The following is a 975,175-nucleotide window of genomic DNA, read 5'->3' as shown; positions in this document are numbered from 1 at the left end:
AGGTTTTGATTAAATATTTTGACATATTTAAACTGGAATATACATATGTTATTGTCACAGAAAACTTTTTTCAGCTGAAACAGGGACTACACAATGGACATATCAACACTCAAGGTTGTTGTAATTTCATTGTTACAGCATTACTGCAATGAAAAACATGCTTCCAGGTGGTTTCATTAGGTCTGATTGGTGTTATGTCCACTCTTGGTTCTTTGTGGAATAAGTTGTGAGCATCCATGACGGAAGAAAGGGACTGAAGTATCCAGCCTAGTTGTATATGTATGTATACTTTATATGGGTCTATGGCTTGTTCTTTTGCTTTCATCTGGTCAAACTAAGCAGCCACTATCAACTTTTTCCATCAATTTATTCAGTTGTTCCAGCATACATTATTCTTAAGTTGATCCTTGACTGACAAAGTGGCAGGCCATATCATGCCTAGAATCAGTGGTGCAGAAGTGTTATCCAGTTCAGCAGCATATGTATAAAAAAACACCCTGAAGGAATATGTCTATTCCAGTCTGCCTTTGGTTAATAGTTGTGTCAAAGTTTGCATGTTTTTTTTTATATAAGGGTGAGTGGGTGTGTGCTTTTTTGAATATTCTCTTTGGCACTAGGGTCCAGACATGAACACTCCCCTTGCAGGTCACAATTTGCTGGGAAAGGAGTTACCTAAAGAGAGAGAGAATGAGAGAGAAATAAATAATAATGTGAATTCTAACAATATAACATCAGAGGTGATGAATAGCAATCTTGTCTCCTGATATTACCATTTTAAACTAACTATGCAAAAAGGAAAGCTATGAAACTTAAGAACATTCAATGTCAAATATAATAAAGTCATTATTAGCTGGGCAGCATTTGTTCAAGTGCAGCATTTTCTAAGTGCATTTGATGACATTCTGGAGGTCTTTAGAGATATTTTGCATTCAATTGCTTGCACAGAGATCACAGCGTCTGTGATCAGTGCCTCATCGGAGCGATCAGATATCCCAGCAGGGTCTAGACAGTTGTTTCTTGAGATGCGTTTTATGGATGTACCAGTACATCTATAGGGGTCTGAAGGGGTTAAAGAACCAAGACAAGATGGAGAATTGGATGTAACAGTGCATTTAGGTACAAATTATTTTTCATATAAGGAAGTCAGTGATGGCCTGGACATATTGAAAGAGTTCTACTAAGGTAGCGGAACACTTTGTTAGTAAGAATAAAATAAAAAAGGAAACCACCGTGGTACAATACAGTTTTATTTATTTATTTAGGCCCCTGTCTGTCTTTACACACACATACACTGCCTTTACACACACACTGTTCTTACACATACACACATATACACATACACTGCCTTTACACAACTGCCCATACACACTGCCTTTACACACACCAGCCCACACACACATATACACGTACACTGCCCTTACACACACATATACACACACACTGTCCTTACACATACACACATGTACACATGCACTGCCCCTACACGACTGCCCCCACACACATATACACGTACACTGCCCTTACACACACATATACACATACACTGCACTTACACCCCTTTCTCCCAATCTCTTAGTTCTTACCTCTTTCTCTATCCTTCTTTCTTCATCCTCCATCCTGTGGTGGAAGGACGAGGTCTGTACCTGCTTGATATGTGTATCTACCAGTGTTCACCCAGTGCTCTACTGCTACTGCTGCTGTCTTATCACCTTCCTTACTCTGAGAGATCAATTCAGCAAAGTGGTCCAATTGTTAGAGAAACAACGCCGGATATTGATGCAGAGCGTGGGGGTACAACGTCATCCCAGCACTCAGTATAATTTGCTAGCGCATAGTGATTAGGGAGCAGTAAAGCAAGGTCTGAAGTGACAGACCTTGCGCTCCCTGATGTTGAGCCGACTAGAGGGAGATTGTGATCTCCCAACTAGTCCTGCAGGATGCAGCTGCTGATCCGGCAGCTGTGCACCCCCTCACAGCTGCGCTCGAGGCGAGTACTGCTCTCGCCTCACCCTTCCTCCGCCCCTGCAAAGTGGGACAGAGGTAGGGATAGTCTGGACAGAGTCCCAAAATCGGGACTGTTCTGCACAAATCTGGACAGTTGGGGGGCATGGGTCTAGGTCTAATGTGTCTCATCACCCTTTTAAGTGGTAACTGGGCAGTTTTATGTGGGGCATCACTAGTAAACATCAAAGATCCAGCACTTTTACCTAGCATGACTGCACATCATCTGGCAACACTAAGTACAGTTATTTTAAGCTCTAGTAGCACTTCAGTTGAATCTAAAACACTGACAGTGTGCAAAGGTTGTAAATGGACATCCTTGTCAGATGCCAACCCATGTACTTGCGACTCATCATCCAATATTAACACTCATTTTATAAAATACTATATAAAGTTGTACTCCACAACACCAGAGACACTAGTAGCGCAACAGCCTAAATAGGTATTCTTCTAATAGTAACAATGCACCAATAAACATATTAATATTAATCTACTATTAATGTTTTAGTACCATTGGGTGTTGTAATCACTATGTCACTGATGATGCCATTACTATGTCATTGATGATACCATTTGGGATGCCCTGACTGATGTCATTAGCAAAAGCTGTGGGGAGAGAATGTAATTTCAAAGGACTGTATCTTGCATTTCCTGTTTTTTTCATGTATGCAGGAAGTTAAGTTTGGCATTACAGAAAGTTTATTGCTGTTGAATTTTGGTTTTAATGCAGGTGCAAATCAAGTGGACTGGATACAGGAAAACCTTTAAAATCTCTATTTGACAATAACTTTAAACTTCATATAATAGTAATAGTAATAGTTATTCACCTGATGAAACATCATAGATGACTGCATGTGGTTATTTTTTATCTCTGAATAACATTTCTTAATGTATTCTTTTGTTTTTCTGGCCTTCTAATATCCAGTAAACTGGACGGCCATGTCTCTTGAAAGATGCACTTGTAGGTTCTTCCACTAGCTGGGATAGTTTCACCAATACTTACTCATTAACCCCTTAAAGACCAGACTGTTGTTTTTTGTGTGTTTAGCTGCAATGTTCTCATTTAGTGTACCCACACAAACTATATATTTTAGAAGGGCTTTCTTTAGATACCATTATTTAGAAAATATCATCTAATTCACTATTTTTTCACTATAAAATAAAAAATATGATGAAAAAAACAGACCCCTGCAATTTTTTGTTTTGTTGTATGTCTCAATATTGAGGCATTGCAACAACACCCTGTGAGAGAAGAAAGCAATCGTTGATCAGCCACATCATTGGACAACATGCATATATTAAATATGGCGCAGACTGCTTTAAAAGATGTAAGAGGGCAATCAATGAATGCCTCCTATGCTCAAATGTTGTTGCTGAAATGTCTTAGTATCGAAAAACCCACACCAGGACACACTGTGACCTCTCTGTTAAGCGGCCACAGCCGGAGATTTTTCCTCTTACAAGACGGCGATACCAACTTAAAAAGTTGGGTCGGTACAGTACTCTAAACTCCCCCTGCAGGTTGAAATTTATTCAACCATGCAAGTCAATATAAAAAAATAAAAATAGTCAAAATAAATAAAAATGTAGTGACATGTAATAAAATAATTATCCAGTAATATCACCATCAGAGGAATCATCCAGTTCAAATAAAATGTAAATATATATATATATATGTCATGGAAGCCTCCGTGCCATGGGCTCCTGGAGGGGACTGAGTGCCAGCCTCCTTCCTACAGACTATGGGCCCTGGTATGGAGTGCCACATTTCCCAAAGTACCAGAGACTCTAAAGACTGTGGAGCTCGGTCAGATTTGGGGTTCCTGCATTTTGGGAGGGGGTTTATGTGTGGTTCTTGCTCTCCCTGTTGTATTCCCAGTGTATCACATGCCCTTTTGCCTGACAAGGTCCTGGCCATAATCCTGGAACTATGTTGTCTGATGCTTGGGGTGGGCTGCTATGATCCTTTATTGTACTTTTGAGGACAATAGCCACACTGTGTAGCTAGGCCACAGTGCCAACGCAGCTCCGGTGCAGCGACGTCCCCCCTTCTATCTACAATGCTGGTTCTGTCTGGCGCTGAAGGGGTTAATTGTTGGTGTCCCGGCAGGAGGAAGCAACGTTTGGCGGGAGTACTCAAGCTGGGTACAGGTCGTTCCCGTCACAATATATATATATATCCTAAAATAAGCATATATTTACAAAACTCCTGGCACGGAAAGAGTTAAAATACTGGCATTTTGGCAGTGGCATATACCAAATCCATACCTGAATTGCAATCTACTTGAAAAGAAAAACAAAAAATACTGCCAAAAACTTTGGTGGTAAAATTAGTGCCTGGAAAGGGTTAAAATACCAGCATCCGAAATACTCTGGGGTGTTTAAGTTTCAAAAATATATGGTTTGATGGGGTAAATTGAACTGGCCGAGTTTAAAGATGTCAAAATTCCAATTTGAGAAACTGAATTGTTCATGTCCCAAATGTTGCCTTTTACCCCAAACAACCCAACAAACCTATGCATGGATGGTGTTGTGGACATGGATTGCGTCGTCCATTATTAGTGATTCACGTCACAGACGCAACATCTGTATCTCCCTTTGGATAAACCACTCCCCTAACTGTGGCATATATTACAATATCAATTAGTTCTATTGTTTATACTTCTATTGTTTTAGAAGTGCATTACCTCTACCACCAGGTAGCACTAGAGAGTGAGTGATGTGTACATCTATTGTTTATCTAAGACCATAGATAATGGCTACCTACATGAAAAGCCATGTGGGCTATACCAGGAACAATGGGAAATCAGGAACTCCAGGAAGACGGGGGAGGAGGAGAGGAGACTGGAAGGACAGGAAGGAAGCAGCATGGCAGAAGCTAAGGGAGCTGTGAAAGTTTGCCAGAGAAAAGTATGAAATAGAAAGCTGCTCTTCCATCTTGGGCTAGTTAAGTGCCAAGAAGCTAGGACTAGTTTAGTGCCTAGTATTGTAACTAAGAATTAGAAAACAACTACTGAAAGAATCCTTTAAAGTCTTCTATATGATCCTGATATCTAGAGCCATTTTGGAAACTGAACACCAAAGGAGTCATTTGATATGCTGATACTCTCTGAAGTTAAGTACATATGTTATTACAATGTTATTAGAATATAATTGTTGACTGTCTGTAACTTTGTTATGGTAACCTTTTTCGATATATTGTTTTCACCGCTAGAGGTATTAATAAAGTATATCATTATATATCATAACATCTGTTGGTATTCGTCTTTACATAATTTAACTGTATTCCTGAATCAAATTTATTGTTGTATTGTTAGATGTGTTTTGTCTAAATTGTGTATTTAAATATTATCATAATTTTGCATAAAACAGGCCACGACCACAACAGATGGTATCACTCAGTTTAAAAAAAATGGTTTTCAAATAGCAATATGCTACTTGTACTGTACTTATTGCACTATAAATTGCAGAAAAAGCAAACAACTATAAAAAAACATGATGACAAATATTAGAATCTAATTAGCAGGTTGTCACGAAAGCCTCCGTGACCTGGACGCTGTATTTCCCATTATAGACGGTGGACCCCTGGATTGCATTACATACTTCCAGCAGGCAACAGTGGACACTAATTGCAGTGCAACGTCTGGTTCCCTTGCTTGGATTTATGTTTAAGTCACCCTGTACCTGATTATGAGTACAGAGCTCTCAGTACAGATCCCAGTTTTCCCTTATGTCCTAACTGGCAGCACAAGAGGGGTATTACTGCCCCTGTGAACAATTAGGACAGGTGGAAAATTAATGATTGACACAATTAAATAAACAATTAACCCCCTTTCCCCCCCTATAAAGGGAACACCACCCCTAACCACAGTGTGCTTTTTTCTGTCCTTTGGACATATTGGGACAGGTGGTAGTCTCTGTTTGAGACCTTGTGTTAGCTTGCTAACCTTTATTTTATTTATTTTCTTTTAGGTGTTCTCCTGTTTGGATCTATACCTGACTGGTTTGGATGTCTCCTCCCAGCTGTTTATCTTCATGTCTGCTGTACTCGTTTGAGCTGCTGAGGGGGAGGAATCTATTTCTTTCCCTCAGCAGCAGTAGTATCCATTAGAGATTATGTTCTTACTTGGATTCCTGATTTCTTTTGTGGCGTCTGACGTCACTTCCGGGGGCGTGACTTCCCGTTTTGGTGCTCTGCCAGTGTATATTAACCTGTTAGTGTCCTTTAGGCTGTCTCTTGGTACAGCTATTAGTAGCCTTCCTAGAATCTGCTGTCTAGCTTTGGCTTTGTGTGTTATCCTTCCCTTGCATTTTCAATCTCAGGGTAGGTATAACTAATAAGATTTTTATCTTTAAATAAATCTCTTTATATTATTTTGGTCATCTCTTGCAGATGTCTTCCCGTACTCCAGAGGATCCTGCTCCTGAGGGGCGCACGTCCACTGCCAAGCGCAGGCATTTTACCTGCCGTGGGTGTGATACACCTTTAGAGGATGCTTACCCTTATAGTCGCTGCCCAAGTTGCAGAGATTCCCCTGAGGCAGAACCCAATATATGGGATATGATGATTTGGGTTAAAGATTTTGTTGTATCCTCTATCAAGAGATTTGAGGATACACTCCAGATAAAGAGACCTAGGGCCCAGTTCCCTGCAAGGGTGGTCCCTATGTCTGAAGACGCTTATCTCACTGTAGATGAGCTTGACTCTTCTTCTGAAGAAGAACCTGCTTCATCGTTCTGGTTTCCCATTGAGAAAACCCAACGGTTACTAAAGTCCATCCAATCGGGGGACCAGGATGTTGACTCTAAGGAAGCTCCAGAGACCACCTCTAGAGGGCCAAGGGCCTTCAAAGTGGATGAGTCTCTCATTAAGTTAATGGAGACTGAATGGAAACTCCCGGAAAAAGGTCCGGTTATCACCAAGCGGTTCAAATCTATGTTTCCGCTTAATGTAGACCAGCAGCGCCCTTGGGGTCCTCCCCCTAAAGTCGATATGGCCATCGCCAAGATGTCCAAGAGGACCGTGGTACCCGCGGATGATGGATCTTCTTTACAGGATCCTATGGATAGGCGCATAGAGTGTTCCTTGCGCCGCAATTATGCGGCTGCTTCTGCCTCTGCTACTGTGGCTATAGCCTCTACTGAGGTTACTAATTTTCTGCGCACCAGAATGTCTCAAATCCAGTCGGATATTGATGCAGGTGTTCCAAGAAACGATATCTTGAAGTAGTTCAAGACAGCTCAACTGCTGCGCCTCAACATCTGAAGCTAGCCTCCAAATCTATGGCGCTATCTGCTGCTGCAAGGAGACCCCTATGGTTAAAACCCTGGAAAGCGGACAACGCCTCCAAATTTTTGCTTTGTGGGTTGCCTTATGAACCTGGCAAGCTGTTTGGCAGTGAGCTGGACAAGATCATGAAGGGCCTTTCGGACAAGACAAGGCAAATCCCTCCCCCAGCAGGTTTCCAGAGGGAGGGGCAGACTGTCCAGAGGATCCAGGTCCCAGGGACCTTCTAGATCCCAATGGCATCTGGGGACTCAGCAGAGAGGAGCAGGTCGCTCCCGCGGGTCCTATGAGAAGAGAAAAGGACCTTTGACGCCGAGAGTCTGGTGCCAGAGAATCCGGAGGTAACCCCTCCTCCAGTACTAGACCCCCCGGTGGGAGGTCGTCTATCTTTTTTTCCATACCAGACCTCTGGGTGTTAGATGTAGTCCGATCAGGCTACAAAATAAATTTTGTTTCCCTACCTCCTCCAAATTTTGTTCTGACAAGGATTCTCTCGCGCGAGAGGCAAAGAGTCCTAGAGGAATCTATCTACGCCTATATACAGAAGAAGGCTTTGGAGGAAGTTCCTCCAGAAGAGCATGGATTCGGCATCACCTGTGATCTTGGGCACTACGAAGACTGGCGGATGATCTTAGATCTACGCTATTTGAACAAGTTCATAGCGAGAAAGAAATTCCGCATGGAGTCCATACGCTCTGTAATAAATATCTTACAGCCGGGAGACGTGATGGTCTCAATAGACTTGAAGGACGCTTACCTACATGTTCCTGTTTGCCAAGGCCACAGGAAATATCTGGGGGTGGCTGTATCCCTTTGTGGCGTAGTGAAACACCTTCAGTTTGCTGCCCTTCCCTTCGGAATCTCCTCTGCTCCGCATACCTTTACCAAGGTTGTTGTTGCCGTGGTAGCAATCTTGAGACTAGAAGGCCTAGAAATCGTCCCATATTTAGACGATTGGCTTCTAAAAGCCGCTTCTGCAGAAATTCTGCATTCTCATCTTCAGCAGGCTCTGGTTTTTCTCCACCAGTTAGGGTGGATAGTAAACTACCAAAAGTCCGAGTTGGTTCCATCCACTTCCAGGAAGTTTCTGGGGTTCATAATCGACTCGACACGGATGACTCTCTCTCTGTCTCTCGACAGACACAATCGAGTTGTCAGAGCCGCCAGTTCTCTAAGGACCCCTCAGTCGGTGTCCATCAGAACGCTTATGAAGATGTTAGGGCACATGTCAGCGACTGCGGATGCAGTTCCTTGGGCCCTTTGGCACCTACGCCCACTCCAATCAGAAGTTTTGGGCATTTGGAATCGCAACCCTCTAGGGTTGAACAAAATGTGCACCTTGTCTCCTCAAGTCCGTCGCTCCCTCAGTTGGTGGGAGCATCTGAAAGATGGGAGGTCCTTGATTCAGCCAGCCTGGATTCTGTTGACCACGGACGCATCCCTTCTAGGTTGGGGAGGGAGAGCCTTATGTCTTCGAACTTCAGAGAGCTCAGAGCAATCAGATTGGCGCTCCTTCATTTTGCTCCGCAAATCCGCGCCAAAGCGGTGAGAGTTCGGTCAGACAACATGACGGCGGTTTATTACATCAACAAACAGGGTGGCACAAGATCTCAACCTCTTCTCAAGGAAGTGGGAATGATCCTATCATGGGCAGAGCAGAACCTCTCCCACCTCTCTGCAGTCCACATTCGGGGACATTCTCTCAATGTGGTAGCGGACCGTCTGTGTCGGGGTCTCAGTGTTCCAGGCGAGTGGTCGCTAAACCAGGAAGTATATCATCAAGTTACTCTTCGGCGGGGAATGCCAGAAATCGACTTAATGGCTACGATGTTCAACGCCAAGGTGAAGATCTTCTGCTCCCTATACAGGGAGGACAATCCTTGGGCGATAGATGCTCTGTCCTTCCCTTGGAGGTTCAGGCTGGCTTACATCTTCCCTCCAATTTCCATGATACCAAGGGTATTGACCAGGACCAGACCTCGATTATTGCGATAATTCCATTCTGGCCAAAGAGGTCATGGTTCACCCAGCTCATGGGGATGAGTCAGGGTCTGTACTGGCAGCTTCCAATATCAGAGAACCCTGTGTTTCTGGGCACAGGGTCTCGCCTAGATCTGAGAATTCTCAATCTGACAGCCTGGAGATTGACAGCTCCCTATTGAAGGATAGTGGACTTTCTTCTGGGGTCGGCTTTTCTAGGAAAACCCCTGTCCCAAGAACCCCTTATCAGGAGGTTCCTTAAAGGAGCCGAAAGGTTAAAACCTAAGATCCTGAGACCAGTCCCTCAATGGGACCTTTCTGTCGTGCTCAGGGGGTTATGCTCTCCCCCCTTCGAGCCACTGGAAAGCGTGGACATGAAGTACCTTTCCTGGAAGACTGCCTTCCTAGTGGCGATCACCTCTGCCAAGAGAATTGGTGAGTTGCAAGCTCTGTGTGCCTTTGAGCCTTATTCCTGCCTGATAGGGTTCTCCTAAGGTTCCTGCCAGCTTTCTTACCGAAGGTTCCTTCGTTTCAGAACATTAATCAGGTCATTTCTCTACCTGTTTTTCACCCGGATCCTTCAACAGAAGAAGAATCTCTTCTACATACTCTTGACGTCTCTAGATGTCTGCAGATCTATCTACAAAGATCCGGTGTCTTCAGGAAAGATGACAATCTCTTTCTACAGTTTTTTGGCAGGAACAAAGGATCTAAAGCTTCTAAACCATCCCTGAGCAGGTGGATAAAGGAAGCCATCAGAGAATCCTTCTCAGCTCAAGGCTTGCCTCCTCCCGCCTTTGTCCACGCTCACTCCACCAGAGCGGTAGCTACCTCGGCTGCTGAGAGAGGCCTCATCCCTCTTCAACATATTTGTTCTAACTCCACTTTTATAAGCCATTATAGGCTAAATTTAAGACGTTCGGAAGACACTGCCTTTGGGCGGTCTGTTCTGAACGTCGTTCAGCCGGAAGACCCTCCCTCATAGGTAATCTTTTAGCTACTTCCCCTCTTGTGCTGCCAGTTAGGACGTAAGGGAATCGTTAATTTCTAACGATAATTTGTTTTCCCTTAGTCCTAACGGCAGCACTCTAATTTCCCTCCCTCTTATATTTTTTTATTCATTATTGTTATAGCACACTGTGGTTAGGGGGAGTTCCCTTTATAGGGGGGGTAAGGGGGTTGATTATTTATTTAATTGTGTAAATCATTAATTTTCCACCTGTCCTAATTGTTCACAGGGGCAGTAATACCCCTCTTGTGCTGCCGTTAGGACTAAGGGAAAACAAATTATCGTTAGAAATTAACGATTCTCCTTCCTCCTACCTGTCTGACCAATATTATTGCTACTGATGGCAGAATTGTGTAAGTTGGTGTGGTTTTCTGTTATAGCTAATTTGCATATGATCTGCATACATATTGCATTTTACATGTGGTGTGATGCATGCTGGTCATAACTCACAGCCACCTATTAAAAGGCTCTTGGAGGCTGGTGGTGAATGTTTCCTCAATAAAGTTAGTTCTTGTACCTCAATACGAGTCCTGCCTTATGGGGGGTAAGCCTCATTGCTGCCCTTGTCAGGGCGGTAAAGCACTGTATTGTTATGCTTCCATATACTACAGTGCCGCCGAGGTTCCCAAAGAGCTGTGTTTCCTGCTGTCTTCGACGCTAGTCCTGCCAGTCGAGGTACAGGTCATTGCCGTCACACAGGTTTTTTTCATTAGCTTTTTGTTGATTTTTACCATATTTTATATATATATATATATATATATATATATATATATATATAGTATCATATATTGTAAATTAGATGATATGATCAAAAAACAGTAGCTTAAGAAATCCCTTCTGTCCAAAAAAACTCTATATATAATGTGTGTGGGCACACTAAATGAGAGGGAAGACAAATACAGTTAAACATGAGCACCACAGAAATGTTAAAACATTATCATGAAGGCTTTGTCCCTTAAGGGATTAACTATGTTTTTCCTGCTTATTACATCATTGCTCATTAAGGGGTTAATATGCTTAGTTATCACTCCACCTTATTATTCTATTTAATAACTGTATAAATAAGTTGTGTGCCTGCCTGCTGTTTACTGTACATATACATTTACATGCACCATGACGCACAAAGCTGTGCATTAATTTACAAATATATACATTTACACACACACTGACCACCATAAATGCTGGGATATATATACACACATACCACACACATCCATAAATACATCTATTTTTCACACATATAGATGCCCCCCAATTGTCCAAATTTGTGCAGGAGAGTCATGATTTTGGGACTCTGTTTGTGTGCAGCTGCAAGGGGGCGCACAGCCGCCTGATCACCAGTTGCAGCCTGCAGGACTAGTTGGGAATCTCCCTCTAGTTGGCTCAACGTTAGAGAGCGCAAGGTCTGTCACTTCAGACCATGTTTTACTGCTTTACCCGACCGTGAGGATTTGATGTTGTAGCGCCATCCTTTGCATCAATAGCCAGAACGTAGTGATGAGAGAGCGGTAAAGCGAGGTCTGAAGTACCTCGCACTCCCACCACAGGATGGAGGATGGAGAAAGAGGTAAGAGATGGGGAGAAAGGGGTGTAAGGGCAGTATATGTGAATATGTGTGTGTAAGCTCAAGTGTATGGGCAGGTATGTGTGAGAGCAGTATAGGTAATTGTAAGCTGGTGTGTAACGGCAGTATATGTGTGTGTAAAGATAGGTGTGTGTAAGGGCAGTGTGTGTGTATATGTGTGTGCAAAGGCAGTGTATGTGTATATGTGCAAAGGCAGTGAATGTGTATATGTGTGTGTAAAGACAGGTGTGTGTAAGGGCAGTGTATGTGTGTGTGTAAAGGTAGACAGGGGCCTAAATAAATAAATAAAATGGCCGACTCTGCGGCCGTGCACTAAAGTGGCCCTATTTAATGCGTACAAAAAATCAACTTCTGCAGGGGCTCTGCTGCTTACTTGTGCGTTGCTCACACACACACTGTGCGAGCAACGTACCTTGTTCCACCCAAGACAAGTAGGAAAGCAGCGGAGTCACGTGACTTTGTTACTGCTTCCCCGGGCGGTACAACAAAAGTTGTCGTACAGAGTGTGAGCAAGGCAGAGGGAAGCAGCGGCCCCTGTGGAAGTTTGCGAGTGGCACCAAGTCTGAGGGTTGGGCAGATCCTGTGAATGCAATAAGGGTTCTAAGGGAGGGCATTAATTCACAAGGGGGTACTGGCTGGGGGCATCACTTAACTCAATACTAAAGGGGAGCTGGGTGGGGGGATAAATATACAATGTGGGGCTAGCTGGGAGCAATACACAAGGGTGTGGAGTGACCACATCCGCCATGTTTTCAAGGACACATATAACTTTTACATTCTGCTGACCAGCCCAGATAAAATACTGCCCTGCAGTATGTGGGATGTATAGACTCATGGAAGGAACGAACTAGTCGGATATACATCCCCCATACTGCAGGGCAGCATTTTATATATTCTGGCGGCATCAATACACAAAGGGGCAGCTGGGGCAATTACATAAATCAATGCCAAAGGGAGGGCCAGGTTGGGGGCATAAATTCACATAGTGCTGGTTGGGTGCGATATACAAGGGGGCAAAAACACAAAAGGGGGGGTCAACGACAAAGCTGTGTGGAAAATGATTTTTTTTATTGTTGCAGCATGTCCGGTGGGGGAGAGAGACTGTCCTGGTATGTGTGGGTGTCAGTGTGACAGAGCCTGTCCTGGTGTGTGTGTTTGGGTGTCAGTGTTGCAGAGCCTGTCCTGGTGTGTGTGAGTGTTGCAGAGCCTGTCCTGGTGTGTGTGTGTTTGTGTCGGTGCTGCAGAGCCTGTCTTGGTGTGTGTGTGTTTGTGTCGGTGTGGCAGAGCCTGTCCTGGTGTGTGTGGACAGAGCCTGTCCTAGTGTGTGTGTTTGGGTGTCAGTGTTGCAGAGCCTGTCCTGGTGTGTGTGTGTTTGTGTCAGTGTGGCAGAGCCTGTCCTGGTGTGTGTGGACAGAGCCTGTCCTAGTGTGTGTGTCGGTGTGGCAGAGCCTGTCCTGGTGTGTGTGGGTATCGGTGTGACAGAGCCTGTCCTGTTGTGTGTGTTTTTGGCCATCTGTTTCCTGGCACTTTATTTACTGTAGTAATACATTGAACTATTTCATTTTTACATATACAGAGATAAAACACCCTCCTGAATTTGTAGTGACTTCAAAGGACATAACTTTCTGGGCCCAGAAATAAGTGAGAGGAAAAGTAAAGGTTTTGTGTTATTTAGTCTATTTTATTCTGCGTATCTTATTCAAAAGGATTAGTGGCACTAAATTGTGGCTTCAGGCGTCCCGTGTATTATGACTTTTTTTAAGTGTACTGATGTACTCCAAATCCCATCACATTACATCATGTGTTAGAGAATCAGGAAAAGATGGACATGGATGGTGGGCCGATTCGGTGGTGCAATTGGCCACTTGACTAGACTTAGGTTTTTTTGGCCTTCTTTTGGATCAACTTTATAACTAGGTATGTGTGAAATGTTGAACTTGATGGACTGAAGTCTTTTTCCAACCTACTATACTATATAACTGTATGTGTGTAAAGGCAGTCTTGTGTAAGGACAGTGTATGTGTATGTGTGTTTATGGGCAGGTGTGTGTAAAGGCAGTGTGTAAGGGTCCTGGGAGGGAGGCTAACATTAGCCTTTTTTTAAATTAACACACCTCTGCTGCTGTGGACTACTTTTCCAATGATACTCAGCCAGCATTATGGGGGACACCTGGCTGGCTGACAATCATGGTTCACAGCTAGAATATGCAGCTTTACTGTTGACTGCACTTCCGATGATGCTCAGCCAGCATCATGGAAGCAGTATGTCTGGCTGAGCCTCATATGAACCATTTTGGTCACAGGGCCGACATTTCATGCAGTGAAGCAGCGCGCACAGTGGCAGAGCAGGGAGACAGAGGCCTCGCACTCCCACCGCAGGACTTCTACAAGGTGAACTTCAAAGGGGGAGAGGGTAGATAGGGAGGAGGGGGTAGATAGGGAGAAGTGAGAAGATAGGGAGAAGGGAGTGAGAAGGGGTAGATAGGGCAGAAGGGAGTGAGGAGGGATAGATAGGGCAGAAGGAAGTGAGAAGGGGTAGATAGGGCAGAAGAGAGTGAGGAGGGGGTAGATAGGGCAGAATGGAGTGAGGAGGGGTAGATAGGGCAGAATGGAGTGAGGAGGGGTAGATAGGGCAGAATGGAGTGAGGAGGGGTAGATAGGGCAGAAGGAAGTGAGAAGGGGTATATAGGGCAGAAGGGAGTGAGAAGGGGTAGATAGGACAGAAGGGAGTGAGAAGGGGTAGATAGGACAGAAGGGAGTGAGAAGGGGTAGATAGGGCAGAAGGGAGTGAGGAGTGAGTAGATAGGGTAGAAGGGCGTGATAAGGGATAGATAGGGCAGAAGGGAGTGAGAAGGGGTAGATAGGGCAGAAGGGAGTGAGAAGGGACAGATAGGGCAAGGGAGAGTGAGAATGGGTAGATAGTGAGAAGGGAGGGAGAGGGGGTAGATGGTGAGAAGGGAGGGAGAGGGGGTAGATGGTGAGAAGGGAGGGAGAGGGGGAAGGATAGTGAGAAAGGAGGGAGAGGGGGGTAGATAGTGAGACGGGAGGGAGGGGTGTAGATAGTGAGACGGGAGGGAGGGGGGGAGATAGTGAGACGGGAGGGAGAGGGGGGTAGATAGTGAGACGGGAGGGAGGGGGGGAGATAGTGAGACGGGAGGGAGAGGGGGGTAGATAGTGAGACGGGAGGGAGAGGGGGATAGATAGTGAGACGGGAGGGAGAGGGGGGGTAGATAGTGAGATGGGAGGGAGAGGGGGGGTAGATAGTGAGAAGGGTGGGAAATAAAGAGTCAGAATGAGAGAGAGAGAGAGAGAGAGAGAGAGAGAATGGATTAATGTGTGGATGTATTGTGTAAATGAGTGAGAGAATAAATGAATTAATGTGTGGATGAATTGTGAATGAGTGAGAGAAGTAATGAATTTGTGAGAATGCATTCATGAACATGTGTTATGGTCTAGCTACTTTTCTGCTGCATTGCTGGAGGCTAATACATCCTGGCTGGGTCGCCATGGCTACACTCCTGTCACTCCTGTGACTCAGCCCATTGTCCAGCCCACAGCCTTTTGGCTATTTAAGCAGCTAGACTTCACTTTCTCCTTGCCCTTGTGTTGTTTCCGGCTGCAAGTGCTATCTCTGTGTTCCTGAATTCCTGTGCATGACGTGGCTTTCTCTGACGTCCCTCCCGGCACCTGATTCCTGGCTTGATCCTGACTTCGCTGATCTCCGTATTCCTGACCCCGGCTTGTCTTTTGGTATATGCTCTTGGATCTCGATTTGGCTTTGTTCACTATTGTTATTACAATAAAGGTGATTGCATTTTACGTTTCGTGTCCGTCTGGTTCCTGGTCCCTAACAATATGTGTAAATAATTTGTGTGAAAGAATAAATGATTGTGTGAATGAAAGTGAATTATTGAGTGACTGTACGTTTTCAGCAACCATTCGGTGCCTCTCACTCTCCTCTGTGAGGCTTCTCCTTGTGGCAGAGGAGGGAGACAGAGGCCTCACGATCCCACCGCAAGACTTCTACAAGGTAATTGAACTTCAAAGGTGGGGAAAGGGTAGATAGGGCAGAAGGAAGTGAGAAGGGTAGATTGGGCAGAAGGGAGTGATAGGGCCTGCCTCCGTTTTGCCCGCCTCCTGGTGCCACCTCCTGGTTCATCTCCCATGCTTTGATTGACAACGCAAGTATCTGTAATTGGTATCGGTGAGTACTTGACAAAAAGTATCGGTACTTGTACTCGGACTCAAAAAAATGGTATCGGTGAATCTCTATTTATTTGATCTATACCTTCAGTGCTGAGTTTACATGTGATTTCCAGTTGATCTATACCTGCAATGCTATGTTTCCATACATTATTTATGTATACCTGCAAATACAGGGTTTTTATGTCTTATTCAGCTGCACAAGCTGTTTCCATGTGCTGTTTATTTGAGCTATGGTATGGTTTAGTGAATGAGGAGACAAAGGGACTGATTACGTGTTTTTTATATATGTAAAGAATGTACGTGTGGCGGTTTTATGCTTTCTTCTTTCTTCCTCTGAGTAAGACAGAGGGAGGATTTTAACAACTCAGTGTTCGCAGAACACTAAATTGTCATTTTTTTTTACACATGCCACACAGGGGGTTTGGCAGCAAGTACCTTAAAGCCACAGCTCCAAGAACCCTTTCCATGTGTTTCACAGGGTTCTCAGGTAACAGGTCGCCGTACAACACTGCTCCAGGAATCCCTACCACCTGGCCCACAGGAGCTTAGGCAGAAGATATCTTTACATTGCAGCTCCAAGAACCACTTCCACCTGTCAGGGGCCACTGGAACAACAGTGATTGGGCAGTTTGACAGCCATTTTTTTTCTTTCCTGGATAGCCTCACTCGTTAATCTTCCAGAAAAACTGTGTTGCCACCAATTGAGGCAAAACATCCTATAATTGGTTGGCTGTGTTGCGGATTACCTTGATTATAAGATAAGGAATTTTTTTCAGAGCAAATACATGCATATGTAGACATACATAACTTCTACAAGTTTTCAACTCTATACTCATATATATCACACTCCTGTCATGCCAAAATTATTACAACTGCAGCAAACTGTCTCTAGGAATGAAAGCTAAATTGATCAATCCAGAGCAACTATTTGTGTACAACAAAAATTGGTTAAGCGCTTGAGAACAGATCATACCATTTTGGTCTTAACAGTCGAAACACAGCAATCCCCTCCGTCATAATTGCAGAAAGCTCGGTTGTTCACACCATCACAATAATTGTCTCCAATGAATGGCTGTAAAAAAACAAAAAACAGACACACAAAAAAAATCAACAGCAACCTAAACAACTGGTGATGTGATACAATTCAGTATTTATTTTCCTATCCCAAGAAGAGGGGGGGCAGGGGTGAGACATACAGATTAGAGGATAGAACCATCCCTCAAAAAAACAGAAATCTTTACTGACCGTAAATTATCTTTTCCTTAATATAGTGGCAGTAACGTTTGGGTCTTGTTCTTTCTTAGGGACAAGAATCCTGTAAAGATAAAAATTATAACACCCCTCTTAAACCCTTCCTTCTTACCCAATAAATATGCCAAATCCCAACAGGAACTCAGTAAGTAACAAGAACACAGACACATGCTTCCAAAATAATGTAACGGTAGAAAAAAAGGGGGAATATGTACTGCCACTACATTAAGGAAAAATTTCTGTTTTTCCTTGCGTATAGTGGCAGTAACATTTGGGATGTATCGAGATCCCAACACGGGAGGGAAGAATCTAAGAGGCCACTGACCGGAGCACCTTTCGACTGAAATCTGCCACAGGGTAGGAGAAGATGTCTAGTTGGTAATGCTCGACAAAGGTATTAAAGGAGGACCAGGTTGCCACTTTACAGATCTCCTCTGCGGATGCCGATGCCTTCTCCGCCCAAGAAACTGACATAGCCCTATTGGAAAGGGCTATAACAGGAGATGACAGGACCTAGATATTGACTTTGTATGTCTGCCGGATATCGTCTGTGAGCCCCCTGTAAATGGTATTTTTTCAATGTTGCTCATTCTGAGGATCTTCTTTAGAAATTCACAAATAGGTGATATGATTTACAGAAGAGAGATGTACGGTCAAGATCTTCAGTGCCCGTCCGACATCCAACTTGCACCACAAAATCCATTCTGGAGAAGAAGGAGATTGAAAAAAGATGGAAGTATCAACGCTTGATTAATATTAGACTTAGAGATGACCTTAAGATTGAATGAAGGTTTGAAATATAAAACAACATTATCCCAATGGAAGATTGTGAATTCAGGTGATGAAGAAAGTGCTTGGATTTCTCCTACACTCCTTGCCACCAGAAACACTGTCTTAATGGATAATAACTTCAAGGAGACTTCTTCCAGAGGTTCAAACAATTTAGAACAAAGTGCTTGAAGCACTAAGGTTAGATACTACACTGTAAAATTAGATCTCCTCGGGGGTCGCCGAATAGTAGCAGCTTAAAAAAACCATCTGATCAGTAGATCAGAGGCCAAATCTGACAAAAGAAAGTGACCAAACGTGGATATCTGTCCTTTAAGGGTAGATACCTTCAGACCTAAAAGGAAACCCTCTTGTAAAACCCCTTTGTAAAAAAATAAGAATAGAATTGATGAAAGGTGGGAAAAAAATTCAAACTTTTGCTGTTGTACCATTGTCCACATGATGATCTGAATTTGGAAGCTCCCAAAATGTTAATGTCATCCGTCTGATTTCTGAAAACGAACTTCGTTTTAGCCAATAAGGGATAACGGCCAAGACTCTGTCTGCCGGAATTTTCTGCAGGACACGGGGTATCATTGCCACCAGAGGAAACACATAGGACATCCTAAAATTCCATGTTATGGAAAGACTGTCCATCACCTGAGGGTTGTCTAGTCTGTTCAGGGTGGCGAATACGGGGACCTTCCTGTTTGTTCTGGACGCCATCAGGTCTATATCCGGACTTATGCACTAGGATGGCAAAAACTCTCTTGTCGAGAGACCAGTTTGTCTGAGACCATTGAGATCTGATGACGTCCTCTGCAATACAATTGTCTTTTCCCCTGATATGAGTGGCAGCTAGATCATCCAGGTTCTGTTGAGCCCACCTCATAACCTCTGCAGAAAGAGACTGCAGTTTCTCTATCTGGGTGTCGCATTGTCTGTTTATGTAAGATACAGTGGTCATATTGTCAGATTGCACTGTTACTGCTTTTCCTCTCAACCAGGGTCCGAAGACCTTGAGGGCTAGCAATACCGCCTTCAGTTCTTGGTAATTCGATGATTAATCTAAATCTTCTGGTGACCAACTTCCTTGCTTGAATTGGTAACCTAAATTAGCTCCCCAGCCAATTCTGGATGCGTCCACCAGTTCACTTGGGATAAAACTTGATCTGAGAGCCTGAAGACTATATCTAGATCTTCCTCTATTCTGGACTATTTTGTTAAGATCTCCCATTGAAGAGGTCTTATGTAAGATGTAAGAACCCCCAGGATGCTCATAGCTTTTCTGAAGGAACAAGATAAGAAGGGAGTCGATATCTCCCTTCTTATCTTCCTGATCTTTAGCTTTGGGAGAATGAGACTGGAGTACACGACTAGTCCCAGAAACTGCAACTGTGTAGGTTAGTTTGGATTTCTTTTGATTTATGATCCAACCATGTTGCTCTAAAAAAACAATTGTTGTCCGAAGAGCCGAGCAAAGGTCTTGCGGAGAACCTGCTTTGAGGAGCCAATCGTCCAAGTTAGGGATGATAAAGAGACCCTTTTTCTTAAGATGCTGCCATTGGATTTAAGATCTTTGTAAAAAAACTCCATGGGGCTGATGACAGACCGAAAGGGGGAGCCTCTTGTTCCTTATTGAGCACCTGAGGAATTTTCTGGACTTTATGGCAATAGGAACATGTAGATAAGTGTCCTTTAAGTCCAGGGTCACCATACAATATCCTCACTGTAGTATTTGGATGACTGTGAGAATGGTTTCCATCCTGAAATGCTAGTATTTTATACAACTGTTCACATTCTTTAGGTCCAAAACCGGACGGAAGGAGCCATTTGGTTTTGCTGCTAAAAAAAATCTCGATTACCTTCCTTGAAATTGTTGACGTCTTGGGACGGTTTCTATAACTCCTTTTCACAAAAGAGACAGGCATAGTGAAAACAGGGCGGTGTTCTTTACTCATGAAGGATAGGAGGAAATCAGAAACTGTGGCATGGGGCTCCTGATCAACCTGATTGTGTATCCTTCTGCAATTATCCTCAGGATCCAACTGTTGTCTGTTCCCATGCTTGCCTGAACCACTGCAGCCTCCCTTCAACTCTGACAGAATTTTCTTGTTAACTGTTTTTTTGGCTGGTCATGGAACTTTCTGTCATGATATTGTTTCCGAAAATTCTGTGCCTTATATGATTGAAAAGGCCTGGTGTTTTTATATGGATATCGTTTGTTCTTCTAATGGAGCTCCAAGAGCTTCTGCCTTTCAAAGGGTAACTTGCATAATGAGGCTTTAGAAGCAGTGTCTGCTGTCCAAACACTTTGAGCTTTAGCTACCGAAACACTTGGCAGGGCCGTCTTGCACTGAAAAATAGGTAAAAAAAGGTAAAATAGGGAAACCTTTGGAATTCTTTCCAGGATCCTCATCCTACAGAAGTCTGGAGACCTCTTTAAAGAACTTGCAAGTTTTTTTGCGGAGGAAAGATAGTTTAATCTTCTGAATCTTCACTAGATGAACCTGAATTTGAAGATTTAGAGACCTCACCTGAGAAACAAGTCTGATACGCGTTTGTGTGATCCTGTACTCATACCCAAGGCTTTTTGCTTGAAACCAACCCCAAACGCACTGCATGTCTTTTTTGTTTTTCTTATGCCAATTGGTCCAGCGGAGCAGGAAATGCACAACTTCTTTTTGGAACCATCAGGCAGGGGAGTGGCGCAATCTGCACAAGAGACATGCTTGGACTTGAAAGCGGCTTTTTTAGGAGCAGGAGCTGGCAATTTTTCTTTATCAGATTTATCTGGAGAAACCGGACTAGACATCTGAAGACCAGCACCAAAAAAAATAAAAAAAAAATAACATATAAAACAGGACAGAGGAACCTTTAAGCTAAAGATAGATTTATCCTACCTAAAAATTCCTCAATCCGTGTGGGGGGTGCCAAGGATATCCAGTATTGACAAGTGCTCCTGCAAAAAGTTTAAATAGCCATTCAAAACTGGCGCCCTGTGAAATATCTGAGCCGAGCATGCTCTGCAGTGCAATGAGATCTTCAGTGAAATGCACCGTCTCCTGGGGTGTGTTCTACCGTTATGCGCATGATCATATCTGGGAACCACAAAAAGGATCTGCCACTCCGTAACCGCTACAGAGGTCAGTCTCACTCTGTTTGCCGCGCGGGGAGCAATCAGAGAAGGGATCCCAAGGCTACAACCCGTGTGCCCCACATGTCTGTCCCTGAAAGGGACAAGAAAGAACTGAGTTCCTGTTGGGATTTGGCATATTTATTGGGTAAGGAGGAGGATTCTTGTCCCTAAGAAAGAATAGTATTATTATAGCCTTGTAGTGTGAATAGTATATATAGTTTTGTATTGCACCAAACTGATCTTCATAGTATAATTAATGTGAATATATATTGGGCTCAAATTTTTAGGTCATTTGCCTGCCATACTATATTAAAAAATAGTTAATCACTCTAATATAAGTGTATTTAATACATTTACCTGAAAGATGCAATGTCAAACTAATTATATGCTATAGTAATATTATTAAATATACTATGCCAAATCATCTTAATTTCTTAGGTCTAAACTTTCTCTGTATAAATAACTACAGTTAATTTTGCACTGTTGTACATATTTTTGCATAACAGGAACATTCTAATACCCAAAAACATATTCCTGCCAAATGAAGGTTTCACTTTAAAAATATCTTTGCATGTCATAATATATATATACTTTTAGATCATTATTTCATGAATAACATGTTTTTAAGTTTTTTGTGTAATCTTTTTATTTTAGCTTTTTTTTTTTACTTTTCTTTTTTTCATGTAACATCTCCTGAGTAAAGTGATACATGCATAGGTTTGTCAGGTTGTTTGGGGCTAAAAGGCCATTTTGGGAGGTGTACATTATTCAGTTTGCTATCTTCTCCCATCAAACCATATATTTTTTGTAAACTGAGTATTTCAAATGGTGGGATTTTAACATTTCCATGCCAGGATTCTTGGGAAGATACAGCACAAATTTAGGAATTTTAAAGCGGCCAGCGGGGGTGGTATTACAGCTGCACAACAGCTGCTTTGAACTTCGCACCCGTGCGGCCGCTTTGAATGTTGTCTGCTGGCCCATGAAATTTCCTAGTGCGCCAGTCTGACCCTGCTCACGCGGGCCGCACCTCAAAGTACGTTGGGCGCCCCTGGACTAGTATATGTTTTCATCATCCAGTAAAAATTAATTTAGTTTCCAGCTCCCTCTGCACTTAGACTTAAAATATTCATAAAGGTGTATAACATACCACATGATCTAACCATGATCTTTATTGAGCCAATAAAGTTGGGTAATTTTATACTTTAACCCTTTGATGACAATTGACGCAGGGCATGTCATGCACAAACATCCAGTTAGTGACAACTGACGTTCCAGGAACGTCATGGCTTTAAACGGGTGAAGAAATCAAACTACGTTCACCAAGTGGTGTTGCTGTAATAGAAACATAAGTGATGGCAGATAAGAACCATTAGGCCCATCCAGTCTACCCAACCTCTGAGTACTTTCCATAGTACCTGCCCATATCCTATATCTAGCTTGGCCTTATGCCTATCCCATGGGTCCACTACCCTTTCCGTAAAGTAATATTTCCTGATGTTACCGTTAAACCTTTGCCCCTCTAGCTTATGACTATGCTCTCTTGTTGTGGTAGTACTTCTCCTTTTAAATAAACTCTCTTCCTTTATCTTGTTTATTCCCTTTAAGTATTTAAATGTTTCTATCATATCCCCCCTGTCACGTCTTTCTTCCAAGCTATATATGTTAAGATCCTTTAACCTGTCCTGGTAAGATTTATCCTGTAATCCATGAACCATTTTAGTAGCCCTTCTCTGAACTTTCTCCAACATATCTATATCCTTCTGGAGATACGTCCCCCAGTACTGTACACAATACTCCAAGTGAGGTCTCACCGGTGATCTGTACAATGGCCTGAGCACTTCTCTCTTTCTACTGCTAATACATCTCGTTATACAATCAAGAATTCTGCTAGTGTTACCTGCTGCTCTACTGCATTCTTTACCTACCTTTAAATCCTCAGAAATATTTACACCTAAATCCCTTTCCTCGCACGTTGAGATTAGGACAGTATCAAATATTCTATACTCTGCCCTTGGGTTTTTATGCCCTAGATGCATTACTTTGCATTTATCCACATGAAATGCCAGTTGCCACAGCTCCGACCATTTTTCCAGCTTACATAAATCATTTGCCATTTGGCTTCTCCCTCCAGGAACATCAACCCTGTTGCGAATTTTTGTGTTGTCAGCAAATAGACATACCTTTCCATCAAGACCATCTGCAATATAACTAATAAAAATATTAAAGAAAATTGGTCCAAGTACAGATCCCTGAGGAGTCCCACTGGTAACAAGACCTTGCTCTGAATATTCACCATTGACTAAAACCCTCTGTTTTCTGTCACTTAGCCACTCCCTAATCAATTCAACAACATTGGGATCTAACCTCAGAGATTGCAGTTTATTTGTAACTCTATATGGCACAATGTCAAAGGCCTTACCGAAATCCAGATACACAATGTCTACTGCACCACCTTGATCAATTACTTTAGTCACCCAATCAAAAAAATCAACAAGATTTGTTTGGGAAGATCTTCCTGAGGTAAACCCATGTGACTTCAGATGTTCAACAATCCTGTCCTTTAACATTGTTTCCATTAATTTCCCCACTACAGATGTAAGATTAACTGGCCTGTAGTTTCCCGACTCCTCTCTACTGTCTTTTTTGTGAATGGGCAAAACGGTTGCTAATTTCCAATTCCCTGGGATGACTCCCGTTACCAATGATTCATTAAATAAATCAGTTAACGGTTTTGCTAGTACACCACCAAGCTCTTTTAATAACTTGGGGTATATCTCATCAGGTCCCATGGACTTATTTGTCTTTACCTTAGACAACTGAAGTAGAACCTCCACCTCGATAAAACTCACATATTTCAAATGACTAATTTTCATTTGTAAAAACTGAACAGAAATATTCATCGAGGCATTCAGCAACATCTGGCCCCTCCCCGGAGTTTCAACATACACCCATTTTAAAAGAGTTTAGGAGGCAATCAACGATCACCTCCTTAACTTCAATGGTGTCGCTGAAATGCCTCAAAAGCAGTCACAGCCGCCACTTGCAAGATGGTGGCGCGTCCTTGAAAAAAAAAAGAAAGAAGTTGAAAAAGTTTCCACGAGGGCCTCTGGCTCCCCTTGCAGGTTGAATACATGTACTGCATTCAACCATGCAAGTCAATGGAGCCCAGCCTTCTAATCACAATGTGATTAGTAAAATAAATGTAAAGAAACATAATAGGAAAAACGTACAAGGTTACCCTGTCACCATCTTCTAGTAAAAAAAAGGGCAAAACAATATTGTGAGTTGGGATCATATAGCCCACAGTCTTAGGGTTTAAAATACCACACAAGGTTATCTTTTTTAGAAATTATAGTCTTTTTTATTAAAAGGTCTGGCAAAGAAATCATAAATCTAAAACAAACAAAAAGAAATCCGAGCACTAACTAACAGTTGTTAGACAGTTGTTATCGTTGGACAGCTTACCCGTTGCCAACAAAACATAAAGAAGCACAGACCTTTTTCCTTTGTAAGAATAGTACAGCAGACTCTTTTGGAGAGAAATGCAGTCTCACTCACTGCTTGTGTCTTTTTCACCTGAATACCTCACAGGGTAATTTTTGTAGCAGCCTCCTGCTGCTCATTGCCATACCTGGGATCTTCTGGGCTCCGGCTACCCAGAGCCTTCCCTTGCGACTGCCAGGACTGCACACTAACGTCAGGGGGCAGCCCTGTGATGTCGATAGGAGTTCTCCCTGACAGCAGTGGGAAACATCTCCATTTAAAGAGAAAATTGGAGGGGAGTGGGGTATGCATTGTACTGCAGTATTTTCCTGTCACAATATATATAAAAAACAATATTTTTATCTTAAAACAATTCTCGCATGGAAAGAGATTAAATACTGGCATGTTAAATGCCCATGGGGGGTCTACTTTATCAAAATATATGATTAGATGGGGTAAATTGAATTGGACGTGTTCAGCAATGTCCCAATTAACACAGGGGGATGGATGACCACATGTCAAATTTCCAAATTAAAAAATACGCATGTTCCAAATGTGGCATTTTACCTCCCAAACAAGCCAACAAACCCATATGGGGTATCACTGTACTCGGAAGATGTTGCACACCTCCCAACATTTCAAAATGTGAAAGAGGGACACTTTTTTTTTAATCGCTATTGCAGAACTCATCAATACATTTGCACTTTGCAATGCCACGCTTGCATTGTTACTTAAAACAAGCAACATTTTTGTCAGCACAGTCATGCATATTAAAAATAAAGAACACATTGAATTCCCATACCAGCCAGCTGAGCCTCACTGGAAGTGCAGTTAACAGTACTATGAATTACAATTCCCATGATGCTCAGCCAGCCAGGTGTCCACATGACTAGGCATCGTGAGAGTTCAAAATCTGAAGTGACAGACCTCGCACTCCCTAATGTTGAGCAGACTAGAGGGATATCGTGATCTCCCAACTAGTCCTACAGGCTGCAGCTGCTGATCGGGCGGCTGTGCGCCCCCCCCGCAGCTGCACCTGAGGGACAGCGACTCTCGCCTCACCCTACCTCTGCCCCTGCAAAGCGGGATAAAGTCGGGGGCATGGTGCTCTGTGACACTGACATAAACCAGGAGCTGTAAATTCATACCTAAAGTACAACGTGTGTGGGAAAAATACACACAAGAAATACTACTGCAAACTTTGACAAAAGCTGGTAGTAGAATTAGTGCTTGGAAAGAGTTAAAACACCAGCATTTGAAATACCCTGGGGTGTCTAGTTTTCAAAAATATATGGTTTTATTGGGCACAATGAATTGGCCAGGCTCAATCATGGGCAGTGGATCAACAAATGTCAAAGTTCAACATTGAAAAATGAGCATGCCCCAAATGTGGCCCTTTTGCTCCCAAACACCCAGGCAAACCCATGCATGGGTGGTATCACTGTACTCGGGAGATTTGCTGAACACATATTGGGATGTTGTGTGACAGTGACATATACCAGGACCTGTTAATTCATACCTGAATAAAATGTGTGTGAAAAAATGACTACCACAAAGTTTGACAAAGACTGGTGGTAGAATTAGTGCATGGAAAGAGTTAAAATACTAGCATTTGAAATACCCTGGGGCGTCTAGCAGATGGGGGAAGAATTACCAGATTTGGAAAAAATGGTTTAGAAATAGCAAAACGCTACTTGTATATGTTCCCAACACTGGACAAGTTGACTTAGTATCCAATTTGTAAACTAACAAATATGTAATATGCCCCATAACACGCAGAAAAAAGCTAAGAAACAGAAAAACATTGGATAGATCTAAACTCAGGACAAATAGTAGAATTTATTTACTATGTTTTTTATTAGCTTTTATAGATGAGTAAAAGATTTTTCAAGTAAAAGTCAGAAAAATACTTTTTTTATAGTAAATGATATGATAGAATCACAATAATGACATCTAAAGAAAGTCCTTCTTGTCCTGAAAAAACAATATATAAGTTGTGTGGGTTCAGAAAATGCGAAATAAGAAAATTACAGCTAAAAACGAGCACTGCAGAAATGTTAAAACAGCCATTGTCACGAAGGGTACAAAAAATAAAATCAGCCATTGTCACAAAGGGTACAAAAATAAAATCAGCCATTGTCACAAAGGGTACAAAAATAAAATCAGCCATTGTCACAAAGGGGTTAAAGTGTAAGCTATGTAATGGTCTATGCATGAGTACCAATTATGCACTGGCGAATAAAATGCACTGGCTATGCAAGACTACACTAAGCCGCTTTAGATAACAAATTGGATACTAAGTCAACTTGTCCAGTGTTGGGAACATAAATATTTACTATTGTATTTCATTCATGAGGCAAATCAGTATGATCGATTACATTTTGGACCAGTTACTTGTTTATGTATCAGTTTAATTTCCCCCATTTTTGTGCCTTTTTCATTGCCTGGGTATATTGTGTGGCATATATTTTTCCCTTGCCACCCCTGGCAGCCATTAAACTAGATAATCCCCCTCCCAGCTCAGGTAGGGAGAATGAGTTCCTGTTTTTTCAAATCCTTGGTTACAACTAAGTCTCCCCCATACATCCACCCTAGGAAGGTGGCAGGCACGTTTTAATGGTGGGTACAAATATGATGATTGTACATTCAGCTCCCAGAGGGATGACTGGATCTTCTTCCCACGCCATCTGTGGCGTGAAGAGAGGTGTTCAGAAGGCATCGCCGCAGAGCCCCTTCTTTCCACGTCTTGCTGGTAGCAGCAGTGGAATCAATATGGATTCTGCATCTGACGTCAGGCACATGCATAGCAGCAGTGGAATACGTAAGTGTTTTGGTGCCAGATTTAAAAAACAGGTAGCTGATTCAAGCACTTGTGTGTGTTTTATGCAGTTTTGCTTGGTGTTTGCAGCAATTTTAGTTCCAATACTGCCCTGTACCTTCAATATGTTAATGACTTGAGCAGCAAGTGTTTTAAAGGGAATATTGCTACCAGGGATGAGTGGGGTTTCCCCATTTATTAAATTATATTTAATGTTTCTTTAGCATGTCCATCGACCATAGGACCCCAGAAGGTCCAGCTGTTAGGTCCAACTGTTGGTAGTTGGGTGCAGTAGCCCTGCACTTGTCTGCATGTTTTTTATAGTGTTGCTGGGCTTGTAGTGGGTTGCGTTGGAGTTGTAGGAAGGATTGTGTGAGGTCTTGTATTCTTGTGGTGGCTTCGGGTACAAGTTTGGGTACGGGTGACTTGGGAAACGTGGTTGGATGGAAACCTGAATTAGCATAGAAGGGAGAGACATGCAGAGACCATTGTACCTGCTTTTTTTAGGTGACCTCCGCTGTGAGTAGCAGTTGGGCTCAGTCATCCTGTAGGTTACGAAGCAGCGTAGGTAATGTTTCACGAACAGTGCAGCAGTCTTGGTGGCTGAGGGTAGCCCTTTCAAAGGGATAAAGTGAGCCATCTTTGAGAATCTATCCACAACAACTAGAATTGTGGTAAGGCCTTGAGAAGGAGAAAGATCCACCATGAAATCCATCGTTATCTCCTCCCATGGACATGTGTGTACTGTCAGGGTTTGTAGGACTCCTGCAGGCTTTTGTCATGGCTCTTTGGTGGCAGTACAGATAGGACATGAGGAAATGTATGAGGCGATGTCTGCTCTCGTAGCTGGCCACCAGAAGGTCCTTTTGATCTGAAATGCCCTTTATTGAGAATGGTGGTCTTCTCCTCTTTGCTTGTGTCACGGAGCTGTATAGTCCGACCGACTACCTCCGCCGACTTGTGCTCCCTTAACCTGGGACAACACACTGCCGCTGGGGAGATGGTCCGGTTGCGCCTTCTCCCAGACCCTCACTCAGCCGCTGCGGAGTGCTGACGCCTGCAACCCCTCCCTGGTGTTCCAGCTGCTGCCGGGGTGATGGGCCAGCTGCCGCATTTCCCTGGATCCCAGTAACTGTTGCAGGTGCAGGGCAGAGGCCAGCTGCGCTCTGCTCTGCTGTCAGCGCTTCAGCTGGTGGTTGGGGTTCTGGGCCAACTTCCCAACATTCCAGGGACCCAGGTGTGGAGACTGCAGTCCTATACACTATCACAGTCTGTGGGGCAGCCTAATTGGACCTTACAAGGTTGCTGTGGTCTGGCTCAGGAAACAGCTTCAGGAGGCCAGCGGCACTCTGCCCCTATGGCAGCTCTTCTGCTGGGTGGGTGCTAGTGGAGACCGCAGTGCCATTTACTACACCCAGAAAACTTTCTTCCTTTCCCTGGGAAGTGAAGAAAACTGTAAGCCCTCCTGGACCAACATCCTCAGATGTAAAATCAATTAAATCCACAATCTCTGGATCCGGTTGTGGTGTAAAGTCACATAGCTCCGGTATCGGATCTGGGTTAGCTGCCCAGTATTCCTGTGACTCAGGGGTGGAGACCGCAGTCCCATCCACCCCGCCTGGGTCAAAATCCTCAGATGACCACAAAATTCATGGTCACTTGGGCATTCTGTTGAACACGGTCGAAGAGTTTTTTATATGCCTTCTCCAGTTCCCACTCCTGTGTAATTAAAAGGTCTAAATCTCCTTCCTCTCAGTCCTAGTACATCTGGGAGGTCCAACTCCCTGAAATCCCGGATGTCCTCAATCCGCCACTCCGCAGTACTGCCGAAGTCCGGATCTTCCTGAAGACTATCTCATAATAATCCTGGGCCACCGAAGTCATAGCCCTCTGGAGAACATTTTTTTGCAGTTCCCCAATATGCTTGCTCTGCATGCCAATGCAGAGCCAGATAGTGATTGTCCAGCTCTACCTCCTGTTGGACCAGTTTGTCCAATTCGGATACCCATTGTTCCTGGGGTTGCTGTCTCAAGAATGACATTCGTAGTTCCCGCTGGTCTCTAATCCTTTGTACGGATCTTTGAAGACACTGACCCCGGCGTATAACAGCCTTCTGGAGGGCCACCTGCCATAGTGACCCTCGAACCACTTGCCTCAGTTTTTGGTATTGTTCTGTAGGCAGAGCAGGGGAGTATGACCCGCAGTAGCCCCTGGAATTCTGATGTCACATCCATGTCTTTGTCAAGGGGACCGAAGTCTGCCGTCCTGTCGTTCAATCCCGGTAGAAAGGAAGTGTCTCTCAGACTAAGAAGCAATCCCGCCGCTTGCCACCAATGTCACGGAGCTGGATAGTCTGACCGATTACCTTCGCTGACTTGTGCTCCCTTTCCCCAGTTTCCCAGTCACTAGCCGAGACTCAGTGTAGGGTATAAACCAAAATGAAGACTGCTTTATTTTTCATTCACAGGGCTGGATATATACAGCAAAGCACACATTAACATAAAACATGATATTGGGATACAAACCACCCCCTTAATCTGCCTCCTAGAGACAATATGGTCAGTAAAGGGATTAACAATACAATGGGGTCCTCCACTATCTATTACTGGCCGAAACCAGTTCCAGGGATGGCCGGGGTACACGTCTGTAGTGGTGGAACTGAGGGGGGAAGGGGGGGGGAAACATGGTAGTGCACCATGGGTGGAGGGGTCTGATATTAAAGTGAAACAATGGCGGTCACTCCCTGCTTGCAGATCCTGGCTATCTGCCAGAGATAATCCCCTCAGCAAGTGATGGGATGATATACTGCTGGGGGTAGCCACAGAAGTCTTTACAAAGTCAGGGCCCTTAGTCAATAGGGAGGAGGCTGACAGTCAGGCCTCTCCAGGGCCCCCAGTGATGGAGGGTTCCGTCACAGCTTGGATCTGTGAGTTCGGCAAGGCGGGATAGGGCATTCTTCAAGGCAGGTCTGTAAGTGATGCGAAGGTCGAAGTGGCTGAAGAATAACGCCCAACGTGCTTGACGTGGCCATAGTTGTTTGCAGATCGTAGATACTCATGGTTGTGGTGATCCGTGTACACCAGAACAGGGTATTTGGCCCTTTCAAGTAGGTGTCTCAATTCTTCCAATGCCTGTTTTATGTCAAGGAGTTCACAATCCGGAACATTGTAGTGTATCACTGGGTGTACCTTCTGGTCATCTGAACGCTAGGGATAGAACAGCCCCAACAGCATTCTTGGATGCATCCACTTTCAATACGTAAGGTTTCTGTGAATCAGGGAACAGTAGTATGGGGCCACATTGGAGTATTTTTTTATGAATCTATGGTAAAAGTTTGCGAAACCCAAGAAATGTTGAATCTCCTTATTGGTAGTGGGACAAGGCCATTGGCAGTGGTTTGCCTGTCATCCTTTAGAAGGCCTTGTGGTGTTAGAGTAAATCCCAGAAATTTGACATTGTCCAATGTTTTTAAATGACTTTTTTAATGGAGCAAGATTGTTTACTAAAAGTAGTAACAAATGTGAGTCTGGGTTGTGTAACAGTCCTTTGAGAAGGACTTAAAAGAGATTCTCTTTCCGGGTCATTCATTAATAATAATTGTGATTTTACAACTTCCTCTGGATAACCTTGTTCATAAAATCTTTGTGACATCTCATGTAACTGATCATTGACCTGTGTTTCCTGAGAGACAATTCTCTTGACCCTAAGGAATTGAGTTTTTGGAAGTGATTTGAGTAAGGCAGGTGGATGAAACCTTGAATAGTGTAGTAAGGTGTTCCTAACATAAATTAGTCTCCAATTTTTGTAGATCATAATATCCAGGTATGTAATGGATGTAAAATCATAAGACATCGTAAACTTGATACTATCTGAACAAGTATTTAGAAACTCAAAGAACACATCCAGGGATTCCAATGTGCAGTTGGCAGGGAATCTTCTTGCAGCGGCAGCCTGGACTACCCCCTGACAGCAGAAGCCGGCATCGCCAGCTTTCTGCTGTCTGATCTGATGTAACAGCTTCCGGCATGAAAGCCGGAAAGCAGTTACATTTTAAACTGCCTGATCGCGCAATCGGGCATTCCCTTCCGGTTGTGTCACTGCTGTGTGCTCACGTCTGTGAGGACATGCATAAAGATCACAGTATAATCGGTGCAGGGGGATCGCGGGGAGGAGAGTGAGAAATGAAAGGTTATTCATTTAAAAAATAATAATAAAAAATAATTAAAATAATAATATAAATAATAGTAATACAAATAATAAAGTGAGCTAAGTGATGTCATTGTGACATCACTGGCATTAATAACATGTTCAAGAGGTCCCTAGGAGGACCTCTAACCATTTAAAAAAAAAATAAAAAAAAAAAAAAAAAATATATATATATATATATATATATACAAAAAAATAATATAAACAAATATATAAAAAAGATAATAATAAAAAAATTAAAAAACCTTACATCCCATTGCCCTAGCATAACATCTACCCAGTATAACCCTCCTGCCCCCATTCACAACCCCCAAACAATAAGCCATAAGCATAAAAATTCTACAAAAGATGTACACCTTATAGTATGTTCCCTGGTGCTGGGAAAGTATGGAAAATCTATATAAATTAGGTATTTCTGAAATCAGGACACCTGAACTGATAAACTTGGAGGGGATTTTCCATCACTTTACCTAATTTTGTGAGGATTCAGAGGGAACATTTTAAAAAAAATTGGGGTTTTTTTTCAAATTTTCTGTAGTTTTTACTAAATTTCTCATTCTAAATTTTCAGCTAATCATCCAACTATGGTATCAAAAGAAAGCTCTATCTCTCCTTGAAAAAAACAATATATAGTTTACATGGGTATACTATTCCCAGGAAAGGAGAATAATCGCCGAACCGACACAGCGCAAAAATGGCAAAATTGCTCCGGGACTTGAGGTACCAAAACCCCCTGGGATTGAAGGGGTTAACTTGAAAGAGACCTCATTGTGAGGTTGAAACGTTGTTCTTTGTCTCAATAAATCTGCCAGACGTTGGAACTCTTGAGTGCCTGGAGCCTTTATTTATCTATTGGATTTACTGGGGAACGGGCCCTTCCTGGCACAGTTAAGCACCTGGGTTCTCTTGGAGTGTGCAGATTCCTTGTTCTGGTTATTCATTAATCACTGCCAAATCTAGACCTAAAGACACCTCCCATGGCTGCTCTAGGAAGTCAAAGACATTATCGGTCCACGGAACTATAGCTAAGATTATAGAAGAGGAGTGAAAACATCCTGACAGATGGTTAATGCTTCTAGAGAGGCTACAATATAATTTCCCTGTAATGAGGTAGACATGGCCTCAGGCAGTAGCAAAGGCAACAAGACATACTGTCCTTCCGGTTGAGAATAGACCAAGAGTGTTTTACGTAAGGCAATTTCTGCAAGTTTTAAGTCTTGTATTACCTCATTGTCAGTTGCAAACTTTCCAAAGTCCTGGCTACAGCATCTGTAGAAGGATTTCAGCAGGGGTGCCTGACTTTACCAGGAATATTACAGCGATTACCTCTGCAGAGGATTTCTTATGAGATGAATCCACTGAGAATTTGAGGATGACTGCTATATCTCTTCCGCTCTGACTGTTCTGGCCCTTACAGCATTGAGGCTAGTCTGCGGATGGGGCTTCTAAGAATAAATTGTTCCATGCCTTTCATGGGCACAGAGCTTTTCGTGCCAGAATTGGAAGCTAGAACTGTGGTCCCAAACCTTTTTAGCACCAGGGACCGGTTTTGCGGAAGACAATTTTTCCATGGACCAGGGGCAGGGTGTTTTGGGTTTGATTCAAGTGCATTACATTTATTGTGCATTTTACTTCTATTATTATTAAATTTAAAATATAATGAAATATATTTGCAACTTCCCTGTTGTCTTTCCATCCATAAAAAGCACCTAAAATTGTGCCACTCTGCCCCCCAGATATGACACTCTGCTCCCCTGATATGCTTTATGCCTCCCCAGATATGCTTTATGCTCCCCTGATGACACTCTGCTCCCCTAGATATGCCACTCTGCACCCTGATATGCCACCCTGCCCTCCAGATATGCCACTCTGTCCCCCAGATATGGCACTTTGCCTTCATAGAATTCCCGGCGGAAGTGCAGGCAGCAGCGGCGTTGTCTGCATCGCACAGACGTCCACGGCTGCTGGAGAGGAGGGTCCCCTGCAGCGCTGCTGGCGATCTGGATCCTCACCCTGCTGTTTGCCGGGTAAATGAAAAAAAAAAAAAAAAGATAAACACCCGCCTGGAGCCCGGAACTGCTGGCCCAGTTGCTTATAAACCACGGACCGGTCCGCGGCCCGGTGGTTGGGGACCCCTGTACTAGAACGCACAACAGGAGGTATATATATATATATATATATATATATATATACACACACATATCTTTACCTAAAATACATTTTAAAAACTCCTTTCTTATCCCGAAAAATAGGATGACTACTGTTTTTTTTTGTTTGTTTTTTAAGTTTTATTAGGTAATTGCAATTGTTGGGGGCAGCCATACTAAATTGAAGGAAATTGCATAATGTTTGGTTTTTTTTGCAGTTGCTAGTTTTCTGGGAAAGACAATATATTCAATATATTGTGAAAACAACAAAAACACAATATTGCCACAAAAATGAGAAAGATTAATGATGAAATGGCTTCAAAATGTTGAATAGCCTGGGCTGTCTACTATTCCTAAACATATACTTTCACAGGTGGTCATTCAAACTAGGGTCTGCTAAGCTATATAAAAATTGGATCTGGGCCTAAAAAATCAATCCCTGAGAAATCACTGTGGATGTTGCTGAATACAAACTGATCTTTTTTTTTCCTGCAGTTGCACATATTCTGTACAATAAATTTAAAATCACACTGCAATGTATGGTTACCAAGACAAGAAGCAAGTTATAACAAACTTTGGATCTGTGTTTAAAAGGCTGTCTGAAAAGTGTCAAAATGATCCTAGCCAAATACCACTTGTCTATTTTAGTAACAAAGTTATATGGAATGGTTTTCTGTGACCACTATTGTAGTTAAAGTCACAACATGCCAAATTTGAAAAAACTGGAGTCATGTGCACTAGGTGTGCATTTGTACTTTATTTTCAACAACATTTGCCAATTTCATGAGTTCATACAAATCTCTGATAATGAGGAGGGTCCCCAAAGAAAAACAAAAAGGAATGGCAAAACATCTGGAATTTAGTTAGGATTTGTTTATTCGTTTGTCCTGTTTTGGTGCTATTACAACCTGTTTTGGTGCTCTTTCAGGAGGGAAAGTGAGAAGGCATCGTCTGTAGGCAGTTACATAATAAATAATTTATAGGTAGAAGAAGCTAACATTTGTATAGTATTTGTTAATGCTGCAGCCAGAATAAACAATGAAATAAAATGACAGCCAACATACCCTGGTCACAGCAACAAGAAAAAAACAAAGATCTGCAGGGAATAGAACTGGGAATGTCGTCAATAAACCGATCTTTGATCTTGATTTTTTGGAAACGAATGGACGCACGTATAGAATTATGTCAATGTATTTTGAATATGATTTTGCAAAATATTACATATGTATTATGTGGTGCTTGATGCCTTCAGAGTGATCACTGTAGAACACTTCGGTTCTGTTGCATTGTTACAAAATGTGTAGCATTAAATAATTAAAAAAAAAAAAAGATTTACAGCTTGTCTAAACACCTGGTAAATGTTATTTTTCTTGTTTAAAACAAAATTTTTTAATACAAAAAAGTATTATGCTTTCCTAATTTAGATTTTTATGGTGTTAAATTACTGAAATCAACTTCTGTATAGGCGCCAAATATTTTTGTGCTGCTTTTGACAGCTAAAAATGTTTTTTTATTCCTTCCAGATTTGCAGTACCACAAATTCATAATATTTTCCAAGAATAGCTGGCCTCTAAGCATTCCATTGCATTACGCTGCTCATAGCAGTCCTGTCCTGTTTAAACCTCTGTGCAGCTTCCTGTATGTAGTACAAAAATATTATGGGGCTCCTGAGGGGGCATTTTTTACCCTAAAGTTTTAACTATAAATAAGTTAATGCAATGTGTAATTTTTACCAATGTCCATAGTGTTCAGCAACCTAAACAGCTTTCATACAATTTTAATTGATTGGCTGAAAATTAGAAGTGAAATTAGTATTACGTACCTCACAACTTTTTATACAGTGAAGGGTTTCTGGCGGAGGATACCACTGGAGTCCAGCTGTGCAGACAATTTTCTACAAGGAGATAAGGCAAGAATGGAGAGAAAATAAAAATTGTGGCATTCGGTTGAGAGTTATTAAAATACTTAACAGCAGGGATAACGTCATACCCCTTAAGTTAGTCACTGATTTGGGGTGTCTGATTTGGAGGAAAAAATGCCATGTTTGAACTATGTATATTTGCCATTTGTAGGCATTATTAACTACACCAAAGGTAAGGAGGATGGTGCTGACCAGTCTATTACCAATTTGAAGCATTTAACCGAAAAGAAAAAAGGGTTTGGATGTCTATCAGTAAGTAGGGACTGGTGTATGCAACCAGTCACTTACTGTAATTCCTATAGTTGTTATGGTAACCATAGAAAAAACAAATATCCCAGCATGCTACCATGCAGGAATACATGCAGGTATAGAACATGCTGAAATGACACTACCTGTCAAATCTTCCACCCACCATGCACATACCTGGGAACTTCTGGGCTCCAGCTACCCCTTGCGGGACGCGGCCAGGGCTGCCCACTGAGGTCCTCCTGACATTGGGAGCGTTTCTGCTGAAATCATTTAACGGGAAAATGGGCGGGGAGTAGGGCGTGTCTTGAACCGGAGAAGCGATGCTTCACCCGACAATCTCCGGGCAAACCCGGAGAGTTCCCAGGTATGACCATGCGTTTTTAAAAAGACACACATACACACACCGTGTGTTCAGAATTGAGGAGGACGGGATCCCTGTAGGTGGCTATATCTAGTGGTCTGTAACAGACATGTGCATGGCAACCAAAATTGATTTACACAAGTTTTGTTCCTGGCATCACAGTTTGGCTAAAATTCAGACATTTATCATTTCAAAAAGGAATACAGTCTCTTTCTCTTTCTCTCTCCTATATACATACATTCCACAATATTCACTGTGACACTACACATGCTTCATAATACACCGTCAAACAACACTATATACCGTATTTGCCCAATTATAACACAACCCCCCAAAATTTTAATATCAATTTAGGAAAAAAGAAAAAGCCTGAATATAAGACTACCCTATAGGAAAAATGTTTTTATTAGTAAATATTAATTTTAAGGCAAGACAGGAGGCTTCCTATTTTGCATATCTTCCTTTACTCTCATCGACAGCAGCAAAGAACGAGTTAACATAACACTGGTAACCTGGTAAAACAAGGTATAGCAGCATATAAATGAGAGTAGGTGAGCTGCAAGTACTTATTAAAAAATGTGTTTAAAACACCCCAGTGATCAAATAATTGAAATATATACATATTTACATATATATATATATATATCTCCACGGTGGTTCTTCCAAGTAGATTAATGGAAACAAACATGGAAAACAAACAAAATGGTCCATACATAGCGCAACTTGTAGCCAAGTGATGTAGACAAAAAAATAAATTCTGAAGAGACTAATGTACTGAACAGTTACTAATACAAATTTAATAAATAATTAAAGAGCAATCAGAAATGGATACATAAGTCTCTTAGTTCTCCAGTTCTGTGGAGATTTTTTATTTCTAAGATGTCTGCCTTTATACCCCAGTCTGCCCAGACTCTCCCTCCTGCACCTGTGGCCCCGGCCACTATCCCTTTGGATTCTGACCCCGAGAAATCTGAGGAGGCAGGCCACTCTAAGCGCCCTTGGAAGGGTAATAGTGCCTCTGCTGGTAAAGGCAAGGCCCCAGCAAAGCACCCAAAAACCTCTGCCACCCTCCCCAGGATATGATGGTCCTTTTCTCCTACTGTCTATAGTGGATGAGTGGCAGGCGGACTCTGCGGATGAGTCAGAGGCTTCTGTTAACCTGGCATCGTCCAGGACCATGGACTCACGCTTCGTCCGTGAGTGTCTGGTGGATGAGCCCCACCATGCCGAACCCCATTACTCTATGGGAGCATCCATCACCCCCCATTTGGCTTCTACCTCAACGGACCTCCCGGTCCTTGACCCAACTGGCTCCTCTTTATTTGACCCCACCACGATGCGCCACCCCAGGGCCACTGAGTGGGCTCCACCAGAGAATATTGCACTATACTTACACAAGTGGCTGCACAGACCCTTTCCTAAGGAGGCACGCAACAAACTTCGGGCTGAGTATCCCCGCCCCCCACTCCAGGACAAGGTGGCTGTTACCCCGGAGTTCGACCCTAATTGGATCGCTCTCCTTTCTTTGAATAAGAGAGATCCTAGGAAGGGTCTGGAACAGGGTCTCAAGTCCGCTTAGGATAAGATCCTGGATTTAGTGGGGGCGGTCACTCAAATCCTCTCCCTGGCTGACGAGCGTCCCTGCAGGCCACTCCCTTAGATCCTAAATCCCTTGGATCCCTTATCCGGGAGTGGGCCTTGCGTGTGATCTGCCTAATAGGCACCGCCAATGTAGCTGCAGCCACGGAACGGCATAAGACGGCCCTCCTACGGATGGACCCCCGTCTGGCAGAGCGGAGTTCAATGGATCTCGTTGCGGCAGCTAACGGACTGCGCTTTGGGGATGCTTTTGGGAAGAAGCCTAATAAGCATGCGTCCCTGATGACCTCATTGGACAAGGAGAAGTTCTCCATGAGAAAGGTGTTCCAGACTGGCCCTCGTTTTTCCGGCGGGGCCGGGTCGCTAGCCGCTCATCCTATCAAGGCTCAAGGGCTTTCCAGCAGGCACAGCCAGCCTATCGCGGTTCCTTCCAGCACCGCTCTTTCATACCTAGAGGCGGAAGTAGAGGCAGAGGATCCACCATTTTCCCTAGGGGTCACTCTGGATTCGGTAAGTCCAGATGTTTCGTCTTTTTTCCCCTCCACAGGTTGCGTGCAGGATCTCGCATTTTTTCCACAACTGGGTTTGTATTACTTCAGACCCCTGGGTCCTCCAGACGGTGTGCGGGTATCGGATTGATTTCGTCTCCCCGTCACACCAGGTCCGGAAACGTTCCGGCGAGTTTTGCCTGGTCATCAACCTGCCGGCTCTGAACGCTTTTGTGGTTCATCGCCACTTCAAAATGGAGGGTATCCATTCTGCGGGACCTTATGTCGGAGGGAGATTGGTTCACCAGGTGGACCTCAAGGACGTTATCTTGAATTCCGCTGGGGCAGACAGATATGGTAATTCAAATCGCTCCCATTCGGTCTCAGTTCTGCCTCCTGGTGCTTCACGAAGCTCCTAAAGCCGGTGATGGCTTTCTTCTGATCTCGAGGTATCCGATGTATTGTTTATCTTGACGATATCCTTTTTTCCAGCTGTCGGGAAACCCTTAGGGGTCAGACGGATTTCATGGTTCAGACGCTTCATCAATTGGGTTTCGTTGTCAACACACTCAAATCTGAGCTAAACCCCAGCCAGTGCACCCTGTTGGGTTTTGAAATAGACTCCAGAGCAGCGATGGTGCCGCTTCCAAGGACAAAGATTGTTGCCATCCAGAAGGAGATCTGCGCCCTTCTCCCTCCGCTTACTCGCACATGTGGTGGTCTCCTTGCAACTTCCATTCAGGCGATCTTCCCGGGTCCTCTACACTACCGTGTACTTTCGTGCCTTAAGGCTCGACATCTACGCAGGTTGCCATTGTATGATCAGTCGGACCGCCTTACCCCAGAAGTAAGCTTGTAACGGGCGTGCAATCTTCGGTTCCCAACCAGATTTTGTCCTGGAGTCCGACGCCAGCATGCTGGGCTGGGGAGCACCTTCCCTTATGGAGGCGACCAGTAGACGTCAAAAGGGTGTTCCCTTCACATAAATTGCTTGGAACTGATTACAGGATCCTTCGCAATCAAGAGCCTGGCGAAGGACCGGTCCAATTGCTGTGTTCTCCTCCGGATGGACAAGGTCTCGCGGTGTGGTACATCAATCGCTTGGGGGCACCCGCTCTCAACGCCTCACAGAACTGACGAAGGACATTTTTCAAGTTGTCCATCATCTAAGTCAGATGCAGGAACCGCTAGTAATTCTGATGTCTCATTCTCTTCTTCCGGTTCCTTGATCCCCCTTTTTAACTTCCTAGCCTGTTCTCCCAATGGTTCTACATCATCCCTCATTCTCTCATCTTGTTGTCTTGGTTCCCTGTAGTCATTCACCCTTTCTTTCCTCCTCCAATTATCATTTTGCCTAGTGATGTTTCTCTGAGGATACTCCCATCTCTGATTTCTCCAGTTACCCTCTATCCCTCTTTTAGTGTCCCAGTTATTATTTTTCCAGTAGCAGTTGTACCTTTGTGGCTCATCCCATCTCTGTTTCCCCAAATTATTACCTATCTTTCTTTTGGTATTCAAATTATTACTCCCCAGTATCTAATGTCTTTCTCTGGCTCTTCCCATCTCAGATTTTTTAACTTATATTCCTTTTCATTTCTCCTCCAATTACCAGTCTCCCTGATTCTTCCATTATTATTACAGTTTCCAAATCTCTGGTTTCTCCAATTATTTCCTTCTTTCCTCCTCCAATTCTGACTAAATCTATGTCTGTTTCCCTGAAGCCGATTTCTCCAATTATTCTCCTTGCATGTCATATCTCCAGGTTCTCCTTGAAACCGTCTCACTGCTGAGACAACAAAAGCATGTTCAGTGTAAAGATGATCAATCCACCACTTGTCTGCCCTAGTTAGCAGCAGTTCTAGGTCTGCGGGCATTTGGTCAAACAGCCTCACCAACTCCTGACATTCCTGGGGTAGAACATCCAACACTCTGGATATATGTGCTGGTGAACCCAACACCATTGGCTGCTGTGGCTGGCGTAGTGTAGACCAGAATAATATTCGCTGAGCTACTTCTCTAGGACAATCTGTTTGTGTCATTGTAATGTTAGCCAATTCTTTCTCTATACTGAGTAAATATAATTGTTTTGCTGCAATTCTTCCTGCCTGTTTAGATACACTGCCATTAAATCCCAGTAAAATACTAGCTATGGGGCCCATAGCATACTCAAACAGCTCTGTCCATTCCCCTATTTTAAGGCCTCATTTTCTAGCTCTCTCAGCTCCCCTCTGAAATGTGTAAAATTGTTAAAATCATTGGTTGGCATGTTTCCCCACCATTTTTGCAAACTATCCTTCTCAGCCATAGACAAAACCTATTGAAATGTGTTGCACATTGAAATTTTCGGAGACAATTATTGGGGCTTGTGGTAGATTACATTTTGGGCTATTATGTAAATCTTCCCTTGGGTTTTCAGGTTTTATTTTATTTTTATACTCCATTACCATGTTCTGGAGTTCAGTGCTTTTAACCAAATATGTATCCCTCTGTTCCTCTATGTCTTTTAATTCCTTTTGTAAGTTATCCACGATAGTGGCGGTCTTTAAGGCAGCTAGCATAATGCAGTCCTTTTTATTTTGTGCTTCCTCCATTCTGACTGCTAATTCCATATTCTCTTTTTTTAATTTCTGTACCATGTCTGCCAAACCTCCAATTGTAGACAGTACTGATTGTGCTATTAAACCTTTTCTTTTCTTAGCAGTTAGCTTTAATAATGTTTGTTAAAACATCCATAAATCCTTCATATTTCCCACAGTTTGGATCAATTGGTTGTGGGAGCATGTATGGACCATTATGCTTCTGAATATAATTTCTAAAATAATTGTGAACTTCTACAGAAAAATACTCAGCACCATAAAAGAAAATGGTGAGAAAACCAAACAAAACACAATTCAAATAGAAGTCCAATAACTGCCAAACGGTTTTAATTCACCATGAGGCAAAGGGTTTTTGTATTCAACTAGGCCTCAGACATGCACCAGACCTACCCCACGATCAATGGCAAAGATATTAAAAACGGTGTATAGAGAAATAAATAATAAAAAAAATGAAATAAGACACCATTTGCAATAAAGATGTTGAAGATATCTCCACAGTGAGGGATACAGTCTTACTATCACCAGGCCTCATACACAAATCAGGCCAAGATTTCAAACAAACAAGACACCTTGAAACACCAAGATTATGCACAATATATATATATATATATATATATATATATATATATATATTCAACCAGTAATTCCACCCCTGTCTTGTGAAAATGCTGCACTGCAGTTGCGCTGTGCACTAAACATGCAATTTAGTCACTGGCCTCATAAATATCTGCTGTAGAAGTCTAATATTTGTGGTCGCCAAATGTGGTGTTAAAATATCTCACAAAGGTTTGTCTACTAACAGATACATAACAGAGACAAAAGCACAGTAACATACAATAAATGAGTGACAGCCCAACATACAATGCAACACTTTCCAAGACTAACCTGCAACCTAAAGGTCCAACATAACCCAGCACACCACCGATTACCCCAGCCATGCAGGATGGTGGGCAGAGAGAGACTGAACTAAGATTTTGCATTCAACAGGCATATTGAATCACTGTAGGTTTGCCCTCGTTAACATATCAAAAGACATGTGATACAACTGGCAAAAACATTGACAACAATACTTATGTCACCACATGTCCCAGATATGCCTTTTAACCCCCCTATATGCCATTCTGCCCCAGATATGCTTTTTAACCCCCTATTTGCCATTCTCCCCCAGATATGCCTTATACCCCCTTTATGCTACCCTGCCTTCCTGATATGCCGTTTAACCCCCTATTTGGCACTCTGCCTCCAGAAAACCATTAAACCCCCCATACCACTCTTAACCCTCCCCATGCCACTCAACCCCCCCTAACTTACCAGTGCATCCCTTTACTTGTTGTGACCCTTGCTTCAGACTCCCTGGTGTCTAGTGGGGCAGCCTGTCCGATGCAGACCTCCACTTCTGCTGGCCAGTACTTCCGCCGGGGCTTCTATGACTGAGCATCAGCATCACATGGCCTTCCGGTGCTCCACCATAGAAGCCCTGGTGGAAGAGCCAGCAGCAGCGGAGGTTGTCTGTGTGCATCCCGCAAGCGTTCACTGGCTGCGGGATGCGCACAGACAATCCCCGCTGCTGCGGGCACCTCTGCTGGGGCTTCTATGGTGGAGCACCAGAAAGTCATGCGATGCCAGTACTCCGTCATAGAAGCCCCAGAAGAAGTGCTGGCAGCAGCGGAAGTTGTCTGCGCACATCGCACAGACCTCCACCGGCTGCCAGAGAGGTCCCATGGTCCCCTGCAACGGTGCGGGGGATCTGGATCTTAGTCTTGTAGTCAGACCTTTATTTGAGGTCTGATTAGAAGACGACCTTAAATATAAGGCAAGGGATATTTTTCAGAGCATTTGCTCTGGAAAAAACCTTGTCTTATAATCGAGCAAAAACGGTACATGCATATTATACCACACAAAGCCACACTACCCTAAACACACGCAAACTACACAATGCAGTCACACTACCTAAACACAAGCATACTAAACAATATACAGTGACCTTACCTTATACACATGCTTACTGCCCTATACTAAGTCAAGCTACCATATACAGATGCATCTCAAACAATCTACAGTGATGCTACACAATACACAGTTGCTATACACATGCACTCTACACCATACAAAGTCACACTAACCTAAACAACACACAGCAGCACTCTTTATACACCCTATGCACATGTATTCCAAACAATTCAGTTATAATATGCTATACAATATACAGTTACATAGTCACATAATGCCACACACACGCATACTATACCATACATTAACATAGTAATCGAGGTTTAAAACAATACATCAAGTTCCACTTTGTTGTTGATTCAGAATATGGAAAAACACATTGAAGCAATTTCCAATCGTGCCTCAAAAAATTAGAAAAAATGCTTCTTGACTCCAAAATAGCAGTCTGTTTTCTCACTGAATAAATAAGCCATAACTAATCCTGCCCTTGTAACCAATCTTTATTGTTTTACTGTAAAACATTTTTTTTTACTGATTTAACTGAACATTTCTGTTTTCAAATTTCAATGGACTCCATTGGAAGTCACTGAACAGGTCATTACACAGCGGCTTATACTGTCTCTGTATGCATCTGCACTACCTTCATAACTAAGGTGTTCTAACTCCTCATATATTTTTAACCCATTGCAGGTTCCTTATAAGAAGAGGTGCTCAGACATTGCAAGTGGTCCTACCACTTGCGGAACCGTGGTTCCACCCTGTTTGCAAGGCTTCTGTATATATTATACCTGTTGTGGTGCTGTTTCCACTTACAGCCTCTAGTAGCCACTCGGTTTGGGAACTATGGCTACTAAGGAATTGTTTCATCTGGACCGTTTTCTGGTGCAGCTCTGCCCTTTAACGACAATTGATATGCCAGGTATTACACAGAAATGCATCCCCTTAAAAACAACTGATGTGCTTGCCACGTCATGGGGTTAAACGGGTTTAGAAAGCTATCAAAGATCGTTTTCTTATCTCAAACGGTGTTGCTATAATGCTTTAATAGCGAGGCATTCAGCAACACTGAAAACTGCATCGGGGGCCCTGTCTGATCGCTCCCCGGGTGCAAATTGCTTTAAAAGAGCTTAGTAGGTGATCATTAATAGTCTCTAGGCTCAAACTGTGTCTGAGTAATTACAACCTCCCAGCTTTTTACATTTGTGATCTTCCTCCTTAATACTAATATTTTATGTTTTGTTTTTTTTAGCAAATATCCACAATTAATGTAATGCACCTTTTTGCATCACTGCAAATTTCTACCCATTAGGCTTCAATATTATCACCAGTATCAGCATCAGTAGGCCTTAACTCAGGTCTAAGATAAAAACATACTCTTTTAGATTTACTCCATCCTTCCTAAAAAAAGTGTCTAACTACTAATTCAAATCTACTGTTCGGTCATGAGAATCATCTAAACACGCTTCTTAGAAACATAGAATGTGACAGCAGATAAAAATCAGCCCATACAACCTCTGAATACTTTCCTTAGTCCCTGGCCTTATCCTATATCTAGCTTAGCATTTTGCCTATTTCATGCTTGCTTAAATGTCTTCACTGTATTAACATCTACCACTTCTATGCATCCCCTACCCTTTCAGTAAAGTAATATTTCCTGATGTTATTTTTAAACCTTTGCCCCCTTGCTTAAGACTATGTCCACTTGCTATGGTAGCTTTTCTCCTTTTAATTGTTGACTCCCTTTAAGTTTTTAAATGTTTACTTCATGCCTTTCTTCCAGACTATATATGTTAATTATTCTATACTCTGCCCTTGGGTTTTTATGCCCTAGGTGCATTACTTTGCATTTGCCACAGCTCTCACCATTTTTCCAGTTTACCCAAATACGAGGAACATCAACTCTGTTGCAAATCTTTGTGTCGTCAGCAAAAAGACATACCTTACTATCAAGACCTTCTGCAATATCACTCATAAAAATATTAAAGAGAATGGGTACAAGTACAGATCCCTGAGCTACTCCACTGGTAACAAGACCTTGCTCTAAATATACACTCCATTGACTACAACCCTCTGTTGTCTGTCACACAGCTACTGACTAATCCATTCAGAGATTGCAGTTTATTGATAAGTCTTCTATTTGGGATTTACTGAAATTTAGATACATACTGCACCACCTTGATCAATTCCTTTAGTCGCCCAATCAAAAAAATAAATAAGATTAGTTTGGCATGATCTTCCAGAGGTAAACCCATGTTGTTTTTTATCTTGAAACCCATGTGACTTCAGATGTTTAACAATCCTATCCTTTAACATGGTTTCCATTAATTTCCCCATTATAGATGTAAGACTTACTGGTCTGTAGTTACCTGGCTCCTCCCTAATGCCTTTTTTGCTAATGGGCACAACATTTGTTAATTTCCAATCCCCTGGGACTACTCCGGTTAACAATGATTCAATTAATAAATCTGTTAACGGTTTTGCTAGTACACCACCAGGCTCTTTTAATCCCATCAGGCTCCTTTGACTTAGTTGTCTTTATCTTAGACAACTGAAGTAGAACCTCCAACTCGATAAACTCACGTGTATCAAATAACTTTTTTCCTAACTGAGGCCCCTTTCCTTCATTTTCATCTGTAAAAACAAAACAGAAATATTAATTGATGCAGTCAGTAAGACCTTTATCCTCTTCTACATACCTTCCTTCTTTTGTTTTACCACTCCTTGTTTTACTTTCCTTTTCTCTAAAAATGTGTTATCTCCTTTTTTACTGACTGGGCAATTCTCTCCTCAATGTGTGCTTTGGCAGTTCTTATAACTTGTTTTGCCTCTTTCTGCCTAATCTTATAAACATGGGCATAGGAACCGGGGGACCCATAATGAAAGATCACGCATCTCCCTAACCAGCCCCCCATGTGCCCCTCCCCAATCGAAAAGCTGGACGGCATCCAGGCGGAGGAGAGAGAGGGGAGCCAAGCGATTGCTCATGAAAGAGTTTTCAGCAACGGCTCGGCGCCCCTCTCCTCCTTGCCCCCACCCGCCTCAGCGCTGCCCTGACTGCAGGCCTCTGTCTCGGTGCAGGCGCTTCACGCTGAGCGCCGGAATATGATGTCATATCCCGGCACTCAACAGTGAAGCTCTGCACACCGCGACAGAGCAGCGAGGCAGGAGCCTCACACTCCCACTACAGGACTTCAGCAAGGTAAGTGAACTACAAAGGGGGGAAGGGGGTCGATAGTGAGCTTGGGTAGATAGTGAGAAGGGGGAGAGGGGATAGATAGGGAGAAAGGGGTGGCAGACAGTGAGAAGGGGGGGTATTAAGAATATTGAGATAAAGAGTGAGAATGAGAGAGAATGAATAAATTAATATGTGGATAAATTGCGTGAATGAGTAAGAGAATGAATGAATTAATGTGTGTGAATTGCTTAAATGATTGGTGAGAATGCATTAGTTGATATGTGTATCATGCATGTGATTTAAGGAAAGGCAAAGATGGCACAAGCAGGGTGTTTGAGCCTTGGGGATTGTAATAAATATATATGGGCATAGTGGCTATAAAGGTGTTGTGTGAGCAACAAAGAAGAGAGAGAACCAGAAAGAAAGAAGGAAGGATAACATCAAGGTGACAGGGACACCCCATCCTTACATGCACACATAGAGTCATTAGCATAGTATAGTTAGTCATAGAGCCTTGTATTTCAGACGCTTCTCTATATACTCATATATATGTATTTGTTATTTTAATAAACCCATTGTTTTAAGCCACTGGTGTAAGTGGAGTTTCATACGACGAGGAATCTGTAGTAGCTAAAGGAAAGCCAGACGGGTGAAGGTTATATATCCCGGGATTTAAAGGTGCTTTCTACAGGGATCAACATGGTACAAGCAGGGACAAAGATGGCAAAGGCTGGGCTGTTTGGCAACAAAGATGGCTCACACTGGGCTGTTTGGGGATAAAGATGGCTCACTCTGGACTGTAATCTGTTTGTGTAATCTGGGTGCTGGTCAAGTTATATAGTTATATAGTTATATAGGCTGAAAAAAAAGTTCAGCCTTTCCTATATCTGTTAATTTGTTGCTGTTGATCCAAAAGAAGGCAAAAAAAACCCCGGTTTCGCTCTTTCTAATTTTGCACTAACCAGGGAAAAAATTCCTTCTTGACCCCAAAATGGCAGTCAGATTTCTCCTTGGATCAATAAGCTGTTTCCCCATAATTACAGGTTATATCCCTGAATATTATGTTTTTCCAGGTATCCATCCAGTTGCAGTTTAAACGTCTGTACAGACTCCGATAAAACTACGCAGGCAGAGAATTCCACAGCCTTATTGTCCTTACTGTAAAAAACCCTTTCCTCTGCTTTAGTCTAAATCTCCTTTCTTCCAGTCTGAACGCATGACCACGTGTCCTATGCATAGTCCTGTTTATGAACAGATTTCCACACAATGGTTTGTATTGGCCCCCAATATATTTATATAATGCTATCATATCTCCTCTGAGGCGCCGTTTTTCTAAACTAAACAGATTTAAATTTGTTAACCTTTCTTCACTATAGTGCTCCATTCCTTTTATTAATTTTGTAGCCCGCCTCTGCACCCTTTCTAGTGCTATGATATCCTTCTTTAGAATAGGTGCCCAAAATTGCACAGCATATTCAAGGTGCGGCCTTACCATTGATTTATACAGAGGCAACATTATATCTTTATCCCGCGACTTGATGCCCCTTTTTATACATGACAATACCTTACTGGCCTTAGCAACCGCAGACTGACATTGCACATTGTTGCCTAGTTTGTTGTCTATAACAATTCCCAAATCCTTCTCATTTGTCGTTACCCCTAATTCACTACCGTTTAGGGTGTAGGTTGCTTGTGCATTCGCTACCCCGAAGTGCATAACTTTACATTTATCTACTTTGAATTACATCTGCCATTTGTGTGCCCAGTCCCCCAGTCTATCTAGATCCCTCTGCAGCACTGTAATATCCTGCTCGCCCTGTATAACTTTACCTAGTTTAGTGTCATCTGCAAACACAGAAACATGACTTTCAATGCCTATTGCCAGGTCATTTATAAATATGTTGAATAAAATTGGTCCCAGAACAGAACCCTGAGGGACACCACTTACCACTTTTGACCAGCTTGAAAATTTACCATTTATAACAACTCTCTGTTCTCTATCTCTAAGCCAATGTTCTACCCAAGAACAAGAATTTGCATCTAGACCAATTTCCTTCAGTTTGAATACTAACCTATTGTGTAGAACCGTGTCAAACGCCTTGGCAAAATCCAAGTAGATTACATCCACAAAGTTCTATGTGTGCAGTGTGGAAGCCAGGTCTGGCCTTTGGGGTGTATAACCTGTGATCTATGCCTATAATTTAGGGGGTTTTATCTATACCTTTAATGCTGAATTGACATGTAATTTCCAGTTGATTTATACCTGCAAAGCTAGGTGTGTGTTATTCTGTTGATCTATACCTATGCTATGCCAAGTTTCCATACATTATTTATGTATACCTGCAAATATAGTGTTTGTATTTCTTATTCAGTTGTTCTATACATGTAAGTGCTGTTTACATGTGTTGTTTATTTGATCTATACCTGAACTACAGAGAGGAAGGTAAAGAGAGGTGTGGCTTGGTGAACGAGGGGACAAAGGGACTCTGGGTATTATTATGGGGGAAAGGACCCCTCAAAGTCAGGGTCAGGAGGAGGGACGACTGCACTGACTCTCACAGTCAACCCCTAATCTGCAGTCAGTGTGGCAAATATTTTTTTTGGTGTGGGAGCGGAGGGAGTGATTGCATTCTGTGGAGGGGCCCCAGGGAAATGCTTGCCTAGGGTCCAATTTTTCAATATTTTTAAAAAAAAGATTAGCAGTTTTTTTCCCTATATTTAATCGATTAAATGTTCATTATTTTTACCAGTGATTTTAAATTATATATTATATTACTTGTTTGCAAAAAAAAGAGTTGGGGAGAAAGTGGGGTAGAGGATAGTGAGGATGGGGAGAAAGAAGGCAGTATCTGATGGAAAAAAATGCTATGCCCCCAGATTTTTAGGGGTTCTTACACCCATGCTTAGATCTATCTATCTTGCCCACTTTTGGTTTTTTGGATTTACTAAAGGCTAATTTGTTTTTTTTTACTATTCTGGCCACTTTTGCGGAGTACCACAGTGGTTTCTTTAGTTTTTGGTCTTACTGACCAACCTAATACAATTTTATGTTACCTTCAATAATTCAACTTTTAAATAATCCCATTTCTCCTGGACTTCATTTAAATGGCACCAGTCTAATAGTACAACCTTTACATATATTCTTATTTAGAAAAGTCAGCTTTTCTAAAATCTAAAACCTTTGTTTGTGTGTGGTGTGATTCAGTTGTATATTGAACCACACAAACTAATGATCACTATATCCCAAACTTTCACTTACAGTAATATCTTTTAACAAATCTCCATTTGTGAACACTAAATCTAATATGGCCTCCTTATGAGTTGGCTCCTGAACTACTTGTTTTAAAAGAATATCTGCACTATGGGCACAACCAGCTACTTTGGTTTTCCATTTCAAATCAGGAATATTAAAGTCACCCATGATTATAACTTCATTTTAGCTATTTCCTCAATTAGTAGATTATCTACCTCTTCTACTTGTCCGGGGGGTCTATAAATTACACCTACACAAGTTATTGTATGTTTACCAAACAGTAATGTAACCCAAACTGACTCTGTTCTCCTCGCCAACTTGTGTTAGGTTAGCTTTTATCTTTCACATATACGGCTACCCTTCCCCTTTCTGTCTTTTCTATATAAAGAGTACCCCGGTATTGCTATGTACCATTTTTCTCATTATACCATGTCTCAGTAATAGCTACTAAATCAACATTCTCAGTTGCCACTACTGTTACAAGTTCATGGATCTTATCTCCTAAACTGCAAGCATTTGTAGACATGACCTTTAGCTTGTCAATTAACACACATGCTGCAAGCACTCTCTGTCCTTGTTTCGGGGGGCAAAATATATGCTTCTCCCTATTATCTGTACAAACCAAGCCCCCAGATCCACCCACCTGGTTACAAACTTAGTATCCCCCCCCCATTTCCTAGTTCCTCCAACCATCTAGCCATTTTCTCCGCAAGCACATTAGACACTCTTGCATTCAGGTGAAATCCATCCTGACTATACCGATCATAGTCCAAAGCAAAATCAGCCAATTGCTCTAAAAACCCAAAGCCCTCCTTCTTAGACCAACACTTCAACCATGCATTTAGCTGCCTAATCTCCCATTGTCTTTCTATCTCTGAGAATACTACCTTGGAGGCCATTTTTTTTAATCTTACTCCCTAAATCCCATCTTCCTCTTACTATGTCATTGGTGCCGATGTGCACCATGAAAGCTGGATCCTCACCAGCCCCTCCCAATAATCTATCCACTGTCTGCAACATGTCAAACCCAGACACCCGGGAGACAGCAAACCATCTGATTGCTTCAATCAAAGCCATGGATTACCCTGTCTGTTCTCTTAATAATAGAATCCCCTACCAAAACCTGTACACTGGATGAGCTGCTTTACTGGCTGTTAGGAAGAACAGTTTTTTTACAGCAATCCCACATGTGAGTCTGCCTCCCCAACATGCTCACTTAAATGGGCATATCCCCCCCCTTCAACCATGTCTGTCACCCAGCTATGTAACTGGCTACCTTCAGACTGATTTCCTCCCTCATTGCTAGGATCCCTATCTAAACTCTGCTCAGTGAGCAAGAGACTCTTCTCAAGATTGTCAATATCCCTCACTGTTTCAATATGCCTCTTAAAAGCTCCAACCTGAGCTTCCAGAGAGAACAGTTGCTCACACTTGCCACAGCAATATGGACCCAGGAACTGCTGTTCCATAGCATGGTGTGCACTGAGTGAGATCTCCAATCTAGCTTAAACTTTATGGTTTCTCTTACAGCTGCTGTGGTGCATAAACTGACCACTTAAAGAAAGCAAGCCCTTACTATGAGCAAGCTCTGTGAGTGCAGCCGCTTACTTTATACAAAGCACACTAAAAATAGGGAAACCCCCCAAAAAACAGTTAACCAAAACATACAATGTCGTGTCATAAACCTTACAACCTTCTTATTGCAGGTTGATATACAAACCCTTATCAAAAAGGTCATATTGTTCTTAATTTGCCAGTAACTCTAGTTTACCTTTTTTTAACGAGCTTCTTGCATTTGCCAGCAGTTATGTAAGATTACCACCAGACTTTGTTTGCTTTATGTAAAGTAACTTTTAATTTGGTGATTTAGCCAATTTACTTATCTATGCCGATCCCACCATTCCCTTCACGACTTCTCAAATCCAAGCATTGCCATGTATCTACACTAGTTACGCTTTAATTTTGTTCACCCTCCTCCACATATCCAGTCCCCCCAACTGTCCCGATTTAGGCCAAACAGTCCCGATTTTGGGACTCTGTCCCGCTGTCCCTACCACTGTCCCGCTTTGCCGGCCCATGGGCGGGCCGGTGGAGCACAGAAGCTGCGCAATTTGATAAGCAGACGGCTTGTGTGTGCCGCTTCTGCTTTAGTGAGGCTCTTCACCCCGCCCCCTTCAAGATGGGGGCGACGCTGGAGTTGGCAGCTTACAGAGTCAATAGAGTTTCTCGTGGGGAAGTCAGTCCCGTGGAGGAGAGCACAGAGCAGGCGGGAAAGTCAGAAAAAGGTAATAGTTATGGTTCTAAACAAATAGGGGCTGGTTGGGGGCATGAGTACTCAAAGCAACGGGGGCAAGAATACACAATGAGGAGACGGCTGGGGCATTATTTAAATCAAGAAATACATACATACACAGTGGGGTAAGGCAAGGGATACAAGGTTGTGGGGCATTAATACACAAGGGGGGCTGGCTAGGGGCAACACACAAGGGGGGCTGGAAGGGGGCATGACATAATAGAGCCTCTCCTGGTGTGTGTTTGGGTGTCGGTGTGGCAGAGCCTGTCCTGGTGTGTGTGTTTGGTTTTGGTGTGACAGAGCCTGTCCTGGTGTGTATGTGTGGGTGTGGCAGACCCTGTCCTGATTTGTGTATTTGGGTGTCGGTGTGGCAGAGCCTGTGCTGGTGGGTGTGTGTGTTTGGGTTTTGGTGTGGCAAAGCCCATCCTGGTGTGTGTGTTTGGGTATCTGTTTTCGGGCACTTTACTTACTGTAGGAATAAATTGAACTATGCAATTTTTATTTATCCAGAGATAAAACTCCCTCCTGAATTTGTAGTCACTTCAGAGGACAAAACTTTAGAGGCCTAGAAATCAGTGAGAGCAAAAGTAAAGGTTTTCTGTTATTTACTCTATTCCAATCTGCATATTTTATTAAAAAGGATAAATGGCAGTAAATTGTCTTCAGGCTCTGATATAGATAATGCATGTTACTGTGTGATATTACCTGGCTAGGGCTCTGATATAGATAATGCATGTTACTGTGTGATATTACCTGGCTGGGGCTATAATACAGATAATGCATGTTACTGTGTGATATTACCTGGCTACGGCTCTGATATATGATAATGCATGTTACTGTGTGATATTACTTGGCTGGGGCTCTGATATATTTTGGATTTTGCCAAGGCGTTTGACACGGTTCCACACAATAGGTTAGTATTCAAACTGAAGGAAATTGGCCTAGATGCAAATTCTTGTTCTTGGGTAGAACATTGGCTTAGAGATAGAGTACAGAGAGTTGTTATAAATGGTAAATGTTCAAGATGGTCAGAAGTGGTAAGCGGTGTCCCTCAGGGTTCTGTTCTGGGACCAATTTTTTTTTAATTTTTTTTTTTACAAGTGATACACAATATAGTATCGCATACAGTGCAAACAATAATCCGAGTGACCAAAAATAAAGTTAGGCAGATGACAATCATGGAATCAACCATAAGGCGTAGAAAACAAAAACAAACATGTTACACACATGTACAAACCCGTCCGTCAATGAGATCAAAACCCTGGTATGGGGCGAGTACCTTTCAAGACCTGAAGGCAAAACCACCCAGTAGTATTAAATGTTTGAAATAACGACAGCCTGTTATCGCCATCTAGTGTCGCAATATACGGGGACCAACGATTAAACAAAAATTTAACTTTGCTCTCTTTATGAAGAACGGCTTCAAGCCAATCCATTTGAAACAAAAAGCGCCTGGGACCAATTTTATTCAACATATTTATAAATGACCTGGCAATAGGCATTGAAAGTTATGTTTCTGTGTTTGCAGATGACACTAAACTAGGTAAAGTTATACAGGGCGAGCAGGATATTACAGTGCTGCAGAGGGATCTAGATAGACTGGGGGAATGGGCACACAAATGGCAGATGAAATTCAATGTAGATAAATGTAAAGTTATGCACTTCGGGGTACGGAACGCACTAGCAACCTACACCCTAAACGGTAGTGAATTAGGGGTAACGACAAATGAGAAGGATTTGGGAATTGTTATAGACAACAAACTAGGCAACAATGTGCAATGTCAGTCTGCGGTTGCTAAGGCCAGTAAGGTATTGTCGTGTATAAAAAGGGGCATCAAGTCGCGGGATAAAAATATAATTTTGCCTCTGTATAAATCAATGGTAAGGCCGCACCTTGAATATGCTGTGCAATTTTGGGCACCTATTCTAAAGAAGGATATCATAGCAGTAGAAAGGGTGCAGAGGCGGGCTACAAAATTAATAAAAGGAATGGAGCACTATAGTTATGAAGAAAGGTTAACAAATTTAAATCTGTTTAGTTTAGAAAAACGGCGCCTCAGAGGAGATATGATAGCATTATATAAATATATTGGGGGCCAATACAAACCATTGTGTGGAAATCTGTTTATAAACAGGACTATGCATAAGACACATGGTCATGCGTTCAGACTTACTGTTTTTTACAGTAAGGACAATAAGGCTGTGGAATTCTCTGCCTGCAGAGGTAGATTTATCGGAGTCTGTACAGACGTTTAAACAGCAACTGGATGGATACTTGGAAAAACATAATATTCGGGGATATAATCTTTAATTATGGGGAAACAGCTTATTGATCCAAGGAGAAATCTGACTGCCATTTTGGGGTCAAGAAGGAATTTTTTTCCCTGCTTAGTGCAAAATTGGAAAGAGCCAAACTGGGTTTTTTTTGCCTTCTTTTGGATCAACAGCAACAAATTAACAGATATAGAAAAAGGCTGAACTTGATGGACGCATGTCTTTTTTCAGCCTATATAACTATGTAACTATGTAGCTAATATGATAATCCATGTTTCTGTGTGATATTACCTGGCTGGGGCTCTGACATAGAAAATGCATGTCACTGTGCAATATTACCTGGTTGGGGCTCTGATATAGATTATGCATGTTACTGTGTGATACTACCTGGCTGGGGCTTTGATATAGATTATGCATGTTACTCCGTGATATTACCTGGCTGGGGCTTTGATATAGATTATGCATGTTACTGTGTGATATTACCTGGCTGGGGCTCTGATATATGATAATGCATACTACTGTGTGATATTACCTGGCTAGGGCTCTGATATAGCTAATACATGTTACTGTGTGATATTACATGGCTGGGGCTCTGATATGTCATAATGCATGATGCTGAGAAATATTTCCAGCGTAAGTAGCATAGATTAGTACCAGTGTTAAGGCTGATCTGCCTTTGCTGTTGTATTAGATTAATTTAAATATATATATATATATATATATATATATATATATATATATATATATATATATATATAGTTTTAATAAATTGGTTTGATTGAATTCAATCTGTTGGTTATTTTTAATATGCATGATTGTGCTGACAAAAATGAAGCGTGTTTTATGTGGCGATGCGAGCGCGACATTGTAAAGTGCAATTGCTTATATTGGTTCTGCGAGAGCCTCTTTCACATTTTGAAATATTGGGAGGTATGCATATCTTGCAAAACCCTCTAACTATCTTCTCCCGAGTACAGCAACCCCATCATCGTTGAAGTGTTGCCCGGACTTTGCAGCTACACAGTGCTGTAGAGGGTGTAGCTGCAAAGTCTGCCCAGTTATCTATAAACCAAATGTATTCCTTCCTACACCACTTTCACAGCTATATATTAATCTTTCTAAGATCCTGTCATATTCAGGGATATGCAAAGAGATTTATAAATTCTTGATCCAGGCTTTATTCTGACCACCCAGGATTTTTCTTACTTTTGTGCAAAATTAGCATGTGCTTAAATTGTTGGGTTTTTTTTTAGTTTGTTTTATTTGTCTTGACCTGGATGAATACAATTACAGACTTCTTGAAAAGATGAAAGTTGATGGACTTAACCATTTGACTGTCAAAGGTCTGGCCATTTTTTCCCCCTGGGAGTCCATGAAATTTTCAACAATTTCTGCATTCTTACTTTAAATGAGGTTCTAGGGCGAATACCCATAGAATACTATTTTTTGGCAGAGGTGCAGCTTTTTGTTTGGTAGCTGACTTAAGGCAATTTCTGTAAGAAATAAAGCCTTAAGTACATACATTTTTTTAAAAACATGACATATTCTTGTTGTATTTTATCTTATGTATTTGAACATAAGATAAAATACAACAAGAATATGTCATGTTTTTTAAAAAATGTATGTACTTAAGGCTTTATTTCTTACAGAAATTGCCTTAAGTCAGCTACCAAACAAAAAGCTGCACCTCTGCCAAAAAATAGTATTCTATGGGTATTCGCCCTAGAACCTCATTTAAAGTAAGAATGCAGAAATTGTTGAAAATTTCATGGACTCCCAGGGGGGAAAAATGGCCAGACCTTTGACAGTCAAATGGTTAAGTCCATCAACTTTCATCTTTTCAAGAAGTCTTGAAAAAAAGTCTTGAAAAAAAAAAAATACAATATCCTTTGACTATAGTTTTATTGAATATGAGTAAATTAAGGGCTATTTTTGTAAATATATACTAACAATTGGTAATAACACAAAACTATCATTTATTTTTTTATCAAAAGGTACACATTATAAATTTAATGGTAAAAATTGTATAAAGTGTCAAAATAAATAAACAAAACTATATATATTTACTGAAAGCTCACATCTAGGGCAATAAAATAAGCACAAGCTTATCTTTTATTTAACCCTGTGAGTTACAAACAACTTTGAAATATGCATTTTTTAGCACATTTTATCTTTTGTTACGCAAAACATGCACAACAAACTGAGAGGCCATCTGGGAATACCAGTTGTTGTAGGCTAAACTTGGGCAGACTGGATGAGAAACTTCAAAAATGAATTTCTAACTTTGCTTAAGTTTGACCTTTTACTAATAGCACCCTATATCTTATGGAGGGTGCTGTGTTAAGCATAACTAATACAATCCTTAATCCTTAGTAGCTCCCCACATTTTTTTTTTCTCTTCCCTTGTTATTCTGCTTCTCTTTTTGGATGCACCTATATGTATGGGCCTTGAGATGGAATCAGGGCATATCTGGACCGAGGTCCCAATTAGATACGAATGTTGGGTTTATAAAAGAGGGTATACTTAAATTTGTAGTGCCAAACTTTATATGTATTAGAGTGAGAATGGGGTATGTTAAATTATTTAGTTGGATAAATGTTCATGGGAGACCAATTAGTTATGAGGTGGGACTGGAAGTACGATTCCCATGGGGAAAAGGAATTACTGATATCAATAAATGCTCAAGGCCTTAATACTCCCCATAAAAGAGGATACTTGTTTCAAACTGTGCGCCAACATCATATTGATCTAGCATTCGTACAAGAAACCCATTGGATCAAATCTGCAAAAGATCTTTGGAAGTTTTCTAAATATCCATTGGTATACCAGGCAAATCTGGAGGGGGTAAGGAAAAAAAGAGGAGTAGCTATTTTTGTGTCAGATTTGATAAAATTCGAATTAATTTTTGAGGAAAAGGACGCCAATGGTAGATTTCAAATAATTATATGCAAAATAAATGCATACACCATATATACACTGGTCAACATATACAGCCCATACAAACAACTGTTATCTAGAATAGAAGAGCTGTCTAAAGGTACACTAATTCTGGGCGGCAATTTTAACTGTGTGCTAGATGTTAAAATGGACAAAAGATTACCCACGGGTGTTAAGATAGACTCCCAGATAACAAAAGTGTCCTCTCTATTTCAAGATCTATTGCTAAAAAGCTCTATGTATTATACCTGGAGAGTTCAACATCCGAAAGAGCATGATTTTACTTTTTTTTCAAATCCCCACTCCTTGTACTCTAGAATCAATATGTTTATTACCCGGGCGCACTCTTTATCGAGATTTACCATCTCAAAGATTGGCTCAATATCATAGTGGGACCATGTGCCTATATTTTTAACTATTGATAATAATAGGGAATATAAAGCAAGAAATAAATGGCGTCTTAACGATATGCTTTTCTCACAAAATACATACAGATAAACTAGACAAACAGGCTAAAACTTTCTTTGAAATAAACGAGACGGAGGAGATTAAAGAATCAACAATTTGGAGAACTTTTAAATGTTATATTTGAGGACTGCTAATCAAACTGGGTTCATTTAAAAAAAAAAAAAAAGGGGAAAATTTAGCAGATCTATATATCCGATTAGCTCAAGAGGAGTCCATAAATAAACTAACTCCTAATTTTAACTCGACATATAAAATCAACGAGATTCAAAAGCTAATAATGCAGAGACTACAACAAAACACTAATAAAGCTATCATGGTATTAAAACAAAAGTGGTATAGCAACAACAATAGAATAGGCAAAATACTTTCAAACAAGCTTAAGTTTAAGAAAAAAACTGGAATTAAAAAAAATTATTCAAGGGAACAATATTTATCTATCCCCTAGACAAATAGGAAATGCATTTAAAGAATAGTATTCATCCCTTTATAATCTTAAACAGATTTGTAAATCTAAAGTAGCAATAGAAGATTTCCTCGCTAAATGTAAACTACCTGAAGTCTCGTCCCATAATCTCAATTTTTTTGAACTCCCCTATAACGTTGACAGAAATTCAATTAACGATAAAGAACATGCAAAACTGGAAAGCACCAGGCCCAGATGGCTTTTCGGTAGAGTTTTATAAATTATTTGAAATCATTATTTATCCAAAGCTCCTGAAGGATGAAGGATTTTTGATGAATTTACAACTAATAACATAATTCCGGCAGGATTTTTACAAGCGGATCTGATTCCAATCCCAAAGCCAGGCAAGGACCCAGCGACTCTGTCGAACTATCGCCCTGTATCGTTAATTAATTTAGATATTAAGATATATTCAAAGACCTTGGCGAATAGGTTAAAAATAATTATCCCCAAGCTCATAAATAAAAATCAAACGGGTTTTGTGAAGAACAGGAATATAGGGGACAACACTTGAAATTTAATTAACTTGATAGACATAATTGGTAAAGACCATGTGAAATCTGTTCTCTTAGCATTAGATGCAGAGAAAGCATGCGATAGAGCTGTACCTTTTTAGACTCAGTTATGGCAGCATTTGGCATAATTGGCCCATTCAAAAATAACACAATGGCTTTATACACACTCCCACAGGCCAGAGTGACTGGGGCAGGACTGGACTCAGACTGGTTTGAAATCAGAAACGGAACAAGATGCCCATTAGCTCCCCTCTTATATATTTTAACTATTGAATAAACAATATAGTTAAGAATAAACAATATTATCCTCCCATCTACTCCTCTTGAAGTTCTCCAATTAAATATACATAATATCAATTTAAAAAAATAGAAAGAGAACAACATTGTCAGGAACCACTTTTTCGCTGCCTGAACCATGGCTTTTTCATACCTGTGGCATTTAAATCTGCTACCACTAGTGGCCACCCTCTGCCCTCTGGAGCACTCAGAACTCTATTACTAGGATCAGGTGTGCCTTGTTACCAGGGTTGAGCCCTAGTCCATACATCCAGCTGGGCCTTGTTATCTGGATTATCCTGCCTTTATGAACCTGCCCTGCCCTTCAGTCAGGGCCTTTGTATTGAGGTCTATGGACCTTCCTGCTGTGGCTCTGCACCTGTACTGTTCCTGGTTCCCTGCTTTGTGTCCTGATCAAGTGGACTCCCTGCTTTGTGTCCTTCCAAGTGGACTCCCTGCTTTGTGTCCTTCCAAGTGGACTCCCTGCTTTGTGTCCTTCCAAGTGGACTCCCTGCTTTGTGTCCTTCCAAGTGGACTCCCTGCTTTGTGTCCTTCCAAGTGGGCTGTGTGCCTTTTGTACCCTTCCAAGCGGGCTGTGTGCCTTTTGTACCCTTCCAAGCGGGCTGTGTGCCTTTTGTACCCTTCCAAGCGGGCTGTGTGCCTTTTGTACCCTTCCAAGCGGGCTCTCTGTCTGTCGTGCCCTTCCAAGCGGGCTCTCTGTCTGTCGTGCCCTTCCAAGCGGGCTCTCTGTCTGTCGTGCCCTTCCAAGCGGGCTCTCTGTCTGTCGTGCCCTTCCAAGCGGGCTCCCTGCCAAAAGACTTATTACCTGTATTTTATTTTGCCATACGTCCGGTTACTTGCTTAGACTATATTACCCTTATTTGCTGGTCCTGTTATATACATGAAATACACTGCATTACCTGGATTTCTGTTTGTGGTGTCTTTGTTTGCATAATCATGCACCGTGGGTTACATACTGAACCCCAAGTATCCCCTGCGCATGGGCTCCTACCTGACCTGATCACCCGAGTCCTGACAAACATCAACAAAATCTCCCAGATAATATGAATGGATAGAGTCAGCTTGTTTTCGGATTTACAGGAACATTTTAATCTCCCCCAGGATGAATGGTTTAACTATAGCAGAATACAATTTTTTTTAGAAAAATCAATAGGATCTTGTAGGGATGTGGAAGAATTTTTATCCAAATACCATTCAAAGAGCTTAGTGTCTAGATGGTCTAAAGTTATATCTAGCCTTGAAGATTACGAAAAACCAAACGCCCTGATAAAACGGGAAAGTGATGTTGGGAAATCTTTCTCACTATAGGAGTGGGGAAGAGTTGGCACCGAACTCACATAAATCACACATAATTAATTTACAAGAAACTTTCTTTAAAGTAATCCATCGCTGGCACCTTGCCCCCTCCAGAATCTCAAAGTTTAACCGACATATGCCCAGATGTTGCTGGAGATGTGCTAAGGCAGAAGGTACTATGTACCACATCTGGTGGGAATGTTTATTTGGATTGCTGCAAATAAAAAATTCAATCTCACGAATCTATCAAAAAATCTTCCCACCAGATGTGGTACTGACACCCCAATCCTTCTTATTTCATTTGGATCTACCTTGATGTTCATGGGAAAAAAAATGTTTTCTAGTACATGTATTTATGGCTTCAAAATTAACCATTGCTAGACAATGGAAACCCCCAAGTAACATCAATTGGACAGATATTAAAATCCAAATTAACAATCAAAGAGATATGGAAGAAGGATTATATAGATTAAATAAAAAACATTTGGTCTCATGTTTTTTTGTTGTTGTTTTTTTTTATAACTGTACGAATGTGGTATAGAACTTGTTTGTCTTTTTTACTTGTATGTATGTTTTGGTTTTTTTGTATACATTTATATATTTGGGGGGGGATTTCATTATAAGCATTTACAAAGAAACTAAAATGATTTTTGAAAGATGCCTGTTTGAAAGATGATGTTAGCTAGGTGTATATTGTAAACACTAGACAGAGTCAGGAAATGGTAGGTGGAAATGCTAGGCCTTAAAAGACGTTACTGCATAATATGGTTGGTTGTTATACTATGCTAAAACAGCGAAAGCTAACCTTACGTTTATCTTCAAGGCAAACAGTTTGTATAACCTTCTGCTAAGTTAACATATACTCGACAAAGATCATGAGAGTTGTTGACAAATAATTATATATATATATATATATATATATGTAAGAAAAATAAGCATAAAATGCTGTTACATATCCACTTTTCTTAAGCTGACCTTGACTCTGACTGGGTTCATCCAATGCTGCAGAGATTTTTCTGTAGAGTTAAATGGTAGTACCACTGCCTCCATCTTGCTGTCCTCCATATTGTGATAGAGACACACTGGAGCACATTCAGTTCCTTTAACAAAGCAAACAGAATACAACTATTGTGAATATATATATATATCATTCAAAACATCTGCTGTAACTAGCATTCTTGTTTATAACATGTTTTGTATTGACGGCCTGTGCAGGAACTACCTCCCCAACCTTCTACTGTAAGCCTATGGACCAGTCTCAGTCATAGAACAGACACATAACAGTAGATCTCTTTATAGCTGTAGAGACCAAGCCATTCTGGACTTAATTAATCAAGTTTAGGTTACTGATTGTGTGTGTATAGCTGAACTTGAGGAAGGCATGTATAGGTGGGATAGGTCAGACTGCCACCTAATGGGTACAAGGCCTGTATGACCAGCCTCAGCAGGGAGTCCCTGGGTAGTATAGGGGAGCCCAGGAGAGGAAAGAGCAGGTAGCTGGGACTGAGAGCTTTTATTAATTCCACTACCTCTTGGGATCCCTCCTTTTTTTTTGATGTAGCACAAGCAGTTGGAGGCAGCAGGGTGCACTTGGCTACCAGATAACTTTGCAACGTTCTGGGGTCTGATGATCCTCCAGGTGGTCCCCTCCAGTATAAATCTCTATTCATCTTCAACCTAAGCCCAAGGGTACACATACCTTTGCCTCCCCAATAAGTTTGGCTCTGAACTATTTTAGGGAAACAACAGGCATCTGCTAGAGTTGCCCTGGACCCCAGGCCACTCATTAGGTCCTCTTTGTGTGGCTGTTCTAGCCCAGGAGTTTGTTTACTGCCCCTGTTGCTGCCCACCATCGGGATCTTTTTCTCCTAATTTTACAAGTGCCCTTAGTAGGGTCTTCTCTCCATTTAGTTTTGTCTTTGGGGGTTATAGTAGTGCTCCTCCATTTTCTGTCAGTGCAAGGCACCCTAACTTAACACGTTAGCCTGCTGTGCCATCCCAGTTGCTTGCTATAGCTGATCTCTTCCAAGTTCACAAAGCCCTGGGGAGACTTCTGCAGCCAGGACCAAACAGATCATTGCTTGCTTTACAACACAGCAATAAACAAGATGCCTCGGATTGAGGGTCTGTTGCTGCTTTCCCAGACTACCACAGTTGACGAAACCCTTATTTTAGCTCCTACAGATAATCCCACACCCAGGTTTACAGTAGAGGCGTTTCACAAGGTAGGGGTATACTGGGTGATGCAGCTGTCATCAAGTTTCAGGGAAGTTTTGAACTGGTTGGAGATGCGTTCAGGAGCAGGATCACAAGGTTCTACTCTTTTCCAGGTTTGAGCATTTCATGAGATATTCAAGTGATTTAAGCTGGCTGTTCCATAGTCCAAATTCTGGCAGCAGCCCCCAAAGCAGATACAGCCTCATGATCCAATGGCAGAATCACAGGAGGCAGCCTCCCCCTTAGTTGTACACAGTAAGCTTTAGGTGTGCTTTGAGGCCACACTGGGTACTCACCTCAAACAGGTTGGGTGGGGAGTGCATGGAGAGTTTTTCACTGCTGCCCCTTGAAAAATTTAATTTGGATATGGCAGCCAAATCTGTCAAATGTGAGTGGGCTACAGGTGTTTTCTTTTCTAGCTTTGATTCCATGGGGAGAAGAAGTATGGATATAATGTCCCTCTTTTTAGCTATATGGGCTCTAATTGTAAGGCTTATAAGGTTTCTGAAGGATGAGCCTGGCTGTGCTAGTAAATGCAGTTGGTATATAGGCCATCGGTACACAGAGATCACAATGATATTATAGCCTTGTGGAGGCAAATCATAGCACCCGGGCGCAGTCTCATTCAACTCTTTCAGTCAAGGGCCAATCAGGGTGTCCCACTCCAAGGTTTCTTGGTCTCATCATGAGACCTGGCTTTCAGTTCATTAAATGCTACTTCATATGGGGTAATGGCTGTTGTTTCAAGCAAAAATCTTCAAGTATCAAGGGAGCACATCCCCTATCAAAGTGCTTTAGGCCTAAGTGTTTGGGAAATCCCTGCTCTGGATGTTCCAAATAGGACAAACACGAATGGTTGTGGCTAAAACTATATAGAAATATGGATGTTATGTTGTTGTTGGAGATGGGCTTCACACAAGATTTTTTGTATTACTTTCCAGGCAATTCTAGTGTAGCACTTCCCCAAGAATTTTACTTTGGTGACAATGCTATCTGGGATGGTTACCAAGGATGTTTCTGTGGGATGAATGGCTAGTCCATTTTTATCCTGAAAGTTGGGAAATTTTGGTTAATCCACCACCTCTCATTCCTCAATGTGTCTCTCCACATCAATCCTAAACTTTTCAGGTTTAGATAACAATAATAAAATGTGATGCACAACTTGAAACTCCGTTAAATTGTAGTAGTGCAAAGAGTGCTCACAGAATCAGACTCCTCTGCTAATTTAACATAAGCAAAATACCAAAGATTTAGTTTTCTAAAACTCCTTCAACAAGGTTTAGAGATTAGGTGAATTTGAGATACCATTAGTATGCACACAGACTTCGAAATGATAGGCTTTCAGACCTTTCTGGGTTTGGTCAGTAAGGTTATAGGGCTAGAATTGCGATTGGCAAGATGAACTTAGCCTGTCACATTCTCCAAATGGGCCAAAAGTGTTTGGCGCTTGTCAAAGGATTTATCGGGTGTCACTTTGTACAGATACATAGGGAGCATAGAGCTGACATGCATTTGGATCATCCATTTGGAACTAGCAGTTTCAAACAATTTTTGATTTGTGGACTGATCACTTAGGTTTAGTGAGCTTTGGGGCTGTCTCTTGGGGAGCTGATATGCTGCAGAGCCGTCGGAATGACGTGATTCACGAAAAAGTATTTTCTTCAGCTCTTCCCTGTTATGGTGGTGGTTGCAATTTGAAGGAAACAGCTTGGTGGTGGTTCATATTCTGGAGCTGAAAAATAACATTGCTTACTCATTGCTGATTGTCCAGTCCACATATCCAGTAGTTGTGCCCTGTTGGGATTTTTTATGGAAAGTGGCACCCAAGAACCATACTGACCATGCTGCAGCAGTCAGTGGTTTCATCCATATGGATGCTTATGGTAGGACCAAGAAGGAATGGCTCTGTTACTAGGTTCTGGCACACAATCATACCTTCAAGCATTGCGGCAGCCCTGCTGTGGTACTAGGGCCAGCTCTTCGTTGATGGTGTCACCACCCCTGGGGTCATTATCCATATGAAAGTGGTGGTGGTTTTAGTAAAAATCGATGTATATCAATTTATGAGTGAACAAAACATGTGTTGTTCAAGAAATAAAATCATTTTTAAAGTAAGTCTCATTGCACAGGGGCCAATAAATCATGTTATATTTTTACACTATGTCCATTTTTCCTTTCCGTTTCTTTCCATCAGGTATATTATATACTCTAATCTCGATGCTTTCTTGACATAGAAAGCCAGTCTCTATGATTAATGGACAATATATGAAATGCTTCAGAATTTTAAGAGTGAATTTTTAGATTAGCTCTTATTTAAACAGCACCAACAATTTACTATATAGCCGAGTTAACCCTGTATATGCTAATAGGATAACACGAGATTCACATGTAAGAGTATTTATTAAAAGTTTTAGTATATTATATGGCATATATTATATGGCATACTGATGCCATTATCTCTCTGCTTAAGACCCTGTGGATTCTCCGGAAGTGTGGAGAAAAGTTTCTGAAGATTGATGCATTGATGTGCACTCACATTTTACTAAAATGTGAATGCACATCTTCAAAAAGAAACTACTACACAATATGCTTTAGACTTCTTGTTTTCTTTTTTTTTTTACAGAATTATTCTGAAATATCGGCAGTATGCCCAAGTAAATTCCCCTTGGGCTTTGTGTTACAGTATCTCACAAAAGTGAGTACACCCCTCACATTTTTGTAAATATTTTATTATATCTTTTCATGTCACAACGCTGAAGAAATGACACTCTGCTACAATGTGAAGTAGTGACTGTACAGCCTGTATAACAATGTAAATTTGGTTTTCTCATCAAAATAACTCAACAAGAGTGGTTCTCACAAGAAAGCATGTTCACTCAATAAATTTAATAGAGACTTATATTAAGACAATTTATAGATGGTACCTGGTTCCAACTAGACTCAATAAAATCAGTAGTACACATTCAAACAGATGTTGGCGTTGTCTCTCCCATATGGGCACATTTGCCCATATTTGGTGGGAGTGCCCGCAAATACTAAATTTAAGATATAACCTTTTGCAACTACTTGGCTCACTTCTCCACTTTCAGGACCAACTAGACCCACAGATGTTCCTTTTCCATTTGGGACTTGAGAAATATCATTTAAACCATAGAATTTTAATTATCCATGTACTTATGGCCGCAAAAATATGCATAGCTAGAAACTGGAGACAGGCAGGCCTATTTGACTGGGGATCAGTTATTAATCAAACTAATCATCAGTACTTAATGGAAAGAGGATACTATATTAAAATCAACAAGCTTTCTAAATTCGACAATATCTGGCTACCCTGGAAACACTTTCGAGACACTGATCCAGAGAATATTTGAAATTCCCTACCTGAGGTTTAATTTTTTACTTCCCTTCCTTTTTTTTTTCCTTTTTTTTTTTTCCCCTGGGCGGATGTTATACTATACTATACCATGATCTACTTTATGAGTAATAGCTAGCTCCTAGATGCTTCTCATTGTCTCCCATGTACGACTGCCTGTTGGATGAATGTTATGTGTGGTTTTGTGATTGGCAACTGGTTGCCACAATTACAGCTTATACTAGATAATATCCTGTAATTCATTCTCTGCTTTTTTTTTTTTTTTCTTATTCGGTTCGGGTAGCAGTCTACTGTCTTTTGTTTATAAAATTCTTAAATAATTATATATCGTACGGTAGAACGGAACATAATAATGAGTAATGAATGGATGCGTCGTTCGTTTTGAATAAGTGTTTAATTGCTTATAATTCCATTCAAGAATTTCTTTTCTTCCTTTCTTTGACATTGTAATACCCTACCGATGTATTCTAAATCTGAGAACATAAAGTACAAAATATTTAAATAAAATAAAAAAAAAATAAAAAAAAAAATAACAACACATTAATGTCTAAACCTTGGCAACAAAAGTGAGTACAGCCCTAAGTGGAAATGTCCAAATTGGGCCCAATTAGCCATTTCCCCTCCCCGGTGTCATGTGACTTGTTAGTGTTACAAGGTCTGAGGTGTGAATGGGGAGCAGGTGTGTTAAATTTGGTGTTATCGCTCTCACATTCTCTCATACTGGTCACTGGAAGTTCAACATGGCACCTCATGGCAAAGAACTCTCTGAGGATCTGAAAAAAGAATTGTTGCTCTACATAAAGATGGTCTAGGCTATAAGAAGTTTTCCAGGACCCTAAAACTGAGCTGCAGGACAGGTTCCACTCAGAACAGGCCCCGCCATGGTCGACCAAAGAAGTTGAGTGCACGTGCTCAGCGTCATATCAAGAGGTTGTCTTTGGGAAATAGACGTATGAATGCTGCCAGCATTGCTGCAGAGGTTGAAGGGGTGGGGGGTCAGCCTGTCAGTGCTCAGACCATACGACGCACACTGCATCAAATTGGTTTGCATGGCTGTCGTCCCAGAAGGAAGCCTCTTCTAAAGATGATGCACAAGAAAGCCCGCAAACAGTTTGCTGAAGACAAGCAGATTAAGGAAATGAATTACTGGAACCATGTCCTGTGGTCCAATTTGGTTCAGATGGTGTCAAGCGTGTGTCGCGGCAACCAGGCGAGGAGTACAAAGACAAGTGTGTCTTGCCTACAGTCAAGCATGGAGCGTCATGTTCTGGGCCTGCATGAGTTCTGCCGGCAGTGGGGAGCTACAGTTCATTGAAGGAACCATGAATGCCAACATGTACTGTGACATACTGAAGCAGAGCATGATCCCCTCCCTTCGAAGACTAGGCTGCAGGGCAGTATTCCAACATGTCCCCAAACATACCTCCAAGACGATTACTGCCTTGCTAAAGAAGCTTAGGGTGAAGGTGATAGACTGGCCAAGCATGTCTCCAGACCTAAACCCTGTTGAGCATCTGTGGGGCATCCTCAAACGGAAGGTGGGGGGAGTGCAACGTCTCTAACATCCACCAGCTCTGTGATGTCATCATGGAGGAGTGGAAGAGGACTCCAGTGGCAACCTGTGATGTTCTGGTGAACTCCATGCCCAAGAGGGCTAAGGCAGTGCTGGAAAATAATGGTGGCCACACAAAATATTGACAGTTTGGGCCCAATTTGGACATTTCGACTTTGTTGCCAAGGTTTAGACATTAATGGCTGTGTTGAGTTATTTTGATGGGAAAACCAAATTTACACTGTTTCAGTGTTCTCACAGGAAAAGATATAATAAAATATTTACAAAAATGTGAGGGGTTTACTCACTTTTGTGAGATACTGTATGTTTACAGTTATGTCATCATATTTTACAGACATCTTGGCCTTTTAACTCTACTTGTGCCCCCATCTGTTTGGTGTAAAAGAACAGTGCCGTCTCATGTTCTACTATTAGTGTGAGCATAAGGAAGTTGATAGGTGTAGAGTATGACTCCTGATGGCATAGCACAATGCGAATTGTAGTCCACAGTAGCTAGAGTACCATGAATTGGCCATACACATGGGAATAAATGAGGAGTACGGGATTAAATGAGGAGTATGTGCACTGGATGGCCAAATGGCGAGGCTTGCAGAGGGTACCATTAACTGGAAAACAAAGAGCTCTCCGGTGGAAAGTGTATTATGTAGTCTTTGTGGCAGCCTGTTTTTATTACAGTAATTACTGTGAAAAAATGCAGACCCAGGGAGAGCTTGTTACTGTAATAAAAGTTTGCACTGTATAAAGGGGCCCTCGTGATGTGGCAACTGCAGTTTACAAGTAGCAGGTTTCCACTGTTAATATCTGGGACTAATCAGTTTTTCGATAGATGACAAAACTTAGTTATTAGTGTTTCTACATTATCTTCAGAATAAAAAAAATGCCATGTCCTCAAAAGCCTTCAGAACATAGCTGAGAATGTATTATTTATAATAAAATTATATAAAATCGCTTTGCATAGACGCGTGTACTGTCGACCCACTGCTCAAAAAGTAAAATAACATGAATAATACAATTTGTGTAGTAGTATATAGCAATGGAAATAGAAAGTGCACACAAATCTACACAAACCATTTGCATTGGACAGTACCTATTCCATATTCGTCTGAACAGTAAAACTTTAAGGTGTCATTCACTGGGCGTGGAGGTGCACAGTGACCTTGCATGGTCTTGCAGAGATGGAAACTGCCACTCCAACTGCCATCTTTTCGGCAATGAATAATATTCTCCGAATTCTACAAAAGAAAAATAAATAAATAGATAAAACATGTCCTCTACTCAATGATACTATCCCAATTACAAGTTTCAAAATTTGTTTTAGTTTCTATAATATTTACCAACTAAATACACCATATAAATGATGTGGATGCCTTATTAACTTAAACAAATGCAATTATTAGATATCACGAATTTCTGTACTGTTTTATGTAATAGCATGGTGAAATACACTTTCATATCAATTCACGGTAATTAATATGCCATGTTCACACATTTTACTTTCTAACATTATAATGCATATATTGCTGATTATGGCAATTTGTTACTACAGTATGTTTAGAAGTATTTTTTTTCCTTTTGTCTAGGAAAAACAAAAAATACTAAACAGAATTATGAATAGGTAGTATGGTAGAAAGGTTGTAAAGATACAGAATATTACCTATTTACAGGGATAGACACAGACAAGGTTCATGACAGACATTTTGACATTTGCTGGACTTAGGGAAGGACACTAAAATTTAAAACTATACTAAATAGCCCCTGTTAACTTGATCATCCTCCTGTCGGGCTGCCGTCTCCAGAAGCGATGATGTGCATCTCACATGTGCGTGCTTGCCAACCGTACTGCTCTTAAAGGGCCCACATCCCAGTTTGGCTTGGAATTCCCAAGTGGCTTTTAGGACACTATTTAAGATTCTGACACCTTCAGTAAAGTGCTCAGTTGTCTCTGTCCTTGTTCCTAACTCGGAGTCCTGCACCACTTCCCAGCTCCTACTATCGATGCCTCTGGTATCCCTCCTGGTTGCTGTTACGGTTCTGACCTGGCTATGGATTCTTGACTTGCCATACAGTTCTGCTCAGAATGATCTGTGGCTTGTCCTCTAACTTTTCCCTACGCATTGTTGCTACCCAGACTGAAGATTAGTTGGTGACCTTCTTGATCACCTCTCTTCGATCAACCAACTCCGGTACCGCTCCAGCTTCAATCTGTCTTTCTCCAACTACTCAACAAGACTGGTTCCTGACCACAAGATCCGGGTAGGCTCACTAGCACCCCACCCCCCATCTTATCCAAAGTTAGCAGTAAAAAAAAATCTGTTTTTCAAACATACTTTGCAATTTTGCTCAGGATTTATTTCAAAGGATATAAGCAACTGCAGAAACAAACACCAATCTGTGTTCAGCAGCATTCCCGAGTAGGGGATAATGAGGTGGCCCTAGCACTTTTAGTGGCTGCCTAATAACATAAGTGCAGCTGACAACTAGATATGCTAAGGTCGTGCATATCCTGCCACACAAAATGGATGTGAAGGAGTTAACATTAGGAGATACACAGCACTTCTTACAAGCTGTATTACTGTAATCCTTTTGTGGCCAATGACATACCAGGATGTCCCTTTAGGACCAGTGACATACCTGGTACTTCATGTGTAGATCACAAAGGCTGATGCTGTGAGACAGAGACCCTTGAGCCTTTGATAACTCCTACACAAACGATTGCTGATTTACTCGTGATTGCCTCTTCAGTCCCTACATGAGGATCAGTCCTGACCTTCCCCTGCTACATGTCAACTTGGTGAGGCAATCATTCAGCATTTATCCCTTCAATGCTGTTATTGTGTTTATTGCGCAATCACAGTGGGTTAGGGATAACCCTTGTGTCTTTAGTCCCCACAAGCTGGGAACACCAGCATTGATAAGTGAGCTTTTAGGTTGACTGCTGTCAGTTGAGGCTCTGCTGCAGTTCCATCAAGAGTGGGTTGATGATTCCGTAACTCCTGACCAATAGGAGTGATCTGATCATTATGACACCCACTCGATGACCTCTCCCCTCTTATCAGAGACAGCTGTCAGAGGGCAAAGCAGATCTTTCATCCCAGGTAAAAAAAAAAAAAATTACATTCACTGGCCACTTTATTAGGTACATTTGTTCAATTGCTTCTTAACTAATCAGCCAATCACATGGCAGCAACTCAATGCATTTAGGCATGTAGATGTGGTCAAAACAACTTGCTGAAGTTCAAACCGAGCATCAGAAAGGGGATGAGAGTAACTTTAAATGTGGCATGGCTGTTGCCAGACGGGCTGGTCTGAGTATTTCAGAAACTGCTGATCTACTGGGATTTTCACACACACAACCATCTCTATGGTTTACAGAGAACGGTCCGAAAAAGAGAAAATATCCAGTGAGCGGTAGTTGTGTAGACAATAATGCCTTGTTGATGTCAGAGGTCAAAAGGGAATGGGCAGACTGGTTCGAGATGACAGAAAGGCAATAGTAACTAAAATAACCACTCGTTACAAACAAGGTATGTAGAATACTATCTCTGAATACACAACACGTCGAACCTTGAAGCAGATGGGCTACAGCAGGAGAAGACCACACCAGATGCCACTCCTCTCAGCTAAGAACAGGAGACTGAGGCTAAAATTCGCACAGGCTCCTCAAATTTGGACAATGGAAGACTGGAAGCAACATGAAAGCATTGATCCCTCCAGGCCAGTGAGTATATATATATATATATATATATATATATAATTATATTTATAAATTAATAGTTATTTATGACTAACTGATCACTTATCATTGACACTTTAGATGTCTGGTTCATTGGATTTGCTGCCAAAAGGATGAGGTGCACCTTCCTTATTCAACTGTAAAAGGAGTGACATCACTTTGCACTCTCATGATTTAAGGGTCTCTTGTGACTGTCTAACACTTGCATATCACACATTTGTATTATGTATGTGCTCAGGAGAGATTATTTTTTATGTTTTCTTTCTTGTTCCAGAATTAATCCCAAAACATGCCTGAGCAAAAAAAACTCAAACTCCTAAATTACCATTAGATTTGTGGTTGCAGTTGGACACCTAGGAAGGGTTATCTTTGAAATCTTGAAGGAGCATGCTTTTAGGTAAATATATGGGGTTAAATTAAAATATGGGACCTGTACAGTGCCTCAAGTGAGGCCCAGTAAGGTGATCTGTCAAAATTCCAAGTTTGAAAACTGAAACGCGCATGTTCCAGTTTTAACCCCACAATATCTGAAACACATGACATGCCCATATGGCATATTGCTGTACTCTGGTGGTGTTGCTGAATACAAATCAAGTTAGTGTGTTGGAAATACTATGAATCAACATGGAAGAGGATGTTTCTATATTGTCTCAACGCACTATGAAGAGGAAAATTCGAGTGGCCAAAAAATCTTCAGGGATCAGAGCTGGAGAATTTCAGAAGTCAGTTACATCTAAGAGTCAGAACATCTCCAAAACTACAATCCGACGTTACCTACATGGCCACAAGTTGTTTGGAAGAGTTTTTTTAAAAAAAGCCTCTACTCTCATAGAAAAACAAACTCAGCCGTCTTCAGTTTACCAGGCACCACCGGAACTTCAAACGGGATTGGGTTTGATGGTCAGATAAAACTAAAATGAGCTTTTCAGCAAATAACACCAGAGATGGATTTGCCCCACACAGAGACGTACCCATATGAAAAAGTACCTCATGTCCATGGTTAAATATGACGGTGGTTCTTTCATGTTATATGCCAGGGGACCTTTTGTTAGGATACATGGCATCATGGACTCAAATATCAACAGATAATACATGAAAACCTGACTGCCTCTGACAGAAAGCTTAAAATGGACAGAGGTTGGATGTTCCAGCAGGACAATGATCCAAAACATACATCAAAATCAACACAAAAATGGTTAACTGACTATAAAATCAAGGTCCTTCTATAGCCATCCCAGTCCCCTTACTTGAACCCCATAGAAAACCTGTGTAGTTAACTGAAGAAAAGAGCCTACCAGCCTCAGCCTCAACTTTCAAATTTTTAAGGATACAGAGAGATTCTGTATGGAGGAACAATATTCTCCAAACTCATCAGGCATTCTAGGAGATGACTTAAAGCTGTTATTCAGGCAAATTGAGGTAGCACAAAGTATTGGCTAAAAGAATGGCAATAATTGTGCCACACCCTTCACAACATGATAACGAACCCAAACACACCTCCAAGACGACCACTGCCTTGCTAAAGAAGCTGAGGGTAAAGGTGATGGACTGGCCAAGCATGTCTCCAGACCTAAACCCTATTAAGCATCTGTGGGGTATCCTCAAACGGAAGGTGGGGAGAGAAGGATCTCTAACATCCACCAGCTCCGTGATGTCGTCATGGAGGAGTGGAAGAGGACTCCAGTGGCAACCTGTGAAGCTCTGGTGAACTCCATGCCCAAGAGGGTTAAGGCAGTGCTGGAAAGTAATGGTGGCCACACAAAATATTGATACTTTGGGTCCAATTTGGACATTTCCACGTAGGAGTGTACTCACTTTTGTTGCCAAGGATTAGAGATAAATGGCGTGTGTGTTGAGTTATTTTGAGGGGACAGCAAATTTCCCTTATCATTTCCCGTCTTGACTACTGCAACACTCTTCTGGTTGGCACTCCACTGTCTCGACTCTCTCCTCTACAGTCTATCCTTAATGCGGCTGCTAGGCTCATCTTCCTTGCACGTCGCTCCTCTTCTGCTTCCCCCCTCTGTGAAACCCTCCACTGGCTCCCAATTACCTTTAGAATTAAATTTAAGATCCTGGTACTGACATATAAGGCCATCCATAATACTGCTCCTCCGTACATTTCTGACCTCATTAGCAAATACTCTCCTACTCGATCCCTACGTTCCTCCCATGGGCTAAGGCTCTCCTCCTCACTCATCACCTCTTCCTTTTCCCGTCTACAAGATTTCACTCGAGCTGCCCCATATCTCTGGAATCTACTCCCAAGGAGCCTTCAGCATTCTCCCTCCCTCCCAACATTCAAGAAACATCTAAAAACCCACTTCTTCAGAGAAGCGTACCATCTTAGCTGCTAGAACTTCCTTGTCATCGATACAACCACCACAATACCTCTCACCCTTTCTCTATGCCTTATGTTTGTCACCCCATTTCCCTCTAGATTGTAAGCTTGCGAGCAGGGCTCTCTCCACCAAATGTATCGGTTTGTCATAGTCTGTCAATTCTTGTCTTGTCATATCCCTTGAATTTATGTATTGTATTAAGCGCTGCGTAAACTGTTGGCGCTATATAAATAAAGGATAATAATAATAATAATAATAATAATAATAAAATGTACTGCTTTACATTATAGCAGAGTGTCATTTCTTCAGTGTTGTCACATGAAAAGATATAATAAAATATTTACAAAAATGTAAATACATGTGAAGGCTGATGTATATTAGCCTGTAGTTGTGGGAGGGGCTATGGTTATTTAACCAATGCCTCTCCCTTCCACAGCTACGTTACAGCTCCTAATGTTGGATGATGCTATACAGGAAGTGATGTCATGGAACTTCAGGAAGGAACATTGCGGTTTTCGGCTAGTATTGGCAGTGTGGCATGTCTGCGTTTCAGGAGCCAAACGACTCCTGCAAATCAGGTTTTTTCGGGGTTATTCGAGAGGGGGCACCCCCCTTCCGGTTATACTTATTTTCTCGTTGCTTGCTTGGTCGTTTATTAACTCATTTACGGGGTCTACGTGGGGTTTTTGTTGTTTACATACTGCTTTGTGTATGCAGGGCACTGCACAGGTGCTGTTAATCAATCCTAAACCTTCCCAAGCCTGTTTTCACTTTCTTCGTAATCTCTATATGTTTCTTTTACTAACTGTGCCTAATTACAACATCTGTGTTAAAGGTAGCAGTTCACTGGAGCTATGCTGGGTACTAGGGCTGCAACTAACGATTATTTTCATAATCGATTAGTTGGCCGATTATTTTGTCGATTAATCGGATAAAAAAAAAAATGTAAATTTTTCATTTATTTAAAATAATTTAATAAACAAATGATGTTAAATAAAAACAGCAGAATAAAAAAAAACTTTGATAAAATGCATTTCTTGTCTTTATTTCCCAACCAGCCCCCCCAATTGATGCACATTTGAGCCCAGGCTTGCCACGCTGCCTCCCAGACATGCCACGCTGCCTCCCACATATGCCACTCCACGCTGCCTCCCACATATGCCACTCCACGCTGCCTCCCATATATGCCACTCCACGCTGCCTCCCACATATACCACTCCACGCTGCCTCCCAGACATGCCACGCTGCCTCCCACATATGCCACCCCACGCTGCCTCCCACATATGCCACCCCACGCTGCCTCCCACACACGTCACTGTGCCTGATACGCCTTATACCCCCCTGATACACCACTCCGTCCTCCCCAGACATGCCACACTGCCCTCCCCACATATGCCTTATATACCGTATATGCCTTATACCCCCAGATATGTCACTCCATCCTCCCCAGATATGCCTTATACCCCCCAGATACCTCATAGTCCCCTCATAGAGTCACAGACCCGTTCACAGCACACAGACACCATACTTTTATAAATAAGTACTGGGTTAATCTTCACTGCCCCCAGGATTTAGATTCCCCTTAGTCTGCCCCCCTTTACCTCTAACTGCGCCTTAAGTTAACTTTATAAAATTAATCAAATTAACCCTCAGTCCTCATCATTGAATTAACCCTAAACACCCCATTAACCATAACTACCCCTAAATTAAATCTAAATACCCCATCAAAACAACTACCCTAAATTAACCCTAAAAACACCATTAACCACAACTGCCTCAAATTAACCCTAAACACCCCATTAACCATAACTGCCCCTAAATTAACCCTAAACACTCCATTAACCATAACTGCCCCTAAATTAACCCCCACCTCCCCTAACTTTCAGCAGCCCAAATATTAATTTTATACTTACAGTTAGATGAGTGTCACAGCCATGTGGTTCTGGCCTTCTGGGAGAAGGAAGGGGCGGGGCCAGTTGTCACAGTGATTACAGGGAGGGCCTGGTAAGTAGGAGCTGCTGCTGCGAGTCAGACTAAACGGATTATATAATGAGGGGTATTTTTCAGAGCGTTTGCTCTGAAAAAACCCTCATTTTATAATCCAATAAAAATCGATTCAACTAATCGATAATGAAATTCGTTGGCAACGATTTTCATTATCGATTATTATCGATTTTATCGATTAGTTGTTGCAGCCCTACTGGGTACTTTTCTTGATTCGGATTGTTTATATGTATGCATGCGTGGCCACACAGGTGCACTTCTCATACTCAAATGTTACTAAGCCTGTTTAACCCTTTTACTACTGATACCTGTTGATACCTCTAGTCTTGCACTACACATTACGCACGCTCTTTCTTTCATGCTTTTATGCTGTTCAGCTCATGTTACTATGTCTGCACTTTTATGGAGGTTCATTTCCTTATCCAAGCGTATTTACAGTCACTCGCTATATCGTTCTTGGAGTTACTCGTTGTATGCTACAGCTGGTCAATTACATTGGTTGTTGGAGTACTTTCAAATTATACTTAACTCATTAAAATTAATTCATGAGCACACCATTTGTGGATAACAATCAGCATACAAGCTACATTCACTAGTATACGCTGCTGGGAGACTGTTCCATGTATCAACTGGCCCTGCTTGAGGAATTTCTGTTGCTAGAGTCAGATAAGGGTTGCCAGTTAACCACTTTCTCCCCCCCCATTAACCCTTTGTTCACTATTAGTGCGTGTTATTTAGGCTGGTCACATGATTCGTGTGTGTATGTGTATGTATATATATATATATATATATATATATATATACACACAAATATAAAATTTGTTGCTTTGGTCGCCTCCAAAGCAGTTACAGACGGGGCAGCTACCTCATGTTGTTATTTCCTCTGTCACTGTTATTGCTAATTGAGGAACTGTATGTTGCCCTCGGCCACTTCTGCTGGCAGACTGCTCCACGTATCAACCGGTCCTCCTCAAATTTTCTTCACGTTACTCTACGCTATCCAGCTTGGCCATGGGATGAGTATATCTTGTATGTTCTTATGTATTCTCTGTGCTGGTTCTTGTATGTCCAGGTTACATTTGTTGTGTATTTCTGGTAGTAGGTGCTTGGCCCCCCGAACTCTCGCTGGCCCCTCGAACTCTCGCTGGCCCCCCGAACTCTCGCTGGCCCCCCTCTTTTATTCATTATTGGTGCTTGTTATTTAGGACAAGTGCCCAGGTCACGTGGTCTGTTTATGTATATTTGTCGCGTTTGGTCTTTCTGTTACATGTCTTCTTAACTAGTCGTCTAGTCCGGTATGGTTATTTCCTTTTGTTGCTATTTCAGATACTCATTGTTGGCCTCTACCGCTTCTGCTGGGAGGCGGTTCCACGTATCAACCGTCCCGCTCGGATTTTTTCTTCACGTTACTCTACACGATTACAGCTTGGCCTTGTGATAAGTCATGTAGGTTGTTTATGTTTTCGCTGTGCTGCGTGTTATTTAGGATAAGTGTCCAGGTCACGTGGTTTGTTGTGTTTGGTCTTCCAGTACTTTCTGCTATTGGTCTTCTCTACCTAGTCGCCGCTTAAGCAGTTCCCGAGCGAACTGCCACCTTAGGTTCTGCTATTTGCCTCTTGTTGCTAATTCAGGTATTCATGGTTGGCTTCTGCTGGGAGGCGGTTCCACGCATCAATCGTCCCAATCAAAAATGTTTCTTTACGGTTGCTCTACACGATTACAGCTTGGCCGTGTGATAAGTCGTGTAGGTTTTTTATGTTTTCACTGTGCTGTGTGTTACTTAGGATAAGTGTCCAGGTCACGTGATTATTGAGGTACTCTGTTTTATCTCACTGTCTGGTTTCCCATTCCTATAATTAGATTACCGGCAGGTAGGTTCCTGTCATTACAACCGGGCCCCTCTTCCAATAATTGGAAGAAACAGATGTTCCGTGGGGTTGCTAACCTTAGAGTGTCAGGTTTAGAGAGTCAGATAGGAGGCAATATTCTCTAGATCTCGTTACGTCCCCGCTTAGATAGACAGCCTCCTTGAACTAGGCAGTTGCCCCCCCCCCCGAGGCAATCTCCCCTCCTCGTTTGGAGGTTACGCCCCACGATCTAGTATTCATGTCTCACTGTTAGTTAATTAGGCCTCCCCTCTACGTTTTCATCCCGCTCCAGCGCGGAGCTCAGTTAGATATTCAGTTAGTTCAGATTTAGGTCCGGGGTATCTGTCCAGGTTCCGTTGCATAGACTTGCCATTCCTTTCCGATCAAGAAGAGAGGTCCTCCATTCCCTGTTCACACGCTCCTGGGTCAGACTTTGCCGCCTCACATTCCCACCGTGCTCAGTCTGCTGCTAAATCGACGGCTGTATTAACAAGGTGATACATTCCTTTCTCGGCCTCGGCCAGCATAGCGGAATTTTTCTACCTGTTTGCTAGTCCCCTGTCTCCTCCTCATAGATCCAGCCCGCCACAATCTAGTTTTGTGGACAGGGCGCAATGAGGGACATGCTCACCTCACTAGTTGGTGGCATCGGTCTCCTTAATTCACGAGAGATTAGCCAATTTTGGAAGCCCAGCTTGCACTGGCAGGGGCTGCCCCCTTCCTCTCCTGCAGGCCCTGGCAACACTGGTTGCCTCTTTAGTCTATTCATGCTACGTCATATTTGCACTGATGCCATTGGGCCCTACCAAAGTGGGGCATTATTTCTCAAGCAATGTCTATCTCCTATTAGTGTGGAATCCGGTTTTAAGAGAAGCTGCTGTTTTTCATCCCTCCCCGAAATTCCTGATTAGGGTTTAGCATGTGGTTCCTTTACAGGTATTATGGCTGTACCTCAAGAAGCTCCCTGCCCCTTATTCCCCATACGAGCTTCAGCATCGATTCCCTCATTCCGGCTGATGAGTTTTCCTTTAAATGCGCCTCTGTGGGTACAGTATTCAGGCCAGAGTCAATGGGGGGTGGGGGGGTGTTAAGCTCATGGTTGTCGCTCCATGTCCGTGAATCCGTTACATGTCTGCTTCTCAGGCTCCACGTCTGAGTCCGTTACATGTCTGCTTCTCACGCTCCGAGTCCGTTGCGTGTCTGCTTCTCCGCGTCCGTGAGTCCGTTGCGTGTCTGCTTCTCAGGCTCCGCGTCCGTGAGTCCGTTGCGTGTCTGCTTCTCCGCGTCCGTGAGTCCGTTGCGTGTCTGCTTCTCCGCGTCCGTGAGTCCGTTGCGTGTCTGCTTCTCCGCGTCCGTGAGTCCGTTGCGTGTCTGCTTCTCCGCGTCCGTGAGTCCGTTGCGTGTCTGCTTCTCCGCGTCCGTGAGTCCGTTGCGTGTCTGCTTCTCGGGCTCCGCGTCCGTGAGTCCATTGCGTGTCTGCTTCTCCGCGTCCGTGAGTCCGTTGCGTGTCTGCTTCTCGGGCTCCGCGTCCGTGAGTCCGTTGCGTGTCTGCTTCTCGGGCTCCGCGTCCGTGAGTCCGTTGCTTGTCTGCTTCTCGGGCTCCGCGTCCGTGAGTCCGTTGCGTGTCTGCTTCTCGGGCTCCGCGTCCGTGAGTCCGTTATGTCGTCTGCTTCTCAGGCTCTAGCTCCAGTGAGTGGGACGTTTAGAGAGAGGATTCAGTGTGAGCCTTCTGGTCTCGCTCAGTGACCACTCATATTCTTCACACATTGACGATTATACGCAAACTGTCCCTCAGAGCTGACAATCTGATCTTATCCGCTATTAGTTCACGGTGATCACAGTTAAGCCTTTTCATTTAGCGATGAAGCTCTTCCTAACAGAAGTCTAAGATCAAATATTGTAGTTCTAAAAGAATCTCTCTGATTTCTTCTCACCCTGATATAACGTATTAGAGGTCTGCAAGGTCAAGCCAGTGAAGTCCCCCAGTAATTTACCAATGGATGGCGAGTAAGAGCTTTGCTAATGTTAAATGGACATCCTGTTTAGTCCTGGTACATGTATAGTGCTTAAGCTTCCATGTAACTTTTCGGATGCAGGCAGCTTGGTGAGCTGGCTACTGTACTTAATTCAGCTTTGGTTCTTCAAATTTCCGACTTGTGTCACATTTCTGATCATTATGAGCTGTCACTCGGTCATACAAAACGAATCAATCCGGTCCTAGTACACGGTTTCTTCCTACCAATGCCCCCGGGTGCCCAGCTGCAGTCCTGGGATCCTTATTTTACTGGTACGGTAAGTCAGCCTTCGTTGGTTCATGTGACCGGGGGTACTAGCCGTTACGCTTTATTCTTCCTCATCTCTGAAGTCCTGGACTTGTGTCCTGTTGCTGATCATTTCGTTCTGTCCCTCGGTCATACGAAAAGGAATCAGTCCGGCCAGTCTTCTTTTGCCCTTCCCCAAGGAGCTGTTGTCGTCAATCATGTTTATCAGATATGTTAGGTTATTAAGTACCAGGATTGGCCTTAACCCACTCGCATATTCGGGGCAGCCTCGGGGGCGTCTAAGAATAAATTCCAGCCCAGGTGATTAAAAGCTAGGCAGATGGAACTCCTCGTGTTTCCTTCTTTATATCTCACAACCAATCTCGGGAATGCGTAATGCCTTCACGTCACTCGCTCTATAAGCTTGGTCATTCATATTGTCATGTTATGGTATGACTAACTTTGTGTCTTCTTCTTTTTGCCCTCTATAGGCCTACCTGGTACGTCTGTCATGGCACACCTCAGACCGAATGGACCCTCTCTGGGTCTTTGGTTCTCCGTTCCACTAATCCTATTTGTTTGCCCCTAACACAATGTATATTTAACATTTTTTGGGATGCACTTTTCTTATGTTTGCAATTGTTTGAAATCCATGAAAACTGAGTATTTTTGTGTATTTTTTCAATAAAAGGTTTAAACAATAAGGACACATTTTCACAGCCAATATCAGTGGAGGGCAGTGTTTGTTAGTGTGTGTTTAAGTATTTCACTGTGTGTCCTGGACATTTTTTGTTACACCACTGCATAGACTAAAAAGGCTTAGACCAACATCATACAAAAAATGAAAGGGTCATTTAAAAACAGATTGTCTGAAGAAAACACTAGTCAAGTTAATTACTTTTTTCTAATCTTTGCAATACTGAGCTATTTTTTATTAGCATACAGACTATATATGTCCTCTTCCACTCCTGATATTACATGTATTCGCTACCCTCTTAGTAAAGTACTGTATTTGCTATATTATAAGACAACCCTGATTATAAAACGACCCCCCAAAATCTGAATATTAACTTAGGAAAAAAAGAAAAAGCCTGAATATAAGACGACCCTAAAGGAAAAAAGTTTTACCAGTAAATGTTAATTCATGTAAACTTTTTTTAATAGGGAGGTATAAGGCATTCCAGGAGGCAGAGTGGCATTAAGGGAGTTAAAAGGCATTGTATAGAGCACTCTGCCTCCAGAAATGCCTTATATCCCTATATGCCACTCTGGCATTTAGGGGGTTAAAAGGCATATTATGGGGCAGAGTGGCATATAGGGAGGTATAAGGCATTTCAGGAGGCAGAGTGCTCTATTAAATGCCCCCTTAACGCCACTCTGCCTCCTGATCTATGACAGTCGGGGAAGGTATGCGCGACGGACGCAGACAACCCCCGCTGCTAGCCACACCTCCTTCCGGCTGCAGCGGATGGCGTAGACGTCAACCCGCTGCCCCGGCAATACAGTAGGAAGCACCGGTAAGTGTGTGGGGGGGTGTTAAATGGGGGGGGCAGGAGGATCCAGGTCCCCTGCAGCGGTGCGGGGGATCTGGATCTTAGTCTCATAATCAGACCTCTATTTGAGGTCTGATTAGAAGACGACCCCGATTAGAAGACGAGGGGTATTTTTCAGAGCATTTGCTCCGGAAAAAAACTTGTCTTATAATCGAGCAAATACGGTAATATTTACTTTTGGACCCTCTAATTTAAGACCATGTCTTCTTGTGGTAGTTTTTCTTCTTTTTAAATATTTGATTCTTTTAAATGTTTATTCCCTTTAAGTATTTAAATGTTTCTATCATATCCCCCTGTTATGTCTTTCTTCCAAGCTATACATGTTAAGATCCTTTAACCTTTCCTGGTTAAAGGATCATGCAATCCATGAATCATTTTAGTAGCCCTTCTCTGAACCCTCGCCAAAGTATCTATATCCTTCTGAGAGATACAATCTCTTTATAGAACACTCCAAGTAAAGTCTCACCAGTGCTCTGTACAGCAGCATGGGCATTTCCCTCTTTCAACTGCTTATACCTCTCCCTATACAATCAAGCATTCTGCTAGCACTTCCTGCTGCTCTATTACATTGTCTACCTACCTTTAAGTCCTCAGAAATAATTACCCCTAAATCCCTTTCCTCAGATGGAGGTTAGGACTATATCAAACATTTATGTACAAAATCACAGAAAACTGCACATATACACACACAGAAATTATAAGTCAGTTTATACATTGATTTTCACAATGATTATATTATGTATATTTGCATTTATTTCTTATTACCCACCAAATTACTTTACATGCAGGTTATTTTTTTCCTGACATACAGTGGCAGTACGAGTGGTAATGTCCTTTTCTTAGGGACAAGTAGAATCTAAAGAGACGAAACGGTTAAATTCCCCGGAGCCCCTCCTCCTTACCCATAAAACCAGAGCTGACCGTAGGAAAATCAGTGTTTTTCTTGTCCCTTTCAGGGACGGACAGTGGAATCTTCGGCCCAGACAGGGAGTCCGGCATGTCTGCTGATGGTGAGGCGCACGGGTTGCTGCCTGGGGGTTTGTTAAGCCTCCGATTGCTCCCCGGGTGGTGAGCAGAGAGAGGTCTTCCCTCCGTAATGGTTCGCGTTACGGAGGAGGTCTGTTGGTCTTCCTTTATGCCCAAGGAAGTGGGAGCATGCGCGGTTTGGTGGAACACACGCCCGGGTGTCATTGCGTTCCACCGAAGATCCGATCGCGCTACTGAGCATGCGCGATTCGGATCTTCTGGGGGGGGCGGCAATTTTAAAATTGCTTATAAAGCGCTTTGCCTGTCTGACTGCTGGAGCTTTCGTCAGTACAGTGCAGCCGTGTCACCAGCCCCCCCCCCCCCCCACGGTTCAGAGGAGGTTAGGGTAAGATATATATATATATATATATATATAAAATATATTATTTTTTTTTATCTTGGCTCTTTCTGTTCCTCTTCCCTCCAAAAAAAAAAAAAAAAAAAAAATTAAATTTTTTTTAATTTTTTGACACTTTTTTTCTGTTTTATCAGATGTCTAGTCCGGTGCCTACAGAGAATCCGGATAAGGATAAAAGACCTGTTCCAGCTCCCAAACAAGTCCACTTCTAAAGCCAAACATTTAACATGTTCTGAGTGTGCTACTCCACTTCCTGATGGTTGCAGGAAAAAAGTGTGTAACTCCTGCTCTGCAGAACAACTGGCTTCTGAGAAGCATAAAGACCTGCAACCTGCAAAATTTAGCCCAGACTTTTGAGGCTTTTCAGTTCTCAGCAGCCCAAACCCAGGAGAAAGTCAAGGTGGGCTCTACACAGAAGCGCAAGAGGTCCAGGTCTTTCTCTCAGTCGGACCTTTCCTCTGGTGAGATCTCCCATTCCTCAGTTTCATCATCAGGTGACAGTTCGGAGGACGAGATGGTCTTTCCTTCCCACGACCTCCGTAAGTTCACCAAGGAGGTGATGCGTCTGCTGCTGGAGGATGATGTGGGAAGAATCAAAGGTTTCCCTGTTTTGCCTAAAGTTAACGACCTTATTGCCAGGGAGTGGAAGCACCCGGGGAAACGTGCCTTCATTTCCAAGCAATTCAAACCGTTGTTCAGGCTGCAAGGGGAATATTTGCAAGTCGCCTAACTCTCCAAAAAGACTACTCTCCCTATTGGCGAGGTGTCCGGGCTAAAAGACCCTATACACAGAGACGTCGTGTAGGCGTATTTTTCAGGCTGCAGGTTCACAGTGCAAGGTTGCGGTATCCAGTGCAGCGGTGGCTAGGGCCCAGCACATGTGGATTCAGGCCTTGCAAGATTGTCTTGCTGATGATTCCGATTCGGAGATTGCGAGACTTTTAAAGAACTTGAAACTTTCTAACAGTTTTTTTGTGGATTCGGCTCATGAATCTTTGAAGCTCTCAGCTAAGAACATGGCGTTGTCATCTGTGTCACGCAGGGCCCTGTGGTTACGATCCTGATTCCGCTTCCAAAGCCGCGCTTTGTGACTTACCTTTGGAAAAGAATAAATTGTTTGGGGCTCCTTTGGAGGATCTGATCAAGCAGATTTCAGACCCTAAAAGAGCCTTGCCACAGGATAGAAGACCAAGGTGGAATCGTAGATATCTATATAGAAACCCGAGGCCTTTTCACCAATCCTCTAGATCTCAGAATTTTCGTGGCTCCTTTGGAGATAAGAAATTCCAAGACCGACCGAAAAAACAGGACAAGAGGAAATTCTGACAAAGTAGGAGGGCGCCTGCAGCACTTCAGACTCTCCTGGGAACAGAGCACGCAAAATCCGTGGATTCGACAGATTATTTCAGAGGGTTACAGGATAAAATTCATTCGTCCTCCGCTCCGCCGGTTCCTGATTTCATTTTATTCCTCGGTAACAAAGAATTTGGCACTTTATTCAGAAAGCATGACACTGTTGGAAAAGGGAGTTATAGAAAGGGTCCCTGTTCTCCAAAAATTCCAAGGAGTCTATTCCCGGTTATTTCTGGTTCCCAAGCCAGACGGTTCCCTTTGTCCGATTCTGGACCTAAAGAACGTCAACCGCTGTATCCCCTATCAGCGTTTTCGTATGGAAAGCATCACCATAAAGGAGATTTTATGGTCACCCTAGACCTAAAAGACGCATATCTTCATGTTCCTATAGCCGAGGCATCCAGGAAGTTTCTCAGATTTGCTCTGCGGATCAACCAGAGAGTGCATCGTTTTCAATTCAAGGCCCTTCCATTCGGTCTGTCATCAGCCCCAAGAGTTTTTACAAAGATTCTTTGTACTTTGACGGCTCACCTCAGGGAACAGAATATCTCCATCATCCCTTTTCTAGACGATTGGCTGATCATGGCGGGTTCCCGGGCAAAGTTGTTGTTAGACCTGAGTTTCTTGGAAAAACACGGCTGGTTGATAAACAAGAAAAAATCTTACGTTATTCCTGGGGTTTTTGGTGGACTCGATGTCCCTTTGCATTTATCTTCCGCAACCCAAGCTAATAAAGATGAAACAAGAGGTTGCTGCTCTTCAAAGGTGTCCAACTTGCTCTGTCAGAAAGGCGATGAGCGTCCTGGGTCTGCTCACGGCTTCCATCCCGGCGGTACCTTAGGCAAGGTCTCAGCTTCGTCCCTTACAGTGGCAGATTCTCTCAAACTGGTCCAAGCAAGAAGAGGACCTGGACACTTCCTTCCCAATCGCTGGGCAGGTCCTATCTCAACTAAATTGGTGGAAACAGTCGACCCATCTCTCCAGAGGTCTCTTTCCAACCCAGGAGTTGGATAGTCATTACCACGGATGCTTCTGGTCTGGGATGGGGAGCAAATTGGGCTCCTGTAGATGCTGTCCGCTCGTCAAATTACCGGGAGCTGAAGGCAGTTCTTCAGGCCCTCCTGGTCTTCCAGCCCTACATAGAGGGGCAGGCGGTAAAGATCCAATCGGACAACGCCGCGGCCGTCACCTGTGTCAACAAACAAGGTGGGACGCGGATACGGAGTCTTCAGATCCTTTGTGCGGTAATTATGGAGTGGTCCCAACATCATTTGGAAGATATTTCGGCTACTCATATCAGAGGCCGCTACAATCTAATCGCGGACGATCTAAGCAGGGCAAGGTGGTCTCGGACAGAATGGTCTTTGACCTCACGAACCTTCTGCACCTTGGTGACACGTTTCGGTCTCCCGGAAGTGGATTTGATGGCGACTCGACGAAACCGCAAGGTTCCGGTATTTGCGTCCCTCAACAGGTGGGACTCGCCTCATTTTCTGGACGGTCTTTCCATGGTGTGGAATTTCCGGTTGGCCTACATCTTCCCTCCGGTGGCTTTGATTCCTCGCGTCCTGCAGAAAATTCGCTACGACGAGGCCAGGGTCTTGGCCATTCTTCCTTACTGGCCCAACAGGAGTTGGTTTGTCCTCCTCAAACAATTGACCGTGAACTATTGGGAACTGCCGATTTCAGCTCAATTATTGGAGAACACCGATCTTCGCCCGGAACTCCTTCAAGTGTTCAGACTGACAGCCTGGCTGTTGCAAGGCTGATTTTGCATAACCAGGGTCTTGACAAGGATACCTCTGATTTTCTGTTAACATCAGTGAGAAGTTCGACGTCCAGAATTTGGTGTGGACCAAGTTCCTCCTGTGGTGCTCTGCCAGGAATCTTTCGATGTTTGTTTGTTTGGTTTTTTTCCTCCGTCCATCAACTCAATCATTAGGCGTTTCTTTAAAGCAGCCACTATCCGACGTCCTCCTCGGAGGTCTCATTTTCCATCATGAGATCTTACCATTGTGCTACAGGCTCTATGTTCAGCGCCCTTCAAACCTTTGGAAGATGTGTCCATGAAACTTCTCTCGCTAAAGACGGTTTTTCTGGTGGCTATTACCTCAGCCAGGAGAGTAGGAGAAATCCAAGCTCTGTCCTCCTCTCCGGATTTCACCGTTTTTCATAGTGATAAAGTTGTTCTACATGTCAAACACTCATTTCTTCCTCAGGTCATCTCCAAGTCGAGTGTCAATCAGCCCTTAGTTCTTCCATCCTTTTTTCCGTGTCCTTCCTCTCCAGAGGAATCTGCATGGCACACGTTAGACGTCAAAAGGGCTTTGGAGATTTATATTGCACGTACCTCCTCCATCCGTACTTCGGACGATCTGTTTGTAAATTTTTTCGGGTGTTCAGCCGGGAGAGCGGCTTCAAAATCTTCCATTTCCAGATGGCTTGTGGACGCCATCCGTATGGCCTACCAGTCCAATGACCTCACTCTGCAATGGCCCATCAGGGCCCATTCCACAAGGGCCATGGCAGCCTCCTGGGCAGAAAAGGCTGCAGCTTCACCTGAAGACATTTGTAAGGCTGCTACCTGGTCCTCGTTCTCCACCTTCATTCAACATTATCGGCTAGACGTCTTCTCCTCCTCTGCGGCGGATTTTGGGCGTAAGGTGCTCCAGGCGGTCGTCTCCTAATGTGCTTTTCCCTCCCAATTTCCTGGGATCTTGCTACATCCCACTCGTACTGCCCCTGTATGCCAGGAAAAACGGAAATTTTTACTTACCGTAAATTCTTTTTTCCTTAATACAGTGGCCGTACAGGTTTCCCTCCCCAGTTGTGGTGGAATAAATTTATTTTTTGGCAAGCATTTTCTGTGTGTGTCTTGTTACTTACTGATTTTCCTACGGTCGGCTCTGGTTTTATGGGTAAGGAGGAGGGGCTCCGGGGCATTTAACCATTTCGTCTCTTTAGATTCTACTTGTCCCTAAGAAAAGGACATTACCACTCGTACTGCCACTGTATTAAGGAAAAAGGAATTTACGGTAAGTAAAAATTTCCGTTTTTATGCTGAAGATAGTTCTTATTGGTTGTATGATGTTGCCATACTGCGGAATACATTTTGGGCTAATAAAATCCCTCCCTGATGGTATTGGATGATGGATAAGTATACGCCTGTATCTCTCAGCATTGAGCAGACCATATAGTCTGTTGCTTCACTGTTGCCTGCAAAAAACTCATTCTTGTACTGCCCTTCAGCCCTTTGGCGAACAAACTGCCTTCTGCTACATTGAAACATTAACCCCTTAATGACAATTGACAGTCCGAGCACGTCGTGCACTAACATCCAATTAGTGACAATTGACGTGCCAGGACCGTCATGGCTTTAAACAAGTGCAGAAAGCGATCTACATTCTCATTCTGCTCCCAAACAGTGTTGCTGTAATGCCTCGATGTTGCGGCATTCAGCAACACAAAGATCGGCATCCCCGGGGCGTCAACGTCTGCCATACAGTGTATCAATGATCACCTTCTAAACTTTAATGGTGTCGCTAAAATGGCTCGATAGCGAGGCATTCAGCAACACCGAACTCTCACCCCAGGTGTGGTGATTTTGCCACTACCAACATGGCGGCGTGTCATTTAAAAAAATAAAAGTTGAAATAGTTTCGATGAGGGTCTCTCCAGGAAACTCTAGTATGACTTGCAGGTTGAATACAGGTACTACATTCAACCATGCAAGTCGATGGAGCCCAGCTTTCTAATCACTATGTGATTAGTAAAATGAATGAAAATAAAAAAAAATAAAAAAATGGTAACATGTAAAAATAATTTTCCACTGATGTCACCATCAGGGGAACCTTACAAAAGGCCGCCAAAAAATAAAATATATATATAAAAAAATATTTTTATGAGCAAGTCCTAAAAAATAGCGCTAAAAATGCCCAAGGGGTGTCAACTTTTAAAAAAAAATGTATGATTTGATGGGGTAAACTGCATTGGCCGGGTTCATATGACCATATGTCTAATTTTCTATTTGAAAAAATGCACATGTCCCAAATGTGGCCTTTTAGCCCCCAAACAACCCGACAAACCCATGCATGTGGGGTATCACTGTACTCAGGTGAACACATATTGGGGTGTTGTGTGACAGTGGCATATACCAGGAGCTATAAATTTATACCTAAATTACAATGTGTGTGGGAAAAATACACACAAAAAATACTACTGCAAACTTTGACAAAGGCCGGTGGTAAAATGTGTGAATGCAAAGATTTAAAATACCAGCATTTGAAATACCCTGGGGTGTCTAGTTTTCAAATTGGTCGACTTCAAAGATGTACTAAATAGGACATGGGCAGTGGATCACCAAATAAAGTTCAACATTGAAACATGGGCATACCCAAATATGGCCCTTTTGCCCCCAAACAGCCAGGCAAACCCATGAATGGGGATATCATTGTACTCAGGGGATGTTGCTTAACACATATTGGAGTGTTCTGTGACAGTGGCATATACCAGGAGCTATAAATTCATACATGAAGTAAAATGGCAAAAAAATGACTACCACAAAGTTTGACAATGACTGGCGGTAGAACATTTGAAATACCCTGGGGTGTCTAGTCTTCAAAAATATATGGTTTGATGGGGTAAGTTGCATTGGACGGCTTCAAAGATACCCAAAATAGCACATGGGGGAAGAATTACCAGATTTGGAAAAAATGGTTTTGAAATAGCAAAAACTATTTGTAGAATCTATTTAGCAGGTTTTTTTCATTAGCTGTTATAGATAAGTAAAATATTTTTCAAGTAAAAGTCAGTCATTTTTTTTCTAAATTTTTCACCATATTTAATACTTTTGTAATGGAAAATGATATAATACAATCAAGACAATGGCATCTAACGAAAGCCCGTCTTGTCCTGAAAAAGACAATATATAACTTGTGTGGGTTTATTAAACGGGAAAGAAGAAAATACACATAAAAAAAAACACATTTTATTACTTTTATTTGAAAAATCTTTTACGCACCTAAAAAAGCAAGTAAAAAAACTAGCTAAATAGATTCTACTACTTGTCCTGACTTATAGAAATACCCAATGTTTTTATGTTTTTTTGCTGTTTTTTGTAAGTTATAGGGCAATAAGTACAAGCAGCGTTTTATGATTTCCAAACCTTTTTTAAAAAATCTGGTCAGTCTGCCTCCATCTCCTCTTTGGAACATCTTTGAAGCCGGTTAACTCAATTTAACCCATTCAAACCATATATTTTTAAAAACTAGACACCCCAGGGTATTTCAAATGCTGTTATTTTAACCCTTTCCATGCAACAGTTATACAACTACACTTTGTCAAACTTTGTAATAGTAATTTTTTTTATTTTTTTTTCACACAAATTGTACTTTAGTTATAGATATACAGGTTCTGGTATATGTCACTGTCAAACACCCCAATGTGTGTTCAGGAAACATCTCCTGAGTACAGCGATACCCCACATGCATGGGTTTGTCAGATTGTTTGGCTGGTAAAAGGCTACTTTTGGGGCATGCGTAATTCAGGTGGTCATTTGGTCATTCTGCCTCCATCTCCTCTTTGGAATATCTTTGAAGCCGGTTAACTCAATTTAACCCCGTCAAACCATATATTTTTGAAAACTAGACACCCCAGGGTATTCCAAATGCTGTTATTTTAACCCTTTCCATGCACCAATTTTACACCTACACTTTGTCAAACTTTGTAATAGTAATTTTTTTTATTTTTTTTTCACACAAATTGTACTTTAGTTATAGATATACAGGTTCTGGTATATGTCACTGTCAAACAACACCCCAATGTGTGTTCAGGAACACCTCCTGAGTGCAGTGATACCCGACATGCATGGGTTTGTTGTGTTGTTTGAGATTTAAAATACCACATTTGGGAAGTGAGCTTTTTTTCTCCATTTTGGTCAGTCTGTACCTATGCCCTATCTTTGAGCTCTGCCACTCCAATTTACCCCATCAGCCATTTTTTTTTTATTAGACACCCCTTGGGTATTTGAAGTGCTTTTATTTTAACTCTTTGTTGAGATTTTTGAGAAATTTTAGCACTTGCTCAAAATAATAAACTTTATTTTTTAATTTTATTTTTTTAATACTTTTTTTATATTTTTTTTACACATTTTGCTGGTACCGGATGGTTCATCTAGTGACATCACTGCATAATTATTTTTAAATGTTAGCACATTTTTATTTTTTTCCCATTTTTTTTTTTTTTTTTAATATTTTACTAATCACATTGTGATTAGAAAGCTGGGCTCCATTGACTTGCATGGTTGAGTGCAGTACCTGTATTCAACCTGCAAGTGGAGCCAGAGTTCTCTAGAGGGTCTGGAGACCATCTAGCGAACTCTTTCATCTTTATTGTTTTTTTTCCCGGGCTGCCGCCATCTTGCTGATGGCGAAGATCACCGGCAGCTGCGGCTGTGACCGCTCTCCAGAGCGGTCACAGCCCATCCAGAGGTAAGTGTTTGGTGTCGCTGGATGCCTCCTGATCGAGGCATTCCAGCGACACCATTTAAGTTTAAGAGGCGATCGCTGATCGCCTCCTAAACGCTTTCAAAACGGGCGTCCGCCGCCATACAATGTATGGCGGCTGTTGACGCCCCGGGGAGGGGCCAGACATGGCCCCCGATGCCGATCTCGGCCTTGCTGAATTCCTCGACATCGAGGCATTACAGTAACGCCGTTTAAGCGAAGAAAGTGATCGTTGATCACTTTCTAAGCTTATTTAATTTTTTGACGGTTCAGGACCGTCAAAGGTCATTAAGCGACCGTTTTTCCATGACGGTCCTGAACCGGCAAAGGTCGTTAAGGGGTTAAGGTGAAGTGATGGGTGGAACAATGGGTAGGACAGTGGGATTGACGTGGGGGCCCAGGCGTTAAGCCTCTATTGACCCTCAAAATGTCTGATGGCAGCCTAGATCCCAATACCTAACAGCAAAGCAGTCATATTCGTTAATATTCAGCTTAAAATAAGCTTAAAACCAGAAGCACATGTATAAAACTCAATAATACAATGCTCAAGGACTCTGAGGTTGTGAATTGTATACTGATGTCATCCATATACCCTAGAGCCTTTACCTTTTCTTAAAAGGGATAAAAGGAGTTCAACAGAGCAGACCAAAAGAAGCAGAGAGAACAATCTGTTTCAACACAGATTTAAGAAAAACTTTGAGGTAAAAAGCCAGTAATTAAAACTTTGCTAAAAGACAACTTAAATAAAAGATTCATATCCTGAACAAAATAAGTTGGGAATGTGATTTTTGTTAAAACCATATGAGATGCTCATGGGATGCATGACCAAAAGCTGTTTTAAAATCTGAAGATAAACTGGCCAATTTTTGTTTCTGATCTTTTTGATACCAAATCAAATCATAAATTACGTCATGGTGTTCACATATAGCATGATCTAGGACAAACAAATGATCTGATCTGGGTGAATGACTTTATCCATTACAGTTTCGGACAGTTAGCTAGAACTGTGGCCATAATTTTATAATCAACATTCAGCAGGGTGAGAGACTTTCAGTTCTCTTAGGCTAGGTTTCCACTTGGGTTTTTGTCCTGCATTTTTTTTCTTGATGAAAAACGCCAAGAAAACTACCACTGCATTCTCCTGCGTTTTGGTGTTTTTTCTGGAGTTTTTTTCTGGCGTTTTAGCCTTTCTGTGGAAATTGCTTTTTTGACCTTAGGCAGTTTTTCCAGCCTTTAGACGTTGGAATTTTCACCCAGCTAAAAGGGATTAGGATAAATGGCAAGTATCTGCCCCCTCCTGATGTCATTTCCTTGGTAGAGTTCTACTTAAACACGCCCCGGCGGACCCTTTTGTCTCTTTTCTGTGGTTTGTAAGGCATGCTTTATTCCGAATGTCTGCTCCTCTAGGAAGATTGGCCCCAAATGATGGTGCAAATTGTTTGCTGTTGCTTTTGGCACGCGGGATCCAGTTGGCTATGTTTGTTTGTAATGGCATGTTTGTTCCAAATGGTGTAAAATTCAATATGAACTTTGTTTTGTGTGAAACTGTTTGTTTCTAGCCTATTTCTCGTAGGACACACAGATACTGGGTCCATCCTCTGCATTGTAACTGTGGAAAAAAACGCCATAAAAAAGCCAAGGCAAAACCCACATGGCTTTTTCATGGCGTTTTTTCTCTCCCATAGACTTCTATTGGAGAAAAACGCCAAGATTTCCTTGCAAAAAACGCCAGAGTGTCAACTTGCTGCGATTTTGAAAAACTGCCACAGAGCCCAAAAAAGCAGAAAAACGCCAAAGAGTACTGAAAAAACGCCAAACAGAAAAACGCCAAGTGGATATGGCATTGTGCGATTTCCTATTGAAGAACAGCTAACATCTGGCCGCAGAGTGGCTGAATTGGCGTTTTTATGGGCGTTTTTAGCAAAAAAAAAACAAGTGGAAACCTAGCCATATACCCCTTCTTAATAAGTAACATAATTCCTCTTAAATAGGCAACAAAGAAAAAATCACAAGGTGATTGCACTTATCACACCTAATAAGTGTGAAAAAAGGGATTTTGATACCACCAATAGGTGTAGTATGGCGGTGTGTAGAGCCTCAAAGAGATGTATCTGGATTTCACATGAAAAACAAAAACAGTTTAATATGTAGCCACAAAATGTACAAAAATAAAGTTGGACTATTTGGTGGGACTTCCCCAAGTCCATATATATGCGCATGTATCAAGACTGGGATATTTTTCTCCTTCCTGAAGTTAACCCCACACAGTCGTAGAGAAAAATAGGAGTTTGGAGTTTAGAAAAGCATTTTTAATATAGCTTCTTCCAAGCTTAAATAATAAAGAATAATAATAAAAAAGACTACTCGTCAGGAATACGAGCGTACTTGGAGCAGTAAAAGCCCCTCCTTTCTCCTATAAACATCAGCACGTATGACGCGTCCTCCAAATACGCGTTTCACGTTCTGGCTTTATTCCAGATTGATAAAGCCAGAAAGTGAAACGCGTATTTGGAGGACTACCAGGACTTTTAAAGTACACACTATTTTATTCTTTGTATACTTTGTTGGGTTGATTTTAACATAAGTTTACAAAATAAATGTGATTTTACTGCATCCTGGGATTTCCAAACATTTGGTGCGCTACAGCTGCTACCTGCTTCAAAGAAGGGTCTGCCTACCCTATATTAGGCACAAGCCACAACACTCAGAGCCAGGTAATGTTATGGCTTCGAGTAAGGGAGGAAAAAACCACAGAAAGACGTTTAGGTGACATGCCACCTTAAAGGCACAGTCGTGTGATTTTCAGGAGCGTTTTTTTTAAAGGCTCCGTTTAAATTGCGAGTACGCACTGTGTAGGTTATATATATATATAATACTATCTATTTCTATATACAGACATACCGCACTATTTTTGTATTTCTGTTTTTTTACGTTATATGTTACCACCCAGCAACTACTTATAAAGGGTGAGTTTAAAAAAAAAAAAAAATTACTTTAGCGCACCCCCTTTTCTGGTGCGAAAGCGCCAGAATATATATGTTTGCACTTTGTCACTTTGTGGAATAGGGGGTCATTCCAAGCTGCTATCTTTTAAACCTTGCACTACCATGACTACATATGTTCTTCCACCCTTGTATGCAATGGTCTTGTAGTACGACCCACATATTGAAGGCCGCAGGGGCAGTTTAGAAAATATATAAAGTTTTTTGAGTGGCAAGTTAATCATTGTTTAATGTTATATTGTTTGGTTGTAAATAAAAGTAACTTATTAGTATTGTTCATACAATTATTTATTGTTCTACAACAGGGGCGTCCAACATGCGGCCCGCCTGAACTCGAGCTGCGTCCCGCGTGAGCTCTGCAGCCAGGGCAACCGGGATTGCAAGGGCCCTGCTGCTTACCTGTGGGAGGGTCTTTTGTATTGAACAGGGGAAGTGGAACCCAGCAGAGTCACGTGAATTTACGTCACATCACATGACTCTGCTCCATTCCTGCTTTCTCTGTGCAGTACAAGAGAAGTTGCTCGCACAGTATGCAAACAACGCAAAGGGAGGCCGCGGCCCCTGCGGAAGTCTGTGAGCAGAACCTAGAGAGCTGCAATGCAGGTAAGGGGGTGGGGGAGGGTGTATGAATGAGTATGCGTGATTGAGGGAATGAATCAGTGAATTAATGAGTATATGAATCGGTGTGTGTGATAGCATGGATGTGTAAGTGTGGGGGCATGATAGGGGTGTGATTGCTAACAGCATACTGAAAATAATATTCCCTCAGCCCCCGATACTGGCATTTAAGCTACCACCTACCGTATTTCCTCATGTATAAAAAAAATAAATGTCCATGTTTCAAATAAAATTGGGGTCTAAAAACTGGGTGCATCTAATACAGTTGTTGTAGATTGCAGTTACTACTTCCCAGTACCTCCCTGCAGTCACACTGACGAGTGGCCCTGCCCCTTTCCTTATAGTGTCCACACTGCTGAGCAACTCATCTAACAGTAAGTATAAAATTAATATTTGGGCTGGAGGTGGGGGTTAATTTAGGGGCAGTTATGGTTAACGGGGTGTTTAGGGTTAATTTAGGGGCAGTTATGGTTAATGGAGCGTTAAGGGTTAATTTAGGGGCAGTTTTGGTTAATGGGGTGTTTAGGGTTCATTTAGGGGAAGTTATGATTGATGGAGTCTTTACGGTTAATTTAGGGACAGTTATGATTAATGGGGTGTTTAGGGTTAATTTAGGGACAGTTATGGTTAATGGAGTCTTTAGGTTTAATTTAGGGGCAGTTAATGGATGGGAGTGATGAGGATTATGAATTTTATACATTTTTTTTCAAATTTCGGGCCCCAAAATCAAGGTGCGTTTTATACATGGGAAAATACGGTGAGTTGTTTTTTTTATCGCTTAAATGAATCCCTCTCTTAATCTGTGTATTTTTATAGATGTGTGACATTTATCAGGGAGACCGATCAATAATCAGTGACTTAAAATGTCACCGACAAGTGATCAGGTAATAATTATATATTTTTTTTATTAATAATTTTTATTTTTTCATAATTACCCTAGATGACCCCTCTCTCTTTGTTGGGCAGGGTCACCCAGGGGCTGCCATAATGATCAGATCACTCCTATTGGCCAGGAGTGATCTGATCATCATCAGCCTAGCCCAGCATTTGACCTGGAAGCACCCTGGACTTTCAATTTAGTGCTGTTATTTTTATTTATTTAAATTTTTTTAAAATTTAAAAAAACCCAAAACATTTTTAACTCTTTCAATGCTGATGCTCCATTGAAGCACAGCATTGACTGATATTTAGTCCCCACAACAGCAATCACAATCCTATCATGACCAGGTTCTAGCATGTACTGGTTGCCTGGGCATGAAAGCAGTGTGATTGCTGTTAGTAATCATATATATATACATTAATATTGTTATTAAATTTTTTGGGTGTGTTACTTACTTTCAATAAAAGTGTGGTCACACACCAAAATTGGAGGAAAAAAAATCTGTAACAATATTATATAACAGCAATCACAATCCTATCATGCCCAGGCAGCCAGTACATGCTAGAAGCTGAGCATAACAGAAGTGAGATTACAGCCTCCCTATGCCATGCTATACCCCCCCACACTTACACATCCATGCTATCACACACACTCATTCACAAACATTCATTCCCAAACATTAACTCATTCATATACTCATACTCATGTTCATGTAATATCTGGCATAGTATACCTTTTCTCTGTCACTTTACCTCCTCCTCTTCATTCTTCTTCTTGGCTCTTCTTCTTCTGTGTCCTTCTGGTGTAGTGACCGCAAAAGGCGGTGCTTCAGTGTTGTGAGCCAGGATATGACATCAAATCCCGACGCACAGCATCAGTGGCCGTGTGCATCGCACAGGAGCAGGATCGGAGGTCTGCGTTAACAGATGCTACTGTACGCTACCCATTTAGGTCTTTGCCCTTTTGCCTGTGTCTGGGTCGTCTCCTTGGTGCTGCACTGTGGATTCACCTTGCTGGAAAGGCTCTCTCTCTACAGTAGGTTACAGTTTGACAGGCCTACTTTAAATCCCGCCGACCTCAGTCGCATGACATCTCGACAGGAAAGACACAACCAGATTTTAGCTTCTCATGCCTCTCACCTTCTCTCTCTGGAACAGAAGATGGACACCATGTCAGATCTCTAATGGCTCCAGCTGCTCCGGTACCTTCTTCTGTTACCTCCACAGAAGTCTCTCTTGCTGCTAGTCCCTCTGCTAATCCTCCCAAAATGCCGATGCCAGATAAGAGCGGTAATCCAATGCAGAGGATTCCTTAATCAATGCCAGTTGCACTTTACGACTCAATCTCAAACCTTCTCACATGCCACTAAGGTTGCCTTTTTCATTAACTTTTTGAGGGGAGAAGCCTTGACATGGGCCTTTCCATTACTAAAACAGAACTCTGCTTTGCTGGACGATGCTGTCTCTTTTATTTCTGCCTTTCGTGCGTTTTTTGACACGCCAAGTCTGCATTTGTTTCCTCTCCTGTTTTGAAACGTCCGGATCCTACTAAACCATTTATCTTAGAGGTGGATGCATCCGGACTCGGGGTTGGGGCTCTACTCTCCCAGAAACAACCCTCTTCCAACAAGATTCACTCTTGCACCTATTTTTCCAAATGATTTACTCAAGCAGAACACAATTATGACAACAGAGAATTATCAGCCATTAAGATGGCCTTTGAGAAGTGACATCACCTCTTGGAGGGTTCTGAGATTCCTTTTATGGTCTATACCAGGGGTGTCCAAGTTTTTTCTGCAGTGGGCCACTTCATCAGAATTGTATAAGTGCGAGGGCCGCACTCATTTTTCACTGAGAGAAAATATGGCCTTTAATAAGATATGCACATTAAAATAAAGTAAATGACACAAAACCTTTACTTTTCCTCTCACTGATTTCTGGGCCTACAAATTCAGGATTCTGGAAAAGTAAAAATAAAATAGTTCTATTTATTTTAGGGATGCACTAAAATGAAAATTCTGGACCAAAAACGAAAATTCAGGGTTCACTTAGCCGAAACTGAAACTGACCCCCCCACACACTTTTAATAAAAGTAAGTTACACACTAAAATTGTACAAAAAGTGATATATTATGATTGTTAACAGCAATCTCAGGCATACCCAGATTCCAGCATGTACTAGTTGGCTGGACATTGTATTTTTTTGTCCAATTTTAGTGTGTAACCACACTTTTATTAAAAGTAACACACCACAATTGGACAAAAAAAATCAACAATATGACTTGGCATGATAGGAGTGTGATTGCTAACAGCAAAACACTCTTTTTATACCTAGGCAACCAGTGAATGCTGGAACCTAGGCATGATGGGACTGTGATTGCTGTTAGCAGATTGCTGTTAGCTGTTAGCAATCACACTCCTATCATCCCAAGTCAGCCAATAAATGCTGGTACAGGGTGGCTGTAAGTGCAGACCCCATACTGCTGGCAGCATCAATCCACAAGGGGGGCAGCTAGCCAGGTTTCAGCATATACTGGCTGACTTGGCATGATAGGAGTGTGATTGCTAACAGCAAACACACTCTTTTTATACCCAGGCAACCAGTAAATACTGGAACCTAGGCATGATGGGACTGTGATTTCTGTTAGCAGATTGCTGTTAGATGTTAGAAATCACACTCCTATCATCCCAAGTCAGCCAATACGTGCTGGTGCAGACCCCACACTGCTGGCAGCATCAATACACAAGGGGGCAGCTAGCCAGGTTTCAGCATATACTGGCTGACTTGGCATGATTGATTAACAGCAATCACAGTCCCATCATGCCTAGGTTCCAGCACTTACACATCCATGCTATCATCCATTCATTCATTCACAGATTCATTCCCTCAATCAGGCATACTCATTCAAACACACTCCCCCACCCCCTTTACCTGCTCTACAGCTCTCGATGCCGCTCACAGACTTCAGCAGGGGGCGCGGCCTCCCTCGTTCTCCCCACAGAGGAGGCAGGACTGGAGCAGAGAATAGACCCCCCCACAAGTAAGCAGCAGGGCTCTTGTGATCCTGGCAGCCGATCTCACGCGGGCCACACCTCAAGGTTTCGCGGGCCGCATTTGGCCCGCGGGCCGCATGTTGGACGCCCCTGGTCTATACTGATCATAAGAGCCTTATGTACCTGGAGATTGCTAAACGCCTCAATCCCAGACAAGCCAGGTGGGCATTATTCTTCATTTCATGGTTTTGGAAGATCCTTTGCACTCATCTTGGCATCACTATTCACCTTTCTTCTGCATATCATCTCCTATCCAACGGGCAAACAGAAAGGACCAATTAAGTTTTCAAACAATATCTTCGTTCCTACGTGTCAGAGGACCAATCCAATTGGGCTCAATCTGGCAGAGTTTTCCTATAATAACTCTTTTCATGAATCACTAAGGGACTCTACTTTCTTTACAGGTTTTAGTTTTAACCCTTCTATTTGGACTTCTGCGTTGATGCCATTTAACTTACCTGCAGCTGATAGGCTGGTACAATAAACCAGGTTTTGAGCTCTCGGCACGTGCCCTTGTGGAGAGGGATGGTGTCACCCACTTACCTGCCGGTGTTACAGACGTAGCAGCTCCTCTGAGACTCCACCGATGAAAGGCTCTGCTTCGTTCTGAGCCACTATCAAGATGATCCGGAAAACCAGCTGCGGACTGCGCATGCGCTAACCATAATTAAGAAAGCCAACCAGTACAACTTGCGGTAGGCTGCACATGCCGTGGATTAAACTGATATTACCTTATTTCTGCGTGCCCCAGTAATTACTGGGTTTTTGAACTCTGGGGATATTTAAAGACACTTTAGCCATCTTCCAGTTGCCTGTCAAAGAGTTTCTTTCTCTGTACTCTGGGCTCTGTTTCCTACTTGTTTTTTTGAAAATCTTTTTATTGAGTTTTCCCTGCCATCCCAGGTGACACTAAGGATAGACTCCTCCTCCGTACCTGATAGGGCAGGACTCAAAACTTTAAAAGGGCCCTCCCCTCCTACTAACACCAGTGTTTTTTTCCTGCCCTACCAGGTAGGGGACTCGTCTACCTTTTATTATTTTTCTAGGCTCTAGGTTGAGCCGTTTCCCCAGGCTAAGCCCCCATTCCTGGGGGATACCTTGCACCCGGTCGCGGCGGTGTTCGCAGCTGCGGTGGCGCCGTCGTCCCGGCGGTGATCGCGGCGGCACCGTCGTCCTGACGGTGATCGCGGGCACCGCGGCGCCGTCGTCCCGGCGGTGTTCGGCTGCACCGCCGCCGGCGTCCCAGCGGTGATCGTGGCCGCCGTCCTGGCGGTTAGCGCGGCAGCCCCACCGGCCGTGTTTACGGAGATGCTGGCGGGTTCCCAGCACCTCCTATAGCCGGGGACGCCTGCCGGTCTGGCTATTCAGCGTCCAGATGCCGCTGTTGCGGCTTACTGGCTTCGGCCAATATGGCGTCTGATGTCTTCCGGTTCGGGCTTCTGCACTTCTGGTTGTGCGTTCCAAGCCTCGTTTTGGTCAGAATTTAAAATTTTGGCGCCAAACTCTCTGCTGTTGCAGATTCCAGCCTAATTTCAGCTCCTTTTCACTGTATATATAGAAGGTAAGTGATTTGGATGCTGTGTGTGTTCCTGCTGTTTTCTTTTGGTCAGGTGCTGTTGCATCTTTCATCATGTCGGCCCCTGATAATTCTGAGCCGCCCTCTGTTGAGGACAAGCCTAAGAAAGCTGTTATGAAGTCTAAACATGCCCAATGCTCCAGGTGTCACAAGGCTTTGCAGGATTCTAGGAAGAAACTCTGCTCCGCTTGCCTGAGATCTGTAGAGGATTCTGAGCCGTCTGGGGGTAGGGAATTTTTGGTCTGGCTTAAAGAGGAGATGCAGTCTACCTTCTCTGCCTTCCGTCAGACGGTTCCTGTTCCTGTTCCTGCCTATCATCACCTTCCCGCGGTACAAGACCCTGCTCTCCTGGGGCGTCAGCCTTTGTTCTCAGACTCTGAGTTTGATTATCCTGAGGTAGAGGAAGGTTCCTCAGAGGAAGGAGAGATCCGGGAGGAAAGTTCTTTTTTGTTCCCGGTGGAGGAAATTGAGACTTTAATTAATGCTGTGAGGTCAGCTATGCATTTGGAGGAGGCCTCCACCCAGAAAAATGACTCTTTCTTTGGTGCCAGCTTCTCCAAGCAGTCTGCCTCGTTTCCTGTTCATCCTGCGCTTTCTGACATTATCAAGCAGGAATGGAACCACCCGGAAAGGAGGGTTAACCTGTCCAGACGGGTTAAACGCATGTTTCCCTTTGATGAGAACTTTGCTGATTTTTGTGCTACCCCGCTGGTGGATACTGCTGTTATGAAGGTTTCCAGGAAGACTACTCTGCCGCTTGAGGATGGCTCTCATTTTTCTGACCATATGGAAAAGAAAGCCGAAGCTGCAGTTAAGAAATCTTTCGAGGCTTCAGCTGCGACCTTTAAACCTGGAATTGCTTCTGTCTCAGTTTCCAGAGCTGTCAAGATTTGGCTCTCCCAGATCGAGGAGGATATTGCTGCCAAAACCTCCAGGGAGACTATCCTCAAGAATGTTGCTGCCGTGAGATTGGCCGTGGATTTTCTCTGTGATGCCTCAATTGAAAACATCAGAATGACGGCCAGAGCTTCGGCGCTTTCGGTGGCAGCTAGAAGAGCCTTGTGGCTTAAGGCCTGGGCGGCGGATAATGCCTCTAAGAACAAGCTTCTTAATATCCCTTTTAAGGGAAAGACTTTATTTGGGGAAGAGCTGGAGTCCCTTTTGGAGAAGACCACAGGGGACAAGCATTGGATGCCTCAACGAAAGCCTCCTTCGAAAAGACGGCAGTCCTTTCGGCCTTTTTTCCCGGGACAATCTAGAGGCCATAGTTCTAGATTCAACCCCTCGTCTAGAGAACAAAACTTTCGAGGCAGATTCCCTCGTGGAAGGGGGAGATTTGACAGGATCGCCTTCCCCAAAGCGTTTCAAGACCCCAAGAACGCTGCATGACGCCTCCTCCATTCCGGTGGGAGGAAGGCTCCGTTTTTTCACCGACAGTTGGTTCTCACTCACCCGAGACCCCTGGGTGAGAGCCATTGTATCGCACGGCTATCAACTTCAATTCCGGACCAGACCTTCAGACCGTTTTTTGATCTCCCACCTTCCTCCAGACCAGGCAAGGCGGTCGGTCCTGTTATCCACCATTCAGCAGTTGTCAGACCTCAGAGTCCTGGTTCCTGTCCCCTGGCCAGAATTGGGCCAAGGGGTTTATTCTCCGGTTTTTCTGGTCCCCGAGAGACCGGGTGGTCTTCGCTTAATCATAGACTTGCGAAGGTTCAGGATGGAAACCGTAAGATCCACCCTCGACACCTTATGCCCCAACGACTTCATGGCTTCATTAGACCTAAAGGATGCATATTTCCACGTTCCCATCCATCCGTCTCATCAACGTTTCCTGAGAGTGGCGATTCCTCGGGGTTCAACTGTTCAGCATTTCCAGTTTCAAGCCATTCCATTCGGATTGTCGGCAGCACCAAGAGTCTTCACAAAACTTTTGGCAGTCGTGGCGGCCCATCTCCGTGTCCAGGGAATCTCAGTCATTCCTTATCTGGACGATTGGCTTATCCATGCCCGGTCGGCGCAGATTCTTCGAGTTCATCTTTCCACGGTGGTCAACACATTACAAGATCTCGGCTGGATTCTGAACTGGGACAAATCCTGCACCGTTCCCTCTCAACATCTAGTGTTCCTGGGTCTTCGTCTGGATTCCTGCTCAGGGAAAGCTTTCCTTCCGACTGCCAGAATAGAGGGGATTCGATTCCTAGTACGCAGGATTCGCTCTGCGCACCGCAGCTCCTTACGGTTATGTATGTCCCTGCTGGGCAAGATGGTCTCCGCAAATTATGCAGTGCCCTGGCCCACATGAGAATACTTCAGGGATTTGTCCTCAACCATCTGGAAGACAACCCATTGGCTCTGGACAGGCGTGTCTGTCTTCCTCTGCAGGTCAGAGCTTCCCTCTCCTGGTGGCTCCAACAGAACGTCCTTGCCGCAGGGAAAAGATGGTCTCTTGTCTCCAAGGTACTTCTCACCACCGACGCCAGCGTCAAGGGATGGGGAGCTACGTATCAAGACCTGTTTGTGCAGGGTCTCTGGTCTCCAGCTACGAAACTTCTTCCCTCGAACTGTCTGGAGTTACTTGCAGTAGAAAAATCTCTGCATCACTGGGAGCATCTGTTCGCCGGCAAGGACATTTTGCTTCGTTCCGACAATCAAGCAGTGGTAGCCTATATCAACAGACAAGGGGGCACAAGAAGTCCTCGGCTTCTCCGTATATCACTCAGGATTTCCTTTTGGGCAGAGTCCCATCACATGACTCTGTCCGCCGTTCACCTCAGAGGAACGTTGAATTCTCAAGCAGATTTCCTGAGCAGAACTCCTGTGCTAAGCGGCGAGTGGGCTCTGCATCCGATAGCCTTTAATCTAATCGTCCAACGGTGGGGCTTGCCCGAGATCGACCTTATGGCATCCAGAGACAATGCTCAGATTCCGGTCTTCTTTTCCCTCAGGCCTCAGGATCATCCCTTGGCAATAGATGCCTTCTCACAGGAATGGAATTTCCGTCTCGCATACGTTTTCCCTCCGTTTGCCCTAATCTCCAGGGTCCTACAGAAGATCAAGAAGGACCACGCCTCCGTGATCCTGATAGCACCAGACTGGCCGAAGCGAGTCTGGTATTCCGACTTGATCGCTCTAGGTCTCTCTCCCCCTCTGAAGCTCCCAGCTTGGAAGGACCTTCTACATCAGGGTCCTGGAGATTGAACGCGGACTTCTGAGAGCTCAAGGTTTTTCTTGTCATGTGGCTGAGACTTTTCTGCAGAGTAGAAAGAAGGTTACCTCTCTGCGATACATTAAGATCTGGAAGAGATTTCACAGTTGGTGTTGTTCCAAGGGGATTTTGCCAACTTCCTATTCCTCTGCCTCTGTTCTGGATTTCCTCCAGGAAGGATTCGACTGTGGACTTCAGCCTTCTACGATCCGGGTGCAGATTTCTGCCATCAGTGCTCTCCTCGGGTTCGAGCTTATATCTTTGCCTGTGATCAGACGTTTTGCCAAGGCCATCGTCAGGATACGTCCTCGTTCGGTCACCAGGATGGTTCCGTGGGACCTGAATCTCGTCCTTCGAAGACTCACATTACCTCCTTTTGAGCCTCTTCAGTCGGTTTCTCTGTATCTATTATCACTGAAGACAACCTTCTTAGTAGCGATTACTTCCGCTCGTCGGATTTGTGAACTCTAGGCTTTGTCTATGAAGGAACCGTTTCTCCGTTTTTTCCCGGATAAGGTGGTTCTCTCTCTGCCGCCAGAATTCGCATCCAAGGTTCAGTCGGCTTTCCACAAGAACCAGGAGATCGTGTTGCCTACCTTTTTTTTCCTGCTCCTGGCTCGGCTGACGAAGAAGTTCTTCACACTCTGGATCTGAAGAGATGCCTCACCATCTATCTGGAACGGACTCTACCTCTGCGTAAGTCCTCTCGTTTATTCGTGGCCTCTTCAGGGCCCAACAGGGGCATCAGTATCTCCAAGTCTTCCATCGCTAAGTGGATTGTTGCAACCATCAACTTGGCATATTATGCAGCCGGCCAACCTGCTCCTGTGGGGATCCGTGCCCACTCTACTAGGGCAGTCTCCACTTCCTGGGCTGAAAGATGTTGTCTTTCGCCCGACCAGATCTGCAAGGCGGCTACTTGGCGGACTCTCCACGCTTTTGTGCAGCATTACCGTCTCGACCAGATGGCTCAGGAGGACTCTCTTTTCGGTCGGAAGGTCCTTGAGGCTGTTTTGTCTCCTTAGTTTGCCCACCCTTCTTCTTTGGTAAATCTATCCTTAGTGTCACCTGGGATGGCAGGGAAACAGGAAGTTCTACTTACCGAGAGCTTCTTTTCCCTGTCAATCCCTGGTGACACATTTTTGTTCCCTCCCTTCTTTTCAATAAATTTTGTTGCATCAGATTGCTTTGCCTGTGTGGTCTTTGGTATTCACTGGTGTTAGTAGGAGGGGAGGGCCCTTTTAAAGTTTTGAGTCCTGCCCTATCAGGTACGGAGGAGGAGTCTATCCTTAGTGTCACCAGGGATTGACAGGGAAAAGAAGCTCTCGGTAAGTAGAACTTCCTGTTTCCATGTTTCATTTACAACAAAAGCAACAAAAACGTGACCCCACAAGTACGTCCCTCAGAGAATTCCAAAGGACAACACTGCAACAAATCAGGCAGAGACCAGTAAATACAATGGGTGAAGTCACAAAAGTATCCCCCCCCTCCCACCCACCTGGTCAGCCCAGCAAGACAAATATCCGGAGTGAAAAACAACAAAGAAAACCCCTAACAGCAAACCGGCAAAGGTCAGGTATTACGAACAAGGAAGTGTCACAGAAAGTCGCTTTGATTTGGCGTTTAACAGAGTTCTCCAGAGCACTAATAAAACCATCTCATTTTTTGAAAAACCTATGGGTGTATCATTGCATCTAACCAATCCATTCTCAGCAGGTGGAAGAATTTATTATGAAATAAAGACAATGAAGGAGGTTCAGCATGTATCCACTGCTGCAAAATGGTTTTCCTGGCCACAACTGTACAAATCAAGGCCTTAGCACGCAGTCCTCGATCATCTAGATGGCCAAAAAGGGCAGCCTCCAGACTTATCTGGAAGTCCCGGATATTTAGGCTCACTAGGAAAGCTTGAACGCGTTTCCAAAACTCACGTATAGGTGGGCAAACCCAGAAGTTATGAAATAAGTCGGCGGCAATCATACCACATTTGGGGCACGAATCAGTGGAAGTAATGCAAAATCAAAAAAATGTAATCAAAAATTGTCTGTGAGGGGACAAGTAGGCTTGATGAACTATTTTCAGCTACATCTCTTAATATGAGCTAGCGGGGAGTACTTTACAAAGCAAAAGAGTACTGGCGATAAGGTCCTCACACTGCAGTGTAGGGAAATGCGTTAACCACGCAGTCACACCTCTGGGTGTGTAATTACGCGAAAACACTGCATCTAAAGTCTGGTAAACGAAACATGTGGACATGTGACCAGATGACAATAGTCGAAGCTGGCAGTCCAACTGATTATTCCAGTCCGCCTGAGCGAAAAAAGCAGTTTGAGATCTAGCAAAACTTTGCAATCGGAGATATGCAAACCATGAAATGTGTATACGGCGAAGTTGTTCCCTAGCAGACACCAAAGAGAAAAGTTTAGAGGTATGAAAATCGACAAAAGGAACCAGGTTATAGATACCCCTGTCTGCCCACCTTTTAAAGACACTAAGCGCAACACCCTCCTGAAAGGCAGGATTGTTACAAAGTGGTTGAAAAAAAGAAAATCTCCACTGCAAACCCATACAAATCCTAATTTCCACGCCCTTATAGTTGAAAAAAGGAGTGGGTTAGACCTGACCTGCGATGAGAGTTGAGTAAAAGGAGTGTGGAGAAGTGCCTGTAAAGCAACTTGGGGAGAGAGCTGTTGTTCGAGGTAGGTGTCAGCATACATGTCTGAGTGCGAAATCCAGTCCGCTGTATAACGATACAAAGCAGCTAGATTATAATCACGCACCCTGGGTAATCTCAGGCCCAAAATGTTTTTATTCTGTTGAAGAGTGAGTATAGACAGAAGGGGTCTTCTGTCCTTCCATATAAATTTCCTGAAAGCCCTTGTCAACGCGTGCTCATCACGTTTTTTGATAAACAATGGAAGTGACTGAATAAGATACAAAAGTTTAGGGAATTAAACCATCTTAATAAGAGCTACCCTACCCGGGAACGATAAAGGCAAATGCTGCCAACCATGTAGTTCACCAATGAGTTTAGCAAAAAGCAGGCTATAATTTAAGACGTAAAGGTCATCGGGATCTTTAGGGATCCTAACACCCAAATACGAAAGGGACCTCGGATCCCACTGTATACCTAGATCAGACATATGCGGTGGTCACCTATGTCCAGTGAGGCATAAAGCCCTTTATTTATGTTTATTTATACAGAACTCCGTGACCTGTCCGCACTCGTCCAGAAGGCCAAAGATGCGAGGAAGAGTGATTTGCGGATAGGTTACATATAAAAGGACATCATCCGCAAATGCATACTTTTAAGGAGCGGGAGCCTATCGGTATGCCCGGGAGATCACTAGAGTCAAGAAGCACCCGCAATAACGGGTCCAGCGCTAAGTTAAAAAGTAGCGGCGAAGGAGGGCAACCCTGTCTCACCCCGCGGTGCAGAGTAATTGGCGGAGAATCAAGCCCATTAGAGGAGACAACAGTGGTTGGAGCATTATAAAGCTGGCGAATCAAAGTCAGAAAAGTACGACCAAAATGCTTAAATTTAATGATCCTAAACAAATGCGCCCAAGACACCTGGTCAAAAGCTTTCTCCGCATCTAGGCTTAGTAGCGTATCAAAAGTATGGGATGGATGTGACCGAGCAGCCAAAGTTGCTGCAATTGCATACCTAATCCCCTTCACGGAATGCCGCCCTCGTAAGAATCCCAGTTGTTGGGTGCATAATATGTCAGGGAGTATGCATTGCAGACGCATAGCAAAATTTTTTTACAAAATCTTCGTCTTGATTTAATAAAGTTATGGGTCTATAGCAGGGGCATCCAACATGCGGCACCTCGAGGTGCGGCCCGCGTGAGATCGGCAGCCAGGATCATAAGAGCCCTGCTGCTTACTTGTGGGAGGGTCCATTCTCTGCTCCAGTCCTGCCTCCTCTGTGGGAAGAACGAGGGAGGCCGCGCCCCCTGCTGAAGTCTGTGAGCGGCATCGAGAGCTGTAGTGCAGGTAAGGGGGTGGGGTAGGTTGTGTGAATGAGTATGTCTGATTGAGGGAATGAATCTGTGATGAATGAATTTGTGTGTGTGATATCATGGATGTGTAAGTGCTGGAATCTAGGCATGATGGGACTGTGATTGCTGTTAGCAATCACACTCCTAGAATGCCAAGTCAGCCAGTACATGCTGAAACCTGGCTAGCTGCCCCCCTTGTGTATTGAGGCTGCCAGCAGTATGGGGTCTGCACTCACAGCCACCCTGTACCAGCATGTATTGGCTGACTTGGGATGATAGGAGTGTGATTGCTAACAGCTAACAGCAATCTGCTAACAGCAATCACAGTCTCATGCCTAGGTTCCAGCATTCACTGGTTGCCTGGGTATAAAAAGAGTGTGTTTGCTGTTAGCAATCACACTCCTATCATGCCAAGTCAAATTGTTGATTTTTTTTTGTCCAATTTTGGTGTGTTACTTTTAATAAAAGTGTGGTTACACACTAAAATTGGACAATTTTAGTGTCCAGCATGTGCCAACTAGTGCATGCTGGAATCTGGGTATGCCTGAGATTGCTGTTAACAATCATAATATATAATTTTTTTGTACAATTTTGGTGTGTAACTTACTTTTATTAAAAGTGTGTGGGGGGGTCAATTTCAGTTTCCGCTAAGTGAACCCTGAATTTTTGGGTTTTTTTCCAGAATTTTCATTTTAGTGCATCCCTAAAATAAATAGAACTATTTTATTTTTACTTATACAGAATCCTGCATTGGTAGGCCCAGAAATCCCAGAAATCAGTGAGAGAAAAGTAAAGGTTTTGTGTCATTTACTTTATTTTAATCTGCATATCTTATTAAAGGCCATATTTTCTCTCAGTGAAAAATGAATGCGGCCCTCGCACGTATACAATTCTGATGAAGTGGCCCACTGCAGAAAAAACTTGGACACCCCTGGTCTATAGGAATCTATTTGTGTCGGATCTTTATTCAGCTTGTTAATCAATATCGTTCTGGCACCTGTCAGCCCTTTAATGTCAGGACCATCTCTCAAAATGCTATTGTAGCGCAACGTGAGAGTGTCTGTGATTTGTGGTTGCAGGATTTTGTAAAATTCAGCTGAATAGCCATCAGGACCAGGAGCCATTTTATTATGTAAAGTAGATATAACTGATTTGACCTCAGACCTCGAGATATCAGCATCTAAGATATCACGTTGTGACTGACTCAATTTGGGGGGAGCCGCCTTCTGAAGTAACGCCAAACCAGACTCAAAATCATCAGGGGCAGCGGTGTAAAGTGTGGTAAAGTGACTCTGGAACGCCTGATTAATAAGCAGGGGCCATTTCAATGTGTGTAATATTATGTTTCGGTCTCCGTGGGTGTGCAATAGTCGCCAAGAGTTTGCTAGCTTTGTTACCCCATTTAAAAAACTTGGCCCGTGTGTATTCCAATTGGGAGTGAGCTTTGGCCTGTAAGAAAGTGTCGAGAAAGTGTCGAGGACCTGCTTGGTTTGTTTAGACGCTGGCGACGGGTCAGTCGTGTAATCTAAATATGCAGAACTGGTATCCGCACACGGTTTAAACCGCTCGTTCCAGTCCTTGGCACGTTTAGCAGTATAGGAAATGATGTGACCTCGAATAACCACTTTAGCCATTTCCCAAAACAATACAGGAGTATCAACATGTGTTATATTATCATCAACATAGTTACCCCAAGTTGCCTCCAAGAACGTGAAAATCTCCCCAAGTTGCCTCCTGAAAGTCATCGCTCATAAGGTGTTGAGGGTACCTCCAAGAACGGGTACGGAAACTCATAACTTACAAATCAAGGAGCAGAGTTACAGGCGCATGAGCCGAGATTATGATATCCTCAATGGAACTATGTTGAATTTGAGGAATAAGGGAGGGTGTAACTAATCCATCTATCCTGGATGAGGAACAGTGGGCCCTCGAGACGTGTGTAATCTCAGGTAGTAGGGTGAGCAGCCCTCCAGGGGTCTATAAGGTTCAATTTGTGCGTAAAAAGTTTGATACCTTCAGGGGTGTCCGTCCGAGCAGGCCGACTCGGTCCCAGTCTATCTAGGGTACCGTCTAACACCGCATTGAAATCCCCACCCATAAGAACATCAGCAGAAACAATATCAGTTAGCAGTTCAAACAATTTACCAAATAAATGGTCATTAGGAACATTAGGAGCATAGACATTAACCAAAAGAAGCCGTTTGTGGTCTATTGTGATATCTAACAATATACCGTATTTGCTCGATTATAAGACGACCCTGATTATAAGATGACCCCCCAAATCTGAATATTAATTTAGGAAAAAAAGAAAAAGCCTGAATATAAGACGACCAGTAAATGTTAATTCATGTAAACTATTTTTTTTAATAAAAGCTATGATTGAGAAAAATATTTTCCCCCCAGTTATGCACATCTGCCCCAGAAATGCCTTATACCCCCTATATGCCACTGTGCCCCATGATATGCCTTTTAACCCTATATGCCACTGTGCCCCATGATATGCCTTTTGACCCCCCTATGTGTCACTCTGCCTCCAGAAATGTCTTATACCCCTATATGCCACTCTGGCATTAAGGGGGTTAAAAGGCATATTATGAGGCAGAGTGGCATTAAGGGGGTTAAAAGGCATATTATGAGGCAGAGTGGCATTAAGGGGGTTAAAAGGCATTTCATAGAACACTCTGCCTCCAGAAATGCCTTACGCCCCCCATTTAACACTCCCTCCCCCTCCCTCCTCCAAACTTACCGGTGCTTCTGACTCCCCTGTCATGTAACCGGGGCAGCGTGTAGAGCTCTACGCGATTTGCGTAGACAACTTACGTTGAAGCCGGAAAGAGGTGTGGCTAGCAGCGGGGGTTGTCTGCGTCCATCACGCAGACCTTCCCCGGCTGTCAGACAGAATTCCCCGCACCGGTGCCGGTGGGAGACAGGAGGATCCAGGTCCCCTGCAGCTGCGGGGGATCTGGATCTTAGTCGTCTCATAGTCAGACCTATTTGAGGTCTGATTATAAGACAACCCCGATTATAAGAGCATTTGCTCTGAAAAAACCTTGTCTTATAATCGAGCAAATACGGTATATCTGCCCTCTGGATCCAAGACAGTAGAATGTTTAACGTAATTCAGGGATTTGTGTAAAAGAATAGCAACCCCTCTGGAGTTAGATTTATACGAGGCAGAGATACATTCCCCTATCCAAGTATCCCTAAGAGTAGATATGTCCGTATTTTTCCAGTGCGTTTCCTGTAAAAAGACAACTCGTGACTTAAGTCTCTTAAGATGACTAGCGACTAATTTACGCTTCACTGGAGTGTTGAGACCATTAACAATCCACGGGCAAAATTGTAAGGCACGAGGAAGTAGGACGGTGTTATGTCCTGTATCAGGGTTGCGCGGGACATCAGCCATCCCATAGAGCAAAAGGGTAGTAACCGAAAAAATGAAACAAGTATCGGGGGCCCCCCATGTCCCAGCACCTGGAGGGATACCCAACGGCAAGGATAAAGCGTAAGGGAAGTACTGAGATTAAGCGTGGACTGACCATCCCCCCAACAAAAACAAACAAAAGAAAAAAAAATAACAAAAACCATAAACCAAACAAATATAACCTTGAAACGTGTACGTCACCAGAGGAGACATTCGGTCACCAGACCCGCCCCCCGCCGAGGAAGAAAAAGAAAAACAGTAAACGCCAACCATCACCCTGTCATCCCCCCCACACCAAGTAAATAGCAGTGTGGACAATGCCATCAGACAAGCGCCCCCAAGCCCACAAACCAATGTTCATGAGTCACTAGGAATCCGGAGAGATTGAGTCAGAAAGTCTTTAGCATCCGCTGGCGTAGTAAAGACGTGGGTATGGCCATCATAGACAATACGCAGTTTCACAGGATATAACAGACTAAACTTCACTTTAGCCTCATAAAGTTGTCTACATAGGGGAGTAAACTCCCTACGCTTGGCCGCAACTTGTGCAGAGAAGTCTTGAAAGATGAGAATTTTGTGAGAGTCAAGCAGCAATTCAGGAAGTTTTCTGTATTCCGACAGAATGCTTTCTTTGTCAAGAAAATTCAAAAGACATATAATCACCGGCCGAGGTTTACCATGAGCTTCCTTCCTCTCCGAACCCATCCTGTGTGCTCTCTCAATTATCAGAGGTTTTTCCATGGAGTACGGGAGATTCAAAGAAGTCGTCAGCCAGTCCTGAAGAGTGCTGAGAAGTTGATGAGGTTTAATAGATTCTGGAATATTAATGAGACACCGGTTGTTCCTACGACTGTGATTTTCTAGATCCTCAATCCTGTCGAGCAGAATTTGAATGGTTAGAAAATTTTGCGTTGTAGTTTCCTGCATTTGGAGCAAGGCGTCATCGGTATCACTAATCCGTTGCTCCAGTGTAACAATTTTAGCTGAATTGGCTGAGATTTGGGCCAAAGTAGAGTCTATCTTGGAAGAGAGTTCCTGGTCCAGCAGAGGCCACAACGCCTTCGCCACCTCCGCAGCAGTTTCTGCCGCATCTCCGGGGGCGGAGGATGCTGGAGAGGATGGTGACTCCCCACGTGATGGCGAAGAAGGTGGAGACGCCTCAGGCGGGCTCTCCCTTGATTTTGATCTAGAACCATGAGAGTCCTTGGACAGTTTTTGAGTGGCCTTACCAGCGTTTTTCCTTTGAGGCATGGCAATAAATTTATCCATTCCGCAACAAAGACGTAATGCGAGACAACTTGTCTATTAGGGAGTGGAAGGAAATCAGGTAGTCTCAGCCTAACAAGACATGACGCTAAGAGCTTGATGAAAAGACAGGAGGAAGCCTGACGGCAAACCACGGAAGAAACAACCATGCTGGAGCAACTGGAAAAAACGTCCACCAGACTGTAGTAATCACTGATGAGCATATGGCAGATACTTCTAGCACACAAAAGTGTAGTAGATCAAATAGGCTGAAGGTAAAACTGTAAAGCGTCCACAAGATGGCAGTAGATGCTGGTGAGTATAAGGCAGACACAGCCAGTACACAAAATTGTATAAGAGCAGGTAAGCTGAGGACAAAACTGGAAAGCGTCCATAAGATGGCAGTGTCCTCTGGTGAGTATATGGCAGACTAAATAAAGCACTATCAAAAAAATAAATAAATACAATTTTAAAATAAAAGTTAAATAAAATAAAAAGAAATAACTTCAATAGTGACTGACAATAGCTGCCAAAAGCCGGCAGGACAGCAGAAGCTTCACCAGCCGTTGCAGTTCACAGAGCCTGCCACTCGCCCACACCGTCGGGAGCAAGGCAGGGAGCAGGAACAGCCCCCCCATCGAGCACTCCCCAGACCAGGTAGGCAGCCCTCCAGAACCACCGCACGGCCGTCCGCCACCCGGAGGAGGTTAGTGGGAGGTACGCAGAGGCAGTCGGGGACCTGCCGAGAACCACGCGGTGACGGCCGTAGTTTTCACTCCACACAGCGCAGGACCCCGGGGATCCTAGATGGGGGGGCCGCAAAAGATAGTGCCGCGACCCCCAGACTCTCCCGCACCGCCTCGATGGCCTCACCGAGGAGAGGCACCGAGCCCCGTTAGATGTCATCGCCGGTTGCGGGAGAGCCTCAATAGCAAGCGGCCATCTTGGTCGGGCCGCCCCCGGAAGTCTTCATACTTGTTTTGATTCAGTGCTTTGACCTCTGGCTTGTTCCTGATTATCCTGCCTGCTTCTGCCCTTGACCTTGTCTCGTCTCTGACTACGCTACCTATTTAGGTGTTTGTCCTGTTACTGTTGCCTGTGTCTCCTTGGTGCTGCACTGTGGATCCACCTTGCCAGTTCAGATCGCTTATTGGCTTTATTTTTGTTGAATAAATCATGACATGATGTAATATGTAATGTGTTCTTGTTCATCTGAGGTTGCATTTACCTAATTTCAGACCTGCAAAGAACAGATGATTGTTGTCCTGAAACCATAGAATTCAAAGAGGGTGCACATTCTTTTTCACACAAAGGATTCCATTTGCTCCTGGGGGCTTAAACAGCAGAAAAGCTTTTAATTGCATCATGCCATTTCATCATCTGATTCTAAAAACACCATAACCCTAGGGTTTCCTTTAAAATAGGAACGATCTATAACTTTTTCATTAAAAAGGTTTTGGTAAAAGTCATAGCAGAGGAATGCCCCTTTCATTTATAAAATCAGCTTTCTCTTTAGAGATGTGGGACCAGTTGGATATTCTACATTAGCTTTCATCGGAGCAATCATGAATGCAGAGTTATTTAGGACCATTGGATAGCGAATTTCCTCTAGAGCAGTAGGTTAGCATTTCGGACCTGGTGATGAAATCTCACTGCTAAGACTCTCCAGCTCTGTCTTCAGGACTGCTGTCAAGTCATTTCTCATGGCTGGTAGGAGGACCGACGTGGAGATTTAAAAACACATGAGAATCTGCAAGACCTACCGCTGGGGAAGGATCCATTGGACCCAAAACAGCTATTTTCTTCTTTCAATTAAGCTGGATTGCTGATCCCACTCTGCGACCAGCACAGCAGGAAATTCCAGCCCAGGATCGCTGAGGCCACCTGGGGCAGTGCTTATAAACATGAACCTGCTTGCCAAATTTATTAAGCACTTTGATTTTTCAAAGTTGGCAGTGAGGTGGCTCCCTTCTCCACAATTTTGACACAGGGGCCATTTTGTTTGTGTGTCCATAGCTTTCACACTTTCTGCAAGGGAATGGCATCCCTAGGTAGTAACAATATCCTCATAAATAAAGGCAGGCAGCAGCATTGCAGGAAATAAAAAAGGGTCCAAAAACATCACAGTCACATCAGTACTGATATTGAAAGTGACTATTTTCATTGTAGAAAGGCATAGTAACACAAGGGTGACATCAGAGACAGGGTACCAATGATACACACCTTACAAGGTTCAAGCTAGACAGAGCTCTTAATCAAAAGTTGTTAGGAGTACCTAAAATTAAATAAATAAAAAAATAAGGAATGGAAGGTAGATGGAAATACACAGATAAAAGCACTAATTACTATAATTACTTAATCACAGTGAATACAAAATACAAGAATCAGTCATATGGAACATGTATACAACAAACCATTTTTATTTACACCTTAATTGTGAATAAAAAGAGAAAAAGGAAGAGAAAAAAATGTAAATAAAACACTGAATCCTTTTGGAAATATATAGACATACAGAACACCCAACTTTTAGCATAAACTATGGCTCAGGTATGTGTGTGTGTGTGTGTGTAGATAGAGGTGCTTTTTGTCCCTAGTGTCACTTTTGGCAGAACGGCTGACAGGCTTACCTGTTTGAGCTGTGGTGTTTTCTGATGGACGTGGGCGATATCCTCGCTGCTCTAAGGGCTGGTGTGGACAAGGACGGTGACAGGGTGCTTCGTGAACAGTTCGCTCACCTTTTGCTCACCTTTTGCCCTGTGAGGCGTCTTGTCGGGGCGGGCTGCCATCTTCCCTGCCATCATCGTCAAGATGGTGGAGGCACGTGTCCTTGCGGATGTCTCGTGGGGCTTCTGGACGGCTTGCGAGACCTGCCGCGTCATCGACCCCGCGTGGGAGGAGGGGGACGTTGCGGACGTCGGCGATGATGTCGGCTGAGGTCCGGCAAGCGGCAGGAGGGGTGAGTAGGCCCGGCAGGGCGTCACGGAGGGAGTGGTTCCTCTGAGGACGATTTGGGGCCCCCTCAGCGGCCTGTAGTCCACTTACCTTCTGGGGGTTTTGGTACGGCACCTGGTGGTGGCTTCCCTGGGTTGGGGCCCTTGCCGGCGGTCCCTGGTCCTTCTTCCGGCCCAGGGCACTTCCTCTCACCCCTTTTTTCTGTGCAGGCTGGCGCAGATGGACTCAGCACGATCATCTGGGATGGTTCTTCAGGCTGCGGGTACAGCGCCGCAGGAGGTCTGCTGGGAGCTTGGTGGTGAGTTCTCTTCACAATCTTTGGGGTTATCAGGGTCCGTGATAGGGGATGATATGCAGAAGAAAGGTGAATAGTGATGCCAAGATAAGTGCAAAGGATCTTCTAAAACCATGAAATGAAGGTGAAGAATAATGCCCACCTGGCTTGTCTGGGGTTTGGGGCCGGATGGTGTCGCTCTGGATAGGCAGGAGAGGTCGGTGTAGCAGCCGTCCGTGAGTGGGTTAGGGTCGGCGGTTCCGGGTTCCCTCCCGTTTGGTTTGGTGGCAGTTCCGGATGCCTTGGTGGTGGCGGGCCCAGGGGGTGCGGTGGCGACAGGGGTGGTTGCCTCGCCGTCTGGCGAGGTTACCGCAGGGAGGAGACGGCGGTGGCTGACCCGGCGGCGGCTAATGTGGCCGATGGGGTGGCGTACATGTGTTGGCCAGGCCAGCTGGGCCTGCATTTAAAGCAGGAAACGAAAGGGATGATTTGGAAGGGAGAATTCCTTGAGATTTTCTCCCTTTTGCCACTGGAGGAGGCTCCTCCACAGGCAAAGGAAGGGGATAAGGAGAAATATAGGCACAGGCAGATTCCTAAGACCTTTGGTAATTGGACTTGCACCTTTTGATTCTGGCGTGTGTGAGAAGTGCCGGAATTTTTTGCTTATCAAGATCTCATTTGGAATGTTCGTCCAGTGTCTGGAGGCCCGTTTCTGGTGCACTAGGAGGGGTCTTTCTTTTCTCATTTTCAGTTTCTGGGTGTTTTTCGTAAGGCGTTGGTAGCATTGGGGATTCCTGCTGGGTCATTTGGGGGGCATTCCTTCTGGATTGGGGCGGCTACGGAGCCTACCCGAAGGGGGGGTTTGCCCGATTCTTTTGTGCGTCGTATTGGGCGTTGGCGTTCTGGGCATTTTCGGTCTTATGTTAGGTTGGATATGGTGGCTTAATGTGTTCTATTTTTTGCTGGTTCCTTTCTGCCCCAGGTGTGGCTCATCGGACACTCGTTCTGGGCCGGGAAGAGGGTGACGGTTCGTCTGAATGGGGAGTGGTTGGGGTTTTCTCCACTGGCTGCTGAGATGCGGTGGTTTGGGAGGTGTGGGATTCGGTAGGTGCATCTCCTCCCTGAGTTGGTGCAGCTGTCCCGTTTGTTGGGTTCACCGTCGGTCCTGGTGATTCACCTTGGGTGGGAATGATTTAGGGGTGGTTTCGGTCAGGTCCTTGGGGGATATGATATTTAGGGATTTGTCACGGATTTTAGTTCTATTCCCGGAGGTTTGGCTTGTTTGGTCTGAGGTGGTGGCTGGGAATTTCTGGCATCAAGCTAATAATCAGCGGGCGCTGGAATGGTCACGGGTTAAGTTAAACAGATGGGTGACTCGGTTTGTAGTGGGGGTTAAGGGGGTGTCGGTGCAGCATAGGGTGTTTGAAAAGGATGCTGCTAATCTGTTTTGGACTGATGGCGTTCATTTGAATGCAGTTGGTTTGGATCTTTTTTATTTGGCGCTGCAGGAGGCGATTAGTCAGGCCATGGCATTTGTTGGTGGGGGCCCCTAATGATTTAAGGGGTTAAACAGCGTGGCTTGTGGCGGGTAGTGTGTCCTTGCCGGTCTGGTTTTGGAAAGTTATGGAGCTCTGGATGCTGGTGAATGAAGGCTCAATCCTCCCCTGAACTGGTGTTTTATTGGACGTGCCCAAAAAGTTTATGGTCGGCTGGTGGTTAGCATTGGTTTTGGGACAGCGGAAGTTAGCTATCATGTTTGTTTTGTGGTTTGGATTGTACGGTGGTGAGCGGCCGGCAAGGACGGGGTTATTTTCAGTTACTGTGTTGGATATGTTTGAAGTATATTATGTTGTTGGTATGTATATTTGTATATTGGTATTTATTGTTATTTATACTTTTGTTGTTTGGTTGTTTATTGTGTGTTTATGTTAATTTATGCTTTATGTTTTAAGGCCAACACAGTTTTGTTTTTGATGTTTTGTTAATAAAGTGTGCTGTGGCCTGTTCTATCCAATTCAGTCTCTGGGTCATTATTTGGTGGGTCTAGGTGGTAGTTGGGTGTCAGAGCATGAGCTCTACATACATGAGCTGCAGCTGCAGGGGGTGTGTCCAATAATATTCTGTCTTATTTAGTATATTGGTCATGTTGTCTCCTCTTGATTTTTTCTTACATAATGCCCTGAAACATGAAGGCTTCTGTGTCATCTTTAGAACATTCCAGAAATCTGAGTGTCCTTATTCTTAATGTCCAGGCGATGTTCACGCATTCTAAATTTAAGCGTGCATGAAATCTGGCCCGTGTACTGAATGTGGCAAACTCTACATGCAACCAAATAAACATTATATGAATTACAGTTAATGTATTGTTTTATTTTGTAGTGTCTTCCAGTCACAGTTGAACAGAACCTGTCTGCTTTGTTAAGAAAATTGCAGCTTTTTCAAATTAAGGCATGCATTATTTGTTGCCTGCCTCTGCTGTCTAAAATAAAAATGTCACTTTTAGTATCCTTGCTGTGGGTCTTTGTGATGTTTTTGTACCCTTTTTTCTCCTGAAACGCTGGTGCCTGCATTTTTCTAAATGTTTCTTTCTTTAAGTAATATGGCTGAAACACAGATGGCTGACAGCTCCAAGAAAAGGGTAACCTCAACCAGTTACATCACCTAGCAATGTGTTAAGTGGTACTATTCAGCTGGCACAGAAGTGGTTATATATGTTTTAGGAACAAAATATAAGTGGAGACCATTCAGTCGAGGGTCACCTTTCTTCTCTTAAAGGTTGCTATAGATATTATGACACACACCAACGTTCTGTGTGTGTTCCTCTGATTTGGTCCTGCGTGATATAAATGCGGGCAGTGGCTGGATGTACATCGCCGTACACTGAGTTGTTATGCTCACCTAATCTGCTGCTGGACTGGTAGATGGGGTGAGTATGTGGAAATCAAGAGGCTAGGAAATACAATGCTCCAGCAAGGGAGGCTGGGAGCAACCCTGGGCAGGCCCTTCATTACCTGATGAGCCACAGGCATGTTAAGAGGCTGATACAACCTAGACAGGGACACGAAGGAGAATCCGAGCGACCACATAGTTTAGGATCACTCATTCAAGCCCTGTGATTCCTGACACAGGGTCACAACATGTCCCAAATCATAGAACAGATGAACCAAAAACTCATGTGTGATTTGTTGAGGATAACTGTACCCCTAAACATCAAAATAACCCCTCCCCCAAGTTATCAATTGCTTTGAACCCCCTTTGAAGATCTTAAAGACACTCCACTTGACAGTCAGGAGGTCCCACAAGAACGCAAAGTGGTTTCAGCTTTTTTGGAACTGAATCAGAAAGTCACACTTTATGTTTCTGGGTGTACAACTACCCTAGGATTCAAAATAACCTCCATAAAAAATAAATTCCCTCAAAGCATATTGCCGAGGATCTCAATACAGAAGTTTAAGTTTTTATTTTTCCCTTTCACATTTCTTGCACATATCTATATGAATGCTGCACACTGGATACTTTGTTATGCAGTTAAGTTTGATACAGATGTTTGGGCTCAGCAAAAGCTGCTGCTTTACAGACCAATGAAATAAGAACTCAGAACAGTGTGAAAGATGTCCTGCTCATTTTCTTTTTGTGATGACACTACTTTTTACTAGTAGAAATATAACCACATAACCTTTAACATTTTAGCAATTATTTTGTTTGTTTGTTTGCAATATGTATTTTAGGACACAATTTAAAACATACTAAAGCTGTAATTGACCTAAAATTATGATTGGATTGCTAAAATAATTATTGTAGCCTTAGCCAGACAGCATTATGATGAAAAAGCATAAGTATTTGACAGAGAAATCACAGAGAAAGACAGCTATACTATAATATGTACTAACAATTAAGCACTCACCGATTGGTTATTGCTCTCTTCACATATCATTTTACATACACTATTGTACTTGAACTCATTGGTGCACTGATAGAGCCCATGGAACTTGGGATGAGGGGGCTCACACATTATGGGAAGACATTCACCACGTTGCCAACTTCCATCCTCTGTGCACTGAATCTTGAAGGCTTTCCTTTCCAGAGGGGGGAAAAAAAAAAGTATGACTTTGAAGCAATTCTTTCCCTGAAATACATGTGCACCAAAGCTCTAGTAATGCAAAAATGTAAACATTCTTTCTGACATTTCTCTAATCTGTATTGTTTGGCTCTTACATGCTTTCCTGCTTCCAAGGACTACTAACGGTGTTGACTGCCGGACCCAGCGTTCAAAGCAAGAGGTCTTGAGGGGGGTGGTTGTGCCTAACAGATGCTATATGTGAGCTGAATCGTTACACTCCCACATTTCTAGAGTAAGCCTCAGTTGTTCGTTCATTTAACTGGAGATGTTTTAACTATACACGCTATGGTTTGTTTTTTTTGTATTTTTTCTCTGTATGGATACATTGCTGCCACTTGATGTAATCTGGGGCTGAGCCCTACTGTCTTTAGCTTGAGAAGCTACAAATCACTACAACAGGATTCTTATACATAGAGCCAATTAAACACCAGAGCGGTGTCTTGCTCTTGCAAACCACCTTTTGTGAAAACAATTGCTTTACCAAACAGAAAGCACTTTTGTGTGTAATTCTCTCTTTTGGGTACAAATACATATGATCTGCAAGCAAAAACACCATACACAATTTTTATAAGTATATTTTTGAACATAGTATATATTTTTATTACATATTTGTTTAAACCACAAATGTGTTTCTTTGTACTCCTTGTTCTTGTACGTTTAAATACGTACAGTGTCCAAGGAAGTCCCCTAAACAATAGTAGTAGTAGAATTTTGGAATTTTGTAGTCACCCATAGGCAGTCAGAGCTCAATTCAGCCTGAGATTGGAAAGCTCCAGAAAGTGTTATCCCCAAAAATCATATTTTGTTTTCAAAATATTTTTCGTTTTTTAAAAAACATAGAAGTAAATGGAATATGCGTAGAAAACAAGTTACAAGATAAACGGCTAGCCAAATAAGTTATACAATGAGTTATTAGATAAACAATGTTATGTGTACAGAATTTTGAAAGCAGTAAACACCCAATGCCAATATCATTACTAGATGAAATCAACTTAAAGTGTATTGAGAGGACTGTAGAACAATCATAGACATATACAAACAAGACATTGATGCTCCATGTAAATGACCCGTTATAAACCCGAGGACCCCAAGGTGACCTTGTTTCAAATTTTCTACGCTCATAGGGGTTAAAATCCAAGACAAAAATTACAAGGAAGAAGGGGAAAAAAATATAAATTTTCCTTTTTTTCTCTTCCCTTCCTTTTTTTCCCCTTCCTTTCCCTTTTTAAGGAACAGATCGTTCAAGATGATACTACCCTGCCCAAATTTTATCATAATGTTCTAATGTATTTTTGTAAAAATACTTCTCTGAGGAGGCCTGTGTTTTGATTTGGCTAGTAATTTCTTCCCAGGAGGGTATGTCATGCCTTTTCCAGTATCGAGCAATACATATTTTGCAGGCAAGTAATATGTTTACTAATAAGAAAGTTATATGTTTCATTTGAGGTAAGTCTATAAGGAACAAAAATATCTGCAAGCTAAGGTCAAATTTTATATTTGTAATCTGTGTAAAGTAGGGCTGAAACAACGAATCGATAAAATCGATAATAATTGATAACGGAAATCGTTGTCGACGATTTCCGTTATCGATTAATCGAGTGATCGATTCGTTGTTGGAGCACTCGGCTCCTTTTACTTACCTCCGCGAGCGTTCCCCGCTTCTGCTACACGCTCTGCAGTCTCCGCCTTCTTTTAGCTACGTGACGGATGTGACGCGCTTCAATCAAGAGTTCAAAAAAGTTTTAAACTTGAAGGTTGGAAGTGGAACGAGTCCGTAGCGGAGGTAAGTATTCTTTGTCTATGTGCGAATGTCTATGTGCGAATGTGTGGGTGCACGGCAGAGTGGAGGTGGGGGTCCACGGCAGAGTGGAGGTGGGGGTGGGGTTTCAGGGGATGCAGGGTGTGAGTGTGGGTGCAGGACAGAGTGGGGGTGGGGGGGCAGGCCAGGGTAGGAGACTGGGTGCAGGGCAGAGTGGGGGTGGGGATGCAGGGCAGGGTGTGAGTGTGGGTGCAGGGCTGGGTGGGGGGGCAGGGCAGGGCAGGAGACTGGGTGCAGGGCAGAGTGGGGGTGGGGGGGATACAGGGCAGGGTGTGAGTGTGGGTGCAGGGCTGGGTGCAGGGCAGAGTGTGGGGGCAGGGCAGAGTTGGAGACTGGGTGCTGGGGCACAGTGCAAAGTGCTGGGGCACAGTGCAAAGTGCCAGGGCTGGGTGCAAAGTGCTGGGTGCAAAGTGCCAGGGCTGGGAGCAAAGTGCTGGGTGCAAAGTGCCAGGGCTGGGTGCAGGGTGCTGGGTGCAAAGTGCTGGGTGCAAAGTGCTGGGTGCAAAGTGCTGGGTGCAGGGTGCAAAGTGCAGGGTGCAAAGTGCGTGGTTTAGGTATTAAAACTAGTTTGATAAATATTGTGTTTGGGTTCTCGTAACAAAATAAGAATGTTAATGTAAATTTTAAGTTGTTTTTTTAACATCCAGTTCATTAAATTTTAAATAAACGAAAAGTTTGCATATTGTTTTTTTTTTTATCCGATTAATCGATTAATCGAAAAAATAATCGGCCAACTAATCGATTATTAAAATAATCGTTAGTTGCAGCCCTAGTGTAAAGGTTGATCTCAGTTTTCTCTTCAGTTTGTTGAGAAGATGACACTCCCACCAAATGTGGGAATGTGTCCCTCTAGCTTCGATGCACTAGTTTATAATATTGTTAGTGCGGATTTAAACAGTAAACTGTTTTCCTGGTATGCCAACTTTGGGGAGGGGCCTCTATCTAGAGCTCTCTTTCCCATTTTTTAATAGCCTTTGATTTTTTGTGGGAGTGTGGAGCTTGCCAATAACTTTAGTACTTTCGAAACTATATTAGCTTGAGGAATTGCTGAAAAAAGCACATCCCATTTATCTTGTTTCCTTAATGGTTTTGACAAGAGGAAGGGTTTTATCCGTAAATAGGAAAATAGTTCCTTATAGGGTAAGTTGTCTCGCAATTAAATGTCTGCAAATGGAATGATTTGCTTTCGTTCTGTAAAATCTGCGAAAGTATTGATCCCGCTAGTTTTCCAATTGAGGATATTCAAATCTTGTAGATAAAAGGAGAGTATTTCAATTGGAGATAATTCAGATAGGAATGATGATAGACCCTGAGCTTTTCGAATTCTAAATGTTGATTTCAGTAGATCTTTCACTAGGGTGCTCGAGATCGCCAATTCCTTAATAACATCGTTGTTAAGCCAGTTTAATAAGAGTGGGTCTAGGCTATTACAGTTGATTTTCTCGGAATTAAACCAATCTAATTTATGTTTATTGTTTAAACCCCAAGCAAGTATGTGTGATAATTGGCAAGCATTGTATAATCTATAAAGATCTGCATAGCCTACTTCATCCTGGGAGATGCGCCTCCTCAAAGTTTTCTTAGGAATCCTAGGTTTTTTCCCAGCCCAAACAAATGCTAAAAATAGCATTTCAAAATGTTTTACCATATGTTTTGAAACTGGGAGAGGTATAGTCCTAAAGAGACATAAACTTTTGTGAATCATATAAGCTTTGAGGACATTAATACGTCCCAGCCAGGAGAGTATTAGCCTCACCTGATCTACCTGAGATAAAACCTGTCTGGTCTGGATGTATAAGATCCGCCCTTACGAAAAAATTACTGCAATTTTTCTAAAGAAAGGCTAGGTTTCCACTTGTTTTTTTTTTAGCTAAAAACGCCCATAAAAACGCCAATAGCGCCACCTGGCGTTTTTTTAGTGAAAAAACGCAGCAGCCAGATGTTAGCTGTTCTTCAATAGGAAATCGCAGAATGCCATATCCACTTGGCGTTTTTTTGTTTGGCGTTTTTTCAGTCCTCTTTGGCGTTTTTCTGCTTTTTTGGGCTCTGCGGCAGTTTTTCAAAATCGCAGCATGTTGACACTCTGGCGTTTTTTGCAAGGAAATCTTGGCGTTTTTCTCCAATAGAAGTCTATGGGAGAGAAAAAACACCATGAAAAAGCCATGTGGGTTTATTGCCTTGGAGTTTTTTATGGCGTTTTTTCCACAGTTACAATGCAGAGGATGGACCCAGTATCTGTGTGTCCTACGAGAAATAGGCTGGAAACAAACAGTTTCACACAAAACAAAGTTCATATTGAATTCTACACCATTTGGAACAAACATGCCATTACAAACAAACATACGCAACGCATCAACTGGATCCTGCGTGCCAAAAGCAACAGCAAACAATTTGCACCATCATTTGGGGCCAATCTTCCTAGAGGAGCAGACATTCGGAATAAAGCATGCCTTACAAACCACAGAAAAGTGACAAAAGGGTCCGCCGGGGCGTTTAAGTAGAACTCTACCAAGTAAATGACATCAGGGGGCAGATACTTGCAATTTATCCTAATCCCTTTTAGCTGGGTGAAACTTCTAACTTGTAAAGGCTGGAAAAACTGCCTAAGGTCAAAAAAAGCTAAAACGCCAGAAAAAACTCCAGAAAAAACGCCAAAACGCAGAAAAATGCAGTGGCAGTTTTCTTGGCGTTTTTCATCAAGAAAAAAAACGCAGGACAAAAACCCAAGTGGAAACCTAGCCTAATACTGCAGTTTTTTGGACATGAAAAAAACTGCAATACTGCACTTTTACTGCAGTATTACTGCATTTGTACTTCACTGTACTGCACTTTTACTGCAGTTATTTTTGTACGGAAGTACAAATGCAATAAAGCTGCAGTACATTGAAGTGGAACTGTAGGTTTGCAATATAAAAAAAAGTGCAGTAAATGTGCAGTAATACTGCAGTAAATGTGCAGTACTGCAGTTTTTTCATGTCCAAAAAACTGCAGTATTACTTCAGAAAAACTGCAGTAATTCGTAAGAGCGAGACAATCCCGTTGAGTCTTTGGGCCAATATCCTCTATCTTATTATGGGTGACCTTAACATTTCTTTAGATATATCTAACAACTCTGCTAGCTCCAAACTCCTCTCCCTGACATCCTCTTCTGGTCTTTCTCAAAGGACTAATTCCCCTACACACACTGAGGGACACTCACTTGATCTGGTTTTCTCCCGAACATGCTCCCTTTCAGATTTCTCCATCTTGCCCTTCCCTCTATCTGACCTTCTAACATTTTTTCCAGTGCTAACCCCTAGCAAAACAAACAAACACCTCATATTTGTAGGCCATTACCAGATAATATCATTACCCAATTGTCAGCCTCACTAGAACCTCTCTTATCTTCCATTTTATCCCTTTCCTGCCCAGACGCAGCAGCCTCTTTTTCTAACAATACACTAGCCTCATCTCCTGACAGCATAGCTCCAATTAGTAAATGTTACCCCCGACAATTGAAACGCCAACTGTGGCATACCAAAACCGCACGGCTGAATGCTACCTCAGAAAATTAAAATCCAGCGAAGACTTTACTCACTATAAATTCATGCTTCGCACCTACAACTCTGTCCTCTCTCTTGCCACACAGCTCTACTTCTCCACTCTCATAGGCTCCCTTTTTTCCTACCCGAGACGCTTTTTTTCTACCTTCAACTCCCATCTCTGTCCCTTCATATCCACACCACATACCTCTCTCACTGCCCAAGATCTTGCTACCCACTTAAAAGACAATACTGAGACTATTAGACAAGACCTCTCTCTTTACAACCCCCTCCTACACCACCCACCACCACTCTCTCCTCTCATCCCATACTAACTGCCTTTTCCCTACAACTGAAGAAGCATGCGCTAATCACACCCATTCTAAAAAGCCTTCCTCAGATCCCATCTGTCTGACTAATTACCACCATCTCTCTGCTTCCTTTTACCTCTAAGTTGCTTGAACGGATTGTGTACAATCGCCTTACTAACTTCCTCTCCTATAATTCCCTCCTTGACTACTGAAAACAGCTCTAAAAAAAAGTATCCAATGACTTTGGCTCTCTGCCAAAGCAAAAGGTCACTTCTCCATTGTAATACTATTGCATCTCTCTGCTGTCTTTTGATACTGTTGATCATCACCTTCTTCTTGATTCACTTGCTTCTACAGGCATTCGAGAGACAGCTCTCTCCTGGATCTCCTCATATCTGTCTAACCGTTCCTTCTCTGTCAGCTTCTCTGGCAAGACATCATCACCCCTTCCACTTTCGGTTGGCGTCCCCCAAGGTTCAGTCCTTGGCCCTCTGCTGTTCTCTCTTTATACTTCATCTCTTGGCAAACTAATCAGCTCATTTGGCCTCCAGTATCATCTATATGCAGATGATACCCAAATCTACCTGTGTTCTCCTGATCTCTCTCCATCCCTCATGTCCCGTATTACCAATTGCTTGTCTGCTATTTCTTCATGGATGTCACAATGCTACCTGAAACTTAATCTTTCTAAAACTAAACTTATTATCTTCCCTCCTTCCATCTCCACTCCACTACCTGAATTCTCTATCACCATTAAAAACACTACTATCTCTCCTACTAACCAGGCCTGATGCCTTGGGGGTCATCCTTGACTCTAACCTCTTCTTCATACTCCACATTCAGTCCCTCGCCAGATCTTGCCGCTTGCACCTAAAAAACATCTCTCGCATCCGCCCATTCCTCACCCAAGAATCCACAAAAACTCAGGTTCATTCACTTATCATTTCCCGTCTTGACTATTGCAACACTCTTCTGGTTGGCATTCCACTGTCTCGACTCTCTCCTCTGCTGCTAGGTTTATCTTCCTTGCACGCCGCTCCTCTTCTGCTTCCCCTCTCTGTGAAACCCTCCACTGGCTCCCTATTACCTTTAGAATTAAATTCAAAATCCTGGTACTAACATATAAGGCCCTCCATAACACTGCTCCTCCATACATTTTTGCCCTCATAACCAAATACTCTCCTACTCGAGTCTTACATTCTTCCCATGGGCTAAGGCTCTCCTCACTTATCACCTCTTCCTTTTCCCGTCTACAAGATTTCACTCGGGCTGCCCCATATCTCTGGAATTTACTTCCACCGAACCTTTAGCATTCACCCTCCCTCCCATTCAAGAAACATCTCAAAACTCACTTTTTCACAGAAGCATACCATCTTAGCTGCTAGAACTTCCTTGTCTTTCATACAACCACCATACTACCTCTCACCCTTTCTCTGCGCCTTATGTTTGTCAGTTGTCACCCCATTCCCTCAAAATTGTATCGGTTTATCTTATTCTGTCAATTCTCATCTTGTCATACCCCTTGAATATATGTATTGTATTAAGCGCTGCGTAAATTGTTGGGGCTGTATAAATAAAAGATAATAATAATGTTTTAGAAAACCTTGTAATATCTAGATTTATAAGTGAAATGGGCCTATAGTTAGTAACTAGAGAGGTCTGCTGGCAGCCGGTGGAGGTCTGTGCTTAAAAATCTAAAGGCTACGGTAAATTAATATTCAGTTAACCATCATTTACAATAATATTCACGGAATGAATACAGACAAAATAAGTCTAGACTCTCGATATCAAAATTGTTAACATCATCATTTATACCAAAAAAATCCACGAACACAAATATATAATTTATAAAGAGGAAAGAAAAAAAATTAAGGTAAATTAAAGGTATATAATTCGTATGCCACCCTTCAAATAAGCTTTTAAAAGTGTCAGTATCGCGTCTTGTATTAGTAATAACAAATTTAAAAGTAATAAAGTGATTTCAGAAAAAAATTGGTTGAAAAAAGATTTTTCATCTATAGTTATATTAAATAGCTTAAACGAGATAACAGCTGCAGTACAATAAAGTTTCGCCGACATTCATTTAGATGCAATAGTTTTCAGAAAATAAAGGCAGGTATTTTTATAGGAAATCCTCAAGAATATGGAATATTGTTATCTCTTAGGCATGCTGTAAGGTCTGCAAATTTCTTTCTGTTGTTGCCCATGAGATATCCAAGAAAGTTGTTAAGGATGCAATTTTTTTGTTCTTTTCCTGGTTTTTCCTTATTTCATTAAGAAATAAGTCTTTCATCTAGAAACTAGTAAAGCTTACTATAATATTTATTGGAATATTTTTTTGAGAGAGGTTAAACGGTTTACGTAGCCTGTGGACTGTGGACAGTTGGAAAGGGACCTGAGATTTTAGGGTCTATATAAACAGCCAGAGGTCTTTTATGTATTGTTCTAGATTTGTGATTTCATCAGGAACTCCTCTTATTCTCAGGTTCATTCTTCTAGATCTATCCTCAAGATCTGCTAGTTTGTGGTCCATCTTTATAATCTCAGTATTTAAGCTTTCTTTCTGAGATTTCAAATCTTTAGTTGTGGACTGTAATACAAGAATCTCCTGGGTACGAGAGGTCAAAGTTGACTTTAGGTTAGATATCTCTTCTTTATATTCTCTTAGGTTATTGTCAAGATCCAATTTAATTCTTAAATATTATGTTTCCAGTGCATTGGATAAATCATTTTGAGTTATGTATACTGGTTGGATGGGTTCCATCTTATCTAAATGACGTTCTGGTGAAAGTTTATCAGACAAGTCAGAGGTATTAAATTGGCTCAGATGGAAGTAAAAAGCACTATTTGGTTGAGATTTTTTGGATTTGTTAATATTTCTGGTTTTCTCCCTTTTGTCTACCTTATCTGATTTTGAACTGTATAGAAGTCTAATACAGATCTAGCACATGTCTGGCACAAGACTAGGCCCATGTAGCAGTAAGATTCAGTAATTTATAAATTATAGTGCTTTTCTCTTCATTTCATGTAGATTTTAGAATTCAAATTCGCAAATATGGTATGGTTAAAACAGGCTGATGAGGAGAATATTAACAGATATGAAAATGGTTTATGTGAAAAATTTTACTTATCTGAGTTGTTAAAGTAGTTTTGCTGGATCCTTTGTTAAATCTTTAGAACAGCTCCAATAATGGAAATCCATGAGTTATTCTTATTTTTCCGGAAACAATGAATTTCAGATGAAATGTAGCTCTGGGAGAAAAGCAAATAATCTTTAAATCTCCTGCCGTCTCATATAGCCCATATAGGTCCCTTGCTCCAGCGTTGCTGATCTGTGGTACATAGCCCAGAAAGAAACGCCAACATAGCCCCCCATAATGGCTGGTGGGCAGAATCAGTGTGGAAGGCGTTCCCCCAGGCTGTTACCACTGTGATCGCGTGGGTTCAAGACCAGGGATTAGAGCTGGGAGTCAACCCGAGGTGGTCGGGGAGAGGAGGACAAATGGTGGCCGTCCGAAGGAGGTACTAAGCCCCCACTATGCTTCAGCTCCGACAGAGCCATTGAACATCCAGCCTTAGACACACTATCATCAGTCCATCATATTTTCCAACATCAAGCCATCCTTGGCCCAGGTCCTTGTGCCCTCTAGCAGTTCCATCACCTACTACCACTATTTATGAAGGAAGACTATTCACTCACCACACTCAAAGTGGCCGCGGGGACTTGAATTTTGGTGCTAATTTCAAAACAAGTCCCCAAACCTTCTCCTATTTAAACCATCAGAAATCATTGAATCTTGCAGTCTTATTTTCGTGCCTACGTTACATACTCCTCAGTGCACATTCTAAATACTGTCTTCAGTGTTTGGCCCCGGCTTGTTACTCGTTGATCTGACTACTAGTACTCTGACCTTGGCTAGAATACAAGTTCGACCTTGATTCTGGTGCTCCTTGTGGTCCTGCCCGATCGTGGCATCTCCTACTTTGAAATACGTGACAGGATGAGAGAGCCATAATGAGACCACTATCGATGGAACAACAAGGGTCCTGCGAGGCTCGTTTTGACAAGATGGAGCATCAGCTGGATCAATTCGCTCAGGTTTTTTAGATCTTGTTGCAGCGTACTGACCCTTCTCAACATACGCCTCAACCTGTTGCAGCACCTGTGGTCCATGCCCCAGTACATCTACCCCACCTCCTCATTATGGTGGCGAACCTGCAGCATGATATGGTTTCCTGAACCAATGCAAGACACCTTTAGAACTAACATTTTGTTCCTCCAGCCACTTCTTCTGTCAATCTAAAAGAGCCTATGCAATTGGGAACAGGAAAGGAGCAGAAGGAGACAGGAGGGACTGTATATGTATTGTGGGCGGTTGGGAAATGCCCGCACCTAGGCTTGGGGGACCAGCTATGAGTGTGTTGGACTTTTTTCCTGACCTTCTTGTCACCCACATGACTTTTCCTGTCTGTCTACTCTGGTCTACAGAGTCTACCATTACTGAGGCTTTTTTGGACTCTAAAGCCGCTGGTAATTTTATTGACTCCGTTTTCTGAAACCAGCATAAGATATCTACTCTTCCCAGAGCAACTCCTGTGTCTGTAGAGGCCATTGACCGTAGACCTCTTCATCCTGCATCTCAGCTTGCGTTTTCGGCTGGACTAGTACATATGGAGCAGTTGCGATGTCTTCTCATTCGTTCTCATTCTATTTTGTTCATCCTGGGCTTTCCGTGGTTGAAGTCTTGAAACCCTACTGTAGAGTACAAGACAGATTATGACCTGGAAAATCCTTGCCTCCTTGGATACTACCAGTGGCCAGATTGTTCATTCTGGAGGCCAAGGCCATGGAGTCACACATTAAGGAGAATCTCAAATGAGGAGTCATTTGCCAATCTACACAACCTTCTCTTTGTTCAGAAAAAGGATGGAGAGTTGTGCCTCTGTATAGATTATAGGGGACTTAACAAGATCAATAGATATAACATGTATCCTATTCTACTAATTCCAAAACTTTTCAACAGACTATACAGGGCCACCGTTTAAGATGGATCTCAACCTTGTCAGGATTCGATCAGCACACAAACAAAAGACTGCTTTTAACACCTGTTCTGGACATAACACACACATCAGGAACTGACTTCACCGGGACTTGAACCATGAGTTCCATGTTGCTGACTTTCTTTCTTACCGGTACCCCAGCCTGTCTCACAGTTTAGTCTCTCAGTTCTGGTAACCATGAACCTACAAATCTTGTTATAATTGCCAACTCTCATCAGTTGTGTCTGACTCTCTGCCTATAAAAGCAGCTTCCTGTCACTATACCATTGCCAGAGTATTGTGGTTCCTGCCTTTATTATATCAAGCCTGCTACTGATCGCTACTGTTATCGATTCTGGACCATCTAACTACGCTTCTACATTCTATCCCAGCCTCTCAGCTCTGCTAAAGACCTGATTGCCTCTCAAAGCTCAGGGGCTCAACCAACTGGGCAACGAATGGTTACTTCTGGCAGAAGACCTTGCTGATCTGGCTTCTGGACTCCAAAACCTACATCAGTATCATTACAACATGGTTATGTTGTTTGACCTATGCAACGCCCCTGCGGTCTTCCAAGAATTCATCAATGACTGTCTCAAAGATTTCCTTCAGCAGTTTGTCGTGGTTTATCTGGACGACATCTTCATCTATTCGTCTGTTCTTTTGACTCACGGATAACATGTCTGTTGCATCCTAGCATGACTCCGACAACACAGACTATATGCTAAACTGGAGAAATGTGCTTTTGAGGTAAGGTGGCATTCTTAGGATATGTCACAACCCCGGAGGGCTTTGAAATGGATCTGTCCAAGGTACAAGCCATCATGCTTTTTTGGGATTCACTAATTACCACAGACGATTCATCCATGATTACTCCAAGATTGCCGCACCCCTGACACCCTTAACTAAGAAGGGTGCCAATACTCGGGAATGGTCATCAGATGCAGTTTCAGCCTTTTTGCGCCTCAAGAACAAGTGTATCACAACTCTAGTATTGAGACATTCTGATCAACAGTTACCCTTTGTCCTAGAATTTGACAGATCAGAGTCCGGGGATGGAGCAGTACTTTCCCAAACAGCCTTATACAGTGGTCCTTTGCATCCTTGTGGTCATTTTTTTAAATGATTCACCCCTGCAGAAAGAAATTACGATGTCAGTAAGAAGGAGCTACTTGCTGTCATACTTTCCCTGGTGGCATCTGCTGGAATGAGTCCAGTTTCCACCTTGATTCTGACTGACCACAAGAATCTCCAGTATATCTGGCTTGTCATATTACTATATGTGACCTCTGGTATCCTGACCCTGGCTTGTCATATTACTATCCGTGATCTCCAGTACCCTGACCCTGGCTGTGTTCAGCAGCTTCCCATTACACCTCCTGTCCTACACAAAGCGTCCTATTATCTGCCTCAAAGTCTCTCGGAGAGTGTTCTGTGTTATCATGCCAGTTCATTCCTGCAATCTGGGTTCCTCCTGGTATAAATATAAGACATCTTACTCCAACCTCTTCCTTCGGCCCCACGGGCTCACATACCTATGGACTTTACTGCTGATCTACCCAATTCGAAGGGTCATACATGGATATTTGTGGTGGTAGACCACTCTACAAAAAACTACCCAATGCTTCTGCATTAGCCGGTGTCTTCTTCCAAGAGGTCGTTCATTTACATGGCTTGCCCACCGAGATCATTTCTGACAGAGGAACACAAGTTATAGCATGATTCTGTTATTAAGAGAACAGACAGAGGTGCCTGGTGCCTGGGTTTGGCATGTTGCAGACAGAGTGGATAGCTTATTGGAAGGAGCTGGTAAGGATCCAGCTGTCTTGATGCACCCATCAAGACATCAGCACCCATGACATTGTAAGAGGAAGATGGAGAGTCCTAAAAGGTAACGGGAAAGTAAAACAAGGATTAGTTAGATTAAAAACAAAAGAAGGCAGGTATGTAGAAGAGGATAAAGGTCTATCCTCTTGCTGTTGTACAGAGCACTGGTGGTACCTCACTTGGAGTATTGTGTACAGTACTGGAGACCGTATCTCCAGAAGGATATAGATAGGGCTACTAAAATGGTTCATGGATTACAGGATAAAATTTACCAGGAAAGGTATCTTAACCTATATAGCCTGGAAGAAAGACGTGACAGGGGGGATATGAGAGAAACATTTAAATACTTAAAGGGAATCAACACGTGGAAGAGAGTTTATTTCAAAGGAGAAATACTACCACCACAAGAGGACATAGTCTTAAGCTAGAGGCAAAGGTTTAAAGGTAACATCAGGAAATATTACTTTAAGAAAGGGTAGTGGATGCATGGAATAGCCTTCCAGCAAAAGTGGTAGATGTGAAGACATTTAAGCAAGTATGGGATAGGCATAAAGCTAAGCTAGATATAGCATAAGGCCAGGTACTAAGGAAAGTATTCAGAGGTTGGGCAGACTGGATGGGCCGAATGTTTCTTATCTGCCATCACTTTCTATGTTTCTATGTAATTTCAGGTGTAAAATTAAAAAATGGACCTGCAATATAGTATTATCTGAGACAAGTGTCATGCACTACACCAGAAAGACAGCAGGAGATTAGACAGCGGGAGATTTTGCTTTGGGGTACGATCTGTATACTCGTGATGGATTACACCTGAATGCAAGAGGGTCAAATGTGTTTAGGAAGAGGATGGCTAGACAGTTGGAGTAGATTTTAAACTAGGAATGGGGGGGGTAAATACCAGGCTAGACAGTATAGAAAGGGAAAGTGCTTTAGTTAGTAGTCATGTGAGAGGATCTGTGGGCTTGGTTTGTACAGATAATACGAAGAAGCATATATTTTGCCCCCCAAAACAAGGTCAAAAAAGCGCTTGCAGCATATGTGTTAATTGACAAGCTAAAAGTCATGTCTACAAATGCTCGCAGTTTAGGGAATACGATCCATGAACTTGTGTCAGTAATGGCAACTTAGAAAAATGACTGGGATATAACAATACCGGGGTACTCTTTATATAGAAAAGACAGAAAGAGCAAGAAAAGGGGAGGGGTGGCCCTATAAGTGAAATATAACATAAAATCTAACCTAACACAAGTTGGTGAGGAGAACATACAGTCAGTTTGGGGTACATTACAATTTGGTAAAAGTACAGTAACTTGTAGGTGTGATTTATGGACCCCCTGGACAAGTAGAAGAGCTAGATAATCTACTAATTGAGGCCATAGCTAAAATGACAGTGAAGGGAAAAGTTATAATCATGGGTGACTTTGGTTTTCCAGTTCACATCAGGAATATTAAAGTAGCTGGCTGTGCCTGGAGTGCACATATTCTAAACTCCCTACTGGGAATATCTTTAAAACAAGTAGGTGAGGAGCCAACTTGTAAGGAGGCCACAAATGGAGCTTTGTTAATGGATATTTCTGTAGCTGAAAATCTGACCTCCACCAGACCTTAAGGTTTTTTCTGGAAACACATATACCAAGTGCTGAGATCTTTGAGCCTGGATCATAAGGCTCAATTAAATGTGTGTTACTCCAAGAGGGATATAACAGTGATACATCCTGAGTTTTACCAAAGTGTCTATACTATGTTGCTTTTTATTTTTTGTTGCATATGTATCTTTAGCGAGTGATCAATCTTGGCGATGTATATATCGTTTTATCTTAGAGATAAGCAAATTTGTTTTCGGGTACCCAAGATGGCTAGGAGACTTAATGTAACCGAACTAATGTGGTAGACTTTTAGAATTTTGGAGTCAATTTCAAAATAGGTACCAAAATCTTCCATTTCCTATTAACTATCAGAAATAATTGAACCTTGCCCTCTGATGGTCATGCCTATGTTACATTCTGATTACAGTCTTCAGTGTTTGACCCTGGCTAGCTTACTCGTTGACCCTGATTGCTAGTGCCCTGACCTTGGCTTGTCTTCAACCTTGAATCTAACTCTCCTTGTGGTCCTGCCTGATATCGGCACCTCCTAAAATACTGTGCGTCACAGAAACATACTTATTAATTAATAACAATCGTATACGACTATTAGTTCTACTTACTTTTTTGTCTTCTTGGATGGATCGGCAACATGATAACCTGGCTTGCATTTATATTTGCAATAAGACCCCACTTTATGGCCTCCTGATTGACAGCGTTTGGTCTGCAGGACGGCGTCAGGCAATGGAGGAGGAGTCAAACACATGAGCTCACAGAAGGCTTCAGGAAAAGACCACAGTCCATCTTCTAAACAGTTCAACATATTATTGGTTCCTAAAATACAAATGTGGAAAAGTACAGTGGCAAAAGTCCATTTTTAGATCAAAAGGAAACGTCTTCATCTTCATCACCTTTTTTTTTTTACTTTCTATTTCCTCTTTTTTTCTTGTTTGTCCCAATACAGAAAAGAGTTAATTAGCTCTGTTTATATAAACATATAAAGAAGCAGAATACTGTGACACATATATACCTAGGGATGTAGGCATAGTTTGAAAGCGCAGGATAGTTTTGCCGTATATAAATACTGTATACTTCCACAAATACCGACCAAACATCCTAAGCTCTGAGAAAAGAGGGAAATTCGGGGAGAAAAGAGGGTATGGCAAGGGGGCAGGCAGATGCCTCTAGACTGGTGAGATTTAAGAATTTTGGGCCACTACTCTCTAAATATGCTTAGGACAGGGCTGATCTGTATCAAATGTAGCTAAACATGTACCGAAAAAACAAAAAAAAAAAAAATTAGGTATTCTAAAAACTGCAGATTAGTAGGAATGAAACAATATACAAGTTTTTAATTAGGCATGTAAGTATATTACCGCAACATAGGGAAAAAAAAAAACCAAAAAAAAATCCTCAGTAGTTGTCACTGATGAGTTGCGTCCATATTGTTGTCCTGTGTCATGAATTTATTTTCAACTTTTAAATAGAATTCAGAAATAAAGGTGGTTTTACTACCACGGATGGTCCCTCTCATTTTCTCCATGGTATCTTATGGGGAAGGGCAATCAACTAGAAAGAAGCCTGCCTTGTTTTCTTAAATGGGGATCGTCACAACCAATATTTATTGTATGCGGCTGTCTGCTAAAGAGGAATACATGGGAGATACAGTGTCAATTTTCAATGTATCTTCTTAGGAACAGAATTAAAGCATGGTGTTCCCACATAAGCCATTTAAGGGATAAAGCTGGTAGCCTCACAAAAGCTCCTTGGATCCAACTGGATAAACAAGAGGCTAATTAACCAGAGTGACTAAAAAAATAACATTTATTGAAACAGTTTACATTAAAACTGTTCTTACATGGTTTGCATCTTAACAAAGTGCCCAAGCCTCCTAATTGTTGCAGTCAAGTAGTGCCACAAGCCAGCATGCTATATTATTGTTAGAACAGTAGCAGCCTTACCCGTGTGGAGAACTATTCCAGAGTATTGGTACATTTGACCATCACACCAACAGTGACTTATGACATTACATTCTAAATGCATATCATTAATATGTAGTTGGTTCCCCTTTGCAGCTATAACAGCTTCCACTCTTCTGGGATGCTCAAACAGAGCAGAGAGTGGGACAAATTCCCAAATGCTTAATGATAATCTTAAACAGACCACTCAGCTTTACATGCAAACCCTCTTGGAGGACGGAGGACACATAACACAGACATGCAATGTGCCATGACATCTTAGACACCTATCTACAGTAAAAGAATGCATATATACCTAGAGCACCCTATAAAAAGGTTCCACCCCAACTACCAAATAAGAACTGTGTACAGTGTTCCGAATGTACTTCTAGACTCTTTTACAGGCTACCCCAGATAACAAGGATTAGGGAATCCCCCTTTTTAGGAAAGCTAAAACAGCCAATTTAACAAATAAGCATTATTTCATACCTCAACAGAGGACGGGGTCAAAAGGACCATATGGTCTCTGTTCTCACGTAAGACCCCATGGCCAAATGTGGGAGAGGGAGGAGACCACTGACTGCAGTGTTGACTTATTTGTATAAAATTGACCTTAAAAATTATCCATTGGCATTCACAATAGCTTGCATGATAGTAATTTTAAAACCCAACAAGGATCCAGATAAAGACCATTCAGATTGCCCTATAGTGCTGCTAAATCAAGACGTTAAAATACTGCTCTTCCATATATTTCTGCCCTCATAAACAAATACTCTCCTACTTGATCCGTACCTTCTTCCTATGGGCTAAGGCTTTCCTCCTCACTTATCTTCCTCACCTCTTCCTTTTCCCATCTGCAAGATTTCACTAGGGCTGCCCCATATCTCTGGAATCTACTTCCACCAAAGTAGCATTCACCCTCCCTCCCAAGAAACATCTCAAAACCCACTTCTCCGGAAAAGCATACCATCTAAGCTGAACTTCCCTGTCACTGATGCAACCCTACACTACCTCTTAACCTTTCTCTGTGCCTTATGTTTGTCCTCACCCCATTCCCTCAAGATTGTAAGCTTGCGAGCAGTGCTCTCTTCACCTATTGTATCGGTTTATTTAGTCTGTCAATTCTCATCTTGTTATACCCCTTGTATTATATGTATTTTAGAATGGATTAGGCAGTGGCTGAGTGACAGACAATAGAGGGTTGTAGTCAATGTAGTATATTCGAAATATGATATTGTACTTGGACCTATTCTCTGTAATATTATTTTTATTGGTGATATTGTAGAAGGAGGAACTAATTATTTAACACTTCCTATTATACATATGTTTTTTACATATAACATTCAACAACACATACACAATAGTAAGTGATATACTACCTCTGAGCTGTGCAGGGGGTCGACACTGAAACGAGCACTGTTTTCCATAAGTGGTTCCTTTGGGGCAATAGAAAGATGCAGGGTAAATATGATTCTTATCAGGGAAGCCACAGTCCACAGGTTCACAGGTCACCTGCTTGTTCCACTTGCCATTTCTGCAAGTTATATTTATATGGGAATCAAACTGGAAAAGAAACCATGCCACGTCACCTAAGAAAACCAAATTCTTAAACATCCCTAACATGTTATGTAAACAGTCAGTTAAATTTGTAGAATATTTGGTATTGTGTATTGAAATACAGTATATGGACAAAAGTATTGGGACACCTGACCATTAAACCAACAGGGACGTTTATAACATCATATTCTTAATACATAGACATGAATATGTAGTTGGTCCTTTGCACAGCTTCCACAAGATTTTGGAGTGTTTCCGTGGGAATTTTTGCCCATTCATCCAGTAGAGCATTTGTGAAGTCAGACATTGATGTTGAATGAGAGGCAGTGGCGACTCTAGAAACAATATATAGGGGGGGGGCACACAAGATGCCACAGTCAAACTGGGGGGGCATTAATAATTTCCACCATTAAATCATTCCACTAAAAAAACATATATACCATATTGGCCCGAAGATAGGCCGCACTTTTTCCCCCCACTTTAAGTCTTTAAAGTGGGGGTGCGGCCTATATTCGGGGTCTAGCGCTCCGGGCAGGCAGCAGGGTTAGGATACTCTCTGATACGCTCAGACAGCCTCCCCTGCCAGCACTTCCCACAGAGGGAGTGCTGGCACGGGAGATTGTCTAAGCGCATTGCGCAGACGTTCACTGGCTGCAGCGATGCACGCGTAAACAACCTCCGCTGCCGGCACGTCTGCACGATGTGCTTTAACAATCTCCCTTGCCGGGAATTCCCACAAGGGGAGTCCCGACAAGGGAGATTGTTAAAGCACATCGCCGCAGCCGGTGAACGTCCGCACGATGCATTTTACCTCTGCCCCCAAGACTTACCAGAGCAGACTCCCGGGTGTCTTGCAGGGCCGGCGGGGGACATCTACGCAATACGTGTATACAACTTCCGGTGCCGGCACCGGGAGTTGTATACGCGTATTGCGTAGATGTCCCCCTCCGGCCCTGCAAGACACCCGGGAGTCTGCTCTGGTAAGTCGGGGGGGGGCAGAGTGGCAGCATATCTCGGGGGTGGGGGGTGTGGAAGTTGAAGAATTTTGCTGATTCTGGATGTCAGTACAATGATCTTTACCTCATTGCTTATTCTGCTGATAGCAGATAAGATAACACTACAATCACCTGTCTACCTCATTTCTTAGTTTACTTATGTCTTGTTTGTGTCTCGGAAGAATGTGTACATATGGTATGTTTTCGTATGTTTTCTTTGCTCTAAGTGCCTTGTTGCAAAAGAATCAGAATCCGCCACGACAAAGGACAAGTTGTCCCTTTCTTGACCTTCTGTAAGTAAAGATTTCACATGTCTGGGGTGGGGGGGTATTTTTTTTGACCTCTTTAAACCGTGTGTGTCAGCAAATCAAAGTAAATATACCAACAGATGGCTAGACAATATGCTAATAACTGTTTGCGCTTCTTTGCCTATATATTGTTAGAAAATTAAGGAGGGGTAGAGAAGTCTGCGAACTGGACTCTCCCCTGTGCGCACTTGAATAAAGAAGCTCTTGCTTACTCAACTCATTGAACTGGTGTCGTCAGATTTCTTGCCGACATTCACACTGGGACAGAGTGGCAGTATATCTATTACAAAACTTTTTCTTTAAAAAAGCACCAAACTTTTAGGGTGCGGCCTATATTCGGGTGCGGCCTATATCTGAGCCAATACAGTATATATATATATATATATATATATATATGTATTGCCAAAAGTAATGTGCTATGGAATGATACTTTTGTTATTCAACATGGGAAGCCTGAAGCCCCAATTTAGTAAACAACACAATACCTTAACTTTTGCACGAAATGATTTCAGGGCCTAACATTAGATCCTGCTGATACAAACCTGTATTTGCAGGTATACAATAATAATATATGAAACGTAGCATTGAAGGTATAGATCAAATAAATACATGGAAACAGCATTGCAGGTATTAATCAACTGAACAAGACATACAAACCCTGTACGTGCAGGTATACATAAATAATGTATGGAAACACAGCATAGCAGATATGGATCTACAGAATAACATAGAAGCACACACCATACTTTCCATACATTCAATCACAGAAGCACACACGATTCTTTCCCCTTACAATCCCAAAGAAATTATGGTAAAGGGAGAAAAAAAAAATCACTTTGCAAAAAAAAAATGCAAGGCGCTCCAGGGATGAGATGGTTACTCACGTACCACACAGGCTAAATGGCTGATTTTAATAATATTTGCAGTTCATCAGGATTTCAAAAATTGCCTCCCTCTACCGTTTGCTAAATTTAACCCCATGATCAAAGGGATCATGGGATTAAAAATTAGTATCGGCCATTTTTAAAAAGGGAATGTAGCTTTTTATAGCTATATGATCAATGTGGTAACATTGGCTACCACAGTGATCATTTAGCTAGAATACTAAAACTTTTTTTTTTTTTTTAAGTTAAACTACTTTATGTTTAAATAATTTAATTTGGGGGTCTCTAGGCAATTTTGATCTTTTTTCATCTATTTTTTTTACATTTTTATTTTTTAACTTAATATTTTTTATTCTTTTTTTTACATAATATAAGGTGATTACCTTTCCAACTGTATATGTTGGGGGTCTATAGCTGCTTAGATGCCTGAGATACAGGCATCTAAGCAGCATGCCCCCATACCTCTTTAACTGACAATTGTCAGTTGTTAATAAAGTTGCGCGGTGACGTCATCGCGTCATTGCGCGAGACGTCACCGGGTGGATCGGGTGGCCCCGGTGATGCCCTTCAGTTTGAGGGGCAGATCACCGGGGCAGATCAAGGTAGGGTAGTGCTAGCGACGGCATGGTGCCGTCATTAGCACCTGACTGGGACTGCTAGTGACGGCACCATGCCGTCGTTAGCAGTCAAGAGGTTAAAGTCCCATTCCGGGACTGTCCTGGGTGGTTTCAAATTCGGAAAAGGGCTTTCCCCAAACTGTTCCCCACAAAGTTGGCATTGTCCAAAATGTCTGGGTATGTCCCCTTCAGCATAGAAAGATCTTTAAGGACAATGCTCTATGTGTTTGGAATGCAATGTCATAAAAGTCCCTGTAATGGTCAGGTGTCCCAATAGGTGTCCATATAGTGTATGTCATCTACATAAAAATGACATCAGTGACACAACGATCAAATCCCAAATGACATCAACAGCACTGAAAGATGATGTTGAAAGTAAAATTGTGATATTTTTAATTAAGTAGTATTGAACTCCTTAAGGACCAACACTGTTGTTTTACATGTTTTTACACTTAAGGACCAAAGTATTTTAAGAAATGATGCTCTACCTTTGTTCAACTGTGATTTTGCGTACCCCACAAATTCTATGACTTGTGCATTCAGAAAACGAAGGCTAATCCTCAACAAAACTGCCAAAAGCAATGTGCAAATTTCCCGAAGTTTCAGTAGGATTCGTCCATTCATTGGACTGCTGCAATTACAAGCTATTTTGATGAGGTAAAGTGGGAAGGGACAGTGTAGGAGAGTAAATATCCATGCCCCCCAAGAGTCCCGATTTTGGGACTCTGTCCCGCTGTCCTGCCTGTCCCTACCTCTGTCCCACTTTGCCAGGGCTGTAGGAAGGGTGGGACGAGAGAGGCACTCGACTTGGGAGCAGCTGCGAGGGGGTGCACAGCCACCTGATCAGCAGTTGCAGCCTGCAGGACTGGTTGGGAAGATCACAATCCCCCCTCTAACCGGACCAACATTAGGGACCACAAAGTCTGTCACTTCAGACCTTGGCTCCCTAATCACTACACGCCGAGCGCTAGGATATGACGTGGTACCCGTACACTCTGCATCAAAAGTCGACACATAGTGATGAGGGAGCACCAAAGCAGAAGTCTGGAGTGACAGAGCTTGTGCTCCTACGACTGGATGGAGGATGGAAGATACAAGATGAGAAAGTTAAGACATTGTAAGAGGGTGTGAAGGCAGTGTATTTGTATATGTGTGTGTGTGTGTGTGTTTGTAAGCTTGTGAGTATGGGCAGTGTAGGTATGTGTATGTGTATATGTATGTTTATGAGCAGTCATGTGTCAGGGCAGTGTATGTGTGTTTATTGGCAGTTGTGTGTTAGGGCAGTGTATGCGTATATGTATATGTGTGTTTATGGGCAGATGTGTCTAAAGGCAGTGTGTAAGGGCAGGTGTATGTAAGGGCAGTGTAATGTGTATAGGCGTGTTAATGGGCAGGTGTGTGTAGGAGAAGTGTAGGTATTTGTAAGCTGGTGTGTGTATGTGCATATGCGTGTAAAGGCAAGGATGTGTAAGGGCAGTGTCAGGATCCATTCAGGCTGTGGAACTGCTTCTCTCTAGTGTCCCCCCGTCTCGCTAGAGTTCTTCCCGTCTCGCTAGAGTTCCCCCTTGGCTGTAATCCATTCCTGGATTTCCACATGCTCTGTTCTGTGCTTCTGATTCTTTGATTCCAGTTCTGCTCTTAGCTTCAGCTCCTGTTTCCTTTATAATGTGTGCCCCACCCATTTTTGTTATGTTTGTCTCAGTCAGCAGTCCAAAGGTATGTACTTCTTGGTTTTGTGTTTAGATTCAATGTTTAGTTTCAGTTTATTAGTAACTCATTAGGCAGGGTTTAGTGTTAGGACCCACCGAATACTTTTGAATACAAATGTTATCAAATAGTCCAAAGCTAGTTCCTGTATTCATGTTTGTCTATTTCTTTTGTACCTTTCCCCATCCATGAATCATCTGAAGATTTCGTTAGCTCTCTCCTCTCCCCATGTCCCAGTTAAGATATCCTATCCTTGCTTAAAGGAGAAGCGTCTGAGGATCTCGGCTCCTCACTCCATCCCTTGTGTTCCTTGTTCCCATTCCTTTGTTGTGTATAGAATTATGTTCTATTAGCGAAGAAGCCCAAGCAAGGGCCTCATCTCGGAGCAGGTTAGGAGTTCTTAGGAGGTTTTCCTCCCCGCTGTCTGTCAGTTTCAGAAATAAGAACTGCAGGAGCTGCCACCGAGGGTGCTGACAAGGGTGATGGACCCGGGGTGGTTAAAGATCTGAGTAACTCCATAATAGTGTCCATCATTTAGCGACTAAAGATGAGAAGCATGCAATGCCAGCACCTGATCTTGGTGGACTTGACGAGAGGAAAAACGTACCAAGTCTGTAGGGTCCATGGTGTGGCCTTTGATAATATGTCACGGCTAGAAGATCAGCAGTGCAGGACTTGGTATAAACCACCAGGTGAATATGAAAGGCAGGAACGCTGAGAGAATCTGGATCAGATAAACGTTCAGAAGACGTAGTCTTTACACGAAGCCGAGGTCAAGGATTAGCGAGGACAGGATAATCAAACAACAAGCTGAGTCAAATGCAGGAGACAGAAAGGCATGTCAAAACAAGCCAAGGTCAGAACCAAAGAATCAGTAGTTTATTATACATGCCCAGATGCACAAGGCACTATCACAGGCACTGATACAGCATAAGAACCATGTTTAAATAGTCCTTGCAATTGAATTTCTGCCCAAGATCGAAATGGAGGCTTGACGCATAGGTTAATGTCCCTTTAATAGGCTGTACGGATCCTGGAGAAAATGCGATTCCATAGAGCCGATATGGGACTTTATTGGTCACTCGTACGGACATTTAACTAATTGAACAGGGAGGGAGACCAGTGGCATCTGCAGGGTAAGTTGCAGCATTGGGGTTTTAAAAGTCTGTACGAGCGACTCTGTTGGTCTCACGGGTCTCCCTGTTCTATCAGTTAAATGTCCGTACGAACGACCAATAAGGGGCCCTTTAACCTACGGATTTCCGCTCCCGTTATCTAACGCAGCATCGAAGGGATTAACGGGAGCGGGAATCCATAGGTTCGCTGTCAGGGGTTACAACTTACAAAGGCCGTGCGAGTGAGCCTTTGTGAAAAGTGAATGGTAGTACTAACACCTAGCACCTAATACATTAATACATTTCTTCACAACCCAGATAATCAGCCTTCTTCCCACACCAGGATGTCCAGCTGGCATTTACAGTTCTGAGTCTCTGTGTGGGAAATGTGGTAAAACATAAAATAGGGAAAACCAGTAAAAAGTGGGTCCCTGTACCCACTTCCCCAAGAACATTTCTCCCCCTTTCCGAATGGGAAGAGACCCCAACGGGTAGACTCCATAGTCAGTCAGTTCACTTGGCCCATCAATGCCCTCCTGAAACTGATGCCCCAAACAATCGGCCCTTTCAAGGGGGCACCGCCTGACCTCTGCCTCTCCAGAAAAATACAACTGCCGCTGGAGAGAAGTGCCAGGGTTGAGGATCTGAGCCAGCCGCCCAGCATTTCTGGGGACTACAGGTGGCGACCACAGTCTCATCCAACAGTATGGGATACATGTCCCGCAGTGCAGGTAGAGAGGGGCTGTCCTGCCTCCCTCCAGTTGCCAATAATCCCCACAGGACAGAAGTGCAGACTGCCCCTTCTCCTTGGAGTCCACTCAGCCACTGGGGAGTGATGCCGCCTGCACCCTTTCCCTGGTGCTCTGGCTGCTGCTGGGGAGATGGACCGGCTTCAGCATCTCCCTGGTGAACACTCAGCCGCTGGGGAGTGATGCTGCCTGCACCCCCTCCCTGGTGCTCTGGCTGCCGCTGGGGAGATGGACCGGCTTCACCATCTCCCTGGAGAACACTCAGCCGCTGGGGGGTGATGCCACCTCCATTCCCGCCCTGGTGCTGACGCTGGGGAGTTGGGCCAGCAGCACCATCTCCAAGGACCTCACTCAGCAGCTGGGGAGTGATGCCGCCTGCATTCCCTCCCTGGTGTTCCGGCTGCCGCTGGGGAGATGGGCCGGCTGCACCATCTCCCTGGTGCACACTCATCTGCTGGGGAGTGATGCCACCTGCATCCCCTCCCTGGTGCTATTGCTGCCGCTAGGGTGATAGGCCGGCTGTCACATCACCCTGGATCTCTGCATCCTTGACAGGTGCTGGGCAGAGACTCCCGGTGCTCTGCCCTGTTGCCAGCGCTTCAGCTGGGGCTAAGGGATCTTCTGGCTCGGCCTGCTGCTGGGGAGGGAGGACTGCTTCCCCCACTCCTATCGGCCGCTGGGGAGGGAAGACAAGTTCCTCTGCTCCCGGAATAGTGAGCTGCCACTGGGGAGATGTGCCGGCTGCCGCATCTCCCTGGATCTCTGCAGCCTTGACAGGTGCTGGGCAGAGGCCTGCGGTGCGGTGCTCTGCCCTGTTGCCAGCGCTTCAGCTGGGGCTAAGGGATCTTCTGGCTCGGCCTGCTGCTGGGGAGGCAGAACTGTTTCCCCTGCTCCCATCTGCCGCTGGGGAGGGAGGACAAGTTCCTCTGCTCCCGGAATAGTAAGCTGCCGCTGGGGAGATGGACCGGCTGCCGCATCTCCCTGGATCCCTGTAGCCATTGCTGGTGCAGGGCAGAGGCCAGCGGCACTCTGTCCTGTTGCCAGCGCTTCATCTGGGACTATGGGATCCGCCGATTCCAGTGTCATGGAGAGGCCGCCTTCCAGCAGACAGAAGTAGTCTATCTCCAGGTACAATTCCCTGTAGACTAGCCCTTCTAAGTCAGCTGTCAGGGTGTGGCAGCATTCCCTCACGGTCTCCATACAGGTCCCAGAATCTATTGCTCTCTGAGCTACAAAAGGCTTCTTCTTCAAAAGCCTCCCAATGTAAGCCAGGCACGTCGAAGTCCCCACCTTCCGGAGAATAGTGACTTTCTGACCTTGACTCCCCAATACAAGGCTCGGTATAGGTCCCCGAGCTCGAGTTCGTTCGCCACCAACCACTTCAGTTCGGCTACTTCCTCCTCGGTGGGCTGCCATCTCATTGGGCCAAACCGCAGCTTAACCAGCTCCCCGAAGCGCTGTTCTGGGGTGGGCAGGTTCTTGCCTCGGCAGCTGTACCAGTTTTTTATGGCATCTTCCCACAGCTCTAGCCATTCCAGCCGTACTTCTTCTGGAATTTTGGCTCCTCGTATCGTCAGGGCGACCTCAACTCGCCTCTCAAAGTCCCATAACGGAGCTTCCCACTTATAGTCATCAGCTACCTGTATCGCATTCCTCTGTAGATCCGGGTCCCAGGTGAGTTGCCTGTCAATCTCTTTCACCGTCCACCAGACTGCTTCTTCAGATCTGGTGGCTCCGTAGATTGCCAACCTTCTCTGCAGTCTGTTGTAAAACCTCTTCTCTACCCGTTCCTGACACAGCTGTCGCTGATGTTGCATCTCCGCAGTCAGCAGGCCTGTTAGTCATGGTGGTGGTTTGGACATTCCGTTTTGAAGGAAGCATCCTACCGCTGCAACCAGTATGACGGGACTGACCCGTACCCCGACTGGCTTTGTATTTAGTTATTATATACACAGCAGTAGGGGTACACAAAAGACAGTGGATGACAGTACTAACACCTAACACATTAACACATTTATTCACAACCCACATCAGCCTTCTTCCTACACCAGGATGTCCAGATGGCATTTACAGTTCTGAGTCTCTGTGTGGGAAATGTTGTAAAACATAAAATAGGGAAAATCAGTAAAAAGTGGGTCCCTGTACCCACTTCCCCAAGAACAGAACCTCTTCTAATGTCATGGTCCATTGTCAGCAGGCAGGAGGTTAGCCATCAGTCCCCTCCAAAAGCCCCAGTGACGAAAGGTTCCGGCAAAGAGATTAAAAAGGTTTTAGATTTTAAAGGTAAACAAATGATTTTAAATGCCCGGGTAAAGCACTTGTAGGGAGGGGGAAGTGCTCTTGCTTCTTTTTTAAACAAATATCTCTAAAGAGAGATCTAATTTTAAAGATGGAAGGCCAGTCCTCTATTGTGGGCATTTAAAAAGTATCAATAGTAGCAATAGCAGGTTTCCTTCATGTATGACTGCTTAATTAATAAGCTTCAGAATCATTATGCTCAGACAGGGAACTAGTAACTACGGATGGGAAAGGTCTAACAAAGATATTAGAAAAGAGCCAGCAACCCTTACCCCAACCCACACACATAAATAATTAGGAGATAACAAAACATACAGTGTCTTATTAAATCATGTTGTCATTATTCACTTTCGCTCTATAAAGCAAAATTGCAACTAAGATTGTAAAAACAGTTAATTTACAAACCTGGGATTTCATAAGATCATCATCTCTATGTATTTGAAATATGTACCCTGTCTGGCAAGTCACCTTACACTGGGCCCCATCATAGTGCCCATTTGTGCAATTCATCTCAGCGTTTTCAATCTCCAGTTTCTGGCATTCAGCAGGGTTGCATGTATAATGGACACAGCTGTTAGGTAAAAAAATAATGAATTACTATATGTATTTCAATGAACACAATATGTTATTTACAAAAGGCAAATTATGTCTACAAACTTGTTTCTTAAAGCAACATTATATTAAATGGTAAGTAGCGTATTTGCTTGATTGTAAGAAGACCCCCCCCCTGAATTTGAATATTAATTTAGGAAAAAAGCCTGAATATGACTACCCTATAGAAAAAAGTTGTATTAATAAATATTAATTCACATGTAAACTATTTTTTCATATTTAATAAAAACTATGATTGAGAAAAATGATTTTTTTGTTTTTATTTCCTTTTATTTGTCTACCTTCCCCCAGTTATGCACATCAGCCCCCCAGATATGCCTTATATTCCTTTAACCCCCTATATGCCACTCTGTCTCCCTGATTTTCCTTTTAACCCCCTATATGCCACTCTGCCTCCAGAAAGCCCTTACACCCCCCTATATGCCACTCTTACCCTCCCCTGACTTACCAGTGCGTCTCTGTGCTTCAGATTCCTTGGTGAGTAGCGGTGGCAGCCGGTGAAGGTGGAAGTGCCAGGCAGCAGCAGAGGTTGTCTACACTCATCGCGTAGACATCCACCGGCTGCCCCCTCTAGACACCAGGGAGTCTGGAGCATGTGGGGCAAGTCTGGGGATGCATTGGTAAGTCTGGGGGGCAGAGTGGCATATCAGGGGGGGGTATAAGGTATTTCAGGGGGGGCAGGGTGACATATCCATAAGTAAGGTGCATTATGAATTCAATGGGGACCTTAAAATGGCTATTGGTTTTTCAAATTGCTGTTTGTATATTGCAATTAGTATATAGCATATATAGCTCTTTTCTTGAGACCTCTTGGTGAATAGATCACTAGAGAGCTGTTTATACTGACCTTGCATGTATTTGTACAATGTGATCAGATCGCCTCTTAGACGTCTCTTTTCAAGTGAAAGCAAGTTCCGTTTTTATAGTCTTTCTTCATAACTAAAATTCTCCATTTATTTAATTAACTTTGTAGCCCGCCTTTGCACTTTCTCCAGCTCTATAACACCCTTCCAAAATTGCACTGCATATTCAAGGTGAGGCCTCACCATTACTTTATAAAGAGGTAAAATTATACTTTCATCTCGTGATTTAATACTCCTCTTCTTGCATGCCAATACCTTACTGGCTTTTGCAACCACTGACTGGCACTGTACTTTGTCTATGGTCTACACATATACCTAAGTCCTTCTTATTTTCTACTATCCCCAATGCAATGTCCTTTAGAGTGTAAGTTGCATGCTTATTTTTGGTACCAAAGTGCATTACCTTACACTTATCTATATTGAATCTCATCTGCCACTTATTTGCCCAGTCCCCTAGTTTGTCCAAATCATTCTAAAGAAAAGCTACATCCAGGTCAGACTTTATAACCTTACCTAGTTTTGTGTCATCAGCAAACACAGACAAGTGACATCCAATATCTATCGCAAGATCATTAATAAATAAGTTAAAGGGAACTGGACCCAAGACAGAACCTTGAGGCACCCCACTTATCACAGTTGTGCAGCTGAGAATTCACCATTTCCAACAACTCTTTGCACCCTGTCACTAAGACAATTTCTAGTCACCAGAATGAGGAATCTGCACACACACCAAAGGAACTCAGGTGCTTAACTGTGCCAGGAAGGGCCAGCTCCCCAGTAGATCAAAATAAATAAAGGCTCCAGGCACTCACGGGTTCCAGCTCAGGCAGATTTATTAAAGGAATACAGCAACTGTCTTCCTTTAATAAATCTGCCTGAGCTGGAACCCTTGAGTGCCTGGAACCTTTATTTATTAAGACAATTTCTAATCCAAACACAAGCATTTTCTCCAAGACCGATTTGTTATTTGTTATACAATAACCGTTGGTGTGGAATCTAAATAGACAACATCTACAGCAACACCCTGATCTACACATTTACTCACAACATCATAGAACGCAATTAAATTGGTCTGACATGATCACAAAATTGTGCTGACTCCTACTGATGATATAATTGTTCACAATATATTCCTGTATGCCATCTCTTAATAAAATCTCAAACAATTTCTCCACCACAGATGTTAAGCTTACAGGTCTGTAGTTCCCAGGCTCAGATTTGGGAACCACATCTGCTTCACGCCAGTCCTTTGGTACAATTCCTGACTGGAAAGAATCTTTGAAAATCAAAAACAGTGGTCTGGCTATTTCTTACATAACTTCCTGTAGTATCCCATCTGGCCCTGGAGCTTTGTCCATATGCTGTCAAAAGCAGGACTAACTGCCAAGCAAAGTTAACGACAAATGACGTGCCTGGCATGTCATGGCATTAAACAAGCTTAAAAAGTGATCAAGATCACTTTCTTCGCTTAAACGGTGTTGCTGTAATGCCTCAATGTCGAGATCGACATCAGGGGACATGCCTGGCCCCTCCCCAGGGCGTCCTTTTTAAAAGAGTTCATTCAGCGAGGCATTCAGCGACACCAAAAACTCTGACTCCCCTTGCAGGTACTTCATTCAACTATGCAAGTCAGTGGAGCCCAGCTTTCTAATCACAATGTGATTAGTAAAATATTAATAAAATAATAAAAAAAATATGGAAAAAATAAAAATAGCTGGAAAAAAATGTGGTAACATTTGAAGATAATTATGCAGTCACCATCAGTGGAACCATCCAGTTCCAAAAAGTTCAAAATAATAAAATAAATAAAAAAAATAAACAAATAAAGTTTATCATTATGAGCAAGTGCTAAAATTATTTGCATTTCAAATACCCAAGGGGTGTCTACTTTAAAAAAAATAATTAAAGGTTTGATTGGGTAAATTGGAGTGGCCAGGTTGAAAGATAGGGTGTAGGCACAGACTGCCAAAAATGGAAAAAAGCAGGATTCCCGAAAGTGGCATTTTAGCCCCCAAACAAGCAGACAACTGTATAACTGTAGTCAAGAGATGTTGCTGGACACATATTGGGGTGTTGTTTGACAGTGACATATACCAGAAGCTGTAAATTCACACCTGAAGTACAATTTGTGTGAAAAAAAATACCACCACAAATATTGACAAAGGCTGGTGGTAAAATTAGTGCATGCAAAGGGTTAAAATATCGGCATTTAAAATACCCTGGGGTGTCTAGTTTTCAAAAACATATGGTTTGATGGGGGTAGATTGCATTGGCCGGCTTCAAAGATGTCCCAAATAGCAAATGGGGCGGAATAACCAGATTTGGACAAAAATGGTTTTGAAATAGCAAAAGGCTACTTGTATTTATTGCCCTATAACTTGCATAAAAAAAGCAAAAAAAAACCATAAAAACATTGGATATTTCTAATATTTACATAAAAGCCTGGAGAAGGGAAAATGTAAAGTACACAACAAACCAAATTGAAGCTGTCCCTTCCACTATAATTTAGAGGGTTGGCCCAGGCCTGCATACCAAAGTAACTGCTCTGAAAAGTGTTAGAGCCTCTCTTATCATGATTTATATGTAATTTTATTGTTTGCCGGTTTTTTTAAGGGTTAATATTTGAGGATTTAACCCCTTCAATCCCAGGGGTTTTTGGTACCTCAAAGCCCGGAGCAATTTTGCCATGTCAGTTCAGCGATTATTCTCTTTTCCTGTGAATAGTGTACCCATGTAAACTATATATTGTTTTTTCAAGGAGAGATAGAGCTTTCTTTTGATACCATAGTTGGATGATTAGCTGAAAATTTAGAATGAGAAATTTAGTAAAATCTAGCAAAAATTAGAAAAAAAACAAATTTTTTAAAAGAATTTCCCTCTGAATCCTCACAAAATTAGGTAAAGTGATGGAAAATCCCCTCCAAGTTTATCAATTCAGCTGTCCTAATTTCAGAAATACCTAATTTATATAGATTTTCCATACTTTCCCAGCACCAGGGAGCATACTATAAGGTATACATTTTTTTGTATCATTTTTATGCCTATGGCTTAACAGGTTTGGGAGTTGTGAACGGGGGCAGGAGGGTTATACTGGCTAGATGTTATGCTAGGGCAATGGGATGTAAGGTTTTTTAATTTTTTTTTATTATCTTTTTTATATATTTTTTGTAATTTTTTAAAAAAAAATTCACAATGACATCACAGCTCACATTATTATTTTTTTTTTATGATTTATATTATTTTAATGTTTTTTTTATTATTATTTTTTAAATGAGTAAACGTTTTTTTTTCCTGCTTTTCTGTTTCAGGATGGGAGGGGAAGTGAGAGACATGGTTGCACACTGTGATCTCCATGCAGGTCCTCACAGACGTGCATAGAGATCGCAGCGTCTGTGCCTCATCGGAGGACAAGATATCCCCTGCAGGGGATATCCTGTCCTCCGATGAACTTCAGCAGTGACGGGTTACGTCAGCAGTGACGTATCGGGAAGTTTGAAATGTAACAGCTTTCCGGCTTTCATGCCGGGACTGACCGGCTTCTGCTGTCAGTGGGGAGTCCAGGCTATCAAACGACAACCTGATCTCCCGTGCAGCGGCAGGGATGTGTCCCTGACGCTGCATGAAGGGCTGGACGTACCGGTACGTCCATAGTGGTTTTTTAATAGGTGTACGTCCATAGGGGGTTGAAGGGGTTAAAGGGGAAATATTTATAATATTTGTACCCTAACTAGATGTGCACTATGCATTTTTGGTTAAACTTCATACGCTGTGTGTGAGACAATTGTGGAGTTTGTGTCCTTTGATTAAAGCAGCACTTGCACTGTAAGTGGGTTTTATTTAGTTATCCTACACCACAAGTTGCGCTTATTAGTAGACTTGTGCATTCGTCTTCGGGCGAACACGAAAGCGAACACGAAGAGTGTGTTTTTGTGTTCGATCCGAAGACACGAGGAAGAGAAAACAGCAGCGGTAAAACGTAGACGAAGGCACACACGCGAAGATTCTTCGTGATCGTCTTCGTCTTCTACTAATCTCCCCGGTCCCTTCCCCATCTAGCCTACCTTATCTTCGCTGCATCGTGGGAGTTGACGGAAGCGGAAATCCGTAGGTTCGTCGTCAGGGGTTACAGGGCAGTGCGAGTGAGCCTATTGGTCGCCTACAGGAACTTTTAACCGTTGCAGCAGGGAGAGCAGTAGTCTCTCCCGGCCAAGTTACGGCACCAGGATTTTAAAAGTCATAATGCAGCAACTTGTCCGGCAGAGACCACTGGTCTCCCTGTTCTATCAGTTAAATGTCCGTACAAGCGACTTTATTGGTCGTTCGTACGGACATTTAACTGATAGAGCAGGGAGACCAGCGGTCTCTCCCGGTCAAGTTACGGTACCAGGAGTTTGTACAAGTCTGTACGAGCAACTCTATTGGTCGCCAGCAGGGGGCTCGTCTGCCATCAACCATTGGTTGATGGCAGACGAGCCCCCTGCTGGCAACCAATAGAGTTGCTCATACGGACATTTAAACTCCTGGCGCCAGAGCTGCTGCGGTACGCGTTAACCCCCGTATTAACCCCTTATAAAAAACGGAAAAAACTAAGAAAAAACAAACACGAAGAATGTCCATGAATATTCGCCCCCGAAGAGAAGACAGGAATGGGCGAATATTCGCGGAATACGAACATGTTTTTTTCACGAAGACGAGCACGAAGAGCCTCCTGGTGCCCAAGTCTACTTATTAGAAGACGTTTTTGTATATTCACGTAAATGTAACATTTGTATGGCTGCGTAGGTGGAGTGAACCCTGATGACACAGTTGTTGGTGGTTTAGCTGGGGATGCTGCAGAGGTGGCTGGCTGATGGTATAACTGAGGCTGTTGCAGAGGTGGCTGGTGGTGTAGCTGTGGCTGCAGCTGTGAGCATAGAAGTGGAAATACAAGGAATCAAAAGTGCCTATGGCCCACTGATATCAATGTCCCCCTGAGCGAAAGGGGAGGCTTAGTTCTAACCCGAAAGGCCTGGTGAGGTGAGGGACATTGTATATGAGCTGCAGCGTGGCTGGTCCAAAGCCAATAGCTGCACAACCACCACCAATGTCATTGCTGCATATGTGGTCCCCATTTGGCCATGGGATACAGGGTTTACTAGTGGGTGTAAGGGAGTTGTAGCTGCTAGGCATGTCCCATATGACCCGTCCACATGACAGTGGTGGAGGTGCCCACCATGTGGTGGCAGGTGGAGTTGGTGGCAATGCCCGCTTTCTAGTAGGTGGTGCAGGAAGTGCCCACTTTCTGGTAGTAGGAGGGGATGACTAGTGTCTGCTGGCAGGAGGTGCCACTCAGCAGGCATCTAGCTGTTCCTTTATCACTGGTGCCTTCCACTATGATGTGGCTGTATAGGAAAAACAGATGCATTAGAATTGAGCAATATCAACATATAATCAAGTTTGTATTTACAAACAGACCAAGCAGATGTATTCGTGTGTGTGGGTGCAGGATTCTAACAATCCTAACAGTACATGTTTGGATGGGAGCATGTTAGTTAGTTGTAGAGTAGTAGTAGTACAGGCCTCCTTTAGAGGTGATGTTACTTGTCTTGATAATCAGTTACACAGCATCAAGCAAAGGGGCTATGGGCATAGAAGAGCAATGTAACTATAAGGTTGTATTCACCAATTAATATTGAGTCCTTTCTTGCAAGCGTTGACTATGGTACAAAGGTGTTCAGAAAAACACTTACTCCCCACAAAATGTGGATGTATCTCCTGTGTCTGCTACCCCTGTGATGCACATTACTTCAGTAATATTGAAGGTGATGCTGCTTCTAGGTCATCCACCTATAGCCTTTATGCGTCTCTCCACTGCAGCTATGTTCTTGTTCTCCACACGTTTGCAGTCAGCCTACCTCTTATTGATGGCCTGCTGGATCTTTTATGCCGGCCTCTGGTCTGAAAGCTCTTGTCCCTGTCCTCTGGCGTCTCCCTTTTCCCATGCCTGTCTGCACAGGTATCCTTCTAATGTCTTCTGTGCTGCTCCTCTGTCTATACCTTCCTCAGTCCCTGACTGCATTCCTCTGCCTTCCATCTGCTTCCTCTCACCTTAACACGTCCAGTAATTTGCTCAGACTCTCAATGACTGTTAGGTACCAATCGCCATATCTGGGATCTTCTTAGCTCCGGCTGCTCGGAGCCTACCCTTGCATGATACGGCCAAGACTACCTACTGACTTTGGTGGGTGGTTGCGCTGACGTCGGTGGGGGATCGTGCTGATGTTTGATGTTTCACATCCTTCCTGTGTTCTAATAGCACATTGTGTTAGCTAATCCAAGTTTAAGTCTAATATGCTCATAGATCATTAGAAAACATTTCTGTAATTATATAAAGTTCCATTTTTTATTATTTAACACTTAGGCATTCAAAATACACTATCCCAAATTGGTTTTATATATTTGTTTCTGTAATTATGTTAGAATAGCTATACATTTCCTTGTTTTCATGAAAACAGGTAAGCGATCACAAATTTTTGAACAGTAGTATACTGTAAATATTTTTATGAGGATTTTACGTTGCAGCAGACGTCCTGTTCCTTGCTGCTTACAACCGACCTTATAAAGGCCCCAGTACTTAATTAGTGATTGCAGGCAAAGAGTACAGCCCTAAAAACACAGTTCAAAATACTGTCACATTCTTCCTCTTCCTCACCTATTTCTTGGTGTCTGCTGGGTCCTAAATACCTTCTATTGTGCCTTCGCCTTTATCACAATCTATCACTAACAATAATTACAACAATAATAATACTAATCATTATCTGGTGTCATGTCCGCAAAATTAGTGGTATAAAATGAGACTTTAGTTTTACAAGGGGCAGCACCCTTGTAAATAACTAAATCAAAGAGGGAGCTGTGGCTCCTTCATAGAAGGCAGACGCTTGAATCTTGAGCTGTCTGCACTCATGTTTGACTACCATGATGCTTCATGGGTCACAGTAAAAGGAAGGCTCTAGAGGCCGGGACTGCTAGAAAGCAGCACATACACCTACCACATAGTCAGGTAAACCCTGTTTCTATGCGCTTAAGGAAGGGACAGAAAAAGGAAAGAGTAGGGGTCAATTGTCATGGTAGGGTAGGAGATATTAGGAGGTGGCAGGAATGCCTTGTCAAAGAGCCGCTTTTTTAAAATTTCTACCTGAATGTGGGGTGGCCTTCTATTGTCCTGAAAGATGGAGGGTGTTTCACCTATGTATGGAAGGCGAACGGACTCATTGTTTTTCCTTGCAGTATGTCTTGAGCAGTTGAGCAGGAGTGGAGTTCTCTAGCCGAAGGGCATCTATCTCCTGTAAATATATAGCATCCACAGTACCACAGAGAGGAGCTTAAAAGTTGTTTGTTGCTTCACTGCTTGACAGTTTTGTTTCCTCAGTTCAATATATGTGCAATCAAATGTGTGTTTCCCAGAGATGATTCTGACTGCATACCCACGTATATGGTGTTGTTGTAGACTTGACGTGATACTAGTGATTACTGTTTTTAGATAATTTTTGTAGTTGTGTTGTGATTTCATAGTTGCCTTAATCTAAGGTTTTAGTGGAAACGAAAGGATACTGCTCCTTGGTTTTTGATCAGTTGAGATGTGGAGAGAGGAGACATAGAGGGTTACCTATGGCGAGCGGACTTCTGTTGCTTGTTCTGATGTCTTGCATGATGGGTGAGATTTTAGCACCATGAGTTCAGTTTTATCTGGGTTGTAGTAGGTTAGCTGTCACCCAGTCTTGAATGTTTTGAGGCATATGATGATGTTGGCATGCTTTCTGTGCTGTTATGATGCTCCAAAGTATACTTGTGTGCATACAGGTGGAAATGTATTCCGCTTCATCAGATGAGAGGTTTGAGGTAGATGTTAAACAGGATGGGTGATAGGGATCATCCTTGGGTGATTGAAGCTTCAAAACTGACAATGCTCACAGCCTGTTATGTGGTCAGGAAAGATAATAAGCAACTGATCAGTGAGCCCCAAAGTCCGGCCCCCTTCTTTAGGCTTGTGATTATCATTGTTTGTTTAGTCTAATGGTACAAATGTGGCAGATAAGTCTAGGGAAATCAAGGCTACATCCTTTTCATTGTCCATGAGATGTTCGATATCATCCTAGTTTCAGATCCTGATTAGAGCGTGTAATGGGTTCACCAAGAGAGCTGTATGAAGCAACCTTTAGTACTCTAGGTGCTTTTGCTGCTGGGTTGTGCCAACCTTTTCAATGACTTCAGTCAGAAATAGGATGTTGGTGATAGGTCCAAAGTTTGTAGGGACATCTGGGTTGATCTGAGCTTTCTTGAGTATAGGTTTGGTGGTGGCTTATTTAACTGATGGTGGAAGCACCCAGTGTTTTATTGATGCACTTACTATGGCATGGATTGTGGTAATTATTAGACTGAGGTGCCGGCCAACTCTTCGTGTTCGTCTTTGTGTGTGTGTGGGGGAATCTTTGTATTCTGCGAATATTTGCCTGTTCCTGTGTTCGGTTCGGGCGAATATTCGTATACATTCTTCGTGTTCGTTTTTTGCCATTTTTTGTAGAGGGGTTTAATATGGGGCTAACGCAGTACGGACTACGCAGCAGCTTTGGCGCCAAGATTTTAAATGTCCGTACGAGCAGATCTATTGGTCGCCTGCAGGGGCCTCCTCTGCCATCAACCAATGAAGCACCTGTACTTCATTGGTTGATGGCAGATGAGCCCCCTGATGGCGACCAATAGAGTCGTTCGCACGGCCCTTTAACCCCTCACGGCCAACCTACGGATTTTCGCTGCCGTTAACCCCGATGCTGCGTAGATAGGGTAGGCTAGATGGGGAAGGGACCAGGGAGATTAGTAGACAAAGACGAACACGAAGATTCTTCATGTTGTGTGTCTTCGTTTTGGTCTACATTTTGCCGCCGACATGTTCGTATGTTCGGTATTCGGGCTGAACAACGAAAACGCATCCTTCATGTTAGTTTTCGCATTCGCCCGAATATGAATGCACAAGTCTAGTAATTATTGCTGGAGCACAGAGTTTGAGGAGGCATGCTTGGTAAGGGTCTAATTTGCATGATGTTGACTTAGTCATAGCTATGATATTGAGTAGGTCATGGTACATGGCAAAATAGTATCTGTAATGCGGCTTGGAAACAGCATTTCTTTTCTCTTGTTTTTGGATAGTTAACATGGATGGATAATATTTTGCCTGTCGTGATCTAGTAGAGAAGAAACTGACTTGTCACTCCCCTTTTTTCATAAATTAACATTCTTCCTCAGCTCTTGTCAGGGTCCACTCTCTGCTCCCTGAACCATGGCTGAATCATACATCAAGCTAATACATCTGCTACCACTAGTGGCCACCCTCCTCCCTCTGGAGTGAGCTGAACCTGATTATCAGGTACAGCTGCGCCTCATGAACCGAGTGAACCCTGCCTTTATAAGACCTGCCCTGCCCATCAGTCAGGGCCTTGGCATTGAAGTTGTAGGACTGCCTTTGCTCTGAGCCGCTACCTGTACCCGTGCCTGTACCCGTGCCTGTACCCGTGCCTGTGCCTGAACCCGTGCCTGTGCCTGAACCCGTGCCTGTGCCTGAACCCGTGCCTGTGCCTGAACCCGTGCCTGTGCCTGAACCCGTGCCTGTGCCTGAACCCGTGCCTGTGCCTGAACCCGTGCCTGAGCCTGTTCCTGTTCCTGTACCCGTGCCTGAGCCGGTACTCGTGCATGATCCAGTACCCGAGCGTAAGTCCGTACCCGTGCATGAACCTGTACACGTGCCTGGCCCGGTAGTACTCCGTTCCCGTCCGCCCTGCCAGTGGGCCTCCGTTCCCGTCCGCCCTGCCAGTGGGCCTCCGTTCCCGTCCGCCCTGCCAGTGGGCCTCCGTTCCCGTCCGCCCTGCCAGTGGGCCTCCGTTCCCGTCCGCCCTGCCAGTGGGCCTCGCCTGTGCCTGAACCTGTACCTGGACCCGTACCTGAACCTGCCTGTGGGCTTACCTGCCAGTGGGCCCGCACCCGAGCCTGTACCTGTGCCTGAACCTGCCTGTGGGCTTACCTGCCAGTGGGCCCGCACCCGAGCCTGTACCTGTGCCTGAACCTGCCTGTGGGCTTACCTGCCAGTGGGCCCGCACCCGAGCCTGAACCTGCCTGTGGGCTTACCTGCCAGTGGGCCCGCACCCGAGCCTGTACCTGTGCCTGAACCTGCCTGTGGGCTTACCTGCCAGTGGGCCCGCACCCGAGCCTGTACCTGTGCCTGAACCTGCCTGTGGGCTTACCTGCCAGTGGGCCCGCACCCGAGCCTGTACCTGTGCCTGAACCTGCCTGTGGGCTTACCTGCCAGTGGGCCCGCACCCGAGCCTGTACCTGTGCCTGAACCTGCCTGTGGGCTTACCTGCCAGTGGGCCCGCACCCGAGCCTGTACCTGTGCCTGAACCTGCCTGTGGGCTTACCTGCCAGTGGGCCTGCACCCGAGCCTGTACCTGTGCCTGAACCTGCCTGTGGGCTTACCTGCCAGTGGGCCCGCACCCGAGCCTGTACTTGTGCCTGAACCTGCCTGTGGGCTTACCTGCCAGTGGGCCTGCACCCGAGCCTGCACCTGCACCCGAGCCTGCACCTGCACCTGCACCCAAGCCTGTACCTGCACCTGCACCTGAGCCTGTACCTGCCTCAGCTCCCGTCTCTCTGCCTCAGCTCCCGAGCCTGCACCTGCCTCAGCTCCCGTCTCTCTGCCTCAGCTCCCGAGCCTGTACCTGCCTCAGCTCCCGTCTCTCTGCCTCAGCTCCCGAGCCTGTACCTGCCTCAGCTCCTGTCTCTAGTCCTATCCAGTCCTGCTACTCTGTCTGTACCTATCTCAGTGTCACCATGCATAAAGGGGTACAGACAGAGTTCCCCGTATCCCCTGCACATGGACTCCTACCCGACCTGCTCGCCCTGGTCCTGACAGCTCTGCAGTGTCATCCCGCTCTAGTTCCACTCACTACACTACTAATGGTGGGTACCCCAGGGGAATGGTCTCTCTGTCCCTGTCACACAGTAATGTATGGCAGGGTTATTCTTACCCATTATGTTACTGGTACACAGAATCGTCTTCTCCTGCATGCATGCGGAACTTAGCAAAGATTTAAAGTGCAACAGCTTCCCTCTATTTGTAAAGGGGAACACATGCCCAGTTTTGCTGGGTTTGCACTTCCTTCACATTTTTCCTGTATATACCCTCACTATCCTTGTAGCCTTTGTCATTGCAAGAACTATCTTCAGAGCCGGCCTTAAGTGTTCTGGCGCCCTGTGTGGACTACTCCTCTGGCGCCCCCAGGTCACACACCCCTAAGGCTGGCCCTGACTATCTTTAGTCTCTGGTTGCTGTTGCTTGTTATTGCCTTGTCCTGCACTGGTTTTCAGTTTCTTTCCACTTCCTTGCCTGGACCACAACCTATAGTATCATGTTGTACTGTTGCCATTGGATCTTGAACTGTGTACTAGTAGCTGCTTGACCTTCATTACAGTTTTATCCCTGTGTACTGATGTCTCACATCCCGCTCTGGTATACCCATCCTCTTCTGAACTATGTTCCGCTGTTCATGTGCTGTCTTTTGTCCATCAGGTGATACCACTTCCAGATCCTTATCTTGACACCTATACCTGATGTGACATGCAGGAGGACTGCCTCTTCTGTGTCAGGTAAGTGGTTTATTTCTGATTTGGAAGAATGCACATTAGATTATTTTATAGTGGGATTGTTATGGACCCTAAATTGTCCCTTTAATTACTTCCTGACAACTTTAATATCCTCATCATACATCATGCCAAGCATGATAATTGATCTAACCACAATCTGCCATACACAATTTTCTGTCTAATTGCAGTCTCCATTTACTTTCATGCTCATTTACTCTAATTCACTGTAAGAAAAACTCACTGTACAGATTTGTTCCACAAACACTGCCCTGTGCAAACTAGCTGGACCTTTGCACACCACAATAACATCATTTATATAGCCAATCCACCACTTTTTGGGATGTCCATATATCTCACACCTTTATCACATTTCATACTCTGGAATAAAGGCTCCATATCACAAGTGCACAAGAAACACTGTTTGACACTCAATTGCATCTGCATTTTATCATTAAGCATACCATTCACTAATACAAAACCTTGATACATACACTTCTCGTACAGGCACGTCTTTTAGGTACTCTTATTTCAGAATTTTACATTTTGTAATCCATATTTAAGTGTGAAGTGTGTTTGGTCCTATTCATTACATATGTAGCACCTCTGTTATGAATTAACACAATTACTTACCCTTTCTTTGACTGGAAACAGATTCATACTCAAAACTCACAGACAAAACCTCATCTCATTACTCAAAAACTCATTAATCCTCAGAATTTCCCATTTTGCCCAAACTCTTCAAAACATTTTTCAGTTCTTCTTCTAGCTCATATCCTCCTCCAACTATTCTTTATCCCTATCTCAAACATCTTATCTATTGTATTTATTCATTTTTCTTTTTATTTCTTGTAATACCAACTCTTCACTGCATATTCAAGTTTCCCCCTTCCTGTTACACTTCCAAATTGTTTTCATTGAAAAAACTCTATCTATGTATTCCTCGTAAGATCTTTCTTAAGATCCTATTAACTCTTCCACAAAAAAAACAATCATCCTTCCCTTATCACCCATCTACTTTTTTACATTATCTTTCATTGCTTGTAGTTTACATCTAACCCCAAAACCTAATTATCTCAGGTAAAACAGTAATAATCAAATTCTTAAAAAAATATATTTCTCCATACCTTGCCAAAGGATTGCTAAAGAATATGCTAAACTGCTCCTTTACCCATTCCCACCACTATACATCATCACAAAAATAATATCAGAGGATCCCCTCTGACTACCTACTGAACTCAAAAATTGATCAAGGTCTTTGCCTTTTCAGCACATACCTAATTCTCAGCTCCCACATACCCTTCTTTTTAATTAAACTGATTGAAAAATAAATGCTTTTTTGACAAACTTTGAAACCAAAGCCAAGCTGCAGTTACTTTTAACAGAGCCTATTTCAAAAATATAAATTGATTATAAGATGTAGTTATTAAATGTATTCCCATTAATCATGTAAACAGGAAACAAGTCTGAAGCAAGTATATTCCTTTAAACTTCTGCTGTTCCCATTTCTGCATGGGATAAAAGAAGCATTCAAACATTTACTCTTGCTTGTAAACCTCTTTGAAAAACTACTGGTGCAAGGAAGTTTGGGGTTGCACAGAAACTCACCTTTGCTTATCTGCACTATAGATCTCTCCTCTTTGACAGCTGCCGATAGTTATAGGATCAAAATCATGGAAAGAGCGCAGAGCCACCCCAGAGATGGCCACCCAATGCGAAGTAAAGCTAATGAGAACTGCCCGGCTATAGTAAAATGGTTGACTGAGGTCATGCATCACAGAAATCACCAGAGGGTTGTTCCTGCAGCTAAGAATATGAACACCTGCCATGAAGACAAGGAAAATAGACATTATAAGCATATATAGCCATTTTACATGGCATTTCCATAAGCTGTCAATATTTACAAATTTATTTAAAGCACATCACTTCTGAAAAAAAAAAAAAATATATATATATATATATATATATATATATATATATATATATATATACACACACACTCACTCACTCACTGGCCACTTTATTAGATACACCTCTTCAATTGCTTGTGAACAAATAGCTAATCTGCCAAGCACATGGCAGCAACTCAATGCATTTAGGCATGTAGACGTAGTTAAGACAACTTGCTGTTTAAACTGAGAATCAAAATGGGGAAGAAAGGGGATTTAAGTGACTTTGAACTTGGCATGGTTGTTGGTGCCAGATGGGTTGGTCTGAGTATTTCAGAAACTGGTGATCTACTGGGATTTTCAAGCACAACCATCTCTAAAAATAATCCATGTGATTATATCCAGTGTATTTTATACAAAATATCCAGTAAGGGTCAGTTGTGTGAAAGAAAATGCCTTGTTGATGTCAGAGGTCAGGGGAGAATGGGCAGACTGGTTCAAGATGACAGATAGGCAACAGTAACTCAAATAACCACTAGTTACAACCAAGGTATGCAGAATACCATCCCGGCATGCACAACACGTAGAACCTTAAAGCAGATGGGCTACAGGAGTGGGTGCCACACTGGGTGCGTGTTAGCTAAGAACAGGAAACTGAGGCTACAATTCGCACAGGGTCACCAAAATTGGACAATGGAAGACTGGAAGAACGTTCCCTGGTCTGATGAGTCTCAATTCCAGATGCGATATTTAGATGGCAGGGTCATAATTTGGCATAAACAACATGAAAACATAGATCCACCCTGCCTTATATCAACAATTCAGGCCCCTTAGTACCAATTGAATGTTTCCAGCACCTTGTAGAAAGTATGCTATGAAGAATAAAGACAGTTCTAAAGGTAAAAGGGGGTCCAACTCAGTACTAGCAAGTTGTGCCTAATAAAGTGGCTAATGAGTGATTATATATATATATATATATATATATATATATATATATATATATATACACACACAGACTGTAATTGTATATTTTTTCTGCCATCTTGTTGAGCCATTAGCCTGAACATTTCTAGCACTACCATAACAAATGCAAAAGGTTGCAAAGGTCTTGATGACGACTGTGCATGTTCTGAATATTATGATTAAATATAGTAAAAGTAATTTGGGTCCTCAACCTGGAACCAGTGTTTCCCTACCACTATGGCATTCCAAGTTTTACTAGTGGCTGAAGAATAACCATGGATATAGAAATGCTGTACAATATTGTCAAGCATTTTGGAAATGCATATACCCAAGTCGTGCATTTGTTCTTTGACATCAATTAATTGCACAAAGATCGTCTCTGGCTTGTGGTCATTGTAATATGTCCCATCTGTCAAAAGGTAGATAATCACTGCAGTAGCAACAACAGGTTGGGCAAAGTAGGCCTGTTAAAAAAAAAACAGAAAGATTGCACATACATAATGCATCAATGTCTAAAAGCTTTTCTGGCTTTCATTAATTCACTGATTATTATTATTGTAGTAATTATTTTATTTATAGAGCATATGATATATTATATTCTGTGTTGTGCATTTTCAAATAAAATTGCCCACTAGAGGACAAGATCAATCATAGAAAGGACCTTTGACACCTAACAGTATCAGTTTCACATAGCAATTTGTTGGCAATTAGTCTGCTTGTAATTCTTAATAAAAGGCATCCATCTTGGAAAATTTCCCTGGGTAATTTCTCTTTGGAATTTGCTGCATCAACCTATTCCATTTGATATATATATAAAACTGTCCTTGGGTCTGTGTCCAAGTTACAGAGGGATCCAAACATAGTTTAAGTCTCAGCATTCGGGTGAATCAGTTTCCAGAAGTAGGATCATAGACAATATAGCATAATTTCCATAGAAAATGTACATTTATTGCATTAGCTACTGTCTGTAACCCAATAACTGTGTTAGTTCAGTAGTGTAAAACAAAAAAAAAAAGAAATTAATAACTGTTTCCCTTTCCCCCAAGTTGCAGCATACCTTAGGGTTTCACCTACTCCTGTTTATAGTGGTGCAGTTGCATTCTCATATGAGGCAGATAAATTATCAAATTAAACGGTTTACAAGAAGGATACAGAACTATTAAAGAGAAACGTCGCAGCGCGTTTACCATGTGAGGTACGTCATGATGAACGCGGAAGTAAACCTAGAAAAGGGTTTATAAATGAAGGATGGAGAAGGGACAAACGTCAAAACGTTTTATACCTTCTGAAGAAGCCATATGACTGGGGAAACGTGTTGAGGACATTATAGAACTTTTTTTTCGTTGTTTACATTCTTTACTTATTTTTTTTTTTGCATTTATTCATGTATTTTTTAATTTGATAATGTATCTGCCTGATATGGGAATGCAACTGTGCCACTATAAACAGTAATAGGTGGTTTTCCAACTTTTGGATTCTGGCATGTAGCACTTTGCTGAGAAGCACTTTAACCACTGCAGTACTCTATTGAAGCATCACTTCCAAGCACTTTATGAGAAGCACCATAGAAGGATCTCTGGATATATTTCGACCTTTAAACACCTTCTACTTCCTGCTGCGTTTTTTACAGATTTAATTCCATGTACAATATATAGCTGTAAGTGTTCTGAAATGTATTATTTTATTGCGGCTGTGAGGGTACTGTGTCCTGTTTTGGGGATTTTAGAGATTGCGAACGTAAGGATTTTAAATTTTGAGAAGCGCTTGATTTTCGCTTGTGAGTGCATACACAGATTTACATTCTACAATTACTATTACAATCTACACAATTGTGTTTTGTAAACCCTCCCCCATTGTGCAAGTGCCCCTTAGTGGATCTATATCGTGTTGGAAGGTCGGAGAGTGTCTTTTCTTGGGTTGCTGCCTACTGTTGGGAAGTACTTTTTAAATGTTGTTATCACTGGGTGATCACTTATGGTTATTTTTTATTATCTGCTGGATAAGGAAGAATCTAAAGTTCTAGAAGCTCCTCCTTCTGTTGAAACAGCTTTTTCTCATTTAGGAAAACACATTACTGTTCCTATTGAAGATTCCTCAGGTCTTAAAGACACCATCGATAGAAAAACAGATGACACTTTGATACATAGTTATCTGGCCTTAGGTGTTGCTTACAGCTTCTACGGTCTCAAAGGCACAGCATGTATAATCTTTACCTATTCCCAAGGACTAAAAATCTAAATTTTTACAGAATATTAAAATGGCCAGTGATTTTTTTTTTTGTGATGCATCCCTTGAGGCTACTCGCCTAGCTGCTAAATTGCTGGGTTTATCTACTGCCACTAGATGTGCCCTATGGTTAAAAGGGAATCCTTCAGAATGGAGTCCTTACGTCAGAGACCAAATAATTTTCATGGGGGCGCTGGAATCAACCCCTTCACGCCCGAATAAGTACCAGGTATGTCATGCCCAAGTGGGCTCATTGGTTCTGTGATGTACCTGGTACATCATGCAAAAAAAATGCCTCCACATCGCCACAGTCATGGTGATGGGGGGGGGGGGCACTGCTCTCTGCTCAGGTGTCATCTCCCCAGCAGCAGCCAGGGCACCAGGGAGGGGGTACAGGCAGCATCACTCCCCAGCGGCTGAGTGGACTCCAGGGAGAAGGGGCAGTCGGCACTTCTGTCCTATGGGGAGTATTGGCAACTGGAGAGAGGCAGGACAGCCCCTCTCTACCTGCACTGCGGGACATGTATCCCATACTGGTAGATGAGACTGTGGTCGCCACCTGTAGTCCCCAGAAATGCTGGGCAGCTGGCTCAGATCCTCAACCCTGAATCAAAAGGACCCCTTCCACCCTGTCGTCTCCCCAGTGGCTGAGAAGATTGCAGAGAGAAGGGGCAGTTGGCACTTCTCTCCAGCGGCAGTTGTATTTTTCTGGAGAGGCAGAGGTCAGGCGGGTGAGTACTGCTCTTGGAAGGGCAGATTGTTTGGGGCATCAGTTTTGGGAGGGCATTGATGGACCAAGTGAACTGATTGACTACGGCCATGACATTAGAAGGGGTTCTGTTCTTGGGGAAGTGGGTACAGGGACCCACTTTTTACTGATTTTCCCTATTATATGTTTTACCACATTTCCCACACAGAGACTCAGAACTGTAAATGCCAGCTGGACATCCTGGTGTAAGAAGAAGGCTGATTATCTGGGTTATGAAGAAATGTATTAATGTGTTAGGTGCTAGGTGTTAGTACTGCCATTCACTGTCTTTTGTGTACCCCCGACTGCTGTGTATATAATAACTAAATATACAGCCAGTAGCTGTTAATCCTGTTAGCCCCTGTTAGCTCTTTGTCCTAGCCATTGTTTATTTCAATTCAATTATATGTCTGTCATCATTCTATGTCTACCTCCCCAATTAATGTAATTATTTATGTCTCATGTAATTCTGTCCTTCCCCCAGATATTGTGTTGTAGGGTGTGATCTAATTACTTCCTTCCTGTCATGGTAATTAGATCCTGTGACATTTGTCTTGCCCCTTTCTTACTTGTATATATAGTTCTTGTGTTTGGTTCAAATAAACTAGTTCCTGTTTTACCTCAGTCCTGCATTGTTATTGAGGTAAGCCTCGGTGCTGCCCTTATCAGGGCGGTAGAGCGCTGTATTGCTATACTTCTGTATACTACAGTGCCACCGAGGTTCCTGAGAGGCTGTATTTCCTGCTATCGTCAGCAATATTTCAACCTGATGATCCAAGTCTTGTATGTCCGGTGACTATTGGCAGAAGGAAGAAAAGTCTGGCGGGGGTGCGGGTCGTTCCCGTCACAACAGGATATAGAGATATCTGGAGCTAAGAACAGAAAAGGCAGGGCAGAGCAGAGCTAGAGGAGTAGAAGCAGGTTGCAGAATGAGGAATATAGGTTACAGGGACAGGCTACACACAAATATAGGACTAGCCTAGGACTATATGATAACAAATGGAGATTTAATCTTTTTGGTCTTACAGAGTTCTCATTATAAGCGGTGCTGCAGGGGACTTGCTCTGGGGCTTCTATGACATAGTCTCATCATAGAAAACCCCAGCGGAAGTGCTGGCAGCAGTGGAGGTTGTCTGCGCTCATCGCACCAACGTTCACTGGCTGCAGGGGACCTGGATCCTCCTCTCTGGCAGCTGGTGAATGTCTGTGCGATGTGTAGCGCCGGCGTGACATGACCTTCCGGTGCTCAGTCATAGAAGCCACGGCGGAAGTCCCGGGCAGAAGCAGAGGTTGTCTGCTGCCACAAGTAGACACCAGGGAGTCTGGAGCATGACAAGTCTGGGGATGCATTGGTAAGTCTGGGGGGGGGGCAGAGTGGCATATAGGGGGTATAAGGCTTATCTAGAAGGCAGAGTGGCATATATGGCGTATAAGGCATATCTGGGGCAAAGTGGCAAGCCTGGCGGCAAATGTGCGGCAAATGATCCACCGGAAGTGCTACAGCTCTTTTCCTCAGCACCGTGGAAGACGGACTTCTCCACGCTTATCACGGAGCTCAAGCAGCTCAGAGAGCAGATTTGACCTCTCTGGAACAAAAGGTGCAGGCCCTGGAAGACTCAGCAGCTCAACAACACTAAATTCAACAGGTGAGTGACCGGCACGCACGTTATTCTGGGCCTGTATCGACCTCCCCGCTCCTCCCTCTGCGGTCAACGGAGGATTGCATCTACGCGGCGGATCCCTCTGCGCCATGATAACGCATGTACACCCGGTGCCCTGGCAACTCGCCGCACGGGAAATATTGAAGAGTGAGGTGTCATGAGTACAAGGTGGTCTTCTCCTGAACTGTTGGTCCCTATTTTTCACACTTCACTGTCCTGTTGCTTACTGGTAGTCACACACATACATTCAAAAAGGGGGCACGAGAAAAATAAAAGAAAGCACCTCTATCTACCTCGCTGTGCTCTTTCTTACAGAGCAGCACGTGGTGAGGTGTTTCTGGTTTCTGGTCTACACAACATCTGCGATTTGGGTGGATTGATTCGTTCTCACATACTGCTCCAGGACTTCGGCTACACATAGAAGTTTTTTTTTAAATATGTTTATCTGCACCCGTTTGCTCCCACCCACTGGGCTCAGCCTCGTGGTTCCGTTTCCCGTTACGGATATTTCTGCTTACTTCCCACTGTGGTGACATGTACCACTTCGGGCATTTGTTTAATGGTTGCTCCCATAATTTACATCCTTCGTTTTTCACCATTGCTGTCCCTTTTGATCCCATTGCCCCCCCTCACTTTTTTTCCCTCTCCTACTCCATCTCTGCTCTGTGGCTGCTCATGTCAACGATGACATCTGTTTACTAATATAATTGTGATTGCTTGCATATTCTATGACATCCGTTTATTGATATCGCTGTCTTGATAAAGACCTCATTGTGAGGTCGAAACCTTGTTGTTGTCTTCCTTTAATAAATCTGCCTGAGCTGGAACCCTTGAGTGCCTGGAGCCTTTATTTATTTTGATCTACTTGGGAGCTGGCCCTTCCTGGCACAGTTAAGCACCTGAGTTCCTTTGGTGTGTGTGCAGATTCCTCATTCTGGTGAATATGTATATTTTGCATAATGATGTGACCCTCACCCTTACCCCACTTTTTTTACGATAAACTGTTGTGAGCAGCAGCTCACTTTTGGTTCTCAGTGTCTTTGTCGTTTGTTTTATATTTTTCCTTAAAACAGCTCTACCCTCTTTGGTGTGGTAGGCACTTGTTACCTTGCCGGCGGATCCGCGGTGTCCTCGTGCGGGGGAACCGAGACGCAGCTCGCGCCAGCAGCTCCCGGCTCGTCCCGCTCGCGGGAAACGCGGCGAGGTCCGTCCTGCTGCGGGACGCGCGCCCCCGTGTGGATCGAGTGATCTAGACGGGACGCGCGCCGAGACGTCATGAGAGCCGTTCACGCATGAATATTCATTAGGGGAATTAAAGGGGCCTTTTATCTTTTTTCCTCCTCCCCCTTAATTAGGTGGGTAGGAGGATCTAGGGATGGAGGGATATTTAAACCCTCAGTTTAGAGCTATACCTTGCCTGTGATAGAGCCTTTATTGCCTACACTAGCGTTCCTGTATCTGATTTGACCTATTGTTGCCTGAACTCTGCTTGAACCTGACCACCCGTTGTTTGCCGCCTGCCTTTACCTGAACTCAGTTTGTACCTGACTATCCGTTGTTTGCTGCCTGCCCTGACCTCTGCTCGTGACCCCGACTATCCGTGTTTGCTGCCAGTCCTGATCTCTGCTCGTGACCCCGACTATCCGATTGTCTGCTTCTATACCATCTGTTGCTGCATTACTCGTCATCACCGCTTGGGGCGCCTTTCCTTGTACTGCAGCGAGGATCTACAGCCTGAACCACCGTTAGTGACAGCACTACCCCTACACGGTGATGCCCTTGTGTTGCTGAGCTCACAGCCCTCGTCGTGTCCTGCAAGGGGTTTTTTGGTGGCCTCAGCAGGGGTAGTTTGTGTTTTTCTTGGCCTATCGGCCTTTTCCCGCCCTCTCCCTTCTCCCTGCCCTTCCACATGCCTTTCTTCCCTTGTCACTGTTCCCCTTCTGTTGTTTGCCCTCCCCGACCTCTCCCCCCTTTTTTTGCCTCTTCAACCGTCTTCCTGTGGGGGCGGTTGGGACCTTTGAAGTGGGACCTGTGAGTCTGTTGCAGCGAGGTCCTGTAGAGGCTGAAACTAAACGGCGAGCGGGAGACCCAAAAGAAAGCTCAATGAGGAGCATGCATAAACCATGGAATATGTTCGTGCAACACCTAACTCGTAAGGTGGATTGTACTCTGGCTGTATGACACTATTTGTGTTTCGCTTCTTCTTTTTGTCTTAAGATATATTGCGTTGAGAAGTCATCTACATCCAGAACATATATACACGTTCTGTAAACTTGTCTTTATTGCCAATAGATTTATGCTGAGCGCACTTTTTTTGTACTATTTTATGTGATATTCACACTGTATGTGGAGGGGAAACCGCATGATTAAGGTGCTGCTGGCATAGAAGGGAGAGCCCAGGACCAGTCACTTTTTTTGTTGTTGTTTCTTCTGTGTGTGACACAAAATGTACTGATATTCATTCCACCACGTACTGACAGCGGCAAAAGCCTTGATTCCCCTGCGATGGGGCGACCACGCCTCACCCACTCTCAAAGACTGGGTCCTCCGGGTGGAGCAGACGCGGGTGTTGGAGGAAATGGCTCTGTTAGCGGTTGGGGCAGCCAATAAATACCGGGCTACATGGTTCCACTGGCTGGAGTTTGTCTCTGGGCCCCTCATTCGCCCTCTCCTTGAATAGGAGTCTCTGGTGGGTGATGGTGGGCTGCCTCTCTTGATACTCTCCTGTTCGCCGGGTTGCTGCCAGTGCTGGGCTCCTTTTCTCTTTCCCCTTTATCTCCTCTTTTTCTCTTCCTTTCTCTCTCTTTGTCGGTTATATTCTTTTGCCTTGATTTGTATATCTCCAATATTAGTCTTCGTTTTTTTTTTTTGGAGGGGGGTTGTTTTCTTTTTCTACTTTCCCTGCCTCGGCCTCTCTGACTACATGCAAACATTTAAAATCAATAAAGCCCTAAAGGGGCTATGATGACCTTTGTTATAGTTACATTTTTATTGGTGGACCAAATCAGGTTCCACCAAAAGAGATCACCTTATAAAAATGTTCCTTATTTATAAGAAAAGAGAGAATTTTACACTACAATTTACAGATATCTACAAAGGGGACTACCTCTCACTAGTGCACATGTGTCATCTCACATTACAAGGAACACATTTTTTAAATACTAATACAAGTATAAATAGTAAATATACCGTATTTGCTCGATTATAAGACGAGGTCTTATAATCGGGGTCGTCTTATAATCAGACCTCAACTAGGTCTGACTATGAGACTACTAAGATCCAGATCCCCCGCAGCTGCAGGGGACCTGGATCCTCCTGTCTCCCCCGCCCCACTTACCGGTACTTCTGAGTCCCCGGTGTGTAGCTGGGGCAGCGTCTAGGTGTCTACGTGATTCGCGTAGACAACTTCCGCTGCAGCAGGAAGGAGGTGTGGCTAGCAGCGGGGGTTGTCTGCGTCCATCGTGCAGACAACCCCCGCTGCTAGCCACGCCTCCTTCCGGCTGCAGCGTAAGTGCGTGGGATCTACACGCTGCCCCGGCTACATGACAGGGGACTCAGAAGCTCTGGTAAATTTGGGGGGGGCTGGGGAAGGGAGTGTTAAATGGGGGGCATAAGGCATTTATGGAGGCAGAGTGCTCTGTGAAATGCCTTTTAACCCCTTAATGCCACTCTGCCTCCAGAAATGCCTTTTTAACCCTCTATACGCCACTCTGCCTCCTGAATGCCTTAAACCTCCCTATATGCCACTCTTCCCCATAATATGCCTTTTAACCCCCTAAATGCCAAAGTGGCATATAGGGGTATAAGACATTTATGGAGGCACATAGGGGGTCAAAAGGCATATCATGGGGCACAGTGACATATAGGGTTAAAAGGCATATCATGGGGCACAGTGGCATTTAGAGGGTAAAAAAGGCATATCATGGGGCACAGTGGCATATAGGGGGTATAAGGCATTTCTGGGGCAGATGTGCATAACTGGGGGCAGGTTGGAAAATAGAAGGAAATAAACCAAAATATTTTTCTCAATCATAGCTTTTATTTAAAAAAAAATAGTTTAGATGAATTAACATTTACTGGTAAAACTTTTTTCCTATAGGGTCGTCTTATATTCAGGCTTTTTCTTTTTTTCCTAAATTAATATTCAGATTTGGGGGGTCGTCTTATAATCAGGGTCGTCTTATAATCGAGCGAATACAGTACTAAAATGAAAGCATATCCATTCAGAGAGATCCATCTCTTATGCATTAAATATATATTAATTTAACCCAAAAATTTATTTTGTTTTATGTTTATAGTATTTTGTCTATTATCACTAGTGCTCCTAATGATATTCAAGATGTTTCCGGTGCCTTGGTTGTTGGGGGGCCCCCGCAGTGACGGGTTTTGTGACCACCAGATTTTGGGGGTTCTCGAGTCCCTTTACAGCGACTCCACCCACAATCAGCAACCTATTATTCAAGCACCAGTTGAGTCTAATAAACACCAGGTGCAAGAATAAACCTAAATTCTATCCAGTAGATTTCAGATGCCCTGCCATTTAAACATTTCAGAATTACATTGAGAGAGACCGTGTTAAATTACAGGCAGACTTACAAAAGCAAAAATGTAATCTAACCACACAAGTATTTCAAGCTTTGATATCTTTAAAAAATATTAACATCAAAATGCATATAAGGGAATATTAGCCTTATGTTTGTATGCCTACGACTATTGGTCAATGCCAGATGAGCTCAGTGTTCGTTTTCATGTTCTCCCAAATACAAATGCACTAATCTACTTTTAATATATGTGTTTTGCACTAGACTGCATTCTTGACTTCTTATTACTGGGCCCTATTGCTGGGCTTGCCCGTAGGGCTCATTTAACAATCTCTCCAGTTGTCCTGGACCAAATGGCATAGCTAGTGAACTATCCTCTGCAGCTTATGAGTTTTTTTTGTTAAACTTCTGTTTATATGATTCTCCACATCTCCAGTTATTTGCTAGAATTGCCACTGTGGTTTTTGGTCTTTACTTTATATAGTATTTAGAAAACAAAAGTTCTATTGCATCTGGTAAAAAGGTTGAATTGCTTTTGAACACTTTCAAATTAGACAGTACCCAAACATCCAGAATATCACCTGCAACACAACATGGTTCACATTTCAAAAGTATTCCGTGGTTAATGTTGTTATTTTGGTATATCCTCACCAACAGATTACCTCTAGATCATCTTCTGAATATTTCCAGCTACACTTTATAAATTATGCACTTTGACAAACACTGCCTAGTGACCAAAAATGTTATCCCTAATGCATTGCATGAGCACGATAGGAGTTGTGAAGAGCTATTGAATGAATAGGGTGGAAGCTATTGAAAGTGATGTCAACCTTTGTATATCAACGTGAGAGTGTCAGTATTGTGAATCTGTATCAGTTTATTTGTACATAGTATATAGTAACAGGGCCGGCCTTAGGGGTGTGCGACCTGTGCGGCCGGGGTGCCTTCCGGGACTTAAATTAAAACACCATTTTTGGGTTTTTTTTTTTTTACTTTATTTAACAGCCTCCATGTTAAATAAAGTTTTTTTTTTAACTTTAACACGGAGGATGTTAAATAAAGTTAAAACAAAAAACTTTATTTAACATCCCCATGTTAAATAAAGTTTTTTTTTTACTTTATTTAACACAGAGGATGTTAAATAAAGTTAATTAAAAAAAAATGGTGTTTTAATTTAAGTCCCGGGCAGGGGCGCTGAGCGGTTGCTCGTGAAGTTTTCAGCAACCACTCCGCGCCCCCCACACTCTCCGTGACTCCGTCGCGGTGCCGGTGTTTCATGCCGAGCGGCGGAATATTCCGGCACTCAGCTGTGAAGCGCGCACTGCGGCAGAGCAGGAAGATGGACGCCTCCTGCTCCCACCGCAGGACTCAACAAGGTAAGTAAGGATAATGAGATATAGGGAGAGGGGGTAGATAGTGAGAAGGGGCGGGGGAAGTGAGAAGGGGCGGGGGTAGATAGTGATTAGGGGCAGAGGGGGGGGCAGTGAGAAGGGCAGAGGGGGGAGATTTTTTTCCTTTCTTTTTTTCGGGATGGGGGGGTGCCAGAGGAGTAGTCCGCACAGGGCGCCAGAACACTTAAGGCCGGCTCTGTATAGTAATACAGAGTGTAAATACAATAAAGTGTTTGGAAGCTGTAAAGGAATCACAAAAGAAACTTTAAAGGACAGAGGATTGCAAGAGGTGAACAGCAATGGTTAATGGTAGGAGATAAACAGGAAAGCTTAACAATGTCAGGGAAGGCTCTATGGAGGTACAAAGGAGACAAATATTTGTATGTAGTGGTATTGGATGTACATAATGGAAAATACTCAAAATTAAATAATAAACAAGTACCACTTACCCTTAACCAAAAGTTCATGACGTGGGAACTGACTGTACAGGGATACCAAGCATGCTGGGCTATTTGTTCACTGATCTCTATCACTTTTGTATGGCATACCTGTGAAATTTAGGAAAATGTCTTATAAATAGCCAAGTAATGTATACACATTTCAAATGCAAGATTTAAGAATCATAAAACAGTGTTTGAATATAGGTAGATGTATGGTACAAGTGAAGTTGCTTGCACAGAGTGTGAACAACGCAGAGGAAAGCAGTGCCTCTTGCGGAAGTCTGCAAACAGCACCGACAGATAAGCAGTGCAGGTAAGGGGTTGTGGGGAGGGTATAAGAACAGGTATGCAAGATTGAGGGAATGAATGAGTATCTGTGAACTAATGAGTATCAGTGGCGTTGGCAGTAGGGTCTAATATTTAAGGATGAAAAATTACTGCCAGTTCAGCAGCTATTTTGAAAGCGTATTTCAATCAAGCTCTTTACTTCAGAGATAAATACATATTATGTAGTTAAAAATGGATGTCTAAAGCATATGTGTGTGTGTGTATATATATATATATATATATATATATATATAGTGTATATGTAGCGTTTTATAATTGCCCCCCTACTTTGGTCCCTGTCCCCCTTAAATATGAAAGCTGGAATGAGTGAATGAGTATCTGTAAATGAGTATATGAATGAGTGAATGAATGTTTGTGAATGAGTAAATGTATGAATATGTGTGTGATGGCATGGATGTGTAAGTGGGGGGACATGGCACAGGGATGCTGTTGGAGGTTAGCATGCCACAGGCAGTCTGTTTGGGGGCAAAGATGGCAAGTCATGTGCTTGGTCAGGTCCTGTAGATATAATCTGGGTAACATAGTAACATAGTAACATAGTAACATAGTTCATAAGGTTGAAAAAAGACCAAAGTCCATCAAGTTCAACCTATATACATATTGTGTCCCTACTGTGTTGATCCAGAGGAAGGCAAAAAACCCTTATGAAGCAGATGCCAATTGCCCCATACAAGGGGGAAAATTCCTTCCCGACTCCAAATATAGCAATCAGAATAAATCCCTGGATCAACGTTCTGTCCCTCATATCCATAACTTGTAATATTATTGCTTTCAAGAAACACGTCCAGGCTCCTTTTGAACTCTTTTATTGAGTTTACCATTGCCACTTCCTCTGGCAGAGAGTTCCATAATCTCACTGCTCTTACCGTAAAGAACCCCCGTCTGTGCTGGTGTAGAAACCTTCTTTCCTCCAGCCGTAGAGGATGTCCCCTTGTTATAGATACAGTCCTGGGTATAAATAGGTCCTGGGAGTGATCTCTGTACTGCCCCCTTATATATTTATACATAGTTATTAAGTCCCCCCTAAGCCGTCTTTTTTCCAAACTAAATAACCCTAATTCTGATAATCTTTCTGGGTACTGTAGTCCTCCCATTCCCCTTATTACTCTGGTTGCCCGTCTTTGAACCCTCTCCAGCTCCACTATATCTTTCTTGTACACTGGTGCCCAGTACTGTACACAGTATTCCATGTGTGGTCTGACTAGTGACTTGTACAGTGGTAGAATTATTTCCTTGTCGTGGGCAGTGTTCCCTCTAAGCTGTGCGCTTGTGTGCGCGCACATAGCTTTTTAAGAGAGCGCACACGTCCAAAAAATTTTTTTTTACATTTTCTGCGCACGCCAACTAAGAAAAATTAGATGGAACATTGGTCGTGGGCATCTATGCCCCTTTTGATGCACCCCATGATTTTATTTGCCTTAGCAGCAGCTGCCTGACACTGGTCGCTACAGGTACATTTACTGTTAACTAAAACTCCTAAGTCCTTTTCCATGTCAGTCGTCCCCAGTGTTTTCCCATTTAATACATATTCCCTGCCTGGATTTTTCTTCCCCATATGCATAACCTTACATTTATCTGTATTGAACCTCATCTGCCACATCCCACCCCAAGCCTCCAACCTATGCAGATCCATTTGTAATCGTGCACTGTCCTCTATTGTGTTAACCACGTTACAGAGCTTAGTATCGTCTGCAAAGATTGATACTTTACTATACAATATATTAAAAAGAATAGGACCCAAAACTGACCCCTGTGGTACCCCACTAGCAACAGTCACCCACTCAGAGTATGTACCATTAATAACCACCCTCTGTTTCCTATCACTGAGCCAGTTACTTACCCACATACACATATTCTCCCCCAGCCCAAGCATTCTCATTTTATGTACCAGCCTTTTATGTGGCACCGTATCAAATGCTTTGGAAAAATCAAGATATACGACATCCAGCGATTCACCCCGATCCAGTCTTGAGCTCACCTCCTCATAAAAGCTGATCAGGTTAGTTTGACAGGACCGATCCCTTGTAAACCCATGCTGATATGGAGTCATACATTTATTTTCATTGAAAATAGCATCTCTTAGGAAACCCTCAAACAGTTTACACACAACAGAAGTTAAACTAACAGGCCTATAATTCCCCGGGTCACTTTTTGTCCCCTTTTTGAATATTGGCACAACATTTGCTATGCGCCAGTCCTGGGGAACAGACCCTGTCACTATAGAGTCCTTGAATATTAGAAATAGGGGTCTGTCTATTACATTTATTAACTCCCTTAGAACGCTGGGGTGAATGCCATCTGGACCTGGTGATTTGTCTATTTTGATTTTTTTTAGGCGGCACTGCACTTCTTCCTGGGTTAGACAGGCGACATGTACTGGGGCGTTTATCTCATCCTGCTGTATATTACCTGGCATTTCATTTTCCTCTGTGAATACAGCAGAGAAGAATATATTTAATAGATTAGCTTTTTCCTGATCCCCGTCTATAACTTCTCCCTCATTACTTTTTAAGGGGCCAACGCTTTCATTTTTAACCTTTTTACTATTTATATAGTTAAAGAACATTTTGGGGTTTGTTTTACTCTCTTTGGCAATGAGTCTTTCTGTCTCCACTTTTGCTGCTTTTATCTGATTTTTACATATTTTATTTTTTTCCCCGATAGCTTTTTAGTGCTTCCTCACTGCCTTCCTGTTTTAGTAGCTTAAATGCCTTTTTTTGCCATTTATTGCCCCCTTTACATTTTTATTTATCCACATTGGTTTTCTCTTGTTCCTGACTCTTTTATTCCCATACGGTATGTACCTTTCACAGTGAGAATTTAAGATATTCTTAAAAATCTCCCATTGAGTGTCTGTACTCTTGTTTTTGAAGACATTTTCCCAATTTACAGTGTTAAGGGCTTCTCTTAGTTGATCAAACTTTGCCTTCCTAAAGTTCATAGTTCTTGTGGCTCCTCTAAGAGTTCCCTTATTGAAGGACAAGTTATAATGTATTATATTGTGATCACTATTTCCTAGATGCCCCCTGACCTGCACATTAGTTACTCTGTTGGTTAATATTAAGTCCAGTAGGGCGCCCCCTCTGGTCGGGTCCTGTACCATTTGGGACAGATAATTATCCTTACGTATAGTCAGAAACCGGTTTCCTTTATGAGATTCGCAGGTCTCGGTTTCCCAGTTTATGTCGGGATAGTTAAAGTCCCCCATAATAACCACCTCATTGTGATTTGCTGCCTTGTTTATTTGCTTTAATAATTGATCTTCTGCTGCTTCCATTATATTTGGTGGCTTATAGCAAACCCCGATCAGTATTTTATTATTTTTCTTTCCATATATTTCTACCCATAATGACTCCACATTATCATTTCCCTCACATATATTATCCCGCAGTGTGGCCTTTAGGCTGGACTTTACATAAAGGCAAACTCCTCCCCCTTTTCGTTTTTTTCGATCCTTCCTGAATAGACTATAACCCTGTATGTTAACCGCCCAGTCATAGCTATCATCCAACCATGTCTCTGTTATACCCACTATGTCATAATTTTCTTCAGACATTATTAACTCCACTTTCGTCAGTTTTATTGGTCAGACTTCTGGCATTAGTAAGCATACAATTTAGAGGTGTATGGTTTTTTTTCCCTATGAAGCCTATCCCTATTGACTATTCTAACCCCTCCCTCCGCTCCACCCCCAGGTACATTTATAAGCCCCAGCTCTCTATCTACACTATCTTCCCCTTCTATATTGTAGTTTCCCTCCCCCCTTTCCCTAGTTTACACACTCCTCCACCCTTCTGGCCATCTTCTCCCCGAGCACAGCTGCACCCTCCCCATTGAGGTGCAGCCCATCCCTACCGTAGAGCCTGTATCCGACAGAGAAGTCGGCCCAGTTCTCCATGAACCCAAACCCCTCCTTCCTACAACAGCTTCTGAGCCACTTGTTTAGCTCCCTAATCTCCCGCTGCCTCTCTGGTGTGGCACGTGGTACAGGTAATATTTCAGAAAATACTACCTTGGAGGTCCTTGCCTTAAGCTGGGTGCCAGGGCTGACATGATACTAAAAAGGGGGGCAATGTGCATGGGTGTGGGGGCATTTACTCACAAGAGGGTGCTGGCTGGGGGCATCACATAAATCAATACTTAAGGGGGGCTGGGTGGTAGGACAAATATACAATGTGGGGCTAGCTGGGGGCAATACACAAGGGTGTGGGGACATTAGGGTGACCACATCGGCCATGTTTTCCAGGACACATATAACTTTTACATATTGCAGACCTGCCCAGAAAAAAATGCTGCCCTATGGGGATGTATAGACTCATGGAAGGGAACCAATTGGTCAGACATACACTCACTGGCCACTTTATTAGGTACACCTGTTCAATTCCTTGTTAACACAAATAGCTAATCAGCCAATCACATGGAAGCAACTCAATGCATTTAGGCATGTAGACGTGGTCAAGACAACGTGCTGAAGTTTAAACCAAGCATCAGAATTGGGAAGAAAGGGGAGTTAAGTGACTTTGAAAGTGGCATGGTGTCACGAACCGGGTAAGCAGGTCGGGTAGGATCCCAGTCGCAGGGGATACTTTGGGTTTTGTCTGTACCACACGATGCCTCATAGCTGAGGGAAGATACAGACAGGAACAAAGAAAGACACCACAGGCAGGATACTAGGATATAGGCTATATTAAGGAAGCTGGCAGGACAAGTAAGTACAGGTAATAAGTCTCTTTGGCAGGGAGCCCTCTGGCAGGGCGCATGGCAGGAAGCCCACTGGCAGGGCAGACGGCAGGAAGCCCACTGGCAGGGCAGACGGCAGGAACAATACAGGGTCAGGTACAGGGCTAGAGCAAAGCGGTCCTCACACGTTAATGCAAAGGCCCTGACTGAAAGGCAGGGCAGGTTTATAAAGGCAGGGTTAATCCAGGTAACAAGGCCCAGCTGCTTTCTGGGGCGGCCACTAGTGGTTGTAGGAAAACATGAGCGTGAATAATTAGTGCATAGTCCTGGTGTAAGGGTCCCATTCAGGCTGCGGAGCTGCTCATCTGTGGTTTCCTTGCCTTGCCTCAGGTTCCATGCTTTGCTGTAATCCATTCCTGGATTTCCATATGCTCCGTTCTGTGCTTCTGATTCCTTCATTCCAGTTCTGCTCTTTGCTTCAGCTCTGTTCCCTTTATAAGGTGTTCCCCAGAGTGAAGTATGCAGCCCATGCAGCTAGTCCACTGTGTTTCTGTTCAACAGCCCAGTAGTGGAGAGTACCTTCCCCTGGACCTGAAAGTCCGCTAGAGACAGCTTCCTCATTTCCATTCAGATTTGCTGACTTCTGTTTTGGAGGAGAGTTTGCAAGAAACGGCTTCCTCATTCCTGTCGTATATGCTGATTCCTGTTTTGGAGGAGGTTGGTCTGCTAAGCGGTAATGCTGGTTCCTGGGTTGACTTTTTTTTTTTTTTTTTTTCTTCAATTACATTCAGACTTTATTATTTATTGCGTGTTGAAATACTATTATTTTATTTTTTTTTTATCAATTCCGTTTATTGCAAAGAGAACCACAACGGTAAACGGTCACAAAATGAGTGAACATACGAGGAACACAGGTACAGACATACCCAGATATACAAAACATGATTTGAAACCACAGCAGAATGCCATAGGCAAATAGGCATGCAATACAAAGTACCCGTAACCTTAACGATAGAATGACACCAGGTAAGTAGCACAATATGCGGTTCAATTGAGAAAGCAAGAGCAGTGGATGCAAAGGCCTATGAGAATCGAGTAGGTACTGGCAATTTGCGAGCGCACACCGCCTCAGCGCGTAAAACCACAGAATGTGAGGCATTAATCAGAACAAACAAACGACAAAACGTGAGCGGCATCGACAATAATGACAAAAATGAAAGGAAAAAATCGAAAACAATAAGGGGTAAGTAATCAAAGGTGCGGGAGAGTGGGCATATGCAGAGTAGGGAGAGCAGAACACTCAGAGAGACGGCGGGGCATCCACACCCACTATGGCAGGGAACCTCGGAGACAGGAGGAAGGTCTTCCAATGAAACCAGCGCAGTTCATGCTTATGCGACAAGCCCTTAGAAGCCATAACCAGGGACTCCATCTGACAAAGAAAGTTAACCTTCTGCACCCACAGCCTAATCGGAGGTGTGGAATGTGATCTCCAGAGCTGAGGAATCAGGGCCCTGGCTGCGTTCAAAAAGTGTAGGGTCAAGGAACGCTTATAGCGACCAATCGGAATGGGAGGGGCCTGTAAGAGAACCAGCTGAGGCGTCAACTGGTAATCCGGGTCACAAACCTCTTTAATAATCGCAAACACCACAGACCAGAACGGGCGTACTCGGGGACAGTCCCACCAAATGTGAACATAGGAACCCGCAGACGACTCGCAGCGCCAGCACAACGCAGAAACCTGAGGTAAGAACTTATGGAGTTCCACAGGGACCCTATACCACCTGGTGAGTATCTTAAACGCCAGTTCTTGCGTCTTACTAGAAATGGACCCCTTGTGTGTAAGGTAAGCAATGTTGCCCCACTCCTGATCCGAAAACCGAAGCCCCAACTCGCCCTCCCAGAAGCTATAGTAATACGGTTTGGTCTTACAAGTGGTGTCCAGCAGGGCAGCATACAAAAGAGACAAAAGATGAGGGGTCTCCTTGCCAACATCACACAGAGATTCAAAGGTCGTGAGAGGACGCAGCACCCGGGGATCGCGGAGCAAGCCTGAAACAAAATGCCTAAGTTGGACATAAAAAAAATTAAAGTGCTTAGGAACAGGACGGAGTGTGCAAAGGTCAAGGAGCGGGCGCAAAGAGGAACCCGCGAGGACATGATGCAGCCGGAGTACAGACGACCCGGCAGGCAGCAATGCCCCCAGGTGTGCCAGAGACAAACCCGGGACAAAAGCCGGGTTATGCGAGACAGGCGTGAGGGGACCAGGATGAGTAAGGAGATGACCCCTGGATAGGACTCTCTTAAGAACCCTCAAGGTAGGTGAGACGGTAGGGTGACGTGGGATATGCAGGTGGCGAGATGGCTCAGGAACCCAAGGGACAACTGAGATATGTTGGGCAAAAATCGAATGCTCCATAACAACCCAGAGTTTAGGCGCAAAGATGGACCACTCTACAAGCCGCCGGAGATGGGAGGCCATCCAATAAAGCTCGATGTTAGGGAGCCCCACACCACCCGACAACTTCGGTCTAGTCAAATGAGAATAAGAGAGCCTAGGGGCCTTACCCCTCCAAACATAACCAGTAAAAAGCCTCTGGCAGGCCCTAAAGAACGACCTCGGCAAGAAAATGGGGAGGGACTGGATGGGATAGAGTAACCTAGGGAGGACATTCATTTTAAGGACCCCCATTCGACCAAACCAGGAGAGATGGGGGAACGACCATCTCCTCAGATCAAAATCAATGGAGCGGAGGAGTCTGATGAAATTAAGAGAGGCGAGGTCAGAAAGGTCAGGGGAAAAAAGAAGACCAAGATATTTAATATGATCGGAACGCCAATGAAAGGGGAAGGAAGCAGAACAGCGGACACGGAGTGATTCGTCCACATTAAGACCCAGGACGTCTGACTTTTGAAGGTTTATCTTATAATTAGAAAGGGTCTGGAATGCGCGCAATTCAGCAAGCAGGTGAGAAATGGACAGAAGTGGATCTTGTATGAAGCAGAGCACGTCATCTGCATAGGCCAGAACTTTATGATCAACGCCCCCTATCCGCAAGCCCAAGATATTGGGGTTAAGACGAATAGCAGTAAGCAACGGTTCCATGGACAAAATAAACAATAAAGGGGAGAGGGGGCATCCCTGACGGGTGCCATTCGACAGGGCGACCCGGCCCGAAAGGACACCATTCACTCTAACCTGGGCCGACGGATTGGTGTACAGGGACCCAACGAGGGACAAGTAAACGGGACCCAGACCCACCTTAGCCAGCACCGCAAATAGGAAGGGCCAGGCCACCCTGTCAAAGGCCTTTTCCGCGTCCATAGATAGCAAAACAGAGGGAGTTTTATGGTATTGAGAGTACGCCATGAGATTAAGTAGACGAATCGTATTATCCCGTGCCTCCCTGCCAGGAACAAAGCCCACCTGGTCAAGGTGGACAAGGGAGGGAATCAGAGGCTGGAGCCGGAGCGCAAGTATCTTGGCCAGCAGCTTCAGATCAGTATTTATGAGCGAAATTGGCCGATAGCTGCCACAACATTCATTATCCCTACCAGGCTTGGGGACCACAGTGATCACAGCAGTGTTGGAAGAAGGGTGTAAAGGGGATCCATCAGACAGAACCCCAAAGAGCTTCAACAAATGCGGGCCTAATACAGGGAAGAATGTGCGGTAATAGACCGGGGAGAAACCATCCGGCCCCGGGCATTTGCCCCGCGGCAGGAGCTTCAGGGCCTGATCCACCTCCTCCAAGGTAATAGGGGCGTCCAATGCCGCCCTATCGTCTCCGGAAATACGGAGCCTCTGATATTTGGATAAGTATGTATCTATGGCATCACGAACGGAGCTATCCGAAGAGGATGGCAGGTTATACAACTTTTGATAAAAGGATCGAAAACATTGAGCGATTCGCTCAGAATGGTAGTGGAGGGTCCCCTGCGCGTCACGGATTTTAGGTATATACGTGGCCGAGCGTTTATGTCGAAGAGCCCTGGCCAGGGACTTACCGGGCTTATCCCCTAGCTCAAAAAAGTGCTTCCTCAGAAGCAGGAAGTTACGCTTAACTTTATCATTTAAAAGGGTAGCCAGGTGGTCGCGAAGTGCCTGCAATTGGAGAAGGAGAGCATCATCCCCAGTGCGCTTATGGCGCAGCTCCAATTGGGCAATACGTTGGTTAAGACTTAAAATAGAAGCCAATTCCAACCTCTTGTACCGAGAACCCAATTTGATCAGGTGGCCCCGAATGACCGCTTTATGGGCCTCCCACACAGTAGGGAAGGGGGTGTCAGGGGAGATGTTTTCCTGAAAGTAGGCACGAAGATGACCGGACAGGTCCGCAACATCCTGAGGATGCCCCAGAAGATTGTCATTCAGGCGCCACGACCAAAGTCTCGTAGGCAGGCTGGGGAGGGAGAGGGAAAGACAGACAGGGGCATGATCACTTAAGGATTGGATACCAATGTCTGTCTTAAAAAGAAGGGACAGGTGATGGTGGGAAAGAAAAAACATATCAATTCTGGTGTAGCGTTTATGTAGAGCAGAAAAGTAAGTATAATCACGATCCCGGGGATGCTGCGCCCTCCACACGTCCACCAACTGGCCAAGGTGCAAATGCCTCTTAACCTTATTAATGCTAGAAAAGGAAATGTGAGAAGTCGAGGCAGAGCAATCCATGGCAGGATTTAGGACCATATAGAAGTCTCCCCCCAGGACGGTGAGGCCCTCCTGAAAGGAAGACAACTTAGTTAAAACTTGCACTATGAACGCAGCTTGATTCTGGTTTGGGGCATAGAGGTTAGCCAAGGTGACCTTTTGTTGACCAATAAAACATTTAATAAACAGACAGCGTCCCTCAGGGTCCCGCCATACCTCCAGCTCCTTAAAGGGAATGTCTTTGTGAATCAAGATAGCGACTCCTTTAGTTTTGGAGTCCGGACTACTGGCGAAGTAGACCGAGTGGAAATATCTATCAGACAACTTAAACTGTTTGGAGGCCAGAAAATGCGTTTCTTGAATGTAAGCAATCTTAGTTTTCAGGGAGCGTAAAACATATAACAATTTGGAACGCTGCTGCGGCTTATTGATCCCCCTAACATTGAGAGAAGTAAAACGGATCAACTCAGGAGACATGGAGAGAATGGCAGGGACCCCTCAGTAATGACGTCGACACCGCACAACAACAAAAAAAAAGTGAGGAGAAAACAGAAACAAAATAACAAATAACCAAACCAAGACGAAGCAATCGTCAAATGCAATCGCATTGAAGAATGAGCCAGTAGATCGAAAAGACGATCCAAAACCAGGACCACCAGGCAAGACGCCCGGGGACGGCAGGCTCCGGCAGGGCAGCAACGGCCAACAAACAAACCAAGAGTAATCATAATAAATAAAAAAAAAACAATACACATTCAGAGCAGATACCCTCATGAAAATATAATAGGAGGTTAGGAGAACCACCGACCAGGGGAACCGAGGGAAAAAAAAAAATTGTAGCGTAGTGTGGTGCGAGTAGAGTACTGCAACCGCCAGTAGGGGGCAGTACATGCGTGACGGAAGCTTGAGGGACCAGAAATATGGCCCAAGGGCACTAAAGTGTATAGGGAGACATAAGTACAACAGAACACAATCATGTAAACAAAGCAAGAGAAAGGAATAAAATAAAAAGGTAAACAAAACAAATACAAATCAAATAAATAAAAAGAAGAGGGCACCAATACAGGGAGGACAAAGACCTCCACGGCAACATGAGACGCAACCTACCCCCACAGGGGTGCAGTATCAAGAGCTAAACGGACGGAACGGGCGAAACGGATACGGGACGAGACGGAAAAGCAAAACGTCGGAATAAGGTAAGTCAATAGAAATAATAATAGAAAAACGAAGCGACGCGGAGATAGTCCAAGTCCCGGGAACACCGACAGCAACGAGGCAGAAAACCAACAGAGAGAACTGGAAGCTCCTCCAAAGGAACGATGAAGAAGAGGTCCTTCAAGCCGGTGACGGAGCCTTCTGATGGCGCTGACGCTTACGGCGCTGGGGGCCCGGAGTCCAGGCCCGGGCAGGATCCGACAAGCGCGGTGGTGCTGAAAAGCTGTACTCCCAACCCCACTGATAGGGAGTCGCCGAGCGACGGAGCAGGTCAGTAACCGGGCGTAAATGACGCCGAAACTGCAGCGTTTGCGGTGAGAGGTCAGGAAAGAGCAAGATTTTATGGCCTTCCCAGGAGATGGAATTCGTTGGCCGATAGCGTGCCAAGATGGATTCCTTGACAGGGAAGTCATGCAGTCGGCAAATGATGTCACGAGGCGGTTGTGTATCATCCGATCGCGGTCGAAGGGCCCTGTGAGCCCGGTCAAATTTGATATCAGCGTCCAACGGACGTTGCAGTAGGGTGTTAAAAATCTTACGCAGAGTGGGAATAATGTCAGGTAGCTCCACAGTCTCAGGGACACCCCGCACTCTCAAATTATTTCTGCGGCCTCTATTGTCTATGTCGTCGAGGCGTCGAGTAAGACCAACAATAGTACTCGCCTGATCCTGGAGCTGGGCAGATAGAAGATCAACAGTGGAGGAGATCTTGGTTGTGTCCGTTTCAAGCGTGGCCACCCGGTCGCCAATGTGCTTCACATCTGACCTGATCTCAGTGAGCACATCGTGAATACCACGTGTCGCACGGTCGACGACCTCCATAAGATCTGCTTTCGACGGCAGGTGTTTAAGAGCCTCTTGCCAAGGTGAGTCCAGAGGAGGGGTAGAACGGTCCCCGGGTGGAAGAGCCGGACCGATGTCCTCTGATACGCCACTCTGCGGGCTACCGGGAGCGGAGAGAGGCCTAGGGAACGAGTCCCGCGAGTCTTGGTCGACGGCCCCTTGAAAATAGGAGCGCACCGAGGTGAGTGGTTGCTTGTCCTTAGCCCCCTGCGACCTCGGCGTTGCCGCGGACCTGTTAGGCTTGCCCATCCTCAATTAAATGACCTGAACGGTGGGATTATAAAGTGAGGGTACACGGAGCTCACAACTCACGCGTCCATCTTGGAGCTCAGTTGGCCACGCCCCCCTGGGTTGACTTTTTCACAGTTCTGTAGTATTTGACTTCTGCAACCAACCCAGTGTGTTCCTGTCTGGATGTCTCATTGTGGCAGAGAGCACCTTTGCCTGGCTCTGAAAATCCGCTAGAGAAAGCTTCCTCATTCCTGTTCAGATATGCTGACTTCTGTTTCGGAGGAGAGTTTGCAAGAAACGGTTTCCTCATTCCTGTCAGATATGCTGATTCCTGCTTTGGAGGAGGTTGGTTTGCTAAGTGGAAGCACTGGTTGCCAAAGGACTCCTTCTGAAGAGATTCCAGTATCCTGGTTATTCTAGTTCCGGGGTTGACTTTTTCATTCAGTGCTCCAGTCGGAGAGTGGGCCTTCATTCTGTTGGTGTTTCTGTTCACGTCCTGAGGCCGCTCTTTGAGAAGGTGGCACTGTAAGAACCGCTCTAAGTCAGGTCCCATTCAGTCTGTGGAGCTGCTCATCTTTGGTTTCCTTGCCTTACCTCAGTTTCCATGCTTTGCTGTAATCCATTCCTGGATTTCCATATACTCTGTTCTGTGCTTCTGATTCCTTCATTCCAGTTCTACTCTTTGCTTCAGCTCTGTTCCCATTATAAGGTGTGCCCCACCCGTTAAGGTTTGTCTCAGTCTGCAGTCTACAGGTATGTCTCTCTGATATGTGTTTGGTTTGTTTAGTACCTCTGTAGGCAGGGTTTAGCGTTAGGACCCACCGAATATTGGAGTACTTTGGCGTAGTGGTGGGCTAAGCATACTATGGCCATATGATGTGACGGAATCTCCAATTATTGTCCTATCCTTGCTTTAAGGAGAAGCGTCCAAGGATTCCGGCTCCTCACTTCTTCCCCTGTGTTCCATGCCTTGTTCTCTGTCCTTTGTTGTGCCCTGTATCATGTATGTCTTGTCTTGCTCGGTCTTCCTGTCCCTTGCTTGCTCCTTCCCCCTTGCTTGCTCCTTCTCCCTTGCTTGCTATGTCTCTGCTATTACTCTGCTTAGCTTCCATTCTCCCAGCCTGCAGCGTCTTGCCCATTTCTATGTTCCATTATGTTTCATGCCTGCTCTGTTCTGGACTGCTGCTATGTAAGGGCCCTGGTTTGTGGCTGCACTATCCTAGGTGCCCAACCCCTGGGAGAGGTCAGTTACCCTGTACCAGGCCTTGGCCAACTCCGCTACTGCACTAATGTGTCCCTGGAGAACCCTGACACCTGGCAGGTGGTTGTTGCCATATGGTTGTTGGTGCCAGAAGAGCTGGTCTGAGTATTTCAGAAACTACTGATCTACTGGGATTTTCACGCACAACCATCTCTAGGGTTTACAGAGAATGGTCCGAAAAAGAGAAATTACACAGTGGGCAGCAGTTGTGTGGGTGAAAATGCCTTGTTGATGTCAGAGGAGAATGGGCAGACTGACTGAGATGACCAAACATGCACTAACATCGAGGCATTCAGCAACGCCACAATCGGCACTAGGGGGCATGTCTGGCCCCTTCCCGGGGCGTTAACATCCTCCATACATTGTATGGCGGCGGACGCCCGTTTTAAAAGCGTTTAGGAGGCGATCAAGTTGAAAAAGTTTGCTAGATGGTGTCCAGACCCTCTAGAGAACTCTGGCTCCACTTGCAGGTTGAGTACAGGTACTACATTCAACCATGCAAGTCAATGGAGCCCAGCTTTCTAATCACAGTGTGATTAGTAAAAATAAATGAAAAAATAAAATAAAAATAATAATAATTAGAAAAAAATAGTTAAAAAAACAGTAAAATGTAAAAATAATTTCCCACTTATGTCACTATCAGGGGAAGCTTCAAGTTGAAAAAAATGTAAAAAAAAATGTAAAAAGGCAAAAAAAAAAATTAAATATATATAAAAATATATTTTTGTGAGCAAGTCCTAAAATTAGCACATTAGCTTAAAACAATTCTCGCATGGAAAGAGTTAAAATACTGGCATATTAAATGCCCATAGGGTGTCTACTTTAAAAAAAAATATGATTTGATGGGGTAAATTGAATTGGCCGGGTTCAACAATATCCCAATTAACACGGGGGGAAGGCCACACATCTAATTTCCAATTAGAAAAATGCACAGGTCCCAAATGTGGCCTTTTAGTTCCCCCCAAAATGACAAATCCATGCATGTGAGATATCACTGTACTCAGGAGATGTTGCTGAACACATATTGGGGTGTCGTGTGACAGCGGCATATACCAGGAGCTGTAAATTCATACATAAGGTAGGTGTGTGGGGGAAAAATACACACAAAAAAATACTACTGCAAACTTTGAAAAAATGGTGGTAAAATGTGCGCATGCAAAGATTTAAAATAACAGCATTTAAAATACCCTGGGGTGTCTACTTTTCAAAATATATGAAATATTCACACTGAAATGGCCCGGCTCAAAGATGTACCAAATAAGGCATGGGCAGTGGATCCCCAAATGCCAAAGTTCAACATTGAAAAATGCGCATGCCCCAAATGTGGCCCTTTTGCCCCCAAACAGCCAGGCAAAATCATTCATGTGAGGTATCGCTGTACTCAGGAGATGTTGCTACACACATATTGGGGTGTTTTATGATAGTGACATATACCAGAACCTGTTAATTCATACCTGAAGTAAAATGTGTGTGAAAAAACAAATACAAAGTTTGACAAAGACTGGTGGTAGATATGGTGCATGGAAAGAGTTAAAATACTAGCATTTGAAATACCCTGGGGTGTCTACTTTTCAAAAATATATGATTTGATGGGGTAAATTGTATTGGCCGGCTTCAAAGATACCTGAAATGGCACGGGGGGGGGAAGAATTACCAGATTTGGAAAAAATGGCTTTGAAATAGCAAAACACTACCTGTACTTATTGCCCCATAACATGTAGAAAAAAGCAAAAAAACATAAAAACATTGGGTATTTCTAAACTCAGGACAAATAGTAGAATCTATTTAGCAGGTTTTTTCATTACCTTTTATAGATGAGTAAAAGATTTTTCAACTAAAAGTTTTTTTTCTAAATTTTTCACCATATTTTATACTCTTTTTAATAGTAAATAATATGATACAATCAAAACAATATCATCTAGAGAAAGCCCTTCTTGTCCTGAAAAAAACAATATATAACTTGTGTGGGTTCAGTAAACGGGATAGAAGAAAATTACAGCTAAACACGAGCAGCGCAGAAATGTTAAACGGCCATTGTCACGAAGGGTACAAAAAGTAAAATTAGCCTTTGTCATGAAGGGGTTAAGTAATGTGGTATTGATAGAATGATATATAAAAGTTGATAAAAAAACTGTTTGTTGACTTCTTTTTTCATTATTGCCAAATTAACACTGTATATAGAATAGCTAATGCAATTGTTAGTTTTATGAGCATAATTTAGTAAAACTGTGAGTGAGCCAATCAACAACTGGCAGTTTAGCATCACAGATAATGTGTACCACATGATGTGGGTTTAATATGTACATGTTGTTTATTTCTGTCTATTAACAAAGATTTATGTATTACTGTATTGGCTCGATTATAGGCCGCACCCGATTATAGGCCGCACCCTAAAAGTTAGGTGCTTTTTTAAAGAAAAAATTAGATTCTTAGAAAAAAAAACAACTTAGTGGAATAGCTATGCTGCCACTCTGCTCCCCCAGATATGCTGCCACTCTGCTCCCCCAGATATGCTACCACACTGCCCACCCCAGATATGCTGCCACTCTGCCCGAGATATGCTACCACTCTGCCCCACCGGGATATGCTGTCACTCTCTCCCGTCCCCCGAGATATGCTGCCACTCTGCCCCCCGAGATATGCTGCCACTCTGTTCCCCCCGATATGCTGCCACTCTGCCCTCCCCCGAAATATGCTGCCACTCTGCCCCCCCAAGATATGCTGCCACTCTGCCTCCTAGATATGCCCCAGACTTACCAATGCAGACTCCCGGGTGTCTAGCGGGGCCGGCGGGGGACATCTGCGCAATACGGCGTGGGAAGTCCCGGCAAGGTATATTGTTAAGGTATATTGTTAAAGCACATCGCGCAGACGTGACGGTGAACGTCTGTGCAATGTGCTTAGGTAATCTCCCATGCTGGCACTCCCCCTCGTGGAAAGTGCTGGCAGTGGAGGCTGTCTCAGTGTATCAGAGAGTAGGATGCAGGTACCCTGCAGCGCTGCGGGGGATCTGTATCCTAACCCTGCTGCCTGCACGCTCCCAGAACTGCATGTCCCGCGCTAAACCCTGAACTGCATTCCTGCGCTAAACCCCGATTATTGTCTGCACCCCTACTTTAAAGACTAAAAGTGTGGGGGGGGGGGTGCGGCCTATATTCAGGCAAATACGGTATTAACTGTAAAATGTAGGAATTAGGAGAAATGTCAGATATGCTTCAACATATGTGCAGACTTGCATGCATATTTTAATGGAACATTGAACATATGTTACACACCACATCCAGTGATTGACACTGGTGCACTCTCCTCTTCAGTTCACCTCATAGGTTTTCTATGGGGTTTAAGTCAGGGCACTGGGATGGCCGTAGTAGAACCTTGATTGAATTTGTGTGATTTTAATGTATGTTTTAGATGATTGTCCTGCTGGAACATCCAACCACGGCCCATTTTAAGTTTTCTGGCAAAGGCAGTCAAGTGTTCATGATGCCATTTATCCCAACAAAATATCCAGGTCCTCTGGCAGAATAAACATTAAAGAGCCACCACCATTTTTAACCGTGGGCATGAGATGCTTTTCATTATGACTAATTCTCTGTGCCAAACCCACCTCTGTTGTTTATTGCCAAAAAGCTGCATTTTGGTTTCATCTGGCCATAGAACCAGATCCCATTTGAAGTTCCAGTAGTGTCTGCCAAACTGAAGATGGTCGAGTTTGTTTATGGATGAGAGTAGAGACTTTTTCTTAAAATCCTTCCAAGCATCACTTGTAGTGATGTAGGTGCTAACGGATTGTAGTTTTGGAGAATTTCTGACCTTAAGACACTTCTGCAGTTCTCCGTGGAGATTTTTTTGGCACCTGAACAATTTCCTCTTCCAGGTTGATTTATAACATTTACAGTTAACTGGATCTTCTTAATTTTATGGCAAGACTGGAGGCTTCATATTTGCATTACTTCTTTACTACAAAACCTCCAGCAGCAAAGAAACAGGTGAGCACCCTACATACTAGTGTGCTACACATGTTCTGCTAGTTTTTTTGTATTAAAATTATTGTACTGTATTTGGTTTGTTTCTGTTCCTGTTTTATTGTTATTGTGACACACTGTCACCTTTCTTTGCTCTCTCTACCCCTGGGTTTCGACCCTTATTCCCTCTCTCCGCCATCTGTGTTTGTTCTGTTTTCTGGCTTTCGTTTTTTGTACTCTAGGGTCTTATCTTTCTTCCTGCGCGTCTGGTTTGACTGCGTGTTCCGTCTCGGCATGGCCTGTCCGTGACACGCAGCCTTTTCTTCCCACGACCCTCGGGTCTCGCGGGCAACTGTGTGTCGGCCGGACCTCGCGAGCTGTCTGCACGCCTTTACCCTCTCGGGAGCAGGGTTTTTCTCCGTTGTGCCGCATTTAACAGTGGAACAGTTTTCTGCACCCGCCCCCTCTCTCTTTTTTCACCTTCCCTTTTTGGCTTACAGGGTTCCCGTGTTTCGGCCCTCTGTGGCCGTTCTGTCTGGGACAAGGGTGGTTCCCTCTTTCTGTGTGCTGTGGCCGCTGCGTCATAAAGCCAGTGCCGTCTAGCGTGATTAATAAAGTTCACACAATAAAATAAATAAACCTGTTAAATAGTGAAAGCTGCTGGTGAAACACATATGTTAGCACTCAAGCACAAATTCACTGTTTCCCTTACGTTTATGGGCTGTTAACCCTTTGTGGTCTGCCTCTCTTTTACTGAGTGCTGTGGAATTTGTCAATGGCAGACATATATATAATAAAGGGAGCTGTTGCTCCACCTGAGTACAGTGCCTGGTCACTGTTTTCCCGTAGGGGTGAACCACCTAATAGTAAGGTCTGCATTCCTGGCCTTCTGAGTGACCCTCTTTGGCGCCAGCGGGTGACCCCCGCGTCTGTTTCCCTGAAATCAATGTATGTTCTATATGTTCTATATATGTGTTTTGCAGATCCACGTGATCATGTCAGCTTCTGAGCTACCAATGCCCGCTGCTCTCCAGGCATGCCTGAATGCCCTACCAAAATCTACAGATCATCTTCTCCTGTGGCCGGCCCTTCCCACGTTCGTGAGATGGTCATGGATTCCCAGCCTTCCAACTCTATGGGTAATGTGGGAATGGAGATCCTGGACGCTGCCAGTCTGCCTATGCTTGATCTGCACACCTTGCGACACCCAAAGTCTTCTGTATGGGCACCTTCATCCCACATTGCAGAGTTTCTCTATTTCTGGCTACGGTGCCCGCTGGAGAAGGAGTTCGACAGTTCTTTCGTCACCTTCATGATCAGGAAGGGGAAGGACCCATGCATGGGTCTTGAACAGGGTCTTCGCTCGGCACAAGGCAAGCTTCTGGATGTGACGGGTCCCTTGACTCAAGTCTTGTCCTTGGCTGACGAAGCTTTCTCTGATGGCTCCCAACTGGATCCTTTCTTGATCAAGGAATGGGCTCAGCGTGGAGTTTGTCTCCTGGGCAAGGCTAATGTGGCCATATCTGCCGAAAAGGAGGAAGTCAGCTTTGTTCAAGCTGGATAGCAAGTTGGCGGAGCTGGCGCCTAAGGAGTTTGGCCCCGAGGCCAAGGGTCTGCTGCTCGGGGACAAGTTCCTGAAGGAATTGAACCAGCACATAAATATATTCACATCTCTGAACAAGACTCAGACATTTCTACGCTGAGTGTTCCGTGGTGGAGATAATTTTTTGTCCAGGGCTGGTCGACAGAGGGGCCGTGTCACCAGCAGAGCTGTCTTCCGCAACAACAGGCCCAGGTTCATGTATGGGGCGGCGGCACATCGCTACCAGTACCGAAGTCCTGTCTTTAGAGGTTCATCCAGAGGTAGAGGACCATCATCCTCCTTCTTCACAGCCAGAAACACGTCAGGTAAGGACTTCTATTTCTCTTCCTCATATTCCTGTGGCGGGCAGACTTGTGCATTTCCTACACTGTTGGGAAAATCTAATTCAGGACCTGTGGGTTCTTCAATGTGTCATAGGGTTTCGGATAGATTTCCTTTCCCATCCTCATCAAGAGCATCCCCCTTCCCCTATTCGTATGTCACATGACGCCCAGGCATTAGTCGACATGGAGCTCTCTTCCCTTCGGGACAAGCGCGAGATCGAACGGGCTCCAGGGACACCGTTATTCGTCAGCAATATTTTCCTTGTCAAGAAGACAGGAGAGTTTCTTCCTGTGATCAATTTGCAAGTGCTGTAAGCCCATGTGGTTTACCAACACTTCAAGATGGAAGGGATCCATCTTCTGCGAGATCTGCTGAGAGAAGGGGACTGGTTTACTCGACTGGATCTGAAGGATGTGTACCTTACAATCCCGGTTCACACAGCGGATAGACTTTTCTTCAGTTCTGGTGGTAGGACGAACTATGGAAGTTCACCTGCCTCCCCTTTGGTCTCAGTTTGGCTCCTAAAACCAGTCATGGAGTGAGGGTGAGGTCCATTGTTTATTTGGACAACATTCTCCTGATGGCCCAGGATCGGGCTACCCTGCTCAAAGACACTCAGCTTACTGTCCATCTGTTCCAATCGCTGGGTTTTATTATCAACGACAAAAAGTCGGAGCTGTCTCCTACTCAGTCGGTCCAGTTCCTTGGCTTCCTCGTGGATTCGGTGGAGGCGGTTTTGAAACTGCCGACTGCAAAAGTCATCGCTATCAAGAGGAACATTCGTCGCCTTCTCCGGTCCACCTGCGTTTCTCTGAGAGACCTGGCACGCATGCTGGGCTTGCTTCCGGCATCCATTCAGGCTGTGTTTCCGGGTCCGCTTCACTAGCGCCTCAAGACGTCCTACCTGCAACGCTCAGAATCCTATGACCAACCCATTCAAATGACTGAAGAGGTGCGTGTGGAGCTGCGCTGCTGGCACCGTCACATGGAGGCCTGGAACGGCCGCATGATCTTCGGGCAAGTTCCGAATTACTGCCTGGAGTCAGACACCAGACGCCTTGGTTGGGGGGCAGTTTGCCGTGACTCCTGTTAGATCTCACTGCGGATCTGTATCAGTATTGTTTGGACAATCATCTCTCCATCATGGCGGAGTACATTCCAGGGAAGGAGAACCTGGTGGCGGACTGGTTTTCCAGGCATTCGAGGGACGCCAGCGATTGGCGTCTACTACTCGGGGTCCATTGACGTTGGATCTGTCCGCATCCTGGACAAACCGACAGACGCCGGATTTCTTCAGCAGGCTTCCGGATGCCCTGTCCCTGGCGGTGGGCGTGTTTCTCCAGGTGTGGCCTGCCTTGGGGGCATATGCCTTTCCACCTTTCTCAATGATCCTTCGGACTCTCCACCAAGTGAACAGGCAAAGGTTCACACTGTTGCTGATCGCTCCATACTGGAAGACACAGCCTTGGTTTCCTCTGTTGCTGGAACTGTCGTGCGACAATCCTCTGCTACTCCCTCCATTGCAGGACCTCCTTCTGGATCCGTTGGGCAATCTTCACCCGTTGGTCATCATCGATCAGTTGTCATTGGTGGCCTGGATGGTCTTGTGCCCAGGAATCCCAGAGGAGATCTCTAGCCTGTCAGCTGAGGCTAGAGATCTCCTCTGGGATTCCTGGGCACAAGACGATCCTATCTTCAGGCGTGGGGATCCCTGAATAGTTGGTGTGTGGAACAACAAGTGGATCCCTTTATGGCACATCTTTTCTCGCTGGGGAAGTCCTACCGTACCATTAACAGATTACAAAGTTTTGTCGTTGCATCAGCTTTCTGCAAAACTAGCTCTCCTTCTCTGTCTGGTTTCCTTCCGGAGAGTATTGGACATTAGGGCGTTCGATACGGACTCCTTCTCTTTTACCCCGGACGGAGTAACGGTTTCCGCCTCGTGTAGAACCAAATGTTTTTCTTCCACGGTGTCTTATCCCTATTTTCCTGACCGTCCCGGTCTGTGTGTGGCTCAGTGTGTTCGTGCTTATTTGTTAGCCACGGCATCTCTATGTCGTCAGGTTCTCTGTTGATTTCCTACGTTTCTCTTTTTAAACCGGTGTCGTCTCCTACAGTTGCTAGGTGGATTAAGTGGATTCTGCGTATGGCCAGGGTGGACGGCTTCTTTGGTGCATATTCTGTAAGGGGCGCAGCTGCTTCTGCTGCGTTCGATTTGGGAGGTTCCCTGTCAGATAGCCTTTCCGCAGCGGATTGGTCTAGGGAGTCTACCTTCTGTACCTTTTATTATCATACTCGCTTTTTATGAAGCCTCCTGTCTTGCCATAAAATTGGGGATTACTCTAGCCTTGGTGTAGAGCTAATCTAAATTTTATTAAAGACAGGAGGCTTTTTTTTTCTTGCTCTGTTGCTTCCCTCAGAGTTCTTATGTTATGTTTGAGTGTTATTTTTTACTGCTTTGGTCTGTTACGCTCACCTGAGATTTTACCTATGCGGTTTACTTTCACAATATTTTTGTCTTCCTTTACAGCTTGATTCCGCTGGGGACATTTTCCAGTTTTTTTTGAGGATCTGTGGTTTCTTTCCTGAGCTCCTTCATGGGGATGTTTTCTGGTGCTATCTGTTTCAGCACACCAAAGAAGAGGAGGTTGGAGGTTCCGAGGAGTTATTTATGGACTCTATTCTGTTCCTGATTGGTTGTTTTTTTGTTCTAATTAACCATTTCTTTGCTGCTGGAGGTTTTGTAAAGAAGTAATGCAAATATTCCCCTCCTGTCTTTAATAAAATTTAGATTAGCTCTACACCAAGGCAAGAGTAATCCCCAATTATTGCCCTGATGGTGGAAATGGGCATTTTCAATGTTTGTTGCTATTTTCTTATAGCCACTTTACATTTTGTGAAGCTTAGCAACCTTTTGCCACACACCACAGCTATATTCATCTGCATTACCTATTAGGGTAAGTAGCTAAAGGAATTAGGCCTATGCATTACCAAATATGTATACCGCTGTGAAACAGGAAGTCATGGTTGAACAATTTCCTGTTCCTAGTCACCCTGGTGTATTAAAAAACTTAAAATATAAATGGAAATATACTTCAAATATAGTTTTCTCATATGAATTCATAAGGGTGTCAATAATTGCATCACACATATATTTAACTTTTTTTTATATATATAAACTTGTGTTTGCAATTGTTTGATATCCATAAGAGCAGAGTAGTTTGTGTATTGTTTGAAGGAAAGATCAATGGGTAAAACAATAAACAGGGGGCCAATATGAGTGGAAGGCACCATATAATGTATCAACTAAAGTCTAAAACTAAATAAATAGAATATTTTAGATTATTAAAAACATATCAGGTCCCTGAAATCAAATAGATCCATTCATGGGTGCATAAAATATTTCCTACTTTTGGAATAATGCATTTGAATAAAAAATGAAACTTAGTACATTTGAATCCTAGATGTTCATTCAGAAACCAGGTTGGGCATATCAACAAGTTTTTCAGGTCTAGTCTAACTTGAACAGGAGCACTCGTGGAGGCAGGAGTACGGTGAGGCATGACCCTAAGGTAATGGTGTGGTTGCTCACACAGTGTGCAAGTAGCTATAAAGAAAGGTTCCAGGCAAAGTGGGAGGTATGACACAGTGAGTATGTTTTAGTGTGAATGTGTGTGCTCAGTGTTTGATCGTTGGGCATCTTATGTCATGTCTGAAAATGATCTTTTAGATTTGCTTGTTTTACACCAAAATACAGCTTAATCCAGTTTTACTTTAAGCTTCACCAGAATGGTGAAGAATTGACAGTGTGTGCATTAGTGAGTTAGTGTCTGAACTTTTGGGAAAAATTCTCTTGTTTATAAACCAAAGGGAGAATTATCCCTTGTAGAGGGTAGTAAGTCTCAAACCCCGACTCGCATGTGCATATGAATATATTGCTAGCCATCTTTTTTACTCTAAAAGATGTACTCCTTTTATTACACCTTCCTAATCTGTAGTATTGTAGTATGTAAATAAGTGCAAGACAAGGCAGGGACTTGTATAACTGCTCCAAGGCCCCAAAGCCCCTTCCAATTGTTACATGTTGCATACATGACTTTGTTACTTAAGAGCCGATCCTCCAGAAAGCCAGAGTGGTGGTTCATTTGAATATGAGGGCAGCAACATATCTTTCTTTCTCAATGTGACATTGGCCACAAGCCAAAATCACCAAGCCCTTCGTCAATTTATGCAAGTATTACACTCTACATCACCTATAGGGGGAGTTTTCTGTTGGCTCATTAAGAGGAAAAGGAGTTTCCAGAGCTTCACCAGTTAAGCCTCCAGATCTTCCAGCAGGTTTCTACCTTCATTATACCTGCAGGTGCTCCATATTTCAGACTGGGCACACCAGCCGCAGCGGTGCCAACATTCAGCTAAACATGGTCTGGAAGCTTAAACCCCACGCTCCAGCACAAGTACCTTTCCCGAACTGTTCCCGCAAAGTAGGAAGCATAGCATTGTCCAAAATGTCTTGTTATGCTGAAGGGGACATACAAAGACATTTTGGACAATCTTATGATTACCAAAAACGAACAAACTACCAATGATGGTAGAGGTACGTGCACTGTACATATATAAACACCAAAACCTATTGCAAGGAGAGCACGTAAGGAAAAAAGGTATATACAAAGTAAATCTTTATTAAACAATATGATTCAAATATATATAAAAAATATATATAACACAAAAACATCTCGGCACCAAGACACATATAGGAAGGTACATATAAACAGAGGCACAAGACCACAGGAACTAGGATGGAAATACATATGTATATGAAGGCACAAATAAGAAACACAAGGATGACCACAGCGATAAAGTGAAAAGGAACAAATGAAACAACATACAGCAATGGTACATCGGTGCTCAAAAGTTACTAACCAAACCTAGAAGAAAGGCTGAAAACAGCAAAAAGCCTGATAATGAATGGTGCCAAGTCCAAACGTACCAACCCCAACGTACGTTTCGCTACAATGAGCTTCATCATTTTATATGTATTTGAATCATATTGTTTAATAAAGATTTACTTTGTATATACCTTTTTTCCTTACGTGCTCTCCTTGCAATAGGTTTTGGTGTTTACAATCTTATGGGGATTTTTGTGGGAAGAGTTTGGGGAAAACCCAAGGTTTATTTTTCAACCTATTCATGTTGCATACCAATCTACCTGGATCAAGAAAGAAAACACAAAAAATCATCTACCACTTCTCCTGAGCACGTAGATACCATATATAAGCGGTGTATTAGTGTTACATGTCCAGTACTTGGACCCATAATAGTACGTAATAACATTTAGTCATGATGCAGAAGGTCTTGATGGAAAGGGATGTCTTTTTGCTGATGACACAAAGATTTGCAGCAGGGTTGATGTTCTTGGATATATAAGCCAAATGGCAAATGATTATGGAAAAATGGTCAGAGCTGTGGCAACAGGCATTTAATGTGGATAAATGATAAATAATGCAGAAGGATATATGTTGGAGAAAGTTCAGAGAAGGGCTACTAAAATGGTTCATGAATTACAGGATAAAACTTACCAGGAAATTTTAAATTATTTTACCACATATAGCTTTGAAGGAAGATGTGACGGGTGGGATATAATAGAAACATTTAAATATTTAAAGGGAGTCAACATGATAAAGGAAGAGAGTGTATCTAAAAGAAGAAATACTACCACAACAAGAGGTCATAGTTTTAAGCTAGAGGGGCAAAGGTTTAAAAGTAACACCAGGAAATATTACTTTACTGAAAGGGTAATGGATGCAGGAGTGGTAGATGTTAATACAGTGAAGGGGTTTAAGCAAGCATGGGATAGGCATAAGGCTAGATGGACTGAATGGTTCTTATCTGCTGTCACTTTCTATGTTTCTATTTCTATGAAATCATGTGTGTGCATGAATTAGCCCAGGCAAACAAAAAAAAAATGGCACCTCATAATTTTTTTTGTGGGGGGGGGCGACTACCTCTAAAAAATAAAATAACTGCTACAAACTATTTATTCTCTGGAAGCACATTGCCTGGGGATATCAAAGACATCCTACTTACCCCTCTAGGTGGCTCACCATAAACATAAATCTAATAGGAATATGACATTTTATTCTTTCCTTCTACCTTTTCACATTTTGCGAATATATATCAGGATCAGGGGCTTCACTAGAAACCACAGGGCCTTGGTACAAAAATTGCCCCGGGGACCCCCAACTTCACACCTTGTCTGTGGCATTTTTTGCCTCCCTACCAACATACACTCTGGTACACATATGTAAACACATTCATGCTCACACACACAATTACACATCCATGCTGACACACGCATAATTACACATTCATTATATATATATATATATATATATATATATATATATATATACAGTATCTCACAAAAGTGAGTAGACCCCTCACATTTTGTAAATATTTTATTATATCTTTTCATGTGACAACACTGAAGAAATGACACTTTGCTACAATGTAAATTAGTGAGTGTACAGCCTGTATAACAGTGTAAATTTGCTGTCCCTTCAAAATAACTCAACACACAGCCATTAATGTCTAAACCTTGGCAACAAAGGTGAGTACACCCCTAAGTGGAAATGTCCAAATTGGGCCCAATTAGCCATTTCCCCTCCCCAGTGTCATATGACTCATTAGTGTTACAAGGTCTCAGGTGTGAATGGAGAGCAGGTGTGTTAAATATGGTGTTTTTGCTCTATGAGGATCTGAAAAAAAGAATTGTTGCTCTACATAAAGATGGCTTGGGCTATAAGAAGATTGCCAAGACTGAAGCACAGTGGGTAAGACCATACAGCGGTTTCACAGGACAGGTTCCACTCTGAACAGGCTTTGCTATGGTCGACCAAAGAAGATGAGTGCACATGCTCAGCATCATATCCAGAGGCTGTCTTTGGGAAATAGATGTTTGAGTGCTGCCAGCATTGCTGCAGAGGTTGAAGGTGTGGCGGGTCAGTCTGTCAGTGCTCAGACCATACGCTGCACACTGCATGAAATTGGTCTGCATGGCTGTCGTCCCAGAAGGAAGCCACTTCTAAAGATGATACACAAGAAAGCCCACAAACAGTTTGCTGAAGACAAGCACACATGGATTACTGGAACCATGTCCTGTGGTCCGATGAGACCAAGATAAACTTTTTTGGTTCAGATGGTGTCAAGCATGTGTAGCGGCAACAAGGTGAGGAGTACAAAGACAAGTGTGTCTTGCCTACAGTCAAGCATGGTGGTGGGAGTGTCATGGTCTGGGCCTGCATGAGTGCTGCCGGCACTGGGGAGCTACAGTTTATTGAGGGAACCATGAATGCCAACATGTACTGTGACATACTGAAGCAGAGCATGATCCCTTCCCATGGAGACTGGGCCGCAGGGCAGTATTCCAACATGATAACGACCCCAAACACACCTCCAAGAAGACCACTGCCTTGCTAACGAAGCTGAGGGTACAGGTGATGGACTGGCCAAGCATGTCTCCAGACAATTCAAATCCAACTTGCAATCAGTTTAGGGATTATTTAGCGACTACGAGTTTGATGTTAGACAATACTGTTAAGGTGGATGGTGATAATGATAGATATGATTAAATGATAGCGTTAGGTTGAGTTGGCATATATTGTTAGTGATAGAGATGATGATAAGGTTAGGTCAGTGAGATCAAAAGAGTCACTAATCAGTAATCAGCAGCTTACTAAATTAAAGCATGGTACAAATAAAATTATTATTCTAAAATTAAAAAATAATTCTGTAATCATATCATTTGGAAGTGCCAAGTTTAGGCCAATGACGTTGATCAATCAGTGCCCTACCAAGTGTAACTTATTAATGCTGGTATTAATGCTCATTTCTTTTGATTCATAAACGCACAACATTGATTCACACGTTGTTTCCAAAAGCCTTTAGGGACTGAAGACAACCACCATCGAGTCAAAATAGATGCAGGAAACAGCTGACTCAAGTGAACTCTGCAAGATTGCTTCTTTCTTCTGTTGAATCATAAAGTTTATGGTCATCGTCCCTAATCTTAGTAATATACGAGGCCAGACGTTTTGTACGTAAGGCTCTCGCCAGTAACTTGCCTGGTTTATTACCGTACTCATAGAAGTGCTTCTAAGTCATAAGGTAAAATCCTGTGTTAGAATGTTAGTGTGGCCAAACGTGTCTTGAGTGTCGTTAGCTGAGCGAGAGTATCTTTTGAAAGTGATAGTTTATGTGAAGACTCAAGCCTGGCAATCTGTTGGGTAAGTTTCAGCTAAAGCAAACTTTTTTCAGACGGAACCAAGTTGAATAACGTGTCACCTGATGACTTATGCGCCTCCCATATCATAGGGATAGGCAAGGAAGTAGAGGGGTTATCTAAAAAATAATTTCATAAATGGGTAGACAGGTCTGCAACATATGTGGGATTTGATAGCAAATTCTCATTCAGCCTACTTGACTAAGTTTTAGAGGGATTATCAGACAACTGTAGGATTAAATGGACAGGAGCATGATCACCCCAAGAGGCCGTACCAATATCAGAATGAAGCAAGATGGTGGTCGGATATAAAAATCTTTTCTGGTGTGCTGAGAGAAGAAAGAGTAATCTTTACAATGAGGGTTCTGTACTCGCCAAACATCTATTAATTGGTTAAAGTGTAAGGCATGTTTAACTTTTTTTAATTTTTGAAAAGGGAATATTGGACCTGCCAGTGGAACAGTCAAGTTTTGGGTCGAAACCATATTAAAGTCTGCTCCGAGTACAACCATCCCCTCCTAAAAATCGGCCAATTCATGTAGAAGGGAGGTAAGAAACTGAATTTGATTACGGTTAGGAGCATAGATGTTAGCAAGGGTTGTGTTTGATCTCCTAGAAAACCCTTAATAAATAATGTCCTACCCTCTTTCCAGATAGGTGGGAATTGATCGATTTGTACAAGAGAACAGTTAGGCTAGGTTTCCACTTGGTTTTTTTATGCTAAAAACGCCCATAAAAACGCCAATAGCGCCACCTGGCTTTTTTTAGTGGAAAAACGCAGCAGCCAGATGTTAGCTGTTTTTCAATAGGAAATCGCAAAATGCCATTTCCACTTGGCGTTTTTTTGTTTGGCGTTTTTTCAGTCCTCTTTGGCGTTTTTCTGCTTTTTTGGGCTCTGTGGCAGTTTTTCAAAATCGCAGCATGTTGACACTCTGGCGTTTTTTGCAAGGAAATCTTGGCGTTTTTCTCCAATAGAAGTCTATGGGAGAGAAAAAACGCCATGAAAAAGCCATGTGGGTTTATTGCCTTGGCGTTTTTTATGGCGTTTTTTCCACAGTTACAATGCAGAGGATGGACCCAGTATCTGTGTGTCCTACGAGAAATAGGCTGGAAACAAACAGTTTCACACAAAACAAAGTTCATATTGAATTCTACACCATTTGGAACAAACATGACATTACAAACAAACATACGCGACGCATCAACTGGATCCTGAGTGCCAAAAGCAACAGCAAACAATTTGCACCATCATTTGGGGCCAATCTTCCTAGAGGAGCAGACATTCGGAATAAAGCATGCCTTACAAACCACAGAAAAGTGACAAAAGGGTCCGCCGGGGCGTTTAAGTAGAACTCTACCAAGTAAATGACATCAGGGGGCAGATACTTGCCATTTATCCTAATCCCTTTTAGCTGGGTGAAACTTCTAACTTGTAAAGGCTGGAAAAACTGCCTAAGGTCAAAAAAAGCAATTTCCACAGAAAGGCTAAAACGCCAGAAAAAACTCCAGAAAAAAACGCCAAAACGCAGAAAAATGCAGTGGCAGTTTTCTTGGCGTTTTTCATCAAGACAAAAAACGCAGGACAAAAACCCAAGTGGAAACCTAGCCTAACACCCTCAGTTCCTTAACCGGGAGAGCTAGAAGTCAAGGAGGTGGGGTAATATTTATTGGTAAGTTTCAGCTCCCTATTCAGTCTAAAATGGGTTTCTTGAATGTAAGCAATACGAGTTTTAAGAAACTTAAAGTTCAGTAAGTAGACAATGTCACGAACGCACCCTACTCCAAGTGTGCGCATGACTTGGTTCTGGTGGTAAAATGGTTAAAATCTGTCTGCCCTAGACCGGAAATAGTGATAAAAATAAAAATATCCACCCTTAATACCACCCACAATTAACTATAATGATATAACTAATATCATAACGCTGCCACCACCAAGGCAAGTTATAAATGGGGTGCCTTGGTCCCCCAAGCGAACCCACACAATATACTTTAACACAATAATTATGTGATTTCAAATTACCAATAAATTGGTCTAATCAGGTAACTGAGTCTTTACCAGACAAAGGCAGAACTTAATAAAGGAATATTTATTATGAACAAAAAATTGTCACAGTGCATACAAAAAAGATGATAAACAGATTTTTTACACCAGATAAAAATAAAAAGGAGAAATTACAGAAAACCTAATTACTCAATTGGATGGTAAAGTTTTTCTGTCCGTAGGACTTCGGCAAGGAAAGATGGCGACTTACTCAAAATTAGATCCTGGCCTCTAGTAAGCACACTGACCAATTTCCCATCAGTAAATGTATTCTTTTTTCATTTCATCTCGAGGTACCAAGCTCGCCCAGAGGTGGTATAAGCAGAGGGAAGGTGAACTTATAGAAACCATAAGTGACCTCCCCCTCGTGTGGTGTGGGTTATTATTTATGTATGTGTTGGATATGACCCTGGAAGAAATGTTTTTCCTGACTGCTAGTGTTCACTTAGCATATCAACAGGATTCACTATCTATGAGGGGATACAGGCATATGGTGGATTACTCAGCAAGTAGACATAGCGGCACCTCTTCTGTAACATTTCACACCTTGCAGAGGGCCCTGGTTGGAGTCCCAGCTTCAAAAGACAAATTCATGTTATAAGACCTTTTGGCACCACATGCCTATACAATTGAATTAACCCCTCTCATGCTGAAATTGGTCATACCATCTCTACCAGGTAGCAAGTCCATGTATGCATTACACAAGTTGGCGTCACAGACGAGACCTTTGCTCTGGCTCATTGAGCCCTCTCACGTTCAAGGAGGTGACTTTAATCTGGTCTGGTCACGTAGTAATAGCATGAGATTTTAAAAGATACAGTGCAACCATAGCATGGTACAACTGTTAAACAAAAATAAATGTATAAACTATGAAAATGGACTAAGACCAGTGAAGGAGGACTTTTACCTCGCAAATAACCATGACAAACCCATGCATGGGGGTTATCACTGTACTCGGGAGATGTTGCTGAACACATATTGGGGTGTTGTTTGACAGTTACATATACAACATATGTGTGTGACAAAAAAAAAATACAAATTTTGACTACAGCTGGTAGTAGAATTTTTGCCTGGAAAGAGTTGAAATACCAGTATTTGAAATACCCTGGGCTGTCTCATTTTCAAACATATAAGGTCTGACAGGGGTAAACTGACCAGCTGAAATTGACTAGCTTCAAATAGGATATGGGGATTGTCACATAGTATCAGACACCAGCAAGTGTCTGTTTTAGCAGGGTAGAAGGAGCCCAGAATGCAGGACTACTGGAGGTAACCAGAATAGTCCAGAGGACACAGTAGAAAACTCAGGTAGAGGCAGTACTCAAAATAGCATAAACAGGTAACAGGCCAGGGTCAGGTCCAGGCAGCAAAGTAGCGAAAACAGGTCACAGGCAAGGGTCAGGTCCAGGCGGCGAAGTAGCGTAAACAGGTCACAGGCAAGGGTCAGGTCCAGGCGGCAGGGTAGCATAAACAGGTCACAGGCAAGGGTCAGGTAACAGATCAAATCAGGAAACAAATAGGTGAAGGAGCACAGTACAGGAGACGCTGTGTAGGGCACAGAGCGTCTCAGAATATCTGAGCGCCGACATAAGGGAGCTTGAGGGTTTTATTGAGATCCCAGACGTGGCGTCTGACGTCACGCCTGGATCTCCGCCCTCGGTTCCGCCCCCAACCATCTCTCTCCTGTGAGACGGCACCAGGGGAAGCCTCTCTCCCCACTCCTCCCCCTGCATACTGTGAGCAGGAGGAGAGGAACTTAGGGCGGCGTGCTGGAGCGCCGCCCCCTCCGTGGGGACCAGAGCCGCGTCGCCGGCGTGTCCCCCAGCTCCCCGCGTGGACGCGGGGAGTGAAGAACAGATTGCCCGAGCCGGCGACAGGGACCGGGAGCCTGTCACGAGCAGACGCGGTCTGCCACGGGAGGTAAGTCCCGGACCTTGAATGGCACGTACCGTACGCCGGGCGGTACGTGCCTTACACATAGCTTTCAAGATCTAAAACATGGGTTTACCTCAGGAAGATCATGCCAAACTAATATTATTGATTTGTTTGATTGGGTGACTAAAGTAATTGATCAAGGTGGTGCAGTAGACATTGCATATCTGGATTTCAGTAAGGCTTTTGACACTGTCCCACACAGAAGACCTATCAATAAACTGCAATCTCTGAGTATAGATCCCAATATTGTTGAATGGATTAGGCAGCGGCAGAAAACAGAGGGTTGTAGTCAACAGAGTATATTCAGAGCAAGAGCTTGTTACCAGTGAGTTACCCCAGGGATCTATACTTGGACCCATTGTCTTTAATATTTTTATTAGCGATATTGCAGAAGGTCTTGATGGTAAGGTAAGGTCTTTTTGCTGACGACACAAAAATTTGCAACAAGGCTGATGTTCCTGAAAGTATAAGCCAGATGGCAAATGATTTAGGTAAACTGGAAAAATGGTCAGAGCTGTGGCAACTGGCATTTAATGTGGATAAATGAAAGGTAATGCACCTGGGGCATAAAAAACTCAAGGGCAGAGTATAGAATATTTGATACTATTCTAACCTCAACGTATGAGGAAAGGGAATTTTATCATATGACCCCCACATGTGGAGTAGCAGTCTCGAAAGGAGAGTGGAGAGTGGGTCGGAAACATATGATAAAGACCTTAAAGCAATTTTCTTGTACAATTGTGCAGGTCATAACTTTCCAGACATTTTTGTATATGGTAGCCCACTCCGAGGACTCCATGGCTTGACCCAGGTCCGCTTCCCACTTGCGTTCGTACACTGGTGAGGATCGGTATTTAAAGTTGAAACTGAAACAGTTCAGATGCAGGCATATGATGAAGAGCCTGAATTTGTTGTAGGGTAAATGGTTTGTTTCTGTGAATTAGATCCCCAATAGTTGTCAGCCGAAAGAACGAGTGCAATAACCTGGGGGGAAATTCAGATTCACTGGCCAGCACAAAGACAAAGAGGGCAGCCTTGCTGGATGCCACCAAGGATGGAAAAGGGCCTAGCACAGAAAATACCAACATCCACAATAGCTGTTGGATGTGTGTATAGTGCCTGAGTGCCAACCAAGAAGGGTCTCCATGCCCAAAGGCACACATGGTAAACCACAGATACCCGCAGGCCACTTGGTCGAAGTCCTTTTCAGAGTTTAGGGAGAGGAGCATCATGGGCATTTTGGACCTCTGAAACAAATGTACCAGGCCCAACGTGTGTTGAATATTGTCCATGGATTCCTTCCCATGTATAAACCTAACCTGGTCTGGGTGAATTAGAGTTGACATAAATTGATTCGATCAAGGCCAGGACCCTAGCAAATAGCTTTAGATCTATATTGATAAGAGAGATGGGTCTACAGCTTGTACAAAGGGAAGGGCCCCTGCCATCCTTGGGTATCATAACTATCATAGTTTTCTGAATATCCTGGGAAGGCGGAGCATCTCAGAGCATGTATAAATTGAACAACCCAGTAACATGTGGGAGAAGACACGTGACTTATAGTACTTATAGTGCTGTCTCAACCTCCTCCATGGTAATGGTTTAATTGAGAGTTGTTTGCGCAAATGAAAGGGTTGAAGGCTTACACGGTCCTGGTACACGGAGAAGGTGTAACAGTTCTTCTAAGCATTATACAAGTGGGCATAATATTCCGCAAACCTGGTAGAAATTGATTAGGAGTTGTGGGTCAAACAGCCTGACTTAGTCTTGATTGCCTGCATGGTGCGGGAAGTAATAAGATTCCTTAGCTTTCTTGCCATCATAACATCTGTCTTATTCTTAAGTGTATCTAAGTGGAATCCAAGGTTAGAAACAGATACAGTTGACCTTGAGTGGCCATCATCTTGAAGGATATTTCAATCTCCTTACTGCTTATGGGTGTCTTGTACCGAGTTAATGTATGTCATCAGATCTTTTATAGTTAGTAGTGTTTTCTTCCGCTTGTTAGAGGCAATTGCCAAAAAAGCCCACTGAGGATGGCTCAGGAGTCTAGGTTGTTTTAAAAGTAATCAATGATGGACTGGTTAATAGATGCTTTGACTTCTGGATCTAACAGCAGAGAGTCATTGAGATGCCAGAAGGGTTGGAGGTTAGGAGGCTGTAGTTCAGACAGCAAAAGTTCTGCGTGATCTGACCAGGATACCTCATGTAGTTTCCAGGATATTACTGTGAGAAGCATAGATTGATTGACTAAGAAATAGTTCAGTCTGGGACTGACTATTACAGTCTTGGCCTACTGAAAGACACCCGTGCAGTGAGAAGAATTTGAGCCAACTCATAGAAGAATTTGGAGTTTGATGGGCTTGGTGCATAGACATTTACTATGGTAATCGACTGGTCGTGGATCGGGTGATCCAGTCGACAATATCTGCCCTCGGAGTGAGATAGATTGATTTGTTGATTTAAGAAAGCTAAAGTGCAGGCGCTTTTGAATCAGTATTGAAACCCTGTTATGCTTGTCTGCTGCAGTGGAGTGAAAATGTATGGGAGTAAAAAACCTTTACGGGGATGCTGAGTTTGTGTTTCCTGGAGGAGAATGATATCGGCCTCTGTTCTGAGATAATGTCGGATTGCCAGCCTTCGTTTATGGGGTGAGAGAAGTCCATTCACTTTGTGTGACACCTCAATGGTGATGGGGTTGGGGAAGCGTAGTGTCAGAGGTGGGGGAAAAGCCATTGTCAGGTACCAGGAGCTAGAGGTGAGAACAGAGAGACCTAGCAGAAGCTAGTAAGAAAGAGAATAGACCAGTGACTAGTGGAAAAGACCACTAGAAAAGAAGTCAAATAGTACAAACACAATAGACCAAAATCTCAGAGAAATAACATTTTAACCAGCGGATAAAAAGGGGTGCCCTAGTCCTCCTGAATACCTCAGATTACATGATTGAATGCCACCGCCAATTAGAAGACACTCAGTACTATTATCAGTTGGAGGCATATAAAATCAAAAATAGATGTCTTTTTGGAAAAAAAAGTGACAAATTATGTTTTCATCTCACCACACCCCCTCCAATTATTCCCGAAAATTCACAAACTCAGATATCCACCACCTGGTGGCCTGTTCAAGTGCTAGAAAGGATCAGGAATTAAGAGAAAGACAAAAGATCCATTTCTCCATTAAGTCCCCCAAATAAACCACATTCTATATAAACACTGACATCTTTTATGCTTAGAACCCAAACTAAAAGGATATATTTCCAATATGGCCTATAAAAGATGACCTAACATTCGAAATAAGCTGGTTTGTAGTGATATAGACTCCGTTCAAAAGAAAAAAGGTAACAATTGGTAACTTTAAATGTAGACACTGTATCCAGTGTCAACATACTCGCAGTTTTAAATACATTAATCACCCTTATCATGGTAATACAATTTATATTAAACAGTACATCACATGTAATACAGATCACGTAGTATACATGTTTACATGTCCAAGATTTTACATAGGGTGCACTACTCAACCCCTTAAATATCGTATTAGTAATCAGCCATTCGTAACAGGTGACAAAGAAAAAGTCAATGCCATGGTGGTTCACTATGCAGAAGCCAGACACAGCTCCCCCTAGTTACCTTAAATTGGTAAGGATTTAGAAGCATTTCCCTTAAACAAAAGAGGAGGAGATAGAAGGGCATATTTGTTTGGATCCTAGAATTTAATGCCCTGCATCTGGCAGGACTTAATCGGGAATTAAATAGGGCACTGTTACTTTGAATATATTTTGAAAAAAAAGTTAAAAGAGGTTTCTAGTGTCCTTTATATATCCCTCACAAAAAGAAAGGTTGGAATGCAGCACTCAGCAGTAAAATGGTGCACGAGCCAGGGTACCACCAAGTCCCTCAATAAATCCAAAATAAAGAAGCAAAGGCTCAGCACTCAAATGATAAGGTGAGTTTATTTTACACAGGCCTGTGTGAAATAAACTCACCTTATCATTTGAGTGCTGAGCCTTTGCTTCTTTATTTTGGCTTTATATATCCCTGTCTTCTAGCTGGCTTATCCAAGATTCTAACGTAGCTATGTCTGCCGAGATAGCGGAGATTCCGACCTTGAGGTCTGATTGCAGCTTCTTTTTGATTGTGAGCATGCATGCCTTGAGGTCTGCAATGTGACTTTGTGTACTGGGGCCTGCATCTTCCACACTCCCAAGGCCCACATCAAGGTGTGTCTTTCTTCCTGAAAAAGTCAAGGACTTCGGCTGAGGTGACTGATTTACCGCATCTGATAAGAGCCCCCGAGTTTCAACGACAAACAGCTCTGAATGCTGTTGTTAACACTTACATTGCAGGGCTCACTCCATTTGCTGCCATCTTCTCCAAGAGCTAGACCATGCTACCATCCAGCTCAGTTTCAATGCTTATTTGGTGAGAATAAACATCAGTGGATATAACAAGTTTGCCCGGTTGGCAGATGAGGGGGATGTTAGTTCAGAGTTAGCAGTACTGCAGCAAGTCACTGCCTCTGACCACCAGAGGGGTGTCTGCTCCAGTAAGGAGGGAAGGAGGAGCGCAGGGCAGGCCAGACAGGTGCTGGTAGTGGGGGACTCAATTATTAGGGGGACAGACAGGGCGATCTGTCACAAAGACCGGGATCGCCGAACAGTGTGTTGTCTGCCTGGCGCTCGAGTTCGGCACATCGCGGATCGGGTTGACAGATTACTGGGAGGGGCTGGAGAAGACCCAGCAGTCATGGTGCACATTGGCACCAATGACAAAGTGAGAGGGAGGCGGAGTGTCGTTAAAAATGATTTCAGGGACTTAGGTAGCAAGCTTAAGGCAAGGACCTCCAAGGTAGTATTTTCTGAAATATTACCTGTACCACGTGCCACACCAGAGAGGCAGCGGGAGATTAGGGAGCTAAACAAGTGGCTCAGAAGCTGGTGTAGGAAGGAGGGGTTTGGGTTCATGGAGAACTGGGCCGACTTCTCTGTCGGATACAGGCTCTACGGTAGGGACGGGCTGCACCTCAATGGGGAGGGTGCAGCTGTGCTTGGGGAGAAGATGGTCAGAAGGGTGGAGGAGTGTTTAAACTAGGGAAAGGGGGGGAGGGAAACTACAATATAGAAGGGGAAGATAGTGTAGATAGAGAGCTGGGGCTTATAAATGTACCTGGGGGTGGAGCAGAGGGAGGGGTTAGAATAGTTAATAGGGATAGGCTTCATAGGGGAAAAAACCATACACCTCTAAATTGTATGCTTACTAATGCCAGAAGTCTGACCAATAAAACTGACGAACTGGAGTTAATAATGTCTGAAGAAAATTATGACATAGTGGGTATAACAGAGACATGGTTGGATGATAGCTATGACTGGGCGGTTAACATACAGGGGTATAGTCTATTCAGGAAGGATCGGAAAAAACGAAAAGGGGGAGGAGTTTGCCTTTATGTAAAGTCCAGCCTAAAGGCCACACTGCGGGAGAATATATGTGAGGGAAATGATAATGTGGAGTCATTATGGGTAGAAATATATGGAAAGAAAAATAATAAAATACTGATCGGGGTTTGCTATAAGCCACCAAATATAATGGAAGCAGCAGAAGATCAATTATTAAAGCAAATAAACAAGGCAGCTAATCACAATGAGGTGGTTATTATGGGGGACTTTAACTATCCCGACATAAACTGGGAAACCGAGACCTGTGAATCTCATAAAGGAAACCGGTTTCTGACTATAAGTAAGGATAATTATCTGTCCCAAATGGTACAGGACCCGACCAGAGGGGGCGCCCTACTGGACTTAATATTAACCAACAGACCTGACAGAGTAACTAATGTGCAGGTCAGGGGACATCTAGGAAATAGTGATCACAATATGATGCATTATAACTTGTCCTTCAATAAGGGAACTCTTAGAGGAGCCACAAGAACTATGCACTTTAGGAGGGCAAAGTTTGATCAACTAAGAGAAGCCCTTAACACTGTAAATTGGGAAAATGTCCTCAAAAACAAGAGTACAGACGCTCAATGGGAGATTTTTAAGAATATCTTAAATTCTCACTGTGAAAGGTACATACCGTATGGGAATAAAAGAGTCAGGAACAAGAGAAAACCAATGTGGATAAATAAAAATGTAAAGGGGGCAATAAATGGCAAAAAAAAGGCATTTAAGCTACTAAAACAGGAAGGCAGTGAGGAAGCACTAAAAAGCTATCGGGAAAAAAATAAAATATGTAAAAATCAGATAAAAGCAGCAAAATTGGAGACAGAAAGACTAATTGCCAAAGAGAGTAAAACAAACCCCAAAATGTTCTTTAGCTATATAAATAGTAAAAAGGTTAACAATGAAAGCGTTGGCCCCTTAAAAAGTAATGAGGGAGAAGTTATAGACGGGGATCAGGAAAAAGCTAATCTATTAAATATATTCTTCTCTGCTGTATTCACAGAGGAAAATGAAATGCCAGGTAATATACAGCAGGATGAGATAAATGCCCCAGTACATGTCGCCTGTCTAACCCAGGAAGAAGTGCAGTGCCGCCTAAAAAAAATCAAAATAGACAAATCACCAGGTCCAGATGGCATTCACCCCTGCGTTCTAAGGGAGTTAAGTAATGTAATAGACAGACCCCTATTTCTAATATTCAAGGACTCTATAGTGACAGGGTCTGTTCCCCAGGACTGGCGCATAGCAAATGTTGTGCCAATATTCAAAAAGGGGACAAAAAGTGACCCGGGGAATTATAGGCCTGTTAGTTTAACTTCTGTTGTGTGTAAACTGTTTGAGGGTTTCCTAAGAGATGCTATTTTGGAGTATCTCAATGAAAATAAGTGTATGACTCCATATCAGCATGGGTTTACAAGGGATCGGTCCTGTCAAACTAACCTGATCAGCTTTTATGAGGAGGTGAGCTCAAGACTGGATCGGGGTGAATCGCTGGATGTCGTATATCTTGATTTTTCCAAAGCATTTGATACGGTGCCACATAAAAGGCTCGTACATAAAATGAGAATGCTTGGGCTGGGGGAGAATGTGTGTATGTGGGTAAGTAACTGGCTCAGTGATAGGAAACAGAGGGTGGTTATTAATGGTACATACTCTGAGTGGGTGACTGTTGCTAGTGGGGTACCACAGGGGTCAGTTTTGGGTCCTATTCTTTTTAATATATTTATTAATGACCTTGTAGAGGGATTGCATAGTAAAGTATCAATCTTTGCAGACGATACTAAGCTCTGTAACGTGGTTAACACAATAGAGGACAGCGCACGATTACAAATGGATCTGCATAGGTTGGAGGCTTGGGCTGGGATGTGGCAGATGAGGTTCAACACAGATAAATGTAAGGTTATGCACATGGGGAAGAAAAATCCAGGCTGGGAATATGTATTAAATGGGAAAACACTGGGGACGACTGACATGGAAAAGGACTTAGGAGTTTTAGTTAACAGTAAATTTACCTGTAGCGACCAGTGTCAGGCAGCTGCTGCTAAGGCAAATAAAATCATGGGGTGCATCAAAAGGGGCATAGATGCCCACGACAAGGAAATAATTCTACCCCTGTACAAGTCACTAGTCAGACCACACATGGAATACTGTGTACAGTACTGGGCACCAGTGTACAAGAAAGATATAGTGGAGCTGGAGAGGGTTCAAAGACGGGCAACCAGAGTAATAAGGGGAATGGGAGGACTACAGTACCCAGAAAGATTATCAGAATTGGGGTTATTTAGTTTGGAAAAAAGACGGCTTAGGGGGGACTTAATAACTATGTCTAAATATATAAGGGGACAGTACAGAGATCACTCCCAGGACCTATTTATACCCAGGACTGTATCTATAACAAGGGGACATCCTCTACGGCTGGAGGAAAGAAGGTTTCTACACCAGCACAGACGGGGGTTCTTTACAGTAAGAGCGGTGAGATTATGGAACTCTCTGCCAGAGGAAGTGGTGATGGTAAACTCAATAAAAGAGTTCAAAAGGAGCCTGGACGTGTTTCTTGAAAGCAATAATATTACAAGTTATGGATATTAGATTAATAGGGACAGAACGTTGATCCAGGGATTTATTCTGATTGCCATATTTGGAGTCGGGAAGGAATTTTCCCCCTGGTATGGGGCAATTGGCATCTGCTTCATAAGGGTTTTTTGCCTTCCTCTGGATCAACACAGTAGGGACACAATATGTATATAGGTTGAACTTGATGGACTTTGGTCTTTTTTCAACCTTATGAACTATGTTACTATGTAACTTAGTAGAAACCAATTCTTTGCTCTTGCTTGAGTGCTTGCAACACACATGAACAGATTATCTCCAAATCAAAGCTCAACAACAAAACACAGAGAAAGCACTCCTCAGTCCACTAGCTCTCCTAGCTGGCATAGCAATGGCTTCTCTCAGCTTCATCAGGCTGATCCCCTTTTACACATTGCCTGATAATTCATCAACCACATGTGAGACCCAACTACAAGTTCTGGACTGGATTTAACAACAATTAGTGGAGCACTGGCCCACCCTGCTCTTCAGATACTCCACCCCAGCAACCCTTACCACGATTTGCAAATTGCCAGCAATATAATTTCCTTGCCATTACAGGTGGTACCAAGGAGAGATGTGAGAGGAGGACACCTCTCCTCCATTCCTAATCCCCAGTTTAGTTTCCTGCCTCACTCAGGAAGGAACTAAGGGACCCCCGAGGGATACTGTAAGAAGCCCCGTACACACCGCCACCCCGGCGGGTTAAGCGAGTGCTTACACGGCAGCCCTTTGACGGCGCTGTAAAGGGCCAATCCAGCGACCAAGCAGAAGGTTGGCAGACTGTTTCCTTTACCGTATCGCTTCCTCCCCTGCACCACCTAGGAGGGTTGGTCTGATGGAAGCGGACACAGCACAGAGGAGGCAGTAACGTCCTGAACTCTGGTATGGCGGTGGCGGTACGCGTCACTTCCGGTGTGTCACTGCTAATGTAGCGGGAATTCCTGTGGGCGCACTTCCACTTTCAGCCTAAACGCTGTAGACATTTAAGGACCAATGCTGGAGGTAAAGGTAAGATCTTACGTGAGCTGTGTACCGGGAAATAGCTGTGTCCTGTGGTGTTAAACCAAATATAAAAATATATCACAAAGGTTTGTCTACTTTAACAGATATTTAATAAGAGGCAAAAACACAGTAACCTACAATAGAGTGGCAAACAAACAATGCAACCCTTTCCAAGACTAACGTGCAACCAAAAGGCCCAACATAACCCAGCACTCCACAGCTTGCTCCATCCATGCAGGTTGGTGGGCAGAGAGAGACTAAACTAAGATTTTGCATTCAACAGGCATATTGAATTGCTTGTGAGATCACTGGAGGTGTGCCCTCGTTAACATATCAAAAGACATGTGATACAGGAATATTTCAACTGGCAAAAAAATATTGACAACAATAATATGTCACCACATGTCCCAACGAGATGACAGATAAAACTGATACGGCAGCTGACCCTTCTCCTCCAAGGACAGCCTTAAGAAAAAACAAACATAAAGCGTCTGCCTCATGCCATAAAACCCTGCACGATGCTTCTGCTACACTAAGTGGGTCCTGTACTAGAGCAAGCCACTGTACTAGATCTTCCACATCTGAGCTAACTGCCTGAAAAGGAAATTGCAGTCAACCTTTGATTATTTTAAATCAATGGCCAGCACCTATCAAGCCCAAGCACAGACTTTTGGACCACCCAGGCATGATCATTCCCTCATGGGGCAAATTCTAGAGGAAGAGGAGGAAGACTGAAATTCAGATCCAGAACCCTTTCTCCCTCAATCATCAGAGGAAGAAGGGGGGGGGGAATAAGCGAAGAAAATTACTTTTTTCAGTGGAAACAGGAAAACTCTGCAGGAGGACTAAGGTAGATCCATTTCAGGGCCATAGTAAAAAAACAGACCAGTGGAAACATCCGGACAGAAGCTTCTCCTCTTCAAATGGAATGAAGTGCTTGTTTCCGTTTGAATAAAAGAATTTCTGAACTATGTGACAGCCCCAGAGTGGATGCAGCAGTGGCTAAAGCCAGGGGAAAGACTGTTATTCCCCTGGAAGACACCTCGAGTTTCAGACCCCATGGATAAAAAGGCAGACTCTGCAGCTAAAAGGGCCTTCGAGGTTGCGGCGGCAAATTTCAGACCAGCCATTGCAATGGCAGCTACATCCAGACATGTCAAGATCTGGTTACAGCAGGCCATAGAAGACCTCCCCTCCATTCCAGGGGCAGTACTAAATGGGGATCACCTGAAATAGACGTGATGGTATCAAACACCAACAAGCAGGTCAAGAACTTCTCTCTCACCCATGGGGCATCCAAGAGGACTAGAGGCTTTGCCACAGGCATGGGATTACACGCTGATTTATGTATTTCCCCCTATTCCACTCCTTTCCAGGGTCCTAAAGAAGATGAGAAGGTTCTCACCGCTCCATACTGGCCAAACTGGTTCACAGATCTTCCTCCTCTTCAGGACTTGCTTATGCAAGGACCTGTCTGCCATCCAAACCCGGATTGTCTCAAATTTACGACATGGATTCTGAAAGGGAAATATTTAAGTATTAAGGCTTGTCCCTGGCAGTAATCCTAAACCCTTCTGTCGTATGCAAGGCTGCCACCTGGAAGAATTTCCACACCTTCACCAAGCATTACCGTCTCGACCTCATGGCTGCTGAAGATGCTAAGTTCGGGCCTCAGGGTCCTTCAACAAGCTGTTCTCCTATTCCTCTCTTGCTCATTCTCCTTGGTGCCACCTGGAATGGCAAGGAAATGTAGCATTCTTACCTGGGAATTCCTTTTCCTTGACCATTTCCAGGTGGAAGGTGCAACTTTTCTCCCCCCAAATACATTAATTTTGTTTGCATTTCTTCTGTGGATAAGGGGGAGGTTCGTTTTTTTTTTTATAGAGTCCCTGACATTCTTGAAGGTCGAAGACATCTCTCCTTGGTGCCACCTGGAAACAGACAAGGAACAGAAATTCCCAGGTAAGAAATTCTACATCTTTCCCTGGGACATTTTTTAATTGCCAAAAAGCAGGCTACTGTTGACCAAAGCAGGTCTAATATAACTTTCATAAATGACTGTGCCACATATTCTGTCACAGTATGCATTATTATTTTTTATATCTAGCCATAGCAAAGAGTTCAGTCTTGAGTGGCACAATATTGATTGTGCTAAAATGTATGATATAAATGTATGATATATGTGGAAGTTTGAGAACCAAGGCCCTCCTCATTTGTTTGGTCATTAAATTATGGCCATGGAAAGTCTAGGGCTTTTTTGTAGGATACAAAATTTGTTATACATTTTTGTAATATGTGTAATAGAGGTCTTGGGATCTCAGCCGAGATTGCTTGGAAAATGTATAAAAAGTTTGGTAGAACTGAAGTTTATGATTGATGCTATTCTCCCAAACCATGTGATATATAGTTTGGACCATGTCTGGAGATCCTGTTTAATCAATAGTTTGGTAAAGTTGAACTCGTGAATTTGGTTAGGATCACCGGGAATCTGTTTCCCTAAATATGTAAGAGATGTATTTCTCCAGTGATAAGATTTCCAAGGGGGTTGATATATAAAATATTAATTTTGTGGTATAATAAGTGGCCATATTGGAGAAGAAAGGTATGCTGATTAGGTAATGAGATTAATAGATTTGTTAGCGTGAGAACAATATCATCTGCAAATAATCCTAATTTGGGGGATATCTTGATACCTGGTATATTGTGGTTCTAATTTATTTGTTTTACCAGGGGCTTCAATACATATATAAGAAGGGATAGAGGGCAGCCTGTTTAGTAAGGAAGCCTGTCATAATTACCTTTGTGCTTCTGATTAAGTTCTGTTACTGCTATGACTGTGGCAATCCAAGTGCAAAAGACTCTGCTGCATGAAACTTCAATGAAGCTAATTTTTTTTTGTTTTGTTTGCACACTGCGGTAGAACAAGGTAGGTATTTTAAATTCATGAAGATAATATAAATAAGTAATTCCTAGTGTTATCACCAAGTCTATCTGCCAAGATCTTTGCATATATACCGTGGTAAAAAAAATGTACACACTATTGTTTATCGCACAAATGTATATAATATGCATTAGTAAAGCTGTCAGAACCTGGAGCTTTATTTGGTTTTGAATTTGTAATTGTTTTGTTGATCTCTTCGGTGTGAGATCTAATTGGGGAAGGTGCAAAGCAGATATGAAATTAGTAATAGCATTAAGAGAAGGTTGCCGGATAATCTTTTAAATATATATTTTTCATAACAACTCGCAAACTTATCTGTGATATCTTGCAAATGTATTAGTTTATTCCCATTAGGAATTTATATATAGGCATTTTTGTTATTCACATGTTCTCTTAATTGTTTGGTCAGCTTTGTGCCAGCTTCTTTTTCTTTGGGAATAGAATTTCAATTTCATTTTGCAGAGCATAAATTCTGTTTTCTGTAGTTGTATGCGTGCAATCTTAATTTATGATTCCATTGCTTGTAGTACCACCTTTAGCATCAATAAAGTAATAGTTTTGTGTATGACTTTATCAGTCTCTCACATCGTTGTAGAGTAATTTTGGCACACTCTTCACAATGTTGCTTCAGTTCAGCCATTCTGCTGTTTCTTGGGATCATTGTCCTGTTGCATGACTCAATTTTGGCCAAGCTTTAGCTGTTGGACAGATGGCCTCACATTTGAGTCTAGAATACTTTGGTATACAGAGGAGTTCATGGTCGACCCGATGACTGCCAGGTTCCCAGGCCCTGTGTTTGCAAAACAAGCCAAAAGCAAGCCCTCCACCATCGTGCTTGACAGTTGGTATGAGCTGTTTGTGCTGATATGCTGTATTTGGTTTTCGCCAAAGGTGGCTGTGATGGGACGTCCTGTACCCAGACTGGGTACTCCCGCCAAATGTTGCTTGCTCCTGCCAGGACACCAGTGATTAACTCCTTCAGCACCAGACAGAACCAGCATTGAAGAGCGAAGAGGAGACGCCGCTGCCCAGGAGCTGCGCTGGCATTGTGGCTAGCCGAAGCTTAGCTACACAGTGAGGTTATTGTCCTGAAAAGGACAATAAAGTACCGTAGCAGCCCACCCCAAGCATCAGACAGAACCAACGCCGAGGGGAAAACAATGACTATATTTGGAAACACACCAGTATTTAAACAGTACAAGGGGGTAATTTACATACAATAGCAAAAACCACACACAGTTCTCCATCAGGTCCTCCTTTGCACACAGCTCAGTGTTTGCACTCAGGCACATCAGCCCAGTAGGGGGCTGCTATTGTAGTATGTGGGGAGGACGGTAAACATGGGCAGTTCCCTGACTTCTGGCTGAAACCTGCTGGATTTCAGATCCAGGTGCACATACTGGCCATGGAGGTCTCTGTCCTGTAAGTCCTGACCCGATGGAGACTAACACCACACATAAACCCCCTCCCAAAATGCAGGCGCCCCAAATCTATTTCCAAGCTCCACAGTCTTTAGAGTCTCTTGTACTTTGTTAAACATGGCACTCCGTACCAGGGCCCATAGTATGTAGGAAGGAGCCTGGCACTCATGCCCCTCCAGGAACCCATAGCATGGAGGCTTCTGTGACAGTGGCGCTGTGCATTATAGATAAACATCTCTACTTTGGGCTTGTCTGTCCAAAGCATATTGTTCCAGAAGTCTTGGGGTCTGTTTAGATGCAACTTTTCAAATCTAAACCATGCTGCCATGTTCTTTTTAAGAAGCAACTCCTGGCAACCTTTCTAAACAAACCATACTTGTTCTGAATTTTCTAACTGTACTGTCTTGAATTTTAACATTTAATATGCTGAGGCCTGTAGAGTCTAAGATTAGGCTCCTGGGATAATTGGCAACTTTTGAATAATCTCACAGTAAAATGATGGACTTTAAATTGTTTGGACATGGCCTTATAACCCTTCTCAGATTGATGGGCAGCAACAATTGCTTTTCTAAGAGCATTGCTGATGTCTTCCCTCCTTGTCCTTGTCAGACCAGCAAACTGCTAAAATGTCAGCTTTTATTAGGCGGTGACACTTACTGATGATCCATTTATGAATGGCTTTTGGTTAGCAGCACCTGTCTGCTCTTAAGTCTGTTGGAAGCAGTAAGGGTGTACTTAGTTTTCCACACATGGCTTCTCCATTTTGGCTTTACTTTTGTTGAATAAATTATGACACAGTGTAATAAGTAATGGGCTTTTCATCTGCGGTTGTACTTACCTATTTTTTTTAGTCCTGCTAAGGAACAGATGATTGTTATAATGCTCTTATATGTAAAACCAAAGAGGGTGTACTTTATTCTTCACACAACTATATATTACCAGCAACAACAAAAGTAAAGCTAAAAAGGAAGAGGGGAAACTAATTAGGCTCCTGGGATAATTGGCAACTGTCTTGAATGTTTTCCACTTTTGAATAATCTCACAGTAAAATGATGGACTTTAAATTGTTTGGACATGGCCTTATAACCCTTCTCAGATTGATGGGCAGCAACAATTGCTTTTCTAAGAGCATTGCTGATGTCTTCCCTCCTTGTCCTTGTCAGACCAGCAAACTGCTAAAATGTCAGCTTTTATAGAGGCGGTGACACTTACTGATGATCCATTTATGAATGGCTTTTGATTAGCAGCACCTGTCTGCTCTTAAGTCTGTTGGAAGCAGTAAGGGTGTACTTAGTTTTCCACACATGGCTTCTCCATTTTGGCTTTACTTTTGTTGAATAAATTATGACACAGTGTAATAAGTAATGGGCTTTTCATCTGCGGTTGTACTTACCTATTTTTTTTAGTCCTGCTAAGGAACAGATGATTGTTATAATGCTCTTATATGTAAAACCAAAGAGGGTGTACTTTATTCTTCACACAACTATATATTACCAGCAACAACAAAAGTAAAGCTAAAAAGGAAGAGGGGAAACTAATACAGAGATTAAGATGCTGAAGTTGGCAAACATAACCAATTTACTTGCTATTAAAGTGAAAGACATATTTGAAGTGAAAGACATCTAGTGAGTCAGACTAGGAGATAGGTGAACCATTGTACGGTAGAGAGAGCACATTCAATTAACTCAATAAACATTGTTATTGTAAGATAAGAAATATTAGGAATCATATATGTTATATAAGGTCCGTGTGTTGAGGTTGCAGCACACCTTAAACTCATTTGTATAATCAAGCGCTTATATCACTCCTTTTTTGTTCTACATTATATGTTATAAACCTTAGTATCTTGGTTTAATTAATCTTGTCAATCATTTTGTTTCAGAACCTTGTCATTTTAGGTGTAACTGTCAATGGTTATGGAGCAAACTTGTAGTATAGTATAATATAGTAGGCTGAAAAAATACTTCAGTCCATCGAGTTCAGTCTTTCACACATACCATCTTCTAAAGTTGATCCAAAAGAAAGCAAAAAACCCTACTTGGGACAATTACCAATTTTGCCACAACAAGGGTAAAAATTATTTCTTGATTCCATAGCGGCAATCAGACTACTCCCTGGATCAACTTGCCAATAACACAATATGTTATGCTTAACATAAATACAACATCCTTTGGCAGATAATTCCATATTCTTCTTGTTCTTACTGTGAAGAACCCTTTCCTATGCTGATGCTGAAATCTCCTTTCCTCAAGTCTCAACTGGTGAACCTGTGTCTTTTGTAGAGACCTCTAAGTGAATAGATCACTAGAGAGCTGCTTATCGGTATATGTATTTACACAATTTACACGCTTATCGGTATATGTATTTACACAATGTGATCAGATCCCCTCTTAGACGTCTCTTTTCAAGTGAAAACAAGTCTTTCTTCATAAGTAAAGTTCTCCATTCCTCTAATTAACTTCTCTATAACATCCTTCTTAAAAACTGTTGCCCAGAATTGCACTGCATATTCAAGATGAGGCCTCACCATTGCTTTATAAAGAGGTAAAATGATATTTTCATCTCGTGATTTAAAACTCCTCTTTATGCATGCCAATACCTTACTGGCTTTTGCGAACACTGACTGGTCTACAAAGATGTTATCTATACTAACTTGTAATTGAACTCCGCTTTATTATAGTCCTAAAGACAGGACAAGATTGTAGTGAGTGCCTTTTCATCATGATCTCAGATATGAGCCTATCAAAGCTAGATTTAAAAAAAAAAAATCAGTAAATGTCTAGTTTTTCGTCATTTTGCATCAAAAATTTTTTTCCACATTGTTATTTCATTTATTAAACTTAGGAATTCTTATGATTAGTATATTTATCTATGCACAAAAACATACATACATTAATTTAATCACAAACAAGCAACTATTTACCGAGTGAGCAGGCAGGGGGAAAGAGTTAGGGCTTACAACTAGAGATCTGGCTATTTGTGCATTATTGATCTCTTTATAGATGACTTGCTATTTTTTTTGTATAAGACAAATTGGGTATTTGATGTACTTATTCCTTTCTCCATTTCTATCTGATGTTTGTTGTTTTTTAATTGCAGGCCACATAGGACAGATGCATGATTTCCAGTTTCTTGCAATTGAGATCTTCGCTGCGAGAAAGGTATGAACTATTAAAGAATATTCTTCTTTTTTATATCTGGACCAGTCTAGGAGAGTGAGGAGGGTAGCTTCTGGTGTTCAGATTATTGATATTTTAAATTGTCTGTCCAGCCAATCAAAGATAGTTTTCCATACTTTTTTTAGTTCTGCGCATCCCCACCATATGTGGAGATAGGTACCTTGGGACTTGTCACAACGCCAGCATATCGACAAGATGGCTGGATACATCTTGTGTAGTCTTGTTGAAACCAGGATTAAATTCTCTTTACAAGTCTTCAAAGCCCTTCACGGATTGCATGGTAACTAATTGTGCAATCGTATTGATACCTTTTTTTTCCCAGTTATTCAGATTTAGATATTGAATATTTCATTCCAGAGTATATTAGCAAAGAGTGGAATCTTGTTCTCCAAACCTATTTCTTTTTTTATCTTTTACCATGAATATATCAGATGGGATAGGATTTGGAGTTTCAGGGATTTATTGTCTTTAAGAGGTGCCGAAGACCATAATAAATGTTCCATAGAAATTAATCCAGTGTACTCCAGTTCTAGTCTGTAGATTTCTGTTGTTCTGATTTCTGGCCATATGGGCAATTATGCTTGCTTGGTATGTACTTCTTATATCTGGGAAATCTACCCCACCATTTTTAATTTTGCTTGATAATAATTCTTGGGCTATTCTTGTTTTTTTTCCCTGCCAGATAAAGCAGTCGAAACTATTTTGCACTAGTTTTAGCCAGGGATCTAAAATTGTCTGGGGAATCATTTGAAACAAATGCAGCCATCTGGGTTTGATGTATGCATTTATTATATTTATGCGTCCCCACCAAGAGAATTCTAAGTTTCTCCATTCTTTTAGTTTCTTGTTCGTTGTTTTGAGGAGGTCAAGGAAGTTTCCATAACATTCTTAACATTTTGTGTAATTTTGATTCCTAGATAACTAAAGCTTTTTGTTACCCATTTAAAACTGAAGGTCAAAGATATCTCTTGTATTGTTTCTTTAAATTTGTTCCTAAAATATGTGTTTTGTCAATGTTTATCTTGTAATTTGTCACCTCACTATAATCTATAAATTATTTCATAAGGAAGCGTAATGATCTCAGTGGATTTGTTACTGTAATTAAAATATCATCTGCGTAGAGACTAATTATTAAATCCAATTTTCCAACCTGTAATGTGGGGATTATTACGTATATTGTTTGCGAGGGGTTCTATCGATGTTATATATAAAAGAGGGGATAAAGGGCACCCCTGTCTGGTTCCGTTTTTTAGATGGAACCAGTCTGAACAGATGTTGGGAGCATTTGTCCTTGCAGTTGGGTTCTTAAAAAGGGCTATTATTGCTTGATGCATCCAGTCGCCAACACCCATTTGTTGTAGGGTATGGCTCATAAAATCCCAGCTGACCCTGTCAAACGCTTTCTCTGCATCTATTGACAGGGTCAGCAATGGGATCTCCATCCGTTCTGCAATATTTAAAATATGAATTATCCTGCGTGTGTTTATGTTAATCTATTAGGGATAAAGCCTTTTTGATCTTGATTAATGTTTCCAGGGTGGGCTTCAAACGTTCGGCTAATATGGCAATGAGTCAATTTTGATATCTGCATTGAGTAACGAGATGGGCCTATAATTTTCAATTTTTGTTGGATCTTTGCCTTGCTTTATTATAGGGAGAATGTTAGCCCTGATTTATTCCTCTGGGGCGGCTCCTTTTTCTGCAATATCATTATATGCAAGGTTTGAATGAGGTATTATAGATTCTGCAAAAATCTTATAGAAATAGTTGCTAAAGCCATCCGTTAAGTATTAGTTGAACTTCTGGATTTGTAATCTGTTTGTTTATCTTAGATCTTTTTTCTTGAGATAATTGGGGTATCTTAGTTCTTTTTAAGTAAGATATTAACTGTGCTTGTGTGCCTTGTGCCGGAAGATTATATACAGATTAATAATTTTTATTAAAAGCTTGCCCTATTTATCTCGGGTGTAATAAGGTCTTGCCCTTAATAGTTAGTTTACTGACACTATTATTCTGTTTTATTTTTTTAAGTTTGTTCGACATCATTTTTCAGCTCTATTTCCTTGATTATAATATTTTTGCTTTAATTTCTCCATATTTCTGGATATTTTGAGTCTTAAGAGTTTATTTATCCTCTTCCTGGAGGATAAGAAGGTCCGAGAATTTTTCATGCAAAGTGTTCCTTTTAACTTCGCGGGCTGTTTTATGAACTTGAATATAAAGATTTGATAAATGTTGTTCAGATTTTTTCTTTTTGTGACTTTCTATTTTTAGTAAGTGTCCTCTGCATACTGCTTTAAAAGCACACCAGTTATTTATTGGTGAGGTATCGATTGGATCGTTCTCCTCAAAAAACTGTTTTGTTATGCGCAGGAGCTCTTCTTTTATTGTTTTATCATAAAGTAGACAGTCTTTAATTTTCCGTGTGTTTCTAACGAAGAATTGATTTTTTGCTTTCAATTCGATTGTGACTATGCTATGATCCAACCAGATATTGTTTATAATTTCTATTTTTTTGGTTTGAAAAAGAGTCATCTGGTTACCCCATATCATATCAAACCTAGATAGCGACATATGTACCCTCGAGAGGTGAGTAAAATCTACATCTGAGGGATGGACTATCCGCCAGGTATCATATAATTCTGAATTATTTAGGGCTTTACCCAGCAGTTTAGCTTCCTTAATAATTTTAGCATTAATTTAATTTCTTTAACTACTTTTTTTTTATCTAATTCTGGATCTAGGATAGCGTTAAAATCACCAGTAATGATACGTTTTCCTACTTTAATTTGTTCCACTTGTTCCAGAATTTTATTCAATACCCGAGTTGGATGAATATTTGGTAGATATAGATTTACCAGGGTATAAATCTCGTTGCTTATTTTGCATATCAAAATTATAAATTGGCCCTGTGGATCTAGAAATTGAAAGATATTTTCAAATTGGATTCTCTTAGATAGAATTATTGCAACTCCCCTTTTTTAAAAAATTTTATCTGAAGCATGTATTATAATTGGAAATTTTATTCCTCCCCAGGTGATTTTATCTTTTGCTCTCCAGTGAGTTTCTTGAACTTATATCAATTTGATTTTTTAACATATGGTGGTATAATATAGATCTTTTTTGGTTCAAGTTGAGACCGTGCACATTAACCAATATCAATTTTTTCATTATTATATCGTAATTTGCCTCAACTTTCCTTTCCTCTGATCACAAGGTAGTTGCACCAAGAAAAAAAAGACATAACAGAAAAAAATGCATAAAAAGACTAACATATAACATGTAACTTACATTCCCATACAGGTTGTTCGTAACCATACGAACAGCCTTGGGTACACTTTTCTTGGTTGCCCTAGCAGCCTTTCGGCTGATGAATCCCATTCGTGTCTAAATCGATAGGCATGGGTCCTAGGCTAAATCTGAAGCCCAAAGTGGGGCTGAATGGAGTGAAACAGGGAGGAGAAAATGGAAAAAAGTAAATAGGTGGCTCCAGTGCTAAGTGTGAAAAAATAATTTAAATAAAAGAAATAATCTGTGTCTAAAATAAAAAGAAGGAGAAAACAGAAAGAAAGAAAAAAATAAATAAATAATCATTTTAAAAAAATTCGCGTGGACGTCAACCCGCTGCCCCGGTATACAGCGGGAAATTGGAAGCACCGGTAAGTGTGTGTGGGGTGGGGGGGTGTTAAATGGGGGGGGGCAGAAGGATCCAGGTCCCCTGCAGCGGTGCGGGGGATCTGGATCTTAGTCTCATAGTCAGACCTCTATTTAAGGTCTGATTATAAGATGACCCCGATTAGAAGACGAGGGGTATTTTTGCTCTGAAAAAAACCTCGTCTTATAATCGAGCAAATACGGTATTAGATTGGAGAAGTGTGCTGATGCCATTTTAACTTGCCCGTAGCACGTACAAGGGCATGCAATTGATGTCAAGTCTGCCTGAGTCTCTGTGTTTGAGACTGCCTGAGTCTCTGTGTGTGTGAGAGAGACTGCCTGAGTCTGTGTGTGTGTGTGTGTGTGACTGCCTGAGTCTGTGTGTGACTGCCTGAGTCTGTGTGTGACTGCTTGAGTCTGTGTGACTGCTTGAGTCTGTGTGTGTGAGACTGCCTGAGTCTCTGTGTGTGTGTGACTGCCTGAGTCTCTGTGTGTGCAAAAAACAAAGTGATGAAGGACAGTCTAAAAAAGGTATAAATGGAGAAAAGAACAGTGACCAATATACTTCCCTTCTTTCTTGTCACTGGTTCCGGATACCCAGCTGCAGCCCGTACACAACACTCTCCAAGTGTTTTTAACAGAACAAAGGACACTAGGGGGCGCTCGTGTATACCGGTTTAGAAAAATAGAAGAAAATAAAAACAGAAAAAAATAATTGCGTGATATTGTGTGCAATGGTGGCTCTATACGTCTAAAAAATGCACTCACACTTTGTATAAATTTTCAGGCGTCACAAAAACATCCGGTCCTTCAAGTACATATATGATGGAAATATGCAAGAAAACAGAAGACACGTGGAAACCGCAATGGTGTTATATCTAACAATAGTGTGACCCGCAAATATAGAGAGACACTTACACTTAAGTGTATAGAGCCACCATTGCACACAATATCACGCAATTATTTTTTTCTGTTTTTATTTTCTTCTATTTTTCTAAACCGGTATACACGAGCGCCCCCTAGTGTCCTTTGAGTCTCTGTGTGTGACTGCCTGCGTCTCTGTGTGTGTGTGACTGCCTGAGTCTCTGTATGTGACTGCCTGAGTCTCTGTGTGTATGTGACTTCCTGAGTCTCTGTGTGTGTGTGAGACTGCCTGAGTCTCGGTGTGTGTGTGTGAGACTGCCTGAGTCTCTGTGTGTGTGTGTGAGACTGCCTGAGTCTGTGTGTGTGTGTGTGTGAGACTGCCTGAGTCTCTGTGTGTGTGAGAGACTGCCTGAGTCTCTGTGTGTGTGTGACTGCCTGAGTCTGTGTGTGAGACTGCCTGAGTCTTGGTCTGTGTGTGTGAGACTGCCTGAGTATCTGTGTGTGTGTGAGACTACCTGAGTCTCTGTGTGTGTGTGAGACTGCCTGAGTCTGTGTGTGTGTGTGAGACTGCCTGAGTCTCTGTGTGTGTGTGAGACTACCTGAGTCTCTGTGTGTGTGAGACTGCCCGAGTCTCTGTGTGTGTGAGACTGCCCGAGTCTCTGTATGTGTGAGAGTGCCTGAGTCTCTGTGTGTGTGTGTGAGAGACTGCCTGAGTCTGTGTGTGTGTGTGTGTGTGACTGCCTGGGTCTCTGTGTGTGTGTGTGAGACTGCCTGAGTCTGTGTGTGTGTGTGTGTGAGACTGCCTGAGTCTCTGTGTGTGTGAGAGACTGCCTGAGTCTCTGTGTGTGTGTGACTGCCTGAGTCTGTGTGTGAGACTGCCTGAGTCTTGGTCTGTGTGTGTGAGACTGCCTGAGTATCTGTGTGTGTGTGAGACTACCTGAGTCTCTGTGTGTGTGTGAGACTGCCTGAGTCTGTGTGTGTGTGTGAGACTGCCTGAGTCTCTGTGTGTGTGTGAGACTACCTGAGTCTCTGTGTGTGTGAGACTGCCCGAGTCTCTGTGTGTGTGAGACTGCCCGAGTCTCTGTATGTGTGAGAGTGCCTGAGTCTCTGTGTGTGTGTGTGAGAGACTGCCTGAGTCTGTGTGTGTGTGTGTGTGTGACTGCCTGGGTCTCTGTTTGTGTGTGTGACTGCCTGGGTCTGTGTGTGTGTGACTGCCTGAGTCTGAGTGTGACTGCCTGAGTCTGTGTGTGACTGCTTGAGTCTGTGTGGCTGCTTGAGTCTGTGTGTGTGAGACTGCCTGAGTCTCTGTGTGTGTGTGTGACTGCCTGTGTCTCTGTGTGTGTGACTGTGACTGCCTGAGTCTCGGTGTGTGTGTGAGACTGCCTGAATAAAAAAGGAGAAGAAAGGAGAGAAGGGAAAAAAAGTTGTTTAGAAGGTGACTCCAGTGACTAAGTGTGATAGGGTCATTAATACAAATTTGGCTTGTGAACAAATAATAGCTATTTATAAAAGAGCTAATGGGATACTGAGTAGAGTGTAGTGTAAATGGGGGAAAATCTTAATATAGTGATAGTCTTGAAAGCTTTAAAACAAAAGAAGTGAGTCTCTCTGTGTGTGTGTGAGACTGCCTGAGTCTCTGTGTGTGTGTGTGAGACTGCCTGAGTCTGTGTATGTGTGAGACTGCCTGAGTCTGTGTGTGTCAGACTGCTTGAGTCTCTGTGTGTGTGTGAGACTGCCTGAGTCTCTGTGTGTGTGAGAGACTGCCTGAGTCTCTGTGTGTGTGTGAGACTGCCTGAGTCTCTGTGCGTGTGAGACTGCCTGAGTCTCTGTGTGTGTGAGACTGCCTGAGTCTCTGTATGTGTGAGAGTGCCTGAGTCTCTGTGTGTGTGTGAGAGTACCTGAGTCTCTCTGTGTGTGTGTGTGTGTGTGTGTGAGAGTGCCTGAGTCTCTGTGTGTGTGTGAGAGTACCTGAGTCTCTGTGTGTGTGTGTGTGAGAGTGCCTGAGTCTCTGTGTGTGTGTGAGACTACCTGAGTCTCTCTGTGTGTGTGTGTGAGTGAGACTGCCTGAGTCTCTCTGTGTGTGTGTGTGACTGCCTGAGTCTCTCTGTGTGTGAGAGACTGCCTGAGTCTCTGTGTGTGTGTGTGTGTGTGTGAGACAGCCTGAGTCTCTGTGTGTGTGTGAGACAGCCTGAGTCTCTGTGTGTGTGTGAGACTGCCTGAGTCTCTGCATGTGTGAGACTGTCTGGGTCTTTCTCTGCATGTGTGAGACTGCCTGGGTCTCTCTGTGTGTGTGAGACTGCCTGAGTCTCTCTCTGCATGTGTGAGACTGTCTGGGTCTCTCTCTGCATGAGACTGTCTGGGTCTCTCTCTGCGTGTGTGAGACTGTCTGGGTCTCTCTCTGCGTGTGTGAGACTACCTGAGTCTCTGTGTGTGTGTGAGACTGCCTGAGTCGTTGTATGTGTGAGACTGCCTGAGTCTGTGTGTGTGAGGCTGTCTGAGTCTCTGTGTGTGTGTGAGACTGCCTGAGTCTGTGTATGTGTGAGATTGCCTGAGTCTGTGTGTGTGAGGCTGTCTGAGTCTCTGTGTGTGTGAGAGACTGCCTGAGTCTGTGTGTGTGTGTGTGACTGCCTGAGTCTCTGTGTGTGTGACTGCCTGGGTCTCTGTTTGTGTGTGTGACTGCCTGGGTCTGTGTGTGTGTGTGTGACTGCCTGAGTCTGTGTGTGACTGCTTGAGTCTGTGTGTGACTGCTTGAGTCTGTGTGACTGCTTGAGTCTGTGTGTGTGAGACTGCCTGAGTCTCTGTGTGTGTGTGACTGCCTGAGTCTCTGTGTGTGTGTGACTGCCTGAGTCTCTGTGTGTGTGTGTGACTGCCTGAGTCTCTGTGTGTGACTGCCTGAGTCTCTGTATGTGACTGCCTGAGTCTCTGTGTGTATGTGACTGCCTGAGTCTCTGTGTGTGTGTGAGACTGCCTGAGTCTCGGGGTGTGTGTGTGAAACTGCATGAGTCTCTGTGTGTGTGTGTGAGACTGCCTGAGTCTCTGTGTGTGTGAGACTGCCTGAGTCTGTGTATGTGTGAGACTGGATGAGTCTGTGTGTGTGTCAGACTGCCTGAGTCTCTGTGTGTGTGTGAGACTGCCTGAGTCTCTGTGTGTGTGTGAGACTGCCTGAGTCTCTGTGTGTGTGTGAGACTGCCTGAGTCTCTGTGCGTGTGAGACTGCCTGAGTCTCTGTATGTGTGAGAGTGCCTGAGTCTCTGTGTGTGTGTGAGAGTACCTGAGTCTCTGTGTGTGTGTGAGAGTACCTGAGTCTCTGTGTGTGTGTGTGAGAGTGCCTGAGTCTCTGTGTGTGTGTGAGACTACCTGAGTCTCTGTGTGTGTGTGTGTGTGTGTGAGACTGCCTGAGTCTCTGTGTGTGTGTGTGTGTGTGACTGCCTGAGTCTCTCTGTGTGTGAGAGACTGCCTGAGTCTGTGTGTGTGTGTGTGTGAGACAGCCTGAGTCTCTGTGTGTGTGTGAGACAGCCTGAGTCTGTGTGTGTGTGTGAGACTGCCTGAGTCTCTGCATGTGTGAGACTGTCTGGGTCTTTCTCTGCATGTGTGAGACTGCCTGGGTCTCTCTCTGTGTGTGTGAGACTGTCTGAGTCTCTCTCTGCATGTGTGAGACTGTCTGGGTCTCTCTCTGCGTGAGACTGTCTGGGTCTCTCTCTGCGTGTGTGAGACTGTCTGGGTCTCTCTCTGCGTGTGTGAGACTGCCTGGGTATCTCTCTGCATGTGTGAGACTGCCTGGGTCTCTCTCTGAGTGTGTGAGACTGTCTGGGTCTCTCTCTGCGTGTGTGAGACTGCCTGGGTCTCTCTCTGCATGTGTGGGAGAGACTGCATGAGTCTGTATGTGTGTGTGGGAGAGACTGCCTGAGTCTGTGTGTGTGAGGTTTTTATTTTTTAGTAAGAAAGCTCGGAAGTGGTTACTAAAAAAATTGAATCCCACTACTGGTATGGACTAATGTGATGTTGAAAAGGCTAAGCAACAGACACAAAGGCATGGCATGAATGGCCATTAAGGGAGGCTTCCACATTAAGGGAGGCCACCATGCTATGGGCTATGCAGCTTCAGACACTGCCCACGATGTATCGTAGTGGAGGAGACTTTCCTACACCAGTTTTGACAGTCTCCTTTTACTCTGGAGAAAAAACTCAGGGAACAAGTTTTTCTCCTTTCATTCAGTTTTGTATGGACTCTTTTCAGGAACTCACACAGAAGGTGCCATAGAAGAAGCTTAGTGCCTGATGTTTTTTGCGTTAAGGACACTTTGTGGTTTCCCAGGAACTGCCTCATCCTGGAAAGGGAACAGTTCACTGTCTGAGACTATTGCAGGCTGATCCTTAGCTTGCTCAGAGACTACACCATCATTGACAGCCTCGGGAAGAAGAATCTCCAGTCCTCTTTCTCCTGATACCAAACAAGCCCCTTGACTTTTGCCATACCCCTTCCTCCCAACTCTCACCCATCCATTGTTATTCCTGCTGCAAAGCCCCTATTTCTGCTCCCCTGGAACTGTTTAATGTGTTTATTGTATGATGTGATTACTTTGTTTTTTATTCTGTTTCTCTGTATTTTGCATGTCCTTTGTTTTCAGGTGTGTTTTTTGACAGTATACAGAAGTTATTGCTGTATACTGTATTTGCTTGATTATAAGACAAGGTTTTTCCAGAGCAAATGCTCTGAAAAATACCCCTCGTCTTATAATTGGGGTTGTCTTATAATCAGACCTCAAATAGGTCTGAGTATGAGACTGAGATCCAGATCCCCCGCAGCGCCCAACTTACCGGTGCTTCTGAGTCCCCGGTATGTAGCTGGGGCAGCGTGTAGACGTATATGCATTTCGTCCGCTGCAGCTGGAAGGAAGTGCGGTTAGCAGCGGGGGTTGTCTGTGTCCATTACGCAGACCTTCCCCGGCTGTCAGAGCTCAGAGTTCCCCGCACTGGTGAGAGGAATTCTCTTTGACAGTCGGAGGGTGTATGCGCGATGGACCCAGACCACCCCCGCTGCTAAATGCACCTCCTTCCGGCTGAAGCGGAAGTTGTCTACGCGAATCGCGTAGACGTCTAACATAGTAACATAGTAACATAGTTCATAAGGTTGAAAAAAGACCAAAGTCCATCAAGTTCAACCTATATACATATTGTGTCCCTACTGTGTTGATCCAGAGGAAGGCAAAAAACCCTTATGAAGCAGATGCCAATTGCCCCATACCAGGGGGAAAATTCCTTCCCGACTCCAAATATGGCAATCAGAATAAATCCCTGGATCAACGTTCTGTCCCTATTAATCTAATATCCATAACTTGTAATATTATTGCTTTCAAGAAACACGTCCAGGCTCCTTTTGAACTCTTTTATTGAGTTTACCATTACCACTTCCTCTGGCAGAGAGTTCCATAATCTCACCGCTCTTACTGTAAAGAACCCCCGTCTGTGCTGGTGCAGAAACCTTCTTTCCTCCAGCCGTAGAGGATGTCCCCTTGTTATAGATACAGTCCTGGGTATAAATAGGTCCTGGGAGTGATCTCTGTACTGCCCCCTTATATATTTATACATAGTTATTAAGTCCCCCCTAAGCCGTCTTTTTTCCAAACTAAATAACCCCAATTCTGATAATCTTTCTGGGTACTGTAGTCCTCCCATTCCCCGTATTACTCTGGTTGCCCGTCTTTGAACCCTCTCTAGCTCCACTATATCTTTCTTGTACACTGGTGCCCAGTACTGTACACAGTATTCCATGTGTGGTCTGACTAGTGACTTGTACAGGGGTAGAATTATTTCCTTGTCGTGGGCATCTATGCCCCTTTTGATGCACCCCATGATTTTATTTGCCTTAGCAGCAGCTGCCTGACACTGGTCGCTACAGGTAAATTTACTGTTAACTAAAACTCCTAAGTCCTTTTCCATGTCAGCCGTCCCCAGTGTTTTCCCATTTAATACATATTCCCAGCCTGGATTTTTCTTCCCCATGTGCATAACCTTACATTTATCTGTGTTGAACCTCATCTGCCACATCCCAGCCCAAGCCTCCAACCTATGCAGATCCATTTGTAATCGTGCGCTGTCCTCTATTGTGTTAACCACGTTACAGAGCTTAGTATCGTCTGCAAAGATTGATACTTTACTATGCAATCCCTCTACAAGGTCATTAATAAATATATTAAAAAGAATAGGACTCAAAACTGACCCCTGTGGTACCCCACTAGCAACAGTCACCCACTCAGAGTATGTACCATTAATAACCACCCTCTGTTTCCTATCACTGAGCCAGGAAACTCCCTGCTGCCTGTACAACACACCGGGAGTCAGAAGCACCGGTAAGTTGGGGGGGGGTTAAATGGGGTGCATAAGGCATTTCTGTAGGCAGAGTGCTCTATGAAATGCCTTTTAACCCCTTAATGCCACTCTGCCTCCAGAAATGCCTTTTAACCCTCTATATGCCACTCTGCCCCATAATATGCCTCTTAACGCCCTAAATGCCAGAGTGGCATATAGGGACATTTCTGGAGGCAGAGTTGCACATAGGGGCCAAAAGGCATTTCATGGTGTACAGTGGCATATGGTGGGTTAAAAGGCATATCACAGGGCACAGTGGCATTTACAGGGTTAAAAGGCATATCATGGGACACAGTGGCATATAGGGGGGTATAAGGCATTTCTGGGGCAGAGTGGCAAGCCTGGGGGCAGATGTGCATAACTGGGAGGGGCAGGTTGGAAAATAAAAGGAAATCAAAAGAAAATATTTTTCTCAATCATAGCTTTTATTAAAAAAAAAAAAGTTTACATAGTTTACATGAATTAACATTTACTGGTAAACCTTTTTTATCTATAGGGTTGTCTTATATTCAGGATTTTTCTTTTTTTCCTAAATTAATATTCAGATTTGGGGCGGTCAACTTATTATCAAGCAAATACGATACTTGGTTAAGCTGATGATGTTTGTGTTTTGCTCTGCGCCACAGTTTATCTTGTACAGTTCTTGAATAACCTCAATTTGTTATTGGGAAGGTGACATCTGATCTCCAGTGGCCATGAAATGACTTTGTTAAGGCAGTGTCGGGATATCTAGACAGAAGTTTCAGTTCCTGCCTGAAGACTTGTCTGCAGACTTGCCTGCACTTTGAGGTCCATCAATCTGGTTGACCATCACTCCAATTTTGCAAGAGGACACTGAAGATCACAGTATAGGTCTGTCTGGTGGTCCTATTAGGCCATTCCAGTGTAAATGACCTTTTGGTTCTGAAGAAATTGTCAGGGTTTTTTAATTTCAAAATGAAATTCGGTACAATATTTTCTCTCTCTGGCAAATTCATAATACCCCGTGTTTATTTTTATTTATATCCACTGCTGTTATTTTCACAGAATATTAAAACATACCCTTAAGACCTATGTACGGTGATCGATACAGGCTTTTCTACTTTTGAGTTGTTGTATGGGAGACATCCTTTGGGATTACAGGATATAGCTAAAGAGACCTGGGAGCAGGAGAGTACTCCTCACTGGAGTGTGATTGAAAATTGAGCTGGACGAGTCCAGGTCATCATTTACCCTAGAAGACTGTGGTTACTAAATAGACCCTTGAAAAAAGTCTGACATCCAAAGAGTTTTGTCACAACATGCCTACTACCCTGTACACAGTCACCACTACCTTTATACACAAACATCTGGACATTTTTTATTCAGAAACTTAATTCAGAGCAATATTTTTTACTGGGAAGGTCCCTGCCCCTTCAGGACTAGCCTTTCACAACAGAAGCATATTTGGGGGTAGGAAGAGATCCAGACTTGATTTTGCATTGCAGAACCACCAGAAACAGCAGCACTATACCAATGGATAGACACATCCAGCTGCATGTGATGCGACTAAAATTCCTCCACAATTTGATTATTTTGATAAATTGCTTAAGGAAAAGCAGCATCAGAAGGATAAGGGACAGGAACTGGCAGACAGACACATCCAGCCATATGGTATGAGACTGAATTTCCATTAAAAATGTTTTTGGATAATACATTATGATGCTTAATCAATGCAGACAATAAATAGATAAACGCCTACAAAAAGGTAAGTGATTTGACAGTGCACCTCATGTGTGATGTGTTGAGATAAATTCATACGAAATCCAAATTAATAAAATCAATAACATCAATTCAGTATGAGGAAAGCATATTTTACGTGTTTTGCCACTAGGCTTAACCATAGTCTATAGCTAAGCCTAATGTCGAAATTCATGAGATGTGAGAATTGATTTTATTGTTTTTTTAATAACCACCTGACTTTATTGGATGTCCTGTGAATTTATCTTGACAAAGTACACAAGAACAAGGTGCACTAGCAAATCACTTGCCTTTTTTATATGCTAAAAATTGGACGGTGGGTGACGATGCATTCGGAAACTAATTGACATTGCTTTTACCATATATGTCAGCGGAGTACTCCAGGTGACTGATCCATTGGAATGCATACAGGCTATAAATAGATAAACAGGTTATCTGGTTCCTAATTATAGTTATAGACAAACGTGTTCCTAAAGGTAAATTAAAACCAGTTATCACCAGTAATGTTGCCACTAAATTAGCATGATCGATAGAACCATAGATGCAGAAAGAGATGATTTCCTCTCCAAAGGGAGAGGAAATCAAAGTACCTATCAGAGTTCCCATGTAAAAGCATCACAAAAGTGTGTCACATTATCTATGTGACACACTTATCTCCTAATATAGTTGAATCATTAACATGTATAAAATGATATACTCAGTTTTATTCTAAAGGTCCAGTTAGGCGCAGCATATAACAAGGTCAAGGATGAGCCGAGGTCAGGGTGCCAGAAATCAGGGAACAACTAAGAACAACCAGAGGTCAGGAATCCAGAGGTCAGAATAAACAAGGTCAAGCCAAGGTCAAACAGCTAATACAGGGGGTTATACTCTCTGCGGTGGCTTGAGCGGCTGCTGGCTAAGGAAGGTGGGTCTCGCTCTCCTCCATGGCGGCTGGAGAGGCTGCTGGCTAACAAAGGGGGTCTCCCTCAACTCCATGGAGGTTGCTGCCGATGCAGGTAGGTGACACAGGCACAGTTTTTTTAACAAAACTCAAATGAGGATGTTGTTCTTTATGACCAGGAAAATATAATCCTTTTAATGAGGCAACAACTGATTTTCATTGGCTGGCAATGGCCAAATTGGTAAGGATATCTTTTGAAAATAGTGCACTAAAGCCACTTCAGGCATCAATGAAAGCTGATGCCTGACTCAAGTAAGGAAGCAAATAAAAAAACATTGCCTAAATTGAACCTAGCAATCCCCTCTAGCTTTGATTTGCTGGCCACATTGCATTGAGGAGAAGGATGGTGGCTTAGGAAGCATGACTCCCAGGCTTGAGGGAGTCAGATTTCACTTTGTTAAAATATTTTTGTGTAGTGCAACATTATTTTATTGTTAAGCATCTCATGTGCTCTTCTGCATTCTGTTCTCATCTTGGATTTACCCAAGTCTCTTTCTCAATCATACATGTAGGTTAAGTATTGCCTTGTGGATTTTCTTTTATGCAGATACAGTATCTCACAAAGGTGAGTACACCCCTCACATTTTTGTAAATATTTTATTATATCTTTTCATGTGACAACACTAAAGAAACTCTGCTACAATGTAAAGTAGTGAGTGTACAGCAGGTATAACTCAACACATTAATTGTCTAAACCTTGGCAATAAAAGTGAGTACACCCCTAAGTGGAAATGTCCAATTTGGGCCCAATTAGCCATTTTCCCTGCCTGGTGTCATGTGACTCTTTAGTGTTAAAAGGTCTCAGATGGGAAAGGAGAGCAGATGTGTTAAATTTGGTGTTATCACTCTCACACTCTCTCATACTGGTCACTGGAAGTTCAACATGGCACCTCATGGTAAAGAACTCTCTGAGGATCTGAAAAAAAAAATTGTTCCTCTACATCAAGATGGCCTAGGTTATAATGGCCAAGACCCTGAAACTGAGCTGCAGCATGGTGGGCAAGACCATACAGTGGTTTCACAGGACAGGTTCCACTCAAAACAGACCTCACCATGGCCGACCAAAGAAGTTGAGTGCACATGCTCAGCGTCATATCCAGAGGTTGCCTTTGGGAAATAGATGTATGAGTGCTGGCAATATTGCTGAAGAGGTTGAAGGGGTGGGGGGTCAGCCTGTCAGTGCTCAGACCATAAGCCAGACACTGCATCAAATTGGTCTGCATGGCTGTCGTCACAGAAGAGGATGCACAAGAAAGCCTGCAAACAATTTGCTGAAGACAAGCAGACTAAGGACATGGATTACTGGAACCATGTCCTGTGGTCCAATGATACCAAGATAAACATGTTTAGTTCAGATGGTGTCAAGCATGTTGTCAGGATCCGCAAATCCGACCCAGATGAAGCTACTCACCCGAGTACCCGCTACCCGCGGGTACTGAATCCCACGATGCGTCTCCGGCTTCTTCCTCCTCTGCCAGCATGTCTGCCGCTAGGAGCACACGTTACCCGACCCTTGGCTACAAAACGGCATTTCCGATTTCCTGGTTTACTGACTCTGGCTTCTGATTTTGACTTCACTGCTCTCTGTTATCCTGACCTTGGCTACGTTCCTGACCACTGCTACTTCACTGCATCTTGTACTAGCTGCATTTAGCTAACAGACTCTCTCCTGGGGTTACTTCCCTGCATATCGGACACCACCATTCCAACCAGGTGTGGAGTACAAAGAGTGTCTTGTCTACAGTTAAACATGGTGGTGGGAGTGTCATGGTCTGGGCCTGCATGAGTGCTGTCGGCACTGGGGAGCTACTGTTCATTGAGGGAACCATGAATGCCAACATGCACTGTGACATACTGAAGCAGAGCATGATCCCCCTCCCTTTGAAGACTGGGTCGCAGGGCACTATTCCAACATGATAACGACCTCAAACACACCTCCAAGACGACCACTGCCTTGCTAAAGAAGCTGAGGGTAAAGGTGATAGAGTGGCCAAGCATGTCTGCAGACCTAAACCCTATTGAGCATCTGTGGGGCAGCTCCGTGATGTCGTCATGGAGGAGTGGAAGAGGACTCCAGTGGCAACATGTGAAGCATTTCCACTAAGGGGTGTACTCACTTTTGTTGCCAATGTTTAGATATTAATGGCTGTGTGTTGAGTTATTTTGAGGGGACAGCAAATACAGACTGTACACTCACTACTACACATTGTAGTAGAGTGTCATTTCCTCAGTGTTGTCTCATGAAAATATATAATACAATATTTACAAAAATGTGAGGGTTGTACTCACTTGTGAGATACTGTATATTTCTGATTGTTGATGTGAATCTGCATACATAAGACAAGATTAAGTTTTTTAATGCAGTCCTTTTCAGATATTTACACAATTACCTGTGTGGGATTCCTTTTTTCATTTGCAAATCTGAAAAGGGGCTAAGAATTCCTATGTCATAAAGTTGGCAAGCACACACAGACCACAGGGAATTATTAAATTTGGAATCGTCATCCCCAAAATGGAAATAGGAGTGGGATAGGGTTTTTTCTTGGTCTACTAAGGTTACAGATCCTCTGGAATGTTTGCACTAGGACATTTTCCATAGTATGGTTCAATGTTGGGAACTCCCAATATCTCTTTGTAGCAAAGGGTTGACAGACCTTCAACCTCGGTAAAAGCACAGAAAACCGACTGGGCTTATTTCATCTAAAGAGCTCATCTTTAACCCTATATATCATTTTTAAAAGCAGGGAAGGATTTCAGGCCAGCTTGATGTGAAAATATTGTAAAAAATATTTTCAACAATCAAACTGGCAATTAGACTTGTGCATTCGTCTTCGGGCGAACATGAAAACGAACACGAAGAGTGCGTTTTTGTGTTCGTTCCGAAGACATGCTGAAGAGAAGACAGCGGCAGTAAAACGTAGGCGAAGACGAAGACACACACCACGAAGATCTTAGTGATCGTTTTCGTCTTCGTCTACCACTCTCCCCGGTCCCTTCTCCTTCTAACTTACCTTGGCATTGCGGCAGTTCACGGAAGTGGAAATCCGCTGGTTCGCCGTCACGGGTTACAGGGCAGTGCGAATGAGCCTATTGGTTGCCTACAGGGACCTCCTCTGGAAGACCCTGCAGGTGACCAATAGGCTCACTCGCACGGCCTTTGTAACCCCTGACAGCGAACCTATGGATTTCCGCACCCGTTAACCCCTTCGATGCTGCGTTAGATAACGGGAGCGGAAATCCATAGGTTAAAGGGCCGTGCAAGCGACCAATAGGCTCACTCGCACGGCCCCTTATTGGTCATTCGTACGGACATTTAACTGATAGAACAGGGAGACCAGTGAGACCAACAGAGTCGCTCGTACAGACTTTTAAAACCCCAACGCTGCAACTTACCCGGCAGATCCTACTGGTCTCCCTGTTTTATCAGTTAAATGTCCGTACAAGCGACTTTATTGGTCGTTCGTACGGACATTTAACTGATAGAACAGGGAGATCAGTGGGATCTGCAGGACAAGTTACAGCACCAGGAGCCTAAAAGTCTGTACGAGCGACCAACAGAGTCGCTCGTACAGACTTTTAAAACCCTAATGCAGCAACTTACCCGGCAGATCCTACTGGTCTCCCTGTTCTATCAGTTAATAAATGATAGAACAGAGAGACCAATGGTATCTGCCGGACAAGTTACGGCACCAGGAGTTTAACAGTCTGTACGAGCGACCCTATTGGTCGCCTGCTGACGACCAATAGAGTTGCTCATACGGACATTTAAACTCCTGGCGCCAGAGCTGCTGCAGTACGCGTTAACCCCGTATTAACCCCTTGACCGGAAAAAAACGAAGAAAAACCGAACACGAAGAATGAAGATTTTTTTTTTCCCCGAAGACGAGCACGAAGACGAACACGAAGAGCCCCCTGGTGCCCAAGTCTACTGGCAATTTCTTTTAAAGTCATATTTTGTAGTAGGCTTAAGGCTGAGAACCAGGAATTTTCCAGCCTATTTTAAGAAAGCAACAGACACCCATAGGACTTTCTTTAGAGAAAGGCTACTCTCATAGGCTATTAAGCCATACCTATCATAGAGCTTTGTCATCTGAACGTCACTTATTATATATATATATATATATATATATATATATATATATATATATATATATATATATATATATATATATATATATAAAACACGTACAAAAAGTAAATTATGAGTTACAAAGCTACCTACCATACTGGCTGGAAATATTGTGATTATTGGCCAATTTTACTGTGGGTTCACTATTGAGAATTTATTACATTTTGTCGGGAGTTTCTTGTCCATAGTCATCATATTAGCTGCAAACATATGGCTGAAACCACCTAGAGGTACTTTTTCCATGTGGAAATAGAGTAATATCAACTGTCTAACTTGTGGAAGTCAAAAACTATTCTTAAGCCCGAAAAAAGTAAAATTAATGAAAATGACTACAAAGAGAGTCATTTTGATATACGCTCAATGGACACTTTATTAGGTACACCTGTTCAATTGCTTAACACAAATAGCTAATTACCCAATCACACTGCAGCAACTCAATGCATTTAGGCATGTAGATGTGGTGAAGACAACCTGATGAATTTCAAACTGAGCTTCAGAATGGGGAATAAAAGGGGATTTAAGTGACTTTGAACGTGGCATGGTTGTTGGTTCCAGACGGACTGGTCTGAGTATTTTAGAAACTGCTGATCTACTCGGATTTTCACACATTACTGTCTCCGGGGTTTAAAGAGAATGGTCTGAAAAATATCCAGTGAGGTGCAGTTGTGTGGATGAAAATGCCTTGTTGAGGTCAGAGGAGAATGGGCAGACTGGTTTGAAATGACAGAAAGGTAATAGTAATTCTCAAATAACCACTTGTTACAACCAAGAATACCATCTCTGAATGCACAACACATCGAACCTTGAAGCAGATGGGCTACAGCAGCAGAAGACCACACCGGGTGCCACTCCTGTCAGCTAAGAACAGGAAACTAAGGTTACAATTCGCACAGGCACACCAAAATTGGACAATGGAAGACAGAAAGAATGTTGCCTGGTCTAATGAGTCTCGATGGCAGGGTCAGAATTGTCGTAAACAACATGAATCCATCCTGCCTTGTATCAACGGTTCAGGCTGGTGGTGGTGGTGTAATGGTGTGGGGGACATTTTCTTGGCACACTTTGGGCCCCTTAGTACCAATTGAATACTGTTTAAACGCGACAGCCTGCCTGAGTATTTAATTGTAGTAGTTAATTGTACTCCAATGGCCTCCACAGTCACCAGATCTCAATCCAATAGAGCACCTCTGGGATGTGGGGGAACGGGAGATTTGCATCATGGATGTGCATCCAACAAATCTGCAGCAAGTGCCTGATGCCGTCATGTTCATATGGCCCAAAATCTCTTAGGAATGTTTCCAGCTTGTAGAAAGTATGCCACAAAGAATGAAGGCAGTTCTGAAAGCAAAAGGGAGTCCAACCTGGTTTACCTTATAAAGTGGCCAGTGCGTGTATATCAGGAAAGCATTTGTCATGGAAAAGCAGTCACTCAACAACCAATGACATGCCTGGCAATCATGGCGTTAAACAAGCTTACGGTGCTGCTGTAATGCCCCTCCCACACTATACAATGTATACAGTGTATGGCGGACGTTGACGTCCTTACGTCAACGTCCGTCATACACTGTATAGTGGTGGACCCCTGTTTTAAAAGAGTTTAGGAGCAGATCAACGATCGCTTTCTAAACTTCAATGGCGTCGCTGAAATGCCTCAATAGTGAGGCATTTAGCGTCATCGAACACCCACCCTAGGACACACTGCGACTTCCCCGGAGAGCGGTGACAAGAGAGAGTTTGCCTTTTCCAAGATGACAGCGTCCTTTAGAAAAAGAAACAAGTTTCCAAGAGGGTCTGGCTCCACTTGCAGGATTAATACAGGTACTGCATTCAACCATGCAAGTCAACGGAGCCCAGCTTTCTAATCATGTGATTAGTAAAATATTTTAAAAAATAGATATAGCTAAAAAAATATATATATATATAAAAATGTGGTGACATTTAAAAAATGTCACTGTCAGAGGAACCATCCAGTTGCAACAAAATGTAAAAAAGTACAAAAATATAAAAATTTATTTTTATGAGCAAGTACTAAAATTAGCGCTGTATTTTCCCAAAAATCCTGACATGAAAAGAGTTAAAATACAAGCATTTCAAATACCCAAGGGGTGTCTACTTTTTGAAAAAAATGAATGGTTTAATTGCACTGGTCTGGTTCAAAGATGTCCCAAATAGAGCATATGCACAGACTGACCAAAATGAAAAAAGTACACTTCCCAAATGTGGCCTTTTAGCGCTAAACAACCAGACAAGCCCATGTATGGGTGGTATCGTTGTACTTAAAAGATGTTGCTGAACACATATGGGGGTGTTGTTTGACATATACCTGGAGCTGTAAATTTGTACAATTTGTGTGATAAAAACACAAAATAAAATACCACCACAAATTTTGACAAAGGCTGGTGGTAAAATTAGTGCACCAGTTAAAATACCACCATTTGAAATACCTTACGTTGTCTAGTTTTCAAAAATATATGGTTTGATAAGGGAAAATTGCACTGGCCAGCTGCAAAGATGTCCCAAAAAGCATATGGTGCAGAATGACCAGATTTGGAAAAAATGGTACTTATTGCCCTATAACTTGCAAAAAAACTTAAAAACACTGGGTATTTCTAAAGTCAGGACAAATAGTAGAATCAGCTTATCAGGTTTTCTTTATTAGCTTTTGTAGATAAGTAAAATATTTTTCAAATAAAAGTGAGAAAAGGTACTTTTTAAAATTTTTCAGCATTTTATCTGTTTTATAGGAAATTACATGATATGATCAAAATGGTATCTGGAGAAAGCCCTGCTTGTCCTGAAAAAAACCCAATATATATATATATATATATATATATATATATATATATATATATATATATATATATATATATATATATATATATATATATTGTGTTGGTACATTAAATAAGAGAGGAGAAAATTACCGCTATACACAAGCACCACAAAAGTGTTAAAACAGCTTGGTCACAAAGTGTGCAAACAGCCTAGTCCTTAAGGGGTTAATTTTCACATTTAAACTTACATTCCTTTGCGTGGCAGAAACATAAAAATATCTCAGAACTTTGGTAATATAAATTTGAAATATTAAAAAGTAAACACGGCCAGCCAGCTCAGGGAGACGAGACGAGCCAAGTGTGAGCGGCAGTAAAAAAAACCAAAAAAAAAACTCTGGACTAAGTAAGGCTTCAGCTGTGTGATGTTCTAGATTTGTGGTGATGTGGAGGTGTTAAAAAGGGGAACTGTGAATATCTGTATATGTAAGTAAGTGTGTCTCTATGTGTAGGTGTAAATGGCGGTGTGCTAGTGTGTATCTTATTTTATAAGCCGTCGTTGCGGCTGTAAGACCGCCTCCACAGGCCGCTTTAACTTCATTAATCGGCTGGCAGAGGTGGTCTTACAGCCGCCTGTGTGGCAGAGCCTGTCCTGGTGTGTGTGTTTGGGGGTCGGTCCGGCAGAACCTGTCCTGGTGTGTGTGTTTGGGCGTCTGTGTGGCAGAGCCTGTCCTGGTGTGTGTATTTGGTTGTCTGTTTCCTGGCACTTTACTTACTGTAGGAATAAATTGAACTATGTAATTTTAATTTATCCAGAGATAAAACTCCCTCCTGAATTTGTAGTCACTTCAGAGGACAAAACTTTCTTGGCCCAGAAATCAGTGAACGGAAAAGTAAAGGTTTTGTGTTATTTACTCTGTTTCAATCTGCATATTTTGTTAAAAAGGATTAGTGGCACTAAATTGTGGCTTCAGGCATCCCATGTATGATGACTTTTTTAGTGTACTAAAAATCCCATCACATCAGATTCTATCCAATATTATCAGCCGAGTACTGATGTCATCTTTATCCGGTACACAATGATGCAGAGGAGTTAAGATTCTGTCTATTTTATTTATTTCCATTAAATGGCCACCAAAATCCTCAGCACCAGGCCCATGATGCTCTTAATCCGGCCCTGATCAACTCAGTGTGCGCCAGACAGTTTAAATCCAGTTTGTACCCACAGTCTGCCCCAGCCTTGTGCAGTTTTTTTTGGCTAAACTTGTTTTAAATAGTTTGTGGACTGACTTTGTTTTACTGTTTAAGTAACTTAGCATTGATAGGATGAAGTGGCCCACTGCAGAAAAAACTTGGACATCCCTGGTCTATTTTTATGGAAAAAATAACACATCATGTTAACAGAAGGCACACAACTAATCCTAGAATTTTTTTTATAAACAAATATTTCAATAAGCACATTACACATGTATATCTAATTACATTTTGTAAAACAAAAAGAACAATTTAAAACATAAAATTTATCATTTACTAAGAAAATTATTTGCTGTTCAAAGAGACAGTTAACACCTCCAGCTATAAAAATTAACCCATATACAATATATGGTTATCAATAATATGATAACCCACAAACACACACATTTCACTAATCTAAATCATTATTTTAAAAATACTCTGGACAGTTATATGCAGGTTAATACTTTGTGAGTCCCCACTAACATATGAGTTTTGCCCAAGCATTGATAATAAATACTATCATTACTACAATGAAATGTACAGTATTTACCTGTGTTGCAGCTGGTTGTCCAATCACAACCCAACTGGGACAATGTTGTTCACTATGATGTGAAACAGACACATTTGAAGCCCACTGATCAAAAAAACCTTTTGGAGTATATACTCCACAGTCTTTTATACTTGTCATCCTTTCAAACTCCTCACAGACCCCATCACCATCATGAAAATAGCACCTGCTTGGTTCACCTGTAATAACAAAAACAATTCAGAAACTAGCAGAGAACATTGTGGCATTAGCTAGTAATCAATTCTAGAACACATACACGTGAGTTTACCCATACAAACATACATATGTTTTGGTAAAATTGAGTTTTGCTAGGAAAATGTATATATACACATATACATATACACACCTATTAAAACAACAGAATGCTCCTCGAGCAGGGACCTACTGTTATCCGAATGATAATTAATGTGATCTTCAGAAGCTCATAAGTAGTTTCACAAATGTTTACCTGTCTTTCATACCCAAAAGCACAATAAATCTGACTGCCATCATTCACCAGGTACTCCATATGATATGTGAAAAGTATTTTTTTCAGCCAAGCCTGTATTGGAGGAGTGGACTGAGATCTCCAAAATTGTGGGATCACAGCCCTGACCGCATTAAGAAAATGTAGCGTAAGGGAACATTTATATATCCTTATAGGGATAGAAGAGACCTGCAATAGAACCAGTTGAGGTGTTAGCTGAAATTCAGGGTCGCACACTTCCCTAATCACTGCCAGAACCCTCGACCAGAAGGGGCGAACAAGGGAGCATTCCCACCAGATATGAATATACGGTCCAGTGTGTAAGTCACACCTCCAGCACAGTGAGGGAACTTGTGGCAGGAACCGGTGCAGGTCTGCTGGGATCCTATACCATCTGGTAAGTATCTTGAAGACCAATTGCTTTGTTTAACTGGAAATAGCCCCCCTATGCGTTAAGTAACAAATATGTCTCCATTCCAAATCCGAAAATTGAATGCCTAACTCACCCTCCCAAAAGTTAAAATAGTTATCTTTCAAATCCTAGAACGAGTACATGTGATGGAAAAACTCTCTTTCCAAAATTATTTAAAATTACCTCTTTACGACAAAATATGGGCCCCATGGCTTCAACACCGATCAGAGCCTTGTTGGCATCTTTTACACACGATACATATACCAGTGGGTTTGAGAGTCACGCCCATCCCTTGTTATTTTATTGTCTTTACATGCTGAGGACTACTGTGAATTTTTTTATTTTCTCTTCACTCGAGAAATTATTCTTTATACTCGCCAAACCCTCATATGAGACATTCGCTGGAGCCTTCCATTGGGACATTTCCTCTGTTACTTCATTCCTATGTTCTCTTTATGCGATGTACTAATATCTCAATGCATATGGATTCATACTTTTGTTTGTTCCTTTCATGACAATGTATATCTCTGCGTGAACCTCTTGTGTACTACACTTTCTATTTTCTGTGAAAATATGAAATGCAAACAAAATAAATAAAAATTTTAAAAAAAAATAGTATGGCTTGGTTGAATGTTCAGCTTCCAGAAGGGCGGCGTATAAAAGAGAAAGGAGATGAGGGGTTTTCATCTCAGTATCGCAGAGCTTCTCGAAAGGCATGTGAGAACACAGCACCCGGGTATCCAGTAGCAAGCCAGAGACAAAATCTTTTCATTTTAAGTAAAAGTAATATAGATGTTTTGGAATAGGATGGATCCTACAAATATCCTGGAGAGGTTTCAGGGTTGAGTTATGTAGAACATGATGTAATCTGAGTACAGGAAAGCCTGATGGGAATAAAGCACTCATCTGCACAACCTCACAACCTGGAGCAAAAGCAGGGTTTTGCGAAATGTAAGAAGTACCGTATTTGCTCGATTATAAGACGACCCCCCAAATCTGAATATTAATTTAGGAAAAAAAGAAAAAGCCTTAATATAAGACGACCCTATAGGAAAAAAGTTTTACCACTAAATGTTAATTCATGTAAACAATTTTTTTTAATAAAAGCTATGATTGAAAAAAATATTTTGGTTTTATTTCCTTCTATTTTCCAACCTGCCCCCCCAGTTATGCGAATCGCGTAGACATCAACACACTGCTCCGGCTGCACACCGGGGACTCAGAAGCACCGGTAAGTGGGGCGGGGGGGGAGATAGGAGGATCCAGGTCCCCTGCAGCTGCGGGGGATCTGGATCTTAGTGGTCTCATAGTCAGACCTATTTGAGCATTTTCTCTGAAAAAACCTCGTCTTATAATCGAGCAAATACGGTATATGTTCAATTTTAAAAAGTATATAATGAGTTAATAGCAATGCGTAGTGAAACTGCTTTAGTAAAAGAACAAAAGAGTTACCGGTTGCTTCCGTCAGAAATAGCACATGTTCATATAAAGATACATTTTCTTTTGGTTCAGTGTCCAGCATGTCAGCAAGGTTTTCCGTAAATACCGTATTTGCACGATTATAAGACAAGATTTATTTCAGAACATATGCTCTGAAAAATACCCCTTGTCTTATAATCGGGGTCGTCTTGTAATCAGACCTCTGCAGGGGACCTGGATCCTCCTGTCTTATCCCCCCATTTAATACCCCCCCAAAAAAATCTTACTGGTGCTTCCGACTCCCTGCTGTGTAGCGGGTAGACGTCTACGCAATTCCTTAGCAGCCGGGGTTGTCTGCGTGCATCGCGCAGACCTTTTATTTAAAAAAATAGTTTACATTAACATTTACTAGTAAAACTTTTTTCCTATAGGGTCGTCTTATATTCAGGCTTTTTCTTTTTTTTCCTAAATAAATATTCAGATTTTGGGAGGTCGTCTTATAATCGAGCAAATACGGTATATAGCTAGGTTTGTTTTGAAAGCAAAACTATATTTGGGTGTTTATACAAATAAGATACTTGGCAAGTTAGTAGTAATCAAGGACGGGTACATTTAAATCCGGTCGGGATAGGCTGTAAACTCCGGTGACTCTATCAAATGGGGTCTCAGAGGAGGGACTTTGCATTCGGGAATAGGGTTATAAAAACTCGCCTTAACTTGATTAAGGAAGAGTGTGCCTACTTTTATAATTTTTAGTATGGTCACCCGTTCTTGCAAGATCGTATAATAAATTCTACTATCACTTCATTTGCTTTGTCCGAATATTTTCTTATACAGTTCTACAGATAACAGAAATAGACACAAGAGGGTTAGGATGTAAAAAGAGAGCCCCCTTCCGCAAAACCCTCTTGAGAACCGTAATGTAGCAGCAATGGTTGGATGGTAAGGAACGAGAGGGATTCTCACCCATTCATCTACCCAAGGTATGATAGAAATATGGTGGCTAAAGAAAGAGTCCTCAACCTGTACCCACTGTTTTGAAGTAAATAATGACCACTCTATGATATGTCTAAGGTGTGAAGCCATCCAATAAAGTTCAATGCTAGGCAACCCCATACCCCCCCCTGTAACCACGGCCGCATTAAATGAGAATAGGAAAGTCTAGGGGTTCCCTAGACATTCCGTGACATTCTTTGAAAAAACCTTGGGCAGGAATATAGGAAGGGTCTGAATGGGGTACAGTAAACCAGGAAGGATATCCATTTTGAGGACACCCATTCTCCCGAACCAGGAGAGATGTGGGAATGACCATCTCCTCAGATCCCCCCCAATCGATTTTAGAAGCGGAAAGAAATTAAGATTGGCGAGGTCAGGTAAATTAGAGGAAATATAAAGGCCCAAGTATTTAAAACTATCCATTTAAAAGCAAATCATTTGCTAAGGTAATCCTGAAGTGAGACATCTATATTAAGCCCCAGTATCTCCAATTTTTGAAGCTTGATTTCATAATAGGAGACAGCTTTAAATTCTTTTAATTCTTTAAGTACTCGAGAGATAGATTCAACCGAATTCAAAAGGAAACACAACATGTCATCCGCATAAACTGAAACTTCATGTTGAGTATCAGCAATTTGTAATCCCGAAATAGAAGAATTTAAACGTATTGCGTTAAGTAGTGGTTCCATAGATAGAATAAACAGCAAAGGGGATAGGGGGCAGCCCTGCCTCGTATCATTAGACAGAGCGACGCGGCCCGACAAAATGCCATTAACCCTGACCTGGGCCGTGGGATTGAAATAAAGAGACTTAATTCAGAGCAAGTAAATTGGGACCAAGACCAACTCTATCCAACACCCTAAACAAGAAAGACCAGGCCACTCTGTCAAAGGCCTTTTCAGCATCCACAGAAACTAACAAAGCCGGGCACCCAGTGTGTAATACGCAATAAGATTTAAAAGTTTCATCGTATTATCCCTAGCCTCCCTGTCCGGTTCAAAATCCACCTGGTCAGGATGGATAAGGGAAGGAATCAATGGCTGAAGTCGTAATGCAAACATTTTTGCCAATATTTTTAAATCAGTGTTAATAAGGGAAATGGGCCGATAATTACCACAGTATTATTTGTCCCTGTCTGGTTTGGGAACTACAGTGATGACAGCTGTGTTGGAAGAAGGGTGGAGTGGTATTCCTGAAGAGAGCTCTTGAAAAAGTGTGAGCAATTGAGGGCCAAGAATAGGGGAAAAGTTTCCTATAATGCAATGGAGTGAGTCTGTCTTGACCCGGACATTTACCCTGGGGGAATGTCTTAAGAATGTGATCAAGTTCCTCTATAGTGATGGGAGCATCCAACACTGACTTATCGTCCTCCGAGAGTGTGACTTTTAAATACTTAGATAAATATGAATCGACTGAGTCCAAAAAGGAGTTATCTGAAAGGGAAGTAGAGGGCAAATTATACAAGTCTTCATAGAATGACTTAAAACATTCTGCAATTTTCTCAGAGTGATAATGTAAGTCCCCCCCCCCCCAGTGTCCCTGATTTTAGGTATATAAGTAACAGACCTTTTAGCTCTAAGGGCTCTGGCTAACAGTTTCCCGGGTTTGTCACTTAGCTCATAGACACGTTTCTTAGTTAACAGAAATTTTCTTTTAACCTTTTATTTAGAAGGGAGGCTAGGTGAGCTTGCAGTGCCTGTAATTGAAGCAAATGGTCAGAATCACCGGTGGATTTGTGTTGCATCTCCAAGTTTGCTATGCGCTGAGTGACCTCTAGGATGTTGGCCAAATCTAATCTTTTGATCTGGGAACCCAGCTTAATCAGATGACCTCTGATAACTGATTTATGGGCTTCCCATATAGTGGGAAAAGGAGTCTCTGGGGTTATATTCTCCTGAAAATAGTTGCACCGATAAGTCTGTGACATGCTGAGGGCAATCCAATAGATTTTCATTTAGCCTCCATGTTTTCTTGGGCAAACAAGGGAATTTCATATGAAGATGTACTTGGGCATGATTACTAAGAGTTTGGACTCCAATGTCCATTTTCATTAGAAGAGACAAGTGATGGTGGGAATGAAAAAACACATCTATTCTAGTATACCTATTGTGTCACGGCCCCTAGGGTGCTGCGCCCTCCACACATCTATCAACTGATTGAGGTGCAATTAATGTTTAACTTTATTGATATTAGAGTATGAGATATGACATGTTGTAGCTGAACAGTCCATTTTTGGATTAAGGACTATATTGAGGTTATATAGTTAATCCCCCTTGAAAAACAGCTAATTTAGCCAAAGTTTTTCTCAGGAACGTGACCTGAGTCTTATTGGGGGCATAAACATTTACCAAAGTGGTCTTCTGCTGACCGATGTAGCACTAGATAGAGACTTCTCCCCTCAGGGTCTCGCCAGACCTCTAGCTCTTGAAAGGGAATAACCTTGTGGATTAAAATAGCGACCCCTTTAGTTTTTGAAGTAGGAAAACTGGTATAGTAAACTGTATGGAAATATCTATCCGTCAATTTAAACTGTTTTGAGGCCATCTCCTGGATGAAAGCAATCTTGGTCTTCATAGAAGGTAAGACATATAACAATTTGGATCTTTGTTGGTGTTTGTTAAGGCCCCTGACGTCAAGAGAAGTTAATTTAAGTGGATCAGGCGTCATGGAGGAACACTGGTGGAGACCCATTAGGAGGAACAGCAACACCACTCGCCGGAAACGAAAGCAAATACCAATAACAAAACCAGTAACAAAGACGAAGTAATCGTCAAATGCCGAAGCATTAATAGGTGAGCCAATAGACTGAGACCATGTCCTCCAAACTAAGAACACTGGGGATGGCAGGCTCTGGTAGGGAAACATGAGCATTTCCTTCTTCTTTCTTTTCCATCCATCTCGAAAATAAATCACTGGCAAAGGGTCCAGAAGTAAAGAACTGCAGGCATAAACAGTGGGACATTATTACTCCTAGCATAGGAAAGTGTTCAGCACAGGTTGCAATATCCCAAGCACAAGAAATTACATTTTTAAATCCTTGAAGTATGTACATGTAACGTTGCACCCTTCGCTGGCTGGACTTGTTTAAACTTTGAGTTGCTCATTCCCATTTCCAACCTCTAGTGGCCGCCCTTGCCACTCAGAACCACTCAGACTCATTATCAGGTCCAGCTGCAGTGTATTACCTGATCAAGCCAGCCTATATAAACCTGCCCAGCCCTTCAGGCTGGGCCTTGACATTGACGTTTGAGGACTACCTGCTTTGGTTCCTGCTTTGGTTCCTGCTTTGGTTCCTGCTTTGGTTCCTGCTTTGGTTCCTGCTTTGGTTCCTGATCTGTTCCTGAGTTGCGGCCAGCTCCCCACTAAGTGGACTCCCAAGTCGGGTGCCCTGCAAGTGGACTTCCTGCCGTGTGCCCTGCAAGTGGGCTTCCTGCCGTGTGCCCTGCAAGTGGGCTTCCTGCCGCGTGTGCCCTGCAAGTGGGCTTCCTGCAACGTGTGCCCTGCAAGTGGGCTTCCTGCAGCGTGTGCCCTGCAAGTGGGCTTCCTGCAGCGTGTGCCCTGCAAGTGGGCTTCCTGCAGCGTGTGCCCTGCAAGTGGGCTTCCTGCCGCGTGTGCCCTGCAAGTGGGCTTCCTGCCGCGTGTGCCCTGCAAGTGGACTTCCTGCCGCGTGTGCCCTGCAAGTGGACTTCCTGCCGCGTGTGCCCTGCAAGTGGACTTCCTGCCGCGTGTGCCCTGCAAGTGGACTTCCTGCCGCGTGTGCCCTGCAAGTGGGCTTCCTGCCGTGTGTGCCCCAACCCGAGGGCTTCCTGCCGTGTGTGCCCCAACCCGAGGGCTTCCTGCCATGTGTGCCCCAACTAGAGGGCTTCCTGCCGTGTGTGCCCCAACTAGAGGGCTTCCTGCCGTGTGTGCCCCAACCAGAGGGCTTCCTGCCAAGTGACTTTCCTTGTATATATTGTTGTACCATCATCTACAATACAGCTCTTAGTCCTGATCTTCTGTCTTTGATTTATTTCCTGCGCCTGTCTGTACCAACCCCAAGCCATCATGCATCGTGGGGTACGGACAGAGCCCCTCGTATCCCCTGCACCTGGGCTCCTATCAGACCTGCTCCCCCGGTTCGTGACAGTACATCAGCAGAAATGGTACAACCTTAGTAAAGGCGCAAAAAAAAAGGCCTAGCCGACAGCGGGTGCATTCGTGTTGCGCAGGCGTTTCCATCACTGGAGTCCAGGCCAGCAGGTTCTACTAAACGTGGTGGTGGTGTATCTGTATTCCCAGTCATCCACCTGGATCTTAGGGAGGCCGAAGCGGTCCATAAACGCTTTTTCTAATTGAGACTGTACGGCCATCTTTCCTAACTATAAGGGCTAGCGGGAAACCCCGTTATAGGGCATAGGGCACTACGGTACTGCAGCATTAGTGGGATGATGTCAGGGAAGATCAAAATCTTGTGTCCCTCCCATGAGACCGAATTAGTTGGATGATATTGTGTCAAAATGGCTTCCTTAATGACAAAATCACGAGGTGGTTGCGTGATAAGGGATCGTGGTCTCGGGGCCCTGTGTGCACAATCAAACTTAATTTCAGTGTCCAAAGGACGCTGCAATAAACTGTTAAAAATGGTTTGTAGAGGAGGGATGATGTCGGGTAATTCTACTGTCTCTAGAACCCCCCTAAGATGCAGATTATTTCTATGGCCTCTGTTGTCAATGTCGTCCAGGCGTCGTGTAATAGAGGTGATAGTACTCGCCTGTTCCTGAAGTTGTGCTGAAAGAATGTCCACGGTTGTGGAGACTTTGCTGTTGTCGCATTCAAGCGCAGTTACACGGTCGCCAATGTGCTTCACATCAGACTTTATTTCTGTTAGGACTTCATGTATACCATGTGTTGCTCGGTCCATGATTGCCATGAGGTCTGATTTGGTAGGGAGAAGGTTGAATGCGTCTTGCCAGGAGGAGCCCGAAGGAGAAATGTGCTCACTATCCCTTTGCATTGCAGGGAGAACATCCTCAGAAGTCACACTTTGCGGGCTCTCCGGAGCTGAGAGAAGCCTAGGAAATGAATCCCGTGAATCCTGGACTGCTACCCTGTGAAACGAATCAAGGTAAGTGATTGTTTCTCTCTCGTTCCTTGGGTCTTTGGAGTGGCCGAAGCCTTGTTAGATTTACCCATTTTTGTGAAAAATGCCACGCTTGGTTAAGATGAAAGTTGAGGCTTAACAGATCTCAGAGCTCATGCGTCCATCTTGGTTCATAGTTGGCCACGCCCCCATCTGTCCAATTACCGTCCCATCTCTCTACTTCCTCTCACCTCTAAGCTTCTTGAAAGAATTGTTTATACACAATTAACTAAATTTCTTGATTCTAACTCCCTGCTTGACCCTCTTCAATCTGGTTTTCGCCCTCGACACTCTACTGAGACCGCCCTTACTAAAGTTACAAATTACCTACTTACTGCCAAATCCAATGGCCACTACTCCATACTAATCCTACTGGACCTTTCTGCTGCTTTTAACACTGTGGACCACCCTCTTCTCCTTCAAACTCTTCATGCTCCATGACATTGCTCTCTCCTGGTTCACTTCCTACCTCTCTGATCGTACCTTCAAAGTTTCTGTCTCCGGTAACACTTCCCCTCCCCCTCTCAGTGGGGGTACCCCAAGGCTCAGTTTTAGGACCCTTCTGTTCTCTCTCTACACTTCCTCACTTGGCAAACTAATCGCATCCTTTGGCTTTCAATACCGCCTGTATGCTGATGACACCCAGATCTATCTATCCTCTCCTGATATCTCTTCTTCTATCTTAGATCATGTAACTAACTGCCTCGCCTCCGTCTCTACCTGGATGTCTGAACTTCTCATCTTCCCTCCTTCCAATGCTAAAATTCTCTCATCAGTTTCCATCAATGTCAATGGTGCTATCATCTCCCCGTCTCCTCATGCCTGCTGTCTTGGTGTCACCCTTGACTCCGACCTTTTGTTCATGTTAAATACATTGCCCGCATCTGTCCCTTCCTAACACAGCATGCCACTAAGGCTCTCGTCCATGCCCTTGTTATCTCCCGCCTTGATTATTGTAACTCTGTCTTCGCTGATCTCCCTCTTAACTGTCTCACCTCTCTAAAATCCACCATGAATGCTGCTGCCAGACTTATCTTTCTCTCCCATTGCTTCACTAACACCTTTCCCCTCTTCAGTCTCTTCACTGGCTGCCTGTGCGCTTCAGGATTAATTTCAAAATCCTTACTCTTACTTTCAAAGCCCTTCACAGCAGTTCCCCTACCTACATCTCATCACTCATCTCTAAATACACGCCACATTGGTCTCTCCGCTTATTCAATGATCTCCTTCTATTCTCTCCTTTGATTTCTAGCTCTCATGCACGCGTACAAGATTTCTCAATGGCTGCCCCTATCCTCTGGAATGCTCTCCCCCGGCCTATGTTACATCCTACTTTTGTCCTGTCCACCCATTGTAAAATGCTACAGAATTTGATGGCGCTTTATAAAACAATAAATAATCATAATAATAAAAAGAGTGCCCCTAATCTCAGCTCGTTACCTGTATAAAACACACCTGGGAGCCAGACATCTTGCTGATTTATTGTGGATCAAATACTTATTTAATTGTGTAAAATGCAAATCAATGTATAACCTATTTGAATTGCATTATTCTGGATCTTTTTGTTGTTCTTCTGTCTCTCACTGTTAAAAAAAATCTACTATTAAAATTATAAACAGATCATGTCTTTGTCAGTGAGCAAACATAGAAAACCAGCAGGGGATCAAATAATTTCTTCCTTCACTGTATAAATACAACACCAGTTTTTTTATTTTGTTTATTTAGTTTTTGTGCTAAATCACAATATGGCAGAAGTCCCAGTGGTATATATCAAATGAGGAGTGGAAATACCTGGTCACTTAGTTTCCCCACAAGAGGACCACACCAGAGGATACTTCAGCAAAACAAAATGGAAAATAAAATTGAAGGAGTCCAGCTTATGACGAAGCAATAAGGTGCAAAATGTGAGACGCTATCACACTTGTTCCACTTTGTATGTGTCCTTCACTCTGTGTGGAGCCTTCATTTTGTGTTTGCCATTCTACAGAATCCCTTCATATGCATTTGCCCCTTTTCCCATCCCTAGATACCTGGCAATGCCAGCATCAAATGTATGATGATGCCTGAAGAAGATACATTGAATGCAATTTAATTAGCAAATAAATTAATAATAGTGTCAATTTTGTTTGATCAAGTTCTAAGCCTTGAAATTACAATGATTCAAGCTACAATGTAGACATAGTACTTGTTCGTTAACTTGCACAGTAATCAGTTCATCCATCATTAGGGGTACTACCACTAGTATCTGATCCTAGATGTATTTATAGCAATAGTTAAATTAAATATGTACAGTATCCTTGTTCTTACCCAGGCAGTGGAATGACATCTCTTGTCTGCAAAAGAGTGAGCATCCATCACCATTCATCTTGTTCTTGTCATCACATTCTTCCCCAAGCTCCCTAACAAGGAATATATGAGGACAGTTATGTAATTTGCAAATAGCAGCTGTAATCCTACCTTATCTCCACAATCTACTTTCTTACGTTATTCAAAAGACAACTATCTGTGGCACAGTAAGAAGAATACAATTCCATTTGACCTAAAAAAAAACATTACTTATAATTTTGGAAACATAGACGTGAGAGTGTCAAAGGATACGTTGGTTTAACACTTTTTTTTGGAGACTCAACAAAAACCCCAAAACATTACCTTCTGTGTACTTCTATGATATTTAATGAAAACAGCTACATTTTGACCAAACATAAGTACAACCTATGCTGCAAAGGTATTTGATCATTTCTGGCTCAACCCCTTAAGGACAGAGTTGTTTTTCTATTTTCTTGTACCCTTCGTGACAATGGCCTTAACACTTATGTAATGTTTATGTTTAGTTGAAATTTTCTTTCTCTCTCATTTAGTAAACTCACAAGTTATATATCGTTGTTTTGAGGGCAAGAAGGACTTGCTTTGGCTACCATTATTTTAATATCATATAATTTACTATGAAAAATATAAAATCTTGTGAAAAAAACACTATTCCTGACTTTTAATTGAAACATATTTTACTCGTCTACACAAGCTAATGAAAAAAATTGCTAAATAGATTATAAAACTTGTCCTGAGTTTTGAAATAAACAATGTTTTTATGTATGTTTTTGCAAGTTATAGGGCAATAAGTACAAGTAGCATATTGTTTTTCATAAATGTTTTTGGGTTTTTTTCCGAATCAGGTCATTCTGCCTCCATGAACTATTTGGGACATCTTTAAAGTGGTGAGTTAAATTTATACCCATCAAGCCATATGCTTGAAAACTAAACACCCCAGTGTATTTCAACTGTTATTAATTTAACTATTTCAATACACTAATTTTACTACAGCCTTTGTCAAAGATTGTGGTAGTCATTTTGTGTGTGTGTGCGTTTTTCTTTTCAATGAGTCTTTATCAGAGAAAAAGTTTTTTTCCTTTTTTTTCCCCCTATTGCCCACAAACAAACAGAGGCCAAAGTATACATCCAGTTGCATTCATAATGGGTCAAAAACAATTAAATGAAAATACATAAAAAATACATAAATATGTAATATATTGAAATTTTAATGTGAGACTTAATTTAACCCGCTAGACAGAATAAATAAATAAATTAATAAATAATGAAATAGGAAAAGAGTACAGTAGTGAATCGAAGATCGCTTTGACACTTAATGGTTGCTTAAGCATTCAATCCATTCTACGAGAAATGGGGCGTCTCTTCTAATACTAGTATTTAACCAGCTGAGACCTTTCTCCATTTGGCATTGATATAAAATCAGATTTTTCAGTTTCAGCCAATCGAAAGGAGAATTATTATTCCAGTTTAGGGCTACAACTAACTATTATTTTAATAATCGATTGGCCGATTATTTTTTCGATTAATGGGATAAAAAAATGCAATTTTTTTTAATTTCATCTCTTTATCGAAATGGCCTCTCTCTATTCACCTTCTTATTTTACTGACATAATAAAAGCTACAAGAACCCAAACACAGTGTTTATCAAACTAGGTTTTAATACAAAGTTATTAGTAAATATTAATTCATATGTTAACTATTTTTCATATTTAATATGAAATAATAATATTAAAAAAACCTTGTTTATATTTTCTTTTATTTACCAAACTGCCCCCAGTTATGCACATCTGACCCCCAGCTTGCCACTCTGCCCCCAGATATGCCTTATACCTCCTATATGCCAGAGATTCCACTGTGCCCCCTGATATGCCACTGTGCCCCCGATATGCCTTATACTCCTTATATGCCAGTAATATGCAACTGAGCCCCCTGATATACCTTTTACCCCCAGATATGTCTTATGCCCCCCTGATATGCCTAATATTGATATGCCTTATACCCCTTATATGCCACTGTGCCCCCTGATATGCCTTATAACTTCCAGTATGCCACTCGCCCCCATTTATGCCTTATACCTCCCTATATGCCACTGTGTACCCTGATATGCCACTCCACCCCCCATAAATGCCCTGCACCACCCTGAAATTCATTATACTCCCTGATTCACCACTCTGCCTCCCCCAGATATGCAACTCTGAAATTCATTATACCCCCATACACCACTCTAACTCCCCCTATATACCACTCTAACTCCCCCAGATATGCCATTCTGCCTCCCTGAAATTCATTATACCCCCATACACCACTCTGCCTCCTCCCCCCTCCCATACACCACTCTGCCTCCTCCCCCTCCCATATACCACTCTGCCTCCTCCCCCCTCCCATACACCACTCTGCCTCTCTCTCCCCCCTCCCATACACCACTCTGCCTCTCTCCCCCCCTCCCATACACCACTCTGCCTCTCTCCCTCCTCCCATACACCACTCTGCCTCCTCCCCCCTCCCATACACCACTCTGCCTCCTCCCCCCTCCCATACACCACTCTGGCTCCTCCCCCCTCTCATACACCACTTTGCCTCCTCCCCCCTCCCATACACCACTCTGCCTCCTGTCAGCAACGGAGGTTCACAAGACACCAGGGAGCCGGGTAGAGAGGCAGAGTGGTGTATGGGAGGGGGAGGAGCCAGAGTGGTGTATAAAAATGCTTCAAGAATTTTGCCCATATCATTATTTAAAATTTGTAACTCTTAGATACGTAAAAATATTTCCTTTATTAAGGCCAAATTCCTGAACTAAATTATGGTAAGTCTTTACAGTGTTATTATTTAACAAATTGTTTATACTTTGGATCCCTACTGTTTTCCAATTAGTCAGTTTTAATTCTGGGACATTAAACTCTATAACATCACATTTTATCGTATTATGTAATCCCAGATTCCTTCTAATTGATGACCATACTGACATAAGATTTGAAAGAATATAGCTATCCAGTATTTGTAATCCTCTGCACCTGAACAAATCCAAATAGATGATGCCAAATAACCCCCCCCCCCCGGATACTTTGTCTTTCAATCTCTTTTTTTAACACACATTGTACTTCAGGTTTCAATTTTTAGCTCCTGATATGTCCCACAGCAAAGCAACACACCAATATGTCAAACTTTGTGTTCAGCAAAATTTTCTGAGTACAGTGATTCACCCATGCATAGGTTTGTTGGGTTGTTTGGGGGCTAAATGGCCACATTTGGGACATGTACATTTTGACAGTTGGTCATCCTGTGCCCATGCCCTATTTGGTACATCTTTGAAGCCGGTCGATTCAATTTACCCCCATCAAATCATATATTTTTGAAAACCACACACTCCACGGTATTTCAAATACTGGTATATTAACACTTTCCATGCACTAATTCCACCAACAACCTTTGTGAAAATTTGTGGTAGCCTTTTTTGTGTGTGTTTTTAAACGCACATTGTATTTCAGGTGTGAATTTACAGCACCTGGCATATGCCACAGCCAAACACCCCAATATGTGTTCAGCAACATCTCCTTAGTACCACGATACCACCAATGCGTAGATTTGTTGGAGGCTAAAGGGTCACATTTTTTTGTGACATCTGGTTAGTTTGTCCCCATGCCCTATTTGAGACCTCTTCGAAACCGACCAATAGACTTTACCCTACTAAACCTTATATATTTAAATTTCAGATGCTAGCATTTTAACTTTTTCCATTTCAAGAGTTTTGGGAAGATACAGCACCAATTTTAGGACTTGCTCATAAAAATAATTTCATTTGTAGACATATTTTCTTATAACTGGATGACATAACTGGGATCTTTTTTTTACATTTATGAAATTTTTAACTATTTTTACATTTATATTTTTTTCATTTTATTTTACTGATCACATAGTGATTAGTGAGCTAGGCTCTATTGATTGGCAAGGCTGGCTGCAATACCTTTAGTCAGAGTTTAGAGTTCTCAAAAGGTTCTGGACCAACCTTCTGGGAACTCTTTATTGTATAGGCACTGCCATCTTCTTAGAGACAGCATGTATCTTTCTAGTGGCATATTGAAATTCTCCTAGGAGTGATAAAGTAGGGCCCCTGACTTTTTTGTGTGTTGCTGAATGCCACTATATCGAGCCACTTCAGCAACACTGGCTGAGCTTAGGAAGTCATTGCTGATTGCCTCCTAAGCACTTTGTTTTAGCCGCAGGATGCCTCCATATTTGAAGGGCATATAGTCTTTCAATAAAGTGCATACTATCACTCCCAAGCGTGATCTAACGGGGCCCCTACATTTTTTGGTGTTGCTAAATGCCTTAATGTCAAGGAATTGCACCAGCTGAGAAAAGAAAGACATAGCTGATATGCTTGTTTAACTCCATGAGGATATCAATTGACATTAAGGGGATGCATTTCTGTGACGCTCCTGGTATGTCAATTGTTGTCAAGGGCATAAGGTTTGGGGAAGAGGATACATTTTCCAGCATAAAAACAATATCCTCTATTCCCTCATATCTTTGCATAGTCATATGCAATGTACATTGGAATTTAAATAAAAGAAAACCTGTTAGCATGAGTAACCTGTTAGCATGAGCATTTGAATACAAAAAAATATGCTTGTTACCATAGCAAACAGACCTGGATTAGGTGATTAGAAGAGCCAACTGAGATGCGTATGACTTGAAGTAGAGTTATACAATTGGCCATTAAATCAGTCGGTTTTCATATTGGTGCAGAATGTGAGATGAAAAAATATTTTTATCGGGGTAAGTGAAAAATTATTGTTATTGTGTAAAATTGCACTCTGTATCATTACTTAACCCCTTCAGGACCGGGATTTTGATACTAACGTGTCGCTAAAGGACCGGAGCCGTTTTTGTGTTTTTGCCATGTCTTTCTTCAACTGTAATTTCTCTCTTATCAATTGGTGCACCCACACAAATCATATATTGTTTTTTTCAGCACAAGTAGGGCTTTCATTTGAAACCATAGTAAGCTGGGTATACATTGTTTTGTTTTAAAAAAAACTGGAAAAAGTGGGGAAAAATGAAAAAAAACGCATTTTTTTACAGTTTTGTATACATACAAATTGTACACACATTAAACCAATGGGAAAAAATTATCCCAAATATATTCATTAACGTGTCCTGATTTGGAAACCACCCAACATGGCCAGGATTTTTATCTATTTTGACCAGTATAGGGCAAATATTGCAAGGCATGCATCACGTTTTTGAAATGTAATTTTTTTCAAATTTGGCATGGTAGTCTAATAACTGCAATAGTTGTCACAGATACTGATCACCCCCCCCCAAAATTATATGTTTATGAACAGTAGATAAGTCAAGGTGTACAACTAGGGTCATTTTGACACTTTTCAAACAGGGATTTTATCGCCAATTGCTGCCAAATTTTTTTTTGCATATGTTGCAATGTTGCTTTAGATTTTATATTATATTTTGTATAGAATATGTGCAACTGCAGAACAAAACACCAAATTGTGTTCACCAACATCCCCCGGTTCCAACAAGGCCTCACATGCATGGTTCATGCATTTTTTGAGGAAGCTATGAGGGCAAAACTGGAACATGCGCATTTTCGTTTTCACATTTGGAATTTTCAGAAATTGGTTTCCTGGGCCCATATCCCATTTGGGACATTTTGGAAGCCCCCTGCTGTAAATTACCCCATAAAAGTATATATTTATGAACAGTAGACAAGTCAAGGTGTTCAACTAGGGTAGTTTTTACAGTTTTCAGCTAGCCTTTTCTTCACTGATGTCTGCCAAAGTTCACGGAAAATTTATTTTATTGCGTTTTTAACAAATACATTTCAATGTTAAAATTTATTTCTTGCACAGCATATGTGCAACAGTGGAAGAAAGCACCACATTTTGTTCACCAACACCCCCCGGTTCCAACAAGGCCTCACATGCATGGTTCATGTATTTTTTGAGGAAGCTATGAGGGCAAAACTGGAACATGTGCATTTACATTTTTTTAAATATTTTTTTTCATCAGATTACTTGTAAGTGACAGGTTTAGGCCGCTGACATCAATCAGGGAGACCGATCAATAATCAGCGACTTAAAATGTCACCGACAAGTGATCAGGTAATAATTATGATTTTTTCATTTTATTAATAATTTGTGTTTTTTCATAATTACCCTAGATGACCCCTCTCTCTTTGTAGAGCAGGGTCATCCGTGGGCTGCCATAATGATCCGATCACTCCTATTGGCCAGGGGCGATCTGATCAGCCCAGCATTTGACCTGGAAGCACCCTGGACTTTCAGGTCAGTGCTGTTATTTTTTTTTTAATTATTATTATTATTTTATTATTTTTTTTTAATATATTTATTTATTTATTTATTTTAATTATTATTATTCTTTTTTACATTATTTTTTTTAACTCTTTCAATGCTGATGCTCCATTGAAGCACAGCATTGATTGATATTTAGTCCCCACAAGCTTGTGGGGACTAATATTAACCCCTGCAATGCTGCGATGGGGGTCATACACAATCGCAGCATTGAAGGGGTTAATTGAGGAAGAGGGGGGTAGGGGTTAACTGAGGAAGGGTGGGGGTGGGGTCTGGTCTCCACACTCATGTGGAGACCAAAGAACCCTGTCTCCCTGTCCCTGAAGCTGCCTCTGGCAGCTGGGACACAATCTCCAATAGACTGGAGATTGTAGGGGAGGAGTCTCTCTGATCAGTCCTACAGGACTGATCAGAGGACTTCTGGGGGCTCGTTTTTGCTGTTGCTGGTCTGCCTGGGCTTCCAGGCAGACCACCAGCAGCAGAACCCCCTAAAAAACGGGAATTAACCCCTTCAATGCTGCGACCGCGGCATTGAAGGGGTTAACGCTGCACTGACGCTCTCATGGAGCGATCAGGCAGCAGGGGGGTGTTGGATCAGGTCCCCACACTTGTGTGGGGACCCATTCAATACCCCCCCCCTTCCCTGAAGCTGCCTGTGGCAGCTGAAACCGCGATTGCAGATTTTTCTGCAATCGCTGTTTCTGCCTACAAAATCACTCCGTGGGAGTGATCGTGGGCTTGGGGGCGGGCTTAGACAGGCTGTGCTGTCTGCCCAGGAGTCCTGGGCAGACAGCAGCAGCAGCGCCCCCACGATCACCGCGATTGTGGTGATGTGGGGGCGTTTTTTGGAGGAGACGTACCTGGTACGTCCCGGTCTACCGGTGACTGTTAACCAGGAAGTACCAGGTACGTCCCGGTACTGAAGGGGTTAAAGGAAGGCAAATTCAGAACTCTCTAACCAGGGGGCCAAACCTTGGAGTATAGGTTGGGTGTACGGGCCAAGCATTGAGACATTTTTTCTATAACCTTATGTCTTTCTAGAGAGGATCTGATTTCAAATAGGAGGAGTGGATCATGCACTTTCCATTTACAGACTAACACCAATTTAGTTACTAGAAAAGAAATGTATAACAAGCTTTCTTGTTGACTGCAGAAGGGGATCCGGAAACATGTGAAGAAGCGCAGCCTCTGGGAGCATCTCAAGATTGGTGTGAAGCACTGAGTTTAGAGTCCAGAGTAGTCGTATCACAGGACAAATCCACCAAACATGGAGCATCATTCCTTCCTGGCCACAACCGCTTCACCATTGACTTGATCAGCCTATGTACGAGTGACAATCTTTCTGGTTGTCAAGTACTATCAACTGTTTTTTTTGGATTTCTAATTGGTACTGGTGAGAGTGCAAACGTTGGCATATCTGCAGGAATTTATAAAAGTTGTGTCCGAGGTTGTAGGCCAAGGATAACTGTTCAAATGAGGATAACACCCCATCATGGAAGAGGTCTTCACTAACATGTTTTATGAAATTGGATCCTGGATGGCAGCCCACTGCCTGATGATAGCTCCAACACTCCGCTTCTGGTTATTCTCACCAGAATTTCTCATAGCTTTATCACCATTTGCTGCCTTGGTGTAACACTTGATTCTTATGCCCCTTCAACCCTCATACCCAGTTGGTCACCAAATCCTGCCACATTCACCTAAAAATTCAAATGTGTCCTTTTCTCACTCAAGAAAATACAAAATTACTAATTGTAATGCCAAGGCATGCGTTAGCCTTAAAAGGTTCAAAATATATATACCGTATTTGCTCGATTATAAGACGACCCCGATTATAAGACGACCCCTCAAATTTTGGATCTTATTGGGGAAAAAAAGAAAAGGCCTGAATATAAGACGACCCTAATGGGAAAAAAATCAAAACCACTGTTTTTGTGTTTTTTTCTTTTTTCTTTCTCACCTGTCAGTGGGAATAGCAGATCTATATGTCCCATCAACATGTCCCATCAACTTGTCCCATCAACATGTCCCATCAACATGTCCCATGCTCCTCAGTCACGCTTAAAGGGGTCTGGGAATCATGGGAAATGTAGTTCACTAGGTTGTGCCCCTAATTGAACCAGCTATGCAAATCATTCCTACCTGACAGTCTATGCTCCTCTTCACAAATTGTGAACAGGAGCACAGACTGTCAGGTAGGACTGATTTGCATAGAATCATAGGCACAAAACGTAAAAAACGAAGCTGGGTCAGGTGAGAACAGCGCGACCCACGTGACCCGCGCATCTGTTATGGTCACAGCTTCCGATTCGGCCGCATCGGAGGATGCTGAAGCCGCGGATTACGGAGGCGGCGGCTGCTGCCGCGGATTACGGAGGCGGAGGCGGCGGCTGCCGCGGATACGGAGTCGGCGGCTCCCGCGAATACAGAAACGGCGACGGCTGCCGCGAATACAGAAGCGGCGGCGGCTGCCGTGAATACAGAAGCGGCGGCGGCGGCGGCAGCTGCCGCGAATACAGAAGCGGCGGCGGTGGCTGCAGCTGATACGGCGGCGGCGGCTGCCGATGGAATTGTGAGGTATCGTGGGGGATGATCTGAGGCCTGATTACAAGACGACCTCGATTATAAGACGAGGTCGGTTTTTCAGAAGTTTTTTTCTGGAAAAAACCTCGTCTTATAATCGAGCAAATACGGTATATATATATATATATATATATATATATATATATATATATTGTGAGCTGGGATCATGTAACCACACAGTCTTGAAATACCACATAAGGCTGAATTCTTTTTAGAAATTGTAGTCCTTTTATTAAAAGGTATGTAAACAAACATAAATAGAACAAACAGGTCTGATTAAGTGGGCCATAAAAGGTCAGGGCAAACCAATGATTCTCCCAGGTAACACACAGGAAAAGGTGCACATATCATTGCCACATCAGTGTTGCAGGGTTTGTTAAGTATTAGACAGTACAGAAGCAGGCTCAAAGATTCTACAACCACAAAGCAACAGACTAATTTTTTTCACAAATAGCAAATTGTGTATTAAATGTTTTTGAGTACTACCATTGCAATCCACATTCATATATAACATTTAAATAATATTTTATTACTAAGTCAAGTAACTGACACAGTAACTGACCTAACATATATAGCATAAGACATCAAAATATTTACAAACACACCTCATGTCATAGCAACTGACAAACAGACTGTATGCCTAATCAATAAGGCAATAGCCCCTAAGTGTTTCACATTTGTACATGCTCGATAAACCAACGCCACACTGTTCCATCTACATCTCTTATTTACATAATGTAAATAATAAAGTACATAATGTACTTACCAGGTCTTATTTTCCAACTATAAGCACTTCTAAAGTAGTCACAGGCATTGAAACAACCCTGCAAAACAGAGGAGATGTGTGAGCCACACAATGGTGGCACCAGCCCAGCTGCATCCAAAAAAGGAGACCAGCAGGAACCCACTATTTGGCAATAGCCAAATATACAGGAGGTGGGGTGTTAAAACCTGAATGTTAGTGCATAGCAGAAGGCAACACTCAAGACTAGAGCTATAAAAACCATTCCTCAGTTCCTTGGGTCTACTTGGGTGCTCATATTAAGCAGGACACAGAAGTCTACAGTGATTGAGAATGTCATGACCAAATCAGTAGGTGAAAGGGTACAAAAACCAAAATGTTAATGCATATAAAGAGTTTATGTTTTCTAGCTTGCTTAAAGTATAGCATCTCACATTGTTATATAAGCAACTACTGTACATAATCAGAAATGTCCATAATCAAAACATATAAGGCATTTGACGGTGACAACCTGAATATTTAATTCCCTTTCAATTGTCCAGGGCCTCTTTAAAAATATTGGTCATGATAAGGATAACAAGTCTGATATAAAGGATTTGGTATTCTGACACACAAAGATCTGCAGACAAAATTGCTAAAGAAGATATAGAGGGAAAGTGCAAGAAAACACCAGGGCAAGCTATATTAATGGCAATGTACGCATCATATGTTAAAATGTCAGATGGAAAAGCAGTATGTTCATATGATAATACACAGAGTAATTCTTATGTTCCCAGTAAACATATTGATTCTACTCCAATTGCTTTATAGTGTTTGAAGGCAAAACAAGCATGCCTCAAGATCAAGAGATTCCTTTTCTTATACCCTAAAAAGGACAAGGACCAAACAGTTAGTGATGTCCGGATCATGAACGAATCGTTCATTTGATTCGGTTCTTTTTAGTGATCCGGATGAATCGGTTCACTAGACTGAACGATTCATTTGTAGCGGTTCAGTCTGTGAATCATGCAGCTGTAACCTGATCCTAGAGCTGTGAGTCATCTGCAGAGCACTCAGACACAGACTCTGGGGTCAGGTTACAGCTCATTAATTCACACAGGAACGATGACTCATAGAGTCAGAGAGTCGTTCAAAGAGTCGAATGATCCGAAGAGTCGAATGATCCGAAGAGTCGAATGATCCGAAGAGTCGAATGATTCGAATCTTACAGGGATCCGGATCTTACAAGGATCCGAATCTTACAGAGATTCGAATCATTCAGAGAATATTACTGATACCATACTTTTATAAATAAATACATTAATAATGTTCACACTGCCCCCAGGATTTAGATTCCCCTGACTTGGTCCCCCTTTACCTATAACTGCACCTACAGTTAACTTTATTAAATTAATTAAATTAACCCTCAGTCATCAGCATAAAATTAACCCTTATACCCCATCAACCATAACTGCCCCTGAAATTAACCGTAAAGATCCTATTAACCATAACGGCCCCTGAAATTAACCCTAAATACTCCATTAACCATAACTGCCCCTAAATTAATTGCATGTACTCCAGATAAATTACCTAATAAATTGGTATGGTTGATGGGGTCTTTAGTGTTAATTTAGGGGCAGTTATGCTTAATGGGGTGTTTAGGGTTAATTTGGGGGCAGTTATGCTTAATGGGGTGTTAAGGGTTAATTTTAGGGGCAGTCATGGTTGATGGGGTGTTTAGGGTTAATTTAATGGTGAGGGTTAATTTAATTAATTTAATAAAGTTAGCTTAAGGTGCAGTTGCAGGTAAAGGGGAATGTAAATCCTGGGGGCAGTGATTATTAATGTATTATTTATAACAGTATGGTGATATTCTCTGAATGATTAGAATGCCAATGTAGCTAAATGATCACTGTGGTAGCCAATGTTACCCCAGTGATCATATAGCTATGAAAAGTCACATTCCCTTTTCAAAAATGGCAGATACTAAATTTTAATTCCATGATCCCTTTGATCATGGGGTTAAATTTAGCCAATGGTAGAGGGAGGCAAATTTTGAAATCCGGATGAACTGTAAATGAACTGCAAATATTATTAAAATCAGCCATTTAGCCTGTGTGGTAGGTGAGTAACCATCTCATCCCTGGATCCCTCCTTGCATTTTTACTGCAAAACTTATTTTTTTGCTGTAAAAGTGATTTTCTTTCTCCCTTTTCTTTCTCCCTTTACCATAATTTCTTTGGGATTGTAAGGGGAAAGAATGGTGTGTGTTTCTGTGAGTGAATGTATGGAAAGTATGGTGTGTGCTTCTGCGAGTGAATGGAGATATGAAAGGCGTGTGAATGGTCAGTTATTAGGGTTGAAGCCTTGACGGGGCATTACTGCTCACATAGGAAGTTAAATTATGGCACAAAAAGTACACATTTGCAAGTGCGCAAGACACAAATGAACATGTCGCTATGGTTAGAAAAAACATTTTCTAGCCAAAGCAACATATTCCATCATTATTTGTGCACTCAACGTTTGTCCTAGAAATACATGTAGCCCCTCATTTGAAGCTCCAAGGGGAGTAGTTTCTTGAAATGTATACTTTATGTACCCTAATTTAACTTCCCAGATGTCTAGACCACTTTAACTTCAGATATGGCAGATTTGAAAATCTTGTTAAAAAATTGTCTTAAAACATTTAGGGATGATGCCTGCAATAGACAGCTGGGAAGTTAAATTATGGTACATAAAGTATACATTTGCAAAAACTACACCCCTTGGCACATCAAATGAGGGGCTGCATGTATTAGTAGCACAAAACTTGAGTGCGCAAGACATAAATGAACTTGTCGCTTTTAATTTTTGTGATATTCACTTATTTGTTGTGCACATCAGATTTGTAATACAAATACAAATAAGACCTCATTTGCTGCAGCTGGGGGTGTAGTTTCTAAAAATATATAGTTTTGTTGGCATATTTTAACATCCCAGGCAGCTAGAGCTGTTTAATTGACGGCAGCCATGCATTACATTTAAAGATGTCTTTTGTGATAGTCTAGTAAATTGAACTTTTAGCAATAAAATATTAGAAAAACACAGTCTACTGTTCTCAATTTCTGTTTATTTTAGACCGTTTACCTACTACAAATATTTAGCAACACAGGTTTTGATATTATAAAGTTTTATAAAATTACAAACTAGTTTTTATTGAGTCAGAGAAGGGGGAGACCCCTCGCCTCGGTACAGCAGCCTCAGCCGCTGCGAAGAAGAGGGAAACCCCCTGCTTCCACACAGCAGCCTCAGCCGCTTCGAAGAAGAGGTAGACCCCCTGCTTCCGCACAGCAGCCTCAGCGGAGAAGGGGGAGACCCCCCGCCTCAGCACAGCAGCCTCAGCCGCTGCGAAGAGGGAGACCTCCTCCGCAAAGCAGCCTCCACCGCTGCGAGGACAAGGAAGACCCCGCACCTCTACGCAGCAGCCTTAACTGCCGCTGACTTAAGACAGGTCCGGTTCCTCCATCCGTACGCGTTCTTCTTCACGCCACCTAGTGGCACCAGCAGAAACTTTTGCAGGGAGATTAATATCACGCCGATCACAAGATGGCCGCAGACTGGAAGTGACGTAACAGAATTTCGAAAATTGTCTTGAAACGCTGTTTTGGCGCCAAATCTCATTTTCTATTTAAAGGACTCAGAATCCTCCTATCATTGCCTTCTGATGGTCGTGACTATCCTGATTTCCTGGTGTTCTAATTCCGGCTTGCTCCACAACGTTCCTGATTTCTGGCTCCCTGACCTCGGCTTGTTCTACGATGTTCCTGACTCCCGGCATCCTGACCTCGGCTTGTTTACGACTATCCTGTTGTAAGGGCCCCGGGGTTCGGCACCTACCGGACGGCGGGGAATGCGCCTGAGTGACGTCACACTCGTAGGCGTGGCGTTCACTGGCGGGCAATTCAAAAACTGAGCACTGAGACTCATTCAGTGCTTAGTTATTGTGCTGTGCGGTCCCTGTGATTTTCTCTCCTTACGTCCTTGATTTAACCCTTTGTGTACCAGACCCGGCTTTGTATGAGATTGACCCTTCATGTACCAGACCCGGCTTGTATGAGATTGACCCTTCGTGTACCAGACCTGGCTTGTATGAGATTAACGCTTCGTGTACCAGACCTGGCTTGTTCGAGATTAACCCTTCGTGTACCAGACCCAGCTCCTGTTCTTCTGCCTGCTTCCTGCTTTCCGGTCTCCATCTGTATTTTGTTAAGGAACTCCTCTAGGGTTCCCTACATAATAACTGAGCCCTATGGAGTACGCAGGAGTAGCAGACACCATTTCTCAACAACTGGCCTCCATGAACTAGTCTCTCCAGGAAATACATTCTGATCATAATCAGTTGAGACAAGAAGTTCACCACCTGCAGATGCAGCATAATACTCCACCAGAGCCAGCACCGGTACCCCCGGCACCAGTCCTCAAGGGAGCTACTGCTCAGGAACCACAGGTCCCCTTACCAGAGAGATTTTCGGGGGACCGCAAGAAATATCGTACATTCATCACCTCGTGTCAGATCCTATTCAATCTCAAGCTTCGGACCTACTCCTCTGATTATATCAAGGTCCATACTGTCATCTCTCTTCTGTCTTAAGAACCGCAGTTGTGGGCTCACCATTTATTTCACAGTCAAAGCTCTCTTCTTGATTCCTGGTCATCTTTCCGTCAAGCTATGGACACTCTTTATGATGACCCGTACTGAGTCTCTTCTGCTACTGCCTCTCTACGTTCTATCAGACAAGGAAGAAGACCCGTAGAGGATTATATCGCAGAATTCCGGCGTATAGCTTTAGAAACCTCAGTGGAAACCCGCACTTCATGATCAATTCCTCTGGGGACTTTCTGATACCATTAAAGATGAGTTGGCACGTAAGTCTATTCCTCCTGTGCTTGAGGACTTCATCAAAATGGTTACGCAAATTGATCGCCGTTTTAGAGAACGACGCCAAGAAAGTCAAGCCTCTACTTCTTTCTGGACTCCTAGTCGTACCGTACCTGTGACCCCAACATCACTTCCACCGGAGGAACCTATGCAAATAGGCATCGTCAGAGGTCCTCTATCACCTTCAGAGAAGGAACGACGCAGAACCATGGGACTGTGTATGTATTGTGGCAGGTCAGGTCACCTGTTTAAAGACTGCCCATCCCATAACCACTTCCCCAAGGGTAAGAACTCTGCCGGTCACCTGTACAATTATACTGAAAAAGCTCCATGTTCTTCGTCTCAGTTGTCGCTTTCTGTGTCTCTAAAGTGGAATAAAGAATCTGTGTCCCTATCAGCTACGGTGGACTCTAGGGCCAGCGGCAACTTAATTGACACAGACCTGGTTCAGACACTCTCTATTCCCACTCGCCCCAAGAAACATCCTCTTTCCAACCAACTGGTGGACGGAAGTCCGCTCAAGACCGGGCCTATCATCACCGAAACCATTCCATTAAAAGTTAAGATTGGAACCAGCCACATTGAGAGTCTCCAATTCGACGTGGTTCCCTCACCAATTTCTTCTATCATCCTTGTCCTTCCCTGGCTAAGAACTCACATTGCATATAGACCTTCTTAAAGACTATCTCAGTATGTCTGACTCAAGACCTCACTTCGCCTCAGGAACTCCCTATATCCTACCAACAGTTTCAAGATGTTTTCGAAAAGAAGAGTGGGGATAAGTTACCCCCTCATCGTTCCTACGATTCTCCCATCGAACTTCTTCCTGGAGCTGCTATACCTTTCGGCAGGATTTATCCCCTATCGGAGCCCGAACTGGCTGTACTAAAAGATTATATTGATGAAAATCTTGTAAAGGGATTTATTCGACCATGTACGTCCCTGGCAGGGGCAGGAATATTTTTTGTCCATAAAAAAAGACGGAGGTCTTCAGCCCTGTATTGACTACCGGGAATTGAATAATATAACCGTAAAAAATCGGTACCCACTTCCGCTTATTTCAGAATTACTGGAACATGTACGGTCAACTACGGTCTTCACAAAGATAGACCTACATGGAGATTATAATTTGGTAAGAATGAGGAAGGGGGACGAATGGAAAACAGCGTTTAGATGCCGTTACGGACATTTTCAATATCGAGTGATGCCTTTCGGTCTCTCTAACGCCCCCGCTACACTTCAACACTTCATCAATGATGTTTTTCATGACATCCTAGACCGTTTCGTTATAGTATATCTTGACGACATATTGATATTTTTGCCGTTCCTGGATGCACGCCGTGACCACGTGTGTCAAGTTCTCAGCAATTCGCGTAGGCAACTTCTGCTGCAGCCGGAAGGAGGTGCAGTTAGCAGCGGGGGTTGTCTGCGTCCATTGCACAGACCTTTCCCGGCTGTCAGAGAGGAGAGTTCCCCGAACCGGTGCGGGGAATTCTCTCTGACACCCGGAAGGTGCATGTGCGATGGAGGCAGACAACCCCCGCTGCTAACCGCACCTCCTTCTGGCTGCAGCGGAAGTTGCCTACACGAGTTGCATAGACGTCTACCTGCTGCCCCAGCTACACACTAGGGACACAGAGTCAGAAGCACCAGTAAGTTTGGGGGGGGGTGTTGAGTGTTAAATTGGGGGGCATGAAGCATTTCTGTAGTCAGAGTGCTCTATTATATGCCTTTTAACCCCTTAATGCCACTCTGCCTCCAGAAATGCCTTTTAACCCTGTATACGCCACTCTGCCTCCTGAAATGCCTTATACCTCCCTATATGCCACTCTGCCCCATAATATGGAAATACTCTGGGGTGTCTAGGATAAATTTAATTGTCTAGTTTCAAAGATGTCCCTAATATGACATTGGTGCAGACTGACCAGGTGTCAAAATTTCCTGCCCTACAAAAAATGCACACCTCTCAAATGTGGCCCATCAAACAACTGTACAAACCTTTGCATGGGTGTTATCACTGTATTCAAGAGATGTTGCTGAACACATATTAGGGTGTTCTTTGGGAGTGGCATATAACAGGGACCTAAAGTACAATATGTGAGAAAAAAACACAGTTATACAAAGGCTGGTGGTAGAATTTGGTGCATGGAAACAGTTAAAATAATAGCATTCAAAATACCGTGGGGTGTCTAACTTGAAAAAAATGTATGATTTGATGGGGTAAATTTATTTAGCTGGTTTTAAAGATATAGCAAATAGGACAAAGATCCAGGATGGCCAGGTATCAAAATTCCAAATTGAAAAATGCGTACCTCCCAAATGTGGCCTTTTAGCCGGCAAACCACCCGACAAACCTATGCATGGGTGGTATAACTGCACTCAAGAGACTTGCTGAAAACATATTGGGGTTGTTTGGTAGTGTCATATACCAGTAGCTGTACATTCACACCTAAAGTACACTTACTACAACAAACTTTGACAACAATGATGGTAGAATTAGTTCTTGGAAAGAGTTACATTACTAGCATTTGAAATACTCTGGTATTTCAGAAATATACAGCTGGATGGGGTAATTTGAATTGACCTACTTCAAAGATGTCCCAAATAGGACATGGTCACAATATGGCCAGATTAAAAAAAGGTTTTGAAATAGCAATACACTACTTGTACTTATTGCTGTCTAACTTCTAAAAAAGCAAAAAAACATCATAAAAACTTTGGGTATTTTGGTGTGAATTATACATGTAAAACCAATGAAACCTTGTTCTTAAGAAAAACTATTTATAATTTTTGTGGGTACACTAAATGAGAGAGAAGAAAATTACAGCTAAACAGCAACACTGAAAAATGTTGAATTGTTGAGTTTACTTTTAAATCTACATTTAAAAGAATGAATTCTGCACTTCAATTTGATTAAAAAACCTTGTGAGCTGGGATTTTTTAACTTTATACTAAGAAGTGGGAATCCATCAGGTCCCAGAGACTTATAGGGTTTAAGAAATGTAATTACACCCCCACATCTCAGATTCTCTTTTAGGCTCACGTTATTTATCTTTCATGGGATAGAGAGGCCACATAAAAAATCTTGAATTGCTGCTTGCAATGGTTGGTGTGCAGACAGGCCAATTTGCACATTTATAGAGATGTTTGCCAACTAGGAGGGAGTCAGTTCTATTCCCCTTTTCATAATATGTTCAATTTGATGTTTATGCAATTCTGCAAACTGTGTGCACTTTTACTCTCTTCCAACCATTTGTAGATGGACTGCTGTGGTTTTTAATGCTAAGTACAAATAACTGGGACTCTAGCAGGAACATTTTTTCTTGCCTCAGTCTCTTAAACTGGGCAGTATGTTGGATATGTACACATCTGATAATTACTTTATGAGGCTGTCACACTGCCCCTAGGTCCATTGCCTGAGTTAGGTATGCTTTAACGTAGCTAGTAGTTAGGTTCAACTAATTCAAACGAATTCCAATTCCACATTTCCGGGCCCCTGCAGGAAAAAACATCTCTACTAGATATCACCACTGGTGAATGGTCGGACCAGGCAATCTGACCTCCAATATATTACATTTACTGAAAATTTCTGTTGTAATATAAAAATATATGCCATTATATAGTCACTCCTAGAGTAATTAACAAGAGAAAATACAATCTATTTCATTAGGATGTAGAGAGCAGCAAACATCATGTAACCCAAACTCTACATGCAAAGACCTAGCCAGATCATTTCCTGTTTAGTTCTTTAGTACCAAGGTTAAATTAAAATCTTAGAAAAGTACAAATAAACAAAGATTGGAATCCTAATAAAAGTATAAAACAACATTTAATAATAAAATCCCTGAAATAGTTAATTGAAACAATACTCATAATAATTAGATGCTGTCAGTGTTAAAAGGTATACTGGCAAGTATAAACAATGAATCATAACTAACTAGATGAAGGCTAAACCACCTGTAGCTAGTGACAATAAATCAAATATCAAAGAGATTGGGACTGCTACACTCTCTGTCCATAAATTAATCTGGTGGTAGCCCATTCAAGTTACAAAATTAATAAATAAACCACCAGTGATTCATAAAAAGTGGTGCTGCTATGCAGACCAACCCTCCCCGCCTGCTGCAGCTACACCACTTAGGACCACTTAAAACAGGACAGTCCCTCAAAACACTCACCCATATGCCCATCAATTTCGTCAAAGGCAAATGGCTAAGGCATTGCGAAAACCAACATCATATAGCTGGAGCATGTCCTCCTTTTGGTTTATACCCTGCAATTTCTGAAAGAATAATATCTGGTCTTTTGGCCTTCCTGCTTCCTCAAAGGCTAGTTGTCAATTGCTAGCAGGAGTTAAAATCCTTAACATTTAGTGGTTTAGTTTTCAAAGGCATGATAAGGCCCCTTGGAGTTGGCACGGTTTAACATACAGCACATGTATGAGCGTGGGTGAGTGCCGTCTGATTTGCTGTGCGCATGTTTGGAGGTGGGTCTCAGTCCTCCCCTAACTTCTGGTGTGTTGAGGTCAATGACCTTGGTCATGCCCAGTGAGTTTACGGTCGGCTGGTGGGTAGCACTGGTGTGTGGCAGTGTATGACGCTGTTGGTGTTATTGGATGAGGTATGAAGTGAGTACCTCTGGTGGTAACCAAAAGGTGGCCGGCAAGGATGGCTGTTTGGTTCTTGTACTCTGTTGGGCAAGGTATTTAAGTAATATAGCCAACCAGCGTGTTATTGGAGTAAGTAGGTTTGGTGGTTAGTGGGTATCAGGTATTTAGCACACATTCCCACAACCTTCACACAAGTAAATGGTCATGTAACTAACCAAGGACAAGCTGCTGTCTATTATTGGCAAGCACATCAATAAACTAAAGTACAGTATTGCTGCCCTAAAATTGTACACATTTACATTAGGTGTTTTTTTTCCCTTTTTCACATAACCATTCCCTTACACTAGCAGATTACATTTCTTGTATGATTGTTTTTTTTAAGAATAGTCTTGAATTAGTGACACTTCATAACACTTCAATTGGCCAAAAAATTGTTGTATACAGGGTAAGGTTAAAGGCATAGTTATAAATCACGACTTTACTAAGAGTTTTAATGTGATTTATGACCAGTTGATAAACTGTTACTCTGATTAAGAATTTTAAGGTGTATTATTTACACAATTTCTAAACTCACTTTCTGCTTTTTATGTGTGGGCTATTGTGAATGCTAAAGATTGTAGAACATTGTTTTACATTTATACTAATCCCACAGCGTAATCCAAGAGGGTGACAAGAGGGAACATTTTAAAGTATGGTGGAGTTTACAAAAAAATTATATATTGCCCTACTGCAGGCAAAAGCATATATAACATTTATAAAAGAAAACGACAAGCATACTCTCCTACTCACATGGGACACAACATTTGTATTATCAGACATATAGCATAAGCTTAATATATACAAATCTTCAAGTATTCTGACATGTGAGTCGTACGGTTGCAGAGCATACAATTGAAAGTATTTTTTAGCAACCACACACTATGTTATGCACTATACTATTATGTACAACATGAGGACAGTATAAAATGCTGTTGTCGTTATCATTATTATTAGTAGTAGTAGTAGCAGAAGTAGTAGTAGTAGTAGTAGTGGAGGTTTAACGGATAAATATAGTGAGGTAATACATAAAAATACCATATATAGGCTACATATAGAGACAAAAGATAGAATATATTACATTTAAGTTCTTAAGGAAAATGTTGGTTTTTTTACAGCAATAATGAAATCAGACTTAAAGAGGTAAAAATGGTTCATTACAGTAAGAACAAAAATTACAGACATTGCTATCAAATTAAAGAGCCTCATTTAAATATGGGCTTGATGACTTTTAGCAAAGAAGAATATACAGAGGCTGGTGTCTTTTTAATCCTAAATTACTTTGTGAAATGAAGGTCAAATAAATTTGAATTAAAAATGACTGTTAAGAGTGGTAGATAATAATTGTACATAGCCTTTTTATTCTATTTTTCTTAGCAACTAATCAAATTCTAACTGAACATTTTCAGAGTAGTGAGGAGGATACATCAATTAAGCTCTCACAAAATGATTTCAAATGTATTGTGTTACATTAAAGCTCAGGTAAGAAAGAGGGCAGAGAAATGGGTACAAAGGCACTTATTTTATATTTATAAAACAATGTATATCTATAACTGTATAGGCCTGGCAGATAAAAAGGCTTTGTCTTGTCTGTTAAAGCAATACATTTTACTCCTTCTTACTTTTGAATCCTTCCATCGCCACAGTAGCCACCACCATGAACATAGATCAGCTCTGGAGATGGTACGCTCTCTCCACTTCTGGACAGCGTCACCACCTGGTACTTGTATATACTGCCAGGTTTCACATTCCTGTAATACAAACCAACCCAAATCAACATGAACTACAATGTACAGCAGATAATTACAAGTTTTCATTTGATTGGATAAGTACATGTTCACTATCCCCTATAATCTTGTTGTAAAGTTGAAAATGTAAAGAAGCCAAGTACTAAATTCGCTAACCAGGGTTTTACTGCTATCACTATGATAGTCAACCAGCTGTTGTTCAACAGTGGTGCCTTCTCAACCTACCTACATGTAAGCTATCCATGTTCTAAAGCATCCATGTATCCTTTTTTTTGAAGGGGCAGTACTTGTTATTTATCTCTTTCCTTTTTTCCATCCGTGTCTGTCTTTTTTCATAAGCTCAGCAGTTTACGGAGTATGAGTTCCACAATGTTATATAGCCAGTGGCGGAACTACCGGGGTCGCAGGGGTCGCGACTGCGACCGGGCCCCGGCGGCAGGGGGGCCCAAGCCAAGGGGCCGGCCGAAATCTTTTTTATGTTTTTTTGTTTTTTTTAAATGCAGGGGCATCCAACATGCGGCCCGCGGGCCGCATTTGGCCCGCGGGCCGCATGTTGGACGCCCCTGCATTTAAAAAAAAAAAAAAAAAAAACATAAAAAAGATTTCGGGCGGCCCCTTGGCTTGGGCCCCCCTGTAGCCAGGGCAACCGATCTTACGCGAGCCGCACCTCAAGCCCTGCTACTTACTTGTGGGAGGGTCTTCTGGACTGCACAGAGGAAGCGGAGTTCACGTGACATCCTACTTCCTCTGTGCTTTAGCAGAGAAGGCAGAGGGAGGCCACGCCCCCTGCTGAAGTCTGTGAGCGGCATCGAGGAGCTGCAGTGCAGGTAAGGGGGTGGGGAGGGTGTTTGAATGAGTGTGTGTGATTGAGGTAATGAATCTGTGAATTAATGATTATATGAATAAATGAGTGTGTGTGTGTGTGTGTGATAGCATGGATGTGTAAGTGCTGGAACCTAGGCATGATGGGACTGTGATTGCTGTTAGCAATCACACTCCTATCATGCCAAGTCAGCCAGTACATGCTGAAACCTGGCCAGCTGCCCCCCTTGTGTAGTGATGCTGCCAGCAGTATGGGGTCTGCACTTACAGCCACCCTGTACCAGCGTGTATTGGCTGACTTGGCATGATAGGAGTGTGATTGCTAGCAGCAATCACAGTCCCATCATGCCTAGGTTCCAGCATTTACTGGATGGATGTGTAGGTGCTGGAACCTAGGCATGATGGGACTGTGACTACTGTTAGCAATCACACTCCTATCATGCCAAGTCAGCCAGTACATGCTGAAACCTAGCTAGCTGCCCCCCTTGTGTAGTGATGCTGCCAGCAGTATGGGGTCTGCACATCACTTACAGCCACCCTGTACCAGCATGTACTGGCTGACTTGGCATGATAGGAGTGTGATTGCTAACAGCAATCACAGCGACCACTGTCCCATCATGCCCAGGTACCAGCATTTACTGGTTTCCTGGGTATGATAGGAGTGTGATTGCTGTTAGCAATCACACTCCTATCATGCCACATCATATTGCTAATTTTGTCCAATTGTGTGTTACCTACTTTTATTAAACATGTGAGTTTTTATTATTATTTTTAAAGGTGGGGGTCATTTTCGGTTTTGGCTAAGTGAACCGTGAATGTTTTGGTCCAGAATTTTCATTTTAGTTCATCCCTAGAATAAATCTAGGGAATCCTGAATTTGTAGTCGCAAAACTTTCAAGGCCCAGAAATCAGTGAGAGGAAGAGTAAAGGTTTTGTGTTATTTACTTTATTTTAATCTGCATATTTTATTAAAGGCCATATTTTTTGTCACAGTGAAAAATTAGTGCGGCCCGCGCACGTATACAATTCTGATGAAGTGGCCCACTGCAGAAAAAACTTGGACACCCCTGGATTATGCCCTTTGTACATGCGCCCCTTTTTCTTTGATTTTTTTACAGATATGATTCAATATGTAAATTGAATTTGTTGAATTAGTTGAAAAAAAATTGTTGGGTGAAAATCATGGTTTTTTTGGGGGGGTGGGGGGGCGAGGGGGCCCTTAACAGATTCTCGCACCCGGGCCCTGAGGCGTCTAGTTACGCCCCTGTATATAGCCGTAAAAGTCTTTTGTATGGGACAGAGCAGTTTAAGCCATCAATAAAACAGGCCATGGGCTTTTATTTTACAAAGCTACAACTATAATCAATACAACCAATTTATAAATAATCATAGAAACATAGACATAAAAAGTGATGGCAGATAAGAATCATTCAGTCCATCTAGTCTGCCCAAACTCTGAATACTTTCCTAAGTCCCTGGCTTTATCTTATATCTAGCTTAGCCTATCCCATGCTTGCTGAAAACTCCTTAACTGTATTAAACGCTGCCACTTGTGCTGGAAGGCTATTCCACGCATTCACTACCCTCTCTGTAATGTAATATTTCCTAATATTACTTTCAAATCTTTGACCCTCTAGCTTAAGACGATGTCCTCTTTTTGTTGTAGTATTTCCACTTTTAAATAAACACTCATCTTTTATCATGTTGATTGCCTTTAAGTATATGAAGGTCAATCAAACCAAAACCCACTCCCCCTCTAGGACGAATTGTGATCACTCAGGAGAAAATAATGATGAAAAATAAAACTGTTAAAAAAAATTTTGGTAATATATATATATATATCCTTACAGAAATCCTTGCATGAAAAGTGTTAAAATACTAGCATTTGAAATACTCATGAGATGTCAAGTTTTCAAAATCTATGATGCAGTGGCGTCTCCAGCTTATCTCTTTGAAGTAAAGACCGTGATTGAAATGATTTCAAAATAACAGCTAAACTGGCAGTTATTTTTCATTCTTTAATATTAGCCCCTGCTCACAATATATATAAATATTAGACCCTGTTGCCGATATATAGAAATATTACACCCCGCTTCCGATATATATTAATATTAGACCCTGCTGCTAATATATGTTAATATTAGCTCCTGCTGCCAAAATATATTAGCCCCTGCTGCCGATATATATTAATATTAGCCCCTGCTGACGATATATATTAATATTAGACCCTGCTGCCGATATATATAGTATTAGTCCCTGCTTCCTATATATATATTAATATTAGCCCCTGCAGCCAATATATATTAATATTAGACGCTGCTGCCAATATATATAAATATTAAACACTGCTGTCAATATATAACTAAATATTAGACCCTGCTGCCAATATATAAATAAATATTAGCCCCTGCTGCCAAAACATATATAAATATTTGCCCCTGCTGCCAATATATATATAAACATTAGAACCTGCTGCAAATATATTTTATAGTGAAAAAATTGGACCCTACCCAAGCATTTCCTTGGGCCCCACTCAACGCATGCAATCACTCCCTCCTCTACCATACCAAAAAAAAAATATTTGCCACACTGACTGCAGATCAGAGGAAGACCGTGAGAGGCAGTCCGGCACCGTGATATTGAGAGGTCCTCTCCCCTGTAATCATCCCCAGAGTCCCTTTGTCCCCTCATTCACTAAACCATACCGCTCTTTTACTTACACCCTGTAGTTCAGGTATAGATCAAATAAACAACACATGGAAACAGAACATGCAACTGAATGAGATATTTGCAGGTATACATAAATAATGTATGTAGGGCTGCAACAACTAATCGATAAAATCGATAATAATCGATAATGAAATTCGTTGGCAACGAATTTCATTATCGATTAGTTGAATCGATTATTATCGATTATAAAATGAAGGTTTTTCAGAGCAAACGCTCTGAAAAATACCCCTCATTATATAAACCGTTTCAGTGACTCACAGCAGCAGCTCCTACTTACCAGCCCCTCCATGTAATCACTGTGACAACTGGCCCCGCCCCTTCCTTCTCCCAGAAGGCCAGAACCACATGGCTGTGACACTCATCTAACTGTAAGTATAAAATTTATATTTGGGCTGCTGAAAGTTAGGGGAGGTGGGGGTTAATTTAGGGGCAGTTATGGTTAATGGGGTGTTTAGGGTTAATTTAGGGGCAGTTATGGTTAATGGGGTGTTTAGGGGCAGCTATGGTTAATGGGGTGTTTAGGGTTAATTTAGGAGCAGCTGTGGTTAATGGGGTGTTTGGGGTTAATTTGAGGCAGTTGTGGTTAACTCAGTGTGACTCACAGGAGTTACTATTTCCCAGTACCTCCCTGTAGTCACACTGACGATTGGCCCCACCCCTTTCATTAGAGTCTATGAATCCTCCTGCCTGCCTACTCTGGTGATGTCACTGAAGGCAGAGAGTCATTCAGAGATTTGAATCTTTCAGAGATTTGAATCTTTCAGAGATTTGAATCTTTCAGAGATTCGAATCCTTCAGAGAATCTCACCGACACCATTCTTTTATAAATAAATATAGGATTAATCTTCACAGCCCCCAGGATTTAGATTCCCTTAGTTTGCCCACCTTTACCTCTAACTGCACCTTAAGTTAACTTTATTACATTAAATATTAACCCTCAGTCCTCAGCATTTAATTAACCCTAAAGACCCCCATAACCATAACTGCCCCTAAATTAACCCTAAACACCCCATTAACCATAACTGCTACTGAATTAAACCCAAAGACCACATCAACCATAACTTTCCCTAAATTAACCCTAAAAACCCCATTAACCATAACTGCCCCTAAATTAACACTTAAGACGGCATTAACGCTGCACTGGCGCTCTCATGGAGCGAACAGGCAGCTTCAGGCAAGTGTGGGGCCCTGACACAACATTCCCCTGCTCCATGAGAGTGTCAGTGCAGCATTAACCCCTTCCATTTTAGGGGTTAATACCTGTTTTGTACGGGCCTCTGCTGCTGTGGTCTGCCTGGAAAGCAGACCAGGCAGACCATCAACAGCAAAGACGAGCCGCCACAGTCTCCGGTAGACGGGAGATTGCAGGGATGAATCACTTTGATCACTCCTGTAGGAGTGATCAAAGAGATTCATCCCTGCAATCTCCCGTCTACCGGAGACTGTGTCCCAGTTGCCAGAGGCAGCTTCAGGGACAGGGAGAAAAGGTTCTTCGGTCTCCACATGAGTGTGGAGACCAGCCCCCCTCCCTTGCTCAATTAAACCCTTCAATGCCGTGATTGTGTATGACCCCATTGCAGCATTGCTGGGGTTGTTATTAGTCCCCACAAGCTTGTGGGGACTAAATATCAATCAATATTAAAAAAACAATAGGTAAAAGTGTACATGCGCTACAACACTCTGTGGTGCAACCCACCAAAAGTGAGTGGAGCGACAGAAGTAAATATAAACGTAACTCACCCTCACCCCAATGGGTTATGTAGAATAAATGACTTTAAAAAAATGACAAGAAAAAAAAATAATAATAATAGTGCACTCTGTATGATAAAATATAACGATTTTTTAAAAAAAATGTATAAAAAAACTTACATTCTGATGAGTCAGACAAAGACTGACTCAAATCATCAATACCGGGTGTGATTAGGGAACACACACCCAACTGTATTTGAATGGAGATATCTTTCCTAGAGCCTGTAACCTGGCTCCAAGGATAAAGAACACTGTACTAACTTAGGGAAGTCCTCCCCCTTTAAGGTGATGGACAGCAGAGTGGATCCAGGCGTTGATGATTTGAGTCAGTCTTTGTTTGACTCATCAGAATGTGAGTTTTTTTATACATTTTTAAAAAAAATCGCTATATTTTATCATAGAGAGTGCACTATTATTATTATTATTAGATCAGATCACTCCTGGCCAATAGGAGTGATCTGATCATTATGGCAGCCCCTGGATGACCCTGCCCTACAAAGAGAGAGGGGCCATATAGGGTAATTATGAAAAAAACACAAATTATTAATTAAAAAAGATACATAATTATTAACTGATCACTTGTCAGTGATATTTTAAGTCACTGATTATTGATCGGTCTCCCTGATCAATGTCAGCGGCCTAAACTTGTCACTTTTAAAAAGTAAAAAAATTGAAATGCGCATGTTCCAGTTTTGACTCCACAATGTCTGAGAAACATGACTTATCTTTACATGTGGGGTATCCCTGTACTCAGGGGGTGTTACTGAACACAAATCAAGACCTATTTTGTTTTTTCACACATCTACTCAGAAAAATAATCATGGTGAAACCGTAAAGTGGATGTCAATTTTTTTTTCTTTTTTTGTTAGACTAAATTTGGAAGGTGCTGGTGTGGAATCAGTTGCATAGGACAGGCCAATGCTCCCCTAACCAGATTCCCTGAGCCATCTAGTTTTAGGAAATATATAGTTTTAGGGGGTTAAAAGTAAATATGGGAAGTCTATGTGTCTCAGATCAGACCTGGACCCAACCAACTTGATCAGTCAAAATTCCGTGTTTGAAAACTGAAATGCGCATGTTCCAATTTTTAACCCGCAGTGCCAAAGAGACATGCCCTACCCATGTATATGGGGTATTCCTGTACTCGGGGGGGGGGGGGGGTGTTTCTAAATACAAATCACAAGTTGCTTCAGTCATTTTATATACCCAGGAAAAAATACTGTGTTTGGATAGAGTGGGTTTGTTAAAAATGAAAAAAATGAAATTTTACTGCAATGTTTAGGATAGACTGCACAAAAAAAGGTTAAATAAAAAGTGTTAAAATTTGGGAGTGCTATTTGTTAACTAAATTGGGTTTTTCTATAGTTTGAGCAGTTCAGGGGGTTACCGAAGCATCCTTATGTATTTTTAAAACCTTAAATAGAATTCGGCAGCGAATAAAGTTTGGGGGTCGTGGGGTGAACAGGTTTGGGGTTAACATGTTGCTCTAGGCCCTGCGGAGAGAGCAGCAAGTGAGCCTACTGGCTGGTTTTTGCCTTCAACCCTTTTCAGGTCCACGTTCCCCTTATTGCCACAGTGAGAGACTCTTGTGTTGTGTTAGCTTTGGGGCATCCATGACACCTGGGGTGTCTAGTTTTGAAAAATGTATGATTTGATGGGGTAAATAGAATTGGCCAGCTTCAAAGATGTCCCAAAGAGGACATGGGGCAGAATGACAAAATGTCAAAGTTCAAATTTGAAAAACGTAATTGTTAATGTCCCAAATGTGGCCTTTTAACCCCCAAAAATGATAAACCAATGCATGGGTAGCATCACTGTACTCAGTGTTCAAAATGTATGATGGGGTAAATCAAACTGACCTGGTTCAAAGATGTCCCTACATGTACATGGGTACAGAATGATCAGATATCAAAATTCCAAAAAATGAGCACCTCCTAAATATGACCCTTTAGCCTCAAAACAACCCAACACACCTATGCATGGGTGGTATCACTGTACTCAGGAGATGTTGCTGAATAAGTATTGGGTGTTTGGCTGTATCATGTACTAGGGGTTGTAAAATCATACCTGAACTGCAATGTATGCAGTTCCCCTTAACGTCACGGTGCTCAGGAGATGTTGCTGAACACATAGTGTGGGGTTGTTTGCCAGTGACACATACCAGGATCTGTAAATTCATACCTAAAGTACAATGTGTGGAATAAAATGCAAAAAAATCTATTTAGCAGGTTTTTCCATCATCTTTTTCTAGATAATTTTTTATATAGTAAGTTAGACGATATATCTCAAAATAATGGTATCTGTCCTTCTAGTCCTGGAAAAAACCCAATAATATATCATTTGTGTGGGTACACTAAATGAGAGAGAATAAAATGTACAGATAAACAAGAACACAGCAGAACTGTTAAGCTATTGTCACAAAGGGGTTAAATACCAGCTCCTTAATGTAAAAGGTACTTTTCTATTCGGTTTCTGACTTGAGATTGTAACCTACTGGTTTTGCTGTTTCCCCTGCTTCCCCTGAGTAGTGTTTCCTGTCAGTAGGATATCCTGCCAAGTGCCCTGTCCGTGGGCTATCCAGCCAAGCACCCTTTCCGTGGGCTATCCTGTCAGGTACCTTGTTCTATGGACAATCCAGCTTCAGCCATGTCAGTGAGCTTCCAATTTGTTCTGACCATGTGGATAAGTTGTAGCGCTGCCTTGGTGCTCAGCCTTTTCACAGTGCTTAGACAGAACTGTCTGTTCTAACCAGTCCTATCAATGCTTACCAGTCCTGTTGGTAACAGTCAGCCTTGCTTGTACAAAATAGCCCAGTCTGTACTAGTGATGGGAAGTTCGGATCATTAAAGTGAATCGGATCATTTCGATTCGTTCACTGAAATGATCCGATTCATGATCCGGATCTTCGGATCACTCAGTGTGTCTGCACGGAGTTACTGTTTTCCAGTAACTCCGTGCAGGCACACTAACGATTGGCCCCGCCCCTTTCATTATGAATCCTCCCCCCTGCCTCCAGTGATGTCAATGAAGGCAGAGAGTCGTTCAAAGATTCGGATCTTACAGGGATCCGAATCTTACAGTGATCCGGATCACTGTAAGATCCGGATCATTGTAAGATCCGGATCATTGTAAGATCCGGATCATTGTAAGATCCGGATCTTTGAACGACTCTCTGCCTTCATTGGCATTGTAATCATTCAGAGAATGTCACCATACTGTTATAAATAATACATTCATAATCACTGCCCCCAGGATTTACATTCCCCTTTACCTGCAACTGCACCTTAAGCTAACTTTATTAAATTAATTAAATTAACCCTCACCATTAAATTAACCCTAAACACCCCATCAACCATGACTGCCCTAAAATTAACCCTTAACACCCCATCAACCATGACTGCCCCTAAAATTAACCCTTAACACCCTATTAACCATAACTGCCCCCAAATTAACCCTAAACACCCCATTAAGCATAACTGCCCCTAAATTAACCCTAAACACCCCGTTAAGCATAACTGCCCCCAAATTAACACTAAAGACCCCATTAAGCATAACTGCCCCCAAATTAACCCTAAACACTCCATTAAGCATAACTGCCCCCAAATTAACCCTAAACACCTCATTAAGCATAAATGCCCCTAAATTAACACTAAAAACCCCATTAAGCATAACTGCCCCCAAATTAACCCTAAACACCTCATTAAGCATAACTGCCCCTAAATTAACACTAAAGACCCATTAAGCATAACTGCCCCCAAATTAACCCTAAACACCTCATTAAGCATAACTGCCCCTAAATTAACACTAAAGACCCCATTAAGCATAACTGCCCCTAAATTATCCTTAAACACCCCATTAAGCATAACTGCCCCTAAATTAACACTAAAGACCCCATTAAGCATAACTGCCCCTAAATTATCCTTAAACACCCCATTAAGCATAACTGCCCCCAAATTAACACTAAAGACCCCATCAACCATACCAATTTATTAGGTAATTTATCTGGAGTACATGCAATTAATTTAGGGGCAGTTATGGTTAATGGAGTATTTAGGGTTAATTTCAGGGGCCGTTGTGGTTAATGGGGTCTTTAGGGTTAATTTCAGGGGCCGTTATGGTTAATGGGATCTTTACGGTTAATTTCAGGGGCAGTTATGGTTGATGGGGTATAAGGGTTAATTTTATGCTGATGATTGAGGGTTAATTTAATTAATTTAATAAAGTTAACTGTAGGTGCAGTTATAGGTAAAGGGGGGCAAACTCAGGGGAATCTAAATCCTGGGGGCAGTGTGAACATTATTAATGTATTTATTTATAAAAGTATGGTATCAGTGATTTTCTCTGAATGATTCGAATCTCTGTAAGATTCGGATCCTTGTAAGATCCGGATCCCTGTAAGATTCGAATCATTCGACTCTTCGGTTCATTCGACTCTTCGGTTCATTCGACTCTTCGGTTCATTCGACTCTTCGGATCATTCGACTCTTCGGATCATTCGACTCTTTGAACGAATCTCTGACTCTATGAGTCATCGTTCCTGTGAGAATTAATGAGCTGTAACCTGACCCCAGAGTGCTCTGCAGATGACTCACAGCTCTAGGATCAGGTTACAGCTGCATGATGATTCACAGACTGAACCGCTACAAACGAATCGTTCAGTCTAGTGAACCGACTCATCCGGATCACTAAAAAGAACCGGATCAAATGAACGATTCGTTCATGATCCGGACATCACTAGTCTGTACCTACCATTAAAATTATAGATTGATCATGTCTTTGTCAGTGGGCAAATGTACAAAATCAGCAGGGGATCAATTTTTGTCCTTCACTGTTAGACGAGGCCATACATACAGTCAATAACATAAGTCTTCCCCTAATCTGCAGTCAGTGTGGAAAATATTTTTTTTTTGGTAATTGTCTTAACACAAAATTAACAATAACATGTATATATAAAAGACATAAAAGATATAAGAGGGCCCTGCACTTATAAGTTTTAATCAATTTTTTTCACATCCAATCCAAAATACTTCTTTGTATTCTATTTGTGTCTGTAAGGGTTTTTGGAAAATAATGCATTTTTTGTTTGGTCTGGATTTGGTTGATAAAATGACTGTTACGTTTACGGCACAAACATTTTATATACAGTTGCAACCTAGCACTATATATGCAAAGTATATATATAAGCTTTTTTTTGTCTCCAGCACAATACTGAAAGTCTGAAATCACTATCTTACATTTGTTTCCACTTAGAGCAAATACTCACAGGTCTGTATATCTTCTGTGAAGGCTTGATATCAGGGGAATATAATGATCTTCTACAGGTGGATCTCGAAGCACCTTGTATTGGATGGACTTGCACTCTACACACAATGGGTTGTTTGGCAATGATGCGACCATAGCTGCATCTATCTCCATCTGATTGTCCTTTGTATAGATCTGGATGGCAAACACCTCTTCCATGCCTATAACGCTGTCCAGCTTGATGGTCAATGGAACATCACAGAATATGTTCTGAGGTCCTAGGGAGAATTCTTTTCCGCTGACCATTAAAAGTTTGACGTCTACTACAGCTCCACTTGTGTCCCACTCTGTGTTCACATATGTCACCCAGATAGTGAGGGACTGTGGGATCACAGAGTATGTGAACTCAAGCTGCAAGTAACATCCATATGGTTCAGGACATGTAGGAGGCACAGTGTACTGATTTGCTCCTGAATTGGGACTCCAAGTGCGTACACTAGTTTCACATGGTTGTTCCACATCAGGATGACCTGAAAGTAACAAAAAAGAAATGCAGAGAACTGTATGACCTTATCATGTTACATAGTATCTAACCAAATGCAGTATCACAGGAAGAAGAAAAAAGTGACTTTAAACTCTAATAACTCTAATGCATATGATATCAGGGAGGCAGAATGCATAATCCCTGCAGAGTTGAACAATCTCCCCAATTGCTCACCCACTCGCACCACTTGTTGTGCAGGAGATGTGTTTGGCCAAACACATTTCTAAGCAATTCAGTATACTTACCACCTGTCAGCTCCAGTGCTAGTTCTGGCTAGCAGGGTAGATCTAAAAAGACCCTCCTGTATGCATGCGGGGAAAACACCCCCATTGAATTTAATGGAATACTTTCCTGACGCTGACTGGCCTCAGAGGAAGTAGGCTTCTTTCTAAGGTAAGACCTTGGTGAGGCTGCCTGGGACATTAAACTGTTTTAAGAAATATTTGTTTATTTGTCTTAACCATTTATTTACCTGATACAGCACCAACAGAATAGGTATGGCCATGGATGGTGCTATAATATAGCCAGATTATGCAACTGCTTAGGGTCGCTTTTTCGCTTTAAGGGGTCCATAAAGGATCAGTCAAATATCCCTGACACCCCCCTGTGAATAAGGATGTGTTTTAAAGTAATTGTGAGTACCATGATACACATTCTTTAAAATAAACAAAAAGGAAAAGAAAAAAGAACCACTTACGCAATAGGCTGCAGTAGATGTCCTCCTCTTCAGTGGTCTGATATTTGTTGCCACTTACTGGCTGCTTTCAACAGCCAATCACTTGCACTAAGGTGCTCAAAATGAGCTTTGGGGTTCTGATTGCTTGAGCTGACTAGCAGTAAGTATATCACGTGAATGGAGATGTGTTTGGCCGAACACAACTCATTCACTGAAAATATCTGGGGGGCAGTAGCTAATACATATGGGGGGATTCTGTAGATTACATAGTTCTATAATTGCAGAGCCTGGGGGAAAAGACTTAACCCTTTAATGTTCTTAGGATCTACTATAACATTTTGCAATAAGTGACCCAAATGACCATTATGACTTAATAGTACATCTTTTGTCGAATTGTATCTAATCATACTATGACTGTATTACCTGTCATTGGGCTAAATCAGTATTACTACATTACTTACATTATTACTTTACTTACATTATTATTACATTAAAACCACTAAGGCTCTTAGGGACATTGAAAGGACACCCGAACCCACCTATACACTACAAAATGCCTTTCCTCCTCTTTTATTATTAGTTTTTTTACTTTTTAAAGAATGCATATTAAAGTACTCATAACGTACTTTACCCTCTTAATTCCCCTATAGAGGTACATGTACATCCAATAAAAGGCAAGGCAAAATGCTCATTCTTCACAGCCTGCACTATCCCCTGTTAGACGAGGCCATACATACAGTCAATAACTCTCTTAGGGCTTTGTTTAAGAATATTTAATGCCCTATCCACATTAGCAGGGTATACTCGGCCCTAGGTCTGTTAATGCAGATCTCCGATCCTGCTCCCTTGCGATGCACGTTGCAACTAATGCTGTGCATGGGGATCTGATGTCATATCTCGGCGCACAACACTGAAGCTGTGCCCACCGCCTTTCGCGCTTACTGCACCCGAAGGACACAGAAGAGCCAAGAGGAAGAACGAAGAGGAGTAGGAAAAGTAGCTGTAGCGGGAAAAGTGACAGAGGAAAGTTAGGAAAACATTCAGTAATAGTGAGAGTGAATGTTTGTGAATGAGTGTATGTGATAGCATGGATGTGTAAGTGTGTGGGGGGATAGCATGGCATATGTGTGTGTTTGGGTGCCAGTGTGGCAGAGCCTGTCCTGGTGTGTGTGTTGGTGTCGGTGTGGCAGAGCCTTTCCTGGTGTGTATGTTTGGGGGTCAGAGTGGCAGAGCCTGTCCTGGTGTGTGTGTTTGGGGGTCAGTGTGCCAGAGCCTGTCCTGGTGTGTATTTGGTCATCTGTTTCCTGGTACTTTCTGTAGGAATAAATAGAACTATTTAATTATCAAGAGATAAAACACCCTCTTGAATTTGTAGTTATTTCAGAGGACAAAACTTTCTTGGCCCAGAAATCAGTGAGAGGAAAGTAAAGGTTTTGTGTTATTTATTCTGTTTCAATCTGCATATTTTGTTAAAAAGGATTAGTGGCACTAAATTGTGGCTTCAGGCATCCCGTGTATGATGACGTTTTTTAGTGTACTGATTATTGCCAGTCCCACCACATAAGATTCTATTGTATATTATCTGCAGAGCACTGATGTCATCTTTATCCAGTACACAAGAATACCGAGGAGTTAAGATTCTGTCTATTTTATTTATTTCCATAAAAAGGACACCAAAATCCTCAGCACCAGGCCCGTGATGCTCTTAATCCGGCCCTGCTTGGACACCCCTGGTATAAGGCATTTCTGGGGGGCAGAGTGGCATATAAGGTAGTATAAGGCATATCTGGGGGCAAATAAAAGGAAATAAAAACAAAAAATAAATTTTTCTCAATCATAGTTTTTATCAAATATGAAAAAAATAGTTTACATGTGAATTAATATTTTCTAGTAAAACTTTTTTTCCTATAGGGAAGTCTTATATTCAGGCTTTTTCTTTTTTTCTTAAATTAATATTAAAATTTTAGGGGGTTATTTTATAATCAGGGTCGTCTTATAATCGAGCAAATAAGGTACTTACTTTTAATTTAATATGTATGTAGCTGAGTAACCCCCATTGGAGTATATAGTGATAGGTGGTATGCTTTACAACCGTCAATGTGTGCCTCAGTATATAATGATAACAGTCATGCTGTACCGCCGTCAATGTTTGCCTCAGTATATAGGGATATATTATGATAGAAACTATGCAGTTTTAACCCCTTAATGACAATTGATGGTCTGAGCACCTCACCTGAAAACAAAGGGTTAACGACAATTGACGTGCCAGGACCATAATGACTTCAAACGGGTGCATGATTTCAAACGTCAAGGCATTCAGCAACACCACGATCGGCATCAGGTGCCGTGTCTGGACCCTCCCTGTGGCATCAACGTCCACCATACACTGTATGGCGGTGGACGACCGTTTTAACTTAACCCCTTAATGACAATTGCCGGTTCTAGCACGTCATGCACTAACATCCGGTTAGTGACAATTGACGTGCCAGGACTGTCATGACTTTAAACGTGTGCAGAAAGCGATCTACATTCGCTTTCTGCACCCAAACGGCATTCAGCAACGCCACGATCGGCACTAGCACATTGTATGGCAGCGGACGCCCATTTTAAAAGCGTTTAGGAGGCGATCAAGGATGGTTCAATGGTGTTGCTGGAATGCCTCGATCAGGAGGCATTCAGCAACACCAAATACTTACCCCAGGACGGGCTGTGACCACTCCCGAGAGCGGTCACAAACGCCACTGCGTGTGTGATCTTCGCCATCTGAAGATGGAGGCCGGCCTGTAAAAAAAAATAATAAAGATGAAAAAGTTCGCTAGAGGGTCTCCAGACCCTCTAGAGAACTCTGGCTCCCCAACTGAGGATCTCACCGAATATGAGATCCTGGGCAAGTACTGTGTGGCCTCCTCAGGCTTAGCCTCACCTACCAGTGGTCATGACCTCATCCCCCAACTGCCCAAGCCCTCGCTCAACCCGTCCGATGCACCTGACCAGCTTTTCGAGGTGACTGATGACTTTGGCACTTCGCTGTTTGATCCCAGAGCCCTGCGTCACCCCCGCTCATCAGAGTGGACACCTTCGGCCCATATTGCTGAATTTTTGAGATTTTGGCTTCGTGGTCCTCAACCTCAACCCACCATCCAGGATAAAGTTTTGAACACCCCTGAGTTCGATCAGACTTTTGTTACATTCTTCACCAAGAAAGGCAAGGACCATCGTAAAGGGATTGAACTGCAGTTGTGTTCGGACCAAGATAAACTCTTGGATGTTTCACGCCCCTTGACACAAGTTTTCCAGATGACGGTTGAAGCCATATCTAAAGGCTCCCCCTTGGATCCACATTTGGTCCGTGAGTGGACTCAGAGGGCTCTCTGTCTGTTGGGCAACGCCAATTGCGCAATCTCTACAGAGCGACGCAAGGCAGCTTTATTCAAACTGGATGCCAAGCTGGCAGAGCAAGCACCCAAGGAATTGGGCGCAGACGCCAAAGGTTTGCTTTTCGGCTAGAAGTTTATCAAGGATCTCAGCCAACACGTCAATGTGTTCACATCACTCACTAAGGCCCAGACCAACATGAGGCGGGTCTTCCGTACGGGGAACCGTTTATCCACCAGAGCTGGTCGGCAGAGGAGTTGTGCCGCCAGCAGATCAGCCTCATTTAGCGCTAGACCCCGATTTCCAGACGCCTCCACCAACTACCGGTCCCAGTTCCAGCTCCCGTTCCCTAGAGGTGGATCCAGAGGTAGAGGGTATTTGTCCGCCCGAGGAAGATCAGCCTCAAGTAAGGTTCTTTTCTATTCTCCCACATATCCCGATCATGGGTCGTCTCACCCATTTTTTCCGTGTCTGGTCGTTCCTTACGTCAGACCCCTGGGTACTACAAACTGTAGAGGGTTTCCGGCTGGAGTTTCTTTCCTCTCCTCGTCAACGCACTTCCCAGGTTAACTTGAGACGCCGCGACCCTAGTTCATTCCGAGCTCTCTTCTCTGCCATAAAAAGGGCGGAGTTCCCTCTTCGGTTTCTCAGCAAAATTTTCTTGGTGCGCAAGAAATCGTGGGCGTTCCATCCCGTCATCAACCTCTGGGCGCTCAATTGGTACATTGTGTACCGACATTTCAAGATGGAGGGTATCCATTTCCTCCTTCTTCAGGACTTGGGCTTCGTTATCAACGAGGTCAAGTCGATATTGGTCCCGACACAGACCATTCAATTCCTCAGTGGATTCAGTGGCATCGGTCCTCAGATTGCCTTGCGAGAAGGTTCTGGTAATAAAGAAGGAGATTCAACAGTTACTTCGTTGTGGTCTGGTCTCTCTCAGAAACCTTGCCAGGGTGATATGCCTTCTCTTTGCATCCATTCAGGCTATCTTCCCGGGCCCTCTCCACTACAGGACCCTCCAGCGTCTGAAGACGCGGCACCTCCGCAAGTCGGCCTCCTACGACTCAATGATTTCCTTGTCAGACGAGACTCGGTTAGAACTTCACAGGTGGTTGGTGAACATGGACGCGTGGAACAGCCGGGCCATTTTTGATGTCTCTTCGTTTTCGCCCGAGGGTCTCCGTTTTTCGTAGGAAAAAATCTAACTCGTGGCTGTTTCTTATCTTTATTTCCCCGATCAGTCACGTCTTTGTGTAGTTAGATGGGTTCAGCTCAATTTCGTTCACCTCCCTCCGGTCCACTTTTTATTTCTTACGTACGTCCTTTTCGGCCTGTCTCTGTTCCCACAATTTCCAGGTGGATTCGGTGGATCGTCTATTTGGCCAGCATTTAAGGATCTTTTGGGGCTCATTCTGTCCGGGGCGTAGCTGCTTCTGCAGCTTTCTTGGCGAGCTGTTACCTTTCGGATATTTTGTCGGCAGCAGATTGATCCTGGAAATCTATGTTTCGGACATTTAATTTTCGGCCTGCGGCTCGCGCTGCATTGGCTCTGATTGGGGGCCGTTAAAACTGCAAAGTACGAAGCCTCCTGTCTTGCCATAAAATTAGGGATTAATCTGGCCTTGGTGCAGTATTAATCTAAATTTTATTAATGACAGGAGGCGAGTATTTTCCCTCCCTTACCGCCTGGGAAAGGGCTGGGGGACTGGGATTGTTATATATTGTACTCATGTTTATGGTATCACATTCGGCTTATGATTTGCCTGGTACTGTCACGTTGTTTTGTCTTTTCAGGTCATCCTCTTGTTGTATAACATGCAGTTCCCTGGCACGGTATCCCTCGTGTTTCCTGTGTATCGGCTGAGGTTTCGTTTTTCCCAGTGCGACAAATTCGCAAAGAAAGAGGAGGAATTTCCAGATGTGAAGGCTCAGGACAAATAGTAGAATAGTAGAATATTTAGCAGGTTGTTTCATTAGCTTTTATAGATGAGTAAAAGATTTTTAAAAATGTTCACCATATTTTATACTTTTTTTATAGTGGATAATATGATACAATCAAAACAATGACATCTGTCCTGAAAAATACAATATATAACTTGTGTGGGTTCGGTAAATGGGAAAAAATAAAATTACAGCTAAACATGAGCAGCGCAGAAATGTTAAAACAGCCATTGTCACGAAGGGTACAAAAAGTAAAATCAGCCATTGTCACGAAAGGGTTAAAGTGTGTGTGTGTGGGGGCAGAGTGGTATATCTGGGGCAAAGTGGCATATCAGAGCCATATAGGAGGGTATAAGGCATTTCTGGGGGGCATAGTGGCATATAAGGCGGTATAAGGCATATCTGGGGGCAGATGTGCATAACTGGGGGACAGGTTGGCAAATAAAAGGAAATAAAAACAAAAAATTACTAGTTCACATGTGAATTAATATTTACTAGTAAAACTTTTTTTCCTATAGGGTAGTCTTATATTCAGGCTTTTTCTTTTATTCCTAAATTAATATTCACATTTTGGGGGGTCGTGTTATAATCAGGGTCATCTTATAGTCGATCAGATATGGTACTTACTTTTATTTTAATTTTTATGTAGCTGAGGGGCATGCAATTTTAAGGCAAGACAGGAGGATTCCTATTTTGCATATCTTCCTTTATTTTCACCAACAGCAGCAAAGAAAGTTAAAATAAAACTGGTAACAACCAATAAAAACAAGAACCACTGGTATATAAACCCTCAAACATCCCCCCCTCTTCCTCTTTCTTTGCTGCTCACCGTAGCTGTAGGTCAGATCATTTTTCTACGTTATTTACTCAGCTATATTGATATAATATAATTTTATTGCTCATTTTAACTTGTTGCAGTTCATTTTATCTCTGTCTGTGGGTTTAGTTCTTCCCGTTTCTGAGGCTTTTCGGCCCCTTTTTTCCTTCCCTGTGGCTCATTATCACCCCCTTATTTCCCTTCCCCTTGTCCTGCCTTTTTTCCCTGGGTCCTTGTGACCCTTTGACCTTTTTTTTGTTTTTTGTTCTTTCTCTCCACTTGCCTTGGGCTCCCGCCCCGCTCTTTCGGGACGCTTGCTGCTGTCTACGCCGCCAGGTAACTTTGTGTGGTTCCATATTGTTCCTTCTCCCTCTCCGGCAGCCATCTTGCTTGCAGGCGAACACTTGCGTTTCGGAGAGATTTCTCTTGGGAGATTTTGCCGCCATTTTTTTTTGTTTGTTTCTGGATCTTTACTATTTTGTTTATCCTATATAGACAACTTTTAGGATTTGTTTACAGGGTGATCCCCTGTCTTCTACTGAGGTGAGCCCTCTGTACTTGTTTTACCGAGGGTGAGACCTATTGGTTCTGGTGACTCCCAGGGTGAGCCCCTGTTATCTTAAGTTGCCTATTTCTTTGCCCTTTATCATGTCTCAGGACAGCATCCCCAACCAGAATGCCTTTATGGCATGGCTGGAGTGCAGATTTTTCAGACTGAGACTTCTATTTCCAAAATGACTGCTTCCATGCCTCAGTCAGCCCAGGCTCAGCCTCCGGCACCTGGGGAGCCAACCACCATTCTCTCAGACTCTGATTCTGAGAAGTCTGATGAAGAGGCCTCCAGTTCCAAATGCCACTGGAAGGGTAACAGTACTACTGCTGGTAAGGGCAAGGCTCCAGCCAAGCACCCTAAGACCTCTGCCACCTCCCTGCCCTCTGGGCGCTACCTGGTTGGTGATGAAGGCCATTCCAGCTCCCTCTATCCATAGTGGATGAATGGCAGGCGGACTCTTCTAATGAGTCAGAGGCGTCTATTAACCTGGCTTCGTCCAGGACTATGCACTCATGCTTTGTTTGTGAGTGTTTGGTGGATGAGCCCCACCATGCCTAGCCCCATTATTCTATGGGAGAGTCTGTCACCCCCCAATGCCAATGTAGCGATTGCTACTGAACGGCACAAGGATTTAGGCGCGGCTGCCAACAGTTTGCTTTTTGGAGACGCTTAACTGACACATCTCCCTGATGACCTCATGGAACAAGGCTAGGCTCTCCATGAGGAAGAAGTTCCAGACTGGCCCCCGTTTTCCCGGCAGGGCTGGACGACCCCGTGGCCGGGGTCGCCTGCCATTCTTCATACCAAGGCTCCAGGAGTTTCCAACAGGCTCAGCCATCCTATCGGGCTTTCCCAGGGAGCACTCTGGAATCGGTAAGTTCAGATGTATCCTGTCTCTCTTTCCCTCCACAGGTTGTGGGGCAGGATCTTGCATTTTTTCCACAACTGGGTGTGGATAGACTTCATTTCCCCACCTCATCAGGTATAGAGATCTCCTTCGTTGAACAGGTCATCTGCCGGTTGGTTTCTTCAGTTCCGCTGGGGCAGCAGATTTGGCAGTTCAAATCTCTGCCATTCGGCCTCAGTTCAGCCCCTTTGCTTCACAAAGCTCCTAAAGCCGGTGATGGCTTTCTTTTGATCTCGGGATATCAGGTGCATCATTTACCTCGACGATATTCTTCCCTTTTCCAGTTGTCGGGATACTCTTCGGTACTAGACGGACTTGTGGTTAAGACGCTCCACCAATTGGGTTTTGTCGTCAACGCGCTCAAGTCCGAGTTATCCCCAAGCAAGCAAATTATGTTCTTGGGTTTCAATATAGACTCAAGGGCGGCGATGCTGCGTCTTCCGAGGGCCAAGACTGTTTCATATGCTAGAATCCAACGCCAGCATACTGGGCTGGGGCGCAGCCTCCCTCGCAGAAGCAACCGGAGGTCTATGGTCACTGGAGGAAAGCTCCCTCCAGATAAATTGTCTACAGCGGATTGCAGGATAGTTTGCAATCAAGAATCCCATCACTCCCACGGGGCGATTCTGTAGGCTCAAAACGCATTTTTCAGCTGCCACAGGCAGCTTCAGGGAAGGGGGTTGTTTGTTGAGTGGGTCACCATACAAGTGTGGGGACCTATAATAATAGTGCAATATGTAAACACTGAAAAGAAATTTAATATGGTGTCTAATCCACTCACAAGCGGGCTGGATAAAACAGGCTCATCAAAGGATTCAGTAGAATGTTCTATTTAATAGCCTCTAAAATCTGTAAAAACAAGTGAACCGGAAATGGTGCAGTATCTTCCACAGGGATAGTCTAAAAAAGTCTGGATGCACTTACAGTTAGATGTGGGACAACTAAAATAGTAGTGTGCAAAAACGTATATAGATAGACTATCCTGGATCAGCAGGTGTTCCGGTGTAATCTCTCTTATCTTGTGTATCTCTCAACGCGTTTCTCCGATGGTTCGTCGGCTTCCTCAGGAGAAAATTCAAGAAAATAAGGAAAATTGCAAGTGTCATACCTACCCGGCCGGCTGGGGTCCCTCGGCGTCCTTCGCGCCCGTCCTCCTCGTGTGTTGCCGTGCGTGCGGCGCGCACACGAGGGGGCGTGTGTATCGGGCAGGCACGCCTTCCTGCCACTGTCAGTCCTGATCGGGCTGCCGCTACATGTCAGCGGCGATCGAAGAGACGATCCGCCGTTACACGCTCGCGGCGCCCGACCAGTACCTCTTCTGCCTGTGCGGTGCCGCCGCGTCGCTCGCGGCGGCAGCACAGGCAGAGAGGAGATTGTGGTTAGCCGCCGCGGACATGTCGGCGGCGATCGAGTGTTCGATCGCCGCTGCCTGTCCACGGTTGCTGTCTCTTCCTCCCCTGCCTGTGTGGCGCTTCCGCGTCATTCGCGGAGGTACCACAGGCAGTAGGGTTTGTTTTGGTTCGTTGTCATCGCGACGACGCTTCTCTTGCGCCGGTCGCGATGACGTCATCGTACCTGCTTTCCCGCCATTGGTCCTATTTAAACTTCCTGGTCCTGTGTTTCCTTGCCCGTTCAACGAGTCCAAATCATTGTTCTCGGGGTGTTTGTTTCGCTTGTGCCTTTTGATTGCTATTCTTGTGTACCAGACCTTGGCTATTGTTCCTTGACTACGATCCTGCGCTGCCCGTCCCGACCTTGGCTATTGGTCTTTGACTACGATCCTGCGCTGCCCGTCCCGACCTTGGCTATTGTTGTTTGACTTCGCTCCTGTGCTGCCTGCCTCGATCCCGGCTTGTTTAGTGGATTTGCTCGCCATTTCTGCATTGTGGGTCCATCACCTGCGGTGCCTGATTCCGTAACAGCAAGGACTTGCAATTCTCCTGAGGAAGCCGACGAACCATAATCATTTAAAACCTAACAGCGTTGACCTGAAAGTCCAGGGTGCTTCTAGGTCAAATGCTGTAAGTCTGGTAACTGCAGCAGTTAAAAAGTGGCCTGATGATGATCAGATCACTCTTGGCCAATAGGAGTGATATGATCATTATGGCAGCCCCTGGATGACCCTGCCCTAGAAAGAGAGAGGGGTTATCTAGGGTAATTCTGAAACCCCCACAAATTATTAATAAAAATACATAATTATTACTAGACTTGCGCATTCGTCTTCGGGCGAACATGAAAACGAGCACGAAGAGGCCGTTTTTTTGTTCGTTCCGAAGACACGCCGAAGAGAATACAGTGCCGGCAAAACGTAGGAGAAGACGAAGACTCACAACCACGAAGAATCGAAGATCGTCTTCGTTTTTGCCGCGCAGCCGCCAAAATTTCAAAAGGAGTGAGCTGATCCTCGTCTGTCCAATCAGCTCACTCTTGTGACATCATGCTAAGGGTCTCGTCCAATGCCTGTGCTGCTGTTTTTTGAATTCTGAAGGCGCCTTTATAAGACCAGAGCTTGCCTGAGAGATCCATTCATTTTTCGCTGTGACTGCTTTGGCAACACTGCTGTGCTGCATCCGAGCGTTACAGAGAGAGATTGTTCTGTTCTGTGTGAGACTGGTAAGCCTTAGCCTGCCATTTCTCTCAGTGTACTCTTCCTCACTTCAGTTAATAATTTGTTTATTTAATTTGTAGTGTATAGTGCTGTTGAGTTGACAGTGCACCCAGTGCCTCAGTGGCACTGGGGTGCCCTTGCCCTGGGCTGGCACTAGTGCCTACTGCCTGTCCTGCTTAAATAAATTAAATAATAGAATTTATAAATAATAATTTAATAGAATATATAATAATTTAATAGTACATTATAATATTAAATATATATATTTGTCAGTCATATATATATTATATACTATAGTATACTAGTGTAGAGTGTACTGTAGACATTCAAGACATCTACTAGTGTCTAATCTAAAATCAGTAATATTAATAATTGAATACATTATAAAATTATATATATATTTGTCAGTTATATATACTATAGTTAGTAATAGTATACTAGTGTCTACTAACATTCAAGACATCTATTAGTGTCTAATCTAAAATCATTAATTAATATCAATAATTCTATAATTCTTATCTTAATAGTTAATTAAATTAGCTATAAATAAAAGTAATAATGTTAATTAATTACTACTAGCGTATAGTTCAGCTAATCTTATTAGTACTGGTGCTGCAGCTCTATAGTTTGTGCTTTGTTTTAGCAACAGCAAGAGACCAAGTCAATTTTTCTTAATTAATAATCTTTCATCATTCAGTGCAGGCAGCATAGCTGGTGGCCGTGGAAAAACCCCAACAGCTGCTTCTTCTGAGCCAATAGCAGCAGCAGCAGCTAGTGCTGGCAGCCAGAGATCAAGGCAGGTTGGAGCACTGCATGTCCAGCCCACCCTGGAACAATTTGTGGCATTCCAATCCAAAAGGTCAATGCCCAAACAGCAGGCCAATAAAGTAACGCAACTGATTGGTCAGTTCATTGCTGTTGGAGGGGCATCCTTCTCTATGATCGAAGGGGAGCCTTTCAAACAATTGATGGCGGCTGTGAACAATATACAGTTCCGTTTCACTTTCAGCAGGAACATTGTCCCCTCATTGTATCGGTCCTGTGTTGCAGCAGTGAAAGAGGAGCTTTCCAAGGCTGCTGGTCAGTCATTTCACTACAGATTTGTGGAGTGCACCTAGCGGCCAGCATGCCTTTCTTTCTTTGACAGCACACTGGTGGCAGCCCGGTGTGTCTAAGGAAGCTGCTGCAGCAGGCTACCGATCTTTCCTTCTCCATGCAGAAGTGATGGATGAAAAGCACACTTCCCAAAATATTCTGCATGCAATGAGGAAAATGTTTAGCCTTTGGGTGGGAGCAGAGGCGGGCACCAATGTTGAAGTTGGTTTTGTGGTAACTGACGGAGGTGCCAATATGGTGAAAGCGCTGCGAGATGGTCATATTGTTGGTGTGCGCTGTGCAGCCCACATCATCCATCTTGTAGTGAAGGCAGCAATGTCAGAAGGAACTAATGTGGTAGCAGTAGTTCTGTCCCGCTGCAGAAAGATCGCTGGGCACTTTCACCATAGTGTTAAGGCTAGCCAACTTTTGAGGGAAGAGCAAGAGAGGTCAGGTCTTCCCGTACACTGCCTACGTCAGGATGTCAGTACACGGTGGAACTCCACGTTAGACATGCTGGAGAGGATTTTGGAGAAGCAGAGGGCAATCCATAATCTTGCCTCAGAGCACAATATTGGGATTACATCTCCATTTAATAGGGAGGATTGGACAGTGATCGCCCAGCTAGTGGCAGTCCTTAAACCATTCAGGGATGCCAAAGAAAATTTAAACTCAAACAGTGCCAGTCTGGCCCAGGTAATCCCAGTGTTCTCCCATCTAGGCAGCAAGATGGATGTGTTCCTTGAAAACCGTGAGGCTGTTCAAGGTGGCACTCTACATCCTGACGTAGCAGCCATAGTCAGGAAGCTGAAGGATCTGCTAAAAGTACACCTTGGCAAACGCATGGAAGAGAGTCCCGAAATGATGCTAGCGTGCCTTTGCGATCCAAGAATTAAGGGAAAGCTAGCTTTGAAATTTAATGTTCTCAGTAGCTACCGGGAGCAATTGGTCAACAAGGTGCGTGACTGGCAGCGTAAAATGGGAATGCTGTCCGAGGAGGGAGAGGTGCAGGAGGAGGAAGAGATGATGTAGTCTGCTACTCCTAGCAGCAGCTGCGTTTTGGGAAGTGGCACTTGGGAGTATAGTTGGACCATCTGACAGAGCTAGCAGCAGAAAGGAGAGTAGTGCTGCTGAAATGGTCAAACTTTACTTCTGTGAAGTTCCTTCTGCGCCTAATGTTGATCCTCTTAGCTACTGGGATGAAAAGAAGAGTGTGTGGCCTGCACTCTCATGGGTTGCGCAGCAGCTTCTATCATGTCCGCCAACCACTGTTCAAAGTGAGCGCGTGTTTTCTATGACTGGAAACATACTGAGTCCACAGCGCTCACGCATGGCACCTCATCTGACTTTCTTAAATTCAATCTGCCCAAGTTGGGTTACCCAGCTCTTAGCTTGGAAAGTTAATTTTTTTTCTCTCTAATGTTTAAGGTAGTTTCTCCCCCTCCCCCACACGTACCTTCACGGCCGCTGCTGCTGCTCCGATCTGTTGTTAACCCCGTATTAACCCCTGCTAGGCAACCGGAAGAGAAATGAAGATCAAACGAGCACGAAGAATGGCCACGAATATTCGCCCGAAGAGAAGACAGGAACGGGCGAATATTCGCAGAATACGAAGATTTTTTTTCACCCGAAGACGAGCACGAAGACGAACACGAAGAGCCCCCTGGTGCCCAAGTCTAATTATTACTTCATCACTTGTCAGTGACATTTTAAGCCACTGATTATTATCGGTCTCCCTCATCCATGTCAGTGGCCTAAACTTGTCACTTACAAGTGATCTGATAAAAAAAAAATATTTGAAAAAAGTTTAAAATTGAAATGCGCACGTTCCAGTTTTGGCTCCACGATATCTGAGACACATGACTTATCTATGCATGTGAGGTATCGCTGTACTCGGGGGGTGTTTCTAAATACAAATCACAAGTTGTTTAAATAATTCCATATACCCAGAGGAAAAAATACTGAAATACTGTGTTTGGGTAGAATGGGTTTGTTAAAAATTAAAAAATAAAATTACTGCAATGTTTAGGACAAAAAAATATATACTTTTGTTGAACAGTTTTTCTTTTTCTGGCCACTATTGGGGCACAACCCCCAGCATACCACATTTAAAAAAAAATTTGTTTAGAAACAGCAATGCGCATCATTCATATTTAAGTGCCAAAATAAATGAAAATATCAGGCATATGATGTGTTTCCAAAAACAGGACAAAAACCTAAATACACTTTTGGAGTGGTTTTCCATTTGCACTGGTTATATATAGTTTTTTTCCCCCTAATTTCCCCCACATTTTAAGATATTTGTCATACTTAATGATGGTTTATATATATAATTATTATTTCAAAAGAAAGCCCTAGTTGTGCTGAAAAAACAATTTATGATTTGTGTGGATGCACTAATTGAGAAGAGAGAATTTACAGTTGAAGAAAGACACAAAAAATGCTCTGGTCTTTTAGCGCAAACGTAGTAACAAAAACTGCTGCTAGTGAGAGTAAAGAAAGATATGCGAAATACTTGCCTCCTGTCTTTATTAAAATCTACAGTTATAGTGAAGGAAAAAATTATTTGATCCCCTGCTGGCTTTGTACGTTTGCCCACTGACAAAGACATGGTCAGTCTATAATTTTAATGGTAGGTTTATCTGAACAGTGAGAGACAGAATAACAACAAAAAAGTCCAGAATAATGCATTTCGAATAAGTTATAAATTGGTTTGCATTTTACAGTGAAAAAAGTATTTGATCATCTATCAACCAGCAAGATCTTAAAGGGGGTGCTCCTAATCTCAGCTTGTTACCTGTATAAAAGACACCTGTCCACAGAAGCAATCAATCAGATTCCAAACCCTCCATTATGTCCGAGACCAAAAAGCTGTCCAAGGATGTCAGACCTACACAAGGATGGAATGGGCTACAAGACCATCGCCAAGCAGCTTGGTGAGAAGGTGACAACAGTTGGTCCGATTATTCGCAAATGGAAGAAACACAAAATAATTGTCAATCTCCCTCGGTCTGGGGCTCCATGAACGGTGAGGAATCAGCCCACAACTACTTGGGAGGATCTTGTCAATGATCTCAAGACAGCTGGGGCCATAGTCACCAAGAAAACAAGTGGTAACACACTACGCTGTGAAGGACTGAAATCCTGCAGCGCCCGCAAGATCCCCCTGCTCAAGAAAGCAGATGTACAGGCCCGTCTAAAGTTTGCCAATGGACATCTGAATGATTCAGAGGAGAACTGGGTGAAAGTGTTGTGGTTAGGTGAGGCCAAAATCAAGCTATTTGGCATCAACTCGCCGTGTTTGGAGGATGAGGAATGCTGCCTATGACCCCAAGAACACCATCCCCACCGTCAAAAATGGAGGTGGAAACATTATGCTTTGGGGGAGTTTTTCTGCTAAGGGGACAGGACAACTTCAACGCATCAAAGGGACGATGGATGGGGCCAAGTACCATCAAATCTTGGGTGAGAACCTTCTTCCCTCAGCCAGGGCATAGAAAATGGGTCATGGATGGGTATTCTAGCATGATAATGACCCAAAACACACGGGCAAGGCAACAAAGGAGTGGCTCAAGAAAAGCACATTAAAGTCCTGGAGTGGCCTAGCCAGTCTCCAGACCTTAATCCCATAGAAAATCTATGGAGGGAGCTGAAGGTTCGAGATGCCAAACGTCAGTGTCACGACGGAGGTACTGGCTATGGATCCGCGCTGCAGAAAATGCGCCTCCTAGTGGAGATACGACGCTCAGCAACCAGCGCAACGGAGATGTGGGCCGAAAACCACTGATACAGCAAAGTAGAAGATTCAAGATAATTCAGGAATGAAAATAAAAAAATAATAATAATTTCCGAGGGTCAGGTAAAAGAGTTCGGGGTCACAAGCAAAGGTCAGGGCAGGCAGCAAACTACGTAGGTCAGGAACAAGCCGCTATCAATACCAAATAGATAAAGCAGGTCAAACGCTAGTGTAGGCAATAAGGCACTATCACAGGCAAAGGTGTAGTGTCAAATGAGGGTTTAAATATCCCTCCATGAAACTAGATCCTCCTACCCACCAAATTAGAGGGAGGAGAAAAAAAAAAAATGTCGCTTTAAGAAGCGACATGAATATTTCATGACGTTGAGACGTGCGCCCCATCAAGATCCCTTGAACTCTGCAAGGAAGCGTGTCTAGGAGGGGGATAGACCCGGCAGCGGCTCCTGTCAACAGAATGGCATCCCTGCTCGTGGAAGAGAAGACACCACAGAGTAAGTAACAGTGTGAGTTTGAATGTGACAAAGTGAAGTTTTTGGGATATATCTTATCGGCTGGACAGTTGGAGAAGGATCCAAACAAATTAGCTGCTATTAAAGACTGGGAGGAACCTTCTGACGTCAAGGGTGTACAACGATTCGTAGGATTCGCCGAAAGCCATCCAAGGGCCATCCTGGCGATCAGGAGCTGGTTTCTGCGGAAATCTTTTATGGAATGAACGAATCTTGGCAGGGGCATGAGCATCAGAAGAAGGAATCCAAGAACTCTCCTCAGGACAGTATCCCTTCCATCAAATAAAATATTGTAGTTGCCCCGTTTCTTTCTAGAATCTAAAATAGTCTGCACTTCATACTCTTCTTCATCTAGAATCATTACTGGCTCAGGAGCATGGACCGAGGAAGAGTATTGGTTAGTAATGACTGGTTTTAACAAAGAAATATGAAATGCGTTATTGATGCGCAAAGTTTTAGGCAGAACCAGAGGGTAGGTGACTTCGTTAATCCTTGTTTTAATTTTATATGGACCAATATATTTGGGCCCTAAAGTTCTGGCGGCTTGTTGAAGATGCAAATTTAGTGAAAAGCCACACTAAATCTGGGACAGAATGGCCCCGGGTCCACTATCCGATGCGTCCACCTCCAGAGTAAAGGGTGAATCTGGATTGGGTCGTTGTAACATAGGAGCCGTAGTAAAGGCCAACTTTCGTTTTTCAAAGGCTCCTTTAGCCCCCGGGGTCCAAGATTTTAGGTTGGCCCCTTTCCGAGTGAGAGCAATTATTGGAGCAATGATCTGAGAAAAGTTCCGGATGAAGCGACGGTAATAATTGGCGTATCCTACGAATCGTTCTACACCCATGGTGTCAGAAGGTTCCTCCCAGTCTTTAATAGCAGCTAATTTGTCTCGATCCATCTCCAACTGTCCAGCCGATAAGATACAACCCAAAAACTTCTCTTTGTCACATTCAAACTCACACTTTTCGGCCTTGGAAAATAGTTAGTGTTCTCTTAATCGTTGCAATACTTGGGTTAACATGTCGCCGATGCTCTGCCAGATTCTTAGAATAAATCAGAATATCATCGAGATACACCATAACATGGGATAGCAACATTTCATGATCTTTGTTAGATCAGGTTTTATCAACTGTTTTTTTCGTTAGATCTACTCTAAAATAGGCAATATTAACAATCTTTTTCAGGGGGGGCTAACCCGCAGCCAGCCCCCCCTCAACAAAAATTTCAACAAAATGTTACTGATTATGATAGCTCTGCGTTAGATCAGGTTTGATCAGACAAAATTTTTGTTAGATCTAGTCTAATTACTGAGATATTGCATATTTATGCTCAACTGAAATTTGGAAAAAAATTTATGGATTTTGGTAGATATTCGTTAGATCCGGTTAGATCAACAGTTTTTTCGTTAGATCTATCATGCAGGAGGCGGTATTCACAATCCTATTTTGTGTGCGGGGATGGGTATGCATACGAGTTGGCCCCCCCCTCAACTGAAATGTGGATTTTTTTTTTATGGATTTTGGTAGATATCCGTTAGATCCGGTTAGATCAACTGTTTTATTCGTTAGATCTATCATGCATAACCGAAGATCATGAGGTAAATCTCGGTAGGTGAGAGCTTCTTTTAAAGACTCATTCAGACCCCTAAGAAAGGCAGATTTCAAAGCGTTGATATTCCAGTGGGTTTCATATGCTAATGTGCGAAATTGTACGGCATACTGGGCCACAGTTCTTCCCTGTTGAATCTCATGCCTCCCGGGAACATCAAAAACAGCCCTGAATGATGCAATAAAGGTGTCTGCGTCGTCCAAAATGGGTGAGTTCTGTTCCAACAGAGGTGATGCCCATGTGAATGCTTCTCCTTTTAATACATTTATAATAAAAGTCACTCTGTTGTTGTGAGAAGCAAAGGTGTGAGGATGCGCGCGAAAATGTAGAGTGCACTGATTCAGGAAACCTCTACACTCTTCTGGGTCACCGGAATATTTATCAGGCAATGGCATTTCTGGTGCTTTAACCGGAGTACCTAATCCAGGAGCCGGAGGTAAGTAATCAGAGGATGCACCTTGTGAGACAGTGGGTGATAGATTTGTGGCCATCAATCTGAGCAGGTCTGCAACATCATCCAGTTTCTGTTCCAAAGATTGGAGCTGGGATGCATGAGCAGATAGGACTTGATCTTGTCTGTCTTGTCGGTTGGACATCCTTGCCAAGTCTGCGGGATCCATTTTTCTGGCCTTTGATAACTGTTATGACGGAGGTACTGGCTGTGGATCGGCGCTGCAGAAAAGGCGCCTTTTAGCGGAGATAGGACGCTCAGCAACCAGCGCAACAGAGATGTGGGCCGAAAACCACTGATACAGCAAAGTAGAAAGTTCAAGATAGTTCAGGAAATGAAAATAAAAAAATAATAATAATTTCCGGCAAAAGAGTAATCGGGGTCACAAGCAAAGGTCAGGGCAGGCAGCAAACTATGTAGGTCAGGAACAAGCCGGAATCAATACCAAATAGATAAATCGGGTAAAACGATAGTGTAGGCAATAAGGCACTATCACAGGCAACGGTGTAGTGCCAAATGAGGGTTTCAATATCCCTCCATGAAACTAGATCCTCCTACCCACCTAATTAGGAGGAGGAGAAAATAAGATAAATGTAGCTTTAAGAAGAGACATGAATATTCATAAGTTAGCCGCTCACGCCCGTCAGGATCCCTTGAACTCTGCGGGGACGCGCGTCTAGGAGGAGGATAGACCCGGCGGCGGCTCCTGTCAACTGAACGAGCAGGGAGCCGAACGCGCGGGCTGCGTGTCAGCATCCGTGCTCGTGGAAGAGAAGACACGACAGGGGAGGTAACAGTCAGCCTTGAAACTTTAATGACTTGGAGCAAAACCTGGTGGCCAACTACAACTGACCTCTGTGATTGCCAACAAGGGTTTTGCCACCAAGTTTATAACTTATTTGAAATGCGTTATTCTGGATTCTTTAGTTGTTATTCTGTCTCTCACTGTTCAAATAAACCTACCATTAAAATTATGTCAGTGGGCAAACATACAATATCAGCAGGGGGTCAAATACTTTTTTCCTTCACTGTAAATATCCCTCTTCTAAGTTTTATATCCCCTGTGGCTTTTTATACCTTGGCAATGACACTGCCAGAAGGGAATTCAAACAGGCATTAAAACAGTGCAGGTGAATTAACGCTTGATCCAAACATTGTTACACTTCTGTTCACAGCGGAGAGTCAAGTCTGTCTCTTATGTATCAGTGAAGATCACGAAACGCTGGACATACTATGACTTCCTAAGGGTCATGTTGATAAATTTTAAGACTTCCACCTCCCCCGCACTAATGTCCAATTGGGCATTCAGTGGGAGCTTTCCTCATGTCCCATTAAGCATAAAGACGACCCTGTATTTAGCTATACTAGAGTTCAGCGTATTAGATGAGCAAGCACCTTTGATACAGGGAAAACACCACCTGTATAAATATGGAAAATGCCCCATCCTGACAGATATAACTTTGTATGCTCATATATTATCTATTTAGGAAAGCTGACATTGCTCTGTTCTTGTGAAGATCAATGTGTATATTAATAGATGGGAAACTTTAGAATGCATGAATCTGTTATTTTATTCATGGCAGGACAACAAATCACAAGGAACAAGCTAATGGTCCAGACATGTTTCTCTGTTATGATGAAATTTCTGTTAAAGCACAACTAAATTCAGTGAGCTGGATCATTAACTGCATGATGCAAATAAAAACACTAAGTCTTGATATTTAGAGCAACCTATTTTTTACCTAGTTTCAAAAGTAACAATGAGGCATTAAAGTGCTGTTTCCACTTTCCCTTTCTTACCTTCAGCTTCCCTAGGGCTCCAGTGACCAGAAGGGTTGCATGGCACAGGTGAAGATGCGTTGGAAGCATACTGCACCAAAACACTTCTGTCTGTACATAGATGACAGGCCTTCCCCTCTTCTCTAAGAAAGCATGAAAACAAACAAGAATGCTTAATAAAGTATACATTTCTCCAAATGCATCACCTAAATCATATACCCTATCATATGTTTTAATTGTATCATAGGCATGTCAGTTGAGACACCTAAATTACTACAGCGTGTGAAACCTAAAAATGATAGGCTTAAATATGAAACAGTATTTAAACGTCTCTGTGTTTAATGTGATTATATACTAAACATGCATCCTCTATTCATTTTCATAATACAACATACTTTATAACAATGGACACTGGTGTATATAAAGTGGACAGGATGACAAAATAGGTTAAAAGAAAAGACGGGCAGTAGAGTTACTTACCGATGTACCTTGCAACAGTATACTTTTTTTTTAACTGGTTGTGCCTAGTTCCCCTTATATTTCTCACTCTGGCCTTTCCACTACAGAATTTGAGTTATTGGTGTAATTGGGGAAGGGATGGGATAGGGGCCAACCAAAGGTAAGGGTGTGATGGTGTGGAGGTGTGACGGTGTCATTGCATGGGCTCTTTTGATTTACAGAGCAGGTGAGGCATAATCTCTACATCTTGCACACGGAGTAGAAGAGATCAATCAGAAGGGAGCCAGGCACATATCTGGGTGACAGTTAGATGTGGTTGCAGTGGGGGAGGGAAGAGGGATACCAATCCAGAGTTTCTCCATCCCTACAAATTTGCCCATTTAAGTGAGCATGTTAGGGAAGAAAACTCAGATGGGTGGGATTTCTGGAAAAAGCTGTTCTCCCTAACAGCCGGGAAAGCAGCTCATTCAAAGTACAAGGGATGGAAGGGAAGCCCAGGCAGGGCAGGTTGTGGTGGTAGGGGATTCTATAATTAAGAGAACAGACAGGGTAATCTGTGGCTCTGATCGCAGCAAGCCATGCTGTCTCCTGAGCAGGGGCAACTGCCGCCCGCTGAAGTGGCTGATTTGGCCGTGCCAGGGCCATCTTTAATGCGGGGCAAAAGCCCGCAGCACCCGTGGTGCCACTGCAGACGATGCGGCTGCGAGTTTTAAAGCGGCTGTAAGACACTTTAAGCAGCCAGCGTGCCTGCACCATGCTGCTCAGTGCCTCAGTGAGGCTCTTCGTCCTGCCCCTTTGAAGACGCGACTTCCTGCTCAAGGGGGTGGGCTCACACGGAACAGTTCCTCGTGACAGGGTGAAGAACATGTTGGAGGAGAGTAGTCAGCAAAAAAGTAAGTATTACCAAAAAATAGTTGGGGTGATGGGTGTAAGGGGACCCGTATTCAAAGGGGGGCTGCCTTGGGACAACAATTAAATACAAAAATGGGTAGCTGAGGGGTATAAGTACACAACAGGGTGATTGGGGCATCAGATAAATCAATATACATGGGTACATTAACCAGTACCAAAGGGGGCATCAATACACAAGGCAGGGGGGCTGGCTGAGGATATCACATAAATCAATACACAAGGGTGTTGGTGCACAAATGCACATGGGGCAATACACAAGGGTGTGGGGGGAATACAATAAAACCAAAGGGGGGGCATCGATACACAAGGGGGAAACAAACCAGTGTGGAAAGCAATTTTTATGCTTTGTGTAGTACTGATGCAGGTGTCTGTGTGGCAGAGCCTGTCCTGGTGTATGTGTGTGTTTGGGTGTTGGAATGGCAGAGCCTGTCCTGGTGTGTATGTCTGGGTGTCGGTGTGGCAGAGCCTGTCCTGGCGCGTGTGTTTGGCTGTCGGTGTGGCAGAGCCTGTCCTGGTGTGTGTTTGGGTGTCGGTGTGGCAGAGCCTGTCCTAGTGTGTGTGTTTGGGTGTCAGTGTTGCAGAGCCAGTACTGGTGTGTGTGTCTGGGTGTCATGTGGCAGAGCCTTTCCTGGTGTGTGTTTGGTGTGTCAGTGTTGCAGAGCCTGTCCTGGTGTGTGGGTTTGGTGTGTCGGTGTGGCAGAGCGTGTACTGGTGTGTGTGTTTGGGTGTCGGTGTGGCATAGCCTGTCCTGGTGTGTGTGTTTGGGTGTCGGTGTTGCAGAGCCTGTCCTGGTGTGTGGGTTTGGTGTGTCGGTGTGGCAGAGCGTGTACTGGTGTGTGTGTTTGGGTGTTGGTGTGGCAGAGCCTTCATGGTGTGTGTTTGGGTGTCGGTGTGGCAGAGCCTGTCCTGGTGTGTGTGTTTGGGTGTCGGTGTGGCAGAGCCTTCCTGGTGTGTGTGTGTTTGGGTGTTGGTGTTGCTGTCGTGCTCTACCCAGGCTGCGGAGCCATCTGTTTCCTGGCACTCTAATTTCTGTAGGAATAAATTGAACAAATTCAAATTTTAGTTATCCAGAGATAAAACACCCTCCTGAATTTGTAGTCACTTCAGAGGACACAACTTGAAACGAGTGAGAGGAAAAGTAAAGGTATGGTGTTATTTACTCTGTTTAAATCTGCATATTTTATTAAAAAGGATTAGTGGCACTAAATTCTGGCTTCAGGCATCCCATGTATGATGACTTTTTTTTTTCACTTGAAAATGTTATTGAGATTTTCACAAGGTGATAGGAATGGTACAATATGCAGTATAGAAGTATACATAGTAGTCCCACAACAGGACTGACTATGGGTTATTGAACAATTCCCTGCATCTAGCAGGCTGCAAAGCACATATGTAAGAAAAATAGGAGAGATATAGGAGACAAAAAGAGATAAAGACAATAAAGGAAACAGCTAGTCCTCATCCATCGTTTTAACATACCAAGGGGTATGCTGATCACCTAAAATACAACCTGTTGGTGTGTGGCAGAATGTGTGATTATAATAGGCATCCCAATGTTCCCAGGTGGACTGGAAGAGATGTGTAGTGTTAGAAGCTGATTGAGCCATCTGTTCATTTATGCGGGCCGTGGTGAGTGAGTAAAAAACGTCTCGAATCGTAGGAGGGGGGCCTCTTTCGATTTGTGCGCAATACAGACTTTTGCCGCTATTAAAACATGTGCTAGGAGATTTCTATGTGAAGACCCCAGAGGCTGTGGGAACATATCTAACAGAGCTATTTCCACTCCTTCCCCCACTGGAATATAAAGCAGGCGACAAATGAGATGGAAAACAGCCACCCAAAATGGGCGGAGTACAGGGCAATGCCACCATGTATGTAACATTGTTCCAGTTTCCCCACATTGTCTCCAGCATAATGGAGAAGTGGAAGGAAACATTTTGGAAAGTTTAGAGGGTACATAGTACCAATGAAAAAGAACCTTACGGTTGGTCTCGAAATCCATGACAGCCTTTGATACAAGGCCGCAAGGGCGTGCTCCCAGACTTGAGAGCAGATAGCGGAGGAGAGCTGTGAAGTTCATAGGGATATCTGTCCCACATTGCCATAGAAACTGACTTATGGCCAACATATCTTTCAATGGAGGTCTGCAGGGCTAAGGGAGCCAGAGGAGGTCTTTCACCGCAAATGGAGCCGTCATTACTGATTCCTGATCCACCCAGGCTACCGATTATTTGTCAGAGAAAAGGAGAATTTGTTTGCGCAAGGGTTGCAGCTAAAAAGTAAGTTTTAATGGTGGGTACTCCCAAGCCACCTTGTAATTTGGAACGTTGTAAAATCTGAAGTGAAATTCGGGGATGCTTATGTAGCCAGATGAGCTTGAACGTTATGAAAAAATACTGCAGGCATGGGAATGGGAAGGGTGCAAAATAGATACAGCAACTTCAGAAGCAAATTCATTTTAAAAGAAACAATGCGGCCTATCCACAAAATCGCTAATTTCGACCATCTCTGTAGATCTTCACAAGTTCTATTCCAGAGAGGCAAATAATTTGTCCGAAAAAGAGAAGCAAGAGTTTTAGTGATGCGAACCCCCAAGTAAACAATGAAGTTGGAGCGAGTAGCAAAGTTCTTTGAAACATCACTTATCACTTGGTCCAGAAAGCCGATGTTTAGAGCTTGCGTTTTACTCCACTTGATTTTGTAATAAGATAGACAGCCAAAGACATCCAGGAGAGCATGTACATTTGGGAGAGTGATCACTGGTTCGGTAAGAGCCAGGGGGACATCGTCTGCGTAGAGACAGATTTTGGTTTCAACAGAGTGTACGATAAAACCGTTAGGGTCGCTTCTGATAGCGATCGCCAGGGGCTCCATTGCCGGGGCGAAGAGGAGCGGGGAAAGAGGCCATTCCTGCCTGGTCCCATTGTGGATATTGAAGTGTTGGGAGAGAAATCCAAAAGTATAAACTCGCACTAGGGTTATCATACAAGATGTTCACCGCCTCAATGAACTCCTCTGGTAAACCAAAGGTTCTGAGCGTCGACCGTAAATATCCCCAATGTATGCGATCAAACACTTTTTCAGAGTCTAGTGATAGAAAGATACAGGGCTTATTCAGTGTCTTAGCCATGTGAGTGATATTAATGAATCGCCTTGTGTTGTCAGAAGGTTGGCGTCCCAGAATACAACCCACCTGATCATTGTAAATCAAGGCAGGGAGCAACAAATTCAGGCGGTTTGCCAATAGCTTTGCATAGAGATTAATATCTGTGTTCAGTAAGGAGATGGGTCAATAGTTCGCACATTCCACAGGAGATTTCACAGGTTTGGGGATAGTGACCACATAAGCCTCAGACATTTCTTGGGGAAGAGTTGAGGTCTCCATAATACCAGAGAAAAGTCTGCAGAGGCAAGGAGGAAGGCTATCTTTGAAAGTATGGTAATAAAAATTAGAAAAGCCATCGGGGAGTTGGTGAAGTTCCGCCTTAATCTCCTGAAGTTGTTTATAAGTGTCAGTAGTCCAGGAGGCTTTATTTGAAAGTTCCAAAGAGATAAGACAGTTGGTTAAGTCGGTTATAGCACGCAATCTTTGTTTCGTTAGTCTAGAAGCAATTTTTATCAAATGTCCTCTGATGATTGCTTTATGTGCAAGCCAGAGAGTTGACGGTGAAATTTCTGGAGTGTCATTCTCTTGGAAGTAGTGTGTGAGTATCTCTGCTAGTTCCGTACAGATATCAGATCTTTGAAGTAGGCTGTCGTTAATTTGCCACCTAGCTGATGGGACCAATATCATTGTTAATGGAGATCTTCACCGGTGCATGGTCAGACGAGATGTGGCCTATCTCTGCCGCTTTCACCTCCTGCAATGTAAGTTTATCAACGAGAATCATATCAATTCTGGAATAACAGGAGTGGACCGTAGAGTAAAATGAGTAGTCTTTGTCCAGAGGATGTAAGATACGCCAAGTGTTGATGAAGCAAATGTTGGAACCCTTTCCCTTGACTTGTCACTGACTTCAAATACTTGGAGGATAATCGTGCTGAGGAATCCAGACTAGGTGTAGAGACAAGGTTGAAATCGCCCCCTACAATTACCCTATCACTCTTCACATTATATAGTTTAGTAAAAACTTGGTCCAAAAATATTAGTTGCCCTGAGTTCGGGGCATAAAGGTTTAAGCAAAGTGTGAGGTACACCATTAAAACAACCTTGTAAAATCACAAAACGGCCCTGAGGGTCACAGGTCTGGGACTGCAATTGAAAATGAACTTTGTTACTAATAAGTATGGCCACTGCCCGTGTCTTGCCGCATAGCCCGAGCATGAAATTCGAAGGGATATAATTTATATGCTAACAAGCGGTGGTTGGATTTAGATAAACGAGTTTCCTGGAGCATTACTATATCAGATTTCTGTGATTTGACTTCCTGAAATAACAAACAAAGTTTCTGTGGGGTATTTAAACCTCGCAGATTAAGGGATAAAACTGTGAGTGGCATCGTAGTAATGCACTAGTAGCGAGAACAGACAAGAGAAAAAGAAGAAAAAAAAAGAAAACAAAAAAAAGAAAAGGGGGGGTGGGGGGAAGAAACAAAGAAAGAAGCAGACAGTGTGAGTACATCAGACAATAAGTATACACTCTGTAATTGGAAAACCACATCTGATGAATGGTAGTAACACAGGGGGAAAAAAAACGAGAACAGAAATATTAAACAATTGCTTACACACTCGCATAATAATGTGTAAACATGGGTTATCGAGTCAAAACAAATGGTAAAATCAAACAATAAATGACCTGAATACCATAAAAAATTACATCACATCACCCCCCTGACCTTGAGAACACGGGGAGCTTAAACTGTCGGGACTTAGAGCATCGGAGGTTATAATAAAATACAATAAAGTGCCTAAGGGTAAGAGTGCGAGAAGGGAATGCGATCTAGAACCAGTGAGCGAAAAGGGGCACACAAACATTCATGTACATGTACAAGGTATACATTGGGAGAGGGAGAGAGAGAAAAAAAAAAAAAAAAACCCTCGACTTGTGTCATGTGCAACTCAATACAACAGCGAGCAAATATAAGTATTGTGTCAAATAACGATTATGTGCAGGAGGAGTGTGCCAGAGGCGTATCTACTGAAAATAGCGCCTATGGCATATATATATATAAATATTAGTCCCTGCTGCCGATAGCGGGTATAGATCAACACACAAACCCAGATCAATTAAAATTCACTTGTGATCTCAGCACTGAAGGTATATATCAAATAAACAGAATCAGACATACAAGTCCTGTATTTGCAGGTATACAATAAATATATGAAACGTAGCATCGCAGGTATAGATCAACTGAATAAGACATATTAACCCTGTATTTGCAGGTACACATAAATAATGTATGGAAACATAGCATAGCAGATATGGATCTACAGAATAACACAAAAACCCAGCTTTGCAGGTAAAGATCAATTGGAATTCACATGAAAACACGGCATTAAAGGTATATTTAAAACCCCCTAAATTACAGGCATAGATCACAGGTTGCACACCCCAAAGCCAGCCCTGGCGTCCACACTGCCCACATAGAACCTGGCCAGCACCCAGATTACACACATAAAATTTGCAATCTTTGTATATAGCCCAGCACAAGTCAACTTTGTCCCCAAACAGTCCGGCCAGTGCCATCTTTGTGCCATATACACCCTGCCTGTGCCATCTTGGTCCCCAAGGCTCAAACCTCCTGCTAGTGCCATCTTTGCCCTTCCACAATTATACATCTATGATACACAAACACTTTTACAGTCACTCACTAATTCACACTTTAATTCAGACAACTCATCCACACATTAACTCATGCTCTCCCTCATTCAGACAACTCATCCACACATTAACTTATGCTCTCCCTCATTCACTCAATGCATCCACACATTAACTCATGCTCTCCCTCATTCAGACAATTCATCCACACATTAACTCATGCTCTCCCTCATTCACTCAATGCATCAACACATTAACTCATGCTCTCCCTCAGACAATTCATCCACACATTAACTCATGCTCTCCCTCATTCAGACAATTCATCCACACATTAACTCATGCTCTCCCTCATTCACTCAATGCATCAACACATTAACTCATGCTCTCCCTCAGACAATTCATCCACACATTAACTCATGCTCTCCCTCATTCAGACAATACATTCACATATTAACTCATGCTCTCTCTCATTCACTCAATGCATCCACACATTAATGCACACTCTTTACTTATATCTACCCCCTCTCCCTCCCCTATCACTTTCTACCCCCATCTCCCTCCCTTATCACTTTCTACCCCCCCATCTCACTCCCTTATCACTTTCTACCCCCCCATCTCCCTCCCTTATCAATATGCCGGCATATTGCGGCGTTGCTGGCACCGGGACGGGGGTAGAGGGCTCGTGGAGGAGAATGAGGGGCGCCGAGCGCTTGCTAGGCGCCCCTCTCTCTCCTCTGCATAAAAAAAAAAAACGGCATTTAAAAGCCGCTCACCGGCGCCCCCCTTGAGATGGCGCCCATGGCACGTGCCATGGCTGCCATACCCTATATACGCCTCTGATAGAAGCACAGGGTGTGCAGCTGAAACAAGACCTGTGAAGTAGGACTAGTAACATCCATATAATAGAAACTAAAGCCTTGTGTGTACTTAACTTGTGTAAAGGATCTCTGAAAATGTAACACAAAAAAAATAAGTAAATAAGTAAAAATATGTTGAGATACATATAATGTTGCAAACAGAGTATTGGCGACAGGAATGTATCAGTTCCCTGATATAGGAATAGTGGCTGTGTCGCTGAAAAATAACTTATTATGAAGAGTTAGTAACAGCCATATAGTAGAAACCTAAAACTCAGTCTCACATAAATTCACTAGAGAACATCTGAAAACATGATATACCACTACTATAAACATATATGAAAGCATGGCGACATGTATGCATAAAAAAAAATCCTGACCTCTCACCCTCCACTATGACATGTCAAACGGCATTTCAACTTTTTAACCCTTCAACACCACTCTGATAGCGTAAACAAGAGAACTTAATAAAGAAAGGAAAAAATGAGAAACCAGATGTAGGTGAAACAGAGGTTCTCGGCATACGTGTCATACAGCCTCAAGGTGTTCATCACGCAGAACCGGAGAGAGGAAAACAAAACACAAGGTAGATCCGCACAAGTTAGGTAGAGCCAGGTAAGAGCTACGGGTGATTCTGAAGACTTCCCCTTCTCCTCCAATTGCATGCGGGAATAGTGTTGTCTCGTCAACTTCTGCCTACTGGGTCTCATCGACTCCTCTCCCAAGGTGGAATGAGGGGGAGAAGAACTAGGCTCCTGTCGATCTGCGACGTCGGTATCGTCTTCAACCAGATTCCATAATTGGAGAAGGTGTAGGCCCTCTGTGGGTACCCGAACAACATGAAGAGCACTGCTTTTGTTAATTAACAGCTTAGTCGGGAAGCCCCATCTGTACGGTATGTTTTAGCGGAGAGCCAGGGTGATCGGAGCAAATGAGCGATGCCTGGACAGGGTCTCCGAAGATAGGTCAGCAAACAGCTGTATATGGGTGTATGGTGCAAGAAATGGGACAAGTCGGCAAGCCTGCCTCAAAATAGCTTTCTTAGTGGAGTAGTAATGGAGTCGCGTCTGTTACACTTAAGGCACTCACTGCAGGAGTTATTCTGCCCAGAAAACAACTGTATAGAGAGGAGCCCAAACAGCGATAATCCAGGACTTAGAAGATTCCAACAGTGAAGACAGATAGAAGGTAGGCACCGAGTCAATAGATAGGTACAATGCAGACTGGATGAACACTAGCCAAGGAGGGGTTAAATCCAAAACAATGGTCTGGACAGCCGAGTAGGTAACGAAGCAGGTAATGAGAGAAGCCAGGTCGGTACACAGGAGCAGGTAGTCAGACAAGCCGGGTCGGTACACAGGTAACACAAGCAGAATTACAGAATTACAAGGCAAAGGAGTAGTCAGGCAGGCAAGGGTCAAATAAACAGGAATCAGCAGCAAACTCAGGAACGCAGGAAAAGACCACAACAGGGTGCCTGTGAGAAGCACTACCGGGGTTTTTAAATCTGGCGCCACTTGGTGGAGCAAGAATCCTATCTCCTAGAGGATTGTCCCGCTTTTATGTACTGTCTTTGATGCTCCAGGTCGTAAGGAGACCGCTGACTCCTCCTTGCTTGAACTCCAACAAGGCCATAAAACCTTGGTCCAATACACCGTGGAGTTTCGCACCCTACTCCATGAGACCAACTGGGAAGAAGGCGCCCTCAAGGCTGCCTACAGAAAAGGACTTAACGAAAAAATCAAAGACGCCCTCGTGTACTACGACACACCCGCAGATCTCGAGGAGTACATAGCACTCTGTCTCAGGGTGGACAAACGGATCCAGGAACGGATCACAGAACATAACAGAGGAAAGAGACCTGGGTCCTATACCCCGGGACTCACAAGTCCTTCTTCATGTTCTGCTCCGACCGCCTCCGCTTCAGAGGAGCCCATGGAAATAGGGACCGTCCGTAGACTCACAGAGGCCGAGAAAAGACACAGAAGAACTCATGGACTCTGTCTTTATTGTGGTCAAGCCGACCATCAGCTGCCTACCTGTCCTATCAGGCCGGTAAAAGAGAACGCTTAGGGCCCACAGGAGGAGGCTCCCTAAGCGCATGCCGTTTCCCTACTCCTCCCAAAACACGCATGACAGTACCCATAACACTCCGTTGGGAGAACCACTCCGTGGCCACTCGGGCCTTCCTTGATTCCGGAGCTGCTGGCGTTTTTATGGACCAGCAATGGCCACTGGCACATCATATACCACTCTGCTCCAAGGAGGCACCCTCTCTGGTGGCTTCTGTTGACGGCTCTCTTTTGGGAACAGGGTTCGTCACACAAGAAACAGACTCTCTGACCCTACTAGTAGGGGTAGCCCACCAGGAACAGCTCACGTTTGAATTGATCAAGTCACCTCATGCCTCTCTTATCCTGGGATATCCTTGGTTCCGTCGACACAACCCGATCATAGACTGGCAAAAAGGTGATATCATATCATGGAGTCACCATTGTCACGAGCACTGTATTTTACCCTGTCAACGTCTCAACCTCATCCTCGAGATCGCTCCCACTGACCCCAGGACTCTCGTGCCTAGACATTACTGGGATTATTTGGATGTGTTTTCCAAAAAAGACGCGGAGAAACTACCTCCGCATCGGGCCTACGATTGTGCCATCAACCTGTTACCGGGTTCCGATCCACCACAGGGCCGCACCTATCCGCTGTCCGAACCTGAGAACATGGCCTTGGAACAATACATCAAAGAAAGCCTGGAAAAAGGCTTTATTCATCCGTCTTCCTCCCCTGCTGGTGCCGGGTTTTTCTTCGTGGCCAAAAAAGAGGGCTCATTGCGGCCATGCATCGACTACAGGGGATTGAATCGCATCACAATAAAAAACCGCTACACGCTTCCCCTCATCACGGAGCTCTACGACCTCCTGAAAGGAGCTAAGGTTTTTACCAAGTTGGATCTCAGAGGTGCTTACAATTTGATCTGTATCGTCAAGTCAGGGGTTGAGTGGAAGACGGCGTTTAACACCAGATTCGGGCATTACGAGTACAACGTTATGCCCTTCGGGTTATGTAACGCCCCTGCAGTATTTCAGGCCTTCATCAATGACGTCTTCAGGGATATGCTCCTGTCCCACGTCATAGTGTACTTAGACGACATCCTCGTGTATTCTCCTACGCTTGAGTCTCATCGACACCATCTGAGGGCCGTTCTACAGAGACTACGAGAGAACGGTCTATACGCCAAGGCCGAGAAATGTGCCTTCGAAAAAACCAGTCTGCCTTTCCTTGGCTATATCGTCTCTTCCGACGGTCTCCATATGGATCCGGCTAAACTCGAGGCCATAACTGCATGGCCCCTCCCTCAAACGCTCAAAGCCATCCAACGGTTCCTTGGCTTTGCCAATTACTACCGGTGCTTCATCAGGAACTACTCCGCCATAGCGGCTCCCATTACCGCTATGACGAAGAAGGGGGTTGATCCTACCTTATGGACCCAAGAAGCCAGAAAAGCGTTCGATAACCTTAAACAAGCCTTCGTCTCGGCTCCCATTCTTCTACGCCCGGATCCAACAAAACAATACCTCCTGGAGGTCGATGCCTCTGAAACCGGTGCCAGGGCTGTATTGTCACAATGCAAGGAACAAACCACGAAATACCATCCCTTTGCCTTCTTTTCCAAGTGCTTTTCAGAACAGAACTATGACGTCGGTAATCGTGAGCTCCTGGCCATCAAAATGGCGTTCGAAGAATGCCGTCACCTACTGGAAGGCACTGAACAACCCGTGGTCGTTGTGACAGACCACAAAAACCTAGCTTACATCGAAGGTGCCAAACGGCTATGTCCACGTCAGGCGCCGTGGTCGCTCTTTTTTACCTGCTTCAACTATTACATCACCTACAGGCCAGGCACCAAGAACATCAAAGCGGACGCCCTATCCCGTCAACACGACCACCAACGAGATCAACGCTGCGACGAGCCCATCATACCCTCAACACGGCTCATCGCCAGCTTGTCTACCCACACGATGAGCAGAATCCGTATGTCTCAAAGATTCATTCCATCCAATGAACGTCCTCCTCCAGGCCGTCTCCATGTTCCTCCCAAGTATCGCACGGACGTCCTTTGTTGGGGTCACGATTCCCTTCTTGCTGGTCACTCTGGCTTTCGGAAGACGCTGTTCCTCATCCGTCGTTCCTTCTGGTGGCCGTCCTTGGCCAGAGATATCCAATCATACCTCGCTGCCTGTCACACATGTGCCCGTCAAAAGTCCTCTCGGAAACGTCCGCAAGGCCTCCTGCATCCTCTTCCCATTCCTACTGCTCCCTGGACACATGTGTCTCTGGACTTTGTCGTGGACCTACCTCGGTCGCAAGGGAACACCACCATCCTGGTGGTTGTTGACCGTTTCTCCAAGCAGGCTCACTTTATCGCCTTACCACGCCTACCCTCCTCTATACAGCTGGCTGACATCTTCCTTTAAAGACGTCGTCCACCATCACGGACTTCCTCTCCACATGGTGTCTGACCGAGGCACGCAGTTCATATCCCGCTATTGGAAACATTGGAAATTTGCCATAAACTCGGCATACAGCTCCACTTGTCATCTGCCTATCACCAACAGACCAATGGACAAACGGAAAGAACGAATCAAACCCTCAAGCAATACCTGAGGATGTACAGCAACGTACGTCAAAACAACTGGGCTTCTCTCCTCCGGCTCACTGAGATGACGTACAATGGGTCCTTGCACGAGTCCATCGGCTGTACCCCGTTCTTTGCTGCGCTGGGTTACCACCCGATAATCCTGCCTCCTCCGTCTCCTCGTTCCTTCTCTGCTGTGCCGGCAGTCGACAGTCGGGTGGCTGACATGCGGAAACATTGGAGTTCTCTTCGTGACGTCCTCTGCAGGGCCCAGCACCGCTGTAAGCGGTCTGCCGATGCTAAAAGATCATCTCCCCCGGATTACAAAGTGGGGGACAGAGTTTGGTTGTCGACTCGCAACATCCGATTGCGCCAATCGTCCAGGCCCTTGGGTCCCCGTTTCATAGGGCCTTTTCGCATCCGTAAACGTCTTAACGACGTGTCCGTGTCCCTTGACCTTCCGCCTACCATGCGGATTCCCCGGTCCTTTCACGTCTCCTTGCTCAAACCATGCGTATCCAACCGACATTCCGTTCCATTCCGGCCTCCCGCTCCGCTTGTCGTCCACGGCCATGACGAATATGTCGTCGATCGGATCCTCGATTCCCGTCGGGTTCGGAATGGACTTCAGTACCTTGTTGCCTGGAAGGGTTACGGTCCTGAGGAGAGGACGTGGGTGCCGGCTCGCTTTGTTCATGCTCCCCGTTGCGTCGCTCGGTTTCATGCGCTTTGTTCTCTTCATCCTGCTCCGTCGTTCTCGGTGCGCGCTCCTGGAGGGGGGGTACTGTCATGCGTTCTGCCGCGACTCAATCACTAACGAGGCCGGCGGTCCTGCCTTCTCGGGCACGCACGCCCGCCCACGCTGCGGGCGCGTTGCCGCGTCCTCCACGCGCACACGCCGGGAACACGGCGGAGATGCGCCATCTACTGGTGATACTAGCTGCAACGCATCTGATTACATTCAACGGGCGCAACGCACGCAACGGCGCGATCTATGATGTGAGTTCCTCTTTTCCTATTTAAACCCCATTTGTTTGCCATGTCTTAGCGTTATTTTGCTTTGGGTGTGTTATCTCGTTCTGCTTTCTGCCTTGTGTACCGACCTCTTGCCTGTTTATTTGACCACGTATCTTCTCTGCCTGCCTATGAACCCGGACCTGTTTACCATATTTGCACCTGATCTACCTGCCCTGACCTCGGATTGTTTTTGACCTTGCTGCCTGCTGTTGCCCTCGACCTCGGACTGTGTACTGGACTTTCTCTAGCTGTGCTTACCTGCATTGTTGGATCCACCTTGTATACCTTACCGTAACATCCTGCAACTCTTGATTTGCCCCGAACTGATCTTCCTTCTCTTGTTGGCGGTCCTCCATATCAGTAAATTTAGAGAGGAGTCTATCATATTTGTCTTCTAGCAGGTTGTGATGATCCACCAATTCATTAAAGGTTGTGTCACGATCCGTAAGTGAGCTGGTAAGCGAAAGGTTCCTAATAGCAAAAAACTCCAATTCACACAGGACAAAAATCCAGGCGAGGTACAATAGGGCACCAGCAGAGGCAGAGTCAAAAAACAAGCAAGGGGTCAAAGGCAGGCAGCAAATAGATAATGGTCGGTAAGCGAGAATAGGGTCTGGTACACAAAGGGTCAAAACACAGAGAACGCTTCAGTATAGGAATCCAACTTCAACTGATACTTCAGCAAAGGATACTGGGACTAAAGCGTCTAAATACGTTCAAATTTGGCGCCAAAATGACGTCAGTATTTGAAACGTGTTACTATGGCAACGGTGGAGCGTGTCCTACGTTTCACTTGATTCTGCCGGCAGCTAGAAAGAGACGCGTCTCCCTGGCAACGGAGCGAGCGCCCCCTCCCTCCTGTTAACCTCCGGCTGCAGCTGCGTGGGACTGCTTGCTGCTGAGTCAGTAAGCCGGGAAGGAGCAGAGACGTCAGCGTGGGAACGATGGCGGGGGTAAGTACTTGATTTATGACAGTACCCCCTCCCGAACGGTAACCTCCGGGAACCGATAGGACCAGGTTTAGAGGGGTAACTCCTGTGAAACCGACGAACCAAGACAGGTGAGTCTTATCCACTAAATAATACAAACGGCCTCCCCTAAGCCGGGAATCCAAAATGTCTTGAACGATATATTCAGGATAACCTTCAACAATGACAGGAGGAGGAGGTAAGGAAGACCGTGTGGCCAGTCTATTGGTAGTAACTGGTTTAAGCAGAGAGGTGTGGAAAACCGGATGGATTTTGACAGATGGCGGTAACGCAAGTCGATAAGTGACTGGGTTAATATGGTGAGTGATGGTATATGGACCAATAAATCGGGGTCCCAACTTTAAAGAGGGTATGGCTAGTTTCATATTTCGAGTAGACAACCATACTTTATCCCCGGGTTGATAGTCAGGGCCATTATGTCTATGTTTATCCGCTTGACCCTTATATCGTTGTTGAGCAATCGTCAGATTTTGTTTTGCCATACGTAATGCTTTATGTATTATTCGTAGTCTTTTCGCCGCTTCGGGCACCATTACTGGGGTTATGGATATAGGTAAGTCAGGAGGATGGTAACCGTATAGCAGAAAGAACGGGGTTTCTTGTGTTGATGAGTTCTTAATATTATTGTGTGCAAATTCTGCCATAGGTAGCAAAGAGGACCAGTCCGATTGGAGGTAAGATGTGAAACAACGAATATATTGTTCTAGACTTTGATTTATTCGCTCCGTCTGGCCATTAGTTTGAGGGTGATAACCAGAAGATAGGGCTGGTTCAATCTTCAACCCTTTACAAAATGACCTCCAGAATTTTGAAGTGAACTGAGAACCCCGGTCAGTCAGTATTTGAAGAGGAACTCCATGTAAGCGAACAATCTCTTTTATGAACATGTCAGCTGTCTCAGTTGCTGATGGGAGGTGTTTCAGTGGTATGAAATGCGCCATTTTGGTCAGTCTGTCTACAACAACCATGATGGTATTATATCCGTTAGATAAGGGTAATTCCACTATAAAGTCCATTGATACGGAGGACCATGGCGATTGGGGAGTGGGAATAATTTGTAACAATCCCGGAGGGCATTGGTGTGAGGTCTTGTTCCTTGCGCAAACTTGGCATGAGTTCACATAGTCTTTTGCATTCATTGCCATGTTAGGCCACCAGAAGCGACGGCGAAGCAAACTGAGCGTTCCTGAGATCCCTGGATGCCCTGCCAACGGAGCGTCATGGCAGATGCGGAGAGTGTCGGTCACAAAAGGTGGAGGTATTATCAATTTATTTTGATGATAAAAGAGTCCTCCTCTCCTCTGCAACGGCTGGACTGTAGGACGATGAACTCTGAATTTGAAGTAGTCCCTCAGGGAGCTAATCTTTCTTGGTGACCAAAAAATGTCTCGGGGGAATTATTGGTTGGGTGGTGTTGGGGTCATCCTGTTCATTGACATATTGGCGAGATAAAGCATCAGCCTTGCCATTTTTACTTCCTGGTCTGTAAGTTATGTGAAAATTAAATCTTGTAAAAAAAAGAGACCAGCGCGCCTGACGAGGTCGTAGTCTCTTGGCTCGTTGAAGATATTCCAGATTGCGGTGGTCGGTAAAGATAACAAACGGATGTCGAGACCCCTCGAGATGATGTCTCCATTCTTCTAGTGCACACTTTATTGATAGCAATTCACGATCGCCTATGTCATAATTCTTTTCAGCCGGTGAGAGTTTGCGAGAGAAAAATGCTATAGGGTGAAGTAGATTTTTAGGTCCTTGTCTTTGGGAAAGGATAGCCCCCACCGCTACTGTAGAGGTGTCTACCTCCAAAATGAAAGGCAGATCAGAATTATAAGTACGTGGTTTAACAGAAAAAATTAGTTCGCAATTAGTAATAAACGTACGGAAAGTCTTTCGGTCTCCGGAGAATTTGGTTGGTAAAGGAACTTGGGGTTCAAACGACGGTCCTGACTCTGGTGCTGCAACGGAGGGAGCAGGTGGTGGAGAAGGGTTAATAGGAGCAGCAACTTGGTTTTTTAGGTCAGCTACTTCATTATGAAGATTTCCATATTGAGCTTGCATGTCCATCATCATTTGGGCCAGCTTCTCCATCTTTTCGTTCATATCTGAAAGCGTGGCTTGGAGTCCTGCAGGAACCATAGTAATGGTGAGCTGGTAAGCGAAAGGTTCCTAATAGCAAAAAACTCCAATTCACACAGGACAAAAATCCAGGCGAGGTACAATAGGGCACCAGCGGAGGCAGAGTCGAAAAACAAGCAAGGGGTCAAAGGCAGGCAGCAAATAGATAATGGTCGGTAAGCGAGAATAGGGTCTGAAATCTCCAAATTGCAGTTGCATATGTTCTGTGTGCGCGCACATGGGCCAAATCTTGTTTTTAGGGCTGAAACAACTAATCGATAAAATCGTTGTCAACGATTTTCATTATCGATTAATCGAATCGATTTTTATCGATTACAAAAATTATAATCCGACCTCAAACAGAGATCGGATTATAACACTAGAATCCAGATCCCCCGCAACGCTGCAGGGGACCTGGATTCCCCTCACTGTCGGCCGGTCTCTCACTTCCGTCTCTCTCCCCCTCCCATATACCCCTCTGACTCCTCCCCCCTCCCATACATCACTCTGCCTCTCTACCCGGCTCCGCTACTGACTTCATAGAAGCCTCAGCGTAAGTGAAGGGCAGTAACAGAGGCTGTCTGTGCGCATCGTTTAGACCCCCACCGGCTGACAGAGGATCATCCTCTCTGTCAGCTGGTGGGGGTCTGCATCGCACAGACAGCCTCCGTTACTCACCTTCACTTACGCTGAGGCTTCTATGAAGCTGCAGTGAAAGTTCCTGTCAGTAACGGAGCCGGGTAGAGAGGCAGAGCGGTGTATGGGAGGGGGGAGGAGTCAGAGGGGTGTATGGGAGCCACCCTCCCATACACCACTCTGGCTCCTCCCCCTCCCATACGCTACTCTGCCTCTCTACCCGGCTCCCTGGTGTCTTGTGAACCTCCGTGGCTGACAGGAGGCAGAGTGGAGTATGGGAGGGGGGAGGAGGCAAAGTGATGTATGGGAGGGGGAGGAGCCAAAGTGATGTATGGGAGAGGGAGGAGCCAGAGTGGAGTATGGGAGGGGGCAAAGTGGTATATGGGAGGGGGAGGAGGCAAAGTGATGTATGGGAGGGGGAGGAGGCAGAGTGGAGTATGGGAGGGGGGAGGAGGCAGAGTGGAGTATGGGAGGGGGGAGGAGGCAGAGTGGAGTATGGGAGGGGGGAGGAGGCAGAGTGGAGTATGGGGGGGAGGAGCCAGAGTGTGTATGGGAGGGGGAGGAGCCAGAGTGGTGTATGGGAGGGGGAGGAGCCAGAGTGGTGTATGGGTGAGTTATAGTGGTGTATGGGGGGTATTATGAATTTCAGGGCATATTGGGGTATAAGGCATATCGATATTAGGCATATCAGGGGGGCATAAAACATATCTGGGGTAAAAGGTATATCAGGGGGCTCAGTGGCATATAGGGGGTATAAGGCATATCGATATTACTCATATCAGGGGGGCATAAAACATATCTAGGGGTAAAAGGTATATCAGGGGGCTCAGTTGCATATCAGGTATAAGGCATATATGGGGGCAGAGTGGCAAGCTGGGGGTCAGATGTGCATAACCGGGGGCAGTTTGGTAAATAAAAAAAATTTAAACAAGGCTTTTTTCTCATAGTTTTTATTAAATATTAAAAATAGTTAACATATGAATTAATATTTACTAATAACTTTGTATTAAAACCTAGTTTGAGAAACACTGTGTTTGGGTTCTTGTAGCTTTTATTATTATGTCAGTAAAATAAGAAGGTGAATAGAGAGAGGCCATTGCAATAAAGAGATGAAAGTGTAAATTGTACGTTTTTCATTACATTATTTTAAATTGGAAAAAAAAAAAAAATTTATCTGATTAATTGATAAATCGAAAAAATAATCGGCCAACTAATCGATTATTAAAATAATCGTTAGTTGCAGCCCTACTTGTTTTAAGTAAGTAATCATTCCTTTAATGGCGTTCGTCATGGAATTTTGCATAGTATCTAGCATACCCTTTAAAATTACCGGAGTCACCGGAGCTGTCAGTCTTCTTTGAATGTATAGAGGACATCTTCGTCCCTCCAGGAGTCCAAGAAAAGCAAGCGGGTGAGTATCAACTTGGTTAATCAACTCTTTAAGCCGCGTTAATGCTTGTGTGCTGGCAGAGCTAAACACTCGCGTCCATGCAGCTCTGACGCCAGGCCACGCCCCATGATGACTTTTTTTTTATGTACTGATGTACTCCGAATCCCATCACATTACATCAATATGCATTAGAAAATCAGTGAAAGATGGGCATGGATGGTGGGCTGATTTGGTGATTCACTTGACTAGACTTGCCCCCCAGGCCTTAAGCTGCCAGTCCTCCCCTGCAGACAGAGTGGATAGATTATTGAGAGGGGCTGGTGAGGATCGAGCTGTCTTGGTGCACATTGGTACCAATGACATAGTAAGTGGAAGATGGAGTGTCCTGAAAGGTAATTTTCGGGATTTAGGGAGTAAGATTAGAAAAACAACCTCCAAGGTGGTATTCTCAGAGATACCACCTGTGCCATGCGCTACACCAGAAAGGCAGCGGGAGATTACACAGCTAAATGCATGGCTGAAGTCTTGGTGTAAGAATGAGGGCTTTGGGTTTTTAGAGCACTGGGCTGATTTTGCTCTGAGGTGCGATCTCTATAGTCATGATGGATTGTACCTGAATGCAAGAGGGTCCAATGTGCTTGGGGAGAGAATGACTAGACGGTTGGAGGCGATTTTAAAATAGGAATGGGGGGGGGATAAAAACCGGGCTAGAGAGTATAGAAAGGGAAGGCGATTTAGTTAGTAACCAGGTGGGTGGATCTGGGGGCTTGGTCTGTACAGCTAATAGGGAAAAGCATATATTTTGCCCCCCCCCCCAAAAAAAAGGACAGAAAGCGACTGTAGCATTAGTGTTAAATGGTCATGTCTCCAAATGCTCACAGTTTAGGGAATAAGATCCATTAACTTGTAACAGTAGTGGCAAGAAGGGGGAGTGGTGGCCCTATATGTGAAAAATCTAACCTAACACAAGTTGGTGAGGAGAACATAGAGTCAGTTTGGGTTACACCACAATTTGGCAAAAGTAAAGCAACACGTGTAGGTATGATGTATAGACCCCCAGGGACAAGCAGAACTAGATAATCTACTAGTGGAGGAAATACCTAAAATGAAGCTATAGTGAAGGGGAAGTTTTACCCTTACAAAAAAATTACTGCAGTTTTTCTGAAGTAATACTGCAGTTTTTTGGACATGAAAAAACTGCAATACTGCACTTTTACTGCAGTATTACTGCACATTTACTGCATTTGTACTTCACTGTACTACAGTTTTAGTGTGCAGGGAGACAAGAACGTATTCTTGCCCGCAGTGAAACCATATGAGAGCAACCATAGGGAAAGCTGCAGGAGCGGTGAAAGGTAAGCGGGGGGGGGGGGGTGAGATATATGGACGTGTACTTTTGTGTGAGCATGAATGTGTACGTGTGTGTGTGTGTGAGCATGGATGTGTACTTGTATGTGTGAGTGTCAGGACTACCCACACAATGGCACTCACCACAGGAGTTATTATGCCCAATCCCCTCATACCAAGAGAGGGGCCCTTAGTAACAGAGAACCAGGTCTTAGAGGATACCAACAGCAAGGAGGCCAGGTGCGGGCAGGTAGATATAGGTACTGAGTAGATAAGGTGACGGAATCTCCAGACGAACCCCACAGGTAGAATGGAACCGAGGGTAGTTGTACAAGCCAGAAGGTCGAGACATGGAGCGGATAGTCAGACAAGCCAAACTGGTACACGGATCAGGTAGTCGTACAAGCCAGGGAGTCGAGACACGGAGCGGGTAGTCAGACAAGCCAAACTGGTACACGAATCACCGGGCAGAGGTACAGTATCAAAATCCAAAGAGTAGTCAGGCAGGCAAAGGGTCAATAATAATGAAGATCAGGAGCACAGCAACAAATGAAGTAAAGGACCACAACAGGGTGCAGGAGAAATGGATTTCCGGCTTTTTAAAGCCGGCGCCAATCAGAAACCCCGCCTCCAAGGTGACGTCACGACCGAGCCCTCAGCCGTCCATCACCACTCCGATACCAGCCACGCGGCATAGGCGCGCCCCCAGAGTTCCTGCAGTCGCCGCCAGAAGAGGAGGTAAGTATGTCGGCAGGGGAATCCCCAGACTCAACCCCTTGAGTCCCGTGCCGGCAGCAGATTCTTTGACTGCCGGCAACGGCTCTCCGGGAAGGGGTCTCGGGCTTCCGGCTACCGCGGACCGAGCGATCGGGAACCCGGCATCCGTGAGCGGTGATCCGCCCGCCGTTGCCGGAGTATCGGGCATCCGACATCTGCGAGTGGCAGTCCGCCCACCAGCGCCGGGAGCCGGATCCATGACACTGAGCATGGATGTGTACGTGTGTGAGAATGGATGTGTACTTGTGTGTTAGCATGCATGTGTACTTGTGTGTGTGTGTCAGCAGGGATGTGTAATTGTGTATGTGTGTGAGCGGGGATGTGTAATTGTGTATTTGTATAAGCAGGGATGTGTAATTGTGTATTTGTATGAGCAGGTATATTTAATTGTGTATCTGTATGAGCAGGGATGTGTAACTGTGCATGTGTTTGAGTTTCTACAGCAAAAAGAGCTAATGCATAATGCGTAGACCTACTCAACGAATTCCTTGTTAAATATCCACCTTGCATCTTGCAGAAAAAGCCACTGGAGCTGATTCTCCATAACGAGTTAAAATATTTTGTTGTAATACAAATCTTGTACAAGAAAACCCCTTTTGGATTGTTTAAATGTATATAAGATACCATTTTAAAAGTTTTATAGCATTGATAATAAGAACATCAATAAAATCGTTATAAGCTGCCATAGCCATGAACAAAAATCTAGGCTGGAAATAGGAGAGGTCAGTTTTTGCATTTCATTGTCATGCAACAAAATAAGTGTAATCTTCACCTGTCATAAAACTGTCCATCAATAGGTGGAAACCATTCCATGGTGACTGAAGTAAAAGTGTGTTTTACAACTTGAGGAGCAATGGCCACTGGCAAAGGTTTGGAAGTGACCTGCCAGCTCTGATACACAAGGTCCAGGTAGCAGTGCATTCTGGCAACTTGATTGAGTGTGAAGGAGGTTGTGCAGTCATCATCTAGAAGGAAGGAAATTATAAAATGGATGTATCATTATTATAATAAAGTGTACCATGTGCGCAAAATGTGAAACATTATACAGTTTCTGTAGCATTTTCCTAGCTAATGATATTTGTAGAAGTCCTCTTTGTCATTACTGTCATAAAGAAAGATAATGAAAACAAGTTAAAACGCACTGCACCATGAATATGTGGACTAGTCTTACAATTGTAAAGGCTACATCAAGGTTTGAAGCAATACATTCTAATCTAGTTATAATCTATTGGGGGCGTGGCTAACCACCAATATAGGCAGACATATGTGAGAGTGGCTCTACCGCCTTGGGTGTAATTTATTACTGGTTCATGCTTAACAAGAGCCTTATGATGGGGAAAAAAACCTTCTGAAACAGCCTCCAACACCCTTGACTGCACGCAGTGTCAAATCTAACGGCTTATGCTCGTTGAAGAACTTCTTTTTGTGGGCCTCTTCGACTGTGGCCAGCGAGGACATCATGGCCCTGACAGTGTACACGAGGGTCGAGAGTCTTGTAGGGAGAAGAGGCAGAAGATTGAAGGTACAAAAGATTTTGTTGTTCTCACAGAACAAATACAGTCTACAGTAAAAGATGAAATAACATAACTCAAGTCTGGCTTCGAACCAACAGGGGTAACGGATAAATACTCTTGAGGAAGACAAGTGAATCTCCACAAGGCACTGAAATGGATGGAAGATAAGGTAAATACCCAGCAGTGTGCACTGACGTACATCGCATACCTAGATAGTAAAGGGCAAAGGTGTCAGGGAGTCTGCCAGAGGGGGACCCACGGGAAGACCTAAAATCTAGATGTCTGCCATCTTCAACATACTTCTACAGACAGGACAGGAGATCGGACAGGAGATTGCTATCGATCGGGTGCACTGGGCTCTGAGGCCGAAAAGGTGCAGTGGGGTCATCTGCTGCCTATACTCATAGAAAAAAGGGGGTGATGAAGACCAGTGTGAAGTAAGGTATGTAGAGAGGAAACAATGGTCAATATACTTTCCTTTTAGTCACTTGACCGGATACCCAGCTGCAAACCGTACAAAACACTCTCCGGGTGTTTTCAATTAGAACAAAGATCACTAGGGGCGCTCGTGTATACCGGTTGAAAAAAATAAAAAATAAAACAGAAAAATAATTATGGTGTAGTATTATGCACAGATGATGGCACTATACGTCTATATAATGCACTCACAATGTGTACATGTATTCAGGCTTCATAGACATCAAATCCTCCGGGTGGGTATGTAGTAAACATATGTAAAGAAGCAGAAAACAGATAGGGACCCCAATGGTGTGGTGTCAAGCAGTTATTACAGCACGCAAATGTAGAAATACACTTACACTTTTTGAGAGGGTGTAATACCCATATACATCAAGTGTTTTTTTCCTCCAACAAATTGGATGTTTTCCAATGATCCGCTGGTGTAGAACTGCACCCAATAGCTGAATTAAGTTGAATCCATAATGTAGTGGGATAAAATATACTATTTATTTGAGGCTACAAGCCAAAATAAAAGCTTAATAACAATCATCCACCAAGGGATGTTTAAAAAGCAAATAAAAAGTCCATAAAAAGAGCTCTATAAGATCCTTAACGCGTTTCGCCAAGTGTGTTGTTCTTTTACTTACCTCGGAGTCCCGTGGTAGAACTGAAGGTCCCTGAACAGACGGGATGACGTCACCGGACGTATTGACGTTAGACGTCGGCAAGCGAAGATGGCGTCCCACACGATTTAAAAGGACCACACATCGGCTTTCAAGACACTCCTGATGAAGCCACACACTTGGCGAAACGCGTTGAGGATCTTATAGAGCTCTTTTTATGGACTTTTTATTTGCTTTTTAAACATCCCTTGGTGGATGATTGTTATTAAGCTTTTATTTTGGCTTGTAGCCTCAAATAAATAGTATATTTTATCCCACTACATTGTGGATTCAACTTAATTCAGCTATTGGGTGCAGTTCTACACCAGCGGATCATTGGAAAACATCCAGAGTTGTTGGAGGAGAAGCAGAGGAAGAAAACACTTGATGTATATGGGTATTACACCCTCTCAAAAAGTGTAAGTGTATTTCTACATTTGCGTGCTGTAATAACTGCTTGACACCACACCATTGGGGTCCCTATCTGTTTTCTGCTTCTTTACATATGTTTACTACATACCCACCCGGAGGATTTGATGTCTATGAAGCCTGAATACATGTACACATTGTGAGTGCATTATATAGACGTATAGTGCCATCATCTGTGCATAATACTACAGCATAATTGTTTTTCTGTTTTATTTTTTACTTTTTTCAACCGGTATACACGAGCGCCCCCTAGTGATCTTTGCTGCCTATACTCATACAGGCTTTTGGAAGATATCATGCATGCAGTGTGAGAGCAACCTGAATTTTATTTTCAAGATGGTAAGCTTACTCTACTGCCAGACATCTCCTGGTATAACTTACAGGCACGGAAGGCTCCACGACCTCTGACTGAACAGCTGCAGAAGGCTAACATTGGCTATTAGGGGACAATAGAAACCATTGTCTGGAAATCTATTCATAAACTGGACTATGCATAGGACGTGTGGTCACACATTTAGCCTGGAAGAAAGGAGATTTAGTCTAAGGCAAAGGAAAGGGTTTTTTAAATTCTCTGATTGCAGAATCTGTACAGATGTTCAAACAGCAACTGGATGAATACTTGCAAAAACATAATATTTAGGGATAAAATTAAAATTATGGGAAAATAGCTTCTTGATCCAAGGAGAGATCTGACTGCCATTCTGAGGTCAAGAAGGACTTTTTTCCCCAGTTTGTTCAAAAATTGGAAAAGCTACAAACTTTAATTTTCAGGTTTTGGATGGAGCGATTATTCTGTGTGAAATGATGCCCTACTGGGGTGCTATATTTGTCTTCCTCATGGTTTTTGATGGAGCTTCTATGTAGGTTCATTCTGAGGTGCAGCTGAAGTCCCGTTTTTCCAATGTAGCACCCTTTGTCACATGCGGAACATTGTATCATGTACACCACGTTTGCAGATATACATGAGTAAGAATCCTTAATGATGTATGTTTTGTTGTTGTGACTGGCTGTGCTACTGTCACATATATGTTGACAACGTTTGTTGCGTCGTACAGTGCAATTCTGTGCATGCTCCTGTTTTGGGGCCAGTTTGCTGCGCACTTATCTTTTTTCTCAGGTGATTGTTTAAATGCCAGTATCTGGGGCTGAGGGAATATTTTTTTTCAGTATGGGGTCCTCAGAGTACTGGCGGTAGGTTATTAACAATTTTGCGTACTTCCTCAAGAGTTGGGTTGAAGGTAACCACCAGAGGGATCCTGCTTGTGTTACCCTTCTTTGTACTCTAGAAGCCTTTCCCGTGGTGTTCTTAGAGCAGATTTAAATTTTTTAGACATTTTTGGCTGATGGCTTGGCTGTAGATGACACCTTGTTTTGGGTGATTGGGATAAAAGCTTGAATTGTGAAGGTAGCTGTACCTGTCTGTGGGTTTTCTGTACACAGAAGAGTGGCATGAGCCAGCAGGGACAGTTATGGCACAGTCCAGGAAGCTCACATTATGTTTTGAGAAATTCATTTTGAGTTTTATCGATGGGTGGAATGAATTGAAAGATTTGTGGAATTTTAAAAGGTTTTCTTCTCCTTCTGTCCATATTATGAAAATGTTGTCGATATAACGATGATATTTATGAGCTTGGCGATAGTTTCACTATCATATTTGTCCGTGGTACTGTGGTTGGAGAGGAATTTATTGCAGGCCTCAATACAATCTTTATGGGGGATGTTACCATATAAAGACTCCACATCCATGGTAGCAAGTATAGTATTAGCAGGTAGGTTAGTGACTTAGCTCAGTTTATTAAGAAAATCGATGGTGTCCTGTATAAAGCTCTCAGTGTTGATAACTAGGGGCTTAAGAATGTTTTCTATAAGGCCAGATATTGGTTCAGTAAGAGTTCCCATACCTGTAATAATGGGTCGTCCTGGGTTGCCTGGCTTGTGGATTATGTAAATTTGAAGGCCTCATAAAAAAAACACATGTCAAAGTCAGGTGTTTTCAGGTGATGACTGAATCATCTATTTTGTGATTTGCATTTTTGTGCCAATACCTCTTTGCTCAAGTACCAGCAACAAAAGAAACGTGAACATGTAGAGTTTTTTTTCTGTTTGATTAGCTTACACCTTTCGATTATGTTGCAAAAGTTGATTTATTGTTTATTGATACACAGTTTATATCACTTGATTCCCTTTTATATTATATTGCTTATAACTAAGTTGTATTGCTACTGTGGGGTTTCATTTATGCTATTAGCTACTGTCAGGGTCCACCCTGCCTGCCAGGATTATGCAATAATTATTTCTAAGCATGTCTACCTGCAGCCACTAGTGGCCACCCCTCCCTCTCTGGAGCACCCATATCCAATTACTTGGGACAGCTGAGCCTTGTTACCTGAGTTTAGCCCTGCCTTTATATACCTGCTCTGCCGTTCAGTCTAGGCCTTTGCATTTGGCTTGGGTCCCTGTTTAGTCAGCTTGTAGCGTCAGATCCCTTGTTTTGCGTTGTCGTGTGTTTGGGCCCTGATTGTGTTAAAACAGTCATTTAAGGCAGCAGGCTGCCTACCTTAAGCCTAAGCAATTTATTGCCTGCAACCATTAAGTTTGTGTCTCTTAAGGACAGGAGACTTTCGGGTGAATTCAATCACGATTGAAGTCCCTGAGAGAGAAAGAAGAGAAAGGAACAAAGTATGTTGTAGAGGAGGTGCTAATGAAAACATGTGGACTGGATCTTCAAAACATCTACTGCCTGCAAGACCAAGTTGGAGGTACATACATAGTAACATTACTGAACATCGGTGTGTGTCACAACATCTATAAGAATCTCAGAGAAAAGAAAGATGACCCTCGACTGGATGGACTCTGCTTTACATTGCTGTATGGCGGTGAGGAAATCCCTCTTACTGTTCATATGTACAACCCATATGTATCTGATGAAGTGGTCATATCCTGGTTATATCGATATTGTAACAAAGTATCTAACCCACACAAGGTATGGAATGAAATAGGCATTTGGAACGGTAAGAGGAGGTTCCTTGTGCAAATAAAAGAGCACAAGGAAGGGGTTGGTGGAATAGTGCATCCCCCCCCACCGACCCTAGGCCCCTATGCAGGAACTGTGACAAATGGGGCCACCTGACTGCTAGCTGTGATAACTCTAAGTCGTGCAACGGAGGTGGCAAGCAAGACCATGTATATAAGGACTGTCCCAGCAAGCCCAGGCGGTCCTGGGCAGATATGGCTGCTGGACAGCCTGGCAAACTAGATGCAGGTACAAGTAAGCCCTCTTCTACGGCTGACCTGAAGAAGTCTGTAATGGTGATGCCGCCACTGGAAGTCAGAGCAAGGAGACCTTCCGGAACATACGGAGCTGTTGCTGGGATGGGACTTTCTCTGTCTGATCCTTTCGTCATCATGGACTACAGCAGCGTATCAGAAATCTCGGGTGAGAGCGACATTGATAAAATACACTAATGCTCTCACTGGATCTCACTATTGCCTCATTTTAATGTGAGGAGTCTGAGGAGCTCTGTCAGAAGGGTTGCTTTGTTTGCATATTTACTGAATCTAAATCCTCTAGACTGTAAGCTCTTTTGAGCAGGGCCCTCCTCACCTGTTGTCTCTGTTAGTCAATTTGTAATGTAACATACTACTTGTTATGTCCTGTCTACCCATTGTACAGCGCTACGGAATTTGATGGCGCTATATAAAACAATAAATAATAATAATAAATGCGGACATAATTTTCTTACAGGAGTGTGCAATAGATCATGGACTGTTTTATGGACATTTAAAGAAGGACTGGACCGCGGGGCCCTCTTACTGGTCCGGTTCAAATGATAATAAAGCTGCTAATTTTAGAAATGGAAGGCCAGTCCTCCATTGCAGGCATTTTAAACGTGTCACAAGTTTTTTACCAAAACCTTTTTAATGAGAAAGTCATAGATCGTTCCTTTTTAACAGATACTCTGGGGGCCATAACTAATGTTTTTGAATCTGATGATCAAGAGGGTTTAAGCAGAAAGCTGACGTTAACTGACTTGCATGATGCAATGAAAAGCTTTTTTTGCTACTAAGTCCCCAGGAGCAGATGGAATCCCTATCAAATTTTATAGATGTTTTTGGGAACTTTTAAAGGATGATCTTTTTAATGCCAAGGAGTTACCCTCTTCCTGGAGAAGAGGCATCATTACTCTAATTTTTAAGAAGGGTGATCGATCAAAATTAGAGAACTGGAGGCCTATCCCCCCTAAAAATTTTAGCTAATGGAACAAAAGCTGTAATAGATAAGGTTATTCACCCATATCAGATCTGTGGTATCCGAGTATGTGCTATTTGGGAACACCTTACTGTAATACGTGATCTGATCTGGTATCAGACCGTAAACAAACTGGCCATTTTATCTCTTGATTTGAAAAAAAGCTTTTTATCGTGTATCACATTAATATCTCTTTATGGTTTTAAAGAAAATGGCATTCTCTGATGATTTTATTCAGCGTATTAATGTTTTATATAAGTTGTCTTTTAGTGAAATTTTGGCTTTTTAACTCAGTCTGTTAAATCTGGGGTGAAGCAGGTATGTCCGCTTTCACCCCTTTTTGTTTGTGCCGTTGAACCCCGTTTAGCCCTTCTATGAAAGGAAAAATTTATCCGGGGCGTCCCCATCCCGCGGGGACAGGGTTACAGGTGAAAGCTCTGGGCTACATGGGTGACGTTAGTGTATATTGCACAACCCCAGAGTCCTTGAAAAGCTATTAGAACGACTATTTTTCATGTGCCTCTGGTTTTAAGCTGAATTTTAACAAGTGTGACTGTTTTACTCTTGGTGCATGGGGTGACAGTCAGACACCTGCTGTCCAGACCCAAGGTGACAGTATTAAAATTCTGGTAGTGTTTTTTGATTATGCAAATAATGGCGAGAGATCATGTGATATTGTTTTAGAAAAAATGAAACTGCAAAATAGGATTATGGTAAAGCTGACATGGAAGGGAGAATTTTAATCAAGGTAATACTCTTACCAATAATGATGTATTTAGGATTGGTATTTCCCCCTTTTGACTTGTATGCAAAGAAACTTGTGTGTTTGTTTTATGTTTTTTTCTGGAACTCCAGAAGCGAGAAACTTAAGAGGGTGTGCAAACAAAACGTGAATGGTGGTAAGGGGATGACTGATGTGAAATGTATTTTATATATAACATTTTTTTTTATTTTTTTTTTTTACTATGTGTTAACTTTTAGAAAGAATGTACCTTTGCTTCTTTTTTATGCTGATCATATTTTTAGGAAATATAACTTTTACTCGCTGTCTATTAACTCTCCTGTGCTTTTAAATCTGTCAAAGCAGTATGTCTTTTTAGAAAAAAACAAAAACAATACAATTTTATCACCTCCAAGATTTTAGCCTGGATAATTTATCAAATCCAAAGTTGAATGCTGCTATATTATCAAAGGAACCAACTGATCAAGTGGCACAATACTCTCTCAGAGTCCAGAAGAGTTTGACAGAATGTGTGTCGCCACTTGCTTGCCAACTCTCAGAGATCTTGCATGGCAGGGTAGTGCACAGTGTTACCATTAAGTGCCCCAGAGATAAGTGTTGCATATATTTTGAACCTGTTTTATGCACAGGACATAACTGTCTTACATTTGACCAGTCGTGTGTTTTATGGATTATGATAAATTGTATAAAAGAAGCAATTTGGAAGAAGAGGAATATTTTATTGCTTAATAAAGAATATATAGACCCTTCCATCGGTCTTAAGATGGCTCTAAGTGGTATGTACACACACTTTTTAAAGGATTGTAAAGGCATGGGTTCAATGAACCCAAGGAGACTTTGGTGCCTTAATATGTGGAACATTTTACTTGCATGAATGTCCCAAAGACTGGCTTTTATGTATCTACTGTAATTTTATGGAAAATATGTTAATTAATGTTATCATTTTAAATGTTCCATTATATCCTTTTACATGTTTTAAAGTATTTATTTATTGTACTGTAGCATATGGCTAATAAAATTTGCAGCTAAAGATCTATGTTCCTGTGTATGACCTTGGCTACGCTCTCGATCCTGATTCGTGTGCCCTGCCCATGGGCTTCCTGCCTGTCCGGCAAGACTTTCTACTCCATGTATTACGATTAACTGAATCCTGTTTAAGCTTTACTCCATTGTATATACCAGTCCTGTTCCTGTTCATCAATAGTCTTTTTTTGTATTATCAGCCTGCTGTGAGACTTATCTCTTGTCTGTACTTACCTGTCTGTCGATATGCATCTCTGAGTACAAACAGAGCCTCAGATATCCCCTGCAATTTGGCTCTTACCCAACCTGCTAGCCCGGGTCTTGACAGCTAACTTTTCTGATATTAAAAGCTGTTATCTCTCCATATCCCCTATTTCTAGTACAGTTGGGATCAAAGTCTGGACTAGACCCCAGCACCCTCAAAATGGAGGATTGTCTAAAGTAGCAAAATTTTACAACTTGTGAGAAGTTTTGAGCTACAGCTACAAGCATACCTTTCTGTTAATTCTCATATGGCTTACATATGATATCTTTGCTTTCCGGCAGAGCCTTAGCCTGAGCATCTCCCCTTTTGGAACAAAGATATACACTGACATCACTGAGAATTTTAAAAGGGGTGACTTGGTTCTGGTGGTAAAAGGGTTAAAATTCACCCTAGACCGAAAATAGTGATAAAAATACAAATATCCACCCTTAATACCACCCGCTATTAACTATAATGATATAACAAATATCAAAATAACGCTGCCACCACCAAGACAATTTAGAAATAGGGTGCCTTGGTACCCCAAACGAATCAGACTAAAAAAAACCCACACAATATATTTTAACACAATAATTATGTGATTTCAAATTACCAATAAAGTGGTCTAATCAGACAAAGGCAGAACTTAATAAAGGAATATTTATTATGAACAAAAAAATCACAGTGCATACACAAAAAGATGATAAATAGATTATTTACACCAACAGATAAAAATAAAAAGGAGAAAGTTACAGAAAACCTAACTACTCACTGAATGGTCAAGTAACAGTTTTTCTGTCCGTAGGGCTCCGGCAAGGAAAGATAGCGACTTACTCAAAATTAGATCTTGGCCCCTAGTAAGCACAATGACCAATCTTTTCTCATTAACTTTATACTCTTTCCCAGTTCATCTCGAGTTTCCAATCCGGCCCATATCAGTCCAAATAACTTATTTTCATTTTATCATCCCTCCTGTGCTCGCCACAGTAATAATTCATGCGTTTATGAGTTTCTTGTAAATTGTGAAGTCCATAGATATGTCACACTTGCTACTTATGACTGAACATCATAGACTTCACAATTCCTTCCAAACCGTTTACGTTGCGCCGCCATGTTTGTACTCTTTTTGTAGAGTGCGCTTTCCCCGTTCGAGGTATGCACACAAGGAGGTATGATAATGAATATATGAGGTATTATTGATATGACCTGGATATGAAATGGTTTTCCTGACTGCTAGTGGTCACTTAGCATATCAAAGAATCCAGGGTCTATGAGGGGATACAGGCATATGGTGAAAGACTCAGCTAGCTGACTTAAAGGCAACGCCTCCCTGTGAAATTTCACACCTTGCAGAGGGCCTTGGTTGGAGTCCCAGCTTCAAAAGACCAATTTATCTTAAAAGACCTTTTGGCACCACATGCCTATACAACCGAATTAACCCCTCACATACTGAAATTGGCCGTGCCATCTCTACCAGGTAGCAAGTCCATGTATGCACTACACAAGTTGGTGTGACACCTTAGCCTGAGCATCTCCCCTTTTGGAACAAAGATATACACTGACATCACTGAGAATTTTAAAAGGGTATTTGATGCTCCTGGTAGGGCTTTCTCAGTAATATCAGCCAATTATGTGTCTCTGTCAAGTTGATCGAATTGAATTTCTTACCTTCGCAGCAGAATCTGGCAGACCAAAAGCTTGTTAAGCTAAGCATGGACTTTCTTCAAGTCAATAAGGATGAACTGACCTTCAGGGACCTTCCAGAGGATTTAGAAATCCTTAACCAATCTATACTTAACTCACAATCTTCATAGACGTGAAAACCTTGTATAGAAACAGGAAGAGACGGGAAGTCTACCCGTAGGTCCATGCCTTAGTTCTTTACTTCCAAAACCTCATGGCTTCCTCCTCTCCTTTGAGTCCCTCCATTGCTCCTGATGAACCTATGCAAGTGGATTATATGCACCTTTCTGATCAAGAAAAGCTTTGAGGCAGGATTAAGTCTATAATGTGGCAACAAAGGATTACTTGACCATGCATTCGCAAGTCAAAAAAATGAGAGCTAGCTGGACCTTGATGGCGCATACAACCTTATGAGAATAAGGAGATGAAAACAGGATGGGAGCTATGACTACCTTGTTACGCCTCTTAGGCCCAGCACTTTTCCAGCGGGAACGCCTCTTGACGGCAGGGGGGCTCCCACATAAAGGAAACCGGTTTCTGACTATAAGTAAGGATAATTATCTGTCCCAAATGGTACAGGACCCGACCAGAGGGGGCGCCCTACTGGACTTAATATTAACCAACAGACCTGACAGAGTAACTAATGTGCAGGTCAGGGGGCATCTAGGAAATAGTGATCACAATATGATACATTATAACTTGTCCTTCAATAAGGGAACTCTTAGAGGAGCCACAAGAACCATGAACTTTAGGAAGGCAAAGTTTGATCAACTAAGAGAAGCCCTTAACACTGTAAATTGGGAAAATGTCCTCAAAAACAAGAGTACAGACACTCAATGGGAGATTTTTAAGGATATCTTAAATTCTCACTGTGAAAGGTACATACCGTATGGGAATAAAAGAGTCAGGAACAAGAGAAAACCAATGTGGATAAATAAAAATGTAAAGGGGGTAATAAATGGCAAAGAAAAGGCATTTAAGCTACTAAAACAGGAAGGCAGTGAGGAAGCACTAAAAAGCTATCGGGAAAAAAATAAAATATGTAAAAATCAGATAAAAGCAGCAAAAGTGGAGACAGAAAGACTCATTGCCAAAGAGAGTAAGACAAACCCCAAAATGTTCTTTAACTATATAAATAGTAAAAAGGTTAAAAATGAAAGCGTTGGCCCCTTAAAAAGTAATGAGGGAGAAGTTATAAACGGGGATCAGGAAAAAGCTAATCTATTAAATATATTCTTCTCTGCTGTATTCACAGAGGAAAATGAAATGCCAGGTAATATACAGCAGGATGAGATAACTGCCCCAGTACATGTCGCCTGTCTAACCCAGGAAGAAGTGCAGTGCCGCCTAAAAAAAATCAAAATAGACAAATCACCAGGTCCAGATGGCATTCACCCCCGCGTTCTAAGGGAGTTAAGTAATGTAATAGACAGACCCCTATTTCTAATATTCAAGGACTCTATAGTGACAGGGTCTGTTCCCCAGGACTGGCGCATAGCAAATGTTGTGCCAATATTCTAAAAGGGGACAAAAAGTGACCCGGGGAATTATAGGCCTGTTAGTTTAACTTCTGTTGTGTGTAAACTGTTTGAGGGTTTCCTAAGAGATGCTATTTTGGAGTATCTCAATGAAAATAAGTGTATGACTCCATATCAGCATGGGTTTACAAGGGATCGGTCCTGTCAAACTAACCTGATCAGCTTTTATGAGGAGGTGAGCTCAAGACTGGATCGGGGTGAATCGCTGGATGTCGTATATCTTGATTTTTCCAAAGCATTTGATACGGTGCCACATAAAAGGCTGGTACATAAAATGAGAATGCTTGGGCTGGGGGAGAATGTGTGTATGTGGGTAAGTAACTGGCTCAGTGATAGGAAACAGAGGGTGGTTATTAATGGTACATACTCTGAGTGGGTTACTGTTGCTAGTGGGGTACCACAGGGGTCAGTTTTGGGTCCTATTCTTTTTAATATATTTATTAATGACCTTGTAGAGGGATTGTATAGTAAAGTATCAATCTTTGCAGACGATACTAAGCTCTGTAACGTGGTTAACACAATAGAGGACAGTGCACGATTACAAATGGATCTGCATAGGTTGGAGGCTTGGGCTGGGATGTGGCAGATGAGGTTCAACACAGATAAATGTAAGGTTATGCACATGGGGAAGAAAAATCCAGGCTGGGAATATGTATTAAATGGGAAAACACTGGGGACGACTGACATGGAAAAGGACTTAGGAGTTTTAGTTAACAGTAAATTTACCTGTAGCGACCAGTGTCAGGCAGCTGCTGCTAAGGCAAATAAAATCATGGGGTGCATCAAAAGGGGCATAGATGCCCACGACAAGGAAATAATTCTACCACTGTACAAGTCACTAGTCAGACCACACATGGAATACCGTGTACAGTACTGGGCACCAGTGTACAAGAAAGATATAGTGGAGCTGGAGAGGGTTCAAAGACGGGCAACCAGAGTAATAAGGGGAATGGGAGGACTACAGTACCCAGAAAGATTATCAGAATTAGGGTTATTTAGTTTGGAAAAAAGACGGCTTAGGGGGGATTTAATAACTATGTATAAATATATAAGGGGACAGTACAGAGATCACTCCCAGGACCTATTTATACCCAGGACTGTATCTATAACAAGGGGACATCCTCTAAGGTTGGAGGAAAGAAGGTTTCTACACCAGCACAGACGGGGGTTCTTTACAGTAAGAGCGGTGAGATTATGGAACTCTCTGCCAGAGGAAGTGGTTATTGTAAACTCAATAAAAGAGTTCAAAAGGAGCCTGGACGTGTTTCTTGAAAGCAATAATATTACAAGTTATGGATATTAGATTAATAGGGACAGAACGTTGATCCAGGGATTTATTCTGATTGCCATATTTGGAGTCGGGAAGGAATTTTCCCCCTGGTATGGGGCAATTGGCATCTGCTTCATAAGGGTTTTTTTGCCTTCCTCTGGATCAACACAGTAGGGACACAATATGTATATAGGTTGAACTTGATGGACTTTGGTCTTTTTTCAACCTTATGAACTATGTTACTATGTTACTATGTTACTAATGTCAGTGGACCTCCCACAGACAATACAGGACCATCCGCAGACGTTGGTGGGCAGTCCTGGCCGCATCCCGTAGCCGGAGCACGGGAGTTCCCAGGTATGAGTATCACATATGTGGAATCTTAGGATGTGGAGAGTGTGGGTAGGAAGAGGTTAACTGTCTTCTGCAATTTTGTGATAAGAGTCTGATGCACTGGGAGGTAGTATTGTTCTGTTGAGGAACATGATATATATGGTAGAGGGCATAGGTCAAATTACATAAACTGAATCAGCTGGTGAGAAACTGGACCATAAGTGTAAACTCGGGGTCAACTTCAGGGCACAGGATGTCTGCTTTAAATAACTGAAACCCCACCCATATCATACATATTAATGTTATGTAGGTTAGGCTTTTTCCTTTTATGGTAAACCCAGAGATATTGCAAGTGTGCCAGCCTTTAGTAGGAGTTTACTAATTTTCTTTTGTTATCAATGTATATATAGTGTGTGAAAATGTAAAGCTGTTAGATTTGCCTGCTTTTGTGCAGATCTCCCTGCAGCTGCTTGTATCCGGAATAAACTTTTATACATTCAAAGAAGTCTGGTGGTCAGCACAACGTTTGATTTCCACAACACATATTATTTTAATACCTAAATAACTAAACTCCTTTTTGAGCAATTAAATTAATATTTAGTATTACTGAAATAAGCCACTGTTTTATTAAAATTTAGTTTAGACTGGCAGGTCAGTTATGGTAATGAAAATATCTTCTGCATACAGTGATATTTTTAACTCATCATTTTTATAGTAGGAATTTATAGCTAATGGCTTTCAATACCTACTGTATGCCAATGACACCTAGATCTACCTATCCCATCCCAGTCTCTCTTCTCCTTTCCCAGATTGTGTAACTAACTGCCTTGCATCTGTCTCTTTCTGGATGTCTGCATGCTTCCTAAAACTCAATCTCTCTAAAGCCAAACTCCTCATATTCCTTCCCCCCCAATGCTAACATTCTTTCATCAGTTTCCCTTAATGTTAATTGTGCAATTATCTCCCTGTCCCCCACGCTCGCTGCCTTGGTGTCACTCTCGACTCTGACCACTCGTTTACCCCCACATTCAGTCTGTCTCAAAAATCTGCAGTCTCCATTTTAAAACCATTGCCCACATTTGTCCCTTCCTAACACAGGATACCACTAAAGTTCTTGTCCATGCCCTCAGTATCTACCGACCCTGCCTTACAATACACCATGAATGATGCCAGACTTATCTTCCTCTCCCAACGCCTTATTATTACACCTCCCCTCTGTCAGTCTCTTCACAGCTGGATATATATACAGATACATTATAGTTTGGTGCATTTCCTGCACGAAGAACATCAGAGACTACAAGTCAAGTAGTAAGGAGTTGTGGATCATGAAAGATGATTAACACACCGGCTGAGTGTGTGTGTGTGTAAGTGCAATCATTTTGTATTTACTCTATTTATGAAGATACCATCCCATTTTTGTTCCGTTCTGTGTTCTCTTTTTACTCAGGTCACTAATAATTGAGGTAAGCCTGAAAATCACAGAAATAAGTAACTATTGAGAAAAAACACATCACCATTGTGTTTATTACTGCACTATTATTTTGTTCTTTCTTTTTTCCTGTTTCTGTGTTTATTTTACATGAGCGCCCCTAGGTGCCATATTGTATATGACAGACATTGACGCCCCGGGGAGGGATCAAACAGGGTCCCTGTAACAGATTTGAGTGTTGCTGAATGCCTTGACACTGTTTGAGCAAAGAAAGCGACTCTTTAATGCCCTTGCATACCAGGCACATCACTGGTCATTAACTGACCGTTTTTACATGCCTGGCTCGTTGTTGGTTGTTAAGGGATTAAAGTCTTTTACAGGAGATGGTAGTGCCAGAGAGACCAAAGTCAGAAAACAAAGTTAAGTAGCAAACTCTGCAAGTTCTCATTGTGCGTTTGCAAACACTTTTTAAGTTGCAAGATGCTGCTGTAAGCAATATTGATGATTGCTTATTTAACCCCTTCGTGACAAAGGCTGATTTTACTTTTTGTACCCTTCATGACAATGGCCGTTTTAACATTTCTGCACTGCTCGTGTTTAGCTGTAATTTTCTTCTTTCCCGTTTACTGAACCCACACACATTAGATGTTTTTTTTCAGGACAAGAGGGGCTTTCTTAAGATGACATTGTTTTGATTGTATCATATTATTTACTATTTAAAAAAGTATAAAATATGGTGAAAACTTTTAGTTGAAAAATCTTTTACTCATCTATAAAAGGTAATGAAAAAACTTGCTAAATAGATTCTACTATTTGTCCTGAGTTTAGAAATACCCAATGTTTTTATGTTTTTTGCTTTTTTCTATACATTATGGGGCAATAAGTACAGGTAGCGTTTTGCTATTTCAAAGCCATTTTTTCCAAATCTGGTAATTCTTCCCCCCATGTGCCATTTCGGGTATCTTTGAAGCCGGCCAATGCAATTTACCCCATCAAGTCATATATTTTTGAAAACTAGACAGCCCAGGGTATTCCAAATGCTAGTATTTTAACCCTTTCCAAGCACTAATTCTACCATCAGCCTTTGTCAAACTTTATGGTAGTAATTTTTTTTGCATTTGTTTTTTCACACACATTTTACTTTAGGTGTGAATAAACAGGTTCTGGTATATGTCACTATCATAAAACACCCCAATATGTGTTTAGCAACATCTCCTGAGTACAGCGATACCTCACATGAATGATTTTGCCTGGCTGTTTTGGGGCAAAAGGGCCACATTTGGGGCATGCGCATTTTCAATGTTGAACTTTGGCATTTGGGGATCCACTGCCCATGCCCTATTTGGTACATCTTTGAGCCGGGCCATTTCAGTATGCCCAATAAAGCCATATATTTTTGAAAACTAGACACCCCAGGGTATTTCAAATGCTAGTATTTTAACTCTTTCTATGCACCATATCTACCACCAGTCTTTGTCAAACTTTGTGGTAGTCATTTTTTTTGCATTTGTTTTTTCACACACATTTTACTTCAGGTATGAATTAAAAGGTTCTCGTATATGTCACTATCACAAAACACCCCAATATGTGTTCAGCAACATCTCCCGAGTACAGCGATACCTCACATGAATGATTTTGCCTGGCTGTTTGGGGGCAAAAGGGCCACATTTGGGGCATGCGCATTTTTTCAACGTTGAACTTTGGCATTTGGGGATCCATTGCCCATGCCCTATTTGGTACATCTTTGAGCCAGGCCATTTCAGTGTGCCCAACAAAACCATATATTTTTGAAAACTAGACACCCCAGGGTATTTTAAATGCTGGTATATTAACTCTTTGCATGCACACATTTTACCACCAGAATTTTTTCAAAGTTTGCAGTAGTATTCTTTTGTGTGTATTTTTCCCCCACACACCTATGTTATGTATGAATTTACAGCTCCTGGTATATGCCGCTGTCACATGACACCCCAATATGTGTTCAGCAACATCTCCACAGTACAGTGATACCCCACATGCATGGGTTTGTCATTTTTTGGGGCAACTAAAAGGCCACATTTGGTACGTGTGCATTTTTCTAATTGGAAATTAGATGTGTGGCCATCCTTCCCCCCGTGTTAATTGGGACATTGTTGAATCCGGCCAATTCAATTTACTCCATCAAATCATAAATTTTTTAAAAGTAGACACCCCATGGGCATTTAATATGCCAGTATTTTAACTCTTTCCATGCGAGAATTGTTTTAAGCTAATGTGCTAATTTTAGGACTTGCTCACAAAAATATATTTTTTATATATATATTTTAATTTTTTTTTTGCCTTTTTTAAAACATTTTTAAAAATTTTTTTCAACTTGAAGGTTCCCTTGATAGTGACATCAGAGGGAAATTATTTTTACATTTTACTGTTTTTTTTACTATTTTTTTCTAATTATTAATTTTATTTTATTTTTTAATTTATTTTTACTAATCACACTGTGATTAGAAAGCTGGGCTCCATTGACTTGCATGGTTGAATGCAGTACCTGTATTCAACCTGCAAGTGGAGCCAGAGTTCTCTAGAGGGTCTGGAGACCTTCTAGCGAACTTTTGCATCTTTATTGTTTTTTTTCCCGGGCCGCCGCCATCTTGCGGATGGTGAAGACTGCGTGCAGCTGCGGCTGTGACCGCTCTCCGGAGCGGTCACAGTCCATCCTAGGGTAAGTGTTTGGTGTCGCTGGATGCCTGATCGAGGCATTCCAGCGACACCATTTAAGTTTGGGAGGTGACCGCCATTGTATGGCGGATGTTGACGCCCCTGGTGCCGATCGTGGCGTTGCTGAATGCCTCGAGGTCGAGGCATTACAGCAACTCCGTTTGGGTGAAAAAATCGATCACAGATCGATTTTTTTCACCTGTTTTAACAAATGACGGTCTCGGCACGTCATTTGTCGTTAACGACTTGTTTTTCCGTGACGTGCCCGGACCGGCAACTGTCATCAAGGGGTTAAAGAATGAGGTTGTTTTTAAGAAAATATCCAAAATGAAAGACCCCATTTTAGAAATGAAAGAACAATCCAACAATTTGTACATTATAGAAGTAATTTGACTTTTACCAAAACTTTCAAGAAAAAAGTTATAGATTCTTCCTTTTTAGAAGAAACCATGGGTACCATAATTGACGTTTTAAAATCAGATCATTACATGGGTATAAGCAAAAAGTTTTAACTGATTTATATGGTGTGTGACAGAAACCAGGGGATAATAATGGAAGGAGTGTATATATGTCCTTATATTTTGCAGGGGGGTTACCATCAGCAGTCTTTTACCAGCCCCAGGGAGATGTCTGGAATTATTGGATGTATGTTAATTGTGTAATTTTGAGTCCCTGGGTCCACTATGTAGCTTGATGAGTTAACCTCCGGCTGTAACCACTTCCTGGCGAGATGTATCAAGTCAAACATCTGTGACCGAGCGGCTTTTCCTGGGCTGTACATCCAGGCGTAAAATTTCTGTGAGCGGATAGAGCCTGTAACTCCCAAACGTGCCAGGATCTCCAATTTTAACTTGCTGTAGTCCCTTGCTTGGTCCGGTTCTATATCGTAGTATGCCTTTTGGGGTTCTCCACTTAGAAATGGAGCTATTAAGCTTGCCCATTCAGCCACAGGCCAGCCTTCTCTTTCAGCTGTTCGCTCAAATGCCAAAAGGTAGGCCTTAACATCATCTGTAGGCACCATCTTTTGCAGATAGTTACTTGGTAAACTGCGGTGTCCCTGGTAAGCCTCTCATTTGATGAGCTTCAGCCTGGGCTAATGCTGCTTGCCTGATTGAAGCCTCTGTGTTTTCTTTTTGGGCTAGCACCAATTGCTGTAGTGCAGTGATATTCTCCTGCTGTATGGTATTAGTCTCAGCTGCCCTTTTGTTAGTTTCTTGCTGCACTGGATAAGTGCTTTAATAACGTCCTCCATTTTCTTCAGTCTCTTTTGCACCTTACCGACTTGTTCGTGTGTTACTCGCATTCTCCACCATATGTGACACAATACCCCTTAACATGGTACTCTGTCCGGGAATCTTTACTCACACACAGGTTACAGAGACGGTGTCAGGACCCGGGCGAGCAGGTCGGGTAGGAGTCCATGTGCAGGGGATACGGGGGATTCTGTCTGTACCCCTTTATGCATGGTGACAGAGAGATAGGTACAGACAGAGTAGCAGAACTGGAAAGGCAGGGCGGACGGGAGCTGAGGCAGGGAGGACGGGAGCTGAGGCAGGGTGGACAGCAGGTACAGGCTCGGTTACAGGCACAGGCACAGGCTCGGGTGCAGGCACAGGCTCGGGTGCAGGCACAGGCTCGGGAGCAGGCACAGGCTCGGGTGCGGGCCCACTGGCAGGTTCAGGTACAGGTTCAGGCTCAGGTACAGGTTAGCCCACTGGCAGGGCGGACGGGAACGGAGGCCCACTGGCAGGGCGGACGGGAACGGAGGCCCACTGGCAGGGCGGACGGCAATGGAGTACTACCGGGCCAGGCACGTGTACAGGCTCATGCACGGGTACAGGCTTATGCACAGGTACTGGATCATGCATGAGTACCGGCTCAGGCACGGGAACGGGTACAGGCTCAGGCGGGAACGGGCTCGGGAACGGGCAGCGGCTCAGAGCAAAGCAGTCCTTCAACGTTAATGCCAAGGCCCTGACTGAAACGCAGGGCTTCACTCAGTTGATGAGGCGCAGCTGTACCTGATAATCAGGTTCAGATCACTCCAGAGGAAGGAGGGTGGCCGCTAGTGGTAGCAGATGTAGTAGCCTGAAGTATAATTCAGCCATGGTCCAGGCAGCAGAGAGTGGACCCTGACAGACGGCTCAGACATGAGGAGGGTTAAATAAAAGGCTGTGCCAGTTTTTATTCTTGACAACAGGCATAACAGAAAAAATAAACAAATCAAAACAAAATCCTTGCTCTTGAGAGCACTAACTAAACAAGGTTCTTCAACCTAGCTGCAGTTGGACGGCTTCTCTGTTACCAACAAAACAAAATAACAGAATATTCGTAATAATGGCAGCACTCAGTAGCTTAGCAGCTCCCTCTCTCCCTCTCCCAAATGATCTCTCCCTGCTCTCAGATCAGGAGGCTATTTAACTGCCTCTCCCATTAATTAGTGGAAACAGGTAAGTACTAGGAGAGTATCTGTGAATCTCCGGTCTGGATTCCCACCTGCTGTTCTTCGGCTGCTAACAAACTGTGGAGTGGAGCACTGGCCCGCCCTACTCTCAAAGTGCTCCACCCCAGGGACCCAAAATACACAATTAACATACATCCAATAATTCCAGACATCTCCCTGTGGCTTTTAAAAGACTACTAAAGGTAACCCCCTGCAAAATATAAGGGGATATATACACTCCTTCCATTATTATCCCCTGCTTTCTGTCACAGGTGCCATGTCCCCAGGGGCATATGGAACCCCTACTGATTTTTATAAATGCTTTTCTGAACTTTTAAAAGAGGATCTTTTCAATATTTTTATTTAAGTATTCAATACCCAAGAATTATGTTAATTTTTAAGATAAAAAAATATTTTAAGAACTGGAAGCCCGTTACTCTGCTGGGTGCTGATTACAAAATTATATACATAATATAATATAAGTTTTAGCTGTAATTGTAATAAATTGTAATAGGTAATTTGGCTAGATCAACTCTGTGGTGTCCCAGGATGTGCTACTTAGGAATACCTTAATGTAATTTGTTATTTGAATGTAACAGATGTGGTTTCAAAAAGACTGGCCATTTTATCTTTTAATTTTAACAAAAGCTCTTAACCATGTGTACTATAAATATCTTTTTTTATGGTTTTAAAAAATGGCATTCTCAGATGAGTTTCTTCAGCACATTAATATTTTAAACAGGTTGTCTTTTAGTGAAGTTTTAATCAAGGGGTGTATGTGATTCTGGTTTTAACAGTGACTGGAATGCCATTCAAATACCCATTGTCTACAAATCATTAAATTATGATTATAGCAATCCCCAAAATTGACAATGGAGGGGGAAAAAAATAATCATGGCAATATTTTTCATAGTTATGCTGTATTTAGGAATGGTAGTCCAACTCTCCCGCCACCTATATAGCAAAAAAGCTTTTGCAAGTTTGTCTTATGTATAGAAAGCTAATGGTGGTAAGGGAATATCTAATGTGAAGCAAATTCTTTATATTCGGTTATTTTACTATGTGTTCTATCATGTTTCTTTTTTCGTTATAAAATATAAATATTAACTTATATTTACTCTTAATTCTCCTGTGATTTTAACATCGCCAAAGCAGTATGTCATTAACAAGGCCGGCCTCAGGGGTGTGCGGCCGCACAGGGTGCCATGGCAGCAGGGGCGGCTGCCGGGGACTTAAATTAAAACTTTTTTTGTTTGTTTTTTAAAAAAAACTTTATTTAACATCCTCCATGTTAAATAAAGTTAAAAACAATCCAAAACAAAAACACGTTTTAATTTAAGTCCTGGGCAGGGGCACCAAGCGGTCGCTTGTGTTTTCAGCAACTGCTCGGCGCCCCTCACTCTCCGTGACTCTGTCGTGGTGCCGGCGTTTCATGCAGAGCGGGAAGACAGACGCCTCCCGCTCCCACCGCAGGACTCCGGCAACAAGGTAAGTAAGAATAATGAGAAGTAGGGAGGGGGGTAGATAGTGAGAAGGGGTAGTGCGAATGCCTAGAAGAATTTTTATGTGAATTCCAATTGGGTGGGTGTTATTCTGTTGATCTGTATCTGGTACGCTCTGTTTCCATATATTATTATTGTATACCTACAAATAGAGGGTTTGTATGTCTGATTCTGTTTATTTGATCTATACCTTCAACGCTGAGTTAACATGTGATTTTCAATTGATCTATACCTGCAAAGTTTGGTTTTTGTGTTGATTCTGTTGATCTATACCTGATACGCTATGTTTCCATACATCATTTATGCATAACTGCAAATATAGGGTTTGTATGTGATTTATACAAGCAAGTGCTGTTTATATGTGTTTGATCTATAATTCACAGGGAGGAAGGAAGGAGAGGTATGGCTTAGTGAATGAGGGACAAAGGGACTGGGAATGATTGCAGGGGAGAGGACCTCTCAAAGTCATGGTCAAGGTGAGAAGAACTACCCTTAATAAATAGGGACATTACACATTCGTATCATTCACCCCTCTGAAGAAGCCAAAGGGCGAAGCGCGTTAGGGAAACTGTTTTCTTGAAGACATCTATTTGATAATAACAAAAATAAGTTTTATTGTTTTTGACATCATATTTATTGCAAAAGAAATTGTAATTTTATAATGTGTTTGGCACTGAGACCTACTGTACCACTCACAGATTTAGCCTGGCAGTTAGAGCATGAAGAGATGTCGCTACCCCAGGCAGCAATCAGTTAATATGGTAACATTTAAAAACAATTATGCAGTGATGTCACATCCAGTTCCACAAAATGGAAAAAAACAAGTCCAAAAATAATAAAATAAATAAATTAATAGTTTATTATCATGAGCAAGTGCTAAATTTAGCACTGTATCTTCCCAAAAATCTTGACATGGAAAGAGTTAAAATAAAAGCATTTCAACTATCCAAGGGGTGTCTACTAAAAAAAAGAATTATTTGATGGGGTAAATTGGAGTGTCCTTGTTCAAACTACTGGCTGTGCGCACCGTGTGACTTTCTGTTTTTTAAAATTTTAAAAAATGTACCTTCAAGTGGCATCATCCGCCAGTACCTGTCTGTTTTTTAATTGCTATAATTTTGGTGCAATCCAGCCCAAGAGGCTGCATGTGTCTACCATCTGCCAGTGCCTGCCCAAGCCCCATTACCCTACTACTACTGCTGCTCCTCTTTCGCCGTCCTTATTCTGGAGGAACCTTTTTTTACATTTTTTGTAATATTTGGGAAATTCTGTCCTGCTCCAATGGGCTGTGTGCTTATCATCTGCCAGTGCCTGCTCAGGTCCAGTGCCCTACTTCTACTGCTGCTGCTCCTCTTTCACAGTCCTTACTCTGAGCAATCAATTTGTGTAATATTGGGAAAATTAATTCCTACTCTGAGGCTGCATGTGCCATCTGCCAGTGCCCTGCAGCTGTTGCTCCTCCTTTCTTACTATTGGGAAACAGTTCTTATTTTTTATAATATGGGGGGTCAGTCTTGTGGCTGGATGTGCCTGGCCTGGCCCTTATTTAGTCTGGTGGATCAATTATTGCTCTTGTGGGGGGATTCAGTCTTTGCTCTGCTCTCCCTCTGCAAATCATTTTCCTTCCTTTCTCTGAAGGATAAATATTTTTTTAATTTGGGAGTAATTCCATGTTCTGTGTGGCGGGGCTGAATATGTGCTAGGGTCAACCTACTCCCAGTGCCCTGCTACTATTGCTACTGCTGCCATATCAATTTCCCTACTCAATAAATCAATCAAAATTATGTTAAAATTGAGTGTGAAAGTATGGTGCTGGATGTGTGTACATATTGGTGCAGTGCTGCGGAAGCTGGTGGTAGTCCTGCTGTGCAAAACCGAGTGTGGAACTCTTCCTTAATATTGGCATTCTGCTGCTGTAGGTCAGGGTCCTCCTTCATTGGGAACGCCCCCCGAATGCCATTCCCGAATCAAAAGATGTCCCGAATTTCGGTAAATTTTTTGCCCCAAAACAAATGTAGGAAAAATGAAAAAAAAGTTAAGTCTAATATATATTACACACAGTGAAGGAAACAATTATTTGATTCCCCTTTGTATGTTTACCTGATGACAAAGACATAATCAGGCTATAATTTTATATACAGAAAAACAAAAAAATCAAAAATAATGCATACCATATGTAAAATTTATTTTTTCCTCCAAGAAATCATAATAAAATAATGCAAAAATATTTGAAGATGTCCCAGTTACCCAGGGGAAAATTTAGCCAGACCCAAATGGTTAAAGGAAAAATCTCCTGCACTAGGCTTTCCGGTATGGTTTCTGGGCTATATGGACACAACATTTCTAAAAATTAAATCAAGATAGTATTGTAAAAATGAGCATTGCATCCTAATACCGTATTGGCTCGAATATAGGCCGCACTTTTTTCCCCCACTTTAAGTCTTTAAAGTGGGGGTGCGGCCTATATTCGGGGTCTAGCGCCCGACGCCCGGGACATGCAGTCCCGGGCGCCGGGCAGGGTTAGGAAAAAGATCCCCCGCAGCGGTGCAGGGGACCTGCATCCTACTCCCCGATACGCTTAGACAGCCTCCACTGCCAGCACTTTCCACGGGGGGGTGCCGGCACGGGAGGTTGTCTAAGCGCATCGTGTGGATGGTCACCGGCTGCGGAGGTTGTTTACCCGCATCGCCGCAGCCGGTGACCGTCCGCACGATGCGTTTTACCTCTGCCCCAAGACTTACCAGAGGAGACTCCCGGGTGTCTTGCGGGGCCGGCGGGGGACATCTACGCAATCCGCGTATACAACTGCCGGTGCCGGCACATCAGCTGAGTGCCGGCACCGGAAGTTGTATACGCGTATTGCGTAGATGTCCCCCGCCGGCCCCGCAAGACACCCGGGAGTCTCCTCTGGTAAGTTGGGGGGGGCAGAGTGGCAGCATATCTTGAGGGGTGAGGAGGACAGTGGCAGCATATCTCGGGGGGGAGGACAGTGGCAGCATATCTCGGGGGGGGGAGACAGAGTGGCAGCATATCTCGGGGGGGAGACAGAGTGGCAGCATATCTCGGGGGGAGGACAGTGGCAGCATATCTCGGGGGGGAGGACAGTGGCAGCATATCTCGGGGGGGGTTGACAGAGTGGCAGCATGTTTTTTTGGTGCTTTTTTAAAGAAAAAAACGTTTTCTTTAAAAAAGCACCAAACTTTTAGGGTGCGGCCTATATACGGGGGCGGCCTATATCCGAGCCAATACGGTATTTGCCTTTTTAAAAATGAACTAGGAAATGTGAATTGCTGCCAGTATTCAAAATATTGCCATTTCTCTTATATCAGTGCCATACTAATTTATGTAGTGCATACATGAATTTGCAACTTGGTGAGATTATATGTCCAATTTCAGCATTAGAGGGGTTGATAGTATAGGAATGCAGTGCCAAAAGGTTTAACAACATTTAATTCTTCTTTGGAACCTGGGACTCTGACCAGTGCCCTCTACAAGGTGTCAAATCTTACAGATGAGTTAACTCTTGGTCACTTATAACATCAAAAGAATTGTTTCTATATCTATTAGAGGACACAGGCATATGGTACATTAGTCAGCCAGTTTACATCAAAGGAAGACTATTAGCAGCCATGAGACCACTTCTTCCAGGGCCATATTCAAAACATACTTTAATAATAACCTGCAGATTAATAATCCTACCGCCTTTTGTGCATGTTTACAACAAGGAAAGCACACCCTACGAAAAGAGTACAACTATGTGTAGGTCAACCTAAGCCGTTTGGAAGGTATTGTGACCTCTGTATTGAGTCAATGAGTAGAAAGTGTGACCAAAAAACTGGTTCTTTACCCGTCAAATTACGTTTTTTGTTAATATCTCATTTTTATTTTTTATGTGTTTGGTGTAAATGATCTGTGTATCATCGGTTTTCGTATGCACTTCCCTAGCCATATGAACCAGGGCAGACAGCGACCCACGAGAGGCTCCTACATAGGATCCAGAGTTTTCCAACCACCCATTCCTAGATTCACTTGATTATTTTTTCTGCAGAGGGGTCAATTATGGACTCCACGATGAAACCGAGACAGAGGACATTCCAGACCCACAGTCCTTTTCCATCCCCTTTTATGTCAAGCAAAGTGGGTGGCAGATTCGCCCATTTTTCCGATGCCTGGTGGTAAATATCTTATGATGATTAGATCCTGGACAGGGTCCAAAGGTATTCCATAGAATTTTATGCAGTTCCGTCTGATTGTCTGAGTTAACTTTTTCAAAGGCAATTGTCCTTCTAGTGAACCAAGAAGTGGACAATCTGACCCACGCAGGCCCCATTACTCAGGTCCCCATAAAAAACCACTGGTTTTGTCAGCAACCTAATCTGAAGAAAAAGACAGCTGTTTGAGACCTGTGATCAACCTCAATAATTTGCAATCTTTGTGGAACAAGAAATAGCAGTTCACCTGCCTCCTCTTCAGTCTGTCCTCAGCCCCTTGGTGCTTCACGAAGCTATTGAACTGGTGACATCTACCTGGATGACATCTTATTCATGGCTCAGGATGCTTCGACTGTCCACACTCACAGTGGACCTGGGATTCATGATAAAGTGGGAGAAATGCATACTCTTTACCTTACAAGAGATCGCATTCTTGGGTTTTTTGGTAAACTTCCACAAGGCCTCCCTCAGTTTACCAAGGAAAAAACTGAGGGTTATATGAAAATAGATACGCTCAGTTTCCATTCATTCTATCTCGATATCCGAGACAGGGCTCAAAAGTCTGGCAAAAGACAGCGTCAACTGTTGGATGGGGTCTTGCTAAAGACCTCTGGCATTTGTTTGGATAATGGAATCGCCATTATGGGACAGAGTGGCATATAGGGAGGTATAAGGCATTTTTTAGGAGGCAGAGTAGCATAAAGGGGGTGAAAAGGCATATCTGGAGGCAAAGTGGCATTAAGGGGATTAAAAGGCATATCATAGAGCACTCTGCCTACAGAAATTCCTTACCCCCCCATTTAACATGCCCCCCACAAACTTACCGCTGCTTCTGACTCTTCTGACTCCTTGGTGTGTAGTCGGAGCAGCGGTTAGATGCCTACATGCCTTCCGCTGCAGCCGGAAGGTGCCGTTAGCAGTGGGGGTTGTCCGCGTCCATCACGCATACACCCTCCGGCTGTCAGAGAATTCCCCGCAGCGGTGCGGGGAACTCTCCTCTCTGACAGCCTGGGAAGGTCTGCGCGATAGACGCACACAACCCTCGCTGCTAACGGCACCTCCTTCCGGCTGCAGGGGAAGTTGCCTACGCGAATCGCATGGACGTCTACCCGCTCCCCCGACTACACACCAGGGAGTCAGAAGCACCAGCAGCGGAGGTTACCAGACAGGAGGATCCGGGTCCCCTGCAGCTGTTTGAGGTCTGATTATAACACAACCCTGATTATAAGACGATAGGTATTTTTCAGAGCATTTGCTCTGAAAAAACCTTGTCTTATAATAGAGCAAATACAGTACTTATTTGTTTTTCCACATGGGATTTTTCAAGGTTACAGATCTGTCTGGAGTCAATGGGTTGATTGGTGCTTGTAACGGAATCCTGATCCCACTTCACCTTGTATAAAAGATCCTTAACTTCCTCATGGCTCAATTTTATCGGACCTTAAACTGCTATATCAACATCCTGAACTTCCCCTTAGACATTTATCAGCCAACCTCACTGTTGTTATGTTTTTATTGAAATTAAGAGAGTCTCTGATGTCAAAGCCTTGACCATCACTGGAAGATCTTAGTCCCCTGAAGGAGTGTGCATCACAACTGATACCAGGGAAGTCACTTATCCCTGCTTCCTTCTGAATCCCAAGTTGTGTGTGGTACATTGTCTTAAGAAGTATGACACACGTGGATGGCGGGGATGAGATCTAAAGATAATCTCCTATTATTTTCCCACCCTATGATTCCTAACTGGAATTCACCTTTGGCTCTGTGTGCAATTATGTTTTTCAGGTTATGGTTAGCTGAGAATTTCATGTCTGTCTTTCTCCTTCCAGACCAGGTGAGTGTGTTGGCTGATTTTTACGGCATTATTCACAAAGAAAGAGGGAGTGAAGAGGGGGGTTGCGTCTTCATTATGTTAGGTGTATGTTGATTGGTTAGCTGCACAAATGTTATTGTTCCCAAATTTTTTGTTAACACTTTGCTGCTGGAAGTGAAATAAAGAGAGAAATTCAATAAAATATTTGCCTACTGTCTTTTATAAAAATCACGACTTTTCCGTTACAAGCACACAAAAAAATCTCTGAATTTTGCATCCAAGCCAAGACTTAATAGTTTGCTTTTTTTTTTACCATGCTCATTTGCATAGTAATTTCTTAATTCCAAGATTTGATGATTTTCTGGATTAGCAGCAGGAACTGGATCGCATACTAATTTGTCAGCGATACTATCTTCTCAAAAATATCATCCCTCATAAACAAAATCATAAGAAAGAAAGTAAAGAAATATTTTCAGCAATGTCTAACTCATACTATGAACTGAAAATGTGTCACACTCTTGAGAACTTACTGCAAAATTATAGAACTGAATTCAATTGCCACTTTCAAGCAGCCAGCAAAATGTCATAGCACCTTCCTCTTTTTTCTTGCCAGGGTGCAGTCTCTGACCATGCACACTCTCCGTCCATCTTCTCCCTCCTACAACCCCCATCTGATCTAACCACTTCTCCACACAAAGTCACTCTCCCAGAAGACAAAGAGCTACCCTGGGGGGGTTTCCACACATAGACATGACACTGAAAATTGAGACAGGACTGTATACTAGGTAGTACTGCCAAGATAAACTCACCAGCTAAGATTTTCTCTAGCGGAAATTGCATCCCCCAGTGACCCCTAACAAATACTCACAGATGTTGACACAGAGAAGCTCAGGGAAACACTGGCCAGAAGAGCCTCTGCCACATGTTCAGGGAGAAATGTTCCCATCCATACAAGCCCTGCTCCAATCAGTTTCACTAAAATCTCAAATATCTACAGTAATCACTTACAAGCCCCATACAACGATATTGCTGGTGTACTTGTCATTGTTTTCAGTCAGTAAAGCTCTGGGAATCATTGGGTTGCCTCTGCAACTTCATCAGCAGGTGTCCTAGCACATCTAGTAACAGCTCATAACCATGAGCACCAAGACTAATATATATAGGTATTTTTGCTGCTTAATAGTGGTATTGATGATAATATACAAAATGTAACTTAGTTTTCAAAAGAAAATAAATCTTAAGGAACCCTGCCTACAAGCAATCATCATCAGCAGAGTTAGGCAAAAAATAAATCACCACAACCAAAAAATAGAGCAGAAAGAAGCACATTCTGCTCCTTGGAAATCTTTTGAGAAACATGTAGCTGCGTAAAATAAATAGAATGATTCATTCACAATGCAACAGAGTAAGCTGAACTCACATAAGACACAAGCATATGAGAGGGCAAAAGATAAGGTATTATCAACAGTCTCATATCTAAGCATTGCCAGCCAGCCAGAGTGCCACTGTACACCAAAGCCATCATAGTATATAAGTGAGAGAGTCTGACTCACATCTCCCAGTCCACAGTCCCAAGACTAGTCGCCTGCAGGTTTCTTTCCAGGTTGGCTGCCTATCATTTTATTTTCCATTCTGGATGAAGCTTTTTATGCTCTAAAAATGAAAAAAATATATTATTCTACTAGGTAGGTCTTGTTCAGTTATACAGTGCATTGTCTAGTAGTACTACTACTCTCCCTACTACTGGCACCACACACAAATAACAAAACATATACAAATGGGAAATGTTTAGTTACCCAGATAAGCATAAGACATATATTTGGCGTATATTTGAAAACATTTGAAGCAGGTGAAAAATAGACACACGTTTCAGGCCCATAGTTACAACATTATCTAGGAGACAGGACTTTTGATGTGACTATTATGTAGGGGCAGGGCTACATATAGGTACATACAGTAGAAAACAACTTGTATATTTCCAAAAATGTCAGTTGTTTGTAAGAGCATCCAACTTTTAAATTATTAAGATTTCTGGCATGTCATCACCTGAAACCCGTAAAAAAAGAGGGTTCACCTCCCACACTAGATCTTAATTACAAATGCTGTAAATACATAAAAAAGAAAATACATACAAAAAGAATTGGTATCTGCTCTCCTATAATCCTTACTGTAATGGGACAATGTATTGTTAACATGTGTTTATTTTGGTTATACCCCTGTTATTTTATTTTAACCGTTTTTGTTCAGCATATTGATATGACCCTCTTGAGGGTGTTTTGTGCAACCTTGTGTTACCTTAACCATGATTTTTCGTTCACCCACCCCGATTCAGCGACGTGGAATCGGTCGGCGCTTTATAGATAAATGTAATGTAATTATAGATTTTTTTCAAGGTATAGTCCAACATTTAGTACATATAAATAATGGCATTTTTTGTGGAAAAAACTTAATATTTTACTATAAAAATGGTCCCCAAACCAGTTTCGTTGACCAAAATACCACAAAATATATTAATGTAAGTCTTGAATTTGAAAAACTCAGCATGTATAGTTTTTTTTTAATGTTATTTGGAAGTTGCTGGGCAAAAATTGAACATGCCTGTTCCCTTTTCCAAACTTAAAAAAAAAAACCAGAAAATAAAAGGTTGAATGATAATACACTTTACAACAAAATTTAGATCAAAACAATATATATTTTCTTTACAAGTAAGGCCAGCCTTTTGATGGCCACAACTCCCATCACCCTTATCAGCCTAGCCGAGGGTTATGGGAGTTGTAATCCACAAAAGTGGGTGGACGAGAAAAGCAAAAGGCTGGCATCAGCCATGTTATTAAAACAAAAATATATGGGGGGGTGTAAATTTAATTGATTTTATTTGCCATAATATTTAATTCCTGTGCATGAAAGCAGGGATCAGACAGTTAAATAGATCTCCTGGCACACTTTTTCCCCTTATTTTATTTTTAACTTCTCTGAGGCTCCTGATCAGCAGCACTCACTTTACATGATTAAAGCTTCATGTACATTGAGAAGGTCATGCACCCATTCTAAAAGGAAGTTTTACGTGATCACCCAAGGCACTGGGAGAGTTGATGGCCGTTCTATTGTTTCTACTGGAACTGCAACCTGGACATGATGCCCTCAGAACAGAACATTGGGGTGTCCAGCCCACGAGGAAGATAGGAATGGGCATTAATAGGGCAGGTGGTAGCGGTCCTCATGCTGTTCAGGGATGTGACCATGAATTTAAGCCAGTGCATTTACACTTTGGACCAGGTCATGTCCCCACTTACCGACTCGATCCAGATAAAGCATAATAAGGTCATAAAAAGGTGACAGATTACACGTGGAGGTTGAAACTCTGTTCAGAAGGCTGATAGAGGTCACATGCAAGCCATCATGCCAGAGAGACGAGTTCTGTTTTTTTTTAAATATTGGGGAAAATGCCAATGTACCTAGTTCCAAACTGCTGCTGCGCCTCTGTCTCCTTCCTTGTCTGGGGGATCAGTTCTTTAAATTTTTCAAATATTGGGGAATTTAAGTCCAGCACCAAGTGTCTGTCTGCTGATGCCTGACCTGTGCCCTGCCTCAATTACTGATGTAGCTTAGTCTCCTCCCTTACACTGAGGGATATCTCTGAGGGAGATAGTGCTGCTGTTCCTGGAGGTGGTGGTCCTGCAATGTAATATTGAATTTGGATTTCTTTCTTAACTATCAAATGCTGCTGCTGCAAAGTCCAAAAGGTGGCAGGGACCTTACCCTTTCATAGTCTAAACCTGAACTTGGTAAACATGAAATTAAGTTTGTCCAAATGTATTTTGCCTGCCGTGCACAAGTCTAATATTAAAATAATGCACTTAAATGGACATTACAGCCATCATATGCAATTTAATGATACCTGAAAAGTCCCTTTGAATTTATTTGGTGTCCCGCTTGCCAATGCATGGGGGGTTCTGCGGAATCCCCCCATATGCATTTTCTCTTTTGCCTGCCCTCCAGTTATTTTCCATGCAGAAAATGTGCTCAGCTGAACCCATCTCTCTGCATGTGATATACTTATCGCCAGTCAGTTTCAGTACTGACTCAGCAATCTCTACTCTAGTGGTTTATTGAGATCCTTGTGATCCTTTTATTTCAACAGGAGTGCATACCTTGAAACATCCAATCAGTGGTTAACTGGTTATAGCAGTCAGACCATGAAGGAGGAGAGAATATGCAGCTCCTTCAGCAGGATCTGAATCTGCATGTAAGCAGTTATCAGATATTTTTTCACAAAATCTGGCAGAATTTAGCATTAAACATGTGGCTGTTCTATTTAACTCCCTTAGGGCAGAGCTGTTTTTTGTACCCTTTTTGTACCTTTCATGACAGTGGTTGTTTCAACATTTTTGCAGTGTTGTATTCTCTCATTCACTGTACCCACACACATTATGTACATTAAAATGACACAATGTTTTTATTTTAGTTTTTTCTTTCCTTTTTTTGCAAGTTATAGGGCAATAAGTACAAGTAGCATATTTGATATTTGAAAAACATTTTTTTTCAAACCCCATCATAATGCCTATTAGGGACATCTTTGCAGCTAGTCAGTTTATTTTAAATGCTAGTATTTTGTCTCTTTTTTTATGCACTAACTCTACTACCAGTCATTGTCAAGTTTGTGGTAGTATTTTTTTTCAAAAACACATTGTACTTTAGGTATGAGTTCACAGCTTCTGGTATATGTTGCTGACAAACACCCCAATATGTGTTCAGCAACATATCCAGAGTACAGTGATAACACCTATGCATAGGTTTGTTGAGTTGTTTTCTTTCATAAACATTGATACCCTATTTGCTCTATAAGACAAGGTTTTTTTTCAGAGAAAATAGTCTGAAAAATGCCTCTCATGTTATATTCAAGGTTGTCTTATAATCAAACCTCAAATAGAGGTCTGAATATAAGACTAAAATCCAGATCCCCCGCTCCCCTGCAGGGGACCTGGACCCTCCTCTCTGGCAGCCAGTGAACGTCTGCGCACAGACAACCTCCGCTTCTGCCTGGCACTTCCACTGGGGCTTCTATGCTTGAGCAAATGACCTTCCAGTGCTCAGTCATAGAAGTCCCGGCAGAAGCACAGGGTAGAGGCACAGGTTGTCTACACGCATCGTGCAGACGTCCACCGGCTGCCCCCACTAGACACCAGGGAGACCGAAGCACTGGGAGCAACTCTTGGGATGCACTGGCATTTCTGGGGGGCAGAGTGGCATATAGAGAGGAATAAGGCATATATTGGGGGGAGGGTGGCATATCCCAGAGGCAGAGTGGCATATAAGGAGGTATAAGGCATATCAGGGAGGCAGAGTGGTATAGGGCATATCCTCGGGGCAGATGTACATAACTATGGGCAGATGTGCAGAACTGGGGGTTATGTTTTTCTTAAATAGGAAAAAAATAGTTTACATGTGAATAAATATTTACTAGTAAAACTTTTTTTCTATAGGGTAGTCTTATATTAAAGCTCCCCCCCCCAAAATTAATAGGTGAAGCAATGAACCAAAATGTACAAAAAATTGTTAGAAATAGGAAATCTGATTCTTCTTTGGAAAGGCATGGAACATTCTTGGCTAGGGCGAATCAATATAGTACAGTCATACCGGATCCCAAAGATTCTTTATTCACAGTATCTCACAAAAGTGAGTACTCTCACATTTTTGTAAATATTTTATTATATGTTTTCATGTGACAACAGTGCAGAAATGACACTCTGCTACAAGTAGTGAGTGTACAGCCTGTATAACATTGTAAATTTGCTGTCCCCTCTAAATAACTCAACACACAGCCATTAATGTATAAACCTTGGCAACAAAAGTGAGCACACCCATAAGTGGAAAAAAAACCCCACCTTTTCTCACTTTTATTTTAAAAGTATTTTACTCATCCAAAAAAGCTCATGAAAAAAAATCATAAATACATTCTACTATTTGTCTTGAGATTATAAATACTGTTTTTATGGGGATTTTTTTGTGTGCTTTTTTCTGCAAGTTATTGAAAATCTGGTCATTCTGCCCCATGTGCTATTTCGGGTATATTTAAAGCCAGCCAATGCAATTTACCCCATTAAACCATATATTTTTGAAAACTAATTCTACTACCATCCTTTGTGGTAGTAATTTATTTATTTTTAAACATGACTAACATAAACATAAATACATATCATATACAAAAAATACTGTAATTAAATAACAAGGTTTAACCCCTTCAGGACGGGGATTTTGATACTAAGGTGTCGCTAAAGGACCGGAGCCGTTTTTGTGTTTTTGCCATGTCTTTCTTCAACTGTAATTTCTCTCTTATCAATTGGTGCACCCACACAAATCATATATTGTTTTTTTCAGCACAAGTAGGGCTTTCATTTGAAACCATAGTAAGCTGGGTAGTACATTGTTTTGTTTGAAAAAAACTGGAAAAAGTGGGGAAAAAATGAAAAAACGCATTTTTTTTACAGTTTTGTATACATACAAATTGTACACACATTAAACCAATGGGAAAAAATTATCCCAAATATATTCATTAACTTGTCCTGATTTGGAAACCACCCAACATGGCCAGGATTTTTATCTATTTTGACCAGTATAGGGCAAATATTGCAAGGCATGCATCACGTTTTTGAAATGTAATTTTTTTCAAATTTGGCATGGCAGTCTAATAACTGCAATAGTTGTCACAGATACTGATTACCCCCCCAAAATTATATGTTTATGAACAGTAGATAAGTCAAGGTGTACAACTAGGGTAATTTTGACACTTTTCAAACAGGGATTTTATCGCCAATTGCTGCCAAATTTTGAGGTATTTTTATGTTTTTTTGTTTTTTTTTGCATATGTTGCAATGTTGCTTTAGATTTTATATTATATTTTGTATAGAATATGTGCAACTGCAGAACAAAACACCAAATTGTGTTCACCAACACCCCCCGGTTCCAACAAGGCCTCACATGCATGGTTCATGCATTTTTTGAGGAAGCTATGAGGGCAAAACTGGAACATGCGCATTTTCTTTTTCACATTTGGAATTTTCAGAAATTGGTTTCCTGGGCCCATATCCCATTTGGGACATTTTGGAAGCCCCCTGCTGTAAATTACCCCATAAAAGTATATATTTATGAACAGTAGACAAGTCAAGGTGTTCAACTAGGGTAGTTTTGACAGTTTTCAGCTAGCCTTTTCTTCACTGATGTCTGCCAAAGTTCACGGAAAATTTATTTTATTGCGTTTTTAACAAATACATTTCAATGTTAAAATTTATTTCTTGCACAGCATATGTGCAACAGTGGAAGAAAGCACCACATTTTGTTCACCAACACCCCCCGGTTCCAACAAGGCCTCACATGCATGGTTCATGTATTTTTTGAGGAAGCTATGAGGGCAAAACTGGAACATGTGCATTTACATTTTTTTAAATATTTTTTTTCATCAGATTACTTGTAAGTGACAGGTTTAGGCCGCTGACATCAATCAGGGAGACCGATCAATAATCAGCGACTTAAAATGTCACCGACAAGTGATCAGGTAATAATTATGATTTTTTCATTTTATTAATAATTTGTGTTTTTTCATAATTACCCTAGATGACCCCTCTCTCTTTGTAGAGCAGGGTCATCCGTGGGCTGCCATAATGATCCGATCACTCCTATTGGCCATGGGCGATCTGATCAGCCCAGCATTTGACCTGGAAGCACCCTGGACTTTCAGGTCAGTGCTGTTATTTTTTTTATTATTATTATTATTATTTTATTAATTTTTTTTAAATTTTTTTTTTTTAATTATTATTATTATTTTTTACATTATTTTTTTTAACTCTTTCAATGCTGATGCTCCATTGAAGCACAGCATTGATTGATATTTAGTCCCCACAAGCTTGTGGGGACTAATATTAACCCCTGCAATGCTCCGATGGGGGTCATACACAATCGCAGCATTGAAGAGGTTAATTGAGGAAGAGGGGGGTAGGGGTTAACTGAGGAAGGGTGGGGGTGGGGGGGTCTGGTCTCCACACTCATGTGGAGACCAAAGAACCCTGTCTCCCTGTCCCTGAAGCTGCCTCTGGCAGCTGGGACACAATCTCCAATAGACTGGAGATTGTAGGGGAGGAGTCTCTCTGGGGGCTCGTTTTTGCTGTTGCTGGTCTGCCTGGGCTTCCAGGCAGACCACCAGCAGCAGAACCCCCTAAAAAACGGGAATTAACCCCTTCAATGCCGCGATCGCGGCATTGAAGGGGTTAACGCTGCACTGACGCTCTCATGGAGCGATCAGGCAGCAGGGGGGTGTTGGATCAGGTCCCCACACTTGTGTGGGGACCCATTCAATACCCCCCCTTCCCTGAAGCTGCCTGTGGCAGCTGAAACAGCGATTGCAGATTTTTCTGCAATCGCTGTTTCTGCCTACAAAATCAGTGGGCTTGGGGGCGGGCTTAGACAGGCTGTGCTGTCTGCCCAGGAGTCCTGGGCAGACAGCAGCAGCAGCGCCCCCACGATCACCGCGATTGTGGTGATGTGGGGGCGTTTTTTGGAGGAGACGTACCTGGTACGTCCCGGTCTACCGGTGACTGTTAACCAGGAAGTACCAGGTACGTCCCGGTACTGAAGGGGTTAAGGTAATCCTATTACAATCAATCACACAAAACAACACAAGTTACAAACATAACATTTTTGCAGCCGTTAATATATGAAGAGCTGAATAGTTTTGAATGGGGTTTTTATTTGTCCATGTGAGATGGAAGAGAAAACCCTTAGAGAATATTTAATACCAGTAATCTCTAGCATGTCTAATACTAAGACGACCATCTGCCAAAAGTTATCCAGTATTTTACAACTCCACTAAATATGAGCATAAGAGCCTTTCTCTATATTACATCTCCAGCATAGGTCGGAAACACTAGGAAACTTCTTTTTCAGTCTTACAGGTGCCAAATGCCATCTATTCATTATCTATCTATTTCTGCCATTTCAGAAGTGATTTTAATTTAATGTTCAAACTATTTTCTTCATCACATATCCCACTTGGTTATCCCAAATAACCAGGCAAGACTAGTCTTTAGGTACAACAAGAGGAGAACTGATTTATTTTAGACGCAGACGACTGGATATATCCAGCAAAACACACATTAACATAAAAAAATATTTTGGGATACAAACCGCCCCCTTAATCTGCACCCCAGAGACAACAGGGGCAGTAAAGGGATTAAAAATACAAAGGGACACAGACACCACTAAAATAAGGAATACACATTGTCTTGATTAGATTATCTCCCAGACCTTAGTGTGCTGTGTGTAAATGGTTAGAAAATAAAGCAATAATAAAATAAATTTTTATTAATAACACACAGAAGTGCTTCATGTGACTGGATAACATTAACTGAGGGGTAGTGTGACTCTAGGAACCGTCACAGTCCCAAAATGCAGGAACCCCAAATCTGTTTCCGAGCTCCACAGTCTTTAGAGCCTCTTATGAGTTGGATAATGTGGCACTCCTTACCAGGGCCCATAGTCTGTAGTAAAGAGGCTGGCACTCAGTCCCCTCCAGGAGCCCATGTGTCAGGGTCCGCAACTCCGGACCCGACAAAGACACTCACCCGAGTAGCCGATGCCCGCGGGTACTGAATCCCGCGATGCGTCTCCAGTTTCTTCCTCCTCTGCCAGCATGCCTGCCACTAGGCGCGCGCACGCGCGCCCTCAACAAACTTTATGCGTCCCCGAATGGAGACGCTGGGGCACGCGCACGGATGACGTCACTGTTGGGGGCGAGGCTTCCCCCAGGCGGTAAATTTAAAATCCAGCATAGCTCAGTGCTCAGTGATTGTTTTCCTATTGAGCTTCCTGTGCATTTATTAAATCTCCTAGTGCTATTTCGTGTACCGTACCTGGCTTTTCCTTGACTCTGCTGCCCTGCGTTACCCGACCCTTGGCTACTAAACGGCATGCTCTCTCTATTATCCTGACCTCGGCTACGTTCCTGACTACTGCTACTTCATTCCACCTTATACTAAGCTGCATTTAGCTGTCTGTCGCCTCCTGGGGTTACGTCCCTGCATATCGGACTCTACCGTTGTTCCTGCCTCACACCATGGCACGGAGGCTCCCGTGGCAACACTTTTTAACACTTTTATTAACCTCTTTTCCTAGTAGTAATTTCAACTTAGATTTATTTTCATTATGTAATATCTTCTCTGATTCTATAAAGTTCTTTACTCTCAGATAAATAACTCGGGGAAGGGTCTAAAAATATCATCTTTAGCCAACTGGTTATAATTCCTTAAACCTATATGAAACCATTTGCTTATGTCCAGATCCTTGATATTAATTTCAAAAAATTTTAAGGAAATGTTAGGAAGTATAAAACATAGATTCTTTGATTTTCTAAATGATCCCCCAAATTTTCCCAAATTAGTTAAAATGTAATTATTAAGAGTAATTATAGGTTGTAAATTGGAGCATAGTAAAAAAAAACACCCTCAAATCAGCAGCCTTTAATATAGCTGATTCAATTTTATACCATGTCTCATCTTGATCAGAATCTATGAACCATTTTGAAATATGTACAATCATCGTTGCCTCATGATATTTATTTATATTCGGAAAGGCCACCCCCCATGACTTATACTTTTCTTTAAAATCTTAACTGAGATTCTTGGGGTCTTACCTCCCCATATAAATCTTGTAAATGACTTTTGACTCTCCATTAGCCAACTCTTGGGGGAAAAAACTAGTCTAAACAAATAGGTCCATTTTGGGAGTACGTAGGATTTAACATTTGACCAAGAGTTCAAAAACTCTGTAGTATGGGCTAGGAGAGATTTTAAATTAATTTCTAATAATTTATCAGGTTTTGATGCTATTTTTATCCCCAGATACGTTAATTTGTTAGGCAACCACATGAATGTATATTTAGTCTTTAAGGCCTGTGTCAAAGGTCCAGGTGAATTGACCAGCATAGCATTAGTTTTAGAAACATTGAGTTTATAATTTGACACTCTTCCATATAGTTTAAGGTCTTTACATAAATGTTCTGTTGAGTCAGTTGGATCTAAGATAGTAATGACAATATCATCAACATAAAGCATTATTTTGCCTTCTTTTCCTTCATTCAAGCCGCCCTTAATTGATAAATTGTCTCTTATACTTTGAGCAAGGGATTCTAAAGAAAGTATATATAGGAGGGGGTAAGGGGCAGCCTTGTATGATACTGTTTCTAATCGGGAACCATTGAGAAGATATACCCTGTCCAACAATCCTGGCAGTGGGAGAAACATATAGGGCCATTATCCTATGTAGGATGCCTTCAGAAATTTCCAGTAGACCCTGTCAAATGCATTCTCAGCATCTAAAAACAGGGTCAACAATGGATACGCCTTTTCTTTATTAATGTCCTGTGTATGTATTAACCATCTAATGTTACTGCTAGGAGTTCTTCCTGCTACAAAACCCACCTGATCCTTATTAACTAAGGAAGGGATTATATTTTCAATCTGGCTGCTAGAAGGGCGGCATAGATTTTAGTATCAGAGTTAATCAAAGAAATCCATCTGGACCTGGAGCTACATTGTCAATTATTGATCTAACTTCCTCAATACTGAATGGCAAATTCAATTGATCTTAATGTTCCTTAGAAAGTTTAGGGAGCATACTTTTCTTTAGATAGTTTTGAATAGGGGTTTCTTCAGACTGATCTGGAATATTATATAGATCTTGGTACCATCTTCTAAATGCAGCTCCTATTTAATGTGGACTATAAAAAGATGTATCCTTTTCTATTATTTTGTAAATTCTATGAGAGGATACTTTTTTTTAGTTTTGCTGTAAGGAGTCAATCTGTCTTGAGGTTCTTATAGTACCATATCTGATTTAACTTCCTAAGATTTTCTTTATTTTAGCCATATGGTGGGCGTTAGATTTTTAACCCTACTTAATTTCTCTGTGGTTTCAATAAGTGGGATGTGTTTGTTTTCCCTTGATAGTCAGTTAAGCTCTATGTATAGTTCTGGAAGAGAAGAGAGAGATAGTTTTTTCTCCTTAGAACTCAACATTATTAAATGTCCCTGCATAACGCATTTAAAAGCGCATCATATTTTTATTAAAGACATTTCTGGGGTTACGTTCTCTTTCTCTGGGTTATCATTAGAACCGCGTTATGATCCGACCAAATTGTATCGCAAATAAATGTCTTAACTATTTCTTTAATAGTATATTGATCTCCTAAAAACATGTATAATCTTGAGTATGATAAATGTGCTTTCGAAAAATGTGTATAATCCCGATCCTCTGGGCTAAATGTTCTCCAAATATCATAGAGGACAAATTCCTTTAGTAATTGTTGACATTTCTTAGCTTGTTTTATTTGGTCAATAGGGCATTTAAGTCCTGTAGGAAGTTGTTTGTCAATGTTCGTGTCAACTACCATATTAAAATCTCCTGCTAGAATCACTTAGCTTTGTTTAATTTCTTCAATTTTATTTAGAAGCTTTTTTAAAAAGATAACTGGGGATCTATTAGGTGCATATATATTGACTATAGTGAATAATTTACCATTTAATCGGCATATTAATATAATGTATCTGGCTTCTAAATCTACCTCTTCATATATATTCTCATACTTTTCTGAAATGAAGATTGCCACTCCCCTTTTTTTGTTATTTACTAAGGAGGCATTGGCAGTTAGAGAATACCCTCTAATTTAAATTTTCTTAATATTTGGTTTTATCCAATGGGATTCTTGAATAAGTGCTACATCAATATGGTCTTTTGTAATGTTTTAGTTAATATCGCTCTTTTGTAGTTCGTATTTAACCCTTGGACATTCCCCCTAACATTCTCCCTAACATAATCAATAACAAACAAACCATAAATTGGACTACAAACAGCATAGAATATACAAGGGGAGAAGGACCCCTCCATCTCCTCTGTATTCGCACCTTCCCACTAAACATGGTGCGAAAGTATTGACTCAAAAAATCTGCAGTGAGTGTGTTTGAGCCCACCGGGTCTCTTAAAAAATACAAGAACTCTATATTAGCCCTTCGCCTGAGCTAGATCTATTTGAGTACCTTTATTTTCCATCTGGACCTGGAGCTACATTGTCAATTATTGATCTAACTTCCTCAATACTGAATGGCAAATTCAATTGATCTTAATGTTCCTTAGAAAGTTTAGGGAGCATACTTTTCTTTAGATAGTTTTGAATAGGGGTTTCTTCAGACTGATCTGGAATATTATATAGATCTTGGTACCATCTTCTAAATGCAGCTCCTATTTAATGTGGACTATAAAAAGATGTATCCTTTTCTATTATTTTGTAAATTCTATGAGAGGATACTTTTTTTTAGTTTTGCTGTAAGGAGTCAATCTGTCTTGAGGTTCTTATAGTACCATATCTGATTTAACTTCCTAAGATTTTCTTTATTTTAGCCATATGGTGGGCGTTAGATTTTTAACCCTACTTAATTTCTCTGTGGTTTCAATAAGTGGGATGTGTTTGTTTTCCCTTGATAGTCAGTTAAGCTCTATGTATAGTTCTGGAAGAGAAGAGAGAGATAGTTTTTTCTCCTTAGAACTCAACATTATTAAATGTCCCTGCATAACGCATTTAAAAGCGCATCATATTTTTATTAAAGACATTTCTGGGGTTACGTTCTCTTTCTCTGGGTTATCATTAGAACCGCGTTATGATCCGACCAAATTGTATCGCAAATAAATGTCTTAACTATTTCTTTAATAGTATATTGATCTCCTAAAAACATGTATAATCTTGAGTATGATAAATGTGCTTTCGAAAAATGTGTATAATCCCGATCCTCTGGGCTAAATGTTCTCCAAATATCATAGAGGACAAATTCCTTTAGTAATTGTTGACATTTCTTAGCTTGTTTTATTTGGTCAATAGGGCATTTAAGTCCTGTAGGAAGTTGTTTGTCAATGTTCGTGTCAACTACCATATTAAAATCTCCTGCTAGAATCACTTAGCTTTGTTTAATTTCTTCAATTTTATTTAGAAGCTTTTTTAAAAAGATAACTGGGGATCTATTAGGTGCATATATATTGACTATAGTGAATAATTTACCATTTAATCGGCATATTAATATAATGTATCTGGCTTCTAAATCTACCTCTTCATATATATTCTCATACTTTTCTGAAATGAAGATTGCCACTCCCCTTTTTTTGTTATTTACTAAGGAGGCATTGGCAGTTAGAGAATACCCTCTAATTTAAATTTTCTTAATATTTGGTTTTATCCAATGGGATTCTTGAATAAGTGCTACATCAATATGGTCTTTTGTAATGTTTTAGTTAATATCGCTCTTTTGTAGTTCGTATTTAACCCTTGGACATTCCCCCTAACATTCTCCCTAACATAATCAATAACAAACAAACCATAAATTGGACTACAAACAGCATAGAATATACAAGGGGAGAAGGACCCCTCCATCTCCTCTGTATTCGCACCTTCCCACTAAACATGGTGCGAAAGTATTGACTCAAAAAATCTGCAGTGAGTGTGTTTGAGCCCACCGGGTCTCTTAAAAAATACAAGAACTCTATATTAGCCCTTCGCCTGAGCTAGATCTATTTGAGTACCTTTATTTTGTCCACCTCCCGTCTGTTCCTCTAAAAATGTAGATATAGTCCCAAGGCATAGAAAATATCAATCAGAGTTAGTACACTGCTCAAAATAATAAAGGGAACACCTAAACAACACAATGTAACTCGAAGTCAATCACACTTATGTGAAATCACACTGTCCACTCAGGAAGCAACACTGATGGACAATCAATTTCACATGCTGTTGTGCAAATGGAACAGACAACAGGTGGAAATTATAGGCAATTAGCAAGACACCCCCAATAAAGGAGTGGTTCTGCAGGTGGTGACCACAGACCACTTCTCAGTTCCTATGCTTCCTGGCTGATGTTTTGGTCACTTTTGAATGCTGGCGGTGCTTTCACTCTAGTGGTAGCATGAGACGGAGTCTACAACCCACACAAGTGGCTCAGGTAGTGCAGCTCATCCAGGATGGCACATCAATGCGAGCTGTGTCAAGAAGGTTTGCTGTGTCTGTCAGCGTAGTGTCCAGAGCATGGAGGCACTACCAGGAGACAGGCCAGTACATCAGGAGACGTGGAGGAGGCCGTAGGAGGGCAACAACCCAGCAGCAGGACCGCTACCTCCGCCTTTGTGCAAGGAGGAGCAGGAGGAGCACTGCCAGAGCCCTGCAAAATGACCTCCAGCAGGCCACAAATGTGCATGTGTCCACGCAAACGGTCAGAAACAGACTCCATGAGGGTGGTATGAGGGCCCGACGTCCACAGGTGGGGGTTGTGCTTACAGCCCAACACCATGCAGGACGTTTGGCATTTGCCAGAGAACACCAGGATTGGCATATTTGCCACTGGCACCCTGTGCTCTTCACAGATGAAAGCAGGTTCACACTGAGCACATGTGACAGACGTGACAGAGTCTGGAGACGCCGTGGAGAACGTTCTGCTGCCTGCAACATCCTCCAGCATGACCGGTTTGACAGTGGGTCAGTAATGGTGTGGGGTGGCATTTCTTTGGGGGGCCGCACAGCCCTCCATGTGCTTGCCAGAGGTAGCCTGACTGCCATTAGGTACCGAGATGAGATCCTCAGACCCCTTGTGAGACCATATGCTGGTGCGGTTGGCCTTGGGTTCCTCCTAATGCAAGACAATGCTAGACGTCATGTGGCTGGAGTGTGTCAGCAGTTCCTGCAAGAGGAAGGCATTGATGCTATGGACTGGCCCGCCCGCTCCCCAGAACTGAATCTGACTGAGCACATCTGGGACATCATGTTTCGCTCCATCCACCAACGCCACGTTGCACCACAGACTGTCCAGGAGTTGGCGGATGCTTTAGTCCATGTCTGGGAGGACATCCCTCAGGAGACCATCCGCAACCTCATCAGAAGAATGCTCAGGCGTTGTTGGGAGGTCATACGGGCACGTGGAGGCGACACACAATACTGAGCCTCATCGTGACTTGTTTTAAGGACATTACATCAAAGTTGGATCAGCCTGTAGTGTGGTTTTCCATTTTGATTTTGAGTGTGACTCCATATCCAGACCTCCATGGGTTGATAAATTTGATTTCCATCGAGAATTTTTGTGTGATTTTGTTGTCAGCATATTAAACTATGTAAAGACGAAAGTATGTCATACGATTAGTTCATTCATTCAGATCTAGGATGTGTAATCTTAGTGTTCCCTTTATTATTTTGAGCAGTGTATATTAATCCTCATGTAATGTACCTACACATTTATATATAAAAAAAGGACCCAAAGTAATTATCCTTCAATCTATAGTGATGTAGTGCTATTTGAACTATATGCTAAAATTATTGAGTGTAAATATTTCCTTTTTTATGTAAAACTATTATATTACATGGAATAGGACTTTATTTCTTTCGCAGCCACCGCAAAGAAGGGGGAGACCCCCCGCTTCGGACCAGCAGCCGCAGCCACCGCGAAGAAGGGGGAGACCCCCCGCCTCTGCACAGCAGCAGCAGCCGCCGCGACGGCGAGGGAGACCGCCCTCCTCCACTCTGCGTTCCTGGCAGAAGCAGCCGGGAGACAGTTCCTGCTCCGGTGTCCGGACTCGCTCCTCTTCACGCCACCGGCAGGAACTACATCGGCTTATACTGGGAGATTACGCATTCGTCACACGCAAAATGGCTGCAGAGGAAGTGATGTAACGGCACTTTAAATATTTGGCGGGAAATCTCTAATTAGTGCCAAAACTCCTGTGCCTATTCAAGAGACTCTCAAACTTACAGCCATTGCCTGGTCGTGCCTATCTTGGTAGTGCCTTTCTCAGCACGCGTTCCAGTTGTTTTCCTGTTATTGACCTTGGCTTATCCCACACCGCTCTTGCTCTCCGGTATCCTGACCTCGGCTTATCCCACGACGCTCCCGCTCTCTGGTGTCCTGACCTCAGCTTATCCCACGAAGCTCCTGCTCTCCGGTATCCTGACCTCGGCTCTCTGGATCATCCCTTACCAGTCCTACCTGACTTCGGTGTCTCTTTCCTACGCTGTGTCGTGACAATAAGTGAACAAACGTGAGAAAAAATAATAAAGTGATTATCCTTAATACCACAATAATGTAGTACTATTAAGCTATATACTAAAATTTCTAAGTATGTGTATTCCATTTCATTTATATAAGAAGAATATGAGAATAGACCTTTATTTCTCTTTTTAAGTGTAGTAACGTAAATGCGTAAATTAACCCTTAAAAAAAAAGAAAATGAAAAAAAACCCAAATTAAATTGTTTGACATCAGAACATTATATGTTTTAACCCACAAAACAGCATTGGGATACATTGACTCTAATATGTCATTAGAAATTAGACCATGCAGGTTACATTAGTTTTTTCAGGCTTTCCAATTTCCGTTTAGCTTCCTCTGGTGTTTTACAGGACCATCTGGATCCATCTTTGTAGATAGTCAGGCTCACCGGGAAGCCCCAATTTCTACGGAATATTATGATCTTTAAGGTCCTTTGTAATTGTTGAAAATAGCTTCCACTTCTTGCGCGTAAAAACCGATAAGTCTGGAAAGATCAATTGCTTTTTAAATTTCTCTGTTCTTCGTTGATTCAGAAATGTAGCTTTAAGAACCATCTACCTATGCTTCAACATCTGGAATGTTACTAATACATCTCTCGGCTCAGAAGACGCTATCGTTTTTGGTTTAGGTAATCGATAAATTCTGTCAAAGATCTGATTTTGCTTTTCAAATTTCAAGTCCATACTTTTAAAGAACTCGGATAGATATTCTTCCAGATTTCCCTGCCCAATCTCTTCTGGAACATTCCTTATTCTAAGATTTTGCGGATTCATCAATCCTTGATGATGAATGTTTGCGCAGCAAACTGGCCCCAGAACAGGAGCATACACAGAATGGCACCGTACGATGTAACAAATCCCACTGCAAACTTTGCCAACATATATTTGTGATAGTAGCACAGCCAGTCACAACAACAAAACATTTATCATTAAGGATTCTTACTCATATACATCTGCAAACGTGGTGTACATGATACAATGTTCAGCATGTGACAAAGGGTGCTACATTGGAGAAACAGGGCTTAAGTCGCACCTTAGAATTAACACTACACAGAAGCTCCATCAAAAACCATGAGGAAGACAAATATTGCAGGACATCATTTCACACTCCAAGGGAATTTCAGAGACTCTCAGGAAAGAAAAACATTTGAGATGAAAATAACATATTGCAACACCATAAAAGAGGGACTTAATGTGAATTCTGGTTTCCTGACACACTTCCAGAACTTCATATGAACATTCATCTTAATGTCCAATGTGTGTCTAATTGCTATTATTGTCTCTGATGTGTTTATTGGTTTCCCTAGGTTTTTTTGTTCTGTTCTTTCGTTATCTCTCTACCTTTCTGCATTTTTACCTCCACACCTATTATTTATGACACCCCACTCAACCCCCACCCTACCCTTCTCTGATACCATCACTTGTTTTAAGTTGTAACTTCTATCATGTTGATCAGTATTGCTTCAGACCTGATGAAGGTAGGATAACTCTCGAAAGCTTGTCTTTTAAATATTATGTTAGTCCAATAAAAAAGGTTTCACCGCATACTCTGCAATACTGTTTTTTTTACATCATATACCCTGGTAGGTATACTGACATTATATATTGATAATCTGGATATTAGGCTCTGGAGATTACAGGGAATAATTACTATTTCTGATATTCTTTATAATAAGTTGGCACTTTTGAATCTATCCACTTCAAATATGACTTTTTACATATATATATATATATATATTTTTTTTTATTATTATTATTTATTTATTTTTTTATTATTTTTTTAATGCTGAATGCAGTCCCCTCTTGATGTATTTGTAGTTTCATACCCTAAAATAAAATAAATTTTTTAAATAGTAGATATAATATCTGTCAATAACTGAGAAAAAGCTTATTCAATTAAATTATGGGAGAAAGACAGTCAAATCTCATTCCCTATTAACTCTAGGAATGAAAGCATGGTTGAATGCAGTATCTGGAAAGACCCAGATTCATTTTTCTATTGTTGACGCCATCTTGTGAGTGGCGGCAATGTAATTTATATGATGGCGCTTGTGGTTGTTCTTCGGAGAAATCGCAAGACTATCGGGGTAGGGGGGTTGTGCTGCTACATGCCTCGATATCGAGGCATGTCAGCAACACAGTTTATGCTTAGGAAGCGATTCCGATCTCTTCCTAAGCTGTTTTACCCTGCTGCCGCCGCTTTCTTATATGATCGTTGCAGCAGCCTTTTTTCTTGTGGGGAGGGCTTTCCTCCCTAGATCCATGGTCAGCCTTACTTGTGAGGCTTCCATGGATGCTGCAAAGCAGCGCGGCGATGCAGCTGTTTAACAGCAGCCCGTACATGTACAGGCTTTGTTGTTATTACATTACACTGCAAGCCCGTACATTTTAAGTCTGCTGATCAGTAAAGTATAATTATCATCACAGTATGTAAGTATTTCTTACCATATGATCAACTGGAATACCTCTTATTATATACCATTTATATATTAACCTCCCCTATATGCCACTGTGCCCCATGATATGTATTTTAACCCCCTATATGCCAGAGTGGCATAAAGAGGTATAAGGCATTTCTGGAGGCAGAGTGGCACATAGGGGTTAAAAGGCATATCATGGGGCACAGTGGCATATAGAGGGTTAAAGGCATATCATGGGGCACAGTGGCATATAGGAGGCCTAAGGCATTTCTGGAGGCAGAGTGGCATATAGAAGGGTATAAGGCATATCAGGGAGGCAGAATGGACTATAGGGGGGTATAAGACATATCTGGGGGGCAGATGAGCATAACCGGGGGGCAGGTTGACAAATAAAAGGAAATAAAAACAAACAAAACATTTTCTCAATCGTAGCTAGTAAAACTTTTTTCCTAAAGGGTCGTCTTATATTCAGGCTTTTTCTTTTTTTTTTTCTAAATTAATATTCAGATTTTGGGGGGGTCGTCTTATAATCAGGGTCATCTTATAATCAAGCAAATACGGTATATATTGGCAGCAGGGTCTAATATTAATATATATTGGCAGCAGGGTCTAATATTTATATTATATTGGCACCAGGGTCTAATATTTCTATTCATATTGGCAGTAGGGGCTAATATTAATATATATATATATATATATATATATATATATATATATATATATATATATATATATTGACAACAGGGGCTAATATTAATATATATACATTGGCAGCAGGGGCTAATATTTATATATATTGGCTGCAGGGGCTAATATATATATATATATATATCGGCAACAGGGTATAATATTAATATATATCAGAAGCAGGGTCTAATATTTATATATATTGGCAGCAGGGTCTAATATTTATATATATCGGCAGTAGGGTCAAATATTAAAGAATGAAAAATAACTGCCAGTTCAGCTGTTATTTTTAAATCATATTCCAATCAAGCTCTTTACTTCAAAGAGATAAGTACATATTATGTAGTTAAAAATGCATGTCTAACGCATGTATATATATATATATATATATATATATATATATATATATATACACATACATACATACATACAGTGTATATGTAGAGTTTTATAATTGCCCCCCTACTCCCTGTCCCCCCATGTGCCCCCCTAACTATGAAAGATGGAGATGCCACTGACTACATGTTAACAAAGTACAATCCACAAATCATGCTCAGACAGGCAATACAATGTGCTTTAATACAATTAAATGCTACAACTAGTAATAAAGAGGAAGAGCCAGGCTGCATGTTTTTAAAGAATGTCCCAATTCAGAGAGGCATCTCCTTTAACCATTTAATGACAATACTGTTTCTTACTCGTAGTATATTGTGGGACAATGGCTCTTGAAAATACCCAATGTTTTTATGTTTTTTTTGCTTTTTTCTGCACGTTATGGCGCAATAAGTACCAGTAGCGTTTTGCTATTTCAAAACCATTTTTTCCCCAAAGCTGGTCATTCTGCCCCATGTGCTATTTCGGGTATCTTTGAAGCCGGCCAATTAAATTTACACCATATATTTTTTTTAAACTAGACACCCCAAGGTATTTCAAATGCTGGTATTTTAACAATTTCCATGCACTAGTTCTACCATCACCCTTTGTCAAACTTTATGGTAGTAAGAATTTTTTTTCCACACACGTTGTACTCCAGGTATAAATTTACCGGACCTGGTATATGTCACTGCCAAACAACACCCTAATGTGTTCAGTAACATCTCCTGAGCGCAATGATACCCAACATACATGGGTTTGTTAGGTTGTTCGGGGACTTTTTGAGAGGTGTGCATTTTTCAAATGGGGATTTTGACTTGTCAAAAAGTCTGCCCAGATATCCTATTTCTGGTGACTTTGAAGCCGGCCAATACAATTTACCACATCAAACCACATATTTTTGAAAACTAAAGTATTTAAAAATGCTGGTATTTTAACCCTTTCCATGCACTTATTTTACTACCAGCGTTTGTCAAACTTTATGGTAGTATTTTATTTTTTTTTCACACATAAATTTACCGCTCCTGGTATATGTCCGTGTCAAACAACACCCCAATATGTGTTCAATAACATCTCCTGAGTGCAGTGATACCCCACATGCATGGGTTTGTTTGGTTATTTGGGACGTAAAAGGCCACCTTTGTGAGGTGTGTATTTTTTGCCATTTAGACATCTAGTCCTACTGCCCCATGTCCCATATTTGGGACATCTTTGAAGCCAGCCAATTCAATTCACCCCATCAAATCATACATTTTTTTTTAAACTAGACACCCTATGGGCATTTATAATGCCAATATTTTAACTCTTTCCATGTGGGAATTTTTGTGAAGCTATAGCGTGAATTGTAGGACTTGTTCATAAAACAAATATTTTTGTTTATTTTTTTGGTGACAGTGGGGATTTTTTAAATGTTATCATATTTTTTTAGCTGGGCTCCATTGACCTTGCATGGTTGAATGCAGTACCTGCATTCAACCTGCAGGAGGAGCTTGAGAGTTCTCAAGAGGGTCTGGGACCCTCTGTGAACTCATTATTTTTTTCTATTGGTGACGCCATCTTGTGAATGGCGCAACGTCATTTGCATGACAAGGCTATCAGGGGAGGGGGGTTGTGTTGCTACATGCCTCGATATCGATTCCGATCGCTTCCTAAGCTGTTTTAGCCAGGCGCCATTTTTCTTGCGGGGAGGGCTTTCCTCCTTGTGAGGCTTCCGTGGATGCTGCAAAGCTGCCCATCACAGCGAAAACTCCGATGCAGCTATATAACAGCAGTCCGTACATGTACAGCCTTTGTCGTTAACACGTTGCACTGCAAGCCCGTACATGTACGGGCTTTGTTGTTAAGGGGTTAAGAGGCATTTGCTTTAAGAGTACTTCTCGGAAGCACTGGGCCCTAAGTTTAGTGGACGAGCGAACAAATGCTTGGCACCTGCCTTCCTTTCCATGGGAGGTAAATGCACAGTTTAGTAACAAAAGGTATTACTTAAAATACTCAAAAATAATACTTAAAGAATATGAGCATTACATAATACTATTATTTAAGTAACAATTATGTGACAAATACTGCATACACACTCACTAACCATATTCTAATTCTAATAATAAATTTTCAGTTAATTGTTGTAAAATTTACCAAACCTGAACTTACGTGGGACGTGGGAGTATGGGTGTAACAAGGGTCAAACGCCAACCAGACTTCCGGCGCGTTTGGTCACTTTCCCCGCAGGGCACCAAGCAACCACCACCAACCCCAACCAGTCACCCCAAGACTCCGAGTGTAAAACACACTGCCACCACCAAGAACTTTAAAACCGGGCGTCTTAGGTTACCCAAAAACAATCAGACTGCGATAACTACACAATCCCCAAACTGATATTTATATAGTTAACCGCTTAGTAACGTGACATATCTATATGTATACAAAAGGCTATCTCTAGGCTGAATTCGATTAGAGAACAAAGACAGAACTGATTAAAAATATTTAATCCGAGTATAAAATGGGTCACAGTGCTGTTATACAAAAATGCATATAAAAAGAGACATAGACTTAAATAGTACAAAACAGTGTAAAATAAAAGGGATAAAACAGAGTATCATACCATACTTCCTTGGAGCCTTGATGTTGTCTCTGTGATGGTAAAAACAGGCTCTCCCGCACTACCAATTGCCCACCTTTCTATCCCCCCCCCCCAAGACCACCCTTTTCCTGTTACCTTAGCAAGGGGATGGGAGTAGGGGGTTCAGAACTATGACCTTCTGAAGGCGGGGTATATCTGCTCAACTTTGGTCTGGGATCACAAAATATGTAATATGAAGCCGGCCGAGCTTGGCATAATTATGACACCAGGATCATCATAATTCTCTGGTCCTAGTGATCATTTTCATACCAAACTCCACACCTGTATCAGTTGGCACAAGGACACATTCACATAATACTTGTTATGGTCATGCCTGCATGGTGTGTTTGGTCTCCCTGAAACCAGCACATCATAGGCATAAGGATGCAATGTATGATAGGGCCCAAAAGTTATCTACCCATCATATTTTGGACATTATGCATTTAATAATTTTACCCTGTGTACCTTGATACCCTGTCTCCACACCCCAGGGGGATGTGGCCAGGATGTCTGCCCCCTACACTCTTCCACAGGAATCCCTTCCTGTCCAAGGTGACAATACCCAGCATGGGGTAATCAAGTTTTATTTTGGGTTCTGGCTCCAAAAGGAAAGGTGTGAACAAATGTTACTAGACTTAGCCTCAAATCCCTTAACCCATTCAGTGCCAAGCTCCAGTTACTCATGCCGTGGCATGACAATAACATCAATAGAATTTTAGACTATTTACCATACACACATACAGACACCGAGCAAAAAACTGTGTGTTCTGCATCAATAGCATTCACACACCCTATACATACAAAATACACTACATGGACAAAAGCATTGGGACAACTGACCATTACATCAACAGGGACTTTAATGACATTGCATTCTAAATACATAGACATTAACCCCTTCAATCCCAGGGGTTTTTGGTACCTCACATCCTGGAGCAATTTTGCCATTTTTCCACTGTTTTCTCACTCTCCTCCCTGCGATCCCCCTGCACTGATCACACTGTGATCTCTCTGCAAGTCCCCACAGACTTGCATAGAGATCACAGCATCTGTGCCTCATCGGAGGACAGGATATCCCCTGCAGGGGATATGCTGTCCTCCGATGAGCTTCCGGGTTACATCAGTAGTGATGCAACCCGGAAGGGAACGCCCAATCGTGTGATCGGCATTTAAAAATGTAAAAGCTGAGATCGGACAGATCGGCTTCTGCTGTCAGGGGAGAGTCCAGGCTGTCAAACGTCCATAGGAGATTCTTGGGAGACGTTTTTTGGACGTACCGGTACGTCCACAGGGGACTGAAGGGGTTAATATGTAGTTGGTTCCCCGTTTACCTGCTATAACAGCTTCCACTCTTCTGGGAAGGCTTTCCACAAGATTTTAGTGTTTTTGTGTGAATATTTGCCCATTCAGTAGAGCAAATGTGAGGTCAGGCACTGATGTTGGATTAGAAGGCCTGGCATGCAATCTCTGTTCCTGTTCCAGTTCATCCCAAAGGTGTTCAGTGGGGCTGCGGTCAGGGCTCTGTGCCGGCCAGTCAAGGTTTTCCACACCAAACGTATCTAACCATGTCCTTATGGACCTTGCTTTGTGCACTGAGGAACAGTCAAGCTGGACTAGAAAAGGGCCTTCCCCAAGCTGTTCACACATAGTTGGAAGCATAGCATTGTCCCAAATGATTGGAAGTAAAGAGTCCAGTTTGAACACTGAAAAACAGCCCCATACCATTATTCTGGTGCTCAGTCATAGAAGCCCTGGCGGAACTAACGGGCAGCAGAGGTTGTCTACACCAAGCGCGCAGACATCCACCAGCTGTCCCCACTAGACACCACGGAGCCTGAAGTATGGGGACAAGTCGGGGGAAGTATTGGTAAGTCGTGGGGGGGGCAGAGTGGCATATAGAGGGTTAAAAGGCATTACTCTAGGCAGAGTGGCATTGTGACAGAATGACCTGTCATACAGGGCCACAAGGTACTCAGAGATGGCTCCAGCCTGGCTGCCAAACAGGCAGGAACTCTATTGTGTAAACTACTCCCATAACAGGATTGCTGCCAGGGGGATATTCAGTAGCTAAAGGGGATTAAAGGTTGGGTTGTCTACATGTACCTTTTTATCAATGTTAATTTATGTTAATGAAGTTCTGTGGCTATATGAGTCTAGTTTTTACAACAATAACCTGTTCATTCCTGCTGTACTCAATTCAAGGTAGTTGTGTCTACTTATTGGGTACACATAGCAGGGTTCCAAGGTGTGCATGCTGGCTGGTGCTGGAAGTTATTCCGGGGACAACAGGAGGATACTGGGTGATCGCTGGGAGTTACTACAGCTCTCTTGGTGAACCCGTTACAGGCATATAGGGGTTAAAAGGAATTTCTGTAGGCAGAGTGGCATATAGGGGATTAAAAGACATTTCTGTAGGCAGAGTGGCATATAGGGGATTAAAAGGCAATTCCGTAGGCAGAGTGGCATATAGGGGTTAAAAGGTATTTTTGTAGGCAGAGTGGCATATAGGGGGTTAAAAGGCAATTCTGTAGGCAGAGTGGCATATAGGGGTTAAAGGCATATCAGGGAGGCATAGTGGCATATAGGGGTATAAGGCATATATGGGGGGCAGAGTGGCATATAGGGGGTATAAGGAATTTCTGGGGCAGAGTGACATATCAGGGCGGCAGAGTGGCATATAGGCAAGTAAAAGGTATATCTAGGGGGTAGAATGGCATTTATGGGTATATAAGACATATCTGGGGTAGAGGGGCAAGCCTGGGGGCAAATGTGCATGACTGGTAAAGCTTTTACCTATAGGGTAGTCTTACATTCAGGGTTTTCCCTTTTTTCCTAAATTAATATTACAGTTTTGGGGGATCGTCTTATAATCGAGCAAATACGGTATATTTGCAGGTATACATAATGTATGAAAACATATATAGATCAACAGAATAAAATACAAACCTAGCTTTGTAGGTACAGATCAATTGGAAATCACATGCAAACTCAGCATCAAAGGTATACATAAAACCCCCTAAATTACAGGCATAGATCACAGCTTGCACAATGCAGCCCTGGCATCCACATAGGCCACATAGAACCAGACCAGCACCCAGATTACACACGCCTGAGCAAACTTTGTCCCCAAACAGCCCAGCATGAGCCACAATTGCCCCCAAACAGCCCAGCATGAGCCACATTTGCCCCCAAGCAGCCCAGCGTGAGCCAAATTTGCCCCCAAACAGACCAGCGTGAGCCATCTTTGCCCCCAAATAGACCAGCATGAGCCATCTTTGCCCCCAAACAGACCAGCATGAGCCACCTTCATCCACAAACAGCCGCCCTGTGCCATCTTTATCCCATAAACACCCTGCCTGTCCCATCTTGGTCCCCAAGGTTTAAACACCCTTTTTATGCCATCTTTGCCTTTCCCCTAATCACTTATATATCTATGATACACACAAACACTTATACAGTCACTCACTCATTCACACAATCATTAATTCTCACACATCATTTACACATATCCATTGATGCATTTTCAAAAATCTTTCAAGGAATTCATTCACACATTAATTAATGTATTTTCTTATTCATATACAATGCATCCACACATTCATTCTCTCATTCTTTATTTCAATATTCTTACTAACCCCCTTTCTCACCATCGACCTCTCCCCCCATTTCTCTCTATCTTTCCCCTCACTTACACTGCTGAAGTCCTGCAGTGGGAGAGCGAGGCCTCTGCCATCCTCCTTCCTACAGACTATGGGCCCTGGCCTTGAAAGGGGTTCTGTTCTTGGGGAGGTGGGTACTGGGGAATCCATTAGGACTACTTCTTCCCCCTGATACAAGTGCCAAGTTTCCCCAAGTACCAGAGACTCTAGAGACTGTGGCGCTCAGAAACAGATTTGGGGCACTTGCATTTTGGGAGGGGGTTTATGTGTTTTACTCTCCATAGGGTCAGGACAGAGAACTCCATGGCCAGTATTTGCACCTGGATCTGATATCCAGCAGGTTTCAGCCAGAAGTCAGGGAAATGCCTGTGTTTACCACCCTCCCCACAGGCTACAATAGCGATCCCCTACTTGGCTGAGTGCAAATACTGATTCATGTTCAAAGGAGGACCTGATGGGGAACCGTGTGTGGTTTGCTATGTCTATTGTATGTAAATTACCCCCTTTTACTTCTTAAATACTTGTGTTTTCAAATAAACTGAGTTCTGCTTTCACCTCAACATGAGTGCTGTCTGATGCTTGGGGTGGGCTGCTATGACACTTTATTGTCCTTTTTAGGATAATAGTCAATGTGTAGCTAGGCTTCGGCTAGCCACAGTGCCAGCGAAGCTCCGGTGCAGCTGTATCCCCCTTCTCTCTACAACGCTGGTTCTTTCTGGCGCTGAAGGGGTTAATTGCTGGTGTTCCAGCAGGAGGAACCAACGTTTGGTGGGAGTAGCCAGGGCCTCCCATCACACTGTCTCACTGCTCTGCCGTGCTGTGCACTGCTGAACACCAGGGTATGATGTCATAATCTGGCGCTCATCATGAAATGCCGTTACCGGGGCCTAGATAGATTCCTCACACTCCCACCGCCGCTGTCAGAGCGGCACCGAGGCAGGTGGTGGCAGGAAGCAGAGGAAACCGAGCGGTTGCTGAAAACTGCTCGGTGCCACTGTCTCTCCTCTGCTCCCTGCCGCCTGAGTGCCGTCCACCCTGTGCACCAGCCTCAGCACGGCCCTGACCTTGGTGACTGCAACCCTTTGCTTTCTGCAAGGGAATGAAAAGCAGCCCTGGAAACATTTGGAGACCAGCCCCATATATTGTATCTCGTGGTCGAGCTCTTATACCCACACGCAGCCCTTATACATACCCAAGTCACACTATTTGCCATACAAATAACTATAAAACATTCTTTTTATCACATTATTTGTATTAAAATGCCAGAAAGCAAGCGTGTTAAAAGGCCCTAATAAATGAAATACATTAGACATAATGGAAAATACAAACCTAGCTTTGTAGGTATAGATCAATTGGAAATCACATGTAAACTCAGCATCAAAGGTATACATAAAAACCCCCTAAATTACAGGCATAGATCACAGCTTGCACAATGCAGCCCTGGGGTCCACATAGGCCACATAGAACCTGACCAGCACCCAGATTACACACGCCTGAGCAAACTTTGTCCCCAAACAGCCCAGCATGAGCCACAATTGCCCCCAAACAGCCCAGCATGAGCCATCTTTGCTCCCAAATAGACCAGCATGAGCCATCTTTGCCCCAAACAGACCAGCATGAGCCACCTTCATCCACAAACAGCCGCCCTGTGCCATCTTTATCCCATAAACACCCTGCCTGTCCCATCTTGGTCCCCAAGGTTTAAACACCCTTTTTATGCCATCTTTGCCTTTCCCCTAATCACTTATATATCTATGATACACACAAACACTTATACAGTCACTCACTCATTCACACAATCATTAATTCTCTCATTAATTCACATACATCATTTACACATATCCATTGATGCATTTTCAAAAATCTTTCAAGCAATTCATCCACACATTATGTTTATGTTTATGTAAAAGGTCCTCTCTTAAGGGGGAAGGACTGTGAAACCAACAGGAATAATGAAATCAGTTCTTACAACAAAATTGGGTTTCACACTGATGATCCCAACCACCATTCAAGTTTCTGCGATTAATCCTTTGTGATAAAATATGCAGATTAAAGTAACAGTAAATAACACAAACACATACCATGAAAGGCTCTGCCACACCGACACCAAAACACACACACCAGGACAGGCTCTGCCACACCGACACCCAAAAACACACACACCAGGACAGGCTCTACCACACCGACACCAAAACACACACATACCAGGACAAGCTCTGCCACACCGACACCCAAAAACACACACACCAGGACAGGCTCTGCCACACAGACACCCAAATGCACACCAGGACAGGCTCTGTCACACAGACACCGAAATGCATACCAGGAAAAGCTCTATCACACTGACACCCAGACACACACCAGGACAGGCTCTGCCCCACTGAAGCATAAAAAATGTATTTTCTACACTGCTTTGTCATTAACTCCCCATATTGTATTTTTGTCCCCTTATGTATTGGTGCCCCAGCCAGGTCCTCCTTTAGTATTTAGTATTTAGTATTCCCCCCACAACACAACCTTGTATATTGCCCCCTTTGTGCATCTATTCCCCCACACAGTGGCGTCTCCAGGTTTCATATTTAGGGGGGGCACATGGGGGGCCAGGGACCAAAGTAGGGGGGCCAATTATAAAACGGTACATATACACTATATATATATATATATATATATATACACACACGTTAGACGTGCATTTTTAACTACATAATATGCACTTATCTCTTTGAAGTAAAGACTGTGATTAAAATATGATTTCAAAATAACAGCTAAAGTGACAGTTATTTTTCATTCTTTAATATTAGCCCCTGCTGACAATATATATAAATATTAGACCCTGCTGCAGATATATAGAAATATTACACCCTGCTTCCGATATATATTAATATTAACCCCTGCTGCGGATATATATTAATATTAGCCCCTGCTGCGGATACATACTTATATTATACCCTGCTGCCGATATACATAGAAATTATACCCTGCTGCCAACATATATTAATATTAGCCCCTACTGCCGATATATAGTATTAGTCCCTGCAGCCAATATATATAAATATTAGCCCCTGCAGCCAATATTTATTGATAATAGGCCCTGCAGCCAATATATATTAATATTAGCCCCTGCTGCCGATATATATAAACATTAGTCCCAGCTTCCGATATATATTAATATTAGCCCCTGCAGCCAATATATATTAATATTAGACCCTGCTGCCAATATATTTGCCACACTGACTGCAGATCAGGGGAAGACAGTGAGAGTCAGTGCAGTGTTCCCTCCTTCTGACTGCACCGTGACATTGAGAGGTCCTCATCCCCAGAGTCCCTTTGTCCCCTCATTCACTAAACCATAGCGCTCTTTTACTTACACCCTGTAGTTCAGGTATAGATCAAATAAACAACACATGGAAACAGCACATGCAACTGAATGAGATTAAAAAAAAACTTGTATTTGCAGGTATACATAAATAATGTATGGAAACATAGCATTGCAGGTATAAACCAACAGAACACACAAACCCAGCATTGCAGGTATAGATCAACTGGAAATCACATGTACACTCAGCACTGAAGGTTTAGATCAAATAATCAACACATGGAAACAGCACTCCAGGTATTGATCAACTGAATAAGACATGCAAATCCTATATTTGCAGGTAAACATTAATAATGTATGGAAATATAGCCGATACAGATGAACAGAATGACACAAAACCCAGCTTTGCAGATATAAATCAATTGGAAATTACATATAAACTCTGCATTAAAGGTATACATAAAACCCCCTAAATTACAGGCATAGATCACTGGTCACACACCCCAAAGCCAACCCTGGTGTCCACACTGCCCACATAGAACCTGACCAGCACCCAAATTACACATTATGTCAACTTTGTCCCCAAACAGCAGAACGTACGCCGTTTTTGTCACATAAAGACCTCTCCCTCCCAATCTATCCTATCTACCCCCTCTCCCTCCCAATCTATCCTATCTACCCCCTCTCCCTCCCTATCTACCACATCTGCCTCTCTATCTACCACATCTGCCTCCCAATCTATCCTATGTACCCCCTCTCCCTCCCAATCTATCCTATGTACCCCCCTCTCCCTCCCAATCTATCCTATGTACCCCCCTCTCCCTCCCAATCTATCCTATCTACCCCCTCTCCCTCCCAATCAATCCTAACTATCCCCTCTCCCTCCCAATGTATCCCATCTACCCCCTCTCCCTCCCAATCTATCCCATCTACCCCCCTCTCCCTCCCAATCTATCCCATCTACCCCCCTCTCCCTCCCAATCTATCCCATCTACCCCCCTCTCCCTCCCAATCTATCCTTATCTACACCTTCTCACTTCCTATCTACCTCTTCTGACTCTCTAACCCCCTCCTAACTTTCTAACCCCCCCCTTTGAAGTTCACTTACCTTGGGCTTGTCCAGCGGTGAGATCGCGAGGTCTCTTTATCCCTGGTTCTGCTGGCTTCACTGCTGGGCGCCGGATATGACGACATATACCGGCGCTCGGCTTGAAATGCCGGCACTGCGAACCAGGAAGAGGCCTCGCGGTCGCGGAGAAGAGTGAGAGGCGCCGAACGGTTGCTGAGAACTTATTCCTCAGCAACCGCTCGGCGCCTCTCACTCTCTCCTCCGGGTCTATTAAAAAAAAAAAAAAAGACGGAGTTTCAATTGGGGGGGCACACCGGGGGGCACAGCATGATGTAGGGGGGGCCATGGCCCCCTCTGGCCCCCCCCTGCCGACGCCACTGCCCCCACACTCCTGTGTATTGCCCTCCAGCATTGATTTATATGAGGCCCCAACTAACCCCCTACCTTGTGTATTGGTGCCTCCACCATTTTTGTATTGGTTAACGTGATGCCCAAGCACACTCTTGTCAATTGTTGATGCCCCTACTGCCATGTGTATTAACCCCACCACACCTCCCTGTTTATATTGATTTTGTGATACCACAACCCAGCCACCGCCCCCTTTGGTATTATTTCATTTTTAATGATGTCCCGAGGCAATCCTCCCTTGAATATGGGTCTGCTTTTCTTTAACCCCCTATTTTTTGGTAATACATTTTTGTGTTTTTTTTTTTTCCTGCACTCCTCCGACGTCACAATCCTCTCCCTGTCACAAGGAACTCTTGACAGCCGCTGAGCGGATGCGAGCGCGATTGAAAGCAGCCGTCGTGCTTTATACATCTGTGGCAATGGACAGAAATGCCTGGCTTCAATAAATATGAGGTGTACCCCAATACTTGTCCATATAGTGTATAATGCATTACACATACAATGTTCTAGCGCAACTATTACACTACATATTGTACAGTTTTGTGTAATATAACCTACATACTAAACTCCTGATATGGGCTTTACATTTAACTTTAACTGCTATTAGCTACTACTTTTTCCCACAATTCTATGCAAATATTTAAAATGTACAATAGAAAAGGACCATTTTCTCTGATTTGCAACTTTCATTCTACTTTTTAGATGTCAAAAAGGAGGATAGCTGTGTCTGAGTATATATATATATATATATATATATATATATATATATATATATATATACACACACATTATTAAACAGTCATCTACAAACACCAGACACAAGGGATTCTGGGAAGGGTTTTCCATCACCTTTACCCGCCATAATGGTATATTATATACATATATATATATACATACATACACAGTATCCTGCAGACAGAACAACCCATACAAAGGCTGTTGTTAGCTAGCCATTATTTAGACACCGTATTGGTAATGGCATAGTTTTTGGTCAGTAAACTGTTTAAAATATCTGTGATGGTGGACATTATAACAAATGTATTAAAAACTGTCCTTTCAGGAGCCAAAGTTATCACCAGACACAAGGATTCATCTCAGCCTAGGAGATAAAATAAAAAGCCGTATCAGGTCTTACCACTATCATTTTCAACAACAAGGTATCTTATTATTTAATTTATATATCTTTATTAAATGAACTAATTCTCTACATTTCTTTACACATTGGCCACTTTATTCCGGAATCCATATACTTAAAATAGGGTGGGATGGGTTAGGGGAAAAGATGAGTGAGCATTGTAGTTAGGTCAGACACATGGTACATAATGTGTGTCTGTAATCCGTTTTCATAGTTCCTTTCAAATGTTTGTTTCAGAATAAACCGATTCCGATTTTTGCCTGCACTTCTTCCCTTGTTTCTAGTCTAGCCTCAACCTCTGATGTTAACAATAAAACTGCCTACAACTCTACATCTAATAAAATTGGGAGAGGTTTTTGCCAAGGTTTATATACCCTTGTTCTTGTAAAGCAACAACAGGAGTAATTTATATGTTTATCAATTTCTAACTGTAATATTTGCAGTGCACCCATTTTGTGAATTACATTTTTTCCAGTCATCAGATTCATATATTCTGTGAAGCCAACTCTGAGCTTCTTGGTTAATATAATTAATGCTTGAGTAGTTAGTGGCTACTAAATCTATAATGAGACATGCTGCAGATCATATTGTTTTACTAGGGAGTATGGATATAAGTGTAATTTGAATATTACTAGTTACTTTAAATATTCTTTTTCTGCAGCACTTGTAGTCAAGTTCCAGAAGCTTTCTATGTCAGTAGTATGTTGTAGCACTCTCTATTCTAAGCATAAAACGGTTAAAAGATGGAAGTTGGGACTTCAGGTGAATTCAATTAACCTGTACTGCAATGTTTAACCCCTTCAGTCCCCTATGGATGTACCGATACATCCAAAAAGCGCATGCCAGGAATCCCCTATGGAGGTACCGGTACGTCCTGCCCTTCTTGCAGCGGCAGGGACACATCTCTGCCACTGCATGGGAGATCAGCCTGGACTCCCCCCTGACAGGAAAAGCCAGCATCACCGGCTTTCTGCTGCCCGATTTGATGTAGAAAGTGAAGAATGTGAAACCAAGTGTCAAAAAAGTGAGAATAAAGAGAGAAAAAGAATTACTTTCCTTTCTTGAGATCGGGTTTATAGCTGCAGCCCTATGAACACTCTCCACGGAATGTTGAAAAAGGGAATACAAATTTGACTTCTGTCTAGGGGCGCTTAAAAACACACGATCGCGAATAGCTCGTACACAAATGTGAAAAAAGAAAAGAAAAAATAGTGTGATACAGTAAACAAATTGAAACTCTGGCACAAAGCTTCAATAAATGCACTCACAATGTGGATGGATCTTAAGCGCATATATCAAACCACTCCTAGGTATATGTGTTGATTCCTTGGCTCCACGTGTATGGAAGACAAGAAATATCTGATAGGGTAATACCTTTACAATCAGTATGTGTGCTATAAGGTAATGCACTCACATTTAGTTGAAAGATATCAATCTCGTCTGGTTTGTTGTCCTGGATCGGGGCCAATCCCTTGATGAAGTTCCTGAGGTGGCTTTGCTGGATTCCACAAGAAAGTTTCTTCAATGTTCCAGTGTGAATGTTGGTAAAGTGCAAGTGCTTATGTGGATGGTATGATAAATAGTGTATGTTTAATGATTCATGAACTGGTAATATGTGCCATAAGTAGATCAAAAAATACCAGATAAGTAGATAAATGAATCAATGATTTAATCTGGGACTTAGCCCTTACCAAACACTAGTCGGCAACTACACCATATAGGTGTTTGCAAAGTTGTCCGAACGCAATAAAAAGTAATTAAACAGTATTAAAAAATATGTAAGTAGAATAAAATGAATAAAAAGACGAATAAAGTCCAAAGTAAACAGTCCTCAACGCGTTTCGCCGATCAAAGGCTTCCTCAGGAGGTATGGTCATGACCAAGTGGTGTTCGTTCTTTTATGTTCCCCCGGATGCGTCATCCGCATTTCTTTCGTTCCGTCTGCTTGTGTATCTGCTCCCGTCACGTCATCGCGTCTTCATTCTGCGGCATACGTGCGTGCGGTGTATCTCGTTTCCATGTTATCTCTCGTGCTTCGTTCCTTTCAACCCGTATAATATATCGGATGTGTGGATTCTCTTTTATCTACGTGAGATGAGGGATCACGTATCCCGGGAACAGAATAAAGGTTAAATACATCAACATTGCGGCGTTTGTTTTATTTGGGTCTCGGGGGGACGGTTTGCAAGGGGATTATTTTATGTGTGAGTTAATATATGCTGGTTAAAATGGTATAGACATGTATGTATGAAAAAATCATAGTATGTGGGTTTATGGATTTGGGAAAAGGTTCTGGGGGGACACATGTATATCAACTACTCTTAAGAGGATAAAGTAAACAAGTGAAGTTGTCAGTGTGGGAATATGGTTCCACTTGAGGTGTCTATGTGTATATAAAAAAGGGGTACAGACGGGAACACATAAAAAAGAAGAAGAATCAATGAAAAATAAAAAATATATATAATCCAGTATATAGATCATTAAGGTGCATATATGAATAAAATCGACCAATAGGGTGCATATATGTTTTTTTGGGTGGATCCTCCGTGTCTACACCGTGAAGGAGGTAGGTGTTATCATATGGCACCATTAAAGAGGTAAGTTAGTTTTTTATATTTTATTCCTTTTTTGTTTTTTATCTTGTGAAAGGTAGGTAAGATCATTTTATATAAATTATCTTTGTTATAATTTTGTAAAAAGTAAGTGAGATCCAAAAAAATGGATATTACTACAGGAAAGACAGAATGTCTATTTCTAGGTTTAGGCCACCTTTTTTATAGGTCTTTAATTTGAAAATCCATTCGGTTTCTCTTTTGGATAGATGTTCTATATTGTTGCCCCCTCTCCAGTTGGGGGGCACCCAATCTATACCTATAATTCTTAGTGTCTCTAAAGAGAACCGTGGACAAGAGTTACAATGTTTAGGTATACTATGTTTGATGTTTTTGTTCCTAATATTCCCTATATGTTCCAAGATACGTTCCTTCAGCGGTCGGATGGTTCTTCCAACGTATTGTAGCCCACAGGGGCATTCTAAAAGGTATACAACATTTTTGGAATTACAGTTAATGAAATGTTTGATATTATATGTACTGCCTGTGTTGTTGCCTATGAAGCTGTCGGTGAAGCGGAGGTGAATTTCAGATTGTAATCATTATTGTTGACATACTGTACAAATGCGTTGAGTCCATCCATTGTCCCTCTCCATATGATAAGGACATTGTCTATGTATCTTTTCCATAGCACCAGGTTTGCACCGTCAGGGTTGTTATTCCAGATGGCATCCCTTTCCCACTCAGCTACGAATAGGTTGGCGTAGCTAGGTGCAAACCTGGTGCCCATGGCCGTTCCGCACATTTGAAGATAAAACTCATTTTCGAACCAAAAATTCACCTCCAACATACAAAAAACACATATAGAATTTCTAGATGTGGAACTATTTACTGAGAATAACATCATTTGTTCCAGAAATTACACAAAACCTACAGATAAAAACGGATACATAGAATATACAAGTTGCCACCATCCGATGTGGCTCAACAATATTCCTAAGGGACAATTAATGAGAGTAAAATGCAATTGTTCAAAGCAGGAAGATTTCAACCTTAAAGCTGAAGAGATAACACAGAAGTTTCGGGAAAAAAACTATCCCTCCGAGAGGTTACAAAACAGCCTTCGGCAGGTACAACAGATAGACAGAAACCAGCTGTTAGAGGGAAAGAAACAAGATACAATTGAAAAGGACAAGAAAGATTTTAGTTTTTCTTTCTTCACAAAATACAACTCACAAGCACACAAGATAAAAAGAATAATGGGAAGCCATTGGCACATACTGAAAAATGATTGTGTCCTAGGAAAGATACTTCCAGATAAACCCCAGATTATTTACAAAAGAGCGGACACTCTGAAAACCATGTTAGCCCCGAGCGTACTTCCTAAGAGTACCAAACCAAAAAATATTGGTAACTTTTTGAGTACAAAACCTAAAGGTTTTTTATATGCGGTCATTGTAAAATGTGTACACATTTACCCAAAAAGACCGACAGCTTCATAGGCAACAACACAGGCAGTACATATAATATCAAACATTTCATTAACTGTAATTCCAAAAATGTTGTATACCTTTTAGAATGCCCCTGTGGGCTGCAATACGTTGGAAGAACCATCCGACCGCTGAAGGAACGTATCTTGGAACATATAGGGAATATTAGGAACAAAAACATCAAACATAGTGTACCTAAACATTGTAACTCTTGTCCATGGTTCTCTTTAGAGACACTAAGAATTATAGGTATAGATTGGGTGCCCCCCAACTGGAGAGGGGGCAACAATATAGAACATCTATCCAAAAGAGAAACCGAATGGATTTTCAAATTAAAGACCTATAAAAAAGGTGGCCTAAACCTAGAAATAGACATTCTGTCTTTCCTGTAGTAATATCAATTTTTTTGGATCTCACTTACTTTTTACAAAATTATAACAAAGATAATTTATATAAAATGATCTTACCTACCTTTCACAAGATAAAAAACAAAAAAGGAATAAAATATAAAAAACTAACTTACCTCTTTAATGGTGCCATATGATAACACCTACCTCCTTCACGGTGTAGACACGGAGGATCCACCCAAAAAAACATATATGCACCCTATTGGTCGATTTTATTCATATATGCACCTTAATGATCTATATACTGGATTATATATATTTTTTATTTTTCATTGATTCTTCTTCTTTTTTATGTGTTCCCGTCTGTACCCCTTTTTTATATACACATAGACACCTCAAGTGGAACCATATTCCCACACTGACAACTTCACTTGTTTACTTTATCCTCTTAAGAGTAGTTGATATACATGTGTCCCTCCAGAACCTTTTCCCAAATCCATAAACCCACATACTATTATTTTTTCATACATACATGTCTATACCATTTTAACCAGCATATATTAACTCACACATAAAATAATCCCCTTGCAAACCGTCCCCCCGAGACCCAAATAAAACAAACGCCGCAATGTTGATGTATTTAACCTTTATTCTGTTCCCGGGATACGTGATCCCTCATCTCACGTAGATAAAAGAGAATCCACACACCCGATATATTATACGGGTTGAAAGGAACGAAGCACGAGAGATAACATGGAAACGAGATACACCGCACGCACGTACGCCGCAGAATGAAGACGCGATGACGTGACGGGAGCAGATACACAAGCAGACGGAACGAAAGAAATGCGGATGACGCATCCGGGGGAACATAAAAGAAAGAACACCACTTGGTCACGACCATACCTCCTGAGGAAGCCTTTACATAGTAACATAGTAACATAGTTCATAAGGTTGAAAAAAGACCAAAGTCCATCAAGTTCAACCTATATACATATTGTGTCCCTACTGTGTTGATCCAGAGGAAGGCAAAAAACCCTTATGAAGCAGATGCCAATTGCCCCATACCAGGGGGAAAATTCCTTCCCGACTCCAAATATGGCAATCAGAATAAATCCCTGGATCAACGTTCTGTCCCTATTAATCTAATATCGATAACTTGTAATATTATTGCTTTCAAGAAACACGTCCAGGCGCCTTTTGAACTCTTTTATTGAGTTTACCATCACCACTTCCTCTGGCAGAGAGTTCCATAATCTCACCGCTCTTACTGTAAAGAACCCCCGTCTGTGCTGGTGTAGAAACCTTCTTTCCTCCAGCCGTAGAGGATGTCCCCTTGTTATAGATACAGTCCTGGGTATAAATAGGTCCTGGGAGTGATCTCTGTACTGTCCCCTTATATATTTATACATAGTTATTAAGTCCCCCCTAAGCCGTCTTTTTTCCAAACTAAATAACCCCAATTCTGATAATCTTTCTGGGTACTGTAGTCCTCCCATTCCCCTTATTACTCTGGTTGCCCGTCTTTGAACCCTCTCCAGCTCCACTATATCTTTCTTGTACACTGGTGCCCAGTACTGTACACAGTATTCCATGTGTGGTCTGACTAGTGACTTGTACAGGGGTAGAATTATTTCCTTGTCGTGGGCATCTATGCCCCTTTTGATGCACCCCATGATTTTATTTGCCTTAGCAGCAGCTGCCTGACACTGGTCGCTACAGGTAAATTTACTGTTAACTAAAACTCCTAAGTCCTTTTCCATGTCAGTCGTCCCCAGTGTTTTCCCATTTAATACATATTCCCAGCCTGGATTTTTCTTCCCCATGTGCATAACCTTACATTTATCTGTGTTGAACCTCATCTGCCACATCCCAGCCCAAGCCTCCAACCTATGCAGATCCATTTGTAATCGTGCGCTGTCCTCTATTGTGTTAACCACGTTACAGAGCTTAGTATCGTCTGCAAAGATTGATACTTTACTATACAATCCCTCTACAAGGTCATTAATAAATATATTAAAAAGAATAGGACCCAAAACTGACCCCTGTGGTACCCCACTAGCAACAGTCACCCACTCAGAGTATGTACCATTAATAACCACCCTCTGTTTCCTATCACTGAGCCAGTTACTTACCCACATACACACATTCTCCCCCAGCCCAAGCATTCTCATTTTATGTACGAGCCTTTTATGTGGCACCGTATCAAATGCTTTGGAAAAATCAAGATATACGACATCCAGCGATTCACCCCGATCCAGTCTTGAGCTCACCTCCTCATAAAAGCTGATCAGGTTAGTTTGACAGGACCGATCCCTTGTAAACCCATGCTGATATGGAGTCATACACTTATTTTCATTGAGATACTCCAAAATAGCATCTCTTAGGAAACCCTCAAACAGTTTACACACAACAGAAGTTAAACTAACAGGCCTATAATTCCCCGGGTCACTTTTTGTCCCCTTTTTGAATATATTTTTGATCGGCGAAACGCATTGAGGACTGTTTACTTTGGACTTTATTCGTCTTTTTATTCATTTTATTCTACTTACATATTTTTTAATACTGTTTAATTACTTTTTATTGCGTTCGGACAACTTTGCAAACACCTATATGGTGTAGTTGCCGACTAGTGTTTGGTAAGGGCTAAGTCCCAGATTAAATCATTGATTCATTTATCTACTTATCTGGTATTTTTTGATCTACTTATGGCACATATTACCAGTTCATGAATCATTAAACATACACTATTTATCATACCAACCACATAAGCACTTGCACTTTACCAACATTCACACTGGAACATTGAAGAAACTTTCTTGTGGAATCCAGCAAAGCCACCTCAGGAACTTCATCAAGGGATTGGCCCCGATCCAGGACAACAAACCAGACGAGATTGATATCTTTCAACTAAATGTGAGTGCATTACCTTATAGCACACATACTGATTGTAAAGGTATTACCCTATCAGATATTTCTTGTCTTCCATACAGGTGGAGCCAAGGAACCAACACATATACCTAGGAGTGGTTTGATATATGCGCTTAAGATCCATCCACATTGTGAGTGCATTTATTGAAGCTTTGTGCCAGAGTTTCAATTTGTTTACTGTATCACACTATTTTTTCTTTTCTTTTTTCACATTTGTGTACGAGCTATTCGCGATCGTGTGTTTTTAAGTGCCCCTAGACAGAAGTCAAATTTGTATTCCCTTTTTCAACATTCCGTGGAGAGTGTTCATAGGGCTGCAGCTATAAACCCGATCTCAAGAAAGGAAAGTAATTCTTTTTCTCTCTTTATTCTCACTTTTTTGACACTTGGTTTCACATTCTTCACTTTCTACATCAAATCGGGCAGCAGAAAGCCGGTGATGCTGGCTTTTCCTATCAGGGGGGAGTCCAGGCTGATCTCCCATGCAGTGGCAGAGATGTGTCCCTGCCGCTGCAAGAAGGGCAGGACGTACCGGTACGTCCATAGGGGATTCCTGGCATGCGCTTTTTGGATGTATCGGTACATCCATAGGGGACTGAAGGGGTTAAACATTGCAGTACAGGTTAATTGAACTCACCTGAAGTCCCAACTTTCATCTTTTAACCGTTTTATGCTTAGAATAGAGAGTGCTACAACATACTACTGACATAGAAAGCTTCTGTAACTTGACCACAAGTGTTGCAGAAAAAGAATATTTAAAGTAACTAGTAATATTCAAATGACACTTTTTTCTTTTTTCACATTTGTGTACGAGCTATTCGCGATCGTGTGTTTTTAAGCGCCCCTAGACAGAAGCCCGATTTGATGTAACAGCTTCCGGCACGAAAGCCGCAAAACTGTTACATTTTTAAATGCCGATCGTGCATTCCCTTCCGGGTTGCGTCACTGCTGACGTCACCCGGAAGGTCATCCGATGAGGCACAGACACTGTGATCTCTATGCAAGTCTGTGGGGACTTGCATACAGATCACAGTGTGATCGGTGCAGGGGGATCTCAGGGAGGAGAGTGAGAAACCATGTTTCTCACCCTCCTCCCATGCTGAAAAAGGAAACGGAGGAAAAAAGGTTAGTGTTTTTTTTTGTTTTTTTTTAATCACTAAAATAAAATACTACAATAAATAATTTAAAAAAAACAATGTCATTGTGACATCACTGGCATTAATAACATGTTCAAGAGGTCCCTAAGAGGACCTCTAACCATTTAAAAAATATATATATATATACATATACACACACACACAAAATACAAAAAATAAAATATAAAAATGAAAAAATATATAAAAAAGATAAATAATAATAAAAGACAAAAAAAAAGGCTTAAATCCCATTGACCTAACGCAACATCTACCCCCTCCTGCCCCTGTTCACAACCCCCAAACCTGTTAAGCCATAAGCATAAAAAATCTACAAATAATGTACACCTTATAGTATGTTCCCTATAAGTGCTGGGAAAGTATGGAAAATCTATATAAAATTAGGTATTTCTGAAATCAGGACACCTGAATTGATAAGCTTGGATAAGCACGCGGGGCGCAAATGAGCGGCATGCGGGGCTGCTGACTGCTCATCCTGAAATGGGAAGCCGAGGTAAGAATCTCTATGGCTTTCAGCCGCAGAACCTCCAACATCGCATAGATTGCAAACACGACCCGGAGTTCCGCCTATCAGCCTGCAGGTCTGCTCTCACCTCGGCTCCCAAGTGCTCCTGCTCAAGCCCTCTCACTCCGCCACCCGCATCTAGGGCCAGACTGGCCCACCGGGAAATTTCCCAGTGGGCCGGTCGGTCTGTGGGCCGGGCAGCCGGCAGACCAACATTGGAAACAGCTGCGAGGGGGATTGAAATAGGCCATGGTGTGGATGCCGGGCCGCCTCCTCCGGCGCCTTTATGCCACTCTGTGTCACGAACCGAGGACACAGGTAGATAAGGAGCCCAGGTGCAGGGGATACGAGGGGCTCTGTCTGTACCCCACGATGCATGATGGCTTGGGGTTGGTACAGACAGGCGCAGGAAATAACTCAAAGACTTGGGATGCGGATTAAGAGTTGTATTGCATATGATGGTACAATATATATACACAAAGAAAGTCACTTGGCAGGAAGCCCTCTGGTTGGGGCACACACGGCAGGAAGCCCTCGGGTTGGGGCACACACGGCAGGAAGCCCTCTTGCAGGGCACACACACGACAGGAAGCCCTCTCGTTGGGGCACACACACGACAGGAAGCCCTCTCGTTGGGGCACACACACACGACAGGAAGCCCTCTCGTTGGGGCACACACACGACAGGAAGCCCTCTCGTTGGGGCACACACACGACAGGAAGCCCTCTCGTTGGGGCACACACACGACAGGAAGCCCTCTCGTTGGGGCACACACACGACAGGAAGCCCTCTCTCGTTGGGGCACACACACAACAGGAAGCCCTCTCGTTGGGGCACACACACACGACAGGAAGCCCTCTTGCAGGGCACACGACTAGAAGCCCACTTGCAAGGCACACGGCAGGTTGCCCACTTGCAGGGTACTCAGTTTGGGAGTCCACTTAGTGGGGCGCTGGCCGCAACTCAGGAATACGGCAGGTTGCCCACTTGCAGGGCACACGGCAGGTTGCCCACTTGCAGGGTACTCGGCTTGGGAGTCCACTTAGTGGGGCGCTGGCCGCAACTCAGGAACATGGCAGGAGACAAAGCAGGAACCAAAGCAGGAACCAAAGCAGGAACCAAAGCAGGAACCAAAGCAGGAACCAAACAGGTAGTCCTCAAACGTCAATGTCAAGGCCCAGACTGCAGGGCTGGGCAGGTTTATAAAGGTTGTCTTGATCATGAAATCAACTGCAGCTGGACCTGATAACCAGTCTGAGTGGTTCTGAGTGGCAAGGGCGGCCACTAGTGGCTGAAAACGTAAAATGAGTAGCACAAAGTTTAACGTAGTCCATACAGCGAAGGGTGAACGTTACATACCCCCACCGCAAGGAGCAGCCTCCGGATGCTCACAGACCCTATATATCCCGACACACCTTCATTTAGGGGTAAATTGTTTAAATACACTTACCACAAATAACAAGAAATTGCTTCTTTGATAAAAAAAATGGAGGGTTTAATACTGTGCAGGGCTACATTGGGGATGAAAAGTATGATAACAAGGATGCAGTTAAGATGTAACTAAAATCTAACAAAGTATAGTAGGAGACACACAATTCTTATAGGAATAATTGGCACTGCATGTTTACAAGGATACATTTCAAAAGACTTGCGATATCAAAGACAATACACAATTTACAAACGGACACTACTGATTTCACTACAGATACTGTCACAACAATATACTATTAACAAACAAATGGCAAATTATTTAAGTAAATTAGTTGAATGTACAAGAATCAACCAGCTGCAGTTCAATGTTGATAAATGTAAAGTAATGCACTTGGGACTTCATGACTCCGATAAAATGTAACAACTTAATGAAAATTGATTCTAGCATAAGATTACCTTTTATGGATACAAGTGATAAACTCCATGGTCCAACCATTTGCAGGAAGGTTACATCAAGGATAATAAAACAAGTTATATTTTCTTCATTATGTATTCAAGTTATGTTTTCTTTATTATGTATTTCATTATTAAAAATAATACAGTGATTCAAAAAAACTTTTTTCTTACACAACTAATACAGCATCAGGATATCTGATTACATCTCTTTTAAATGCTTGTTAAAAAAGGACAAAATATATTAAATATGAACCTTATGAATAACACACTACATGCTATGTTTTATTCATAATCATGATCTGGTTTCCGCCCACAGCACTCAACTGCAACTGATCTCACCAAGGTCACAAACGACCTTCTATCTGCTAGAAACAATGGCCACTACTCTATCCTAGTCTTACTTGACCTCTTTGCTGCATTCCACATAGTCGACCACCCCCTTTTCCTCAGTTCTCTTGGTCTCTGTGATACTGCTCTCTCCTGGAGTAACTCGTATCTTTCCAATAGATCCTTCTCTGTGTCTTTTGCTATTGACTCCTCCTCTTCAATGCCTCTGTCTGTTAGAGTACCTCAGGGTTCTGTCCTGGGTCCTCTACTATTCTCCATCTATACTTCCTCACTTGGAAAACTTAGACAGCTTTGACTTCAAATACCACCTCAATGCAGACGACACACAAATCTATCTCTCCCACAATCTCTCTGCATCTGTCCTCAGATCAGCAGCTGCCTATCTGGCATCTCTTTCTGGATGGCCTCTCACCACCTCAAGATAAATATGTCTAAGACTGAGCTCCTTCTAATCCCTCCCTCTAACTCTATTCACCTCTCTGACCTTTCTATAACTGTCCCTCCTTCACCACAAGTCCGCTGCTTCGGAGTGACCCTAGACTCAAACCTATCTTTTACAAACATTTACAAAATTCCGCCAAACAACTAATCCACTCCCTTATTATCTCCCGTCTAGACTACTGCAACAACCTCCTTACCGGCCTCCTACTTACCGCAGTCCTAACTGCCTTTTTCTCACCCCTTATCCACCTAGATTGTAAGTTCCTGCAGAAACAGGGCCCTTCATTCCTCTTGTATCTGTATGTCAATTGCTGCATTGTACTTGTCGTTATTTGTAACATTTTCTAACTTGTACAGCGCTGCGGAATCTGACGGCGCTTTATAAATAAAGTATAATAATAATACTCATAGTCACAGCATGCCCCCAAATCACATTGGTTTCAAGCCAAGCCAACTCTGCATTCTTGAATTTAAAAAAATTATGTTTTTAACCAAGTAATTGAATGGAGCCAACCGAGCAAGTTGAACAGGATTCTGTCTTGTATTCTGAGTCTGAATCGGAATCAGATGCCACAAAATACCCATAAGCAAACTCATCTGCACTGAATTTTCTATCAGCCATTTTCATTAAAAAATCCAATCAAGAACCAATAACCATTAACCAGCTACCTCAACAAATCAGCTAATTTGAAAAAAATAACAAAATAACTAGTAAGAAACTAGTTAAACCAAACAGCAAAGTAAAACAATTCAAAACCTACTAGAAAGCAAATGACTAATACACAATAGTGTTTATATGTAGTGGTTAGGCAAGGGGTTAAAGTGTTTGCAGTAATAGTGTTAGATACATTTAGATATAGTGTTAAATTGTTAGACATAAAGATCAGATTGGGTGACTGGCTATTGATTGACACTGGCCAGTGGTTAGTGACCTAAAGATTCATTCGCTCTGTGATCAGATAGCAACATATTACTTGGACTTTTACGAGGCACTGTATAGTTTACACGCGCAGAAGGGATTGCCACAACCGCAAACCGAAGCTCCCCAGAAATCAATGGGAAATCCTTCTTAAACCACCTTCGACAGAAGAAATGGAGAAGACTATTGCCGGTCTCAAATCTCACAAAGCCCTGGGTCCAGACGGCCTGTCCAAAGTATACTACCAGAAATTCAAACACATACTTGCCCCTTGGCTCAGTGAGCTTTTCTCTGGTTTCATGGACGCGGGACCCCTACCTCAAGAAATGTCCGAGGCCTATGTGGTCACTATTCCCAAACCTGGGAAATCCCCTACTGAATGTGCAAATTACAGGCCCATCTCCTTGCTGAACACGGACACAAAATTATACTCAAAATTACCTGAATGCACTACCCCCAGCTCCAATTCGAAACGACCACGTTGGCTTCATTCTAGGGCAGCAACCATCTGACAATACGAGAAGAATTATCAACATTACCTCTCTTCCTCGGAGGATGAACTCGCCCTGTCTCCTTCTATCTTTGGACGCTGAAAAGGCGTTTGATCGCTTACATTGGGGCTACCTGTTATTGGTACTGGGTGCTTTTGGATTGCCGAAGGCGGTCAATATTCTATATCATCGCCCCAGGGCAAGAGCCTACACTTCGGGATTCCTCTCCAAGCCATTCAACATTCATAACGGAACCAGACAGGGATGTCCGCTTTCCCCTCTCCTTTTTGCCCCGGCTATGGAAGCGCTAGCAATTGCTAGGATATGAATCCGATGAATCGAAATTGTGTTTATACGCAGATGACCTCCTTTTAACCCTCATGGAACCATTGACTACACTACTAAATTTATCTCGTCTCTTGGAGGCATTTGGGTGTCTATCCTATTACAAGGTCTAAACTATTACAAGGTCTAAATCTCAAGCCCTCAGCATTGGTTATCGGGAGTATATGATCGAGGATTTATCTCAGTCCTTTGATTATTCTGGGAGATCCGATTACATTGTCTACTCCGAATCACCAAATTCCCTTCTACCCTGTTCCGCGTCAATTTCCTACCTCTATGGAATAAGATCAGCAACAACTTTAATAGATGGTTGAAACTGGAAATTTCGTGGTTGGGTCGTATAGTCTCCTTTAAAATGAACTCACTTCCGAAGTTACTGTACCTTTTCCGCACTATCCCAATCACATTACCTACAGCTTTTCTTTGTCGTATGCAAGCGCGGCTGTCCAAGTTTATCTGGCTCAACAAACGCCCAGACTCCAGCTCAGGGTTGTGCAATGCTCTAAGCTGTTGGGAGGTCTAGGAGTTCCTGACATCAAGACGTATTATCTAGCCGCCAACCTTGCACAGTCTATTCTTCTTTTTTCAGACCGCAACCAGGTAGCAAGGGTTGATCGGGAATCTCTCTATGCTTCTCTGTTTTTGTTACGTGACGTCCTTTGGCTCCCTAAGGAACACAGACCCCCATTGCCGGATATCTTGGATACAACACTGCTGTCTATGCGCGTATGGGATAAATATTGTTCTATGCTAAGATGTCCTTCTAGGCTTCACAGCTCGGCTCCCCTATCGGCTTTGAAACCCCTTCTGCCACATGTTTCTTTGGAGGACTGGATTCACAGGGGTGTTGCCTCCATCTCCCACCTTTTCTCTCATGGTCGGATGCAGACTTTCCAATCGTTACAAACTCTCTACCCACGACAAGATTTTTTAAAATATCTGCAACTCCGCAACGCTCTCCTCACACATTTGAGTCACTCTGCGCCTTTGCCTCTCCCGCCTCTCCTGCCTCACCAATTCTTAAGCTTTGCCGGAGGGCGTCAAATGTCCCGAAAGCTATCTCCTTTTGTTATGCGGCTCTGCTGGGTCATGTGTCTGAGGACAAACTCCTGTATATGCTACAATGGGAGAAAGAGCTTGGTCGCACATATGGTGTCAGAATCTGGTACAATGCTCTTGCGAGCTTCCAGGGGGTGTCCCGGAATGCCACTCATTTTGAAACCAACCACAAGGTTCTTTTTCGCTGGTACTATGTACCTGCTATGCTTGCTAAAATGTATCCCTTCACATCGCCGCTTTGTTGGAGACAGTGTGGCGCGGTGGGTACTATGTTGTATGTGTGGTGGGCATGCCCAGCGCTTCAGTCGTTTTGGAAGCAAATCTTTCATCTCATTACTCACCTGCTACATATTCCAGTGGTTGAGGAGGACTTGCTGGATATGTTCCCGCACTCACTGGAAACACCACATAGGAAGCTTTTAGCACATGTTCTGATTGCAGCAAAGGTCTGCATTGCCCAAAAATGGGAAAATACCTCTCCCCCCACGATCCGGGAGGTTTTGTACATCTCTTCCACTCTATTGGGATGATTACTATACTCACACGTTCTCCCCTGTGTCTAGTGGTTGTATCTTGGGGAACATGCGCACTCCTTGGTATATGAAAGCAGTTAGTGAGAATCGATGGATATGTTCCTGCATAACCCCTCCCCCCCCCTCCTTTTTTTCCCCTTCTGTTTTTCCCTTGGATTGTTTGAATTATTACTTTGTCAGCTTACTTACGCAGATGAATTTTGAAAATTTTAAATGAGATTTCTCTGGCGGACAAATAGTTTCTTTCCTATGTATGTCAATCCAACTCTGCCTGTATTCTGCGCGTTTTGGTTACAATGTACCGTGGACTATTGTGTATCTACCATTTCGTATTGTGATATTTCTCTAACCGATGTAAATCTCAATAAAAATTCTATGTTCCAAAAATATAATAGGGTGACCACATTTTATTTCTGCTATTCAGGGACACACTATGAAGCGGGTCAGATTACACACATAGGCGTATATTTATATATATCACATACACACAGTCACATATACTATTATATATAAATTTTACAGCAAGACAGGAGGCTTCGTATTTTGCATTACTTCCTTTACTGAATAACCTCCAGCAGCAAAACAGTTAATGATAAAAGAACAATAACCAATAAGAACAGAGCCCAAAAACCCTGTAAATGATACAAAGTCCGGTCACTCCTCCTATTTCTTTGCTGCTTAGCCTCCAGGTGAGAACCTTCCATTTTATTTGCCTTTATTAATACTAGGCCTATTTATTATACTAGGCCTATTACTTATATTCCTATCTGGTATATTGTTATTTGGCTATTGGGATTTATTGCCATTTTGTGGTAGCTTGCATTTTGTCTATTTGTATTTCTTTGGTTTCTCAGTTGTATTCTTAATTTTTCTACTTTGTCCTACCTTTATTATTTTTCTTATTATTATGATTTTTATTGTTTAGTCTCCATTGGTGTTTTTCCTCCTTGTTTGCTTTCCCACCTGCGTGTCTACGTCGTTATCTTCACGACTGTCACGTGGGCCTGCGCCTCGCGGTCGTGCCGCGGCTTCTTTGCCGCGTGACACGACTTCGCGGGCTTCCATCCGCGCGGCTGTGTCGTCCCGCAATGGTTTTTTCTCTTTGTTGGCTGAGCTTTCCGGCCGCGTGGTCCCTGGTTGGCGGGATCACTCAACCTGTCCTTCGCCGCGGTCTCGGATTGTAGGCTTTCTGTCTGCAATCTGGCCGGGGTACTGTAGTTAACTTTTCCCGGCTGGGTTTCCCAGCCGTGTGGTCTCTAGTATCTGAGACCGCGCAGCGGGTTCGTCCAGCCTTCCTGGTCGACGCTGGCTCGGATTGTGAACTACTAGTTCGCAATCCGGCCGTTATTTATATATTTTTTCCCATTTTGTTTTCCATAGCACAGTGGTACTGTGCAGGTATTTTAGGTATAGGACCCTGAGTTCAATTCCCGGCTACTCCATTTATTTTATTTTCAGTTTATAAAAAATTGTACTTTTACCTACAACCTGCTTATATTGTTAAGCCTGCCTGCATCTTACATTTATATTGTTGCCTGACTGTTGGGGTGAACCCCCTCCTTTTACGCTGGCTAGGGTGAACCCCTTTGCTATTTGCTGCCTTCTGGCTCTCAGGTTATTTGGGTCTTGGACCCACCATTTACTACAGGGTCACGTACCCTTTTATTTACCAGCGTGTACCCCTATGCTGTCTGGTGGGGGTGACCCCCCCCTTTCCCGCCTCTGTGCTACCGCTATATTTATGTATTGCTATTAGGAGCTGCTACCCCAATATACAAGCGGTTTATCCTTGCCTCTCTCTTACTATTTCCCTTTTATGTGTTTCAGATAACACATTGGGCATTATGGCGGATGATTCGGAGACACCCATCCCCGCAGCTTTTCAGGCATGGCTTCGTGCTGCATTAGCGGCCTCTCTGCCCGCTGCTCTGGCTGAAGCTCAACAATCCCGCCCGGGCCAGGCAATCATTCCGGCTGAGGCCGAGGAATCTGACAATGGGGTTTCCATCTCCCCCACCGACCGGGATACATCCCGCAAACGTAGTTGGGCGGCTGCCCCATCCCTCTCGGACAAGGGCAAGGCTCCTCTGAAGCAATCCAGGCCTGTCACAGATCCCGGGTCACTATCAGCCGACCTAGAGGCAGAATACGAAATCTCAGATGAGTATCAGGCGGGCTCCTCTGGTCACGGCTCTCCTTCCTGTTTGGCTCCCGTTTTGCCACCCGACGACCCCAAACCCTCCTGTTCCAAGCAGGATCAACCTTTTGAGGTCACCGATCAGATGGGCATCCCACTTTTTGACCCCAGGGCAATACGTCATCCACGCTCCACCGAATGGACCCCATCGGATCACATTGCGGAGTTTATCAAGTTTTGGATCCGCAGACCCCTGGATAAAGAGGTTCGCCAGCGGCTCCGGTCAGAATTCCCCAGGCCAACCGTTCCCGCCAAGGTCACCAATACACCTGAGTTTGACCAATCATTTGTTACGTTCCTCACACGGAATGGCAAGGACCCCAGGAAGGGGATTGAGCTTGGTCTGCGTTCCACTCAAGACAAGCTCTTGGATGTCACGGGTCCTCTTACTCACATCTTTCAGATGGCGGACGAGGCCTTTCTCGATGGATCTCCATTGGATCCTCATTTGGTCCGCGAATGGACCCAGAGAGCCCTATGCCTTCTGGGAAATGCTAATTGTGCCCTGTCAGCCGAGCGCCGTAAAGCGGCTCTCTTCAAGCTCGATGCCAAGTTAGTGGAGTTGGCTCCCAAGGAGCTTGGTCCTGAAGCGAACGGGTTGCTTTTTGGAGAAAAGTTCCTCAAGGATCTCACGCGTCACGTTACAGTCTTCACCTCCTTGGAGAAGGCGCAGACATCTTTGAAGAATTTATTCTGATCCGGCGACCGTTTTTCCGCCAGGGCTGGCCGGCAGAGGGGTCGTGCCGCCAGCAGATCAGCCACCTTCGGCTTAAGACCTCGATACCAGGACTCGTCCAACACCTTCCAGTCCCGTTTCCGCACACCATTCCAGCGTGGAGCCTACCGTGGTAGAGGATCTTCGTCCTTCAGGGAGAAGACTGCGTCAGGTAAAAATCTCTCCTGTTTATCCTTCTCTACCTATTGCGGGCAGACTCGCCCATTTTTTCCATGCTTGGTCGGCCCTTTCCTCGGACCCCTGGGTTCTTCAGACGGTCCTAGGGTTTCGTCTGGAGTTCCTTTCGCCCCCGGTCCAGGCGTCTCCTCTTTGCCCCCCTCGATTTGCGCGCGCGGCGGCCGCTCTCGTCCATTCAGAACTCTGCTCGCTTCGGGACAAAGGGGCTATAGAACGGGCGTCAGGTTCCCCTCGTTTCTTAAGCAACATCTTCCTAGTGCGCAAGAAGTCGGGAGACTTTCGCCCCGTCATAAATCTGCGGGCCCTCAATCCATTCATAGTTTACCGTCATTTCAAGATGGAGGGCATACATCTCCTCCGCGACCTCTTACGTACCAACGATTGGTGTACGAGGCTCGACTTAAAGGACGCCTACCTTACCGTTCCCATGCACCCGGACGACAGGGGTTTTCTGCAGTTCCATTGGCGAAACCGCCTTTGGCAGTTCACTTGTCTCCCTTTCGGCCTCAGCTCGGCTCCCTGGTGCTTCACGAAGCTACTAAAGCCGGTTATGGAGTTTCTTCGTACGAGGGGCATCCGCGCCATTATTTATCTAGACGACATCCTCCTTATGGCGGGCGACGTGGAGACCCTCCTTCGCGACACCGCGACCACGGTCCGTCTCCTTCAGGATCTAGGGTTCGTTATCAATGTGGAGAAGTCATCTCTCTCCCCCACTCAGACTGTCCAAATTCTAGGGTTCACAGTGGATTCCGTGGCAGCGGTACTCAGATTACCGGCCGCAAAGGTCCAATCTATAAAAAAGGAGATCCGTCGCCTGCTCAGTCGTCGCTGCGTTTCCCTTCAGAACCTCGCAAGGGTTATTGGCCTTCTGTCCTCATCTATCCAGGCTATCTTCCCGGGCCCTCTCCACTATCGTGCCCTTCAGCGCTTAAAGACTTTCCATCTTTGCGCGTCGGGTTCTTACGATCACCTTATCACTCTTTCCGACAAAGCTTGTCTGGAACTCCGCTGGTGGCTGGGGCACATGGAAGCTTGGAACGGTCGTGCCATTTTCGGCTCGGTTCCGGACTTCGTTCTGGACTCCGACGCCAGTCTGTTGGGCTGGGGAGCGGCTTGTGGCTCGGTGGCCACAGGAGGTCCGTGGACCGCGGAGGAGCGCGGCCTTCACATCAATTGTCTCGAGCTGATAGCCGGCTCCTTCGCGGTTCGCAGTTTTACCAAGAACCTTACGCACTGCTCCCTGGTTCTGCGCATGGACAACGTGTCCGCGGTGAGGTACATCAATCGTCTGGGGGGCACTCGCTCGCGACTTCTGACCGAGCTGACCAAGGATCTCTATCAATATTGTCTAGACAATCATCTGTCAATTCGGACGGAGTATCTACCCGGGACAGACAATTTGGTAGCGGACTGGTTCTCGCGCCATTGGAGGGATGCCAGCGACTGCGGACGCGTTCCTTCAGTCGTTCTGTTGACCCCCCTCTGGAGAACTCAACCTTGGTTCACGTTGCTCCTGGAGCTGTCTTGTGCGGATCCCCTTCTTCCATCGTTGGGGGACCTCTTGCTGGACCCAGACGGGTATCCACACCCTCTGGTCCTGCAGGACCGCCTGTCCCTGGCGGCCTGGACAGTTTCCGGGGATCCTGGGACATGTCAGGTTTATCGGCAACGGCTCGAGATCTACTCTGGGGATCCTGGGCTCCTGGCACCAGGAAATCCTACCTCCAGGCTTGGAAGGTCTGGAGTCGTTGGACCTATATTGTATTTGAATAAATGCAAATGAGCACACTGCCACATATGGCTAATATATGTTCGGACAGAATGCTGCCCTCTGTTGGTTTTACATTAAGTAGCATTGTTCCATATGCTTGAAATCCAGTTATTTATTTTGCTACTTAATGTAAAACCAACAGAGGGCAGCATTCTGTCCGAACACATATGGCTAATATATGTTCGGACAGAATGCTGCCCTCTGTTGGTTTTACATTAAGTAGCATTGTTCCATATGCTTGAAAGAAATCCAAAGTTATTATGCAACTTAATGTAAAACCAACAGAGGGCAGCATTCTGTCCGAACATATATTAGCCATATGTGGCAGTGTGCTCATTTGCATTTATTCAAATAAAATACATTCCCATGATCCTTTCGTCTAACAGTTTAATACAAAAAAACCCCAAAATAAATAGAAAAAAAGAGTTTGCAAGTTCGACAGAATTAATGTCCGCGAGTGCGGACATTTAACTCTTGCAGCGGGGAGACCAGCGGATCATGGGGATATATTTTATTTAAATAATTAATAGATGAAAAAGAACACACTGCCACATATGGCTAATATATCTTCGGACAGAATGCTGCCCTCTGTTGGTTTTACATTGAGTAGCATAATAACTTTGGATTTCAAGCATATGCTACTTAATGTGAAACCAACAGAGGGCAGCATTGTGTCCGAAGTTATAGTAAGTTATTTATGCTAAGTTAAATGTCCGTACCGGCGACTTTGTTGGTCGCTGGCACTGACATTTAACTGACACAGCGGGGAGACCACTGGTGTCCCTGCTGTGTCAGTTAAATGTCCGTACCAGCGACTTTGTCGGTCGCTGGCACGGACTTTTAACTGTTGCAGCAGGGTTTTTTCTGCCTAGCAACTAGTGGTAAGGGGCCGTGCGAGTGAGCCTATTGGTCGCCTGCACAGCCCTTTACCCTACGGATTTCTGCTCCCGTTATCCAACGCAGCATCGCAGGGGTTAACGGGAGCGGAATTCAGGAGTTAAAAAGGCCGTGCGAGTGAGCCCTATTGGTCACTCACACTGCCCTGTAACCCCTGACGACGAACCTGCGGATTTCCACTTCAGTCAACTCCCGCGATGCTGTGAAGATAAGGTAAGTTAGATGGGGAAGGGACCGGGGAGAATAGTAGACGAAGGCGAAGATTCTTCGTGTGTGAGTCTTCGTCTTCGCCTACGTTTTACCGGCACTGTCTTCTCTTCTTCATGTCTTCGGAACGAACACGAAAACGCACTTTTCTTGTTCGTTTTCATGTTCGCCCGAAGACGAATGCACAAGTCTAGTTCTTTTATCATTAACTGTTTTGCTGGTGGAGGTTATTCAGTACAGGAAGTAATGCAAAATACTCGCCTCCTGTCTTTAATAAAATTCAGATTAATTCTGCACCAAGGCTAGATTAATCTCCAATTATTAGGAAGCCTTGGAAACCATGTTGATCGCAAGGGTTATTGGCCTTCTGTCCTCATCTATCCAGGCTATCTTCCCGGGCCCTCTCCACTATCGTGCCCTTCAGCGCTTAAAGACTTTCCATCTTTGCGCGTCGGGTTCTTACGATCACCTTATCACTCTTTCCGACAAAGCTTGTCTGGAACTCCGCTGGTGGCTGGGGCACATGGAAGCTTGGAACGGTCGTGCCATTTTCGGCTCAGTTCCGGACTTCGTTCTGGACTCCGACGCCAGTCTGTTGGGCTGGGGAGCGGCTTGTGGCTCGGTGGCCACAGGAGGTCCGTGGACCGCGGAGGAGCGCGGCCTTCACATCAATTGTCTCGAGCTGATAGCCGGCTCCTTCGCGGTTTGCAGTTTTACCAAGAACCTTACGCACTGCTCCCTGGTTCTGCGCATGGACAACGTGTCCGCGGTGAGGTACATCAATCGTCTGGGGGGCACTCGCTCGCGACTTCTGACCGAGCTGACCAAGGATCTCTATCAATATTGTCTAGACAATCATCTGTCAATTCGGACGGAGTATCTACCCGGGACAGACAATTTGGTAGCGGACTGGTTCTCGCGCCATTGGAGGGATGCCAGCGACTGCGGACGCGTTCCTTCAGTCGTTCTGTTGACCCCCCTCTGGAGAACTCAACCTTGGTTCACGTTGCTCCTGGAGCTGTCTTGTGCGGATCCCCTTCTTCCATCGTTGGGGGACCTCTTGCTGGACCCAGACGGGTATCCACACCCTCTGGTCCTGCAGGACCGCCTGTCCCTGGTGGCCTGGACAGTTTCCGGGGATCCTGGGACATGTCAGGTTTATCGGCAACGGCTCGAGATCTACTCTGGGGATCCTGGGCTCCTGGCACCAGGAAATCCTACCTCCAGGCTTGGAAGGTCTGGAGTCGTTGGTGTCTGGAACAGCGTTGTGATCCCTTTACGGCCCCTGTAACGATTGTCATCAATTTTCTTGCTCATCTTTTTTCCCAGGGGAAATCACACAGGACCATCAACCTGTTTCGGTCGGCCATTTCTGCTGCGCATGTTCCCGTGGCGGGCCTTGGGGTCGGTAAAGACCCCGCGGTCTGTCGGCTCCTGCGCGGCATTCGGTCTTCCAGACCCCCTTTGCCTCGCTATGCTTCTTTTTGGGACGTTTCCAAGGTCCTTGAGTTCCTGGAGCTTTGGCCAGACAACGACCGGTTGTCCCTACATCAATTGTCTGCCAAACTTGCCTTGCTTCTTTGTCTGGTGTCCTTCCGTCGTGTTTCAGATGTTCTGGCCTTTGATGTTTCTTCTTTTTCCCCTACGGGGGTTTCCGTTCGCTTTTCACACCGGACTAAATGTCAGTCGTCCTCGGTTTCTTATCCTTATTTCCCAGACAGGCCTCGGTTGTGTGTGGCGCGTTGTGTTTTAGCTTACATTCACGCGACTAAACCTTTTCGTTCCTCTGGTTCAGGTCCTCTGTTCATCTCTTATGTTCGACCTTTTCGTCCGGTTTCAAGTCCCACCTTAGCCAGGTGGGTTCGCTGGATCCTTCAGTTGGCTGATGTTCCGGACTCTTTCGGGCTCACTCGGATAGGGGTGCAGCTGCCTCGGCGGCTTTCGCTGCGGGCAGTTCCATGGCCGACATCACGTGGATCCTGTTCGTTCAGTTTTCTGCTGGGATATTGCTGTTTTTTCCTGGTTTTTCCTGTTCGGCTTATCCTGGCAAAAGAAAGAGGAGGAGTGACCGGACTTTGTATCATTTATAGGGTCTTTGGGCTCTGTTCTTATTGGTTATTGTTCTTTTTAGACTTGGGCACCAGGGGGCTCTTCGTCTTCGTGCTCGTCTTCGTCAAAAAAAAATTCTTCGTATTCCGCGAATATTCGCCCGTTTCTGTCTTCTCTTCGGGAGAATATTCGTTTTTTCTTCTGGTTAAGGGGTTAATACGGGGTTAACGCGTACCGCAGCAGCTCTGGCGCCAGTAGTTTAAATGTGCGTATCAGCAACTCTATTGGTCGCCAGCAGGGGGCCTCCTGCTGGTGACCAATGAGCTCACAACCATATATATAGCTAATATATTCTCGGGCAGAATATTATGCTACTCAGTGTAAAACCAACAGAGGGCAGCATGCTGTCCGAAGATATATTAGCCATATGTGGAACTGTGTTCATTTTCATTTATTAATTATTTAAATAAAATATAGTCCCATGATCCGCTGGTCTCCCCACTGCAACAGTTAAATGTCCACACTCGCAGACATTAATTCTGTCGAACTTGCAAACTCTTTTTTTCTATTTATTTTGGGGGGTTTTTTGTATTAAACCATTACACGAAAGAATCATGGGAATATATTGTATTTGAATAAATGCAAATGAGCACACTGCCACATATGGCTAATATATGTTCGGACAGAATGCTGCCCTCTGTTGGTTTTACATTAAGTAGCATTGTTCCATATGCTTGAAATCCAGTTATTTATTTTGCTACTTAATGTAAAACCAACAGAGGGCAGCATTCTGTCCGAACACATATGGCTAATATATGTTCGGACAGAATGCTGCCCTCTGTTGGTTTTACATTAAGTAGCATTGTTCCATATGCTTGAAAGAAATCCAAAGTTATTATGCAACTTAATGTAAAACCAACAGAGGGCAGCATTCTGTCCGAACATATATTAGCCATATGTGGCAGTGTGCTCATTTGCATTTATTCAAATAAAATACATTCCCATGATCCTTTCGTCTAACAGTTTAATACAAAAAAACCCCAAAATAAATAGAAAAAAAGAGTTTGCAAGTTCGACAGAATTAATGTCCGCGAGTGCGGACAGTTAACTCTTGCAGCGGGGAGACCAGCGGATCATGGGGATATATTTTATTTAAATAATTAATAGATGAAAAAGAACACACTGCCACATATGGCTAATATATCTTCGGACAGAATGCTGCCCTCTGTTGGTTTTACATTGAGTAGCATAATAACTTTGGATTTCAAGCATATGCTACTTAATGTGAAACCAACAGAGGGCAGCATTGTGTCCGAAGTTATAGTAAGTTATTTATGCTAAGTTAAATGTCCGTACCGGCGACTTTGTTGGTCGCTGGCACTGACATTTAACTGACACAGCGGGGAGACCACTGGTGTCCCTGCTGTGTCAGTTAAATGTCCGTACCAGCGACTTTGTCGGTCGCTGGCACGGACTTTTAACTGTTGCAGCAGGGTTTTTTCTGCCTAGCAACTAGTGGTAAGGGGCCGTGCGAGTGAGCCTATTGGTCGCCTGCACAGCCCTTTACCCTACGGATTTCTGCTCCCGTTATCCAACGCAGCATCGCAGGGGTTAACGGGAGCGGAATTCAGGAGTTTAAAAGGCCGTGCGAGTGAGCCCTATTGGTCACTCACACTGCCCTGTAACCCCTGACGACGAACCTGCGGATTTCCACTTCAGTCAACTCCCGCGATGCTGTGAAGATAAGGTAAGTTAGATGGGGAAGGGACCGGGGAGAATAGTAGACGAAGGCGAAGATTCTTCGTGTGTGAGTCTTCGTCTTCGCCTACGTTTTACCGGCACTGTCTTCTCTTCTTCATGTCTTCGGAACGAACACGAAAACGCACTCTTCGTGTTAGTTTTCATGTTCGCCCGAAGACAAATGCACAAGTCTAGTTCTTTTATCATTAACTGTTTTGCTGCTGGAGGTTATTCAGTAAAGGAAGTAATGCAAAATACTCGCCTCCTGTCTTTAATAAAATTCAGATTAATTCTGCACCAAGGCTAGATTAATCTCCAATTATTAGGAAGCCTTGGAAACCATGTTGATTTCAGATGTCATAATAAACATACAATTATTACAGACTTGAGTAGATTCAGAGTGTTGACCCCTCTATTACCAGACTTGAGCAGATTCAGAGAATCAAACACAGTGACAAACAGTCAAACACAGGCACATACACACAGTCAAACACACATACCTGGTGCTGCAGCTTACACTGAGCTTGATGTGAAGGAGGGACTCTCAGGAAAGGCTTACAAACTCTCAGGCAATTACGAGAATTGAGAAGTCTCTCCTGATTGGCTGAGACCTCACTCACTCAGACTTCCCATTCCGGAACAATGCATTGAGGCTGCCTGGGACCCAGGAGTTAAAGTCCTATTGCGGGTCACCCTATCGTATAACTGTAGGAAAAAAGCTGCCCTGCGGAGCAAGGGAAGGTGTTCCCTGCATGCAGGGCAGCATTTCAGGCAGAATAACGCTACTCTATGATGTACATACAGTGCAGCATTACCACAGTCTTGAAGGGCTGCAAAAAGGCAACCATTTTGTATTTTATTAAAGGGTGGTAGACAGTCTTCCATCTTAAGTGGTAAAGAAACATATGACCCATCTAGTCTTCCCAACCTCAGAAAGGCTAATACAGTGTGGGAATGTAAACATGCATGGGCTAGGCATAGCGCTATCTTGAATCTTAAGACAAGACCAAGGACTAGTTATGGTCTTTGTTTTTACATGGGGGGAAAATTAGTAGGTGGGATTAATGGTTCCTATCTGTCATTGAATTTTATTTTTCATTTCTGGATATCCCAAAGTCAGCACAGGTATCTTAAAAAAAAACGACTTGTTTTTAGGCAAGGATACACAGACGTGAGGTATGTAGACCACCTCCTACCTCATCTCGGGGACCCGACCGACGGTCTCTCCGCGGCACGGCCGCACTGCCACGAGGCAGGCCGCATCCCCAACTGTGCGCTGAGCTCGCGCCGTATCTCCCACACGTGAGCATGCCTCGGATGAGGAGGGGGCGTGGCTTTGCCTCCGTGAGTGTGGCAGCCAGGAGGGGAAACGCTAGGGGGAGGGGAGTCTTCTGAGGTGTACATGGGGAGGAGACCCCAGTATAGGGGGAGGGGTTCCTAAATACCTACCACTATAAAAACCCTCTAGACCTGTGTACCTGTGTGTTACCTGCTCTTACTACCTGAAGTCTACCTGTATTTTGACCCTTGCTCCGTGATCCTGATTGTTTGCCGCATACCTCGACCCTTGAATTGTGACCCCCATACTGATTGTTTGCCGCCTGCCTTGACCTTTGGATTGTGACCCCGATACCGTTTGCTTGCCGCCTGCCTCAAGACCCTTGGATTTGTGTTTGTTCCTGCTCCACATCCCGGCCTGACAACAGAGTTCCTATCCTGTCCTGATTTCAAATGCCCAAACAGAAACACTTTTGTTTTAGGAGGTATGATTGGGGAATGTGGCTTTACCAAAGTGCTCTATTTTTTCTTATTTTTTTTTATGGACAGTCCACCCAACTCAGCATGCCAGTGATAGGCAATCTATAAGAGGTATATTATACCGATATGTGGATAATTCAAGATTTATAGCAGTGTTGTTATCTATGTGTTGCTTTAGTGTATATCCAGCGAGAAAAAATATTTTGGTCTATGCATTTCTTGAACAAACCGTTACTGTACACACATAGAACTTGATACAGATGCAAACTGATAAATCAAGAATTTCAAATGACGGCATATGCAATACATTTTAATTAAAAAGATTAAAAAAATAGAAAACATTTGCTAAGCATTTTTTATTAAATACATGCTTAGATTTTAATAATAGAAAACATTTCTTAATTACAGCTTCAGGGGAAAGCAGAACATTGATGAAGTTATAAAGGGTCTCACTTACCTGCATAGCTCATATAGTTATTAAAGGGTGTATTAATAAATCTTTGGAAACCACATGTGTCATTTCCAGGACCAGGATCTCCACATGTCTTGTGTTTGGGTGCTGGGTTTGTATCTTGACAGAGATCACCAGTCTCAAAAGAAGGCTCTGTCTCCATGCAGGGGTCACTGCAGGACTGGATTTCTGATATGCCACGGAAGACATGGTACAGCCCCAAGCTATGACCAATCTCATGGATCACTGTATGTGTGTGCCCAGGGATGCCATAAAATGATGGATTCATAACAATACCACCTGCAAGATAAAAATCAACACACCCAATACATTATGAGGGGGAAAAGTACTTATAGAGTTATATGGATATTCAAATTTTAACATGCCAGAAAAGGAATCCTCCTGTTCTGACATCTTAAAGGTGGGAAAAATAGAGACAAAGGAAATACAGAGCACACAAATTGAGGTAGTGGTACAAGAATCAGAAACGAATTATACAACATGAGTAATGCAGAGAAGTAAGATTGTGAAATGTATGAAATGGAGGCAGGATTAGGTAATATGGAAAGAAGATGGACTAGTGTAACGGTAATAGGATTTGATTTGAAAAGAATAGAGCCAACATGGAAAATGGGAGATGGCATGGATGGATAAATAGATAAATGAGGGTTAGTCCTCTGTTTTTCACATGCAAATGTTAAAACTAAATTAACAAAAACAATACTACTTCATTTTATATATAACTTAAATATACATAACGTGAAAAAATGAGCAACGTGTACATATTTTAATGGTATCATGCAACAGTTTGCAATATGCAATTGAGACATTTCTTAGTAAGAAAATACACAACATGGAAAAGACAGATAAGATTTAATTGTAATTGTCACATAATTGCTAACTTTTTTCCATAAGATGAATTACTTGTCATATAGTTATTGGCCAAAAGTGGTAATAAAAGTCATGCTTGTGCATGTATTCTAAAATGCATTCTAATTGTAAATTCAAGATGGCATCTGAAGGCCAATTTCTGGGGTCAGAACCTTTATTGATTAGTGCTGTGATGGGAGCAATGATTTGTGAAAAGTTCCTGTCGTTGCTGGCAAAACCGACATATCTTTGAATTCCTTTAAGGTCAGAAGGAAGAGGCAATTGCAGCAAGTTTATTGGGACCCATTTCAAGATATAATGTAAAAGAGAGTTTACACTCAAACTTGCATTTCTCGGCCTTTGTAAAAATGGTTGGTTTTTCTGAGGCGCTGAAATACGGATCTCATATTAGCGTGATGATCAGAGTCTTAAAATCGATCAGAATGTCATCAAGATAAACAATGACAAAATGTCTCTGAATATTTTTGATTACAAAGTTCTGAAAGACAGCAGGAGCATTGAATACTCCAAAGATTAGGTAATATGGAAAGAAGATAGACTAGTTTAACGGTAATAGGTTTTGATGTGAAAAAAACTGTTAGAACTAACATTAGAGCAAAAGGTTGGAGACGGCATGGATGAACAGATAGATGAGGGTAAATTCTCTGTGTTTTTCACATGCAAAAATTAGTAGCATGTACACATTCTAATGGTACACTGTAACAGTTTTCAGTTTGCAATTGTTTTCTCATAGGCGTTGCAATACGGATCTCACATGAGCAAGTTGATCTATCAGAGTCTTAGAATCAATCAGAAGATCATATAAAGATTAACCTGATAACAACATGTCTCTGAATATGTCATTTACCAAGTTCTGAAAGACAGCAGGAGCGTTGCATTATACCAACATTACGTAATATGGAAAGAAGATGGACTAGTGTAATGGTAATAGGTACACTTAGAGCTAACATGGAAAGTGGGAGATGGCGTGGATGGATAGATAGCTGAGGTAGCTGTTTAACAAGCAAATGTTAAAAATAAATTTACAAAAATAATAGGTTTACGTCCTTTTATATATAAAGATACTCTTGGCAGCCATGCTAAGTGTTAAAAACTGCTTTCCACTTTTCACAAATCGGGATTAAATTATAGGCCCTGCATAGACCCAATTTGTTGAAGACTATAGCTTCTTTTAAGTGGTCCCATAATTCAGATAATTGGGAGAGGATATTTATTCTTGATAGTGATTAATTAAGCCTCTGTAATCAATGTGAGGAGGGAACCCTCCTGTCACGGTCAGGACTACTTGCCAAGCCATGACTGTGTGGAGGGCATGGGCATAAAGGGGTTAATAGCACCAGGCCTCTGGATTTACTAACGTCACCCCTTAACAAGGCAGGTAGTCTGCCACCACTCACGGTTTTGATACCTGATTCGTGAGAAATCCGAATTAGGACATTTATCTATCTATCTATCTATCTATCTATCTATCTATCTATATATATATATATATATATATATATATATATATATATATATATATATATAAATATATCAACCCACCCCGGGCAAACAACATACCGTATTTGCTCGATTATAAGACGAGGTTTTTTCAGAGCAAATGCTCTGAAAAATACCCCTCGTCTTATAATCGGGGTCGTCTTATAATCAGACCTCAAATAGGCCCCACTTACCGGTACTTCTGAGTCCCCGGTGTGGAGCTGGGGCAGCGTGTAGATGTCTACCCGATTCGTGTAGACAACTTCCGCTGCAGCAGGAAGGAGGCGCGGCTAGCAGCGGGGGTTGTCTGCGTCCATCGCGCAGACCTTCCCCGGCTGTCAGAGATCACAGTTCCCTGCACCGGTGCGGCACCGATCTCTGACAGTCGGGGAAGGTCTGCGCGATGGACGCAGACAATCCCCGCTGCTAGCCACGCCTCCTTCCGGCTGCAGCGTAAGCGCGTGGGATCTACACACTGCCCCGGCTACATGACAGGGAAGTCAGAAGCACCGGTAAGTTTGGGGGGGGGGGGGCGGGGAATGTTAAATGGGGGGCATAAGGCATTTCTGGAGGCAGAGTGCTCTGTGAAATGCCTTTTAACCCCCTTAATGCCACTCTGCCTCCAGAAATGCCTTTTTAACCCTCTATACGCCACTCTGCCTCCTGAATGCCTTAAACCTCCCTATATGCCACTCTTCCCCATAATATGCCTTGTAACCCTCTAAATGCCAGAGTGGCATATAGGGGGTCAAAAGGCATATCATGGGGCACAGTGGCATATAGGGGGTATAAGGCATTTCTGGGGCAGATGTGCATAACTGGGGGGCAGGTTGGAAAATAGAAGGAAATAAAACCAAAATATTTTTCTCAATCATAGCCTTTTTTAAAAAATAAAAAAAATAGTTTAGATGAATTAACATTTACTGGTAAAACTTTTTTCCTATAGGGTCGTCTTATATTCAGGCTTTTTCTTTTTTTCCTAAATTAATATTCAGATTTGGGGGGTCATCTTATAATCAGGGTCGTCTAATAATCGAGCAAATACGGTGTATGTATATATATATATATATATATATATATATATATATATATATATATATATATATATATATATATATATATATATATATATATATATATATATATATATATATATACCCTGTAGAACTTAATAACAATATGGTAACATGTTTTATATCTCTGGAATCTGCTCCCAAGGAACCTTCAGAATTCACCCTCCCTCCCGACATTCAAGAAACATCTAAAAACCCACTTCTTCAGAGAAGCATACCATCTTAGCTGCTAGAACATCCTTGTCATTGATACCCCCACAATACCTCTCACCCTTTCTCTATGCCTTATGTTTATCACCCCATTTTCCCTCTAGATTGTAAGCTTGCGAGCAGGGCTCTCTCCACCAAATGTATCGGTTTGTCTTAGTCTGTCAATTCTTGTCTTGTCATATCCCTTGAATTTATGTATTGTATTAAGCGCTGCGTAAGCTGTTGGCGCTATATAAATAAAAGATAATAATAATAATAATAATGTTATCCTACCTTAGGTTTTGTGGATATCAATACTAGAGCCCAAAGACAGACTTGGATTATTAATATTTTAATATAACAAAAAGACAAAGATTACACAGTGCCACTATTACAAAAAACAAGATATACAAAAGAAAAATAAAGCAGGCAAACAGTTCTTAAAAACAATGAGACTAAAACACAGGACCCTCACTCACAAGTTTCAATAAGTAGGCCTGTGGGAACTCCTTAAGTCCAGATGATTTCTTATGATGTTGTTCTGATCAGAGTATATCATGGAGTTCTGCTTTGAGGTGGCTGCATTGTCCCCTAAATCAGGCTCGTTTGCAAGAGAACGCCCCTCTGACCACATGGCCAATTATATGACACCTTCCCCAACAATTGGTTCCCATCTTTGATCTGCCAATAAGTTGTGGTGGGGTAAAGGTGATGGAAAACCCCTCCACTTAAGATAGGAATAGAATTCCTATAACCAGGGCCGGCCCAAGACATAATGCCACCTGGGGCGAAGTTTAAAATGCCACCCCCCCTGCCAACGCCAGGGTTCATTATCTACCCTTCCTCTCTACTATTATCTACACTACCTCTGCCTCCCTCCCTATTATCTACCCTATCCCCTCCCCCCTTTGTACTTACCTTTCAGCAGTCCTGCGGCGAGTCTCCCTGCTCTGCCACGGTGCGTGCTGCTTTACTGCTGAGCGCCGGAAATGACATCATATTCCTGCGCTCAGCATTACAAGCCGGCACCAAGACCGAGCAAGAGGGCTCGCAGAGGAGAGAGAGGGGCGCCGAGCGGGTACTGACAACTTGGTAAGCGAAAACCACTCGGCCCCTCTCTCTTCTCTGCTTTTAAAAAAAAAAGCACTTGGGGCGACAAAGTGCCGCCTCTTCAAAAGTGCCGTCTGGGGCAATTGCCCCACTCTGCTCCATGGTAGGGCAGGCCCTGCCTATAACTAAGGATCCTTATCAGTTAGGTCATGAATCACCACAGGGGTCCTTTGGGAAGATGACACCTCTTGCCAGCACAGATACAGAGGGCATGCACAAAGAAACACATTTAAATCAACATCCGATTAACTCATTGAATGCTTAAACAAAGAAACTAACCACCTCTGCTGGGTGATCCTTCCATGCATCCACTATATTCCATGAGTCAATCATGACACCTCCTTCTTTACAAAGAAAAACCCAGCACCAGCAGGAGACAAAGAGGACCAGATGAATCCCTTTGGAAGACATTTGTCGATATATTGGATTAATGTTTGATTATCTGGTTCAAGTAGAGGGTATGTTCATCAAAAAGGAGGGGAGGTACCTGGTATAGTGATATTTGCATATTAAAGGACTGTGTTGCTTTAATAGGCAGGGGATTCCCTGAGTAGGAGGGGTTTATGGAGCACATGTTGATGTTAGTTGAGCAAGGACTCTACAAGTTACTGATTAAAGAAAAGCTGTTCATCTGAAGTGAGTGTCAGCATTAATTATTGTGCAAGAACCACAGAAAACACAACACCTGGTATTATAATAGTTCAATAGCGCAGTCATATGGCTGATTAGGAGGCAGGATCTCTGCTTTTTGCTTAAAAAATAAATCTTAAAAAGTCTGTATATTAAGAAGGAACAAGTAACTGAGGATTTTCGAGAATAGAATTGGAAGATCTAAAGTTCTGGTGACATGAGCCGTGGCAAATAGGACTCCAGGCAGTAATCTGTCCCTCTTTCAGTGGCGACTCTAGAAACAATATATAGGGGGGGCACACAAGATACCACAGTCAAACTGGGGGGGCATTAATAATTTCCAAAAGTAATGTGCTATGGAATTATACTTTTGTTATTGGGCTAAAATAATACTTGATCATTCAACATGGGAAGCCTGAAGCTACAATTGAGTGCGACTAATCCTTGAAATAAATATTAGAACACAATAAATAACTTTTCCACTAAATGATTTCAGGGCCTTGTAACGTTTTGTCCCCTGAAGTCACTACAACTTCAGGAGGGCATTTTATCTCTGGATAAATATAAATTAAATTATTCCTACTGTAAGTTAAGTGCCAGGAAACAGATGACCAAACACACACACCAACACAGGCTCTGTCACACCGACACCCAGACACACACACCAGGACAGGCTCTGCCACACTGACAACCAAACACACACTCCAGGACAGGCTCTGACACACTGACACCCAAACACACACACCAGGACAGGCTCTGCCACACTGACAACTGAACACACACACCAGGACAGGCTCTGTCACACAGACACACACACACACCAGGACAGGCTCTGTCACACCGACACCCAGACAAACACACCAGGACAGGCTCTGCCACACTGACAACTGAATACACACACCAGGACAGGCTCTGTCACACGACACCCAGACACACACACCAGGACAGGCTCTGTGACACAGACACACACACCTGGACAGGCTCTGCCACACCGACAACCAAACACACACACACACACCAGGACAGGCTCTGCCACACAGACATACACAACAGGACAGGCTCTGTCACACCGACACCCAGACACACACACCAGGACAGGCTCTGCCACACTGACAACTGAACACACACACCAGGACAGGCTCTGTCACACCGACACCCAGACACACACCAGGACAGGCTCTGTGACACAGACACACACACCTGGACAGGCTCTGCCACACCGACAACCAAACACACACACACACACCAGGACAGGCTCTGCCACACAGACATACACAACAGGACAGGCTCTGTCACACCGACACCCAGACACACACACCAGGACAGGCTCTGCCACACTGACAACTGAACACACACACCAGGACAGGCTCTGTCACACCAACACCCAGACACACACCAGGACAAGCTCTGTCACACCGACACCCAGACACACACACCAGGACAGGCTCTGTCACACCGACACCCAGACACACACACCAGGACAGGCTCTGTTACACCGACACCCAGACACACACACCAGGACAGGCTCTGCCACACCAACAACCAAACACACACACACACCAGGACAGGCTCTGCCACACAGACACCTACACACATCAGGACAGGCTCTGCCACACCCACATCCAAACACACACACACCAGGACAGGCTCTGACACACTGACAACCGAACACACACACCAGGACAGGCTCTGCCACACCAACACCCAAACACACACCAGGACAGGCTCTGCCACACGAACACCTATATACACACACCGAGGACAGGCTCTGCTACACTGATAACCAAAAACACACAAACAGCAGGACACAATCTACGTCACAGACGTCTACATCAGGATGGATTTTTCACACTGCATTGTCGTTTATACCCCCCTTAGTGTTTTTGCCCCTTGTGTATTGATGCCCCTGCTGCCCATATATATTAACATTAGCCCCAGTTGCCGATAGCAGGTATAGATCAACACATTAACACACAAACCAAGCTTTGCATGTATAGATCAACTGAAATTCACTTGTGATCTCAAATAAACAGAATCAGACATACAAATCCTGTATTTGCAGGTATACAATAGTATATGAAACGTAGCATTGCAGGTATAGATCAAATAAATACATGGAAACAGCATTGCAGGTATTAATCAACTGAATAAGACATATTAACCCTGTATTTGCAGGTATACATAAATAATGTATGGAAACATAGCATAGCAGATATGGATCTACAGAATAACACACAACCCCAGCTTTGCAGGTATAGATCAATTGGAATTCACAAAAAAACACATAATTAAAAGGTATATTTAAAACCCCCTAAATTACACGCATAGATCACAGGTTGCATACCCCAAAGCCAGCCCTGGCGTCCACACTGCAATCACACTCCTATCATACCCAGGCAACCAGTAAATGCTGGTACCTAGTCATGATGGGACTGTGCTTGCTGTTAGCAATCACACTCCTATCATGCCAAGTCAGCCAGTATATGCTGGTACAGGGTGGCTGTAAGTGATGTGCAGACACCATACTGCTGGCAGCATCAATACACAAGGGGGACAGCTAGCTAGGTTTCTGTACTGGCTGACTTGGCATGATAGGAGTGTGATTGCTAACAGCAATCACAGTCCCATCATGCCTAGGTTCCAGCATTTACTGGTCGGATGTGTAAGTGCTGGAACCTAGGCATGACGGGACTTTGATTGCTGTTAGCAATCACACTCCTATCATGCCAAGTCAGCCAGTACATGCTCGAGGTGCGGCCCGCGTAAGATCGGTTGCACTGGCTGGCGATCTTACGCAGGCCGCACCTCGAGGTCTCATGTTGGACGCCCCTGCCTTATTACTTTCTACCCCCTCTCCCTCCCTTATCACTTTCTAACCCCCTCTCCCTCCCTTATCACTTTCTAACCCCTCTCCCTACTCACTATCTACCCTCCCCCTTTGTAGTTCGCTCACCTTTAGGTCCAGCGACGGGAGCACGAGGCTTCTGTCTTCGTTCTCTGCTGCGGTGGCCGCTGCTTCACTGCTGAGCGCCGAAATATGACGTCATATTTCGGCGCTCAGGATGAAATGCCGGCACCGCGACGGAGGTAAAGGCCTCGTGGAGGAGAATGGGGGGCGCTGAGCGGTTGCTAGGCGCCCCTCTCTCTCCTCCGCATAAAAAAAAAAAAAAAGACGGGATTTAAAGTCGCATTGCGACTTTTTTCCGAATTCGGCAGGGGGGCAACAGGGGGGGCAAGGATTAACCTAGGGGGAGCAATTGCCCCCCCTTGCCCCCCTGTAGCGACGCCACTGCCCTCTTTCCAACTGATATGGGGGTTATGTAGACATAACCAAGGAAGCCCCAATGTCAGAGGACTAATATTAAATCTTATGAAGAACTCCTTCAACCAGTTGAAGCAGAATGGTTGAATGGGAGACAACTCCAGGAACCCAGAGGAGATCCATCCAGAGCAGAGATAGTAACCGTACCAGTGCACGGTATCAATGGAATGCCCATACTTAGCCCAGGTTAAATCAATAAAATGTCCTGCTGCTCCAGTCAATGAAAGCTTGTGTGGCAACTTGGTATCCTATCCACTAAAGGGTAGCTGGAACAAGAAATCTTTCATGAATAGGACGTGAAATGGAATATATGTGCAGTGTACCCTTGCCAGATTCCACTAAGCTTAGGCATTTCCCTGTTCCTGAGGGCATTTGACCCTTTCCATGGCAGTATTTTTGGAAAGATACGGTTCCAATTTGGTCACATCACTGGGGTCTATTTTTAATTTTTATTCATTTTTTAACGTATTTGAAAATTGTTGATTTTGTTTACATCTTCTTTTACTGATCACATAGTGATTACTAAGCTGGGCTCCTTTGACCTCTATGGTTGGCTGCAGTACCTTCTCAGAGTTCTCAGGAGAGACTGGAAACTCTCTAATGGAACTCTCACTCTGTACTGGGTACTGCCATCTTGTGAGAGGCAGCATGCCTCTTACTATGGTTTTTTGTGTTGCTGAATGGCTCAATATCAGGATTGTGACCATGCATCCCATATTTTATCAAATAGCTTGATTTTGTCAGAGATCAGGGTTGTTAAGTATTCCATGTCCTTGATATATTTGATCCCGCCTAGTATTTGCTATGTGTTTCAGGGAAGGCCCGTGCCAAAGTTTGCTAAGCATCATTTTGTGGAGGAGCACAGGCCAAATACGAGCCTGCATGAGATTTTGCAAGGCGGCTTCTTCGGAATTGCATATTGAGAAAGGCCATCCACAGGTTCAGAGGAAACTGAATCCCCAGGGCCCCATATATCAGACCAATGTGTGGAATGTGTCTATACTGAACCCGTTGTTGCCAATCCGCCAGTGGATCACACAGGGCCCTACATTTGTGTTTGGTGTTGCTAAATGCCTCAATGTCAAGGCATTGCAGTAACACCAGCTGAGCGAAGAAAGTAGCCACTGTTTTCTAAGCTTACTTAAACCCCCAGACATGCCAGGCATGTCAATTTCACCAACTGCCGTGACATCCCTGGCACATCAGATGTTGTCAGTTGCTCCCAGGACAAGCAGATGCCTTAAATATTCCTGAGCCAAATGTGGCATTACTCTCAATGACCTGGGTGTTTAGTCTGGGGAGTTTTTCCAGAGCCTGGATTAGCTGGGTCTGGCAAGAATGGATAGTTAGTGGATGCTTTGGCTGGTCCGCTTGGGCCAGCAATGTATAGCCAGAGAGGGCCCTAATTAGGCTTTATTTTTATGATTTTCATTAATGCAAAACTATAAATAAAAACACAGGGCTTGCTGCAAAATCTGTGTCCCTGGGTCTTATTGCCCTACAGCACCGTGTGTAAGATCCCAAATGTAACATTTATGACCCTCAGCTTAAAGGGTTTTGTCCCATTTACTAAAGAGTTGGACTCTCTTGCATTACTATATACAAGTAGATTACACACTGCCATATTGTCCTTCTGTTATGTTCTTTAACAAACACACTGTATAGATTTCAGATTATGTATTTATGTATCTGACAAATATAGGTGCAACTGTCTTGATACTAATACAGAAGAACATACCAAGATGAGTTAGAACCATCTTGTCCCATGGCCAAGTTGCCACTCCAGCCAGTTCTTCTTCAGATGAATTTGCAAAAAATATGTTGAGCTGTGTTGATCCAGTCAAATTTAGACGGTTCTTCATTTCATTCACATCCAAGTAAGCCCTGTAGAAAATAATAAATGTTACTAGAGGGCATTATGCAAACATGAAATGCTCTAGACAAGGTAAGGCTGTAGACAAGACTGTTTGGACATTCTTGTGTTGTTACCTGTGTTGCTGTTTAGCTGTCATTTTCTTCTCTCATTTAGTGCACCCACACGTATTATATATTGGGTTTTCTTCAGGAAGAACAGGGCTTTCTTTAGATAATATTACTTTTATCATAACATCTAATTTACTATTAAAAAATTAGTTTACATGTGAATATTTACTAATAAAACTTTTTTCCTATAGGGTAGTCTTATATTCAGGCTTTTTCTTTTTTTTCTAAATATTCAAATTTTGGGGGGTTGTCTTATAACAGAGCAAATATGGTATGTTTGAAAACTAGACACCCCAGGGTAATTCAAATGCTAGTGTTTTAACTCTTTCCATGCACCAAGTCTACCACTAGCCTTTGTCAAACTTTATGGTAGTAAATGTCTTTTTTTCACACACATTTTACTTCAGGTATGAATTTACCACTTCTGGTATACGCCACTGTCAAACAAGACCCCAATACAGTGATACCACCCATGCATAGGCTTGTTGGGTTGAGTGCAGGGTAATAGGCCTCATTTGGAAGGTGTGCATTTTTCAAATTGGAATTTTGAGATGTTGGAAACTCTGCCCCCATATCCTATTTGGGACATCTTTGAAGCCAGCCAATTCAATTTACCACTTAAAATCATATATTTTTGAAAAGTATACACCCCTGGACATTTCAAATGCTGGTATTTTTTATTTTTTTTCATTTATCATTCTTTATTAAATTTTTATAAAAAGATCAAAAAACAAATAGACTTACAATAGACGTACAATCTCACAATCATAAATTACAGATATGCATTGAAAATGCACATACACATTTATACAAGAATATTTAATGTATTCTGTTTATACTCATAACATAATATATTACAAAATAATAATTTTAAATATTCATACACCCAGTGTTTCCTTGGGGAGGGATCATGAAATGATGGGGCCAAAATAGGTCTAGTACATAGGCCACCGGAGCAGTGCTGCGGGTAGGTCAATACACATGAAATTTTTAATCAGTTATCTGGGACCATTTCTGCCAAATACAGTCATACTTCCCTCTTGAGTTAGATTCCTTAAGAAAAAAATATTTTTCTACATTGCTTTGTAAATTTATTTGCAGTTTAATCTCTTGCCAACTTGGTATATCCTGATTTCTCCGATATCTAGCAAGGCAGATTTTAAAGGCCAATAATATATTAATCCACAGAATCTGGTCATTCCCGTTAATGTCGGGAAGATCTATATGAAACAAAAACATTTGAGGGGAAAGCTCCAAGTGAGATCCAAACAGCTTCAGATAAAGGTCAGATATTTTTGTCTTAAGCTGAGTTAGCCTTTGACATTCCCACCATATATGTTTATGGGAGCCTATTTAACACATATCTCCGTTAATTGGTTGAAATTTAACTGTACGTGTAGGAACCATATAACATCTGTATATAAGTTTGAAAAAAAGTTCTTGAAGGTTTATACAGTGGGTTGCTTTTTTTAGTAAACTGCCATGTTTTATACCACGACTGTAAGGAGATAATAATCCCCAATTCCTTCTCCCACTGTTTATGTGCCTTAGACTTATTAAAGGTCTTATTGTCTTTAAAGAATTTCAGAATTTTAGATAGTATTCTACTAGAGGTACAAGAGGTAATGAATCTCAACCATGGACTATATTCAGGTGGTGGGTTTAATGTTAAGAAATATTTAAGTCTGATATATTTAAAGATCTCACTTGGAGATAATGCATATCTATCAGTCAGGGAGGGGAAAGAAGCAATTTGCCCTTCTATATAGAGGTCGCCTATCTTCTTTATTCCTAACATTTTCCAATTGTCCAATAAGAGATCGGGTATAAAAAAAATGAAAGAACCTCTAGGGGACAGTTTTTTGTAAATAAAGTCCCTTTTTCGAATTTTTTTTACATTTTATAGAAGGTAGACAAAATATCAGTAATTATTAAGATAGGAAAGTTTTTCTTCTTGAATTGGGATTGAGGTAGCCAAAACAGTAGAAAAGGGTCAAGATTTTTAGAGTTGTATTTCTCTATATTGTACCAGCCCAGGGTATTTTTCTCTTTTGTAAGACCCCAGGCCATCATGAATACCCAAACACACACACACACACCAGGACAGGCTCTGTTACACCGACACCCAAACACACACACACCAGAACAGGTTCTGTCACACTGATACCCAAACACACACCAGGACAGGCTCTGCCACACTGATACCCACACAGACCAGGGCAGGCTCTGCCACACTAACACCCAAACACACACCAGGACAGGCTCTGCCACACCGACACCCACACACACACACCAGGACCAGCTCTGCCACACTGATACCCCAACACACACACCAGGACAGGCTCTGCCACACTAACATCCAAACACACACACACCTGGACAGGCTCTGCCACACTAACATCCAAACACACACACACCTGGACAGGCTCTGCCACACTAACACCCAAACACACACACACACACACACACACCAGGACAGGCTCTGCCACATTGATACCCAAACACACTGTCACTGTCACACCACAGGCAGAATATTTTATAATAAACTGTATTGAAGAAGTTGGCAGGAACAATAAGTACAGGTGGTAAGTCGTTTGGCAGGACACCCACTGCTGGGGCAAACGGCAGGAAGCCCACTAGCGGGGCAGATGGCAGAAAGAATACAGGGTCAGGTACAGGGCCAGAGCAAAGTGGTCGAAACACATTAATGCAAATGCCCTGACTGAAGGCAGGTTGATATAGGCAGGGTAATTCAGGTAATCAGGCTCAGCTGTCCCAAGCAATCAATAACGGGTGCTCCAGAGAGGGAAGAGTGGCCACTAGTGTGTGCAGACACACATGACAGCAAATAGATATTGCATGGTCCGTGCTAGTAGGGTGGAATCCTGACAGGGTGTCAGCCTGGACTCCCCCCTATCAGCAGAAGCCAGCATCACTGACTTTCTGCTTCCAGATCTGCTGTAACAACTGCCGGCGTGAGCACCGTCACCCATCATACCTAATGTAAAAACTCTACGGCTTTGTAAAGAATAATGTACACCTTATAGTATGTTCCCTATATTTCTCTATAAAACCCCATTCTGTGTGTTCTTCTGTGGCCTCCATAGCTTTTCTTACTGGGTGTACCTTACATGATATCCTTAGAGCTGCAGACTGGTCTTCTGAATCAACATTCTGCATCACTTAACTTATAATTATTTTACTATAGCTTAAAACTTACATAATATGAGCCTCCTGTCTGCAATAAATTTCAAAGATTTTGCTAACGTAGTGACATAAAGTCATGATTTTATTAAAGACAGGAGGCAAATATTATCCTACACTGGTTACTGATTTACTAACCCTCCCATATTTTTATTTTCTCATTTTGTCTTCATATTAGGTTAATACTCGTAATTACAGTTTCTGGATGCTCCAATCTACATCTTCCAAGTTTCGTCATCTGAGCGTGATGCGTTTTTTTCTTCATGGATGCAAAGAAAGGAAGTTTTTCTGTCAGAGAATGTATTTCTAAGTATTGTTGTTTACTGATTGGTCGATGGATTTCTTCAGTAAACAAAGCAAAAAACAGATTAACTTTAATTCCTGCATGAAAGTTTTAATAAAATTTGACTTTACGTCATTTCATTAGCCAAGTCTTCAAACTGTTATGTTATGCACTACTTAGTATATCCTGTTTACTCATTGTTCAGTGCTGCAGAACACAATGGCACTATATTTAATAATAAATCATGATAGAAAACTTACTGTCTACAAGCATAAAATAACCTGAATCTCCAAATGTTCCTTGTCAAAATAATATTTTGTTGTTATAGTACCTTGTACATTAACCCCTTCAGTCCCCTATGGACGTACTGGTACATCCATAAATGCATCTCAAGAAACCCTTATGGGTGTCCTGACCTGGGCTTCCCTCTGTCAGCAGAAGCCAGCATGGTCAATCTATATCTGAACGCAGACACTGTGATCTCTATGCAAGTGTATGGAGAGTTGAATGGAGATCACAGTGTGATCAGTGCAAGGGATCGCAGGAGAGTGAGAAACCATATATGTTTGAAAACTAGACACCCCAAGGTATTTCAATTGCTGATATTTTAACTCTTTCCATGCACTAATTTTACCACCAGCCTTTGACAAAATCTGTGTGTTTTTTTTCCCAAACACATTGTACTTCTGGTACGAATTTACAGCTCCTGTCAAACAGCACCCCAATATGTGCCTCACAACTCATGAGTACTTTTATTTCTGCCCTATGAAGTGGATAAGGTTACACACAGGCATATATTATTAGTGTGTATATACATATATCCACAAAAAATAGGTGCACTTGCAGGACTTCAAGTACAAAAATTGAAGCCAGCTTTTCTAAAATCCAAAACTTTTGTTTTTGTGTGGTGTGACCCAGTCACTGTTCATATATTAAACCACCGACTGATGATCACTAGATCCCAAACTTTCACCTACAGAAATATTCGTTAACAAATCTCCATTTGTGAAAACAATATGGCCTCCTTACGAATTGGCTCCTTAACTACTTGTTTTAAAGATAATCCCAGTAGGGAGTTCAGAATATCTACTTTGGTTTTCCAGTTCACATCAGGGAGATTAAAGTTACCCATGATTATAACATCCCCCTTCACTGTCATTTTAGCTATTTCCTCCACTATCTAGTTCTTCTACTTGTCCTGGGGGTCTATAAATCACACCTACACGAGTTACTTTACTTTTGCCAAATTGTACTGTAACCCAAACCAGCTCTATGTTCTCCTCACCAACTTTTATGTTATTTTTCACATGTAGGGCCTTTCTTGCCCTTTCCGTCTTTTCTATATAAAGAGTACCCCGGTATTGATATGTCCAAGTCATTTTTCTCATTATACCATGTATCAGTAACAGCCACTATATTAACATTCTCAGTTGCCACTACTGTTACAAATTCATGGATTTTATTCTCTAAACTACAAGCATTTGTAGCCATGACCTTTAGCTTGTAATTTAACACTAAAGCTGCAATCACTTTCTGTTTTGGGGTAAAATATATGCTTTTCCCTGTTATCTGTATTGACCAAGCCCCCAGATCCACCCACCTGGTGGTTTCTAAATCTCCTTCCCTTTGTATACGGTCTAGCCCGGTATTTCCCTCTCCCACTCCACTCTGTCTGCAACATGCCGAACCCGGGAGACAGCAAACCATTCGGTTGCTGCGATCAGAGCTACAGATTTCTGTTTTCCTATTAATAAAATCCCCTACCACCACAACCTGCCTGGGCTTCCCTTCCTTCCGGATCCCCTGAACACTGGATGAGCTGCTCTCCCGGCTGTTAGGGAGAACAGCTTTTTCTGGAAAGCCCACCTCTGAGTCTGCCTCCCCAACATGCTCACTTAAATGGGCAAATTTGTTGGGATGGAGAAACTCTGAGCTGGCTTCCCTCTTCCCTCCCCCACTGCAACCACATCTGTCACCCAGCTAGAGCAAGAGACTCCTCTCAAAAATGGCAAAATTGCTCTGGGACGACCTCCCCCGGGTTAGCCCCCCCATATTAAGAATTTTTACAAAAGATCATTGCGTTTGTTAGATCTTTGTTAGATCAGGTTTGATCAACTGTTTTTTTCGTTAGATCTACTGTAAAATAGGCAATATTAACAATCTTTTTCAGGGGGAGCTAACCCGTAGCTAGCCCCCCCTCAACAAAAATTTCAAACAAAATCTTACTGATTATGATAGCTCTGCGTTAGATCAGGTTAGATCAGACAAAATTTTTGTTAGATCTAGTCTAATTTATTAGATATTGCATATTTAATGAGGGGGGCTGGCCCCCCCTCAACTGAAACTTGGAAAAAAAATTATGGATTTTGGTAGATATTCGTTAGATCCGGTTAGATCAACTGTTTTTTTCGTTAGATCTACCAAGCAGGAGGCGGTATTCACAATCCTATTTTGTGTGCGGGGGATGGGTACACATAGGGTCTGGCCCCCCCTCAACTGAAATTTGGATTTTTTTTTTATGGATTTTGGTAGATATTCGTTAGATCCGGTTAGATCAACTGTTTTTTTCGTTAGATCTATCACGCAGGAGGCGGTATTCCCAATCCTATTTTGTGTTCGGGGGAAGGGTATACATATGGGCTGGCCCCCCCTCAACTGAAATTTAGATTTTTTTTTATGGATTTTGGTAGATATTCGTTAGATCCGGTTAGATCAACTGTTTTTTTCGTTAGATCTACCACGCAGGAGGCGGTATTCACAATCCTATTTTGTGTTCTGGGGATGGGTATACATACGGGATGGCCCCCCTCAAGTGAAATCTGGATTTTTTTAAATGGATTTTGGTAGATATTCGTTAGATCCGGTTAGATCAACAGTTTTTTTCATTAGATCTACCACGCAGGAGGCGGTATTCACAATCCTATTTTATGTGTAGGGGATGGGTATACATACGGGCTGGCCCCCCCCTCAACTGAAATTTGGATTTTTTTTTAATGGATTTTGGTAGATATTCGTTAGATCCGGTTAGATCAACTGTTTTTTTCATTAGATCTACCACGCAGGAGGCGGTATTCACAATCCTATTTTGTGTGCGGGGGATGGGTATACACACGGGCTGGCCCCCCCTCAACTGAAATTTGGAATTTTTTTTATAGATTTTGGTAGATATTCGTTAGATCCGGTTAGATCAACTGTTTTTTTCGTTAGATCTATCACGCAGGAGGCAGTATTCCCAATCCTATTTTGTGTTCGGGGGATGGGTATACATATGGGCTGGCCCCCCCTCAACTGAAATTTTGATTTTTTTTTTTTATGGATTTTGGTAGATATTCGTTAGATCCGGTTTGATCAACTGTTTTTTTCGTTAGATCTACCACGCAGGAGGCGGTATTCCCAATCCTATTTTGTGTTCGGGGGATGGGTATACATACGGGATGGCCCCCCCTCAACTGAAATTTGGATTTTTTTTAATGGATTTTGGTAGATATTCGTTAGATCCGGTTAGATCAACTGTTTTTTTCGTTAGATCTACCACGCAGGAGGCGGTATTCCCAATCCTATTTTGTGTTCGGGGGATGGGTATACATACGGGCTGGCCCCCCCTCAACGGAAATTTGAATTTTTTTTTATGGATTTTGGTAGATATTCGTTAGATCCGGTTAGATCAACTGTTTTTTTGGTTAGATCTACCACGCAGGAGGCGGTATTCACAATCCTATTTTATGTGCGGGGGATGGGTATACATACGGGCTGGCCCCCCCCTCAAGTGAAATCTGGATTTTTTTTTTATGGATTTTGGTAGATATTCATTAGATCCGGTTAGATCAACAGTTTTTTTCGTTAGATCTACCACGCAGGAGGCGGTATTCACAATCCTATTTTATGTGTAGGGGATGGGTATACATACGGGCTGGCCCCTCCTCAACTGAAATTTGGATTTTTTTTTATGGATTTTGGTAGATATTCGTTAGATCCGGTTAGATCAACTGTTTTTTTCGTTAGATCTACCACGCAGGAGGCGGTATTCATAATCCTATTTTATGTGCGGGGGATGGGTATACATACGGGCTGGCCCCCCCTCAACTGAAATTTAGGAAAAAAAATATGGATTTTGGTAGATATTCGTTAGATCCAGTTAGATCATCTTTTTTTTCCCCGTTAGATCTATCACCCAGGAGGCGGTATTCACAATCCTGTTTTGTGTGCGGGGTATGGGTATACATACGGGCTGGCCCCCCCTCAGCTGAAATTTTAATATTTTTTTATGGATTTTGGTAAATATTCGTTAGATCCGGTTAGATCAACTGTTTTTTCGTTAGATCTATCACGCAGGAGGCGGTATTCACAATCCTATTTTGTGTGCGGGGGATGGGTATACATACGGGCTGGCCCCCCCTCAACTGAAATTTGTATTTTTTTTTTATGGAGTTTGGTAGATTTTCGTTAGATCCGGTAAAATCAAGCAGCTCAGTATACCGGCTCTATAATTCTTCCGTTTTTTTTCTTATCCGTTCCTGGTTATCCTAAAACCTTCGTTCCCGTACTTACCTACTAACGTGAGTGTCTGGGTACGTAGGAGTGTGTTAGGAGCCACACATGTCCCAGGGTGCCTATGTCTGCGGCTCAACCATAGGGATAAAGGCAGATTGGGTGAAAACTTCTTGATTCACTCTGCTCATACTTCAGTGCTCTGCCTGTTCTGCATCTTGGACCATTTGGAACGTGACAGGACCTGAATCCAATCCAGACAAATCAGTGTATATTGTGTTGACCCTTAGGTCAACATGTGTTGTCCTGTTGTCCAGGACTCAGTTATGTATCTATATCTAGAAAGAACACAACGTTCAAAGCCATTGTCATTACTTTAGTGTTGTTGCCGGATCCTAAATGAGGTCCTTGACTTTTTCAATAAAAATGCATGTACACACCTAAACAAAAAGGAGCAGTTTTTTTTTTTAAACAGTTTAATTAGTATAATAAAACTAAATATTAAAGTTATTTGCATGGTCTAAAACACAACTGAGTAAATACTGTAGAAAAAAAATGTGCAGTGCTTTTACAGCAATGTCTAAAAATGGAAACATGAAACATCTTGAACATGCATAATAAATGCCCATAGTGTACAAATCATATCTAATTTGGAAAATCAGAAAAACATTGTTTTGGTGTATGTAAACCAACATGTAGCTCAATTAAGAGGTGTGGGACACATTTACATCCCATTGTAGCATGTTGATTGCATTTATATGAAAATGATCTATGAATGACCTTAGATTAACATTATAAAGAGTGTTTAAAACTATGTCTTACATAATTTGTTACATCTGTTATGTTAAAGGAAAAAGCTACACTTTAACATATACAACTACCTCTGAAAGTCCACATACTTTGTTTGGGTCAACAGTTTTTACAGTGCGCACCATATCATCGTATACCTCCCAAAAATTGTCTTTTCTTCTACAACATGAAATGTAATGGCCTCCTTGAACATGCATTATAACTGCCCCTAGTGTGTAAACCATGCCTGATATGGTCACCTCGTTAGGAAATTCAGAGAGCCATTGCTTTGTTGTTGGTGAACCAACACGTGGCTCGATTATGAGATGTGGTCCAGGTTTACAGATCATTGTAGTACGTTGGTTGCAATTGGGTGAACATGGTCTGTTAACGACCTTAGAGGAACTTTGCAAAGCACGCTCAAAACCATGTCTTAAATCATTTGTGTTGATCGGCCAAAAGATATTGCATTTTTCTTGGTTATTTTTACATGCTGCATTTTGACATGTAAATGTTTCAGTTGCACTGGGAATGTTTTTTAAAAACATTTGAATTGTATTGCCAATGTAATCTTCTGCATTCAAGCTAATAATTCCACCAGGAAGTGTGAGGCTGGGGTAAACTTCCAGTAACAACTGTGCTCTCTTTTTGTACATGTTTTGATTTGAACCAAATTCAACAAAGTACTTAACAACATCAAGAAATGGGTTTTCCATTTCATTATTTATGAAGTTTCTGTATAATTCATAATCAACATACATGGTGGACACACTATGTAGCAGAGAATCAAATGGGCAAGTATTATTGACCTTATATATGTTATTATTTATTTTGATTGTATTCAAGATACTTCCATTCTGCAGGACACCTAAAGGTTTTCGTATGGAAGGGTCATCAATTATTTGGCAGATATTTGGATATGGTGTTAAACAGGTCTGTCTTTTCTTGATGGGCTTGTTCAATGAGGTAAGGAATTCCTTGGACTTTAATGATTGCAGATTGACTTCATTTTGTGCTTCAGAATTATGCTTAATTTTAAACTGGGGTTTGGGTTTACCCCGCCAACATTCTTCTTGCCTAAGCTCCAGCACATTCTCTTCCATGTGCTTAGGTTCTGAAACACTCTTTTGTTTAAGAGGCAGTAGAGTGTCCGTCAGTTTCTCTATGTGTTCACTAACCTCTTCTTCTTCAAAAGTTTTTCCTTCTGGAACATGAACAGCAGCTGCCATTTTCGAACTTCCACAAAGCGCTATTAAATGACATGCAACAAATTTATCAACTCGCATTGGTGTTTTATTGTGCTGAAGAATGGAGTTCTTCAGAAGGCCAAAATCTCCCTCAACTAATGCAGAAGAGGCTGTTTTATTTGGTGACTGAAAAACAGGTTGCATTACAGATGTCCAAATGGGAAAATATTTCAAAAGATGGACTAGTTTCTGAGACAAGTTTGGACAGAAGTAAGGGTTAGGTTGGTCCCCCTGTTCTAGACTTAGTTTTACGGCTTCCTGAACGATGTCGTTTAACCAACCAGACAGTGGCTCGGAATAGTTGTTTTCTTGATCATCACTGAGTATTTCAAGGTCATTAGAATTATCCATGTATTCGTCAATATTTTCAAAATTCCCAGTCTCGATGCAATGACAAAGGTATAGCTTTGATGTTTCATATTTTGACGTTTCAGGGCCACAGACTTTACCTGTTGTCTCACATACAGATAAGATAAAGGTACTGAGAACTAGGTGTTTTAGAGTGTCAAACAATTCACACTTGACCATGAGTCCAACACAGCGTATATAGAACTTCCCAACAAGTTTTGCTTTTTTTGGATAGCACTTCCACCGACATACTGTTTTAATCAGATGTGCAACATCTACTCTTACATAGTATTTGGGTTTTTCATTTTTTCTCCCAAGTAGGATTAACATGCAGGTCTTCAGGTAGGTGTTAAGGCTGCAGTCATTCAGGGCTCGTGATATTGCACCAAGTAATGCATAAGAAAAGTCACAGACACATTCCTTAGGCAATTTCTGTACATCTTTTATCCATTTTTCCATCCAAAAAGTTATATTTGGAGTATCTTGAGTTTCACTCAACATTTGAGACACACTGATTTGTGTATGCTCAAAGTTGAAAAGTTGATCACAATCTCATATAAAAAATATGAGCAGACAATTTATTTTCTCGTTTAAGTTTTAATACCAAACTCCCTGTGGCATCTACTTGAATTTTGGAGAAGGAATGCTTTGAACAATACTTTTTAGAAATATATATTTGTTCCTTTGACCAGTAATGACATCTTGACAAATTCGTAATGATGGTATGTTGGGTGGCTCCTTTTCTCCAAATGAAATTTCAGAATCAAGTTTTTCTCGTCTCCAATTGGAGGGTAAAGTTTTTAACATTTCTTCTCCAAGTTTCCTTCTCTTATCACCTCTCAACTGCTTTTTTTTGGAATGTGGTATTGGTCTTGTGTCAGGGGCTCGAATATGAAAAATTAAAGGGTTCCCAAGATCAGGTTCATGTTCTGCGGAAATATGCACTACTGCTTTGCACTCCGTGCAATGCCCATTAGCAGTTATGAATTTCCTTGTTTTGTCTTCACCTACACGAACTTTGTTCCTCTTAAAGGAGAATGTACATGGGATTCCATGCTGTTTATAAAGCACATCTGTGATTGTAGCAATCCATGTGTTTTTTTAAGCACCCTGCGCCTCTTCTTGCAATTACCCTCATTATAAATCACTGTTTGTGGCTCAATTTCTAAATATTGTTCATAAGGTATTGACATATACCATAGAAGCAGGGGCGTAACTAGACGCCTCAGGGCCCGGGTGCGAGAATCTGTTAAGGGCCCCCCCACCCGGGCCCCCCCACCCCCTCACCCCCCCAAAAAAAACATGATTTTTACCCAACAATTTTTTTTCAACTAATTCAACAAATTCAATTTACATATTGAATCATATCTGTAAAAAAAATCAAAGAAAAAGGGGCGCATGTACAAAGGGCATAATCCAGGGGTGTCCAAGTTTTTTCTGCAGTGGGCCACTTCATCAGAATTGTATACGTGCGAGGGCCGCACTAATTTTTCACTGTGACAAAAAATATGGCCTTTAATAAAATATGCAGATTAAAATAAAGTAAATAACACAAAACCTTTACTCTTCCTCTCACTGATTTCTGGGCCTTGAAAGTTTTGCGACTACAAATTCAGGATTCCCTAGATTTATTCTAGGGATGAACTAAAATGAAAATTCTGGACCAAAACATTCAGGGTTCACTTAGCCAAAACCGAAAATGACCCCCACCTTTAAAAATAATAATAAAAACTCACATGTTTAATAAAAGTAGGTAACACACAATTGGACAAAATTAGCAATATGACTTGGCATGATAGGAGTGTGATTGCTAACAGCAATCACACTCCTATCATACCCAGGCAACCAGTAAATGCTGGTACCTAGGCATGATGGGACTGTGCTCGCTGTTAGCAATCACACTCCTATCATGCCAAGTCAGCCAGTACATGCTGGTACAGGGTGGCTGTAAGTAATGTGCAGACCCCATACTGCTGGCAGCATCACTACACAAGGGGGGCAGCTAGCTAGGTTTCAGCATGTACTGGCTGACTTGGCATGATAGGAGTGTGATTGCTAACAGTAGTCACAGTCCCATAATGCCTAGGTTCCAGCACTTACACATCCATCCAGTAAATGCTGGAACCTAGGCATGATGGGACTGTGATTGCTGTTAGCAATCACACTCCTATCATGCCAAGTCAGCCAATACACGCTGGTACAGGGTGGCTGTAAGTGATGTGCAGACCCCATACTGCTGGCAGCATCAATACACAAGGGGGCAGCTAGCCAGGTTTCAGCATGTACTGGCTGACTTGGCATGATAGGAGTGTGATTGCTAACAGCAATCACAGTCCCATCATGCCTAGGTTCCAGCACTTACACATCCATCCAGTAAATGCTGGAACCTAGGCATTATGGGACTGTGATTGCTGTTAGCAATCACACTCCTATCATGCCAAGTCAGCCAGTACATGCTGGTACAGGGTGGCTGTAAGTGCAGACCCCATACTGCTGGCAGCATCACTACACAAGGGGGGCAGCTGGCCAGGTTTCAGCATGTACTGGCTGACTTGGCATGATAGGAGTGTGATTGCTAACAGCAATCACAGTCCCATCATGCCTAGGTTCCAGCACTTACACATCCATGCTATCACACACACACACACACACACACACACACTCATTTATTCATATAATCATTAATTCACAGATTCATTCCCTCAATCACACACACTCATTCAAACACCCTCCCCACCCCCTTACCTGCACTGCAGCTCCTCGATGCCGCTCACAGACTTCAGCAGGGGGTGCGGCCTCCCTCTGCCTTCTCTGCTAAAGCACAGAGGAAGTAGGATGTCACGTGAACTCTGCTTCCTCTGTGCTGTCCAGAAGACACTCCCACAAGTAAGTAGCAGGGCTTGAGGTGCGGCTCGTGTAAGATCGGTTGCCCTGGCTGCCGATCTTACGCGGGCCGCACCTCGAGGTCTCGCGGGCCGCATTTGGCCCGCGGGCCGCATGTTGGACGCCCCTGCGCTTATTTAAAAAAAACGTAAAAAAGATTTCGGGCGGCCCCTTGGCTTGGGCCCCCCTGCCGCCCGGGCCCGGTCGCAGTCGCGACCCCTGCGACCCCGGTAGTTCCGCCACTGCATAGAAGCGTTGGTTCATTTCCTTGCATGTGCACAAAGTCACCCTCTGAGGAGTCTTCATCAGTTGTGCTTGTGTCAGACCACACCTCTTGCATAATTTCTGTAGCATTTGATTGAGGCAAGAAGCTGCTAAATTCCTCGCGCAAGAACGTCAGCAAACCATACCTGTTTTGAAATATGTAATCGTGAATCTGTTTTGGTTTAAATATACACTGGGACATACCCACAGAAGTATATTTCTGGAAGGAGGAATGCAAATACACTTCTCTCCAAATAGGATCAGAGGCTGACTTTAACTCTCCATTATCATTGAAAATGCCTGGATAAGATTTCAAGGATTCTTTTAATATGTTATTATCAATGGCTGGTTTTCGGGGCATCTAAAATCAGAATATGAAAATATTTTAATGGATAAGCTAGTGTTTTTTTTCCAGTTACTAATATAAAGATATTGTTAAGTATACTTTCAAGTAACAACGCAGTACATAAAATTCAGTAAAAAAAATTTGTGTTAATTACTGTATTTGCCAGAATATAGGCCGCACTTTTTCCCCCCACTTTAAGTTTTTAAAGTGGGAGTGCAGCCTATATTCGGGGTTTAGCACAGGAATGCGCAATTCGTATCGCTCGACGCCCGGTACATCCCAGCAGCAGGGTTAGCATACAGATCCCCCGCAGCGCTGCAGGGGACCTGCATCCTACTCTCTGATACGCTGAGACAGCCTCCCCTGCCAGCACTTCCCACCGGGAGAGTGCCGGCACGGGAGATTGTCTAAGCGCATCACGCAGACGTTCACCGGCTGCGGTGATGCGCGCATAACAACCTCCGCTGCCGGCACGTCTGCTATATGTGCTTTAACAATATCCCTATAAGGGAGATTGTTAAAGCACATCGTGCAGATGTGTCGGCAGCGGAGGTTGTTAACGCGCACATCGCCGCAGCCGGTGAACGTCTGTGTGATGTACTTTAACAATCTTCCTTGCCGGCACTTCCTACGGCGGAAGTGCCGGCACCGGAAGTTGTCTACATGTATCGCTCAGATGTCCCCCGCCGGCCCCACTAGACACCAGGAAGTCTGCATTGTTAAGTTTAGGGGGGGCATATCTAGGGAGCAGAGTGGCAGCATATCTGGGGGGGGGCAGAGTGACATATCTGGGGGCAAAGGGGCATATCTATAAGTAAGGTGCATTAAAACGGCTATTGGTTTTCTGTTTGTATGTAACATATGTTGACTAACTGCATAATAGATACCAAAAATGTTAAAATACAGTGTGTTACTTAGAATACTGTTTTACTAATGTGGAAAAAAGCACCTAATGTAAAAAAGCACCTAACTTACTAAGCGAGGGGGTTAGTAAGATACTTTATTTGTAGTTGTTCATTAAAGCATTTGCAAGCTTTAAAACACAACTTATTTTTCTACCAACAGTTATCCTTTAACTTGTGCGTTCTATCATTGTTGCATACCATGTTTTATTAAACTTGTTGAGTGTCAAAGGCTTTGCAACACATTGGACACACAGCTGGCACTCAAAAGATTACTATACCACGTCTGAATAAATGAGCTGCCATATGATAATTTATTCACAAGAAATAAAAAAAATAAGGCCTACTAAAAGTAAACTTGAAAGTATTAGGGCTGTTTTTCAAATTTTTAAACACACTTTACTGTTTTGCACTTGAGAAAATAAGTCTCACTTTATGAACACAATATACAGTGCACATATTTTGATATTGTCATACATACATTATGCACACATTAATAAGCATATCCACACTCAAATATACATACACAAATACACACATGGAAATTATACACTGAAAGTAGTATATATATATATATATATATACATATATATATATATATATATATCCCATATACGGTAAACCAATACCCACCTTAGCATTTAGTTAGTGGTCACACAGGATGTGTTTCTTTAACAACTGTTATGACTGGAGGGAAATTATTATCCAATCAAAGAAGATGTCATACACAGCATTATTCAAATGTCACTAATATCTTCAGGCTGGACATATGCTGACCTCAGCCAGGTTAGCCCACCAATATTAAAGCAACTGTATCACCTAAACATTGCTTATACTGTGAAGGCAGAGAATAAAACAATATTCAAAGTTATCTATACATTGTGTTAGGCAAACTGCAAGAAAAAAATTAGGAGAAAAATGTGTTTTAAATGTGTCTGTGGAGTCTGTTGTTTATGACATCACCTCATACCTCCCAACATCTTGGCAAATTGGGACGCTGGCGCGCATGTGCCGTGCTGCCATCACTCTTCCTAAACTGTGAAGATCAGAGTGTCAGCATTACCGCGCATGCGCGGTAGTGCTGTCACTGAAGCTGGCAGTGTTACTGCGCATGCGTACAATGCTGAGCATGTCCAGTAGTCGTTTTCTGGTGACCCAGGCACCAGAGAACACGATCAGGACTCTGAATCCCAAATTCCATGGAACAGAGGTAGAGCTCAGCGGGACAGAGCCTCCAAATTGGGACTGTACTGCACAAATCGAGACAGTTGAGAGGTATGCACCTGTGGCTTGATGTGTAAATAAACAGGCATGGATATGTAAAATCAAAAGAAGATTGTGAATAGATAGATCTAATGAAAAAAAACTGTTGATCTAACCGGATCTAACGAATATCTACCAAAATCCATTAAAAAAAATCAAAATTTCAGTTGAAGGGGGGCCAGCCCGTATGTATACCCATCCCCCGAACACAAAATAGGATTGTGAATACCGCCTCCTGGGTGATAGATCTAACAAAAAAAACTGTTGATCTAACAGGATCCAACGAATATCTACCAAAATCCATAAAAAAAAATCCAAATTTCAGTTGAGGGGGGGGCCAGCCCGTATGTATACCCATCCCCCAAACACAAAATAGGATTGGGAATACCGCCTCCTGCATGGTAGATCTAGCGAAAAAAACAGTTGATCTAACCGGATCTAACGAATATCTACCAAAATCCATTAAAAAAAATCCAAATTTCAGTTCAGGGGGGGCCAGCCCATATGTATACCCATCCCCTACACATAAAATAGGATTGTGAATACCGCCTCCTGCGTGGTAGATCTAACGAAAAAAAACTGTTGATCTAACCGGATCTAACGAATATCTACCAAAATCCATAAAAAAAAATTCCAGATTTCACTTGAGGGGGGGCCAGCCCGTATGTATACCCATCCCCCGCACATAAAATAGGATTGTGAATACCGCCTCCTGGGTGATAGATCTAACGAAAAAAACTGTTGATCTAACCGGATCTAACGAATATCTACCAAAATCCATTAAAAAAACCCAAATTTCAGTTGAGGGGGGGCCAGCCCGTATGTATACCCATCCCCCGCACACAAAATAGGATTGTGAATACCGCCTCCTGCGTGATAGATCTAACGAAAAAAACTGTTGATCTAACCGGATCTAACGAATATCTACCAAAATCCATAAAAAAAATCCATGTTTCAGTTGAGGGGGGCCAGCCCGTATGTATACCCATCCCCCGAACACAAAATAGGATTGGGAATACCGCCTCCTGCGTGGTAGATCTAATGAAAAAAACTGTTGATCTAACCAGATCTAACGAATATCTACCAAAATCAATAAAAAAAACAAAAACTTCAGTTGAGGGGGGGCCAGCCCGTATGTATACCCATCCCCCGAACACAAAATAGGATTGGGAATACCGCCTCCTGCGTGATAGATCTAACGAAAAAAACAGTTGATCTAACCGGATCTAACGAATATCTACCAAAATCCATAAAAAAAATAATCCAAATTTCAGTTGAGGGGGGGCCAGCCCGTGTGTATACTCATCCCCCGCACACAAAATAGGATTGTGAATACCGCCTCCTGCGTGGTAGATCTAACGAAAAAAACAGTTGATCTAACCGGATCTAACGAATATCTACCAAAATCCATTAAAAAAAATCCAAATTTCAGTTGAGGGGGGGCCAGCCCCCCTCATTAAATATGCAATATCTCAATAATTAGACTAGATCTAACAAAAATGTTGTCTGATCAAACCTGATCTAACGCAGAGCTATCATAATCAGTAAGATTTTGTTGAAATTTTTGTTGGGGGTGGCTGGCTACGATTTGGGGGTAAATTTGGTATAACATGCCTTTTTAAGGGGTGAAATCCAGAGGCCTGGTGCTATTAACCCTTTCATGCCCATGCCCTTCACACAGTCGCGGCTTGGCAAGCAGTCCTGACCGTGACACCTGGGGTATCTAGTTTTCAAAAATATATGGTTTAATTGGGCACATTGAATTGGCCAGGTTCAAATATGTACTAATAGGGCATGGGCAGTGAATTTTTTAAAAGTTCAGCATTTAAAAATGTGCATGCCCCAAACACCCAGGAAAACGCATACATGGGTGGTATCACTGTACTCAGGAGGTGTTCCTACTCACATATCGGGATGTTGTGTGACAGTTACATATACCTGGACCTGTTAATTCATACCTGAAAAAAATGTGTGCGGAAAAAAATGCAAAAAAATGACTACCACAAAGTTTGAAAAAGACTGGTGGTAGAATTAGTTCTTCAAAAATATATTAGTGATGTCCAGTTAATGAACCAATCATTCTTTTGAACTGATTCTTTTCAATATACTGGCTGAATCAGTTCAGTAGACTGAACGACTCATTGGTAACAGTTCAGTTTGTAAATCATTCTAGGGATGCACCGAAATGAAAATTCTGGACCAAAACCGAAACTGAAATTGGCCGAAACCGAAAATGATATATATATACCATATTGGCTCGATTATAGGCCGCACCCGATTATAGGCCGCACCCTAAAAGTTAGGTGCTTTTTTAAAGAAAAATTTATATTTTTAGAAAAAATACACATTACTGGATTAGTAAAACAATGTTCTACCAAACATACTGTATTTTAACATTTTTGGTATCTATTATGCAGTTAGCCAACATATATTACATACAAACAGAAAACCAATAGCCATTTTAATGCACCTTACGTATAGATATGCCCCTCTGCCCCCAGATATGCTGCCACTCTGACTGCCCCACAGATATGCTGCCACCCTGACTGCCCCCCAGATACGCTGCCACCCTAACTGCTCCCCCAGATACGCTGCCACTCTGCCCCCCCCCCAAACTTAGCAATGCAGACTCCTGGGGTCTAGCGGGGCCAGCGGTGGACGTCTGCGTGATTCGCTTTGACAACTTCCAGTGCCGACAAGAGAGGTTGTTTAATCGCATCACGAAGACAACCTCCCCTGCCAGCACTTCCCACTGCGGAAGTGCTGGAACCGGACGTTGTATCGCACAGATGTCAGGCGTCCACCTGCTGCAGGAGAGTAGGATCTAGTTCCCCTGCAGCACCCCCACTGTCAGGATCCACCCTGCTAGTGATGTCCGGATCATGAACGAATCGTTCATTTGATCCGGTTCTTTTTAGTGATCCGGATGAGTCGGTTCACTAGACTGAACGATTCGTTTGTAGCGGTTCAGTCTGTGAATCATGAAGCTGTAACCTGATCCTAGAGCTGTGAGTCATCTGCAGAGCACTCTGGGGTCAGGTTACAGCTCATTAATTCTCACAGGAACGATGACTCATAGAGTCAGAGAGTCGTTCAAAGAGTCGAATGATCCTAAGAGTCGAATGATCCGAAGAGTCGAATGATCCGAAGAGTCGAATGAACCGAAGAGTCGAATGATCCGAATCTTACAGGGATCCGGATCTTACAAGGATCCGAATCTTACAGAGATTCGAATCATTCAGAGAATATCACTGATACCATACTTTTATAAATAAATACATTAATAATGTCCACACTGCCCCCAGGATTTAGATTCCCCTGAGTTTGCCCCCCTTTACCTAGAACTGCACCTATAGTTAACTTTATTAAATTAATTAAATTAACCCTCAGTCATCAGCATAAAATTAACCCTTATACCCCATCAACCATAACTGCCCCTGAAATTAACCGTAAAGATCCCATTAACCATAACGGCCCCTGAAATTAACCCTAAAGACCCCATTAACCATAACGGCCCCTGAAATTAACCCTAAATACTCCATTAACCATAACTGCCCCTAAATTAATTGCATGTACTCCAGATAAATTACCTAATAAATTGGTATGGTTGATGGGGTCTTTAGTGTTAATTTGGGGGCAGTTATGCTTAATGGGGTGTTTAGGGATAATTTAAGGGGCAGTTATGCTTAATGGGGTGTTTAGTGTTAATTTAGGGGCAGTCATGCTTAATGAGGTGTTTAGGGTTAATTTGGGGGCAGTTATGCTTAATGGGTCTTTAGTGTTAATTTAGGGGCAGTTATGCTTAATGAGGTGTTTAGGGTTAATTTGGGGGTAGTTATGCTTAATGGGGTCTTTAGTGTTAATTTAGGGGCAGTTATGCTTAATGAGGTGTTTAGGGTTAATTTGGGGGCAGTTATGCTTAATGGGGTCTTTAGTGTTAATTTAGGGGCATTTATGCTTAATGAGGTGTTTAGGGTTAATTTGGGGGCAGTTATGCTTAATGGGGTGTTTAGGGTTAATTTAGGGGCAGTTATGCTTAATGGGGTGTTTAGGGTTAATTTGGGGGCAGTTATGGTTAATGGGGTGTTAAGGGTTAATTTTAGGGGCAGTCATGGTTGATGGGGTGTTAAGGGTTAATTTTAGGGCAGTCATGATCCGGATCACTGTAAGATTCGGATCCCTGTAAGATCCGAATCTTTGAACGACTCTCTGCCTTCATTGACATCACTGGAGGCAGGGGGGAGGATTCATAATGAAAGGGGCAGGGCCAATCGTTAGTGTGCCTGCACGGAGTTACTGGAAAACAGTAACTCCTCTGAGTCACACTGAGTGATCCGAAGATTCGGATCATGAATCGGATCATTTCAGTGAACGAATCGAAATGATCCGATTCACTTTAATGATCCGAACTTCCCATCACTACACCCTGCCTGCCAGGACTATGCACTAATTTTTCACTACTTATTGATGCTCATATTGTTTTACAACCACTAGTGGTCGCCTCTCTCTCTCTCTCTGGAGCACCCAGACCTCGTTATTGCAAGCAGCTGGGCCTTGTTTCCTGGATTACCCTGCCTTTATGAACCTGCCCTGCCTTTGTATTGAAGTCTGTGGACCATTCTGCTGTGGCTTTGTACCTGTGCCGTTCCTGTCTACCTGCTTTTGTGTCCTTATCAAGTGGGCTCCCTGCCTTTCGCGCCCTTCCAAGTGGGCTCCCTGCCTTTTTGGGCTCTTCCAAGTGGGCTCCCTGCCTTTCGGCTCTTCCAAGCAGGCTCCCTGCCTTTTGAGCCCTTCCAAGTGGGCTCCCTGCCTTTCATGCCCTTCCAAGTGGGCTCCCTGCCAAAAAACTTTTTACCGGTATTTATTTATCCTGCCATACGTCCGGTTTCTTGCTTACAGACTGTATAACCCTTATTTGCTTGTCCTGTCATATACATACAATACATCACATTACCTAGATTTCTGCTTATGGTGTCTTTTTTTGTATATCATGCATCGTGGGTTACAGACCGAACACCAAGTATCCCCTGCACATGGGCTCCTACCCGACCTGATTACCTGAGTCCTGACACCCACTCTAAAGACTTAAAGTGTGTGTGGGGGGGGGTGCGGCCTATATTCGGGCAAATACAGTATATATCTTATTTTTTTGGGTCCAATATTTGGTCCACACTTTTACTAAAAGTAACACACCAAAATTGGACAAAAAATTTTAATAATATTAATATATATATATATATATATATATGATTAACAGCAATCACACGCCTATCATGCCCAGGCATGCTCATATTCAAGCATGTACTGGCTGACTTAGCATGATAGGAGTGTGATTGCTGTTAATCATATATATATATATATTAATATTGTTATTGATTTTTTTCTGTCCAATTTTGGTGTGTTACTTACTTTTAATAAAAGTGTGGTTAACACACCAAAATTGGACCAAAAAAATCATATATATACCCTATTTGCCCGAATATAGGCCGCACTTCCCCACACACTTTAAGTCTTTAGACATTCATTTACTCATTCGTATACTTAATCATTCCCTTAATCATGCATACCTGCTCATAACCCTCCCCACCCCCTAACCTGAACTGCAGATCTCTCACTCACAGACTACTGCAGGGGCTGGCTGTACAAGCAACTTCTCTTGTCCCGCCCCCAGGGGAAGAAGGAAGGGAGCAGAGTCATGTGACATGCATTCACATGACTCTGCTGAGTTCCTGTTTTTCCTGTCCAGTACAAGAGATGCTGCTCGCATAGTGTGTGTGCGAGAAACGCACAGGTAAGCAGCCTGGCCCCTGAGGACGATTATTTCTGGCTGTTTTTTTTGGTTCGGCATTTTGCCGATAATGACCTTTTCAGCAGATATATTTCGGCCACCGATATATCGGTGCATCCCTATCATTAACTACACTGGTAGTATCATCCTAGAGTAAGTCATCTGCACAGTACACAGACTCAGAGATCAGGTTACAGCTCATCAGTTCACTGATTCAGACTACAGAGCATATTCAAGTCATCAGTATACAGTACACTGACAATTATACTTTTATAACTAAATACAAGATTAATCTTCACTGCCCCCAGGATTTAGATTCCCTTTAGTTTGCACCCTTTTACCTTATGAAGTTAATTAACTCCTCGGTCCTTGCACCTAAATTAACCCCCTAACTCTGCACCCTAACTTTCAGCACCCCAAATATTAATCTTATACTTACTATGAGTTTAGTTGCAGAGCAGTGTGGACACATATTACATTACTGTAGAATACATTGGTGTGTAATACAAATAAACAAATAATTAGACTTGTGCATTCGTCTTCGGGCGAACATGGAAACGAACACGAAGAGTGCGTTTTCGTGTTCGTTCTGAAGACACGCCGAAGAGAAGACAGGGGCGGTAAAACGTCGGCGAAGACGAAGACACACACCACGAAGATCTTCGTGATTGTCTTCGTCTTCGTCTACCATTCGCCCCCCCTCTTCTAACTTACCTTGTCTTCGCGGCAGTTCCTGGAAGTGGAAATCCGCAGGTTCGCCGTCACGGGTTACAGGGCAGTGCGAATGAGCTTATTGGTCGCCTACAGGGACCTCCTCTGGCATCAACCAATTGGTTGATGCCAGAGGAAGACCCTGCAGGTGACCAGTAGGCTCACTCGCACGGTCTTTGTAACCCCTGACAGCGAACCTATGGATTTCCGCTCCCGTTAACCCCTTAACTGGAATACGAAGTTTTTTTTTTTGCCGAAGACGAGCACGAAGACGAACACGAAGAGCCCCCTGGTGCCCAAGTCTACAAATAATCCTGATTAGGCAGGTAGGAGGATTCATAGACTATAAGTGAAAGTTGGGAAGCAGTTACTGCTGTGAGTCACATTGAGTGAATCGATGAAACGGTCCATTTCAATGATTCACTCAAAATGAACAGGCATTAACAACTTCCCATTACTAAAATATAAGGTTTGATGGGGTAAATTGCATTGGCCGGCTTCAAAGATACCCGAAAAAGTAAAAGTCAGAGTCCTTTTTCACCATATTTTATACTTTTTTTAATAGTAAATTATATGATACAATCAAAATAATGACATCTAAAGAAAGCCCTTGTCCTGAAAACACAAGCACAGTAGCCATTGTCACGAAGGGTACAAAAATAAAATCAGCCATTGTCACGAAGGGGTTAATTTATGCATCTTTCCAAACAAAAACATATACCATAGGCCTATTATGGCTTTGTATGTATAGGCAGTAGCGTACCTAGCGGGGGGCGGGGGGGGGGGCGGTCCGCACCAGGTGCCGCTCATCAGGGGGGTGCCAATTTGCCGGCACCCGGCACCCCTCCAGAGACGGACAGTAATGTCCGCCGCTGGAGGAGCAGGCTCACAAGGGAGCGGTATCGGATCTTCCTTGAACCCGGCTTAAAATCACTCAAGGGAGCCGGAGGTCTTTAACCGCTCCCTTGCGATCCGCGCGGCAACAGCTGCTGTGCGCCGGGGTTTGTTGTCAGATCCCGGCGCACAACACTGAAGCCGCGCCCACCACTGTCCGTGCCCTCTGAACTGGAAGAAGACAGAAGAACTGAAGAAGAGGAGCGAAGAGGAGGAAAAGGAGCTGTAAGGAGAAAAGAGGAAAGGTAGGAAATCATAGAGTGAGAGTGGATTGGTATATGTGTGGATTGGTATATATGTGTGGATTGGTATATATGTGTGGATTGGTATATATGTGTGGATTGGTGTATGTGTGGATTGGTGTGCGTGTGGATTGGTATGCGTGTGGATTGGTATGCGTGTGGATTGGTATGCGTGTGGATTGGTGTATGTGTGGATTAGTGTATGTGTGGATTGGTAAGTGTGTGAGAGTGATGGGTGTTATGCTGTACCATTTCCAATGAATTTTTTATAATTATGCTCTAAAGTACATCATAACTCCCATCACTCTATACTGTTCCATACAGTGGCAGAGCTGGGAGACAGAGGCCTTGCAGCCCCACAGCAGGACTCCTGAAAGGTAAGTGAACTTCAAAGAGGGAGAGGGTAGATAGTTAGAAGGGGGTAGATAGGGAGAAGGGGGTGAGACGGGGGATAGGGGGTAGATAGGGAGAAGGGAGTGAGAAGGGGTAGATAGGACAGAAGGGAGTGAGAAGGGGTAGATAGGGCAATCATACTCCTATCATGCCAAGTCTGCGAGTATATCCTGGAATCTGGGTATGCCTGGGCATGATAGGAATGTGATTGCTGTTAACAATCATATATATATATATATATATATGTTAATATTGTTATTTAATTGTTTTGTCCTATTTTGGTGTGTTACTAACTTTAAATAAAATATTTTTTTTTATGGTGTGGGGGGGGTCATATTCGGTTTCGGCCAGGTAAGTGCTGCATTTTCGGTTTCAGTCCAGAATTCGTTTCGGTGCATCCCTACTACTAATGAAGTGGCAGGCCTACATCACATCAATGTTTGGCTTAGTATATAGTGATAGGAGTTATGCTGCACTATTGTCAATGTCTGGCTCAATGTATAGTGATAGGAATTACGCTGTACCACCGACAATGTGTACCTCAGTATATAGTGATAGGTGTTATGCTGTACCACCGTCAATGTCTGCCTCAGTATATAGTGATAGGTGTTATGCTGTACCACCGTCAATGTCTGCGCCGGTATATAACAGTAGAAGCTATGCAGTTTTAAAGTGTATGTGGGGGGGGTGCCACATACAGGATCCGCCCCAGGTGCCAAATTCTCTAGGTACGCCCCTGTGTATAGGTAGTGACAGACTCAAAATAGCGGGTGCCAAAATAGTCTCCAAGCAGACATGTTATGCTCTGTCCTAATAGTATTTCACCACAACTGTGTTCATGTACAACATACATACACACATGATATTTTAAAAACATATACTTGTATTATGGCTAAATGATATTCCAGGTTGTGTAAACCTGATGTAACAGAAAGCGTTAATTTTTTACCATGTTGACCTTTTTAATATTTTTACAGTTGCTACCGGGAGATATGTGATTTTCTTGTTTTAATAAACATCGTGTGTCGCTGAGAAGTCAGTAGTCAAACATCAAGCACACTAGCTAGTAGCTGCAGACCAAGGAACTTACACAGTATCCAACATCATACAGAAGGGTCTCATATTGGCTGTCTGTGAGCACACTGATTAAATAAACTCTTGCCAACTAAAAGACATGTAAATAGGAGGCCCCCTGTAACAGGAGACAGTGAAGGTAACACTTACAACAGAGTGCAGTGTGAGGACATTTCCACTTAACTCTGATATTCCAGAAAAACAAAAAGCTGAAATGTCAAACCCATAAAAACAAGGGCATAATTCATGAAGTCTTAACATTGTAAAAGAAAAAAAACAGGCATCCATTGCTTGCACCATATATGAATTGTAGAAAAACTTAATAAAGATAAAATACTTGACAATTTCTCTAGCTTTATGTCATTAATGACACCTTGTCATCACTGCTAGGACTAGTCTACACAACACAAGAAAATAATGCTATTTCTAATTCTGTTTAGGATTTTCTCTGTCTTTGGTTCTCTATACAATACATAAGTCTTAATAATATTTTTCTATTAGAAAAAAGGAAGCATAAATATGACTATTGCTTTTTAATTCTGGGTAATGCCAGGTAGAACTTGAATTTGAAAGATGCTCATTTATGGGTTTTTTCAGTAGTTAAATAAGTGGGAAAGAAATACTGGTGCTGACCTTAACCATGTTGGACTACTTTTATGATAAACATGGTTTACACATAACCATACCTGGGAACTCTCCAGGTTTGAACTGGAGAACTCAGGAAGAAGCACCAGTTTTCCGGGTTAACACCGGAATCCTCCAGGTATGGGAGTCACCCGAATCCTCCAGGTATGGGAGTCAACAGGAACTGCCCACTGACGTCAATGGGCAGTCCCGGCTGGGTCCTGCAAGGGTAGGCTCCAGGAACCAAATAAGGCATGAAATGTCAGCATGACAAGGTCTGTCTCATTACACCTAATAATACTAATAATAATGATATAACAGCAAAAAAAATAGATACTATTGGTCACTGATGTATATGCTATTATTAGTGAGGGATATGTTTTCAAAAATAAACCTCTGACCACAGGATTCCATAAACCAATAATGTAAGGGGAAACTAATTAATAGCAATGTTGAAAACGAACATTTACCTATTAAATTACTCTTCTTTGATGGGTGACATATCTGTCAGAACTGATTTTGTAAAACTTCAGGCAACAGAATATTCATTAGGTGATATGCGGTGCTATAATTGAAATGACAAATGTTTTCAACGAAAAACGGAAATGCTCCTACCTGTGAGGAGACTCCGGATCAAAGCATGTCTTTGTGACATCTGTGATATTTGGGTTACAGCAGTCACCACCATCGTAATGGAATGTTTCACTATTGCTATCCATATCGCACACACCATTTTGCTTCTTCTTTGACAGCCCACTAGCACTGGGACGGCGGCAGTCACCACCGTCATACCCAGTGAGAACATGATTACACTCTGGGTCACACTTTACATCACCAATCTTGCTAATATCACAATTTGTAAGGATAAGGCGATTACGAAGGAAAGAATCATTCCTTTCAAGCACATGTAAATCCCATGTGATGTTGTATCGGCTAAATGCCTCATTTAGTTTTTGATGTTGGAGCTCAATCTGATCTTTTGTTACTGTTGGGTTCTCATGGTTGTCATCGTATACATTGATCACTCTATATTGTACAACTCTCGGTTGGCGAAATCTTCCAAGTTTGTTATAACTAGTGATCACATCCAAATTGTCACAAAGAGTTTCCCCACATGGGGGTGGCTCTAACATTGTATCCAGCAGCAAACCATGTTGATATATATATATATTTTCTGTATGAGGAAATTTTCCATCTTTTATGGGAGACCAATTGTATTTCACATTTTCAAAGCTATCCTGAAGAACAAGTTGAGGTAGAAAGGTGCTCTGTCCATGTGGTTCTTGGTCCATATCACTCATTATTTCTTCCTGTGTTCGTACTGTTTTCCAGAGGCTTAACTGTTCCAGGTAGCCCCTGAAATTATGATTCAAAGCATTACCCCCAATCATAAGAACTTTACATTTTTGTGTCAGAGGGCTGAAGATAGGGCCAACTTGCTCACCACTTATAGCTACTTGAGCCCCATTAACATAAAATTTGATCATATGACCATTATATGTGACAGCAAGATGTACCCATACATTAGGGAGGTAGTTGTGATGAGCAGTGATGGTAGTAACTTTTCTTGCACGATCGGTCTTCAAAGAGAAGAAATAACGTGGATCTCTTGTACTCTGCTCACTCAATGCCTCTATTCCAAGAACCCATCCACGGTCGTGAGAGGTGTAGGAACATTTGTCATAAAGTCCTAAGTGCCACCAAAGAAAAGAGGTATAAATAAAAATGTCACATTATATAACATCAATGCATATTCAGTCCAGACTATATGTAAACAAAAAATAAGAAAAGTGAACTTAAACTTTAGCATAGTATTATTACAATACAAAACGTTATGTAATTCCATTATTTTTGAAATTATTAATTTAAAATATTTACTTCTATTTTCAAAATGACATCCTATTTCATTAGGAAACACTAGTTGCACACAGTTTTGCTTAGCCTTTTCCCACTCTAAAATCTGCAGTTCTTGTAACATTAAAAAGTTTAATATCCCTGCCACCATATATATATATATATATATACCGTATTGGCTCGCATATAGGCCGCACCCGAATATAGGCCGCGCCCTAAAAGTAAGGTGCTTTTTTAAATAAAAAAGTTTCTGCCCCCCCCCGAGATATGCTGCCACTCTGTCCCCAAGATGTCCCCCCAACCAGACTTACCGGTGCAGACTCAACAGGGTCTTACGGGGTCTTGCGGGGCCAGCGGGGGACATCTACGCATAACACGTATTCAACTTCCGGTGCCGGCACTTCCGCCGTGGGAAGTACCGCCAAGGAAGATTGTTCGCGCAGACGTTCACCGACAGCAGCGATGCGAGCATAAACAACCTCCGCTACTGGCACGTCAGCAAGATGTGCTTTAAAATCTCCCTTGCCAGGACTCCCCCGTGGGAATTCCCGGCAAGGGAGATTGTTAAAGCACATCGAGTAGACGTGCCGGCAGCGGAGGTCGTTCACGCTCATCGCCGCTGCCGGTGAACGTCTGCGCGATGCGCTTAGACAATCTACCGTGCTGGTACTCCCCCAGTGGGAAGTGCTGGCAGGGGAGGCTGTCTGAGCGTATCCAAGAGTAGGATACAGGTCCCCTGCACCGCTGCGGGGGATCTGTATCCTAACCCAGCTGCCTGCCCGGCGCCCGGGACTGCATGTTCCGGGCGTCGGGTGCTAGACCCCGAATATAGGCCGGAAAAAGTGCGGCCTATATTCGGGCCAATACGGTATATATATATATCACTTTCCTGAGGCAGAAGCTGCAGCTCCCCTAATCTCAACGGGAATGATTTCAGGGCATGTGCATTGGGCTCTGAATAGACCCCCATCCAGAGTGTTCACCAACTGTGACGTAACCAGAGTTGCAGTCTCCTGGGGCAGAAAAAAAATGTAACCCTCCATGTAACCCTTCCCCGCCGTGACAAATATCAAGTGTTTACATTTTGCTAAGATGCACTGTTTGATTGTGAGCACAACCCCTTATGAAACAGTTAATGTAACATAGCTGTTCTGATATATATCGTATTTTCGATTATAAGACGACCCTGATTATTAGACGACCCCCCCCAAAATCTGAATAATTATTTAGGAAAAAAAGAAAAAGCCTGAATGTAAGACGACCCAATAGGAAAAAAGTTTTACTAGTAAATGTTAATTAATGCAAACTATTTTTTTAATAAAAGCTATGATTAAGAAAAATTTCCCTTTATTTTCCAACATGCCCCCCAGTTATGCACATCTGGCCCCAGGCTTGCCACTCCTATATGGCACTGTGGCCCATGATACGCCTTTTAACCCTCTTAATGCCACTGTGCCCCATGATATTCAGGTCCCCTACAGAGCTGCGGGGGATCTGGATCTTAGTCTCATAGTCAGACCTCTATTTGAGGTCTGATTATAAGATGACCCCGATTATAAGATGAGGAGTATTTTTCAGAGCATTTGCTCTGAAAAAACCTTGTCTTATAATCGAGCAAATACGGTATGTCTGTTTTTCTCTACCTAAAGCTAAGTAACAAAAAAAAAGTGATTAGCGTTAGCTGACTGAAAGGAATGAGAATCTTTAGGCAAATGAGTAAAGGAAATTAAGTAGAGAAAAGAAAAATGGTGCAAGTGCAAACAAGTACAATAATATATAAATGGAAACAATGGTAAGAATAATGTCTTATATTCGAGGTCGTCTTATAATTAGACCTCAAATAGAGGTCTGACTACAAAACTAAGATCCAGATCCCTCTGTGTGATGAGGAACGTTTGCAGGATGCGCACAGACAACCACCACTGCTGCTGGCACTTCCGCTGGGGCTTGTATGACAAAGCAACGGCGTGACATGACCTTCCGGTGCTCAATCATAGAAGCACAGCGGAAGTAACGGCCAGCAGCAGCGGAGGTTGTCTGCGCGCATTGCTGCTCCCACTAGACACCAGGGAATTTGAAGCACGGTGGACAAGTCTAGGGATGCACAAGTCGGTGGGGGGGGGTTAAGAGTGGCATATGGGGGTATAATGGATTTCTGGAGGCAGAGTGGCAAAATAGGGGGTTAAAACGCATGTCAGGGAGGTAATGGCATATAGGGGTGTATAAGGCATATCTGGGGGGGCAGAGTGACAAATAGAGGGTTAAAAGGCATATCTGGGAGGCAGAGTGGCATATAGGGTGTATAAGGCATATCAAAGAGGCATAGTGGCATATAGGGGAGTATAAGGCACTTTTGGGGGCAGAGTGGCTTACAGAGGTATATAAGGCATATCTGGGGGATAGAGTGACAAATAAGGGGTTAAAAGGCATATCTGGGAGGCAGAGTGGCATATTGGGGGGTATAAGGCATAGCTGGGGCAGATGTGCATTACTGGGGGCACGTTGGCAAATAAAGTGAAATATAAAACAAAAAAATTATTTTTTCTCAATCATAGTTTTTATTAAATATGAAAAAAATATGATCCCCATTCACTAAACCACACATCCCTTTTCCTTCCTCCCTGTAGTTCAGGTATAGATCAAATAAAAAAACACATGTAAACAGCACTTGCATGTGTAGATCAACTGAACAAGACATACAAACCCTATATTTGCAGGTATATATAATGGATGGAAACATAGCATAGCAGGTATAGATCAACAGCATATCACACAAACCCAACTTTGCATGTATAGATCAATTGAAAATAGCATGTGAAGGTATAGATCTAATAAACAGAATCAAAGATCCAAATCCTATATGTCCAGGTATACAATAACAATGTATTGAAACATAGCATAGCAGATATAGATCAACAGAATAACACACAAACCAAGCTTTACAGGTACAGATCATTGGAAATCACAGGCATAGATCACAGGTTGCACACCCCAAATGCCAGCCCTGGCATCCACATTGCCCACATAGAACCTGACCAGCACCAAAATTACACACACAGGACTTGCCCAGAACAGCCCAGCCTGAGCAAACTTTGTCCACAAACAGACCACCATGAGCAATCTTAGCCCCCAAACAGCCCAGCATAAGACATCTTTGTACCCAAACAGCCCGCTCTGAGCCATCTTTGTCCCATAAACACCCTGCCTGCGCCATCTTGGTCCCTAAGGCTTAAACATCCTGCTTGTGCCATCTTTGCATTTCCCCAAATCACTGATACATCTATAATACACACAAACACCTATACAGTCATTCACGCTTTCATTCACACAACCATTAATTCATTCTCCCACTCATTCACACAATTAATTCACACATTACTGCATTCATTCTCTCACTCATTCACACAGTTCATCCACACATTAATTCATTTTCCCACTCATCCACACAATAATTAATTATCCCATTGATCCACACAAATCCTTTACATATATTCATTATGCATTATATTCAATGCATTTTCAAAAATCATTCAAGTAATTCATCCACATATCTATTCATTCTCTTTCATTCACACAATTCATCCATACATTAATTATTCATTATCTTACTCATTATCATGTTTTATTTCAATATACTTACAAACCCCCTCTCACTAGCTACCTCTCCCCCTTTCTCACTATCTTTCCCATCTCCCCCTTTCTCACTATCTTTCCCCTCTCTCACTATCTACCCCTTCTCACAATTTTTCACTTACCCTGCTGACGTCATGTGGCGCCCCTCTCTCTCTCCTCTGCTCCCTGCTGCCTATTCCATGCGCCCCTTTGCTTTCTGCACCGGGACAGCCTCACCATTCGCCCCCTATAGATACGCCACTGTTCACCAAGCCAGAGCTGAAGCTGACTGGTGGTAAGTATATCATGTGGAAGGAGATGTGTTCAGCCAAACATATCTCCTGCACAGAAAATACCCAGGAGAAGGGGCAAATGCATAAGGGGAAATTCTGCAGGATCCTCCTATACATTTGCAAGTGGAACAACATGGAAATGTGAAGGGAAATTAAATCCTCTAGACTGTAAGCTCATTTTAGTAGGGCCCTCCTCACCTGGTGTCTCTGTTAGTCAATTTGTTATGTTACATACTAGCGCTAGGGAATTTGATGGCGCTATATAAAACAATAAATCATAATAATAAAGTGCATTTGATGGCAGGAGTGTCCCTTTAAAATCATTTAAGCACTGCCTATGTGAACTACTAAATAATTAACCAACAAGTTGGTATTACCATGGGACTGGGATAATGAAATACTATGGACAGTTGGTGGCAGTGTTCTAAACAGTAAACACATTTTCAAACACTTCACAGAATGCAGGTTTTTTTTTTACGTTAGTCATAATACTAATACTAATAATATTTCAATGAATTCATGCTTGTAGTACTACAGTACATTCTGTTTGTATGAAAGTGCAGATGGTTTCCCCTTGCAACCATAGGACAATGCGCTGATGTGGGAGATACTATGTAAAAACATATTTACACACCACCCATATAAAATATCGTGCTCACATAGCAAACCACGATTTAGCAGAAAGATCTAGCATATTTCTTTCATTTTGCTACAACTGCTGATAGAGGTATTTTTACGCAACACTTACCAGTTAATTTTCTGGTCAGCAGGCATAACACAAAAGACAAATTATCCTTACACTTTTATGATATATATATATAAATAAATAGACATTCTATCATTGAAATGTAAAATAAATGATGATGTCTTACAACTTAATATATACTAGAACTAATTTGATGTTAATGAAAATACAATTTATTTTAAAAAAAAAAGCAGAAAACGAGGTTGAGTGATTGCTGTAATGTATTTGGGAATTGAGCTCAGACAGCACTAAAATTATCTGATGGTCCCGCATGCAGCTTCCCTTTGTGAGGCATCTCACGTTTTTTTACCCTTCAGACATGTTTTACTGTTCTCCATCATGTAGCCCTAATGGTGCCTGCACTATTCTAGGCAAGCAAGAAATGTTTTTGTAAATGTCTCAGGAAGTGCATTAAATAATTGCAAACGGTTTAATCACCATGGACATAGTTCAAGTTATAGAAGCCTAATACTTAGGTTATAAAAAAAGACACAGGTCCATGAAGCTCAGTCCCACTTTAGGGATATAAAGTGTAATGATTTGGTGAGGTAGGACCCCGGATGGCGGAGTGAGCCAGGCCAAACAGGAACCAGAAAGTCAGAAAACCAACCTGGTCAGACAGGTAATCAGGATTAGCCGAGTCAGAATCCAGAGACGAGGTCAACAAGCCGAATCAATACCAGACGAGCCGAATCAGAGAGACAGGAACGAGGTCAACAATCAAATGCACAAGCAAGTAGCAAAATACACCAACCAAGGGTGACCAGAAGAGGAAGGCTAGGTTTAAATAGAGAGAGGAGGAGGCGTGTCCTGCATGAAGAGGTCACCCGAGGTTATAAGAGCACGTTTTTTGACCACACGGTGGTGCTGTGGTACCTGTTTGCTGAAGTACCACCGCTACCTGGTCGTGACGCCGACCAGGTAGCGGTGGTACTTGCTGCCCGGGAAGCCGCTGAGGAGGAAGCGTCGCGGAAGCAGCCATGGAGCGGGACCGGAGAGGGAGGTAAGTCCTTACAGTACCCCCCCTCGAGAACTGCCCGAAGGGCGACCAGGACCCCAGGACGTGGACTTCAGAGACGGGCACCCAGGTTCTTTCCTCCGGTCTGTACCCATTCCAGTGTACAAGATATTGGAGAGTACCCCTGAAGAAGCGAGAATCCATGATGGAACGGATCTCATAATCGTCCATGGAGGTGACCAAAACAGGACCAGGACTGGCCAGCATCCGTGAAAAAGGTTAAATACCACCGGCTTCAGGAGGGAAACGTGAAACGTACGAGGAATACAGAGGTTGTGTGGCAAGTCCAGTTCATAGGTAACAGGGTTCATACACCGGCGGACGGAATAAGGCACAATAAAGTGAGGAGCCAGTTTCATGGATGGAGTACGTAGGCGTATATGTCGGGTTGATAGCCAGGCTTTGTCCCTGGGCATGTAAGTGGGGGCTGGTAACTGTCTACGATCATAGTACTTCTTTTGATCCTGAGAGGCAGCAATGGACGCACCACGGACAGAGGACCACACTGAAGATAGCCGCTTAAGATGGTCATCCAACGCAGAAACTCTCAAATCAGGGGTTCCCGCAGGAAGAACAGCCGGGTGGTAAAAAGGTGTATGCTGGGTAGAGCTCTATACTGCATTGTTTAGGGCAAACTCCGCAAGTGGAAGAAGGTCCGCCCAGTCATTCTGGTTGTCTTTAATGAAAGCCCGCAAATACCACTCAAGTCGTTGGTTGGATCATTCAGCCGCTCCATTGGTTTGGGGGTGATAAGCGGTGGAAAAGGAAAGGGTGATACCCACAGCTTTGCAGAAGGCTCTCCATAATCGGGAAACAAATTGGACTCCACGATAGGAAACAATCACCTGGGGAAGGCTATGGAGTCGTACAACTTCTCTGACGAAGATGACTGCAAGCTCCTTAGCTGTTGGTAATTTGACCAGAGGCACGAAATGAACCATCCTGGAGAACTGGTCAACAACAGTAAGTATAGTGGTGTAGCAATGAGAGAGGTAGCTCCACTATGAAGTCCATGGCAATGTGGGTCCAGGGACGACTGGGTACTGGAAGGGGCAAGAGCAGACTGGAAGGGGGGGTCATGGGGGTCTTGGTCATAGCACGGCAAGATTTAAGGAAGTCTGCAACGTATGCAGGAGGGCCACCAAAAACATTGGCCTAGAGACTGACAGGTGCGCCGGAGACCAAGGTGGCCCGCAAAGTTTGCGGTATGGTGCAACTGGAGTATCTTCTCACGGTATACAGGGGGCACGAACAACTTGACAGAAGGGGTCTGGGCTGGAGCAGAGGGTTGACTGGCTTGAATACGTTGCAGAAGGGGAGAGGAAATTGCAAGAGTGACAGCAGAGATGATACGGTTAGTAGGTATGGTGGTTTCCGGGTCAGGTTTCTCCTCTGAGGCTGTACAGAGCATACGTGATAAAGCGACGGCTTTCTCTATAAGAAAAGGGACCATTGTGCTTGTCGGGGTGTTGGTCGCTTGGCATCGGCAATATACTGGAGGTTCTTGTGATACGTGAGGATGGTAACAGGAATACAGGAGCCCTCCAGAAGGTGACGTCACTCAGAAAGGGCGGGAATGACTGCCAGTAGTTCACGATTGCTTATGTCATAGTTCCTCTCCGCAGGAGAAAATCGTTTAGAGAAGAAGCCACAGGGGTGTAGAGGCCCTTCGTACGTTTTGCGTTGGGACAACACTGCTCCGGCCCCAATTTCCGAAGCATCTACTTCGACTAAGGGTTGAGATACATCAGGATGTACGAGGATCGGAGCGGACACAAACAGGGTTATGGCCAGTTATGGCAGTCAAAGGAAAAGTCCTGGATGAATCAGAGATAATAATTGGCAAAGCCGAGAAATCTCTGGAGGGCTTTAAGTCCCTGTGGTTGAGGCCATTGCAGAATGGACTGGAGCTTGTCAGGATCCATCTCGAACCCTGTACCACTAATGACGTAGCCTAGGAAGGATACACAGTTGACTTCAAATTCACATTTCTCTAGTTTTGCGTACAACCGGTTTTCACGAAGACGTGTCAGGACCTTCTTTACGTGTGTTTGATGTGAAAGCATATCAGGCGAATGGATTAGAATGTCATCAAGGTAGATGACAACGAATTGGTACAGATAATCCCGAAAACAGTCATTTACAAAGTCCTGAAAAACAGCTGGGGCATTACAGAGCCCGAATGGATTTACCGTAGATCTAATTTCTTGAAAACCTTCGAGCCGGTTCGATAGTCAATGCACGGACGTAGATCTCCATCCTTCTTGGAAACAAAGAAAAATCCTGCGCCGGCGGGAGACGTGGAGTGGCGGATAAAGCCTTTTAGGAGATTTTTACGGACATAGGTCTCCATTGCTTCGGTTTCAGCCTGGGATAACAGATACTCCCTACCCCGTGGGGGTATAGTACCAGGAAGCAGGTCGATAGGTCAATCGTAAGGACGGTGTTGAGGCAAGGAGTCAGCCTCCTTTTTGTCAAACACATCAGCAAAGGTCTGATATTGTGGAGGTAGGATGGTGGTATGTAAGGAGGCAACCTTCAATACACAGGGTTGAGGTAAAACGCAAGTGGAACACTGCCAGGAGTTGATCTCACGGGTGGACCAATTGATGTCTGGGTTGTGTAGCTGCATCCAAGGGTAGCCCAACACCATGGGAGCAGCCGGAGAAGAAATTACATGTAGAACCACAGTCCCTTTATGGAGAACCCCTATTTGGAGACGAAGCGGTGTAGTGTCATGGGTCACCACTGCAGGTAGGAGAGGCCGTCCATCGATTGCCTCCACAAAAACTGGAGAGGCTTTCTCCTGCAAGGGAATGTTGTGGAGCCTGCAGAAGTCGCAGTCTATAAATTTCTGGCGGCTCCAGAGTCAATAAATAATAAGATGGTTCTCTCCTGGACTGTGAGGGCAGCAGGCACAAACATACGTGACGCCCGGTCATGGGGAAAAACAGCAGGAATGCCTAGAGGAGACTCCCCAATCCTCCTTAGGCCCTGTAGTTTCCTGTCTTCACAGGGCAGGAGCACACGTAAGGTCCTGGCGGTGCTGGTGGGATAGCTGAAGAGCCAATTTGCATGGGCTCTTCAGCGGGAGGAGAGGCAGGTTCAGAAGGTGCTAGTCGAGGAGCAACATGTACTGGGGGCCTCTTTTGTCGATCTGGCTGCACCTGCCGTTCCCGGAGGCGCAGATCAATGCGGCCTATGTAGGCAATGAGCTCTTCTAGATCCATGGGCAGGTCCCGGGCAGCCACCTCATCTTTCAGGCGGTCAGATAGGCCATTAGTGAAGGCGGAAACCAAGGCATCATTGTTCCAGGCCACTTCTGCACTTCAATGGCATAGTCAGATAGGCTGTATGGCCACGACCCAGCCTGTCAGACACTTGACGGAAAGTGGTTAAAAAGTCATTATAATTGTTGACCACTGGAGAATTTTGTTCCCAAAGAGGAGTTGCCCAGGCCAGAGCCCTGTCAGTGAGTAGGAAGATGACATATCCCACCCGGGCTCTGTCAGATGGGAACAAGTGGGTAGACATCTTGAAGTGAATGGAGCACTGGTTTAGAAATCCACGACAGGCGGCTGGATCACCTCCATATCTGGGAGGAGGAGGCAAACGGAGGGTATGAAGACCTGGGTCAGTCGGCGGTGGAACAGCAGCAGGCGTGGCCACAGTCGCGGGAAGAGCACCACGTGATGGATCAGTCCTTGCCAGGAGCGTTTGCAAGGCCTGACCTAGAGACGAGGTCAACAAGCCGAATCAATAACAGACGAGCAGGAATCAGGAGCCGAATCAAGAGAGACAGGAACAAGGTCAACAAGCCAAGTCAAAATGAATAACCTTTTGATCTTTGTGACATTGGCTGTTTTTCTCTGCAGTGTTTGTGTTTAGCTGTAATTTTCATATTTCTCATTTAGTGTACCCAAACAAATTATTTATTGTGTTTTTCTTCAGGAAAAGAAGGGCTTTCCAGATACCATTATTTTGATCGTATCTAATGTACTATAAAAAAATATAAATATGGTGAAAGTTGAAAACACTTTTCTGTTGAAAACTTGAAAAATGATTTACTTGAAAATGAGTTACTTAATCTACAAAAGCTAATAAAAAAACCTGCTTGAAAGATATTTGTCCTGAGTTTAAAAAATACTTAATTTGCAAGTTAGAGGGCTATAAATACAAACAGCGTATTGTTATTTCATTTCATTTTTTGTTTTCCAATCTGAAACCTGCACCCCTGAAAATCTTTGAAGCCAACCAACTCAACAAAAATATATTTTTTAAAACTAAACATCCCAGGGCATTTTAAATGGTGGCATTTTAATAGTTTCCAGGCAATAATTATGCCACTAGCCATTATTAATGTTTGTTATAGTAAAATGTTTGTATTTCTTTTTTCAAATACTTCAGGTATGAATTTACAGCTCCTGGTACACGTCACAACACTCCACTATATGTTCAGCAACATCTCCTGAGTACAGGGATGCCACCCATGCATAGGTTTGTTGGTTTGTTTGGGGGTAAGAGGCCACGTTTGGGAGGTGCGCATTTTTCAATTTCGAATTCTCAAACTATAAAATATCACCATTTACCAAACACGCTGATTCACATTATTAACACCCAAAAAAAGTGGAAAGATCAAGACATTCCCACAAATTAAGACCGAACTTAATCACCCAGATAGAGAACTATTTACGTACATAAAAATGAGAGATTATGCATTATGCATTATATAACAGACTAGATAAAATAATGGTCTGTACGGAAAAAAACACATATAGAGAATTCTGCCAGTTAAAAAAAAAGTGAAAGAAAGAAGAGACTTCCCTGCCAGAATCCAACGGTGTAAAGAAATAAGCAAAACAATTACAATGGAGGACTGGATCTGTTCAATAAATAGGCTAAAGAGATATAACAAAATCAAATAATTAACAATAAGTGTAAAGTGCAATTTATAACACACCTCGTGAAAAAAACACTTTAAATTATCACTAAAATAATACAAATAACAATAAACATAAAGGTGTAAGCGCACATGCCCCAATACACAACCTTAGAGTAAATCTGTATATATACTTGCATAAAATGTGGTTTAGACCTCTCCTTTAGCCTTGGAAATTGAGACACAGAGAGATCATAGTGTAACCCATAAATGCAGTAATGATTGTAATGGGGTATAGAATAGACTCACATGAGATAGAGCCGTGAACAGGCTCTATATAAACAGCTCTGGGTGCCCACTTGAAAAAGACAAAGTCGAAACGCGTTGTGTTTTTAAATATACTTTTTATATTTGGGGAAATATAGGTTTTTATACCTACTTTTGCTTTTTTTATCGATTATTTTATCGATTATAAAAAAGAGTTTTTTTCAGAGCAAATGCTCTGAAAAACTCCTCTCCTTATATAATCAGACCTCAAACAGAGATTGGATTATAACACTATATAACCGCAATGCTGCAGGGGACCTGGATTTCCCTCACTGTCGGCCGTACTCTCACTTCCGTCTCTCTCCCCCCTCCCATACACCCCTCTGACTCCTCCCCCCTCCCATACACTGCTCTGCCTCTCTCCCGACTCCCTGGTATTTTGTGAACCTCCGTTGCTGACAGGCACTTACACTGCAGCTTCATAGAAGCCTCAGCGTAAGTGAAGGTGAGTAACGGAGGCTGTCTGTGCGCATCGCGCAGACCCCCACTGGCTGACAGAGAATCGAGGTCTCCTTCAGAGGATCATCCTCTCTGTCAACTGGTGGGGGTCTGCATCGTACAGACAGCCTCCGTTACTGCCCTTCAGCAACGGAGGTTCACAAAACACCAGGGAGTCGGGAGAGAGGCAGAGTGGTGTATGGGAGGGGGAGGAGTCAGAGGTGTATGGGAGCCACCCTCCAATACACGACTCTGGCTCCTCCCCCTCCCATACGCCACTCTGCCTTTCTACCCGGCTCCCTGGTGTCTTGTGAACCTCCGTTGCTGACAGGAGGCAGAGTGGTGTATGGGAGGGGGAGGAGGCAAAGTGGTGTATGGGAGAGGGGAGGAGGCAAAGTGGTGCATGGGAGGGGGAAGGAGGCAAAGTGGTGTATGGGAGGGGGGAGGAGGCAAAGTGGTGTATGGGAGGGGGAGGAGCCAGAGTGGTGTATGGGAGGGGGGAGGAGGCAAAGTGGTGTATGGGAGGGGGGAGGAGGCAGAGTGGTGTATGGGTGAGTTATAGTGGTGTATAGGGGGTATAATGAATTTCAGGGTAGCAGAGTGGTGTATGGGGGTGTAATGAATTTCAGGGAGGCAGAATGGCATATCTGGGGGAGTTAGAGTGGTGTATAGGGAGAGGTAGAGTGGTGTATGGGGGTATAATGAATTTCAGAGTGGCATATCTGGTGAATCAGAGTGGTGAATCAGGGAGTATAATGAATTTCAGGGTGGTGCAGGGCATTTATGGGGGGCGGAGTGGCATATCAGGGTGCACAGTGGCATATAGGGAGGTATAAGCCATAAATGGGGGCGAGTGACTGTTACAGGGTCACCGTACCCAAGGCTGGGTCCCCTTGTTTGAGGGCTGAGGAATCACCAGTCAGTCCCTCATACGGATAGCACTCAGCTATCCACGGCTCATCCAGACCACCATTCGTAGTAAACCAAGAAGAACTCTCTTTATTACAAACACACAGAATTTATATACAATCTCAATGCAATGTGTACCGAACCCAACCCCCAATCCCATCAGCCACATCCCATCACAAATCCCATCAGTATACAGGGGATGTATCAGGTGAGGGGATTACAGAATACAATGGGTTCCCCCACCTGTGCTATCCCCCCTGTAGTGCGGGTGCCGTCTGGGCAGACAGGGCTGTGTTGGCTGATTAAGAGCCCCAGCCAGATTACAGGATTGTTCCTTTGAAGGCTGGAGCTGCAGCCACATTCAGTCTCTGGGCCGAATACACAATAAAACGTCTTATAAAATATTACCGGGTCACGGTATACGGAACTGGACACAAAAGTGCTCCATGACCCGGCTAAACTTCATATGACACATGAGCCAGCTAGCCTGGCCCTGTCACAGTGACATATTGGAAATTATAAGGCATATAGGGGTATAAGGCATATCGATATTAGGGGGGCATAAGACATATCTGGGGGTAAAAGGTATATCAGGGGGCTCAATTGCATATCACTGGCATATAAGGAGTATAAGGCATATCGGGGGCACAGTGGCATATCAGGACGCACAGTGAAATCTTTGGCATATAGGAGGTATAAGGCATATATGGGGGCAGAGTGGCAAGCTGGGGGTCAGATGTGCATAACCGGGGGCAGTTTGGTAAATAAAAGAAAATATAAACAATGCTTTTTTCTCATAGTTTTTATTAAATATGAAAAATAGTTAACATATGAATTATTATTTACTAATTACTTTGTATTAAAACCTAGTTTGAGAAACACTGTGTTTGGGTTCTTGTAGCTTTTATTATGTCAGTAAAATAAGAAGGTGAATAGAGAGAGAGAGGCCATTACAATAAAGAGATGAAAGTGTAAATTGTACGTTTTTTATTACATTATTTTAAATTTAAAAAAATTGCATTTTTTTAATCCGATTAATCGAAAAAATAATCGGCCAACTAATCGATTATTAAAATAATCGTTAGTTGCAGCCCTACATTACTGCATTTATGGGTTACACTATGATCTCTCTGTGTCTCAACTTACAGGGCTAAAAGAGAGGTCTAAACCACATTTTATGCAAGTATATATACAGATTTACTCTAAGGTTGTGTATTGGGGCATGTGCCCTTACACCTTTATGTTTATTGTTATTAGGCTAAAGAGATATGTCTATTGTCAGAACATCTGAGAAACTTTTTATAGATTATTATTGGGAAAGAGATAGGAGATAATATACATATTTGGAAAAATATTATTGACAAGAAATATTGGATAACAGGCAGTAGAATCAAAGATTCTACTCCATATGAATTGGCCAGAAATGAATAAGGAACAAATAGTCCATATTTTACTGAGCACTATCTTGTCTATAGCTAGGGACTGGAATTCAAGAGAAATAATATCATGGGAGAAGACCAAAAATCAGTTAACATATCAATTAAAAATGGAGATAAGAAGAATCAAAGAGCTAGGATTTAGATACCAGGATGCAATCGACTTGGGTAAATGGGTAAGAAAATTGAAAAAAGCTCTCCCCCTTCTTCCGTATACCCTGTGTAGGACAATGCAATGCAAAAAGTAAAATGAAATATAAGTAAAAGTATGTAAGTGTAATATAAAGAAAGAGATCGTATGATAAGCCACACAATACGTGAGCCAATTCGGCATCTATCCTTCGGTCTTCAAACAATTTAAACATTCAAACGTTAGAGCCAGTCTTCCTCTTTTTTTTTCTTTCCTTTTTCTTTCTGTATATGTGTATGGAAATTGACTTATTCAAGATACCGTATGTTTGATAAGTATTTATGAAATGTTGTACTTTCCTAATAAAAAAATATATATATATATATCACCATTCATTAAGAGTCATTGTGATACCTTCTTGGATGCTTTTTGTGTTCCACTCATTTTATGATGGGGTTGGGCCAAGTTTCCAGATACCAACATTTATGGCAAGATGCCTTGTTAACCCGTACTATGCCCTCAATATTTTGCATGACAAATGCCCATAAATGACCTATATCTTCTTTTGTATATATATTTATTAAATCGCAAACTAATCCTGTCAACTGCATCATTTTGTTATTGTTATATATTGTGCCAACTATGACTGTTTATTTTAAAAGGTATACTAGTTGAATATATGAACAATAAAATGCACAGACAATTATAACACAGTGATATACTTTACTTTAACATCTAAATGTTAAAGTAATATAGCTAAGATAAATACCAAGACATACGTTTAATTATGTTAGACATAAAAGCTACTCACAACCCTTGCAAACATACAATTGCCAGAAATACACATTCTGTCCCCTGGAAGCTCCAGATAATACCATTTATGGCAGGATCTGTTATAAAAAAAAAAGTAAATATTTTTCTGATATTCATGCAACATGTCCTTTTAAGCCTTAAAATATAGTTATTTTGTATGGTAATGAGACTGCAGGCTCATATGGCATCAATCTACGTTTTATATGAAAAAATATACAAAAACAACCTGCACAACCTTAAAAAGCATAAACATTCAGATTTCTGGGTTGCACAAGTTACAGGTAAATAAGTTTTCAACACAATGTTAATTTTGTAAAGCATAATGGACTTCCAACCCCTTGTGCTCCAATGGACTCAATAACATTTATTTTGCCTCAGGCGAGTGTTGTCAAGACTATAAAGGAAAGAGTAGAAGAGTATAAAGTATCTTACAATAACCATACTGATATATTGACAGAGATTACGCAGGGAATCGTACCCGACTCCACATCCCTTCATTTTCCTCTATAGACCCAAGCGCCCAGTAATTTTTCCATAGTCATATTATGTTCTGTAAGGTTTAGTATTTCTTGGGTAGATTTTAGTATTGAAGTCTTCCACTTATGGGCTAATAAAGATTTGCACCCCACTAGAATGGGGATGTTTTAAGGGAGGATATGTAAACCAATTCTGAGACCTTAGGTAAGGATAGTTTAGTTTTTCTTTCTAAAATATGCAGCCAAAACTCAAATAGTTCAAGACATTCTCACCAGATATGTATCATTGATATGACTTGATTGACTTTCTGTTATCATAGATCAGGGCGTCCAACATGCGGCACCGCGGGCCAAATGCGGCACCCTGACCTCGAGGTGTGGCCCGTGGGAGATCTGCAGCCAGGGCAACCAGAAGCGCAAGGGCCCTGCTGCTTACCTGTGGGGGGTCTTTTGTACTGAACAGACGAAGCAGAAACCAGCAGAGTCACGTGAATTTACGTCACATCACATGACATCACAAGAGAAGTTGCTCGCACCGAATGCGAACAACGCAGAGGGAGGCCGCAGCCCCTGCAGAAGTCTGTGAGCGGCACTGGTGAGGTGTGGGGGTGGGGAGGATATATGAATGAGTATGCGTGATTGAGGGAATTAATCTGTGAATGAATGAGTATATGAATTGGTGTGTGTGATAGCATGGATACGTAAGTGGGGGGGCATGGCACAGGGTGGCTGTAAGTGATGTGGAGACCCCATACTGCTGGCAGCTAGCCAGGTTTCAGCATGTACTGGCTGACTTGGCATGATAGGAGTGTGATTGCTAACAGCAATCACAGTCTTATCATGCCCAGGTTCCAGCATGTTAGCAATCACACTCTTATCATGCCCAAGCAACCAGTACATGCTGGAACCTGTGTATGCCTGTGCGTGATAGTGTGAGAGTGTGATTGCTGTTAACAATCACATACATATATATATATAATATTGTTATAGATTTTTTTGTCCAATTTTGGTGTGTTAACCACACCAAAACTGGACAGAAAAATACAATAGCAATATTAATTTATATATAATCGTTAACAGCAATCACACTCCTATCATGCCCATGGTTGCCTACCAGTACATGCTGGAATCTGGGAATGCCTGAGATTGCTGTTAACAATTTTTTTATATATATATATATATATATATATATACACATTGTTATTTAATTTTTTTGTACAGTGTTTGTTTTATTTTTAAAGGTGTGTGTGGGGGGTCATTTTCGGTTTCGGCTAAGTGAACCCTGAATTTTCAGTTTTGGTCCAGAATTTTCATTTTGGTGCATCACTAGACTAAATAGAACTATTTAATTTTTACTTATCCAGAATCCTGAATTTGTGGTCACTTCAGAGGACAAAACTTTCTAGGCCCAGAAATCAGTGAGAGGAAAAGGCCATATTTTCTCACAGTGAAAAATGAGTCATAGAAGCCCTGGCAGAATTGCCCGCAGCAGCGGAAGTTGTTTATGCGCATCGCACAGATGTTCACCGGCTACCAGAGAGGAGGATCCAGGTCCCCTCCAGGGGGATTTGGATCTTAGTCTTGTAGTCAGACCTCTCTATCTGACTACAGGAGTATTTTTCAGAACATTTGCTCTTTAAAAAGCCTTGTCTTATAATCGAGCAAATACGGTAGTAGGGTGTTGTTTGACAGGGACATATACCAGGAGCTGAAAATTCATACTTGAAGTACATTCTTTGTCAAAAAAAACATTCATTAACATTTGTTCACACCTTTCCCTGTGGAGCCAAAGACCAATATAAATCTTGATTAAACATGCTGAGTTTCATGATTAACTCATATGATTTAGTGGATGCATGGAAGGGTAATCCAGCAGAGGTGGTTTGTTTCTTTGTGTAAGCATTGAATGGGTTAATCTGATGTTGATTTAAATCAGTTTCTTGTGCATGCCCAAATACCTGCATGCCCAAGGGGTGCACTAAATTAGTTAGTGTTGAATAAAGTCATAGCAAAAGCACAAAAACTGCTCTGGTCCTTTATTGCAAACATGGTTAAAAAAATGATTAAAAAAACCCGGTCCTGAAGGGGTTAAAAGGGAATTATTAGACGCAGTAGCGTACCTAGCGGGGGGCGGGGGGCGGTCCGCACCGGGTGCCGCTCATCAGGGGGGTGCCAACTTGCCGGCACCCCTCCAGAGACGGACAGTAATGTCCGCCGCTGCAGGAGCAGGCTCGCAAGGGAGCTGTATCGGAGGTCTTTAACCCCTTCGCGACCTTTGCCGGTTCAGGACCGTCATGACAGGAAGGTCACTAAATGACCTTTGACGGTCCTGAACCGTCAAAAAATTAAATAAGCTTAGAAAGTGATCAACGATCACTTTCTTCGCTTAAACGGCGTTACTGTAATGCCTCGATGTCGAGGCATTCAGTAACACCGAGATCGGCATCGGGGGCCATGTCTGGCCCCCCCGTTTTAAAAGCGTTTAAATGGTGTCGCTGGAATGCCTCGATCAGGAGGCATCCAGCGACACCAAACACTTACCTTTGGATGGGCTGTGACCGCTCCGGAGAGTGGTCACAGCCGCAGCTGCCGGTGATCTTCGCCATCAACAAGATGGCGGCGGCCCGGGAAAAAAAATAATAAAGAAGAAAGAGTTCGCTAGACGGTCTCCTGACCCTCTAGAGAACTCTGGCTCCACTTGCAGGTTGAATACAGGTACTGCATTCAACCAAGCAAGTCAATGGAACCCAGCTTTCTAATCACTGTGATTAGTAAAATATTCAAAAAAAAAAAAAAAATGGAAAAAAATAAAAAAAAATGTGCTAACATTTAAAAATAATTATGCAGTGATGTCACTTGATGAACCATCCAGTACCAGCAAAATGTGTAAAAAAAATATAAGTATTAAAAAAATAAAATAAAATAAAAAAATAAAGTTTATTATTTTGAGCAAGTGCTAAAATTTCTCAAAAATTTCAACAAAGAGTTAAAATAAAAGCACTTCAAATACCCAAGGGGTGTCTAATATATAAAAAAAATGGCTGATGGGGTAAATTGGAGTGGCCGAGCTCAAAGATAGGGCATAGGTACAGACTGAACAAAATGGAGAAAAAAAGCGCACTTCCCAAATGTGGCATTTTAAATCTCAAACAACCCGACAAACCCATGCATGTCGGGTATCACTGCACTCAGGAGATGTTCCTGAACACACATTGGGGGGTTGTTTGACAGTGACATATACCAAAACCTGTATATCTATAACTAAAGTACAATTTGTGTGAAAAAAAAAATAAAAAAAATTACTATTACAAAGTTTGACAAAGTGTAGTTCTATAATTGGTGCATGGAAAGGGTTAAAATAACAGCATTTGGAATACCCTGGGGTGTCTATTTTTCAAAAATATATGGTTTGACAGGGTTAAATTGAGTTAACCGGCTTCAAAGATGTTCCAAAGAGGAGATGGAGGCAGACTGACCAGATTTGTTAAAAAAGATTTGGAAATCATAAAACGCTGCTTGTACTTATTGCCCTATAACTTACAAAAAACAGCAAAAAAACATAAAAACATTGGGTATTTCTAAACTCAGGACAAGTAGTAGAATCTATTTAGCTAGTTTTTTTACTTGCTTTTTTAGGTGAGTAAAAGATTTTTCAAATAAAAGTCATAAAATGTTTTTCAAAATAATGGTATCTGAAGAAAGCTCATCTTGTCCTGAAAAAAACAATATATAACTTATGTGGGTACACTAAATGGGTGATGAGAAAATTACAGCTGAACACAAGCACCACAAAAGTGTCAAAACAGCCTCGGTCCCACAGGGTACAAAACGAAAAATGAGCCCGGTCCTTAAGGGGTTAAAGGTTCCCTTACCGGCTTAAAATTACTCAAGGGAGTCTGTTAAAGACCTCCGATACCGCTCCCTTGCGATCCGCGCGGCAACAGCTGCTGTGCGCCGGGGTTTGTTGTCAGATCCCGGCGCACAACACTGAAGCCGCGCCCACCGCTGTCCGTGCCCTCTGAACCCGGAAGAAGATAGAAGAAGCGGAGCGAAGAGGAAGAAAAGTAGCTGACTGCTGTAAGAAGAAAAGAGGAAAGGTAGGAAATCATTCAGTGAGAGTGACAGTGAGAGTGGATTGGTATGTGTGGATTGGTAAATGTGGATTGGTATGTGTGGAATGTGTGGATTGGTATGTGTGGATTGGTAAATGTGGATTGGTAAGTGTGGATTGGTATGTGTGGATTGGTATGTGTGGATCCACAGATTCCACACATACCAATCCAGATTTACCAATCCAGATTCCACATTTACCAATCCACACATACCAATCCACACATACTACACATACCAATCCAGATTTACCAATCCACAGATTCCACACATACCAATCCACATTTACCAATCCACACTTACCACACATACCAATCCACATTTACCAATCCACACATTCCACACATACCAATCCACACTTACCAATCCACACATACCAATCCACACTTACAAATCCACAGATTCCACACATACCAATCCACACATACCAATCCACAGATTATCTGTGGATTGGTATGTGTGGATTGGTAAATGCGGATTGGTATGTGTGGAATCTGTGGATTGGTAAATCTGGATTGGTATGTGTGGAATCTGAGGATTGGTATGTGTGGATTGGTATGTGTGGATTGGTAAATGTGGATTGGTAAATGTGTGAGAGTGATGGGTGTTATGCTGTACCATTTCCAATGTCTTTTTCATTCTATAATTATGCTCTAAAGTACATCATAACTCCCATCACTCTATACTGTTCCATACAGTGGCAGAGCTGGGAGACAGAGGCCTTGCACCCCCACCACAGGACTCCTGAAAGGTAAGTGAACTTCAAAGGGGGAAAAGGGTAGATAGTTAGGAGGGGGTAGATAATTAGGAGGGAGTGAGACGGGGGGATAGGGGGTAGATAGGGAGAAGGGAGTGAGAAGGGGTAGATAGAGAGAAAGGAGGGTAGCAAGAATATTGAAATAAAGAGTCAGAATGAGAGAGAAAATGAATGGATTAATGTGTGGATGAATTGTGTGAATGAGTGAGAGAATTAATGAATTTGTGAGAATGCATCAATGAATATGTGTAAATAATTTGTGTGAAAGAATAAATGATTGTGTGAATTAGTGAGTGACTGTAAAAGTGTTTGTTTTAATCATAGGTGTATAGTTGATTTGTGAAAAAGGCAAAGATGGTATAAGCAGGGTGTTTATGGGACAAAAATGGCACAGGCAGGGTGTTTATGGGACAAAAATGGCACAGGTAGCGTGTTTATGGGACAAAGATGGCGTACACTCGGCTGTTTGGGAACAATGCTGACTCATGCTGGGCTGTTTGGGGGCAAAGATGGCACGTCCTATGTGTGTGTGTGTAATTTGGGTGCTGGTCAGGTTCTACGTGGGCAATGTGGATGCCCGCTTTGGGGTGTGCAATCTGTGATATATGCCTGTAATTTAGGGGGTTTTATCTATACATTTTATTGCTGAGTTTTTATGTGATTTCTAGTTGATCTATACCTGCAATGCTGTTTCCGTACATTATTATTGTATATCTGCAAATACGGGATTTGTATGTCTGATTCTATGCCTCCAGTGCTGAGTTCACATGTGAACAATAATAATAACGATATTAATATATATATATATGATTGCTAACAACAGTCACACTCCTATCATGCCCAGGCAACCAGTACATGCTAGAACAGAGTATGCATGGGCATGATAGCTATTAACAATTATATATATATAAATATATTATATATATATATTGCTATTTTATTTTTTTGTCCAATTTTGATGTGTTACTTACTTTTAATAAAAGTGTGAGATTTTTTTTATGGGGTGGGGGGTCTTTTTTGGTTTTGGCCAAGTAAATGCAGAATTTTTGGTTTCGGTCCAGAATTTTCATTTTGGTGCATCCCTACTAAGCCAGACGCTGAAGTGGTAGGCCTATATCACATCAATGTTTGGCTTAGTATATAGTGATATGGGTTATGCTGCACTATTGTCAATGTCTGGCTCAGTGTATAGTGATAGGGATTACGCTGTACCACTGTCAATGTCTGCCTCAGTATATAGTGATAGGTGATATGCTGTACCACTGTCATTGTCTGCCTCAGTATATAGTGATAGGTGTTATGCTCTACCCTGTGAATGTCTGCCTCAGTATATAGTAATAGGTGTAATGCTGTACCCATCAATGTCTGCCTCAGTATATAGTGATAGATGTTATGCTGTACCACCTTCAATGTCTGTGCCAGTATATAACGATAGCAGCTATGGAGTTTTAAAGTGTGTGGGGGGGGGGGGATTCCACATACAGGATCTGCCCCAGGTGCCAAATACTCTAGGTACGCCCCTGATTAGACGACATAGTGTTTAGAGGAGCACCAAAAATAAAGGACAAATTGGTGAAAAGTTATTTTAAAGAGAAAAAAACAACCAATTAATCAGGATAATTTCCTAACTAGCACAATTTTGCCATTTTTTGCGTTATATCGGTTCAGCGATTATTTGTGGCATATCTGGGAGGCAGTGTGGCATATGTGGGAGGCATTGTGGCAAGCCTGGGCTCAAATGTGCATAACTGGGGGGCAGGTTGGGAAATAAAAACAAGAACTGCATTTTTAGCAAAGATTTTTTATTCTGCCTTTTGTTTTTAACATCCTGTTTGTTTATTAAATAATTTTAAATAAATCAAAAATGTACATTTATTTTTTTATCCGATTAAAGGAAAAAATAATCGGCCAAGTTATCGATTATGAAAATAATCGTTAGCTGCAGCCCTAGACTATTGGCACCAGCAGTGCGAGGTTTACACGGTCTTTGTACCAATCAGAACGAACTGGCTGCTATATCAACCAGTAGGCGGTAAGATAAAAAAAGAGCTACTTTGGATACTATATATGATGGGTGTAACTGCTTACAGATTTTCGCCTATATACATGGCATGCCCCTTCAGCATATCAAGACATTGTAGATGATGGTATGCTTCGAACTTTGCTGGAACAGTTTGGGGAAAGCCGTTTTCTATCACAGCATGACTGTGCCCCAGTGCACAAAGCAAGGTCCATAAAGACATGTTGGATGAGTTTGTTGTGGAAGAACTTGACTGCCCTGCACAGAGCCCTGACCTCAGCTCCATCGCACACCTTTGAGATTAACTGGAATGGAGATTGTGAGCTAGGCCTTCTCGTCCAACATCAATGCTTGACCTCACAAATGCTCCACTAGATGAATGGGCAAAAAATCCCACAGATACACACAAAATCTTTTGGAAAGCCTTCCCACAAGAGAGAAAGCTATTATTGCTGAAGGGGGGGGGTCAACTACATATTAATGTCTATGTAATTAGAATGCAATGTCATAAAAATCCCTGTTGGTGTAATGGTCAGGTGTCCCAATCTGTTTGTCTATATCAGGGGTGTCCAAGTTTTTTCTGCAGTGGGCCACTTCATCAGAATTGTATACGTGCAAGGGCCGCTTTCATTTTTCACTGTGAGAAAATATAGCCTTTAATAAAATATGCAGATTAAAATAAAGTAAACAACACAAAACCTGGTTGGCTGGGCATGATAGGAGTGTTATTGCTGTCAACAATCATATAGAAATTAATGGTTATTGTATTTTTTTGTCCAATCTTTAGTGCGTTAACCACACTTTTGTTAAAAGTAACACGACAATTGGACAAAAAAAATCAACAATATGACTTGGCATGATAGGAGTGTGATTGCTAACAGCAAACACACTCTTTTTATACCAGGCGACCAGTAAATGCTGGAACCTAGGCATGATGGGACTGTGACTGCTGTTAGCAGATTGCTGTTAGCTGTTAGCAATCACACTCCTATCATCCCAAATCAGCCAGTACATGGTGGCTGTAAGTGCAGACCCCATACTGCTGGCAGCATCAATATACAAGGGGGGCAGCTAGCCAGGTTTCAGCATGTACTGTCTGACCTGGCATGATAGGAGTGTGATTGCTAACAGCAAACACACTCTTTTTATACCCAGGCAACCAGTAAATGCTGGAACCTAGGCATGATGGGACTGTGACTGCTGTTAGCAGATTCCTGTTAGCTGTTAGCAATCACACTCCTATCATCCCAAGTCAGCCAGTACATGCTGGTACAGGGTGGCTGTAAGTGATGTGCAGACCCCATACTGCTGGCAGCATCAATACACAAGGGGGCAGCTAGCCAGGTTTCAGAATGTACTAGCTGAATTGGCATGATAGGAGTGTGATTGCTAACAGCAATCACAGTCCCATCATGCCTACATTCCAGCACTTACACATCCATGCTATCACACACACAAATTCATTCATTCACAGATTCATTCCCTCAATCAGCCATACTCATTCAAACACCCACCCCCACCCCCTTACCTGCACTACAGGTCTCGATGCCGCTCACAGACTTCAGCAGGGGGCGTGGCCTCCCGCTTCCTCTGTGCAGGACAATAAGACCTCCCACAAGTAAGCAGCAGCAGGGCTCTTGTGATCCTGGCTGCCGATCTCACGCGGGCCGCATGTTGGACGCCCCTGGTCTATATAGTGTATGTGATTATGATAAAATGTTCAAGGTATGTGTCAGGCTCGTCATATCTCAACCCTTACTGGATGTTGGAGTCCAGAGGGCGGGAGTATAAGAACACGCAGTGATAGAAACACACTTCACAAATGAGACAAAAGCTGAATGTTTGAATATATGTATATTAACCCCTTAATGACAAAGCCCATACATGTACGGGCTCAAAATGCATTGTTTTCAATGGGTTTAGGGACCGCCCATTGTCCTTAAGGGGTTAAACAAAGCAGATACATCTCACATCTATAAGTAGCAGGCACGTCAAGTATACAGACTGCTGGGGAGTATGAAGTTAGAATAGTCCAGGTAACAATCCAAAAGGGTAGCAAACAAAAGGGTAAATCCAGTAAGTAGTGCATGTCAAAAAGGCAACATGCAGACAAAATAGTAAATCCAAGAGTCGGGCATGAAATATAGCATCAGACAAAGTAACATAATGAACTCACACCTGCGTTAATGAGAGGCAGGGATAGACAGACAGGCAGTCTGTTGATGAGGTCTGTTGTGTTAATAACATAGGCTTCAGGTGAGGGAAGCAGGGTTTAGTCATACCAATTAACCAAACAGCAAGCTATGGGGAAGAGTTTAACTCCAGGCAGACCTCTTAAAGACCTCTCATTATTTTGACTGCATCATATATTTTATAGTAAATTATAAAAACTTGAAAAATCTTCTATTCATCTATAAAAGCTAATGAAAAAACTGCCAAATAGATTCTACTGTTTGTCCTGAGTTTACCCAATGTTTATTGTTGTTTTTTTTATAGTTATAGGACAATAATCACAAGCAGCATTTTGCTATTTCAAAACCATTTTTCCTCCATGTGCTATTTGGGACTTCTTTGAAGCTGACCAATAAAATTTACCTCATCAAACCATATATTTGTGAAAACTAGACACCCCAGGGTATTTCAAACTCTAGTATTTTAACTCTTTCAATGCACTAATTCTGCCACCAATCTTTGTCAAACTTTGTGGTAGTCATTCGTTTTTTTCACATACATTTTATGTCAGGTATGAATTAAAGGCACCTGGTATATGCCACTGCCAAACACCCCAATATATTACATAGTTACATATTTACATAGGCTGAAAAAAGACATGCGTCCATCAAGTTCAGCCTTTCCTATATCTGTTAATTTGTTGCTGTTGATTCAAAAGAAGGCAAAAAAAATCCAATTTGGCTCTTTCCCATTTTGCACTAACCAGGGGAAAATTTTTCTCACGCATATTGTAATTCAGGTATGAATTTACTGCTGCTGGTATATGTCACTGTCAAACAACACTCTGATATGTGTTCAACTCTTGAGTACAGTAATACCCCCATGCATGGGTTTGTTGGGATATTTAGGAGGTAACAGGCCATCTTTGAGAGGGATTTTTGTTTGGTCAAGCTATTAGTTTGCTTCACATGCAGGGGGCGGTGGTTTTCATTTGGTGGAGCTAATTGTTTGCTTCACGTGTGTGGGGGGTATTTTTTGATATCCTCATTCACTTGCTTCTAGTGCTAGGTGGCAGGAGAGGTTCGTTTGCTTTGAACTGCTCACTAACTTGTTTTATGGGTTGGGGAGGGAAAAGGGGGGATGGGCAGTTTCTCTCTATCTACTGATAGTTTAACCCTTTTAGCTCCTGCTTGATTCTATATTTGTTCACAGCCTTATCTACAAACCTTAATCTGCTCCTACACTCAGCATTGGTTCTTCCTTTGGCCCCTTTCCTACCTACCTAAGAGGGCATTTTCAGGGTCCAGGCATCCATTTAGACCCACTGGGCATTTCACACGTTTTACCCCTACCACAAATGTAAAGGCTGTTTACAGGCTGCATTTGTAGAAGGGGTTTTAGGATTTATTTATACCCCACTTCAGCATCCTCTCCTTCTGGGCGTTATGTTTGTATTCCTCCTATCCGCACCCACCCTCTGTGCTCCCTTCGGTTTTTAGAGTTTATTCTTTTACAATTTGTTGGAACTAGAATGTTTCCCTGATAGCTTGAGAAAGACCTGTGTGTCGAAACGTTGCCTATGTGAAATAAACTCACCTTACTGAGCCTCTGCTTCTTTATTTTGGACCAGAGGAGGGTTGACATGAAGATACATAAGGCTTCCTAAAACATGCAATTTACAACCCACCTTCTTCATTTTGTCTTAATGACATTACTCGTATTTTCGTGAATATCTGGACACTAAATACGATGGGTGTAACTGCTTGCAAAGTAGCAATTCTCATTACTCATAGCAGGAACACATCTTGCTGAGCATTATGAATGTGTATTCATATAAACACTAAACCTTCTAACAATACATAGATGCATTCTTCATTTTAGATATTATGTTGTTGTCCCCTGGATAACCCACCCAGGGCAGATGTCCCACTGCATTTTATAACATCTGAAGTTCAACTCTTATCTGCTCATTGAATTTATGGCCCAGGCCTTTGGTAGAGACTGCTGATCAAAGAATATCCTGTATGCCCATGGATCAAATACTACACATTATATAAACACTAAACTTAAGTATTTGCTTTCCGGAGGCCTGGACATACCAACTCATGCCTTTGGCATGACATATATCATCTTTGATTGGTATCAGAAATATGATTAGGTTTTCATAGTAGACACATGATATGAAAATGTTTTGTGTGCTGGAGTGTGCCCTCCAGATTGATAGGAAACATAGCAGGAGGGGGTTGAATGGGGCCTGAGAAATAAGCATCACCTTTCTTACAGGTAGATAGGGTGTGTTTGGTACCTATACATTTGTAATGACATAGGGGACCACAATCAGGGTAACGTAGCAACAACATATGCCATTTTCAAACATCAGGCATGAGTTTGCTGTAGTAAGCGGTTGTAAAATGTCATTCAGCATGCAGCAAGGCTCAAACGAGAATACAAAAACTGATTAGAGACATACGTTTAAACAATGCAAAATATAGAATAAAATAAAGTATCTAAATACAATACTGCCTGAGGTTAGGGTGATAAAAACCAGTTTACTTGAACTATATAAATATAAAAGAAACTGAAACCAAAACTCCAAAAGTAACACCACCATGCTGGCAAATTAATAGGCTACTTAATGTCAGATGGTACATGTGTAAAAAATGTGAGAAAAATTGCAGATAAACTTAAAAAATACCGTATTTGCTCGATTATAAGACGACCCCCAAAATCTGAATATTAATTTATGAAAAAAAGAAAAAGCCTGAATATAAGATTAAAGGAAAAAAGTTTTAACTTTTTTTTTTTTAATAAAAGCTATGATTGAGAAAAATATTTTGTTTTTATTTCCTTTTTTTTCAACCTGGCCCCCCAGTTATGCACATCTGCCCCCTGGCTTGCCACTCTGTCCCAGAAATGCTTTATACCCCCTATATGCCACTGTGGCCCATGATATGCCTTTTAACCCTCTAAATGCCACTGTGCCCCATGATATGCCTTTTGACCCCCAAGTGCCACTCTGCCTCCAGAATTGCCTTATACCCCTATATGCCACTCTGGCATTCAGCGGCTGTCAGAAGGAAGGCACACCTCCTCCCGGCTGCAGCGGAAGTTGTCTACACGAATCGCGTAGAGCTCTACACGCTGCCCGGACTACGCACCGGGGACTCAGAAACTCCGGTAAGTTTGGAGGAGGGAGGGGGAGGGAGTGTTAAATGGGGGGTATAAGGCATTTCAGGAGGCAGAGTGGGGTATAGAGTGTTAAAAGGCATTTCTGGAGGCAGAGTGGCATTAAGGGGGTTAAAAGGCATTTCACAGAGCACTCTGCCTCCAGAAATGCCTTATGCCCCCCATTTAACACTCCCTCCCCCTCCCTCCTCCAAACTTACCGGAGTTTCTGAGTCCCCGGTGCGTAGTCCGGGCAGCGTGTAGAGCTCTACGTGATTCGTGTAGACAACTTCCGCTGCAGCCGGGAGGAGGTGTGCCTTCCTTCTGACAGCCGGGGAAGGTCTGCGCGATGGACACAGACAACCCCCGCTTCTAGCCGCACCTCCTCCCGGCTGCAGCGGAAGTTGTGTCAGAAGTACCGGTAAGTGGGGAGGGGGGGAGACAGGAGGATCCAGGTCCCCTGCATCGCTGGGATCTGGATCTTAATCTCATAGTCAGACCTAGTTGAGTTCTGATTATAAGACGACCCCGATTATAAGACGAGGGTAGTCTTATATTCAGGCATTTTCTTTTTTTTCTTTATCTTTAAAATATAGCTTTTATTATTATGTCATCGCAACATAAGAAGGCGATTAAAGAAATCCCATTGTGATAGAGCTAAAAGTGTTGTGTGCACAAAGTACAATAACATATGTTAATGTAAATTTTATGGGTTTTTTTATTCTGTTGTGTGTTTTTAACACGTAGTTTGTTCATTAAATTATTTTAAATAAACAAAAAATGTGCATGTTGTTTTTTATCCGAATAATCTATTATTCGAAAAAATAATAGGCCAACTCATTATGAAAATAATCGTTAGATGAACCCCTACTAAAAACGTCCTCTTCATTCAAATAGCTTCTTGCTTGAGGAATAGGGAACAACTAACTCAGTTTTGTAGCAACTTTAAATTAAAAATTTCCTTGTATGGTGTATTTAAGTGTTTCCTTAATAAATAGGAAATTAGCAGATGTGAATGGCATCTCAGTTCTGGTGATGAGTGGTCAAAAGGTGTGTTACATACTATTAATATTTACCTCATCTCCCTCCCAAATGTAATGCAGATGTGTTATCTTATCACAAGTAAATACAAATAAATCTCAAACCATAGGAACAGACATAGAAAAACAGCGCCGCTGTATCCTCATACTGTGTGAAGGACACCTACGGCACTGCACACCATGCCCCCCTTCCAGTCCAACACCCCCGTCACAGTTGGGGGCGGGATCTGCATCCTGGTTTCCTCACCTGTTTAAACGTAATACCAGATTAAGGAGTTTTGGGCCCAGGAAAGACCCCTTCTCTGGATTTCCTGCTTTTAGCAAAGTAATTTTTCCCTTCTTTTCTTCTGTCCTATTCTCTCCCACATATTTGGCAATTATTTTTCCCTATGTCATTTTTTGTACCTCACTTGATGACATCTTTCAATGTTCTATTCTTTTTTAAATTTATCATGTTTGCTTACCTTTTGCATTTTTCTAACTTAAATTCTGCTTCCCCATATACGTATACACACATGCACGCACACAGCAATCAGCTGTAACATTAGGTCCCCCTTTTGCCACCAAAACATCCCTGACCCCTCGAGGCATGGACTCCAACAGTCCTCTGGAGGTGTTCTTTGGTATCTAGCACCAATATCTTAGCAGCAGAGCCTTTAAGTCCTGTAAATTGCGAAGTGGGGCCTCCATGGATGTATCCTGGTGCCATGTGTTATCCAGGTACATGAACCTGGCCATCAACGTGATGTAAACAGACCAGGCCAACTTCTTCCATGGTTCTGTGGTCCAGTTCTTATGTTTATGTGCTCCATTCTAGGTGCTTTCAGCAGTGGACACGGGTCAGCATGGGCACCCTGATTGGTCTGAGGCAGAGGACTGCATCAGGATTGGGGTCCTGAGGGTCCCATAAAAAAACTTGCCGGTGTGGGCAGAATTCCATGTGCTGTGGGCAGGAGCGGGCAGTCACGCAATATACCTGCGGGTCCCGTTAATCCCGCTCACTCCAGCAAGGCTGCCTTCACATTAGATTTCAGAGCAAGGCTGCCCCTGGCTAAGTCCACCTCTGTGTTATGTGTGGCCCAGGATAGCACCTGTGGATGAACCCACGATGTAGAGATGGTAGCGGACTCACAAGGTAGCAGGTGCAGGTAAGACAGTTCAATGCAAACAAAACAGTTCAGGGCCAGAGGCAGGAAATTGTAGTCAGGATAAGCCGTGATCAAAGTTAAAATAACAATAGCCAAAGATCGGTACACAGAGGTCAAGAATAAAGTAACGTCAATACACAGGAACCCAGAGCACAAAGGCAACATGACTCTTTCAACGGGCAACAAGTAATGAAAAAGGCAAACGACCAATGAGGGCACTATGACATCATTGCGACCAGTGTCAGCGTGTACTACACTCCGAAGGCGTGCCCTGCGCACGTCATAACGGGGAGGAGACACCACGCGAGCCCCACCCACCAGCGGCAGACCGGCCTGGGACCGCGGCGGACAAGGTAGGTGTAAAACATTTAATGTGAAGGAAGCCTTGTGGATTACCGGGGGCAATTGCCTCCCAGGCCGCCCTAAATCTAAACAAAACAGCCGTGCGGATGCACACTACAGTAGCCGATGCGACCACATGACCTCCAGGACCGTCTTTAATGCGGGGCAAAAGCCTGCAGCAACCGTGATCGGAGGGGTCACAACCCCCGCAATCACTTCCTGCTGCTTACCCTTGCTTACATTGTGTGCTGCGAGCAACGTCTCTTGTTACGCCCTGGGAAGCAGGAACCCACCAGAGACACATGAATTTACGTCACGTCACATGACCCAGCTCCACTCCTGCTTCCCCTGGGCGGGACAAGAAAAATTGTTGGCATAGAGTGCAAGCAGCGCAGAGGGAAGCATCGGCCCCCGCGGAAGTCTGCGAGTGGCACCGAAAGATCTGCAGTTCAGGTAACAGGGTGGGGGAGGGTGTATGAATGAGTATCTGTGAATGAATATCTGTGAATGAGAATGTTTTTGCGGGAGAGGGCGGGATAGGACAAATATGTTGCGGGAGCGGGCGGAACACACAGATTGTGGGAGCGGGCCGTAATGGACAGAAATTCAGATGGCGCGGGATTAAGAAAACAGTCCCACACAGGGCTCTAGTCTGAGGCTACGGAGCCCCATACGATGTTGTGTGTTCTGCCACCTTTCTATCAGAATCAGTATTAACTTTTTCAGCAATTTGAGCTACAGTAGCTTGCCTGTTGGATTTGACCACAGGGGCCAGCCTTTTCCCTCACGTGCATTAATGAGCCTTGGCCGCCCATGACCCTGTCGCCGATTTACGATTTTCCTTCCTTAGACCACTTTGGATCACATTCCTGGCATTGAAATTCATGTCAAGTGGTTGTAAAAAGTAAATAGAAAATGGATTAATGGTAAATTTAGAAAAATACACTGAATTCACAGTGAGCATGGAGTCCTCATCTGGACTCCCTTAAAACTTAGATTCCCAACGTGAAATATAAATACACAAGGTGAGATTGGTTCAATCACGAACAGGCTGCTCACTAGAGAGATGCCAGCCGCACCTCGATGACAAGATCCAGGAGAGGCCATTTTTCCTATGATTAATTTTACTTTAGACATCACCATTTCCTGTGGAAAAGGTAACAAATGTTTTTTTTTTATTATTTTTTTTGATAATTTTTTTTTTTTAATGCTTTCAATGCTGATGTTCCATTGGAGCACAGCATTGACTGATATTTAGTCCCCACAAGCTTGTGTGGACAAATGTTAACCCTTGCAATGCCACAAATGTGTCATACACAATTCTGGAATTGAAGGGGTTAACGCTGCACTGTCGCTCTCATGGAGCGATCAGGCAGCAGGGGGTGTTGGGGCTGGTCTCCACACTCATGTGGAGACCAAAGAACCCTCTCCCCCTGTCCCTGAAGTTGTCTCTGGCAGCTGGGACGCAATTGCTGGTCTATAGACCAGCCATTGCAGGGGGGAGTCTCTGATGACTGCTGTATGCTTCCATGCCTACAGGAGTCATCAAAGGGCTTGTGGGGGCTCGTTTTTCCTGAAGCTACCTGTGGCAGCTGAAAACGCGATTGCAGGTTTTCCCGCAATCGCGGTTTCAGCCTACAGAATCACTCCGTGGGAGTGATCACAGGCTCGGGGGCAGACAGCAGCAGCACTGCCCCCACGATCACAAGCTGACAAACACCTAGGCGCCAGGGCAAAATTCTGAGTCACCATGGCGACCTGGCGCCTGGGATTTGTCGAGCCCTGATCTATTATACATGTATACGCACACTATGAACACTAGCATACATACTGCTGGTGGAGCTGTCAAACCCCGTTCTGTGGATCCGTTGTCTTTTGGATCAAAATGACTTTGTCTTAGAATGTCATTGTGTGCCTAAAAACTAGGTTTTAGTTTTGAACAAAAATAAGCCAGTTTGTGAAAATGAACATCTTGTATATGCCTGGCAATCAATAATTATAGAAATAATTTGTCATTGGTGTCAGCTTCAAAGGTCTTGTGAACCTATTCAGGAATCCTTTTACCAAAGTATTGGCATATCTGCCCATAAGTAATTTGTACCAACTCATAAAACAGCTGGGTGGAAATGATTCACCATTATGAAATGTCATGGTACAATAACCCAACATTATGATACCAACAAAAGATTGTATAGATTAAAAATACTGCATGCTACAAATATAGGCTGTGATGATTTGAATGTAAATATTCTGTATATGAACTGTGTTAATACCAGGAGTCAGGAGAAGGTGAAGTAATTTGATACCGAAAAGAGTATTTGAGGTCAACCCTTAGCCACAGAGCTCAGAAAGCAGGCATGCTTTTCCCTTCCCAGCTTGAATTGTATCAAAGAAGAAAAATGCTCTCTCGAGCACATATTCTGGTAGAATCTATAAGGAAAGCTTTTATCTGTGAGGTTGAAAGTAATGTGTTCAGACACATTGGGGCTGTTCTGGTCTCTGTGTGGCAAAGGACATGTCAGGGAAAAGATTTCACAAGATTTTTCTTTCTGCCCTTTAATGTGTGGAGAGTATTCACAGTTTAGAGATTTTAAAGTTACATTCCATACATCATATACTCATTAATGTATTTGATAGTTGCATGACTCCTTTTGCAAATGCATATTGTCTGTGCAGGAGATTTAAGTAGTAGGTCAGGTGGCAGTCTCTGTGCACAGACAGGTGCTTGTTCAGGAAAGGACAAAAGCTTGTTCAGAGCCTTGCACCCAGGTCACCTAAAGCCTAAGGTCTGGACTGTGACAGAAAGGCCAGTACCCCGTGTCATGATTGACTCATGGAATATAGTGGATGCATGGAAGGGTAACCCAGCAGAGGTGGTTAGTTTCTTTGTTTAAGCATTCAATGAGTTAATCTGAGGTTGATTTAAATGGGTTTCTTTGTGCATGCCTTCTGTATCTGTTCTGGCTAGAGGTGTCATCTTCCCAGGACCCCTGTGATGATTCATGGCCTAACAGACAAGGATCCTTAGTTATAGGAATTCCATTCCTATCTTAAGTGGAGGGGTTTACATTACCTTTACCCCACCATAACTTATTGGCAGATCAAAGATGGTAACCAACTCTTGGAAAAAGTGTCATATAGTTGGCCATGTGGTCAGAGGGGCGTTTTCTTGCAAAAGAGTCTGATTTAGGGGCAATGCATCCACCTCAAAGCAGAACTCCACTATAACATCATAAGAAACCATCTGGACTTAAGGAGTTCCCACAGGCCTACTTATTGGAGAAACTCGTGAGTGAGGGTCCTGTGTTTAAGTCCCATTGTTTAACCCCTTCAATCCTAGGGGTTTTTGGTACCTCAAAGCTCGGAGCAATTTTGCCATTTTGCGCTATGTTGGTTCAGCGATTATTCTCTTTTCCTGTGAATAGTGTACCTATGTAAACTATATATTGTTTTTTCAAGGAGAGATACAGCTTTATTTTGATACCATAGTTGGATGATTAGCTGAAAATTTAGAATGAGAAATTTAGTAAAAACTAACGAAAACTAGAAAAAAAAGCTAATATTTTTTTAATTTTTCCTCTGAATCCTCACAAAATTAGGTAAAGTGATGGAAAATCCTCTCCAAGTTTATCAATTCGGGTGTCCTGATTTCAGAAATACCTAATTTATATAGATTTTCAATACTTTCCCAGTACCAGGGAGCATACTATAAGGTGTACATTTTTTGTATAATTTTTATGCCTATGGCTTAACAGGTTTGGGGGTTGTGAACGGGGGCAGGAGGGTTGTACTGGCTAGATGTTATGCTAGTGCAATGGGATGTAAGGTTTTTAAAAAAAAATTTCTTTTTTATATATATTTTTATTTTATTTTTTATTTTTATATTTTTTTTTTACACAAAAAGGGTTAGAGGTCCTGTTAAGGACCTCCTGAACATGCCAGTGATGTCACAATGACATGACAGCTCACATTATTATTATTATTTTTTATTTATATTATTATTTTAATTACCGTATTTGCTCGATTATAAGACGACCCCCCCAAAATCAAAATATTAATTTAGGAAAAAAAAAAACAAAAAGCCTGAATATAAGACGACCCTATAGGAAAAAAGTTTTACCAGTAAATATTAATTCATGTAAACTAATTTTCATATTTAATAAAAGCTATGATATATATTTTTTTTATTTCCTTTTATTTGCCTCTGCCATCCCTCTGCCATCACAGCTATCCCAGTACCTCTGCTCTGCTACTTCTGTCCCCCACATATTCCTCCCTATTCCTATCACTCGCAACCACCAAACTTAACCAACATGGTCAACCTAACCAATTTTATTCCCATCATCTCCAACCATAAACTCCCTCCAGTCCTTAACTGTTTCCTAACAAAGGCTCTCCTCCTCACTTATCACCTCTTCCTTTTCCCGTCTACAAGATTTCACTCAAGCTGCCCCATATCTCTGGAATCTACTTCTACTGAACTTTCAGCTTTCACCCTCCCTCCCAACAGTCAACAAAAATCCCAAAACCCACTTCTTCAGAGAAGCATTCCACCTTAGCTGCTAAAACTTCCTTGTCATTGAGACAACCACCACACTACCTCTCACCCTTTCTCTGTGCCTTATACCCCCACACTACCTCTCACCCGTCACTGATAACCCCGCACTACCTCTCACCCTTTCTCTGTGCCTTATACCCCCCACACTACCTCGCACCCGTCACTGATACCCCCCGCACTACCTCTCACCCTTTCTCTGTGCCTTATGTTTGTCACCCATTTCCCTCTAGATTGTAAGCTTGCGAGCAGGGCTCTCTCCACCTAATGTATCGGTTTGTCTTAGTCTGTCAATTCTCGTCTTGTCATATCCCTTGAACTTATGTATTGTATTAAGCGCTGCGTAAATTGTTGGCGCTATATAAATAAAAGATAATAATAATAATAATAATTTGCCAACCTTCCCCCCCCAGTTATGCACATCTATTGCCACTCTGCCCCCAGAAATGCCTTATACCCCCCTATTTGCCACTCTGCCCCATGATATGCCTTTTAACCCCCTATATGCCCCTCTGCCCCATGATATGCCTCATACCCCTATATGCCACTCCGGGGTTAAAATGCATTTCTGGAGGTATATATATATATATATATATATATATATATAACTGCTAACAGCAATGACACTCCTATCAACTCAAGGCAGCCAGTACATGCTGGAACCTGGGGATGATAGTAGTGGGATTACAGCCTCCCTATGCCATGCTACCACCACCACCACCCCCCTTACACATCCATGCTATCATACACACACTCATTCACAAACATTTAAATACTCATTCATTCCATTAATCACACATACTTCACACATTAATCACAAAAACCCTCCCCCACCCCCTTACCTGAACTGCAGATCTCCCACTCGCAGACTTCTGCAGAGGCCGGCTGTGCGAGCAACTTCTCTGGCCCCGCCCCCAGAGGAAGGAGGGGGGAGGTAGAGTTATGTGAGGACGCGCTGCTAGCTTCCTGTTCTCCTGCTGCTAATAGCTGAGACACTGCTCGCGACCAAAGCCCGGTAAGCAGCCTGGCCCCAGCAGAATGAGGTCTGATTAGAAGACGACCCCGATTATAAGACGAGGGGTATTTTTCAGAGCATTTGCTCTGGAAAAAAACCTTGTTTTATAATCGAGCAAATACGGTATTTTTTTATTATTATTTTTTAAATGACTAACCGTTTTTTTTCAGCTTTTCTGTTTCAGGACGGGTGGGGGGGTGAGAGACATGGTGCGATCCCCCTGCACCGATCACACTGTGATCTCTATGCAGGTCCTCACAGAAGTGCATAGAGAACACAGCGTCTGTGCCTCATTGGAGGACAGGATATCTCCGATTAACTTCCGGGTTACGTCAGCAGACTACCTGGGGGGAATACAGGCATGATTTGGGGGTTAATTTGGTGTAACGTATGCCTTCTTAAGGGGTGAAGTTAGTAAATCCAGAGGTCTGGTGCGATTAACCCCTTCATGCCCACGCCCTCCACACAGTTACGGCTTGGCAAGTAGTCCTGACCATGACACCCCAACTCTCGCCAAGCTGAGTTTCCTTCTGCCAGGACACCAGCGGTTAACCCCTTCAGAGCTAGACAGAACCCGCGTTGTAGAGAGTAGGGGGATGTCGCGGCACTGGAGCTGCATTCACGCTATGGCTAGCCGTAGCTTAGCGTATTCAGTGCATGTACTGTCCTGAAAAGGACCGTGAGCAACCAATGTTGAAGTGAAAACAAGACTGATTGTTTTATTGAAAGCACACCAGTATTTAACCCATTTGTAACCAAGTCTGTTTTAACACTTTTGCGGTGCTTGTGTTTAGCTGTAATTTTCTCCTCACCCATAGTTATATTTTTTTTTTTCAAAAGGGCTTTCTTCTGATACCATTTTTTTGATCCTATCATCTAATTTCCTATAAAAAATATATGATGAAAAATCCCACTTTTTCTCACTTTTATTTGAAAAGTATTTTACTCATCCAAAAAAGCTAATGAAAATAAACCTGCTAAATAGATTCTACTATTTGTCCTGAATTTAGAAATATCCAATTTTTTTTGTTTTTTTCTGCAAGTTATTGGGCAATAAGTACAGGTATATAGTCATTCTGCCCCATGTGCTATTTCGGGTATCTTTAAAGCTGGCCAATGCAATTTACCCCATCAAACCATATATTTTTGAAAACTAGACAACCCAAGGTATTTCAAATGCTGGTATTTTAACCCTTTCCATGCACTAATTTTACCACCAGCCTTTGTCAAATCTGGGGTAGTCATTTTTTTATCACACATATTGTATGAATTTTCAGCTCCTGGTATATGTCACTGTCCAACAACACCCCGATATGTGTTCAGCAACATCTTTTGATTACAGTGATACCACCCATGCATGGTTTTGTCTGTTTTTTGGGGGGCTAAAAGGCCACATTTGGGAAGAGCGCTTTTTAAAATTTTGGTCAGCCTGTGCCTATCTTTGAACCCGGCCACACCAATTTACCCCATCAAACCATTAATTTTTTTAAAGTAGACACCCCTTGAGTTTTTAAAATGCTTTTATTTTAATTCTTTCCATGTCAGGATTTTTGGGAAGATACAGCACTAATTTCAGCACTTTCTTATAATATTAAACTTTATTTTATTTGTTTACATTTTGATGGAACTGGGTGGTTCCCCTGATGGTGACATCACTGCATAATCATTTTTAAATGTCACATTTTTAATTATTTTGTTCAGCTATTTTTATTTTTTATTTTTTTCATATTTTACTAATTACATTGTGATTAGAAAGCTGGGCTCCATTGACTTGCATGTTTGAATGTAGTACCTGTATTCAACCTCCAAGGGGAGACAGAGTTCTCAAGAGTGTCTGGATAGACCCTCTTGGAAACTTTGACAATTTGGACGCCCAGCCATTTTGCTAGTGGCAAAATCTCTCACGGGCATCCGCCACCATACAGTGATTGGCCAGACATGGACCCTGATGCCGATCTTGGTGTTGCTGCATACGTCAACATCGAGGCATTACAGCAACACCGTAGATCAACATAGATCACTTTCTAATCTTGTTTAATTCTAATTTATGTGATGTTCCTGGCCCGTCATAAGTCGTTAAGGGGTTAAACAGTACATGGGGGTATTTAACATACAAGTCACAGCAAATCACACATAGTTCTCCATCAGCCCTGTCACCGTCAGGACTATTTGCCAAGCCATGACGTTGTGGAGGATAACTTCACCCTTTACACAGAAAAAAAGGTTGGAATACAGCACTCAGTAGTGAAATGGTGCACAAGCCAGGGTACCACCAAGTCCTTCAATAAATCCAAAATAAAGAAGCAGAGGCTCAGCACTCAAATGATAAGGTGAGTTTATTTCACGCCTTGACAAGGCATAAGTTATACCAAATTAACCCTCAAATCCTGTCTATATCCCCCAGGTAGTCTGCCACCACTCACGATTTTGATACTGGATCTGTGAGACATCCGAATTAAAATATCCATCTCTATATATGGTATTTGCTCGATTATAAGTAAAAGCCTGAATATAAGAGTACCCTATAGTTTTATTAGTAAATATTAATTCAAATGTAAACAATTTTTTCATAATCAATAAAAACTATGATGGAGAAAAATTAATTTTTGTTTTTACTTCCTTTTATTTGCCAACCTGCCCCCAGTTATGCACATCTACCCCCCAGCTTGCTACTCTGCCGCTCAGATATGCGTATACCCCCCCATATGCCACTCTGCCCCCTCTGATATGCCTTATACTCCGTATATGTCACTCTGCCCCCCACAGATATGCTTTATACCCCCTATATGCCACTCTGCCTCCCAGACATGCCACTCTGCCCCCTGATATGCCTTATACCCCCCTATATGCCACTCTGCCCCCAGATATGCCATATTCCCCTGTATTTCCAAATCTGCCCCCTGATATGCCTTATACTCCCCCTATACACCCCCCCCCGATTTACCGATGCATCCCCCGTGCTCCAAACTAGAGCCCTGCGCAGGACTGGTTTTTTTAATCCCACTCCCCCTGAATTTCTGACCATTACCGCCCGCTCCCCCTGAATTTCTGACCATTACCGCCCGCTCCCGCAACGTGTGTGTTTCACTCACGCCCACTCCTGCAACATATGTGTCCAATTCCGCCCGCTCCCGCAACATATCAGTTATGCCATGAATCACCACAAGCCCTGGCATTGTAGCCTGAATCTGATTTAAATCAACATCAGATTAACCAATTGAATGCTAACAGAAAGAAACTAACCACCTCTGCTGGATTACCCTTCCATGCATCCGTTATATCCTATGAGTTAATCATGACAAGGCCCTCCTTTGCACACGGCTCATTATTTGCACTCAGCCCAGTTGGGGTTGGTATTGTAGTCTGTGGAGGAGATAGTAAACATGGGAGGTTCCCTGACTTGTGGCTGAATATCAGGCTGGATAACAGATCTTGGTGCAAATAATGGCCATGGGGGTCTCTGTCCTGTAAATCCTCTACCGACGGAGAGTAAAACACTACACATAAGCCCCCTCCCAAAATACAGGTGCCCGAAATCTGTGTCTGAGCTCCACAATCTTTAGAGTCTCTCGTAATTGGGCAAATATGGCACTCTGTACCCACCTCCCCCAAACCCCTTCCAAGGATAGGGCCCACAGTCAAAGGAGGAGGCTGGGCCCCAAGCTCCTCGGGGAGCCCAGGGTAGGGAGGATTCCGTGACATAGACCTTATCAAGAAAATTGAAGGGTTCTAAACAAGCACATGTACCTGCACAGAGACTTCCACCTAACCTGATACCAGCAGAACTTGGATTTACAAAAACCTGAGTATACATCTGCACCTCTGTTTTTATTGTTGTGACAGGATTACTTTCTCTCAGTCAGACCTCAAAGGGCTCATCTTGGCTCCAATAAGGAGAGAACATTCAGCATAAATACATCTTCTGTCATTGTATATTTCAACAGGTCAATTCCATAGGAACCTGAAGCACAAAGGAAGCTCTTAGCTCTGAAACAGATGAATATTTTAACAAGACACCAAACTCCAGCATGGAAAGCATCAAATTATCAAAATTAGGTGAATACTGTCCCTAATTATTGAGTTTAGGTGGTTCAGCCACACCCATTGCTAACAGTGTATCATATCAGATAGATAAGCATGCAATATCCACAGACAAACATAGGCAGTTGGATGGGTCATACTGAAGAGCTTAATGACTTATACATGGCAAGTCTGTTCTTTTCTGCCCCATCCACTGTTTTTGTGTGAAGGGAAGCATCTGGGTCACAAATTGACAACAGTCACAAAGTAGCAGACTATGGTGCATAAGAATTGCCTGTCCTCTGTAGCATTCCAAACTTCATCTAAAAGTAACATTAGCACAAGCACTGTGCATTTGGGGGTTCATGAAATGGATTTCCATGGTCGGGCAAGCTGCACAATGCCGAATGTAATGACTGGTGAGGTAGGACCCCGGAGGGCGGAGAGTGCCAGGACAGCCAGGAACCGAGAAGCCACCTAGAGAATTAGCCGGGTCAAATCAGGAAAGCAAAACAAGCCGAATCAGAATCCAGAAGCGAAGTCAACTAGCCGACTCAATGCCAGGAGCCAGGACCAGGACCAGGACCAGGAGCCAAATCAGCAGAACAGGAGCAAGGTCACACACTAGCAGATACACCAACCAAGGGTAACCCAGAAGTGCAAGTCCCAGGCTTAAATAGGGAGAGATGAAACGTTTCCTGAGGGTAGAGGTCACCCGAGGTTACAACAGCGAGTTCCTTACTGGAAGGCGCATATCAGGTTTCGACCACACAGTGGCACTGTGGTAGTGATTCATGATTTTGATACCAGATTCGTGAGAAATCCGAATTAGAACATATATATATATATATTAGGGCTGCAACAACTAATCGATAAAATCGATAATAATCGATAATGAAATTCGTTGCCGACGAATTTCATTATCGATTAGTTGAATCGATTATTATCGATTATAAAATGAGGGTTTTTTCAGAGCAAACGCTCTGAAAAATACCCCTCATTATATAATCCGTTTAGTCTGACTCACAGCAGCAGCTCCTACTTACCAGCCCCTCCCTGTAATCACTGTGACAACTTGCCCCGCCCCCTTCCTTCTCCCAGAAGGCCAGAACCACATGGCTGTGACACTCATCTAACTGTAAGTATAAAATTAATATTTGGGCTGCTGAAAGTTAGGGTAAGTGGGAGTTAATTTAGGGGCAGTTATGGTTAATGGGGTGTTTAGGGTTAATTTAGGGGAAGTTATGGTTAATGGGGTGTTTAGGGGCAGCTATGGTTAATGGGGTGTTTAGGGTTAATTTAGGAGCAGCTGTGGTTAATGGGGTGTTTGGGGTTAATTTGAGGCAGTTGTGGTTAATGGTATGTTTAAGGTTAATTTAGGGGCTGTTGTGGTTGACAGGGTCTTTAGGGTTAATTTAGGGGATGCTGTGGTTAATGGGGTGTTTAGGGTTAATTTAGGGGCAGTTATGGTTAATGGGGTGTTTAGGGTTAATTTAGGGGCAGTTATGGTTAATGGGGTGTTTAGGGTTAATTTAGGGTAGTTGTTTTGATGGGGTATTTAGAGTTAATTTAGGGGTAGTTATGGTTAATGGGGTGTTTAGGGTTAATTTAATGATGAGGACTGAGGGTTAATTTGATTAATTTAATAAAGTTAACTTAAGGTGCAGTTAGAGATAAAGGGGGGCCAAACTAAGGGGAATCTAAATCCTGGGGCAGTGAAGATTAACCCAGTACTTATTTAAAAAAGTATGATGTCAGTGTGATGTGAACGGGTCTGTGACTCTATGAGGGCACCATGAGATATCTGGGGGGTATAAGGCATATCAGGGGAGGACGGAGAGACATATCTGGGGGTATAAGGCATATACGGTATATAAGGCATATGTGGGGAGGGCAGTGTGGCATGTCTGGGGAGGACGGAGTGGTGTATCAGGGTGTATAAGGCATATCTGGGGCCACAGTGGCATATCTGGGGGTAGACTGGAGTGGCATATGTGGGGAGGGCAGCGTGGCATGTCTGGGAGGTAGTGTGGCATGTCTGGGGAGGATGGAGTGGTGTATCAGGGGGTATAAGGCGTATCAGGCACAGTGGCATATGTGGGGGTGGAGTGGCATATGTGGGAGGCAGCGTGCAGTGGCATATGTGGGATGCAGCGTGGAATGGCATATGTGGGAGGCAGTGTGGAGTGGCATATGTGGGAGGCAGCGTGGAATGGTATATGTGGGAGGCAGCGTGGAATGGTATATGTGGGAGGCAGCGTAGCATATGTGGGAGGCAGAGTGGAGTGGTATATGTGGGAGGCAGCGTGGAGTGGCACATGTGGGAGGCAGCATGGCATATGTGGGAGGCAGCATGGCATATGTGGGAGGCAGCGTGGAGTGGCATATGTGGGAGGCAGCGTGGCGTGGCATATGTGGGAGGCAGCGTGAAGTGGTATATGTGGGAGGCAGCGTGGAGTGGTATATGTGGGGGGCAGCGTGGAGTGGAATATGTGGGAGGCAGCGTGGAGTGGCATATGTGGGAGGCAGCGTGGAGTGGCATATGTGGGAGGCAGCGTGGCGTGGCATATGTGGGAGGCAGCGTGGCAAGCCTGGGCTCAAACGTGCATAAATTGGGGGGGGCTGGTTGGGAAATAAAGACAAGAAATGTATTTTATCAAAGTTTTTTTTTATTCTGATGTTTGTATTTAACAATTTGTTTATTAAATTATTTTAAATAAATGAAAAATTTACATTCATTTTTTTATCCGATTAATCGATTAATCGAAAAAATAATCGGCCAACTAATCGATTATGAAAATAATCGTTAGTTGCAGCCCTAATATATATATATATATATATATATATATATATATATATATATATATATCAACCCACCCCGGGCAACCAACACTGCTCAAAATAATAAAGGGAACACTAAGATTACACATCCTAGATCTGAATGAATGAACTAATCGTATGACATACTTTCGTCTTTACATAGTTTAATGTGCTGACAACAAAATCACACAAAAATTCTCGATGGAAATCAAATTTATCAACCCATGGAGGTCTGGATATGGAGTCACACTCAAAATCAAAATGGAAAACCACACTACAGGCTGATCCAACTTTGATGTAATGTCCTTAAAACAAGTCACAATGAGGCTCAGTATTGTGTGTCGCCTCCACGTGCCCGTATGACCTCCCAACAACACCTGAGCATTCTCCTGATGAGGTTGCGGATGGTCTCCTGAGGGATGTCCTCCCAGACCTGGACTAAAGCATCCGCCAACTCCTGGACAGTCTGTGGTGCAACGTGGCGTTGGTGGATGGAGCGAAACATGATGTCCCAGATGTGCTCAATCGGATTCAGTTCTGGGGAGCGGGCAGGCGAGTCCATAGCATCAATGCCTTCCTCTTGCAAGAACTGCTGACACACTCCAGCCACATGAGGTCTAGCATTGTCTTGCATTAGGAGGAACCCAAGGCCAACCGCACCAGCATATGGTCTCACAAGGGGTCTGAGGATCTCATCTCGGTACCTAATGGCAGTCAGGCTACCTCTGGCAAGCACATGGAGGGCTGTGCGGCCCCCCAAAGAAATGCCACCCCACACCATTACTGACCCACTGTCAAACCGGTCATGCTGGAGGATGCTGCAGGCAGCAGAACGTTCTCCACGGCGTCTCCAGACTCTGTCACATGTGCTCAGTGTGAACCTGCTTTCATCTGTGAAGAGCACAGGGCGCCAGTGGCGAATATGCCAATCCTGGTGTTCTCTGGCAAATGCCAAACGTCCTGCACGGTGTTGGGCTGTAAGCACAACCCCTACCTGTGAACGTCGGGCCCTCATACCACCCTCATGGAGTCGGTTTCTGACCGTTTGCGTGGACACATGCACATTTGTGGCCTGCTGGAGGTCATTTTGCAGGGCTCTGGCAGTGCTCCTCCTTGCACAAAGGCGGAGGTAGCAGTCCTGCTGCTGGATTGTTGCCCTCCTACGACCTCCTCCACGTCTCCTGATGTACTGGCCTGTCTCCAGGTAGTGCCTCCATGCTCTGGACACTACGCTGACAGACACAGCAAACCTTCTTGACACAGCTCGCATTGATGTGCCATCCTGGATGAGCTGCACTACCTGAGCCACTTGTGTGGGTTGTAGACTCCGTCTCATGCTACCACTAGAGTGAAAGCACCGCCAGCATTCAAAAGTGACCAAAACATCAGCCAGGAAGCATAGGAACTGAGAAGTGGTCTGTGGTCACCACCTGCAGAACCACTCCTTTATTGGGGGTGTCTTGCTAATTGCCTATAATTTCCACCTGTTGTCTGTTCCATTTGCACAACAGCATGTGAAATTGATTGTCCATCAGTGTTGCTTCCTGAGTGGACAGTGTGATTTCACATAAGTGTGATTGACTTCGAGTTACATTGTGTTGTTTAGGTGTTACCTTTATTATTTTGAGCAGTGTATATATATCCTATAGAACTTAACAATATGGTAACGTGTTATCCTCTCTTAGGGTTTGTGGATATCAATACTAGAGCCCAAAGACAGACTTAGATTTTGAATATTTTAAAAACAAAAAGACAAATATTACACAGAGCCACAATTACAAAAAACAAGACATACAAAAGAAAAATAAAACAGCAAACAGTTCTTAAAAACAAAGGGACTTAAACACAGGACCCTCACTCACGAGTTTCTCCAATAAGTAGGCCTGTGGGAACTCCTTAAGTCCAGACCGTTTCTTATGATGTTGTTTCGATCAGAGTATATCATGGAGTTCTGCCTCGCAGTGGTGCTTGTGAACGCTCTCTGGGATGAGTTTTCGGTGTCGCTGAATGCCTTGCAATATAAAAAAACAACCCATACTTTTCTGGATCCCTCGAGTCTCAATAGGGATTATGAATTGCCAAATATCGAGGCATTCAGCAACAATGAAAACAGGAAGCACTGTGATTGCTCGGGAGAGTGACCAAAAGCACTATAGAGAGAGATGTTGCCTCTCGTATACAAAAAATAGTGGACCCTCTTGGGCTGCCTCTGTTTTTGGGCTCTAGTATTGATATCCACAAACCCTAGGAGAGGATAACACGTTGCCAAATTGCTATTTCCCACTTTCCAAAGGATATATATATATATATATATATATATATATATTGTTTGCCCAGGATGAGTGGTGGCTGACTACCTGGGGGGAGGATACAGACAGGATTTGGGGGTTAATTTTGTATAACTTATCCCTTGTAAAGGGGGTGAAGTTAGTAAATCCAAAGGCCTGGTGCCCACACACACACCCACACCCTCCACACCGTCATGGCTTGGCAAGTAGTCCTGACCTTGACACCCATTTTCAAAAATGTATGGATTGATGGGGTGAATTGAATTGGCCAGGTTCAAAGATGTCCCAAACAGCACATGGGGGCAGAAGGAACAGATGTCAAAAAAGAAAAAACAATGCCCTCCCAAATGTGGCCTTTTAGCCCCCTAACAATCCGATAATTGAATGCATGGGTGGTATCACTGTACTCAGGAGATGTTGCTGAACACATAATTGGATGTTTGGTAGTGGCATTTACCAGAGAAGAAAAATCACACACCCTAGGGTTTTTCAAATGCTGATATTTTAACACTTTCCAAGCTACTTCCAGGAATTGTGACAAAGGCTGGTAGTAGTTTGGAAAATGTTAAAATATCAGCAATTGAAATACCTAGGGTGTCTAGTTTTCAAAAATATATGGTTTGCCAGGGTAAATCAAAATGGCCAGGTTCAAAGATGTCCCAAATAGGACATGGCGGCAGGATTACAAGGTGTTACGTACCTGCATTCATGGTGCTCCTCTTCCCCCTCCTCCTCTCAGCCGCCGCTACAGCAACCACCGCAAAGAGGGAGACCTTTCTCCATCTCACAACAAATATTTTGTACATGTGTCAAATATTCTTTAAATAAAATAAGAAAAGGTGTTTTTTTCAATTTTTTTCACCATATTTTATTATTTTTATAGTAAATAAAAGCTCTGAAAAGGCTTTGTTAAAACTGTTTAAAAAAAGGATTTGTGTGTGTTGCAAAATAAAGCTCACAATCATTGTACACATTAAAACTAGTTGTATGTACTTTTTCTGACTTTTACTTGAAAAATCTTTTATTCATCTTCCAAAGCTAATGAAAAACACCTGCTTAATAGATTCTACTAGTTGTCCTGTGTTTAGAAATACCCAATGATTTTATGTTTTTTTCGCATGCTATAGGGCAATAATTACAAGTAGCATATTGCTGTTTGAAAAGCTTTTTTTTCTCAAAAATGGCCTTTCTACCCCCATGTCCTATTTAGGACATCTTTGAAGCCAGTCAGTTCAATTTACCCCACCAAACCATAAATGCTCAAAAACACACCAGGGTGTTTCAAATGCTAGTATTTTAACTCATTCCAAACACTAATTTTACCACCAGCCTTTTGTCAATCTTTGTGGTGGTAAAAGTTTTAAAATAGCACCATTTGAAACACCCTAGGGTGTCTAGTTTTCAACAACATATAGTTTGATGGGGATAAATTGTATTTGCCAGCTTAAAAAATGTACATAAGCACATGTTAACCAGATGTCAAAATTCCTCATAAAAAAAACCATTTTCACACACACTTCACCTCAGGTTAAATTTACAGCACTTGGTATATGTCACTGTCAAACAACACCTCTAAATGTGTTCAGCAACATCTCCTGAGTAAAGTGATACCCCCATGCATGGGTTTGCCAGGCTATTTGGGAGCTAAAAGGCCACCTTTGCAATGTGCATTATTTGGAATTTGGACATCTAGTCGGTCTGTGCCCATGTCTTATTTCTGGGATATCTTTGAACCCAGCCAATTCAATTTATCCCATCAAATCATACATTTTTTTTAAACTAGACATCCCATGGGCATTAACCATGCTAGTATTTTTCCATGCAATAATTTTTGTGAATATATGGCGCAAATTTTATGACTTGCTCATAAAAGAACAAAAAAAAAAAATATGGTGACATCAGTGGGGAATTATTTTTACATTTCACCAATTCATGTTTTTTTACTTTTTTTTTTTTCTCATTTTTTAAATTATTTTATTAATCACATTGTGATTAGTAAGCTGTGCTTCGTTGACTTGCATTGTTGAATACAGTACCTGTATTCAACCTGCAGGGGGAGCCCAGTGTTCTCAGGAAGGTCTGTAGAGACCCTCTTGGAAACATTTTCATTTTTTTAAAGGATACCTCCTTCTTTGCCTCGCCTTCCTATTTTGCAGTTTTAACGCCGAAGACAATGGGCGAAAATAGATGGTACGAGGTGGAAGCGTGCAACTAATTTGCCGCTCGCAAAATATCACCCAGGGCAACTCCAGCCGCCAAGGCCCCGGAGGCTGTGGCACCTCTAACTGAATGAGCCCCAAAAGAGCCCACCAAGGAAAGAAGCCAATGGCTCCAGCTGGCTAACGTAGGAACAGAAACCTTCCGAAAAGGCTTGACATACAAGATCAAAAGTTGGCCTACCCACCTCCAGAATCAGAAAGGGACGTATTCCTCCTATGGACACGGAAAAGAATCCCCTCCTAGGAAAAAGATAGCATGAGCATCGAAAGCCCTCACATCAGAGACTCGATACGAATCAATAAAAGGCATAACAGGAGTGAAAGTTTAGTCGACAGCTGTTTAAAGACGCACACTTGTCGTCTGGCCAAGCCTGGAAGTCCAGAACCACTGCGACATCCCACAAGGAAACATAGCAAGCAGCCGGAGGATGAGACAGGCAGACGCCCTTCAACAACCGACAAAGCAAGGGAGCTCTCTCCGCGCAACCTTAATGGCCAAAGAGATCGCCCAAGAAAAACGTTAATGGTTCGATACGACATACCCTTTCTAAAAAGATTGGCTATAAAAAAACTGAGAATGAGTGCTGCAGGGGCCGAATGGGGATCCACTTGTTCTCCCACACACCAAGAAGACCAGCGTCTCCAAGCTGACTGGTAAGACTTCCTGGTGCCCGGAGCCCAAGCCACCATTGGCGATCGACCCACCAATATGCGGGGATGAGCCTGCCAGTCTGGGTCCGCAAGGATAGGCAGAAAAGAAGGAAAGGCCTGGGGATCCTGGATCAACATCTCAAACAGCGCCAGGAACCATGGCTGTGCGTGCCACAGCGAAGTTACTAGAACCAGGGACCCTCCAGCTTGCCAAAGGTAGTGAATTACCCTTGGCTGTCTGTGAAGCCTCCAGTCACTTACCTCCCTCCAGTGCCTTGAAAACCGGTCCGCCATGAGGTTCTCCACCCCTGGGAGATATTCCACCTGCAGGGTGATGTTGCGATCCAGACAGAACTTGAAAAATGTCTTTCATCAGTTCTGTGAGGCGTTGAGAGCGGGTCCCCCCCCAAGCGATTGATGTACCGCACCACAAGACCTTGTCCATCCGTAAAACACAGCAACCGGTCCTTCGCCAGGCTCTTGATTGCGAAGGATCCTGCAATCAGTTCCAGGCAATTTATGTGAAGGTGTGAGGATTAGGGATGAGAAACCCAGTATGCAGGAATATACAGCCCAATGGAGGCCAAACAGGGACAGATGCACCACGTGCAGCGTGGTCCAGAAACGTCCAGAGTCAGGGTAATCAAAACACAGTCCAGTAAACAAAGCCAAGGGTCAGGGTAGGAGAGGTCAGCAAAATCCGTAATAACAATAGCCGGGGTCAGGATAATAGAAGTCAGAAAGGTCCAAAGGGAATCCGAGGTCAGCAACAAGATCAATCAGGAAACAGAAAAATGCAGAGGGAAGCTCAATAAGGCACAATATCTGAGCACTGAGTAATACTCAGTGCTGGTTTATAAAGCCGCCAGTAGATGTCGCCCTGCCTCCGTGTACAGCGTCATCAGAGCGCGTTCCCCGCCATTCCAGGACTGGAAGGGATAAGCTGAGGTGGGGGCGCACGTGCGCCTAGAACAAACTGCAGATGGTGCCGGAGAGGAAGCAGGAGCAGCAGGAGCGGTATTCATGTGAGTAGCTTCTACGGGGTCTTAGCTGTGGACCCTAACAGAAGGGAACGCCCTTCTGACGTCTACCGGTCGCCTCCATGAGGGAAGCTGCTCCCCAGCCCAGCATGCTGGCGTCGGACTCTAGGACAAAATCTGGTTGGGAACCGAAGATTGCACGCCCGTTCCAAGCTTACGTCTGGGGTAAGGCAGACCGGCTGATCATATGATGACAACCTGTGTAGATGTCGAGCCTTAAGGCAGTGAAGTACACGGTAGTGTAGAGGATCCGGGAAGATCGCCTGAACGGAAGACGCGAGGAGACCACCACACGCGCGAGTAAGCAGGAGTCCTTCTGGATGGCAACAATCTTTGTCCTTGGAAGCTGCAACATCGCCGCCCTTGAGTCTATTTTGAAACCCAACAGGATGCACTGGCTGGGGTTTAGCTCAGATTTGAGTGGGTGACAACGAACACAATTGATGAAGCGTCTGAACCATGAAATCCGTCTGACCCCGAAGGGTTTTCTGACAGCTGGAAAAAAAGAAGGATATCGTCGAGATAAACAATACATTGGATACCTCGAGATCAGAAGAAAGCCATCACCAGCTTTAGGAGCTTCGTGAAGCACCAGGAGGCAGAACTGAGACCGAATGGGAGCGATTTGAATTGCCATACTTGTCTGCCCCAGAGGAATTGAAGAAAACGTCCTTGAGGTCCACCTGGTGAACCAATCTCCCTCCGACATAAGGTCCCGCAGAAGATGGATACCTTCCATTTTGAAGTGGTGAAGAACTACAAAAGCAGGTTGATGACCAGGCAAAACTCACCGGAACATTTCCGGACCTGGTGTGGCAGGGAGACGAAATTGATCCTATACCCGCGCACTGTCTGGAGGACCCAGGGGTCTGAAGTAATCCAAACCCAGTTGTGGAAAAAATGCGACATCCTGCCTGCAACCTGTGGAGGGGAAGAAAGACAAGAAACATCTGGACTTAGCGAATCCAGAGCAACCCCTGGGGGAAAATGGTGGAACCTCTGCCTCTACTTCCTCCTTTAGGTATGAAAGGGCGGTGCTGAAAGGAACTGCGATAGGCCGGCTGTGCCTGCCGGAAAGCTCTTGAGCCTTGATAGGATGAGCGGCTAGTCTGAAACACCTTTCTCATGGAGAACTTCGCCTTGTCCCATGAGGTCATCAGGGACACATGCCTGTTAGGCTTCTTCACAAAAGCATCCCTAAACAGCAGCCCGTTAGGTGCCGCAACGAGATCCATTGAACCCAGCTATGCCAGAAGGGGGTCCATCCGTAGGAGGGCCGTCTTATGCCATTCCGTGGCCACAGCTACATTGGCAGTTCCTATTAGGCAGATCACACGAAAGGCCCACTCCCGGATAAGGGATCCAAGGGATATAGGATCCAAGGGAGTGGCCTGCAGGAATGCTCGGTCAGCCAGGGAGATGATTTGAGTGACCGGCCCCACTAAATCCAGGATCTTATCCTGAGCGGACCCGAGACTCCGGGGTAAAAGCCACCTTGTCTGGGAGCGAGGGGACGGGCGCACTCAGCCCGAAGGTTGTTGCGCTCCTCCTTAGGAAAGGGTCTGCGCAGCCACTCGTGTAAGTATAGTGCAATATTCTCTGGTGGAGTCCACCCCTGAGGTGGTGCATCGTGGTGGGGTCAAACAAAGAGGAGCCAGTTGGGTCAAGGACCAGGAGGTCCGTCGAGGTAGAAGCCGAATGGGGGGTGATGGATGCTCCCACAGAGTAATAGGGTTCGGCATGGTTTTTGAGTGCTTTGCTGCGGCCTTGCCTTTACCAGCAGAGACACTATTACCACTTAGAGCGGCCTGCCTCCTCAGATTTCTTGGGGTCAGAATCCAAAGGGATAGTGGCTGGGGCCACAGGGGCAGGAGGGAGAGTCTGGGCAGACTGGGATATAGAGCCAGACATCTTAGAAATAAAAATCTCCACAGAACTGGAGAACTTAGACTCCAGCCATGCCATAAAGGCATTATGGTTGGGAGTATTGTCCTGAGACATAGTACACAAAAGGAGGCTGGGGAAATATATATAATAAGGGCTCACCCTAAAAGGACACCCCAAAAACACACAGGGGCTCACCCTGGATATAGGCATCCATTATTACTGATAAAATGCAATGCATGCTGGCCCATGACAGTATATAAATAAGCTGCTCTGAAACAGCAGATGTTTTTCAATACGCAGGGCTCACCTCCCAATAGACAGACAACCTGGGCACAGGGAATATAGAGTGCTCACCTCAATCAAGACAGGATTAAACATGTAACACGCAATTCTCAGTGTATACATTGCAGTATGTAAAAACTAATGAAATATAGAAACCAAGATAGCCGCCGGAGAAAGAGCACATGCAGCAGAGGTAAAAGAGCTGCCACTCTCAGAAACAGCGAATGTTTTTCAACACAGAGGGCTCACCTCCAAATAGACAAACACCCTGGGCACAGGGAATATAGAGAGCTCACCCAATCAAGACAGGATTAAACCTGTAACACACAATTCACAGTGTATAAATTGCAGTATGTCAAAAACTGACCAAATATAGAACCAAGATGGCAGCCGGAGAAAGAGAGCACAGGCGGCAGAGGTAAAAGAACTACCACACTCAGAAAAGTGGAAAACAGAAAAGACACTGTGAGGAATGGGCCAAGGGCCCTACACCAAAGACATACAAAGGGCAAAGACCCCTACACCAAAGACATACAAAGAATTATAAATGAATATAAAAATAACTATAAATAAAATATAAAGAAATAAAGCACCAAAATATGTATAATAAGCAAATCTATATAAATATATGTGTGTATACATATATCTATATACACACACACACACACATATACATATATATATATATAAACAAATACCAAGCAAAAAGAATCATAAACTAATCTAACCTGCAGCTACAGTGAGCAGCAAAGAAAGAGGAAGATTAGGGATGTCTTAGGGTTTATATGCTGCTATACCTTGTTTTTTTATTGGTTGTTACCAGTGTTATGTTAACTCTTTCTTTGCTGCTGTTGCCAGGTGAGAGTAAAGAAAGATATGCAAAATAGGAAGCCTCCTGTCTTGCCTTAAAATTGCCTCTGTCCTTAAGGGGCTAAACTTTGAAAGTACAGATTATAATCAGAATACAATACAATTGTTAATTGATTCATTACTTTTCATGTTCTGATAACAAAATGTATAGCACTATGGAATTTGATGACACTATATAAGTCATTAATAGTGTCACCAGTAACACCAGTATTTGGGTAGTTCTAACATAGTTAAAGTCCAAGATTATTAAAAGCTGCCCATAATAGACAACCTTTATTTTTATTAGTAATTTGACTTTATTAGACTCACCAGTATGTTATTTATAAATATCAATTGTCTTGCTTTATTTATTAAAAATTCATCATACATTGACATGATGTCAAAAATTAACAATCTAGAAATTATTAAATCATGACATCCTAAATAAAGAAAAATGAGTGTATATAAAACAGGGGATCATTTTAGTTCAGCTTCTGACACCTTCATTACCACCCACTTGCAGGGCATCCCTATGCCTTTGATTTTATCATAACAATCATATTAAGAGACAGCAGAGATACTTTTATTTGAAGCCTTAGTGCAAGATTGTCTTTTGGTCACACTGCCTGGAGTTAATTTCCATTAGTGCAGCATTGTCCTGTTATGACCTGTGCCTAACACTGTAATTGTGCTCAATTAAGTCCCTAATGTTCATCTTCTAGGGATGTAAAACCCCTTCTTTGCCGCCTTGCCCAAAACGCAAATAGGAAGGCCAGATCTTCTTGTCCCTACCCTTTGAAGAAGGGAAAGTCTAACATATACAAGGGGAGATGGCAGCCAAAAGGCCAGCTCGCCTCCCCTACCAAATAGCTGACTCTTCTGGGCCTAGGCTCCACTGCTGCATTTACAGTACCTTTCTGCAAGCACTCATACAGTAAGAATAAACATATTAAGTCCAAACAGTAAAAAAAACCTCATTGGCACTTGGGCAAACATGGGATTCACGATGGTGAAGGAAATATTAAGAACTGTCATTTTAACCCCCACTGATGGTAAACTACAAGGTAATTTACACCTTGCCAAATGAGTTAAACCTATCACAAGGTCAAAATACTCCAGTCTAATATGCCACACAAGGGCTACCGTAATTATAACACAATAAAAAAGTCACATTGCAATTATATCTGTTTTTCCATAGGTAATAATTCATTTGCATTCTTACATCATTTGTATCTAAACTATGTATAAAAAAGGATTATTGCTACCGAGGCTTTGTCTGGTGCCTACAGTATTGGGTTCAACATCCATGACATATACTATTGTTTGTTGCTCTCAGAGGAAGGTACGGAATTCCAAAACCATATGTATGACAGCCAAGAGAGAGAGAGAGAAGGGAATTCCTCACCCACGCCATTCACCTCTCCCTAGACTCTACTGCCTCCTTCAAAAGTACTACCATTCACTCTGTTTACACTCTCCCTTTCGCTGCGTGTGCCTTGTGTACGCACAAGGGGAGAGGCAACATGACTTAACTCTTACACCGTTCAATGCTTTTCAGGGCCGTGCCCTGCTATTACTCTCAAAGTATGTTCAAATAATCGGCCATGGATGGGATCACCATAATGCAATACTGTAAATCAACTTGTAACAAAGGAAGAGCAACATGAATCGGAATACGTTCATTACGGGCAAGGTTTTACAACAAATCTCAGAATTTATTGCCAAGCAAACGCGGCTAGAGATAAAATAAGTTGGAATGCGGACGATCTCACAATTTAATGCCATTTTCTGATCACGTGTATAACGATTTTGTTCCCTTCTGCACAAATGACGTCTGCATGTTTATATTGTAAATAAATGAACAGTCTCATTCTGTACGGTACGCTCATTTTTTTCCTCTCATACGCGGTACTGCAGCACCAAGTATTCAGTGGGATTGTTTATCTCTCTTTATTTAACAACCTAACACATCTTCTTCTTTCATCAACTTGTTGGGTTGGAAACTATACAGAAAACCATCATACTACCAAGAGCGTTCAGGGCAATGCCAGCACAACATAAAAAACAACACTATGACGCAGGTGCTATGAGCCAACCTACAGCTAAAATCCTCTATTCGCAAAGTTTAAATTTAATGGAAATACAGGTCCTTCTTTGTATATACCTGCAGACCCTAAAGGCAGCCAATGAAAACAATCTTAGCTGTGGACAACAATAAATAAATGTCACCTTGGGATAATATAAAGGAAGAAGACTGAAAAAAGTCGGCATTCCTGACATCTTCTTCATTACCCCAAAAGTTTTCTTTTAAGTTTATAGTAATAGAAACTCTCTATCGTGCTTGTAAGCATATACGCATTACTGTAACTGATTTCTTAGAACTCAGTACACAAAATGAGTTAGAACACCGAATTTTACCATCCATCTATAAGTGTATCTGGAAATGGAGGGTTGGTGGCGTCTTTACGAAGACACTCAAGCATTATCTACCTAACTTCATAATAATAATAATAATTTTATAATATAAAGGAAGAAGACCCACTGAAAAAAGTCATTCCTGACATTCTCCTTCATTACTCCAATAGTTTTCTTTTAAGTTTATAGTAATAGAAAATCTCTACCGTGCTTGTAAGCGCATATGTATTCCTGTAACTGATTTCTAACCCAGTACACAAAATGACAAACACAATTTTATGATGTTCGTGTAACACCGAATTTTACCATCCATCTATAAGTAAGTCTGGAAATAGAGGGTTGGTGGCGGCTTTACGAAGACACTCAAGCATTATCTACCTAACTTCATGTATGATTCTGTTAGAGAGAAATGCATCATACATGTACCAAATATCCGCAAACTGAAAGGTTTAATGATTTATTTGCAACATAAGAATGAAAAGAATAATAACAAACAGTACCTACCTGCTATAACTGCTGGAGACCACTGCCCTCCCTCGGCTCTCAGCCAAACCTGTAGGGTGAACATATCCCTTGGCAACTCGATACCCGCCTTGAGGCGCAGCTGGTCTCCATTCCCTGTGAAATACAGCGCCGTGCCGGAGGCCAGAGAACCAACACCTTCATTTGCGTCCCTTTGCTTTCTTCTCTTGTGTACCCTCAGGTGTTCTAAGCTACCGAGAGATTGCCTACCCCGTGTAAGGCTTGTAGCGCAGGAGCCCCCTGTAACAGTACGAGGGTTGTGTGGATTTCGCACGTTCCTCCGAGCCCGATGTGAGTGCTCGTCCACTCCACACTGAGAGGCACTTGCCAAGGCTGTATAGAAGAGCCCAAAAGGCAACAACAAACTCCACAGAAGCATCTCCAACAGTCCCCCTCCCTGTTCACAAATATACCCCGTGTTCACAACTATACTCTCCCGATCAGCCAGGTTTGTGCTCTCTCCTCCTGGACAGTTAACTTTTTACTCCCTGAAATGTTAAAATTACAAGCGACGTATCCCTCGTGCTCTTCTGATCACTTCTCAGTACAGCGATCTCCTCAGTCTCCTTCTATTTCCTTCCATTAAGAAAGTGTTCAGGGATAATACGTAAAAAACAAGACATTTTACGTTTAATGTTCACTCTTCTCCATAAAAGATGCTCTAGTCAAATGTATTTTTTCTTTAAAACAGAAGCCTTAAGCTGAAACTCTCTTCTATCCCCCTCCGCTTTCCTCCCTTACAAAATGAAAGAAAAGCCCCCTCCGAGGATGAGTAAACAAGAATATGCTAATCTACTCAAGAGTGCTCCACCTTCCCATTCCTCACAGAATGATTCCTATTAAACTGCAAGAACCATGCCTGATCGATCAAGACCTCCTTACAGACTGACGACTGTTGGATTTTTTATATATTTCTCTGATATTTCCAGATACAATATGCATGGAAGTAACAGCTATACAGGCATTTATCCATATTTTGTTGCTGCCTTCCCACTTTCTATGCTCATCCTCGTGCACAACATACATTTCTAGTTCTGCTTTACCCCCTTCTGGCTAAAAGGAAACGCAACTGCACCTCTGAACGTTCTGTAGAAAAATCTCAGTCCTTCTCTCTCAGATTCCATAAGAGTCTTGAAACTTGATTCTCTCTCTGCCTTTTTTTGCAAATAACATTCTTTCCCTAGTTTTATCCTTCCTCCCCCTACTTATTATTTTCTTTAAAGTTCTGCAAATCCCCCCCTTCAGCCTCCCCCTCCTTTCTCAGTTTAGTTTGTGAGCAGCTAATCCAGAGGTTGCATCAAAAGGTCCTCTTCGTGTTATAGGAAGAAGAGTAACAGATTCAATAGGAATTCCAAATTGTTGCAGGTTGTAGGAAATCAAAGCGGGTTTTTTGGTTTATGGTTTAATTCATGGTGTGTAAATCTAAAAAACATCAATATTAAAAATCGTTCCAGAAAAATCAGAATAAAATGAATCAGGAAATATGAGGCAAGGAAAAGACAATTTGAGTGGAGTTTGCTTTCCGTTTAACAGCTATCCTTCTCTATACTGGGACTTTTTCCAGCTTCCTGCATTTTCTAATGCTGCTTCACTCCTAAAATGATCTCGGCAGCACCCCCAAACGGATGTAAGCAGTATTTGATATTTTGTGTATTCCCACGGCAGCCACTTTGCCATGAGCTCATCAACTAAAAGCATCTATAGACGTCAGCTGAATCTTTATTCCAATTGATCCCAACATGACTGTGCACTAAAATACCAATACCGTGGTAATTTACAATTTCCCGGAAGGGATATATAACCCTGCAAGTTTATAGAATACAGTATAACATTTCAAAAAGGTAATGTTTGTATATATTGATGTAACAATTAGGGTATCGTAGCATAGGACACTAACTACACCATAAACTCTTCTAAATTATTTTGAAATGTTTTTGCAGTCACAAGGACTTTGCAGTGGCTCTCCAAGTATTGAAAACACATTTTTAATACTTGTCTCAATAAGATTCCGTGACCAGATGGTCCAGTGATGCTTATGTAAAATGTAAATTGCAGTGTTGCATAAAAATATATGCCCCACAGCACCATGCATTCTTTATAAACTCCACCACGGTTCAAGGAGCCCTCTGGTCACCTTATCATAAATACACTTACTTGCCAGGGTTGTAAGAATATCCTTAGTTGTATCATATATATATAACAATTTAAGCATCCATAAAATAGAACAATATAGGGAGTCTGTGTAGAACAAATTATATTTGCAGATTCTAAGATTGTATATATTAACAATAAATAGTTAAATAAAGCTTTAATAACCTAAATCTGCAACTAGAAATGTTATACACAGGCACCCTAGACTATTTCCCTTTTATAGATGGTCAAATTGTTTATTACGTTAACACACATTTGTATACTATTGTCTACTATGATATTACAAATTGTGCTCCCTCCTTATTTATTTGTAGGCGTTTTGGTTTAATAACCAACAAAAAGCCCCAGACTGTTATATTTTGTAACATGGGAAATATATATGCTATATTTGTAGTTAACCATTTGAAGAAAAAATAACTTTCATTAATAATGACCACACTAAAGTATAAAAAAACGATACAATGAATCATAAAACATGATGATGATATATTTGATAATTAAAATATTCTCAAGGTATAATAAATCAAGAGCAAAGAAAAGGTCTGAAATCGCTAGTCTAATGGCAACATACTGAGGGGTTCTGGTTTCTAAGGTAATAACATTATAAGACCTACATCACGTACAACATCATCCATAAATAAGTATCGCTGTACAAAATTAAAGAAGAACAAGCGGTGGCTATCGGCAAGGAATCCATGATAACTTCAGCAACATACAACAGCAGGTTGTCACCCTATGTTTCACATTCAAGATTGGAAATAAGTCCTTCTAATAAACAAGTAGGGGAAACAAGAATTATGAAACTCGCACGTGCCAACTCACGCTTCCCCGATGTAGTAACCGGCTTTGTCATGGACAGAACAATTCAATTGCCTCAGGAAGTTAATAAAGAAAAGTCTAACCTACTAGATGATGTATTGAACATCAACTGGCTATAACAGGGGCGTCCAACGTGTGGCCGGCTGTGCCTGCTGGAAAGCCCTTGAGCCTTGATAGGATGAGTGATTAGCGACCCGGCCCCGCCGGAAAAATGAGGGCCACTCTGGAACACCTTTCTCAAGGAGAACTTCACCTTGTCCCATGAGGTCATCAGGGACAAATTCCTGTTAGGCTTCTTCACAAAAGCATCCCCAAACAGCAGCCCGTTAGGTGCCGCAACGAGATCCATTGAACGCAGCTCTGCCAGACAGGGGTCCATCCGTAGGAGGGCCGTCTTTTGCCATTCCGTGGCCACAGCTACATTGGCGGTGCCTATTAGGCAGATCACACGAAAGGCCCACACCCGGATAAGGGATCCAAGGGAGTGGCCAGCAGAAATGCTCGGTCAGCCAGGGAGAGGATTTGAGTGACTGGCCCCACTAAATCCAGGATCTTATCCTGAGCAGACTTGAGACCCTGTTCCAGATCCTTCCTAGGGCCTCTCTTATTCAAAGAAAGTAGAGCAACCACATTAGGGTCAAACTCCGGGGTAAAAGCCACCTTGTCTGGGAGTGAGGGGGCGGGGGCACTCAGCCCGAAGGTTGTTGCGCGCCTCCTTAGAAAAGGGTCTGCGCAGCCACTCGTGTAAGTATAGTGCAACATTCTCTGGTGGAGCCCACTCAGTGGCCCTGAGGTGGCGCATCATGGTGGGGTCCAATAAAGAGGAGCCAGTTGGGACAAGGGCCGGGAAGTCTGTTGAGGTAGAAGCCGAATGGGGAGTGATGGATGCTCCCAAAAAGTAATGGGGTTCGGCATGGTGGGGCTCATCCACCAGACACTCACGGCCAAAGCGTGAGTCCATGGTCCTGGACGAAGCCAGGTTAACAGAAGCCTCTGACTCATCCGCAGAGTCTGCCTGCCACTCATCCACTATAGACAGTGGGAGTTGAAAAGGACCCTCATATCCAGAGGGCAGGGAGGTGGCAGAGGTTTTTGGGTGCTTTGCTGGGGCCTTTCCTTTACCAGCAGAGACACTATTACCGCTTAGAGTGGCCTGCCTCCTCAGATTTCTTGGGGTCAGAATCCAAAGGGATAATGGCTGGGGCCACAGAGGCAGGAGGGAGAGTCTGGGGTATAGAGCCAGACATCTTAGAAATAAAAATCTCCACAGAACTGGAGAACTTAGACTCCAGCCACGCCATAAAGGTATTGTCCTGAGACATAGTACACAAAAGGAGGCTGGGAAAATATATATAATAAGGGCTCACCCTAATAGACACCCCAAAAACACACGGGGGCTCACCCTGGATATAGGCATCCATTATTACTGATGAAGGATGCAATGCATGCTGGCCCATTACAGTACATAAATAAGCTGCTCTAAAACAGCGGATGTTTTTCAATACGGAGGGCTCAACTCCCAATAGACAGAAAACCTGGGCACAGGGAATACAGAGGGCTCACCTCAATCAAGACAGGATTAAACTTGTAACACACAGTTCTCAGTGTATACATTTCAGTATGTAAGAACTAATGAAATACAGAAACCAAGATAGCCGCTGGAGAAAGGGCACATGCGGCAGAGGTAAAAGAGCTGCCACTCTCAGAAACAGCGAATGTTTTTCAACACAGAGGGCTCACCTCCAAATAGACAAACACCCTGGGCACAGGGAATATATTGGGCTCACCCCAATCAAGACAGGATTAAACCTGTAACACACAATTCACAGTGTATAAATTGCAGTATGTCAAAAACTGACCAAATATAGAACCAAGATGGCAGCCGGAGAAAGAGAGCATAGGCGGCAGAGGTAAAAGAACTACCAGACTCAGAAAAGTGGAAAACAGAAAAGACACTGTGAGGAATGGGCCAAGGGCCCTACACCAAAGACATACAAAGGGCAAAGACCCCTACACCAAAGACAAAACAAAGAATTATAAATGAATATAAATATAACTATAAAAATAACTATAAATAAAATATAAAGAAATTAAGCACCAAAATATGTGTAATAAGCAAATCCATATAAATATATGTGTGTGTATACATATATCTATATCTATATATATATATATATATATATATATATACATATACACATACATATACATATATATATGTATATAAATAGCCAAATACCAAGCTGAAAGAATCATAAACTAATGATCTGACCTGCAGCAAAGAAAGAGGAAGATTAGGGATGTCTTAGGGCAGGGGTGTCCAAGTTTTTTCTGCAGTGGGCCACTTCATCAGAATTGTATATGTGCGAGGGCCGCTTTCATTTTTCACTGTGAGAAAATATAGCCTTTAATAAAATATGCAGATTAAAATAAAGTAAACGACACAAAACCTGGTTGGCTGGGCATGATAGGAGTGTGATTGCTGTCAACAATCATATAGAAATTAATGGTTATTGTATTTTTTTGTCCAATTTTAGTGCGTTAACCACACTTTTGTTAAAACACACTCTTTTTATACCAGGCGACCAGTAAATGCTGGAACCTAGGCATGATGGGACTGTGACTGCTGTTAGCAGATTGCTGTTAGCTGTTAGCAATCACACTCCTATCATCCCAAATCAGCCAGTACATGGTGGCTGTAAGTGCAGACCCCATACTGCTGGCAGCATCAATACACAAGGGGGGCAGCTAGCCAGGTTTCAGCATGTACTGGCTGACCTGGCATGATAGGAGTGTGATTGCTAACAGCAAACACACTCTTTTTATACCCAGGCAACCAGTAAATGCTGGAACCTAGGCATGATGGGACTGTGACTGCTGTTAGCAGATTCCTGTTAGCTGTTAGCAATCACACTTCTATCATCCCAAATCAGCCAGTACATGCTGGTACAGGGTGGCTGTAAGTGATGTGCAGACCCCATACTGCTGGCAGCATCAATACACAAGGGGGAAGCTAGTCAGGTTTCAGCATGTACTGGCTGACTTGGCATGATAGGAGTGTGATTGCTAACAGCAATCACAGTCCCATCATGCCTAGATTCCAGCACTTACACATCCATGCTATCACACACACAAATTCATTCATTCACAGATTCATTCCCTCAATCAGGCATACTCATTCAAACCCCCACCCCCACCCCCTTACCTGCACTACAGGTCTCGATGCCGCTCACAGACTTCAGCAGGGGGCGTGGCCTCCCGCTTCCTCTGTGCAGGACAATAAGACCTCCCACAAGTAAGCAGCAGCAGGGCTCTTGTGATCCTGGCTGCCGATCTCACGCAGGCCGCACCTCAAGGTCCCGCGGGCCGCATGTTGGACGCCCCTGTCTTAGGGTTTATATGCTGCTATACCTTGTTTTTTTATTGGTTGTTACCAGTGTTATGTTAACTCTTTCTTTGCTGCTGTCGGTGAGAGTAAAGGAAGATATGCAAAATAGGAAGCCTCCTGTCTTGCCTTAAAATTGCCTCTGTCCTTAAGGGGCTAAACGTACAGATTATAATCAGAATACAATACAATTGTTAAGTTTCATGTTCTGATAACAAAATGTATAGCACCGGGGAGTTTGATGACACTATATAAGTCATTAATAGTAGACTTGCGCATTCGTCTTCGGGCGAACATTAAAACGAGCACGAAGAGGCCGTTTTTTTGTTCGTTCCGAAGACACGCCGAAGAGAATACAGTGCCGGCAAAACGTAGAAGACGAAGACTCACAACCACGACCTCGAAGTTTTTGCCGCGCAGCCGCCAAAATTTCAAACAGGAGTGAGCTGATCCTCGTCTGTCCAATCAGCTCACTCTTGTGACGTCACGCTAAGGGTCTCGTCCAATGCCTGTGCTGCTGTTTTTTGAATTCTGAAGGCGCCTTTATAAGACCAGAGTTTGCCTGAGAGATCCATTCATTTTTCGCTGTGACTGCTTTGGCAACACTGCTGTGCTGCATCCGAGCGTTACAGAGAGATTGTTCTGTTCTGTGTGAGACTGGTAAGCCTTAGCCTGCCATTTCTCACAGTGTACTTCATCCTCACTTCAGTTCTACTTAATTAATATATTTAATAATAATAATTTGATTAATTTAATAATTTTTTTATTTAATTTGTCATCAACTGTAGTGTATAGTGCTGTTGAGCTGACAGTGCACCCAGTGCCTCAGTGGCACTGGGGTGCCCTTGCCCTGGGCTGGCAATAGTGCCTACTGCCTGTCCTGCTTAAATAAATTAAATAATAGAATTTATAAATAATAATTTAATAGAATATTTAATAATTTAATAGTACATTATAATATTATATATATATTTGTCAGTCATATATATATTATATGTATAATATAAGGCCTACCAAACAGTGTGAGCATGCTGCAAATACAGTGTGTTGGCTGTACAATGTATACAAAAAACAAAATACTGTCTGCGCTTCTCACCCTAATAAAGTTGGCAACAAATATATAAACATAATATAAATGAGAGGTTTTGGTTATATGAATTGGCCAAAGCATAATTAAGCTCACCCGCCACGTCAAGGCACACTCTCAATAGGGTGAGATCCTACTCTCACCTCCTACATAGTGGGCACACAAAGCAGTTTATACTGCTACCAAAACCTTATTAATGTGTTGGGGGAGGTGCAATTAAACCTCCTCCCATTTAACCCCTGGACAGCAAGCTGCAACCAGACTGATGAGGAGCCAACAACCTCAATTATGTGCAAACAGGGAAAAGAAAACTTTATTAGGGTGAGAAGCGCAGACAGTATTTTGTTTTTTGTATACATTGTACAGCCAACACACTGTATTTGCAGCATGCTCACACTGTTTGGTAGGCCTTATATTATACATTTGTATTATTTGAGCCTGAGACTATCTTTTTTCTTTTCCCTGTTTGCACATAATTGAGGTTGTTGGCTCCTCATCAGTCTGGTTGCAGCTTGCTGTCCAGGGGTTAAATGGGAGGAGCTTTAATTGCACCTCCCCCAACACATTAATAAGGTTTTGGTAGCAGTATAAACTGCTTTGTGTGCCCACTATGTAGGAGGTGAGAGTAGGATCTCACCCTATTGAGAGTGTGCCTTGACGTGGCGGGTGAGCTTAATTATGCTTTGGCCCATTCATATAACCAAAACCTCTCATTTATATTATGTTTATATATTTGTTGCCAACTTTATTAGGCTGAGAAGCGCAGACAGTATTTTGTTTTTTGCATATATATATTATATACTATAGTATACTAGTGTAGAGTGTACTGTAGACATTCAAGACATCTACTAGTGTCTAATCTAAAATCAGTAATATTAATAATTAATAATTGAATACATTATAAAATTATATATATATTTGTCAGTTATATATACTATAGTTAGTAATAGTATACTAGTGTAGAGTGTACTGTAGACATTCAAGACATCTACTAGTGTCTAATCATTAATTAATATCAATAATTCTATAATTCTTATCTTAACAGTTAATTAAATTAGCTATAAATAAAAGTAATAATATTAATTAATTACTACTAGCATATAGTTCAGCTAATCTTATTAGTACTGGTTCTGCAGCGCTATAGTTTGTGCTTTGTAGCAACAGCAAGAGACCAAGTAAATTTTTCTTAATTAATAATCTTTCATTTTATTTCATTTGTTTTGCTCATCTCAGTCCATCAGTGAAGTGAACTTGTTGGGCTAGTGAGTGCAGCCACATAAGTGCTGTGTTCTTTTTTGATCAGCAAGCAGTGACGTTAACGGGTTTGCAAAGATTTTCTCATTTATTTTACATTTTATTTCAATTTTATTAAAAGTACCCTTAGTGTTTTGCTCACCTCAGTCCATCAGTGAAGTGAACTTGTTGGGCAACTGTTTTGCTGTGACATTTTATTTTATTTCTAATTTCTTTTCAAGAAAAATTGACTGTGTGACGACAACAACTGTACTAAGCAAAGCTTCAAGCTACTAGCTGTAGTATTAAAATAATTCTAATCTTTAATCTTCTTAATCTATAATATATTATATAATATAATATAAATTCTAATTCATAATCTCTAATATATCTAAGTAATTCTTTCTAATTCATAAACTATAGTCTATCTATAATCCCTAATTTAAGTAATTCTAATCTATTAATAATATAATATTATATATAACTTAACCTCACTATATAGCTTTAGGTTTAGCATAGTAGTAGGATAGGCTCTTAGGTCTGTGTAAATTCAAAGTCTTTAATTTTTTTATCCCCCCCTTTTTTTTTTCTTAAGTTTTTTTAAACACTACACTACACACACAAAACAAAATTTGAAATGGATCCTCCTTTTGGGACTAAAAAGCTCCATCTACCACCAGCACCACCACCAGTTCTAAGATGCATCCTTTGCGTCAGTCTAGTCGGCCAAGTAGGCCAAGCTCTCGCTTATCATTTGGGGAAGCATTGCTTGAAGGATCATCAAGTAAAGGAAAGGCACCAAAAGCAGGCAGTAGTAGTGCGACTAGGCCCACAAGCTCTATGGTTTTTTAAGGAAAGCCTAAAGCACCAGAAGCACGTTCAAAGTTAAAGGGTAGCACAACTAGTACTTCTACTAGCCCAGTGAGTAAAAAGAAGTGCCTTTTGCCCCAAGCAGCATCTTCCCCATCCATGAGCAGCATGCAAGGTACCAAGCAGAGCCAAATTAGCAGCAAGACTCAGAGGGGTCCCAAACCAAAGCGATCTCATTCCTTTGTAGGGAAAACCACCACCACCACCACCACCTCTACCGCCTCTACCACCACTAGTGCTGCGCCTACTGTTCCCACCGGTACCGCCACGCCATGTCCTCCTAGTACCTCTAGCAAGCCACCAAGTCCTTACAAATTTTTTAGAGAGAGGGCTACACATAGTGGAACTCCACCTAGCAAGGTAGCAGAGGAGCCTGAGACTGAGAGGCCAAGTGCAGAGTCTGTTCTTCCTGCTCGCACTACTACTAGTCACGAGTCTCACGACGATATCAGTCTTAGCTCCAGCCTAGCAGGAATTCCATTCGATCTGGCTAATGAAGAACTAGACTATGAGCCAGAGGAAGTAGAGGAGATGAGTGGTCAGGAATCAGATTCCTCAGGGAGCAGTGTCCAAATGACTAGTGCACAATTTTCCCCTGAGCCTCCACCTTCTCCGCTACGATCATCACCATCACCACCAGCAGCAAAACCTAGCAAATCTAAAGCTAAAGCAATTAGCAGTCCCACTATGGCCAGTACTGTTACCACCAGTCCCACCACCACTAGTTCTGCCTCTGTTCATCCACCCTGAGCAGTAGGAGCAGCACCCAAGGCACACTCCAAGGCTATGCGTGCCCCAATTTGGGAGCACTTTGAAAATGTTGAAGAAGGGCACTATGGAAAGTGCAAGCATTGTGGGAAGCTAATAAGCAGAGGGAAAGTGTCTGGCCATTTTACCAGTGCTACCATGAAGCATCACCTCAGCACTCAACACAAGGCTGTGCTATTGGGGAAAGATGCAGAAGTAAAACTTAGTGCAGGCAGCATAGCTGGTGGCCGTGGAAAAACCCCAACAGCTGCTTCTTCTGAGCCGATAGCAGCAGCAGCAGCAGCTAATGCTGGCAGCCAGAGACCAAGGCAGGTTGGAGCACTGCATGTCCAGCCCACCCTGGAACAATTTGTGGCATTCCAATCCAAAAGGTCAATGCCCAAACAGCAGGCCAATAAAGTAACGCGACTGATTGGTCAGTTCATTGCTGTTGGAAGGGCATCCTTCTCTATGATCGAAGGGGAGCCTTTTAAACAATTGATGGCGGCTGTGGCTCCACAATATACAGTTCCGTCACGTTCCACTTTCAGCAGGAACATTGTCCCCTCATTGTATCGGTCCTGTGTTGCAGCAGTGAAAGAGGAGCTTTCCAAGGCTGCTGGTCAGTGTGTTCATTTCACTACAGATTTGTGGAGTGCACCTAGCGGCCAGCATGCCTTTCTTTCTTTGACAGCACAGTGGTGGCAGCCCGGTGTGTCTAAGGAAGCTGCTGCAGCAGGCTACCGATCTTTCCTTCTCCATGCATAAGTGATGGATGAAAAGCACACTTCCCAAAATATTCTGCATGCAATGAGGAAAATGTTTAGCCTTTGGGTGGGAGCAGAGGCGGGCACCAATGTTGAAGTTGGTTTTGTGGTAACTGACGGAGGTGCCAATATGGTGAAAGCGCTGCAAGATGGTCATATTGTTGTGTGCGCTGTGCAGCCCACATCATCCATCTTGTAGTGAAGGCAGCAATGTCAGAAGGAACTAATGTGGTAGCAGTAGTTCTGTCCCGCTGCAGAAAGATCGCTGGGCACTTTCACCATAGTGTTAAGGCTAGCCAACTTTTGAGGGAAGAGCAAGAGAGGTCAGGTCTTCCCGTACACTGCCTACATCAGGATGTCAGTACACGGTGGAACTCCACATTAGACATGCTGGAGAGGATTTTGGAGCAGCAGTGTTCTCCCATCTAGGCAGCAAGATGGATGTGTTCCTTGAAAACCGTGAGGCTGTTCAAGGTGGCACTCTACATCCTGATGTAGCAGCCATAGTAAGGAAGCTGAAGGATCTGCTAAAAGTACACCTTCGCAAACGCATGGAAGAGAGTCCCGAAATGATGCTAGCGTGCCTTTGCGATTCAAGAATTAAGGGAAAGCTAGCTTTGAAATTTAATGTTCTCAGTAGCTACCGGGAGCAATTGGTCAACAAGGTGCGTGACTGGCAGCGTAAAATGGGAATGCTGTCCGAGGAGGGAGAGGTGCAGGAGGAGGAAGAGATGATGTGGTCTGCTACTCCTAGCAGCAGCATCAGCAGCAGTGCCACAAGCATCACAACACAGCTGAGTGGAGCAAATGCGTTTTAGGAAGAGGCACTTGGGAGTATAGTTGGACCATCTGACAGAGCTAGCAGCAGAAAGGAGAGTGGTGCTGCTGAAATGGTCAAACTTTACCTCTGTGAAGTTCCTTCTGCGCCTAATGTTGATCCTCTTAGCTACTGGGATGACAAGAAGAGTGTGTGGCCTGCACTCTCATGGGTTGCGCAGCAGCTTCTATCATGTCCGCCAACCACTGTTCAAAGTGAGCGCGTGTTTTCTATGACTGGAAACATACTGAGTCCACAGCGCTCACGCATGGCACCTCATCTGATGGAGCAGATTGCCTTTCTTAAATTCAATATGCCCAAATTGGGTTACCCAGCTCTTAGCTTGGAAAGTTATTTTTTTCTCTCTCTAATGTTTAAGGTAGTTTCTCCCCCTGGTTGCACGTGTTTGTGGTGTGGCAACGTCTGCTACCTCCGCTGGTGTAGCCAATTTACGCTAGGGCCTAGTGTCTGAGTTCTGTAAGTCAGTTCCCAAACGCCAAGGACTGACAGTGTTCGGATGCTTTGACCTGGGGTGAAACAGGTGAGCGGGTCGTCAATTGCCCACTCATTCACCTTTTTCCGTTTCCAACGCTGCTGCTGGTGGTGGTGCCAGCATCTTTTGCCAGTTCGCTTCCTGGCTGAAATCATGCCTCAAATGTCCCTAATGGAAAGGGTAGTTTCTCCCCCTGGTTGCACTTGCTGCGGTGTGGCAATGCCTGCTACCTCCGCCGGTGTAGCCAGCTTATGCTAGGGCCTTGTGTCTGAGCTCTGCAAGTCCGCTCCCAAACGCCAAGGGCTGACAGTGTTTAGATGCTTTTCTCTGGGGTGAAACAGGTGAGCGGGTCGCCAATTGCCCACTCATTCGCCTTTCCCAATTCTGCTGCTGCTGCTGCTGCTGCTGCTGCTGGTGCCAGCGTCTCTTCTCTGCCAGTTTGCTTCCTGGCTAGTGTCATGCCTCAAATGTCCCTAATTGTAAGGGCAGTTTCTCCCCCCTGGCTGCCTCTGTCTGCGGTGTGGCAACGCCTGCTACCTCCGCCGGAGTGGCCAGCTTACGCTAGGGCCTTGTGTCTGAGCTCTGGAAGTCTGCTGCCAAACGTCTAAGACTGACAGTGTTTGGGTGCTTTGCCCTGGGGTGAAACAGGTGAGTGGGTCGCCAATTGCCCACTCATTCGCCTTTTCCAATGCTGCTGCTGCTGCTGGTGGTGGTGCCAGCGTCTCTTCAATGCCAGTTCGCTTCCTGGCTAGTGTCATGCCTTAAATGTCCCTAATGGTAAGGGCAGTTTCTCCCCCCTGGCTGCGTCTGTTTGCGGTGTGGCAATGCCTGCTACCTCCACCGGTGTAGCCAGCTTACACTAGGGCCTTGTGTCTGAGCTCTGGAAGTCCACTGCCAAACGTCTAGGACTGACAGTGTTTGGATGCTTTGCCCTGGGGTGAAACAGGTGAGTGGGTCGCCAATTGCCCACTCATTCGCCTTTCCCAATGCTGTTGCTGCTGCTGCTGCTGCTGCTGGTGGTGGTGCCAGCGTCTCTTCAATGCCAGTTCGCTTCCTGGCTAGAGTCATGCCCAAAATGTCCCTAATGGTAAGGGCAGTTTCTCCCCCCCGGCTGCGTCTGTTTGCGGTGTGGCAACGCCTGCTACCTCCGCCGGAGTAGCCAGCTTACGCTAGGGCCTTGTGTCTGAGCTCTGGAAGTCTGCTGCCAAACGTCTAAGACTGACAGTTGTTTGGATGCTTTGCCCTGGGGTGAAACAGGTGAGTGGGTCGCCAACTGCCCACTCATTCGCCTTTTCCATTTCCATTTCATTATTTTCCTTCTGATACACAACCAACCAAACATAACACACACAATAACACAGTGACATAACACATAACACACATAACACATATAACACAGTGACATAACACATAACACACACACGTACAATGCACAAATCACAAGGACCTTTCCTCTTGTTATTTGTCCTGGCCTTCACTTCTACACTCACTAGCATTAACGCTATAACTCACACTTCATCCTATAACATTTTTCCATCCACATACCTGCCAACAGACCCAACTTTTTCAGGGACAGTCCTGCTTTTTTCCAGTCTAATTTAGCTAAACTAGGTATGCAAATACACGTAGGCAGTTATAGCTCGGTAGGTAGCACTAGTATAAACATTAAATAAATATAATAAAGTACTAAATAATAAATCTAACTTTAAAATACATTTAAATAAACCCCTAATTTTTTTTTAAAAACCCATTAAAATTAAAATGAAATTATTATTTAGACATAATACATCTTTAACCAAACCAGTGCACTGCTACTAATCTTAAACATAACCGTACATTAACCCTAAGCTATTTTTTAGTTCATTTTTCCATCCGCATACCTGCCAACACACCCAAGATTTTGGTGGACAGTCCTGCTTTTTTCCAGTCCTGTCCAGTAAAAGTTGGGTTGTTGCAAAGTATGCCATTGTAAATAGGTAGCAAATGTTAGGCATGTATTACAAGTGGTCCAAAATCAATTAAAAAAAGTAAAATAATCCCTATTCTTTTATTAAACATCTATGGATGTGTGACTGTGTATGATAAAAAGGAGGCCAAGTTCCTTGGAGCATTTGTCTAGGTCATTTTGTGTACAGTACACCTCGGTACGTGTGTGCAACTCTATTGGTCGTTTCGGCAGGGGGCTCGCCTGCCATCAACGAATGAAGTGCGTTCTGCAATTCACAGGTGATGCCAGACCAGCCCCCTGCCGAAACGACCAATAGATTTGCACACACGTACCTTCACGGCAGCTGGTGCTGCTCCGATCTGTTGTTAACCCAGTATTAACCCCTGCTAGGCAACCAGGAGGGAAACGAAGATAAAACGAGCACGAAGAATGGCCACGAATATTCGCCCGAAGAGAAGACAGGAACAGGCGAATATTCGCGGAATATGAAGATTTCTTTCCCCCCGAAGACGAGCACGAAGACGAACACGAAGAGCCCCCTGGTGCCCAAGTCTAATTAATAGTATAACCAGTAACACCAGTATTTGGGTAGTTCTAACATAGCATGCATGCAGGTTAAAGTCCAAGATTATTAAAAGCTGCCCATAATAGACAACCTTGTTCATTTTTAATAGTAATTTGACTTTATTAGACTCATCAGTATGTTATTTATAAATATCAATTGTCTTGCTTCATTTATTAAAAATTCATCATACATTGACAAAAATTTACAATCTAGAAATGATTAAATCATGACATCGTAAATTCAGAATAATGACTGGATATAAAACAGGGGATCATTTTAGTTCAGCTTCTGACACCTTAAGTCCCTAATGTTCATCTTCTAGGGATGTAAAACCCCTTCTTTGCCGCCTTGCCCAAAACGCAAATAAGAAGGCCAGATTTTCTTGTCTCTCCCCTTTGAAGAAGGGTAAGTCTAACATATACAAGGGGAGATGGCAGCCAAAAGGCTAGCTCGCCTCCCCTACCAAAAAGCTGACTCTTCTGGACATAGGCTCCACTGCTGCATTTACAGTACCTTTCTGCAAGCACTCATACAGTAAGAATAAACATATTAAGTCCAAACAATCAGTAAGAAAAACCTGGCACTTGAGCAAACATGGGATTCACGATGGTGAAAGAAAATATTAAGAACTGTCATTTTAACCCCCACTGATGGTAAACTACAAGGTAATTTACACCTTGCCAAATGAGTTAAACCCATCACAAGGTCAACATACTCCAGCCTAATATGCCACACAAGGGCTACCGTAATTATAACACAATAAAAAAGTCACATTGCAATTATATCTGTTTTTCCATAGGTAATAATTCATTTGCATTCTTACATCATTTGTATCTAAACTTTGTTTAAGAAAGGATTATTGCTACCGAGGCTTTGTCTGGTGCCTATAGTATTGGGTTCAACATCCATGACATATACTATTGTTTGTTGCTCTCGGAGGAAGGTAGGGAATTCCAAAACCATATGTATAACAGCCGAGAGAGAGGGAGAGAGAGAGAGAAGGGAATTCCTCACCCGCGCCATTCACCTCTCCCTAGATTCTACTGCCTCCTTCAAATGAAGCCCATGGAGCAGCGCAGCTTAGGCGGAGTGGGCCTTGACAGAGCTAGGTGGTGTGCAAAAAGGAAGGATTTAATTTAATTGGTTTAGAATTGTTATGGGTGGGGTTATTAGTAAGGTATATAAGTGGCAACCATTTTGTAAACTGTCACTTAACTGCTTATCCAAATCCTGGTTGTTCTGTATTGAGCAATTTGGTTCGGAGAGGCTTTTGCTTTCTTTTTCAGATGGAGCGGGAAATTGAGGAGATTCTGGAGGGGCTTCGGATGGCTACGAGGGAACGTGGTACCGGTTGGCTGAGGGAGCAGTTGGCACCTGTGTTGGACGTCGCGGCGGTTCCTTCGTCGGGTCGGCCTGTGCGGCGCACACGGCCTCCGGAACGCTTGAGCCCGGAGTTGTCATCTGGTGGACGTCGGGTCCGGAGCCGTTCAGGAGACAGGCGTGACGAGAGTGTTGGAGGCCGGAGCGGAGTTGGTGTTCGTGGGAGTGGTACTTCGCGGGCGCCCCGTGGTTTTCAACGGGCCCTGGCGGAACAGCAGAGGTTGGAGGTCGACATGGCTGGTGTGGGTCGCGGCTACGTTGGCAGGTATGAGGAAACGAGTGCGGCGGGCCCCGGGAGGTCGAGGGGTGCTGTTAGGTCAGCGGGGGGTGAGATAGGTGGCAGCGTGGTTGGCGGTGCATCTGCCCCTGAGGTGCGCAGTGGCGGGAATTCTCCGTCGTGCTCGGAGGAGGAGGAGGGAGCGGTTTCTGCAGCGTTGAGGGTTAGTGGCAGCCCCCGAGCGTTTTCTGCGGGCCTTCGGTGCGGAGAAGGTGCCGTTTCGGCGGCTGAGCAGCTGACTGGAGGTGGTGAGAGTTTCGCGGCGGGCCTCGGGCGGTCCCGTGGTGCCGTCTCCGGTTTTACGGCCACTTCATTGGGCCGGGCTCAGCGTGTGACGCAGGATGTTGGGTTGTTGGTTGAGGAGGCTAGTTCTAGGCAGGTGGGTCGCGGTGGCCGCACTTTGGGGTTTGAGAGTCAGGCGCAGGATGTTTCTTTTCTTCGGGATAGTATTGAGGCGCTGTCTTCGTCGGGGGGTTTAGGTAGAGGTTTTAATAGGGCTTGTGATAGGTCTAGGTCTCCCTGTGGTAGTCCGGGGAGGGAGGTTGGGGATGTTAGTGGTTTTCGGTCTCGGATTCCTGTTCGGCGTGGTTCGTCTGTTCGTGTGGAATCTTTTTCTGTGCCTCGTATTTTATCTCCTTCTAGGTCTTTCGGTGCGGTTGGAGGTCATGGCCCGGGTCCTCAGCGACGTCCTTCTGCGGCGGCTGGGGGTGATGGGAGTGCGGCCTTGCCAAGGGATTCTCATGATGGCGGCGGCCAGGATGCAGCCTCGGGGCTTGGAGCTGCAGCCAGAGGTTCCGGTGGTGAGTCTAGAGCTATGGTTGAAACCCGACAATTGTTAGACGGTTTGAAGGGGTTGTTGGGGTCTCTGCAGAAGGGGTCTCAGGTGAGTTCTGGTTGTGGGCAGGTGTGGTCTTCAGTTGGCTCCGGTGTGGGAGCAGGCAGTGCGGTAGTTGTGCCAGCAGTGGAGGGAGCGGATAGTGGTGAGGCTTTGGTCTCGGGGGCTTCTTCGGTTAGTGTCGAGAGGGCAGAATTGACAGGTGGGATTCCGGATTCGGCTAGGCAGAATGCCTATGTTTCTTTTGCTGGCCCCCTGGGGGTTCATCTGAAGCAGGATGTTAAGGATAAGATTTGGAAAGGGGATTTTGTGGAGATATTTTCTTTGTTGCCTTTGGAGGAGTTTATAGATTTGAAAGAGGAGGATAAGAAGGATGCTAAGAAGGAGGAGGAGGAAAAGAAAAAGCGTTATAGGAAGATTCCCAAGTCGTTTGGTAACTGGTTGAGGGCATTTTGTATATTGGCTAGTGTTATTGGGGAGAAGTCGCCTAATTTGTGCTCTCCCCTTTTTTGTTACTTGGATGGTATCTGGGAAGCGTATAGAACGTATGGGGGTCTGGCGTGGTGGAAATACGACGAGCAGTTTAGGCAGCGGTTGTCGGCTAATCCAGGTATGCGGTGGGACCAGATGGACCTGCCATTGTGGATGAAGCTTATGATGGCGCAGAAGGTGCAGCCCTTTCAGTCAGGGGCCGGCGCGGGCGGGCACGGTTCCGCGTCGGCCGTCAATAGGAAAGGTTTTTGTTGGCTGTTCAACGACAGCCATTGTAAGTGGGGGTCTGCTTGCAAGTTCAAGCATGAATGTTCCGGTTGTGGGGGCGCCCATAGTTTCACGAAGTGTTTCAAGAAGGGGAAATCTGGAGGAGTCCCGGGAACTACGTCTTCCGGGTCCGGGGCCGCTTCCTCTGGGGCTAACCCCGGTGAGGTTAAACGCGATGCTACCCTGGCTAAGCCGTTACGGTAATCGTGAAGCGGCTCAGTTGTTGTGCGACGGTTTTCGGTATGGGTTTTACATTCCTTTTTCTGTTAGGCAATTTAGAAGTTGTAATCGGAATTTGAAGTCGGTTTTGGAATTTCCAGAGGTGGTGAGGGACAAGTTGGCAAAGGAAGTCTCTTTGGGCAGGATGGCGGGTCCTTTTTCTTCTCCCCCTCTGGGTAATTTACGTCTGTCACCTTTGGGGGTGGTACCTAAGAAGGAAGTTGGGAAGTACAGGTTGATCCATCACCTGTCATACCCGAAGGGTTTGTCGGTGAACGATGACATTGCTGAGGTGCTGTGTTCTGTTTCCTATGCATCATTTGACCAGGCTGTCGAGTTGGTTAGGAAGGCGGGCCCTAATGCCCTTATGGCTAAGGCAGATATTGAATCGGCATTTCGTTTGTTACCGATTCACCCGGATTGTCATCATCTGTTGGGTTGTTATTTTGAGGGTCAGTATTTTGTCGACTTGTGTCTCCCTATGGGTTGCTCCATCTCTTGTTCTTATTTTGAGACGTTCAGTTCGTTGCTCGAATGGGTGGTCAGGATGGAGGCGGGGAGTCGGTTTTTGGTTCACTATCTGGATGACTTTCTTTGTGTGGGTCCGTGTGGATCTGGGGAGTGTGGTTACTTGTTACGGATGTTGGAGTGGGTGGCCGGGTCGTTTGGCGTCCCGCTGGCTGCGGACAAAACCGAGGGTCCTACTACCTGTTTGAGTTTTTTGGGCTTGGAAATTGACTCGGTGGCGGGTGAATGCAGGCTGCCGCAAGATAAGCTGCGGGCGCTTAGGGATGTGGTTCACGAGTTTCGTGGTGTTCGGAAGGTGACCTTACGGCAGTTACAAGCCTTGATTGGTCGTTTGAATTTTGCGTGTAGGGCCATTCCCATGGGTAGGATTTTCATTCGAAGTTTGTCACGGGCCACTTCGGGCGTCCAGTTGGCGCATCATTTTGTACGGGTTTCGGCAGCTATGAGAGCTGATTTGGAGGTATGGGAGGTGTTTTTGCAACATTTTAATGGTACGGTGTTTTTTCGCAGGGAGTCGGTGTCCGCCGAAGAGTTGGAGCTTTATACTGACGCTTCGGGGAGTGTTGGTTTTGGGGCGTATTTTCAGGGCCATTGGTGTGCGGAACGTTGGCCGGATTCTTGGAGGGATAGTCCGCGCAACTTGGCGTTTTTGGAGTTTTTTCCTTTGGTGGTCGCCTTGTCTTTGTGGGGCGATTCGTTTCGTGATAAGAAGGTGGTGTTTTTCTCGGATAATATGGCGGTGGTTCATGCGGTAAATCGGCTGTCGGCTTCTTCTATGGCGGTGGTTCGGTTGTTACGGAGGTTTGTTCTGCTCTGCATGTCTCTTAATGTGGTGTTTCGGGCTGAGCATGTCCCGGGTTTCTTAAATGTTATAGCGGATTCCCTGTCTCGTTTTCAGTGGGATCGGTTCCGCGAGGTGGCGCCCGGGGCTCAGGATTCAGGTCTGGTCTGTCCGGACGAGATGTGGCACTTAGGGACGAGTTGCTTGCTGGAGGCGTGAGGGCATCGTTGGCGCCGGTAACATGGTCGGCTTATGGTAAGGTTTGGGCCGATTGGGACAGGATGGTTTCCTGTGTGGGATCTGTGCATACGGCAGCGGAACAGCTGGATGTGCTGTTGTGGTTCCTGTTTGATTTGGTTTCAAAAGGGGCTTCCCCCGCGGTCTTGGGGAGGAATATGTCAGCTTTGGCGTTTTTGTTCAAGCTTAAGGGTTGGAAAGATCATACTAAGGAATTTTTGGTTCGTCAGGCTTTGAGGGGTTTTCGGAGGCGGGTTGGTGTTGGTGACAATAGGCGCCCGGTGTCGGTGCAGGTGTTACAGAAAGTGTTGGATGTTTTGCCATCAGTGTGTTTTTCAGTTTATGAGTCCAGGCTGTTTGGGTTGGCATTCATTTTGGCGTTTTTCGGAGCTTTCCGGATCGGGGAGCTGGTGAGTAGGAGTCGGGCTGGAGGTGGGGGTCTTCAGGGGTCTGACGTGCTGGTCAGCGAGGACATGGTGTCTATTCGTTTACGGCGGTCCAAGACGGATGTGCTTGGGAAGGGGTGTGATGTCGTGTTGTATCCATGGCCTGGGTCCATGATGTGTCCAGTTCGGGGTTGTTTGGAATACTTGGCTCATCGCCCTGCTGTGGTGGGACCTTTTTTCTTACATGAGAACGGGTCGGCTTTATCGCGGTTTCAATTTTTACGGATCTTCCGTGTATGTTTGGAGCGCGTGGGTTTGGATCCGCGTCAATTTGGTACGCACTCTTTTCGTATTGGGGCTGCTACGGTAGCAGCCCAGATGGGGTTCGGTGATGATTTGGTCAAGAAGTTGGGGCGTTGGGAGTCGGTTCGTTTTAGGTCGTATGTTCGGCCTGAAGGTCTGTTGTGAGCTCTGCTCTGCTGGAGGGTTTTGTTTACTGTTGTTTTGTTTTTCAGGTTTGGTGGCCTGGATCATGGGCCATTCCTACGTCTATTGGGCTGGTCAGAGAGCTGCAGTTCGTGGGACGTGTGCGCAACTGGGCTTTCAGGAGGATCGGCTGTTGCTGCGATGGATCGGCCTTCGAGGTGCGGGATGGAATGATGTGTGTGCGGAGCTCTGGCGACTCTTGAGGGATGAAGGGGTTCCGGACATTGTTTTGTTCCATGCGGGAGGGAACGATTTAGGTGTGGTTCCCCAGAAGGAATTGGTTTGGCGAATGAAACGGGATGTGGAGAGGTTGAGGGCTTTAGTTCCTCGTGTTTTGGTTGTATGGTCGGAGATTGTTCCGAGGTTACACTGGAGGCATGCACGTGATGCGGATGCCCTTGCGCGGTGCAAGGGTAAGGTGAATAAGCTCATGGCGAGCTTTATTAGGCGTTGTGGTGGCCTGGTGATACGGCATTGGGAGTTGGAGTCCCTGTTGCCTGGCTATTTTAGGGAGGACGGTGTCCACTTATCTGATGTGGGCCTGGATTTTTTGAATTTGGGTTTTCAGGACGCGTTAACCCAAGCTTTGTTTTTTCGGTGTGGCGGGGCTCAGACGGCTTGAGGGGTTCAAGGTCTGGCCTGTGGCGGGGTTAGTTGGGGATTATTGCCTAATACGGTGTTTTGTTATGTTTTTGGTTAATAATTTGACTTGGTTCAAGTTATTGGTGTAGGTTTCGAGCTGGTCTGTGGCTCAGAACCTGGGGTGGTGTAGGGGTGTCTCGGTATGCCCCTGCATTGGTGTGTGGTTAAATTGGTGGTGTGGGGGTGTCTCGGTATGCCCCTGCAGTGGTAATTTGGTTAAATCGGTGGTGTAGGGGTGTCTCGGTATGCCCCTACATAGTTATAATTTGGTTAAACGGTCTGGTAGGGGTGTCTCGGTACATCCCTATTGTGGTCAATATGTTAATATGTTAATGTGGAGGCACCTGGTATGTGTTGGTGCCATTATATGGTTAATTTATTGGTTATGTGAGGTCATTGTCAGTGTTAATAAGATTTGAGCTGTTAATAATGTTAACCGGGGTGGCTGGGTTGACAATGACCTCTAAATATTGTATATATGTTAATAAAGCTGTGGACAAAATATTTTGCACCCAAGTAAAGTGTCAGAGTCATTATTTGGGTATGGGGGTATGAGCTTCCTGGAGCACAAACTCAACTATGCGCTTGTCATGAAGCCAGTGGAGCAGCGCAGCTTAGGCGGAGTGGGCCTTGACAGAGCTAGGTGGTGTGCAAAAAGGAAGGATTTAATTTAATTGGTTTAGAATTGTTATGGGTGGGGTTATTAGTAAGGTATATAAGTGGCAACCATTTTGTAAACTGTCACTTAACTGCTTATCCAAATCCTGGTTGTCCCACCCTCCCTCCCTTTAAGGTGGGTTGTGGGGGGTGACTGCCCCGTTTTGTCACAGCGGCGGGGTTAGTTGGGGATTATTGCCTAATACGGTGTTTTGTTATGTTTTTGGTTAATAATTTGACTTGGTTCAAGTTATTGGTGTAGGTTTCGAGCTGGTCTGTGGCTCAGAACCTGGGGTGGTGTAGGGGTGTCTCGGTATGCCCCTGCATTGGTGTGTGGTTAAATTGGTGGTGTGGGGGTGTCTCGGTATGCCCCTGCAGTGGTAATTTGGTTAAATCGGTGGTGTAGGGGTGTCTCGGTATGCCCCTACATAGTTATAATTTGGTTAAACGGTCTGGTAGGGGTGTCTCGGTACATCCCTATTGTGGTCAATATGTTAATATGTTAATGTGGAGGCACCTGGTATGTGTTGGTGCCATTATATGGTTAATTTATTGGTTATGTGAGGTCATTGTCAGTGTTAATAAGATTTGAGCTGTTAATAATGTTAACCGGGGTGGCTGGGTTGACAATGACCTCTAAATATTGTATATATGTTAATAAAGCTGTGGACAAAATATTTTGCACCCAAGTAAAGTGTCAGAGTCATTATTTGGGTATGGGGGTATGAGCTTCCTGGAGCACAAACTCAACTATGCGCTTGTCATGAAGCCCATGGAGCAGCGCAGCTTAGGCGGAGTGGGCCTTGACAGAGCTAGGTGGTGTGCAAAAAGGAAGGATTTAATTTAATTGGTTTAGAATTGTTATGGGTGGGGTTATTAGTAAGGTATATAAGTGGCAACCATTTTGTAAACTGTCACTTAACTGCTTATCCAAATCCTGGTTGTCCCACCCTCCCTCCCTTTAAGGTGGGTTGTGGGGGGTGACTGCCCCGTTTTGTCACAGCGGCGGGGTTAGTTGGGGATTATTGCCTAATACGGTGTTTTGTTATGTTTTTGGTTAATAATTTGACTTGGTTCAAGTTATTGGTGTAGGTTTCGAGCTGGTCTGTGGCTCAGAACCTGGGGTGGTGTAGGGGTGTCTCGGTATGCCCCTGCATTGGTGTGTGGTTAAATTGGTGGTGTGGGGGTGTCTCGGTATGCCCCTGCAGTGGTAATTTGGTTAAATCGGTGGTGTAGGGGTGTCTCGGTATGCCCCTACATAGTTATAATTTGGTTAAACGGTCTGGTAGGGGTGTCTCGGTACATCCCTATTGTGGTCAATATGTTAATATGTTAATGTGGAGGCACCTGGTATGTGCTGGTGCCATTATATGGTTAATTTATTGGTTATGTGAGGTCATTGTCAGTGTTAATAAGATTTGAGCTGTTAATAATGTTAACCGGGGTGGCTGGGTTGACAATGACCTCTAAATATTGTATATATGTTAATAAAGCTGTGGACAAAATATTTTGCACCCAAGTAAAGTGTCAGAGTCATTATTTGGGTATGGGGGTATGAGCTTCCTGGGGCACAAACTCAACTATGCGCTTGTCAAGTACTACCATTCACTCTGTTTACACTCTCCCTTTCGCTGCGTGCGCCTTGTGTACCCACAAGGGGAGAGGCAGCATGACTTAACTCTTACACCGTTCAATGCTTTTCAGGGCCGTGCCCTGCTATTACTCTCAGAGTATGTTCAAATAATCGGCCATGAATGGGAACACCATAATGCAATACTGTAAATCAACTTGTAACAAAGGAAGAGAAGCATGAATCGCAATACGTTCATTACGGGGCGAGGTTTTACAACAAATCTCAGAATTTATTGCCAAGCAAACACGTCTCGAGATAAAATAAGTTGGAACGACTTTGTTCCCTTCTGCAAAAATGACGTCTGCATGTTTATATTGTAAATAAATGAACAGTCTCATTCTGTACGGTACGCTCATTTGTTTCCTCTCATACGCGGTACTGCAGCACCAAGTATTCAGTGCGATTGTTTATCTCTCTTTATTTAACAACCTAACACATCATCTTCTTTCATCAACTTGTTGGGTTGGAAACTATATAGAAAACCATCATACTACCAAGAGCATTCAGGGCAATGCCAGCACAACATAAAAAACAACACTATGATGCAGGTGCTATGAGCCAACCTACAGCTAAAATCCTCTATTCACAAAGTCTAAATTTAATGGAAATACAGGTCCACCTTCGTATACATCGGCAGACCCTAAAGGCAGCCAATGAAAACAATCTTAGCTGTGGACAACAATAAATAAATTATTTCACCTTGGGATAATATAAAGGAAGAAGACCCACTGAAAAAAGTCATTCCTGACATTCTCCTTCATTACTCCAATAGTTTTCTTTTAAGTTTATAGTAATAGAAAATCTCTACCGTGCTTGTAAGCGCATATGTATTCCTGTAACTGATTTCTAACCCAGTACACAAAATGACAAACACAATTTTATGATGTTCGTGTAACACCGAATTTTACCATCCATCTATAAGTAAGTGTGGAAATAGAGTGTTGGTGGCGGCTTTACGAAGACACTCAAGCATTATCTACCTAACTTCATGTATGATTCTGTTAGAGAGAAATGCATCATACATGTACCAAATATCCGCAAACTGAAAGGTTTAATGATTTATTTGCAACATAAGAATGAAAAGAATAATAACAAACAGTACCTACCTGCTATAACTGCTGGAGACCACTGCCCTCCCTCGGCTCTCAGCCAAACCTGTAGGGTGAACATATCCCTTGGCAACTCGATACCCGCCTTGAGGCGCAACTGGTCTCCATCCCCTTTGAAATACAGCGCCGTGCCGGAGACCAAAGAACCAACACCTTCATTTGCGTCCCTTTGCTTCCTTCTCTTGTGTACTCTCATGTGTTCTAAGCTACCAAGAGATTGCCTACCCCGTGTGAGGCTTGTAGCGCAGGAGCCCCCTGTAACAGTACGAGGGTTGTGTGGATTTCGCACGCTCTTCCGAGCCCGATGTGAGTGCTCGTCCACTCCACACTGAGAGGCACTTGCCAAGGCTGTATAGAAGAGCCCAAAAGGCAACAACAAACTCCACAGCAGCATCTCCAACAGTACCCCTCCCTGTTCACAAATATACCCCCGTTCACAACTATACTCTCCCGATCAGCCAGGTTTGTGCTCTCTCCTCCTGGACAGTTAACTTTTTACTCCCTGAAATGTTAAAATTGCAGCGCTCTCCTCAGTCTCCTTCTATTTCCTTCCATTAAAAAAGTGTTCAGGGATAATACGTAAAAAACAAGACATTTTACGTTTAATGTTCACTCTTCTCCATAAAAGATGCTCTAGTCAAATGTATTTTTTCTTTAAAACAGAAGCCTTAAGCTGAAACTCTCTTCTATCCCCCTCCGCTTTCTTCCCTTACAAAATGAAAGAAAAGCCCCCTCCAAGGATGAGTAAACAAGAATATGCTAATCTACTCAAGAGTGCTCCACCTTCCCATTCCTCACAGAATGATTCCTATTAAACTGCAAGAACCATGCCTGATCGATCAAGACCCCCTTACGGACTGACGACTGTTGGATTTTTAATGTATTTCTCTGATATTTTCAGATACAATATGCATGGAAGTAACAGCTATACAGGCATTTATCCATATTTTGTTGCTGCCTTCCCACTTTCTATACTCATCCTCGTGCACAACATACATTTCTAGTTCTGCTTTACCCCCTTCTGACTAAAAGGAAACGCAACTGCACCTCTGAACATTCTGTAAAAAAATCTCAGTCCCTCTCTCTCAGATTCCAAAAGGGTCTTGAAACTTGATTCTCTCTCTGCAAATAACAAGCTTTCCCTACTTTTATCGTTCCTCCCCCTACTTATTATTTTCTTTAAAGTTCTGCAAATCCCCCCCTTCAGTCTCCCCCTCCTTTCTCAGTTTAGTTTGTGAGCAGCTAATCCAGAGGTTGCATCAAAAGGTCCTCTTCATGTTATAGGAAGAAGAGTAACAGATTCAATAGGAATTCCAAATTGTTGCAGGTTGTAGGAAATCGAAGCGGGTTTTTTGGTTTATGGTTTAATTCATGGTGTGTAAATCTAAAAACATCAATATGAAAAATTGTTCCAGAAAAATTAGAATAAAATGAATCAGGAAATATGAGGCAAGGAAAAGACAATTTGAGTTGAGTATGCTTTCCGTTTAACAGCTATCCTTCTCTATACTGGGACTTTTTCCAGCTTCATGCATTTTCTAATGCTGCTTCACTCCTAAAATGATCTCAGCAGCACCCCCAAACGGATGTAAGCAGTATTATATATTTTGTGTATTCCCACAGTAGCCTCTTTGCCATGAGCTCATCAACTAAAAGCATCTATAGACGTCAGCTGAATCTTTATTCCAATTGATCCCAACATGACTGTGCACTAAAATACCAATACCGTGTTAATTTACAATTTCCCGGAAGGGATATATAACCCTGCAAGTTTATAGAATACAGTATAACGTTTCAAAAAGGTATTGTTTGTATATATTGATGTAGCAATTAGGGTATCGTAGCATAGACACACGGTCTACTCCTAGTTGAAAATAGGACACTAACTACACCATAAACCCGTCTCAAAAAGATTCCGTGACCAGATGGTCCAGGGATGCTTATGTAAAATGTAAATTGCAGTGTTGCATAAAAATATATGTCCCACAGCACCATGCATTTTTATAAACTCCACCACGGTTCAAGGAGCCCTCTGGTCACCTTATCATAAATACACTTACTTGCCAGGGTTGTAAGAATATCATTAGTGGTATTTATATATATATATATATATATATAACAATTTAAGCATCCATAAAATAGAACAGTATAGGGAGTCTGTGTATAACAAATTATATTTGCAGATTCTAAGATTCTATATATTAACAATAAATAGTTAAATAAAGCTTTAATAACCTAAATCTGCAACTAGAAGTTGTTATACACAGGCTTCCTATACTGTTTCCCTTTTATAGATGGTCAAATTGTTTATTACGTTAACACACATTTGTATACTATTGTCTACTGTGATATTACAAATTGTGCTCCCTCCAGGGCCGGCCTTAGGGGTGTGCGACCTGTGCGACCGCACAGGACACCATGGTAGCAGGGGCGCCTGCCCGGGACTTAACTTGAAACATCGTTTTGTTTTTTTTTTAAACTTTATTTAACATCATTCATGTTAAATAAAGTTTTTTAAAAAACCCGATGCTTTAATCTAAGTCCCGGGCAGGGGCGCCGAGCGCTTGCTCGTGAAGTTCTCAGCAGCCGCTCGGCGCCCCTTACTCTCCGTGACTCCGTCGCGGTGCCGGCATCTCATGTTGAGCGCCGGACTATTCCGGCGCTCAACATGAAATGCAGGCACCGTGGCAGAGCGAGAAGACTGATGCCTCCCGCTCTCACCGCAGGACTCCGGCAACAAGGTAAATGGGGGGGGGGTGTAGTTTGAAGGGGCAGAGGGGAGGGGTAGTTTGAGGGGGGATAGTTTGAAGGGGCAGAGAGGGGGGGTAGTGAGGGGGGTGCCAGAGGAGTAGTACGCACAGGGCGCCACAACGCCTAAGGCCGGCTCTGGCTCCCTCCTTATTTATTTGTAGGCGTTTAGGTTTAATAACCAAAAAAAACCCAAAACTGTTATATTTTGTAACATGGGAAATATATATGCTATATTTGTAGGTAACCATTTGAAGAAAAAATTACTTTCCTTAATATGATCACACTAAAGTATAAAAAACAATGCAATGAATCATAAAACATGACGATGATATCTTTGATGATTAAAATATTCTCAAGGTATAATAAATCAAGAGCAAAGAAAAGGTCTGAATCGCTAGTCTAATGGCAACATACTGAGGGGTTCTGGTTTCTAAGCTAATAACATTATAAGACCTACATCACGTACAAAATCATCCATAAATAAGTATCGTTGTACAAAATAAAAGAAAGAACAAGCGGTGGCTATCGGCAAGGGACAAGTTGTGGCTATCGGTTAATAAACGAGTAGGGGAAACAAAAATTATGAAACTCACACGTGCCAACTCACGCTTCCCAGATGTAGTAACCGGCTTTGTCGGAACAATTCAATTTAATAAAGAAAAAGTCCAATCTACTAGATGATGTATTGAACATCAACTGGCTATAACAGGGGAGTCCAACATGCGTACTTCTCACTCCGGCTCGTCTGACTACCTGCTTTCGTTCCAGCCCTGGCTTGTCTATTGGTATAGCCTCCTGAATTACAATTTGGCTTTGTTTCCCTGTTTTTTTAATAAAGGTGTTTTGCACTATACATTTTGTGTTCGTCTGGTTCTTGATCCATAACATTACACAAGGGCTATGAACCCAGAAGGTGCAGGCAATCCACCAAACATTTTTGCCAAGCTGGGCCAGGTAGACCAGCGCATGGACCAGTTTGTGTCAGCCCTCCAGGCCTCGTTGTTCTGTACTGCTCATCTGGCTCCACCATCTCATCTGCGCAGGCTGCCTCTTTAGCTGCTGCAACTTCCACTCCGTCCGCTCACTACTGACTTCAATGTTGCTAGAAGCATGACTGAGTATGCTTTGCTTCCCCATAGTAATGGGGCAACCTTGATCAGTGCAGAGGTTTCCTGAACCAGGTCAGTATCTATCTGGAGATGGTACCTCAGGCCTTCCCATCTGATAAGCATAAGGTGGGCTTCTGTCAAGCATCACAGAGTCCCAAAGACCGCAAGGCGTGGCCACCCCTTTAAGAGGCTTGGCTGGACTTAAACTCACTGATGTGTCATCACCTAGTTCTGTTATGGACTGAACCCCACCTCTGTCACCTGGCCTCGTCAACAGGTCTTAAAAGATCAGCCTCACCGCCAGCCCAGTATCTGGTCGTTGTTTTTGCTTCTGGATGTGCTGTTATTATATGCCCGATTCCCTGGACTTTGACCTCTGCTTTGATACACCATTTGTGAACCCTGTCTGCCGGCCCTGACCTCTGCTTACGTTTGACTCTGCTTCTCGATATCCCCTGTCTGTACTGCGTACCTGTTTTGCTCCATGCACACTCTCACTGCTTAAGTGATTTCCCCATACTGTCACTCTGAGCAGTATTATTTTGCAAAGGTGTGTGCCATCTCCTGCTACTGGGCTCCAACTCCTGTTAAGTCCTTACAGCTTCGTAATTCCTTACTCTTGGACAGGATCTTGGAATGGGTTTATCCATTTATCCATTTGGCTTTAACTCCTTGACGACAATTGGCAGTCCAGGCAAAAATAGTTAATGACAACTGATGTGCCAGGACCGTCATGATTTTAAACAGGTGTAGAAAATGATCTACTGTCGATTTCTTCACCTATGGCCCCTCTCCGGGGCCTCAACGTCCACCATAGAAGGCATGGAGGTGTGTCGCACAACAGCATGAGGAACCTCACTTAGGACTGAGCCTAGCACATGGTGGTACTGTAGTAACACCAAGACAGCAGGACATATGTTGGAAAGGAGAGGTAGGAGTGTGTAAGTTATAGTGAATCAAGGTCAATGATATTTTTGTAGGTTTGTGGAGATGTGTAGGAGGAGAAGGAGGTATGGCAAGGTTAGGAGATGGCGATCAGTCTATGACTGATGACAAGTGAAGTGTGTGTGGGGGGGCAACTGGTCAGTTTGGTGGCCATCATTGTCTCTTAGGGAGGTGGCCTACTGTGCAGCTGGTGTAAGGCACCGGGGCCTGCACTCCCCCCACGAGGCCCGGTGAGGAAGATACCTCACATACACATACACACATACACATACAGGATCCGCCCCACTGCCAAATACTCTAGGTACAACCCTGGAAATAGGTAACAGAAAAATCTGTAAGAATATGAAAATTACATATTTGTGGAGAGAAGACAACTCAGAGTATTTGGACATTTATCATGTAGCCATATACTTTAAATTGTATCTCCCTAGGAAAAACTACGGATTTAGGGATAACAGTAGACAACAGATTTAGTAACAGTGTGCAATCCCATTCAGCAGCTGGAAAGGCTAATAAAATACTGGCATGTATAAAATGGGGTATTGATTGACGGAAGAAGGATATCATCTTGCTTCTTTATAAGTCAATGATAAGACCTCACCTTGCATAAGCAGTGCAAGACTAAAAAACTCACATGTATATACTTTAAGCTAGAAAAACTGTCTTGGGGGGATCTTTGAACATTGTATAAACATATATACATAATAAAAGAACAGTGATCTGTTTATTAATAGAAATGTACAAAGAACAAGAGGTTATCCTCTGAGACTGGAAAAGCAAATATTTCATACACAACAAAGGAAGGGATTCTTTACAGTTAGGGCAATACATGAATGAAATTCACTGCCAAGAGAGGTAGTGCTGCCATATAATATGAACAAGGGTAAAAGGAAACAGATTACAATACAGGGCCTGAGGGGATGTAATGAGTCTGGAGGGAAATATGACTTGGTGCTTGGGGCTAAGATACGGTCTAAGGAAAAGGCATATGACAGGGGTAGTGGATCTGAGAGTGGGCTGTGGATATTACACTGGAGGCTGGGTATATGACAGGGGCAAGGGATTTTACAGGAGACTGGGGAAAGGGATGTGATAGTGGCAAGATATTTGGCAGGGTGGGATTATGACATGAGGGATATGTAATGGTGAGGTTTAACACATGGGAAGATGGCGAGGTGTAAAACAAGGGTGAGATGTTAATAATCAGGTATAAAACATATGGGGAGATACAATAGTGGGGATTACACCAAGAAAAAAGAGATGAGTCATTTAATAAAAAAAAGTTAAGGAAAGACAAAGGAAGAGAATTTGAGTAGTAAAGAAAAATTTTAATCAAAAATGAAATGATGGAAAAGTAATTTCAGAAATTAGGCCAAGATAACCAAGTGGGGAAATTCTCCAATTAAGTTGTTATTCCAGCTCTGCTATTTTGGCCTTAATTTTCTCTCGAAATTCTTGAAATTGAAATTCACTATACCATTCTTGATTATTCATCCAATACAGATCTGGACTTTCCTATAAGAAATAATGAATATTCCCTGTTCAATTTATAATCCATTGTGCTGTTTCCTGGATCATAAGAGATCCTCAACATGAATTTCTCAGAATGCATAGTCAACTAATATACTAATCTCTGCAACCATCACTAACATAAATTGACTCATTCACTCTATAGGTAACAACCATATATGGGATATATTATTGGTTTGTCACGGTCAGGACTACTTGCCAAGCCGTGACTGTGTGGAGGACGTGGGCGTGAAGGGGTTAATAGCACCAGGCCTCTGGATCTACTAACGTCACCCCTTAACAAGGCATATGTTACACCAAATTAACCCCCAAATCCTGCCTGTATCCACCCAGATAGTCTGCCACAACACGATTTTGATACCGGATTTGTGAGAAATCCGAATTAGAACATTTATCTCTCTCTCTCTACATATATTACACCAAATATATATATATATATATATATATATATATATATATATATATATATATATATATATATATCTATAGGGACGTACTAAACAGCATATTGGGATGATGGGATGATTGGCTGCAATGCTCAGCACTATCAATATGTGTCAGTACACATTTTACACTCATGGTAAATCAAAGTATGTTCTTTTAGGTAGTTCTTGATACTAAGTTGCAATGAATACATTGCTAAAAGAAGCTGCAAATGTTTAACTATTTACTTGCTGAAATATATACAGTTTTATAACGGAATCATGGTAAATTCTATAGAAATAATAGAAAAATGTTATGTAATCAAAATATTGATTTAATATGGTACATGTATGTGTAACACCATATTTTACCTGTTTTGATTGGCACAATATGGGAATATATATTTTAAACATGGGGATTATGGGTGGAATATTATAGTTACACATGCTAAGTAACACATTTGACCCATTTCTGATAAGAATATGGGTATAATTTTTTTTTACATGGGGATTATGGGTGGAATATTATGGTTACACATGCTAAGGAACATATTTGATCTATTTCTGATACGAATATGGGTATACTCATTTTTTTACATGGGGATTATGGGTGGAATATTATAGTTACACATGCTAAGGAACAGATTTGACCCATTTCTGATAAGAATATGGGTATAATATTTTTTTTACATGGGGATTATGGGTGGAATATTATAGTTACACATGCTAAGGAACATATTTGATCTATTTCTGATAAGAATATGGGTATACTCATTTTTTACATGGGGATCATGTGTGGAATATTATAGTTACACATGCTAAGGAACACATTTGACCCATTTCTGGTAAGAATATGGGTATAATATTTTTTTACATGGGGATTATGGGTGGAATATTATGGTTACACATGCTAAGGAACATATTTGACCTGTTTCTGATAAGAAGATGGGAATGTTATTATTTTTACATGGGGATTATGGGTGGAATATCATGGTTACACATGGTAAGGAACACAGTTGACCTGTTTCTGATAAGAATATGGCTATAAATATTTTTTTACATGGGGATTATGGGTGTAATATCATGGTTACAGATGCCAAAGAACATATTTGATCTGTTTCTTATAAGAATATGGGTATAATATTTTTTTTACATGGGGATTATGGGTGGAATATTATAGTTACACATGCTAAGGAACACATTTGACCCATTTCTGATAAGAATATGGGTATACTCATTTATTTACATGGGGATTATGGGTGGAATATTATAGTTACACATGCTAAGGAACATATTTGACCCATTTCTGATAAGAATATGGGTATACTCATTTATTTACATGGGGATTATGGGTGGAATATTATAGTTACACATGCTAAGGAACACATTTGACCCATTTCTGATAAAAATATGGGTATAATATTTTTTTACATGGGGATTATGGGTGGAATATCATGGTTACACATGCTAAGGAACATATTTGACCTGTTTCTGATAAGAATATGGGTATACTCATTTTTTTACATGGGGATTATGGGTGGAATATTATAGTTACACATGCTAAGGAACATATTTGATCTGTTTCTTATAAGAAGATGGGTATAATTATTTTTTTACATGGGGATTATGGGTGGAATATTATAGTTACACATGCTAAGTAACAGATTTGACCCATCTCTGATAAGAATATGGGTATAATATTTTTTTTTACATGGGGATTATGGGTGGAATATTATAGTTACACATGCTAAGGAACATATTTGATCTGTTTCTTATAAGGAGATGGGTATAATATTTTTTTTACATGGGGATTATGGGTGGAATATTATAGTTACACATGCTAAGGAACATATTTGATCTGTTTCTTATAAGAAGATGGGTATAATCATTTTTTTACATGGGGATTATGGGTGGAATATTATAGTTACACATGCTAAGGAACACATTTGACCCATTTCTGATAAGAATATGGGCATAATTGTCACGCACAGCGTTAGATAGAACCTGTAGTCAGGTAGAACAGCATGTGCAAATCCAACAGACAGATAAATCCAGTGCAGAATAGCCGAGGAGCAAGCCAAGGTCAAGAAGCCGGAAGTCAGGATCGTTGCAGGGTAAGCCGAGGTCAGGGAGCCAGAAGTCAGAATCGTCGTGGAGGAAGCCAGAGTCAAACGCCAGGGAAACAGGAACAGTAACAAGCCGAGTCGGTAACGGGAAATCACACAGGAACGCTAACTGAGGAATAGACACTATACAAGATAGGTACGACCATCAGAAGGCAAGGCTGGAAGGTTTCTGAGGCTCTTAAATAGGCAGAGGAAGTCTAGGCACCAATTAACGTTTTCCCGCCAAAACCGCAAAGTGCCGTTACGTCACTTCCGGTCCGCGGCCATTTTGGGATTGGCGAGATCGTAAAATTCTAAAAGGAGCGGTAGTACCGGCTGGCGCCACTAGGTGGCTAGCAGAGGAACGCGTGCACGCGGCAGGTCCGGACCAGGCTTCAGGAAGTGGCGGCTGCCGTGTGGAGTTGCGGGGTCTTCCCCGTCCTCGAGTCGGCGAAAGTTGTCTCGCGGAGGCGGGAGGTCTCCCTCTTCTCCGCGGCGGTTGAGGCTGCTGCGGCAAGGCGGGAGGTCTCCCCCTTTCCGTGGTGGCTGAGGCTGCTGTGCCGAGGCGGGGGGGTCTCCCCCTTCTCCGCAGCGGCTGCAGCTGCTAACCTGAGGCTGGAGGTCTCCCTCTCCTCCGCGGCGGTTGAGGCTGCTGCGGCAAGGCGGGAGGTCTCCCCCTTCTCCGTGGCGGCTGAGGCAAGGCGGGGGGTCTCCCCCTTCTCCGTGGCGGCTGCCGATCCGAGGACCCAGAGGAACCGGCAGCCAGGTACGTGACAATAATATTTTTTTTACATGGGTATTATGAGTGGAATATTATAGTTACACATGCTAAGGAACATATTTGATCTGTTTCTTATAAGAAGATGGGTATAATCATTTTTTTACATGAGGATTATGGGTGGAATATTATAGTTACACATGCTAAGGAACACATTTGACCCATTTCTGATAAGAATATGGGTATAATATTTTTTTTACATGGGGATTATGGGTGGAATATCATGGTTACATATGCTAAATAACATATTTGATCTGTGTCTGATAAGAATATGAGTATACTCATATTTTTACATGGGGATTATGGGTGGAATATTATAGTTACACATGCTAAATAACATATTTGACCTGTTTCTGATAAGAATATGGGTATAATATTTTTTTACATGGGGATTATGGGTGGAATATTATGGTTACACATGCTAAGGAACATATTTAACCTGTTTCTGATAAAAATATGGGAATATTATTTTTTTTACATGGGGATTATGGGTGGAATATTATAGTTACACATGCTAAGTAACATATTTGACCTGTTTCCGATAAGAATATGGGTATAATCTTTTTTTTTTTTTTTTACATGGGGATTATGGGTGGAATATTATAGTTTCACATGCTAAGTAACATATTTGATCTGCTTCTGATAAGAATATGGGTATACTCATTTTTTTTACATGGGGATAATGGGTGGAATATTATAGTTGTACACGCTAAGGAACATATTTGACCTTTTTCTGATAAGAATATGGGAATATTATTTTTTTTACATGGGGATTATGAGTGGAATATTATAGTTACACATGCTAAGGGACACATTTGACCTGTTTCTGATAATAATATGGCTATAAATATTTTTTACATGGGGATTATGGGTGGAATATCATGGTTTCAAATGCCAAAGAACCCATTTGACCTGTTTCTGATAAGAATATGGGCATTTTATTATTTTTACATGAGGATTATGGGTGGAATATTATAGTTACACATGCTAAGTAACATATTTGACCTGTTACTGATAAAAATATGGGTATAGTATTTTTTTTGCATGCGGATTATGGGTGGAATATCATGGCTACAGATGCCAAAGAATAAATTTGACCTGTTTCTGATAAGAATATGGGAATATTATTATTTTTACATGGGGATTATGGGTGGCATATTATAGTTACACATGCTAAGTAACATATATCATCTGTTTCTGATAAGAATATGGGTATACTCATTTTTTTACACGGGGATTATGGGTGGAATATCATGGTTACAGATGCCAAAGAACACATTTGACCTGTTTCTGATAAAAATATGGGAATATTATTATTTTTACATGGGGATTATGGGTGGAATATTATAGTTACACATGCTAAGGAACACATTTGACCTGTTTCTGATAAGAATATGGCTATAAAAAATTTGTATATATGGGGATTATGGGTGGAATATTATGGTTACACATGTTTAGTACCTTATTCGACAAGTTTCTGTTAAGAATATGGCTATAATTATTTTTCTATATGGGGATTTTGGGTGCAATATCAAGGTTACACATGCCATGGAACATAATTGACCTCTTCCTGATAAGAATATGGGTAAAATCATTTTTCTTCATGGGTATTATGGGTGGAATATTATGGTTACACATGCCTAGTAATGTATTTCACTTGTTTCTGATAAGAAAATGGGTATGATTAAATTTTTTCATAGATATTATGGATACTATGATATGATTGCATGTGCCATGTAACATATTTGATCTATTTCTGTTAAGAAAATGTTTATAAATGGTTTTCTACATGGGGATTATGGGTGAAATATTTATGGTGATCAAATATGTTACTGGGCACGTGTAACCATGATATTCCACCCATTATCCCCATGTAAAAAATATCTATAACTATATTCCTATCAGAAATAGGTCAAATGTGTCCCTTTGACCATGCTATGCCTCCCATAATCCTTAGGTAGAAAAAATATAGCAACATTCTTATGAGAAATGGGTCGAATATGTTACTAGGGGTGTGTAACCATGTAATTTCACCCATAATCCCCATGTAGAAAAAACATTTATAACCATTTTCTCAACAGAAATAGATCAAATATGTTACATGGCACATGCAATCATATCATAGTATCCATAATATCTATGAAAAAATTTAATCATACCATTTTCTTATCAGAAACAAGTGAAATACATTACTAGGCATGTGTAACCATAATATTCCACCCATAATACTGTCAGAACCCGACCCGCAGCCACTCACCCGAGTACCCGCGGGTCGGTCCCCTGCCGCGTCCATAACTTAGAATCTGGTCTTGATCAGCTGTGCCAACAGGTGCAACAGTTCCAGTCGGGTCCTACATCTTCAAGGGATCCACCGTCTCTGGAGGGGGCTACAGCATCCGAGCCGCAAGCTATTCTCCCAGACAAATTCTCAGGTGACAGAAAGAAATATCGTACTTTCATCACTTCATGTCAAATTTTATTTAACTTGAAACCTCGTACCTATGCTACGGACTATGTAAAGATCCATACTGTTATATCGCTACTCCAGGAGGAACCCCAACTATGGGCTCATCATTTATTGCACACCCAAAGTTCTGTCTTGGACTCCTGGGCCTCGTTTCGACAAGCATTGGACTCTATGTATGAGTACCCCTTCAGGATTTCTACCTCTACCACCTCCCTGTGGGCCCTTAAACAAGGACGCCGGCCGGTGAAGGAATATATAACAGAATTTCGTCGGATCTCCTTAGAAACATCCTGGAATGAATCAGCCTTACTGGATCAATTCCGCCTTGGGTTATCGGATACCCTTAAAGATGAACTTGCCCGTGTCGGCATTCCTAACTCCTTGGAGGATCTTACTCACCTGGCCACTCAGATTGATCGTCGGTTGAGAGAAAGAAAAGCCGAACGGGGTTCCACATCTGCTACCACGTTTACGAACCGTTTCCCTACTCCTTTCCAACCTCCACTCCAAACCAGTTCCACCGAGGAACCATTGCAGATTGGTCTAGTGAAAGGGCATTTAACACCTGAGGAGAAGGCTCGACGCCGATTGTTGAATTTATGCCTCTACTGCGGTAAACCAGGACATTCATTTCAGGACTGTCGTAGTCGTCGACGTTTAAACGACGGTAAGATTACCTCCATCCGTACTCAGAAAAGACTTTTAGTACCTCAAGTATGTACCCCGCACTTATCCATATCTCTTTCCTTGCAGTGGACTAAGGGGCCTATCTACTTTTCTGCTATGATCGATTCCGGAGCCAGCGGGTGTTTTCTGGATGATGATCTGGCTAAATCTCTGAAGGTTCCCACTCAGCAGAAAGCTACACCTATTCACATTCAACTGGTCGACGGCAGCCCTCTCAAGTCGGGACCCATCACTCACGAGACCATTCCACTGGTAGTCTCCATTGGTGACAAACATCAAGAACTCCTGCAATTTGACATTGTCCCTGCACCTACGTTTCCTGTTATTTTGGGCCTTCCATCCCTTACAAAAAAAATACTGCAGTTTTTCTGAAGTAATACTGCAGTTTTTTGGACATGAAAAAACTGCAATACTGCACTTTTACTGCAGTATTACTTCACATTTACTGCACTTTTACTGCATTTGTACTTCACTGTACTGCAGTTGTACTGCAGTTATTTTTGTACAGAAGTACAAATGCAATAAAGCTACAGTACTTTGAAGTACAACTGTAGGTTTGCAGTATAAACAAAAAGTGCAGTAAATGTGCAGTAATACTGCAGTAAAAGTGCAGTAAATGTGCAGTAATACTGCAGTAAAAGTGCAGTATTGCAGTTTTTTCATGTCCAAAAAAACTGCAGTATTACTTCAGAAAAAACTGCAGTAATTTTTCATAAGGGATGGCTTCGTAGACACAATCCCACTATCAACTGGGAGACTGGCACATTAACCTTTCCCTCCTTATTTTGCATCAATAAATGTTTGTCATCTACCGCATTGTGTCTGACCACTGATTGTTCTCTATCCATCATCATTCCTCGCGTTTATCACCAATACCTAGATGTGTTTGAAAAAAGAAATGCTGATATTCTACCTCCTCACCCCTCCTATGATTGTCCTATAGATCTGCGTCCTGGGGCATCCATTCCTTTTGGTAGAATTTTTCCTCTATCTGAACCTGAACTATCCACCCTAAAGAATTATATTGGTGAAAATCTGGCCAAGGGGTTTATACGGCCCTCTACCTCTCCTGCTGGCGCTGGCATCTTGTTCGTCAAGAAGAAGACCGGGGAATTACGTCCATGTGTGGATTACAGAGAATTAAACAACACCACTATTAAGAATCGTTACCCTCTTCCGCTGATCTCTGAACTGTTGAATCATGCCCACAAGGCACAAGTTTTTACTAAGATCGATCTCCGTGGCGCCTATAACCTTGTGCGAATACGTAGCGGAGACGAATGGAAAACAGCCTTTAGGTCCAGATACGGTCACTTCGAGTATTTGGTCATGCCATTCGGACTCTGCAATGCACCTGCCACATTTCAACACTTCGTTAATGATATCTTCCGCGATGTTTTGGATAAATTCGTTATCATATACCTTGACGATATTCTGATTTACTCATCCTCCCTGGCCTCTCACTGTGAACATGTACAGATAGTGCTATCTCGTCTTCGTCAACATCAATTGTATGCCAAGGCAGAGAAGTGTATATTCGAGACTTCTACTGTAGAATTTTTGGGATTCCTTTTATCACCTAATTGTATCAAGATGGACTCTAAAAAAGTGACGGCTATTCTTCAATGGCCTCCACCCACTGACCGCAAAGGGGTCCAACGCTTTGTCGGATTTGCCAACTTCTATCGCAGATTTATCCAAGATTTTTCCCGTATTATCCAACCTATTACGGCTCTCACCTCCAAGAGATCTGTTTTTCATTGGACTCCAGCAGCACAAACTGCATTTGAAGCCCTAAAAAAAGATTTACCACAGCTCCTATTTTGACACTTCCTGAACCCTCCAAACCATACACCTTGGAAGTCGATGCCTCGGACTTGGCCGTAGGAGCTATACTGTCCCAACGTCAAGAGAAGGACGGACAATTACACCCAGTAGCCTTCTTTTCACGTACCTTAACTCCACCTGAACGTAACTACGATGTGGGAGAACGGGAATTGTTGGCAATTAAGTTGGCCTTGGAGGAATGGAGACATCTATTAGAAGGAGCTATTCATCCAATCACGGTTTTTACAGATCACAAAAACCTTGAATATTTGCGCACAGCAAAACTTTTGCAACCCAGACAAGCCAGATGGGCACTCTTCTTCACCAGGTTTCAGCTGCACATCACCTACCGCCCAGGTTCCCGCAATGGGAAGGCTGATGCCTTGTCCCGTATGACAGATAAGATTACGCCTGCTGAAAACGAAGTGGGCACCATTCTCCAGCCCAAGCATTTTCTAGCCTCTACCCAATCTATTTGGAGCACGTTACGCAAGTATTCTTCTCCCCCCAATGTTCCTACTCGACCCACTCTCTCCTTTCACCAAGGACTATATTACCTTCCCCAAAAGATTTATGTGCCACCTGAGGTCCGTCTTCAGATCTTACAGCTTCATCACGACTCTCCAGCTGCAGAACATGGAGGTATTCGAGTTACTAAGGAACTAATCAAATGTTCATTCTGGTGGCCCAATTTGGAACAGGACGTCCATTCTTATGTTTCATCCTGTACTACATGTGCCAGGGCTAAAGACAAACATACTAAACCCTCAGGTCTGCTACAACCACTTCCCATCCCAGGGAGACCTTGGGGAGACATCTCCATGGATTTTATCGCTGACTTACCTCCTTCTCAAGGTTTCACCACACTGATGGTTGTTGTGGATCGTTTTACTAAAATGGCTCACTTTATTCCTCATGCCGGACTTCCTTCCGCTATTGAGACAGCGACCTTGTTCACTCGGGAGATTTTTAGATTACATGGACTACCTGAAAACATTGTCTCTGACCGAGGGACCCAATTCACCTCTAAATTCTGGAAGGCCTTTTGTCAAGAACTTCATATCCAATGTTGCCTCTCTACAGCCTTCCATCCGCAAAGTAATGGCCAAATGGAGCGTACCAACCAGACCCTAGAGCAATACTTACGCTGCTTTTCCACCTACCTGCAAGATAATTGGGCACAATTCCTTCCTTTAGCTGAATTCGCTTATAATAATCATTTTCATAGTACCATTAACATGTCCCCATTTTTTGCCTGCTATGGTTACCATCCATCCATGCTCCCGGGTTCCCCTATTCTCAGCCCAGTTCCTTCCGTCACGGACCATATACGTGGTCTCACGCAAACATATACCCTGATTCGCAACACCCTACGGCAGGCTCAGCAACGTTATAAATGGTTTGCGGACTCACATCGATCCCCAGCACCTGTGTACCAAGTTGGGGATAAAGTATGGCTATCTACTAGACACCTCAAGGTATCCAACCCCACAAGGAAATTAGGGCCAAGGTTTATCTGCCCGTATTCCATTTGTGAGGTCATCTCACCATTAGCCATCAAACTGCGCCTTCCTCACACCATGAAGGAGTTTTAGTTAACAGTAAATTTACCTGTAGCGACCAGTGTCAGGCAGCTGCTGCTAAGGCAAATAAAATCATGGGGTGCATCAAAAGGGGCATAGATGCCCACGACAAGGAAATAATTCTACCCCTGTACAAGTCACTAGTCAGACCACACATGGAATACTGTGTACAGTACTGGGCACCAGTGTACAAGAAAGATATAGTGGAGCTGGAGAGGGTTCAAAGACGGGCAACCAGAGTAATAAGGGGAATGGGAGGACTACAGTACCCAGAAAGATTATCAGAATTGGGGTTATTTAGTTTGGAAAAAAGACGGCTTAGGGGGGACTTAATAACTATGTATAAATATATAAGGGGACAGTACAGAGATCACTCCCAGGACCTATTTATACCCAGGACTGTATCTATAACAAGGGGACATCCTCTACGGCTGGAGGAAAGAAGGTTTCTACACCAGCACAGACGGGGGTTCTTTACAGTAAGAGCGGTGAGATTATGGAACTCTCTGCCAGAGGAAGTGGTGATGGTAAACTCAATAAAAGAGTTCAAAAGGAGCCTGGACGTGTTTCTTGAAAGCAATAATATTACAAGTTATGGATATTAGATTAATAGGGACAGAACGTTGATCCAGGGATTTATTCTGATTGCCATATTTGGAGTCGGGAAGGAATTTTCCCCCTGGTATGGGGCAATTGGCATCTGCTTCATAAGGGTTTTTTGCCTTCCTCTGGATCAACACAGTAGGGACACAATATGTATATAGGTTGAACTTGATGGACTTTGGTCTTTTTTCAACCTTATGAACTATGTTACTATGAAAATACACCCTGTATTTCATGTATCTTTATTGAAACCATGGATTGAGAACCAATTCTCAGAAAGACCTGTTTCCCCGCCTGAACCTATCATGTTGGACGGCGCTGAAGAATACGAAGTGGAGGCGATATTAGATTCCAGAATACACAAAGGAGAATTGCAATATCTCATACATTGGAAGGGCTATGAGGCAGTAGACAGATCATGGGAACCGGCTAAAGATGTACACTCTTCCATGCTGGTGCGATCTTTTCATTCTGAACATCCTGAACGCCCGGGTCCTTTGCGTGTCCAGAGGCCCCGCCTTAGGAGGGGGATCTGTCAGAACTGTCGGTCCCCTGCCGCGTCCACGCTGATCTGGCCGGCGTGCGCGCTAGCTCCGCCCCCTCTTTCTCTGCTTCAGGAAGGAGGGGGCCGTGCGCGCGCGCTCGATGACGTCATCGCCGGGGAACATTTAAAACTCCATCTTCGCTACTGCTCGTTGCTTGATGTATTTTCGGCTGCTGTTTCGTGAGTTTCTATATCCTGATTATTTTCCTGTCTTGTTTAACGGATTCTGCTACCTTTCTGGAGACCCTGACCACGGCTTGTTTAACGGACTTTGCTACTTTTCTGGTGCCCTTGACTTCGGCTTGTTTCCTGAATTTTGGGCACGATTGCCTAAACGGTGCTTCCTGATAATCAGCTGTTATTTAGCCAAGTCTACCTGTTCCTGCATACCGGACTCCCTTATACCCGTCCTCACACAGTGCTTCCTGAATTTCGGGCACGATTGCCTAAACGGTGCTTCCTGATAATCAGCTGTTATTAAGCCAAGCCTACCTGTTCCTGCATACCGGACTCCCTTATACTCGTCCTCACAAATACCCATGTAGAAAAATGATTTTACCCATATTCTTATCAGAAGGAGGTCAATTATGTTCCATGGCAAGTGTAACCTTGATATTGCACCCAAAATCCCCATATAGAAAAATAATTCTAGCCATATTCTTAACAGAAACTTGTCGAATAAGGTACTAAACATGTGTAACCATAATATTCCACCCATAATCCCCAAATATACAAATTATTTATAGCCATATTCTTATCAGAAACAAGTCAAATGTGTTCCTTAGCATGTGTAACTATAATATGCCACCCATAATCCCCATGTAAAAATAATAAAAAATCCCATATTCTTATCAGAAACAGGTCAAACGTGTTCTTTGGCATCTGTAACCATGATATTCCACCCATAATCCCCATGTAAAAAAATATTTATAGCCATATTCTTATGAGAAACAGGTCAAATGTGTTATTTAGTATGTGTAACTATAATATTCCACCCATTATCCCCATGTAAAAAATGAGTATACCCATATTCTTATCAGAAACAGGTAAAATATGTTCCTTAGCATGTGAAGCTATAATATTCCACCCATAAGCCACATGTAAAAAAAGATTACACCCATATTCTTATCAGAAACAGGTCAAATATGTTCCTTAGCATGTGTAACTATAATATTCCACCCATAATCCCCATGTAAAAAAAAAAGAGTATACCCATATTCTTATCAGAAACAGGTCAAATATGTTCCTTAGCATGTGTAACTATAATATTCCACCCACAATCCCCATGTAAAAATAATAATATTCCCATATTTTTATCAGAAACAGGTCCAATATGTTCCTTGGCATGTGTAACCATAATATTCCACCCATAATCCCCATGTAAAAAAAATATTTATAGCTATATTCTTATCAGAAATGGGTCAAATGTGTTCCTTAGCATGCGTAACTATAATATTCCACCCACAATCCCTAGGTAAAAATAAAAATATTCCCATATTTTTATCAGAAACAGGTCAAATATGTTCCTTGGCATGTGTAACCATAATATTCCACCCATAATCCCCATGTAAAAAAATGAGTATACCCATATTCTTATTAGAAATGGGTCAAATGTGTTACTTAGCATGTGTAACTATAATATGCCACCCATAATCCCCATGTAAAAATAATAAAAAATCCCATATTCTTATCAGAAACAGGTCAAACGTGTTCTTTGGCATCTGTAACCATGATATTCCACCCATAATCCCCATGTAAAAAATGAGTATAGCCATATTCTTATCAGAAACAGGTCAAATGTGTTATTTAGTATGTGAAGCTATAATATTCCACCCATAATCCACATGTAAAAAAAAAGATTATACCCATATTCTTATCAGAAACAGGTCAAATATGTTCCTTAGCATGTGTAATTATAATATTCCACCCATAATCCCCATGTAAAAAATGAGTATACCCATATTCTTATCAGAAACAGGTCAAATATGTTACTTAGCATGTGTAACTATAATATTCCACCCACAATCCCCATGTAAAAATAATAATATTCCCATATTTTTATCAGAAACAGGTCAAACGTATTCTTTGGCATTTGTAACTATGATATTCCACCCATAATCCCCATGTAAAAAAATTATACCCATATTCTTATCAGAAATGGGTCAAATGTGTTACTTAGCTGTCAGGACCCTGGTAAGCAGGTCGGGTAGGAGCCCAGTAGCAGGGGATACAAGGGGTTCTGTTTGCACCCCACGATGCATGACGGTATGTGATGTGGTACGGACAGGCGACATAACACACGGCACAACAGAATACGAGGAAAGGTACTGTATTGATGAAGGATATCACCAGCAAGAAAAGGCAGTAGTTTCTAGGCAGGATGCCTACTGTAAGGGCTGACGGCAGGAAGCCCACTGGCAGGGCTGACGGGTACGGAGACCCACTGGGTGGGCTGACGGCAGGAAGCCCACTGGCAGGGCTGACGGGTACGGAGACCCACTGGGTGGGCTGACTGGTACGGAGGCCCACTGGGTGGGCTGACTGGTACGGAGGCCCACTGGGTGGGCTGACTGGTACGGAGGCCCACTGGGTGGGCTGACTGGTACGGAGGCCCACTGGGTGGGCTGACGGCAGGAAGCCCACTGGCAGGGCTGACGGGTACGCAGGCCCACTGGGTGGGCTGACTGGTACGGAGGCCCACTGGGTGGGCTGACTGGTACGGAGGCCCACTGGGTGGGCTGACTGGTACGGAGGCCCACTGGGTGGGCTGACGGCAGGAAGCCCACTGGGTGAGCTGACGGCAGGAAGCCCACTGGGTGAGCTGACGGCAGGAAGCCCACTGGCAGGGCTGACGGCAGGAAGCCCACTGGCAGGGCTGACGGGTACAGAGGCCCACTGGGTGGGTTGACAGCAGGTACAGGCAGGTAGCTCAGGAACTAGCAGGTAGCTCACGGTACAGGGCCAAAGCAGAGCGGTCCATGCACTTCAATGCAAAGGCCGTGACTACAGGGCAGGGCAGGTTAATAAAGGCAGGTACCACCCCGGTGATCAGACCCAGCTGACCTGGTAATCTGATCCTGAGCACTGCAGCTCACGATATAGGAGAGGGAGGCCACTAGTGGTAGAAGCCGGACATAACGGCACAAGTAATCATACATGGTCCGGGCTAGCGGGGTGGAATCCTGACATTAGCATGTGTAACTATAATATGCCACCCATAATCCCCATGTAAAAATTCTTATCAGAAACAGGTCAAACGTGTTCTTTGGCATCTGTAACCATGATATTCCACCCATAATCCCCATGTAAAAAATGAGTATAGCCATATTCTTATCAGAAACAGGTCAAACGTGTTCTTTGGCATCTGTAACCATGATATTCCACCCATAATCCCCATGTAAAAAATGAGTATAGCCATATTCTTATCAGAAACAGGTCAAATGTGTTACTTAGTATGTGAAGCTATAATATTCCACCTATAATCCACATGTAAAAAAAAAGATACCCATATTCTTATCAGAAACAGGTCAAATATGTTCCTTAGCATGTGTAACTATAATATTCCACTCATAATCCCCATGTAAAAAAATGAGTATACCCATATTCTTATCAGAAACAGATCATATATGTTACTTAGCATGTGTAACTATAATATTCCACCCACAATCCCCATGTAAAAATAATAATATTTCCATATTTTTATCAGAAACAGGTCAAACGTATTCTTTGGCATCTGTAACCATGATATTCCACCCATAATCCCCATGTAAAAAAATATTTATAGCTATATTCTTATGAGAAATGGGTCAAATGTGTTCCTTAGCATGCGTAACTATAATATTCCACCCACAATCCCTATGTAAAAATAAAAATATTCCCATATTTTTATCAGAAACAGGTCAAATATGTTCCTTGGCATGTGTAACCATAATATTCCACCCATAATCCCCATGTAAAAAAATGAGTATACCCATATTCTTATCAGAAATGGGTCAAATGTGTTATTTAGCATGTGTAACTATAATATTCCACCCATAATACCCATGTAAAAATAATAATATTCCCATATTCTTATCAGAAACAGGTCAAATATGTTCCTTAGCATGTGTAACTATAATATTCCACCCATAATCCCCATGTAAAAATAATAATATTCCCATATTTTTATCAGAAACAGGTCAAACGTATTCTTTGGCATTTGTAACCATGATATTCCACCCATAATCCCCATGTAAAAAAATTATACCCATATTCTTATCAGAAATGGGTCAAATGTGTTACTTAGCATGTGTAACTATAATATTCCACCCATAATACCCATGTAAAAATAATAATATTCCCATATTCTTATCAGAAACAGGTCAAATGTGTTCTTTAGCATGTGTAACTATAATATTCCACCCACAATCCCCATGTAAAAATAATAATATTCCCATATTCTTATCAGAAACAGGTCAAATGTGTTCCTTAGCATGTGTAACTATAATATTCCACCCATAATCCCCATGTAAAAAAAATATTATACCCATATTCTTATCAGAAATGGGTCAAATGTGTTCCTTAGCATGTGTAACTATAATATTCCACGCATAATCCCCATGTAAAAAAATAATTATACCCATCTTCTTATAAGAAACAGATCAAATGTGTTCCTTAGCATGTGTAACTATAATATTCCACCCATAATCCCCATGTAAAAAATGAGTATACCCATATTCTTATCAGAAACAGATAAAATATGTTCTTTAGCATGTGTAACTATAATATTCCACCCACAATCCCCATGTAAAAATAATAATATTCCCATATTCTTATCAGAAACAGGTCAAATGTGTTCTTTGGCATCTGTAACCATGATATTCCACCCATAATCCCCATGTAAAAAAATATTTATAGCCATATTCTTATCATTAACAGGTCAAATGTGTTCCTTAGCATGTGTAATTATAATATTCCACCCATAATACCCATGTTTAAAATTTATATTCCCATATTGTGCCAATCAAAACAGGTAAAATATGGTGTTACACATAGATGTACCATATTAAATCAATATTTTGTTTACATAACATTTTTCTATTATTTCTATAGAATTTACTATGATTCCGTTATAAAACTGTATATATTTCAGCAAGTAAACAGTTAAACATTTGCAGCTTCTTTTTGCAATTTAGTATCAAGAACTACCTAAAAGAACATACTTTGATTTACCATGAGTGTAAAATGTGTACTGACACCTATTGATAGTGCTGAGCATTGCAGCCAATCATCCAATCATCACAATATGCTGTTTAGTACGTCCCATATCTATATATATCTATATATATCTATATAGGCACCAGAATCCCTTGTGGTTGTGAAAGAACCATGAGATTTCTGAGGGAAAAACAAGCCTTCTGGCTTGTCTGGTGTCTGTAGATGAGTGTTTAATAATACTTCTACTACCCCTCTAAATATTATATATATATCTATCTATATATATATTATATATATATATAGATATATAGATATATATATATATAGAGAGAGAGAGATATGGATACAGGTAGGATTTGGGGGTTCATTTGGTGTAATTTATGCCTTGTTAAGGGGTGACGTTAGTAAATCCAGAGGCCTGTGCTATTAACCCCTTCACGCCCACGTCCTCCACACAGTCACGGCTTGGTTGATATATATATATATATATATATATATATCAACCCACCCCGGGCAAACAACATATATATATCCTGTAGAACTTAACAATACGGTAACGTGTTATCCTCTCTTAGGGTTTGTGTATATCAATACTAGAGCCCAAAGACAGACTTGGATTATGAATCTTTTAATAACAAAAAGACAAAGATTACACAGTGCCACAATTACAAAAAACAAGACATACAAAATAAAAATAAAACAGGCAAACGGCAAACAGTTCTTAAAAATGTAAACACAGGATCCTCACTCACGAGTTTCTCCAATAAGTAGGCCTGTGGGAACTCCTTAAGTCCAGATGTTTTCTTATGATGTTGTTCCGATCAGAGTATATCATGGAGTTCTGCTTTGAGGTGGCTGCATTGCCTAAATCAGATTCTGTTTCAAGAAAACGCCCCTCTGACCACATGACCAATTATATGACACCTTTTCCAAGAATTGGTTCCCATCTTTGATCTCCCAATAAGTTATGGTGGGGTAAAGGTGATGGAAACCCCTCCACTTAAGATAGGAATGGATTTCCTATAACTAAGGATCCTTATCAGTTAGGCCATGAATCACCACAAGGGTCCTTTGGGAAGATGACACCTCTTACCAGAACAGATACAGAGGGCATGCACAAAGAAACACATTTAAATCAGCATTAGATTAACTCATTGAATGCTTAAACAAAGAAACTAACCACCTCTGCTGGGTTACCCTTCCATGCATCCACTATATTCCATGAGCCGATCATGACAGCATAGTCAACTAATATACTAATCACTGCAACCATCACTAACGAATTGACTCATTCACTCTATAGATACCAACCATATATGGGATATATTATTGGATAAGGGGATATAGGAGGCCAACAATGTATACCACTTTGAGTAGTGTAGTGGATGCACAGATTTGATCAGCAGGATTATACCTTGCACAGCCTTAAAGGAGGCTTTTATTGGAGAAAAGAAGACTGCTGATCAGCAGAAATATAGAATGCAAAGTCAATAAATGTGCTAATCACTGCAACCATAACTACCACAAATTGACTAACATTATTTTTTTTTAGGTACCAACCATGTATGGGATATGTTCTTGGACAAGGGGACACAATTGGCTAACCATGTATTCCACGCTGAGTAATGCAGTGGAGGAGCTGTTCAGCAGCCTTCTCCCTTACAGTAATTTAAATGTGGGAAAAGGGAAACTGCAGTAAGTTCCTGAAGAAAAAGAGGGTTTGACTGCCTGTTAGTTGAAAAAAAATCTATACATCAGCATGTGAGTATGGAGGGACAATTACCTGAACCCTCTGTGACATATTGTGACACAAAAGGCATCTCTGCCTATGAAATCCCCTCATTCCCAAATAAATAAAAAAGAGCAAATGAGCTAACTTCTTCCAGTGGGTAAATTACCCCTGACATGCAAAGGGTTAAAAGTGTAATGTGTAACTTGCCCACTTTTCTTTATGTCACTGCAGTTTTATGGGTTTTTATATCAATGCACATCTAGATCACTTTCAAAACAACCCATTAAGATTAAATTTTAATTTATTAATAAAATATTAATGTCGAACTGGCACTTGTGCAACATATTCCGGGCAGGATATGTGAAGTACTTACCAAACGGACATCTTGTTATCTTTTTAAAAAACATTACTAAGTAAATTATGTGGATACATTATCATAATAGAATTAAAACTCCAACATTATAATTTTCAACATCTGTCCTCTATTAGCAAACTAGTAGTAAATATGCCATTTATCATTCCATATATTTTTTAAAATTTTTTAAAATTAAGATAAAAATACATAACAGTATTGAGAATTAAATTTTTCTTAAAAAGTATTACATTTCTTATTGAACTGACAATAAACCTAAATCATGAGTGTGTGAGTCTTGCAACCTCTCTTTGAAATAAAAAAACATGACTAATCTGCTGCTTATGAATTCACCTGTAAGGGTCCCGGGGTTCGGCACCTACCGGGACGCCCGCCCGTCCAATCCGGCAGGTCCCGCGCCGTTCGCGGCGCCTCCTCCACGCCAGCTACTAGACGCGCGCGCGCGTCACAACAAAACTTTATGCGTTCCCTGCCGCGGACGGCGGGGAACGCGCCTGAGTGACGTCACGCACGTAGGCGTGGCGTTCACGAGCGGGTAATTCAAAAACTGAGCACTGAGACTCATTCAGTGCTCAGTTATTGTGCTGTGCAGTTCGTGTGTTCTCGCCCTTCGTTCCTGTATTGACCCTTTGTGCACCAGACTCGGCTTGTAGGAGATTGACCCTTTGTGTACCAGACCCGGCTTCGTATGAGATTGACCCTTTGTGTACCAGACCCGGCTTCGTATGAGATTGACCCTCTGTGTACCAGACCCGGCTTGTAGGTGATTAACCCCTCGTATACCAGACCCGGCTCCTGTTCCTCAGCCTGCTTCCTGCTTTCCGGTCTCCACCTGTATTTGTTTTTAGGAGCTCCTCTTGAGTTCCTAACATAATAACTGAGCCACCATGGAGTCCGCAGGAGTAGCAGACGCCATTTCTGCCCTTTCTCAACAACTGGCTTCCATGAATCAGTCTCTCCAGGAGATGCATTCTGATCACAACCAGTTGCGTCAACAAGTTCATCAACTGCAGATGCAGCAGAATACTTCTCCGGAACCAGCACCGGTTCCCCCGGCACCAATCCTCGAGGGAGCTACTGCTCAGGAACCACAGGTTCCCTTACCAGAGAGATATTCGGGGGACCGCAAGAAATATCGTACCTTCATCACCTCGTGTCAGATCCTATTCAATCTCAAGCCTCGTACCTACTCCTCTGATTATGTCAAGGTCCATACTGTCATCTCTCTTCTGTCAGATGAACCGCAGTTATGGGCTCACCACTTACTTCACAGTCAAAGCCCTCTCCTTGAGTCCTGGTCAACTTTTCGTCAAGCTATGGACACTCTCTATGACGACCCGTACCGAGTTTCTTCTGCTACTGCCTCTCTACGTTCCCTCAGACAAGGGAGAAGACCCGTAGAGGATTATATTGCAGAATTCCGGCGTATAGCTCTAGAAACCTCATGGAATGAACCCGCACTTCATGATCAATTCCGCTGGGGACTTTCTGATACCATTAAAGATGAGTTGGCACGTACGTCTATTCCTCCTGTGCTTGAAGACTTCATCAAACTGGTTACACAAATTGACCGCCGTTTTAGAGAACGACGCCAAGAACGTCAAGCAGCTACGTCTTTTTGGACTCCTAGTCGTACCGTACCTGTAACCCCAACATCACTCCCACCGGAGGAACCTATGCAATTAGGCATCGCCAGAGGTCCTCTATCACCTTCAGAGAAGGAACGACGCAGAACCATGGGACTGTGTTTGTATTGTGGCAGGTCAGGTCACCTGTTTAAAGACTGCTGATCTCGCAACCGCTTCCCCAAGGGTAAGAACTCTGCCGGTCACCTGTACAACTATACTGAAAAAGCTCCTTGTTCTAAGTCTCACTTGTCGCTTTCTGTGTCTCTACAGTGGAATAAAGAATCTGTATCCCTATCAGCTATGGTGGACTCCGGGGCCAGCGGCAACTTTATTGACACAGAACTGGTCCGGAAACTCTCTATTCCCACTTGTCCCAAGAAACATCCTCTTTCCATCCAACTGGTGGATGGAAGTCCGCTCAAGACCGGGCCCATCATCACTGAGACTATCCCGTTAAAGGTTAAGATTGGAGCCAGCCACATTGAGACTCTCCAGTTCGACATGGTTCCCTCACCAATTTCTTCCGTCATCCTTGGCCTTCCCTGGCTAAGAACTCATAACCCTTCCATTAACTGGGAGACCTGCGTTTTTCAATTTAAATCTCCACATTGCATACAGACCTGCTTAAAGACTGTCTCAGTATGTCTGACTCAAGATATCACTTCACCTCAGGAACTTCCTATATCTTACCAACAGTTTCAAGATGTCTTCGAAAAGAAGAGCGCGGATAAACTACCCCCTCATCGTCCCTACGATTGTCCCATCGAACTTCTCCCTGGAGCTGCTATACCTTTTGGCAGAATTTATCCCCTATCGGAGCCCGAGCTGACTGTACTAAAAGATTATATTGATGAGAATCTCGTAAAGGGCTTTATCCGACCATCTACATCCCCGGCAGGGGCAGGAATATTTTTTGTCCATAAAAAAGACGGAGGTCTTCGCCCCTGTATTGACTACCGGGAACTGAATAACATAACCGTCAAAAATCGGTACCCATTGCCGCTTATTTCAGAATTACTGGAACATGTACGGTCAGCTACGATCTTCACAAAGATAGACCTACGTGGAGCTTACAATTTGGTAAGAATAAGGAAGGGGGACGAATGGAAAACAGCGTTTAGGTGCCGGTATGGACATTTTGAATATCGAGTGATGCCTTTCGGTCTCTCTAACGCCCCCGCTACCTTCCAACACTTCATCAATGATGTTTTTCATGACGTTTTAGACCGCTTTGTTATAGTATACCTTGATGACATATTGATCTTTTCACCTTCCTTGGATACACACCGTGACCACGTGTGTCAAGTTCTCAGTCGACTCAGGCAAAACGGACTCTATGCCAAATTCGAAAAATGTGTATTCGAAGTCCAAACTATCGAATTTCTGGGGTACATACTCTCTCCCAACAGCATCCAGATGGACCCCAGGAAGGTCACCTCCATACTCCATTGGTCTGCTCCCACGGACCGCAAAGGTGTACAAAGATTCGTGGGATTTGCGAACTATTATCGTAAGTTTATCCGTGACTTTTCCAAACATATACAACCTCTCACGGCCCTTACTTCGAAGAAGAGCCCATTTCTCTGGAATGAAGCGGCACAACGAGCATTTGACTTTTTAAAGAACAGATTCATCACTGCACCTATCCTCAAGCTTCCGATTTCCCATCAACCATATACCTTGGAGGTAGATGCCTCCGACACAGCGGTTGGTGCTATCCTTTCCCAAAGGCAGGCGGTTGACGGTCAACTCCACCCGGTCGCCTATTTCTCTCGGACCCTCGCCCCAGCAGAAAAGAACTATTGCATCGGGGAGCGTGAATTATTAGCGATTAAACTAGCATTAGAAGAGTGGCGACATTTACTCGAAGGTGCTTTATATCCCATCGTTGTGTTTACTGACCATAAAAATCTGGAGTATCTACGAACCGCTAAAAGATTACAACCTCGTCTGGCAAGATGGTCTCTGTTCTTTACACGATTCCAGTTACACATAACGTACCGTCCAGGCTCCCGCAACGTCAAAGCGGATTGCCTATCGCGTATGTATGACTTACCTTCTGATACATCTTCGAATCAGGACACAGTTCTGTCACCCAGTCATTTTTTGGCAGCTACTCATTCCTTATGGGACTCTATTCGAAGACACTCTCACCAGTCTAACCCCCCAAACATACCAGGATTACAATTTCGTCAAGGACTTTTTTACCATAAAGATCATATCTATGTGCCTCAGGAGATCCGTCTCCAAGTGTTACAGACCTTCCATGATACACCTCTAGCAGGACATGGTGGCGTGAAACAAACCCAAGATTTAATCCAACGCTCCTTTTGGTGGCCTAAACTAAAAGAAGAAGTAAAAACATTTGTGTCCTCCTGCTCTGTCTGTGCTCGTTCCAAAGACTCCCACCATAAACCCGCTGGTCTCCTCCAACCCCTTTCAACTCCATCTAGACCATGGGCAAGCATATCCATGGACTTCGTTACCGACCTACCTCCATCTTCACACCTGACCACCTTACTGGTGGTAGTGGATCGATTTACTAAGATGGCCCATTTTATCCCTTTCGAGCATCTTCCATCCGCGGTGGAGACAGCATGTCTGTTCATCACACACATCTTCCGTCTCCATGGCCTACCTGACAATATCATCTCCGACCGAGGATCTCAATTCACCTCTCGCTTCTGGAATGCTTTTTGCGACCAAATCCACGTCCACCGCTCCTTATCTACAGCTTTCCACCCGCAAAGCAATGGCCAAACCGAACGAAATAATCAAACTTTGGAGCAGTATCTCCGTTGCTTTACGACATATCTTCAAGATGACTGGAGTTCCTATCTACCGTTGGCCGAATTTGCTTATAATAACCACGTTCACCGATCCATCCGTATGTCACCTTTTTTCGCCAATTACGGGTACCATCCATCCATACTGCCTGGATCTCCAATTCTAAGTACAGTACCTTCAGTTTCAGAACATGTCACCAACCTTACTCAAACATACCAATTACTACATAATACCGAGTACTGCGAAACGTCATTATAAGTTCTTCGCAGACCGTCATCGACGTTCTGCGCCTTCCTATAAGATGGGCGACAAAGTATGGCTCTCTACCAAACACCTGAGGTTATCTTGTCCCTCTAGGAAGTTAGGTCCTAGGTTCATAGGTCCTTTCCCTATTACTCGTGTGGTTTCCCCATTGGCGGTAGAATTGAAATTACCAAGCACCTTAACCGTCCATCCGGTTTTTCATGTATCACTGGTGAAACCATGGAGGAACAACCCGTTCCCGGGCCGTCACCCTGTTCCTCCTCCCCCCATCATTATTAATGATAACCCCGAATATGAAGTTGAGGATATTTTAGACTCTCGATATTATCGTAAACGATTACAATATCTCATACGGTGGAAGGGATATGACTCTGACGAAGACTCCTGGGAACCCGCTGCCAAGGTTCATGCTTCCACTTTAATTTCTGCCTTTCATTTACACCACCCTGGTCGTCCAGGTCCTTCAAGAGTCCAGAGGCCTCCCTTTAAGGGGGGGAACTGTAAGGGTCCCGGGGTTCGGCACCTACCGGGACGCCCGCCCGTCCAATCTGGCAGGTCCCGCGCCGTTCGTGGCGCCTCCTCCACGCCAGCTACTAGACGCGCGCGCGCGTCACAACAAAACTTTATGCGTTCCCTGCCGCGGACGGCGGGGAACGCGCCTGAGTGACGTCACGCACGTAGGCGTGGCGTTCACGAGCGGGTAATTCAAAAACTTAGCACTGAGACTCATTCAGTGCTCAGTTATTGTGCTGTGCAGTTCGTGTGTTCTCGCCCTTCGTTCCTGTATTGACCCTTTGTGCACCAGACTCGGCTTGTAGGAGATTGACCCTTTGTGTACCAGACCCGGCTTGTATGAGATTGACCCTTTGTGTACCAGACCCGGCTTCGTATGAGATTGACCCTTTGTGTACCAGACCCGGCTTCGTATGAGATTGACCCTCTGTGTACCAGACCCGGCTTGTAGGTGATTAACCCCTCGTATACCAGACCCGGCTCCTGTTCCTCAGCCTGCTTCCTGCTTTCCGGTCTCCACCTGTATTTGTTTTTAGGAGCTCCTCTTGAGTTCCTAACATCACCGTTGGTATATTTTGTCTAGCCATTGAAAGCATCCTGGAATACTGTGTTCCATACATCAATTAGAAACTGAAGTACAGCACAGTTTAATTTTTATAAACTACTCTATTATTTAAGTGGGTATGCTCTTTGTAATCACAGTTTCTTGTTTCCTTTCATTAAGACATTAATAAAACATAACACATTATGCCTCATGTTTATTAATAGTGTGTATTTGTAGGGTGGGAACTAGGCACTGGTAATTTGTCTTTGTTTATAAATACAGCTAAGCCATTGCTGCCACCACATAAATTGACAGAAAATCGAGCACAGAGCTCGACTAAATCTTAACTGGACCCAACAGTGAAACATAAAAACACAGGTAGAAGTTCTAAACAGCCTGAATAAACCTTATAGAATTATCATACATTCTACAGTATGACCACACAGAAAAAAGCTGACCATAGAAAATCCTGCCTCTAAATGATTCAATGAGAAACAAAGCATGTCAAGCACGGATTAAATGATGTAAAGCACACTGATGTAAAGCCACTGGATATATATATATATATATATATATATATATATATATATACTACTTTCAGTGTATAATTTCCATGTGTGTATTTGTGTATGAGTGTGGATGTGCTTATTAATGTCATTTGGAGAAAAGGAGCCACCCAACATACCATCTTTACGAATTTGTCAAGATGCCAGACAGGAAGCTGTGGATCGGATGTTTGGTACACCTAAGTTGAAAGATCCGGTTTTATCACTCTCTCAGATGAAAAGTACTCCTAAGTATGCAGGAAATATTCATACTATCTCGTATGATAGTTTTTTTGTTCATTACTGGTCAAAGGAACAAATATACATTTATAAAAAGTATTGTTCAAAGCATTCCTTCTCCAAAATTCAAGTAGATGCCACAGGGAGTTTGGTATTAAAACTAAAACAAGAAAATAAATTGTCTGCTCATATTTTTTTATATGAGATTGTGATCAACTTTGAGCATACACAAATCAGTGTGTCTCAAATGTTGAGTGAAACTCAAGATACTCCAACTATAAATTTTTGGATGGAAAAATGGATAAAAGATGTACAGAAAGTGCCTAAGGAATGTGTCTGACTTTTCTTATGCATTACTTGGTGCAATATCACGAGCCCTGAATGACTGCAGCCTTAACGCCTACCTGAAGACCTGCATGTTAATCCTACTTGGGGGAAAAAATGAAAAACCCAAATGCTATGTACGAGTAGACGTTGCCCATCTGATTAAAACAGTATGTCGGTGGAAGTGCTATCCAAAAAAAGCAAAACTTGTTAGGAAGTTCTATATATGCTGTGTTGGACTCATGGTCAAGTGTGAATTGTTTGACACTCTAAAACACCTAGTTCTCAGTACCTTTATCTTATCTGTATGTGAGACAACAGGTAAAGTCTGTGGCCCTGAAACATCAAAATATGAAACATCGAAGCTATACCTTTGTCATTGCATTGAGACTGGGAATTTTGAAAATATTGACGAATACATGGATAATTCTAATGACCTTGAAATACTCAGTGATGATCAAGAAAACGATTATTCCGAGCCACTGTCCGGTTGGCTAAACGACATCGTTCAGGAAGCCGAAAAACTAAGTCTAGAACAGGGGGACCAACCTAACCCTTACTTCTGTCCAAAGTTGTCTCAGAAACTAGTCCATCTTTTGAAATATTTTCCCATTTGGACATCTGTAACGCAACCAGTTTTTCAGTCACCAAATAAAACAGCCTCTTCTGCATCAGTTGAGGGAGATTTTGGCCTTCTGAAGAACTCCATTCTTCAGCAGAATAAAACACCAATGCGAGTTGATAAATTTGTTGCATGTCATTTAATAGCGCTTTGTGGAAGTTCGAAAATGGCAGCTGCTGTTCATGTTCCAGAAATAATCAGTTCAACAACAGGGGGAAGATGCTGTTACTGAGTGTAGACATGACAAATATTGTCAACAAGGAAAAACTTTTGAAGAAGAAGAGGTTAGTGAACACAAAGAAACTGACGGACACTCTACTGCCTCTTAAACAAAAGAGTGTTCCAGAACCTAAGCACATGGAAGAGAATGTGCTGGAGCTTAGGCAAGAGAATGTTAGCGGGGTAAAACCAAACCCCAGTTTAAAATTAAGCATAATTCTGAAGCACAAAATGAAGTCAATCTGCAATCTTTAAAGTCCAAGGAATTCCTTACCACATTGAACAAGCCCATCAAGAAAAGACAGACCTATTTAACACCATATCCAAATATCTGCCAAATAATTGATGACCCTTCCATATGAAAACCTTTAGGTGTCCTGCAGAATGGAAGTATCTTGAATACAATCAAAATAAATAATAACACATATAAGGTCAATAATACTTGCCCATTTGATTCTCTGCTACATAGTGTGTCCACCATGTATGTTGATTATGAATTGTACAGAAACTTCATAAATAATTCGGAAAACCCATTTCTTGATGTTGTTAAGTACTTTGTTGAATTTGGTTCAAATCAAAACATGTACAAAAAGAGAGCTCAGTTGTTACTGGAAGTTTACCCAAGCCTCACACTTCCTGGTGGAATTTTTAGCGTGAATGCAGAAGATTACATTGGCAATACAATTCAAATGTTTTTAAAAAACATTCCCAGTGCAACTGAAACATTTACATGTCAAAATGCAGCATGTAAAAATAACCAAGAAAAATGCAATATCTTTTGGCCAATCAACACAAACGATCTAAGACATGGTTTTGAGCATGCTTTGCAAAGTTCCTCTAAGGTCGTTAACAGACCATGTTCACCCAATTGCAACCAAAGTACTACAATGATCTGTAAACCTGGACCACATCTCATAATCGAGCCACGTGTTGGTTCAACAACAAAGCAATGTCTCTCTGAATTTCCTAACGATGTGACCATATCAGGCATGGTTTACACACTAGGGGCAGTTATAATGCATGTTCAAGGAGGCCATTACATTTCATGTTGTAGAAGAAAATACAATTTTTGGGAGGTATACGATGATATGGTGCGCACTGTAAAAACTGTTGACCCAAACAAAGTATGTGGACTTTCAGAGGTAGTTGTATATGTGACAGAACCCTCCATCACTGGGGTCCCTGGAGAGGCCTGAGAGCCAGCCTCCTCCCTATCGACTATGGGCCCAGGCCTTGTAGAGACTTCTGTGTGTGGATACAGGGGTTCAGTCTGCTGATGTACCCCATGTTTTAGCACTCAGAGTCTCAGAACTGTAACGTCAGCTGGACATCCTGTGGTAGGAAGAAGGCTGATTATCTGTACATTGTTAATGGTATAGGTGTGAAGTGTTTCCCCTGTTATTGTGTGAGTTAGCCCTTGTCTTAAGACCCCCTGTAGGTATGACTTGGTGTCACTGCTGCATACCTAATTATCCATTACATAACAGGTAGCTGTTAATCCTGTGAGCTCCTGTTATCCCTGTGTCCTGGCCATTGTCTGTCTTAAGCCAATTACATGTCTATCGTCATTCCACGTCTACGTCCCCAATTAATGTAATTATTTACGTCTCATGTCATTCTGTCCTTCCCCCGGATATTGTGTTGCAGGATTTGATCTAATTACTTCCTTCCTGCCATGGTAATTAGATCATGTGATATTTGTCTTGCCCCTTTTCTTACTTGTGTATATATAGCTCTGTCTTTGGTTTTAATAAATGAGTCCTGCTTTCACCTCAACATGAGTGTTGCCTGATGTTTGGGGTGGGCTGTAGCCACACTGTGTAGCTAAGCTTCGGATAGCCACAGTGCCAATGCGGCTTCGGTGCAGCGACGTCCCTCCTTCTATCTACAACGCTGGTTCTGCCCGGTGCTGAAGGGGTTACTTGTTGGTGTCCCGTCAGGAGGAAGCAACGTTTGGCGGGAGTACCCAGTCGGGGTACAGGTCGGTCCCGTCACATTGGTGGCAAGCGGTGGGATGCTTCCTTAAAGAAATTTGTTATGGTCTGATTTCCGGGGCCGGAAGTTTCCTCTTTCACACCGGAGCGGGGACATCCAAAGCACCAGGATTGGTCACCCTTCGGGCAGAGAAGGAGCAACGCCAGGATCCTCAGCTATGGAACTGGAGTTCAGACGGCGTATGCAGGAGGCACGGGCCCAACCCGATGGACCTGTATCCGCTGAGGACGAGCTGCGGTGGAGGGATCATATCCGTCGGCAACTCTGGTGGGAGACTCTGCGATGGGAACAGGAATACTTGGGTAAGTGCCTCCCAACCAGCGAGGACATTTACTGGTTCCAGCTGGAGGCACGAATGCCGTTGCTGGGAAAGCAGCCCAGGGAGGAATGGGTGTCCGAGTTAGACGGGCTGGTCCAAACCGAGATGATGTGGGATGACGGATACAGGGCGTTACGATGGTATGCAGCCGAGGCGGGTTGGTGCCTGGAAGGTACAGAGCCCACGGAGGGCTATGACTTCGGCGGCCTAGGATTGTTATGGGATAGTCTTCAGGAGGACCTGGATTTCGGCAGTACAGTGGAGTGGCGGATTATGGACATCCGAGATTTCAGGGAATTGGACCTCCCAGGTGCACTGAGAGGTGATTTTGACTTTTTAACTACACAGGAGTGGGAACTGGAAAAAGCATATAAAAAACTGTTTGACCGTGTTCACCAGTATGCCCCAGTGTCCATGGATTTTGTCGATTATTCATCCGAGGATGTTAACCCAGGATGGGGGGATGAGGCTGCGGTCTTCCCACCGGGGTCCTCCGAATGCTGGGTAGTTCGCTCAGATCCACAACCCCCAGCTGAAGCGCCGACAACAGGGTGGGGAGCCCCTGGCCTCTGCCCCGTATCTGGAACAACAACAGGAATCCAGGGAGATGCGGTAGCTAGCCCACATCCCCAGCGGCAGCAGGAGCACGAGGGAGTGGAGGGTGCTGTCCCTCCTCCCCAGCGGCTGTTGGATAACCCGGGAGACAGCGCAGTCGGGTCATCTCCCCAGCGGCAGATGGAGAACCAGGGAGGGGATGCAGGCGGCATCACTCCCCAGCGGGTGGGCGAGTGTCCAGGAGATGGTGGAGCCGGCCAGTCTCCCCAGTGGCAGCTCACAACTCTGGGAGCGGAGGAACCTGTTCTCCCTCCCCAGCGGCAGATCCCAGTTGAGGGAGCTGAGAGTGTCGTCCCTCCTCCCCAGCGGCTGACAGATGAACTAGAAGACGGCGCAGCCGGCTCATCTCCCCAGCGGCAGATCCCAATCGATGGAGCCGAGGGTGTCGTCCCTCCTCCCCAGCGGCTGACGGATGACCCGGGAGACGGCACAGCCGGCCCATGTTCCCAGCAGCAGAAGGAGCATCAAGGAGGGGGTGCAGGTGGCATCACTCCCCAGCGGTCAAGTGAGTGCACAGGAGATGGCGCAGACGGCCAGTCTCCCCAGCAGCAGCTCACAGATTCGGAAGTGGAGGAACCTGTCCTCCCTTCCCAGCCACAGATCCCAGTTCAGGGAGCCGAGGGTGTCTTCCCTCCTCCCCAGTGGCGGGCAGATGACCTGGGAGATGGCGCTGCCAACCCATCACCACAGCGACAACAGGAGCCCCAGGGAGAAGATGCAGGCATCATCACTCCCCAGCGACTGGGAAGATTCCAGAGAGAAGGTGCTGTAGGCACTTCTCTCCAGCGGCAGTTGTATTTTTCTGGAGAGTCAGAGGTGGGGCGGGGGAATACTGCTCTTGGAGGGGCAGATTATTTGGGGCACCAGTTTCGGGAGGGCATTGATGGGCCAAGTGAATTAACTGACTACGGAGTCAACCCGTTTGGGGTTTCCTCCTGTGTCAGTCCTATTTGGAAGGGGGAGAAGTGTGACAGAACCCTCCATCACTGGGGTCCCTGGAGAGGCCTGAGAGCCAGCCTCCTCCCTATCGACTATGGGCCCAGGCCTTGTAGAGACTTCTGTGTGTGGATACAGGGGTTCAGTCTGCTGATGTACCCCATGTTTTAGCACTCAGAGTCTCAGAACTGTAACGTCAGCTGGACATCCTGTGGTAGGAAGAAGGCTGATTATCTGTACATTGTTAATGGTATAGGTGTGAAGTGTTTCCCCTGTTATTGTGTGAGTTAGCCCTTGTCTTAAGACCCCCTGTAGGTATGACTTGGTGTCACTGCTGCATACCTAATTATCCATTACATAACAGGTAGCTGTTAATCCTGTGAGCTCCTGTTATCCCTGTGTCCTGGCCATTGTCTGTCTTAAGCCAATTACATGTCTATCGTCATTCCACGTCTACGTCCCCAATTAATGTAATTATTTACGTCTCATGTCATTCTGTCCTTCCCCCGGATATTGTGTTGCAGGATTTGATCTAATTACTTCCTTCCTGCCATGGTAATTAGATCATGTGATATTTGTCTTGCCCCTTTTCTTACTTGTGTATATATAGCTCTGTCTTTGGTTTTAATAAATGAGTCCTGCTTTCACCTCAACATGAGTGTTGCCTGATGTTTGGGGTGGGCTGTAGCCACACTGTGTAGCTAAGCTTCGGATAGCCACAGTGCCAATGCGGCTTCGGTGCAGCGACGTCCCTCCTTCTATCTACAACGCTGGTTCTGCCCGGTGCTGAAGGGGTTACTTGTTGGTGTCCCGTCAGGAGGAAGCAACGTTTGGCGGGAGTACCCAGTCGGGGTACAGGTCGGTCCCGTCACAGTATATGTTAAGGTGTAGCTTTTTCTGTTAACATAACAGATGTAACAAATTATGTAAAACAGTTTTAAACACTCTTTATAAAGTTAATCTAAGGTCATTCATAGACCATTTTCATATAAATGCAATCAACATGCTACAATGGGATGTAAATGTGGCCCACACCTCTTAATTGAGCTACATGTTGGTTTACATACACCAAAACAATGTTTTTCTGATTTTCCAAATTAGATAGGATTTGTACACTATGGGCATTTATTATGCATGTTCAAGATGTTTCATGTTTCCATTTTTAGACATTGTTGTAAAAGCACTGCACATTTTTTTCTACAGTATTTACTTAGTTGTGTTTTAGACCATGCAAATAACTTTAATATTTAGTTTTATTATACTAATTAAACTGTTTATTAAAAAAAACAAACAGAAAACTGATCCTTTTTGTTTAGGTCTGTGTACATGCATTTTTTCAGCCCCTATGTATACCCATTACCCGCACACAAAATAGGATTGTGAATACCGCCTCCTGCGTGGTAGATCTAACGAAAAAAACTGTTGATCTAACCTGATCTAACGAATATCTACCAAGATCCATTAAAAAAAATCCAAATTTCAGTTGAGGGGGGGGCCAGCCCCTATGTATACCCATTACCCGCACACAAAATAGGATTGTGAATACCGCCTCCTGCGTGGTAGATCTAACGAAAAAAACTGTTGATCTAACCTGATCTAACGAATATCTACCAAGATCTATAAAAAAAAAAATATCTAAATTTCAGTTGAGGGGGGGCCAGACCCTATGTGTACCCATCCCCCGCACACAAAATAGGATTGTGAATACCGCCTCCTGCGTGGTAGATCTAACGAAAAAACAGTTGATCTAACCTGATCTAACGAATATCTACCAAGATCCATAAAAAAAAATCCAAATTTCAGTTGAGGGGGGGCCAGACCCTATGTGTACCCATCCCCCGCACACAAAATAGGATTGTGAATACCGCCTCCTGCGTGGTAGATCTAACGAAAAAACAGTTGATCTAACCTGATCTAACGAATATCTACCAAGATCTATTAAAAAAAATCCAAATTTCAGTTGAGGGGGGGCCAGCCCCCCCTCATTAAATATGCAATATCTCAGTAATTAGACTAGATCTAACAAAAATGTTGTCTGATCAAACCTGATCTAACGTAGAGCTATCATAATCAGTAACATTTTGTTGAAATTTTTGTTGAGGGGGGGCTGGCTACGGGTTAGCCCCCCCTGAAAAAGATTGTTAATATTGCCTATTTTAGAGTAGATCTAACGAAAAAAAACAGTTGATCAAACCTGATCTAACAAAGATCTAACAAATGCCATGATCTTTTGTAAAAAATTTAATATGGGGGGGCTAACCCGGGGGAGGTCCCATTCTGGTCAAAGGTGTTAGCTGTTATTAGGGAGGAATGCGACCCCAAGTTTCAGTTATCACCTCATTTGGTCCTGTGGCAGGCCTCCACTATCCCAATCGGAAGATACAAACGCTCTCTTACTCTACATTTTCTGAATGCAGCCAGGGCCTTGATCCCACAGTTCTGGAGATCTCACTCCACTTCCCAGATTCAGGTTTGGATGAAAAGGTTGATCTTTACATATCACATGGAATACCTGGTGATGGCTTCAAAGGGATTGACGCACAAGCCTTGTTGCTATAGATATGTGCCTATTGATGTCGGTATTTTTTTTTTTTTTTACACCTTACAGCTGTACCTCAAACAATTTATTTGTTATTATTGGAATATCTTGTACACAATGTTCTAATAGTCAACGTATGATTTTACGTAACTGTGGTTCCTGTCTCAATAAAACAGAATTGACAAAAAAATACCAGCATTTGAAATACCTTGAGGTGTCTAGTTTTCTTTTTTTTGTTTTTGAAAACATTATTGAGACTCACTGTTTACAGTAATAGCATAGCAATCGGAACAGACAGAAAATATGAATAGGACATCAATATACGGAACATGTTCCAATAAAGTAAGACATATTGTGAGGGTCATATTTTTCTCCATAAAGAACTAAAGAAAAAAAACAAAACAAAAAAAAAAAACGAAAAACAATAAAGGAAAAAAGAGAACCAGTCTCGTCTTCTCACTCATCAAGTAGGTCATGGCACTAGAAACGTCAGTCCCGTCCATCTAAAATCCCTACTTTCCTCTCCAACAGGACCCAGGTGTGCCCAAAAGTAGGGCATAACCATCAATTACAGAGGCAATGTGGCGACAGATATCGGAGGGCATTGTAGGAGCGGTCTAGATACCATGAAGTATATGTAAAAGTGTCCCTGATGCTAAGCTTCGTAACATCATCCAAATCCCCAATAAAGGGACCCCACTGACCAAAAAACTTCTTAACGCGGACTTCCTTTGCCAAGTTTGTCTCCAGCCAGTCCATTCTCATGAGAAACAAAAGTTTGGACTTAAGCAATACCAGAGTCGGCGGGGATGTCAGGATCCACTGATGCAAGATCGATTCCTCGCAGCCGCCAACAGAACTCGAAGTTGAGTCCTACTTCCCCTATACTTTGTTGGGATTATACCTAAAATTGACAACTCGGGTGTGATAAGTCCCAAAGGGGGTTTCAATCGTTTACAATAGGTAAGCACAGCCGCCCAAAAAGCCCTGAGACAAGGACATTGCCAGAAGCAGTGGTATAGATCAGCCTGAGGTGCATTACATTTTATGAAATTTGTATCAGTTCTAAGTCCCATGCGAAAAAGACGCAGGGGAGAAAAATATGCATGATGTGTAATTTTCAATAACATATCAGTGTAAAGTGCAACAGGCAACGCCCTACCGGTCGCATAAGCTGCCTCGTATATATATATCATTGGCGGGCATACACTCATGCCACCTATAAGCCCCCCCTCGTAAAGCAGGCAAGTATTGTGGCCTTCTCACTATAGAGTAGACCATCGCTGTGGAGCACACACTACTCAAGGGTGAGCGAATCAGCTGATCCAGAGGATTCTCCCAATCCTCAGGAGTAAAATAGTGTAACTGAGCCAAAATATAGCTACGAACTTGAAAGTAAACAAAGAGGGGCATCGGCAACTCCGCTCTCACAGCTCTTATCCCCGCATAGGAGAGTATCATCTGCGCCGCATGGTCCAGAAAAGGATCCATTGTGAGTACGCCACTATTCCCCCAAAGAGTATAACGGCGGCCAGGTCTAGCCTCCTGAAAGGCTGCGTTACCCACCCATGGCAGAAATGGGGTATGTTCCCACTGAAGGCGGAGGCGCAGCCTAGTCACCTTCCAGGCCTTAATGGTGGTAAATAAAAGAGGATTAGCTTTAACCGAGTCGGGGAGCTGAGAAACAGGGGTGTGCAAAGCCGCCGTGAGAGACAATTCCCCACAGATGGCCTGTTCCAGACAAGGGTCCGTATACAGACCCTCATGTCTAATCCAGTCCACTGCATATTTCATCAATGCCTCCAAATTATAATTCCCTGGAAAGGCCCATTGAGACCCATGGAGGACCTGGGCCGCTGTAACCGGGACATGCTCAGTCTAGCTTTTTTCCCCCGCCAAATGAATTTGGCAAACACTCTAATCTAATTCCTTTGCATCAGGAGGGGGCAACCAAATCGGGAGCATCTGCAAAAGGATAAAGCAATCTAGGAAAGCTGATCATTTTGATCAATGTGGCTCGACTCGAAAAGGAAAGACACAAGCCTTCCCAGCTGTATAATTCATTCCTAATTTTTTGGAGGATAGGGGGGAATATTAAGGGCATAAAGCAGTGACAAATCCTTAGGCAGCTTCACCCCCAAATAAGTAAGCGTGACAGACTCCCACATTATGTTCAAGGACTGGACACCCCTATGACCCCTAGGACCGAATGTCGTCCCCTAACAAAACCCCTCTGGGCATTGTGCAACATATGGGGCAAAATAAGCTGAAGTCTGATTGTAGTTAATAATTTAACGTTCTGATTCAATAACGTGATCAGCTTATAAAATGTTGGGGCACTCGGGTGCTTGTTTGGCTTAGGAATCAGTACAGTCCTAGCCCCGTCAAAGTATCCACCTGTATCTCCCCCAGAAAAATTCCATTGAATAAATCTTACAAAACTCCCACTATATGTGGTCAAAGTACCTTATAAAATTCCCCCGGGAAGCCATATGGGCCCGGAGTCTTTCTATTTTTCAATCGTGCAATGGCCCTAGTTATCTCCGCAGCCTCTAATGGAGCATTTCACAGTTCCCGCTGGTCATTACTCAGTTTCGGCAGGGCAGCAGCCTGTAGTAGACACAAGCCATTCACCTTATCGTCAGGGTCAGCACGATATAATTTTTGAAAATGGTCACGGAATAATTCCCCCATTTCCAGTGGATCAGAAACAACAGCGCCCCTTAAGGATCGAAGGTGAGCAACATGACGCCTCCCCTGCCTACTGTTTGCCCTGTCACTGTAGTAAGTAATGATATGACAGGGCCCAAAACCAGAACAGCAGCACAGGCAGAGGTAGAGTGTAATATGTCTTGACAATAGCACAACAGTGTAAACTTCAGCAGCCAACACTACATAAGTAGGTCAGTAGAAAACATCCCCAGGATTCGCACCCCTCTTCTTAGTGACAAATACAAACAGTGGACACAATCAGTCCATATAGCGAAACTGTGACTCTGTCAGAGTAGAAGATTCCTCCATAGATTTTGTGGCAACAGAAAAACAGGACCCTCCACACATCTCCTCTCTGTGTGGCACTCCTTTACCCCAATAGGGGTTAATAAGAAGCAGAGAGTGTGACACGGGAGGGAGAGCCCACGCAGCAGCGGCTTACCCGACCGGCGCGGCACAGTTCCGATGCATGCCTCCTCAAGATGGCAGACGGGAGGGTGCAGGCCTTTACAAAAAAGTTAAAAAAAAATAAAAATTAAAAAGCATGCATTCATCTGGCATTATGTGCACTGAGTGAGAACTCCAAGCTTGCTCATAGTTTGGCAAGGGACGTGAGCACTTACAGAATTAAAACAATTAATTTATTGACAGGGGTAACCTCGACTCTCGGGCTATGTCATCCCCAATTAACCCCCCAAAATAAAACAGACACCAAATGTGGGAAAAAAAAAGGCTACAGACAATTTATTAACGTCATTGCCACGCAACCTGTGAACATTAAAAGGTGCATTAACACGGCAATGACCCAAATACAACAAAACACCCCGAAGCTTGCCAAGACCAACCGGGGGCGAACCGTAAGCATCACCTTATGGGAGGGCATCCCATGATGCCCCACCACCACCTGAGGTTCCAGCAACATGCCCAGCCAGGAACCTCCCACCAACACTTTAACACCAGTGTCAATAACCACATAACACCCCCCGGCTGTGACAAAGTCCTAAAACAAAAGAAAGAAAAATAAGTAAACAAGGTCACCATAATAACAGGAAACATCACAAAATAAAGGGAGGGACAAACACACTGGGTAGCAGCCTAGCCCTGCTCTGCATCCCTGTCAAGGCCCCCTCCATTCCATTCAGACTCCTTGGGCATCAGGCTTACCTTACTTTCTCTTACAACTCTTGTGTTGCACTAACTGCTGCGATGTACAAACTGGCCAATTACAGAAAGCAAGTCACTAAGAGAAAAGCAAGCCCCTTACTATGAGTTTAACCACTTCCTTTATACAGAGCTACACAGTTAATTGATCTTGTGCCCTACTAAAGGCTATCGTGCTGTACATCTGCCTTTGTGCCTGTGATCTGTGTCTACAGCCTGTACTTACGTGTCTTGCCAGACCATCTCATATTAAGGTTCTGCCTTCTGTGTTTCATTTTGCCTGTACCTTCGTTCTGTTAATGATGCACCATGGGGTACAAACTGAGCCTCTGGTATCCCCTGCAACTGGGCTCCTACCTGACCTGCTTACCCGAGCCCTGACAGCATTGCGGCTTGCCACCTCACCTAGAAGCCAAACCTTCTGAGCTGGTGGACATGCAACAACGGAGCAGATGTGACAAAAGTCAGCTCCACCGGGCACACATATGATAAAAACCTTTCCAACTCCCATCTGCCTATCCTTCAAAAGGATGATTAATTTATAGGATATAGTGGATACATGGAAGGGTAATCCAGCAGAGGTGGTTTGTTTCTTTGTGTAAGCATTCAATGGGTTAATCTGATGTTAATTTAAATCAGTTTCTTTGTACATACCCTCAATATCTATTCTGGCAAGAAGTGTCACCTTCCCAGGGGACCCCTGTGGTGATTCATGGCCTAACTGATAAGGATCCTGAGTTATAGGAATTTCATTCCTAGCGTAAGTGGAGGGGTTTTCCATCACATTCACCCTACCATAACTTTTGGTATTGACAGATCAAAGATGGGAATTATTTCTTGGAAAAGAAGGCGTCATAATTGTTCATGTGGTCAGAGGAGTATTTTCTTTGCAAACTTCTTAGATTTAGGGGCAATGCAACAACCTCAAAAAAGAACTCCACGTTTTACTCTCATTGGAACAACATTGAAAGGAACCATCTGGATTTAACCCCTTAACGACAATCCACGTACATGTACGGGGTAATGATGCAAAGTATTTGTGACAATGCCCGTACATGTACGTGGTAGCGTTATTTGCTGTTGATCGTGGCTTTTCGCCGCGATTGGCGGCATTGCGGTTTTTCTGGAAGCCTCACAAGTGAGGTGTCACGGACTGGGTCCAAACAGATGACTGAAAGGACCCAGCGCGCCCGATGATTGTATGCAGGAGTCACAGTGCAGTAGTGGAGTTTGGACAGGGCCTGGTTGCAGGGTGACCACACTCACCCAGGTGTTGAGCACCTAGGGTAGTGCAGCCAAACACCAGCTCCCTGATATGGCAGCGGATGTAGTCCAGAACAAAGTGAAATCCTGCAGGCACCCTGGAACAGGCATGAGACATCACACAAGAATCACGTGCAGGATGCTACAGGCTGGGAGTATGGAAGCTAAGCAAAGGGTATAGAAACATAACAAGCAAGGGACAGGGAGACCAGGCATGAAACATAACCAGACAAGATATACATGTTACAGGGCACTACAGTGAACCAGACAAGGAATAAACATTACTAGACAAGATATACATGATACAGGGCACAACAAAGGACAGGGAACAAGGCAAGGAACACAGGGGAAGGAGTGAGGAGCCGGAATCCTCGGACGCTTCTCCTTTAAGCAAGGATAGTCCATATAAACTAGAACATAGGGAGAGGAGAGAGGAACCAGAATCCTCAGATAATACAAGGAAGAAGGGAACGGTACATAAGAGACAAACAAACATGAATACAAGAACTAGCCTAGAACTATATGATAACAATTGGAGATTCCGTCACATCATATGGCCATAGTATGCTTAGCCCACCACTACGCCAAAGTACTCCAATGACGGTGGGTCCTAACGCTAATCCCTGCTGACGAAACAAACCAAACATGTAAATTCAACACATAGCACTGAGACATACCTTTAGACTGAAGACTAAGACAAACAGAACACATGGGTGGGGCACACCTTATAAAGGAAACAGAGCTGAAGCAGAAGCAAGGAATGGAAGATCAGAACAGAGCAAAAGGAAATCCAGGAATGGATCGAAGCAAAACAGGGAAACTGAAACAAGACAGATATCCAGCTCCGCAGCCTGGGCCGAACGTGACATGAGGCTGTCTGGGCACACTAAAAAAAAGTTTTTAAGACCTTCCGATCTCCGAGATCGACAGTTTAAACAACAGACCAGTGATGCAAATCACCGGCCTGTTAAACACGCCCCCGAGCCCGATGCAAATCGGGTGAGGGGCATTCCAGGCTGCCTCTTCATGGAGGCAAGCCTGCAATGCCCCAGAGGGGGCTTCACAACCTCCCGATCCCCGTGATTCACAGCGATCGGTGGGTTAAACGACAGACCAGTAACTGAAATCAATAAAGTAAAAAATATATATATATATATATATATATATGGTAACATGTAAAAATAACTCCCCACTGTCACCAAAAAAGTGCAAATTTATATATATATATATATAAGTTTTTTTATGCGCAAATCCTACAATTAGCGATATATCTTCCAAAAAAATTCCCGCATGGAAACAGTTAAAATATTGGCGTTACAAATGCCCATAGGGAGCCTAGTTTTAAAAAATTTATGATTTGATGGGGTAAATTGAATTAGCCGGCTTCAAAGATGTCCCAAATATGGGACATGGGCACAGACTGACCAGATGTCTAAATGGCAAATACACACCTCACAAAGGTGGTCTTTTACCTCCCAAATATTAACAAACCCATGCATGTGGGGTATCACTGCGCTTAGGAGATGTTGCTGAACACATATTGAGGTGTTGTTTGACACGGACATATACCAGGAGCGGTAAATTTATACCTGGAGTATAACGTGTGTGAAAAAAATACAAAAAATTTGGACTACCATAAAGGTTGACAAAGGCTAGTGGTAGAATTAGTGCATGGGTTAAAATACCAACATTTGAAATACCTTGGGGTGTCTAGTTTTCAAAAATATATGGTTTGATGGGGTAAATTGCATTGGCCGGCCTCAAAGGTACCTGAAATAGCACATGGCGCAGAATGACCAGATTTGGAGAAAAATGGTTTTGAAATAGCAAAAACGCTACTGGTACTGCCCCATAACGTGCAGAAAAAAATAAAAAAAAAAACCATAAAAACATTGGGTATTTCTAAACCCAGGACAAATATAATCTATTTAGCATGTTTTTTTTCATTAGTTTTTGCAGATGAGTAAAAGATTTTTCAAAGAAAAGTGAGAAAAAGTCATTTTTAACAAAAAATGGAAATTTGCAGAAGTGAGGAAATTATATGAATGGGGATAATGGGTTTGGGTAGAGCTGAAGGGGATTATTGGACAGCACGCTAACAAGGTGTCTGCTTTAAAATTCTTTAAACCAGTCTGAAAGGTTATAATGTAAGTAAACTGAGAGAAAAACAAAGGCCAACAAGCTTGTTGACGGGTGAGTTTTTTGATTGATTCAAGCTAGAGAAGATTCTTGTGATCTGTGATTATTGTAACTATGATTTCTGCCAATAGGCTAGGCTAGGGTGACCACATGTTCCAGATTGCCCAGATGTTCTTTTGACACGGAGGAGAGAGAGGGGCGCCAAACGGTCACTCAAGAATAAGTGTTCAGCACTCGGAGCCCCCACTCCCCTTTCATGCTGATTGCCGGAATATGACATCATATTCCGGCGCTCAGGAGCAAGGCAGCGAGCTCCCCCCTCAAGACTTCTGCAAGGTAAGTGAAATACAAAGGGGTAGATAGTGAGAAGGGGGGGTAGTTCATGAGGAGGGTAGGAGATGGGGTAAATAGTGAGGGAAGGGGGAGTAGATAGTGAGAAGGGAGGGAGAGGGGGTAGATAGTGAGAAGGGAGGGAGAGGGGGTAGATAGTGAGAAGGGGGTAGTAAGAATATTAAAATAAACAGTGAGCATGAGTGAGGGAATGGATGGATTAATGTGTGGATGCATTGTGCAAATGAGTGAGAAAATGAAAGAATTAATGTGTGGATGAATTATGTGAGTGAGAGAATGAATTAATGTGTGGATGAATTATGGGAATGAGCGAGAGTATGAATTAATGTGTGGATGAATTGTGCGAATGAGTGAGAGAATTAATTAATGTGTGGATGAATTGTGCGAATGAGCGAGAGTATGAATTAATATGTGGATGAATTGTGCAAATGAGTGAGAGTATGAATTAATGTGTGGATGAATTATGCAAATGAGTGAGAGGAATGAATTAGTGTGTGAATGAGTGAGAGTATGAATGAATTAATGTGTGGATGAATTGTATGAATTTGTGAGAATGGATTTGTCATGGAAGCCTCCATGCCAGCCTCATTCCTACAGACTATGGACCCTGGTACAGAGTGTCACGTTTCCCAAACTACAAGACATGCTAAAGGACAGAGAAGGGGTTCCTGCATTTTGGGAAGGGGTTCATGGGTGTTTTACTCTCCATCGGGTCAGGACTTACAGGACAGAGACTTCTATGGCCAGTATGTGCACCTGGATCTAATATCCAGCAGGTTTCAGCCACAATTCAGGGAAACGCCCGTGTTTACCATCCTCCCTACAGACTACAATAGCAACCCCCTACTGGGCTGAGGTGGGCTGAGTGCAAATACTGAGCCGTGTGCAAATGAGGACCTGATGGAGAACTTTGTGTGGCTTGTTATGTCTATTGTATGTAAATTACCCCTTGTACTGTTTAAATACTTCTGTGTTTACAAATAAACTGAGCTATGATCTTTTATTGTCCTTTTCAGGACAAGAGCCACACTGTGTAGCTAGGCTTCGGCTAGCCGCAGTGCCAACGTAGCTCCGGTGCAGCAAAGCCCCCCCCTCTATCTACAACGCTGGTTCTGTCTGGCGCTGAAGGGGTTAATTGTTTGTGTCCCTGCAGGAGGAAGCAACGTTTGGCGGTGTACAGGTAGTTCCCGTCACGGCATTAATGAATATGTGTAAATGATTTGTGTGAATGTGTAAGAATAAATTATTGTGTGAATGAAATGTAAATTGGTGAGTGACTGTAAAAGTGTTTGTGTGTATCATAGCTGTATAATTGATCTGTGGAAAGGCAAATATGGCACAGGCAGGGCTGGTTGGGGACAAAGTTGACTTAGGCTGGGCTATTTTGGGACAAAGATGGCAAATCCTATGTGTGTGATTTGTTTGCTGGTCAGGTTCTATGTGGGCAATGTGGGCAAGAGGCCTGGCTTTGGTGGTGTGCAACCTGTGATCTATGCCTGTAATTTTATGGGTTTTATCAATACCTTTAATGCTTGCATGTGAATTCCAGTTAATCTGTACCTGCAAAGCTGGGTTTTTGTGATATTCTGTTGATCTATACCTGCCATGCTATGTTTCCATACATTATTATTGTATACCGGCAAATACAGGATTTGTATGTCTAATTCTGATTCAGTATGCCAAATATTTTTTGTGGTGCGGGAGCGGAGGGAGTGATTGCATGCTACGAAGCGTGGAGGGGGCCCAAGAAAAATGCTTGCATAGGGTCCAATTTTTTCAAGAACAAAAAATGTATTGGCAGCAGGGTCTAATATTTATATACCGTATTTGCTCGATTATAAGACGAGGCTTTTTCCAGAGCAAATGCTCTGAAAAATACCCCTCGTCTTATAATCAGGGTCGTCTTATAATCAGACCTCAAATAGGTCTGATTATGAGACTAAGATCCAGATCCCCTGCAGCAATGCAGGGGACCTGGATCCTCCTGTGTTATGCCCCCCCCAATTTACCGGTGCTTCTGAGTCCCCGGTGCTTAGTCCGGGCTGCGTGTAGAGCTCTACACGCTTCCCGGACTAAGCACTGGGGACCCAGATGCAAGGGACCTGGATCCTCCTGTGTTATGCCCCCCCCCCAACTTACCGGTGCTTCTGAGTCCCCGGTGCTTAGTCCGGGCTGCGTGTAGAGCTCTACGCGATACAATAATTACCCCTAAATCCCTTTCCTCACACGTTGAGGTTAGGACAGTATCAAATATTCTATACTCTGCCCTGGGGTGAAACAAGTGAGTGGGTTTTTATTCCCCAGGTGCATTACTTTGCATTTATCTACATTAAATGCCAATTGCCACAGCTCTGACCATTTTTCCAGTTTACCTAGATCGTTTGCCATTTGGCTTCTTCCTCCAGGAACATCAACCCTGTTGCAAATTTTTGTGTCGTCAGCAAATAAACATACCTTTCCATCACGACCATCTGCAATATCACTAATAAAGATATTAAAGAGAATGGGTCCAAGTACAGATCCCTGAGGTATCCCACTTGGTAACAAGACCTTGTTCTGAATATACGCCATTGACTACAACCCTCTGTTGTCTGTCACTCAGCCACTCCTTAATCCATTCAACAACATTGGGATCTAAACCCAGAGATTGCAGTTTATTTATAAGTCTTCTATGTGGGACAGTGTCAAAGGCCTTACTGAAATCCAGATACGCAATGTCTACTGCACCACCTTGATCAATTACTTTAGTCACCCAATCAAAAAAAATCAATAAGATTTGTTTGGCAAGATCTTCCTGAGGAAAACCCATGTTGTTTTTGATCTTGAAACCCATGATTTATACAACATTAAACTCCAACAATGGTGGTCACTCCATGGTGGCAGATCCTGGCTGTCTGCTGGAGATAATCCCCTCAACCAGTGATGAGATGATACTGCTGGGGGTAGCCACAGAAGTCTTTACAAACCCAGGGCCCATAGTCAATAGGGAGGAGGCTGGCAGTCAGGCCTCTCGAGTGATGGAGGGTTCCATCACAGCCCCATCGACTTATTTGTCTTTACCTTAGACAACTGAAGTAGAACCTCCGCCTCGATAAACATATTTCAAATGATTCAGTCTTTTTTCCCAACTGAGGTCCCATTCCTTCATTTTCATCTGTAAAAACTGAACAGAAATATTCATTGGGGCAGTCAGCTAAACCCTTATCCTGTTCTACATATATTCCTTTTGTTTTTAGTCTAACTAATCCTTGTTTAACTTTACTTTTCTCATTTATATATCTAAAAAATGTTCGCTCTTCTGCTTGTGATTTGGCAGATCTTATAACTAGGGCTGAAACAACGAATCGATAAAATCGATAATAATCGATAACGGAAATCGTTGTCAACGATTTCCGTTATCAATTAATCGAGCGATCGATTAGTCGTTGGAGCACTCGGCTCCTTTTACTTACCTCCGCGAGCGTTGCCCCGTTTCTGCAGTCTCCACCTTCTGCATACGTATGTGACAGATGTGACGCGCATCAAGAGTTTAATAAAGTTGTAGACTTGAAGCTTGAAAGTGGAACGAGTCCGTAGCGGAGGTAAGTATTCTTCATGTCTGTGGGAATGTCTGTGCGAATCGCTCTGTGCGAGTGGCTCTATTCGCACAGAGCGGTTCGCTCTGTGCGAATAGAGCCACTCGCACAGAGCGAACCGCTCTGTGCGAATAGAGCCACTCGCACAGAGCGAATCGCTCTGTGCGAATAGAGCCACTCGCACAGAGCGAACCGCTCTGTGCGAGTGGCTCCATTCGCACAGAGCGATTCTGGGGGTGGGGGTCCACGGCGGAGTGGGGGTCCACGGCGGAGTGGGGGTCCACGGCAGGGTGGGGGTGGGGTTTCAGGGGATGCAGGGCAGGGTGAGTGTGGGTGCAGGGCAGAGTGGGGGTGGGGGTGCAGGGCAGAGTGGGGGTGGGGATGCAGGGCAGGGTGTGAGTGGGGGTGGGGGGGCAGGAGACTGGGTGCAGGGCAGAGTGGGGGTGGGGATGCAGGGCAGGGTGTGAGTGGGGGGGCAGGGCAGAGTGGGGGGGGCAGGAGACTGGGTGCAGGGCAGAGTGGGGGGGGATGCAGGGTGTGGGTGCAGGGCAGAGTGGGAGACTGGGTGCAGGGCAGAGTGGGGGTGGGGATGCAGGGTGTGGGTGCAGGGCAGAGTGGGAGACTGGGTGCAGGGCAGAGTGGGGGTGGGGATGCAGGGTGTGAGTGTGGGTGCAGGGCAGAGTGGGTGCAGGGTGTGAGTGTGGGGGCAGGGCGTGAGTGTGGGGGCAGGGCAGAATGTGGGGGCAGGGCAGAGTTGGAGACTGGGTGCAGGGGCACAGTGCAAAGTGCTGGGTGCGAAGTGCCAGGGCTGGGGAAAAGTGCTGGGTGCAAAGTTCTGAGTGCTGGGTGCAACGTGCTGGGTGCAACGTGCTGGGTGCAACGTGCTGGGTGCAAAGTGCCAGGGCTGGGGCAAAAGTGCTGGGTGCAGAGTGCTGGGTTCAAAGTGCCAGGGCTGGGGCAAAAGTGCTGGGTGCAGAGTGCTGGGTGCAGAGTGCCAGGGCTGGGGCAAAAGTGCTGGGTGCAAAGTGCCAGGGCTGGGTGCAAAGTGCCAGGGCTGGGTGCAAAGTGCTGGGTGCAAAGTGCTGATGCTGGGGCAAAGTGTGGGTGCAGGGCAAAGTGCTGGGACCAGAGTGCTTGGACAAAGCACTGGGGCAAGTGCAAATATGGGTGCTGGGAAAACTACACTGCAATAATAATACAACAAACTTATTTTTGTATTCTAGCTGCAAAGAACACTGCACATACATAATAATAAAAATGGCTGAGGGTTCTGGCAAGGCAACCGCTGAAAAAAGTGTGCGACCCAAGTCCTCTAAGGCATGGGAGCATTTTACTTTAAATGCTGCAAAGAAGGTTGTAACCTGTAAAATTTGCAAAATGGAGCTTGTGTGGCACGGAAGCACGACTGTGATGAACGAGCACATGAAAAGGAAACATGTGGGCTTCACGGAGGAAGGTGAAACATCAGGACGGTATGTTAAACCCAAATGATAAATTGAGAAGTAGCTTTTTCTGCATTCTACTACCAATCATAATCTATAAATCTATTGATATATATATTTTTTTTACTTTCAGGAAGAAACAGCGTACCATGACAGATTTTGTGCAGCGAAATCCCCAGTGCACTCCACAGCAAGCAACGCTTATAACAGATTCCATTCTGAAAATGCTGGTCACTGACATGCGGCCGCTATCCATGGTTGAAGACCAAGGATTCAAAAGCATGGTCAGTGTACTAAACCCCGGATATACTCTTCCCTCAAGAACTCATTTCACCAAACTAGTGGAGAGGAAGTACCAAGAGGCATTTCAGAATGTGAAGCATGCCATCAGCGCTAATGACTGCAGAATTGCTTTTACAGCAGACATATGGACAAGTGTAGCTACTGAGGCTTACCTTGGCATTACATGCCACTACATAGGGGATGACTGGAAGCTGTCTTCTCTCTGTCTCACTACAATGCCTCTTGAAGACAGACATACAGCCGCAAACATCGCAGAATGGATAGAGGAGGTCGCCGCAAAGTTTGAGATTCCAGATAAAAAAATAATTGCCATTGTACATGACAGTGGTGCAAATATTGTGGCTGCTGTAAAAATCCTAGAGGACAAGCATGGGTGGGCCAGTATTCGCTGCACTGGCCACACATTACAGCTGGTGATCAATGCTTCATTAAAGCACTCTGGAATTCAGAGAGCTGTTAGTGCTGCAAGAGCACTAGTTGAGCATTTTAAAAAAAGTGAGCTAGCCAGCAGTAGGTTGAAGGAGAAGCAGAAGCAGATGGGTACACCAGAGCACAAACTTCTTCAGGATGTAACCACTAGATGGAATAGCACTTATTATATGGTCGACAGACTAATTGAACAAAGGTGGCCCGTAACTGCCACTCTGTCTGACCCATCTGTTACTCAAAGGGGCAAGCATTATTTGGAGTTAAAGCCAGAACAGTGGAATCTTCTTGAAGAACTTTCCACCGCTCTTAAGCCTTTTGAATGTGCCACTGTATTCATGAGTGGCCAAGAATATGTAACTGTATCTTCCATGCCTGCACTTGTGAAGGGGCTGTTAAGGTCCAATGAGGTTGCCGGTTTTGAATCATCCCCGCTGAAGAGCTTCCAAGCCACAGTAAAAGACCAGCTTCAAAGCAGATGGAAGGGGATCCTTTTTGAAAACATCCCAAACACTGTTGTTGTTTCCTCTGCCCTGGATCCACGATTTAGGAGGCTGAAGTTTTTAACACCAGAGCAAATTATAAGTGTACAGGCAAAAGTGCAGACAGAGGCGCTTGCTGTAAGAAGGGAGATGGTGCAGCGGGAAACAACTTCTTTGCCTGTAATGACAGTTGACATACCCTCAACATCTGCTGCTTCTTTACTTGACTCACTCCTTGAGTCTGGGGGCAGCAGTGAAGAGGAGACTAGAGAGGGGAAACTTGAGGAGGAGGATATTCATACTCAAGTCCGAAATGAGGTCCAGGCTTATTTTGCAGAGAGGCCCCTTGCCAAGGAGAGAAACCCTTTGAATTGGTGGAACACCAACCAAGAGAAATATCCTACCTTGGCAAAACTGGCAAAATCCTACTTGTGCATCCCAGGCACCTCCACTCCATCAGAGCGCCTCTTCTCTGCTGCAGCCAACATTGCTTGTAAAAAGAGAGCCAGCCTCAGCCCTGAGCATGTGGACATGTTAACATTTTTGCATTCTAATGCAAAGTTTCTTGAACAGTAATAGTCCACCTCTTTTCAGAATGTTTGGGGTTATTTTGTTTCATAAATATTGTGTTTGGGTTCTTGTACTTTGAAAATATTGTTTTTTATTATATCATAATAAAATAAGAATGTTAATGTAAATTTTAAGTTGTTTTTGAACATCCAGTTCATTAAATTATTTTAAAGAAACGAAAATTTTGCATATTGTTTTTTTTTATCCGATTAATCGATTAATCGAAAAAATAATCGGCCAACTAATCGATTATTAAAATAATCGTTAGTTGCAGCCCTACTTATAACTTTCTTTGCCTCTTTCTGCCTAATTTTATAGATCTGTCTATCTTCCTCACTTTGGGTATTTTTGTATCTACTAAAGGCTAACTTCTTGTCTTTTACGATTTTGGCCACTTCTGCAGAGTACCACAGTGGTTTCTTTAATTTTTTTACTCTTACTGACCAGCCTAATACAATTTTCTGTTATCTTCAATAATACCAGCTTTTACAAAATCCCATTTCTCCTGAACGCCATTTAAATTGTGCCAGTGTGATAATGACTCCTCTATACGTATGTATTTGCTCGATTATAAGACGACCCCCCAAAATCTGAATATTAACTTAGGGAAAAAAAAGAAAAAGCCTGAATATAAGACGACCCTAAAGGAAAAAAGTTTTACCAGTAAATGTTAATTCATGTAAACTATTTTTTTTAAATAAAAGCTATGATTGAGAAAAATATTTTTTTTGTTTTTATTTCCTTGTATTTTCCAACCTGTCCCCCAGTTACGCACATCTGCCCCCAGGCTTGCCACACCAATATGGCACTGTGGCCCATGATATGCCTTTTAACCCTCTAAATGCCACTGTGCCCCATGGTATGCCTTTTGACCCCCTATGTGCCACTCTGCCTCCAGAAATGCCTTATACCCCTATATCCCATTCTGGCATTTAGGGGGTTAAAATGCATATTATGGGGCAGAGTGGCATATAGGGAGGTATAAGCCATTCCAGGAGGCAGAGTGGCATTAAGGGAGTTAAAAGGCATTGTATAGAGCACTCTGCCTCCAGAAATGCCTTATACCCCTATATGCCACTCTGGCACTTAGGGGGTTAAAAGGCATATTATGGGGCAGAGTGGCATATAGGGAGGTATAAGGCATTTCAGGAGGCAGAGTGCTCTATTAAATGCCCCTTTAACGCCACTCTGCCTCCTGAAATGCCTTATACCTCCCTATATGCCACCTTGCCCCATAATATGCCTTTTAACCCCCTAAGTGCCAGAGTGGCATATAGGGGTATAAGGCATTCCAGAAATGCCCTATGCCCCCATTTAACACACACACACGCACACACACACTTACCGGGCTTCCAATTTCCTGCTGTATTGCCGGGGCAGCGGGTTGACGTCTCCTTCCACTGCAGCCGGAAGGAGGTGGAGTTGGCAGCGGGGGTTTGTCTGCGTCCGTCGCGGATACCTTCCCCGGCTGTCAGAGATCAGAGTTCCCCGCACCGGTGCGGGGAACTCTGATCTCTGACAGTCGGGGAAGGTATCCGCGACGGACGCAGACAACCCCATCTGCTAGCCACACCTCCTTCCGGCTGCAGCGGATGTTGTCTACGCGGATCGCGTAGACGTCAACCCGCTGCCCCGGCAATACAGCAGGAAGCACCGGTAAGTGTGTGTGTGTGGGGGGGGAGACAGGAGGATCCAGGTCCCCTGCAGCGGTGCGGGGGATCTGGATCTTAGTCTCATAATCAGACCTCTATTTGAGGTCTGATTAGAAGACGACCCCGATTAGAAGACGAGGGGTATTTTTCAGAGCATTTGCTCTGAAAAAAACCTCGTCTTATAATCGAGCAAATACGGTATTCTCATTTTAGAAAAGTCAGCTTTTCTAAAATCTAAAACTTTTGTTTTTGTGTGGTGTGACTCACTGTTCGTATATTAAACCACACAGACTGATGATCACTAGATCCCAAACTTTCACCTACAGAAATATCTGTTAACAAATCTCCATTTGTTAACACTAAATCCAATATGGCCTCCTTACTGTCACGCACAGCGTTAGATAGATCCTGTAGTCAGGTAGAACAGCACGTGCAAGTCCAACAGACAGATAAGTCCAGTGCAGAATAGCGGAGGAGCAAGCCGAGGTCAGGAAGCCGGAAGTCAGGATCGTTGCAGGGTAAGCCGAGGTCAGGGAGCCAGAAGTCAGAATCGTCGTGGAGAAAGCCAGAGTCAAACGCCAGGGAAACAGGAACAGGAACAAGCCGAGTCGGTAACGGGAAATCACACAGGAACCCTTACTGAGGAATAGACGCTATAAAAGATAGGTACGACCATCAGAAGGCAAAGCTGGAAGGTTTCTGAGTCCCTTAAGTAGGCAGAGGAAGTTAGGCATCAATTAGCGTTTTCCCGCCAAATTTTCAAAGTGCCGTTACGTCACTTCCGGTCTGCGGCCATCTTGGGATTGGCGAGATCGCAAATTCCTAAAAGGAGCGGTAGTACCTGCTGGCGCCACTAGGTGGCGTGCAGAAGAACAGGTACACCCGGCAGGTCTGGACCTGGTTCCAGTAGGCCATTTCCATTTTTAGCTATTTCCTCCACTAGTAGATTATCTAGTTCTTCTACTTGTCCTGGGGGTCTATAAATCACACCTATGCGTGTTACTTTACTTTTGCCAAATTGTACTGTAACCCAAATCGACTCTCCTCACCAACTTGTATCAAGTTAGATTTTATGTTATTTTTCACATATAGGGCCACCCCTCCCCCTTTCTGTCTTTTCGATATAAAGAGTACCCCGGTATTGATATGTCCCAGTCATTTTTCTCATTATACCATGTCTCAGTAACAGCCACTATATCAACATTCTCAGTTGCCACAACTATTACAAGTTCATGGATCTTATTCCCTAAACTGCGAGCCATTCTCTCCCCAAGCATATTGGACCCTCTTGCATTTAGGTGCAATCCATCACGACTACAGAGATTGTACCCCAAAGCAAAATCAGCCCAGTGCTCTAAAAACCCAAAGCCCTCCTTCTTACACCAAGACTTCAGCCATGCATTTAGCTGCCTAATCTCCCGCTGCCTTTCTGGTGTAGCGCATGGCACAGGTAGTATCTCTGAGAATACTACCTTGGAGGTCCTTTTCTTAATCTTACTACCTAAGTCCCTAAAATTACCTTTTAGGACACTCCATCTTCCTCTTGCTATGTCATTGGTGCCAATGTGCACCAAGACAGCTGGATCCTCGCCAGCCCCTCCAAATAATCTATACACTCTGTCCGCAACATGCCGAAGCCGGGCACCCGGGAGACAGCAAACCATTCGGTTGCTGCGATCAAAGCTACAGATTATCCTGTCTGTTTTCCTGATTATTGAATCCCACCACAACCTGCCTGGGTTTTCCTTCCTTTCGGATCCCCTGCACATTGGATGAGCTGCTCTCCCGGCTGTTAGAGAGAACAGCTTTTTCCAGAAAACCTACCTCTGAGTCTACCTCCCCAACGTGCTCACTTAAAAGGGCAAATTTGTTGGGAGGGAGAGACTCTGGGCTGGCTTGCCTCTTCCCTTCACCACTGCAACCACGTCTTACCGTTACCCAGCTATGTGCCTGACTCCCTTCTGACTGATCTCCTCCCTCATTGCTAGGGGCCCCATCTAAACTTTGCTCAGTGAGCAAGAGACTCCTCTCAAGATTGTCAATCTCTCTCAGTGTTTCAATGTGCCTCTTCAGAGCACCAACCTCAGCTTCCAGAGAGACCAAGTGATCACACTTACCACAGCGATATGGACCCAGGAACTGCTGTTCCAAGCATGCATACATATGGCATGATGTGCACTGAGTGAAATCTCCAAGCTTGCTCATACTTTATAAAGGGACGTGAGCACTTACAGAATTTAAACAATTGCTTTATGTCACTTACCCTCCTTTCTCTTACACCCATTGTGTTAAACTAACTGCTGTGGTGCACAAACTGGTCACTTACAGAAAGCAAGTCACTTAGAGAATGCAAGCCCCTTACAATGAGCAAGCTCTGTGAGTTGAACCACTTCCTTCATACAGAGCAACACAGTTAATTGATTATAAACAGTGGCATCTCCAGGTTTCATATTTAGGGGGGGGCACATGGGGGGCCAGGGACCAAAGTAGGGGGGCCAATTATAAAACGGTACATATACACTATATATATATATATATACACACACACACGTTAGACGTGCATTTTTAACTACATAATATGCACTTATCTCTTTGAAGTAAAGACTGTGATTAAAATATGATTTCAAAATAACAGCTAAAGTGACAGTTATTTTTCATTCTTTAATATTAGCCCCTGCTGACAATATATATAAATATTAGACCCTGCTTCCGATATATATTAATATTAACCCCTGCTGCGGATATATATTAATATTAGCCCCTGCTGCGGATACATACTTATATTATACCCTGCTGCCGATATACATAGAAATTATACCCTGCTGCCAACATATATTAATATTAGTCCCTACTGCCGATATATATTATTAGTCCCTGCAGCCAATATATATAAATATTAGCCCCTGCAGCCAATATTTATTGATAATAGGCCCTGCAGCCAATATATATTAATATTAGCCCCTGCTGCCGATATATATAAATATTAGTCCCAGCTTCCGATATATATTAATATTAGCCCCTGCAGCCAATATATATTAATATTAGACCCTGCTGCCAATATATTTGCCACACTGACTGCACCGTTGTGACAGGGCCAGGCTAGCTGGCTCATGTGTCATATGAAGTTTAGCCGGGTCACGGAGCACTTTTGTGTCCGGTTCCGTATACCGTGACCCGGTAATATATTATATTGTGTTTATTGTGTAACCGGCCCAGAGACTGATGTGGCTCCAGCTCCAGCCTTCAAAGAGACGATCCTATAATCTGGCTGGGGCTCTTAATCAGCCAACACAGCCCTGTCTGCCCAGACGGCACCCGCACTACAGGGGGGATAACACAGGTGGGGGAACCTATTGTATCCCTTAATCCCCTCACTTGATACATCCCCTGTATACTGATGGGATTTGTGATGGGATGTGGCTGATGGGATTGGGGGTTGGGTTCGGTACACATTGCATTGAGATTGTATATAAATTCTGTGTGTTTGTAATAAAGAGAGTTCTTCTTGGTTTACTACGAATGGTGGTCTGGATGATCCATGGATAGCTGAGTGCTATCCGTATGAGGGACTGACTGGTGATTCCTCAGCCCTCAAACAGGGGTACCCAGCCTTGGGTACGGTGACCCTGTAACATTGGTTGGCAGCGGTGGGAAGAATCCCACGACTTGGGTGAAATCCAAACCACCAACTGGGATTGCAGACGAGAGACACCAAGAGAGCTCCTGGAGGTTTGTAGCAAAGGAAAGGCTACTCTGATTGCGGACTGCAGAGAGATGGACCGGCACCAGGATGCCCCAGAGGAGAGCCTCGGACTGAGTGCTCTACAAAAGAACATTCTATGGCACCTATCCCTGTACCCAGGAGGGGCTACATCGGAGCAAGTGACGGCGGTGATTGAAATGTGTCACCGGGAACTGAGCCAGAGTGGGTCTGTATCTCCCAGACTAGGGGAACAGACCACCAAAATATCATACCAGGATATCCAACCCTTCCGAGAACCAGAGGGTGAGACAGACCGGGTTACAGCCGAGGTGTGTGAGCTGGAACACCAGCAGAGGCAGTTAGAGTCTGCGCCCGCAGACTGGAGGGATGATTTCTCCCATCCCCACTTCGAATCATACTGGGCACAGTACTGGACAATGTGGGATCTACGAGTTCCACTCCTGGGGGAGAACCCGTTGCCGGAGTGGGAAGAAGAATTGAGGGGTCTCATATATGCAGAACTCGACCTCCAGAGCCGCTACCAGGGATTCTCCCAGCAGTTAGCAGGTGAAGACCACAGCGACCCTCTGATGCTGTATTGCCCCGTCGACCCAGGACTGATATATGATGCCTTCCAATTTGACTCGTCCTTCGGAAGCCCCTGCCAGTACCGCAGGGATACAATCTGGGACAACCGTGCAGAAGTCCTGGTTTATGCTATTCCCCCCGAGCTGGAGGCTGTTATGGATTGCCTGGTCCAAGAGGAATGGCAGCTCGAGAGGGACTATAAAGAATTGCTGCGGAGAGTAGAGCTTCAGGAGTTACAAGGAGACTGGGAGCATGGTACTACAACTTGCGGGAGTGGGACCGAGGTCCTCTTCACCTACTCTGCGGCCCCTGCCCTGGCGAGAAGAACCGAGGTCCTCGCCAGCAAGAAGAAGCGGAGGAGGAAGCCAAAAGCTCCGACCCAAGTCCTCACCAACAACCCTGGCTGCTCTACCCCGGCAGAAGAGATGACTGTCCCCACCGCCCGAGTAAGTGGCACAATCCCCCTCACCAAACCCCTAGCTATGCCCGTAGAAGCCAGTGCCCCAGACTGTCCCCCTGATTTCCTGAGTGTCCTGGAAGAAGCCCGGGTCACTGCCCCAGAGGTTCCCTATGAAGTCCCTGGTGACCCAGTAGAGGCACCGTTCCCTAACCTAGCGAGGACGCCAGAGGGGGTGCCGAGTTCCCTGGGTCCTCTCAGTAGCCTGGCGCAGGCCCTGGTTCCTATCCCTGTGTTCTCCGAAGTGATCCCTGGTTCCCGAAGTGTCCTCCTAGAAGCCCAGGTCACTGTCCCAGAGTGTTCCTCTGACTCTCCCCGTGCCCAGGCAGAGGCACCTGTCCCAGAGAGGAAGATTGAGGGTCTGCTTAACCCTCCCGGTGGTCCAGTACTGGCACCTGTCCCTGCCCCGGAGTATTCCCCTGGGTCCCCTGAGTACCCCGCAGAGCTGCTTAGCTCGCCCAATAACCCTGTAAGGGCACCCGTTCCTGTCCCAGAGTGTCCCCTAGGTCACTCCAGTGTCCCGGTAGAGGCCTCGCTTACTACCTCTACGTGTTTCCCTGGTTCCCCGAGTGCCCCCGGCCCGATCAGCAGGGTTTTCCTTCCATGCAACCACCCTGGCCTGGCAGCTGCCCCAGACTCAGTTCCCAAGACTAGGGAGCAAGAGTCTCCACGTGCCCCTGTTACCCCGGTGAGGGGGATAGCCATGTGCCCCCGGCTGAGCTGGGACCGTCCTCCAATTCACAGAGAACTACTGACTATCTTTTTGGGCAACCAGGGCCCTGGCCCACCTTCTCTGGATGCTTCTGACAAAGGGCGCCATGAATTAAGGCCTGCACCTTTGAACTTTGTCCACTCGGACAGCCTGCAGCAGACCCGTGTGGATCTGCATGGTCTGCCGGACCGTTGGTCAAGGGGGAGATCTGTGACAGGGCCAGGCTAGCTGGCTCATGTGTCATATGAAGTTTAGCCGGGTCACGGAGCACTTTTGTGTCCGGTTCCGTATACCGTGACCCGGTAATATATTATATTGTGTATTATTGTGTAACCGGCCCAGAGACTGATGTGGCTCCAGCTCCAGCCTTCAAAGAGACGATCCTATAATCTGGCTGGGGCTCTTAATCAGCCAACACAGCCCTGTCTGCCCAGACGGCACCCGCACTACAGGGGGGATAACACAGGTGGGGGAACCTATTGTATCCCTTAATCCCCTCACTTGATACATCCCCTGTATACTGATGGGATTTGTGATGGGATGTGGCTGATGGGATTGGGGGTTGGGTTCGGTACACATTGCATTGAGATTGTATATAAGTTCTGTGTGTTTGTAATAAAGAGAGTTCTTCTTGGTTTACTACGAATGGTGGTCTGGATGATCCATGGATAGCTGAGTGCTATCCGTATGAGGGACTGACTGGTGATTCCTCAGCCCTCAAACAGGGGTACCCAGCCTTGGGTACGGTGACCCTGTAACAACCGTGACATTGAGAGGTCCTCTCCCCTGTAATCATCCCCAGAGTCCCTTTGTCCCCTCATTCACTAAACCATACCGCTCTTTTACTTACACCCTGTAGTTCAGGTATAGATCAAATAAACAACACATGGAAACAGCACACGCAACTGAATGAGATAAAAAAAACAAACCTGTATTTGCAGGTATACATAAATAATGTATGGAAACATAGCAGATACAGATCAACAGAATTTGACATACTATTTGACATCCAAACAACTATAAATCATTCTTTTTTATCACATTATTAAAATCCCAGAAATGAAAAAAGTTAAAAGGCCCAAATAAATTAAGGAGATTAGACATAATGGAAACTTCAACAAAACTTTTAGCCATTAATGCATCACAACCATCTTAGCGCTGCGTCACCAAATGAACACCTCATCACAGATAACACAATGCATACAGCTGCATATAACTAAGCTGAGTACCACTTGGTCTGGGAAGGCCTGTGAAACCAAAGGGGAATAGCGTCCTGTATACTGTAATCAAGAATTGAGTTTCACAAACTCTGAACCAACATCTAACTTTTAATAATATATTCAGATTGAAATAACACAAAACCTTTACTTTTCCTCTGATTTCTAGGCCTAGAAAGTTTTGTCCTCTGAAGTGACCACAAAATCTGGATAAATAAAAATTACAAAGTTCTATTTAACCCTCTACAGCAAGTAAAGTGCCAGGAAACAGATGACTAAACTCATATCAGGACAGGCTCTGCCACACTGACACCCAAATACATACCCCAGGGCAGGCTCTGGTACCACATGGACCCCCACATCAGGATGGGATAACCGTATAAAATGCCTTCCACATTGCTTTGCTGTTTGTGTGTATTGACCCTTGTGTATTTGTGCCCCCCCAGCCACCCTCCTTTGTGCATTTTTGCAATACACCCTTGTGTATTGATTTATTTGATGCCTCCAGCCAGCCCCCCTCCCTTGTGTATTGATTTATTTGATGCCCCCAGCCAGCCCCCTCCCTTGTGTATTAATTTATTTGATGCCCCCAGCCAGCCCCCCTCCCTTGTGTATTGATGCACCAACCCCTTGTACTGGTTAATATAATGACCCATGTGTATTAACCCCCCCCCCCGTTTGTGTATTGATATATGTGACATCCTTCTAACCACCCTGATGTGTAATTATGTCCCCAGCCACCATCTTTTTGTATTTAATTTTCCCAATGCAGCCCCCCCTTGTTAATGTCCCTCCTTCTGTCACCTCCACTATTTATTTAAAATAAAATACTTTTTTTTTTGCTGGCCTTCATTCTTCCACTGTAACACAGCAGACTGCTCTTCTCCCTCATGCTCTTCTCCCTGTCAGGCAGTGACAAGCAACTGTTCCATAAGAGCCCGCTCCCTTCAAAGGGGCGGGACGAAGAGCCTCAGTCAGTGATTGGCATGCCGGCAATCCATTAAGCAGCCAGCAGGGGGGGTTTTACAGCCGCTTTGAAACTGCCAGCCGCATCGGCTGCAATTGGAGCTTAGTGTTCCGGCACACCGGGTCAATGGTATAGCGTTTCAATTGGGGGGGCACACTGGGGGGCACAGCATAATGTAGGGGGGCCATGGCCCCCTCTGGCCCCCCCCTGGCGACGCCACTGGCTACAACTATCTTACTCCCTAAGCCTAGCAAGGATGTTGGAATTGGTAACGTCTTATCGTCCCATTACGTTACTGAATACTGACATAAAGATCCTTATCAAAAACATAGCTATGCAGTTACATTCTATTCTGCCACATATTCTTTCTGCTGCCCAGATTGGTTTTATACGGTCGCGTAGTCCGTAAGGCGCTTACTGCGGTTATGCACGCTACTCTGGTGACCCAGTGACACCAATATACGTTACTTAGCCTAGATGCCCATAAAGCCTTTGACTCGGTTGCATGGCCGCACATAGTGAGGATTTTGAAATTCAGATTTTTTGGCTCTAATTTTCTTGGCTTCTTTAGGAAGATCTACTCTAAGCCGTGGACTGTGATTTCTACCAATGGGGTTAATTCAAGGCCCATCGCCAGGGATGTCTTCTTTTTAATATTGCATTAGACCTACTGCCCTGTCTCATGGAACGTACCCCGACTCTTTCGGGGATTCCAACGGGGACTCATCCGCTGAAGGCCTCTGCCTTTGCGGATGACATTTTGTAGTTTTTGGCTAACCCGTGTATAGAGTGGCCTGTGGTTCTCTCCCTTCTTGAACAGTTTGGTCGGGTCAGTGGTCCACTGCCTTGTGTCACGAACATGGGCTATTGGCCCGGCTGAGACCGTGGGGAGAGTGTATAAGTGGAAGGGTTAATGACACCAGATCCCTGGTTTCCTGTTGCTAGTCCCAGCAACAACTAAATTAACCCCAGCAATCCCTCCTACACTATACCCCTAGTACACAATTTGCTGCCACCACCAAGACTTTACAGTGGGGCAAACAAGTATTTAGTCAGCCACCAATTGTGCAAGTTCTCCCACTTACAAAGATGAGAGAGGCCTGTAATTTTCACCACAGGTACACTTCAACTATGAGAGACAGAATGGGAGGAAAGAATACAGGAAATCACATTGTAGGACTTCTAATGAATTAATTGGTAAATTCCTCAGTAAAATAAGTATTTGGTCATCTACAAACAAGCAAGATATCTGGCTCTCACAGACCTATAACATCTTCTTTAAGAGTCTCCTCTGTCCTCCACTCATTACCTGTATTAATGGCACCTGTTTGAACTTGTTATCAGTATAAAAGACACCTGTCCACAACCTCAAACAGTCACACTCCAAACCCCACTATGGCCAAGACCAAAGAGCTGTCGAAGGACGCCAGAAACAAAATTGTAGACCTGCACCAGGCTGGGAAGACTGAATCTGCAATAGGCAAGCAGCTTGGTGTGAAGAAATCAACTGTGGGTGTAATTATTCGAAAATAGAAGACATACAGGACCACTGATAATCTCCCTCGATCTGGGGCTCCACGCAAGATCTCACCCCGTGGTGTCAAAACGATCACAAGAACGGTGAGCAAAAATCCCAGAACCACACGGGGGGACCTAGTGAATGACCTGCAGAGAGCTGGGACCAAAGTAACAAAGGCTACCATCAGTAACACGCTACACCGCCAGGGACTCAAATCATGCAGTGCCAGACGTGTGCCCCGGCTTAAGCCAGTACATGTCCGGGCCCGAAGTTTGCTAGAGAGCATTTGGATGATCCAGAAGAGGATTGGGCGAATGTCATATGGTCAGATGAAACCAAGGTAGAACCTTTTGGTAGAAACTCAACTCGTCGTATTTGGTTGGAGAAAGAATGCTGTGATAAGCAAAAGATATGAACTTTTGTTATTGACCAAATACTTATTTGCCACCATAATTTGCAAATAAATTCTTTAAAAATCAGACAATGTGATTTATGGACTTTGTTGTCTCATTCTGTCTCTCATAGTTGAAGTGTACCTATGGTGAAAATTACAGGCCTCTCTCATCTTTGTAAGTGGGAGAACTTGTACAATTGGTGGCTGACTAAATAATTTTTTGCCCCACTGTATATCCGGGCATCTTAGGTTACCCCAACACAGTAGAATTATAGTATAACAACCTTACTTTACTAATCAGACATATATATAATTAACCCTTTGGTAACGTATCCCGCAGAAGAGTGAGTTCATATAATTAGAGAGCAAAGACCCGAGCTGATTAATTAAACATTTAATCTGACAAAATACTTTACAGTGCTGTGTACAAACATGCAGAAATAAATGAAACACAGAGTACAAGTTACAAAATAGTCCATAAAATCAAATAGGAGAAAACACAAGAAATCCTTATATATATATATATATATAATCCTTGTGGGAGATTGAGATGGTAAAGGTTCTCCGTGCAGTTGTTAAAAGAAAAAGAACTCTCTTTCTCAAGATCTAAAATCTTCTTATATTGCACCCTGGTTGTTCCTAAATGACCAACCCCCCTAGGGGTTTGGCCTTGACATATGGTCCACTCCATCATACCTGTCAAGGTAAATAAACCTCACCATCTTGGGGAATGTGGAGCTGACTCAGGACAAGCCCGTAGTCAGGGTAACCATGGGAGGGTTCCATCAGGTTGGGAGGGAGCCGAGTCTGGGCTGAGGGCCCAGAGGGGAAAGGAAGCCCTGGAGAAAGGTCTCCCATGCCTGCAGAGGAGACTAAAGAGGGCTGCCCACTGGAGAGGCTTCTGGGCTGGCCTCTTACCCTTTGACTACGGGCCAGGCCCAAGAGCCTGGGTGACTGACATGGGGCTGCCAGGGTGCCCCAGAGGCTGCACGCCCGCTCTCCCTACCCCGCAGGACTAGAGACAGTAGAGGCCCGGTCATCCCCAAGCCGATCCGTTAGGGATCTGGCTGTGTCTGCCGGACGTTTGCACAAGAGGGGAGTAATGTGAAGAACCATGTCTGATCTTCACTGTTATTATTATTATTATATTTATGTGTACCCTGTTTGAATGTGGCTGCAGCTCCAGCCTTCAAAGAGATGATCCTATAATCTGGCTGGGGCTCTTAATCAGCCAGCACAGCCCTGTCTGCCCAGACGGCACCCGCACTACAGGGGGGATAACACAGGTGGGGGAAACCCATTGTATCCCTTAATTCTCTCACCTGATACATCCCCTGTATACTGATGGGATTTGTGAGGGGATGTGGCTAATGGGATTTGTGATGGGATGTGGCTGATAGGATTGGGGGTTGGGTTCGGTGCACAGTGAATGGAGATTGTATATAAGTTCTGTGTGTTTGTAATAAAGAGAGTTCTGTTTTAACCTCAAAGCATGAAGTCCTGCCTCATGATTGAGGGAAGTGCTGGTCTGTGACTGCTTTCTTCGGACAGCCGCAGCGTGTCCGCTTACTGGGAGAGGGAAGGAGCTGACGGGCGGATGTGTCCAGTCTGGGGCACAGGACGATCCGTCACATGGGTTGTCAAAGATGGGACTTAGGTACATTAAACCCTTCCTGGACTGTGACTCACCCTCAGTTCTATCCTTCTCTGACCTTAGCCTGAAATTCCCAGACCTCTCTGTATCACAGTTTGTCTTCTTCCAACTCAGGCATTTTATCTGGGTTCAGATTAGAGAATTTACAAATGGAGACTGGTCTAACACCCTCAATGACTTGGTCGATACTGTTCCTGAGGTGGGGTATCTATCTTGGTCATACTTAAACGGACACGATACGATTTGGTTCATGACACAATACTGACTGGCATTAAGTGTTGGTTGAGACATTTTCCTTACTTGACTCTCCCGTCCATCCTTGGGGCTTACAATAGGATGAGAACTTCTCTTCCTGCCACAATGTATAGGGAGATGTTTTGTAAGATATTGCATAGAGCATACATTTCGCTTGCTCGTAGTCACCGGATGGGCAGGGCCCTCTCGGACATATGTCTCTGGCAATGTCCACTTGTACAGGCCTTTTGGAGACAGGTGCAGAGTTTTGCGCTGTCTGCTTTGCATGTTACCCTGACACTTACATCTGAGTATGTGGTGTTTGGTATTCTTGCATTGCCCAGACAGGCCATCTTGCAACTTATCTTAGGGGCGGTGGCTCTCAAAACTATCCTTCACCATTGGCTTGACCCCACGTAGCCACCAATCACCTTATTTCATTCTAAGCTGTTCTATCTCTTTTGAATGTCGTGGCTCACAGCTCAGACGGCAAAATTGACACAGACAGGTAAGTTTATCACTGTGTGGCAGGACTACATTAACTCGCTTCCGCCGCCTACGCGCAGGGCAGTTAAACTGACGTTTCTTACCACTCCCTGGTACATGGAAGCGACACTGCGACAACAGGATCCTATACGGGACTAATTGAGACATTTTGACTGTTGGTGTGAGGGATTAGTGTTGTGGTTATGCTTTTATTCTGGTTGGGGACTATGTGAGTCTTGGGTCATAAGTTCCTGACTTTCTCTCTACAGTGATGTTTTGGTATGCTTGACTCAGTTATGCAGACTTGCCGTGCTGACATCTGATGTGACGAATGGACAGACGGGTTTTGTTTTTGGGTTTTATTTTGTGTTTGTTATACAATTTGATTGTTTCAAGGGTATCATGTTTCTACCTCTATGTTGCTATGTAATGCATTGTTCTGTTTCCTTGACTCATGTGGCTGCAACCGCTATTCATCTTCGGCTTGTGATACGTCTTGATTGCTATTTAAGATTTAAGATTTATTGTCTGTATTCTTTTGTATCCTTTTTCATAGGCCTACCGTGTTACGATGCTACCATATTTGTAACCGTTAACCCTTGACATTTTTACATGCTTGCTGTATTCATTTTGTTGATAAAGTTTTCAAAAAAATCAAAAACAAAGAAGAGCCGATGGAGATTGGAATGATTCAGAGGACTTCAAGCAAGAGAGCCAGAAGGTGTGTTAGAGGCCTATTTTTTTATTGTGGCATTTTATTACAAACTGCCCTAAATGCCCACGCCGGTCTCGGGCTCCTCATATCGGGACTGTACTTAACCACCTAGTTACTTCTCCAAGTTCATCTGTAAGATATTCTTGTTGTGAACACTTCTGCTCATTAGTGACATCTCTGAGGAATGCACTCAGTATTAATATTGGCTCTCCTATTGTCCCCGACCACCCGACTAATACTTTACCAGTAGTGTATCATGTCCTGCCCAAAAGGAATCTGGAGTGTTTTGAAGAAGCACTAAAGGCCAGGAACTCTACCGCTGAAGCCACCTAAAAGACTAAGGAAGGCTGTCTCCGAGCTTTACAGATGGCAGCCAATGTTGCTCACGTTTCTACTGTTCCTGATAGTAGTGTCACAGAACATTATAGTGATGATGCTTCCTTGTGTGATGAAATGATAAGTCCTGAACATGCTTGTTCTTACAGCGATTAAGAATCCCTGGCCAGTGATGAGTCAGTAATTTTGGGATACAGTTCTCTGCTAGCAGTGCCCAAAGTGATGGGTACGCTGGCATGGGACTGTACCACCTCTCAGTCTGCTCCCAATCCAGGGGATAAATGTACAGTGGAAGGTTGGTCCCCCTGTACCTCCAGTAGAAGGGCATACCTCAGACCTGGATGTCAAAAACTTTAGCAAGAAGGTAGTCCAAAGAGATCAAGATCAAGATCTTGTGCAGCAGTGGCCACCCCCGAAAAGGCCCCAGTTGAGGCACCTTGTGTTATCTCAGACCCCCGTTTCCCTCCCTCCCCCTGCTGCTGCAGATTTCTCTCTAGACCCCTGGAAAAGCTACCAAAAGGAGCTGGAGCATGGAAAAGAAGGCACAACTGCAAAAAAGAGGAAGATGATGCTAAGAAGTGTCCTTCAAAGACCTCTGATCAGAAAGGGCTCCACCATCTGTCCCTCCATCCCCTGGACCCGCTGCTGCACAGGATGAAAGCATGGATAATATAGTCCAGGACTTGACCCCAGACAAGCCAGCTACAGACACCCAAGTTCTGGGGCTTACCCAGGTCTCTCCTAGACCAGCCGCATCATCAACCACGGTGGTGGAGACCTCTTGCGAGAGAAGGAAGTGGTATCTAGCGCCTTGTCCGAGCTAACCTTTTTTTCTCCCAACTAATGGCGTCAATATTTACCTGTAATATGAGGAGAGTGATGAATCAGTTCCAAAGGAGTGGTATGCAAACTTTTTTTTCTTCGCAGCAATCTGATACATTTCTATGTTGGAGGGATGTGATTTGTCTTTCTCTAATTCTTATTGTCACCTATGAAGTGAATGGTTTCATGGCCTGTCCTTCTGGTCTAGTGACAATGGCTGCAAGTCTGTAGATGTTGCCATTGCGATCTGGGCAGACTACTCATTGTGGACAGATCCTTTGCAAGAGAGCCTGTCATACTCAGTACCGTGTACGCCTCCCCAGAAAAGAATCAATGCCTGGAACTACTCCTGAACCTGAGAACCTAGGTAGCGGCCACCAGGGCCTTAATGATTGGCAGAGAGGGAGGACACACCTCCACTCATGCAACGAGTCTCGACTTGACTTTGAGATCTGCTGAGGAGAGATTATCACAGAGGCATCTTTAAAGGGATGGGCTCCATTGGGATCGGCTCTGTGAACTATTACTGGAGCTGTCCCGATGGTTCTGTAGGTTCATGGTTAGACTTTGTGTTCATCTCTCAAGCAGTAGAGTATCAGCAGTGTTTCATGGATTCCTGCTACTTCTTCTACCACAGGGCTGTTCAGCTTCAGTGTCACCTTGTTTGCATATGCCTACCCAGAATCCTCTGCATTGATGGTAGCACTACAAGATTTATGTGGGAAAACCAAGTCTTCTTGTCTGGTATATGTAGTTGAGCGTTTAATAACACCACTGCTATTTCTTAATTCTGAGTGGAGGTGTTTTCCATCACACTTTTCCCCCCACCATAACATGGTCACATGTTCAAAATACAGCAATTTAGTGTATCTACAGTATACGGTACATATGTTCAGTACCTGTATGCTCTTGGATCTAGTAGGCCCAGTGACCTGTATGCTCTTGGATCTAGTAGGCCCAGTGACCCGAATCCTGTCATTAGCAGACTGGGCACTCCTACAGGCTCCAGGTTGGACACAAAGCTAATCCAGGATTGGGCTCTCCGTAAGGTTTGCCTCCTCAGCAATGCGAATGTGACCCTATTGACAGAGCACAGGAACAATCAAATCTGGAAGTTCAAGTCATTGCCATTGGGCCTCAGTTCAGCCCCATGGTGATTTACAAAGCTCTTAATGCGGATTATGGCCTTCTTCACGTAGTCACGCATTTAGACTGGAAGAAAGGAGACTTAGTCTAATTCAGAGGAAAGGGTTTTTTACAGTAAGGCAACTGGATGAATACTTGGAAAAACATAATGTTCAGGGATGTAATCTTTAACCCCTTAAGGACCGGGCTCGTTTTTTCTTTTTGTACCCTGTGGGACCGAGGCTGTTTTAATACTTTTGTGGTGCTTGTGTTCAGCTGTAATTTTCTCCTCACCCATTTAGTGTACCCACATAAGTTATATATTGTTTTTTTCAGGACAAGATGGGCTTTCTTCAGATACCATTATTTTGATTGTATCATCTTATTTACTATAAAAAAAATAAAAAAAACATGGTGAAAAATTGAAAAAAAAACAAATTTTATGACTTTTATTTGAAAAATCTTTTACTCACCTAAAAAGCAAGTAAAAAAACTAGCTAAATAGATTCTACTACTTGTCCTGAGTTTAGAAATACCCAATGTTTTTATGTTTTTTTGCTGTTTTTTGTAAGTTATAGGGTAATAAGTACAAGCAGCGTTTTATGATTTCCAAATCTTTTTTAACAAATCTGGTCAGTCTGCCTCCATCTCCTCTTTGGAACATCTTTGAAGCCGGTTAACTCAATTTAACCCATTCAAACCATATATTTTTGAAAACTAGACACCCCAGGGTATTCCAAATGCTGTTATTTTAACCCTTTCCATGCACCAATTATACAACTACACTTTGTCAAACTTTGTAATAGTAATTTTTTTTTATTTTTTTCACACAAATTGTACTTTAGTTATAGATATACAGGTTCTGGTATATGTCACTGTCAAACAACACCCCAATGTGTGTTCAGGAACATCTCCTGAGTGCAGTGATACCCGACATGCATGGGTTTGTCGTGTTGTTTGAGATTTAAAATGCCACATTTGGGAAGTGCGCTTTTTTTCTCCATTTTGGTCAGTCTGTACCTATGCCCTATCTTTGAGCTCGGCCACTCCAATTTACCCCATCAGCCATTTTTTTTTTTTATATTAGACACCCCTTGGGTATTTGAAGTGCTTTTATTTTAACTCTTTGTTGATATTTTTGAGAAATCTTAGCACTTGCTCAAAATAATAAACTTTATTTTTTTATTTTATTTTTTTTAATACTTTTTTTAATATTTTTTTACACATTTTGCTGGTACTGGATGGTTCATCTAGTGACATCACTGCATAATTATTTTTAAATGTTAGCACTTTTTTTTCCCATTTTTTTTTTTTTTCCATTTTTTTTTAATATTTTACTAATCACATTGTGATTAGAAAGCTGGGCTCCATTGACTTGCATGGTTGAGTGCAGTACCTGTATTCAACCTGCAAGTGGAGCCAGAGTTCTCTAGAGGGTCTGGAGACCGTCTAGCGAACTCTCTTCTTTATTGTTTTTTTTCCCGGTCCGCCGCCATCTTGCTGATGGCGAAGATCACCGGCAGCTGCGGTCACAGATCATCCAGAGGTAAGTGTTTGGTGTCGCTGGATGCCTCCTGATCGAGGCATTCCAGCGACACCATTTAAGTTTAGGAGGCGATGCCGATCTCGGCCTTGCTGAATGCCTCGACATCGAGGCATTACAGTAACGCCGTTTAAGCGAAGAAAGTGATCGTTGATCACTTTCTAAGCTTATTTAATTTTTTGACGGTTCAGGACCGTCAAAGGTCGTTAAGCGACCGTTTTTCCATGACGGTCCTGAACCGGCAAAGGTCGTTAAGGGGTTAATTATGGGGAAACAGCTTATTGATCCAAGGAGAAATCTGACTGCCATTTTGGGCTCAAGAAGGATTTTTTTCCCTTGTTAGTGCAAAATTGGAAAGAGACAAACTGGGGTTTTTTGCCTTGTCTTGGATCAACAGCAAAAAATTTACAGATATAGGAAAGGCTGAACTTGATGGACGCATTTCTTTTTTCAGCCTATATAACTATGACACTGTGGGGATCCTGTGAGTGCTACCATTTACTATCTTATTCACGAGCTTTTGTAAACAGTATCACACTACTGGTTGTGCCTTCTCTCTCTCTCTCTCTCTTCAGTGATGTTTAATCTTGCTATGAGAGGGGAATGAGAAACGCATGCAAATCTTTTCTTACATGAGTGCCCCCTACTGAAATTGAACCTATACTTTACAACACCTGGAGAGAGGTGTTTTTAAGGCGGCAGCTGTGAGAAAACAAAAGGGAAGTATTTTTAAGAGATTTACTTATTTAGCACACACTATTTTGGGGGCACACCGGTTCTCCTCACATTCTTTTTTGCTTTAGTTCAGGCCAAGAGGTACCAGATCCATTTTATACCTAGACAACATAACTTTGTTCTCTCAGCAGGCAGCCACCTTATTAAACCAGACGGAGTTCATTGTCAGAACATTGCACTAACTTGGGTTTGTGGTGAACCTACTTGAGATAGACTCTGTGTCGGGTTGTCTCCACCTACAGTCATCCAAGATCAAGTCTATCAAGTGGGAGATTTGAGGCTTACTGCAGAAGGACTCTTGTCACTTTTGGTAGCTAGCTCATGGGGCTGCTCTCCTCATTGATCCAGGCGATCTTCCCAGGTCCCATCCATTACCATGCCCTGCACTGATTTAAAGCCCAACAACTCAGAGAAGTCCCTTTGTACGATCAACAGGTGTGACTTACCGCAGAGGTGGCTTCGACACTTGGAGGCCTGGAACAGTCGGGCGATCTTTGGTTCTCAACCAGACTTCATATTACAGTCAGATGCCATTCTGTTTAGGTTGGGGAGCAGCGTCCGAGACAGAGGTGACAGGAGGTCTGTGGTCGCAGCAAGAGCGTTCCTTGCACATCAGTAAAGACCATTTGGGCTGCTGTTTGCTCTTGGGTGTACGTCTGGCTTGACCCCCTGTTTCACGTTATGGCTCTTTATGGGACGTGCTAGTTGTTCTTGACTTCCTGCGCTCTTGGCCGGACAATGACAGTCTGTCCTTAAGACAATTGTCTGCCAAACTTACACTACATTATGTTTGCTTTCCTATTGTTCACGCCTTTGAGACTGATGCCATCTCCTTCTCCCTGGAGAGTGTTACTTTCGCTATCTGCAGGTGTACTTAATCTCTGTCTCTTATCAGTATTTTCAAGAGCATTCCAGACTGTGTGTCGCTAGGTGCCTCCGTCCATATGTTTTTGCAACAGGGGGTGATTTATTAAATATAAAACTAATTTGTGTGTTTTAACATTGAGCTCCCTAGAAAATATATTAGTAATTAGTTAAATTATCAACATATCCAATCTTACAGTAGCAAATATCTCATTTCAACATATTCACCATGTTAAAATATAAGTATACATGGCTTGATATGCAGGCTTTTTTGGATCACTTATAACCATTTTAAGAAGAAAAATTGAGGTATTTTTAAACTTGTAGATTGAAATGTATCATGGGAGATTGAAGGATGGGAAATATCAGCCACACTCTTTAACCCTGTGTTGTAACTCAACAAATGAAAGGTTGAAAGCTTCCCATCCCAACTGGCTGTAATTAGCATTTCCTGTGGCAACAGCATGCTCTAACATGGTTTGTATTATTCCTTTGATCTAATTGGTGGTCAACTTGTTTGGCTGTTCTCATGGCGCACATGGGGTGATTAGATGATCAAGTCATTTACTGCTTACGTGCATTTTGGCATTCGTTGGCTATTAGTCAGGGCAATTGAATTGCTCCATGCACACTATGTACAGTGGTATAACAAAGTACATTAGTTGTCTTTTGAGTTATGCCGACATGTTTCATTAAGATGAAAATTATCCATTAAGACTCTAATATTCAGAACTTACCAGTATATAGTAAAGATTGTCATCTAGTGACAAAGACTGTTAGTGCTAGCAATGTCTCAGGTGTAGTGTTAAAATTGTAACACACGCCAATCATGATTACCTTTTTTTTTTTAAATTATTCACACACTACAACACTTATTATGTTATAACCAGATGAAGTACATTTATGTTTTTTTAAAATAATATGGTAAGAAAAAGGATTACCTTGGATGAAATCAAAGTGGCAAGAATACCTCAGAGTTATTCGAAGATAGTAAAGTATAACTTTTATTAAAAGTTGATTGACAAGCATAGTGTTGATATGCATCATACTCAATTATATGGCTAAATAGTTGTTTGACGTATTTGAATAATTCTTTTGCATTATTCTTATATTAAGGATTGTTTCTCCTAAGCTTTATTGCTTTAATTGAATATGGCAATGTATGTAGTTATTTAGTAGCTGTGAAATGGCATATACCTTGTTGTCCAACTTTATTTTTCTACTTTTTCATGTTTTTCATCATAGATTTTTTTTTTTTTTTTTTTTTTTTATTTCAGATAAAAAGTATATCATAAAAAATAACAGTGGCATATTAATGACATTAGCTAAAAGTTCTTACATATCTCATATAAAGTCAAAATGCAGTACAGATAGCAGATATCCTATTACAGCATTAGACATCTATTACTTAATCTGTATTAGCAGTCACCATTAACTATTTATCCATAGTATATAGGACCAATATACCAGAGTTTTACTATAATAACCCTTGGTATATTATGACCAAAGAAGAAGATAAAAGACAAAGAGAAAAGGAAACCAGAAACAGAACGGAGAAAGAGAAAAAAAAAAAAAAAAAAAAGAACGAAGAATTAAAGAAAATAAATAAATAAATAAAGTAGATAAAGAAAAGAGGGTTTACAACATTCACACTCATACCCCATTCATACTAATCGAGTCTCCAGAGTTTCGTTATTTCCATATATTATTATGATTTAATGGCTGTAGTCAGTAAGAAGATTAGGATATTTTATTAACCAGGGTCTCCACACCTTATCAAATTTATGTAATTTCTGGTACGCGAAATAATAGCCACGTTCCATAACACATTGATGATTAATTTGGTTAATTACGTGATCAATATTAATAGGTGTTTTCTGTAACCAATGTCTAGCAATGATTATTTTCATTGCTAATAAGCATTGAATATACAATGCTTTTTGATTAGCGGAAATGTTCAAAAAATTTAAATGTAGCAACGCCCTTTCAGGTGTGGGAGTTATGTACCTATTTAAGAGTTCTGATATGATCTTAAATAAATCCCTCCATGTATGTTGTATCTTGTTGCAATTCCACCATATATGTACGTATGTGCCTTTATCTAAATCACACCTCCAGCAAATAGGAGTGGTGTTACAGTTAAATTTAGCCAATTTCACAGGTGTCATATACCATCTTAATGTTATCTTAAAATGTAATTCTATCATATTCAAGCAGTGAGAAAATCTATTAACTTCTACTAAGCTAGTTGTCCAGCTTTTTTGTTCAATTACAATTTTAAGGTCTTGTTGCCAAGCCTTTTTAATAGAATTTTCAAGAGGGGTATCTAGTGCTTCTATCAGAGAATACCACTTCCTCAACCCTTTAGCAATTACTTCTGAAGAAAACATATCGATGATATTCTGATTTTCCGTAGATTTCTCTACCACATATATATGGGTCTTTAAATAATGACGAATTCTATATATAGTAAAAATTTCAGAGTCACCCAGCTTGAAATCTTCCTTAAGGCGGGAGACAGTGTTAAATTTATTTACGCTATATAAATCACTCATTTTCTTAGTGTTAAAATTCTCCCAATTTCTAAGGCTTAATGATGAGATGTTATTAAGAAGAGTTTCCAAAGGTGCAGACATAACAACCTTATTATGAAGTCCTACCCGATATTTAAAACGGATCCAGAACTCTATAGTACTTTTTAAAGATATAGGTAGTATGTTTAAGATTGATTTTACTTTATCCTGGTGTTTCCAAAGTAAACATTCTAGATTTGTCATTCCTATCATTTCTTGTTCAATCAGAAACCATTCCTCTTCTAGACTATTTTTATATTGCAGCTTCATTATATGGGTAAGTATACTGGCCTGGACATATCTATCTAAGCATGGAACATTTAAACCTCCATTATTTCTACCAGCATATAAGATTTTCTTTGAAATTCTAGGCTTTTTATCCGCCCATATAAATTTTTCAATACTTTTTTGGAAATCTTTAATCCAAAAAACAGGAAGTTTAATGGGAATCATACGCAATAAATAGAACCATTTTGGGATTACATATGCTCGTATAACGTTCATTCTTCCCATCCAGGAAATGAATAATCCTTTCCATACTGCTAATTGCTGTATTAATTGGTCACGGAGTTTCCCATAGTTAATTTCAGTTATTTGTGTTATATTCAACGGGATAGTAATTCCTAAATAGTCAAATTTTGTAGATTCCCAAATAAACTCATATTCTTCCATTAATCTCATTTTTATATGTTCTGGTAGATTCATGATAGCTGCCTGGGTCTTTCTTGTATTTAATTTATAATTAGAAAATTCACCAAATAGTGTGATTTCTTCTATCACACCATTTAAAGAATTAATAGGGTCGTACAATGATATCAAGATATCGTCCGCATACAGGCTAATCTTATTTTCTATATTTCCTATCGTTAACCCTCTAATATCTTTATTATGTCTAATCCTTACCGCTAGAGGCTCAATAGTTAAAATATATAAAAGAGGAGAGAGAGGGCATCCTTGCCTAGTACCATTAAATATTTGAATCCAATTAGATGTAAAACCTTGTCCTATCACTTTAGCACATGGATTTGAATAAAGTGATAATACTGAATCAATGAACCCTTTCTTAAAACCATATACATTTAACACTTCTTCAATAAACGGCCAATTGACCCTATCGAATGCCTTCTCTGCATCGAGGGCCAGAAACAGAGAAGGCAGTCTATAGTTAGAGGCATATTCTACCAAGTCAATAATTTTGTGAACATTGTCATTAGATTGCCTTCCCTTTACAAATCCAGTTTGATTTCTATGTATTAACTGGGGGCATACCTCCTTTAATCTCTCAGCTAATATTGATGAATATATCTTTGTATCTATATTAATCAACGATATTGGTCTGTAATTTGCTATATATGTTTCATCTTTCCCTGACTTAAGAATAGGAATAATGGATGCCTCAAGCATCCCATTCGGGAAAGTCCTAGAAGTTCTAATATCGTTAAATACCTTAGTCAAGAGGGGTACCAGAAGTTTCACTAGTTTTTTATAAAACAAAGCTATATAGCCGTCTGGACCTGGAGCTTTATGTACTTTTAACGAATTAATTGCTCTACGTACTTCATCCTCTAAAAAAGGACTATCCAGTTGTTCCGCTAAGTTTTCTGATATTTTCGGCAAATTAGCTTCTCTCAAATATTTCCTCATTTGCTCCTTATCTTGATTTTGAGTTGGTATGTGGTATAAATTAGTATAGAACTCACCAAAAGCTTTCCCTATATCTTCAGGGTTAAATACAAATTCATCTCCCTTCTTGATTTTATATATTCTAGCTTTGAGCCTCCTTTTTTTTAATTGATTCGTAAGCAATTTCTCTGCTCTATTACCTAAATAATAGAATTTTTGTTTCATCTTAATTAGATTCAAATTGGCTATATTTAAGAGGCGCTGTTGAATCTCTTTTCTTATCTTAATCATGTCTGAAAAGACCTGATCATTAGGGTTATCTCGACATTTCTTTTTAAGATTATTCAAAGAGATATGTAGGTCCGACAATTTTTCATTGCTTTTCTTTCTATTATAAGCTTCTCTCTTAATTAGATACCCTCTCATGACACATTTGTATGCGGCCCAAACATTTCCCAGGCTAGTATCGTTGGTAAGATTTTCCTGGAAGAATTGAGTTGATTTCTCTAAAATAAATTCAAGACCATCTTTACTTCTTAAAAGAAATTCATTAAGTCTCCATGGTTGCGGGCTCCATCTATACTTTTTATTGATCACAAGACAAACCGGGTCATGATCGGACCATGCTATATTCTCTATCGATATCTTCTTACAATCCTGTAGTACTTTAGGCTTAGTTAAAATTAGATCTATCCGTGTAAATACCTTATGCCGATGGGAGAAAAAGGTAAAATCTTTATCTAAAGGTCTTAGAGCTCTCCAAATATCATATAGCTCATTTTTCCCAAGAAATTCTTGGAAGGCTTTAGATAACCTAAGCTGATTACATCCTTTACGCTTTGGGGTACTAGTACTATCCCAATCAAGATCTAATACACAATTAAAGTCCCCCAAGCATAAAAATGTTCCCTGAATATATTTATGTATTTTATGAAAAATAATATTAAGAAAATGTATCTGTTTAGTATTTGGGGCATAGATATTTAATATAGAAAATATTTTATCGTCTAATTTACATATGACAAACACAAATCTGGCCGATAGGTCTTTTTGTCTATATATAACCTCAACTTTGATCTTATTAGATACTAAAATGGCCACCCCCCGTTTCTTTTTCCGCGTTAGAGATGAATGTTCTATCAATATAAATTTCTCACTATTTAGCCTAAATATATCACTACCTTTCAAATGTGTTTCCTGAACAAATGAAAGGTTGAAAGCTTCCCATCCCAACTGGCTGTAATTAGCATTTCCTGTGGCAACAGCATGCTCTAACATGGTTTGTATTATTCCTTTGATCTAATTGGTGGTCAACTTGTTTGGCTGTTCTCATGGCGCACATGGGGTGATTAGATGATCAAGTCATTTACTGCTTACGTGCATTTTGGCATTCGTTGGCTATTAGTCAGGGCAATTGAATTGCTCCATGCACACTATGTACAGTGGTATAACAAAGTACATTAGTTGTCTTTTGAGTTATGCCGACATGTTTCATTAAGATGAAAATTATCCATTAAGACTCTAATATTCAGAACTTACCAGTATATAGTAAAGATTGTCATCTAGTGACAAAGACTGTTAGTGCTAGCAATGTCTCAGGTGTAGTGTTAAAATTGTAACACACGCCAATCATGATTACCTTTTTTTTTTTAAATTATTCACACACTACAACACTTATTATGTTATAACCAGATGAAGTACATTTATGTTTTTTTAAAATAATATGGTAAGAAAAAGGATTACCTTGGATGAAATCAAAGTGGCAAGAATACCTCAGAGTTATTCGAAGATAGTAAAGTATAACTTTTATTAAAAGTTGATTGACAAGCATAGTGTTGATATGCATCATACTCAATTATATGGCTAAATAGTTGTTTGACGTATTTGAATAATTCTTTTGCATTATTCTTATATTAAGTATTGTTTCTCCTAAGCTTTATTGCTTTAATTGAATATGGCAATGTATGTAGTTATTTAGTAGCTGTGAAATGGCATATACCTTGTTGTCCAACTTTATTTTTCTACTTTTTCATGTTTTTCATCATAGATTATTAAAAAAAATACTTACTTTAAAATGTTGTAACATGAAACAAGTGTTAAACACTGTCTGGTGTCTCCTGCTATTTCTCTTCCAGGGTCCTGGGGAAACTGCTTTGTGAAGTGAAGTGATATAGCTCTTTATGAGGCCTTGTATCTTACCAAAAACTATCCAAAACAAGTTTAAAGGTAACAACAAGTATAATTATTTATTAGGAAAAAATCCAGTCTTTTATCTAGTACACATCAAAGAAAGGCAATACAACCAGATTGGGATATTGAGACAAGATAAACAATAAGCAAAGAGGGAATGCATTGAGGCACCAATGAACATCAGTGGGTGAGTATTAACACACAAGATCTCAGGGAAACGTGGTTCTTTAAACTACAGCTAATCAGTGGGGCCACCTACCATCTCCATGTTATGCAACAGCAAAGGGTGACTAATCATGTTAAGGTATTATGGGTGTAGCTGCCCTATCAGAGAACTCTCTATATTACTATTTTAATGATACATACATATTACATAATAATGTGTTACATCCACTGCATATAAAACAGAACGTAGAACAGAAAACATAAAATACAAAAACAGATGTCGAGTGGAGAAGAGCAATCAAATGTTCAGCCTACAGGTATATCAAACTAAGATGTAACCCAGTGCAGTCATTCTGTCTAATAACACTGCAGCTGGGTTGTCATGGATACTGATCATTCCCTCCACTACCAGGTCTCCTGTGAGCCAGTCAGGATCTCTTTTTGGACATATGTCTCCTGAGCTAGGGACATATTTCTCAGCCTATCAGAGAGAAGGATTTAGGACAGGGGCATCCAAGTTTTTTCTGCAGTGGGCCACTTCATCAGAATTGTATACGTGCGAGGGCCGCACTATTTTCTCACTGTGAGAAAATATGGCCTTTAATAAGATATGCAGATTAAAATAAAGTAAATGACACAAAACCTTTACTTTTCCTCTCACTGATTTCTGGGCCTAGAAAGTTTTGTGACTACAAATTCAGGATTCTGGATAAGTTAAAATGAAATAGTTTATTTATTTTAGGGATACACCGAAATGAAAATTCTGGACCAAAACGGAAAATTCAGGGTTCACTTAGCCAAAACTGAAAATTACCCCCCCACACACACGCACACACTTTTAATAAAAGTAAGTCACACACCAAAATTGTACAAAAAAATTATATATTATGATTGTTAACAGCAATCTCAGGCATACCCAGATTCCAGCATGTACTGGTTGGCTGTACCAGTATTTTTTGTCCAATTTTATTAAAAGTAACACACCACAATTGGATAAAAAAAATCAACAATATGACTTGACATGATAGGAGTGTGATTGCTAACAGCAAACACTCTTTTTTTTGTTTAAATCTTTTATTGGCAAGCAAAACACAGTAGGGCAGTGTACACACCGCAATAACAGCGTAACAAGTCCGTAATGACAGTAACATACAGTGTAAAAACACGCAGTACAGAGCCCTGCAGAAGACACACAGAGGATGATGAGCAAAGGAGGACGACCGAGAGCGAAGCACCCGGTAACATAAGTCGGATACCCTCTGCGAAGTGCAACAGTGAAGACGCCGAACATTTTCGCTTTTTAATATATGCCACAAGGGAATAGGAAGAGGGGAGGGGAGGAAAAGGCAAAGAGCAGAAAAGGAAGAAGGGGGCAGGGAGGGACCAGAGAAGAAAGAAATAAAGGAAAGGAGAGAAAGAAAAAAAAAAAAAAAAAAAGGGGGGGAACCGGGTTGCCGCAGTCGTTGAGCCAGAGGTCATGATCATAGACGAAGTAATGGGGCGGACGGCCTGGTATCCGAGAAGGCGGAGAGCCATGGGTCCCAGATGCTGTCAAACTTATGGAGTTCATCCCTGAGTTTGGCCGTCATGAGCTCCATGGTGATAAGGTGCCAGATGTTCGCCGCAACCTCGCCCTGAACCGGTGGCGGACCCCTCCATCTTCTCGCCAGAGTGCGCTTAACCGCCGCACAGATACGGTGAATAAGACGCTGGGCAGCAGGAGGAAGCTGCGGGACAGGGGCGTCCATGGCGAGCAGTGCGATCTCTGGCGAGGGGACAAACGTGACGTCCAGCGCCATGGACAACATGGCAAAATAGGTCAACCAGAGTGGGCGCACCAGGTCGCACGACCACCAGGCGTGAAGATAGGAGCCTCTCTCTCCGCAACCTCGGAAACAGCTGGCCTCGCGGCACCGGAGCATCTGTGACAGTTTCACCGGCGACATGTACCAGTGTGCGAGTACTTTATATGCTCATTCCTTGGTATCTGTGTTGATCGTGAGCTTGTGGATATTGGCAATTGCGGCGTCCCAGGAATCTTCCGGGAGCTCCCTCTGAAGTTCAGCATGCCACAGCGCGCGGTACGAAGGAGGGTGAGGGAAGGTGATGTCAATGAAGTGTGCATAGTGCGTCGAAATAGAGCCCTTAATCCTCCTGCCAGTGAGAAAACGTCTCTCGAAGACTGTGAGCGCAGAAATAGGACGCCCCTCGAGTAGCGAGCAAACAAAGTGGCGGACTTGTAGATAGCTGTTGTGGTCGTGGCCTGTTTTATGCAAAATTATGCTAATATTTAAATACACAATTTAGACAAAACACATCTAACAATACAACAATAAATTTGATTCAGGAATACAGTTAAATTATGTAAAGACGAATACCAACAGATGTTATGATGTATAATGATATACTTTATTAATACCTCTAGCGGTAAAAACAATATATCGAAAAAGGTTACCATAACAAAGTTACAGACAGTCAACAATTATATTCTAATAACATTGTAATAACATATGTACTTAACTTCAGAGAGTATCAGCATATCAAATCACTCCTTTGGTGTTCAGTTTCCAAAATGGCTCTAGATACCAGGATCATATAGAAGACTTTAAAGGATTCTTTCAGTAGTTGTTTTCTAATTCTTAGTTACAATACTAGGCACTTAACTAGTCCTAGCTTCTTGGCACTTAACTAGCCCAAGATGGAAGAGCAGCTTTCTATCTCATACTTTTCTCTGGCAAACTTTCACAGCTCCCTTAGCTTCTGCCATGCTGCTTCCTTCTTCTCCTTCCAGTCTCCTCTGCTCCTCCCCCTTCTTCCTGGAGTTCCTGATATCCCATTGTTCCTGGCATAGCCCACATGGCTTTTCATGTAGGTAGCCATTATCTATGGTCTTAGATAAACAATAGATGTACACATCACTCACTCTCTAGTGCTACCTGGTGGTAGAGGTAAGGCACTTCTTAAACAATAGAACTAATTGGTATTGTAATGTATGCCACAGTTAGGGGAGTGGTTTATCCAAAGGGAGATACAGATATTGCGTCTGTGACGTGAATCACTAATAATGGACGATGCAATCCATGTCCACAACAATAGCGAAACAGTTCGGCAGGTGGGATGCGCTTGGAATCTCGAAGCTCCTGGAAAGTTAGCATCTTGGTAGTCCTCACCACCTCGCCTAGCCTGCTGAGGCCCGCGGACCGCCACCATTGAAATCGGGCAACATCGTTACCATCTGGAAACAGGGGATGGAGAAGCAGTGGAGTGAGCTGCGAGAAAGGCGGAGTTTAAAACGCCAGGTGTGCCACGTAGCCAGAGCTGCAGTGATAGTGGGCAAAGCAGGTGAACGCAGAGGCATGGGAGGATCCAACCAGAGAAGGAGCGGCAACCGGTGGCGTGAGACATAGCTATGCTCGATATCGACCCAGGGCAGAGTGTGAGCAGGGAAGGACCAAGCCTCCAATTGAGAGATCCTTGCCGCCACATAGTACAGGTAGAGTGAGGCACAGCAAGGCCCCCCGCCAGTTTGGATTTGTACATCGTGGCCCTGTTGATCCTGGCTCGTTTGTTGCTCCAAATGAAACGAAAGATACAAGACTGGAAATTCACAATATCGCTCTTGATGACCGGTGTAGGAAGCGCACGGAATAGATATAAAATGCGAGGAAGAATGTTCATTTTAACTGCATAAATACGACCCAGCCAAGAGATGCGGTAGCGGGACCATTGCGTCAATTCACCACGCAGAGCAGAAAGAAGCGGAGGAAAGTTTGACTGGTACAACGAGGCAAAGTCCCTAGGGAGGCGGATGCCGAGATACTTCAAATGCTTGAGTTGCCAGGTAAACTTGAAGTTAGATGCCAACAAACTCTTTAAAGGGTCATCTAAGTTGAGGTCCAGAGCCTCACATTTGGCTTTGTTAACTTTGTACCCTGAGAGACGAGAGAACGTGCGGAGGGTATCGTAAAGATTCGGGAGCGAAACGAGGGGGTTGGTAAGGGTGAGGAGAATGTCGTCTGCAAAGAGGCTCAGTTTGTATTGAGTGTCGAGGACGGCGATGCCCGTGATGTTGGGATGTTGCCGAATAGCCGCGGCTAGGGGCTCGATGCACAAGGCAAACAGGAGTGGCGAGAGAGGACACCCCTGCCTCGTTCCGTTGCGTATAGCAATAGTTGTCGACTCACAACCCATCAAGGCGACAGTAGCAGACGGGCGACAGTAAAGAGCTCGGGTCCCCTGGATGAACCCTTCCCCGAGGCCAAATCTCCTCAAGACTGCCCACATGTAGGTCCAGTCGACCCTGTCGAAGGCCTTCTCCGCGTCCAACGCCAACAACATAGAATCCTGTCGAGACAGCCTAGCTGTTTCAATGAGGTCGACTGTGCGCCGGATATTGTCCGGGGCCTCCCTGCCCGGGATGAACCCCACTTGATCAGGGTGTATCAGCAGAGGAATGATCGACCCCAGTCTGGTCGCCAGCAGCTTGGCATAGAGCTTGATGTCGGCGTTGATGAGGGAGATGGGGCGATAACTGCCACAATTAGCAGGGTCCTTGCCCTCCTTATGGATGACGATGATCTTGGCCCGCAGCATCTCACCAGACGGGGGGACCCCCGACAGAAAACAATTGAAGAGCTTGAGCAGGCGAGGTACAAGAAGCGACTGGAACTTTTTATAGTAGGACCCCGGAAGGCCATCTGGGCCCGGTGCTTTAGAGGGCTTAATAGAGGACAGGGCGGCCCGGACCTCCTCTTCGGTGAAAGGGCTACATAGCGAGGAGACATGCTGCTGAGGCAGAGATGGCAAGGGAAGAGAGTCGAGAAAGTGGAGCAGATGATCAGGAGAGCGGGCATTCCCTGGAGCTTTGGTGCCATCATACAGGTCTTGATAGAATGAAGCAAATTGGTTGGCTATGTCCGTTGGATGAACCCAGGAGTGCTGGTTGGAGTTGACAATCCTGGAAATGTTCTGCGCTTTCCTCTGTGCCCTGAGACGCCTGGCTAGCATCGCGTCTGGTTTGTTGGCCTTCTCGAAAAATGTGTGCTTGGTGGCGTTGAGAGAGTGCAGGACCTGTTTGCTGAGGAGCAGGTTAATTTCACCCTTCAGTTGTATCATATCGTGGAGGACCCTGGCATCCAGCGTGCTCTTGTGGAGGGTTTCCAACACGGAGAGACGAGAGGTGAGAGAGTCCAAGGCTTCCCGATGGAGTTTCTTACGCCGGGCGGCGATGCGCAGAAAGGAGCCCCTAATGAACGCCTTATGAGTTTGCCCTATGAGCAGCGAGTCAGCCTCGGGTGCCTCATTGAAATGAAAGAACTCCTCTAGGTCTCTATCAATCTCTCCCACCACCTGGGGATCAGTAAGAAGGAATTCATCGAGGCGCCACTGCCCCCGACCAACTGGAATATCCGTGAGACGAAGGGTGCATTCCACCGCTCCATGGTCGGACCAGGTAATGGGATGCAATGTTGCAGACCTCGCCGAGTTGGCCAAGGATTGGCCCAGAAAAATGTAATCTATCCTGGAGTAGGACTGGTGAGGATGGGAGAAGAAGGTGTAGTCCAGGGCTTTCGGATGGAGGAGCCGCCAGATGTCCACTAGGGCAGCGGTTTCGCGAAGTCTTTAAGGTGCTTGGAGTTAGGTGAAGAGTGCAGCAAGGGCGAGGGGCCTCTCCTGTCCAAAAGTGAGTCCCATAAGGTGTTGAAGTCCCCCCCTACTATGAGGCGGTGTTTCCGAAGCGGCATAAGGAGATCAGAAAGATGGGTGTAAAAAGAGGCAGCAGACATGGAAGGAGCGTAGACATTGAGTATGGCCGTAGGTTGGGAGTGCAGCAGGCCAGTCACCAAGAGATATCTGCCCCCTTTATCAGCTGTAACCGAATGGAGGTGGAAACTCAGAGAGGAGCGGAGGAAGATACTGACCCCATTTTTCTTCAGGGTGGGATGTGCGGTGTGGTGATGCGTGCGATAGTGCTTGCTCCAGTAAGACGGGAGATACGAAGACCGAAGATGCGTTTCCTGGAGTAAGACAATGTCCCCCCTATATCTCTGGTAGTATGACATGGCGAGGCGCCGCTTCTGTGGGGAGTTCAAGCCCTTGACGTTGTGGGAAATCACTGTGAGGTCACCCGCCATTTAGACGTGGAGAGTATTGCTGACGACGGAGGTCGCGGGGCAGCCGGCTCTGGAGCACCCGGAACACAAAACAAAACAAAAACAAAAACAAAAAAAAAAAAAGAGAGAGAGAGAGAGAGAGAGGAAGCAGAAGAAGGGAACAAAAAACCCAACACACACTTATGCAGGTAATCGTATATGTAGGAATGGTACAATATATAGGAATGGGAAGGCATGAGAGCAGGCCACTAAGATGCAGCCGGAGATATGGCAATCTGACCGGCGAGTCACCACACTGACTCGGCGTCTGAGTCAAAGACCCAGATGTCAGGCCATCAAGAGACCAATGAAGGTCTCCAAGGGGTCTAGGCATGACAAACCACCAAAATGGAATCTCCTGCCCTAAAGCAATAAACAATAAAAAATAAACAATACCTCTACGAAACAATATATACAGAACAACAGCGGCATAGTGTTAGCATGGTAACGCAAATAAGGCAGCCGTGAGAAGCTCCAATACGAGTAAATGTGCGATATGTGCGGAGTAGAGCCATCACAATGGCGACAGAGAAGGCTCCGCAACCTCGTAATATAAAGGCCAGTAGCGGCCGTGTATAAGAACAACAAATAAAGAAAACCGTGTGTGATGAACATAAAATAAAACGCAAAACGGCGGACTTAGCTGTCCCAGAGTCCAGGCAAGTCTCCCCGGCACAGAGTCCCAAGCTGAGACCGGCGATGCCCTGACGACAACGGTCGGGCCGCCGACTGGAAACCTCGGGAAGGCCCGCGGAGAAAGCTGGCAAGGGGGGCGCAGATGTGCGCCATCAACCGAGGACCACCGACGCAGGCCGCAGATCCAGAAGGACCGCAGTGGGAGACAGCCGAGGAGGCACCGGTAGTAGCCAGCCAAGTCCAGCGGACGTCAAACCACTCACCCTCACGATGGGGGTCAGGATCCTGGCGGCTTCTCTTGCGGCCGGTAGAGAGGGCGGGGAGCCCCAGGTCCTGGAGCAAGAGGTCAGCGTCCGACAACGATTTAATGGAGCGCGACACATCCCCGCGGGCCACCTGGAGGGCAAAAGGAAACCTCCAACGGTAAGGCACGCCATGAGAGCGAAGGTGGTCTGTGAGAGGCCGGAGGGCCTTGCGTCGTAATAAAGTCCTCGGAGATAAGTCCGCGTAGACTTGGACTTCTAAGTTGTCGATCCGCAGGGTAGTAGAGCGCGCCGCCTTCATCAGGGACTCCCTGTGGGCGAAGTCCCTGAGTTTGACCACGATGTCACGCGGTCGATCTCCAGGCTTGGGCTTCGGCCGAAGAGCCCGGTGGGCCCGATCAACGGAGACCTCCTCTGCGGGGGTGTGAGGCAGCAGTTGGTTAAAAACTTGAAGCAAGACCGCAGGCAGATCTTGTGAAGACTCCGGGACCCCGCGTAAGCGAAAGTTGGCCCTCCTCGAGCGGTTCTCGAGGTCCTCCTGCGCATCCTGCAAGGTAAGCACCTCTTGTTGTAGAGCGGCCACATCAGATTCCAGCCGGTTGTGGTCACGCTGCATGGTGGATTGCGCGCGCTCGAGTGTGTCGGTTCGGGAGCCAATTTCAGCCACATCCCTCGTCAATTCTCGGAGCTCGTTATGGATGTGGTCCATGAGGTCCTGCTTGACAGAAAGGACGAGGTCCTTCAACTCATCCACATCACGCCTCGTGCATGGTGCAACAGGGCCCGCGGCAGAGGGGCCTGCAGGCTCCATGGTGGATAGCGCGGGAAGCACAGAGTCGGGGGCTTTTCTCTGGAAAATGGCAGGTACCGACTTCTTCTTTGCGGGTTTGCGGGTGCTGCCTGGCATGCCTGGACTGTCAGCAGTCAGGTAGCGCGGTGATGTAGAGGAATTGAGCCGATAAAATGTGCGTATTTTAGGGCATTGTGGAGGAGCAAGTTCACTGCACGTCCATCTTGAAGCTCGGTCAGCCCCGCCCCAGCAAACACTCTTTTTATACCCAGGCAACCAGTAAATGCTGGAACCTAGGCATGATGGGACTGTGATTACTACTAGCAGATTGCTGTTAGCAATAACACTCCTATCATCCCAAGTCAGCCAGTACATGCTGGTACAGGGTGGCTGTAAGTGCAGACCCCATACTGCTGGCAGCATCAATACACAAGGGGGGCAGCTAGCCAGGTTTCAGCATATAGTGGCTGACTTGGCATGATAGGAGTGTGATTGCTAACAGCAAACACACTCTTTTTATACCCAGACAACCAGTAAATGCTGGAACCTAGGCATGATGGGACTGTGATTGCTGTTAGCTGTTAGCAATCACACTCCTATCATGCCAAGTCAGCCAGTACATGCTGGTACAGGGTGGCTGTAAGTGCAGACCCCATACTGCTGGCAGCATCAATACACAAGGGGGCAGCTAGCCAGGTTTCAGCATGTACTGGCTGACTTGGCATGATAGGAGTGTGATTGCTAACAGCAATCACAGTCCCATCATGCCTAGGTTCCAGCAGTTACACATCCATGCTATCACACACACACAAATTCATTCATTCACAGATTCATTCCCTCACAGGGGTACTCATTCAAACAACCTTTCCCACTCCCTTACCTTCACTACAGTTCTCGATGCCGCTCACAGCCTTCAGCAGGGGGCGCGGCCTCCCTCGTTCTCCTCACAGAGGAAGCAGAACTGGAGCAGAGAATAGACCCTCCCACAAGTAAGCAGCAGGGCTTGTGATCTTGGCTGCCGATCTCACGCGGGCCGCACCTCGAGGTCACGCGGGCCGCATGTTGGACGCCCCTGATTTAGGAATAACTTTCTGGAAGGTGGGGGGCAGAGCTAAGCAGGGGAGTGAAGAAGCAAGACACACTGCTCTCCCTGTAAGCAGGCCTGGAGTAAGCCTGCTGTCTTTAGTGTGTGTACTGCTGACATTCAACCAGTACACCGAAGTTGAAGCAGTAGTGTGCAGAGAATGCAGAATGGTGCCGTATACTTCCTGAGTGAGTGGGAGATACTGCAAGTACCCAGAATTTTTTAGATTTTAGAAAAGCTGACTTTTCTAAAATGAGAATATGTGTAGAGGAGTCACTGTCAGACTGGAGCCATTTTAATGGAGTCCAAGAGAAATGGGATTATTTAAAAGTTGGATTATTGAAGATAACAGAAAATTTTATTAGGCTGGTCAGTAAGAGTAAAAACTTAAAGAAACCGCTGTGGTACTCCACAGAAGAGGCCAAAATCATAAAAGATAATGTCAAGAATGTGAGGTTGAAGCATAGCGCAGAGAGTCACCAGGTGAACAGTAAATGCAAAATCAGTACAAGGAATTTCAGCAATGGTTTTATTCCACTGAGCAGTAAACAATTAGACAAAAGGCATAAACAGTACCGTTGATGCAGCCTAACATAGTGGTTCATGTGAACTGGGGCCGCATGGTACGTGGACGAAGCCGTGGACGCCCGATGATCCTCCTACCGGACGGGGACCCCCGCAGATGACCCTGACAGACAAGAAGTTAGCCTTTAGTAAATACAAAAATACCCAAAGTGAGGAAGATAGACTAATCTAGAAGATAGATTAGGCAGAAAGAAGCAAAGCAAAGTTAATAGAGCTGCCAAATGAAAATGAGGGAAAGGGACCTCAGTTACGAAAAAAAACGAGTCATTTGATACATGTGCGTTTATCAAAGCAGAGGTCCTACTTCAGTTGTCTAAGGTAAAGACAAATAGGTCGACAGGGCCTGATGGCATACACCCCAAGTTATTAAAAGAGCTTGGTAGTGTACTAGCAAAACCGTTAACGGATTTATTTAACAAATCATTGGTAATGGGAGTTGTGCCAGGGGATTGGAAATTAGCGAATGTTGTGCCCATTCACAAAAAAGGCAGTAGGGAGGAGTCGGGCAACTACAGGCCAGTAAATCTTACATTTGTAGTGGGGAAATTAATGGAAACTATGTTAAAGGATATGATTGTAGAACATCTGAAATCACATGGGTTTCAAGATCAAAAACAACATGGGTTTACCAAATCAATCAAAATGCCAAATCAATCAAAAAAATCAATAACATTCATTGGGTGACTAAAGTAATTGATCATCTAAACACCTGTTTAGATTTGTCATCCAAGTCACAAAATGAAAAGTATGCCGTTTTCAATAAACTTTGCATAAAATTGTTAATTTCCATGTAATTTTAATGGTTCAAAGAATGTCAGGCAAAATGGTCGGCCCTCGCACATGTTCACTTCATCAAATCTGGCTCTCCTCGAAAAAAGTTTGGACATGCCTGGGTTAGGGAGTGGCTGAGTGACAGAAAACAGTCAATGGCGTATATTCTGAGCAAGGTCTTGTTACCAGTGGCATACCTCAGGGATCTGTACTTGGACCCATTCTTTTTAATATTTTTATTAGTGATATTACAGAAGGTCTTGATGGAAAGGTATGTCTTTTTGCTGACGACACAAAGATTTGCAACAGGGTTGATGTTCCTGGAGGGATAAGCCAAATGGCAAATGATTTAGAGAAACTGGAAAAATGGTCAGAGCTGTGGGCAACTGGCATTTAATGTGGATAAATGCAAAGTAATGCATCTAGGGCATAAAAACCCAAGGGAGGCAGAGTATAGAATATTTGGTACTGTCCTTAACTCAATGTGTGAGGAAAGGGATTTAGGGGTAATTATTTCTGAGGATTTAAAGGTAGGTAGACAATGCAATAGAGCAGCAGGTAATGCTAGCAGAATGCTTGGTTCTATAGGCAGAGGTATTAGCAGTAGAAAGAGGTGAGACCTCACTTGGAGTATTGTGTACAGTACTGGAGGCCGTATCTCCAGAAGGATATAAATATGTTGGAGAAAGTTCAGAAAAGGGTGCTAAAATGGTTCATGGATTACAGGATAAAACTTGCCAGGAAAGGTTAAAGGATCTTAATATATATATAGCCTGGAAGAAAGACGTGACAGGGGGGATATGATAGAAACATTAAAATACTTAAAGTGAATCAACAGGATAAAGGAAGAGAGTTTATTTCAAAGGCGAAATACTACCACAACAAGAGGACATAGTCTTAAGTTAGAGGGGCAATGGTTTAAAGGTAACATCAGGAAATAGTACTTTATCGAAAGGGTAGTGGGTACATGGAATAGCCATCCAGCAAGGGTGGTAGATGTTAGTACAGTGAAGGAATTTAAGCAAGCATGGGATAAGCATAAGGCTAATCTAGATATAGGATAAGGACAGGTACTATGGAAAGTACTCAGAGGTTGGGCAGACTGGATGGGCCTAATGCTTCTTATTTGCCGTCACGTTCTATGTTCCAGTCCTGCATCCTGTACGAGTGAGGTGAAAGCACAGCTGCAGACAGACATTTGCGTGGGAAGAGAGTCTGAAGACACTAAGGAGATGTACTTTACTAATATACTGTATATCAACAATTATATCCTTGTCTCCCCGGGTAGCGGTACCTGCATCAAGGGCCCCAACAGTGCACCAACACAGGGACATCTGGCAAGAACACCTACATTTGGGGTGGGGGAGCTGGTGTTGCAAGTTAATCAGTTTTCTGTGTTTTCTCCCAGCAGTTGTGGAGGCTCAGGTTTCCTTTCATCAGCGTCACTGAAATATATAACAGCGAAGCAAGGTAAAAAAAGGGGTTACAAATATGATATTTTATATATGTCGATTGGCAAGAATTAAATCAGTAGAGATTTCAGTTTTTCTAAACAGCGGTAGCATTCTACTTTTTTTCATGGATGAAGTTTGTATCCAACTGACCCCTCTTTCCATTGTCAGCTTCCAGGTTAATTGATTACCTTTATATGTGGCCATACACAATTGTGGCTTTGTTTTCACTCTTTTGCTATTATAATGTTTGTAATAGCAATGGGTTACAAAATGACGTTGTTCTGTATATTTTTTTAAATCAATCATTTAACATGTCATGCCATATTCAACAAATAGTCTACCTTTTAACAATTGCACCAAACAAAGGTACGTCCCTACCTCACTACCACATCACCAACATATATTTGATGTCTGGGGATACATGTTGCCTAATCTATCTGCAACTAAAAACTATTTTTTCATAACTTTAAGGCTAGGTTTCCACTTGGGTTTTTGTCCTGCGTTTTTTTTCTTGATGAAAAACGCCAAGAAAACTGCCACTGCATTTTCCTGCGTTTTGGCGTTTTTTTCTGGCGTTTTAGCCTTTCTGTGGAAATTGCTTTTTTTGACCTTAGGCAGTTTTTCCAGCCTTTACAAGTTAGCAGTTTCACCCAGCTAAAAGGGATTAGGATAAATGGCAAGTATCTGCCCCCGATGTCATTTACTTGGTAGACCCCTTTGTCTCTTTTCTGTGGTTTGTAAGGCATGCTTTATTCCGAATGTCTGCTCCTCTAGGAAGATTGGCCCCAAATGATGGTGCAAATTGTTTGCTGTTGCTTTTGGCACGCAGGATCCAGTTGATGCGTTGCGTATGTTTGTTTGTAATGGCATGTTTGTTCCAAATGGTGTAAAATTCAATATGAACCAGTCCAGGACTTTGTTTTGTGTGAAACTGTTTGTTTTCAGCCTATTTCTCGTAGGACACACAGATACCGGGCCTAAGGCTAGGTTTCCACTTGGTTTTTTTATGCTAAAAACGCCAATAAAAACGCCAATAGCGCCACCTGGCGTTTTTTTAGTGGAAAAACGCAGCAGCCAGATGTTAGCTGTTTTTCAATAGGAAATCGCAAAATGCCATTTCCACTTGGCGTTTTTCTGTCTGGCGTTTTTTCAGTCCTCTTTGGCGTTTTTCTGCTTTTTTGGGTTCTGTGGCAGTTTTTCAAAATCGCAGCATGTTCACACTCTGGCGTTTTTTCAAGGAAATCTTGGCGTTTTTCTCCAATAGAAGTCTATGGGAGAGAAAAAACGCCATGAAAAAGCCATGTGGGTTTATTGCCTTGGCGTTTTTTATGGCGTTTTTTCCACAGTTACAATGCAGAGGATGGACCCAGTATCTGTGTGTCCTACGAGAAATAGGCTGAAAACAAACAGTTTCACACAAAACAAAGTCCTGGACTGGTTCATATTGAATGTTACACCATTTGGAACAAACATGCCATTACAAACAAACATACCCGACGCATCAACTGGATCCTGCGTGCCAAAAGCAACAGCAAACAATTTGCACCATCATTTGGGGCCAATCTTCCTAGAGCAGCAGACATTCGGAATAAAGCATGCCTTACAAACCACAGAAAAGAGACAAAGGGGTCTACCAAGTAAATGACATCGGGGGCAGATACTTGCCATTTATCCTAATCCCTTTTAGCTGGGTGAAACTGCTAACTTGTAAAGGCTGGAAAAACTGCCTAAGGTCAAAAAAAGCAATTTCCACAGAAAGGCTAAAACGCCAGAAAAAACTCCAGAAAAAAACGCCAAAACGCAGGAAAATGCAGTGGCAGTTTTCTTGGCGTTTTTCATCAAGAAAAAAAACGCAGGACAAAAACCCAAGTGGAAACCTAGCCTAAAAGTATCTTTCTTTCTTTGGCCCCTTTGCTATGGCCCATTGCTATGGGTCTAAGCAGTCATGCCCTTACAAAAAAAAAAACTGCAGTAAGGCTAGGTTTCCACTTGTTTTTTTTTTGCTAAAATCGCCCATAAAAACGCCAATAGCGCCACCTGGCGTTTTTTTAGTGGAAAAACGCAGCAGCCAGATGTTAGCTGTTTTTCAATAGGAAATCGCAAAATGCCATTTCCACTTGGCGTTTTTCTGTCTGGCGTTTTTTCAGTCCTCTTTGGCGTTTTTCTGCTTTTTTGGGCTCTGTGGCAGTTTTTCAAAATCGCAGCATGTTGACACTCTGGCGTTTTTTCAAGGAAATCTTGGCGTTTTTCTCCAATAGAAGTCTATGGGAGAGAAAAAACGCCATGAGGCTAGGTTTCCACTTGGGTTTTTGTCCTGCGTTTTTTTTCTTGATGAAAAACGCCAAGAAAACTGCCACTGCATTTTCCTGCGTTTTGGCGTTTTTTTCTGGAGTTTTTTCTGGCGTTTTAGCCTTTCTGTGGAAATTGCTTTTTTTGACCTTAGGCAGTTTTTCCAGCCTTTACAAGTTAGCAGTTTCACCCAGCTAAAAGGGATTAGGATAAATGGCAAGTATCTGCCCCCGATGTCATTTACTTGGTAGACCCCTTTGTCTCTTTTCTGTGGTTTGTAAGGCATGCTTTATTCCGAATGTCTGCTCCTCTAGGAAGATTGGCCCCAAATGATGCTGCAAATTGTTTGCTGTTGCTTTTGGCACGCAGGATCCAGTTGATGCGTCGGGTATGTTTGTTTGTAATGGCATGTTTGTTGCAAATGGTGTAAAATTCAATATGAACCAGTCCAGGACTTTGTTTTGTGTGAAACTGTTTGTTTTCAGCCTATTTCTCGTAGGACACACAGATACTGGGTCCATCCTCTGCATTGTAACTGTGGAAAAAACGCCATAAAAAACGCCAAGGCAATAAACCCACATGGCTTTTTCATGGCGTTTTTTCTCTCCCATAGACTTCTATTGGAGAAAAACGCCAAGATTTCCTTGAAAAAACGCCAGAGTGTGAACATGCTGCGATTTTGAAAAACTGCCACAGAGGCCAAAAAAGCAGAAAAACGCCAAAGAGGACTGAAAAAAAACGCCAGACAGAAAAACGCCAAGTGGAAATGGCATTTTGCGATTTCCTATTGAAAAACAGCTAACATCTGGCTGCTGCGTTTTTCCACTAAAAAAACGCCAGGTGGCGCTATTGGCGTTTTTATTGGCGTTTTTAGCATAAAAAAACCAAGTGGAAACCTAGCCTGAAAAAGCCATGTGGGTTTATTGCCTTGGCGTTTTTTATGGCGTTTTTTTCCACAGTTACAATGCAGAGGATGGACCCAGTATCTGTGTGTCCTACGAGAAATAGGCGGGAAACAAACAGTTTCACACAAAACAAAGTTCATATTGAATTCTACACCATTTGGAACAAACATCCAATACAAACAAACCAACTGGATCCTGCCTGCCAAAAGCAACAGCAAACAATTTGCACCATCATTTGGGGCCAATCTTCCTAGAGGAGCAGACATTCGGAATAAAGCAGGCCTTACAAACCACAGAAAAGTGACAAAAGGGTCCGCCGGGGCGTTTAAGTAGAACTCTACCAAGTAAATGACATCAGGGGGCAGATACTCGCCATTTATCCTAATCCCTTTTAGCTGGGTGAAACTTCTAACTTGTAAAGGCTGGAAAAACTGCCTAAGGTCAAAAAAAGCAATTTCCACAGAAAGGCTAAAACGCCAGAAAAAACTCCAGAAAAAAACGCCAAAACGCAGGAAAATGCAGTGGCAGTTTTCTTGGCGTTTTTCATCAAGAAAAAAACCGCAGGACAAAAACCCAAGTGGAAACCTAGCCTAACTGCAGTAAAACTGCAGTAAATTGAAGTACAAATGCAGTAAAACTGCAGTACATTGAAGTACAACACTAGGTTTGCAATATATTGAAGTAAAACTGCAGTATATTGAAGTACAAATGCAGTAAAACTGCAGTACATTGAAGTACAACTCTAGGTTTGCAATATATTGAAGTAAAACTGCGGTACATTGAAGTAGAAACATACTAAAACTGCAGTACATTGAAGTACAACTGTAGGTTTGCAGTATAATGAAGTATAAACAGTATATATATTACTTTAATGCCCCCAACCCCCCCTAAATATGTTAAATATGGGGGGCATAGGTCTGTGGGCGGGTCATAGTCCCCAATTGGTGTCCCCCCCTTGTTACGGAGACCCCCTCCATGTTTAAGAAATATTGGTTTTTACATTTTATATACTGCGGGTTGATGATTTAAGAACGGGGTGGTGACCCTATTCTTTTAGAAGCCCTGGGCAGGGTAATTTCACTTAAATCACCCCCAACACCCCCATGAGGGTGATTTAGGGAAGGGAATACCTCCAGATTCCATGGGGACTGGGGGACATCCCCATTACTGCATTTGCTCAATTATAACAACCCTGATTATAAGACTACCCCCCAAAATCTGAATATTAATTTATGAAAAAAAGAAAAAGCCTGAATATAAGAGGACCCTATAGGAAAAAGTTCTATCAGTAAGTGTTAATTCATGTAAACTATGTGAACTATTTTTTTTTAATAAAAGCTATGATTGAGAAAAATATTTTGTTTTTATTTCCTTTTTTTTTTCCAACCGGGCTTGTCACTCTGCCCCAGAAATGCCTTATAACCCCTATATGCCACTGTGCCCCATGATATGCCTTTTAACCATCTATATGCCACTGTGTCCCATGATATGCCTTTTGACCCCCTATGTGCCACTCTGCCTCCTGAAATGCCTTATACCCCTATATGCCACTCTGGCATTTAGGGGGTTGAAGGGCATATTATGGTGCGGAGTGGCATATAGGGAGGTATAAGGCATTTCAGGAGGCAGAGTGGCATTAAGGGGGTTAAAAGGCATTTCATAGAGCCCTCTGCCTACAGAAATGCCTTATGCCCCCCATTTAAACACCCTCCCTCCTCCTCCCTACTTCCAACTTACCGGTGCTTCCGACTCCCCGGTGTGTTGTTCTTGCAGCGTGTAGAGGTCTATGCGATTCGCGTAGACAACTTCCGCTGCAGCCGGAAGGAGGTGTGGTTAGCAGCGGGGGTTGTCTGGGGAACTCTGATCTCTGACAGCAGGGGAAAGCCTGCTGTTAACCGCACCTCATTCCGGCTGCAGTGGAAGTTGTCTACGCGTAGACCTCTACACGCTGCCGGGACACCACGAGGAGTCAGAAGCACCGGGAAGTTGGGAGGAGGGCATAAGACAGGAGGATCCAGGTCCCCTGCAACGCTATGGGGGATCTGGATCTTAGTCTCATAGTCAGACCTATTGTCAGGAACCGTGTCCATACAGATGACTGCATTGACCCAGCGCGCCCAAAGATTGTGTTCAGGAGTCACAGTGCAGTAGTGGAGTTGGACAGGGCCTGGTTGCAGGGCGACCACACTCACCCAGGTGTTGAGCACCTAGGGTTGTGCAGCCACATACCAGCGCCCTGACATAGCAGCAGATGTAGTCCAAAATGAAACGAAATTATATCCTGCAGCCACCCTGGAGCAGGCATGAAACATATCACTAGAATCACATGCAGGATGCTTCAGGCTGAGAGTATGGAAGCTAAGCAAAGGATATAGCAGAAACATAACAAGCAAGGGACAGGGAGACCAGGCACGAAACAAACAGACAAGATATACATGTTACAGGGCACAACAGGTGACAAGACAGGACACCCCGCAGCCGGGGATACAGGACAGGACACCCCGCTGTCGGGGATACAGGACACACACATAAATACAGGAACTAGCCTAGGACTGTTTGATAACTATTGGAGATTCCGTCACATCTTATGGCCATTGTATGCTTAGCCCACCACTACCCAAAGTACTCCAATGACGGTGGGTCCTAACGCTAATCCCTACTGACAAAGGTACGAAACAAACCAAACATGAACTCCAAACACATAGCACTGAGACATACCTTAGACTGCAGACTGAGACAAACAGAACACATGTGAGGGGCACACCTTATAAAGGAAACAGAGCTGAAGCAAAGAGCAGAACTAGAAGCCAGGAATGAAAGATCAGAACTGAGCATACGGAAATCCAGGAATGGATTAAAGCAAAACAGAAAAACTGAAGCAAGATAGATATGCAGCTCCGCATCCTGGGTAGAACGTGACACCTATTTGCTCTGGAAAAAACCTTGTCTTATAATCGAGCAAATACGGTACTTCCCTGTCCTCAAATTCCATAGAACTGCCTAGTTATAATGCAGCTCTATAGGATTTGGCTGCAAGGAACCATTCTGATGTTTCATCAGTGGTTTTAGCACTAGATTCAGCAATGTTTGTTACTGTAGTTTAATTTTAGCAGCCTAAAATATCAAGTGGATTTTGACTGTGGTTTTAAACAGTGCTATTGTTTTTGACCTTAATGCTGGTTTAACCCCTTCAAGACTGGGACGTACCTGGTACTTCCTGGTCAAAGGTCACCGGCAGACCGGGATGTACCAGGTACGTCATCGATGATACGCGATCCAGCGTCACTATGTCCACAGCGATCCGTAGCAGCCACTCCCCCTCAATTCCGTACACGTGATCGCTTTGAAGCAAATCACGAGCATGAAATTTAAATATTTTTTTAAAAACTGCGGTCTTCAAGGGAATACACAGTTTGCAAACGTCGGTCCTGAAGGGGTTAAAAGAGTGGGAAAAGAGTCCATCGTGTTATAGTGTTATTTAAGAAAATGATTTTAATTTAGTTTAGATTAAAACATCTTCACAAAAGGTAAAATACAGTTAATACGAGTACAAGTACATATATATAGAATTCTTTTAATTCATAGAGGATAAACATACACAATGAAGTTTTACTAAATTTGTACTAATTATTCAACTATAAACATTCTATTACCAAACCATTAATTTCTTTTCCTTACGTACTGTGTCACAATAATTCTGATTATTTGTTAATCTCGTTCATATGAATTTGGTAAGGGCAAAATGACAAGCCCATCTGGTCTTTTTTGAATTTCTATACATTTGTTTGTTATTTCAGATGGAAGCACTGCATTGTAGCCTGCACAGAATGTGACATTAAGCATGTGAGAATTCATGCAAACATACTCTGTTCGCTTTTTAAAAAAGGCTTGGATTTGATTTGTTAACCTTACCAGTAAAACTGGTTGTATACTGGGCAGTGTTTGAACAACAATGATGTGTTCAATTTTTGCAACCTGTTGCCCAATGGTTACCAAGGAATTACATCTGGAGTATTTTGAGTCATACTGATCAGTGGAGTAGAGTGTCCCGTGACAAACAAACCTCTGAAAGTACGTGGCTTGATTTTGTTCTGTATGAATTCCAGAATTCTGTAGTAAGATGTGATGAGACATTGGTAGCTCTTTTACCTGACCATTACCAAAAAAATTGCAGCTATTGACCTCTGACATATTTTTGCATAAGGTATAACCCCGAAGAGCTGATGAAACATATCCATGTGCCAGGGATTCTTCTGAGATGTACATTTTTGACAATATTTGTAGTTCCTTCAGTTTTGCTAGATTTTGAGTTATTTGCAATGGTACATGTTGTGTTCCATTGAATAGTTTTAGCAATCTACAGTTATGTCCTTCAAAGACAAATGTTGATGTTAAGGACAATGGGCCATGTCTCCTGACACTCTCAGCTAAGTGGGTGAGGAGATGAATGTTGTAACAGACTTCTTGTTTTCCATACAGGGACTCAGTAAGAAGTACAAATTCACAAAGAGCCATATGAGCATTGTCGATGTTGCGATGTGAAATACGTGAACTAGTTAACAAATAAATGGCAAAGACTAGTAGCATCCAGTGGTTGAAATACTGGGAGGGGATTAAACCCATCAGTACAAACGGAGAGATTAGAAGAAATGTTCTCCACTCACTTCCTTTCCATTTTAGGCGCTCTCTTACAGATCGTGGAAGTTGGGTTATCTCACTAGGTGGCCGCACCGATTTCAAACGTTTGTCTATCTCCTTTATGACACTTGGGTTTTTGACATTTACTTCTGCCACTTTGTTGTCAAACCACAAGCCTGTTATTTGGCGCACTACTCCAAGAAGAACACTATGTAGGTAGTCTGGAACAAAACTTTCTGCCATGTCAAAACACTGTAATGTGGTCAAAAGACTTGGCCCCTTAACACCATTGACTGGGTTATTTACAGAGGCCAGTTCTGCATCATGGATCATGCCCTCATGTGTTCTTAGACTAGGAATAGGTACTGAATGTGGGTAGACCCTGGTAAACCCTTCACCCTTTTCCACTCTTTCTCCAAAATGAGTACAGAAATGACGACCATGTGCCCCATTAAACTGGTTTATATTTTGCACAGCAGCCCTTGCAACAGAGTCAACTGAACATAGAATAGTAGCAACTTTGGAACATTCATACGTTTTTGTTACAGTGTTGTACCACACAATACCTGCAGATTCTAAAAATCCGCACTCCTCGATGAATGGTTTCAAAAAGCTTTCCATTTTTGGCTTGGTTTGCCCAAACCATAATGCAGGCACCAACACAAAGTTTTTCCGTTCAGATGGAGCTACCTCATTTATGGTGCACTGAATAGGCCACATTGAATAACTTGAAGAGTTAAACACCGGGACACCATCTGTATTCCACGTCAAAGATATATTGCTCTGGTCTGTCAGCATTGGGATTCTCTTATACAGTGCACCATCACAGACATCTTGTATGCAATCAGAATAGTTTTTCTGTGTTAGTTTGTCTTTAAGGTTGTGATTTTCAAAAAGATTTTTCATTTCATCTCTCAAGGGGGTATACATAAAATAATAACCTTTACTCAGATTTTCTGATACTTTGCATTCTGTGTCACACATTGGACAGAGTACACTCTCAACATCTAGTATGCCAATGTAAGCACCACAGTCCGGATTAGAACAATAATGATGTAACTGCCAGCTGGTTGTATCAAAAACACGATTAAACAAGTAGTTGGTGGAGGGTAAACTATTGTCAGGAAGAAGCATGTTAAGCAAATGCCGTAAATCTTGACATCCTGCCTTGGTCACCTGGTGGCGTAGCATGTAGCCCAGAAGTGCAGTCAGACTTTCACCTTTTGAAAGTTTGGCTCCAGGATACAAAGGCTGGTCACCAAAATGGATACAAGTGATGGTTGTGAAATTTCTGTCCTCCAGATTGGTTGAACTGCTATGCTAGAGATGAAAAATAAGAAGTATTGAAATTTATGTATGACCATTTTAAGTCATTTTTATACTCCATTAGTCCACATTACTCATGGACAACTACCACAAAAAAAGAAACAGTTGTGGATTATGCAGGTAATGACACACAGTATTAATAATCAAGCGTATGTAAATTTTTGAACTGGGTCATTTATGTAAATCCAGCTTATATTTTGTCATGTGGACTATATGTGAACATCTCTTATGCAAAATAACCTATTTAGGGCAGTACTAAATAAAAACGAAATTAAATTTTTTTAATCCCAAATCTGTATCGCCCGACACTGGAAAAGCCAAAACTCCCCATCATGGAAATACATTTTTAACCAAATTAAAACATAGGCTCAGAGAGACACTTTTTTTAAAAAAAAAATAGATCTTTATAATAAATCTGGTCCAGTTGGAACCTATGTCCCCTAGCGAACTCTGGAACAAATCTTTTTATTTTCTTCTTTTAATGTTTTCTATTGAGTTCAATCTCTATACTTCGCCAGAGACGTAAGCCTCCCTTAAAGATCCAAACTATCAACAGTACCACTTCCATAGAGCATTGTTTTATAGTTTATATGTATTATATGTTAGTTATAATTTATGTACACTGTAAGTTGTATATTGTAAGCTAGTTTAAGTTATATGTTCGTAACCTAATGTGTCAATTGTCTGTCATAATTATTTTAAAAGACTTAATAAAGAACAAATAAAAAAAATTATAATCCCTCTTACTTTGTTAAAATTATTACCATTTTGCAGAGTCTGCAAGCAAAAAGCACAAAATTAATGTTGATCAGAGCCACAGTAAGACTTCTTCTTACAGGTTCACTAAATGGTTAAGTGCAGGAGAATTGGCAGGAGAAGTGAACAATCTAGGTCAAAATATCTGAACCAAAAATTATTCCATTCAGCTAACTTTTCAAATCGGCTATTTGTAATTTGAGTCAGAGCACTGTGATTGGTTGATTCCAATTCAACCAATCAGTGCTCTGACAGGTAAATTAAGAGACCTGTCAGTCTCTTGATTTACCTATCAGAGCCATCTGATTGGTTGGCTTGTAAGAGCTCTTATTGATATTATATGCATGGAAAATTTTTCACACATGTAATAGATGACGTAGCTGTGGGAAGGCCTATATAACGCACTCCCTCTCAGAGCTCATTCTGCACGGTGCCCTCCAAGGGTGAAGATTGATCTACAATCATCGGAGATCAGATTTATTTCTTTGTCGGGTTTTCATGGTATTTTGGTTGGCCTTTTGTGGGGCTGAAATAAAAAGATTTAGAAGAAGATTAAGAGGAAAGAAAACATTTACAGTTGTGGCCCCCGCTTGTAGCAGGGGCCGGGAGGGAGGACATCAGGTCCTTCCATGACTGAAGTACCCTCAATCTCCGGGCCAGGCCCCCTCCACCCAATTTACCTCAACCCAATAACAACAGACACATGAAAGTTAGGTTGAAAATGCCACAGCCAATTTTATTTATTAACCAAGTCAATGCCACGTAAGCTTAGGCCCAACACCTCGTTGCGTTAACAGGGCAAAGACTACCAAACTGGACACATAAATATAATAAATAACATCAATAAACATAAATAATTAACAAAAACCATAAATCTTACCAGTCAAACTAGGAACCACCACACAGGGACGGACATACCAAGAGACCCAAACCCAAACTTGAGTCTCCCAGCTCCACCTACCGGGAACCTTCCATCAAATGCTCTCCCCAGAGCATTCACACCCCCTGGATGCCTGGTAAGCTACCCATCTGGCTATGACAGCAGAAATACCCCAACATAACACAATAAATAGGGGGTAGGGCGGGACCAACAACACAAGGTAAGGTGACTACAAAATGTCCCTAAACCTCGTGTTACACTCCCTTAATTAACTACCCCCTAAACCCCAACATATCAAAACTGGCGCCAAAGCCTGGCCCTACTCGGGAACCCAGTCAGGGCCCACTTTGGCCATGCTGGCCCCCTCAGGCATCATTACTTTTGTAATATTCCCCACCCGCTGGCACGGGTGGGAAGAGGGGGTAGATTGTTTTAAGACCCTCACCATAGGTGGGAGCACGGAGGGGTCAATTATTTAGTCAATAGTTTAGTACATATGCCCCCACCAGGCGCACGGCAGCAGGAGGCATAGGGAGGTTTCAAATCTCCCTTAAAGTAATATGGGGGTCTTATAGGGTTATATTAGTATAGTTTACTTAGGTGATGTGGTGGCTGGCTAGCAAGCGTTGGCCAGCCGCCACATCAATTACCCTGAAGGAGGGCTGCTGTGCCTGCCTTTGGCTGGCGAGCTGAAACTCTCATAGAATGTATCCATTCTGCATGCATAAGTCCCTTGCTGGCTTCGTGTAAAATCTGCATGCGCCATGTGAAATTTGCGCACGTAAGTTGTGTGCTGCGCCGGGTTTGGCAACGCTGTTTTTTGCACACATCGCCATGTATGTAATCGAGCCCTAGGGGTCCGTGGCATCAAAACGTTTGGAAACCCCTCCCCAGATAACAATATTTATCTCTTCATTGATATGTCATCTGGCTGAACAAAAATCAGGCTTACAAAAAAATACTACTTTTTTTGTACTACTTGTAAACTTTTGAAAAAAAAGAAAAATTATATAAATATGATCATTACAATAAAGCAACAGACAACTAAATATTTTTTAAATACCTCTGTGAGTTGCCTAGTTGCATCTTCTCTGCAGAGCAGTTGTGTGTCTTCTTCAGAGTCAGCACTTTCTCGGTCCTCTGTGTATGTCTTAGATAATAAAAGAAAAAAAATTTAAAAAAGACTAATAAATAATCATGTTAAGGGAACTGAATTAGAGGTTACATTTGGGTTGATTGATTTATTTATTTTTACCTGAGATGATAACTGGCTTACAACATCACTTTTTCTAGTATTTCTTCTTACACTGGTGTTCCGGGGGGTTTCTTCTTCATCATCTTCAAGAAACATTTTGTATTTGTCTCTTCTGGAATGTTTTTCATTTGGAATGGAGTCATCTTCTAAAAAGGATTTGTACTTATTTCGCCTATAGGACATCTTACTCGCAATGATGTGACTAGATCTTCTTCCTTTGCGCCAGTGTGGTGGTTGTAAAAGAATTGAGGAAAAAAATAAATGGGTATACAGTAATTCCTATTACAGGCTTTCTATTATGGCAGAATGCAAGTTCCACCACTGACATAAATGCAAAGGATGTTTATATGTGCCAGAATACAACTCCCATTACTGACATACAAACGTGCGCATGTATATACTGTATTGGCTCGGATATAGGCCGCCCCCGTATATAGGCCGCACCCTAAAAGTTTGGTGCTTTTTTAAAGAAAAAGTTTTTTTCTTTAAAAAAGCACCAAAAAAACATGCTACCACTGTCCTCCCTCCCCGAGATATGCTGCCACTGTCCTCCTCCCTGCCCGAGATATGCTACCACTGTCCTCCCTGCCCGAGATATGCTGCCACTGTCCTCCCTGCCCGAGATATGCTGCCACTGTCATCCTCACTTACCGGAGCAGACTCCCGGGTGTCTTGCGGGGCCGGCGGGGGACATCTACGCAATACGCGTATATAACTTCCGGTGCCGGCACATCCAGTGCCGGCACCGGAAGTTATATACGCGTATCGCGTAGATGTCCCCCGCCGGCCCCGCAAGACACCCGGGAGTCTGCTCCGGTAAGTCGGGGGGGGCAGAGGTAAAACGCATCGTGCGGACGGTCCGCACAATGCACTTAGACAACCTCCCGTGCCGGCACCCCCCCCCCCGTGGGAAGTGCTGGCAGGGGAGGCTGTCTGAGCGTATCGGGGATTAGGATGCAGGTCCCCAGCACCGCTGCGGGGGATCTGTATCCAAACCCCGCTGCCTGCCCGGCGCCCGGGACTGCATGTCCCGGGCGTCGGGCGCTCAGGGGCGGGCTGGGCCGGGGGGCAGGGGGGCAATTGCCCCCCAGGCCGCCCTAAATCCGGGCCGGTGGGCCGGACGGACGACCAGCAGACGAGCATTCAATGCGGCTGCGGCCGCAAAGTTAAAAACTAAGCAGCCGCGAGCAGGATTGAATGCGGCCGTCATGCGTACCTGGCGGGGGGGAGGGGGCGGTCCGCCCCGGCTGCCGCTCATCTGAGGGGTGCCACCAAGCCGGCACGCCTTCAGAAACGATGCGCGCGGCAACTGTGGCTGTGCGCCGGGACTTGATGTCAAATCCCGGCGCACAACACTGAAGCCACGCCCACCGTCTTCCGCGCTCAGTGCACCGGAAGGACAGGAAGAAGAAGAAGAAGAAGAGGAAGAGGAGGAAAAGTGAGAGTGAAAGAAGAAAAGGTAGGAGAGAGTGGATTAGTAAGTGTGTGAGAGTGATGGGTGTTATGCTGAATGTAAGTGTGTGAGAGTGATGGGTGTTATGCTGAATGTAAGTGTGTGAGAGTGATGGGTGTTATGCTGAATGTAAGTGTGTGAGAGTGATGGGTGTTATGCTGAATGTAAGTGTGTGAGAGTGATGGGTGTTATGCTGAATGTAAGTGTGTGAAAGTGATGGGTGTTATGCTGAATGTGAGTGTGTGAGAGTGATGGGTGTTATGCTGAATGTGAGTGTGTGAGAGTGATGGGTGTTATGCTAAATGTGAGTGTGTGAGAGTGATGGGTGTTATGCTGAATGTAAGTGTGTGAGAGTGATGGGTGTTATGCTGAATGTAAGTGTGTGAGAGTGATGGTTGTTATGCTGAATGTTTGTGAATGAGGGTTTCAGATAGCATGGATGTGTACATGTTGGGGGATAGCTTGGCATAGGGAGTCTGTAATCACATCCCTTTCATGCCCAGATTCCAGCATGTAGTGGCTGCCTAGGCATGATAGGAGTGTGATTGCTGTTATAAATAATTTTTTGGTCCAACTTCGGTGTGTTAACACTTTTATTGGACAGAATAATTCAATGACAGTATTAATATATATATATAATTGCAAACAGCAATCACACTCCTATCATGCTAAATCAGCCAGCACATGCTAGAACCTGGGCATGATAAGATTGTGATTGTTGTTATATATATGTGTATATATATATGTATATATATATATATATGTGTATATATATATATATATATGTGTATATATATATATATATATATATGTTAATATTGTTGTTGATTTTTTTGTCTAATTTTGGTGTTACTTTTAATAAAGTATTTTAAAGGTTTTTTTTTGTTTTTTTTTTTCAGTTTTGGCCAAGTGAATGCTGAATTTTTTGTTTCAGTCCAGAATTTTCATTTTGGTGCATCCCTACTATATACTATGCCAGTCACTAAAGTGGTAAGCCTACACCACATCAATGTTTGGCTTAGTATATAGTGATAGGGGTTGTCAGTGTCTGGCTCAATGTGGTGGTGCTGCGTAATTCCTAAGTATATGATAACAATTTTGCTGTACCCCTGTCAATGTTTGCCTAACCATACAAACTATGCAGTTTTAAAATGTGTGTGTGTGTGTGTGGGGGTGCCACATACAGGGTCTGCCACAGGTGCCAAATACTCTAGGTACGCCCCTGTATCATGCGGCTGTCAGACCCAACGGCCATGCCTCAGCTCCTCTTCCCACGTCTTAAAAGGGGTGTGATGAAGAGCTGAGGCATGCGGTGCGTGCACGCCGGCCAATTTAATTTCATTAGGCGCTGGTGGAGTGACTGCCGCACGACGGCCACTTTCAATGTCGCTCGCAGCCGCTTTGATGGTGCAATGGGCCAGTTGACTAGACTCGCCCCCCAGGCCTTAGGCTGCCAGCCCTCCCCTGCGGGCGCTAGACCCCGAATATAGGCCGCACCCCCACTTTAAAAACTTAAAGTGGGGGAAAAAAGTGCGGCCTATATTCGAGCCAATACGGTATATATTATATATAGAGAGAGATAGAGATATATATTTATCTCCGCGGCAATATAACTCACAGTAATATGCAGTGAATCACGGGCTCCGCAACAATAAAACTCAGTTTTATAGACGTATAGGGGACAAAGTGTTGCAGTGTACATATATTGTACATGTAACAGGTAGTATACAGTAGATACTAAATGTAAATAAAGTTTCATGTCCACCCCCTATTTCATGTCCATTCTCCCCCCCTTACTAGTGGGTCCATGATTAACAAGCTCACTGTGCTTGTCTCTCCTCTGACTATAGGCAGCACTCAGCAGCACTGGACCGGTGTCACAGAGAGATCTTCCTGATCTCTCCACCGGCTCAGTGACTGATAAACAGCTTGGCTATTTTTTCCTAGATTTGGCAATTCTTGGAATTCTGACATTCCACTACCATTAACTCTTTATTGAATAACATCCCTAACACACACACTGTTCTATTTACTGCTATATGGTCATTACATAGTTTTCATATAAAAGTGACCTATACCATACCAATTATTTACTTATTTGGAGTCACTAGTAAGTTGGAAAATATGGAAAACGTGCCTTTATAAAAATGTTGGTTTTTTTTTTAGAGGAGAATTAATTCATGATAATACATAATAATGTTTTATGCACTGATATTTTAACAAATTAAAAAAATGAGCCCTAAAATCTGAACTATAATATATAAATTATAATTAAGGGGAGTGGCTTACTTGGAATAACACTTGTTTCTTCTCTAAAGATAAATTCAAGATATAATATATTTAATATAGTGTTTGGAAATAATTATACATACAAAATATGGAAGCACAATTTTTTACTTTGTGTGATGCCTTAACATACATACATGCAGCATTAAGGACAAATATCCTTACAGAACACCGGCAATCTGACACTAGTTGTCAGGGTAAAATTCAGCCCCCAGCCAATAAAACTTTCTCCCGAGTCCAGCGGGAACACACTTTCCAATAAGCAGACAGTTACTAATCTTCCCTTCAGCACAGCCAATGAAGTCTTTCTCCCTTCTATTCCCCCTCCCGCGGTTCCTGTAACCAGGCAAAGAGCATAGGAACAAATTCTCCAATGGGCTGTCCTCAGTTTCTATGTTTGCTCCTGTTGCAGATTTTCTTCCCTCCCTTCCTGAAAAGCAGTGTTCAGTCCACCCACAGGGAGCTGGTGTGAGTGCACTAAACTATTAGGTATGCATATGCTTTTTTGTTTTCTTTTGGGGGGGGATACCAGGGACTTATGGACACCAGGATATTATGTGTGTGTGGGGGAATGGGGATATATCCCACCAGTTACACAAAATATGTACTGTGGCTCAGCATGTGAAAAGCATTGGAAGGACCCTGATGGGCTGTCCTCTTGCTTGTATGCTTGTCTGTGTTCCAGTTCTTGTAGAATTTCCTGGTGTGTGCACCATACTATTAGGTATTTATATGTTGGTTTTTTTTTAAACTTTTGGGGGGGGGGCAGGGGATACAGAAACAATGTGTTTTGGTGGCTTGATATTATGGGACTATAGGGGAATAGTATAGGGGCTTTGGGCATATTGGAATTCAGGTAGTCGTGAGAGGATTGTGCTGAGGGGATTGTGGTGAGGCGTGATTTTTTTCTTTGGAGGCTTGTAATGCTGCAGTGTGTATCTGGATAATGGGTGTGAATGTATATGTTGTCCCACTCATTATGACCCACGCAGCACGTAAGTAAGGCCTGAGGGGGGTCCTTAAAGAAATTTATATATATATATATATATATATATAAATGCGAGCATATAATTTATTTATTTTTTATTAGGGGTGTATGTGAATTATAGGCCCATCAAAATCCTCAGTACTAGGCCAATGATCCTCATAATCTAGCCCTGTCCAGCAGTGTACTGATTTTAAGCACATTTTACAAACAATACATACATGATGGTAACGCTACAGCTGCTGTTAGCCTCATTTTGCAGTGCTACTATCTGATCGTCAGAGAGTCTGTTGATCCTTCCTTGCTGTTTAAAGTCATGCAGATATAGTCATAAATATAGATTGAAACCTTACTGACAGTCCTTCACTGCTTTAAAATATAATATTCAAAAAGCCCTCAATAAGAGAGACAGGGGAAACAGAGGAGTAGGTACTCACTGGATACATTTTCATATTCATTATTGATGGTGATACACTTGTATCTACTCCTCTGTTTACCCTGTCTCTCTCATAGAGAGCTTTTTGAATATTTATTGTTGCTACTTACAGAGTGGAGTTCATATTTATAAGCAGCTCCGGTGATCCTTTATTAAAATATGATATTAACATGATTTTAAACAGCAAGGAAGAATCATCAGATCGTCAGACTAATTAGCTTATATCTCTTGATATGGAACATAACACTGAGATCTGTATCGAATTCATGTAAAGTGCTACAGTGTCTTATTATCCTGTATCTTACCCCTCTGATCTGCATCTCAGCATCATTGTACACAATAAAAAAATTTATTTTTTCCCGTTTACTGAACCCACACAAGTTATATATTGTTTTTTTCAGGACAAGAAGGACTTTCTTTAGATGTCATTGTTGCGATTGTATCATATTATTTACTATAAAAACGTATAAAATATGGTGAAAAATTTAGAAAAAAATGACTTTTTCTAACTTTTACTCATCTATAAATGCGAATGGAAAAAAAAACCTAATTAGATTCTACTATTTGTCCTCAGTTTAGAAATACCCAATGTTTTCATGTTTTTTTGCTTTTTTTCTGCACGTTATGGGGCAATAAGTACAGGTAGCATTTTGCTATTTCAAAGCATTTTTCCAAATCTGGCAATTCTTCCCCCCTTGTGCTATTTTGGGTATCTTTGAAGCCGGCCAATGCAATTTACCCCGGTATCCCGGTGGGCCAGTCCGGCTCTGTTCAAGTCTGAGTATTTTCAATGGATAGGATGGTCTTGTGTTTTGATTCAAAAGGTGTCTTATGTCAGTCACTCCCTTATCTGCCCATCTTGTGAATGGGTGTCCTGTCTGGCCATTTTGAAATTACGGGTTTCTCAAGAAAGGCAAAAAGATCGATTGTTGGAAGGATAAGTTTGTTCGTGGTCTAATTAGTTGCCATGCTCAGATTGTACTGTATAGCAGGGGGTTTGCTCTTGCCTCTCTTGGGAGCAAGCCCACTGGTGTATGTAGCAGAGTGGTCAGAGAAATGTGTGGGCAAAAGGCTTGATCAAGGGTTGTAGTGGTGTACTGTATGTTTCCAGAGATCCAATCTATGGCCTGTCTGTATAAAATGTATAATTTCTTTATTTGCAGCTGTTTCAGTGAACTTTTGATCTTTAATGTTATTTTGCAATCTGCTTTATAACAGGGCATTTTGTTATTTTAACCCATATAGTTTGGCGCAAAACAGGATGGATATAAAATATGTTTTGGTTGATTTCTTCACTGACAACACTGTCTATATATGTAAAGTATCACAATTAAAACACAAAGACATGAAAAAACTACACCCCAAGGGCATTCACAAGTGGGACAAAAGAGAAGAATTATATGTTTTTTGGAAGAAAAGTTTCTCAGGCGAGCCGGACCGTTGGCCTTGTCGAGTCATCCAGTTTAGCGGTTAGTATGTCTAATGTGCTCATAGCTTTAGTTAGAATTTACGAAAAATGTAAAAAGACTACAGATATCTTATTAAAACCCAGTTTAGCAAATGAGAGGTAATGCTTTCCTACTGATTTGTAACAGGTTAGTGCTCGCGGTGTACATGCACAGTGATGCACGAGGGCTGATCAACATACACACAACTTCAGCCTCACAGACAAAATAACTGATTTAATTTTGTTTATCAGAGGTGATAAATTCACTGTTACCTAACTTACCAGTTTTAAAATTTAGTCTGATCATTCTTTGCAATAAAAAGATAGTAATAATTTTAAATGTAGAAAAGTGTGACTGATTCACAATACATCATCAAAATATCACTCCAGCCAGTTAGCAACTCTGTGTGTAGTTAAATATATGCTGGCATTGAAGCCCAACAAATATAAGTGAAAACTCATCATTTATAATATTGGAATGAACAAAATTGCACTGAATTTACTGTGTATGTTTGTTTTTCTAGGAGAGCGTCAACCCCTAATTGATCTGAGGAACAAAATTGAAAAGGGGTGTCCCTTGGACAGTATACCCCTCTTTGCAACAGAGGAAGCATTAGGAAAGGGGAGAAGAGAGAAAGTGAAAAGGAACTCAGCAGATGTTGACGAGACTTCTTTAATGGACATGGTAAACACATTAAGTGCTCACTCACATTTTAGCTAGTCACAAATGTCAACTGATTTTAGTTAGTATTTAATAAAGATCAACAATTCCAGTTACTTTTAGGCCTACAGTCCTATATATTTAAATACTAAATTGGTTTAGATCTTTAAACAAAATAGCATAAAACAAAGACAATCTGAATAAACACAAAATACGGTTTATCAATGATAATTGTACTTTCCTTTATTTTATGTAAAAATTTTTGGCATATCTGATAAATTTTAGTATTAGATATACACAAAAATAGAAGAAAAAAATAAAAAAAAACATGGTGAAAAATTGAAAAAAAACACATTTTATGACTTTTATTTGAAAAATCTTTTACTCACCTAAAAAAGCAAGTAAAAAAACTAGCTAAATAGATTCTACTACTTGTCCTGAGTTTAGAAATACCCAATGTTTTTATGTTTTTTTGCTGTTTTTTGTAAGTTATAGGGCAATAAGTACAAGCAGCGTTTTATGATTTCCAAACCTTTTTTAACAAATCTGGTCAGTCTGCCTCCATCTCCTCTTTGGAACATCTTTGAAGCCGGTTAACTCAATTTAACCCCGTCAAACCATATATTTTTGAAAACTAGACACCCTAGGGTATTTCAAATGCTGTTATTTTAACCCTTTCCATGCACCAATTATACAACCACACTTTGTCAAACTTTGTAATAGTAATTCTTTTTATTTTTTTCACACAAATTGTAATTTAGTTATAAATATACAAGTCCTGATATATGTCACTGTCAAACAACTCCCCAATATGTGTTCAGCAACATCTCCTGAGTACACCGATACCCCACATGCATTGGTTTCTGAGATTGTTTGGCTGGTAAAATGCTACTTTTGGGGCATGCGTAATTCAGGTTTTCAACACAGACTTTTAGCATCTGGTCATTCTGCCTCCATCTCCTCTTTGGAATATCTTTGAAGCCGGTTAACTCAATTTAACCCATTCAAACCAACACCCCAGGGTATTTCAAATGCTGTTATTTTAACCCTTTCCATGCAACAGTTATACAACCACACTTTGTCAAAACTTTGTAATAGTAATAGTAGTATATGTCACTGTCAAACAACACCCCAATCTGTGTTCAGGAACATCTCCCGAGTGCAGTGATACCCCACATGCATGGGTTTGTCGTGTTGTTTGAGATTTAAAATGCAACATTTGGGAAGTGCGCTTTTTTCTCCATTTTGGTCAGTCTGTACCTATGCCCTATCTTTGAGCTTGGCCACTCCAATTTACCCCATCAGCCATTTTTTTTATATTAGACACCCCTTGGGTATTTGAAGTGCTTTTATTTTAACTCTTTGTTGAGATTTTTGAGAAATTTTAGCACTTGCTCAAAATAATAAACTTTATCTTTTTATTTTATTTTTTTTAATACTTTTTTTTAATATTTTTTTTACACATTTTGCTGGTACTGGATGGTTTTTTTCCATTTTTTTTATTATTATTTTTTTAATATTTTACTAATCACATTGTGATTAGAAAGCTGGGCTCCATTGACTTGCATGGTTGAATGCAGTACCTGTATTCAACCTGCAAGTGGAGCCAGAGTTCTCTAGAGGGTCTGGAGACCATCTAGCGAACTTTTAAAACTTGATTGGTTTTTTTTTACAGGGCGGCCGCCATCTTGCTGATGGTGAAGATCACCGGCAGTGGCGGCTGTGACCGCTCTCCGGAGCGGTCATAGCCCGTCTTGAGGTAAGTGTTTGGTGATGCCGATCTCGGCGTTACTGAAAGCCTCAACATCGAGGCATTACAGCAACGCCGTTTAAGCGAAGAAAGTGATCGTTCAGGACCGTCAAAGGTCGTTAAGTGACCGTTTTTCCGTGACGGTCCTGAACCGGCAAAGGTCGTTAAGGGGTTAAAAGGCAGCTGACTATTAATATAACATAAATAAAGTGTCTTTAAAGCTACTGAAAGCAGTGAGGTGACTGAGGAAAGAATAAACCCTATCTCTTACCAATGATGCTTGCATAAGAGGAGAAATTGAGACCAGGTGCCAGCTTATGTGGTGAGAAAAAATGGCCTTCTCTTACCCACAATCCTCTGCAGGGGCAGGAAAAGGAAATGCATCGCTCTTTCCAGTCTCCAGCATTATGCAACTCCTGGGAGGCAGGGCTAAGATGCTCAAGTATTAAAAGCTGGTGATTACAGCAAATAGCCACTAGATGGCACCAACACCTATAACAGTAGATTGCAATACATAATAGGACATCATAATCGAACTTAAATATAATACACAAACATTTCTAAATCATATGTCCAAAGGACAGCACAATCAGCAAGGGATGCATATTAAATAAAACAAAATAAATACCTACCCATCTCCTCTATTTGACATGGGGTTTGACACCCAAACAATACAGCATATCGCTCTATTTATGCATTGTGTTAAGTTGATAAGTGCCTTTTATCCATTATCCCTTTATGCCATCAATGAAAAACTGCAGTTAGACAGTTATGACTCTGGGTGGAGCTGGATATGCATGGACACTGTAACCAGTAGCTATTTTTTAATAATGTTACATGTTACATTATATCATTTGACAACTGTGACTAGGCCATCAGATGAAAAGTATCAGATTTCATTCACAGGGTGCACCCTTTGGTTGCCAAGGGTGATTATCATTATCCACCCAAAGAGGGGCAAGAATGAGGATGTATATTATGTGGCCACCAGTAGAGATTCTAAATAAGGCCAATGAGTCTGGATTTTAATGTATGCACTTCTTTTAACAATTTCAGGAAAATGCAGGATCAGTCAAAGATATTTATGCATATAAATACAGCCCAAAGAACATGGATATGAGAAGGGCTGCTCAACCCCCCTTCCCCTCAATCACTTTTCTTATGGACAGTAGAGTCAAAAATAAATTGATTCTACAGGCTATACCATGAATGAACTACTCAATCCTCTTCTTTGCACAATCTTACATAATTCATAAAGTTGAAAAAAGACCTTGATGGACTTAGGTCTTTTTTCAACCTTATGAACTATGTAAGATTGTGCAGAAGCAAGAGGATTGAGTAGTTCATTCATGGTATAGCCTGTAGAATCAATGTATTTTTGAATCCACTGTCCATTAAGAAAAGTAAGAAAAGTGATGGGAAGGTGGGCTGAGCAGCCCTTCCTCATATTAGTAATATCCTTTACTCTATACAAAGTTTCTTATACCAGTCTCAAATCTGTGCATTGATGGTACATTGACGGATTATTTTATTGATTTAAGTGAATAAATTGCCAATTTCAGTGTTATAAGATAAAGGAAAAGGCTGCACTCCTAATTCAGTATAGCAAGAGGTAAGTAGTAAATTTAATAATTTCCTTAATTTAATGTGTGTAAATGTATGTTGTGTATGTTGTATCTGCAGTACATTTTTACAGAGAACAAGGTACAGAAATTTTAATACTGGTGCCAAACTGAGCCTACGTTTATCCTACTGTACAAACAGAAAACCCTTTTGGACATTTTCCGGACGCCTTAGACATTACACTTAAACATGTTTAGTTGAACCGCTTGGGTAAGAATTGCTTGTGTACATTCATCCCAGTTACATGATTTCTATGATATCTAAATCATGAAACAATTTACTGTACTGATATATAGTACATATTTTATGCGCTGTAGTGTTCATATGAAATGTCTGTTCTTTTCCACTGTAATTGTATACCTCTCCAAGTCTCCCTCTTGCCTTGTACACTAATTTACCAGCTCCTGCTTTTGGCAGTTTGTCTAAGAATTGAAAGGGTAGTCTGCTGAGTCAACATTGTTTCAGACAAACAGTAGCCATGGGGATATTTTCCCCTCCTCTCTCAGAGACTGCTTCTTTCTTCCGTTTGAAACATCTGATCTCAATTAGGACAGAAAGGGAAGAGGGGGAATGCTTTAACATGATGTCATGCTTTCCACTACTTCACACAAATGCCTTGCTTTTTTAAATTCACATTTATACCATTTCCAAGGGGCCCTTGCAGCCTAGAAGTGGGCTGTGCAACTTGAGGTTTTACTTTCCAGTCTGCTTTAGAAGAATGCAATAATGTAGAGAACCCATCACTTTTGTACGTAATTAAATGGATTTGTTTCAAACATAACATTTCAGTGCCATAATTGGGGTATTGGGGTAAATGAGAACAAAAAGTAGACATGTACTAAAAGGAGGTAGACTAATAATCAGTGGCGTATTTACCAATGAGTGTGAAATGTGTTTAGTGTATAGTTAAGTTGTGTGTGTTGGCTCTGTGTGCATAACTACTGGCTGGGTGTGCTCACAATGTCACACAGGTCAGTACCAATGAACGTATTTGCTCGATTATAAGACGACCCTGATTATAAGACAACCCCCCAAATCTGAATATTAATTTAGGAAAAAAAGAAAAAGCCTGAATATAAGACGACCCTATAGGAAAAAAGTTTTACCACTAAATGTTAATTCATGTAAACTATTTTTTTAATAAAAGCTATGATTGAGAAAAATATTTTGGTTTTATTTCCTTCTATTTTCCAACCTGCCCCCCCAGTTATGCACATCTGCCCCAGAAATGCCTTATACCCCCTATATGCCACTGTGCCCCATAATATGCCTTTTGACCCCCTATGTGCCACTCTGCCTCCAGAAATGCCTTATACCCCTATATGCCACTCTGGCATTAAGGGGGTTAAAAGGCATATTATGGGGAAGAGTGGCATATAGGGAGATGTAAGGCATTTCAGGAGGCAGAGTGGCGTATAGAGAGTTAAAAAGGCATTTCTGGAGGCAAAGTGGCATTAAGGGGGTTAAAAGGCATTTCATAGAGCACTCTGCCTCCAGAAATGCCTTATGCCCCCCATTTAACACTCCCCCGCCCCCCCAAACTTACCCTTGCTTCTGACCAGTGTTCCCTCTTAGCTGTGCGCTTGTGTGCGCACACATAGCTTTTTTAGAGAGCGCACACGTCCAAAAAATGTGCGCACAGCAGTTTTTCCCCCAAAAAAGAAAAAAATAATAATTTTTTTGAAACTTTACACGGTGCGGATAATGTGCGCACAAAATTTTTGCTCTGTGAAAATTTTTGCACAAGAGACATTTTCTGCGCACGCCAACTAATAAAAATTAGATGGAACATTGCTCCTGACTCCCCTGTCATGTAGCCGGGGCAGCGTGTAGATGTCTACGCGATTCGCGTAGACAACGTACGCTGCAGCCGGAAGGAGGTGTGGCTAGCAGCGTGGGTTGTCTGCGTCCATCGTGCAGACCTTCCCCGGCTGTCAGAGATTAGAGTTCTCTGCACCGATGCGGGGAATTCTCTCTGACAGTCGGGGAAGGTCTGCACGATGGACACAGACAACCCACGCTGCTAGCCAAATCCTCCTTCCGGCTGCAGCGTAAGTTGTCTACGCGAATCGCGTAGACATCTACACGCTGCTCTGAAAAAAACCTCGTCTTATAATCGAGCAAATATGGTAGATTGTGTCAATGTTGTGTGACAGCAAGTGTGATACAGTCATTGATGGAAGGTATATTAGACCTGCTTTGGTTAATAGTGGCCTTACTTTTATCAATTAAAGGAATGTCCAAGGGAAAGATGTTAGGTTTGAATAGTAAATATGCTGTTGGTAATTTGCAAGCAATGGTAATGACCCCTGTGCATCTGGAGAGAAGGGTGGGCCAGTGCTCCAACAGCACTAATTGCAGTTAAATCCATTCTAGATCTATTCTAGACAGAAGCTCCCTGGGTGTGGACTAATTGGAGTTCACCTGTGGCTGATCAGCAGAGAGAAGCCATTGTTAATGCCAGCTAGCAGAGCTAATGGAGTGAGGAGTGGTAAATCTCTTAACAGGTCTTAACAACAAAGTTGTTCTCTCTCTGTACAAAAGTATGTTTTGCGGTTTACCTCTGATTTATTGGAAGGTGGGAAAGCCACCCATTTGGAGATAGCAGTTGCTATGTCTAGCAAAAGCAAGTGTTTTTTTTAATGTTTTGACTTCTATTCACTGCTGTTTATTTTAACCTAATAAATATTGGAACTTAGCTGGATTTGTCCTGGGCATTGTTTACCCTAGAAGACTGTGGTTACTAAAAGATCCTCAACAGAACCCTTACATAAAAAAGAAGGTTTGTTACAGTTGTTTTAAGCGTGCATCTGAAAATCCTTGAAATGGTCAGTGTGGCTGAAGCTGATTTGTGTGATGGGTGTGCTTCGGTATTGTCTCGTGCGCACCATGAGCTGCACTAGTGGGCCCTAAGGTACTGACCTGAGGAGTTCCTAGTATAACACAGCCCCCAAACCCACCTCAGCTGCATCTGTAATAAAAACATGGTTTGGTGAATTAAGGACTATGTAGCAAGGGCCAAACGCACAATTGATGTTTAATTTCCTGGTAAGATGCCTTTGTCCATTGGAGCTATGGATTGGCTGCTAGAAGGCTTTCCTCATTGTGGGCTACTACATCATCAAAATAAGCAGCAGCATAAACTGTGTATTAGGGCTGCAACAGATAATCGATAATGAAAATCGTTGCCGACGAATTTCATTATCAATTAGTTGAATCGATTTTATCGATTATAAGATTAAAAATACCCCTCGTTTTATAATCCGGTTCATTCAATGTCAGTTACAGCAGTTACTACTTACAGTCCCTCCCTGCAGTCACACTGATTGGCCCCGCCCCTTTCCTTATAGCGTCCACACTGCTTAGCAGCTCATATAACAGTAAGTATAAAATTAATAGGGGAGGTGGGGGTTAATTTAGGGGCAGTTATGGTTGATGGGGTGTTTAGGATTAATTTAGGGGCAGTTATGGTTGATGGGGTCTTTAGGGTTAATTTAGGGGCAGTTATGGGGTCTTTAATGCTGAGGACTGAGAGTTAATTTAATAAGGTTAACTTAAGGTGCAGTTAGAGGTAAAGGGGGGCAAACTAAGGGAAATCTAAATCCTGGGGGCAGTGAAAATTAATCCTGTATTTATTTATAAAAGTATTGTGTCAGTGTGCTGTGAACGAGTCTGAATCTATGAGGGCACTAAGGCATATCTGGGGGTAAAAGGCATATCTGGGGAAGACGGAGTGGCATATCTGGGAGTATAAGGCATACTGGGGTATAAGGCATATCAGGGGGCACAGTGGCATATCAGGGGGTATAAGGCATATGGGTTATATAAGGCATATGTGGGCAGGGCAGAGTGGCATATCTGGGTGTATGTGGCATATCTTGGTGTATAAGGCATACAGGGGGTATGTGGCATATCTTGGAGGCATTGTGGCAAGCCTGGGCACAAATTGCATAACTGGGGGGACAGGTTGGAAAATAAAAACAAGAAATGCATTTTTATCAAAGTTTTTTTATTCTGCTGTTTGTTTTTAACATCCTGTTTGTTTATTAAATTATTTTAAATAAATGAAAAATGTACATTTATTTTTTTATCCCATTAATCGAAATAATAATCAGCCAACTAATCGATTATGAAAATAATCATTAGTTGCAGCCCTACTGTGTATGGTCTCTGCATGCTATCCAGCAGTCTTTAAAATGTTGCTAGAGCACCATGCAAGTAAAAGGGGAACTTTAAGAAATGAAATAGGAAGTTGAAAATGCAGTGGTTTTTTATTGATTTGGTAATAGCTATTTGTTAGATCAAGAATACTTAAATATTTACCCTTACCCAGGCTCTAATAGAACATCCACCCAGGGTATAGGATATGCATCACATGTAGATATTTTTTTCAATGGAGAGCTTTGTGACGCCATCATGTTTGGGAATTAACACCATGGGAGCACTTACTGTGGAACTTCTCAATCACCCCTGGTTCAAGCATATTCTCCAGTTTGTCTTTTACCACCTCCCTCATTTTCTCTGGCAGGCTGTGCCATTTTACCTGACTTTTTCGATATGATGCGATACAAGAGTCATCTTCCAGGTAGTTGGATGAACATATCGTCTAAGGGCAGAAAGTTTCTAAACCTGCTTAATGACAGCTCTGTCACAGTTAGTAGAGAACCCTAACATAAACGGATGCGTGTTTGGATCTAGTAATTAACAAGGAGCTTATTTTAAACAAAGAACGCTTTGGAAAAAGTGACCTAACATGGTTTTATTTGATGTTAATTCAAAAAAAGCAAATAGTTAACCACTCTAACAAAATACTTCATTTTAGAAGGGCGAACATGGAAAGGCTAAGGGCAGCTATTGAACACATAGACTGGGATGGATTATTTTCTGGAGGACACAAGACAATTGGAATACCATTAACCTCTTAACGATCTGACAGGCACGTCATGCAAAAACGGTCAGTTAACGATGCTTGGAAAGTTGGCTACGATCACTTCTCTTAAACAGTGTTGCTGTAAAACCTCGAGGCATTCAGCAACACTGAGATCGGCATTAAGGGCCATGTCTGGCCCCCTCCCCGGGGCGTTAACATCCACCACACACTGTATGGCAGCAGCCCCTCGGTTTAAAAGAGTTTAGGAGGCTATGAATGATTGTGTCCTAAACTTCAATGGTGTAGCTGAAGTGCCTCGATAGCGAGGCATTTAGTGACACTGAACATCCACTCCAGTACGCGCTATTACTGCTCCGGAGAGTGGTCACAACTGCCACCGCAAGAGATTTTGCCACTCGCAAGATGGCGGCGCATCCTTTAAAAAAATCACTAAGTCACCATAGTTTCCAATAGGGATTTTCAACATATATATTTTTTTGTTATATAAGAAATTTGATGATATGATCAACACATGGTACCTGAATAAAGCCCTTCTTGTCCTGAAAAAAACCCAATATATAAATTGCGTGAGTATACTAAAGGGGTGAGGAGAAAATTACAGCTAAACACAAGCACCGCAAAAGTGTTAAAACAGCCTGGTCCTTAAGGGGTTAAGCACACATTATGAAATTATACGCATCAACTTATACCTTTGAGAAACAAAAACAAAAGACGCAAATTTAAACCAATGTGGCCTATTGGGGAGTTGTTTGACAGTGACATACACCAGGAGCTCTAAATTCATACCGTAAATTCATTCATAAAGTGTGCAGGGACAAATACAGAAAAATACTACTGCAAACTTTGACAAAGGCTGGTGGTAAAATGTGTGCATGGAAACAGTTAAAATAACAGCATTTGAAATACCCTGGGTGTCTAGTTTTCAAAAATATATGGTTTGAAGGGGTAAATTGCATTGGCCGGCTTCAAAGATACCTGAAATAGCACATGGGGCAGAATGACCAGATATGGGGTGAAATGGTTTTGAAATAGCAAAATGAAACAAAAAAACATTGGGTATTTCTAAACTCAGGACAAATAGTCGAATTTATTAAGCATGTTTTTTGGGGTTTTTTTTACACTTAAAGTTTATTGGGTTTACAATAGACCAAACAAAGAAAAGATAAACAATGGATACAGAGATTGCAGAGATAACAATAAAAATAAAAACCAGAGCAAATGGAACAGGATTCCAATAATGCACTCAGTACACATTGCATAATGACACATGTAAATAAAAATAAAAAACAAAGTGAAGTATAGACACAGAAACACGAAAAAACACCAGACAATTCAGAGAGAAGACAAGGACACACACAAGGAAAGAACAAGACGGGGGGGAGACAGGGGAAGGGACGACGGCAAAAATGAGAGAACGAGGCCCAAACCAACAGCTGACACAGCGGGCCTATGAGGCTGCAGTGGCCTTTAGGAACCAAGGTGTGCGTAGTGATCCTAACATAAAGCCCAAAGGGGTAAGTCCAAATTGATTCAGATAAAACTAGATCCAGCAAGCCCAAGCCTCCTCAAAGATATGCAGTGTGTTGGTGGCAAAATGGGCTGCCTTCTCATATTGGCAGGTCATAGCAAGGGAGTAGAGGACATCATGAATAGAGGGGGGAGATAAAGACTTCCACTTCTTGGCAATATTGATCTTTGCAGCAATAAGAACGTGAGCCAGCATTTTATGATGAGGCCCAGAGAGGTCGTCCGGAAACATGTTGAGAAGCGCTAGTTCAATAGACCTCGGAAGCAGCCGGGAGGACAACAGGAAGCGTTCGGAAGAAGTACAGGAGTTTAGGTAGCGCGTTCATTTTGAACACAGTGATACGCCCCAACCAGGAAACCTCCAGCTTTGACCACCGGTTAAGATCCTCTTGAATCCGATTCCAAAGGGGGAGAAAGTTATGTTTGAACAAAGTAAGGGTGTTCTTGGTAACACGGATCCCCAGGTACAGAAGGAAGTCTGAGCGCCAGTCGTATGGAAAGGAGGACGAAAGCGTAGCCACCAGCGAGGAGGAATACCCAATATTAAGGGCCTGGGATTTGCCCCAATTGATTTTATAGTAGGAGACGGCACTAAAGGAGTCCAGTAAAGCATGTAACCGCGGTAAAGACGTTAGGGGTTCCGTGATTGTCAAGAGCACATCATCCGCGTATAAGCTAATCTTGAACTCCGTAGCATGAGCGGAGAACCCCTTGATCTCAGGATCTTCGCGTATTGCAATCGCCAAGGGTTCCATGGCCAGCCAGAAGAGGAGCGGAGAGAGCGGGCACCCTTGACGGGTGCCATTGCAGATGTGAAAGGACTTAGAGAGGAATCCAGAAGAGCATACCCTGGCAGAAGGGCTGCTGTAGAGAAGGAGGACTGCATTGATGAATGTTTCCGGAAGATTAAAAGCCTCCAAGGTAGCTTTCAGGTATCATTAAAGGCTCCAAGGTAGCTTTCAGGTATCCATGTTTTTTATTAGTTTTTGCAGATGAGTAAAAGATTTTTCAAAAAAGTGAGAAAAAGGCCATTTAAAAATAATGGTACCTAAAGAAACATAGAAAGTGACGGCAGATAAGAACCAGTAGGCCCATCCAGTCTGAGTACTTTCCTTTAGTACCTGCCCTTATCCTATATCTAGCTTGGCCTTATGCCTATCCCATGCTTGCTTAAATGCCTTTACTGTATTTACATCTACCACTTCTGCTGGAAGGCTATTCCATGCGTCCACTACCCTTTCCGTAAAGTAATATTTTCTGATGTTACCATTAAACCTTTGCCCCTCTAGCTTATGGCTATGTCCTCTTGTTGTGGTAGTATTTCTCCTTTTAAATAAACTATCTTCCTTTACCTTGTTGATTCCCTTTAAGTATTTAAATGTTTCTATCTTATCCCCCCTGTCACGTCTTTTTTCCAGGCTATATAGGTTAAGATCCTTTAACCTGTCCTGGTAAGGTTTATCTTGTAATCCATAAACCATTTTAGTAGCCCTTCTCTGAACTTTCTCCAACATATCTTTGTCCTTCTGGAGATATGGTCTCTAGTACTGTACATAATACTCCAAGTGAGGTCTCACCAGCGATCTGTACAACGGCATGAGCACTTCCCTCCTTCTACTGCTAATACCTCTCGCTATACAACCAAGCATTCTGCTAGCATTACCTGCTGCTCTACTGCATTGTCTGCCTACCTTTAAATCCTCAGAAATAATTACCCCTAAATACCTTTCCTCGCATGTTGAGGTTAGGACAGTATCAAATATTCTATACTCTGCCCTTGGGTTTTTATGCCCCAGGTGCATAAAGAAAGAAAGTCCCGCTTGTCCTGAAAAAAACTATATATAATGTGTGTGGGTACACAAAATGATAAAAAAGAAAATTACAGCTACACTGAAAATTTTTAAAAGAGCCTTTGTCCCAAAATGTACTACAAGTAAGAAACAGTCTTGTCATTAAGGGGTTAACTATGTTTTATGTTTTTTTTTCATTTTTTTTTTAATGTGTAATTAGTTATAATCAGTTAGCTGTGTTGCTCTGTATAAACCTAAGTGGCTACACTCACGGAGCTTCCTCATAACAAGGAGTTGCATTTGTTTAACCCCTTAAGGAAAATAGGGGTTCTTACTCGTAGTATATTGTGGGACAATGGCTCTTTTAACATTTTTCAGTGTTGCTGTTTAGCTGTGATTTTCTTCTTTCTCATTTCATGCTCCCACACAAGTTATATATTGTTTTTTTCAGGACAAACAGGGCTTTCTTTAGATACCATTACTTTTATCATATCATCTAAGTTACTATAAAAAAAAATAATGATAAAATATGGGTATTTTTTGTTAAAAAATTACTTTTTCTCACTTTTTAAACAAAAAACTTTTACTCATCTGCAAAAACTAATGAAAAAACCTGCTGAATAGATTCTACTATTTGTCCTGAGTTTAGAAATACCTAATGTTTTTATGTTTTTTTGCTTTTTTCTGCATGTTATGGGGCAATAAGTACAGGTAGCGTTTTGCTATTTCAAAACCATTTTTTCCAAATCTGGTAACTCTTCCGCCCATGTGCCATTTCAGGTATCTTTGAAGCTGGCCAATGCAATTTACCCCATCAAATCATATATTTTTAAAAACTAGACACCCCAAGGTATTTGAAATGCTGGTATTTTAACCCTTTCCATGCACTGATTTTACCACCAACCTTTGTGAAACTTTATGGTAGTAATTTTTTTTTGGATTTTTTTCACACGTTGTATCGCTCACACGTTTATCGCTCCTGGTATATGTCCGTGTCAAACAACACCTCTATATGTGTTCAGTAACATCTCTTGAGCGCAATGATACCCCACATGCATGGGTTTGTTGGGTTATTTGGGAGGTAAAAGGCCACCTTTGTGAGGTGTGTATTTTTTTGCCATTTAGACATCTGATCCTACTGCCCCCATGTCCCATATTTGGGACATCTCTGAACCCAGCCAATTCAATTTACCCCATCAAATCATACATTTCATACAACTAGACACCCTATGGGCATTTATAATGCCAATATTTTAATTCTTTCCATGCTAGAATTTTTGTGAAGATAAAGAATTGTAGGACTTGCTTATTAAAAACATTTTTTTCTGGTGACAGTGGGGATTTTTACATGTTACCATATTTTTTTTTTATTTTTTTTAAAAAACATTTTTGAACAATATATATTTTTTTTTTTTTACTAATCGCTCTGATTAGTGAGCTGGGCTCCATTGACCTTGCATGGTTGGATGCAGTACCTGCATTCAACCTGCAGGAGGAGCTCAACAGTTCTCAAGAGGGTCTGGACGGCAACATCATTTACAGGATGGCACTTGTGGTTGTTCTTCGGAGCAATCACAAGGCTATTGGGGTAGGGGGGTAGTGTTACTTACATGCCTCGATATCGAGGCATGTCAGCAACACAGTTTATGCTGTTTTCTTCACTTGTGAGGCTTCCGTGGATGCTGCAAAGCCGCTGATCGTACATGTACGGGCATTGTTGTTAGCACGTTGCACGGCAACCCCGTACATGTACGGGCTTTGTTGTTAAGGGGTTAATTGACTTGCTTTTTGTAAGTGGCCAGTTTGTACACCACAGCAGCTGTAAGAGAAACCAACGTAAGCCAAAAATTAATTGTTTCAATTTTGTGAGGACGCACATCTCTTGAAAGGTTATGAGGAAGCTTGGAGAGCTCACTCAGTACACATGCATGCTTGGAATAGCAGTTTCTGGGTCCATATACTCTTTAATATTTTTATCTCTTTAATATTTTTGTTAGCTATAGTGCAGAAGGTCTTGAAGCTATGCCATTTTGCTGACGACACACACATTTGCAACAGTTGATGTTCCTGGAGGGATAAGCCAAATTCCAAAAGATTTTCTGAGGATTTAAAGGTAGGTAGACAATGCACTATAGAGCAGCAGGAAATTCTAGCACTATGCTTGGTTGTAAAGGGAGAGGTAGTAGCAGTAGAAAGAGGGAAGGTGTTGTACAGAGCACTGATGAGACCTCAGTTGGAGTATTGTGTACAGTACTGGAGACCGTTTCTCCAGGAGAGATTTAAGTAACATCAGGGAATATTACTTTACTAAAGGGAAGTTGATGCATGAAATAGCTTTCCAGCAGAAGTGGTAGAGCTTAATACAGTGAAGAGATTAACCCCTTGATGACAATTTCCGGTCCGGGCACGTCACGGAAAAACATGTCGTTTATGACAATTGACGTGCCAGAACCGGCACGTCTTTAAACGGGTGCAGAAAGCGATCTACTTTCCCTTTCTGCACCCAAACGGCGTTGCTATAATGCCTCGACCTCGAGGCATTCAGCAACGCCACGATCGGCACTAGGGGCCATCTCTGGCCCCTCCCCGGCCCCTCCCCGGGGCGTCAACATCCGCCATACATCACCTCCTAAACTTAAATGGTGTCGCTGGAATGCCTCGATCAGGAGGCATCCAGCAACACCAAACACTTACCCCAGGATGGACTGTGACCGCTCCGGGAAAAAAAACAATAAAGATGAAAAAGTTCGCTAGATGGTCTCCAGACCCTCTAGAGAACTCTGGCACTGCATTCAACCATGCAAGTCAATGGAGCCCAGCTTTCTTTTTTTTTCTTTTTTTTTTCTCAATTCTCCGTTTATTGAAAGTAAAACATAACATTGCACAATGTCACAGTAATGGAAGGCACAGTGAAAATAGGTACAGGGCACAACTATAAGAACAGCAGCCGTCTTTACAAATGTAATCCCAGAAGATAGGTACAGCGGAGCTCCAGAGGACACGGGATCACAATGGTCGGACCGAAACACGTAAAAAATGTGTCAAGTACATAGTGCAGCGCATTATAGGAATGAAGCAACCAATAACGGAAACCACAGTAAGAATAGCACCCAAAAAGAGCGGAGAACCACAGAAAAGGCACAGACCAGGCCGTAACAAAACCCAGCCGTGAGACCTGGGTACAGGGGGTACTTGGTCCGAACGAATTAAACCCAACCAAACCTTGTGTGGCTTGCAGTAAAAACGAATAAGAAAAGAAAACAACAAAATGGTACGTGAGCATAGACCTGAGGAGAAAGGAAGAAACAACAAACAGACTTAAATCAAAGGAGAATCTGGGCGAGCATCCAGGGAGGAAACATAGGAGCGCCAGTAGAACCATTTAAGCTCCACCGTATGGTCCTGCCCCCTAGAGGCACCCGAAAGGACCTCCATCTGGTAAATGAATTCCACCCTGTTGAACCAGGCAGAAATAGAGGGGGGGGGTGACGGACTTCCAGGATCTAGGAAGGGTGGTAAGCGCAGCATTACCTAATGTAACAATATAGAAGCCGGGGGTGGCCGAGAACAAAGGGTCAGACACCTCCCGAATAACCGCAGCCACCTTGTGCCAAAAAGGCTTAATGGCAGGGCATTCCCACCAGATGTGGAAAAGGGAGCCAGGATGGGAGTTACAACGCCAGCAAGTCGGAGAGACTTGGGGCAAAAATCTATGCAAATCAAGGGGAACTTTATACCAACGGGTAACAATTTTGAAAAGAGTTTCCTGTACTCTGCTGGACACAGTTCCCTTATGAACAATCATTAGCATCCGTTCCCACTCCTCCAAAGAGAAGGATAATCCCAGATCACTTTCCCATAGGCTGAAATAATAGGGCTTAGTAATGACCGCTGGCGCAAGTAAGAGGGCGTATATGGCAGAAAGCAAATGCGGAGGCTCCGTTGGCTCAAGACACATTTGCTCAAAGGCAGTAGGAGGGCGGACACCGCCCGCTAAGACCCCGGTGGAGGAGAGAAAGTGTTGCAGTGGGTGGTAAAGGAAAAGAGTCAGAAAAGAGTTAGTCGCAGTCCCCGTCAGTTCCTCCAAGGGTTTAAGAGCAGGGCCACGCATCACGTGGCAGACTCGAAGAACGGAGACGTCCGCGGGCGAAAATGGCACCAAGCGGGCGGCAACACGTCCCGGGGCAAAGTCGGGATTACCCGAAACGGGGAGCATGGGAGAAGGGACCGACGTAAGACCCCCCGCCCGCACCACATGGCCAAGAGCCTTCAAGGTGGGGCCAATCAGGGGATGAGGAGCATGCGTGACCCAACGCTGTGGGTTGGGGATCCAAGGAAGAACAGCAATCGGGCAGGATAAAGCGGCCGCCTCCACAGATACCCAGAGGCGACTCGCACCAACAGACCACTCAACCACGCGACGGAGATGAGCCGCCCGCCAGTAAAGTTCCAAATTGGGGAGACCCATCCCACCCAGCGTCTTGGGCCTCGTCAAGTAAGAGAAAGAAAGTCGAGGCGGTTTGCCCTTCCATATGTAGCGGAGAAAGGCACCATGACATTTACGGAAATAGGAACGGGGAAGAAAGAAAAACGTTTGGAAAAGATACAAGAAGCGCGGGAGAATGTTCATTTTCAAAATACTAACCCTCCCAAACCAGGACACATGAGGGAAAGCCCACCTGTGGAGGTCAGCAAGGAGGGTGTCTAGGAGGGGATCAAAGTTGAGAGCCTTAATCTGAGACAAATCCGCTGGGATAAGGACCCCCAAGTATTTAATAAAGTCTTCCTTCCAACGAAAGGGCAAAGTGGTGCGGATATGGTGGGAAAGTTCCGGGGTCAAGCGAAACCCCATCACCTCAGACTTGGATAAATTAATCTTATAGTTAGATATGAAAAGGAAGTGATCGAGGACCGATAGCAGCGCAGGGAGGGAACGACCTGGATTAGTCAGCGTCACCAGGACATCATCAGCAAACAGGGAGATCACATGGGAGCGACCAGCAACCTCCACAACTGAGACGTCCGGGTGAGCACGGACCGCCTCCGCAAGGGGCTCAACCACCAGGAGGAAGAGAAGGGGGGAAAGAGGGCACCCCTGCTGTGTGCCGTTAGCGAGAGCAATCCGATCAGACTGGATGCCATTAACTGTAACCCGGGCAACCGGTGAGGAGTACAAGGCCCGCACACACGTCAGGAATCTAGAGCCCAGACCAATACCCTCCAGGACCCGGAATAAAAAAGGCCAAGAGACCCGATCAAACGCCTTTTCAGCGTCCATCGAGGCCAGTACCAATGGGGTACCGGAGTGGTGGGCGTGCGCCAACAAATCAATAACCTTAATCGTATTGTCCCGCGCCTCTCTCCCCGGCACAAACCCCACCTGATCCGGGTGAATCAGGCCAGGCAGAAGAGGCTGGAGACGATTGGCGAGCACCTTCGCAAACAGCTTAACATCGACGTTGATCAATGAAATCGGCCAGTAGCTGCTACAGAGGTCTAAATTCTTGTCAGGCTTAGGGATCACTACGATGCTGGCATCGAGCGCTCTGGGGTCAAAGGGCTCACCCCTGGCAATAGCGTTAAAATGGGTCACCAAATGAGGGCCGAGGAGTGGGAGAAACTTTTTATAATAGATGGCAGTGAAGCCGTCTGGTCCCGGGCTCTTACCGGAGGGGGAGTTTTTAACCGCAAATTCAATTTCCGACAAACTAATCGGATCCTCAAGGGCCGCCCTATCCTCCGCTTGGAGAGTCCTTTTAAGGTGCGCGGATAAAAAATCGGAGGTGGCTGCGTGAACGTCTAAACCAGGGTGCGGGTCAGAAGGAAGGTTATAAAGAGACGAATAGTATTGTTGGAAACATTCAGCAATTTCGTGGGAATGAAAGTGAAGCTTATCATGGCGATCCCGGATCCTAGTCAGGTAAGTCTGAGCCCTTTTCGCCCGCAGGGCTCGCGCCAATAGTTTGCCCGGCTTATCCCCAAACTCATAGAATAAGCGTCGCGTTAGCAGAAAATTACGCTTGATGCGCGTATCTAGCATAGACGCCAGGCGAGCGCGAAGGGTGGTCAGTTGAAGCTGTAAGGTCGGGAGAAGAGTAGCTTTATGACGCAATTCAAGGAGCGCTATTTGTCTAATCAAAGAGAGTATGGCATCTGAGTGAGCGCGCTTAGCAGCAGCGCCCATACCGATCAGGCAACCCCTCACAACAGCTTTGTGGGCCTCCCAAACAACCGTCGCAGGAACATCAGGAGTGGAATTTTCGGAGAAGTAATCAGTTATGTGAGAAGATAAAGCAGACACATTATGGGGGTCATCCAACAACGACTCATTAAGCCTCCAACTCCACCGAGGTCTAGGGAGAGCAATCAGAGAGAGCATGATCGCTGATAGTAGAAGGGCCAATCACAGCAGAGTGCAGAAAGGAGAGGTGGAAATGGGAAATGAAGAAGGTATCGATCCTGAAGTACGTAGCGTGGGGGGCAGAAAAATGGGTATAATCCCTCTCCCCAGGGTGCAAGGTCCTCCAAGCGTCTATAAGTTGGTTGAATTTAAGGTGCTTGAGGACCCTACGAATGAGAGAGTACGGAAGATGCGACCGACCAGAGGAAGTATCCACCAGGGGGTCAAGCACCATATTGAAGTCCCCACCCAGGACAGTAACCCCCTCCTGGAAGTCCGCCCATTTATAGAGTAACTTTCTGGGAGCCAATATAACCTTTCACAAATATACAACGCCCCTCATCATCCTTCCAGTCCTCCAAGAGGTGGAAACGGACCCCCTTATGTATAAGGAGAGCCACACCCTTAGTTCTCGAGGAAGCGGAGCTGGAGAAAAAGGAGTGGGAAAAGTTCCTATCCAAAAGCCTATGCTCATTGCCCTGCTTAAAGTGAGTCTCCTGAATAAAAGCTATGTGAGCTTTAGAGGAGCGAAGAAAGGAGCAAAATTTGGAACGTTGTTCTGGTTTAGTTAAGCCCCTTATATTAAGTGTCACAAATTGTAAGTGATTAGAAGACATAGTGAGGTCGGATAATGTACCAAATTAAGCGAAAAAGCCACCACAGGTCAAACAAACCAAGAACAGAAAACAAAAAAATACAACAAGAAAATAAACACATATGTGAAATGTAGTGCATGAGGTGTAGATAGGCCACAGGATAACCTATCGTAGCGACACGAAGTGTCGATAACGGTGAGCCGAGGGACTGCAGAGAGTCCCCAAATCACTGTCCCAAGGAGGACAGGGGTGCTCGGGGGGGAAGGCCCACGAGAGCGGTAGAAAAGAAAGGCTAACCGGAGAGGAGGGAAAGAGAAAAGAAAAGCAAGAAAGGAGAAGAGGGCAGCTGCTACACCGTCCGAGAGAGCAGAAACAGAAAAAACACCAGCCAGACACAAGGGTAGAAGACAGGGAGCCAAGAGGAAAAATGAGCGAAAGGAAGGGGGAATGGGCGATATGTCCGGGCACGAATAATTAGAGAAAGCCCAAAAGTAAGGACCCGGGCTAACCAGAGAGCTCGACCAATACAGCCGAACAAGGCACACAGGGCCGCCGAACGTCCCATATGCGCGTAGGTCGTGCGAGCGAGGAGCAGGTAAGTATCGGGCATAAACGGCCGACAAGGAGGAGGTCACCTCTAAAGATGGCGGCGCCCCAAATAGTGGAGACAAAAAATATAGGCGACTAGCGGAAAAAAAGGGAAAACACTGAAAAGAAACATAAAGGCCGACACGCAACGAAAACCGGCGGAAAACAATAAAAAGTACGAAAAACCCGAGCGGGGCAACAGAAAAGGCGAGTATAACCGACGACCGGAGTCGGGCGAAGTTCAGTAGGGTAAAGGTCCAAAACAAGCCAAAGCGGAGAACGTCTCATGGTGAAGAACAGAGCGTCCAAAAACCGCTGATGGAGAAGACGCTCAGCCGGTGTCAACAAGGCGAAAGTGTTGCCGTCCCGGCGGGCAATCAACATAAATGGAAACCCCCACTGATAGGGGATGGCAGCTTCCCGGAGCGCTGCTGTGAGGGGCCTCAGCGCCCTGCGCTTCTGAAGAGTGAGCGGGGAGAGGTCCTGATAGATGGAGAGTTTGTCCCCTTCATATTCCACAGCGCCGGTGGTGCGACAGGCCTTCAACACCGCCTCCTTGACCGTGTATTCATGGAAGCAGCACACCACATCCCTGGGAGGGGAAGATGGAGAGCCCCTCGGTCGCAGAGCGCGGTGGGCCCTGTCGAAATGAATAGGCGCATCATCCGGCAGCTTAAGGAGCGCATTGAACACCGACTGCAGCGTCTGGCGAAGCATCTCAGGAGGAACCGACTCAGGTAGGCCGCGTATGCGAAGATTATTTCTCCTACCCCGATTGTCAAGGTCCTCCAGCTGATGTCGGAGTTGAAGAATGGATTCTGTGTGTGTGTGCAGAATGGATGAGTGGGAATCAATACGGTCACAGGTGGCCGAGTGGTTTTCCTCGAGCGTGAGCACGCGGTCTCCCAGCTGCCTGAGATCATGCTTGATGACCACAAGGTCGGCCCGGACGCCCTGGAGGGCCTGGTCCAACGATGCATCGATCACGGCCACCAAATCAGCCTTCGTCGGGAGTGCTTTTAAAGCCTCCTGCCACGATGGGCCAGCAACCAACGAAGGTGGGCAGCTCGAGTCCTGGTCGCGAAGGCCATCATCCGAGCACTCGCTAGCTTGACTAGCTGGAGATGGCGCCATCTTGGGCTCTGAGTCGCGGGAGTCCTGGTCGTTTGGGCCGTGGAAAAACGACCGGACAGAAGGGTTAGACGGTCTGTCCCGCATCCCGGAGGATCTGGGGGTAGTCCCCGCACGATTAGTTTTCCCCATCGGCTGGGTCAGGCAGAGGAAATAAGCGTATAAATCGGACGGTGAGCAGAGCTATCGGCTTATGCGGCCATCTTCTTTGAGCGCTAGCTCCGCCCCCGCCGCCCAGCTTTCTAATCACAGTGTGATTAGTAAAAATAAAATAAAATTAATAATAATTAGAAAAAAAATAGTAAAAAAAACAGTAAAATGTAAAAATAATTTCCCACTGATGTCACTATCAGGGGAAGCCAAAAAAAATAAAAATATATATATATAAAAAATATATTTTTGTGAGCAAGTTCTAAAATTAGCATATTAGCTTAAAACAATTCTCGCATGGAAAGAGTTAAAATACTGGCATATTAAATGCCCATGGGGTGTCTACTTTTAAAAAATGTATGATTTGATGGGGTAAATTAAATTGGCCGGGTTCAACAATGTCCCAATTAACACGGGGGGAAGGATGACCACACATCTAATTTCCAATTAGAAAAATGCGCAGGTACCAAATGTGGCCTTTTAGTTCCCCCAAAAAATTACAAACCCATGCATGTGGGGTATCACTGTACTCAGGAGATGTTGTTGAACACATATTGGGGTGTCGTGTGACAGCGGCATATACCAGGAGCTGTAAATTCATACATAACATAGGTGTGTGGGGGAAAAATACACACAAAAGAAACTTTGAAAAAATTCTGGTGGTAAAATGTGTGCATGCAAAGAGTTAAAATACCCGCATTTAAAATATCCTGGGGTGTCTATTTTTCAAAAATATATGGGTTTATTGGGCACACTGAAATGGCCCGGCTCAAAGATGTACCAAATAGGACATGGGCAGTTGATCGCCAAACGCCAAAGTTCAACATTAAAAATGCGCATGCCCCAAATGTGGCCCTTTTGCCCCCAAACAGCCAGGCAAAATCATTCATGTGAGGTATCGCTGTACTCAGGAGATGTTGCTAAACACATATTGGGGTGTTTTATGATAGTGACATATACCAGAACCTGTTTATTCATACCTTAAGTAAAATGTGTGTGAAAAAACAAATGCAAAAAAAAAAAATACTACCATAAAGTTTGACAAAGGCTGATGGTAGAATTAGTGCTTGGAAATGGTTAAAATACTAGCATTTGGAATACCCTGGGCTGTCTAGTTTTCAAAAATATATGACTTGATGGGGTAAATTGCATTGGCCGGCTTCAAATATACCCGAAATGGCACATGGGGGGAAGAATTACCAGATTTGGAAAAAATGACTTTAAAATAGCAAAATGCTACCTGTACTTATTGCCCCATAATGTGTAGAAAAAAGCAAAAAAACATAAAAACATTGGGTATTTCTAAACTCAGGACAAATAGTAGAATCTATTTAGCAGGTGTTGCAAGTCTGAGCAGGTGGCTTTTCTGGAATCTCTGATTGGAGCTCCGAAGAAGCATACTTAAACACCGAGAGAGATTGACAATCTTGAGAAGAGTCTCTTGTTCACTGAGCACAGTTTAGATGGGGACACTGAGCAATGAGGGAGGAGATCAGTCAGAAGAGAGCCAGGCACATAGTTGGGTGACAGTTAGATGTGGGGAGGGAAGAGGGAAGCCAGTCCAGAGTTTTTCCATCCCAACAAATTTGCCCATTCAAGAGAGCATGTTGGGAGGCAGACTCAGATGTGGGATTGCTAAAAAACTGTTCTCCCTGACAGCCAGTGTACAGGGGATCCAGAAGGAAGGAGATTCTATTATTAAGAGAACATACAGGGTAATCATACAAGGGGCGTTTTCAGACTTTTATATTTTCGTTGGAAACGATAAAGGCAGAAGGAGGAGTAGTAATTGGCCGTGTCATGTGACTATTTCTGTCTGGCAAGCCGGCTGCCCTTGTAATTTAGTATAAGAGTTTTCTGTCATACGCTTTTTGTGGGCAGAAGGTGTTTGATTATTTGCTTGATTATAAAACGAGTTTTTTTCAGAGCGAATAGAGGTCTGACTACAAGACTAAGATCCAGATCCCCCGCAGCGCTGCAGGGGACCTGGATCCTCTGGGGACTTCTATGACGGAGCGCCGGCATCACATGACCTTCCGATGCTCCACCATAGAAGTGCCAGCAGCAGCGGAGGTTGTCTGTGCGCATCCCACAGCTGGTGAACGTTTGCGGGATGTGCGCAGACAACCTCCGGTGCTGCCGGCACTTCCGCCGGGGCTTCTATGGTGGAGCACCGGAAGGTCATGTGATGTCGGCGCACCGTCATAGAAGCCCCGGCGAAAGTACTGGCCAGCAGCAGCAGAGGTCTGCATCGCACAGACCTCTACTGGCTGCCGCACTAGACTTCAGGAAGTCTGAAGCACGGACCACAAGTAGAGGGATGCACTGGTAAGTCGGGGGGGTCAATGGTTTTCTGGCAGAGTGGCATTTAGGGGGTTAAAAGGCATGTCAGGAGGGCAGAGTGGCATATAGGTGTATAAGGCATATCTGGGAGGCAGAGTGGCATATCTGGGGGGAGTGGCAAATAGGGGGTAAAATGTATGTCAGGGAGGCAAAGTGGCATATAGGTGTATAAGGCATATCTGGGAGGCAGAGCGGCTTATCAGGGAGGCAGAGTGGCATATAGGGGGTATAAGGCAAATCTGGGTGGCAGATGTGCATAACTGGGACAGAGTGGCAAATAAAAGGAAATAAAAACAAAAAATGCATTTTTCTCATAGTTTTTATTAAATATGAAAAAATAGTTAACATGAATTAATATTTACTAGTAAAACTTTTTTCCTATAGCGTAGTCTTATATTCAGGCTGTTTCTCTTTTTACTACATTAATATTCAAATTTTGGGGGGTCATCTTATAATCAAACAAAAACGGTAGTTAAAAAAGTGCTGAAACTTATCGACTGACCCTTGTTTATTTTGTCCCCAAAATGAGACAGAAGGCACCTGTAGCATGTGTGTTAATTGACAAGCTTAAGATCATGTCTACAAATGCTTGTAGTTTAGGGAATAAGATCCATGAACTTGAGCCAGTAGTGACAACTAAGAATGCTTATTTAGTGGCTGTTACTGAGACATGGTATAATGAAAAAAATTAGTGGGACATAGAAAAGACAGGAAGGGCAAGAAAGGGTGAGGAGAACATAGTGTGGGTTACATTAAAATTTGGTAAATGTACAGTAGGTACATAACTCATGTAGGTGTAATTTATAGACCCTTTGGACAAGTAGAAGAGCTAGATAATCTACTAATTGATAATCATGAGTAACTTTAATCCTCCTGATGCAAACTGGAAAACCAAAGTAGCTGGGTGTGCCCGTAGTGCAGATATTCTAACTCCTTACTGGGATTATCGTTAAAACAAGTAGTTGAGGAGCCAGCTCATGAGTCCATATTAGATTGTGTTCACAAATGGAGATTTGTTAACAAATATTGCTGTAGGTGAAAGTTTGGTATCTAGTGATCATCGGTCTGTGTGGTTTTATATACGAACAGTGACACACCACACACAAACAAAAGTTTTAGCTTTTATAAAAGCTGACTTTTCTAAAATGAGAAAATGTATAAAGGAGCTACTATAAGACTGGGACCATTTAAATGGAATCCAGGATAAATTGGATTATTTAAAAGTTGAATTACTGAAAGTTACAGAAAATTCTATTAGGCTGGTCAGTAAAACCAAAAAGTAAAGAAACTACTGTGGTATTCTGCAGAAGTGACCAGAATGGTAAAAAAAATTTAGCATTCAGTAAATACGCAAAAGTGAGGAAGATAGACAGATCTGTAAGATTAGGCAGAACTGCCAAAGCACATGCAGAAAACAGAATTGCCCAGTTAGTTAAAACAAAAAAAAAGAGATACAATGTATTTTTAGATATATAAATGTGAAAGCAAAAGGAAGGTATGTAGAAGAGGATAAAGTTCTAAGTGACCGACTCAAATATTTCTGTTCAGTTTTTACAGATGAAAATAAAGGAAAGTGACATATTTCATACATATCAGCTTTGTCAAGGCTGAGGTTCTACTTCTACTATAAGTCTATAGGGCCTGATTAAATACACCTCAAGTTATTAAAAGGGCTTTGGTGTTTTAGCAAAACCGTTTACAAATTTATTTAAGTAATCATTGTTAACGGGAGTACTCCCAAAAGATTGGACATTAGCGAATGATGTGCCCATTCACAAGAAAGGCAGTATGGAGCAACTACAGGCCAGTAAATCTAACATCTGTAGTGGGGAAATTAATGGAAACGATGTTAAAGGATATGATTGTCGAACATCTAAAGACACATTGCCTTCAAGATCAAAAACATGGGTTTACCTGAGGAAGATCATGCCAAACTAATCTAATCAATGAAGTATATTTGAAGCTAGGTCTTTTTACCAGTGGGGTACCTCATGGGTCTATACTTGGACCAAAATGTATTTGTGATATTGCAGAAGGTTTTCATGGTAAGGTATGTCTTTTTGCTAATGACTCAAAGATTTGCAATAGGGTTGATGTTCCTGAAGGGATAAGCCAAATGGTTAAGGTAAACTGGAAAATAATGAGATAAATGCAAATTAATGCATATAGGGCATAAAAACCCAAGGGCGGAGTATAGAATATTTGATACTGTCCTAACCTCAATGTGTGAGGAAAAGGATTTAGGTAGATAGACAATGCAATAGAGTAGCAGGAAATTTTAGCAAAATGGTTGGTTGTATAGGGAGAGGTATAGGCAGTAGTAATAGAGACATGCTTATGCCGTTGTACAGAGCACTGGGAGACCTCACTTGGAGTATTGTGTACAGTATTGAAGGCCTTATCTCCAGAAGGATATAAATATGTTGGGGAAAGTTCAGAGAAGGGCTGCTAAAATGGTTCATGGATTACAGGATAAAACTTACCAGGAAAGGTTGAAGGATCTTAACATATATACAGGGCCGGACTGGGACTGAAAAGCAGCCCTGGAAACATTTGGAGAGCAGCCCCATATAGTTTATCTCGCGATTGAGCTCTTATACCCACACGCACCCCTTATACATACCCGAGTCACACTATTTGCCGTACAAATAACTATAAAACATTCTTTTTATCATATTATTTGTATTAAAATACCAGAAAGCAAAACTGTTAAAAGGCCCTAATAAATGAAATATATTACACATAATGGAATCAAAACATTTACTACTGCAAACATTTTTAGATTGAGACATTTTTTGTTTTTATTTCCTTTTATTTGTCAACCTGCCAACAGTCCCTTCTACCTCCTTTTTATTTTCTTTTGCACAGAGCCCCATGTCAAGGAGCTTTCAATTACTTAAGTTAATAGAACCTGATTAAGTTAGTAGAATCTGATGTCTTTTCGTATTGCAGGGTACATCCAGAAAATAAACACAGATCAATTCTGGTGGAGTGCCAGACATCTGCCCCAAGCTTGCCACTCTGCCCCCTTTTAACTCCCTATATGCCCCTCTGCCTCCAGAAATGCCTTATACCCCCTATATGCCACTCTGCCATATAGGGGGTTAAAAGGCATTTATAGAGGCAGAGTGGCATATAGGGGGTTAAAAGGCATACCATGGGGCACTCCAGAAAAGCCTTATACCCTCCTATATGCAACTCTGCCCCATGATATGCATTTTAACCTCCTATATGCCACTTTGCCTCCAGAAATGCCTTATACCCCTATATGCCACTCTGGCATTTAGGGGGTTAAAAGGCATATCATGGAACAGAGTGGCATATAGGGCTATAAGGCATTTCTGGAAGGAGAGTGGCATATGGGGGGCATAAGGCTTTTATATAAAAAAATATATAAAAAAAAAAATTTGTTTATTTACCTTATACTTCTTCCACTTTGGGGCTTTTTCATGCTGGCCTCCGTCCTCTGGTAGCTGCAGGCCGCCGTTTTGACAGGATGTCAGTGACAGGACATCCGGTGCTCCAGCAGTCTGAGTGTGAGGGGCGGAGCTTTCACCCCTCACGCTCCTCCCATCACTATGCGGCCATCAGATTAATGGAAATTTAATCGAAACGGCCGATGCGTGCTGACACCGCCGGCCGGAGCTACTTTAATTCTTTTTTTCTTTTTTTTTTTTAAATTGAATATGCCGGATCGGCTTGCCATATAAAGTAAAATAAAAAAAGTATTAAAGTAGCTCCGGCCGGCGGTGTCAGCACGCATCGTCCGTTTCGATTAAATTTCCATTAATCTGATGGCCGCATAGTGATGGGAGCAACATGAGGGGTGAAAGGTCCGTGCGAGGGGGCGGGACTTTCATCCCTCACGCTGCTCCCATCAGTAGGCGGCCATCTCACACGGCCGCTGCTTTAATACTTTAATAAAAAAACAATTGAAGTAGCGCCGGCTGTTTAGATTAGATTTCGGGCAGCCGCCCGGTCTACGAATCTGCCGGCCCACCGGGAAATTTCCCGGTATCCCGGTGGGCCAGTCCGGCCCTGCATATATAGCCTGGAAGAAAGACATGACAGGGGGATAGGATAGAAACATATGACGTACTTAAAGGGAGTCAACATTATAAAGGAAGAAAGTTTATTTAACCCCTTAAGGACCATATTTATTATTTTTGTACTCTATGTGATCAAGGCTGTTTTAAAAAGTGCTCGTGTTTAGCTGTAATTTTCTATATTGTTATATATTGTTTTCTTCAGGACAAAAAGGCCTTTCCTCAGATACCATTTTTTCATATAGTCTAATTCCCTATAAAACAAAAATAATAAAACATGATGAAAATTTGTAATAAGCACCCTCTCACTTTATTTGAAAAATCTTTTACTCATCTACAAAAGCTGATTAATAACATTGTACTGAGTTTAGAAATACCCAGTTATTATTTTTTTGCAGGTAATAGTATAATGCTACTTGTGTTTATTGCCCTATTACAAAACCATTTTTTCCAAATCTGGTCATTCTACCCCATGCGTTTTCGGAGATCTTGGATGCTAATGCAATTTACCCCCATCAAGCCATATGTTTTTGAACACTAGACACTCCAAGGTATTTCAAATGCTTGTATTTAAACCTATTCCTTGCACTAATTCTACTACAACCCCTTGTCAAACTTTGTGGTAGTGATTTATTGTGTTTTTATCACATACATTGTATTGGTATTTCAGTTGTGAATTTACAGGTCCTGGTATATATATCTCTATCGCTCAAGATCCAAATATGGAAATAAATTTCTATATTTGGTAAGCACGCATTTTTTAACTTGCCACTTTGACATATGGACATTCTGCCACCATGTCCTATTTGGTACATCTTGAAGCCAGTCAGTTCAATTTACCCCATCAAATCATATATTTTTGAAAAAACCCCATGGTATTTCAAATGGTGGTATTTTTACTTTACACATTTTACTTCAGGTATGAATTTACAGCTCCTGGTATATGTCACTGTCAAACAGCCTATCACAGCTGACCCGTGAGCTAAAAGACTGGTGGTTCCTAATAGCAAACGGCAACTCACACACAAAGTCCGAGCAAGGTACAAAAGGGAGAATCCAAAATCAAAGTCAGGTCACAAGCAAATGGTCGGGGCAGGCTGCAAGGTACGCTGGTCAAAAATCACAAAGGGAGGTCTGGTACACGGGTAGATAGGAACAGGAACGCTTAGGTATAGAGGCAATAAATCAGCTTATACTTGAGCACTGATTACAGAGTGAAAGGGGCTTTTATTGTTTGAAATTGGCGCCAAAATGACGTCACATGCGACTCCTTCGTTGCCACCGTCTATCGGCACCAGGGAGGAGACGCGTCTCCATAGCAACCTGAGAGCGTGTCCTCCTCCCTGCTGGTCTCTGCCCGCAGTGGAGGGGGTGTGCCTGCACAAAGCCTCTGCTCGTGTCTGTGTCGGCGAGCAGAGGAGGAGAGGAAACCCGACGCTGAGTTCTGCCGACACTGGAGCCGGGGAGAGGGTGAGTAGATTTATGACACACTCCAATATGTGTTCAGCACCACCATCTTGTGAGAGGCAAAATCTCTTGCTGTGGCGCTTGTGACCACTTTCCAGAGCGGTCAGTGCATCCTGGGGTGGATGCTCGGTGTCGTTGGATGCCTCGCTATTGAGGCTTTTCAGTGACGCCATTGAATCCATGATTGCCTCCTAAACTCTTTTCAAATGGGCGTCTGCATGGGGCCCCTGATACTGATCTTGGTGTTGCTGAATGCCTTGACATCGAGGCATTACAGCAACAGTGATCATAGATCGTAGAAAAACAGTTGTTTAAGTCACAAGTCTTGTGAAAACAAACTTCATAGCATTTAGTGAGTCAGTAGAATATAGTAGACTTGTGCATTCGTCTTTGGGCAAACATGAAAACGAACACGAAGAGTCCGTTTTTTTGTTCGTTCCAAAGAAACGTAGACGAGCATACAGTGCCGGTAAAACGTAGGCGAAGACGAAGACACACACGAAGAATCTTCCCTTCCCCATCTAGCCTACCTTATCTTCACGGCATCGCAGAAGTTGACTGAACCGGAAATCTGCAGGTTCGCCGTCAGGGGTTACAGGGCAGTGCGAGTGAGCCTATTGGTCACCTGCAGGGACTTCCTCTGGCATCAACAGAATTGGTTGATGCCAGAGGAAGACTCTGCAGGTGACCAATAGGCTTACTCGCACGGCCTTTTTAACGCCTGATTTCCGCTCCCGTTAACCCCTGCGACGCTGCGTTGGATAATGGGAGCAGAAATCCGTAGGTTAAAAAGCCGTGCAAGCGACCAATAGGCTCACTCGCACGGCCCCTTACCACTAGTTGCTATGCAGAAAAAGGAAAAAAAAAACTGGGACCCTGTTGCAACAGTTAAAAGTCCGTGCCAGCGACCAACAAAGTCGCTGGTACGGACATTTAACTTAGCATAATAACTTATTATATCTTCGGACACGATGCTGCCCTCTATTGGTAAGATACATTGAGTAGCATAATAAGTTATTATGCTACTCAATGTATAACCAACAGAGGGCATCATTCTGTCCGAAGATATATTAGCCATATGTGGCAGTGTGCTCATTTTCATTTATTAATTATTGAAATAAAATATATTCCCATGATCCGCTGGTCTCCCCGCTGCAACAGTTAAATGTCCGCACTCGCGTACATTAATTCTGTCGAACTTGCAAACTCTTTTTTCTATTTATTTTTTTTTTTTTTTTTATTAAGCCATTACACGAAAGGATCATGGGAATATATTTTATTTGAATAAATGCAAATGAGCACACTGCCACATATGGCTAATATATGTTCGGACAGAATGCTGCCCTCTGTTGGTTAGATACATTAAGTAGCATAATAACTTTGGATTTCAAGCATATGGAACAATGCTACTGGCGCCAGAGCTGCTGCGGTACGCGTTAACCCCGTATTAACCCCTTAACCGGAAAAAACGAACACGAAGAATGTCCACGAATATTCGCCCGAAGAGCCCCCTGGTGCCCAAGTCTAGAATATAGGTCTAGGTCTTGCAGTGGAATTAGAACTTGCTAAGGTATTTGATACGGTTGATAAAGTTACTGTACAAAATGGTTTTTAATGGCTACGAGGTGGACCCTTGGCGCAGGACCACTTGTGGAGTAGAAATGTACAAGAGGATCAGGCCTGTGGTGAAGGGTACTCTCAGTCCAGCTAAGAATGAAAAACAGATGAGACAGAAGGAGACCTTGAACCGTGGCTCAACCTGGTGGTAAAATGCATGTAATAGCCCACTCAGAGGCCACTGGATTTAAGAAATTTAAATGGTTGGATTATTAACACCTGAACACCTCACCTAAACTTAAATGAAAACAAATGATCCAAACATAAAAATAATGCATAAAAACGCAGGACAGATACATAAGTAGATCTCTGGCATATATATGCAGTTACAGAATCATGAAACCAGTCTGAAGTGCCATAACATGGATAAGGGTTGTCAAGTTTGTTCCTAAAAAGACCTCCACTTTACAAAAAATCTTGGCTCCTAGTTACCTTCCAACAGCCATGTCTAGCACTAATACCTGGCTAAACCTGATAGGGATGTTCCCATGTGGGGCTACGAGATGTATTTGTTTTAGATTTGTTCGTAAAACCAGGTTTTTTTTTATTCATCTTGCAAAAAACTAAAATTCTCTAAAGATTTTACTAATTGCAACACAAAACAATATTGTTATATTTGATTACCTGTCTAGCTTGTAATATACAGTATATAGGCCGTACCAGTTGTTCTCTTGAATGTTATATATCCGCTATAAATCACATTGATTCTAGCTTTCTAGTCAGTAGACACTTCCATAAATGTAATGGTGGATATATGACTTATTTTAAGGTATTGAGAAATTTAATTTAGGTATTAGGGGTGGTGATATTGAGGCTCTTCAAAATCGCAGGGAGGTATTTTGGTTCTTCAAAGTAGGCACTAAGGCCTCCTTTGGTATTAATAGGGAATAGGAGATGAATTGTTTGATTTTTGATAATTTAAAATATTAATTTTAAATATATATATATATATTTTTTTTTTTATTATTTTTTTCTCTTCATGATTATCGTGATACATGTATGATGATATTGTTAACTTGAATTTGATGGCTAATTGATCATGGTTTTGATTTTATTTTGTAATATTGTAAATTATGATTTGTATTCTATTTATTATTGTATGAATTTACAAATGCTAGATTTATTTCTACTTTTCGAATGGTTCTGTTACTGGATTACTACATATCTTGATTTATGCTGTATATTCTTTTCCATTTCATGAATGGTTCTGATTCTATTTTTGTTACTGGATTATCACATATCTTGATTTATTATTTATTACTGTATGAATTCATAGGATTTATTTATTTTCATTTAATGCATTATATATAAGTCTGTATTACTATTATGTATTTATATTTCTACTTATGTTTTCTCTTTGTATATCTATTTATATCTTTATATCTATTTATATCTTTTGACGCTTCATATTGGTTTTATGATTCTGTAATTGCATCTATATGCCAGACACCTACTTCTGTATCTGTCTGGTCTATGCATTGTTTCTATGTTTGGATCATATGTTTTCATTTAAGTGTTGGTAATGTGTTAATAATCCATCTATTTTAGGTTTCTTAATTTTGATTGGTTTAGTAGTATTTTAAATTACCATTCAAAAAAAAAAGCACCTATCTAAGGCCTAAATATTGGGGGTTTCATCATGCTATGTGGCCATATATTGCTTAGGCGCCACTGTGTGAAAGTACCACACGTTTGGAGAGTCCTATCAATGTTTTCAAGGCTATATTGCTTACTAAATAACTAAATCAATGTGACTCTAATGCATTTTAACCCAACGCTCAAGCAATTTGAAGCCTTTTCTGGAAGTCCTTATATGATGGCCTGTCTGAACGGTTAAAAGATAAGATATCCAGCAGAGATCTTCGCAACACATGTAAAGAATGTTTTCTCTTTGAATGGAATTAAATATCTATATTAACCTCTGCTATACTCGATTCTGATGCTGCAAGCTTCTTCAGTGATATTTCAGTTGTTAACAGGAAAAAAGTTCACTGTTGTATCTCCTATTACCTTTGCTGCTGTTGATGTCGATCTGTTGCACCCTGCTGTTAGCATCTAGGGAAAATCAACCCTCTCCTCATCAGTGTGGGCATACTTCATCATAAATCCATGTTGTTCAATGTCATTGCCTCATCGTTTTGGGCTTTCCTTGGCTGCAGTCTTACAACCCTCTGGTTGACCGACAGTCTGGAGGCTGTTTATCACGCTGCCTTGTAAAGATCTTCCCTACAGACCATGGCTATTGCATCCATTATGCCCTCCTTTCTACTTGGTCCTACCATTACAAGGGCTAACATTACATGTTTGACAAAGGACAAGCTAATGAGCTTCCACCTCACTATCCCTATGATTGCCCTATCCAATTGCTACTTGTTACTGTCCTTCCTAGTGGGAGAACATACTCTTTGTTGCTGCCTGAGTCTGGCGTTTGAAGAATAAATTAAGGAAACATTTTTAAAGGTGTTTTGTTCTTGAATCTACCTCCCCAGCCGGAGCACAATTTTGCATCATCTTCAAGAAAGATGTAGGTTTGAGACGCTGTATTGATTACTGGGTACGCAACCTCATTATTGTCAAGAATAAATATCCTTCAATTGTTTGATCGTCTTCTTGGCTGTACTGTTTTTTTCTAAATTGAATCTCATATCATTTAATCAGCATCAGGCAGGGAGATGAATGGAACACATCCTTCAACAATTGCATGGACCATTATGAATACACCGTGATATCCTTTGGTCTTTGCAATGCCCCTCTGTGTTCCATGATGTTGCTCTCCTATTTGTCATAGTCTACCTGATATATTGGTATATTAACCTGGTTTGCCTCGGGTAGAATGATCAATGTGCCAAGGTTGAAAAGTGTGAGTTTGAAGTTCCCAGAATATCCTTCCTGGGATTTATAATTTCCACCTCTAGTTTTAAAATGGATCCTGTGAAACTATTGATTATATCTGATTAGCCCCAGCCTCTTGCTCCTGGGGTTATTATTATAGAAAATGAATCAAGGATTAATCAAGGAAGTAGTCCAGGCCTTTCAGACACTCAAACTGGCCTTTTCTTCAGCTCTAGTATTAATACATCCACATGTATCTAAAATTTCGTGGTTGAGGTTGATGCCTCTGAGATTGAGGTAAAAAATGTCCTGTCTCAACAGAGACTTGAGTGGCAGACTTCATTCTTGTACTTTATTTTCCAAGATGTTTTCCTCTACCAAATCGAATTAAGATGTAAGCAATTGAGAACTCTTGCATATCATTTGGCTCTCCAAAAAACTTAAGAGTACCTCAACAAGGAAAAAAGGTGGAACTATAGACAAGCCAGATGGTCCCGGTTTCTCCGTAGGTTGAACTGCATTATCTCCTATCGCCTTTGTTCAAAAATAAAGCTGATGCCTTATCCAGATAATTCATTCTCCAGATCTACAATCCTTGCTGTGCTACAGTGTTGTTTTTGGATTACCTGGCATTTGACCTCTTTCTGATCTCTTGGATTACTCTGCTTGCCGTTGCCCTTGACCCCTTCTTGACTGACTGCTGCCCGTCTTGACTGTTTGGACTATTCCTGATTACACTTATTGCTGATCCCTTAATAGCACCCTTGTGCCACTGCTTTTCTCTAAAGGGTACTGCTTATCTGATACAACAGACCACCTGATAGGGGTTATATACATGTATCTGTTTATCTATGTTAATGCAGTTCTGTGGATATATGAGGCTATGTTTTACAACAATAAAATGTTCATTCTTGCTGTACTCAATTCAAGGTCATTGTGTCTGCTTATTGGGTACATATAGCAGGGTTCCACGGTGTGCATGCTAACTGGGTGCTGGAAGTGATTTCGGGGAAAACAGGAGGATACATCTGGGAGTTTCTACAGCTCTCTTGGTGAACCCGTTACAACAAGTTTAGGCTGTTGACCATTATGTCTTCCAACTACCAGCTCTATGGGCCACAGTCCAGCAAGCTTTGTCTATGGCTTCCAAGCACAACAAATGGCAGACGAATTGTTGTCGCATTACTCATTCCTACTCCATAGTAACCTCATTAAGGACCTTGCAATTCAGCTAGGAGTTTTGACACCACACTAGGTAACAACAAGAGAAATCTATCACTAGGTGGAAATACCCATAAGGGAGCCCCTTTTATTGTTCTTGTACCTATTGGACTTGCTTTATGTTCTTTTCTGCATTCTTACCCACTAGGTCCAACTGGTGTCTTAGTTTAAGAGCTACATTTTCAGACCTAGGTATTTGCATTTCTCACCACATTTTGGAAAAGACTGGAATTCCCCTTGGCTGTCTTCCATATAGCAATTGGAAGTGTATAAACTTCTGCCTTTTGGCTTCAAACAAACATTATTTTAAAAAAAAAATCCTAATTTATGAATAATCAAAAATAAATTAAAAAGCTCTGAACTTTAACTTAATTGTGTTTGCTTAGCTTGTCTGCTGTAGCGGAGTATTCCTTCCCTCTCACATTTTCTGGGATTGTTACCAGCAGTTAATTAACTGTTATATTTCAAACTTTAACAGGTTATTGCTCTTCAGCAGAGTTCCCAGAAAATCTGGGCAAGGTTTTCTTTGGTTCTGCCTGAAGTTAACCATTAGTTAACCATTGCAATACCAAAGATTCTTTTACTGAAAATAATCCTACATCAGATCACAACACTTAGCTTTTAATAATATGTTCAATCAAAACACAAAGCTATAATAGAGAGGTGCAAAAGAATCCTTCAAGATGTGGAATAGAAAAATAAAAGTAAAAATCTCTGGGTTTCTGCGGACCTCAATCTGCTAGTTTGAAATTTTAGTTTGTGCTTCTGCTGTGGGTCAGCACAACATTCCTCAACAATTACAAACAGTGGCTTTAATAGAAAACTAATGCTACCTCTCTCGGGCATACATGATATAATGCTCTTTTGTCTGCAGAGGTTAAATGAGAGGATGACAGTCACAGGGTAAAGCATGATGGGTTTATTCTAGACTTGTGCATTCGTATTCGGGCGACTTGAAAACTAACACGAAGGGTGCATTTTTGTTGTTTAGCCTGAATACTTAAGTACACATTTGTCAAACTTTGCGGTAATGATTTTCTTGCATTTTTGTTTCACATATTTTACAGGTATGAATTTACAGCTCCTGGTTTATGCCACTGTCAAAAACTCCAATATGTGTTCAGCAACATCTCCTGGTGTCACGGTCCACGCCGCAGTCTATCTCCAGAGTACCCACGTCTAGCGGGTACTCGTTATTTTCCTCCTCCACTGTCTCTCCCCGTTGTCCTGGAGGCGAGTGGTGCATGTATGTAGGTAGTGTGTACCGTGCACCGCCAACCAACCGCCACCAAACCCAACAAGTAACGACAGAGACATTATTTGGGTAAATCAGGCCACAGCACATTTTATTTAACAATAACCATAAACCACACTGTGTTGGCCTAAACACAATATACCCATAAAGATAACTTTGTAAAAGAATCCACAAATAAATTTAAATACAAATATACAAATATACATGATTAACATATCTTCCTCCATTACCAACACAGGAAACTATTAACCCCGTCCTTGCCGGCCGCTCATCACTGCTCATCACAAACCCCGCTGTTTAACCCCTTAAATCAGCGGGGACCCCCACCAACCGAAGCCATGGCCTGACCTATCGCATCCTGCAGCGTCAGATTAAAGATGTCCAGACCAATATCATTAAGGTGGACGCCATCAGACCGAAAGAGATTAGCAGCATCCCGCTCAAAAGACCTGTGCCGAACCGCCACACCCCCATCACCTGACACGAACCTTGACACCCAACGGTTCAGTTTAACCCGAGACCGTTCCAGCGCCCGCTGGCTAGACGCATAGCGCCAATAATTCCTCGCCACCACCTCCGACCAGACCAATTGCACCTCCGGAAAGAGGATACGGACCGTAGCCAAATCCCGCAGAACCATATCCCCCAGAGCCCTAACCGGGACCACCCCCAAATCATTACCCCCCAGGTGAACAACTAAAACAGAAGGTGACCCCAGAAGTCTGGACAATCGGACCAACTCCGGGAGAAGCTGCATCCACCGCATACCCCTCCGACCAAACCAGCGAACCTCCATACTCAAGGGGGAGTACCCCAACTGTTCCCCGCCCGGGCGGACCGCAGCCCGCTTCCTGGCCCAGAAGATGTATGAATGCCCAACGAGCCAGACTTGCGGAAGAACCAAACCTGGAAGAAAAACAGAAACGTTAAGCAGACATGTCCAGCCGGACATATGACCGAAAACGACCCGAGCGCCAACGCCCAATTCTCTGAACCGAGGCCTCAGAAAACCCCACCCGGGTAGCCTCCGTAGCAGCCCCAATCCTAAAAGAATGCCCCCCAAAAGAACCAGCCGGGAGCCCCAGCGCAACCAACGCCTTGCGAAAAACTCCTATGAACTGAAAACGGGACAGGTAAGACCCATCCTGATGGACCAGAAGCGGGCCCCCAGACACCGGGCGGACTGACACAAAGCCCCGAACTGCCGCCACCGGGCAAATAGGGGAGCCAGCAATAGCACCCAATTGAACCCAAGCCCCCCTGCCCAAAACATCAGTCTTGGACCGCCGAATGCAGAAACGCAGGCCCGAGGACCCAAACTCCACGTCCTCAAACAAAATACCACCAGGAGCACGCCTACTAGGACTGACCAGTTCCCCCAAACGCAGGGCCCCGAAAAATGCCAAACCAAACGCGGCCCGAAACAAAAGCACCTCAAATCCCGAAAGGCAAACCGCCTCCAGAGCGGAGCACAAACGGACCAGCAACTCAGCCGACACCGGCCTCCTCGCATCCCGGGACATAGATCCCCTCCTCCAACCCTTAAGCGCCTGACGAACCAGGAAATCCTTCGTAAAATCCGCCATGCCCACCAACTTGCAGAGGAAACTCAGACCCGATAAGCGAGCGGACGCCGCCGACGGGGAGACCCCAGCCACATCCCACTGACACAGGAGGGAGAGCAAACCCCGAACCCGAGCAGCATGAGAAGGAAAACCACCACAGGCTACCTCAAACACCGCCCACTCGTCCCACACCTTACCATACCTCCCCCAAGTGGCCTTGGAAACCGAACTGCGGATCCACTGCGTCACGCGTCCAACCCAAGGGACCAAAGCTCCACCGGACACGGAACCCCTTCCTCGTCTGCATACGGCGCCGTGGCTCGAAACTCCGCCCACTGAAAGCGAGAAAGAGCATCAGCCGTCACGTTCCGTACACCCGGAATATGCACCGCTTTACAGGTCATATTCAGACCCAAACACTGCAATACCAACCGACGCAAGAGGCGAACCACAGGGGGAGAAGAAGCCGTCAAGGAGTTGATAGCCTGCACGACCCCCAGATTGTCACAGTGGAACAAGACCCGACGATCTTTAAGTACCTCCCCCCAGACCACCACCGACACAAGGATGGGAAAAAGCTCCAAGAACGCCAGGTTCCTAGTGAGCCCAGCAGCCACCCAGGAGGCAGGCCAACGCTCCGCGCACCAACGAGAACCTAGGATGGCCCCAAAACCAGCCGAGCCCGCTGCATCCGTATACAGGTGAAGCTGCGCATTGGAGACTTCAGGCGCCTGCCAATACGATCGACCGTTATACGCGTCCAAAAAGGACCCCCAAACAGCCAGATCATCTCGCAGCGGACGCGTGAGCCGAATAAAATGGCGAGGCCGGACAACCCCCGCAGTCGCCCCAGCTAGCCGTCGGCTAAACACTCGACCCATCGGCAAAATGCGACAAGCGAAATTCAATTTTCCCAACAGCGATTGAAGCTGACACAACTGAATCTTACGCATGCCCCGCACCCGCGCCACCAAGCCCTTCAGATCGGCAAGCTTGTCAGCCGGTAAACGGCACTCCATCGCCAAGGAATCGATCCCGATCCCCAAAAAACTGAGGCAGGTAGACGGGCCCTCAGTCTTGTCAGCCGCCAGCGGAACACCAAACCGCTGCATAACCACCTGTACGGTGCGCAGCAGGTGAAGGCAATCACCAGAATGCCCAGGACCGATACACAAAAAATCGTCCAGGTAATGCAAAACTGATGTCAACCCCGCCACGTCCTGCACAACCCATTCCAAGAACGTACTAAAACACTCAAAATAGGAACATGATATGGAACAACCCATGGGAAGACACATATCCACATAAAAACGTTCATCAAACCGACAACCTAGCAAATGATGACAGGCCGGGTGAACCGGAAGGAGGCGAAACGCCGCCTCAATATCCGTCTTCGCCAACAGGGCGCCCCGCCCTGCCGCCCGCACCATATCAACAGCCTTATCAAAAGAAGCATAAACAACTTTAACCAACTCCGCCGAGATCCCATCATTAACCGAACAACCCCGCGGGTACGACAAGTGATGTATTAAACGGAATTTACCAGGCTCCTTTTTGGGAACCACCCCAAGAGGCGACACCCTCAGATTCGGGAAAGGCTGCACGGCGAAAGGACCCGCCATGCGCCCCAACACCACCTCCTTCCGCAACTTGTCCCGCACAACATCAGGGAACTCGGCAACGGACCTCAAATTACGAAAAACCATCATTCCTGGGGCATCCGTGAAGGGAATCCAAAAGCCCTCCGTGAACCCCCGGAAGAGCAACTCAGCGGCCCGACGGTCCCTATACCTGTTTAGCCACGGGCGCATCACGCCGACGTCCACCGGCGTCCTCGCCCTTCGATCCCATATCTGGACGCTCAACCCCCTTTGCCCGCTTGAAACAGCGGGAATAGGGGTGGGCTCCGCCACAACCGGAGCACTCGTGCTTGAAACGGCATGACGAACCCCACTTACACTGCCCATCATTGTACTGATAGCAGCAACCTGGCCGCCGCTGACCGGCCGGGGAGGGAGCGTTACCCGACCCCCCCCCGGCCCCCCCGAGAAACGACGAAAACCCCCCTTGATGAGTGGCAGGCCGAGTCATAATGGCCAGCCACAGACCAATATCCATCTGGTCCCAACCGATAGACGGCCGAACCGCCAAACGCTGGCGGAACTGCTCATCATACCTCCACCAGCCCAAACCCCCATACGTCCTGCAAGCGTTCCAGATGAGGTCCTGATACGCAAAAAGTGCCGTACATTTTTCAGGGCACTTTTCGCCTATCACACTGGCCAGGATGGAAAAGGCGCGAATCCAATTACCGAAGGTTTTTGGAATCCGCCTGTACCGATATTTCTCCTTCTCCTTCTCCTTTTCCTTATCCTTCCCCTCTTTCGCAGGAGGAGGTGCCTCCTCCAGCGGCAGGAGAGAGAAAATTTCCAGAAACTCGCCTTTCCAGATTTTCTCTTTCGTCTCCTGCTTTAAGTGCAGACCCAAAGGGCCTGACCAACACATATAGGCAGCCCCACGGGCAACATCCGGCACCCCCAGCGCCGCATCAATTATGGCCGCAGGGGCAGACTCAGCAGTTGCCCCGCCGGCCGACGGGGACACCACCCCCGCAACCTCCGAACCCGACGAAACCGCAACCGCAGCCCCACCAGGACACGCCACAGACGGCGCAGGGATGGGAACCTGACCAGCAGACCCTACAACACTCCCAGACTGCTCCCAGACAGACCTAACCTGCCCATCTAAGCCAGACCCACCCGACCCGGAGCTACCTCCACGCTCCCACGCGTCTAGAAAACCCCGAAGACCCGACAAAAAATCCCCCACGCTAGCGCCCGGGCGACCCCCCACAACAGACCCAGATAAACCAGAAAGCTGAGAAATCAACTCACCACCAAGCGACCGGCAGACCTCCTGCGGTGCCGTACACGCAGCCATGTTGCTAGCAGCATCTTGTCGCGCAGGTCCAGACAGCCGGGAAGGAACCTCCGGCAGAACTCCAGCACCAGCCTGCAGGGAAAGGAGAGGTGAGCAAAATTGCCCTTGGGCCCCAGAAGGACCCGGAACCGCTGGCAGGGCCCCCGCCACAGGTAAGCCACCCACATGTGCCGCAGACAATAGGGGAAGGGGGGTAGAAAAAGCCTCCTCACCGGAGGAGCCGTAACCCAGGAGGGAAGACCCCCCAACCCCCGTTCCCAAAGGGGGTAAACGAGCCGAGGGCCGCCGAGGTGAACCTAAATCGTCCCCGGAGGATCCACCACAGTCCTCCGATACGCCCTCTCCCGCACGGCCCCCAGCTGCCCCCCGTGTAGCCCTGCCGGGCCCACTCACCCTCCCTGCAGACCGTCCGTCCAGCGTAGAAGCAGCCGCCGCTGCTAACCGCGACGTCCTCCGTGGCCGGGCAGAAGCGGCACCACCCGCGTCCTCGCGCGCTCCCGCGCGGCTTCCCGCGGCATCACTCGTCCGGCCGCGACCACCGGAGCGGCCGCGCCGAGTCCCAGCTGCCGCCGAGGCCCGGGCAGGCACAGCCGCCTGTGCCGCGGGCTCCGGTAAAGCCGCGGCAGGTCTCGCGAGCCGTCCAGAAGCCTCGCGAGACCTCCGCGATGCCACGCGCTGCCGCCATCTTGGCGACGACGGCGCACTGGAAGGCCGCCCGCCACGAGGAGACTCCTCCCGAGGCGCGCGCGGCCCACGATCAGGGCTCCTGCTCCGGTAACGAGCCCCCGCATCCGCCGCGGGGCTCAACCGAGCAGGAGGGCGGGCGCGCCGGCGAACCGAGGCGCGCCTGCTAACCGAAACCTCCGCGGCCCCACCAGACCCGGAAGGCTGCTCAGGCACCGCAGCCTGAGGCAACAGATGAGCAAATTGCTCACGAAGCGCCCTGCCACCGTCCTTGTCCGCACCAGCCCTGAGAGCAGCGAGAATAGCATCAACATCCATGCTCCAGGCCGTAGGAAACCAAAGCTCAAGCAGGTAAAACTGTTAGCCGTCTCAAATAAAAAGTGACAGTGACCGGGGTCACTCAGAGGGCACCTTTTATCCCCTAGGGTCTCCCGCCCCTCAATTTACATACCCCAATCAAAAACACCCATGCCCCAAGCATGCACTCACCCACACACATACATGCTCCCTGTCCATTTAGCTACGCTGATTCCCAGGGGCCTTATGCACACACATCTTACCTCTCTTCTTATCCCATGCCACTGTGGAGGCGACGGGACTCGCACAGCGTGACATCGAGTACCAGGGGCAGGGCTTTTGAGCGGGGTAGGTTTAAAAACTGAGCACTGACTTCCATTATGGAACCTGTAAAATTAGCTGAGGCCGTAGCCGCAGTCGCACAACAGATGATGGCTTTTAACCAGGCGTTACAAGACATTCAAGCAGGACAGAATCAGATACGGCAACAAATGCACCAAATGCAAGGCAACCCTATTGTCCGTGGTGATCCATTTCCAGCAAGTCGTATGCTTCCAGAGTCTGTGGCTTCTGAACCACAGATGCCCATGCCAGAAAGGTACTCCGGAGATCATAAAAAGTATAACACTTTCATGACCTCTTGCCAAATCATGTTCAATCTGAAACCACAAACATATTAATTGGATTATATCAAGATTCATATCGCTGTTGTCAGAAGAACCCCAGTTATGGGCTCATCACCTGCTACATAGCAATAGCCCAGTACTAAAGACATGGGCCTCTTTCTGACAAGCCATGGATGCCCTCTATGAAGACCGTTTCAGAACTACCTCCGCTACTAGCACTCTAAGGGCTCTGAAACAAGTGAAAAGACCCGTAGAAGAATATATCACAGAATTCAGGCGTATATCCATGGAGACTACCTGGAATGAATAAGCACTGCATGATCAGTTCCGTCTAGGCCTGTCAGAAAATATCCAAGATGAATTGGTTCGTACTAATATCCGCAATTCCATAGATGAATTCACAGACTGTCAATACAAGTTGACAGGAGACTTAGAGAAAGAAAGGCCAAACGCCAAATGACCCCTTCTTCCAACTGTTCTGCAATACGGACACCGGTCAAATCTACTCCTAAAGACTCTATGGAGGAGCCTATGCAATTAGGTCTCATCAGAGGGCCATTATCCGTAGCTGAGAGAGAACATTGCAGAACTCTCGATTTTATGCCTGTATTGTGGAAACAAGGACCACTATGCCAATTAATGTAGAACCAAATCTCGTTCTTCCAAGGGTAAGCAACCCTCCCTGTTTCTTCCATTCAAAAGCAAGGTCTCTCCTCATTTTACCAAACATCTGTCCCTTTCCATATCATTACAGTGGAAGTAAGACTCCATCGCTCTCTCAACAATGATTGATTTGAGAGCCAGCAGTAATATCCAGGACACCAAACTCCTACAGCTCCTTGGTATCTCCATACAAGATAAAGTACCTATATCCATACAATTAATGGATGGGAGCCCTTTGAAGACTGATTCTATCACCAAAGAAACATTACTGTCACCGCCGCGGGTCCCGCCGCTGGCGGACGGAGGTCCGTCTGCAGCTCACGGGGACCCGTTGTCTCTGCCGCGGGTGTCACCGCTGCGGGTCCCGTCGCTGGCGGACGGAGGTCTGTCCGCAGCTCATGGAGACCCGATACTGTAACCCCGGGTTCCGTGGGCTGCGGGCGCTCCCCCCGCTCGCGGCGCACGGATGCTCGGGGCGGCGCTTGTTCCCGCCGGTGGTCGATCTCTTGACCGCCGGTACGAGAGAAGGAGGGGCTGTTTGGGGAACTCCACGACGAGCAATCCTACGAATGCTCGTCAGCTCAGGAGTTTCCAGGAGTTGCTTACCTTCCCTCCGGTCGTCCGTCACTCCTCTGGGGGCACAGCTGTGCTGCGAGGCAGGTCCCGGGGAATTGATGGACGGCTGAGAGGCGCGGCCATGACGTCAGCTGGAGGTGGGGCTTGAGAGTGGCGCCAGATTTAAAAGCCAGTCTGTGCTACTCTCAGGCACCCTGTTGTGGTCTATTCTAGTGCTCCTTTGTTTTGCTGCAAATTGATCTGTGTTTTGACCCTTGCATTTCCTGACTACGTTTTGCCTTACGATTCTGTACCTCTGCCCATGATTCCTGTGTACCGACCCGGCTTGGCTGACTACCTCCTCGTGTTTTGAACCTCGGGTTGTCTGACTACCTGCTTCGTTACCGACCTGGCTACCCTGACCATTCTTCTATGATTAACCCCTTCTGTTCTGATCTGCTGGTATACCGCATATTGCTGTTCACCTTGCATAGAACTCAGTGCATACCTACATTCTGCCTACACAGAGGCCTCCTCACTGTTGGGATCATCTAAGTCCTGGATTATCGCTGTCGAGGGCCCCTCTCTCTTCAGCAGTTCTCTGGGCAGAATAACTTCTGCGGTGAGTGCCTCAGGTGTAGCGGACGCGACAATTACCATTATGTATGCGCATTAACCCCAATCATACTGAGGACATTGTTTTTTATGTGGTCCCATCTCCTGTCTTCCATATAATACTGGGTCTCCACTGGTAAAGATTTCACAATCCTGTTGTTAATTGGGAGACGGGTACTGTTCGGTTCAACTATAACACATCACCTCATCTATGTCCATCAATGTTGCTCATGATTATAGCTCTCTTCCAGCAACTGAGATACCGCCTCTGTTTAGTCAATTCTCCAATGTGTTCGAAAAGAAAGGGGCAAGTCAACTCCCCCCGCATAGAGAGTACAACTTCCCCATAGAACTGTTTCCTGGTGCTCCCATCCCTTTTGGTCGTATTTACCCCATGTCTGAACCAGAACTCGCTACTCTCAAGGACTACATAGATGAAAATTTAGCCAATGGTTTTTTATGACCTTCTACCTCTCCTGCTGGAGCCGGTATTTTTTTTCATTTCAAAAAAGGTTGGTGGTTTACATCCATGCATTGATTACAGAGAGATAAATAATATGTAACGATGAAAAAACGTTATCCCTTACCTCTGATACCAGAATTAACGGAACGTGTTCCCTCTGCTTCTGTCTTTACATAGATGGATTTGAGGGGAGCATACAACCTGGTTAGAATCAAGGAGGGGGTACGAATGGAAAACAGCATTCAGACCCAGATATGGACACTTTGTACTTACTAATGCCATACGGCCTGTGCAACGTTCCTGCCGCTTTCCAACACTTTATGAACAATGTATTTAGGGATATGTTGGATCAGTTCATAGTGGTCTAACTGGATGATATTTTAATCTACTTCTCTTCTTTGACGACTTACAGAGAACATGTTTTTAAAGTGCTGATGAGACTAAGAGAGAATAGGTTATATGCTAAACCCGAGAAATGTGTTTTTGAAACCCAATCCGTGGAGTTTTTGAATTTATTCTGTTCCCTTCCAAGGTTGATATGGACCCTAAAAAGATCACAGCTCTCCTGCAATGGCTACCGCCTACAAATAGGAAAAGCGTCCAAACGTTTGTGGGTTTTGCTAATTTTTATCAAGAATTCATCAGGAACTTCTCTAAGGTCATTCAACCCATCACAGCCCTCACATCAGAGAAAATACATTTTTGTTGGTCTGATGCTGCTCAAAGAGCATTCGATTTCCTGAAAGAAAGGTTTACCTCAGCACCTATATTACCGTATTTGCTCGATTATAAGACAAGGCTTTTTCCGGTGCGGGGAATCAGAAGCACCGGTAAGTTTGGGGAGGGGGTAGTGTTAAATGGGAAGCATAAGGCATTTCTGTAGGCAGCGTGCTCTACGAAATGCCTTTTAACCCCCTTGATGCCACTCTGCCTCCAGAAATGCCTTTTAACCCTCTATACGCCACTCTGCCTCCTGAAATGCCTTATACCTCCCTATATGCCACTCTGCCCCATAAGATGCATTTTAACCCTCTAAATGCCAGAGTGGTATATAGGGGTATAAGGCATTTCTGGAGGCAGAGTGGCACATAGGGGGTTAAAAGGCATATCATGGGGCACAGTGGCATATAGAGGGTTAAAAGGCATATCATGGGGCACAGTGGCATTTAGAGGGTTAAAAGGCATTTCTGGTGCAGAGTGGCAAGCCTGGGGGCAGATGTGCATAACTGGGGGGCAGGTTGGAAAATAAAAGGAAATAAAAACAACTTATTTTTCTCAATCATTGTTTACATGAATTAACATTTACTGGTAAAACTTTTTTCCTATAGGGTCGTCTTATATTCTGGCTTTTTCTTTTTTTCCTAAATTAATATTCAGATTTTGGGGGAGACCATAGGTGCTCGAGGTGGATGCCTCTGACTCTGGTGCGGCCCTGTCTCAAAGGGATGATTCCGATAAATAACTCCATCCGGTTGATTTTTTTCTCCGTACGTTGACCCCCGCAGAAAGAAATTACCACGTGGGCGAAAGAGAAATGCTGGCCATGAAGATGGCATTAGAAGAGTGGCGTCACTTATTGGAGGGTACTCTTCACCCAATCACTGTCTGAGATTTCCATGGATTTTATTACAGACTTACCTTCATCAAACCAATTCACCACTCTCATGGTGCCTTCAGCAGACAAAACCGCTGATTTCTTTGTGAGGGAGATCTTTCGTTTACACTGATTACCGGAGAATATAGTGTCTAATAGGGGAACACAATTTACTTCAGTTTTGGAAGGCCTTTTGTGATGTGACACACATCCAGCGTTCATTAGCCACAGCCTTTCTACCCCAGAGCAATGGACAAACGGAACATACAAACCAGGCATTGGAACAGTTGTTTTACCTCTCACCTGCAGAATGACTGGTTCGAACTCCTACCATTGGCAGAATTCGCTTATAATAATAACTAGACTTGCGCATTCGTCTTCGGGCGAACATGAAAACGAGCACGAAGAGGCCGTTTTTTTGTTCGTTCCGAAGACACGCTGAAGAGAATACAGTGCCGGCAAAACGTAGGAGAAGACGAAGACTCACAACCACTAAGAATCGAAGATTCTTCGTGATCGTCTTCGTTTTTGCCGCGCAGCCGCCAAAATTTCAAACAGGAGTGAGCTGATCTCGTCTGTCCAATCAGCTCACTCTTGTGACGTCACGCTAAGGGTCTCGTCCAATGCCTGTGCTGCTGTTTTTTGAATTCTGAAGGCGCCTTTATAAGACCAGAGCTTGCCTGAGAGATCCATTCATTTTTCGCTGTGACTGCTTTGGCAACACTGCTGTGCTGCATCCGAGCGTTACAGAGAGATTGTTTTGTTCTGTGTGAGACTGGTAAGCCTTAGCCTGCCATTTCTCACAGTGTACTTCATCCTCACTTCAGTGCTACTTAATATAATTAATAATAATAATTTGATTAATTTCATTTTTTTTTTATTTAATTTGTCATCAACTGTAGTGTAAGTGCTGTTGAGTTGACAGTGCACCCAGTGTCTCAGTGGCACTGGGGTGCCCTTGCCCTGGGCTGGCACTAGTGCCTACTGCCTGTCCTGCTTAAATAAATTAAATAGAATTTATAAATAATAATTTAATAGAGTCTATAATTTAATAGTTCATTATAATATTATATATATATATTTGTCAGTCATATATATATATACTATAGTATACTAGTGTAGAGTGTACTGTAGACATTCATCTACTAGTGTCTAAGTTAAAAATAGTAATATTAATTAATATAATTAATAATTGAATTCATTATAAAATTATATATATATTTGTCAGTTATAGTTAGTAATAGTATACTAGTGTAGAGTGTACTGTAGACATTCAAGACATCTACTAGTGTCTAATCTAAAATCAGTAATATCAATAATTCTATAATTCTTATCTTAATAGTTAATTAAATCAGCTATAAATAAAAGTAATAATATTAATTAATTACTACTAGCGTATAGTTCAGCTAATCTTATTAGTACTGGTGCTGCAGCTCTATAGTTTGTGCTTTGTTTTAGCAACAGCAAGAGACCAAGTCAATTTTTCTTAATTAATAATCTTTCATTTTATTTCATTTGTTTTGCTCACCTCAGTCCATCAGTGAAGTGAACTTGTTGGGCTAGTGAGTGCAGCCGCATAAGTGCTGTGTTTTTTTTTGATCAGCAAGCAGTGACGTTAACTGTTCTGCAAAGATTTTCTCATTTATTTTACATTTTATTTCAATTTTATTAAAAGTACCCTTAGTGTTTTGCTCACCTCAGTCTATCAGTGAAGTGAACTTGTTGGGCTAGTGAGTGCAGCCGCATAAGTGCTGTGTGTTTTTGTTCAGCAAGCAGTGAAGCTAACTGTTTTGCTGTGACATTTTATTTTATTTCTTATTCTTTTCAAGAAAAATTGACTGTGACGAGCTGTACTAAGCAAAGCTTCAAGCTACTAGCTGTAGTACTAAAATAATTCTAATCTTCTTTAATCTTAATCTATAATATATTATAAATAATATATAACAATATAAATTCTAATTCATAATCTATAATATAAGTAATTCTAATTCTAAATTCTAATTCATAATCTATATTCTTCTATCTATAATACATAATATATAAGTAAATTATTTCTAATCTATTAATATTATATAACTTAATATTAATTAATAAATCATACTGAATCTGATTTAACCTCACTTTAGCTTAGTGGGTTTGAGAGCGTCTGCCTAGAGGTAGACTTATAGTAAGGAAATATAGCTTTAGGCTAGCATAGTAGTAGGCTAAGCTCTTAGGCCCGTGTAAATTCAAATTAAAAATAAAATACTGCTAGTTATTAAATAGTTAATCTTGAGTTAATAATTTAAATAACTTTAGCACTTTGCCAGATTGCACACAACAGCACAGTGCAGTAGTGCATAGTTTTACTTTTTAAGCACTACACTACACTACACACACAACACAAAATTTGAAATGGATCCTCCTTTTGGGACTAAGGAGGGACAAGCTCCATCTACCACCACCACCACCACCACCACCAGCACCACCACCAGTTCTAAGATGCAGCCTTTGCGTCAGTCTAGTCGGCCAAGTAGGCCAAGCTCTCGCTTATCATTTGGGGAAGCATTGCTTGAAGGATCATCAAGTAAAGGAAAGGCACCAAAAGCAGGCAGTAGTAGTGCGGCTAGGCCCACAAGCTCTACGGTTTTTTACGGAAAGCCTAAAGCACCAGAAGCACGTTCAAAGTTAAAGGGTAGCACAAGTAGTACCAGCCCAGTGACTAAAAAGAAGTGCCTTTTGCCCCAAGCAGCATCTTCCCCATCCACAAGCAGCATGCAAGGTACCAAGCAGAGCCAAATTAGCAGCAAGACTCAGAGGGGTCCCAAACAAAAGCGACCTCACCGGAGGAGCCGTAACCCAGGAGGGAAGACCCCCCAACCCCCGTTCCCAAAGGGGGTAAACGAGCCGAGGGCCGCCGAGGTGAACCTAAATCGTCCCCGGAGGATCCACCACAGTCCTCCGATACGCCCTCTCCCGCACGGCCCCCAGCTGCCCCCCGTGTAGCCCTGCCGGGCCCACTCACCCTCCCTGCAGACCGTCCGTCCAGCGTAGAAGCAGCCGCCGCTGCTAACCGCGACGTCCTCCGTGGCCGGGCAGAAGCGGCACCACCCGCGTCCTCGCGCGCTCCCGCGCGGCTTCCCGCGGCATCACTCGTCCGGCCGCGACCACCGGAGCGGCCGCGCCGAGTCCCAGCTGCCGCCGAGGCCCGGGCAGGCACAGCCGCCTGTGCCGCGGGCTCCGGTAAAGCCGCGGCAGGTCTCGCGAGCCGTCCAGAAGCCTCGCGAGACCTCCGCGATGCCACGCGCTGCCGCCATCTTGGCGACGACGGCGCACTGGAAGGCCGCCCGCCACGAGGAGACTCCTCCCGAGGCGCGCGCGGCCCACGATCAGGGCTCCTGCTCCGGTAACGAGCCCCCGCATCCGCCGCGGGGCTCAACCGAGCAGGAGGGCGGGCGCGCCGGCGAACCGAGGCGCGCCTGCTAACCGAAACCTCCGCGGCCCCACCAGACCCGGAAGGCTGCTCAGGCACCGCAGCCTGAGGCAACAGATGAGCAAATTGCTCACGAAGCGCCCTGCCACCGTCCTTGTCCGCACCAGCCCTGAGAGCAGCGAGAATAGCATCAACATCCATGCTCCAGGCCGTAGGAAACCAAAGCTCAAGCAGGTAAAACTGTTAGCCGTCTCAAATAAAAAGTGACAGTGACCGGGGTCACTCAGAGGGCACCTTTTATCCCCTAGGGTCTCCCGCCCCTCAATTTACATACCCCAATCAAAAACACCCATGCCCCAAGCATGCACTCACCCACACACATACATGCTCCCTGTCCATTTAGCTACGCTGATTCCCAGGGGCCTTATGCACACACATCTTACCTCTCTTCTTATCCAATGCCACTGTGGAGGCGACGGGACTCGCACAGCGTGACATCGAGTACCAGGGGCAGGGCTTTTGAGCGGGGTAGGTTTAAAAACTGAGCACTGACTTCCATTATGGAACCTGTAAAATTAGCTGAGGCCGTAGCCGCAGTCGCACAACAGATGATGGCTTTTAACCAGGCGTTACAAGACATTCAAGCAGGACAGAATCAGATACGGCAACAAATGCACCAAATGCAAGGCAACCCTATTGTCCGTGGTGATCCATTTCCAGCAAGTCGTATGCTTCCAGAGTCTGTGGCTTCTGAACCACAGATGCCCATGCCAGAAAGGTACTCCGGAGATCATAAAAAGTATAACACTTTCATGACCTCTTGCCAAATCATGTTCAATCTGAAACCACAAACATATTAATTGGATTATATCAAGATTCATATCGCTGTTGTCAGAAGAACCCCAGTTATGGGCTCATCACCTGCTACATAGCAATAGCCCAGTACTAAAGACATGGGCCTCTTTCTGACAAGCCATGGATGCCCTCTATGAAGACCGTTTCAGAACTACCTCCGCTACTAGCACTCTAAGGGCTCTGAAACAAGTGAAAAGACCCGTAGAAGAATATATCACAGAATTCAGGCGTATATCCATGGAGACTACCTGGAATGAATAAGCACTGCATGATCAGTTCCGTCTAGGCCTGTCAGAAAATATCCAAGATGAATTGGTTCGTACTAATATCCGCAATTCCATAGATGAATTCACAGACTGTCAATACAAGTTGACAGGAGACTTAGAGAAAGAAAGGCCAAACGCCAAATGACCCCTTCTTCCAACTGTTCTGCAATACGGACACCGGTCAAATCTACTCCTAAAGACTCTATGGAGGAGCCTATGCAATTAGGTCTCATCAGAGGGCCATTATCCGTAGCTGAGAGAGAACATTGCAGAACTCTCGATTTTATGCCTGTATTGTGGAAACAAGGACCACTATGCCAATTAATGTAGAACCAAATCTCGTTCTTCCAAGGGTAAGCAACCCTCCCTGTTTCTTCCATTCAAAAGCAAGGTCTCTCCTCATTTTACCAAACATCTGTCCCTTTCCATATCATTACAGTGGAAGTAAGACTCCATCGCTCTCTCAACAATGATTGATTTGAGAGCCAGCAGTAATATCCAGGACACCAAACTCCTACAGCTCCTTGGTATCTCCATACAAGATAAAGTACCTATATCCATACAATTAATGGATGGGAGCCCTTTGAAGACTGATTCTATCACCAAAGAAACATTACTGTCACCGCCGCGGGTCCCGCCGCTGGCGGACGGAGGTCCGTCTGCAGCTCACGGGGACCCGTTGTCTCTGCCGCGGGTGTCACCGCTGCGGGTCCCGTCGCTGGCGGACGGAGGTCTGTCCGCAGCTCATGGAGACCCGATACTGTAACCCCGGGTTCCGTGGGCTGCGGGCGCTCCCCCCGCTCGCGGCGCACGGATGCTCGGGGCGGCGCTTGTTCCCGCCGGTGGTCGATCTCTTGACCGCCGGTACGAGAGAAGGAGGGGCTGTTTGGGGAACTCCACGACGAGCAATCCTACGAATGCTCGTCAGCTCAGGAGTTTCCAGGAGTTGCTTACCTTCCCTCCGGTCGTCCGTCACTCCTCTGGGGGCACAGCTGTGCTGCGAGGCAGGTCCCGGGGAATTGATGGACGGCTGAGAGGCGCGGCCATGACGTCAGCTGGAGGTGGGGCTTGAGAGTGGCGCCAGATTTAAAAGCCAGTCTGTGCTACTCTCAGGCACCCTGTTGTGGTCTATTCTAGTGCTCCTTTGTTTTGCTGCAAATTGATCTGTGTTTTGACCCTTGCATTTCCTGACTACGTTTTGCCTTACGATTCTGTACCTCTGCCCATGATTCCTGTGTACCGACCCGGCTTGGCTGACTACCTCCTTGTGTTTTGAACCTCGGGTTGTCTGACTACCTGCTTCGTTACCGACCTGGCTACCCTGACCATTCTTCTATGATTAACCCCTTCTGTTCTGATCTGCTGGTATACCGCATATTGCTGTTCACCTTGCATAGAACTCAGTGCATACCTACATTCTGCCTACACAGAGGCCTCCTCACTGTTGGGATCATCTAAGTCCTGGATTATCGCTGTCGAGGGCCCCTCTCTCTTCAGCAGTTCTCTGGGCAGAATAACTTCTGCGGTGAGTGCCTCAGGTGTAGCGGACGCGACAATTACCATTATGTATGCGCATTAACCCCAATCATACTGAGGACATTGTTTTTTATGTGGTCCCATCTCCTGTCTTCCATATAATACTGGGTCTCCACTGGTAAAGATTTCACAATCCTGTTGTTAATTGGGAGACGGGTACTGTTCGGTTCAACTATAACACATCACCTCATCTATGTCCATCAATGTTGCTCATGATTATAGCTCTCTTCCAGCAACTGAGATACCGCCTCTGTTTAGTCAATTCTCCAATGTGTTCGAAAAGAAAGGGGCAAGTCAACTCCCCCCGCATAGAGAGTACAACTTCCCCATAGAACTGTTTCCTGGTGCTCCCATCCCTTTTGGTCGTATTTACCCCATGTCTGAACCAGAACTCGCTACTCTCAAGGACTACATAGATGAAAATTTAGCCAATGGTTTTTTATGACCTTCTACCTCTCCTGCTGGAGCCGGTATTTTTTTTCATTTCAAAAAAGGTTGGTGGTTTACATCCATGCATTGATTACAGAGAGATAAATAATATGTAACGATGAAAAAACGTTATCCCTTACCTCTGATACCAGAATTAACGGAACGTGTTCCCTCTGCTTCTGTCTTTACATAGATGGATTTGAGGGGAGCATACAACCTGGTTAGAATCAAGGAGGGGGTACGAATGGAAAACAGCATTCAGACCCAGATATGGACACTTTGTACTTACTAATGCCATACGGCCTGTGCAACGTTCCTGCCGCTTTCCAACACTTTATGAACAATGTATTTAGGGATATGTTGGATCAGTTCATAGTGGTCTAACTGGATGATATTTTAATCTACTTCTCTTCTTTGACGACTTACAGAGAACATGTTTTTAAAGTGCTGATGAGACTAAGAGAGAATAGGTTATATGCTAAACCCGAGAAATGTGTTTTTGAAACCCAATCCGTGGAGTTTTTGAATTTATTCTGTTCCCTTCCAAGGTTGATATGGACCCTAAAAAGATCACAGCTCTCCTGCAATGGCTACCGCCTACAAATAGGAAAAGCGTCCAAACGTTTGTGGGTTTTGCTAATTTTTATCAAGAATTCATCAGGAACTTCTCTAAGGTCATTCAACCCATCACAGCCCTCACATCAGAGAAAATACATTTTTGTTGGTCTGATGCTGCTCAAAGAGCATTCGATTTCCTGAAAGAAAGGTTTACCTCAGCACCTATATTACCGTATTTGCTCGATTATAAGACAAGGCTTTTTCCGGTGCGGGGAATCAGAAGCACCGGTAAGTTTGGGGAGGGGGTAGTGTTAAATGGGAAGCATAAGGCATTTCTGTAGGCAGCGTGCTCTACGAAATGCCTTTTAACCCCCTTGATGCCACTCTGCCTCCAGAAATGCCTTTTAACCCTCTATACGCCACTCTGCCTCCTGAAATGCCTTATACCTCCCTATATGCCACTCTGCCCCATAAGATGCATTTTAACCCTCTAAATGCCAGAGTGGTATATAGGGGTATAAGGCATTTCTGGAGGCAGAGTGGCACATAGGGGGTTAAAAGGCATATCATGGGGCACAGTGGCATATAGAGGGTTAAAAGGCATATCATGGGGCACAGTGGCATTTAGAGGGTTAAAAGGCATTTCTGGTGCAGAGTGGCAAGCCTGGGGGCAGATGTGCATAACTGGGGGGCAGGTTGGAAAATAAAAGGAAATAAAAACAACTTATTTTTCTCAATCATTGTTTACATGAATTAACATTTACTGGTAAAACTTTTTTCCTATAGGGTCGTCTTATATTCTGGCTTTTTCTTTTTTTCCTAAATTAATATTCAGATTTTGGGGGAGACCATAGGTGCTCGAGGTGGATGCCTCTGACTCTGGTGCGGCCCTGTCTCAAAGGGATGATTCCGATAAATAACTCCATCCGGTTGATTTTTTTCTCCGTACGTTGACCCCCGCAGAAAGAAATTACCACGTGGGCGAAAGAGAAATGCTGGCCATGAAGATGGCATTAGAAGAGTGGCGTCACTTATTGGAGGGTACTCTTCACCCAATCACTGTCTGAGATTTCCATGGATTTTATTACAGACTTACCTTCATCAAACCAATTCACCACTCTCATGGTGCCTTCAGCAGACAAAACCGCTGATTTCTTTGTGAGGGAGATCTTTCGTTTACACTGATTACCGGAGAATATAGTGTCTAATAGGGGAACACAATTTACTTCAGTTTTGGAAGGCCTTTTGTGATGTGACACACATCCAGCGTTCATTAGCCACAGCCTTTCTACCCCAGAGCAATGGACAAACGGAACATACAAACCAGGCATTGGAACAGTTGTTTTACCTCTCACCTGCAGAATGACTGGTTCGAACTCCTACCATTGGCAGAATTCGCTTATAATAATAACTAGACTTGCGCATTCGTCTTCGGGCGAACATGAAAACGAGCACGAAGAGGCCGTTTTTTTGTTCGTTCCGAAGACACGCTGAAGAGAATACAGTGCCGGCAAAACGTAGGAGAAGACGAAGACTCACAACCACTAAGAATCGAAGATTCTTCGTGATCGTCTTCGTTTTTGCCGCGCAGCCGCCAAAATTTCAAACAGGAGTGAGCTGATCTCGTCTGTCCAATCAGCTCACTCTTGTGACGTCACGCTAAGGGTCTCGTCCAATGCCTGTGCTGCTGTTTTTTGAATTCTGAAGGCGCCTTTATAAGACCAGAGCTTGCCTGAGAGATCCATTCATTTTTCGCTGTGACTGCTTTGGCAACACTGCTGTGCTGCATCCGAGCGTTACAGAGAGATTGTTTTGTTCTGTGTGAGACTGGTAAGCCTTAGCCTGCCATTTCTCACAGTGTACTTCATCCTCACTTCAGTGCTACTTAATATAATTAATAATAATAATTTGATTAATTTCATTTTTTTTTAATTTAATTTGTCATCAACTGTAGTGTAAGTGCTGTTGAGTTGACAGTGCACCCAGTGTCTCAGTGGCACTGGGGTGCCCTTGCCCTGGGCTGGCACTAGTGCCTACTGCCTGTCCTGCTTAAATAAATTAAATAGAATTTATAAATAATAATTTAATAGAGTCTATAATTTAATAGTTCATTATAATATTATATATATATATATTTGTCAGTCATATATATATATACTATAGTATACTAGTGTAGAGTGTACTGTAGACATTCATCTACTAGTGTCTAAGTTAAAAATAGTAATATTAATTAATATAATTAATAATTGAATTCATTATAAAATTATATATATATTTGTCAGTTATAGTTAGTAATAGTATACTAGTGTAGAGTGTACTGTAGACATTCAAGACATCTACTAGTGTCTAATCTAAAATCAGTAATATCAATAATTCTATAATTCTTATCTTAATAGTTAATTAAATCAGCTATAAATAAAAGTAATAATATTAATTAATTACTACTAGCGTATAGTTCAGCTAATCTTATTAGTACTGGTGCTGCAGCTCTATAGTTTGTGCTTTGTTTTAGCAACAGCAAGAGACCAAGTCAATTTTTCTTAATTAATAATCTTTCATTTTATTTCATTTGTTTTGCTCACCTCAGTCCATCAGTGAAGTGAACTTGTTGGGCTAGTGAGTGCAGCCGCATAAGTGCTGTGTTTTTTTTTGATCAGCAAGCAGTGACGTTAACTGTTCTGCAAAGATTTTCTCATTTATTTTACATTTTATTTCAATTTTATTAAAAGTACCCTTAGTGTTTTGCTCACCTCAGTCTATCAGTGAAGTGAACTTGTTGGGCTAGTGAGTGCAGCCGCATAAGTGCTGTGTGTTTTTGTTCAGCAAGCAGTGAAGCTAACTGTTTTGCTGTGACATTTTATTTTATTTCTTATTCTTTTCAAGAAAAATTGACTGTGACGAGCTGTACTAAGCAAAGCTTCAAGCTACTAGCTGTAGTACTAAAATAATTCTAATCTTCTTTAATCTTAATCTATAATATATTATAAATAATATATAACAATATAAATTCTAATTCATAATCTATAATATAAGTAATTCTAATTCTAAATTCTAATTCATAATCTATATTCTTCTATCTATAATACATAATATATAAGTAAATTATTTCTAATCTATTAATATTATATAACTTAATATTAATTAATAAATCATACTGAATCTGATTTAACCTCACTTTAGCTTAGTGGGTTTGAGAGCGTCTGCCTAGAGGTAGACTTATAGTAAGGAAATATAGCTTTAGGCTAGCATAGTAGTAGGCTAAGCTCTTAGGCCCGTGTAAATTCAAATTAAAAATAAAATACTGCTAGTTATTAAATAGTTAATCTTGAGTTAATAATTTAAATAACTTTAGCACTTTGCCAGATTGCACACAACAGCACAGTGCAGTAGTGCATAGTTTTACTTTTTAAGCACTACACTACACTACACACACAACACAAAATTTGAAATGGATCCTCCTTTTGGGACTAAGGAGGGACAAGCTCCATCTACCACCACCACCACCACCACCACCAGCACCACCACCAGTTCTAAGATGCAGCCTTTGCGTCAGTCTAGTCGGCCAAGCAGGCCAAGCTCTCGCTTATCATTTGGGGAAGCATTGCTTGAAGGATCATCAAGTAAAGGAAAGGCACCAAAAGCAGGCAGTAGTAGTGCGGCTAGGCCCACAAGCTCTACGGTTTTTTACGGAAAGCCTAAAGCACCAGAAGCACGTTCAAAGTTAAAGGGTAGCACAAGTAGTACCAGCCCAGTGACTAAAAAGAAGTGCCTTTTGCCCCAAGCAGCATCTTCCCCATCCACAAGCAGCATGCAAGGTACCAAGCAGAGCCAAATTAGCAGCAAGACTCAGAGGGGTCCCAAACAAAAGCGATCTCATTCCTTTGTAGGGAAAACCACCACCACCACCACCACCACCCCCACCGCCTCTACCACCACTAGTGCTGCGCCTACTGTTCCCACTGGTACCGCCACGCCATGTCCTCCTAGTACCTCTACCAAGCCACCAAGTCCTTACAAATTTTTTGTAAAGACAGTTAGAGAGAGGGCTACACATAGTCGGACTCCACCTAGCGAGGTAGCAGAGGAGCCTGAGACTGAGAGGCCAAGTGCAGAGTCTATTCTACTACTAGTCACGAGTCTCACGACGATATCAGTCTTAGATCCAGCCTAGCAGGAATTCCATTCGATCTGGCTAATGAAGAGCTAGACTATGAGCCAGAGGAAGTAGAGGAGATGAGTGGTCAGGAATCAGATTCCTCAGGGAGCAGTGTCCAAGAGACTAGTGCACAATTTTCCCCTGAGCCTCCACCTTCTCCGCTACGATCATCACCATCACCACCACCACCAGCAGCAGCAGCAGCAGCAGCAAAACCTAGCAAATCTAAAGCATTTAGCAGTCCCACTATGGCCAGTACTGTTACCACCAGTCCCACCACCACTAGTTCTGCCTCTGTTCATCCACCCCGAGCAGTAGGAGCAGCACCCAAGGCACACTCCAAGGCTATGCGCGCCCCAATTTGGGAGCACTTTGAAAATGTTGAAGAAGGGCGCTATGGAAAGTGCAAACATTGTGGGAAGCTAATAAGCAGAGGGAAAGTGTCTGGCCATTTTACCAGTGCTAGCATGAAGCATCACCTCAGCACTCAACACAACGCTGTGCTATTGGGGAAAGATGCAGAAGTAAAACTTAGTGCAGGCAGCATAGCTGGTGGCCGTGGAAAAACCCCAACAGCTTCTTCTTCTGAGCCAATAGCAGCAGCAGCAGCAGCAGCAGCTAGTGCTGGCAGCCAGAGACCAAGGCAGGTTGGAGCACTGCATGTCCAGCCCACCCTGGAACAATTTGTGGCATTCCAATCCAAAAGGTCAATGCCCAAACAGCAGGCCAATAAAGTAACGCGACTGATTGGTCAGTTCATTGCTGTTGGAGGGGCATCCTTCTCTATGATCGAAGGGGAGCCTTTCAAACAATTGATGGCGGCTGTGGCTCCACAATATACAGTTCCGTCACGTTCCACTTTCAGCAGGAACATTGTCCCCTCATTGTATCGGTCCTGTGTTGCAGCAGTGAAAGAGGAGCTTTCCAAGGCTGCTGGTCAGTGTGTTCATTTCACTACAGATTTGTGGAGTGCACCTAGCGGCCAGCATGCCTTTCTTTCTTTGACAGCACACTGGTGGCAGCCCGGTGTGTCTAAGGAAGCTGCTGCAGCAGGCTACCGATCTTTCCTTCTCCATGCAGAAGTGATGGATGAAAAGCACACTTCCCAAAATATTCTGCATGCAATGAGGAAAATGTTTAGCCTTTGGGTGGGAGCAGAGGCGGGCACCAATGTTGAAGTTGGTTTTGTGGTAACTGACGGAGGTGCCAATATGGTGAAAGCGCTGCGAGATGGTCATATTGTTGGTGTGCGCTGTGCAGCCCACATCATCCATCTTGTAGTGAAGGCAGCAATGTCAGAAGGAACTAATGTGGCAGCGAAAGATCGCTGGGCACTTTCACCATAGTGTTAAGGCTAGCCAACTTTTGAGGGAAGAGCAAGAGAGGTCAGGTCTTCCCGTACACTGCCTACGCCAGGATGTCAGTACACGGTGGAACTCCACGTTAGACATGCTGGAGAGGATTTTGGAGCAGCAGAGGGCAATCCATAATCTTGCCTCAGAGCACAATATTGGGATTACCTCTCCATTGAATAGGGAGGATTGGACAGTGATCGCCCAGCTAGTGGCAGTCCTTAAACCATTCAGGGATGCCACAGAAAATTTAAGCTCAAACACTGCCAGTCTGGCCCAGGTAATCCCAGTGTTCTCCCATCTAGGCAGCAAGATGGATGTGTTCCTTGGAAACCGTGAGGCTGTTCAAGGTGGCACTCTACATCCTGACGTAGCAGCCATAGCCAGGAAGCTGAAGGATCTGCTAAAAGTACACCTTCGCAAACGAATGGAAGAGAGTCCCGAAATGATGCTAGCGTGCCTTTGCGATCCAAGAATTAAGGGAAAGCTAGCTTTGAAATTTAATGTTCTCAGTAGCTACCGGGAGCAATTGGTCAACAAGGTGCGTGACTGGCAGCGTAAAATGGGAATGCTGTGCGAGGAGGGAGAGGTGCAGGGGGAGGAAGAGATGATGTGGTCTGCTACTCCTAGCAGCACCATCAGCAGCAGTGCCACAAGCAGCACAACACAGCTGAGTGGAGCAGCTGCATTTTGGGAAGAGGCACTTGGGAGTATAGTTGGACCATCTGACAGAGCTAGCAGCAGAAAGGAGAGTAGTGCTGCTGAAATGGTCAAACTTTACCTCTGTGAAGTTCCTTCTGCGCCTAATGTTGATCCTCTTAGCTACTGGGATGAAAAGAAGAGTGTGTGGCCTGCACTCTCATGGGTTGCGCAGCAGCTACTATCATGTCCGCCAACCACTGTTCAAAGTGAGCGCGTGTTTTCTATGACTGGAAACATACTGAGTCCACAGCGCTCACGCATGGCACCTCATCTGATGGAGCAGATTGCCTTTCTTAAATTCAATCTGCCCAAGTTGGGTTACCCAGCTCTTAGCTTGGAAAGTTAATTTTTTTTCTCTGTAATGTTTAAGGTAGTTTCTCCCCCTGGTTGCACGTGTTTGTGGTGTGGCAACGTCTGCTACCTCCGCCGGTGTAGCCAATTTACGCTAGGGCCTAGTGTCTGAGTTCTGGAAGTCCGCTCCCAAACACCAAGGACTGACAGTCTTCGGATGCTTTGCCCTGGGGTGAAACAGGTGAGCGGGTCGTCAATTGCCCACTCATTCACCTTTTTCCGTTTCCAACGCTGCTGCTGGTGGTGGTGCCAGTATCTTTTGCCAGTTCGCTTCCTGGCTGAAATCATGCCTCAAATGTCCCTAATGGAGAGGGTAGTTTCTCCCCCTGGTTGCACTTGCTGCGGTGTGGCAATGCCTGCTACCTCCGCCGGTGTAGCCAATTTACGCTAGGGCCTAGTGTCTGAGTTCTGGAAGTCCGCTCCCAAACGCCAAGGACTGACAGTCTTCGGATGCTTTGCCCTGGGGTGAAACAGGTGAGCAGGTCGTCAATTGCCCACTCATTCACCTTTTCTAATGCTGCTACTGCTGCTGGTGGTGGTGGTGCCAGCGTCTCTTCTCTGCCAGTTCGCTTCCTGGCTAGTGTCATGCCTTAAATGTCCCTAATGGAGAGGGTAGTTTCTCCCCCCTGGTTGCACTTGCTGCGGTGTGGCAACGCCTGCTACCTCCGCCGGTGTAGCCAGCTTACGCTAGGGCCTTGTGTCTGAGTTCTGGAAGTCCGCTCCCAAACTCCAAGGACTGACAGTCTTCGGATGCTTTGCCCTGGGGTGAAACAGGTGAGCGGGTTGCCAATTGCCCACTCATTCGCCTTTTCCAATGCTGCTGCTGCTGCTGGTGGTGGTGGTGCCAGCGTCTCTTCAATGCCAGTTCGCTTCCTGGCTAGTGTCATGCCTCAAATGTCCCTAATGGTAAGGGCAGTTTCTCCCCCCTGGTTGCACTTGCTGCGGTGTGGCAACGCCTGCTACCTCCGCCAGTGTAGCCAGCTTACGCTAGGGCCTTGTGTCTGAGTTCTGGAAGTCCGCTCCCAAACGCCAAGGACTGACAGTGTTTGGATGCTTTGCCCTGGGGTGAAACAGGTGAGTGGGTCGCCAATTGCCCACTCATTCGCCTTTCCCAATTCTGCTGCTGCTGCTGGTGGTGCCAGCGTCTCTTCAATGCCAGTTCGCTTCCTGGCTGGTGTCATGCCTCAAATGTGCCTAATGGTAAGGGCAGTTTCTCCCCCCTGGTTGCACTTGCTGCGGTGTGGCAACGCCTGCTACCTCCGCCAGTGTAGCCAGCTTACGCTAGGGCCTTGTGTCTGAGCTCTGGAAGTCTGCTGCCAAACGTCTAAGACTGACAGTGTTTGGGTGCTTTGCCCTGGGGTGAAACAGGTGAGTGGGTCGCCAATTGCCCACTCATTCGCCTTTCCCATTTTTCAATGCTGCTGCTGGTGGTGGTTGTGGTGGTGGTTGTGGTGGTGCCAGCATCTCTTCTGTGCCAGTTCGCTTCCTGGCTAGAGTCATGCCCAAAATGTCCCTAACGGTAAGGGCAGTTTCTCCCCCCTGGCTGCGTCTGTTTGCGGTGTGGCAACGCCTGCTACCTCCGCCGGAGTGGCTAGCTTACGCTAGGGCCTAGTGTCTGAGCTCTGGAAGTCTGCTGCCAAACGTCTAAGACTGACAGTGTTTGGGTGTTTTGCCCTGGGGTGAAACAGGTGAGTGGGTCGCCAATTGCCCACTCATTCGCCTTTCCCATTTTTCAATGCTGCTGCGGGTGGTGGTGGTGGTGGTTGTGGTGGTGCCAGCATCTCTTCTGTGCCAGTTCGCTTCCTGGCTAGAGTCATGCCCAAAATGTCCCTAATGGTGAGGGCAGTTTCTCCCCCCTGGCTGCGTCTGTTTGCGGTGTGGCAACGCCTGCTACCTCCGCCGGAGTGGCCAGCTTACGCTAGGGCCTTGTGTCTGAGCCCTGGAAGTCCGCTGCCAAACGTCTAGGACTGACAGTGTTTGGATGCTTTGCTCTGGGGTGAAACAGGTGAGTGGGTCGCCAATTGCCCACTCATTCGCCTTTTCCATTTCCTTTACCATTTCCATTTCATTATTTTCCTTCTGATACACAACCAACCAACCAAACATAACACACACAATAACACAAATAACACAGTGACATAATACATAACACATATAACACACAGTGACAACACACATAACACACATAACACATACACGTACAATGCACAAATCACAAGGACCTTTCCTCTTGTTATTTGTCCTGGCCTTCACTTCTACACTCACTAGCATTAACGCTATAACTCACACTTCATACTATAACATTTTTCCATCCACATACCTGCCAACAGACCCAACTTTTTCAGGGACAGTCCTGCTTTTTTCCAGTCCTGTCCCATCTAATTTAGCTATCTAGGTATGCAAATACACGTTGGTAGTTATAGCTCGGTAGGTAGCACTAGAATAAACATTAAATAAATATAATAAAGTACTAAATAATAAATCTAACTTTAAAATACATTTAAATAAACCCCTTAATTTTTTAAAACCCATTAAAATTAAAATGAAATTATTATTTAGACATAATACATCTTTAACCAAACCAGTGCACTGCTACTAATCTTAAACATAACCGTACATTAACCCTAAGCTATTTTTTAGTTCTTGTCCAACATTTTTCCATCCGCATACCTGCCAACACACCTAAGATTTTGGTGGACAGTCCTGCTTTTTTCCAGTCCTGTCCAGTAAAAGTTGGGTTGTTGCAAAGTATGCCATTGTGAATAGGTAGCAAATGTTAGGCATGTATTACAAGTGGTCCAAAATCAATTTAAAAATTTAAAATAATCCCTATTCTTTTATTAAACATCTATGGATGTGTGGCTATGTATGTATGATAAACGGAGGCCAAGTTCCTTGGAGCATTTGTCTCTAGGTCATTTTGTGTACAGTACACCTCAGTACGTGTGTGCAACTCTATTGGTCGTTTCGGCAGGGGGCTGGCCTGCCATCAACGAATGAAGTGCGTTCTGCAATTCACTTGTTGATGCCAGACCAGCCCCCTGCCGAAACGACCAATAGAGTTGCACACACGTTCCTTCACGGCAGCTGCTGCTGCTCCGATGTGTTGTTAACCCCGTATTAACCCCTGCTAGGCAACCGGGAAGGAAACGAAGATTAAACGAGCACGAAGAATGTCCGCGAATATTCGCCCGAAGAGAAGACAGGAACGGGCGAATATTCGCGGAATACGAAGGTTTTTTTCCCCCCGAAGACGAGCACGAAGACGAACACGAAGAGCCCCCTGGTGCCCAAGTCTAATAATAACCATATCCATTCCTCCACTTGAATGTCCCAGCTATGGCGTGTTCACCCTTCTGTGCTTCCTGGTTCTCCTATCCCCAGTACAGTACCCTCAGTGACGGAACATATCACAAGGATGACCGATGTCTCTAAGAAATTACGTACTACTCTTATCAAGGCTCAACAACGATACAAACAGCATTCAGATAAACATCGTATCACTGCCCCCATTTCCAGACTTGGTGACAAAGTATGGCTGTCGATTAGTGAGCTCAAGTTGAGTTGACCAACTAAAAAATTAGGACCCAAATTCATAGGTCCATACACATCCCGTATTCCATGTAGTACTCCTGAAAGCTTGGAATGATAATCCTTTCCCTGGCAGACATCCTGACCCTCCTGCTCCTGTTGTCATCGACAAATCTGATGAATACGAGGTTGAACAGATACTTGATTCCAGAAGTATCATACAATGGAAAGGTTACGAAGTCAATGATAATTCTTGGGAAGATGCTTAGAGAAGTGCATGCTGACGAGTTGGTCAGTTTCATTCAGTTCATCCTTTTAAGCCTGGTCCCTTGAGAGTCCGGAGGTCTCTCCTTAGGGGGGGAGCCTGTCACGATCCACACCGCAGTCCATCTCCAGATGCGGGTACTCATTATTTCCCTCTTCCACCGTCGCCTCTCCCCGTCCTCTGGCAGGTGAGTGGTGCGCATGGGCAACTCACCTCTCTTATTATCCCGTGCCATTGTGGAGGTGACGGGAAGCGCACAGCGTGACGTCAGGTACCAGGGGCTGGGCTTGGGAGATCGGTGTCACGATCAGGGCTACTTGCCAAGCTGTGACTGTGTGGAGGGCATGGGCATGAAGGGGTTAATAGCACCAGGCCTCTGGATTTACTAACTTGACCCCTTAACAAGGCATAAATTACACCAAATTAACCCACAAAAAGCACGATTTTGATACCGGATTCGTGAGAAATCGGAATTAGAACATTTATCTATATATATATGTATATCAACTCACCCCGGGCAAACAACATATATATATATATATATCCTGTAGAACTTAATAACAATACAGTAACAGGTTATCCTCTCTTAGGGTTTGTGGATATCGATACTAGAGCCCAAAGACAGATTTGGATTATTAATATTTTAATATCAAAAAGACAAAGGTTACACAGTGCCACAATTACAAAAAACAAGACATACAAAAGAAAAATAAAACAGCAAACAGTTCTTAAAAACAATGGGACTTAAACACAGAACCCTCACTCACGAGTTTCTTCAATAAGCAGGCCTGTGGGAACTCCTTAAGTCCAGAGAGTTTCTTATGATGTTGTTCTGATCGTAGAATATCGTGGAGTTCTGCTTTGAGGTCGCTGCATTGCCCCTAAATCAAACTCTGTGTCAAGAAAACTCCCCTCTGACCACATGGCCAATTATATGACCAGGGGCGTAACTAGAAGCCTCAGGGCCCGGGTGCGAGAATCTGTTAAGGGCCCCCCCACCCCCTCACCCCCCCAAAAAAAACATGATTTTTACCCAACAATTTTTTTTCAACTAATTCAACAAATTCAATTTACATATTGAATCATATCTGTAAAAAAATCAAAGAAAAAGGGGCGCATGTACAAAGGGCATAATCCAGGGGTGTCCAAGTTTTTTCTGCAGTGGGCCACTTCATCAGAATTGTATACGTGCGCGGGCCGCACTCATTTTTCACTGTGACAAAAAATATGGCCTTTAATAAAATATGCAGATTAGAATAAAGTAAAATGACACAAAACCTTTACTTTTCCTCTCACTGATTTCTGGGCCTTGAAAGTTTTGCGACTACAAATTCAGGATTCCCTAGATTTATTCTAGGGATGAACTAAAATGAAAATTCTGGACCAAAACATTCAGGGTTCACTTAGCCAAAACCGAAAATGACCCCCACCTTTAAAAATAATAATAAAAACTCACATGTTTAATAAAAGTAGGTAACACACAATTGGACAAAATTAGCAATATGACTTGGCATGATAGGAGTGTGATTGCTAACAGCAATCACACTCCTATCATACCCAGGCAACCAGTAAATGCTGGTACCTAGGCATGATGGGACTGTGCTCGCTGTGATTGCTGTTAGCAATCACACTCCTATCATGCCAAGTCAGCCAGTACATGCTGGTACAGGGTGGCTGTAAGTGATGTACAGACCCCATACTGCTGGCAGCATCACTACACAAGGGGGGCAGCTAGCTAGGTTTCAGCATGTACTGGCTGACTTGGCATGATAGGAGTGTGATTGCTAACAGCAATCACAGTCCCATCATGCCTAGGTTCCAGCACTTACACATCCATCCAGTAAATGCTGGAACCTAGGCATTATGGGACTGTGATTGCTGTTAGCAATCACACTCCTATCATGCCAAGTCAGCCAGTACATGCTGGTACAGGGTGGCTGTAAGTGCAGACCCCATACTGCTGGCAGCATCACTACACAAGGGGGGCAGCTGGCCAGGTTTCAGCATGTACTGGCTGACTTGGCATGATAGGAGTGTGATTGCTAACAGCAATCACAGTCCCATCATGCCTAGGTTCCAGCACTTACACATCCATGCTATCACACACACACACACACACACTCATTTATTCATATAATCATTCATTCACAGATTCATTCCCTCAATCACACACACTCATTCAAACACCCTCCCCACCCCCTTACCTGCACTGCAGCTCCTCGATGCCGCTCACAGAGTTCAGCAGGGGGCGCGGCCTCCCTCTGCCTTCTCTGCTAAAGCACAGAGGAAGTAGGATGTCACGTGAACTCCGCTTCCTCTGTGCAGTCCAGAAGACCCTCCCACAAGTAAGTAGCAGGGCTTGAGGTGCGGCTCGCGTAAGATCGGTTGCCCTGGCAACAGATTTCGGGCGGCCCTTTGGCTTGGGCCCCCCTGCCGCTGGGGCCCGGTCGCAGTCGCGACCCCTGCGACCCCGGTAGTTCTGCCACTGTATATGACACCTTCCCCAAGAATTGGTTCCCATCTTTGATCTGCAAATAGGAATGGAATTCCTATAACTCAGGGTCCTTATCTGTTAGGCCATGAATCACCACAGGGGTCCTTTGGGAAGATGACGCCTCTTGCCAGAACAGATACAGAGGGCATTCACAAAGAAACACATTTAAATCAACCTCAGCTCAGCTCATGGAATGCTAATACAAAGGAACAAACCACCTCTGCTATATTACCCTTCCATGCATCCACTACATTATATGAGTTAATCATGACAAGCGGTAGGTTTAAAAACTGAGCACTGACTTTCATTCAGTGCTCGGTTGTTATATTGGCTGGGCTAACTAATCTTGCAGTAGTTTATCCACAATCTGTTGCTGATATTTGCATGTTTGACTACGTTGATCTCTCCATTCCTGACCCGGGTTGCCTGACTATTCCTTCGAACTGTTGCTTATATACTTGTGACCCTTATTTGAATCTCTGCATACTGGGTTGCTCATCTGATTCTCTCGTAACACCTGGGTATGGTGACACCACCCATGCATAGGTTTATGGAGGTAAAAGGCCACATTTGGGACATGCCCAATTCCATTTTTCAAGTTGGAATTTTGAATTGTTGAAAACTCTGCCTATCCTATTTGTGACATATTTGAAGCTGATCTGTTCAATTAAACCCCATAAACCATATATTTTTGAAAACTGCTAGTATTTTAACCATTTCCATGCACTAATTCTGCTACCAGCGTCTGTCAAAATTTGTGGTAGCATTTTTCCCCCCACACACGTTGTACTTCATGTATGAATTTACCAGTCCTGGTATATGTCACTGTCAAACACCACTAAGTACAGTGATCAGTGCATACTTTTATCGGGTTGTTTGGGGACTAAAGGGCCACATTTGGGAGCTCCGCATTTTTCAAATTAGAATTTTGACAAGTTGAAAATTATGACCCCATGTCCTATTTGGGACATCTTTGAAGTCAGCCAATTCAATTTGCCAATCAAAGCATATATTTTTGAAAACTAGACACCACAGGGTATTTTAAATGCTGGTATTTTAACCCTTTACATGCACTAATTTTACTACCAGCCTTTGTCAAACTTTGTGGTAGTAATTTATTTTGTGGTATTTATTTCGCTTCAGGTATGCATTTATAGCTCCTGGTATATGTCACTGCCAAACACGCCAATATGTGTTGAGCAACATCTCCTGAGTGATATCAGCCATTCATGAGTCTGCCTGGTTGTTTGTGGTGTTTTTTTTCACATGTTTTTTTGGCATTTGGTCAGCTTGCACCTGTGCCCTATTTCGAACATCTTTGAAACCAGCCAATTCAATATGCCACATCAAGCTATATATGTTTGAAAACTAGACACCGTATGGTAGTATCAAATGCTAGTATTTTAACTCTTTCAATGCCAGAATTTTTGAGAAGATACAGCGCCATTTTTAGGACTTGCTCATGAAGATATTTATTTTTTATTTTATATTAAATAGTTATTATATTAAATAATGCTTATATGACCATATATGACCTATATGACCAAGATCAAAAGGACAGGAATTAACTGAAGAATATGTAATGTATGGTAGTTATATTATGTAGGCTGACACGGGGAAGTGGACAAGATTCCCATGAGGATATAGAAATATCAATTTCCCTTCTAATAAGAAGAAAGGTCTCAATACGTGGATCCCAACCTATCTAATTTACTCAAATACGATCCAAATAATCAAACCAGAGACCAGATGGAGTTACAAAAAAATATTTGATCCCCTAATGATTTTTTATGTTTACCCACTGACAAAAACATGATCAGTCTATAGGTATATTTGAACAGTGAGAGACAGAATAACAATAAAAACATCCAGAATAATGCATTTCAAATAAGTTATGAATTGATTTGCATTTTACTCAATGAACTAAGTATTTGACCCCTTTGCAAAACATCACATGTGGCAAAACCCTTGTTGGCAATCACAGAGGTCAGACCTTTCTTGTAGTTGACCACCCGGTTTGCACACATCTCAGGAGGGATTTTGTCCCACTCCTCTTTGCAGATCCACTCTGGTCATTAAGGTTTCGGGGCTGACGTTTGGCAACTCGAACCTTTAGCTCCCTCCACAGATTTTCTATGGGATTAAGGTCTGGAGACCTTAAGGCATTAAGGCCACTCCAGGACCTTAATGTGCTTCTTCTTGAGCCAGTCCTTTGTTGCCTTGGCCGTGTGTCTTGGGTCATTTGTCATGCTGAAATACCCATCAACGACCCATTTATCCTGGCTGAAGGAGGTTCTCACCCAAGATTTGACTGGAAATGGCCCCATCCACCCTCCCTTTGATGAGGTGAAGTTGCCCTGTCCCGTTAGCAGAAAAACACCCCCAAAGCATAATGTTTCCACCTCTATGTTTGATGGTGGGGATGGTGTTCTTGGGGTCATAGGCAGCATTCCTTCTCCTCCAAACACGGCGAGTTGAGTTGATGCCAAATAGCTTGATTTTGGTCTCATCTGATCACAACACTTTCACCCAGTTCATTGGCAAACTTTAGACAGGCCTGTACATATGTTTTCTTGAGCAGGGGGGCCTTGCAGGAGCTGCAGGATTTCAGTCCTTCACGGCATAGTGTGTTACCAATTGTTTTCTGGGCTGATTCCTTACCATTCTCATGATCATTGAAACTCCACAAGGTGAGATCTTGCATGGAGCCCCAGACTGAGGGAGACTGACAGTTATTTTGTGTTTCTTCCATTTGCGAATAATCACACCAACTGTTGTCACCTTCTCACCAAGCTGCTTGGGGATGGTCTTGTAGCCCATACCAGCCTTGTGTAGGTCTACAATCTTGTCCCTGAAATCCTTGGATAGCTCTTTGGTTTCGCCAATGGTGGAGAGTTTGGAATCTGGTTGATTGCTTTTGTGGACAGATGTCTTTTATACAGGTAACAAGCTGAGATTAGGAGCACTCCCTTTAAAACAGTGCTCCTAATCTCAGCGTGTTACCTGTATAAAAGACACCTGCGACCAAGACATCTTGCTGATTGATAGGGGATCAAATACTTATTTCACTTAGTAAAATGCAAATTAATGAATAACTTATTTGAAATGCATTATTCTGGATTTTGTTGTTGTTTTGTCTCTCACTGTTCAAATAAACCTACCATTAAAATTATAGACTAATCATGTCTTTGTCGGTGGGCAAATGTACAAAATGTATATTATACATTGGTATTAACATGGGGTCAAATCAGAATCAGTATAGTTAACTAAATAAATGTAAGATAGTAATAAACTTCTGGTTCCTTAGGGTTTAGGCAGATTTTATTCCCATGTGGTCCCATGTAGTTCAGCTAAAGATGCTGACTAAGTTATGATACTACCAAGCAGATTCCTTATCAGTTTGCACCTGAGAAGTTGTATAAAGTGAATCGTATATTAAAGTATTTCCTAAGTGCAGTAATCAACAAGTACGACCCTCTCATTTAATTGAAGTCTATACTGTATCATTAGCAAATCATAGACTTGGAAGAGAAAAATATAATTTTCCCTGTATTTGTTTATTCGGCACAAACTATGTGGTGATAGAGTTCTCTGTCTGTTGCACAATTCTTATGTGTTTTTTCTTAGCAACAGGCAAATCCATTCCATCTGGCTAGAAACTAAAATAGAGATGTAGATGAGCTAACCACGCTTCTGTCTTTATTACTTAATGTTTTAAAAAAAAATCAATTGAGTAGGGAGGCCTCACACAGTTATCTTGCTGTTTGTGAAATCCAAATATTTAGAAGTGCACACTATAAACATTCTTATTTTAAAGTCTACCTGCTTTTCTTTCATTTTTTTTTCAATAAATGGCACATAAAAGACTCAAAAAGCTGAAAAATGTGTTAAACTTTTTTTATCTTGTAACTGGATTTAGGTGTTGTATTTTCAAGCATAGTGTTAGATTGCGATGTAACCATGTGTGCAACTGAATACCTTATCAGGGGCAGGACAATAAAGGGTGCAGTCGGTGCAACGTTTCAATGTCCCTGGTGAGGTAAATCATAGGGTCTCCCATCACTTGCCCCACTTGTGTAGGGGGCCCTTTTTCAGGTGGGGCCAGGCATACCGCTAGGCCAGTAGTCGCTGCACCGAGATACGATGTCATTTCCTAGCGCTGAAACTCAGTGAGTCAGTGTGAGAAAACTGAGGAGGATCAAGAGAGCTGACACTGGTTGGTTCACTGCCCATCATGAGTCAACAAAGGTAGGGGTGTGTGGAAGAATGTATGTGTGTGGAAGTATGTGTGTTTGTGTGTGTGTGGAAGTGGCCTGGAGGCCAACGGCTAAATCATGGGGAAGGCCAGGTGATGGGGGTGATGAGGGAGCTGCACTCTACTTAAAACCCAGGTTTTTCTTGGCCTCCCTCCTTTTTCATTTTGGTCAGCAAAGCCTTTTTCCTACTCTCCCACCTATATATGTATTTATTTTTATTGCAGAAGTGGCATTATTGTGGGGAAAGCTGGGCCTCTTCTAGTGTAGGGGCTGGTTGTTTTGGGGCAGCCAGCCCAGGGGTGCCTGGTCAACACAATTGTGCTTTGAAACGCCAGTATGTTTTACAAACATTTGCAAGAGGAAACGTACATCTTGAGCAGCCACCCCCTCCCTCGTATGTTCACAGGATTTATGTTGACCGTTTGGTTAATGCTGATGTCCTGACTGGATTGTGTTTAAAGTTACTATTTCTAGGGTGGGAATGTGACTCAAGGGTAATGGTGAGGCAACTGCCCCAAGGCCAGTCATTATTCCGGGGGGGGCATAGCAGCTGCTTCTTGAGCTTGCAACAACCATGGCTCCTAGGAGCTGCAACTGTGACTAAGACCACTTCTGCACGGGTCTGCAGCATCCTGTCTTATACTGGCCAGGGGAAGCAAAAACACCGGGGTCAGGTTAAGTGACCCTTCTACGTTCTTGCTTCCCCTGGGCGGTAAAAGAGACTTTGAGAGCGCCACAGAGAAATCTGCAGGTGAGGTAAAGAGGTGCTGAAGGATGTATGAATGAGTATGTGCAAACGAGTAAGTATTCATGTAATAAGTATACGTTTACCCATTTTTATACGTTTTTCCATTTCCCCTGAGGTAATCGTACACTCAAGTAGAACACGGGTCTGTACTTATTATTATATTTAATGGACTGATCCTATTGTTAATGTGCGCAAAGAACACTGTGATATCATTCACCTTTTGTGTTGGTTTTGCATGTTGTTCATATCACGTGTAGTGCACAATAAGTATTACTGTGTGAGTTATAGGAGTGTGCTTACACACATCCACTTATTTTATTATTTCATAAATCACAAATGTAACTGTTATTTCTATTAGACCATAGCTTCATCTGTAGATTTTCCACAATAGATTTTATAATGTTGAATCGAAGAAAGTAAAACACACAATTGTTGACAATAAGCCTAGTTAAGATTCGGTCCAATTATTGTTATCTTACATAGAATAGAGTTGTCTTTATAGCTCAATTTGGTTAATTAATGTTCCAAATTAGAGAAGATAAATCTTTACAATTAGTTATGTTAAATTCCAATCTGTACCAGGAGTCTCGTTTTGATTCATCCAGTCGAGTCTTATAAATGTCAGACTATACTCACTTCATAGTAGTGTTTTAAAATAGCAGGTAGTAGGTAGTTCTAACCCTCCTTTATTAATTTTCTGGGCTAATATGTGACAATATATGTGAAATATGTGGCTTTTTTGTTTTTTTTGCCTCGTTAAACTTGTTAACCCCTTCAGTCCCGTATGGACATACCGGTACATCCAAAAAACACCTTCCAAGAATCCCCTATGGACCTACCAGTATATCCTGCCCTTCTTGCAACGGTTAAAAATATTAAAATAATACAATCAATAATAATTGAAAAAATTTAAATAAAGTGAGTTAAGTGATGTCATTGTGACATCACTGGCATTAATAACATGTTTAAGAGGTCCCTAAGAGGACCTCTAACCATTAAAAAAAAAAAATATATAAAAAAAATTCAAAAAAATACAAAAAATTAAATAAAGATTACAAAATATATAAAAAAGATAATAATAATAATAAAAAAATTGCCCCAGCAAAACATCTACCCAGTATAACCCTCCTGCCCCCGTTCACAACCCCCAAACCCGTTAAGCCATAAGCATTAAAATTTACACCTTATAGTATGTTCCCTATTGTGCTGGGAAATTCTATATAAATTAGGTATTTCCCTGCCATCCCAGGTGACACTAAGGATAGACTCCTCCTCCGTACCTGAGATAGGGCAGGACTCTAAAACTTTAAAATTCCTTCCCCGCCTACTAACACCAGTGTTTTTTCCTGCCCTACATCAGGTAAGGAGGAGTCATCTACCATTTATTATTTTTTCCTCGGCTCTAGGTTGAGCCGTTTTTCCCCCGGGCTAAGCCCCCTTCTTGGGGGATACCCTTGCACCTTAAACCGGGTGGCTGGTGCCGCGCCGCCCAGCGCTTACGGTCCTTACCTTGGCCGCGCGGCTCTGTCAGTCGTGGCGGTGTTCACGGCTGCGGCTCTGTCATTCACGGCGGTGTTTGCTGCTGCGGCTCCGTCATTCGCGGCTTGTATGTCCCCCATGCAGTGGAGTCGCTACAGGGGGGCAAGGAGGGGCAATTGCCCCCCCCTGTTGTCCCCCCGCCGAATTTGGAACCACCCAACGGATTGCCCGGGACATAGTGAGAAAGAGGGTAGTAAGAATATTGAAATATGTAAAGTGTGAATGAGTGAGTATGAATTAATGTGTGAATAAGTGAGAGTATGGATTAATGTGTGAATGAATTGTTTGAATGAGGGAGAGTATGAATTAATGTGTGGATGAATTGTCTGAATGAAAGAGTGAAGTAATGAGTGACTGTTAAAGTGGTTGTGTGTATCAGATCTATAATTGTGGAAAGGCAAAGATGGCAGTAGCAGGGTGTTTCAGCCTTGGGGACCAAGATGGCACAGGCAGGGTGTTTATGGGACAAAGATGGCACAAGCCGGACTGTTGACTTATGCTGGGCTGTTTGGGGACAAAGATGGCAAATCCTATGTGTGTTATCTGGGTGCTGATTAGGTTCTAGGTGGGCAGTGTGGACGCCAGTACTGGCTTTGGGGTGTGCAGCCTGTGATCTATGCCTGTAATTTAGGGGTTTTATCTATACCTTTAATGGATAAAAGTTTTTATGTGAATTCCAATTGATCTATAACTGCAAAGCTGTTTTTTTTGGTTATTCTGTAGATCCATATCTGCTATGCTATGTTTCCATACATTATTATTGTATACCTGCAAATACAGTATTTGTATGTCTGATTCTGTTTATTTGATCTATACCTTCAGTGTGGAGTTCACAAGTGAATTTCAATTGATCTATACATGCAAAGCTGTGTTTGTGTGTTAATGTGTTGATCTATGGCTGCTATTGGCATCAGTGTCTAATATTTATATATATTGGCGGCAGGGGCTAATATTAATATATATATGGGCAGCAGGGTCTAATACTAATACATATCGGCAGCAGGGTATAATATTTTTATATATATATCGGCAGCAGGGTCTAATATTAAAGAAACTGCCAGGTCAGCTGTTATTTTGAAATCATATTTCAAGAGATAAATACTTATGTAGTTAAAAATACATGTCTAATGCGTATATGTGATAGGGCCATCACATAAATCAATAATAAAGGGAGGGGCTTGCTGGGGCATTAATACAAATAGTGCTGGCTGGAGGCGATCATACAAGGGTCTAGGGGCACCACATTAATCTATACTAAAAAGATGCTGGCTGAGGCATCAATACACAAGGGACAAAAACACAATGCAGTGTGGAAAATCCATCCTGGTGTAGATGTCTGTGTTGTAGATTGTGTCCTGCTGTTTGTGTGTTTTTGGTTATCAGTATAGCAGAGCCTGTCCTGGTGTGTGTGTTTGGGTGTTGGTGTGGTAGAGCCTGTCCTGGTGTGTATTTGGTCATCTTTTTTGGCACTTTACTTACTGTAGGAATAAGTTGGACTATTTATTTTATCCAGACAAAATCATGGACAAGATGTGAGAAATAACATATATATCATATAATCACTTCATAAACACATAGCAAATACACCACATAGTTTGAAGAAAATATGCTTATAAAATGTTTTTTTTTAACCATTTGCCAATTTTAAAAAAATGTCCCTGGATTTAATTTTAAAAATCTGGTCACCTTAGAGTATTCTGCCTATTCATGTACACAACTAATTGTGTGGATGACTGCAGGAGAAATGGGAAAAGAGGCCACCCTGGCAAAACCACAGCGTTAAGTGAGTTTGTGAAATCTCCCAATATAGCCGGCTACGATTGAGCAAACAGCTCAAAACATGGGAATATTATACACACACAAGTGTAATTCTATTATGGGATAAGCATGTTGAATATATAGTTGCTTTTCGAATAAATAAAATGACAAGATTCTAAAGTGCCTTGGGTTATTGTAGTATTCCAGGCCCTCTTTGTATAAATGGAAGTTGTATATTTAATCTATGATTTCCTTTTAAACTAAATATAAATTACTTTGTATGTGGAAAGGAATGTGGTCTTAGTTATTCATTCCAGAGACTGTACTCGATAATTCTGTTGCTGTCAAGAAAAAGTAAGACACTGTTTTGCACTATGGTAAGAAAGTATAGACATGCTTTCATTAAGAAGAGTCATATAAAATTAGAAACTGTTTTATTACAATTATCTAAAAAACTTGTCCCCAAATATTATTTAATTGTAGGGCATTCTGATAATATGGAAACATTTGTGATGTTGCTTAATGTCAGTGAATACGAAAGTGGTCCAGTTATTAATAAAAATGATGGCCAGTCTGCACAGTTTGCAATCATAGGCAATTTTAACCACACATTAATCATCTGGCATAGACACTTGTGGAAGAAAATGTTGGGCATTTTAAGACATTTGTATGTCACAAGCTGCAATTGAGACAAGCTAATGGTCTTATATTTAGGAATGGGAATTGTTGGGCAGTAGTAATGATATATGGTTTAATTCTGAAATTGGGTTACTAAAGCTGCTTGTTATGGGACTAACATAGACACTTTTTTGTAAAACAGCAAAGTACAAGTTCCTCAGTGCATCTCTGAAGAAAATAAACTGGGATAAAAATGTAACTGGAAAAAAGCACAACTGATAAACATTATGTTGTTGACGAGTAATACCAAGAGTTTTATACATTTTGGGGAAACAACTTTAATGTAAAGTCTTTAGCTTACTTAACCCCTTAATGACAAGACTGATTCTTTTTCGTAGTACACTTTGGGACAAAAACTTTTTATCATTAATCAGTGTTGTTGTTTAGATTGTTTTTTTAGGACAAGCAGGGCTTTCTTTAGATACCATTATTTTTATCATATCATCTAATTTAATATAAAATATGGTGATTTTTTTGTAAAAAAATGACCTTTTCTCACTTTCAAAAAAAAATCTTTTACTCAGCTGCAAAAACAAATGAAAAAAACCCTACTATATGTCCTGAGTTTAGAAATACCCAATGTTTTGTTTTTTTGCTTTTTTCTGGAAGTTATTGGGCAACAATTACAAGTAGCGTTTTGATATTTCAAAACCATTTTTCCCCAAATCTGGTCATTCTGCCTCATGTGGTATTTGGGACATCTTTGAAGCCGACCAATGCAATTTACCCACTCAAACCATATTTTCTTGAAAACTAGACACCCCAGGGTATTACAAATGCTGATATTTTAACTCTTTCAATGAGCTAATTCTACCATCCGCCTGTCAGGGTCCATCCAGGCTGCAGAGCTGCATATCTCTGTTTTTCCTTGCCTTCCCTCAGTTCCCATGTTTTGCTGTGGTCCACTCCTGGATTTCCGTATGCTGTCCTGAACCTCTGATTCATTGATCCCAGTCTGCTCTTTGCTTCAGCTCCTGTTTCCTTTATAAGGTGTGTCCCACCCGTTTGTTCTGTTTGTCTCAGTCTTCAGTCTAAAGGTATGTCCTTCTCGGTTCTGTGTTTGGATTCACTGTTTAGTTTATCAGTACTTTCGTATGCAGGGCTTAGCGTTAGAACCCACCGTCATTGGAGTACTTTGGCGTAGTGGTGGGCTAAGCATACTATGGCCATATGATGTGATGGAATCTCCAATTGTTATCACATAGTCCTAGGCTAGTTCCTATATTCATGTTTGTCTGTCTCTTATGTACCTTTGCTCTCCTTCCCTTGTGTTCCTTGCCTTGTTCCCCATCCTTTGTTGTGCCCTGTATCATGTATGTCTTGTCTGGTTATGTTCCTTTCTCTGTCCTCCTTGCTTGCTATGTTTCTATTGATACTCTGCTTAGCCTCCATACTCCCAGCCTGCAGCACCCTGTCATGATTCTAGTGCTATGTCTCATGCCTGCTCCAGGGTGCCTGCAGGATATTTCCAAACTTTGCTCGTTTTGTCAGATCCAAGTTTAGTTCTGCCTTGTTCTGGACATCATCAGCTGCTATGTCAGGGTGCTGGTATGTGGCTGCTCAACCCTAGATGCCCACCTGGGAGAGTGCAGTCACCCTGCACCAGGCCCTGTCCTGACTCCGCTACTGCATACTTAACTCCTGAACACAATCTTTGGGCGTGCTTGGTAATTACAGTCGTCTGTATAGACCCATTCCCTGACACAGCCTTTGTCAAACTTTATGGTAGTATTTTTTGTTTGTTTGTTTTTTACACATGCATTTTACTTCAGGTATGAATTTACTGCTCCTGGTCCCGGTCAAGCACCTCAATATGTGTTCAGTAACATCTCCTGAGTACAGTCATACCCCCATGCATGGGGTTGCTGGGTTATTTGGGAGGTAAAAGGCCACCTTTATGAGGTGTGCATTTTTGGCATTTGGACATCTGGTCGGTCTGTGCCCATGTCCCATATTTGGGACATCTTTGAAGCCAACCAATTCAATTTACCCCATCAAATCATACATTTTTCAAAACTAGGCACCCCATATTTTAACTCTTCCCGTGTAACAATTTTTTTTGGATGTAGCGCCAATTGTAGGACTCATAAACCCAGAAACAAAATTGTAGACCTGCACCAGGCTGGGAAGACTGAATCTGCAATAGGCAAGCAGCTTGGTGTGAAGAAATCAACTGTGGGAGCAATTATTTGAAAATGGAAGACATACAGGACCACTGATAATCTCCCTCGATCTGGAGCTCCACGCAAGATCTCACCCCGTGGTGTCAAAATGATCACAAGAACGGTGAGCAACAATAAATAAAATGACCTGCAGAGAGCTGGGACCAAAGTAACAAAGGCTACCATCAGTAACACACTACGCTGCCAGGGACTCAAATCATGCAGTGCCAGACGTGTCCCCCTGCTTAAGCCAGTACATGTCCGGGCCCGTCTGAAGTTTGCTAGAGAGCATTTGGATGATCCAGAAGAGGATTGGGCGAATGACATATGGTCAGATGAAACCAAGGTAGAACTTTTTGGTAGAAACTCAACTTGTCATGTTTGGAGGAGAAAGAATGCTGAGTTGCATCCAAAGAACACCATACCTACGGTGAAGCATGGTGGTGGAAGCATCATGCTTTCGGGCTGTTTTTCTGCAAAGGGACCAGGACGACTGACCCGTGTAAAGGAAAGAATGAATGGGGCCACTTGCACAATTGGTGGCTGACTAAAAATTTTGCCCCACTGCGTGTATATATATATATATATATATATATATATATATATCTTTTTTTGTATGTATATATGTATGTGTGTGTGTATATAATTTGGACCTTTTTTTGGTGACAGTGGGGGATTATTTTTATATGTTACCAATTTTTTTTACATTTTCTTTACTATTTTTTATTTTTTTTTACTAATCACATTGTGATTAGTGAGCTGGGCTCTATTGACCTGCATTCAACCTGCAGGGGTGCTCGAGAGTTCTCAAGGGGGTGTGGATAGACCCTCTGTGAACTCTGACATTTGACAGTTGGCACCACCATGTTGTGAGTGGCAGTAATGCCATTCACTGATGGTGCTTGCGGTTGTTCTTCAGAGCAATCACAAGGCATTTGGGGTAGGGTGGTTGTGATTATGCTTAGGAAGCGATTGCTGATCAACACACATTCATTAACTTGCAAGTTCCCTGTGAATTACAAATGTGAGTTTGAACTATGTTTTAACTTGAAAAATTCAAATTAATACTCTTGGGGGCATCTTTTGATTTCAACTTGAATTTGTGTGAGTACTGTCAAGTTATGTCAGTGCAGTTAATACTTTAACTCAAGACATTAGAGATAATTCTCTAAGTGTCCCATTAAAGTCTGTGGGGGAAATACACACTCCAATCGCTTGATGTTTTCTTCCATGTGTTTTACACTGCCTGGTGGTGATGGTAGGTAGGACTTTTTTATCATGTTTTTTTTTTTTTATTGTGCGAGTATTTGTGCAATTAAGTCTGCACAAATTAAACACACAAAATGAAGAAACATGGGCATTGCCCAAATAAAAATAATTCGTTACAAAAGAAGCCAGAACAGCTGGTGTTTTCCTGTACTGTACCTGGTGTAACTTGGAAAAAAAGCAATTCAGTAGCAAGGACGGGAGTCTTTAGTATCAGCTGTCTAGCCAAAGCAAAAACATTAAAAGAATAATTCTCTAGATTGTAAACTCGTTTAAGCAGGGCCCTCCTCACCTGTTTCTGTAATGGTATGTGTTATAGACTACTTGTTATACTCATTGTACAGCGCTACAGAATATTATGGTGCTATACAATAAATAATAATTTACCATTGCCCACTCTATTAGCAATTCATACCAGCACTGATTAAGATTTCTTTAAATGGAATAAGTTAGTGTGTAGCTCCCACAGAACCATCTAGAACCCACTGAATAAAATATATGGGACATTTTGCTTCAGAGGTTGTTGGGAATTTGATAACTAATGTATTGTTGATTCACTCAGACACATATCCAGATATTTGCACACTCACACTCAGCACTAACACACCCAGATATTCAAACTAAAACACACACATTACTATACCCAAACAAATACACATGTTTACATACTAACATACCCATCCACATATATACTAACATATGATCACACACTAAAATATCCACCACAAACATACCTACTACACATACTAATATACCCAGACAAAGACATGTTCACAAACTAAAATACCCCCACACACATACTAAAATAGCCAAAGACACATGTTCACACACTAAAATACCCCCAAACACATACTAAAATAGCCAAAGACACATGTTCACACACTAAAATATCCCCTCACCACACACACTAACATACCCCGACACACACACATACATTAACATACCCACACACATTAACATACCCAGACACACACACATTAACATACCCACACACAAACATTAACATACCCACACACACATTAACATACCCCCCCCACACATTCACATACCCAGACACACACAAATTAACATATACAGACACAAACATTAACATACCCACACACACATTAACATACCCCCCCACACACATTCACATACCCAGACACACACACTAACATACCAAAAGACATAAATGTATTATGCCTCCTTATGATGTTGACTCAGTTTATTGCCGCCCTAAATGTTAATAAAATGGCCGATGTACCAGCATTAACCGTGATCGCAGGGGTTGCAACCCCCGCGATCACTTCCGCAGTGGCCCTGCCACTTACCTATGTGTCGCTCACTGTGCGAACAACGTCTCTTGTTCCACCCAGGAGGGTGGAGGTGGTATGATTGAATATGCATGATTGAGGAAATGAATGAGTATCTGTCAATGAGTGAATGAATAAGTATCTGTAAATGATTAGTATCTGTAAATGAGGAAATGAATATATGAATGAGTAAATGAATGTTTATGAATAATAAAGGAATGAATGAATATGTGTGTGCGTGGGGGGAAAGCATTGCTCAGGGAGGCTGTTTGAGGATACCACAGACATGTTGTTTGGGGGCAAAGGTGGAAAGTCCTATGCTTCCATTCTGGGTGTTGGGCAGATCCTGTGAGTAAAATCTGGGTGCTAAGGGGGGAGGCATTAATTCACAAGAGGGTGCATCACAGAAATCAATACTAAAGGGGGGCTGGGTGGTGGGATAAATATACAATGTGGGGCTAGCTGAAGGCAATACACAAGGGTGTGGGCACATTAGTGTGACTGCATTGGCCATGTTTTCCAGGACACATATAGCTTTTACATTCTGCTGACCAGCCCAGATAAAATGCTGCCCTGCAGTATGGGGGATTTATAGACTCATGGAAGGAACAAACTAGTCAGATCCCCCATATACATCCCCCATACACAATGGTAGCAACTGGGGCCATTACACAAACATGGGCAAAATCACTAAAAGGGGGGTCAACGACAAAGCAGTGTGAAAAACACTTTTTTTTTATTATTGATGTAGCTTAGCCCGTCTGGTGGATGTTGGAGCCTGTCCTGGTGTGTGTGTCTGGGTGTCAGTATGAGAGGGCTTGTCCTGGTGTGGTGGGTCTGTCTGTCAGTGTGTCAAAGCCTGTCCTGATGTGTGTGTGTGTGTTTGGGTGTCAGTGTGGCAGAGCCTGTCCTGGTGTGTATTTGATTATCTGTTTCCTGGCGCTTTACTTTTTGTAGGAATAAATTGAACTATAGTCACTTTAAAGGACAACATTTTCTAGGCCCAGAAATCAGCGAGCAGAAAAGTAGAGGTTTTGTGTTATTTAATCTATTTCAATCTGCATATTTTATTAAAAAGGATTAGTTGTGTTTAAATTGTGGCTTCATGCGTCCCGTGTATGATGACTTTTTTTAGTGTACTGACGTACTCTCAATCCCATCACATTACATCAACATGTGTCAGGAAAAAATGGGCATGGATGGTGGGCTGATTCAATGGCGCAATGGGCTACTTGACTAGACTTGCCCCCAGGCCATAGGCAGCCAGCCCTCCCCTGATTATATCTATATATATTATCTATCATACCATCCCTGTCTCATCTTTCTTCAAAGCTATACATGATACAGATCCTTTAACCTTTCCTGGTAAGTCCTATCCTGCAATCCATGAACTGGGTTAGTAGTCCATCTCTGATAGCTTTCTAAACTTATCTATTTCCTTCTGGAGATACAGTCTTCAGTACTGTGTACAATACTCCAAGTGAGGTCTCGTCATTGCTCTGTACAACAGCATTAACACTTCCCTCTTTCTACTGCTAATTCCTCTCCCTATACAACCAAACATTCTGCCAGCATTTACTGCTGCTATATCATGCCCCCAACTGTGCCGATTTAGGCGGGACAGTCCTTAATCTGTCCCGCCTATCCCTTCCTCTGTCCCGCTTTGCAGGGGCAGAGAAAGGGTGAGGCGAGATCCGTACTCACCTCAGGTGCAGCTGCGGGGGAAGGGGGATGCACAGCCACCTGATCAGCAGCTGCAGCCTGCAGACTAGCTAGGAGATTGCAATCTCCCTCTAGTCGGCTCAACATTAGGGGGCGCAAGGTCTGTCACTTCAGACCTCGTTTTACTGCTTCCTCATCACTATGCGCTGGCAAATAATGCAGAGCACGGGGAAATGACGTCATCCCTGCGCTCTGCAGCAATAGCTGGCATGTAGTGATGAGGGAGTAGTAAAGTGAGGTCTGAAGTGACTGTGTGTAAGGGCAGTGTACGTGAATATGTGTGTGTGTGTAAGGGCAGTGTACGTGTATATTTGTGTGTGTAAGGGCAGTGTATGAGTATATGGGTGTGTGTAAAGGCAGTGTATGTCTATATGTATGTTTATGGGCAGGTGTGTTTAAGGGTCCTGAGAGGGAGACTAACATTAGCCTTTTTTTAAAAAATCTCTGCTGCTATGGACTACTCTTCCAATGATGCTCAGCCAGCATTATGGTGGACACCTGGCTGGCTGAGAATCATGGGAATTTTAGTTCACAGCTAGCACCTTCAGCTTTACTGTTGCTGCACTTCCCATGACTCTCAGCCATCATGGGAGTAGTATGTCAGGCTGAGCCTCATGGGAATTCAGTTCAATGGGTTGGATATTTTTAATATGCATGACTGTGCTGACAAAAACAAAGGGAGGTATGCTATATTGCATTGTCTATTTCAATTATTACCCCTAGATCTTTTCCTTAGATGTTGAGGTTAGGACTATATGAACTATTATATACTCTGCCCTTGGGTTTTGTATGCCCAAGGTGCATTAACTTACACCTATAAACATTAAACATCAGTTGCCACAGCTGTGACCATTTTTTTTTTAACTGTCCTAAATCATTTGTGATGTGGCTTTTCCCATTCAGGAGCATTAACCCTGTTGCACATCTCTCTCATCAGCAAAATTACATACCTTACTATAAAGACCTTTTGCAATATCACTAATAAAAACATTAAAGCAGATGGGTCCAAGTACAGATCCCTGAAGATCCACACTGGTAACAAGACCTTGCTCCAAATATACTCCATTGACTACAACCCTTTGTTGTCTGTCATTTAGCCACTGCCTAATTCATTAAACAATGTTGGGATCCAAACTCAAATATTGGTCTTCTATGTGAGATAGTGTCAAAAGCCTTACTAAAATCTAGATAGGCAATGTCTACTGCACCACATAATTTAAGTCACCCAATCAATCACTCAATCAAAAAAAAAAAAAAAAGATTAGATATGATACCCAGGCCCCAGGCATACACACACTAACATACATATCCAGACATGCATCCACACCGCCCACTTACCCCATAAATCCTCAGCCTGTCTTATATGCAACTCACCCCCACGGGGACACGCAATGCAACATTACGTGACCCCACCTCCTCCTGGAAGTTAGGAAGATAAAGAGGTAAGTCTGGGTGTCTTAATGTCCACTCTCGGAACATGCCTCCTATCTTGGGGAGGGGGGTCCACCAATGTGCCTGATGGTACAGTTGCCTAGGCAGATCTAGATGGGGAAGAGGGAAAGCAAAAAGAAGAAAAGATCAAGGATAAAGACAAGCATGAAACAACAAAAACATAAATGTACTGGCTAGCTCTAAGACCTGTCACTAATAAAAAATAATTGAAGATTTAGTTAATCATATGGCCATAAAATGTAAGCTTTCCACAACTTCATGGTACAAAACAAAAACAGGAAAAAGAAACCAAGGTGCTTACCATATAGTGTAGGGGTGTCCAACATGCGGCCCTCCAGCTGCTGCGGGACTACATCTCCCATACTCCTCAGCCTGCCCCTTAGCTGAAAGAGCATTATAGGCGATGTAGTCCTGCAGCAGGACACCCCTGATGTAGTGTACAGGAAAGAAACAGAGGAACAGTGTGGGGCAGGTTAAATATAAAAAACTAAGAAAACCCAATATAAGACACGGACATACAGAAAACTGGATGCATACTTTTGTTGTAGCAGGCAAAACAAGAAGCCTGACAGTAGAATTTTTCCAACTTCATCAATGCTACATCTTTAAGTTATGCACCTATATTCCAACTACTTCAATACAATTAAGAGAAATACTCATATCTACTTATTACGAAAATTTAAACGGCACTATAGATGAAATCCAGTGCTCCTGGGCCACTGCCAAATTATATCAAATTAGTTATTTGCATCCTGTGCAGAGGTATACGCCATGCTTAAAAAAACAGAACATTTTCATACTTTAATTTAGAACTGTAATGCATTTTAATTTTATGACTCCTGAGCCCTCTCATGACAGGGTTAATTAGCTAAGTATAGTTATACAACTTGTAACTTGGGCATCAGATGTGACAAGTACAGACCACTGTGCCGAATAGATAAGGAAAGTGCCTGGCCAGTACCATAAGATAAGAACAGAAGCCACCTAGAGATAACACCAAACCGCAAACTTTGAAGCCTCACCTGCGGTGTTTGCAAGAACATGCACGGACAGCCCAGGAGGGATCCAGGGATCCTTGCGGCCGAGACAAGTGGCTCTTCGAAAATATTGTTCTGAGGGGTTTCCCATTGATTGCTGTGATATTGATTGATTGCTTAACTCGCTTTTACACACACATATACACATACATATATTTTACACACATAACTATTTTCTATCTGCTGTAGTAAGCGTTATATATTAAAGGTAGGGAGCCTCGTGGAGCAGTCCTTGGAGCCTGACAATTATACAGAAAGAGGCAGAAGAGAGAAGGGCCCTGTCAATAAAAAAAAAAAAAGGGAGACATGTTTTTTAGATATATATGAAAATAGAAAAAGGAAAGTAAAACAAAGGGTAGTTAGAAAGAAATACAAAAGAAGGAAGGTATGTAGAGGAGGATAAAGGTCTAGCTGACTGCCTCAATGATTATTTCTGTTCAGTTTTTACAGATTGGAAATGAAGGAAAGGGACCTCAGTTAGGAAAAAGAGTCATTAGATACATATGAGCTTATCAAGTAAGAGTGGTATGGGGGTATAATGGTTTTCTGGAGGCAGAGTGGCAAATAGGGGGTTAAAAGGCATGTCAGGGAGGCAGAGTGGCATATAGGGGGTGTAAAAGGCATATCTAGAGTGGAAAATATGAAGTTAAACAGCATATCTGGGAGCAGAGTGGCATATAGGGTGGTATAAGGCTCCATCATAGTTTTTATTAAATATGAAAAAATTGTTAACATGTGAATTAATATTTACTAGTAAAACTTTTTTCCCTATAGGGTAGTCTTATATTAAGGTTTTTTCATTTTTTTCCTAATTTGGTATTCACATTGTGGGGGGGGGGTTATGTTATAATCAGGGCTATCTTATAATTGAGCAAATACTGTATGTTAAAGGATAGGATTGTTGATGATCTATAGTCACATGGGTTTCAAGATCAAAAACAACATGGGTTTACCTCAGGAAGATCATGCCAAACCATTCTTACAAATTTTTTTATCGGTGGCTACAATAATTGATTAAGGTGCATATCTAGGACATTGCATATCTAGATTTCAGAAATGTATTTGACACCGTCCCACATAGAAGACTGAAATCTCTGAGTTTAGATCTCAATATTGTTGAGTGGATTAGGCAGTGGCAAGGTAGTCAAGGAGCAAGGTATTGTTACCAGTGGGGTACCTCAGGGACCCATTCTCTTTAATATTTCTAATAGTGATAGGTTTTGATGGTAAGGTATGTCTTTTTGCTGACGACACAAAGATTTGCAATAGGGTTGATGTTTCTGGAGGGATAAGCCAAATGGCAAATGATTTAGGTAAACTGGATAATGGTCAGAGCTGTGTCACATGGCATTTAATGTGGATAAATGCAAAGTAATGCACCAAGGGCATAAAAACAATGCAATAGTGCAGCAGAAAATGCTAGCAGATTGCTTGGTTGTATAGGGAGAGGTATTCGAAGTAGAAAGAGGGAAGTGCTTATGCCGTTATACAGAGCACTGGGGAGATACTACTAAAGACCGTATCTCCAGAAGGATATAGATATGTTGGAGAAAGTTCAGAGAAGGGCTACTAAAATGGTTCACAGATTACAGGATAAAATGTATCAGGAAATGTTAAATGATCTTAACTTATATAGCCTGGAAGAAAGAAGTGACAGGGGGATAGGATAAAAACATTTAAATACTTAAAGGGAGTCAACATGAAGAGAGAGAGTTTGTTTAACCCCTTCACGACAAAACCCGTACATGTACAGGGTCACGATGCTCCTGTTTAATACCTGCATTGCCGCGAGCGGCAGCTTTGCAGGATCCACGGAAGCCTCACAAGTGAGGCTGGCCGTGGATCATGGGAGGAAAGCCCTCCCCCGGAAAAAAATGGGCGGCTAAAAGAGTGCTTAGGAAGCGATTGCCGATCGCTTCCTAAGCACTCTTTTAGCCGCCCCAAAGAGCAACCACAAGGGCCATCAGTGAATGGCATCACTGCCATTCACAAGATGGCGGTGCCAACTGTCACAAATCAAAGTTCACAGAGGGTCTATCCAGACCCTCTTGAGAACTCTCAGGCTCTCCCTGCAGGTTGAATATAAAACGTGTTGCATGGAAAGAGTTAAAATATTGGCATTTAAAAAACCCATGAGATGCCTAGTTTAAGAGAAAAATGGGTTAATCGAATTGGCCGGCTTCAAAGATGTCCCAAATATAGGACATGGGCACAGACTGAACAGATGTCCAAATGCCCAAAAATGCACACCTCACAAAGGTGGCCTTTTACCTCCCAAATAACCTAACAAACCTATGGGGGGTATCACTGTACTCACATTTTACTGAACACATATTGGGGTATTGTTTGACAAGTGCAATGTGCAATGGAAAAAAAAAATACTACCATAAAGTTTGTCAAAGGCTGATTAGAATTAGTGCATAGAAAGGGTTAAAATACCCTGGGGTGTCTAGTTTGAAAAAATATATAGTCTGATGGGGTAAATTGCATTGGTCGGCTTCAGAGATACCCAAAATAGCACATGAGGCAGAATGACCAGATTTCGGGAAAAAATGGTTTTGAAATAGCAAACCACTACTTGCAATTATTGCCCAATAACTTGCAGAAAAAAAGCATACAAACATTGGGTATTTCTAAACCCAGGACATATAGTAGGGTTTTTTTTCATTCATTTTTGAAGATGTAAATAAAAAAATATTTTTCAAATAAAAAAGTTAGAAAAAGTCCTTTTTTAAACAAAAAAGTCATAATATTTTATCATTTTTTTATAGTAAAGTAGATGGTATGATAAAAATAATGGTATCTAAAGAAAGCCCTGCTTGCCCTAAAAGAACCAATATATAATGTGTGTGGGTACACAAAATGAGAAAGAAGAAAATTACAGCTAAACAGCAACACTGAAAAAAAGAGCCTTTGTCCCAAAGTGTACTATGACAAAGAAACAGTCTTGTCATTAAGGGGGAAATTCTACCACAACAAGAGGTAAGCTAGAAGGGCAAAGGTTTAAAGGTAACACTAGGAAATATTTATTGATAGGGTAGTGGATGCATGGAATAACAAGCCGGCCAATACAATATATCCCATCAAACCAAGGTATTTCAAATTATGAATTTATAGCTCCTGGTATACGTCACTATCAAACAACACCTCAATATGTGTTTAGCAACATCTCCCAAGTACAGTGATACCAACCATGCATAGGTTTGTCGGGTTGTTTGGGAGGTAAAATGCCGCATTTAGGAAGTGCCCTTTTTTTTACTTGGAGCTTTGACAAACTGTCCTTCTGCCACCATATCCTATTTGGGACACCTTTGAATGTTAAATCATATATTTTTTGAAAACTAGACACCCCAGAGTTTTTCAAATACTGGTATTTTAACCCTTACCATGCACTAATTTTACCAACAGCCTTTTTTGTGTGTTTTTTTTATTTGCACACATTGTACTTCAGGTATGAATGTATCACTTTTGGTATATGTCACTGCCAAGCAACACTCCAATATGTGTTCAGCAAAGTCCATTGAGTACAGTGATACCACCCATGCATGGGTTTGTCTAGTTTGGGGGCTACATTTGGGAAGTGTGCTTTTTCCATTTTGGTCAATCTGTGCCTATGCCTTATCTTTAACCGGGCCACTCCAATTTACCCCAAGAAACCATTCATTTGGGTATTTCATTTGGTTATTTCAAATGCTAGTATTTTAACTATTTTTGGGAAGATACAGGGCTAATTTTACCATTTGCTCATAATAAATTATTTTTTTTTTCACTTGAAAATTTGTATTGAGAATTTCACCAGGTAATAGGAATGGTACAATATGCAGTATAGAAGTATAGAAAGTTGTCCCACAAAGGACTATAGGGTATTGAACAGACATATTGACAATTCCCTGCGTATAGCAGGTTGCAAAGCATATATGCAAGAAAAATCTCGACACTCTCTAAAGGGAAAAAGAGAAAGAGAAGGAAAGAGAAAAGAAAAACAAAAAAACAGGGGACATAAAGAGATAGAGAGTAAAGGAAATAGCTAGTCCTCATCCATAGCTTTAACATACCAAGGGGTACGCTGTTCCCTTAAAATATAGCCTGTTGGTGTGTGGCAGAATGTGTGATTCTAATAGGTATCCCAATATTTCCAGGTGGACTGGAAAAGTTGTGTAGTGTTGGAAGCTGAGTGAGCCACCGATTTATATATGCGAGTCGTGGTGAGTGAATAGAGAACGTCCCAAATCATAGGGGGGGGGGTCGATGGGTCCAACTAGAATCAGACCTCTGCTCCGGAGCTCATCTGGGGTGGCTTATGTGGCACTCCTCCCTCGACAATTCACTGATCTCTGCCAGCCCCACTCTGTTGCATTCCCTTCTCCTGTGGTACCGCCTACGATATCGATTTCGACTTACCAGCCAAGGTTCACAGCTGACGCGGCTTTTCCAGAATCAGGTGTCAAGTTCGCCCATTCCAGTGGTGGATCTCGAAAGGCATTGTCACGATAGGGGACCTGCTCCTGAATGATAAACCCTGCTCTTCTCAACAGCTAACATCTCGCTATGAGCTTCCCGTTGGCGGAAATTTTCCGGTTTCATCAACTTTCACATTTCGTTCGCCTATTTCTGAAGCGCCAACCGGAACATGTACCGAAATTTTATGAACAGGCAAGCCGACTTCCCCACAAACCACGAGGTGCAATTTCTCAACTGTACAATCACATGCTGGGGATCAAGTTTCAGTCTTCGCCCCTGTTTGAACAGCGTTGGGAGACAGACCTAGGACAGTCGCTTGAACCGTCCGACTGGGGAGAGATGTATGAAAATGTCTGGAAGGTTACCGCGTGCACTCTGGTTCAGGAGAACTGCTTTAAAGTACATTCGCGTTGGTACCTTACGCCTTCCAGACTCCCCCGTATGTTACTGACACACTCACCTCTTTGCTTCAGGGGTTGCGCTGAGGAGGGGACCACTCTCCACACGTGGTGGACATGCCCTCAGGTTGCGTCTCTTTGGTCTTACTTCTTTGACAAATTGAGTGAAGCCCTTGGTGTACGCTTGTAACCCGACCCCTGGACGGGTCACCGTTTAATTTTTCGAATTTGTACGGCAGTCCGTTTAGCTGTTGCCAAGGCTTGGAAGTCGGGCGTCCCTGCCATCCCTTTCATTGAAGCTAAAATTTGGGACATACTCAAGTTAGAAAAGATCACAGCATATTTACATGACACGTCGCACCTATTCTACCTCACATGGGATCCTTGGCTGGAAAAATTTGCACTACCACGCTATCTCCTGGTAATGAGAGTCGTCATTCCCTTTTTTTTCTCTCTCTCCCTCCTCCCCTTTCCCTCTCTTTCCCTCTTTCTCTCCGTGCCTCTCTGGCCTTTCTTCAACTGCGGATTTCCATTGCTTCTGTTGTGCTCTGTGCCGGTATTGGATGTAAAATGCATTATATTGGCTTCCTCATGCCTGCCTTGTATTATACAATCGCTGTTTATGTTATCCATACCTCTCCGCTCCACGATTATCACTATGTGAGCTATGTATAGTTTCAATTTTCATGCGGTTGTTTATTTCTCCTGTCATCTACATTGATGTAGCTACGTCTTACCAGCCATGTTATTTCTCTGGTCACAGCTGCGCTGGAAATATTATTTTGTTTTCCTGATATAAAATAAAATAAAAATACTTCTTAAAAAAACCAAACATGTGCTAGGAGTTTTCTATGTGAAGACTCCAGAGATTGTTGGAACATATCTAACAGAGCCACTTTTACTCCTTCCACTACCGGAATATGAAGCAGGGATAAATTAAAAGAAAAACAGCCACCCAAAATGGGCAGAGTACAGGGCAACTCCACCATGTATGTAACATTGTTCCAGGTTCCCAACATTGTCTCCAACATAAAGGAGAGGAGGAAGGAAACATTTTGGCAAGTTTAGAGGGTTCATAGTACCAACGAAAAAAAGAACCTTACGGTTGGTCTCTAAATGCATGACATTCTTCAATACTGCCTGAAAGGCCACAAGAGCGCGGTACCAGACTTGGGTGTCATATTTACAACCTAGCTCTCTCTACCAGTGTATCATGTAGGGAAGTTTGTCCTCAGACCTGTGACCCAGCAGGGCAGAATAACAGAAGGAGATAGTTCCGGAAACATGAGGAGCTCGCAAACATAACTTAAAAATAGGCGTATCAGGACCAGAAGCAGTGGGGTGTCTGAAATATTTGCATAAAACGTCTCAAATTCGTAAGTGGCTTTGAGATAAAAGTTGTGAAATGTAGATGATCCCGTGACGAATCCATGGATCCAAGGAAACATGAGGAAGGAGAGGCTTGAGAGCCGATAATGGAGCAGAGCCGTGAAGTTCAGAGGGAAAACAGAGCAATGAGCGATATTTGTCCCAGATTGTCATAGACAGCAATGTTGTGGCCAACATATCTTTCAAGGGAGGTCTACCAGGCTTAGGGAGCCATAGGAGGTCTTTCACCGCAAATGGAGCCGTCATCAGTGATTCCTGATCTACCCAGGCTACAGATGACTTGTCGGAGAAAAGGAGAATTGTTTGTGCAAGGTTCACAGCTACAAAGTAGGTTTTAATGTTGGGTACACCTAAGCCACCTGATAACGTGGAACATTGTAGAATCTGAAGGGAAACTCGGGGATGTTTATGTAGCCAAATGAACTTAGACAGACAAGCTTGAACATTACGAAAAAAGATTGCAGGCATAGGAATTTGCAGGGTGCGAAATAGATATAACAACTTCGGAAGCGAGTTCATTTTAAAAGAAACAACGCGGCCTATCCATGAAATTTCCAATTTCGCCCACCTCTTTAGATCTATTCCAGAGGGGCAAATAATTTGTCCGAAAAAGAGAAGCAGGAGTTTTAGTGATACGGTCCCCCAAGTAAACAATGAAATTGGAGCGCCACGAGTAGGCAAAGTTCTTAGAAACTTTGTTTATCATTTGTTCTGGAAAGCCAATTGATTTTGTAATAAGATAGACGGCCAAAAACATCTAGGAGTGCATGGAAATTCGGGAGAGTGATCACCGGTTCGGTAAGAGTCAGTAGAACATCGTCTGCATAGAGACAGATTTTGGTCTCAACAGTACGTACTATAAATTCTCGGTTGTTAGGGTCGTTTCTGATAGCGATTGCCAGGGGTTCCATTGCTAGGGCAAAGAGGAGAATGGAGAGAGGACATCCCTGCCTTGTCCCATTGCGGATATTGAAGGGTTGAGAGAGAAATCCAGATGTATAAACCCTCGCACTAGGGTTATCATACAAGACGTGCCCGCTTCAATGAACGGTTCTGGCAGACCAAAGGCTCTCAGCGTCGACCATAAATATCCCCATTGTATGCGATCAAATGCTTTTTCAGCGTCCAGTGATAGAAAGATACAGGGCTTATTCAGTGTCTTAGCCATGTGAGTGATATGAATGACCCGTCTTGTGTTGTCAGAATGTTGGCGTCCCAGGATGAAACCCACCTGGTCATTGAGGACCAAGGCAGGGAGTACCGAATTCAGGCGCTTTGCCGAGAGTTTCGCATAGAGCTTAATGTCTGTGTTTAGTAGGGAAATGGGTCGATAGTTCGCACATTCCGCAGAGGATTTCCCAAGTTTGGGAGTAGTGACCACATACACCTCAGACATTTCTTGGGGAAGAGTGGAAGTCTCCATAATACCAGAGAAGAGCCTGCGGAGCAAGGACATCTTTGAAAGTATGGTAATACAAATTAGAAAAGCTGTTCGGGCCTGGGTCTTTGTTTGTCCTAAGGCTAACAATTGTAGGTTCAATCTCCTCTGTGGAAGGTGGTTTAACAAGAGCGTCCCAGTGTGAGCCAGGGAGTCGGGGTATTGGAAGCGATTCAAGGAACGTTGAGATTTCCGCAGGTTGTGGGTGCGGCAAATCTGGTTGAGATTGTAAATGATATAGTGATTCATAATACTCTGCAAATTTGTTCGCAATATCACTAGGGTTAAAAATGTTATGACCTTGCGCAGTTTGCAGATAGTGTGTTGAGCTAAGAGATCTCTGAAGTCTGAGTCGGCGAGTCAGAAGAGAGTCCGCCTTGTTGTCCTTCATGTAGTAATTGAGATGTAGTCTCCGTAGTGCAAATTCCGTATGTTGAAGCTGGAGTTGGTGAAGTTCTGCCTTAATCTCCCGAAGTTGTTTATGAGTATCAGAAGTCCAGGAGGCTTTATTCGAATGTTCCAGGGAGATGAGACGGTTGGTTAAGTCTGTTATAGTACACAATCTTTGTTGCGTATTACTATATCAGTTTTCTGTGATTTGACTTCCTGAAATAACAAACAACGCTTGTGTGGAGTATTCAAGCCTCGCACATTGAGAGATAAAACCGTGAGTGGCATGGTAGCAATGGACTAGTAGTGAGAACAGACAGAGAGAGAGGAAACGAGTCTACTAAAACAACAAACAAAAAACAAATAGAGAAGCAGAGAGTGTGAGATATAACCAACTACATCATAATATGCACTCTGTAATTGGATACGTACTGTCAATGAATGGTAGTAACACAGGGGGGGGGGACAAGAACAGCAATATGAAACAATTGCTTACACACTCGCATAATAATGTATAAACATGAGTTAGCGAGTTGAAACAAATGGTCAATCCAAACAAAAAGTCCATCAGGACGCAGAGCATCGAAGGTTATAATAAAATACATGAAAATGCCCAAGGGTAAAAGCGAGAGATGGGAATGTGATCTAGAACCAGTAAGTGAGAAGAGCGATCTCTGGAGCACAACAACATTTATGGACAACGTTGAAATTAAGAGAGGGAGAAAAAAAATTATTGGCGAAAGGAGTGTATTGGTTTCCTAATATGTAGAAATAAGAATAGTGGCTGAGTCGTTGAAAGGTAACGTATTATGTAGAGCTAGTAACAGCCATATTATAGAGACCAAAAGCACAATCTCACATAAATGTACTAGAGAACATCTGGAATCGAAGTATACCAATACTGTCAACATACAGGAAGGCATGGCAACATGCACATAAAAAAAAGGGGGGGTATCGAGATAAATGCAATGTTATAAACAAAATATTGGCAAAAGGGATGGATCGATTCCCTTATATGTGAAAATATGAATAGTGGCGGCGGCGCTAAAAAGTAACATAGCATGTAGAACTAGTAACAGCCATAGAATAGAGACCTAAAGTTCAATCTCCCATAAATGCTCTAGAGAGCATCTGAAAACATAGTATACCATCACTACAACATACATAACTACAAACATCATATCAACCTGTCATCTTTAACACCTCTGATGGCTCAAACAATAAAACTGAAAAATAAAAATTGTAGATGAAATGCAGGTTCTCAAAAGCGTCACCAGATCTCGGCATATGGATCTTGCGGCTTCAAGGTGTCCATCTCGCAGAACCGGAGAGATTGAAATAAAAAATTGTGTAGATCCGCACAAGTCAGGTAGAGCCAGGTAAGAGCTCTATATGTGATGTTGAAGGCTTTCCTTTCTCTTTCAATTGCATTCGTGTGTAGTGTTGTCTCGTCGACTTCTGTCTACTGGTTCTCGTGGAACGAGGAGAAGAACCAGGGTCCTGCTGATCTGAGGTGTCGGTATCATCTTGAACCAGATTCCACAACTGGAGAAGGTGTAGTCCCTCTGTGGGTATCCGAACAACATGAAGAGTACCGTTTCTGTGGATTAACAGCTTAGTCGGGAAGCCCCATCTATACGGTATGTTGTTTTTTCAGAGATAGGCCAGCAAACAGGTATATATGGGTGTATGGTGCAAGAAATGGGACAAGACAGCGAGCTTTCCTCAAAATAGCTTCCTTAGTGGAGTAGTAATGGAGTCTTAAGATCACATCTTTAGGGACCGTCAATGGCAAGGACTTCGGTTTCGGCACCCAATCCAATCAATACGAAGCTCTGAATCTTGTGTGTCAGGTAAGAGGGTAAGGAAAAAGGCACGTGTATAGGGTCTCATCTGTCACCTCTTCCGAAATGACTCTCAAATTATTTCGGCGAGAGCGCTCCTCCATGTCAGTCAATTTAGAGAGGAGTCTATCATACTAGGCCCCTGGGAATCAGCGTAGCTAAATGGACAGGGAGCATGTATGTGTGTGGGTGAGTGCATGCTTGGGGCATGGGTGTTTTTGATTGGGGTTTGTAAATTGAGGGGCGGGAGACCCTAGGGGATAAAAGGTGCCCTCTGAGTGACCCCGGTCACTGTCACTTTTTATTTGAGACGGCTAACAGTTTTACCTGCTTCCCACCCTCCCTCCCTATTTTTGTGTACTAACTTACTTTTCTTTTGTCACAGCAGGCGGTTTATGTGTCCTTGCCGGTCTGGTTTGTTAAATTTTGGAGTTGGATGATGGTGTGAAGGAAGGCTCAATCCTCCCCTAACCTCTGGTGTATTGGACGTGCCCACCGAGCGGATGGACGGCTGGTGGTTAGCATTGGTTTTGGGACAGCGGAAGGTAGCTGTCAGTGTTATTTGGACGAGGGGGGAGGCGAGCATCTGTGTTGGAGTGTACAGTGATGAGCGGCCGGCAAGGACGGGGTTAATAGTTTCCTGTGTTGGTAATGGAGGAAGATATGTTAATCATGTATATTTGTATATTTGTATTTAAATTTATTTGTGGATTCTTTTACAAAGTTATCTTTATGGGTATATTGTGTTTAGGCCAACACAGTGTGGTTTATGGTTATTGTTAAATAAAATGTGCTGTGGCCTGATTTACCCAAATAATGTCTCTGTCGTTACTTGTTGGGTTTGGTGGCGGTTGGTTGGCGGTGCACGGTACACACTACCTACATACATGTCCTCCAGCAGGTTGTAGCGATCTACCTATTCATTAAAGGTTGATGTGAAATCCTCTAATTTGTGTTCCATATGTTCTGCACGCACGCCCAGATGGGCCAAATCTTGTTTTAAGTCCGCAATCATTTCTTTAATGGCGTTCGTCATGGAGGTTTGCATAGTATCTAGCATACTCCGTAAAATTACCAGAGTTACCGGAGCAGTCATGTCCAGATCTAATTCCTCCTCACCATTGTCAGGCTGCGATGGCGGGAAAGCAGGTTCACCGCCATCTTGAGGCCCACCGCTCGGTCGTGCACCTTTGGAGAAGTAGTGCGGGAGTTTATTCCGAGTCTTCTTGGAATGTTTAGAGGACATCCTCCGCCATCCAGGAGTCCGAAAAAAGCAAGCGGGTGAGTATCAACTTGGTAAATCGACTGTTTAAGCCACGTTAATACGTGTGTGTTGGCAGAGCTACACACTCACGCGTCCATGTAGCTCCGATGTCAGGCCACGCCCCCTTTAAACATTTTACTAATCACTAGAGATGATTAGAAAGCTGAGCTTCATTGACTTGCATGGATGAATGCAGTTTCTGTTTTCAAACTGCAAGGGGAGCCAGAGTTCTTAGGAGGGTCTGGAGAGAAACTTGAAAACTCTTGGAAACTTGTTTATTTTTCAAAGGACGCTGCCATCTTACAAGTGGCAAAATCTCTTGCAGGGGCGCTTGTGACCACTCTCCGGAATATTTGAATATAGGGAACACATCTGCTTTCCTCCAATCCTCTGGTACAATTCCTGAAAGAAAAGATTCCCGAAAGATTAGAAACAGAGGTTCACTTATTTCCTGACTCAGCTCCTTAAGTACTCGTGGGTGAATACCTTCAGGCCCCTGAGCTTTGTTAACATTAACTTTCTTTAGTTGCTACACCAGCTTGTCCTGAGCCATCCAATCACAGTTTGACTGCAAATTGTTTTCAGTAGTCCTATGTATATCCATTGCCATATGTTCATCCTTAATATATACTGAGGAGAAATAGTTATTTAAAGTTTCTGCTTTTTCCTGGTCCTCCTTAACTAACACTCCCATCTTTGTTTTTAATGAACCTACGTTTTCATTTTTTTTTATTTTTTTTTTGAATTTATGTACTTAAAGAATTTTTGGGGGTTAGTTTTGCTCTCTTTGGCAATCAGTCTCTCATTTTCTAGTTTAGCCCATCTAATCACCTTTTTGCATGCTTTATTGGCTTCCTTATATGTTATAAAGGATGCCTCTGATTCGTCTGATTTAAATGCTGTAAAAGTCATTTTCTTATTTTTAATTTTCTACTTAACGTCCCCACTAAGCCACATAGGTTTCAATTTGTTTCTTTTATATTTATTTCCTAGTGGTACATGCTGAGAAGTGTACCCTGCTAATATTTGTTTGAAAATACTCCATTTTCCCTCAGTGTTTTTATCCCTGAAGAGTTTATGCCAATCAATAAGTTGTAAAGCTTATCTTATTGAAATTGGCCTTCTTAAAATTATATGTTTTAGTAGTCCCCATGGGCAATTTCCTTTTTGAGTTTATTTCAAAAGATACCATATTGTGATCACTATTACCCAAGTGCTCCCCCACTTGAATGTTAGACAAAAGATCAACATTGTTTGTTATCACCAGATCCAGACAAGAATCCTTTCTAGTTGGTGCTTGTACCAGTTGTGACATGAAGGTGTCATTTAAAAGGTTAAAAACCCTGAATCCCCTTGCAGAACTACTAGTCCCTCTATCCCAATTTATGTCCGGGTAATTAAAATCTCCAATAATTAACGTGTTACTCAGATGTGCAGTTTTCTCAATTTGCTCTTCCTCATCATTATTAACATTAGATGGTTTATAACATAATCCAACCAGTAGTTCATTTCCTTTTTTTTGCCCCAAATTGATATCTACCCATAAAGCTTCCACATTTCCCTTGTCGTATTCAAGATACTTAATATTTGACTTTAGCTCATTGTTAACATACAAGCATGTTCCTCCTCCCTTCCTGCTTTTTCTGTCCTTCCTGTATAACATGTAACCTTTTAAGTTAACTGCCCAGTCATGGGTCTCATCCCACCATGTTTCTGTTATGCCTTTTATATCATATTGCTTAGTGTATGCTATTGCCTCTAGTTCCCCATTTTTTATTTAGGCTCCTTGCATTAGCAAGCATACATTTAATATTATCCTGAGTCACTTGAATTTTATGATAATTTTTATTAATACATACCTCCTCGGTTCTGATCTTGCCCCTCCCCCATCTCCACCCCCCTTGTTCTCATCTGAAGCCCCTCTCCTTTCTGAGCTATCTCCATTTTCAAGATCTCTGTGTCCCTCCCCCCCTACCACTAAATTAAAAACCCCATCCAGCCTTTTATCCATCCTCTCCCCTAGCAAAGCAGACCCTCTTCCGTTTAGGTGCAATCCATCACCGCTATAAAGATTGTACCCAAGCTCAAAATCAGCCCAGTGCTCTAGAAAGCCAAAACCCCTTTCTACACCATGACTTTAGCCACGCATTTACCTCCCTGATCTCCCGCTGCCTTTCTACTGTTGCGCGTGGCACAGATAATATTTCTGAAAGTACTACCTTGGAGGTCCCTTTCTTCAATTTATCCCCTAATTCCCTGAAATCATTCTTTAGGACCTTCCATTTTCCACTGACTTTGTCATTGGTACCGATATGGACCATGAGAGCCGGGTCTTCCCCAGCCCCTCCCAATAATCCATCCACTCTGTCAGCAACATGCCAGACCCAAGCACCCGGGAGACAGCAAACTGTCCGGTTGAGCCTATCAGAGCGGCAGATTACCCTATCTACTCTCTTAATAATAGGGTCCCCTACCACTACAACCTGTCTAGCCTTTCTTATGCTCTCAACCCCACTCATACTAGAGGGGCTGTTCCCTCGGCTGTAAGAAGGAACAGCTTCCTCCAGTACAGCTACTCCTGAGCTGATGCACCCAAAATCTTCACTCAAGCAGGCAAATCTGTTAGGCTGCACAAGGTCAGGACTAGCTAAACCTTTCCTCTTTCCTCCCCCTATACCACCACGTGTAACTGTTACCCAACTACATGCCTGTTCCCCAGCTGACCTATCTCCTCCCTCTTCACTACCTGCCTCCACTACACTCTGCTCAGTGAGCAGCAGACTCCTTTCAAGATTGTCTATCTCTCTCAAAGTTGCAATTTGCTTCTCCAGATCTCTAATATGAGCTTCCAGAGAAGCCACTTGCTCACACCTGCCACAGAGGTATGGACCCTGGACGGATTCATCCAGGCATGCTTACATGAGGCAAGATGTGCATTGAGTCAGATCATCAATCTTGCTAACTCCCATAACCATACTCACAATCAAGTATAAGAAAAAATAAATAAATGAGAAAAATTTAATGTCCTGCAATACACTTGCAATAGTGTAGATAAGTCTCAATCTCAGCATTTACAATGTAACTGCCGCTTTCACAGACTGTCTCAAACTCCAACTCTCATGAGTCTCTAACTGCTATTGAGAGGTTAAATGGTGTCAGCACACTTGTATATCTAATGTTTGTCCCTTACCCTTGTAATTGCAGAGTGGCCTCAGTGAAAGAAAGTAAGGAAAGAACCCCACAGCTAGTTGGACCATCAACCACAGTTATACCATCAGCTATTTCTACCTATCATTCTAGGCAAATAATAGAATGTGAAGGATGAATCTTTTTGCTTTTTTTTGCTTTATAATTATGTAAATTCCCAATTGCTGTATTCCTTCGTAATGCATATTCTGTGATATACTTGCTCTGTAATCTATTTTGAAAATAAAGTATAAATTAAAGTATAGCACAAGAACACGCAATGCCAGACAATGCAGTCTTTTTTGTCCTTAAAATAACTTAATCTTAAGTATGTTGAGTGCAAGATATACTTTTTTTAGTTTGCTCGGACTTGGGTTATTTGGCTTGAGGAACCAAATCCAGTAAAAGTAAGTTATTTGATGTGAGTTCTATACACTTTAGTCACTGTGGTCCCTTTAGTTTCTTTATGCTTAAGCACGCATGGCATTAAACAAGCTTAGAAAGTGATGTTGAAGCATTCAGCCCGGATCAGCATCAGGGGTGGACACCTGTTTTGGTGTTTTGCTCTAGGTATGGTGGCAGATAAGCTTCAATAGTGTCACTGAAATGCCTAGATAGGAAAAAATAATGTTTAAAAAATGGAGGAAAAAAAGAAATAAAAATGTGGTAACATTTAAAAATAATTATGCAGTGATGTCACCATCAGGGGAACTATCCAGTTACAACAAAATGTAAAAAAAGGCCAAGTAAATAACAAGTAAATACAAATATTTTATGACCAAGTGCTAACATTTGCGCTGTATCTTCCCAAAAATCCTGACATGGAAATAGTTAAAACATGGAGTAAATTGGAGTGGCCGGGTTCAACGATGTCCCAAATAGGGCATAGGCACAGATTGACCAAAAATGAAATGTGGCCTTTTAGCCCCCAAATAACCAGACAAACCCATGCATGGGTGGTATCACTCACTGCATTCAAGAGATATTGCTGAACACATATTAGGATGTTGTTTGACAGTGAGGTATACCCGGAGTAGTAAATTCATACCTGAAGTACAATGTGTGTGAAAAAAACCACAAAAAATACTACCACAAATATTGACGGGTTGGTGGTAAAAATAGTGCATTGAAAGGGTTAAAATACCACCATTTGAAATACCCTGGAGTGTCTAGTTTTCAAAAATATATGATTCTATAGGGTAAATTGAACTGACTGGCTTCAAAGATATGCCAAATAAGATATGGTAGCAGTAGGACCATATGTCAAAGTTCCAAGTTAAGAAATGCGCACTTCCTAAACGTGGTATTTTACCTCCCAAACAACCCAAGAAACCCATGCATGGGCAGTATCAGTGTACTTGGGAGATGTAAATTCATACCTAAAGTACAATTTGTATGATAAAAAAACACAAAATACAGTAAATTACTACACAAGTTTGACAAAGGGTGGTAGTAGAATATGTGCAAGGGATGGGTTAAAATACCAGCATTAGAAATACCTTGGGGTGTCTAGTTTTCATGAATATATGGTTTGATGGGAGTAAATTGCATTGGCTGGCTTCAAAGATGTCCAAAATAGCACTTGTAGCAGAATTTGGAAAAAATGGTTTGGAAATAGCCAAACGCTACTTGTACTTATTGTCCTAAAACTTGCAAAAAAATGTAGAAACATGAACTCATGGGTATTTCTAAACTCAGAAAAAATAATAGAATCTACTTACCAGGTTTTTTTGTTTTGGCTGCAAAACGTCAAAATATAGATTCTACTCCATTATTTCACATATCACAACAGAACAGACATCTGAGTGTCTAGAATAGTGCAACTTTACAAAAACTCACTCTCCATCTGTTCAGAAAAGACTTTCGCACCTTAAAAATATTTATAACTTTTTGTTTATTGGCGATAAGGTACACTGCCTGTTATGCAATCTACATACGTAAAAGATTATTGAAAATGGTATAGAGAATCCTCATTATCATATTTAAGTGGCCATTTGTAATATGTCATGATAGAGCAACTACAAATAATTATGCATAAGTAGTATGGGCCTCAAAATGAGTTTTTTTCTATACCAGGTGTTGTATAAATTCTCCATGTGTACTACGTTTATTTCCAGATGTTGTGTATCCCAAACTACCTCTGACTGACCACTAAATTCTTAGAAAAGCCCTTCAACATACATAAGCAATTATTTGCAGTGTAGATCAAAAGAAAAACCTGAGAGCAGCTTCAATAATAAACATTGTACAGAAAATGTCTAGTATTACTTTATCAGAAAATGTTCTTTTTATTGTTTAATCAAGTAAGTACAACATACTGTAATGTGCATATGGCTCAACTTTAGTAAACGCGCCACCGGACATTAAAGTATTGTAGCTAGCTCTAAATCAGTTATGCCTTATTTGTAACATATGACAAAGCAAGATCACACAGAGCCAGTATTTTCTGTACTATGTGTGAAAATCTTGTGTGGTAAATTTGGATTTTGGGAATTTTATATTTTTTGGTGCACTTTCCATAGAAATCTTCATATCAGCAAAAAATAACCATAATTAAGTGTCCATAAAACCAAGACAATCCTGTGTTTTCTACTAAAACTGAGTAGTTTTCATATCGTAAAAGGACACTCTGGTAATGTTAATCAATTTAAAGCACTACACCTCACTTCTTTCAATGTGTATTTTGCATGTATTATTAGTGTCGCGTCTGCTACACTTGAGGCACTCACCGCAGAAGTTTTTCTGCCCGGAGAACCACTGAAGAGAGAGGGGCCCTCAACAGCGATAAACCAGGACTTAGATGATCTCAACAGTGAGGAGGCTTCTGTGAAAGCAGAATGTAGGTATGCACTGAGTACTTTGCAAGGTGAAACAGCAATATGAGGTATACCAGCGGATCAGGACAGAAGGGGTTAATTCCAGAAGAATGGTCAGGGCAGCCAGGTCGGTAACAAAGCAGGTAGTCAGACAAGCCGAGGTCCGTAACGCGAGGAGGTAGGCAGACAATCCGGGTCGGTACACAGGAATCACGGGCAGAGGTGCAGAATCGTAAGACAAAGAGTAGTCAGGAAATGCAAGGGTCAATATACTGGTAAATAGCAGCAATACTCACAGGAATACTAAAGAAGACCACAACAGGGTACCTGAGAGTAGCACAGACTGACTTTTAAATCTGGCGCCACTTTCAGGCCCCACCTCTACAGACGTCATGGCCGTGCCTCCAGCCGTCCATCAATTCCCTGAGTCCTGCCTTGCCACACAGCAGCGCCCCTAGAGGAGTGGCGGACGACCGGAGGAGAGGTGAGTACACTACTTTGGGAACTCCTATGTGGGCGAGCAATTGTAAGATTGCTCGCTGAGGAGTTCCCTAAACTGCTCCTCCTTCTCCCGTACCGGTGGTCAATGGATCGACCGCTGGCGGGAATGGAGACGACTGGTGCCTCGGGCATCCGTGCGCCGCGAGCGGGGAAACGTCCGCGGCCCACAGACCCCGGGTGATCGTATCGGGTCTCCATGTACCGCAGGCGGACCCCCGCCTGCTGGCAACGGAACCCGAGGGTGTGACATTACCCCATCCCCGAGGGCCGGCCAGGGGCCACAATCCTCCAGGCTTATCCGGGAACTTATTATGAAAGGAGTGGAGCAGCCTAGGAGCGTGTAAATCCTTGGAGTGCACCCAAGACCTTTCCTCTAGACCGTAACCCTTCCAGTGCATCAAATACAGAATAGCATTCCTAACTCTTTTAGAGTCTAAAATGGACTGTACCTCATATTCAACCTGGGAATCAACAAGAACCGAATGAGGCCGAGGAGTAAATCTGGTGAAGCGATTACAGGTAAGAGGCTTCAACAGGGAGACATGAAAAACACGGGAAATCCGAAGGGAGGAGAGGAGAAGCTCGTAGGCGACAGGGTTAATTTTACGGAGTATGCGAAAAGGCCCAATATAACGAGCTTCTTAGAGGGAACCTTGAGGTTAATGTTTTCAGTAGATAACCACACCCTGTCACCTGCCATAAACGAAGGACCCAAGCGGCGGCGGCGGTCAGAACATCGCTTATATCTAAAAGCCGCTTGAACCAACGAATGGTGTACCTTGCCCCAAACTAAAGGTAGTTGTTTCACATAGAAATCCACTGCAGGAACCTGAGAATCACTGAACGAAGTGGGCAGAGAGGGAGGATGATAGCCATAATTACAGAAAAAAGGACTAACCCTCGATGATTCGTGGACAGTGTTGTTTCTAGCAAATTCTAGTGAGTTGGGCCGAATTGTCCTGATGATCATTAATAAAGAAACGCAAAAATTGTTCAAGAGTCTGGTTTGTTCTTTCCGTGATACCGTTAGTTTGGGGGTGATAGGCAGAGGAGAAGGCCAGAGAGATGCCCAAAGAGGCACAAAAAGTTTTCCAAAACAGGGCAGTAAATTGCACACCACGATCAGACACTATTTGAAGCGGAATGCCATGCAGACGGACAACATTAGTGACAAATACAGGAACCAGCTCAGGAGCCGACGGCAACTTAGGAAGGGGAACAAAGTGCGCCATCTTAGAGAATCTATCAACTACTACCCATGTGACAGTATTGCCCTCCGACGGGGGAAGATCCACGATAAAATCCATAGCTAAATGCGTCCAGGGCCGGAGGGGAATAGGCAAGGGCTGAAGCAAACCAGTAGGCCTCGTATGAGATCCCTTGGTGATAGCACAGACAGTACAGGAGGCGACGAAATCGAAGCAATCGGTCCTAAACTCAGGCCACCAAAATTGTCGACTTATGATCTCAATGGTAAGCCGAGCACTAGGATGACCTGCGGACTGAGACGAGTGAGCCCAAGACAGGACATATCTTCTGTCAGCAGCAGGGACAAAGTACCCACAGGCCATTTACTATGAACAGGGGCTTTTGCTGAGCATTGAGGATACGGGACACCAAGGGAGAATATAAACATGTGGATACCGTGGCAATAATCTGGGAGGAGGGAATAATGGGTTTGGGTTCAGATTTGACGTCTGAGTCCGACACAAACTGCCTGGATAATGCGTCCGCTTTAACATTCTTGGACCCCGGACGGTATGAAATAAAAAACTGGAACCTAGATAGAAACAATGACCGCCTAGCTTGTCTGGGATTCAGTCGTTTAGCATGGCTGAGATACTCTAGGTTTTTATGATCGGTCAAAATAGTAACAGGGTTCCGTGCCCCCTCTAGAAAATGTCTCCACTCTTGAAGGGCTAAAACAATACCTAATAACTCGCAATTTCCGACGTCATAATTCATCCACCGCCGAAAACTTTTTAGAAAAATAAGCACATGGATGAAGTTTGTCATTGAAATCCCGTCTCTGAAAGAGTACCGCCCCAACCCGGAGATGCTGCAGAACAATACGGACATGATTACGATGAGACAGGAGATCTGGTGAATGTATCAGGATATCATCCAGATAGACTATGGGGAACTGGAAGGATATATCGCGAAAAATGTCATTTACAAATTCCTGAAACACAGCGGGCGCGTTACATAAACCAAAGGGCATGACGGTATATTCGTAATGCCCCATTCTAGTATTGAAAGCAGTTTTCCATTCATCCCCTTCACGAATACGAATTCAATTATAGGCCCCTCTAAGATCTAACTTAGTAAAAATAGTAGAACCCCATAACCGATCAAACAATTCGTGAATTAGAGGTAGAGGATATTTATTCTTGACAGTGATGCGGTTCAGGCCCCTATAATCAATACAAGGTCTCAATCCCCCATCCTTCTTCTCGAGCGTTTCCCGCTTTATTGGTGCAATATCTCACAAAATAACCCTTCCGACCACAGTAAAAACAAAGTCCTTGGAACCCGAGGGCGTGACAATTAGCCTTTCTTGCTGATTTTTTTTTCTAGGGCTGTGGTAGTGAGTAGTGGTAGTGAGATATAAGTGCATGTAGTGAGATTAATATAATCAAGAAAACTGTCTTACAGTTGTGTTACAATTGTTTAGTGAATGCATGGTTGTGGAGATAAAAGTGCATTTCACACTCAATGAAATATAGACCTATTTGGCACACATCACTCATCGTACAGCACAAAAGTTTAAGAATGCCCTTTATTACATATGGGTTAGAGGTGTGTTAGAAGGGTAGAAAAAAAGCAGACTAGAACAATGTAGACTAGAACAAACATTCTACATGTTTATTATGATCATTCATAGCTGTTATAAGACAAGTTACTATGGTAAAAAGTTCCCATTTTTAACTCAGGAGTCAAAATGAACTAATTTCTAAATCATGTATTGATTATACATAAGGGTATGACGAAACTAAAGCAGGTAAACTAAGACAGGAAAGAAATATAAAGGTAAACTAAGACAGGAAAGAAATATAAAACAAACTCATACTTTTTGCAATTTTATATATATATACAACAGAAGTGTTGCTAAGTGTCCAAAAGATCCAGGGCTAGAGCCCATAGTCAGGGCTGGCACCTACTTGGAGGGGGCGCCGGCAGCCTGCAACCGCAAACCGCCAACTGCAGTCATTCATTAGAAGCGCGGCCGCGGCTCGCGGTCACTATGGAGAGAAGTGGGGGTGGAGCCAGGGGCAAAAGGGAAGGGGCTTGTGGGGGTGGAGCCAGGGGCGGCAAAATTATGTTTTGCCTAGGGTGGAAAAAATCCTTGCACCAGCCCTTGCCATAGTAGATTTGATTGCAATGGTGTCTGTTTTGGGAGTAGGGTGACCATATGTCCTGGACTGCCCAGAACAGTCCCGAACAGCCTCATGCATTGTCCCAGAATCAGTGCGCCTTTTATTGAAATACCTTTTTTCTTTGTGCAGGAAGCACTGGTTGAGGGCACCAATCGGTTGCTCATAAATACATTTTCAGCAACTGCTCGGCACCCCTCACTCACCTCCATGAGGCCTCTAGCTCGGTCACGGTGCCAGCATTTCACACTTAGCTGCGGAATATGACGTCATATATTGGCGCTCAGCAGTGAACCCGCTTGCACCGCTGCAGAGCTGCTAGACTGAGGCCTTGCGCTCCCACCTCAGGACTTCTGCAAGGTACTCAAACTACAAAGGGGGGAGAGGGTATATAATGAGAAGGGGGGAGAGGGGGAGATAGTAAGAAAGGGGGTAGTAAGAATATTGAAATAAAGAGTGAGAATGAGTGAGAGAATGAGTGAGAGAATGAATGAATTAATGTGTGGATGAATTGTGTGAATGAAAGTATAAATTAGTGAGTGACTGTAAAAGTGTATCATAGATGTAGAATTGATTTGTGGAAAAGGGAAGGATGGCACAAGCACGGTGTTTGAGCCTTAAGGACCAAGGTGTCACAGGCAGCATCTTATTCAGTTGATCAATACCTGCAGTGCTGTTTCCATGTGTCACAACCCCCGTGATCACTTCCACAGAGACTTACCTGTGCATTGCTCTCAGGTGAGAAGTCCTATGCGTCCGTTCTGGGTGTTGGGCAAATCCTGTGAGTGAAATCTGGGGGGGCATTAATTCACGAGAGGGTGCTGGCTTGGGGCATCACATAAATCAATACTAAAAGGGGTCTGGGCGGTGGGATAAATATACAATGTGGGGCTAGCTGGGGGCAATACACCAGGGTGTGGGCGCATTAGGGTGACTGTATTGGCCATGTTTTCCAGGATACATTTAGCTTTTACATTCTGCTGACCAGCCCAGATAAAATGCTGCCCTGCAGTATGGGGGATTTATAGACTCATGGAAGGAACAAACTAGTCATATATACATCCCCCCATACCGCAGGGCAGCATTTTATCTATGCTGGCGGCATCAATACACAAGGGTAGCAACTGGGGCCATTACACAAAAGGGGAGAAACAAATTAAAAGGTAGGTCAACGATAAAGCAGTGTGGAAAATACTTTTTTTTAATTATTGTTGTAGCTTAGCCCGTCTGGTGGATGTCAGAGCCTGTCCTGGTGTGTGTGTTTTTGTGTGTCGGTGTGGCAGAGCCTGTGCTGGTGTGTGTGTTTGGCTGTTGGTGTGGCAGAGCCTGTACTGGTGTGTATGTTTGGGTGTTGGTGTGCCAGAGCCTGTCCTGATGTGTATTTGATCATCTGTTTCCTGGCACTTTACTTTCTGTAGGAATAAATTGAACTATAGTCACTTTAAAGGACAAAATTTTGTAGCCCCAGAAATCAGTGAGCAGAAAAGTTAAGGTTTTGTGTTATTTAATCTATTTCAATCTGCATATTTTATTAAAAAGGATTAGTTGTGTTAAATTGTGGCTTCAGGCGTTCCGTGTATGATGACTTTTTTTTAGTGTACTGACGTACTCCCATCACATTACATCAACATGTGTTAGAAAATCAGGAAAAGATGGGCATGGATGTTGGGCTGATTTGGTGGCACAATACTTGACTAGACTTGCCCCCCAGGCCGTAGGCAGCCAGCCATCCCCTATATATATATGTATATTTAGCTTTTATAATTGCCCCCCCCACTACTCTGGTCCCTGTCCCCTCATGTGCCCCCCCTAAATATTAAAGCTGGAGATGCCTGGAATGAGAAGTCTGAGTGAATGAGGTCTCAGCCAATCAGGAGAGACTTCTCAACTCTACTCATTGCTTGAGAGTTCAGAAGTGTCTCCATCACACCAACTCAGTGTAAGCTGCAGCCAGCGCCAGGTATGTGTGTATGTGACTGTGTTTGTCTGTTTGTGTGACTGTGTGTGTAATGTCTGGTAATAGAGGAGTTAATTCTCTGAACCTGCACATGTCTGTAATGATTGTAAGTATATTATTAAATCTGAAATCAGCATAGTTTCCAAGGCTTCCTAATAATTAATATATAATACTTTTATTGAAAGGAGGTGGAGCTAACAATCATGTATTTTGACATTTGTTCATGTAGTGGTCAACATGTGGGTTTAGTATATTCCAGGGGTGTCCAACCTGCAGCCCTCCAGCTGCTGCAGGACTACATCTCCCATAATGCTCTTTCAGGGGCTGGTTGAGGAGTATGAGAGATGTAGTCCTGCAGCAACTGGAGGGCCACACGTTGGACACCCCTGGTATATTAAATTAGCAGATTCATGTTGTTTTTCGCAAACACTGAGGTATTCTTACGCATCCGATTCCACAGAGGAAAGAGAGACCAGGGAGGCCCTCCTCCAATTTCTACCAGCCACAGCAGCCGCAGAGGAGGAGAGGGAGACCCACATCCAACACACAGCAGTCATTACAGCCATCATGTAGGAGACGGAGACCCCCATCCAACAGTCTGCAACTGCCACCTGGTAGAGGAAGACCTTCTTCTGGCTCTGTTTGCCCTCTATTTTTGCCTTTATATACTCCTACTACTTATAGCAGTAGATTAAGGTCTTGGAACTTGCCTCACCACACTCAAGATGGCCACCATTAGCGGATGGAGGCGAAGTGATATCACACCATGTTGGAACTTCCACACTCCATAAATACCCTCAGAGCTCAGTTGGACATTGCCCTCTGATGGTTGTGCCTATACTCATAATGCGTGCATGCGTTCTGCTATTTGATTTCTGTGTTTGACCTGGCTTGTTATTTGGCTTGTTATCTGGCTCCCTACCCTTGGCTTGGACTTAATCATCCTGATATCTGATACCCTGACCTAGGCTACACTTGTGACGTTCTTGCTATTTTCTGGTTGCCCTACCTTGTATCTGGTCTCCACCTTATGCTGTGTGCGACACATATACAGCCAAATTCTCTCAAGATTTTCTTAAATTCCGGTTTATCCATTATGCATTAAAATTGGAGTTGTCATGTTGGGCAGGGGATCCACAAGCTGTTAGATCTCCAGGTCAGGATACAGGTTAGATCTACAGGTTGTAGGGTTGAGGCTGTTGGTGATGTTTTCAGCTGTTTACAGTTTTTAGGCTGCTCAGATGTTACTTTCACAGAAATTGGCTGGCCAGAGTAAAGAGTTACTAAGCATCTTAGATGTTGATAGCGTCATGCAGGAAAATGCATATTTAAGTGATCATACTGGACCTGTATGCTGGACACTCTGTTGTGGTTTGTGTGAAGTATGTAGCTCTTTCAGTAGATCATAGATGTTGGTGTAGCAACTGAAGTATGTTGGGCTTTTTCCTATGAATCAGGTGTTGTGGCGGTGCTTTTTGTAACAAACAACAAACAGAACTGAGTTTATTGAGGACCGCAAAGATATTTATACACAAAACATAATAGGATTAGGAGTATAATTTCATCAACTACCAGATAGCCCGGCACTGCCATACAGTTCTATGGCCAGCAATCCCCACCTGACAAACAGTCACTATTGGTACCGGGGTACCAATGGAGAGCTCAAGGTCCACGGATGTTATGTTCCAAAAAGCGGCTGATCCGATTTCAGGAACTTGAGCAACAGCATCGGAAACTTCCCCGGGAATAGGCCGCACGGTAGCCGGGCCCGAGTTCCATAGTCGCAGCTGGGTAAACCTTGGTTCTTAAGATCTATAATAAAACCAGGGTTCCCAAACGAGCTCCCTCTCTGCAACCACCACCAAGTGTTGCCCACCACAAGCTTAATGTAACCTCAAAAGAGCGACGTGGTTGGCCAAAGGGTGTCCGTAAGTGAGGCAGTTTCAATTGTCAGCGGGCATCACCGCGGTTCCTAGCTGTACAGTTCTATAAATTTGTGGCTAGGTCGCGGTAAGGCACATCGAGTGTTTCCGTGCATGTCGAGCCTGCATAGCCCGCTAGTCTATGGGAGTCTGGTTAGGGCAGTCTAGATGGGGTTTCCCGTTCACCCTGTGCCCCCCAATGAGCGCAGGGTGACTTAGACATAAGAGAGGTAAGGTGTCTCCCTAGGAATCCATCAGTGCCACCCCCCTGCCAAACCCAAACATACCCCCATGTGTCCTCAGTGTCAGGGGGTTACCGTGACAGGCCTGGCAGCGAATATTTGTTTAATAAAGCTGTGGCCCACATATTTGTGTCTGGTGTTTTACTGGGGAAGAGTAAAGGTATTATACTGATTTCTGTATGTATGCTATAGGCCTAAGCAGTCATGTAATGTCATAAAAAAGTCCCTGTTGATGTAATGGTCAGGTGTCCCAATACCTTTTTCTATATAGTGTAGCTCAGACCCTAAAGAATTTTCTAAATTAGCACGATACATTGTTTATCTTTGGATGCATGGCCTCTGTTAGATGTATTACAGTAGGCCTCAACAGTATGATATTGATTCCCTCCTCTTGGACATACACTCATATTCAACGAGGTGCAAAATGCCTTTATTTTTTCTTATGTTCCATTTTCTGTATGCTCGTACATTATATTTAAGCTTAATATTGGACAATTTATGTTTTATAATAATAAAAAAGAATATAATTAACATTTTCCATGCTGTAAGGAGACATTGAACACTAGTAAAGATTGGGGAACTCCATATTTAGCAACTCTTTATTAAAGAGTTAAACTAAACAGAAACCTAATTGTTTGTCTAGTGACATTGCCAAACATACATTAGTTACACGATGTAAGTAATGATTTCTTTTCAGTAACATAAAAATGTGATGAAAATGCACTTTTGTTTTGAGTTGTTTTTTGTATGTTTATTTTTAACAAAAAAACACCTTTGAATGAAAGGTGATCCCTTAATCCAAGAGTGACACATACACCTAAAGTTCCAAAGTACTGCAAAAGTGATTCAGCCACCCATAAAGCTTATTTAAGTTGCACACTGCAAAAAAAGTGGAAACTAGAGTTGTAACTTGTTCTCAAAATTACTTAATAGTGTTTCCTAGCTTCAAACTTTTGTTCTAATGGATATTATAGACATCGCATGTGTAATACCGCAGGAATGCTTTGAAGAACGTGTAATGTGATACAACAGAGTGAAAAACGATCCCAAAGTGTGCTTTGTGTTGAAATGTAATAAACCACATTCTTTATCCCTTGCCTTTTCCTAGAACATTGATTTTGGAATGCAGGTATCATTGCACAAATAGTTTTTAAGATGTTCCACGGCGTAAACATAGCGCAGATACATACATTATCAAATGTTTGTAATTAATACCAATGGACTTCCACGATAACTTCCAGATGTTGCTGGCATTAAAAATTATAGGATTCCCTCATTTGGTTGCACAAGAAGCCCTATGCAGCAGCTTTGCCAGACACTGGTCTGTTTCCACTTCCTCAAGACAAAAATAATTATCTTCACAGACACACAAATTAAATCCACATCAGCAGACATGCTTTATTTGCTTACAGCACAATATCTTGTACCTACAAAACTGTAGCAAAACAGGGCGCTGTATATATATATATATCTGTATGCAATAATTTAGATTCATACATAGATTTTCGTTAATTGGTACAAATTTCCGAAAAACAAGGACACGCTTAAAAGCTCTCTTGCGATGTCTAAATATATACATACAGTGAAGGAAAAAATAATTTGATCCCCTGCTGATTTTGTGCGTTTGCCCACTGACAAAGACATCATCAGTCTATAATTTTAACGGTAGGTTTATTTGAACAATGAGAGACAGAATAACGCATTTCAAATAAGTTATAAATTGATTTGCATTTTACTCAGTGAAATAAGTATTTGATCCCCTATCAATCAGCAAGATGTGTGGTTACCAGGTGTCTTTTATACAGGTAACAAGCTGAGATTAGGAGCACTCTCTTAAAGGGGGTGTTACTAATCCTAGTGTGTTACCTGTATAAAAGACACCTGTCCACAGAAGCAATCAATCAGATTCCAAATCAGATTCCAAACTACAAACCATGGCCAAAACCAAAGAGCTGTCCAAGGATGTCAGGGACAAGATTGTAGACCTACACAAGGCTGGAATGGGCTACAAGACCATCGCCAAGCAGCTTGGCGAGAAGGTGACAACAGTTAATCCGATTATTTGCAAATGGGAGAAACACAAAATAACTGTCAATCTCCCTCGGTCTGGGGCTCCATGCAAGATTTCGCCTTGTGGAGTTTCAATGATCATGGGAACGGTGAGAAATCATAATAACTTTAACCCCTGTACGGGCTTTGTCATTAAGGGGTTAAATCATATAACTTTGTTTTGTTCTGAACAACATCCGCTGCTATGTCAGGGCCTTGGTATGTGGCCGCACAACCCTAGATGCCCACCTGGGAGAGTGCAGTCGCCCTGCACCAGGCCCTGTCCATCTCTGCTACTGCGCAATAACTCCTGAACACCATCTTTGGGTGCTCTGAGTCATTACAGTCGTCTGTATGGACCCCGTTCGTAACAATTATCAGCGTTATTCACTTTACCTGTCAGTGGTCATGTTATGGCTGATTGGTGTAAATGCGATAAATGGAAGATTTGAGGCAGGATTTTAAGTAGCACTAAAATAATAATTATAAAAACGGCTTAAGGTTTATATCTAGTGGGTATGTTATGGGTTAGCGTTGGTGCACTGTTAGTGGGAAATTTTAGTAATAATGTCTCTGATGCTGCCTATGGCAGCTGGGACATGTTCACTGATAAGCTGATGATCGTAATGTTAATACTGCATGATTATTCTCATAGAGAGTTTGAAGTGGCTAAAATCTGACTTTAAGGCTGGAGACGGCAGAAAGTGCCACTAAGTATGATGATAGTAGTTGGCCAGGGAGGTCCACTGTGCTTGCAACATACAACATGTATGTAGCTGGCACTCTAGAAAACAAAGCTACACTGACCCTTGTTTTAATCTATCTGGCATTACCATTATTTTAGAGAAAATGCTGATAGAATTCTTTTTGTAATTATCAACTGTAATTGTAATATCAAACTGGGTAGGGGGGCCCAAAAAATAAACACTTTGACAGTCATGCTAAGAAGCCTAATATTTTATTCCTTCAGCATGTGATTAGCATCCCTAATGTATAATGCCACGTAGTAGCAACATCAAAGAATTTGCCAACCATTCATACACACCAAGACCTCCTTGGGGAAAGTAAATAAAAGTTAAACCTTCAGAAAATGTGTTAAACCTGATTCTTACCATACATCCAGCAGGGAGGATCTGGATAATGCAGAATATGCATTTTATGATGATTCTAAACCCGATTCTATATATGAAAAATATCAGACTTCTATTGTTGATGACCATTCTTTTACCCAGAAGATAGATAATAAGCAAAGTCTCCAAAAGATCATTATTCACTATGTTTAAATAGGCCGAAAACGATTTAGACAAATTTTTGGCCCATTTGTTTTCTGGCAAGTTGTCCAGTGCCCACATTCACTCTCATGCACTCTAACTGTTTAACTACCTGCTCTACTGACTACTTCTGCATTTTCTATCTTCTCTCTTTCATCTTCTCTGTGTCTGCATCACTGCGGACATAACCTTGCACAAACTTCCTCCAAAATGGCAGTACTGCCGGTGACGTCCTATTGCCCTATCCGCCGGAATTTTGGCGGAGGTTCACCTTAGGGCAAAATGGCGGTGCTTTGGTGACGTCCTCTCACCTGATTGGAGGATCAGACCTGGCATGAACTTCCTTCAAAATGATGGTGCCCTTATTTGAACTTTGTGTTAAAATTGCTGCCCTTTCGGTGACGTCCTCTCACTCAATTGGACGATCAGATAAAAGGACGTCACCGTAAGCACCGTCATTTTGGAAGAAGCTTGGGCCAGGTAATGTCCGCGGAGATGTGAATGAAGATAGAAGATTAAGAACAATATAATACGGAAGTGGAAGTAGTCGCAGAGAAGGTAGGGAAACATTTAGAGAGGAAATGAACAAGAGAGTGTGAGTGAAAAGGCCCGCAAATTTTAGAATAAATTTCAGACTTTCGTGAGGAGTCTGGCCTCGTTTTCGGGCTTTGTACAAATCGCTGAATTTTCCCAAGTTTAATATTTGCCATATTTTCAGAAACCACTTGAAATGGACATAGAAATAAGTTGAAACCATAATGCCCAAGATCACAAATTACTGTTACAGTTTGTAAGACCTCTGCTCCAGACAACTTTATCGAGTATAGCAAAACAGCTCTCTTTAGAACAGTAAGAACAAACATTATAAATATTTAAATGTTGATTTAGCTGTGGAAGCCAGGTCAACTGATACTCTGTTGGATACAGAAATGCAAGACCCATCCCCTTAACTGTAAAGGGTTACTGTATAGATTTACAGGAGAGCCTTGGAATGGGAATCAGGTAGTACAGAGGGACCCTGTTCATCATTGGCGGATTCCTTTTAGGGGAAGGTTCTCAGAGAAAAACAGTCCTCCAAACAAAGTTTCCTTTGATCTGAGTCACCAAACATGACACAGCACGCCAGTCAGGATTCAGAACACTGACATTCTTTATTGTGAAAAAGCCTGGGATTTTTATGGAAAGTAAAAACAATGTTATCAAGTGGGCATCAAGTACCTGGCACAATAACCAATAGGAAGAGAGTGGCAGGTTGGGAATGGACAGAGGCATTTATATGAGAGCAACCAACAAACACATAGTCAGAGGAAATGTACTGTGGGAGTGATCAATCAGGAAAGAGCCTACATTTTGAGTGTAACTGCTGGGGGTAGGCATAACCCAGGACATGGAGAAAACATTACCTGCCAACAGTGTTACACATGTTGGCATGGTGTGAAAAAATAAAAACAAACACAAGGTAACAGAATCGAGTCCTGTTACATCACCCTCTTTTCCAGTCTCAGAAGGTGTTGTGGTCGTGGCCTGTTTTATGCAAAATTATGCTAATATTTCACAATTTAGACAAAACAATACAACAATAAATTTGATTCAGGAATACAGTTAAATTATGTAAAGACGAATACCAACAGATGTTATGATATATAATGATATACTTTATTAATACCTCTAGCGGTAAAAACAATATATCGAAAAAGGTTACCATAACAAAGTTACAGACTGTCAACAATTATATTCTAATAACATTGTAATAACATATGTACTTAACTTCAGAGAGTATCAGCATATCAAATGACTCCTTTGGTGTTCAGTTTCCAAAATGGCTCTAGATACCAGGATCATATAGAAGACTTTAAAGGATTCTTTCAGTAGTTGTTTTCTAATTCTTAGTTACAATACTAGGCACTAAACTAGTCCTAGCTTCTTGGCACTTAACTAGCCCAAGATGGAAGAGCAGCTTTCTATTTCATACTTTTTCTCTGGCAAACTTTCACAGCTCCCTTAGCTTCTGCCATGCTGCTTCCTTCCTGTCCTTCCAGTCTCCTCTGCTCCTCCCCCTTCTTCCTGGAGTTCCTGATATCCCATTGTTCCTGGCATAGCCCACATGGCTTTTCATGTAGGTAGCCATTATCTATGGTCTTAGATAAACAATAGATGTACACATCACTCACTCTCTAGTGCTACCTGGTGGTAGAGGTAAGGCACTTCTTAAACAATAGAACTAATTGGTATTGTAATGTATGCCACAGTTAGAGTGGTTTATCCAAAGGGAAATACAGATATTGCGTCTGTGACGTGAATCACTAATAATGGACGATGCAATCCATGTCCACAACAGAAGGGTAGGTATCAGGGCTTTACCTGGTACATGTCCTTGGAAGAGGAACCTAAGGTAGGAACTGCTACCAGCTGTGGTTACCCATCATTGGCGACCAAGATAAGACAGGCCAGCATTGGTGAGCAAGGGCAGGATACAGAAAACCACATAGAAAACCAGACCCATGGCAACTATAGCACGGGAGGCAGTAATTCACAGTACACATCTTAGCAAAAATTTTATACTATTTGTAAAGCTGAAAAGACTCCAAATGGTATGCCGAATATAAACATTAAAAAAAAAAAATAGAACAAGAATATTGTAATACGTTAAAAGCAGACTTCCAAAATTGTAAAAATAGACTCTTATGTTTAATAGACCTTATCCCAAGCCTTCACGTTTTCCAAAACATCATAATAGTTGTTACAACTACCTCGTCCGTCGCAGTCCCACTCCAGTCCGCCGCTAGTTCTATTAGCCTTATTCCCGCCCCTAGTTCTATGTCAACCTGCATGTCCCATTGTTTATTGCCCGTTCAAATAGTAACGTTGCCTTTGTGCTCTGGGTTCCTGTTTGTTTATGAGTCCTCTAGATTGTAAGCTTGCGAGCAGGGCTCTCTCCACCAAATGTATCGGTTTGTCTTAGTCTGTCAATTCTTGTCTTGTCATATCCCTTGAATTTATGTATTGTATTAAGCGCTGCGTAAAATGTTGGCGCTATATAAATAAAGGATAATAATAATAATAATAATAATACTTGATTCCTGACTTCTGTATACCGACCTCTGTTTTACGCCTTGGATCACATTCCGCCTGCCCCCACCTCGGCTTATCCTGACTTCGATTACCTGCCTCTGGCCCTGAACTGTTTTGTTTGCTTTGGACTGATCTACCTGCACCTACTACCTTGTGTGTCCGTTACCATCTCTGCATCGTGGGTTCGTCTACCGGTGCTATCCTGGGCTTTGCATAACAATAGTGATCCTAGATGTCTTGATTTTATAGGTTTTTTTAAAAATAATTTTTGGACAAGGGGCAATCTTATTAATCAACTGGGAAAGGGTGGAAATTAAATGGATCTATTTCGTAAAAACTTTAATAACAATTGGATTAAATAATGATTTTGAATTAAGCCACTTTTTTAGATTTAATTATTGCAGATTTTTTTGATTTTATTATCTATATTTTATATATTTTTTTTAATTTACTCTAATATTTTTTATATTTTTTTTTCTGTTTTTGAATAATATCTATATTTATGGGTATATAGTTTAAGATTATTCTAGGAGGACTTTTTATGTTGCAAAGTGTATAACTGTACTGTTATATGACATTACTTTATATGCCTTATATATAAGTATATATTTTGATTATGGTGGTTTTAATTCTATATTTATATTTTACATCTATCTATTTATCTGTTTATTTATTTGAAATAGATTTTAGATATGAAGTATATTTGGATGTCATTTAACCCCTTACAGGATAGTAATATTACCCATTAACTATGATCCTTATACATTTTGTATTTATATTTATTCGTTATTTGGATTTATACACTCCTATTTAATCATGATGAAATATTGGTGCACAATTAGAGAGATTGGATGTATGGATGATTCCAATTACCCTGAGTGCATAGGAACCTTTATTTGACTGCTTTCTCGGTTACGGAGGAACGTGGGAGACCACTAGTCTGAAGACATAACGGACTTTCTTATTTTATGTTTTTATATTAGTTCCATTAAAGACTTTTGCTTTAAATACTTCCGATTTCTGTTCTGTGTTCTGTGCGAGATATAGAAGACCTCCCGCTTGCACTTTCACGCGCATACATGGGCTTAAGATAAGCCCTATTAGACATGCTGTTGGTAGTGTGTGTGTATGTATGTATGTGTGTGTATATATATATATATATATATATATATATATATATATACACTTTGTTTTTCACACTTATTTGGTATGAGGGGCGCAGTCACCAGTGTATGTTTTTTTTCTGTTTTATATTTTATGAAACAATATTGGGGTTTGTTTCTTACGGTGGACCCGCAGCATTTTCACATAGTTTTTTTGGTTTAGTTCATTTATTTACCGTATTGGCCCGAATATAGGCTGCACTTTTTCCCCCCACTTTAGGTCTTTAAAGTGGGGGTGCAGCCTATATTCAGGGCTTAGCGCAAGGATGCGCAGTTCGTGACGCCCGGGACATGCAGTTCTAGACGCCGGGTGGGTTTTTTCTTTTTCATTTATCCTTGCTGCGGTTAAGCAGCGTTGGATCTTCCTCTCCACCAGCGATGTGCTGCCGCCACTTCCGCCGGGGACTTCTATGGTAGAGCTCCGGCGTGACATAACCTTCTGGTGTTCCACCATAGAAGCCCCTATGTGCCAGCAGCGGAGGTTATCTACGCGTATTGTGAAGACGTTCACCGGCTGAGGCGATGCGCATAGACAACTTCCGCTGCCAGCACTTCCGCCTGGGGGTTCTCTGTCATAGAAGCCCCGGCGGAAGTGCCGGCAGTGGGGGTTGTCTGCGTGAATCGCACAGACGTCCACCGGCCGGCCCCGCTAGACACCAGGGAGTCTGGGGGTGCATTGGTGAGTCGGGGGGGCACTTCTAGGAAGCAGAGTGGCATATCAGGGGGTAGAGTGGCACTTCTAGGGGCATAAAGCATATCTGGGGAGCAGGTGGGCATTTCTAGTGGGCATAAAGCATATCTGGATGGCAGCATGGCATATCAGGGGTTATAAATCAGATCTGGGACACAGAGTGGCATATCAGGGGGCAGAGGGGCATATCTATAAGTAAGATGCGTTATGAATTAAGGGGGACCTTAAAATGGCTATTGGTTTTCTGTTTGTATATAACATAGTAACATAGTAACATAGTAACATAGTTCATAAGGTTGAAAAAAGACCAAAGTCCATCAAGTTCAACCTATATACATATTGTGTCCCTACTGTGTTGATCCAGAGGAAGGCAAAAAACCCTTATGAAGCAGATGCCAATTGCCCCATACCAGGGGGAAAATTCCTTCCCGACTCCAAATATGGCAATCAGAATAAATCCCTGGATCAACGTTCTGTCCCTATTAATCTAATATCGATAACTTGTAATATTATTGCTTTCAAGAAACACGTCCAGGCGCCTTTTGAACTCTTTTATTGAGTTTACCATCACCACTTCCTCTGGCAGAGAGTTCCATAATCTCACCGCTCTTACTGTAAAGAACCCCCGTCTGTGCTGGTGTAGAAACCTTCTTTCCTCCAGCCGTAGAGGATGTCCCCTTGTTATAGATACAGTCCTGGGTATAAATAGGTCCTGGGAGTGATCTCTGTACTGTCCCCTTATATATTTATACATAGTTATTAAGTCCCCCCTAAGCCGTCTTTTTTCCAAACTAAATAACCCCAATTCTGATAATCTTTCTGGGTACTGTAGTCCTCCCATTCCCCTTATTACTCTGGTTGCCCGTCTTTGAACCCTCTCCAGCTCCACTATATCTTTCTTGTACACTGGTGCCCAGTACTGTACACAGTATTCCATGTGTGGTCTGACTAGTGACTTGTACAGGGGTAGAATTATTTCCTTGTCGTGGGCATCTATGCCCCTTTTGATGCACCCCATGATTTTATTTGCCTTAGCAGCAGCTGCCTGACACTGGTCGCTACAGGTAAATTTACTGTTAACTAAAACTCCTAAGTCCTTTTCCATGTCAGTCGTCCCCAGTGTTTTCCCATTTAATACATATTCCCAGCCTGGATTTTTCTTCCCCATGTGCATAACCTTACATTTATCTGTGTTGAACCTCATCTGCCACATCCCAGCCCAAGCCTCCAACCTATGTAGATCCATTTGTAATCGTGCGCTGTCCTCTATTGTGTTAACCACGTTACAGAGCTTAGTATCGTCTGCAAAGATTGATACTTTACTATACAATCCCTCTACAAGGTCATTAATAAATATATTAAAAAGAATAGGACCCAAAACTGACCCCTGTGGTACCCCACTAGCAACAGTCACCCACTCAGAGTATGTACCATTAATAACCACCCTCTGTTTCCTATCACTGAGCCAGTTACTTACCCACATACACACATTCTCCCCCAGCCCAAGCATTCTCATTTTATGTACGAGCCTTTTATGTGGCACCGTATCAAATGCTTTGGAAAAATCAAGATATACGACATCCAGCGATTCACCCCGATCCAGTCTTGAGCTCACCTCCTCATAAAAGCTGATCAGGTTAGTTTGACAGGACCGATCCCTTGTAAACCCATGCTGATATGGAGTCATACACTTATTTTCATTGAGATACTCCAAAATAGCATCTCTTAGGAAACCCTCAAACAGTTTACACACAACAGAAGTTAAACTAACAGGCCTATAATTCCCCGGGTCACTTTTTGTTCCCTTTTTGAATATTGGCACAACATTTGCTATGCGCCAGTCCTGGGGAAAACTGTATAATAGATACCAAAAATGTTAAAATATATGTATGCATGTTCATTAGATAAAATACGGTTTTATCATTCCACTAATGTGTACTTTTTCTTTAAAATAGCACCAAACTTTAAGGGTGCGACCTATATCCGGGTGCGGCCTATATTCGAGCCAATACGAAATCTATTTTTCATTTTTACTTTTTTTGTGCATCACTCACTTTTTAAGTTATTTGTAAAGCTGTTTAAAGACACAGCGGTGACAGAAGCACAATTACATAGACAATACACATACTACTTGCATTGCAGCAGGCACTCAAATCTGGCATGATGGATACTATTTTAACCCCGCTATCAAAATGTGTGTGTGTGTTCTGGTAGACGGTACAGAACTAAAATGTATACATGGTGAGGTATATGAGGTGCCGTTAGGGACATTATTTCAGGTTTTTTTCCCTTGTATATCATATACTGAAACGCATATATCATATACTGAAACGCATATATCATATAGTGAAACGCATGTATCATATACTGAAACTCATATATCATATACTGAAACGCATATATCATATAGTGAAACGTATATATCATATAGTGAAATTTTTCATATCATATAGTGAAATGCATATATCATATACTGAAACGTATATATCATATAGTGAAACGCATATATCATATACTGAAATTTTTCATATATCATATAGTGAAACGCATATATCATATATTGACATTTTTCATATACCATATAGTGAAACAGATGGAGTGAAATTTGTATATATATAGACTGAAAAAAACACTTATATCATATAGTGAAACAGATGGAGTGAAATTTGTATATATATAGACTGAAAAAAACGCTTATATCATATAGTGAAACAGATGGAGTGAAATTTGTTTATATCATATAGTGAAACAGATGGAGTGAAATTTGTATATATATAGACTGAAAAAAACGCTTATATCATATAGTGAAACAGATGGAGTGAAATTTGTATATATATATATACTGAAACTGGTCATCAGTCACATGATCATGAGCCTGACAGGTTGACTCCGCCTCCTAGAGCTCATTCTGAACTTGCTGGTAAGCAGTGTAGGCCTCTCCATTGAACTGGGTAAGTTGTTCTTCCCATTGTTTTTGTACATTTGAGCCCCTTTGTTTAATTTAATCATTTTCTGCATTTTGAATTGTGTATTATATACATTTATGTTAGTATCTGTGAAATGGTTTTACTGTGGTTCAATTAGTTTCATTGCTAATGCTTGTTTAAGATGGCATGATGCTATCATGTGAGTTTTTGGATGGGGGTTTTGGGGTGAGATGGGGACTTGCTTGTTTTGATCTTTTTTGGGCATGTGGGATTAATGTTGGAAGTAGTGATAATTTTTGGGGTTCGTGGGGTTACATGTGGATGTGCTGCCTTGAGATGGTCTGTTGTGGGATTAGTGGTTTTGGGGAGTGGAGGAGGTGTTATTACTTCAGGTTTTTTTTATTAATTTTGCCATTTCATTATGTTTATCTTTTCATTAAAAAGACAGTGTAATGTAGGTTTGATTTTTTTATTTTAAACTAATTGGATTGGTTGGCAAATTCTGTTATTGATGTCATTGCTGGAAATTTGCTGTTATTTAGACCTTCTTGTTGTGTTGTGTTTTTAATATTTTCTTTTCCTTTTCAGACTCTGTGTAGGACTTGTTTTTGCAGATTTTTGGAATATTTAATACGTTTTTCCAGACACATTGAAGATTATTTCTAAAAGATATGTGGTGCATTAACCATTCCTTAAATGTACAGAACACAAGACATAGTGACATATAGGGGGTGCATGCACATAGTGAAATACAGTGGTACACTATAAATATAGGGGCACAGGGTGGTACATAGACAAAAATAAGGACATGGGAGGACATACAAGCATAGGGACACAGGAGGACACAATATAAATATAAAAACACATGGGGGCACAGAAACATAGGGGCCCACAGACAAACAAAATAAAAACATAGGTACACAGAGTCACACATATATACAGGGAGACACACAGACACTCACAGGGACACATAGAGGCCAATACACACAGGAACACACAGGGTTACATAAAGGGGTACGCTTGAAATGTGGTTCATTTGCATATCAAAATACAGGTAATGTCATAGACACGTGGAAACCTTTTCCTAATTCATGCATTTGCTTGCATATCTGTTAATACAATGTATAGATTATTCTTCATCATTATTTACTCTCTGTATTCACAGTATAAGTAATGATGAGGTTGACTCAGTAACCTTTAATATGGGTACATCACATGGAGAGTGTCCTTACTTTGTGAATTAAATTCATCCCATTTGTGAAAGGAAGAAAATACCTACAAATTGTTGCTTCTCCCTTTCCAAGTGTCACTTCTTGCTTGAGCTCAGTATACTTTTAATGCTCAATTTCTGATTGATTTATCTTTATTTTTTTGTGGTTTTTGAAGATTTTACAGTTTGGTCACCCTCCATGTCCTTGTTCCTGGAGCTCAGTTCACCCCCCACATCGTACAGTGTATTTTACGTAAAAGATTTTAATATTGTAATTGGTAACTTTTTTTATTACATTTGTAAATACAACAGATGATACTTTGTAATTCTTATTAGAGTTAAAGCAATGCTTGTCTCCAGTTTTCTCATACATACATGCTTTCTCAAATGACTGCAACATTATTTAAAATCTAATAGGAAATTAGAAGATTACTTAAGAATTGTAAGTGCATAATTGTTTGTTTGCACTCTGTGATAATTCAGTTCAGATATCCGAACTATGTTCTATACTAGATGAATTGTATAATTTAACTTATCAATCATTTCATTTTTTACAGGCTCAAATCCCGTTGGAGGACGCCTATTGGAGACCAACATTTCTTAGCTCTTCGCTTGGTAGTGACTGGCAGGCGGGGACGTCCAAGATATGATATAAACGTGGAACATATTTCTGCTTTTTCAACTCTTGGTTTTGATTGGCAAACAATTTCTAAATGTTTTGGTATTAGCCGTTGGACTTTGTATCATCATAGCCAAACAACTGGATTTTGAAGACCCCAATTATCAAATATTTCTGGTTCTGAACGTCAATCTTATATATGAAATTCTCATCACTACTCCAAAATGCAGGAGAAGTTGGTAGCTTAAATGCAAGACAAACTCGAGTTTAATGTTTATTGACCCGGTTGGAAGTAGATCATCTATCCAGAGAAGAGTTTCTAATGTATTATGTTCTAATCAATTATGATAAATTTTATATTTTGTAATAAAAAATATAATATTGTATCATTCGCTTAAAAATTCTAAATATATGATATATAAATTATATAATTATACCATGTTCACGGTCTATCCATTGTCTCAATTATTATCTTTGTTAACATGTTTTTCTTTCTTAATATGGTGACAGCACATGTAGAGAGTCCTTACATTTGTGAATTAAATTCATGACACTCAGAGAGGAAGTACACAACCACAAGCTTTCAGCTCCTCTCCTTCCAACTGCCGCTTCCTCACGGAGCTTAGTTTTGTATTCTACCTCCTCACAGAGAGGATGTTTGCTGTTGAAGCTCCGTGTTATGCATTTTTTTAAAAATATATTTTTATTTAATTCTTTTTTTCCCCCCGAAGATTTATAGTTTTTTTTTATTCACTTTCATGGTGTATACCTGAATAGAGTGTACCTAAATTATGTGGTTTATGAGGTAAGGAAGCTTTGGTCAAAGCATCTCCTGTACAATTGGCGAGGAATCCATAACCACCACTGTGATAGTACCTTTAAAATGTCTAAATATACCGTATTGGCTCAATTATAGGCGGCACCCTTAACGTTTGGTGCTATTTTAAAGAAAAAAATATTTTTAGAGAACAAATACACATGAGTGGAATGAAGCAGTATTTTATCCAATGAACAGGAATACATGCATTTCGTTTTTGGTATCCATTATGCAGTTAGTCAGCATAGGTCATATACAAACAAAATTTGGAAAACCAATATCCATTTTAAGGTCGTCCCCCTTAATTAATAATACACCTTACTCATAGATACACCACTCACCCACCCAGATATGCTTTATAACCCCTGATATGCCACTCTGCCCCCAGATATGCCACTCTGCCATCTGATATGCTTTATGCCACCCTGATATGCCGCTCTGCCCCCGTCCCCCAGACTTACCAATCCATCCCCAGAGTCCATGGTGTCTAGCGGGGGCAGCCAGTGGACGTCTGCGCGATGCACGTAGACAACCTCTGCTGCTTCTCGCTACTTTCGCTGGGGCTTCTATGTCAACGCTTAGTCAAAGAAGTTCCGGCAGCAGCTGAGGTTATCTGCGCGTATTGCACAGGCGTTCACTGCTGGCCGGTAGTGCTGCCGGGCTTCTTTGACAGAACCGGAAGATCATATCAAGTCCAGCAGCAGCGGGGGTTGTCTGCATTGGGCAGACGCCCACCGGCTGCCAGAGAGGAGGATCCAGGTCCCCTGCAGTGATGCGGGGGATCTGGATCCTAACCTTGCTGCTTGGCCACAGCAGGGCTAAATGATAAAGACAAACAAAACACCTGCCCGGAGCCCGAATTGCGCATCCCTGCGATAAACTCCAATTACAGGCTGCACCCCGAAAAAGGCCGAAAAAGTGCGGCCTATAATTGAGCCAATACGGTATGTCCTTGCTTTATTCCCCTATGAAGGCCTGCTCTGTCCTCCATTTACATATAGTCTTTAGAGGGAATTCTGCCTTCTCTTCGTCAGAAGTGATTGAGGCACCTCCATTTTTCACTCATCAGTAACAGAAGCTTTTATCAATTTTCTTTTTCATTAAACACACCGGAGGCAGTGGCGAGGGACGACAGGAAGGGACAGTTCCAGCACCGCCTTCTCCTACATACTGTGTGCTCGAAGGGAAGGAGGGCGGGGCAGCCCTGGGTTCAGTTGAAGGGACGGCGCTTACAGCGCTGTCTCCTTCAACAGAGAGTAGTAAGGAAGGCATGAGAGGTGAATCTTCAGGCATGACGTCATCCATATTAAACCTCTGAGCACCCTTATGGCGGTGCTCAGATATTCCGAGGCGCTCTGTCGGCTGCAGTGCGTCCCTAGTTCTGCGCTCCCTTCCCTACTGTGACCTTTTGCCTATTGATTGCTGCCCCGGGATTGTTCTTTGACCCCTGCCTATTGATTGCTGCCTGGACCTGACAACTGATTGTTCTTTGACCCTGCCTATTGATTGTTGCCTGGACCTGACCACGGATTGTTCTCTGACCTTGCTTTGGATTGCTGCCTGCCTAGACCTATTGCCTTCCTCTTAGTTTCTTGAGACTCTTTCTAGACTCCCCTGAATCTTGGACTCCTCCCTCGCCCGCACCCCAGGTACCTCACGGTACTTCACAACAGGAGATGCATTGACTCTAGCTTCCTCACCTCATAAACCACATAGGTAATTTAGGTACACTCTATTCAGGTATAGGCCTTGAAAGTGAATAAAAAAAACTAAATTTTCTGGGGAAAAAAAGAATAAATTAAATAAAAATACTTTTTTTTTTAAAATGCATAACAAGGAGCTTCAACAGCGAACATCCTCTCTGTGAGGAGGTAGAATACAAAACTAAGCTCCGGGAGGAACCGGCAGTTGGAAGGAGAGGAGCTGAAAGCTTGTGGTTGTGTACCTCCTCTCTGAGTATCATGAATTTAATTCACAAATGTAAGGACTCTCTTCATGTGCTGTCACCATATTAAGAAAGAAAAACATGTTAACAAAGATAATAATTGAGACAATGGATAGACCGTGAACATGGTATAATTATATAATTTATATATCATATATTTAGAATTTTTAAGCGAATGATACAATATTATATTTTTTATTACAAAATATAAAATTTACCATAATTGATTAGAACATAATACATTAGAAACTCTTCTCTGGATAGATGATCTACTTCCAACCGGGTCAATAAACATTAAACTCGAGTTTGTCTTGCATTTAAGCTACCAACTTCTCCTGCATTTTGGAGTAGTGATGAGAATTTCATATATAAGATTTTGACGTTCAGAATCAGAAATATTTGATAATCGGGGTCTTCAAAATCCAGTTGTTTGGCTATGATGATACAAAGTCCAACGGCTAATACCAAAACATTTAGAAATTGTTTGCCAATGAAAACCAAGAGTTGAAAAAGCAGAAATATGTTCCACGTTTATATCATATCTTGGACGTCCCCGCCTGCCAGTCACTACCAAGCGAGGAGCTAAGAAATGTTGGTCTCCAATAGGCGTCCTCCAACGGGATTTGAGCCTGTAAAAGATGAAATGATTGATAAGTTAAATTATACAATTCATCTAGTATAGAACATAGTTCGGATATCTGAATTGAATTATCACAGAGTGCAAACAAACAATTATGCACTTACAATTCTTAAGTAATCTTCTAATTTCCTATTAGATTTTCAATAATGTTGCAATCATTTGAGAAAGCATGTATTTGTACTGGAGACAAGCATTGCTTTAACTCTAATAAGAATTACAAAGTATCATCTGTTGTATTTACAAATGTAATAAAAAAAGTTACCAATTACAATATTAAAATCTTTTACGTAAAATACACTGTACGATGTGGGGGGTAAACTGAGCTCCAGGAACAAGGACATGGAGGGTGACCAAACTGTAAAATCTTCAAAAACCACAAAAAAATAAAGATAAATCAATCAGAAATTGAGCATTAAAAGTATACTGAGCTCAAGCAAGAAGTGACACTTGGAAAGGGAGAAGCAACAATTTGTAGGTATTTTCTTCCTTTCACAAATGGGATGAATTTAATTCACAAAGTAAGGACACTCTCCATGTGATGTACCCATATTAAAGGTTACTGAGTCAACCTCATCATTACTTATACTGTGAATACAGAGAGTAAATAATGATGAAGAATAATCTATACATTGTATTAACAGATATGCAAGCAAATGCATGAATTAGGAAAAGGTTTCCGCGTGTCTATGACATTACCTGTATTTTGATATGCAAATGAACCACTTTTCAAGCGTACCCCTTTATGTAACCCTGTGTGTTCCTGTGTGTATTGGCCTCTATGTGTCCCTGTGAGTGTCTGTGTGTCTCCCTGTATATATGTGTGACTCTGTGTACCTATGTTTTTATTTTGTTTGTCTGTGGGCCCCTATGTTTCTGTGCCCCCATGTGTTTTTATATTTATATTGTGTCCTCCTGTGTCCCTATGCTTGTATGTCCTCCCATGTCCTTATTTTTGTCTATGTACCACCCTGTGCCCCTATATTTATAGTGTACCACTGTATTTCACTATGTGCATGCACCCCCCCTATATGTCACTATGTCTTGTGTTCTGTACATTTAAGGAATGGTTAATGCACCACATACCTTTTAGAAATAATCTTCAATGTGTCTGGAAAAATGTATTAAATATTCCAAAAATCTGCAAAAACAAGTCCTACACAGAGTCTGAAAAGGAAAAGAAAATATTAAAAACACAACACAACAAGAAGGTCTAAATAACAGCAAATTTCCAGCAATGACATCAATAACAGAATTTGCCAACCAATCCAATTAGTTTAAAATAAAAAAATCAAACCTACATTACACTGTCTTTTTAATGAAAAGATAAACATAATGAAATGGCAAAATTAATAAAAAAAACCTGAAGTAATAACACCTCCTCCACTCCCCAAAACCACTAATCCCACAACAGACCATCTCAAGGCAGCACATCCACATGTAACCCCACGAACCCCCAAAATCATCACTACTTCCAACATTAGTCCCACATGCCCAAAAAAGATCAAAACAAGCAAGTCCCCATCTCACCCCAAAACCCCCATCCAAAAACTCACATGATAGCATCATGCCATTTTAAACAAGCATTAGCAATGAAACTAATTGAACCACAGTAAAACCATTTCACAGATACTAACATAAATGTATATAATACACAATTCAAAATGCAGAAAATGATTAAATTAAACAAAGGGGCTCAAATGTACAAAAACAATGGGAAGAAAAACTTACCCAGTTCAATGGAGAGGCCTACACTGCTTACCAGCAAGTTCAGAATGAGCTCTAGGAGGCGGAGTCAACCTGTCAGGCTCATGATCATGTGACTGATGACCAGTTTCAGTATATATATATATATATACAAATTTCACTCCATCTGTTTCACTATATGATATAAGCGTTTTTTTCAGTCTATATATATACAAATTTCACTCCATCTGTTTCACTATATGATATAAACAAATTTCACTCCATCTGTTTCACTATATGATATAAGTGTTTTTTTCAGTCTATATATATATACAAATTTCACTCCATCTGTTTCACTATATGGTATATGAAAAATTTCAGTATATGATATATGCATTTCATTATATGATATATGAAAAATTTCAGTATATGATATATACGTTTCAGTATATGATATATGCATTTCACTATATGATATATGAAAAATTTCAGTATATGATATATATAGGTTTCACTATATGATATATACGTTTCACTATATGATAAATGCGTTTCAGTATATGATATATGAGTTTCAGTATATGATACATGCGTTTCACTATATGATATATGTGTTTCAGTATATGATATATGCGTTTCAGTATATGACATATGCGTTTCACTATATGATATACAAGGGAAAAAAACCTGAAATAATGTCCCTAACGGCACCTCATAGAGGTAACCACATTTCATATTTAAAGGAGCACTTCACCTATCAAAAGCACTTAAACGCATACAATAGCTCAGGTCCCTTTAAATTTAATTTGCTGGTTTTTTTTCTGTGCAGTAGATGTATTTGGCCTAATACATATTACAGTACTTGATATACTTACAGCCAGCCAGCTCCAGCCTTGGCTCAGTGAACACTGCAGGCAGGGGTTTGTTGCGACCCCATTGATATGCATGGTTTCTTGACACTGATAGGCTGTCAGTGACAAGATTCACTGACAGGAATCGATGCAGGAGGCCAGCTGCAAGGCTGCAGCAAATAACTCAGGTAAGTGCTTTTTTTCTTTTTTTCAAGAATGCATATTAAAGTTCTCAGAGAGTTATTTAACATCTCAAGATTGTAAGCTTGTGAGCAGGACACTCTCCACCTAATGTATCGGTTTGTCTTAGTCTGTCAATTCTCGTCTTGTCATACCCCTTGAATATATGTATTGTATTAAGCTCTGCGTAGATTGTTGGCGCTATATACCGTATTTGCTCGATTATAAGACAAGGTTTTTTTTCAGAGCAAATGCTCAGGGTCGTCTTATAGTCAGACCTATTTGAGGTCTGATTATATGAGACTAAGATCCAGATCCCCCGCAGCTCTGCAAGGGACCTGGATCCTCCTGTCCCCCCCCCAACTCACCTGTGCTTCTGAGTCCCCGGTGTGTAGCCAGGGCAGCGTGTAGACGTCTACGCGATTCGCGTAGACAACTTCCGCTGCAGCCGGAAAGAAGGTGGGGTTAGCAGTGGGGGTTGTCTGCGTCCATCGCGCAGACCTTCCCCGGCTGCCAGAGATCAGAGTTCTCCTCATTGGGGAATTCTCTCTGACAGCCGGGGAAGGTCTGGGAGATGGACGCAGACAACCCCTGCTGCTAACCGCACCTCCTTCCGGTTAGCAGCGGGGGTTGTCTTCGTCCATCGCGCAGACCTTCCCCGGCTGTCAGAGATCAGAGTTCCCCTCACCGGGGAATTCTCTCTGACAGTCGGGGAAGGTCTGGACGCAGACAACCCCCGCTGCTAACCACACCTCCTTCCGGCTGCAGCAGAAGTTGCCTACGCGAATCGCGTAGACGTCTACACGCTGCCCGGACAACACACCGGGAGTCAGAAGCACCGGTAATTTTTTTGTTTTTTTGGGGGGGGGGGTTTAAATTGGGGGCATAAGGCATTTCTGTAGGCAGAGTGCTCTATGATATGCCTTTTAACCCCCTTAATGCCACTCTGCCTCCAGAAATGCCTTTTAACCCTCTATACGCCACTCTGCCTCCAGAAATGCCTTATACCTCCCTATATGCCAGAGTGGCATATAGGGGTATAAGGCATTTCTGGAGGCTTTCTTGAGGGTTAAAAGGCATATCATGGGGCACAGTGGCATTTAGAGGGTTAACAGGCATATCATGGGGCACAGTGGCATATAGGGAGTTTAAGGCATTTCTGGGGCAGAGTGACAAGCCTTGGGGCAGATGTGCATAACTGGGGGGGGCAGGTTGGAAAATAAAAGGAATTAAAAACAAAATATTTTTCTCAATCATAGCTTTTATGAAAAAAAATAGCTAAAAAGGCTAATGTTAGCCTCCCTCCCAGGACCCTTACACACTGCCTTTACACACACCTGCCCATAAACACACACATATACACATACACTGCGGACCCGTTGGCCGCGGGCGGGGGTCTGCTCGTGGATCACAGGGACCTGATACTGCTGTCCCCGGTCCAGTGGTCAGAGAGCGGACTTCCTAGTGATTCTGTGCTTCTCCTCGTGTTACCTGTGTACCGACCCGGCTTACCTGCTCCTGTGTACCGACCCGGCTTACCTGCCTACCCGCTCCTGTGTACTGACCCGGCTTACCTGCCTACCCGCTCCTGTGTACTGACCCGGCTTACCTGACTACCAGCTCCTGTGTACCTTTATATATACTGAGTACTTACCTTCTGTCTGTGTTCACGGAGGCTGGCTCACTCACTCAAGTGTAACAGACGCAACACTGCCTTTACACACACATATACACTGCCCTTACACACATCTGACCATATACACACATATACACATTACCTGCCTTTACAGACATACATGTACACATACACTGCCTTTACACACACACATATATACACGTACACTGCTTTTACACACACACATATATACACGTACACTGCCCTTACACACACACATATACACGTATACTTCCCTTACACACACACACATATACATGTACACTGCCCTTACACACACATATACATGTACACTGCCCTTAAACATGCATATATACATCCACTGCCCTTACACACCAGCTACAAAATACCTATACTGCCCTTACACCGGCACATACCATTTATTTTCGGACAACTCAAAACAATAAATCATTAATACTGGTGACAAATTAGGCAGAGCAGGGCTCAGGGGTGTGCAATGTGTGCAGCATGTGTTAGTTCTTAAATTGAGTTAGGTGGTTAATTCTGGTATGACCCAACACCTACATACACACCACAGTGCAGCTTTGCTTCAGGTGCAAACTGGCAGCAGTTTAGGCTTTGTAAGGTTAATATTAATTTTGAATTACTTAATATACAGTTTTTGAAAATGCAATGCATTATCACTGTGGTGGCTGCTACACATCGTGCCTGTTACAGAAAGTCTAGAATATATAGAATAGGGTGTAAAGCCAGAATTTGAGAGTGCAGGGCTTAATCGGATTGAGGAACCTTTCGTCCTGGCTATTTACTAGACTTGGGCACCAGGGGACTCTTCGTGTTCGTCTTCGTGCTCGTCTTCGGGGTAAAAAAAATCTTCGCATTCCGCGAATATTCGCCTGTTCCTGTCTTCTCTTCGGGCGAATATTCGTGGACATTCTTCGTGTTCGTTTTTTCTTCGTTTTTTCCGGTTAAGGGGTTAATACGTGGTTAACGCGTACCGCAGCAGCTCTGGCGCCAGGAGTTTAAATATCCGTATTTTGGTCGTCAGCAGGGGGCTCGTCTGCCAATGGTTGATGGCAGACGAGCTCCCTGCTGGCGACCAATAGGGTCGCTCGTACATACTGTTAAACTCCTGGTGCCGTAACTTGTCCGGCAGATACCATTGGTCTCCCTGTTCTATCATTTATCAACTGATAGAACAGGGAGACCAGTGGGATCTGCCAGGTAAGTTGCAGCATTGGGGTTTTAAAAGTCTGTACGAGCGACTCTGTTGGTCGCTCGTACAGACTTTTAGGCTCCTGGTGCCGTAACTTGTCCTGCAGATCCCACTGGTCTCCCTGTTCTATCAGTTAAATGTCCGTACGAACGACCAATAAAGTCGCTTGTACGGACATTTAACTGATAGAACAGGCTTTTAAAACCCCAATGCTGCAACTTACCTGGCAGATCCCACTGGTCTCCCTGTTCTATCAGTTAATAAATGATAGAACAGGGAGACCAGTGGGATCTGCCAGACAAGTTGCTTCATTAGGGGTTAACTTTTTAAAGTCTGTACGAGCGACTCTGTTGGTCGCTCGTACAGACTTTTAGGCTCCTGGTGCACTTGTTGCACCTTAAGGGGTTAAAGGGCCGTGCGAGTGAGCCTATTGGTCGCTTGCAAGGCCCTTTAACCTATGGATTTCCGCTCCCGTTATCTAACGCAGCATCGAAGGGGTTAACGGGAGCGGAAATCCATAGGTTAGCTGTCAGGGGTTACAAAGGCCGTGCGAGTGAGCCTATTGGTCACCTGCAGGCTTTTCCTCTGGCATCAACCAATTGGTGCCAGAGGAGGTCCCTGTAGGCGACCAATAGGCTCATTCGCACTGCCCTGTAACCCGTGACGGCGAACCTGCGGATTTCCACTTCCGTGAACTGCCGCGATGCCGCGATGCCAAGGTAAGTTAGAAGGGGAAGGGACCGGGGAGAGTGGTAGACGAAGACGAAGACGATCACGAAGATCTTCGTGGTGTGTGTCTTCGTCTTCGCCTACATTTTACCGCCACTGTCTTCTCTTCGGTGTGTCTTCGGAACGAACACGAAAACGCACTCTTCGTGTTCGTTTTCATGTTCGCCCGAAGACGAATGCACAAGTCTACTATTTACCTTCTGTCTCTATGATTATTTTAACTAGAATTGGATTTTTTTCACTTTGCGTTATATAGGAATTTATCTTTTTTTAGCAGAACCTCAACATCTGAATGTAAATGCTTTTTAGGGTGTGCTTACCTTTTTATATATTTGCAGGATTAGGGTTAAGCACCCCACCTACCACTCAGGTGCCTAGTTAAAAGTGTCCAGATAGGGATTAAATTGCAGGAGTGTCTCAGTTGGTTAAAAAGCAATACAGTCTCATTGTGTTAGGTCCTACCTTATCCGTAGGGAAGAGAGTTACAAACGTTTTCAGGTAGATTGAAAATTCTTCTCACTGTAAGGAGGTTATGGGAAACAGTAGTTCCCCTGAAGAGAGACTGGAGAGGACTTGGCCAAGCTGGGGGTCAAATGCCTGGGTCACGGTAACTGGGAGAAGAAGACTAAATAACTTTGAATATGTGCATTACACTGTTCACACAAGGGAGTGTCAAGAGACAGTAGTGCTGGATGTCTCTTGAGATCAGTGTGTGCCTTGAAAAAAAAATTCTGCTTGCTGTAATATCTTGAGACAAATGATCTGGGAGTCATAATAGTACTATGAAATTGATTATGTAAGCAAAATCAGCAGACAATAATAATTGTAGCCAATTAACCTGAAGATCAAGAGTATAGCAGCAAATGTAGTATTCACAAGTCTAATTCTGGCGATTGGGCTGAGGAAGGAAATAGTAGTACACAGATGGATGAAAAGGGGTCTCAGGACTCCTTTTACCTGTACGCAGTGGTGGTGTAATGAGACAGAAACAGAGGTAAAAAATAAAATGACATTTTGAATGCAATGATTTCTTGCGGACTCAAAGGAGGTAACCCTATCTGCATGGGTTTGTTAGGGGCCAGGAACCGGACAGACACAAAATATATAGTGCAAAACACTTTTTTATTATAAAAAGCGTAATCCAGAAGCATATACTAAAAGATAAACCGGGGCAGGAACCAAAGTGGGTAGTCAGACAAGTCAAGAGTACAGAGATCTGCAAAGTCAGGGTACAAATGCCAGAAATCAGGAGCCAGGAGGGTAGTTAGACAAAACCGGATCATACACAGGAACAACAGCATGCACTAGGTAGCAGGAAGGAAAATACAAGGGCAAATGAATCCTGCAGGCTTCAGGATTAAATATGTAGAGCTTTAAACAACCACCCACAGCCCACAGTGAAAAGGCAGAGCTTCAACAAAAGAGAAACCTGCTTTGATACCATGACATTGCCCCCTCCTCAATGACCCCCCCCCCCGGGCAGGGGGTTCTGCTGGAGAAGATCCTCCAGTGCCAGAATCTCCTGGGAAGTGAAAGTATAGAGAATCATAGAGGGCTCATACCCGTAATTCACCATGAAAGGGGGGAGCCGAGTGGAGACAGAGACTGCACTGTTATGTAGCACTGCAGGAATTGCTCCAAGGCCTGATTGGCCCTTTCTGCAGCCCCATTCAATTGTGGGTGGTAGGCCAAGGAGTGCTGGATACCAAGTTGCGCCCAGAAGGCCTTCCAGAATCTCGAGACAAACTGGCTACCCCAGTCGAAAAATATGACTTTGGAAACCCTGACTATAGACGTGTTTGATAAAGACCGTAGCCAACTCTTTAGCGGATGGGAGATTTTTGAATGGTATGCAGTGGATCATCTTAGAATACCGGTCACCAACTATAAGGATAACCGTGTTACTGTTGGATTGCAGAAGGTCAACTATGAAGTCCATGGCAAGGTGTGACCATGGTCTCTCCCCATTGGTTATAGGTTGGAGAAGGCCCACTGGGTGATTTAGTCTGTGTGAAGACTGGACATTTTTGGTCCCTGGCAGGTACGAGACTACAAATTAAAGTGGGATAGAAATAAGGCCCATTGGGCCTCTCTCGGAGTGAAGCTCTTAGTCTTGGACAGGTAAGTGAGGTTTTTATGATCCGTAAGAATCAGGATTGGCACACAAGTTCAGTCAAGCAAACCCCTTTATTCTTTGAGAGTGAGTATTATCGCCAGCAACTCAGGTCAGCAATTTCATAGTTGCATTCCGCAGGACTTAACTTTTTGGGTGGAACTACTCCTGTCTCAGACGCATCAACCTCAAGTATGAATGGAATGAATTTCATGTAGTAGTTAACAAACACAAGAACCGTTGAAGGGAGCAGAGACCTATAGGTCGTGACCGTTCGAGAACCGCCAATAGTTTTTCAGGGTTTATATCGAAACCGACCTCTGAAATCATGTACCCCAAGGAGGCACTTTTTGCAGTGGAACTCACAATGCTCCAGTTTGCAGAATAGATTATTCTCTCGTAACCTTTGCCGCACTCGGGAAACATCTGCATGATGGCTTTCTATGGAAGCGGAATGAATCAGAGTGACATCTAGGTATACCACCACACATTGTTGGAGCATGTCCTGGAGAACATCATTTATGATTAATATGTCACCAGCATTGATTTGGGACTGGGGCCCAAAAGAAGAGATTAATTTTTCAAGAGAGAGGTTGTAGATAGAGAAGTGATGAGGCCCCAAAACTGAAGACATGCCAATACAGAACAGTATAGGTTATAAAAAAGCGTTTCAAAAGTAGATGCTTAAGGTCATGAAGGCATGATTTGAGCTAGGAGAAGGCTGCATCACAAATGCCAGTACAAATGAAGAGTTTGCAGGAATAAGAGGTGAAATAAGTGGGGAAAATATGTAAATGTAAATAGGAAATCCTTATGAAATCTTTAACTTGTGTGATTATTTCAAAATAAATTCTGCCCAGAATACATGAAATAAAGAGCAAACAAACAAAAAACAAATGTGTGAATCTATATAATGTAAATTACTGACAAAGTAACCAGTGTCTTCTTTTGAATGAACATCTCTTGCCATGTGGCTTTGCCTCCATTGGAAAGGGTTGCAATTCCTCCATAGTTTTTATATTGCCATTCAGCTGCTATTGGCCTGAGTTTATATGGGTAAAGTAAAACAGTAAAAAAAAGTATTTCTCTAACCAAGCCCTTATAAAATATTGAATCTATAGATTATAAAGTAACCATGAAATACTTAAATTCGCGCGTGCATAGGTCAGGCAGTGGTTTTCAATCGATGTCTCTCAAATGCAGATATCATATGAAATATACAAGGCAAAGAGAGACATATTAGTGCAAAAAAAATCACTGCATAAAATGAAAATGTTAAAACCTATACACAGTCTGCTCACCATATTCAGAGCCAGATTAAAAATTTAGGCTCAAAAAGACATATATGTACACTCTTAAGGTGGTGTCCTAGCACCTTTCTGAGAATAATCACTCAAGATGTTCATATTAATTTAAACGTTTTTAAACAATTTATTAATACTTCAAGTAATTAATTTTAAAAAAAAACCACTTAAAATAATTAAGATAAATTGTGATAAAAGTGCTCAATACGTTCACTGGGATGCGTTTCGTCAGTCCATGACTTCCTCAGCCAGTGCAATCCTTCCATCAGCATTGGAAGCATTAGTACATTTGTACTATTGCATATTTAGTTGGGGGAGTTTTTATATGCACTTTTAAGAGCTTCTCACCATAGTAGCTTATTAACTATTATTGGTTATCTCATATCTGTTATTTTCAGCGCAGCCTTTTTTGACCTCTTTTTCACTTATATGGGTAAAGCCTCAGTTGTTTGCTTATTAACCCCTTCGCGACCTTTGCCGGTTCAGGACCGTCATGACAAGAAGGTCACTAAATGACCTTTGACGGTCCTGAACCGTCAAAAAATTAAATAAGCTTAGAAAGTGATCAACGATCACTTTCTTCGCTTAAACGGTGTTACTGTAATGCCTCGATGTCGAGGCATTCAGTAACGCCGAGATCGGCATCGGGGGCCATGTCTGGCCCCTCCCCGGGGCGTCAACAGCCGCCATACATTGTATGGCGGCGGACGCCCGTTTTAAAAGCGTTTAGGAGGCGATCAACGATCGCCTCCTAAACTTAAATGGTGTCGCTGGAATGCCTCGATCAGGAGGCATCCAGCGATACCAAACACTTACCTTTGGATGGGCCGGTGATCTTCGCCATCAGCAAGATGGCAGCGGCCCGGGAAAAAAAACAATAAAGAAGAAAGAGTTCGCTACACGGTCTCCAGACCCTCTAGAGAACTCTGGCTCCACTTGCAGGTTGAATACAGGTACTGCATTCAACCAAGCAAGTCAATGGAACCCAGCTTTCTAATCACTATGTGATTAGTAAAATATTCAAAAAAAAAAAATGGAAAAAAAATACTAAAAAATGTGCTAACATTTAAAAATAATTATGCAGTGATGTCACTTGATGAACCATCCAGTACCAGCAAAATGTGTGAAAAAAATATAAAAAAAGTATTAAAAAAATAAAATAAAATAAAAAATTAAAGTTTATTATTTTGAGCAAGTGCTAAAAATTCTCAAAAATCTCAACAAAGAGTTAAAATAAAAGCACTTCAAATACCCAAGGGGTGTCTAATATATATAAAAAATGGCTGATGGGGTAAATTGGAGTGGCCGAGCTCAAAGATAGGGCATAGGTACAGACTGACCAAAATGGAGAAAAAAAGCGCACTTCCCAAATGTGGCATTTTAAATCTCAAACAACCCGACAAACCCATGCACTGCACTCAGGAGATGTTCCTGATGTTTGAGATGTTTGACAGTGACATATACCAGAACCTGTATATCTATAACTAAAGTACAATTTGTGTGAAAAAAAAAATAAAAAAAATTACTTACAAAGTTTGACAAAGTGTAGTTCTATAATTGGTGCATGGAAAGGGTTAAAATAACAGCATTTGGAATACCCTGGGGTGTCTAGTTTTCAAAAATATATGGTTTGAATGGGTTAAATTTAGTTAACCTCAAAGATATTCCAAAGAGGAGATGGAGGCAGACTGACCAGATTTGTTAAAAAAGATTTGGAAATCATAAAACGCTGCTTGTACTTATTACAATATTGCCCTATAACTTACAAAAAACAGCAAAAAAACATAAAAACATTGGGTATCTCTAAACTCAGGACAAGTAGTAGAATCTATTTAGCTAGTTTTTTTACTTGCTTTTTTAGGTGAGTAAAAGATTTTTCAAATAAAAGTCATAAAATGTGTGTTTTTTCAATTTTTCACCATGTTTTTTTTATTTTTTTTTATAGTAAATAAGATGATACGATCAAAATAATATCTGAAGAAAGCCCATCTTGTCCTGATAAAAACAATATATAACTTATGTGGGTACACTAAATGGGTGAGGAGAAAATTACAGCTGAACACAAGCACCACAAAAGTGTCAAAACATCCTCGGTCCCACAGGGTACAAAACGAAAAATGAGCCCGGTCTTTAAGGGGTTAATTAAGAATCCAGAGGCCCTGCAAAATAGATCTAGAATTTCTGGTAAGTGGGGGATGAGCAGTTTAGGCTCCACTAAGAATAATAGCAAACCGGCACATTTTTAAAAACTATGGCTCCTACTTTGCCTCTAATACTCTCAGAATATTCCAAGATTTGAAGCAATGAATCAGGGGACAGAGTACTTCTCCCAATGAAAACCAGGTGAAGTTTAAATTATTGACAGTAACTTGTGGAGTGGGAGAATTGTACAAGTCATGAAATAGATGTATGACAGGTTGGCCAAAGTGGTAAAATTTTAAAGAACAAATTTGATATTTTCAAGAGATTTGATGGAAAGCTTTCTCAGTGTCACAGCTCACTATAACTGTTTTTTTATTTTGAGAGAGTTCAGATTACTGTTCTGGAATTTGTATTTTGAAGAAAGACAGTTTATGATGGTGAGATTATTCTGTAGCCTTACAGCCAACATTTTTAGGTTTAGGTTTAATAATAAGATTGGACGATATAAATAAATCTATGACGTATCTTTGTTTGATTTAGACACAACACTAACTTTAAAAACATTGAAATCCTGGGATGAGGATTTCCCTGCTGGTATTTTTTTAAAATATCTACTACATGCAGAGATACATGAGGGGCTAGGGGTTTATACAGTGGCGGAACTACCGGGGTCGCAGGGGTCGCAACTGCGACCGGGCCCCGGCGGCAGGGGGGCCCAAGCCAAGGGGCCGCCCGAAATCTGTTTTCCATTTTTTTTTTTTTAAATAAGGCAGGGGCGTCCAACATGCGGCCCGCGGGCCAAATGCGGCCAGCGAGACCTCGAGGTGCGGCCCGCGTAAGATCGGCAGCCAGGGCAACCGATCTTACGCGACCCGCACCTCAAGCCCTGCTACTTACTTGTGGGAGGGTCTTCTGGACTGCACAGAGGAAGCGGAGTTCACGTGACATCCTACTTCCTCTGTGCTTTAGCAGAGAAGGCAGAGGGAGGCCGCGCCCCCTGCTGAAGTCTGTGAGCGGCATCGAGGAGCTGCAGTGCAGGTAAGGGGGTGGGGAGGGTGTTTGAATGAGTGTGTGTGATTGAGGGAATGAATCTGTGAATGAATGATTATATGAATAAATGAGTGTGTGTGTGTGTGTGATAGCATGGATGTGTAAGTGCTGGAACCTAGGCATGATGGGACTGTGATTGCTGTTAGCAATCACACTCCTATCATGCCAAGTCAGCCAGTACATGCTGAAACCTGGCCAGCTGCCCCCCTTGTGTAGTGATGCTGCGAGCAGTATGGGGTCTGCACTTACAGCCACCCTGTACCAGCATGTACTGGCTGACTTGGCATGATAGGAGAGTGATTGCTAACAGCAATCACACTCCCATAATGCCTAGGTTCCAGCATTTACTGGATGGATGTGTAAGTGCTGGAACCTAGGCATGATTGGACTGTGACTACTGTTAGCAATCGCACTCCTATCATGCCAAGTCAGCCAGTACATGCTGAAACCTAGCTAGCTGTCCCCCTTGTGTAGTGATGCTGCCAGCAGTATGGGGTCTGCACATCACTTACAGCCACCCTGTACCAGCATGTACTGGCTGACTTGGCATGATAGGAGTGTGATTGCTAACAGCAATCACAGCGAGCACACTCCCATCATGCCTAGGTACCAGCATTTACTGGTTGCCTGGGTATGATAGGAGTGTGATTGCTGTTAGCAATCACACTCCTATCATGCCAAGTCATATTGCTAATTTTGTCCAATTGTGTGTTACCTACTTTTATTAAACATGTGAGTTTTTATTATTATTTTTAAAGGTGGGGGTCATTTTCGGTTTTGGCTAAGTGAACCCTGAATGTTTTGGTCCAGAATTTTCATTTTAGTTCATCCCTAGAATAAATCTAGGGAATCCTGAATTTGTAGTCGCAAAACTTTCAAGGCCCAGAAATCAGTGAGAGGAAAAGTAAAGGTTTTGTGTCATTTTACTTTATTTTAATCTGCATATTTTATTAAAGGCCATATTTTTTGTCACAGTGAAAAATGAGTGCGGCCCGCGCACGTATACAATTCTGATGAAGTGGCCCACTGCAGAAAAAACTTTTCTTTGATTTTTTTACAGATATGATTCAATATGTAAATTGAATTTGTTGAATTACTTGAAAAAAAATTGTTGGGTAAAAATCATGGGTTTTTTTGGGGGGTGGGGGGGGTGGGGGGGTGGGGGGGCCCTTAACAGATTCTCGCACCCGGGCCCTGAGGCGTCTAGTTACGCCCCTGGGTTTATAGTATACAGGACTGAATCCATCTGGGCCTGGTGATTTGAAGTTAGAAAGATATTTAATAGTTGCAGTTACTTCCATGTTATGCTTTAAGTGTTATGGGAGCACAGCAGTGATATCTGAGTTAGGGGTACCTTCTGCTGTGTAGAAGGTATTAAAATACTCAGCAAAGGTTTCTGTGATTTCTACAGGATCCACTATGATTTCCTGGTCTCCCTTTTTAACCTTAACTATACTATGTTTTTGGGACTTGGAGTAATTGATCAGATTTGCCATTAATTTCCAGATATGATTACCTACTACGAAAAAATTGTTCCTACAGGAATAATAAGAAAGTTGGGCTTTTTCATACTGTGCCTTTTTATACTACTGAGTCAGATTGGGGCATGATGTGAGACAGGTCAATATGGGTTTTTATGACTCTCAGCAACATTATTCCTGGAGTAAAATATAAGCCAGTCTCTAAAATGTATTGTGATGGTGGGAGTAGAAAGTATAATGTCTGTTTATTGGGTTACAATGTTTCCACGTATCCACTTGGCCTAGATGTTCCATTAGAGGTTTTGTATAGAAACCTTTATGCCCATGGGTAGATTGTAAGGTGTCTAAGCAGTTGTCTGCCTACATATAATAGTCACATCCTATAATCAATGTGACAGCCCATCTGTCACCTGGTTGGGTTTTCGGGGCCGGCAGAGGGAAGATATTTCACATGAAACTTTTTCGGTCCTCAACGAGATGTGTTAGTGAGTCATATTGGGGATAACAATCTTTGTCATTACGTGGTTATGTTCAAGCTTTCCTGCTTTAATCTTGGTTTGGTCCAACATAGTTCCTTGTTTTGGAGGGAGAATTATTCCCTACAGAAGATGGGTATGGTTAGTTTAAAAGTGAATAAAGATGTTTACAAATTTGTTAGCCATTTTGGTGATATAGTGGTGGCGTATCCTGACTTATCCTGAATGTGATAATGTAGTTTTTTACTGTAAAGATGGTGTTCCGATGTTTGGCTGCTAGATGTCAGTATGTGGGTTGAAAAAACTGTGGCGTATTTGAGGAGCCGGCGCATTTGAGGGGTGCACATGTGCAACCTATGGCTGGTATTGTCTTGTCCCTGTTAAGGAACCTTACGGACAGCTCATCAATTCTCATACAACAGTAGACCTCAGAAAAGTGTTGAATTGGTTTTCCGCCTCCTAGTGTAGGGTTTACGGAAGGCTGGGTAATGTTGGCATGGGTTACAGTGGCATGTTAATAATAAGGTTGCCGCATTTGAATATGTTAATTTAAGGTTGACTGCATATCAAGTTGTGATCATTTGAGTATCTTTTGAAATGTTAACAATTTGATATTGCTTGACAGGGATAGTGTCAAGCTGAATAAATAAAAAATTGATTTACAGTATAGAACCAGAATTTAATAAATTCCAACTGAATATGATCTTTCGTGGGGATGGTCCCAGTAACTGTACTGGTCCCAGTACTAATAGTTTTATCTAAATATTATGTTTTTCTACATATTTTACTGTGTAAATCTTTTAGATTTTTGCTGTATTAGATGTATTCTAATAATTGCACCTCCCCCAACACATTAATACGGTTTTGGTAGCAGTATAAACTGCTTTGTGTGTCCACTATGTAGGAGGTGAGAGTAGGTTCTCACCCTATTGAGAGTGTGCCTTGACGTGGCGGGTGAGCTTAATTATGCTTTGGCCAATTCATATAACCAAAACCTCTCATTTATATTATGTTTATATATTTGTTGCCAACTTTATTAGGGTAAGAAGCACAGACAGTTTTTGTTTTTTGTATACATTGTACAGCCAATACACTGTTTCTTGCTGCATGCTTACACCTGTTTGGTAGGCCTCGTATTACATATTTGTATTATTTGAGCCTGTGACTAGCTTAGCGCACCGACATTTTTTCTTTTAGATGTATTCTACTCAGATGTTTTTTTTAAATTAGAAGCCCCTCTAAAGATATTTTTTTGGCTTTGTCTCCTAAAATATAAAATAAACTGGGATTGCTGTACAGTTCCTTCTAAATCTAAGAAACTGTTTTTTGGTACACCGAGGAGCTAGGGTAAAAAGTGACAGCTACTTTAAAAAAAATTGTTTTTATATCATTATTATTTATGTATATATATTTATATATATAAATAGATCAAATTATCCTTACTGTAATTAGTTGCAAGGGAAATACCCCACTCATTTATTTAGATTGAAATGGGCCAAAAAGAAGTCTAGAGAATAAGTATCCCCACAGCATCTCATGTCATTTCCCAAGTGCCAAGTGTGTCAGATTGTATGTTTGGGGTAAAGATGGCACAGAAAAGCTGTTTGGGGGAAAAGATGGCACAGGCAGACTGTTTGGGGATTAGGATGCACTAACAAGCTATTTGGGGCAAAGATGGCACTCACAAGTTGGGCAAAGATGGCACTGTGGGACATGTTGCAGGTTGGGGGTCCTAGGGCAATTTTCTTTCTTTTCTTTGTGTTCTTTTTATTTACATTTTTTTATTCCTTTTTTTCTACAAGTAAGAGGTAGTCAACAGAGTTAAAGGCTGTGGGGAGGTTCGAGATAATAAGGAGAAATTACATTCTGTTTTTGTTAATATGAGATTATCAGTAATTTTGTCTCAATAGAGAGCCGTAGATAAAACCCAAATTGAAAAGTGTCAGGCACAACGTTAAAGAAAAAAAAGTGGGTCATCCAATTATTTTATGTTCCAGTAGTTTGGAGGCCAGAGGAAAAGGGGGAGAGGAATGTACTTAGATAGGGGTGTATGATCAAGAAAAAGTTTCTTCAATAAGGGAGATAAGAGAAAAAAGAAAATATCAATAGATGGCACTGGTAAAGGAATTTAGGAGATGCTAGGGAACAGGATTTAGTGGGCAGGTAACTAGATGGCAGGAGAGGGTTTGACCCCCGGAGTTCCCAGGTATTCTGATCTACCTGTATTCAGAGTGCAGACAAAAAGAAGAGTCTTTTTTGTCAAGACTACCAACATCAGTGTAATGGCTCCACCACCATTTAGCAGATGGCCGCACCTCTCAGAATCTGATCTGCATGATGGTGGTATTTATAATGGTGAATTAATGTAAAATATAAAGGAGCTAGGACCACACTTACCCAAATAATGGTAGAATAAAATTTTGGGCTGGTATTCAATTATTTCCAGGTCTCTGATATGGCCAATTCCACCATTTGCTGTCAAAGGCGAGGATCCCCTGTATTTATGTGTTTGTCTGTGTATTATCAAGCTAATATAGCTAATACTATGGAGCTGATTTACTAATGGACACTTAAACAAAACCAGTAGATGGGTTTTTGCAAATTGCTTGAACGTGTCTAGTGGTTGCTGAAGCTAATAAATATCTGTGTACATGTTAATCCCTTAAGGACCAGGGTGTTTTTTTATTTTATTACCCGGCTGTATTAATACTTTTGCGGTGCTCATGTTTAGCTGTAATTTTTAATCATATCATTTAATTTCCTATATAAAAAAATATGATGGAAAAATAGAAAAAATGCCAGTTTTCTCACTTTTATTTGAAAACTCTTTTACTCATCTACAAAAACTGCTAAATAGATTCTACTATTTTCCTGAGTTTAAACATACCCAATCTTTTTATGTTTCTTTGCAAGTTATAGGGCAATAAGTACAAATAGTGTTTTGCTATTTCAAAACCATTTTCTTTCCAAATCTTCCCTCATGTGCTATTTGGGACATTTGTAAAGCCAGCCAATTCAATTTACCCCCACAAACCATATCTCTTTGGAAACTAGACACCCAATGGTATTTCAAATGTTGGTATTTTAACCCTTTCCATGCACTTATTCTATTACCATCCTTTGTCAAACTTTGTGGTAGTAATTTATTTTGTGTCTTCACACACAAATTGTACTTGAGGTATTAATTTACAGCTCTTGCTATATGTAACTGCCGAACAACACTCCAGTGTGGTCAGCAACATCTCTCAAGTACAGTGATACCCCATGGATTTGTTGGGTTGTTTGGGAGGCAAAACACCACATTTGGTATATTTTGTAACATTGAACTTTAGTATCTGGTCCTTGAACACTAGACACTCCAGGATATTTCAAATGGTGGTATCCCATTGTAGTAGTAATTTTTTGTGTGTTTTTGCCACGCACATTGTATGAATTTACAGCCCTAGGTATATGCAACTGCCAAAAAAAACCTTAATATGTGTTCCGCAACATCTCCCTAGTACAGTGATGCCACCCATCCATGGGTTTGTCTAGTCGTTTGGGAGCTAAAGGGCCACATTTGGGAAGCGCTTTAAAGATGTCCGAAATAGAATATGGGGCAGAAGGACCAGATGTTAAAGTTCAAAGTAAAAAAATCCACACTTCCCAAATGTGATGTTTTACATCCCAAACAACCAAACAAACCCATGCATGCGGGGTATCACTGTACTCGGAAGATGTTGCTGAACACAGTTTGTCATGATGCCACCCTGCTAGCCTGGACCATGCATAATTATTTCGCGGTCATGTCCGTTTCCAACCACTAGTGGTCGCTCTTCTCACTCTGAACCAATCAGAGTGATTATCATGTCCAGCTGCAGTGTATCACCTGATCAACCCAGGCTTTATAAACCTGCCCACCCCTTCAGTCGGGGCCTTGACAATAATGAAGTTAAAGGACTACTTGTTTGGTTCCTGATCTGCTCCTGCTTTGGTTCCTGATCTGCTCCTGCTTTGGTTCCTGATCTGCTCCTGCTTTGGTTCCTGATCTGCTCCTGCTTTGGTTCCTGATCTGTTCCTGATTTGTTTCCTGATTTGTTCCTGAGTTGCGGCCAGCGCCCCACTAAGTGGACTCCCAAGTCGAGTGCCCTGCAAGTGGGCAACCTGCCATGTGCCCAGCAAGTGGGCAATCTGCCTTGTTCCTGAGTTGCGGCCAGCGCCCCACTAGTGGACTCCCAAGATGAGTGCCCTGCATCCGGACTCCCAAGATGAGTGCCCTGCATCCGGACTCCCAAGATGAGTGCCCTGCATCCGGACTCCCAAGATGAGTGCCCTGCATCCGGACTCCCAAGATGAGTGCCCTGCAAGTGGGCAACCTGCCGTGTGCCCTGCAAGTGGGCTTCCTGCCGTGTGCCCTGCAAGTGGGCTTCCTGCCGTGTGCCCCATCCCAAGGGCTTCCTGCCGAGTGTGCCCCATCCCGAGGGCTTCCTGCCGAGTGTGCCCCATCCCGAGGGCTTCCTGCCGTGTGTGCCCCATCCCGAGGGCCTCCTGCCGAGTGTGCCCCATCCCGAGGGCTTCCTGCCGTGTGTGCCCCATCCCGAGGGCTTCCTGCCGTGTGTGCCCCATCCCGAGGGCTTCCAGCCAAGAGACTTTCCTTGCTTCTAGTTCTGCTTTTTGCTTCAGTTCTGCTTCCCTTATGAGGTGTGCCCCACCCGTGTGTTCTGTTTGTCTCAGTCTGCAGTCTAAAGGTATGTCTCAGTGCTATGTGTTTGGATTACATGTCTCAGTGCTATGTGTTTGGATTACATGTTTGGTTTGTTCCGTACCACTGTCATGCAGGGATTAGCCTTAGGACCCACCGTCATTGGAGTACTTTGGCGTAGTGGTGGGCTAAGCATACTATGGCCATAAGATGTGACAGAATCTCCAATAGTTATCAAATAGTCCTAGGTTAGTTTCTGTATAGGGGTGTCCTGTCTTGTTCATGTCTGTAGTATCCCCTGCACCTGGGCTCCTTCTCTACCTGTGTACCCAGTTCGTGACACATATTTGGGGTGTTTGACAGTGACATATACCTGGAGCTATAAACAGTAGACTTGGGTGCCGGCCAACTCTTCATGTTCATCTTTGTGTTGGGAAAAAATCTTCATATTCCACGAATATTCGACCGTTCCTGTGTTCGGTTCGGGCAAATATTCGTGTTCATTCTTAATGTTAATTTTTTTTTTCTTCGTTTTTTGTAGAACGGTTGATACGGGGTTAACGCGGTATGCACTACACAGCAGCTTTGGTGCCAGGATTTTAAATGTCCGGAGAAGCAACTCTATTGGTCGCCGGCAGGGGCCTCTTCTGCCATTAACCAATGAAGTGCACCTGTACTTCATTGGTTGATGGCAGACGAGCCCCCTGCTGGCGACCATTAGAGTCACTTGTATGGACCTTTAACTCTTGGAGCGGGGAGACCAAGTCCAATTCTGGGTGAGTTTTTCTTGCAAGCTATGGACAGTTTTTATGAAGACGTACATAAATCTGCTAAATCCCAAGCTCAGATATGGGCACTCCACCAGGGATGTCGACCTGTGGAAGATTATAAAACAGAGCTTCTGAGACTAATTGGAATGAGCCAGCACTCTTGGATGAATTTCGTCTGGGGTATCCAGCACTCTGGAAGGGCTTATCCAGCTGTCTCTGCAGATTGACCGGCAACTGAAATCATTCCTGTCCAGATAAACATAGGTCCCCGATACCAAGAGACAGTAATTTTTTGATCTTGTCAGCTCTCTATTATTTTTTTCTGATTCTCAGTATTACTTGGCTATGTACTCATAACCGTACCATAGACCGGGCTATGGGAGCAGCAACTCTATCATCTAACTATTGCCAAGGAGCCTGTTTTTCTGCACCCCTGGCCATCACTGCACCAGGCCTCTGTAATGATGCTCTCAAAACTACACCTGTCATGCCACCACAATACGGATGTTTTTTTGTAAGAAGACTGCTGAACAATTACCCACTCATCGAGTCTATGGTTGCCCCATTACCTGCATCTCCCATAGCTTTTGGCAGGATCTTCTCCTTATCAAAGACTGAATTGAGATATTTTAAAAAGGGGTTTATCCAGTCTTCTACCTCGCCGGCTGGAGTCAGCATATTTTTCATTGAAAAGAACGATGGTTCTGTTTGACCATGCATAGACTACAGATATAGTAAAACCAGTACCCACTACCACTAATTCCTGAGCTTCTAGACAGAGCTTTTTCCACTTCCATATTCTCCAAACTCGATCTCCAAGGGGCATACAACTAAGTCCGCATCAGGGATGGAGACGAATGGAAGATGGCCTTTCAGACTAGGTATGGGCAATTTAAGTATACATTGATGCCCTTCTGCCTTTGTAATGCCCCAGCCACCTTTCAGTATTTCCTAAATGGTATGTTCAGGGACTTTTTAGACATTTTGATGGTAGTGTGCCTTGATGACATTCTCATATTTTAATCATCCCTCTCTGAATATAGGCACCATGTTAAGAAGGTACTGCTTTGTAAGAACAGTCTGTATGCTAAACTTGAAAAATGCTACTTTGAATCTACCATGATCGAGTTCTTAGGTTTCATTTTGACACACAAACTATCCAAATGGACTCTATAAAGATCTCCGTAATCAAGGACTGCCCTGTTCCTTCTTCCAAACAAGAGGTTCAGAGTTTTTTTTTATTTGTCATTTTGTATCGAAAATGTATACTCAACTTTCCTCATATTATTCAACCTCTTACGACCCTTACCAAATAAAATACCCACTTCCTCTAGTCTCCACAGGCACAAGACATTTTTGAAATTATAAAGGACAAATTTATGTCAGCACCTATTCTCCTTCTCCCCGACCCTTCTTCTCCTTATCTTTAAGAGGTTGATGCCTGACAGTGCTCTGGAAGCTATGCTTTTGCAAAGACGTGGCGAGAGACAACTTCTCCATCCTATTGCCTGCTACTAAAGGAAACTATCTGCTGCAGAATTGAACTAAGTAGCGCTTGAAGAATGGCTTCATTTTTTGGAAGAAGCAGTACACCCACGTTACAATATACTGTATTTGCTCGATTATAGGACAAGGTTTTTTCCCCAGAGCAAATGCTCTGAAAAATAACCATCGTCTTAGATGCGAGGTTGTCGTCTAATCAGACCTCAAATAGAGGCCTGACTACAAGACTAAGATCCAGATCCGCCGCAGAGCTGCAGGGGACCTGGATCCTCCTCTCCGGCAGCCCGTGGGTGTCTGCAACCTCTACTTCAGCAGCTCAGATCCTCCCCGACTGTCCCACCAAGGAATCTGCAGCACGGGGAGGCAGAGTGGCATATAGGGGGTTAAAAGGAATATCAGGGAGGTGGAGTGGCATATAGGGGGTTAAAAGGAATATCAGGGAGGCAGAGTGTCAGGGGGTTAAAAGAAATATCAGGGAGGCAGAGTGGCAAATAGAGGGTTAAAAGGAATATCAGGGAGGAAGAGTGGAATATAGGAGGGTATAAGGCATATCTGGGGGCATATGTGCATAGCTGGGGCAGGTTGGCAAATAAAAGGAAATAAAAAACTGCATTTTTCTTGTCGTCTTCGCCCTCACCAAGCATTATTTTTTTTCCACAGTTTCAGCTCCATATCACTTATCTTCCTGGTTTAAAGAAAATTAATGCCAACACTCTGTCTTGTTTAGGTTCCAAGACTGAAGTTCCTTCTGAGGTATTACAAGAAACCATTCTCCCTGCAACATGTTTCATCACTACTGAGTCATCACTCCCAGTCTTCGTCAAGACAGTAACCTGCATCTTATCTTAAACCAAAGACTTGATTTTAAATGATGGCTTATTGTTTAGGGGAGATCACATCTTTGTGCCTCCCGCAGCCCGGTTTGAAGTACTTAATTTCATGAATCTTGGATTGCGAGTCACAGAGGCATTAGAAAGACCAAGAAAGTAATAACCAGGTCCTTATGGTGACCTTCCCTTGTTACGGATGCACACCAATTTGTATCTGCCTGCAAAGTCTGTGCTAGATCTAAAGACTCGCACCTATGCCCTTCTGGGCTATTGCAGCCATTACCTGTTCCAACACTACCCTGGGAGGACATTGCACTTGACTTTATTGTTGACCTTCCAAATTCCGAGGATCATAACACTATCCTGGGTGTAATTGAATTTTTAAGATGGAACATTTTATTCCCACCAAAGGCATCCCCTCAGCAGCAGTTACCGCTTCATATTCCTGTGTGAGATTTTTTGGCTTCGTGGTATTCCACAAGTCGGTTGTGTCTGATAGGGGAGTACAATTTACCTTGCATTTTTAGGAAGCCTTTTGTCATGAGCTGGGAATCAAACACTGTCTTTCTATGGCATTCCACCCTCAAACCAATGGACAGACCCAAAGAACTAATCACACTTTGGAGCAATACATCAGATGTTACACCTCATACCTGCTGGATATTTGGTTTCCGCTACTAAGATGTCTCCTTTTCTGGCTAACTATGGTTTTCACCCACTTACCCTCCCTGACCAGCCTAGGGCCTCCTTGGTCCCTGGAACCAAGAATAAGATTGCTGAAAGACCCATTTACTCTAATCAAGTATACAGTAAAAGCCTGTATCGTGATTGAGGTTTTGAGGCTGACGTTTACGTAACCACGTATGTTTGGGGAAGGTCGGAGGCCCGCGATGTGGTGAGGAGAGAGTACGCACCATGATTGGGTCTGAGCGCCGGTTAGAGTCCGTTCTTCCGGCTGCTCGATCTCTTTCTGTGCAGGGCTTATGATCGTTCTGTGGGGGGATCCAGATTACAGCCCTCTCATTGCTGGCTCTACTGCCTAGGTCTGGATAAACGATTCTGCCCGCTTTCTGTCTCTGGCTTGTTCATCACTGCTGCCTACGGTGCCTGTTTTGATTTCTGCCTGCGAATTTAGTGTCTCCAGCCACTCTGCCTTGCTGATATATTGCTCTCCAGTACTATTTGGGGTGAGATTTCTTACCTAAGTTATAAAAAATCTATTTTTATTGAAAATCTGTTCATATAAGAAGTTGAGATATTAAAAGACACATAGGACTACAATACTTCTAAGGCCATTTTTTCTATATATTTTTTCAATATGGCGCCTAAAGGAGATAAGGTTGATAAAGAAGAAAAATCGAAAAACTCTAGTAAAGCAAAAAAACCTCCTCCAATAAGCGCCTATTATTCGCCAAGAAGTCAAGCAAACACTTCAACTCTTTCAAGGAAATCATCCCCTGACCACCATTTGGATAGGAGTCTACCCGAACTGGCTGATTATATTACTAAATCTAACTTAGTGTCCACTCTGGATTCTTTATAGTTGAAAATTAAGGCTGACCTTGATCAACTGAACTCTACACTTTTATCACAATCACAATGCAACAAAACAGAATGTTGCAGAATCTTGTAATACCTTTTTTATTGGACTAACAGTATTTAAAATAATAGACGAGCTTTCGGGAGTCCTCCCTTTATCAAGTCAAAAGCATTTCTGACCAAGCAAGTGAAAAACACAGTTTAAAACTGACCAGTACATGTTCTGATACAGGGTTAAAACAGGGGTTAAAACAACACGGTAGAGAATTTGCAGACAAAAAACTAAGAGGGTCGTAAATAGTGGCATATACTGCACAGATAAGGCTAGGGGGGGAGCAGGGGTAAGCGTGTAGGAGAGAGAGAAGAGAAAAAAAACAAAAAACAAAAAACACAGGTTATAGGAAGTTTTGATAGTGTGCTAAGAAGCTTAAATCCACATTAAGTCCTCTGTTTTTACAATCATAAAAATGTATCATTTTGGCTTCAAATGTCTTTCTTTCTTGGGTGTTTTTGAAATTACCTCTCAGTGTTTTGATTTTAAGGTCATATATGGAGTGACCTGTTTGGGTGAAGTGGTGCCCAACTGGAGTGCAAAGGTTTTCTTCATCACGATGGTTGATGGAGTATCTGTGCAGATTCATCCTTTTATTGAGTTGCTGGCAGGTTCCACCGATGTAACACCCTATAGTAGATTTGGTGCATTGAATCATGTATACAACATTTTGTGAAGTGCATGAGTATGATCCTTTAATATTGTATGTCTTGTTGTTGTGGGTGGCTGTGTTGCTGGTACAGATGTGTTGGCAAAGTTTGCATCTGGCTTTGTTGCATGGTTTGCTTCCATTATCTGTGTGTGTTGTTTCAGTATGTAGTTTGCTACTCACCAGCTTTTGTTTGAGATTAGCTGGTTGTCTGAAGGCCAAGATGGGGGGTTCAGGGAAAATTTCTTTTAACACCACATCCTCTGCTAGCATTGGCTGCAGATCCTTGATGATTTTTCGGATTTCTTCTAGGGCAGGATTGTATGTGGCTACTAGAGGTATGCGTGAGGATGTTTGTTTGTCTGTGTATTGCAACAGGTGTTCACGTGGTGTTTGTAGAGCAGAGTTCATTTTCTTATTGATGATCCTAGGTTTGTATCCCTTTTGTTTGAGTGTCTCAGACAGTGTTTTTAGATGCATGTCTCTGTCATCAGTGTTGGAGCAGATGCGGTGGTACCTGGTAGCTTGGCTATGGATGATGCCTTGCTTTGTGTGGGATGGATGGAAGCTGGATTTGTGCAGGTAGTTGGATCGGCCTGTGGGTTTTCTGTATAGGGATGTATGTAGTGTGTCCTTGTTTATTGTGACAGTTGTATCCAAGAAGTTTACACTTTCTGTGGAGAAGTCCATTTTGAGTTTGATAGATGGGTGAAATGTATTAAATGCGTTATGGAACTCTCTGAGGTTTTCTTTTCCGTCCGTCCAGACAATGAAAATATCATCGATGTAGCGATAATATTTGTAGGGTTTGTGAAGTAGTGTTTCCAAGAATCGTTGTTCCAGGTCAGCCATAAATAGATTGGCATATTGTGGTGCCATTCTCGTCCCCATGGCAGTGCCCATGGTTTGCAGATATATATTATACACTGGACTAATACGGCTACCCCAAACTACAGTACTATGGAAGATACCGCATATAGCCGTTTAACAAAGCAATTCTTCAAAATCACCACAAAGGAAACACAGCTCAATAGTGACATATACTTCTTATCTCACTGTAAGAAAAGAAGGCTCATCCCCAATGGACTGAGGATCAAAAATCCAGTCGCTACAACGCATAAATCACAGCCATAAATAGATTGGCATATTGTGGTGCCATTCTCGTCCCCATGGCAGTGCCCATGGTTTGCAGATATATATTGTTGTTGAAACTGAAGTAGTTGTGTGTGAGGATGAATTCTATGAGTTTAGTAATGGTTTGAGGACTGTATTTCTGGTTATGAGTATGTTCTGAGAGGAACAGAGAGCAGGGCTCAATTCCATCTACGTGTGGGATGTTGGTACATAGAGATTCCACATCCATGGTTACAAGTATAGAATTGGCAGGCAAGTTTGTAATTTTACTGAGTTTGTTAAGGAAGTCAGTGGTGTCTTGTATGAAGCTCCTAGTGTTTTTAACAAAGGGTTTTAAAATATTTTCCACTAAGCCTGAAATTTGTTCGGTTAGTGTGTCCATATCTGTTATTATAGGTCTGCCTGGGTTCCCTGGTTTGTGGATTTTCGGAAGCATGTAGAATGTCCCTATGTTGGGATTGGTGGGTATGAACGTTTCCAATCCTTTTTGCAGTTCCTCTGGGACAGATCTGATCAGCTTCCTAAGTTTGGTAGTGTATTCCTTGGTGGGGTCTTTGATCAGTTTCTTATAGTATGTGCTGTCTGATAATTGTCTGTTTCCCTCTTCTATATAATCTTGGGTGTTCATAATAACGACTGCTCCTCCCTTGTCTGCTGGTTTGATTGTGATGGTTTGATTATTCCTTAAATCCTTGATTGCATCTCTTTCTATTGGTGAGAGATTGGCTCTGATTTTATTATGGTGCTGCTTTGTGACTAAGGATGCAGTTCTTAGCCGGAAACTTTCAATGTAACTGTCCAATTTGCTGTTGCGTCCTGGTGCTGGAGTGAATTGAGAGTTCTTTTTCTTGATATTGTAATCCGGTGTTGTGGTAGTTTTCTCTTTATTGTGAAAGAACTCTTTTAATCGTAGTCTCCTAAAAAATTCTTCCAGGTCTGAGTACAGTTCAATGTCATCTAATTTTGTACTTGGACAAAATGATAATCCTTTGGAGAGGACAGATATCTCAGGTGCGGACAGTTCGTAATCTGAAATATTTATAATTCCTGAGCTGTTTGTGTTGTAGTCCGGGTTAGTAATGAGACCATCGGCTGTTTCAGGTGCTCTGGGTGCTTTAGTGGTGATCCTGGTCTCTCCCTCTGTTTGGCTTTTGCTGACATTTTAGGAAAGCCTGTTAAGTTTGTTGTTTTTCTTCATGAAAAGCTCTCTCTTTTGTTTTGCGTTGAAATATTGCATTTCTTTTTCCACTTTTTCAGTCGTGTGTATGTTAATTCCCCGTAGTTTCTGAAGTAGGGATTGTTTTTCATTTTGAATGCTTGTTTTTTTCTTATATAGTAGGTGGATAAGGTGATTCCTAAGTTTCTCACTGGTGCGTTTGCAGAGGTTTTCAGCATATTGTGATTTATGCGTTGTAGCCCTGGATTTTTGATGCTCAGTTCATTGGGGATGAGCCTTCTTTTCTTACAGTGAGATAAGAAGTATATGTCACTATTGAGCTGTGTTTCCTTTGTGGTGATTTTGAAGAATTGCTTTGTTAAACGGCTATATGCGGTATCTTCCATAGTACTGTAGTTTGGGGTAGCCGTATTAGTCCAGTGTATAATATATATCTGCAAACCATGGGCACTGCCATGGGGACGAGAATGGCACCACAATATGCCTTCTTGGATACAACTGTCACAATAAACAAGGACACACTACATACATCCCTATACAGAAAACCCACAGACCGATCCAACTACCTGCACAAATCCAGCTTCCATCCATCCCACACAAAGCAAGGCATCATCCATAGCCAAGCTACCAGGTACCACCGCATCTGCTCCAACACTGATGACAGAGACATGCATCTAAAAACACTGTCTGAGACACTCAAACAAAAGGGATACAAACCTAGGATCATCAATAAGAAAATTAACTCTGCTCTACAAACACCACGTGAACACCTGTTGCAATACACAGACAAACAAACACCCTCACGCATACCTCTAGTAGCCACATACAATCCTGCCCTAGAAGAAATCCGAAAAATTATCAAGGATCTGCAGCCAATGCTAGCAGAGGATGTGGTGTTAAAAGAAATTTTCCCTGAACCCCCCCATCTTGGCCTTCAGACAACCAGCTAATCTCAAACAAAAGCTGGTGAGTAGCAAACTACATACTGAAACAACACACACAGATAATGGAAGCAAACCATGCAACAAAGCCAGATGCAAACTTTGCCAACACATCTGTACCAGCAACACAGCCACCCACAACAACAATACATACAATATTAAAGGATCATACTCATGCACTTCACAAAATGTTGTATACATGATTCAATGCATCAAATCTACTATAGGGTGTTACATCGGTGAAACCTGCCAGCAACTCAATAAAAGGATGAATCTGCACAGATACTCCATCAACCATCATGATGAAGAAAACCTTTGCACTCCAGTTGGGCACCACTTCACCCAAACAGGTCACTCCATATATGACCTTAAAATCAAAACACTGAGAGGTAATTTCAAAAACACCCAAGAAAGAAAGACATTTGAAGCCAAAATGATACATTTTATGATTGTAAAAACAGAGGACTTAATGTGGATTTGAGCTTCTTAGCTCAACTTCCTATAACCTGTGTTTTTTTTGTTTTGTTTTTTTTTCCCTCTTCTTCTCTCTCTCCTACACGCTTACCCCTGCTCCCCCCCTAGCCTTATCTGTGCAGTATATGCCACTATTTACTATTTAAGACCCTCTTAGTTTTTTGTCTGCAAATTCTCTACCGTGTTGTTTTAACCCTTGTTTTAACCCTGTATCAGAACATGTACTGGTCAGTTTTAAACTGTGTTTTTCACTTGCTTGGTCAGAAATGCTTTTGACTTGATAAAGGGAGGACTCCCGAAAGCTCGTCTATTATTTTAAATACTGTTAGTCCAATAAAAAAGGTATTACAAGATTCTGCAACATTCTGTTTTTTTGCATTCTTATACACTGGACTAATACGGCTACCCCAAACTACATCACAATCACAAGAAATCTTGTGATTGCATCAAAAATTCAAAGAACTTCAAACCCAAAATGAGATGCTTAAATCTGACTTATTAAAGCAATCTTTGAAATTGGCAGATTTGGAAGATAACATACGCAGGCGAAATATTAAAATTTGTGGTATTCCAGAGGTCAAAGATCACAATTCATACTTGGTGGAGTTACTTTCAAACTTTGATTCTAATTGGCCTAATCCAATGGTTATTGAGAGAGCCTATAGACTCCCTAAACCACCTCGCTTACTTCAATCTCATGTATCTAGAGATGTTCTCATGTGTTTAAACAGCTCTAGTTTAAAGGACTCTCTTATTTATGAAATGAGGAAACAAATCCACCACAATCTAGAAAATTTGCCTCGCTGAAACTTTTTTCTGATCTCTCTTGGACTACTAGAAAAAATGAAATTTTCAGACTGCACCACATGTTTGCAGGAGAACATAGATCCCCTATACTTGGGGCTTACCCACAAAACTCAGAATAACCTACAAGAAATACAATTTTACCACAAGACAGGAGGCTTCATATTTTTCATTATCCTTCTTTACTGATAACCTCCAGCAGCAAAGGAGTTAACAACAAACATAAGAAACAACCAATCAAAAGTGACAGGACCCTATAACAGTCCAAGCATCCAGCAACACCTCCTCTTTCTTTGCTGCTTGACCTCCAGGTGAGCACTTTCCAATTATGGATATTATTCCTTTTCTAGATGTAATGATATTATTGTTTTATATATTATTTAGCTAATATTGCCTTGTTTTATTTGGTTTCGTTACCTATTTGGTGTGTCTGTTTGCCTGTTTTGGCCCTTTTTTCCCTTTTATCTTTTTTACCTACCCGGTTTCCTTTCCCTTCATCTTAACCTCGGGCCTGCCGTTGGTCCTGTGGTCGCTACTGCTCCTCTGGGTTTTTCCCTTTTGCCACGCGGCGGCATCCTTGTGTAGTGGACGGCCGCATGCCCCCCCCCTTGCGGTGCAGGCCACATTCCTGCCCGCGTGTGGTCTTGTCTGAGCGGCGCGCGGCGGCTCGCCGCGGTCGCCTGCTCTGTACCTCGCGGACGGTTTCCTCTCGGAGACCGACAGCGTGGTTTATTCTTACCTTTTTTTGTCGATTTTTGGCATTTTTGGCGATTCGCCGCGTTTGCCTGCTCTGTACCTCGCGGCGGTTTTTCCCAACAGAAACCGACCGCGTGGTCGTTTTCTTGTCTTCCCTTGTTGAGCGGCGCGCGGCTGCTCGCCGCGATCGCCCGCTCTGTGTCACGCGGCCGGTTTTCTAATCTGTTTCGGAAACCGGCCATGTGATTTATTCTATCGCGGCACGGTGCAGTTCACCGACTATTATATTTCTGCTGTTGGCTTCGCTGCCATCCACGCCACCTGCTGGTCTAGTGGGTTAGTTCTGTGACTCTCAGAGTTGAAACTTGTGGTTCTATTCCTGGTGGGGCTAGATATCAAACACAAAATAAATTTAAAAAAAACAAAAAACACTCTACTTGAGGGTGAACCCTTCTTTAGTGACATTTGCCCCTGGATACATCATACGTGTTTATGTTTGTGCCATGTTGTTTATGGCACTGGCTCTCCCTGGGCCTGGAGTCGGACGCCAGCCTGCTTGGCTGGGGTGCGGGGAGACGGCGACGGGGTGGTCTCTGGTCCGGCGAGGAACGTGCGCTCCACATCACTGTTTGGAACTGATTGCGGGTTCCTTCGATGTCCGCAGCTTTACCAAACAGGTCACCCATTGCTCCCTTGTTCTGCGCATGGACAACGTGTCCGCAGTATGGTGTATCAACAGGTTGGGAGGTACGCGGTCTAGGCTCCTTACGGAGCTCACCAAGGACCTCTACCAGTACTGTCTGGACAATCACCTGTCCATTCGGGCGGAATATCTGCCCGAGAAGGAGAATCTAGTGGCAGATTGGTTCTCCCGCCACTGGAGGGACTCCAGCGACTGGCGTCTCCTTCGGAAGGTGTTCCTGGCTCTGGACCGAGCCTGGGGTCTTTTTCACCTGGACCTCTTCGCGTCCAGAATAAATCGCCAGACCGACGCCTTTTTCAGCTGGTTGCCGGATCCTCTCTCTCTCTGGCCGCGGATGCCTTCCTGCAGGTCTGGCCCCGTCGGGGTGCCTACACGTTCCCGCCGTTCTCTATGATCCTGCGCAATCTCCACTGCCTCAGCAGACAACGGGCTACGGTTCTGGTGATCACGCCATTGTGGAGGACACAGCCGTGGTTCCCGCTGCTCTTGGAGCTGTCTTGCGACGATCCCCTTCTCCTTCCCGCCTCTCCGGATCTGCTTCTGGACCCGGAGGGGAACCCCCATCCTCTCATTCTTCAGGATCACCTATCGTTGGTGGCCTGGCTGGTTTCCGGGGATCCTGGGATGTGTCGGGACTATTGTCTGGGGCTAGAGACCTTCTCTGGGGCTCCTGGGACTCGTAAGTCCTATCTCCAAGCCTGGAGTGTGGTGCCGCTGGTGTGTGGAACACGGTTGCGATCCCATTACGGCCCCTATAGTTTCCGTGTTGAATTTTTTCGCCCACCTTTACTCTCGGGGTAAGTCGTATCGGACCATTAACCTGTTCCGGTCGGCTATCTCCGCCACCCACGTTCCTGTGTCGGGCCAGGGCTTAGGTAGGGACCCTTCGGTGTGACGCCTCCTCCGCGGGATCCGGCTTGCGCGCCCCCCTTCCGCCCGCTACTCTTCTTTCTGGGACGTCTCGCAGGTACTGGACTTTCTCGAGTCCTGGCCGGATAATGTCCACCTTTCCTTTCGTCAGCTTTCGGCTAAAGCTGCTTTGTTGTTGTGTCTGGTTTCCTTTCGGCGGGTGGCCGATATTCGGGCGTTCGATGTTGACTCCTTTTCTCCTGTCGGTGTGTCAGTCTCCATCTCTAGGAGAACTAAATCTCATTCAGCTTCGGTTTCCTACCCTTATTTCCCCGACAGACCCAGACTCTGCGCAGTGTATTCTGGCTTACCTTGCGGCCTCTCGTTTCGCATCTCTTCTTCGGGTCCCCTCTTTATTTCTTATGTGCATCCGTTTCGGCCGGTCTCCTCTCCTACTTTGGCCAGATGGATCCGCTGGATCCTTGGTCTGGCTGGTATTGAGGCTTCGTTTGGGGCTCACTCGGTGCGGGGTGCTGCTGCGTCGGCGGCCTTGTCCCTTGGGAGCTCTCTCGCGGACATCCTGTCTGCGGCTGACTGGTCTCGTCCCCAGCCGCATTCCTCTTGGGCTCTGTTGCGGCGTTAAAATTGCAAAATATGAAGCCTCCTGTCTCGTGGTAAAATTAGGGATTAATCTAGCCTTGGTGCTGTATTAATATAAATTTTATTAAAGACAGGAGGCGAGTATTTTCCCTCCCTTTCCTTTTCCCTCCCTGTGTTTTGGGGGTTCTGTTGGTGCGTTTTTGCTGTGTTTTTACATGCTGTTTTATTCCAGGTGTGTCCAGATTGTTTGTCTGGTATTGTCATGTCCTCTCTATCTTTCAGGTCGCTCTTCAGCTTTTTGGGTGGTTCCGGTCCATGTTTCCTGCCTACCTGTGGGTGTTCCGCCTGTTCTGAAGTTGCGGTTCCAGTCTTCGGTCCTGTGTTTGTTTGGCCTACCTGTTCGTCGCCACTGCAAAGAAAGAGGAGGTGTTGCTGGATGCTTGGACTGTTATAGGGTCCTGTCACTTTTGATTGGTTGTTTCTTATGTTTGTTGTTAACTCCTTTGCTGCTGGAGGTCATCAGTAAAGAAGGATAATGCAAAATACTCACCTCCTGTCTTTAATAAAATTTAGATGAATACAGCACCAAGGCTAGATTAATCCCTAATTATGTCTGTTCAGATCCAGACCAAGCTAAAGAAAAACTGCTGGGATGGGGTTTACTGAAGCACTGACTGTATTTAATTATTTTATTCTTGAATTTTCAATTTTTTTATTACACGTCAGTCTTAGATCTGGTGAAAATACTTAATTTAAATATATTAACGATCAGACCTTATTAATGGTATTTTTGCTTCTCATAATATCCTTTTTTTATAAAAAGGATACAAAATAATTTAAAAGCTAAGTCACTTATGTAGTAAACTTTATTAATGGTGCAAAACAAGGTGAAAGATACACTTTTGATGAAACTTTATGAATGGAACTCTTTCCTTTCACAATATTTGATTTTGATAAACACTATAAAAAATATCTAAATGTTAAATCACTTACCTGGCTATTCTTTTTACTTAAACATATTAATGATGAAACTTTATTAATGGTATTTTTTCTTTTTACAATATCCGGTTTTTGATAAATAGGATAAAAGATAATTAAAAGTTAAGTCACTAAGGTGGTAATCTTTATTAATAACGAAAGATTTTTTTCAAGGATGCATCAATCATATTCATGCATCGACTATTTTGTGATGTTAGGTCAGGCCCTAGAGATGTTCCCCAGTTTGAAAGTGGAGCACATCTCATGGTCAGATCATGCGCCTGTATATATTACTTTAAAAAATAACCCTTAATACAAATCTCGTACCACCTGGAAACTAAATGAATTAATCCCAAAAACAGAAGATGATAAACTCAAATTGATTGAACTGGTTAAAACATGTTTAGAACATAATGATAATGGACAAACTTCCAATCTTACTTTATGGTGCTCATTGAAATGTGTTCTTAGAGGCTACTTTATAACAAAAGGCTCGTGGCTCAAAAAGAGAAAAAGGGTTGGCTTTAACTGACCTCTATATAACATTAGCCAAATTAGAATTATTAGATTATCTCCGTCCTTTGTCTTTTCGAGACAATTAAGAGACCCAGTCATCAATTTTGCACAATCTTAATAAAACGAAAGCAACTTTATCTAAACTGAAGAGCCAATGGTACTATAGTAATATTAGAGTAGGGAAACTTTTGACTAATAAGTTAAAACTTCAGAATCAACAAACTAGAATTAAAAAAATATATACTATAATGGAGAAACTTGTATCTCCCCTCTTCAAATGGACATTTGCCATTGTCTGCCTGCCCAGGCCCAATGTCCTTCTATTTACTGCTTCACTTCTTTGACCATCCTTACTCTGGTAGAACCTTTTTTTAAATTTCTATAATGAAAGGCGAGTCCAGAAGGCATCAGGGACCTCCCCCTTTTTCTTTTGAATAAAAAAAAAGTTCACCTGATGCGATTTTGCTCACCTTGCATAAGTCTTAACCTGGAATTTCTCCAGAAAAGGACAGATTCCCCAGTTTCTTATTTGTCCAGCAGGGGAGTTATATTTGGACATACCCTCTCCCTCAATTTGGCATCTGTGGGTTGCTTTGCCCCTCTGCACAGCTAGCCCTGCCACAATCATTTCACAAAACCACTTCCCCAAAGAATGAGATCTTACCAAAAGGTTCCTATGTATACCCATCATCCCACCTACTTGTTCCACCTACTTGGTGAAGAGGTTTTATATGCAACACACTTTTCATGTGAATACAGTTTGAGAGGCAAATGCTACTGTTTTGGTGTGAAAGTTTTTGTTAGTAGTTAGTAAATATTTAATTACTGGTTAAAAAAATAAGTAATGAAAGATAGCTTTCATATGATATTTTATCAATCCTTCATTTTTTCAACTAAAGCCTTAGTCTCTAAAATTTTAAAGAAAGAAAAAAATACCGAAACAAAATGGGAAAATTCTAACTACGTCTCTTGAAGAAATTCCATGGACATGAAGCAAGGAACAGCTGCATTAATGTAGTGACAGTTGTTGAGTTGCCATTGCCCCCCCCCACACACACCCTCATAAACCACACTTCCTGCCATCTCCAGCTATCCTGGGATATCATTAGCTTTCCTCAATGTGCTTCTCACTGAATCTGCATGTGACTAGTTTTTGATGATTTCAAAGTTGATCCTGTAACCGCTGAGTAGTTTTCCAGAAATCGTACATCCAAAAGGCATGTGCATGCATCACTCACCACATCTATTTGTTACACAGACACTTAAACAATGAAGTCATACAGCATATCTGTTGACTAACTTTGAGAAAGGGGTTGTCTTACACAGTAAGATCTCAGACAAGTTTGGGAAACATGAAACAGACAATAAAAATTATACATATACAATACCTACAGTGACTTACTATAAACAAGAAAAGGACCTGGGTTTTGTTCAGAGAGTAGCCATGCAGTAACTGCTATAAAAAGGGAGGGAGGGGAGGCAAAAAATCAGATTAGTTAATCGAGGCTCTTCATTAGAAGAACATTTCATTGATGTTTAACAGAGGTACTTATTTTAACAATATATACAGCCATAGAAAAAAAACCGCTCGTAGTTCTCCCAGATAACCAATTGAAGGTGGCTTTGAGCAATATAGGTCTATAAATAGAAACAAGTTGTTAGACATTACCGTACTTTTAGCTAGACAGACAGCATTTTTTTTTTTTGGTATGTTCAGTATTGAATGATTCGTCATACATTTTGGAACTAATATCTCAAAAGCCAAACACTAAACATATCTGTGAATTCTCAAGTATAATCATGTATATGACACATAATGCTGCTGTTCCGGACATGTTTAACTTAGGTCTGGTACGTTTAATGTTAGGGCTTTTGGAATCATCAACAATTTGGGGCTTCACTAAACATAAGTACGCCTGCAAATTACAGACATGACATAAGTAAATGTGTTTCTTTATGCACAATGTATTCCCAACAATCTAGTTAACAGTTTGTTAAATTGTGTAAATATGATTTGTGAACTTATACTATAATGTGTTGTAAGTTATTAATTTGTGCACTCTATTCTTTTACACAGACATTTTTCAAACTCTATTTCACATGATGTAGTTAAAAATGTTTGAAAAAAATTTAAGGTTTAAAAAACACATGCCTATTTAGTCCAACCTATCTCATATTACATTCACCCCATTCAAGCACTTACCAGAAAGGAACAATTCATGTGAAAACAATCCATGAAGTAACATCTTTTTCATTTAAATGATGACTCATGCAGGAACATCTTCAAAATGGTGCAAAAGGGGCAGCATCCCTAGGACCAGACTTAACTGAGCAGCTTAACCCCTTCAACAGTCACCATAGTTTAGAGGTGTAGACCTCTCGACAAACACTTACTGCCATGAGTCCTGGGTACTAAATGCTTTTGCAGACTCTCGGGAAATCATATCCTGGTGGGTAGCAGCAGGCAGCTTGCAGACCTTGAATGGGGTGGTATCTGCATAGACTTTCACCTCCCTCAAATTAAGGTACGATTTGGCTGATGGAGGTCCACAGGGAGGAAGCTTGTCCTAGGTCCCATTATGTATAAAGAAAGCCCTGTACTCACAAATACAATTTCCTGTGAAAAGGTCATCGTTTATTCATAAATATCTCTTGTTATTTTCACAAATATTGTTCACTAAACAAAATAGAGTACATTTATAATAGATATATGTTTCAGTGCTCACTGTAAATAACACCAATCAGAGCAGGTTATGGTTCTTTTTTTTTTCTTTTCTTTTTTTTAGAACAAATCATAATCCCATTACCAAAAACTGACAAAGGCAATAACATTGTTAGTCTTGCATAGCCCTGCTGCTGACTCCAGTGTGGAGCCATGCTCCCTGGCAGAGAAAGTCTCCTTACTTGAGTAAAGGTGAAAAACTACAATAAAAAACAACTAGAAAATGATAATACGTATCTAAAGGGACCTCATTGTGACATCATTAGAATCTACCCTTGTGTCATACCACTGCATAAGTTAACTTGGACTTGCCACAGAATGGGGTAAGGGATTTGACTGTATGGCTCAGTTCGTTAACATTTGTTAACACCTTTCCCTTTGGATCCAGAGCTCAATATAAAACCTGATTAAACATGCTGGGTATTGTCACCTTCGAGAGCAAGGTATTACCTGTGGAAGGGTGAAGGGCCAGACATCCTGGACACAGGGTAACATTATTTAAGACATAATGTCCAAAATATGATGGTTGCATAACATTGGGGCCCCACCATACATTATATCACTACGCCTGCGATGTGCTGGTTTCAGGGAGACCAAACACGCCATGCAGGCATGACCATAACAGGAGTTATGCAATAGTTTGCTTTTGCCAACAGATAGAGAACCCCCTACTCCCATCCCCTTGCTCAGGTAACAGAAAAAGGACGGTCTTGGGGGGGCAGGGATAAAAAGATGGGCAATTGGTAATGCGAGAGAGCCTATTTTACCATCAAAGAGACAACACCAAGGATCCAAGCAATTATAGTATGATGCTTTCTTTTATCCCTTTTATTTTAAACTGTTTATGTACTTGCATTTATGTCTGTCTCTTTTTTATATTCATTTTTTGTGTAACAACACTGCAACCTATTTTACACTCAGATTAAATATTTATATATATATATATATTTATTTATTTTTTTCTCCTCTAATCGAATTTACGCTAGAGATACCCTTTTTTATACATATCATATTACTAAAGGGGTCAACTATGTTTATATCTAAGTCAGTTAGAGGATTGTGTGTATATCGCAGTCCTACTGTTTTTGGGTAACCTAAGACACCCGGTTTTAAAGTTCTTCGTTGGGGTTGGAGGTGGTTGCTTGGTGCTATAGCTGAAACAACTCATCGATAAAATCAGTAATAATCGATAATAAAAATTGTTGCCAATGAATTTCATTATCAATGTAAGGACTTACCTGCCTCTCCGGTCCCGCGCCGTGGCTGGTCCCGCGACGCTTCCTGGGCAGCAAGTACAACCTCTACCCGGTCGGCGTCTTCACCACGTGGCCGACCACGCGGCAAACAGGTAGCCGTGTGGTCAAAACATAATATTACACCTTACATCTGTAACGTGTTCTTATAACCTCGGGTGACCTCCTAATGCAGGACACACCTTCACCTGTCCCTATTTAAACCTGGACTTCCTCTTCTGGGTCACCCTTGGTTGGTGTATTCTGTGGTTTTCCTGTGCGACGTGCTGTGATGATTTCTTTGTTTGACCCGGCTTGCTGTCTTTGCTCCTGTTTTCTGATTTGGCTCCCGTTCTCTGATTGTTGGTATTGACTTGGCTTGTTTGACTACTCTTCTGGATTTGATTCGGCTTCCTGCTTTACCGGTTACCAGACCTGATTCTCGGTTCCAGCTCTCCTGGCTACTCCTGGTTCCTGTTTGCCTGGCTCACTCCGCCATCCGGGGTCCTCCTCATCCAATCGTTACAATCGATTAGTTGAATCAATTTTATCGATTATAAGATAGGGTTTCTTCAGACCAAATTCTGTGAAAAATACTCCTTGTTTTATTATCTGACCTCAAAAAGGAGGTCAGATAATAACACTAAGATCTAGATCCTCTCAGCGCTGCAGGGGAACCGGATCCTTCTTTCTGACAGCCGGCGGGCATCTGTGAAATGCGCGCAGACAACCTCCGCTACTGTCCTCCACTTCCACCGGGGCTTCTATGATGGAGCACCAGCGTGACATGACCTTTTGGTGCTCGACCATAGAAGCCCCAGCGGAAGTATCGGCCAGGACAACGGAGGTGGTCTGCGCGCACTGCGCACCGGCGAGGAGGACACGCTGCATGGAACCAGAATCATTCTCCCTGTCACGACCCAGGTAAGCAGGTCGGGTAGGAGCCCAGTAGCAGGCGATACAAAGGCTTCCGTTTGTACCCCACGATGCATGACGGTAAGTGGGGTGGTACGGACAGGGGCAATAAAACACAGTACAAACAGAATACGTGGAAAGGTACTGTATTGAAAACGGGAATGATCCACACAAAGTATGAACAAGTCCAGCCAGCGAAGGGTGAAAACGTGACACTCCCTGTGCGATGGACTTCCTCCGCCGCTTCCGGCACGTCTATGGAGCACCGGTGTCACATGAACTTCCAATGCTCAGTCATAGAAGCTCCAGCAAAAGTGTCTACGTGCATCGCGCAGACGCTTACCAGCTGCCCCCGCTAGACACCAAGTAGCACGGGGAGCACGGGGGGTAATATAGTAATATAGGGTATATAAGGCATATGTGGGAAGGGCGGAGTGGCATATCTGGGGGAATGCGGCGTATCTGGGGGAATGCGGCATATCTGGGGGAATGCAGCGTGGCAAGCCTGGGCTCAAATGTGCATAACTGGGGGGGGGGCGGGTTGGGAAAAAAAAAACAAGAAACTCAGTTTTTTATTCTGCCGTTTGTTTTTAACATACTGTGTGTTTATTAATTTAGTTTAAAAAAATGAAAAAATCTACATTTATTTTTTTATCTGATTAATCATTAATTAATTTATTGGTGCCCTGTGACAAACTGGTAGTATGATTGGCGTTTACCCTTAGAGTACCAGCTACATAGGAGATACGTAGGAGAGTGGGTATCATGGGCAGCAACTTTCGGGCTGTCGCTGCATCCAGACGGTCCCTCCGTGTCCCACGATGCTCACGTGTAAACTCCTTTCTCCAAAATGGCCACTCGGGACCCAGTGACGTCACACGCGCTCCTGTCTGTATTGAAGCACAGCACTTTTGGTACGGAACGTACAGCCCTTCTTAAAGCGACAGACGCCCTTTGCAGTTTCTCACCTCATTTTGACCTCAAAGGCAGGTTTTGCAACTGGATGGCTATTTTAACACAAAAGGCATCAGAGAACTGCCTGTGATACTGCTTTGGGCATTGTGCATGGTTGTGTTCCTTGGTCAGTGTTGTTTCAGCTTGACCTCGGCTATCGTACTGCCCACGAATAATTCTGCTCCCCCGGTTTTGACCTCAGCTATCGTACTGATCGCGAATACATCTGCTCTCCTGGTTTTGTTCTCAGCTATAGTCCTGACAAAAAATACTTTTACTTTCCTGGTTTAGACCTTGGCTTGTTTATTGCATCTGAATGTCTCAAGCTTGTTGCTATTCCTCCAGGGTGCTCTTCCCTCTGACATGTTCACCACCAGTGTACGTGTCTAACCCATGGTTTATGTACCACCTAGTTAGGCACCTCTCTGTGGTCCAAGGATTATACTAGAAAACCCAAGTCACAAGCTGCTCTCTGCTGTACAAGCTACTTTTCTTTCTGACCAAATCTAAGTTCCTCCAGCAGTGGAAGGCCAGTTGTCATACCTACCAGTGACCGGAGCACTCACTGCAGAAGTTCCTCTCACAGTAGAGACGTACCAGAGGATACCCCTAGTAATACCCCCCAGGTGAGGATGATGATGACAATGAGGAGGCTCCAGAGTTGCTAGAAATATGAATAGTAGATAGTCCTTGAGTATGTCAGGAGAGAACCAAAAAATATTTCTTGTGAAATATTTTCGGAAGTTGTGAAGCGTGTAAATCTTTATTCGAAACCCAGGATCTTTCCTCTGGGCCATAACCCTTCCAATGAACAAGATATTAGACAGTGTTCCTAGAACTTCAGAAACCACCTCAAACCTACGGTAACATCCGCAATCCCAACACTCCACAGCTTACGGATACACTACGTCCACTCCTCTCAATTATATCCTTCTCCTCCTGTCCTGACACAGCTACAGCTCAGTATAACCATACACTAGCCACAGCCCTAGATATTGTTGCCCCTGTAAAATATGCAGTCCCCCACGCCATCCACCTCAGCCATGGCATTACACACAGACACGCCTGCTTCAAAGGTGTTCGCGCACCACTGAGTGCCTGTGGGGGAAGTCTCATTCACCTGAAGACTTAATTCACTACTTCATTACCGAAACTTGCTCCTCTTCCCTACAGCTATCTATTGGTGTTCCTCAAGGCTCAGTTCTTGGGCCTCTGCTATTCTCTGCTTACACTTCTTCCCTCAGACAACTTATTCCTTCCTTTGGTTTCCAGTACCACCTATATGCAGATGACACCCTAATTTATATTTCTGCTTCTGATCTTTCCCCCTCTCTTGTAACTCGCCTCACTGACTGTCTATCAGGTATTACATCATGGATGGCATCCCGTTACCTAAAGCTCAACATCTCTAAAGACCAAACTCATGGATATCCCATCATCTGCTCTGTCCACTTTTCCTGACATCTCTATTACCGTTGACAACTCCACTATCCAACCAACAGACCAGGTTTGCTGCCTTGGTGTCACCCTTGACTCTGCTCTCTCCTTTATCCCTCACATCCAGTCCCTCACCAAATCCTGCCGCCTCCACCTGAGAAACATTATTATTATACTTTATTTATAAAGCGCCAACAGATTCCGCAGCGCTGTACAAGATGGAAATTTTATAGATAACGACAGGTACAATACAGCAATTGACATACAGATACAAGAGGAATGAAGGGCATTGTTCCCATAGGAACTTACAATTTAGGTGGATAAGGGGTGAGAAACAGGAGGTGGGGACTGCCTGGTAGTGAATGATGTTAATGTAGGACGAGATAAGGATTTTAAGTGGGTGAGAGAGAAGTTTTGATGTTTGTGTCAGTGGTAGGCTTCCCTGAAGAGAAACGTTTTTTGGGAGCGTTTGAAGGAGGGTAGAGTTGTTGAGAGTCAGACAGTACAGGGTTCCAGGGTTGGTGCTGCAAGAGAGAAGTCTGTAGGCAAGGGTGGGAGGAGGTGATAAGCGAAGATGCAAGGAGCAGGTCATTGTTGGATCTTAGAGGACGGGCTGGAGTATATTTGCTGATGAGGGAGGATAGGTAGAGGGGAGTGGCGTTAGAGCTTTGTAGCATAGAGTTAGTATGCAGAGTGTTGGGTGAGGTAGATTAGTCTGTCAGAGGCATTGAGGACAGACTGGAGGAGGGAGATAGTCGGGAAAGAGGGAAACATCTCCCGAATCCGCCCCTTTCCTTACAAATCAAAAACAAAAAAACACCAAGTTACTAATCCACTTCCTTGTGATATCCTGCCTGGATTATTACTACTAACCGGTCTCCCCCTTTCCTGTCTTTCACCGCTTCAATCCATCCTCAACACTGCAGCCGGATTAATTTTTCTGCCGCCGTTCCTCATCCGCCGCTCCACTATGCCAATCACTTCTCTGGCTCCGCCTACCCTTCAGAATCAAATTTAAACTTCTGACCCTGACCTATAGAGCCCTCAACAACTCTGCACCACCTTACATCTCTATCCTCCTATCCAAATACACCCCTACCCGCCCCTTTGCTCCTCTCAAGACCTACGACTATCTTCTACTGTTGTTACCTCTTCCCACTCCCATATTCAGGATTTTACCAACGCTGCACTCCTCCTGTAGAATTCCCTTCCCCATTCCCTCAGACTTTCTGCCTCGTACGCAACTTTCAAACTCTCTGAAAATCCACCTGTTCAGGGAAGTGTACAACATTCCTTCCCAGTACTCCCAACCATCATCATAATCAAGCCATCTGAACAATCAACAGCCTCAACACATCATCGGAACCAGATCAACTCATCCCCATCCAAGCAGTCCTCTCCTATTGTCTCACTTCCCCCTCAACCACCGACTAGATTGTAAGCTCGCAAGAGCAGGGCCCTCTTCTCCTTTGCACCATTTTGTTATTGTATGTGTTTCTAAAATGTTCTTCTGACTGTTACAGCGCTGCAGAATCTGCCGGCGCTTTATAAATAAATGTAATATAATGATCTTCGTGAATCCAGAATGGATTGGACCTCATATTCAAGGTGAGTATCAATTTTAACAGGCCGACGAGGAATACGTTTTGTATAATGATTACAGATAAGAGGTTTAAGCAATGATACATGAAAAACTCTCAGAATACGGAGATAAGCAGGAAGTTCGTAACTGACTGGATTAATCTTCCGAAGAATACGAAAAGGACCAATAAAGCAAGGAGCAAGTTTAGAGGAAGTTTGGTAGAGAGGAGAGAGTTTGGTATTCTTTGTAGAAAGCCACACTCTGTGCCCCTAGCCAAGATGTTTATTGGCTTGACGTTCATTCAAGTCTCTTAAGCCTTGGATAGACTATCTAAATAGTGGGCAACTGTTCTAGATATTGGTCTACAGAGGGAACAGGGGTCTCAGGAAAAGATGAAGGCAAGATCTTAGAGGCTTCATGGGTCATGAAGGCAGTCCTAGTGAACTCCGCCCAAGGAAGCAGTTTGGCCCACTCCGAGTGATCATCTCCTATAAAACAAAGAATCTGTTCCAGGGTTTGATTAGTTCTTTCTGTGCGCCCATTGGTTTGAGGATGATACGTCGATGAAAAGACGAGAGAGATATCCAAGGCTTTAGAGAGTGTCCTCCAGAAGATGGCAGTGAATTGTAATCCTCCGTCGGACGCAAAATGTACAGGGAGACCATGGAGTCTTACGATTTCACGTACAAAAATGGGTACCAATTCAGCCGCAGAGGGGAGCTTTGGCAAGAGAATAAGATGCGCCATTTTAGAGAATCAGTCTATGATGACTAAAATGACTATTTCCCTCGAAAGCAGGTAAGTCCACCATAAAATCCATGGCTACAGGGGTCCAAGGATGAACAGGAACTGGCGGTGGTTATAAAAATCCTGCAGGGCGTGAGTGAGAAGCTTTGGATGTGGTGCACTGAAGACAAGAAGTCTCAAAATCTTTACAGTCGGAGTTTATCTCAGGCCACCAAAATTCTCTGGTGATGATATCAGCCGTGCGACGAGCACTGGGATGGACGGAGGTGAGAGACAAGTGAGCCCAAATCAGAACATTAAGTCCTGTCAGAGACTATCCCCCTTATTAGATTCCTGAAAAATAGGCCCCTAGGCAGCCAAACAACTATGTATCTTCTATGTAGCGGCACTCAGATTCCCCTTTTAATCTTATTTGTGCGAGTACATCAAATATGGGGAATCATACATGTCGTAAGATGAAAAAAAACCACACACTGGTCTTAAGGGGATAAAAAAAATCTTTGGCCCTGAATAGGATATTTTTTACGTTTTTTGGGCTAGTCGAAGAAAGGTTAGTTGACCTTAATATGTTAACTCTTGAAATAATGTTGTCAGAATATCCTGTATTATCAATTCTCACAACAATTTTGAAATTCAGGAGGGAAAACGGGAAAAATAATAAATCAACATTTGGATGTAAACCCTCAAGTGAAATTATGACTCATTTTAGAATTAACAGAAATAATTAGTGGCCACAGATAAATGAACAGCTTAATATTTGACAATGATACTGTTCCAAATGTATTTAGTTTCACTATTTCCACTGCATCATGTTTTAGTCCTGATGGTCTAAGTAATAGAGATCATTACATCATCCTGTGACTAATGTACCTTTGCAGACATGAACCTTACCAAGTCAGGAAAGAGTCTCAGCTCGGGTTTAACAGTTAAATCAGATTGCTGGTCTTTATTCATAATGAGAACCAAGTACAAAAGGAAAATAAGGCACACAATAGTCCAGAGGCAAATGAGTTAATCCAAGGCAGGTAAATAATATCTTTTGTTGCAGACAATTCATAAAGCAAAGCATAAGATAACAAACATGAAAGTTCATAGCATGAAGTCTATGAGAAAATCCAATTGGAGCTGTTGTAGTAACAACAGTTTATGAAAGCAGGTAGGCAGATTTACACCGGTGATTGCAGTTCTCTTACCCCAGAGTTAATAGCTGAAGTCCAAGTGAGATATTGGAGCTATAACGAGTAGTGGAATATGTAGCAGGTGTAACTGTGACAAGCAGAATCAATTAAGCAGAGTTGATGTTCCAATAAGACTTCTTATAAAGATGCTTGAGTCTGGTAATCTTAATTCCAATGGAACCAGGTTCTTTATTCAGGTAAATTCAGGTTAAATCACAGGATATCAGGAGCCAGATTACACAGCCTGTAAGGTCATCACAGTCTTAATGTAAAGGCACCTAACAAACAGGGGAGTGTCCAGATAAAGGCCTGGTAATCAGGTAAGTCCAGGTGAAAGTCAGACCAGACAATTGCCAGGTATAGTGACCCTTGGTGGTCAAAATAGGTAAATCATAACAAAAGAAGGCTTAAACTTGAAAGATCCTGTAATCAGGATCAGGGGCATACCTAGAGTATTTGGCACCTGGGATAGAACCCCCCCCCAACACACACTTTAAAACTGCATAGCTTCTATCATTAGGCTGGTTGCAGGTAGATCTTTGATCTCCAAAACCGAGCCTGCTCCTCTAGAGACGGACAATACTGTCCGCCTCTAGAGGGGTGCCGGCGTTGTGGCCCCCCCCCGATGAACGGCACCCAGTACGGACCGCCTGTTCAATCCTGTTACATCCTGTTATATCAGTGGGCCCCGGATACACAAACATCAAAGAAGGGGCCGCATGATCAGGCCTGGATCATGCTAGGGGGGCATGATCACCTCATGGCTAGGTTGCCATAGGTCAAGAGTTTATGGTGGGGTGGGGTTAAGGGTCTTTAAATGTGGCTGCTTTTCTCTGACCCTCTACCATTTTTTCTTTAAACAGAAAGGAGAGGCAGTGAGAAGCGTTTTGTTCCAGCGTTCCTGTGTTCCAGTGAGTCTCTACCACTTACCATGGCTGATTTGGAGGAGTTGCTGTCCAGGATCCGGGATTCGCCCCTTCAGCTGGGTACGTCGTGGCTGGAAGAACGTTTGGAGCAGCTGACCGGAGGACCTTCGCGGCCGGAGGAAGGAGCAGCACCTGGATCTCCCGCGGTGACGCAGAGGGCTACCAGAGCGAGGCGTGCGCGACCCCCGAGAGGCTCAGCCCAGACTGGTCCACCGGCAGGCGGCAGGGTTCCGGAGTTGCTGGTCGGGCGGATGTCAGCCCGGGAAGGTCTCGTCCAGAGGAGGTGAGTGTGGCGGTGCCGGAGCCCCGTGCGGCTCGCAGGAGCACCAGAGCGGCCGTGCGGCGCGACGGCCGGGGACGGCGTGTATCGTTCATCGCGGCGGGGGAGGCGGAGCCTGAGTTCCGGAGGCGGGACTCCCGGCGACCCGGCAGAGCTGAACGGCGGTCTCCCTCCCGGTCACGTGACCGCTCGTCCGCCGCGGCTTCCAGGGACCGGAGCAGGAGCAGGACTCGCTCCTCACGGCGGTCCGGTTCATGGCGGGCGTCTCCTCCTCGTTCCAGTGCGGGTGGCCGTTCTGATCCGGCTGCCCCTTCATCTGTACCGGCTGCCAGGCAGTCCAGCCGGGCTTCATCTTCTCAACGGCTGGCTGCCACTCCTGACCTCTTCACCACTCCTGCCCAGGGCTCTCCGATGACTTCGGGAACGGCTGAGCAGACACCACATGGCCAGCCTGGTGAGTCTGCAGGGGATACTGGTCCCGCAGGGGTTAATTTGGCTGCACCTTTACCATGTTCACAATCTGTGACGGGGGTTGGGGATGTGCCTGGGGTTAAGCCAGGGGCTTGGGGTTCTTTTGTGGGGGCATTAGCTTCCCTTTTGCAAAACTTCCCGGCCCCATCTCCGGGCGGTTCTGGGGTTGCGCCTGCGTCACCAACAGTGGTGTGGGGTACTGGTACCAGTGGTACAGCGCCTGCTGCGCCTGTTGCACCCGCTGCTGTAGCGACTGCTGTGCCTGTTGCGCCTGCTGCGCCTGTCATTCCTGCTGTGACCTCCGTGCCCACTGCGGCTACTGTTTCTGTGGCTTCTGTTTCAACTGAGGCTTCTGGTGCTTCTGGTGTGGTGGCGGCGGCCGCTGTGGCTGATCCAGTGCGTCCATCTGATACGGCACAGGGGGAGGTGTACGTCTGTTTTGAGGGTCCTTTGGGTGCTCATTTAAAGCAGGAAGTGAAGGACAAGATTTGGAAGGGGGAGTATGTGGATATTATACCCTTCTGCCATTGGAGCGTTTTCAGTTAGATAGGTCTTCTAAGTCTGATGAGAAAAAGAAGGAGGATGAGGAAAGGCGGAGGTATCGCCTGATACCTAGAACTTTTCAGAATTGGTTGCAGGCATTTGCTATCCTAGCTAGCGTGATTGGGGAGAAAGCTTCTGACCAGTGTTCCCAGCTGTTTTGCTACATGGACAGTATTGGGGAAGCTCACAGGGTATATGGGGGGTTAGCCTGGCTCCGCTATGACGAACAGTTTCGTCAGCGTAAGGCGGTGCGGTCGTCCATGCAGTGGGACCATAAAGACATTGCGTTGTGGCTTAAGGTCACGGCCCCTGTTCGGCAGCCCTTTTCAGGGACTGCCGGCGGGGCCAGCAACTCGTCGCCGGCAGGACTCAAAAAAGGCTATTGCTGGCAGTTTAATGAAGGGCAGTGCAAGTGGGGTACCAGCTGCAGGTTTAAGCACGAGTGTTCCGGATGCTCCGGTTCCCACTCCCTGTCTAAGTGTTTTAAGAAGGGAAAAGGGGGAAAGGGGTCTGGGTCTGGCTCAAAAGGGGACGACTCCAGTGAAGCTAAATGAAATGCTCCCTTGGTTGTCTCGTTACCCTGACAGGGCGGCTGCTGGGTTGTTGGAAGCTGGTTTTTCCGAGGGTTTTTTCATTCCGTTTACTGACGTTAGTGTTTGTGGCGTTCCAAGAAACTTGAAGTCTGCCCTGTCCTTTCCTGAGGTTGTGGGGGAAAAATTGGCGAAGGAAGTTGCTCTGGGTCGGATGGCAGGCCCTTTCCTTACCCCTCCAATTGACCATTTGCGGGTTTCGCCTTTAGGTGTGGTTCCCAAAAAGGAACCCGGGAAGTTTCGGATGATTCATCACCTTTCCTTTCCTAAAGGGGGTTCCGTGAACGACGGGATTGACAAGGAGCTGTGTACCGTTTCGTATGCCTCTTTTGACTCGGCGTTACACTGGGTTCGGCGTTGTGGGCAGGGGGCGCTGTTGGCTAAGACCGACATTGAGTCGGCCTTTCGGCTCCTTCCTGTTCATCCGGATTGTTTTCACCTTCTGGGTTGTTTGTGGGAAGGACAGTACTTCGTGGATAAGTGGGGTGTTCCATTTCCTGTTTTTACTTTGAGACCTTTAGCTGTTTTCTGGAATGGGTGGTCAGGGAAGAGGCTGGGGTTTCTTCTGTTATCCACTACTTGGATGATTTTCTGTGTGTTGGTCCCGGGGGGTCACAGGTCTGTGCCATGATTTTGTCTACGCTCCAGAGTGTCATGAGGCGTTTTGGGGTCCCCTTGGCCCCCGACAAGACGGAAGGGCCGGTTACTAAGTTGACGTTTTTGGGGATCGAAATTGATTCGGTGGCCATGATTTTCCAGTTACCCCTGGATAAGGTGACAGACTTGCGTTTTTTGGTTGGTCATTTTCGTTCGGTTAGGAAGGTGACTCTGAAGCAGCTGCAATCTCTCTTGGGAAAACTTAATTTTGCTTGTCGCATAATCCCGATGGGCCGGGTTTTTTGTCGACGGTTGGCGATGGCCTCGGCCGGGGTTAAGGCCTCCCATCACTTTATCCGGATCACGCATGATTTGCGCGAGGATTTGGCGGTCTGGGATGTGTTTTTAAGCGAATATAATGGGAGAGCTGTTTGGATGGATGAGGCCGTTTCTAATGTGGATCTGGAGTTTTACACGGACGCCGCTGGTGGCGACGGCTACGGGGCCTTTTTGGGGGGTCAGTGGAGTGCCTCTCCTTGGCCCGCGGATTGGAGGGAGTCTGGCCTTTGTCGGAATCTCGTGTTCCTCGAACTTTTCCCGGTGGTTGTGGCTGTGGAGTTGTGGGGCGATTTGAATAAGCGAGTGCGTTTGCATTGTGACAATTTGGGTGTGGTGATGGCCATTAAAAACGTGTCAGTCTCTTCGCCCCCGGTCGTGAAACTGTTACGGCATCTCGTTTTGCGCTGTTTGCAACTTAACATGTTTTTGACGGCTGTCCATATACCCGGTGTTGAGAATTCTATTGCTGATGCTTTGTCTCGACAGCAGTGGTCGCGGTTTCGACAGCTGGCACCTACGGCCCTTCCGGTGGGCTCGCCTTGCCCGTCCTGGCTTTGGACGATGGGGGACGTCGCGCCTTGCACCTGATACGTCGGTCGCTGGCTCCCTCTACTTGGACGGCCTATCAGAAGGCTTGGACGTATTGGGATGCTTTCCTGGGGTCCTGCGGAAACCCTTCCTCTACTGATGGCAAGGTGCTGGCGCTGCTGAGGTATTTAGGCGACTCGTTTGAAACCGGGGTGTCGGTTTCCAAGGTAAACCAGTTGGTCTCGGCTCTCTCGTTTCGTTGTAAACTGATGGGTGAGGCGGATTTTTGTAAAGCCTTTGTGGTTCAACAGGCTTTGAGGGGTTTTCGCAAGGGTTTCCAGACGAGGGACTCTCGTCGGCCGGTTACTTTTCAGATACTGGGCGAGCTCTGCGACGGTTTGGATGCGGTTTGTAGGGACCCATATGAGGTTGTCTTGTTTCGTGCTGCTTTTGTGGTGGCCTTCTTTGGGGCCTTACGCATCAGCGAATTTGTTAGTCCATCGCGTGGGGTCGGTGGTGGTGTGCGCTTGCAGGACGTGTTGATTGGGGTTGATGTGGTGAAGTTGTTTGTTCGGAGGTCCAAGACGGATCAGTTGGGTAAGGGTTTTACGGTGTCTTTGTTTCAGTTGTCCGGGTCGTCCTTGTGTCCGGTGGTGTGCTTGTCGCGCTTTTTACAGTTGCGCCCTGATGTACAGGGGCCATTTTTTGTGCACGCTGATGGCTCCTTTTTGTCGCGCTATCAGTTCGTAGCGGTCTTTCGTAAGGGGCTTGCGCGGCTGGGACTGTCCCCTGGTGCATTCGCGTCTCACTCGTTCCGGATTGGTGCGGCCACGGAGGCGGCCCGGTGGGGCCTTCCTGATGAGACCATTCAGCGCATTGGGCGGTGGAGATCGTCACGGTTTCGGTCTTACGTCCGGCCTCAGCTCGTCTGATGTTGTTGTTTTCGCCCCCTCCTTTCTGTTGGTTTTTTGTTAACCGGTTTTTGGTTTGTTTGTTTTGCAGATCGTGCTTGCTGCCAGGTGTGGATTTTTGGCCATTCCTTTGTCTACTGGGCGGAAAGGAGGGCGGCTGTTCGGGAACGGGGTGCTCAATTGGGCCTTTCCGTTGACGACGCACAGGTCAGCTGGTTCGGTTTTCGGGGCAAGCCCTGGGGGGATGTGATCGCCGAATTCTATGCTAAGGTACGGTCCGGTTCTCCTCCACATGTTTTAGTATTGCATGGCGGTGGTAATGACCTTTGTGGAGTTCCGTTGAGGGTTTTAATTCGGAACATTAAATGTGATCTGTTGCGGTTGTGGACGCGTTTTCTGGGGCTGGTGGTGGTTTGGTCCCATATCACTCCTCGGCTTTTTTGGCGCGGTGCCAGGTCCTTGCAGGGGGTTAACAGGGCCAGGGTTAAGGTCAACAAGGCGGTGTCTAGGTTTGTGTCCCGCTTTGGAGGTATTGTGGTGCCTCACTCTGATTTGGAGGGCGATAATGCGGCTTTGTTTCGCAGGGATGGTGTTCACCTGACCGACATTGGTTCGGATATATGGTTGCTAGACGTTAGGTGTGGCGTGGAGAAAGCGGTGTCTTTGTGGAGGAGCCAGCGCATTCAAGTGGGGTCGAATGCGCTGGCCGTGGTGGGGAACTGAGGTTCCCGTCAGGTTTTATGGTTGGTTTATTCATGGTACGAGGTGAAATTGTCGCGGTTTTCATCCGAGGTATGGAATCCGTGGTTATTGTGAGTTATGGTGGGCCTTTTTTCCACGGGCAGGGTCCCATGGGAAAGGGAGGGCCTTCGTTTACACCACGAGCTAGTGCAGCTTTACGGCTTGTGGTTGGTGTACGCGGCAACATGTTGGTGTGAGTTACCTGTGTTGAGGTATCGATGTTAAGTCACTTAGTTGTCGCATGGTCGGTGGTTGTAACCTCCTTGATTCTAAAGGGTTAAGTCTGGCGGTTCGTACACTAAGGTTGGAGGTTACACAAGTTTAAGGAAATGTATGTTTTAAAGTTTGAATAAAGTTTTTTACGTGTCACAGTACTTTCATAAATAAAACTGTGGCCTTTCAAAATCCAATTTGGTGTCTGTCGTTATTTATTGAACATACACTCTCAACATGACCCACAAATGTATCTAGTGCCTTGATCATGTATAGCCTTGTCAGTCTTGAGAGTGAGAGAGAGTGAGAGAGAGTGAGAGAGAGAGAGAGAGAGAGAGACTTGGGAAAGGGAGCTCCCGAAAGCTTGTTAGTCCAATAAAAAAGGTATTATCACAAGAAACTTATTCCATCCTATTTACTTCCTCTTCCTCTCTTTGCCACAATTTCTTCCCATTTTTTATTATTATTATTTGTTTTATATAGTGTCCTCATGTTCTGTAGGGCTGTACAATGGCTAGACAAAACAAGTAGTACGTATATACAGTTGTGTGAAAGAGAAAGTTCACCCTTCTTGAATTCTAAGGTTTTACATATCAAGACATAACAATCCTCAATTTCTGAGCAGGTAAATTTAACCTCAGATAAGCAACAACACATGACATATTACACTGTGTCATGATTTATTCAAGAAAAACAAAGCCAAAATGGAGAAGCTATGTGTGAAAAACTAAGTACACTGTATGATTTAATATCTTGTAGAACCACCTTAAGCATCAATAACTTGAACTAATTGTTTCTTTGTATGATTTTATACATCTCAAATTGTTGTAGATGAATTTTGGGCCACTCTTCTTTACAACATTGCTTCAGTTCATTGAGGTTTGTGGGCATTTGTATATGCACAGCTCTCTTAAGGTCCCGCCACAGCAGTTAAATCAGTTTGAGGACAGGACTTTGATTGGACCATTGCAACACCTTGCTTTTTTTCTTTTTCTCTTCTTTTATCTTCCACTTTTGAATAATCCTTCCAGAGGTGTATCTACTGAAAATAGCGCCTATGGCAAGCACTGAAATTGGGCCCCTGTCCAAATATCTAAAACCCATTTATTAGCCCTTGCTGCCGATAGCAGGTATAGATCAACGCGTTAACACACAAACGCAGCTTTGCATGTATAGATCAATTGAAATTCACTTGTGATCTCAGCACTGAAGGTATATATCAAATAAACAGAATCAGACATACAAATCCTGTATTTGCAGGTATACAATAATAATATATGAAACGTAGCATTGCAGGTATAGATCAAATAAATACGTGGAAACAGCATTGCAGGTATTAATCAACTGAATATGACATAAAAACCCCTGTATTTGCAGGTATACATAAATAATGTATGGAAACATAGCATAGCAGATATAGATCTACAGAAAAAGACAAAAACCCAGCTTTGCAGGTACAGATCAATTGGAATTCACATTCAGACAATACATCTACACATTAACTCATGCTCTCCCTCATTCAGACAATTCATCCACACATTAACTCATGCTCTCCCTCATTCAGACAATACATCCACATATTAATTCATGCTCTCACTCATTCAGACAATTCATCCACATATTAACTCATGCTCTCCCTCATTCAGAAAACTCATGCTATCCCTCATTCAGACAATACATCCACATATTAACTCATGCTCTCCCTCATTCAGACGACTCATGATCTCTCTCATTCAGACAATACATCCACATATTAACTCATGCTCTCCCTCATTCACTCAATGCATCCACACATGAATTCACACTCTTTATTTCAATACTCTTACTACCCTCTTCCTCACGATCTACCCCCTCTCCCTCCCATGTCACTTTCTAACCCCTCTCCCTCCCTTTTCCCTACCATCTTCCTCAATATCTACCCCCTCTCCTTCCCTTATCACTTTCTACTCTCTCCCCCCTTTCTCACTATCTACCCCCTCTCCTTCCCTTATCACTTTCTACCCCCTCTCCCTCCCTTATCACGTTCTAACCCCTCTTCCTCCCTTGTCACTTTCTAACCCCTCTCCCTCCCCTTTCCCTACTACCATCATCCTCACCTCCTTTCTCACTATCTAACCCCTCTCCCTCCCTTATCACTCTCTACCCCCTCTCCCTCCCTTATCACTTTCTAACCCCTCTCCCTCCCCTACTCACTATCTACCCTCTCCCCCTTTGTAGTTCTCTCACCTTAAGGTCCAGCGACAGGAGCATGAGGCTTCTGTCTTCCTGCTCTGCTGCGGTGCCCGCTGCTTCACTGCTGAGCGTCAAAATATGACGTCATATTCCGGCACCGCGACGGGGATAGAGGCCTCGTGGAGGAGAGAGGCCTCTCCTCTGAATCACACAAAAAAAAGACGCCGTTTAAAAGCCGCTCACTGGCGCCCCCCTTTCAAATGGCGCCTATGGCACGAGCCATAGGTGCCATACCTTAGATACGCCTCTGAATCCTTCTCACTGTAGAATGATAAACTCTAAATTGTCTGGAAATGGCCTTATAGTTATGTTATGCCTGGAATGTAGGATACTGCATCTCACTGTCCCTCTCACTTTAACTAGTGGCTCCGCCTCTGTAATGCCTCACAGGTCAGAGAGCACAGTGGCCATTTTGTAAGCTAGTGAGTGTTAAGCAGTGATGCAGCATGGTATGATACTCATATATTTGTGTCAGCATTAATATCCTGATTATTCAGTAATGTTCAGCAATAAAGCAAGGTTGTATTAAACTACTGGTGTTATATCCGGAGCATTTAGGATTACAACAGTGGCGACGAGGATGGGATTTACAAAGACCCTACTCAGCCTGAACTAGAAAATGACAAGAGGTATTGTAATCATTACACACTGCCATCCACAGACTGCCCAGTAAGATCATGGCACTGATAGGCACATTATGTGAGTTTGATGGAGAGCAGACCTCCTGGAGTTCCTGGATTGAAAGATTAGAACATTACTTCAGTGCAAACACCATACCACCTGAAAGGCAGGTAGCTGTATTCCTGACAGTGGTGGGAGTTAAAACATATGACACTGTAAGAGACCTTCTGTTTCCTGAGAAACCAGCAAGCAAAACACTAGTGGAATTACTAAAACTACTAGAGGATCATTTCCAGCCAAAACCTCTGGAAATTGCAGAAAGATTTCGCTTTTATCAGCGGCAGCAGCAATCCGGGGAAGATATTAAGGCCTATGTGGTAGCCATTCGCAAACTGGCCTCCACCTGTTCATTTGGGGAGTACCTACCCATAGCTCTTAGGGACAAGTTTGTCCTGGGACTGAATAGTGAAACCATTCAAAAGAAACTTCTGACTGAACAAGGACTCACCCTTACACGGGCGATTAAGATTGCATCAGTCATGGAAATGGCTGTCAGGGATACTGAGGCATTAAACCATCAGGTTCACAAAGAAGGAGTGAAAGAGGAGGTTTTCAGAGCAGCAGTCACTTCTACTGCATCCAACTGGAAATACAGATCTCCACCCCAAACCAAATCAGCCTGCTACCGGTGTGGCAATACAGACCATGACTCCAAAACCTGTTGATTTAAGGACCAACCTTGTCACCATTGCGGAAAAATGGGCCACCTCAGACGCGTCTGCCGTAGTAGGAACATAAGGGAAAAACAACAGCGGTACACCAAGAAGAACACGTACAGAGTTGAGAAACCTACCTCTTCATCTGAATCAGACAATGATGAACCATTACACAGATTAACTATACATCGCCTACACTCGTCAAACCCTGCAATGACAGTAGAAGTAACCATTGAAGGAAAGGCACTAAAAATGGATGTTGATACAGGAGCTGCGGTTTCAGTCATCACACAAAGACACTGGAGACAACTACATATTCAGGCAACTATCCACCCAACCCCAATCAAGCTGCAGACATATTCCATGCAAGTACTCCACCCACTTGGATGTGCAAAGGTACAGGTATCATACAAGGGTCAGACAAAAAGACTACCATTATATATTCTGAAGCATGGAGGACCACCCCTCTTCGGTAGAGACTGGATTGCTCATCTGGGAATGCCAGACATCATCAAGAACCCTTGCAACACCCTTACAGTTCCATCAACACAGAATGATGGATGGGTGGAATCCTTGAAAAAGCGTTTTCCTGAGGTTTTTAAAGACCAGTTGGGAAAAATTAAAAATGACTGTGTAAAGCTCAAGCTGAAACCAGATGCCCATCCTAGATTCTTCAAGGCCCGGACAGTACCATTTGCCCTTCGAGCAGGAGTGGAAGCTGAACTCATCCGGCTAGAAGAACAGGGCGTCATTTCCAAAGTAGAACACAGTGAATGGGCATCACCTATTGTGCCAGTAAAGAAATCAAATGGGGACTTGCGCATCTGCGGGGATTTTCGCATGGTACTGAATTCTCAACTGGATATAGACCAGTATCCTCTACCCAGAGTAGATGACATCTTTGCCTCACTTGCTGGGGGACAGAAGTTCACTAAGATTGATCTCCGACAAGCCTACCTACAATTTGAGGTCCACCCCTCTTCCCGGAAATACCTCACCATTAACACGCACAAAGGCTTGTACGAATACAACCGTATGGTGTTTGGCATAGCACCTGCACCAGCCATCTGGCAGAGGAAGATGGATACAATCTTAGCAGATATTCCTTTCACACAGTGTCTCTTAGATGACATGCTCATCACTGGCCATACGGACCAAGAACACAAGCAGAATGTAGAGCGTGTTTTACAAAGACTTCAGGACCATGGTCTTAAGGTGAACTTAGCAAAATGCAAATTTATGGTGCCCAAGTTGGAGTTTTGTGGCCACCTAGTAGATGCTGAAGGTATACACACCACTGAAGCCAAGGTCGACGCTCTAGTCAAAGCGCCAGCCCCATCAAATGTCCAACAACTAAGATCATACCTTGGCCTACTCAACTACTATAATAAGTTTCTTCCAGACCTGGCTCACACCTTGTTCCCACTACATAAACTTCTAGAGAAACACTCCAGATGGGAGTGGTCAGCAGAATGTCAACAGGCTTTTGAGTTCTCCAAACATAAACTATTGGCCTCACGTATGCTTGCACACTACGACCTCCACAAGCCTCTCACTTTGGCTTGCGATGCCTCGCCTTATGGTCTGGGTGCGGTACTTTCCCACCTCCTACCAGATGGTTCTGAGAAACCAGTGGCATTCGCCTCGAGATCCTTGACAAAGACAGAAAGCAACTATGCCCAAATTGATAAAGAAGCACTTGCGTTGATATGGGCAATTCGAAAGTTTCACCTTTACCTCTATGGCAGAGAGTTCACCATATTAACGGATCATAAACCTCTGCTTCAAATCTTTAGCCCGGACAAAGGAATCTCCCAGACAACTGCAGCACGTCTACAACGCTATGCCCTCTTCTTGGGCGCATATAGCTACCGTATACAGTATCGAAGCCATGATGCAAATTCCAATGCAGATGCAATGTCCCGGCTGACGGAAATGCTTCCAAACTCTGCTCCATCTGTCAAGGTTTGTGGGTACACCACCACACACCTCCTGACTTCTGGAGAGATAGCAGCCCATACGATGAAGGATACTGTTCTGAAAACAGTGCTTTCCTTTGCACAAACAGGCTGGCCAGTGACTATACCAGAGGATTATGAACCTTACTACCGGAGGCGGATGGAATTGACTGTGAATGACAATTGTGTCTTATGGGGAGAACGAGTGATCATTCCAAAAACCCTGCAGAGACATATCTTGGACTTGCTACATGCTGGTCATCCTGGTACCACAAGGATGAAACAGAAAGCACGAGGGTATGTGTGGTGGCCTTGCATAGATGCAGATATCACAGCCTATGTCAATGCTTGTAGAGGATGTGCACAAACTGCCAGAGACCCACCACGAGGATGTATTCAGCCCTGGACTTGGCCCACGGTTCCTTGGTTTCGCCTTCATCTGGATTTTGCAGGTCCAATAAAAGGGCAAACCTTTTTGGTTATAATTGACGCCCACTCGAAATGGCCCGAGGTGTTTCCGATAACCCAGCCAACTACAAAAGCTACGATTGTCATATTATTGCATCTCTTTGCCACGTTTGGATACCCTAGAGAGATTGTCACAGATAATGGGGCCCAATTCACAAGCCATGAATTTAAGAGTTTTGTTACTGTTCATAACATCAAGCACAAGTTAACCGCGCCTTATCACCCAGCGACCAATGGCCAAGCGGAACGGTTTGTACAGACTTTCAAGAATTACTTCAAGGCCACAGTGGCTTAAACTAGCCAAAGGTCCCTATCTCCTCAGAAGTTGGACTCTTTTCTTTTCGCTTACAGAACAACACCACATGCTACTACTGGTACAATGCCAGCTGAGTTGCTTTTAGGCCGACGGCCATGGACTGCTTTTGACATGCTTCATCCTAAGACTGTCCATGACCATGTATTGCACTCCCAGGAGAAAATGGTCACGTCCAAAGAGTCTCCCATTTTTGAAGTCCACCAAGCAGTCTGGACACGATCGTATGGATCTTCCAATACTCGGTGGCTTCCCGCCACTATTGTGGAATCTTTGGGACCCAAGATGTACACAGTCCGTCTAGAAGATGGTTCTGTTACCAGACGACATGTAGACCAATTAAGGTCCCGTTCCCGGTCACCCGAACCCTTGAACCCCAAACTTCCCGATTTCAAATCCAATGAGACGGAGGACATCTGGAATGGCGTTTGGGTTGACTCTGAAAACTTGAATTCACCTTCTGGGGTGGCCTGTGATTCTGGTTCTGAGGTTACCAGCTTGAACCCACCACATACCCCTTCTTCCTGTCCTGACACCCTGACGGATGGGGGCCGTCCCCAACGCCACTGCCACCCTCCTGACCGCTTACAACTTCAAGAACGAATACGTGACTTCAGTCGGTCCTTCCGTAGGACACGGAAAAATCCTGAAGGCTCTTCGCCCCCTCACCTTCCTTCAGAAGACTAGCCTTCTGACACCAGTGACACTGTTCCTGTGTATTAACTGTGTTCAGATGGATTTTTATTGTTTTTGTTATTGGGACATATGTTTATTTTGTTTGTTGTTTTTTTGTTTTGTTGGAAAGGAGGTGTTATGCCTGGAATGTAGGATACTGCATCTCACTGTCCCTCTCACTTTAACTAGTGGCTCCGCCTCTGTAATGCCTCACAGGTCAGAGAGCACAGTGGCCATTTTGTAAGCTAGTGAGTGTTAAGCAGTGATGCAGCATGGTATGATACTCATATATTTGTGTCAGCATTAATATCCTGATTATTCAGTAATGTTCAGCAATAAAGCAAGGTTGTATTAAACTACTGGTGTTATATCCGGAGCACTTAGGATTACAACAAGTTATATATCAATTATAGATTGATGGACAACAACAATTGCTTCCCTACAATCACTGCGGATGTCTTTCCTCATTGGCACTGTGTTAACACACACTTAAATGCTCCAGACCACCAAACTGATGAAACTCTGGCTTTTTTGGAGGTAATCACACTTGCTGATGAACCATTAATCTAGGGCATGGACCATTTGAAGGGGCCACGTAAACTATTCATTAAACTACATATGATGACTAAACTGTACCTTTAAGAAAATGCCTATGTACTAAAACTATATATTTTGGCATAATCAAAATATTTAATTTATATTCCTTTACTCAAAAAGTGTTCTTGTAATGCCTCGATATTGAAGCATTCAGCAACACCTGTATCGGCAGCAGGGGCCCCATGTGGCACCACCCCAGACGTCCACCATAAATAATATGGCAACGGATTTAAAAGAGCTTAGGGGGCGATCAATGATCATTTCTTATGCTTAAACTGTGTTACTGAGATGCATTCAGTTAGGACCAGTATAGAATAGTAGTCCTTGGATTTAGCGATGATGATCAACGATCACCTCCTAAACTTAAATGGTGTCGCTGGAATGCCTCGATCAGGACGCATCCAGCGACACCAAACAATTACCTCTGGATGGACTGTGACCGCTCCGGAGAGCGGTCACAGCCGCCGCTACCGGTGATCTTCACCATCAGCAAGATGGCAGCGGCCCGGGAAAAAAAATAATAAAGATGAAGGTTGAATACAGGTACTGCATTCAACCATGCAAGTCAATGGAGCCCAGCTTTCTAATCACAGTGTGATTAGTAAAAATAAATTAAAAAATAAAATAAAATTAATAATAATTAGAAAAAAATAGTAAAAAAAAACAGTAAAATGTAAAAATAATTTCCCACTGATGTCACTATCAGGGGAACCTTCAAGTTGAAAATTTTTTTTTTTTAAAGTTTTAAAAAGGCAAAAAAAAAAATATATATGTAAAAAATATATTTTTGTGAGCAAGCCCTAAAATTAGTACATTAGCTTAAAACAATTCTCGCATGGAAAGAGTTAAAATACTGGCATATTTAATGCCCATGGGGTGTCTACTTTTAAAAAATGTATGATTTGATGGGGTAAATTGAATTGGCCGGGTTCAACAATGTCCCAATTAACACGGGGGGAAGGATGGCCACACATCTAATTTCCAATTAGAAAAATGCACACGTACCAAATGTGGCCTTTTAGTTCCCCCAAAAAATGACAAACCCATGCATGTGGGGTATCACTGTGCTCAGGAGATGTGGCTGAACACATATGGGGGTGTCGTGTGACAGCGGCATATACCAGAAGCTGTAAATTCATACATAACATAGGTGTGTGGGGGAAAAATACACACAAAAGAATACTACTGCAAACTTTGAAAAAATTCTGGTGGTAAAATGTGTGCATGCAAAGAGTTAAAATACCAGCATTTAAAATACCCTGGTGTGTCTAGTTTTCAAAAATATATGGTTTTGTTGGGCACACTGAAATGGCCTGGCTCAAAGATGTACCAAATAGGGCATGGGCAGTGGATCCCCAAATGCCAAAGTTCAACATTGAAAAATGCGCATGTCCCAAATGTGGCCCTTTTGCCCCAAACAGCCAGGCAAAATCATTCATGTGAGGTATCGCTGTACTCAGGAGATGTTGCCGAACACATATTAGGGTGTTTTGTGATAGTGACATATACGAGAACCTTTTAATTCATACCTGAAGTAAAATGTGTGTGACAGAACAAATGCAAAAAAATGACTACGACAAAGTTTGACAAAGACTGGTGGTAGATATGGTGCATGGAAAGAGTTAAAATACTAGCATTTGAAATACCCTGGGGTGTCTAGTTTTCAAAAATATATGGCTTTATTGGGCATACTGAAATGGCCCGGCTCAAAGATGTACCAAATAGGGCATGGGCAGTTGATCGGCAAACGCCAAAGTTCAACATGGAAAATGCGATGCCCCAAATGTGGCCCTTTTGCCCCCAAACAGCCAGGCAAAATCATTCATATGAGGTATCGCTGTACTCAGGAGATGTTGCTAAACACATATTGGGGTGTTTTATGATAGTGACATATACCAGAACCTGTTTATTCATACCTGAAGTAAAATGTGTGTGAAAAAACAAATGCAAAAAAAATTACTACCATAAAGTTTGACAAAGGCTGATGGTAGAATTAGTTCTTGGAAAGGGTTAAAATACTAGCATTTGGAATACCCTGGGCTGTCTAGTTTTCAAAAATATATGACTTGATGGGGTAAATTGCATTGGCCGGCTTCAAAGATATCCCAAATGGCACATGGGGGGAAGAATTACCAGATTTGGAAAAAATGGCTTTGAAATAGCAAAACGCTACCTGTACTTATTGCCCCATAATGTGTAGAAAAAAGCAAAAAAACAGGTTTTTCCATTACCTTTTATAGATGAGTAAAAGATTTTTCAACTAAAAGTTAGAAACAGTAATTTTTTTCTAAATTTTTCACCATATTTTATACTTTTTTTAATAGTAAATAATACGATACAATCATAATATATAATGTGTGTGGGTTCAGTAAACGGGAAAGAAGAAAATTACAGCTAAACACGAGCAGCGCAGAAATGGTAAAACGGCCAAAAGGGCAAAAAGTTGAATACCTGTAGATGAGAGAAGAGAGTTGATAAATTAGTATGGGATAAGTATCAGCAGAGTATGTAGTATGCACTGGAATGTAAACTTGGTAAACTCTTTTTCAGTGGTACTTAGGTGGAAAGTGGCACACAGATGGAAAGTGGTCTATGCAATTGAACACCTTTTTCTGGAAACCAGAGGAGCTTTGGTGTTTGGTTTTTCATATCCCTCATGATTCTGCAAAGGTATTCATATTTTTGTACTGCTGTTGAGCAATGCACACAACCAGCATGACATGGAATATATAATGAGTGTTTTGCATTACAAATTTCACACTGATGTACATTCTTTTAAATTAGTGCAGTGCCAAAAATCTCTAAAATGCAAGATAAATTAATTTTTTTCTGCAACAGTAGTAATTCTACTTCTTACTACTTAATCCAAAGGCATTCTGAAAAGTAAAAAATAGGGATTTTAAGATTTCATTGCCTTTTAGCAGGGACTGTAAATTTTCTTTTGCTATAGAAATGGGAATTACATCAGTTTAAGTATTAGGTGAAAGTTCGAATACCATTCATTCACCCAATGAGGGGTATAAAGGGTATATTTAGAAAGGACTTTGTATGACAACTGAAACGTAGTGATAAAGTATTCACTGCCCCATGACCCATCACCTTTTACCAGTATAGAACAGGAAACCCATTATTTGCTGTCTGAACCATCATGACACATGAAAAATAATAGTTTAAAGGAGAGTGGTGCAGCCTACGTGGTACACATAGACCACCCAACATGACAGAACAATTTCTTAATGTAACCATAAAAACATTTTCTGGTTCTTTTATTGTGTGCTAACAAAAAAGGAAGTACTGCAAAATGGAAAATTGGGTTATTTAAAAGGAGTAAAAACAATATGGATCCATTTCCTTTCTTGGAAGACTGTGTGGTGTTCTTCCAAGAATATGGAAACACCGTAAAATTAGGAAACAGTTATTATCAGCACTTTAATTGTTTTAATATAGAAGATACATTTTATGCCGCAATAGTATGTTGATAGATGTACCACATGGAGTAACCATTTTCATGTGCTGGTAGGTGAATATTTTACTTATGAATGTTCCTGTTATGCTGAATTCCATGAAATAATTTGCACTGTGGTTTCATCACAATATCAAAAAATCAAATCTTGATAAATGTCCAATGTAGGATCATTTTAAATTCGGAATATTTAATTTTTCACTTAAAAAATGTGGATTGCTGGTTTAGTATTTAGGAGCAGTACTTCTCACTGTCCCCTAAACCAAAAATCAGAAGCTGCATGAGAGAAAAAAAAAATAGAGGATGTCTGAAATCAGTCTGTTTACTACCAGATTGTTTTTATTAAAGACAGATGCAAACGCAACCTTCATGAAGAAAGAATGCTTCATTCATTATTTGTTCAGTCGTGGGTTCCCAAGGGACACGCAATATCCGTTACAGCACTGGCCACAAAGAAAGGTGAACTTTGCAGCCCCCATGGTTTATAGCACAGCCTGCACCGCCATCAATTTTACACAGTGGAATATGAGATCAAGTAAACTTACTTTCCATCAAGGCAACGGGGAGTCAGAATTACACACATACCCAAACATATAATTTTAATATTTTTCTTACTCCTGTCTGAGCTGGTAAGTTCCTTTAATGTATTGAATTGTATTGCTTTCGAAACATACGGTATATCCAGGTTTTCTTCCAGATAAAACATACAACTCATATACATAGTTTTTAAAATGAGGAATAAAAAAAAGTGTTGTATTTTTCTTCTTTAAAGCAAATGTATTAATCACTTAGTCTTGTCTCTCCCTATCCTTTTTTTTGGATACACAAAAACAGTGATATAAAGACAGAGCAGGGTTACTTCTAATTTATGAAGTCAAATGTATTTTTCTTTAAAACAGCACAGACAGAAGTAAAGCACAGATTTTCTGAGTCAGCAATTTCCACTCCTTCAGCCAACATGTGTGGATTTCTGCTCTTCGCGGAATAACCAAGCACATTCATATAACATGTCTTAATTTGGGACTAAATGGTTGGACTAATTCCACATGGCACTGATCCCTCCCTCGTCTCCCACATATTTTGATGATTTGTAGTTATGTAATTGGTGGTGTTCCATTACTTATTAAACTAATTTCCATGCCAGTTAAATATGCAATGATGTAAATCATAGCGATGGAATCCCCCTTTGGAATGTTGGATTTCCTTCCTTCCTCTATTCCTAATTTCTTTAGCACCTACAAATGGCCAGAAAATGAATAAAGGGATATTTCTGTTTCCATTACTTAGCCAGAAGCTCTATTTTACTGGAACCAAACTGTCTTAAGAACTAGATTACTGGAATCACAAACGTTCAGAAGATATGATATCATATTTTTATGTAGACTGTACAAATGCAAGGGATTCTCAAGGACTACAGCAGCCACTGGATCTAAATTCTAAAGGACCCAGCTGATAGGCTCTGTACCTCTTAACCTCTTCTTCCTTGGTGGTCTTTTATAATAGCAATGGTGTCTCATCAGGTAATTTTGGACCAACTCAGTGTTTGTTTAGCATTACAAGAAATTTAACAAATGCTTAAACTACATGCTTACCATCTGTCCCAAACTGCCCTCGTTTGAGTCTTGAATTGTACTCTTTCTCATTTGTCCACCTGTTATCTCACTTGACAGGCATATAAAAAATAATCAAGAACAAGTATATTTTATGAAGATTGCTTCATGGCAATGCAGACCCTTGGTCACAAACAATGTCTCATATCCCAGTTCCAATACTGGAACAACTGGGTGGTTGTACATAGGTTTATATGCATACAGGCTGTGTGCCTGTGTGCTAAAAGTGTACATGATATGCATTGAGGCATCCTCGTATTCCTCCCTTAAACTTTTGTCTGTACTCCAAAGTACATCTGTAAGCAACAGATGTAATAAATTTGATCCCATTGTACAGAATATGATGTTGCTATATAAAACAATAACTAATAATGTATTTGTATTTTTTATTTTAAACCTGGCCTGTTTTTAGGAGACAAAAAGCCCCTTCTAATTTTGCCCCCGCAGTTCTATAAGCACTTCTCTCTTTGTGCTCCTATAGCATAGGTGGTTGCTCATGGTGACCTTGGTTGGCAGGCTTTTTAGTATTTGTCTTTGGTGGAACCTCAATAGTATATTGTGATTTAGTAATTTACCTAACATATGGACATAACTCACAATGCTGAAGTGGTAAAATACTAAAGTAGATGCTCTACCAATGTGCAAGGTACTAGTAACAAATTTTAAACAAGTAGTCAATAAAAGCCAAAGATCAGGAAACCACTACCACATCAATTCCCAGGATGTGAACTTAGAACATATGTATTATTTACAAAGAATACTACAATACACACATACAAAATAAGTACAGGTATAAGAACCAGTCTAGGAATCAATTGATTATAATTCTTTCGTCCGGAAGTTGTGATAATGTGCTACAGTGTCTCAGTCAAGATGTTCTAATAGTGACAAAACTGATTTGTTTAAACAGATTAATACTCTGCTCTCAAACACCTTGCCTAATCTTTAATCTAAGGCCCTCTTGAGCACACACGTCTGTCCTGAGAGAAGAATCTTGTGTGTTTTACAAAAATGATATGTGTGTTATATGTAGTCGTGGATATGATCAATATTTTATACTTGAAGACTGTACAAGATAATTTTGTTGTAGTGAATAGAATGTATTGTCTTTGGCTGCTTTAGTTAAAGACGATGCAGGTCAGCTCCAAATTGACACACTTTTTTATCTCTGCTTTGGCATCAGAAGAACTGTGCCAATTTACTTTGGCCCCTGGCAATATTCATAACTTAATTGGCATCTGTTTAACGCAGGGTTTTCTCTAGCATCACTTTGGTGCATGATGCAATCACTCATTATGTTCTTTTGTGTTACAGAAGCATGGCTAAACCTCTTTGATTTGTCAGGACATCCCCTGAATACAGATGGTCTAATAAACTGTACCAAACGTGATTATTTAGTATCAGCATTATATTGGAATTAAAGTGTAATTACTGATATAAAGTGTAAATCCTGATATAGCGGATCATAAGAAAATATGAAAAGAATATCCAATAGGGAACCTAAAGGGATTCCACCTGCAACTTGGAGCTGGGGAGACAGGACTATGTAGCAACAGAACCAATTTATTTATTTTGTGGTGTTGTTTATCAAAACAATTTGGACAACTGTATCAGTTTTAGCCTTTTGGATATACAACCAGAATAGCATTTATTTAGAAAGGCAATGGGTTAGAATCTGATTTAATAGCATTGCTGGCATCTAAACAGGCCCAGATTGAGATTTCATTTTCATGTTGAGATGGTAATAACATCTGGGTAAATGCATAAATATGAATTCTCTTGGTCCTTTCATTTACTGTGCTACACTCCCCCCTTTCTCCCTCCACCTTTTATTTGGTCCCCCTTTCTCATTAATTTCTCTTCTCTTGTTCTATATCTTTTCGTATTTCACTTGATCTGTCCTCTTTCTCTTTATCTCTCAATATCTCTTCTTTCTCCTCAGCTCTCATTATCTCTCCCTGTTCTCTTTATCACTCACCTTTCTTCCTGTCTCCCCCCTTATTCGTTATCAAAACCTTTTTTCAATATTGTTTACCCTTTTCCCCATCCCTTTTCATTCTCAAAATCTCACCTTCTCACTTTCTCTCCCCTTTCTCCCCATATCTCTGTTGCTCTTCTTTTTCTCTCCTCCTCATTATCTCTCCCCTATATCTTTCTCTCTCCCTTTTTTCTATCTATCTTTTCTATACTATCACCATCACTTACCTTTCTCCTTTCTGAGGTCTTTCTTCTTGCAGGCTTCCATCATGGTGTTAAACATATATGGGTTTTGGAGGGCGCAGGATGTCATATGTGGGGGGGGGAAACAGATAAAACTGATAGTGTAGTATTTTGTAAACAACAAGTGATATTAAAAATGTAAAATGCGTGTGCAATAGTACTAAACCGAAAGTGACGCCATGCATTCCACAAGCATTCTATATCACTAGATATGCATTTCACCAACGGAGATTATGCATTCCAAACGCTAAAGGAGAGCTCTGGAGAGCTTCTTTTCTTAGGGCAGATGCTCCAAAAAGTATCATAAAATACAAAATTAAAACAAAAATGATATTACACAATTCTTTAATAATAGATAATTAAAACATATTATTTATATGTAAAACAAAAGGACTAAAGAGATATTTTTTCTTTGAAAGACGATGTCACTTCTGGTTTAGCACTACCATGCAAGAGGTGCCCTTTAAAGGATGTGTGGTGATTTGAGGGCATGATTTATGGCATAGTGTATATATATATATATATATATATATATATAGACTCTATATGTGTCTGTTTTATTGCCCTATGAACCTCCAGGATTTTACCCAGTGAAACGCATTAAGAGATTAGAGGCACTGTGAAGCAGCATTCCTGGATCTGTTTTGGACTAGTCAAAGTATTTCCAGTGGACTGTATTTACTGCACTTTATTTGTGGCACTTCATTCGATGAAATCCTGTGAGTGTTTGTAACTGAGCAGGTCATATCCTGTATTGTCCTATATTAAGGTATGTCCATTGTATTTGTTTTAGCAAAGTAAAACAATTTTTGAATACTTCTGAACATTGGTCTGTATAAATCATCATCATTTTCGTTTGAGACAATTTCTCACTCTGAGTGCATTTTACACAAAATCTAATATCACTTGTTGTTTACAAAACACTAAACTATCAGTTGTATCTACCCCCCCACATATGACATCCTGCGCCCTCCAAACTCCATATAGTTTTATTGTCTTATAAGCACCTGAGGAGTGCTAGGGAAGGCTGCGTTTGTATACGTGGGTATGATGATTATTATTATTTTTATTGTCACTATATTTATTAAAGAGTGATACACTTGGTTGTTTGTGTTCAATTGCATCATGGTGTGCCAGACCACACTCCAGAGTGACATAGAGGGTGAGATGAGAGAAATGAGAAAAGATCTCAGCTCCCATTAGGTTATTATTTAAATGACAAAACAATTACACTCATGGGCACTGTTGGCGAAACAGTGAGCTGTGTTTAGACATAATGCCCAATAAAGAATTTCCTGATATATATCTTGAGGGGAAAACATGGTAAACTGTAGAAATGGTAATAAACAAATTTCACTGAGCAATACTTGTAAAGAAAGACATCAAAAAGTTTTGAGAGAAGTATCAACGTACAATCACCCAAACACAGTCCATTACATTAATCCCCCCCAAAGTGCCCTCGCATACTGGAAACTTTCATCAGGGGGGCATAAGTGTATAAGTCTTCCCATGCCCACATGTTTATTTTATTTTCCCCACCTTCCTTTCATCCTTCAATCATTTGGTACAAGAACATTAAGTTGCTGATGGAATGACAATATTCAGTATTTTCAAAAGTCTCAGGGTATTTGGGATAACTGTCAGACTGGAGTTGTTAACACAATGGTTTCATGGTAGATAAAAGTCAAGAATCTAAAAAAAGATGCTTATTAAACAGTGTGCCACTGCCTACAAACAGAATATTCAGTTAGGGATATAGAGCTTCAACTGACACTTTGAGCAGCATCAGTTAAAATTACCATACATGAATTGTTTTATTTCTAAAAAAATTAAAATAAAAATAACCCAAGAAAACTTTATGAACACTACATCACATGTTCTGTCTTAGGTCTGTCTCTCATTTCAGTAGCAATTGCAGCATTAGAAACATACCGTAATTCTTAGTACTGACCTATTCCCAAACCATTCCCAGAAATAATTATTTAAGTAAAATGTTGACTCATTCATATTTTTTCCAGGAGCACCTAATTATCATGTGACACAAAAACCAGGCATTGGTAGGCCGTTGTTACACAAAATGAAAACATTTCTTACACTCATAGATTCAGGTTTTTATGAACACTGTAGCAGCACGAGTGATGGATGATCCATGCAAATCCATCGCTTGAAGCTTTAGATTAGCACCACATGTCCAGTTATGTCCATCAAAATTAAGTTTTTCCAAAGGGAAAGATTAACTAAATAGAGATTGCCTGATTTCAAGACAAGAAGCCAAAACATTTTAAAATCAGATTTACAGAAATCAACCTGAAATAAAGAAACACAAGGTTTCTGGCACTGGGCAGGAATACATAGCACTGCGTCATTCTATTTGTTACTGTTTTCTAATTGTAGGTTCAGTTCTTTGTAATGCGAATTTTTGAATAGCCAATATCCCATGCTTGTTTATACTGCTACAACATGTATAAAAAGGAAACTCTAATCACCATAGGAAACATTGCTGCTATAATTACTGAAGCGATTGTAATCTGAAGAGTAAAAGTTGGAACGGGATGAGAAACCAACACAAAATAACTATGTGCTTTGTTAAAGCATATTTCTTGTATTATCCGCTTGCGTGAGTCATTTAGATTTCATTAAAAACAGGGTTCAAATGACTTCCTGAAGCCTTACATGGTAATCTGCAAATACCTTTTGTGCATATTTGTCCCAATGGGGAAATTTAGACACCCCCAGCAAAAAGCTGCATCCTTAGTAAAGAGCGGAAAGCCTGCCTTCAAGGCATCTCATTACAAATAAATGACGGACGCGTTAGGGCTACCAGCACGAGTATATAAAGCCTGTGCAGACTGGTTGCTCTGAACACGGTGCGTTTATGTCAGGCACCTCAGTGTAAGCACATCGTACATGTACCAAACTTTTCACACGGTGTAACACAATAGAGCGCCGGCTTACAACATCCATCTGTTGGATGTTCATGTTTGGAGCGTATTCGTTGCCTGGTGTTCAAGGTAAGGCTTTTCTTCATTTTATTTAGCTGTGTTTCAGTATTTCATTTGCATTGTTGGATGCAGTGGTTAGAATCAACATAACAATGTGTCAGAACATGTCACGTGTTTTTATTCCAATGCACTATATATACCTAACTGGATAGGACAGCTCGACGTGTTTTTGATGGATTGTTTCGTGATTTGTATGTTCATTTAACCCAGTTAATCTACTAGTGAATGGAAAAGATAAAATGGAAAACTAAAATCACAGAAAGCTGTACGTTCTTCACACATGATAACATTGAGGTTTGCCTAATGGATGTGGATAGTTTTTTCAATATATGCTAGTTCTTCACCAGGATGTCTTTGAAGCTTGGGATCTGCAGGTAATGGCAAGGAAACGCGCGCGGTTCTTTTGTTCCCTGTGTATTAACAATGATGTCAGCTACTGTGAATGAATCGAATTGCCATTGACCTAGTCATTCTTCAGAGACCTTTTCATATTCATATTAACGTATATTATCTTTCTAATCAGCACTATCAAGATTAAAACTCTTCTAAGGAAAAATAGTATATGAAAAGTTTTTGTGTCTGCACAAATAAGAAGGGAACCCTGTCATCTTACTTACCCCTTCCCCATGTGTAATGCTTTTAAAGTTTCCTACTTTAAAATTTACTGGTTAGCTTCAGGGCTCCATAACTGAAGACACACAATGTACAGCACATACTTGTTAAATTCCATTTCTAGCCACTGTATTTAACCCTCTGACAACCAAACAGCTCTGGGGACATTGAGCTGAGGGGTCAAGCTCAGCCAAACAGTCCTTTTATACACCAATACAAAATACATAAGCAAGGCAACACAGATGAATTGAATCCAATAAGGGGAACGCAGAAATGATCCAGTTGGGTGTAATTGCAGCCAGTTCACCCGTGCCTCTACATTCCAGGTTACAACACATAAGATCCTCAAATCCCAGCACCCCAGGGGATGAATACCCCTCTTACCATCTCCAGACCTCCATCGCAACCACTGAACAAATCGATTATAGAGGCAAGGAAATATGTCAGCCCTTTGTTAATTCTATTCATATGTAGTCCTTCGACATGCCTGCTTTTTTTTTACGGACACTCATCATTTAAATGCATTTGAATTCCCTTAAATTACTGTCTGAATTGCCAGACAGTATGCATCTACAATTTCACTGGGGAAAAAATTTACAGCTTTTATTCCATTATTGAATTTTCTGTTACTCTGTCATCTACATAGGGGCCCCATAATGACTATTTAAACAAATTCAAAGAATACACTAATTCGAGTTAAAAGGGCAGGGTAAAACATATTTTAGGTAAATGCAGCTTTACCAAGGTTGTGATTTCATGAATGTTGCTTTGTTAAATAGTTGCTATGAAAAGCTATTTATATGATGCCTGACTACACTGCTGTAAACAGAAAGAGTGACTACAATAAACATTTTAGAGATTCATTGTCTACAGCAGCCCATAACTGACCAACTGACATCAAAGTAAGAGCTACACATAAGGAACACCATAAAGTTAAATTGAGCTGTAACCTTTAGCAGAGAAGTCAGAGAAGCCCTTTTTACCAGACGCTGACCGTTTAATGTATGTGTGTCTTAACTGCTACTGTTCATCGAGGTAGGTAACATTTTTGGTACTAAATGAGGGCACAGGGGTCATTTCCAAGACACCAATATTTTTCATAAAAATCATACAGTCATTCATAAAGATAATTGCAAATTATTTTATCACAGTGCATAATTTACATACAAGCATAATGTCAAATGTGAATTGATGTAATCTATTTTCAATTTAGATTGTTTATTGCCTATGTTACAGGTACGTTCTTTTATAATAATTTATACAGAGCATGGAGAGCCTTCTTTCCTTTTATAGACATTTCAGTTTACATATGACAGAAGAATCTGACATGAGGAACAAGTGTCTTGGAACATATATATATATAGTTACAGCATTTTTAGAATCCCAATCCCAATCCAAAAAAAAAAGAAAGAAACGGGGGAGGGCTGGCACCATATGCACTCATACACATATTTACAAACTCACAATGAAACACACACACACATATTTACACTTACACACACTTAAAACTCATTGTAATATACTTACACACTTATTCTAACAGACACATGCACATGCATACCCATGCTAACACAAACTTACACATACATACTCATGGTAACACATACGTGGACCAGCCCACTTGTGCCACGGTCATGTAATGCAATATGCATGCAGAAAGAAAGCTCTGGGCTAGGTAAGAGAGGGATCGAGAGCATTAATGAGGGAGTAAGTATCTATGTACCTTAGAGTGAGTTTATGCGATATATGTGTGTATTACCCTGTGTAAGAGTGTGTGTTAATATGTGTAAGTGTATGTTAATGTATGTGTGTTACCGTGTGTACAATTGTGTTAGTGTGAGCTCCCGGGATGAGTGGCAAGGGGCTGATGGGGATACTTGTCTTTACTTCTCTCTGGCCTAGAAATTGGCAGCCCTCCCCTGCCTCCAACTCACATATTAAAGGGCACCACAATATAATTGTGCCATCACTTCAGGAACCTTTTACCTATTAGCTCCTTTATAGTCCTCCCCTGATTGTAGCTCAGAAGAAATATTTAATTCTTCTGTACATACAGAATTGAAATTGTTTTCTAAATATAGTTTAGGAAACATAATCAATAGTACATTATCTTTAATTTATATTTAACGATGAACCCAACACACAAACAGTATAAACACAATGGAATAAGATAAATAATTCAAATGAGACCTTTAGAAACCCCTGTTTATTATGAAGCTGAACTAAAGTCTCATTGTGATCTTTGCATCTTGCAGAGAAAAGCAAATTATATCATAATGAATAGACACTGTTTGTGAACATTTGTGGATTAGCAGCAATTAAAACCTTTCTCTCACACAGTGGAACATATTTGTGCAGATGTTACAGCGACATTCTAAAATTTCAATGAGCTTTGGTAATCCACTATTACTTTTATTTATCTTGTATTATGAATGTATTTGAGACAGAGTTTCAAACCACAAGCATTGTTGATTTTACCACTGGTACCTTAATTATTAACTTGATATTTTTGACTGACTGGCCTGAGCAAATTAATACTAATAAATGATATACACTCACTGGCCAATTGCCAATCACATTGCAGCAACTAAATGCATTTAGGCATGTAGACGTGGTCAAGACAACTTGCTGAAGTTCAAACCGAGCATCGGAATGGGGAAGAAAGGGGATTTAAGTGACTTTGAACCTATGCCAGGTTCAAAGTCACTTAAATCCCCTTTCTTCCCCATTCTTGGTTGTTGGTGCTGGACGGGTTGGTCTGAGTATTTCATAAACTACTGGGATTTTCACGCATTACCATATCTGGGGTCTACAGAGAATGGCCAGAAAAAGAAAAATATCCAGTGAGCGGCAGTTGTGTGGACGAAAATGCCTTGTTGATGTCAGAGGTCAGAGGAGAATGGGCAGACTGGTTCGAGATGACAGAAGGGCAACAGTAACTCAAATAACCACTTGTTACAACCAAGGTATGCAGAATACCATCTCTGAATGCACAACACGTTGAACCCTGAAGCAGATGGGCTACAGCAGCAGAAGACCACACCAGGTGCCACTCCTGTTAGCCAAGAACAGGAAACAGGCTACAATTCGCACACGCTTACCAAAATTGGACAATGGAAGACTAGAAGAACGTTGCCGGGTCTGATGAGTCTCCATTCCAGCTGCAACATTTAGATGGCAGGGTCAGACTTTGGCCTAAACAACATGAAAGAATGGAATCATCCTGCCTTGTATGAACAGTTCAGGCTGGTGGTGTAGTGGACATTTTCTTTAGCACACTTTGGGCCCCTTAGTACCATTTGAGCATTGTTTAAACCTGACAGCCTACCTGAGTATTGTTGCTGACAATGTTCATCCTTTTATGACCACAGTGTACCCATCTTCTGATATCTACTTCCAGTAGGCTAATGCACCATGTCACAAAGCTCACATCATCAAATCCAATAGAGCACCTTTGGGATATGGTGGAACTGGAGATTCGCATCATGGATGTGCAGCTGACAAATCTGCATCAACTGCATGATGCCATCATGTCCATATGGACCAAAATCTCTGAGGAATATTTCCAGCACCTTGTAGAAAGTATGCCACAAAGAATGAAGGCAAAAGGGGGTCCAACCCAGTACTGGCCAGTGAGTGTATATCATAATAGCCTGTTACATATGTTTTGCAAAAGAAATTGGAGACCTGTGGATTAAGTTACTGTTATATATCATTGCAGAAGAATGTTAAGGAAAAAGCATACTAATGTAATGCATAGAACAGACCTAAAGTTCTTCCCTGAACCATGAGTTACTGCAATCACTGTACAAAAGTCAAGCAAAAGTCCCTATTTGACAATGTTGTAGAAAATGTACGGAAAGTAACACTACCAAAATGTAATCTGTGCATGGTACAAAATAATTAATACCTACCTTTGTGTCCTGTGTGTGTATCTTATTTTCAGGAATGCTTAATACCATGTCAGTAACACTGTTATTGCAAACAACATTATACATATTTAATAACAGTATATTGCAATGTATTTTATGCTTATTATATGTACTATATTAGTATAAATGCTATATAGTTTGTTTATTTTTTTCATATACAAATAACACTGATTTAAACATCGATCACCCTTTTTAATCCTAGACTTTCCTCTTTCTACTTTCGTATTTCAAACCAGCAAGCTATCATCATCTATAATTCACATTTAGCTATGAACTCAAGGGGAAAAACGTATGGATACAATAGAATAAGATAAATCATTAAAGTTAACGGTTTGATGTTTTTAGACCTTATATAAAGCTGTAGAGGGTTTGAATTGCTTTATTTCTTACAGAAGGCTGAAACAATAATGAAATAATACATAGCTGCCTATTATGCATGATCCAAAGTGCTTAGGGAACTTTCACATAAAAAATAAAACTTTAATAATACAGATAAAACACCTACAGCTATGTAACAAGTCCTGCCAGTGATTGGCTGCTCATGTGTGACATTTGTGAAGCTCGACTTTTTAATAGTAGTTAGATTTTCAATGACTATTCTATTGCAGTCTGGCTGACTGTTCGTTAGGTCTATGAGGTTTATTCACATTTGTATATGGGAGAGTTGACAGGAGACTTGTATTTCTACTCCTTGTCTTCACCGTACTTTATAAAGGTCCAAACCTAGTGGGCTTCTGCTGCAGGAAGAGCTCTCCTGGCCATATACAATACACAGTTCAATCAGTTACGTTTCTCAGTCTCCTTGCACATGTAATTATACATTATACAGGGCCGACTAAGCCCTTCTTGCTGGAGACACCAACCATTTTTGCCCTTCATAATGAATAATGAAGTAAGGATGTTTAAAACAAAAGCTTTTCTGCAAACTATCTTGCCTACTCTCCCTTTAGAGAAGGGAGAGTCTGCATGTGCCCCTTTTTAAGTGAATTTGTAAGTTGTAGAAGGGGAAGGGATTGCTCTTGCTGAATTTGCTATACATAATCCATATTCAACCATATGCCTAAAATAGCTTTAAAAATTGGGAATCAGTGGTTGAGAGGTAAGCATTAGAGCATACCTCTGCAAATAATGCTTCCTTTTCATCTTCCTTTGGTGGTTACAAGTTTGGCGTGGTGGAGCTCCTGGCAGGGTAAGTGGTACTTATTAGAAGTAGGAGAATGCCACCTGCTACATGACACTAACCGCAAGAATATGTTTTGATGGATAAAACTAATGGTAAAGTGAGTGGACCTATTTAGGGGAAAGAGAACAGATTTTTAAATCTCATAAACTTTTTTTAGAGTATAATTAGTACATATTAGTGTGCTATGACGTACTTGCTGCTAGCAAATATGGAACATTTCAAAGGTATCTTGCATCAGCAGAAACACTACCCTGCCTACAATAATTAATGTGGTTGAAAAATAATAATAATAATGGTAGTCTGACTCCATGCCTTATATTAGGAAAGTTTTGAAAATTCTACTTATCTCGAAGTCTTCTATCCCTAGGGCTGTGCTTTTGTTTCTTTTTCACACATGCCCCTCTTAAGCACCAACTGAATTTAAGAATTATGTTATATGGTATGTTATGTTTCTAATGCCACTGAAATTATAGACTAATTGAAATTGTAAAAAGATATTTATTAACCCCATGAATTTACTACATTTTATGAACATCTCATTCATTAGATGGTTGAAGGTTACAGCAGTTAGTTATGTAGTTGATTAGAACAGAATGGGATTTTACGCAGCAGTCGAAGAAAAGTTAAGCATATGTTCTACGTGTACTGTGCATTTGTACTAACCCACATCACAGATATGTGCAGTGAATACTATTTCTCAGACTTTACTTCATGTTCTCCAAATCTTTGTCTTGAAAGAAAAATCCCATAAATATATCTATGAGAGCAAATTGATACTTTCAACATGTGCTGTGAGGTGCTGTGTGTAATGTAGCTAAATTCATCCAATTAGCTAAGATATATTTAGCAGTTAAAAATGTCTCAAGCAGGAAGGCTGTGAGCCTAAACTGATCACCAACAGAAATGAGAAAAGTTTCACCGAATGTGTGGTTTCCAAGACTCTTGGCTTACGCTAATAGATTAGGGCCTCTGTCCCTAAAGCCCCCTCTCCTAGCAATGTTTCTGATGCCAAGTACCATGTACTTGGAGATGGACATATGGAAACCTCTGTGGGTGGATTACATCTGCCAAATAAGTAAGCACTCCTAGGATGTGCCCACGTAGTAATTATGCTGGATATGTTGTACATCAAACAATTTTAATGAATATTCTGAAATTTTCACTGGCACCACACTTTTTTATACATCCAAAATGTTTTTTTTTCCATGGACCCCAATATGTTTTACTGCATGTAAAATAGTGCATTTTATTTTAGTGATTTGAATTAGAAAATGAAAATGTTTTTTCCGTTTACTCCCTCTCCCAGCATCCTTTGATAAAACAAGTGTAAGCATCAAGCATACCTCCTGCAAACATCTCAGAGAACAAACCACAGCTCTACTCTACTGAAGATAGTTCTTAATGACTTTGCTTGTATGTTTGGGGTTGTTGTCATGCTGCAGATGTTGTTATGCTGTACAGCCCATTGATGGTATTGCTTCTCGGCATTGAGGAGATCATTAATTCTGACCAAATCCCCAACCCAATTTACATAAATGCAACCCAAAATTTGCAAGGAAACTCCACCATGTTCCATTATTGCCTGCAGATGAGTGAGGAAAAGTAAGCAGGGGAACTGCTATGAAAAGCTTTGAAAGTAAGAGGAATTTGAAATGCCGCCAGTGAAGAGACTGACAGAGGGTAGAGGTGTTAGTAAAGCTATAGGTGAGAAAGATAGGTTCGACAGGGCCTGCCTTTAATATTGATGCTACATCCTAGCATCCAATCCTACTCTCTCCTCCAACACAATAAACTAATCTGTTCACACATACTCATTCATACTCCCTCTCATACCCCCAATACCTTACCTGCAGATTTGTCTGGGACACTTGTATTCTTTATAGTTTAATTAAATACTAATATAAAGAAACAGAGAAGAGCATACATGCTATAATTTGTAGAATATGTGCTGAAAATTCAACATGTCCAAATACCTTTAAATATATATGGGTTAAAAAGAGATATTCAGCCGTTGATCTAAATCACTTTGTCAAACAGATGTAATAAATGTGCATAAAGTAAAATATTTACAGCCCTTCAGATTACCCAGTGACATTTATATGTGAACAGTAGTCTTTGGTTATAATTATAATCTAACTTAATTCAGGTCCTTTACAGACTAGAACTGGAAAGTTTGTGCTAGCTTTTTATTGTACTTGATCTGCAATTCAATGCCATTTTTGCTGATGTGGTTGTTTTACATCCAATTCCTTTCAACTCCTAATGTAACTTTTTGGTTCAAGTAAACCACAGACAGAGCTTACTTGCAGTGCAGATGGAAAATAGTTTGGTAAAAGGAAATGATTATTTCATATCCATGTGGGTTTGGGAGTCTGCACAGATTCTTTCACTCTTACTCTACTTCTTAACACATCATTGTCACCGCCTCATAAATCCCCCCTTATTTCAGCAAAGAGTTAAAATGGATGAAGATTGTTCTGTTCAGAAAGAAATACTCTTGGTGGCAAGCTATGAAATGTGAAAACTTTCAGTTATATTATTTTAAGAAAGGTAAGCTCTAAATAGAGATAGATAGATAGATGATAGGTAAATGGTGTTTTCTACAAATTCGGCTTTTTTTAATTTTTATTTTTGAAGTACCACCAAATTATGAAAAAAGGGAAATATAGTCCGTATTTAACCTCTCAGTTGTACCGCATATGCACACTTAGTATAAATATGCTGTATAATATAAAACGTAATTACTCCAGTTTGACTCCTATAGGCAACTAGATAATAATAACGTAAACCTTCTCCACTGACCTTCCATATCCCGGTCTCTTCTTCTTTTGCCGCCATCTGTCTTCCCGCTTCTTGGTCTCAGCTCCATTATCCAGGAACTTCTGCAAAAGGTTGGAGCCTCTGCACATACCTTTGCCTCTGATTGGAGGAACGAGGGAGAGGCTATCCTTGTGGTGTGCACTGTGGCTCTACCCTTTTGGAGAAGTACTCCAATAGGCCAGAATATTGCAGACAGATTCACAGAGAAAGAGTACTTGGAGTATTTACGCAAAAGTTGGTTCTGTGGAGAAGCAGAAGAACAAGAAGAAAAAGAGACAGGGACACAGAAGTGGTTGGCAGAGAGGGTAGGGAGATATATAGAGAGAGTACACGCGAGAGACAGTGAAAGAAAGCGCAAGAGAGTGTGAAAGCATGAGAGAGTGAGAATATGAGTGACAAGCCCCTAAGCTTAGATGAGTTTTGCAGATCTGAGGTCTGAATAAAAGACAACCTCGATTATAACACAAGGTCTCTTTTTCTGATGTTTTTTTTTTTTAAAGCCTCGTCGTATAATAAAGCAAATACAGTAATTATGTTGCTTGTTATGGTTTGGGGCCAAAATGTTCTATGGGAAAGTTGAGCAGTCTTTTGTCAAAATAGACAGACTGTGAATACCAGAATTAGACTTTGCTTAGGTGTGTATTATACTTAATGGCATGCAACTAAATAATGTCAATGTATGGAATCACAGTGTGTTGGTCTGCTCATTCTCTGTTTTTTACATTGATACAGTAATGATATGAAGTGATATCATTAATATCTTCTAGATACGCAAGGGGAAAACCAAACCATGTCAATCTTTCATTTACTAAGTCCTAATAGATACAGATACATATGGAGTCGAGGACTCTGTCTGTAAGCTAGCCTTATGGTACTTTTATGCAAAGTTCCTGGCAGGAATGGTGGGCTATTGAGGGTTCGGCTGGTAAGCTTACAATCTAAGGGAGTAGTAGGGGTAATTCAAACAAGAGGACTCATTAGATACACATTGGGTTGAATGATACTCTATTGGTGAACATTGTTACTTGCAACACCAAGTGTGTCTGCAGCATGATCATTTACCATGGAGTTCATTGCTGACCACACAGGCCAGCCTTCAGTCCCCACGTGCATTGTTAAACTGACGCCGGTTCACCGCTTTTCCTTTATTGGAACACTTTTCATAGATACTCATAACTGCAAACCGGGAATATCCCACAAGAGTTGCAGTTATAGAGAAGCATTTTCTTGCTTCTAACACATAAACCTTGAGGAGAAAATGTTTACTTGCTGCTTAATATATCCCAGCCACCGGCATGTGCCATGATAAGAGTATCAGTGTTATTTACTTCACCTGCATTTGGTCATAATATTAGGGCTGATCTGTGTATATAACGCCATATTTTTATTCATTTGCTGCTTAGTGAAATATAACTTATATTTTATTAATTTTATCACATACAGTTACTAGGGAGATCATATTTTTACAAAAAAAATATAACTAAACATTTTTTCTCAATTTAAATTTCAGTTTATCAAATGATAAAATAGAACAATCTAGCTCTAATTTATCAAGCTAACTTTAAATTGAATTTAATTGGAGGCATAATGTTTAGCTAGTGTGCAGATATATAGTCTTGTAGTATAAAATGTTTATATTTAAATTATTGGCTGCTAAAATGTTGAAATGATTCAGGGAGGGGAGATGATGTAGGCCTGGTAGCTTGTTACTACCAAACAGTAGGCTTTAAGGTGTTAGGTACCTCAATATGGGTAACTTGAGTTAGACTGTTGGAAGAACAGTCCCTGTTTTGATATTTTACATCCATGTCTGCTTATGGTTTAATTGTTATGGTTTCAGAATTTAATGGCAATCAGAATTCTACTTAACAACACCACGTCTGCCTGATTTTCTTATTGGTGAATGATTTACTAAATGACTCCATTATGCATTTAATATTAAAGTATGGCTGAAACAAACCTTTAAAACTACAGTCTTGTACAGGAGTGTAACTTCACTTGGTGTGTTAGAATCTAACATTCATAAGGAAGGGCAGTAAAAGCTTAATAGACTAAAAATCTTGAATAAGAATATTGCATTGCCATGTCTGTTATTCCCACAGGAGTATTCACAAACTTGAACTTCATGACATTTCTCCTTTTTGCCAAACCTCCTGAGGGATTACTAATGCCTGTAGTAGTAGGGCAGAAACTTTTAATATCCTCTTGAAGGTATCATAACACACAAGAGATAACTTGTCTGTATTGTGCTGTAAACATTATGTCAAGTGACATAAAACCAATAACGCAAGGGATGTAACTAGCCTAATTAACCAACCAAATAATATTAAAGAATCAGTGGTGCATCAATGAGAGAAGTAAACACATAAATGCATATGCTATAGGACCTACCGTAAGTTACATTGCTGTAATCATCCTTTCGTTCTGTCTCTGTATTTTCAGGCAAATAAACATGGTTTGAATTGTTGTTTTTTTGTGATTAGCTAATTGCATTGATACCAAAACAAATTCAATGGTGATTTCATGTGTTTGTTTTTGTTCTTCGCTTACATAGTTAACAATAAACTAGCCATCCACCTTCCCTAAAATATGTGAATTCTTACAGCAGTAATACGTACAACAGTTCCATTACTACTCTTTCATGCTTTTTCATCTTTCAGAACTTCATTATATCACCTTTCTATAATAACACACCTACATACCTATATATTTTTATATATATATATATATATATATATGTAACACTAGCCCTTTACTGACCCTTTAACAGAAATAGTTTGTTTTAATTAAATACCGTATGTGACATAGCTACTCTTATGTAATTGTTTTTTTTGTCTTTTTTATGTAGGATTTACTAATGCAATTCATTGAACATAATTTTGCAAGGAATGCTGACCTTTTTACACTAAAATTGTTAGTTGACCAGTTAAGTCTTTCCTAAATTAACCTTTAAACATCTTTACTTTTTAGAGTAAGGCGACAGAGGAAAAGTACTAAGAATTAAGGACTCTACAAAAGAAAAGTGCATAAATTCCAGAAAAATCACATAATCATGGGGCTTCCCATACAGGTCTATGCCTGTCTATTTTTTCTGCTGAGTTCTGAGGTTAATTGCGGTCTCATACGGAAAGTTATTCGACAGAAGAGAGAAAACGCTTTAAACGTAACCTTGCCGGAAAATGACCAGCCAGTTGTCTTTAACCATGTCTACAATATTAATGTTCCAATGGGTTCACTGTGCTCTGTTGATCTAGACCCACCTAGTAGTTCTGAAAACCAGCTAAAGCCACAAACAGAACCTGGTAAAAATTACCATGAGCATACCTTAAACGGTGAAAACCAGATTGTTTTTACACATCGTATAAACATACCACGAAGAGCATGTGGTTGTGCATCTGCTCCTGATATAAATGATCTTCTGAGCCGTTTGGAAGAGTTAGAAGGACTGGTTTCCTCTCTCCGAGAACAATGCATGACAGGAGCTGGATGTTGTTCTAGTCCACAAGATGCAGAGGGTATGTATAAAGTCTTTAGAACATTGAAATAGAATATTAAAAAAATTACAAAGTGTTGTTGGTAGCACGCAAAGTAATTTCACAGATGTTAAATGATGTCACAGCTAGACAGTTCTTTTTTATCTTCCTAGTACTGTAAGTAAATTTACTTCCACCATGCAGTTGATCAAAAACATACATCTCAATATATTGTATTATGGAGGTGCTTATGATACACCAAATAAACATTCCAAAAGCTTAAAATTATAAACTTCATATATCAGAAGACATTTTTAAGTACCGTATTGGCTCGGATATAGGCCGCCCCCGTATATAGGCCGCACCCTAAAAGTTTGGTGCTTTTTTAAAGAAAAAGTTTTTTTCTTTAAAAAAGCACCAAAAAAACATGCTGCCACTCTGTCTCCCCCCCCGAGATATGCTGCCACTCTGTCTCCCCCCCCGAGATATGCTGCCACTGTCCTCCTCCCCCCTCGAGATATGCTGCCACTGTCCTCCTCCCCCCCCCCCCGAGATATGCTGCCACTCTGCCCCCCGGTGTGCCGGCACCGGAAGTTGTATACGCGTATTGCGTAGATGTCCCCCGCCGGCCCCGCAAGACACCCGGGAGTCTCCTCTGGTAAGTCTTGGGGGCAGAGGTAAAACGCATCGTGCGGACGGTCACCGGCTGCGGCGATGCGGGTAAACAACCTCCGCAGCCGGTGACCATCCGAACGATGCGCTTAGACAACCTCCTGTGCCGGCACCCCCCCGTGGAAAGTGCTGGCAGGGGAGGCTGTCTAAGCGTATCGGGGAGTAGGATGCAGGTCCCCTGCACCGCTGCGGGGGATCTGTATCCTAACCCTGCCCGGCGTCCGGGACTGCATGTCCCGGGCGTCGGGCGCTAGACCCCGAATATAGGCCGCACCCCCACTTTAAAGACTTAAAGTGGGGGGAAAAAGTGCGGCCTATATTCGAGCCAATACAGTATTTTGTTAAATTCAAATTAACAGTGCACTCTGCTCACCCATCAACAATAATATGCACAGGACCAAGTGCAATCGTCCATTTTAATTTTATTTGAGTTCTCCCAAAATGTCTTTTAAAGTGCGCAAGTGGAGGCTGCCAATTTTGCTCCCCAACCTCCCACAAACCACAATAACAAAACAACCTCACACACTTACTCACGCCATCACTGGCGCAACTGCTTCTACTGCAGGGCACATAACAACATGTTACCCTAATGAGTGTCTGCATCCCACTGCAGGCCAGCACATTGTTAAGGGTCTCACCGGGGCTGGCTTTCCTTCCTGAACACTGACTGCCCTAGGAGGAATTACCTTCCCATGTAAGCCTACCCCTGGAAGTGTGTAAAGTGGATCTTTACCTGTTACTTTTGACAAGTTGTGAGGACTTGTATGAAATACATTTAGAAAAGTTTACTGTATGTCATGTGTGGTATTATAATTGAAAGCTGAGAAGGTTTCATGTTTAAGAGTTGTGATAAGGACTCTCTATATTTAATTTAAAGGAAAAAGGAAAAGGCACTGGAGATACTGTGGGTGCATTATTTCTGGAGCTCTTGTTGGATTTAAAATATATTGCGTCAAAATTAAGAGTCTATAAAATCATACACAGGCAGTTCAGTAGTCAACTTAGTCTATTAATTTACCTCTTAGACTCTTTTATTTCATATTAAATTCAATACTGAGGAAAGGAAGAAACTAATATGTTGCATTTTGCATTGTTGGTATTTCTTCAGGTGTGTTGGACACAAAACCCTATTGCAACGGGCATGGGAATTACAGTACAGAGACCTGTAGCTGCATTTGCGAGCCTGGATGGACAGGGCCCAATTGCACAGAAGCTGAATGCCCGGGAAACTGCAACAATAGAGGGCTTTGTGTGAATGGAAAATGCATTTGTGATCAGGGCTTCATTGGAGATGACTGCAGTGAATTAGCCTGTCCTGATGATTGCAATGATCAAGGAAAATGTGTCAATGGAATCTGTGTTTGCTTTGATGGCTATGGTGGGGAAGACTGCAGTGAGGAGGTGTGCTTAGTCCCTTGTAGTGAGCATGGAAAGTGTGTTAACGGACGTTGTGTGTGCGAAGAAAACTTTGTTGGGAATGACTGCAGTGAGCCTCTCTGCCCAAACAATTGTAACAACCGTGGAAGGTGTGTAGATAATGAGTGTGTCTGTGATGAGGGTTATACAGGAGATGACTGCAGTGAACTAATCTGCCCTAATGACTGCTTTGACCGCGGCCGTTGCATAAATGGTGTGTGCTACTGTGAGGAAGGATTCACTGGAGAAGATTGTGGTGAAGTTGCTTGTCCCAACAATTGTAATGAGCGTGGCCGTTGTGTGAATGGACTTTGTGTGTGTGACTCTGGATTTACTGGAGATGACTGCAGTGAACTCAGCTGCCCAAATAATTGCAATAATGAAGGACGGTGTGTAAATGGAGTCTGCATTTGCAAGGAAGGTTACACAGGAGAGGACTGTGCTCAACTCAAATGTCCAGAAGACTGTAACAACAGAGGACGCTGTGTAAATGGAGAGTGTATCTGTGAAGAGGAATTCACAGGGACTAACTGTGGTGATCTGAGATGTCCAAATGACTGCAGTAACAACGGACATTGTGTCAATGGTAAATGCATATGTGCAGAAGGATTCACTGGTTTGGACTGCAGTGAGCTAAGGTGCCCCAATGACTGTAACAATCGGGGGAAATGTGTGAATGGACAATGTGTGTGTGATGAAGGATTCACTGGTTTAGACTGCAGTGATCTAAGGTGCCCCAATGACTGTAACAATAGGGGAAAATGTGTGAACGGAGAATGTGTGTGTGATGACGGATTCATTGGTTTGGATTGTAATCAATTAAGGTGCCCCAATGACTGTAATAACAGAGGACGATGTGTTAATGGACAGTGTGTGTGTGATGAGAAATTTAGGGGTGAGGATTGCTCTGAACTGAGATGCCTTAATGATTGTAACCATAGAGGTCTCTGCATCAACGGACAATGTGTGTGTGACAATTTATTCATGGGTAATGACTGCAGTGAGCTACGTTGTCCTGATGACTGTAACAACAGAGGAAGCTGCATTAATGGACTGTGTGTGTGCAACGACGGATTCATAGGGGACAACTGTGCCCAGCTAAGCTGCTTCAACAACTGCAATAACCAAGGTGTTTGTGTCAATGGAAAATGCATCTGCGATGAAGGCTTCATAGGAGACTTGTGCTCTGAAGGTAAATAAATGTAGTTTAAGATCAACACATTAATGAAAAAGCTATCAGCAACAAGGTCTATTTTGTATATACGGTATAGATGTATTTATTGCAGCTGTGAGTTGGAAATATTAGTCTGCGGAGCTGACTTTTATCAACATAAATCTTGAAAGCCTGAATAATGATTCAGATAGTCTGCATTAGAAATTTCTTTTTACAATAATGCTCTTACTGTATATTAAGAAACACTGCCATATTATTATTATCTTTGATTTACCAGTCACTGTACTCGGGAGATATTGCTGACCACATATTGGGGTCTTGTTTGAAAGTGACGTATACCAGGAGCTGTAAATCCATACCTAAAGCGCAATTTTTGTTATAAAGAAACACAAAATAAATTACTACCACAAAGGGTGGTAGTAGGATTAGTGCATAGAAAGGGTTAAACTACCAGCATTTGAAATACCTTGAGGTGTCTAGTTTTCAAAAATAAATGGTTTGATGGGGTAAATTGCATTGGCTGGCTGCAAAGATACCCAAAATAGCACATGGGGCAGCATGACCAGATTTAGAAAAAAAGATGGTTTTGAAGCAAAACGCTACTTGTACTTATGGCCCAATAACTTGCAAAAAACACCCCAAAACATAAAAAAATAGGTATTTCTAAACTCAGGACAAATAGTAGAATCTATTTAGCAGTGGAAAGAGTGAGAATTAATATGCTTTAGTACATATTGGTACAGAAGGGTAGAGGGCTTACAGTCAAGAGGTTTCCATGTATAATAAATGACCAGCTTTGTACATAATGAGATCTTGCCAGTTGTCTATTAAAGTTGGGTTGTATGATCATTATCCATGTGAAGCTATGTAAAGTAAAGTTGAATAAACTTTATTTATATATCTATATAATTTTATTATAGGTAAAATAAACAACAAACCTCTGCACTATTAACTAAATAATCCATATGCATCACCAGTGTATAAAGTACACTTTTATGGAAGACTGATTTAGAAGACCAGGACTATTTCCTTACTAAAGCCAATAAATAAATAACTAAATTAAAATACATTGTATACAAATAATAGGTAGGATAACATTTTGACTTTACTGGATAGAGTAGATATTTTTATGATTTTTTTCAGTATCTCCACCAAAGGACTTAAAAGTGACAGATGTGACAACACAAACCATGAACCTTGAATGGGCCAACAAAATCACAGTTACTGAATATCTCATCACGTACGTTCCCACCAGCTCTGGTGGACTGGAGTTTGACTTTAGAGTACCTGGCAACCAGACAACAGCCACTATCAATGAACTTGAACCTGGAGTGGAATATTTTGTCCGTGTGTATGCAATCCTGAAAGACCAGAAGAGCATTCCTGTGAGCGCCAGAGTGTCAACATGTAAGAAATTCTAAATGAATTGCAAAGTATTGTACAATGCTGTAGATTGACCTGAAAGTCTTAGAAACCACATTTGTAGGATTAGAAGGGCCTTTTATAATGCTTGATCCCATTCACTGTAATCCTTTTTATACAAAAAAATCAAGGAGCACTGTCTCATTGTGGATTACATCACAAAAAGCATTGCTGAGTGGTCTAGGTAAATACGTTTATATGCAGTAAGTGTTCCCTAATGAATGCAGTTAGAAAATAATACTACTGGTTTGAATTATAGTCTATGGACATGGGCCTTTATTTATAAAAAAGGTTAGGTACAAAATACCGTGTCATAGAGTAAAGGATATATTTTGTTTTAAAGGAACTGATATGTTTTCCTATACTATTGTCTACAAATTAAATAACATATTTAAAAAAATGATTTTTATAGATCTGCCTACCACAGATGATTTAAGATTCAAATCTGTGAAAGAAACATTTGTTGAGGTTGAATGGGAGCCCCTGGATATCTCTTTTGATGCCTGGCAACTTATCTTCAGACATGCAGTAAGTAAAATGTAAAGTCACAGCATGTTTTTCTAGAATGGACGAAGCAAGATGATTGTCAATACAATGCCCTGTGTTTCACAGGGTAGTTTTATAAGATGTACATAGCATCTTAAATGCTGTCCTCCTCTGATGGTCATTTTGGCTGCAATATAACTTGTAGCCCTCGTTGAATTCTACCTGTTGGTGTTGAACACAGAGCCAAACACATAGTCCGCAAAATTGTATTTTTATTGCATGTTGTTGTCTATTTTGCATTGGAACATAAATTCTTAACTTATAGGTGTTAGAGACCCCCACCCGGGTTGACTCTGCCTAAAGCAGAAAACATTAGTATGTAAACTTATTGCATACTCTCATTTAAGTTTTCAGCCAGGGCTGGCCCAAGACATAATGCCACCTGGGGCGAAGTTTAAAATGCCCCCCCCATGCCAGGGGTCATTATCTATCCTTCCTCTCCCTCCCTCCCTCCCTCCCTCCCTATTATCTACCCTATCCCCCCCCTTTGCACTTACCTTTCAGCAGTCCTGCGGCGGGTCTCCCTGCTCTGCCACGGTACCCACTGCTTTACTGCTGCACGCCGGAAATGACTTCATATTCCGGCGCTCAGCATTACAAGCCGAGACCGAGGTAGAGGGCTCGCAGAGGAGAGAGAGGGGCGCCAAGTGGGTACTGACAACTTGGTAAGCGAAAACCACTCGCCGCCTCAGGCGGCAAAGTGCCGCCTCTTCAAAAGTGCTGCCTGGGGCCATTGCCCCACTCTGCTCCATGGTAGGGCCGGCCCTGAAAGCAGCAGCCAACCATATATATATGCTAAATGGAGCATTCTGTCACACGGTCACTACTGGGCTATGTTAGAGTTTTTCCACATGTGCAGGTTCTTGCTCAGGACCCTGTGTAGGGGAGAAGTGTCTGGTTGCTAATGGCTGTTTGCTGTAGCCTTAGACTTCTTCTCAGGTGCCTTCTGCAGGCACATAGCTGCCAGGAACAGGCAGACTGCAAGGAAACTGCAGCAGACTGGGGAACTAACAAATGGCAGTAGACAGAGATACTGATAGTTGACATGGAGCCTAGCAAATTGGTAGATTACACAGAAACTAGGAAAAGACATGGAACTGGCAGACGACAAAGACTCTGGGGAGTGTATATTAAGTGTGTTAGAATGAATATATGTGTGTTAGAATGAGTGTGTGTATGTTAGAGGGGTGGTGTGTTAGCATGACTGTATATGTGTTCATTTGTGACAGCATTTGTGTGTTTGTGTATGTGTAAGTATGCAAGAGTGTGTTTTTGGGTTGCTGGGCAAAAGGCAAGGAGCCAATGGGGCCACTGAGCCAGAAGGTGTAAGCACTCCCCGCAACCACAGTGCATCCTGTTGGTGACACAGGCTGGTGAATGATCTACCATGATCAGTAGTAGTATGGCTCAAATCTTGTGCTTACTTAGTGTTCAGATGAAAAAGAGCCTAATTTTTCATGTTTTAAAAGACACTAGAGTCCATGCAAGTGCTCGTTTAGTTTGTCAGTCTCCCCACAGACAGTGAATAGATGATATTCACACCATCAAAACATGTATGCATTTCACATTTGTATATTTGAAGAACTTTGTACTTCCTTTTTATGGACCTTTATGATTTTATGTAAAAGCTGAAAAATGTTACTTTTAATTTTAGAAAGAGAAAAATGGAGCAATAAGCACCAGCTTGGAACGACCTGTTACTACGTATGTGCAACAAGGGCTAGCACCAGGAGAGACCTATGAAGTATCTATACATGTCATTAAAAACAATACACAAGGACCAGGTTTGACCAGAGTCACCACCACAAGTAAGATGGCTGACAAATAGAACTACCAGTGCTATTCTGTGTATCTAAGAGAAGATTGTGCCTCACAGTTACTAGATATATAGATCAGACCACATCTTACCTTGTGGCTTTTTGTAGTTTAAATGTGGACTTGAAAAAAATAATAGAATATTGACTAAGGAATCATTCTTCCCACTTGAGGCCCAACCACTAATCTGTGTTACAAAGAGTCCAGTGTTAAAAACTTAGGTCTGCATGGAAATGAAAACATATGATTCTGAATTCCAATAAAGAGGGTGATGAATTATTTAAGTCAAACCAGCTGCCTTGTCACACAATGTAAAAATATTAGCCATGACCTCTTTTTACTGGCTCTAGTAACATTCCTTTTCAGCAGACTAAACACAGGCATGTCGGCTCCCCCCAGTTAAAGGAACCTATGAATAAAAATGAATCACATAAATCAAGAACCTTCAAGGAATCTTAGTGACAGCAGAGAAAAGGAAAATCCACATAAAGTGATAAGTGTGGAAAATTCATTATGTTTTATGACTTGGGGGGTTCTGAGAAAAAAAATAAAAAAAACCAAAAAACTTGCTTTCCCAAGTCATGCAAAGGAAGGAAATACCTATACATGCCATAAAATATTACTCCCTTGAAGATATATTTATGGCCAACATAAATAAATATACAAAAAACAGAGTTTGTTATAAAAGTCTTACCGGTATATTTGAAATAACAATTAGGCCCTATGAAGTCATTGGTTGTACAGATGAAAATGTGTGCATATATGCATAATATGTTTGTGTGCGTACATATATTTTATGTATTGCTACAACATTGCTACAACATTTTCTTCTTGGCATCCAAGCAAAAACATAGAATTGACTCAACATAGAGTTGATATGTATTGAGAACTGAGTACTAAATTTGAGCTAGGTTCCTTTATAAGCAAAAATGTATTCATTATATGCAAAGTGCAAAGGTCTAATAATAGTCTTGTTTATTGAGTAATTGTATGTGACCACATAAATATTACTATGATCAGAGTTGCCATGAACATGGTTAGAGTCAGGAATATGAGCTTTCATGAAGTTTCCTTGCTTAATAATATCGTTATTTTTTTTTACATTGAGATAGACCAAGTAGGTTGAAATGTCAGGATCGGTAAGCAATGCAAAGGAGTTTGTGTGCAGTCATTGAAATGTCTTAGTTAAATGGAGCCATTCCACTTCTCCCTTAGTCTTTCATGCAATCTATTAAAAGGTATACAAAAATAAACTTTTATATTAGAAATGTACATATACATATCTTAGTGAGCATTACTTTCACAAACTAACATATTTAATATGTATCCTTTGTTTCAGGACTGGATGCACCAAGCCAAGTTGATGTAAAAGACATTACTGACTCCTCTGCCCTAATAACCTGGGTTAAACCAATGGCAGAAATTGATGGCATCTCCTTATCGTATGGAACAGGGGATGAACCAAGGATAACAGTTGAACTCTCTGAAAATGAAAACCAGTATGTTATGAACGATCTGAAACCAGACACAGAATATGAGGTCACTCTCATATCACGCCGTGGAGAAATGACAAGTTATCCTGTGCTAGAAACCTTCACAACAGGTATGTTTGGGAAAATGTAAAACCTATGCATTTTAGCCCCTTTCTACAATACATTTTTTAAAGTCTTTTGCTAAAACCACAGTATGTCATCTGCAATATTTAATTGACAATAAATCATATCTACTTTCATTTTACAAAAACAAAGATACAATTTAAATAAGCTGTTACTGCTAAACCCTTCAATCACTATATAATGTGAAAGTCATACTTTCATATGTTTTACAATGTAGGTGCAACTTTTGCTTTAAAAAAAATCAAAAGGCAGGAAGCAAAGAAAATTAGCTTTGAGTTTTTAGAACAACAATGATCATAATAAGCTAGGGATGTATCTAGGACATTTTTTAATTTTATTTCAAGTAATACTTTTTTGATTAAACAACCTACACCTATTATGTTGCATAAAGGTTTGTACACAAGGGATTATTTTAACAGAAAAACTTGTGGCCCGGAATGCAATATTTATTTTTTACATGAATGTTCACATTCCTAAAAATCTGAAGTCACCTCTCCCTGTGCCCTGCATACTTATTTTTTATTTACATGATATGAAACACTAGATTATTCAAAGTGTCAGTAGGATGGATAGGTCACAACAGGGTTCAGTCCAAATCCTTGCCTCTAGGGGAGAATGTCTACACATAAAGAATTGTGTCTGTGCAGAGAAATCTATTGGTGCTGTTGATGAATTCTTAATTTAGCTGATACCAAAGCAAACAAGAAAAAAGTCCTTTTAATTTGCCCAAAACCTGAAATGCACAATTCATATTTTCTAGATTTCTGTCTTACCGCAGTAGTTTTGAGGGCTGTAGTTTTGGAAACCATTTTGTGAACATTCCATAGCACCAACGTTAAGAACTACTCCATAGGTGTCAATATTGGTTTTACATGGGATTGACCTGTTTTTTATGTATGTAACATACCAAATAAAGGGTTAATATAGCTAAATGATCTACTGTAGAGAATATGCTTTTAAGAAGGGTAAGGAAAGTTTGCATCCAAGATATACACAGTTTTGATGCAGAAAATGCATTTTGTTTATATTATTATTATTATTATATTTTGAAGATCACTATTTTAAGTGTGAGAAGAGGTTAGTATAAGTGGTGTAATGGAAAATGGGAAAAGCTATAAAATTAATTTTATTTTTTTTAAGATCTGGACACCCCAAAGAACTTGAAAAAGATTTCACAGACGGACTCTAGTATAACTTTGGACTGGAAGAACACAGAAGCTGATATTGACTATTACAGAATTAAATTTGCACCTCTCTCAGGAGGTGATCATGAAGAAATAACAGTTCCTCGAAGCAAAGATGCTACCACCAAAGCTACACTTACGGGTTAGTAACTCTTGTGATTAAAACAAAGGAAAATGTATGTTAAGTAGCATACAAATTTGGAATAGGTACCCTAGAAAATGAATACAGTTCTTATGCATTGTTACTTTTTCTACCTAGGTTTGAGACCGGGAACAGAATATGGCATAGGATTGACAGCAGTAAAACAGGACAGAGAAAGTTCTCCATCTACTATCAATGCTGCAACTGGTATGGGGGAAATATGTGTACAATTATTTATTCCAATTGGAATGTTATAGTAGTGTGTCCTATGTTCGAAGACTAGATTTCTGTTGATTAAAAGAAATGTGTAGAACTGGCCAAATGTATAATCTGCTAAAAGAACAAATGTTTTACCTAGCATTTCATTTAAAGTAAGCATTAAAACTGGCAATATGCAAAGTTAGAAATAACATAAGCACATATTAAGGCATTATGGTTGAAGAAGAAGAAGGCATTGCTCTTGCTAGCTTACATGAAGTTGAATAGGAATGAGATAGAAGGTGAGATGCTGCTTAGGCATGGTTTTATTTAATTGTAGTAAGGGTCATGTAAAGAAATCATTTGCGTGATCTCAAAGGCAGGAAAACAGAGCAGGTTGGGGGTATTAGGAGGATAGAGAATTTTAAGGAAGTATGTGTAAATGCTAAAGATGTGAGTGGGAAAAGGTGATAACCCCAAGAGATCCACAAGTCTTGGGCAGAGAGCAGTGAAGTTGGTTAGCAGTTTATTTAGAGTTAAGAGGAGATATTTAAGGGGTGCAGTGTTAAGGGCTCAGTAAGTAAGGGTGGGGAGTTTATATTTAATTCTGGAGGGTATTGGGAGCCAATGGGGGGACTAGAAAATTGCTCTGACAGAGGTGTTCGGAATGGATTGGAGTGGTAAGAAACTGGTAAAGGCAGGCCAGTTAGCGGGGAGTTGTAATATTCCAGACAGTTGTAAGTGAGGCCATTCCCAACGACTTCAAATAATTTTATTAAGAAAATATGCAGAATGGAATACAGAAATCTGTAGAGAGACAAATGTTCCACTAATTAAATGGTAATTCTGCTTCAGGGTAGTATGTAAGGTAGATCCTATTTTATTTTGGATATCTTGTATTAATGTGAACTTTTAGCCACCAATAGACGTATGCTTACCCCCTTTTATCTGTTTTACTATTTTTAGTGGTGTATCAGTCACTAAATTACATTGTTAGCTTATACTTTTGAAGTATAAATTACATATATAAACATTGCAAACTTTATCTTCTTGGCAGAGTAATTTCATTACATTATAACAGCTTTAAAATGTACTGAAGCTGTACATCCTTCATTTGATGTTGATCTCGTGAAAAAAGAGAGAAGTATGTATTAAAGTATTTCTCTTTTTATTTCAGACTTGGATTCTCCCAAAGATTTGGAGATCACTAGAGCTACTGAAACAACACTTGATCTGCAATGGAAAACACCTGTAGCTAAATTTGATCGCTATTGGCTCACCTATCAAACCAGCAGTGGAGCTGAGAAGGAAATCCAGGTCCCTGGAAATGCCAAGTCATATGTATTGACTGGGCTTGAACCTGGCAATGAATACAGTATTTCCCTTGTGGCAGAGAAAGGAAGACACAAAAGCAAGCCTGTCTCAGTTGTTGGAAAAACAGGTATGGTATATAACAAAATTAGTTTTATGGTCTTCAGCATTTCAGCATTCTTCAGAAGTAAAGTTTTGATACATCATTTGGTGTCTTAACTATAGTATAAACCTTCCCAGGATTTATATTTTGCCACAAATATTTATTTCATACATTTTATACAATAATGCTACAGAACACATCTTTTATCCATGCTGTAATTAAAAATAACAATCTTAAAATCTGTAATTAAGGTATCCCTATATTAGCACAATAAATATTTTATCATTGATTTATTTCCCTGATTTTTAACTCTTACGTACCAATGAAATACAATATAATACACGGAGACACTGCAGACCTTTGAAAATTCATAGCTTTTCCTATTTTTTTATTTTTTTTACTAAAGATGCAGAGGCAGACATGCCATTATTCTTGTTACAACATATTTAATATTTAATTGTCAAAATGCAGGTGGTGGGATTTAGGAGGATAGATAAGATGCTTTAGTGAGCATTTAAGGTTAGTATGGGTAAAATCCTGAGCATGTGACTGGGGAAAAAGTGATTACCACAAGAGAACTACAACTCTTGGAAGAATGAAAAAAGCCAGTTTGCAGAGTATTTGGAGATGAAAGCAGGGGTTGCAGTGTTGTCAAGGGCTCAGTAAGTGGGGGTTAGGTTTTTTTATTTCATTCTGGAGGGTATTGGGAACCAGTGGAGAAAGTAGAACATTGGGACAGCAGACGAAAACTATGACATGAGAAAATGACTAACAGAGATATTCAGAATAATTTAGAATGGTGAAAAGTGCCAGAGGGGAGGACTGATAGTAGTAGAGTTGCAATATTCTAGACAGTTGTAAGTGCATGCTTCAGTCAGGCCATTACCGATGGCCGCAAGTAATTTTATTGAAAATATGCAGAGTGGAGAAGAGGAAGCTGTGGTGGGAAAAATGCTTTGCTTACTCTAAGTGGTGGTTCGGCTACAGGGTAGTATGGAGGGTAGATCATTTTTGTAGACATCTTTACCAATTTAAACTCAATACCTGTATAAGGCATTGCAAACTTTATCCCTTTTTCTTACATTAAAACAACCACTTTAAAAAGTAATGGAACTCTATAGCCTTCATTTAATGTTGGTATTGTTATAAAAGAGAGAAGTCTGTATTCAAGTATTTCTCTGTTTATTTCAGACTTGGATTCTCCCAAAGATTTGGAAATCACTAGAGCTACAGAATCAACACTTGATCTGCAATGGAAAACACCTGTAGCTAATTTTGATCGCTATTTGCTCACCTATAGAACCAGCAGTGGAGCTGAGAAGGAAATCCAGGTCCCTGGAAATGCCAAGTCATATATATTGACTGGGCTTGAACCTGGCAATGAATACAGTATTTTGCTTGTGGCAGAGAAAGGAAGACACAAAAGCAAGCCTGTCTCAGTTGTTGGAAGAACAGGTATGGTGTATAACCATGTGAATTTAAGATTAATTTTATGGTCTTCAGCTTTTTAGCATTCATCAAAAATAGAATAATAGTAGCACAATAGACTTGTGCATTCAGTTTTGTACGAATTGCAAAGTTACCGAATTTTGGTTTGTATGAAGCCACGGAAACAATGACAGACACCCCATGAGGTGGACTAAAACGAAGGAAAAAGCTCAGAATTTCCGTCTGAAATTTGTGGGCTCACATTCACTCATATTTTCTCACACTCTCCCTCACACGTTCTCTCACACTCTGCCTCACTCATTCTTGTTCACTCTCTCCCTCTTGATATATGTTTAAGATGTGTTACTTAATGAGAGGGAGGTAGATAAGTGGAACAGAATGTCATAAGAAGTGGTAGAGACTAATTCAGTTAGTGAATCTAAACATGTATGGAAAAGCCATAAAGCTGTCAATGACTGATTAAGGTCGGAATCATTACCTCACAAAAAATGGCCAGAGATGATGAGTTGTATGTTTCTATTTGTTCAGCCAAATATAACCCCCTTCATGGAAAATAGAAGGGGGGGTCTAAATGCATTTGAGGGATTCGGCAGAATCCTCCCATGCATTTGTAAGGGGGCCACCACGAAAATGTGCATTTTTCATGGGAATTTCAACTGAGCGTTTTTTGATCAATGAATGCATTCAGAATCTGTGGAATGTGTTCACAAATATGCTGCTTTATTTCTGAGTCAGTGTAATTGTTTTTGGGAAACACATGAATGATACAACTAATATGTCCTTGAATTGCTTTCTTTCATTATTTTTTAGTCTACATTTTTTCACTCTATAGGAATTCTAGAATTCTAGAATTCCTTCAAATCTGATGCATAAAACAAAATAACACATTCATATTAAATACACAATGAACAACAAACATATAACTATTAAAATAATATGTAACCAGAAACAAAAACGCAAATGTAAAACTGTGGTTTGTTCAATGATATGAGGAAAAAAATATCATGGCCCATCGAAATAGAAGTTAACAGCCAGTTAAAGAATGTATTATATTTTAAGTAGAACATAATACTACGAAATTTGTTATTTGGAAGTTCCGGGATTGAAACAGGATACAAAATATCAAATAATACTTCATGGAGTAACAAAGGCATCTACAACTAAGCTACTCTTTGGTGAAGCAGTTACAGCTAGCCAGTTAATACTGAGAATGACATCACTTGATTACAACAGGTTTGCAGGCATTGCTACATTTGCTACATACAATCCATGTAGACATTACACCCTTACAACTGAAGTACTTATATCGTTACATTTCATTTACTTTTTTTCACATTCACAAGGCAAGGTAGCTTGAAAACATCACTTAACTTTGCTTTATTGAAGAATGAATAGCCAACTATGCACCATAAATTTGCTTTCCACAATGTTATAATATGTGATCAGGTTAATGTATACTAGATCTTAACAATTTGGTAGTACCGTCAGTATTTTTTCTCTACTCTTTCATATTTTCTTGTATATGTAGAGCATTGTGATGCCCTGGGGCACTTTTCAGAGTAGTCTAGTAAGAGTGGGGAGGTCAGCACAGATCAGAAACAACTGTGTAAATAATGAAGGGGTTATTTGTTAAATAATAGGTTCTAGTTACAAGGCTAGGTAGATTGAGGTATTGTTTTTCACATAAACACACAATGCTGTATTTGTACTTTACACAGAGGGTGGTAGCTTCGCATCAGGATTGGTTGATTTTGGGGAAAACTGAGCATGAGCCTCCAATGTTAGATAGCACAGTGTAGTTTACTTTGACACAGTTATTACTAATTCATTAATTGAAATAATCCAAATGTACATAATAAGGACCTTCTTGCTATAGAAACTAAGAGTGTCTACTGCTTTCACGAATTAGTGTGGGGGAAAAAATTATTGGATGGAATGGAAGATGCATTCTGTTTCACACGTTTTTCACCTTATCACCTATAAATGGTGGGTGATTCAAACTATACAAAACCAAAAATGTGCAACAATGATAGCTGTCCTTCGTTCAGGATTATTTAGAGAAGGACTTGTCTAGAAATTGTCTTGAAACTGCCCTTCAGCTACCTATTGCTCTGGAATCTCACCAATAGGACCACACACAGAACAGCTTCCAGATGTGACTTCAAGCTGTTTTTACCAGGGCATCATTAACCATGACTACCAAGAATAACCAGAGGTCAAATATGCAGTGGGAAGTAATCCTCACAGCGTTGTTTTATTCCACTAACAACAATATGTAAGGATTCTTTAAGGCTTAATAGGTAGTGTCTAGGTTTCCAATGGAAGCCATAATTTGGGCATCTTAGTTAGCCATGGGTAATTTACTATGTTAGTCTTTCTATTGCAAAAAGGATTTATATTTCGGTTTACTTTTGCTATGTTTTGCCCCATTTCCCTAAAAAGTTACAAATAGCCTCTGTCACACAGTTGCTTAAATCTGCATAATTTGGTAGCACTGAAGCATGCAAAATATTGCCAGTGTGTAAATGCATCTCTTGTTTGATGACTGCTTTCTGGCTGCTACAATTTACAGCAGACATTTGTTTTCATATCCCTGTCACTTGTGAATTTGTAATTCTAAGACATGATATCCATGAAACTAATTAATGTTTCTCTTGCCCGGAAAGCAAGCCAGAAATAGACATCATAGATGTTTTCTCCATATAAATAAAGAGCTTTGATCTGAGACACCAAAAGATTCTTTAAACTGATTTCTTGCAGAAGTGATTGATATCTAACAAGTTATTTTGAGCAAATCAAGTTTAAATCTATTTACAAACCTAAATAAAATGCCTCTTGCTGGGATTTCCTTAGAAACTGACTAGTAACAAAACCTTTGCAGCATAGTCAATAATATGTGACCAGACACTATTAATACACAGATCACAGATATTGAGCCTCCTCCCACCATTTTAACTTTCTTGATACAAAAGTTTGTTTTTAGTTTTGGAAGAATTTTTCCCACTGCAGTAATAGTAATTTAGCTTAGGATACATGACTCATTTATGTAGCTTCTTGTATGTCAAGCACAGACCTATATTTCAACACTGTGTATATCCCCATCTTCTTTTTTTCATTTCACTACAGCTGTGTTGAAAAATAACAACTAGTATGGTTATATTATTTATATTATGCATATGTTACCCTCAAAAAGAGCTAATTATTATTTATCTTACTATGGTGATATATAATACACAAGAAACATATCTACGTTAAACAAGGCAATGTTATCATAATGCATTTTAAAATACATATTAAAACCATATATGGTATAAGTGTTTGTACTATCATTTTAATGCCAAATGCAAATTAAATATCAAAGCACTTGATAAAGAAGCAGGGAGTATTTAGATTTAGCAAGGAATTATCTACATCTTTTGTCACCAAAATTTTATCCACAACTTAACAGGGCAAAAATATAGGACTGTTTGTAATGATAACAGGGCCCTATGCAAGCCTCCCATAGTGGACCCTCAGCCTATTTGTACCTGCCACGAACAACACACACTAAACATACCTTAGTTAGTGCTCACAAAGTTATCTACTGACTTAATGGGGAAATATTGGAAAATACTTAAAAAAATAGGGTGTCAGCCCAAGGAGGAAACTGTACGAGGCTTCTTATATTAGATGTAATGTAAAAAAGTTTTACTTTACAGAGAGCTTCCTGACAGAAGTAATAGAGGCTAACAGAGTAAGTGAATTTAAACATGAAGTCTAAGATGAGACCAAGCACTCATTAAGTTTTAATTCTTAAAAGCAGGGGAAAAAAAGGACTGAATGACTTATCTGGTGCCAAATTGTATGTTTCTATTCTTTTTTTAAATGTTTTGACAGACAACGCATTAGCGTCTAGTACTAAAGATTGTAGTTTTTCTAGAGATATCACAGACATCACAAATAATATTAAGACATACGGTATATATGGTTAAAACATAAGAATTAGCCAAACGATGACAGCTCCTGTCTGCATACAGCCCAGCAAAAAATAACATAATTATAAATTACTAATAGAAGAAAAATATGTTATATATAGGTGTTAGAATTAGGATTGAAGATAATCTGTAATGTGGCAGTTTGCCTTTAAACATAAATATTAAAACTTTTATCTCTACATCTGATGAATAAGTATACCAAATAGATCAACTCAGTATTTGGCAGGATGCAGTTTTTCCATTACATTACTGCTTCCTTTTAATGTACTTAAAATTCTCTACTTAGCCAGCAAACTAAACATATTGTTAACTAGAAAGACTGTAAACGTATGTATGCATAGCATATTTGTAACAGTTCTGAGTATTTGGTGTAATGTATTTGTACCTTTCCTACCACATTATAAAAAGAACATTACTGTTATGTTTGGCATGCAACCATGTTTTTTGTTCTTACCTTAAAATACATGTGGTATCATGGTTATCTTTTTTTACAAGACTAAAGAGACTCTGGACAGAGCTACATTTATGGACCCAGAAATTACGTGCTCTTTAGTGGACGCAAAAAAATTAGAACAGATAACAAGTCAAATTGATATAGCTATATAAGTACAGGTAAAGATGGAGTCTTTAGTTGGAGTTTGTAATTTTATTGCGTCAACAATGAACAAGATGTCATATAAGTCACACAAGCTTTCTTAAGATGGAATTTAAATGTCCTAGAACCTTTGGTGACCACACTGTTCGGTATACCATTACCTAATCAGTTCACAAGTCCACAAAAGGTATTTTATTCTTTGTAATCTGAACAGCATATTTAACAACGGATGGGTTAACAAAACTGTCATATTAAACCTTGAAGAAATTAAATTCTCAGTATTGTGGTGAATCATGACGCAGAAATGTCTCTAAAACACATGATTAATCATTAATAAGAGCACGCAATACAATTTAAAATATCTAACTTAGAAGATCATTGGGTAGTCTTTTTGCACTTTGACAAAATGACATTCCAAGAAGTGACATTAAGCAGAGAAAGAATAGTGAGAATGTCATTTGACATAAGAACGTGTTGAACGTGGAATTTTATAATCAAATGTTTAATGTTTATGTCATTGGTAAAACAAGGCCAAGAAATGTCTAACCAAGAGAAGCAACAGACACTGGATACGTTTTGATTTTGTTTCTATAAATGGGAAAAATGGCTCAGATGCAACATAAAGTAAATTGATTGAGTTTCTTAGGATAAACATCTGCATTGTTTTAAAAGTAAAATAAAAGAAAGATTAAAAAATCTACTTTAACAGTAAAGAAGAAAAAGAATTGTGCTAGACAACATAGTTTAGAGTAGAAGTATTAGCACGTATAATTAGTGCAACTGAAATGATACAATTGTTTGTATAGTGATTTGTTGAGAGGATTTAAAAGATTTTGAGGGCCTTTTAAACTTAGCAACCAATGAAACATTATGAAAACAAAGCAAAACAGGAAAATTGAAAATGTGCCCAACCCAAAAGCTGGATAAAAATACCACTGTGCCATATGAAGGATAAAAAACTAGAACCCATTGTGCACTGTTAGACTAACTTCACAAATCAGGGTCTGCATACAACACTTATAGCCAGGAAATGCTTCCTGTAGCCTCCTGCAGGGTGCCCAAGTGGCCAAGTACTGGTATAGGTTACCATGTGGATGTTATGCCACGTTGAAGGGCATTTTGTGTGAAAATTCAAGAGAAACGTACATTTTTTATGCTGGATGAGAATGAGTCTGCCCATTTCACATTTGAAATATTAACGTAACATTTTTTTCTGAAGACTTTACAAAGTAAGGTTTAAAAAAAAGAACTAACATAGTAACATGCTAATATTGCCTAGAAAGAGGAAAATATCCTTAAAGGATAGTTTGAATAATTATTTTTCAGCCTCCTTATTACCTTGGTCGCCAGTGTTCTCACTGCAGTGTATCCTCTCAGTGTTAATAGTGATTACTAAAATGTATTTTGTAATCGATCAGGCTCAGTTCATCCTTGCCACTTGTAGACAGGCCCAAGTCACGCAGCAGTGGCAGGTATCTAAACATGCATGGAGAGTATGTATTTCTGATCTCTCAACTCATTACCCTTTGAAACTGGATTAAGCATCCCAGTGGCACCCATTCCATGCTACAATAATGGATACTTTTGAGATGTGACTATACAATGTCAGTGCAAGGGTGGTATTTTAGGGGAAATGCTCTCTACAGGGTATAGGCAGGGTAGATGAACATTTTTTTTCTATTTTATTCAAATTAAAATTACCTATGGGGAAATTACTTACTTGGCTCAATTAATTCAAATGGTTTATGGTTTGCTATTTGGAGCAGCTTACTGAATAAATATCTTCTTCTCAACCAACTCTCGCCTGTAGTTCTGGCAGCTGTTGTGAGGATTTAAAGCTTCAAAAACCTTTCTTTATATTCTTTAGTCCTGCATTATTCTTTGCAAATCAATTTTACCCTTGCTTCTCAGTAATGCTGGCAGTCCTCCATCAACCCTTTTAATGTGGCTTGTTTGGGTTTCCTAGCCATTACTAATGGACTTCTCTACTGTGGGCTATTTATTCTAAAAAAGGGGGGGGGGAATCCAAAGACTTCTTTACAAAAAAAATAACGAAAAGATAAGTTAAGGAAAACTGTCAAAAACATATTATACATCCAAGTACAAAATGTTTAACTGTCAAGCCTTAAGGGTATTTTACATACAAATTAATAAACAGAGTAGAATGCGATCGTTAAGTAGTGAAAAATGCATGTACAAGTTGTATTCATCAACTTAAAATAAGGTACATGTTTTTTTCTAGTCATAGATCTAAGCTAAATAGTTAATAAACGTTGCTTTAAATTATGTAGTCATACATAAATTCTGTTGTTATAAAAAGAAAAATATGTATCTTTAATTAGCTTTTGCTTGTATTTCATTATTGTTTATAATACATTCAGTTTAAACATGTATTAAATGTTTACATTTATTTTCTTTCACTAAATGTTGCCTTTCAGTACAGCAATCTAAGCAAAGAATAGCTTTTGGACTTATATGACTTCATGGTTAACACAATGTATTACGTTAATGGGAAGAAATTATTTGTGAAATTATTTGTTAAAATGTGAACAAAATGGTTCACATTTTACCAAACCAAGTACTTAAGGCTCTTATTTATTAAACTATTAAAAATAATCAAAACTAAGGATGATTCCTTTATTTTTATTTTTTTGCAGCTATTGGATCTCCTAAAGGTTTGACATTCTCTGAAATTACTGAGACTTCAGCTAAAGTCAACTGGATAGCACCCAGTATCCTGGTGGAAAAATTCATTATTTCCTATGTTCCAATAAATGGAGGTAAAGTAATTTGTCATTATAAAATTGGAATTTACATATATAGTTATATAGCAGTTATAGACGTTGGGTCACAAACAGACGTAGGTAGATATAAGGGGAAAAACATGTATGATTTACGTTTTAATCTTTTATTTTTTTTCTGTCCTTGGCTTTGAAAATATATAGCCAGGGAAGGAAAATATTAACGATAAAAACAACAGGAAGTATACAAAAACTTTTGAGCTTTAAATTTACAGCTAGCAAAAGAATAGAAAAAAAAATCTGGCTATAGTATAAAATGATCATTGCAAGTATGATAAATTGCTTTTCAAAAATAAACTATTTTTAAATAATTGTGTTGAAGACGATGAGGGATTAGTAATAAAGAGTAATTTTAAAATATTCTTATCATTGTTTAACCAGGTACCAGCAATTCTGTGGAAGTTGATGGATCTATAACGTCTACAACATTACGTAACCTTCACCCAGGTGTAGAGTATGTTGTGAGCATTGTATCATTTAAAGATAATGAACAAAGTGCACCAGCATCTGGAACTCTAACTACAGGTATCGTTCTGTGGTTGAAGCAAACTTTATAAACTGTACTATATATTTTTAATCCCTTAAATTTAAGTATTTATGTTCTACAAGAGAGAATTTCAGGTTTTTTATAGGACAGGAGAATAGGCTACTAAATCAGCTTCAATGCACTTATAAGTCATACAGAGCACAGGGTACATGCTAGGGAGGTTAGGCTGGTAATTAGCATTAACAAAGTTATGTCTTTACTGTATCTTGATGTATCCTGGTAAATTTAATGTGCCAGGCCAGTCAGAGATTGGCAATGCGGTTTGTACAGCAGCCCAGGAACGAGAATTAACAGGTGTCTTTGAATACATGGATTTCATTTAGATACCCTGGGTTATGCATAGTGATGTTTGGACTATAGTGTTGTGATATATAGGGTCTCTAGTGAGTGGCAAGCAGTATGTTTACAGAGGTCATGGTGTATCCTGGGCTAGGCCTAGGGCAGCATTTCCAGGTGGAGTCAGTCCCCCTGGTACAAAACCTGGGCGGGGGGGCAGATAACCCTCTCAGGCGATCAAGCTCCCTGATGTCCCAGTGAACAATAGGTGACCTTTGATCTCCACAGCTGGAGATATTTACATGCTTTTAAGAGGGGACCCGCACAGCACCTTTTATTGTATCTGGACACTGGCAATTTCCATTTTTTCACAATGTTTGTATTTGTATAGTATTTTTTTCACTACTGTACCTTTATGGTATGGTCTCAAATTGAAACCTATATATGTATACATCCAGCCATATCTTCCAAGGAATTTAATTCAAAAACTTAAAGCATGCAAACAAGAACACACAACACCTTGTTATTAGCTACTAGACACCATCGTGAAATTCCTAATCAGAACAGACAACACCTTCTATGCCTCAAGGTGAAGATACACATTATCTCCTTCGGTGTGTTGTGTACACCCTTTTGGAACCAAGCAAGTTCAAACACCTTTCTATTTAACATCCAAAGCCTTCAATTACGATCGTTTTAACTTGCTTTCCCTTCCTGCCCTTGCCATATGTTAATACAGGTTAGATATAACCACTGTACTGAAAAGGACAGTTACCCTAACACAAAGTAAAACTGGCTGTAGAAAACTTTTACTAGTAAATAGCTTCACAATAGACTCCTTAGGGCCCACACAGGTCTATTTTAAGCCAGGGATCAAGGGACATCAGCCCAGGACCCATTGATTTCTCATGGGTCTTAAAGTGGATAACCTAAATGGCCAGTAGCCCTTGTGTTTTTGTGTACTGCGATAGGAAGACTCATACCTGACAAACGATAGATGATAATTCACATCAGTTCAGTGATAATTATCACAGGAAAATCTTTTTTCTCCATTTCTTTGCATTTTTATTTTAAATATATTATCAATATGCTGTAATATTAATCAATATATAATATGAGTGGTTTACTAAAAATGAAAAAACATATGGTGATACTATAAAAAAATGGGGTTAAGCATTCTGAAATTAAGTTGATATTGATATTCTTTTCATTCTATAGCTCTGGACAGCCCATCAGGTCTACAAGCCATTAACATTACAGAGTCTGAAGCCCTTGCATTGTGGCAGCCATCTTTGGCATCTGTGGACCATTATGTATTTTCCTACTCTGCAAAGAATGGTATGTTTTGCTTTATAGGAACAGGGCACATCATTGTTTGAATGAATGATGTTGCTCCAATCACTCTGCCTTGCATGGAGTGGCTGGAAAAGGAGGCAACTCCTCCCCATACTGCTTTGATATATGTATCCAACAGGATGTCTAGAGTAACAATGATTGTAGACAGAATTTACAAAATGACTTGTTCATTTCTGTGCTTCATTTGTGGGCTTTACATGTATTCCCATTAGTTACTGTGTTTGAGACACATTTAATTTTGCAAATAGGTTTGTTCTCTAAACTACTGCTGTTCTGCTATATTATTGAGCCATTTAACTATTCTTGTACCCTGGATTAGCCTGTTATAGACCTTAGGACTTGCTATTAAGTTCTAAGGATTGTGCGCTAGATGACCATAAACTCGTAAAAGCACATCCTGTGTTTTTTTGTGGGGACTTTTCCCTGCCACTACAAGTGAAATCAAGCCTAGAGTCTCCCCTCTCAGCAGGAGCCAATATTACATTGTAACTCCGGTTACACTTAAGTCACAATGAATGCCTCTGGTGCTCCTCCCTCTCAGGCTGATCACAAGGACTATAGATTAGAGGACTGCATTGGGAGGTGGGTCCCGCGGGACCCGCCAAAAAACTTGCGGGCGGTCTTGCTGGGGCTGCGGGCGGGAGCGGGCGGTCAGGCACTGTACCTGCGGGTCCCGGTAATCCTACGCAGTCCCGCAAGGCTGTCTTCTCACTGCTCCATAACAGTGTCTCCTATCTTGCTCCGCCCAGGAACAAGGCGGAGTCACGTGATGTGACGTCACTTCCTGTGACTCCGCCTTGTTCCTGGGCGGAGCAAGAGAAGAGACGCTGTGAGGGAACAACTTGCGGGACTGCGCGGGAAATCAGGTAAGGAGGCGGGCGTGATTGGCCACAAATGTGGCGGGAGCAGGCGGGATTGGCCACAAATGTGGCGGGAGCGGAACACCCACATTGCGGGAGCAGGCGGGAGCGGGATTAAAAACAGCGGGAGCAGGGCTCTACTATAGATCCTCTCTTGCTTATTACTTTGTAGTAAAAAAAATAACAATTAAAAGTAAATAATTATTTACCCCACTTATGCTATAATGACATCACAAGGGGTACAGCCTGGTTACAAAAGAGATTCTGAAGTTGATAAGACCCCAAAGGGATCTTCACTCGTCAAAAAGTGTAAAAAGTTAAAAATTAATAATCATTTTAAAAAGTAAAAAAAAAATGGTGCCCCTCCAGAAATGTCAATTAAATAAACTTCCCTGCCCCACAACCTGAAAAATAAAAAAGTAGTGTAGAATGTTTTATATGAGATATTACTGAAAAGGAATCAGTATTTTTTCATCAATGGCATCTAACTTGCGGAAGAAATCCTAGGTAAAATTGCCAAAAATTTAATGTTTTTCTATCTTTCAACATATTACTAAATAGTGGACATACATACATACATATAGAAACATAGATTTTGACGACAGAACCATCCGGTTCACCTGGTGTGCCCATTTTTCGTAATGTAGAGACTTAGGCCTTAATCGTTCCTTCAAATGATGCATATTAAGATACATTGGGAAACCATTTACCATTTTGGTAGCCCTCCTCTGAACTCCCTCCAATATGTCAATCTCTTTCTGAAGATGGGCTCTTCAAAACGTTACATAATACTGTATGTGAGGTCTACCATGTTGCAAATCTTTGTATCATCTGCAAAAATACACACCTTAACTTACAGACCTTTTGTAATATTGCTAGTATTAAATAAAGATATTAAAAAGGGAGGGTCCTAATACAGATCCTTGTACCCTACTATTAACAAAACTTTTCTCTGAATAGACACCATTAACTACAACCATCTGTCTCCTATCACTCAACAATTGCCTTATCCTGTAAATCATTTAGAGGTATGTGAGGGGACAGTGTCAAATGCATTACTGAAAACCAGATAAACCTTTGTCTTTTATTTTAATTACCCATCAAAAAAATTTTTTTATATAATTTAACAAGATCTCCCTAAAGTAAGCACATGCTGTTTCCAATCTTCTGAAACTACTCCTGTCATAGTAACTGGTTAAATAAATCTTCCAACAGTTTTTCTAGGACACTCCGGAATACTTTTAATAATTTTGGGTGTATCCTGCCAGTTCCCATTGATTTGCCTGTTTTTACTTTGGAGAGTCCAAGTAGAACGTCCTCTGTAAGCACGCATGCTGTTTTCTAACTGGGGTCCCTTCCATTCACAAAAGTATTTATTTAAGAAGTTGGCTAGATCATTATTCTCATTTATATAACTCCCTTAATTTGTTTTCAAGTATTCCTTGTTTATTTTTTCTCCTTTCACTCAGTTTTATCATCTTTTTGGTTAACCTGGCAACTTTCTCACCTCTGTGCACTTTGGTGTTCTGTTTATGCTTCCTAAACACTACTTTCTTCTCCTTCATTATTTATTCCTCATCTGCAGTGATTTCATTTTTCTTTTATTCTTACAAGCTTAATGCAATGTTTTGCTGCCTTTTAGCAGAACATCTTTGAAATATTTTAATTTCTTCTGAACTCCATTTAAAGATGACCAAGCCATCTACGAACCTTTTTTTTAGTGTTGTGGAATGCAACATTTGTCTTTACATTAAACCATACTGAATAATATAAAAATAGTATCTCCAAAAATGGTATCTCAAAAATTTGTCCTATGGAAAAAAACATGCAAATTGTGCGGAAAGACTAATTATTAAACAGGTAATGATGATAAGATAAAATGGCAAAAAAGCTTTGGTCACTACGGTGGGAAAATGTCATAATATTTCTGCTATGAAGAATGCCTAAAACCCCCCAAAGTACTGTTGGTATTCATGCTGGACCCTACTAAAGGGGTATTTGCACTGGGAGAGAATGTACGTTTCGCTGAATTAACTTCTGAAGTGTGGAGGTTGCTGCAGGTTTAATAACCAGAGCATGACTCTTTATCATCTTTTGATTTCTAAGATAAAACCTATTCATGTTTCCTTACTGTAACAAAACATGAAACATTGCACACTGTGTGCATTGCTATTTTGCTCACTTTTGTCTATTTACTTTCTAGCCCCCATTGTGACTCAGACTATATCAGGTAACACTGTGGAGAATGAAATTATTGGCCTGCAACCTGCCACTGAATACACTTTGACAATTTATGCTGTTAGAGGACAACTTCGTAGTTCTGAAATCTCTACAACATTCACCACAGGTAACGTTGGTTGAAAGCTGGAATACCTTGAGTTCCAGGACATAAGTTTTTTAAGGGAACATTACAGCCATCATATGCACTTAAATGCCCATGACAGCTGTCTCCTCTTGAAGTTGTGTGTTTTTTGCCCTTGAAAATGATGTAGAATCTGTAACTATGTGCATCAATTTATTTATCATCTCCCATGTATTGGGAAACCAACATACCTGGGACATTTGACTGCTGTAAGAGGTTGATACTAGTCACATGTAGTGCTGGGACTACTCCTAGTTAGACAGAGTGGGGAGTCATGACAACCTGGGTGGGGATTGGCTGGACCAAGTGCCCCTCCTCCACCTGTAGATTGAAGGTAGGCTCAGAGAAGCAGCACTTCATCTGGAAACTCTGGGGGAAAAATCTGTCAGTTCCCATGTATGAAAATAAAATAGTCAAGTGACACGATATGTATGTAAGTGAGAATAATTAACATTTTTTATGTAGCATTGGATGGCCCCAGAGATCTGACTGCAAGTGAAGTGCAATCAGAGTCAGCACTGCTCACATGGAGACCTCCACGATCAATTATTACAGGATTCTTGCTGATTTATGAATCTGTGGATGGTACAGTCAAGGTAAAATGAGAATGAATACAATAGGACAAAGATTAAAAATATATTTACATTATTTGTAGTTATTCATTGTATTTTTGCAAACATCCAGAGGATTATTATCAAAATCATGACTGCTGCATTCAGGTGCATTCAGGAGTCTCACGGACACTATCACTTAGTACAAACAACAGGACACTAAAGACCTCTGAGCAGGGGCGTAACTAGACGCCTCAGGGCCCGGGTGCGAGAATCTGTTAAGGGCCCCCCCACCCCCTCACACCCCCCAAAAAAACATGATTTTTACCCAACAATTTTTTTTCAACTAATTCAACAAATTCAATTTACATATTGAATCATATCTGTAAAAAAATCAAAGAAAAAGGGGCGCATGTACAAAGGGCATAATCCAGGGGTGTCCAAGTTTTTTCTGCAGTGGGCCACTTCATCAGAATTGTATACGTGCGCGGGCCGCACTCATTTTTCACTGTGACAAAAAATATGGCCTTTAATAAAATATGCAGATTAAAATAAAGTAAAATGACACAAAACCTTTACTCTTCCTCTCACTGATTTCTGGGCCTTGAAAGTTTTGCGACTACAAATTCAGGATTCCCTAGATTTATTCTAGGGATGAACTAAAATGAAAATTCTGGACCAAAACATTCAGGGTTCACTTAGCCAAAACCGAAAATGACCCCCACCTTTAAAAATAATAATAAAAACTCACATGTTTAATAAAAGTAGGTAACACACAATTGGACAAAATTAGCAATATGACTTGGCATGATAGGAGTGTGATTGCTAACAGCAATCACACTCCTATCATACCCAGGCAACCAGTAAATGCTGGTACCTAGGCATGATGGGAGTGTGCTCGCTGTGATTGCTGTTAGCAATCACACTCCTATCATGCCAAGTCAGCCAGTACATGCTGGTACAGGGTGGCTGTAAGTGATGTGCAGACCCCATACTGCTGGCAGCATCACTACACAAGGGGGGCAGCTAGCTAGGTTTCAGCATGTACTGGCTGACTTGGCATGATAGGAGTGTGATTGCTAACAGTAGTCACAGTCCCATCATGCCTAGGTTCCAGCACTTACACATCCATCCAGTAAATGCTGGAACCTAGGCATGATGGGACTCTGATTGCTGTTAGCAATCACACTCCTATCATGCCAAGTCAGCCAATACACGCTGGTACAGGATGGCTGTAAGTGATGTGCAGACCCCATACTGCTGGCAGCATCAATACACAAGGGGGGCAGCTAGCCAGGTTTCAGCATGTACTGGCTGACTTGGCATGATAGGAGTGTGATTGCTAACAGCAATCACAGTCCCATCATGCCTAGGTTCCAGCACTTACACATCCATCAAGTAAATGCTGGAACCTAGGCATTATGGGACTGTGATTGCTGTTACCAATCACACTCCTATCATGCCAAGTCAGCCAGTACATGCTGGTACAGGGTGGCTGTAAGTGCAGACCCCATACTGCTGGCAGCATCACTACACAAGGGGGGCAGTTGGCCAGGTTTCAGCATGTACTGGCTGACTTGGCATGATAGGAGTGTGATTGCTAACAGCAATCACAGTCCCATCATGCCTAGGTTCCAGCACTTACACATCCATGCTCACACACACACACACACACACACACTCATTTATTCATATAATCATTAATTCACAGATTCATTCCCTCAATCACACACATTTATTCAAACACCCTTCCCACCCCCTTACCTGCACTGCAGCTCCCTCGATGCCGCTCACAGACTTCAGCAGGGGGCGCGGCATCCCTCTGCCTTCTCTGCTAAAGCACAGAGGAAGTAGGATGTCACGTGAACTCCGCTTCCTCTGTGCTGTCCAGAAGACCCTCCCACAAGTAAGTAGCAGGGCTTGAGGTGCGGCTCGTGTAAGATCGGTTGCCCTGGCTGCCGATCTTACGCGGGCCGCACCTCGAGGTCTCGCGGGCCGCATTTGGCCCGCGGGCCGCATGTTGGACGCCCCTGCCTTATTTAAAAAAAAAAAAAAAAAACTTAAAAAAGATTTCGGGCGGCCCCTTGGCTTGGGCCCCCCTGCCGCAGGGGCCCGGTCGCAGTCGCGACCCCTGCGACCCCGGTAGATCCGCCACTGCCTCTGAGGGAGCTAATAAAAGGTCAAACTCCAGGTCTTTTTTGATTCGGAATGACATTCAGGGACAGTTCACAAAATGGAGAGGTCACTGAGACCTTCTGGACTCACCTTTCCATAAAAAAGTTGCCCCAGAGTTAGGACAGAGAAAAAGGTGCAGCAACAGTGGTAGTAGTAGTAGAGCACTGCGCCTGGCAGACAGATACTGACACATCCTAGGCACATGCAGCCCCGTGGAGCAGTACTGGATTTCCCCAATATTGTAGAATTTTTTAAAAAAAGGTTCCCCCAGAGTAAGGACAGTCACAGAGGTGCAGCAGTAATAGTAGGGCTCTGGGCAGGCAGGCACTGGCACATCATAGGTAAATGCTGGATGTTTAAGTGAATTGACAGTTATATGGACTTTTCAGCCATTTACCAATCTATCTATGATGAAGTATGATGATCCCATTTTTTCTGTTGCTTTACTTGTTCATTTTCTCATTTTTCTAAGGTTGTTTTATGTAAACCCTGTCCGCTCTAGCACTACTACAAGCAATCAACCTCAGTACTGTTATAGAGCTCTTAAAGCACAAAAGCAAAAGGATTTTTTTGGTCAGGATCATGGGTGCCATCTCAACTTTAATTTGGAATATGCAATGTTAAATACATCAGTTAAATACGTCAGTTCCAAAACATTTTGCTAAATTTGTTAATAAGTTAATCCTATTAAAGGTGTGAGTCAGAAATTAGATCAATAATAGTCACAGATACTCATTTAAGTTCTCAGTGTCCTTATAGGTGTATGAGTCACAAATCATGTCACTATGAGTCACAAATACTGATTTCAATCCTCGGTCTTCCCATAAGTATGCCACCAATCAGAGGTGTCTGCAAAACATAGATGTTTGCGGGAGGGTTGACCATTTAATTTAATTGCGCACAGATCGGCCTATAGGAAAAGCTTGGTTAAATCTCCCCTCTTAAAACTTAGCGAAGTGATGGAGGTCAAATGTTCAACAATCCTGCAAATTCCTGAGTTAGTTAAAAAAGAAACACTGCCTAGGACCTAGGCCAGACTTGGACTTCCACAGGCACAGGCTTGAAAAGTCCAGAAAAAAGTTAAGAAATGAATTCATTCTATAAATGTGATGTGCATACAAATATTTATCTCAAGCAGTTTTTTTGGTAGTTATAATAGCAGATGCAAAGTTAGATTAGCAGTATTCTAAACCGTATACTGTAGAAACAGAAACTGCAAAGAAACCACAAGATTCAGCATGCATAGTTCAGTTAATCATTGAGTGTTCACATTACATTTATATGGAGACTATTGACATTAAGCCATATTTACTGAAGTTTTACTAGCAACCATAATTATAAAATATTTTCCTATATGCAATAACATAGTTTGAAGTTAGCATTAAGTATAATATTTCCAATAGCAGTGTTTGAAGGACATTACAACAGAATGCTATAATATGAATCAATAGATCTCAATAGATCCACATGCTTCATGTACTGATTTGTTTTTATTTGCCATTTTGACTACCTTACATATACCAATATAAAATATACCATATTGTGTAACTTGTTGGTGCTATCTATAAAAATAGAATAACATATTTCGGTACTGTAAAAATTCCAATATTTTGTTCTAGTTTATCTTATGAATTTTATATTGGTGCTGGTCACAGTACTGTCAAGATCAAGTCTATTTAAATATGTCTGTCATCCATTACAGTTTTCTTTGTCTGTGCTTATAGGAAGTCATTTTGGGACCAGATTCAACCTCCTATAGATTACTGGATTTAAACCCTTCTTCCCAGTACACTGTTCGATTACATGCACTGAATGGGGATATTAGAAGCAAATTCATCCAAACCATTTTCACAACAAGTAAGGAAGCACCTAAAACTGTACCATATACTTCTATATTTCAAATCTGATCATCTTTGTGTGTACTGGTAACCACAGTACTCTTTCCAAGACATGGGCATAGCAATGGTGATAGTAATGTGTTTCTTTTTCCCCACTTTTATGACATTTTATTTTTTCTCCCTTTTATCCTCTGTCTGTACACGAATACCTGTGACAAAATTTATGGAAACATGTTTGCCAATGGGCCACTTCATGTCCCTTTGCTGGTGCCTGAGGATGCCCATGATGTTATACATTGTGTTTTAAATATTACAGTAAAATGAATATAGAGGTCAGCATTAAAATGCAAAACAAATACATTTAAAGTTAAAGTGCTACTTTTAAAACAACCAGGCATCTTAAAAACAAATTAAAAAGTTATCTTTGCTTGATAGTAATTGTGAATTAACAAATGTTGTCATGGTGACCAAATATAAATTATTTGCTAAATTAAAAATGTTGGCATAAATATAAGAAGTGCTATTGTGGACCTAACAAAGATTTCCCAATGTCTCAGCAATTCAGAGGAAAGCCATTCATTTTTCTTTTAAGGAAAACATATGCTTGGAAGTATTCCTACTGGGTAATGAATGCCAAAGTGCTTACTACTGAAGAATACACAACAAAGCGCTGAAAATCCCTTTACCTTATATTGATTTTTCAGTTGAACAATATGTGCTCCCAATTCTGGTTGCTTTGTAGTACTGAAATTGAAGCCAGACATTTTTGTTAGTTAATCCCCCATAAAGGAACAACAAAATGTTTAAGCCATTTCCTGGTGCTAAAAGAGATAGGAAAAATAATGCATACTAGAAGTTTTCATAAGATACACAATATGACAGCTGGAAGTATTTGACCTGCCAAATGCCAATGTTCACGTGTGCTAAATTAATACCAATTCAATCCTGTTGCATAAAATATTTTTCATATTATTCAGCAGAATAACGTTTAAATTTCCCCTATTTTGAAGATGTTTTTGATTGTGAAATTTATAGTGATATGATTAATTGAAACCTTAGTATAAAGCAATCTGCAGACTATATTATCATTTTTATGCAATAAATACGCAGTAGGTTGACCTCTCTGACAGCTGCTGCAAAGTTTTATTTGCTGTACCTGATTTTAAGAGTTTTTCCATGTGTGTTTTTTATTCTGACCACAGCTGGATTGCTTTATCCATACCCAAAAGATTGTTCCCAGGCTCTCTTAAATGGAGAGACCACATCTGGAATGTACACAATTTACGCAAATGGTGATCAATCACAACCCATGGAGGTGTATTGTGACATGAGTGTGGATGGTGGTGGATGGATAGTAAGTATACAAAAAAAACCCATTATATAACACAAGTCTCCTAGTGTTCCCTACCCTTCAAGTTAACATTTCCATGCCAACATGGAAAAGAGCCATGTGACCTCACCTTCTAACACACCTTTGCCCTAGACAGCTAATTTATGGTAGAGACAGGCCCATTTATAAAAATAAGAATTTTTCAGTTATGGTTTTGATATGGCTTTGTTTAATCTGGCAAAGATGCATATTACAAAGGGATGACTGTTATGTATAATCATGAAGAAGATCAGTGCATATTACCTCTAACACAATGCAATTTAGATTTCTTATTATTTTCATGGGATTATAATATTGAATTGTTTGTAGCATTTTGGCAATTAACAAACAATAACAGTGAGGAGATGTTACTTGCAAATGTGTCAAGGGTTAAAAAAGTACTTTGTACAGTTAGCATCCCAGCCCATAGATAAATAATGCTGAATGAATAATGAAGTTGTTGAATTTAAAGCATATAATTTTTTTATTATTATTTTAAACCATTTTTTTATTGCCATCATATTTTCTTTAAAGGTATTTTCAGTTTTATTTGTTTTTCTAGGTATTTCTAAGACGCATAGATGGATCTGAAGATTTTTACAGAAACTGGAGAACATATTCTGCAGGATTTGGAAATCCTTCAAATGAATTCTTTATGGGTAAATCAACATATATTTTGGAATAAATTATGACCAGGATATCTGTGACATATACAATATAACTTAGTGAAAGTAAAGGTCGGGTGTTCATTAATTATTCAACATAAGGCAATTGTTTACTCAAATACAAGAAGTATTGCCATGTAAAAAGAAAGTAAAGACAATTTCCAAAAATAATCTAAAATATTTATAAATCCTTTGCCTATGTGTAGAGTGGTTGGAATTTACAATTGATCAGTCATTGGTGCCCAGTTGCCCACTAATTATTTTGCCCACGTAAGTTCCTGGTTGCATTATACTGACAATATTTTACTTGTTTAGAACTATGTTGTTGAAAACTCTATTTAATTTTTAAAGTTGTTAAACAACAATCATGCCAGTCTCAAATTGACTATTATGTTCCAAGCATTTGTGGGTTTTGGGTATCTGTATTAAACAGCAACTTTTATCCTTTTATATTCTAAACCCACCTCCACTAATAATGTCCATCCTCCATCATTTAATATTTACTCATTTTTGATAGAATGATGGATTACTGCCTCCTATGTTGATTTACTCTATAGTTTTGTAATCTTTAAAATAAAAGTGAAAAGCCATATGGATACTCTCAAAGACAGTGAGTTCAAACAGAACTGCATTTTTAAAATATTTCACTACCATATGGCTTGTGATTTTATAGGATAATTTTCCTCTTTTAATACCATAACAGGCTTAGAGAATCTCCACAAAATAACTTCCCAGGGACAGTATGAACTACGTGTGGATCTTAGAGACAACGATGAAACTGCTTTTGCTGTTTATGACAAGTTTAGTGTTGGAGATGCCAAGAGTCGTTACAAGCTAAAGGTTGATGGCTATAGTGGCACAGCAGGTAAGCTTATACCTATATTTAAAAAAACATACCATGGGAAGCCATTTCAGATGTTATGACAAAGCTGCATTTGGGGTCTTTGAACGGAATATGGACACATGAGTGACCTACAGTCACTGGCTGGTCCTGCTGTGAGTGTTGCAATTTTAACCCAGATATTAGACAATAATACATAATAAGAGGGATCTGAAACCAACCAACTAATATGTCTAATAAAGTACAATATTATTATATAAGTATACAGTGGCTGGATTTTATGTAACACCCTGGAAGAGCAGTGATCCTCTTGTTGAGGTTTCTTTCTCAGTTGTGTTCCTTGGGAATGCACAGACCAGACATTTAATATTAAAATATCTTCATAATGTGTTATTATTATTATAATACTTTATTCATAAAGCGCCAACAGATTCTGCAGCGCCATACAAGGTAAAAATTTTACAGATAACAACAAGTACAATACAGCAATTGACATACAGATGCAAGAGGAATGGAGGGCCCTGTTCCCGCAGGAACTTACATTTTAGGTTGTTGTGTATATAAATATATATATTGTGTATTGCAGATCTCATACACTTCAAACATATTTTCTTTCTGCTACAGGGGATTCGATGACCTACCACAATGGACGCCCTTTTTCCACATATGACAAAGACAATGATTCTGCTATAACCAACTGTGCTCTGTCCTACAAAGGTGCTTTCTGGTACAAGAACTGTCACAGGGTAAACCTGATGGGACGATATGATGACAATAATCACAGTCAGGTAATGTGGGGTTTATTATTTAAGTATCAACTTTTTACTTGTTTTATATTTTTTATTATGTGAATATATAAAAATTCATAAAACTTTTGTTGATAAAGAAAAATATTACCATTTTTTTGCCAGCTTATAAAGAGGCTCTGCTTAAAAGCCTAGAAAAATAAATTCCTATAGGCATTCCAGTCCACTTGTACGACAATTTAGTAGCTGTTGAGAAATCATTCACAACCTGTAACATTAATTCTGTGAATCTGGTTTTGGATAGATAACCAACATGCAGCATTTAAAAAAAATACTCATATTAAGGCCACAGTGATTTTAAAATCCAGTACTAATGCCTAAATTATCAGATTTAGTTTACTTGAAGCTAGATATGCAGTTTGTAAAATATGCAATGTATGCCATATGGTGTTCATGCAAGCAGCAAAATACTTTCCTGTACATGTACCTATTTTATTAATGAAGCATGATTTACTACATCTCCACAACTGAAAATATAGTCTATGTGTCTATGCGAAAATGCTGATTGTTGGTCTAGAGCTTGGAAGGTTTATTACAGTGTGCAGTAGATGTAACTACACACCTTGCTTTCTGAAAAGGCATGAAATTGCAGCCATGACACATAGAATACGTAGCATTATAATTAAATCTCTATTTCCTTTGAATGCTGATACATATTATTAGAAATAACTAGTATAAGTGTTCTCATGCCACCAAATTCCTTCCTTTTTGTAGGGTGTCAACTGGTTCCATTGGAAGGGACATGAATACTCCATCCAGTTTGCAGAAATGAAACTAAGACCAGTCAGCTTTAGAAATCTTGAAGGGAGAAGGAAGAGAGCATAAAACCATCCTCCAATAAAGAGAAGTGCAAGGAATAGTGGAATTACTGTCTGTGGTAACCACTTAAAAATCCAGCACAACCACCCCAATCACAACTTCTGAAAATCAAATGCCTTATGAAAATATCATAGTGTCTTAAAATCTTCACTGCTTGAAGGTCTTACAATAATATGACTACAGATTTTTCCAACTTTAGTATTTGCATTTCTGATATTCAACTTTCACTTTCTGTGGACGTCAAAACACCAAAGACTTTCCACTGTATATGCCAGTTTCACCCTCCTTGAGATGCTGGCAAAATGAGAGGACGAGAATATAAATGGGATTTCAGAAAACTGTACTGCTAGAAACTGCCATATTTAAACCAAGCTATTTCTTCCTTTTTTTATATTTAAGGTTTACTGGTTGGGATGGGAAGTGTTTTCTATAAATATAAATTAAATAATTGTTTGGGTGGGAGACTGTTAGGATTAGCAATGCAAACCCTTTGACAAGTAATTTTAGAATTTATTAATTTGATTCAATGTCATTATGAAATCATGAGCAAAATTATTTCCATAACTATCTGCTATTTCCTCTATAGCTTCATACTGCAGAAAGTAAATGCTGAGAATAATCATAATACTTACATACCTTCATAAAACATTACATAAGCCACAGGATGATAGTGCTGTTGATACAATTGCCTAAATTGCCTATATTTTATATCATATCGTATACAAAACCTTCATCTGCAAATTTTATGGTTCTCATATTTTATTAGCAGATCATTCTGACACTGTAAATCTTTTACAGAGTAGAGAAGTGCACAGGTAACACAATCTAATAGTAATATTTAAACTCAGGGGTAGTTTCTGTAAGTTCTGTAGTGTGCAAAGCAGAAATGCAGAACTATTTTTTTTCTTTGCAGTACTGTTTTTGGTATTCGCCTATCAGAGAAGTGATCAATCAAGTAATCAATTAAAATAACATACTAAAATAATGGGTTATCTTTTCAATGCATATATTAGCACTTATCATTTTACTCACAAGTTTTAAATTTAACCCTGATAAACTAGCATGCTCATAAAATTAAACATATAATTGCACAAGATCCACAATAGTTTGAATAATAAGTAAACATCTCTCTGTGGGTGTTATTTGGGCCCCTTGTGTTTGGTTGTTCAAATATTGATAAATTCCTTTTAGGAAGCAGAAAAGCTAAATCCCCTAGTTATACAAAAATCAGCAACAGGATTGCGTGCCTATTATTTTTGTATTATTTTGGTTATTTAATAATAATGGTAAAAGAATGTACCTTATGTATATGACCATACCATAGGTCTATATTTAAATATGAAATGTATGATCAGCTTAGGAATGTCTGGAATTAAAGCGTTTTTACTTTAAGAATAGTTATGTAATCCATTATTTCACATTTCTGCGGCAAATAAAGAAATAATACCAAGTGCCAAACGGTGACTCGGGATTTGTCTGAAGTCAGAGAATTATTTTAGCAATTTGAAAGTGTTACCGGTTACATTTGCTATAAACCATACTTCTTAATCAATGGCAATAAAAACATAAAACATTTGTAGTACAATGTGTTACCTGTATTTGTTAAACATGTTTTATGCATGTAAGCGTGTGGGTTTATAGGCAGGGCCGGACTGGGACTGAAAAGCAGCCCTGGAAAAATTTGGAGACCAGCCCCATATAGTTTATCTCACGGTGAAGCTCTTATACCCACACGCACGTGTTATACACACCCGAGTCACACTATGTGCAATTCTTTTTATCTCATTATTTGTATTAAAATGCCAGAAAGCAAAAGTGTTAAAAGGCCCTAATAAATTAAATACATTACACATAATAGGATCAAAACATTTACTACTGCGAACATTGTTAGATGAAAGAGTTCCATTTTATTTAGTGGAACAAAACACTGATCACATTATTCTTCACGATATTCTGGTAAGAAACTTTTATTTCTTTATTAATTCATGTAGACTATTTTTTTCCATATTTAATAAAAGCTATGATTGAGACATATTTGGTTTTTATTTCCTTTCATTTGACAACCTACCCCCGAGTTATGCACCTCTGCCCCCAGGCTTGCCACTCTGCCCCCCTGATATGCCTTCTAACCCCCTATATGCCACTCTGCCTCCAGAAATGCCTTATACCCCCTATATGCCACTCTGTCCCATGATATGCCTTCTAACCCCCTATATGCCACTCTGCCATATAGGGGGTTAAAAGGCATATCATGGGGCACTCTGCCTCCAGAAAAGCCTTATGCCCCACTATATGCCACTCTGCCTCCCTGATATGCTTTATACCCTCTCTTTATACCCTCACTCTGCATCCAGAAATGCCTTATACCCCTATATGCCACTCTGTCCCATGATATGCCTTCTAACCCCCTATATGCCACTCTGCCATATAGGGGGTTAAAAGGCATATCATGGGACAGAGTGGCATATAGGGGGTATAAGGCATTTCTGGAGGCAGAGTGGCATGAAGGGGGTTAAAAGGCATATCATGGGGCACTCTGCCTCCAGAAAAGCCTTATGCCCCCTATATGCCACTCTGCCTCCCCGATATGCTTTATACCCTCCTATATGCTCCTCTGCCCCATGATATACCTTTTAACCCCCTTTATCCCACTCTGCCTCCAGATATGCCTTTTGACCCCCTATATGTCACTCTGCATCCAGAAATGCCTTATACCCCTATATGCAACTCTGGCATATAGGGGGTTAAAAGGCATATCATGGGACAGAGTGGCATATAGGGGGGTATAAGGCATTTCTGGAGGCAGAGTGGCATATAGGGGGACACCGATCTTTTTTGTTTTTAACAAATACAAAAAACATTATACAGTACAAAAAATACATTATTTTACTCACCTTCTACTTCTCTTGACTTCCTGGTAGCTGCACACTGTTCTCCTCTATGCTGACAGGATGCCACTGACCTGACATCCGGTGCTGCAGCAGTCTGAGTGCGAGGGGGCGGAGCTTCCACCTCACGCTGCTCCCATCACTATGCAGCCATCAGACTGCTGGGAATGTAATCTAAACGGCCGGTGCGTGCTGATGCCGCCGGCCGGAGCTACTTTAACACTTTTTTTTTAATTTATATGGTAAGCTGGATCGGCTTGCCATATAAAGTAAAAAAAAAGTATTAAAGCAGAGCCGGCCGGCGGCATCAGCACGCACCGGCCGTTCAGATTACATTCCCAGCAATCTGATGGCCGCATAGTGATGGGAGCAGCGTGAGGGGTGAAAGGTCAGTGCGAGGGGGCGGAGCTTTCACCCCTCACACTGCTCCCATCACTAGACGGCCATCGCACACGGCTGCTGGGTGCTGATGCCGGCCGGCCGCATCAGCACCCAGCGGCCGCTTTGATTAGATTTCGGGAAGCCTGGGGGGCAATTGCCCCCCTGCCCAGCCCGCCCCTGGCACCGAGGGAGGCGTTCATTGCCATTTGCAGCCGCTCAGCGGCTGTCTTCATGGTAAGTCTGCCGGCCGCCCAGCCCACGGACCTTCCGGCCCACCGGGAAATTTCCCGGTATCCCGGTGGGCCAGTCCGGCCCTGTTTATAGGAGTGCTGGCATCTTTCCATCTGTGGAAAACCTGAAACAATCCCCCCAATCTTATAGCAGTCTAAAAAAGTTTTGACAGATAACACTATCAAATAGAGGTCTGACTTTAAGACAGAGATCCAGATCCTCCACAGTGGCATACAGGGGATATAAGGAATATCTGGGGGGCAAAGTGGAATATTAGGGGGGCAGAGTGGCAAGCCTGGGGTCAGATGTGCATAACTGGGGGAAGGTTGGCAAATAAAAGACAATAGAAACAAGAAATGCATTTTTCTCAATTATAGTTTTTATTAAATATGAAAAAATAGTATACATGTGAATTAATATTTACTAGTAAAACTTTTTTCCCCCTATGGTGCAGTCTTATATTCATGCTTTTGGGGGGGGGCTTATAATTGAGCAAATACGGTACTTCTGATATAGTTGACGCACAGTAATTTATTTGATCTCTGTAACCATGGGTTCGGTCATAAAATTTGTTGCTTGGTACCGACATAAGTGTGAGTGGTAGGTTAATACATTGTTGAACATGAAATGCCTGCATTCGTATAATGGGTAGTTTTTAGTCACATGAAAGTAACTAAAATTAATTTGCACAATGAATAATAGAAACCGCTTCCAAAGTTCCAAACTGACTCTTGACCCACTGATCAATGCAAAATTATTATCACAAAAGGGAATATGAATTTTAAATTTCAAATATGTGTATATAAAAAGATATATTCAATCAAAAAAGGTATTTTTTGAAGGAAATGCCCCAGTACAATCTGTTGGTAGTAATCAGGATTGCAAAATGTATGTCTGCTGAAATGTTGACATGTATATTTCCACTGCTGTCTGTTATCTGGATCCATTAGAAATTCATGATAATTGAATTTGTCTGCATTCCGTATGTTTACTTTTTCTCTGTAATTACACGTCAGACAGTATTTTATATTTAACAAAAAAAAGCAGCACAAAATTTTAGGGAAAAACGTTGATTAACTAATGTAAGAATATACTTAGCTAGAATCTTCTAACTAGACTTGGGCGCCGGCCACATCTTCGGTTTCATCTTTGTGAAAAACATCTTTGTATTCCACGAATATTGACCCGTTAAAATGGTCTCTTTTTCGGTGAATATTTGTGTACGTTCTTCGTGTTCCTTTTTTTTCTTTTTGCAGGGGTTTTCGTACCTCAAGTCCCGGAACAATTTTGCCATTGTTGCCCTATGTCGGTTCAGCGATTATTCTCTTTTCCTGTGAATAGTGTACCCATGTAAACTATATATTGCTTTTTTGAAGGAGAGATAGAGCTTTCTTTTCATACCATAGTTAGATGAGTAGCTGAAAATTTAGGATAATAAATTTAGTAAAAACTAGCGAGAAATTAGAAAAAAACCTGATTTTAAGAGCAACTCGGACCGTATGAGTGACTCTATTGGTCGCTGGCAGGGCCCCCCACTGGCATCAACCAATGAAGGACAGCTGTACAAAGGCGGTTCTGTGCTGAATTTTTCATCTGAATAACAAACAAATGCAACACTGGACAAAAGAAACAAAAAACAAATGTGCGATATACGAAAATATGAAAATTTGTTCATTCGCTCCTCACCACCAGGTTGTTGTTCCTGGAGGGATAAGTCAAATGGCAAATTATTTAGGTAAACTAAAAAAATGGTCAGAGCTGTGGCAACTGGCATTTAATGTGGATAAATGCACAGTAATGCATCTAGGGCATAAAAACCAAAAAGGCAGAGTATAGAATATTTGATACTGTCCTAACCTCAACATGTGAGGAAAGGGATTTAGAGGTATTTATTTCAGAGGATTTAAATGTAGGCAGACAATGCAATAGAGCAGAAGGAAATGCTAGCAGAATGCTTGGTTGTATAGGGAGAGGTTAATACCTCTCCCTATACAACCAAGCATTCTGCTAGCATTTCCTTCTGCTCTATTGTATTGTCTGCCTACATTTAAATCCTCTGAAATAAATACCTCTAAATCCCTTTCCCAGTAGAAAGAGGGAAGTGCTGATGCCATTGTACAGAGCACTGGTGAGTAGAGGACTGCACTGGGAGGCGGGTCCCGCGGGACCTGCCAAAAAACTTGCGGGCGCGGGCGGTCTTGCTGGGGCTGCGGGCGGGAGCGGGCGGTCAGACACTGTACCTGCGGGTCCCGGTAATCCCGCGCAGTCCCGCAAGGCTGCCTTCTTGCTGCTCCCTTACAGTGTCTCCTAGCTTGCTCCGCCCAGGAACAAAACGGAGTCACGTGATGTGACGTCACTTCCTGTGACTCCGCCTTGTTCCTGGGCGGAGCAAGAGAAGAGACGCCGTGAGGGAACAACTCGAGGGCAGCCGCGCGGGACTGCGCGGGAAATCAGGTAAGGAGGCGGGCATGATTGGCCACAGATGTGGCAGGAGCGGGCGGGATTGGCCACAAATGTGGCGGGAGCGGGCGGGAGCGGCACACCCACATTGCGGGAGCGGGCGGGAGCGGGCGGGAGCGGGATTAAAAACCGCGGGAGCGGGATTAAAAAAGTAGTCCCGCGCAGGGCTCTACTGGTGAGACCTCACTTGGAGTATTGTGTATGGTACTGGAGACCGTATCTCCAGAAGGATATAGATATGTTGGAGAAAGTTCAGAGAAGGGCTACTAAAATAATTCATGGATTACAGGATAAAACTTACCAGGAAAATGATCTTAACATATATAGCCTGGAAGGAAAATGTGACAGGGGGGATATGATAGAAACATTTAAATACTTAAAGGGAGTCACATGATAATGGAAGAAAGTTTATTTAAAAGGAGAAATACTACCACAAGAGGACATATTCTTAAACTAGTGGGGCAAAGGTTTAAAAGTAGCATCAGGAAATATTACTTTAGTGAAAGAGTAGTGGATGCATGGAATAACCCTCCAGCAGCAGTGGTAGATGTTAATACACGGAAGGCATTTAAGCAAGCATGGGATAGACATAAGGCTAAGCTAGATATAAGATAAAGCCAGGGATTAAGGAAAGTATTCAGAGGTTGGGCAGACTGGATGGGCCTAATGGTTTTTGTGAGCAACTTGGGCCATACATACTGCAGCATATAGGATGAACCTCACTGAGCAGAACATGATGGTAGGTTCTTTGAGAGCCACACCATCTGATCAGCGCTGCATCATCGCTACCAAACCTTGCTCAAGTCCTCACACATCTGAACTATTGCTCAAACTGAATTGTGATCTCAGCAGAGCAGAGGAAGGCTGCTTGCTTAGAGTTTCTCGGCTTTATATGGAGGAGCATTCTGACTTTTTTTGGGTAAGGCTGGGGCCCTACATGGGCATATGCCTGTGCTCATTGGGGGAGACCTTGTAAATGCATGCTTCATCACTGCAGAGGTTGCAGGACATTCTCTTCAGACAATTCTTCATGAACTTCCAGTTTTCAGTTCCTGCAAGCATACTTTGTATATCTTCTTTGGTGTCCCGATGTGGTTTACAGCAGGTTTGGTAGAAGAAAAAGATGTGCGACAGATAAACTTCTTGGCTCGGGCTACCCGGAGCCTTCCCTTGTGGTACGTGGCTTGGACTGCACACCGCCCGCTAATGTTGGGGTCCCGCTGATGTCGGGGGTGGTCCCGCTGATGGCGGGGGGGTTCACGCTGATGGTGGCGGGAAACACCCCCATTTAAAGGGGAAGTGGGCGGGGAGCGAGGCGTATCAAGACCCCACTCACGCGACCCGGAGAACCAGCGCTCACCCGGCAATCTCCAGGTCAAACCCGAAGAGTTCCCAGGTATGCATACAATATATGTTTGGGAATAATGGATAAACTGATTGAAAAGACAAAATATATAGATGCTGCAAGGAGTGGGAAAACAGACTGTACACAGGCAGATAGAACAAACACCCAGGGGTCAGTGAAGCAAATTATATTCACCTCTTCCTCCATTTCTACACAAAAATCCAAGTATTGGTTTATAAGAAACTACCAGCTTCGCATCTTGTTCACGTGCTCTTCATTTATTAACGTCATATTAAAATTTAATTTAAGTGGATTTACTGCCCTCTACAGGAACTATTGAATAAAATCAACACATTTTGATGTTTGCCAGCCAGTTTCTTAATGTTTTACTAATGTTTTATTTAAAAATAAAATTTAGAAGCAAGCTACAAAGCTCAGACCAGCAATGTGATCCCCAAATGGTGATTAGAACACAATATTACAATTAAATATTCTTGGCTTTCTTGGTTTTTACATTGCACTTAATAATTAAAAACTTGTCATCTTGATTGCATATGGCACTCTTAGAAGTCATGTGGCTGCTATGCTTATATTACTCTCAACAGGTGAGCCACCAGAATCCATCCAACTTAAGTCCGGAAGATCATGTATGACGTAGAGGGCATAGTGCTCCGGGCAAATCCACCCATTAACCAAATAATACGCGGACAAAAGAGTTATGGATGAAAACAGGCCACAGCTTTTATTACATAAAACAAACCATACTGTGTTAGCCTATATTTTAAGAGAAAACATATTTATAAACATTATCCATAAATAACATACACAAAAACAGCCAAGAACTAACACAGAATAAATTAACTCCGTCCTTGCCGGCCCGGCTTCCATACTTGAAACCACCGAGCTACTCACCTCCCCCCTCGTCCAACATCACCAAACAGCTCCCTGCGCTGCCATCTACCAGTGCTGACCACCAGCCGACCATAAGCTCGGTGGGCACGACCAAGGTCATTGACCTTACCACAAGAGGTTAGGGGAGGATTGAGACCCGCCTTCCGTCCTTACACCACCTTCCATATCCAGCCACACCAATTCCTGACCGGCAAGGACACGCCACCCGCCTGCTGTGACAAAGAAAGAAAATGAGACAAAGAAAATTGACAGAAGACAAATACAGGGAGGGAGGGAGGGAAGTGACAGCTAGCCGGCTATTAAAATGGCAATGACCCAGGACCTACAGATCACCCCCATATACCCATATACCTGCACGCCCCCCACGCCATTCACCCACCAATCACTACGCACCCACCCCCACTCATACATGTGCTCTGTACATTAAGCTATGCTAATTCCCAGGGGCCTTAACACTCAGGTCTCCCTGTTTCTCCAGCCCACTTTAGTTACCACCATGTTCAGATTATCCACATAAAAGGAAGGAATTGGACCATTATTTAATACAAAGTCACTGAATTTAGTTATAAATTAAGGGGGTTATGTGTTTTACGATTATCACAGATCATTTTCCACCAAAACCAACTACACTATTCTATCTTGACTGCAGGATCTTTCAAGTTTAGCCCTTTATTTGTTATGAAAATTGTCTGGTCTGAATTTCACCTGGACTTACATGGTTACCAGGCCTATATGGAGACTTTATATTAAGACTTTGATGACCTTACAGGCTGTGTAATATGGCTCCTGATATCCTGTGGTTTACCTGACTAAAGAACCTGTTCCATTGGAATTAAGGTTACCAGACTCAAGTTCCTCAACTACAGAAGCCTGTAGTCTTATTGGAACATCAACTCTGCTTTATTAATTCTGCTTATCATAGTTACACTTGCTACAGATTCCAATACTCCTTATAGCTTCAATATCTCACTTGGACTTTGGCTATTGTCTCTGGGGTAAGAGAACTGTAATCACCGGTGTAAATCTGCCTACCTGCTTTCATAAGCTGTTGTTACTACAACAGCTCCAATTAGATTTTCTCAAAGACTTCACACTATGAACTTTCATGTTTGTTATCTTATGCTTTGCTTTATGAATTGTCTGCAACAAAATATATAATTTACCTGCCTTGGATTAACTCTGGACTGTCTCTGGACTGTTGAGTGCTTTATTTTCCGTTTGTACTCGGTTCTCATTATTAATAAAGACCAGCAATCTGAATTACCCATTAACTCCAAGCTGAGACTCTTTCCTGACCTGGTAAGGTTCATGACACTTTGGCTTAGTTCGACTATATTATGGTGTCAGGTATACACAGAATTATTTTGTAGGCCTCAAACCTCTTGCTTGTCATACCTGCCAGTATACAGTATATTCTGCTAATTTCTGTCCCTCTGCTGACAGCCCTCCCTCCACCAGCTGTGCTGGACCATTGCCGCCTACCCCCAGGACCAGCTCCACCTATCTCCTTCCTGGGCAGATCTCCTTCCTGGGCAGATCACAAATTTGCAATAATTTCAATACCTCCAGTTGTAATTTTAGTTAATTTAGTCATTTGCACCATGTGCCATAGGGCCTGTCCCAGAACTAGGGCTGCAGAGGACTGTTTACTTTGTTTAGAGTTGTTTTTCCCCTGTTTCCCCAGTTCCTACGGGAGTATTATCACACCCTTCTGTTACCAACCTGTTGAATCACATTTTCCCTTGCCCTGTGCCTTACCGTGACCTAGCTGCAAATCCATGGAACTATGCGTCGGTTAAGAACTGCGGTGATGCCCGACGACATTTGGAACAGAGTCTCTACAGACACCTGTTGTCTCACCACGTCACTCTTTTGGGGCTATACTTTGCTCTTGTTGGGCAACAATTTGAGGTGGTTACGGAGAGGGAGCTCATTTTGAAACCCTGGTTTTCTTACCCATCTTTTGGACCTGGGGTTTACCCACGCGGGGCTGTTGAACTCTGGCCCAGCTACCACGTGGACTATTCCGGGGGACATTGGACGCTGCTGACACTGTCACTCAGGGTGCCGACGATGGATCAAGTCAGTTTTAGGAATATAACATCCTTGGACCTTGAGTTCTCCATTGGTACCTTGGGATTGACACTGCTCCTTGGGATCAGCCCGCAATAGTATCTCTTTGTCGGGTGGGCATTACTGGCCATAGAACTGTATGGAGGTGTCGGGCTGTCTGGTAGTTGATGGGATTCTCCTCCTGATCCAATTATGTTGTCTGTATAAATATATGTGCTATTCCCAATAAAAGGAGCACCTGTTTTCACCTCAACATTAGTCTGATGCTTAGGGTGGGCTGCTAACATAATTTATTGACCTTTTTAGGGAAATATTAGCACTGTGTAGCTAAGCTCCAGCTAGCCACAGCGCCAGCACAGCTCCATTGAAGTGTGGTCCTAATTTAGTAAATTTTCTGATTACTGGCTTATGGTGTGGTTTCCATAAAGTGATTGCTGCTCTGTCTCAGGACTCTTTAGAATGTCCGAATCTGATTTCGGCCTTATCTGATCCTAATGCAGTGGATCGCTTATTGTCTCAAGAGCTGGTAAAAGGCTTTATTATCAGCCCCTCTGATTCTTATCCCTTGGAGAGTCTGCCCTTTTGATATTGCTGTGAGAAAATTTAGTCAATAAAGGGAGAGGCACTTGGTTGTCTAAAGCTGATTTCACAGATGCCTTCAAACTGTTACCTATCCACCCAGACTCATGGCATCTACATGGGATTAAATGAAAAGATACAATACTAATTTGAGATCCGCTTAACTTTTGGTTCTACCAATAGTCTGAAATTGTCTGAAACCCTAGCTGAGAATGTGTGTTGGCTCCTGCTAAATTCTTGTTGTTGCCCTATGGTTATTTACTACTTAGATGATTTTCTGGCTATTGAGTATCCCAAGATGGGCCCCACTCAGTCTGTATATGTTACTGGAACTGTTCACCGAGTTCGGTATCCCAGTAGCTCGACACAAGACAGCAGGGCCAGGCACAGTCAGAGTTTCAGGGTATAGTTTTGGATTCTGTGGAGATGGAGGTCACTTTACCTGTGGCCAAGCTTTGTAGAATCCAGGACTGTATTAACGGTTTCTTCAGCTCCACTACCTGTACCAAACTTCAATCCCTTCTAGCCTACTTGAATTTTGTGATGCATACAATTCCTCAGGGGAGATCTTTCATTTCCCATCTCCTTTTGTCAGTATCTCACGTGGCTGGTGACGTAGTTGTTTTAGCTCAGGCAACCAGGTCTGACTTATGTGTGTGGGCTATGTTTCTTTTGACCAGATGTTCCATGTTTATTTTCAAACTCAGTGTTACTTAAGGTTTTTACAGATACTGTTCCATCCAAGGGTTTGCAGCCATTTTCCAGGTTCGATAGTTAGCAGAATGGCCTCCCCAATAATACCTTGGTTATGTTTAAGATTTACCCTCTTGTCACAACAACAGCAGCAGTCTGGGGTAGAGATTGCAAAAAAAGACCACTAGGGGGCGCTCGAATACACCGGTAAAGAAAATAAAACAAGAAAACACTAATAGTGTAATAGTATGCACAGACGATCACACTGTATATCTATTGTATGCACTCACAATGTGTATACTGATATTCAAGCCTCATGTGCATCAAATCCTCCGGGTGGAAGTGTGGAGTATATATAAAAGGAAGCAGAAACACATAGGAACACAATGGTGTGGTATCAAAGAATTCTGGAACACGCCAGAGTGGATGTACACTTACACTTTTTGTGGAGATAAAATGCCCATATATCTCAGATGTTTCCCTTCTGCTTGCCTCCAGATTTCCAGGATATTTCCCAGCTTTTAGCCGGTGTGGATGTGCATCCAGTAGGTGAATTAACTAAATTCCAAAATGTAATGGTATAAAAACTATTTATTCGGGGCTATATGCCCTGGTATACAAAAAAACAATAAAAGGTTCGATAAAAGATAGTAAAAAGAGCTCTAAGAATAGTCCTCAACGCGTTTCGCCAGGTTTGTGGCTTCATCAGGAGTATCTTCGGTGCCGGTACGCGGTCCTTTTAAACCGTGCGGGGCGCCATCTTTGTTTGCCGGCGTCCGTGCGTCTTGACGTGCGTACGTCTATCGTCGATGCGTATGGTGTCCGTCATCCTGCATGTTGGTGGTCCGTGGTGCGTGCGGCAGGGCTCCGAGGTAAGTAAGAGAATAGATGTTATTAGTTGCAAAGACCGGGTATCTCGTGTGTGAATATAACGAGAGTATCGGGTCCGTGGAGCATAAATAAATACAATTAGAGGGCGATTATTGCCGATCACCCTTTAAATAGATGAAGCACGGGGAAGGTTATTGCCGATCACCATTTGAAGAAAGGAGAGATACGAATCCCTTATGTTATCCCAAAAAGTAAGTTCAAAAATTTGACTAAATAAAGGTGATAGTGTATGGTTCTTTCTTTTCTTTCATAGGGAATAAAGATGGAGGGGCACACACAAGACGGGTGATAGATTGGAACACGGGAAAAAGAAGAAGAATTCCCAACCAGGAATAAAACCACCGTTGTGATATATAAATGTGGATATGATGTAGAGAGCAAGTACTCATTAATCAAGGTATTAAACATATTTTTGTATGTGGCTCCCAGAGTGACATTGCTATCAACTTGTGTATGTATTAACATTGTATGAATATTTACTACAATCAATGGATGATCAAATGAATATATAAAGAATAAAAAATAAAAATATTAAAAATTATTCTGAATAAAAATGTACTAAGTTTATTAATAAAATGATGTATATGTTCCTATACCGCTGATTTTATTTCTACTAATTATTTATTTGTTTATGAATTGAATTAATTAATAAAAGTATATTAAATTCCAATAGAAATGCGTATTTCTATACAACTGTGTTGTGTCCTTTCATTTGTATGTGTGTGTGATAGCCGGGATGAGGGCCTTCTGGGTGGATATTATAGATATATATTTAGGGGTTATGATGTTTATATTTTTAATATACCTTTTACCTATAAAGTAGCGAGGATAAATGCATCCTGAGTGGGAATTTAGAAATTCATGTTTATGGGGCATATTATACAGTGTATATTTCTAATCTTCCTTTTACATATAAGTCAAGATGTCAAACTCCATATTTAGACCGCCTTTTTTAAAGGTTTTGAGTTTAAGAATCCATTCGGTTTCACGTTTGGATAAATTGTCTACTGTGCTACCACCTCTCCAGTTGGGAGGAACCCGATCTATACCTATAATTTTTAAAGACTCAATAGAGAATTTTGGACACATATTACATATACTCTCGTTATATTCACACATGAGATACCCGGTCTTTGCAACTAATAACATCTATTCTCTTACTTACCTCGGAGCCCTGCCGCACGCACGACGGACCACCAACATGCAGGATGACGGACACCATACGCATCGACGTTAGACGTACGCACGTCAAGACGTACGGACGTCGGCAAACAAAGATGGCGCCCCGCACGGTTTAAAAGGACCGTGTAGCAGCACCGAAGATATTCCTGAAAAACCTGGCGAAATGCGTTGAGGACTATTCTTAGAGCTCTTTTTACTATCTTTTATCAAACCTTTTATTGTTTTTTAGTATACCTGGGCATATAGCCCCGAATAAATAGTTTTTATACCATTACATTTTGGAATTTATTTAATTCACCTACTGGATGCACATCCACACCGGCTAAAAGCTGGGAAATATCCTGGAAATCCGGAGGCAAGCAGAAGGGAAACATCTGAGATATATGGGCATTTTATCTCCACACAAAGTGTAAGTGTACATCCACTCTGGCGTGTTCCAGAATTCTTTGATACCACACCATTGTGTTCCTATGTGTTTCTGCTTCCTTTTATATATACTCCACACTTCCACCCGAAGGATTTGATGCACATGAGGCTTGAATATCAGTATACACATTGTGAGTGCATACAATAGATATACAGTGTGATCGTCTGTGCATACTATTACACTATTAGTGTTTTCTTGTTTTATTTTCTTTACCGGTGTACTCGAGCGCCCCCTAGTGGTCTTTTTTGCATATTTCAAACACCTGGAGAGTGTTTTTACGGGCTGCAGCAAACTTTCTCTCTAAATACCCCATTTATTACTGGTTTTCATCACTTTCTTTTTTGGGGTAGAGAATGGACGGGTGATACTGTCACCTTTTTCTCGGACAATATGGCCACTGTTGAAATTAGCAATAGAGGCAGGTCATCCTCTGTACATGTTAATGCAATAAGTTTTTTTTGTTTTTTTTAATTAAGATTTTCAGAAAAAAATCACAGGTACAGAAAGAAAAAGTATAATGCAATATAAAATCCATGAAAAATATCAAAGCATATGAATATTGTTTAGTTAAAGAGAATAAAAAAAAAAAATCGAGGTGAAAAATAAGAGAATATGGAGAGGTAGAGAAGGCAAGAAAAGAAAAACAAAAAAAGGGGGAAAGAAAAAAGGAAGCGCCAAAAATTGTCAACGTTATACAAATTCCATAAGAATCCAATACACATAACAGTATTTTAACATGTTTAACCCCTTAAGGACCGGGCTCATTTTTCCTTTTGTACCCTGTGGGACCGAGGCTGTTTTGACACTTTTGTGGTGCTTGTGTTCAGCTGTAATTTTCTCCTCACCCATTTAGTGTACCCACATAAGTTATATATTGTTTTTTTCAGGACAAGATGGGCTTTCCATTATTTTGATCGTATCATCTTATTTACTATAAAAAAAATAAAAAAAACATGGTGAAAAATTGAAAAAAAAACACATTTTATGACTTTTATTTGAAAAATCTTTTACGCACCTAAAAAAGCAAGTAAAAAAACTAGCTAAATAGATTCTACTACTTGTCCTGAGTTTAGAAATACTCAATGTTTTTATGTTTTTTTGCTGTTTTTTGTTATAGGACAATAAGTACAAGCAGCGTTTTATGATTTCCAAATCTTTTTTAACAAATCTGGTCAGTCTGCCTCCATCTCCTCTTTGGAATATCTTTGAAGCCGGTTAACTAAATTTAACCCATTCAAACCATATATTTTTGAAAACTAGACACCCGAGGGTATTCCAAATGCTGTTATTTTAACCCTTTCCATGCACCAATTATAGAACTACACTTTGTCAAACTTTGTAATAGTAATTTTATTTTATTTTTTTTTCACACAAATTGTACTTTAGTTATAGATATACAGGTTCTGGTATATGTCACTGTCAAACAACAATGTCCCCAATGTGTGTTCAGGAACATCTCCTGAGTGCAGTGATACCCGACATGCATGGGTTTGTCGGGTTGTTTGAGATTTAAAATGCCACATTTGGGAAGTGCGCTTTTTTTCTCCATTTTGGTCAGTCTGTACCTATGCCCTATCTTTGAGCTCTGCCACTCCAATTTACCCCATCAGCCATTTTTTTTATATATTAGACACCCCTTGGGTATTTGAAGTGCTTTTATTTTAACTCTTTGTTGAGATTTTTGAGAAATTTTAGCACTTGCTCAAAATAATAAACTTTATTTTGTTATTTTATTTTATTTTTTTAATACTTTTTTTTATATTTTTTTACACATTTTGCTGGTACTGGATGGTTCATCAAGTGACATCACTGCATAATTATTTTTAAATGTTAGCACATTTTTTTTTATTTTTTTTTTCCATTTTTTATTTTTTTTGGAATATTTTACTAATCACATAGTGATTAGAAAGCTGGGTTCCATTGACTTGCTTGGTTGAATGCAGTACCTGTATTCAACCTGCAAGTGGAGCCAGAGTTCTCTAGAGGGTCTGGAGACCATCTAGCGAACTCTTTCTTCTTTATTGTTTTTTTTCCCGGGCCGCTGCCATCTTGCTGATGGCGAAGATCACTGGCAGCTGCGGCTGTGACCGCTCTCCGGAGCGGTCACAGCCCATCCAAAGGTAAGTGTTTGGTGTCGCTGGATGCCTCCTGATCGAGGCATTCCAGCGACACCATTTAAGTTTAGGAGGCGATCGTTGATCGTACAATGTATGGCAGCTGTTGACACCCCGGGGAGGGGCCAGACATGGCCCCCGATGCCGATCTCGGCGTTACTGAATGCCTCCACATCGAGGCATTACAGTAACGCCTTTTAAGAGAAGAAAGTGATCGTTGATCACTTTCTAAGCTTATTTAATTTTTTGACGGTTCGGGACCGTCAAAGGTCATTTAGTGACCTTCTTGTCATGACGGTCCTGAACCGGCAAAGGCCGCGAAGGGGTTAACAAATATTGAAACCATTTTGAAGAAGACAAAGAGCCAGTGTTGGACGTTGGCATAAATACAGACCTAAATAGGTTATTGACAATTTATTCAATAAAAAGATAAACACAGTGCATTTGTAATATTGACATTGTGAATTGTTCTTCCACACTTTATCGAATGCTGTAATACAATTACTAGCTTGGTAGAATACTAATTCGTTTTGCCTTATTTCCCGTATTTTAGTAGTAATGGTAAGCATTGAAAGATACCCATCTGTTTTCCAATAAGTGGCAATAATCTGTTTGTATGATAAAAAAATTATACTGATTAATTTCCTGTAATAACAAGGAATCATCATACCTGGGAACTCTCCGGGACCGCCCGCTGACATCAGTGTGCAGTCCTTATGGTAGCCAGAGCCCAGAAGTTCCCTGGTATGGGAATCATACTTGGGAATATATTTAGGAGACGTTATGTGCTTAATGCGTAAACTCATCTGGTTGTCAGTACATTTTACATTTTCCATAATCTGTTCTCATATGCCAGGAGTTCAGGATATAGTTGCTGATGCTCTTTCTCGTTTTGACTGCCAGAGGTTTTTCAAGGTTCACCTTACACCAACTGCTTCTCCAAGCAGCAAGATCAGAAGATACAGCTTGGCCCTTATTTTGTAGGTTTTTACATACAATACAACCCTCAGATTGTTCCTCGATTAGTACCCTGCTGGCTTTCGCGGCCTACTGTTATTCTTCCCTATCACTATCATACAGTATAATTAGACTTTATCTTACTGGGGTACAGAATCCTCAATTTATGATTTGCACTTGGTTTCTGACCATTATGTGTTGCTCCTTGGTCCAATACACAAATTCTATTTTTTTCAAACCAATTCTTGCTGGTGCACAGTAGTCCTGGGGGCTTTATTATTTTTAGGGATTCCTAGGGAACCATTATTTTTAATCACATTTGTGATATTATTGTTCAGGTTAGGCCTTAACCCACTGGCATATCCAGGCACTCATTTACAATTGGGGCAGACTTGCCGGCATCATAAAAATGTCCCGGCACAAATCATAGAGAAGTTAGGTAGATGGAATTATTCCTGTTTTTTTCCCTGTATATTTTTCAACCAACTGTGGAAATTTGGTAGATACACATTATTATGTTTGTTCTTTTCAATAAAGAGGGTATGTTTTGACTAACCCTGTATCTTCCTTTTGCCCACTTCTAGGCCTACCTGGTACATTGGTTTTGGCACACCTCAGACCAAATGAACTTTTACATTTTCCTCTGCATTTTCCATTCCAATAAATCATACCCGGTTGTCCCTACCACAAATGTTAAGGCTAATTTCAGTAGCCTGTAGTTGTGGGAGGGGCTGTAGTTATATAGGAAAAGCTAGTAAAAAAAAAATACTGAATCATTTACATATATATGTTTATTGAGGAAGAGGTTTTACTTCAGCTGTCTAAGGTAATGACAAATAAATCGATGGGGCCTGATAGGATTGACCCAAAGTAATTAAAAGAGCTTAGTGGTACCACTAAAACTATACCGGATTTATTTAACCAATCATTGTTAATGGGAGTAGTCCCAGAAGATTGGAAATTAGCAAATGTTGCCCCATTCACAAGAAAGGCAGTAGGAGGATCAAAAACATTTGATATCATGCCTAACTAATCATATTGATTTTTTTGATTGGGTGACTAAAATAATTGATCAAGGTGGTGCAGTAGACATTGTGTATCTAGATTTCTGTAACCCATTTGACACTGTCCCACATAGAAGACCTATAAATAAACTGCAATCTCTGAGGTTGGATTTCAATATTGCTGAATGTATTTAACAGTGGTTGAGTGATAGACAACAGAGGGTTGTAGTCTAGGGAGTATTTTCGGAGCTAGGTCTTGTTACCAGTGGAGTACCTCATGAATCTGTACTTGAACCCATTATATTTAATATTTTCATTAGTGATATTGCAGATGGTAAGGCATGTCTTTTTGCTGATGACACAAAGATTTGCAACAGGGTTGATGTTCCTGGAGGGATAGATCAAATTGGAAATGATTTAGATAAACTGGAAAAATGGTCAGAGCTGTGGAACCTGATGTTTAATGTGGATAAGTGCAAGATAATGCACCTAGGGCAGAAAAATCCAAGGGCAGAGTATAGAATATTTGATACTGTCTTAACCTCTACATATTAGGAAAGGGATTTAGGGGCAGGTAATGCTAGCAGACTGCTTGGTTGCATAGGGAGAGGTATAAGCAGTAGAAAGAGGGAAGTGCTAATGCTGTTGCACAGAGCACTGGTGAAACGTCAATCAGAGTACAGTACTGAAGACTGTATCTCCAGAAGGTTATAGATACTTTGGAGGAAGTTTGGAAAAGGGCTATTAAAATGGTTCATGGATTGCAGGAGAAGGTTAAAGGATCTTAATACATATAGCCTGGAAGAAAGACGTGACGTGACGTGCATCAACATGATACAGTAAGAGAGTTTTTTCAAAAGAAGATATACTACCACAATAAGAGCACATAGTCCTAAGCTAGAGGGGCAAATGTTTAAAAGTAATATCTCAAATGGCAGTATTTTAACCCTTTCCATGCACTAATTTTACCACCAGCCTTTGTCAAAATTTGCGCTCATTTTAGTACTTGTTCATAAAAAATAAACTTTATTTTATTTTTTATATTTTTGGACTTTTCTTTACATCTTGTTGGAACTGGATGGTTCCCTTGATGATGACCTCACTACATAATTATTTTTAAATGTTAGCACATAGCTATTTTTATTTTTTTCCATTTTTCTTTAGATTTTACTAACCACATTGTGATTAGAAAGCTTGACTTGCATGGTTGAATGCAGTACCTCTTGCAAACTTGTTTATTTTTAAAAAAAAGATGTTGCCATCTTGCTAGAGGCAAAATCTCTCGCAGTGGCATTTGTGTACGTCCTGGAGTGGGTGTATGGTGTCGCTGAATGCCTCTCTATTGAGACAATTCAGTGACACCATTGAAGCTTAGGATTGTTCATCGCCTCCTAAACTCTTTTAAAATGGAGGCCCACCACTATACAGTGTATGACAGATGTTGACGTCCCGGGGAGGGGCCACACGGGGCCCCTGATGATGATCTCGGTGTTGCTGAATACCTCAACATCGTTTAAACTTGTTTAATGCCATGATGAGCCAGGCACGTTGTCATTAATTAAGTTACTATTTTTCGTGACATGCCTGGCATGTCACTGGTCGTTAAGGGGTTAAACACACACATGTATGTCCATACATACACACATACTGTATACTGTACTTACACACACATACATAGACTCCCCTTACACATGAGGAGTACACACACACATATGTACTCCTCATATACACACATATGCACTGCCCTTATACACACACATATACATATGCATTCCACTTACACATATCTGCCCTTACAAACTTATGCACTACCCATATACACACAAATACTTTGCCTTTACAAACGCCTGTCCGTAGAAACATAGAATTTGATGGCAGGTAAGAACAATTCGGCCCATCTAGTTAGCCGTTTTTTCGATTTGCATACTCCTTCTTTCTTCTGATAATTTCTGTCCATACATACACAAATACACTGTCCTTGCACAAACATACTGCCTCACACTTGCCCTTTGTAAGAAATCATTGTTATACTTGTATTCTGTTCAACACAGCATCCTTTCTCTCCATCATCTACCACCCTTTCTCACACACACCGATATACACATACACTGTACATAAAAAATACATAAAAATGTAAAGGGGGTAATAAATGGCAAAAAAAGGCATTTAAGCTACTAAAACAGGAAGGCAGTGAGGAAGCACTAAAAAGCTATCGGGAAAAAAATAAAATATGTAAAAATCAGATAAAAGCAGCAAAAGTGGAGACAGAAAGACTCATTGCCAAAGAGAGTAAGACAAACCCCAAAATGTTCTTTAACTATATAAATAGTAAAAAGGTTAAAAATGAAAGCGTTGGCCCCTTAAAAAGTAATGAGGGAGAAGTTATAGACGGGGATCAGGAAAAAGCTAATCTATTAAATATATTCTTCTCTGCTGTATTCACAGAGGAAAATGAAATGGCAGGTAATATACAGCAGGATGAGATAACTGCCACAGTACATGTCGCCTGTCTAACCCAGGAAGAAGTTCAGTGCCGCCTAAAAAAAATCAAAATAGACAAATCACCAGGTCCAGATGGCATTCACCCCCGCGTTCTAAGGGAGTTAAGTAATGTAATAGACAGACCCCTATTTCTAATATTCAAGGACTCTATAGTGACAGGGTCTGTTCCCCAGGACTGGCGCATAGCAAATGTTGTGCCAATATTCAAAAAGGGGACAAAAAGTGACCCGGGGAATTATAGGCCTGTTAGTTTAACTTCTGTTGTGTGTAAACTGTTTGAGGGTTTCCTAAGAGATGCTATTTTGCAGTATCTCAATGAAAATAAGTGTATGACTCCATATCAGCATGGGTTTACAAGGGATCGTTCCTGTCAAACTAACCTGATCAGCTTTTATGAGGAGGTGAGCTCAAGACTGGATCGGGGTGATTCGGTGGATGTCGTATATCTTGATTTTTCCAAAGCATTTGATACGGTGCCACATAAAAGGCTGGTACATAAAATGAGAATGCTTGGGCTGGGGGAGAATGTGTGTATGTGGGTAAGTAACTGGCTCAGTGATAGGAAACAGAGGGTGGTTATTAATGGTACATACTCTGAGTGGGTTACTGTTGCTAGTGGGGTACCACAGGGGTCAGTTTTGGGTCCTATTCTTTTTAATATATTTATTAATGACCTTGTAGAGGGATTGTATAGTAAAGTATCAATCTTTGCAGACGATACTAAGCTCTGTAACGTGGTTAACACAATAGAGGACAGTGCACGATTACAAATGGATCTGCATAGGTTGGAGGCTTGGGCTGGGATGTGGCAGATGAGGTTCAACACAGATAAATGTAAGGTTATGCACATGGGGAAGAAAAATCCAGGCTGGGAATATGTATTAAATGGGAAAACACTGGGGACGACTGACATGGAAAAGGACTTAGGAGTTTTAGTTAACAGTAAATTTACCTGTAGCGACCAGTGTCAGGCAGCTGCTGCTAAGGCAAATAAAATCATGGGGTGCATCAAAAGGGGCATAGATGCCCACGACAAGGAAATAATTCTACCCCTGTACAAGTCACTAGTCAGACCACACATGGAATACTGTGTACAGTACTGGGCACCAGTGTACAAGAAAGATATAGTGGAGCTGGAGAGGGTTCAAAGACGGGCAACCAGAGTAATAAGGGGAATGGGAGGACTACAGTACCCAGAAAGATTATCAGAATTAGGGTTATTGTTACGTTTGCACAGGTGTGGAAACCAGGATGCAGGAAACAAACGGACCTGTCTCTTCTTAGTCAGAGAGTCCAGGTTTAGGAGCAGAGAAGTAAACAAGGTCAGGAATCAAGCCGAGGTCGGTACCAGGTATCAGGCAGAAAATGGTCAAAACAAGCCGGGTCAGGAGCTGAGAGGTTAACGTGGTCAGAATTCAAGCCAAGGTCGGTAACAGGAATCAACATAGACAGGTAAACACCAGGTAGATACAGCAGCTAGTTGTAAAAACAACTGAGCACTGAACTGGTGTCAGTGCTCTGCTTTTAAACCTGCCGCCCTTCCAGATCCCGCCCCCAACTATGATGACGTCCAATGGACGTGTTTCTCCTCCATGGGGGTAGAGGATTGACAGGGGGGCGTGTCCTGTGACACCGTGGGTGTCCATCACTGTGCGGCGGTTCATTCTTGTGAACCGCCGCGGAAGAGGACCCTGTGCCGCTGGATCGTCCCGGGAGGGGTAAGTACCGAGTACCCGCCACTCGGGGGTACTCGGGAGATGTACTCCTCACCGGAGCGCGACGCCACGAGCACCCGGGCGACGCGTCCCGGACGGGGCTGTGACGCCGCGGGTACTCGGGCGACGCACTCCGCACGGGAGCGCGACGCGGTGAGTCCCCCCGGACCGTACTCCGGCCGGGATCGTGACAGGCTCCCCTCCTGAGGAGGGGCCTCCGGCCCCTCAAGGGTCCAGGGCGACTGGGATGACCAGAGTGAAATGCCTTTATCAGGTCTTCCGCGTGTAGTCCACGGGCGTCTTCCCATGAATTGTGACTGACATCATATCCCTTCCACTGGATGAGGTATTGAAGGCGTCCTCGATGTCGCCTGGAATCCAAGATGCTGGCTATCTCATATTCTTCCGTATCGTCTATGGTAACCGGAGCTGGAGGATCGGGACTGCGTCCCGGGAAAGGATTAGCGTGGTAAGGCTTCAGCAAAGATACGTGAAAGACAGGATGGATCCTCATCGTCGGGGGTAATTGTAGTTCGACAGTCACTGATGAGGGTGTGTTTACCACGACATACGGTCCTACGTATCTAGGTCCTAATTTTTTAGTGGGACAGCACAGTTTGAGATGGACGGTTGATAACCATACTTTGTCTCCTGGTTTGTAAACTGGGGCAGCGGAACGCCGTCTGTCTGCTTGTGCCTTATATCGCTCTTGTGCTCTATGGAGGGTGTTGCGTAACATCTTGTGTGTCTCGAGTATGTTCTTTATACGTTCCGTCACAGAAGGGACCGCACTGCGGATCGGAGAACCAGGAAGCATGGACGGATGTAGTCCGTACATCGAAAAGAAAGGAGACAACCGCGTGGAGGAGTGGATATGATTGTTGTACGCAAATTCGGCGATGGGGAGCATCTCATACCAGTCATCTTGGAGATGGGTGGAAAAGCAGCGGAGGTACTGCTCTAGCGTTTGATTAGTCCGCTCCGTTTGGCCGTTGCTTTGTGGATGGAATGATGTAGACAGGGAGCGGTGGATGTGGAGTGTGTCACAGAAGGCCTTCCACACTTTTGACGTAAATTGAGTTCCCCTATCTGACACGATAGTCACTGGTAATCCATGTAAACGAAATATGTTGCGTATAAAAAGAGAGGCTGTTTCAGTAGCTGAGGGTAAGCGTTTGGCTGGTATGAAGTGGCCCATTTTCGTGAACCTGTCAACTACCACCATGAGGGTGGTGTGATGATGCGACACGGGTAGGTCTGTGATGAAGTCAATTGACAGGTCTGTCCAGGGTGTCGCGGGAACCGGGAGTGGGCACAGAAGACCAGCCGGCTTGTTCCGAGTGCCTTTGGCCCTGGCGCAAACAGTACAGGATCGAACGAATCGAAGGACGTCGTTGCGTAGTGTGGGCCACCAAAACGATCTGTTGATCAGGTCCATGGTCTGGGTCATACCACCATGTCCTGCTGCTGGTGTGTCATGGCAGTGTTGTAGCACCTGGAGACGTGCGGCAGGAGGTACATAAAGCAAGTCTCCACGGTAGTAGTACCCGTTCTTCTTGCGTAATAGGAGGTGCTCTGGAGGGACGGTGTCTGATGCTTGGAAGTGGAACAAGTCCCAGAAAGAGGGGGTAACAGCCAAAAAATGCCCTGGCCTTAACACGGTCTCTTCGTCTTGTTGATGAGACGAGGATACGTCACACATGCGGGACAGTGAGTCCGCCTTGGTGTTCTTTGAGCCAGGTCTATAGGTTATGTGAAGTTGGAATCTGGTGAAGAACAAGGACCATCTTGCGAGTCTAGGTTTCAGCCGTTTAGCGGTCCTGTAATACTCCATATTTTTATGGTCGGTGAAAACGGTAATGGGGTGTTGCGTCCCCTCCAACAGATGTCTCCACTCTTCCAGTGCTAGTTTCATGGCTAACATCTCCTTTTCTCCGACCCCGTAATTCCGTTCTGCAGGGGTCATAGTACGCGAGAAGAAGGCTACCGGGTGGAGTTGATTGTCGCCATCGGCCCTTTGTGAGAGAACAGCACCAACCGCGGTGTCAGAGGCATCAACCTCCAACGTATATGGCTTTTGGTGTATCGGATGGATCAATATGGGGGCTGACGTGAATCGTTCCTTCAGAAACAGAAAGGCTCTCTGTGCGTCTTCAGACCAGTGGAATTTTCGTTTGACGGATGTGAGAGCGGTGATGGGCTGTATGACTTTAGAGAAGTTGCGGATAAACTTCCGATAAAAGTTCGCAAAGCCGACAAACCTTTGGACACTCTTTCGGTCCGTCGGGGCGGGCCACTGTAGGATGGCCTGTACCTTCTTTGGGTCCATCTCCACTCGTGTAGGTGTCAATATGAAACCCAAGAATTCCACGGTCTGTGTTTCAAACACGCACTTCTCGGGTTTTGCGTATAGTTCATTTTCTCGGAGACGTTCCAACACCCTGGAAACATGTTCTCTGTGTTCAACCAGCGATGGTGAGTAGATCAGTATATCATCGAGATAGACTACAACAAAACGATCTAACATGTCTCTGAACACGTCGTTCATGAAATGCTGGAACGTGGCTGGGGCGTTGCATAGCCCGTATGGCATTACTAGGTACTCGTAATGTCCATACCGGGATCTGAATGCTGTCTTCCACTCATGCTCCTCTTTTATCCTCACCAGATTGTATGCGCCTCTCAGGTCAATCTTGGTGAAGTAGGAGGCAGTGCCAACTCGTTCCATAAGTTCTGGGATCAACGGCAGAGGATATCGGTTCTTTACTGTCACTTTGTTCAGTTCCCGGTAGTCAACACAAGGACGTAATCCCCCGTCCTTCTTGGGAATGAAGAAAATCCCTGCTCCAGCAGGGGAAGTGGATGGTCGGATAAAGCCTTTGGCTAGATTCTCGTCAATGTAGGCCTTGAGGGTGACGAGTTCAGGTTCGGACATAGGATACAAACGACCGAACGGAATAGGGGCTCCTGGGAACAAGTCAATCGGACAATCGTACTCCCTGTGGGGTGGCAACCTGTTGGCTGCTTTTTTCTCGAACACATCGGCAAACCGGCTGTAATGACTCGGAATCGTGGGTATCGGAAGGGAGCTGTAGTCGTGTGCTACATTGATGGACGGAGGCGGTTTGTGTGAAGAAGAGTCTTTATTGATACGAAATGACACGGAGTTGTATGTCCAGTCAATGTGAGGGTTTTGAGTCCGTAACCAGGGGAGTCCCAGGATGACCGGAAACACAGGAGAGGGTATAACATCGAACGATATGTGCTCCGTGTGATCAGGATCGACGTGCATGAGCAAGGGTGATGTCTCTGTGGTGATGGGACCGGACTGTAGAGGTCGTCCGTCCACTAACTGGAGCAGTAGAGGTGTTGTCTTCTTCTGGACAGGTATGCCGTGTTGACGGATCACGTCGGTGTCGAGTATGTTACTGCTGGCACCCGAGTCAATCATAGCTGCGAGAGCGACGGTATTCCCCTTCCACTGTAATGTAATGGAGAGGGACAATTGATGTGGTAAATGTGAAGAAACACCATGGGTGGCCGGAATAGATAATGAGGGTAGCTTACCCCGGGATGGTCGTCTCTTATTTCGGCACTCATTGGCGTAGTGGCCTTGGGTACCACAATATAGGCAGAGATCAAGAGACCGACGTCGGTCCTTCTCGGCACCCGACAAAGGACCTCGGATGAGTCCCAACTGCATAGGTTCCTCTTGGGTTTCTTTGGGTGTGGTTTTCGGTGGTGGTCTGGCGGTGGACCAGGTGTGAGAAGGAGAGGCTAAGCGTTCGGCCTTTCTTTCCCTTAACCTCCGGTCGATTTGTATACACAAAGTGGCAAAGTCTTCCAATGAGGACGGGATAGCGGAACGAGCAAGTTCATCTCGTATCGGATCCGACAGGCCCAGACGGAACTGGTCATGCAAAGCCGACTCATTCCATGTTGTCTCGAGGGAGACTCGTCGGAATTCAGCTATGTAGTTCTCTACTGGACGTTTCCCTTGACGAAGAGCTCTTAAGGCGCTGGTGGCGGACGTGGTCTGGAACGGATCGGCGTATAGTGCATCCATGGCCTGCCGGAAGGTGTTCCATGTGCCAAGTACCGGACTATTGGTACGGATCAGATGATGGGCCCAGAGTTGGGGTTCTTCGGACAGGAGGGCTATGACCGTGTGAATCTTGATGTAGTCATTGGCATAAGTTCTAGGTTTGAGACCAAACAATATTTGGCATGAGGTTATAAACGTCTGGTATTTTGTACGGTCTCCGGTGTACTTGTCTGGCAGGGGCACTTGTGGTTCCAGCGCTGCTGCTCCTTGCAGTACTGGGGGTTCAGGCACCTCGACTGGTACTGGAGGCGGGTTGCCGGGTACCTGGAGAGCACCTTGAATTTGTACTATCTGTTGCTGCTGTTGATTTTGTCCAGTTTGGATCTCATGAAGGGACTGTGTAATAGCCGCCATCTGTTGGGCGAGAGCAGCAACAGCTTCGGCTAATCCTGCGGTTTCCATGTGGGCTCAGTTGTTATGTTACGTTTGCACAGGTGTGGAAACCAGGATGCAGGAAACAAACGGACCTGTCTCTTCTTAGTCAGAGAGTCCAGGTTTAGGAGCAGAGAAGTAAACAAGGTCAGGAATCAAGCCGAGGTCGGTACCAGGTATCAGGCAGAAAATGGTCAAAACAAGCCGGGTCAGGAGCTGAGAGGTTAACGTGGTCAGAATTCAAGCCAAGGTCGGTAACAGGAATCAACATAGACAGGTAAACACCAGGTAGATACAGCAGCTAGTTGTAAAAACAACTGAGCACTGAACTGGTGTCAGTGCTCTGCTTTTAAACCTGCCGCCCTTCCAGATCCCGCCCCCAACTATGATGACGTCCAATGGACGTGTTTCTCCTCCATGGGGGTAGAGGATTGACAGGGGGGCGTGTCCTGTGACACCGTGGGTGTCCATCACTGTGCGGCGGTTCATTCTTGTGAACCGCCGCGGAAGAGGACCCTGTGCCGCTGGATCGTCCCGGGAGGGGTAAGTACCGAGTACCCGCCACTCGGGGGTACTCGGGAGATGTACTCCTCACCGGAGCGCGACGCCACGAGCACCCGGGCGACGCGTCCCGGACGGGGCTGTGACGCCGCGGGTACTCGGGCGACGCACTCCGCACGGGAGCGCGACGCGGTGAGTCCCCCCGGACCGTACTCCGGCCGGGATCGTGACAGTTATTTAGTTTGGAAAAAAGACGGCTTAGGGGGATTTAATAACTATGTATAAATATATAAGGGGACAGTACAGAGATCACTCCCAGGACCTATTTATACCCAGGACTGTATCTATAACAAGGGGACATCCTCTACGGTTGGAGGAAAGAAGGTTTCTACACCAGCACAGACGGGGGTTCTTTACAGTAAGAGCGGTGAGATTATGGAACTCTCTGCCAGAGGAAGTGGTAATGGTAAACTCAATAAAAGAGTTCAAAAGGAGCCTGGACGTGTTTCTTGAAAGCAATAATATTACAAGTTATGAATATTAGATTCATAGGGACAGAACGTTGATCCAGGGATTTATTCTGATTGCCATATTTGGAGTCGGGAAGGAATTTTCCCCCTGGTATGGGGCAATTGTCATCTGCTTCATAAGGGGTTTTTTTTGCCTTCCTCTGGATCAACACAGTAGGGACACAATATGTATATAGGTTGAACTTGATGGACTTTGGTCTTTTTTCAACTTTATGAACTATGTTACTATGTTACTATGTTACTGCCCTTACAAACTTATTTTTCAGAGCAAATACGTTGCTATAATTTATTTAACCTGGTTTACCATAATTACTGATTACCTAAAGGGGGATATCAGGGATAGTGCAAAGAAGATACAAGAGCCTCCTTCAGCGGCCTCACGTTTTTTACATGCAAATCAGAAGAGTGTCCTAATGGTCAGTAAGCTCTGCTACAAAGAATCATATTCCTTTCATCTCTACCAATTAAAAAAAGATTTATGACAGCTAGAATGCTAGATAATATTAGAATTCCAGCTGCATGGACAGGCAGGTGTTAAGTTCAAGGATACCGAGATGACACTTGGCTCAATGGATATAATCCATATACTGTATACTGCATATACTGTATTTGCTTGATAATAAGATGACCCCCCAAAATGGCATGATCACAGATATGCATTCCCTTAACAACAATTGACTGCCTGGCACATCATAGGGTTAATCAAAAGTAGAAAGCAATCAATGATCATAGTCACCATATTGAAAGGCTTAATGCCTTACAAATATGGAGGCACCCTGCAGCCAAAAAAAGTTCTTAGGAGTTCCCAGATGGTCTGTCCAGTTACTGCAGCCAATCATGCCAGTCAATGGCATGTGATCAGTAAAATGAAAATGTAAAAACATTAAAAAATTACCGTATTTGCTCGATTATAAGACGACCCTGATTATAAGACGACCCCCCAAAATCTGAATATTAACTTAGGAAAAAAAGAAAAAGCCTGAATATAAGACGACCCTAAAGGAAAAAAGTTTTACCAGTAAATGTTAATTCATGTAAACTATTTTTTTTAATAAAAGCTATGATTGAGAAAAATAATTTTTTTGTTTTTATTTCTTGTATTTTCCAACCTGTCCCCCAGTTACGCACATCTGCCCCCAGGCTTGCCACTCCAATATGGCACTGTGGCCCATGATATGCCTTTTAACCCTCTATATGCCACTGTGCCCCATGGTATGCCTTTTGACCCCCTATGTGCCACTCTGCCTCCAGAAATGCCTTATACCCCTATATGCCACTCTGCCTCCAGAAATGCCTTATACCCCTATATCCCATTCTGGCATTTAGGGGGTTAAAATGCATATTATGGGGCAGAGTGGCATATAGGGAGGTATAAGGCATTTCAGGAGGCAGAGTGGCATTAAGGGAGTTAAAAGGCATTGTATAGAGCACTCTGCCTCCAGAAATGCCTTATACCCCTATATGCCACTCTGGCATTTAGGGGGTTAAAATGCATATTATGGGGCAGAGTGGCATATAGGTGTATAAGGCATTTCAGGAGGCAGAGTGCTCTATTAAATGCCCCCTTAACGCCACTCCAGAAATGCCCTATGCCCCCATTTAACACACACACACACACACACCCTATACCCCCATTTAACTAACACACACACACACACACACACACACTCTCCCCTCCCCTCCCCTCTCAGCCCTCTCTTACCGGTGCTTCCAGCCGGGGCAGCGGGTTGACGTCGCCTTCTGCTGCAGCCGGAAGGAGGTGGAGTTGGCAGCGGGGGTTTGTATCCGTCCGTCGCGTATACTTTCCCCGGCTGTCAGAGATCAGAGTTCCCCGCACCGGTGCGGGGAACTCTGATCTCTGACAGTCGGGGAAGGTTTGCGCGACGGACGCAGACAACCCCCGCTGCTAGCCACACCTCCTTCCGGCTGCAGCTGCCCCGGCAATACAGCAGGAAGCACCGGTAAGTGTGTGTATGATGGGGGGGGGGGTGAGACAGGAGGATCCAGGTCCCCTGCAGCGGTGCGGGGGATCTGGATCTTAGTCTCCTAATCAGACTCTATTTGAGGTCTGATTAGAAGACGACCCCGATTAGAAGACGAGGGGTATTTTTCAGAGCATTTGCTCTGAAAAAAACCTCGTCTTATAATCGAGCAAATACGGTAATAACATTTGAAAATAAAAAAGACCCCTGTGATGACACCATAACATCACAAAAAATGTAAAAATTAAAAAAAACAAATCTGCACCTCCCAAATGCGGCCTTTAAGCCCTGAGTGTCTACTTTTTTATGGGGTTCCACCCTGACAGCCCGGACTCTGTATTTATTTAATAGGTGTTCTGTACGTTGTAGCCTCTAGAGGTCACCTGTGCGATCACAGCACTGTATAGACTAATGACCTGACCAGCTGCATCTGCTTACCTGGTTGCAGCGCTTCCTCTTAAATACTGACTGATTCCACCATTTGGGGCCTTTGCATTGTGGTGTATCTGCCTGGCCCTGTTTTCCTGCTAGCAGCGTTCTGATTTGGAGTAACTTCGGATTGCTTCGGACTTCGTTCCTTAATTCCTGATTTGGCACTTCTACTGCCATTTTGACCCGGCTTGTTCTGACTCTCCTCCTGGATTCCGATTGGCTTTGATATTGTCCTTCTGGTTGTGACCCGGCATGCCTGACTACGTCTGCCCTGCCTGAGGGCTCCCTGCTGAGTGCCCTGCCGTGTGCCCTGTCTGTGGACTTTCTGCCATGTTCCAGAGAGCGAGCCCGCCAGTCCAGCTACAGTGTACTATTTTGTGCCTGACTAGGGGCTATTGTGCTCTACATATACCTTTGCGTCTGTGCCCTGTTTGATCATGTCTACAGCCTGTACTTGCCTGTCTCTCCAGTTTCTCAATACAGACCATATTATATTACTATTCAGCCTGCGGTGTGTTTCATTTTGCCTGTCAGTACCTTCCTTCTGGTGATGCATCATGGGGAACAAACTGAGCATCTGATATCCCCTGCAACTGGGCGCCTACCTGACCTGCTTACCTGCGCCCTTACAGGCTGGCTTCAAAGATGTCCCAAATAGGACATGGGGTAGAAAGGCAAGATGTAAAAAATGGTTATGAAATTGCAATATGCCATTTGTACTTATTGCCCTATAACTTTGGGCATTTCTTCTGGGTATTTATAAACTCATGACAAATATATTAATATTAATAAAATTAATATATTTTTTTACAATAAGTTAGATGATATGATAAAAATAATGCATTTGAAGAAAATGACAGCTTAACACATACACTGCAGAAGTCTTAAAATAGCCATTGTCAAGAAGGGTACAAAAATGTCCTATGTCCTTAAGGGACAGGTTTCGCGACAAAATTATTTTCCAGACACTACACCAGGCAATGACATTTTCAAAATCTACTCGTTTGTCCAAATATATACAGTCATCATTATAATGCATTTTCTCCTCTCTTCTTGACCCAACTTGTTCATACTCCATACCCTCACTCTTGGCCCTCTGTGCTTATTAATCCTCTTCCGTTTTCTACCTGCAAACCATTAGGTTGTTTTCCCTTGCTCTCTTGGGAAGTCTCTATTCACTTAAACTCCACTCCCCAAGTTTCCTTTTACCCATCTCATCCTGTTTGAGTACCCTCAGGGGCATAACAAAGTTAATACTAACAAATGTGAGGCTTATTAAAGCAAGGCATGTGATTGCCAAGGTTGTGAAAAAAACATAAACATAAATTCACTGTCAGTATTGATACTAGTTGGTAAGTGCACATGCTGTGGACTATGATGATGCTATATAAAACAATAAATATTAATATGTAAGGATCAGTACAAACATAAAATGTCACACTGAGAGCCATGTCATTTTGTTCCTCCAAATGACAACAGAGAGATTATTTATTATTATTATATTTCAGAAAGAAAATATGTGATGAAAGTAAAACAAAACAAACAAAAAACACACTAATATTAATAATATGTATTATTTGAATAAATAGGCACCAAAAATTATCTTGGAACCAAACTGAATATCTTTAAAACCTAACAAGAGAGTTTTCCACTGGTTTCTGTGAAACCCATTAAGTTATATGCACTACATTCTCTAAGAAGGGAAAGGAAGCTAAAATGTTACTAAAGCCAAATGATGCATTTTGAAAACACATAAATGGCACCAGAGTGAAAGTTTCCATTCCACACATACATCTGATACTGACTTTGTAGGTAGTTCTATAAACACAGTAAGAAAAACACAGTAGTTCAGCAAGTTGATCTACCCATTATTAACCTTTCCTGACATTTTGTGCACATTTCATACCACTTTGGCAAATAAAATGATTATTTACATATATTTGTGATTTGTCCCAGGGTCATACATAAGTATGACAACTAAACTATGGATAATATGAGCAAGTATAAACTGATCCTCCAGGAAACCACAAAAACATACCACTAAGGTTTCCTACAGCAAAGCAAACAAAAAACAGAAAGAGATGAACTCAGGAAATGGTATGTGGAAACATAAATTATAAATGAAGGTGAACAGTCATAGCCACATCTTATATTCATAACTAAATTAATATATTTGTTTTAAAAAAATTTTTAGGCACATACAGTGTACAATATTTTAGTAGTTAGACCAATTTTTGATACGGCACGTTCTAGGTTGGTAAAGCAGATTACATAACAAAAAAAAACAATATGATGTGTCTCCTTACATCACACTTTTAGACATTAAGCCAAATTGAGCAGATTTTTGTTTCTGTGCCTTCAGTGTAGAAATTGGGAAGCAGCAATTTGCTTACAATTTGACTGTGCTGAAGGAATGTTTTTCACCCCCTCTAGTCCATTATTGCTGTATTTTGCAATGTCTAGCCTGTCAACTGCAAGCTATAGTAATAGACCTTTTTGTTTCCACTCCCCCTCTTTTGATCAGTTTATTGCTTCTTCACTTCTAATCAAGTCATGCATCCAGGTGTAGAGGAGCGATTAGCATTTATGGAGACTGTCCAAGGATCAACACTCTCATGTATATGTCTATAATGTTGCAAATCTAGTCATTAAGCTTTTCTATGTGCATGATGTTATCAGACTTTAGCTAATATCTGCATATGTGCTGGTGGAGAAGTGTGCTAATTTTTGGTGGCTTAATGTAAGTTTGTTGGTGTGTGAGGCTACTTTAGGTTTCCTGTTGTCCCTGATGTTTAAGGCTGTCCAGGGGTCAAGTGAAATGTTGGTGAATTTACTTAAAAGTTTGAAAAACCAGGTTCTCAACTATTAGGAACTAGCCTTGGTCATAGTTAGGTTAGATCGCATGTATCCTCTGGAGTCTTACTCTCATAGGAACATGAGGGAAGACTACTTGCTTTGTAGACTGTGGGGAAGGGGGGCTGATACCTTACTTGGTAGTGTCTTGTAAAGCATCTCCTCTGTTGTGTGCATTGCATACTATAGCACAAATTATCTTACCAGTGGCAGTTTTTTTAACAAGAGCTAATTCAAGGTGTCTACAGTGTATGAGTATGCAGTATCCAAGACATGTATAGTGCCTCTACTCCTATTGGAGTGGACATTGCCCTGCCAGATATGTAGGAAAGTGTCGGATAGAGAAAAGAGGAGAAAAAAAAGTTTCCTTCTTGAGGTCTGTTAAGGGTGATAAGGTGGCAGGTGCTGTTATTGACATTGACAAGGTCCCCACAGTCATCAGGTCAGATGCTATGGGTGTCAAATGGCTATTGGCTATCATCTCATGCCGATGTGACCGTGTAGAAGTAGGAGTTTCCCTACGAGTAAATTGCAGGGCCACCGGTTGATCAATGCACATCTGTGTCTCCATGTTTGAGGCTATGCCACTGGTTGTGACTGTCATCAGATCTCAAAGGTCTTCTACCTCCAGGTAATTGGGATCCCCAGGTTGTCCAGGAACCTAGGGCCATCAGAGGGATCACGGAGCGAAAGTTGAGTTCCCCTATGGAGAACTTTGAGTCTACAGGGAAAGCCCCATCAGTACATTATTCCACAGGAGTATAACGGCGATGTGAGCGGTTTGACCTCTTTATGTTTTTGAAGGGTAGATGGAGCACTTGAGCTGCTGGAATAGAGAAACCATAGTCTACTGGATGGATCACCAGCTTCTGGTTAACAAAGCTGCAGAGGTAGGTACTGACACACAGCTAGCATAATCTACACATCTATGCTTACAGTAGAAAGTCAAATAAATAACTAAAGATTGTCATAAACACAACAATTGATGCAAGATGAGAGGCCAATAGCGAAAGTTGACCTACCCTTGGACACCAATTTGCAGAAGCTAAAGCACTGTTAGATGACTAGAAGGTCCGCCAGAATCTAGAAACATAGAAGGAAGTACAAAATACACATATATATATATATATATATATATATATATATATATATATATATATATATATATATAATATACTTGGCACCGTTCACCAACGAACATAATGTACAAAGGAGGATAAAAAAGGCTATTGTATCATAGGCAAAAGGATAGAGACCAAAGAGTTAACTCAGACACTCTTTTTACAGAGGAGCAATATATAAATGTATTTAACAAAGTACAGAAGGGTGGTTATGGTATGAATGTATGTTAGGGATGCCCAGCCCTCCCTGTGAAGATATATGGGGAAAAGAAACATTGTAGACCAAATATGTAAATTGGCACCAAAATGCCCAAAGGGCATGTCAGCCTGTTATTAATGGGAAATGAGGCATCCGGGTTCCTTGAAGACAGACTGCAGTAGATTATATTATGGTAGAAAGATTAGGAAATAGAGTTTACAATGAAAGATTGGATAGGTGCCTTCAAGGACCTCACATTGCTCCAACCATTTAGGGATTACAAGGAAGGAAGGAATAAGAACTATTTGGGAAGTTACTTTCTGTGTCCTAAGCAAATGTCTCAATGTCACTATAGATCCTTGCCCGAAAAATTGCACTATTAAATATTTTTCCTCCTACCTTTCAAATTCTTCACTGCAGATTGACCTCTGCTGTATGTACATTTGTGAAAACGATCATAGCTACAAAATGGAAAAACTCTGCCCCCTATGCCCCAAGAGCTCTTAGATCTCCTTTATTCAGTATGTTATTCTGAAGGGCCCTTTTATAATGCCCAGAATCGTGGCTGCACTATGCCACAGCACCCTTATGCAGAAAAACCTAATGTCGCCTTATAACACACCGGGCTTTTTACTATAAGGATACTGTATGTTTATGACTAGCAATAAGATATTATTTTTCTCCCCTGCTCCCCACTTCCACACCTTACCTAACCCCACACCTGAAAATCGGTACAAATTAATTCACTTTGCATTGTAATTTGTAAAAAGCTTTTGGAAGAAACAGTTGATTGTTCTATTGCCATTTGTTACATTTTAACAAAAAACAATGTATAACTTTGGTGATGTACCCTTTTCCCTTTTTCTTTCTGTACCCCAGCAAGGTTACAAGTTGAAAACTAATAATAAAAACTAATATATATATATATATCCCTATATACTCTCTACATGACAGAGCTGAGTCCAGGATATGGACTTGTGATGAAGTGGAGGTAATAAGGTGTGTGATCATCAGGGGAGTGATACTAGTCCCCTTCCCTGTACTGCCCATAACACAGTAATCTCTTAGCAGCCTGTGGTTTAGACAGTGGCAGTCTTGATGGAAACCTGCTCCCTCCTCAACACGATCAAGTCTACTTTACAAAACCCTTAGTGTTTTACTTCACATTTTTATGTTTTATTTGTACCTGTACATTGAATAGAGTATTTCTAGGTGGCTGCAGTCCTTTATGAATATCTGCAGAGCTCTAAATGTCCATTTATTTATTTATTTAGAAAGTGTTTTACCAGGAAAAAATACATTGAGATTTCTCTCATTATCAAATAGGCCATGGAGACTGTCATGATGAACTCATATAATCTAGCGGATGCAAGGAAGGTGTCATCTTGCCAAAGGACCCCTGTGGTGATTCATGGCCTAGCAGATAAGGACCCTGAGTTATAGGAATTCTATTCCTATCTTAAGTGGAGGGGTTTCCATCACCTTTACCCCACCATAACTTATTGGCAGATCAAAGATGGGAACCAATTCTTGGAATAGGTGTCATATAATTGGACTGGCAGGAGAGGACGGTAGAATCTAACTCCCAATAAGGGAGACATAATGACTCCTCCTCTTTTGGAGGAAGGAGTTCTGATGCTGTTCCATGGCACAATAGTTTCATTAGTTCCTCCTCTGGAAGAAGGAATTTGAGGGATAACAACCCTAATCACATCCCCCTGTAGAATCGATTTGAAGCATTGGCAAAATTGGAAAATACCCCTCGTCTTATAATTGAGGTCGTCTTATAATCAGACCTCAAATAGACCTCATATGAGACTAAGATGCAGATCCCTCGCAGTGCTGCAGGGGACCTGGATCCTCCTGTCTTATGCCCCCCCAACTTACCGGTGCTTCTGACTCTCCGGTGTGTAGCCGGGGCAGCGTATAGACGTCTAGGCGATTCGCGCAGACCTTCCCCGACTGTCAGAGATCAGAGTTCCCCGCACCGTTGAGGCCGTTGAACCGGTAGGGGTTTTTAATTTATCTCAGTACACTTTTATACAAGATGAAATTAAATGATAAAAAAAGGGATTAAAGTTTTCCCCCACATGTAATCTCAATGCATTTAACACTTATATTGACAAACACAGATTCTCTAAAAAATTGGCTTTAAATTTTTTTTTCTGAAACACCCACCACAGAAAGAAAACTCTAGTAACAAAAATAGTTATCTCTACACTTCACTACGGAATAGGTCCAAATTTTATCCACAATTTTGTAAATCTGCACCAATATTAAATTTTGAGCAACTGGTCACTGAAGATCTGGAAACGTTAGATAGAAAGACTAAATATGATAAAGCCTGCACCATATAGGGCAGGGTGACATGATGGTTATATAACTAAAAGTGCTTTTGCGCCTGCGCTAGCGCTTGCCGCCTTTTTCGGGTGTCGCGTGCCGGCTTGCGAGTGTCTCGCGCTGCGCTTAGATAGGCTGCGTCCTGCCTCGCGCTGCGCTAAGGGCGGGAAAGCTATCTGTATAAGGAGCGTCCCTGAGGTGTTTGTTTTACTTACCTGGCGTGCCGCCTAGCCGATACTGCACTGTCCTTGAGACTGGTGAGCAGTGGCGAAGCGGTGCGCTGAAGATGGACGAGCTGATGGAGATGCGCCCGCCCACCCTCCCTTGATATTGTTGAAGTTTGTTTTTTGTTTTAAAAAAAAAAAAAGAGAAATAATGTATAATAAATTGTCGTGGCTTTTATTGGGGTATGGTTACTCTATGATCATGGGGTGAACTGCTAATTTGAGTTGGGCCAGCTGACTTATAGGGCGGTTGGCAAGGTGATATGTATAAGATGTGCTCTGAGGCTTATGCCAAGAGTTAAGTTTTGGTTAATGTATAGTATCAGTTTATAAAGTTCAAGTTATGAGTGAAGTCTTTGTATTGTTAAACTAAATAAAAGTCCACGGCCTGATTCATCCAAAATGTTTGTTGTTGCGTTTTATTATTACAATTTTGGATACAAAGTATGTGTTTTGTGTATGAGTATGGTAACATGTCCCCTACAACTTCATGTGGGTAGTGACAACTTATCCCCTAGTGAAAAGAAGGCTTTAAACAGCCTAAACGAGAATAAAACTATAACTATTAAACCGGATATTATTACACACAACGAATATCAACATTTAAACAATCTGTATCCTTGCATACCTACATTTTATGTACTGCCAAAGATTCACAAGGACCTAACCCGCCCCCTGGGACATCCAATAGTCTCTGGCATTGGCTCTATATCGGCCAATTTGACACAATATGTGGACGTTTGCCTACAACCCCTGGTTAAAAAAACAGTTGCCTATTTAAAACACACTTCCGACATATTAAGGTTATTCAAAAATATACATCGGAAGGATTCTTATATCTTGGTCACGTGTGACATGTCATCCTTGTATACAAATATATCCCATGAAAGGGGCAGTGCAGCAGTCAAGTATTTCCTTGATAAGGATACAACATTTCCAGAGACACAGAAACAGTTTATCCTCAACGCCATCTCATGGATTTTACAGAATTATTATTTTAAATATGAGGACACCTTTTATTTACAATGCCGGGGCATGGCTATGGGTACCCGCTTCTCTCCCAGCTATGCAAATCTTTTCATGTCCCATTGGGTGGACACACGTGTCTTTTTTCTGCATGGCTGGCAGCAGAGCTTGGTGTCCTACAAACGCTTTATAGGTTATATGTTTTTTTTTTATATGGGATGGCCTTGAAACTGATCTGGTTGAATTTTTAGCTTATCTGAATAGGAATACATGGAGCATAAATCTAACTACACAAAACAGCCCCTTGGAAATAGATTTTCTGGATCTTCATATTTATATAGAAGAAGTCATGTTAAAAACAATGACACACTTTAAAAAGGTTGACGTGAATAGTTACGTACTTTTTAGCAGTGGACACTATACCCCCTGGCTATCAGGAATTCCAAAAAGTCAACTCACTAGAATTAAAAGAAATTGCAGTGATGAAGTAGTATATAAACAACAGTCTCAAAGGATTATGCAAGATCTTTCCAAAAAGGATACCCCCATGAAGTAATTGAAAAAGCCGCCAGGGAGGTAGACCCAATAGAATAAGCGGTTTTATTGAATACCACAACCAAACCAAATATTGATTTAGTCAGAGACTGGTTTTAGATTTTAATAAAAGTCATCGCCACGTAAAAAGAATTGTCTCTAAACATTGGCATTTATTGTTTGAAGACAAAGAGTTACATAAAATTTTGTCATGTGATCCACGGATAGTATTTAGGGGAGCTAAGAATATCAATAGCAGTCTATGTAGTTTAGCTACCAACAATAAAACACCAAAAGACTTTCTAAATTGGAGAAAGGGTTTCTATAGGTGTGGCACACGCTCAGTCTGCACTAGTACCAGCTTACAATATAATAAAGCAGAATTTACAACCAATAAAGAATTCCCTATAAACACAATTATCACCTGCCACACTAGAAATGTCACTTATGTGTTGAGTTGTAAGTGTGGACTACAGTATGTAGGCCGTACCATTAGACCACTACATGTCCGAATTGGTGAACACATGCAAAATATTAGAAAGGGATGTGGTAAACATAGTGTGTCCGCTCATTTCGGCAGTTACCATCAATGCAATCCTAGAGACCTGAGTTTTATGGCAATCCATGCCGTCAATAGAAACTGGAGGGGGGTGATTTTATTAGAAGGATGGGTCAGGAGGAGATGCGGTGGGTCTACCAGTTAAAAACTTTACATCCATTTGGTCTCAACCAAGACTTTGATTTGTTTCATTTCTTATGATCTTTTGAGTTCTGATACTGCCTTTTCCATTCTCCCCTTTTTCTGCAGGAACTTCATTCCAGAATATTTATACATTCTTTGATATATTCGATTACGCAGTATTATTTTTGAGTTAGTTATCAATGCTGTATTAGACAGATGTGTTCATCCGTAACCCAGTATTGTTTTGTGATAAATCGAGCAGCAAAGTTTCATGCTGCTATGTGTATTTAGGCTATGTGTATAAACAGGTAGACCTTGAAGCAGTTTGCACTTTAAGTTAACCATTGCAACACCAGTACTCTGCTACAATTATTAGCCTTTTGCATGTTATGCAGTACCTTATGAACATATGTCATTATTTGTGTCAAAAGACCTGTAATATGTATGTGTGGCTATTTCTTATGTGATGACCCCATATAGGACACTAGTATTTTGTGTTTTATCTATTAATTGTATTTTTATGTTAATTGAGTGATTTTGTAAAGAAGGGTTTAATGGACTCAATTAATCAAGTGATTGGTAGAGAAATGGTTAATGGCTCTATAAATGGGAAGGTTGGAGGAGGAGAGACTATGCACCTGAGGAAGCTGATTGGTAAAACGCGTTGTGCTGAATACGCCCTTTAAGGAAGTGGATACAAAAGAATCTTGTGAGAACCAAGCTGTCACTGCTACAGCATGGCACTATTCCGGTCCTCTCCACGGGAGCCTTAAAGTATTTTTATATGTAAGATACTATTTTTTTATTTCTATTAAAGTTACTACTTGTTTAACTATCTCTCCTCCGGTCTTCTTCTGTTATACCGCTACAAAGAAGAAACTCCATTCCATTCCCCAGAAGGGGCTCTATGGGCTTTCCAACAGAGGAACCTATTGAACAGGCCACTTAAATGAATTTAAGTATTTTTTAGGGTAAATCAACATTTATTGAAGTTTAGTTTTTTTTACGAAGGGAGAGGGGTACAGAAAGGAAAAAGGGGAGGGGAAGGGGAAAATGGCATGAGGATTCATTCGAGATACAAGGAAGAGCAACAATGCTCCCGGCAAGTGAATACAACATGAGCTGAATAGAAAGAACACATAAAGTACATTGACATAAAGTATAACACATCTAGCCAGTACGGCCACAAGAGCATACAGCAGACGAAAACATAGCGGCCTCGCCCATGAGAGAGGAAGTGAATAGAGCAAGTGCTCAATAGCAAGGAGTACACCCTGTAGTTGGCGTAAAATATAACATATCAAGCCAGTATGGTCACAAGAACATACAACAGGTGTAAACGCGGCAGCCGCGCCCCTAAGAGAGATGACAAGCGAGTACAACAGGAGCTTGATAGCAGGTGAGTATCAGGCAATACTGAACGGCAATGTGACCCAATCGGCAAGCATGGCCGGAGGAGTATGCAATGAGGGAGAATAAAATGATCCCAGCCAGAAGAAAAACGACAAGGGAGTCAAGAGGAACAGAGTGAGGTCTGGGGCAGGAGAAGGAGAAGAAGAAAAAGAGCATATTCACAAGGGGAGGGGAACGTGGGTACAGGCGCTGGGAAGAGGCAAATGGAGATCAGGGGGAAAGAAAGAAAAAAAAGGGGGGGGCGAAGGGACAGTACAAACAAAGAATTACGCAAGCAGTTGGCGGATAAGAGGATCTTGTACATACGACAGCCAATAAAACCACGTGGCCAAGTAGCGCTCATGCCCCCCGTCAGCCGAGAGGCTCAACTCCTCTAGTATCCGAATCTGCTCAACTCGGAGAACCCATTCTCTGAAGGTGGGGGGGGGCGGGATCACCCCAATGCAGAGGGATCAAGGCCTTCACCGCCACCAGGAGGTGACGGATCACCGATTTCCAGAACCATCTGATTGAGTGAGACGTGAGGTGAAGGGGAGGATCTCATCCGTAAAGTGATGGAACTGGGAATAGTTTGGCTTCCCAAAAAGGGGTGATAAGTGGGCAATGCCACCATATGTGAAGAAGAGATCGCACCTCCAACACTGGTTGGGAACATTCGCACGGTACACGGAGACGACCGCATACCGGGCGGTAGCAGAAAGCCAGAAGTTTATAGGTCATATCCTGGTCTCTAGTGCTCCGTGAGCAGTGGTGAGTGAGAATGCAAATCTTGTCCCATTGTTCCTTTGTGAGAGAGACCTGCAAATCGGATTCCCAACGCCCCATGAACGTTGGGGGCATAAGATTAAAAACATCAAGGAGGAGACCATAGAGGCGGGAAACGCCATGGGTCGGAAGAGTAGGGGCCACACAGAGGTCCTCAAATGCCGTAAGGGCACGTGACAAGTTGTGTTTCTGTGGCAAAGACCGATAGAAGTGGCGCAGCTGAGCATATTGGAAGATCTCCAATAAAGTAGGTGGGTAGTGAGGCGAAAGCTGGTCCAAAGAGGAAAGACTGGTCGGGGACACATACGAGTGAATACACGAGGACTGCGTCGGGGAGGTGGAATCAGGGTTATCCCTAACAGAGGTGAGGGGATGGTAGACAGCCGCGTCTTCCGGACAATGGAAAACCAGGTGCCCAAAGTAGCATGAATAAACGGGTTTGGAGCAGCTAGTCTCCTAGCCGTCGGGATCAGCGGCCAGTGTAAGACCCCAGCGGGAAGACCCAACAACTCAGATTCGATCCCCACCCATTGCTTGGACTGAGGTCCATGGGACCATTCGAGTACTCGAAGTAGATGACACGCCCTGTAATAAGAGCGGGGACAAGGTAGGGCTAGACCTCCTCTAGACTTGGGGAGTATTAACATGGAAAAACGGATGCGTGGTACTCGAGGGCCCCATACAAATCGCACAAAGGCAGTGCGGAGGGAGGAGAAAAATGAAGGGGGTAAAGATATGGGGAGAGTCTGAAAGAGATAGAGAATGCGGGGCATGATGGTCATTTTCAGAGTATTAATCCTCCCTACCCAGGAAATCGTCAGACGCCGCCACGGTAATAAATCCGTCCGTAATGTTGACAGTAAGGGTGAGAAATTATAATGGAACAGCTGGGGGAAGTCTGGAGAGAGCCATATCCCCAAGTACTTAAGTTTAGGGCAACACCAGGCAAAAGAAAAGGACGACTTTAAGGAGTCAACCTCACCACAGGGCAGGGGCACATTAAGGATTTTCGATTTGGACACGTTAATTTTAAAGTTCGTAAGGGCACCATAGAGCGAGAACTACCGGAGGATATTGGGAAGCAAATTTTCGGGTGACAACGAACAAGAGGTCGTCCGCATATCCCAAGATCTTATGTTGGGTGCCCCCCACCTGAAGGCCACTGACGCCTGGACTCAACCGCACAGCCTGAAGGAAAGGCTCCAGCGAGAGGACAAACAGCAAGGGGGATAAGGGACAACCCTGACGAGTCCCATTTCGGATATGAAAGGGAGCCGAATGTGAACCGTTACTTCGACTATGGGCTGTAGGGGTGGAATATAGAGAACAGATCCAGGTAAGTAGTCCCGGGCCAAAACCCATATGTGTCAAGGTGGACAACATAAAGGACCAGTTCACCTTATCAAAGGCTTTTTCTGTGTCCGGAGACAACAGAAGAGCCGGAGTACGGGTACATTTCGCATAGTGCATGAGGAACAGGGCTCTGATGGTACTGTCTCGGGCCTCACGCCCAGGGACAAACCCAGTCTGGTCAGGGTGAATCAGGGACGTCATAAGAGGCTTTATGCGATTAGAAAGGATCTTGGAGAATAGCTTTAGGTCAACATTTAGCAGGGAAATAGGGCGATAGCTACCACATTGCTCCGGGTCCTTGCCTGCCTTGGGGAGCAGTGTGATGGAAGCCATCAGGGTGCGGTCGTGAATTTGGCCACCTTCTAGAACAGAATTAAAAGCGCTCACGAAATGGGGACCCAAGAGGTCCCTAAATTCTGAATAGTATTTTAGAGGGAATCCATAAGGGCCAGGGCATTTGCCAGGGGGTGAGGACACGATAGCCAGCATAAGCTCAGGCAGTGTGAGTGGAGAATCAAGGGAAGCCGCCTCATCCGCAGTGATTTTCTGAGGGATCGTCCTCTCCAAGTAGGATCGGATCTCCACTGACCGGAGCGGAGATTATACAGCTGCTCAAAATAATTGTGAAAGCAGACAGAGATGTCGGAAGGGAGGGAGCGGACCTGACCACCAGGCGAGCGAATCCTGGAAATATATGTAGGCTACCGAGTTGCCCGGAGGGCTCTCGCCAGGTATTTGCCCGTCTTATCGCCATGTTCATAAAACAAGGCCCTCGTGAGCATGAAGGACCGGTGTATTCTCAGGTTAAGGATAGTGGCTAGCTCCCTACGCAGGGTCAGTAGAAGCTGCAGGTCGCCGCCCAACATAGAGACCTTGTTTGCCTGTTCAGCCCTAGCTATTTGACTATAAAGCTCATCAATCTTTGCCGCCTCCTGGCGTTTACGATGGGAGCAGACACTGATAAAGTTAAGTATTTTTTAAATTTCCGCACATATTGTCATGTCTTTTGTAAAATAAAGTACCCATGAAGGATGAAGAACAGGAGAAGACGCACTTTATTTGCCCTTTGGTGTTTTACCAGTTCACCCGGTTGCCGCAAGGTGTGAGAGGTGCTCCCCCTACCTTGGAAACGGTTCTGGCGGGATTGAACCCTGCAGAATGTTTGGTGTGTCTCGATGATCTGATTATTTCTGGAAAACATGAAAACCGATTGATAAAAGTACTGAGGCATCTGAGGGATTAAGGGCTGAAAATATGATTGGATAACTGCACATAGTGTCTGCAGAGGGATTATCTGACACATCCAAGATAGAATTGGTTGTAAGATGGCCACAACCCAAAACCATAGAGAAGCTGCATTCCATTTTAGGGTTCTGACGGTAACTTCCACGGCTAGTTCATGGAAGATTATTTCTCCATGACCTTCTGAAGGCTGAACCCAGGAAGGAAGGGAAACAACCTCCTAGGATCCCATTGGAGAGAAGTGGATACCAAATTGTTAAAAGGCTTTCCAAGTTCTCAGGTAGGAGGGGACAGAAACCTCTTTACTGGCACATTCCGATCCAGATCCATGTCTCATATGTGGACGCCAACCTGGAGGGTCTCAGAGGTGTTTTACACCAACCCTATACTCCCAGAGTTTAATTGGGAGTGAAAACAATTCTCCTGTGCAACCATAGAGAAACTACATGACTACCTATATGTTGTGAAGATTGAGGTATGGACCAATAACAATCCGCTCACCTACGTACTTACTACAACCAAGTTGGATGCTACAGGTCATTGGTGGCTGGCTGCCTTAAAATATAAGCCAGGACATAAGAATGCAGTATCAACTGCTCTATCGTGGTAACTGGGACTACCTCAGATTAGGAGTTAGAGCTGTTTGTCAAACTTCCATAGTAGAGGATGAGTGGGTGAATTTGTCCAAGCTGTGATTTATAGACTCGATCAGTTGTATACAAAAAGCTATCCAAGAAGCTATGTGCCTTCCCACTACTGTAACCTAATGGTCAGTAATCAGCTTGGAAGAGAAACAACACGCCCCAAATCCTACAATTGGGACCCTGCGGGATGGTTTGAAAGTCCCAAGTGACCACGATAATCGTTATCATGGTCACCTGGGAAATGCTAAATCTTTTGGGCTTATAAAAGATCGTTTCCTCTGGCCCAAAATGAGGGCGTTAATAGAGAGGTATTGCAGAGGGAGCTGAAAGTGCTGAGAAACGTTACCCACTTTACATTGGCCACCTACAGAGTTCGGGGCCCATGGATCTGGTCTGCATGGATTTTCTCTGCATTAAGGCCAACTCCATTATGACCAGCAATGTTCTAGTGATTACAGATAATTTTACCTAATATGCTCAATCCTGCCTGATCGGAAGGGCAGTACCATTGTCAAATCGTTTGCATTCTGACCAAGGACAAGATTTTGAGAGCAGAATCATCTGAGAGATGTTAAAGCTCCTAGATATAGAGAAACCAAGAGGACACCCTAAAAGGTGCTCTCCATAAAATGCAGGTGAGTCCCCAGCATGGTGAGAAAAGATCATGGGGCCAACATATGAAGACTATGGTACATGGTTACAATTGTACTCAACATGAATGCACAGGGTTTTCAGCTTACTTCTTAATGTTTGGTCCAGAAACAAGATTGCCCACTGACATTCGTCTGGGAGTATCTTCTGATAAACCACCATTCTCATAACCACTGTGTTAGGGACTTAAATCTTAAAAAAATGCCTATGAGTTGGCCGAAGCTTAATGAGAACAATAAAAAAGATACAACACCAAAGTGTGATATAAGGACCTTCAGCCTGGAGATAAAGGATTTAGGATTCTCAGGAAAGCATAAACTAGCGGATCGTTGGATGGATATTTTATTTCAAGTTATCTTAAAGATTCCTGGAATCCCAGTGTATAAGGTCAAAGGGCCTGAAAGCTGAAAAGGCCTGGCATAAAATACACCAATTGCTAGTGGCTATGTCTAGAGATGACGTTGAAGGAAATGCTGAAGGATGATTGTGCTGATGGTCCCACTAACATCTCTTACCTCATATTAACACTGGTGTAAGTATTGATGAGGCCCCTGCACAAAGAAAAGAGCCATGTGATGATCCAGGAGGAGTTACACCGAACAGTGGACAAGACTGGTGGATTCCAGCTAGTTCTTAATCTGTGCCTCCTTCTTCCCTTTCTTCTACTTTTCAATTCAATCCTGAAGGTCCTAGCTTCATCCCAGGTTCTTAAGAGGACCTGGGCCTCAGGCCACTGGAATCCTTTCCACCAGTGGCCTCAAGCACATTGCATTAAAGATGCCAGAGGCTTCCTCAGAGGAACTTGAGACAGGATCAAAGAACAAGAAGACCATCTAGGTTAACTTATGATCAAAATGGGGAAGCCACTTAAACTCAGTAAAATCCTGTAACTATTTCACGTAGTCTGACTGGTTTGTTAGGTGAGTGGTTGCTATAGATGTCATTTCCTGTACATAGTTATATTTCTAGTTCTGCTAGTGAAAAGCAGGAATTTTTACATTAGGGATGTTGCCCTCTATGTTTTTGGACTTTTGAGGACACCATATTTCACCTTTGTGGGTGTGGCCTGGAATTCGCCAGGGAGAAGTGGAGTGAGTGCAGAACCAGGCAGGGAAGTCATCATTTTAGCCTCTCTATGAATTTGCCATCAAGTAAAGCCTACCCCCATAAGGAAAGTGATTCACTAGCACTAGCAGTTGATCTGTTTTGCCAGGTGGTTGCCTGATACAGACAAGAGCCGCAGGATAACGACTTCCAGCAAACTCATCTGGGACGAGAATCTGCAGCAAGAACAGTATCCAGGATCCACCTGAAGACATCAGACCAGGACAGTGTGAGATAGAGGAAGTTAATGAGTCCATGAAATTAGAATGAGGATTCTGAGTTTTTCGCATTGTTTTTATTGGTTTCGTGGTTTTTTTTGTCTCGTTTACGGAGATTTCTATGAACTGACAAAATATGCAAATTTTGTTACATTTGCAATTCGTGCAAATTAAAATGCACAAGTGTAGTGTGGGTATATATACCGTATTTGCTCGATTATAAGACGAGGTTTTTTTCAGAGCAAATGCTCTGAAAAATACCCCTCGTCTTCTAATCGGGGTCGTCTTCTAATCAGACCTCAAATAGAGGTCTGATTATGAGACTAAGATCCAGATCCCCCGCACCGCTGCAGGGGACCTGGATCCTTCTGTCTCACCCCGCCACACACTTACCGGTGCTTCCTGCTGTAGACAACGTCCGCTGCGTAGACAACGTCCGCTGCGGGGAACTCTGATCTCTGACAGCTGGGGAAGGTATCCGCGACGGACGCAGACAAACCCCCGCTGCCAACTCCACCTCCTTCCGGCTGCAGCGGAAGGAGACGTCAACCCGCTGCCCCGGCAATACAGCAGGAAATTGGAAGCACCGGTAAGTGTGTGTGTGTGCGTGTGTGTTAAATGGGGGCATAGGGCATTTCTGGAATGCCTTATACCCCTATATGCCACTCTGGCACTTAGGGGGTTAAAAGGCATATTATGGGGCAGAGTGGCATATAGGGAGGTATAAGGCATTTCAGGAGGCAGAGTGGCATTAAGGGGGCATTTAATAGAACACTCTGCCTCCTGAAATGCCTTATACCTCCCTATATGCCACTCTGCCCCATAATATGCCTTTTAACCCCCTAAATGCCAGAGTGGCATATAGGGGTATAAGGCATTTCTGGAGGCAGAGTGCTCTATACAATGCCTTTTAACTCCCTTAATGCCACTCTGCCTCCTGGAATGCCTTATACCTCCCTATATGCCACTCTGCCCCATAATATGCATTTTAACCCCCTAAATGCCAGAATGGGATATAGGGGTATAAGGCATTTCTGGAGGCAGAGTGGCACATAGGGGGTCAAAAGGCATACCATGGGGCACAGTGGCATATAGAGGGTTAAAAGGCATATCATGGGCCACAGTGCCATATTGGTGTGGCAAGCCTGGGGGCAGATGTGCGTAACTGGGGGACAGGTTGGAAAATACAAGGAAATAAAAACAAAAAAAATATTTTTTTCAATCATAGCTTTTATTTAAAAAAATAGTTTACATGAATTAACATTTACTGGTAAAACTTTTTTCCTTTAGGGTCGTCTTATATTCAGGCTTTTTCTTTTTTTCCTAAGTTAATATTCAGATTTTGGGGGGTCGTCTTATAATCAGGGTCGTTTTATAATCGAGCAAATACGGTATATATATATATATATATATATATATATATATATATAGTTGTGTGAAAAAGAAAGTACACCCTCTTTTAATTCTATGGTTTTACATTTTACATAGGACATTATAACAATCATCTGTTCCTTAGCCGGTCTAAAAATTAGGTATATACTACCTCAGATGAACAACAACACATGACATACTACACTGTGTCATGATTTATTTAACAAAAAAGGAAGCCAAAATGGAGAAGCCATGTGTGAAAAACGAAGTACACCTTATGATTCAATAGCTTGTAGAACCACCTTTAGCAGCAATAACTTGAAGTAATTGTTTTCTGTATGACTTTATCAGTCTCTTACATCATTGTGGAGGAATTTTGGCCCACTCCTCTTTACAATGTATCTTCAGTTCATTGATGTTTGCAGGTATTTGTTTATGAACAGCTCTCTTAAGGTCTTGCCACAGCATTTCAATTGGGTTAAAGTCTGGACACCTCGATTGTTTTCTTTTTTAGCTATTCTGTTGTAGATTTGCTGCTCCATACTTGTTCCATCTTTTTCTAAGTATACTGTCATGAACTTTAACATTTACCATGCTGAGGCCTGTAAGGTCTGAGATGTAACACTTTTTTTGCAATTTCTCTGAGCATTGCACGGTCTGACCTTGAGGTGAACTTCCTGGGATGTCCACGTCTGGGAAGGTTTAAAAAAAAAAAATGTATTGATTCATATATATATAAAAATCCATAAATACATTCGCCAAGATAGAAGCCAAAACAAATGAAGTTAGATCTATAAGGGATAATTAGATTTGATATAATTAAACCAAGGGAACCATATATGATTATATTTATGAATATTATGTTTCGAAAAATAGAAATAATGTTCCATATCTGATTGGTACGAGATTTTATTCATAATTTCAGTCCAGGAGGGGTTAACCTCTTTACACCAGTATCTAGCCAAACAAATTTTAATGGCAAGCAAAATGTTAACTGCTAAACTCTGAATTGCCTGAAGTTGGTAAATTAGGTGAAAAAGCCATGTTTGTGAGAGAAGACCAACTTTGGTTTTAAATATATACGAAAGAAGCTTAACAATTTCTAATTTAATATTTATCAGTTTACTGCATGACCACCATATATGAGATTGGGTCCCCACCTCTTGATTGCATCTCCAGCAGAGATTAGGGACTGAGTTAGGGAACTTGCCTAATCGGGAAGGGACCAGATACCAACAATGAAGAAGTTTGTGTAGGTTGATTGAATGGACTGCCTTTCTAACCTGTAACCAAGCAAGTGAGCAACCCTCCATTGAAAAATAAATCATACTGCCATTTCTCTATTGAAGAGGGTAGTAGATCATTTTTATGAGTATCTAGATAACTCATTACTTTAGTATAAGATTTGTTTTGCTATGTTTGTTAATGAATATATCCAGTTCTGATGGTGTAGAGATTACATTAGATTTCAAAGTGTTTCACTCTCAAGTATGTAAAAAACTCTTTGACTAATAAAGGAAATCTTGCCTGGACTGAGGGAAAACTCTGAACACTAGCATTCAATATCAAATCGCCAAATGTAGAAATACCACTTAACAGCCAATTTGTTAGGTCTATATCCTGGATGAAATACTTAAGTACCAGTATAGTATTCTACACCCAACATTGCCCTAATCGAGTCTTTATTGCATCAAGAATAATAGGATTAATCATTTTTTGTTGTCTCAAAATGCGGGGATTAAGCCAAAACAAATTAAATAATTCCTATTCATTTGTCTGATTACGTTCTCAGTAAAGCCATCCTAGATTTTATCTTTTTTGACGTCCCAGTATAATGCATGCATAAACATTGCAGCTTCGTGTAGCATTCTTATATTTGGGAAACCTAAGCCCAAGTATCTACAGCTTCTTGAGATTGTTACTTGACTAATTCTAGGTTTCCCGTTTTTCTAGACAAACGTAAAATGTAATTTGAAAAGTCTATCCAAGATACTCCCAGGGACCCGCAGTGGTATAGAATTTTAGGAATCAGATAAGATTTTATCATATTAACTCTTCCAAGGCAGGACGCCTCCACCAATTTAATCTTTTCTATCTGAAGGGCAAGATTTTTTTCCAAAGTTTCATAATTGGCAAAGATTATTTTCTTTAAATCAAACATCTGTTTGATCCCAAGATAACCTACCCAGTCCCTTGAGCAATCAAAACAGTATGCATTGATAAGAAAAGTTTTTTGGGTATCAGAAAAGATAGGCCGTCATCACCTGTGTCTTGGGTATCAGAAAACATAGGCCGTCATCACCTGTAATATATAGTTAGAGTAAAAATTAAATTCCCGAACAGCTGTTAAAGCCGCAGGGATAGAGACCTCTGGGTCAATCAAGGTAAGAATAATGTCATCTGCATATAATGTTATCTTAAAAGAGTGATCTTTAATTATAATCCCTTTAATTCCGTTTGAAGATCTAATTAAGATGGCAAGGGGGCCAAAGGACGTACCCACCATGTGCCATTTGTGATGTCAAAGCATTCAGAAAATTCCAGCTAACCCTATCGAATGCCTTCTCTGCATCGAATGCCTTCACTTGAGAGATTAAATCAATCAGTTTACGCATGTTATCTTCTCCTCAGTAGCGTACCTAGCGGGGGGCGGGGGGGACGGTCCGCACCGGGTGCCAACTTGCCGGCACCCGGCACCCCTCCAAAGACGGACAGTAATGTCCGCCGCTGGAGGAGCAGGCTCGCAAGGGAGCGGTATCGGAGGTCTTTAGCAAACCCTTGAACCCGGCTTAAAACCACTCAAGGGAGCCGGAGGTCTGTTAAAGACCTCCGATATCGCTCCCTTGCGATCCGCGCGGCAACAGCTGCTGTGCGCCGGGATTTGATGTCAGATCCCGGCGCACAACACTGAAGCCGCGCCCACTGCCGTCCGTGCCCTCTGACCCGGAAGAAGACAGAAGAACTGAAGAAGAGGAGCGAAGAGGAGGAAAAGAAGTTGTAAGGAGAAAAGAGGAAAGGTAGGAAAGCATTCAGTGAGTGAGAGTTGATTGGTATGTGTGGATTGTTATGTGTGGATTAGTATATGTGTGGATTGGTATGTGTGGATTGGTATGTGTGGATTAGTATATGTCTGGATTGGTATATGTGTGGATTGGTATGTGTGTGGGTTGGTATGTGTGTGGATTGGTATGTGTGTGGATTGGTATGTGTGTGGATTGGTATGTGTGGATTAGTATATATGTGGATTGGTATATGTGTGGATTGGTATATGTGTGGATTGGTGTGTGTGTGGATTGGTGTGTGTGTGGATTGGTATGTGTGTGGATTGGTATGTGTGTGGATTGGTATGTGTGTGGATTGGTAAGTGTGTGAGAGTGATGGGTGTTATGCTGTACCATTTCCAATGTATTTTTCATTATATAATTATGCTCTAGTACATCATAACTCCCATCACGGGGGGATAGGTGGTAGATAGGGAGAAGGGAGTGAGAAGGGGTAGGTAGGACAAAAGGGAGTGAGAAGGGGTAGATAGGGCAATCATACTCCTATCATGCCAAGTCTGCGAGTACATCCTGGAATCTGGGTATATATATATATTAATATTGTTATTTAATTGTTTTGTCCTATTTTGGTGTGTTACTTACTTGAAATAAAAGTGTTAGATTTTTTTTTATGGTGTGGGGGGGGCCATATTCGGTTTCGGCCAGGTAAATGCTGCATTTTCGGTTTCAGTCCAGAATTCGTTTCGGTGCATCCCTACTACTAATGAAGTGGTAGGCCTACACCACATCAATGTTTGGCATAGTATATAGTGATAGGAGTTATGCTGCACTATTGTCAATGTCTGGCTCAATGTATAGTGATAGGGATTACGCTGTACCACCGTCAATGTGTGCCTCAGTATATAGTGATAGGTGTTATGTTGTACCACCGTCATTGTCTGCCTCAGTATATAGTGGTAGGTGTTATGCTGTACAACCGTCAATGTCTGCCTCAGTATATAGTGATAGGTGTTATGCTGTACCACCGTCAATTTCTGCCTCAGTATATAGTGATAAGTGTTATGCTGTACCACCGTCAATGTCTGCCTCAGTATATAATGATAACAGTAAGTGTTATGCTGTACCACCTTCAGTGTCTGCGCCGGTATATAACGGTAGAAGCTATGCAGTTTTAAAGTGTGTGTGTGTGGGGGGGTGCCACATACAGGATCCACCCCAGGTGCCAAATACTCTAGGTACGCCCCTGCTTCTCCTGATCTACTACTTATAAATCTGTTAAGAAAATCCAATTTTTCTTTTGAAAGCTTAGGAAGCGGAAGTCTGTGTAAGAATTGTTTTATACGTGGCACAGAGATATCTATCTGTCTCAAATTATAAAGAGATTGATAATAATCTCTGAAGGCTTTGGCAAGTCAGTTTTAATCAAATAGCCTCTTAATGTATATTTAAGTGGCCCCAGAGTGTGCAATCCTGAACCGAACCATTGTCATTAATCTGAATGAACTGTTGTGCTTCCTTATGTAAGTTTTGTTTAGCAGAATCAGATTTTAGATTGTATTCATTCATTCTCCAGTCTGGTCTAACACTATAATTAGTAGACTTGGGCACCAGGAAGCTCTTCGTGTTCGTCTTCGGCGGGAAAAAAATCCCGTTCCTGTCTTCTCTTCGGGCGAATATTCGTGGACATTCTTCGTGCTCATTTGATCTTCGTTTCCCTCCCGGTTGCCTAGCAGGGGTTAATACGGGGTTAACAACAGATCGGAGCAGCAGCAGCTGCCGTGAAGGTACGTGTGTGCAACTCTATTGGTCGTTTCGGCAGGGGGCTGGTCTGGCATCAACGAGTGAATTGCAGAACGCAATACACTTCATTCGTTGAAGGCAGGCGAGCCCCCTGCCGAAACGACCAATAGAGTTGCACACACGTACCGAGGTGTACTGTACACAAAATGACCTAGACAAATGCTACAAGGAACTTGGCCTCCTTTTTATCATACACAGTCACACATCCATAGATGTTTAATAAAAGAATAGGGATTATTTTACATTTTTAAATTGATTTTGGACCACTTGTAATACATGCCTAACATTTGTTACCTATTTACAATGGCATACTTTGCAACCACCAAACTTTTACTGGACAGGACTGGAAAAAAGCAGGACTGTCCACCAAAATCTTGGGTGTGTTGGCAGGTATGCGGATGGACTAAAAAATAGCTTGGGTTAATGTACGGTATGTTTAAGATTAGTAGCAGTGCACTAGTTTGGTTAAAGATGTATTATGTCTAAATAATAATTTAATTTTAATTTTAATGGGTTTTTAAAAAAAAATTAGGGGTTTATTTAAATGTATTTTAAAGTTAGATTTATTATTTAGTACTTTATTATATTTATTTAATGTTTATACTAGTGCTACCTACCGAGCTATAACTACCTACGTGTATTTGCATACCTAGTTTAGCTAAATTAGATGGGACAGGACTGTCCCTGAAAAAGTTGGGTCTGTTAGCAGGTATGTGGATGGAAAAATGTTATAGGATGAAGTGTGAGTTATAGCGTTAATGCTAGTGAGTGTAGAAGTGACGGCCAGGACAAATAACAAGAGGAAAGGTCCTTGGGATTTGTGCATTGTACGTGTGTGTGTTATGTGTTATGTCACTGTGTTATATGTGTTATGTGTGTTATGTGTTATGTCACTGTGTTATTTGTGTTATTGTGTGTGTTATGTTTGGTTGGTTGTGTATCAGAAGGAAAATAATGAAATGGAAATGGAAAAGGAAATGGAAAAGGCGAATGAGTGGGCAATTGGCGACCCACTCACCTGTTTCACCCCAGAGCAAAGCATCCAAACACTGTCAGTCTTAGACGTTTGGCAGCAGACTTCCAGAGCTCAGACACGAGGCCCTAGCGTAAGCTGGCTACTCCGGCGGAGGTAGCAGGCATTGCCACAACGCAAACAGACGCAGCCAGGGGGGGGAAACTGCCCTTACCATTAGGGACATTTTGGGCATGACTCTAGCCAGGAAGCGAACTGGCAGAGAAGAGATGCTGGCACCACCAGCAGCATTGAAAAATGGGAAAGGCGAATGAGTGGGCAATTGGCGACCCACTCACCTGTTTCACCCCAGGGCAAAGCACCCAAACACTGTCAGTCTTAGACGTTTGGCAGCAGACTTCCAGAGCTCAGACACTAGGCCCTAGCGTAAGCTGGCCACTCCGGCGGAGGTAGCAGGCGTTGCCACACCGCAGACAGAGGCAGCCACGGGGGAGAAACTGCCCTTACAATTAGGGACATTTGAGGCATGACACTAGCCAGGAAGTGAACTGGCAGAGAAGAGACGCTGGCACCACCACCAGCAGCAGCAGCAGAATTGGGAAAGGCGAATGAGTGGACAATTGGCGACCCGCTCACCCGTTTCACACCAGAGCAAAGCATCTAAACACTGTCAGCCCTTGGCGTTTGGGAGCGGACTTCCAGAACTCAGACACAAGGCCCTAGCGTAAGCTGGCTACACCGGCGGAGGTAGCAGGCGTTGCCACACCGCAGCAAGTGCAACCAGGGGGAGAAACTACCCTTTCCATTAGGGACATTTAAGGCATGACATTAGCCAGGAAGGGAACTGGCATTGAAGAGACGCTGGCACCACCACCAGCAGCAGCAGCAGCATTGGGAAAGGCAAATGAGTTGGCAATTGGTGACCCACTCACCTGTTTCACCATAGGGCAAAGCACCCAAACACTGTCAGTCTTAGACGTTTGGCAGCAGACTTCCAGAGCTCAGACACAAGGCCCTAGCATAAGATGGCCACTCCGGCGGAGGTAGCAGGCGTTGCCACACCGCAAACAGAGGCAGCCACGGGGGAGAAACTGCCCTTACAATTAGGGACATTTGAGGCATGACACTAGCCAGGAAGTGAACTGGCAGATAAGAGACGCTGGCACCACCACCAGCAGCAGAATTGGGAAAGGCGAATGAGTGGGCAATTGGCGACCCGCTCACCTGTTTCACCATAGGGCAAAGCACCCAAACACTGTCAGTCTTAGACGTTTGGCAGCAGACTTCCAGAGCTCAGATACTAGGACCTAGCGTAAGCTGGCCACTCCGGCGGAGGTAGCAGGCGTTGCCACACCGCAGACAGAGGCAGCCAGGGGGTAGAAACTGCCCTTACAATTAGGGACATTTGAGGCATGACACTAGCCAGGAAGCGAACTGGCAGAGAAGAGACGCTGGCACCACTACCAGCAGCAGCAGCAGCATTGGAAAAGGCGAATGAGTGGGCAATTGGCGACCCGCTCACCTGTTTCACCCCAGGGCAAAGCACCCAAACACTGTCAGTCTTAGACGTTTGGCAGCAGACTTCCAGAGCTCAGACACAAGGCCCTAGCATAAGATGGCCACTCCGGCGGAGGTAGCAGGCGTTGCCACACCGCAAACAGAGGCAGCCAGGGGGGAGAAACTGCCCTTACAATTAGGGACATTTGTGGCATGACACTAGCCAGGAAGTGAACTGCCAGAGAAGAGACGCTGGCACCACCACCAGCAGCAGAATTGGGAAAGGCGAATGAGTGGGCAATTGACAACCCGCTCACCTGTTTCACCCCAGGGCAAAGCATCCGAACACTGTCAGTCAGCGAACTGGCTAAAGATGCTGGCACCACCACCAGCAGCAGCGTTGGAAACGGAAAAAGGTGAATGAGTGGGCAATTGACGACCAGCTCACCTGTTTCACCCAGGGCAAAGCATGAAAGTCTGTCAGTCCATGGCGTTTGGGAGAGGACTTCCAGAACTCAGACACTAGGCCCTAGCGTAAATTGGCTACACCGGCGGAGGTAGCAGACGTTGCCACACCACAAACACGTGCAACCAGGGGGAGAAACTACCTTAAACATTAGAGAGAAAAAAAATTAACTTTCCAAGCTAAGAGCTAGGTAACCCAACTTGGGCAGATTGAATTTAAGAAAGGCAATCTGCTCCATCAGATGAGGTGCCATGCGTGAGCGCTGTGGACTCAGTATGTTTCCAGTCATAGAAAGCACGCGCTCACTTTGAACAGTGGTTGGCGGACATGATAGAAGCTGCTGCGCAACCCATGAGAGTGCAGGCCACACACTCTTCTTTTCATCCCAGTAGATAAGAGGATCAACATTAGGCGCAGAAGGAACTTCCAGAGCTCAGACACTAGGCCCTAGCGTAAGCTGGCCACTCCGGCGGAGGTAGCAGGCGTTGCCACACCGCAGACAGAGGCAGCCACGGGGAGAAACTGCCCTTACAATTAGGGACATTTGAGGCATGACACTAGCCAGGAAGTGAACTGGCAGAGAAGAGACGCTGGCACCACCACCAGCAGCAGTAGCAGAATTGGGAAAGGCGAATGAGTGGGCAATTGGCGACCCGCTCACCTGTTTCACCCCAGAGCAAAGCATCTAAACACTGTCAGCCATTGGCGTTTCGGAGCGGACTTCCAGAACTCAGACACAAGGCCCTAGCGTAAGCTGGCTACACCGGCGGAGGTAGCAGGCGTTGCCACACTGCAGCAAGTGCAACCAGGGGGAGAAACTACCCTTTCCATTAGGGACATTCAAGGCATGACATTAGCCAGGAAGGGAACTGGCATTGAAGAGACGCTGGCACCACCACCAGCAGCAGCATTGGGAAAGGCGAATGAGTGGGCAACTGGTGACCCACTCACCTGTTTCACCATAGGGCAAAGCACCCAAACACTGTCAGTCTTAGACGTTTGGCAGCAGACTTCCAGAGCTCAGACACTAGGCCCTAGTGTAAGCTGGCCACTCCGGCGGAGGTAGCAGGCGTTGCCACACCGCAGACAGAGGCAGCCAGGGGGGAGAAACTGCCCTTACCATTAGAGACATTTGAGGCATGACACTAGCCAGGAAGCGAACTGGCAGAGAAGAGACGCTGGCACCACTACCAGCAGCAGCAGCAGCATTGGAAAAGGCGAATGAGTGGGCAATTGGCGACCCGCTCACCTGTTTCACCCCAGGGCAAAGCACCCAAACACTGTCAGTCTTAAACGTTTGGCAGCAGACTTCCAGAGCTCAGACACAAGGCCCTAGAATAAGATGGCCACTCCGGCGGAGGTAGCAGGTGTTGCCACACCGCAAACAGAGGCAGCCAGGGGGGAGAAACTGCCCTTACAATTAGGGACATTTGAGGCATGACACTAGCCAGGAAGTGAACTGGCAGAGAAGAGACGCTGGCACCACCACCAGCAGCAGAATTGGGAAAGGCGAATGAGTGGGCAATTGACGACCCGCTCACCTGTTTCACCCCAGGGCAAAGCATCCGAACACTGTCAGTCCTTGGCGTTTGGGAGTGGACTTACAGAAGTTAGACACTAGGCCCTAGCGTAAATTGGCTACACCGGCGGAGGTAGCAGGCATTGCCACACCGCAGCAAGTGCAACCAGGGGGAGAAACTACCCTTTCCATTAGGGACATTTGAGGCATGATTTCAGCCAGGAACCGAACTGGCAAAAGATGCTGGCACCACCACCAGCAGCAGCGTTGGAAACGGTAAAAGGTGAATGAGTGGGCAATTGACGACACGCTCACCTGTTTCACCCCAGGGCAAAGCATGAAAGTCTGTCAGTCCATGGCGTTTGGGAGCGGACTTCCAGAACTCAGACACTAGGCCCTAGCGTAAATTGGCTACACCGGCGGAGGTAGCAGACGTTGCCACACCACAAACACGTGCAACCAGGGGGAGAAACTACCTTAAACATTAGAGAGCAGTGGCGACTCTAGAAACAATATATAGGGAGGGCACACAAGATACCACAGTCAAACTGGGGGGGCATTAATAATTTCCACCATTAAATCATACCACTGAAAAAACACACACACACACACACACACACATATATATATATATATATATACATATATATATATATTGCCAAAAGTAATGTGCTATGGAATGATACTTTTGTTATTGGACAATACAGTACTTGATCATTCAACATGGGAAGCCTGAAGCTTAGTACGACTAATCCTTGAAATCCTTGAAACAACACAATACCTTAACTTTTCCACTAAATGATTTCAGGGCCTAATATTAGTCCGTGCTGCCGATATATATATATATAAATATATACATAAATATTAGACCCTGCTGCCGATTTGCATGTATAGATCAATTGAAATTCACTTGTGATCTCAGCACTGAAGGTATATATCAAATAAACAGAATCAGACATACAAATCCTGTATTTGCAGGTATACAATAATAATATATGAAATGTAGCATTGCAGGTATAGATCAAATCAATACATGGAAACAGCATTGCAGGTATTAATCAACTGAACAAGACGTACAAACCCTGTATTTGCAGGTATACATAAATAATGTATGGAAACATAGCATAGCAGATATGGATCTACAGAAGAACACAGAAACCAAGCTTTGCAGGAACAGATCAATTGGAATTCACATAAAAACACGGCATTAAAGGTATATTTAAAACCCCCTAAATTACAGGGATAGATCACAGGTTGCACACCCCAACCACGCTGCCCACATAGAACCTGGCCAGCACCCAGATAACACACATAAGATTTGCCATCTTTGTCCCATATACACCCTGCCTGTGCCATCTTGTTCCCCAAGGCTCAAACATCCTGCTAGTGCCATCTTTGCCCTTCCACAATTATACATCTATGATACACACAATCACATTAACTCATGCTCTCCCTCATTCAGACAAATCATCCACATATTAACTCATGCTCTCCCTCATTCAGACAATTCATCCACATATTAACTCATGCTCTCCCTCATTCAGACAATTCATCCATTTTAAGAAACTACACCCCTTGGAGCTTCAAATTAGGGGCTACATGTATTTCTAGGACAAAAGTTGAGTGCACAAATAATGATAGAATATGTCGCTTTGGCTAGAAAATATGTTTTTTCTAACCATAGTTCATGTTCATTTGTGTCTTGCGCACTCCAGGTTTGTACTAGAAACACATGCAGCCCCTCATTTGATGCGCCAAGGGATGTCGTTTTTGCAAATGTGTACTTTTTGTGCCATAATTTAACTTCCCACGTGAGCAATAATGCCACGTCAAGGCTTCAACCCTAATTACTGATCATTCACATGCCTTTCATATCTCAATTCACTCACAGAAGCACACGCCATTCTTTCCATACATTTACTCACAGACGCACACACACCATTCTTTCCCCTTACAATCCCAAAGAAATGATGGTAAAGGGAGAAAAAAAAATCAGTTTTGCAGTAAAAATGCAAGGCGCTGCAGGGATGAGATGGTTACTCACGTACCGCACAGACTAAATGGCTGATTTTAATAATATTTGCAGTTCATCAGGATTTCAAAAATTGCCTCCCTCTACCGTTGGCTAAATTTAACCCCATGATCAAAGGGATCATAGGATTAAAAATTAGTATCGGCCATTTTTAAAAAGGGAATGTGACTTTTTATATCTATATGATCGCTGTGGTAACATTGGCTACCACAGTGATCATTTAGCTAGAAGACTTAAACTTTTTTTTTTTTTAAAGTTAAAGTAGTTTATGTTTAAATAATTTAATTTGGGGGTCGCTAGGCAATTTTGATCTTTTTTTATCTGCCTTTAGAGACCCCCAAATCATTTTTTTTACATTTTTATTTTTTTTAACTTAATATTTTTTATTCTTTTTTTACAATCTATATACCGTTGGAAAGGTGAGGCGATACAGGCATCTAAGCAGCATGCCCCCATACCTCTTTAATTGACAATTGTCAGTTGTTAATAAAGTTGCGCGGTGACGTCATCGCAGATCGGGTGGCCCCGGTGATGCCCTTCTGTGTGAGGGGCAGATCGCCGGGGTAGGTGGTGATGGAGGTCCACAGACCTCCATCAAGGTAAGATAGTGCTAGTGACGGCATGGTGCCGTCGTTAGCACCTGACTGGGACTGCTAGCGATGGCACCATGCCGTTGTTAGCAGTCAAAGGGACTGTCCTGGGTGATTACAAATTCGGCGGAGGGGCAACAGGGGGGGCAAGGAATAACCTAGGGGGGGCAATTGCCCCCCCTTGCCCCCCTGTAGCGACGCCACTGTTAGAGAGAAAAAAAATTAACTTTCCAAGCTAAGAGCTGGGTAACCCAACTTGGGCAGATTGAATTTAAGAAAGGCAATCTGCTCCAACAGATGAGGTGCCATGCGTGAGCGTGAGTGAGTATGTTTCCAGTCATAGAAAGCACGCGCTCACTTTGAACAGTGGTTGGCGGACATGATAGAAGCTGCTGCGCAACCCATGAGAGTGCAGGCCACACACTCTTCTTTTCATCCCAGTAGCTAAGAGGATCAACATTAGGCGCAGAAGGAGCTTCACAGAGGTAAAGTTTGACCATTTCAGCAGCACTACTCTCCTTTCTGCTGCTAGCTCTGTCAGATGGTCCAACTATACTCCCAAGTGCCTCTTCCCAAAATGCAGCTGCTCCACTCAGCTGTGTTGTGCTGCTTGTGGCACTGCTGCTGATGCTGCTGCTAGGAGTAGCAGACCACATCATCTCTTTCTCCTCCTGCACCTCTCCCTCCTCGGACAGCATTCCCATTTTACGCTGCCAGTCACGCACCTTGTTGACCAATTGCTCCCGGTAGCTACTGAGAACATTAAATTTCAAAGCTAGCTTTCCCTTAATTCTTGGATCGCAAAGGCACACTAGCATCATTTCGGGACTCTCTTCCATGCGTTTGCGAAGGTGTACTTTTAGCAGATCCTTCAGCTTCCTGACTATGGCTGCTACGTCAGGATGTAGAGTGCCACCTTGAACAGCCTCACGGTTTTCAAGGAACACATACATCTTGCTGCCTAGATGGGAGAACACTGGGATTACCTGGGCCAAACTGGCAGTGTTTGATCTTAAATTTTCTGTGGCATCCCTGAATGGTTTAAGGACTGCCACTAGCTGGGCGATAACTGTCCAATCCTCCCTATTCAATGGAGATGTAATCCCAATATTGTGCTCTGAGGCAAGATTATGGATTGCCCTCTGCTGCTCCAAAATCCTCTCCAGCATGTCTAACGTGGAGTTCCACCGTGTACTGACATCCTGACGTAGGCAGTGTACGGGAAGACCTGACCTCTCTTGCTCTTCCCTCAAAAGTTGGCTAGCCTTAACACTATGGTGAAAGTGCCCAGCGATCTTTCTGCAGCGGGACAGAACTACTGCTACAACATTAGTTCCTTCTGACATTGCTGCCTTCACTACAAGATGGATGATGTGGGCTGCACAGCGCACACCAACAATATGACCATCTCGCAGCGCTTTCACCATATTGGCACCTCCGTCAGTTACCACAAAACCAACTTAAACATTGGTGCCCGCCTCCCACCCAAAGACTAAACATTTTTGGGAAGTGTGCTTTTCATCCATCACTTCTGCATGGAGAAGGAAAGATCGGTAGCCTGCTGCAGCAGCTTCCTTAGACACACCGGGCTGCCACCAGTGTGCTGTCAAAGAAAGAAAGGCATGCTGGCCGCTAGGTGCACTCCACAAATCTATAGTGAAATGAACACACTGGCCAGCAGCCTTGGAAAGCTCCTCTTTCACTGCTGCAACACAGGACCGATACAATGAGGGGACAATGTTCCTGCTGAAAGTGGAACGTGACGGAACTGTATATTGTGGAGCCACACCCGCCATCAATTGTTTGAAAGGCTCCCCTTCGATCATAGAGAAGGATGCCCCTCCAACAGCAATGAACTGACCAATCAGTCGCGTTACTTTATTGGCCTGCTGTTTGGGCATTGACCTTTTGGATTGGAATGCCACAAATTGTTCCAGGGTGGGCTGGACATGCAGTGCTCCAACCTGCCTTGGTCTCTGGCTGCCAGTACTAGCTGCTGCTGCTGTTGCTATTGGCTCAGAAGAAGCAGCTGTTGGGGTTTTTCCACGGCCACCAGCTATGCTGCCTGCAGTAAGTTTTACTTCTGCATCTTTCCCCAATAGCACAGCGTTGTGTTGAGTGCTGAGGTGATGCTTCATGCTAGCACTGGTAAAATGGCCAGACACTTTCCCTCTGCTTATTAGCTTCCCACAATGTTTGCACTTTCCATAGCGCCCTTCTTCAACATTTTCAAAGTGCTCCCAAATTGGGGCGCGCATAGCCTTGGAGTGCGCCTTGGGTGCTGCTCCTACTGCTCAGGGTGGATGAACAGAGGCAGAACTAGTGGTGGTGGGACTGGTGGTAACAGTACTGGCCATAGTGGGACTGCTAATTGCTTTAGCTTTAGATTTTCTAGGTTTTGCTGCTGCTGGTGGTGGTGGTGGTGATGATCGTAGCGGAGAAGGTGGAGGCTCAGGGGAAAATTGTGCACTAGTCATTTGGACACTGCTCCCTGAGGAATCTGATTCCTGACCACTCATCTCCTCTACTTCCTCTGGCTCATAGTCTAGTTCTTCATTAGCCAGATCGAATGGAATTCCTGCTAGGCTGGAGCTAAGACTGATATTGTCGTGAGACTCATGACTAGTAGTAGTGCGAGCAGGAAGAACAGACTCTGCACTTGGCCTCTCAGTCTCAGGCTCCTCTGCTACCTCGCTAGGTGGAGTTCCACTATGTGTAGCCCTCTCTCTAACTGTCTTTACAAAAATTTTGTAAGGACTTGGTGGCTTGCTAGAGGTACTAGGAGGACATGGCATGGCGGTACCGGTGGGAACAGTAGGCGCAACACTAGTGGTGGTAGAGGCGGTAGAGGTGGTGGTGGTGGTGGTTTTCCCTACAAAGGAATGAGATCGCTTTGGTTTGGGACCCCTCTGAGTCTTGCTGCTAATTTGGCTCTGCTTGGTACCTTGCATGCTGCTCGTGAATGGGGAAGGTGCTGCTTGGGGCAAAAGGCACTTCTTTTTACTCACTGGGCTAGTAGAAGTACTAGTTGTGCTACCCTTTAACTTTGAACGTGCTTCTGGTGCTTTAGGCTTTCCATAAAAAACCATAGAGCTTGTGGGCCTAGCCACGCTACTACTGCCTGCTTTTGGTGCCTTTCCTTTACTTGATGATCCTTCAAGCAATGCTTCCCCAAATGATAAGCGAGAACTTGGCCTACTTGGCTGACTAGACTGACGCAAAGGCTGCATCTTAGAACTGGTGGTGGTGCTGGTGGTGGTGGTAGATGGAGCTTGTCCCTCCTTAGTCCCAAAAGGAGAATCCATTTCAAATTTTGCGTTGTGTGTGTAGTGTAGTGTTTAAAAAAACGTAAAAAAAAAATAAAAGACTTTGAATTTACACGGGCCTAAGAGCCTATCCTACTACTATGCTAAACCTAAAGCTGTATTAGTATTCTAGTCTAACTCTAGGCAGACGCTCTCAAGCCCACTAAGCTAAAGTGAGGTTAAATTATATATAATTTATATTATTAATAGATAAGAATTACTTATATTAGGGATTATAGATAGACTATAGTTTATGAATTAGAAAGAATTACTTATATATATTATAGATTATGAATTAGAATTTATATTATATTATATAATATATTATAGATTAAGAAGATTAAAGATTAGAATTACCGTATTTGCTCGATTATAAGACAACGTCCGCTGCAGCCGGAAGGAGGTGTGGCTAGCAGCGGGGGTTGTCTGCGTCCGTCGCGGATACCTTCCCTGACTGTCAGAGATCAGAGTTCCCCGCACCGGTGCCGCACTGGTGCGGGGAACTCTGATCTCTGACAGCCGGGGAAGGTATGCGCGACGGACGCAGACAAACCCCCGCTGCCAACTCCACCTCCTTCCGGCTGCAGCAATACAGCACCGGTAAGTGTGTGTGTGTGTTAAATGGGGGCATAGGGCATTTCTGGAATGCCTTATACCCCTATATGCATATAGGGAGGTATAAGGCATTTCAGGAGGCAGAGTGGCGTTAAGGGGGCATTTAATAGAGCACTCTGCCTCCTGAAATGCCTTATACCTCCTTATATGCCACTCTGCCCCATAATATGCATTTTAACCCCCTAAATGCCAGAATGGGATATAGGGGTATAAGGCATTTCTGGAGGCAGAGTGGCACATAGGGGGTCAAAAGGCATACCATGGGGCACAGTGGCATATAGAGGGTTAAAAGGCATATCATGGGCCACAGTGCCATATTGGTGTGGCAAGCCTGGGGGCAGATGTGCGTAACTGGGGGACAGGTTGGAAAATACAAGGAAATAAAAAAAAAAAAAATATTTTTCTCAATCATAGCTTTTATTTAAAAAAATAGTTTACATGAATTAACATTTACTGGTAAAACTTTTTTCCTTTAGGGTCGTCTTATATTCAGGCTTTTTATTTTTTTTCCTAAGTTAATATTCAGATTTTGGGGGGTCGTCTTATAATCAGGGTCGTCTTATAATCGACCAAATACGGTATTTTAGTACTACAGCTAGTAGCTTGAAGCTTTGCTTAGTACAGTTGTTGTCGTCACACAGTCAATTTTTCTTGAAAAGAAATTAGAAATAAAATAAAATGTCACAGCAAAACAGTTAGGTTCACTGCTTGCTGAAACACACAGCACTTATGCGGCTGCACTCACTAGCCCAACAAGTTCACTTCACTGATGGACTGAGGTGAGCAAAACACTAAGGGTACTTTTAATAAAATTGAAATAAAATGTAAAATCTTTGCAAAACAGTTAACGTCACTGCTTGCTGATCAAAAAAGAACACAGCACTTATGCGGCTGCACTCACTAGCCCAACAAGTTCACTTCACTGATGGACTGAGGTGAGCAAAACAAATGAAATAAAATGAAAGATTATTAATTAAGAAAAATTGACTTGGTCTCTTGCTGTTGCTAAAACAAAGCACAAACTATAGAGCTGCAGCACCAGTACTAATAAGATTAGCTGAACTATACGCTAGTAGTAATAATTAATATTATTACTTTTATTTATAGCTAATTTAATTAACTATTAAGATAAGAATTATAGAATTATTGATATTAATTAATGATTTTAGATTAGACACTAGTAGATGTCTTGAATGTCTACAGTACACTCTACACTAGTATACTATTACTAACTATAGTATATATAACTGACAAATATATATATAATTTTATAATGTATTCAATTATTAATTATTAATATTACTGATTTTAGATTAGACACTAGTAGATGTCTTGAATGTCTACAGTACACTCTACACTAGTATACTATAGTATATAATATATATATATGACTGACAAATATATATATATATAATATTATAATGTACTATTAAATTATTATATATTCTATTAAATTATTATTTATAAATTCTATTATTTAATTTATTTAAGCAGGACAGGCAGTAGGCACTAGTGCCAGCCCAGGGCAAGGGCACCCCAGTGCCACTGAGGCACTGGGTGCACTGTCAACTCAACAGCACTATACACTACAGTTGATGACAAATTAAATAAAAAAATTATTAAATTAATCAAATTATTATTATTAAATATATTAATTAAGTAGAACTGAAGTGAGGATGAAGTACACTGTGAGAAATGGCAGGCTAAGGCTTACCAGTCTCGCACAGAACAGAACAATCTATCTCTGTAACGCTCGGATGCAGCACAGCAGTGTTGCCAAAGCAGTCACAGCGAAAAATGAATGGATCTCTCAGGCAAGCTCTGGTCTTATAAAGGCGCCTTCAGAATTCAAAAAACACCAGCATAGGCATTGGACGAGACCCTTAGCGTGACGTCACAAGAGTGAGCTGATTGGACAGACGAGGATCAGCTCACTCCTGTTTGAAATCTTCGATTCTTCGTGGTTGTGAGTCTTCGTCTTCTCATACGTTTTGCCGGCACTATATTCTCTTCGGCGTGTCTTCGGAACGAACAAAAAAATGGCCTCTTCATGCTTGTTTTCATGTTCGGAGGAACACCACATGGCTCACTGCTTTCTCGCTCACTGCCCGCAGGGTAGATCACAGGGTAGAACGCTGGGTGGATCACAGGGTGAATCCCGTTCCCTCTCGCGGTTACGGAGGAACGCCACACGGCTCATTGCTTTCTCGCTCACTGCCCGCAGAGTAGATCACAGGGTTGAACGCTGAGTGGATTGCAGGGTGAATCCTGTTTGCTCTCGCTGTTACTCGCAGTCACTCCGCATCGTCCAGCAATCGACCGCACCTACAAACGTGCGTACTACGTCATAACACTCTGACTCCCTGAGAATGATGGACTTTAAATTGTTTGGAAATGGCCTTATTACCAGATTGATGAGCAGCAACAATTGATTCTCTAAGATCATTGCTGATGTCTTTCCTCTTTGGCATTGTGTTAACACACACCTAAATGCTCCAGACCAGCAAACTGCTAAAACCTCAGCTTTTATAGACATGGTCACACTTTCTGATGATCAATTAATCACAGCCATTTGATTAGCAGCTGCTTCTTAGCATCTTAATTCCTTTGGAAGCAGTAATGGTGTACTTCATTTTTCACACATGGCTTCTCCGTTTTGGCTTTTTTGCTGAATAAATCATGACACGGTGTAATATGTCATGCGTCGCTGTTCATCTGAGTTTGTACTTACCTAATTTTTAAACCTGCTAAGGAACAGATGAATAGAATTTAAAGAAGGTGTACTTTCTTTTTCACATGACTATATTCACAATATTTATGTTATTCACTGGTTAGAGAGCCTACTGTTTTCCCAGGGGAAGGGTCCCTTCCGTAATTTATTGGTATTCATGCTGCTCTGCCCTCTAGTGTTACGGCAGGCGGGGTAATGTAGGCACAGTTTTACCGCAGCATGTTGCCACCTTTTTAAATAAACTTGGGCGCTGGCCCACTATTTGTGTGCGTCTTCGTGGGAGAGAAAGTCTTCGTATTCTGTGTATATTCGCCCATTCCCGTGTTCAGTTCGGGCGAATATTTGTGTACATTCTTCGTGTTCATACACTGCGGAGATCGCGGCTTACCTCGGTGGATCCACCGCATGCTACTGCTCCATGGCTTCCCGAGCCGCGAAACGGCAAGAACGGCAGGAGAAGCAAGGCAGCTTTTTTACCCCGCGGCGCAAGATGGCGGAGGACACGCGGGAGAGGCCTAGTTTGGGAGAAACGTCGCCAGTGTCAGACGTTCTGGCAGGAGATGCTGAAGTAAGTATCTCAGAAAAGGCCCTTAAAGCAATGCTACTTGATCTCCGCAGTTCTCTGCAAGGAGACCTGCGAGAACTAGCTAAAGAAATAAAAACAGATATTCAGGCCCTGGGTGAACGAACCTCCCACCTGGAAAATAAAATGGAAGAATACAGCACTGCTCATAATGACTTGGTAGATAGGTATAATCTGCTTGAAGAAGATCATGAAATTCTCAAGACTAGGCTAGCCAACATGGAAGACCGCAGCAGACGTAACAATGTTCGCATTAGGGGCATATCAGAATCTGTGACCCCACAGCAGCTCCCCGAATTCCTGACTGGCTACTTTAAGGCCCTTGTGCCTGACTTATCAGACATGGATAGCATTCTAGACTGTGTACATCGCCTGCCTAAACCTGCACATCTTCCCTCGTCAACGCCACGAGATGTTATTGCACGGATCCATTTCTTTCAGGCTAAGGACAAAATTATGCAAGCAGCTCGCAGTACCAAAGATCTCCTCCTCTTTACAGACCTCTCTGCATATACCCTAACCCAGAGGCGACTGTTCCAACCAATCACCGCCGTCCTTCGACAGCACAACATAAACTACAGATGGGGGTTTCCCACCAAATTGTTAATCCAGCGGAAAGGTATCCTTAGAGTGATCACCTCTTTGGAAGAAGGTAGACTGGCTTTATCAGAATGGAATCTCCCTGCACCTGCGAAGCCCTTGATGAGGCCTCCCAACACTCGCCTACGCAAAGAATGGTTCCAGTAATAGTCCACAATGCCTTCTGGTGACGGATGACCACCTTCTCCACCACCGTATAGCAGGGCACTACTGAGGAAAGTGATTCTTTGGTTTTGTTTTTTTTTTTTTTTGTTTTTTTTTTTTGCTATCAGTTGCGCATTCCACTACATTGTCACCCTGTTCCTCTGTAGACCTCCGGGATGGGGTTCACATCGTTGCCTTCTGAGGACCGGTGACACAATCAGTCTGCACGTTTCATTATAATTCCTTATCGATACACATCTTTCTGCTGGACTTCGTCGCCGAAACTTACCATCCATTGTGAGACTCCAACCAGGGCCGGAACTTTGTGTGATAGGCCTCATCTTCCCACTTTATTGTTTGCATCTTTCGTCGAGATTTCATCGAGTGAACACTACATGACCTTTCAGTGGAACTTTTTTTTTTTTTTTTCTTTCGCCTCCCTTAGCAGTAAGGAGATTGCTGACAGTAGCTCCCCTGCCGCTACCACCATGATGGATTGTTTATGTAAAAGGATCTTGTTTGGACTCACGAGACGTTCCTCCCCCCACCTAGTGGGTTGGTTTTTTTTTGGTGCTCCTGCTCTCTTGAGCATGGTTCCACTGATACCTGCGAGGTTATCATACCTTGCGTTGTTATGTTTCAATAGGTTTATTTTGAAGTGTTTCCATTACTGTTTTTGTTTGTATCTCCCCATCTTTCTTCTTCTTCTCTATTCTAGATTTGCTTTCCGCCTCCTGTCGGGGCGGGCTCTTGCTGCCTCTCCCGGTGCTTGTGGGGGGGGTGGAGCGGCGTGGGGCGGGATGGTTGGAAGCGCGGTGGGCGGGAGTGGCCTGTTACAAGATGGTGGTCCTCCCTCCTTACTCCGGCCAATGAGTCCCAGACCTACCAGACGGGGACTTGTGAGACGGCAGATTCCGGCAGCCACGCAGACTCCCGAGGGGTAGGACTCCTCTTTATTTTTCTCACTTCCCCACTTGACCCTTATCTCGGTTTTAGCGAATGTTTACATTTAGTTCTCTTAGTTCCACTCACTACGCAGCAATGTGCGACACTAAAAAGAAAGGGGTCTCCATTTTGTTTAGTAGAGACTGCTCTTTTCACTTGACCTATAAATATGCGGATCCCCAAGGCAGATCTCTTATATTGTCTGGTTCCCTAGATGGGGATCTGATTACAATACCTAATCTATATGCTCCAAATGCAACGCAGCTATCGTTCATTAAACGGAGCCTGGGGAGATGTGTGAAGGCCCAAAGCGGGAGACTCGTTATATGTGGTGATTTCAATATGGTAATTGATAAAGGTTTGGACTCCACCTCTACATCTCCCCCGACTTCTGTGGGAGGCCGCACGTTTACCCGCCCTACTAAACTACAACAACTGCTGACCGAGTTTGACCTACATGATGTCTGGAGATCTCAACACGCGACCGAACGCGACTACACCTTCCACTCGGCCCCTCACAACACATACACTCGTATTGACTTTTTCCTTACTGATAAAATTATATTGCAGACCATTGTGTCATCCACCATAGGAGACATAACGTGGTCCGACCATGCCCCGATCCTAATTCATATGCCCTTGTCGGTACCTCCGTCCAGCGATAGGCACTGGAGATTGAATGAATCGCTCCTGTCTAACTCGGACCTTATTCACACACTGCGCACCGAACTTCAACATTTTTTCACGACTAATCAGACCCCGGACGTACCGCTCCATACTATCTGGCTCACTCACAAAGCCTTTATAAGAGGTCTCTTTATCCAACACGGAGCACGCCTTAAAAAAACGTACACCGCCACACTTACTGAGCTTCGCAGTCAATTATCCGCACTCAATGACCTTAACAAAATGTCACCCTCTCCCACACTTACATCACGAATAGCAGATGTTAAAACAAAATATAATCATCTCCTACTCTCACAATCAGCTACAGCTTTGCGAAATCTTAAACAAGCCTTTTACTCCAAAGGCAACAAAGCTGACAGATTATTAGCCAATAAACTTCGGAAAAAACAGGCTCTGTCAAGAATCCCTTACCTGTTTTCCCAGGGGGGGGGACCCATCAGAAATCCTAAACTTATTGCTAATACATTTGCTCAATACTATGCTACACTGTATAATCTTAAAGATGACCTTAATATGTCTCAGCCCTCTACCTCCTCCATAGCTACATTCTTATCCTCCATCCAACTACCACAGCTCTCTCCAGGCGCGCAGATAGCTCTTGAGAACCCTATTACATCCTTAGAGGTCTCAACCGCACTGAAACAACTTAAACCTCATAAATCACCAGGGCCTGACGGCTTTACCAACTCATATTATACTACCTTCGCTGACATTCTACTTCCTCATCTAGTGGATCTTTTTAACTGTTTCTTCCGAGACGGCGCCACCCCGCGAGAGATGCTTGAGGCCTTGATAATTACTATCCCAAAACCTGGCAAACCTACCACCTCATGCTTGAATTTTCGGCCTATCTCCCTGTTAAACACCGACATTAAATTATACGCGAAAGTGCTGGCTAACCGGTTGAATACTCACCTACCTACCTTAATTCATAATGACCAGGTGGGCTTTGTTCCAGGCCGACAAGCCCCAGACAACACTAGGCTCCTTATAGACATTATTGCTGACTCTGACAATACTAAACGAGAATTGCTACTCCTTTCACTTGATGCCGAGAAGGCATTCGATCGTCTTCACTGGGGTTATATGATACACACCCTCAGGGCATTCCGCATCCCAGACCCATTTATCACCGCCGTCTCCGCCCTATATTATTCACCGTCTGCAAAAGTTCTCTATTCGGGTTTCTACTCTGATAGCTTCTGTATTACTAATGGCACCCGACAGGGATGCCCCCTCTCCCCCCTTATATTTATATTAGCTGTAGAACCGTTAGCGACTGCAATAAGACACCATGACCTCATCCACGGATTTTCCTTTAATGATCAAACTCATAAAATCAGCCTATTCGCGGATGACATAATTTTGGCTCTCTCGCGACCCCTCACATCGATCCCCCCTCTGTTGCAACTTCTTGACGATTACGGCGAAGTTTCCTATTATAAAAACAACTCTGGTAAAACACAAGCACTTTCGCTTAACATACCTGCGCATAGCCTATCTGCACTGCACCACCAATACCCCTTTGATTGGAGGAAAGACTTTTTAAATTATCTAGGTATTAAACTGACAAAACACTTCTCATCTTTATTCCACACCAATTTTGACAAATCATGGCCATCTATCAGACAAGATCTCCAAACTTGGACCAAATTTGAGATATCCTGGCTGGGACGTATAGCCGCTGCTAAGATGGCTGCTCTTCCTAAATTGATGTATCTCTTCCGGGCACTCCCTATACCAATTCCGGCTAAAGCCTTACAACACTACCAGGCCTCATTCTCCACATTTATCTGGAATAATAAAAAACCTCGGCTAGCTATGTCCACCTTAAAGTTTCCGAAATGCAGAGGGGGGCTTGGATTTCCAGACCTCCGATCTTATCATAGAGCAACTCTAGTGGCCCAACTTTTCACGGCATTTAACACATCTGAACGCCCTAAATGGTTAGAACTGGAGTCCACGTTTCTCGGCCCCTACAACATTACGGAACTATTATGGTTCCCACCATCTCTATTTCTGAAGCTCAACTTCCTAGCACTCGGTGGTCTCTGAGTGTCTGGAGAGAGGTTATGTCCGGGCTGTTGCCTTTCCCGGTCGCCCTCCCTTATGCCCCCCTGTCATTGCTATCCCATTTTTCCAAAGATCTCCGACTCCACACGTGGACATCTCTAGGTATTCACACTATCAGGCAAATCATGACAAAGACGGGTCTAACTTCATTTCCAGACCTTCAAGCCAGATTTGGCCTTCCCCCTTCTGAGCATTACACCTATCTCAGCCTCACTAGTATTTTACGGAAAATATACACACACCCCGACAGTGATGGAAACTACAGACTGCTTTCCTTCTTGCGCTCCCCAGGCTCTACGAAGGGGGCCATCTCGATCTGCTACAATGCTATAGTCATGCGTAATTGCCCACCTAAATTGCCCTATATGATAGCATGGGTACGGGAACTTAATGTAGAGTTTTCAGACCAAGAATGGTCGTCCACAATATCTAGATATATATCGGCGTTTCCCGCTGTAGCAATCATTTTGAGGCCGATCGGAAAGTCCTTTTTCGGTGGTATATGGTCCCGGCTAGGCTAGCTACAATCTTCCCAACTTGCTCCAACCTATGTTGGAGATGCCAGAAAGCCCCTGGTACAATGAGTCATATTTGGTGGCATTGTCCCGTTATACAAAAATTTTGGAGGCAAATTTTTGCTCTCCTCAACTCGTTTCTAGATACTAAGATTCTTCCTACCGTTAAGATAGGCTTGCTAGACATGCTGCCGAAGAGTATTGCTCCATGCTATGTACCTTTGACCCTACATATCCTCACTTCGGTGAAACGACTGATAGCGAGAAACTGGAAGTCGGCTGGCCCGCTGTCCCTCACGTGCCTCAAGGAAGATCTTTCCTATATAGAAACTATGGAGGAAATGACATACACCAAGTCGGACCGTTTGGGAGCCCACAAAAATATATGGGCGATATGGCACCTCATCGCTTTGCCTCACTTAAACCTAGCCATCCTCCAAGATAGATAAAAGCTGCGGTGTGTGTGGGGAGGGTGTTGGGTGGGGTGGTGGCCGGGTAATCCCGGACGCAGTTTGCTTCTCCTGGGCCCTTGGCTCCGCGACGCTCCACGGTCAGTTAGTAAATGGTGTTGCATGCTCATGGCCTGCCCCGGGGGGGGGTCGACTTCGATATCAACCGGAATGGCCTCGGATAGAGGAAAAATATATATCGTCCGGTGATATTGATGGGGATTATTACACTTTATCCACATAGCACTTCTTTCTTTTTCTTTTTTCTTTTCTTTTTTCTTCTGCTATGTTTCTGTTATATAGTTCTTATTTCTGTATTTACACTACAACAAAAACTTATTCCAAATATGGAATACAGCTTGTTATCTATGTGTTTTGATGCATGCTGGTCCTTGAACATTCTCTGGGTATTCTACTGATACACAATAAGAGTATGTACCGACTGATCCATCACTGGGTCTACACCAACTCTGTTTACTCATATCAACATAAGCGGCTCTATGTTGACACACGCTCCCGCACACCACGGCTATTTCAATTCGCTTATGGTATATGTAACATCTCTTACTTCTGGACCTATTTTGTACATTATCGACTGTTTGTGGTTGTTATGATGTATGACTTTGCTATCTCTTCCTTTTTTTTTTGACAACCAATAAACACCAATTTCAAAGAAAAAAAACAAAAAAAAACATTGTTTAGATAAATTAACATTTACTGGTAAAACATTTTTCCTATAGGGTCGTCTTATATTCAGGCTTTTCCTTTTTTTTCCTAAATTAATATTCAGATTTGGGGGGTCGTTTTATAATCGAGCAAATACGGTAATCCCATTTCTCCTGGACTCCATTTAAATTGCCCCAGTCTGATAATGACTCACATATTCTCATTTTAGAAAAGCCAGCTTTTCTAAAATCTAAAATTTTGTTTTTGTGTAGGGTGACTCAGTCACTTTTCATATATTAAACCACACAAACTGATGATCACTAGATCCCAAACTTTCCCCTACAGAAATAGCCGTTAACAGATCTCCATTTGTGAGCACTAAATCCAATATGGCCTCCTTATGAGTTGCCTCCTCAACTACTTGTTTTAAAGATAATCCCAGTAGGGAGTTCAGAATATCTGCACTCCGTGCACAAAGAGATACTTTCGTTTTCCATATGTTAATGTTAGTCAATCTTAGGACCGGATATTAAGTGTGTTTATGATCTGGTTCGGTTTGAGAGTGGCAGTGTCAAGTTGTGTTTTTAAGAATTAACAGATTTATTCACATAGCAAAATTTAATAAAGCGCTGTGGCCTTACACATTCCAACTATTTATATGCTCTCTCCTGTTGTTTTTCAATGGGTTTAGGAACCGCCCATTGTCCTTAAGGGGTTAAGAGAAGCAGTAACAATGCTATATATACTTTCTTTTGAAAATGGTAAGCCAAAATATAGAGGTGATATTCTCTAGTGGGTTAAAAATGGTAAATTAATAAATTATAACCTTTTATTTATTAAGCACCAACAAATTATGTGGCAGCACTGAATGCAGAATCAAATATGTACCCTATTTCCCCATGTATAAGATGCTCCCATGTATAAGACGCACCTTAATTTTGGGGCCCGAAATTTGAAAAAAAATGTATTACATAAAGTTTTATTCATCATAAAATTCATACTCAACATCCTCACTCCCATCCATTAACTGCCCCCAAATTAACCCTAAAGATCCCATTAACCATAACTGTCCCTAAATTAACCCCCCATCAGTAATACTTACTGTTAGATGAGTTGCTGAGCAGTGTGGACGCTATAAGGAAAGGGACGGGACCAATCGTCAGTGTGACTGCAGGGAGTAACTGGGAAGTAGTAACTGCTGTGGGGGCGTTTGGGGCGGCATTTTTTGCCGCTCCCCTGAAATGTGCCGCCCCTCTACAATCCTCAACCACTGTTTTTAGACCCCAAATTTTTCAAAAAAAGGTGCGTCTTATACACGAACAAGGGGGTTTCATAATAAATATAGACTTCTCTGGTGAAAAGGCGTTTACCTAAATCTAACGGAAGCAAAATGTAACACTATCTTGCACTCAACAACCTTTTACCATTTCTTTTTCTCTACATATGTTTTTGTAAGGACTGGGCTGGGAGCTGGAGGGCCGCGTTAGGTGGTCAGAGGAGGACCATGAAGAAGCTGCCTGTGGGTCTGACAGTTTGTCTTCCTGTGGGAACTGTGTCATATTCAAAAACTATTAATCATACTTTGTCCATACAGCATCTTGAAGATTGCTACATGACTGCATGATTCATCTGACCCAAAAATATTTTCCTCCCTGTATGACTATATCTGGATTTTGTGACCAAGGAGATTACATATTGACACAAAAAGTGTTTGGCATTTTGTTCGATAGTTACTCCCACTGTGCAATACTCCAAATGGGGCTTCTATGACAGAGCGCAGGCATGACCTTCTGGCACTCCATCATAGAAGCCCCAGCAGAAATGGTAGACAGCAGCAGAGGTTGTCTATGCGCATCATGCAGACGTCTACCGACTGCCCCTGCCAGGGAGTTTGGGGATGCATTGGTAAGTATGGGGGGGCAGAGTGGCATATCTGAGTGGCAGAGTGGCATATCTGGGGAGCAGAGTGACACCTGGGGGGGGCAGAGTGGCATATCAATAAGTAAAATGGATTATGAATTAAGGGGGGGCCTTAAAATGGCTATTGGTTTTCCAAGTTTCTTGGAAAATGCAATTTGATACATTTTATGTCACAGGGCACTGAGGAATTCCCAAGAAAAGAGCAGCTATGCAGCTTTAGTGGAGAAGAAAAAGCTGGTTGGAAATGAAAGCATGTATACTTTATTTATTCATATAATCTGAGTATCATAAGGAGGAAGACATTGGGTGAAAATTCACAACGGGAATAAAACCTTAACCTTGACATTGGGGACTTCTTTGTAGAAAAGGAGAAAACTGATACCAGCATGTACTCAAAGTTAATAAAATACCTAGACCAGATGGAATTTATCACTATATAGTGAAGTAATTGACAGGCTTCTCTTTAAAACTTTAAAGGATTACATTTCCTATGTGGAGGCCCCACTAGAGAAGCAGTAACAATGCTATATATTCTTTTGAAAGTGGTAAGCCAAAATATAGAGGCAATATTTTCTAGTGGGTTAAAAATGGTAAATTTATTAAATACCAACAAATTATGTTGTGCTGTACAATTTAAATGGGACAGTTAACACACATAAAAAAATTGATATATATATATATATATGTTATTTTTTTACGTTTGCAGTTTTTGTGCTTTTGCTATGTCTCTATCCCACTAACTTATTTAGTACACACATTATATATTGTTTTTCTCAGCACACGTAGGGCTTTCTTTTGAAATGAGAAATTATATATATATATAAACATCATTTAGTTGAAAAATTTCTAAAAATGTGAGGAAAATTATGAAAAACTATATATAACTAGTATAAATGGGGGGAAAACCCATCAAAAGTGCATTTAGGTATTCGTCCTGTTTTTGAAAACACCTCATATACCTGGTTATCTTTATTTATTTTGGCACTTACGGGATTAAATATGAATGACATGCATTGCTGTTTCTAAATAAGATTTTGTAAAAATGTGGTATGCTGGGATAGCGGCCACAAAAAAAACTGCCAAGCAAAAGTATATTTTAGAAAATTGACATCCCAAAGTATTTTACTAGGGGCATTTTAACACTTTTGATTTAACCATTTTAGCACCAGTCTGTGCTAAACATTGCAGTACATTTTCATTTTTTTTTTTCATTTTTCACAAACTCAAAGTATTTAAGTACATTTCTTTTCCTGGGTACATGAAATTACTGAAACAACTTGTGATTTGTATTCAGAAACACATCCCCCCCCCGAGTACCAGAATACCCCATATACATGGGTAGGGCATGTCTTTTAGGTACTTTGGCAATGCAAGTGATTCTGCACCAGCAGCTTCCAAAGTTAGTCTTGACAAAAAAAAAAGAAAAGTTTTTACCATCCACTTTGCGGTTTCACCATGTTTATTTTTAGGTTTATGATGCAGGCAGGCTACAAGAGGGAAAAGAGAGAGAGATGAATAAGAAAAAATACGTTTAAAGTAGAAAGGGGCAGGTTATGGCTGTAGGAGGCCAGAGGTGAAGCAGATAAGGACAAAGGAATGTGCAATTTTGACCATTACCTCAATGAAACCAAAGTTATCAAATTGTACACAGGCTATATACATTTTCCCTACTTTTGAATTTATATACAATGTATATTATTAATATGAGAGTAAAGGGTTACTATACATGTAGTTTAGAAGTTTATAATATATTGTTAAGGCAGGGCCATCTTTAATATTGATTGGACCCTGGGGAAGTATTTGCTTGCCCCCCCCACACACACACACCACACACACACACACATGATATGTTCCCGAGCATCCAATCATGCACTCCACTCCAACACCAAGGAAATAATTTAATTCTTCCTTTGAGACTGGAATAAATGAACAAATAAAGACATGTTAAAAAATACTTAAAAGGCACAACATTTTAACTTTACTTTTAAGAAGAAGTACATTAAAGAAAAATCATGCCAACAACATTAGTAACTGCATTAAATGCAGTTTGTTTTCAATTTATACCAAAAAGGGAAGATTATTCAAAGCACTGGTTCTCCATTTGAGTCATCCGTGCTGACCTTTCAGGATAAACTTATTATGTGATAAACAGTGGTCTGTAAAACATACTTGAACCACTTATTGATATATCTCCGTGTGAGTACATTCTGAAAATGTCTATTCTTTGTTAGCCAATGTCTAAGAGTTCTACTAAATCACATGTGCTATGAATCTAGGGATTAAAGAAATGGACAGAAAATCCACACTTTTAGATTTTGGTCTTGCATCTAGTTGTCATCTAAATTTCTACTTCTGTTTGGTATAATTTACTCATTCGACTTATGAGCCATGACGGAGATTGTACAACATTATGAGAATAATTCATAAAGTGACACACATACATGTACAGATTTCTAGAATGAGTGGGGAGAAACCAAGGAAAATGTGTTCTGATTTCTTCCAAGCTAAACAACGATCTAGGTAGATAAGACATTGTGTGGGAGTTTATATGATGACTGTTTCAGCTGCATGATAACTACAGTTGCTTGTATGTATTGCAAAACAGTTCCTCTAGCACTGAAAAATAACTTTAGAAGAAGAAAACAATGGAACCACAAGATCTTACTGGCCGTGAGATGCAAGCTTTTAAAAACAGATTATGTTATATCAGCAGTACTCTTTGTGCTTTTTGTCTAGTCTGCACAGCTGCTACTTTGGTGCTATCCTTAAGCCATCGAATGGTAAGAACAAAGTATTTTTGCTTTTTTTTTGTTCTGGTTACATAATACGTTAATACCTTTGTGCATAAATGTAATACTGTAAACATTGTCATAATAATCAACTTAGATTTATGGTTTAAATCCTAATATTTAACATGCAAATTAAGTACAACTCTTTTAAATTAGGCCTTAAATAACTTCAATGGTCATTTTCAAACTGTTCATTTTCCAGCATAACTATATGTGGTCAGCACACTATATATATCTAAATAGTCAGTAAAGGTATAAATCAATGTCAGTAATGGCTGAAAAAAAATATGGTAGCACTTACAAAAATAGTAATATTTTGAATAAGATTCTGGTAAATAGACTATTCATTTTTTTTATTTACTGTAAGACTCTTTATGTTGCTACATCTAATACATTTCATTTTTTTAAATTCAAATCAATAAAATATTACATTTTAAATATACAACATAAGTTGCTTAGAAACAAATAATTATGACTGAAAAACTTACTTGAATACTTAGTGATTACTAAGTTGTCAGTTGTCAGCATGATAATGATAAATAAATAAAATGAAGCAACTCATCTAGTGGCATGTGATATAAATAGTACATCATTCTAGATACGTGAGCTTTACATTCCTTCTGAAAATATTTATATATACTGTACATTATCAGTAACTACTCATGTTTACTTATGAAACAAAAAAAATAGTGTTTTATGTCACATGTCTCACTCATGAAAGCACTGGACTCATAAGCTTTTTGAAGCTAACCTTGTTTAATTGATCATCAGCAAGTGTGACCATCTCTATAAAAGCTGAAGTTTTAGCAGTTTGCTGGTCTGGTGCATTAAGGTGTGTGTTAACACAATGCTAAAGAAGAAGGACATCAGCAATGATATTAGAGAGGCAATTTTCTCCCCTTAAGTCCATAATAATGTCCATCATTCTACAATGAGAAAGATTTTTCAGAAGTGAAAAACATTCAAGACAGCTGCCAATCCTTCCAGGAATCGACGTCCCAGCAAATTCACCCCAAGGTCAGATCGTGCAATGTTTCGAGAAACTCCAGACTCTACAGGCCTGTTGAAAATAAAAGTTCATGACAGCACAATTAGATAAAGAATGATCAAATATGGGTTGTTTGGAAGGGTTGTCAGGAGAAAGTATATTCTCCCTCAGATGAACATGGCAGCACAGCTTAGGTTTGCAAAGTTGCATCTGAACAAACCACACGAGTTCTGGAACAATGTCCTTCGGACAGACACGACCAAAATGGAGATGTTTGGCCATAATCCACAGTGCCATGTCTGGCAAAAACTAAACAGTGCATATAAGCACAAACACCAAACGTCAAGCACAGTGGTGAAAGGGCAATGATTTGGGTTTGTTTTGCAGTCCCAGGACCTGGGAACCTTGCAATCAGTGAGTTGACCATGAACTCCTTTGTATACCAAAGTATTCTAGAGTCAAATGTGAGGACATCTGTCCGACAGCTAAAGCTTGGCCGAAATTGGGTCATGCACACCAGCAGGTGTTGCAATGTCCCAGTCAATGTCCAGACCTCAACCCGATTGAAATGCTGTGGTGGGACCTTAAGAGAGCTGTGCATAAACAAATGCCCGCAAACCTCAATGAACTGAAGCAACATTGTAAAGAAGCCTGGGACACAATTCCCCACAACGATGTGAAAGACAGAAAATTATTACTTCAAGTTATTGCTGCTAAACGTGGTTGTACAAGCTATTGAATCATAAGGTGTAATTCGTTTTTTTTAGTCATGTGTTGTTGTCCATATAAGGTTGCATTTACTTAATTTTTAGACTTGCCCAGGAACAGATGATTGTTATTATGTTTTGATATGTAAAACCACAGAATTGAAAGAGGGTGTACATTCTTTTTTACGCGGCTGTAAATGCTTATCTCACAAGTATGTCAAAGGTGATACATGATTTTAAAATGCAATTAAACTTGTGCATTACTATGCAAATGTAGATAAATATTAAACTATAATATACTGTACTATTCAAACATAAATATGACTAAAAATAATAATCTAAGTAATATTAAAGCACTGCTAATTAATTGCATTATAAAAACTATAAAGAAAATAAGTTTCATATATTCAACCACAATATCAAACTTTTTTACACAATGAAAGTGTAATATATGTACAAATATGTTTACTTTATATTTATTGTGACGACAAAGGGGAAGGATAGAGGAAATGCAGACATAGCAATCTCTGGCTATATTGTTACCTTAACCACTAAAACAAGTCACGCTAGGGTTTTTATGACATATGTACTACAGGAGTAAGCAATGTATTTGTTTGGTTTGGCTTATATGAGCATTCAAGATCTCACAAAGTCTATATACACATATCCAAGGAAGTCCTGGCAAGCCTATTAAACACAATGTGATAGTCTCTAATTTTAACTTGCAGGGATCAATTTCAGAAGAGACACGAACAGACAAGCAAAAACTGGATCCAGGTATAATACAAGTTTTACTATGTCATTCAAATATCATTATATCTATCTATTATAACGATGCAAACCTATAACATACATATATCTATTTCTGTCTATTACCGTATTTGCTCGATTATAAGACGAGGTTTTTTCCAGAGCAAATGCTCTGAAAAATACCCCTCGTCTTATAATCAGGGTCGTCTTATAATCAGACCTCAAATAGGTCTGATTATGAGACTAAGATCCAGATCCCCCGCAGCGATGCAGAGGACCTGGATCCTCCTGTGTTAATCCCCCCCCCCCCAACTTACCGGTGCTTCTGAGTCCCCGGTGCTTAGTCCGGGCTGCGTGTAGAGCTCTACGCGATACAATCGCGTAGAGCTCTACACGCTTCCCGGACTAAGCACTGGGGACCCAGATGCAGGGGACCTGGATCCTCCTGTGTTAACCCCCGACCCAACTTACCGGTGCATCTGAGTCCCCGGTGCTTAGTCCGGGCTGCGTGTAGAGCTCTACGCGATTGTATCGTGTAGAGCTCTACGCTCTACACGATACAATCGCGTAGAGCTCTAAACGCTGCCCGGACTAAGCACCGGGGACTCAGAAGCACCGGTAAATTGGAGGGGGGGGCATAACACAGGAGGATGCAGGGGACCTGCATCCTCCTGTGTTATGCCCCCTCCAACGTACCGGTGCTTCTGAGTCCCCGGTGCTTAGAGCTCTACGCGATTCGCGTGGAGCTCTACATGCTGCCCGGACTAAGCACCTGGGGCTCAGATGCAGGGGACCTGGACCCTCCTGTGTTATGCGCCCCCCCCCCAACTCAGAAGCACCGGTAAGTTTGGAGGAGGGAGGGGGAGTGTTAAATGTGGGTTTGAGGCATTTCTGGAGGCAGAGTGCTCTGTGAAATGCCTTTTAACCCCTTTAATGCCACTCTGCCTCCTGAAATGCCTTAAACCTCCCTATATGCCACTCTTCCCCATAATATGCCTTTTAACCCTCTAAGTGCCAGAGTGGCATATAGGGTTAAAAGGCATATCATGGGGCACAGTGGCATATAGGGTTAAAAGGCATATTATGGGGCACTGTGGCATTTAGAGGGTTAAAAGGCATATCATGGGGCACAGTGGCATATAGGGGGTATAAGGCACTTCTGGGGCAGATGTGCATAACTGGGGGACAGGTTGGAAAATAGAAGGAAATAAAACCAAAATATTTTTCTCAAGCATAGCTTTTATTAAAAAAAGTGTTTAAATGAATTAACATTTACTGGTAAAACTTTTTTCCTATAGGGTCGTCTTATATTCAGGCTTTTTCTTTTTTTCCTAAATTAATATTAAGATTTGGGGGGTCCTCTTATAATCAGGGTCGTCTTATAATCGAGCAAATACGGTATATATGAATATTTCACAAATTATGAAGAAACACAGAAGAGCAACTTTAAGAACAGAATGTTTGTCAAAATGCATTTAATGTTATTAACAAAGTTTTAACTGTCTCTTGGGCCTATACTAAGAAGATGTTGGTTAAGTATCAACCCTACAGGACAGACTTGACTTTAGTTACATGCCCTCATATGCCTATGCACAAAACAACATACATAATTACAGGTTTATGTGCAAGAATTAATGAGATGCTTGCAAGCACATGCATTTGAAAATTTGACATTTTACAGACGAGGACGTAAAATTGAATGAAAACTTGTATGTTCTTGCGTGAAACACTCAATATTTAAAACCGAAAACACACACACATACAATATATGTAATAAAATAAAATAACTAAATAAAAACTAAACACAAGGGGTCCTCAGGTCCCCCTATTAACCAAGGGGGCAAAAAATTCCCAAATGTATAGGGTCAAATGAAACCCCGTTTATCCCCATCGACTGCTCACTGGAAAGCATTTGAAGTTAATTTTGTGCCCTGTAGCTTGGAAGCTTAAATTTAAAAAAATACCCTTAAGGGGGACTGAAATTGATGTAATGCAACCTTAAATGGTGTATTTTATTACCCTATGTCCCTACCACACATGGGATGGGCAGGGCTAGTAATATGAATTTTGCTAATTTAGTCAAAACTTTATTTTGCTGGCCCTTGCATCTGCCCCTGAATCCCATCCCTTTGTGCGTCGCACACTTATACCCCATCTCCAATCGATTTAAGTGCAGGTTAACCCAGGCTGTGTTTTACCTTTTGTACCATTGGGACCGAGGCTGTTTTAACACTTTTGCGGTGTTCGTGTTTAGATGTAATTTTCTCCTCACTCATTAAGTGAACCCACACAAATTATATGTTGTTTTTTTCAGGACAAGAAGGGCTTGTTTTAATCATATTATCTAATTTTCCATTTCAAAAATAAATAAAATATGATGAAAAATGTAAAAAAACCCCCACATTTTCTGACTTTTACCCCAAAAATCCTTTACTCATCCAAAAAATCTAATGAAAAAACCTACTAAATATATTCTACTATTTGTCCTGAGTTTAGAAATACCCAATGTTTTTATGTTTTTTAAGGAGCATTAAGTACAAGTAGTGTTTTGCTATTTCAAAACCATTTTTTCCAAATACAGCCAATCCCAGGAAATTAACCTGTATAACCCATATAAACATATGCACAGCCATTAGACCCTGTCTGTGTTTGTACTGTTTATTGAACTACACTTTGTCGTCTATATAGCAAGATATTGCACAATATATGCACTATACAGACGCTGACAAACACTGTCTACACTATCATTAATATCAATGGCAAATTGTAATTAAAAAACAAGTTACACTGTTTTAAACTTTCTAGTGTTATTCGCAAATGTGAGGGATTACGTGAGGTGTTAATTGGGGCTGAATGTGTTGAGGTGACTGGGTCTGAGTGTGATCTATGGATAGTTTAGAAAGATTGCAGGAAAAGAAATGCACCTAGGCATGGGAAGATATGGGCAGAGTAGTATAAGGAGCAAATTTCCTCTCTTAGGCTGCTGAAAGATAAGCAGTGGAAGGAGCACAGAACCAGGCACACAAATAGTTGGAGAGGAGGTGCTAACAAGACCATGAAATGATGGAACTGGAATGGGATTAACACATCAAGAGCCAGACACATGTCCATATAGCCACTCAGGATGATCGTGATGGTATAGTTCATCCCAATGATAGTCACAGACTGTGGGGTCCCAGGTTCAGCTAGCAGAAGAAACTGGTCATTGTCCAGAATACTCTATAACTGGAGGCCATGATTTTGATGGCTGAAAATGGCAAAGGTATACCTAGCCAAAGGAGGAGGAGTATCACAACAGACTGAACAGGCTTTCATCAAATGAAGAGGACACAGGAGGCCTTCAGACCTCCTACATGAAGGTAGGATACATTGCAAGGCAAATGCCAGGGACATGTAGAAGCCCCGCCTGAGAGCTATCAAAATTACATTATTATTCTTGAAGAACTGAACTCCTGGATACATCCACATCTTTGGCCTTGTAAATAATCATGCTTTCCATAACATCTTATTATTGAGGTAAGTTGATTCTGCCACCTCCATAAACAAACATTGGCAATAGCATGGGTAGAAACGTGACACTGTTATTGGATGCCACCTTTGCCACAAGTGAGTTTATGAAATGTCTGGCCTGCTATATGTGCCCAGCCCACTGTAAGTGACAAGAAGCAAAATACAACATTTTCACTGTCCTCTTTAACATCACTACAGAGTTCCAAGTTGCCTCTAAAGCAACATTAGCACAAACGTTGTGCATTAGGATCTTCACAAAATGGGTTCCCATTGGATCATTATAAGCAATGCTAAGCATCTGCTGGAGTGGTGTAAATCACACTGCCACTGGACTCTGGAGAGAAGGAAGCGTGTTCTCTGGGTTGATTAATCTGGAAGTCTAATGGACGTATCTTTCCAGGAGGACTCTACCTATAGGAATCTGCGAAAGGTGTATAATGTTCTGGAGCTGTTTTTCAGGGTTTGAGATAGGCCCCTTAGTTCCAGTAAAGGGTAATACAAAACATTTGTGACAATTGTGTGCTTCCAAATTTGTGGCACGAGTTTGGAGATGGCCCTTTCCTGTTCCAGCACGACTCACCCGTGTTCACACAGCAATGTACATAAAAACATGATTTGGTGAGTTTGGTGTGGAGGAACTTGGGTGGACAGCTAAGACCTTAATCCTATTGATCACCTTTGTGATTAATTGGAATAGTGATTGTGGGAGAGGCCTTTTTGTCCAACATTAGTGCCTCACATCACAAGTGCTCTTTTGGCTGAATGGGCACCAATTCCAACAGGCACACTCCAAAATCTTATGGAAAGCCTTCCCAGAAGAGTTGAGGTTGTTATAACCGCAAAAGGGGCCCAACGCCATATTAATGCATATGTTTTGGAATGGGATGTCCAACAAGCTCATATAGGTGTGATGGTAAGATGTCCACATACTTATATATTATATAGTGTATCTTCCCATCTAATGCATGTACAGTTGTATGTACATGATATGTAAGAGGCTAATAAAGTTCTGTGCACATGTGCATACATATATGTACTTCTAAAATCTACAGCCGGATACTTCTTGTTATTTCTTGTTTGTAATCAATGTCTATATGTCTGTCTATACAGAACCTGTAGCCACATCACAGGAAGAGCTTCCAGAGACAGCCTCAACCACATTGCAGTTGAATAGTCACACAACCTACCAGTGACAGTGGCTACCACCATCACTGCCCAACGATATGAAGGCCTACCACATGACATGGATGATTGCCAAAAATCCCACCCCTTACTTATGACAGGCCTGATTCCTAACATGGCAGCTGGCACTAATATGGAAAATGGAACTATAGTCTAAAAAACTTAGCCATCAAGGCCATTATGTGACTACCCATCTACTAAGGAGGACATAAGTGTAGAAGGGCCATTGGAAATATAAATACATCCATCTTAGATCCCACACACAGGAGAGGAGATAAAAAGCTTTGGTAAAAGCAGACACTTCAACACCTACAAACTCAGCAGCAAAAACCTCCAGCTCAGCAGCAGTGACAGACTCCATCTCTCTAGCAGCCACCACATCCACCTCAGCAGCAGCTGCTACAGACATCTACAGCTCCCTACCCCAAATAGAGAGAGCATAAACATCTAGAAGAAGAGCCAAAGAAAAGAGGCTGTGAGTATCCACAGTAGTATTTGGTTAAACCTAAATAAGATACAACATTGCCAGGCACTATAACAGACAACATTGAATACACACACAGCAGCCTTAACCAGAAACATTGTACATCACAGGAATGGAGAACACAAGTGGGTGGCTCAACTTACTAAACTGAACAATTCTTCAAGAAAGCTGATCATTAGCTTCCTCTTCATCCATCGTACCTCTAGACAGTGGCGTTTTTTTTATTTAATAGACACGGAGGAGAGAGAGAGGCGCCGAACGGTCGCTGAGGAATACGTTTTCAGAAACCGTTCGGCGCCTCTCCCTTTTCTCCGCGAGGCCTCTGCCTTGGTCACGGTGCCGGCATTTCATGCTGAGCGCCGGTATATGACGTCATATACCGGCGCTCAACAGTGAAGCCACGCACCCCGCGGCAGAACAGGGAGGCAGAGGTGGCACAAGCAGGCTTCTTCAGGGGCAGAGTTGGCACTGGCAGGCTGTTTTAGGGGCAGAGACCTACCATGTCAAAGTCTGGCTTACCATATAGTGATAGGGGTTATGCTGCACTGCCGTCAAGGTCTGGCTCCGTATATTGTAATGGGAGTTATGCTGTACCATATCTGTTCAGTAAATGTTCATTTTTTTCCAGTTTACAAATTTGTGAAGTAAATATTCTTGCCAACATTAATTGTTTTGTGGGGGGGTGTGCCACATACAGGATCCGACCCGGGTGCCAAATACTCTAGGTATGCCCCTGTCCCCCGCAGCGCTGCAGGGGACCTGGATCCTCCTCTCTGGGAGCCGGTGGATATCTGTGCGATGCGCGCAGAAAACCTCCACTGCTGCCGGCACTTCCGCTGGGGTTTTTATGATGGAGCGCCGGCATTAAATGACCTTCCAGTGCTCCAGCATAGAAGCCTTGGCGGAAGTACCGGCCAGCAGCAGCAGAGCTTGTCTATGTGCATCGCGGAGACGTTCATCAGCTGCCAGAGAGGAGGATCCCTCTGCTGCTACCCAACACTTCCGCCGAGGCTTCTAAGATGAAGCACTGGTGTGACGTCACCTTCCGGTGCTTAGCGGAAGTCCCGGATAGCAGCGGAGTTTGTCTGCGCACATCGCACAGACTTCCACCGGCTGCCCCCACTTGACAACAGGGAGTCTGAAGCACAGGGGAAAACACAGGGATGCATCAGTAAGTCGGGGGGGGCATATAGGCAAATAGGGGGGAATAATGCATATCAGGGAGGCAGAGTGACATATAGAGGGAATAAGGCATATCAGGGGGGGGAGAGTGGCATATTGGGGGCCAAGGCTTATCTAGGAGGTAGAGTGGCAAGTCTGGTGTAGATGTGCATAGGGGGGCAGGTTGGCAAATAAAAGCAAATAAAAACAAAAGTGTAGGCTACTGATGGGTCTTCCTCTTCTGGCTTTGTGAAAAGGTGTGGCTTACTATGCTAGGCTAGTCCTAGACAGCCTTTGGTGAGAGGACAGAGGGTTGGCATGGCCAAATGCCACTCACCTGCCTGGAGAAAGAAGGATCTGACCTGGGGAAGCAGGCTTCACTCAAAATATAGAATATTCTATGAGATAATTTTACTATTACAAAAAAGTTGTGCTTTCTACAGAGTTAAAGAAATTGTCATGGTCTTGACTGTCAGCACCTAAACTATGGACTACATAAGTATTTTTTTCCATCCACTTAACAGATGCTACATTTCATATGGGCATACCCCTGAGCATATGATGCATTTTTAAGAACATTCATTACACAAATGAGCCATAACATATTTGTAATTATTTCCTCTCAATCACAAAACATTTAGGATATATATGTATATATATATATATATATATATATATATATATATATATATATATATATATATAATATATATAATAGACACCGATCAGCAATAACATTTTGGTCGCCTGCCTAATATTGTGTAGGTCCCCCTTTTGCTGCCAAAATAGCCCTGACCCGTTGAGGCATGGATGCATCCTGGTGCCCTGTGTGCTCCAGGTAAGTGATGCACATGCACCTGGCCATCCACGTGATGTAAAAGAAAACATGATTCATCAGACCAGGTCACCTTCTTCCATTGCTCCGCAGTCCAGTTCTTATGCCCATTGTATGACAAGCCCTATCCGCAACAAACTGTGATGCTGAACCTTTCTATCAGAACAAGCATTAACTGTTTAGCAATTGAGCTACAGGAGCTTATCTGTTGGATTTGACCAAATTGGCCAGCCTTCACACATGCATCAATCAGCCTTGGTCTCCCATGACCCTATTGCTTGTTCACCACTGTTCCTTCCTAATATGCAGTTCCTAACTAATATGCAGTTAAACTAACACTAACATTTTGTATACTGTACTAAGAAGATGCAACAGCATGAGAAACAATTTTGGGATAGGTTATGTGTCTTTCCTCTGACTTTGCAAACAATATGAAGCCTCAAACTAAGAGAAACCATAAAGGAACAGAGCATAGATTGATCTCAGGATGTGGTCATACCATACTGAATGCTTAGTATCTATATTTTAACAGCTATAATGTGGCCTGCAAATCTTTTCTTTGCATTTACCTATTTCACTGGGTAAATATGACAGCAGGAATAGTACAAATAGAAACATACAAAGTGACAGCAGATAAGAACCATTCAGCACATCTAGTCTTCCCAACCTCTAAATACTTTCCTTAGTCCCTGGTCTTATATTATATCTAGTTTAGCCTTATGTTTATCCCAGGCTTGCTTAAATTTCTTCACTGTATTAATCTCTACTACTTCTGCTGGAAGGCTATTCTATGTATCCACTACCTCTAGCTTAAGACTGTGCCCTCTTGTTGCGGTAGTACTCTTCTTTTAAATAAACTCTCTTCCTTTATCATGTTGATTCCCTTTAAGTATTCAAATGTTTCTATCACCCCCCATCACATCTTTGGTACCGCTGTGGTACTCTGCAGAAGTGGCCAAAATCCTAAAAGACAAGAAGTTAGCCTTTAGTAGATACAAAAATACCCAAAGTGAGGAAGATAGACAGAGCTATAAAATTAGGCAGAAAGAAGCAAAGAAAGTTAGCTGAAAGAGCTGTCAAATCACTGCAAATCAATGTAGAAGAGCGAATTGCCCTGTCAGTAAAAAACGGAGATAAAACATTTTTAGATATATAAATGAGAAAAGGAAAGTAAAACAAGGATTAGTTAGATTAAAAACAAAAAGAATGTATGTAGAAAAGGATAAAGGTCTAGCTGACTGCCTCAATGAATATTTCTGTTCAGTTTTTACAAATGAAAAAGAGGGAATGGGACCTCAGTTAGGAAAAAAGACTGAATCATTTGAAATATATGGGTTTATCGAGGCGGAGGTTCTACTTCAGTTGTCTAAGGTAAAGACAAATAAGTCGATGGGGCCTGATAACCCCAAGTTATTAAAAGATCTTGGGAGTGTACTAGCAAAACCGTTAACTGATTTATTTAACGAATCATTGGTAACGGGAGTCGTCCCAGGGGATTGGAAAGTAGCAAATGTTATGCCCATTCACAAAAAAAGGCAGTAGGGAGGAGTCGGGCAACTACAGGCCAGTTAGCCTTATATCTGTAGTGGGGAAATTTATGAAAACAATGTTAAACGAAAGGATTGTTGAACATCTGAAGTCACATGGGTTTCAAGATCAAAAACAACATGGGTTTTTATCAGGAAGCTCATTCCAAAACGAATCTTATTGATTTTTTTGATTGGGTGACTAAAGTAATTGATCAAGGTGGTGCAGTAGACGTTGCATATCTGGATTTCAGTAAGGCCTTTGACACTGTGCCACATAGAAGACTTATAAATAAACTGCAATCTCTGAGTTTAGATCCCAATGTTGTTGAATGGATTAAGGAGTGGCTGAGTGACGGACAGCAGAGGGTTGTAGTCAATGGCGTATATTCAGAACAAGGTATTGTAACCAGTGGGATACCTCAGGGATCTGTACTTGGACCCATTCTCTTTAATATTTTTATTAGTAATATTGCAGATGATCTTGATGGAATGGTATGTCTATTTGCTGATGACACAAAAATTTGCAACAGGGTTGATGTTCCTGGAGGAAGAACCCAAATGGCAAATGATTTAGGTAAACTGGAAAAATGGTCAGAGTGGTGGCAACTGGCATTTAATGTGGATAAATGCAAAGTAATGCATCTAGGGCATAAAAACCCAAGGGCAGAGTATAGAATATTTGATACTGTCCTAGCCTCAACATGCGAGGAAAGGTATTTAGGGGTAATTATTTCTGAGGATTTAAAGGTAGGCAGACAATGCAGTAGAGCAGCAGGTAATGCTAGCAGAATGCTTGGTTGTATAGCGAGAGGTATTAGCAGTAGAAAGAGGGAAGTGCTCATGCCGTTGTACAGATAACTGGTGAGACCTCACTTGGAGTATTGTGTACAGCACTGGAGACCGTATCTCCAGAACGATATAGATATGTTGGAGAAAGTTCAGAGAAGGGGTACTAAAACGGTTTATTTATTTTAAATGGCTCTAGTCTAGTGACTGCTTTACACATATTCGCATTTTAGAAAAGTCTGAATACCATACATGGTGGCATTTTGTGCGGTGTTGGTGTTAACACTTTGTAAAGGACTGATGATGAAAGAATATCCTGTATGCCCCTGGATCAAAGACTACAATACAATACATAACCTGGGCTTAACCCTTTGATTGCCAGTGGCCTGGACAGGCCAACTCATGGAACAGAATGAGATGAAGACACATTTACCTCTCTAATGGTTATTTAAGTAACTTCTGCCCACTGCACATACAACAGAGGAAGACGATATCGCTGATCCAATTGGTTAACAGGGGACCCTCTTTTGATTTTTTTTTTTATGTAGAGGAGGTTTATTTTGTAAATTGCACATTTTAAGACACATCCTGCTACACTAGCAGGTGCTTGCAAACAACCCGCAGATTAGTGAATTTCTGAGTATTATGTGACTGGGACGAGCATGAAGACGTGAATGAATGAATATCTGGCCCCTGCTTTTAGGGAACAATTAGCCAATTAAGCAGGCAGCCTAATATCACTGCTTGCTACCATGGTAAACTATGTGAAAAAAACGCATGCTAGTATGCAGGGGGGAAAGTCTGATGCAAAGTTCAGGCGCCACACCGAACCCACCACACCTCACCCTCTCCTTCACCATAAAAAATGAGGTACACACATAGATTTATATTAAATTAGTGTAGTTTTCTTATAATTTAAAATGTGGGCTGATTAGGTTTCGTGGACTACAAATCCAATCACCTTGGCCAGAATTACAAGTCGGTAAAAATCTGGAAAGGTGCATTTTATATCTATATTTTGTTCATCTGCCTGTGTTACGGTATATTGTATAATATCTCATACTGTACATGAACAATACACTTAATGTATGTGTGTGTATCAGCACATCATAGTAACATAGTTATTTAGGATGAAAAAGACACAAAAGACACAAGTCCATCTTTTGAATCAGGAGGCACAACCCCCCCCCCACATACACACAAAATTCCTTCTTGACTCCAAAATGTCAGTCTGATTTTTAACTGGATCAACAAACTCTAACTTATCCCAATTATATCCCTGTATAGTCTTCCTTGCTTATACATTGTCTACTTCCACATATCTATGGTTGTTACTAGACTTGTGCATTCCTATTCGGGCAAACATTAAAAATGAACACGTAGGTAAGTCTTGGACATGCTGGGGTCTGGTACACAAATCAGGATCTTCTATCATCTTTCATCCAGTTGCTGGCACGTAGTTATTAAGAAGCATGGGAGCAGAGGTCTGAAGGACTTTACACTCCCTAATGTTGGGGCAGTTAGAGGGCTATTGTAATCTCCCCAAGCAGCCCTGCTCATCGGGCGCCCACTTGGGGAGATAACAATCTTGCAGCTTCCTCAACGTGGCCCTGAAGACCGGCCCAGGGGAGGCTGGCCTCTCCCCTCACCCTCTCTTCTATAAATACACAGATATGCTGTCAGCAATGTGATTCACCACGGGACTCCCAGAACGCAGGGAACTTGGGTAACTGCCCAGTGTGCCCATACATTTAAATGGGGGTTCCAAATTCGGTGAGGGCCAAAGAATAATCTAGGAAGGGACAATTGCCCCTCTTAGCAACATCTATTCTGTAAGAAGCTCCTTTTTTAGTTACATGTTGCACATTCAAATCTGATTTTCAATATCTAAATTTTCAATGCAAAACACTGGTGTCGCTACAGGGGGTCAAAGGCATTTGCCCCCCCTATGTTATTCCTTGCCCCCCCTTTTGCCCCCCGCCGAATTAGGAACCACCCATCCAGGGCCAGACTGGCCCACCGGGACACCGTGAAATTTCATTGTGGGCTGGTCGGTACCAGGACTGGTACAGCGAGTTTTAAAGCAGCCGTAATTAATTTAAAGTGGCCAGCCTGCCCATTCCATGCCACAGGGCCGGCAGACCAACATTCAAAGTGGCCGCCAGAGCCTACTGAAATTTTAAGAGGTGTAATGAAGAGCTGAGGCACGGCCATTGGGCAGCACGGTGCATGCAGAGACTGCCCTGGTGTGTGTGTTTGGTTTGTCGGTGTGGCAGAGCCTGTATTGGTGTGTGTATTTGGGTGTCAGTGTGGCAGAGCCTGTCCTGGTGTGTGTGTGTGTGTGTGTGTGTGTTTGGGTGTCAGTGTGGCAGAGCCTGTCCTGGTGTGTGTGTCTTTTGGTGTTGGTGTGGTAGAGCTTGTCCTGATGTGTGTGTTTGGTTGTCGGTGTGGCAGAGCCTGTCCTGATGTGTGTTTGGGTGTCGCTGTGGCAGAGCCTGTCCTGGTGTGTGTGTTTGGGTGTCAGTGTGGCAGAGCCTGCCCTGGTGGGTGTGTTTGGGTGTCAGTGTGGCAGAGCCTGTCCTGGTGTGTGTGTGTGTGTGTGTGTGTTTGGGTGTCAGTGTGGCAGAGCCTGTCCTGGTGTGTGTGTCTTTTGGTGTTGGTGTGGTAGAGCTTGTCCTGATGTGTGTGTTTGGTTGTCAGTGTGGCAGAGCCTGTCCTGGTGTGAGTGTTTGGGTGTCGGTGTGGCAGAGCCTGTCCTAGTGTGTGTGTGTGTTTGGTCATCTGTTTACGGGCACTTAACTTACAGTAGGAACTATATTATTTTTACTTATCCAGAGATAAAACGCCCTCCTGAATTTGTAGTGACTCAATGGGAAAAAAACAAAAACTTTCAAGACCCAGAAATCATTTAGTGGAAAAGTTAAGGAATTGTGTTATTTACTCTAATATTTATTTCAAGGATTAGTCGCACTAAATTGTGGCTTCAGGCTTCCCATGAATGACCAAGTATTATGTTAGTCCAATAACAAAAGTATAATTCTATAGCACATTACTTTTGACAATATGTATACTGTATATGTATGTGTGTATATATATATATATATATATATATATATATATACACACAGTATATATGTTGTTGTCAGTAGTATGACTTAATGTGCCCCCCCTATATTGATTCTAGAGTCGCCACTGATGCTAAACTACATCACTGCATATAGCACACATAAACAAAAAATTTTTGTTTCTCCATGAGACCTTCTCTTTAAGTGTTCTTGTCTAGGCATGCTTGGGGCTCTCTTTATACGAACTTCTGTTAATTTACGACAGTGCTACTAGAATATACAACTAAGTAATCACTTTATATTATTTTATGAAGAATATTAAAGTTCCAAAATGCTCTCTTACATATACCATTGTTTTCATTAAAAAAAAAATACTTTTGGGTTGGTAGGTAGAGAAGGTATTTTTGATATATATTTTTTTTTTAATTAGGAGGTCTTTGGTCAAAGAAGCCTTTTTCACACTTTTTAA

General features: G+C 42.7%; 2 protein-coding genes across 2 annotated transcripts; one reads left to right on the top strand and one right to left on the bottom strand.

Annotated features, from left to right (window-relative positions):
- Positions 1-564: 564 nt before the first annotated feature.
- LOC149287624 (pappalysin-1-like) lies at positions 565-506,855 on the bottom strand. The gene is made up of 22 exons (XM_089492654.1): positions 506,459-506,855; positions 450,845-451,919; positions 424,242-424,387; positions 413,816-414,109; positions 326,554-326,746; positions 304,904-305,025; positions 284,282-284,789; positions 273,592-273,720; positions 252,753-252,844; positions 242,016-242,212; positions 171,838-171,936; positions 161,150-161,285; positions 159,578-159,791; positions 145,233-145,398; positions 135,977-136,160; positions 133,263-133,473; positions 118,323-118,494; positions 68,270-68,414; positions 60,995-61,119; positions 35,705-35,776; positions 17,041-17,139; positions 565-672 (listed from the first exon to the last, which is right to left on the bottom strand). The coding sequence occupies exons 1-22, from the start codon at positions 506,853-506,855 to the stop codon at positions 565-567; spliced, it is 4,884 nt and encodes a 1,627-aa protein (XP_089348780.1).
- A 339,693-nt stretch (positions 506,856-846,548) lies between these two features.
- LOC149287623 (tenascin-like) lies at positions 846,549-881,858 on the top strand. The gene is made up of 20 exons (XM_089492667.1): positions 846,549-847,011; positions 848,750-850,066; positions 851,375-851,638; positions 852,066-852,185; positions 853,858-854,007; positions 855,354-855,617; positions 856,771-856,956; positions 857,074-857,163; positions 858,332-858,595; positions 867,244-867,366; positions 867,769-867,912; positions 869,429-869,548; positions 872,630-872,773; positions 873,254-873,384; positions 877,239-877,371; positions 878,555-878,706; positions 879,284-879,380; positions 880,090-880,251; positions 880,852-881,015; positions 881,748-881,858. The coding sequence occupies exons 1-20, from the start codon at positions 846,549-846,551 to the stop codon at positions 881,856-881,858; spliced, it is 4,599 nt and encodes a 1,532-aa protein (XP_089348793.1).
- The last annotated feature ends 93,317 nt before the right edge of the window (positions 881,859-975,175 follow it).

This window comes from Sceloporus occidentalis, unplaced genomic scaffold (genome assembly GCF_023333645.1).
Source record: "Sceloporus occidentalis isolate IW3139 unplaced genomic scaffold, rSceOcc1.0.p SCAF_58, whole genome shotgun sequence".
Classification (NCBI taxonomy): domain Eukaryota; kingdom Metazoa; phylum Chordata; class Lepidosauria; order Squamata; family Phrynosomatidae; genus Sceloporus; species Sceloporus occidentalis.
The sequence above is the reverse complement of the archived record's forward strand: the minus strand, read 5'-3'. Positions and strand labels throughout refer to the sequence as shown.

Excerpts from the sequence above, each read along its gene's own strand:
- LOC149287623 (XM_089492667.1), top strand. The coding sequence starts at position 846,549 with ATGGGGCTTCCCATACAGGTCTATGCCTGTCTATTTTTTCTGCTGAGT. Across the intron at positions 856,957-857,073 it reads CACCAAAGCTACACTTACGG|GTTTGAGACCGGGAACAGAA; the intron begins GTTAGTAACTCT and ends TTTTCTACCTAG. Across the intron at positions 867,913-869,428 it reads ATCTGGAACTCTAACTACAG|CTCTGGACAGCCCATCAGGT; the intron begins GTATCGTTCTGT and ends TTCATTCTATAG.
- LOC149287624 (XM_089492654.1), bottom strand. The coding sequence starts at position 506,855 with ATGCTTCTGTGGAGTTTGTTGTTGCCTTTTGGGCTCTTCTATACAGCC. Across the intron at positions 414,110-424,241 it reads GATGGTTCTAACTCATCTTG|GTGGTATTGTTATGAATCCA; the intron begins GTATGTTCTTCT and ends TTTATCTTGCAG. Across the intron at positions 284,790-304,903 it reads GAGCCCTAGGGAAGCTGAAG|GTCATCCTGATGTGGAACAA; the intron begins GTAAGAAAGGGA and ends TGTTACTTTCAG.